Here is a 1,153,433-nt window from a genome sequence, read left to right as displayed (position 1 = left end):
GTCATAATTTATATGCTTGACATTTGGTATATGATGTGCATATGTTATCTTTCATTCACTCTTTTAAGATTATCATAGGCCCCCTTCAAACTGTGAAGTCTTTCAAAAGACACAGATCATATATTTTCCTTCCTTTCTGCCTCAACAGTTGGTATAATACAGAATTCTGACCGTGCACTCATACAATAAACGCAACAGACTGACTGACTGATTATCTTGGTTGGAAGCATATTTTAAGATGGTCACAGTTACTCTCAATATTTAAGATGATTATAATCATAATAATCACCTTCATTTGTATAATGCTTTATATTTTCCAAAACCCTTTTCATATACATTATTTAATATGAACTCATAACAAGTTCAGATCTACAATAATCAACATAAATAGTATCCATTTGGCAAAATAAATTGATTATATACTTCTCACATATAAGGTTAAAATAAACTAGCATTATGAAAAAATAAAAAGGCAAAATATGTGTTTGCTTGTGTTTTACTTATGATGAGCATTAATCCAAATCATTTGTGCTGACTTTGATCAAGCTACATCTGTTTGTGAAAGTTCTTTTATCTGCTTTATAAAGCAAGTTGTGCCTAGGGTATTAATAGACTGGGCAGAAGATGGTAAATTGTCTATTATTTTCAGATTTTGAATTAGATAGCTTTGCTTAGTCAAAATGTCTCAAGTCTGAGGATATTACCATTCTCAATTTAATTTATAAATGTGTTCATAAGTCTTTTTTCCCCCCCCTTCTTCTTAACCCATTTGTAATATTGCTTACTGCACACCAGGTCTAAAACATTTCCATGCTTAATCATGTTAGAGTGTAAAATTGTCTCTCAATTTGAAGATCACTAAGATGGAGTGTGTCTCTGAAAATAATTAATGTCTGGAGACCCAATTTAGTTCTTTTTGTTCTAATGTTCAACAAAGATCCTCATTTATCAATGTATGTTTCCCATGTGTCACATTGCTATGTGGAAAGTAGGTCATAGAAAGAACACTATTGACTTTTAAGATCGTATTCAAAAATGCTGTTGCAGTGAAATAGCATGTTCTCAGAGCAATGACATCTAAAAGGTTATTTTAGGGACAACCAAAACCACACAATAATGATGACAAAAGCTCAAGAAATGTTTCAAGTGATAGAAAAACTTTTCAACTGAATAATGTACTATTATAAAACCTAGCGAATACATTTATGTATGTGCGATACCCTTCAAACAGCCCAATTTGTGTAACAATACTATAACTGGTTACTATGATGACTGTTAAAATTTTAATTTAGAGACTATGTTTTCAGTAATACAGGTGAGGCTATTGAACAATATAGTCAAATCAGTTGATGAGGATATGTCTAAACATAAAGGTTGCAACCAGGGATAACTTTGACATAAACAATTGTAAATTACAGGTGAAAGAAATATTTAAAAAAAAAAAAAAAAAGACATGAAGGAACAAGTGGAAAATGGGAAGGAAGGGAAGGAAGAATATTAAAAGGAAAGAGTTGAAAACCTGAATTGGCATATATTTTATCAAAATACTGAGATCAAATCAAATCAAAACAGCTCTATGGAAGTCTAGTTTACATACAGTAAAATTCACCAACTTAGTATACAATTCAAAGAATCCATACATGTATATTCTTGGGTAGCCATCACCTTTACCAAGATGTAGAATGCTTCCAGAAAGTTCCCCCATGCCATCTCCAGGGGTCAACTAGTCTGCTGTGTGGTGTGACAGTTTAAATTTTAAGTTTCAGAACCCCCCTGCCCCGCCACCCCTTGGGACACCATGCCATATCAACATTTTGGGGTCTGTCTTTTTTTGCTCAACATGGTACTAGCAAGTTTTAGTAGATAGTGTGTATCTATACTCTGTTCTGTTTACTATAATTATACACTGGATTGTTTATCTTTCATGAGTTGATGAGCAGTGAGCTATTCCAGTTCCTGGTGATACATGAGTCTCTTCTGGGTACTGGTTACCCGTTCGCCTAGATGAATAACTGGGAATGGAATGACTGCTTTGTATGTTAAGAGTATAGTGAGTTTGTAACAAACTAATTATTCTAAAGAACAATTTTACATACCCCATCAATGTGTAAGAATTTCAGATCTGTATACTTGCCAGCACTTGGTAATACTCATCTTTATTTTTAATTTTTTATTAAGGTATAGTTGATTTACAATATTATATTAGTTTCAGGTATACAACATAGTGATTCAAATTTTTAAAATAGATACTATATACATATAACTAAAAGTTATATATATAATAACTACATTTATAGTTATTATAAAATATTGGCTATATTCCCTATGCTGTACAATACAACCAATAAACATAGCTTGTTCATTTTATACATAGCAGTTTGTACCTCTTAATCTACTACCCTTATCTTGCCTCTCTCTGCTTTCCTCTCCCTACTGGTAACCACTAGTGTTCTCTCCATACATGTGAGCCTGAATCTGTTTGGTTATATTCATTCATTTCATTTCTAGATTCCCCATATAAGTGATAACATCGATCCTCTCTCTTCCTTCCAGTCCAGGTATGAGACAATTCTTGACTAGTGCTTTGTATGGGAAGTTCTAGGATTTAGACTGCAGAGAAATACATGGCATTAGCAAGTTCTTTTTACTTATGACATACAATAAAGATATGTTGTCCAAACAGCTTTATCAGTATCATAGCTGACAAAGTGAATTTTATTTGCCTCCTAGAAATTGCTACTTAAGTGATTCTAAATTCAGCATGGAAAAAGAAAAGTATATTTATTTGTGTTCTAAAATCATAGCACCTTGGTCTTTTTCTATGACTTTGAGAAATACAAAGACTGGCACTTAGTGACCAAAATAACAAATGGATATCAAAGTTTGTAGTAGACATGTGAGTCACTTTATTTAGGTTTTCACCTAAATTTGCTCAGGTGACATGAGATTGATTATCCATAATGGTTTAATGCAATTTATAGGCATTTTGAGTGGGATTCATATATCTCATTACGAAGAATGCTGATGTAAAGAATATAGTACCTGGTCTTCTTTGAAGAAAGAGTTTGAGAAAGCTATTACACTAAAACATGAATAAGCAACTACATAGACCTGTTGGGCAATCTCAGTTTCTATCAGACAGACTTGCTCAGGTATTCAAATGGTAACTGGACTGGCTTTAAATATATATATATATATATATATATATATATATATATATATATATATATATATATACAACTCTCAGGACAGGAGTGGTGTGAGAACAGTAAAAACATCAGAGGAATGAAGACTAAGAAGAGATTTTCTTAAAAGTAAGGCCATAATCTTAAAGGACAAGCCTAAAATAAGTAAAAAAAACACTAAAGATGTTCTTGGGTTTAACTGCTTGTAAAGATGTGCTAAAATAGAGGGGAGCTGTTTTAGTATTACTATGAATGAAAAAAATGAATGGCAATGGGTGGGATAAAGGTACAAAACAGAAACAGAAAAGGCAAGATCTCAAAGAGGAGACTGAAATGACCAAGTACAGTTCAAGGTACCAGCCACATGGAGCCAATGAGAAATAGAAATTTAAAAAATTTTGAATATGCTGGCCAGGTAGGAAGGCATACCGAGTAAGTCCTGGTAACTGTAGTGGTTAAATTACAGATTACTCAACTTTGCAGAAAAAGTAGGAGCCTCTCAGTGGCCACACTCAGAGAGCAAATACAATATACAGGGGTAATTTTTCCCTAAGGAAACACTAAATATAGTAACTGTAATGTCATTAACAGTCTTTTTTTTTAAAGATATTTATACCTCAATGAGTTTCAGTTCATAAATCACAATCTCTGGACAACTGTGATATGCTGAACAGTGAGGCTGGTCCCTAAAAAGCTACTGTGGCTTGATCCTTCCCACAGAAATCACTAAGAGCTCCCTGTGCTTTTCTGCAGGGTGAACATGGTTTACCTGTAGAATTACATCTGGAAACGTCATTTTTGCCTAGGAAAGTTGGAAAAAAAAAACCTCTAGTGACTGTGAAGTGAGGGACTTGCATCTCTAAAATTTATGATAGGGATTTGTACTGTGCATCTAATTTACCCAGTTACAAGAGATAATACTATTAATACTCTTTAAAAATTAAAGAACATCTGTGAATTTTGGGTTAGATTAATTCAAAATTTGAAAGCACTGAAGAAACTGAACTTAGTCTGTTTAGAGAGAGCTGATGCTGGAAGAACACCAAAACACTCAGGCTTCAAGTAAATGAATCCATTTCTGGCTGATACAGAGCAGAATAAACAAGTGGGGAATATTTTCAGACTTTACTTTTTAAATCTGTAGTTAATTACTTTGGACTTTTACTCTCACTAAGGAAAGGAAATAATATTTTGGGTTCTAATTTTTTTCTCAGAAATTAATTTAAATCATGCATATCTTTATGTGGTTGACATTTTTGTTGCAAAACCTCTGATAAATTTGAATGTACATGGTAAGTGGGAATATTTTGAGATGTGAATTAGAAAAAAGAACACAATTTCAGTCTTGGAGTTAACTATACTAATGCCATTTTATGACATAATTTAGAACTTTCTGGTGATGATAAGTCAATTGAACACTACCATCGTTATCCAGTTGCTAAGTCAAGTCTGACTCTTTGCAACCCCATGACTTCCAGCACACCAGGCTTCCTTGTCCGTCACTATTTCCCCAAGTTTGTTCAAGCTCATATCCATTGACTCAGTGATGCCATCCAACCATATCATCTACTGTCACCCTCTTCTCCTCTTGCCCTCAATCTTTTCCAGCATCAAGGTCCCAACAAGTATGCTCTTCCAATTGGGTGGCCAAAGCATTGGAACTTCAGCTTCAGCATCAGTACTTCCAAAGAATATTCATGGTTGATTTCCTTTAGGATTGACTGGTTTGATCTCCTTGCTGTCCAAGGGAGTCTCAAGAGTCTTCTCCAGCATGACAGTTCAAAAGCATCAATTCTTCAGTGTTCAGCCTTCCTTATAGTTCAACTCTCACATCCATACATGACTACTAGTAAAACCATAGCTTTAACTAGATGGACCTTTGTCGGCAAAGTGATGTGTCTGCTTTTTAATACAATGTCTATGTTTTTCACAGCTTTTTTTTTAATCATATTTTTTAAATTTTTTAAATAAATATATTCATTTTAATTGGATGTGAATTACATTACAATATTATGGTGGTTTTGCCGTACATTGCCATGAATCAGCCATGGGTGTACATGTCATAGCTTTTCTTCTGAGGAACAAGCTTCTTTTAATTTAGTGGCTGCAGCCACTGTCAGTAGTGATTTTGAAGATCAAGAAAATAAAATATGTCACTGTTTCCACTTTTCCCCATCTACCTATCATGAAGTGATGGAACGGAATACATGATCTTAGTTTTTGAATGTTGAGTTTTAAGCTAGATTTTTAACTGTCCTCTTTCGCCTTCATCAAGAGGTTCTTTGGTTCTTCTTCACTTGCTCCCATTAAAGTGGTATCATTTGCCTATCTGAGGCTGTTGATTTTTCTCCCAGCAATCTTGATGCCAGCTTGTGAGTCATACAGCCTGGCATTTTGCATGATGTACTCTTCATATAAGTTAAATAAGCCCAAGGTGATAATATACAGCCTTGACATACTCCTTTCCTAATTTTGAAATGGAGAAGGCAATGGTACCCCACTCCAGTACTCTTGCCTGGAAAATCCCATGAATGGAGAAGCCTGATGGGCTGCAATCCATGGGGTCGCTAAGAGTTGGACATGACTGAGCGACTTCACTTTCATGAATTGGAGAAGGAAATGGCAACCCATTCCAGTATTCTTGCTTGGAGAATCCCAGGGACAGAGGAGCCTAGTGGGCTGCCATCTATGGGGTCGCACAGAGTCAGACACAACTGAAGCGACTTAGCGGCAGCAGCAGCATACCCAGAAAAACACTCCCCCCTAAAGGGTATCTTGGAGAAATCTGAAGAACTGCTGATTTCTTTTGCTATGAGACCAGTCATGTTCTTGATTGACTAAAAACCTAATGGTCTCTAATAAGAGACAGGAAACTATAAAGTATTGGCTAGGGATACAGAGCAGGGAGCAGGCCACTTATTAATCATTCCTCTTGCACATACACCAGATGGCAAAATTTTACTCTACTGCCTAAGCAGAAAAAATAATGGCAGAAACATTTCCAGGTGCACTATGGCCTCATTCACCACTCACTCCTCCCCCAGGGGAATGAATGGCCTATGTGAGAAATGACTGTGGCAAAAGAATCTTTTATATCCCGGTTTATTCCCATACTTGCTTTTTGAGAAGAGGTTGCATTTTGACCATTCCTTTGGGGCAGGATATGTTTGGCTAAAGTCAAAGTGTTAGTTGCTCACTCATGTCTGACCCTTTGTTACCCTATGAACTGTAGCCCATCAGGCTGTGCTGTCCATGGAATTCTCCAGGCAAGAATACTGGAGTGGCTAGGCATTCCCTTCTCCAGGGGATCTTCCCAACCCAGGGAACCTGGGATTGAACCTGCATCTCCTGCATTGCAAGCAGATTATTTACCATCTCAGCCACCAGAAGAGCCAGTTGGGTCAATAACTGGGTACATGAATCTGCTGAATTTAGGGGAGTTACCCACTTTTCTTGTTGATTCAAAATCATGCTCTTCAATCAATTTTAGTAGCAGTAAATATAAATATAAGCTTGGTCTCCAAATGCTTGATCCATATATACATTTCAATTGGCTGTGAACGCAGGAGGAGTTGTTTCTATCCAGAACAAAATCTGGCAGTTTGGGTACCGTACATCAGTGAACTGGGCTTAATGGCTTTCTTGTATTTTAAAAGTCCCATTGTTTCCATGTCAGCCCTGCGTCTGTTCTTTAATTCTGTCAAGATCATTTTTCAGTGACAGACTGTAGTCAGAGAAAAACCTGATGCCTTCTGCACAGAAATACTAAAACTATTCATGAATAGTAATGGGGGGAAAATAAAAATAAAAGTTTAGTACAGAGGAATCTTTAAGCAATATTTTAAAATGTTAGCAATAGAAGTAACTGATTTTTCAAAATATGAAATATAAAAAGTAGATTTATTTCCAAGAAGCAACATTTTTCTTTATTCATCTTACCCCAAAATAACTAGCATTAGAGGATATTTTTGGATAATTAAAGTCTCTGATTTAAATTAAAAAATAATATTTTACAAATTTCATCAAGTTTCTTTCAAAAATACAATGATCACATCTAATATTCTGTTAGAATTTTTTTTGAAACTACAAATAAAGTAAATCACAGCATTTGCAAACATTAAATGACTAAGTGGTATTTTTTTCCTGTTGAATACATGTACAATCATTTAAAACTAATGACTTTTAGTCTTATTTATAATTATCATCCTTTTGCTTCTTCACATTTTGCTTTCTCATCAAGAGACAGAGTACTTTTTAACATACTATGCTATTTGAATAATCCAGTACATCAATTAAGATGATTCTGGCTACCAGGAAAAGAATAACTCTATGAAGAGGAGCTTAAAAAAATAAGCTTGTGTAACATGAGCTTATGTAACATGAGCTCATGTAACAAAAAATATGAAGGCTATGTGATTCCCCCAATAGAGTGCTCAACAATATCAGCAAAGTTTCAGATCCCTTTCATGTCTCTGCTCAGCTTTTTGCAGTAATTAGCAGTTTATCCTCTTAAACTAACTCCCCTTTTGATCCAAAGGTAGCTTTTCACATGCACATGGAAGACTAGACCCAGATCCAGAAATGCCTTTCTTCCCAGGCATTATTTTCAAAAATAAGAAAGTATTTTCCAAAAGTTGTCAGTAAGATAATCCATGGCGTGATAAAGAATCTGCATGCCAATGTTGGAGATTCAGGAGACTTGGGTTCAGTCCCTGGGTTAAGATGATCCTCTGGAGGCAGAAATGGCTACCCACTTCAATATTCTTGCTTGGGAAATCCCATGGACAGAGGAGCCTGGCGGGCTGGAGTTCATGGGGTCGAAAAGAGGCAGACAAGACTGAGCATGCAAATGCATGCACAGAAGTAGTCAGTAGAACTCTTCTCATTGCTATTAGACAGAACTGGATCCCATGTACTTTTCTAAGCCAATAAAGAAACAGATGAATTATTGTGGGGTGATATTTGATTATTTTAAAACCACCTTGGTTAACTATCAGTTAGAACAGAAAATTATTAGTTGGAATGGACAGAGGTCATAAACCACTATGCATGAATATTTAGATTTCTACTATGTATCTGCATAGCACTAGGAATTACTATTATTGGCTTAGACTACAGGCTTTTAAACTGTATTCTCTCTTTTCTTTTTTTTTAATAGTTTTTTATTTTTTTAATTTTAAAATCTTTGATTCTTACATGGGTCCCAAACATGAACCCCCCTCCCACCTGCCTCCCCATAACATCTCTGTGGGTCATCCCCATGCACCAGCCCCAAGCATGCTGTATCCTGCGTCAGACGTAGACTGGCGATTCAATTCTTACATGATAGTATACATGATAGAATGCCATTCTCCCAAATCATCCCACCCTCTCCCTCTCCCTCTGAGTCCAAAAGTCCATTATACACAGCTGCGTCTTTTTTCCTGTCTTGCATACAGGGTCGTCATTGCCATCTTTCTAAATTCCATATATATGTGTTAGTATACTGTATTGGTGTTTTTCTTTCTGGCTTACTTCACTCTGTATAATCGGCTCCAGTTTCATCCATCTCATCAGAACTGATTCAACTGAATTCTTTTTAACGGCTGAGTAATACTCCATTGTGTATATGTACCAAAGCTTTCTTATCCATTCATCTGCTGATGGACATCTAGGTTGTTTCCATGTCCTGGCTATTATAAACAGTGCTGCGATGACCATTGGGGTACATGTGTCTCTTTCAATTCTGGTTTCCTCGGTGTGTATGCCCAGCAGTGGGATTGCTGGGTCATAAGGGAGTTCTATTTGCAATTTTTTAAGGAATCTCCACACTGTTCTCCATAGTGGCTGTACTAGTTTGCATTCCCACCAACAGTGTAGGAGGGTTCCCTTTTCTCCACACCCTCTCCAGCATTTATTGCTTGCAGATTTTTGGATCGCAGCCATTCTGACTAGTGTGAAGTGGTACCTCATTGTGGTTTTGATTCTCTTTAGTACCTTTTGAGGAACTAGTTCAAAATGGAAGCTCTCAGGCTCCACTTCTGATGAACCGAATTAGGAAACACTGAGGATGGGACCCAGCAATATATATATTAGCAAGTCCCCTTGGTAAATCCAATTCATGTTACAGTTCGAAAATAATAAATTTAGCTCAATGATCAGCCCTAGTCTGAAACATTAATTTAACATATATAACTGAATTAAATATTTATCATAGGCAAGTATTATAAAGCTAGAAGTAAATGTTCCCTGAAAAAAAGGAAGAAACAGGGACCAAATAATGGATAGGAAACCATCAGTGTCTCTGCCATATCTACACTCTCCTTTTTATCTTAAGAAAATATGCTCTTTCTCCCCTTGCTCTCCCTCTCTTTCCTCACTTAACATAATATGATCTACACTGTATCATGCATACAAAATTGTGAAATAGTTATAGAAGAGTGGTCAGATAATTTAAAATATATAATTGATTTTACATTATGGTTTATTTATATTATATTTGCTTTTTAAAGTGTTTCCTTTATGGCTCAGAAGTGAAAGAATCTGCCTGTAATGAAGGAGACCCAGGTTAGATCCTTGGATTGGGACCATCCCCTGGGGAAAGAAATGGCAAACCATTCCAGTGTTCTTGCCTGGAAAATGCTATGGACAGAGGAGCCTGGCTGGCTACAGTCCACGGAGATGCAAAGAGTCGGAAACAACTGATTGACTAACATTTTGCTTTTTAAAAAGCTTGTAGTGAAAATGAACATTATCATGGTTCTTTTTCTTGTGATTATTATAAACTGTGTGGTGTTTAGTCATTCAGTTGTGTCTGACTCTTCCCAACCCAGGGATTGAACTTGGGTCTCCTACATTATGGGTGGATTCTTTACCATGTGAGTCACAGGGAAGCCCAAGAATATTGGAGTGGGTAACCTATCCCTTCTTCAGGGTATCTTCCCAACCCACGAATCCAACTGGTGTATCCTGCATTGCTGGTGGATTCTTTACCAGCTGAACTACCAAGGAAGTCCTAGAATATGCTAAAGATAATTTCAAATAGAAGTAAATAAATTATCTAATTATACAAAGAATTATTGAGCACCTATTACTCTATATGCCTGGCTCCATGGTGTATATTAACTATTTTACATCTCTACTTAAACCAGTTTAAAATATGTTTTCAATGTGTATTAGTAGGAGGGCAGTCTTATGGTGAGGGAGTCTTTTGGGTCCAAAATTATTTGACTCTTATCATCATCGATTTCATTAAGGGATAAAATAACATTAACAGTCTTGGTATAGCATGATTCAATGATGAACATGTATACAGACAACAAATAATATTTTACTAATCTATCATCCCTCCTGTGGTTTCTGTCATCTTTTATGAACTCTGTGGAGAGAATCACCTCTGATAATGCTTTTTAGGCAGATAATATCATTTTCAGAAGTTCAGATTTGCATTTCATTGACACTTTCCTTATAGAGATAGGAGGATTGTAGTTATTATCTTTAAAAAAAGATTTAAGCTAAAAAAGAGCAAACTTTAAAGCTTTCAGGACATCAAATAGAATAACCAGCTATTTTATAAAATATATATCTTGATATGTCAGACAATATATGTTTTCAACAGAAAAAAAAAGTTGCAAAAACCCTCAAACAACAGTGCTTCTTGTGTACATAAACATACATATTAAATTAAGGCTTATTTTAATTCTATTGAAATATTTAAACTAGTTTTTTTTTTTCAAATTGCTTCTTATTTTCTAACCCTTCTGACAAACTTTGTACAAAAAGTGAGACATTTACAAGCTGATAAATCATTATCAATTCATAAGGTATGAATATGCAGTGAAATTTTCAACTAGAAGATATTAATAACTTGAAATTTTGCAAGGATATATTATGTTTATTTCACCCAGCAGATAAAAGTGCTCTGAACATTTTGGATTCATTATATGTTATATAAATTTACTAGAATAAAACCAACATTTCTGTATATTTAGTTAAAATATCATAGTTACTTACACATTTCCCCCTCATGTAGTCTTATTCCCACTTTTCAATTTCAAGAATTACTTCTGAGTCAATTTTATCTTTTTCTCTTAAATTTATTTAATATAAAAATGTAAGAGTCTTTCCAAATTTTCAGCTAGCACATGTGACTACTATATCATTATTCTGCTTGAAAAATCATTAAAAAATCAGACAGCTATTAACAGTTGACTCTGTACTCTGTAACCAAATTTTAGAGACTACACTTGAGTGAAAACCTTGCTCTTAAATGTAGAAGCTAAATACATAAATGTTGCTCACCAGATACAGCAACTCTACTAAATCTGAGAAGATGAATGTATTGTTATTTTATATAGTGCTAAAAAGGGGTGGGGAAATTGAGATTAATGTTGCAAACATATTAATTGGAAGACACGTTCTGAATTTGGAGATATTACAATGGTAACTAAGTTGGTATTACTCTGAAAAAATAAACTATCATGGATGTTTTCCTTCCTCTTGGCATTACTTCCAGAAGTGAAAGTTTACACAAATTAAGAGTTCACTGCTACTAGAAAGTGTATTATATCTTTTGAAAATATTTTATTAGAAAAAAATACCAAAAAAAAAAAAAAAAGAAGAAAGAAAAAAATACCAAACTCTACAATTCAGAGTTCTGAGTTTAATTCATTACTTTGGCTAAAACCAATACTAACTACTAAACTATTTTGTTAAAAGGAGTTATCTCAATGTTCAGATCTGAAAATATCAGAATATGTCGGGAGCACATTAGGCATTACTGACAAAATGGAGGCACGGCCTCAACCCCCTCTCCTCATCCCAGGATGAAGGAGTTAGGTTTTGTGATTCTGACTTGTTCTTTCCTCTCTTTGGTTGAGTTGGCTGTAAAGAATGTTAAGGTGCTTATTGTCTTGAGAGAAGCATGAGAAAGCACAAAGCCATCTGCAGTTGTGCACAGAAAATAATCTATAAAGTAACCATTGACATTTGTTCAAGGATCTTTACGAAAAATGTTCCGGGATGAGCACATAGGCCACAGCTTGAGGCAATGGGAAGGATTGTTATCTGAGATCTGTTTGTTAGGGGAATGTTTATGGCAAAAGAAGTTTGCTGAGCTTAGGGTTTAGGAATAATTAAGAACAGCTAGAAGCCTTTTTAGGAGATAGTAATCTTAAGAAGGAAATGGCAACCCGCTCCAGTATCCTTGCCTGGAGAATTCCATGGACAGAGGAGCCTAGTAGGGTATAGTCCACAGGGTCGCAAAGAGTCAGACATAACCACAATCTTAAGATGCTAGGGGCAAATAAGATTTAGAAAGATAAGAAATAAACTGAGGAATGTAGCATGAGTTACAATGTAATCACAAGGTAAGTATGGGACACATAAGAAGAATTAGATAATAGATAGTAAAACAGATTCTGAGAGAATCTCTGAAGCAGGAGCTCTGTAGGGCAACAATGATTTCTGGAGATAATAAATCTGGGTGGGGGAAACTAAAAATGTTAAACCTCTGACCTAATGCTTTTGTCAATGTATAAAAGAAAACCTGAAGCTTGAAGTAAACATGTAGCCCTATGCCTCAAGTCAGAGGCTACATCATTGTTTGCCAACACCGCTCACCCCTTCAGGCTGATTCCCTGGCTGCTGGAGCTGGACTCCGGCAAGAATAGTTTATCAACAATTGAAATCTGAGATTTTTACTTACTTACTTAACTTGGACATAGCTACCAATGGTTCAAGTCACTATTTTACAGAATTATAATGTGTTAGCAAGTGTGTGGCAACCAGTACTCTTGCCTGGAGAATCCCATGGACGGAAGAGCCTGGTAGGCTGCAGTCTATGGGGTCGCCAAGAGTTGGACACGACTGAGCAACTTAACTTTCACTTTTCACTTTCATGCTTTGGAGAGGGAAGCAGCAACCCACTCCAGCGTTCTTGCCTGGAGAATCCCAGGGACGGGGGAGCCTGGTGGGCTGCTGTCTATGGGGTCGCACAGAGTCAGACAAGACTGAAGTGACTTAGCAGCAGTAGCAGCGAGTGTGTGTGTACATTTCTTAAGAAGCATTTATCGTTAACTCCGTTCCTCCCAAAACAATCACAGTGCTATGCACATAACTGTCATTCAATAACACTTTGTTGAATCAATAATTACTTAGTTAAATGGAATCTACAGAACATGTATACTTTGGTCAAACAAATTAGACTAAAGTTCCTCTTTAGACCTTTTTTTTTACTTTTTTTATTTATTATGGAAATAATGAAACAAGGGCTTTTGTCACTGAGTCCAAACTCACTCTGCATACCACACAACAGGCCAATGATTCAGAGAGACGAGGTATTGAGGCAAGGAAGAGACTTTGATTGGGGAGCCACCTGACTGAGAAAATGTCAGGCTAGCGCTTCAAATAACCATTTTTTGGGGGTTTGGAATCCAGGTTCTTTTATAGATCAGAGAGAAAGAAGCAATGAGGAAGTAAAGTCAAAAGGCATAATAGAAAGGCAAATGCAGTGAGGAAGTCAAGTGAAAGAGTCTTCAGTCTTGCAAAACATCTGCAAGGCAATGTCCAGTCTTCAGAAGGGGTGTGTTAATCGCTTCTATTCACAGGTGCACAGGAACAAACTATCTCTTCAGGAGCTGAACAAAAGCACTTTAGTTTACTGTCAAGCAGAAGGGGCAAGGTACTCCAGGCAAGCCGGTGAGTATGATAATAATAATAAAAGCAAGTCAAAGAAAGCTTCCAAAATGGAGTCAAAATTGTTTTCTTCCCTGCGATGCTTTCTTTTATTTCTATATGAGAAGGGACATCTGTGATCCTTCCCTCTAGGAAGAGTGAGATCCTTGCTTAGGACCTCATTTTTGAAAGATAACTTAGAATTTCTGTTCTTGAATTTTCTAATTTTTTTTTTTTTAATTTACATGGTATATCAGTTAAGTTCAGTTAAGTTCATTTCAGTCACTCAGTTGTATCCAACTATTTGTGACCCCATGGACTGTAACACACCAGGCCTTCCTGTTCATCACCAACTCCCAGAGTTTACTCAAATACATCCATTGAATTGGTGATGCCATCCAACCATCTCATTCTCTATCCTCCCCTTCTCCTCCCACCTTCAATCTTTCGCAGCATCAGGGTCTTTTCCAGTGAGTCAGTTCTTCACATCAAGTGGCCAACATCTTGGAGTTTCAGCTTCAAATCAGTCCTTCAAATAAATATTTAGGAATGATTTCCATTAGGATGGACTGGCTGAATCTCCTTACAGTCCAAGGGACTATTAGGAGTCTTCTCCAACACCACAGTTCAAAAGCATCAATTCTTTGGTGTTCAGTTTTCTTTGTAGTCCAACTCTCACATGCATACATGACTGCTGGAAAAACCATGGCAAATAGATGGGGAAACAGTGGAAACAAGACAGATTTTATTTTCAGGCTGTGACAGTGCAGGAACAGCCGAGAGGAGCTACCCCAGGTCCAGGGACAGGGGCGGCGGCTGGGAGGAGCTACCCCATGTCCAAGGAGCGATGGCTGCATGGGTGCAGGAGGGCCTAGAGGAGCTATTCCACGTTCAAGGTCAGGAGGGGCGGTGGTGAGGAGATACCCCTCACCCAAAGTAAGGAGCAGCAGCTGCGCTTTGCTAGAGCAGCCATGAAGAGATTCCCCATTTCAAAGGTAAGAGAAAACCACATAAGATAGTAGGTGTTGCAAGAGGGCATCAGAGGGCAGACACACTGAAACCATACTCACAGAAAACTAGTCAATCTAATCACACTAGGACCACAGCCTTGTCTAACTCAATGAAACTAAGCCATGCCTGTGGGGCCACCCAAAACAGGCAGATCATGGTGGAGAGGTCTGACAGAATGTGGTCCACTGGAGAAAGGAATGGCAAGCCACTTCAGTATTCTTACCTTGAAACCCCATGAACAGTATGAAAACGCAAATTGATAGGATACTAAAAGAGGAACTCCCCAGGTCATTAGGTGCCCAATATGCTACTGGAAGTCTAATAGAGTTTTGCCAAGAAAATGCACTGGTCATAGCAAACACCCACTTTCAACAACACAAGAGAAGACTCTACACATGGACATCACCATACGGTCAACACCGAAATCAGATTGGTTATATTCTTTTCAGCCAAAGATGGAGAAGCTCTATACAGTCCACAAAAATAAGACCAGTAGCTGACTGTGGCTCAGATCATGAACTCCTTATTGCCAAATTCAGACTTAAAGTGAAGAAAGTAGGGAAAACAACTAGACCATTCAGGTATGACCTTAATCAAATCCCTTATGATTATATAGTGGGAGACAGAAATAGATTTAAGGGCCTAGATGTGATAGATAGAGTGCCTGATGAACTATGGAATGAGGTTCGTGACATTGTACAGGGGAAAGGCATCAAGACCATTCCCATGGAAAAGAAATGCAAAAAAGCAAAATGGCTGTCTGAGGAGGCCTTACAAATAGCTGTGAAATGAAGATAAGTGAAAAGCAAAGGAGAAAAGGAAAGATATAAGCATCTGAATGCAGAGTTCCAAAGAATAGCAAGAAGAGATAAGAAAGTCTTCCTCAGTGATCAATGCAAATGAATAAAGGAAAACAACAGAATGAGAAAGACTAGAGATCACTTCAAGAAAATTAGAGACACCAAGGGAACACTTCATGCAAAGATGGGCTCAATAAAGGACAGAAATGGTATGGACCTAACAGAAGCAGAAGATATTTAGAAAAGGTGGCAAGAATACACAGAGGAACTACACAAAAAAGATCTTCATGACCAAGATAATCACAATGTTGTGATCACTCACCTAGAGCCAGACATCTTGGAATGTGAAGTCAAGTGGGCCTTAGAAAGCATCACTAAGAACAAAGCTAGTGGAGGTGATGGAATTCCAATAGAGCTATTTCAAAACCTGAAAGATGATGCTGTGAAAGTCCTGCACTCAATATGCCAGCAGACTTGGAAAACTCAGCAGTGGCCACAGGACTAGAAAAGGTCAGTTTTCATTCCAATCCCAAAGAAAGGCAATGCCAAAGAATGCTCAAACTACCGCACAATTGCACTCATCTCACATGATAGTAAAGTAATGCTCAAAATTCTTCAAGCCAGGCTTCAGCAATAAATGAACTGTGAACTTCCTAATGTTCAAGCTGGTTTTATAAAAGGCAAAGGAACAAGACATCAAATTGCAAACATCTGCTAGATCATGGAAAAAGCAAGAGAGTTCCATAAAAACATCTATTTCTGCTTTATTGACTATGCCAAGGCCTTTGACTGTGTGGATCACAATAAACTGTGGAAAATTCTGAAAGAGATGGGAATACCAGACCACCTGACCTGTGTCTTGAGAAACCTATATGCAGGTCAGGAAGGAACAGTTAGAACTAGACATGGAACAACAGACTAGTTCCAAATAGGAAAAAGTGTACATCAAGGCTGTACATTGCCACTTGCTTATATAACTTATATGCAGAGTACATCATGAGAAACGCTGGGCTGGATGAAGCACAATCTGGAATCAAGATTGCTGGGAGAAATATCATTAACCTCAGATATGCCGATGACACCACCCTTATGGCAGAAAGTGAAGAGGAGCTAAAAAGCCTATTGATGAAAGTGAAAGTGGAGAGTGAAAAAGTTGGCTTAAAGCTCAAGATTCAAAAAAGAAGATCATGGCATCTGGTCCCATCACTTCATGGGAAATAGATGGGGAAACAGTGGAAACAGTGTCAGACTTTATTTTGGGGGGCTCCAAAATCACTGCAGATGGTGACTGCAGCCATGAAATTAAAAGACGCTTACTCCTTGGAAAGAAAGTTATGACCAACCTAGATAGCGTATTGAGAAGCAGAGACATTACTTTGCCAACAAAGGTCCATCTAGTCAAGGCGATGGTTTTTCCAGTGGTCATGTATGGATGTGAGAGTTGGACTGTGAAGAAAGCTAAGCACTGAAGAATTGATGCTTTTGAACTGTGGTGTTGGAGAAGACTCTTGAGAGTCCCTTGGACTGCACGGAGATCCAATCAGTCCGTTCTGAAGGAGATCAGCCCTGGGATTTCTTTGGAAGGAATGACGCTGAAGCTGAAACTCTAGTACTTTGGCCATCTCATGCGAAGAGTTGACTCATTGGAAAAGACTCTGATGCTGGGAGGGATTGGGGGCAGGAGGAGAAGGGGACGACAGAGGATGAGATGGCTGGATGGCATCACTGACTCCATGGACGTAAGTCTGAGTGAACTCTGGGAGTTGGTGATGGACACGGAGGCCTGGTGTGCTGTGATTCATGGGGTTGCAAAGAGTTGGACATGACTGAGCAACTGAACTGAACTGAATTGAACTGAACTGAAAATCAATGCAGATGGTGATTATAGCCATGAAATTAAGACTCTTGTCTCTTGGAAGAAAAGCTATGGCCAACCTAGGCGCATATTAAAAAAGCAGAGACATTCTTGTGCCAACAAAGGTCCAATTAGTCAAAGCTATGGTTTTTCCAGTAGTCATGTATGGATGTTAGAGTTGGACTGTAGAGAAAGCTGAGCACCGAAGGATTGGTGCTTTTGAACTGTGGTGTTGGAGAAGACTCTTCAGAGTCCCTTGGACTGCAAGGAGATCCAACCAGTCCATCCTAAAGGAAATCAGTCCTGAATATCCATTGGAAGGACTGATGCTGAAGCTGAAGCTCCAATCCTTTGGCCACCTGATGCAAAGAACTGACTCTTTTTAAAGACCCTGATGGTGGGAAAAATTAAAGTCGAAGGAAAAGGTGATGATAGGGAATGAGATGGCTGGATGGCATCGCTGACTCAATGGACACTGAGTTTGAGCAAGCTCCGGGAGTTCGGGATGGACAGGGAAGCCTGGCATGCCGAAGTCCATGGGGTTGCAAAGAGTTGGACACAACTGAGTGACTGAACTGAACTGGAGGGACCAAGAGCTCTAAGAAATGTCTTAACAAATATTCTTTATCAAGACCACAATTAAAATAGCTCCCTGAGGTTTCTCTAAGTGAGTTTTAATTAAATTTTTACTTTTATTTTCTCCTCCCAATTCTCCAAGCCAGGCTTCAGCAATATGTGAACCATGAACTTCTGATGTTCAAGCTGGTTTTAGAAAAGGCAGAGGAACCAGAGATCAAATTGCCAACATCCGCTGGATCATGGAAAAAGCAAGAGAGTTCCAAAAAAACATCTATTTCTGCTTTATTGACTATGCCAAAGCCTTTGACTGTGTGGATCACAGTAAACTGTGGAGAATTCTGAAAGAGATGGGAATACCAGACCACCTAACCTGACTCTTGAGACATCTGTATGCAGGTCAGGAAGCAACAGTTAGAACTGGACATGGAACAACAGACTGGTTCCAAATAGGAAAAGGTGTACATCAAGGCTGTTTATTGTCACCCTGCTTATTTAACTTATATGCAGAGTACATCATGAGAAACGCTGGACTGGAAGAAACACAAGCTGGAATCAAGATTGCTGGGAGAAATATCAATAACCTCAGATATACAGATGACACCACCCTTATGGCAGAAAGTGAAGAGGAGCTAAAAAGCTTCTTGATGAAAGTGAAAGAGGAGAGTGAAAAAGTTGGCTTAAAGTTCAACATTCAGAAAACGAAGATCATATCCGGTCCCATCACTTCATGGGAAATAGATGGGGAAACAGTGGAAACAGTGTCAGACTTTATTTTTTTGGGCACCAAAATCACTGCAGATGGTGACTGCAGCCATGAAATTAAAAGACGCTTACTCCTCGGAAGAAAAGTGATGACCAACCTAGACAGCATATTCAAAAGCAGGGACATGACTTTGACGACTAAGGTCCATCTAGTCAAGGCCATGGTTTTTCCAGTGGTCATGTATGGATGTGAGAGTTGGACTGTGAAGAAGGCTGAGTGCTGAAGAATTGATGCATTTGAACTGTGGTGTTGGAGAAGACTCTTGAGAGTCCCTTGGACTGCAAGGAGATCCAACCAGTCCATTCTGAAGGAGATCAATCCTGGGATTTCTTTGGAGGGAATGATGCTGAAGCTGAAACTCCAGTACTTTGGCCACCTCACGTGAAGAGTTGACTCATTGGAAAAGACTCTGATGCTGGGAGGGATTGGGGGCAGGAGGAGAAGGGGACAACAGAGGATGAGATGGCTGGATGGCATCACTGACTCCATGGACATGAGTCTGAGTGAGCTCTGGAAGATGGTGATGAACAGGGAGGGCTGGTGTGTTGCGATTCATGGGGTCACAAATAGTTGGACACGACTGAGCGACTGAACTGAACTGATGCAGATAACACAGGATGTCAGGTAGGACTCTCCATTCAATACAAATGTCAACCATTCACACTTGCTATAACTATTAACAGATTTGGCTTCATTGCTTTCCAAATGTGATTATATTTTTTTAACACTCCTGAAAAATTGTTTTTCTTCAGTCAGTGTATAAAAACCACCATTTATCCATACAAACCTTCTCATCTTATATATTTTTTCCCTTCCTACAGGAAAAAAAAATAAAAAGATTGATTTTTTTTACTCTTCTTCACACATCCCTACAAAGAGAGAAAACTATGGGAAGTAGTTTATTTCCTTTTCTACTCCATCCCCATTTTGCTATAATTGTTTAGTACTTTTAGTTCCTGTATAGCAGTTTGTACCTTTTATATCAAGAAACTGTAACTAGGACTTATTGTATATAATTAGTTACCATCCTTACCCACTACTCACTAATGTATAGTTTCTCTTCTTCGACTACCTTTCCACTGAGACTCCTGATCTGATTTACTTGATAAGAATTTTAGCTTGAATATTAAATATGAGAATGATATGGTTTATGAAGACTTACATATTTTTCAGTATTTCACTACCAAGTGAAAGCTGTCTTAACCTGAGATGGAGATCAATTTTATGTCGCTGATAAAACATTATTTATTTTCTATATAACTTCAGCCATCTGAGTAGCAGACAAGAGCATTTTCCTTTTACTTTGTATTTTAGGAATTTTGCCATGATATACCCAGGTCTGTGTTCCACCAATCCTGCCTGGAATGTAGTGAACAATTTTAATTTGCACTCTAATTTTCTTCACACCAGTAGAATTTCTTTTTTTATTTGTCTAATTATAGTCCTTCCTCCATCTGTTCTTTTTTTCTCCTTCTGAAATCATATTATTCATGTGTTATGTCTTCTGTATCTGTTCTTCTTCTTTTTTTCCCCCCATTTCATGATCTTCATCTCTTTATATTTTTCCTCTTTGTTTTGAGACATTCTTCTACTTGATTTCCCAGACCACTAATTCAAATCTCAACCAACAGTGCCTATCTTTCCTTTTTAGTCATGCTCTGAAATTTTGGTTTAGAGCATGTTCTTTTATTTCTAGTAAGTTATTATCTATGTTGTGGTGACTCTTCAGTAATAGACAGGTAGATAGATAATATACCTATCTAATATACAGATGGGCTTCCCTCATAGCTCAGTTGGTAAATCATCTGCCTGCGATGTAGGAGACCCGGGTTCAATTCCTGGGTCAGAAAGATCCCCTGGAGGAGGAAATGGCAACCCATTCAAGTATTCTTGCTTGGAGAATCCCATGGACAGAGGAGCCTGGCAGGCTACAGTCCATGGGATTACGAGAGTTGGACATGATGTAGTGACTAAACAACAAACCAACAACAAATACAGATATAAATGTATGACCCTGGAAGCATAATGTGAGTTTATTATCTGGATCTTGCAATGATGCTGTATATGCTTTTAAAATATCCTTTTAATAGTTGCTTTGCATTTTATCATTTGGCTACATCAAATTTAACTAGTCATTTAGGAAACATTACTGAATTTTTTTGAGTATTATAAGTGTTAATTGTTGTGGTATTCTTCCTAAGCATGAGTATTTCAAAAGTCAATATACGTATTTGTTAAGATGAATGGATTGGGAATGATTATGAGTGTTTATGTGCTTCATTGTCTACCTTATGAAATATTTCTAAATAAAATGCATATTGATATTGCTAAGTCACTTCAGTCGTGTCCGACTCTGTGCGACCCCATAGACGGCAGCCCACCAGGCTCCCTCATCCCTGGGATTCTCCAGGCAAGAACACTGGAGTGGGTTGCCATTTCCTTCTCCAATGCATGAAAGCGAAAGGTGAAAGTGAAGTTGCTCAGTCATGCCCTACTTAACGACCGCATGGACTGCAGCCTACCAGGCTCCTCCATTCATGGGATTTTCCAGGCAAGAGTACTGGAGTGGGGTGCCATTTACTTTTATAATAGAAAAAATGTATATAAAAGTTAATGAAAAACTTGAAAACAAATTTGCTTATAATGCAAATTTAGCTACTTCAGTGTTTCCATATTTCTCAATTCACTTTCTGAGTATATACTCCTTTCTCTTTGATTACTTCAATGATAACTGTATATAATTGCAGAGTATCTTTAGAATAATAAAAATTTATTCAAAGGGAAGAAGTGTTTTTTTCATTTACACTCATCACACAATGTTAAAACAAGCACTTGAAAAATGCTGATAAAATATAATAAACTGATAAAAACTATTTAAGTTCCATTGCCAACATTGTGTTCAACTTCATGAAAACTTTTGTCACTCAATATAGATGAAATGCAGTGCTTAAACACTTCTTTTAGCTGATGGACTAGGAAAGTGCACTCATATATTTATTCATTTTTTTCCCACTCCTCATTTATTCATTCCTTCATCTAGCATTTATTTAGAGTTAGTTTTGTTCCAGTTCCTCAGCTTAGGACTAAGTAGTCTTCCTTGATCTTTTATAGGTTTTCCTGGTAGCTCCGACGGTAAAGAGTCTGCCCACAATGCAGGGAGCCTGAGTTCGATCCCTGGGATTGGAAGATCCCCCTGGAGAAGGAAATGGCAACCCATTCCAATATCCTTGCCTGCAAAATTCCATGGACAGAGGAGCCTGGTTGGCTACAGTTCATAGGACGGCAAAGAGTGAGACAAGCCTGAGCGACTATGATTTTTTTTTCCCTTTTGCTCTTTTGTAATGAGAAATGGATTTATTCTTCTCTCTTCTATACCCCACTTGCCTGGTTTAAAAGGCAATAATATTAGCTTCCACAGCCCACTCTCCTCATTTAACTTATCTTTCAATTAGGACATCTCCCAACTCTTTTGTTGATATACCATTCTATCATCTATTATATATGCTGATACAACTATTTTGTTTATCAAAGAAAGAATTCTTTAACCTGATACATGTGATACTTGGCCCTTATTGTTAGAAAAAAAAATCTTACTGTTTATTCATTCCTGCCTTCACCAAGCCTCTAACAAAGATTGATGCTTTGGGAAAATATTAACTGTTAATGAAGCCAGCATGAAGTTTTGAAAAGATCTTTAGCATTAGAATTAGAGAGTCTTTTCAATGTGGATGAACTAGATGGGTTCAAAATGTAATGCATCTTATTTTTTGCCATCAGTTGAGAGCTGCAATGCTATTCCTATGTGCAGATGGGCTGTGAATAGTCTCAAGCATTACAACAGTAATGCCAACTAATGAGAAGCAATTGTTGCTATCAGACAATGAGTAAGCAAAATCATAGAGATAAATATATTTTAATAATCAAAAGAGTTTTAACATTTATAAGAATATTTCTTTGCATCCTGCTTTATACATAAATTTTTCCTGATTAAGAAATACTGAATTAAGCCTTTGGACAAAATTCTCCTTTAAGGCTAGCAGGGCATCAGTCTGAACTATTTGATTTTATTATTCTCATGGATTCTTAAAATTGAAAGCAGAAAATTTTTACGTATGTAGTATGAAGACAACAGATAAGAATAATCTCTAATAAAGGCCACTGTGTAAGAGTACATTTTGGGATATCTACTTTGTGAGAATCAACATTTTAAAGGGAAATTATGTGTTGGATCTACCCAGATAATTCTCATTTATATTAGATGCACTTGAAACGAACAAAATACAAAACAAAACATACATCACATATAAAATACTAAAATAATTATATTAGAAAGACTATATTCCTACAATAGAATTTCAACCATGAAGTTAACTTGAGTGAAATTCATGGAAATCTGCCAATTCTATGCAATGTGATTTTGTCTCACTAAGTAATAAATGAAACTCTCAGCAAAACTATAGAATCAGGGGACTTCTCTGGTGGTACAGTGATTAAAACTTCACCTTCCAGTGCAAGGGGTATAGTTCAATCCCAAATTAAGGAGCTAAGATCCCACATGCCTTGTGGCCCAATAACTAAGATATAAATCAGAAGCTGCTGCTGCTGCTGCTAAGTCGCTTCAGTCGTGTCCGACTCTGTGCGACCCCACAGACGGCAGCCCACCAGGCTCCCCCGTCTCTGGGATTCTCCAGGCAAGAACACTGGAGTGGGTTGCATTTCCTTCTCCAATGCATGAAAGTGAAAAGCGAAAGTGAAGTCGCTCAGTTGTGCCCGACTCTTAGCGACCCCATGGACTGCAGCCTACCAGGCTCCTCCATCCATGGGATTTTCCAGGCAAGAGTGCTGGAGTGGGGTGCCATTGCCTTCTCCGAAGCACTACTATAAAAAAAGTCAATAAAGACTTTTAAAATGGTCCATATTAAAAAAAAAAAAAAAAAAAAACTGTAGATTTTTTTTTTCCCTCCTAAGGATTCAGCTTAGATTATCTCCTTGATTAGTTTGACATCTCATATTCTTCTAGAACCAGTGCATTTCCTGTTGGAATGGTAGATTGCACATTATATCAGTGCTTTACACTAAATGAAAATAATTTCCATACTCTGGGTTTGCAGCTGTTCAGAATTCAAATTCTAAACATTGTTATAACTCCAGTTAGATACAATAAAGTCCCTTGCTTTCTGTTCACTCTGCAGAATGTTAACCACTTTTAAAACTTTGGAATCATCTCTTTGTGCATAGTTTTAGTCCTCAGGTGTGTCTCTGTGGGCAGCTAACAAATTACTTCCATGTTTGATACCTGATGAAGAGGAAAAGGTCTGAAGTCCTTTGCTTTTTAGATTCAGATTGTAAAGTTTTCCAAATTAAACAGAAGTTGTTATAATATTAATGTAAGTAATGTAAGTGTAGCTTTATTAATTATCTTCCTTTAATTTTAATATTTATTCTTTATTTTCCCATTTAACATCCCTGGTTGTGTGTATGGGTTAAAGTTATTTGGTTTGTGAGTATCAGAAATCTACTCGGGTTCACTTTTAAAAAATCAGGAAATGTATGATAAAACTAAAGCTGTAGCTCATGGATCTCAGAGGAAGATAGTGAGGCAGGCCTTGGAGGGGAGAGAACTAAGAAGATATTAGCAATTAAGGCAATTCCTCTACAGTCCCTCTGCTGCTAAGTCGCTTCAGTCGTGTCCTACTCTATGCAACCCCATAGACGGCAGCCCACCAGGCTCCCCCTTCCCTGGGATTCTTCAGGCAAGAACACTGGAGTGGGTTGCCATTTCCTTCTCCAATGCATGAAAGTGAAAAGTGAAAGGGAAGTCGCTCAGTCCTGTCCGACTCTTGGCAACCCGATGGACTGCAGCCTACCAGGCTCCTCCATCCATGGGATTTTCCAGGCAAGAGTACTGAAGTGGGTTGCCATTGGTTCTTCTCATTCATTTCACACACACACACACACACACACACACACACACACACACACACACACACTTCCTTTCCCTCCTTCTTCACTCTTAGGGTCACAGAGTCTTTCAAATCTAATTCATTCTGAGTACCTTAAATTCCACTTTTTCTGCCTGAAGTCTTTTCCTGTTCCTCTTTCATATGGGGAAAATGTTTCTCCAGCTGCTTTGTGGTTTGTAAGTTTCTGTTTTAAAAAGACCCCAAATTTACTAGTATTTCTGAATTCTTATTTCTAAATTCTTGCTCGATTTGGTGCAACCCTGCAGTCACCAAAAAAATTAAAAAAGAAAAAAGAAAAAACCAGTCCCAGCTGCCAGGACCCCCACTGGGAGCATGGCAGATAGTCTAAAAGCTCTCTATTACACTATCTAAAAACAAATAAACACAATGTTTTCTCAAAATATATCCAAATAAACTCTCCTGGTTCATGAAGGGGAAAAAAAGAAGAAGAAGAAAAATATACTTTTTAGGACTATTATAGTCAAAAAGTATGTCAATGCAAGTCAGTTTGCACACACTGAATTTACCAAAAAAAAGAAAAAAGAAAAAAGGATAGCTTTGTAGCTTCTTCAGAATTCATAACTAGGCAGTCTAATGTAATAGAAGGCTAACATGTAAAGATTAAGGATCTCATTGCACCCATAAAGAAACAGATGAAGAAATAAGGCAAGAAAACAGATAATAGCTTCTTCTTTTACAAAGTGCTTGCACTCTATACAGAGTGTGACACAACTGATATATCCAGAGAATTGTACCACCTGTTTAAAGTCAAGTGTCAGGCAACATGATCTGAATTATTAGAGATACTAGAAATCAGAGAATTCAGTTATTGATGCAGATTGGAAGAGTAAAAAAAGTTTCTTGTTGAAGATTAGACTTTATCTTAGCCTTTTGCTTTAAGTGAAAGATTGGTAATACAGGGCGGGAAGAGGTGGTGGGGCTAAGGGTGGGGATGAGAATCTTTTGGAAAATGACTAAGTTCAGTTTAGTTCAGTTCAGCTGCTCAGTTGTGTCTGACTCTTTCTGACCTCATGAACAGCAGCATGCCAGGCCTCCTTGTCCATCACCAACTCCTGGAGTCCACCCAAACCCATCTCCATTGAGTCAGTGATGCCATCCAACCATCTCATCCTCTGTCGTCCCCTTCTCTTCCTGCCCTCAATCTTTCCCAGCATCAGGGTCTTTCCAATGAGTCAACTCTTCACACCATGTGGCCAAAGTATTGGAATTTCAGCTTCAACATCAGTCCTTCCAATGAACACCCAGGACTAATCTCCTTTAGGATGGACTGGTTGGATCTCCTTGTAGTCCAAGGGACTCTAAAGGGTCTTCTCCAACACCACAGTTCAAAAGCATCAGTTCTTCTGCACTCAGCTTTCTTTATAGTCCAACTCTCACATCTATACATCACCACTGGAAAAACCATAGCCTTGACTAGACAGACCTTTGTTGGCAAAGTAATGCCTCTACTTTTAAATATGCTGTCCACGTTGGTCATAGCTTTCCCTCCAAGGAGTAAGCATCTTTTGATTTCATGGCTGCAATCATCATCCACAGTGATTCTGGAGCCCAGAAAAAGAAAGTCAGCCACTGTTTAAACTGTTTCCCCATCTATTTGTCATGAAGTGATGGGACCAGATGCCATGATCTTAGTTTTCTGAATGTTGAGCTTTAAGCCAGCTTTTTCACTCTCCTCTTTCACTTTCATCAAGAGGCTCTTTAGTGCTTCTTCAATTTCTGCCATAAGGGTGGTGTCATCTGTATTTCTGAGGTTATTGATATTTCACCCGCCGATCTTGATTCCAGCTTGTGCCTCCTCCAGCCAGCTTTTCTCATGATGTACTCTGCATATTAGTTAAATAAGCAGGATGACAATGTACAGCCTTGACGTACTCCTTTTCCTATTTGGAACCAGTCTGTTGTTCCATGTCCAGTTCTAACTGTTGCTTCCTGACCTGCATACAGATTTATCAGGAGGAAAATGAGTAAAGGAGATAAATTATTGTCAGAGAAAGTGTTGACAGAGCAAGCCTGTTGTAAGATATATTGATTACTCAAGCAGATGTTTAACTTGTTTCTTTCCCAAAACAATCAGAAACAAAAAGAGAATTTTTTTCTTATCAGAATAAAGTGGTAGCTAGTTTCTAACATCAAAGTGCCAAAATGTCATATATAAAATGTTGCCAATATTATTTCAGTTATTATTGACAGAAGTCTGAACATGGATAAATATTTTCACAATTTTCAGGATGGGAAAGTGATATATTAAAGTAACCAAAACAAATTGTATTCATTATTATAGTCCCCAGAAAAATTATAGATGAATTTACTATCAAACACAGTTTGTAAGCACTTAGAAAAGAATGTAGTTCTCATGGAACAAACCAAGTTGAGCCCATGTTTAATAAGATCACTGGGTAGAAAGACAAGAAAAGTGCTACAATATAATACATCCTGAACACAGCATAACATACTTCAGATGAGCCTATCAGTCTTAGCTGTAAACAGAATCAAATTCTGGCTGATTAGGAAACTAAAACAAAGAAATAGTATAAAGGTTATCCTTAAAATAGCTGATTAAAAGGAAACCAATTTTTTCCAAAAGACTAAAGCATCAGTCAGAATTTGGGAGCAATGGAGAATCAGACTTGAAGATCAGGTGCCAGGCATCTAGCCCAAAGCCAAGGCATAGGTTTAGGCTTCTGAAGAAATCTCTCTTGCCAGAAGTACCTATGTGAGATCACTGTCATGTAAAAGTTCTCAGTATTTTAATTTGTTGTTCAGTCACCCACTTGTGTCCGACTCTTTGCAGCCCCGTGGACTGCAGCACACCAGACCTCTCTGTCCCTCACCATCTCCCAAAGTTTGCCCAAGTTCATGTCCATTGCACTGGTGATGCCATCCAGCCATCTCATCCTCTGACACCCTCTTCTCCTTCTTAATTTTAGTTTAGGAATGCACTGTTGTCTAGTGGCTAAGTATATGAACACAGACATAAGAGAGTTTAGACTTTGAATCACTCTCATTTGTAGTTAAGTAATCTTGAGAATCATTGGTTTCCCTGTCTGTATCACATGAATCGAAATAACTCAGCTAACATGCTAGCTATAAAATATGTCAACCTGCTTTACATAATACTTGACATAATAACTGTCAAGGAGAATTAGCAATATAGTTGTCAATTTACCCAATTTTCACCAGCGAAGTGGCTGAAGCAATGTTTAGCATTAAAATGTATCCATGGTCCACAGAAAAGTGAATAATATTGTTACCCATTTCATTTGTTAGGTTATATAGAATACCGTGTTCAACTCTGGGTGTTATTTTTTAGAAACAATTTTGAAATCTGGAAATTTAATATTTGATATTTAAAAGAATGTCATGTAGAAATAGAATAAAACAATCTGTATAGTTCCATATGTGAAAGTGGGAACTAAAGTGTTGGTATTACACGGAGATAAACTTCATATCAATATAAGAAGAAATTCCTAATGATTATGGAAATAAGGTGTTCTTTCATATTCAAACAGGAATATAAAAGCTTTCTTTGAATAACTGATAACTACACACATCCTCCCAATGGATCAGAAAGTAAAGAATCTGCCTACAATGCAGGAGACACAAGAGATTGTGGGTAAGATCCCCTGGAGAAGGAAATGGCAGCCCACTCCAGTATTCTTGCCTGGGAAATCCCATGGATAAAGGAGCCTTGTGGGGTGGCAATGAGTCAGATGAGACTGAGCATGAACGCACACCGCATCCTGGTAGCACTATGTAGAAAAACAGCTGACTTTTATATCTTGATCTTGTATCTTGCATATGACTGAGCTGCTAAGCACACACACAGCATCTGCAACCAAGAGTTAAATAAGTATTTTTAGATATATTATGGAAGTTCCTATATTTTATTGGATTAAAATTCCCTAAAATAATCTCCCATGATGAGTGAATCGTTTTAACAATAGTCACATATATCAGTGAAACATATTATACCAGTGAACTTTGAGAAAAATGAGATCAGTGCAGCAAATTACCAATACCCCATAAAATACACTTACATTTTTAAAAGCGTTTGTAACACAGCAAATATCCCTTCTCTTAATTACAAATTTCTAGTAATGCTTCAGGAAAAATAATGATAAAATAAAACAACTCTAAAATTATTTTTTGCTCAGCTTTGGAGTTTTCTGCTAAGAGGAATGAATGACAACCTTTTATACAAAGATAAAAATCAGTGAATCTTTTAAATGTTTCATAAAAACATGAAATTATATCAGAAATTTAAAAAAATGATTGAGGATTTCAAAAATTTGGAACACTTTATGAAAGTTGATATTCATACTAAATTTTACTATTTTCAAAAGCATAACTTAAGAAAAATAAATTCCTAACATGATTTTTTTTTAATTCTTTCTTTACATTTTAGTGACTTTTTAAAAAAGAAAATTTTTTCTGTCACATGCAAAAGAATTCTGGTTTCAGAAAAGTAAAACTGTGAGTATATAAAATTAGTTCCTACTTATTTTCAAGCAAGGTCCTTTTCATGTGGAGAAAGTACACAGAAGGTTGTTTTAGTGTATAGGGAGTCCCATTTTCATCAAACTTCTTTGTAAGGAAATGTGTTTAAATCTAAGAATATTTGGGTAAATACTAGAAATAAACATGGAAGATTATTCTACCAATCTACTAATCTAGGGGAAGTTACTTCTCTACAAAACAAAACCAAAGATTTCAAAGAACAAACAAACTATGCAGAATAGAGGGAAAAAAGCTTAATAAAGTATGGTGTTTCTACCTTGATATTGCACTCAAAAATCCTGTGGCTTTGAATAATTTGCTTTTTTCTCCACTTTTTGTCTGAAAACTGTACATAAAATATATTCTGATTACACTATACCACTGTAAAGATGTTAGCATTCTGTGAGTCACTATTCAAAAGTAAGAGTATTATTATTTTGTATTATGATTATAGAAATCAAGTATCAGAGCTACACACTGGGTTATTGCAGCAATTTTCTGAAGCTGTTTTCTATGTTAGTAACTCAAGTGCTCAGCATTTCAGAGAAATGAAAAGTTTAAGGTGAAAAACAATTACCAATCTTGCCAAAGTTAAACTCCACACCTAGCATGAACATTTTTCTGATGTTATTTTAGTGCACCAAATATATATTGACAAAAATGAAAAAAATAAGCATAAACATTAAAGTAAGCATCTGACCTTCATCAGAAATGCCACACTACTGTCATTTATCTCACCTTTTCTGATCAATAACAGTCTACAGGAAATCATAAAAATAAAGAACAAATTCAATCTCACAATATAGTCTTTATGTGCATTGTTTCTAACATCTCAACAACCTTCAAGTACAATACTACTATGTTCATTTTGGGAAGGAGGAAATAGGTTCACAGTAGCTATAACTTGCCTTAGAGAATATAGACACCAAGAAAGAGAAATGTATTTTACTTCAGGACTCTGTTACTTTAAAACCTAGGTTTGTCTTACTTTGAGTTTTATTATTTTTTAAGATACCATAGTATGTCCATATCCAGCTCATGGATTCTCATCTCTGACTGTATAAAAACCAGTGTGAAAAGATAATTTGCTTCTCTAGCCCCTTATACTCCATGTCATTCTGTTCCTAAAGGCATCCTTGAAGATACTCAGCCATGGACAGAGTTGTCTGTTTTTCTTTCTTTCTTTTTTTTTCTAATTGTCCATTAGAAAATGTAATAGGATGACTAATTCTTATTCTAAAACAACATCTACAGTCCCAAATGTTGAGACATTAAATGCTTTACTTTCAAAGATATGGCGGTCATAACTAAAAATGTCTGTGGATGTGCCTATCAAATTTATTTATAAGGAAAGTAAATTTGAAAAGTAAAGAAAAGGAAAATAATCACAGAACATAATCATGAGAAATAAGACAGATATAAAGAGAATATAGACTGGCTATCTAAGAGAAAGACAGTCTTGGGATGTAGGCTAAAAAAAGGTGGAGGACAAAAATAATAAAGACGAGCATAAAGTAGGCAAGCACTATTAAAGATATGTCCTGGTGCCTAAGTGTCACCACAGACTGTCACTCTGCACTGGAGTACAATGTAAGTTATGCACAAGGATAACTGCTTTGCTGTATATCATCTTAAATAAAGACATCTTTTCTGAACTTAAAATTATTATTTCTAACGTACAACAATTCAAATAGTTTTTGTACATAGCTATATATTTATCTATTGATCAATCTATCTATACACGTAACTAAGTTCAATTTGATCATAGAATCTAAACAATTTTTTAATTATTAATAACATTTTTTGTTCAAAAGTAAAAAATAAAATTATTCATCAAAGTCAGAAGCATGAGCAGGAAAACATTTTGTTTTGTTTTGTTTAAAAATATGGACCTCTTTTCTATAATAAACAAATATCACTCAACTCAAGTTAAATAAGTTTTCTTTCAATCATCACATAAGGTACTAAGACAACCAGACATATGATTCTTTTCTATATTTGGTGTCATCAAAATGCTCCAATTGACTGAATATATTATGGAATCTTGTTGGCAAGAGCTTATCCTACAACCTCCAAATTCCTCACCCAACCGTCTGTTTTTCTTGGTCCTTAGTCATCAGGAAAAAAAATGCAATTTTTTTCAACACTCATATCCAGCTAAACTAATAACAGATTTCCACTGACTTCAGAGAATACTCAGCATTGGGATTCTTACCCATGGTGTGCAAAGAAAGATGTGAAAATGGTTCATAGAACCATAACAATGAAATAGTATCATCGCTGAGAGCAGATACAGATACCTTCACTTTTCTACACTCCATTTTCCAGTAAACTAAGGCCAAGCAGTCTCAAGTACTGAAACACACTGCAAAATAAGTTATTTTCCAGAATAGATTAGATGTACAATGATATACTCTAGTAAATATGTTTCTACATATCACCCAGTTGATTTGACAGTATATACATACTGCAAATCAAGTTCACCGTTGTAAATCTATCAGTTCAAACTATTACTGGCCTATATATCCATGATTTAATCACAATCAACACTCTGGCCTTTATTCACATCTACTAGCTGTTTTCTGCTAACTTTTTGTAACCTATTCTTTCTCTAAAAATATCATTAATTTTCATATACTCAACATTTACAAGTATGAGCCATACAACAAAAGTAATTAATTTTTATATAATTAATATAAAATTATATAATTAAATTTATAATTATAAATGTATAATTATTTTAGGTTTTTATAGGGATTTATAATTATTCTAGGTTCATTCAGTCACCAGCAAGCTAATGAAGCCCTTCTATGTCATCTAGTTGTGCTTAAACTAAGATATAATTTTGGTACTTAAGCAACTTCCACCTCTTTAAATAGGAATTATATGAGCCTGTATATTTTTCTCTTCAAATGAACGGGAAAGGCTTCTTAAACAATAGAAGTTGTTATTTATTCAGTATCCCAAAGTTTCTTTAAAAACTCAAGCACAATCCCTATCCTGATGGTGAAAAGCATAAATTGACCATGGGAATGACCACAATCACACCTTCTTTCCAGCCATGTTGTACTCTTGCTTATCAACCATGAGTTCTTCTTCATCTTTGAAATAATTTTAGGGCAGATACAATTCTATTCATCTTTATTTCCCTCCAGGATTCAGCACAGTGCTTGGCCCATAGAACAAAATATTCAAGAAATATATTTTCTTGACCATGAAGGAGAGAAATTAACTCAAGCAGGCCTCCAAATGGATGTTCTTTAATCATCTATATGTTAAATAAGTTTTGTGATTCTGTCATATTTCTATATGTCTTATTCTACATACTAATAGCATACTTTTTGTTATTTTTCCTCTTGAGTAGAGGCATTTGATCAAAAATATCTAGAATTACAAACAAGTATTTAGCACTCTGACAAAAGAACATTACTATTCCATTCAGATGGCAACATTTATAACTGAGAATTACAATAAAGTTCTGCAAAAATAGTCCACATCAGTTCCAGTCAAGGCATTTGTGGATTTATTGGAAACACTTTCAAAATGGCTCCACTGGTCTATGGGATAGTGATAATTGTTGGACTAAGTGTTTATGGTTTTCTGCAATCTCAACTACTTTAGAGAACGTACTAATCATCCAAAGTTACTCCTTATGAATGACTGCAGCTTTCTTTCAGGCATCCAATGCAAGCCTCATTGATTCTCTTCATGATTTATTAAGCCAGGGCACTTTTGTGGTTAAGAGACAGAATTCAGATTTCTCTGTAATATCTTTTGTAATGGTTTTGTAAAAAGCTTTATGGAAGAATATGAAGATGTATTTTGCCTGAATTAAATGTTTACATATTCACACAAATGTGACTTGTTTTAAAACAATTTCAAAACTACTCATAGCTGATGCTTGCATCAAAAATAGAATTATTTGACTTTAGAATATGACTAAAACATTTGTACAAATGTATTGCCTATATAGTCTATTGTTTTCACTAGGGCTTGGTTGGAAAGAAGATGCTCCGATCAATAATCAGCAAGCCCTGGCAATCAGGTGGATTAGAATACTTGAGAATGACCATGGAAAACAAGCATTTATCCTTCAAGAGTATACCTTTATACCTTTTAAGCAATTTGATAAGCCATTGGCCTTAGAGGGATCTGAGAACCAGTAGTGAAGACTCTACCATGAGGAAAAGTATCAGGAAAGGAAATATATCCCTGGAAGGACAGAGAACAGTAGAAAGAAAGATTTTTGTCTCAGTAGAACTTGAATAGTCCCTAAAGAACTAAAGAACAACCCAACTGTTTGCTGATACAGCAGAGCAGCAATCATTATAAATGTGTAAAGTAAGCTCCTGATCATAGTCAATAAACAGCTCTATTATTAGGCCTATTAAATAACATCAATGTTAGACCAAAAGCCTGGCTGAATTTATCTTAAAAATAATAGTAACACCCCATAGATTTCTTTTTAACCTATCAAGGATTTCAAATTCTGTAAAGGTCCTCCATTTACATAGGAACTTAAATGACTCCAACAGCAAAGGTCAGAGGTCTATAGAAGCTGAAAACCTGGCATAATTTGCAATCACTGCCTTTACTTCTTCCAGGAAGATTATGGACACCTAAGGCAATGGCACCCCACTCCAATACTCTTCCTGGAAAATCCCATGGACGGAGGAGCCTGGTAGGCTGCAGTACATGGGGTCGCTAGGAGTTGGACATGACTGAGCAACTTCCCTTTCACTTTTCACTTTCATGCATTGGAGAAGGAAATGGCAACCCACTCCAGTGTTCTTGCCTGGAGAATCCCAGGGACGGGGGAGCCTGGTGGGCTGCCGTCTGTGGGGTCGCACAGAGTCGGACACGACTGAAGTGACTTAGCAGCAAGGGCATCTAAATCTGAGGAGAAAGAGATAGTAAGATTGAAGTGGCTATCTAGAATTTTTGTGTGAAAGTATGCAAAAGAAATACATATTAACTTTGCCAATATGTTTTGCTTTTTTAGAAAAGAAACAAAGGAATCAGGAATTTACTGGCCTTTCCAACAAGACAGAATGTTGGATGGAGGAAAGATTTATACCTAAGGTAGAATAATGATGGAAGAGATAGGAATTCTGGTATTTTCTCTATTCTTGAGTTATCAATGGATTTAACTCACTATCTAGAGAAAGAAACTGAAGGAGAGAAAGAGGAAGAGGCAGAGAAAGACAGAGAGACATCCTGTGGGTTTTTCCCTTCCCTTTAAGTACACTTTATTATTTATCTTGATTATTTTACTTGATCTCACTGTATCCCACTCTTTCATTTACTGTGACTTTTCTTTTTTTAACTTTTAAAATGCCACTGTCTTTGGAATGGAAGAAAACCTAAAATACGTGGAAAATAATACTTTGAAAAGACCATAAATAGCTTTATTAGAGAAAATACCACCCTTTTTCTTCAACAGTTTAAATCTGAAAATCAAGCCACAAATGCACATTGGCCCTTTTACCCCCAGAAATGAAAAGTCAGTGTGTAGTATGAGCTCATAATTCAAAAATAATATTGAGATCACTGCTTCTATGAAAAAGTTAATGAAAGTTGGGCCTGCTGTGAAGACAACATTACTTTATGAACAGTAGATATAGGGAGACTTCATAATAAATTATAATTAGCCTTTTCATACATTTCACAAATAGCACTGATTTAGATAGCCATTTTCTCTGAGGAACAATATGCTTCACTCAAAATATCTAAAACATAAATAAGGCTGAGTAAATTTGAACTGACCATTAGATCTAGGCTATGCAAAAAAACTGAATGTAGAATTCAATAGGAGCAGAACCAAAGAAAGAGGACTTCTGATATTTTTGTGAGTTTATAAACATTTTATAAGCTGATTAAATTGCTTGCCATTCTTGCCAGCTGTCATGAATTTTCTTTCTTCTTGCAGTCATAACAATATAAATATGGCAGTCTCATTTTGGATGCAAAAAATGAATCCAGGTCACTAAGTAATACACAGTTAAGGCAGATTACACCCTCTGGAACTCTTTAGGAAGAAGCTCAAATCCTTGCTTAGGTTTTGACCAGTATATGACCCCTGAGCCAGTGTCTTAAATTGTCTGAGTCTATTTTATCATTTTTAAAAGCAGACACAACAAAACTATTTTCCTATTTTTATGAATGTGTCAGCAAACAATAAGAGTGTACATTATACAGCTAGAATATATTAAAATTTTATTAAAATATAAGATATCAGGATTAGTTCTGGCATTCTAAATCACTTGCTTCTCTAATACTGAGGCCACTTGAGTCTACTCCTGAAAATTATGAGAGCATTTTGAGGATAAGAACTGCTACTGCCAGCCTCTAAAAGGATTTTAATTAAACCCTAAGAATGCAATCTTCATTCATTCAGTAAATATTTACTGAACACCTACTATTATGTACCAGGTATTGTATTAGTTTATGTGTCCAGTAATAGATGAAATAGACATAATTTTTACCCTGATGGAGATGTCATCTAATGGTGAAGCAAACTATTTATAATAATTTTACTTAACAGTTCCTCTCGTGAGAAAGGTTTTCCTATGAAAAGTCATTACATTTTAAATTTAAGCCTATGAACAATTTATAAAACCCCAGAAAATTTAGAATCATTCAGTTCTCTTCTTTGGATTAGATTTTCAATTTCCTAGTATGTAAGAGACTAGGACAAAGCGTAAAGCAAACAATTTATATATGTATGTTATCTAGACTTGGACAAATTTTTCCAGCTAACTTGTTTCTCTAGTCTACCAAGACAAAGGGGAAAAAATCATGGAGGCTGATTTATAGCTTATAAAATCACGCTACTAGTAGAGATTCATCAAGATCAACTGAGCAGTCATCCAACCAAGTTAGTGAAAGTCAAAACAGTGCTGACACAGCGCATCTTAAACTCAAGAATGATAGCTTTGGGTTGGTGGCTAAGAGAAGGGATACTACATTTGCCTCAGTAATACCTCAATTAACCAGAAATTAAAAGAAAGAAGGCTACATACAATTCATTTGTCTGATTAACACAAAGCTAAACAGAAAATTGTCACAGTAGGAAATTTCCCATCTTTCCTTTTTACTAAATGATGATTGAATTTTTTTTGTGATTCAGGTTCCTGCTGTGCTTCAAACTCTTTAATTTTTCTGTGAACACCCATTGAAAAAGCAATTTTACATTAAAGATAAAAATAATATTCAGAGGTATTTCATACCTTGTGAAAAAATGGCTGATAATTTTGAAATATAAGATGTGAGAGGCAACATAATGTATTAATTAAGCAGGTATTATAAAGCCAGACTTCTTGAGTTCAATGTAACTCTCTAAATTCTTAGGTGTGTAATACTGAACAATGTTTCAGTTTCTTTATAGACAAAATTAAGATTATTGTATGAACTACCTCATGAGGTTATTATAGGAAATAAGTTAGTGAACACTTAGAAAGGACATTGCCAAGGACAATAAATGCATCATATTTATTATATTGTGTTTCTTAAAAATGATATGCACAGAGACAAAGAATTCTCTTAGGTGACTCACAAATGCATTTCTGAAGCTGAATGAAAACAAAACAAATAAAAACTTTAAATATATTTTGAGTAATAACAGTGTCTTCAGAATAAATAAATGGCCCTTTCAAAAGTGATCACTTGGAGGAAAACATTAATTTGAATGTGTAAGTAGAAACATAATTTTTAGATGCTATTTCATTTCTCTTGAATCACACCTTATATGATGCCCTAGATCTGTCTGCTAATCATATCAAAGATTTTGTTTTGTTGTTTAACTTTATCTGGAACAAAAAAGAAGCTTTGAAGTTAGATGACAGAAGTGAAACAGTACATTAGACACAATAAAAGATTCTTATTTTTCAAGCTAATAAATTGTCATTAGCTTTGTAGCTAAATAAAAAATAAAAGAAGATAAGTTCAATTATTGGGGATCAGAGTTGGAATTTCAGAGAAGGCAATGGCAACCCACTCCAGTACTCTTGCCTGGAAAATACCATGGACGGAGGAGCCTGGAAGGCTGCATTCCATGGGGTCGCTAGGAGTCGGACATGACTGAGCGGCCTCCCTTTCACTTTTCACTTTCATGCATTGGAGAAGGAAATGGCAACCCATTTAGTGTTCTTGCCTAGAGAATCCCAGGGACGGAGGAGCCTGGTGGGCTGCCATCTCTGAGGTCACACAGAGTCAGACACGACTGAAGTGACTTAGCAGCAGCAGCAGAGTTGGAATTCATGAAAAATATACAAAAATATAGGAAGAGTAGAATCACTTAAGTTGTTGAAGGTAAAAGAATAAAAATTTTGGAAGCTTAATGCTAATAACAAATTATGAGAAACTGGCCAATTTAGAAACTTTTTGTATTTTAATTTCTTGTAATCTATTTTCCCATGGCCAGAGAAGCAATGGGGAAAAAGGGAATTTATTGAAACCTGTGTTTGGGGGGGTGGGGATGGGGGACTTTGTTTTGTTTATTCACATAATGCTAAGTAAATAACTATTTGCTTAATTTTAATTTTATTTTATTTGACATGTTAGTTTGTGGTTTTATCACTATCAAAGCCAGATTTAATTGGAGAATTTTTAAATGTGCAATTAATACATGTACTTTATCATATAAAGATATCAAGGCATGAAAATTATCCTAAAGGAAGAAACAATATAGAACTCAGGAAGAGAAAAATGTTAAGTGGATTTAATGGTTGTCGATTTGCTTAATGACCCGCTCCTACCACTCAACACATAAAAGTCTTGGGACTATGAGGCAAGGCTAGCAATGCTGCCACCATATTCTATCATTCTCTTCCCTCACTCCCTTTCCCAGTCACTTTTGCTTGACTCATTGCCGTTTCTTGAATTCACCAAAAATCCTGCTATTTGAGACAGGGTTCTCTAGGAAAACAAATATTCTCCTAGTAGTGTGTGCATGTATGTATGTGTGTGTATTTTATATTATATATATATATACATATATACATGTGTATATATACACAGAAATATATATGGTGACAGAGGAGAAAGAGAGAGAGAAATTTTAATGAACTGGCTCATACAGTTGTAGAGATGCAAGTCCAGAATCTTCAGGGAAGACGGAAGACAGAACCCCAGAGAAGAGCAGCAGTTTAAGTCCAAAGGCAGTCTGCTTACAGAATCTCTTCTTGCTGAAAGCGGTCACTCTTTGTTCTTTTAAGACTTTCAACTGATTGGCTAAGGCCCGTTCACATTATAGAAGGAATCTGCCCACTGATTTAAGTGTTCATTCAGTTCAGTCTCTCAGTCGTGTCCAACTCTTTGCAGCCTCATAGACTGCAGCATGCCAGGCCTCCCTGTCTGTCACCAACTCCTGGAGCTTGCTCAGACTCATATCCATCGAGTCGTTGATGCCATCCAGCCATCTCTACCTCTATCATCCCCTTTTCCTCCTGCCTTAAATCTTTCCCAAGCATGAAGTTCTTTTCCAATGAGTTCTTGGCATCAGAGTGCCAACGTACTAGAGTTTCAGGTTCAGCATCAGTCTTTCCAATGAATATTCAGGACTGATTACCTTTAGGATTGATTGCCTTGATCTTCTTGCTGTCCAAGTGACTCTCAAGAGTCTTCTCTAATACCACAGTTCAAAAGCATCAATTCCTCAGCCTTCTTTATGGTCCAACTCTCACATCCATACATGACTACTGGAAAAAACACAGATTTGACTAGACAGATAATTGTCAATAAAGTAATTGCTCTGCTTTTTAATATGATGTCTAGGTTGTTCATGGCTTTTCTTCCAAGGAGCAGACTTCTTTTAATTTCATGGCTGCAATCACCATCTGCAGTGATCTTGGAGCCCACGAAAATAAAGTCTGTCACTGTTGGCATTTCTTCCCCATCTATTTGCCATGAAGTGATGGGACTGGATGACACGATCTTTGTTTTCTGAATGTTGAGTTCTAAGTCAGGTTTTTCACTCTCCTCTTTCACCTTCGTCAAGAAGCTCTTTAGTTCTGCTTCGCTTTCTGCCATAAGGATGGTGTCATCTGCATATCTGAAGTTACTGATATTTCTCCCAGAAATCTTGATTCCAGCTTGTGCTTCATCTAACCTGGCATTTTGCATGATGTACTTTGCATATAAGTACTCCTTTCTCAATTTGGAACCAGTCTGTTTTTACATGTCCAGTTCTAACTGTTGCTTCTTGACCTACATACAGATTTAACAGGAGGCAGGTAAGGTGGTCTGGTATTCCCATCTCTTTTAAGAATTCTCCACATTTTGTTGCAATCCACACAGTCAAAGGCTTTAGTGTAGTCAATGAACCAGAAGTTTTTCTGGAATTCTCTTGCTTTTTTGATGATCCAATGGATGTTGTCAATTAGATCTCTGGTTCTTCTGCCTTTTCTAAATTCACCTTGAACATCTAGAAGTTCTCAGTTCACACACTGTTGAAGCTTAGCTTGGAGAATTTTGAGCATTACTTTGCTAACGTGTGAGATGAGTGCAACTGTGCAGTAGTTTGAACATTCTTTGGCATTGCCTTTCTTTGGAATTGGAAAGAAAACTGACCTTTTAAACTCCTGAGGCCACTGCTGAGTTTTCCAAACTTGCAAGCATATTGAGTGCAACACTTTCACAGCATCATTCATCCAAAAAACAGATTCACAGACATATCCATCATAACTTTTTAACAAGTATCTGGGAACTATGACTTAGCTAAACTGACACAATTAACCATTACATCTATCATATCCCACTCAAGGCCTTTGCACCATCCCCTCTATCAGCAATCACATACTTTCTCCAACCAACTGTCATATAACTTGTCTCTATCCTCTTCTAGTCTCCTCTATCCCCATTATTTGCTCCATGTTACTTAGACTACTTCACTAGTACTAGAGATCCTTGTTTTCTTGTTTCTTTGTATGTTGGTTTTAGAGTAATGTTCATTTTCCTCTACTGAAATGAAACCAGAGATACTGTCTGTTCCATTCACTGCTACTCATTCCCTACAGGGCATTTCCCAAGTGGTGCTAGTGGTAAAGAACCCGCCTACCAATGCAGGAGATAGAAGAGACCTGAGTTCCATCCCTGGGAGGTGAAGATCTCCTGGAGAAGGCCATGGCAATCCACTCAGGTATTCTTGCCTGGAGAATCCCATGGACAAAGAAGTCTGATGGGCTACCAGTCTCAAAGAGTCAGAAATGACTGAAGCAACTCAGCACACATGCACATAGACTCCCCACATATAAGCAGTCAAATAGTCATTCAAAAATAATCATGATGAACTAATATGTGAACCATAATAAACTATTTCATACAAATGTTGAAGAATAAATCAAACAACTCTCTTCAATACACCACATTGTCACTGTGACAATAGGTCCATAGTTTAAGCTATGCAAGAGTCCCCCAAGGAGAGTCCTAATGAAAAATCTGTACTGTCCTGACAATTCTCTATCTCAAATACATGACATAAGAATTACAGCGATTGGTTGAAATGATCACAACTTGTACTGGCTTAAACAAAAGGATCATATTGGCTCATGTACCAAGTCACTTCACTCATGTCTGATTCTTTGTGACCCTATGGACTGTAGCCCTCCAGTCTCCTCTGTCCATGGGATTCTCCAGGCAAGAATACTGGAGTAAGATGCTGCCCTCCTCCAGGGGATCTTCCTGACCCAGGGATTGAACCTGAGTCTCCTATGTCTCCTGCATTGGCAGGTGGGTTCTTTACCACTAGCGTCACCTGGGAAGCCAGTAGTGGCTCATATATATACAGAGAGAAAAGAACAAAAGTTACAGTTATTTAAAAATTACTAGATCCAGGAGCACAAACAATGTGGTTAAGAATTAACCTTTCACTCTGCAAAACTCAATCCATGTTTTCATTCGGTCCTTTAACAGATTTTTGTTCTTATGATCACAATATGGCTCTAGGCCTACATGCACACAGCTCAAGTCTGGTAGAAAAGAGAGAAAAAAAAAACAAACTCTTTTTTAGTCCTACCACAAAACACTTCAAGATTTGTTCTGATTGAAATGATTTGGATTATATGTCCATCTGTGAAACAATCTCTGTTTTTGTGTAGGAGGTAATGCTCAACTGAGCCAAGCCTGCTTTACATTTCCACTACTGGGCCTGGGCATTGAGCCAGCTCTACCAAAGTGGTATCATCTCAGAATGAACAAGTAGATTTAAAAAAAAAAAAAAAAAAAAAACTTTTATTTTTGAACACTTTAAGATTTACAGAAAAAAAAAAAAAAGCAGAGATAGTAAAGAGCATTTCCAGGTCCCCACACCTCATGTGTGTACTCAGTCATGTCCAACTCTACGAAATTGGGTCCTGCCAGGCTCCTCTGTCCACAGGATTTTCCTGGCAAGAGTACAGGAGTTGGTTGCCATTTCAGGGCATCTTCCCAATCCAGGGATCAAACCTGGGTCTCCAGTGTTTCCTGCATTGGCATGCAGATTCCTTACCACTAGCACCACTTACTTCGTTTCCCCTATTATTACCATCTTATATTAGTCTGGCACCTTTGTTACAATTAATGAATCAATATTGATACATTATTATTAACTAGAGTCTATATTCAACCCTGAATATTCATTGGAAGGACTGGTGCTGAAGCTGAGGCTCCAATACTTTGGCCACCTGATGCGAAGAGCTGACTCATTGGAAAAGACCCTGATGCTGGGAAAGATTCAGGGCAAGAGGAGAGGAGGCGACAGATAATGAGTTGGTTGGATGGCGTCACTGACTCAGTGGACATGAGTTTGAGAAACTCATGAATATGGTGAAGGACAGAGAAGCCTGGCAGTCTTCAGTTCATGATGTCGCAAAGAGTCAGCCGTGACTGTGATTAAACAACAGTAATTCTTTCTTCAGACTTCTTCAGTTTTATTTAATGACTCATATCCATTCCAGGACCTCATCCAAGATACTTTTATCATATTTAGCCATCATGTCTCATAGGATTACTCTTGACTGAAAGGGTTTTTCAGACTTTTCTTGTTTAAAAAATCACCCTGACAGAGTACTGATAGGCTATGTTGTAGTACTTCTCTGAGTTGGAGTTTATCTAACATTTTCTCACGATTCGAATGGGGATATGAGTTATTGGGAGGAAGACCACAAAGGTAAATTGCCATTTCAGTGCATCATATCAAGAGTACATACTATCAATTAACATCACTATTGATGTTTACTTTTATCACCTAGCAGGATACTGTTTCTCAGATTTCCCCACTGTAAAGTTACTCTTTTCTCCCTCCAACTCCATACTGTGCTCTTCACAAGGATACTATACTCAATCCCGAGTCAAGGAGTAGGGAATTATGCTCCACCTCTTTGAGGACAGAATATATACATAAATTATTTGGTACTCTTCTGCATGAAATATTTGTCTAGTCTCTGCCATTTGTTTATTTATTAAACCATTTATTTATATAATATAAATTTGTGGATATTTATTTTATAATTTAGGTTATAATCCATTGGCATATTATTTATTTTGCTTACATTAATCCAGTTGTGGCCATTGGATGCTCTTTCAGCTGATTCCTGTGTCCCTTTGTCATAACTCCAACACTGTGGTACTTATTTTTCAGTATTTTTTTCCTGTGGCAAAATTATTATTGCTGTTAGTGATGGACAGGGAAGCCTGACATGTTGCAATCCATGAGGTCGCCAAGAGTCGAACACAACTGAGTGACTGGACTGAACTGCTAAAATTTTTTATTGGTTTAAGAACAGTCTTAACATCATTTATTACTTTGGAGCCAGTTGAAAGAGAAAAGACAGTGCATTTTTGGATTCTTGGCCATTGGATTATTTTCATAGAAATTTATAAGCTTGTGGAATGTTATAAAGCTCTATGTATGTGGTACTCTCACAACTGCATGTGTCTCCAAGATCGTGTTATCTCAGTGTCAATGATGTGTGGGTTTAAAATCACATTAAGAAATTCACACGATGTGCCCTCCCTCCTTTGTTTGTTTCTCCTTCTGAGTATTGTAACATAAATGCTTGGTTGATGCCTTATAGCTCTTCATTTCCTGTTTGGTATCTGTTGGCAATGTTCCCTGCATGACTGACCTTAAGTGTTCTTATCTTTGATAGCCAACAGGAAAGAACCTTCTGTTGTTATGGTCAGATCCTTCAAAGGGTTTTACCAAACCAAGGCATTTAAAAGACAGTGATCAAAGATTTTACTGTGTGTGTGTGTGTGTGTGTGTAATTGATACATTTAACAAAACATTATCAAAATATAGGGTCAGAAAAAATGTATTACTTATTCCTTCATTTTAAAGTGGATCTAATAGCAAGAATATTGGGGGTGGGATGATTACATTTTCTACACCCATGAATAAAGAATCGAAATGATCCCATGGTTTCTTTTATCACCTAAAAGTGTCCATAGGGTGATATCACAAACATAATTTCAATTAAGCAATTTAAATTATAAAAGCCTATGTAACAATCAAATCTTAAAAATTTATTCCAATGATTAACTAGCTGTTGGATGAGGATAGTGGCCAGCAAACTCTTCATCCCTATTAGAAATATTCTCCCAAATTTCAGAGGCAACATAAAATACCAAATAAGATTAGAATGTTCAAACCTGAAGGTTAGTAAACAATAGCTTTAATTTATAGAAATTTGAAGAAAGTGATAAAATTTGAAGCACCAATTAAATCTTTTATCATATCTCCCTCATCCAGCTTAAAATCCGTCAGTGACTCTTTAACGTCAAGAGAATTATAGTCAATTTGCCTATTAAATTATAGAGGCTATGGCATGATTTGGCTGTTTATGGCCATTTCACTACTTAGTAAGAAAATGCAGAGATAGGTGTTTATTATTATTAGTCCATATCTTGGCACTCCCAACCTTTCTTAGACAGTTTACTTTCAATAACTCAGACTATGGAAAATACAATGCTGAGCAGAGGCCTTTTCTATGAACTTGAATGTAGCAACAGTTTAGCCTTAACTCCAAAAACTGTTTCTCACCCATGGAAGAGGGAGATTTTTTTTTTTTTTTCCAATATGAAGGTAGGAAAAACATTTGGAAATAAAAACAAATCAATAATATACTGCTGTAATATTTCCTATCTCATTATTAGCTTAAGTTATAGAAAGGTTAAATTTTGCCCAGTGTCCCTGGTTACAGGAAGTATGAAATTTACTTCCATAAAACCACTCCTAACCAAAATGTACCGAATAAATCAAGCAGTTTGTGGAGTATCTGCCCTTTTATATCCAAGCACAACACTAGCCCCATAACTCACACCAAATAAATATTTATTGAGTTGAAAAAAATGTCTAATGATTTCATAAACTATCAAAATATGGCATCAAAACCATTAACTGCAAAGTCCAAGGAGCCTGGGCCTTTTCACAGAGCCACTAGGGGAGCCCGGGTTGGAGCACTGTGATGACTCACTGACACTGTTTCAGAAAGGAACATGGATTTTTCAGGAATCCAATTTGTTGGAGGTTAATAACATTTAGCATTTGACTGCAGAGGTCTGTTAGCATAGAATTGAGAAAATGTACTGATAATTTAGACACTGATGAAGGGACACTAAAGAATGCCAGATTCAGGTGTTGCTTCTTCAGCAAGCCGTGTTTGCTAAGGAAAGACTATAAAGAGGCAGTGAGTGTAGCTATTAGGGAAAGGCTGAGACTCTAGAACCACCACACTTTCCCAAACTGAGAAATAAGACTTGGCAAGTTATTAACATTTTCACATTCTGAAATGGGATTTTTATTTATTTATGGACATTCTTTTCAGACAAGGTTAGGTCTTCAATTGTCTCCCCTGTATTACAAGCTCTTAAATGCCAAGTAGGAATTGAAGCTGAAAAAATTCAGGATTTATATCTTTAACATGTTAAAAATTACCTAAAGACATCAACAGTACTGTACAACAGAGGAAATCTTTAAAGAACATTTGTATTATTTAAAATAACTTCAAAATAAAATGCAAAGGAACATTCAAAAATAGACACAACATTGATTTCAGTACCAAGCTTGAAATCCACAAAAGTATAATTGCAATTATGTACTGATATTGAAAAAATAATCCTAATGTTGTTCTCTTTTGTTAAAAAATTAATGCTTACCAGTTAACACAGAAAAAGATAGCGTGACATGGCAATTCACTTCAATTATTATTCAGCACATTGACCATGCACTACCAACACTTTGCTAAGTAAACCTTATTGAACATCTAGCTTAAAAATGCTTAAATCAATAAGAAAGACAAAGTTTATTTGACTTGTAGTCAGATTCTAATTCTACTTTCACTTTTTCTGCAAGCTTAATAATTACAATTAGGCACTGATTAATGTTGTAGTTAATGAGAAATTAAAGGATTCTTCAACTTTCTCTCTAAAGTGAAAACAACACTTAGTTCAAATATATTTCATTGTTGACAGGGAAAATAGAATAGTGAGCAAATCTTTGTTAAAGTTATATACTAATTTCAATCTCTTTTCTTTTAATTTCAAAATATATTTTAAATAATATTTTCTCTACAGGAGTGCTTTTTCTTAATTCTAAGAAGAAAGTGATTAGATGGTTTTGGAATCATTCAAGACACTTATTTTTTTCAAATAAAAGTCCTTTATCAAAACAAAATCTTTGGAAAAGGTAATGTAATCTTTAAAAGCATATATTTACATTCTACTCCATTTTCTTTTTGCAACTGATATAAATGCACTGTTCTCCTTAACTACAACATCATTTTAGCTGGTATAAAGTTGAAAGAGAAAATGTGGGAGATTTTGAAGATTAAGTTCATGTACCAAAGCAACAATTTTAATTATCACAGGAAAATGTTTAGTTTTATTTTAATTAATTGGAGAAAGATCATGAACTTAAGATAGTTTCTTCATTATAACCTTTATAAAATTTGACTGAGCTGTTTGCCATGAAAATTAATTATCTAATTTCAATGACAGGATTAGATGAATGGATAACTTCCAAACAGCATTTTTAGCACCAAAATTTCTTATCACTATTAATCCCACTGTACCACTTATCCTAACAAAGGTCTAATTTGATATGTGGCTGGAAGAGTAAGTAATTCAGACAGAAAAAGAGAAATATGACATCCCTTTAATAAAAAAATATAGGATTAAACTGATCATTTGTCCTTCAAGGTGAGCAGGGATGAGGATTGGTATTATCCTTTTAAAATTTCATATTCACACTAACTGAGCAGTTTCAGGAGCTTGCCAGTCCAGTGCTGGGCAGATTTTGACACAGGAACGATTAGCATTTGATGTCTTTTCACATTCTTTATTTTCTGTGATTTATTTTTACATCAAGTGCCTGCAACCTTCATTCTGCTCACTATTACCCAGAATTCTATTATAATGCCTCTTAAATAGCCTTTCTTCTTAAAATAGAGCTCTGCTTTTCCTGGTTTCCCAGGTGGCACACTGGTAAAGAATTCACCTGCCAATGCAGGAGACATGGATTCAATCCCTGGGTTGGGAAGAGCTCTTGGAGTTGGAAATGGCAAACCATTGCAATATTTTTGATTGGAAAATTCCAGGGACAGAGGAGCCTGGTGGGCTACCATTCATGAGGTTGCAAAGAGTCTGACATGACTGAGCACATGCTCACACACACACCCCAACACATGCTTTTTCTGTGCTTTTCAAAAATTGCCTGCCTTATAATTATTCTTACAAAGGATAAAATTTAAGTCTCAGAAATATTAAATATCTTACCAGAGATCACCCCAAAGATATACATTTTGTGGATTATCAGATTTCATATTCTATGAACTCTTCCTTCTCCCCTATTGCTATTCTTTCAGTAGAGAGGAATGAGTCAGAGAAATGCTCTAGGGAGATAACTCTACACAGCTCTAAAGGGTACTATTCTCATCCCAGAATATGTGAAGAGGAGTCTTAGAGTTGTGCAGTGCACAACATGAGTGACCATACACAATGGTCCTGATGTTGATTATTTACAATGGTAAATGGAGGCAAATAATACATGCTCCTTTAGTTAAAGTCTAGTGACTAACATCTGTAATTGTTAAAAAAGTATTTAGTCTTGGACCAAAAGTTTCCATCCATTCTGACTTTACCTTACTAAAATTCAAATCAAATACTATTCCAATGAATTCAAAACTTATTACCAGAGAGATAAGAATCACTCTATTTCACTTTTATGAAAATGTATTTAAAGAACATGAAATCATACATTTCTTGTTATGTGGTATAATATCATAAATTATTGACAGTCAGCTTTCCGTTTACTTGTTAAAATATGCAGCATTTGGTTCTGATATTTTAAGTGTTTTACACATTTACAAAAATAAAATTGTCAGCACTTTAAAGTTGTTATGATCCCAACCTTATCCTAATGCAAATGTATAAGTTCCCTTCTTGCAAATTAATAAGAAAAACACATAAAAAGCAAGATAATTTGAAACCTCTATCTTACTCCCTTTAGCTATTCCTAGTTCTTCTTTATACTTTTTTAAACATTTCAGAAGTGCTAGCTCTCTTCATGTGGTACTTAATCTGTTAGGCTTCTTGTTCTTCAGTTTACAGAATATTAGTTTTCTGATGTAAAACAATATTACTCTTGTGGACACTTAAAATGTCATCAGTATTTTTCTGATGTATGAATAATCAGGTCAAAGATCTATCTAAAGTCCTTATGAGATAATGGCTGTTACTTTCAGATTCACTTTTTTCTTCTTTACATAGTAGTTAATTCCACACAATATGATGGGGATATGTATAAACTGTGATTCCGGTCCTGTTATTCCTTTATTTTTGTAATCTCTCTAAGTAGTTTGCATTTATGTTTTGGTAATAGTGAAAAGTAAGGCTTTGTTTTAGTAAGGAAAGAAATCGTTTTGGCTTTTTCCATGGACTCATGCTGCTCTTCCCTTTTTGTTGGTTAACATATTCAAGTAAGTGCTAATTTGAGGCCCTTTTGCCTATTGAAAACCAACATTACATATAAAACACTGCACTGTATTTATCAACAAATTCCTACCGTCTTGTTCTCAGATTAAAGGATTTAATCAGTGGACCTCCAACCATATGTTCTCCCTTAAATTCACATTTTGTTATTTTAGGTGCTGCCTTGAACCTACCTTTTAGACACTGTACTTTTCTCTACATTTACTCTCTCCTCTTGCATTACACACATATTTTAGCATACTATAATTCCTTTCACTGGTTTCTTTAAAATATTTTATACATCTTAGTATTATATACTTTAAATCCTGCAACAATGTTATAATTGCCACCAGTGTCAATTTAAATTTATCCTTAGATTCAAACTCTTTGCCTTTTTTTTTTCTCTTGTTTTATTTCCAAGATTCCATATGGACTTTTTCCCCCACCTGAGGTTCTTACATTTTCCTTTGGATTTGTCTGTTGGAGGTGAATTCTTTATTATTTGTATGCAAATTCCTTTATGCTACTTTCATTCTTAAAAATATTGTCTGTAGCAGAAAATTAGGCTCAATAATTGTAGCTCTTACCATTTTGAAGATATTTTTTGGTTCTGTGGCCTCTAATATTCTTGAGTAGTCAACTCAGTCATTCCTTTGAGGTTAATCTTTGGCTACTTTTAATAGTTTTATGCCTTGTTTCCTTCATGAATTATGGGAAATTCTCATACATTATTTCATGAAAAAATTCCCTGTGGCCCATATTTGCCCTTCTTTTTTTCTAAAATTAGTTTAAAAGTTATTAGACCTCTCATTGTCTTCTCCTTCCCCTTCATCTTTAATTCTATATCTGTCTCTCCTTGCTTCTTTCTAGCTCAGCTGTGTCCAAGTGGCTATTAAAATCATATATTGTCTACTTGGTTTTAGTTATAGTTTTCAACTTCACAATTTTAGTTGATTTCTATTTACATATGTCATATCCCTTTTTATAGTTTCCAGTTCTTTTTTCTAAATTTTACATATACTTTGGGACTTCCCTGGTGGTCCAGTGATTGAGACTGTGCTGCAGGAGGCCCAAATTTGATCCCTGATCAGGGAACTAAGATCCCATACACCTACTACATGCTGTGTGGTGCAGCCAAAAAAAAATGTTAAAAATGCATTTTTATTCTGAACATAATGAATCATTGTGTTATAATCTACATCTAGCAAATTCCCCTAACTGGACTTGCTCACAACCAAACTTCTATTGAATATTATTGCTCTATTGATTATTGTTTGTGCATTTTTATTCTGCTATTGCTTTAACAACTTAGATTGTTTTTTGAAGTAATTAATTTCAGAAATAATTTGAGTCTTAAGATGTTTCTATACTCTTTTGGAGATGACTTTTGTTTCCTTTTGCCAAGCTAAAGTATATGCTAGCCGACCAAGACCAAAATTTAAGAACTGCTTGTGTTACCTAGATGGACTGCCAGAGTCTAGTCTATACCCTACCTCCTGAAGTTAGTTTCTTCAGGTTTCTATCTTTGATGATCACTTAAAGTTAACTTTCATCTTTTCACTTCAGTGGGTCTCCTGACTTATAGGTTTTCTCTCAGATGTGCCCTGGGGATTGGCAGAAGTTCCCAGTACTAAGGTAACAGTGCAGTCCTAGCAATCAGAGAAGGTTTCTGCTCCTGGAGATCCAGGACTCTGCTGTCTGCAGCCTGTTAGCTGTCTGGTATGATTGAAAGTACTTCTACTGAAGAAGCGGCTCATTCTCTCCCTTGTTATTACTTGAGGATCTCAGCATATAAAACAGCTCAGTGTATTAGTATGTATTAGTAGGTACAGCTTTTTAGGTGCCTTTGGCACAAAGTGCTTTGAATCACCTAGGTGACCACTTAACAAAAATGGATTTCTCTCAAATGTTAGTTTTTCACAGATTTTATTCACAGTCACACTATATTTAGGAGAAGTTAAGATTTTGTAAATCTTTGTTGGAGCTCTTAAAAATATTAATAGCTCCTGTCTTTACAATCTCACTCTGGCAGTTTAAGAAAAGAGACCAAAGGGAAACACACACACACAAAACTATAGGAACACTTATACAAAAATATAACAGTTTTTAAACTCCAATAAAATGACAACAAATGAAACATCAAATAAAATGGGACAGATGCACTATGATTCATCCATATAATGGATTGGTATTTAGCAATTAATACTTTCTATAACCATGCTGATGCTGCTGCTAAGTCACTTCAGTTGTGTCCAGCTCTGTGCGACCCCATAGACCGCAGCCCACCAGGCTCCTCCGTCCCTGGGATTCTCCAGGCAAGAACACTGGAGTGGGTTGCCATTTCCTTCTCCAATGCATGAAAGTGAAAAGACAAAGTGAAGTCGCTCAGTCGTGTCCAACTCCTAGCGACCCCATGGACTGCAGCCTACCAGGTTCCTCCATCCATGGGGTTTTCCAGGCAAGAGTACTGGAGTGGGGTGCCATCGCCTTCTCCAATAACCATGCTAGCTAAAATAAAAATATAAAATTTTATATATGTTGTGGTTAACATTATATAAACTTTATATGAAGAAAAGAAACAGGACTATAAATGAGGAACATTGGACAAATCACTAAAAACCTATAGCAGCTTATTATTATCATGAATGCTGATTTATACACTTATTTATATTTAATGTATTTCTATAATTATAAAATAAAATCATGCTACTTTTAAATGGAAAGAAAATATTATTTAAATAAATCTGAAAGGAAATACAGCAAAATATAATCAATAATTTTATTCAAGAAGTGTGAATTTAAGTTTCCACCATTCTTTCAATTTCTTTGCATTTCACAAATTTTCTAAGATTTTTTTTATGATAAAAATAAAGTAATTCTATTTCTAAGCTAAATTTTTTTTAAAAAATCAGTTTTTAAACCTGTTAGTGTTAACAAAGGGAGAAGGCAATGGCACCCCACTCCAGTACTCTTGCCTGGAAAATCCCATGGACGGAGGAGCCTGGTAGGCTGCAGTCCATGGGGTTGCTAAGAGTCAGACATGACTGAGCGACTTCGCTTTCACTTTTCTCTTTCATGCATTGGAGAAGGAAATGGCAATCCACTCCAGTGTTCTTGCCTGGAGAATCCCAGGGACGGGGGAGCCTGGTGGGCTGCCCTCTATGGGGTTGCACAGAGTCGAACACGACTAAAGTGACTTATCAGTGTTAACAATAATAGTTCACAAAGGTAATCAAAGTGAATTGACAGGATTTTTTTCTAAGTTCTTTTTTTTAAAAACAATTTGGCTGTTAAACAACACATTGTTAAATAAGGGATGAATTACAGGATAATTTCATATGGCATTAACTTTTCAGTCATTTCCTCATTGTAAAATACATCTTTATAAAGGAAAGCAGTCTTTAAAGGCTTTATATTAGAAGTAAAATACCATATGCTATTTTAAAAAAGGAAGCTTTCTAGAGTGTATCTTTTGTGTAATAAGTATTATAACATGAAAAGGTAATATAAATTAATTGCATAAAAGTACAGCCTCTGACCCATGTAATGTGCTCCTTTCTCTTTCAGCATTGAATTGCTTTCTGCAAAGGATCCTTAAGTACTTTACCTCATTTTATACAGTGAAAGAAAAAGGACTCAAATTCCTCCCATTAGTGTCTTGATGTCCCAATCTAATGTTCTCCTAATCAATCACTTCCCATGAATTCTGGTTTTGTTTCTTTAGTCACTCTTGGCAATACTCACAACTCCGTTTCTGATGCTATGATAGCTGTTATGTAATATTCATCTTACATAGTTTTATGAAGTATTATATTGTTTACAATAATCTAGTTATAGAAATAAAACAGATTAAACAAAAATGCATTATGCAAGTTGTTTCTTGACTGCTCAGCAGGTTAACTGTGACCTCAGAATAGGGAAAGGATGGCTAATTTAGTGGATAATTACATTAGGAAGGTGGCTTGACTTGTTTGGAAAATAGTATTGCTCTTTGCAAATTTATCCTGTAAAACTGTAATTTTTACTTGTTTCACAAATCAAGGACTCTCAAAGACACATTTGATAACTCCTGGTATCTGCATAAGCAAATAAGAAAATGTTTTCTTATTCCAAATTTGTCAAGATTTTTAATCTTATTCTCCTCAAAAATTTGTTAACCAGATGATCTTATGCCAAACTTCAATATAAAAGTTTTAACACAAATGCCTTTAATGATGACTTAAGATATTTCATAAAATCAGTCTTTTCTTTTTAATATCCATTCATTCATTTATACCTCACATTGTCTGAAAGGTTTTAAGATTTATAAGTGTGTATGTTTGCATGTAATGAAATGAAACACTAATAAAATTAATTACTGAAGAAAGTGAGACAAAGAGAAAATGACAAAATGAAAGGTAAGGTGAAACAAACATGGCATTAATACATGAAAAGCTCACTAAGGGTTTTGGCTCCATTGGCTTCAGAATAAATATTTGACCCTAAGTTGATTAATGAATATGAAATTCATTCTAGTTTTTAACATGAAATGAGAAATATGATGACTAATATATTTCAGTAAGAAAAAACGAGTTGTATAAGAGAAGTATCATTCTCTCTGACACTAGGCCAGAAAGAAATTACTTCTGCGAATTCTCATGAAAAATATGCTATATTATTCAAATGACTTTTTTATTGTAAACAAATTAACTTATCAATGGTTCTGTTTCCTATCTAAAAGGGTCATTCTGGGAATGGAAAAAGGCCATCATTCACACTTAGGAGAAGCAGCGAGATAAGAGTTCATGAAATGAAGCCAAGTGTATAGTTTTCTGGCCTAACTTAATTCAAAGCTCCTTCAAACATGTCTTCTATAAATAAAAGATCTCTTTACTGAAACTTTCATATTAAAACAGCAGTGATTACAAGATTCTAATTTTTGACCAGTAGCTGTGTTTCAAGTTAAGCAAAGAGACACAGCAACACAGTCAGTTGAGCTGGAATATGTGTGATATCCACCTAGCAGGGAGCTACAAAAACAAAAGGCCACTGTCCTGTCATTCCAGAAATGAAGGAACACTCATATACTGGATAAAGTCTCTCTTAGGAAGTAGTTGTGAATATTGTCACAACTTAGAGCTATGAATATCATGCTCTGCATAATGTTCTCATTGTCACTATGTCCTCTAAAGAATTACATCTATGAGGGTTTGAGAGTACCTTTTGCTAATTCACATCAGTTCAGTCACTCATGTCCAAATATTTGTGACCCATGGACTGCAGCATGCCAAGTTTCCCTGTCCGTCAGCAACTCCTGGAGCTTGCTCAGACTCATGTTCATCGAGCTGGTGATGCCATCCAAACGTCTCATTCCTGTCATCCCCTTCTCCTGCCTTCAATCTCGCCCAGCATCAGGGTCTTTTCAATGAGTCAGTTCTTTGCACCAGGTGGCCAAAGTATTGGTATTTCAGCTTCAGCATCAGTCCTTCCAATGAATATTCAGGACTTATTTCCTTTAGGATTGATTACTCAAAGTGGATTAAAGATCTAAATGTAAGACCAGAAACTATAAAACTCTGAGAGGAAAACAGGCAAAATACTCTCTGACATAAATCACAGCAGAATCCTCTATGATCCACCTCCCAGAGTAATGGAAATAAAAGAAAAAATAAACAAATGGGACCTAATTAAACTTAAAAGCTTTTGCACAACGAAGAAAACTATAAGCAAGGTTAAAAGACAGCCTTCAGAATGGGAGAAAATAATAGCAAACAAAGCAACTGATAAAGTATGATCTCAAAAATATACAAGCAACTCCTGCAGCTCAATTCCAGAAAAATAAACGACCCAATAAAAAAATGGGCCAAAGAACTAAATAGACATTTCTCCAAAGAAGACATACAGATGGCTAACAAACACATGAAAAGATGCTCAACACCACTCATTATCAGAGAAATACAAATCAGAACCACAATGAGGTACCATCTCACACCAGTCAGAATGGCTGCGAGCCAAAAGTCTACAAGCAATAAATGCTGGAGAGGGTGTGGAGAAAAGGGAACTCTCTTACACTGTTGGTGGGAATGCAAACCACTACAGCCACTATGGAGAACAGTGTGGAGATTCCTTAAAAAATTGGAAATAGAACTTCCTTATGACCCAGCAATCCCACTGCTGGGCATACACACTGAGGAAACCAGAAATGAAAGAGACACATGTACCCCAATGTTCATCACAGCACTGTTTATAATAGCCAGGACATAGAAGCAACCTAGATGTCCATCAGCAGACGAATGGATAAGAAAGCTGTGATATATATACACAATGGAATATTACTCAGCCATTAAAAAAATACATTTGAATCAGTTCTAATGAGGTGGATGAACCTGGAGCCGATTATACAGAGTGAAGTAATCCAGAAAGAAAAACACCAATACAGTATACTAATGCATATAAATGGAACTTAGAAAGATGGTAATGATAACCCTATATGCGAGACAGTGAAAGAGACACAGATGTATAGAACAGTCTTTTGGACTCTGTGGGAGAAGGCGAGGGTAGGATTATTTGAGAGAATAGCATTGAAACATGTATATTATCATATGTGAAACAGATCGCCAGTCCAGGTTTGATGCATGAGACAATGTACTCAGGGCTGGTGCACTGGGATGACCCAGAGGGATGGTATGTAAAGTAATTAGCTTCCAATTAAAAAAAAAAAAAAAGGATTGATTACCTTGATCTCCTTGCAGTGCAAGGGACTCTCAAGAGTCTTCTCCAACACCACAGTTCAAAAGCATCAATTTTTCAACATTCAGCTATCTTTATGGTCCAAATCTTATACTCATACATAATTAATGGGAAAACCATAGCTTTGATCAGACGGACCTTTGTCAGCAAAGTAATGTCTCTGATTTTTAATATGCCCTCTAGTTTGGTCATAGTTTTTATTCCAAGGAGTAAGTGTCTTTTAATTTCATGGTTGCAGTCACCATCTGCAGTGATACTGGAGCCCAAAAAAATAAAGTCTCTCACTGTTTCCAATGTTTTCCCATCCATTTGCCATGAAGTCATGGGACCTGATGCCACGATCTTAGTTTTTTGAATGTTGAGTTTCAAGTCAGCGTTTTTACTTTCCTTCTTCCCTTTCATCAAGAGGCTCTTCAGTTCCTCTTCACTTTCTGCCATAAGGATGGTGTCATCTGCGTTTCTGAGGTTATTGATATTTGCCTGCAATCTTGATTCCAGCTAGTGCTTCATCTAGCCCATCATTTGCATGATGTACTATGCATTAATTTAAATAAACAGGGTGACAATATACAGCCTTGACGTACTCCTTTCCCAATTTGGAACCAGTCCATTGCTCCATGTCCGATTCTAACTGTTGCTTCTTGACCTGCATACAGATTTTTCAGGATGCAGGTCAGGTGGCCTGGTATTCCCATCTCTTTCAGAATTTTCCACAATTTGTTGTGATCCACAGAGTCAAAAACTTTGCCATAGTCAATAAAGCAGAAATAGATGTTTTCCTGGAATTATCTTGCTTTTTTTCTATGACCCAACAGATGTTGGCAATTTGATCTCTGATTCCTCTTCCTCTACCTTTTCTAAATCCAGCTTGAACTTCTGGGAGTTCTTGGTTCATGTACTGTTGAAGCCTTGTTTGGAGAATTTGAGCATTAATTTACTAGCACGTGACATGAGTACAATTGTGCGGTTGTTTGAACATTCTTTGGCATTGCCTTTCTATGGGAATGGAATGAAAACTGAAAAAGATTGGAAAACTCAGCAGTGGCCACAGGACTGGAAAAGATCAGTTTTCATCCCAATCCAGAGAAAGGCAATGCCAAAAAATTCACATAAAGGCTCTCTGTAAACCGCCTAACATTGGCCAGGTTAAGATGTATTAATAGATCAAGTACAAGCACTCCCTGCTTTTGCATGATTCTCAATGTACAACTTTCAGTAACTGTGATTTAGTTAAGCAACCCAGTCCCCCAAGGACACAGTTTAAATGTTGTCTATCATGGTATGAGTTGTGAGTAATTACATAATGATACAAACTTCACTACCAGCATTTTGATCCAGGAATCACTAAGTAAAGGACATGCATTGTGATGTGATCTAATCATATCACTTGTTTCAAAGTCCGTTGGTAGTTGATTTTGAGGCATCTGTTAACAAGTCCTCACACAGACTGCAAGGTATGGAACTGAGCTGCCTTTTTGTTTCCTAGTGGTAAATCAATATAGTATTTTACAAAAATAGATAATTGAGAGAGAAAGAGAATTCATCAACAAAGATGAATGTGCAGAGTGAAATAAAGTAGAGAGACAAGATGAAAAAGAATAAAAGGAAGGAAAGGAGGAGGGGAGAAAATAAAAGTTGTTTGTGGAAGTGAAATGCAAATCAAACGTAAATAGAGTTAGAGTACAAACAGCTGAGTGAAAGAATGTTAATAATGTTACCATTCAAGAGACTCTAAACATGTGCTACAGTAAGTTAATAGGGGTTAACTTCTTAACATAAAAGAGTAAGTAGTTGAGATGAAAAAGAAAGAGATGCCTCAGAGGAAATGATGCCAGAAAAACTTCACCCTGAAGGAACTCTCAAAGATATTTCACAATATTGAAAGCACAAAGGGTAAAAGTTGGAATCTGCCACAACATTTGAAAGGTGTAAGGAACTTATCCAGAGCACAGAAAAATAAAATAAAATTCTCACTTGCACTTTAAATTATATGAAGAGAAGAAAAGGGAGATGATGTTCAAACTCAACTCTTGATAAGCATTTTTACAAAATAATAAAATACTTTAATTTTTAACATCTCCAATGTTTTAGTGCACTAAATAAATAGTAAGTTTTTACTAGGTTTGTGTATACATGTGTGTATATGTATATATATATACATATATATATATATATATATACATATATATATACACTCATCTATAACCAACAGTAAAAAAGTTTTTAAGGTTTTGACAACAATTTTTAATGTCATAGAACAATCATAATTTTCCCATTGATTATTAAAGTTGTGTTCATATTTTGGGGCTTCCCTGGTGGCTCAGATGGTAAAGAATCTGACTGCAATGCGGGAGACCCAGGTTCAATCCCTAGGTCAGGAAGACCCCCTGAAGAAGGGAATAGCTACCCACTCTAGTATTCTTGCCTGGAGCATTCCAGGGAGAGAGGAGCCTGGCAGGCTACAGTCCATGGGATAGCAAAAAACTTGACATGACTGAGTGACTAACACTTTCACATTCATATTCTTAGTGTGTATGGTTATGTTTACCGTCTCACACTACTGTGCAAACAGAGGATTTCTTGTACTAAATACCTCAGGTATGTAAAAATATAAATAACATAGAATACATTAGTGGTAAGACACAAATAAATGTTATGCATGGAAGAGTCTTTTGAAGTATTTTAAGAAAGGAAGAAAACATAAAAGAAATTATATTTATTTAAAAATATTGATAACTTCTTCAAAAATGAAAAGCAAAATTAAAAGATAACAAATTTGAAATATGTTTATAATGTGTATAGAATAAAAAAATAACCGAGAACAAGCATTCAAGCTGGATTTAGAAAAGACAGAGGAACCAGAGATCAAATTGCCAGCATCCGATGGATCATCAAGAAAGCAAGAGAGTTTCATAAAAACATCAATTTAGGCTTTATTGACTATGTCAAAGCCTTTGACTGTGTGGATTGCAACAAATTGTGGAAAATTCTCAAAGAGATGTGAATACAAGACTTGCCTCCTGAGAAATCTGTGTGCAAGTCAAGAAATAATAGAACTGGACATGAAACAACAGACATGGTTCCAAATCAGGAAAGGAATACATCAAGGCTGTATACTGTCACCCTGCTTATTTAACTTATATGCAGAGTACATCATGAGAAATGCCAAGCTGGATGAAGCACAAACTGGAATCAAGATTTCTGGGAGAAATATCAATAACCTCAGATACACAGATGAAACCACCTTTATGGCAGAAAATGAAGAACTACTAAAGAGTCTCTTGCTGAAATGAAAGAGGAGAGTAAAAAAGTTGGCTTACAAACTCAACATTCAGAAAACTAAGATCATGGCATCCAATCCCAACACTTGTGGCAAATAGATGGGGAAACAATGGAAACCACTTTAGAGACTTTATGTTCTTGGGCTCCAATATCACTGCAGATATTGACTGCAACCATGAAATTAAAAGATGCTTGCTCCTTGGAAGAAAAGCGATGACCAAACTAGAGGGCATATTAAAAACCAGAGATATTACTTTGCCAACAAAGGTCCATCTAGTCAAAGCCATGGTTTTTCCAGTAGTCATGTATGAATGTGAGAGTTGGAGTATAAAGAAAGCTGAGTGCTGAAGAATTGATGCTTTTGAACTGTGATGTTGAAGAAGACTCCTGAGAGGCCCTTGGACTGCAAGGATATCAAACCAATCAGTCCTGACTATTCACTGAATGGACTGACGCTGACGCTGAAGCTCAAATACTTTGACAACCTGATGTGAAGAACTGACTCATTGGAAATGACCCTGATGCTGGGCAAGACTGAAGGCAGGAGAAGAGGGGGACAACAGAGGATAAGATGGTTGGATGGCATCACCAATTCGATGCACATTAGTTTGAGCAGTTCCAGGAGTTGGTGATGGACAGGGAGGCCTGGCATGCTGCAGCCCATGGGGTCACAGAGAGTTGGACATGACTGAGTAACTGAACTGAACTGAACTGAACTGAAAGAATTCAAACCAAAAAATTAGCAAGTATCCCAAGAGATAATGGAATAACTGGGAAGAAAATAACTCTAGAAAAGATATGGTTATAAGAAAGTAAAGTACACATTTAGCTTGCATGAAATAAAAGGAAATAAATGAAAAGCAAGAATTTCATGTAGTCTTCATAGGGATTGAAGCTTAGAGATGGAAAGTCAGGAATGCAAGTTGTTTTGTTTTTCTTCTCATAAATTTTCTAACTTTCTGTTTTAAAGCCAATGAAGCTTTTTCTTTTTCTTTTTCTTTTTTTTTAATGCAGCTTCTTCACAACTGCAAAATGGCATCTAAAGTAAAATCTCGTCACTTTTTGGCTCATGGGACTACTGCAGCTGACTTTAATTTCTGATATTTGGTTCTCAATAAGATTCTGATCAATCGCCAATTGTGTGGTCTCAGGGAAGCCTTTTTATCAGAAGAGGATACAATTTGTTGGCTATTTTCAGCAACTCTGGGTAGGGCAGATGCATTTGCTAACATATATAATTTACTTAATTAACAAAAGAAGAAATTTTAAAAATATAATGGTCATTTAAGGCTTCCTTAGTAGTTTAGCGATACTAAAATCTGCCATAAATACAGGAGCCACAGGAAACGCAGGATCTATCCCTGGGTCAGGAAGAGCTCCTGGAGGAAGGCATGGCAATAACCACTCCAGCATTCTTGCCTGGAGAATTCCATGGACAGAGGAGCTTGGTAGACTACAGCACATAGGGTGGCAGAGTTGAACAAGAGTGAAATGACTTTTATGCACACAATAATTATTTGAAGATATTTTAAATACTAAATAATTGATCCATAAGATGATGAAATATGTTTCAAGCAAAAATAGACAATAAAGAAAGAAAACTGACACCTTATGAGCACTGCTTGAGAGATTACAAATCAGTACAATTATTTCCAGGAAAAATCTGTCAGTGTACAATAAAAACCTCAAAAATCTGGACTTCCAGTGATTTAATTTGACTTTGAGAAATTTATCTTCAAGAAATAATTATGAGTTTGTGAAAAGTTGACACATAGAACTCATTTTTATATTATTGAAGATAGAGAATGAAATTACTAACTTCAATATTCAAAAAGAAAGAATGGTCATATTTTCAAATAATGTAATATTATTCACTCATTATAATTTATAGAAGTTCCCAAATTTATTTTTGAAGACATCTAAGTTCCGTCTAGTCAAGGCTGTGGTTTTTCCAGTGGATGTATGGATGTGAAAGTTGAACTATAAAGAAAGCTAAGTGCTGAAGAATTGATGCTTTTGAACTGTGGTGTTGGAGAAGACTCTTGAAAGTCCCTTGGACTGCAAGGAGATCCAACCAGTCCATTCTAAAGGAGATCAGTCCTGGGATTTCTTTGGAAGGACTGATGCTAAAGTTGAAACTCCAATACTTTGGCCACCTCACGTGAAGAGTTGACTCATTGCAAAAGACTCTGATGGACATGAGTTTGGGTGAACCCTGGGAGTTGGTGATGGACAGGGATGCCTGTGTGCTACAATTGATGGGGTCGCAAAAATTCAGACACGACTGAGCAATTGAACTGAACTGATTTTCACATGCAATAACATCGAGAAATGTGTAGGTTCTGTACACTCTGAGAGAATATTTTACACTATTTGAAATAATTTGATAAAAATCAGTTTAAACAAAGAATAACTGTAGGCAAGTATTTCTCAAACTATACGTGGTAAAAGACCAGTGTTATTGTTGCTATTTTTTCCACTTCTAATTCACTGTAGACCAATACCTTAAAAAAAAAAAAAAACTATAATAAAATAAATCAGTATAAAAATAAAATAAAATGACATTATATGTATTTTTATAATATTCAATAAACAAAGTATGTCATTTTACTACATATGCTTCTAAACACTTTCAGTTTCTGTACTTATCACAGACTGGTAACAAATCTGCAGACCAAGAACCTGTGGAATACAACTTGAATAGCACTGCAACTGATCTTCATTATACTGTCTGCTAATATGGTTGGTTTTATTAACAGCAAAGCTTTTGATTCACTAAATGATATGCAAATTTATTTTTAAAATAATCATTTTAACTAATATGTATTGAAGACTTTATGTCTGTCGCTGCTTTCAATAAAAATAAAATTAAACCTAAAAATAACCACGTACAATAAGTGGAATTACTTCATTCACTTACGGACACACGGAAGAAACTTTCCCAGATACATAGCCAGTCAGTAGCAGACCATGGATCTGACCTAGAATTTGCAATGTGACTCTAAAGCCCACTTTGTAATGCACTCTTCTATCTCCTCTCCCACTGAACTGCCTTGTAGCCCAAAGCTTAACTGGTTAGAATCACGGAATAGAGGTTGAGCACTAACTTCAAACTCTGTAAGATGGGGCCCCTCTGCTGACATAAAAGGATTCACAGACACAACTGGAAATGAGAATTAAAAGAATTTAAGACCCTGATGCTGAGAGAGATTGGGGGCAGGAGGAGAAGGGGACGACAGAGGATGAGATGGCTGGATGGCATCACCAACTCAATGGACATGAATTTGAGGGCTCTCCAGGAGTTGGTGATGGACAGGGAGGCCTGGCGTGCTGTGGTTCATGGGGGTCGCAAAGAGTCAGACACGACTGAGTGACTGAACTGACCTGAACTGACCTGAACTGAATGTGAGATGAGCTCTAGGAATTCCTTTGTCTATTCCAAAACATCTTTAACAAAATTTGGGCATTCTAACCCCCTGAAAATACTGAGTATAATTGGATATTTCAGTAAAATATAAAAGAGATGAGGTATGCTTCATTGTCATAGTTGTCACTACATTCCATCAACTGCCATAGACAACACACCAAAATTTAACTGTTAAAAGTTTACTTTTTTTTAAGATTAGGAATTTATTATTTCTTTTATTTCGTTCCATTTTGTTTCTCTGAAACTCAGACACAAAATGCTGAATTAACCACATACCTCAGTAATTCACGATGACCTGGGCAAAACTGCTCTTTTGTTTTAATTTTGATTCTCTTTTGGCCAAATTCCTTAGCCTCATTTCTCTATGCATCAAAAAAAGAAAAAAAAAGAAAACATTTTAAAGTTATAGATTCAAAGGTAGGTAGGAAAGCAGATTAGATAGACCCATAGTATCACTTGTTTAGTTTTGGGTTTTTTTTTTTTTTAATATTTCTTTTATTTGTATACATTCTTATAAACCACATACCTCCTCCCCTCTCCCCAACTCAACACAATGTTTCTAAGATTTACCTATAATGCTGGGTACACACCTCCCTTAATTTCTCTAAATATGTCACAGTGTTTCTTCAGTACACAATTTAACTTCAGAGGCCCTTTTCTAGAAGCTCTGGGCAAAAATAATTACAAGCCACTCATCTAGAATAATTCAACATAACAAAACAGAAATCTTTTTATATAAAATTATGTAAACAAAGCTTTTTTTGTAGTTTTTAGCTTACTTATATGACATGCTCAAATAAGAAATGAGAGTTAAGATTTATTCAGTTCTGGTTAATTAAAACAACTTTAAAGTGGTCTTCCTTTATAGAATCAGGTTTATAAGGCACTTGCTTTCCTACATGCAAAGTTTTGAGAGAAAAGGGTCATTACAGGTATTATTTTATGGACATTCGTGTCATTTTTAGAGTGTTACTTTGAGAATTAAGCATCCTAGTTATTAACCAACTATATCCAGGTATGCTTAAAATTTTAATAAACTAGATTAAAAAATTATTTAAATTCACCGTATTTTGACCAAGCAGGCCTTGGTGGGAAAAAAAAAAAAAAAGGATGATTAAATCCCCATGTACATGTTTTTTGTTTGAATTTAGATTAGTGTTCATCATTGTTTTATAATGTATTTTAAAAATAATATCACAAATAACATATGGCTAGGAGTACATGATTGTTTCCATTATATTATAAAAGGAAACAACTCTTTGAAAACATTAAGAAATTGACTGTGGATAAGTTAAAAATTAACAGTAGTGCCAGGATTATATGTTATTGAGCCTACTAGACCATGGGTTCCTAAGGAGATATTAGATACTTATCTTCATTCACCCAGCATATAGTATCTAGAGGAGCACCACTTCACACAGTGACGTTTGATAATGGAAAACAATTTAACCTCCTTAGTAATATTGCTCATGAGACTATTCAGATTTTAGTAAAGAGCAAAAAATGTACAAAACGATGAAAAGGAAGTATGCAATCTTCAGGAATATAGTATTTAATGGTAGAGATAAACTAACATATGGTCAAAATAACTCTTAGAAAGTGAAACTGAATTTTATATACACATGTGCAGAGTGTTGTGTATGGTATTTCAAGTAGAGTATAATATTAAAACTAGTACCAATGCAAATGCATACAATTCATTATGTACAGGCTAGCCCATCATGAGTAAGACATAGCTATAATAAGCTTATAAGTGCTAATTTTGTATGTAAAGATGACACTTCAGACCTCACAATTTTTAGGTCTACTTTTAATTTTCTAGGAAGAGTGAGGTAATGTAAGCTTATTCACAAACCTGTCTCTCTTGTAAATTTATACATTATTTTATTTTGATGAGATATAGTTTGAAAGAATTTTGAAACCAACAGTCACATATAACCATGTGACCACATGGGGACTATACCTGATGAATTCATATAATTTGTGTCCTACTTTAGTGAAGTGTCTTTCCAGCTACTGATGTCTACTTAGTAATTAATTTTCTTATTCCATTTATGTGTAATCTGTGCCTATCAGTTCCAGGCATTATAATCAGGGCTAAAGAAAAAAAAACATATAATTGACTTTTATTATAGTACTTAAAATGAGAGAAAAGGAAAGTATATAATATAATAAGATGAGAAAACATTAATTAAAGAGCAAAAGTAATTTAGGAAAGTGAGTGATCACAACTGGCTACACTGATAAGAGGATTTCTTGGAAGAGGTCATATTTAAGCTTGTAATGAGAGTTTTATGTCACAGAACATGATATAATAGAATATATTATGATCTCAGTTATCTCCATAATTTCAGTTCAGTCCAGTCTCTCAGTCGTGTCCAACTCTTTGCGACCTCATGAACCACAGCACGCCAGGCCTCCCTGTCCATCACCAACTCCTGGAGTCCACCCTAACCCATGTCCTTTGAGTCGGTAATGCCATCCAGCCATCTCATCCTCTGTCATCCCCTTCTCCTCCTGCCCCCAATCCCTCCCAGCATCAGGGTCTTTTCAAAAGAGTCAGCTCTTCACCTCAGGTGGCCAAAGTATTGGAGCTTCACCTTCAACATCAGTCCTTCCAAAGAATAGTCAGGACTGATCTCCTTTAGGATGGACTGGTTGGATCTCCTTGCAGTCCAAGGGACTCTCAAGAGTCTTTTCCAACACCACAGTTCAAAAGCATCAATTCTTCGGTGCTTAGCTTTCTTTATAGTCCAACTCTCATATCCATACATGACCACTGGAAAAACCATAGCCTTGACTAGACAGACCTTTGTTGGCAAAGTAATGTCTCTGCTTTTGAATATGCTGTCTAGGTTGGTCATAACCTTCCTTCCAAGGAGTAAGCGTCTTTTAATTTCATGGCTGCAATCACCATGAAAAAAATCATCTGCAGTGATTTGGAGCCCAGAAAAATAAAGTCAGCCACTGTTTCCACTCTTTCCCCATCTATTTGCCATGAAGTGATGGGACCAGATGCCATGATCTTCATTTTCTGAATGTTGAGCTTTAAGCCAACTTTTTCACTCTCCTCTTTCACTTTCATCAAGAGAAATGGTAAAGAGGTCTGCAGACCAGGAAATTTGAAGTATGCAGGTGGCAAGTTAACTTATACAAATAAACCATCTCTCACTAGAGTTCCAGAGCTGAACCACAGAACATAGAAAATGTCTGAGTGATTATTTTACTTATCTCAATGAGTATCATTTGAATGCATAGGTGAAAAAATAATTCATAACCTCCAAAAATGCCTTACTGCAATAGAACTTAATTATCTCATGATATCCCAGTCAAGAAAGATCCAGTGCCTGAGAGTTATATTTACTGATGGATACATCCATATTTAACTATATTTTATATCCATATCTCTATATGTAAGTATTTATATAACGATTTTTGCTGTTCTTGTCTAGTCACTAAGTAACATCCGATTCTTTTGCAACATTGTGGACTATAGCCCGCCAGGCTTCTCTGTCTATGGGACTTCCCAGGCAAGAATACTGAAGTGGGTTGCCATTTCTTTCTTCAGAGGATATTTCCAACCCAGGGAAAAAACCTGCATCTCCTCATCAGCAGGCAGGTTCTTTACCACTGAGCCACCAGGGAAGCCCCTACATATCTATATTCATCTAGATATGTATATATTTGTATATACCAAAACTCATCTCTTTTTTCTTTTTTTCTCTTCCTTTCTAGAGAGAGACACAGAACTTATCTATTAATAATGAGAAACATGGCTACTGAGTTTACCAGGTACAGAGCAGCATTTTCAATCCCTGAAGGCAGACTTACATATGAAGACTGATTATTACCCAAAATATTTTTTTAAAGTAGAAAATAATAGTACCATTGAGTCATAAGGACTTGATTTATTTCTCTCCCTAAATAGAGACAATCTCCATACAAAGACTAGATGATTATCTGTGGCCCAGAGCACATTGTCTCCCCTGAGCCTTAGCCATGGTACCACTGTTTGCTTCTCTCTCTCATTTTACTCCTCTCCAGAAAATCTCTCTTCCCATTAAATCATTCTCTCTTGGATATTTCTCATACATTTTATGCTAAAAATATGTTTGACTTAAAAACTTTTAGAGTCATATGGCTTGTATGTTTTAAAGAAGGGGATGCTCTTCCCAAGAGCTTAAAATACTATAAAATTTCTAAGTGCATATCACATTTTAGATGTGATCTTGCTGATATATTTCAAGCATTTCATACAGTTCCTACTTTGATCTTTTCCTTCACAACTGAACACACAGTTGACAGGCTTAGGTTTAATGAGCATCCATTTGAGTCAGAATAGTCTCTATTTTCAACTTTCCTAATGAGTTCCAAGTTTTACCACAAGTATATCAAGGTTAGGAGATCTGTATTTCTCATCTTTAGAACCAGAACCTTCACTTTCTGTATTTTTGCTCATTTAATATTATGAACAAAGGAAAATACAATAAGATAATGGTTTTAAATTTTCATGCACAGAATGCTTCATTATTCAAAAGACCTGTAATGGAGAACGATTGCATTTGAAATGTACTGAGTACCAGGAGACCCACTTGCCTGTTCCCTCCTTTCCTCTAGCATTTGCTGCAAAAAATTTCTAAGGTATTGAAACGTTTTGATACCCATGCTATGGGGTTTAAAAACCATGGCAAAGACAGGTGACAGATACAGACACTTAGACTGACAGAAGGGATAAGAAGCCATCTGGTCTGTAATGCAGAGTACTTGTTTCCTTTTGCTGCTGCAACAAAAGAGAGTCAACTTTAGAAACTTCAACAACAAAGATGCATTCTTTTGCAGTTCTGTAGGCTAGAAGCTTCCAGATGGCTTAGTGGTAAAGAATGTGCCTGCCAATGCAGAAAACACAGATTCGATTCCTGGGTTGGGAAGATCCCCTGGAGAAGGAAATGATTACCCTCTCCATAATTCTTGCCTGGTAACCCCATGGACAAAGGAGCCTGATAGGCTACATTCCATTGGGTCATAAAAGAATAAGCCACAGCTTGGGAACTAAACAATAAAAAGGCTAGAAGCTGAATACAAAGCTCACTGAGTTAAAATCAAGGACTTCATTTCTTTCCAGAGGCTCTAGGGTTTTTAAAATATTTCTTTGATCCCTTGGATCTTGGCACAATTCAATTCCTAACAGTTGTAGGAGTGAGATCCCCATTTTCTTGCTGACTATTAGTTGAGAATCCTTTCTCGCTTCTACATGCGTTGGCTGATGGCCCGCTTCTTCCATCTTCAACACCATCAGCAGAGGTTCCATCTTTTTTATGTTTCCTTTCTCTTCTTTTTAACTCAACCATGAAAGGTTATTCACCTTTCAGGATTCATGTGATGAGGTTGGGTCAACTGGATAATATAGGATAATCTCTCAATCTCAGGATAAGCTCAAAGTCTGTATTCATGATCATAATTTAAAATAATGTCTGTCATGCAAGATAGCATTCACAGGTTCCAGGGATTAATGTGTGGACAGGTTTGTAGGGGGAGAGGTCATTATTTCACTTATCATAAGCAGTGTTTATATGGTTATTTGCATTTTCTTTTAAGAAGCTTTGACCAACAGGCAACGCTACTAAGAAATATTCTGGTAAGTCATTTTGTATTCAAAGTGCTTCTTTAATCAGTTTTTAATGAATGATTATCATTCTGAACTGCAAGGCTTTGCATATCACAGTTTGTATAGTAATACCTTGCTTTTCAGTTAATTCCTAGAGGAGAATCTTATGCCTCTATTTATAATATTTCAGTTGAACATAAGTGGTAGAACCTCACTATTGCCCCATGTACCAGTAACATAATAAAGGGGGCTGTATTTTAGAGTGTGGCCTATCTGACTGATCAATAAATTATAATCTAGCTTGCCAGCAATTTACCCATAAAACACATACGCACAAAACAAACGTAAGGAGCTACTGAAGTGAAAGAACTGACCTACATCCAGGCTGACCAGGGTTTTGAATACTTTAGTTTGAAGGACTAAATTTTGTCAATCTAAGTGTCTTATTTAAATCTAATTGGAAATTCAGATCTCTATACAGTCATTTATCCTTAAGTTCTAAGCCATTGCATTTCATCTGTTATTTATGACCTCATTTAGATTTCAGAAAAAATCCAATACTTCATGACACATCTTAATTTATACTTTACCTTAAAGATCTGGCTACTCTCTGAGCCAAGAGCATGTTTATTCAAGTGCACAGGAGTTATGAACCACCACCAAAGGTGAATAAATGCACTCATACAATGAAGATAGAGTTATTAGTCCACCTTGGTATCTGAGGTGATTTGAATAGTGATAAAAAATGACACTACTCCTTCTTATAGTTCCAAGGCAGAATCTTCCTATGGGGTCATGATTTTTGGCTAGTCATTTCCCGAATCACCAAGAGTAGCAGAGGAAGATGGGGATACTTAATAGCCATTCTGGTGTTCCTTCTGCTAGTTCTAGTCACTGGAGGCTGATGTGATTGCCAGCCAAGACAGAACTTCTATAAAACCCAGCAGCAAAACACTACACATACCTAATGTGTTAATAACGGAGAGAAAAAACTTCAAGTTTCTTTTCTCTCTCACTTGGGATTCTAAAGGGCAACAGGGCAGCTACCAGCAAAACATCCAGAGGCACAAATCTAGTAGCACAGAATTCAAAATGTACATTTCACAAATGGCAGACCCAAGATGTATTTTCTTTGCATTCTCTAGGGTCAGGCTACTTCTCAAATGCCAATTCCCATCACAATGGGAACCTCTGGCAATTATGAGTCTTATGCATTCAGGTAAGGGATTTGTGTTCAAGAAGCAGAAAGAATGCAAGTATCTGGTCAGCTAGTGTCAATCACTATTCTCCCCTCTACAGGGATTTACTCAAAGGAGAATACAGCTTTCTGTCTCCCTTTAGTGAAGTTTCTCTCTCAATGCCAGAGATTCTTGACTGTTGTCTAAAGTCCTAATAAGCAATATGGGGAAAAACAATAACATATTTCTGAAAATGGAGAATGTTTATAAATAACAACTTTAGATAAGGTTAAATCACAGAACTTACTGAATATAAAGCAAAAACACAACATGTCTTTGGAAATAACACAGTTCAAAGGCTTTCTGTGCCTGGATTTAATGAATCTCACAAGTACAATAAGTACATTAGCGAATGCATCATCATGTTCAGAGAGTTTGATCCATTTCTGAACAGCAAGAATGACAGAACAACCTCCTGGTCCCAAAAGGTCAAATTCTGGAGCATATTACAAAACCTTTGCAGATTCACCTCTTGACAACTGCATTTTAGGAATGATTAAATCAAAGTGTCACCATACAGAGAGGAAAAATAACAAGTTCCCTGTTAAACCTGTCATAGCTGAGAGAAGAATAAGCTATGGTATGATATTAGAAACTGAAGTAGTTTTAATGCGTTATGGAGTATACCATTAGCACAAGATGAGAATGAAGGAGTAATTATCAAAATCCAATCAATGAGTATTTTCCATTCACTGAGCAAAAATGTTTCTCATATTCTGATGTGAGAAAACACAAGAATTTTTTTTTTTTTTTTCTTAAGTTAGATTATGCTGCTGCTGCTAAGTCGCTTCAGTCATGTCCAACTCTGTGTGACTCCATAGAAGGCAGCCAACCAGGCTCCCCTATCCCTGGGATTCTCTAGGCAAGAATACTGGAGTGGGTTTGCCATTTCCTTCTCCAATGCATGAAAATGAAAAGTCAAAGTGAAGTCGTTCAGTCGTGTCCAACTCTTAGCGACCCCATGGACTGCAGCCTACCAGGCTCTTCCATCCATGGAATTTTCCAGGCAAGAAGAGTACTGGAGTGGGGTGTCATTGCCTTCTCCATAGATTATGCTAGAATTTTACAAACACTAGTCACTATTAGAACTTAAAGGACATTTTTTTCTTTAAGAAACAGCACTAGCTACACCACCATCAATCAGGTACCTGGAGATAAGTGTACAAATACGAACCAACTTCATGAACAGCTGGAAGGTCTGAAATTTCTCTGCCTTTTGTATTTGGTAACTGACATAATCGCTTACTTCAGTGCACAGCTGCAGGAAAGAAATCAGACTCTTTTTACTTGTGCAGACTAGTATCCCATACTGAAATATCCTATCTATCCTATACTAAAATAGTTTTGGAATACTCTCATATCTATGGAAAATCTATTTGGCTTGCAAAGTCCATATGAGCCTTGCATACAAATTCTGTATGCTTTCATTGCTTCCACAACTATTTTCTCTTCTCCCATTACATTATAGGTTGAGAGCACATAAGTATGCACTGCCAATAAATAATTTCAGTATAATATGTGTTAGCATTTCCTCACAAATTAATGTTCTGCTGAAGAAACAAACATAGTAGAAAGGACAAGCAGAATGCATTACACTTACTGAGTTTCATTGCATCATTTTATTTAGGGCTCCAAGCTGATCCCCTTAGCATAGCTATAATTTCTTTTGGTCTTACCAGTGTACATTGGGTTAATGAGGTCAACTTGATCACTGTATGGTACCCTAAGCCCATTGTATCTCTTAAAAAAGCATAATTCTCTAGTGACAAGAAGGAAATAGAGAACAGATTTACATGAATCAAATTGAGATCTGGAAACATTTTAGATTTTTCCTTTCCTGATTCTCCATGTATATTTGATAATAAAAAATTTATCTCAGGTTGGCTTCCTTTGCTAAATCTCCTGCCCCCACTTTAATTCAAGCTATTATTATTTCTACCCTGGATTATGGCAGCAATCCAGCCAATCCATCTGCCTCCAGTCTGTTTCTGTATTTACTCTATCATCTACACTACTACAATTATGTGTAAAGCACAGATTAGATTTTTTTTTCTATCCTGTTCAAATCTTATAATGGCCTGACTAGTTAACTACATGCTAATTAACAGTATTGAATGTCCCTTGGGCAAATAGCTTCTGAGCATCCAACAAGGAATCATGGAACCCACTCTGAGCTGTGTGGACTTAGAACCCTCAAGAGAAAACTTTAACATGGTGCACAGTAAGAGCCCAGATCAATACAGAGATGTCTGATGAATAGGAAGACCATACAATAACCTGATTTTAAGAAGTATCAACTGTGGCCCTGAGAAAAAAGTCCCCAGAAGAAAGAATTTACAAAGGTAGACTATGAGCAGCAGCAGAACAGGAGTTTGCTAACGACTACTCACAATATTTTGAGATGCACAGTAAAACCAAACTTGAGTCCACTAAATCCAGCTCTGTGCCTCACCCTCAAAGCATCTATGCAGTCAATGAGGATGAGTACCATATACTAAAACCCATATAATTATGTCAATATGAGTGTCAAAATACCTAAGACTGGGCATCTTCCTTTCTTACTCAAGCATTTAAAAAAAAAAAAAAGTTATTTCTATTCTGTAAACCTGAGAGAATTACACAGTTGAGATAAGCAAAAAAGATGGGAAGGAAATCTACAGATGAAAATGAAGAGAATACAGATATGCATGGTATTTATATATGGGTTTCAACAAATTCATAGATTCATCAAGAGATAGATATATAGGATCATTGGCAGATATATTAAACATCCTGGGATAGAGAGATAAAGAAAAGTGAGATCAAAATTCATAGATGTGTGACTATGGAAACATGTTTAAGTCATACAAGGCCATTTTTTAAAATGTCTAAAGAGATACAAATTGTTGTCATTGTTCAGTCACTAAATTGTGTTCAATTCCTTGTGACCCCATGGATTACAGCACACTAGGCTTCCCTGTTTTTCACTTGTCCACTGAGTCAGTGTTGCCATCCAACCAACTTATCCTCTGTTGCCCCCTTCTCTCTTACCCTCAATCTTTCCCAGCATCAGGGTCTTTTTTCAGTGAGTCAGCTCTTGCCATCAGGTAGCCAAAATATTGGAGTTTCCGCTTCAGCATCAGTCCTTCCAATGAATATTCCGTGCTTAGTCACTCAGTTGTGTCCAACTCTTTATTGGACCCAAGGGCCGTTGCCTGCCAGGCTCTTCTGTCCATGGGAATTCTTCAGGCAAGAATACTAGAGTGAGTTGCCATGCATTCCTCCAAGGGATCTTCCCAACCCAGGGATCAATCCCAGGTCTCCCATATTGCACGTGGATTCTTTAACCATCTGAGCCACCAGGGAAGCCATGCATATTCAGGGTTGATTTCCTTCAGTGCTGACTGGTTTGACCTCCCTGCTGTCCAAGAGACCTTCAAGAGTCTTCTCCAGCACCACAGTTTGAAAGAATAAATTCTTTGGCACTCAGCCTTCTTTATGGTCTAACTCTCACATCCGTGCATGACAACTGGAAAAATCATAGCTTTGACTATATGGTCCTTTGTCAGCAAAGTGATGTCTCTGCTTTCTAATACATTGCTTAGGTTTGTCATAGCTATTCTTCCAAGGAGCAAGTTTCTTTCAATTGCTTGGCTGCAATCGCCATCCACGTTGATAGTGGAGTCCATGAAAATGAAATCTGACACTGTCTCCACATTTTCTATCTATTTGCCATAAAGTGATAGAAGCAGATGCCATAATCTTTGTTTTTTGAATGCTGTGTTTTAAGCCAGCTTTTTCACTCTTCTCATTCACCTTCATAAAGAGGGATCTTTAGTTTCTCTTCAATTTTTGCCATTAAAGTGGTATCATCTGCATATCTGAAGTTATTGATATATCTCCTGGATAGCTTGATTTCAGCTTGTGATTCATCCAGGTCAGCATTTTACATGATATACTCTGCATATAAGTTGTATACAGGGTGACAATAAACAGCCTTGACATACTCCTTTCCCAATTTTAAATCAGTCTATTGTCCAATGTCCAGTTGTAAATGTTGTTTCTTGTCCTGCATACAGGTTTCTCTGAAGGCAAGTAATGTAGTCTGGTATTCCCATCTCATTGAGAATATGTCACAAAGTCAAAGGCTTTAGTGTAGTCAATGAAGCAGAAGTAGATTTTTTTTTTTTTAAATTCCCTTGCATTTTCCAAGCTCCAGTGTATGTTGGCATTTTGATCTCTGGTTCCTCTGCCATTTCTAAATCCAGCTTGACTATCTGGAAGTTCTCTGTTTACATACTGCTAAAGCCTAGCTTGAAGGATTTTGAGCATAATCTTGCTAGCATGAGTGCAATTGTATGGTTATTTGAACATTCTTTGACATTGCCTTTCTTTGGGATTGAGATGAAAACTGACCTTTTCCTGTCCTCGGTCACTGCTGTTTTCCAAATTTGTTGGCATAATGAGTGCAGCACTTTAACAGCATCATTTTTAAGATTTTAAATAGCTCAGCTATTTAAAATAGCTGAAAGAGAGGGTGGAACAAATTGAGAGTGGAACATTGAAACATGCGTTATCATAAGTAAAACAGCTAGTGAGAAGATGTGTATAATATAGGAAGCTCAACTGGTGCTCTGTGACAACCTAGAGGGTCAGATGAGGGTGGAGAGGGAGAGAGGTTCAAGAGGCAGAGGATATAGGTATATTATGGCTGATTTACATTGTTGTATGGAAGAAAACAACACAACATTGTAGAGCAATTATCCTCTAATTAAAAATAAATTTTAAAAAAAGACTAACACATTACATGGTTTCTACCAAAGTGTCCCAACATGTGGTTCACATTTGTCAACATTTCTATTACAGTGTTGTCAATGAGTCATTTGATTCCTTGCTATTAACACCAAATTTCTACTCAGATTTCAAAAACGTATTTTCAGATTTGATAGTAACAGATGAGCTTGCTATTAAATCAGCATGTAATACTAAACTGTGAATTCTTATTATTCATTTGAACAAATCATATAGAATACATTAAGACAGAGTATTTATACTATTCTTATACAAGAGGGAGTTAAAAACTTAAGTTTGTCTAAAGATATATATTCTTTCAGTAAAATCATAGCCTGAGACTAAGTAATCTAATGTAAGAAGAGGAACCTAAATAAATTTAAATTTTAAAAAAAGGGAAGGAAGGAGATAGCTCACAAGAGTGTGTTACTCAGGCAAGAATACTGGGTAGTCTCTGATATTTAATATCCATGACACATGGAAAAATCACTAACAATATGGCCAATGTATTTCTCTTTTTAAAGAGTTTTGAAAAAATTTTGAATGAGTAATTTATTAAACTACATTAAAAGAGACATTGTTACATAATTATAGTATAATCATTAAACTCTGTGTGTTTTTCATCTCAAACATGTTTCTAAAAATTTTGGTTGGTTTATTTTTATATCTGGCAGCTTTCTATTTAATTTTTTAAATGTATAAAATATAGTTAAAATACTTCTTAATGACATTTGCTGCTAATTCTAACAACTCTGTCAGTTACGAGTAAGAATTTTAAGTAAATTTTGTACCTTGAAAAAATTTAGTAATCACAAGGACTTGCTAAAATAATGCAGAGATTCCCCATGTACTTGTCCTTTAACTTTCCTCAATGATAATTTCTTACACAGCCATAGTATGCTGTCAACATAAGGAAATTTACATTGGGACAATATTATTAACTCAATGACAGACCTTTACTGAAATTTTTCAAGTTTTGCATGTACTCCTGTGTGTGTGTGTATGCACATGTGCACACACTGAGCAAGAAGTGTGGTTATATGAAAACTTGTCACATGTATAGATTTGAGTACAAACACCACAATCAGGACACAGACTGTCTCATTACACACACACACACGCACACACACACATGCACAAAGCTTCTTAATGTTACCATATTTATATTACCATATCACTCCTTAATAACTATACCCTTCTTCCACCTCTAATTTCTGGCACTCATTGATGCATTTAATATTTTCACTTTGAGGCTGAATAAACACACACAGATACACAGAGAAAAAATAGCTTCTATATCTATTATCTATACCTGTATGAAATCTAGTTTTAAAAGTCACTTAGCCGAAGAATGTCATTGCCTTTACTAATAGATTTGGAAAATATTGTTATATTACTGTCTTTGCTTTCTTATTATTATTCTAGTTGACTGTAAATGCAGGGGCTATTTATGTCTCTGTTTTGTACTAAATATTAGTTGGTGGGTTGGCTTTGAAGAAGATTGAAGTTTGACATAAATATAATTTGGTACACCAGTCTCAAGATCTTCTCTTAATTACTGTCCAAAAACAATCACTGAACTGCATTTCAATAAGAGCTATCAAATCTGAAAGAAGAGACTGTATTATATTCTGAAGTGACAGCAAAAGCCAAAATAGTTTCTATCCAACAGGAACCCTCTTGCAGTATATTGCTAATGATTGGCACAAGACTGGTAAATTCTTCCACAGATACTGTTTATTACAATAGTTCATAATTCACAGTTTAAATATTTAAAAGTTGTGATGGTATTTGTAATAGTTTATATTTGTAACAATCAAACCATTGTGAATATATTTTAGGGGATTACATAGTTAAGTTAAAAGTGTTGCATTTGAAAGAGTGATAAACTGCTAAATATTTGAGATACTTTTTACTTCTATTAACTACTAATAATTACAGGAAGAAGAACTATAGCAAGGAACAGAAGTGAATAGTGTAATTATAGGAACCTTTGCCCTACCTGGCTCTGTTCACCACAACACACTGTGTTTCTTGTGCTTCTATGGGCACCAGTATGTAAATATGCTCTGACTGTCTCTTTTCCTTTACCTTGCTGGGAAAGGTAAAATTTAACAGAATGTTTAAATTCTCCAGAAACGGTTTTCACAAATAGAGTTGTAGCTTATGTTTCTATGACTTATGGTCAGTCAAATAGTCCATATATATTTTTTAATGTAGGTTTCTGAACATTGACTTTAAAACAAAGTAAAATGTAGAGAACAAAGTAAAATGTAGAGTTGATCTTAAGATGTGAAAATATTTTTTTTGTAGTATTCCAAGTCTACTGAATCTACTGTGTTGATAAGATTTATGTGGTACAGGAATATTTTTTCAATGTTTGTAGAGAAAATGTATGTTGATACTACCATTCATTCATTTTTAATTCTACAATACTGTTTATAAGTGAAGTGATAATGTACTCAATTTTTTTCTATTATTACAGAATTATTTTCTAGCAAATTAGACATGTAATATTCAGCACTTCTGGTACTATGAATTCTAATGTGTATATCATTTTGCATTTCTAAATGTAAAATTTCCTAATGTAAATCTCTTTGGTCAACTATACTTGGCACAGGAAATAATATATTTGGTTTCCTTTCCATGATTTTTTTCTGCCACCTTGATCTTCTTCCATTAGCTCGGTGGCCTCTATTGCATTGGCAGATAGGATTTGGGAGATAGGAATACAAATAAAAGTGAAACAACTTGCCAAATTTCTTAAAGAAATTACTTTAAAAACTCATGGTTCACACTATGGTCTTAAAACAAAGCATCTTTGTATTAGAATTGCTGGATTGTTTGAAAGAAGTTTTAATGTTTTACACAATTTTCTATTTTTTCTTCAAAATTCAAATCATATAGTTTATACCATAAACAATAAGTTAAAAAAATGATAAAAGGGTAATTTCTTGTTCCAAACTAGATAAAGATATATGGTTTGAAATGAGAGACTCTGAAAGAAAACTAAGAAAATCAGATAGCTATCTAAGGCCATGAAAGACTTCAAAACCTTCCCCACCCGTCTTCAGTCCCCAAGCTGCCTACCAATGTTAGGAGTGGATAACAAGCAACCAATTGTTTAAAAGGAACCTAACTGCACAAGAATTGATGTTTCACTTTCTTATATTGGAGCTTGTAAGGAGAGTACGTCAAGGCTGTATATTGTCACCCTTATTTAACTTCTATGCAGAGTACATCATGAGAAACACTGGACTGGAAGAAACACAAGCTGGAATCAAGATTGCTGGGAGAAATATCAATAACCTCAGATATGCAGATGACACAACCCTTATGGCAGAAAGTGAAGAGGAACTAAAAAGCCTCTGGATGAAAGTGCAAGAGGAGAGTGAAAAAGTTGGCTTAAAACTCAACATTCAGAAAATGAAGATCATGGCATCTGGTCCCATCACTTCATGGGAAATAGATGGGGAAACAGTGGAAACAGTGTCAGACTTTATTTTTCTGGGCTCCAAAATCACTGCAGATGGTGACTGCAGCCATGAAATTAAAAGATGCTTACTCCTTGGAAGAAAAGTTATGACCAACCTAGAAAGTATATTCAAAAGCAGAGACATTACTTTGCCGACTAAGGTCCGTCTAGTCAAGGCTATGGTTTTTCCTGTGGTCATGTATGGATGTGAGAGTTGGACTGTGAAGAAGGCTGAGCACCAAAGAATTGATGCTTTTGAACTGTGGTGTTGGAGAAGACTCTTGAGAGTCCCTTGGACTACAAGGAGATCTAACCAGTCCATTCTGAAGATCAGCCCTGGGATTTCTTTGGAAGGAATGATGCTAAAGCTGAAACTCCAGTACCTTGGCCACCTCATGTGAAGAGGTGACTCACTGGAAAAGACTCTGATGCTGGGAGGGATTGGGGGCAGGAGGAGAAGGGGACGACAGAGGATGAGATGGCTGGATGGCATCATGGACTCGATGGACATGAGTCTGAGTGAATTCCGGGAGTTGGTGATAGACAGGGAGGCCTGGCATGCTGCGATTCATGGGGTCGCAAAGAGTCGGACATGGCTGAGTAACTGAACTGAACTGAACTGAACTGAAGGAGAGTTTCAAGAATGAATGCCATGGCACGAATTGCAGAAAGAGAGTTCTGCTTCTAAATCTTTCTTGCATTCAAAGTATAACAAGAATTGTAATTTTCCTTCACTTCCAACTCAAGAAGAGCAAACAGACAAGTAATGGCTATTTATTTGGGATGGGGAGGGAGGAGAAAGTCCATATATTCACAGTGATAAAGCCCGCAGAATCCAAAACTTGAGCTAATAGAAGTCCATGATTAAAACACAGTGGGAATTAAACACCACAGCAAATGCCAGGAAAATGCTTGGTGACACAAAGATAGCACATTTTCTCTCTATCTAAGAATAATGTCTGAGCCCTTAACTGACATTCCTTATTTATCCCAACAGAGCTATTTTTTTTTTGCCTTGTTTCAGACCCAGAGTCTTATTTACAGGACTGCCTCATTTTGGCAGATTCTGTCTCCATCTGGACCATGGTTTGTTTTCTAATCAACCCACTATCAGTTCAGTTCAGTTCAGTTGCTCAGTCATGTCCGACTCTTTGCGACCCCATGAATTGCAGCACGCCAGGCCTCCCTGTCTATCACCATCTCACGGAGTTCACTTAGACTCATGTCCATCGAGTCCATGATGCCATCCAGCCATCTCATCTTCGGTCGTCCCCTTCTCCTCCTGCCCCCAATCCATCCCAGCATCAGAGTCTTTACCAATGAGTCACCTCTTCACATGAGGTGGCCAAAGTACTGGAGCTTCAGCTTTAGCATCATTCCTTCCAAAGAAATCCCAGGGTTGATCTTCTTCAGAATGGACTGGCACTATACTAATAATTTTCTGACTTCTCAAAAGAGTCTGTATTTAGAAAGTTTTAAAGCATCTCATGTCTCTCACAGTTGGGAGGCTGTAAACAATCACATGTGGCTGGACGAACGTGCTCAGGCAGGCTAGAGAACCTTCAGAGGAGTTTGTAAGTTGAAACACTCTTGACACACCCAGGAATTTTTATTAACTGGAGTTGCAAGTTAACTCCTTCTCCGAGAGAGGTGGTGTGGGGTCAGCCCCCCGCAAAGTCAGAGGTGTAGGTGAGAGCATAGAACAGTAAAGTAAACAGACTCTGGTTTTGGGGGTAGGTGCTCGGGAACAGGGGGTTTCCTGAGGCTCGATCCTGCCTTCGAAGCCTCCTTCCTCATGACCTTTGCCAAGGGCGGAGTTCCTCACGCTGGCTCCTGGCAATGGTTTGCTTTGAACAATAAGAAACATTGAAAAGAGATAATAGAGAGAAGTAGGTCAATGTATTTACTTTTATGCTCAACCTACTCTCTCAGTACCTCACCCTACTCGATCTCTTGCCTGCCAAGGCAAATTTTGGCAGTGGCTGCTTTCCTCTTTATAGCCTATGACTATTTTCCCTGGGTTCCTTTGTTGCCTCTCCTGTTCCCTCTTCGTGTATAGGGATAGTAACTATGCCCTTTTCTTTAGAATCCCTCAGTCATTCGTCTTCTTTTATTGTTATTTCTAAGGCTTTGACTGTATGGTTCATAACAAACTGTGGAAAACTCTTAAGGAGATGGGAATACCAGACCTTTATACTTGTCGCTGAGAAACCTGTATGCAGGTCAAGAAACGACAATTAGAACCTTATATGAAACAACTGACTGGTTCACAATTGAGAAAGGAGTATGACAAGGCTGTTCATTGTCACCCTGTTTATTTAACTTATATACAGAGCACAGCACACAAAATTCCAGGCTGGATGAGTTACAAGCTGAAATCAAGATTGCCTAGAGAAATATCAACAACCTCAGATATGCAGATGATATCACTCTAATGGCACAAAGTGAAGAGGAACTAAAGAGCCTCTTGATGAGGGTGAAAGAGGAGAGTAAAAAAAAAAAAAAAAAAAGCTGTTTAAGCCAGTTTAACTCAATATTAAAAACTCAATTTAACTCAATATTTTAAAAAAAAATCACAAATCCCTAAGATCATGGCATCTGGTTCCATCACTTCATGGCAAACAGAAGGGGAAAAGGTGGAAGCAGTGACAGATTTCCTCTTCTTGGGTTCAAAAATCACTGAAGGTGGTGACTGCAGCTATGAAATTAGCAGATGATTGCTTCTGGGAAGGAAACCTATGACAAACCTAGACAATGTATTAAGAAGCAAAGATATCACTTTGCCAACAAAGGTCTGTCTGGTCAAAACTATGGTCTTTCCAGTAGTCATGTATGGATGTGAGAATTGGATCATAAATAAGGCAGAAGGCCAAAGAATTGATGCTTTCCAACTGTGGTGTTGGAGAGGACTCTTGAGAGTCCCTTGGACTGCAAAGAGAACAAACCAGTCAATCCTAAAGGAAATCAGTCCTGAGTATTCATTGGAAGGGCTGATGCTGAAGCTGAAGCTCCAATACTTTGACCATCTACTGCAAAGAGCTGATTCACCAGAAAAGACCCAGATTCTGTGAAAGATGGAAGGCACAAGGTGAAGAGGGTGACAGAGGATGAGATGGTTGGACGGTAGCTCTGTTTCAATGGACATGAACTTGGGCAAACTATGGGAGATGGTGAGGGACAGGGGTGCCTGGAGTGCTGCAGTCCATGCAGTGCAGAGTTGGACATGACTTGGAAACTGAACAACAAAAAACTTGTCTATACCTCTATAAATAATCTTATCTTCATACCCTATTTCTTTGAGTATGCTGTTTATCACCTGATAATGAGTTTTACCCTCTGGCAAAATAGAAGGAAAATGTAAGGTAAAATTTACTAAGCTTATTAAATATTTACCTCTAAAATATTAGAAGCTATGAGATTCCTTAGAACAAGTAGATGATTTTTCCATCAATAGAGAAAGCGCTATACAAAAACTAAGTAAAACGGTATTCAGTTCAGTTCAGTTCAGTCGCTCAGTCGTGTCTGACTCTTTGGGACGCCATGAATTGTAGAATACCAGGCCTCCCCGTCCATCACCAACTCGCGGAGTTCACACAAACGCATGTGCATCGAGTCGGTGATGCCATCCAGCCATCTCATCCTCTGTCATCCCCTTCTTCTCCTGCTCCCAATCCCTCTCAGCATCAGGGACTTTTCAACTGAGTTAACTCTTCGCATTAGGTGGCCTAAGTATTGGAGTTTCAGCCTCATCATCAGACCTTCCAGTGAACACCCAGGACTGGTCACCTTTAGGATGGACTGGTTGGACCTCCTTGCAGTCCAAGGGACTCACAAGAGTCTTCTCCAACACCACAGTTCAAAAGCATCAATTCTTCACTGCTAAGCTTTCTTTATGATCCAACTCTCACATCTATGCATGACCACTGGAAAAACCATAGCCTTGACTAGACGGGCCTTTGTTGGCAAAGTAATGTCTCTGCTTTTTAATATGCTATTTAGGTTGATCATAATTTTCCTTCCAAGGAGTAAGCATCTTTTAATTTCATGGCTGCAATCGCCATCTGCAGTGATTTTGGAGCCCCAAAAAATAAAGTCTGACACTGTTTCCACTGTTTCCCCATCTATTTCCCATGAAGTAATGGGACCAGATGCCACGATCTTCGTTTTCTGAATGTTGAGCATTAAGCCAACTTTTTCAGTCTCCTCTTTCACTTTCATCAAGAGGCTTTTTAGTTCCTCTTCACTTTCTGCAATAAGGATGGTGTCATCTGCATATCTGAGGTTATTGATATTTCTCCTGGCAATCTTGATTCCAGCTTGTGCTTCTTCCAGCCCAGCATTTCTCATGATGTACTCTGCATAGAACTTAAATAAGCAGGGTGACAATATACAGCCTTGACATACTCCTTTTCCTACTTGGAACCAGTCTGTTGTTCCATGTCCAGTTCGGACTGTTGCTTCCTGACCTACATACAGGTTTCTCAAGAGGCAGGTTACGTGGTCTGGTATTCCCATCTCTTGAAGAATTTCCCACAGTTTATTGTGATCCACACAGTCAAAGGCTTTGGCATAGTCCATAAAGCAGAAATATATGTTTTTCTGGAACTTTCTTGTTTTTTCCATGATCCAGTAGATATTGACAATTTGATCTCTGGTTCCTCTGCCTTTCCTAAAACCAGCTTGAACATCTGGAAATTCATGGTTCACGTATCGCTGAAGCCTGGCTTGGAGAATTTTGAGCATTACTTTACTAGCGTGTGAAATGAGTGCAATTGTGCAGTAGTTTGAGCATTCTTTGGCATTGCTTTTCTTTGGGACTGTATTAGACATATTAAAAAAAATTATCATTATATACACTTGAGTTTATGGCCTTTAGAATTAAACCAGCTACATACAAATATGTTCTTCAATTTTCTTTTGAAAGCAATTTCAAAAAATAAACTTCTATTCATCCAAAAAAATGTAATTTTAAAAGAATTCTCTAGATTATTGTTAAAGTCTTATAATTGAAAATTAATCTCAAACCAAATATTCATAGACTAATTTTCTTAACTATAGCTAATTTGTAAAACTGATATCAGAGTTTAATCATACACTGAAGGAGTCATTTTTAATCTAGAAGTATTATATATATAATTATCATTTTCAGCATGAACTAGTTTTACATTTATAAGCCATAATTTTACTAGGCTTTATTCAATTATAGGCTTCTCCAGTGACTCAGTAGTAAAAAAAAATCCACCTGCCAATGCAGGAGAGGTAGGTTTGATCCCTGGGTCAGGAAGAACCCCTGGAGAAAGAAATGGCCACCTGCTCCAGTATACTTGCCTGGAAAATCCCATGGACAGAGGATCCTGGTGGGCTATATATACTCCATGAGGTTGCAAAGAGTTGGACACACCTCAGTGACTAAGCAGCAGCAGCAACAACATTCAATTGTAGGACTCACAAAGATTGAAAATTAAACCCAAACTGTCTTTAAATTCAATATCTTCTATCTGTGTCCAGTCTTTTAAGGGAGATCTGTGAGTACACATGCATGTGTATATTTGTTTCCCTGTGTGTAGACAAGTTGGGCAAAACTCAAATAGGGTAAGTCCAAAGAAATCCATGACAAGACACATCATAATCTAACTTCTAAAATCTAAAGACAAGAAAAAATTCTTGAGAGCAGCAGAGAGAAATGATGCATTGCTTATTTGAAACACCAATTCGAATGACAGAGGATTTCTCATCTGAAACCATAAAGGCCAGGAAATACTGGCACACCATTTTTCAAGTGCTGAACAAAAATAACCACAGATTCCACATCTGATGAAAATATCCTTCAGGATAAAGATAGTCTCAGGTGAATGAAAACTGACATAATTTGTCCCTAGCAACTCTATCATTAAGAAATAACTAAAGGAAACTATAAACAGTAAGGAAATAATCAGAGAAGTGGTTTCAGAACTTGAGGGCAAAAAAGAAGGAACACTGAAATGGACGAAAACAAATGTAAATACAAAAGACTGTCTTTTTTTTTTCATGAAGCTTATGACATATTTGATGAGTGAAGAACAAATTAGAATACCACAGGATGTGGTGCTCAGTGCATGCAGAAGAAACACCAAGGGCTCTTATATTTTAAAAGTATGGAGGGTAAAGGAATCTAAATGAAGGTAAATTTTCCACATCTCACTTGATAAAACATCAAACCAGTAGGCTATAAGTTTTATAAGCATACAATAACACATTGAATAGCCACTGAGAAACTATACAAAGATTTTACACATATAAATAAGCACACTTTAAAAAATAAATCAATATGAGCCTTTTATTTTCTCTTTTAGTTGTTAAAATACAACAGTCAAGTGGAATAAGGGGGAGATATCTAAATGTTTCTTTTATAGGCAATGTATACAGGGGCTGAGATGCCCTAACTAGCTGACCTTGGGGTTAGAGTTATACTTGGCCTCCATAAGGCCACATTCAAAATTGAAGGAGGTTCCCGCAAGAGAGCACACTGGGTAACATGTAATCATAATTATATTATAAACTCAATTATAAAAATTCAATATATAAAAGATAGTCTGACAAAAACCTTTACTGGAGTTACAGAAATTAGGGAAGAAAAAGCCTGGTTCATGGTTTGCTGCTATGGGCTAACAACTGTGTAATGTATTATGCTGAAGGTTTCTGACTCATTTGAAGTACACGGGACAGGAAATACAGTGTAGGGAAGATAATAACAATTTCTTTTCTATCAATATATCTTCAAGGACCTTTTCCTATATCATCTAATATAATCATCTCACAAGCCTGTATGACAAGATATTTTACCCTCATTTTATAAGAGGTATAATATATTTTAGACTTTAATATATAACTATTATATATAATAATATATAACTATAATATTATTGAGAATTTAATATCTTGGATAAAATCATTTAGCCCAATATGACTGAATCAAATATACAACTGGTCTAACTTTCACAGATTTTGCTAATTAATAGGATTCCCAGCTGGACTGAGCAAAGGATCTGGGTTGGTTAGAAAGTAATAATCTCTCTACTACTTCCTTCCTCCTATAGTATGCAGCATGGACTTGTTTAGTCCACAATTAAGAAACCTTTATTTATTCAATTTTTAAATTATAAGAGTAGACAAATTTTTAAAATAAAATAAAAAATGACTTGGTGACTGAGATCATAAGGAGATTTTTTTTTAATGAAATAAAAGCAGAAGGTAAAAAGAAAACAGGATTATGGAATGAATTTTTGTTAAAATATTAGTCTGTTTGTTTTTATTACTTTCTAAATTATTAATCTTGTAAGAAAGTGATGTATGTCCACTATTCATATTTGTTCTGAGAAGTCATTTTTCCCAGTGTTTAAGAATATAGGCTCAAAGTCAACTGACATAGATAATGCATCATCTGCTACTTCTTAACTGTGCAACCTTGGGGAAGATATTTAAGCTACCTAGAGTTTAGTATATTAATTTATAAATTGAGTACAATCATTGGAGTGCTCAGAGATTAAATTAATGATATGTATAAAAAAGTCCAACAATTTCTTGGCAAAGTATTTGTTGGGGAAAAAAGAAAAATCAACTTTTTAAAATGAGTATCTGGCAAACAATGTCTGCTTAAACACATGGCTAGAAGATAATACGGACAAGGTCATAGTCATGACCTCCCACTGGAAACTTACTTCCAATTCTATCTACTCTTTGAAACCTAAACAAACAAACAAATAAAAATCCAGCAAATAACTCATTATAGTCATTTGGGATCTGGGTGAAAGGGCATAGGGGGATCAAAGAAAATGTATCCCTGCTTTGGAAAGAGTATTTCAAAGTCAATCCCCTACCTAATCCGAGTCAAGGCTATCTTGTGGAACTTAGAACTGCACATTGTTAATGAGTATTTTTATAACCTTTAAAGAAAACCAGTGTAGCAAAACATAAAATAGTCTGAAAATACAGTAGAAATATAATACTTACTCAATATTAGAAAGATAGGCTCTTATTTGGAAGGAAATGGTTGAAAGGGAAAAAAAAGAAAAAAAAAAAAAACAAGCTGTAGCTTTACTTACAGCTAAAGACCAAGGACTTCTATTGGAAGGACAGATGCTGAAGTTCTTAGTAACTTGACAACCTAACGCAAAGAACCAGCACATTGGAAAAGACCCTAATGCTGGGAAAGATTGAAGGCAAAAGGAGAAGGGGACGGCAAAGGATGAGATGGCTAGACAGAATCACCAACTCAATGGACATGAGTAAGAGTAAACTCTGGGAGACAGTGAAGGACAGAGGACCCTGGCATGCTGCAGTCTAAGGAATCACATGATTTAGTGACTGACGACAATGTTTTATAATCTTTAAAAAAAAAAACAATATAGCAAAACATAAAATAGTCTTAAAAATTACAGTAGAAATATAAGACTTATTCAGTATCAGGAAGATAGTCTTACTAGGAAGGAAATGATTGGGGAAAAAAAAAAAGCTGCAGTTTTTCTACAGCTAAAGATTATGGAATAAAAGATAAAAGTTAAGCCTCTTAGGTGGAATGCTATGAATTCCAACTGTGTACAGTGGAGGAGTTGACAGAAGACTAATTCCTAAAGAAAAAAAATGCTTTAAAAATTAAGCACTTTAAGTCAATATATCATTCTGGTTTAAAAGAAAACAGTGACACTTGGGAAGTGGATTTTTATTTTTTAATCAAATACAAATATAAAAACAAGACCCTTTACAACTTCAAATGGTCAATCATACCATGAGTAATTGGTGTATTTTATTTTTCTAAGTCACATATTGACTAAAAAATTATTTGTTTCTGGTAGTTACTTGTCAGTTCAGTTCAGTTCAGTCACTCAGTTGTGTCCGACTCTTTGCAACCCCATGAACTGCAACATGCCAGGCCTCCCTGTCCATCACCTACTCCAGGAGTTTACCCAAACTCATGTCCACTGAGTCTGATGCCATCCAACCATCTCATCCTCTGTCATCCCCTTCTCCTCACAATATATTATTTTTATCAAGTATTGTGCAGTGATAGAATCCTTTGTCATTATAGAAAAAATTTTATGCATTTCAAACAATTTATAAACCATCAACTCTATAACAAGGGCATAAACTTTTTTAGAACCCATTTAAAAAATTAAAACTTCAAGATTAGGATTTCCATTTTATTACACAATATACGTCAGGTTACTTAATTATTCTTGTCCATTCTCCAATATTCAACCACCACTGAAGTGTGAATTGGTGAGTCATATTCACTTATTCATGCCCTAAGGAAACTACTTTTGTTTTAATTAGGTTATGTAATAAAAATAAGAAAAATGTTTCCTCAAATTTGACTACTACTTAGTCCTTTCCAAGACTTTTAGTACAATATATTATTCTTTATTTAAAGGTATTTCAAAATTGTGAGATTCATGGGATAATTCTTAAAATTACTTGGATAGAAATTTCTCCTTAACTTTTTTCAATTTTTTCTATTGTAAATCTTCGTATGTGTTCTATTTCCTTGTATTAAATTTCATAAGTAAGAGAATAAATTTTCTATAAGAACTTCTGAGGACAAATCTGAGGTGAATTTTATTTTGAAGAACTGTCAGTTACTACTGTGTTTGCTTAGAAACATAAGGTTAGTGCTAACCAAAAGAATAAGTAAAATTTAGACAACACCATTCTCTCTGCATCTCTTTTCATAGGACAGAGATTAATCCAATGCTTTGGATTTGATTTGGGATATTATTGTTCAATTTTGTTGTTACTGTTTAGTTGTTAAGTCGTGTACAACTCTTTAGGACCTCAAGGATTGCAGCATATCAGGCTTCCCTGTCCTTCATGAAATCCCAGAGTTTTCTCAGACTCATGTTCATCGAGTTGGTGATGCTATCCCTCTCACCCTCTGTTGCCTCCTTCTTCTCCTGCTCTCAATCTTTCCTAGCATCAGAGTCTTCTCCAACTTTAAGAAACCTTCATTTAACCTATAACCAGAGAAGCCTCATTGTCTCTAGGTACTAAAATTAGTCTCTTCTTTAATGTCTAAATAAAATGACTCAAGCTGAATCCTATATGGTTGCCGAAATTCGAGTCCTGTTTTGAAAATTCTCAAAGATGATTTCAGGGAGGTAATGTGAACAGTTGTTTCTTTACACCTCTCACTGCTGAATTCGCTTATCAATAATGCTTTGGTTACCTCTCAGAATGCTGTATCAGCTTACTCCAGTTTTCAATAACCATAAAACTTGGGGAAAAATGTATATCTGATTATCCACAGCAGAGAAATGACAAGACTAAAATCAAATTTAAAAGCTAATAAAACTTTTTTTTTTTTTTTAAAGTTTTGGGAGATGGAGTGGGAAGCTGGTGAGGGCAACCACAGCATGAAATAGAAAATAACCAAAAAGTAGAGGGTACATAAAAAGTAATGAACTATAAATATATACAACCACAGAGATAAACGTCAAGTGCCTCATGTTAGGAAATAGAAGCCAGACTCAAATGGCATGATCCAATTTATATTATAGGCAAACCTCAGTAGAAGTCTACAGAGACAGTACAGACCAGTGGTTGCCAGGTGCAGAAGAAAGGAACAGCTACAAAGGGGCATGAAGAAAATTTATGGAGTGAAGGAACTGTCATATACTGGTTGTAATCATGTTGTAGTTCAGTCCAGTCGTTCAGTTGTGTCCAACTCTTTGTGACCCCATGGTTTGCAGCACGCCAGGCCTCCCTGTCCATCACCAACTCCCAGAGTTAACCCAAACTCATGTCCATTGAGTTGGTGATGCCATCCAACCATCTCATCACCTTTCATCCCCTTCTCCTCCTGCCTTCAATCTTTCCCAGTATCAGGGTCAAATGAGTCAGTTGTTCATATCAGGTGGCCAAAGTACTGGAGTTTCAGCTTCAACATCAGTCCTTCCAATGAACACTCAGGACTGATGTCCTTTAGGATGTACTCCTTGCAGTCCAAGGGACTCTCAAGAGTCTTCTCCAACACCACAGTTCAAAAGAAATCATGTTTACTTGACCATAAATAATTATCAAAATTCATAGAAATTTGTACATGTAAAAAAGAGAATTGTACTACATATAAAATTTCCTTTAGATACATACAATTGAAGGTTTCTTAAAATTGGAGAAGATCCTGATGCTGGGAAACATTGAGAGCAGGGGAAGGGGGCAACAGAGGATGAGATGGTTGGATAGCATCACGGACTCAATGGACATGAGTTTGAGAAAACTGGGATCTCATGAAGGACAGGGAAGCCTGATATGTTGCAATCCTTGAGGTCCTAAACAGTTGTACATAACTTAACGACTAAACAGTAACAACAAATTTGAAAAATAATATCCCAAATCAAATTCAAATGATCTCCTTTAGGTTGGATCTCCTTGCAGACCAAGGGGCTCTCAAGAGTCTTCTCCAACACCACAGTTCAATAGTAATCATGTCTGCTGCTGCTGCTAAGTCACTTCAGTTGTGTCTGACTCAGTGAGACCCTATAGACAGCAGCCCACCAGGCTCCTCTGTCTCTTGACAATAAATAATTATCAAACTTCATAGAAATTCATATATGTAAAAAGGAAAATTTTACTACATATAAGTTGTAATTCATAAATTTCACTTTTAGAAATGGATGTTGTGCAATATTATTCTTCACATCCCTTACATAATGTTGAAAGAATTTTCTTAGAAGTTCTCTTTCCACATAGCCCTCACTTCCAGATATATTCTAAAAGCAGAAATTCTAGCTCCTCTTTATCTTGTTTCCCACCTGAAGGATGCCTAAATGCCTGTCTTCCTCATCCCTCCAAAATATTTCACAAGTCTCTTAAAACTGAATGAATCAATTCACTAGAATAATAATTAGCAGGAAGAAACATTTTCACTTATTTATTTGAGCCAAATCATATTTTTTTTTTAAACTAACCTATAAGTGTTCCTTTCTTTCTTTTAACATAAATAGAAGAACCATTTCTCAAAGAGTGATTTGCTGTCCCTCTTTGGCATCTCAAGAACTTGTGGCTACATTTTGAGTCTTTCTTATCACCATCCCAGTTTCAGATGTACTTTTAAACAAAGGCCCTGCTCAGCAATTACCAAGAAACAGGGAAAAGATTAAGTAATGAATATTCATCTCTTAATTGAAATTTATTTTCAAACTGTAATTTTTGGTTACCTAATCTCTATTTAGTTACTAGGCATATTAATTCTTCAAAGGATAAATGAACATATTTTATCAACTAGGTTCAGGTAGAGCCAACATAATGTAACCAGAAGGATCTATCCCCTCCAACTCTTAAATCCTATTGTTGAGTAAAGCCCACTCTCTTCCCTTAGCAGAACAGATAATCTACAGAGAGTCTAAAACCACTACTAAATTAACTGGGATACTGTTATGAACTGAAGTTTGACCCCCCCCCCCCCCCCCAGCCCCTGATATTCACATATGGAAACATTAACCCTTTAGTTCAGTTCAGTTCAGTTCAGTTGCTCAGTCATGTCCGACTCTTTGCAACCCAATGAATCACAGCACGCCATGCCTCCCTGTCCATCACCAACTCCCGGAGTTCACTCAAACTCATGTCCAATGAGTCAGTGATGCCATAGAGCCATCTCATCCTCTGTCGTCCCCTTCTCCTCCTGCCCCAATTCCCTCCCAGCATCAGGGTCTTTTCCAATGAGTCAACTCTTCACATGAGGTAGCCAGTGTATTGGAGTTTCAGCTTAAGCCTCAGTCCTTCCCATGATCACCTAGGACTGATCTCCTTTAGGATGGACTGGTTGAACCTCCTTGCAGTCCAAGGGACTCTCAAGAGTCTTCTCCAACATCACAGTTCAAAAGCATCAATTCTTCAGTGCTCAGCTTTCTTCACAATCCAACTCTCATATCCATGCACGACCACTGGAAAAAACATAGCTTTGACTAGATGGACCTTTGTTGGCAAAGTAATATCTCTGCTTTTGAATATGCTATCTAGGTTGGTCATAACTTTCCTTCCAAGGAGTAAGCGTCTTTTAATTTCATGGCTGCAGTCACCATATGCAGTGATTTTGGAGCCCCAAAAATAAAGTCTGCCACTGTTTCCACTGTTTCCCCATCTATTTGCCCTGAAGCAATGGAACCAGATGCCAGGATCTTCGTTTTCTGAATGTTGAGCTTTAAGCCAACTTTTTCACTTTCCTTTTCCACTTTCATCAGGAGGCTTTTTAGTTCCTCTTCACTTTCTGCCATAAGGGTGGTGTAATCTGCATATTCGAGGTTCTTGATATTTCTCCCAGCAATCTTGATTCCAGCTGGTGCTTCTTCCAGCCCAGCATTTCTCATGATGTACTGTGCATATAAGTTAAATAAGCAGGGTGACAATACACAGCCTTGATGTACTCCTTTTCCTATTTGGAACCAGTCTGTTGTTCCATGTCCAGTTCTAACTGTTGCTTCCTGACCTGCATACAGGTTTCTCAAGAGGCAGGTCGGGTGGTCTGGTTTTCCCATCTCTCTCAGAATTTTCCACAGTTTATTGTGATCCACACAGTCAAAGGCTTTGGCTTAGTCAATAAAGCAGAAACAGATGTTTTTTTGGAACTCACTTGCTTTTTCCATGATCCAGCGGATGTTGACAATTTGATCTCTCGTTCCTCTGCCTTTTCTAAATCCAGCTTGAACATCAGGAAGTTCACAGTTCATTTATTGCTGAAGCCTGGCTTAGAGAATTTTGAGCATTACTTTACTAGCATGTGAGATGAGTGCAATTGTGCGGTAGTTTGAGCATTCTTTGGCATTGCTTTTCTTTGGGATTGGAATGAAAACTGACTTTTTCCAGTCCTGTGGCCACTGCTGAGTTTTCCAAATTTGCTGGCCTATTGAGTGCAGCACTTTCACAGCATCATCTTTCAGGATTTGAAATAGCTCCACTGGAATTCCATCACCTCCACTTGGAGATGAGGCTTTTAATGATGTAATTAAGATTATACAAAGTCATAAGTTTAGGATCTTAATTCCATAGGACATACGACCTTATAAGAAGCACCACCAGAAATCTTTCATGTATACAAAGGAAAGGCCATCTGAGGGCACTGAGAAGAAGCAGCTGTCTACAAGCCGAGAAGAGATCCCTCAAAAGAACCAATTCTGATGCTGCCTTTATCTTGGAATTCTAGCCTCCAGAGCTATAAGAAAATAAATATCTGTTTCTTAAACCATGCAGTCTGTGGTATTTCATGGCAGCTTGAGCTGACTAAACAGGAACTGCTGTGTCATGGCTTCCCATCGCCGTCTCATAGTTCGCCTACCAGGGCAAACCTTGAGTGAAAATAATTGTTTAACAAGTGACTCTGGTTTTGGGGAATGCTTGTTGTCAGAACATGGACTACTGTGGCTTCTATTTTCCCAATGTGGGGCATAGAATGTTTGTTGATTTTGATTTTATTTTGATAAAGCCTTTTATGCCTTCAATATGGAGATATTTGAGGCAGTGGGCTATAAAGCCATATCTAATATTTGATTCCAGTTAAGAAACAATGCTGCTATATTAATTTTTATAATTACAGTTCATTTTTATTGTTTTATATACTTTTGCTCTTTATTTTATACCAAAATTATATTTATACAGGCAAAACATTTTATGCATTTTATAGAACAGCACAATTTTCATCTAGTGAGCTGTAAAATCATGGCCTAAATTTCCCTAAGTAGAAATCTATGACTCAATGGGCTGTGTTACAACCAGTCACTAAGGCAACAGGCTTGATGACTGTTGCCTATACACTAGCTCTAGACAATCCACATTGACACATCAGATGTTTAAGGGTAATATTGGTGACAATTTTCCCAAGTATAAAAATTTCCTTAAATTTATTAGCTCCTCTTTAAGAGCTAATTAACATCAAACTTATTAATCTTCTTTTAGTATGTTTTCCTAGCATTTGGTCCTGATGATGAAACTTTCTTAAGCATTATATATTTGAGTGAACTGAAAATTTACCCAACATTAAGCTCTGTCTGAAGAAAAACATTTTTTATAGTAATCTATAAGAATGAAGCATAATGCATAACCCTAACCCTAATCATACAGAAAATGTATGATTTATTGTTTCTCAGTAATATATAGATATTAGACTAATGTGGACAGAAACTAAAAAATTAAGTACGTGTGTATTTAAAATGTATTTAACTACAGAATATTTCAAAAGATAAACATCATATACTCAATATCCTTATTTTATAGGTGAGAAAACTGAGTTGTAGAGAAGTTAAATAATTTTCCAAGTATACAAAAATAAGGAGTTACAAAGTTAAGGTTTAAATCTAATCTTTGAAGTTATAGCTCAAGATTTTCACTACTATAATATCCTAAAACAAATCCATATGAATAAAAATCCATACCATCCATGAAGTTATGGTAAAACAATGCATAGAAAACGCCAGTGATAAAATGTGATTTCTAAGGGAAATAAATGGATTTTAGGTACCTCAAACATGAAACATATAAGCAGTCAGTTCCAGAAACTTTTGACAGAAAAAAAAATTAGAAACTGTGTGACCTATTTAATGAATATAAGCATCCAAGTGCAATAGATACATTTAATAACCCATAATCAGAAACTGTGTTGGCTATTCCTGCTAAAAAGATAAATTTCCAGTAAAATGCCCAATGAGGTTACAATTTAAATGATAATGCTACTAATTATATTCTGGTTTCACATTTCATTGACTAGCATAATTTGTTTATTGCACATTTCCCCTGTGGCTAAAAGAAAAATGCTTTTATTTCTGCTAGAGTTCTTGATTATCATTTTTGAAACCTTCTTTAATAACCAGTTTGAATGGAATAGCCCACATCGTTTCTATGGAGGGGGTTTCTGAAGCAAAATAATATATATGTTCTATTTATTATGAAGGTATATATCCTGGCAAATAGCATCTCCTAAGAAATGTGTGCCTGCTCAGTCGTGTCCAACTCTTGGCAATTCCAAAGTCTGTAACCCATCAAACTACTCTGTCCATGGGATTCTCCAAGCTAGAATACTGGAGTGGATTGCTTTTTATACCTCTAGAGGATCTTCCCAACCCTGGGATGGAATCCACATCTCCTTCACTGCAGGCAGACTCTTTACCACTCAGTCACCTATGAAGCCCCCTAAGTAACACTATCAGGTAAAAAATCTTACAATTCTCAGGGGAAAAAAAAAAATAGCTGTCGTGTGTAACTGCAATGTATTCTTTCACTGGTGGCTAGAATTCAATATCTGTAATCCTTAATCTCTAAAGTAAATAATAACTTTTATGTAAAATTGGATTTGTTTTAGTTTAACACTCTATGAGTAGAGATTGGACTACATTTGCCTTTGGCATATGTCAAGAGATGGTACTTTTTATATTTCATAACTGAGACATGTAGATGTATTTTGTTTGTCATAACAGTGAAAAGATGAACAGACTAAACTGTGCAACTTTACTTTTACCTCTTAATATTCAAGACAAATACCTCCTAATATTCAAGACAAAAAGATTACTTTGTACATCTCTGGAAGAAATGCCTCAAAAGAAGAGGAACATCAGTTGCCTAAGTAAGCAGCAATATTGGCATGTGCTGGTTTTGAGATTTTTTTGTTTTGTTTTCAAAAAACATTTTGTCAGTAATTTAGCATCATTACAAAAAAGAGCTTGTGAACACTGATTTACAAAGTTTGATTTTTGGTAGATTTTTATTTCCTTAATAGCCTATTTTTGAAATGTATCAAGAAAGAAAGAAGGGAAAGGAAATATGATGGAAGGGAAGGAAAGAAATGATAGAGGGAGGAAGAAAAGAAGGAAGAAAGAAAGAAAGAATCATCAACTACACAATAAAAAGACATTTTTCTAAAAAAAACAGTAACAATAACAAAATGCACTCAATACTCTCTACCTTCAGCAATTCTTTCCCACCCTTCCCATTTAGTGTCACATTTTCTTAAGTGGCTGCTAATAGAGCAAAGAGCACGACTAGGAAAAGACATGGTAGAGTTCGTTAGCTGTGCATGTTTCATAGAACACCACTGCTTTCTTTCATTGTTGGAAACAATTTGGTTCAAACAAAAGGGTGGCCTGTAAAGTCTGTCAGCATTGCTGCTCACTCAGTCAAAGACACAGTACGTTTCTCTTTTACTTTGAGTGTGGCTGAGCTTACATGCACTATGAACACACCAGAATTCTGGGCTCTCCGAGCATCACCTATGAATGAGAGGGACAAGGAATGACAATCAACATACACATGTCATCTATTTGCTCTACTACTGTGCATATTCTATTCTCCTATTGGACTTCATTTACAAAATATAAGTTTAAAGATAAAATTACAAAGAATTTCAAGATGGTGATAGCAGAACCCTAAACTAAACAGTCGCTCAGTCGTGTCTGATTCTTTGCGACCCCATGGACTGTAGCCTACCAGGCTCCTCCATCCATGGGATTCGCCAGGCAAGAATATTGGAGTGGGTTGCCATTTCCTTCTCCAGGGGATCTTCTCAACCCTGGGATCGAACCCACGTCTCCCACATTGGAGGCAGACGCTTTAACCTCTGAGCCACCAGGGAAGCCCAAACTAAACGTAGGTCCTATAAAACCTAGGACTCTTTGAGAGTACAGAGGTTGCTCATACAGGAAGTCAGCCCCAACTTCATAGGTAGGTGGGTAGCAAGGTAGGTAGATAAATAGAGGTAGATCTTAGGGAAAAAAATACTTTTTTACAAGGTAAAAGAAACCACAAGTGAATAAAAGTGATGAGAAGTGATCAAAAGATGAATATATTTTTAGGAGACAAAGGAGTTTGGATGTGGGCTTTAAGAGAAAAAAGAAATAAAAAAAAATTAAAGGTTTTAAGCCTGAGAAACTAGAAAGATGGAGTTATTATTTAATTAAACAGGAACTACACCAAGAGATGGTGGTTTGAGAGATGAAAGACATCGGAAGTTCAATTTTGGATGAATTAAGTTTAAGTGCCTGTTATGCATCCCAATGTAAATATCAATTAGGCAGTTGGATATGTGAGTATGCAGAGTAGAGAAGATATCTGAATTGGAGATTTAATTTGAGAGGAGTCAGCACAGTGGTGACATGATATTTTAAGCTACGAGAAGTGAGAAAAGCTAATAAAAGAAGTACAGATGGAGAAGAGAGAGGGTTAAAGACTCAGACTTAGCACCCTTTAATATTTAGGTATCAACGAAATGACATGTGAGCTACAAGGGAAACTTGAAAGCTAATTTTGACAAATTATAATCTACTTCTTAAGATTGCTAGGTGATGAAAGATAAAAATAATATTATCTTAACAAAATTATGAACAATGTTGCCTTCTCACTCCAACTACAGTTCTCCTTGTTCCATTCTTATGCCTTTCCCATAGAATTCACCGAACAATTTAAAAAAAATGGTAAATTTATTCATATACTCATTTGTATTACCACTGTTTGCTTTCCTAATACCTTCAATTACTGTTCAGTTGTCAGGGACAGGAAACATGTCTTACTAATCTCTGTATCTCTACCATTAAATTAATTGCCTGCACAAGAAAAACACATTTTTTTCTTAAAAAATGAATATATTCTCAGCAAACAAGGTCATTCCATGGCTGTAGAGTAGACTTTTACACTAATGATGACTTATATAATTGTCTCAAAGGACTAGATACTGAATATAGGAGAACATGACATCTACCCCTGTTCAAAGCTGCTAAGATTTAGATTGTATATATCTATATCTGTATCTATCTATCCCCACTAGCCACTGAAAGTATACAGGACTTCCTGGAAAATAGTCAACAAATGATAATATTTCACTCAAATGACCTTTGATTCAAGCAGGTTTCCTTTGAGTAAGGCGAGATCAGAGGCTGATGACATCTAGGAATACTGGCTATCCTAGAGATAGTGCCAGGACACAATTGGGGCTAAAAAAGAAATCACTTTGAATATATAAACCACAGGAATTGAAATGCAAAGAACTGGCTAGAAAGTAATGAAATACTCAAACAACAACAACAGCCAGCTAACAGGAGACCAACAGGACTCCAGACAAAACAAAAGGAACCCCTTAAAATGCCTACCACTAAACTGAAGGAACAAAGTGAGGAGGTGGTTTTAGCAGGTCTGAGGATGTTATCTGTTGAGAGCAGACTTCTTCATAGTAACTGGTCAGCACTATCCTTTTAAATTAGTGTTTCTCAAATTTTGTATGCATGAAAGTTGCATGGGCAACTGCTTAAAATGAAGACTCTTTGGAATTACCACCAGATTCTGATTCAGTGGTACTAGGTCTAGGAATAAGTATATGTAACAAATATTACTTGTGGTTCCAATATAAGTGTTCCACAAGCCACATTAATAAGGATATTGTTAAGGATCATTTTCATGGAAGACCAAATTATAACAAAACTGTATGCTGAGAAAGAAATCGGTCCACTGTTAGATGAGAGAGATGGAGTTAAAGATTGTTTAGAATCAATTAATTTCATAAATCCTTTAAAATCTATCTCTTCCATTTCCTTTTCTTACACCCTGTGATAATCCCCTTCTGTTTATCTCAAACCATTTGTAGATAAAAGTATACATAAACTATATTAAATTCCAAGTAATAGACACAGACATAGATTCTAAAGGATTTAGAATCAAGTGATCCAGGAGGGTGAGGAGCAAAGAAAACTATTTTAACAGCTGCACAACTGTTCCTATAAAATTTGAAATCTAAATAACTATTTAGGACATCATGTCTAACACACACCACGGTGATCCAATTAAAGGTCTAGTGACCTAGTCTGTTTTATATTCTCAGAAGGGTCTTCATCTCTATTTCCTTAGCCATTCTTAGACTAAACTGCTCTTATTATCTCCTTCTTTCCGTGTCTGTTTTACCTTTTCTTCATGTCTGTATCTTTCTAAAATGATACAGTCACTGCCAACTCTGATCTATAGTTTCCAAGCTCTGCAAAAATGTTGCAATCAGATAAATCAGGTAACATTCTTCATGGAGACTATTAAGCAGAGATCTGAGATATGTTTAGACTCTTCGGTAAAAATCACACTCCACAACCTGCTTTTATTAAGACTGCACATCCTCATATAATATTACTGGACAGTCACTCAAGTAATTTCAGCAAATGACTATTCTGTCAATTTCATTTTTTTTTAACTTCCTCTCAGAATTATAGAAACCCCACTGTTAAACCCATGTGTTAACCAATCATTCCCTACAGACAATGAATTAGGTGCTACTCAAATGTTTCAAGTAAAGATGTCTGCCTAGTCTATCATTGCAGATCATTCATTATGCAAAGAATTTTCCTTATAAGAAGTAGCAATTGCTTCGTTAAAACTTTAATGAACATTTACAAGTTCTATATATCTGAAAGATATATAAAATACATAGAATCTAATTTTCTCCAAGAGAATAGCTACTCAAATATTTAAAAGCATCTACTGTGGCTCACCTAAACCTTTTTATCTCCAGACTAAAATCCCCCACTCCCTTTCATCTTTCTTAAAGTGTCAAGAGTTTTCAGATACCTCACTGTTCTGAATACTGCTCTGTTAATATTTATTTTATAATATTAATAGTGTATAGTGTTAGAGACATTATTTCAAGTGTGAACTGCATAGTAGTTCTTGACATGAGACTTTGAAAAACACAATGGATAATTTTCTTTATCTGGACATGAGTCTTTGATAAACATAATGTATTACCATGACATGCTAATATTTTCAGAGGTATGATCAGAATTTTGACACATGCTGAGCTTGTCATAGTCAGCAAAAACACAAAAATTTTCTATTCAAAAGTGTTATCATATAATTTTATCCCCAGTCTTTATCTAGATAATTGATTGTTTTATCTAACTAGTAAAGGTGGAAACTGACATTTGTTCCTTTTAAACTGCATAATATTGATTTAGTTCTCTTATTTTTAAAACAATGATTTGAAATGTTATAGACACTGAATCTGAGGGGGAAAAAAACAAATTGTATATTCAATTCAGTTCAGTTCAGTCGCTCAGTCATGTCTGACTCTTTGCGATCCCATGGACTGCAGCTCACCAGGCTTCCCTGTCCATCACCAATTTCCAGATCTTGTTCAAACTCATGTCCATCAAGTTGGTGATGCCATCCAATCATCTCATCCACTGTTGTCCTGTTCTCCTCCTTCCTTCAATCTTTCCCCTCATCAGGGTCTTTTCCAATGAGTCACTTCTTCAAACAAGGTGGCCAAAGTATTGGAGTTTCAGCTAGCATAATTTCTTCCAATGAATATTCAAGACTGATTTCCTTTAGGATTGACTGGTTTGATCTCCTTGCAGTCCAAGGGACTCTCAAGAGTCTTCTCCAATACCACAGTTCAAAACCATCAATTCTTCAGTGCTCAGCCTTCTTTATAGCCCAACTGACATATCCATACATGACTACTGGAAAAACCATAACTTTGACTAGACAGACTTTTATTGGCATATATACATATATGTATAAGTATATAAAGCTTCCAGGACGAGGGCATGGCAACCCACTCCAGTATTCTTGCCTCAAGAATTGCCATACACAGAGGAGCCTGACTTGTTGCAGTCCATACTTTCAAAGAATTGTACACACCTGAGTGACTAAGCACAGCACAGCACACATATATAAAACAATGCAGAATGGACAAGATAGTCTCCGCAGTCCAAGGTTAACTAACCTTCCCTATACATCAATTCTGTGATTCCCTAATCTTATATTCCAGCCATGCATGTACCATGTGAATATTTGATAATTAAAATTAGTGAGCCTAATTTGCTTCCCAGTTATCAAAAACCTGAAATAGAAATAATACTGGCTCTGATGAGCAATTAAAAATTGATGCTTTTCAACTGTGGTACTGGAGAAGACCTTTGAGAGTCTCTCGGACTGCAAGGAGATCAAACCAGTCAATCCTAAAGGAAATCAACCCTGAATATTCATTGGAAGGACCGATGTAAAGCTGAAGCCCCAATACTTTGACCATCTGACTGAACAGCCAATATATTGGAAAAGACCATGATGCTGGGAAAAACTGAAAGCAAAAGGAGAGAAGGGCAGCAGAGGATAAAATAGTTAGATATCACCACCAACTCAGTGAACATGAATTTGAGCAAACTCTGGGAGATAGTGAAGGACAGGAAAGCCTGGCAAGCTATAGTCCATGCAGTTTCAAAGTCAGACATGACTGAGTGATGAACAACAATGACAACTGAAGTTAATTTCATCTCTGATGCAGACAGCTGAGGTCACTACCCTAGTACTGAGACTCACTGATGTGAAAAGTTTGCTTAAGAAATTAGAGTTAGAATACTACACAATAGGAAACAGAACAGAACAAGGCAGACAAAATTAGACCTAGGAAGAGATGAACATGTTATAACAGGGCATGAGGAAACTTTTATGATGCTGATATATTTATTATCTTGATTGTGGTGGTAGATTCACAGGTGCATTCTTATGTCAAATTTATCCATTTAGATTATATTAATATTTAATAATTATTGTACACCAGTAATATCTCCCAAAAGCAGTTAAAACATATTACTGAAGAATCCAAAGTTCTTTGTTCATGTCAATTATATCTACAAATATTACTGAATAGGTGATTAAAATTGAGAAAATTTAAAAATATTTTTGTTATTCATTTAAAATTGTTATAATAATTTTATTATATGCTAAAACTAGTAACTAAATAATTTAATTTAAAACTTTCTAAAGTTTTAGAAAATTTAAAAATTTCTAAAACACTAAAACCTAAAAACATTATATTCTAAATATACTCTTTTCCAAGATTAAAAGTTAGTGAAAATAGGGATAATAATTTACATTTTTGCAAATCTTTTATTACATTTGACAATAGAAGGGGACTCAGTTTCATATGCTTTGACACTCAAGCTGTTGCTAAATGTTGTGTCAGTTTATATATCTCAAGAAAACACAGCTTCACACATATGCATATCTGGAAATGAGAGGAGCATTTTAATAGCATTTTCAGATAATTGTGTATATTCTTTGATGTTATACTAAAGCTCAACAAGTGACTGCTTCTTAAAGGTGCACTGAAATATGAAAAATCAAAATGTATCAATAACCTTTATATGCTCTGTTACATTAGAAACCATTGGACTTTATCGCACATTAAATAGATTCTACCCATGAAAAAATATTTTTCATGCATTGTAAATCTGAAAAAAATACTGATTCTTGAAGATTTTCATTTCTTTCCAAATTATGAACCATGTCATTTTACAATAGCAAAATGACAAATCCCAGTTTCATCTTGAAAATGGAGACTACTTTTAATTTGTGTCACTATTGCTTTCTTGGTCCTAGATGTGATGTTTTTATTCAGTAAGGTAAAATATGTAATTAAATCTTTAACTTATGGTACAGTTATCTATCTTTGATTGACAGATACTGTTTCAATACAAAATGTACACTCATAACATATTGCTATGGAAATTGAGGCCTTCAGGATCTACTTTTTTACATATATCTGCAGCCTCATCATCATCTTATTTTCTGTACAGAAAGATTCCTGACTTCAACTTGTATGTGCACATTCTTTGACATTCCACGAAGGTAAGCAACTTACTCCTTTTGACCAGAGAATTCTTCCTTTCTGAAAGGATCAGAGTCTTAGCCATTATTTTATATAAGCCTCTTTAACCATGTAGAATGAGGTAAGGGTTTATTTTATGTGATGTATATCTGCTGATCCTACCACTTTCTTAGCCTTTTAATGTATTAAGGAAAGACACTCCTTGTGCAGTGAGAAACAGGCATATCTTCCTCCCATTGGACACAACCTCCTAAAGTCACAGGGCTGAGAGGAAGAACTGGCTTGGATTTTAACCACACAATCTGCAAAATACGCAAAAATATTTCTGGATGTCCTGATCCTCTCATAGCATTTTTAATTTGCACCATATAAAGTAATGTCTCCAAAGTAAACTCTAAGCACCTTGAGTAAAGTATTTCTGCTTTATTCACACCCTGAAGATGCAGCACTGCATCTGACACACTAGAAGTGCTCACCAAATGGGTACTGAATGAGTGAGTACTTGGAGAAATATGTCAAGATGGAAATCTACACACAAGAAGAAATGAAACTCATAGGGACTTCTTTTTGAAAGAAGTCTTTTTATGTCACGGCATGTAACCTCCACTGACAAATTCATCACACCATCAGTCTTTATAGGATAGATTCATGTAAAAAGATTATCCATTAATATGAAATTATTTGGACTTCACTGGTGGTCCAGTGGTTAAGAATCCACCAACCAATGCAGGGAACCGAGTTTCAATCCTGCTCTGGGAAGATTCTACATGCCACAGGGTAACTAAGCCAGTGAGCAACAACTACTGAGCCAGCACTCTAGGGCCCTTGTGCTGCAACTACCAAAGCCCATGCACCCTACAGTCCATGCTTTGCAATAAGAAAAGCCACTGAAATAAGAAGCTGATACACTGCAACTAGAGTAGCCCCTCTCACCACAACTAGAGAAAGCCCACATGCAAATAAGACCCAGTGTGTCAAAAATAAATCAATACATTTAAAAAAATTAAATTATTCATGGGAAAAGATTTGCTTTTCTTTTCAAAATGAGAATGTAAAACATGAAAAAAAATAGATAAATGTATTTAGAATATTAATTTGGCTAGTGATGGAGGAGAAAAAGACAGCAATTTCCAAATCTGCTTTGGATTAACAAGGTTCAGAGGAAGTGAGACAGCATGAAAAGAACATAGATTGTTGTCCTCAACAAGTATGTGTAGGAATTCAGGCTCAGTCACTTTTTAACCTCATGGATTATAGTAGATTGCTTAACCACTCTGATCTTTGTTTGTCATCTGTAAAATGAAATATACATTTACCTCATTGTAGGGTTGTAGCAATAATCCAAAAAACAAACCATACATGAAAAATACCTAAAACAGTATTTGTTACATTATAGACACTAAATATTTGGTGCAATGTTCTCACTGCTTGTCATGTCTGACTATTTGTGACCCTATGGACTATAGCCCACCAGACTCCTCTGTCCATGAGATTTCCCAGGCTATATTGGAGTGTGTTGTCATTTCCTCCTCCAGGGGATATTCCTGACCCAGGGAACTAACCCACATCTCCTATATCTCCTGTATTGTCAAGTGGATTCTTTACCACTGAGCCACCTGGGAAGCTAAAATATTTGGTAGTTCTTCATAATCATTTATATTTTCATCATATTATTAAAGGTTAAGAAACTCCATGGAATGAGTAAATAAATTTTACATATGAAATTCAAAAGCTGGAATTCTTGATTATATTGATGTGTCATTTCTGTATTGAACATTTCTTTAAATTGCATTTTCATATCAGTGACATTTGCATGAAAAGGTGTACATTTTAAAAATTATGTAAATCAATATATAGTGCTCAAAATGCATATTTTCTTTATTATTCAGTAGTGCATTTGGTTGTAAATAACCAAAATCATAACAGCAACCTGAAAAACTACAGTTTGTTTCATATAACATAAAGTTTTGAAAGGAGGCAGTCTAGAGCTGGTGAAGCAGCTCACTATGGCAAGAGAAACACACGACCTTTCTCCCCATCCATCACTTGCTTTGTGGCACTCATCTCTGTGCTGGTAAATTATGCATAAGTATTGTTTGGCTGCCCCTGGCTACAAAGGTGGATGGGGAATTTAATTTTTAGCTCTCCAAAGTTATAGTAGAGGAAGATAAATGAAAAGCATATTAAGAAGGTCTTTTGACTGAGACCAACTATAATGTATACTACAACAAACAATCAAACCACATTTACCTGTTTTCATATAAATGAGATTAAGTTTAAATACATTCACAATATTAAACACAATATTCTACATTGTATACCTTGCTCAACTTGTCTTTGTCCACTGAAAAATGTCAATTGAAAAAATATACCTATTATGTCAACAAGTATGCAATTAGAATGTTGTGGATTTAACAAAGATTGAAATGGATATTAGCTTATATTGGTAGATCTAGTCATTCAAGGTTGATTTTAATTTACATGAATTATTTATTGTCATTTCAAATAGCTTACAAAAATTACAATCTATCTTGGATTTAAATACACTGAATATTTGTAAAACAAATATTGTAGATTTATATTAGCTCATTAACTTGTGAGTAATATGTAGATAATTCCTTTTGGTATAATCATCAATATCATATAACAATATGACAGCCCTTAAAATAGTTTCAGATAAGAGTAGGGAATATACACATCGTGAAAATAAATTAGATGACCGTAGATTCTAATGCCACTAGGGATAGAATAGTTTCCTGACTAAATTTCTGAAAGACTTCTCAGTAGATCACAGAGCTTTATAAGTGGGCATGTCTTGTATTAACATCAAATCTTTTTATAACAATTTATAATATTTATAATTTGCTGCATGCTGCTGCTGCTGCTGCTAAATCACTTCAGTCGTGTCCGACTCTGTGCGACCCCATAGACAGCAGCCCACCAGGCTCCGCTGTCCCTGGGATTCTCTAGGCAAGAACACTGGAGTGGGTTGTCATTTCCTTCTCCAATGCGTGAAAGTGAAGTCACTGAGTCGTGTCCAACTCTCAGCGACCCCATGGACTGCCGCACACCAGGCTCGTCTGTCCATGGGATTCATATATGCTTTCAAAAGTGATTCTGATCATATTATTTGTCAAAAATTAGTATATTTTAAGCATATTACAATAAAAGAAGACAGATTTGAAATATGATGTAAACTTTAAAAACTTTCAACAGTGTCATATCCTTTCTTTAATCAGCCAGACTTTTTTCTTACTTTTCTAATATCCATAGTATTTTCCTTAATTCATTAATTTAATCCTTATTTAAGTAGGAATCAGTATGAAAACATGACAGTTCTTTTCCCTTGAGTGCAGCAGAAAACCAAATATTTCAATTAGTTCAATTTGTCCCATAATTTCTTTAAAATATGTTACATTTACATGATTTTCCTTGCTATTTCTTTCTTTTTTCTCCTATGCTACATTTTAAGATATTTTAAATCTTCTTTCAATTGCTTTATTAACTTATAAATTTGCTATCTTGTTCCTGATAACATTTTGTATTCTGGAGAAAAAAAAGAAATATGAAATTGGATGTATAGAAAGTAGTTGTGGAGATAAGTTATCAATACATGCAGATGACATGTTACTACATATAAAAAACCCTAAAGAATTGACACAAAAACTATTAGAGCTGATAAATTAATTAATCGAGGTAGCATGATACTAGATTAACATACAGTAATCAGTTGCATTTCTTTACACTAACAATGAAATATCAGAAAAGAACTGATAAAAAGAACTCTTTTAAAATTGCATCAAGAAGCAAAATAAAACACCTAAGAATAAGCCTAACCAAGGACATGAAAGACTTATGTGCTGAGAACTATAAAACATTAATAAAGGACATTGAAGATGCTTCAACAAAATGGAAAGATAGCCCATGTTCTTGTATTAGGAAAATTACAATGCCCAAAGCAATCTACAGATTTAATGCAAACCCTATCAAATTACCGACTGAAGAGACTTAGCAGCAGAGCCTGGAGAATCCCAGGGACGGAGGAGCCTGGTGGGCTGCCTTCTATGGGGTCACACAGTGTCAGACACAACTGAAGCGACTTAGCAGCTATCAAATTACCAATGCACAGAACTAGAACATTTAATCCTAAAGTGTATATGGATTCAGAAAAGATCCAGAATTGTCAAAACAATCCTAAGGAAAAAGCAAAAGCAAATGGCATAATCCTGACACATTTCAATTCAGTTTAGTTCAGTCGCTCAGTCGTGTCTGACTCTTTGTGACACCATGAATCACGCACCGCAGGCCTCTTTGTCCATCACCAACTCCCAGAGTTCACTCAAACTCATGTCCATTGAGTCGGTGATGCCATCCAGCCATCTCATCCTCTGTCGTCCCTTTCTGCTCCTGCCCCCAATCCCTCCCAGCATCAGGGTCTTTTCCAATGAGTCAACTCTTCACATGAGGAGGCCAAAGTATTGGAGTTTCAGCTTAAGCATCAGTCCTTCCCAAGAACACCCAGGACTGAACTCCTTTAGGATGGACTGGTTGGATCTCTTTGCAGTCCAAGAGACTCTCAAGAGTCTTCTCCAACACCACAGTTCAAAAGCATCAATTCTTCAGCGCTCAGTTTTCTTCACAGTCCAACTCTCACATCCATACATGACCACTGGAAAAACCATAGCCTTGACTAGACGGACGTTTGTTGGCAAAGTAATGTCTCTGCTTTTCAGTATGCTACCTAGGTTGGTCATAAATTTCCTTCCAAGGAGTAAGTGTCGTTTAATTTCATGGCTGCAGTCACCATCTGCAGTGATTTTGGAGCCCAAAAAATAAAGTCTGACACTATTTCCACTGTTTCCCCATCTATTTCCCATGAAGTGATGGGACCAGATGCCATGATCTTAGTTTTCTGAATGTTGAGCTTTAAGCCAACTTTTTCACTTTCCTCTTTCACTTTCATCAAGAGGCTTTTTAGTTGTTCTTCACTTTCTGCCATAAGGATGGTGTCATCTGCATATCTGAGGTTCTTGATATTTCTCCCAGTAATCTTGATTCCAGCTTGTGCTTCTTCTAGCCCAGCGTTTCTCATGAGGTACTCTGTTAAATAAGCAGGGTGACAATATACAGCCTGACACACTTCAGACAATACTAAAAAGCTACAGCAATCAAAACAGCATGGTGTTGGCACAAAAAACATATATATGGATCATGAAAAACAGTAGCGAGTCTGGAAATAAACCCACACACATCAGTCAACCTACAACAAAGGAGGCAAGAATATACAATGGGGAAAAGACCATCTCCTTCAGCAAGTGGTGTGGGGAAAGTTGAATAGACACATCTAAATCAATGAAGTAAGAACACACCTGCACACCACACATAAAAAGAAACTCAACATGGTTTAAAGACCTAAATATAAGCATGACGCCATAAAACTCCTAGAAGAGAACTTAGGCAAAACATTCTCTGACATAAAGCATACCAATATTATCTTAGGTCAGTCTCCCAAGGCAATTAGAAACAAAAGCAAAAACAAACAAATGGAATCCAACTATACTTGTAAGGTTTTGCATAGCAAAGTAAACTACTAACAAAATGAAAAGATAACTTACAGATTGGGAGAAAATATTTGCAAGTGATGCACTCAACAAGGGCTTAAGTTTCAAAATATAAAATAGCTTGTACAACTTAGTAACCACAAAAGAAGAGGGAAGAAGAAAGAAAGAGAAACTCAATCAAAAAAATAGATAGAAGGCCTAAACAGATATATCTCCAAAGAAAACATACAGATGGGGTCATTAGGCATATGAAAAAAATGCTCATCACTAAGTTATTCAGTTCAATTCAATTCAGTCACTCAGTCGTGTCCGATTCTTTGCGACCATATGAATCACAGCATGCCAGGCCTCCCTGTCCATCACCAACTCCCAGTGTTCACTCAGACTCACATCCATCGAGTCAGTGATTCAATCCAGCCATCTCATTCTCGGTCGTCCCATTCTCCTCCTGCCCCCAATCCCTCCCAGAATCAGAGTCTTTTCCAATGAGTCAACTCTTCACATGAGGTGGTCAAAGTACAGGATTTACAGCTTCACCACCATTCCCTCCAAAGAAATCCCAGGGCTGATCTCCTTCAGAATGGACTGGTTGGATCTCCTTGCAGTCCAAGGAACGCTCAAGAGTCTTCTCCAGCACCACAGTTCAAAAGCATCAATTCTTTGGCACTCAGTTTTCTTCACAGTCCAATTCTCACATCCATACATGACCACTGGAAAAACCGTAGCCTTGACTAGATGGACATTTCTTGGCAAAGTAATGTCTCTGCTTTTCAATATGCTATCTAGGTTGGTCATAACTTTTCTTCCAAGGAGTAAGCATCTTTTAATTTCATGGCTGTAGTCACCATCTGCAGTGATTTTGGAGCCCCCCAAAAAATAAAGTCTGACACTGTTTCTACTGTTTCCCCATCTATTTCCCATGCAGTGATGGGACCAGATGCCATGATCTTCGTTTTCTGAATGTTGAGCTTTAAGCCAACTTTTTCACTCTCCTCTTTCACTTACATCAAGAGGCTTTTTAGTTCCTCTTCACTTTCTGCCATAACGGTGGTGTCATCTGCATATCGAGGTTATTGATATTTCTCCCGGCAATCTTCATTTCAGCTTGTGCTTCTTCCAGCCCAGCATTTCTCGTGATGTACTCTACATATGAGTTAAATAAGCAGGATGACAATATAGAGCCTTGACGTACTCCTTATCCTATTTGGAACCAGTCTGTCAGTCCATGTCCAGTTCTAACTTGCTTCCTGACCTGCATACAGATTTCTCAAGAGGCAGGTCAGGTGGTCTGCTATTCTCATCTCTTTCAGAATTTTCCACAGTTTATTGTGATCCACACAGTCAGAGGCTTTGACATAGTCAATAAAGCAGGAATAGACGTTTTTCTGGAACTCTCCTGCTTTTTCCATGATCCAGAAGATGCTGGCAATTTGATCTCTGGTTCCTGTGCCTTTTCTAAAACCAGCTTGAACATCTGGAAGTCCATGGTTCATGTATTGCTGAAGCCTGGCTTGGAGAATTTTGAGCATGACTTTACTAGCGTGTGAGATGAGTGAAATTGTGCGGTAGTTTGAGCATTCTTTGGTATTGCTTTTCTTTGGGACTGGAATGAAAACTGACCTTTTCCAGTCCTGTGGCCACTGCTGAGTATTCCAAATTTGCTGGCATATTGAGTGCAGCACTTTCACACCATCATCTTTCAGGATTTTAAATAGCTCTACTGGAATTTCATCACCTTCACTAGCTTTCTTTGTAGTGATGCTTTCTAAGGCCCACTTGACTTCACATTCCAGGATGTCTGGCTCTAGGAGAGTGATCACATCATCATGATTATCTTGGTTGTGAAGATCTTTTTTGTATAGTTCTTCTGTGTATTCTTGCCACCTCTTAATATCTTCTGCTTCTGTTAGGTCGAGACCATTTCTGTCCTTTGTCAAGCCCATCTTTGCATGAAATGTTCCCTTGGTATCTCTAATTTTCTTGAAGAGATCTCTAGTCTTTCCCATTCTGTTGTTTTCCTCTAGTTCTTTGCATTGATCGCTGAAGAAGGCTTTCTTACCTCTGCTTGCTATTCCTTGGAACTCTGCATTCAGATGCTCATATTTTCCTTTTCTCCTTTGCTTTTCAATTCTCTTCTTTTCAGAGCTATTTGTAAGGCTTCCCCAGACAGCCATTTTGCTTTTTTGTATTTCTTTTCCATGGGGATGGTCTTTATCCCTGTCTCCTGTACAATATCATGAACCTCCATCCATAGTTTATCAGGCACTCTATCCATCAGATCTAGTCCCTTAAATCTATTTCTCACTTCCACTGTATAATCATAAGGGATTTGATTGAGGTCATACCTGAATGGTCTAGCGGTTTTCCCTACTTTCTTCAATTTAAGTCTGAATTTGGTAATAAGGAGTTCATGATCTGAGCCACACTCAGCTCCTGGTCTTGTTTTTGCTGACTGTATAGAGCTTCTCCATCTTAGAGCAATGCAAATTAACCTCACATGTGTTAGAATGGTCATCATCAAAAGTCTACAAATAATAAATGCTGGAGAGTGTACAGAGAACAGGGAACCCTCTACACTGCTGGTAGAAATATAAATGGGTACAGCTACTATGCAAAACAGTATGAAAGTTCTTCAAAAACCTGAATAAAGAGTTGACATACAATCCAGCAATCCAACAATCCCATTCCTGGGCATATATCTGGACAAAACTATAGTTCAAAAATAAACATGCACCACTATATTCATAGCAGCACTATTCACAATAGCCAAGACATGGAAACAGCCTAAATGTTCAACAACAGATAATGGATAAAGAAGATGTGGTATATAATCATAATGGAATACTAGTCAGTCATAAAAAGAATGAAATAATGTAATTTGAAATAACATGGATGGAACTAGAAATTTTAAATCAAGAAGCATTATTGTAGAAGAAGGAAGATGCCATAATGAAAACAAATCAGGAAAAGATATAGGAGTTCTAAATTATTGTGTGTATAAATCACAAAGCCACAAAACAAGAAAAGAAATAACAAATCCACAAACATAGCAGAATAATTTACCAAGCTTCTATGTCATAGAATAAGACGAATATTTAAAAACTATGTTTAACATCTCGATCTAAGATATATATATATAAAAACATATATATATAAACATATATATAAACATGTATATATAAACATATATACACATAAATATATATAAAATATCCTTACATTATCTTTAGATTTAAATGAAATCTTAAAGTCCCAGCAAGTTTTTTAAAATATAAACAAGTTGATTTGAAATTCATATAGAATTAGGAAGAGCCATGAATAGCCAAAATAATCTTGAGAAAGAAAGAAAGAAATACTGGACTTAAAACATCATGAATACAAATAAAAATATAAAGTTACAATAACAAAGAGAGTATAATAGGATTGGTAAACAGACCAATGGAACAAGAAAAACACCCACACATAAATATTATCACTGCAATCCACTTGGAAAATATGCAGTTTCCAAAATATTGCTAGATTAATTTTTAAAAAAAATAAGCAAGCAAAATTCTAGCTGTATTGTTGATCTAACACATGTTACAAGTGACTATTTATTTATTTATTTATTTATTTTTAATTTTACTTTACAATACTGTATTGGTTTTGCCATATATTGACATGAATCCACCACGGGTGTACATGAGTTCCCAATCCTGAACCCCCCTCCCACCTCCCACCCCATATCATCTCTCTGGATCATCCGCATGCACCAGCCCCAAGCATCCTGCATCCTGTATCAAACATAGACTGGTGATTCATTTCTTACATGATAGTATACATGTTTCAATGCCATTCTCCCAAATCATCCCACCCTCTCCCTCTCCCTCAGAGTCCAAAAGTCCGTTCTATACATCTGTGTCTCTTTTGCTGTCTCGCATACAGGGTTATCCTTACCATCTTTCTAAATTCCATATATATGTGTTAGTATACTGTATTGGTGTTTTTATTTCTGGCTTACTTCACTCTGTATAATAGGCTCCAGTTTCATCCATCTCATTAGAACTGATTGAAATGTATTCTTTTTAATGGCTGAGTAATACTCCATTGAGTATATGTACCACAGCTTTCTTATCCATTTCTCTGCTGATGGACATCTAGGTTGTTTCCGTGTCCGGGCCATTATAAACAGTGCTGCAATGAACATTGGGGTACACAAGTGACTATTTAACTTTGAGTTAAAAATTCACTTTATCAGTAGTGACAGCTACATTTCAAGATGTGTTATCCACATGTTGTTAGTGACCACTGTATTAATACAAATTTGAAATATTTCCATCATGAAAAACTCCAGTCAACACAAAAGTATGTTCAACATCACTAATCATCAGGGAAATTATTAAAAAATAGCTCCACAGATCCCCTCCAAGCACACACATACTCCCTCTCTCTCTTTCTCACACACATACAAGTATACACTTCAGAATGACTGTAAACTAAAAGACTGGCGGTATCAATCACTGAAGAGGACCAACAGAGATTGTAATCCCATAATTGGCTGCCAGGGGGTAAATTCATAAAACCACTACAAAAAAAAATTATAATCTAGCAGTATCTAAGAAAACACAATGTATGTCTCTTCTATGACCAAGCAGTTTCATATAAATATTTTTTCAACAGTGATGTTTACATGTGTGTTATGAAGGGCATGCATTCAAATGTCCATGGCAGCATTATTTATAATAGCTCCTAACCTGAAACTATTTAAATGCATGTTAAAATAAAATAACAAAATAAATTGTACCATATTCACAAAATGAAATGTTAATCATTAATGAAAATTAATAAACCACTTTTACATGTAACTACATGGATAAATCTTACAAACATACATTGAAAGAAATACATGACAACAAAATGATACTGTACAAAGTTTTAAAACAGGAAAAACTAATCCTATGCTATTAGAAGTCAGGGAAGATAGTTTTCTTTCAACACTGTAATGACTGGGAAGTAGGACAATGTGGCCTTCTTTACTCTGGTTATATATCTTTTTGTGTGTGTGGTGGTGGCTAAATGAAGTTGGTGGCAATGCAATATTTATTTATTTAGTTGTGTACTTATTATTTGGGTGATTTTCTGTGTGTTTAGTATGCTACAATAAATTAATTGTAAAGCTACATCATATAATGGGACTTCTCAGCAGCTGCAGTGGTAAAGAATCTACCTGCCAATGCAGGACACACAAGAGATGTGGGTTCAATGCTTGGATCTGGAAGATCCCCTGGAGTAGGAAATGACAACTAACTTCAGTAATCTTGCCTGGGAAATCTAACGGACAGAGGAGCCTGGCATGCTATAGTCCATGGGGCCTCAAAGAGTCAGACAGAACTGAGCAACTGAACACACACACACACACACACACACACACACACATCATAAAACTGGGTATTAGCTCCATGCAGAGAATATTTTGCTAAAGAAACTTCACTCAAAGAAATCTTCAGAGTAACACAAAACTAATTTATAATGAACACCACATCAAACTCCTTACCTCTATAACTTGTAAGAAACTAAGAAAGCTCTGTTTGTGGAAATTTGGAAGTACTATTTTAATTATAATTGGCAATGTAAATATTCTTAAAGACCATGATGGCTAGATGGATAGATAGAAAAATACATATACTTTCATCATATTATGACATTACACTCTATATATATATATATTTAAAACATTTTAATATCAGGTGACACAGCTATATGGCATTATGTTTTATTATGTATAATTTATTATAATATTCAAAAAATAAATTTTATGTTAATGAACATTAAAGCACAAAGCTCAATTTCTAAGCAAGTAAAATGTTTACAATGACCTTCATTCTAGTTTTTCCTCCTAGATTCCCCTGAGGATATAACTGCTGTGAACTTATTCTTGTTTATTCTTTTACTCTTTCTATATATTTTTCCCAAACACAATATTCTACACTTCATCCCCCAAATAAATAAATCTAGTGCATTTTAATACATACAAGTCTGTTTCATTTATTTTAATGGCTACTTAAATTCTATCGTATTAAAATACCATAATTCACTTAACTAGTTTTTTGCTGATGATATTCAGCTTTTCCAAATTCTTTTCTATCATTGATGTACTGCAACATATATTCTTACACATTCAACATTTTCATAGTTGAATACAGCCATAAGATAAATTCTAAAAGTGAAATTACTCAGTTAAGTGATATGTGAATTTTAAGTTTTGACTGATATTGCCACAAAGCTGCCCGTTAAGGTAGAAGCAATTTACATTCTCATCAAGTATATATGATTTTAAGTGTTTCTGTTTTAGAAAAATGACTCTGTGACCTTGGAAGATGGACTACGGCAGAGAATAGTGATATGAGGATGCTAATTTGGAAGCTAAAATAATAATAGTCTATGTAATTATTCAGGCATGAACAATAAAAGGTGAGAGGAAATAACGTTTTCAAGAAGTACTACAGTAGTAGAATTGAGAGGATTGAGATAATGACAACTTTGAGTGCTCTATCCATAATGGCCTTAAGTGCATCTTTTATTAAATCTTCCAAACTGAAGTCCCCAATAATTCAAGCAACGTTTAGTCCATTACCACCTCAACCTTTGACGTGTCAGCCTATCAAGTTTCTTTTGCCAAGTTCTCACTCCATTAAAGTGCTACTAAAATGAATTCCCTTTGTCAAAAGTCTCCATTAAGCCATTAACATGGGGTCTTCTCTCTCAAGAGCTTTGGTCTTAAAGGTTAGGAAACTAGAAGTTCAAGTGTTTGGCCTTTATCATTAAAAGCTTAAGGAAAAGATATTCTTAACCTTCTTTCATGTTTAGCCTTCAAATTATATCTAGTCCAGCAATAACAACTCTATATTCCCCTGAGGAGAGTTTCCTCATAATTTACAAGTCAGAAACCATTTGAATTTCTTTTAGAGAAACTGAAATTTATCGGGAATTATTAATACAAGCAGAACTCTTGATTATTTGCATAATTCTTATCCATAGACAGCCAATTTCCAAAATCCTTTTGATATGCAAAAAATGTTTGTTTGTTTTTCTGACATGAGAAAATCATAATCCTTCTGTCACTTTCAAATGTCATGAATTTATCAATTTGGAAAAAGGCAACTAAAGCTAAATCTGTGAAGCAGCCTCTCCTATTGAAGAACAGTAGGACAAATACTAATTTTTGTGAAAAATTAAACTCAGCAGTCTTGCCTGGACCTAGATTCTACTTAAAAATCTTACTTTGGCATGAAAGTCTCTTAACAATCTTCCCACATTCTTTCCCCAGGTGATATAGCTAGCTAATTGCGACATAAGAACAGGTCAGGAGAAAGAAAAGGAGTGATACCTAAAAACTGACTTCCCAAGTGATGCTAGTGGTAAAGAATCCACCTGCAAATGCAGGAGACATAAGAGATGTGGGTTTAATCCCTGGGTTGGGAAGATCCCCTGGAGGAGGATATGGCAATCTGCTCCAGTATTCTTGCCTGGATAATCCCATGGACAGAGGAGTCTGGTGGGCTACAATCCATAGGGTGGTAAAGAGTTGGCCATGACTGAAGAAACTTAGCAAGCACACAGGGTATAAACCGATTTTTTATTTGTAGAGATCTCTGTAGAAGATGGGCTTGCCAGAAATGCGGATTCAGACCTAGATGTAAACTTCAGGCTAATAGCTTTGAAATCTAAAGCTGGCATAAGCAAAGTTGAAGGCATGGTGAAATGAATAAATACAAACTAAACTCAACAGACCTCAAATCTGCTCTTTTAAGGCAGTCAGGATATTTCACGCATTCAAATTTTTAGAGACTTGTATTCTACTTTCGTGGAGGCTGTTTTATTGTTCCAGGAAAACCATGAACTAAAAACGTGCTTTTTAATTTTGAAGACGTAAAGCAAAGATGTGACTCTAAGGGATGCAATTACTCTGTTAGATAATATAAACAGGATGGCTATGCTGCAAGTAGAGTTCCATATCTGCAGATTGTGCTCCCCTTAGAGCAGGGTTTTTTTTTGTTGTTGTTGTTCCCCCCCACCCCACGTATAGATTTAGAATGTGCTGTCGCTGAAAATTACAGCAAACCCTTGGGGGAAATTCTTATGGAAACAATGACCACAAGACTTAAGCAATTATGACCTCTAAGGACTTAAAGAAAGATGGGAAAGCCCAATTAACTTGAGCTAGAAAAGAAACTACAGTGGAAATAAATCAGGCTTCGATAATCATTGGACTATTGAATTGGACTGCTGATGCCCCACAATATTATTATTTAGGACAAAGAAATTGTCCAGGAAGGGGCTGATAAAGGATTTGAATACTGTTGTATTCAAATAAACTTGTTCTTTTGAAGACAATGCTCCAGACTGCACCTCTGTAGTTGGAGATAGAGTTTTCCTAAAGTAAGTAGAAATGCTCATGGACAACCATCTTGTGATGAGGTCAAACTAGAGATACAAAATGAATTTGGTAGGTCTCAGATTAGAAGAAAAGAAAGACATTTTCTATCCTTCTGTTGGTAGTAGAGCAGTCAAGTTCAAGAACACTTCCTTAAGTATGTGGTTAACAGATGAATTAGGAGGGAGGGAAATTGGCCACTACCACACAGATAGAGACAGGCTGCTAACCAGGACCCATCCTGTCTTAATGGTAAGTTTAGGTTTGCATGCATGCTAAGTCTCTTCAGTCATGGCCAAATCTTTGTGACCCCATGGACTGTAGTCTGCCAGGCTCCTCTGTCCATGGGATTTCCCAGGCAAGAATACTGGAATGGGTAGCCATTTCCTTCTCCAAGTTTAGTTTAGGTGGTATCTTTGAGCTGACCTGTCCAGTACCAGTTATAAGTTAATCCTTGAATACTGTTTCTTTTCTGCTATATTTTAATTTCCAATGCCTTCAGTGGGAGATTAAGGGAAAGTTGATGCCTGTGCTTGAGAGACAGAGCAAGAGAGAAAAACACATTCAAAAAAAAAAAGAAAAACACATTCAGAGACAACATACTCTTTTGTTTGTTCTGTAAATGTTCATCACATGTTCCCAACACCAGGGACTATTCTGTATGTGGAGAGCAGATTGGTGAGGAAAACAGTCTTGATGAGTAAAACACTGTCTCTCATAAAGGTAACATTTACTATTAAGAGATCAAAGAAGGAGAATTGACAATTTAAAATTCAACAAGCAAATAATGCAAATAATACCAATATTTATTAGAACAGAAAAATAAGTTCATAAATAATTTATTACTGCATGACAGGGACATCATTTAGATACGCTGGCCAAAGACAGCCTCTATTAGATATGACTTCTAAACAGAGACCTGAAATGAAGAGGAGCCAGCCTCCTGAGGCACTGGGTTAAAAAAAAAAAAAAAAAAAAAAAGGTATTCAGGGCAGAGGAACACCAAATACCATGGTCTTGAAGAAAAGCTAAGCAGTAACGTCCAATGGGTGAACAGAGCAAGAAACAACAGACTAGAACCAGATGTGGAGGTAAACTAATAAATGAAAACCAAGCGTGCTCTGTAGAATATGTAAGTGCAATCTAAAAATTTTTTGATATTCAGCAGGAAATAAATTCATTGGAAAATATATTGTTAGCAATAAAATCTGACTTACCATTACTAGAATGTAATTTTGAGGGAAAATATGAGCTAACTGAATACACATAGGCAGGCCAGCCCTAGCCATACCATTCACTTACATCTCAAAAAAATAAAATAATCAATTTATTCTGAATAAACATTAAATTTTAAAGTTGATAAGTGTGTGTGTGTATGCATATGTGTGGGTATGTATATCTACACATGGACATTACCAGATGGTCACTATTGAAATCAGATTGAGTATGTTCTTTGCAACTGAAGATGGAGAAGCTCTATGAGTCAGCAACAAAAAGACCTGGTGCTGACTGTGGCTCAAATCATGAGCTCTTTATTGCAAAATTCAGACTTAAATTGAAGAAAGTAGGGAAAACCACTAGGCCATTCAGGTATGACTTAAATCAAATCCCTTATGATTACACAGTGGAGGTGACAAATAGATACAGGGATAAGATCTGGTAGACAAGAGTGCCTGAAGAACTGTGGACAAGGGTTCGTAACATTGTACATGACACAGTGACCCAAACCATCCCAAAGAAAATGTAAGAAGGTAAAGCTGCTGTCTGAGGAGGTTTTGCAAATAGCTAAGGAAATAAGAGATGTGAGAGGCAAGGGAGAAAGGGAAAGACCCAACTGAATGGAGAGTTCCAGAGAATTGCAAGAAGAGATGAAATGGAGGCCTTCTTAAATGAACAACATAAAGAAGGAGAAGAAAACAATATAAAGGGAAAAGCTAGAGATCTCCTTTTTTTTTTTTTAAATTTTTATTTTTACTTTATTTTACTTTACAATACTGTATTGGTTTTGCCATACATTGACATGAATCCACCACGGGTGTACATGCGATCCCAAACATGAAACCCCCTCCCACCTCCCTCCCCACAACAGCCCTCTGGGTCATCCCCATGCACCAGCCCCAAGCATGCTGTATCCTGCATCGGACATAGACTGGTGATTCGATTCTTACATGATAGTAAAGAAAATTGGAGCTATCAAGGGAATGTATTACCTAAAGTGGGACAGATGTCAGGTGAGTGTAATCTCCTCGTTTCTGTCTCACCTCAACACAAATTTGAAGCAACGGATGTTAAAGCCCTCGGCGCATCATGCTCTTGGACAGTCCATGTTATAGTTCTCAGACAGATCAGTTTTATCTAGAAAATAAAGGAAAATACATCCTCAAGGCGTGAGAGCATGCTGACCCGAAAGATGCCAAGAGAAAGAGAGACAGAGAGCACGTGTGTGCAGGAGAGAGAGAGAGACCTGGCCCTTTGGCTCCTCTTTTTATATGTTTTTTCCTCCCCCAGGCCTGCCTTATGTAAATTGGGCTAGGCAGGAATGCTGTTTGTCCCACCTGAGGGCCTCACTCCCATCCTCAGACCTTCCTTTATTCTATTTTTGTGGGCTTTCCTCTTTCTTGTCTTTTAGCCACCGCTATTTTAGACTCCTGTTTCCTATTCTAACTACCTAACAATTCCATGCAAGGAGAAGTGTGATAAAGGACAGAAACAAGGACTTAAAGGGCATAGAGGAGATTAGGAAGGGATGGAAAGAAAACATAGGAGAACTATACAAGAAAGGTCTTTATGATTCCTTAATGATAGCCATGATGGAATGGTCACCCACCAAGAGCCAGACATCCTGGAACGTGTGGTCAAGTAGGCCTCAGGAAGCATTACCATGAACAAAGCTAGTAGAGGAGGTGGAATTCAAGCTGAGCTATTTAAAATCCTAAAAGATAATGTTATTAAAGTGCTGCATACATTTTTATCAGCAAATTGGAAAATCTCAGTATTGGCCACTGGACTGGAAACAGGCAGTTTTCATTTCAATCCCAAAGAAGGGTAATGCTAAAGAATGTTCAAACTACTGTACAATTGTGTACTGTATACTTGCACATGCTACCAAGGTAATGATCAAAGTCCTTCAAACTAGGCTTCAGCAGAACTTACAGATGTACAAGCTGTATTTAGAAATGGCAGAGGAACTAGAAATCAAATTACCAACATCTGTTGGATCATGGAGTAAGCAAAGAAATTTCAGAAAAACATCTGCTTCATTGACTACACTAAAGCTTTTGATTGTGTGGATCACAACAAACTGTGGAAAATTCTTAAAGAGATCAAGGTACCAAACCACCTTACCTGTCTTTTGAGAAACCTGTGGGTCAAGAAGCAACAGTTAGAATTGGACATGAAACAAATGACTGGTTTCAAATTGTGAGAGAAATACAAAACTGTATATTGTCACTCTACTTATTTAACTTATAACTAGAGCACATCATATGAAATGCCAGGTTGGATGAATCACAAGCTGGAATCATGACTGCCAGGAGAAATGTCAACAACCTCAGATACACAAATGATACCACTCTAATGGCAGAAGTAAAGAGGAGGCAAAGAGTCTCTTTATAAATGTGAAAGATAAGAGTGGAAAAGCTGGATTGAAACTCAACAATAAAAAAGAGAGAGAGTACGGTATTTGGTTCCATCACTTCATGGCAAATAGAGGGGGATAGAGTGGAAGTAGTGACAGATTTTCTTTTCGTGTGCTCCAAAATCACTGTGGACAGTGAATGCAACCATGAAATTAAAAGATGGCTGCTCCTTTAAAGGAAACATATTAGAAACTAAGCATATTACAAAGTAGAGACATCACTTTGCTGACAATGATCATCATAGTCAAAGAGATGATTTTTCCAGTAGTCATGTATATCTGAAAAAGTTGGACCATAAAGAAGGTTGAGTGCCAAAGAATTGATACTCTTGGACTGTGGTGCTGGGGAAGACTCTTGAGAGTCCCATGGACTACAAAGAGATGAAGCAGTCAAAGCGAATGGAAATCAACCCTGTATATTCATTGGAAGGACTAATGCTGAAGCTCCAATACTTTGGCGACATGGTACAAAGAGCTGACTCTTTGGAAAAGGCCCTGATACTGGGAAAGAACATTTCATGCAAGGATGGGCACAATAAAGGACAGAAATGGTATGGACCTAACAGAAGCAGAAGACATTAAGAAGAGATGGCAAGAATACACAGAAGAACTATACAAAAAGATCTTCAGAACCTAGATAATCACGATGGTGTGATCACTCACCTAGAGCAGGACATCGTGGAATGCAAAGTCAAGTGGGCCTTAGGAAGCATCACTATGAACAAAGCTAGTGGAGGTGATGGAATTCCAGTTGAGCTACTTCAAATCCTAAAAGATGATGCTGTGAAAGTGATGCACTCAATATGCCAGCAAGTTTGGAAAACTCAGCAGTGGCCACAGGACTGGAAAAGTTCGGTTTTCATTCCAATCCCAAAGAAAGACAATTCCAAAGAATGCTCAAACTACCACACAATTGCACTCATCTCACATGCTAGTAAAGTAATGCTTAAAATTCTCCAAGCCAGGCTTCAACAGTACATTAACTGTGAACTTCCATTTATTTAAGCTAGATTTAGAAAAAGCAGAGGAACCAGAGATCAAATTGCCAACATCTGCTAGATCATCAAATAAGCAAGAAAGTTCCAGAAAAAAAATCTACTTCTGCTTTATTGACTATGCCAAAGCCTTTGACTGTGTGGATCACAATAAACTGTGGAAAATTCTGAAAGAGATGGGAATATCAGACCACATGCCCTGCCTCCTGAGAAATCTGTATGCAGGTCAGGAAGCAACAGTTCAAACTGGACATGGAACAAAAGACTGGTTCCAAATAAGGAAAGGAGTACGTCAAGGCTGTATATTGTCACCCTGCTTATTTAACTTCTATGCAGAGTACATCATTAGAAACTCTGGGCTGGATGAAGTACAAGCTGGAATCAAGATTGCTGGAGAAATATCAGTAACCTCAGACATGCTGATGACATCACTGTTATGGCAGAAAATGAAGAAGAACTAAAGAGCTTCTTGATGAAAGTGAAAGAGAAGAGTGAAAAAGTTGGCTTCAAACTCAACATTCAGAAAACTAAGATCATGGCATCTGGTACAATCACTTCATGGCAAATAGATGGGAAAGAGTGAAAACAGTGACAGATTTTATTTTTTCAGGCTCCAAAATCACTGCAGATGGTAACTGCAGCCATGAAATTAAAAGACACTTGCTCTTTCAAAGAAAAGCTATGGCAAACCTAGACAGCATATTAAAAAGCAGAGACATTACTTTGCCAACAAAGGTCCATCTAGTCAAAGGAACAGTTTTTCCAGTAGTCATGTATGGATGTGAGAGCTGGACTAGAAAGAAAGCTGAGCGCCAAAGAATTGATGCTTTTGAACTGTGATGTTGGAGAAGGCTCTTAAGAGTCCCCTGGACTGCAAGGAGATCCAACTGGTCCATCCTAAAGGAAATCAGTCCTGAATTTTCATTGGAAGTTCTGATTTTGTAGCTGAAACTCCAAAACTTTGGCCACCTGATGAGAAGAACTGATTTACTATAAAAGACCCTGATGCTAGGAAAGACTGAAGGTGGGAGAAGAAGAGGATGACAGACTATGAGATGACTGTATGGTATCACCCACTCAATGGACGTGAGTTTGAGTAAACTCTGGGAGTTGGTGATGGACAGGGAATTCAGGCATGCTGCAGTCCATGGAGCTGCAAAGAGTCAGACACAACTGAGAGACTGAACTGAACTGAACTGGGTAAGGTTGAAGGCAAAAGGAGAGTGGGAAGGCAGAGGATGAGATAGTTAGAGAGCATCATGACTTCATGTACCTGAACTTGAGCAAACTCCGGAAGACAGTGGGGGAGAGAGGAGCCATGCATGCTGCAGTACGTGGAATCACATAGAGTCAGACAAGACTTAGTGACTGAAAAACAACAATAAAAATGTGTAATATGTGTGTATATATATATGTATGTGTATATTCATAAAAACAAAACATTGTGCCACAAATTTGCATATAAATTGGGAGACTAGCTTGTAGTTTACTAGAGTGCAGTGACTGGAAACATTTGTTAAATGTTGTGGAATTCTATGAGCAATAGTTGAAAATACTTAAATCAGAATTCACAGAGTTGAATATTATAGTATCTCTTTTTTTTAAATTTATTTGTTTTCGATTGAAGGACAATTGCTCCACAGAATCCTGTCATCCTCTGTCAAACTTCAACATGAATCAGCCATAGGTATACATATACCCCTTCCCTCTTGAACCTCCCTCCCACCTCCCTCCCCATTCCACCCCTCCAGGCTGACCAGAGCCCCTGTTCTCATTCCCTGAGCCATACAGGAAATTCCCATTGGCTATCCACTTTACACATGGCAGTGTAAGTTTCCATGTTACTCCTTCCATATATCTCACCCTCTCCTCCCCATGTCCATAACTCTATTTTGAATGTCTGTTTCTCCAATGCTGCCCTGCAAATAAATTCCTCAGGACCATTTTTCTCGATTCTGTATATATGTGTTAGAATACAGTATTTATCTTTCTGTTTCTGAGACACTTCACTCTGTATAATAGGTTCTAGGTTCATCCACTTCATTAGAACTGACTTAAATTTGTTCCTTTTTCTGGCTGAATAATATTCCATTGTGCATATGTACCACATTTTCTTTATCCATTCATCTGTTGATGGACATCTACATTGTTTCCATGTTCTATCTATTGTAAATAGTGCTGAAATGAACAATGGGATACATGTGTCTCTTTCAATTTTGGTTTCCTCAGGGTAAAGACTAGGAGTGAGATTGCTGGGTCACATAGTGGTTTTATTCCTAGTTTTTTTTGTTTTTTTTTTTTTAAAGGAATCTCCATACTGCCTTCCATAGTGGCTGCATCAATTTACATTCCCACCAACAGTGCAAGAGCGTTCCCTTTTCTGCATACCCTCTCCAGAATTTAATGTTTCTAGACTTTTTGTTGAGGGTCATTCTGTTTTGTTGAGGGTCTTTTTGTTGAGGGTGATATCTCATTGTAGCTTTGATTTGCATTTCTCTAAAAATGAGCGATGTTGAGCATCTTTCCATGTTTGTTAAGCCATCTGTATGTCTTCTTTGGAGAAATGTCTGATTAGGTCTTTTCCTCACTTTTTGATTGGGTTGTGTGGTTTTGTGGCATTGAGTTGTATGAGCTGCTTATATATTTTGGAAATTAATCCTTTGTCAGTTGTTTTATTTGCTGTTATTTTCTCCCATTCTGAGGGTTGTCTTTTCACCTTGATTATAGTTCCCTTTGCTGTGCAAAAGCTTTGAAGTTTAATCTGGTCCCACTTATTTACTTGTTTACTTTTGTTTTTATCTCCATTATCCTAGGAGGTAAGTCATAGAGCTCTTGCTTTGATTTATGTCATAGAATGTTCTGTCTATGCTTTACTTCTAAGAGTCTTATAGTTTCTGGTCTTACATTTAGGTCTTTAATCTGTTTTGAGTTTATCTTTGTGTATGGTATTAAGAAGTGTTCTAATTTCATTATTTTACATGTAGCTGTCCACTTTTCCAAGCACCATTTACTGAAGAGGCTGTCTTGCCCCATTGTATATTCTTGCTTCCTTTGTCAAAAATAAGGTACTCATAGGTGCATGGGTTTATTTCTGGGCTTTCTATCTTGTTCCATTGGTCTGTATTTGTGCCATACTGTCTTGGTGACTATAGCTTTGTAGTATAATCTGAAGTCAGGAAGGTTGATTCCTCCAGCTTCATTCTTCTTTCTCAAGACTGCTTTGGCTATTCGGGGTCTTTTGTGTTTCCACATTAATTTTTTTGTTCTAGTTCTGTGAAAAACGCCATTGGTAATTTGATAGGGATCACATTAAATCTGTAGATTGTATTTGGTAGTATAGTCATTTTCACATTCTTGCTACCCAGGAACATGGAATATCTTTCCATCCATTTATGCTATCTTTGATTTCTTTCGTTGATGTCTTATAGTTTTCTGTATACAGTTCTTTGTCTCCTTAGGTAAGTTTATTCCTAGATATTTAATTCTTTTTGTTGCAATGGTGAGTGGGATTTATTCCTTAATTTCTTTTTGATTTTTCATTATAGTATATGGAAATGCAAGTGATTTCTGTATATTGATTTTGTATCCTGCAACTTTGCTAAATTCACTGATTAGCTCTAGTAATTTTCCGATACTATCTTTAGGGTTTTCTATGTACAGTATCATGTCATCTGCAAACAGTGAGAGTTTTGTTTCTTCTTTTCTGATCTGGATTTCTTTTATTTCTTTTTCCCTCTTTGATTGCTGTAGCTAGGACTTCCAGAACTATGTTGAATAGTAGAAAAATTAGAACCCTTGTTTTGTTGCTGATCTAATGTTTGCTATAGGCTTATAACATATGGCCTTTACTATGTTGAAGTAGGTTCCTTCTATGCCCATTTTTTGAAGAGTTTTATGACACATACTAATCAAACTAACAAAGACTAAACACAAAAAAATTAAAAACAGCAAGGGAGAAGCAACAATTAACATACAAGGGAAACCCCATACACTTAACAGTTGATCTTTCAGCAAAAACTCTGTAGGCCAGAAGGGAATGGCAGGATATATTTAAAGAACTGAAAGGGAAAAATCTACAACCACGATTACTGTACCAAGCAAGCATCTCATTCAAAATTGATGGAGAAATAAAGCTTTTCAGACAAGCAAAAGTTAAGAGAATTCAGTACCACCAAACCAGCTTTGCAAAAAATGTTTAATGGACTTATATAGTCAAGAAATACAACAGAAGAAAAAAGATCTACAAATCAATGCTAAACCATTAGAAAATGGCAATAGGAACATATATATCAATAATTACTTTAAATGTAAATGGATTAAACATTCCAACCAAAAGACACAGACTGAATGGATACAAAAACAAACCCATATATATGCTGTCTATAAGAAACCCACTTCAGACCTAAAGACAGATATAGACTGAAAGTGAGAGGATAGAAAAATATATTCCATGGAAATGGAAAGCAAAAGAAAGCTGGAGTAGAAATCCTCATATCAGATAAAATAGACTGTAAAATAAAGAGGATTACAAGAGATAAGGAAGGACACTACATAATGATCAAGGGATAAATCAAGAGGAAGACATAACCATTGAAAATATCTATTCACCCAACCTAGAAGCACTTCAATACGTAAGACAAACTCTAACAGACATAAAAGGAAAAATTGACAGCAATGCAATAACAGTAGGAGACTTTTAACACCCCACTACACACCAGGGGACAGATCATCAAAACAGAGAATTAACAAGGACACACAAGTCTTAAATGATAAATTACATGAGATGGATCTCATCAACATCTTCAGGACATTCCATTCAAATGCAGAAGAATACACCTTCTTCTCAAGCGCACGTGGAACATTCTCTAGGATAGACCACCTCCTCGGTCACAAACCAAACCTCAGTAAATTCAAGAAATTTGGAATCATATCAAGCATCTTCACCAGCCAGAACACTATGAGACTAGATATCAATTACAAAGCAAAATCTATAAGAAACACAAACACAGGGAGATTAAACAACACATTTCTAAATAACCAACAGGTGACTGAAGAAATTAAAAGAGAAACAAAAAATTTCTAAAAACAAATGACAATGAAAACACGACAACTCAAAACCTGTGGGATGCAGCAAAACAGCCCTAAGAGAGAAGTTTATAGCAATACAGTCCTTTCTCAAGAAACAAGAAAAACATCAAATAGACAACCTAACTTTACATCTAAAGTACCTGGAAAAAGAAGAAAAAAAAATAGTAGAATGAAAGAAATCATAATGATCTGAGCAGAAATAAATGAAAAAGAAATGAAAGAAATAGTGGTAAAGATCAATAAGACTAAAAACTGGTTCTTTGAGAAGGTAAACAAAATTGACAAAACCTTTCCAGACTCTTCAAGAAAAAAAGAAGAATCAAATCAACAAAACTCAAAATGAAAAAAGAAAGGTTACAATAGACAATGCAGAAATACAAAGGATTATAAAAGACTATTATGAACAACAACTATATGGCAATGAAATAGATAACCTGAAAGAAATGGACAGATTCTTAGAAAAGTTCAATCTTCTAAGACTGAATCAGGAAGAAAGAGAAATTATGAACAACCTAATTACAAGCACTGAAATTGAAGCTGTGATTAAAAAAAAACTCCCAAAAAGTTAAAGCCCAGGACCAGATGGCTTCACAGGAGAATTCTATCATACATTTATAAGAAGAGCTAATGCCTATACTTCTAAAACTCTTTCAAAAAATTGCAGAGGAAGGAAAACTTCCAAATCCATTCTATGAGGCTACCATCACCCTGATACCAAAACCAGACAAAAACAACAAACAAAAAAAGAAAACTATAGGCCGATATCACTGATGAACATAGATGCAAAAATCCTCAACAAAATTTTTAGCAAACAGAATTCAGCAACACATCAAAAAGCTCATACACCATGATCAAGTTGAGTTTATTCCAGGGATGCAAGGATTCTTCAGTATATGGAAGCCAATCAATATGATACACCATATTAACAAATTGAAAGATTAAAAACCATATGATAATCTCAACAGATGCAAAAAAATCCTTTCAACAAGTTTGGTACCCATTTATGAATACTATAGTATCTTAACAGCATCACATCTTTGATGCCACATTTAATGTTCATCTATTCTTACCATGCCAAAATGTATAATTGTGAGGCTTTTTCCCTCCTGCAAGAAGCTGAGAATTCCTTCTAAGTGCTTCATCAACCCTCCTCATAATCTCTTTCTAAGGTAGTCATATTGTAACAATATTTCTCATATTTTACATAAGGCAAGAGCAATTTAAAATTTTTATAAACTCGGTTATCAAAAAAGATAAAACAACTTATATTAAACAGAAGTAAATATAACATGCCAATGAGATATGCAGGTTCTCAGTTGCATTAAAGTTTAATGCAAAAGCAACTAAATGATTTAGATCTTTAGATTCTGTTTTTTGTTTATTTTGGAGGAGGAAAAGCTGGTAAGGAAGACACTATCAATTTAACAAAACCTTTCTTATTGGTAATGTATTTATGTATCTAGTTGCATTGTTTTGAAACAATACTGTCATCCTCTTAAGATTTAATTAATATATCATTTCACATGCAGAAAAGTAACTAATATGATGCCATCAAATAGAAGTTTTGAGACACTATTTTAATTAATACTGATTAAGTTTATCCATCCATCCTACTTTCAGTATTTCTTTCCGTTAATAATGCATATTTTGAGAAACTAATCATCAGAATTAGAAAAACAGTATGTGGCAAGAAATTATCTGTGCTAACCTATGGTGATAATTCATTAATTGACAGACTAATAATCACTGTTTTGTTAAGAAAAAGCAGAAAATTATCATGATTTCCCACAGTAATCTGTTCATTTTAGACTTGTTTTATAATATTAAATATTGTGCATATTTGTAGTTATCGTTAGTAAACTCATTTGAGGCACATTATCATTATTGAATAAATATATCCTGCCTAGATAGACTGCCACAAAATCTGGTGCTATAAATTAAGGAGCTTAATTTTCAACCATTACATGACTGCTGTCCAGTCAACTATTCTTTAAATTTTTCTAACATAGATGAGAAATGGTGGCTCTTCCATAGACTATAAAAGGAACAAAACACATTTTCAATTTACTTTTCACAAAGTCCCATTAAAATGAAGTAATGATAGATTTATCTAAAAGTAAATTCTTACACAATGTTACTGGAAAATGAATCAAATTTAACTCATAAATGCTTTCTAGAGTAATATATGTTACTAGGAAATTCACTGTGGTGTGCATATCTATCACTTTAAACTACAATTGAAATCTCCTCAGCACAACAGGTCACCTTAGGTACTACAGGGTCATGACTCAAAAAGTTAAAAATAATTTCCAGTAAACTTTACTCTAAAATTAATAAGGTCTCAGTAATTAAGGTTTCTGTAATTCAGATAAAAATCATATTCAATTAAGAATGATTTTAATAAAAATTGATATATGTGTTTAGGCTATGGTTTTTCCAGTAGTCATGTATGGATGCGAGAGTTGGACTGTGAAGAAAGCTGAGTGCCGAAGAACTGATGTTTTTAACTGTGGAGTTGGAGAAGATTCTTGAGGGTCCCTTGGACTGCAAGGAGATCCAACCAGTCCATTCTAAAGGAGATCAGACCTGGGTGTTCCTTGGAAGGAATGATGCTAAAGCTGAAACTCCAGTACTTTGGCCACCTCATGCAAAGAGTTTACTCATTGGAAAAGACTGTGATGCTGGGAGGGATTGGGGGCTGGAGGAGAAGGGGACGACCGAGGATGAGATGGCTGGATGGCATCACCGAATCAACGGACGTGAGTTTCAGTGAACTCTGGGAGTTGGTGATGGACAGGGAGGCCTGGTGTGCTGTGATTCATGGGCTCGCAAAGAGTCGGACATGACTGAGTGACTGAACTGAACTGAACTGAACTGATATATGTGTTTAAAGAAAATTATAAGGTGCTTTTAAAATTGAAATTTTCAAATAAACACCAGTTTCCTTCTAAAATTGTCAAAAATGTTATGGCAATGATTTTTACAGTGACTTTTTTGGCAAAAGGGATACAATAAATGCTATAAAAATTTAATTTTAAAAAAAGAAGCAATGTAGAAAAATGAGAAAATATTGAAAATGATAACATTTTCCTAATTTTGTTGACAGTAAATTATCTAAAAAATAAAATGTCTCTACATTTTAACTAATATCACTAGCAGAATTCATCATCAAGACTCACTCAGTATTTTAAATATGAATTTGTCAGTTTTGACAACATTGAAGTAAACAAAGAAAGTAAATTGTTTAACATACAATTCAACTGAAACATTCCTAAAGTTCATTTCATAGAGGTAGTTTACTGTTATCTGTCTAATTCTTGACCCATATGTGATGTGGGGCTTCACTCATGACTCAGACGGTAAAGAATCTGCCTGCAGTGCATGAGACACAAAGATGTAGGTTCAGTCCTTGAGTTGGGAAGATCCCCTGGAGAAGGGAATGGCTACCCACGCCAGTATTTTTTCCTGGAGAATTCCATGGAAAAGGGAGCCCCGTGGGCTACAGTCCATGGGGTCTCCAAGAGTCAGACACAACCGAGCAACTAACACATATACATACAGACATAAACACAAACACAGCCATGTAATCTTCATGCTAGAGCTTCTCATATGTCTTTTATCATAATGTATGATATTATAATGTTGAAATGAAATTCACATTTGGGTAAGGAATTGAGTAAGTAGCTGAGTAGCAGATATAAGGTAAGACTCAGGTATACAGTGATTTTAAGATGGAGTGAGAAATGAAGCAGTTTCAATAAAATAATTACAGTAATTTGATATTTAAGAAAGTAAACTGATAAGCCAAATTGTAAGCTCCAAATAAGCTACATATTTTAAACCCAGTCATCTCACTCTTGAGAACTGATTCTTAAAAAAAATATATAAAATTCATGAGTGGGAGATCAATTATATAAATAAATATGCTCTTTGTATGGTAACATGTACATTAGCAGATGTTAGAAATAATCTAAAATTCCAATAATATGCAAATAGCTTGCTTATTTCATATACACCTACTTGATAAAATTTTACACGAATTTATTCATTTAGCAACCATTTACTGAGTGCCCTCTCCGTTCCAGGAAATTTCCTAAGTGTTGGAGATAGAGTGGTGAAAATTTATTCATGGTTCTTGTCTTTGGAATTAAATACAAATCAGTTATCATCTGTTATTGTACTCTTGAAGGCTGTACAATGCATGGAACAATGGCTATGAATTATTCAATTACTAACTAAAAAAAAATAATTACAAAGATGTTGCAAAAATAGTGCAGACCACTCTCATGCATCCTTCACCCAGCTGTCCCTAAAGATAAAATTTTACATAACCAAAGTACAACTGTTAAAATGAGGAAACTAAATAAAATACCTAGGTACAAATTTAACCAAGGAAGTAGAAGATCTGCACACTGAAATCCAAGACACTAATGAAAGAAACTGCAGAAGATAAACGTATGGCTATTATTATATGCCAAGAAATAAAGAATTCGGAAGGATATGAAGGAAAAGGAATTCTTGTGCACTGTCGGTGGGAATTGGTGCAGCCACTGTGGAAAACAGTATATCGTTGTTGTTGTTGTTGTTGTTTGTTGTTCAGTCGCTCAGTTGTGTCCAACTCTGCGACAAATGGACTGGAGCATGCCAGGCTGCCCTGCCCACCATCTCCTGGAGCTTGCTCAAATTCATGTCCATTGTATCAGTGATACTATCCAAACATCTCATCCTCTGTCTCCCCCTTCTCCTCTTGAATTCAATCTTTTCCAGAATCAGGGTCTTTTCTAATGAGTCAGCTCTTTGCATCAGATGCCCAAAGTATTGGAACTTCAACTTCAGCATCCATCCTTCCAATGAATATTCACGGTTGATCTCCTTTAGGATTGACTGGTTTGATCTCTTTTTATCCAAGGGACTCTCGAGAGTCGTCTCCAATACCACAGTTCAAAATAATCAGTTCATGGCTGGGGCTCAGCCTTCATTATGGTCCAACTCTCACATTCATACATGACTATTGGAAAAATCCTAGCTTTGACTATATGCACCTTTTTGGCAAATTAATGTCTCTGCTTTTTAACATGCTGTTTAGATTTGTAGTAGCTTTTCTTTCAAGGAGCAAGTGTCTTTTAATTTCATGGCTGTAGTCACCATTTGCAGTGATTTTGGGGCCCAGAAAATTTCTTCCATTGTTTCCCCATCTATTTGCCATGAAGTGATGGGACCGGATGCCATGATCTCCATTTTTTGATTGTGGAGTTTTACGCCAATTTTTTCACTCCCCTCTTTCACTTTCATCAAGAGGCCCTTTAGTTCCTCTTCACTTTCTGCCATAAGGGTGTTGTCATCAGGGTGGTGTCATCTGCATATCTGAGGTTACTGATATTTCTCCTGGCAATCTTGATTCCAGCTTGTGCTTCATCCAGTCTGGTATTTCTTATGATGTACTCAGCTTGTGGAAATCAGTAAGAAGTTTCTTCAAAAAAGTTAAAAATAGAACTAGTCTATGATCCAGCAATTCTACTTCTGGGTATTCATCTGAAAAAAATGAGAAGACCAACTCAAATATATATATACACATCCCCGTGATCATCACAGCATTATTTACAATAGCCAAACTGTAGAAGCAACCTAAGTCTCCACCAATGGATAAATGGATAAAGAAATTGTGGCATATAAGAAATGGAATATTATAAGTGTGTGCTCAGTCATGTCTGACTCTTTGTGACCCCCTGGATTGTAACCCACCAGTTCCTCTGTCCATGGAATTTTCCAGGCAAGAATACTGGGGTGGCTTGTCATTTCCTACTCTAGAGGATCTTCCCAATGCAAGGATAAAAGCCACATCTCCTGTGTCCCTGCACTGGAAGGTGGATTATTTACCACTGAGCTACTTGGAAAGCACCAGTGGAATGTTAAAAATAATGAGATCCCACCATCTGCAACAACAAGGGTGGATTAGAGGATATCATGCTAAGTGAAATAAGTCAGACAGAGAAAGGCAAATACCATATGATCTCTCTTACATGTGTAAGTTAAAACACAAAAGAAAACAAGCTCATAGATACAGAAAACAGATCGGTAGTTGCCAGAGTCAAGTGAGGTAGGAGGCAAAATGTGTGAAGGGGGTCCAAAGGTATAACCTTCCAGTTATAAAATAAATGTCATGGGGATATAATGTACAGCATGGTGAGGACATTGATAGTATACGACATATTTGAAAATTTCTTAAGACAATAAATTTTAACAGTTCTCATTATAAGAAAAAAAACATTTTGTATTATGTATAGTGATAGATGTTAACTAGACTTACTGTGTTGATCATTTTGCAATATATACAAACATGGAATCACTATGTCGTACATCTGGAACTAACACAGTGTTGTGTCAATTATACCACAATATATTTAAAAATAGTAAAATGACATCGGCATGATATTATAAACTAAACTACATCCCTTATTTAGACTTCTCTAGGTTTTGTAGTTATTCACTGTGTGAGTGTATAATCTATCCAACTTTATCACATGAGTAGATCCATAACCACCACAATCAGGATACAGTAATATTCCTTCACTTCTAACAAGGCTCCTCTTACAACATTTTGTCACATCTTCTGCACAATACTAACTCTTGACCCACCCCTGATTCCCTTCTTATCACTGTAATTTTATGATTTCAAAAATGAGTGGAATCATACAGTATGAAACCTAATAAGATCGAGGTTTTCACTCAGCACAGTGCCCTCAAGATCTATCCAAGTCACTGAATGTCCTAATAGATTGTTTTTTCTTATTGCTAAGTAGTATTCTCTTGTGTAAGTATCATAATTTACTTATTTACCCACAGAAAAATATTTAATAATAGATTTTTTTTATACTGTTGAAGAAGGAAATGGAAGCCCACACCAGTATTCTTGCCTGGAGAATCCCATGGACAGCGGAGCCTAGTGGGCTACAGTCCATAGGGTCAAAAAGATTCAGACATGACTGAGAGACTTCACTTGCTTTTTTATACTATTAAAGTGAACATAAATTATGTGTATCTATTGTAAGAGAGGGCATGTGTTCCCTCAAAGTATCAACTCCTAGGAAGACGAGTAGAACCATGCAAAGATTAATAAAGACTTACTGGTTGCATCAATTCCAGAAAGAAGAATGGAAAAATTACATTAGTTTTCTTGTGAAGTAATGTATAATAATGATTGTCATAATTTGTTTTCAGTTCAGTACAGTTCAGTCCCTCAGTTGTGTCTGACTCTTTGCGACCCCGTGAATTGCAGCACGCCAGGCCTCCCTGTCCATCACCAACTCCCAGAGTTCACTCAAACTCAACCATCGAGTCAGTGATGCCATTCAGCCATCTCATTCTCTGTCGTCCACTTTTCCTTCTGCCCCCAATCCCTCCCAGCATCAGAGTCTTTTCCAATGAGTCAACTCTTCGCATGAGGTGGCCAAAGTACTGGAGTTTCAGCTGTAGCATCAGTCCTTCCAAGGAACACCCAGGTCTGATCTCCTTTAGAATGGACTGGTTGGATCTCCTTGCAGTCCAAAGGACTCTCAAGAGTCTTCTCCAATACCACAGTTCAAAAGCATCAATTCTTCAGTGCTCAGCTTTCTTCACAGTCCAACTCTCACATCCATACATGACCACAGGAAAAACCATAGCCTTGACTAGATGGACTTTTGTTGGCAAAGTAATGTCTCTGCTTTTCAACATGCTATCTAGGTTGGTCATAACCTTCCTTCCAAGGAGTAAGCGTCTTTTAATTTCATGGCTGCAGTTACCATCTGCAGTGATTTTGGAGCCCAAAATAATAAAGTCTGACACTGTTTCCACTGTTTCCCCGTCTATTTCCCATGAAGTGATGGGACCAGATGCCATAATCTTTGTGAATGTTGAGCTTTAAGCCAACTTTTTTGGTCTCTTCTTTCACTTTCATTAAGAGGCTTTTTAGTTCCTCTTCAATTTCTGCCATAAGGGTGGTGTCATCTGCATATCTGAGGTTATTAATATTTCTCCCAGTAATCTTGATTCCAGCTTGTGCTTCTTCCAGTGCAGTGTTTCTCATGATGTACTCTGCATATAAGTTAAATAAGCAGAGTGACAATATACAGCCTTGATGTACTCCTTTTCCTATTTGGAACGAGTCTGTTGTTCCATGTCCAGTTCGAACTGTTGCTTCCTGACCTGCATACAGGTTTCTCAAGAGGCAGGTCAGGCGGTCTGGTATTCCCATCTCTTTCAGAATTTTTCACAGTTTATTGTGATCCACACAGTCAAAGGCTTTGGCATAGTCAATAAAGCAGAAATAGATGTTTTTCTGGAATGCTCTTGCTTTTTTGATGATCCAGCAGATGCTGGCAATTTGATCTCTGGTTCCTGTGCCTTTTCTAAAACCAGCTTGAACATCTGGAAGTTCATGGTTCATGTATTTTTGAAGCCTGGCTTGGAGAATTTTGGGCATTACTTTACTTAGAGATCTATTTCAAAACCATTATGGGGGGGGGGGGGGGGCGGTCCTAAGATGGCAGAAGAACAGGATGAGGAGACCACTTTCTCCCCCACAAATACATCAAAAGAACATTTAAACGCTGAGTAAATTCCACAAAACAACTTCTGAATGCTGGCAGAGGACATCAAGCGCCCAGAAAAGCAGCCCATTGTCTTCAAAAGGAGATAGGAAAAAATATAAAAGACAAAAAGAAAAGAGACAAAAGAGGTAGGGGCAGAGCTCCATCTCAGGAAGGAAGTCTTAAAAATAGAGAAGTTTCCAAACACCAGGAAACACTCTCACTCCTGAGTCTGTGGTGAGCTTCGGAAGCACAGAGGGCAACGTAACAGGGAGGATAAATAAATAAATAATTAAAACCCACAGATTACAAGCCCTATGGTAACTCCTCCAGCGGAGAAGCAGCACAGACACCTGCATCTGCCACTAGCAAGCGGGGCCTGGGCAGGGAGGCGCGGGCTGCATTGCTTAGAGTAAGGACCGGGCCTGAATGCCCCAAGGGCAATCAGAGTGAACTAACTTGGGCTAGCAAACCAGACTGTGGGATAGCTACCATGCAAAAAGCCCTAACCTAAGACACTGCCAGGACAGTGCACAGAACAAAGGACTGAACAGAACTAGCCAGCTGCAGACCATCTCCCGCCGGTGACAGGCAGCTAGAGCCAGAAGGGGGCAATCGCAGCCCCAGAGAGACATTATCTACCAAACAGCAAGCAGGCTGGTTGGACCTGGAAAGGGCACAAAACACAGGCCCAACAGAGTCTGCATCTCTGAGGACTACCCAAGTGTTTGAACCTTAGACCTGGGAGGTGCATGCAGCCCAGGGCTGGCCTCGGACGGTTCCTGGCGCAGTAACCTAGAACCTGAGCTGTGTGAGCAGGAAGGACACATGCAACGTGAGCGGGGGCAGGCCAAGTGTGGCTGAGATACTGCGAGCACACACCAGTGTTATTGGTTTGAAGCATCCATCCCTCCCCACAGCACGACTGAACAAGTGAGACTAAAAAAGTGTCCACCACCGCCCTCCTTGTTTCAGTGCGGAAATCAGACACTGAAGAGACCAGCAAACAGAAGTTAAAACAGAGGCAACCGCCTTGGAAGTGACAGGTGCAGTAGATTAAAACCCTGTAGTTAGTACTGACTACATAGGAAGGGGCCTATAGATCTTGAGAAATATAAGCCGGACCAAGGAACTATCTGAAAATGAACTGACCTCACACTACCCACAACAACACCAGAGAAAGTCCTAGATATGTTTTTACTATTTTTATGATCATTCTTTTATTTTTAACTTTTTAAAATTTTTAAGTCCTCTATTACTCCTTTAATTTTCGTTTTTATAGCCTACTATTACTTTAAAAAAAAAAAAAGACCTTATTTTTTAAAGCAAACTTCATGTATATATATATTTTAATAATTTTTGTGACTTTGTTTTTTTTTCTTCTTCTTCTTTTCTTTAATATTGTATTTTTGAAAATCCAACCTCTACTCTAGATTTTTAATCTTTGCTTTTTGGTATTTGTTATAAATTTTGTACCTTTAAGAACCCAATCTTCAGTACCCATTTTTACTTGGGAGTGAGATTACTGGCTTGACCGCTTTGGACTCTCTTTTTTCTCCACTAGGTTGCCTCTGTCTCCTCCCTTCCCCTTCTCTTCTCTACGCAACTCTGTGAATCTCTGTGTGTTTCAGACGGTGGAGAACACTTAGGGAACTGATTACTGGGTGGATCTGTCTCTCTCCTTTTCATTCCCCTCTTTTATCCTCCTGGCCACCTCTGTCTCCTTTCTCCCTCTTCTCTTCTCTGTATAACTCCATGAACATCTCTGAGCAGGCCAGACTGTGGAGCACACATAAGGAAGTGATTACTGGCTAGCTTGCTCTCTCCTCTTTTGATTCCACCTCATCTCATTCGGGTCACCTCTAACTCCCTCCTCCCTCTTCTCTTCTCCATGTAACTCTGTGAACCTCTCTGGGTGTCCCTCACTGTGGACAAACTTTTTATCTTTAACCTAGATGTTTTATCAATAGTGCTGTATTGAAGGAGAAGTCTTGAGACTACTGTAAAAATAAGACTGAAAATCAGAAGCAGGAGGCTTAAGTCCAAATCTTAAGAACACAGAGAACTCCTGACTCCAGGGAACATTAATCAATAGGAGCTCATCAAACGCCTCCATACCTAAACTTTTTATCTTTAACCTAGATGTTTTATCAATAGTGCTGTATTGAAGGAGAAGTCTTGAGACTACGGTAAAAATAAGACTGAAAATCAGAAGCAGGAGGCTTAAGTCCAAATCCTAAGAACACAGAGAACTCCTGACTCCAGGGAACATTAATCAATAGGAGCTCATCAAACGCCTCCATACCTACACTGAAGCCAAGCACCACCCAAGGGCCAACAAGTTCCAGAGCAAGACATACCATGAAAATTCTCCAGCAACACAGAAACACAGTCCTGAGCTTCAATATACAGGCAGCTCAAAGGTACTCCAAAACCATTGACATCTCATAACTCATTACTGGACACTTCATTGCACTCCAGAGAGAAGAAATCCAGCTCCACCCACCAGAACAAAGACACAAGCTTCCCTAACCAAGAAACCTTGACAAGCCACCAGTACAATCCTACCCACAGAGAGGAAACTCCACAATAAAGAGAAGTCCACAAACTGCCAGAATACAGAAAGGCCACCCCAAACTCAGCAATATAAACAAGATGAAGAGACAGAGGAATACCCAGCAGGTAAAGGAACAGGATAAATGCCCACCAAACCAAACCAAAGAGAAAGAGATAAGGAATCTACCTGATAAAGAATTCTGAATAAAGATAGTGAAAATGATCCAAAATCTTGAAATAAAAATGGAATTACAGATAAATAGCTGGAGACAAGGATTGAGAAGATGTAAGAAAGGTTTAACAAGGACCTAGAAGAAATTTAAAAAAGAGTCAATAAATAATGAATAAGGCAATAAATGAGATCAAAAACACTTGAAGGCAACAAAAGGTAGAACAATGGAGGCAGAAGATAGGAATAGTGGAGAATAAGATAGAATGGTAGAAATAAATGAGTCAGAGAAGAAAAAAGAAAAATTAATTAAAAAAATGAGGACAATCTCAGAGAATTCCAGGACAATATTAAATGCTCCAACATTCGAATCATAGGGGTCCCAGAAGAAGAAGACAAAAAGAAAGACCATGAGAAAATACTTGAGAAGATAATAATTGAAAACATCCCTAAAATTGGGAAAGAAATAATCACCCAAGTCCAAGAAACCCAGAGAGTCCCAAACAGGATAAACCCAAAGCAAAACACCCAAGACAGATATTAATAAAATTAACAAAGATCAAACACAAAGAACAAATATTAAAAGCAGCAAAGGAAAAACAACAAATAACACACAAAGGGATTCCCATAAGGATAACAGCTGATCTTTCAATAGAAACTCTTCGTGCCAGGAGGGAATGGCAAGACACACTTAAAGTGATGAAAGAAAGTAACCTACAGTCCAGATTACTGTACCCAGCAAGGATCTCATTCAAATACGAAGGAGAAATCAAAAGCTTTACAGACAAGCAAAAGCTGAGAGAATTCAGCACCACCAAATCAGCTCTCCAACAAACGCTAAGGGATCTTTTCTAGACAGGAAACACAAAAAGGGTGTATAAACTTGAACCCAAAACAATAAAGTAAATGGCAATGGGATCATACTTGTCAATAATTACTTTAAACATAAATGAGTTGAATGCCCCAATCAAAAGACAAAGACTGGCTGAATGGATACAAAAACAAGACCCCTATATATGTTGTCTACAAGAGACCCACCTCAAAACAAGGGACACGTACAGACTGAAAGTGAAGGGCTGGAAAAAGATATTCCATGCATATAGAGACCAAAAGAAAGCAGGAGTAGCAATACTTATATCCAATAAAATAGACTTTAAAACAAAGGCTGTGAAAAGAGACAAAGAAGGCCACTATATAATGATCAAAGGATCAATTCAAGAAGAAGATATAACAATTACAAATATATATGCACCCAACATAGGAGCACTTCAATATGTAAGACAAATGCTAACAAGTATGAAAGAGGAAATTAACAATAACACAATAATAGTTGGAGACTTTAATACCCCACTCACACCTATGGATAGATCAACTAAACAGAAAACTAACAAAGAAATGCAAACTTTAAATGATACAATAGACCAGTTGGACCTAATTGATATCTATAGGACATTTCATCCCAAAACAATGAATTTCGCATTTTTCTCAAGTGCACACGGAACCTTCTCCAGGAAAGATCACATCCTGGGCCATAAATTTAGCCTTGGTAAATTAAAAAAAAAAAAAAAGAAGAAATCATTCCAAGCATCTTTTCTGACCATAATGCAGTAAGATTAGACCTCAATTACAGGAGAAAAACTATAAAAATTCCAACATATGGAGGCTGAACAACATGCTGCTGAATAACCAATACATCACAGAAGAAATCAAAAAAGAAATCAAAATATGCATAGAAATGAATGAAAATGAAAACACAACAACCCAAAACCTGTGGGACACTGTAAAAGCAGTGCTAAGGGGGAAATTCATAGCAATACAGGCATACCTCAAGAAACAAGAAAAAAGTCAAATAAATAACCCAGCTCTACACCTAAAACAACTAGAAAAGAAAAAAATGAAGAATCCCAGGGTTAGTAGAAGGAAAGAAATGTTAATGATTAGGGCAGAAATAAATGCAAAAGAAACAAAAGAGACCATAGCAAAACTCAACAAAGACAAAAGCTGGTTCTTTCAAAGGATAAATAAAATTGACAAACCATTAGCCAGACTCATCAAGAAACAAAGGGAGAAAAATCAAATCAATAGAATTAGAAATGAAAATGGAGAGATCACAACAGACAACACAGAAATAAAAAGGATCACAACAGACTACTATCAGCAATTACATGCCAATATAATGAACAACGTGGAAGAAATGGACAAATTCTTAGAAAACTACAACTTTCCAAAACGGAACCAGGAAGAAATAGAAAATCTTAACAGACCCATCACAAGCATGGAAATTGAAACTGTGATCAGAAATCTTCCAGCAAACAAAAGCCCAGGTCCAGATAGTTTCACAGCTGAATTCTACCAAAAATTTAGAGAAGAGCTAACACCTATCCTACTCAAACACTTCCAGAAAGTTGCAGAGAAAGGTAAACTTCCAAACTGATTCTATGAGGCTACCATCACCCTAATCCCAAAACCTGACAAAGATGCCACACACAAAAAAAGAAAACTACAGGCCAATATCACTGATGAGCATAGATGCAAAAATCCTTAACAAAATTCTAGCAATCAGAATCCAACAACACATTAAAAAGATCATACACCATGACCAAGTGGGCTTTATCCCAGGGATGCAAGGATTCTTCAATATCCACAAATCAGTCAATGTATTACACCACATTAACAAACTGAAAAATAAAAGCCATATGATTATCTCAATAGATGCAGAGAAAGCCTTTGACAAAATTCAACAACCATTTATGATAAAAACTCTCCGGAAAGCAGGAATGGAAGGAACATACCTCAACATAATAAAAGCTATATATGACGAACCCACAGCAAACATTACCCTCAGTGATGAAAAATTGAAAGCATTTCCCCTAAAGTCAGGAACAAGACAAGGGTGCCCACTTTCACCACTACTATTCAACATAGTTCTGGAAGTTTTGGCCACAGCAATCAGAGCAGAAAAAGAAAGAAAAGGAATTCAAATTGGAAAAGAAGAAGTAAAACCCTCACTGTTTGCAGATGACATGATCCTCTACATAGAAAACCCTAAAGACTCCACCAGAAAATTACTAGAGCTAATCAATGAATATAGTAAAGTTGCAGGATATAAAATCAACACACTGAAATCCCTTGCATTCCTATACATTAATAATGAGAAAATAGAAAGAGAAATTAAGGAAACAATCACATTCACCATTGCAATGAAAAGAATAAACTACTTAGGAATATTATCTACCTAAAGAAACAAAAGACCTATATATAGAAAACTATAAAACACTGGTGAAAGAAATCAAAGAGGACACTAATAGATGGAGAAATATACCACCCTCATGGATCAGAAGAATCAATATAGTGAAAATGAGTAGACTACCCAAAGCAATCTATAGATTCAATGCAATCCCAATCAAGCTACCAATGGTATTTTTCACAGAGCTAGAACAAACAATTTCACAATTTGTATGGAAATACAAAAAACCTTGAATAGCCAAAACAATCTTGAGAAGGAAGAATGGAACTGGAAAAATCAACCTGCCTGACTTTAGGCTCTACTACAAAGCCACAGCCATCAAGACAGTATGGTACTGGCACTAAGACAGAAATATAGATCAATGGAACAAAATAGAAAGCCCAGAGATAAACCCATGCACCTATGGACACCTTATCTTTGACAGAGGAGCCAAGAATATACAATGGAGAAAAGACAATCTCTTTAACAAGTGCTGCTGGGAAAACTGGTCAATCACTTGTAAAAGAATGAAACTAGAACACTTTCTAACACCATACACAAAAACTAACTCAAAATGGATTAAAGATCAAACGTAAGACCAGAAACTATAAAACTCTGAGAGGATATCATAGGCAAAATACTCTCTGACATAAATCACAGCAGGATCCTCTAAGACCCACCTCCCAGAATTTTGGAAATAAAAGTAAAAATAAAAAAATAAGACCTAATTAAAATTAAAAGCTTCTGCACAACAAAGGAAACTAAGCAAGGTGAAAAGATAGCCTTCAGAATGGGAGAAAAGAACAGCAAATGAAGCAACTGACAAACAACTCATCTCAAAAATATACAAGCAACTCCTGCAGCTCAATTCCAGAAAAATAAATGACCCAATCAAAAAATGAGCCAAAGAACTAAATAGACATGTCTCCAAAGATATACAGATGGCTAACAAACACATGAAAAGATGCTCAACATCACTCGTTATCAGAGAAATGCAAATCAAAACCACAATGAGATACCATTTCACGCCAGTCAGAATGGCTGCGATCCAAAAGTCTGCAAGCAATAAATGCTGGAGAGCGTGTGGAGAAATGGGAACCCTCTTACACTGTTGGTGGGAATGCAAACTAGTAGAGCCACTATGTAGAACAGTGTGGAGATTCCTTAAAAAAACTGGAAATAGAACTGCCTTATGACCCAGCAATCCCACTGCTGGGCATACACACTGAGGAAACCAGAATTGAAAGACACATGTGTACCCCAACATTCATCGCAGCACTGTTTATAATAGCCAGGATATGGAAGCAACCCAGATGTCCATCAGCAGATGAATAGATAAGAAAGCTGTGGTACATATACACAATGGATTATTACTCAGCCATTAAAAAGAATATATTTGAATCAGTTCTAATGAGGTGGATGAAACTGGAGCCTATTATACAGAGTGAAGTAAGCCAGAAAGAAAAACACCAATACAGTATACTAACACATATTTATGGAATTTAGAAAGATGGTAACGATAACCCTGTGTGCAAGACAGCAAAAGAGACACAGATGTATAGAACAGTGTTTTGGACTCTATGGGAGAGGGCAAGGGTGGGATGATTTTGGAGAATGGCATTGAAGCATGTATAATACCACATAAGAAATGAATCTCCAGTCCAGGTTTGATGCAGGTTACAGGATGCTTGGGGCTGGTGCACTGGGATGACCCAGAGGGATGGTATGGGGAGGGAGGTGTTAGGGAGGTTCAGGATTGGGAACACATGTACACCCATGGTGGATTCATGTTGATGTGCTGTAAAACCAACACAATATTGTAAAGTAATTAGCCTCCAATTAAAATAAATAAATTTAAATTTTAAAATAAAACAGTATGGGATGAGGAACATAATAATTAAAGTTACATTTTTATCTCTTATTAGGTATAAAACTTTGATACTTTATTAATAATTATTTCCACACTCTAGGTTATATTACTTCATTTAATCATCACATTAAAAAAGTCCATGAGTTATAATTGTACCCATGTTCTGGATAAGAAAACTGAGATTCAGGAAAATAATGAAGAATACATACAAGTTAATTTTAAAAAGAGACAAATTCTCTGACAGAAAAATGAAGAAAGAACATTAAAAATAATACCTAGTAAATATTTTTAAATATTTAACTATCTTAGTTAAAAATACATACTTATTAAAAGAACAATGTTATTTTTTAACTACCAAATTACCAAAGATATTTTTAAAGGATAAATATCCAGAAGTTGTGACTAAGTAGTTATGGGTTCAAAAGTAGGCACAAAGTTATAGAAGGCAATCGATTATAAATATTTTCACTCAGATGACTTAATGAATACACTTCATGTATTTTCTTAAAGGGTTTCCCTGGTGGCTCAGATGGTAAAGCGTCTGCCTACAGTGTGAAAAAAAAAAATTACATGTATGTGCACATACATACGTATATATTCATCCACACATATATATACACACACATATATACACTCATTTATAAAGGTATCTGTGCTGATAATAAAAAAGTTAGATGCAATTTATATATGAGGAAAAAAGAATGATTATATAAAGAAATAGCAATATCTATAGAATTTACAAATGCTTCTCAAATAAGTAGTGATCTCTCTAATTTTTATGTTTCCTAGCTTTATGATATATTTTAATATTTGTATGTACTATACTTATATTTTAAAATAAAAATAATATATAAAAATATTTACTTTGTTAAGCCACTTTCTATGCTTAAAAATCATTTCTCACTCATATCTTACATGACTTTCACAATAATAATTTAAGAATGTCATTATGGTTTCTATTTTTCTGACCAAAGACTGACATAAGTTGATGAAGAAATCTGCCAATATCTCACACAGAGTGAATGCAAAATGTATTTCTAACAATCATGTTTTCCTTTTCAGAGTGCAGTATTCTTTGTACTACGTTATGCTGACAGCATTTGAAGAATAATAGTTCATTGGTAACAAATACAATTTACCATATTTATGGATTTAAAAACTTTTACTTGCATAGGTACATATTCCTAAAATGATTATAGCAATATTTTAAATAATTCAATACTTGATAAGTTTAAATTGTGACAAATACATTTTCTATCAACAGAGAGGTTTTCAAATAGCTAAACACTGAATGGAATGCTGCCATTGAGATTTCCAATATTTGGCTGCTGTGAGGGACATTGGATTTCCCTGTAATACAAGCACAGCCCAGGAGTGCTATATTTAAAACTACATTGGCATTTCTATTAAAATCTCAGCTTTTCAAGGATTTATGCCAAAGCCGTAAAAATTCCATTTGATAGAAAGGCAGAATTGAAAGTCTCTGTTTAAAACCAGCCTATTTATTTATTTTCTTCATGGAATCTAAATGTTTTAGCAGAACACGAATCTTGGATAACTAAGAAGCAGTTAACGTATATCAGTGTTCTACCAATCTCCAACAATGTGAGCTGGACTTAATGTCTGAAGGCTTGCCTATTCCCAAATTCTCTTCTTATAAACCTATAAGAAGCTTTTGGTAACACTAATGCACTGGAAATCCCAAATATTTCAAGTCATTGTGCCAACAGTTTATACTGAGCACAAAAATGAAATGTTGGGTTTTCCATGTTGTCGAAAAAAAAAAACAACCCTATGATTTCTATTTTATTTTTGGAAGGATAACACAACCTTTAAGCTATCACTCAGTGACATATGCAGAGAAGGCAATGGCAACCCACTCCAGTACTCTTGCCTGGAAAATCCCATGGACAGAGGAGCCTGATGGGCTCCAGTCCATGGGGTCGCTAGGAGTTGGACACGACTGAGTGACTTCACTTTCACTTTTCACTTTCATGCACTAGAGAAGGAAATGGCAACCCACTCCAGTGTTCTTGCCTGGAGAATCCCAGGGACGGGGGAACCTGGTGGGCTGCCATCTCTGAGGTGGCACAGAGTCAGACACGACTGAAGCAACTTAGCAGCAGCAGCAGCAGCAATGACATATGAATTTTAAAACTTCTTTATAATTATTTTTTGGTTATTCAATTAAATATAATTTATTGAGTCCTAGGATTCTCAGCTTCAAATCATGTTATTATTGGAGAAGATAAAAATAATTACTGGAAATTGTTCTGTCTCAAAGAGCTACTAAGTTCACTGAGGAGATAAGATAAACCTAAGAAGCATTAGGGTTCAAATACATAGTTGCAATCATTGTGAAACATTTGCTAAGAATATAAATGAAAAGTCTTCTTTCTGTTGAATACACCTCAACTATTTCTTCACTACTTAAGGACTTCATGACTTAAAACAATAAGATACAACTGTGTTCATAAGGAACACTAGGAAATTCATAGAGCTATTGATTGAACTGAGTTTCAGTTTCCTTAACTATATGGTGAGAATTCAGTGTTTTTTAAACTTAAAAGGGACTATTTCACCCCCTTTAGAGGGCATGAAATCAATTAAATGGGTCACAATTAGCATTCTTTTTATAAAATTAAATAGTATAGAATAGAAAAAATATCAAATTGTATCTCATAGTGAGGGCAAGTATTGTTTCATGAAACTTTTTTTAAGTTTATATATTTACTCCAATATAATACATTTCTTCTGGTGAGTCATAATATGTAAAATTTAGATTAGATGGATGGGTTTTATTTCATCTCTTAAGCTCTATAGTTTTGTAAGCTGTCTCATATTTCATCAGACTATAGCAAAATACTATATCACAAAAATATTAATCTCTATTGGCTCTAAACATTCATCAGTTTAAGTGATAAATTTATCTCATAAAATCTCTGTTCTTCCATCCTGTTTTTGTAGAGAATATGAAGGTGGGCGGTATCTTACATGTGTTATGACATTTCTAATATAATTTTTCTACTTGGCATTCTGTTTCAGGCATTGGACACATCTGTCCTGAGACAAATCGCCAATTCTTGAAATATTTGCAAGTGTGGTATGTTTTGCAGAGTATCATGATGACCTTCAAACACCAAGGATCATTCATGGGTTTTCATAGAACAGTTCACAAACTGAATTATCTCAACTTTTTTAATATACAAAATGGAATTTCTCAATTCACTCAACTATTAAATCTGCTCTTTTTAAAAAAAAAAAAAAAAACAAAGCTAAACTTTGTCCAACTGGCTAGTAGGCAATGGATGCTATCATTTTCATATTTTGTCACTTCTCCTGCCTTGAGTATTTCTCAAAATTCCCTGAGTCTTCTTCCAGTTAAAAAAGAACAGTCCTTTGTGTAGATCACCTGTCTATCTGCGTTTTGTTTTCCAAACTCCACCTTTCCTGGCTCTGCTATATAGTTTAGAAGTCTTGGAATCAGTACGTTTTCCAAATCTCTTTGGACAGCTGGATATGAGTTTTTTATCAGTAAGAGATCAAACAGGCAGTCAGAAAGTTGAAGAAAGAAAGAAACTTCCAGCTTCTGGCTCCTATAATTCAGCAGTTGTTGAAAATTGCTAGAGATGCAGCAAGGGGATATGATATTGGGCTTAAGAAACTTGGCAAAGGCAATTACCTTCTCAGCATCAGTCTTGGTTGAGCTGAATTTCTCTGGTGGATAAAAAAGCACCTACAACAATTCCCACCAGCTTCAGTTCAGTTCAGTTCAGTCGCTCAGTTGTGTCCGACTCTTTGCGACCCCATGAATCGCAGCACGCCAGGCCTCGCTGTCCATCACCATCTCCCAGAGTTCACTCAGACTCACGTCCATGGAGTCAGCGATGCCATCCAGCCATCTCATCCTAGGTCGTCCCCTTCTCCTCCTGCCCCTAATCCCTCCCAGCATCAGAGTCTTTTCCAATGAGTCAACTCTTCACATGAAGTGGCCAAAGTACTGGAGCTTCAGCTTTAGCATCATTCCTTCCAAAGAAATCCCAGGGCTGATCTCCTTCAGAATGGACTGGTTGGATCTCCTTGCAGTCCAAGGGACTCTCAAGAGTCTTCTCCAACACCACAGTTCAAAAGCATGAATACCTCAGCGCTCAGCCTTCTTCACAGTCCAACATTCACATCCATACATGACCACCATAGCCTTGACTAGATGGACCTTAGTCGGCAAAGTAATGTCTTTGCTTTTGAATATACTATCTACGTTGGTCATAAATTTTCTTCCAAGGAGTAAGCGTTTTTTAATTTCATGGCTTCAGTCACCATCTGCAGTGATTTTGGAGCCCCCCAAAATAAAGTCTGACTCTGTTTCCACTGTTTCCCCATCTATTTCCCATGAAGTGATGGGACCAGATGCCATGATCTTCGTTTTCTGAATGTTGAGCTTTAAGCCAACTTTTTCACTCTCCTCTTTCACTTTCATCAAGAGCCTTTTTAGCTCCTCTTCACTTTCTTCCATAAGGGTGGTGTCATCTTCCTATCTGAGGTTATTGATATTTCTCCCTGCAGTCTTCATTCTAGCTTGTGTTTCTTCCAGTCCAGCGTTTCTCATGATGTACTCTGCATATAAGTTAAATAAGCAGGGTGACAATATACAGCCTTGACGTACTCCTTTTCCTATTTGGAACCAGTCTGTTGTTGCATGTCCAGTTCTAACTGTTACTTCCTGACCTGCATACAGGTTTCTCAAGAGGCAGGTCAGGTGGTCTGGTATTGCCATTTCTTTCAGAATTTTCCACAGTTTATTGTGATCCACACAGTCAAAGGCTTTGGCCTAGTCAATAAAACAGAAATAGATGTTTTTCTGGAACTCTCTTGCTTTTTCCATGATCCAGCAGATGTTGGCAATTTGATCTCTGGTTCCTCTGCCTTTTCTAAAACCAGCTTGAACATCAGGGAGTTCATGGTTCAAGTATTGCTGAAGCCTGGCTTGGAGATTTCTGAGCATTACTTTACTAGCATGTGAGATGAATGCAACTGTGCAGTAGTTTGAGCATTCTTTTGCATTGCCTTTCTTTGAAATCTGAATGAAAACTGACTTTTTCCAGTCCTGTGGCCACTGCTGAGTTTTCCAAATTTGCTGGCCTATTGAGTGCAGCACTTTCACAGCATCATCTTTCAGGATTTGAAACAGCTCAACTGGAATTCCATCACCTCCACTAGCTTTGTTTGTAGCGATGCTTTCTAAGGGCCACTTGACTTCACATTCCAAGATGTCTGGCTCTAGATGAGTGATCACATCATCATGATTATCTGTGTCATGAAGATCTTTTTTGTACAGTCTTTTGTGTATTCTTGCCACCTCTTCTTAATATCTTCTGCTTCTGTTAGGTCTGGACCATTTCTGTCCTTTATTGAGTCCATCTTTGCATGAAATGTTCCCTTGGTATCTCTAATTTTCTTGAGATCTCTAGTCTTTCCCGTTCTGTTGTTTTCCTCTATTTCTTTGCATTGATCACTGAAGAAGGCTTATCTCTTCTTGCTATTCTTTGGAACTGTGCCTTCAGATGCTTATATCTTTCCTTTTCTCCTTTGCTTTTCACCTCTCTTCTTTTCACAGCTATTTGTAAGGCCTCCCCAGACAGCCATTTTGCTTTTTTGCCTTTCTTTCTCATGGGGATGGTCTTGATTCCTGTCTCCTGTACAATGTCATAAACCTCATTCCATAATTCATCAGGCAGTCTATCTATCAGATCTAGGCCCTTAAATCTATTTCTCTTTTCCACTGTATAAGCATAGGGGATTTTATTTAGGTCATACCTGAATGGTCTAGCGGTTTTCCCTACTTTTTCAATTTGAGTTTGAATTTAGCAGCAGCATAAGCTCATAGACTCCAACATAATGACTATTGCAGCTTTTGATCTTTATATATCATATCTTTTTTCCCTTTATTTCTCTATATAACAACTATCTTTTCCCTTTCGCTCTTCATAGACTCTTAACACTTGCATAACCAATTCTCCAGATTAATTTTCCTCTAACTTACTAGAGTTGATCTCTACTTCTAACTCAATCCTGACTCACACAGCCCTATATAAGTGAAATCCTTCATTGCAATTGGAAATGGAAGACATATAACTGGACAACATTTCACAAAAGAATCTAGGTTCCAGTTCTGGTTTAAACTATCAAGTAACCAAGGAGAATTTTTGCTTTGAATTTATTAGTAATTTTATTAATTCATCTTCTCTGACAAAGCCAATTGTAGTAGATTGGAATATTTGTCAACAAATAAATGATTTCCCTCTAACCTCCTCATAGGGAATATATTTCTTTGCCCCACAGAAGTTTTGAATTTTTACATGATTTTTTTTTTTTTTTTTGACCCATAGGATATGACATGAGTCACAATAAAGTGTAGTACTGAGCCTAGGCCTTTTGGAGCACCCAGATATTTCTGCCAGCCCCTGGGGGAACTCCTGACATTGCCAGAAGAAATGACACACCACTTGGATTCTACCCCTCTAGACTAGGTACTCAGCATAAACATGCATGGAACAAAATCATCACAACACACGCATGGACCTGAAGCATGAAACTGAGTCACCTGTGCCAACCCACATTATCATGAACATGAGAATAAAACTATCACTTGCCATCAAGAGTCTGCAATCAGTTGATACGTGTACAAAGCCACATATGTTACAGATTTCTACCTTATTTTTTCCTACCTTGTTGACATAATTGCTGACATAGATAATCTCTGCAATCAATATCTGTGTAACTCTGATCTGACCATTCTGACCTGTTGTTCTCATCGAGTCACTCAGTCATGTCTGACTCTTTGCAACATCATGGACTGCAGCACGCCATGCTTCCCTGTCCATCACTATCTCCCAGAGTTTGCTCAAACTGATGTCCATTGAGTTGATGATGCCATCCAACCATCTCATCCTCTGTCACCCCTTTCTCCACCTGCCCTTAATTTTTCCCAGCATCAAGGTTTTTTTTCAAAGAGTAACCAAACTATTAGAGCTTCAGCTTCAGCATCAGTACTTCCAATGAATATTCATAGTTGATTTCCTTTAGGGTTGACTGATTGGATCTCCTTGCTGTCCAAGGGACTCTCAAGAGTCTTCTCTAGCACCATAGTTTGAAAGCATTAATTCTTTGGCACTCAAGTTTCTTTATGGTCCAACTCTCACATCCATACATGACTACTGGACAAACCACAGCTTTGACTATAAGGACCTTTGTAGGCAAAATGATGTCTCTGCTTTTTAATATGCTGATTAGGTTTTATCATAACTTTTTTCCATGGAGCTAGCGTTTTTTAATTCCATGACTGCAGTCACCATCCACAGTGATTTTTGAGCCCAGAAAATAAAGTCTGTCACTGTTTCCATTTTATTCCCCCATAAATTTGCCATGAAGTGATGGGACCGGATGAATAATCACTGTTTTTCAAATGTTGAGTTTTAAGCCAGCTTTTTAAACCTCTTTTTTCACCTTCATCAAGAAGCTCTTGAGTTCCTCTTCACTTTCTGCTATTGGGAGGTGTCATCAGCATATCTGAAATTAAGGATATTTCTCTCAGCAATCTTGATTTCAGCTTGAGCTTCATCCACTCCAGCATTTCACATGATGTCCTGGGCATATAAGTTAAATAAGCAGAGTGACAATATACATCCTTGACATATTCCTTTCCCAGTTTTGATCCATTCTGTTCTTCCGTGTCCAGTTCTAACTGTTGTTTATTGAGCAGCATACAGGTTTCCCAGGAAGCAGGTAGGGTGATCTGATATTCCCATCTCTTGAAGAATTTTCCAGTTTGTTGTGACCCATGCAGTCAAAGGCTTTAGCGTGGTCCATGAAACAGAAGTAGATGTTTTTTTGGAATTCCCTTGCTTCTTCTGTGACCCATTAGATGTTGGCAATTTGGTATCTGGTTCCCCTGCCTTTTCTAAACCCAGCTTGTATATCTGCAATTTCTCACTCAATGTACTGTTGAGCCCTACACTGAAGGATTTTTAGCATTACATTGCTAGCATGGGAAATGAACTCAATTGTGCAACAGTTTGAATATTTTTGGCACTGCCCTTCTTTGGGGCTAGAAAGAAAACTGACCTTTTCATGTTGTAACCTGACCTGTTATAACTTTCTATATAACACCTAGTGATTTCACTCGGAAAAGGCAATGGCATCCCACTCCAATACTCTTGCCTGGATAATCCCATGGATGGAGAAGCCTGGTAGGCTAGAGTCCATGAGGCCACTAAGAGTCGGGCACTACTGAGCAACTTCACTTTCACTTATCACTTTCATGCATTGGAGAAGGAAATGGCAACCTACTCCAGTGTTCTTGCCTGGAGACTCCCAGGGATGGAGGAGCCTGGTGGGCTGCCATCTATGGGGTCACACAGAGTCAGACATGACTGACGTGACTTAGCAGCAGCAACAGCAGCAGCAGCAGGAGTGATTTCACTTAGAACCCTGAGAAAATGAAAATGTGATAAATATTCAGGAATTTGAAATTCTGAAAGCAACTACCAAGCATCATCAACACTTTTAAGAAATAATAATTCTCAAAAAGCATACTGTATTTTGTTAAACTAAAATGTGGTATTCTTTATTCATTGATTTATTCATCATTGTTGTAGTTAGGTGGAATAGAGCAGCAAACCAAGTGAAGTTCCTTGTTTTCATTCTAGAAGTGAAGATAGATTCCAAAATATTAAAACATAAACACATAAATCTTTAGACTGTCAATAGCTGTTTTCAGTCAGATCAGTCACTCAGTCATGTCCAACTCTTTGCGACCCCATGAACCACAGCAAGCCATGCCTCCCTGTCCATCACCAACTCCTGGAGTTTACCCGAACTCATGTCCATTGAATTGGTGATGCCATGTAACCATCTTATCCTCTGTCGTCCCCTTCTCCTCCTGCCCCCAATCCCTCCGAGCATCAGGGACTTTTCAAATGAGTCAGCTCTTCACATCAGGTGGCCAAAATATTGGAGGTTCAGCTTCAACATCAGTCCTTCCAAAGAACACCCAGGACTGATATTTTAGGATGGACTGGTTGGATCTCCTTGCAGTCCAAGGGACTCTCAAGAGTCTTCTCTAACATCACAGTTCAAAAGAATCAATTCTTCAGCACTCAGCTTTCTTTATAGTCCAACTCTCACACCCATACATGACTACTGGAAAAACCATAGCCTTGACTAGACCTTTGTTGACATAGTAATGTCTCTGCTTTTTAATATGCTGTCTAGGTTGTATAACTTTCCTTCCTAGGAGTAAGAGTCTTTTAATTTCATGGCTGCAATCAACATATGCAGTGATTTTTGGAGCCCCCCAAAAATAAAATCTGACACTGTTTACCAATCTATTTGCCATGAAGTTATGTGACCCGATGCCATGATCTTAGTTTTTTGAATGTTGAGCTGTTAGGCAGTGTAATCGGCCAAAAACCTTTTGTCTTCTGTCAGTTCAGTTTAGTTCAGTCACTCAGTCATGTCTGAGTCTTTGTGACCCCATGAATCACAGCACGCCAGGCCTCCCTGTCCATAATCAAATCCGGGAGTCCACCCAAACCCATGTACATTAAGTTGGTGATGCCATCCAACCATCTCATCCTCTGTCATCCCCTTCTCCTCCTGCCCTCAATCTTTCCCAGCATCAGGGTCTTTGTAAATGAGTCAGACCTTCTTATCAGATGGCCAAACTACTGGAGTTTCAGCTTCAACATTAATCTCTCCAATAAACACCCAGGACTGATCTCCTTTAGGATGGACTGGTTCGATCTCCTTGCAGTCCAAGGGACTCTCAAGAGTCTTCTCCAACACCACAGTTCAAAAGCCTCAATTCTTTGGCACTCAGGCTTCTCTATAGTCCAACTGTCACATCCATACATGACCACTGGAAAAACCATAGCCTTGACTAGATGGACCTTTGTTGGCAAAGTATGTCTCTGTTTTTTAATATGTTGTCTAGGTTGGTCATAACCATCCTTCCAAGGAGCAAGCGTCTTTTAATGTCATTGCTGCAATCACCATCTGCAGTGATTTGGGAGCACAGAAAAATAAAGTTTGCCACCGTGTCCACTGTTTCCCCATTTATTTGCCATGAAATGATGGGACCAAATGCCATGATCTTAGATTTCTGAATGTTGAGCTTTAAGCCCACTTTTTCACTCTCCTCTTTCATTTCATCAAGAGGCTCTTTAGTTCTTCTTCACTTTCTGCCATAAGGGTGGTGTCATCTGCATATCTGAGGTTATTGATATTTCCCCCAGCAATCTTGATTCCAGCTTGTGCTTCATCCAGCCCAGCGTTTCTCATGATGTAGTCTGCATATAAGTTAAATAAGCAGGTGACAATATACAACCTTGACGTACTCCTTATTTGGAACCAGTCTGTTGTTCCATGTCCTGTTCTAACTGTTGCTTCCTGACCTGCATATAGGTGTTTCAAGAGGCAGGATAGATGGTCTGGTATTCCCATCTCTTTCAGAATTTTCCACAGTTGATTGTGATCCACACAGTCAAAGGCTTTGGCATAGTCAATAAAACAGAAGTAGATCTTTTTCTGGAACTCTCTTGCTTTTTCCATTATCCAGAGGATGTTGGCAGTTTGATCTCTGGTTCCTCTGCCTTTTCTAAATCCAGCTTGAACATCTGGAACTTCATGGTTCACGTACTGCTGAAGCCTGGCTTAGAGAATTTTAAGCATTTGTATACTAGCATGTGAGATGAGTGCAATTGTGCGGTAGTTTGAGCATTCTTTGGCATTGCCTTTCTTTGGGATTGGAATGAAAACTGACCTTTTCCAGTCCTGTAGCCACTGCTGAGATCCCAAATTTGCTGGCATCTTGAGTGCAGTACTTTCACAGCATCATCTTTCAGAATTTGAAATAGTTCAACTGAAATTCCATCACCTCCACTAGGTTTGTCCATAATGATGCTTCTAAGGCCCACTTGACTTCACATTTCAGGATGTCTGGCTATACGTGAGTGATCACACCATGGTGATTATCTGGGTCTTAAGATCTTTTTTATACAGTTCTTCTGTGTCTTCTTGCCATCTCTTCTTAATATCTTCTGCTTCTGTTAGGTCCATACCATTTCTGTCCTTTATTGAGCCCATTTTTGCATGAAATGTTCCCTTGTATCTCTAATTTTCTAGAAGAGATCTCTAGTCTTTCCATTCTATTGTTTTCCTCTATTTCTTTGCATTGAATGCTGAGGAAGGCTTTCTTATCTCTCCTTTCTATTGTTTATAACTCTGTTTCAGATGCTTTTATCTTTCCTTTTCTCCTTTTCTTTCCTTTTCCTTTTCTCCTTTGCTTTTCACTTCCCTTTTTTTCACAGCTATTTGTAAGCCTTCCTCAGACAGTCATTTTGCTTTTTTGCATTTCTTTTTCTTGGGGATGGTTTTGATTCCTGTCTCCTGTACAATGTCACGAACCTCCATCCATAGTTTATCAGGCACTCTTGTCTATCAGATATAGTCCCGTAAATATATTTCTCACTTCCACTCTACAGTTATAAGGGATTTGATTTAGGTCATACCTGAATGATCTAGTGGTTTTCTCCACCTTCTTCAATTTCAGTCTGAATTTGGAAATAAGGAGTTCATGATCTGAGACACAGTCAGCTCCTGGTCTTGCTTTTGCTGACTGTACACAGATTCTCCATCTTTGGCTGCAAAAAAATATAATCTATCTGACTTTGGTATCAACCCTCTGGTGATGTCCATGTTTAGAGTTCTTTTGTGTTGTTGGAAGAGGGTACTTGCTATGACCAGTGTGTCCTCTTGGCAGAACTCTATTGGCCTTTTCCCTGCTTCATTCTGTACTCCAAGGCCAAATTTGCCTGTTACTTGAGGTGTTTTTTGACTTCTTAGTTTTGCCTTCCAGTCCCTTATAATGAAAAGAACATCTTTTGGGGGTGTTAGTTCTAGAAGGTCTTGTACGTCTTCATAGAACTGTTCAACTTCAGCTTTTTAGTCACTGCTTGGGGCATAAACTTGGATTGCCGTGATATTGAATGGTTTGCCTTGGAAACTAACAGAGATCATTCTGTCGTTTTTGAGATTGCATCCAAGTACTGCATTTCAGACTCTTTTGTTGACTATGATGGCTATTCCATTTCTTCTAAGGATTCCTGCCCACAGTAGTAGATGTAATGGTCATCTGAGTTAAATTCACCCATTCCAGTCCATCTTAGTTTACTGATTCTTAGAATGTCGATGTTTACTCTTGTCATCTCCTGTTTGACCACTTCCAATTTGCCTTGCTTTATGGACCAAACATTCCAGTTTCCTATGCAAAATTACTCTTTACAGCAACAAACCCTGCTTCCATTACCAGTCCCATTCACAACTAGATGTTGTTTTTGTTTTGGCTCCAGCCCTTCATTCTTTCTGGAGTTATTTCTCCACTGATTTCCAGTAGCATATTGGGCACCTACCAACCTGGGGAGTTCAACTTTCAGTGTCCTATCTTTTTGCCTTTTCATACTCTTCATGGGGTTCTCAAGGCAAGAATACTGAAGTGGTTTGCCATCCCCTTCTCCAGTGGACCACATTCTGTCAGACCTCTCCACCATGACCTGCCTGTCTTGGGTGGCCCCAAGGGCATGGCTTAGTTTCACTGAGTTAGACAAGGCTGTGGCCAGAGAACTCTGCCAGAGTTGCAAATAAAACAAACAAACAAATAAACACTAGCAGAGCTTATGTCTATGCTATTGTACATATGTAATAAATTAGTTTATGAAATTAGCCCAAAATATGAACATTCTTCTGTTTCATTCAGCAATAATTTTGTCAGATGAGTTTTGATGCCTTGAAGAATACCAGATGACCAAAAAAAAAAAAAGTTGGCATTTATGACAAATTTACAAAGGGCATACATATTTCAGAACCTAACAGTAAAAATTGCAACCAGACAATCAAGCGTTTGGAATGAAAACTTTTAAAAATTTCTGAGCTTATTTCTCAATCTCTCTCTTTTCTAAAGCTATATTGTCTTCTTGTTTCTGCTTTGTTCTTTGCTTGGTAAATATTTGATTTATTCCTTGATGGCTCAAGAAGTAATGAATTTGCCTGCAAAACAGGAGACATAGGAGACTCAGGTTTGATCTCAGGGTCAGGAATATCCTGGCCTGGCAACTCACTCCAGTATTCTTGGCTGAAAAATCCCATGAATAGAGGAGCCTGGTGGGCTATAGTCCATGGAGTTGCAAATAGTCATACAGGACTGAAGCGACGGAGCACTGCAAAATAACTTCTCTAATTGCACATGGCTCAACCTGGCCACTTCAGCCCCAAACTCACAGATACAAAACAAAGATAACTGGTAACATTCAGTTCAGTTCAGTTGCTCAGTTGTATCTGACTCTTTATGACCTCATGGACTGCAGCATGCCAGGCCTCCCTGTCCATCACCAACTCCCGGAGTTTACCCAAACTCACGTCCAATGAGTCAGTGATGCTATCTAACCATCTCATCCTCTGTCATCCCCTTCTCCTCCTGCCCTCAATCTTTCCCAGAATCGGGGTCTTTTCAAATGAGTCAGCTCTTTGTATCAGGTAGCCAAAGTATTGGAGTTTCAGCTTTAGCATCAGTCCTTCCAATGAACACCCAGGACTGATCTCCTTTAGGATGGACTGGTTGGACCTCCTTGCAGTCCAAGGGACTCTCAAGAGTCTTCTCCAACACCACAGTTCAAAAGCATCAATTCTTCAGCGCTCAGCATTCTTCACAGTTCAAATCTCACATCCATACGTGACCACTGGAAAAACCATAGCCTTGACTAGACAGACCTTTTGTTGGTAAAGTAATGTCTCTGCTTTTCAATATGCTATCTAGGTTGGTCATAACTTTTCTTCCAAGGAGTAAGCATCTTTTAATTTCATGGCTGCAATCACCATCTGCAGTGATTTTGGAGCCCCAAAAGATAAAGTCTGATGCTGTTTCCACTGTTTCCCTACCTATTTCCCATGAAGTGATGAGGCCAGATGCCATGATCTTAGTTTTCTGAATGTTGAGCTTTAAGCCAACTTTTTCACTCTCCACTTTCACTTTCATCAAGAGGCTTTTTAGTTCCTCTTCACTTTCTGCCATAAGGGTGGTGTCATCTGCATATCTGAGGTTATCAATATTTCTCCCGGCAATCTTGATTCCAGCTTGATTAGAGGTAAATAAAACAGTATCAAGATCAGTTCCATGCAGAAGGCAACAGAGGGAGAAGAATAGTCTCATGGTAGAGACAAGGAGAAAAACAAATCAAGATGTGGACAGTATCTTAATGATGACAGCAGAAAACAGTGATAATTAAAATGTATGTGAAAAACTAAAAACTGAAATGGAAAACTAATGTAAGACAGTGAGATTTTTCTTAAATACTATGCAATATTTAATGCATTAAAAAAAAAACACATACATTAAAAAGCAGCCTCTGAGCTGGAACAACTGGAACATTTCATATCTGTGTGCTCCTACTTGATTTTATCATTATATTGATTTTTTGGTCATCGTTTATCTCATTATAAAATGCATTTTATCATATATGCATGTGCCAAAATAAAAGACTGATAAATATGACAGCAAAATTTATGCTTTTATTAAAAAGTAGGAAAAATAATCTTAAAAGTTATACTGTAAGTGATATAACTTAGTACCTATGTGTATAACTGCTAAAACATAAGAATAAATGTAAAGTGAAAAATCAACAAAGAATATAAATAAGGAGTATGTAAAAAAGGAAACTCAAATGACCTATACATATATGAAAATTGACGAGTAGTAGTAATCATAAGCATTTAAATTTATGGGTGTCCTATTACTTTATCATTAATTAGATCAGAATAAAATGAAAAAAGTAGTATTAATATGCCAACAATGCCTTGACAGATTGTGAGGAAATAGTGTTTTCTTTCATGTTTGAAGGAAGAAATAAAGCAGTGAATTTGATGAAGAATTTGACAGTATACATTAACACTAAAAATACATGATTATTCAGCAATTCTAATATTAAGTATTTAAGGCAGAGAAAGCAAATTCACATATGCATATGAAGACATTCTAAGGTGTTTAATGAAGCTCTGCTTGCCGAAATTAAAAACTAAACAACGACAGCTTAATAACAAAAAAAGTTAAATCTAGTCTGACCTTTTTGTGGAACAATATATAGCATCTATAAGGTATCAACTAGACATATACAAGTTAACATGGATTGAAAACATTTTGAGTGAAAAATAAGCAAGATGCAAAGTTATATGTGCACTATGGTATTATTTTTGTAAAAATAAAAATCTAACTAAATTTTATATGTACTTTCCATCCATGTATTTGGATATATAAATCATAATTTTAGTTTCTACTGGAAAGATGCATGTCAAATTTTGACAAGGATGAGGAGAAAGGTGATCAAAAAGGACTTAAAAGCATTAATTGTAACAATCTTGCTATTCTTTTAAATGCAATAATACATTACTTGTCTAATCAATTTTTAAATAAAAAAATAATAAATAAGATTGAAGCACTTTCAGAAAAGTGGAAGTCAACACTCAATCTGGACTCTAGATGTGATATAGATTGTATCTTCATGGAAATGGATGCATCAGATAGTCATAATATGGAACATGAAAATAATTGTTCTTCATTTGAAGTTTATGTTCGTTTAGCATCCTATAGTTCTGACATCTGTCTTCAAGGAAATGATATGCTAAGCTTAACAGAATAAATTCATTTGTTAAGCAAGTACTGCATGCTTATTATGCAACTGTCACTGTTCTACATAGTGAGACTATAACAGTGAAGGAAACTGACCACGATTCTTGTCCTGTGTAACTTATATTGCAGTGTAATATATGAAAATGTTAGGTAGGAATAAATATTATGGAAAAAATGAAGTAAAAAGGAGGATGCAAAATTTGAGGAGAGAGTTGAGATTGAGAGGTGGACACAAGGATCATCAACTTGTTGTAGGTTAGTCTCAAGATTTTGACTCTTACTCTGAGTTAGATGAGAAGAAGTTGGTGAGTTTTAAGTAAAGGTGATTTTATTAGAATTTCTTTGGGAGTTGTGCTGAGAATACACTAAAAAAAGAGCAAAGAGGAAATGAAAAATTTTAATGTTACTACAGAAGGAGAAGAGGGCCACAGAGGATGAGATGGTTGGATGGCATCACTGATTCAATGGACATGAACTTAGGCAAATTCTGGAAGATGGTGAGGGACAGGGAAGCCTGGGGTGCTGCTGTTCACAGGGTCGTGAAGAGCTGGACACAACTTTGGTGATGAACATTAGTAACTTAGGCAAGAAGATGGTGGGTGGAATGAATGTAATAGCAAGGGAGATGATATGAAATGTTCTAATGCGTTTTTAACATAAAGTCCAAAGTTTTGTTGTATGTAGAATGATTGTGAGGGTTTAAAGACTCTGATGCTGGGAGGGATTGGGAGCAGGAGGAGAAGGGGACGACAGAGGATGAGATGGCTGGATGGCATCACCAACTCGATGAACGTGAGTTTGAGTAAACTCCAGGAGTTGGTGATGGACAGGGAGGCCTGGTGTACTGCGATTCATGGGGTTGCAAAGAGTCGGACACGACTGAGTAACTGAACTGAACTGAAAAGAAACAAGGACGACGAAGATGAATTCAAGGTTCTTGTTTTATAAGGATCCAGTGACAATTGACTGAAATTGGTAACATTAAAGTACAAGATTTCGGTTGATGACTGGGTGCTGAACATTTTTAAATTGTGTTTTATATTTCTAACTCTCACTGTAAATTAATAATAGAAATTCTGCTTATCATATCATTGATTCTAAGTTTGACTTAAAAAATAACAGAGTATCACTCTCAATGCACAAGTATAATTATGAATTTAAACTATAAAGAAAAGGAAATGACAGACTGTTTTAGAGTCACTTAGCAGTCAGCCAGTCTGTCATGCAACATTTTCTAGGGGCATCTATGCTTCCATCTATCTGCTTTCAAACTTTAAACTGTGGTGAATGTAACATGGAACTGAGATTTGATGAACCTAATCTACCACTCACTTAGAAAAGGAAGGAGAACAAGGGCATGGGCTTAACCTTCCAAAGGTATTATTTAGTAAGATGTACTAAGTGGGAAATCATTCTTGAATGTTCATTGGAAGGACTGATGTTGAGGCTGAAACTCCAATAGTTTGGCTGCCTGATTCGAAGAACTGACTCACTGGAAAAGACCCTGATGCTGGGAAAGATTGAAGGTAGGAGGGGAAAGGGATGACAGAGGATGAGATGGTTGGATGGCATCACCGACTCAACACACGAGTTTGAGTAAACTCTAGGAGTTGGTGATTGACAGGGAGGCCTGGAGTACTGCAGTCCATGGGATTGCAAAGAGTTGGACACGACTGAGGACTGAACTGAATGGAACTGAATGAAGCAGGAAGGAACAAACAGCAAATGAGGAACTATGCTATGAATTTGGATTTTATTGTGGTTGACTTCCTTTCACACATATCTTCCGGAGGGCTGAAACACAAGGAAGTAATCTTATCAAATTCAGTTGCCCTTCATGGAATTTCCATATATTCCTAAAGACTTTTTATCTTCTTTGCTACTTCAAAAGCTCTAACAAAAATCAACTAAACAAAGTGTCTTTTGCCAACTAAATTCATCCCAAATTAAAATGTAGTTATAATAGTTGCTACTAAGGATTTTGTTTTCTAGAACTTTCATAGATTTTTTTTTTTAAACAAAGAAATAGATTTCACAGTAGATTATTCTCCAGAGAATGCAAGGTCAATTAGGACAAATTAATAATTTTTATATTTAGGAATGAGCTTCAAGAAAGGTTTACTTGTACAGCAACAACAAATGATGCTTACTATATTATTCTGTTTCATAATCACAAGACACTGATTTTTTTTTTTTCATTTTACTTTTATATTTAATTTTTGCAATGGATGTCTATTAAAGTCAATAACATTTCCAAACAGCAGTCAGCCTGTTAGCAATCATGGTCTAATTGCCACTGCCTATCTTGAGAGTGCCTTGGACTACAAAGTGATCCAACCAGTCCACTCTGAAGGAGATCAGCCCTGGGGATTTCTTTGGAAGGAATGATGCTAAGCTGAAACTCCAGTACTTTGGCCACCTCATGTGAAGAGTTGACTCATTGGAAAAGACTCTGATGCTGGGAGGGATTGGGGGCAGGAGGAGAAGGGGACAACAGAGGGTGAGATGGCTGGATGGCATCACCAACTCGATGGACATGAGTCTGAGTGAACTCCGGGAGATGGTGATGGACAGGGAGGCCTGGTGTGCTGCAATTCATGGGGTCGCAAAGAGTCGGACACAACTGAGCAACTGAACTGAACTGAACTGATGTATGGGAAACCATCAAAATGCTAGATCAAAACTCACTGAAAGGAGATGGCAGTGACTTGTAGAAAGGCTGAGAGGTAATTCTGGTGCATACTTTTAAACTCTTAGAAATCATCAGTAAAAACACTGAGTCAGATAGTACTTATAAAAATTTCTAACATGGTATTTAAAAGTAATCTAGAGCTACATAACTGCAAAGTTGTCTCAGGGCCATTTTTAAAAGATTTTAATAATCTTATGATTTTAAGAAATGCTGTATCATCAATGTTCTTGAGGATATTAATAACTGAATTTAAAAATTTTCTAGAAAACTTGTAGTTTGATCATATAAAACTTTCAGGAAAAAGTCAATGAATTTACTTCAATTATACTTTGTTTATATGCATGTATAAGACTGATAAAAGATAAAACCCTATTTCTCATTAAGCCTAGATGAGTTCTTTCAATATAAAATTATAAAATATGAATCTAAGTGAAAATAAGCAGTGAATCAGAGTTTAATTGGAAGCATCTTCTTTAAAGATAATAAGGCATCTTAGATGCAATGGTAACTTCAAGTCAATGAAATACGTGCATGCGTGCTCAGTCGTGTCTAACTCTTTGCAACTCTATGGACTGTAGTTCACCAGGCTCCTCTGTCCATGGGATTTTTCCAGGCAAGAACGCTGGAATGAGTTGCCATTTCCTCCTCCAGGGGATCTTCCTGACTCAAGGATCAAAACCTCATACCCTGTGTCTTCTGCATTGGTAGATGGATTCTTTACCACTGCACCACCTGGGAAGCCCTCAATGAAAAACAGTATATTCTTTAAAGTGATGGATTTTTATCAGAAGTAAGGTCAAGTTATCTCTAGAAACTGCGATATCCCAGGAAAAGCACTGAGTGGTGATCAAGAGGTTGAGGTGTGACACTGACTTGTTAGAAGACTTTAAGGAGAAATGAAATTTTGCTTTATTTTATTGGTCATGCATGTTAAGTCACTTTTGTCATGTCTGACTCTGTAGACCCTATGGATTAGAGCCTACCAGGCTCCTCTGTCCATGGGAATCTCCAGGAAATAATATTGGAGTGGGTTGCCATGCCCTCCTCCAGGGGATCTTCCCAAACCAGGGATCGAACCTTATGTCTTATCTCTTATGTCTCCTGCATTGGCAGGTGGGTTCTTTACCACTAGTACCACCTGGAAAGTCCCATTTTACTGGTCACTAATGCAAAATGGAAACAATTGGTTAGGAAATAAACTATTGGCAGAAGTAACTGTTCAAATTTACTTACTATTCCAAACATTTTCATGATGCCTTACATACAAAACAATAATCCTCATGGCACTGAATTTTATAGCAATTCTTTTACTGAAGACATGACAATGCATTCCAAAATAGGAACTTTAGAATTTTCTATAAACTTTCAAAATATAGTGCTTAGTTGCTCAGTCTTGTCTGACTCTTTGCAACTCCATGGACTGCAGCCCATCAAGTTCCTCTGTCCATGAGGATTTTTCAGGCAAAAATACTGAAGTGGGTAGCCTATACCTTCTCCAGGGGATCTTCCCAAATCAGGAATCGAACCAGAGTCTCCTGCACTGCAGGTGGACTCTTTACCAGCTGAGCTACCAGTTCTATGTAATTCTCCAGGCCAGAATACTGGAGTAGGTAGCCATTACCTTTCTCCAGGGAATCTTCCAAACCCAGGGATAGAACCCACATCTTCCACATTGCAGGCAGATTCTTTACCAGCTGAGCTACCAGGGAAGCCCCAGAATACTGGAGTGGGTAGCCTATCCCTTCTCTGGTAGATCTTCCTGACCCAGGAATCGAACCGGGGTCTCCTGCATTGCAGGCAAATTCTTTACCAGCTGAGATACCAGGGAAGCTCTTAAAATACAGTATCAACTCTTAAGTCAATGAAGCTATCTCTTCAGGGACTAGAGATAATATGATCTTTTTAGAAAATCTACAAAAACAAATAACATATGTCCCCCTGTTTCTGTGATGCTAGAAAAATAGAAATTATTAAAATCAAATAGAAACTAAGTGCTGCCATTTCCTTGACTATCATATATGAAGTATATCCTAGATACTCTCTGTTATGTGCTTCTATCTCATCGTGTCATAGCATGTATTATATTAGCATTTTACATTATGTCTTTATTAACTATGGTCCTTCTCTCAATCAAGAACACAAAGAAAGCAAAGACTGGTCAGGTTTCTTTAGTACTGTATCTTTGTTTCTCCTAAGGAGTGTCTGATATATAAGGTATTTTCAGTTAAAAAAAAAAAAAAAAAAAACCTGTGTGCAATGGTCTAATAAATTCGATGTTGATGTGTGCAAAAATATTGAGCACTATATAAATACAATATATTGTGAGAATGACACAAAAGATGGCATGAACCTTACTCTATATTTTCAAAGGCACATATGTACAGGGTATATTTATTTACTTGGGAGTAATTCCACTTATCTGCAATGTCCAGAAGAAATGTTTTCAATCAAAAAGACCAAGAGTTAAGAAAATCAAACTTGATCTTTCTTCTTTATTCTTCCTTCTCTTGTTTTTCATCATCTTCTGATATAGTTTAAAAGAAATTTTAATGTCATATATTCTATGACATGGAACACTTTAGTGATGGCTTTAAGAATTTTGAGAGTAATTTTTATATCATATGTACTGAAACTTAAATTACTCTGTTTTCTTTTAAATTGCTCTGGTTATGTGTCTCTGTTATAAACTCTCAAAAAGAGAGGTTTTTTACTACCTTGTAGTTCTGTGTCTTGCTTAATTTTGGAATATGTATTTTAGCTCTCAGTGAAATTACTAATCTATTTTCAAAACAATTTAATTTGAACAGCTGTTGTTTAACTTTTTCTTTAGATTTATATCTTTGCATAATCTATATATATAAATACTTATTAATAATTTTATGTATTTATGTTTGTAGCACATGCTTGACCTTAAGGTAAAGAATTTAGAAAAAGTTGTTACTAAATAAATAATGTGTACCACACTCCAGTATTCTTGCCACGAAAATGCCATAGACAGAAGAGCCTTGCAGGAGACACAATGGAGTGACTGAACACACACACACACACACACACACACACACACACACACACACACATGCACATTTAGAGAAAATTGATCTTTGAATCGCTTCTGGATATGTGTTTAATCATAATTACAGAATTGGTCAAATTTTTAAACTGTCAGACAAACATTTTTCATGTTTTTTCTTCTGATTATGCAAGCTTATATAGCGAGGACATTAAAGAAGGTCTGCCAGTTAACCTTTATAATTTCCAAAGCTATCTCAAAGTCTCAGTCTCTTCACAGATCATAGCCTTGTCCTGGCGAATGGGCTTTGGTAACTCAATGAAGCTATAAGCCATGTCATGCAGGGCCACCCAAGACAAATGGGTCATAGTTAAGAGTTCTGACAAAACATGGAGGAGAGAATGGCAAGCTGCTCCAGTATTCTTATTGCAAGAACCCCATGAACAGTATGAAAAGTGGTGCTAGAGAAGACTCTTGAGAGTCCCATGGATTGCAAGGAGATCAAACCAGTCAATCCTAAAGAAAATCAACCTTGAATAGTCATTGAAATGACTGATGCTGAAGCTGAAGCTCCAATACTTTGGCCAGCTGATGTGAACAGCCTAATGAGTTTCTAATGAATTCATTAGAAAAGACCCTGATTCTGGGAAAGAGTGAAGGCAAAAAAGAGGGCGGCAGAGGATGAGATGGTTGGACAGCATCACAGATTCAATGGACATGAATTTGAGCAAACTCCAGGAGATACTGAAGGACAAGGAAGCCTGGTGTGCTGAGTCCATGGGTCACAAAGAGTTGGACATTACTTAGCAACTGAACAAGAGCAAACAAGGTCTCAGACTACTTCCACTGAGGTAAACATTAATATATTAAGCATATTCCTCAAGGATTTAACAAAAGTTGAATGTGCTCTTTCCTCTCATCAAAAGTCTGAATTATTCAGGCCATAAAAATAGTACTAACAACAACCAACATTTGTATGTCCTAACTACTTGTCACTAAGCACCAACACAACTATGCATAATAAAGCACTCAGTACTCTAGATGCATTCCTTCATTGACTCTGCAAACAACCTTATGAAGTAGGATAATATTTTAGAGTCTAGACACAGTGATGTGAAAAGACATATTGAAAAAAACCTACAGATTTCCTCCTTTGTTTTCTCCTTTATTTTTTTTCTTTCTGTTTTATTGAGATATAATTGACATACACTCCTTTACTTATACACAGAACACCATTACTGACACTTTAGGTCATCAAATGTGTGGGGCTTTTTCCCCCACACCAAAGCAACTCATGACGTCAACTGGGTGTCCTACAGTTTAACTCAGTTCTGGAAATGGGTCAGATACCACAGGTTAAAGATCAGTTGCACAAGAATGCTTCCACAACACGTTAGATACCAAGGGATAGTAGGTTCCCAGAGTACCCACAACTTTTGTTTGACTTGGCTACACATTGGAAATTTTCACAATCCCCTCCTTGATTAATAATAATTTGCTAGAGTGGCTCACAGAACTCAGAGAAAGACTTAATTACATTCACGAGCTATTAAAGAATAAGATAAACAATACAGATGAATAGCCAAATGAAGTAATACATAGGCTGGGAGTTTCCCAAGCAGAAGACTTTTTGTCCCTGTGAAGCTGGGATGTGTCATCCTGAACATGGATGTGTTTATCAACCTGGAAGCTTCCAGACCCCTACTCACAGAATTTTTTGGAGGTTTCTTCACATAGGAATAATCAATTACTGGCATAACTGATTGCTATCTCCATCTCTAGCCCCTCTCTCCTCTTTAGTGGATGGTTGTAAAGCTGAAAATACCAAGCTTTCAATCATGGTTTGATCTTTCTGATGACCACCCCATATCTAAGAACTATCTAGGGGCTCATCTAGAGTCACTACAGTAGAAAAACATGTGTTCCTGGTGTTATTATACAAGAAATTACAAGGGTGTTAGCAACTCTGTGTCAAGAACTAGGAGCACAAACCCATATTCTGTTACCTCACAAGAGGCAATGAGACTTACCTTAAAATGACTTGACATACAGGTACTTCCAATTATAGATCCCAGATCCTGACATGGGTGCTATAAAGAAATACCATGAAATAATTATTTTACAAAATACAACTTTGTCACTTACATAGAAATTTTCATTACAATGAAATGTAACTAGTTAAAACTACTACTATAGTTATTCCTAATAATACTGTGTCTCAAACAACTTATTTAAGAGAACTTAAACTGATGTAGACTTGAGAGAATACCAAAGTATACTAGCTATTATAAGCAGATCTTTAAGTTTAATAACAAGAAATCCAATATATTTTATTATTCTAAAAAAAAGGCAAATTGTATCTTCAATATATTGCAATATGGCTCAAAAATTTTAACATAGGTAATTCCATATGTGTTTTTCAATTATTACTTATTTATCTTAAAATTTGCCAACTACCCAAACACACTATGAAGAGAAAGTCAAAGTGTTAGTCACTCAGCTGTGTCTGACTCCTTGCAACCCCAGGACTGTAGCCTGCCAGGCTTCTCTGTCCATGGAATTTTCATGCAAGAGTACAGGAGTGGGTTGTCATTTCTTTCTCCAGAGGCTCTTCCCAACCCAGGGATCAAACCTACATCTCTTAGTTCTTCTGCATTGACAGGTGGGATTTTTACCACTAGCATAATATAGTTCAACATAAGTTCATTCAAAGTAAACTACAAAACACACTCATCTTCTTTCCTACAGATCATAACATTCACATGTAGTAAATATTAGGTGAACATTTTAATTAAAAAAGCAGTAATAACTGAAGTATCAAAAAGTAACTATTCAAAAAAATAGAGATAAGGCATATGTGCCTACAAAATATCTACTTGTTAGCTCTGCAGTTGTCTTAAAATGAACTGGAAATGTATGAAAACCAAATGACCACCCCCAAAGATGTCCTTGACTTAGTTTTTGGAAACTGTAACTATGCTACATGATAAAAGGAACACTGCCGATGTGATTAAGTTTAGGACCTTGAGATGGAACATGCTAAAGAATTTGGGTGTGCCCAAAGTAATCGCAAAAGTCTTATAAGAGGGAGGCGGGAGTATCAAAGTCAGGAAAAGGAGTTGTGAAGATGGTAACAGAGGCTAGAGATAGGCACATTTAAGAGGGATGAACGCACCAAGAGTCAAGGAATACAGGATGCCTCTAGAAAAGGAAAATGAACAGAAATGGATTCTCATCTGAAGCCTCCAGAAGGCCCTGCCAACACCTTGATTTTAGAACTCTAGAACTATAAGAAAGTAAATTCATGTTCTTTCAAGTTACTAAGTTTATAATAATTCGTTAGAGCAGCCTTTGAAAACTAATAAATTATTTCTCTGCGCAGAACAACTCATACATTTATCTCTGGCCAAGATTTACCAAAATCTGGTTTTAATCAAATGTAAGCAAATCAACATATAAAAACAAAACCCAAACTATAATAAATAGAAAAAAGTGTGAAAAGTAACTTTCAAAACAATGGATATCAAGCGATGAAGGTTAGCCATCCCTGGCAAGCAGGAAACAAAATTAGTCCCACAATTTTTCTAGTTTAATGCTTTAAGAGAATTTTCATGCCACGGCACAATGAGGAGGAAACTAGGCAAGAGAATGGAGAAGGCGCGGAGTTGAGGAGACAGAGTCCAAGGAGAACAAGGCAGCAAGATTCCACGAAACAGGGAACGTGAAGAGAAAAAGCCACTGCATAGATCTGGAGCTCTGGAGATCTAGTAAGGAAACTGTCTGAGACTGAAGGAATGACAACCATAAAAAGTATAGCGAACAGGGACTAGAACACAAATATGGCTGGAGTCATGTTTGACTCCTCCAGCCAGCCTGTGTAAACCCCTAATCCACATGAGAGAGTACTCAGAAAATGTTGACCTCAAAAGTGGGGTGAAATTAATAAACTGAGCATAGACACGCCAAAAAAAAAAAAAAAAATGCTAAAAGCATCAAACCTTTTTTGAAGTAACTTCTGAGTTCCCAAGGCTTAATAATTATATAAAAGCATATGATAATTAGATAAAAATACACACACAAGGGGCTGCGCGGTACATCCTGCAAGCAGTGGCGGGAAAGACTAGAGCAAAATGAGTAAATTTCGGTCTGCAATTCCACTCGTTGCTCGAGAAGCTTCCAAAAGCCCAAAGAGCAGGGCTTCCCCCACCAACCCAGCGCCCTGCACACTGGCCTTGTACACTGAGCTTCATGTCTGGGCCATCCGTACGTAGCCTGGGCCCCATCAAGATTTTAGATGCCTCTGATGTGGAGTTCATATGCCTGCGAGACACGGCCACCATCACTGAGAGGTATTTCAGAGCCGGTCTGGGCCACCTCCTGACCCTGCTGGACGAAAACACCCTCCATCTTTGCGAGAATGTTCACCACAATGGCTTCGCCCACCAGGAGAGAGCCCTCAGATACCAGGCCCCGAGGCACCGGGCTTTGACAGGGCCAGTGGCCTGCCCAGCGTGGGCTGTATCAGTGGTCCTTCGGGTGGCTACTGGGAACAGAGTGGCCCTGGGCACCAAGGATGGAAGTGTTGTCTTCTTCGATGATATCACCCTGACACTGCTGAGGGCTGACTCTTGGCATGAAAGAAGTTCCGCAAAGGTGAGAGGCCCTAAGATTCCCAACATCCTCTCCGCCCCACACTCACCCCTGCTGCTCACTCACCCCTGCACCAGGCCCTGCCCCTGCCATGCTGGGTAGGGGACACACACAGAAACACACACAGAAACACACACACAATAAATTTCAGAATGAATGACATCTAGTTAGATTGATTGCCAGTCATGAAAAATGTAGAAAACTAAAACATTCAATGAGGAAAGAACCAATCAATTGAAATCAGACACAATTTTTACACTGATATTAGAAATTAAAATTTTAAAACCATTGTAACTTTACTGTATATGTTGAAAATGCTAAGACCTAGAAAATATTTTTTAAGACTAAAATCAAATTTCAAGAAATACAAACAACAATGTATATGATGAAAAATATACAACATTAGCTTAATGCAGTATAAGAAATTACAAAAGAAAATACTAGTGAACTTAAAGATATAGTCATAGAAGTAGCCAAATTCTATCATCTAGTAGAATAATCTAAAGTGAAACACACAAAGAAAAAAATTAAGAAAATGAACATGAGAGCTGTGTAACAATTCAAATGATCTAATGCATGTAATTGATATTTCTTAATTAGATGAGAGTGAGGAGACAGAAAAATTTTGAAGAAAAAGTTCTAAATTTGATTAAAACTATAAACCTATAAATCCAACAAATATAATGTGCTATAAATACAAGAAACTTGAAGAAAGCTGCAACCATACAGAATATAACCAAATAGAAAACAAAGCAAGGGTGGGGGGTGGGGGGAGAAAAAACAAACAAACTTAGAAACAGCCAGAAACAAATGATTCGTTATTTACAGAGAAACAAAGATATTGTGTTAGCAGAGTTCTCATCAAACATAATGCATGGTGAGAAAATAATGCATTAATGTCTTCAAATACTGAATTAAAAATAAAATCAACTTATTCTGAGTAAAAATATATTTCAAAAACAAAGGGGAAATAAAGGTGTTTCATCAGATATTCAAAGCTGAAATAATTCTTCACCAACAGACCTGTACTATAAAAAATGGTAAAGGAAATCCTTGAGCAGAAAACAGAATCTACACAAAGGTGGCAAAAAAGAACCAGGAAATACAACTAAATGGATAAATATATGATTTGTTTTTAATATTTATGTCTTAAAAAATAATCGCAACTTCCACATCTAGAAAGATGAAACAAATGTGATTTTTTTCTACTTCTCAATTAAATAGAGCTATGCTTTCTGTATATTATATCCACAGCAAATATAAAGAGTTTCTGAATGATAGAAAAAAGACAGAATGGCTAGAGATGTCAAGATTGAAGAGATAGATGTACTCAAAAAGAGTGAAGTTATTAGTAAGTAAATCCAATAAAATATGTCCAGAGTTTGTTATTCTGAAAACTGAAAATCAGTGATGAAAACAGTGAACTAAATAAATGGAGAGACATAGTGTATTTATAGACTGGAGGATTCAACATAGTAAAGATATCAATTCTCCCCAAATTGATTAAGTTAAATGCATTTATTATAAAAATTCAAGGATTTGTAGAAATAGACAAAACTATTATAAAAATTTATACACAGAGAAACAGGAAGAAACTTAAATTGCTTAAAATGTTTTGAAAAAGAACAAAGTAGGAAAAATCAGAATAAATAACCTCAGATATACAGATGACACCACCGTTATGGCAGAAAGTGAAGAAGCACAAGAGTCTCTTGATGACAGTGAAAGAGGAGAGTGAAAAAGATGGCTTAAAGTTCAGCATTCGGAAAACGAAGATCATGGCATCCGGTCTCATCACTTCATGGCAAATAGATGGGGAAACAGTGTAAACAGTGGCTGACTTTATTTTTCTAGACTCCAAAATCAAAGCAGATGGTGATTGCAGCCATGAAATTAAAAGACGCTTACTCCTTGGAAGGAAAATTATGACCAACCTCAGTTCAGTTCAGTTCGGTCACTCAGTCATGTCCGACTCTTGGCGACCCCATGAATTGCAGCATGCCAAGCCTCCCTGTCGATCACCAACTCCCGGAGTTCACTCAGACTCACGTTCATCGAGTCAGTGATGCCATCCACCCATCTCATCCTCTGTCATCCCCTTCTCCTCCAATCCCTTCCAGCAACAGTCTTTTCCAATGAGTCACCTCTTCGCATGAGGTGGCCAAAGCACTGGAGTTTCAGCTTTAGCATCATTCCTTCCAAAGAAATCCCAGGGTTGATCTCCTTTAGGATGGACTGGTTGGATCTCCTTGCAGTCCAAGGGACTCTCAAGAGTCTTCTCCAACACCACAGTTCAAAAGCATCAATTCTTCAGCACTCAGCTTTCTTCACAGTTCAACTTTCACATCCATACGTGACTACTGGAAAAACCATAGCCTTGACTAGACACACCTTTGCTGGCAAAGTAATGACCCTGCTTTTGAATATGCTATCTAGGTTGGTCATAATTTTTCTTCCAAGGAGTAAGCATCTTTTTTAATGTCATGGCTGCAGTCACCATCTGCATTGATTTTGGAGCCCAATAAAATAAAGTCTGACACTGTTTCCACTGTTTCCCCATCTATTTCCCATAAAGTGATTGGACCGGATGCCATGATCTTCGTTTTCTGAATGTTGAGCTTTAAGCCAACTTTTTCACTCTCCTCTTTCACTTTCATCAAGACGCTTTTTAGTTCCTCTTCACTTTCTGCCATAAGTGTGGTGTCATCTGCATATCTGAGGTTATTGATATTTCTCCCAACAATCTTGAATCCCGCTTGTGTTTCGTCCAGCCCAGTTTTTCTCATCATGTTATCTGCATATAAGTTAAAGAAGCAGGATAACAACATACAGCATTGACGTACTCCTTTTCCTATTTGGAACCAGTCTGACAGCATATTAAAAAGCAGAGACATTACTTTGTCAACAAAGGTCCATTTAGTCAAGGCTATGATTTTTCCAGTGATCATGTATGGATGTGAGAGTTGGACTATAAAGAAAGCTGAGTGCCAAAAAATTGATGCTTTTGAACTGTGGTGTTGGAGAAGACTCTTGAGAGTCCCTTGGACTGCAAGGAGATCCAACCAGTCTATCCTAAAGGAGATCAGTCCTGGGTGTTATTGGAAGGACTGATGTTGAAGCTGAAACTCCAATATTTGGCCACCTGATGTGAAGAGCTGACTCATTTGAAAAGACCCTGAAGCTGGGAGGGATTGGGGGCAGGAGGAGAAGGGGACAACAGAGGATGAGATGGCTGGATGGCATCACCGACTTGATGGACATGGGTTTGGGTGAATTCTGGAAGTTGGTGATGAACAAGGAGGCCTGGAATGCTGCGGTTCATGGGATCTCAGAGTCGGACATGACTGAGCGACTGAACTGAACTGAACTGAGTGTCAGTTATTTGGTTCAGATCAGTTCAGTCACTCAGTATTGTCTGACTCTTTGCAACACAGTGGACTGCAGCACACCGGGCTTTCCTGTCCTTCACCAACCCCCAGAGCTTGCTCAAACTCATGTCTATTGAGTCACCATGTGCAGTGATTTTGGAAAGATTTTAAAAACTAAAGTCTCTCAAAGTTTCCATTGTTTCCCCATCTATTTGCCATAAAGTGATGGGACTGGATGCCATGATCTTTGTCTTTTTAATGTTGAGTTTTAAGCCAGCTTTTTCACTCTCCTCTTTCACCTTCATCAAGAGGCTCTTTAGTTCCTCTTCACTTTTTCCATAAGGATGGGGTCATCTGCATACCTGAGGTTATTGATATTTCTCCTGGAAAATTTGATTCTGGCCTGTGCTTCATCTAGCCCAGCATTTAGCATCACGTATTCTGCATATAAGTTAAATAAGCCAGGTGACAATATACAGTCTTGACATACTCCTTTCCCAATTTGAAACCAGTCCATTGTTCCATGTCAGGTTCTAACTGTTGCTTCTTGACCCTCTTACAGATTTCTCAGGAGGCAGGCAGGGGGGTCTGTTATTCCAATCTCTTCAGGATTTTCCATAGTTTGTTGTGATTACACAGTTGAAGGTTTTGGTGTAATCAACTAAGCAGAAATAGATGTTTTTCTGTAAGTCTCTTGCTTTTTCAGTGATCCAGTGGATGTTGAAAATTTGATCTCTATTTCCTCTGCCTTTTCTAAATCCAGCTTGAACATCTAGAAGACTCATCTCACCTACTGATGAAAGCCTAACTTGGATAAGTTTGAGCATTACTTTGCTAGCCTGTGAGATGAGTGATATTGTGTGGTAGTTTGAACATTCTTTGGCACTGCTTTTTTTGGGGATTGGAATGAAAACTGACCTTTTCCAGTCCTGTAGCCACTGCTGAGATTTCCAAATTTGCAGGCATATTGAGTGCAGTACTTTAACACCATATCTTTTAGGATTTGAAATAGATCAACTGGAATTCTATCACCTCCACTAGCTTTGTTCGTAGTGATGCTTCCTAAAGCCCACTTGACTTCGCATTCCAGGATATCTGGCTCTAGGTGAGTGATCACACTATCATGGTTATCTGGATCAAAATCTTTTTTTTTTTTTTTTGTATAGTTCTTTTGTGTATTATTGCCACCTCTTCTTAATATCTCCTGCTTCTGTTAGGTCCATACTGTTTCTGTCCTTTGTTGTGCCCATCTTTGCATGAAATGTTCCCTTTGTGTCTCTCATTTTCTTGAAGATATCTCTAGTCTTTCCCATTCTATTGTTTTCCTCTATTTCTTTGCATTGATCGCTGAGGAAGGCTTTCTTATCTCCCCTTGCTACTCTTTGGAACTCTGCATTCACGTGGATATATCTTGGCTTTTCTCTTTTGCCTTTCACCTCTCTTCTTTTCTCAGCTGTTTGTAAGACCTCCTCAGACAACCATTTTGGCCTTTTGCATTTCTTTTTCTTAGGGATGATTTTGATCACCACTTCCTGCACATTGTTAGGAACCTACATCCATAGTTTTTTTCAGGCACTCTGTCTATCAGATCTAATCCCTTGAATCTATTTGTCACTTCCACTGTATAATTATAAGTGGTTTGATTTAGGTCATACCTGAATGGTCTGGTGTTTTTCCGTACTTTCATCAATTTAAGCTTTAGCTACAATAATCAAGACTGGGCTTCCCAGGTTGCTAGTGGTAAAGAACCTGCCTGTCAATGCAGGAGCCATAAGACATGCAGGTTCAATCCCTGGGTTCGGAAGATCCCCTGGAGAAGGACATGGCAACCCACTCCAGTATTTCTGCCTGGTTAATCCCATGGACAGAGGAGCCTAGGAGGCTCCAATCCATAGGGTCCACAGAGACAGACATGACTGAAGTGTGTTAGCACAGCACGCACAATCAAAACTTGTGTCAGATAAACAGACATAGACCATGGAATTGAACAGAAAACCCCAAAATAGACCCACACAAATATGTCCAAATAGATTTTTATTAAGGTAATTCAGTGGAGATAGTGCTTGAAGAACTGGACATCTGTAGATTAAAAAAAGAACAGAACCAAAGTTTCATGACTTATAAAAAATTAGTTCAAAATGGATTGTGGATTTAAATGTAAAACTATAAAATACCTAAGGGGGGAGAGAAAACTAAGGGAGATTTTTGATAGCTAGGACTGGGAAAAATGTTCTTTGACTTGATACCAAAATCACATTTTATAAAATATAAATAGATAACATATTATATCAAAACTTAAAACTTTGGCTCTGCTCACTACCCTGATAAAAGAGTGAACATATATGCTACAAAGTGGGAGAAATATTTGCAAACCATTTGTATGGCAAAAGACCAATACCTAAAGAACATAAACTTTCAAAACTAAACAGTAAAAAAGCAAATAATATAGTTAGAAAATGGACAAAAAACATAGAGTCATTTCATTGAAAAGAATATACAGCTGACAAATAAGCAGTTGAAAATATGTTAAACATCTTTAGAGATTAGAGAAATGCAAATTAAAACCACAATGAGATATCATCACACTTCAATCAAAATAACTAAAGCAAAATTAGTGTCAATATATGCTGGTAAAGATACAGATGTGAAAGGGCCAGATGGGAAATCCAACCTCTTGTTCCTTCCTATTGCAAATCAGCTGAAGTTGATCTCAGCCTGGGAGAGTAGAAAGATCTTATGTTAAATAAACTCAAAATTTTGACTATTAAATAGAATTAAACTATTTTCTAAACCAAGATGGTTTCAATCCTAAGTGGCCACAAACTATATTATTCAGAAATGTAGTGGAACTGGACCAAATCTGTAACTGAAGATCTAGCCTGTATTGAATCTATATTGAGAACAGTGAAAGGTAATTTCTTTATGATTATTTACTTTTAATCATAACTTGTAAAATATTGTGACTTATGTAATAAACACAAGATTGATGAGAAATCACTCAAAAGAGTTAATTACTTTTGACAGAGAATTTCAGAAACTGAAACATGAATAAGGTCAAGTATTACACAGTTAATAGATTCACCTCCTATTATTTTTTTAAAAACAATCCCTGTAAAACAGGTATCCAAATATTCTCTGCAACACAGAGTCACTTAAATGTAGTGCTCCTGGTGATAATGGACCTGTTGATGCATTTTTGTATTTAACCAAGAGCCTTGTATTAGAATGACCTTTAATATTAAGAACATTTATAATAGAAAAAGTCATTCCCTTTTTTAAATATAATTGAAAGTACTTCAATCCTTTCAATCTGCAAATAAACATGTCTCTATTGGCAGCTTTATTAGTATTGCTTAAAAGTGATGATCAACCTAGACGGCATATTCAAAAGCAGAGACATTACTTTGCCTACTAAGGTCCGTCTAGTCAGGGCTATGGTTTTTCCTGTGGTCATGTATGGATGTGAGAGTTGGACTGTGAAGAAGGCTGAGCGCTGAAGAATTGATGCTTTTGAACTGTGGTGTTGGAGAAGACTCTTGAGAGTCCCTTGGACTGCAAGGAGATCCAACCAGTCCATTCTGAAGGAGATCAACCCTGGGATTTCTTTGGAAGGAATGATGCTAAAGCTGAAACTCCAGTACTTTGGCCACCTCATGCGAAGAGTTGACTCATTGGAAAAGACTCTGATGCTGGGAGGGATTGTGGGCAGGAGGAGAAGGGGACGACCAAGGATGAGATGGCTGGATGGCATCACAGATTCGATGGACGTGAGTCTGAGTGAACTCCGGGAGATGGTGATGAACAGGGAGGCCTGGTGTGCTGTGATTCACGGGGGCGCAAAGAGTCGGACACAACTGACCAACTGAACTGAACTGAAAGTGATGTTTTCACAACTGCCCCTCATGAGAACTCTGCATGGGAAGTCAGCAACTTCAGATTCTTTTTTCACCTTGTTTCTGCCTTAACACATTACTCTAGAAATACTACTTAACCTCCCTCTCTTCTCTTTCCACATTTTTTAAGACATGTATTACAGCTACACCAAATAGACCAGAAAATCATTTTCAAGTGCCAGACATATATTTATGGTGTGGTTTCCCAATATCTGGAGGCATGCTTTATCTTGTGCTTGAAGGAGACTGATGTGAAGATTTAAAGTTTCCTAGAAGCAAGCAATGGAAACCGAAGTCAAAAAAAAAAAAAAATCCCATTTCTTCCAACAGAGAATGAAAATAAAGAGCACATTTAATGAAAACTGCGTGATATCTGTGCAGAAAAGGGCAAGAATCAACAGAATAAATTAAAGAATACCTAGGTAAATTTAAGAGATTTGCCTTGTTCATAGAAAGCATTAGTTTCTCAGCCATGTCTGACTCTTTGTGTCCCCATGGACTGTAAGCCACCAGGCTCCTCTGTGCATGGGATTCTCCAGGCAAGAATACTGGAGTGGGTTGCCATGTACTCCTCCAGGCAATCTTCCCAACCCAGGGATTAAACCAGGTCTCCTGCACTGCAGACAGATTCTTTACTTTCTGAGTCATCAGGGAAGCCCCTCATAGATTAAAAGCTTCAATATTTTCTTTAAGCTCTCAATTTTTTCTAAATCCAAAATATAGATTCAATTTCATATCAATTGAAATCTGAGCAGACTTTTTTTTTTAATTGGCAAGTTGGAAGATGCTAGAATTACAAGCATTCATATGGGGAAAAATTTCCATTTTTTATAATACATAAAAAATAATTTAATAGGCAAATTCATAAAGACACAAAGTACAACAATAGTTATCAGGAATTTAGCAGGAGAGGAGAACAGAGAGATATTGTCTAATGGATAAAAGTTTCAGTTTGGGATGGTGAAAAAATTCTGGAGATCGATAGTTGTAATGGTAGCTCAGCAATCTGAATGTATATAATACTAATAAATTGTACACTTAAGATGGCTAAAATCATCAGTTTTATGTCTTTGTATTTCACCAAAATCTCAGTCAAAAAGAAAAAAAAAATGAAATTGAGTCTTTGGAAAGCACCATGGCCCTCATAGCAATCTCTGGTTCTAACTAATGTGTGACTTATCAAGTAGAATGAGATATCAAAACCACTGCCTTTCTTAAAGACTTGGAGTAAATTACTGAATAAAATAATGCTTAAAGACTTTAAAGTATACACCAAACTGGTGGAATAAAAAATGCAAATCACGTATATGTTAGAAATATATGCTTGGAACTAGTATTAAAAAATGAAACAGCGTAATTTCCATTAGATTGAGACATCAGACTCCCTTGAGACTTCACACTTGGCATCCTACATAATATGGGCATTTTTATGTATGCCTATTGCAATAAAACTGTTAAAAATAATTCAAGGTGAATGATATAATAAAACTGTTAAAAATAATTCAAGGTGAATGATATAAAATAATATATAATTATTTATATTCACCTTGAATAAAAAATAATTCAAGGTGAATGGTTTTACAAGGTGAATGTAAAAGATAAAAATGTGAAACTTCTAGAATTAAAGAGAAAAATATTTTTGTGATATTAAGATAGACAAAGTGTTCTAGAAAACACAGAGACCCCCAAAAAATAGTAAATAAGACTTAAACCACAACCAGATGTATATTCATTGAAAAGAACAATTAAGAAAATAAAAATATATGCCAAAGAATTGGATATTAATATTTGCAGTAACTATATGTGATATAGTATCTAGTATCTATATGTGATATCTTGTATCTAGAAAATATATATGTATATTTTATACAAATATATATTACATAAATATGTATTTATAAAACTCAATAATAAAAAAACAATAACAATATAAGTGGGCAAACAACTTGACAGACACTTCCTCAAGAACATACAACTGGCTAATAAACTTGGGCAGTTCAGTGTTCCACTACAGTACTCTTGCTTGGAAAATCCCATGGATGGAGGGGCCTGGTAGGCTACAGTCCATGGGGTAGCGAAGGGTCAGACACGACTCAGCGACTTCACTTTCACTTTTCACTTTCATGCACTGGAGAAGGAAATGGCAACCCACTCCAATATTCTTGCCTGGAGAATCCCAAGGACTGGGGAGCCTGGTAGGGTGCCGTCTATGGGGTCGCACAGAGTCAGACATGACTGACGTGACTTTGCAGTAGCAGCAGCAGTTCAGTATTATTTATCATGAAAATGCAAGTAAAAGCCACATTACTAGGATTGCTAAAATTAAAAAGAATGACAGTACTAAGGGTTAATAAACATATGGAGGCACTGGAACTCCTGTTGTTTGCTGGTGAAATAGAAACTGGTACCATCATTTGGAAAACTACTTGGCAGTTCATTATAAAGTTAAAATATACCTACCCCATGATTGAGAAAATTCACTCTAAAGTACTTTTCCCAAGAGAAATCAAAACCTGTGCTCCCTAAAATATTGGTACAAGAATATTTATTACAGGTTTATTTATAATACTGAAAACTGGAAACAAATTAAAATGTGAATGAGTAAACAAATTGTGGATATTTATACAAGGGAATACTAGCTAGAATTATAAATGAAAGTATAATGAAGGCATTCAACAATATGGACAAATTTCACAGAAATCATTTAGGGCAAATGAAACCAGATATTCACATTTTCATTTAAATATAGCTGTAGAACAGGAAAAATTGGTAATAGAAATTTAAAAAATTATTACCTTGCATGGGGGAGAAACCAAATATAAGAGACTGAATGTAAAGGTGTAAATGAGGAAATGCTCTGAGGTAACTGAAATGTTTTTGCTTATAGTGTGGTCACATAGAGATATTTATTTGTCAAAACTCTTTCCACTGAAAACTTCACATCTATGCTTTTTATCCAAATTACACTTCGTGGTGGCTAATTTTATGTGTCAGCTTGAAAGTTATTTTTGGTGAGATTAACATATAAATTGGTGGTTTGAGTAAAGTTAATTGCTCTCCATAATGTGGGTAAGTTTCATTCAGTAAGGTGAAGGCCTGAATAAAGCAAAAAGACTGGTGTCCCTAGCAAGAGGACTGCATTTCTCCAGCTGACTGCCTTTAAACTTCATTTGCACCATTGGCTTTCCTGGTTTTCCAGCATGCTGGCCTAAGCTGCCAATTGTGGACCTGCTAGCTTCCATATTGTGTGAGCTAATTCCTAACAGTAAATCTCTCTCATCCCCTCATATAAATATATACATATACACAAGCACATTTCCTATTTTTTTTCTCTGGCAAATATTAATATATACCTGAAGTTCATTATATAACATAGAGCAAATTCTCTAGAAACAATATGCTAATACAAAGGAATCCTTCCAAGACAGTAGATTTCAGTCCAAGCCAGGATTCAGGGTGTACAACTTGTGTTTGTACTCAGTTATATCCAACTCTTTGTGATGCTTTGGACTGTAGCCACCAGTCTCCTCTGTCCAAGGGACTTTTTTAAGCAAGAATTCTGTAGTTGGTTGCCATTTTCTCCTCCAGGGGATATTTCCAACCCAGGAATTCAACCCACCACATATCCTGTGTCCCCTGCATAGCAGACAGATTTTTTACCCACTGAGCCATCAGGGAAGCCAAAACTATTCCACTTTTCTTTATGAATCTTGCATAATCCAGCTACTGGGAAAATTAAGTTTGAGCTTTCATTCTGCCAACTTCCTCCTTCCTAAAGGTTCTGACTCACTATCCTCCATGGAATCTACGTCTCCTTAGCTATTTTAGTCTGTCCCTACTCTAAGACCATATTCACTCAGGCTAAGCTCCTACACAGAGAAGGCAATGGCACCCCACTCCAGTACTCTTGCCTGGAAAATCCCATGGATGGAGGAGCCTGGTAGGCTGCAGTCCATGGGGTCGCTGAGAGTTGGACATGACTGAGCGACTTCACTTTCACTTTTCACTTTCACGCATTGGAGAAGGAAATGGCAACCCACTCCAGTGTTCTTGCCTGGAGAATCCCAGGGATGGCGGAGCCTGGTGGGCTGCCATCTATGGGGTCGCACAGAGTCGGACATGACTGAGGTGACTTAGCAGCAGCAGCAGCAGCAAGCTTCTACAACAGATTCTTACTGCTCTTCATGAACTTTCTGGGTCATGGCTGGAAGCACTTGGCTCCTCCATTCTGTCAGTGTCTGAATACAATGTCTGCATTTCTAGTACTATGTACCTGAAATTCCTGATTTACCTGTTTGGCTTTTCAGTTCAGTTCTGTTCAGTCTCTCAGTCATGTCCAACTCTTTGCAACCCCATGGACTGCAGCACACCAGGCTTCCCTGTCCATCACCAACTCCTGGAACTTTTAGCCACTGTTTTTTGCCAAGTTTCTTGAAATCTTGCTCTATGTAGGCATAGTTGAAGAATCAGCCAACTATTTGAAAGAAAATTTGCATACAGATTATTGTATCCACTTTTCTGGAGTTCCTTCTCTTCAAGATGTTTCTTCTGCAAGCTCCAGTCATTTTCTCAGTTCTAGGCTCTTTCTTGTAATTGGCCATTTTTTGTTTTGGCTCTATTCCTAGGAACTGAGGGTTTCCCTCATAGCTCAGTCACTAAAAAATCTGCCTGCAATGCAGGAGACCCAGGCACGATTCCTGGGTCAGGAAGATCCCCTGGAGAAGAAAATGGCAACCCATTCCAGTATTCTTGCCTGGAGAATCCCATGAACAGAGGAGCCTGGCAGACTACATCCATGAGGTCACAGGAGTCGGTCATGACTTAGCAATTAAACCACTACCATTGGGAACTGAAAATTGCAAAACACCTTTAGATGAAGAAGCCAAAATACATGAGTAAGATCATTCACTCCCTTTTTCTTAAAGGAAAGAGCCCTACACCCAGCCTGCCTTCAGTTGCATGGCTTTTTCCATATTCAGTAATTATTTCCAGGACACAACTAGAACCAAGTTTACAAGTGCACATTCTTTAAAAACATAAATTTTACTAAGTCACTTAACTAAGCCTTAAAATTTTTCAATGACTTCCAACTACACTTTGAACAAATTGAGATACCTAGCCTTGACCTAAAAGGACTGCATTATCTGACTCTGCCTGTCTGGCCTGGTTCACCTAGAACTTCTACTGCATTCTTTTCAGTTACTTAGCCACATGTCCCTTCTTGCAACTCTTAAAAAATAACACTACTATATATGAAATAAACAAGGATATACCTTATAGCACAGGGAACTATACTCACTATCTTGTAATAACCTATAATGGAAAAGAATTTAAAAAGTATAGATATGTGCACATATATGTATAACCAAATAATCACTTTGCTGTATACTTGAAAATAACACAATATTGTAAATCAACTATTTTTGTTGTTGTTTAGTTGTTAAGTCATGTCTGATTATTTTGTGACCCCCATGGACTGTAGCCTGCCAGGTTGCTCTATCCATTGGATTTCCCAGGCAGGAATACTGGAATGGGTTGCCATTTCTTTCTCCAGAGAATCTTCCCAACCCAGGGATCGAATCTGTGTTTCCTGCATTGGCAGGTGGATTCTTTACCACTAAGCCTACTGGGAAACCCCATAAATAAAATATACTTCAATTAAAAACCAAAACCAGAAAAATCTAAGCTCCTTAGTGGCCTTTATTTTTGCTACCTTCTCACCTCTGCTTGATGGAAAGGCAATGGCACCCCACTCCAGTACTCTTGCCTGGAAAATTCCATGGACAGAGGAACCTGGTATGCTGCAGTCCATGGCATCACGAAGAGTTGGACACGACTGAGTGACTACCCTTTCACTTTTCACTTTCATGCATTGGAGAAGGAAATGGCAACCCACTCCAGTGTTCTTGCCTGGAGAATCCCAGGGACAGGGGAATCTGGTGGGCTTCTGTCTATGGGATTGCACAGAGTCGGACACGACTGAAGTGACTTAGCAGCAGCAGCAGCAGCAGCAGCAGCAGCAGCACCTTTGCTTGAAACACTCTTCTCTCTTTTATTAGACTGGTTATTTCTTCTCGTGATTGGCCGTGATTGATGTCAATGTAGCCTTTTCAGAGAGGCCCTCCTTGATCACATTAGTAATTTCATACTCCTTTGTTATTCACTATTTCTGTGAATATTCAAATTATTTTTCACTTTATTCTTTCAGTGTGTATCATAATATAATAAATTACAGAGCAAAATCAGACCTTAAGAAATGAAGAAAGTGAGGAAGAAATAAGTAGGATTTAACTAAGCAGAGAAAGAGAATACAATTACAACATTTGCAAAGCCACTGACATGCAGAGACTAGTGAAGATACTCATGTCTGAGGACTGGAAATTATAGCAAATACATGTTTTTGTTTTTACTAAATTCAAGTCACTTTGCAAAATATTACAAGTTTTGATTAACTTCTAAAATGAACAATAAATATGAAATTATTTTATTTTTATCAATACTTAAATCAAATTTGTTTTTTGTGTCATCTCTTTCTGTATAAGTGAAGAAAATTAATATTAGTGGTATCTTTTGTTCTCTAAAACCCGGGTCTCCTGCATTGTAGACACACGCTTTACCATCTGAGCCACACTGACTTGTTCAGATGATAAAGCGTCTGTCTACAATGTGGGAGACCGGTGTTCTATCCCTGGGTTGGGAAGATCCCCTGGAGAAGGAAATGGCAATCCACTCCAGTATTATTGCCTGGAAAATCCCATGGACAGAGGAGCCTCGTAGGCTACAGTCCATGGGGTCGCAAAGAGTCGGACACGACTGAGCGACTTCACTTCGTTCTCAACTTGCTCATACTCTTAAAGGGGTCGTTGTTTTCTACTATAAACTGTCTTCAAAGTATTTTACATATTCATTTTGCAGTAATATTAGTAAATCTTTATTACATATGTACATATTTTAAAAGTTTTTGGCATTTATTTTATCATAAATTTGTGGCCATATTGAAGTTTGAATTTGTGCTGTTAAATCTTCTTTATGGCTTCTCTTGATATGTCATGTTTAGAAGGTAACTCCCTATCCTAAGGTGCATTCAATTCTTTTGTCATCTTAACATGTTACTGTTAACATGTATTAAATACATGAGAATTTCTCTTGTTTTATGTTGTAAATAGAGAATCCAAATTATTATTTCTTGAATGTCAATCATCATATAATATATATTTTATAATATTAACCTTCCCATAGCTTTAAGATATCAATAATAAAATACTTTAACAAAATGAATAAATAAATATTCATGAACTCAGTACATACACACATGTATCCTTGGATCTAGACATTGTGCTCTATTTTTAAAAAGTTGATTTATTTTTACTGGAGTATAGTTGCTTTACAATGTTGTGTTAGTTTCTGCTGTATAGCAAAATGAATCAGTTATACAAATACATATATCTTCTCTTTTTTTATACTTCTTTCACCACATAGCACTGAATAGAGTTCCTTGTCCTATAACACAGGTTTGCATTATTTATTTAGGATTTTACTCTGTTTAATTGATACACAATTAACTTTTATAATAACTTTTATTAATTATTTTTCATAAAATAAAATACATATTTTATTAGTTATTAAATTGTTAATATTTATTTAGTAACCAAATTAAATAACTAGATACAGCATCTCAACTTTACATATTTATTTTAATATATTCTAAAACAAAGCACTATTTTACCCTTGTTTTCCAAAAGTTATTGAATATTTTATTTTGTTTATTCTTAAAATAACAATATTAAATTATTATCTCAGACCACATTAGAAAAACGTCACTTTTGGTGCAAAAAAGAGTCATCTGGAGATTGGTATAAATATATTGAGAGAAATGTTTTCTACAGAACTGGGATAAAACTAGATTTCAAAGATTTGCTCAATCTTATTATGACTCATCCAGTGCCTTACTGAGCACATGGAAACCTTTCAGTAAATATTTTTGATTGATTGAAAAAACATACCTGAACGCATTTCAACTGTGAGCTATTTGTCCAAACTGTACAAATAAAATTACACAGGTAAAAAGTTCCCTTTAAAAAAATTTTATAACACATGAGTTTTCAGCCAGGTGAATTAACAATATGTGTTTACTGGCTGCTTGTAGAAGTCTTGGTTCTTTCTAAGGAGCAAAAGATGTAATCAATCTCTTGTTTCAAAGAGCTTACAAAAAATGGTGACACATGCAATGTGCATGTAAACTTTGGGGAAAAAATTAAAAATTCTTAGGGGAGGGAAGTTCGTAAGGTCTGGAATCACATAGTTTTACCTATGTAAGCTAAAAGGGCTTCCCAGGTGGCGGCAGTGGTCAAGACCCTGCCTGCCAGTGCAGGAGGCCTAAGAGATGCGAGTTTGATCCCTGGGTCAGGAAGATCCCCTGGAGAAGGAAATGGCAATCCATTCCAGTATTCTTGCCTGGAGAATCCCATGGACAGTGGAACCTGGAGGGCTACAGTCCAAGGAGTCACAAAGAGTCAGACACAACTGAGCACATGCCAATTATCTTAGGTGACATTCTTTTTAAAAATATATTTGACTGGATAAAAGTAAAATAATAATGTTTTTTTACTCTTTACACATAATGTGAATTTCCTTTCTTTTTTGATATTTTACTTTCTTTTTAAAATTCCATTTCCAGGCAAGTGGCTTGAGTTCTTGACAGAGGGTATGGAAATATTCAGTTCTGTATGTCCCAGGTCTTAGCACTATCCAGATATTCAGGTTATTTATTTTCTTTTTTTTTTTTTTTCTTAACTGCATAATAACATAACTATAGCACATGCTAACAAAAGAAATAACAGAAAGAAGAATTAAATACTGTGTGTTGTGCCTGTAGACATGATGTTAGGGACCTACATGAAAGCACATAGACCAAGCCCCTGACTTGGTTTGATTTTTGGTGCACTGGCCCAAGACACAGGCAGGGAAAAAGTGAAGCAGTTAGCAGGCTAGTGAAAAAATTTTCTTATGGTTAAAGCCTACATAATTAGATGATACTTGCTAATGTTTTTCTTAGTGTGTATATATCATACATCCTTAAAATTCTGTGATACTTTATGTTTGCTTGGAGAAATAAAAACAAAGAGAAGCTTCACAACACACAAGTCAATGTATCAGTGTAAGCATCACATCTCATATTTAATTCTGAAATGTTTATGAAGTCTCTGCTCCATTAAATCTTCACCCCAATAACCTTAGAAAGCCCCTTGAGTTTATACATTTTAGTGCCTGTTGGTTGATATTTATATCTTTCAATAATAAATGCTTTTATTTTGAAATTACTTATGCACCATATGCAGAGAATAAACACATATTTTCCCTCTGATAAAATGTCAAGAAAATGAAAATAAACAGAGGGATTTATGGATGTATACTAAAACATCATTAAAGCTTAGTTGATTCTGCTTACCAAGCCACCTTAATATTCAGTCACGATCACTGCCAAATCTATGCAACTTAGCGATTGATGTCAATAAGTAAAGACAGTCAGAATCATTCCTTGAACTACACTGCATCCTACCTCAGTTGTTTAAGCTATGCAGCCATTGTCCAGATACTGAACTTTCTGTCACTCTCTCTCTCTCCTTCATTAATTCTCTTTTATCTACAAATATTTTATTAAAAAAATAGATTTATGTAGCCCACTTTGGACACTATGCTGTATATAAAAGTAAAAAGGTCCTTTCTTTCTCCTATACCCAGGTCAAGATGGGAAGGGGAATAGAAGATTCAAGTGTCCTCAGTAAATTTACCTTGCTTTTGATATGTAGTAATGACTATAAGATGGGAACCCCTCGTGACTCAGTGGTAAAGAATCCTCCTGCTAATGTATAAGATTCATGTTCAATCCCTGGGTCAGGAAGATCCCCTGGAGAAGGTAATGGCAGCCCACTCCAGTATTCTTGACTGGGAAATCCCATGGACATAGGAGTGTGACAGGCTGCAGTCCAGGGGGTCATAAAGAATCTGACAAGGTTTAGAGATTAAACATGGTAACAGAGACTGAAAATGGAGTAATCACCAAAGCACCTAGCCTATAACTCTCTCTTCTTATATTCGGGGTGAACTGATCAGCAAGGTTCATGCTCGGCAGGAAAGCTTTTGAGCAAATAGATAACAATTTTTCTCTTTCAAAACTTTTAATAAATTACAGTCTTGCTGTCAGTATTTATTCTTCTTAGCAAAGAAGCTCTCTGAAGAATGGGAGATGCAGATTGTCCAGGAAGTGAGAAAAAGTCCTTTGGGCTTCCCAACCACCTGGAAAAATATCCTAATCCTAATGGACAGTGGATAGTTCACAGTTCTTAGATTTTAATAGATTCTTTTCTCATGGTTTTTTGTTCTAGTCTAATCTTACCTATAAGGTGTTACAAAGGAGACCTCAATAAACAGGACTTCTACAGTGAGTGTGGTGGTCTTCATCAGGTAATGAGAATCAACTTAGATGTTTATCAGTTACTGTCAACATTATTATAACTCTGAACCACAGAGTGGCAGTCTCTTGTTTAATTTTTCCCCCTCTGTTCAATGTGGTTATGACTCATTTGTTAAGAATAGTACTACTTTATAGCTTAAAATTAATAAACCAAAGCCTCCATTAAATAAAGTTGCAAAGGACTCAGTAAAAAGCCATGGACTCATTATTTACAATAGAAATACAAACATCCTTTACCTCTTTATAAAAGCTTTCTCCTTCCCTTGTGTGATGGGAACTTGAATGTGGCCCACCATTGTTGCAGACCCCAAACTGTAATTCTCAGCTGATCCAAAATAAATTCACCTTTGGGGGAGACATATCAGGCAATCTGTTTATTTAAGGTCAACCACAGTATTGGGAAAATTAAGTGAATTGATACATTACAGTATTTAGAACAAAAGAAGCATTGATTCCTAATGCTTACTCGACCCCAAGTAAGCATTCAATGAACAGTAATAACTTTACCTTTTTGCTTCTTGCTGTAGCTGTTGTCATTATAATTATCAATATTGAACATCAGCCTGCATGACTGCCTCATCCTCCCCTTCTGTTTCCAGCCTCCAAATCCTTTGGACCTCTGCAGCTGTCAACCTGAAGGCAGGTAGGAGTCAGGGCATAATGGTGGGAAGGCAGAGCCCTCCACTTCAACATTTTGACATGAGGAATAAAATAGGTCATCCCCTAAAACTCCCTTGGCAGGATTGTGACTAAATTGCAACTTCTAAAAACATTTAACTGAAAGTGCATGGTTAACAAAGGGGTATAAAACCAGCAGTTACTTACAAGTGCTAACTCCTGTGGTTCATTTCCAAGCCCACTAGCCCAAGATTACCCTCATGGATTCCCTAACAGTCTAGCTCTCTAGATGACAACTTGCCGATATGAAGCAAGGTTAGTTTAGCTCCCATTATTTAAAACAACAACAACAGTGGGGCACTCTATTCTACATTTTATTATTATGAGGCCTAGGGAGAAAAATTCTCCCATTATCCCAAAAAAGGCTTGTCTCAGTTTCTCATTCCTCTTCCCAGAATCCACCTTTTCCTCTAAATCATGTTCAACAAAACTCTCATCTCTGTAATATAACAATATAGTTGAATGTAGTTTAATCCATTCTAAGCCTTCTAAAGAAAAGCATTTCTGCCATCTGTTTCTTCCTGCCTTCTCATCCAGGCAACAAAGTCAACAGGGATAGAAACTCTTCCACAGCCAAATGCACACAATTTCATATTGCAAAGCTGAATATTTACTTATTCATCTAAATCGTCTGCATTTAGGTATATGGACATTTCAGTTCTTTCCATAGAACAATAGCTGGGAACATTATGGAATATCATAAACAATTACAGATGCTGTCAATTTATTTCCAAAATTGCTTGGGAGGGGGGTCCTAAGATGGTGGAGGAATAAGACTGGGAGACCACTTTCTCCCCCCACAAATTCATCGAAAGATCATTTGAACGCTAAGCAAATTCCACAAAACAACTTCTGAACACTGGAAGAAGATACCAGACACCCAGAAAGACTGCCCATTGTCTTCAGAAGGAGGTAGGACAAAATATAAAAGATAAGAAGAGAGACAAAAGAGTTAAGGATGGAGTGCTGCCCTGGGGACTGATTCATAAAGGAGGCGAAGTTTCCAAACATCAGGAAACTGTCTCACCAGCGGGTCTGTGGGGAGTTTTGGAATCTCAGAGGGCAACATAACTGGGAGGAAAAATAAATAAATAAAACCCACAGACCACATGCCTAATGCCAACTCCTAGCAGAGAAGTAGCCCACATGCTCACATCTGCCACCAGCAAGCGGGGGCTGAACACGGAGGCGCAGGCTGCACTGCTTAGGGTACAGGCCTGAATGCCCTGAGGGCAATCTGAGGGAGCTAACGTGAGATAGCAACCCAAACAGTGGGATAGCCAGAGAAAGAAAAGAGAGAGAGAGAGAGAGAGAGAGAGAGAGAAATTTCCCAGGAATAGCTCTAACCTAAGGCACTGCCGGGCCTGCTCACAGAACAAAGGACTGAGTGAATATCAGAGGAGAGCTAGCCAGCTGCGGACTGGCCCATCCCCTACCAGAAGCAGAGAGGCAGGCATGTGACAGCCAGAGCCATAAAGGGGCAATCTCAGCCCCAGAGATGGCATCCTCTACCAAACTGCGAGCAGGCTCCCAGTGGGTAACCAAGTCTTCCTGGGACCCTGGCCAGTTGACATCCATCAAGAGGGTCACAGCCAGAGATCAGCTCTCCAGAGGAGACACACAGCACACCTGAGATGGCACTCCAGCTGCGCTCCCAGGAAAGTGAGTGGCTGGGACCAGGGAGGTCATAAGACTCCCTGCCCCACCTGGGGAGAGTGCGCTCACCAAGGACCTGGTCGCTTGAGCTTCTCGGACCTGGGAAGGGCACAAAATGCAGGCCTCTGTGGAGTACACAAGAACCTGTACCTGAGCGGCTTAGACCTGGGAAGTGCATGCAACCCAGGGCCCGCTTTAGACAGTTCCCCTGCAGAGCAACCTGGAACCTGAGCAGTGTAGAATGGGAAAGCACACACGCCATAAGTGGGGACAAATCCAATGTAGCCAAGACACTGCGAGCACTCCACACACATGCCAGTGATATTTTTTTGCAGTCTTCCTACCTCCCCACAGCATGTCTGAAAAAGTGAACCTAAATAAGTGACCACCTTCTCCCCCTCGTGTCAGGGCAGAAATTAGACACTGAAGAGACTTGTAAACAGAAGCCAAAATAAACAGAGGGATCTGCTTTGGAAGTGACAGGTGCAACAGATTAAAACCCTGCAGTTAGCACCTTGGCACATTGGAAGGGCCCTATAGAACTTGAGAAGTATAAGCTGGAACAAGGAACTATCTGAAACTGATCTGACCCACACACTGCCTGGAACAGCTCCAGAGAAATTCCTAGATATATTTTTACTATTATCATTTTCTTTTCATTTTTAATTTTTAAGCCCTTTATTACTCCTTTAATTTTTATATTTATAACCTACTGTTACCTTACAAGAAAAAAGACCCTATTTTTAAAGCAAATTTCATATTTTTTAATAATTTTTGTGATCTTGTTTTGTTTTTTTAATATTGTATTTTTGAGAGTCTAACCTCTAGATTTTTAATCTTTGCTTTTTGTTATTTGTTATCAATTTTCTACCTTGAAGAACCCAATCTTCAGTACCCATTTTTACTTAGGAGTGTGATTACTGGCTTGATTGCCCTCTCCCCCTTTTGACTCTCCTTTTTCTCCCCTAGGTCACCTCTATCCCCTCCTTCCCTGTTCTCTTCTCTACCCAGCTCTGTGAATCTCTTTGGGTATTCCAGACTGTGGAGAACACTTAGGGAACTGATTACTGGCTAGATCTGTCTCTCTCCCTTTGATCCCCCCACCTTTCTCCTCCTGGTCACTTCTATCTCCTTCTTCCCTCTTCTCTTCTCTAGTAACTCCGTGAACCTCTCTGGGTTTTCCAGGCTGTGGTGAGCATGTAGGGATTGGATTACTGGTTAGCTTGCTGTCTACCCTTTTGATTCCCCCTCTGTTCCTCCTGGTACCCTTTATTTCTCTCCTTGCTCTTCTCTTCTCCATCTAGAACCTTTCTGGTTGTCTCTCACTGTGGAGAATCTTTTTTCCATTAACCTAGATGTTTTATCATCAGTGCTGTATGGATGGAGAAGTCTTGAGGCTACTGTAAGAATAAGACTGAAAACCAGAGACAGGAGGCTTAAATCCAAAACCTGAGAACACCAGAGAACTTCTGACTCCAGGGAACATTAATTGATAAGAGCTCATCCAAAAGTCTCCATACCTACACGAAACCAAGCTCCATCTAAGAGCCAACAAGTTCCAGAGCAAGACATACCACACAAACTATCCAGCAATACAGGAACATAATCCTAAGCTTTAATATACAGGCTTCCCAAAGTCACAATAAACCCATAAACATCTCAAAACTCTACTGGACACTTCACTGAACTCCAGAGAGAAGAAATCCAGCTCCGCCCATCAGAACATCTACTCAAGCTTCCCTAACCAGGAAAACTTGACAAGCCACTCATCCAACGACACCCCACACACACACAGGGAGGAACCTCCACAATAAAGAAGAACCACAAACTGCCAGAATACAGAAAGGCAACCCCAAACACAGCAATCTAAACAAGATGAAAAGGCAGAGAAATACTCAGCAGGTAAAGGAACATTATAAATGCCCACCAAACAAAACAAAAGAGGAGGAGATAGGGAATCTACCTGAAAAAGAATTCAGAATAATGATAGTAAGAATGATGCAAAATCTTGAAAACAAAATGGAGTTACAGATAAATAGCCTGGAGACAAGGATTGCGAAGATGCAAGAAATGTTTAACAAGGACCTAGAAGAAATAAAAAACAACCAATAAATAATGAATAATGGAATAACTGAGATCAAAAACACTCTGGAAGGAATCAACAGTAGAATAACTGAGGCAGAAGATAGGATAAGTTTGGTGAGAGATAGAATAGTGGAAATAAATGAAGCAGAGAGGAAAAATGAAAAAAAGAAATAAGAGAAATGAGGACAACCTCAGAGACCTCTGGGACAATGTCAAATGCCCCAACATTCGAATCATAGGAGTCCCAGAAGAGGAAAACAAAAAGAAAAGCCATGAGAAAATACTTGAGGAGATAATAGTTGACAACTTCCCTAAAATGGGGAAGAAAATAGCCACCCAAGTCCAAGAAACCAGAGAGTCCCAAACAGGATAAACCCAAGGCAAAACATCCCAAGACACATATTAATCCAATTAACAAAGATCAAACACAAAGAGCAAATATTAAAAGTAGCAAAGGAAAAACAACAAATAACACACAAAGGGATTCCCATAAGGATGACAGCTGATCTTTCAAAAGAAACACTTCAGGTAAGAAGGGGATGGCAGGACATACTTAAAGTGATGAAAGAGAAAAACCTACAACCCAGATTACTGTATCCAGCAAGGATCTCATTCAAATATAAAGGAGAAATCAAAAGCTTTACAGACAAGCAAAAGCTGAGAGAATTCAGCACCACCAAACCAGCTCTTCAACAAATCCTAAAGAATCTTCTCTAGACAGGAAACTCAGAAAAGGTGTATAAACTCGAATCCCAAACAAAAAAAGTAAATAGGAACGGGATCATACTTATCAGTAATTACCTAAAATGTAAATGTTTTGAATGTCCCAGCCAAAAGAAAAAGACTGGCTAAATGGATACAAAAACAAGACCCCTATATATGCTGTCTACAAGAGACTCACCTCAACAAGCAAGGGACAAGTACAGACTGAAACTGAAAGGCTGGAAAAAAGATAGTTCATACAAATGGAGACCAAAAGAAAGCAGGCATAGTAATACTCATATCAGATAAAATAGACTTTGAAATAAAGGCTGTGAAAAGAGACAAAGAATGACACTACATAATGATCAAAGGATCAATCCAAGAAGAAGATAGAATAATTATAAATATATACACACCCAACATAGGAGCACCACAATATGTATGGCAAATGCTAACAAGTATGAAAAGAGAAATTAACAGTAACACAATAATAGTGGGGGACTTTAATACCCCACTCGCATCTATGGATAGATCAACTAAACAGAAAATTAGCAAGGAAACATAAACTTTAAATGATACAATGGACCAGTTAGACCTAATTGATATCTATAGGACATTTCACCCCAAAACAATGAATTTCACCTTTTTCTCAAGTGCACATGGAGCCTTATCCAGGATAGATCACAACTTGGGCCATAAATCTAGCCTTGGTAAATTTTATTTTTAAAAATGAAATCATTCCAAGCATCTTTTCTGATCACAATGCAGTAAAATTATATGGCAACTACAGGAAAAAAGCTATTAAAAATTCCAACATATGGAGGTTAAACAACACCCTTCTAAATAACCAGAAAATCACAGAAGAAATAAAAAAAAGACATCAAAATCTACATAGAAATGAATGAAAATGCAAACAAAACAACCTAAAAATCTATGGGACTCAGTAAAAGCAGTGCTAAGGACAAGGTTCATAGCAATACAAGTTTACCTCAAGAAAGAAGAAAAAAGTTAAAAAAAATAACTAACTCTACACCTTAAGCAACTAGAAAATGAAGAAATGAAGAAACCCAGGGTTAATAGAAAGAAATCATTAAAATTAGCAAAAAAAAAAAAAAAAAGACCATAGAAAAAATCAGCAAAGCCAAAAGCTGGTTCTTTGAGAAGATAAATAAAATAGACAAACTATTAGCTAGACTCATCAAGAAACAAAGGAAGAAGAATTAAATCAACAAAATTAAAAATGAAAATGGAGAAATCACAACAGACAACACAGAAATAAAAAGGATCATAAGAGGCTACTATAAGCAACTCTTTGCCAATAAAATGGACAACTTGGAAGAAATGGATAAGTTCTTAGAAAAGTATAACTTTCCAAAACTGAACCAGGAAGAAATTGAAAATCTTAACAGACCTATCACAAGCACGGAAATAGAAACTGTAATCAGAAATTGTCCAGCAAACAAAAGCCCAGGACCAGACGGCTTCACAGCTGAATTCTACCAAAAATTTAGAGAAGAGCTAACACCTATCCTACTCAAACTCTTCCAGAAAATTGCAGAGGAAGGTAAACTTCCAAACTCATTCTATGAGGCCATCATCACCCTAATACCATAACGAGACAAAGATGCCACAAAAGAAGAAAACTATAGGCCAATATCACTGATGAACATACATGCAAAAATTCTTAACAAATCCTGGCAAACAGAATCCAACAACATATTAAAAAGATCATACATCATGACCAAGTGGGCTTTATGCCAGGGATGCAAGGATTCTTCAGTATCCATAAATGAATCGATGTACTACACCACATTAACAAATTAAAAGATAAAAACAATATGATTATCTCAATAGATGCAGAGAAAGCCTTTGACAAAACTCAACATCCATTTATGATTGGGAAAAAAAAAAAACCTCCAGAAAGCAGGCATAGAAGGAAATCAGTTCAGATCAGTTCAGTTCAGTTCAGTCACTCAGTCATGTCCGACTCTTTGCGACCCCATGAATCGCAGCACGCCAGGCCTCCCTGTCCATCACCAACACCCGGAGTTCACTCAGACTCACGTCCATCGAGTCAGTGATGCCATCCAGCCATCTCATCCTCTGTCGTTCCCTTTTCCTCCTGCCCCAACTCACTCCCAGCATCAGAGTCTTTTCCAACGAGAACTGTTCTCATGAGGTGGCCAAAGTATGGGAGTTTCAGCTTTAGCCTCAGCCCTTCCAAAGAACACCCAGGACTGATCTCCTTCAGAATGGACTGGTTGGATCTCCTTGCAGTCCAAGGGACTCTCAAGAGTCTTCTCCAACACCACAGTTCGAAAGCATCAATTCTTCAGTGCTCAACCTTCTTCACAGTCCAACTTTCACATCCATACATGACCACCAGAAAAACCATAGCCTTGACTAGACGGATCTTAGTTAGCAAGGTAATGTCTCTGCTTTTGAATATGCTATCTAGGTTGGTCATAACTTTTCTTCCAAGGAGTAAGCGTCTTTTAATTTCATGGCTGCAATCACCATCTGCAGTGATTTTGGAGCACCCCCCACCAAAAAAAAAGTCTGACACTGTTTCTACTGTTTCCCCATCTATTTCCCATGAAGTGATGGGACCAGATGCCATGATCTTCGTTTTCTGAGTGTTGAGCTTTAAGCCAACTTTTTCACTCTTCTCTTTCACTTTCATCAAGAGGCTTTTTAGTTCCTCTTCACTTTCTGCCATAAGGGTGGTGTCATCTGCATATCTGAGGTTATTGATATTTCTCCCAGCAATGTTGATTCCAGCTTGTGTTTCTTCCAGTCCAGCATTTCTCATGATGTACTCTGCATATAAGTTAATACCTCAACCTAATAAAAGCTATATATGACAAGCCCACAGCAAACATTATCCTCAATCATGAAAAATTGAAACCATTTCCCCTAAAGTCAGGAACAAGACAAGGGTGCCCACTTCTACCACTACTATTCAACATAGTTTTGGAAGTTTTAGCCACAGCAATCAGAGCAGAAAAGGAAATAAAATGAATCCAGATTCGAAAAGAAGTAAAACTCTCACTGTTTGCAGATGACATGGTCCTCTACATAGAAAACCCTAGACTCCACCAGAAAAATTATTAGAGCTAATCAATGAATATAGTAAAGTTGCAGGATATAAAATCAACACACTGAAATCCCTTGCATTCTTATACATTAACAATGAGAAAACAGAAAGAAAAAATAAGGAAATAATTCCATTTGCCATTGCAAAGAAAAGAATAAAATACTTAGAAATAAATCTGCCTAAAGAAACAAAAGACCTATATATAGAAAACTATCAAACACTGGTGAAAGAAATCAAAGAGGACACTAATAGATGGAGAAATATACCACGCTCATGGATCAGAAGAATCAATATAGTGAAAATGAGTATACTATCCAAAGCAATCTATAGATTCAATGCAATCCCTATCAAGCTACCAACAGTAGTTTTCACAGAGCTAGAACAAATAATTTCACAATTTGTATGGAAATACAAAAAACCTCGAATAGCCAAAGCAATCTTGAGAAAGAAGAATGGACCTGAAGGAATCAACCTGCCTGACTTCAGGCTATACTACAAAGCTACAATCATCAAGACAGTATGGTACTGGCACAAAGACAGAAATATAGATCAATGGAGCAAGACAGAAAGCCCAGAGATAAACCCACGCACCTATGGACACCTCATCTTTGACAAAGGAGGCAAGAATATACAATGGATTAAAGACAATCTCTTTAACAAGTGATGCTGGGAAAACTGGTCAACCACTTATAAAAGAATGAAACTAGAACACTTTCTAATACCATACACACACAAAAAAAACTCAAAATGGATTAAAGATCTAAACGTAAGACTAGAAACTATAAAACTTGTAAAGGAAAACATAGGCAAAACACTCTCCAATATAAATCACAGCAGGATCCTCTATGACCCGCCTCCCAAAGTAAAGGAAATAAAAACAAAAGTAAACAAATGGGACCTAATTAAACTTAAAAGCTTTTGCGCAATGAAGGAAACTATAAGCAAGGTGAAAAGACAGCCTTCAGAATGGGAGAAAATAATAACAAAGGAAGCAACTGACAAAAAACTAATCTCAAAAATATACAAGCAACTCCTGAAGCTCAATTCCAGAAAAATCAGTTCAGTTCAGTTCAATTGCTCAGTCGTGTCTGACTCTTTGCGACCCCATGAATCGCAGCACGCCAGGCCTCCCTGTCCATCACCAACTCCCAGGGTTCACTCAGACTCACATCCATTGAGTCAGTGATGCCATCCAGCCATCTGATCCTCAGTCGTCCCCTTCTCCTCCTGCCCCCAATCCCTCCCAGCATCAGAGTCTTCTCCAATGAGTCAACTCTTCACATGAGGTGGCCAAAGTACCAGAGTTTCAGCTTTCGCATCATTTCTTCCAAAGAACACCCATGGCCGATCTCCTTCAGAATGGAATGATTGGTCTCCTTGCAGTCCAAGGGACTCTCAAGAGTCTTCTCCAACACCACAGTTCAAAAGCATCAATTCCTCAGTGCTCAGCTTTCTTCACAGTCCAACTCTCACATCCAAAAAATAAACAACCCAATTAAAAAATGGGCCAAAGAACTAAACAGACATTTCTTCAAAGAAGACATACAGATAGATGGCTAGCATGAAAATATGCTAAACATCACTCATTATCAGAGAAATACAAATCAAAACCACAATGAGGTACCATCTCAAGCCACTCAGAATGGCTACTATCCAAAGTCTACAAACAATAAAAGTAGGAGACAGGAAGAATAAAAGAAAAGAAGGCCCCAGCAAAGCCACAAAAGAAATTTATAATTATTGATAAACTGGGTGCTATAAGGCATGAACAAGTCCAGAGGGAACAGTTCATAATCTTGAAAACAAGATATGATCCTGGGGTCGAAAAACGCACCCCAGACTGTTTCTCAACTGGTGTCTCAGAGTCACATGTTTTATGTATTTGGCAGAAAATCTATAGATAAGAATATTAGTCTTAGTTACTGATTTGTTATTGATTACTGTTTCCTAATTACTCAATGGTTTAATGATCATTTTGTTCTTTGGCCCTAAAAGCCACGTGAGTTATAGTTAACTCCTCACTTATTTTTTCATTCACAGCTGAAACTATAATAAAGCTGCCTTGGATTCAGTTTTGGCACCTTCACCTTGGAGTGGTGTTGATCCCCTAATCCTCGCTTTTCTCTGAATTCTTGTGTCTCGTTTCTCATTCTCTCACTTATCATGCTTTCAGAAACCCTGCTTGTCGAGCTGGTCTCGACAAGTAAATGCTGGGGAGAGTGTGGAGAAAAGGGAACCCTCTTACACTGTTTTTGAGAATGCAAACTAGTACAGCAACTATGAAGAACAGTGTGGAGATTCCTTTAAAAGCTGGACATATTACTGCCATATGACCCAGCAATCCCACTGCTGTGCATACACACCAAGGAAACCAGAATTGAAAGAGACACATGTACCCCAATGTTCATCACAGCACTGTTTATAATAGCCAGGACATGGAAACGACTTAGATGTCCATCAGCAAACGAATGGATAAGAAAGCTGTGGTACATATACACAACAGAATATTACTCAGCCATTAAAAAATATATATTTGAATCAGTTCTCATGAGGTGGATAAAACTGGAGCTTATTATACAGAGTGAAGTAAGTCAGAAAGAAAAACACCAGTACAGTATACTAACGCATATATATGGAATTTAGACAGATGGTAATGATGACCCTATATGTGAAACAGCGAAAGAGACACAGATGTATAGAACAGTCTTTTGGACTCTGTGGGAGAAAGCGAGGGTGGTATGATGTGAGAGAATAGCATTGAAACATGTATAATATCATATGTGAAACAGATCACCAGTCCGGGTTCAATGCATGAGACAGGGTGCTCAGGGCTGGTGCACTGGGATGACCCTGAGGAATGGGTTGGGGAGGGTGATGAGAGTGGGGTTCAGGATGGGGAACACATGTACACCCATGGCAGATTCATGTTGATGTATGGCAAAAACCACTACAACATTGTAAAGTAGTTAGGCTCCAATTAAAATAAATAAATTTTTAAAATTGCTTTAATTGCTTATGATATGCCTGGAATTGGGAAATAAAAACAATTAAGGAATAAATTTCAAAGATGAATCTGTCTTCTGAAGCTAAAACTCTAGCATTAGATTAATGAGTAAGTTAAAACCAAAATATTATAGATGGCTATAAGTTTCATGAAAGAAACAGGGATCTCTGCAAAATAACACCAGATGGCATTAGTGATGATATGGCATCCTTTCAGTCACTGTGTGGTTTGCTCAGAAATAGTGTTTTCTGGGTATGATTTTGTTTTTGAAAATATTACTACATTATATCTAAAGATTACAGAAGCTGGATTAATGTTGAAAATACTAGTTTTAAAAAAAATTGTTAGACCGTAGTGAAACTAAAAGTGAAATCAATAAAAATAATTTAAAATGTAAAGAAAAGCGACAAATTTAGCATGTTGGGTGCGAATCTTTTGAATATAATATCCATTTTGAGAAGCAAATAGCAGAGCATACATCATGTGAAAAGTACTGTGGTTACACAGAAGGCCATAATCAGGAAGAGGGGTCTGCTGTTCCCTCATCCCCCATCTGCTCTGTTTTACCAGAATTTTAAACAACATCCAACAATCCTATACGTGTTTCTTATTTACCAGGTAGTTTGCTCATTTATTCCCATAAACCATAAGTTTACGAGATCAGGGTTTTCCCACCTGGTAAATTTCAAAGCACCATGAATAGTACCTTATGCATCAAAATGTTCAATAAGTATTCATTAAATCAAGAAACATTAAGTAAATGAGTGCACAGATGAATCAATAAGGAATCTAATAATTAGAAAATGAATACTGTTGGATGAATTCCAAATATAACTCACACTACAGAAGCAGAAGATATTAAGAGGTGGCAAGAATACATAGAAGAATTGTAGAAAAAAGAGCTTCATGACCCAGATGATCACAATGGTGTGATCACTCACCTAGAGCTAGACATCCTGGAATGTGAAGTCAAGTGGGCCTTAGAAAGCATCACTATGAACAAAGCTAGTGGAGGTGCTGGAATTCCAGTTGAGCTGTTTCAAACCCTGAAAGATGATGCTGTGAAAGTGCTGCACTCAATATGCCAGCAAATTTGGAAAACTCAGCAGTGGCCACAGGACTGGAAAAGGTCAGTTTTCATTCGAATTCCAAAGAAAGGCAATGCAAAAGAATGCTCAAACTACTGCACAATTGCACTCATCTCACATGCTAGTAAAGTAATGCTCAAAATTCTCCAAGCCAGGCTTTAGCAATACATGAACCGTGAACTCCCTGATGTTCAAGCTGGTTTTAGAAAAGGCAGAGGAATCAGGATCAAATTGCCAACATCTGCTGGATCATGGAAAAAGCAAGAGAGTTCCAGAAAAGCATCTACTTCTGCTTTATTGACTATGCCAAAGCCTTTGACTGTGTGGATCACAATAAACTGTGGAAAATTCTGAAAGTGACGGGAATACCAAACCACCTGACCTGTCTCTTGAGAAATCTGTATGCAGGACAGGAAGCAACAGTTAGAACTGCACATGGAACAACAGACTGGTTCCAAATAGGAAAAGAGTATGTCAAGGCTGTATATTGTCACCCTGCTTATTTAGCTTATATTCAAAGTACATCATGAGAAACGCTGGACTGGAAGAAGCACAAGCTGGAATTAAGATTACCGGGAGAAATATCAAAACCTCAGATATGCAAATGACACCACCCTTATGGCAGAAAGTGAAGAGGAACTAAAAAGCGTGTTGATGAAAGTGAAAGTGGAGAGTGAAAAAGTTGGCTTAAAGCTCAACATTCGGAAAACAAAGATCATGGCATCTGGTCCCATCACTTCATGGGCATTGGATAGGGAAACAGTGGAAACAGTGTCAGGCTTTATTTTGGGGGGCTCCAAAATCACTGCAGATGGTGACTGCAGCCATGAAATTAAAAGACGCTTACTCCTTGGAAGGAAGGTTATGGCTAACCTAGACAGCATATTCAAAAGGGGAGACATTACTTTGCCAACAAAGGTCCATCTAGTCAAGGCTATGGTCTTTCCAATGGTCATGTATGGATGTGAGAATTGGACTGTGAAGAAATCTGAGCACTGAAGAATTGATGCTGTTTAACTGTGGTGTTGGAGAAGACTCTTGAGAGTCCCTTGGACTGCAAAGAGACCCAACCAGTCTATTCTGAAAGAAATCGGTCCTGGGTGTTCTTTGGAAGGACTGATGCTGAAGCTGAAACTCCAATAATTTGGCCTCCTCATGCGAAGAGTTGACTCATTGGAAAAGACTCTGATGTTGGGAGGGATTGGGGGCAGGAGGAGAAGGGGATGACAGAGGATGAGATGGCTGGATGGCATCACCGACTCGATGGACATGAGTTTGAGTGAACCCTGGGAATTGATGATGGACAGGGAGGCCTGGAATGTTGGGATTCATGGGGTCGCAAAGAGTCAAACATGACTGAGCATCTGAACTGAACTGAACTGATTGTGCTTTTTAAAGTACTCTGAAGTAGACTCATTTAACCTTGCCCATTTTCCCTTTCTCCTATAGAAACCTGGTGTAATTTCTACATATAAGTAATTTTGATTACTTATTTTTATTGAAGTAAACTTGAATTACAATGTGTCAATTATTGCTGTAGAGGAAAGTGACTCAGTTATATACATTATTTTTCATATTATTTTCCATTATGGTTTATCAGATGATATTGAGTATAGCTCCTTGTGCTACAGTAGGACCTTGCTGTTTATTCATTCTATAAATTGGTATACCAGTTTGCATCAGCAAATCGCAAACTCACAATCCAACTCTCTTCCCCTCCACACCTTGGCAACCATCAGTCTATTTCCTATGTTCCTGATTCTGTTTCTGTTTCCTAGAGGGTTTCATTGTGTCATATTTTAGATTCCACATGAAAGTGATTTGGTGTCTTGTTGTTCAGTCGCTTAGTCATGTCTGACTCTTTGCAACCCCGTGGACTGCAGCCTTCTCTGTCCTTCACTATCTACCAGAGTTTGCTCAAACTCATGTCCATTGAGCCGATGATGCATACAACCATCTCATGCTCTGTTGCCCCCTTTTCCTCCTGCCCTCAATCTTTCCCAGCACCAGGGTCCTTTCCAATGAGTTGACTCTTCACATCACGTGGTCAAAGTATTGGAGCTTCAGTATCAGTCCTTCCAGTGAATATTCATGGCTGATTACCTTTAGAATTGACTTATTTAATCCCCTCACTGTCCAAGGGACTCAAAGTCTTTTCCACTACCACATCAATTCTTTGGTCCTCAGCCTTCTTTGTGGTTCAGCTCTCACATCCACACGTGACTACTGGAAAAACCGTGGCTTTGACTATACAGACCTTTTTCAGGAAAGTTATGTCTCTGCTTTTTAATATGCTCATATAGTATTTGTCCTTGTCTTTCTGATTTACTTCACTGAGTATGATAATCTGTAGTTGCATCCTTGTTGCTAGAGATTTTTGTTTTCTTTTTTATGGCGCAGAAGACAATGGCAACCCACTCCAGTACTCTTGCCTGGAAAATCCCATGGACAGAGGAGCCTGGTAGGCTGCAGTCCATGGGGTTGCTAAGAGCCGGACATGACAGAGCAACTTCACTTTCACTCTTCTCACATTCATGCATTGGAGAAGGAAATGGCAACCCACTCAAGTGTTCTTGCCTGGAGAATCCCAGGGACAGGGGAGCCTGGTGGGCTGCCGTCTATGGGGTTGCACAGAGTTGGACACGACTGAAGTGACTTAGCAGCAGCAGCAGCATTTCTAATTTTAATTACTTATTTCCCTTATTAAAATATATGAAGGTGATGTGAAAAACACTGGGGTAGTAATTTATATGAGCAAATATAGGGATTTTTGTAATATTCTAATATGATGGTCAACATACTCATTCATCAGTTCAATAGATGTGTTTTAAGCACCTGCTATGCGTCAGGAGTATAGTTTTGAAAAGGAAGACAATATTATTGACCTCATGGGAGCAATGTAAACAAGTAAACAAACTGAGTTATTTCAGACAGTGATAAATGTAATGAAACTTAAAATGGAGGAGGGCTGAGGATCTTGCTTTCAGTCAATGTATTTAGGGAGAGTCTACATCAGAGGTAACTTTTGGATTGAGACCAAAATGGAGAGACTGCACACTCAATAGGAAGATAGGACAACAGAGTTTCCTAGGAGAGAGGGCAAGTATGAGAGATTAGAGTGAGGCAACATGAGCACAGTTACAGAAAGGAATGAAGGCCAAGACTGCTGGAGGCCACTGAAGAAGGAAGAATACAATGTGTGTTGAAGTCAGAAAGGTCTCAGGGACCTCAATCATGCTGGGCCTTGTTGACCATAGAGTGGTGTGTTTAGCCTTAGTTCACTTGTATTTTGCTGGAAGGTCTCATCTTGCAAGTAACACAATTTGATCTATTTATGTTAAAAAATACCCCTAGCTGTGTACAGAAAATAACCTGCACTAGTGGGGAAAAATATCTCCCTCATGTGTAATTTTCTTTTCCCTATGAAATCTCTCAGTGAAAAAGATACTATGTTGAACTACTATTACAATTCTACATGTCTTGCCTTCCATGCTTTAAAAGTCACAGCTTTGTAATTTTATTCATATGTACCACAATTACAAAATTTTTACTGATCATTATTGTTTGTCAAAAAGTCCACACTTCTTTAAAACTAACCTCAGTTCTGCAGAATGTGGGGAGGGGGCTTTAATGACTGTTATTCCAGTCCACTGATATTACTTTTGATAGAAATATTCTAAATTTTGGTTTACTTCTGTCCTTTTCAGTACAATTGTACATTGGCAGAAGGCAATGGGTAAAACTCATAAATATTTCACTTGTCATTCCTCCTAAAAGAAAACAAAACCTGATGGGCTAAAATAAATTTAAAATCTAAACCGCAATGTTATATTAAATTCAGTTTTGGCAGTTAGCAGATATTTTTTATCCTACAACAACAGACGTAACTAAAAAAATTGATCTTGTTTACATCCCTACCCTTGTATGGACAGAAATCAATATTAATAATATCATTTACCATTGTATGCTGTGGCCAGGAAATTTTAACCATTCATAAAGTCAGGTTGAGCTTGTTCTCCATTTCAGTGTCACAGCCTACTTCTGATGGAAAGCATTTTAATCTGCAATTGGCTAAGTCATTTATCTTAGTGAGACATCACAGGCAGTAGATGGCATCAGCTAGTAGATATAGAGAAACTGCCATCATTAATTATACTGAGTCTAGAATTGGGGTCACTGTGCTTCCAGTGACAGACTCTTAAAGAAGGTAATACAACTTGTGATTCAAATACAATTAAGTGTAATAAATTAATGTCCATTTAGTCACCTCTTTAAGTTGTAGGATTAACTCTGAGTCGTCATGATGAAGACAAGTGTCCAACCAAATTTGGGAGTGTTTGATCTGGATTTAACCTTGTCTTTGTAGTTGAGCTTCCTGACAAGATTCATGACAATCATCCATGTGTTATGGGTAACTTAAGCTAGTATTTGCACACACAAAAATAAAGTGAAGAGTGAATACTCCAGGTAGTTTTTCTCCCACATTTTGATTATTTACTTGAAAGCTGAAACTCCAATACTTTGGCCACCTCATGTGAAGAGTTGATTCATTGGAAGACTCTGATGCTGGGAGGGATTGGGGCCAGGAGGAGAAGGGGATGACAGAGGATGAGATGGCTGGATGGCATCTCAGCGACTCAATGGACATGAATTTGGGTGAACTCCAGGAGTTGGTGATACACAGGAAGGCCTGGCATGCTGCAATTCATGGCATCGCAAAGAGTCGGACACGACTGAGTGACTGAACTGAACTGATAGCACTTTGCCATGCTGTTCCTTCTACTTATACTCATTCATCTCCTTTAATATTTTGAGTATATTTAGCATTGAAATTTAATTTTGACCTGTTTCATTTTTTTTCTTTTCTAAAATCACTCCAGTATTTCTACTAAAGCTTAGCAGAACTTTTATATACTGTTTTATCCATTTTTAACTTTCCAAAATTAGAAAGTAAACATTTGCAGTAAAATTCACAACCCATTCAGAGAATTCCCTGGTTACATAAACCAATGGTCAAACAAACACATACCTGTTACAAGTACTGTTTTTTTGTTTTCTGGCTTTTTAACTGATTAAATTAAAAATGTGTTGCAATATGTAAGGTTGCTTTTGGTAGAAATTCTGTTTACATTCAAAAAGATAAAATTTATACTTCTCTCAGAGATGAGTATGGTTCTTGTAAACACCCATTATTTACCTGTCACCTATCAGTATTCACATTTATAAGTTAGTGTGTATGTGTGTGTGTGTGTGTGTGTATTTTAAGTGGTCAGTGGATTGGGGGAATTGTTTGTTGTGCATGATCACGGGAAAGCCCTGTGTGAGTGCTTAGTCATTCAGCCCTGTCTCTTAGGGACCCCATGAACTGGACCCCACCAGGCTCCACTGTCCATGGGATTTTTCAGGCAAGAAGACTGGAGTGGGTTGCCATTTCCTTCTCGAGGAAATTTTTGCAACCAAGTGAGAAAACCCATGGCTCCTGTGTCTCCTGAATTGTAGGTGGATTCTTCAACCACTGAGCCATCAGGGAAGCCATGTTTCAATCAAACACTGAGAAAAAAATTATAAGTTGTATATGTCATTTTTGTTTCTGTCTTTCCTTCATTTTACTATTGACTTACAAATATAGACTAGAATTGGAGTGATAGAATAGCAGTTTATTATCTCTAGCTCACTTCATATTATTAAAAGCAAAACAGCACACTGCCTTTGGTTCAAAGGAAACAGTAAAAATTTACTCACAATCTATAGGTGAACTCTTTCCAGATACAACCCTTCTCCATCCAGACCGATGTTTCTTATCTTCTACATCTATTAAGGGATGGATGGAATATAGGAGGAATAATCCCTGACCATATTATTATGAGCACACTGTTCTCAGGGCATGACTCATCCAGCGAGCCTCCTGTAGGAGTATTCTTACATGAATATTATCTCATGGAATCCTCGCAGCTGTCTTGTGAGGAAGGGAGACATGATATATTACTACAGATGGGAGGAACCTGAGACTAACAGAGGCTGCCCCTCACAATACTACATACTAGAAAGCAGCAGTTTCTCACTAAGGATTCTGTTCTGACTTTAAAATCACATTCTCTCCATATCACATAGCCTCTGAAGCAGATCTCAGCACAGCTGGCAACATCTGCAATGAACTACTGGGTTCTGTTATTCGGCCTCTAAGACTCATTGGAAAAGACTCTGATGCTGGGAGGGATTGGAGGCGGTAGGAGAAAGGGACGACCGAGGATGAGATGGCTGGATGGCATCACGGACTCGATGGACATGAGTCTGAGTGAACTCCGGGAGATGGTGATGGACAGGGAGGCCTGGCGTGCTGCGATTCATGGGGTCGCAAAGAGTCGGACATGACTCAGCGACTGAACTGAACTGAAGAACTTTTTGGCCAGATTACACAGCACCAGTTTTTGCTTTAAAATAAAAAAAGAAGATAAGAAAAGAAAGGTAGAAAGCAGTAAGAGTCAGTCTTGTGCCCACTGGAATAAATATATAATTTTTCAATTAAAAAATGTTCAAAAGTTACAAGACAGCTTCAGTGGGCTTCCCCTGACAGCTTCAAAGTCCACCAATCTTAATCCATTAATACATGTGAGGTATTTCTTTCTCACGCTCCTAGTTGCAAATATATCTGCAACAAATGGGGCACTGAAATTGGTGTTACCTATTTAAGTTTCCTAGATAATTGAAAAGAGTATGGTAGCACTGGGGAAACTGAAATGGGAGAAAGAGGAGAATGAAGGAGGGTACCTACAAAGAGCCCTCTCCATTTCACTATTTGTTTACATTTGACCTTGCTCATAAATCAAATATAACTGTACAAGTTAGAAATATAAATAGCATCATTAATGTCTTTAAAAAGACACCAATGACAGTTCCACACAGGCTTTCAAGGAAACAATGGTGTTTTGGAAGCTCTTTTTTTTTTTTTAACACTTTGGGTTATCATCAGGTACAACCACATCTCCTCATACCAATTCTTTTGTGCCCTACTAAGTGACAGGATTCTGATAGGGGCAGTGCTCAACTGACTCAGACTAGCAAATATCATACTTTTGGCTCACATGCATGGCCTCTGCTTTTATGATGCCATCTGCAGAGAAATAAATCATCATAAAGTTGACTGAGTGTGTCCTGTGTACATATGCTTGACTGTGTTTGATATAATTGACTGACAACAATAAAAAGAAATTAGAGAAAAGAGACATCAGCGTTGTCAAGTGATTGGCACCTGACCCAGGACTCCCAAAGGATAGTCAGGATATGGATGGGCTAAGAGAGAAGAAGAAGCCATCTGAGAAGAGTAGGAATAGATAGTATGGAAAGATGATGACTGAATGACATCTGTGTCTTGTGTTTGCAGGGGGTTGCATGTGGTGGAAGAAAAAGGAGAAAATATTTTGCAAAGTTAACAGGTTAGTCTTATTGAAATAGTTCATGTTGCTAACAGGAGATCATTTTAAACCTGTAGAATTTGGTGAAGTAACTGTATACCATAATATGGGTTTTATTTTTATATCACATTTGACATCTCAGCACAATAGCACTTTTAGCACACAGGGAAAGAATTAAGTGAGCATTCCGTTTAGGTTGTGACTTTCACACTTGTTCAGTCTCTGTATGCATGCATGCTAAGTCATTAAGTCGTGTCCCATGGACTGTGGCTCATCAGGCCTCTCTGTCCATGGGATTTCTCAGGCAAGAAACTGGATTGCCATTACCTTCTCAGGGGATCTTCCCCACGCAGGGATTGAACCCACATTTTCTGCATCCCCTGCATTGGCAGATGGATTCTTTACCACTGAGCCACCAGGGAAGCCACCCAACTTCTTGTATACCAGAATATAATAGAAATTCAGTGTAACCTATCTAAAACTCAGTGTCCAGCCAACCCAGGACACTCTATATTTAGAGTCAAATGTTAAGGTGTTTTGGGAACAATTGCATAAAGAAAAAGAAAGAATATATGTAAAATAGGTGAACTCATATCTGTTATGAGAGTTAAGTATCAGTCAGTTCAGTTCAGTTCAGTCGCTCAGTCATGTCTGACTCTTTGCGACCCCATGAATTGCAACACACCAGGCCTCCCTGTCCATCACCAACTCCCAGAGTTCACCCAAACTCATTTCCACCGAGTTGGTGATGCCATCCAGCCATCTCATCCTCTGTCATCCCCTTATCCTCCTGCCCCCAATCCCTCCCAACATCAGAGTCTTTTCCAATGAGTCAACTCTTCGCATGAATTTCAGCTTCAGGATCATTCCTTCCAAATAAATCCCAGGGCTGATCTCCTTTAGAATGGACTGGTTGGATCTCCTTGCAGGCCAAGGGACTCTCAAGAGTCTTCTCCAACACCACAGTTCAAAAGCATCAATTCTTCAGCACTCAGCTTTCTTCACAGTCCAATTTTCACATCCATGCATGACCACTGGAAAAACCATAGCCTTGACTAGATAGACCTTTGTTGGCAAAGTAATGTCTCTGCCTTTGAATATACTATCCAGGTTGGTCCTAACTTTCCTTCCAAGGAGTAAGTGTCTTTTAATTTCATGGCTACAATCACCATCTGCAGTGATTTTGAAGCCTAAAAAAATAAAGTCTGACGCTGTTTCCACTGTTTCCCCATCTATTTCTCATGAAGTGATGGGACCGGATGCCATGATCTTCGTTTTCTGAATGTTGAACTTCAAGCCAACTTTTTCACTCTCCTCTTTCACTTTCATTAAGAAGCTTTTTATATGGTACTCTAAATATTTATATGCAAAGAACTATATCCACACCGGAGGTTTTGTTTTAATGTTTAGTTGCTCATGTTAAAGAAGTAATGGAAAAATTAGGCAGAGTTTTTCTGATGATCTGTTTGGATTTATTGCCATATTTCTCCCACTTAAGGATATTATTACTCATCAGATGAGTTGAGTTCTTCCTATTTTCTTGTTAATTCCTTCAATTATTTTTGAAGCTTTAGTCCTGCTTTTTTAACTTTAGTGCCCTGCATGTGTCATCTTGTCCTTTGGATAGCAGTGTTCTAAAATGAGAGAGAGAGGATTTTTTAAACTTCTCCTGGAGGATCTTTTGAACAGAGTTGATTAAAAAAAAAAAAAAAAAAAGCCCATACATCACTTATACATGTTGAGGCCCTAACTTTGAATTATCCCAATCTTATAAATTGATTGGGATAGAAATCTGACTACTTAGAAATCTTAGAAATCTGAATACTTTAAACTTGGTCTTATAAGTAAATGGTTAAGGCAAAGTACTTAATTGCTGTAGGGTGGCAGACTACAGACTATGCCATTCCAAAATATGCCATTTAAGTACAGGGGTTATTTTGAACTGAAGTCAACTGTGAGGAATTAGAAACAAAATAGCTCTCTGCCTTGCTCTTTTTTTTCTAGAAACAAAACATAAATTTACAAATGTATCTCTACTCTCCTATCAATAGGAAGAACAAAGTTAACCATCAAACAGTAATTTGTACCTTTTAATCCCATATCTTTAGTTTGTCCTTGTTCCCTTAACAGATAAGTAACAAGGCTACAAGGAATTAGCCATTATCTTATAATGACTTTGATAGAGTATAATCCGTTAAATTTTTGAATCAGTAAGCTCTAACCTGAAACTGATATAGTATTGTGCATCAACTATACTGTAATTTAAAAAAGAAGAAGAAGATAGAAAAGTTAATTACTGAAGAAAATTTTAAATAGCCTGGAAACAGCATCAGAGGAACCTACATGACAAGATAACGCTAACTAGGCTTTATCTACCATTAGTTTATCAATAACCTCAGATACACAGATGACACCACCCTTACTGCAGAAAGCAAAGAAGAACTAAAGAGCCTCTTGATGAAAGTGAAAGAGGAGAGGGAAAAAGTTGGTTTAAAACTCAACATTCAGAAAACTAACATCATGCCATCTGGTCCCATCACTTCCTAGCAAATAGATGGGGAAACAGTGGAAACAGTGGCTGACTTTATTTGGGGGGGCTCCTAAATCACTGCAGATGGTAATTGCAGTCATGAAATTAAAAGGCACTTGCTCCTTGGAAGAAAAGCTATGACCAACCTAGGTAGCATATTAAAAAGCAGAGACGTTACTTTGCCAACAAAGGTCTATCTAGTCAAAGCAACATTTTTTCCATTAGTCATGTATGGATGTGAGAGTTGGACTATAAAGAAGGCTGAGTGCTGAAGAATTGATGCTTTTGAACTGTGGTGTTGGAGAAGACTCTTGAGAGTCTCAAAGGACTCTTGAGCGTCCCTTGAACTGCAAGGAGATCCAACCAGTCTATCCTAAAGGAGATCAGTCCTGGGTGTTCATTGGAAGGAGTGATGCTGAAGCTGAAACTCCAATACTTTAGCCACCTGATGCGAAGAACTGCCTCAATGGAAAAGACCCTGATGCTGGGAAAGATTGAAGGAGGGAGAAGGGATGACAGGATGAGATGGTTGGATGGCATCACTGACTTAATGGACATGAGTTTGAGTAAACTCCAGGAGTTGGTGATAGACAGGGAGGCCTGGCATGCTGCAGTCCATGGGTTCACAAAGAGTCAGACAAGACTGAGACTGAACTGAACTGAAGAGATTCTCATATGTTTACCTTTCCACATTTTCCTGTCCCTAGAGACTTAGGTCCTTTCCACTTCTTTAGAAATGCATTATTTCTTTGTTAAGATGCTGTGTAAATCCAAGTTCTAACCAAATCTTTGAGTTACTCATATCTGAGTACTCCCATGTGCCACATGTGATGTACATATTAATAAACTTTGTTCCCGTTTTTTCTCTTGTGATTTTTTTTTTTTCTTTTTCCAGTCTAATTTAAAGGGCTCCAGCTAGAGAATCCAGATGGGTAGAAGAAGAGATTTTTCTTCCTCTACATCAATTAATTCCAAAATTCTGTGAGTTTCTCTGCAAATGTTTATGGCTATATAATTTTATTCCATGCTTAGATATAACATTCAATATGAGAACTTTGAGTTGCAGCCATATAAACCTGGACAAATCCTTTCTATACTCAGCCTCACCATATGGTGTAGCTCTAAAGATGGACAGAAGCAATGAACCTAGTGAACTCCTGTGCAGGGAGTGGAATAGAAATGACAGACAACATGACAAATAGAAGAAACAACCAATTAATCAGTCAATATTGATATATGGTATTCCTACTAGAGTCCATGCCTGGCATCAAACAGAGAGATAACATGGGCTTTGTCTTACGATATCTGATTTGGAAATCTCATATTTATTCCCATATTTCCAAATATCTATTCCAATGTCCCAAAATTCTGATATTTATTAAATAATTAAATTTTTAAGAGCCAACAGTGACATTAAAAATAGTTAGATATTAATGTTATATGGAACCATTAGGTCTGAAATGTTTAGGAAAAAATTTGGGGGGTAGGAGTTTGTAGCAGGATTTAAGATGAGGAAGTTTCCGAAACAAATACGCAAAGTATTGTAAAAAGTGGGAACAAATGAAGTCGAGAAAGTAAAGAAAGACTAAAGGTGGAATATTTTGGAAATAGTAAGTTTTCACTCAAGGGAAGACTCCATCAAGGCAATCCAGAAATAACAAGAAGTTCAGTTCAGTTGCTCCGTCCTGTCTGACTCTTTGCAACCCCATGAACCTCAGCGCACCCGGCCTCCTTGTCCATCACCACTCCTAGAGTCCACCCAAACCCACGTCCATTGAGTCAGTGATGCCATCCAACCAGCTCATCCTCTGTCATCCTCTTCTCCTCCTGCCCTCAATCTTTCCCAGCATCAGGGTCTTTTCAGATGAGTCAGCTCTCTGCATCATGTGGTCAAAGAAGACCAGCTTTTCTTGGAAACAGCATGAATCACTCAGCAGAGGCCAAGAGGCCACAATTCAAGGGACAGAGTGCAAAAAGAGCTGAAATAGAGTTCATCAATTAAAACAGATTTGAAATTATGTTTCTTACTGATAGTCTGTTGACATTCTGCACATAAGATGTGTCCAAATAACACTAGAAAATTATTGTCTGGGCAGAATGAAATATGTCAGTTTAAAAGTCAAGTTGAGACTTTCCTCCCTGAATATGTTCTGACTTTGGAGATTTAAAATGATCAGTTTCTATCACTGGTAGAGGTAGAATACACGGAATATTGAATTTAAGACCTATCATTTGCTTGAGCTACACTATAACAGTTTAATTTTGAAAACAGTATAGCTGAAATAGTCTTCATACAGGAGCTAAATAATAGACTGTAACACAAAATAGAAGAAAGTATAGTATATTTCTTTAGGGTACAAAGCAGGTGTCTTCAAATGTTTGTATATTTTAAATGTAAATCATTTTCTTTTAAGAGAAAATATCGCATTGAATATTGATGCAAAGGGATTATATATATATATATATGTTTTATTTTCCTAAGTTGTAAAACTCATTTCTTCCTCTAATGAGAGTTCTGTGAAATATTCCACAATGTTTGGAACAAATCTGACCTTTAAGGAAATGGATTTATATAAACTATAGCTAGAATTGTTCTGAATTTCTATGCAATTTCTTTCTTTGTAACATTTCATGTAGGCTTATTATGATGTTATCTATAGAAGCATTTAGGCGTGTTTTAAATAGTAAGGAAAAAGTCAAAATTTGAAATTGAACAAAAAATTCAAAGTGAGTTACTAGGACTAGAGTTCTTCAATAATGAATTTTAGAAGTAAGATCAAATTCTTACTATAGAGACTGTATATCTGAACAATTTCCAGTTGTTACCCAGCAATGGAGACTTCTCTATAACATGGCCTATAATTAACACATTAAGAATTTTATGGATATTATATATAAAAAAGCACTAGAGAGGCCTCCTTTGAAACTGATGACCACTATAACTCAGAGGAATTTACACAAAAAACTTTGTAAGGACAAGTCCAGTGCTGTAAGAACAAGTTGATTTCAATCACACTTTGAAGTTAAATCATTTGGGTGCCACAGTGAGTATCTATAATTACAGGAATGTTCTGTAGAATGGTGTGAGGAGTTTCTGAAGCTATTTCTGAAGAAGATAAATGAAGCATGATGGTAGTACTGTTCACTGGTTATTTTTTCAATATATATTTTGTAATGAACATAATGAAGAAAGTAGGGAAAACTGCTAGACCACTCAGGTATGACCTAAATCAAATCTCTTATAATTATACAGTGGAAGCGAGAAATAGATTTAAGGGACTAGATCTGATAAATAGAGTACTGGATGAACTGTGGATGGAGGTTCATGATATTGTACAGGAGACAGGGATAAAGACCATCCCCATGGAAAAGAAATACAAAAAAGCAAAATGGCTGTCTGGGGAAGCCTTACAAATAGCTCTGAAAAGAAGAGAAGTGAAAAGCAAAGGAGAAAAGGAGAGATAAAAGCATCTGAATACAGAGTTCAAAAGAATACCAAGGAGAGTCAGTGATCAATGCAAAGGAATAGAGGAAAACAACAGAATGGGAAAGACTAGACATCTCTTCAAAAAAATTAGAGACATCAAGGGAACATTTCAGGCAAAGATGGGTTCGATAAAGGACAGAAATGGTATAGACCTAACAGAAGCACAAGATATTAAAAACAGGTGGCAAGAATACATAGAAGAACTGTACAAAAAAGATCTTCACACCAAGATAATCACGATGGTGTGATCACTCACCTAGAGCCAGACATCCTGAATGTGAAGTCAAGTGGGCCTTAGAAAGCATAACTACGAACAAACCTAGTGGAAGTGATGGAATTCCAGTGGAGCTATTTCAAATCCTGAAGGATGATGCAGTGAAAGTGCTGCACTCAATACGCCAGCAAATTCAGAAAACTCAGCAGTGGCCACAGGACTGGAAAAGGTCAGTTTTCATTCCAATCCCAAAGAAAGGCAATGCCAAAGAATGCTCAAACTACCACACAATTGCACTCATCTCAGTTCAGTTCAGTTCAGTTTCTCAGTCGTGTCTGACTCTTTGCGACCACATGACTCGGAGCACGCCAGGCCTCCCTGTCCATCACCATCTCCCGGAGTTCACTCAGACTCACATCCATCGAGTCCGTGATGCCATCCAGCCATCTCATCCTCGGTCGTCCCCTTCTTCTCCTGCCCCCAATCCCTCCCAGCATCAGAGTCTTTTCCAATCAGTCAGCTCTTCGCAGGAGGTGGCCAAAGTACTGGAGCTTCAGCTTTAGCATCATTCCTTCCAAAGAAATCCCAGGGTTGATCTCCTTCAGAATGGACTGGTTGGATCTCCTTGCAGTCCAAGGGACTCTTAAGAGTCTTCTCCAACACCACAGTTCAAAAGCATCAATTCTTTGGCACTCAGCCTTCTTCACAGTCCAACTCTCACATCCACACATGACCACAGGAAAAACCATAGCCTTGACTAGACGGACCTTAGTTGGCAAAGCAATATCTCTGCTTTTGAATATGATATCTAGGTTGATCACAACTTTTCTTCCAAGGAGTAAGTGTCTTTTAATTTCATGGCTGCAGTCACCATCTGTAGTGATTTTGAAGGCCCGAAAAATAAAGTCTGACACTGTTTCCACTCTTTTCCTATCTATTTCCCATGAAGTGATGGGACCAGATGCCATGATCTTTGTTTTCCGAATGTTGAGCTTTAAGCCAACTTTTTCGCTCCCCTCTTTCACTTTCATTAAGAGACTTTTTAGCTCCTCTTCAACTTTCTGCCATAAGGGTGGTGTCATCTGCATATCTGAGGTTATTGATATTTCTCCCAGCAATCTTGATTCCAGCTTGTGTTTCTTCCAGTCCAATGTTTCTCATGATGTACTCTGCATAGAAGTTAAATAAGCAGGGTGACAATATACAGCCTTGACGTACTCCTTTTCCTATTTGGAACCAGTTTGTTGTTCCATGTCCAGTTATAACTGTTGCTTCCTGACCTGCATACAGATTTCTCAAGAGGCAGGTTAGGTGGTATGGTAGTCCCATCTCTTTCAGAATTTTCCACAGTTTATTGTGATCCACACAGTCAAAGGCTATGGCATAGTCAATAAAGCAGAAATAGCATTCAGATGCTTTTTTCTGGAACTCTCTTGCATTTTCTATGAATCAGCAGACGTTGGCAATTTGATCTCTGGTTCCTCTGCCTTTTCTAAAACCAGCTTGAACATCAGGGAGTTCATGGTTCACGTATTGCTGAAGCCTGGCTTAGAGAATTTTGAGCATTACTTTACTAGCGTGTGAGATGAGTGCAATTGCGCAGTAGTTTGAGTATTCTTTTGCATTGCTTTTTTCTTTGGAATTGAAATGAAAACTGACCTTTTCCAGTCCTGTGGTCACTGCTGAGTTTTCCAAATTTGCTGGCATATTGAGTGCAGCCCTTTCACAGCATCATCTTTCAGGATTTGAAACAGCTCCACTGGAATTCCATCACCTCCACTAGGTTTGTTCAGAGTGATGCTTTCTAAAGCACACACTAGTAAAGTAATGCTCAAAATTCTCCAACAGGCTTCAGCAATACATGAACCATGAACTTCCAGATGTTCAAGCTGGATTTAGAAAAGGCAAAGGAACCAAAGATCAAAAGGCATTTTGGAAAAGTGATGCCTGAATGGATGTTCTGACCATCCAGTCTTCTCAATTACAATAATATCCTCAACTATTGCTCTTATATGAGTTACTATTGAATAGATTGTTAAAGTTTTAGACTTTGTTGGGTATTGAGTTATTGAGGAAATAATGAAGAATACCACTATCTAGCAATCCCACTACTGGGCATATACCCTGAAATGAAATCAAGTGTAGTGAAAGTTGCTCAGTCATGTCTGACTCTTTGTAACCCCATGGACTAGAGGCAGCCTGCCAATCTCCTCTGTCCATGGAATTCTCCAGTCCAGAATACTGGAGTCGGTAGCTGTTTCCTTCTCCAAGGGATTGTCCCAACCCAGAGATCAAATCCAGGTCACCCTAATTTCAGGTAGATTCTTTACCATCTGAGCCACCAGGGAAACTCATATACCCTGAGGAAACCATAGTTGAAAAAGTCACATATACCCAATGTTTACTGTAGCACTATTTACAATAGCTAGAACATGGAAGCAACCTAGATGTCCATGGGCAGATGAATGGATAAGGAAGTTGTGGTTATATATATACACAATGGAATATTACTCACCTGTAAAGAGGAACACAATTGAGTCAGTTCTAATGAGGTGGATGAACCTAGCGCCTATTCTACAGGGTGAAGTAAATCAGAAAGAGAAAGACAAGTATGGTATATTAACACATATATGTGGAATCTAGAAAGATAGTACTGACACATACATAGAGAAGAGAGTTTTGGACACAGTGGGAGAAGGAGAGGGTGGCATGATTTGAGAGAATAGCATTGAAACATATGCATTATGATATGTAAAATAGATAGCCAGTAGGAGTTTGATGTATGACACAAGGAATCCAAATTTGGTGCTCTGTGACAACCTGGAGGGATGGGGTGAGGAGGGAATTGGTATGGGGGTTCAGGAGGGAGGGGACACATGTATGCCTATGACCTATTCATGTTTATGTATAGCAGAGGCCATCATGATATTGTAATTATCCTCCAATTAAAATAAATGAATAAAAGGAATACGACTATCTAAACTCCAAGTTCAGAATAGCTCTATTACTGTTCAGAGCTGGTCTGAAGTGTAGAGGCAGTGTGTTCCTATCCCTTGGCACTGCATCAAATCTATTCCCCTGTAAAAACATAGGTGTTTGCCTTTTTTGCACAAAACCCTGTCCTGGTAAGCTTAACTACATAGGTGAACTGTATAAAATGCCACTCTTGCATAGATGATCACTTGTAAAATAAAGAAAACGTAGAAGTAGTTGCAGTGAAACAGTAACACAAACTGAAGTTTTTCCCTATGAAAGCCTGAGGCCAGAAAAACAGAACTCTTGTCTTCAAGTTGAAACTCAAACTTGGATCTGGAAAGAAAGAGAAGCTATACACAAAATATTTATCTTCTTTTAGCCAGAAGGATGCCTGGAGACAGAGGGCAGACAGTCTTGTGGTGAGAATTCAGTTCTTAGGTTTTTGGAGAAAGCTCAGTTTGCAGAAATCTATAGACTGCTGGGGAGGGAAGGAAGGTGGCATTTGAACAAATGTGTAGTGCCAGGAATACTCTTGTCTTGGGAGCAATGCTGGAGCACCATACCATTGGACACACTTTAACCTAAATCTCATAGGATAGCAAAGTTTTCAGCAAAAGAGACTGTGATGGAGCCTCATCAGAGGGCAGACAGACTGTGGGTGGTACATCACCAATACCCAGCTGTAGATACTGCAGCAACTCCCACCACTTGTATTCCTCAGCATAGCTCAACAGCTAGATCTGAGTCACAAAGGCAAATAAAGCTGAGGGTAAATATATCCTCAAGGGAATTTAGCACAAAGCACAGAACACCGAAGGAAAACAATCCAAAAAGGTAGGGTCTTCTAGTGAATCTGAATCTGGAATTTGAATTTGAATATCACTTTGAAACTGAATCTGGAGGAAACAGATGAAATGGTTACATAAACCAAAAGGAATACTGAAATTAATTCAATGATCATAATAAGGCATCATTCAGTTCAGTTCAGTTCAGTTCAGTCGCTCAGTCATGTCCGACTCTGAGATCCCATGAATCACAGCATGCCAGGCCTCCCTGTCCATCACTAACTCCCTGAGTTCACTCAAACTCACGTCCATGGAGTCAGTGATGCTATCCAGCCATCTCATCCTCTGTCGTCCCCTTTTCCTCCTGCCCCCAATCCCTCCCAGCATCAGAGTCTTTTCCAATGAGTCAACTCTTCTCATGAGGTGGCCAAAGTACTGGAGTTTCAGCTTTAGCATCATTCCTTCCAAAGAACACCCAAGGCTGATCTCCTTCAGAATGGACTGGTTGGCTCTCCTTGCAGTCCAAGGGACTCTCAAGAGTCTTCTCCAACACCACAGTTCAAAAGCATCAATTCTTCAGTGCTCAGCTTTTTTCACAGTCCAACTCTCACATCCATACATGACCACAGGAAAAACCATAGCCTTGACTAAATGGACATTTGTTGGCAAAGCATCATCATGGAAGTATAATTTTTAAATTTAAAAATATCATCAATACTGAAAAAGGAGATGGTCATTGTTAAAAATGTGATTAGTATTCTGAAATCTTGAAATGACAAAAAATGCAAAGAGACAAAAAAGGAACCTATTAAGATAAAACCAGGATGTCTGACATGTGGATTATATGAGTTTAAAAAAAAGGGGGGAATGAAGAGGTTGGGGAGAGACACTTTAGTAATTGTCTCTAAATTACATGAAAGAATTTCCCATGCATACACATACACTCATGCATGCTCTTGTGTACACCCACGTAGAAACATTTTGTCAAATTTTAATTCATTCCCCTATTAGCACTCATTCTTTTATTAATCATCTGCATCTTTTTCAAACCACCATTCATGACTTATTTACATTCATGTGGGTTTAATAATATATAGTTTGTGTTTGTTTGTTTTATTCTCACAAATTATATTGTGCAATACAGCACACTGTGTAATAGCTCAGGAAAATGTCATAATTTTGGTTTTCACTGAACATTTCACTTTTGATCTCTATCTTTTTTGTTAGAGGTAAATCTTTTTCTTCTACTATTATATGTATTCCATCTTATGCATGTCACACGTTTGTCCATAATTTCCTTTCCTTGACAGCATTTCCATATCCTTGCTATGCAAAACATGCTAAGATGGATATGAAGATACCTTTCTTCATGTAAGTGTGGGAGCATTTGGATAGAAGATAGAGCTGATTTCAAGCTGAATAAGAAGAGCTATATCTTTATCTCAGGGAATGCCTGGTTGTCTGATTTTTGACTTGGCCAAAATAAGGGCAGGCAGTACAGTATATGATGTTTTGCTTAGAGTATGGTCTCCCTGACAATACTCAAAGTTAGCTTCTTTATTGATAGTTTGCAACTGGCCTAACCAGTTTGATGAGCCTGATTATCTAAGTAAAGAACCACTAGGAGGTTTAAGGAGGAAGTCTCCCAATATATAATTCCTTGTGCATATCCTGGCAGTTTAAGTCAGAGACTCAGCCCAGTCCCAGAGCATAGAGATTGGGCCCACAGGGGTTCACACTATGGATATCTCTGAGAGCTCTGAGGCTTGCCTGCATTCTCTAGAGAAAATCCTCAAGTGGATACACTTTGTGCCTGGGCTAAGTCAGTTCAAATATCCAAAATGGGGAAAAAACATAATTATAGATCTCTCTTCAGAAGTGAAGTTGCTAAATCATAGGGGGTGTTCCTGTTTCATTTTAATAAGTTGCCAGAAATGGTCTATACAATGTCTTTTCTACACCTATATCCACAGGACATTGCACTTTTCCTTATTCTCCTCAGCTCTAGATATTTGAATTTCTGTCAACATGATAGTTAAAGGTAGCTCATCATTCTGTTACTGTACACTTCTCTGATTCTTAAAATGTTTGTGTATCTCTTCAAAATGCATCAGCTATTCAGGTTTTCCCATTGTGAACTGTGTATTTTAATCCCCTGGGTTTTTTTAATTATTATTTTTATTGTATTTTGGTCATTTTTCCTAAGGAATTCTTTAGATAATCTTAATATTAATCTTTATCTAACTTGTCTTTTCATACTGTTCATGGGGTTCTCAAGGCAAGAATACTGAAGTGGTTTGCCATTCCCTTCTCCAGTGGACCACATTCTGTCAGACCTCTCCACCATGACCTGTCCGTCTTGGGTGGCCCCACATGGCATGGCTTAGTTTCATTGAGTTAGACAAGGCTGTGGTCCATGTGATCAGATTGGCCTGTTGTCTGTGATTGTGGTTTCAGTCTGTCTGCCCTCTGATGCCCTCTCTCAGTGCCTACTGTCCTACTTGGGTTTTTCTTACCTTGGATGTGGGGTATACACTGGATCATTGAACAAGCAAGAGAGTTCCAGAAAAACATCTATTTCTGCTTTATGGACTATGCCAAAGCCTTTGACTTTGTGGATCACAATAAACTGTGGAAAATTCTAAAAGAGATGGGAATACCAGACCACGTGACCTGCCTCTTGAGAAACCCATATGCAGGTCAGGAAGCAACAGTTAGAACTGGACATGGAACAACAGACTGGTTCCAAATTGGAAAAGGAGTACATCAAGGCGTTATGTTGTTAACCTGCTTATTTAACTTATATGCAGAGTACATCATGAGAAACGCTGGGCTGGATGAAGCACAAGCTGGAATCAAGATTGCCAGAAGAAATATCAATAACTGCAGATATGCAGATGACACCACCCTTATGGCAGAAAGTGAAGAGGAACTAAAAAGCCTCTTGAGGAAAGTGAAAGAGGAGAGTGAAAAAGTTGGCTTAAAGCTCAACATTCAGAAAAGTAAGATCATAGCATCCAGTCCCATCACTTCATGGCAAATAGATGGGGAAAAGTGGAAATAGTGTCAGACTTTATTTTTCTGGGCTCCAAAATCACTGCAGATGGTGACTGCAGCCATAAAATTAAAAGATACTTATTCCTTGGAAGGAAAGTTATGACCAACCTAGATAGCATATTGAAAAGCAGAGACATTACTTTGTCAACAAAGGTCTGTCTAGTCAAGGCTATAGTTTTTCCAGTGGTCATGTATGGATGTGAGAGTTGGACTATAAAGAAAGCTGAGCACCAAATAATTGATGCTTTTGAACTGTGGTGTTGGAGAAGACTCTTGAGAGTCCCTTGGACTGCAAGGAGATCCAACCAGTCCATCCTAAAGGAGATCCATCCTGGCTGTTCATTGGAAGAAATGATGCTAAAGCTGAAACTCCAATACTTTTGCCACCTGATGTGAAGAGGTGACTCATCTGAAAAGACCCTGATGCTAGGAAAGATTGAGGGCAGGAGGAGAAGGGGATGACAGAGGATGAGATGATTGGATGGCATCACCGACTCAATGGACACGGGTTTGGGTGGATTCTGGGAGTTGGTGATGGACAGGGAGGCCTGGCGTGCTGCAGTTCATGGGGTCACAAAGACTCGGACATGACTGAGCAACTGAACTGAACTAAACTAAACCTAACTTGTCACTTTTCTGTTAGCTGGATCTATAATGTTTCACTTCAGTTTCCTCCTCTGTAAAGTAGAAGCAGAAGCAGTAATAGTACCTGTAACATTTGTTTTTCCATCTAAAGATTAAGGGAGAAAATACAGATGAAATACTAGTACATTACTTCACACTCAGGATTAAATATAAACTAGTTATTTATTAAGCTTGTTTCAAATTGAACAGATACTGTGGTGGGGCCTAGATACACATATAAAATGAGATTTAAATTTAATTTTAGTCTAAATGGAAATTGAATAATTTATCTCATCCTCTGTTAACTCCCTCACCAAAGTCTAAGACTAGACACAGGAAACTGAGAATGTAGATTCTGGTGATAGATGAAGGAAGATGTGACTAAGAAACTAGGAGCCATTAATCTGCTCTTAAACCCATGTTAGCCTGGAACTCCTGCCTCTGGGGCTTCCCTGGTGGCTCAGAGAGTAAGAATCCACCTACAGTGTGGGAGACCTAGGTTTGATCCCTGGGTTGGGAAGATCCCCTGTAGGAGGGCACAGCAACCCACTCTTGTATTCTTGCCTGGAGAATCCCCATGTACAGAGGGGCCTGGTGGGATACAGTCCATGGGGTTGGAAAGAGTCGTACATGACTGAGCGACTAAGCACAGCACGCCTGCCTCTCTGAAGAGCAGATTCTGCCCTTAAAGCTGACCTGCCTTTGTGCAGCAAGCATCTGACCTGCTGATGATGGAGGAACTCATATGTTTTCACCTGTGCCAAATATATCCATTGAATCCATACATTTATAGTTTCAAAACTGCAACATTTTCATCACCATTACTCTTGCCCCTAGGGCATGATTTATCACCCAAACTTTCAAGCCATTTTGAGGAAGGTATCATGAAATAGAGAGTTGTATCTGATTTCTTTAGTGATGAAAAACCCTAAGGGGGGAGGGGGGAAACTACACTCTTAATGTCATGATAGAAATTGGAATCATTCATGAATTCATGAATCAAAATATGTTTTCTAAAGTCTATCATAGATATTGGCAGGGAGATATGAAAAACAAGGGGCAAGTGGAATGTTCTTATAAGTGCATGGAGTTTTCTCTTGGTAGAAACTTTTCTGTTTAGTTCCTAAACATATTCTCTAAACATTGAAAATATTTTAGAACTTCTCAGGAAATGATCATTAAAGTAAATGGCTAGTGTTTGATAAATTATTACTCCATTGCCCTTCTGTGGCTCCTTCAATCAATACCTCTGTTCTTGGCCAGATTCTTCACCAGCAAGGAATTCTGGGGAGCATTTTATATTCACTTATCTATATCAGGTTTGTCTATGATACTCAGCCTAGGTTGGTAAAAACATTTCATGCCTTTAAAAATTAGTTCCTGAAGTACTCTGTTAAGGAGATGAAAGACCACAATGAGGCACAGATAAAAGCAATACAGTATGAGCTCCATTAACAGGGACTGCCACCAGCAAGGAAGAAAGGAGGAGCTTCAAGTGGGTATAGATACTTCTTTTAAATAATCACTCATTTCCCCAAGCAGAATCACCATTGCTGCTGCGGCTGCTAGTCGCTTGTCGTGTCCAACTCTGTGCGACCCCATAGATGGCAGCCCACCAGGCTCCCCCATCCCTGGGATTCTCCAGGCAAAAACACTGGAGTAGGTTGCCATTTCCTTCTCCAATGCAAGAAAGTGAAAAGTCAAACGGAAGTCTCTCAGTCATGTCCAACCCTTAGCGACCCCATGGACTGCAGCCTACCAGGCTCCTCCATCCATGGGATTTTCCAAGCAAGAGTACTAGATTGGGTTGCCATTGCCTTCTCCGAGAATCACCATTACCTCTTCCCAATTCTATGGATATATATTTTCAGGATATTTTGAATAATTAAATTGCATTCAAGTTCTCTCGTGATTTAATTTGTCAAATGTAAGTATGAAATAGCTACTATTCTTAGAAGCTTTTTAGACCAGTTAATCCTTTATTATATTAATCAACAGATTAAATTAATTAATCAAGTGGATTACCACATACAAATTATGTAAGGACCATGCATATGCTATGGCTATCTAAAATTAGCTAATCCTCTTGACTGTGTGGATCACAATAAACTGGAAAATTCTGAGAGAGATGGGAATACCAGACCACTTGACCTGCCTCTTGAGAAATCTGTATGCAGGTCAGGAAGCAACAGTTAGAACTGGACATGGAACAACAGACTGGCTCCAAATAGGAAAAGGAGTACCTCAAGTCTGTATATTGTCACCCTGCTTATTTAACTTATATGCAGAGTACATCATGAGAAACGCTGGACTGGAAGAAACACAAGCTGGAATCAAGATTGCCGGGAGAAATATCAATAACCTCAGATATGCAGATGACACGACCCTTTGGCAGAAAGTGAAGAGGAGCTAAAAAGTCTCTTGGTGAAAGTGAAAGTGGAGAGTGAAAAAGTTGGCTTAAAGCTCAACATTCAAAAAATGAAGATCATGGCATCTGGTCCCATCACTTCATGAGAAATAGATGGGGAAACAGTGGAAACAGTGTCAGACTTTATTTTTTGGGGTTCCAAAATCACTGCAGATGGTGACTGCAGCCATGAAATTAAAAGACGCTTACTCCTTGGAAGAAAAGTTGTGATCAACCTAGATAGTATATTCAAAAGCAGAGATATTACTTTGCCGACTAAGGTCCGTCTAATCAAGGCTATGGTTTTTCCAGTGGTCATGTATGGATGCGAGAGTTGGACTGTGAAGAAGGCTGAGTGCCGAAGAGTTGATGCTTTTGAACTGTGACATTGGAGAAGACTCTTGAGAGTCCCTTGGACTGCAAGGAGATCCAACCAGTCCATTCTGAAGATCAGCCTTGGGTGTAATTTGGAAGGAATGATGCTAAAGCTGAAACTCCAGTACTTTGGCCACCTCATGTGAAGAGTTGACTCATTGGAAAAGACTTTGATGCTGGGAGGGATTGGGGGAAGGAGGAGAAGGGGATGACAGAGGATGAGATGGCTGGATGGCATCACTGACTCGATGGACATGAGTCTGAGTGAACTCCAGGAGATGGTGATGGACAGGGAGGCCTGGCGTGACGCGGTTCATGGGGCTGCAAATAGTCAGACACGACTGAGCGACTGAACTGAACTGAACTAATATAATTCAGTGAGCATTATATTTGTTCTCCTATCATGTTTGGATTATTACAAAGGTATTGCATGCTATTCTATAAACTCTGTATTAATGGACCCAAGTTTCACAAACAAAATAGGCAGTATTTCTTTTATTGTGTAATTATACTGTAACCAATATGTAGAGTACAAGAAGCTTAATAATAAAAACATTAGTTGTATCTCAAAAATCATGAATGGGATCCTTAATAAGCAAATACTTTGGGTCAACTCTTAGACTAACAGGCAGAACTGCAAAAAAATAAACTTTTCATAAAGTCCCTTTAGCTGAAATGTAAAAAACAATCATTCTGTGGTTATACAGGGAAATGATTAATTCTAATTCTGTTCATATGTATGCATTTCCCCAATCATCCTTATGATTGCTTATAACAGAAGCAACTTCATTTTTGAAAGAGTGGGCTGTGAGGTTTTGATAATGAAGAAAGAAGTTCCAATAAAGCATATTTTTCTTTTTAGTATTTCTACAGCTAGTTTAGTATTTAGTGGATATTTTTATTCATCTGATGGCTTCTCAAAGAATATTTGTTTTATTGGTGGATTTTCCTTTATTTTAATTAAAATTACATACCTCTATCATATTTAACTTATAATTTTTATGACAGTGATGTATACATTAAAATAGTTTTTACAAAGCATTGACACAAAATGGTAATATTTCAACATTGTTTTCTATTTGAAGACCACAAGTAGATCTTTGAATATTAGAAAATGTAAAAAATTAACATTCTAAAAATAAACATAACTTTCACCTTTATCAGTTTGTTTTGTGTCTACTTAAGACCTCATGTTCATTTCTGATAATGCTGGGTCTACATGGTAAACAGATCCCCAGACTTCTGGTTCAGAATTTTGTTTTGTTTTCAGTTTCATATTCCATTGCCATAATGCATTTTCCTTTTGCTCTTGATTACAATTAATGATATGTTAATATATTTAATTATCAATGTAACTGGTTAGTATATATCCTGTTGAATAAAAGCAGTGCAGAGACAATATTTTAATAATTTGAATTCAGAAGAAAATATTATATACTATGAAAAAGGAAGTAAAGAAAGATAAAAGTTTATGCTCAAGTAACAGTACTCTAAAAGGAAGGTAATCATGCATATAGATACATTAAGAACTCAGCCTATGCTAAGGGCTATTAACAGTAATACAGAGAGTGTTATAGGTACAAAAATGAAGGCATGCATTTTTATTAGCAGCAGAGGGAAAATAGAATGAGACTGGAAAGGAGGAAGAGGCAAAGGAGAATGAGGAAAAAGATTAAACAGATTTGCACTATAGAAGAACCAATAAGAACAAGAGCTTTCAATGTAGAGGCTGTCAGCAGAGAAGGTGGTTTGGATTTGCCAATTAGGAAATCATTAAAGTTGTTACTAGAGAAGAGACTCAGTGACACAGCAGAAGTGGAAGTAAGATTTAAAGGGAGCTCACAGTTAAGGAGGCACTTTAAACGCATTCCTACTCTATTCTCTTTGAAGCCAAGAGAAAACTGAAAACTTCTTAAAAAATAGAGAAGAAATCTCTCTTTAATAAAATGGACATTGGCTATAATTGCAAACCAAAATTATGATGAATAGCTGCTGAATACACAGTCTCAGACCTAACATGTCTGGGTGCAAAGAGTGCACTCATATTATTTGTGCCCTGAAGTTCTCCAGAGGCAGGTGGTATGGTTCTATGGTCCTATGGGTCCTGCAAAGAATATCTTAACCAGATAGTAATTCCGGAAAATGGAATAGGCTAGAGAACAATCTCTAAGCTCCATTCTACTCTGAATATAGAAAAGAGACATAAGAATGGAAGAGGAAGTACATAGATCAGCCATCATCATACAAAATTGCAGTCAGTATGGTAGTGAGAGGAAAGAGAAGGAGCAATTCACTTTACTAATGACGATAAATGCTAGTTAAGTCATTTCACAACACAAAAACCTGTGTCAGTTCAGTTCAATTCAGTTCGGTCACTCAGTCGTGTCCGACTCTTTGCGACCCCGTGAATCGGAGCACGCCAGGCCTCCCTGTCCATCACCATCTCCCGGAGTTCACTCAGACTCACGTCCATCGAGTCCGTGATGCCATCCAGCCATCTCACCCTCTGTTGTCCCCTTCTCCTCCTGATCCCAATCCCTCCCAGCATCAGAGTCTTTTCCAATCAGTCAACTCTTCGCATGAGGTGGCCAAAGTACTGGATCTTCACCTTTAGCATCATTCCTTCCAAAGAACACCCAAGGCTGATCTCCTTCAGAATGGACTGGTTGGATCTCCTTGCAGTCCAAGGGACTCTCAAGAGTCTTCTCCAACACCACAGTTCAAACGCATCAATTCTTTGGCACTCAGCCTTCTTCACAGTCCAACTCTCACATCCATACATGACCACAGGAAAAACCGTAGGCTTGACTAGACGGACCTTAGTCGACAAAGTAATGTCTCCGCTCTTGAATATACTATCTAGGTTGGTCATAACTTTTCTTCCAAGGAGTAAGTGTCTTTTAATTTCATGGCTCCAGTCACCATCTGCAGTGATTTTGGAGCCCAGAAAAATAAAGTCTGACACTGTTTCTACTGTTTCCCCATCTATTTCCCATGAAGTGATGGGACCAGATGCCATGATCTTCATTTTTTGAATATTGAACGTTAAGCCAACTTTTTCACTCTCCACTTTCACTTTCATCAAGAGCCTTTTTAGCTCCTCTTCACTTTCTGCCATAAGGGTGGTGTCATCTGCATATCTGAGGTTATTGATATTTCTCCCGGCAATCTTGATTCCAGCTTGTGTTTCTTCCAGTCCAGAATTTTCATGATGTACTCTGCATATAAGTTAAATAAGCAGGGTGACAATATACAGCCTTGATGTACTCCTTTTCTGATTTGGAGCCAGTCTGTTGTTCCATGTCCTGTTCTAACTGTTGCTTCCTGACCTGCATACAGATTTCTCAAGAGGCAGGTCAAGTGGTCTGGTATTCCCGTCTCTCTCAGAATTTTCCACAGTTTATTGTGATCCACACAGTCAAAGGCTTTGGCATAGTCCATAAAGTAGAAATAGATGTTTTTCTGGAACTCTCTTGCTTTTTCCATGATCCAGTGGATGTTGGCAATTTGATCTCTGGTTCCACTGCTTTTTCTAAAACCAGCTTGAATATCAGGGAGTTCACAGTTCACATTTTGCTGAAGTCTGGCTTGGAGAATTTTGAGCATTACTTTACTAGCATGTGAGATGAGTGCAATTGTGCAGTAGTTTGAGCATTCTTTTGCATTGCCTTTCTTTGGAATTGGAATGAAAACTGACCTTTTCCAGTCCTGTGGCCACTGCTGCATGTTCCAAATTTGCTGGCATATTGAGTGCAGCACTTTCACAGCACCATCTTTCAGGATTTGAAACAGCTCAACTCGAATTCCATCACCTCCACTAGCTTTGTTCGTAGTGATGCTTTCTGAGGCCCACTTGACTTCACATTCCAAGATATCTGGCTCTAGATTAGTGATCACATCATCATGATTATCTGGGTCGTGAAGATCTTTTTTGTACAGTTCTTCTATGTATTCTTGCCACCTCTTCTTAATATCTTCTGCTTCTGTTAGGTCCAGACCATTTCTGTCCTTTATTGAGCCCATCTTTGCATGAAATGTTCCCTTACCTGGAGCTAAATTCTAAGCCATGTTGATGTACTGCTTCAGCAACAACAAAAAAGAATTGAAACATACTGGGTAGATAAATCCCCTCACATGTCCTAAATACATTAGTCATGCTTCTGAATTACGGAGGATGTGAATTCTCTCAGAATAATCAGTCAGTTAAATAAAATAAAATAAAATAAGGAGCATTATAAAACAGACAATAAACTTTAACTGAAATATAAAGAAAATTTTACACTAGGCAAAAATATATGTTCATTTTTGGAAGAGAGCAACCAAGAGAGAAAAGAATATTTCATACAGAAGGAAGAAACTACATAGAGGAAAAGAGAAGTGGGTGGAGTTTGGAGCCATCAGATTCTCAAAGTGAGTGTCACATGGCTGGATTATAGTACCCATGGGGAAGAAGGGCCCAAAATGAGGTTACAGAAGTAGGCACAGGCCAAAGCATAAAGTGCTTCATATGTCATGTCAATAATTTCATGCCTCCTGCATGCAATTCTAAAAGGTCTTTAAGTAGCATTTAAAACATGATTTGAAAGATTAATCTGTGAATGACAGGAATTTAGATTACAAGGGAAATATTTATACAAAGAAGCAAGTTAAGACACTGTATAAAGGAAATTTTTAAAAAGTCATAAAATGATGAGATGTTAGACTCAATCAAACAGTGAGGGTAGAAAGGGATAAAAGGGATGACTAGACAACACTTGGTAAAATTGAGGACTCCATAGGTGCTTTCTGTAAAGTACCTATAGAGTAACAATTCTGTGATCTCATCAAGAGTCACAGATAAAAGGAAATTAAGAACATTTCTCCTGCACATTGTTTCCTGCTGATGATATTTTTGTTTTCTATTAGTGTCCTTTAAAAATTTAAATTTAAGATCATCCTGCTTGGCTACTAATTGCTGTTAATAAAACAGTAATCTCCAATTGCATCCATCCTGTGTTAGGGCACTGAGTCCAAAGGTCCATTCTTGTATGCACAATAAAGTTAAAGGAGTCTAATAAGAGTGGAATAGTTACAAGGAATTCTTTAGGAATAATTACACCAGATTATCTATATTCTGACAAAGAACAAAGAGAACTAAAAAGTTAGAAGTTAGAGGATTAGAGGATTTATAAACTGCCCTGTTGAAAATAGATCTGATGTAAGCTGGACAGAAGAGGTAGCTAGTTACTGACCACTTTACAGTTACCTCCTGGCTTGGATACCACAGTAAACATACAGACAGTAAAGGCTTCTTGTTTTATAAAATATCTGATCAAACAAGGAGAGCTAAGGAGATATGACCCTGCATTTTGAAGGCTTCCTCAGAGGAAGGACCATGATGGTGAATATCTTAAATAGATTCTCGAGAGCATATAATACTAAATCAACAGGTAAGGAGTAACTGAATTACTGAGTAGCAATTAGGAGCCAAAGTGAGACAAGGTAAATTAGTGTGGGAGCAATAATTGCCTTCATATTTATTTATTTATCCATTATTATTTAGCTAGGGTGACTAATTTATATTATCAATAAAAGGTTACATGTAGGCTGAAAAATAAATAAATATATTGATGCCATAGACAGATTATTGTACAGTAAATATAAAAGAAAATTAGAACTGAGTGATGTAAACGAAAAGTCTCACAGAATCCTAAATTGTTGGTTGTTCACTCATGTCTGACTCTTTTGACCCCATGGACTGTAGCCCACCAGGCTCTTCTGTCCATGGAATTCCCCAGGCAAGAATACTGGAGTGGGTTGACGTTTAGATAGAGCAAAAAATTGATTTTAACCTCCCCAGCAGCCAAACAATAGTGCAATTCTTCTTGGTTTAAAAAAAAAAAAACAAAAACTAAGATTTGAATGATATTTCTCCTATAATTTTTCAAAGAAAAATCAAAACATTGAGGTAAAAAAACATAAAGTGAATTGCATGATTCTGCTTTTGCTTCTCTCAAGTCACACTAAGGCAGTAAGTCAAATCAGAGTTCTATAAGATCCAAATTCATTAAGAGCCAAAAGAAATGACGTTCAAGTGTGAAGCCTTAAAGTCAAGTCTTGATTCTGAAAAGTCACTGAGATGTCACTGATTTCCCCAGGTACTTTTAAATGCTAATGATATCCTTGAATATTCATCCTCAGAATGCCTTCCTTTGTTCCAAGGATATGTGTAGGGGGGAAAATATACTTTTAATCACCTCTTTCCTGTATTCCTATTTCAATAAATATTTTTCTTCTAGTAGACTATTTCAGTCCATTAGAGGTTCTCTCTTTACCAAATCATAATGTGTTGAATACCAACACTATATTTTTTATTTCCACCAAGTATAACATGCACAGGCTTCCCTGTTAGCTCACCTGTAAAGAACACACCTGCAGATGCAGAAGACATGGGTTTGACCCCAGGACTGGGAAAATCTGCTGGAGAAGGAAATGGCAACCCAGTTCAATATTCTTGCCTGGGAAATTCCATGGACAGAGGAGCCAGGCAAGATACTCTGCATGGGGTGGCAAAAGAGTCAGAAATGACTTAGTAACTAAACAATAGCTATAACATGGACATAAGACTTTTGGCTGGAAATTTAGGTAGAAAAAAGGTTTATATTGTAGGACAGTAACATGAACAATCACTCAGCTTCTTTGTCTCACTCTTCTTTTATCTTCTTGCCTATTACAAACTCTTCCTGCTTGGGCCACCACCCACATTTGATTGCTTTCTATATAGTGTAGAAAGGTAACTTATAAAATTAAAAGCAATTACAACTGTTAATAATAAATACTTGAAATAATGGGGAAAGAATTATGAAATAAAATCAGTGAGATTATGCAAAAGAACAGAATACAAAAAACAAGAAGTTAAGTAAAACTAAAAAATAATAAATAATAAATGACACAGCAAATAACAACAAATCCTTGACTATGTCAAGAAAATAATTTAAAATAACAAAGATTAAAAAAAATAAAAATTGATAATTAAAAGTCATTTAGAAAATAAAATAGGGAAAGACATTTTTAAAAGTAAAATAATTAAAATTATAAAAGAATCAATATTGGAGTAATAAATAATAAGTGGACATAGAATCAGATTTGACAAAACTGAAAAGTTAAGGCAAGAAATTTGTTTGGGAAAGATTAATATTAAAAAATAAGTTGGAGGTCTCTGGTGGTCCAGTGATTAAGACTTTGCCTTCTAATACAGTGGGGTGTAGGTTCCACCCTTGGTTAGGGAGCTAAGACCCTACATGCCTTGCAGCCAAAACAAAAACAAAAACAAAAAAACAAACAAAAAGAAAACCAGAAGCAATACTATAAAAAATTCAATAAGGACTTCCAAAAAATAAGTTGAGAAGAAAGAAGTATATGGAAATTCTCTGTACTTTCTGCTCACTTTTGATGTGAATCTAAAACTGCTCCAAAAAGCACAGCCTACATAATATAAAAAGAAAATAGAAAAACAGATAAATAAGTTGAAGGAAAGAAAAATAAAAGCCATATAAAGAAGAAAAAATATATGCTAAAATGTATGTCTTCTGAGGCAGGAAACAAAAAGCAAAAGTAAGCAAGTGGGCTTGCATTGAACTAAAAAGCTCTTCGCAGAAAAGGCAACTGTCAACAAAATGAAAAAAATAACTCACTGAATGGGACATTTACAAACCATGTATCTGACAAGGGGGTAGTATCCAAAATATGTGAAAACCTCATTCAACTCAACAACACAAAAAATAACAGCCAATTAAAAAAATGGGTAGAGAACCCAAATAGACATTTTTCCAAATTACTTCCCCCAAAACAAGCAAAGAAACAAAACAACAACACCAACAACAGAAAAAAATAGAGGTGGCCAATAGATACATAGAAAGATGTTCAACATTATTTATTATTTAGGGAAATGCAAATCAAACCCACAAATATCGCCTTATGTTCATTTTAATGGCTATTACTAAAAAGGCAAGAAATAACTGTTGGAGAGACTGTAGAGAAAAGGGAAGCATTGTGCAGCCACTGTTGAAAACAGTAGCGAGATTACTAAAAAACAAACAAGAATAGAACTACCGTACAATTCAGCTAATCCACTTCCAGGTATTAATATTTAACTGAAGCAAACAAAAACACTAATTCAGAAAGATGCATACACCCTTATGTTCATTGCAGCGTTATTAACATTAGCTTAGATATGGAAACAACCTAGTGAAGTGAAAGTCACTCAATTGTGTCCGACTCTAAACAGTCAATGGAATTCTCCAGGCCAGGATACTGGAGAGGGTAGCCTTTCCCTTCTCCAGGGGATCTTCCCAATCCAGGGATCAAACAGGGGTCTCCCAGATTGCAGGCAGATTTTTTACCACCTGAGCCATGAGGGAAACCCAGAAACAACCTAATTGCCCATTTATAGATGAATGGATAAAGATGTGGTGTGTGTGTGTGTATATGTCTATATACACATACGTGTGTGTGTATATACACACCATATATACATATGGCTTTGCTGGTGGCTCTGATGGTAAAGAATATGTCTGCATTTCAGGTGACCAAGTTTAGATCCCTGGACTGGGAAGCTTCCCTGGAAAAGGGATTGGTTACCCACTCCAGTATTCTTGCCTAGAGAATCCCATGGAACTGGTGGGCTACAATTCATGGGGTCACAAAGAATCAGACATGATGGAGCAACTGTTTAAGTTTCAGTTTCATACACACATACATACATACACACATGGAAAAGAATACAGTCCATCCATAAAAAACTAACATTGTCATTTTCGACAACATAAATGGATGTAGATAGTATTAGGTTAAGCTGTTATGATAAGTCACATGGAGAAAGACAAATAACATTTTATTTCACTCACATGTGGAATATAAAAAACATACAACAAACAAACAAAGAAATCAAAATCAATGAACAAACTAAACCTAACAAAAACACACACATAAAGAGAGCAAAGTAGTGATTAACAGAGGAGTGTGGTGGGAGATCAAAATGGGTTAAATGACACCACCATTATTTTCTCCCATTCTGAAGGCTGTCTTTTCACCTAGCTTATACTTTCCTTTGTTGTGCAGAAGCTTTTAAGTCTAATTAGGTCCCATCTGTTTATTTTTGCTTTTATTTCCAGTATTCTGGGAGGTGGGTCATAGAGGATCCTGCTGTGATTTATATTGGAGAGTGTTTTGCCTATGTTCTCCTCTAGGAGTTTTATAGTTTCTGGTCTTATGTTTAGATATTTAATCCATTTTGAGTTTATTTTTGTGTATGGTGTTAAAAAGTGTTCTAGTTTCATTCTTTTATAAATGGTTGACCAGTTTTCCCAGCATCACTTGTTAAAGAGATTGTCTTTAATCCATTGTATATTCTTGCCTCCTTTGTCGAAGATAAGGTGTCCATAGGTGCGTGGGTTTTTCTCTGGGTTTTCTATTTTGCTCCATTGATCTATATTTCTGTCTTTGTGCCAGTACCATACTGTCTTGATGATTGTAGTTTTGTAGTATAGCCTGGAGTCAGGCAGGTTGATTCCTCCTGTTCCATGCTTCTTTCTCAAGATTGCTTTGGCTATTCAAGGCTTTTTGTATTTCCATACAAATTGTGAAATTGTTTGTTCTAGCTCTGTGAAAACTACCGTTGGTGGCTTGATAGGGATTGCATTGAATCTATAGACTGCTTTGGGTAGTATACTCATTTTCACGATATTGATTCTTCCAATCCATGAACATGGTATATTTCTCCATCTATTAGTGTCCTCTTTGATTTCTTTCACCAGTGTTTTATAGTTTTCTATATGTAGGTCTTTAGTTTCTTTAGGTAGGTATTTTATTCTTTTTGCTGCAATTGTGAATGGAATTGTTTCCTTAATTTCTCTTTCTATTTTCTCATTATCAGTGTAAAGGAATGCAAGGGATTTCTGTGTGTTGATTTTATATTCTGCAACTTTACTATATTCATTGATTAGCTCTAGTAATTTTCTGGTGGAGTCTTTAGGGTTTTCTATGTAGAGGATCATGTCATATGCAAACAGTGAGAGTTTTACTTCTTCTTTTCCAATTTGGATTCCTTTTCTTTCTTTTTCTGCTCTGATTGCTGTGGCCAAACTCCTATTGGTGGGAATGCAAACTAGTACAGCCACTATGGAGAACAGTGTGGAGATTCCTTAAAAAACTGGACATAGAACTGCCTTATGACCCAACAATCCCACTGCTGGGCATACACACTGAAGAGATCAGAATTGAAAGAGACATGTGTACCCCAATGTTCATCTCAGCACTGTTTATAATAGCCAGGACATGGAAGCAACCTAGATGTCCATCAGCAGATGAATGGATAAGAAAGCTGTGGTAGATATACACAATGGAGTATTACTCAGCCATTAAAAAGAATACATTTGAGTCAGTTCTAATGAGGTGGATGAAACTGGAGCCTATTATACAGAGTGAAGCAAGCCAGAAAGAAAAACACCAATACAGTATACTAATACATATATATGAAATTTAGAAAGATGGTAACAATAACCCTGTATGCGAGATAGCAAAAGAGACACAGATATATAGAACAGTCTTTTGGACTCTGTGGGAGAGGGCGAGGGTGAGATGATTTGGGAGAATGGCATTGAAACATGTATAATATCATACATGAAACAAATAGCCAGTCCAGGTTCGATGCATGATACTGGATGCTTGGGGCTGTCGCACTGAGACAACCCAGAGGGATGGTATGGGGAGGGAGGAGGGAGGGGGGTTCAGGATGGGGAATACATGTATACCTGTGGCAGATTCATGTTGATGTATGGCAAAACCAATACAATATTGTAAAGTAATTAACCTCCAATTAAAATAAATAAATTTATTTTAAAAAATGACACCACCAAATGGGTGTCATAAAAGATGGAAACTAAATTTTTGGTGGTAAGCACACTGGAGTGGATACAAAAGTTAAATTATGATGTTTTACATGTAAAATATATAATGTTATAAACCAGTGTTGAAATAATAAAGAATCAAAGAAAAAGAGAAAGAAAGGAAGAAAATAACTTTTTCATTGCCTGTTCCCATTTTGCAGTTATCATAATTTCAATACTGCTGTCATTGAATTAATGATATCAATATACTTATTACTTTGTATCTTGTTTTATATCAATGGAAACCTCAGGACATCTCTCCTAATCAAGAGAATGATGATTGCAGTGATGATATTACTTTGAGAAAATTTGTCATTAAACAAACAAATAGTAAAAGCAATAGGAAACAGCAACCTGCTTCAGTATTCTTGCCTGGAAAATTCCATGGACACAGGAGTCTGGCAGGCTATACTATATGTGCTCACAAACAGTCATACATGACTGAGCGAGTATACACAAACACACACAAGCAATAACTACTATTACAAAATGGTTTATTTGAAAGCAAATCTTTCTCTACAGTGGGAGTTTTAAAATCCTTAATGTTCATCTTCTAGTCATGTAATTTTCCTCTATTCAGATGTGATGACTCATTGAAAGCAAATTTGCCTTTTTCAAAACTATTTTGAAAGCATTTATCTTTTCCAGATTAATTTGAAAACTCTTTGTAGCTCAGCTCTGATTCTCTTATCAGCTAACTATCTGAATACAGAGGGGAAAATAGATACTTTTGATAATTCCAGTTCTTCATGTAAATAGAGATTTGGGAAAATTGATATGCAAACATATATAATAGACAATATTCAGGTTCCCCAATAGAGCACAAATATAGACTGCCTTTATGCCTCTGAATTTAACTGTAAGGGAGAAAATGTAATCTAATAAAAAGTGAGTAGGTTATAGGAATTTTAGTTTACAATTTTAATTACCAAATGGCAAAATGTCCTTTGCTTGTAATAGGCTCTTGTTTTTTTTGTTTGTTTGTTTTGTTTTTTAAGAAGAAGTACTACAGATAGAGGACAGGAAAGCCTGTGCTTATCACTGGGGAATTTTCCTAGTTAGCAAAAGTCTAATTTTTATAATAAACAAATATATGCCTCATAGGAGAGAGAGAACAGATTATCTATTTAGCCTAGTGATTTCTTATTTGCTATCCCTGTTACATGTAAGGAAGAAGGGGAAAAAGGGAAGAGAAGAGGGGTAAGGGATAGAGGAGAAGGAGATGAGGGGAAAGGACAGGAGGGAAGGAATAGGGAAGAAGAAAGAATAGGGACGGGGACAAGGGAGTGAGAAAAGACAGGAGAGGAGGATTAAGGAGAGTAGAAGAGGAGGCGAGGGCATAAGAAAAGGATAAGGCAAGGAAGGAGAGGAAAGGAGAGAGAAAAAAAGGGGGGATGGAAAAAAACAGAGGAGAGAGAAATCCAGGTACGTGTGTTCTCTTCCTTCTATTTTTTCTTACCCATGTAAACAAGATCCAGCATTCCTTGGCTCAGGATGGAAATTGCTAGACAAGAACCCCTGACCTGGATTTTGAGAGGACTTTCGTTATATTGGTTAACCTGGTCATGTATGGATGTGAGGGTTGGACTGTGAGGAAAGCTGAACACCGAAGAATTGATGTTTTTGAACTGTGGTATTGGAGAAGACCCTTGAGAGTCCCTTGGACTGCAAGGAGATCCAACCAGTTCATTCTAAAGGAGATCAGCCCTGGGAGTTCACTGGAAGGATTGATGCTAAAGCTGAAACTCCAGTACTTTGGCCACGTCATGCGAAGAGTTGACTCATTGGAAAAGACTCTGATGCTGGGAGCTATTGGGGGCAGGAGAAGGGGACGACAGAGGATGAGATGGCTGGATGGCATCACTGACTCCAGGGACGTGAGTTTGAGTGAACTCAGGAAGTTGGTGATGGACAGAGAGGCCTGGCGTGCTGCAATTCATGGGGTTGCAAAAAGTCAGACACGACTGAGCAACTGAACTGAACTGAACCCCAAGAGGAAGAGGAAAGAGTGCTTGGGAGTGCAGAGTGATGAAGCTGGGAAAGGAGAGGCAGAAAGAAAAGTAAAAAGGAGGCTACCAGGCTGTCCCCAGAGGATTTGCTGTGTGTAAAACATCTGTGATACTTCCAATACCCCCTTTGAAGAAGGAAGGAGAGTCCCAGTAATGACAGATTAAATTTCCCCCCACAGAGTAAAAAGTGATCTCCTAAAGTATTCATATTTAATTAAAACATAGATTAATGTAAAAGGTACTATATAGTATAGAAGAGGAAAAATATATTCCCTCTACCCTTTTAAGTTCTTAGCTATGACCTCTGCAATGAAAAACAGATTAACAAGAGAAAACAGGTTTTTTAATATAAATACCTTATGTATACATAGGAAATACCCAAGAGGAAAAAAAAAAAAAAAAAACCTCTCAGAAGTTGTTTAAAATTCAGGCTATTGCCCATCTTAACAGGAAAAGGTAAGGGGTTTGCATGACAATTTATGGAAAACAAATGATTTTTAGGAAATATCAATGGACCCTTAGAAAAAAAAGTGAGAAGGTTTGTTGGTGTGGTGTGAACTTCTGGTATCTTCTGTGATAAGAATCAATCTTCCCTGGTTAATCCAACTTCTGAGAAGGAAATTTATGAAAATCAAATTCCTTTCAGATCCATGTTTAAAAGGAGTTCACAGACATCTCCCTGCATTTGCTGTTTTTCAAGTGTTACAGCTGAAACAAGTCAATATACCACAGTGGCATGTTTGTGGTGACACACAGACAGCACATTAAAAAGCAGAGACAACACTTTGCTGACAATGTTTGTATACTCAAAGCTATTGTTTTCCAGTAGTCATGTACAGATATGAGATTTGGACCATAAAGAAGGGTGAGTGCCAAAGAAGTGATGCTTTCAAACTGTGGTGCTGGAGAAAACTCTTGAGTCCCTTGGACAGCAAGGAGATCAAACCAGTCAATCCTAAAGGAAATCAACCCTGCAAATTCATTGGAAGGATAGAAGCTCAAGCTGAAGCTCCAACCTTTGGCCAACTGATGCAAAGAGCTGACTCATTGGAAAAGACCCTGATGCTGGGCAAGATTGAAGGCAGGAGGAGAAGGGTACGATAGAGGATAAGACAGTTGGATGGCATCACAACTCATTGGACAGGAGTTTGGGCAAGGTCCGGGAGATGGTGAAGGACAGGGAAGCCTGGTGTGCTTCAGTCCATGGGGTCCAAAGAGTTAGACACAACTGAGCAACTGAACTACATCGTGAACTCCTACAATCATTTTTTGGGGTAGCATATTCTGCTATACTTCCACACATGAGTTTGAGACTGCAGTTTATCAGTTCATCCTACCTGGCCCCCGAGGTTCTCTCTTATTTCTACAATTCAGTTCAGTTCAGCCGCTCAGTCGTGCCCAGCTCTTTGTGACCCCATGAATCGCAGCACGCCAGGCCTCCCTGTCTACCACCAACTCCCGGAGTTCACTCAAACTCATGTCCATTGAGTCGGTGATGTCATCCAACTGTCTCATCTTCTGTCATCCCTTTCTCCACCTGCCTTCAATCTTTCCCAACATCACAGTCTTTTCTAATGAGTCAGTTCTTCACATCAGGTGGCCAAAAGATTGGAGCTTCAGCTTCAGCATCAGTCCTTCCAGTGAATATTCAGAACTGATTTTCTTTAGGATGGACTGGTTGGATCTCCTTGCAGTCCAGGGACTCTCAACAGTCTTCTCCAACACTGCAGGTCAAAAGCATTAATTCTTTGGAGCTCAGCTTTCTTTATAGTACAATTCTCACATCCACACATGACTACTGGAAAAACCATAGCTTTGACTAGACAGATTTTGTTGGCAAAGTAATTCCTCTGCTTTTTAATAGGCTGTCTATGTTGGTCATATTTTATTTCTACAGATCACTTATAATAGTTGGACCAGCATCTTTGTCTTCAGTCTCATGCTCATTTTTACTTACTGAACATTTAGCATAATAGTTTCATAGTTGGATCTATACCCTTGGATTCTTACAGGAATAATGTGCCACACTGAATTTAATTTGATTAATAATACCACGAGCTCTCACTGAAATCTACTCTGTCAGGCACTGGTCCAGTCTTAGTGATTAAGCCCTGAAGAGTAAAGATAAAGTTCACAGTTTAAGAATTAGTTTTTGAGAGAAGAGATTTAATCTCATATTCCAAAAATGAATTTTGATAGAAACAACTGAATCAACTTCTGGAAAAAAAAATTCAAGACATTTTCTTAGCTTTATTCATGGGCAATCTCAGAGGAGGATAAAATCCAACTCTTCGTTTTTCAGAAACCTATGTTGTAGGTGGGATGTCATACACAGAAATTAGTAGACAGCTCTGAATTGGTACAACAGTTTAACCTGGCAACATGTTTCTTCTTTCAGTTTCCAAGAAAGAAGAAATATAAGCTCACTCTGTTCTCTCTTTTCCCTTTACAGCTGGCTCTGCAGTGGATCTTGCATTCACCACTCCCCCACAACTTGCTTTCTCACAACCCTTTATATTTTCAGGTGCTTATGGGAATATTCCCTGGAGAAGGCAATGGTAATATACTCCAAGATTCTTCCCAAGATAATTCCATGGACAGAGGAGTCTGGAGGGCTACAGTGGTCACAAAGAGTAAGACATGATGTAATGACTAAACAACAATGTGAATATTATAAAGATTTTATCAGGAAAACCGTTATATCACCAGTTACAAAGAATATGCTTAATACTTTTTAAAAATGAGTGAAGGGAACATTTTTTTTTTAAAGACAGATTTATAAGATATAAGTTGATAGATTAGACCTCCAAATGAGTTCTTTAAAAGTGGCTATGTTAAACAATAGTTTTTAAGACAATATTTTGATGGAATGGTCTTTACCATTATTAAAAAACTTTATAAGAAGAAGTGTGAAAGCAAGACACTTTATCTCTACTTTTGTATGTATCTATATATTTCTCCTGTAGTTAAAAAGGAGTATAATTTTTCTACCAAAAATGACACAGACTTCACCCTCAGACTCACTTCCTGGATATTAGAACTTGGCAAATTATCTAACATTCTTACAGTACAAGGAATAAGTGAAGCAGAAAAAATACAAAATTTGAGATACTCTGGATTCAGTTTTCTTCTTCCAGCTTAATAAAATTAAGACATTCCTCTTACTCTATAGTATTATTTTCATGATAAGATTCATATGATAAAACATATTTTCTTTTCACTGTACAATTACTTGTACAAAAGTAATTTTGTATGTCTTTTATCCCCATTTCTTGGACACTGGAGGGTAATGCTTTGGTTCTGGATTTTTTTTTTTTTTTTAAGGATGTGTTACTTATTAACTTGTGTGTCTTGGTACATTGGCTCTCTACATGTATTGCTTTTATATATCTCAGTAATCTCAGTAAATACAAGTGATTTAATTAATTAGCCCCAGTCTCTATCTTTGGTCTTAATTCTGAAACATTTTGCTCATGGTTTTTAATACCTAAAAGGATGTACAATAAAAGACCCAAGCTTGGGAATAAACATAAAGAGATAATGAAGGTAGAATAATAGATAGCCCACAAGCTTAAAGAAATAATTTCCATTTACAGTTTCCTATGCTAGTTTCCACATGATCTTCTAACACTGACTCTTTCTTCCTTGATTGTTTTGTTAACCATCTAAATTGATGATTTAGGACTTTTTAAAATTCACCTGCTGCTGCTGCTGCTGCTAAGTCGCTTCAGTCGCGTCCGACTCTGTGCGACCCCATAGACGGCAGCCCACCAGGCTCCCCCGACCCTGGGATTCTCCAGGCAAGAACACTGGAGTGGGTTGCCATTTTTCTCCAGTGCATGAAAGTGAAAAGTGAAAGTGAAGTCGCTCAGTCGTGTCCGACTCTTAGCGACCCCATGGACTGCAGGCACCAGGCTCCTCCACCCACGGGATTTTCCAGGCAAGAGTACTGGAGTGGGGTGCCATTGCCTTCTCCACCTATTAGGCAATAAAGTATATCCTAGAATTGAAGGCCAATATTAAACTTTCAACTAAAATGTTAATTCATTAAGTGTCAAACTGTTTTCAGACTAGAAACTCACAATGCTTTTGACAGTGAGGTACTACCTCAAAATCCAAATTTTCTGGATTACCTCCAGAGTTAGGAAATAACTTTTCTCCAGTCCTTAGTGTATTTCATAGCCCAAAGCAAGGAGGAATGTGAATTTGGGAATTTAGTTCCTGGACAAACTAATTGGTTCGGCTCACACGCAAAAAAGGATAATCCATTTACTCTACAAGATTATTATAGGATATGGTTCACATTCCCAAAGATCTTAGTGAACAAGAAAGTGTTTACCTAAGTCTAAAGGGCAGAGCTTCATAGGGGCCAGTGCCCTAGGCAGAGCCCCTAGTGTTTGAAATACAGAGCAGGAGCAGTTTTGTTTAGATGTCTGTCAGTGACTGACGATTTACCGTCAGAATACACATGAGTGGGAAGAACTAAAATTAGCTCACAAATTCCCCATAGGGTGGAGTCTGAGCAGAAGTGCTTTGACTTTCTCACTCAGAAGTCTAGCCTATATTTCTAAGCTATTCTTGAGACCTTTCGTTTTGCTGAAGAGAGACACTGGGAGCTGCGGACCCCACAGGAATCCTAATTGGTAAGTTCTGAGACATTGATAGACTCTACACAAATATACACTCAGTGATTTTTCTAACGGGATATTCTCTCTGCTAGAATTCTTGTCATAATGCTTTAGCAGTTTCTTCTGCTAGATTCTTCTCTTTCTTTTTTTTTCCTCCAAATTATTTTCATAAAAATAGTGCAACACTCTAAGGGTCTTTACCATTAAAGACCCTTTAACCCTGTGGGTTAAATGAAGAGATTAATATATATATATATATATATATATATATATATATAGTATAAAAGTATCAAAGTCAATAGTACCCTGCGATTCATTTACTATAACATAGTTATAGTTGAATAAGTTAATCTTGATGTGGTGTGGATACTCGCTCAGTCGTGTCCAACTTTTTTGCGACTCTGTGGACAGTAGCCTGCCAGGCTCTAGGCAAGGAATTCTCTAGGCAACAATACTGGAGTGGACTGCCATTTCTTGAGTTTAAATGGTAAGATTAGATGAAGATTCAGATCCTGAAGTAAGCTTTTTAGATCCTGTGTGTTCTGGGGACTCTATTTGTCTTATGTTGCTATTATATTCAATTTTATTTAGAGAAGTAAAAATGTCTATTTCCTGAATAAGGTTTCTTCCTCTTTCACTTTGTGAAATGTTTGCCTAAGAATGGAAAGTTGAAATATTTTTTTCTATATAGTTAAAAGAGTTTGCTTCTTTCTTTCCTGTTTTTATTTTGAGAAGGGAGAGGTATTTTTTAGGTAATAATATTGGACCAAATGCCTTGAATTTAGTAACTTGAAACTCAGCATGTAATTCATATAAGCTTAAAGTGTGCAACTGTGTCAATGATGTCTCTTCATTCCTCGGACAACAATACATTTAAAGAACATTGTTCTGTGCACATATATTAAATAATACTCTCTTTCTCAAGTTACACACTTTCTTTATAATTTGCTTTGCCAGGTTCTAAACTTCGAACTCATGTGAATAATTTGCTTGTTTCAGGCATGAAATCTGAAACTGTGTAAAGATTAACCACTGGCTGAGGTGAAAGTCCCTCAGTCATGTTTGACTCTTTGTAACCCCATGTACTATACAGCTCATGGGATTCTCCAAGCCAGTATACTGGAGTGGGTAGCCTTTCCCTCTCCAGGGGATCTTCCAAACCCAGGGATCGACTGTCACTTATTTAACTATTTAATTTGCTAACTAGTTAATTTATTTAATTATCTAACCTGAGAACTTGTGGGTAACTAGGAGATCTTAAATTCCATGATTCCACAAAAATGTGTTTATAACTATAGAAGTTTCTTCTTTAAAATTTTAGCTGTCTAAATAAAATTGAAAACACAATTTACAAAATTTCCATTGAGGGTAAAGGGCAATTTCCACAAGGTATTAATATGAAAAAAAATTTTATGAGACTTTTATCTTTTTATAAAGAAATTTACTTATTTGATCCTACCTATGATCTTCTTGAAGTAGAATTAAAGACAGTTTTATATAAATTGCAGCATGGAAATTTTAGGTGACTTGCCTAAGACCATCTGTGTACATAATCACTTTTTAAATAAAATTAGCTCTAAATATATGAAATATAAAATTTGGAAGTTTTAAATTTGGCTTGAATTGCTTTATTTCACTATCAGAGCATGTCAATTTACCTGCAAATGGTAAACCTAAACAAGGCATAACATCTGGTTTGTGAAGTACTAACTGACTTAGTGGCAAGGTGAGTGCAGAATTTAGCAGGAATCATTTATGATGAGTTAATAAATTGCTTTCTTAGAGTGAGGGTACTATGAATTTATTTACTCCTGTTGGGGGCTGTTGGCAGGGTGGCACCCTGAGTGCTCTTCTGGAAAGAGAATTTCACCATGAAGTATCTTACTACCAGGGCAGGTGAGGTTTTGATACTCAGGCTGTGACAGGTTCAGAAGCAGGCATGGACTTCAACCTTGCCCTCACTAGGACTGAAAGGATTGATTAAAAAGAGTAGATGGATTTATAGCCTGTGGGGCTTTGCAGAGTGAATACAGGGATTTAAGCAAAGAAAGGAATGAGCAAAAGAAACACTGCAAAAAGAATTAAAAAATTAGATGGAAGAAATGAAAGGTTCAAGCCTTGTGTCAGGAATTCTTCTCTGCACATTCCACCCACATGCCCTGTCATTGACAGGGCATTGACTCAGTTCCTCAGGCAAAGTGCAGTCCCAGATTTTGAGCTCTGTTATCATTCTCTTTCATTTTTGTTTCTATTCTATTGATTCTAGAGTTTGGTCTCACAACAGGGGGAAAAATGACTCTAATCCCTCAGAACTGGTACAGGGATGAAACAAGAAGCAAATATAAAGAGGCCCATGAGTTAATATTAATATCTTTTTTGTTAAACAAAGAAAGTCAAATTTTACAGGGGATATGACAAAAACAATGAATATATGTTTGTTTCAGTTCAGTTCAGTTCAGTTGCTCAGTCGTGTCCGACTCTTTGCAACCCCATGAACTGCAGCATGCCAGGCCTCCCTATCCATCGCCAACTCCCGGAGTTCACCCAAACTCATAACCCATTGGAGTTTAGAGTCAGCCCTGATGAACTCACAAAGTGCTCACTCTCCAAAGGAAATCATGCAGAGTCCCACTGAAAAAAATCTTTTTAAAATCACTTCCCCTGTGGTTGAAATGAGAAGGGTATTCCTAAAGTAACAGTCATTAATCCTGTCAAATAATTCACCAAACTATTTTGTGCATCTTATTCAATTGCCAGTTTAAGGGATTACTCTATTTTAAAGGCACTGATCAGGAATGGGATGGCTGCAAAGATAAACTACATGAGATTCAGTCCCCCGACTAAAATATAGTTCAGTACAATAGACCAGCAATTCAATCAAGCTATCGTAAGTAGCAAGCTTATAGTAAAGACATACTCAGTAGACAGAAAAACAGCTCATGGGATTCTTGGAACAGCCAAGAAGGCAACCTCCCAGGCCTTGTAAATAGTATGTTGCACAGAAAGATTCAATTACTTCCTGATTGGCTTGTCTTGTCACCTTTTCAGGAGCCATAGCTATTTTATCTCTTGCCATCGATGTAACTAAGTGATTCTTACTTGCCTTTGAAGTCACTTCATGTTCTAACAATCAGTGGTTCAGTTTGACTCTGACAATACTCGTTCCAAACCCTACCATTTTATTGCTTCTCTCTCTTAAATTTGTGCTTGTTTCTAACTGAATGAATAGCTATATCTCACAGCTCAGATTCCTGAAAAACTGGATTATATACTCAGCTAAACATCATCAGGACTTTTGGGCTAGAGCTTTTATGAGCAAGTCACTCACAGACCATTGACAAAATAGTGCATTGTCTTTAGTGCACCAAGTGTCCAGCAAAAGTCTGATCTACTGTAACTAGGCAATTGATAATGTCAAGAAGTAGTGCTATTTAAAAGTCAGGTTCCTTCATCAGAAAAGTATAGCTAGAAATGCAGATAAAATCAAGTTGTAGGCATGGCAAGCATGTTTTTCCCATATATACATATGTATCTAAATAACTACAGTAACTAGCAGAATGTATTATTATAAGAGCTGTGCTCACAAGTGTTACAGGTATTCAGAGGGAGAAAAACTACTTTTAGCTCAGATAACATGATGGAACTCATGAAAAACAATGACATCTGAGCTAGAGCTAGAAGAGTGACCAGGATTTGAATATGTAAAAGGAAAAGTAGAATATTTTAGGCAAAGGGATGTTAAAATCATAGAGATAGAAAGTTTTATGAAGACGACAACTAATTTAATATGGTGTCCATCCATCTGTCATGTGCTCAGTCATGTCTGACTCTTTGCAATGTTATGGACTGTAACCCTCCAGACTCCTCTGTCCACGGGATTTTTCCAGGCAAGAACACTGAGTGGATTGGGATCTTCCCAGTCCATGGACTGAACCCACGACTTCTGCATCTTCTGCATTGCAGATGGATTCTTTACACCTTGAACCATCGAGGAAGCCCTAAAGTGTGTGTAGGCATGTGCTCAGTTGTGTCCAACTCCTTGCAACCCCATGGACTTTAACCCACCAGGCTCCTCTATTCTTGGAAGTTTCCAGGCTAGAATACTGGAATGGGCTGCTATGCACTCCTGTAGGTGATCTTCCTGACCCAGGGATCAAACCTGTGTCTCTTTCTTGCTTCTCCTGCATTAGCAGGCAGATTTTTTACCACTGTGCCACCTGGGAATTCCCAGTTTAGTATGGTCAGGTATTAAAAGAACCAAAAACATTAATAACAAAATCAATCAACATTCTTATAAAAGCATGGATCAGAGCAGTTGAAAACTACAACAAGCACCAAAGCCAAAAAACATACACATTTAAAGCTCAGTATTCTTACCTTTAAATATAAAGGATGGCTCATCAGGGGAGATCACTGGCAACTGAGAAAGGAAGAGTTTCAAACAAATAAGCCGGAGAATTTAAGTACAGAGTACAGGAGGTGTGTCTACTTAGCTGGCATTGTAAAACATTGAGATATGCAACCGTTAATTGCCTAACACTGTGTGTTGGGTGGGGTGGCAGGAGAGAGAGTGAGGAATAGGAGAAAGATGAGTGAATTGCAATCTCTGTTAGTTTCCATTGATTCATAAGAGTTCTAAACTTTATGTACTGTCTATGAGTTGAAAAGTATCAAACTTATATCTCATGATTCAATTCTCTCATGAGCTACAGACTCAAACATCCAATGCTTGACATTTCTACCTGGGATTCTTAGTAATTATCTCAAACTTAACATGTCCTAAACATAACTCTGATTTTCGTCCTGAATTTGTTTCTTTCCTAGGTACTTCTTATTTCATCACTTTGAATATATTCACTCAGATCCCAAAGCTAAAGGTCGCTCCCTTTCTTGTCTTCGCCAGAGATGCTTTCTTTACTTTTCTCTCCAAAATATACCATAAATCCATGCACTTCTTTTCCCCTTACCACATTTAATTTACTATTTTCCTCCTGAACTACTAAAATAATCTCTTTTTCACTCTTATAATTCGTTAAAAGCAAAAAAATCCTTTTTATTTAAAGTTATATGACTCTGCTATTCAAGACGCTCCAGCGGTTTCCCACTAAACACAGAAAAACAGCCAAACTCCTTCCTGGCCTTCAGAGTCGTCATGATAAACTATCACCTCCCCCTCTCCTACATTATAGTCTTCCCTTCTCTCTGCTTCCATGAGTTGAACAACCCAAACCTGTCTACACTTCAGGACCTTTGCACATTTCATCATCTTCCTCCAGGTCTAGGTCTTCTTCACATGTCTGACTTTCTAACAGGATTCAGAAATTCTCCTATGTCCTTACCTAGGAGAGATGCACTTGACCCACCTGCTAAGGTAGCAATTCCATGCTCCAGTGACTCTATTCCATTCTCTGCTATCTCTACTCATAGCTTTTGAAACTATCTAAAGTGATATTAATTTATTTGTTTTTCCCTTCTTGCACTAAAAATTGAACTCAACAAGTCACTATTTATATACTTTGTTAGATGCTGCTGTTCTATAGTACTTGGGGCTATAGTACAGGTGTTCAATAAATATCTGTTGAAGGAGTAAAAAAAAATTAAATACTGTATACATGGGGTCAACAATAGTATAAGTATTAAATAAAACTAGCTTGAGAAAATTTCTTGACACTCACCAGCCTCTAACTGCAGAGTGTTCTAGCAGGTTCCTAGATGTGTTTGTTAAATTAGATGCCAACTGCTCAAGCTGGAGTTTAAATATAAGCAGATGAGCCTCCTTGACTAAGTCTAAGCACAATTGGCTGCCTTTGAGCCAGGCCCTGGGACAGATTAGTTTGAGCACCCAAGCCCATTAAGAGCTTACTCAGGCTTCTACTCTTTTGTGCCTTGGGACTTCAGCCCTATTGGTTTTCACAATTTTATGTTTTGGGGGCTTATCTCTTAAATACATGTCTTAAAATTTGAAGTATCTGATGTGGGAGCAAAACCCTTTGCACCTCTGGGAGAAGATCCAGGGTTTGATTTCCTTCAGAAGGTAGGTCACCACACAGGCAAGAGGGGATGTTAAGGCCAGACTGTATCCTAGCCTCTTCTACTCACTTCAGTGTGATTTTCTCTTGGTTTTTTCTGATGTGTATTTGATGCTTAGCCAATGTTTACATTTTTTGTTCAGAGGACATTGCTGCCTATGTGGCTCTAGACTCTGTGTCTATGGGGGTGGGTGAGTTCAGTATATACCTGCACTGCCATCTTGAACTGGATGCCTGTACAATTCTTGCTCAATTAAAAAAAAAAAAAAAAACTTAAATTTTTGGAAATATAAATATTTTTGAAAAAAGAAATAGAAATCTCCATTGCCATTTATCCCTTTCAGAAATTTAAGTTTTCTTTCCAAAAGTGCAGGAAGTGTTAGATGATGATTAAATGAAGCAGGATGTGGTTTCAAGTAACACCAGAGGTTCCTGTTTTGTTCAAGGATGGCCTATATGATTGTGAAAGTGGAGAAATATTTCATTATCAGCAGTTCGTAGATCTCATTGGTCTTCATATGGGAAAAAAATCACTAACATTATTTAAAATATTTAAATATTTTTCACTGATGTTGTTTTTATTCACAATAAATAATTTGCTAGGATTCTATTGTATATATGTCACTATTTTAAAAACTATGATCCAAAAGTTATTGGGGATGGGAGAGTTGAGGAGAGCTAGAGAAAAGGAAGATGAGCTCAGTGGAACATTGGTCTTCTACAGTTTCCAAAAAAGCCTCTTTACTCTCACCTCCTAGTAAGTAAGACATCTAAAGAAATGATGCCGACATTATATATGTTTGAAAATCATTAATTGGGATCATTTCTCAGAAAATAAAAATGGAAAGAGCTAACATTTATTGAAAGCTGACCTTGTCTTGAGCATCATTACCTAATTCAGCTTTTTCAAATCCATAAGTTACTATTCTAAAGGAGACCAGCCCTGGGTGTTCTTTGGAAGGAATGATGCTGAAGCTGAAACTCCAGTACTCTGGCCACCTCATGCGAAGAGTTGACTTATTGGAAAAGACTCTGATGCTGGGAGGGGTTGCCGGCAAGAGGAAAAGGGAACAACAGAGGATGAGATGGCTGGATGGCATCACTGACTCAATGGACGTGAGTTTGAGTGTACACTGGGAGATGGTGATGGACAGGGAGGCCTGGCGTGCTGCAATTCATGGGGTCGCAAAGAGTTGGACACGACTGAGTGTCTGAACTGAACTGAAGTTACTATTATTTTCATTACATAAGAAAAACTCAGGCATGGGTTTGAATTCCAATTGTTAATTATATCATTTGTGAGGTTGGGAAGACTAGGAACTTAGTTAAAACAAAAGGTGTTTTACCTAAAAGGCGAATTTTCTACTGAAGAAAAATGACGGTGGCTTGATTATTTTTAATTTTTTTTTCAACTGTATTTTTAGAGGAGAACCTGAATGGAGCCTTCACCTCTTGAGTTACCAGCTGATACATTGCAACGCATTGCATCTGAACTTAGATGTCACCCAACAGATGAGAGAGTTGCTCTCCACCTCGATGAAGAAGACAAGCTGAGGCACTTCAGGGAGTATTTTTATATTCCCAAAATGCAGGATCTGCCTCCAAGTAAGAACACTGGAAAGGGTTTTACTTTCCTTAATCAATTTGTTATTATTTTTTCTACTGAATGTGTTTATCACAAATCTTTGAAAATCATTGTTCTGTTACATAATAGAGCCATTGCAATCATGTCTGCAAACAGCAGGTTCCTGGTGGCATTAAATCAACCTGTCAGCCTAACTTAGTCACAGATCCTATATGTTTCCTCTCCTCTGCTGAAAAGAAAAATACTTGCAGCGTTCTTATATTGTCATCTAGCTCTCTGAACAATAGAATGCCTGATTGAAAATTATAGCAGACACATTTACTTGTTCTCTTACTCACTTAGAGCTCAAAACAATTCCTTTTCAATACAGTATTAGAATATCTTTTATCTTCTGGTACCTAGTTCATGACAGCACATTAGTCTAAGAGGGGATATTATTCTGGAACTTGGATATATGAGGAGGGATATTACATAGATACCGAACTCTGTGTGCTGTGGCATGTATAAGACTTACTTAATAAATAAATAAAATCAATGCCTAAGAAATGCATGTTGCTTTTTAAAAACTTAATACTGAATCTGTTCTTGTTTTGGAAGATGTTCTGTTTAAAAAAAGAAACTGACTTATTTTGGAGGATGTTCCCTTTAAAAAAATAGGTAACAGGTTAAAAAAAATGAAACAAGAGTTTGTATTTGGCTTTGCTTCATTTTATGTCAATGAAAAAGGCTACTAGTTTGAATGGAACTGATCTACCAAAATGGATTTCACATACTTTCTAATTCAGTCTAATTTCCTTTTTTCTTCAAATTAAGTGTGGCAGGTACAATTCTGGATACTTGTAATCCAAGAGCATTACCTAATATGATTTTAAAATGAGATTAGGTCACATAACTTTCCTATTTGGCTTATATTTCATTATGCAAATTGGGATGGCACCTTGTAGAATTATGGAAGGATACAATAAGAGGAGGGCTTCCCAGCTGGCTCCATGGTAAAGAATCTGCCTGCCCTGCAGGAGACACCAGAGATGCAGCTCAATCTCTGGGTCGGGAAGATCCCCTGGAGAAAGAAATGGCAACTCACTCCAGTACCCTTGCCTGAGAAACCCCATGGACAGAGGAGTCCTGGTGGGCTATAGTCCATGAGGTTGCAAGAGTTGGACAAGACTGAGTGCACACACACATACAAACACACACACACATACACACACATAATAAGAGGAGGATTTATTTCCATTTTAAAGTTGGTTACAATCAACTGAGGAAGACATTGATGAGACCAGATAAAATGGGATTGTAAGTGGAGTGATCTGAGATCATAGGAAAAAAAAAATCTTCTATGTCTTTCTGGAATCTAGAATGCAAGTGCATTTCGTTTTGAAACTTAAGGGATAAAAAGGAATATTAATGTGTGAAAATGATGAAATTAAGTCTAGGAATATTCTATCATGATGGGAAGGCAAGGACATGGTAGCATACAGAACATAGTGTGGAAGTCCTTGATAATTCCAAGGACCCACTTAAGACACATTAGATGGGGTGGCCCTGTTGTCCCAATGCACTCTGCAGCTTCTGGGCTACCTGGGGCTTTAATGAGCCCCTAGATGAGGGATGCTTCCCTGGTGGCTCAGAGGGTAAAGCGTCTGCCTGCAATGCAGGAGACCTGGGTTCAATCCCTGGGTCAGGAAGATCCCCTGGAGAAGGAAATGGCAACCCACTCCAGTATTCTTGCCTGGAGAATCCCATGGATGGAGGAACCTGGTAGGCTACAGTCCCATGAGGTCCCAAAGAGTCGGACATAATTGAGCGACTTCACTTTCACTTTCTTTCACTTAGATGAGGGATGACAGCAGAACCCTGGAGTGCCAGAGTTTATGATTGCCCTCCACACACAACCGAACTATAAATTGGGAATCAAGGTTCTAGAACTTTATGCTATTTATTACAAGTTCTAATTTTCTCATTATTAAAAAAATATTTTGTTCCTTTTAATGAATGATAAGAAAAACAGACACAACAAAGTAAGCAAGCAACAAAGCCTTTCCAGTGAGGGTAGATAATGGTATCAGAGACAAGGAAGAATAAGAAAAGAAAATAGCCAGTGGTACATGGTAGCTGCAACCAGGGCTGAGATTTCTTGGAAAATAATGCTAAATAATGGCTACATCTAGACACAATGGCTATTTCCTCAACAATGAAGGTGATACAATAGGAGTTTTGACTTCTTTGTCATCTTTCTTTTCTTAAGATGTCTTTCTTCAGTGTAATACCATTAGGGATTTGGGTTTTCAGGCACAAAAGTCTATTGAAATGAATGCATAGACAGAAAGTTAAAATGCTATTTTGAATTCATCATTTTTTTCTGTTACTGAACTTAAGCCTTATTAACTAACATAACTCTTATCCTCATGTTGAGTCACTTACTTTCAACAAACATTTATTAGTTACCTTTACACAGTCCCCTTCATGCCTTGAAACATGCTCACAGTGTTTATCCTGGGAGGCACTGTGGTCTGATTTTAATACAGATCAAGATAGGGCTCTTTTACTAAGCTTTGAGATAATTTAATCAGAACCCAGATAAATATAGTAATGAATATGTAACCGCTTCATTATACTTAAAAGCTGACTCAAGTATCCTGATTATGGGTATCACATTTTTATAAATAGAAAATAACTTAAAAACTACAAACTTGGTTAAATTATTGTTGATTTTTAAATATATATATATATAAAGAAAGATGAATTGATTTAGTAAAAAGTCAATCAATTTGAACAATTGATTTGTTAAAAAGTATAGTTTTGAATGATACAAAGTTTCACTTCATTAACTCCAAGAGTTTTTCTAAACTAGTTATTGTCAAAGTGTGGTCTTCTGACCAGCATGTGAAGATCACCAGGGAACTAACCAGAACTTGCCAGATCTTGGTTACTACCCCAGAATTACTAAATCAGACACTCAGGGGAATCCAGCCATCTGCACTAGCTCACTTTGGGTTGTGTCGCAGAGAATTAGACTAATTAACTTCTGTTCTCATTATTCTCACTCTAGGAGTTCCTTACTGTCTGAAGTTTCATCTTTTCAACAAATATTTATTAATTACTTAATCTGTTTGAGACACTATTCTCAAAACCGTTTATCAGTGGACTAAACAGCAACATTATCACATTCCTGAATGTTTTATTCTAGTATGAGGAGACCTAATAAACAAAATTACAAACAATGTTAGGTGTACTCTGTCAGGTAGTGCTCTAAGAGTCATAAGGGCTGGCAGGGTGGGAGGAGTTTCATTTTACTCAGGGGGCTCAGGGAAGGAAACACTGCTGAGATGATATTTGAACAGAGGTTAAGAATTAAGTGAAGAAGTGAAACTCAAGAATATGGAGATGAAGATAAGCCTGATGGCTCCTTCAGTTCGGCACTGCCAACCATCTTTAGTAAGTTAAATTTAAGCTATCTAAATAAGATCTACTCTTATTCTGACTTTGTCATATTTAGCACTGGCTACATAAAACTGACATAGATAACTGTCATGCTTGAGTTTGTATCCAGGGCTTTCACATAACATAATGCAGGCTCTTCAGTTCAGTTATTGGTAGTTTCAGAACAGTGATGAGTAGGAGGTAACAGTAAACAAAATGAGGGAAAGTATGCTTTTCAACATAAACTGGACTGTTTTATTTAAGGACAGTTTACACTGTGTTAAACAAAGGCTTTATCCAGATATAAAAGACATGTAGTTAGGACTATGTGATTTTATTAAAGACTTCCCTGTATCTCAAACAGTAAAGAATTTGCCCGTGATGCAGGAGACCAGGGTTCGATCCCTGGGTTGGGAAGATCTTCTGGAGAAGGGAATGGCAATCCACTCCAGTATTCCTGCCTGGAGAATTCCATGACAAAAAAGCCTGACTGGTTACAGTTCGTGGGGTCGCAAAGAGTCGGACATGACTGAGCAACTAACACACACACACACATGATTTTAATAATGACTTAAATATCTAATATCCATAAGAAAAACAATGGAGTATCTCTTAATTAGAAGCTAAATTTTGTAGACATGTTGAACTTCTAGAGGCAGTTGTATTCTGCATTTTAGGGAGGAACAATTAAGACTTATTTGTATCCTTCTCTTTTCTTTTCTATTAGGCTATCTGCTCCCTAGAAATAGAGACTGATTTCTCTATGTATGAGTGGGGGTCATCTAGGCAGACTCCAGTGGGAAGGCAGCCAATAAGGTCTTATCCTTCAGAGGGAAGAACATTTTGCAAGCTTTATTTCAAATAATAGGAGCAGATAGGGTCAAAGAAGAAAACGGTGTGTGTGTGCTCTCCCTTGAAGAAAGCTCCCAGAAGTAGACTTATTACATACCTACCTACCTGCCATGACCCCATCTATATGCAGGGAAGACTGAGTGTAAAATATGATTTTTATGCTTGTGTTACCAAATCAGGTTCATCTGCAGCATGACAAACACTGAGATGCTGAGATTTGTAGCAAGAAAAGGGTTACTCATGAGAGAGTGAAGCAAGGAGCTGCTAAGTGCTGCTAAGTCACTTCAGTTGTGTCCGACTCTGTGCGACCCCATAGGCGGCAGCCTACCAGGCTCCCCCGTACCTGGGATTCTCCAGGCAAGAACGCTGGAGTGGGTTGCCATTTCCTTCTCCAATGCATGAAAGTGAAAAGTGAAAGTGAAGTCGCTCAGTCGTGTCCGACCCTCAGCGACCCCATGGACTGCAGCCTTCCAGGCTCCTCCGTCCATGGGATTTTCCAGGCAAGAGTACTGGAGTGGGGTGCCATTGCCTTCTCCGAAGCAAGGAGACAGGAGAGCAAATCTCAAATCCTCTTCCCTGAAGGCAAAGGGTTTTAGATACTATGAGATAAAGAAGCAGGGTAGTCTGAGGCATGGGGGAGGAGTGAAGAAAGGTAATTGGAGATAAGAAAAAGTGAGGTAATGATCCTGCAGAGGCACAGCTGAGCTTCATTCTTCTTCATGGGACACGTGTTCAGAAAATGGTGAGCTTAACATGACCTGAGAGTGGACTTTTTGGCCCTCTGACATGAAAAGTTCACCTATCAGATGCTGCCACATGTCCAGTGATCTCAAACAGTTTTAACTGGTTTGAGCTCAAACTGGCCTGAGTTAACTCCAAGTTCCTGAATGAAAACTTGGGAAAAACATATTGTTTCAGCTACATGCTCCTTAGAAGATATGCAAGTGTGTGTGAAAAAAAAAAAACAATGAAAGCCAGCTTAATTGGTAAAGGCAGATTATAGCTTATTATTCATTAAGCAAGTTAGCACTTAATGGATCTAACTGATGATTGCTCTGTTTCACTTAGAAGCCACAAGTTATTGTTTTGCTTTGTTTTTAATAAGAGGATTATGTCCAGGCCTTCTGAAATGTGACTATATGATAGACTGGCACATACATTATTAACAAATTGAAATACATAAATATCATCAGTATAGTTCAGTCACTCAGTCGTGTCCTAATCTTTGAGACCCCATGGACTGCTGCACGCCATGCCTCCCTGTCCATCACCAACTCCCAGAGTTTACTCAAACTCATGTGCATTGTCAGTGATGCCATCCAACCATCTGATCCTCTGTTGTCCCCTTTTCTTCCCACCTTCAATCTTTCCCAGCATCAGGGTCTTTTCAAATGAGTCAGTTCTTTGCATCAGGTGGCCAAAGGATTGGAATTTCAGCTTCAGCATCAGTCCTTCCAATGAATATTCAGAACTGATTTCCTTTAGGATGGACTGGTTGGATCTCCTTGTAGTCCAGGGACTCTCAAGAGTCTTCTCCAACACCACAGTTCAAAAGCATCGGTTCTTCAGTGCTCAGCTTTCTTTATGTAAAGATCATAAGGATACATATATATATATATATAATTCTTAAAAATTAACCTTTCATGAATAGATTATAATAACTGGTATAAGGAGTATTATACCCACATATTTATGATTTTAAAATGACTATCTCTTCCAAAGACATAATATCTAATACTGGTATCTACCAACATATTTACAATTAGGATGTTGTTTGTCCTACTCTAATAATATTAGTTGGATGTTCTAAACACACTAAGTGTTCTTTTTGTGAACAGCATTATAGTAGAAAATTTACATATGTTGAAGACATAAAATTCTATTCAAAGACTCTAAAATAGTTACAACTAAAAATTTAAAACAGCTTCATTAGAATGCCAATAATTAATATATTAAGGGGCATATTTCCTTTCAGGTAGCTGAACCTGGTGAAATATAGTAAAATTTAAATCACTTCAAAAGCACCTGACCTGGGAGGGCTACTTGTTGGCTTATTTTAACTACAGCAGTAACGGTCTTGAAATATACTGAAAAAGGTGGCAGGCAGTGATAGTGAATAGGATCAAAAGACATCAGCTGAAGTGTTCATTCACTACTTGAGGCAACTAAATATAGGAACTCTCCAGTAAGAGGCACTGCTACAGAAAAAAAGTAACCCATAAAGGAAAGATCTACTAATATAAAGGCACTAAAGCTAGATTAAGTTTTTCTCATCTTTATTTTCCCATTCCATTTACAAAATTAAATGTAGCAGCAGTGAGGAACAAGAACAAACTACAGTCAACATATTCCTCTGTTTCAAACCATACTTTTCTGAATTAGATCAACCCTGAGGTGGTAATGCAGAAAGCTTTGAATTGGAAGTGATGTTGAAATTTTGATTTATATTTAAGAAGGAAAAATGAAATTGGTTCTTGGATTAGGTTTGAGACATATGAATGAACTTGAAGGATACGCAATTAAGGTCCAGAGTGCTGAACATTTTTGATGCACTGAAATTACTAAGAAGCAAACGAATATCCAGAATCATGAACTCTATATCAATCATATAACAACCTTTGTCAACAGATGAGATTTCCAGACAAATGAGGTGAGGCCTGTTTGTAGAAAGCTGAAACTCTTGAGTTCTTAGACTATTTGAAGCCAAGTGAACCTTCAAGGAGGATGTTATGGGTTGAATTGTATCCCTAAAAGTTTATGTGTCCTAACCCCAAGTACCACAGAAAGCTACCTTATTGGGAGATAGAGTATATAGATGTAATCAGGCTAAAATGAGCTCAATAAGATGTACCCTAATACAATATGAAAGGGAATATCTGGAGGCCAATGGCAAGATATGCAAGAGAACTGTTGAGAAATTATGAAAATGTATGTCCAAATTGATATCTCCTACTCAAAGAAAAGTAATATGAATGCATCATTTCCAAAATACATATTTTGGCAGAATACCGAATCTTCAGTATGCAAAGAAACTGTAAACACACAGAAAATATCCTGAAGAATAAAAATGACCAGTTTATGTCAAACTTGACTTTGGAAGAAAGAATAAATGCAATGAATATTGTCAGAAAAGGAACTCTTCCCAGACCATGAACACACCTGGATCTTATCCATTCTCATGATTTTATTTCAGAAGACTCTAGACTTGGACTTAAGCTATTAGGAAACAGCAGAAAATCATCAGCAATGATCAGCAAGACAATCAAGAATAATTGACATGACAATTGATAATTTAAAGATGGAAAGCAATGAGTCATGACTGAATCTGAGGTCCACAAAATAATGAACATTCTGACCAAGGGACTTCTCTTGGCCAAATGAAGATCAGCTCCAGACATTCAGCGAACACACAATGGATCCTGTAACTGAGGAAAATTCAGAAGCTGATAACAATTTGGAAATCCTGTGTTCAACATATTTCCTTTTTCCTTCAAGTATCAGTTCAGTTCAGTTCAGTTGCTCAGTCGTGTCCGACTCTTTGCAACCTCATGAACCGCAGCACGCCAGGCCTCCCTGTCCATCACCAACTCTCGGAGTCCACCCAAACCCATGTCCATTGAGTCAATGATGCCATGCAACCACCTCATCCTCTGTTGTCCCCTTTCCCTCCTGCCCTCAATCTTTCCCAGCATCAGGGTCTTTTCAAATGAGTCAGCTCTTCTCATCAGGTGGCCAAAATATTGGAGAGTTTCAGCTTCAACATCAGTCCTTCCAATGAACACCCAGGACTGATCTCCTTTAGGATGGACTGGTTGGATCTCCTTGCAGTCCAAGGGACTCTCAAGAGTCTTCTTCAACACCACAGTTCAAAAGCATCAATTCTTTGGTGCTAGCCTTTCTTTATAGTTGAACTCTCATATCCATACATGACCTTTCGAGTATGGTATGTGGAAAAGGTTCCTGGGCTGTAACAAAGAGTTAGGAATTGAAGGGAGTGTTTTCTTTGTGCAATTCTCTATTCTGGGATCTCTATTCTGTTCCATTGATACATGTCTGTATTTGTTTAAAACCACATTGTTTTGATTACTGTAGTTTTATAAAATAGTCTGAAGTCTGAGAGGGTGACACCTCCAGCTTTGTTTATTTTCTCAAGACTTGCTGGCAATTTGGGGCCTTTCAGAATTTCATATCAAATTTAGGGTTATTTATTCTAGTTCTGTGAAAAAATTCATGGGTATTTTGATAGGTATTGGATTGAATATGAAGATTGCTTTGGGTAACATGGTCATTTTAACAACATTAATTCCTTCAGCTCAAATTCATGAGATAACTTTCCATTTATTTGCATCACCTTCAATTTCCTTCATTAATGTTTTCAGAGTATAGGTCTTTCCCTATTTTAGCTATTTATTTTTTTTTTTTTTTTTGTTTTCTGGGTGTTTTATTCTTTCTGATGTGATAAGTCATTGAGTATGAGTTTGGCTTAAATGGCCTTTATTATGTTGAAATATTGTCCCTCTATATCTGCTTTAATGAGAGTAGTTTTTTTTTTTTTTAATCATGTGTGGATATTGAATTTTATGAAAAGTTTTTGCTGCATCTATTGAGATAATCATGAGATTTTTATCCTTCCTACTGTTAATGTGGTGCATCACATTGATTTGTGAATGCTGAGCCATCCTTGTGACTATGGAATAAATCCAACTCGATTATGGAGTATGATCATTTTTATACAATATTAGATTCCATTTGCTAATATTTCATTGGGGACTTTTACATCTATAGTCATCAAAGATATCGATCTGCATTTTTTTGTTGTTGTTGCAGTTTTTGTTTTGTAGTTTTTGTAGTCTGTTTAGTTTTTATATCAGGGCAATTGTGGACTCATAGAATGAAATTGAGAGTGTTCTTTTCACTTTGGGGGATAGTTTGAGAAGGATAGGTATTAGTTACCCTTTATATTTTTGCTAGAATTCCCTTGTAAAGCTGTCCTGTCCTGGACTTTTGTTTGCTGGGAGCTTTTGATTTGGTTTTGTTTTTTTCTGTTACAAACACATTTTATCTAATAATGATTGATCTGTTCAAGTTGTCTATTTCTTCTTAATTCAGTTTTGGCAGGTTGTATGTTTCTAGAAATTAATACAGAACCCCATGACAGCCAAGAGCACCAAATTTCAATACCAAATTTTCTTATCATTCTTCTGGCACAAGAGAAGCTGAGCCCCCCACAGCTTAAAGGTCTATGGGTCTTTGATGTTGTAAAGATCTTATGGAATTGGGCTGGAGAGTGGAATGTTATCTCATCATTCTTATTATAAAAGGTACTTTCCTGATACTCTATTGTATTTCTTTACCTAATGCCAATGGAATGCTCTTATGATGTCATTAGATGTGCTTTAAGACTTGAAAAAATGTAACCAAGTAAAAGGAAAATAAAGAAAATGGGGAACCCACTTTTGGAAGACATGTGACGAAATACTTTACAATTCTGCTTTTCTTTCATAAGAACACATTTTAAAATGATTTTCTAAATAACAGTAACCCAATACTTCAGTTCAGTTCAGTTCAGTCACTCAGTGGTGTCTATCTTTTTGTGACCCCATGGACTGCAGTACCCCAGGCCTCCCTGTCCATCAAGAACTCCCAGAGTTTACTCAAACTCATGTGCTTTGATTCAGTGGTGTCATCTAACCGTCTCATCCTCTGTCGTTCCCTTTTCCTCCTGCCTTCAGTCTTTTGCATCATGAGGGTCTTTTCCAATGAGTCAGTTCTTCACATCAGGTGCCCAAAAGACTGGAGTTTCAGCTTTAGCATCGGTTTTTCCAGTGATTATTCAGGACTGATTTCCTTTAGGATAGACTGGTTGGATCTCCTTGCAGTCCAAGTGACTCTCAAGAGTCTTCTCCAACACCACAGTTCAAAAGCATCAATTCTTCAGTGCTTAGCTTTCTTTATAGTCCAATTCTCACATCCATCCATGACTACTACAAAATCTATAGCTTTGACTAAATGAACATTTGTTGGTAAAGTAATATCTCTGCTTTTTAATATGCTGTCTAGGTTGGTCACAACTTCTTTTCCAAGCAGCAAGTGTCTTTTAATTTCATGGCTGCAGTCACCATCTGTAGTGATTTAGGAGCCCTCTGTCACTGTTTCCATTGTTTCCCCATCTATTCACTATGAAGTGATGGGACCTGATGCCATGATCTTAGTTTTCTGAACACTGAATTTAAAGCCAACTTTTTCACCATCCTCTTTCACTTTTATCAAGAGGCTCTTTATTTCTTCCTTGCTTTCTGCAATAAGTGTGGTGTCATCTGCATATCTGAAGTTATTGATATTTCTCCCGGCAATCTTGATTCTGGCTTGTGCTTCATCCAGTCCAGCATTTCTCATGATGTACTCTGCATATAAGTTAAATAAGCAGGGTGACAATATACAGCCTTGACATTCTCCTTTCCCAATTTGGAACCAGTCTGTTGCTCCATGTCCAATTCTAACTGTTGTTTCTTAACTTGCGTATAGATTTCTCAGGAGGCAGGTCAAACTACTGCACATTGCATTCATCTCACACACTAGGAAAGTAATGCTCAAAATTCTCCATGCCAGGATCCAATAGTAAGTGAACTGTGAACTTCCAGATGTTCAAGCTGGATTCAGAAAAGACAGAGGAACCAGAGATCAAATTGCCAACAGCCGTTGGATCATTAAAAAAGTGAAAGAGTTCCAGAAAAACATCTACTTCTGCTTTATTGACTATGCAAACCCAATACTTAGTTGTCTATAAAAGCACCACTAAGAAAAAACAAGACCAAAAAAAAAAAAAGTGGGAGAATATATCTGGGTGGTTGCCTCCTCTTCTTGGGTTGTTGACAAGGCTGACACACACAGAACATGTTTAGTCCTTAAGCTAATTTTAGAATGCTCAGTTGAAATCTAAGCCATGGTGCACTGATTGAAACTTCTGAATTCTGAATAAAATCATTCAAAATTTGTTCTCTAGATTGACAAAGAACTGTTAGATTAATCCAATTTAAATGTATGAACAATATTTACATCTGTTTATTGGGACAGATTTCAGTTCAGTTCAGTCACTCAGTCATGTCTGACTCTTTGCAACCCCATGGACTGCAGCATGCCAGGCTTCCCTGTCCATCAGCAATTCCTGGAGCTTGTTCAAACTCATGTCCATTAAGTTGATAACACCATTCAACCAGCTCATCCTCTGTGGCCCTCTTCTCTCCTCCCCTCAACTTTTCCAGCATCAAGGTCTTTTTTCAGAGAGTCTGCTCTTTGCCTCAGGTGGCCAAAGGATTGGAGATTCAGCTTCAGCATCAGTCCTTCCAATGAATATTCAGGACAGATTTCCTTTAGGATTAACTGGTTTGATCTCCTTACAGTCCAAGGGACTCTCAAGAGTCTTCTCCAACACCACAGTTCAAAAGCATCAATTCTTCAGTGCCCAGCCATCTTTATGGTTTAGATCTCATATCCACACAACTATAGGAAAAACTATAGCTTTGACTATGTGGAACTTTGTTGGCAAAGTAAATCTCTGCTTTTTAATATTCTTCCTAGGTTTGTCAGAGCTTTTCTTCCAGGTAGCAAGCGTCTTTTAATTTCATGGCATCAGTCAACATGTGCAGTGATTTTGGAGCCCAAGAAATTAAAGTCTGTCACTGATTTCATGGTTTCCCCATCTATTTGCCATGAAGTGATGGGACCAGATGCCATGGTCTTAGTTTTCTGAATGTCTAGTTTTATGCCAGCTTTTTCACTCTCCTCTTTCACTTTCATCAAGAGACTTTTTAGTTCCTCTTCACTTTCTGCCATAAAGATAGTGTCATCTTCATAGCTGAGGTGTTTGATATTTCTCCCAGTGATCTGGATTCCAGGTTATGCTTCATTCAGTTGGACCTTTCACATGATATACTCTGTATATAAGCTAAATAAGCAAGATGACTATATACAGCCTTGACATACTCTTCCCCGATTTGGACCAATCTGTTGTTCCATGTCCAGCTCTGTTACTTCTTGACCAAGAAAATGAAATGAAAAAAGGCAAAAATGGTTATCTGAGGAGGCCTTACAAATAGCTGAGAAAAGAAGAGAAGCAAAAAGGAAAAGAGGAAAAGAAAGCTATATCCATCTGAAAGCAGAGTTTCAAAGAATATCAAGGAGCGATAAGAAAGCCTTCCTAAGTGATCAGTGCAAATAGAGGAAAATCATAGAATGGGAAAAACTAGAGATCTCGTCAAGAAAATTAGAAATACAAAGATGCAAAGATGGGCACAATAAAGGATAGAAAATGTATGGACCTAACAGAAGCAGAAGAAACTAAGAAAAGGTGACAAGAATATACAGAAGAACTATACAAAAAAAGATCTTAATGACCCAGATAACCTTAATGGTGTGATCACTCACCTAGAATCAGACATCCTGGAGTAAGAAGTCAAGTGGGCCTTAGGCAGCATCACTATGAACAAAGCTGGTGGATGTGATGAAATTCTAGTTGAGCTATTTCAATTCCTACAAGATGATACTGTGAAAGTGCTGCACTCAATATGCCAGCAAATTTGGAAACTCGGCAATGGCCACAGGACTGGAAAAGGTCAGTTTTCATTCTAATCCCAAAGAAAGGCAATGCCAAAGAATGCTCAAACTACCACACAATTGCACTCATCTCACACACTAGCAAAGTAAGGCTCAAAATTCTCCAAGCTAGGCTTCAATAGTACATGAACTTAGAACTTCCAGATGTTCAAACTGGATTTTTAAAAGGCAGAGGAAGGAGAGATCAAATTGCCAACATCTGTTGGGTCATAGAAAAAGCAAGAGAATTCCAGAAAGAAACATGTGCTTCCTTGACTATGGTAAAGCCTTTGACTGTGTGGATCACAACAAACTGTGGAATATTCTTCAACAAATGGGAATACCAAACCACCTTACCTGCCTCATGAGAAATCTGTATGCACGTCAAGAAGCAACAGTTAGAACCAGACATGGAACAATGGACTGGTTCCTATTTGAGAAAGAGTCAGACTTAAGAGATGCCAATGAAAAACAGAGACAGTCTCTATAAAGGCTGTCAGGTTGAATTAAATGGTGGCCTTTAAAAAGTCAGCAAAGGTTTAAGTAATCTAAATAAAGAGGAGAATACAACCAAATTATTCCAGTAAAATTTTAGCAGAAGTTTAATCTTTCTTTCAATAGAATTAAGATAAAACTTAGAAGAACACAATTATAAACTTGTGCATTTCTAGAAAATACTTTAACCATATGGATTGATTTGCTGCTGAAATTGTATTTATTGCAACCAAGGTAGAATTAAAAATTAGTGTAGCTCTCATTTATTTGAATAAGAAGTAAATAAAGAAAAGAGCCTTTGCCTAAACATGTATGCATAGAGAGAGAATAAAAATGTACACATTTAATATATCCACTTCAGATATATCAAAAATCATTAAATTGTTTCTATATGCTGCAACACCAGTTAATGCAGAGTATCATTACTTGTCAAATTCTGGTAACCTTCTGTTATAACTAGATAGGCTGATATAATTTCTGTAAAAATTCTTGTTTTAACTTTTTTCTATTGGCTATTTATTATTGGAAGTACTTGTTCATCTAGATTTCTTCGTGGAGCATAATATATATGACAGATCTAAACAGAAGCATTTAAATATTTAAATTATATTTTAAAATATAAATGTAAAATATTATTTTTAAGAGAACCTGATGCTATACTTGGAAGGAATTGTAAGATATTTCTCATTCTTCTTGGAGTTAAATACCTTTTTTGTTTGTAGTGGATAAACAACGCCAAATGGAATAATGTTAATTAATTGAATAGTATTTTTTTTCATTTTTCTTCTATTTCAGTTGATTTATCTTTGGTGAATAAGGATGAAGAAGCTATCTATTTCTCAGGAAATTCTCTTGGACTTCAACCAAAAATGGTTAAAACATACCTGGAAGAGGAACTAGATAAATGGGCCAAAATGTAAGTATTATTTCAAAAACTAACAATCAACATCTCATACAAGAATTGTAAAAATCACTCTAGACTGTCTAATATTTGAAAAGGTATAAAGCAGAATCTTAGAATATTAGAGCAGAGAGGAACCAGAGGGATTGTGTTCAATGAGTGATAAAATATTCTCATTTTATGGACGAAGTAACTGAGGATCAGTAAATAAGGTCATATGGCAAATTAGTGGTAGAAGCAATAGTAAAGCTTTTAAAATTTTTAAAAATTAAGCTCCTCCTCTGAATTGGCTCATCTGTGTCATAAGCAATTATTTTATTTTTTTAAATTACTAACAAGGGAGTTAATATTTAGGATTCAGTTTAGTGTTTTCATGATTAGTTCTTGGCTAAGCTCTAGCACACCAATTTTTATAAATAAGAAAATAAAAATTGTTGAGGGGGGACAAGATGTCAAGTGAAACAGAAGGTACTTCCCTCACCAAACTGAACTTGATTATTGAGAAGATGCGTATCCCTGTTGGCTCAGATGGTAAAGATTCATGCCCATGCCTGCAATGCAGGAGACCCTAGTTCAATTCCTGGGTTGGGAAGATTCCCTGGAGAAGGGCATGGCAACTTATTCCAGTATTCATGCCTGGAGAATCCCATGGCCAGAGGAGTCTCGCGGGCTACAGTCCATGGGGTTGCAAAAGAGTTGGACATGATTAAACAACTAAAACTTTCATTGAGTAGATGCTCCATTGGGGCTTATTTTAGCAGGTTCACTCTAACTGTGTAGGAATCTTAAATCAAGATTCATGTTTTTCTCCATTTTCCTGTTCTGCTTTTACTTTTCTGCTTATGAAACCCTCCATACTTTCTATTTATCTCAATTCTCACCTCTTAAATATCAACCTTCTCAACCACTCATTACCCCTTGCTGAATATCTAGTGTATTAGTAATCATTGCTCTACAATAGGCAGTTTAGAGGTATCTACTCACATTAGTTTCATGTTTTTAGCTATATTATAAATCCCTTAAGGAAAATAACTTAATCTTATGTACTTAATCTTATCCTTCCCTAATAATTACTGACAGCTAAAACTGGAATTTTTTAAAAATATCTAACTATTTAAATATTTATATTATTTGAATACTAAAAATAGTATAAGTATTTAAAAATATTTTTGCTTCTTAGAATCTGAAAAAAAGGATGGGGGGGGGGGAGCTAAACCTAAAGCACAAGGGAAAAAAAGAAATTCAGGAATATGAAACCATACCAGATAAGAATTCTAAGCAAGATATTTAGTTCTCATAGAAACCCAAAATGACTTTTCCAGCTTTCTATATTATTCAGGCCAGTGGTCTTTTCTGTTGGGAGCAAAACCTCTTCTTTAAAGTTAAGTTTAAACTGACTGTGCCAATGATTACTACCATGGCTATTAGATAACACTGCAGAGTTCTTAATTTTAGTGGTTAAGAATGTAAGTTCACAACTTAGTGCAAGAATAATAGAGTTTTACACAATTTATTAGGTCTATTAGAATTTTATTTGCATAACATTTATGCATACTTTGAAAAGTAAATATCACTACATTTGAAAGCATTTTGCACTTGCAGGCTTTGATATTTTAAAATATGAGGGTCATAGTTAATAAAAATGGTTAATATTCATTTTTGGCCTAAATGTAAAATATAGCAGATAATTAGATTGAACTTGAGATTTAGAGAGTGTCTTTGCCTCTTAGATATTTGTTCAGCAAACTGTGCATTTTTATCCTTCATGTATATTCATTCTAAAATATGCCACTCTGCTATCCTATCTGTATCCTTTCAATTATTCTACTTTATTAAAAGACTGGTTGATTATTCTCAAAACTTTTACTCCAATTATGTTCAGGCAGAAGTGTCAGGACAGCCTGCATCTCTGTCATAATATCCTCCTATTGTTGCTACCTTTCAATTTTATATTTTACATTGTGACAACAGAAACTTACATACTCTTAACCACCCCTACCAATTTTTCATCAGACAGACGATTTAGCAAGGAAGTATGTTGTAATGCTTCAAGCAATGTAAACTGAACTTTGAGAAGACTTCTTCTGAGTAAAAGATTAGATAACTAGTTGGTTTTATTTAGTCTTTTTGTTGTGAACTGTGATGTCCCAGTCAACATCATGGTGCTGCCAGCCGAGCGATATCAGTAGTATTTGAGGTTCATGAATACTGTCTTGTTTCCTTCCATCCTACCCCCAATCTTTAATCTCAAATGGGTTTTTTCATTCATTTTTTTGTTCCTAAATATTTAGCTTAAAACTCCATTCTAGCCTTTTCAGCTAATGTGTTGAAAGGAAAACTTTTCCTCTATCAACTTACCATCTAGTGGTTGGGGGCCTGAGGATTAATTGACAACAGATAGATTAGCTTTCCAGGTGGTACTAGTAGTAAAGAATCTGCCTGACAATGCAGGGGACACAAGAGACACAAGATACATGTTCAATCCCTGGGTCAGGAAGATCCTTGGAGTAGAAAATAATAACCAACTCCAGTATTCTTGCCTGGAGAATCCCATGGGGAGAAGAGCCTAGCAGGCTACAGTCCATGGGGTCACAAAGAATTGGACATCATGCAGCGGGTACACACACAGAGATTAGCAGGAGAAAACTTTGTTTTACATGGGTGCAGAAACACACTATGGTGATTCACTTATCAGCCAGAGTAAGGGATTAAAACCAATTTAACAAAAAGGGGGGAGTTTTAGGCTTCAGTAGGAAAGTACGGTCGGCTCACCTGGGCTTTTCTGTCTTGATAATAACCAGCAGAATCTTTCCTGCTTGGGAGCTCCCCAAGAGAAAGACTGAGGGAAAGTAAATGTGTAACTCCTAGTGCTAAGGGCCATTCTTCTCTGATGGTGGGTCAGTGGGGGTGGTATTTTCAGGAGGCTTTCTTTAAGTTGGGACAATGTTTCTTTCTTAGGATTTCTTTCTTAGGTCAAACATGCTTTTTTTTTTTTTTTTTTTAACATGCTTTTAAAGTAATCTTCCTGCCACTCTGGTGGCCCATTGTTTCCTTCACTTGCCTTTCTAACTATTGCCTTTGTTTTTGTACTAAATTTCCCTTGCATATGTTTGGTTTGCCTCTGGATCCGGAGCCACTCATTGTAATGAATATTATCAGGTTATCTGCTCTTCTTCATCTCCTCCAACCCTAATTCTGCCCTACTTCTCAGCAGATACCCAAACCAAGACAGTGCCCGCCCCCATTCCTGACCAGTGAGAGATTTTGAGAACTGAGTCAAAGAGCTACACAGTCACTAAATAATGTACCTTAAAATTATTTGCTTAACGGAGTAAAATAACATTAAAAATTTATAATCTTAACAGTAACTGAGAAATTTGAGTGGTCTAAGTGAAATATTGCCTTGGGATATTGATATCAAATTTCAATCCAAATCTCATCCATGACCTATAACATAGGAAATGCCATTTGGCTTATGTTTTTTATCTTCTAAGTCATCATCTTTAATGGAATATTGTAAACATGTGACCTACTTATCTATAAAATAAACCATCACTGGTCATAACGCAGCTCAATCTTATAATTCATGTGACTGCTGTATTTGATTACTTTACACTAAAGAAAAGTCAAGAATACAGGCACACTTAGAAATATTTTAGGACTCAATTGATTTCTTCGAAAACTTTAAGTGAATCAAGCAAGACTATGAAATTAAAATGCTTACAGCAAGACTATGAAATTAAAATGCTTACCTCTGCATTTTTTAAATGCCTATTAGTATTTTCCAAATTCATTTTCAACTGTATATGATTTCTAAAGTAGGTTAATAACACTTTATTTGGAGAATAAATTATTTGTTTGATGAAATGATAATATTTAGATTGTTTTAATTTTCTTAAATAGAAAACTTTTAGTGTAATTTTGCTCTTTGATATATAATAATTAGTTATCAGCAAGAAGATATTACAACAATAAGAAGCAACAATATATGCTTGTTCATTGTGGGTCTGCTAAGATGGATAGGAAATAAACTTAATTTGGGGGAATATTTAAAGTTAAATATTTACTAATGACCCAGATCAATTAAAGGAGAATGAGTTAGTAATCACAGTGGTAAAATTCAGCTATGTCAGTTCTAAAGAGCACATTGTAAGTTGAAAGATGTATGTTGTGTCCCTAGGTAGTAATCAGTATATTACTGGTCTTCTGGGTTATCCCATTTTCTAGATAAATAAATGTCTTTCTTTTTTATAGGAGCAAAATGTTGCCACAGTTATGTCTTTATAGGGATTCTTATAAAAACTGATACAATTTAGGTAGAATTACTTGAAAAGAAAAATAGCACACTGAATTACACTGTAGGAACAAACTGCCTGGTTTGCAGTGACTTAGCTTACATGGTAATATGTGTGCAGAAAGGGTTCTGGTGAAGCACATGGGATATGTATGTTTCTGCAGACCTGCAGTCTCATTTAATTTAAGGGTTTCTTTCTTTAAAAAATATAAAAGGGTATTGTAGAAGAGGAAAGACTCGCCCCCTACTCTCATAGATCCATTACTGGGCCTAGGAAATAAAGTAACAGGCAGATTAACAGAAGAAAAGGCATAAAATTTTATTATTTTTTAATATTACATGCATGAGGGCACCACAGGAAAAAAAGAAATGATATCCAAAAAAAGCAATGAGATTTGAAAGCTTATATATTGTCTTAATAGGGGCTAAAGAGGAACTATACAGGTCACTCTGAAAAAAGTAAATGATTTTTAGGAAGGATGAATAGGCTGTTAGAAGAATAGATGGGAAGTGTGGTAGTTTGTGACAAAGTCTATCTGGCTGTGGTGCTGACTTCGTCTCCTCTCTTGTGACCTGAGACAATCTTCCCTTGTTGATGAAACTTCCAAAAAGGGAATTAAGGACAAATTGAGTTCTTTTGGAGGATCTGTCTTCAGGCAGATAAGGGGAGTTCAGAGATATCCTCCTCTTGCATTTGCTCTTTTTCAAGTACCTCCAGCACACAATAATCCTTATGCCCAAGTGGCAAGTTTTAGTGTGGCATATTCTGCCTCCAGTGTGAATAAGAAAGTACATGGTATGACATGTTACAGAGCTTTTCCTGACATCTCTGTTGGCTAATCATCAACTGGGTCACAGAAAAATGTTGTGATATCATTAAGGAAGACTCTTTGAAGTCTTATTTATTTACTTTCTGGGGGGAGCTTTTAAAAGCAGGGGCACTTTTCATTCTGTAGGATGGTTAAAGCACAATCCTATTTCAAAGAGGATCCACATTTCTATTAACTTCCTAATTAGATTTTATATCCTGAAATCTAATTTCATGAGCAAATACTGCTCTGCAGACATCTCAGCCGACTCACAGCAATGATTGATGCAATGGTAGTGAGTGAACTCTTTCCTATGCTCTCTTTCCTTCACAGCATTAGTAAAAGAAGATTGCACCTACACGGCAACTACTTTAAGCAGTTTAGAATGAAAACAACATAAGCTTTCTCTTAAATTGAATATGTATGTTTATAACTGCACTGTGATCCACATCAGCTCTTCCTAACGACAGGCCACTTTGAGTTTATTTGGGTAACACTTCCTAAATACATTTCACTACCCTAGGCTAGTAGACTGGCAAAATGAAGAAGTTGATTCTGTGTGTGACATCTTAAAGAAAGGAAGATGCCAAAAGCATTGCAGGAAGAAACAGATCCTTAAAGATTATTACCATGGTGTCTACCAGGGTGAGAAGTAGGTGGCATAATATTCTGAGATATAAATTCTCTGAGGCAGAACATAGAATTTTACTGCCTAACGGCAATAAGATGTATTGTGCTATCAGCAAGGCCATGGAGCTCTATGTGATTAAAATAAAAAAGGATCCAAGTATCTGCCTTTAACTACTATTTAATGATAAAGATTTTTGTCTTTAGCATTTATATTGGAAGTCAAGAAAGAGGCAACCTTCAGGCTACCTAACGATAATATGAATAATACTCACTAACAATTCTCTTTCTCTTCCTCTTTAATTCTTATAGTCTCTTTATTCTCAAAGTCTTCTCCCTTCACCTCACTTTATACGGTAACTGAAGTATTAATTTAAAAACTGTGTTTTACACCACATGCTGATGTGTAGTACAGTGTTAGTCACTCAATCATGTCTGACTCCTTGCAACCCTATGGACTGTAGCCCGGTACCAGGCCCCTCTGTCCATGGAATTCTCCAGGCACACTGCAGTGTGTGCCATTTCCATCTCCAAGGGATCAATCTCCAACTCAGGGATTGAACTTGGGTCTCCTGGGTCTCCCACATTGCTGGCAGATACCATCTGAGCTACCAGGGAAGCCTTCACATGCTGATGAAGTGAGTTTTAACATTAGATTTGCATTAGGAAAGACAACTCAAAAAAGGGGTACCATGTACCAAGATCTTACACATGCTATCTTATTTATTTTTGATAGAAATCCTTTAACGTACATATTATAACCCATTTACTTTTATAAAAGTGGGAAATTAGGTACTGCTGGAAGAAGCACAAGCTTGAATCAAGATTGCCAGGAGAAATATAAATAACCTCAGATATGCAGATGACACCACCCTTATGGCAGAAAGTGAAGAGGAACTAAAAAGCCTCTTGATGAAAGTGAAAGAGGAGAGTGAAAAAGTTGGCTAGAAGCTCAACATTCAGAAAACGAAGATCATGGCATCTGGTCCCATCACTTCATGGGAAATAGATGGGGAAACAGTGGAAACAGTGTCAGACTTTATTTTGGGGGGCTCCAAAATCACTGCAGATGGTGACTGCAGCCATGAAATTAAAAGACACTTACTCCTTGGAAGAAAAGTTATGACCAACCTAGATAGCATATTAAAAAGCAGGGACATTACTTTGCCAGCAAAGGTCCGTGTAGTCAAGGCTATGGTTTTCCCAGTGGCCATGTATGGATGTGAGAGTTGGACTGTGAAGAAAGCTGAGCACCGAAGAATTGATGCTTTTGAACTGTGGTGTTGGAGAAGACTCTTGAGAGTCCCTTGGACTGCAAGGAGATCCAACTAGTCCATTCTGAAGGAGATCAGCCCTGGGATTTCTTTGGAGGGAATGATGCTAAGGCTGAAACTCCAGTATTTTGGCCACCTCATGCGAAGAGTTGACTCATTGGAAAAGACTCTGATGCTGGCAGGGATTGGGGTCAGGAGGAGAAGGGGACGACCGAGGATGAGATGGCTGGATGGCATCACTAACTTGATGGACGTGAGTCTGAGTGAACTCATCACCAACTCAGGAGTTGGTGATGGACAGGGAGGCCTGGCGTGCTGCGATTCATGGGGTCGCAAACAGTCGGACACGACTGAGCGACTGAACTGACTGACTGACTGACTGAAGCCTCTAATAAATGTAGCCTCATATGTACTATTGACCTGGAACTGGCCCATCCCAGGTGATGGAGTCAGTTGTTAAACATTCAGGATTTTCATTGATGGGGGGTATTCACACCACAGAAATCAGCATGGGCTCCTCCTTTCCAGTTTCCCCACTGCTCTGTAGAGGAGAAACAATTCTTTGGCCTTCTGAGGTTTTAACCTTGTAATAAAAGAGAGGTTAACAAGATAAAAAAATAATTTTGCTTATTAATGCAATTTATTAACATGAATACCTAAAGGATACATAGGAAATATTCAAGGAAAAATGAATAACTCCTGAAGGTGGCTGAGAATTCAAGCTTAAACCTCATTTGATAGCTAAAGAGGAAGAAAGATGCAGGCCTCTTAGGGGATAGTTAAGGACTTCTCTGAAAGATGGATGGATCACTGAAGAATACATAGGAGGAATAGTCTGAAGTTTATCTGGGCGGGTGGTGTTGCTTGTAGTCTCTTCTTGCTAAGAGGCTTCCCAGGTAGCTCAGATGGTAATGTGTCTGCCTGCAGTGCAAGAGACCTGGATTTGATCCCTGGGTTGGGAAGATTCCCTGGAGAAGGAAATGGCAACCCACCCGGGTATTCTTACCTGACGAATTCCAGGGACAGAGGAGCCTGGTAGGCTACAGTGGATGCAACTGAGCAACTGCCATCTTCTTTAGCTGATGAAACTCCTGGGAAGATTTATGATAACTGAGTTTCTTTCAAAGGATCTGTCTTTAGGCAGATAGCGAAGTTCAGAGAAAGCCTCTTCTTGGATTTTCTGTTTCTTCAAGTGCCTATAGCACAATATGGTGAATGTCCCACAATGATGTTTTAGGATGGCGTATTCTACTAACCTTCATCTCTAAGAGAAGGTTTTCCAGCTCACCGCTACCAGCTTTTTTAATTCCAGAATATGTATTCATCACAGTTAACTCTATACATAGAGCACATGCTTATTCCTTTCTTCCAAGTTTACATAGTCTTTGGATTCCAAAAGAATTAAGAACAGTCTATTCCAGAGCTTTCTAATATACAAGTTTGTAACAGCACACAAAGTCACTCTCTTCTTGATTTCTTCTACTATTTTTCAAATGTATTTGCCTTCCTCATTTGATAGAAATGACTTGAGAATTGACATTATCTTATGCATTTAGCATTTTTTTTCCATTATGCCTACTGAGATACTTACTAGAATAACAAAATTGAGCTAGAATGTGATAGATGAAATTGCTAGAAAATATGGGATTCCCAGGTGGCTCAGTGTGGTAAAGAATTCACCTGCCAATTCAGGGAACACAGGAGCGATCCCTGGGTTGGGAAGATCCTCTGCAGGAGGAAATGGCAATCCACTCGAGTATTCTTGCTGGGATAATCCCATGGATAGGGAAGCCTGGTTGGCTACTGTCCATAGAGTCACAAAGAATCAGACAGGACTGAGCACACAGCAGGTGAAGATATAGTATTGTCTCTGATTATCGCCAAGTTTCACTATTAACTTAAAATGTCATCATGAGTATAATCACATTTTATATACTTCTATTTAATTCATAGGTTATAATTATATTTTAAAATGTAATTAATAATCATTTTAATATCTAGTCTCAAGTAGTAGTAAAATGTTGTAGTATAGATACAATTATATGGAATGGTATACAGGTAAGATATTCAAATAGCCTTAAAATTTTCAAAAGAGAAAAAATAATATCTTAGACTCCAAAATAAGGAAAGATAATGAAGTATTATATGGTCAACACCCCCTATGCTGCTGCTGCTAAGTCACTTCAGTCGTGTCCGACTCTGTGCGACCCCATAGACGGCAGCCCACTAGGCTCTCCTGTCCCTGGGATTCTCCAGGCAAGAACACTGGAGTGGGTTGCCATTTCCTTCTCCAGTGCATGAAAGTGAAAAGTGAAAGTGAAATGGTTCAGTCGTGTCCAACTCTTAGCGACCCCATGGACTGCAGCCTACCAGGCTTCTCTGTCCATGGGATTTTCCAGGCAAGAGTACTGGAGTGGGGTGCCATTGCCTTCTCCGACCAGGCTCCTCAGTCCATGGGATTTTCCAAGCAAGAATACTGGAGTGGGTTGCCATTTCCTTCTCCAAACACCCCCTATACTCCCCAACAAAAAAGGAAACAAAAAAATACTTTAAAATTACAAGTTAAAAAGCAGAGTTCTCAAATATTACTTTTGGCTTTTTAAAAAGCATGCTTTTTATTAAAACATTACAAAGACTCACTTAGAAATGTTCAGTCACTAATGTTGATATTTGAAAACTCACACAAACACACAGAGATACACACTATACACACAGATGCACACCAAAACTAACATTGTTATATCCCTTTTCAATTTCAGGGGAGTCTATGGTCACAGTGTAGGGAAACGTCCTTGGGTTATAGGAGATGAGACTATTTCAGGACTTATGAGTGACATTGTGGGTAAGTACAAAGTGAATTTTTTCCAAAAAACTCATAAAGACATAATCATTTGGTTATATACATAGGTTATAAGATAAACATTTTATTGAAGAACATCCTGATTTTTAATCTATAATACTAAAGAGTAAATGTGCTTTTAACTGAGACTTGATTGCTAATTTTTTTTTCTTATATATTCTAAGGCTATTATTTACTCATCAATGAAAAACATCTGCACTTATAATTAAGGAAATTTCATAGAAATCAACTTCAATTAGTTTTCTAAGAGTTTATTATATGGTAAATAAACATTAATCTTCACATGCCAAAGGCCTAAAACACCAATATGTTTAGGTTCACTTCAACTTAATCTGTGGTGATCTTTTAAAATTAGGCTGAGTGCTGTTGAAAATAATATTGTTGATGCTGTATTTTCAGTCTATGGTGTATTTCCTAAAGTGAACTCTATATACTGTTGGTAAAGCTATTCAATATAGTTTTAAATGGTAAATGTGTTATCATATTGAAAAAACTATTTGTTTGATCGGGTAGATTATTCAGCATTGCTTAAAGTCTTATGTGAAATTTAAGGTATTAAACTATATATATATATATATATATATATATGTATGTGTGTATACATATATACATATACACACACATATCTATCCCATAGTATCTCCTATATAAAGCCCCTTCTTTAAGATCAGGAAATATAACAATCTTCCCTAAAATATACAAATAACCACAGAGAATTAAACAAAGTGAGGAGACAGAGGAATATTTTCCGGAGAACGGCAGGAAACTGCAAAGAACCAAGTGAAGTGTTAATTAATCTACTCAATAAAAAATGCAAAGTAATGACTATAAAGATGCTCAACTAATTCAGGAGAATGGGTGAAAATAATGAGGAGTTAAACAAAGAGTTAGAAAATATAAAGAAGAACCAAACAGAGCCAAAAGAAACAACTGAAATAAACTAGAAGGAATCAACAATAGAGTAGATGATACAGAGGAATGTATCTATCAGTGAACTGGAAAACAAGAGTAGTAAAAATTACTCCAGCTAAGCATAAAAACAGAATAAAGAATTTAAAAAGAGGGACAGTTTAAGAGATATCTGGGCCAATATCAAGTATACTAACATTCACATTGTAAGGGTCCCAGAAGGAGAAGAAAGGGGTAGAGAAGTTATTAAAAGTAATGATTCCTGAAAACCTCCCTAACCTGGGAAAGGAAACAGACATTGAGGTCCAGGAATCACAGAAGGTCCCAAATAAGATCAGCCCACAGAGGTCCACACAAAAACACATTTGTAATTAAAATGTCAACAAAAAAAGAAAAAAATCTTTAAAAAGCAAGGGAAAAGCAATTTATTATACATAAGAGAACTCCCAAAAAAACAGTAGCAGACTTTCCAGCAGAAACTCTGCAGGCCAGAAGAGAGTAGCATGATATATTTAAAGTGGTAAAAGTAAAAAAGCCTACAACCAAGAATACTCTGCTTGGCATGGCTATCATTCAAATTTGAAAGAGAGTGAAAGCATTTCACAAATAAGCAAATGCTAGAAGAATTCAGCACCACTAAATATGCTTTACAGGAAATGTTAATGAGACTTCTGTAGGTGGGAAGAAAAGGCCACAAGTAGAAATACAAAAATTATAAAAGGAAAAATGTCTCTTTTTTAAATGTCCTATACACAGTATTCATTTGTTCTGTAATGATTCACATTTTAAATAGTGCTTTCTGACAACATGCCAGTTGGCTCTTCTTTAATAGGGTAATAAGAATAGCAGTTCACATTCAAGGTGGAAGTATCACCAGACCACATGAGAAGCGTAAGCAGAGACCCTCTGGGCATGTTGCGGACATGTTGTGTAGGGCAGAGGGTTTCTAAAGGAAAGAAACAGGAGAAATTGGGAGAAAGAGCACCTTTATATTTGCAGATGTCATTACTCTTTCCAAATAGTGGTCATATTAGCTTTTCTGGTAACCCCATGTAGGGAGAAGAGGAAGAAAGCAGCGTATCTTGCTTTAGATTCTTGGTTGGGGTTTGCCTGCAAGAAGGAAGTTTATGGACACATTTGACAAGCACCCACATCTATCAGGTGACGCTTCCTCAACCCTCAGCCACCATTCACACCCTCTGTACTGACAGCAAGACAGGGAAGAAACCTTTAGCTTTCATTCTGTGTTTAGCAAGGAGAGATTCAAAATATTCATAGTCAAAACAATGTTAATATAGTTTGTAAACAGACCACAAATAATTTAGGAACACTATGTTTCTAACTTCTTCTTATGTATTTCTGGGACTCATCCCAGCGTAAGCCCCAAATAGACCCCCAAAAATAGATCCACAGGAAATGACTTTGCATTTTCAGTTCAGTTCAGTTCAGTACAGTCATTCAGTCGTGTCCAACTCTTTGGGACCCCATGGACTGCAGCACGCTAGGCTTCCCTGTCCATCACCAACTCCCGGAGTTTACTCAAACTCATGTCCATTGAGTCAGTGACGCCATCCAACCATCTCATCCTCTGTCATCCCCTTTTTCTCCCGCCTTCAATCTTTCCCAACATCAGGGTCTTTTCAAATAAGTCAGCTCTTCGTATCAGGCAGCCAAAGTATTGAGTTTCAGCTTCAGCATCAGTCCTTCCAATGAACACCCAGGACTGATTTCCTTCAGGATGGACTGGTTAGATCTCCCTGCAGTCCAAGGGACTCTCTCAAGAGTCTTCTCCAAAACCACAGTTCAAAAGCATCAATTTTTTTGTGCTCAGCTTTCTTTAAAGCTGCCTAAACTTTCTTGTCTAAAGCTCAACATTCAGAAAATGAAGATCATGGCATCTGGTCCCATCACTTCATGACAAATAGATTGGGAAACAGTGGAAACAGTGTCAGACTTTATTTTTTGGGGCTCCAAAATCACTGCAGATGGTGACTGCAGCCATGAAATTAAGACGCTTACTCCTTGGAAGAAAAGTTATGACCAACCTAGATAGTATATTCAAAAGCAGAGGCATTACTTTGCTGAGTAAGGTCCGTCTAGTCAAGGCTATGGTTTTTCCAGTGGTCATGTATGGATGTGAGAGGTGGACTGTGAAGAAGGCTGAGTGCCGAAGAATTGATGCGTTTGAACTGTGGTGTTGGAGAAGACTCTTGAGAGTCCCTTGGACTGCAAGGAGATCCAACCAGTCCATTCTGAAGGAGATCAACCCTGGGATTTCTTTGGAAGGAATGATGCTAAAGCTGAAACTCCAGTACTTTGGCCACCTCATGCAAAGAGTTGACTCACTGGAAAAAACTCTGATGCTGGGAGGGATTGGGGGCAGGAGGAGAAGGGGACGACCGAGGATGAGATGGCTGGATGGCATCACGGACTCGATGGACGTGAGTCTGAGTGAACTCCGGGAGATGGTGATGAACAGGGAGGCCTGGCATGCTGCGATTCATGGGGTCGCAAAGAGTTGGACACTACTGAGCGACTGAACTGAACTGAAACTTTCTGGCTTCCCAGAAAGCCTCAACATGATAGAGAACCAGATGGCTCTTGATGGCTCAGTCTGGGCTACAGAGCCACCATCCAAGTTTTAATATTCAGTTGACTATGAATTAGAAGTGATAATACCTGAAAACCTCCCTAACTTGGAAAAAGAAACAGACATTCAGGTCTATATATCAACTGTGTTAAGCATGAATGAGCATGGAACACACTCTTTCTTAACATAGGCCAAACTGGTAGACTTTTAAGGAAAACAAGTTCTTAGTTTAGGAACTATATGAATATGTAACCTGTTCTATTCAAAAGTTAACATAAATAAATAAATAAGCACCTAGATAGAAAGGTTGCAAGCAAAAGCAAGCTCTGTTTGCTGCTATTTATTTTTGAGTAATCACTACACTATATACATTTCTACCTCTTTTATGTGGTTATATTACAGGATCAGAATATTAGTTTCTAGTTTAAAATAAGAGGTTAAGTACAAACTGAAATTCTCCCTTCTGTTCTAAACACAGAAAAATAGAAAAAAAATTTAGATTAACAAACATATAGCAACACTTAAAAATTAAAAAGAAATCTCTATTGATCAGAAATATAGTATTTGCTGAAGAAAGAAGGTACTTGGAAGCTGGAAGCACAGTATTTGAGGAGTAGTGCATGTAGTCAGCATGAGTATGTAGGGTTTGAGTGCAGGACTCACACAGAAGCCCCAGGGTGAATCTACAGAGCTCTGGATGCTTGGGGCTCAAACCCAAAGTCAGGACATTTTAACCAGGGTGGGTAACGGTGAAAGCTTAGCATCTCCTTCCAAACCGGTCAGGATCTTGGGAGCACAGAGCACATGATCAGACTGCCAGCATAATCCAGAGGATATGTATACGTACATGTATAGTGTTATGGAGAGGATTCTCACCTTAACAATACTGGATAGCATTTATAAGTGTGTTGCCTAGTTGTCTGATAATGCTTTTAATCTGTGTTCATTTCTAAGAAGCCAATTATATTCATTCAAATGCCTAACATGTAAATCTAAAAAAAAAAAAAAAAAACCACTCTAAAAATCCTGAACTAATTTGACCTGAGCGTTTATGTTTTCCTTAGATGTGGACTGTTTTTTCTTTGATAGATTTGCTTTCAGAACATAAATTGCATTCTAATTCTATTATTTTGTGATTAATATTTATCATGCTCTAAAGAGGAGTTAGGATGTTAGGCCAGGGAAGTGGTAAGGCAATTATTTAGTGAGATTTATAAAACCCATAAAACTTGCAAAAAGATTTCCTTCCACCATTTAAAAGTTTATAGCTCCACGCAACTTATTAAATGTGCATGTGTTTTGTTGCCCAGCAAATATGTATATGTCACAATAATCAATGAAATTTCAAACCAGCCCACCTCTCATTATTGTTAATAAGATTATTTTTTAAAAAAAGAATATTCATATTATTTAGATAAGTAACAAAATTGAACTTATTAAAAATGTTTTAAACAATAATCATTTCTAGCTTTAGGGATTTTTGTGTGTCTTTGAAATACCACACGAAGGCATGTGACATATATGGGATAAACTTCATTTTATATGGAACTCAGTAAACAGTATATGTACTATTTATTTTATATATATTTTTTCTCTAAGTTTCAAGCCTTAATATGACAAATGAATTATCATATTTAACTGGAAATATTATCAGTGCATCATTAAATATAAAGTAGCTTCTTTATTTTAATGATTTTTATTTGTCTTTTTTGCTGCAAATCCCAGGTTTCCTTTTTGCCTTGGTTACTAGTAAGTTCTAAGAAAATCTGATAGAATGAAGTAGCAAAAACATTTAATAGCTTCTAATTTGTTTCCCATCAGCATATATTGTTCTTTGTTGCAATTTTTAAAAATCATTCTTTCTCACATTAAATGCAAGAAACCTAATATCCTCTTTGGAGGTAGATATTGTATAGATAAAAAAATTAAGTTATGTGGTAACTACAGAAGACAGGAGCAGAAATCAAATTGATTTTTGCTACTTGCGGGCTGTCTAAGTGAGTCAGGAGCAAACAGACAAGCTGTAAGTTTTGGACTACAATTGACTCTTCCAGGTTCTTAAAACCACAGCCTTTATTTTATCTTAATACTTCTGAAAAAGAAGGAACAGGAGGATAATAAAAATTATTATATGTACAAATTGATAGAGTGAATAGAGAGGAGAAAGAGGTAATGAGCAACCCTATTTAGTCATACATAGAGAAAATAATTTCCATTTCATATGAGATGAAAAACATTTACTAAAACATTTATATATGTTATCAAACATTATATATATTTCTTTCACTTTTCATATATATAAAAGCAAATGAAGCTTATCACATACATGTTACATGCCTTTGTATGGTATTTCAAAGACACAAAAGTCTCTAAAGGTGGAACTGCAAAACATGGAATGACTTTCCCTTATAATTAATGTCACATTATCAGGGTGCTAGAAATAGAATTGCTGAGGAATATTATTAATATTATTATTAAGCCTACTTCTCCCTGGGTACATAAACATTACAGAGGGCTAGATACATTCATTTTGGCTTATAAAACTATTGTAATATGAACATAAATTTGCTTTATGAAACTTGAGGTTGACCCGCAGAGAGGTAATATCCCTGGGAGCTCTCTCCAAATAGCCATGAATCATCAAGCACACTCGAGACAACTCTAAGGACCACAGGAATTTGCTACTTGTAAAACAGAGGGAAAGCTCTCAGATTTAGCTTAACTGCAAACCTTAGAACAAAACAACATTTGCATCTGCTTAATAGAGACATTACTTTGTGGACTAAGGTCCGTCTAGTCAAGGCTATGGTTTTTCCTGTGGTCATGTATGGATGTAAGAGGTGGACTGTGAAGAAGGTTGAACACCGAAGAATTGATGCTTTTGAACTGTGGTGTTGGAGAAGACTCTTGAGAGTCCCTTGGACTGCAAGGAGGTCCAACCAGTCCATTCTGAAGGAGATCAGCTCTGGGATTTCTTTGGAAGGAATGATGCTAAAGCTGAAACTCCAGTACTTTGGCCACCTCATGCGAAGAGTTGACTTATTGGAAAAAACTCTGATGCTGGGAGGGATTGGGGGCAGGAGGAGAAGGGGACGACAGAGGATGAGATGGCTGGATGGCATCACTGACTCGATGGACATGAGTCTGAGTGAACTCTGGGAATTGGTGATGGACAGGGAGGCCTAGCGTGCTGCAATTCATGGGGTCGCAAAGAGTTGGACATGACTGAGCAACTGAACTGAACTGAACTGAATAAAATATATAGAACATGGCATAGCAGTTATGAGAACCTTCTTATCAAATACTAAGCAGCTAGGGACCCTGTCATTCTTACTTTGCAAAACATTTGAAATTAAATGAGGATGAGAAAGATGCAGAAGGATATTAGTAATGAACATGGGCTTCCTATATTTGACATACAGAGAGCAGATAACATAGACAACACTTCTAAATGTTATCTTGAACAAAGGTTTTATTTATTTATTTTTCTGAAAGAGAAAGATTTTTATCTCCTACTTCCTATCTGTGACTAGTTAGTTCATCTGCTTGCACATTAGTTTCCTCATTGATAAAAGTGGAAAATAAAGTAGATACCTCATTGGATTACCGTGAAGATAATACAAGTCACACTAGAAGTGTTGGCACATAATAAGGGCTCAATAAACATTAGTGTGCTAGGCATGGATATAAGAAAGGTAATGCTTGTATATAAGTTTCACCTTCTGGTTAAGCAAAAAATTGTGTTCAATAAATAAACAAGCAGTTCTCACTCTTCAAATGAGAACTCTGTCTCACACACATCTTAGATGAAATAATTCAAATTTTTACACTTACTGCAGTGAGTTGTACATGATCTTCTAAAGTAAAGTGAAAGTGAAAGTTGCTCGGTTGTATCCAACTCTTTGTGACCCTGTGGACTATACAGTCCATGGAATTCTCTAGGCCAGAATACTGAAGTGGATAGCCTTTCTCTTCTCCAGGGAATCTTCCCAATCTAGGGATAGAACCCAGGTCTCTTGCATTGCAGGCAGATTCTTTACCAGCTAATCCACAAGGGAAGCCAAAGAATACTGTAGAGGGTAGCCTATCCTTTCTCTAGCAGATCTTTCAGACCCAGGGGTCTCATGCAATGCAGGCAGATTATTTACCAACTGAGCTATCAGGGAAGCTCATCTTCTAAAGTAAAGACTCTTTCAAATCCTGATAAGATTTCAGGAAGATTTTTAGAAATCCTTGGCCTCCAATAAATTTGCTTCCAATACTTGTAGTACTTTCATTTGTAATTTTTATTGAATTATAGTCAGATAGATGAATAAAGAAAAGGAAAAGTATTAGCGTTAGTTGCTCAGCCATGTCCAACTCTTTGTGACCACATGGACTGTAGCTCGCAAGGATCCTCTGTCCATGGAATTTTCCAGGCAAGAATACTGGAATGTCCATTCCCTTCTCTAGGTGATCTTCCTGACTCAGGGATCAAACCCCAGTCTCCTGCATTGCAGGTGGATATTTTACCATCTGAGCCACTAGGTAATGGAATATTACTCAGCCATAAAGAATAATGGAATAATGCCTTCTGCAGGGATGTGCATGGACCTAGGACATATTATACTTAATGAAATAAGTCATACAGATAAAAACAAATACTGAATATTATATAGTAACAGCAAATTTGGCCTTGTAGTACAGAAAGAAGCAGAGCAAAGGCAATAGGGTTTTGTGAAGCGAACACACTGGTCATAGCAAACACCTTCTTCCAACAACACAAAGGAACACTCTACACATGGACATCACCAGATGGTCGACACCGAAATCAGATTGATTACATTCTTTTCATCCAAAGATGGAGAAGCTCTATACAGTCAGCAAAAACAAGACCAGGAGCTGACTGTGGCTGAGATCATGAGCTCCTTATTGCCAAATTCAGACTTAAATTGAAGAAAGTAGGGGAAACCACTAGGACATTCAGGTATGACCTAAATCAAATCCCATACGATTATACACTGAAAGTGACAAATAGATTCAAATGATTAGATCAGATAGAGTGCCTGAAGAACTATGGACAGAGGTTCATAACATGGTATAGTAGGCAGTGATCAAGACGGTTCTCTGAGGAGGCCTTACAAATAGTTATGAAGAGAAAAGAAGTAAAAGGCAAAGGAGAAAAGGAAAGATATAAGCATCTGAATGCAGAGTTCCAAAGAATAGCAAGGAGAGATAAGAAAGCCTCCCTCAGTGATCAATGCAAAGAAATAGAGGAAAATAATAAAATGGGAAAGACTAGAGATTGCTTCAAGAAAATGAGAGATACCAAGGAAACATTTCATGAAAGATGAGATCAATAAAGGACAGAAATGGTATGGACCTGACAGAAGCAGAAGATATTAAGAAGAGGTGGCAAGAATACACAGAAGAACTATACAAAAATAGAGCTTCATGACCCAGATAATTATGATGGTGTGATCACTCACCTAGAGCCAGACATCCTGGAATGCAAAGCCAAGTGGGCCTTAGGAAGCATCACTGTGAACAAAGCTAGTGGAGGTGATAGAATTCCAGTTGAGCTATTTCAGGTCTTACAAGATGATACTGTGAAAGTGCTGCACTCAATATGCCAGCAAATTTAGAAAACTCAGCAGTGACCACAGAACTGGAAAAGGTCAGTTTTCGTTCCAATCCCAAAGAAAGGCAATGCCAAAGAATGCTCAAACTACTGTGCAATTGCAAACATCTCACACAATAGTAAAAAAAAAAAAAAAAAAAAAAAAACCCTCAAAATTCTCCAAGACAGCCTTCAACAGTATGTGAACTGTGAACTTTCAGATATTCAAGCTGGATTTAGAAAAGGCAGAGGAACCAAAGATCAAATTGCCAACATCCACTGAATCATCAAAAAAGCAAGAAAGTTCCAGAAAAACATCTACTTCTGCTTTATTGTCTATGCCAAAGCCTTTGACTGTGTGGATCACAACAAACTGTGGAAAATTCTGAAAGAGATGGGAATACCAGACTGCCTGGCCTGCCTGTTGAGAAATCTGTATGCAGGTCAGGAAGCAACAGTTAAAACTGGACATGGAACAACAGACTAGTTCCAAATCGGGAAAGGGGTACATCAAGGCTGAATGCTTTCACCCTGCTGATTTAACTTATATGCAGAGTACATAATGAGAAATGCTGGGCTGGATGAAGCACAAGCTAGAATCAAGATTGCCAGGAGAAATATCGATAAATTCAGATATGCAGATGACACCACCCTTATGGCAGAAAGTGAAGAAGAGGAGCCTGGTAGGCTGCAGTCCATGGGGTTGCAAAGAGACACAACTGAGTGACAAAGCACAATCTAAAAAATAGTACAAAAGATGGTACATGCAAAAACAGAAACAGACTCAGGGATGTAGAAACGAAATAGTGGTTTCCAAAGGGGAGAGGGAAGTGGGGGGGAGGAAATTAGGACAGTTACAAACTACTATGTATAAAATAGATAGCAATAAATATATATTGTATAGCACAGAAAATTATAGCCCATACTTACAGTTTTTGATGTTTCAACATTAGTTCAAAAAAAGCTTTCAGGAAAAACAAAAGGAACAAACAAAAGCAACTAGAGAGAATTTCAACTTGCTTTAAATGAAGATTTATTGTCATATGGAATGCTGATAATATTGAAATACTTAAAGGTACAAACACAAATTTCAGAAATGCAAATTGGACCAAAAGAAATAGGTCAATTAAGTAAATTTTCTTTTGAAAATATGTTAAAAATCCATCTGATTTGTAGCCCATGCATGTTAGGAACACTTGAATCTTTAGGTGCTTTAGGCCATATTTGGAATAAACATTTCTGTTAATGTTCTGCAGCCTCAGTACATGCACCATCCTTAGCTATACAGGGGTGTGCATGCACACATGTTAAATACACTGACCTTCCCCTTCACAAAGTTCATAAGCAGGTGAGGAGGGCATTTGCAAAAAACTTGATTGAATTTAAAGTGCTAAGGTAGGATAATTTTTGTGTATGTAGGCAGACAAATTCAAGTCAATGAAGGATTACTTACAAAGAACTGATCCAAGTTTTAGCAGGCCGTGAAGAGTGAAGGTTGCAAAGCACAGGGCCAAGTGTATGTCTAGATTAATTCAGCCCAATCACTTGTGGTTCATCACATTCCATGCATGAAAAAAATTAGGTGATCCAAAATGAACACTGAATTCTTTGAAAGACTAACATTTCTTCAGTTCAGTTCAATTCAGTCGCTCAGTCATGTCAGACTCTTTGCGACCCCATGAATCGAAGCACGCCAGGCCTCCCTGTCCATCACCAACTCCCGGAGTTCACTCAGACTCATGTCCATCGAGTCTGTGATGCCATCCAGCTATCTCAACCTCGGTCATCCCCTTCTTCTCCTGCCCCCAATCCCTGCCAGCATCAGAGTCTTTTCCAATGAGTCAACTCTTCTCATGAGGTGGCCAAAGTACTGGAGTTTCAGTTTTAGCATCAATCCTTCCAAAGAAATCCCAGGGATGATCTCCTTCAGAATGGACTGGTTGGATCTCCTTGCAGTCCAACGGACTCTCAAGAGTCTTCTCCAACAACACAGTTCAAAAGCATCAATTCTTCAGCACTGAGCCTTCTTCACAGTCCAACTCTCACATCCATACATGATCAAACGGAAAACCATAGCCTTGACTAGATGGACCTTAGTCGGCAAAGTAATGTCTGTGCTTTTGAATATGCTATCTAGGTTGGTCATAACTTTTCTTCCAAGGAGTAAGTGTCTTTTAATTTCATGGCTGCAGTCACCATCTGCAGTGATTTTGGAGCCCCCAAAAATAAAATCTGACACTGTTTCCACTGTTTCCCCATCTATTTCCCATGAAGTGATGGGACCGGATGCCATGATCTTCGTTTTCTGAATGCTGAGCTTTAAGCCAACTTTTTCGCTCTCCTCTTTCACTTTCATTAAGAAGCTTTTTAGCTCTTCTTCACTTTCGGCCATAAAGGTGGTGTTATCTGCATATCTGAGGTTATTGATATTTCTCCCGGCAATCTTAATTCCAGTTTGTGCTTCTTCCAGTCCAGCGTTTCTCATGATTGACTCTGCATATAAGTTAAATAAGCAGGGTGACAATATACAGCCTTGACGTACACCTTTTCCTATTTGGAACCAGTCTGTTGTTCCATGTCCAGTTCTAACTGTTGCTTCCTGAACTGCATACAGACTTATCAAGAGGCAGGTTAGGTGGTCTGGTATTTCCATTTCTCTCAGAATTTTCCACAGTTTATTGTGATCCACACAGTCAAAGGCTTTGGCATAGTCAATAAAGCAGAAATGGATGTTTCTCTGGAACTCTCTTGCTTTTTCCATGATCCAGTGGATGTTAGCAATTTGATCTCTGGTTCCTCTGCGTTTTCTAAAACTAGCTTGAACATCAGGGAGTTCACGGTTCAAGTATTGCTGAGGCCTGGCTTGGAGAATTTTGAGCATCACTTTACTAGCAAGTGAGATGAGTGCAATTGTGCAGTAGTTTGAGCATTCTTTGGCGTTGGGATTGGAATGAAAACTGGCCTTTTCCAGTCCTGTGGCCACTGCTGAGTTTTCCAAATTTGCTGGCATATTGAATGTGCAGCACTTTCACAGCATCATTTTTCAGGATTTGAAACAGCTCAACTCGAATTCCATCACCTCCACTAGTTTTGTTTGTAGTGATGCTTTCTAAGGCCCACTTGACTTCACATTCCAAGATGTCTGGCTCTAGATTAGTGATCACATCATCATGATTATCTGGGTCGTGAAGATCTTTTTTGTACAGTTCTTCTGTGTATTCTTGCCACCTCTTCTTAATATCTTCTGCTTCTGTTAGGTCCAGACCATTTCTGTCCTTTATCGAACCCATCTTTTCATGAAATGTTCCCTTGGTATCTCTAATTTTCTTGAAGAGATCTCTAGTCTTTCCCATTCTGTTGTTTTCCTCTATTTCTTTGCATTGATCGCTGAAGAAGGCTTTCTTATCTCTTCTTGCTATTCTTTGGAACTCTGCATTCAGATGCTTATATCTTTCCTTTTCTCCTTTGCTTTTCACCTCTCTTCTTTTCACAGCTATTTGTAAGGCCTCCCCAGACAGCCATTTTGCTTTTTTGCATTTCTTTTCCATGGGAATGGTCTTGATCCCTGTCTCCTGTACAATGTAATGTACCTCATTCCATAGTTCATCAAGCACTCTATCTATCAGACCTAGGCCCTTAAATCTATTTCTCACTTCCACTGTATAATCATAAGGGATTTGATTTAGGTCATACCTGAATGGTCTAGAGGTTTTCTCACTTTTCTTCAATTTGAGTCTGAATTTGGTCATAAGGAGTTCATGATCTGAGCCACAGTCAGCTCCTGGTCTTGTTTTTGTTGACTGTATAGAGCTTCTCCATCTTTGGCTGCATAGAATATAATCAGTCTGATTTCAGTGTTGACCATCTGGTGATGTCCATATGTAGAGTCTTCTCTTGTGTTGTTGGAAGAGGGTGTTTGCTATGACCAGTGCATTTTCTTGGCTAGACTGTATTAGTCTTTGCCCTGCTTCATTCTGCATTTCAAGACCAAATTTGCCTGTTACTCCAAGTGTTTCTTGACTTCCTACTTTTGCATTCCAGTCCCCTATAATGAAAAGAACATCTTTTTGGGGTGTTAGTTCTAAAAGGTCTTGTAGGTCTTCATAAAACCGTTCAACTTCAGTTTCTTCAGCGTTACTGGTTGGGGCGTAGACTTGGATAACTGTGATCTTGAATGGTTTGCCTTGGAGACGAACAGAGATCATTCTGTCATTTTTGAGATTGCATCCAAGTACTGCATTTCGGACTCTTTTGTTAACCATGATGGCTACTCCATTTCTTCTGAGGGATTCCTGCCTGCAGTAGTAGATATAATGGTCATCTGAGTTAAACTCATCCATTCCAGTCCATTTTAGTTTGCTGATTCTTAGAATGTCGACGTTCACCCTTGCCATCTCTTGTTTGACCACTTCCAATTTGCCTTGATTCATGGACCTGACATTCCAGGTTCCTATGCAACATTGCTCTTTACAGCATCAGATCTTGCTTCTATCGCCAGTCACATCCACAACTCGGTATTGTTTTTGCTTTGGCTCCATCCCTTCATTCTTTCTGGAGTTATTTCTTCACTGATCTCCAGTAGCATATTGGGCACCTAATGACCTGGGGAGTTCCTCTTTCAGTATCCTATCATTTTGCCTTTTCATACTGTTCATGGGGTTCTCTAGGCAAGAATACTGAAGTGGCTTGCCATTCCCTTCTCCAGTGGACCACATTCTGTCCGATCTCTCCACCATGACCCACCCGTCTTGGGTTGCCCTGCAGGCAGGGCTTGGTTTCATTGAGTTAGACAAGGCTGTGTTCCTAGTGTGATTAGATTGACTAGTTTTCTGTGAGTATGGTTTCAGTGTTGTCTGCCCTCTGATGCCCTCTTGCAACACCTACCATCTTACTTGGGTTTCTCTTACCTTGGGCGTGGGGTATCTCTTCACGGCTGCTCCAGCAAAGCACAGCCACTGCTCCTTACCTTGGACGAGGGGTATCTCCTTACTGCCGCCGTTCCTGACCTTCAACGTGGGATAGCTCCTCTAGGCCCTCCTGTGCCTGTTCAGCCACCACTCCTCAGGTTGCTCCTCATTTTAATCAGAAGGTAATCATTAAGCAAAAATGGAATGCCTGGCCTTGTATAGAAATTCTACCTCTCTTTTTTTCTGCATCTTCCATATCTTTGTTTTCATTTGGTGGTAAATTTATAAATTATTTTATCGTCTTTTGATTTCTTCTCATTACATTATTTCTGGCTTCCCCAGTGGCTCAGTGGGAAATAATCCCCCTGTGATGCAGGAGACACAGGTCTGATCCCTGGGTTGGGAAGATCCCCTGGAGCAGGAAATGGCACCCACTTAAGTATTCTTGCCTGGGAAATCCCATAGATTGAGCAGCCTGGCGGGTATAGTCCATGGGGTCACAAAAAGTGTTGTATACAATTTAGCAAGTAAACAACAACAACACAGTCTTTCAAATGCTTTTCTTTCTATCAGTTTTGCTCTTTCTTGTTATAGTCACCCCTCAGCTTCTTTGGGGATTGCTTCCAGGAGTCCACACAGGATATTCCATCCAGAATATCAAAATAGGTGTATGCTCAAGTCCCTAACATAAAATGAGTTGTGCTATGAATACATTCCTTCCTCTATAGCCATGGGTTTCACATCCATGGATAAGGATGGTGAAATGTATTATTTTTCCTTCCTTTTCTCCTTCCACATTCCCTGCCAGAATATTTTTTATTAAAATTAATAGTTTTCAGAAAAGATGTGTGTAAAGAGCTAACGGGAAGTTAAGAATAATATCAGATTGATGTCTTAGATGATGTTTTGTTTTATAAGTAATAGTGAAAATTCATACCATAATGCAAAGAAAGAAATAAAATAAATCTGGCAGCATTTATTTCATCATATTTCAAAAAGATGCTCATACCATAGGAGAAGATGTATGCCCCCATATACAACATAAGCTATCTAGCGTGTCTGAGACACCTGTTTAGAGCGAGGAATGCTGTATGAAGAACTTACTTGTGGCTCACAAGGTAAAGAATCTACCTGCAAGGTGGGAGACCTGGATTTGATCCCTGGGTTTGGAAGATCCCCTGGAGAAGGAAATGGCAACCCACTCCAGTATTCTTGCCTGGATAATTCCATGAACAGAGGAGCCTGGCAGGCTACTGTCTATGGGGTCTCAAGGAGTTGGACACAACTGAGCAACTAATATATGTATATAGATAGATAGATAGATGCAGTATGAGGTTGTTATTGTCCTTGGACTTGAGACACTATTCACCTTACAATGACCAGAGATACATATTTAACAGCCACCATTTGTTTACCAATCTTGCATATCAAGTGGGGAAATTCATCCATCAAATGCAACAAGTTTTTCTCTTCTAGATCAAAGCACAGGCCTTTCCTTAAATGGCTATGTTGAAATATAAATTCCATTTATCTCCAGTGGCCTCCCCTCAAGTGAATTTAACCTAAAAATCTATCTAGTTATTAGAATAATTATCCTATTTACAGTCTATTCTTTGAGTAAAATGGGATTTTATCAGAAGTATCTCATTGGATACAAAGTGCAAGACTTGTATGATGCACCTAGTACAGCCTTACAAATATTAAAGCTCATAGCCTCTTTTTCTCAGTAATGGTAAAGAGATACTATTTTAATTGCCTTCAAGAGCCATCATAAGAAGCAAAAGGGGGAAAGTATTATTACCTTTGTTTGTGCTCTGAGTTCTTAAGTATCCACTGTATGCTTTCTCTCTGGGTCTGTTTCTAGTGGTATGACCCTTGTTAATAGGAATTAGATCAGATTATGATTGTGTTGTGGTTATCTTAATTTTGCATGTTTTCTTCATCAAACAATACATATTTATATGAATTATCTTGTATCAGTGTGAATAAAGAAAACCCAGAGCTATTTAGCATTTACTTTACTGCTAGCTTTTTTTGTCTTAGGAACTACTGTACATTTCACTGTAATAACAGTGAATTACGTTTAGCAGCATTGCCTTCTTTTATTAAAGGTGCATTTTAATTTGATGTTAGAAACAACCAGCTTTAAAGACGTGATTGGCCTTCAGTTCTTTTTGGATTCCTCTTCGAGATGCACTTACCACAAAAATGTGTTCTGTGGGAATTTGGCAACCTAGCTGATGATAGATCATTTTTATTTTACAGGAGAAAGCAAATGCTTCACTATTATGTTTTTATTATTTATTATGTCAAAAAGGAAATGTAATTTTTAGCTAGCTATGTGCATGTTAGTCCAAATATCATTTGATAAAATTAGTCAAGTGGGAAAACTTCCACTTCTTTGTGATGGCACATCAAATATGCCTTATTACTAAGAACATTAAGGATGAAAGAGTGATACTTTGTTTTTCCAAGCACCCTTAAAACTAACAGGAAAATCTAAATTATTATATACTTATTTTTCAGGAGCCAATGAGAAAGAAGTAGCCCTAATGAATGGTTTGACTGTTAATTTACATCTTCTACTGGTAAGCCTCCTTTCCCACCAGTGTTTAGAATACACTCATTTACAGAATCTGATTTTTTCTATCTTTAATTCATGAGGATTTGGAGTTTTACTTACTTCAAAATAAATTGTGAGATTATTTTCAATTATACCAGGAAATGCTGGGCCCTACTAGAATGGCTTCTTCATAATCATGGGAGAGTTGTCTCTTTACAAACAGCTTTAGAATACTGAGCTCTTATCTTAGAACATAAGGAATAAGAGTTAAAGTTGATGAAAAGCTAAATTGCTGCAAGCACACAAAATAATGATGTAAAAATGGTAGCAAGCAGTGATCTTTTCAGAAAGACAGTTTTCCAATGTGCTGAGTATTTCTATACATTAATTTTTGGGGGTAGATTAAAAAAGACCCTGTTGCTGGGAGAGATTGAGGGCATGAGTAGAAGAGGGCAGTGGAGAATGAAATGGTTAGACAGCATCACCGACTCAATGGACATGAAATGGCTCAATCTCCAGGAGATAGTGAAGGGTAGAGAGTCTTGGTCTGCTGCAGTCCAAGGTATCGCAGATAGTCAGACATGATTTCAGTTCAGTTCAGTCGCTCAGTCATGTCCGACTCTTTGCGACCCCATGAATCGCAGTACGCCAGGCCTCCCTGTCCATCACAAACTCCCGGAGTTTACTCAGACTCACGTCCATCGAGTCAGTGATGCCATCCATCCATCTCATCCTCGGTCATCCCCTTCTCTTTCTGTCCCCAATCCCTCCCAGCATCAGAGTCTTTTCCAATGAGTCAACTCTTCTCATGAGGTGGCCAAAGTAATGGAGTTTCAGCTTTAGCATCATTCCTTCCAAAGAAATCCCAGGGCTGATCTCCTTCAGAATGGACTGGTTGGATCTCCTTGCAGTCCCAGGGACTCTCAAGAGCCTTCTCCAACACCACAGTTCAAAAGCATCAATTCTTCGGCACTCAGCCTTCTTCACAGTCCAACTCTCACATCCATACATGACCACAGGAAAAATCATAGCCTTGGCTAGACGGACCTTAGTCGGCAAAGTAATATCTCTGCTTTTGAATATACTATCTAGGTTGGCCATAACTTTCCTTTCAAGGAGTAAGTGTCTTTCAATTTTATGGCTGCAATCACCATCTGCAGTGATTTTGGAGCTCAAAGAAAATAGTGTCTGACACTGTTTCCACTGTTTCCCCATCTATTTCCCATGAAGTGATGGGACCAGATGCCATGATCTTCATTTTCTGAATGTTGAGCTTTAGGCCAACTTTTTCACTATCCACTTTCACTTTCATCAGGAGGCTTTTAGTTCCTCTTCACTTTCTGCCATAAGGGTGGTATCATCTGCATATCTGAGGTTATTGATATTTCTCCCAGCAATCTTGATTCCAGCTTGTGTTTCTTCCAGTCCAGCGTTTCTCATGATGTACTCTGCATATAAGTTAAATAAGCAGGGTGACAATATACAACCTTGACGTACTCCTTTTCCTATTTGGAACCAGTCTGTTGTTCCATGTCCAGTTCTAACTGTTGCTTCCTGACCTGCATACAGATTTCTCAAGAGGCAGGCCAGGTGGTCTGGTATTCCCATCTCTCTCAGAATTTTCCACAGTTTATTGTGATCCACACAGTCAAAGGCTTTGGCATAGTCTATAAAGCTGAAAAACAATAACAAACATTAATTGAGTCACTCTGCTTAGGTATTTCTTACATTTTAAGAATTTGGTAATATGTATACCTGAAAATATATATTCTTGGTTTGAAATATGGTGCCTAGAGTAACTGATGTCGTGAAATTTTGTATTTCATTTTTAAGTGAGATTTTGAAAGCATGTGTATAGGACAAAGATGGACTATTAAGAACTGATATTATATTTTTATAGTATACAGACATGATTATTAAACATGCCTGAAGGAAAGTGCTTATGGAGTATGTTAAGTATGATGGTAAACAGCATGACTTTCAGTTCAGACAACTCTGGTTTGGCTTCCAGCTAGATTACTTAATACCTGTTTGATTTTGGACAAGGCTATTGTCATTTCTGGGTTTCCCAGGTGGGTCAGTGATAAGGAATCACCTGTGCAGGGGACACAGGTTTGATCCCTGAGTCAAGAGCATCCCATGGACAAGGAAATGGCAACCCACTCCAATATACTTGCCTGGGAAATCCCATGGACAGAGAAAACTGGTGGGCTACAGTCCATGGGTTGCAGAAGAGTCAGACACAACTTAGCAACTAAACAACAATTGGCATTTCTAATTTTAATTTTTTCCTTTGTAAAAAATGAGGATGATAATATCTACCTCATACATATAAAACATGATAATATGTGAAAATTGTTTTAGCACCCCGGCCAATGGTCAACATCCAATTCACAATAGCAATCATCCTTATTGTTATTATTGTCAGTCAATATTCTCCAAGAACTGCACAGAGAAATGAAAAGGCTCTTCTGAACACATGAGCTACTTCTCCCTGGTGAATCTAGAAATCTCAAGTGTTTCATTAGGGCAAAGGAATTTTCAGTTGGACCTAAAATTAGCTTTCATACAATCATAAAACTTTAGAAATATTATGTACTAGAAACCAAATCTACAGCTCTAGATAAATCACTATGAATAAAACATGCATATAGAGAGGCTTCCCAGGTGGCACTAGACAGAATATGATATTTCAGTCTCAGAGCAATTGCCATTAAATGTATTGAGATTTTCAATTTTCAATTAATTTTCAGTTAGCGTTTAAGTAAAGTTTGAGGATTCATTTTTATCTGATTCACATTTTTCTCTCAAATTTGCTTTCCTATTGATAAACATAGTGAGCAAATATCTTCTTTTTAGAATTCATTGGAAACAAGGCTAATTGGAAAAATGTATCTTTGATAGGCATCTAACTGTGTAGTTAATTAATTCCTTTAAAATACTGGAGATTATAAAATTAAAGCGTGGTATAAAAGTGAACAAATGTCTAAGTTGTACATTAATGCTTTTCTCAATAAATCCATTTCATTGCAGTTATCATTTTTCAAGCCTACACCCAAACGGTATAAAATTCTCCTAGAAGCCAAAGCCTTCCCTTCAGATCATGTAAGGATTCTTCAAATGGTATTTATATTCTTTCTACTCTTCCTAAAGGAGCATATCATTTGCCTGACTTGAATGTTTATTCACTAGTCTTTTCTAAGTAACCTTATAATAAAAAGATCTGTCAAATGTTTTTGATTTATGCATTTTTATAGATTGTAGCTTTATTTCTTTTGTTCAAGTAAAACATGTGTTAAGGGAGGAAAGAATTGAATGGGAACATTGATTTATTAGTCTTTTTAAAGACACTGAGCAAACCACTGGTCTATATCAAGTACAGTTATAAACGTTTTATTAATTCTTGTTGCTGTTTTATTTTATGAAATTAAATCAATACACACCCCAGTACTTAACCCTTTAGCTACCTAAAGTAGGAATATAAACAATTATCTGTCCATTTGCTTTCATAACACACTAGCATAATCATTGGTAGTTTTTAATTTTAAAAATGTATTGAAGACTTTAAGAATTTTTTGTGGTTCAAGGAAAAACCATGCTACTTTTTCAGCAATTTCAGTTATAAGAAATTTGACTGTTACAGACACCAACACAGCTAAAAGCATATTTCAGTTTTAGTATTAGAGAAACTTGATTTCCATCTTCATATTATTACTATTTAAGTTTTCTAGCCTATATCTTATAATTTCAAGGCATTTAATCATTCAAACTAATAGCCATGATCTTACTAAAAAGGGTCAAGAATATTTATCCTGAAAAAATTCAGGGTCCCTAAAATTTCTGGTTCCCATTTTCATCTGGGGCTCTCAATGAAGGGAAATTTTTTATCCTTTTCTTATATTAGCTTACTCTTTTTAGTGAAAGCCATTTCTGTATCCTGTATTGAAGTCTAACAAGTCTTCACTGCTCACTTTGGTTATTTTGTAAACTCTGTTTTAACTCAAATTAGATTAATTAAATATCTTACTCAAAAAATTTCTTATATTTCTAAAGAATAAATGACCCTTACATTTCTATCCATATAATATTTCTGTTCAGATTGATGCATGTAAATTATGTTAAATTTTTCTCTGATACATTCTATTTAGTCACTTTTAAACTTGACCTTGAATTTAATATGATAATATGTTTTATTATTATTTTATTACCTTTTTTTGAGATATTCTAATGTACTTCTGTGCACTGGACTTGATCTAATAAATCATCTTTCTTTTCCAGTATGCTATTGAGTCACAGCTTCAACTTCATGGACTTGACATTGAGAAAAGTATGCGGATTATAAAGCCAAGAGAGGTATATAAGAAAGATAAATAAATATTCATCATGCTCCTATTTAGTATTGATTTTTTCTCCATTTTGTTCAAAAGTTTATTATCTTCATTACTTTAATGGAACTTTCAAGAAAGTATAAAAGACTTATACTCTGTTACTATTAGGTCATTTTGCTTAAAATAGAAACTTAACTCAGAAGTGTATTTATTTTAATTTTTTCAAAGGCTAGTCATATTATAAGCAAACTATTTTCCTATTAATACCACTAGAGTCTGCCACATTCTTCAGTGGGATGGGGGGAGATAGCAATTTGCATATATCATTTTCAAATTTAAATTCCATTGCCTGTGGGTGCCATTAAAATCACGTTAAAAATCAGTTATATTTGTTGAATATTTATATAAGTTGAATGATGCCTATCATTTTGCCCCTCTTAATCTAAGTACCACATGTTTGCCTCTGAGTTTATTCTGGGGTATTGAAAGGGACTTAGTGTAGCAGAAGCAAATTAGGCTTACAATTTCGTTATTACTCCCCATGGAAATCCCCGTGACTTTGTGTTACTTACTTTATCTGTGAGATTTCTTTATATTTAAACAGATAAAAAGGAAACATATGTTTCCTTATGGCTTGACCATATGTTTAAGATCTAAATACTGTGCCCTTTATATTAATAAAGCTGTAAGGCTAAGTTGTACAGGCTTTGATATCTAAATCCTGCAGCTTGTGTAACTTGGCACCAACAGATCCACACAGGATAAATTTTAGGTTTCATGTATGTACAACACTCCCAGGTCAATATTTGAACAATTATTTCTTTCAACCCAAAACCAATTTGAGAAATTAAAGATCTACTGTATTCACTTCTTTTTGCCAACATGTTATTAATGGAACAGAAAGTTCTCACAGCTTTGGAATGATATGTTTCATATATTACATATTAATTGCTTATTTCTAGCAAAAATGACTGACTATAGCCATCACAAGTTTTTTTTGTTTTTTTTTTTTTTAAGTAGTAAGTGTTGTGGAGTTGTATGACTTAATCATATATTTGGGACCACTCTTTAGCATTACTAGATTGAAGCAGGTCAACATGAAACAGAACCATATTTTATCATTGAAAAATAAATTTCTCATTTGCTTAGTACCAATTCTTTAAAGAAATAAAGCATTAGTATATAGAGCACTTTCCGTACTTTTTTTAAAAATTATAATGGACAAAATGTATTAGCTTTCTCTACAGGAAAAAAAAGAGGTTGGGGTTGTCATGTTACTAATTTTACTTTAAATTTTTTTTCTTAGAATTACTGAAATCCTTTTCTTCATGTATAAAATACACATCACTTAGAAATTCAGAGATTTCATTGTCAACTCTATTTTTTAATTTAAAATTTATTTTTAACTGGAGGATAATTGCTTTACAATACTGTGTTGGTTTCTGCTATACAGCAATTTGAATCAGCCATATGTCCCCCTCCTTCTTGAACCTCCCTTTCACCTCCCCCACATCCCTCCTCTGTAGGCTGTCACAGAGCACCAGGTTGAGCTCCCTGGGCTATACACAAACTTTCTACTAGCTATCTGTTTTGTATATGGCAATGGATATGTTTCAATGCTATTCACACAACTCCTCTCCTTCCCCTACTGTGTCCACAAGTTTGTTCTCTATGTATTTATCTCTATTCCTGCCCTTCAAGTAGATTGACCAGTACAATTTATCACTCTTATTTTTATAGATTATCATTTTTTCAAACAAGTCTCAGACTACTAGCAGAAATTAACATATTATTACATATGTGATAATATTAAATATGCCTAATGTGGGATATAGTAATTGGCAAATAGTAAGAGTTACTAAAATTAAAAACAATTTAAGAAAAATCCATTAATACCGTAATGAGTTTTCCCCAAATTATAATGTAGCTAATGATGCCTTGACTTCAAGACCATGTCAGATTTAGCAGTGTAAAAATTCATAAAGGCTTCATAATTAGATGAGAATTATTAGGCTACAAATTTATAATTTGTATCTGGCAGAGTTCTTTCACTCAAGTTGTTTATAAGACCAAATTAAATCATTCATTGTATTCACAAAGTAACTGATCACTGAATTATGGGAGAAAAGTAACCTTGATAATATTAAATTTTATTGATAGTTTCTTTGCATTTGGATCTTTACCTTCAGATTGGTATGGAATAGATGTTACTTTTAAATTAATAGAAAATATTAGGCTAAGTTTCACTCAGATAATGATGTATATGTGTCTTTTATCTGGAAAAAATTAATGATTTTAGATTGATAAATAAAATACTAATTTCCAAGAAATCAGTTTTGACATTTAATATTTTATGGACACCCTATTTTTCTGGTATTTTATTGGATGGAAATAAAAATGAAATAATTTATGAGTATCTAAATAGTAAAGATTAATTGAAAAACTGAAGAATAAAATCAGGCAATAGAGTTTTGCAAAAACTTATACTTTATAAAATACTTCTTACTATTGTATTATTATTTCTTAATAACAAAAAGCATGTTCAGATATATGTTCTTGCCAGATTTTTGAAGGTTCTTAACTTTAAAAAAATACCTTTTCTTTAAAGATCCCAAAGTGATTTTTGGATTGGGAAATATAAACAGAAAAGTCGTCATTGTGGATATTATGTAATTTATGCCTACCATGACTTTAGGGGGAAGACACATTGAGATTAGAGGATATCCTTGAAGTAATTGAGAATGAAGGTGACTCTATTGCAGTGATCCTTTTCAGTGGTCTTCATTTTTATACTGGACAGCTCTTTAATATACCTGCCATCACAAAAGCAGGACAAGCAAAGGTATGTGTACCGTTTCCTCCTCCCCACTTTGTCCAGAACATATATACACACAAACACACACACACACACACACACACACACACACACACACACACATATATATATGAAATATGATGGAGAAGGCAATGGCACCCCACTCCAGTACTCTTGCCTGGAAAATCCCATGGACGGAGGAGCCAGGTAGGCTGTAGTCCATGGAGTCGCTAAGAGTCGGACACAACTGAGCGACTTCACTTTCATGCATTGGAGAAGGAAATAGCAACCCACTCTAGTGTTCTTGCCTGGAGAATCCCAGGGATGGGGAAGCCTAGAGGGCTACCATCTGTGGGGTCGCACAGAGTCGAATACGACTGAAGTGACTTAGCAGCAGCAGCAGCAGCAGCAGCATGATATATGAAAGTGTTAGTTACTCAGTTGTGCCTGACTGTTTGCAACCCCATGGATTGTAGCCTGCCAGGTTCCTCTGTCCATGGATTTCTCCAGTCAAGAATACTGGAGTGGGTAGCCATTTCCCTCTCCAGATTTTCCCTACCCAGGGATCAAACCCAGGTCTCCCCTGTTGCAGACAGACTCTTTACTGTCTGAGCCACCAGGGAAGCCCCATATGATATATATATATGTGTATATATATATATATATATATATATATGTATAGATATATATTTGCCTAAAGTAAAATATTTATGTTTTAAAATATATTTTAAAATGTAAAGTTTATTAAATACACTTTAAAATATAAATATTTAGCTTTAGGCATCTCTATTTAAACCTCTTTTGTTACTTCTTGGTCTTGCCTCCTTACTAGCATCTGCTCTCTCAATGTCTACCTCTAATCAGCAGGATGGGTGAGCTTCCTTAAGTGTTGTCATTGGTACAGAACTGCTCAGTCAGCAGAAGTAGCCAATACTTAGGATAGCAACTATATACTAGGACAATTAGAAACTCAGCTCTGGTGCTTTGTTGCACTATAACTCATTCTAAATATAATCTATGCTCATTAACCTTATGTACCTGAAGAAGGGGAGATGAAGAATAAAAGTTTATCATAGATGGGATTTTACCCAGTTTACTTTAAGGAAGCCATTATACTGCCTATAATGAGTAATTTTCCTTAAATACTACAGAATAATACTTAGTATACTATGAAACAGTAACTCTTTATATATGTCTTGTGAAAAAGTGTTTTAGTATGTTTGCTTGAAAAAAATAAGAGGGAAAACACTTAACAGTTACAAACTGTATTTAAAATCTTTAAGTACGTGTTGTATTTGATTTAGCAATCAAGCCATATATTTTAAAAAGGTATGTTTGGGGCTGGTGCATGGGGATGACCCACAGAGATGTTATGGGGAGGGAGGTGGGAGGGGGGTTCATGTTTGGGAACACATGTAAGAATTAAAGATTTTAAAATTAAAAAAATAAAAAACTTAAAAAAAATTTGAAAGCAAAAAAAAAAATAAAATAAAATAAAAAGGTAACAGTCAAATTATATTCTTAACATTAGTAAATTATGGGATTAATACATAAGTGAGATCTAGTTAATATATTCAGTTATTGAAGCTAATGAATGGAACTAATGAAAAGAAATTTAGCACCATTACCAGCGGTCTCTAGGAATTTCCAACCACAACTTCCAAATGATTTGATAAATATGAAAGTGGTGCATTACAAAAGATATAATGATGATATCTTCTTAATTTAGATATTAAAGTTTAAGCACCAAAATAAACATAGTTTAATAAAATATCATATTTTAAAATGTTATGCAAGTAATTAGAAGTCCCTGATCACCTTACTATACATGCATGTCTCATTAACTTTCATAGAATTGAGGCAGAAAGGTAGAGAAGAAAGATGGTGGGTCTTGGAATCACTCAGTCTGAGGATCCAATCTTGGCTAGGTCAGTTAATTTTATATGAACTTGGGCAACTTACTTGACCTTTCTGAGTCTTAGTTTTCAAAAGCGTTAGTTGGAATAACAGAACCCACTTGATGAATGCAGTGATGATTATGGAGTATTAGATTGCACATATTCTGCTATTAAATAGTGGTTACCTCCCACTTTCCACTGTCCTCAACAAGCATGAAGTTAAGAACGTGGCTTAAATATACATTTTCTTTCATTTCTCATAAAAAAGCAAAATAAACCTGTTTACTAGATATTATATGTAACTCCCATTCAACTACTTTGATGCTGAAACCATTCTTTCAGTATTTTGCAGGCTTTCTTTCACTTATAAAATGTAGTAGCCACCTACTAGGTAGGACTCTCATTGAGTTTTCAGTCATAGAAAGCAAGGTAGGAATGAGTTGTTCCATATAAATGCAACTGTACAGAAGTGATGGATACTATGGAAGTGAAATGGTGATGTAGCTGACTTCAATTTATCCATTATCAAAATTATTTTAACAGATATTTATACTCTTGCTAGACAATTCCCTTCATTCTCAATGAAGATTTAGAAGAAGTATTTAAAAGGTAGATTTACATAGCTCTCTTGGGTGGTCTATGAAAATAAAGCTGAAGAGAGAGAAAGAAAATTAAAGGTGTCAATCAAGAAAGAGTTGAGAAATTTGAGGGAGAAAAACATGCCATTAAAGAGTCACTATTATGAATGTCTAAGTGAGATTACCTGCCTCTTGAGAAATCTGTATGCAGGTCAGGAAGCAACAGTTTGAATTGGACATGGAACAACAGACTGGTTCCAAATAGGAAAAGGAGTACCTCAAGGCTGTATATTGTCACCCTGCTTATTTAACTTATATGCAGAGTACATCATGAGAAACGCTGGGCTGGAAAAACACAAGCTGAAATCAAGATTGCTGGGAGAAATATCAATAACCTCAGATATGCAGATGACACCACCCTTATGGCAGAAAGTGAAGATGAAGCAAAAAGCCTCCTGATGAAAGTGAAAGTGGAGAGTGAAAAAGTTGGCTTAAAGCTCAACATTCAGAAAACTAAGATCATCTGGTCCCATCACTTCATGGGAAATAGATGGGGAACAAGGAAAACAGTGGAAACAGTGTCAGACTTTATTTTGGGGGGCTCCAAAATCACTGCAGATGGTGACTGCAGCCATGAAATTAAAAGGCACTTGCTTACTCCTTGGAAGAAAAGTTACGACCAACCTAGATAGCATATTCAAAAGCAGAGACATTACTTTGCCAACAAATGTCCATCTAGTCAAGGGTATGGTTTTTCCTGTGATCATGTATGGATGTGAGAGTTGGACTGTGAAGAAAACTGAGCACTGAAGAATTGATGTTTTTGAACTGTGGTGTTGGAGAAAACTCTTGAGAGTCCCTTGGACTGCAAGGAGATCCAACCAGTCCATTCTGAAGGAGATCAGCCCTGGGATTTCTTTGGAAGGAATGATGCTAAAGTGAAACTCCAGTACTTTGGTCACCTCATGCAAAGAGTTGACTCATTGGAAAAGACTCTGATGCTGGGAGGGATTGGGGTAGGGGGAGAAGGGGACAACAGAGGATGAGATGGCTGGATGGCATCACCGACCTGATGGACGTGAGTCTGAGTGAACTCCGGGAGTTGGTAATGAACAGAGAGGCCTAGCGTGCTGCAATTCATGGGGTCACAAAGAGTCGGACACGACTGAGCAACTGGACTGAACTGAAGTGAGATTAAGAAAAAAAGGAAAGTTTCCAGAAATATGGTTGGAACCAAAACTGATTGATTAATAAAATCCAACATTAGTAGATTTTCAAGTAGAAACTTCAAATGAAAGAGAAGTGGGAGATAGGATTTTTGAAAAATATGTTAAAGAAATACATATATACCAAAAAGATCACAAATTATAAGTGGCTAGATGAGTTATTCTGAACTCTATAACCATCACCTAGATCAAGAAATTTCTAGAACATTTATAAAACTCAGAATCCTCCATGTATATAAATATAAACACATATATATTAGTTTTGTTCATCTTTGAACTTCATACGAATGGGTTAACATACACTGTTTTATGTCTTTTTATTTGCTCACTACTATATTTACGAAGTTCATCCATTTTTGTTCAAACAGTAGTTTTGAGCGTTTTCCTTTTCATTTCAGTGTATTATTGTATTATATGAAATAGATCACCATTTAATTTTATTTTAATCATTTGAGGGCTAATACAATAAATTCTACTCTATCCTTATAAATTTATATCCTTATAAGTTTCTTTGGGTATGCATTCGTACCCATTTCCGTTAATTCAGTTCAGTTTAGTTCAGTTACTCAGTCATGTCCGACTCTACGCGACCCCATGAATTGCAGCACACCAGGCCTCCCTGTCCATCACCAACTCCCGGAGTTCACCCAAACTCATGTCCATCGAGTCGGTGATGCCATCCAGCCATCTCATCCTCTGCTGACCCCTTCTCCTCCTGCCCCCAATCCCTCCCAGCATCAGAGTCTCTTCCAATGAGTCAACTCTTCGCATGAGGTGACCAAAGTATTGGAGTTTCAGCTTTAGCATCATTCCTTCTAAAGAACACCCAGGGCTGATCTCCTTCAGAATGGATTGGTTGGATCTCCTTGCAGTCCAAGGGACTCTCAAGAGTCTTCTCCAACACCACAGTTCAAAAGCATCAATTCTTCAGCACTCAGCTTTCTTCACAGTCCAACTCTCGCATCCATATATGACCACTGGAAAAACCATAGCCTTGACTAGACAGAACTTTGTTGGCAAAGTAATGTCTCTGCTTTTGAATATGTTATGTTGGTCATAACTTTCCTTCCAAGGAGTAAGTGTCTTTTAATTTCATGGCTGCAATCACTATTTGCAGTGATTTTGGAGCCCCAAAAAATAAAGTCTGACACTGTTTCCACTGTTTCCCAATCTAATTCCCATGAAGTGATGGGACTGGATGCCATGATCTTCGTTTCCTGAGTGTTGAGCTTTAAGCCAACTTTTTCACTCTCCTCTTTCACTTTCATCAAGAGGCTTTTTAGTTCGTCTTCACTTTCTGCCTAAGGGTGGTATCATCTGCTTATCTAAGGTTATTGATTTTTCTCCTGGCAATCTTGATTCCCACTTGTGCTTCTTCCAGCCCAGCATTTCTCATGATGTACACTGCATATAAGTTAAATAAGCAGGATGACAATATACAGCCTTGACGTACTCCTTTTCCAATTTGGAACCAGTCTGTTGTCCCATGTCCAGTTCTAACTGTTGCTTCCTGACCTGCATACAGGTTTCTCAAGAGGCAGGTTAGGTGGTCTGGTATTCCCATCTCTATCAGAATTTTCCACAGTTTATTGTGATCCACACAGTCAAAGGCTTTGGCATAGTCAATAAAGCAGAAATAGATGTTTTTCTGGAACTCTCTTGCTTTTCCCATGATCCAGCGGATGTTGGCAATTTGATCTCTGGTTCCTCTGCCTTTTCTAAAACCAGCTTGAACACCTAGAAGTTCACAGTTCACGTGTTGCTGAAGCCTGGCTTGGAGAATTTTGAGCATTACTTTACTAGAGTGTGAGATGAGTGCTCTTGTGCGGTAGTTTGAGCATTCTTTGGCCTTGCCTTTCTTTGGGATTGGAATGAAAACTGACCTTTTCCAGTCCTGTGGCCACTGCTGAGTTACATGCTTAGAACTGGCATTCTTAGAACATAATGTAGGTGTATGTTAAATTGAAATCAACAATGACAACTTTCCAAAGGTTTATATCAATTGGTCATACACTCTCACCATGAATTTCTGTAACTCTACATTCCCACCAGTAGCAAATGTGATTAGTTTGTAATCATAATGCATTGCAGTTTTAATATGAACTTCTCTAACTATTGGTGAAATTGAGGATATTTCAAATGTGTACTTGCTAAGTTTGTTTGTTTTTTCTTTTATGAAGTGCTTGTTCAAGTGTCTTGTCCAATTTTTCATTTGGTTATCTCTTTGTTATAAATAGTATAGAAATTGATTCTGGTGGAAGGAGAAGGTAAATGATTTCTAATGATCATCTAAAAGGAAAACTAATAAATTAATCAAACAACAACTGGTAGTGAAGTGTGGCCTTGAGTCACATAATGAATTTAGAGAATGCTGAGGCTTTACTTAACTGAGGAGAAGACCTGGGATCATGACAATGAAAACTGAGCATAAGATCAGGTTAGAGAGCCATATTATAAGGGAAGGCCAGCATGTGAAAAGAGTCATCATGTTCATATTTTGTCTCTGAAGCTATCTACTTAATTTTGTATTATTGGCCAACCTACTATCTTGGAGCTCTGTCTTACATATATTTATATATAACTTATTTGTATTACTATTTGTAATATTCTATTACTTATTTGTACTAATAATTTCTTCTCATCTACACTCACTGGGTGTTCCCTATTTGCTTCTGAATTACTGTCCCTAGAGATTTTGACTCTTGTCACCAGTCAACTTTCACTACCAAGTAAAAGCTACAGGCTACTCCTACACTTGAAAATTATTTATGACCACCTAACTATTACACTCAGAAGTTCTATATGCACCTTGAGATCAGTATGCTCCAGAGCTGTCTCCCTCCAAAATACCACTATTGTTTCACACCACTATCCTTATAATCCTTTATAGACTCAACCCTGACATTTTCCTGTTCTTTACCTTTTCAACCAATCTCTTCTTAATTCTTTCCTCTCAGAGTTAGTCTTTCCTTTAATATTCCTTAATCAATTATGAAGGTTTTCAGCTGCAAGAAAAAAAAAGTCCCAGAGGAAAAAATAGCTGAAAATTAGAAATTTATTTTTCTCACAACAGAAGACGAGGCAGGAGTTTGCTAGGATGCACTAAGCAGTTCAGTAACATTGGTATGACATCTCCAGGGCTTTCTGATATGTCCTTCAGATTTCTCACATCATAGTTGCTAGGAGAGTTGTCCCAAATCCAGATATCACAGTTCTCTTTAAAGCATAAAGAAAGAAGAGAGGAGAAAGAGCACTACAGTTTTGTCCATCCCTTTCATCCAAAGTGTAAAGTCTTTCCAAAAAATCCTAGCACTTTCCAGTCTATGATTCAATGCTTTTTGAAGCAGTAGCTTTGAGAAAGCATGAGTAAAGGAGTTTTTAGCTTTTACGGACCTAAACCAAAGAGAGGCTAAAAACAGAGCTGGGAAGGGGTTTGGGTTAACAAACACACAGTACTTCTTGCATCTTCCAATTATACCCCCATGGAACATCATTACTTCTATTCTTCTAGCCCTCTTTAATTTTTTCCTTCTTTCCTTCTTTTTTTCATGTTTGTTTTATGCCCCATTTCACAAAGCATTTGAAACCAATTCATGGGAAATTTAATAGGTAACATAATGAAATGTAAAGAGAGAGAAATAAAAAGAAAATCTAGATCATCTGGTGGAATGAATAATAATTCTCACAAATAATAATTTCTCAACCTGGACTATGGGTAATTAGAAATTATTGTCAATGGAAACTCTTGGTAGAGAAGGTAGACTAAGTCTTGGTAACAAGTAAATAGAGCCATAAATGCCTTCACTGTGATAAATATTTATCACTTGCTCACGCAGCAATCAAGAATCAGGTTACCAGGGGTTCAGGGTTGTATCCTATAGCTTTCGTATCCTATGGCTTTCATACCTAGAACTTCTGTTATTATTCAGCCAAAGGAATGGGATTTATTTCCACATGTATTCCATTGGTTAATGTATGGTCATTGTTGGGAAATGAAGGATATCTGTGTGCTCAAGAAAAATAGCTATTAGCTTTGCCTCCTGCAATTCAGGTATTTTTGCTTGCTGATGGAGTATTATACTATGATTCTGAAAGTAGTGAAACATTTGCATTAATGAAATACTTAGATAGTAGAGACAGAGCTGACTTGGCCTTGAGCCCATGCCTTTCTATTAGTTTCTAGCATAGTTTAAGTGGCTTAATTCGTTTACCAATGTGACTTCATTTGTCCACTTAGTAAATGGGGAAAGTAACAGTGCCTACTTCATGTATTTGCTCTAAGCAGAAACAAGGTACTATTCCTAAAACAGTGCATTGCGAGTAATAAGTAAACCTTATCAGCATATATAAAACCAATACAGTATACTAACACATATATATGGAATTCAGAAAGATGGCAATGATGACCCTGTATGCAAGACAGCAAAAAAGACACAGATGTGTATAATGGACTTTTGGACTCAGAGGGAGAGGGAGAGGGTGGGATGATTTGGGAGAATGGCGTTCTAACATGTATACTATCATGTAAGAATCGAATCGCCAGTCTATGTCTGACGCAGGATACAGCATGCTTGGGGCTGGTGCATGGGGATGACCCAGAGAGATGTTATGGGGAGGGAGGTGGGAGGGGGGTTCATGTTTGGGAACGCATGTAAGAATTAAAGAGTTTAAAAATTAAAAAATAAAAAATAAAAAAAATTAAAAAATAAAGTTAAAAAAAATCACAGTGTAATATCCAACCTACAAAAAAAAAAAAAGCAAAGAAATAATGAATCCTTAGAAAGTGAAATATTCAGAACTTACTCTACTTGGACACTTCTATACTAGATTATGAAAGAAAACAAGAAGCAATGTGGTTAGGATTCATCAGACTAGACCGAATTTTTTTTTTAATTAGGTAATGAACTAACAACTGTTTTAATAATCTTATCCCTAAATAAACTCATTGCCAAACATTTGTATTCCACTTTCCCTCTCCAATGCCATACAAAATGTCCTTTAGCACTCTGGAACTCATGGTGCCTTGGCAGACAGTGGTTCCGAATAAATATGTTTTGACTGAATGAATGATTAATTATCTTATTTATCATATATTTTACACTATTTTACCATATATGGATGCTGGAATGTTAGTTTCTTTTAGCCTAAAGAAACTTGAAATGCAAATCACAGCCAAAAATAAAACTAAATTTTGCAACCCTGTGTTTGCAAAGCTTCTCCTTTGTTGTGTGGCACTCTCTAGTGGGTGTGAGTATGAACACCTCTTAGACCCAACTATAAGCTGCCTAAATTATTAATAAATAATAATTGCAATTATAACCACAAAATTTAAATACAGAATGAATTAATTCTGGATTCAGAATAATATATGACAAAAAGCAGAAATATGAATAAAGACATCATTATAATAAAGAAAGACATATTTTAGCTTTAACATCTTTTAATAAAAACTGAGATATCTAAATAACACTCATATATAAATGGCTACTTCATTGATGCATCCACTTATCTTCAGGGGAGGTTTAAATTATTGTTAAAATTTTTTGAGACTTTTTAGGAGACAAATAATTGATCAAACCTCAAAATTCAACGGAAGCTTGGCTGAGATGCTTCTAGTACTGAAGACTAGAAGTCAATTCTCACAGACTATTAGAAAAAAATAATATCAATAATACTTGTATGAGATCAAGATTTGAGCAGTGAATCAGTTAGGAAAAATCAGTACCAGATACTTTTATATACAACTATAACATAAACTGGCATGTTGTAGGAAATTTTTATATATAATGAATAAACCCTTTCCAAAAAGATTTAATATTCAAATGCTCAACATTAAGTAATCTTTACTAGAAATTGTAGTACATACAGCCATTATCTTATTAAAGTCACTGCCAGTTCACCAAACAGGATCTTGTCCTTAGTGCATAAAAAGAATCTTGTCTCTATATTCTGTATAATAGAGCAATACACATTTGAATCTTTTATCCATTCTTTCTATCAGTAAATATTTGAAGAGTAAACTATAATAATAGAATTCTAAATAGGAACTCCTTGTTTAGCCTGGAGTGTTAGACTGACCTTCTCAGACAAGATGAGACCTCAGCAAATCCTAAAATTATGAGTAGGAATTAACTAGGTAAAAACCCCTCCAGGGCACAGATAATATGGTAGAGACATTTTGGATATTTTTTTTAAAAAAAAGTTAGAATTGCAAGGAAGCAAATATTTCAGTATAATTTGATTGTAGAAAATGCTGTATGATTTGATAGAAAAGGTATGATAAAAAATGAGTCTATAAAGCAGACAGAGGCTAGGTAAATAAGGGCCAACTAGGCTATATTATATGTCCTGAACTTCTCTTAAAGACATAGGGAGCCACTGAAAGCTTTTAGACCATGAAACAAACTGCATTTTGTTTTAATTTTAAAAAGATATGCCCTACTTACAGGAATGGGTAGGGATAAGATGAATAAAGGGTCATCTGCAGTCCCTATGCAAAAAGTTTAAAACTCCCTGTCATGATACAGTTCAAAAGATGGGGGTACCAGAGGACAGATCCATTTCTTACCAAATGAAATGTTTTCTGATCTCTTCATAGATCACTCTTATTTAAACATTTTATCTTAGTGATATTAAAGACAAAATTTGTATAAGCATCAGAAATGAAGGATCTGTACTGAACTCTTCTTTCACCCAGATTTCGATCTATCCACAGAATACGAGGATTAAAAAAATAATAATAATAACACACATACACACACGTACATACAGAGTCAGAGACAGAGAGAGAGAGAAGGGAAAAGTGACCTAAATTTTAGATGCATCTCATTAACTAACCATACTTTACTTGGGGAATAGCAAAGGATTATTCTGTTTAGAAATACAAAATACACTCTCTGTAGTTTATCCAAGTAGGAGCCTGGAGTTAATGTTTGTGAGGATCAATGCCCAAGAATCTAAAAGTTTTGAGCTGTCCCTAAGAAGTTTTCATCAGATGTTTTATCTAATTTAAGCTTTTAATTAAATGGACCATGTGAGGAAGATTGATTAATTCTCAATAGAAGAGAAATTTGCACTCAAGATGTTTTAGGATTACAGATCTGAGAAAAGCAAGACTCCAAACTGTCAATCAGGATCGTTGCTTTGGCAACCACTCTCATCAAAGCCATGGTGGATAATTATTTCTTCTGATCTAGCCCCATCCAAACCTAGCATTCCCCAAACGAAAGTGTATACTTAGGGTTTCTTTTAGATGACATGCATTTTACAAAATACTTAAGTTGCCTTAGACTAAGGCTGTGCTTAGTTGCTCAGTCGTGTCCAACTCTTGTGACCCCATAGACTGTAGCCTGCCAGGCTCCTCTGTCCATGGGATTCTCCAGGCAAAAATATTGGAGTGGTTTAAGATCTATGTTGTTTAGCCACTTGATTAAACAAAGGAAGGGTGATTTAAGTCTTTGTTAAGCTGAAAAATGAAAGTGTTTCAACATGAAATGTACACATACATTTTAATTTAATCACTAACCACCATAAGAATGGAAAGAAAAATGTGTGTTTCATGGCAATCAATGTAGGTGGAATTTCAAAAGATCTTTAAGCAGGAAAAAAAAAAAATCCCCAATAAAATGTAATATTTCTCTTAATGTCCTTCTTCATGTTATCCTTATTTAATTGGGTAAATTATGCATGCAAACAAAATCAAAGACTGAGCTGAGAAGGCAATGTTCATTTTCTTAGGAAATTATCTTAAGTAAGGTGGTGAGTAAAGAGGATAACTATAACATTGTCTATAAAAACTAGATTTAAGGGAAGAAATTAAAGAATGATGTCTTTAAGAATTATTCCATAAACTTCTTTGCAATATTATCAAGTTCAGTATGTAGTAAACTTAATAATATAAGCAAATTTGGTTGAGAAAATGAGCATTCAGATTGACATAGTAATCACTAGAAAACCATATTAGGGAAAAGTACACTTTCATTTCTAATCACAATGGTGCTTTCTTCAATATAGACCACCATTTCCACATGATGGACAAATTAAATAGTTGCTTTAAAACCATTGTATAACAGGATAGGTAGATAAAACAGATATGTAAAGGTTAAAGGTTTCCACTCACCTGAAAAGTAACTACCCATTATTGGGAAGGTTGTGATTAGGTCCTGGTGTCTCCTATTTGATCCCTTGCTTCATTTTTCTCACATGATGCCCATCACTCTTCTACCATTTGTGGAATGTAGTTCAAACCATTTTAGCCTTTTTATAATTGTGTATATACTTAATTTAATATTGTATTTCCTCTGCTCTCCTTCACAAACTTATATTTAAACTAAACCAAATGTTTCACATGTTTTCTGTACAGATGTCACACTGTTGCTATGCCTTTATTCTTAGTTTCCCTTACTCTTAGAACTTCCACATATGAAGATTCTATTCCTCTATCGCAGCTCAACCACTATCTGCTTCACAGGTTATGACTGGTCCTAGAGAACTGCTGACCCTCTTTGTATATGCAAATGTGGTACATTAAAAAATTTTAATTACATGCCAATAATGACAGATCAAATGATTTCATATAAAAACTCCTAGTTTTAAATACCTTCTGAAAATGACATGTTTGGCAACATTACCCTCGGATAACAAGTGGTAAGACTGAGTCATAGCTCTGCCCACTAGATGGAACTTTAGTTCGTCCACACAACTCCCACTTCTACCTACTGACCTCAGCACTGAAGCAGAGTGACAGCTGGCGTATATATTTCTACTTACATTGCAGCATTCTTACAAAAATGAGTAAAGGGGAGTGTTTCTTATAGGCTCAACTCACAATATTTCTTGACTAACTCCAGTGGAAACATGAGGGGCGATCCTTGATCTTAGTCATAAAATTTTTCTCATTCCTCTGTGTCAGGCTAAATCTATCTCCCTGTTATATTTCCATAGCATGATAGAAAATGTATTACTGGTCCCATTTTGCACTATCTTGTAATTATTTATACGCATGTCTATAAAATTTAGGAAGCTTTGTAAGTAGAATGTTCAATGACTGATTGAGGGTAGACGTTACAAACTTCACAGGCTCATACTAGTGCTTTTCATATACATAATTACTTATCATTAAATGCATACCTATTTGGTCAGTGAATGGATAAATGTGTATATCAGTAAGAATGGATTAGGCTGTTTTATGGATCACATATTGCATAAAAAGCATAACTATGCTCCTATTTAATTAGAATCAGAAAATTCTGAAGAATTACTTATAATGGCTAATTTAAAAAAGTCAAAATACTTGTTGTAAAATTTGAGTTCTTTTTCAAATTCCATTTCTACTCTTTGACATACTTAGGGCATGCAGACAACTCCATTAAATTATTAAACATTAAATGAACTAAATTAAACTTGAAAAATTACCTTGAGCTATTTTTCCCATCTTGGGTATCCAAAATAAATCAAACAAACTATATTTTGTGTGAGAACCTTGCCAGCTGGAGAAAGACTCTAGAAGAGAACAGTATTACTCAATTTGTTTTATTTTTCTTCTTTGGTTTTGCACTTACTTCTGACAATAAATAGAGGAGACAATAGCTGTTTTTTCTGGTAAAAGAAATAGCTGAAATTTACTCTTGAAAGCACACTCTGTTAGGTAGTAAGACATTTTTACCTGCAAATTACACACTTTAGAGTCTGAAGGGTTTTTTCTCTTTCCCTCTCTCTCAAATCCTTTACTGTTCCTGCCCAAGTAGCTGTTAGCTCTTAGCTGGGTCTCAGACCTTCTTAACGGACACCACCCCTCCCCCCGCAACTTAAATTTCATTAGCAAAATGCTCCCAATACTCCTACTTTCTATTTCTCATCTCTGGATTTGCCAGTCTCATCAGTCTTCACTTTTTAAAAAGTCAGGCTAAAAGGACGAATCTAGTTTCTGCAAGAGTGCTTTGTACAAAGGTGATAGTACTAGGTGCTGCTGATGGCTTACTGTGCTTTAGGTACTTGGGATATAATATTTACGATATTCCCAGCTATGCTAACAAGGAGCTTTTCCCATGTTTCACTGAGGGAAACTGAGTCTGAGAGAAGTTAAGCACTTGTTCAAGCTGACTTAGCCATCTGGGAAACTGGAGTCTGGCTCCATACCTCTCTTTCCACTATATTTTCTCCTTTTACATCGGCAAACTTAATGTGTAATGACAAAGCAGTCTCAACATTTGGAAAATCTAAGAAAATATTTATAACCCTCTTTCTTGGTTATTTTCCCTTGGGAAACTGAGGCCCCTGTCTTCAGGGCTGCATGATCATCTCTTCAGTTTAGAGAATATTGAAAACCACAGTTTTTACTTTGCCCTAGATGTCAAGGATAAGAATCAGAATTATTGCTGAATAAGATTCTGTCAGTGCCAGCATTCAACAGTACCCCAACTCAGAACTTCAAACACACTCCTTCCAACTTCTCTCTTTAAGAGGTGCCCCGAGACACTGAGAGGTCTCCTTCTGATGGGTCTCTTAGGTAGTTCCACTGGTAATAGCTCTCACCAATGACAATATCATTGCCATTCCTGATAGCAGCTCTTTGGGGCTTTTAGCTGTGTTTGCAGGAGCCCTCTCTCTAATTAAATGAGCTCACCAACTTCTACATGATTGGGAAGCTAATCTACATGACACTGCGGAGAATTTCAATAGAAAATCCCCTGAACCCTTTAATGGTAGCTGAGTTACAGAGTACTCTCTTGAAACTTCATTCTGTCACAGGTATATTGACCCCTCACTTAATATCAGATTCCAGGATTTGAAAGAGACAGACAGACAGATGGACAGAGAGAAAGATTAAGAAAAACTCCACTGTCTCTGCCTTTAAAGAGTCATATGGGGCATAGGGGCACATAAAAAGGAAACTGCTCTAGACTGTGTTAGTACTTGTCAAAGGTAAAAACAAATCTGTGAAAATGTCTTAGAATATCAGTCTAGTCTAATACCACAAAAAGTAGAGTTGTGTATGTTCCAGTTCATCTTAAAGATTGGGTCAAAACCACACACTGCAGATTGACTCAAGAATAAGTCAGATAGCGTGGGAGATGTAGTCCCACTCAAGTTCAGAAACTATCATTTTCCTCCAGGCATCTATTCACAGAACTAGAGCGCATAGCTATTAAGACAGAGCTATTCTTCCAGACTCTAGTTCCCAGTGCTCCCCACAGGCTACCTGGTTAGCTATGTAAACTCTATAGCTAAAACAGTTCTGGAATTTAAACAGAGTAGCTTGAGATAAAAATTAATTTAAAAAAAAATAGAGGCCGTCTTTCCTGTGACATAAATAGAGCCTGGAAAGGTGTCTAAAAATGCACTAGGTTGGCCATCTTCAGGGAGTGGAGTGGCGGCCTACTCATCTTCAGGGAGTGGAGTTCTACCACCCCATTCAGGACTCCGGGGTTTCCAAGCAAAGACAAGCTCCTTAGGATGTGCCCGTGTCCATTCTCTTCTTCCCAATATTCCACCTCCTGTCACTTCACTGTTACTTGTCCAACAGAACACATTCTTCACATTTTCTTTTAGTTGACTATAGCCGTAAGCTACTATACTTGCTGAAAATATGCAAGTATGGCTTGATGTAAGAAGGTAACAAAATCCTAATACCATTTTACTCTAATTTGTACAGACTGACACATACATATTTCAGAATGGATTCCATCTTCACTTCTTAGCTAATCCATAAATCCAAACCAGAGTTTTTAAGTCACCAAGTGAAAGCATTTATTCTGATTTCAATTTCAAGTTAAAGGTACTCATTTTAATTTAATGAACTCCTTCATATCTGTGCCAGCCTTTGTTATGACTCTTTTTTGATTCAAAACTCCCCCTTGTTGAATATCTTATCTTTTTCAAAATTCAGTTCTATGGAAACTCCCAAGTATAGTCATGGCTCCCCAGATCCTTAGGAACAGCCCACATGAGAGGCACAGATGTTTGGTTTATTAGTGCTTATTGTCTCCTCTATACAGATTTTCGCATAAATACCATCAATCAATAGCTCTAGGAGAAAAAGGTACTTTTCTTACTCAAATTATCATGTAGTGTAAGGGCTATTGGGGAAATCATTCTTCTCTGTACACTTACATTTTAAAATAACATTTTGATAGAAGATACATTTCAAATGGTTACACCTTAACCTTAGAATAATTCATCATATAGTCTAGAGTAAAATCTTGTCTACTCTCCCAGTTTTTCTTGTTTCTGTTCTTGTTTGCTGCTGAACTTCAATATGAACATTTATCAAGTCACAGCCTTCTGGATGGGATATTGTGTGTAGTTTTTCTCTTGCAGTACATATGCTGATTATTTACTTCTGGAATCATATGTTATCTTTAAGAGCCTCAGAGCTATAGCTTTGAGTAGCATTCAGCTTCTGCCTTCAAATTTTAAACGTTGGTTCTAGTTGCCAAGCTACTTGATTTCTAACATATTTACCGCAGCTCCACTTGGAAGACTGTTGTGTACTTTTAACTTATGAGTTTATTCTCCTTTTGTACTGCTACTTGTTTTAATATTGAGGAACAGCTATTCCTATCAAACTCTTCCTGTAAATAAGAGAAGGCTTAACATACTAATTCAAAACAACAACAACAACAAAATAGTAGATAGGTCTGTTAGATAATTGGGGGAAGGAAAATGTTATACAGATTACATATTGACTTTAAGTAAAAAATAAACACCACGCAAGAATTAATGCATAGTTCCTGCTTATAGGCTTCCCTGATGGCTCAGGCAGTAAAGCATCTGCCTGCAATGAGGGAGACGTAGTTTCGATTCCTGGGTCAGGAAGATACCCTGGAGAAAGAAACAGGAACCCACTCCAGTACTTTTGCCTGGAAAATTTCAGGGACAGAAGAGCCTGGAAGCCTAAAGTCCATGGGGTCACATGACTGAGTGACTTCACTCCTGCTTACCACCAAAGTTGGATGAAAAGGAAAAAAAAGTTAGGAAGATACTTGAAAATCATAATAAATCTATGCTGGGTGAAAGGAAAGACTTTCAGGATAAAAATTCACTCTGAAATGATATACTATATTTACAGGACTGATAGAGGCCCCTCTTACACAGTATTTCTTCTTTTTCTTTTTTTTTTTCTAATTTAGTATCTGTGCATTATTTTGAACCATAGCAGTTGAATGAATTTCACAAATTTTAGTGCTTCAAGACAGTGGCAAGAAACCCTACCACCTTTCATCTGCCTCTTCCTCAATCTCACCCCACCCCAGTACAATTCAACATCTCCTTAATTATGAGCTTCTTTGGGAAGTGCCAGGATCAAAACTAACTAGCCAACCAATTGTTTTTAATCCCCACTTTGTCTGTCCTATCTATCTAGAGATGAACACACACAAATACACACTCCTGTCATTTTTAAAAGAAAATTTCATTCACTGTCTTCAAATTTTCCTACCAGTTTTTCTTTTTAAGGTAGCATTATTCAAATGTATAGCAATGTACTTCTGCAATTGCTTCCTGTGACTTTATATTGAAGCAGAAGTACCATTTAGAATACATAAAGATCTGCTTGGTATGGTGTGGAAACTGTAGTTCCCATAAACAGTCATGAGAGCAGTCATACTCCTAATACTAGTATCCAATTACTAGCCTTGAAGGAATCTTGCAGGCACCTGTAATTTACCCACCATGATGCTAATGCCACTTCCAAGGGTATCCTGAAGTTTGGACATGCACCCAGCTCGCACATAGGAATGGCCACGGTCTACATGACATGCATCCTTTGCAGGTACTGCCTAAGTAACCTAGGTGGTTACTCAAGTGGGCCAGAGGCTACTTACCTATCTTAAGTATTTTATTATTTTAACAATTATATGAACATACAAATGCATATGACCTGGCTTTCAGTTCTGCGTATAGGTACAAGTATCTTATATAATTACCCTTTTCACACCAAATTTGCTACTTATTGATGATCTTCATAATTTATAGGATTTTGGGGGAGTGAATAAAGAAGAAAATAATGATATCAGTCCAAAGTCAGTCTGTTATAGGATAAACCAACAAAGTTATGAGGACTTGAATGCTACGAGGTATAAAATTAAGCCGTATTCCATATTTCATTTTAATAGATAAAAAATAATAAACTAAATTTTAGAGACAGTGAGATAGCTACCTAGAAATCTCAACACAGGCCCTATGTGTATTATTATACTGGTTAGAAAAATTCTTAGTATTGTGCTATTGAAGATGGTCAAAAAGAAAACTCATGATATGCCTTGTTTTATTGAAAGGAATTTTTAAAAATATTTTAAGCTACTATTGATTGCCCAAGAAACTTCATTTTAAAAGATTCCAAGCCTGAATAAATGATTTATGCAATAAAATTGAAACAGAAATAAAGGATACCAAATAATATTCTTTTACATTTAGCTTCAGTTTACATAATATTTATTGACAATTGTCTGGCTTTATTATATGTTCTTTTGTTTACTTATTCATCCAACTATTGAATACTTGAATTTATATTATGTAAAAATAGAAAAATAGTAAGATTGGAAAATTGCTAGAAAAGATTTATGTAACCAGAAATATGAGAGAAGAGAGAGGTTTGGCAAAGTATCTTCCTATGGAAGTTATCTTATGATTTTTTCTGAGCTACTCAGGCAAATGGGAAGGGAAAGAATACTCTAGAGACAGAGAATATTTATGCAAGAAGAGGAAAGTAGGTGTAGGGCGTGTGAGATAGAAAGCTGGAAAGACTCAGGTCATAAACCATACCAAGGTAAATGAGTTACATTCTGAATTGAATGGGGGAATCACTGAAGAACACAGGAAGCCTTACAATCAAATGTATGATTTAGAAAGTTCATTGGAAGAAGGCAGGATGGAAAGAATCAGAATAGTTAGAAGATTACTTCCGTAGTTTGGGGATTGACTATAAAGCCAGGTGACATGGTGGCTGAAAACCGCTGTGCTTGTAATGTCGTTTATCATTTATATTTGTCACTGTTTTTTATCAATGAGTGAGTGAAAGTCGCTCAGTCATGTCTGACTCTGCGATACCATGGACTATACAGTCCATGGAATTGTCCAGGCCCGAACACTGGAGTGGGCAGCCGTTCCCTTCTCCAGGATTTACCAATGAGATTCTGAGCAATTGTGGGTAATTAATCCAAATCTGCTGAAAATATTTTATTTCTATTTTAGCATTGCATAAAGTATGCACTCAAGTGTGCAGTGTATGTTTTCACATATTCATATTGTTTTCCCTACTATTTCTTTTAAAATAATAAAAATATTAACTGAATGGCTATACAGTGTTTCGGAAAACTCTTAGTGTTTTAAGATGCTGCCATCTAGTGAAACTTCTGTAAAATCACTTTGTGACGATCCATTCAAGTTAGTATCTTAAGGTCATTTACTTAAAATAATCGCATTAAATAACTTGTGTTCTCTGCCATCCATGGGGAAAGAATTTCACTTGCATTAAAATATATTGTAGGAGCCACAAGTGATTTTTTTTAATATTGTGCCACATATGTGACCACAGGGCCTTTAACAACATGATATGGTAAGTGAAGTTACATAGTTTCTTCATCAGGCTATTCTTTATAAATAGCTGATAATATAAGTGCTGACTTTTTATTTCTTGAGTTTCCTAAGAAAAATTGTGCTATAAAAACTCATTTTTTGTGTTTGGGAAGTAAAATACCTGTAAGAACCTTTTTTTCTTTTAGGAGATTCTAGTTTTGGTCACATTATAATGAGTAAATTTTCTAATTAACCGACTCTCCAGTATATTGAGTTTTCTCCATGGAAACCGATGCTATAGGGTTGGGGTCAGCAAATCTTTTCTGTAATGGCCAAAATAGCAAATATCTCAGACTTTTCTTTCATGTCATCTCTGTTGCAATGATTCATTTGTGCTTGCAAAAGCAACCATAGACAATATCTAAACAAATGAGATTACCTGTCCTCAAATGTTACTTTTTTATTAAAAAGGTCATGGTTTGCATCCCTCTATTCTGGGGAAAGCGAAGTATAGTTGCTCAGTCATGTCTGACTCTGCGACTCTATGGACTGTGGCCTACTGGGCTCCTCCATCCATGGGATTTTCCAGGCAAGAGTTATAATGGAGAGTGTTGCCATTTCCCTCACCAGGGGATCTTCCTGACCTTAGGATTGAACCCAGGTCTCCCACATTGTAGGCAGACACTTTACTGTCTGAGCCACCCACCAGCGAATTCCCTATTCTGAGGAAAGTACCTGTAATAGCTGTTCGGAGTTATTTATTTTTAAGAGGTGTTAGAACAATCAGAAAGTGGGTCCTTCTGCAATTATTAACTTCAAAAAACATCAATCAATAGATGTAGTTCTTCAAAGTTGCAGGAAGTCTAATGTTTTAAGAAGGTAATTATTATATGTGCTCTTAGTAAGCTAACAATAGAACTCAGAGGTAAGACATGTTTGCAAAATAAACACCCTCATTTAATGACTTTTCAAAAAAATTCATGTTCGATATACAAAGTTGTCTTAATGTGGAATGAATCACTATATTATCTAGCTAAATGTTTTCACATTTTGATCTACAGAGGAAAGTAGTTTTGATGGTAAGCAATTAAATTAAGAAAGTACTACTTGAGTATAGTTTGGATAGTATAAATTTATTGCTCCATGCTTTCCTTCTGGGAATTTAGTGTAAAGAGTCTTACATTCTAAAACACCAAGTTTTATCAGGCAGACATACAAAATACTTGAAACCATACAAGTAAATAATTGAGACAAAATAGAGTCAGTAAGAGATTATCCAGGTCTCAAGTGAATGTACAGGAAGAACACAGCATAGATTCAAAAATAGCATTGTTTTTGTGGGCTTCCAGAGAAATCTGTATGCAGGTCAAGAAGCAACAGTTAAAACTGGACATGGAACAACAGACTGGTTCTAAAACAGGAAAGGAGTACGTCAAGGCTGTATATTGTCACCCTGATTATGTAACTTATATGCAGAATATATCATGCAAAATGCAGGGCTGGATGAAGCACAAGCTGGAATCAAGATCGCCAGGAGAAATATCAATAACCTCAGATTCGCAGATGACACCACCCTTATGGCAGAAAGTGAAGAAGAACTAAAAAGCCTCTTGATGAAAGTGAAAGAGGAGAGTGAAAAAGTTGGCTTAAAACTCAACATTCAGAAAACTAAGGTCATGGCATCTGGTACCATCACATCATGGCAAAAAGATGGAGAAACAGTGGCAGACTTTATTTTTGGGGGGCTCCAAAAATCACTGCATAATGTGACTGTAGCCATGAAATTAAAGGATGCTTGCTCCTTGGAAGAAACACTATGACCAACCTAGACAGCATATTAAAAAGCAGAGACATTACTTTGCCAACAAAGATCCATCTAGTCAAAGCTATGCTTTTTCCAGTAGTCATGTATGGATGAGAAAGTTGGACTAGAAAGAAAGCTGAGCACCAAAGAATTGATGCTTTTGAACTGTGGTGTTGGAGAAGACTCTCGAAAGTCCCCTGGACTGCAAGGAGATCAAACCAGTCAATCCTAAAGGAAACCAGTCCTGAATATTCATTGGAAGGACTGATGCTGAAGCTGAAACTCTAATACTTGGGACCACCTGATGCAAACAATTGACTCGTTGGAAAAGACCCTGATGATATGAAAGACTGAAGGCAGGAGGAGAAGGGGACGACAGTGGATGAGATGGTTGGATAGCATCACCGACTCAATGGACATGAGTTTGAGTAAACTCCAGGAGTTGGTGATGGACAGGGAAGCCTGGTGTGCTGTAGTCCATGGGGTCACAGAGTTGGACACAACTGAATGACTGAACTGAACTGAAGTTGCTTCAGCCGTGTCTGACTCTTTGCAACTCTAAGAGACTGTGTGCAACCCAGGCCCCTCTGTCCATGGGATTCTCCAAGCAAGAACACTGGAGTGGGTTGTCATTTCCTATTCCACGGGATCTTCCCGACCCAAGGATCGAACCTGAGTGTCCTACATTTCCAGCATTGGCAGTTGGGTTCTTTACCACTAGGGCCACCTGCTCAACTTTATGTTAACCAAACTAGGCAGGACTTGGTTGCACGGATGCTTCTAGTTTAAGCTGACGTCACTACCATGCCCTAGCTATTGTAAATAGTGCTGCAATGAACATTGAGGTACATTTGTCTTTTTCAATTATGGGAAACTTTTACATTCTTATATATTATTGAACTCCTCAAAGAGGTTTTAATATTGTTTATGTATACCTATATTTACTATATTTGTAATAAAAACATCTTTAAAATATATTATATATTTAGGACAAAAACACAAACCCATTACATACTGACATAAATATTACATTGTTAGGGGGTAAAAATGTAGTTTCTAAAAGAGACCAAAAAAGAATGTTTTATGTTTGGCATATATTTTACATAGAAATATAAATCTTTGCTATTTGACTTAATAGAAGGCAGCTGGTTTTATATATCTTCTGCATTAAATCTCTTGATTTTTTTTTCTTTGTGAAATATAAGAATAAAGTTGGACCTTGTACAGATATATATTTAGAAAAAGTAAAAGTGATATAATAGCTTTTTCAGTTAACTGTGAATATTCTTTGATCCTATACCAGAATTTGACAAGAACTTCCTAGGATTTGTACTATGAAATGTGAAACCAAATCAATGATCTTTCTATGCTTTGTTACATTAAAATCTATGGGCTGATTTTTCATTTTGAACAGATCTTTTATCCATGCATAATATGTAACAATATGTCTTGATCATTTGGAAAATATCAATTCATTCAGTTCAGTTCATTTCAGTTGCTCAGTTGTGTCTGACTCTTTGCGACCCCACGAATCGCAGCACCAAGGCCTCCCTGTCCATCACCAACTCCCGGAGTCTACTCAAACCCATGTCCATCGAGTTGGTGATGCCATCCAGCCATCTCATCCTCTGTCATCCCCTTCTCCTCCTACCCCCAATCCCTCCTAGGATCAGGGTCTTTTCCAATGAGTCAGCTCTTTGCACGAGGTGGCCAAAGTACTGGAGTTTCAGCTTTAGCATCATCCCTTCCAATGAACACTCAGGACTGATCTCCTTTAGGATGGACTGGTTGGACCTCCTTGCAGTCCAAGGACTCTCAAGAGTCGTCTCCAACACCACAGTTCAAAAGCATCAATTCTTCGGTGCTCAGCTTTCTTCACAGTTCAACTCTTACATCCATACTTGATTAATGGAAAAACCATAGCCTTTACTACACGGACCTTTGTTGGCAAGGTAATGTCTCTGCATTTTAACATGCTATCTAGGTTGGTCATAACTTTCCTTCCAAGAAGTAAGCGTCTTTTAATTTCATGGCTGCAGTCACCATCTGCAGTGATTTTGGAGCCCCCCAAAATAAAGTCTAACACTGTTTCCACTGTTTCCCCATCTATTTCCCATGAAGTGATGGGACCAGATGCCATGATCTTCGTTTTCTGAATGTTGAACTTTAAGGCAACTCTTTCACTCTCCTCTTTCACTTTCATCAAGAGGCTTTTTAGTTCCTCTTCACTTTCTGCCATAAGGGTCGTGTCATCTGCATATCTGAGGTTATTGATATTTCTCCTGGCAATCTTGATTCCAGCTTGTGCTTCTTCCAGTCCAGCATTTCTCATGACATACTCTGCATATAAGTTAAATAAACAGGGTAACAATATACAGCCTTGACATACTCCTTTTCCAATTTGGAACCAGTCTGTTGTTCCATGTCCAGTTCTAACTGTTACTTCCTGACCTGCACACAGGTTTCTCAAGAGGCAGGTCAGGTGCTCTGGTATTCCCATCTCTTTCAGAATTTTCCACAGTTTATTGTGATCCACACAGTCAAAGGCTTTGGCATAGTCAATAAAGCAGAAATAGATATTTTTCTGGAACTCTCTTGCTTTTTCATTAAGTTATGTATATTTTCTAAATATTTCATATTTAATTATATGTTCTTTTTAAAATTATATGTTAGTTTTAAACTCACCATAAATATCTTTAAATACTGGGAAATGATCATATTTATGGAAATGGACACAATTTTTCCAAAATTCCACTTTCTCTTTGTAACTACTTTTTTCCTTTGGCAACAAATCCTGCAAGTTATTTTCCTAAAATTGATAGACTCACTTCATTTTTCAAAATATGTCTCAAATACCTAAGTATGATTTACTATCATTTGTTTGTAAGATGCTGTTTCATGCAAAAATGGCTTTCTATGAAGTTAAAGTGGGTAACCTAGCTTGCAACTCAAATAACTGCATAAGTGCATTACTTTGAGACAGACATCCTACTTCGGGATATTGTTAAATGTTTTATGAATAATTCCCATATCAAACCTTAAAAGAATAAAATTAAGGTATTGACATTTTATATAAATGTATTATTTTTATACTTGTACCAAGGAGATATATAACTCAAATTAACCTTTTCATGCTGTAACTGAATGCACACAATGAGAATACAAGTTTTGACTACCTTGATTTGTGCAAAGATGAGAGCAATTTAACACATCATTGCTTCTGCATTATCAGTGCAAAAGTCATCACAGTAAAGAAGGCAAAGAATGTCTTCTTCCTGGTATGAAAACTGTTTTGACCTGAAAGGGTCTTGAGAATGCCCAAGATTTTATGATTAAACACTTTGTGAGTCATTGCTGCTGCTGCTGCTGCTGCTGATAAACTGCATTTATAGTACAACATTTTTTCAACAATTTTCTTAAATATACTTGTATTTGTTATTTTGAATCATTAAGCAAATTCAAAATGTTATTATGTTCTTCCCCAGGGTTGTTTTGTTGGCTTTGATCTAGCACATGCAGTTGGAAATGTTGAACTTCACTTACATGACTGGGGAGTTGATTTTGCCTGCTGGTGCTCCTACAAGGTATCAACAGACTAGTTAATATATTTATATCCTTTTAGTCCACACTAACATTAATCTAAATGTAAAAATGGATCAGTGACCAATTTTAGGTATTTGAATTACTTTCTTACATTTCCTTCATTACTGTATTTTGTGACTTTAGTTAGTTGTAGAATCACTTAATGAATAGTATAGGTTATTAAGTTTTGGTATTTCCATCCTTTATAGAGTATTTATTCCTTCAATTCTCTGACTTCTATAATAAAATCAGCAAGTTCTGGACAATACCTCCATACTTAGAACTTAATTCAAATTTAATCTAGTGTTTTGTTAATATGTTGAGAAATTTCTACATAAGTTAAAGATAATTCTTATGAAATCAACTTTATATTGACATTTGAAGACAAGTTTATTGACAGGGAGCATAGAAATAGAAGTGATCTTAAGCATTTTAAAAATATAATCTTTTATTATTATTTAAATATTTTGTGGCAAAATAATTGAAATGAATGAGCTTTGAAATCAGATAACTGTCAGTAGAACTGAACTGTTATCTACCAGTTGGGGCAAAAACTGGCCAAAATAGTAATAGCTATTTATTCCTAATTAATAATGCTACATTTCATTGTTTTTCTTTGAACAAAATAACCCCAAATTCTGTTTTATAATAAAAGTTAAAATAATCACACATTTTGATCTTACCAAAGTTGATTTCATAACAAAAAAGTCAAATTATTATTTTTATCATATTTATTTAGGCAAACCCACACAGTTTAATTTACTCTCTATCCAGTATTTAAATACAGGAGCAGGAGGTCTTGCTGGTGCCTTTGTCCATGAAAAACATGCCTATACAATTAAACCTGCGTGAGTACTATCTTCAGATTTTCTTTGGCGATGGATAAATGAATTAAATGAATTTGAATTAATTAGTGTGCTAAATTCACATGTGTTCTTTAAGATGCTATCCAATAAGAATCTGGGTTGATTATAATTATTTTACTACTCTGTGAACAATGATATGCTTTATCGGAAATAAATGATTTCCAAAGAGTTTACTTGGTTGAACAAGAAATTTAATCACAAAAGGGAAGCTTCAATGCTAAAAACGAGTCCCTGTAATCATGTAGAGCAGATGGTTTAACAGAGAGACTACTTAGCTTTTTTCAAAAATTAGACTTTAGAAAAGTCCGGGTTTCTCACATTGATGAATAAATCAAAGGCAACACAGAGCTGTGCCTAATAGAGCTTAAAAGTGGTACATGATTATTAAAATTACATCTACCTTTAAAGCTGGAAACTTATAATATGGTCTTGTAAGGAATATCTTCTGTCCTAAAAGATTTTATAATCCATGAAAACTGAAGAAGCTGAACACTGAACAACAGACTGACTACATAAAAAAGAAATACTTTTCAATTTTTATATAGCATTCTTCATTTTTTAGAGCAAGTATAAATGCAAATGTGATACACCAACAAATTTAACATTTTTATTTGACTGGGGAACTCTTAAGTGTTTCTATTATTTTTATCTGGTATGGAGAAAAAAAATAATATTCTGTAAAAAAAATCCTTTCAAAATTGTATCAGAATGTGTGTGATGAGGAGACTGTCTAGACTCCTAATAGGTAATATAATAATGTTTGATTAATTTTCCAAATCTTCTCAGTCACTGGCTGAATGGTATAATCTTTATGAGAATTGAAAGTGAATTAGTAATAAACCTTGGAGCCCCTCACATTTTTGAGATTCTCTGCATATAAATCATACAAATTTAAGAAGATTTTCTACAGCTCGTTTAATTATATCTAAATTTCTTCAAGATTTTAAAGTTTTAAACTTCCATAGAGCATTTTTTAGACAGATATTTGTTAGGTACTCATCTACCTTGAATATATTGTCAGGACATTAGATTTCTCCCCTTCTTCCAGATTCTGCAAAGAATATCTTAGCTATGGGCTTCCGTGTTGGCTTAGCAGTAAAGAGTCCGCCTGCCAGGCAAGGGATGCAGTTTCAATCCCTGGGTCGGGAAGATCCCCTGGAGAAGGAGATGGCAACTCCCTCCAGTATTCTTGCCTGGGAAATCCCACGGACAGAGGAGCTTGGAGGGATACAGTACATGAGGCAGCTCGTGAGTAGCTACCCATGGCTACTACCATTAGGTAGTACGGTTGGACACCGGACAACTAAGCAATGACAACATTAGATTTCTCCCCTTGTCCCAAATTATCTGGAAAGAATACAAAATGTATATTACAGGACTACCATGCAAGTTTTTAAAGGTCTGTTTTGTTTTTTTTTTCATTTATAAACAACACTGTTGATAACATTTTACCTAGCCTGTGTTTTCCACATAGAGGGTATGTGAGATATTGCCTGCCTTTGTGTGAAAACTCACCACCCTGAGCATATCCAACTCTCCACTTATTTAAACTGCACTAGACGAATTGGCAAAGGGAAGCAGGGGTATGGTAAGTAATGTACACAAATTCTAGAGAATGCAAGCATTAGCAGTTAAACTCTGATTTTACAGCATCTCTATTGCACTTCAGAGTTCTTTCACCATTATTTGCCCTTCATGGATGAGGAACAAGAGAGGGCAGAAGGGTTGTAGTATGCCTGTACGTGCCTCATCTTATAGAATCCCAACATCCTCTAGACCCAGTGAGTGAAGTCACTCAGTCGTGTCCAACTCTTTGTGACTCTATGGACTGTAGCCCACCAGGCTCCTCTGTCCATGGGATTTTCCAGGCAAGAATACTGGAGTGGGTTGCCATTTCCTTCTCCAGTAGGTAACTGTTAAGTCTGCTCCCAGGAGAAAGACTATATAGACAGAGCAGATTTACACTCCAACCTGATCACTCACCTGCTGGTCCTGAAGAATGTTCTTGATTTCTCAGTGTTCTGATCTCTTGATAAAGAGAACATAAGCATCTACCTCACAGAAACTTATCTTGAGGTTAAAATAGGATAATGCATGTAAAACAGCACAGCCACTGAAGCATGATAGGTGATCCATACATCTAGGGTAAGTATCTTTTTGCCTCACTGTAAAGTTGCATGTTAACCTGTAGAATTTTGCCTAGTAGAGATCATTTCTCCTCAAGCAGGAAACATACCCTTAAAGGTTATGGTTTGTGACCTTTGGGATATTAAAGAATTTTGTACCTAAGGCCAAGCTCAGACTGAGCCTGTAAGCCTCTATTCCTGGAATTCTCTCTTTTACTGGCCTCACCATCTTACTGACTCGTCTGCTAATTATGCGTTGATTGAGATCTTTATATGTGTTCATGTTATATTTGTACAAGAGCCATGCTTGTACAATCTTCTATTTGTACAGTTTGAAAGTCACATGCTATTAACTTCTGTTGCATTTTAAGTATCTAGTTTGGAGATCAGCAAGACTCAAACCAGTCTGACTCAGGTAGTCCTTCTTACAGGAAACACTGGTTGTTGTTTCTTTGTTTATCAGTTGTTAAAGTTTCTTTTGATGTGATATTAGAGGGACTAGTTCCAATGGTACCAACTTTTACCCTAAGTGCAATGTAACTTCTATTGTTAACTTTATGAAGTAAACTTTGTGCTTAAAAAAGGGTGACATCTAGTGGCTAAACATGTTATTTCAAATAAATAGTACACATAACTTTCCTGGTCCATTCATTCATTATCTATGCTTAAAGTATAATTTTTTTTCTATCATTTGAGCATATGCTTATAGTGCAATAATCGTGTAGCCAAAGCCTTTGATAAAGAGGTAGGACAGGATGGAGGTGGAAGTTAACATTAGGTGCATTTTAGGTACAACGTTAAACAAAATGCATAAATGTTTATCAAGGTTGAGAAGAAGGGTACTATGGGAGTGGATCCTGGAACTTGTAACCCTGAATTCTGAAAGTTTAATATTAAGTGAATAATTTCAAAATATATTTTATATGATGTTCCCAGTAGCAACTGGCAAATTACATCTGTACCAAGAAATTTCACCATTTTTTGCTTGTTTATTTCAATAGGCATTTTGGCCATTGTTCAAAATTGGTGACCTAAGACTTTTTCCAAGAACGTTTTGTCAATAAAAATAATAAGTAGAGGCCAGTGTCAATCTAGTGTATTAAGCATTATAATTCAAATCATTAATTTGACCTCAGCTGTAATTTGACCTCTTCCTAGTTTATCGTCACGTTTTTCCCATTCCGGTATCATATTCTAAACCTTATCTGTAGCTAAGAAGTATACTAAATAAGGACTGGTTCTGAGTAAATGTCATCTTGTGTTTTTTGTACTTCATGTCTAACAATTTTAGTGTATACAGTTAATAATTATTGCTCTACACTATGAAGGAAATACTTTTAGCTGTAAGAATTCAAACATTAGAAATATATCACCTTTTAAAGAAATCCTTCAAGTGAAAGCATTAATCGCTCAGTCATGTCCAACTCTTTGCGACCTCATGGATTGTAGCCTGCCAGACTCCTCTGTCCATGGGGTTTTCCAGGCAAAATATATTACTGGAGTGGGAGCCATTCCCTTCTCCAGGGGAATCTTCTGACCCAGGGATCGAAACCAAGTCTCCTGCATTTCAGGTCCTTGAAAATCTTGCATTTTTCTTTTAACTTTATACATATTAAAGACTTATAGACTTTCTGAAAGACTTTAGATCAATACTTAACTTTTTGTTTTAGAAGATTCAAACATATGTGAAGGCTATAAAATGATTCTTTTGTAAAAGCCCACAGACTGCAATTCAAGACACCACCCATCACTTCTTGTTTTTTTCAGAGAGACTCAAGCAAGAAACAGGAGTGAGTTATTAAGATTCTTTCTGTGGCTTGCTTTTCTTTTACTCTATCCAGTGAAATCATACATACTAGAAAATTGCTGTTCTTCACTTTCCATGCTGGCATAATCTTTCAAATGCTCTCATATATTAGCTCTCCTGAAATTCTTGCTTCCCCTATTTTTTTTTAAGTTTTCTGAGTGGTCAAGAATGGAGCCTACTGATGATTTTTTGAAAATGATAGAATTTCAAATCATGCCAATACATTTCCATAAACAGTTAGAGGTATTTGATTGAAGGCTTTAAGTAGAGATGACATTTTTAAGGCTTTATTAAGAGCTTGAGTCATCTCCTTTATTGTAATAAGTAATTTGCAGGTTAAAAAGAACCAGCAGAAGAGGCTGGCTGTATCAGTGCATGGGAAAGGCAAATTTTAAACTCAGAAGTATAGATTATTACTATTATTATTATTTGTGAACTTAAAAAATAGACCCATAAAACAACATAAAAAGTCTAAGAAAGGATAAAAAGAAGCATCAAGAAAATTTATAAAAATGGCTTAAAATTATAAGCATGTTTCATGCTTGACCCAACAGAACAATTCATGTTATAGAGAGAGATCATCTACTCGTTCTGGGGTGTGATGATGATGTATCTGATTATACTTCCTTCCCCAGGCAATGCTGGAGAATACCACAAACCCAAACTCATCTATAATTTAAACCCTGTTTTGGTTTCTGTGATTCTTTCTGACCTACTAATTATCACATCTTTTTCTAGTATCTATATAAAGTCTTGGTATTAAAGACTGGGAGAATGAGGGAGTGTCGGTGGTGGTAGCAAGGTGGGTGAATTCACCAGACTCCAGATACTTGCAAATGGGATAGGCCAATACCAATGTATTTCTCAGTGAAAGTTTTCACAGAATCCTTAGTGAAACTATGACTCAGACCTCCCAGGGCATTTATTCTACGCATTTAGCTTGTTTCTGGAGTTAAATGTTCAGCACGAATTAACGTGGATGGCATCTTAGCCACAACTTCCTGCCCTATCAGACAGCCATATTAAATGTGCTTGGCCACCCCTTTGTCCTTAATGTTACCTCCCACAGCCCTAATCTTCCAGTGTATCATTTCCCCTTGCTTCTGCTCCAACGTATGTGATTGCTTTCCTGTATTTGATAAAGTTTACTCTTTCACTTTTTCATTGATTCCCTCAATACCTCAGCCCTTGGTCCTTTTAACCAGGTGTATCTCATGCACTGTAATGATGTCAAAAACAGACATTTGCAGAAGATACCAACTGTATTTCTAGCTTTATGACTTGCTTACTTTCTATCCCTTATTTTTTATCTGATTGCAAATTGCAAGAGCTTCTGATTACATCAAAGTATTATTCTAATCCCGAAAGATACATGACTATGTAGGAAAGTAAAAACTGTGAACTACTCACTTATAAAATTAACCTTTATCGAACACCCTTTCTCAATTAGTATTAACATTTATCTCTACGCATTATTATAAAAAATATTTTGGTCTCTTGCTGATGATAGAATGTTATAACACAGTAAAAATTTTATGCAAATGAATTGTAAAGTAAAATTTTTCATGAGATTCAGCATTTCATGATGCAAGTTATACTGAAGAACTGCTTAATCACAAAATCATGAACAATGAGAATATGTTAGAATCAAAAGCATTAACAAATGAAGTAGAGGAAATTAGGCATGGTACTTCAAAATCAAATGACTTGAATATGAGGGATCAAGAGGAACTGATGAATGCTTCAAAACTTTTGTGGAAATGATCATCTTTATGCTCATGCTAAAAAGTTAAATATAACACAAAAAAGATTCTAGCTTGCTACCATGACATTTGTCAAGTACACCAGAAAAAAAAAAATCAACATTTGATTTACTATTCATTCTTTTTAATAATTTGCATATTATGATTTTAATGTAAGTTTTGTCAAATTATAAATTAAATTTGTTATACAATTTAAAGTTTTATTTTTCAAAAGCATTGCAATCAAATCTTTTATTTGTTCCTTCATATTTACTACAAAACTATGGTTACTGGTTTAAAATAGATCTATTTTAAAAGACCTTTTCCCAGTATTCCATGCATGCTCAGTTGCTCAGTCATGCCTGACTCTGCCACCCCACGGACTCTAGCCCACCAAGATCCTTTGTCCATGGAATTATCCCAGCAAGCATACTGGAGTGGGTTGCCATTTTCTCCTCTGTGGGATCTTCCCTACCCAGGGATCAAACCCAAGGCTCCTGCAGCTCCTGCATTAGCAGGCAGATTCTTTAAAATGAAAGTCACTTAGTCCTGTCTGAAACTTCATGACCTCATGGACCATATAGTCCATGGAATTCTCCAGGCCAGAATACTGGAGTAGGTAGCCTTTCCCTTCTCCAGGGGATCTTCCCAAATCAGGGAGGTCTCCCACATTACAGGCAGATTCTTTACTAGCTGAGTCGCAAAGAAAGCCTAGCAAATAATGAGGACTATATATCTTTCCAGTCTTATGAATTAAGCATGATGAAGCTTCCATTTTATTCTACTCCAACACAAATATCCTTTCTAAGGTGCTCACTGCTTTATCAAGTAAAGAGAATGTTTCTCAGTCATTTGAGGAGGCATGAGACAATATAACCAACATTTATTTTTGTACAGGAAACTTTCATAGATAGAAATAAATATAGGATGCTACATTTTTTTAAATCATACAACCCATTTGGAGAGATGTTATTTCAATAGCTGAATAAACAATTTAAATGATAGGTAATATAGGGTTAGAATATGTGCCACAAGGCAATTCCTAAATAACTGCGAGGTGAATTCTCATGTATCACAATAGGAACAGTACAGGTAGAGATAACTCAGAGCTCCTTTGGACAAGCTTGAAGAAGTTTGTGGTGAAATTTACAGATACTGTTCCTCTGCAAAATGAAATGCTATGTTAACTAAGTGTATAAATTTAATCTGTTACTTTGAAAGCTGAAATTGTTGTCTATGAGAGAGATTTAACTTGATTAGTTTCATAAATTTAAGGAAGTATAATGAATTAGTTAAATGGCTTTCCTTTAAAGGATATGTCAAGTGATCTTTTCATACACTTGATAGAATTCTCATGGAATCTGAGTTATTGACTTAACATTTAAAAGTCTGCCTAGGATCATAATCTTGCTCTTTATCTCTTTTCTACAGTATTTTAGAAATTATAAACAGTAGTAAAGGCAAGTTTGCCTCATATCCTCACTTAGTTCCAGAGCCATGCTCGTGAGTGGGTTATACCTATGAGAAATCCTAGTCTCCAAATCATCAGTGTAAAGGATCCAAAGGAAGACAATATGAGTGGAGAAAACTCACCTATGGATTCATGACACATAAATCATTCATATCTTCATTCAGAAACCATTTTAGATCAATAATTCTGAAAGGACTCCTCACCTTCAAAGCTTGACTTTTTATTATGCAAATCAGATAATTTTTGAGTGTGGTGAATTTAAGCTGTGATCATAAAAATAATGTTTATGCACTAAGGCAAGATCACAGTTAAGAATAATTTCAATAAATAATATGATTTTCTCCACTCAAGAGATAAAGGAATCCTGACTCTTAAAAGAAAACAGGAAGAGTAATTATCAGTATAAAACTACATTAAAGTTGATGTTGTTTGCAAATCACTATTCTCAGAAAATGATGACATAATCACTAATATGAGAAAATTGAAGTCCTTTGAAACCTCAAAATTTATTTTCTCCTCGAAAATTGCAGTCTAGTGTCCCTGAAGATTTATCAGGTCAGTGAATCCTTTAGACACAAAATATAAACTTGCCAAAGAGCTTCAGCTCTTGTTTTAATTACTTCAAGTTTTGTCCCTAAAATGACCTTCTTTTTTAATATAAAATATGAAGTGTTATTACTAAACTTTATTTGTTCTCGTTGAGAAAACACATGTATCCATCTGACTCTCTAAGAGGTGCAGTGATACAGTTGTGTGGGGCAGCATGGGAAACTACTCATTGCACAAGAGCCACTGGGTCCTGCTGCTTCCAAGACTGAGCTGGGCTAACTTCACAGGCCACGAAAATGCTTGTAATGCATGACTCAAAACAGAGGTCTGAATTCCTATGAATCAGTTTCTCTTTGGTCACTTGTTTTTAACTCCACTCCAGAGGAGAGAATTTGATGGAGTGGAAATTATCCTTTTCTCTAGTGTTGAGGTTTGTCTTCATCATGATAAGTTCATGTAAAGATAGATTGCCTTTACTCTCTTCTAAATCTTTGTTCTGATCATATTTGGTCACAGTCTCAGAAGACTTGGCATTAGTATGGAAACCTAGACAGAAAATGACCATTTGAATCTTTTTTTTTAAGGGTGCCTGTGATCTTTGTGAGAATTCACTTTAGTATGTCCAGTGTGATTGTTTGAAAAATTGACTATAACATAATTCTAAATGTTAAAGTACAGGGACATTGTCCTTCTGATCGTCCTTTATTATCATAATCCACAATGTCCAAGAATATATATATATATATATATCTTTATTTTGTTGTTAAATACATGGCTCTTTCTTTACTCTCAGCATAATAGACAAACTATCTTCTAGCATATGAAAGCATTTCTACTTTGCAAGTTACTCTGAAGTGAGTATGATTTGCAAAATACTGTCAAATTAAATATGCATTTCCATATGCTTCTACAAAGACTATATATATCCATGAAAACCAGCTATAGACAACTTTAAAAATCCTTCATGAGTATTTTAATCAACTTTAATCAACATTGCAAATAGTTCTTTCTAAAGTCCTAAGTTCAGAAATCTTGATGTGTTTTATGATTTTTGCATCAATATCACCATAGAGGATTATAAGCCAATATTTTAAAATAATAGTAGATTTCAAGAAATGATAAGCAGAATATTTTTGTTAATGAAGCATTCACACCAATAAAATATTGATTTAGCTCGTGTAAGGACAACATACTATTCTGAATCTTCAGGAAACAGTTTTCAATAACCAAAATTTATAATATCAGGAATTTTTGAAACTATGTTTATCATACTGTTAGCTCACTGGACATATTTTAACAAGCCTTCTTTTGAGTAAGATTTGAAGATGTAATTGAATATGTATCACAACCAAGCAAAGCACTCTCTCATAATGATATTTCCATATGATCGGGCAAATGAGTGGATGAAAAGGAATTGAATCCCCATAACTCCTCAAACTCTTTTCCAAAGCAATGTTAAATCAGTTGACTTAGAATAGAGCAGAGCAATTGTGAATACATTTTTTATTTATGTTTTTTAATAAATTAAGAATTGATAAAGACCTTCTTTACTAGGAGTGAGTTGGCAATATTTGCCTATCTAATGTTATGGCCATATTGAGCCTTGAAATAGTCATGCTTGGAAACTCATTGCTGACAAGGAATGAATGCACAATTCACAAGCTGAAACATCCCATTTTGTCAAGATTTTCATCGTCATTAGCACCTTTGAATCTGTTCTATCACTTAGCCATAAGTTTACTTTTCCTTCAAATATGCTCTTTACTAACTGCTTAGATTTAGATTCTCACTGCTCCTTCTCTTATTTTTAGTTGAGCTTCTGTTTTTGTTTTTGTCGTTTGTTATAGTTTATATCTACTGCTTTCCCTGATCCTCATTCCTATACAGTAGCTCTACGTTTCCTATTCTAATATCAACTAGAACTTTAGCAATTTTGTTCCTCTTTCCCAAGCCTTTCTTCTCCTTCTGCATGGTAGCTTAGCAATATTAATGCTTCCCTGTGAGAGATGACCTAAAAATTTACTGGGATACTTATGTACTGTGCAACCATGCTCATGTCATACCCACTGATCTTACTTCCCTGAAGGCAGAGTTGCTAAAACCCACCTTTGTTTGCATTTGGCATCCAACTGGATTGCTTCTTAGAAAAGACTGTCAGTGCAGGCAGAAGAAACACCTTGGCCGATTACAGAGGGATAGAGCTTCAGTCAGTTCAGTTCAGTTTAGTTCAGTCACTCAGTTGTGTCCGACTCTTTGCGACCCCATGAACCGCAGCACGCCAGGGCTCTCTGTCTGTCACCAACTCCCAGAGTCCATCCAAACCCATGTCCATCAACTCAGTGATGCCATCCAGCCATCTCATCCTCTGTCGTCCCTTTCTCCTCCTGCCCTCAATCTTTCCTAGCATCAGGGTCTTTTCAAATGAGTCAGCTCTTCGCATCAGGTGGCCAAAGTACTGGAGTTTCAGCTTCAACATCAGTCCTTCCAATGAACACCCAAGACTGATCTCCTTTAGGATGGACTGGTTGGATCTCCTTGCAGTCCAGGGACTCACAAGAGTCTTCTCCAACACCGCAGTTTAAAAGCATCAATTCTTTGGTGCTCAGCTTTCTTTATAGTCCAACTCTCACAGCCATACATGACCACTGGAAAAACCATAGCCTTGACTAGATGGACCTTTGTTGGCAAAGTAATATCTTTGCTTTTTAATACGCTATCTAGGTTGGTCATAACTTTCCTTCCAAGGAGTAAGCGTCTTTTGATTTCATGGCTGCAGTCACCATCTGCAGTGATTTTAGAGCCCAGAAAAATGAAGTCAAGCCCCTGTTTCCACTGTTTCCCCATCTATTTGCCATGAAGTGATAGGACCGGATGCCATGATCTTAGTTTTCTGAATGTTGAGTTTTAAGCCAACTTTTTCACTCTCCTCTTTCACTTTCATCAAGAGGCTCTTTAGTTCTTCTTCACTTTCTGCCATAAGGGTGGTGTCATTTGCATATCTGAGCTTATTGATATTTCTCCCAGCAATCTTGATTCCAGCTTGTGCTTCTTCCAGCCCAGCGTTTCTCATGATGTACTCTGCATATAAGTTAAATAAGCAGGGTGACAATATACAGCTTTGATATACTCCTTTTCCTATTTGGAACCAGTCTGTTGTTCCATGTCCAATTCTAACTGTTGCCTCCTGACCTGCATACAGGTTTCTCAAGAGGCAGGTCAGGTGGTCTGGTATTTCCATCTCTTTCAGAATTTTCCACAGTTTATTGTGATCCACAGAGTCAAAGGCTTGGCATAGTAAATAAAACAGAAATAGATGTTTTTCTGGAACTCTCTTGCTTTTTCAATGATCCAGCGGATGTTGGCAATTTGATCTCTGGCTCCTCTGCCTTTTCTAAAACCAGCTTGAACATCTGGAAGTTCACAGTTCATTTATTGCTGAAGACTGGCTTGGAGAATTTTAAGCATTACTTTACTAGCATGTGAGATAGCGTAACTCAGAATAACTAAAAAGAAAGATGGAAAAAAAAGTATATAATTGTATATGAAAAGAAGTTAATATTGTGACTGAACATTATGGAAAAATTTTGACTTATAATCCTTTCAGGCATGGCTGAATTATGTCCCTGTACCACATTTACATTCATTAAAGAAACATTTATTGAACATCTACTATAGTCCAGGCATTTAAAAAAATCTTTTGGATATATGGATAAATATAGCACAGAATCCTTCCTCTTATAGAGCTTACATTCTATTAAGGATAGACAGATTATGTACAGAGCAAATTGCATGATACATTTAAAATTGATAAGTCCTATGGATAATTGGAAAAACAGGACAGAAAAAAGGGTATAAGAATAATCTGGAAAACTTGGCCATGCACAGTATTCAAAAGGCATTCAAGAAGGCTCATCATTGGGAAATATGATATGGATGAAGAGGTGAAGGAGGTGAAGAGTGTGCCAAACAATTATTTAGTGAAGAGGGTTCCAGGCAGTGGGAGTATTTTATCAAAAGCTCAAAGACAAGAGTGTGTTGAGAAAGCCAGCATGGCTGGAGCAGATTTAGCAAATTGTATATTAGTGAGACAAAATGGTCCAGGAAATCCAGCTCCTTAAAAGGCAATGTAAAGACTTGGGATCCATTCCTATTTTGCCTGAAAAGTGGTATGATATAGAAAATTTAAAGTGATCATTCTGGTGGCTTTCTTGGGAACAGGTAGTAAGAGGGTAATGGTGGACTTTGGAAAACCCGCTGGGGAGCCATTGAGGAAAGAAGACAAGAGGTGACAACAGTTTAAAGCAGGGAAGCAGCAGAGGAGGTGATGAGATGTTGTAGGCTTCTCGGGCTTCCCTGATGTCTCAGACAGTAAAGAATCTGCCTGCAATGCAGAAGACCTGGGTTCGATCCCTGGGTTGGGAAGATACCCTGGAGAAGGGCATGGAAGCCCAGTCCAGTATTCTTGCCTGGAGAATCCCCATGGACAGAGAAGCCTGGCATGCTACAATGCATGGGGTCACAAAGAGTTAGACATGACTGAGCAAATGAACTGACTGACTGAACTGGGAGGACATAGAGAAAAGATTGGCTAGAGGGACAGGAATGAGAGGAGAATTAAAGACTGATGTCTGTTCAAATGATGCTAGGCTACTCAAATGGCATACCATTGTTTCATTTATCAACTGCAAACATATTGCTTGAGCATCTACTAGGCAAAGAAGTATGAAAACACTGGGAATTCAGTAATATCTTCTGGAATTTATCATTCAGTGTGACAGGGAAAAGAGAGAGAGGAACTGGAGAAAACTTTTGCTGAGGAGGTGATACATGAACTGACTGGAGAAATCCTAACTTTTAATCAGACTGAAAGGGAACAGGCAGTGGTGGGGTGTTCTAGGCAGGATCATTGAGGTCCTTGTGTCAAGTTAGAAGTTTTGATTTTTATCTTAAAAACAAAGAGGCTCAAGTCCCAACACCTTTCCAGGTCTTGGTTTAATTATGGGAAAAATAAATAGTTACACCTGGACATCTTTAAGATTCCCTTCCAGTTTTTAAACTCAGATTCTCCAGGAATAAATATGAAGCTTTGAAAAAGGCAATCTGCTGATAAAGATAACTCAGAAACTAAAACCAGTTTAATGGAAATCTATGCATATTGATGAGTCTGATGACTCTCTTCCCTTCCATTTTTGTTTTAATAGGTGGATACAGTAAAGCCTAGTAAGTTGAGACAAATTTGTAACAAACTTTACTATAATCTTCTCATCTTTGCCTTTTCCCATTTCTTAAAGTTCAGCTGCCAAAAAGTTTTATTATGAAAATTAAGACTATATAAAACCGATGTGAATGAATAAATTTCTCATTATGTCCTGAATGAATAAATTTCTCATTATGTCCCGAATGAATAAATTTCTCATTATGTCCTGAATAAAACAACCTTTGAGGAACTTTTGATTCTGTGAAACTTGATTATTTGATGAGGATTTTAAGTACTACACTTTCACTTATGGTTATCTTATACAGGTGAAGAAAGAAACCGCAACCCACTACAGTATTCTTGCCTGGAGAATTCCACAGATTGAGGAGCCTGGTGGGCTATAGTCCATGGGGTTACAAAGAGTCAGACATGACTGAGTGACTAAAACACACACACACTAGCTTATAGAGGACATTAGGATATGACAGGCATTCAAACTTATCTCCAATTGCTATTACAGATTTTGTTTAAAAATCAACAAATGCTGTACCCCAAATGTTCTATTTTTTGTAATGCTGTAACAGTTTTGTTGATTCAACACATTTTTTGAGGTCATGTAAGCAGTAAGACAATTGTATTTAGTTCTAACTTGTGACCTCAAGAGACAAAGAGAAAGAAAACTAAGAGAAGAGGGGTGGAAGGGTAGGAAAAAAAATGAAGAAAAGGGAAGAGAAGATGAAAAGGAAAAGGGAAAGAAGAAGAAACTTGCTCCCAATCAAGTTTATATTTCTAAGCACAGACTTAAATTATTAAATGTATGGTAATAAACTGCCAAATAAAGGACATTATGAAAGCAGTTTTTATGCAAATATACTTTCTTAGAAAAGACTGTGATCTAATTTCTTTATATGTTGGATTGTGTTCCAATGATTAATTGCATTTTTAACAGAAGTCAGGAAAACTGGGATAAGTTGTTCTGTTTAGTTTTGGTGAGTTATGGGGTGAGGAGAGGTAAGGGGCTTGCAGAATAATTTAAATTAATTCAGTGCATGAAATATTTAGGGATTCATACTGGAGATTCTGCCATTAAAGGCTTGCTAAGGAGATCAAGGAGCATTTGGATATTTCATTCTATAACTCTTAGCATCCAAAATCATATTCAGTGGATCCCTGGTGGCTTCCTCTTACTAAATCTGAATATCACGTCTCAAAGATGCCTGTATTATAAGTGCTGCTTTCCATTTGATAATACTTATTTGAAAATCCTTTTAGGAAATTTATGATGTTCAAAGAACAAAAAGCCTATTAAAATCTTTACTTTTTTATTATTTATTGGATCTCTTCCAACAACTTCTCTCAAAATTCTGCTAATATCTTCATTCCAAGTAAATTAACTCCCTGTTTGATTTTTAATTTTTGATGGCAAGAGACTAAAATTTCTATCCAAGTATGATGAGATGGCATCTTAATTGTTATTATTCATATTCAGCTCATAGATATGATTTATGAGCCTGTTGTGATAATAGCTACTTATAACCTAATTTAATGGTTTTTAATTTTACTTCATTAGCTTTAGAATATTTGCTTATTAGAATTCATGCTAAAATTTCATTTATATTACATTTCTTTTGCATTTTGATTTACCTTTCCTGTATTCCAAGTGGTGAGGGTCTTAAAATGAATTTAACTTTCCCCAAGGTTTTTTGAAATGTATTTTGAGTTTGAATAAGTATTCTTTGAAACAATCATTTCTTTATTGACTTTAAACAGTCCTCATTTCATTTGCCAAGGCTTCAAGGTGCAATATATGATTGATATGCTTATTCAGATTCACTGTATTAGATCCATAGGTTCACACATTTTGAAGAAGAGGAAATGACTACAGAGATTATCGAAGATCAGAAGGAATAATTTTTTTTTTTTTTTTTTGCAGGAGAAACATTGTGTATAAATAGAATGTGGCTGTCATCTAGCCTGGTGTTTTGCTAGGTCAGAACCCCAAGCGTAGTATTTAAGTAATCTAAGGAATATTGCTTTTTTTTTAAAGAATCTCTGATGAATTAAAAAAAAAAAACTGTCTCAGGTGATTTTGCATATGTTTATGAATATACTTGGTCATGATGGTCCATATCTACATTTTGGGCTTCAAGGGCCAATAATTGTATTATCTTTGACTGTTTATATAGAGTCTTGGAACCTCAGTTTTCTCATTTGTATAATAAGAATGATAACACTATCTACGTCATATGATTCTTTTGAAGATTAAGTGATTGTTTAGAACTATGTCTGACTCATAATGAAATCTCAATTAACAGTTGTTTTTGTTGCTCTCAAAATTAACAAAACAACTTATGAGAACCTAAATCAGGAAGAACCCACATATTCCTAAGTCACACTCTTTTTGAGTATTTTTACAAGATCTTTGCTTAAGGTTTGAGGACAGTCAATCACTTGTTTTCACATTGTTCATTTTTATTATTTGGAAAATAATATGGGGAAAATACTTTATCTCTCAAACATATTATCTTAATAAAAAATATTTTCCTTTTCTTATTTAACAATGATTTTCAAAATTTTAATCTAGTTATGATAAAAGTGGGCTCTTATATTAAAAATATATCATTGATGGTGTTTATCATGAAAATATTCAGAATATTCAGAAAGTAAAGAAGAGATTCTAAGATTTTTTACTTCACAAGGAATTAAGTGTAAAAAGAAATGTTAATAAGACAAAGTGTCATTCTCTTGTTGTAATATGCCATTTAAATTATTATTTTTTATCATGTAAAAGTATAAAGTGATTAAATTTAGAAAGCTGCAATTATTTTCATCGAAATAACATTAGAATTTCATTAAAATTATTTATACTACAAATGATTACAAGAATATGACAATTATTAATATTTTATATCAGAATAAATATTCAATGAAGAAAAACATCATATGAAAAATCAGTAACAGAGACAATTAACCACTACTGACTTCAGGAATCTGAAACACACACAACACGGAATATCTCCTCCATCCTATTTTTTCATAATTGTAAGAGTGTTTGCATTATGGTTTGTTGAATTCTTCTGATGAATATTTTCTTCAAGTTATTGCTTTGGTAACAGAATTCAATGATGTTATTGTCACATCTAGAGATTAGACTTTCCTGCCATACATTTTCTCTTCCGGCTCTGAAGCACTCTGACCTAGAGTGATAATTATTAGGGAATTATGGTATAAAAAGCCTCTATAAAGAGCCATTGTTTTCTTTCTTCTGTTGCTCTTACTCTACTTCTCTTAATTAGTTCAATAACTGGGTTGATGAAACTGAAACTCCTTACCCTTTCTGAGTCTCTAATTTCATTTTTTTCAGTTTTTAAATCCACTCAATATCTCACTCCTAACAAAATCTGTCAAAAACTCGGCCTTTTTTAGCTCTTGTTTGCTATCAAACGTCTAGGTTTTGGTCCATTTTCCCTCTCTCAGTTCTTTCCACTTTGTTATTTCACCTGAATCCATTATTATTGATGAAAAGTCACAGGTCCCACCCACAATTCTTAATGATGAGCCTCATAATGTCATGAACACCATGAGGCAAAGATGGGGACTATGCACCCACCCTTTGTTGAATTAATATTTGTTTAATTAGCTTCACACCCATACCCGAAGACTTTAAGCTGTTTGTGGGAAGGAACCATTGCTATTTTAGTTCACTCTACTATTTCTATCTTTCGCGCCTAGGAAGATGTGTCATTAACTACTTTTGAAGAATTAATGATTGAAATATAGGAAAATTCTAATAAGCCTGATTTTTTTAATGTAATTTAATTAGTACTATAAATGACAAAAATGAGTCACTTATAAAAAGCATCAACTCTAGCCTCACGGTAACTTCAATTAAACTATTTTACTCTACTCTAGTTGAGGCTACTCTATTTTACTGTTAGTTTCTGTTCTTCTGCTCAGCTTCTAGGCACCGATGATCTCAGGTTCTACTAGTTTATTGGTTCATTAAGATACTTGGTTTGAACTCCCTCCTTCAACTTCCTTCTGAGGATGTGTATTAAACACAGTTTCTAACTGTGGGTCAGTGTTCCTGCTCACTTACTGGGCACTCAAACTCTGTAAGCCTTACTTTTTTCAAACATAAAATGAGAGAAACAATACCTACCTCAGTATGTTGTTGCAGATTAAGTAAGGTGACTGAGACAATCTTGCCCACTTTTCTAGCAAACATGTCTTCATTTCTGCCCTTTTTTCCTTAGCAGTTCACTATGCAAAAGCTTTGTCCAACCATGTCTTTTGAATAGGATTTCCTGCTGGCATGAGAACAGATAATCTGATTAGCTAGACCACTGTGAAATATTATATAGGATTATATAATTTTCATCCAGAAGTGACATAGATGTAGGGGCCAAGGATGATGGATGATAAAGAATTAGAATCTCCAATGGGACTAGTCCCAGTATCGTTTGTAAAAAGCCACTGGATTATTGTTCCTTAGTTGCTAAATTGTGTCTGACTCTTTTGCAACCCATGGACTGTAGTCAGCCAGGCTCCTCTGTCCATGGGATTTCCCAGGCAAGACTACCAGAGTACGTTGCCATTTCCTTCTCCAGGGGATCTTCTCAACCCAGTCATCGAACCAATGTTTCTTTCATTGCAGGTGGATTCTTTACCACTGAGCTACCTGGGAAGAACAAGCCACTGGATAGTAAAACACAACTTATTTAGTGAATGAATTCAAAAGGGGCATATCATTATCAAACAATGAGGCAACTTGGAAACAATTAAAATATTATATTTGTACTTTTTCAGATAAAAATTTAAAGTACTTTTATGGATTCAGTAAATAAAGCATAAAAATGATGCCTTGATCTCAGTTACAGAATCAGATCCAAGTATTTTTTTCTCTAAAGAACACATTTTCCCTACTTATTCCTTTCAGATTTGGGAAATGAATATGTCATCAGTACTTTTGCTGCTGCTAAGTTGCTTCAGTCATGTCCGACTCTGTGCGACCCCATAGTCGGCAGCCCACCAGGCTCCCCCATCCCTGGGATTCTCCAGGCAAGAACACTGGAGTGGGTTGCCATTTCCTTCTCCAATGCATGAAAGTGAAAAGTGAAAGTGAAATTGTTCAGTCGTGTCCAACTCTTAGCGACCCCATGGACTGCAGCCTATCAGACTCCTCCATCCATGGGATTCTCCAGGCAAGAGTACTGGAGTGGGTTGCCATTGCCTTCTCCCATCAGTACTTTCAAGCATTGGCTACTATTTCCTCCTGTGATACCATGTTCATACACTAGGTCTTTGATATTTCTGTCAGATATACCCAGCAATCATAATTCATACTCTTGATTTTTTTAGTAGCACTACACAAACAAAAATGACAAATACCTAGCCTTTTTAATGAATACAGAAAAATGAAAGAAAAGTTGCTAAATTAAAAAAAAAAAGTATTGAAGTACTCTCCCAATGTTTATTTTGAAGCCATTGAAAAAAAGGGAAAAATTGTGATTTTTTTATGACCCTGTTTCACAGCCACTGTATTTGCCTCAGATTTTTAAAAAGTATATTGCCAGAAGGAAAATTTTGAATTCATTTCCAACAGAAAGCTTTATGTGCAAAACTGCTTATACATTGATTTTTAATTTGTAACTACAGAAATTTTCATGAACAAACTTGTTTTTGATAAAACAAACTTTTATCAAAAGATAAAAGTAATAAAACAATAATCAATGCCTCTATACTAAATAATAGTGAACAAATCTAATTGATTCAAGCTAAAACTCCTTTCTGAATTCCTTTTTTAATGCAGCCATAATCTTAGTCTCAATAGAAACGATGATACTGAGTTCCCCTCAGTACAGACCATAGTCCCCTACTGGCTGAAAGAATAAGTTTTCAATAAATTCACATCATGATAAACATAAGTACCTCAAACAAATTGCACAGTGATTTTGCTTTCAATTCACTTTATCTTATTGGTATATCTCAGTTACATGTTCAAATTAACTTAAGATATGTTCTCATTCTGAATATTTAATACAAAGCATGTGAAAGCTTTGACAGCTATATTTTTCATTTTATTGTTGATTCCAGTTGTCATCAGAAATTTGATAATTGTTTTAAAAGTTGTAAATGTCATCAAGTTATAAACAGGTACACAAGTAATTTTCTTTATTTTTGTCTATCAACTCATTCAATGCAGGAAATTCAATCTTGTAACTTGGAGGTATACTTAATGACTTTTGTTATTTTTCTCAGTAATTTCAGAGTTTAAGCTCTGTCTGTTCAGAGTTTTTGTTTGTTTGTTTGGTTGGTTGGTTGGTTTTTTGTCCTTTTCTCCTTAGGATACCATTTATGATTGCAAAGGTGAGTGATGTACACAGACAGATAAAAGAGAGATATCCAGTCCACAGACAACTCCTGAATCCATTAAATTGTGCCTGGCACACCCTTGGTCATCTGCTTCCATTACTACTGCACCGTCCAAGATGTTTATGGAACTGTCATGACAATATGCCCTTTATCTCAAGTTCCACTGGGAATACTGAATCTCTTAGTCCCTTCAATTCCCTTCTCTGGGGACACTGGAATTTCAGGATACTATCTTGGGTCTCTTGAGTTAATATAATCCTAAGTTATAAGTAAAAGTGCTATCACAGGTCCATTCTGCTAATGTTTTTATATGAAAACTACAGCACCAAACTGGCCTAGAAGAATTCTTACAAATGGTTTTATTGCCTAATAGGTCTGAGGGAATATGTTGTAAGAATTTTCTATCTATAGATCCCCCTGAATGTATCTGGAGTGCCCACTGATTCCCAACCATCCCAACTTCTATCCCCTAGAACTTATCTTGGGGCAGGGAGTGTAGCCAGTTCTGTATTAAGAGTATGAATCCAGTCTTTCTCTTCCCATTCTGAAGCTTCTCATTCCTCAGCATTCAGAACATTATTTTAATCATGGGAAACAGGAAATGGAAGAAATTCTTATTGTTTCTTCCATTCTCTTTTCTTTTTGCTGTTCACAGCATAAAATTTATGCTGGGCTACTATATGATATGTGATAATCAGAATTCAAAAATGTCTATATATTGCAAGTCAGAAGCCTTGGCTTTAAAAGACTACCGACTCTATAAGTTTCAAAATCTTGTCCTGGAACTCAAAGCTAAAAGGAGTTTGGGTACTATATATATCCTTTGGTGCTTTCCACCTAACAAATGAACCTAACACAATAAAATTTGATTCACTATGGATAAGAAAGTTTAGGAAAATATTTGTAAATGATGAGAAAAATTTTTATTAAAGCCTTCAAAGTTTTTCTCTTTTACCACCCCAAATATTTTTTCCAAACAATATTATGTCAGTCTATTATCCCTGAAGACAGATTTTTCAAACAAGGGAAACTGGCAATTAATAGCTGACTAAAAATATAATTTTACTTATAAACATCACTATTTATTTATTTATAAATAGTGTAATATAGATAGTATAAATACTATTCATTTATTTATAAATATCATATTTATAAATATCACTAAAACTCAACATTAAAAAAATGAAGATCATGACATCCGACCCATCACTTCATGGCAAATAGATGGGGAAACAATGGACACAGTGAGAGACTCCTTTTCTTGGGCTCCAAAATCACTGCAGATGGTGACTGCAGTTATGAAATTAAAAGACGCCTGCTCCTTGGAACAAAAGCTATGACCAACCTAGACAGCATGTTAGAAAGCAGAGACGTTACTTTGTCGACATGGATTTGTCTAGTCAAAGCTATGAGTTTTTCCAGTAATCATGTATGGATGTGAGAGTTGGACCATAAAGAAAGTTGAAAGCCTAAGAATTGATGCTTTTGAACTGTGGTGTTGGAGAAGACTCTTGAGAGTGCCTTGGACTGCAAGGAGATCAAATCAGTCAATACTAAAGGAAATCAGTCCTGAATATTCATTGGAAGGACTGATGCTGAAGCTCCAATCCTTTGTCCACCTGATGTGAAGAACTGACTCATTGGAAAAGACCCCGATGCTGGGAAAGATTGAAGGCAAGAAGAGAAAGGGATGACAAAGGTTGAGATGGTTGGATGGCATCACCAACTCAACTGACATGAGTTTGAGTAACCTCCAAGAGTTGGTGATGGACAGGGAAGCCTGGCACGCTGCAGTGCATGGGGTCTCAAACAGTCGGACACAACTGAGCAACTGAACTGGACTGAGAAGTATCATACAAAGAAGGAGTAGAACCTAAAACGGGCTATAAATTTTCTAGTAAGCTTTAGTGTTTATTCTGGAAAAGTCATTTGACAACAATTCCAAAGTTGAATACTAAATGCACATCTAGGAATTTAGTAAACCAAATTTAAAAATCAGAAGATTCATTTAAAATCCACCTGTATAAAAAGAAAAAATTAAGAGTGGAAAAGGAAGGTGGTGGGAAATTTCCCCTCCTAGTCTATATATGTGTACAGTCTTTGAACATGTTGTTTTGATTATCTGGAACACTCTTTCCTTTCTCTGTGCTGAAATAGACACATTCTTTTGCTCATCAGAGCCTCCCCTGACCATCACCACCCTGGTTCAGCTGTCCTAACTCATGCTTCCCCTATCAACCATTTATCACACCTCACATCATTCACATTAAAAACACTCCTCTACAAACATTAAGAGCCAGTCCCTGATCTCATGAACTTACATTCTAGTTGAGGAAGAAAAAATTAAAAATTAACTATTTAGTTCATAAAAACACTATATGTCCTATCCTAATATATCTTTATTTTTTGGTTTCTGGTCTCTTGTAATCTTTCCCTTTCAAGACACAGAATGCTTTCTTATTCACTTCTGATGTAATGACTATATGATATTTTACAATATAGGTTTACCATAATTTATAAAACTAGTCTTTTATTGAAGTGAGTTTAGGCTATTTTCAATCTTCGATTATTACTGAAAGTTATACAATGACTATGCTGCTGCTGCTGCTGCTGCTAAGTCGCTTCAGTCGTGTCCGACTCTGTGTGACCCCATAGGCGACAGCCCACCAGGCTCCGTCGTCCCTGGGATTCTCCAGGCAAGAACACTGGAGTGGGCTGCCATTTCCCTCTCTAATGCATGAAAATGAAAAGTGAAAGTGAGGTTGCTCAGTTGTGTCCGACTCTTCGCGACCCCATGGACGGCAGCCCACCAGGCTTTTCCGTCCATGGGATTTTCCAGGCAAGAGTACTGGAGTGAGATGACATCACCTTTTCCGTACAATGACTATACTTATGCATAATTCACTTCATACTTGGACGAGTTCTTCTGGAGAGCTAAACTCCCAGACGTAAATTTTCCAGTTCAAAGTGTATATGTGTTTGCAAATTCCACAACTGTTATTCATTTGTTCTCTAGAGGGGCGCATCTATAACACGTATTCCAAGAAGAATACATGACAGTAACTTATAAAATGTGTTAATATCAATAGAGTTCTTAATAAAACTTTTGAATTTTTGCCACTTTAAGAGATGGGCAATGGCTGTTTGTTGTTGTTCAGTCACTAGTTTATGTCTGACATTTTGTGACCCTGTGGGATGCAGCATGTCAGGCCTCCTTGTCCCCTATCATCTCCCAGAGTTTGCCCACTTTCAAGTCCATTGCATTTCAGTTTAACTTTAATTTGTATTTTTCTTAACAATAAATGCATGGCCCTTTTAAAAAATAATTGAGAGCCGTTTCCTTTCTGTTTATGTTGGTCGTTTTCCGTGGGCTGTTACTTTTGCACTATGATCTCTAGGCATTTTTATCCTGGAAAGTTAAGCTTCTTGGCACTTAAGTTGGAAATGATTTTTAAAAGGTAGATTGTCATATGATACAACTTTCTCTTATGATTTATAGGTCTATGGAGATGATCTTATAACTTTCTCTTTAGTTTTATTAATATGATGAATAGTATATTAATAGATTTGTTCATTGTTTTCATTTTGACATTTTATAATGTTATAATGTTTTGTAGAAATATTCAACTTCATTGCTCTTATTTTTTAGGAATGTTTTACTATTATTTATTTTCCATATGGCATTAGAATTAGCTTGCAAGTCCTAAATGAAAACAAATAAAATCTATTTGTATATTTTACTGGGATTATTTAAATGTGTACACCAATTCCAGAAGAACTGACTTTTTTCTTGATGTTGAAAATTGTACAACTTTATGTTCTTGTTCAGATTCAGGAATATTTTTAAAAATTTATGTAAGTCTGAAATATTTTCTGTTAATATATCAGTTTGTGTTCAATTTTTTAATTTCAGTTTTAGTTATCATATTAATTTATTAATAGTTCTTTAGTTCTCATATTAATTTTGTACCAGACAACCATGCTAAATTATCTTTTTGTTCATACCAGGTACACAACTGTATGATTTTAAAGTGGTGGTAATTGACTATCTATTTTTCAATTTTCAGCTGCAAAATATTAACATTAAAGAAAGCACTTTTGGTGTTTCTCCATTAAGTCCAGTTGTGACTTGGATGTGAATAAAGTAGAAGTTTAAAATTTTAACATTTTGGCCATAATTACATATAAATGCATGCAGTATATATTTATCTTAAGATTAGACTCTAAATATCAGTTCAGTTCAGTTCAGTCACTCAGTCATGTCCGACTCTTTGAGACCCCATGAATCGCAGCACGCCAGGCCTCCCTGTCCATCACCAACTCTCCGAGTTCACTCAGACTCGCGTCCATCGAGTCAGTGATGCCATCCAGCCGTCTCATCCTCTGTTGTGCCCTTCTCCTCCTGCCCCCAATCCCTCCCAGCATCAGAGTCTTTTCCAATGAGTCAACTCTTCTCATGAGGTGGCCAAAGTACTGGAGTTTCAGCTTTAGCATCATTCCTTCCAAAGAAATCCCAGGATTGATCTCCTTCAGAATGGACTGGTTGGATCTCCTTGCAGTCCAGGGACTCTCAAGAGTCTTCTCCAACACCACAGTTCAAAAGCATCAATTCTTTGGTGCTCAGCCTTCTTCACAGTCCAACTCTCACATACATACATGGCCACAGGGAAAACCATAGCCTTGACTAGATGGATCTTTGTTGGCAAAGTAATGTCTCTGCTTTTGAATACGCTATCTAGGTTGGTCATAACTTTTCTTCCAAGGAGTAAGCATCTTTTAATTTCATGGCTGCAGTCACCATCTGCAGTGATTTTGAAGCCCAAAAAAAAATGAAGTCTGACACTGTTTCCCCATCTATTTCCCATGAAGTGATGGGACCGGATGCCATGATCTTCGTTTTCTGAATGTTGAACTTTAAGCCAATTTTTTCACTCTCCTCTTTCACTTTCATCAAGAGGCTTTTTAGTTCCTCTTCACTTTCTGCCATAAGGGTGGTGTCATCTGCATATCTGAGATTATTAATATTTCTCCCGGCAATCTTGATTCCAGCTTGTGCTTCTTCCAGCCCAGCATTTCTCATGATGTACTCTGCATATAAGTTAAATAAGCAGGATGACAATATACAGCCTTGACGTACTCCTTTTCCTATTTGGAACCAGTCTGTTGTTCCATGTCCAGTTCTAACTGTTGCTTCCTGACCTGCATACAGGTTTCTCAAGAGGCAGGTCAGGTGGTCTGGTATTTCCATCTCTTTCAGAATTTTCCACTGTTTATTGTGATCCACTCTAAATATTGTTATCCCTATTTTATAATTTTAAATATATATTCTTTCAAATATGATTTTTTAAATGGCTATAATATTTCATAACATAAGCATCATATAATTTATTTTTTCTCTCTTACAACATACTGGGGTTGCTATGACACTGTAAGTAGTGCTGTGCTCATTGTCCTAGCGTACACATTTTAGTGTACTCCAAATAGTCTTTTGCATGAATATGGAAAAGTGAAAGTATGTAGACAGAAATCTGTACATAGTTTTAATTGATATTTTTAAACTGTACTCCATAAAGGTTTTATTACTTATTATACTCATTATTGAAGAGTTTATTTACTTTTTACTGAATCCTTGATGAAAAAAGACATCTAAATTTTAAATAACTTTTCCAATTTAATATGTGAGGTATGTTTCATCTTTATGAGGTTTCATATTTTTCAATTTTTACTAACATTGAGCTTTTTTCTTCCTGGAATTCATGGAACATTTGCACTTCTCTTTTTATAAATTTCCTGTCCAAACTTTGTGACTGGGCAGCTTTGGGGACACTGCCCATTCTCTGATGAAAAAACTCTTGGTGCAAACTCTTTAAAATGTGGCAAACAGCGTCCTTCTCCCCATCATTGGGTCCTTTGAATTTTGTCTGTCTTTTTAATACAGAATTTTAAATGTGTATGAATATATGTTCTTATCCTTTATATTTTATTTGGTTTTCATAGATTTTACTTTTAAAAATCAAATAAATATGTGAACATATTTTCCTCATATTTGCATTTTTCAAATGTTACATTATCACTTCTTATATAATTGTATGATCTGAGGACAATTTATATTTTCTGTCACCTTCCATTTGTCTCCCTGATGCTTCTTGTGACAGTACTATCCTCGTTTATTTAATGAATTTTGTAATATGAGCTTCCCTGATATCTTGGAAGAATCTGCCTGCAATGCAGGAGAGCCCAGTTCGATTCTTGGGTCGGGAAGGTCCCCTGGAAAACAGATAGGCTGCCCGCTCCAGTGTTCTTGGGCTTCCCTTGTGGCTGAGCTGGTAAAGAATCCACCTGCATTGCGGGAGACCTGGGTTTGATCCCTGGATTGGGAAGATCCCCTGAAAAGGAGAACGGCTACTGACTCCAGTATTCTGGCCTGGAGAATTCTATGGACAGTCCATGGAATCACAAAGAGCTGGAAATGACTAAGCGGCATTTGGTCCCATCACTCCATGGAAAATAGATGGGGAAACAGTAGAAACCATGTCAGACTTTATTTTGGGGGGCTCCAAAATCACTGCAGATGGTGACTACAGCCATGAAATTAAAAGATGCTTACTCCTTGGAAGAAAAGTTATGACCAACCTAGATAGAGTATTCAAAAGCAGAGACATTACTTTGCCAACAAAGGTCCGTCTAGTCAAGGCTATGGTTTTTCCAGTGGTCATGTATGGATGTGAGAGTTGGACTGTGAAGAAGGCTGAGCGCCAAAGAATTGATGCTTTTGAACTGTGGTGTTGGAGAAGACTCTTGAGAGTCCCTTGGACTGCAAGGAGATCCAACCAGTCCATTCTGAAGGAGATCAGCCCTGGGATTTTTTTGGAAGGAATGATGCTAAAGCTGAAACTCCAGTACTTTGGCCACCTCATGCGAAGAGTTGACTCATTGGAAAAGACTCTGATGCTGGGAGGGATTGGGGGCAGGAGGAGAAGGGGACGACAGAGGATGAGATAGCTGGATGGCATCACTGACTCAATGGACGTGAGTTTGAGTGAACTCCGAGAGTTGGTGATGGACAGGGAGGCCTGGTGTGCTGCGATTCATGGGGTCTCAAAGAGTGGGACACGACTGAGTGACTGAACTGAAGCAACTTTCACTTTCACATATAATGTATTTTGGCAGTATTAAAACTAGCATTTTATTTAGGAAGAGTTGATTATATCAAGAATATGGTATTTGTCTCTTTCTCAAATTTTGTATATTCTTCATACTATTTGTAATTTTTATCTAATAAGCACACACACATACATATGATTTTTCCTGTATATTTTATAGTTTATGTCTGGCCAATTAACATTCTTAAGAAACTCTGAAAGTAACCAATTTCTTTAGAAGATTATTAAAATTTCAACAATTTGGAGGTTATTTTTATGTCATTTCCCTTTAGGATTCCTATTACAAAAAGAATACATTATTGTATTAATCACTTTTCTTTTTTGTTTTCACCTTCTTGAAAATCTAAAAAAACAACATTTTTGTTAATTTTATTGTGTATTAAACAACAAGGTCATTAAATATAGCTCTTCAGATTATTTAACTTTGCAAGTATATAACCAGTAATATGAAAAAATTGATTTTTCTCTCTCTGAGGTTATAAATATTAATTGTCTTATGATATCACATGGCATTTATATGCTTAAGTATTTGATGACTCATATCACAAATGATTTTAATATGAAGGCCTAAGAGTCCAATGTTGATTCTGACTATATTTATAGACCAAAATATCTAATGTTACTATATATGTTTTAGGTTAGTGGGATGGTTCGGCCATGAACTAAGCACCAGATTTGAGATGGATAACAGTAAGTATATTCAATTTTACTTCACAAGTCATTTTATTTTAAGTTTATTTCAGTTTTCATCTTTCTGTGATATGTAATATGCATGCCTCATGGAGAGTGCACTTTGAAAATGCCACTAAGAATTCTTAAAATAAGGAATGACATTTCCTCAATGTAAGACTAAGTATTCATAGATTTTAGTATGATTTTGAGTCTATCCTTTTATAGGGAAATAAAGGGAAGCAAAATCTAAAACACAGAATTCAGGTCTCACTAATATGGAGTACCTAAACCATCAGGCAGCGAGGACAGAAAGAAATCATTGTCCTTACAGTCAGGCCCAGAGAAACTTAGGTATCAAGCCCATTTTGCTGTTTATTGGTTTTGTGATGCTGTACAAATCTAATCATTTTGGACTTTTAATTTTTTTCCTCATGTATCTAATGTGAATAATAATATCTATTTCAAGGTTTGGTTTGAGGGTAAAACATGTTCAAAGCTGTAAACCAAGCAGCATACTAATTAATAAATGTTCAATTTTATCCCTCTGCTTTATCAAATTGTCCTCCTTTTGTGGCTTTTGCCACAAGCATACATATGTGTGTGCTAAATCACTTTAGTCATGTCCAACTCTGTGTGACCCTGTGGATTGTAGCCTGCCAGTCTCCTCTGTCAGTGGGATTCTCCAGACCAGAATACTGGAGTGGGTTGCCATCCTTTCTTCCAGGTGATCCTACCCCCTCTTAATGGCTCTAACTTGCATCTCTTATGTCTCCTGCATTGGCAAGCGGGTTCTTTACCACTAGCACCACCTGATAAGCCCACTTTCACCACATACCAAACAGTAACCCCAGTGGGTAGAAATTAAAGTACATAATTAGTGCAGAGAGTTCTTAAACTGCCCTACTTCTCTTTCCTGAGTGACTTTATTCTTCCATCACACGGGATACAGAAAACTTCCTAAATGTTCTGAGAAATCAATTTAAACTTGATCCTTTAGACTGCTTCCAATCCTGAGATTTGATGTTACATATATACACATTTGCACTAACTAAGATGCAAAGGATAAAGACGGGCCCTTTGAGTCAAATCAGAAAGCTACATTTTATCTTAGCTGCTGAAATCATGAACTCTTTTATACAGTTATTTAAATTGTTTGTAATAGGTTTTCTTATCTGTAAATGAGGAAGTTGGATTAGATCAGAAGTGGGCAAAGTGTTTTTTTCTGTGAAGGTTCAGACTGTAGATATGTTAAGGTTTGGAGGCTAACTGTGGCAAGTGCACAACTCTGCTATTGTGGTGCTAAAGAAGCCATAGAAATATATAAATAAGTGAATAGGGCTATGTTCCAATAAACTTTCATTTACAAAAATAAGGAGTGGGCCAGATGTGACCCATAGGACATAGTCTGACTAACCCTTAGATGAATATCTAAAGACCCAGAAAATTCTCTCTCTATTTCAGTATTAGTTTTCAATTTGCTCTAACTAGTAATTTTAACTCTTGGATTTAACTTGCAACTATTCAGTATAATTAATTATATGACAATATTGTCTGTTATTAACTTACCTTTTCAATATATTCTTAGGCAGATCATTTTTGTAAACCACATTTTTTCCTCTTTTCTAAGAGAAGTCACTTGATGTAGTAATTCTAGTGTTAAAAGTCACCGTCATACATCATTTCATTCACATTTCTGCCTTTGGAGGATATTACAATTGCAAGCCATTCAAGTCTTGATATTTTGCTGTCACTGACATGGTTTCTGGTTTGGAAGACTCTGTGGACTGTGACCCATGGAGACTGCCACCACCATTAGGTCTCAGAGGTGGGGATGAGGGAACGGTTGCTGCATCAAGGCCTGGGCCCGGCTAGTGGATGGCTGCAGTGAGAGCACTGAAGCTCTGTGGAATGCAGCCCTGGGGCCCCCAGTTCACCTGCCAGTTCCAAGGCCTAAGGCACCGATCCGCCTCTCACTGTGCTCTCCTCTACGAGCACCACTGCCAGGCTGTTAACACAGCAGGACCTCTAACTGCCTGCTAAGAATCTTGCAGTAGAAGCTGCACACCCACCCTGCCCCTATTACAGGAGCAGACAAGATGGAAGTTGCAGGTGAAGGAAAAATATACCAGTATTTTAGGTCCATGAAGTTTCTTTTAATTATCTCAAAACTCTTGGGAATAAAAGCTTTTAAGTCTTACATTTTTTCCTTCTGCTTTACTGTCATTAAAATATCCATAAAGAACACTTTTTAGATACATCCTATAAAAGTGATCTTAATTTTTCAGAACTGCAGTTAATCCCTGGAGTCAATGGATTCCGAATCTCAAATCCTCCCATTCTGTTGGTCTGTTCCTTACATGCTAGTTTAGAGGTAAGTGATCTATGCATCAAACTTCCCACATTGTCACCATTTCTTTATCTGATTGTGGCATGCTGTCATATTTTATCTGTTAATCAGCTAGGTTAATATGCACTGTGCATATACAATGAACAAAGGGCAGGGTTCTCCTATAGGACAGTGACTGTGGCTCACGTCACCCTTTATTTATATCTCCAGCCCTCAGCACAGGCTTGGCACAGTGTTGGTACTTATTATTCAATAGAACTTAGCTGGGGAGATGTATATTCAATTCTACTTATAATTTGTGTGAGCTTGAATGAGTCACTGGATTTTGTATTAGTCTTTCTATATGGAAAATAAGCCTGAAATATTTAAGTCTTGATTAATTCACTCATTCAGACATTTATTTAATAATTATCATGTGTCGGACAATGTTGTGATTACTGGGGACTCTTATTTCTTCTAGTTCTGTGAGTCAGTGAGCTGACAAAGTGCCATATGACAAAATTATGGGAGGACTTACTTTAAGGGACAAGGGAGAGTATGAATAGTCAGAGTACAGTAGACACTGCGTAAGGTTGTCCCATGAGGTAGGGTGTATATTCCCCCTTATTGGGGTTTCTATGTCATTATATCCATGGGTAATCTTTACTGTTACTGGCTTAGTATTTTTCTTTAAGTTCATTCATATTTTTGCTTGAAAGTAGTCTCACTCTAAATTATAATACTCAAAGGGTCAGTTTGGTTTTCTAGACATGCATATGTCTATTATTTCTATATATCTAGGTACTTATCTGTCTTCCCTGGTGGCTGATTCCCGGGTTGGGAAGATCCCCTGGGGAAGGAAATGGCAACCCACTCCAGTACTCTTGCCTGGAAAATTCCATGGACCGAAGAGCCTGGTAGGCTATAGTCCATGGGGTCTCAGAGTCGGACACAGCTGAGGTACTTACCTATTCATTTATACACACATATAATGCATATATATGTATATACATATATATGTCTTCTAATTATTTGGATATCAGATATTCATTAGTTTCAGATTGAGACAAAAATTTATCTAAGTAAATATATATTGTTAATAGTTATATACTCTATGATAATGTGCTTCCCCAGTGGCCCAGTAGTAAAGTGTGCCTGAAATACAGGAGACACGGCAGGAACCTTGGGTTCAATCCCTGGGTTGGGAAAATTCCCTGGAGAAGGAAATGGCAACTCATTCCAGTATTCTTGCCTAGGAAATCCTATGGACCGAGAAGCCTGATGGGCTATATAGTCCACAGGGTTGCAAAAGAGTTGTCAGATACAACTTAGTGACTAAAACAACAACAAATATGATAATGGTATTAATACACATATTAAAGAAATGCATATTTTATATACATAAAGTATATTTAAGTAAATATACATATATATTTCTAATAAAATTTTGATTTTTTAAAAGTATTGAAAGCCTCCGAAAATCATCTAGTTTAGGAAATTCTGTTGTGCCGTATTCCAGCATGAGTGACCAGATAAAGAATTCCAAAATCTCTTCCAAACCTAAAATTCTAGAACTGTGTGAAAATTCACAGCAACTTCTCGTTCTGGCCACTGGACGGCAGTGTCAAGTTCCTCTGTTTTTATACAGCTTCACCACTAGATAGTAGTAGTCAACTCCTTTCATTTCATCCCAATTTTAAAAAAACACCTACTCAGTGTGACCACTAGATGGAGCTTGTGCTATTTTCAGGTTTTGGCAGATTTTTCTGTTTTGCGTTGAAATAGACCCAGTAACAAGATTTCTCAGTGATACAAATTATATTTGGGGAGAGGTGGCGGAGTGATTAAATCTGCTTGGCAAACCAAATAATGATATTTGACTTTTTAAAAAAATATTCAACCTGAGGAACAGTTTCATTAAACTTTTTTTTTTAAGAAAATGTGTTGCAAACTTTGCAAACTTATATCAGGGAGAAAATGAATTATTAATACAATAAGGAGAAAAGAAATAAGACACAAAGGCATACCTTAGAAAGAAGTAGCACTTAAAGTTATTTCCTCTGATTTTCCTCATCTTTGCAAATTATTTCCTAGCCATATCTAGAAAATGTATTTTAGACACTATCACTTCAGTATTCTTTGCAGTGGACTGACTTCAGTATTCACTTCTTCTGCCACAGAAAAAAACAGATTCCTATTTTCCCTACCAATAGTTTTGCTCCACAAATTAACAGTCACCTAGATACGGTTTTTATTCTCAGCTGGAATCTGAAAACTGATGTATCTTCTACTTTAATATCTAAACTTAAACCTAAGAAAAAGACCCTAAATCCCCAGAAAAGGGATGTACACTTCTCTTGAGTTTCTCATCACTTAAGTATTTCTCTGCAGCCTCATGGAAATACCTTATTAAATAATTCACTGTCGAGGCTATGTTTTTACCAAAATTATCTTTAAATAATCAAACTTTGAGTTAAAGAAAGTATTTTCGAAATTCTTACTCCCCATTACAAATTGCAAAATTCTGAAATTACAAAATAATATATTTCACTATTTCCCATTCTCTAGGTAACTGTTAAGGTGTAGGAAGCAGGAGGCAAATACTCCATCCCTTACTGTGACACTAAGTATGACCTTAAACAAATGGCAACTACTCTTGAATTCATTTGCCTCAACCTTTTAATGAAGATGTTTGAACCATATTACTTCAGAGGTCACCTCGATCTTCCAATTAGTAAACATGACATTAAACAACACTTATATTTCATTTTGAAGGGTCCTATTTATATATACAGGTAGGCAATATAATTAAATAAATAGCTTTAAAATATAAAATTAGAGCATTCAATTAAAATATAGGGCAAGTCAGAAGAAATGTACTCTGCATTTCTTCAGAAAGTTATTAGGGACCCAATTTTAAGAACTTAAGAGTTGAGAATATCATGTTATACTTATTTTTCCTAATTAAAATTATCTAACTTTTCTAATTTTGAATTTATTTTAGCTAGTAAGAAAAATAACCCAAGTAGTGGAAATTCTGCTGAGAATTCTGTTATAAGCTGAATATTTTCAAAATACACTTTTCATTTTTCCTAATTAAAAAAAAAGAAAAAAGATTTCCACGGTGTTGAAAGCACAAAAATAATGAGAAGGAAAAAAAAAAAAAGGCTGTGGGGTACATTTACTCTACTTCACTGTTAACTCCTATTATCCCCTCTTAATATTTTTAACTGAGGCCTCTAAAGCGACTTTTACACTCTGTGAGAAAATTTAAAGCCACCTCAGAATGCAGCTTCTCTTGTTATGCTTGTAATGTGGAAAATAGTTTTACATTTAAACATTATTTGATTATTAACAAAGAGTACTGATATGTTAAAATCAAGATATTTGTCATGAAAAACTTTTGCTTTCTTGTTATCAAATCTGCAAGAGCGAAAGTTCATTTAAAAAACCCTATAATCTTAATATCCCCCAAAGTCTTACTGACTTACGAATACAAGTGAAATATCATTAAAAGTACTAATTTACACAGTGCCCCCATCTGCATCTTATGGGACCCAAAGCAAATCCAGAAAGTTTACTAGAATTATTTAAATAATTAAAATGTCTTCAAATTACTATGAATCACCAAAGAGAAGCTTGGAAAGATTCCTGTTTTTGTTCTTGCTTTAATTCCAAGCCTGACAGTCAGACCACTGGGTGGACCACACTTTACCTGTTCCTTGCTCCTGCCATCTGTGAGGATGCTGATTCTTGAATCAGGCTCTCTGATGGCTATTTTGTTTTACATAGGAAATGAAAAGTTGCCTCCTACCAAACTCCGTGTAACAAGGGTTAACCGAGTACTAAAGCAGCATTTTTTGCACTGAATACGTCAGATATTAGCTTCTACTTTCAGCTGAACTCTTTCCAGGTTGCAGACACAGTCCATGAGGTCTGGTTGGGGAAACAGACAGATACCTTTCTACTGTCTGATACTCCTCTCTTCTTTCAATATATTAACTTAAATATAACTCCCATCTTCTCCTTCAGCCAAATACATACCCTATGCAATAGGTCAAGGAAATCTATGCCTGGACAGTTTGAGTCCTATTAGAATGCCTACCCACACATGCCATGTATATATACAGAAAGAACTATTTTCATAGACTTCATAAAGTACAGATATCACCAAATGACCCTATTTTTGCTCTGTGGCCTACCATGATACAGAAAAGGGACATTAAGTGGCCTGCCAGTGCATCATTCTCTGTTTGCAGTTCATTCAGTTCTTATATGTAGGATATATTTTTAAACTCTACTTGACCTTAAGAGATAAGCTAAAAAAGCATGTCTGTTCTGACCCCTAATGTTCCAGCACCAGTTACTGGGTGCCCTTGTCACTCATCTTAATATAAGAAACCTCAAGAAGCAAGTGGCAGTGTTTTTACACCAGTGTTAAGAGTTCAGCAGCAGAAAAAAAAACGATGAAAGAAGAAAAAAAGAAAGACTTCAATGCTTTCAATACAAATGCTTCAGTAATATATAAGCATTATCTAACATTATTTGCTTTCCTGCCTGACAAAACTTGGCCTCATTTTTAACTCCTTGTTTTCTTACTGTTAAACTGAAAGAGATTTAGGAGTTGGTAAAATGATTATGAATAATATTGGTAACATTGCCTTGCACATAATCATTGAACTCTTACTGTATTTTTTGTGGACTAAACAAACTTTATACAGGAATAGAAAAAAAAATCTTCTTGATTATAATTGTATAAAATGTTTGGAGGAAAAATTCTGACATTTATAAAATTTAAATCCATTTATTAAGGTATGTTTTACTTGTACTAATAATATGAAGCTAATTTAAAAGAGCTCTGAAGGAACATTATGTTAACTTATTTTTTTCTGCTTTTGCAAGTATTGTTTAAACAACACTTGTACAGCTATTCTATCATGGAAACTTTGTGTTCAATTTTTAATGGCAAAGTACTTAAAAGACATGTTTTTTAGGAAAGATTATCTAAAATGGGATGTTTTATTGGAAAGGTCAGAAGCAGGCCTTTCCTTTTTATACGTGATTAACAGTAAATTTTTACTTTATAAATCAACAAGAAACTGTGAACCTGATTGTTTCTCATTCTGCAGATCTTTAAACAAGCAACTATGAAAGCACTGAGGAGAAAATCTATTTTGCTAACTGGTTATCTGGAATACATGATCAAGCATTACTTCAGCCAGGACAAAGCAGAAAGCAAGAAAACAGTCGTGAACATAATTACTCCATCTTATATAGAGGAACGTGGCTGCCAGCTAACCCTAACATTTTCTATTCCAATAAAATACGTTATCCAAGAACTAGAAAAAAGAGGAGTGGTTGTAAGTGTATCTCCTGTTTTCCTACCTGGTTTTCTCTATGCGTTGCAAATGTTGAGGATAAAATTTGAATTTTTCAGTTTATGCATTTTTCTATGATACTTAATTTTGATCAGTGAGGATAAATTAAGTGCCAACTAAGTATTCAGCACTCTGTTAACTAAAGGCACAGAGATCTGTTATTTCTGATAAAAGGGAAAACACCACAAATTTTGTTGCAGGAAACAGTATTATGTAACTTATCCATTCTTTTCATTATAGATTGGGAAAAAAAAAAATTGTGAAAACCCCAATAGAAATTTGTGGAGTAAGTAGAATTAAAGAACACATCAATATAATAGAGGGAGAAAAAGTAAATTAGTCTTGTTTAGTTTGATTGAAATAAGTTATTTTCAACCTGTTCACTGCAGTCAAGAAAGATATGTAGACACATCTTAAGAGTGTTAACATTGTATGGAATAAATTTTTGTTGCTGTTTTTTACTATTGTGCCTAAAATAGTCCTCTTTGTCTCTTGAAGAGAGCTAATAATTGTTTAATGAGCAATTCCAAGATAAATAGTGATATCTATTTCCAGGGATAATATAATTTAGAAAATACTGCACTCAGTGTTCCAAACCTTTAGGAGAGATTTCCCCAGTTTTTGGAGACACAGAATATCAGCAATCCAAATAAAATTCTACCATTTGCAAGCCATGTGCTCCTGTGAAAGTTGGTAAACATCTATTGACTTGAGACTTCTCATCCATATTGGAGTCAAATATACTTACCTCAGAAGTTGTTATCGAATTAAATGTGCCAGCAAACACAAATCATTTATGATGTTGTCTAGCCTGTAGAGGTGTCTCTTAACAACAGAGTCACAGTGATCTTCAGAGAGCTGAATTATCTGATTCGTGAGATTAGGGATTATTGAATTCAATGGAAATATAATTGACTAAAACTCTCCAGATCTCAGTGAAGTTCTCATTCATTGAAATGTGTACAAGGGTTCCAGTCTCTTCAGGGTCTTCCCACAGATAAACTACCTACCCAATCTATTGGATGCTTATAAAGGATGAGTGCACTTCAGGAAAGCACTTTAGAAATTAATGTACCAACCCATTAATATTTTAATTATTATTAAGAGAATAGCTTCAAATAACACAAACATGACATTTTACTTAAAGTGAAAAAAATGCTTACATATTAAATTGTAGGGTAATCAGTATGAATGTTTTATGTAGGTTTCTCTTGAATGCAGATTTCCATTATGTGAAAAATGTTAACATTATTGTGGCTTTACTTTTTGTTTCCCCTACAGTGTGACAAACGGGAGCCAGATGGCATTCGAGTGGCTCCAGTTCCTCTCTACAATTCTTTCCATGATGTTTATAGATTCATCAATCTGCTCACTTCTGTACTTGGCTCTGTAGAAACATAAAATAGCACTATTTTCCACAGCAACTAAAGCAAATAAAATGGAAAGCCTGCAGTTACTTTATTACTATTATTTAAGTCTTAATTATTAGAAGTATTTAAAAACTGATTACAATTAACTGGAAATGAATTCCATACTTTATAGAAAACATGACAATTCTGCTAAGGATCTGTGGTCTTGAGATCTCTATGGCTGTCCAACTTCTTGGTGTTTGGTGAAGCAAAGTATTTATTGGTGCAAGTATTATGTACACAGCCTTGATTATCTGTCACATTTCATAGTTAATGAAAAGTTTTCTGTTGGTTTAATTATAATTTGAATGACAATTTCATATGTATGTAGAAATTAGAAATATTACTTTGATTTTAAATTACCAGGCAATTTATTATAGGCACTGCCATTGAACAGTCTGAATATGTATGCTTTTTACGATGTTCCACCTAACGCCAATCTAAGGAACACAAAATACATTTTCTAGGGCAGTGGCTTTCAAATACTTTGGTCATGATCTATACTACCAAATGCATTTAATATCAGGGTGTAATTTGTGTACATGCCTTACTTCATTGATTCTAATACACAACTTTTAACACCATTTTAACATCCAATAAAGAAGAAATATCTTTCAATTTTCATTCAACAGCTTCTTAAAATTGCCACTGGCCATTCTCTCATGTTACCATCCCAGACGCTGCCATGATTCTCACACTGAGTATATATCATCCTAGATCTGGTTTTAAAGTTGTATACATAGTAGAAGCAAAAGTTGCATAAATTATTTGCTTGTGCTTTAATATTCATTACTTTATGTCATCACAACAAATGTTGGTTGAAGTTCATTAAATTGATTTCTTTACTCACTCCTGGATCCTAATCCATTTTTCATGGATGTCTTTTTATTTAATGTTATCATAATCTCTTGCTTTTGCTTAATGGAAATCACTCTGGATAAAAGACTTTAGATGCTTCTCTTCTGTAAAAGAGTGAAATAAATCACGTGAAGATTCTTGCAGTTGAGGACCAGAGTTAGGAAAAAAGTGCTCATCTCTCAAGCCCTGTCCCAAATCTATGGACTTTTCTTATTCACTGTGGGGAAAAAAAAAAAAAAAAAACCTACAGTTACATTCAGCCCTGTAAGATTCCCCTAGTTTTTAGCTGTTGATGCCATAAACACTATTCATAAATTGGCAAAATATTCCACACTTCTGTACATAAGCAGCAAGAAAAAGTAAGTACGACGTAATTATTGCCCATGATGAAACAAATTAACTTAGCCAACCACTTTGAATGGCAGAGTTAAATAAAAAGTTGCAGAGCTCCTACACCAACACCAGCAACTACTGATATTTATGGAGTACTTCCTACATACCATGTATTCTGCTATTCTATTTATATGTTATCTCATTTAGCTGAGTAGTTGCATAATTACTTTAGAAGTGTTTTCCACCTCCACTTTTGGCAAAACTCATCCTCATAGATGGAAAAATTCTCAAGACCTTAAAATCTGACCATAAATGACTTCATCTAGAAGAAACAGTTTTTGAACCTCTTAAGTGAAGCTGCTCAGTCATGCCCGACTCTTTGCGATCCCATGGACTGTAGCCCACCAGGCTCCTCTGTCCATAGGATTCTCCAGGCAAGAATACTGGAGTGGGTTGCCATGTCCTTCTCCAGGAGTTCTTCCCGACCCAGGTCTCCTGCATTGGAGGCAGATGCTTTACCATCTGAGCCACCAGGCAAGTCCTAAACCTCATAGTGGTACACTAAAAAGACATAGCTTCAGCTCACAGAGGACAGGTAGCTTAGTGGGGAAATAGATTGCATACCTATAAACATCCAAGTAAATATATACTCACAAACTATAACTTCTTCTGTGAAGATAAATGGTGATATTATGAGAGAAAAATCTTAGGGGTATTCACTAAATGGTTGAGTAAAAGAAGGTGTATGAAGGCACTTATCAGTTTAAGTTTCAAAGTATTTCATGTTAATTACATCAGAATTACATCAAATCGTGTTTAAAAACCATTCAAAGCATAATCAGCACTCTGTCCTCATCAGGTAGGTGAGAAACAGTATTAGAAACTTTCTCCCACTTTCATCCCCCTCTCTCCCTAAAGAGATAATCATTGAATTAAATGCTGTGTTAATCATTTGCTTTCTCTAAAATTTTATAACTACATATTTACCCATAAAAATATATTAGCCAAACTTGCCTGTGTGAACTTTATATAAATTAAATCATACTGTAAATATTCTTCTGCTTCTTTTGTTCAGCTTCTTATTTTTGGAGATTCATTCATTTGTTGGACATAATTTTTCATTTATTCTCATTGTTGTAATTTGTTATATAATTGAAATTGTTAATTCATTTTACTACTGATGAAGACGTGAGTTATTCCAAACATTTGTAATATTGCAACAGTGCTGCTATTAACATTCTTAGTGTACACATTCAAAAGTACAACCAGGACACACAACGGTGAAAGTGCTGAGTCACAGGCCAAACACATGTTCAACTTTGCTGTGTACTGCCAAACTTTTCCAAAGTGACTGTACCAGTTTCCGTGCCAACCAGTAGGACATGAAGATTTCCACGCTCCTCACCTTTGCCAGTGGTAGCTGTTGACTGTGTTCGTCATGTGTGCATGTTAAAACAGCCAAGGTGATTATTATTATTATTATTAAAATAACAGAGAATAAATTCTTTAGTTTCCACACAAGAACAAAAGGAAAAAAAAAAAAAATGAACACACACACAACACACCAGTTAATGCTTCAGACAACATTCTTAATTTGTGGATTAAATCAAAACCAGAATTTTTTCCTGGATTTTACACTTGCCCAGCCTCTTTTGCTTTCTGTTTTCTCCTTCCCAGGTTTTTTTGTGTGTGTGTGTGTGATAAGTGATAATTGTTTCAATAAAACATATTTATCCAAATCCCTGTCTGAAGGTCTATTCCTTGGGAACTAAATCTAAGACAGCATTTCCTTTAGCTACTCTTAATAATCATCAATATTAATATTTTATGTGTGTGCATGCTCAGTTGCTTCAGTCATGTCCAGTTCATCACAACCCCTTGGACTATAGCCTGCCAGACTCCCCTGTCTATGGGATTTTCCCATCAAGAATACTGGAGTGGGTGGCCATGTCCTCCTCCAGGGTATCTTCCTGACCCAGGGATTGAATTTGTGTCACCTGTACTGCAGGTCGATTCTTTATCCATTGAGTCATCAAGGAAGCCCAAGAATTTTATATTCCACATCTAATATATGATGAATTTACAGTTGTTTCTGTTGGTTTTCACATAAAATGCTAGTTTCCTTGTATATATTGCAATTGTTCTTTATCTTGACCTTTTGAAATTCTCTGAGAACTGGGTTAAAGTGTATTATTTGAAAGACATTCATGCTTGCTTCTGCCAGTTGCCCTGGGTCACTTGTGACTTTTTTTTCAGGCTTTTCAAATCACATGAACAGCATGCAACTGGATAGGTTAATCTATGCGGGAACCAATTAATATTTACAAATCTTCAGAAGATAAATTTTTCTTGCTGATCCTTTGCATATTTTTGGTTGTCAATATTATGCCAGGCTCTACTATCAGCATACTTACCCTGACCACTCTAGGCTTATCTCATGTCCTATTTACTTATCAGCTCTGAAGCTCAGTGACTCTGGGATATGGCACATACTCAGGATGAAAACCATGCTTTGATCCTGAGCTTACTTTGATCTTTGCTTACTTCCCAGGTTTCTGTTTTAATTCATTTTGGGGTTCCAAGAATTTCTCACTTCCATGCCATCTCATTTTAGAAGCCTTTTTTGGTTGTTGTTTTTCTTTTGTTATTTTTTTATCTGGCATCGAATTCCTTACAACAGGCTAAACAATCAAGTGAAGGTTTATGACTGAAAACCAAGACACTGTATATACTTCTTGTTTTCTTAAGTATCAGTTCACTCAGTTCAGTCGCTCAGTCGTGTCCAACTCTTTGCGACCCCATGAATTGCAGCACACCAGGCCTCCCTGTACATCACCAACTCCCAGAGTTCACTCAGACTCACGTCCATTGAGTCAGTGATGCCATCCAGCCATTTCATCCTCGGTCGTCCCCTTCTCCTCTTGCCCCCAATCCCTGCCAGCATCAGAGTCTTTTCCAATGAGTCAACTCTTCACATGAGGTGGCCAAAGTACTGGAGTTTCAGCTTTAGCATCATTCCTTCCAAAAAAATCCCAGGGCTGATCTCCTTCAGAATGGACTGGTTGGATCTCCTTGCAGTCCAAGGGACTCTCAAGAGTCTTCTCCAACACCACAGTTCAAAAGCATCAATTCTTCAGTGTTCAGACTTCTTCACAGTCCGACTCTCACATCCATACATGACCACAGGAAAAACCATAGCCTTGACTAGATGGACCTTAGTCAGCAAAGTAATATCTCTGCTTTTTAATATGCTGTCTAGGTTGGTCATAACTTTTCTTCCAAGGAGTAAGCGTCTTTTGATTTCATGGCTGCAAGTCACCATCTGCAGTGATTTTGGAGCCCCCAAAAATAAAGTCTGACACTGTTTCCACTGTTTCCCCATCTATTTCCCATGAAATGATGGGACCAGATGCCATGATCTTAGTTTTCTGAATGTTGAGCTTCAAGCCAATTTTTTCACTCTCCTCATTCACACATGTGACAAATGAATCTTACTTTTTCAATAACTCATGCATATCTATATAAATATCAATTCTTTTATAATGATAAATTTGGGTGCTATAGTAATACACAGGTCTGTTTATGTAACACTAAATTGTATTTATTATACAAAACTTACTGGAAAAAAGGCTGGATGTAAAGTCAATAACTTATTTTCAAACTAAAGAAATAAGCTTTCTCTACAGCTATTTACTGCTCGATAACTTTCAACATATTCTTGCATCCAAAACTATATGGGTTTACATTCAAATTCCATTATATCTTTGTTTCATAAATTGAGATTGTTAGAGCAATTACTTTTAAGTATTCATAAATGGATTTTGGCATAATCTTAAGAGAGAAATCCGCAAGCACCACGAAGCACATCATAAAACGATACAGTAATCACTGGGTTAGGGTACTACTCTCTTACTGAGAAGGTTGATTTGTCGCTTCTGTGGACCATTAGCATCTGCATTATGTGTTTGATAAAGGTGTGAGATACGTAACTGGCCCTCTAGTAAATTCATTTTTAATCTCAGCAAGATATTCTCAAAGAACAAAATGATAAAGAGGACTACTATAAACTAAAGGATTTAAACATTTTTGCTGTGGTTTGGCTCATTGGAATTATTAATTTTATTAATGATCTAGTGTTCCAATTTTTGACTGTTTCAAGTGGCTCCTGAATCCTTTTGACATTACCTTGGCTATTTTTTGATTGCTTCACTGCTTTTTAATTGACCAGATGTAGGCTTACTTTGAATATTTCCTACTTCAAACTTGACATCACCCATTTCTTTAAAAATACTCAATTTCTTTTGGAAAAAAATGATATTTAGAAACTATAATCTTACCTGTAAGAGTTCTCATTACTTCCACAATTTTGACTTAAAGAGGATAGGAAATAAACATCTTTTAAGAGAAATTACATCTTTATTTCATATTCATATTTTCAATTTAACCTAGGATAACAAAACTTTTACTTAATCTACCTTATATTTTATTTATTGTGCTGGAAACCTTGGTTCTAATTATATATTAATTCCTAGTTTTATCATATACACTATAATCATACAGAGCACAACCACACAAAGAAAAGTTATTACAAGTGCCTATTAAAAACACAGTAATCTGACTAACTATTCCTAGTGAAACATATTCTAAGGAAAAAACAAAAAGTTTCCAAAAGCTCTTAATTTGTTTTCACCATATTGTTTATGATAGCTTTAGTATTACTAATTCTAAAACTATAATATATATATATAATACAATAGTATATATATTCATAGAATATATATAATTGTATATATATTCATAGAATATGAATACAATTCATAGAATATATATACAATAGTATATATTCATAGAATATATATATAATATATTCAATATATGCATATATATTATATATATATAGTTTTAGAATTAGTAATACTAAAGCTATCATAAAGAATATGGTGAAAACACATTACGAGCTTTTGGAAACTTTTTGTTTTTTCCTTAGAATGTTTCATTAGGAATAGTTAGTCAGATTACTGTGTTTAATAGGCACTTGTAATAACTCTTCTTTGTGTGGTTGTGCTCTGTATGATTATATGTATAGAACTATATACATAGTTAGGTTCACTACTTTGGAATCAACTTTTCAATCTTTATAAATTCCCTTTTAAATTTAAAAGTTATTTTAAAATTGTGTAATATACTCAGATAATTTTAACTTCAAATCTGCAAGCCAGCTATAGTCAGAAAAGTCTGGATTCTCTCCTTATTGCTTTTACCCTATTTCCTCCCCCTATTTATACATATCTTTTATGCTTTGGTACCCCTTCTATTATTTTACATATATATATAGATAGATATACACATAGATAGATAAATATAAACATAGGTAAATACATGTATATTTCTCTCCTTTACATGTAGTAAATATTGTAGCATATTGCAAACACTTGTTTCCACTTTGGAAAAAGATTCATTTATAAACAAAAAAACTAAAGTTAATACTTGAGGAATAATAGAATAAGGATATAACTCATTTTCAGTTATTACTAGAATAATTAGTTCAGCAAAGATCAAACATTTCAGGAAAAGTTGATAAGGGTAGAATTGGATTGTTACCACCTAAACTCACTGATCACCACTGGTAATGCTAAAAATGGAGCAACTTCTTACCAGGTGCTGAGGTGACGCAGTATTAAGCAGATAGAACCACATAAGCAATATACTGCTGTCGTTCAGTCACCCAGTTGTGTCCCACTCTTAGCGACTCCATGGACTGCAGCAAGCCAGGCTTCCCTGTCCTTCACTATCTCCCTGAGTTTGCTCAAATTCATGTCCATTGAGTTGATGATGACTTCCAATCATTTCATCCTCTGTCGTCCCCTTCTCCTCCTGCCCTCAATCTTTCCCAGCATCAGGATCTTTTCCAATGAGTCAGCTCTTTGCATCGGGTAGCCAAAGTATTGGAGGTTCAGCCTCAGTCCTTCCAATGCATATTCAGGACTGATTTCCTTTAGGATTGACTGGTTTGATCTCCTCGCTTGTCCAAGGGACTCTCAAGAGTCTTCTCCAGCTACACAGTTTGAAAACATCAATTCGTCAGCGCTCAGCTTTCTTTATCGTCCAGTTCTCACATCCATATATGACTAATGGAAGAAACCATAGTTTTGACTATACAGACATGTCAGCAAAGTGATATCTCTGCTTTTTTAATATGCTATCTACATTAGTTATAGTTTTTCTTCCAAGGAATAAGTGTCTTTTTATTCCATGGCTGCAGTCACTGTCTGCAGTGATTTTGGAGCCCAGGAATATAAAGTCTGTTACTATTTCCATTTTTTCCCCATCTATTTGCCATGAAGTGATGGAATCTGATGCCATGATTTAGTTTTTTGAATGCTGAGTTTCAAGCCAGCTTTTTCACTCTCCTCTTTCACTTCATTAAATAATCAACCTGAGTCCAATAAAACATTGAGGGCTATTTTCCAGTTTTACCACAACATGAGGAATGGAGCAACAAGCTAAATGACCCAACAGAGAAGCAAATATGGGTCATTCTACATGACCACTGGCTGGATTTCTTCAACAAATCACAGCATGAATAAAATAAGGAAAGGGTGAAGGAGAAGGAACTACTCTGGATTATAAGACTGAAGAGACAAAGCAAGAAAATGCAATATGTGGTGTGGACTTAGTTTGGATCTTCATTTAAAGACCAACGATAAAAAATATGTTGCTGAGATAACATTTGAGTGAGAAAATAATTTTATTCAATTTGTTAGCTGTGGATAGCCACTGTGGATATAAGAAGATCCTAATATATCTAAACATATATACCATGTACAAAGAAATAAAATGACATGAAGTCTGGAATTTGTTTAAAATTTCCCTGGTCCCCTTCAGTGCTCCTCCAAAAAAGGATGATGCCGAACAAGTCACAACAACCTTAGTGGCTTTAAACACCACACATTTATTATCTTAAGAGTTTTATAGGTTAGAAATCTAGCATTAGACCAAACTCAAGGTTTTCACTGGATTATATCTCTTTATGAAGACTTCAGGGGAAAATTCATTTCCTTGATTTTTCCAGCTTCCACAGACTGCCCCAGTCCTTGGCTCTGGTCTCCTTCCTGTCTTCAAAGACGGCGATGTTGCATCTCTCTGACGGCTCTTTCATAATCACGGCTCCTTCTAACTCTCCTCTTCTGAGTTGTTCTTCTGCTTTTAAGGGCCTTTGTGATTGCAATGAGCTCAGCTGGACAAGCCAGGATCATTTCCCTATTTTTAGCGACCTTAATTCCATCTGCAATCATTATTCTACTCTGCCATATAATATAAGATATACACACGTTCTGGGGATTAAGACATGAATATCTTTCAGGGTCATTATCATCCTATCCCAAAAAGATGATGAACGGACAGAAGAAAAGAAAGAAAGAAGGGGGAATTTTAAAACTAGACGATAATGTTTGGAATTCTGCACACTTTTTTAATGTTTGAAAATTAAGAAAAAAACTATCAACAGTGATGACTTAGCTGAGAATCCAGGATATTTGCCTCAAAATTCATGCTTTTAATAAGATCATTTTTTTAATATCCCCCACTACATGTTCTCATGATGGAAACAATCTCTTCTGCCCCCATGTGTCAAAAAGTTGCTTCCATAATTCCCTTATGATGGATTTTTGCAAGGAATATTATATCTTACATGGTATTTGCATATTTGTTTTTTCATCCTACTTAAATATCCTAAATCAAATGAGAATACTTTAAAGCGTGACTTCTCACGAAAAACAAAGAAGCTAACCAACACTGGGTTTCTGGGCCTCAATCACATATACTCATATTATTTTAGGTGAAAAGAACTGCACTTGAGTGCCAATATTTACTAAACAGAGGTCTTAATTTACTCTTTCCCAGTATGTGGGAGCTTCATTTCATGCAGCTCTTCTTGCACTCTATTGTGCTAAAACAGCAAGCTTGTCAAGAATGGAGACATTGCAGTGATATATGCAGAGTCTATGGGAGACATTTTCTCTATGGGTTAACGTAAGTAGCTGGATCAAAGTCAGGACATAGATGCTACAGCTGGTCTGGGGAAAAAAATGGCAATTAAGAAGAAAAAAAAAGAACAGAAAGAGAGAATTGCAGACAGTCTTTTTTTAGGTGGCAACAACAGAACCAGACTGTTTGAATTTGGGAACTGACTCCAAATGTCACATTTTTCACTGAATTCTAAATAATATTGCTATTTCATAACTGTTATTTGGTTGTATTGATGTCCATACTAACTTACTTTATAACAAACTTGTTACATGTATTTTATAATCTATATTTGTTATCTTTCTCTTTCTTATATATCTTTCTGTCAACAATACTTAGGAGGATTGAAGAAAAGCATGTTAAAGCTTAGAGAACACTTCCTTTGAATGGCTTTCAGTCCCGTCAAAACTGGCGCATTTGTTGTGATCAATTCATGCACTCTGTGCAGTTCAATACCCAGTATCCATGTGATTACCTACCCATCAGAAAACTCCCTCTTCTTTAGAGATTTCAATGTGTATTTGTGTTAGAAAAGCAGAAATAAAATAAGATTAAGAGAAAACTAAATGTTTTAAATTAATTTCTTTGGGAAACTTGGGTAACATCATTTTAGGGGAGCAAAATTACTGTATACTAATCTATGTTTCCAGGTAATAGCCATCTATATCACAAAATAATAGCAAATTAATAAATGTGCATAAACATAGAAATACCCTCAAAATGAGAAGGGTCAAGAGTATATGGAAGATGTCAGTACACTTTCAAAACTGGAAAGTCAGCTGACTTAGCATGACAAAGAAAACTGAAATATAGTTGCCAGAATGAGAAGGGAGGCTATCAAAAGATATTAATTTAATTCAGGTCAAAGCCATTAAAATGTTTAGGAATTGGAGGTGCCTGCTATTTATGAATACCAGGATATACACATGTAAATCCCACCTTCTTACACCCATGAAGAGTTCACTTTCTAGAAAGGATCAACTCTTGTAACTCTGACTTAAGGACATGAGGACAGTTGAAAAGATAGACGAACCATTTAACTAAAAGTTGAATGATTTGGTAAAATTTTGCAATAATGGTGAAAGCCCTTGTTCTCTTTTCTCTACTTGGTTCCCAAGAAATTATATATGCACCCAGGGTCCTGTTCAGTTCCCCTCCAGCCCAACCCAGGAATATGATTATAGAGCTCTCACTGAGAAAACTGCCTAGTCCAATTGATAGGAACTACAAATCTTTACATGGGTCTCATTGTGATATAGTGCCGCCCACCAATCAGGAAGTTCTGCCCCTGTACAAAATTGCTGCCCTTGATTTTTAGAGTTCTGAGTTTTAAGTGAACAGCTATGAAGTATCACCATACACTGAACAATAACATTCAAAATTCAGAATAGAACCCAAAAGAACAAACAGGAAATAAGCAATACAATGAAAAAGGAAGAAAAAGAAGAAGAAAGGGGGAAAAAAAGCTGCTGTTAAAAATCTTCCAATAGAAAGGAAAAATCTTTGAACAAGAAAACTATATAATTAAAAAGATTCAGAGAATAAGAAAAAAGTCATATATAATATCAGAAATAAATTCAAAGGAAATTCTAGACTATAAATGAAGAACTGTCCCAAAAGTAGAACAAAAAGATTAGATAGTTAGAAGTAACTAGAGGTCAACACCCGTCTAATAGTGGCTGCAAAATAAAAGGGCAGAGAAAACAAAAAGAAGAAAAATTAGCAAAAAAAGAAAACTCCTCCCAAGAACTTTTCCCAAAACAAAGATGTGCTTTCAGGAGAGGCTCAATAAGTACTAAACATAATATTTTAAAATATAAATCACATTACGGAAAAAAAGTAAGACACTGGGGATATAAAGAAGATTGTAACAAGTTTTCTAGAAAAAAAAATTGTTACATTAAAAACATCAGAAATCATGATGAAGAAATTCTTACTACCAAATCTGAAAGATAAAGAATAATGGAGGATATTTTTGATATTTAGATTAAATGTTTTTCCATTTGAGATTTTGATTGCAATTCAGACTATTAATTAAATGTGAAGACAGAATAAAGATATTTTCAGGTAAGCAAGGTTTTAGAATGTTTTCTTTCCACGTACTACTTCTCACAAGCTACTGGAAAAGCCTGAGCAGCCTGCACTCACATGCCCCTGGACTCACACACACAGAGGCAATGAGATTCCCTAAAGGAGCATGAAGAGAGGTCTCATGACCACAGTCCTAGAGCAGAACCACTCCAGACTGGAGTAAGGGCTCCAAGATGTGGATATTTACTTCTCTCTGTGTCTGTCTCTCTCTCTCTCACACACACAAACTGATGAAATACCTAATGCCTCTTTTATTTCACTATCCTGATAAGAGTTTAAAATTCTATTAGAACTAATTTGAGAATTCAAATTAGTAAACAGACAACAATACTGAACAAATGTAAAAGAAGATAATTATTAACTCTAGAAATAAGGTTATACAATAAAAGAAACATTATCAGAGTAAACCATGTGGTATAGAAGATAAACCCTCTATTTCTCAGTTTAATATTACAAAAATGCTACGTTCTCAATATATTGTAATGTATGTCATGACTCTTTCATATGCACACCACACCAGCTGTATATCTATGAAGTTATGAACATGCAAACAATGAATACTGATGTAATGTAAATTCTGATTCCACTGTTATTTGGAGGCTGGAGGAAGAAAATGTGTATGTTTGTGCATATGTATTCATGGGCCGTAGAGAAGAGGGAGATCTATAACTAAACCCTCAATTTTCATGGTAGGAAAAAATAATGCTGCAAATTTCAAGATGAAGAAATAGCTATAAATTTATATTTATGGAATAATATGGAACTCAATATAGGTAGAGATAGCTAAAGTGTTTCAGAGCTGTCACCCTTTGTTTAGGAGGACAGGAATTAAAAGTAAGTGTTGATGGGTCAGAGGACTGATGTTTTGGATATAAAAGTTGAAACATGTAAAGAAATGTGCTGTAAGATTTAAGTTCACAGACTCTGAAACCAAGATACAGGGTTCAGATATTGGGTCTACCACCTACTAGTTATGTGATCTTAATATTGCGTCTACCACCTACTAGTTATGTGATCTTGTGACATAAATGCTCAGTGCTCCCATTTCCCTTTTGTAAAATTAGACAATAATAGTATTATTTCACAGGGTTGTCAGATATTAAGCAGTTTAATACACAGAATAATTTAAATAGTGTGTGGCATACATTAATAGTGCTGGCAGTTCAGGGTTACTGTTAACTATTTACATGAGTTACTTCGACAAAATAATTCTTAAAAATACATGATACACTGTGCAATATAAAGAACTTAGTCAAGAAATAAGAATAATGATATTTAAAAACTAAAAGTTGATGAATTATCATTAGAATAAAACTATCTTAAACTACTTAAGTATGTTTCTTACTATTTAATTTCTAAACAAAAGCATTCATTAATTATGCTTAATTATGAAAGATTAACTCCTATTTTAACTATCAGTATATGAATATATGCCTAAGATATGAAATAAAACTGATTTCTAAAAAGCAGAATCTCATTCACAAAGAAATGAAGACAGTAAAACTGATTTCAAACTAATTAATTAATATTTGTCAGAAGGCTAATTAATACTTATGCTAATATTTATTCTCTTCAGATGAATATCAGTCCTATATCTGCTTTGACATGCTCATATAATAGCGTGTATGCCCTCTGTGCTTCAATTTAATATTAAGATAATCCTAAATTCTCAACATGCTTTAAGATATGTCCTTATTCTTTCATATACAATTAATTAGTCCAAAATTTCAACAAAACAGACACTATTTTTTTTTTTTTTTGGTCTTCATTAGAGGCTAAGGACACCTATTTTTGGTTTGTTTCTAAAACCAGCTATGTTTAAAGGCATGCTAATTAGAGGGAAAAATAAGAGGTAATGTTTGTTTGTGGTGGTTTTATTAATTTTAACATATACTAAGCCATGATTTTGTTTGTATTTATATTTTCAACATACAATGTAAATAAGAACACCTCCAGATATTCTTTTGGCAAGTACAAAAGCTGTTTATTCCATGGATGATATAGACAATAATGTATGGCTCATAATTAGAAAGAAAGCTGTAACTTAAGTTCTGATGGCATTCAAACAGTTTGTGTGTAACTAAACTAAGGCTGTTAGTGAATGGCAGCTTTAAAACATTTTAAACATGTGGACCAAAAATTGAATTTTTATTATTGTAAACGAAAAGGAAGATTTCTGGAGAAGGCTAGACAACATACTGTAATCCAAGCTTGAGCAAGTTTAGGAGGTATGGTGTCATATAAATAGAAACCTACTCTTCCCTTTATGTGTTTAACATGCATAATCTGAAAAAGAGGAGAGATATGGAGTGATAATGTATAACATCATACATCTAGTGCAGGAATAGAAATGCTTTTATTCTGAATATCAGAAACTCAAGGAAGAATCTCAATGAAACATATTTATCTTTGCAAATCTAGGTACATCCTGAAAATTTTGAATAAGATACATTTTATGAAAAAGATTAACTTGAGTGAGTTTGTATATGTGTATGTGATGACTGAAAGAGAAAATTGAATGAGGGACAAAATTTAATCCAGTCATTGCTGTCAAATATATGACAACATTTAAAGACATTTCTACCAAGTAAAGTTTGAGTACAGGAAAACTATATGACAAAAAAAATATTTATACTCCTTTGTTCATCCAACTCAATATGAGCTATTTATAGCTTATGGAATATTTCAAAATTATATTCATGGTTTATTACATAGGGAAAATGAAAGACAGAAAAGAATAACATAGGGAAAAGAAGTGACAATGGATTAAGAAACCTGAGAGAGTGAATATCTTTATTTTGAAACATTTGTAATAAAATTCAATTCATTTTATTTGCAATGTTTAGGAATTTGGTAGAAAATCATTTGAAAATCATCTGAATTAAGATTCAGAATCCTGCATACTGTAGGTATTTTTATACTATTTACTATATATTGAATGCCTAAGCTGTGTAACCTATGTTAATTCAAAAATAAGTACAAAATGGCTACAGTCAAAAAATAGAGGTAATATCAAATGCTGGTAAGGCTGCATAGAAACTTAATCACCAATACACTACTGGTTAGGATATAGAATAGGAAATTTACCCTGCAAAATAGTTGCTTCTGAAACTTAAAATATGCATATAATACAACCAGTGATGGTACTTTGGGAAATTTACACTAGAGAAATTAAAACTTATGTTCATGTAAAGAAATTGTTACACAAGTATTTATAACAACTTTATTCATATTGAAAACAACTCAAATATCTTTCAATGAATGAATAATCAAACAAACTATGGTACACCAATACCTTGAATATTGCTCTTTTATCTTTACCTCTTTAGTTAATATAAATTCACTTTCTCCAACCGATAGAAACTTTTATTTTGCCTGGAAGCTTCTCCTAGAACAAGTTGAGCATCTTTGACAATATATTCGTTCACTTGGGAATATCTTTAACAAAGAGCTTAGTATATTGAATGAATGAATGAGCAAATCACTGTAGCACAAATGATTAATCTCTGAGATATGGAGAATATTTGAAAAATTGAGAAGTCCTTAGTGAAAATAAACTCTTATCCAACCAAAACTTACTTTTGTTTCTTTCTTATTCATTTCTATTGAGTTCTCAGAAGTTAAAAACTTCATATTTTTCTAACTGGTTTCATTATTTTATCTAATAGCTATCTAATGAATATCATGATAAATTATAGCTCAATAAAGATTTTCGTTGTTTTCTTAATATGTGCCAGACTTGTCTAAACACGTTATATTTAATCCCTATCACAACCTTGTGAGATATAAGGTTGTTATGCTATTATTTTGTTCATATTCTAGACAAAGCAGAAGAGGATACGCTCAAACAACTGAAAAGTAGCAGAGTTGGGACCCAACTCTGGGTCTGTCTCTAGAGCTCAAATACTTAACCAACATCCATTATTTCCTCTTGAAGCGCACTGATAATTTGATGTGTTTTATTTGCTCTAGTTTCCCCACCTTTCTTAATATGCATGGTAAACTCATAAAATCCTAAGTTTGCAAGTTCTTTCCCTCATATATAAACTAAAATAAAATTACTTACTTTATTCACTTCTCAGAAAAATAAACATTTTGTAAACTTTGAAGTTCTACCATAAGGCCTTTGTCACAGGCAATGGTATACACTGGTTTCTTTTCTGTCTTAACGTCATCTTGCCATGTTCCTGCCTTATACCTTTTGATCTGCCATCTTTCTATTTCTTAATGTAGTCTTAATTATATTAGTTTTCAGACTTCATCTCTCTAAAAGGAGACGCATTTCAACTAAGCACTATATGATTCACATAGTCATCCTTTAGAAGCACAGGCATAACTTGTTTTGTTGCACTTCACTTTATTGCATATATTTTTTTACAGACTTGAGTGTTTTGGAAACTCTGCATTGAGCAAGTTACCTGGTGCCATTTCCCCAACAATTTTTGCTCACTTTCTTTCTGATTACATTCTGTAATCTTCACAGCTATTTCAGACCTTTTCATTGTTTTATATTTGTTATGGTGATCTGTGATCATTGATCCTTGATGTTACTATGACTCAATGAAGGTTCAGATGATAGTTAGCATTTTTTTAGCAATAAAATAGTTTAAAATTAAAATGTGTACTTTTTAATATACATAATGCTATTGCATATGCTACACCTTGGTGTAAACACAACTTTCATATGCACAAGAAAAAAAATTCCATGTGCCTAGCTTTATTATGATATTCACTTTATTGCATAGATCTAGAACTGAACCCATAATACTCCAAGGTGTGCCCCTGTTAACTGAGGCCTGGCTACAGACACATCGCCATGCTAAACTCAGGGATTAAAAAAGGAATAATCATCCCAGTTGCAGGGAGCTCAGAATCTGGGGAGGCAGCCATAATGTAGATAACCTCCAGGGGGTAAAAGAGTAGAGTTTTGGGAAGGGTTGTAAAGAAAAAGAACAGAGTGTGCAATGGAAGACTGACCAAGGTAAATTTCCATCCCCAGGTTGGTCAGGGAAGGTCTCCACTGAGGAACTGATTAAATGGACCAAGAGGATGAGAAACAGGGAACCTACGGTGGGGAAAGAACATTCTAAACAAAGGTCTGAAAGGGCTTCAGGTAGAAATTAGCTTGTCTTTTGAGAAACATAATAGAAAAAATTTCCTATTTAAAAGGTCAAAAACGTTTTCTAATATTTTAAAATATTTTTTCCAGTTTTCCTATTACATAGTTTGATGAAACAACAGTGAAAAAGTACATTAATTTGTGAATGCAGTTTTAAAAATGAGTTTTGAGTTTTCCTGCGGCTAATCCAGTGAATATAAAATAGCCTACAAGGCAACATCAGGCTGAGATAAGTAGTAATTATTTTGAACCAAAACATCTATTGGATCTTTGAATGTTCCTTTTATTCAATCAGTTCTCACCCCAAGGGAGAGAAGTGTTTCTCTTTTTGTCCTACATTGACAATTTAGCTACAAGGCATATACCAGGGTCAGCAAACTATGGCCTATGGGCCAAATCCCGTCCAGCATCTACTTTTGTTTAGCATGTAAGCTAAAAATGTTTTTTTTTTAAATATATTTTCAAATGGCTAAAAAGTTTTTAAAGAACAATATTTCATGACATATGATAATTATATAAAATTCAGATTCCACTGTCAACTATTTTTTTGGTGAGGGAGAACTCAGTCACACTCACTTGGCCATGTTTTATCTATGGCTTCTTTCAATCTCTAAGGTCAGAGTTGTATAGTTGTCACAAAGACCTTATCATCCACAAAATAATACCATCATCCACAAATATTTACCTTCTAGTCCTTTACAGAAAAAGTTCACTGACTTCTGCATTAAAACATTACTCTGTTGAGGTGTTATCAATAACACATTCATGACATTAATCTTCAATTCAGTTGTGCACCCATGGTTTTCATTGTACACATTAAATGTATACAAGCTACCTTTTCTACTTTTAACTTTTAGAACAGTATCTTGTTAGCACACCAGATATTCAAATAATTTTATTTTCAAAAACTATATGATTTTTTTGTTTGTTTGTTTAACCATAAGTTTCAGTAGCTTTCTAAATTTTATTTCAGGATACTGATTTTTTTTTTCTCTGACATTATAATACATAAAGTTAACATTAGGTGTCAGTATTTTACATATTATTTAGTAAATGTGTGTCAATGAAAAAGTATTATTACAGACAGCAATTTCACTGGAAAATTTTAATTTTGTTATAATGCTTACTCTACTGTGTTCTTCTTTCTCGGTTTCTGTATTATTGAAATGTTTTTTATGATATCTCATAAGAGAACAAATGAAATCATTAAAATGTGACCCATTTACAGAAGTCCAATTGCCAGCTGAATATAACTATATCCTCAGTTGAAGTCACAAAGAATAGAAGATATACCAAATTCTGGACGAAGCATTCCTGAAGTGTATTAATTTTAGCCTCTAGATTTTCAGATGATTTGTTGAACACCCAAAGATAATTAGAACAGTTGGGTCAATCCCTAGTGTGGTGGACTATAGACAGGATTCAAAAAGTCTTAAATCGGCATATAAATTATAACTTGCTGGTAAAGTTTTTAAATATTATGACTCAGTCAAGCCAAAAATATAACATTCTTACCCCCGATTCCAAAAAGTCTGTTGCTTGAAAACCCTATGAGCAACTGGGAATAAGGTTGGGAGGGAACTCAAACCTGCTAATTAAGGCTAGTAACTCATTTGAGCACAAAACAGGATCTGGTCCAAACTGATTTGATCAGTATTTACAGAAGGTTATATATATTGCTTCTATTTATTATACTTAGTGTGAATATTCATATATTTGGTTCAGTTCAGTTCAGTTCAGTTCAGTCTCTCAGTCATGTCCAACTCTCTGTGACCCCATGAACCGCAGCACACCAGGCCTCCCTGTCCATCATCAACTCCCGGAGTCCACCCAAACCCTTGTCCAGTGAGTCAGGGATCCCAGTCAACCATCTGATCCTCTGTCATCCCCTGCTCCTCCTGCCTTCAATCTTTTCCAGCATCAGGGTCTTTTCAAATGAGTCAGCTCTTCCCATCAGGTGGCCAAAGTATTGGAGTTTCAGCTTCAACATCAGTCCTTCCAATGAACACCCAGGGCTGATCTCCTGTAGAATGGACTGGTTGAATATCCTTGTAGTTCAAGGGACTCTCAAGAGTCCTCTCCAACACCACACCAAAAGCATCAGTTCTTCAGAGCTCAGCCCTCTTGATAGTCGAACTCTCACATCCATACACGACCACTGGAAAAACCATAGCCTTGGCTAGATGGACCTTTGTTGGCAAAGTAATGTCTCTGCTTTTGAATATGCTGTTTAGGCTGGTTATAACTTTCCTTCCAAGGAGTAAGCGTCTTAATTTCATGGCTGCAATCACCATCCGCAGTGATTTTGGAGCCCAGAAAATTAAAGTCAGCCACTATTTCCACTGTTTCTCCATCTATTTGCCATGAAATGATGGGACCAGATGCCATCATCTTCATTTTCTGAATGTGGAGACTTGAGCCAACGTTTTCACTCTCCTCTTTCACTTTTATTAAGAGGCTCTGTAGTTCCTCTTCACTTTCTGCCATAATGGTGGTGTCATCTGCATATCTGAATTTATTGATATTTCTCCTGGCAATCTTGATTCCAGTTTGTGCTTCTTCCAGTCCAGCTTTTCTCATAATGTACTCTGCATATAAGTTAAATAAGCAGGGTGACAATATACAGCCTTGACGTACTCCTGGAGCCAGTCTGTTGTTCCATATCCAGTTCAAACTGTTGCTTCCTGACCTGCATACAGGTTTCTCAAGAGACAGGGCAGATGGTCTGGTATTCCCATTTCTTTCAGAATTTTCCACAGTTTAATGTGATCCACACAGTCAAAGGCTTTGGCACAGTCAATAAAGCAGAAATAGATATTTTCCTGGAACTCTCTTGCTTTTTCCATGATCCAGCAGATGTTGGCAATTTGATCTCTGGTTCCTCTGCCTTTTCTAAAACCAGCTTGAACATCTGGAAGTTCACAGTTCAAGTATTGCTTAAGCCTGGCTTGAAGAATTTTGAGCATTTCTTTACTAGCATGTGAGATGAGTGCAATTGCATGGTAGTTTGAGCATTCTTTGGCACTGCCTTTCTTTGGGATTGGAATGAAGACTGACCTTTTCCAGCCCTATGGCCACTGCTGAGTTTTCCAAATTTGCTGACATACTGAGTGCAGCACTTTCACAGCAGCATCTTTCAGGATTTTAAATAGCTCAACTGGAATTCTATCACCCCCTCTAGCTTTGTTCGTACTGATGCTTCCTAACCTCCACGTGACCTCACATTCCAGGATGTCTGGCTCTAGGTGAGTGATCACACCATCGTGATTATCTGGGTCGTGAAGATCGTTTTTGTACAGTTCTTCTGTGTATTCTTGCCACCTCTTCTTAATATCAACTGCTTCTGTTAGGTCCATACCATTTCTGTCCTTTATTGAGCCCAAGTGATACTGTCCTAGACCTCACTGGAAGTGATATGCATTACGTAATATATATACCATAGGGCTTTGTAAATCCAAAAAAAATCTAAATTCTAAATAATAAGTAGACCTAAACCTTTCAGATAAAGTGTTGAGAGTCTATATTATGTGGCAGTTGAACAAGTCATTTTAGGAGATATAGTATTGTGTTAAATTTTCAACTCTGTCACTTACTAGTACAGGGTCATAGGTAAATTACTTAGTCTCTGTGTACCTTTATTTCCCCACTTGCAAAATGAGGATAACAAACAAATGCAGATATATTCACAAAGCATATCTTCAGGCAGTCTTATCCAAGTATTATTTATAAAGATAGAAAATTAGATGCAGAACTATAAGGGACTAATTTATGGCATCATTAAAAATCTTGTTTTAGAATTTTTAAATATTTTAAAATGCTATACATTCAACACTGTAAATAGATATTGAAATAGTGAAAACATGATTGCTTCTCCAGAGAAGTGAAAATCAGAAATAGACATTAATATGATTAAATCTAAGCCAGAAGGAGCTAAACAGAAGAGCATTTATTGTACCAAATTTTATGAAAGTGAAGAGGGAGAAGAGTTTTAATCCCACCTAAGGTGATAAATGACATCTTCTCTTTTATAGTAGCTTGAAATTCTCAAAAGTCCCAGCCTCATCGGTTATCATTAATGGAAGAAGCAAGAGAGCGCGGAAGGAAACAGCATCACATAACGACAGAGGTATCACTGTGTCTATCAAGATTCACTTTCAAAAACAACTAAATGGTACTCAAACAAAAAAGACTAAACATACAAAACAGTCTAATTGTTTGGGTGACTGATGCAGCCCTCTACTCTACTGAATATTCTGAGGACCCAGGTAGAATGTGACATTTGACAGCAATCCCTCCTCACCTTATAGATGCTTCTTGGTACACAAGCATGATCTGCACTGATGGGATTCTAGTGTTTAAAGACAAGGTCTATTTTTTATAAGTATTTTCAAATATTTAGTTTTCCAACGTATAAGCCATAAACTATCTAGAAGTCAACCAAAGTATCTCATTTTCCAATGATGCAGAAATGAACTATCCGTACTGGACTTATATAGAGAATGTAGGTCTCCATATAAAGAACAATCTTGTGGACAGAGTGGGGTAAGGAGAGGGTGGGATAAATCAAGAAAGTAGCATTGACATACATACAACACCCTGTGTAAAATAGATAACTAGTGGGAAGCTGCTATATAACACAGGGAACCCAGTGTTCATCTGTGATGACCTAGATGGATGGGATGAGGGTGGGGTGGGACAGAGGTTGGAGAGGGAGGGAATACATACATAATACGGCTGATTCGCTTTTTTGTGTGGCAGAAACCAACACAACCATGTAAAGCAGTTATCCTCCAATTAAAAATAAAAACAAAACAAAAAAGAAAATAAGTCTCTGAAATGTCACCTCTTTGAAGATCTGCAGTTAGACTAGGGTTAGTGGAACCCTTACATCCATTCTAATACCCACATCTTAAAGATGTACAAACTCAGGACCAGCACAATCAAGCATGAGAACCCTAAAGTTGTCACTCTATGCCTGTTATTTTTCCTCCTTCTTCTATACTATTTCTGTGAGGATTCCAAAGTCCTCAACTACTACACTACCCTCTCAGTGGAAATAACAAATGGGGCTTGTTGGTGATTCTGTTTGCTGCCTAAGTGTCCTGAGAAACTTGCTTCCATACTGTTGGAAAACAGAACAGCACCTCACAGGATTCTCTGGCTTCAATCACTACATGTTTCAAATATGGGAGAGTCAGCCAGGAAAGTAAGATCTATCTCATTGATTTGCTGGAAGTGCAGGAGAAACTCTCTCCATACACGAACCTCCATCTCAGCCAGGAAGAGGTATCCCACCTCTGGGAGTCCTTGCTTTGTCTTCCCACACCTGTTTCCACTACTCTTGCATTATCTTTGAGGAGAAGGAATGAATAATTTTAGCATTTTGCCATTCAAAATATGGGAAACTAACCTAGCCCCACCTCCTGAAGCCTATGGAAACATGGAGATACTCTCTGAGAATTAGTACCCGTCTGAACCTCAGTTCACCAGGCCCAAAGTCCCTCAGTCCTCAAGTATACACTAGTTTTTTCTTGTAGCCCACAAAGATTTTAAATGAATATAAGGCAGGAAATTAGGAGAAACAGAGTAGTCATACTCTACCACAAACTTTCATCTAATCTATAATTGATTTTTAATCTATTTAATATTAGAAATTCAAAAAATAATGTCTTCCATAACCAACTCTTTCCAGACATCTTCACAGGGGTAACTTGTCAACTTAAACTGGCATGAAAAGTGAAAGTGTTAGTAGCTCAGTCGTGTCTGACTCTGCAACCGCATGGACTTTAGCCTGCCAGGCTCCTCTGTCCATGGAATTCTCCAGGTAAGAATAGTGGAATGTCCATTTCCTTCTCCAAGGGATCTTCCCAACCCAGAGATTGAACGTGAATCTCCTGCATTGCAGTTAGATTCTTTACCGTCGGAGCAACCAGGGAAGCCCCTTACTTTTTAATAGCTACATAATTATTAGCTTTTATGATTAAAAATCTGAAAATAGTCAGATGTATGGAAAGAGTAACATGGGAACTTACATTTAAAAAAATCTGAAAATAATTTTTTAGGTGGTCACCCATGTTCTCTTTGAAGTTCAAAGTTTCAGGAAGCAGGCTCACATAGAAATTTATCTGCAAGGGGTTTATGTGAAATGCTCTTAAGATGAACATGTGTTTGTGGGTGTGGGGTGGAAGGACAATAGAGGAAGCAGGACTGTGCTGATGGAGAAAATGAACTTTAATACAGATAAAATTCCCAACAAGTTGCACAGGGAGTCTAGATTACAATGACCCATCAGAATTGCCTTCCAACTGCAGTCCCTTGTATGGAGTCCCAACATCCTTGTCATAGATACAAGAAGCTAGAGGAGAGAGGTAAATTAGGGGCAGGCCCAACCTCAGCTAGCCACAGAAACTCACTTAGAGAGGTCTGTCCCCAACAATCCACTAACCATTCTATTGAGGAATGAGAGTTTTGCAGCTAAAGAGTAAGAAATAGGCATCAAAGTCAGAGAACAAAGACAAAACACTTGAGTCAGAAAAACAAGATCAAAGATTTGGGATCAAATGCAGGTGGGATAGTTTAGTATTCCCTATACCAATCACTTCTAGTTCCTGTAGCTTGTGTGCTTAGATGTATGAGAGATGTCAGGTTCAGCCATCATGAAAAGAAGAGGGTAATGATCTCCTTCCTGCCACCACCATCTTCATTCCCCCTTTTCCCTGAATGGTTTCTGATCTTTTAACAAGCCAGGGTACATGTATGTATTTTTGACAGGCCACCGAAATGTCACATTTCATGTAGAAACATTATCAGAGCCAATATATTTGAGTATATACACACATATGTATATGTATACACACAAACACCAACACAGGTATACACACTCATGGAAACACATATTCAGAAATCTATGCACACAGCTAACCCTGAGAGATAAGTGCATATGGCTTTTTGGGGTGTGGCATATCCTTGAAGGTGGTTTTGGTGTAACTAAAAGTCTAATCTGAAGTTTCTTTTGTTTAAAAGAGAAAAAAAATTTTAACCTAGTTCTTTTTTAATTACTATAATCAACTCTCAAAATTTACTTTTTATGTGTTTCCATAAAATTTAATAAACTTAATAATTAAAAAGATTTATAAAGGGAAAATCATCCTTAACCTGGTCTGAGAAAGACTTTTAATTCACAACCTCCTTCTGGGAAGAAATTAGCATTCCTGATAAACTGCTTAAGCAATTTCCAGATAAACTATTAATGGTATTAAGACCTCTTCTGGGAAACCAGTTGTCATCCCACTCAGCCAAACAGTAGTCAAGAGTTCAATGATCTTTTACCTCTTTCACTGAACATCTTTCCCTTTCTGTGAGTGGTTTAAAAAAGACATCTTACACTCTTTCATATATGTTTATGTGTATGTCCATGTATATATATCAAGAGAAGCTTAAAGTTGTCCAATTTAGAATTTTTAATAATTTAAAAATAAAATTTGATTAGTGTACATAACTAAATTTTCTGGGGAAAAAAGTTTCAAATAAGAAGTATTTCATTAATATTGGTTCCATTTAGATTCTCTAAACATCTTAAACTACATTTATTCTATAATACTTGATTTCATTTTTAAAGACTTACATTGCCCCCCAAAAATGTAAGTAATTATATAATTCTTATAAAATTTACTAAATTAGATTTTAAAATAGAATAAGCCTATGCCAATGCACATTCCAATACTGTACATGAACTTGCTGAGATTTTAAGATCTCAAGGTGAAACTGATTTCAACTTTGTATATTTTAACTAGAGTCATAAGTATCAGTTCAGTTCAGTTCAATTCAGTTGCTTAGTCGTGTCTGACTCTTTGCAACCCCATGAACCGCAGCACACCAGGCTTCCCTGTCCATCACCAACTCCTGGATTCCACCCAAACCCATGTCCATGTCCAAACCCATGTCCACCCATGTCCATGTCCATCGGTGATGCCATCCAACCATCTCGTCTTCTGTCATCCCCTTCTCCTCCTGCCCTCAATCTTTCCCAGCATCAGGGTCTTTTCAAATGAGTCAGCTCTTCCTATCAGGTGGCTAAAGTATTGGAGTTTCAGCTTCAACATCAGTCCTTCCAAGGAACACCCAGGACTGATCTTCTTTAGGATGGACTGTTTGGGTCTCCTTGCAGTCCAAGGGACTCTCAAGAGTCTTCTCCAACACCACAGTTCAAAAGCATCCAATTCTTTGGCTAAATCTGCTAAATTATCCAAAACATTTCAGATATTTAAAGCAGCAAGTGTGCATAGTTTACTTAACAACAATGGCAAAATATCATAGATATGCTTTTCTAAAACATTTTATATACTAATTTTATATCTTCTCAGGTTTAAAAAAGTGCTACAAATAATGACACAGTTATGTCACCCATTTCAGTTTTGGTGGTTACCTTCCCTTGAAATTTTTGGAATTGCTTTTACTTTTCTGGTGTTTAGAGACCAGAATATATTGACCATAAAGGAATAGATCCTTATCTGGGATTCTAATGGGTTCCCCATGTATATAAAGAGGATTCAACAGTCTTTCTAACTTAAAAAGTATAGATATTTAGACCATGTTATTAGATTTAAGTCATATCATTACCAAATTTTCCAATGAAACAAGGTCTGTAATCCGCTGAGAATTAAATTTGATTTTGCTTTTTTTTTCCCCCTATGGAAAAGTGTCTCCAATCAAGATCTAAAGACCCATGAGCTTGAAAGCTCCTCACATTATCTTGGTATTCTATAAACTTTAGAAGATATGACAATTACTAAGCTATGCCCATGGTTATGTTGCTAATACTGGTGCAACTAGAATTTAAAGCCAGATCTGATGGACCTCAAGCGTGTTTTCTTTTTTTAAACCTCTATTATAAATATTCTAGGCAAACAAGAAACAGATGATCTCATGGACAATCCAGATCTTGTTACACAGGTATTTCTTTCACCATCCCTTTTTTTAACCTCCCAAAATGAGCTTTTATAGCTGTTTTGTTATTTTGTCTTTGCAGAATTTATATTATCTAGTATATAATAAGCTGTTGCAAGCACTGTTTGCAAGTCCCTGCTGAATGAGACATTACCCATACATGTGGAAACTCCTATGAAAATAGTTGTTGAATGAATGGAGCAAAAAATATTTTAAAAGCAACACAGATTTATGTTATTTAGTACTTAAAGCAGAAAAGATATTTTATTGGAGGGGAAGGGGAAAATGAACCCTTCAGCAATGTATAATTTTCAGTACTTCTATATGTTAGGCATTAGTTCTAAAATACACTAGGCATTTATACATACTTTATCTCATTCAAGCTTTTCAATAACTTGCCAAGAGTCATTGCAATACTTCTATCTAGTATTATTGCTGTGGAGCCACTAAAGAAGTTAAGGAAGTTGACAAAGGATAAAGATCAAGTCTTAGGACCAACCAGACTTTAGAACCCAGTGTGTCTGATTTCAGCAGTAAAAGGAAACAGTTCTTCTTCTGATCATACAGAGAGTACTGAAAGATCCTTATTGTTGAAATTATTCTTTACCAAAATGCTGAGTATTCTTAGTAGAACTTTTAAACAATTTTTTTGTATTCTTCAACTAAATTGATTTGAATGTAATACCACTCATATTGAACAGGCATTTGAGAAAATCTAAATAAATGCCACATTTATTTCCATTACCTCCAACTCCAATTTTAATGCACCCCTTACCCTCCAAACACCTAGTCTTTTTATCGTCCAGTTGGTCCTTACAACTTTCCTGTGTTCCTTTTCCTATCCTTACACAAATCTACAGTGAAACTCTACTGACATCTCATCCTCACTATGATTGGAATTAAATTTGCTGTCTTTACAACTGCTCCTAAATAAACTTTGTTTCTATTCTTCATCTTGTGTCCTCTATGTCATTTAATAACCTTATCAGCTATTCATTTGCCCAAGCCAGTCATTGATGGAATGTCCTTTAAGCCTCAAGTTTCCAGATTTAATCAATAGTGCCAATATCAGTGCTACCCCTCTTCCAACAACACAAAAGACAACTCTACACATGGATATCACCAGATGGTCACTATAGAAATCAGATTGATTATATACTTTGTAGCCGAAGACAGAGAGGCTCTATATAGTTAGCAAAATTAGGACGTGAAGCTGACTGTGGCTTGGATCATGAGTCCTCACTCCAAAATTCAGACTTAAATTGAAGAAAGTGGGGAAAACCGTTAAGCCGTTCAGGTATGATCTAAATCAAATCCCTTGTGATTATACAGTGGAAGTGGCAAACAGAATCAAAGGATTAGATTTGATAGAGTGCCTAAAGAACTGTAAACAAAGGTTCATAACACTGTACAGGAGGCAGTGACTAAAACCATCCACCACCACCACCCCAAAAAAAATGCAAGAAGGAAAAATGGTTGTCTGAGGAGGCGTTATAGATATCTGAGAAAGAACAGAAACGAAAAGCAAAGGAAAAAAGGAAAGATAAACCCATCTGCATGCAGAGTTCCAAACACCAAGGAGAGATAAGAAAGCCTTCTTAAGTGAACAATGCAAAGAAATAGAGGAAAACAATAAAATGAGACAAACTAGAGATCTCTTCAAGAAAATTAGAGATACCAAGGGAACATTTCATGCAAAAATGAGTACAATTAAAGAAAGAAATGGTATGGACTAAACAGAAGCAGAAGAGATTAAGAAGAGGTGGAACGAATACACAGAGAACTGTACAAACAAGGTCTTACTGACACACCATAATGGTGCGGTCAATCACCCAGAACCAGACATCCTGGAGCGTGAAGTCAACTGGGCCTTGGGAAGCGCTACTAAGAAACAAAGCTGGCAAAAGTGATGGAATTCCAGATGAACTATTTCAAATCCTAAAAGACGATGCTGTTAAAGTGCTGCACTCACTATGCCAGCAAATCTGGAACAGTCAGCAGTGGCCACAGAACTGGAAAAGGTCAGTTTTCATTCCAATCCCAAAAAAGAGCAATGCCAAAGAATGTTCAAACTACTGCACAAATGTGTTCATTTCACACGCTAGCGAGCTAATGCTCAAAATCCTTCAACCTAGGCTTCAACAGCATGTGCCCAAGAACTTCCAGATGTCCAGCTGGATTTAGAAAAGGCAGAGAAATCAGAGATCAAATCGCCAACATTGGTTGGTTCATAGAAAAAGCAATGGAATTCCAGAAAACATCTACTTCTGTTTCTCTGACTACACTAAAGCCTTTCTCTGTATGGATTACAACAAACTGGAAAATTCTTCAAGAGATGGAAATACAAGACCACTTTACCTGCCTCCTGTGAAACCTGAATGCAGGATAAGAAGTAACAGTTAGAACCTTACATGGAACAATGGATTGGTTCCAAATTGGGAAAGGAGTACATCAAGGCTGCATATTGTCACCCTGCTTATTTAACCTACATGCAGAGTACATCATGCAAAACGGTGGGCTGGAAGAAGCACAAGCTGAAATCAAGACTGCAGGAAGAAATATCAACAACCTCAGATATACAGATGACACCACTCTAATGGCAGAAAATGAAGAGGAACTAAAGAGCCTCTTGATGAAGGTGAAAGAGGAGAGTGAAAAAGCTGGCTTAAAACTTAACACTGAAAAAACAAAGATCATGGCATCAGATCCCATCAACTCATTGCACATAGATGGGGAAAAAATTAAGAACAGTGACAAACTTTATTTTCTTGGATTCCAAAATCACTGGGAATGGTGACTAAAGTCATGAAATCAAAAGATGCTTGCTCCTTGGAAGAAAAGCTATGGCAAGCCTGCTGCTGCTGCTTAGCCGCTTCAGTCATGCCCTACTCTGCGCAACCTTATGGGCTGCAGCCTGCCAGGCTTCTCTGTCCATGGGAATTTTCCAGGCAAGAATTCTACAGTGGGTTGCCATGCCCTCCTCCAGAGGATCTTCCTGACCCAGGCATTGAACCCGGTCTCCTTCATTGCAGGCAGATTCTTTACCCCTGAGCCATCAGGGAAGCCTAGACAGTGATTAAAAAGCACAGACATCACTTTGCTGACAAAGGTCTGTATGGTCAAAGCTATGGCTTTGCCAGTAGTTATGTATGTATGTGAGAGTTAGATTATAAAGAAGGCTGAGCACTGAAGAACTGATACTTTCAAACTGTGATGCTGGAGGAGACACTTGAGAGTCCCTTGGACAACAGGGAGACCAAACCAGTTAATCCTAAAGGAAGTCAACTCTGAACATTCAGTGCAAGGACTGATGCTTGAAGCTCCAATACTTTGGCCACCTGATGCAAAGAGCCTAGTTATTGGAAAAGATCCCGATGCTGGGAAAGACTGAGGGCAGGAGGAGAAGTGGGTGATAGGGAATTAGATGATTGGATGACATTGACTCAATGTACATGACTTTAAGCAAACTCCGGGAGACACTGAAGGACAGGGAAGCCTGGTATTTACAGTCCATGGGGTCCCAAAGAGTTGGACATGACTGAGTGACTGAACAACAAAATCTTCTACCACTCCTATAATTATTTTTATAATATTCCATTTCCATTGTCAGAGTCATAGTTTATTCAGTATCTTTTTTTTTTCTTTTTGCCTTGGATTCATGAAAATGAACCTCTTATACACTTCCCTGTCTGGAGGCATATCCTATCTTTTGCATTCTCCACATTATAGCCAAATTATAACAGGCAAATAGTTTCTAGTTGAATTCCATTTTAAAACTGTCACTATTTCCAAGGATTTGAAGACAGAGTAAATATCTGGTTCTGAAACCCTTTCAAACCTCTTTTTTCATCATTCATTTGTTCCTCCAAACTGCTCTTCCAGAATTAATTGTGCTTTCTCTTGATGTGCGCCATCTGACATTCTATACTTAGAAGACATTACTCATGCCTTATCCCCTGGTTACATTCTACTCTTCAAAATGTTGCCTGAGTCTTGCTTAACTTGCTATTGAAATTGTTGCTAAAGGGTATTATCCTTACATCCCATAGCAGGAAAATATGAGCAATCTAAATATTCTCATAGTAAAATTAAGTACTTCTTTGTGTTTCCATTGTAGTTTTGTACTTCCCTGTTTTCATTCCTGTCTATTGTATTGGTCCTGACATATTTACTAAGTACTGGACAGAGATCTGGAACATAGTAGGCATTCATGGAATGCCTTGTTCACTTGAAATATTAAATATACTTATGATATTTATTATTAATTGAATGTAATCTTCAGATAACTGAGATACAAGTTTTTAATAGACACATGCTATATTCAGAAATTATATATGTAAAGCAAAAATAAAAATAAATTATGCTAACTAAAAGTAGGACACTGTACTTATATGACTGAATAAACAGCATGAGAACTTAAGATGAACATGAAATTTTTTTTAATAAAAATGTTCTAAATTAATGGAAGAATGATTAGTAAGACATGTTTATAGTATTCTTATATGACACAGTGCTGTGTATTTTACTTTTCTTCTATTTTTAGCTCATTTTAGAACATAGCTGAGCATTCTATTAGATGACTCTTTGGATCAATTTTATTAATTTAAGCAAGTGGAATACTGAAATTTAGATTTAAAAAAGAAATATTAAAGTGAAAGATAACATAGAGTCATAAAACAATAAAGTTGGTACAAGGGAGGGAATATAAAATACTAAGTAGATTAAGAAAATAAAAAGTTCATTTGCCTGATGTCATGCCATGTCCTTCACCACATTTAGCATCTTTTCAAAGAAAACAAACGTCCCATAACTTCACTGAATTTTATTTTGACTAGGTTGGGTGTATTTGTTAAAAACACAAATAATCTATAAGACTTCTGGTGGGGAACATAGGTTCAGGTACTGTTTTGACCAGTTAAGTAATAAGTGGAGTTTTATTTTATGTTCTGTTCTGTTTTGCCTTTTGGCTTTTGTTTTCTTTGGTTTTTATCATGCACCAAAGTTTCACTCAATATTGCTGACACATTTTATTTACATGCCTTGCAACTTCCATAAATGACACAGTTATAGATCAGTAATTCATGCTTTTCTATTCTTCAATTTTATTACCCAAACTTACTCTTCTAAGAGGGGTTTTATGTTTCTAGTTAAATATAAGTGAAAATTGATTGGAGTATTTCTCAATGGAATTTTATCTTTATTTCATCATAATTGCTTCATATTTGAATAATGACAGATGAACTGCCTCATTCAATTGCAGTTTTAAGGCTTTGAAGTCACAATAACAGCATAGGATTTAAATCCTCAAGCCATTATTATAGCAGAAAAGGCACTGGGGAAAATGAAAACTTATGGTGCCATAATTTGATGGGTAAAAAAAAAAAAAAACCACCCCAATAGTTAAAGCATATTATTTCCTGGACAATTTCTAACCTAAAACATTATGACACAAGAGTGACCTGGAAAGTTACACAATGGTACCACCTTCCTAAATGATTTCTAGACCAATATTTTATAACTATTGGGCCAAAATTCACATAGCAAGTAAATGGCACTAAAATTATTCTGCTTTAGGATAAAACATTATCTTAGTGGCATTTATAGTTCTATTCAGCAACAATTGTTTTTCAGCAGTAGAGAGTTCATTAGAACTTTTTTTTTCTCTGACAGTTACATCAGGAGCTGAGTACTTGTTAATACTCTAAGGTATGCATTTCAAAGTTCTCTTTGTCTTTGTATTCACTTTTAAGTAATGAATCAAACAATTTTAGCCTATGCAAAGGCTAAAATAAATAAAAATCCTGCATTTAAAATTGTATTAAATATAGCTAATATGTTTTACAGTGGCATATTTATGCAGGCAATGCTTTTACTTTTTTATTTGTAATAAGTTTATTTTTATTTTTTCACAAATAACTTGTTTTTAAAAGTCACATTTATTTTTAATTTTTTTTATTGTAAGATAATTGCTTTATAGAATTTTGTTGTTTCCTGTTAAACCTCACCAAAAATCAGCCATAGGTACACATATATCCCCTCCCTTTTGAACTTCCCTCCCATCTCCCTCCTCACCCCACCCCTCTAGATTGATGCAGAGCCTCTGTTTGAGTTTCCTGAGCCATACAGCAAATCCCCGTTGGCTATCTATTTTGCATATGGTAATGTAAGTTTCCATGTTACTCTTTCCATACATCTCACCCTCTCCTCCCCTCTCCCCACATCCATAAGTCTATTCCCTATGTCTGTTTCTCCACTGCTGCCATGTTAGTAAATTCTTCAGCACCATTTTTCTAGATTCCATATATATGCATTAGAATATGATGTTTATCTTTCTTTTTCTGACTTACTTTAATCTGTATAACAGGTTCTAGGCTCATCCACCTCATTAGAACTGACTCTAAGGTGTTCTTTTTTATGGCTGAGTAATATTCCATTGTGTATATGTACCAGACTTCTTTATCCATTCATCTGTTGAGGGACATCTAGCTTGCTTCCATGTTCTAGCTATTGTAAATAGTACTGCAATGAACAATGGAATACATGTGTCTGTTTCCATTTTGGTTTCCTCAGGGTATATGCCTAGGAGTGGGATTACTGGGTCATATGGTGGTTTAATTCCTAGTTTTTTAAGGAATCCCCATAGCATCTTCCATAGGGGTTGTATCAGTTTACATTCTCACCAACAGTGCAGGAGTGTTCCCTTTTCTCCACACCCTCTCCAGCATTTATTGTCTGTAGACATTTTGATGATGGCCATTCTGACTGGTGTGAGCTAATATCTCATTGTAGCTTTGATTTGCATTTCCCCAATAATGAGCAATGTTGAACATCTTTTCATGTGTTTGTTAGCCATCTGTATGTCTTCTTTGGAAAAATATCTGTTTAGGCATTTTTCCCACTTTTTGCTTGGGTTGTTTGTTTTTCTGGCATTGAGTTGTATGCTGCTTGTATATTTTGGAAAATAATTCTTTGTCAGTTCTTTCATTTGCTATTATTTTCTCCCATTCCGTGGGATGTCTTTTCACCTTGCTTATAATTTCCTTTGCTGTGCAGAAGCTTTCAAGTTTTATCAGGTCCCTCTAGTTTAGTGTTTATTTTCATTATTTTAGGAGGTGGGTCACAGAGGATTTTGCTTTGATTTGTGTCATCAAGTGTTCTGCCTATATTTTCCTCTAAGAGTTTTATAGTTTCTGTTCTTACCTTTAGGTCTTTAATCCATTTTGAGTTGATCTTTGTGTATAGTGATAGGAAGTGTTCTAATTTCATTCTTTTACATGTAGCTGTCCAGTTTTCCCAGCACCATTTACTGAAGAGGCTGTCTTTGTCCCATTGTATATTCTTTCCTCCTTTGTCAAAAACAGGGTACCCATAGGTGCATGGGTTTATTTCTGGGCTTTCTGATTGTTCCATTGGTTTACATTTCTGTTTTTGTGCCAATACTATACTGTCTTGATGACTATAGCTTTGTTGTATAATCTGAAGTCAGGAAGGTTGATTCTTCCAGCTCCATTCTTCTTTCTCAAGAATGCTTTGGCTACTTGGGGTCTTTTGTTTTTCCATATGAATTGTGAAATCTTTTGTTCTAGTTCTGTGAAAAATGCCATTGGTAATTTGATAGGGATAACATTGACTTCTTTAGATTGCATTTGGTAGTATAGTCATTTTCAAAATAGTCATTCTTCTTACACAGGAACATCAAAAATCATTCCATCTGTTTATGTCATCTTTGATTTCTTCATTCACTTCAGTTCAGTTCAGTCGCTCAGTCGTGTCCGACTCTTTGCGACCCCATGAATCGCAGCACGCCAGGCCTCCTTGTCCATCACCAACTCCCGGAGTTCACTCAGACTCACGCCCATCGAGTCCGTGATGCCATCCAGCCATCTCATCCTCTGTCTTCCCCTTCTCCTCCTGCCCCCAATCCCTCCCAGCATCAGAGTCTTTTCCAATGAGTCAACTCTTTGCATGAGGTGGCCAAAGTACTGGAGCTTCAGCTTTAGCATCATTCCTTCTGAAGAAATCCCAGGGCTGATCTCCTTCAGAATGGACTGGCTGGATCTCCTTGTAGTCCAAGGGACTCTCAAGAGTCTTCTCCAACACTACAGTTCAAACACATCAATTCTTCAGAGTTCAGCCTTCTTCACAGTCCAACTCTCACATCCATACATGACTACTGGAAAAACCATAGCCTTGACAAGACGGACCTTAGTCAGCAAGGTAATATCTCTGCTTTTGAATATGCTATCTAGGTTGGTCATAGCTTTTCTTCCAAGGAGTAAGCGTCTTTTAATTTCATGGCTGCAGTCACCATCTGCAGTGATTTTGGAGCCCCAACAAATAAAGTCTGACAATGTTTCCACTGTTTCCCCATCTATTAGTGAGAAATAGATTTAAGGGCCTAGATATGATAGATAGAGTGTCTGATGAACTATGGAATGAGGTTCGTGACATTGTACAGGAGACAGGGATCAAGACCATTCCCATGGAAAAGAAATGCAAAAAAGCAAAATGGCTGTCTGGGGAGGCCTTACAAATAGCTGTGAAAAGAAGAGAAGTGAAAAGCAAAGGAGAAAGGAAACATATAAGCATCTGAATGCAGAGTCCAAAGAATAGCAAGAAGAGATAAGAAAGCCTTCTTCAGCGATCAATGCAAAGAAATAGAGGAAAAGAACAGAATGGGAAAGACTAGAGATCTCTTCAAGAAAATTAGAGATCCCAAGGGAACATTTCATGCAAAGATGGGCTTGATAAATGACAGAAATGGTATGGACCTAACAGAAGCAGAAGATATTAAGAAGAGGCAGCAACAATACACAGAAGAACTGTACAAAATAGATCTCACGACCTGGATAATCACGATGGTGTGATCACTCATCTAGAGCCAGACATCCTGGAATGTGAAGTCAAGTGGGCCTTAGAAAGCATCACTATGAACAAAGCTAGTGGAGGTGATGGAATTCCAGTGGAGCTATTTAAAATCTTGAAAGATGATGCTGTGAAAGTGCTGCACTCAATATGCTAGCAAATTTGGAAAACTCAGCAGTGGCCACAGGACTGGAAAAGGTCAGTTTTCAAACCCAAAGAAAGGCAATGCCAAAGAATGTTCAAATTATTGCACAATTGCACTCATCTCACATGCTAGTAAAGTAATGCTCAAAATTCTCCAAGCCAGGCTTCAGCAATACGTGAACTGTGAACTTCCAGATGTTCAAGCTGGTTTTAGAAAAGGCAGAGGAACCAGAGATCAAATTACCAACATCCACTGGATCATGGAAAAAGCAAGAGAGTTCCAGAAAAACATCTATTTCTGCTTTCTTGACTATGCCAAAGCCTTTGACTGTGTGGATCACAATAAACTGTGGAAAATTCTGAGAGAGATGGGAATACCAGACCACCTGGCCTGCCTCTTGAGAAATCTGTATGCAGGTCAGGAAGCAACAGTTAGGACTGGTCATGCAACAACAGACTGGTTCCAAGTAGGAAAAGGAGGACGTCAAGGCTGTATATTGTCACCCTGCTTATTTGACTTATAGGCAGAGTGCATCATGAGAAACGCTGGACTGAAAGAAACACAAGCTGGAATCAAGACTTCTTCATTAGTGTCTTATAATTTCCGTGTACAGGTCTTTTGTCTTCTTAGGTAAGTTTATTCCTAGATATTTAATTTTTTGTTGCAATAGTGAAAGGGATTGATTCCTTAATTTCTCTTTCTGATTTGTCATTGTTAGTACATAGAAATGCAAGTGATTTCTGCATATTGGTTTTGTATCCAGCAACTTTGCTAAATTCACTGATTAGCTGTAGTAACTTTCTGATACCATCTTTAGGGTTTTTTTATGTACAGTATCATGTCATCTGTAAACAGTGAGAGCTCTACTTCTTCTTTTCTTATCTGGATTCATTTCTTTTTCTTCTCTGATTGCTGTAGCTATGACTTCCAGAACTATGCTGAATAACAGTGGAGAAAGTGGACACCCTTATCTTGTTCTTAATCTTAGGGGGGATGCTTTCAGTTTTTCACCACTGAGAATAATGTTTGCTGTAGGCTTATCATATATGTCCTTTACTATGTTGAGTTAGGTTCCATCTATGCCCATTTCTTGAAGAGTTTTAATCATAAATGGGTGCTGAACTTTGTCAAAGGCTTTTTCTGCAACTATTGAGATTATTATATTATATGGTTTTATCTTTCAATTTGTTAATATGGTATATCACACTGATTGATTTCTGTACTTTGAAAAACATTTGCATCCCTGGAATAAACCCAACGTGATCATGATGTATGAGCTTTTTAATGTGTTGCTGAAATCTGTTTGCTAAAATTTTGTTGAGGATTTTTGCATCTATGTTCATCAGTGATATTGGCCTGTAGTTTTCTTTTTTTTGTTATCTTTGTCTGGTTTTGGTATCAGGGTGATGGTGACCTTGTAGAATGAGTTTGGAAGTGTTCCTTCCTCTTCAAGTTTTTGAAAGTTTTAGAAGGATAGGCATTAACTCTTCTGTAAATGTTTGATGGAATTCTGTGAAGCCATCTGGTCCTGGGCTTTTATTTTTGGGGAAATTTTTGATCACAGCTTCAATTTCAATGTTTGTAATTGGGTTGTTCATAATTTCCATTTCTTCCTGGTTCAGTCTTGGAAGGTATGATACTTCTAAGAATCTGTCCTTTTCCTCCAGGTTATCCATTTTACTACCATATAGTTGTTCATAATAGTCTCTTATAGTCCTTTGCATTTCTGTATTGTCTGTTGTAACCTTTGCTTTTTGATTTCTAATTTTGTTGATTTGATTCTTCTTTTTTTCTTGATGAGACTGGCCAAAAGTTCATCAATTTTGTTTATCTTCTCATAGAACCAGATTTTAGTTTTATTAATCTTTACTATTTTTTCTTTCATTTCTTTTTCATTTATTTCTGCTTGTATCTTTATAATTTCATTCCTTGAACTAATTTTGAGGTCTTTTTGTTCTTCTTTTTTCAGATGCTTTAGGTGTAAAGTTAGGTTGTCTATTTGACATTTTTCTTGTTTCTTGAGGAAGGATGATATTGCTATAAACTTCCCTTCTAGGGCTGTTTTGCTGCATCCCACAGGTTTTAAGTTGTCGTGTTTTCAATGCTATAATAGCAATACAATCCAAACTCAAGAAACAAGAAAAACATTGAAAAGACTACCTAACTTTACACCTAAAACACCTGGAAAAAGAACAACAACAACAACAACAAAAATAGGACACTGAAAGATGAACTCCCCAAGTTTGTACATGCCAATATGCTACCGGAGATCAGCAGAAATAACTCCAGAAAGAATGAAGAGACTTAGCCAAAGCAAAAAAACACCTAGTTGTGGAGGTGGCTGGTGATAGAAGCAAGGTTTAATGCTGTAAAGAGCAATATTACATAGGAATCTGGAATGTTAGGTCCATGAACCAGAGCAAATTGGAAGTAGTAAAAACAGGACATGGCAGCAATGAATGTGGACATTTTAAGAATCAGTGAACTGAAACAGACTGGACTGGATGAATTTACTCAGATGATCATTATATCTACTACTGTGCTCAAGAACCCCTTCAAAGAAATGGAGTAGCCATCATTGTCAACAAAAGAATCCAAAATGCAATACTTGGATGCAATCTCAAGAATGGCAGAATGTTCTCTGTTCACTTCCAAGGCAAACCATTCAATATCACAGGAATCCAAGTCTATGCCCCAACCAGTAATGCTGAAAGAGCTGAAGCTGAATGGTTCTTTGAAGACATACAAGACCTTTTAGAACTAACACCCCAAAAATATGTGCTTTACTATAGGGGTCTGAAATGCAAAAGTAGGAAGCAACACCTGGAATAAGAGACAAATTTGGCCTTGGAATACAGAATGAAGCAGGGTAAAGGCTAACAGAGTTTTGCCAAGAAAAGCACTGGTCATAGCAAAAACCCACTTCCAACAACACACAAGAAGACTCTACACATGGACATCACCAGATGGTCAACACCAAAATCAGATTGATTATATTCTTTGCAGCCAAAGATGGAGAAACTCTATACAGTCAGCAAAAACAAGACCAGGGGCTGACTGTGGCTCAGATCATGAACTCAATTGCCAAATTCAGAATTAAATTGAAGAAAGTAAGGAAAACCACTAGACCATTCAGGTATGACCTAAATAAAATCCCTTATGACTATACAGTGGAAGTGAGAAATAGATTCAAAGGACTAGATCTGATAGACAGAGTGCCTGAAGAACTACGGATGGAGGTTCATGACATTGTACAGGAGGCAGGGATATCAAGACCATCCCCAAAAGAATAAATGCAAAAAGGCAAAATGGCTGTCTGAGGAAGCCTTACAAATAGATGCAAAGAGAAGGGAAGTTAAAAAAAAAAAAAAGAAGAAGAAAAGGATAGATATACAAAGAATAGCAAGGAGAGATAAGAAAGCCCTCCTCAGTGATTAATGCAAAGAAATAGAGCAAAACAGTAGAATGGGAAAGACTAGAGATCTCTTCAAGAAAATTAGAATACCAAGGGAACATTTCATGCTAAGATGGGCTCAATAAAGGACAGGAATGGTATGAACCTAACAGAAGCAGAAGATATTAAGAAGAGGTGGAAAGAACTACTGTACAAAAGAGATCTTCAGGACCCAGATAATCACAAAGGTGTGAACACTCACACTCACCTAGAGCTGGATTTCCTGGACTGTGAACTCAGGTGGGCCTTAGGACACATCACTACGAACAAAGCTATTGGAGATGATAGAATTCCAGTGGAGCTATTTCAAATCCTAAAAGATGATGCTGTGAAAGTGCTGAACTCTATATGTCAGCAAATTTGGAAAACTCAGCAGTGGCCACAGGACTGGAAAAAGTCAGTTTTTGTTTCAGTCCCCAAGAATGGCAATGCCAAAGAATGCTCAAACTACTGCACTATTGCACTCATCTCACATGCTAGTAAAGTAACGCTCAAAATTCTCCAAGCCAGGCTTCAGCAATACATGAACCGTGAACTTCCTGATGTTCAAGCTGGTTTTAGAAAAGGCAGAGGAACCAGAGATCAAATTGCCAACATCCAGTGTATCACCAAGAAAGCAAGAGACTTCAACAAAAAAAATCTATTCTGCTTTATTGACTGTGCCAAAGCCTTTGACTGTGTGGATCACATTAAACTGTGGAAAATTTTGAAAGAGATGGGAAGACCAGACCACCTGACCTGCCTCTTGAAAAACCTGTATGCAGGTCAGGAAGCAACAGTTAGAGCTGGGCATGGAACAACAGAATGGTTCCAAATAGGAAAAGCAGTACGTCAAGGCTGTATATAGTCACCCTGCTTATTTAACTTATATACAGAGTACATTGTGAGAAACGCTGTGCTGGATGAAGCACAAGCTGGAATCAAGATTGCTGGGAGAAATATCAATAACCTCAGATATGGAGATGACACCACCCTTATGGCAGAAAGTGAAGAAGAACTAAAGCGCCTCTTGATGAAAGTGAAAGAGGAGAGTGAAAAAGTTGGCTTAAAGCTCAACATTCAGAAAACGAAGATCATGACATCTGGTCCCATAACTTCATGACAAAGAGATGGGGAATCAATGGAAACAGTGGCTGACTTTATTTTTCTGGGCTCCAAAATCACTGTAGATGGTGACTGCAGCCATGAAATTAAAAGATGCTTGCTTCTTGGAGGGATAGTTTTGACCCACCTATACAGCATGTTAAAAAGCAGAGACATTACTTTGCCACAAAGGTCTGTCTAGTCAAAGCAAGATTTTCTCCAGTAGTCATGTATGGATGTGAGAGTTGGACTATAAAGAAAGCTTAGCGCCAAAGAATTGACGCTTTTGAACTGTGGTGATGGAGAAGACTCTTGAGAGTCCCTTGGTCTGCAAGGAAATCCATCCAGTCCATCCTAAAGGAGATCAGTCCTGGGTGTCCATTGGAGGGACTGATATTGAAGCTGAAACCTCAATACTTTGGCCATCTGATGCAGAGAGCTGACTCATTTGCAAAGACCCTGATGATGCGAAAGATTGAGGGCAGGAGGAGAAGGGGACGACAGAGGATGAGATGGTTGGATGGCATCACCGACTCCATGGACATGGGTTTGGGTGGACTCCTAGAGTTGGTGATGGACAGGGAGTACCGGCGTGCTGTGGTTCATGGGGTCGCAAAGAGTCGGACATGACTGAGCAACTGATTTGAACTGAACTGATATTCATTTGAATGCAGAGTTCCAAAGAATAGCAAGGAGAGATAAGAAAGCCTTCCTCAGTGATCAATGCAAAGAAATAGAGGAAAATAACAAAATGGAAAACACTAGAGATTTCTTCAAGAAAATTAGAGATACCAAGGGAACTTCACTTGCAAAGATGGGCACAATAAAGGACAGAAATGATACGGACCCTACAGAAGAAGATTTTAAGAAGAGGTGGCAAGGATACACAGAGGCACTGTACAAAAAAGATCTTCATGACCCAGATAACCACGATGCTGTGATCACTTACCTAGAGCCAGGCATCCTGGAAAGGGCCTTAGGAAGCTTCACTAGGAGCAAAGCTGGAGGGGGTGATGGAATTCCAGTTGAGCTATTTCAAAACCTAAAAGATGATGCTGTGAAAATGCTGCACTCTATATGTCAGCAAATTTGGAAAACTCAGCAGTGGCCACAGGACTAGAAAATGTCAGTTTTCATTTCAATCCCCCAAAAAGGCAATGTCAAAGAATACTCAAAGAACCGCACAATTGCACTCATCTCACACGCTAGTAAAGTAATGCTCAAAATCCTCCAAGCCAGGCTTCAACAATACATGAACTGTGAACTTCCTGATATTCAAGTAGGTCTTATGAAAGGCAGAGGAACCAGAGATCAAATTGCCAACATCCTCTGGATCATCGAAAACACAAAAGAGTTCCAGGAAAACATCTGTTTCTGCTTTATTGACTATGCCAAAGCCTTTGACTGTGTGAATCACATTAAACTGTGGAATATTGTGAAAGAGATGGGGATACCAGACCACCTAACCTGCCTCTTGAGAAATCTGTATGCAGGTCAAGAACAATTAGAATTTAACATGGAACAAGAGACTGGTTCCAAATCAGGAAAGGAGTATGTCAAGGCTGTATATAGTCACCCTGCTTATTTAACTTATATGTAGAATAAATTGTGAGAAATGCTGGACTGGATGAAGCACGACCTGGAATCAAGATTGCCGGGAGAGAAATATCTATAATCTCAGATATGCAGATGACACCACCTTTATGGCAGAAAGTGAAGAGGAACTAAAAAGCCTCTTGATGAAAGTGAAAGAGGAGAGTGAAAAAGTTGGCTTAAAGTTCAACATTCAGAAAACTAAGATCATGGCATCTGGTCCCATCACTTCATGGCAAATAGATGGGGAAACAGTGTCAGACTTTATTTTTTGGAGCTCCAAAATCACTGCAGATGGTGAATGCAGCCATAAAATTAAAGGACACATTCCTTCGAAAGGAAAATTATAACCAACCTAGACAGCATACTAAAAAGCAGACACATTACTTTGCCAACAAAAGTGCATCTAGTCAAGGCTATGGTTTTTCCAGTAGTCATGTATAGATGTGAGAGTTGGACTATACAGAAAGCTTAGCTCCAAAAAATTGATGCTTTTGAACTTTGGTGTTGGAGAAGACTCTTGAGAGTGTCTTGGACTGCAAGGAAATCCAACCAGTCCATCCTAAAGGAAATCAGTCCTGATTATTCACTGGAAGGACTAATGTTGAAACTGAAACTCCAATAATTTGGCCACCTGATGCGAAGCAGTGACTCATTGGGAAAGACCCTGATGCTAGGAAAGCTTGAAGGTGGGAGGAGAAGGGGACGACAGAGGATGAGATGGCTGGATGGCATCACTGACTCAAAGGACATGAGTCTGGGTAAACTCCATGAGTTGGTGATGGACAGGGAGGCCTGGCATGCTGTATTCCCTGGGGTCGCAAAGAGTCAGACACGACTGAGTGACTGAACTGAACTAACTCCCTCTTAGAACTGCTTTTGCTGCATCTCATAGGTTTGAGTTGTCGTGTTTTCATTGTCATTTGTTTCTAAAAGGTTTTTTATTTCCCTTTTGATTTCTTCAGTAACCTGTTGGTTACATAGAAATGTGTTGTTTAATCTCCATGTGTTTGTGTTTCTTACAGCTTTTTTCTATGGGAAATAGATGGGGAAACAGTGTCAGACTTTATTTTTTGGGGCTCCAAAATCACTGGGGATGGTGACTGCAACCATGAAATTAAAAGATGCTTACTCCTTGGAAGAAAAGTTATGACCAACCTAGATAGTATATTCAAAAGCAGAGACATTACTTTGCCGACTAAGATCCATCTAGTCAAGTCTATGGTTTTTCCTGTGGTCAAGTATGGATGTGAGAGTTGGACTGTGAAGAAAGCTGAGTGCCGAAGAATTGATGCTTTTGAACTGTGGTATTGGAGAAGACCCTTGAGAGTCCCTTGGACTGCAAGGAGATCCAACCAGTCCATTCTGACGGAGATCAACCCTGGGATTTCTTTGGAAGGAATGATGCTAAAGCTGAAGCTCCAGTACTTTGGCCACCTCATGCAAAGAGTTGACTCATTGGAAAAGACTCTGATGCTGGGAGGGATTGGGGGCAGGAGGAGAAGGGGACAACAGAGGATGAGATGGCTGGATGGCATCACAGACTCGATGGACATGAGTCTGAGTGAACTCCGGGAGATGGTGATGGACAGGGAGGCCTGGGGTGCTGTGATTCATGGGGTCGCAAAGAGTCGGACATGACTGAGCAACTGAACTGAACTGAATCTCATAGTGTTGTGGTCGGAGATGCTTGATAAAATTTCAATTTTCTTAAATTTACTGAGGTTTGATTTGTGACACAGATGTGGTCTATCCTGGAGAATGTTCCATGTGCACTTGAGAAGAAAGTGTATTCTTCTGCGGATGGAATGTCCTGAAAATATCAGTGAGATTCCGCTCATCTAATGTGTAATTTAAGACTTCTGTTTTCTTATTAATTTTCTATTTTTATGATCTGTCCGTTGTTGTGAGTGGGGTATTAAAGTCTCCTACTATTATTGTGTGACTGTCAATTTCTCCTTTTATCTCTGTTAGTGTTTTTCTTATGTATTGAGGTGCTCCTATTTTCAGTGCATAGATATTTACAATTGTTAGGTCTTCCTCTTGGATTGATACCTTGATCATTATGTATTGTCCTTCCTTGTCTCTTGTAATCTTCTTTAAGGTCTATTTTGTCTGATATGAGGATTGCTACTCCATTTTCTTTTACTTCCCATTTGCATGGAATATATTTTTCCATCCTCTCACTTTCAGTCTATATATGTCTTTAGGTCTGAAGTGGGTTTCTTGTAAACAGCATATAGGTCTTGTTTTTGTATCAATTCAGCCAATCTGTGTCTCTTGGTTGGAGCACTTAATACATTTACATTTAAAGTAATTATTGATATATATGTTCCTATTGCCATTTTGTTAATTGTTTGGGGTTGATTTTGTTGATATTTTTCCTTCTCATGTATTTCTTCACTATACAAGTCCCTTTAACATTTGTTGTAAAGCTGGTTTGGTGGTACTGATTTCTCTTAACTTCTGCTTGTCTGAAAAGTTTTTTATTTCTCCATCAATTCTGAATGAGATCCATGCCAGGTATAGTAACCTTGGTTGTAGATTTTTCCCTTTCAGTACTTTAAATATATCCTGCCATTCCCTTCTGACCTGCAGAGTTTTTGCTGAAAGATCAGCTGTTAAACGTATAGTGTTTCCCTTGTATGTTACTTGCTTTTCCCTTGCTGCTTTTAATATCCTTTCTTTGTGTTTAGTCTTTGTTAGTTTGATTAGTGTGTATCTTGGCATATTTTTCCTTTGTTTTATCCTGTATGGGACTCTTTGTGACTCTTGGATTTGATTGACTATTTCCTTTTCCATGTTGTAGAAATTTTCAACTATAGTCTCTTTCAAAATTTTCTCATACCCTTTCTTTTTCTCTTCTTATGGGACCCTAGAATTCGAATATTGTTGTGTTTGATATTGTCCCAGAGGTCTCTGAGCCTATCCTCTATTCTTTTCATTCTTTTTACTTTACTCTGCTCTTCAGAAGTTATTTCCACCATTTTATTTTCTAGCCCACTGATTCGTTCTTCTGCTTCATACTATTGATTCTTTCCAAACTATTTTTAATTTCAGTAATTGTGTTGTTTGTCTCTGTATGTTTAGTCTTTAATTCTTCTAGACCTTTGTTAATTGATTCTTGCCTTTTCTCCATGTTGTTTTCAAGGTTTTTGATCATCTTTACTATCATTATTTTGCATTCTTTTTCAGGTAGTTTGCCTATTTCCTCTTCATTTATTTGGACTTTTGTGTTTCTAAGTTGTTCCTTCATTTGTGTAGTATTTCTCTGCCTTTTCATTTTTTTTTTTTTTTACTTATTGTGTTTGAGGTCTCCTTTTCCCAGGCTTCAAGTTTGAATTCTTTCTTTCTTTTGGTTTCTGCCTTCCTAAGATTGATCCAGTGGTTTGTGTAAGCTGCATATAGGGTGAGGTTTGTGCTGAGTTTTTGTTTGTTTTTCCTCTGAATGGTAAGGCTGAGTGAGGTGTTAATACTGTCTGCTGATGATTGGGTTTGTATTTTTGTTTTGTTTGTTGTTTAGATGAGGCGTCCTGCACAGGGTGCTACTGGTGGTTGGTTGATGCCAGGTGTTTTATTCAAGTGGTGTCATTTGTGTGCATTCTCACTATTTGATACTCACTAGGGTTCTGGCCTGGAGAATTCCATGGACTGGCAAAGTCCATGGGTTTGCAAACAGTCAGACATGAGTCAGCAACTTTCACTTGAACTTGAACTTGGAAGGGTTAGTTCTCTGGTAGCCTAGGGTCTTGGAGTCAGTGCTCCCACTCCAAAGGCTCAGGGCTTGATCTCTGTGCCACTGTGCCCTCCAGGCCTCTCCACCTGCCCGGTTCCCAGGTCTCAGTTCTGGGATCCGAGTCCAAGCTCCTGGCTCCTGGTCCAGGCTCGGTACACGGGCGCCCTGCTTTCATGTTTTGACAAAGACATTATATTTCTACCAATGTTGCATCAGACGTTTTTCAGAATCTCAAAATACAATGTAAATAGAATAAATAAAATCCATAAAAAATGTATTTAACATAACCCCTTGTATAAAATAACATATGTAAGAGGGAATATTTGTAAATGATTATAGTGACTAACATGAACATGAAAATGGCTCCCAACTGAAATTCAGAAAAGTGAAAGTAAAAATGTTAGTTGCTCAGTCGTGTCCAAATCTTAGTGACATCATGGATTGTAGCCCACCAAACTCTTCTGTTCAGAGAATTCTCCAGGCAGAAATACTAGAGTGGGTTGTCATTCCCTTCTCTAGGTGGTCTTCCTGACCCAGGGATCAAACCCCAGTTTCCTATATTACAGGCAAATTGTTTACCATCTGAGACACCAGACACCTTTTTAAAGGGGATTTTCCTAAACCATTTATCAAAGCAAGTTGATACTCCTAATAAGTCAATACCTTTCTCAAAAAATAAAATTATGTAAAATAAAAATAATTATACATTACAAAATTATATTTTCTACCAACACAAATTTTGTGAAGTTAGAAAATCCAATAAATATTAGTTTCTTCACTAATAAGAAGAACATCATTAGATACTTTTTGTATGAAAGATCATAAAATACTATGAATGAAGCACCTCAGAGTCAATCAAAACACTTTCTTTTCTCTAATTGCATAGATGTTTTGCAAGTAGAATCTGTTTAAATTCTAAAATTTTGCTTGTTTACATTTTAATACTGTTCACCTGGGGTTTACTTGTTGGATTAGTTGTAAAGAATCCATTTCCAATGCAGTGGACCTGTTTCAGGATCCCTAGGTTAAGAAGATCCCCTGGAGAAGGAAATGGCAACCCACTCCAGTATTCTTGCTGGGAAACCCCATGGACAAAGAAGTGTGGTGGGCTACAGTCTATGGTGTCTAAACAACAACTGTTTAACTATTGGGATGTTCTATATCATTTGAACTCTAGGAGAAATGTGAGATAATGTGTTCTATCTATGCATTCAGTCAACTTCTCTTTAAGTTGAAAACTATTAAATAGATCAGCATGGACTTATGGATCCTGAGGATGAGTCTACAATTTAAGGAAAAGATATTTTTACATCAGGGGTGTCCAACTCCGGGCTTCCCAGGTGATTCAGTGGTGAAGAATCCACCTGCCAATGCAGGAGACACAAGAGATGCAGGCCCAGTCCCTAGACTGGGAAGATCCCCTGGACCAGGAAATGCCAACCCGCTCCAATATTCTTGCATGGAAAATTCTGTGGACAGAGGAACCAGGAGGGCTGCAGTAGATGGGGCCACAAAGAGTCAGACACAACTGAGTGACTGAGCACACACGTGCACACACACACACTTTATCGAGAAGAGCTTATTTGGTACATTATATGCTTATTTATAAAAAGATGTCCTTTTCATCATAAGGGATTGGAACGCAAATGTAGGAAGTCAAGAGATACCTGGAATAACAGGCAAGTTTGGCCTTGGGAGTACAAAATGAAACAGGTCTAAGGCTAACAGAGCTTTGTCAAGAGAACTCACAAATCATGGCAAACACCTTTTTCCAACAACACAAGAAACGACTCTACACATGAACATCACCAAATGGTAAATATCAAAATAAGACTGATTATATTTTTTGAAACTGAAGATGGAAACATTCTATATAGTCAACAAAAACAAGACCTTTAGTTGACTGTGACTCAGATCATGAGTTCCTTCAGACTTAAATTGAAGAAAGTAGGGAAAACCACTAGGCCATTCACGTACAACCTCATTCAAATCTTCTGTGATTATACAGTGGAAGGGAAGAATAGATTTAAGAGATTAGATCTGGGAGACAGTACCTGAAGAGCTATGCACAGAGGTTTGTAAAAATGTACAAGAGTCAGTGACCAAAACCATCCCAAAGAAAAAGAAATGCAAGAAGGCAAATGGTTGTGTTAGGATGCTTTACACATAGTTGAGGAAAGAAGAAAAGCCAAAACCAAGGTGGAAAGGGAAAGATATACCCAACTGAATGCAGAGTTCCAGAGAATATCAAGGAGAGAAAAGAAGGTCTTCTTAAATGAATAGGGTAAGAAAGTAGAAGAAAGCAATAGAAAGGGAAAGACTAGAAATCTCTTCAAGAAAACTGGAACTATCAAGGGAACATTCTGTGCAAGGATGGGCATGAGGACAAAAATGGTAAGGCTCTAACAGAAGCAGAAGAGATTACAAAGAGATGGCAAGAATATGCATAAGAACTATTCTAAAATGTCCAGATAACCATGAGAGTATGGTCACTCACCTAGAGACAGATACCCTGGAGTGTGAAGTCAAGTGGGCTTTAGGAAGCATTATGACAAACAAGGCTAGTGGAGGTGATGGAATTCCAGATGAGCTATTTAAAATCCAAAAATGATGCTGTTAAAGTGTTGTACTCAATATGCCAGCAAATCTGGAATACTCAGCAGTGGCCACAGGACTGCAGTGGTCAGTTTTCATTCCAATCCCAAAGAAGGGAAGTACTAAAGAATGCACAAACTATCGTATAATTGTGCTCATTTCACATACTAGCAATGTTATGCTCAAAATTCTTCAAGTTCGGCTCCAGTAGTACATTAACTGAGAACTTCCAGAAGCTGGTTTTAGAAAAGGCAGAAGAACCAGAGATCAAATTGCCAACATTCATTGGATATTAGAGAAAGCAAGAGAATTCCAGAAAAACATCCATTTCTGTTTCATTGACTACACTAAAGCCTTTGACTGTATGGATCACAACTAACTGTGGAAAATTCTTCAAGTGACTAGAATACCAGGACACCATACTTGTCTCCTGAGAAACCTGGATGTGGGACAAGAAGCAACTATTAGGACTGAACATGGAACAATGTACTGGTTCAACTGGGAAAGGAGTATGACAAACCTGTATATTGTCACCATGCTTGGTTCATTTATATGCTGAGTACATCATGCGAAATGCCAGGATGGATGAATCACAAGCTGGAATCAAGATTGCTAGAGAAATATCAACAACCTCAGTCATGCAGATGATAGAATAGTAGAAAGTGAAGAGGAGCTCAACAGCCTCTTGATGAAAGTGAAAGAGAAGAGTGAAAAAGCTGGCTTAAAACTTGACATTAAAGAAATTATGATCATGGTTTCTGATCCCATCACTTCAAGGCAAATAGATAGGGAAGAAGTGGAAGCAGTGATAGATTTTATTTTCTTGGGCTCGAAAGTCATTGCAGATGGTGACTGCAGCCATGAAATTAAAAGAAGTTTGCTTCTTGGAAGGAAAGTTATGACAAACCTAGACAGAATATTAAAAATCAGAGTAATCAACAAAGGTCTATACATTCAAAGCTGTGGGGTTTTTCCCAGTAACTATATATTTAAGTGAGAGTTAGACCATAAAGAAGGCAGAGCTCTGAAGAATTGATGTCTTCAAACTGTGGTGCTGGAGAAGACTCTTGAGATTCCCTTGAATTGCAAGGAGATCAAACAAGTTTATCCTAAAGGATATCAAACCTGATTATTCATTGGTAAGACCAATGTTTAAGCTGAAGCTCCAATACTTTGGCCACTTGATCCAATGAGTTTACTCACTGGAAAGGACCCTGATGTGGGAAAGACTGAAGAAGAGAGAAGAGAGTGGCAGAGGATGACATGATTCAGTAGCATCACAGACTCATTGGACATGAATCTGAGAAAACTCCAGGATATTGTGAAGGACAGGGAAGCCCATCCAGATGCAGTCTATGGAGTTGCAAAGAGCTGGACATGACTTAGCAAATGAACAACAAAACTTCTTTGAACTGAGTAAGATCTAGCATCTTCAAACTGGTCAATTAATTCTAATCACCCATATTTCAATTTACTATGATTCAAATGTCCATTTGCCAACTTATTTCATTTAAGTTTCTTTCTTTAAGAAAGAAGATGAAGCACTTAGGAGTAAATGCTGGCAGCAAATGTTGGAGTCTAGAGATGGCAAGAAGGAAGAAGAAGAAAAACTGAATGGAAACATATGAAAGCTTATTTGTCTTTCTGTGAAGTGAAGTGAAGTCGCTCAGTCATGTCCAACTCTTTGCGACCCATGGACTGTAGACCACCAAGCTCCTCCGTCCATGGGATTCTCCAGGCAAGAATACTGGAGTGGGTTGCCATTTCCTTCTCCAGGGGATCTTCCTGCAAGTGTAGTGGTTTCAGATCTAGGAAAATGTTATAAAGAAAATTCTTTCCATGCCACATTTGAGAAAGTTAATTCTTAGGTAGGTTGATAAGGAGTCTGGGGACCTGGAGGAGAAGAAAGGTTCTGGGGCTCTCAAGAAGGAGAAAAGGACAAACATTTTTTAATATATTGCTTTGTCTTAGTCACAGAAGATTTTTTTTTTCTTAAACTCTGAGTTGTTATGACAACAATCTTTAAGACTAACTTTCTTCAAGCCCAGAGCTAATGATTACACAACAAAACAATTCATCTTACCCAAGGGTATGTTTTTACTAAAGCCTTGTACTACTGGGCTTTATGTTTTTAGTAAAGCCCTATATAACAAGGGCTTCCCTGGTGGCTCAGAGGTTAAAGCGTCTGCCTCCAAATGCGGGAAACGCGGGTTCGATCCCTGGGCTGGGAAGATCTCCTGGAGAAGGAAATGGCAACCCACTCCAGTATTCTTGCCTGGAGAATCCCATGGACAGAGGAGCTTGGTAGGCTACAGTCCATGGGGTCACAAAGAGTCAGACACAACTGAGTGACTTCACTTTCACTTTCACTTTCCCTCATGGCTCAGAATCTGTCGATTCCTAGATTAGGAAGATTCCCTGGAGAAGGAAACGGCAACCCACTCCAGTATTCTTGGCTGGAGAATCCCATGGAGAGAGGAGCCTGGCAGGCTATAGTCCATGGGGCTGCAAGAGTTAGACAGGACTTAACCACATTTTGCTCAAGGACATGTTTCTCCTTCTTAACAAGAACCTTCTGACTAATCTTGTTATCTTAAGACCCATGTTGTGAGAGTGGGTCTGGTAAAACCTTTCTATTGTTAGTTCCAATCTGGTTAATTTATGTGTATGTTGTAGGAGTGGACCTGGTAAAAGTATGTAAAGCCTCGATAAGAAGACTAGTGAGTGGGGCACCCTCTGTCCCCCTTCTGATGTCTGTGTCAGAAGCTTTCTCTGTCCTTTTGTACCATAATAAAACTTCTGCCACACAAGTATCTGAAGCCTGGTCCCTGGTCCCAAAGCTAAATCTTCTTTGGAGATCTCGAATCTGACATAAGCTTCCATAAGCTATCACATTCACACCTTACTTTCTGAACCCAACTCTTAGATTCTAAATCTTTATCTCTTGTCTTTCAGCTCTGATGCACAGGCCTTTATATTTCTAAAACCCTTCACTGAAAAACCTTCTTGACCACAGTGCTCCAGCACTAAAATAATACTCCTTTTCCCCACTCCCTCCTAGATCTGCTCCTAACATTTTCAGTACCAAGGGTAGGATCACAAATAGCAGCTAAATATTTCAAGGTTGCAAAACATACAGTTAATAAGCTGCAAAATAAAACTTTGTTCTGATTTACTATCTTGACTATTCCTTTATAAAATCCTGAAAAAAAGTTTCAAAATTAAAATCCACCCTGAAATGAGGGTGTAAGGGAGCCAACCCTCTGCTCTTGGTTTTAAGTTTGAGCTCTGCTGTCTCTTCCCACACTGGGATCTAGCCAGCAGCTGAAGGACTCTAGTTTAGCTCAGTTCAGTCACTCAGTCATGTCCGGCCCTTTGCGACACGATGGACTGCAGCGTGCCAGGCTTCCCTGTCCATCGGCAACTCCCAGAGTTTACTCAAACTCATGTCCATTGAGTGGATGATGCCATCAAACCATCTCATCCTCAATCGTCCCCTTCTGCCTTCAATCTTTCCTAGCATCAGGGTCTTTTCCAATGATTCAGTTCTTCACATCAGGTGGCCAAAGTATTAGAGTTTCAGCTTCAGCATCACTCCTTCCAATGAATATTCAGAACTGATTTCTTTCAGGATGAACTGGTTGGATCTCCTCACAGTCCAAGGGACTCTCAAAAGTCTTCTCCAACATCACAGTTCAAAAGCATCAATTCTTCTGCACTCAGCTTTCTTTATAGTCCAACTCTCACATCCATACAAGACTACAAGAAAAACCATAGCTTTGACTAGATGGACCTTTGTTGGCAAAGTAATGTGTCTGCTTTTTAATATGCTGTCTAGGTTGGTCATAACTTTTCTTCCAAGGAGCAAGCATCTTTTAATATTATGGCTGCAGTCACCATCTGCAGTGGTTTTGAAGCCCAAGAAAATAAAGTTTCTCACTGTTTCCCCATCTATTTGCCAGGAAGTGATGACACCAGATGCCATGACCTTAGTTTTCTGAATGTTGAGTTTTAAGCCAACCTTTTCACTCTGCTCTTTCACTTTCATCAAGAGCTCTTTAGTTCTTCTTCACTTTCTGCCATAAGGGTGGTGTCATCTGCATATCTGAGGTTATTGACATTTTCTTGGCAATCTTGATTCCAGCTTGTGCTTCCTCCATCCTGGAGTTTCTCACAATGTACTCTGCATATAAGTTAAACAAGCAGGGTGACAATATACAGCCTTGATGTACTCCTTTCCCGATTTGGAAACACTCTGTTGTTCCATGTCTAGTTCTAACTGTTGCTTCCTGACCTGCACATAGATTTCTCAAGAGGCAGGTTAAGTGGTCTGGTATTCCAATCTCTTTAAGAAGATGGTATTCACATCTTTGCAGCCAAAGATGGAGAAGCTCTATACAGTCAGCCAAAACAAGACCAGGAGCTGACTGTGCCCCAAATCATGAACTGCTTATTGCCAAATTCAGACTTGAATTGAAGAAAGTGTGGAAAACCACTGGACCATTCAGCTGTGACCTAAATCAAATCTCTTAGGATTATACAGTGGAAGTGACAAATAGATTCAAGGGATTAGATCTGATAGACAGAGTGCCTGAAGAAATTATGGATGGAGGTTCGTGACATTGTACAGGAGGCAGAGATCAAGACCTTCCCCAAGAAAAATAAATGCAAAAAGGCAAAATGGTTGTCTGAGGAGGCCTTACAAATAGCTGTGAATAGAAGAGAAGTGAAAGGCAAAGGAGAATAGGAAAGATTTACCCATCTGAATGCAGAGTTCCAAAGAATAGCAAGAAGGACTCTTACTCTCATGCATATATGACTTAGTCTAAACCTGCCCCTCAAAGACCTCTTAGTGAGTGGTACACATATCTGGCAGTGTGACCTTCTTTTTGATAAATGGAAGCAGGGAAGAGGCTTTAATAAGGTCTGGAAGCAAGGTCAGTGGGCAAGAAGCTGACTCCAGGTAACAAATTCCTCATTTTTATATTAATAGATACCTAGGGGTTCAGAGACACTGGTTCAAGTTGGACACATGCCCCTGGTCCCATGGATTCCCTCACTCATGGAAAGGAGCACTGTTGGAAGAGAACCAGAGCATGGACCTCTGAAACGCGGGTCTCATCCTAAGGTAGGGGATCCTCTACTCTCAGTCATATGCAAGGGAAGAAGCAAATTAAGGCCACTCATATTATTATGTGGATGGTCAGTGATACTCATCTTTCAGTAAGGCTGAAATGACCCCTATATCTGAAATAAATGAGGTCATCAACTTTGAATTTTAAAGATTTATTTGTAATGTGGTTGTTTAAATCTTGGATTTCTTTTGTCAGATGGGTCAGCCAAAGCTTGCTTAGATTATAATATAGTTGAAATGATACTGAAAGAATAAGTGAGAGATGACAGTAATGCTGCAAAACTGGTTAATTACATACAAAAACATAAAACAAAGGGAAATAAACCCAGAAGTCTTTCATTTCTTGTAATTCTTCATAAAATTTGAAATCTCTCAGTAATGTAAGAAAATTATGATCTTTTCTACCAAAGAGAAAGATGTAAGAAATAAAGAAATGATAAATATTCACAAATAGAAAGGGGTGTGTGTGTGTGTGTGTGTGTGTGTGTGTGTGTATACCTGGCTTGTGAATAAGGTTTCTAAAGATGGTAGTTCATTGCCGGTCCTTTGTTCCCTTCCCTTCCTGGTTCCCCTTCCCCATAAGAACAATTTGGGAGACAAATTTTGTGGACTTTATCTCACACGCTAGTAAAGTAATGCTTAAAATTCTCCAATCCAGGCTTCAGCAATACATGAACCATGAACTTCCTGATGTTCAAGCTGGTTTTAGAAAAGGCAGAGGAACCAGAGATCAAATTGCTAACATCTGCTGGATCATCAAAAAGCAAGAGAATTCCAGAAAAACATCTATTTCTGATTTATTGACTATGCCAAAACCTTTGACTGTGTGGATCACAATAAACTGTGGAAAATTCTAGAAGAAGCACAAGCTGGAATCAAGATTGCTGGGAGAAATATCAATAACCTCTGATATGCAGATGACACCACCCTTATGGCAGAAAGTGAAGAGGAACTAAAAAGTCTCTTGATGAAAGTGAAAGTGGAGAGTGAAAAAGTTGGCTTAAAGCTCAACACTCAGAAAACTGAGATCATGGCATCTGGTCCCATCTCTTCACGGGAAATAGATGGGGAAACAGTGGAAACAGTGTCAGACTTTATTTTGGGGGGCTCCAAAATCACTGCAGATGGTGATTGCAGCCATGAAATTAAAAGACACTTTCTCTTTGGAAGGAAAGTTATGACCAACCTAGATAGCATATTCAAAGCAGAGATATTACTTTGTCAACAAAATTCCGTCTAATCAAGGCTATGGTTTTTCCAGTGGTCATGTATGGATGTGAAAGTTGGACTGTGAAGAAAGCTGAGCAACAAAGAATTGATGCTTTTAAACTGTGGTGTTGGAGAAGACTCTTGAGAGTCCCTTGGACTGCAAGGAGATCCAACCAGTCCATCCTAAAGGAGATCAGTCCTGGGTGTTCATTGGAAGGACTGATGCTGAAGCTGAAACTCCAATACTTTGGCCACCTGATGCGAAGAGTTGACTCATTGGAAAAAACCCTAATGCTGGGAGGGACTGGGGGCAGCAGGAGAAGGGGACGACAGAGGATGAGATGACTGGATGTCATCACCAACTCGATGGATGTGAGTTTGAGTGAACTTTGGGAGTTGGTGTTGGACAGAGAGGCCTGGCGTGCTCCGACTCATGGGGTCGCAAAGAGTCGGGCATGACTGAGCGACTGAACTGAACTGAACTGATCCTAGACATGCCAGAGAACTAAAGTGAAAGAAAGTGAAGTCGCCCAGTCGTGTCTGGCTCTTTGCCACCCCATGGACTATAGCCTACCAGGATCGTTCATCCATGGGATTTTCTAGGCAAGAATACTGGAGTGGGTTGCCATTTCCTTCTCCAGGAGATCTTCCCAACCCAGTGATTGAACTTGGGGCTCCTGCATTGTAGGTGGACACTTTACTGTCTGAGCCATGAGGGAAGGCGAAAGAGAACGAAAGGGGTAAGGAAAACAGTTAACATAAATCCTTCACTCAGAAGCCTACAAGTATTACTCATGGCCGCATCAACCAATAAAAAGACTTTGGGAAGATTGTGACTCTGTGTCCCTCAGCCGATGAGGAACCAGGGGAGGGAACTTGCATTCTAGGGATAAAATCAACTGGATTTCCCACTTGATGTGACTGCCCACCAGACACCCAATCTTGCAAGACCATAAAGTCTGGCTTCCCACTGCACCTTGTGTCTCCATTCTTTGAATCTGGGCCGGTGAGCAAGCGTGTTTCTCACAGTAAAAACTTTTTATCATAACTATAGTAGCTAATACCCTGGGACCATTTACATCAGATTCTTCATAACTAACACTGAAATTCAAGAAGAGAACTTAAAGAGCAGGTTGGTGACCTTATATTGTTTTGTCAGGTTGAACCTGGAGCATTGCCTTTGGGCATGGCTAGCATCCAGCCAGTATGGATGCAAGGCTGTATCTGATATTTATGGGCAAATCCATCTAGTCAGCATCTATGCCTTACTACTGTCTAAATATTTTACATATTATCCTTGTTTTCTGAATCTGTTCATTGTCTTTGGGGAAAATCAAATTAAAAGTTACCTGAAATGTAATCTCAAAAAAGTTTTATGCCAGAAACTAAGAAATGTATTTTGAATACAATAAACCACAATCAGATATAAAAGGAATGTTACTGGTCCTCCACTATTCAATCTTTCATTAGAAAGTGAGCTTTGTTTTTTTTTTTTTGTCTGTGTGTGTGTGTGTGTGTGTGTGTTTACTCTATCTTTTAAGAGGGTAGGCAGAGTGCACATAGAGGCAGCCTTGATTCAGGAGACAGGAGGTGTTCTATATTCCCAGTAATTTTCTGCCCAAATCTTACCAGATTTGTTTGACTGAGTTAAAACAGTCCCCATCTAACTATGGGGCCTTCCCTGGTAGCTCACCAATAAAGAATCTACCTGTCAATGCAGGAGACACAGGTTCAGTCCATGGGTTGGGAAGACCCTTTGGAGACAGCTATGGCAACCCACTCTAGTATTCTTGCCTGGGAAGTCCCATGGACAGAGAAGCCTGATGGGTACAGTCCATGGAGTTGCAAAAGAATCAAAGATGAGTTAGAGATTGAACAACCACCACCACCACCTAACTATAGAACTACATGATTGTGTGATTTCTGAATTTACTGAATCCATACAAAAGTCCCAGGCAGCCACAAAAGTCAGAACCATCCCCAACTATAAGTAAATAAGCCTCAAACCATAGATGAAACCAACACCAATCGGCTCCTGGCTGAGAGGCTAACCCTGTTATTTCATTACCTTCACAACAACACAATGCTAGGTTTTGAGTGGTTTATTATTGTTAGGATTTTTTTTAATTATTGTTTAGTTCCTATTTAAAGGGATTTTACTCTACAGATATATAAAACAAAGAGAGAAGATGGAAACATCGATCAATCTGTAAAGACAAATAGCAAAGTTTCCCATAGTAAGAGTTGGGAAAGACAGAGGAACTTTGATTTTGGACAGCAGAATGTCTATCAATTGTGAAAGATGCCTATATGCAATTCTACAAACTGGAGAAAGACTCAGTTATGTCTTTCCACACAAGCAGCATTTTATTACTGTGTGACATTGTCCTGTATTGACTAGTATCACAAGAAATATTTCCTTGAATTAAATGGCATAATAAAAGCAGTTACAACCTATTCACTGGAATATTTGTTAGTAAAGCTTGTATAGTAGACCTTTGATGGCTTCCCTTTGATAGAATATAAGATGAGGAAACTGGACTCTGGCCTTCCTTTGATTCCCTGGTGTGTGTGTGTGTGTGTGTGTGTGTGTGTGTAGATGCACGCACATACACACACACACACACACACACACACACACACTGGACCTACAAAACTATTTTTCACTAATTATGTAGTATATACTTGTTTATAGCTGAAGATAGACTATCTTGCTAGATTTTGTGTCTTGCTAAATTTTGTGATTTAAAATTTACCTACAGTAAAAAATAAAAGCAATCATATTACTCAAAACACACTTTAGCTAAACTCTGATTTTAAAGATTAGAAACAATTGTTTACCCAATGACCATTTTCCCTTTCTTCTGAAGAAACCAAATACTAATGTTCCTTTTGGCTATCAATGTGCTCAACTGAAATATTACATTTATAACCTTTTCCTTTCTGGTTAGTTGTGGTAAACAAGCTATAAGCAAGTCTGTTTGGTGGAACATTTGGGAGAGTGCTTTTTTGCCTGTCTGTCTTGGCTGCATGGAACTCAGACATGAAGACAAGAGCTAAGACAGCCACTTTAAGACTATAAAGCCAAAGGTAAGAGTGTCACAGGTATCTAGATCTTGACTATACTGGGCCACTGAAAAGGGGCTAGCCACTGTTTACTTCTAGATTTCTCATTATGTGAGAAAAATTAACCCTGTGTCTCCAAGTCACTGTCAATGTGTTTTTAATACATAATTCAGTCTAATTCCAACTGATAGAAAGGGTAAGTAGGAATCATCTTTTACTTGTCTTGAACAAAAAGGTACTCTAAAACTCAACATGAATCAGATACTCAGTAACTGTTTACTAAAATGTATCACTACAGTTCAAAAGCATCAATTCTTCAGTGCTCAGCTTTCTTTATGGTCCAACTCTCACATCCATACATGTCTACTGGAAAAACCATAACCTTGAATCCAGTCAAGCCTAAAGGAAATCAGTTCTGACTATTCATTGGAAGGACTGATGTCGAAGCTAAAACTCCAATACTTTGGCCACCTGATGTGAAGAACTGACTCCTTGGAAAAGACCTTGATGCTGGCTGGGAAAGATTGAAGGCAGGAAGAGAAGGGGGACAACAGAGGATGAGATGGTTGGATGGCATCACTGACTCGATGTACATGAGTTTGAGCAAGCTCCAGGAGTTGGTGATGGACAGGAAGGCCTGGTGTGCTGCAGTCCATGGGGTCACAAAGAGACACAACTAAGCAACTGAACTAAACTGAAATGTATCAAACTAATATTCCATATAGCTTTTTACTATTTATAAACTGGGTTTCAGAAGCACTGCCTTATTTGAGCACTGCAAAACGTCAAGTAATTCAGTCATTATTTATTGGGTATTTACTATATGCTAGAGGCTGGAAAATCCCATGGACGGAGGAGCCTAGTGGGCTGCAGTCCATGGGGTCGCTGAGAGTTGGACACAACTCAGTGACTTCACTTTCAGTTTTCACTTTCATGCATTAGAGAAGGAAATGGCAACCCACTCCAGTGTTCCTGCCTGGAGGATCCCAGGGACGGCGGAGCCTGGTGGGCTGCCGTCTATGGGGTCACACAGAGTCGGACACAACTGAAGTGACTTAGCAGCAGCAGCAGAGGCTGAACCAGTGGAAACAGTATAAGACTTTATTTTGGAGGGGGGTTCCAAAATCACTGCAGATGGTGATTGCAGCCATGAAATTAAAAGATGCTTACTCCTTGGAAGGAAAGTTATAACCAACCTAGATAGCATATTAAAAAGCAGAGATATTACTTTGCCAACAAAGGTCTATCTAGTCAAGGCTATGGTTTTTCCAGTGGTCATGTATTGATGTGAGAGTTGGACTGTGAAGAAAGCTGACTGCTGAAGAATCGATGCTTTTGAACTGTGGTGTTGGAGAAGACCCTTGAGAGTTCCCTGGACTGCAAGGACATCCAACCAGTCTATCTTAAAGGAGACCAGTCCTGGGTGTTCATTGGAGGGACTGATGCTGAGCTGAAACTCCAACACTTTGGCCACCTCAAGAGTTGACTCATTGGAAAAGACTCTGATGCTGGGAGGGATTGGGGGCAGAAGGAGAAGGGGCCGACAGAGGATGAGATGGCTGGATGGCATCACTGACTCGATGCACATGAGTTTGGGTGAACTCCGAGAGTGTGATGGACAGGGAGGCCTGGAGTGCTGTGATTCATGGGGTCGCAAAGAGTCGGACACGACTGAGCAACTGAAGTGAACTGAACTGAAACACTGAACCAGACTCTGGAGTTACCTATTTTAAGCAACACAAAAGCTTAATTCAGCAAATGGAGCTCATATTCTTGAAGAAGGTAAACTGAATAAACAGAAAAAAAGATAAAATTCAGTTCAATAAAGAAGAAATAGGAGGCCAAGATAAAAATGTGGAACAGAATGGGGTCCTTCATTGATGGTTAAGAGAGAGATGGCATCTTAAGCTGACATCTATAGAAACTAGCTATGAGAACAATGGACAGCATGTCTGAGGAGTGGGTTCATAGCCTCTGAGGCAGAACAGGCAGCTAGAATAAAGGCCTCAAGAAAAAACTTGGCATTCTCAGAAAACTAGAGGATTAGCGGGGATAAAGCAGTGCACAAAAGAGAAGGTTTCTAATATGTCTTAAATACTCAAGAAATATTTGTTGAAAAGCTATAGTGAAATAATACTATGAATATAGTTAATCAATTATAATAAGACTGAATTAAAATATAAAAAACACACTAAAATTGCTCAGTTTTTAAACTTGACTCAGTAGCTTATGGTTTACCAACAATATTCTCCTCATTATAAACTAAAACATAATAACTAAATGACAGTAGATGAGCTCATTGATAAAACTGATATGTTTTTAACTTGCAATATTTTTTCACAGTTCAGTTCACTTTTTGAGTATTGTTAACATTAACTCACTTATGAGAGTGTTCACCAAAATTATCAGAATCAGTAAATGAGACTGAAAGGCATTAGACTGGAAGTCAGGAAGATGATTTTCAACATTTTCTTCACTTTGCTCTGTGTATGATCATGATCAATCAGATGCTAAAAGGATTTTAGTAAGGTTTGTTGAAGAGGGTGGGGGAAACTTCTTGAGAAATAAAGGCATCAACTGCCTTCATTCTGAAAGTATATACCTCTATTTGATCAAGACATATACAAAGTAAAATTTCTAAATATTTGATTTGATATTGGTGGTTAAAAATGGATAGAATCTTTCATCAAAAACAGAGTTACTTATTATATATCATTTTGGTGAACATTTTAATTTTTAGGTTTTAGTAGTATTTTTAAATTTACCCAAGATATGTATGAACTTGAAGAGAAAATATACTTTTGAGAGTAAGTTGCTGATCATTCTTCATTTTCTGTTACTGAAGTATAGTTTATTTCATATCTAAATATTATTTTTGAATGTATAAGAAAGTTTACATATTATAGCTCAAGCGTTGTAATGAGCATTACTATATTGAATGGATCTGTATATACTAAGATATCAATAAAATCACATGTCTTAGAATTTTTGGGGGGACACCCCTCACAGCATGTGGGCTCTTATTTCCCTGACCAGGGATCAAACCAGCACTTCCTGCATTGGTAGCACAGGGTCTTAACCACTGGGCCACCAGGGAAGTTCCCCTGAGGTTTTTGTTTTTTTTTTAATGAAGTTTTTCTGTGTCCCATGTTTAGAAACTGTGATTCAGTAAGTCACTGGATAAACATTGAAGTTCTTTTTAAAAATTCTAATTACTTTGGTGAAAATAAACAAGCAGCAAGCATTGCCCTCAATTTTTCAGTTATCCTGTAAAGGTTGGTAAAGAATCTGCCTGCAGTGCAGGAGACCTGGTTTGATTCCTGGGTTGGGAAGATCTGCTGGAGAAGGGATAGGCCACGGACTCCAGTATTCCTGAGCTTCCCTTGTGACTCAGATGGTAAAGAATCTGCCTGCAATGCGGGAGACCTGGGTTTGATCCTTGGGTTGGGAAGATCCCCTGGAGCAGGGAAAGGTTACCCACTCCAGTATTCTGACCTGGAGAATTCCATGGACTGTATAGTCCATGGGGTCACAAAGAGTTGGACATCACTGAGTGACTTCTCTTTCTCTTTCGCTTTCACTTTCAGCCACAGGAGAAAGACAGTATTGTTTCCTGAGAGCAACAGTATCAGTTTTTTCCATTGTGTGGAAGAATAAATAAACATATTTTAGTTTAAATAACTGAGTATATCTTGAGAATAAAAAATGTAACCTAGCCGAAGAGTAATTTCAGGATTTTTTTTTTTAACTAGAAACTTTTCCCCTCTAGCTGTCTGCAGAAATAGATTATTTCTAATTTCCTGATTTAGTTATAGTCATAGTGTACATAAAAACAGATTCGATTTTCTTGGAATCAAACATGAAATGAAAGCCTAGGCCTTATCACTGAAACAAGACAGCAGTTTTGCAGAGCTGTGTACATCCTTTGAACTCAGATGACATTGTCTCAGAGGAAAAGATGTTTGATGAGTTTTTTACACTTTAAAGCTCTTGCTAAGGAAAATGAGCTAGGGATCTCTTTTGGTAGAATTGAAGGGGGGTGGATGATTTCGTCTTCAAAAGATGAGGGGAAAAGTGTCATTTTCTATTTCCCTTAAGTATCATTCTTTCAAATACTTGTGTGACAAGAGGTTCAACAGTCTTAGATTTGGGGTTTTAGTTTTTCACATATACATGTAGGACTTAAATGGCCCTGCACATCAAAAGGAAGAGAGAGGGAGAGAGAGAGAGAAAAAAAAATCCCCTAGAAAGAAGAAAATAGTGCAGAAAACTCTTGAAAAATATAGTTCATAAAATTGTTACAATCAATCAATATACTACAATTTGAAAGGAAATTAACAATTGAAACACAAAACTGAATTAAGTAACATATTGTACATTTAATTCAAGTTGTCAATGATAAACCAAGTGAGAAATACTCTTTAGAGACAGAAACTTATAAATGCATTGGTTCATTTAACAAATATATATCATATATCAAGCTCTGTAGTAGGTGCTATTTACCTGTACAAAGGATGAGGTTTGACTGAGTAAACAAAGAACAATGAGAAATAAGGTGATACAGAGTGGAAGGAGGGACGAAAGGATGAAATGAACAGAGACTGAAAGGATGAGCAGCGCAAGGAAGAAAAGCCAAAACTGGAAGGATCGATGTGTTGAGAACAGTGAAGGCTCTGAGATTTTGTACTAGATACAAGCTGACAAATCAGTCTGCTAAGCTGACTCATTGGAAAGGACTCTGATGCTGGGAAGGATTGGGGGCAGGAGGAGAAGGGGACGACCGAGGATGAGATGGCTGGATGGCATCACTGACTCGATGGACGTGAGTCTGAGTGAACTCTGGGAGTTGGTGATGGACAGGGAGGCCTGGCGTGCTGTGATTCATGGGGTCGCAAAGAGTCGGACACGACTGAGCGACTGAACTGAACTGAAGGTTTCACATATGGCAAAATACAGGAGAGTCCTGGGTCAGACACAAAGAACTTTTACTTACTACACAGGAAACAGCCTGTGCTTCAAGTCCACATCACTTTCCCTTGCTTCACAGATCCCTGAAGGCAATATGCTGATAGGTTCAGCTGGATCAAGCATACACAATAGGTTTGCATCACAGCTACGGGAACTTAAAATATAAACCCTGAATTGTATAAAGGCAAACCTACTCCACCAATCTTTGCTCCAAAGGGAGATATGATCTTCACTATCCTGAGCAATAAACAAAATGCCCCTCTACTTCAGGGGAAGATACAATACCTTCCAAAGCTGTGTGCTATACAAAATTCTTGAAACATTACTTCAGAACAAAGTCATTAGTGCCTCTGATTTATAGATGGCCAGAAACACAAGAGAACCATGGGAAGTTTTATCCCAAGTGGATGTAGAAAGTACAACAGTTTCAACTAGCAAATGTTGCTGTGCTGTGACTATTTATATCCCAATGGGCTCTTTCATTAGACCAAAATATTATCGGCATAAATTATTCTTCCATATGATCTTTTAAAATTGTGCTCAACTAAATCATTCCTAAACAACTGTTCATTTATAACACACACAAGTATGAACAGCCCATGATAAATTTACAAAGAATAGTTTTCAGGTATTTTCGCCATTCTGGTTTTAAAAGTGGTTTTAAAGGGTCCTAATTAACTATTTTTATTTATTCTTATTGTTGTCATCATTTTAGAGAAAAATATATATCATTGGATGTTTATCAAGTCTACTAGTTTTAAGCCTCTTATTATGATTTTCTCCATGTCCTAATCTTTCTCATTTTTGGCAGTGTCAAAAACAGGGTTGGGAATGTCCCTGGTGGCCCAGTGGCTAAGATTCCATGCTCCTCATGCAGGGGGCCTGGGTTTGATTCCTGGACGAAGAACTGGATCCCACATGTCACAACTAAGATCCTCCATGCTTCATGAAAACCCAGTGCAGCCAAATTTAAACAACAACAACAACAACAGGGCACTTCAGCCTCATTATTGTGTTCTTTCACAGAGGGGTCATAACAATATACTTTAACCTAACAAGAGAGAGATGCTTTTACTGTGTTTCAGCATGGATCACAGTGGTACCTTATTGTAATCTAAAATCTTGAAATAGTAACCTACACTTTGTTTCTGATAATTTCTGTACTCTGGAGAGAGAGGTAGCCAAGATGGTGGAGTGAGAAGAAACTGAACTCACTTCTTCCTGTTGACACACCAGAATTATGACTACTCACAAAGCAACTATCTCTGAGAATGATCTGAAGATGAGCAGAAAAGATTTTCCACACCTAATGACAAAGAAAGAACCACGGCAAGATGAGTACGGAGGCAGACATAGTACAGTCAGGATGCACACCTCTGGGCTGGCAATTCACAAAAAAAGAAACACCATACTCATTCAGGTCCTTCCCAAGATTGAGGGTCTGTACCCTATATTGGGTTACCCATCCCAAGGGTCCTGCACCAGGAAGATGAGCCCCCAGAACATCTAGCTTTGAAACCCAGTGATGTTTATGTTCAGGAGAGCTGGATGACAAAATAAAACAGAGACTCCGTTCTTAAAGGGTATACAGAAATATCACAATCTCTGAGTCCCAGTACATGGACAATAATTATAAAGGAGTCTCTCCTTCCTGATCTTAAGAGAGCCTCCTGGAGAAACAGAAGGCAACTAGGACTCCTTGTCACAACAGGACACTGGTAGCAGCCTTTTTTAGGAGCTCATTCTACCATAATACCACCAGCAGTGATAAGTGCCATTTTGGAATCCTTCCTCTAACCTGTTACTGCCTGGGATAGAGCCATACCATGCAGCATGTTGGCACTAGGCCTATTCCCACTCTGGCCACACAGACGACCCTGCAGGGAGTCCCCACCCTCCAGTGGGCCAGTACCAGCCCTGCAACCTCCCTGAGCCATGTAGACAGCTGGCTGTACCAGCCTGAGCCACTCTGGGCTACCCGGTCAATTGCAAGGGAAATATATCCCACCTTCCAGCAGCCCAGAGCCACCACACAAGGCATGGCCTCACAGCCAGCTGGGCTGGGGGCCAGCCCACCTACCAATATGCCCACAGCAGTCAACCCTTCCACACCAGAAGTACATGCAGCCCACAGAGAGCATACCTCTAGAGCACACAGCTCTCGTGACCACAGGGAAATGTGCTGCTGAGCCCGATAGGTGAGGTGGAAGACAAAGTAGTGGAAATCATCTAATCTGTGCAGAGAAAGAGATTTAAAATATGAAAATAATTTAAAAGATCACTGGACAACATTTGCATTATAAGAGTCCCGTCAGAAGGAGAGGAGAGAGAAAAAAGAGCAGATGACTTGCTTGAAGAAGTAATAGATGAAAACTTCCCTAAGCTGCAGAAAGAAATAGACAGCTAAATCCAAGAAGTACAACATCCCAAACAAGATGAACCAAAAGAAATCATACAAAAACACATAATTAAAATGTTAAGAATTAAACATACAGATAGAATCTTAAAAACAGAAAGAGAAAAGCAAAGAGTTATATACAAAGGAACTTTCATACGACTATCTGCTGATGTTTAGCAGAAAGCTTGCAGGCCAGAAGGGCGTGGCACAATATATTTAAAGTGATGAGAGGAAAAAAAAATAAAAAAGAAAAACACAACCAATAATATTCTGCTAAGCAAGGCTATCATCCAGATCTGAAGGAGAGATAGAGTTTTACACACAGCAAAAATGAAAAGAATTCAGCTCCAGAAAACTGGCTTTAGAAGAATTGTTTAGATGATGTCCATGTAAGATCTGAAACCATAAAACTCCTAAAAAATATATACACAGTTTGTTCTTTGACATCAAAGCAGAAACATTTTTTTAAAATCTGTTTCCTCAGGTAGGGGAAGTAAAAACAAAAATAAACAGTGGGACTACATCAAATTAAAAACCTTCTGCACCACAAAAAAAACGATCAACAAATGAAAAGGCAGCCTACTGAATGGTAGAAAATATTTTCAAATGATATAATTGATAAAGAGTTAATATAGAAGAAAAGATGTTCAACATCACAAATCACCAGTGAAATGCAAATCATATCAATGAGATATCATTACACCTGTCAAAATGGCTATCATCAAGAAGACAACAAAGATGAGTGTTGGTGAGGACATGGAGATTGCACTTAGCGCTGTTGGTGGAATTGCAAATTGGTTTAGTCATTATGTAAAGCTGCATGGAATTTCTTCAAAAGAATATGCAAAAAAAAAAAAAAGCAATTTCACTTCAGGATATTTATCTGAAGAAAATGAAAACAGTAATTAGAAAAGATAGCTGCATCCCTATGTTCATTGCAGCATTGCTTACAACAGCCAAGATACAAGCAACATAAGTGCTCATCAATAGATGAATCGATAAAGAAGATGTAGTATATGTACCCAGTACAGTGTTAGCCACAAAGGAAAATAAAACTTTGCCATTTGTGACAACATGGATGGATCTAGAGCATATTCTGATAAGTAAAGTAAGTGAGACAGATAAAGAGAAATACTGTATGATATCACTTACATATGGAATCTAAATAAACCTAAACAAGCAAGCAAGACGATGTGAAAAGAGGTTTATAGGTACAGAGAACAAAAGGGTGGTTGCCAAAGGTGGGGATATAGGGGGATGAAATAAAGGAAGGGGATTAAGAGGTACAAACCTTCAATTATAAAATAAATAAGCTATGGTAATGCAATATAAGCATAAGGAATATGGGCAATAATCTTGTAATAACTTTATATAGGGACAGATTTTACCAGACTTATTGTGATGATCCTTTCATAATGTATGCAAAAGTCTCAAATCACTATGTCGTATAACTTAAACATAATAGTGTATATCTAGGATATTTCAATTTTAAAAAAAAAAGACAATAATTTGGAAAGACAAATGCAGCCCACGATCATTGCAGGATAGCTTCATTTTTAAATAAAAAATTACTTAATAACTGACTTTAGAAACGTTAGTCCTAAATTGTAGCAACTGCCAAATTCTGAGGTAAATACCCCCATCATGGCCAATTTCAAATTACCAACATGTCACAGAACACAGCTTGAGAAGATAGCTTTTATTTGACTCTTGTAAGGTAGCATCACTACGAACAAAGCTAGTGGAGGTGATGGAATTCCAGTTGAGCTATTTTACATCCTAAAAGATAATGCTGTGGAAGTGCTGCACTCAATATGCCAGCAACTTTGGAGAACTCAGCAGTGGCCACAGGACTGGAAAAGGTCAGTTTTCATTCCAATTCCAAAGAAAGGCAATGCCAAAGAATGCTCAAACTACCACACAATGGCACTCATCTCACATGCTAGTAAAGTAATGCTCAAAAATCTCCAAGCCAGGCTTCAGCAATACGTGAATCATGGACTTCCTGATGTTCAAGCTGGTTTTAGAAAAGGCAGAGGAACCAGAGATCCAATTGCCAACATCCGCTGGATCATCGAAAAAGCAAGAGAGTTCCAGAGAAACATCTATTTCTTCTTTATTGACTATGCCAAAGCCTTTGACTGTGTGGATCACAATAAACTGTGGGAAATTCTGAAAGAGATGGGAATACCAGACCACCTGACCTGCCTCTTGAGAAACCTGTATGTAGGTCAGGAAGCAACAGTTAGAACTGGTCATGGAACAACAGACTGGTTCCAAATAGGAAAAGGAGTACGTCAAGGCTGTATATTGTCACCCTGATTATTTAACTTCTATGCAGAGTACATCATGAGAAATGCTAGGCTGGAAGAAGCACAAGCTGGAATCAAGATCGCTGGGAGAAATATCAATAACCACAGATATGCAGATGACACCACCCTTATGGCAGAAAGTGAAGAGGAACTAAAAAGCCTCTTGATGAAAGTAAAAGAGGAGAGTGAAAAAGTTGGCTTAAAGCTCAACATTCAGAAAACGAAGATCATGGCATCTGGTCCCATCACTTCATGGGAAATAGATGGGGAAACAGTGGAAACAGTGTCAGACTTTATTTTTTGGCCTCCAAAATCACTGCAGATGGTGATTGCAGCCATGAAATTAAAAGATGCTTACTCCTTGGAAGAAAAGTTATGACCAAGCTAGACAGCATATTCAAAAGCAGAGACATTACTTTGCCAACAAAGGTCCGTCTAGTCAAGGCTATGGTTTTTCCAGTGGTCATGTATGGATGTGAGAGGTGGACTGTGAAGAAAGCTGAGCACCGAAGAATTGATGCTTTTGAACTGTGGTGCTGGAGAAGACTCTTGAGAGTCCCTTGGACTGCAAGGAGATCCAACCAGTCCATTCTGAAGGAGATCAACCCTGGGATTTCTTTGGAAGGAATGATGCTAAAGCTGAAGCTCCAGTACTTTGGCCACCTCATGAGAAGAGTTGACTCATTGGAAAAGACTCTGATGCTGGGAGGGATTGGGGGCAGGAGGAGAAGGGGACGACAGAGGATGAGATGACTGGATGGCATCACGGACTCGATGGACGTGAGTTTGAGTGAACTCCGGGAGTTGGTGATAGACAGGGAGGCCTGGCGTGCTGCGATTCATGGGGTTGCAAAGAGTCAGACACGACTGAGCGACTGAACTGAACTGAACTGAATGTAGCTTAAACCTGGTCCAGCACACTAGTGGACAGCTTCATCTATCACTCATACCTTCCATTTGTAATATAGTTCATTGGAAAATTGGAAGGCTAACATTTAATGTGTAGATGGCAAAATAAAACTTACTCCCAGGATGATAAGTGCCAAGTCATCACAGAGAAATCAGAGTCCTCTCTGACTGGTGAATACAGAATTTATTTATTTATTTATTTATTAAAATAGAGGATACAGTGTCATCAGTCAAGAGCTTTATCTACATTCAAACATGCCTATCTCGATAATTTACCAGCATGTTTCTTCAAAACTCAGCTCAGAAGAATTTTAGCTTATGTAAGTCATGCCTGAACCTAACTTTCATCATAATCAACCATTCCCTATTCTGCATTTCTGTTACATCCTGGTCTTTTTGTCAAGTCAAGGAAATTGACTTTGGCTTTATCTCTGGCTTTATCTCTTTATATTTTGTTCTCCCCTATTGTCTGTATTTCCTTCCTTTTATTTATTCTTTAACATTTTACATCTTTTTAGGACTTACTAGGATTTTCTTCAAGTCTATCTTCCAGTTTACCATTTTTTTCTGCACCTGTTATTTACTTTAATATGCCTTTTGAATTTTTAATCTTACCATGTTTTATTTTGTCTCACTACCAAATTTTACCTGAGAAACAGAAGGTGGAAAACTATAGTTTCTGGTTTAGAGTTCGAGATAATAGGTAAACTGGCATAAAGTAATAAAGTAGAAGTATCAGACATTTTACATCTGCATTAATTTTAGAAAATGAAAGGAAAAGTTTACCACCTACAATGTTATCAAAGTTTCAATATTTGTCATCTATTCATTAGAAAGAAGATATACATTTTAAGGTTATTTCAGTTTTAAAGATGTAAAATACAAGTTGCTGATATATTCCATGAAATACAATGTTTTTTCCACAAGCAGTTTTTACCTAGAAGTCATTTTTAGTTTCTAGTTCAATTCTATAGACAGGAAATAAAGAAAAACAATAAAAATTATAAACTTGCCGATTCATAGAATTGCTTATTTTTCAGTTAGATAAAACAAATTATATTCTATCTATGGTGACGTAAATGATCCTTCTATTTTAAGACTGAAAAATTTAATTGAAGCAAATTGTTTTATAGGTTATGTTGCTTCTTAACTGAAGAATATTTATTACGTGCTCAAATCTACTTTCCAAGAGTTATATCTGAAAAATAATTATGTGAATAATTCAACCCTTGATTTATAATGATATATATTTATCAAGGAAAGTCATAGAATGCTGGAATATTTCAGTTTGAAGGCATCATAATATAGGACTTCCATTCTAATTCATGATGCAGCATGGGTATAGTTACTATGGTAAAATTAAAAAAGGATCATCTTTCTACTGCTAGAAAAATTATCTGGTAATCAAGAACATGAGACTTTCCTGGTGGTTCAGCAATAAAGAATCTGTGCAATGTAATGGATGTGGGTTCAATCTTGGGTGGGGAAGATCCTTGGAGAAGGAAATGGAGACCTACTCCAGTATTCTTCCCTAGGAAATCCCTTGAACAGAGAAGCCTGGTGGGCAACAGTTGATGGGGTTGCAAAAGAGTCAGATATGACTGAGCAACTAAACAATAAGTCAAGAACATAAATCCTTAATATGCATTTTTAAAGCTTTATATTTGGTTATAAAAATGTCAATCATTTTTTTAAATGGAACTCTGGTATTTCTGTGGGAATCTATTTCATTTCTAATCTTTGTATTCAACTGAAATATACTCATTTTGTAGATTTTTCTTAGATTGAGCATAATCTTGAATTCTGAGGAATCATTTTTATGCTGACTTTTGCAGATGGTTGATGATTTTTGATATGCAGTGTCATTTTCATTGTGAAAGCACTTTATACGGATGGATCTGCATGCACTCTGGCTTGAGGAAGTATTTGCTACATAGTTGTTTTGCTACATAGTTGTTTTGCATTTGCTTCTTCCAGAGGCCACCTGGTTTCAATGGTTTAGATTTTATATGAATTTGTAGACTTGGGAGTCTCCAGTATCTGAGAAAATATCATGTATCTGGATCCTTAACATAGATCAGTTTTTAATTTTTCACAAAGACCTTATTTTTTTTTTTTTAATCAAGGACCCAGTATAGATGAGCTATCTAGTTTTTATCTACTCTAGTTTCTCTTTTGTGGTTGACATAGCCATTTGAGGGTCCTATTTTTCAGCAGGAATCAGTTCTAACTGCTGGCTTCTGAGCAAGTCTAGTGCAATCTTTTCATTTCCTTGGTGACCGTGAAAATCTCTGACCCCAGGGACTACCTGCCTCCTCTATTTGTCATAGCAGCATCCTGCAAGCTTACTCCTTAAGCTTCAGATTTCATTTTAAATCCTATCTTTCAGTTAGTTTCACTTGCTTTTTCTGGGATGCTAAGCCATGTGTTTGGAGAAGGCAATGGCACTCCACTCCAGTACTCTTACCTGCTAAATCCATGGATGGAGGAGCCTGGTAGGCTGCAGTCCATGGGGTCGCTAAGAGTTGGACACGACTGAGTGACTTCACTTTCACTTTTCACCTTCATGCATTGGAGAAGGAAATGGCAACCCACTCCAGTGTTCTTGCCTGGAGAATCCCAAGGACAGGGGAGCCTGGTGGGCTGCCGTCTATGGGGTCACACACAGTCGGACACAACTGAAGTGACTTAGCATTAGCACAAGCCATGTGTTTAATAGGAAGTCTTCCATTTTGTACATACTCCTACAGCATGAACCGCATGTTTTGTAACTAGCTTACATCTTTCCTCTTTCTCTCCCTGGAGTAATATACTCCAGGATTTTCAAATAGAGTTGGAGACTAGGACCTGGGACCTAAGGATACCTAGAATCTTAAGACGGCAAAAGTATGTTCCTGAGCCAGGAGCCTAAAGACATATCTTGCCTACTTAAGTCAATAGAAGAAAAACAGCCTTTATCTCTGTTACAATATCCAAATAAGCAAGATGGAAATAACAAGCCAAGATGTGATGACAGCGTCTTGATAGAAGTGAAGGGGACAGAGGGAGGTGAAGAATTTTATAAAAATTCTAATTTCCTAGCACAATTACTAGCACAATGTGCATAAAAATGATTGTTTCTTACCCGGCATTCAGTTAAGTTCAGTTCAGTCGCTGAGTCATGTTCGACTCTTTGAGACCCTATGAATCACAGCACCCCAGGCCTCACTGTCCATCATCAACTCCCGGAGTTCACTCAGATTCATGTCCTTCGAGTCAGTGATGCCATCCAGCCATCTCATCCTCTGTCGTCCCCTTCTCCTCCTGCCCTCAATCCCTCCCAGCATCAGAGTCTTTTCCAATGAGTCAACTCTTCGCATGAGGTGGCCAAAGTACTGGAGTTTCAGCTTTAGCATCATTCCTTCTAAAGAAATCCCAGGGTTGATCCCCTTCAGAATGGACTGGTTGGATCTCCTTGCAGTCCAAGGGACTCTCAAGAATCTTCTCCAATACGACAGTTCAAAAGCATCAATTCTTCGGCATTCAGCTTTCTTCACAGTCCAACCGTCACTTCCATACATGACCACTGGAAAAACCATAGCCTTGACTAGACGGACCTTTGTTGGCAAAGTAATGCCTCTGCTTTTGAATATGCTATCTAGCTGCTCATAACTTTTCTTCCAAGGAGTAAGCATCTTTTAATTTCATGGCTGCAATCACCATCTGCAGTGATTTTGGAGGCCAAAAAATAAAGTCTGACACTGTTTCCACTATTTCCCCATCTATTTCCCATGAAGTGATAGGACCAGATGCCATGATCTTCATTTTCTGAATTTTGAGTTTTAAGCCAACTTTTCACTCTCCTCTTTCACTTTCATCAAGAGGCTTTTTAGTTCCTCTTCACTTTCTGCCATAAGGGTGGTGTCATCTGCATATCTGTGGTTATTGATATTTCTCCCAGCAATCTTGATTCCAGCTTGTGTTTCTTCCAGTCCAGCGTTTCTTATGATGTACTCTGCATATAAGTTAAATATGCAGGGTGACAATATACAGCCTTGACATACTCCTTTTCCTATTTGGAACCAGTCTGTTGTTTCATGTCCAGTTCTAACTGTTGCCTCCTGACCTGCATACAGGTTTCTCAAGAGGCAGGTCAGATGGTCTGATATTCCCATCTTTCAGAATTTTCCAGTTTATTGTGATCCACATAGTCAAAGGCTTTGGCATAGTCAATAAAGCAGAAATAGATGTTTTTCTGGAACTCACTTGCTTTTTCCATGATCCAGCCGATGTTGACAATTTGATCTCTGGTTCCTCTGCCTTTTCTAAAACCAGCTTGAACATCAGGGAATTCATGGTTCACGTATTGCTGAAGCCTGGCTTGGAGATTTTTGAGCATTACTTTACTAGCATGTGAGATGAGTGCAATTGTGTGGTAGTTTGAGAATTCTTTGCCATTGCCTTTTGGGGGTGGGGGGTGGGGAATTGATATGAAAACTGACCTTTTCCAGTCCCATGGCCACTGCTGAGTTTTCCGTATTTGCTGACATATAGAGTGCAGCACTTTCACAGCATCATCTTTCAGGATCTGAAATAGCTCCACTGGAATTCCATCACCTCCACTAGCTTTGTTTGTAGTGATGCTTTCTAAGGCCCACTTGACTTCACATTCCAGGATGTCTGGCTCTAGATGAGTGCTCACACCATCGTGATTATCTTGGTCATGAAGATCTTTTTTGTACATTCTTCTGTGTATTCTTGCCACCTCTTCTTAATATCTTCTGCTTCTGTTAGGTCCATATCATTTCTGTCCTTTATCGAGCCCATCTTTGCATGAAATGTTCCCTTGGTATCTCTAGTTTTCTTGAAGAGATCTCTAGTCTTTCCCATTCTGTTGTTTGCCGCTATTTTTTTGCATTGATAGCTGAGGAAAGCTTTCTAATCTCTTCTTGCTATTCTTTGGAAATCTGCATTCAGATGCTTATATCTTTCCTTTTCTCCTTTGCTTTTCACTTCTCTTCTTTTCACAGCTATTTGTAAGGCCTCCTCAGACAGCCATTTTGCTTTTTTGCATTTCTTTTCCATGGGGATGGTCTTGATCCCTCTCTCCTGTACAATGTCACGAACCTCAGTCCATAGTTCATCAGGCACTCTATCTATCAGATCTAGGCCCTTAAATCTATTTCTCACTTCCACTGTATAATCATAAGGGATTTGATTTAGATCATACCTGAATGGTCTAGTGGTTTTCCCTACTTTCTTCAATTTAAGTCTGAATTTGGCAATAAGGAGTTCATGATCTGAGCCACAGTCAGCTCCTGGTCTTCTTTTGTTGACTGTATAGAGCTTCTCCATCTTTTGCTGCAGAGAATATAATCAATCTGATTTTGGTGTTGACCATCTGGTGATGTCCATGTGTAGTCTTCTCTTGTGTTGTTGGAAGAGGGCGTTTGCTATGAGCAGTGCATTTTCTTGGCAAAACTCTATTAGTCTTTGCCCTGCTTCATTCTGCATTCCAAGGCCAAATTTCTGTTACTCCAGGTGTTTCTTGACTTCCTACTTTTGCATTCTAGTCCCCTATAGTGAAAAGGATATCTTTTGGGGGTTTTAGTTCTAAAAGGTCTTGTAGGTCTTCTTAGAACCGTTTAACTTCAGCTTCTTCAGCGTTACTGGTTGGGGCGCAGACTTGGATTACTGTAATATTGAATGGTTTGCCTTGGAAACGAACAGAGATCATTCTGTCATTTTTGAGATTGCATCCAAGTACTGCATTTCAGACTCTTTTGTTCACCATGATGGCTACTCCATTTCTTCTAAGGGATTCCTGCCCACAGTAGTAGATATAATGGTCATCGGAGTTAAATTGACCCATTCCAGTCCATTTTAGTTCGCTGATTCCTAGAATGTTGACGTTCACTCTTGCCATCTCCTGTTTGACCACTTCCAATTTGCCTTGATTCATGGACCTGACATTCCAGGTTCCTATGCTAATTGCTCTTTACAGCATCAGACCTTGCTTCTATCACCAGTTACATCCACAGCTGGGTATTGTTTTTGCTTTGGCTCCATCCCTTCATTCTTTCTGGAGTTATTTCTCCACTGATCTCCAGTAGCATATTGAGTACCCACCGACCTGGGGAGTTCCTCTTTCAGTATCCTATCATTTTGCCTTTTCATACTATTCATGAGGTTCTTAGGGCAAGAATACTGAATTGGTTTGCCATTCCCTTCTCCAGTTGACCACATTCTGTCAGATCTCTCCACCATGACCTGCCCATCTTGGGTGGCCCCATGGGCATGGCTTAGTTTCATTGAGTTAGACAAGGTTGTGGTCCTAGTGTGATTAGATTGACTAGTTTTCTGTGATTATGGTTTCAGTGTGTCTGCCCTCTGATGCCCTCTTGCAACTCCTACCATCTTACTTGGGTTTCTCTTACCTTGGGTGTGGGGTATCTCTTCATGGCTGCTCCAGCAAAGCACAGCCGCTGCTCCTTACCTTGGACGAGGGTTATCTCCTCACTGCCGCCCCTCCTGACCTTGAACGTGGAATAGCTCCTCCAGGCCCTCCTGCGCCCGCACAGCCACCGCTCCTTGGATGTGGGGTTGCTCCTCCCGGCCACTGCCCCTGACATCGGACGTTGCGACAGTGCACAGAGCACTGCCAAGAGAAGCTACCCCACGTCCGAGGTCAGGGGCCGAGGCCGAGAGTGCCAGGCTGCGACAGCACAGGAGCAGCCAAGAGGAGCTACCCCACTTTGCATTCAGTACCCTACAAAATCTTGCCCTCATTGCCTGCTTTCTAGGCACGCATGTCTCTTTACTATTCTTCAAACTGACAAGCCTGCTGTAACATTGTTTACTCTGTCTTCTGCTTGGACCACGGTTCTACCTATATGCATCAGGTTTCTCCTTGACTTTTTTCATGTCTTGTGTCGAGTCACTTTGTCAGGAATATCACTACTGAAAACCCTATACCTATCCACCTTCATCTAGATGCTCTCATTTTTCTCTTGTTTATATGAATTATCTATGGATTGATGTCAAGATTGTTCCTTACCTTTCACCTACTCAGGGTCATTGTTTCTGGGAGTATCCCTTTTACATGTCAACATTAATAAATTTTCCTTCTCTACTGCATCACTGCAATCAGCATGAGCAAAGTGAAGTGAAAGTTGCTCAGTCATGTCTGACTCTTTATGACCCCATGGACCGTATGCTGCTGCTACTGCTGCTAAGTCACTTCAGTCGTGTCCGACGCTGTATGACCCATAGATGGCAGCCCACCAGGCTCCCCCGTCCCTGGGGTTCTTCAGGCAAGAACACTGGAGTGGGTTTCTATTTCCTTCTCCAGTGCATGAAAGTGAAAAGGGAAAGTGAAGTCACTCAGTCGTGTCCGACTCTTAGCAACCCCATGGACTGCAGCCCACCAGGCTTCTCCGCCCATGGGGTTTTCCAGGCAAGAGTACTGGAATGGGGTGCCATTGACTTCTCCATGGACTGTATAGTTCATGGAATTCTCCAAGCCAGAATACTAAAATCAAACTGTGGGTATTCTCTGTTTGTCACCTTTTTCCCCTCAAGGCATTGCATACTTCACTTCCTTTTAGATTATGATTTCTTGGAAGAGTTGTGTGCATTCACTATTTTCTGGTCTTGCTTTACTATCTCCATAGCTCTTACTACTCTTGTGCATTATTAATTAATGTGATTTTACTCTTGTTTATTGTCTCTATCACCTCTCAATGACATTAAAATACCTTCAAGAAATCATATCCTTAGAGCCTGGTGTTGTGTCTAAATACCAAAGTAAATATCCCAAATATGTTTGTTGAATGAGTGAGTATTGCATACATACATTTCCCCCTACAACAGTATAACACTTGGTTGCAAGAGATGTCACATTTATTTCATTTATCTTTTTATAAATAATTTAAGTTCCTGTTCTCACCAACTTTACAATTAAATTTCCATCATGATTTATACCCCGACCCCAATTCTACCATTCTACATCTAAGTTTCAAACTATATAGGACTCCCTGTTGCTTCCACAGTCTTCGGGGAAGCTCTTTGGGTCATTATGAGTGTCACTGAAATACTTCTTGTCTAAGTTCAGGGGCATAATTTAAAACAGATAGTTCTGATGCTTCTGGAAAAATATGGGATATGGAGATGTATCCACACTCTACCACAGAAGTCTCACGATGTTGAACTCTTTCACACTTTATTGTCTCTCTTAAAACCTCTCAAGTCCATTTTCTTGCATTCTAATTCTCGCTCCTACTTTATTTACAAAATGGCTGCAATCAGAAGAGAATTCCTACCGACCTCAAAATACTGCATATTTGTAACCTGTCTGTGTCCTCTGGCTTCATTTCCTTTGCAATGAAAGTACTGCTCATGTTTTCAGCCAAGGCTAAATCCATAAAACTACTTGTGCCTGAGATCCTATTCCCACTCCTCTGCTTAAGAAGTGTATCATAACACTTTCCTTTCTATCTGGCATCATCAATATTTCTTTCTACAGGATCATCTTCATTTATTTTACTTCTATTATTTTACTTCTATTATTATTTCCTATTTAGTTCTAGAGTAAAACTCCAAAAGGATATCTGTACCTGTTGTCTTCAATCTATTAAAATAAGATTTTCTCCTCCATATCTTACTAAAATTTTTATCAAGATTATAATAACCTGTATGCCACTGTATCGAAAGGTAATTTTGGTGCTTTGTTTTTACCTGAGTTTTCAGTGGCATCTGACAATTTATGAACCATTCATCCTTGAAAATATTTTCCCTTGGCTTCCAGGACATCAAAGTCATTTTTCCTCCTGCCTCCTTCCTCCGAGACTACCATGTCTAAGTCTCCTTGACTCTCTGTGAACCTATGGACTGTAGTCTGTCAGGTCCTCTGTCCATGGGATTCTCCAGGCAAGAATATTGGAGTGGGTTGCCAAGGCCTTCTCTAGGAGTTTTTCCCAACCCAGGGATCAAACCCTCATCTCACAGGTCTCCTGCATGGCAGGCAGGTTCTTTACCACTAGCGCCACCTGGAAAGTACCCCACCCCCGGCCCCTCAGACCTTCATATCTAACTGCAAAATAATCATCTTCATCGAGATGATAATAAGCACCTCAAAGTTATCATTACTACAAGTCAACATGCCCCAGTGCACCAGCTCTTCTAAAGACTTTTTTGTCTCATTTAATAGAAGCTCCATTCTTTAGCTGTTCAGGCTGTTCAAAAGGAAATGGCTGTTGGATCCGTTTTCAGAACACATCCAGAATTTGACCATTTCTCCATTATACTTGTTACCGCCAGTTTGGTCCAAATCCCAATCATTTATGCCATGGATTACTGCAATAGCTTGCTAATTGGTCTCCCAGGTTCTATTCCTATCACTTTGGTCGATCCTTCATACAACTGACAGAATGCTCTTGTAAAATCGTGAGTCAAATTATTTTAATGTTTCTTACTCAGATTTTTCAAAAAGAGAAGGGGAGACCACATGGTCTGTGCCTTATTACTTTTCTTACACTACGCCCTATACTCCTCTCTCTCACTTATCCACAGTCGCAATGACCTCTATGCAGCCTTTTAACATCCTAGACACACCCTTATCCAGAGTCTCTGCACTTGATACTCCCTCTCCCTGAAATACCCACCTCCCACCTCTAAATCCACATGGTTACAACCATCACTTTCTTTAAATCTTTACTTTCCTTGCTGAATCCTCTCTTCTCATCTGACCTTCAATCTTATACCTTCTGAACATTTTATGTTCCATTTCACTGCTTTAATTCTTCTCATCAATAAATTATTTTATGTTTTTCTAACTAACATACACATACCTAAAGCTTACTATATTCCTTGGTACACAGCAAGCCTTCAATAGGTAAACAGATGTTGCTCCCAGATTACCGTGTTCACCAATGCTGGACAGCTTCTTGCGAGTGGAAACAAGCTCTCCTCCAATGCAAGAAACCCAGTTCTGTCTCCCATTTTTGTCACAGGAAATCGAAGTCTTTCTCAGTATAAATCAAGCCTTTCTTCTCTACTGTCTCTTAGCATCTAACTCATAACATCTTTTTGGAGGGCCTGGAAACTTCTGGGTTTTCCCCCCTAATTATACACAAATGCCCAGAAACAAGTAAATACTATCTGAGTGACAAAAAACAAGACCTAAATCAGTTAACTTGTTGTGATAAAGGGGAGAAAACTTCTTTGTGAGGGATTAGTCTGAAGCTGATGCTTTTGAACTGTGGTGTTGGAGAAGAATCTTGAGAGTCCTTTGGACTGCAAGGAGATCCAACCAATCCATTCTAAAGGAGATCAGCCCTGGGATTTCTTTGGAAGGAATGATGCTAAAGCTGAAACTCCAGTACTTTGGCCACCTCACGCGAAGAGTTGACTCATTGGAAAAGACTCTGATGCTGGGAGGGATTGGAGGCAGGAGGAGAAGGAGACGACCGAGGATGAGATGGCTGGATGGCATCACTGACTCAATGGTCGTGAGTTTGAGTGAACTCCGGGAGTCGGTGATGGACAGGGAGGCCTGGCATGCTGCAACTCATGGGGTCGCAAAGAGTCAGACACGACTGGGCAACTGAACTGACTGATGTTATACCAGAACTGGGTTGCTGGAACATAGTGCATGCATATAGTTTATTTTGCTATTTTATTTTTTGCCAGATTGCTTGTCAGAATAGCTTCAGCTTACAGTTAGACCATCAGTGTAAGAGAGGTCCTTTCTATAAATTCTCATCCAGATTTTTGCCATTTCAATAGGAGCTACTTCAACTTCTTTTTACAATGACTACTGGGGTGTTGTACATCTCTTTACATATTGATGGATATTAGTGCTGTCCTTTTCATGAATCATTTATTCAAATTAATTTCTTAATTCCCATTTGGATTTCCTATTGACTTGCACAAATCTTTTGTGAATCTATGCATGTTCTACCAATCTGCTATTTTTCTGTAACTTTGTCTATATTATTTTGTAATTAACAGAATTATTATTTATTATACAGTCAAGTCTGTATATTTTTTCTCTTTTCCTTTTAGGGATACTGTTTACAAAAGTTGCATTCTGCAAAAATATATTTCTTTATTATATTGTATCAACATTATGGATTTACCTTTCAAATGTAGATTTTATTCAATCCAGGGTCCATCTTTGCATGTGGCGTGATGTAGGAAACTCAACAGTTTTCTGTGATTTAGTGAATGTGTCTTACCAGCATCATCTACTAATCAATCTATTCCTTTTTGTTTACTTTATGATGTCATCTTTGTCATATATCAAGAACTCAAATAAATATGATCTGCTCTTGGACCAGTATTGAAATGTTTTTTTAATACTATGACTTGGACTATGTTGATATCTGACCAGTAAGTCATCAGTCTTTGCTGTTCTGTTTCAAAATAAACTTAGGTATTGTTTTGACATTTGTTTTTTCTATGGAAATTTTGGGAATAGCTTGCTATGTTTCTTAAAAATTCAACTGCAATATAAATGAGATTTTATTGAGTCTATCTGCTGATTGACTTGGACAAATTGATGCATCTTCAGTGTTACCTTTCTCATTTATTCACATAGTGTATTTTTATTTATCAATTCTTTCAGTCTTTTCAATATAGATTTAAATTTAGAGAACTTTGGAGAGATCTGACTTTAGCATGAGTGCCAAGAATGATTTCCACCTGCTGAGTCTATCTTTCCTGTCCATGAAGAAGCAAAAAGAAACACACGTGGTGAAACTTGTCCACAGTATTATTTACTTGAGTTGTGTTAAATAAAATGTAGTTAGGAAATAACATAGTATTTTAAAACAAAGACTGTGGGATCAGGGCTCTTGGTTCGACTCCTGGCTCTATTGCTTACTAACCTGTGCAACTACATAACCTCAGTTTCCTCATAAAAGAGAGAGAGAGAGAGAAAAAAAAAAACAAAAACAGTACAATAATATTGGTTAATTCATAAGGTTGCTATGAGGATTAAATAAAAGGATAAATGTAAAAGGATTAGTACACTTCTTGGCTTAGAGCAAGTAGTCAAATATTAAACACTGGAAAGACTGAACATACTGAGTCACAAGTGTCAAAGTCTAAACTAGAGTAAATACATCTCCTCTAGCCACAAAACCCAGATACATCACTGCCTAAGTTACTCCCTTCCCATCTTATATAAAAAATCATGCTTTGTCTCTGTTTAACACCTACTTAAGCATGATGAAAAATAAACATTGAAAATTTATATTTTCAAGTAGATGTTTGTGTTTATTTCCCATAAAGATACATTGGTGTTTTATATTTTTTTCGTATTCCAATATCATATAGTACCTATGTAAAAGGAATGGTCTATATTCCTTGTTCTACATTTCTGAGCCTGACTTAGACTTGCTGTTTAGTCGCTAAGTGGTGTCCAACTCTTTCGCAACCCCAGGGACTACAGTTCACCAGGCTCCTCTGTCCATGTGATTTTCCAGGCAAGAAAACTGGAGAGGGTTGTCGTTTCCTTCTCCAGGGGATTTTCCTTACCAAGGGATCGAATCAACGTCTGCTGAACTGGCAGGCAGATTCTTTATCACTGAGTAACCAGGACTTGGACTTACAAAGGGTTAAATCAAGTAGGATGTACTGAATATTTGTATGCTTCTTGGGAGGCAGCAGCATTCCCAGCTCATGCTAATATCTATCTTTACTATGTCCAAAATATTTAAATCTATTTTTTTTCTTTTTCCTTTTTTATTTTAAACTTTTTATTTTGTATTCAGGTATTGCCAATTAACAATGTTGTGATGGCTTCAGGTGGACAGAAAAGGGGCTCACCCATATATATACAAGTATCCATTCTCCCCCAGATCCCCCTTCCCATCCAGGCTGCCACATAACATTAAGCAGAATTCCATGTACTATACAGTAGGTCCTTGTTGGTTATCCATTTTAAATAGAGGATTGAATTCTATTTACTTTTTGTTGGAGGATGTAGCTGGGGGAATGTAACCTCCACTTGAACCACAAACTGGACCAAGGCAGTCAGAGGCTCCTCACCTCCTCCTCTGACCTGGAATGTATGTTTCTCCCACTGTTCCCATAGTGGGAGCCATTTTTAAAGACAGAGCCTGAGAGAACAATGCATTGTTGGGACTGTATGGACTATATGCTTAACTGAACCCAGTTAAGTCCTCTAGATAAATTTTTTTAAGATTATGGTGGTGGGCAAGTACAAAGATTTATTTGTCTTACAGCCACCCAAGACGACCCTTGTATGTGAGTTCCCTTGCTTATTAAATGTGCCATCTACCTGACTGGTAGGTGGTGGTAGAGATGAAGAACCTGCCTATCAATGCAGGAGAAATAAAGGGATGCAGTTTTTATCCTTGGGTCAGGAAGATCCCCTGGAGGAGGGCATAACAATTCACTTCAATGTTCTTTTCTGGAGGATCTCATGGACAGAGGATCCTGGCAGGTGATAGCCCACTGGGTCGCAAAGTTGCCAAACTCAACTGAAGCTACTCAGCTCGCACACACCATTCTTGATGGGTCTGTCTCTTTCTTCGTTCTCTTCTTGCTCTCAATGTATCGGGCCTACTTTCAGATTTCACCTGGGAAGCTTTTGAGTATACCAACCAATAATTTTATTCTGGGAGATAGATATTTTTATTTGCATATTGTATCATAGAGACAAATAACCTGAATTTCAGAGCATTTAAGTGACTTGACCAAGGTTAAATAAACAGCAGTGTCAGAACTGAAGCCTGAAATCCGATTTCCTCACTTTCAGTATCATGTCGTTTCCATTTTCTCCACAACGTTGAGGAAAGTTGAGTATAAACTGTCAGGGCTCTAAAAACTTAAAAAGGTATATCCTGGAATGACAACTGACAGTAAGTTCTATGGTAGATCTGAAATATGATTTTAAAAATGAGAGTCCTAGAGAAATTAATTTGCAGGAACATGCCATGCTTATCTTGGGCCATAAATACCAAACATATTTTTAAAGATTTTCTTTATGTGTGCCAAACATTCCACATCACTGAGAACTATTACACAGATTTCTAGTCTAATTGGTTTTATGACAAGAGATTCTCATTTAATTTTCTCAGATATTTGGAAGAAAAGCTTTTCCTTTCGTGAAGATCCTACAAATCTCACAAAACCAGCGAAGCTTGGACATCCAGGAACTTATTCTTAAAACTCCATGGTTCAATAAAGACACACACCCTTTAGTCATTCTGAGCTTCCCACTCCCACCCCAAATGTGTCTTGGACTGGTTAAAGTTTGACATAGATGGGCACACAGCAGCATGCCAGAAATGATACCCCTTGAATCCTTTATTCTTTCTTTTTAAGTCAGGCCACACAAAAAGTCATTCAGCCAGATCAAAAGCTCCTCAGCAGATTTCAGAACTGCTTAGGAAACAGAGAAAGAACACACCAGAAAGAGAGCCACCACCAGAGCAAATGTCACGGCTGCTCTAGATGAGTGCCTCTCACCCCCCAGGTGACAGCAGGGCCCTGGGCTGCATTCTCCCAAGTTCTAATGCAGGCTGTCCGAAGCCACATGAACTTAGTAACGGAGCACCTCTGTTGGGGCCCCTCCATGAGTCACACAGAAGCACCATCTCTGTCACTGCCAGTGGCCTCCTGGCTTCCCAAGCCAATAAACAAGAGCCTTCCGAAGGCATATAGACCTGTTCCAGCCCACTGAGGAGAGCAGGCTTTAGGCTTAAAGCCCTTGCTAGAAGGCAGAGAAAGAGGAAGTGTCCCCAAGGCTTAGCAGGCTGCTCCTCCCCCTCCTAAAGTTTTAATTGCACATTTTGCCCCATTAAATCAGAACTGATGAAACCTTTACAACTGTGGGTTGTCTGAAAATTGAAAATCACCTTGGAAAACAACAATATCGTTGACTATAGAAGGCAATTTCTTCAAATCAAGTAATGATGTGATGTGTGTGGTTAACTGTATCTGCGCAGGAAGTGGTTTTATTTAAAAGTTTTTTCTGCTCACTCCACCCCGCCCCTCCACCGCCACGCCTTTTATTTTTTTCCTCCAGTACTGAAATTAAGCAGCATCCAACCTAGGCCTACTCTTACGACATGTGACTTGACTTGACTGTTTTTCGTTTTTGTTGAAAGAGTCTTTAACAGTTAGAAGTTGATAAAAGTTTCAACAAGTCAGCACTGAGAGAAAGGTAAGTGAGTTTTACTTTGTATTAAACATGCAATTTAAACTTGAAAATATTTGGCAGAGTAGTCTATGCTTCAGTAGCAACATACAAACATGTCCAACAAAATTGTAACATTTTCACTTGTGACTGAAACATCAATTTGTTTCCTTTGGTGTAGAGAAGAATATTGTTTTTTAAATTTGCAATGGTTAAATTCTAAAGTTTTTAAAAGATATTGCACTAAGATTTTATAGGAAAATATTAAAAACAGAGTAAGGTAAACTTTTAGTTTCAAAGTGCTTCAAATACTAACTATGACAGAAAATATGAGACTTTGTATCTTTGACTGCTTTATAAAAATGTGCACTCTTCATGATCTAGAGAACAAAGAGAAAAACGCATTTTGTAAAAATAAGAAATAGCATCTGAATCGCATGCAGCATGAAAGATAACCACTGTAAAGTACTGTATTAAAGTTAGCATGAGAAACCCTTGAAAAGGCGTGGTTTATTCAATCTGTAGTCTATTAAATGGCTATTAAAAAGCAGGAAGCTTTCAAAATGCAAAAGAAAGCTCTCTAACATGACATTTGATTTTTTTCCCGTAAATTTTATTTAAGATATAGGGTGAAATGAGGGCAAGTTTCTATTTCATAAGTAAAACTCTGCATTTAAAAGAGAAGTCACAGATGACTTCACAGAGGATTACTTCTGGGAAACAGGCAAATTAGAAATATACTTCTGTTATTTAGGTAATTATATAATTTTCTTTCTTTGAGATTTCCAAAACAATAACCTTAGAAATTAAAGTAGTTTGTTAATCATAAACTGAGAAGAACTTTTCTTCTATGGTGACTTCTTGCCTTTACAGAATGTCTTTGTGTGCTGTAACATATGCATGAAAATTATAGAAGTATTGCTGATCTCAGAGACAAATACCTAAAATAAATCTGACTGTAGATTTTTGAAGGAATTTTAATAAAAGCTCCAGATATGACACACTCTTCCATAATATCATTTTTATTGTACTGTTGGATAGGGGATATGATGGCCCCACAACATTATTTTTTTACATTATTAAAAAATGGTTACAGGGTTGATAAGTGGCAACAATTTTCTTTTCTTTTATTGTCTTCTATTGAAAGACTCATATAAATGATTTTTGATGTGGTCAATTTGGTAGGAAATTATTAGTTACACTAGTACACTTCATTTTAAGACCTCTTCAATTGTCAATACTGACGCTAGCTACTTGTTGACTATTAAAATGATCTTGGAAAAAACAGAGATTAGGACTTGATGTTCAACACATTTTTTTTGTTGTTGTTAGAGTATAAGAGAACCCTGCTAATATTTATTTGCTTTGATATTCAGATTAGCTTTTCAATTTGCTGCATTTCCTCACAATGGAAAGCCTTATTTAAATTTGTCTTCAATATTATGCTTCTGAACCTCTACATCTATAGAAGCTTTATAATTCAGATAGTTTTGGTTGATATGTTATTACTTTATTTCATTTTACTATAAAAGAGCATCACATGAATAAACATATGTAATACTTACACGTTAGCAATAATGAATATCTACATAAGCATTTGGTACTGAAAAATTCCACTACAGTTTTTTAAAAGCCAAATTCTTTTTTAAATGATTGTTTCTTGCAGAAACTGTTAAATTAAAATGCAAATATTTTATGGAGTATGTGTAAAATTAAGAATTAATTAAACATATTTATTATGAAATTATAAAGAGCAACAAGTAGAGATGATAGACATGTAAACTAAGATGCTCTCATTTTGTAAAAACCAGTTATGTGTTATCTCTGGAATGTACAGATCAAATCTTAAGAGAGTAAATTACAAATGAGTTATTATAAGTTATTATTATGCATTTTAAGTGAATAAGAAAAAATTCTGATGAAATAAAAACAAGGCAGAGGATCTCATCTGGAAAGTCATTTTTTAAAGAAACATATGCTCTTCCACTTGGGGCCATGATTCAGCAAAATTCTGAAAGGCTTGATATTCCTTCTTTTATTCTTTTTAAAAGCTCTATTCCAGAGTGGCCTATTCTGTCCCTAACTTAAGGTCAACCATCCTTGGTACCTAGAGAAACAGACCATACTTTTTATTTCTTTTTTCCTTCCCATCACACTCCCACTGTTGTTAAAAAATGTACACATCCTATTTTCCTGAAGTTAGGGCATCTGATGAAAAGAATCCATGCTCACAAGAGAAGACTCCAAAGCTTTGTTTCTTGTAACTTGTAATTCAGGACTCCCCTCCCTCCCAGTAGAATTTTAATAAGTTCTCTCAGCAGACAAGATCCAAGGGAACAGCTAAATGTTGAGGACTCGGTCTCAAGTAAGGAGATTGATGCCATTACAAATAGTTTTGGGGAAACACTTGGGGGATAAAGAGTGTTTTGTTAACTATTCATCCTGTCTCTGGCAATTAAACCCAGAATATCCTGAGAATATTTTACATGAAGGGTCCATCACAGAGATATCTCCATTTTGTTAAGATATACCTAAAGAAATATATGTTTCTTCCAGTGGATGAAAAATAATTGTACTATATTTTCAGGGTATTTTGCTATTCTCATACAGTTAGAAACTAACCCAACCCAATATTTTACACATGTATTTTAAATATCATTTAATATCCTGAATACTTTGGGTACCATATTTTTTGTACTGCAAGATAATGTTATATAACTAAATTATAAAATGTACTTATGTTTACTCTAAATTTCAGCTTATAGTAGATAAAACACCTTTGTTTGCCAATGATAGAAAATAAGCTAAAATTACCCTAGGCAATAGAGGTAGGCACTGATTTGTATAACTGAAAATCCAAGAAGAGAAAAATCAGGCTGGACCCAGCAGCTCACATAGGATTACCAAGATCATTTTCTTCATTCCTTAGCTCTTGTTCTCACTTTTCTATAAGCACTCTCTGGCAGAAGCTCATACTAAATTGACCAGGAGGCTTCAGGTTTACATCTCACTCTTTCAGAAAGCTTTGTACAAAAGAATGTCTTTCCTCCAACACCACAGCAAAGATACCTCAGATTAAGATCTGACTGAATAAAAGCGGGTCACGTGACCATGCTGAGCTGCTCATTGCCTTTGAGACTTAGATTCTCTGAGTGACCAGGCTTGATTGGCTCACTCTTGCACTGATGAGCCACCTTCTCCAGCAACACACGGAGTCTCAGCTGAAAAGAGGGGCCTACACACTGAGGAACTAAAATTCTTCCCTCAGAAGAAAGGGAACTTCATATCTTAGAGGCGAAAGCCATAGAAAACCATTACACAGCCACATAAGGTAACATTTAAAAGCATTACTTGGGATTTCCCTGCTGGTCCAATGGCTAAGATTCCTGGCTCCCAATGCAGCGGCCTCAGATTAGATCCCTAGTAAGGGAACTTGTGAAAGTGACTTCACTTTCACTTTCCACTTTCATGCATTGAAGGAAATGGCAACCCACTCCAGTGTTCTTGCCTGGAGAATCCCAGGGACGGGGGAGCCTGGTGGGGCCTGGTGGGCTGCCGTCTATGGGGTCGCACAGAGTCGGACACGACTGAAGTGACTTGGCAGTAAGGGAACTTGATCCTGCATGCTGCGATGAAGACCTGGCACAGCCAAATAAATAAATATTTAAATAAGAACAAAAGTGCTACTTACTTAAACTTCCTAAGCTCTGCAGTCAGACAGAAACAATATCAGTTTAAAAGTAGGTCTAAATGAAGCAAATGTTTTAATTAAACTGAATTTTAAAATATTTTTCAACAGCCATTCCTATGTGCTTCCCAGGTGGCTCAGTGGAAATGAATCACCTGCAATGCAGGAGAGGTGGGTTCTGTCCCTGGGTAGGAAAGATCCTCTGGAAGGAAGCGATGGCAACCTACTCTAGTATTAGAGCTTGAAAAATCCCATGGACAAAGGAGCCTGGCGGGCCACAGTTCATGAGGTCCCAGAGTCAGACACAACTGAGCTACTGAGTACACACGCACTCCATGTATAAACCCTTGCCCCTCAATACTTACCTTCTAAAAGCTTATAATATAGCTGTTGTTGTTTACTTGCTTAGTCATCCCACTCTTGGCAACCCCATTGAGTGTAGCCCACCAAGCTCCTTTGATCATGGAATTTCCCAGGCAAGCATATTGGAGTGGGTAGGCATTTTCTTCTTCACAAAATCTAGTAAAATCATTATATTAATAATTATAATGGCAACAAAATTTATCAAGTACCATAAAAAGATATGAGATGTTCTATTAGGATTCAGAACTTCATCGAACATTTTTGTCTTCCTGTTATATGCCAGGCAATAAACTAGAGAATTTTGCACACATATCACTTACCATAGTCAGAAAAATCAGGACAAAATTTTTGAATAAATATGTGTACAGTAGTTCCCTTTTCTCCACAGTTTTGCTTTCCGCAGTGTCCACAATCAACCACAGTCCAAAACTATTGAAGACAAACTTCCAGAAATAATCCATACATTTGAAATCGTTCACCTTTCTGAACTAGCTTGAGGAAATCTCTCCCTGTCCTGCTCCTGCGAATCAGTCCGAAGTCTAGCGTTTCCTCGGTAACTCACTCCGCAGCCATCTTGCTTATCAGATCCATGCTCTCCTGGGTTTGAAGTTTCGCGTTTGTTTTGGAGTCCCCCTTACTTCACTTAATATTGGCCCCATAGTGCGAAAGTAGTGCTGCTGACCTGGTTGTTTGGACATGCCAATGAAAAAACCTGCGTGCTTCCCCTAAGTGAAAGGGTGCGAGAGAAAAAAAATATATATGTCGAGGCTAAGATTTACAGTAGGGACGAACCTAAATCTTCTATTCATGAAATTGTGAAGAAGGAAAATAAAATCCTGTGTGCTTTGCTGTTGAACCTCAAATTGCAATAGTTATGACCACAGAGCATGGTAAGTGCTTACTTAAGATGAAAAAGACATTAAATTTGTACAGTAAAATAATTTGTGTGTGAGAGACCACTGTACACATAATTTTACAATATGTTGTTATAATTGTTCCATTTTATTAGTAGTTGTTAATTTTTTCCTGTGACTAATTAACTAGATCTATCATAGGTTTGTATACTAAGAAAAAACATTGTCTATATAGGATTTGGTACTGCCTGTAGTTTTGGGTATCCATTGTGGCTCTTGGAATGTATCCCCATGGATAACGGGGTGCTAATGTGGTAGTTTCCAGAGAAAGTTAGAACTGGGGAGATGAGAAACATTCTAAGGGACAGGAAAGAAATGTGTTAAAGGATGAAAACATGGAGTAACAGAATTTCCAAGGCAGAGTGAGTTGTCTCCTGCTGGTAGTGACAAGTATACTAGTAAGAGGTTGGGGCAGACAGTTTGAGATTCTAATAGAGTGAACTTGCTGAGCAGATCATGACTGTATAGTACAGGTAACTAGAATGTTGTTGAGCAGGGGAAATCCCTGATTGGATGGCCATAATTGCATCTGGGTGGGCTATGTATCATCAGGATTTGTTTACTCCTTCCATAGGCCTTACTATTGATGATATACTGTTTAGGTTGGTTTGGAGAAATGCTTGTCTTCTATGAAGAGAGGTTCTAATATAGGCTGTGCTTATAATGTTTTGTATTTTCTTCTATATTGTGGAACTTGACTGGTTGTTTTTAATTTTGAGAATAAGTAACACAGTGAAATAGTTTGAAAACAAAACCTAAATATAAACATTTTAGTGAAAATCTTTCTTATTTTCCTGCTTCTATATCTCTGTTTTTTCCCACCTTAACCCAACAAGTAACCACTTTCCATAGTTTTTTTTTTAAATCCTTTTATACTTTTTTTTATGCAGAAGCATATATGTATATACACACATGTATGTGTGTAAATATCTTTATTACATTAAAGGTAGTATGCTATATATATCTCTTCACTTTTTTTCTTTCAGTAATATCTTGGAGCTATTTTAATTATAAAGATAATAAACTGTCTAATTCTCTCTCTCTTTGTTTATAGCTGTACTGTATTCCACTGTGTGGATATATTGTACTTAATCTAACCAGTCTCTTTCTTAAAAGAGTCATGAGTGTTTTAAATTTTTTTGCTGCTGCAAAGAATGCTTTAATATAATTGTGTACACTTGAAAATATATCGATGGAATGAATTCCCAGAAATACTGTGTTTTTATAAGCCAAGAGATAAAATGGTACTGATAGTTATTGCCAAACTGTCCTTCATGTTAGTTGTAAGTTTTCGAACTTCCATCAGCGCTTATTGAGAGTGTTGGTGGAGGCTCCATAGCTTTTCTAGCAGATTGTGTTACCAAACATTTCAGGTTTTTCCAGTCTGCAGAAAACTGTGTCCTTATATAGTTTTATGTAATATTTCTGTTATTATGATTGAAATAAGCTTGTTTTTTAAAAGGTTAGCAGTCTTGTTTGATTTTTTTTTTTTTTTTTACTAATAACAGAGTGTATCCTTTCTCAACTGTATAATTAAGGACCAAAATCTTAGTTAAGTTCAAGGCTAGAATGATATATAAAGGAAGTAGGGAATTGAGGCTAGTGTATATAAAATATTCTTTTTATAAAGCTTGAGATAAGCAATAGCTAAAATGAGGATGAAATATGAATGTTTAAGTGAAGGGAAAGAGAAAAGAAATGAAAATAAAGAAAAAAAAAATATATATATATTCAGATATCCAACAAGGTCTCAGAGGATACAGTACAGATTGGTGTAATCACTAGCTCAAATAGATATGTTAACCTGAAACAGAAGGAAGAGCACTTTAATGAGTGTGTATGTAGATGAATTGAATGTAGAGAAGATGAAGTGAGGAGAGGAAGTTGAAGGAACACTTTCTCCGTTGATTCTAGCTTCATTGAAGTGGTAGGAGAGCACATTTGATGAGAGGGAGTATTTAGAGGATGCCAAAGAATAGGCAGACTATCTTATTTTTAAAAAATCAGTCTTGTCAAAAACATACAACTGTGAATTTTAAAATTGATTTTTCTCTTCCGATGGGCATCAGCCCAATTCAATTCCATAAATAATTTTGAGCTCCAACTAAGTACAGTGTATTATGCTAGGAATTATTGGGGATACAAAGAGTCAGTGTGCTATCTAGCCAGTGAAAACTTCTTAGGTAGGTTAGTGTATAAACATAAGGATTTAAATATAAATTCATAAATTTAAAGTCAGTGCCTTAGAAATATTACAGAACATGCTATTGTCAGAGACTCAGTGGTTGTGCTGTGCTGTTCTCAAATGCTCAGTCTTGCCCACCTCATTGTGACTCCATATACTATAGCCTACCAGGCTCCTCTATCCTTGGGATTCTTAAGAAGAAGAGTACTGAAGTGAGGTGCCATTTCCCCCTCCAGGGTAGCTTCTCAACCCAGGGATCCTACTGCTTCAGTTAAGTCTCCTATGTTAGCCAGTGGCTTCCTTACCATTAGCACCACCTGGGAAGCCCAAAGTTTCATTTTGCTAAACTGGGTGGCTTATTTATATCTTTTTTCAGTCCTAGCTATTGTCTTCTTAGTTTATTTCTATGCAATATTATATATTGCCATGATTTCAAATACTACCTATATTCTAATTAGCTCTCAAGACCAAGCCTTTTGTGTTTTAGCACTAAAGCTGTAAATGCTATTGCCTACCTATCATCTCCACTTGACTGTTTCAAGAGACAACAAAATGAGTATGTTCAAAAACTAAGCTCCTAATTACTCCCCATCTGCCCCCAACCCAACCTGCCTCTTCCCTATTTTCATTTATCTCATTTAATGGCACCACCAACATTTACTATCTGTTCAGGATAGTAAATTAAGACTTATCCCCAATTTCATTCCTACTCTCATACTCCCTATCCCAAACCAACATCCAGTTAATCAGCAATAAGCAGAACCTGCAAAATATTGATTCACTTCCCATAATCCTGTTTACTTTTCTCAGTGATGGCTGTTAAAAAGGTATATATATATATATATATATATATATACACAGACTATTGAGTCTTTTTATTTTTTGTTTGTTTGTATACTGAGTATTCCTCAAAACACCTGCTAAATGTATACACTACAAAACATGGCATTTAGATGACATCACAATTTTAAATAGAACCGCACTTACTAACTCACTTCCTAGGTTCAAGTTAGAGATAAATCATGTGAAATATATGGAGCAATGTTGATTTGAACATTTTGAATGAACTCGAAAAGGTTGAAGAAATAGCAGCTTGTAGAATGTTCCTGTCAGGTTTTCTGACCCTATAATTGTTTTGTTTGTTTGTTTTTGTTATATCATTAAGTATCATTTAAATACTTTATCATGTAATCATTAAAATATAAATGTAATTTAGCATTTTCTTGCCCATCTGAAGGCAAAAAATCTGTCTCAAAAACATTGGTGAAGAAAAAGATACAGTATAAAAGAAATATATTAAATACACTGTTAATATGTTTTATGTACAATATTTTTCAAATTGTTTTTACTAGTTACAGAAACTCATTTTTTAAATCTATTTGTACATTTTTACATTTATAAATGTTGGTTGGGTATCATGCTTTTATTTAACCGATTTTCTCTTAGGAGGAATGAATTAAACATTAAGCAAGGGGTAAATATATATCAAGATATCCCAAATTTAATCACTTCTTACCACCTCTACTGCTGTAGAGTTCTCCTGACTCATTTCCTTGATTCTACATTTCATGATAATCATTTTCTGAAGAGTAGCCAGAGTAACTTTCTTAAGACTTAAATCATACAACTCTCCAACTATACCATTCCAGATGATTTTCTATTGTACTTTAATTCAGTCTTTTTTCCATGATTTTTCAGATGCTCTGCCTAATTACTCTGCTTTTGTTTGCTTAAATGGCATTTTGAATATGAGGAATCATTATTACATGTGAAGTCATTTAGTAACTATCTTTACCCAAAACTGAATGGTCTATGAAAACATTGACTTCTTCTGCCTCTTTACTACTGAATACAGAGAACCTGGAACAGTGGTAGGCATATAATAAATACTCAATAAATATTTGATTGTTGCTGCTGCTGCTGCTGCTAAGTTGCTTCAGTCGTGTCCGACTCTGTGCGACCCCAGAGATGGCAGCCCACCAGGCTCCCCCGTCCCTGGGATTCTCCAGGCAAGAACACTGGTATTTGATTAGTGAAAAAATAAATAATATGAAAGCTGAATGTGGGCTGTAGAGCCAGGGAAGGTTTTCTGGAGATTTCTGACTTCTGTTGGGTCTCACAAATAAGATAAACTTAGGAGAAAGGAAGCTAGAAACGTATTTCAAACAATGACACTTTATGGATTCATTTTGAGTAACACAGCGGTGTTGAAGTTGGGATTGGAACGTTGGATCCATTATATATTGTGGCACTTTTCTGAAACTCCAAATCAAATAACCCTCCATCTGAGAACATATTGAATAAACTGATAAAAAAACACCAACTACCTCTAAGCATTTAAATTTTAAGCTGTTTCTCTAAAACCATGGTGTTACATTGAATAATTTTACTTATTTTAGATTCATTTTCTAAACAATTAGAGAACTTTTTGTTCTAGTCTCTGCCGATATAGTGACAAGCTTGGAGTCATAACGAGATTTCTTTTTAAAATAGCTGTAAAAGGTAGAATGCTCAGGAAGTTGAGTGCTGTGTCAAGGGAATTTTTTTTTTTAATTAATCTTTCTGCTTCAGTTAAGTTCATATTATAACTTTAAGGGATAGAAACTGAGCAGTGAGGCCCATATTAATCCTTTTCACCTTTATGCTGCATGCACTGGGAAATCAAGTAGTCTGAGCCTCTCTTCATACCTTGATGGTTCTCCTAAAGGAAGTAGAATGTAGGAGGAAAAAAATGAATGTTGATTTATCCCAGTGGTGTCTCCAACACTGTGGTAGGTACCATGATGTTAGGCTAAACAAACAATATTCCTTTCTTGTCTAAATACTTGCAGTAGCATGAGGCATCATTAATATAAATGATTATTAGAGTGAGATTATTAATAATAATCATTAGTGCTATGATTTATTCACTATGTATTATGTATCAGGTGCTTTGCATACTTAATAGCATTTGAATCCTACAAAAATCATGTAAAGGAGTTAGTATTCCCATTTTAAAGATAAGAAAGCTTAGGTTAAGTGGTTAAGTGCCCAGATTTATAGTTCTATTTGTAGGCTGAATCATGATTCATATGAAGATCCACATGATATAAAATTCTTGTTATTTTCCACTATGCCATGCTATAATTTCTAAGCCTCTTAGGTGTCAGTAGTTAAGCCATACTGAACCTCATTCAGGAGGTGCTATAGTCTGAAACAGTTTAGAAGGATCCTGCTCTGTTTCATATGTAAAAGAACTATTCCATCTGTAAAAACCTGTCACTTATTCATATATATATATGCACACATCAACTTTATGTAGAGATGTTATAAAATATGTGAGGAAGAAGACATTTTTTGCCTTAGTTTCCTGTTTCTCTTTTCTTATCTTCCCTGGACCCTATGTTTCCTTTCAGCCCTTATGTCCCACAAATTCTGTCCTAGAATCATGCTGTCCATTATGGTAGAAATTAGACCTAGATGGCTATTTAACATTCAAAATGCACTAATCTAAATTGAGTGTTAAATAAGCACCAGTTTTTGAAGACAATAGAAACAAAGAATGTAAAATATCTCCTTAATATTTTTACATTTTTATATGCTAAAATTATAAAATGTCAACATAGTGAATTAAATAAAAAATATTATTTTTATGTGGTCACTTCTTTCATTTTCCTAATACAGCGTGGCTACCAGAAAATTTTTAATCACTCGTTACTAATTATTTCTAGTGGATGGAACAGCTTTAGGCCATCTCCTCTTCTCACAAGATTACTTGACATTCTTATCCATTTTTATTATTTGAATTTAAGCAATATGGTCCTTAAATTTTTATGCTTTGGTCTCTCTCCCAGTATTGTTCCTGGTTCTGGTTGTCACTTGATACCTCTTCCCTAATGTCCAGTCAGCAGTTCAAACTGAGTATATGCCTCATGTGAAAACCATAATCTCCCTACAGAATTCCCATTCTCTTTCCAACGTCAGTTAAGATATCTCTGTTCTTCAAATCACTTACAGAAGTAAGCTTGGGATCTCCATGGACTCCTGTCCATACATCCAATCAATTACCATTGGCATTCAGTTCCTTCTGTCTGTGTTCAGTTATTGTCCTAGTTACTATTTTGGTTATCCTTTAAGTTTTGTCTAGACTATGGAAAAAGGGTCTTACTTTCGTACTCCTATTTCTCTTACATCATTTGGCCTATGTATTATTTTATGTTTTTATGGTAAGAATATGGTTTTTCCTGTGGTCATATATGGATGTGAGAGTTGGACTATAAAGAAAGCTGAGCACCGAAGAATTGATGATTTTGAACTGTGGTGTTGGAGAAGACTCTTGAGAGTCCCTTGGACTGCAAAGGAGATCCAATCAGTCCATTCTAAAGGAGATCAGCCCTGGGTGTTCTTTGGAAGAAATGATGCTAAAGCTGAAACTGCAGTACTTTGGCCACCTTATGCGAAGAGTTGACTCATTGGAAAAGACTCTGATGCTAGGAGGGATTGAGGGCAGGAGGAGAAGGGGACGACAGAGGATAAGATGGCTGGATGGCATCACTGACTTGATGGACGTGAATCTGAGTGAACTCCGGGAGTTGGTGATGGACAGGGAGGCCTGGTGTGCTGCTGCTATTCATGGGATTGCAAAGAGTCGGACACGACTGAGTGACTGAACTGAACTGAACTGACGGTGATGGTTGGGTTCAAGTTAATTAATACAAGTAAGAATGTCTATTATCTATTTATAATCTATTTAGAGTTTTAAAAGTGACTTTGCATAATTATTTTATGTAGCTATTCTAGCAAGCTAGTGGAAAAAGCAGAAGATTTAGTAGAAGACAAGGAAGCTTGGAGAAATAGAAGTGTTTGAGGACAGGCTGAGGACATATTTCTCCCAAGTTCTGGTCCAGAACATTTTCATTTCTTATGGAGATAGTAAAGATTATATATATATATATACACACATATATATGTGTATATATATATTTTACATGGGATATATTGCTTTATACTTTGTGCTAGTTTCTGCTGTACAGCAAAGTGAATCAGTTTTACATATACATATATCCACTCTTTTCTTAGGTTTCCTCCCGTTTAGGTCATCACAGATCACTGAGTACAGTTCCCAGGGCTGTACAATAGGTTCTCATTAATTCTTTTTTCTTTTTACATAGTAGTGTGTACATATGTCAATCCTGGTCTCCCAATTTGTCACACCACCACCTTCTCCCTTGGTAAATTTGTTTTTTCTCTACATCTATGACTCTCTTCTAATAGTAAATAAGTTCATCTATACCATTTTTCTAGATTCCACATCTGAGAGATATTATATGATATTTGCTTCTTTCTTTCTGGCTTGCTTCACTCTGTATGACAGTCCCTGGGTCCATCCATGTCTCTGAAAATGGCATAGTTTTGTTTCCTTTTATGACTATTATAATACTCCATTGTGTGTGTGTGTGTGTGTATGCCACGTCTTCTTTATCCATTCTTCTGTTGACGAACATTTAGGTTGCTACCACCTCTTGGCTATTGTAAATAGTGCTCCAGTGAACATCAGAGTGCATGTATCCTTTTGAATTATGTCTTTCTCCTTGTTTACCTAGGAGTCGGATTGCTGGATCATATGGTCAGATTTCTGATCATACAGCCAAATAAATAATATCTGGTCATCATGGCTTGACTGCTCCCCTCCTCATACTTTTTACCACATAGTAAATTGTAAGATAGGTGCTTCCCTGATAGCTCAGTTGGTAAAGAATCCACCTGCAATGAAGGAGACCTGAGTCCAGTCCCTGCATTGGGAAGATCCCTTAGAGGAGGGATCCGCACTCCAATATTCTGGCCTGGAGAATTCCATAGACAGTATAGTCCATGGGGTTGCAAAGAGTTGGACATGACTGAGTGACTTTCACTCAAGTCTCTCATGGTGGTTCTGTTTTTGCTTCTTTCAGGAACTTCCATATCATTCTCCATAGTGGCTATGAAGTGAAAACGGACACGACTCTTTCTGAGCACAGTCTCCTCAGTCCATGGAATTTTCCAGGGAAGAATACCAGAGTGGGTTGCCATTCCCTTCTCCAGGGTATCTTCCTGACCCAGGGATCAAAACCACGTCTCCTGCATTACAGGCAGATTCTTTACTATCTGAGCCACAGGGAAGCCCACTAGTGGCTGTACAAATTTACATTTCCACCAACAGTGTAGGAGGGTTCCCTTTCCCCCACACCCTCTCCAACATTTATTGTTTGAGGATTTTTTTGATGATGGCCATTCTAACCAATATGAGAGATAATAAAGATAAAAGAGCATTGCCTGGGAAGTCAGAAAAAATAAAGTTAAATCTTGGGCTCCATCACTTGTTCGATAGTATATATGTTATTTTATACAAGTTACTTAATCTCTCTGAGCCAGAGTTTCCTGATTTATTGTTGTTTTTAAGTTGCTAAGTCATATCTGAATCTTTTGTGACCCGATGCATTATATAGTCTGCCAGGCTCCTCTGTACATGGGACTTCCCAGGCAAAAATACTGGAGTGGGTTGAGATTTCCTTCGCCGGGGGATCTTCTTGACCCAGGGATTGAAACCACATCTTCTCCATTGACAGGTGGGGTTCTTTACTACTGAGCCATCAGGGAAGCCCTGATCTATAAAACAAGGCTGTTTCTGACAAGATTAAAAAAATAATAATGTACGTAAGGAACTTTGCCTAGTTTGTGTCATAAAATACTGTTTTAGAAAGATTAAATGTAATGTGAATAGTAGTTGTAGTATAACTGTTCTATCAGATTGTCTTGAAACACATGATGACCATTTTCCCCTTCTTTATGATATAAAAATCATGTCAGGATAATTTTGGTTTATTTCAACTCTGATTAGTCTGACAAGATTATGAAACTCGTCAAAAGCAATTTCTTGCTATTAGTTACATTTCCTCAATACAGCTGTGTCGGGGAGAAGGAAGGAGGCTCACTCTTTTCTTGTTTATTTACCAATTTTTGGTTGATATGGAAAATTTCCTTCGAGCAGTTCAAGATGTGTCCTAACCAAAAATACCCTTTAATTTTGAAAAATTAATATTCATCACACAGAGCAGTTAAAAAAGTGGAAGGAAGCTACTGAGTCTTGGAGCTAAAATTAAAATGAAGCAAAGACGAACTACAGAAACTAGGAGAGAGCAAAAAAAAAAAAAAAGTAGGTTTTTTTGACTCGCTTTTATATTATATCTGATTTTTGCCTTGGATTTTAAAGTATCAGTGTAGGTTGTTCACAAAGCATGGGGTCCTAGCAAAATACTCTAGGGAAAAATAAGAAAAGATTTTGAAATGTCCAAGGTCTAAGGTGTTGATCCAGTGAGCAAAGTCTTTTTCTGTTTTTACTCTGTTTTGTTTTCCTCTTGAGGAAATTTTATGAAGATTTCATGTATGGTGGTAGACTGAATATACCAATCTCGGTCCTAATTCTGAAAGCACTTGCTATTAGGCCATCCATTAAATGACAGAAGGTGTGGCAGTGGGAAGTCCCTGACGAAATAATTGAGAGATAAGTGGCTATGGGGTTGTCCCTGGAGAATTAGCTGCTTTTTACAGGCCAGAGAGTTTTAGGTTAGAAGTCTGGCTCTAGGAAAGGGGATTAACAAGTTTACCATAGCTGCAGGGTGGGGAATCAGTTGGAGAGGAAAACCAGAGACTAGTCAGCATGGCAGATGGGTAGAGTATGTCTTGAGTCATGAATGGAGCCAAGGTGAGATGCAGTGGATATTCTGACTTTCTCTGACCATGGTACACTGATCACTGGTCCATGTGGCAGCTTTTGATGTGGAGAGTAGGAAAGAAGAGTGAGAATCCAGTAACGCTTCAGACTGAGAATCATGACCATTCTAATATGGCGGCAAACTTGCACTTGTTGCAAATGCTCATTTTAATACTGGCAAAATTAGAGACAGAGGATTTCAGACAGGCACCAAACGTTCTTGGTCCAGTACAGAGAATCAACACTGAGAAAAATACAGCATTTGACTTTAAGGAGTCCACAGTCAATTTGGCAGGAGGGACATCTAACTCAAGTAGAGAACAGGGAACAAAAGAAGTCAGGATATGATTATCTGCCAAAATATAATAGAAACAGTAAAGGAGGTCAGAGCAGAGAGGGGGAAAAGGAACTTGCTTAGCAATAGCAAAGAGCACAGCACAATATCCTACTCTTGGTAATTTCAGATCATGTTGAAAAAATTGTACAAATAAATGAAATGATGTTAATCTCCAGTGAATTTCTTTCTAAAGTTGAGATACAAATGCAATCTCTTGGTTTTATTCTCCTTTTTCAATCCTATCAGCTTGGATTTTAAAATAATAAGATATTGAAAATGATACCAGTTCATTATGCAACAGAAACTCTGCTCAACCCAAAATCAGAGAAGCAAAACTCCTAGAGGTGATTGACTCCTGGGGTCACAGTCACAGATATCCCCAGGTCAATCAGGTTATCTATGCAAATCAAGGGTGAAGGGAGAAAAAGCCTGATTCAGAGAGAACTTGTTGTATTTGCAAGATGCTGAAGCTACACATGTCCACCTGATAGTTCTCATGCATACCTTAACCAGTTCTTCACATCTCATCATTTTTTAAGAGAAGACACGCAAATACAGACTTTTTTTTTAGAAAAAGTAAAAATTATCATGTTTCAATTGGAAGCTGATTCAAAATTCTCCAAAACATTGTTCAGGCCCAACAACATATGTCTGTGGGTTGAATTTGGTTGGCAGTCTGCCGGTTTTCCACCTCTTCTTGAATTTATAGCTGCTCCTAAGAAAGCAGGAGCAGGGTATAATGATTAGAGAGAACTAGAGTCCTCCGAGTAACTTCTGTGCACACAATGAATCCTAATAAATGGCTGGAGACTGACTAGCACATTTACTTTATGAAAAAGCCTCCATTTATAACCTTTTCATTTAGGTCCTTCTTTTGTTTGTCTGCCTTTCACAACTAGGCTCATTTCCCTTACTTGGAAGAACAAACTCTTCTGCTGCTAGCCCTCCTCAAAGCATTGTTTTAACCATTAAGATGTCTCCAAAATTTAACTTTTCTAAGTATTAGAAAATATAATAATCTTTAGTTTCCCTGATTTTCACAAAATCATAAAATATCAAATACAGATCAGAACACCTATACTTGTAAAGGATGAATTGTCATAGGGCAAAGAAAAGAGAGTTTTAGTTTTGTATACCTTAGGTGGCAATAATAATAGTAACAACAATTTAAACATGGGCACACGTGCATGCACACACATACATGTGTGAAATTCTCAGTGCATAGAATGAGGAAATGTAGCCCAAGTGTGGTTGTATAGCCCAGCATATGTGTTATCTCTTAATAGATGATTATCTCTTTTCCAGAAGTAGTCATGACAATGGATATAAATGATATGGGAGGACACAGAGAAAAATAACTACCGTTCAGTAATTTTTAAATAGGTAATCCAATAGACATTTTAAAATTCTACCATTTATGAATTCTTTTTTCACCTCAAGATGTCCAAGCCAAAATCCTATATTTTGCTTAATGAGGGGTCTAAATTAAGACAGAAATTTGGCTAAATTACTTCAAATGACAGTTACACTCAGTTAGCTGGAACCTAGTTTGATAATACATATAACTATCTCTTCTAACTCCTACTTCCTGAGGAGAGGCCTCTGAAATCTACTTTGAGAAAAGACAAGCAAAACAGGACTTATTTTAGTGGGAAAATATCCCCTAAACAAGTCCTGGGTTGAGGTTCCTAATAATGCAACTGAAGCTCTTCAAGCAATTATAGCAACATAAGAGCCTTCAGTTAAGCAGCCTAGAAAGGATACAATTTAAGATATATAATAACAGGATATTATAGAATCTACAAAGACTAGTATTGAAAAACACACTCAAAAACTTTTAATTTAAATTATGTGGACTGCTAAAAATGTTTACTATTTTGATATTCTTGACTTCATGAAAGAAAGCTTTCAGTTCAGTTCAGTTCAGTCGCTCAGTCATGTCCGACTTTTTGCGACCCCATGAATCACAGCACACCAGGCCTCCCTGTCCTCACCACCTCTTGGAGTTCACTCAAACTCACGTCCATCGAGTCGGTGATGCCATCCAGCCATCTCATCCTCTCTCGTCCCCTTTTCCTCCTGCCCCCAATCCCTCCCAGCATCAGAGTCTTTTCCAATGAAGCAACTCTTCACATGAGGTGGCCAAAGTACTGGAGTTTCAGCTTCAGCATCATTCCTTCCAAAGAACACCCAGGGCTGATCTCCTTCAGAATGGACTGGTTGGATCTCCTTGCAGTCCAAGGGACTCTTAAGAGTCTTCTCCAACACCACAGTTCAAAACAGTGCTCAGCTTTCTTCACAGTCCAACTCTCACATCCGTACATGACTACTGGAAAAACCATAGCCTTGACTAGATGGACCTTTGTTGGCCAAGTAATGTCTCTGCTTTTGAATATGCTATCTAGGTTGGTCATAACTTTCCTTCCAAGGAGAAACTTTACTGTCCCCAAATTTCAGATTAAATTTGAATGAAAACAGCAATATTTTGTGGAATCTGTTTTATTCTCACACTAAATATCTTTTGATGTTTAACAAGGAAGAGAATGGTTTTCCAAATGTTCAAATTGACGTTGTTTTACTCAAACTTACTATGTTTATGATATCAAAAACAACAACAAAAAACACTTGATGAAAGTTCTATAATAGACCTAGATTTCTTGTGGTATAAGCCAACTTGATTTTTCCTTTATATAAAATAATTAATTTTGCAGCAAAAGTTAGGACTGGATATATGTTCTAGATAGCTAAACATCATATTTTAATTAATCTCAAATAAGATATTCACAGTATTACATGTGCCTGGGTGTCAGTGTGTCAGTCTATATACTAGATGATATATAATTAATGCTAAATCTATATACTAAATAATATATATTTATTTAGCTACCTACTCATTTCTTTTCTTGCTGTTCTCAACTATGATCCACACACCACTCCCCCAAAACACCAGCATATTCCAAAGGGAAGTTTAACTCCAGAAAACTTAATTAGAGCAAAAATATTAACAAGTATGAACCTAGTACCATTGGTCTTTAAAAATAAGACACTGTAGTAATTGTAACAATTTTAGGACAATGAAGATATGAAATTTAAAAAAAAAAAAACAACAACTATATAATTCTGTCAAAGTTTCTCATCAAAGTTCAGTGTGCATATGAATCACTAAGGGTGGTGGCCAAATATGTTCTTTCTCAGGCTCATCCTCAGTCCTGCTAAATGGGAATATCTTTGGAAAGTACAGTGAAATATGCATGTCTGTGAAGCTGCTAACACTGATCCTTGAGAATCACTGCTCTATAGCTGTCAGCTATCTTCTTTCTCACTACTACTAGAGTCTTTTTTTTTTTTTTTCATTTTTAGCTGAAGTTGAGTTACTTCTGACCCTGCCTCCCAAGGGAAAGCTTAATGTAGGGGCTCTTTAACTAATTCCAGTGAAATGGAGTTCTGTGAGTTTAATAATAAACTGTAACGAGTGATTATGGCTTTTAGTCTGCACTTAAGATACAGAAATCAAGTATGTTACCTCCTTGTTTACAAGTCCCCAGTGCCTCAGGAAGTCACACCTTCTTCATTAGGCATTGTTTTGTCCCTGATTCAACCAGTCCATTCTGAAGGAGATCAACCCTGAGATTTCTTCGGAAGGAATGATGCTAAAGCTGAAGCTCCAGTACTTTGGCCACCTCATGCGAAGAGTTGACTCATTGGAAAAGACTCTGATGCTGGGAGGGATTGGGGGCAGGAGGAGAAGGGGACGACAGAGGATTAGATGGCTGGATGGCATCACGGACTCAATGGACATGAGTCTGAGTGAACTCCGGGAGATGGTGATGGGCAGGGAGGCCTGGTGTGCTGCGATTCATGGGGTCGCAAAGAGTCGGACACGACTGAGCGAATGAACTGAACTGAACTGAACAACATCCTCTATTGGAAAACTGGTCATTCATTGCTTCATTCTCTTACTAAGATTAAAACCCCACCTCTCTACTAAGTCTTCTATGTAGGTAATCAAGCTAGCTCTGAACAAATACCCAATGTTCAGAACTCTGACTGTAACAAACCTCCTAGCTGATAAAAATCTGCAAATCTGAACTTCTGAGGATTGCTCCTCTAAGAATGCGTATTTTTTCCTACTTGTTAAATAAAGCCTTTTATTCAACTTGTATCCCGTTAACAAGTATTTACCAAGATTGTAACCAGATAGTTATGTAATTATTAGACTCAATGGCACCTACTGTCAATACCTGTGGATAAGAGAGCTCTCCAGCATCTGTTCACTTCAGATGTAGAGCCAGGTCCCAGGTCCTTTTTCACCTAGATAAGTCACAAGAGATGACAGTTCCTTCTAATTAAAATTATATATATATATATATATATTTACACACACACACACACATATATGTGCTAAGTCACTTCAGTTGTGTCCGACTCTGTGTGACCCTATGGACTGTAGCCTGCCAGGCTTCTCTGTCCATGGAATTCTCCAGGCAAGATACTGGAGTGGCTTGCCATTTCCTTCTCCAATATATATATGTGTTATTTATATGGAAAGAACATTATCCTACCTCACACCAAACAGCAATTATTTCCAGAAGGATCACAGTTCTAAAAAAAGTTTAAACACCAAAGCTCTTTAGAGGAAAATACATGAATAGTCTTTGTAGCCTTGGATTAGGCAAGGATTTCTTCAGAGGACAAAAAAAGCACTAATCACAAAATTAGATAAATGATACATTGGATATATTAAAGTTAAACCTCTACTAATGAAAAGATAAGTGAGTAAAAAGCAACCTACAAAACAAAAATCACTATTGCAACAGATATACTAAAAAGAAACTTGTATTCAGGATATAAAACAGCTCCTACAAATCAGTAAGAAAAGGACAATTTTGCACAGATACTTCCAAAGAATATCAAATAGCAATCAGCTACACAAATGAAATTTTTAGTGAAATAAACCCAGCAATAAAAAGTATATATTCTAGGTTTCTGTTATATGTGAGTTCAAAAATAGACGGAGTGGGTTGCCATTTCCTTCTCCAGGGGAGACAAAACTTAAGAAGATAGAATGATGATTATCATTGATGGAGTTGAGGATGGACAGTTACTGGAAGAGAGCTTCAGAGGGCTTTTGGAGTGCTGTTGATTTTCTCAGTTTGAGTGTGGTTACATGAGTGTGCACTCAGCTTGTGGCAATTCACATTACACAAACACAGGCATACACATACACACACATAAACACACACAAAATGATTTAGAATGTATTTTATGTGTATGTTATTGAGCAAGAAAGAAACCATTTTTAAATGTATTTAAAAAGTTATTCTGAAATATTTGTATCTTAATGGTGCTATCATTGTCACAGCAATGGACCATATTACTGTCCCATTTTCAGACATGTCCCTTTGGCACTGAAATCCAATTCAATCAATTCAGAGTTTGAAGACATGAGCATTAGGGAAAGACTAATAGGATACAATAACAAATTTGCTAAATAAAACAAATGTCAGCCACATTTTACTACCGTCCATTACTGACTCTCGTTAATTACTGTTGAACACTAATTATGCAATATGCAGCTTCCCCATATTTTAACTTGGGCAGGCCAAGATGGAGATAGAGGGAGCCTAGCGTACTGCAAGCAGTGTGTGATTAGATTTCATCTGCTTGATAAAAGGGCTTTGCAACTGAGTCATGTCCTTAGGAAATAAATGCTATAGGACATGAAATTCCAGGAAACAAGCAATCACAGGTTGAAATGCGTATTTTGCTCTTGCTACACATCCAACAAAGATCAGAGAGTCAGGTCTGTCCCAGAGAATGAGACAGCTTGTTTTGCCAGTTTTTTAATTCTGTGGCTGCTGAACAACTTGTTGTACAGCTGATGTTTTCTCCTTAAGTGACATTTCATTGTCCGCTGCCCTAAGATAGTCACCCTGTTTTCCCTTAATTGATACTTGTACGCAAGAGGCGGAAAATGGCTCAGCATTTCTTGCTAGATTAGGTCAAAACTGACAGAGGAAGCGGAGAGAAGATTGCATTACTTATACCCCTTATGGTTCTCTTCTGTATCTAAGGAGATTGCCATTTCATAAAATTTCTTTTGCTGCCTGAACATCAATATAATAACACAAGCATTTAGTTCCTATTTGCTGCTTACCTGATCACCAGTGGGAAATTCATAAGCAGTTCCACTAACTTTCAACTTAATTTTTCTTCTTCATCCTTAATAAGATGTAATTGTATTCTTGGGCCTCTCTTCCTTAAATGCTTCATTTTGTCTTTTCTATGGAGCCTTTACTTTTCTCTTCATTTGATTTATAACCAGAATATGCCCCTGAAAGTTCATAGTGAGGTTTCTGAAGGTTTTTCGATTTTGTTTTTCCCGGATTGTGGGGTATTCTTATCATAAGGTTACTGTTTACAAATAGATGTGGTGGTATTTATTCTGATTCAAAGTTAGTTCAGAAGCATCCCATGAAAATGCCACTGTTCATTGTGCAGCCTCAGTGACTGGGGATCCATTCTTCTGGGTCTCTTTTCACCAAGTCTTTTGGAAAGAGATTATGTCTTTAACAAAGTCATCAACAGTTCCCAGAATCTATAAGACAAGCACACATTCTTTAATAAAGCAGTAATGTTTCTGTGCATGTGTGCTAAGTTGCTTCAGTTGTGTCCAACTCTTTACAACTATATGAACTGTAGACTGCCACGCTCCTCTGTCCATGGGGTTCTCCAGGCAAGAATATTGCCTCCAGGCTGCCATGCTTGCCTCCTGAGGATCTTCCTGACCCAGAGATCGAACCCAAGCCTCATGTATCCTGCATTGGCAGGTGGGTTCTTTACCTCTGGCATCACCTAGGAAGCCCCAAGGGTGTCCTAATCTAGCTCTAATCCACTTCTGTTTCTAGCTTTCCAAACTATCCACTCCCCTCTATTATGTGTTGTGGATGTTCACCTTGCTTTTCCTTAAATTTTTTTACCTCAGCCTGTACTGCTCTTGAAATCCCTTCTCTGCCGTTTGAATCCTGTTTATCATACAGTTTTAAGCTTATCATATGGTATCAATTTCACCATCACCAGAAATTGCGCTCAGACCCATTCTCTGTTGCACTTTAATCAGACTCCATTGTAAGTAACCATGCGTATGTCCAACTCTACTCCAGAATTTTTAATAGTTTTTGTAGAAACTGTGGGACTTAGCAAGTCTCTTTCTCAGGGTAGAGGCTCAATGATTATTTGAAATATAAAATATGTTGCATTTCTCCCAGCAGGATTGAGACTAGTGGGCTGAGGTGCCCAGGGAGTGAGCAGTAGCAGCATGATACTAAGGTTGCCTACCACAGTTTTGTTCAGTACTTATTCTACTTAAAACACAGTGTATATTTTGCTTATCATTTTCGCCATTTAGGATACCCATGTGCAAAGAGAATAACTGTATTACCATTTATCCATGAAGCTGATCTGCCTGACTTTGTCAGTAAATGCAGTATATCACCCAGATTTCTTGATATGTTAACTAAATGCAAAGCCTTATTATAACATTTCCTATATGTAATACCTGTCCAGTCAAAGACAATGTTACCCAATGGTGTGGCTATGGTCAAATTCCTTTACTGCGATCTTCCTTTCTCATTATATTTGACATTTTTGAAACTGAGTTTCATTGCACTTGCTCTGCTTATGAAAATGGTCTGGGGAAATTAGACTTAATAGAGATGTAGAAGCCACAGGGAAAAAAAAGAAAAGGAAAGCAAACTCGAAGGAAAGTGAAATTAAAATGTTATTTTGGTAAATGGCTGCTCTGGTGGAGATGACAAACAATCACAATGCAAGTTAATTACTGACCTATCAGGAAAGTGTAGCATGGAGGTTGTGCCACACATTACTGGAGCAACCACAGCCACGAGTCATTTCCACAGGGGAACAAACAGGCTGTGCTTTACCACAGATCAACAGAAGATCTTTCCAGGGGACGGAAATGAGTTTCTCGCAAATACAATATCTGTCTGTGGAGTTTCCACACACTCTTAGTAGACCTGGAGAAAGCTCTTCCTACGCATTCCAGAAAAAGGAATGGGGTCATATTGCCACAAGAAGTTCCTGTGTGTTAAGGCAGAGAGAACCTTGGCTTTTGGTGGTTATGGTGACCATACAGCTCACTGTTACACAGTGGAACCCCAAGCTAACACCCAAGGAACAGGAAAACACTGGGGCACACTCAGTACTTACCTCTGAGATAGTTCTCCTCACTAAGTCTTTAGTGGGAATCCATGTCAGGCAAGAGAGTCCTTCCATTTAGAGAAAAAATATCAAGCACCCAAAGAAAATTGAAACTTGAGGGAGACTTTCTCTATTGTTAGAACACAGAACCCTGCTAAATCCCAAGATGGTCATAAATGTGGTCATTTTTTTTTAATGAGAAACAAAATGGTTGTCTGAAATGGAAATAATGTTCATATTTTTAAAATTTTGTATGATTTTCCAAATATACTTTAATGTTGGCTTCAAAGGGTATGAAAAACATTGCTTATTTGCAGCCTCTAACTTACCATGAAATATCCTTCATTCACTGGTCCTTAGACCCACTGGCCAGACTAAGTTATACATATTCTTTTTAAAATAAGAAATAAATTTGATCAGAAGCATTTCTATTGGTAATACTTTCCTGGGCTATATACTCTGGCCTTAACTAGGTTCCATATTTATTTTCCATTTCTATATTCTACAAACATTTATTAAGTCTTTATGGTTTTGTCAGGAAGCACAGGGACATAAATAATTAAAGACATGATCTATACTTAATATGGGTGCTCTACGATCATTTTATCCACTAGATCTCCATTAGATTTCCTTTGGAATTCTTGTTACCTTAGTTTTCCAGACACAGTTTCCCCCTGATCTAGGGGTCTGTGGCCAAGGCAAGGATGTTTGGAGATGCAGCACTTGAGATCTGTCCTGGGACTACTTGGAACAGGTGGGGAACTTTGGGGAAGAGCCATCAATATCTTTCAACTTTACTTTTCTCTGCTCTGTAGCACAGAAATAACTTCATAGTGTCCATTCAGTTTCTCCTAACTCAAATAATTCTTAATATACTTTTATTTTAGTGTTTCTGATGGGAAAGAGATGTCAAAAATAAACTTTCTAACTCAAAAGGGCAGGCTACTGAAACTTAATGTAATTAACAGAGTCCAACAGATAATTGACAGAGCAGCTATGAAATTTAGAATTAGACAAAATATCACATTCATTCCTCTTTAGGCATTTGCAGTGTGAGTGGGAAAATCAGACCCAGAATATCACTGAGCCAACCAAGTCTCTTAAGCAGAGCCAAAGTTTGTGGGGCTCTTATGAAGTGCATTCTCATCACTGTTTCCTGTTTTTTAAACAGTATTGAAAGTGGAACTGGTGTAATATCACAAGCTATTCTTGCTCTTCTCTTGGTACATATAAAATCAGGAAGTCTAGAGAAATTATGAAGGCAGCCTTAAGTGATTTACATTTAAATTTCTAACTCAAGGGTGTTTCTTTGGACAGTTTTGTAAAATAAAATTGACATTTTAAACACATGCAAAATGAACTAGTTCTTCAGTATTTTCCTTAGGCATCCAGCATGGTTCTGTGTGCCTCCTGTAAGAATATAAATGCATTAGTCATCATTTTTTTCTAAGAGAATTTAATAACAGTGATGATGATGATGATAAGATGTTATAGAAGGAACACAGGAAATACTGAGTAAGCATGTCGATCACATGAAACAAACTTAATATGACATATAGTTAGCAGAAAGCTGGATGTTCTGAAACTGTATAGAATTAAGCATAGAAAAGGGCTTCCCAGGTGGTGCTAGTATAAAGAACCTGCCTACCAATGCGGGAGACAAAAGAGATGTGTGTTCAGTCCCCAGGTTGGGACGATCCCCTGGAGGAGGGCATGGCAATCCACTTCAGTATTCTTGCCTGGAGAATCCCATGGACAGAGGAGCTTGGCAGGTTATGGTCACAAAGAGTTAGACATGACTGAAGTGACTTAGCACACATGCACAAGCATAGAAAAATATTATCGATTTTACGATATACTCTATCAAATCTAAAAACTTGAGTGTCAGTGAGAAATGAAAATACAGGTGGAACAACAGAATATGATTTCAAAACCCTATGTATGTTCTTGGAATAATAACAGAAAACTCATTGATTAGAGCTCTTCATTGCCTTTCTTAACACATCCTGAAATTAATATTTCTAGGTTCCTGAAATTATATTCTTCCCCTGATGCTGGAAGCAAGTCATGATGGACCCTGGGGTCTGAGGGTTTCTTTCGACTCATAGTTGGGCAGACTTTATAATGGAGTTTGTTCCCCTAGAAACTTCTTTCATAAAGACTCAGAAATAGAGTACCATGGCAGGCCATCACATCCCACAACTCCAGGAGACACCATTTACTAGAATACTATCCTGATCTCCTATCCTTAGTCACAAACGCTCCCTGCCTCTACAAGTACTTAGGAACACACACGAAGTAGAATAACCAAAGCTCTTCTACTGTAAGATGTGTTTCCATGCAGCCAGAAGAGTTTCCAGTATGAGACTCAAGGTAAATGGTTCCTGAGGGTTAATGTGAAATCTGACTAGTCATTTATGGTATTGTGTTAACTGCTATAATCACACCTCTCCCATACATACATCTAAGTGATTCACTGAGCAAATGGATTAAGTAAAAAAAAAAAATGTAAGTAAGAATTGATGCCCTTTCAGCAATATTGACCCTGTGGATGGGATGGGGCCTAAGTAGGTGGGAGGGCTTTGGCAGCCAAAATGTTAAAAAGATTATTGTTTAAGGTAGAGGAAAAAGAATACTAGGGTGTGGGCGAGGGGAAAATGGGAAAGTTGAAGGAGTCTAAAGAGAAAGAACTGTAAGCGGGATCTGAATATGATTTGCAAAATTTGGTGTAAAACAGCCTTATCCACTTGGTGTTAGAGGTTTTTTAACAGGATGAAAGAGAATAAATCACCTCTGAACCCGCAGAGTACAACAGTTAGAAGTTTCACAGCTACCAGTGCAACTGTCATTTCTGGCAATTATGTTTCCTTCCTCCTCTGTCCTCCCCCCTTTCCCAGTTCCTGCTGAGGGTGAGGGGGTCCTGCTTCCCTCTGTCTTGCACTCAATTCTTCCTTACAAGATGTTTGTGTATTATGCCAAGAAAAGCCCTCTTCCCAAATTCTCTTCCTCAGAGTGTCTACAATACTTGCCTCTTATAGTACTGGTTGGCTTAGGAGGGTTGAGGCTCTCAGTTAATCCTTCAGCTTGATGAGAGGATAGCAAGATAATCAGACTTGCCCACATGGAGACTAAATGCCATTTCCTTCATGAAATCCAACACTTGCCTTTTCCTTCAACTTCCTTGGTACTGTAGTATTTCTTCATAACACATGTCAAATTTTACCTTATAATTTCGCAAGTATTTGCATACCTCTGCCCTTTGCCCCCAAAGCCCAACTTGTCTTAATTTAGCTCCAGCATTGGCTGGTCTTCTTTTGCAGACTTTCTCTCTCTACACCTCACCATTCCACCAGAGTCTAATGCCATTGCTTCTCTTCCCACCTGGGCACAACTATTTTCTCATTTAATTTGATTTATTTATTTATCACACTCACTAAACTACTATAAAGCACTTGATTGAAGCAAACAAAAACACAAAAAAGAACCTCTACTGTAGTGTCTGTCACTCAGGAAAGTCTCAATAAACCTTAAATAGGTAATTTATTTTCTGTGGGTAAGAGGAAGTTTGTGTCATTTTCTGTATTCTTCTTAGAGCAACATGAAACCACCGTATTACAAATATGAGAATAACTATGAATAGTATCAAGGGAATACCATTGTAAAACAAAATACAGAAGGTGTTGAATAAAGAGAAAAAAATAAGAGTGCAATGTGTTTTCAACAAAATGTGAACTGGGGTCAGTTGGGAAAGGAAATGATAGCTAGAGGAGAGAGCGAGAGAAGAGAAATAATACTAATCAGTGTAGGGGGAATGCAGCTTAAAAGAAAGATCTAAAGGAGGAATTTTGAAATTCCTTTCTGCAGATTGTCCCCTATAAAACAGGTGGGGAAGCCAGATAAGAAGTTTTTTAAAGAAAGCCAGCCTGTTGACAGAAACCCATCACCAGACAAATTATGGGTTAATTGTGAAATCAATATAAGAATGCAGATGTTGATTTGATGCTGAAATGTGTGCCATCTGAGGAAGCAACATTTCCTATAAATGGCTCATGGTGAGGCTATGTAAATTCAGTGGCTTCACGCTCTTGGTCAGAAGATAGTGGCTTTAGCTAGAGTATTTCCGTCACCAGTGTGACAAGCACACTATCTTTGGAGTATGAATCTAATGAATAATGTGGAAGATCAAGCCTTGAATGAACTCCAAGGGGAATCCAGATTCTTTTAGAAAAGATTTATATGTTTAATCCTTGACTCTCCTCAAGCATCATCCACATCCCTTGGACATTATATCATACCCATGCATTTACATTGCTGCCTATTTGCCTGAAACTGTGGAGCTCTGTAAATCTGCAGTAGTACTTCAGCTCCCAGTTTTTTAGCACAGTGGTATCAGAAGTGAAAAGGATGGTGCATATCATAGCAGTCCTCTTGGTTGACCATGCACCCTCTCTCTCACTTTTCTTCCAAACACGGAACAAGGGGCTATGGACTTGTTCAAGGTCATGAAGGTGGACATTAGAGACTGTGCTGCCACTAGAAGTCATCATGAGTTCTTTTTATGCAACTAGTCTAATTATAATGAATCCAAGGTCTGCATCACAATCACAGTGCCTATTCATAATTACTTCATTCACTGAAACTCTGAAAAGACTCATACTTTTATTAGTAGCACTTTATCAATGTAAAAAATCCATAGATTTGCTTTATTTTGAAATGACGTCTTCTTGGCATTATTTATAACAAATAATACACAAATCCAAAAAAGTATTATCCTGTACTGGGGTATATGGAAAAATAACTATTTATATCATCTGCCTGTGATTGCATTTACTTTTTAAAACACACTGATATATTTAACCTTCTATATCTTATTCTAGTTATATATACAGGTAAGTTCCCTTATTGGTGACCATTAGTGGTCAGCTTCGATCCATTTAAAAATTCTATTAAATGTAGTTGTAATCATATTTCTATGGAATAGTGGAGATAAGACTTCCTTATTTTATTACTTCAAAGTTGTATTTCCAATGTTGTCGAAAGAGCCTTTTTGTTCTCAATTAAATAAGTTTTTTAAATATGTCACTCATAGGATTATGAAAATGAATATATTTTAAATAAATGAGAATAAAATAAGTAGAAAAATAATTTGGTTCAGTCAGTTCAGTCAGCTCAGTCGCTCAGTCGTGTCCGACTTTTTGCGACCCCTTGAATCACAACACGCCAGGTCTCCCTGTCCATCACCAAGTCCCGGAGTTCACTCAAACTCACATCCATCGAGTCAGTGATGCCATCCAGCCATCTCATCCTCTGTCGTCCCCTTTTCCTCCTGCCCCCAATCCCTCCCAGCATCAGAGTCTTTTCCAATGAGTCAACTCTTCGCATGAGGTGGCCAAAGTACTGGAGTTTCAGCTTTCGCATCATTCCTTCCAAAGAACACCCAGGGCTGATCTCCTTCAGAATGGACTGGTTGGATCTCCTTGCAGTCCAAGGGACTCTCAAGAGTCTTCTCCAGCACCACAGTTCAAAAGCATCAATTCTTCGGCACTCAGCTTTCTTCACAGTCCAACTCTTGCATCCATACATGACCACTGGAAAAATCGTAGCCTTGACTAGATGGACCTTTGTTGGCCAAGTAATGTCTCTGCTTTTGAATATGCTATCTAGGTTGGTCATAACTTTTCTTCCAAGGAGTAAGTGTCTTTTAATTTCATGGCTGCAGTCACCATCTGCAGTGATTTTGGAGCCAAAAAAATAAAGTCTGACACCGTTTCCACTGTTTCCCCGTCTATTTCCCATGAAGTGATGGGATCAGTTTCACGAATTCTTAATACAACTATCCTGTAAATAACTTAGTTGAGACTTTCCTGGTAGCTCAGATGGTAAAAAATTCACCTTCAGTGCAGGAGACCCGGTTTCAATCCCTGGATCAGAAAGATCCCCTGGAGAAGTTTCGGTTCAATTCAGTTCAGTTGCTCAGTCGTGTCTGACTCTTTGCGACCCCATGAATCGCAGCACGCCAGGCTTCCCTGTCCATCACCAACTCCCAGAGTTCACTCAAACTCACGTCCATCGAGTCAGTGATGCCATCCAGCCATCTCATCCTCTGTCGTCCCCTTCTCCTCCTGCCCCCAATCCCTCCCAGAATCAAAGTCTTTTCCAATGAGTCAACTCTTCACTTGAGGTGGCCAAAGTACTGGAGTTTCAGCTTTGGCATCATTCCTTCCAAAGAACACCCAGGACTGATCTCCTTTAGAATGGACTGGTTGGATCTCCTTGCAGTCCAAGAAGTTAGATATTACTAAAGTACAATGAAGTGCAGTTGTTTAAAGTGTACAATTTGATCATTTTTAATACTTGTATATTGTTGTTAAACCATCATCACAATCAAGATAACAAATGTATCCGTCACTCCCAAAAGGTTCTTTGTTTCCAGAGTCTACCCTGCCCCTAGGCAATCTTTGTTTTTTCTGTTTACTTTGCTAGTTTGTATATTCAAAAATATTATATAAATGAAATCATAAATAAGCAATGAGAACTTTTTAAGGAGAGGGCTTGGTTTCTTTTACTCTGCCCAGTACGTTTGCAATTCATCCCTGTAGTTGCATGCATCAGTTGTCCATTTTTTATTGTTATACCGTGTAGATAAACCAGAATTTTTCTATCAGTTCATCCACTGGTGGACTTATGGTTCTTTTTTTTTTTTTTTTTTTTAGTGAGTTCAGTTCAGTTGCTCAGTCGTGTCTGACTCTCTGCGACCCCATGAATCGCAGCACACCAGGTTTCCCTGTCCATCACCAACTCCCGGAGTTCACCCAAACTCATGTGCATCGAGTCAGTGATACCATCCAGCCATCTCATCCTCTGTCGTCCCCTTCTCCTCCTGCCCCAGATCCCTCCCAGCATCAAGGTCTTTTCCAATGAGTCAACTCTTCATATGAGGTGGCCAAAATATTGAAGTGTCAGCCTCAGCATCAGTCCTTCCAATGGACACCCAGGACTGGTCTCCTTTAGGATGGACTGGTTGGATCTCCTTGCAGTCCAAGGGATGTTGCAAGAGTCATTTTAGTGAGGGAGTAAAATAAATATTCCACTTCTTTGTGTTCACTGTCCTTAAGAAAATTTTTAGTCTTTCCGATGCTTATTTTTCTCCTCTATAAAAACATCAGTATAATGTGAATATCATAGGAGCTTTATAAGGATTAAACCAGCTAATTGCCTGGCACATAGTAAATATTCAATAGATATTAACTTTTTAAAAAATATCACTCAGTTTCCTAATTGGTATCAGTTTTTCCTGATACCACTTTTCCTCCTATTAAAATGCTTTTATTTTTTCTTAATTACTTTCATGTCCACTCAACCAGAACATTACCATGATTCTAGCCCAGTTGTCTGTCCAAGCAATGTAGAAGTACCAGTACAATTGGCTCCTTAAAATATAATCCTCCTTTAGGATTATATTGACTTTTAAAACTGACTGATGACAGTTTTTTCTAATGTTGTACCCACTTGACCAGGTTAGCACTGAAGCATCTGTATAGGTGAGAGATGGAGACAACACTCAGGCAGAAGCGGGTCTGTTTCTAGAAACTTAGAAGCTATATTTGCATTGCAAATGTTCTATTTTAAATGAGTAGATGTATTCATTTGAGGAACTTGTGGCCAGGAGCAGCTGAAAAGGATTATGTGTTTGGGAAGCAACTAAAAGCCCTCTTGGTCCACCCACCCAATTTATTTTCTTTGTTTTCTTTTTCTGAAGTTTTGTTTTTTCATAGCCACTCCTTTAAAATTTGCCCACGCTGGATTTTCCTGGCTGAATCAGACTCCTTCCAATAAAATAAATGTAAATAAATAAATAAACAATGTTGATGTGTTGATTTTCTCTTTCTTGATAAATATTATATCCAATAAGTTATTAATACTAAATCTAGTTCAGTTGGCAGATGGCAGTGGACAAAGGAATTTTAATTTTTCCCTGTGGATATTGCAAGTAGAGGTGGGGGCTAGGACTCTGAACCAGGCTAATGAGGCCAAGCCAGCATATTTGATAGTCAGTGGGACCAGCTTGGTTTGCTCTAAAGCCAATTTTATACACTTAAATTTGACCTTATTCACAGTTTTTTGGGTTATTTTCCCCACTAAAAAAAAAAAGTTGCCAGTAATAGTATCTGAAAGTGGTGTGGGATGGGGTGGCTAATAGATCAAAGACATTGTGAATGAAAACAGCATATACCCTGAAAATGCTTAGTTGGCAATAGCATTTCTATATAATGGAGACCATATCATATTGTCATTAGGAGTTTCTTAATCAAATTAAGGAACTACACAGAACTGAGTGTATTATATTTGAATTGAAATCCTCTGGCATGAATACAGTAGTGTTAGAATATAGAGGTCCCAACTGATAAAAAACAAACAAACAAAAAAACACACTGCGAAGTAACTACCTTCTTCCTCACCGCTCAAAGAGGCGGAGACTTTATGCCATTTTTGTACCTTAATGATGAATAGAGATGTCTACTCCACCAAGAGTTTTTCATAGAAAACTATGTATATTGAGAATAATATAATACTTTTATATTTTATCAGGATAACACTGTAATATGCAGAAATCTCCAAATTCTGATATCCCTGTGGAAACGCTGAATCCCACCCGCCAAGGCACTGGAGCTGTACAAATGAGAATCAAAAATGCCAACAGCCACCATGACAGGCTGAGCCAAAGTAAATCTATGATCCTTACCGACGCTGGGAAGGTCACTGAACCTGTAAGTCAGATACCCCAAGTTCCCTGATATAGAATTTTATAAAAAAGTAAAAAGGAGGGGGGGCTAATTAGCCTTGTTTTATTTGTTTTCCTAATGTGCATGAGAAAACTGTTTTTGTAATGCATTTTATCTTGCCTACTTATAATCATAATAATATCCCCAGTTGCAAAAGAAGAGCTGGGCTTAATCCAGAGTGATAAAGTGGATTTGGAACTAGACTGAAGAGCACCTTTGACTCATTTTAAGGGCCTCCACTATCATGCTTCAGTGTCATAAAAATAATGAGGTTATGCTAGCATGTGGTGTTTGTACTTCCAAATACAGTACATCACTTTGAAAAGCCAGAGGCTAAAATTAGCTAAGAATAAACTGAGAAAAAATATATTTTTTAAATGTGAAAATCTCTTCCTTAAAAATCTTCCAATATATGATATTGGAAATTACAGTCTGATTTGGAATGAGTTTGAGCAGTGGAAATGGTGTGGCAATTTAAGGTTTGGAGAGGAAGCCATTTTGTCTCCATAATGTGTCATTAGGAAGATTTGAAATAAAATAGTTAGAGATGAACTCTACTGCCAATTGTGTCCCTGCCCCTGCACTCATCCTGAGCCACTAAACATACTGATTGCAATGAGTCTCCTCTGGTTAATTTTCTTCCATAATGGTGGTAACTTGCAGCTGAGGCCATAGGATGTTACAAAATTATTTATGCAGTGTTAGCCACTCTTTTGGACCCCGGATCTGTTTTGTTGCTCACAGTGAGAGCAAGAGCAAGAGATAGGTTAGCTGGGGATAGCCTGTGAGTCCCAGTCACCCTGCAGTAACATGTGAGCTATTAATTGAGTGTTCTGTTAATATCATAGGGGCCTATGAAATATTCAGCTCCCTAACTGAGTTATTAAATGAGATCAACTTGCTGAGTAGCATGTTACTGATTATATTTATTCCCTGTTTTTCACTCGAATTTCAAGTGCAGAATTAACCCACCACAATTTCAGGAGCCTGAGGAATATATGATTTTAACCATTCTTTCTTCAGGTATTATAGACAGATGTAGCATGAGGAAGCCAGTGATTGTATTTTGGAAGTGATAAATATATCCCTAGATAAGGTTCTAAGAGAAACATTTTTCTTTCTTTCTTTTCTCATTTAAAAGTATTGTCTGCTGGGAGGCACAACACAGTCAGCCTGACTTTGAAACCTGCTAAACCGTTCCTCAACCATGAACTTGAGACAGTGGTTAGAGTAAATTATTGGAATCTCTATAATGTATTATCAGTAAGAACTGTACCTTTGAAAAAGTTTAAAAGTTAAGTATATTTAATGATGCCTAACATATTTTATTGGCTGTGTTTAACAAAAGGCACTATGCCGCAGTTGTTTTTGACAAGCATGAAAACATCACAGCATGAGACTGCAAAAGGAATTATGGAGAGAAATTACAAGTGATCCATCTCTCAATGAATTATCCACCTCAATAGCCCGCAGAACTCAGCTACCAATTAACACCTACTTTATTACATGTTGGGATGTACTTAATAACTTTCATGTGTTTATGCACTATTACCTTGACTGATGCCTCTTGTACAATTAGGCATAATTGGCATATCAATATGCAAAAGTTAAAAGGATTAACCCTCTTAAAACTAATGAGCATTTCTGTATCCAGCTGCTAAATGAGACAAAATTAGCATTTTTCACTTTTGGGCAGGATTTTATCATGCAGTTTCTCATTGTTGATATTACCTTGTTACATAACTTTAGTTTGGGGGGTTGTATGCTGGACTGCTGGAGAATCAGAGTTTTCCAAAGTTAAATTAGCTATAATTATCCCAGCTTTTGTTTCCGCATTCTTAGCCTCGGCAATATGTATTCCTCGATAAGGAACAAAAATAAAAGTTACTTTTGGTTATGTGTGCTCAGTGCATAATTATATAAAAGGGGTATTTTAGTGAGGATATGTCATTTCACCAAGAAAACTTGGCTCAGAGATACTGTATTGAAAGCTTGCCATGGCACTAATTTTCTTTCTGTCTCAGTTCTTTTCATCTCTTTTTTCCATGCACAATTTTCTGACTAGATACTGACAGAATGTAAAGTATTTTGGCATATTTATTCAAACAAGCCTGTTAAAGATATCTGCTCAAGCTAAACTAAGAACTTGATTTTTCAGAAGTTGGAAGTTGGGGTAAGGTCAAGGGGGAGATTTTGAACTTAGGAAAAGTGGGCGAAGATATACACTAAAATGTGTGTGGAAGTTCACATGTAGAATGATTTCTGTAACAGACACAAATATATTTAATCTGTACAGAAAAAATTTGAGAATTTAGAAACTATATGTGTATTATGTATCTTATTTAATATATTTGGCATATATATACTATTTGTTACTGGCATGCCTATTATGCAAATTAACAAGGACTTAAGAGTATATAATAACACAGTCTGATATTACATTACTATGATTTCACCTATAATAAAAAATGATAGTAATTCTAGGGTCAGATCTATTATGTAATTTTGTCATTAATTTATAAAGTCCTTTTTTTAAATTTGATTAAAATGTGTGTAGTAAGACTCTTATATAAAACTCTCAGATATATGTCATAGGAGCCTATGTCCTTGATGTATTAAATCGAGGAGTATTTGAAATGCCAATATAAACATTTATGTGACCCTAAACTCTGCAAACACAGGTAAATTTACTTGTTGAATTAAAAGTTTTTATCGCTTAAGTGCTGTAGGGAAGCATTCCAGTAAAACAGGTATCAATAGTCCATTAGTATTTTATCGGTGGCATGCATCATTTTCTTTAAACACCAAAAAATCATTTTTATGTGGCTCATAAGATTGACGCCTTTTCAAAATTCAAAGAGGCCACTTTGCTTTCTAAGAAATGTTGGAAAGATGGGAAGTTTGGACATGGAATGACATGGTTAGTAAGAAAATTGCATATCTGTGAGAACGATCTGGAGGTTTGGTGGGGAGGGAATGCTCTTTGGTCTCAGTGATTTGTTATCTCCCTGCCCCCTGCCCCAAGCACCAGAGACCCCTTAAAGGTGGACTGATGGTTTACCCGAACATGCTAAATACAGAAGCAGAAGGCTGAGTGAGCATAAACAGGGGCAAGTAAAGTGTGGAGCGAAAAAGGCTAATGTGCAATCCAGAGAATAGCTAATACAAAAGGTTTAATGTGACTTTGATGTTATTTGTAAGAGGGATGCCCAGCCTACTAGACAGCTTGAAAATAGATATTAATGATGAGTTTAAATAGCCTAAGTCAGGAAACCGCAGACATAGAATTTGCAGGCAGGAGCAGTTCTGGCATTTAATACCGGTGTCTTAAGCAGCATCATGTATGAATATTCACCATTTCCAGCTTGTAAACCCCACAGAGTGCATCACTCCATTCATAGCCATCATAGACAGGAAAATGTTTTATTTTTATTGGTGTTCAGATAAAGGCTTAGTTCAAGCCATTTCTAAACATTAACAGACAAGACTCCTTGTGCTTCTGTTAACAGACAGTGTTCCTTCATTTTTCTTTTCAATATATTATAAGAGAAAAAAAGGAAACAATTTTCCTTTGTTTCTTACTTCTGTGATTATAGGATACTTGCCAAAGTTGTGGCTAGCTAAAAAGGCAGACATAAAAATTGCTACTAAAAATATAAGCCTTCTGTTTAGCAGAGATTTTGAGAAATATTATGAGGCTGTAGGACTTATCCCTGTTTACTTCAAATCAAGCTTATAGTTAGGTTTGAGGCTTTGTTTGTATAAATTGTCCTGAAGTGGATCCTGATATTCAATTAAAATGACACTAAATCACATTGAATTGATAAGACTTGGCATCTCAAACAAAGGTAATTGCCCGTATTGGTTTTATACAAAAATAGCACTGCTTGGAAAATGTGCAGCCAACACAGACTGTCAACTCCATTTATAGATCAATATGTGAAAACCATTGATCAGGCAGGCATGTATAACAGTAACACTTTGCATTTATTTGTTGTTTTTATACCACATTAAGGCTTACAGGATTATAGGCTTCCTAAATATTTTGACTTCCTCATAAATATATGATCTGTTGCATGTTAATTAAATGAGAGTCTGCAGCCATTTCTAAAATTGTTTTTAGTTTGATGATTTCCTTTTATTGCTGTGGATCGTATGATCTGAAAATGGATTAGTTTCCTTTTGCATAAAGATTATTAAAGCTTATTTTTAATGTGTCCTATTTAGTATAATATGTGGCTGCCTTTTTGCTTTGAAAAATATAGATACAGAAAATTATTTTCTCTTAGCTAGTGGCTGATCTTTTTTTATTAACTGGGCATTCTCAGAGCTCAGGGTAGAATTATTTCCTGACATATTTTGCACATATTGTAGATAACGGGTCTTCTTGATTTTTCCTGATAGAATGAATTTGTTTTCTTTCTTTTCTTTGTGTCTAGCTCTGTAGTACAGGCATCTAATCAAACACTGTGTAGAAAACAAACTGATCATCTCAATTAAATTCTAGACACACACAAATATAATTTGAATTCTATTTTCCTGATTGGAGAACAAGCCTTACAAACTGTTCCTATACACTGCATTCTGCAGTTAAATCTTTCTTATCTCATCAGTGTAAGGACAGTGTTTTGTTCCTAATCTTTATCGAACTATTGTGGATGACATTTGTAAGCCATTTTGGTTTATGAGGAAGAGCTGGAGGACAGTGGAGTGAGACTCTCCATAGATCCAAATCTCAGATATGACTATGAAATAATTTGTCTTCCACTGCAATTTTCTTTGCCACTGAGAGGTCAGTTTTGTTGAGAAATCTTTTTATATCCTCTATATACGTTAGGACTACTGCTTTCGCGACAACACTTGGTTTTATATACGATATTAAAACAATAATAGAGAAACAAGTTTTCAGAAATAGCCCCCCCCAAAAAATAAAGAAATCATGATATTCAAAGGTTACTTAAGGTAACCAGTCTGCTGTAAAGCAGAAGACAATATTTGTTAGCTAGATTTTTTACTTTTACATAAAATGCCCTGGGGTGGGAGGGAGGAAAGAAGAATCAAAACCACTAGAGATTTCTTTCCTGTCCTTGCCATCTTATGTCATCTCATGCTGTGAAAATCTTTAACTCTGTTTACCAAGCACAAATTGGACATGCCAAAGGTTCGGGAAGTTTTCATTGACAGTGTAGAGTCTGTACTTCAAAGAATGAGCTGGGGCTCTTGAGTTCATGTTCGAGCTTGCGTGGTTTCCATTTTAACTTGAGCATAGCTAAATTTGTTTATAATCTCCTACTGATTGAACATGGCGCTGAATGTACATGAGATACATTTTTTTTTTAAGTTAGTCCTCTGATTACTAATTTGAATCCAAAACTCTAACCTTGTTAGCATCTGGACTTATTTCCATAATAACAACCCCTTCAGAACCTACAAAGTAATGAATAATTGACAACAAATGAAATGTTTTGATAGTTGTCGGCACAAAGCATGTTTAATGTTTTGTGTTGCTTCCTAGCTAATTATGTAGATGACACATTTGTCAGACCTTGACTGCCATTAGAAACGTGTTTCCAGAGGGGAGAAAAACAGGCTATTCATAGAGTAATTAACTAGAATGCTCAATGACCTGTGAGAGATTCAAATCGCTGCCAGTTCAGACATTGTTTTGTTACAGAAGCAGAGGGGTAATTAAAATTCCAAATTACAGTCCTATGATGGAGCATTTGTTTGTTGACAGTATACTCTTACTCTAGTTTGTTAATTCTTTTTAAAATTGCTTCTAATCCATTTTATAGCTTTAGGAGTTCCATCTTTGAATTTACTGACAACTAATATTATGGTAAATTGTACTTCAGTGGGGTACTGCCCGCCTCACAGTTTCAAGGGAGCACAAGGTGGGTGGGATAAAAATAGCTCCTTCCCTAAACTGATATATCAGGTGCTGTCAGTGGGAATGCCACTAAACTGGAACATCTTGTTAAATACTGCATTTCCCATTCTGTATTAAGGGGAAACGTCCTGGCAGAAAATAGAGATATAAAAAGGAAAGCAATGATGAGCATCTAAAAAGGAGGAAAAAATACTCTCCAAACAAGAAATGATTGATTAAGGTGTTTTATTAGACAAGGAGGAAGAGAGAGGAGATAGGGCTGAGGATGATGGGGAAGGTATTGAGATCAGTGCAGAAGATGTCTGTATGAGAGCTTTCTTGGATCACTGAAAAAACGGGCGTTTATACAGCAGTAAACTCCATCTCAGGTCAGTAATAAACTGTTGGACAGGGGTATCATGCATTAATTTTTTTCACAGCGTTATTGGCATAGTTTACAAATCTGGAAGGCTAACATAGTCTAAAAAAATCAGCTCAAGAGAAATATTTATTTAGGTTGCCGAAAGTGAGAATATAGTTTTATTAAAAAGATCTGACAGAAGTCACACGGTGTTTGATGCAGGCGAGCTGACAGAGGCATCCAGTGAGCGTTGATTATCCCGAAGTCACTGTCAGCTAGGATTGATTTTCACTTTCTCCGTTTATGTAACGGTTCCTGTAATACAGCTGACCCCGAATCACGTTACCTTGTCATTTCTCTGCATGGATCAAGAAGAGATGAGCTGAAAATAGCTAGACACTGACCTTGAACTTGCCAGAAAAGTGAGAAGTGACAGTGGGGTTTTTCTGTAGTGCATGTACAAAGATGAAGGCAAACTGTGCCTTCTGTTGAGTTCACTGCAGCAGCACAAGGGGGCAGAGCAGTACTAGAGATTACAGGTAAAATTGCTTCTGCACCAGCATGTAAAGGCTCTGAAATACCAAGTTGAGTCAGAGGTCTCATTTTTACATCTTAGTGTAGACATAAAGGAGAATTACTGATGAATCAAAATCTCAGGTCCCCTGATGTTCATAATCAGTAATCTTAAAGTGTACATTCTAATTAAAAAAAAAAAGGTTACCTAGTACTCTGTGTGGCAGCAACTATGCTTTTCCACCAAATTATTTGCAGCATCTCTTATTTAATTCATATAATACTCTTCACCCTTAAAATAATTTTGGAACCACAGTTACTATTATTAAGGGGAAAAGTGAAAGTGAAGTCACTCAGTTGTGTCCAACTCTTTGCGACCCCGTGGACCGCAGCCTACAAGGCTCCTCCGTCCATGGGATTCTCCAGGCAAGAGTACTGGAGTGGGGTGTCATTTCCTTCTCCAGGGGATCTTCCCAACCCAGGGATCGAACCCCAGTCTCCTGCACTGGAAGCAGACGCTTTAACCTCTGAGCCACCAGGGAAGCCTTATTTAAGGGGGGGTTTATGGCAAATTCCTAAGATGATATGAGTCATTTCAGGTACAGTTTGATCAGAAGCTGGGAACAGTCTTTAAACTTGGTTGTCGTGGGTTAGTTGCTAAGTTGTGTCCGACTCTTGTGACCCCATAGACTGTAGCTCACCAATCTCCTTTGTCCGTGGGATTTCCCAGGCAAGAACACTGGAATAGGTTGCCATTTCCTTCTACAGGGTATCTTCCCTACCCAGGGATCAAACCTGCATCTCCTGTATTGCAGACGGTCTCCTGAATTGCAGGCAGATTCTTACCACTGAGCCACCAGGGTTTTTTACACTATTAAGTATCAAAACCCCAATTTAAAATTGGACAGTGTTTTATGATGATTATAGGCACAAAGAGGTAAAATGCAAGCCGCTAAATAATGTTTGCCACTTGATTTATGTTTTTATGTGCCTTGTATATTTTCCCATTTTAATACTTGCCTCACTTTTCAAAACTTTTCTTTTCTTAGATCATCATTATAACTTTTATTAATCTAAAGCACAGTATGTTCAGAATATTGTCCTTTGATTATTAGCACTTAGTTAAGTTAAATCATTGTTGTACTGATGCGGAATGTTTCTTATAAATGACACTCAACTTGCCAAGTGAAGCAGAGGACTGAAGCAGATTGAGAAACAGAAGAACAAACACTGACTTTATCCCCTAGGTTGTAAGTGCCTTATGTAATGGCAAAATGATATCTTTGTGTGCATGGTTGCACAATAACATTGCAAACCTCTACAGTAATAAGATCCTTTCTTGCCTATAGTGGATTCTTTCTTTGTGTTATACATATATAGTAAATATACATACATAGTAAATATACATACATACATACATCTCTCACTTCAGAGTGAGAGGGACATGTATATAAAATTTATATATTGAGCTTATTTTTATATTGTAGGAAAAAGAGCTACGTACATATATCTACAGGCTGAAATATCCAGATTACTACAGAACTCTTCTTGCAATAGATTCAACTCAGGACAAACAGACAATGTTAAGATCTGAGAAATAAGTAGAATTCCAATAAATTTCAAGAATGAAATAAACAGATCACTTGGTTGCCAGAAATGAGGTTGAAAATATTCAGAACAACTGTGTCATCAGAGATCTGTAGTACCTTGTTTTTGTCCTCACATAGAAGATGATAGCTTGTGTTGTTGGAGCATAAGTCCTCCAAAGTAGGTCTTGGGGTGTGTGTGTATGTGTGTGTGTGTGGTGTGTAGAAGGGGTGGGGATAAGGCAGATTTACAGTTACAAAGTTGATGTGTCTAAAATTGATGTCTTGAAGGCAGTCCTGAGAAAGAGTCACTTTCCTTTAGAGTCGCACAATCTACATTGCCTTTCTGTTCCTCGGAGTGTGCAGAGACCTCGTGTGTGCCCTCTCCCAGGTGGCAGGAAGCCCATCTCTAAAGAGTTGATTAGCTTCTGCTTCTGAGACCAAGGCATCTGTAAAGGTGTTGGCTGCTAAAACACTTCCCCAGAGTTGTCATTCCACCACCCTTCAGTGTGTAAGGCTTTTAATAAGGGACTCTAGGCCCTCATGTGTTCAGATCCAGTTTATTGTTACCATCTGTTTAATTACACTCTCAGGTTTGTGTTGGGAAGCATGAAAGTATGTTATCCAGCCTTTGAATCCCTGTGTTCCTAAAGAGATGTGGCTAAAGTGCATGTCAGTTTTCAAAGAGCATATTAAAAACTGATAAGCAGAACCATCTCCAAACAACACTATGTAAAACAAGACATTATTTTTTATATTAATGCATGTTGCATATAATTAGCAGATGTACCCTGATGTGGCACTTTCTCCCAGAAATGATGCCATCTTCTTTATGCACAAACTCATATGCTTCTTCTTTGTGATGATGGATTTTGATTCCCATTCACTTCCAATGCACTGGCAATAAGTTTACTGGGGAAGAGATATGGAATTTGAGTTGTAATAGGATGTAGAGCTGTCATATGCCAAGCAAGTTTAAGGATATACTCCAAAAATGAGAAAGACTCTTTGGGGAAGGTGAAGAAGCCCAGAGGAAGCTGCTTTATTCCTTCTCTTCCTCCCCTCATTATTATTATTGCATTCCTTTCTTTTTTTTTTTTTTTGGAGAAACACCAGAATTTTTTTTTTTTTAATGGTAGCTCCTGTAGTCACCATGATATGGTACATTTTTCCGCATGTAAATACCTTTGATAAAATTACACTGACTGACTCAGACCTCTCACTCATCTATGTGCAAATTATTTTATATACCAGCTTTTGGGTGAAATAAAACTTAAAATGAAACAAAGCCAAATTCTTGTCTTTAAGTATCAAAATGTTGTAGAGGTCTGGCTCTGAAAACCAAAAGGCAATAAATTAAGTGTTTATACTTTCTGAATAAAACAAACAAACAAACAAAAAGACAATGGCTGCTAGTGTTCTATTTCTTTTGTCCCTGAGATTTCAATAAGCTAGTTTCCCTGAGATTCGAAGATATTTGAGTAATAATGTGTTTGGAAATGTCCAGAAGTACTACCCTTATTTTTATTGTGAGTGCCTTCCACAGTATCATAAACACAAACAACCATGGTACAGTTTATTTTTTTTTTAATTCCTTCATGAGGAAACAAGTGCTCTTCTTGCCTCATAATCTTGTTTCTATGGAGGAGGAGGAGGAATAGTGATGACACTAACTTTCCTCCACTCCTTTTGGACACCTGACCTGCTTTCTTTCCCACAGGGCAAAAGGAAACTGCAGACTTCATATTTCCAATGAGAAGAGACATGTGTCTCCTTGCATCGAATTGTCTTAGATCATATCATGTAGCACAAAGTGACCCGATAAAGGAAGACAGGAAAGCAAAGTGACAGTTTTGTTTGCTCAAATAGAAACACCAACATCGAAACATGGGGGCAAATCCTAGAGGTCCAACCGCCAGATCACAAGAATAGCAAGAAGTACTGATAAGTAGTGGTATTCTGTGCTTAAATAAAATGTGTTCAAGGTGTAGTCAATGAAAATCATCAGGGAAAAGATAATGAATGAATAAGCTTAGTTCAGGTTAGACGAACTGATCCATGAGAAGTGAATCTAGCTTTGACAATACATCACCCACTGTGGTCTTACCTATCAAGCATAGCCTGACAGTGGGTGACCTTACATGACGATTTCCTCTGTCACCATGTATTATTGACAGTGTCAATGCCAGTAACACGTGATCAAATAGAAAGGAAAGAACTTTACATTCCTGGATATGCTGTCTTTAACCTCCATACTTTTAATATTATCCTTTAAAAAAAGGAAAAGAAATTTTCTTTCTTGTCTTTAAAGTACTAATGAATAAGGTTTTACTGTCACACAGATTATTAATTTGGCATCTTTTTGGTTCTCATCTATAACACATTTTAGATAATAAAACCCTGAATATAAGGGACCATTATAATTGATAATGTTACCCAGGAGTACTCCATCTTACATAACAAAAATCCTAGAAAATGTCATCCAGTAGTATGTTCTAAGGTCCCTTCATTAGTAATTTCCTGCTCACAAAGTTATGATCATCCCAATGCAGCCTCTGTTTGTGTCCCTTTAAGAGACCCCAGAGTGGAAAATGGGTGAGCAGGTCAACTACTTTCATCCGCTCATTCATTAGTCCATTCTTTTTCATTTGGCAGATATTTATTGGCAGCTATCAAAGACTGCTTTGAAAACTGGGGACACAGAGCATAAAGGTTCTCTGTTCTCTTAGAGTTTACATTCAAGTGAGGTAGAATCTGGGTATAATACCCCAGACTCATCCTGTTTGGTTCCTAGATGTCATCGTTGTCACCACCTGCTCTTCCTCATTCTCCATACTGATACTAGCATTGCTTACCTTTCACCTTGCCACAAATATTGTATATATACAGTGTTTAAAAGATACTTTTGAAATAGCGGAACTTCACTGTCTCTTCCTATAGATGCATTTCTGTGGATTGTAAGTCTCAAACAAGAGTTTTTTTGCTTTTTTTTTTTAAATGTGAAATTGTGGAACTCCAACCTGATTTTAGCCTGTTAATACTTTAAACTCTCTTTTGAACAGTTTGATCTATTTCCCATGTAAATACAATATTTCCTTTAGCAAATCCGTTATTAAAGTTCTTTCTTTGATAACAAGTAATAATACAAGTGTTCCCAACTGGTTCAATTTATAATGCCTTTTTATCCATCACCCATTCTTAATCCCTCTTTTCCTTAGTTTTCGTGAACTTATTATGAATGTTTAACTGGAGTAGTTGAAATAACAATTTTATGACTACAAATTAAAGTGTTAGAATGTATACTTGACATCTAGGACTGTTTATGCTTTCAATATGAAGACTGAACACAGAACTAATTTAGAAGTTTACAGAGCATTCAAAATTTTCTCCAAGTTCTTGACTCTTCAGTAATTTTTAATGTGATCTTTGCTGTTGAGATCTGACTGAATATTGTCCTCCAAGTACCCATGCTTTGTTGAATTTTGTGGGGTTAATCATGGAAGGAATGATTTAATTTACAAACCTACCTAAATGGTCCCTATCATTAGTGTTATCCTCATCTATTTAAGAGGAGCATGCCATCATAGTCTTTAAAACACATTGCTGGCTATGCCACTAATGTGCTCCTACACTGAAGCAAAAGGGATAACACTAGCTACAAAGCCAAGATCAGAGGGCATAGGCTCAGTTGGCAGTATGAGCTATTTTAAGGCTTACTCTATTCAGGAGAAAAAAAAAAAAGAAAGGGAAATGTTTTGAAGAATAATTTTTTCAAATTGCATAGACAAACTAGGGCCAAAATACAGCAATATCCAGGTTTTGTAATAAACCAGTCAGTTGACTAGTTTAAGGATTTAGCTCCATGTAGAGCAAAGTGACTCCTAGATATTGATGAATAAAGGCATATTTCCCTTACTGTGTTTCACTCTATGTCACATTCATAGACTGCCTTTTTTTGTTTTTGTTTTTTACAAACTGAAAGTTTGTGGCAACCCTGAGTCCAGCCCGGAATTGGTGAGATTTTTTCCAACAGCATTTGGCTATTTCATGTCTCTGTGTCATCTTTTGGTAATTCTTGGGATATTTCAAATTTTTTCACTATTATTATATTGGTTATAGAGATCTGTCTGCGATCAGTGATCTTTGATGCTACTTTTATAATTACTTTGAGACTTTTTAGAAATAAAGTATTTTTTATTTAAGCCATGTACATTTTTTAGGCATAATGTTATGGACACAATAAAGTATAGTGTCAACATAATTTTTATATGTACTGGGAAATCAAAAACATTTGTGTGACTAGCTTCATTGTGATATTAGTGTTTTGCAGCAATCTGGAATGGTATCTGCAGTGTCTCTAAGGTATGCCTGCACTTGGTCATGCACAAAATAGGTTATATTGAGACTTCATAGTTTCTTAATTCTCTCATGTGTGCGTAATTGGGCAGATGTCTTCCATGAGTATGGATGAGGAAACCCAAACTAGATACTGGATGCATTAAAGAGATCTGTTTGCACCCTTTGACGGTCAATCTGAGCTTTTCTCTACTCATGTTGACCTTTACAGTTCTGAGCTCCCCACCTTCTGCCTGAGTGCTTGCTGAAGCCAGTCTTGGGAGGTCTTTGCTTTCCAAGATCACTAATGTATACTTGGAACTCCAATGGTTTCCTTTTACTTATGCTTCAAGGATTTATTTAAAGACAGTATCAATTTCATATATACTTGTGACAAGAGGCTAATGGTCTAAAGTAGGGTTTGCAAACAAGTAAATGATCCAGTTTTGCCCATAGGTATTTTTTGCTTGGTATTTTGTTTTTAAAATTTTGAATTTGTTTCTGGCTTACTTCACTCTGTGTAATAGGCTCCAGTTTCACTCACCTCATTAGAACTGATTCAAATGTATTCTTTTTAGTGGCTGAGTAATACTCCATTGTGTATATGTACCACAGCTTTCTTATCCATTCATCTGCTGATGGACATCTAGGTTGCCAGGTTCGATGCATGATACAGGATGCTTGGGGCTGGTGCACTGGGATGACCCAGAGGGATGGTATGGGGAGGGAGGTGGGAGTGGGGTTCAGGATGGGGAACACATGTACACCCGTGGCAGACCCATGGCAATGTATGGCAAAACCAATACAATATTGTAAAGTAATTAGCCTATAATTAAATAAATTTATATTAAAAAATTTGAATTTGAAAGCCCTTGGCTGGAGTAGCAGTGTCGCTCATCAATTTATGCTATCTGCTTGGCCCTGAACAGATTTCAGTTTATAATCTTGGAGCCTTTTCAGTGACTCACTATTTAGAATTGAGAACATAATGTGGCAAGTCAGAAGATGACAATTGTTAGTTATCAATTTGAAAATTTAGAAGATGACAATTGTTAGTCATACATTTGGAAATGTAGTCTCTACCACATTTCACTGAGAGTGTGAAAACATTCTGTTATATAGCTAAATATGAATTTTCTTATTCAGATTTTTTTCATGTGGGATTAATTTCAATTTTAGACTTGTACATTATTATAAATTAACAAACAACTTGCTGCCTTTTAGAAAACACTAGATTATCTCTGGAAATAGTGTTCTTGTTACCAAGTTATAAATATTCTGTTTATTCTGGTTTATCTGCAGTTTAACTTCTGTGAAGTTCGTTAAATATTTCTTAAAACTTGATGATAAGCTGCTTTATATTTAAGTGAAGCAGTACACTTCTAAATATTATAAAAAAGAATCACACCAGATCCTTAGAAATGAGAAATGATACTATTTGACAGTTTATAATATTATACAAAATTTAAATCAACTTATATTTGACTAATCATCTTATTACTTATCATTTACTTTACATTTTTACTAATTAAACTTAATTTGAAAGCTATTAAACTTTGTTAGAATTTTTATTTCTTTTTCAGTTGACATGTAATATCGCATAAAAAATGAAACACAGAAAAAATGAACCTTACAAATAGTCTCAACGCAGCTCCTTATAGCCATTTTTTTTCTTTTTTTTTTTTTTTTTTTTGAGCATGGCTTTACCAGGTCAGAAGCTATGTGCCTTTATGGAGAGAAGATAGGTTCACATAAGGAAGAGAAAAAGTCCTTTGAAACGAAGATCAAAGGGCTCTCAGAGATCTTTAACTTGCATCTTGCATGCTGAAACCAACCCAAAAATGTGTTTTGCCTGTCCCAGTTTCCTTTAATTGAACTGGCATTTTAACATTGTGAACTTTCACAAAAATTTGTATATGTGATGCATCTCAAAATATCAGCCATTCTGGCATCACAGGGCTGGCTCCCCAAAGAGCAGGCAGTAACCAGCTAAAGGTAAATAGACGTTGCCCTGTCTAGATGCATCAAGTAGCCCCTAGTTCACCACATTTAAATCCAGGTTCCCTTCACTGGATCCTGTTACCTACCTGACATCTGAGTTGGCAATGTCAGCTTTAGAGCTTCCATTCCAACCTTTTTTAAATGCCCACTAAGGGCAAAGAGAAGCTGTGTTATCATTCAGGTAACCGCAAAACTAATGTTTCCATTGAACATAACTTTTCTAAGTTGCCTTTTCCAGATGAGATATAAGGTTTGGAAATAGGAAGACGTGGTTCATTTATGTACTGAAGTGGTTATTTACATAAATGAGACTTTGGAAAACATGATCCTCTGCTGATTCCCAGAGACACTAATTAATGCCCCTGTAGCACACAAATCTCCAGTGACAAATCAGAGATGCAGTCGCGGGGAGATGTGGCAAGTCTCTGTCCCTGAAGTGCCCCCTCCAGGTTCAATCAGAACCGTCAGGGCAAGTGTCGCACAGAGGTTGTGATGCTCTTGTTAGTTATGAGTTGGGTACATGTTCAGTATTTTAACCAGTAACATTTGACTCTAGCCAGGATTAGAATTATTTTTAGGTAGTGTAACCCAGGCATAAACCATCCTCTCAAGCACTTCTACATGATGGGTTACCTTCAAAGTGTTTTGCCACTTCATGGAAGCAAATTGGAATCTGGTGATTATAAACACGGGTTAGTGCTGAGCAGACATGGGAAAAAAATCCAGGCTCTGCGGCTTACTTACTATGTTACTTTGGGCAAATTTCTTGATGGTTTGGGGGCTTCCTAGCTACATTTTATTTTATTTAAAAACATTTTTAATTGAAGGATAATTGCTTTACAATAGTATGTTAGTTCCTGCCATGTATCAATATGAATCAGCCACAGATATACACATGTTCCCTCCCGCTTGAGTCACTCCCCCAGCTCCCACCCCATTCCACCCCTCTAGGTTGTCACAGGGGTGAGCTCCAACTGTGAGCTCCCTGTATCATACAGCAAATTCTAACTGGCTATCAATTTTACAAATGGTAATGCATATTTTTTCAGTGTTACTCTTTCAATTTTTCCCTCTCTTTCCTTCCCCTACTGTGTCACAAGTTTGTTCTCTATGTCTGCATCTCCATTGCTGCCCTGCAAATAGGTTCATCAGTACCATCTTTCTAGATTCCACAAATGTGTTTATATATGATACTCATTTCTTCTCTTTCTGACTTACTTCATTCTGCATAGTAGTCTCTAGATTCATCCACCTCATTAGAACTGACTCAAATGTGTTCCATTTTATGAATAATGAATAATATTCCATTGTATATATGTACCACAACTTCTTTATCCATTCATCTGTTGTTGGACATCTAGGTTTACACCTAGGTTTACATCTTAACCATTGTAAATAGTGCCACAGTGAACATCGGGGTACATGTGCCTTTTTAAATTACGATTTCTTCAGGGTATATGCCCAGTAGTTGGGTCATATTGTAATTTTATTCTTAGTTTTTAAAGGAATCTCCATGCTATGAATGTAAAAATATCAGTTACCTACAGACTGATGAAAATTAAAGGAGATAATGGATGTGAGAGTTGGACTGTGAAGAAGGCTGAGCACCAAAGAATTGATGCATTTGAACTGTGGTGTTGGAGAAGACTCTTGAGAGTCCCTTGGACTGCAAGGAGATCCAACCAGTCCATTCTGAAGGAGATCAGCCCCGGGATTTCTTTGGAGGGAATGATGCTGAAGCTGAAGCTCCAGTACTTTGGCCACCTCATGCGAAGAGTTGACTCACTGGAAAAGACTCTGATGCTAGGAGGGATTGGGGGCAGGAGGAGAAGGGGACGACAGAGGATGAGATGGCTGGATGGCATCACTGACTCGATGGATGTGAGTCTGAGTGAACTCCGGAGTTGGTGATGGACAGGGAGGCCTGGTGGCCTGCTGCGATTCATGGGATCTCAAAGAGTCGGACACGACTGAGCGACTGAACTGAACTGAATGTCTATAACAGGTGCCAGTGCAAGAGGTGTAAGTGATGTGAGTTTGATCCCTGGATCAGGAAGATCCCCTGGAGTAGGGCATGGCAACCCACTCCAGTTTCCTTGCCTGGAGAATCCCATGGACAAAGGAACCTGGCAGGCTACAGTGCATAGGGTCACAAAGAGTCAGACATGACCGAAATGACTTAGCATGCAAACAATGTATATAATCTACTAAGTATGACACCTGGGCACAAGTGTTCAGAAATTGTAGAAAATTGTCATTATAATCATGCCACTCATTTAAAAAACGTTGTACAGACCTGGCTCTGTAGCTTTGGTATTTCCTGTGTCCCCTCTGCCATTTGAGCAACATCTTCCAGCAAACTGGCTCCAGTATTCACCTGTGTTCAAAAACATTTTGATTCAACCATCTTGAGCTCTTACTCAACCTATTTTGGGTTTATTTAAGCTTTTAATTCTTAGACAAAGATCTTCTGATATCTGATACTGTTTTTAGAGTAACACCTGCTGGTATCCATCCTCAGCTATGACTCAGGGTTAGCTCCTATGTTACAGTAATACAAATGTTTGCCATTTGGCTGCATCTGCTATGTACCTGGCACTGTGCCAAGTGCTGTAATGGAGAAGAATTTATTAAACCCTCACACCAAAGTGATGGAACTGAGACATAACTCCAAAGATGCTTAATACCAAAGTCCAAGCTTTGGCCATTGTGAGCCACAGTCTGTATTATAGCTCCTAACCCTGAAGCCGTACCTTGCTGTTGACCCCATGGCGACATTCTGCTGTGTTCAGTCTGGCCCATAGTACAAGCGAGAAGCAGACATACATTTTCCTTTTATGCCAATTAAAATTTTATTCAACTTTAAAGAGTGAATTAAAACTCAGTCTCTTACCCAAGGGTTTCTCAACTGGCTTTTCCCTCATCTGAACTCCTACAGCATTTATTCATTTGATTAATTATATAACTTTTCATTATGCACAGCTTTAATGTATTTCTTTATGCTTTATTTTGAAAATGTATCACTCTTTATTATAATTTAACTTTTTATATCTTCATATTATATAACCCCTACTAATCTGAAAGTTCCTAGAAGTCGGACATTATACCTAACCTCAACTGAACCTGACTAAAAATGAGCATTTCGCATGTTTTTTAAAAAATTTAAAGTGCATTTGAAAAGTGTAAAATATTATGCGGCTAGTAACACCTAGTGATATCTCTTTTAATTTCTGAAGAAATCATCTCTGTAACAAAAACATAATTTTATCTGTATGACAAGAATGAAGAAAAAAAAATATAACCTAAGGATATCTTATAACTGTGAAACTAAAGAAGTTAAATTGAGAGCAGGAAAACCCCAGTAGCCGATCTGTGCTTCTAATCCTGAACAGTGAAGTCATTATTGCATCCATTGAGGCCGAAGTAGGTAGCTCATCTCTTTGATGCCTTCCTTGTGATTCAGAAATAATGGTTTGTTTGCTGGCCAAACACTAGGAAAGAATCTCTGTACCATGCAGGTGTTGTTTTATGAAACAACCAGAATTCTGTTCTTTATCCTTTCCCCACCTTATTATATCCACCCAGAGACTGAAACTCCCAGGAAACAATATTGTAGAGATAGTACAAGACTGGCAGTAGAATAAGGCATTTAGTTCAGTTCGGTCGCTCAGTCGTGTCTGACTCTTTGCGACCCCATGAATCGCCACACGCCAGGCCTCCCTGTCCATCACCAACTCCTGGAGTTCACTCAAACTCATGTCCATTGAGTCAGTGATGCCATCAAAGCAAAGAAATAGAGGAAAAGAACAGAATAGGAAAGACTAGACATCTCTTCAAGAAAATTAGAGATACCAAGGGAACATTTCATGCAAAGATGGGCTCGATAAAGGACAGAAATGGTATGGACCTAACAGAAGCAGAAGATATTAAGAAGAGATGGCAAGAATACACAGAAGAACTGTACCAAAAAGATCCTCATGACCCGGATAATCACAATGCTGTGATCACTCATCTAGAGCCAGACATCCTGGAATGTAAAGTCAAGTGGGCCTTAGAAAGCATCACTACGAACAAAGCTAGTGGAGATGATGGAATTCCAGTGGAGCTATTTCAAATCTTGAAAGATGCTGCTGTGAAAGTGCTGCACTCAGTATGTCAGCAAATTTGGAAAACTCAGCAGTGCCACGGGACTGGAAAATGTCAGTTTTCATTCCAATCCCAAAGAAAGGCAATGCCAAAGAATGCTCAAACTACCACACAATTGCATTCATCTCACATGCTAGTAAAGTAATGCTCAAAATTCTCCAAGCCAGGCTTCAGCAATACGTGAACCGTGAACTTCCTGATGTTCAAGCTGGTTTTAGAAAAGGCAGAGGAACCAGAAATCAAATTGCCAACATCCGCTGGATCATGGAAAAAGCAAGAGAGTTCCAGAAAAACATCTATTTCTGCTTTATTGACTACACCAAAGCCTTTGACTGTGTGGATCACAATAAACTGGAAAATTCTGAGAGAGACTGGAAAACCAGACCACCTGACCTGCCTCTTGAGAAATCTGTATGCAGGTCAGGAAGCAACAGTTAGAACTGGACATGGAACAACAGACTGGTTCCAAATAGGAAAAGGAGTACATCAAGGCTGTATATAATCACCCTGCTTATTTAACCTATATGCAGAGTATATCATGAGAAACGCTGGACTGGAAGAAACACAAGCTGGAATCAAGATTGCCAGGAGAAATATCAATAAGCTCAGATATGCAGATGACACCACCCTTATGGCAGAAAGTGAAGAGGAACTCAAAAGCCTCTTGATGAAAGTGAAAGAGGAGAGTGAAAAAATTGGCTTAAAGCTCAACCTTCAGAAAACGAAGATCATGGCATCCGGTCCCATCACTTCATGGGAAATAGAAGGGGAAACAGTGGAATCAGTGTCAGACTTTATTTTTTGGGCTCCAGAATCACTGCAGATGGTGATTGCAGCCATGAAGTTAAAAGACGCTTACTCCTTGGAAGAAAAGTTATGACCAGCTAGATAGCATATTCAAAAGCAGAGACATTACTTTGCCGACTAAGGTCGGTCTAACAAGGCTATGGTTTTTCCAGTGGTCATGTATGGATGTGAGAGTTGAACTGTGAAGAAGGCTGAGCACCGAAGAATTGATGCTTTTGAACTGTGGTGTTAGAGAAGACTCTTGAGAGTCCCTTGGACTGCAAGGAGATCCAACCAGTCTGCTCTGAAGGAGATCAACCCTGGGATTTCTTTGGACGGAATGATGCTAAAGCTGAAACTCCAGTACTTTGGCCACCAATGCGAAGAGTTGACTCCTTGGAAAAGACTCTGATGCTGGGAGGGATTGGGGACAGGAGAACCACAAGCATATTTCCAAAGGTGGAGCTAGAATTACCATGAGCACTGATAGAATGGGGGGCTTGCATTTAATATAATTATACATAATTAGCATTTAATTATATATAAATACAATTAAATAATATGTACAATTAGTCCATTACATTAGAGGAACAAAGCAGGGATAGCTGAGTATACTCCCACCTGTATATAGCAGCACTATACTAGTCAGTCCTATTGACTAAACAGTTGATGGAGAATTTTGGTTACCAAACAGTTCTCAGGCTGTATCTAATTCCAAGATGGGAATTCCACTACCCATCTGGATAATGAATTCAGTCCAGAAATAGTCACATGATCTTTGTTACAGTTAAAGATTGCATTTGGCCCCATGGAACAGAAAAGTGGACATATTCACTTAAATAACTAATGGACTTCTTTTTGTGTATAACAGCAATGCAGAGGTAGTGACTACCAGGCAGCTATAGTTCTCGGCTCTATATCAGACACAGGCTTCTTTGGCTCACCCTCCTTAGAATGCAGTTTATTTCCCATTGCTGATCTTCTCATGGCCAGCAGATGGCTGCTCTACCTTTAGTATTTCAAGTGCATTATAGGCAGGAAAAAAGACAAGCTAAGGGCAAAAGGCCTGTGCAAGCTAAACCTACTGTCTTTTAAATAGCTTCCACAGAAGGTCCATTCAGTGATTTCTACTTATATCTTGTTCAAAACTGTATTACATGTTTAGTTACTGTTTACCTTCAAGGAAGACTGGGGTGTAATTTTTTGATCAGAAGACTTCTCTGCTGCAAAGCAAATAATATCAGAAAGAGATAAGGGCTGATATTATTTTGTTTGCAGCCGGGAAGTCTTCTGATCAAAAAATTACACCCCAGTCTTCCTTGAAGCTGTCTATGGGGTTGCACAGAGTCGGATACGATTGAAGTGACTTAGCAGCAGCAGCAGAGATAAGAGCTAATGAAAGATCAGAGTTAAAGGACAGAATGAAGTAGAGTGAGGTTGGAGTGGAGCTGTTCCTTAGATCACACAAGGCTTTGTAGTATACTCTAAGAAGTTTAGATTTTATTATTTGATGCATAATTAGACGACATTGAAGGATTTTAAGCAGATGAGTTCCCCTGTTTGGTGGAAAATAGGTTGAGAGAAGAAGAAAGAAAATGGAAGTGCTATTTCAAACTATTCTTGATCCAATAAATCTTGATAACTTCTGCTGGATTGGTTGAGTGAATATAGATGGAAGAAAACAATTTAAGAAAATTTTAAACATAGAATTGAAAAGACTTTCAGATGGATTGAATGCAGGTAGAAAAGAAGTGGGGAGGTTTCCAGGTGTTTAGCTACAGAAACTGTATTAATATCTGTGCTAATCACTGAAATGCAAAGAACCAATAATAGACAATAGCTCTGACAATGTGAGATTTCAAGTGGTCAGATTTGGTTATGGAAAGTTTGAGATTTTAATGACACTTCAACGTCAAGGTGTCAAGGTGACAATGAATTACACGAATTTGTAGCTCAGAGAATGGGCATGACTTAGAGATATAATTTTTATATCAACAACCAATAGATAATATTTAATGCCACATGTATATCAAAGAGCCCATCAGGATAAAGCATAGAATGAGAAAGACTAGAGATCTCTTCAAGAAAACTAGAGATACCAAGGGAGCATTACATGCAAAGATGGGCTCGATAAAGGACAGAAATGGTATGGACCTAATAGAGGCAGAAGATATTAAGAAGAGGTGGCAAGAATACACAGAAGAACTGTACAAAAAAGATCTTCATGACCCAGATAATCATGATGGTGTAATCACTAATCTAGAGCCAGACATCCTGGAATGTGAAGTCAAGTGGGCCTTAGAAAGCATCACTACGAACAAAGCTAGTGGAGGTGATGGAATTCCAGTGGAGCTATTTCAAATCCTGAGAGATGATGCTGTGAAAGTGCTGCACTCAATATGCCAGCAAATTTGGAAAACTCAGCAGTGGCCACGGGACTGGAAAAGGTCAGTTTTCATTCCAATCCCAAAGAAAAGCAATGCCAAAGAATGCTCAAACTACCGCAGAATTGCATTCATCTCACACGCTAGTAAAGTAATGCTCAAAATTCTCCAAGCCAGGCTTCAGCAGTACGTGAACTGTGAACTTCCTGATGTTCAAGCTGGTTTTAGAAAAGGCAGAGGAACCAGAGATCAAATTGCCAACATCTGCTGGATCATGGAAAAAGCAAGAGAGTTCCAGAAAAACATCTATTTCTGCTTTATTGACTACACCAAAGCCTTTGACTGTGTGGATCACAAAAAACTGTGGAAAATTCTGAAAGAGATGGGAATACCAGACCACCTGACCTGCCTCTTGAGAAATCTGTATGCAGGTCAGGAAGCAACAGTTAGAACTGGACATGGAACAACAGATTGGTTCCAAATAGGAAAAGGAGTACATCAAGGCTGTATATTGTCATCCTGCTTATTTAACTTATATTCAGAGTACATTATGAGAAACGCTGGACTGGAAGAAACACAGGCTGGAATCAAGATTGCCAGGAGAAATATCAATAAGCTCAGATATGCAGATGACACCACCCTTATGGCAGAAAGTGAAGAAGAACTAAAAAGCCTTTTGATGAAAGTGAAAGAGGAGAGTGAAAAAGTTTACTTAAAACTCAACCTTCAGAAAACGAAGATCATGGCATCTGGTCCCATCACTTCATGGGAAATAGATGGGGAAACAGTGGAAACAGTGTCAGACTTTACTTTTTGGGCTCCAAAATCATTGCAGATGGTGATTGCAGCCATGAAATTACTCCTTGGAAGTAAGTTATGACCAGCTAGATAGTATATTCAAAAGCAGAGACATTACTTTGCCGACTAAGGTCCGTCTAGTCAAGGCTATGTTTTTCCTGTGGTCATGTATGGATGTGAGAGTTGCACTGTGAAGAAGGCTGAGCGCCGAAGAATCGATGCTTTTTCACTGTGGTGTTGGAGAAGACTCTTGAGAGTCCCTTGGACTGCAAGGAGATCCAACCAGTCTGCTCTGAAGGAGATCAGCCCTGGGATTTCTTTGGAGGAATGATGCTAAAGCTGAAACTCCATTACTTTGGCCACCTCATGCGAAGAGTTGACTCACTGGAAAAGACTCTGATGCTGGGAGGGATTGGGGGCAGGAGGAGAAGGGGACGACAGAGGATGAGATGGCTGGATGGCATCACTGACTCAATGGACGCGAGTCTGAGTGAACTCCGGGAGTTGGTGGACAGGAAGGCTTGGCGTGCTGCGGTTCATGGGGTCACAAAGAGTCGGACATGACTGAGCAACTGAACTGAACTGAAAACTTGCAGGGTAAACTTGCAAAGAAATTGATAGAGTAACTGGAAAAGTGAACATGAACCAAGAGATGTCCATGAATTTCAAGAAAAAACGGGTACCTGAGAATTTTTAAAGAAAAAAATATATATAGGTATGTATATTTTTTTCATATATTTCATTTAAATGCCTTTAGATTCAGTTTCTTTGAAGGCAAAATTAGTTCATAATAATTGGAAATGAGGCAAAACTAGTGGCTCTCAGTTTGGAAATTATGACCTAAAGACACAATAAAAACAGTGGTGTCATTTGTTTCATATGTAAGTATTTTAGACATAGTTTATAGTTATAAATGAATATGAATCCATGTAGAAGTACATTTATCTATATACATTTTTATGTGTGCTCTGATCAAATCTAAGCAAGACTACATATCTTTATATCCTTTAAACATTATTTTTCTTTTCCTGGTAGAGGAAAAATCAAAATTTATTTTTTACTTTTAACTTTCCCTTAAGAGGTATAGTTTCTGGTTCAAGTAAAGCAATCTCTCATTGCAACATCGCAAGGACTAGGAAAAAGTCAGAATGTCTGGAAAATGCTAACGGGTTTAAACATGTGAAACAAGTGTTCAAAGATAGAATCAAAGGGCAAACATCAAGGTGAAGATACAGAAATAAATGATACAGAGATAATAAAGATAATCCACAAAACTAAACACACACACACACACACACACACATACACCTCTAATTTTATCTTGAGTAAATTGAGTGGATATTTTTGAATTTTGTTTTTCATTTACAGTTTGCCCCAGGATAAAACAATAAGCTCTATTAATCAGAAAAGGTTAATGGTATATTATTTCTTTGGTAGATGGATAACAGTTTCTGGACCAAGTTGTTTGTAACTTCTGTCCAAGTGGACTATTGTACCTTCGCAGCAAATCACATGAAAATGTCAACCATGTGTTTGATTTTACCCACTTTACAGAAAAAAAAAAAAATCATACAGGGAGCATTATAGGATAATAGAATGTGTAAAATGAATCATTTTTTAAGGGGTCTTTTCCAATTCTATTCTCGTTGGTTGAATTCCCTTCCCAATTTGGCCCTCAGATATGCGTTTTATTATTGGAAGATGTGTTTGTGGCAAGGGTACTAAGAGCTTACTTTGAGTTAACTCCCATTTATCGAACAATTCCCTCTCACCCAAAAATTCCCAGAGTGGTAACTACTAGCAATTCTCCTTTATTTGTACTCTCCATTTGTACCTGGTGAATTCTATATTATATTAATTCATAAAACCAGCTCTGCCAGACTCCCTATGGTTACAATTATTAAGGCTGTAACTGAAATGATATTTCTCATATTGATCTTCAACCAGAAGTTTTTGTCCCAAAGCTTTTGTTTCACATTAAGACACTAATGATCGCCTCCACCAAATGAGCAGCTTAATAGTCACAAAAAGCTGAATGAAAATATTTTGATCATCACCTTTGAGAGCACTGTATTCCAACATCTTTCCCATCCATAATTGACAAACACTAACAGAGCTTTCAGTTCAAAAAAACAAACAAAATGCTTTAAAGGAAATTTTTTTTTTCTTTTTACAGAAATCATCTCTGTTTTCATTTGTTTTCGCCAACTATTTTTAGCTTTATATACTCTGTTTGCTTTCCAGGTCATATCAAGACTGTTTGTCTAGGGATTATTTTTAATATTCTAATTTTTACCAGTGTTTCATTTTTTTTCTATGAGAACAAGATGTTGTGAATACAGTTAAAATGACAGAAATTAAGAAGCACTTTAGAGTGCCTATTTGATGTGTGAGAGAATGGATACAGATTAGTCAGTGTAGACTCCCCCACATCTGGAGGGACAGAGGAGCTACTTGATGGTTCTTCCATATTCATATCTCCTCCTGGAAAAAAGTAGAATAATGACTCTATAATGAAGCTTTTATACAAACACAGTGTATCTTGAAAAATATTAACAATATTTTTGAAATTAATCAAATGGGGAAAAAATTTCTTTAGGTATTAATTAGACATATTAACGTTATTCACTCCACTGTTAAAATAGTAACAACACTACTTAGACTCTGTATCCAAGTTTTAAATCAGCTTCATATTGTAGACTATTAATTTTCCTAGGAACCTGCAGATGCATAATTTAAAAATGGATTGGTGGACTTACACATACATAGAAAGAAAACTAGAGAGGGTTAAAAAACATCAAGCTGAATGTTTATGGGTCATTAGATCTTTAATGCATCTCATGGGCTCCTAAACCAATGAACTGAGAGCCTTGGGAAGCCTCTAGGCTGACCCAAGTGGAAGAAATGAGGAAGAGCACTAGTATTACCAGTGCTCAATGCTATTAAATATTCACAAAAGACTAATTTGGAAATGTATTAACCACATAGTAAGTTAAGGCCCATCACGGATCAAAAGCTAAGTTTTGGGACAGAAAGCGATTGTTGGAGATAATTGGCTGATATTCAGGGAGGAAAGAGTGAAGAGAGAAGACTGATAGAAAATGACTTGATAGCCTTTTAAGGCCTGTGATTGGCAGAGTTCCCTGTGATAATGATCTGCTTCCCCTAGTGTTTCTTCTTAGGAGACACATGCCTGAAAAAAAGAAGCTTTGTTGTCTCTATGGATATGGAGCAGGCTTGTACATAGACTGAAGGAACAAAATTACCTCCACCATTTTTATTCTCAACGACAGATCCTGGGGTGAATAATGCTTTCTAAAATCATCTTCAGAAACCACTATAATTCCTTTACACTTCAGACTTCTTCCTTGAACTTGGAAATCAGTACAAAATTTTTAGCATGGCCTCTCTACCACAAACCTTCAGTATGTCGAGGGCCATGAAAAATGGTCATCGTGAAAACCCAAACTCATAGCAGATGTAGTTTCAAGAAAAAAAGAAAAAGTCAAATTTAAGTAATAAAATCAGATATCTATTTGAATAATAGTAATAATGTAATAAATATAAGTTAATAATATAATGTATGTATGTACTGTGTGCTTAGTTGCTCAGTTGTGTCCGACTCTTTGTGACCACATGGACTGTAGCTCACCAGGCTCTTCTGTACAAGGGTTTTCTCCAGGCAAGAATACTGAAGGGGGTTGGCATGCCCTCCTTCAGAGGATCTTCCCAAACGAGGGATTGAACTCAGCTTTCCTGCATTGCAAGCTGATTCTTTATGGTCTGAGCCACCAGGCAAGCCCAAGAATATTGGACTGCATAGCCTATCCCTTCTCCAGGGGAACTTCTTCCACAGGAATCAAACTGAGATCTCCTGCATTGCAGGCAGATTCTTTACAGCTGAGCTACCAACTATATACCAATATAATGTATATAATACCTTAAAGAAATTATTATTTTATAATACATTAACAATACAATGCATATTACTATCTAGAGAGAAATTTTTATCACTGGCAAATATTAAGGGAATCACTACGTGGTCAAGCTTGAAAAAAACTGAGTTCCAATATTTTGAAAGATTCTTCTATATTACCAGCTGATCATGTGAGAAAGAGAGATGACCTAATTCCTTAAGTAAAATACGTAAGGATGCTGTTGTCACACATTATAAAGATTCACCAAAGTTATTTTGTATTGATGAAAAATGTTAAGTGAGCAATGATATACTTTACTAATATTCATCTATTCAGTAATCAGCTCAGTTCAGTTCAGTCGCTCAGATATGTCCAATGCTTTGTGACCCCATGTACTGCAGCATGCCAAGCTTCCCTGTCCATCACCACTTCTGGCACTTGCTCAAACTCATGTCCATTGAGTCGGTGATTCCCTCCAACCATCTCATCCTTTTCATCCCCTTCTCCTTCATTCAATCTTCATCAGGGTCTATTCTAATGAGTCAGTTCTTTGCATCAGGTGGCCAAAGTATTGGAGCTTCAATTTCAACATCAGGGCTTCCAATGGATATTCAGGACTGATTTCCTTTACATTGACTGGTTTGATATCCTTGCAGTCCAAGGGTCTCTCAAGAGTCTTTTCCAGCACCAGAGCTCAAAAGCATTCTTCAGCACTCAGCCTTCTTTATGGTCCAACTCTCACATCCATACATGACTACTGGAAAAACCATAGCTTTGACTAGATGGACCTTTGTAGGCAAAGTAATGTCTCTGCTTATTAATATGCTGTCTAGGTTTGTCACAGCTTTTCTTTCAAGGGGCAAGCATCTTTTAATTTCATGACTGCAGTCACCATCTGCAGTAAGTTTGGAGCCCAAGAAAATAAAATCTGGCACTGTTTCCATTGTTTCCCCATTCATGTGCCATGAAGTGATGGGACCAGATGCCATGGTCTTAGTATTTTAGATGTTGAGATGTAAACCAGCTTTTTCACTCTCTTCTTTCACTTTCCTCAAGAGGCTCTTTACTTCCTCTTCGCTTTCTGCCATAAGGATGGTGTCATCTGCATATCTGAGGTTATTGATATTTCTCCCAGAAATCTTGATTCCAGCTTGTGCTTCATCCAGCTTAGTATTTTGCACAATGTACTCTGCATATAAGTTAAATAAGCAGAGTGACAATATATAGCCTTGACGTGCTCCTTTTCCTATTTGGAACCAGTCCGTTGTTCCACGTCCAGTTCTAACTGTTGCTTCTTGACATGCATACACATTTCTCAGGAGGCAGGTAAGGTTGTCTGATATTCCCATCTCTTGAAGAATTTGTCACAGTGTGTTGTGATCCACATAGTCAAAGGCTTTAGCATAGTCAGTGAACCAGAGGTAGATGTTTTTCTGGAATTCTCTTGCTTTTTCTACGATCCAATGGATGTTGACAATTTGATCTCTGGATCCTCTGCCTTTTCTAAATCCAGTTTGAACATCTGGAAGCTCTTGGTTCACGTACTATTGAAGCCTAGCTTGGAGAATTTAGAGCATTGCTTTGCTAGTATGTGAGATGTGTGCAGTTGTGTGGTAGTTTGAACATTCTTTGGCGATGCCTTTCTTTGGGATTGGGGAGAAGGAAATGGCAACCCTCTGCAGTATTCTTGTCTGAAGAATACAGACAGAATTCTTGTCTGAAGATGAGCCTGGTGGACTACAAACCATGGGGTCACAAGAGTCGTACATGACTGAGTGACTAACACTTTCGTTGGGATTGGGATGAAAACTGACCTTTTCTGGTCCTGTCGCCGCTGCCGAGTTTTCCAAATTTGCTGGCATATTGAGTGCAGCACTTTCACAGCAGCATCTTTCAAGATTTGAAATAGCTCTACTGGAATTCCATCACCTCCACTAGCTTTGTTCATAGTGATGCTTTCTAAGGCCCACTTGACTTCACATTCCAGGATTCTGACTCTAGTGAGTGATCACACCATCGTGATTATCTGGGTCATGATCTTTTTTTATATAGTTTTTCTGTGTATTCTTGCTACCTCTTAATATCTTCTGCTTCTGTTAGGTCCATACCATTTCTGTCCTTTATTGTGCCCATCTTTGCATGAAATGTTCCCTTCAGTTCAGTTCAGTTCAGTTCAGTCACTCAGTCCTGTTCGACTCTTTGCAACCCCATGGACTGCAACACGCCAGGCCTCCCTGTCTATCACCAAATCCTGGCCTTTACCCAAACTCATGTCCATTGAGTCAGTGATGCCATCCAACCATCTCATCCTCTGTCGTCCCCTTCTCCTCCCACCTGCAATCTTTTCCGCATCACGGTCTTTTCCAGTGAATCAGTTCTTCCCATTAGGTGGCCAAAATATTGGAGTTTCAGCTTCAACATCAGTCCTTCCAAAGAACACTCAGGACTGATCTTTTTTAGAATGGATTGGTTGGATCTTCCTGCACTCCAAGGGACTCTCAAGAGTATTCCCCAACACCACAGTTCAAAAGCATCAATTCTTCGGCGCTCAGCTTTCTTTTTAGTCCAACTCTCACATCCGTATGTGACTACTGGAAAAACCATAGCCTTGACTAGACAGATCTTTGTTTGCAAAGTAATGTCTCTGCTTTTTAATATGCTGTCTAGGTGGGTCATGACTTTTCTTCCAAGGAGTAAGCATCTTTTAATTTCATGACTGCAGTTACCATCTGCAGTGGTTTAGGAGCTAAAAAAAAAAAAAAAAAAAAAAATGTCTGCAACTGTTTCCACTGTTTCCCCATTTATTTGCCATGAAGTGATGGGACCAGATGCCATGATCCTGGCTTTCTGAATGTTGAGCTTTAAGCCAATTTTTTCACTCTCCTCTTTTACTTTCATCAAGAGACTCTTTTGTTCTTCACTTTCTGCCATAAGGGTGGTGTCATCTGCATATCTGAGGTTATTGATATTTCTCCTGGCAATCTTGATTCCAGCTTGTGCTTCTTCCAGTCCAGCGTTTCTCATGATGTACTCTGCATAGAAGTTAAATAAGCAGGGTGACAATATACAGCCTTGACATACTTCTTTTCCTATTTGGAACCAGTCTGTTCTTCCATGTCCAGTTCTAACTGTTGCTTCCTGACCTGCATACAGATTTCGCAAGAGGCAGGTCAGGGGGTCTGGTATTCCCATCACTTTCAGAATTTTCCACAGTTTATTGTGATCCACACAGTCAAAGGCTTTGGTGTAGTCAATAAAGCAGAAATAGATGTTTTCTGGAACTCACTTGCTTTTTCGATGATCCAGCAGATGTTGACAATTTGATCTCTGGTTCCTCTGCCTTATCTAAAATCAACGTGAACGTCTCGAAGTTCATGGTTCACATGTTGTTGAAGCCTGGCTTGGAGAATTTTGAACGTTACTTTACTAGTATGTGAGGTGAGTGCAATTTTGTGGTAGTTTGAGCATTCTTTAGCGTTGCCTTTCCTTTGGAACTGGAATGAAAACTGACCTTTTCCAGTCCTGTGGCCACTGCTGAGTTTTCCAAATGTTCCCTTGGTATCTCTAATTTTCTTGAAGAGATCTCTAGTGTTTCCCATTCTATTGTTTTCCTCTATTTCTTTGCATTGACCACCGAGGAATTCTTTCTTATCTCTCCTTGATATTCTTTGGAACTCCACATTCAGATAGATATATCTTTCCTTTTCTCCTTTGTCTTTCACTTCACTTCTTTTCTCAGTTGCCTGTAAGGCATCCTTAGGCAGCCATTTTGTCTTTTTGCTTTTTTTCCCTTGGGGATGATGTTGATCACCACCGCCTGTACAAGTCATGAACCTCCGTCCATAGTTCTTCAGGCACTATCAGGTCTAACCCTTTGAATCTATACATTAATAGATTTTCTCAAAGTTTCATTTGCAGGTTTCAAAACAATTAGGGAATTTACTCAGTAAGAAAATAAATCTATTGCTTTGTTAATTTATTTGCTTCACATTTATCAAGAATAAAGTGGAGCTGATATTTATATGCAGAAGTCAACCTATTAATAAATTAACAATTATATATCCAAAACGACCCTGGCCTTTGGGCAACTGATACCTTCCGTGATGGCTCAGTGGCTGAATAATCCACCTGCAATGCAGGAGCCACAGGCGATGCTGTTTCAATTGCTGCCTGGTGGAGTGTGTGGCAACCTTCTCCAGTATCCTCTGGTATTCTCTGGGAATTCCCATGGTCAGAGAAGCATGACTGGCTACAGTCCAAAGGGTCACAGAGAGTCAGACATATCTGAAGATACCAACATTGGGCAGCTGGCTAATATTGTTAGATAATAGCAGAGGAAATCACTTATTGTTAAATAGTGAAAAACAACTAACAAATTGGAAAATCTATATTAAAATCATCTTGTCAGTTTTTTAGATTGCAACTACAGAAACCCAATTTAAACTAGCTTAACTAGAAAAAGTGTATTAATTCTTATAGTGTGTATTAATTATCTATCATTACATCATTAATCATCCCCAAATGTTTATGTAACTTATAAATCTTCAGTTTGATGAAGATGCAGTAGGGAAAGCTCATCTCCTTGGCTGGGGCAATTCAAGTCAGGCGTGGAGGATTTACTTCCAAGATTGCTCACTCACATTACTGGAACATCAGTGCTGTTGTCTCCTGGAAGCCCAATCGGAGGTGAGGGTTGAGGGGTGAGGGAATGCTATTTCCTTCCACATGGACTCTCCTTGGCCTATTCAGCTTCTTCATGACACAGTGACTAGGTTCTAAGAGTTAGTGTCTCAAGAGGACCAGATGAAAGTTGTATGATCTTTTAGGTACTGGTTTTGGAAACCATGTAGTTCACTTTTGTTTTAGTTACAGACCCCCAATTTGAGACAAAGGAATATATAAATTCTTAATGGAGGAGTGTCAATGTGATGTTGTAAGAAGAACATGTGGAACGGCAGATCTTGTGAACACCTTGGGAAACAAAATCAGCCACTTGGTCAAAATTTAAGGCTCTATCCTCTACTCCTCCCCCTTGCTCTCTAAATACTAGCTTTTTTCCTCCCCTACTTCAGACAGTCTTTCTCAAGAACGTGGGTAAGATGAGAGCTGGTAGTCTACATGTGTGGAGAGGTCTATTGTAGAAGAAAAAAATCCTTCCCCATCACTTTGAGCCAGAAAAATCCCAGGCAGAGACTCAAATTGGCTTTGTTTTGGTCATGGAGCTATTCTTAGACCAGTGACTGGTCCAGTTGGATTGGGGACTTAAAAAAGAAAGGGCAGAAAAGGCAAGGTTATAATTTGGACAGAACCCACCAGGATGATTTCACTGGATTAGAAGAGGCCATCCTCATTCTCACCAAAGAGGAACTGCATTCAAGACAGATAACATAAAGTATATACATTATAGCATTTAATAACAGGAAGAGACTTTTGCATTTATCTACCTTTTACTTTCTATTGTATATTCATTTGCTTGTTCATTCATATAACCATGCATGAAGATCTGACAAACAGCGTTCTACATCAGTGATTGTCAAAGGGTGATCTAGAGATTCCTGCGGGTTCCTTTGCATTTCAGGGGATCCCAGAGGTCCAATTGATTTGCATAAAAATATAAACCAATATCTGTCATCTCACTATATATTTTTTGTTTTAAAAAGCAGTTATTTTCATAAACATTTATGTTAATAGGCAAAGATTTTATTATTGCTACATGTAAATTAATACACAAGTATTTTTTAATTACTCAATTTTAGTTCCTAATGTGACAAATATTGTTTGATATATCCCCCATGGAAAAGGTTTTCAAGATCTTTAAAAAACTGAAAGTTTTTTGAGTGTAAAGTCTGCATAAAAATGTTTGAGAACCTCTGACTAAGTCAAGAATCTGGCATCCATGGGACTTCCCTGCTGGTCTGGTGGTCAAGAATCTGCCTTGCAATTCAGGGGTTGCAGGTTTGATCCCTGTTTGGGGAAATAAGATCCCACATGCCACAGGGCAACTAAGCCCACATGTGCCACAACTAGAGGGAAGCCCACCAGCTGCAACTAAGAACCAACACAATCAAAAATAAGTAAATTTTTTTAAAAAAAGGGATCTGGAATCCAAGAAAGTAGACTAAGTCTCTACTCTGGAGTGCAGTAGACGAGCTGCAACTAAGAACCAACACAATCAAAAATAAGTAAATCTTTTTTAAAAAGGAATCTGGAATCCAGGAAAGTAGACTAAGTCTCTACTCTGGAGTGCAGTAGACAAGCTAACCTATTTTGAGAAGAATTCCAAAGTTTATCATGCAGCAATGTGATTATCTACCAAATTTTCAGTCACCTGCCCAAGACTCAGAGTTCTTAGAGGGTGAGGACTTTGTATTATTTTCAGAAAAAAATGTTAAATAATGATAGTTATTGATATTACAAAGTGAACTACGAAGAAGCACTCAGTTTTATGCATGTATGAACCCCACTGAGGGGTAAAGTCTCTCTTTCATGCTTACTTATTCTTAAGGTGGTAAAAAAAGAAACAGAACTTATCAATTAGTTTGAAAGTTCTCATTAAAATTTTCAGTTTGTCACAAACTGATATTGCCTACATATTGTCTAAATTGACTAAGAAGTGTTCATGACAACTGCTTTGTAAAATTCATTATATTCAGAAAAATAGCATTATGTCAAGCACATTTTGGTAATTTGAAATTGTTAGAAAAATAAAATGTTTTGGCTGATTTTTTTTTCTCTGGCATTGTGTTGATTTCTGCTGTTTTTTGACGGTATATTATATGTCCTTCATAAATCTTGAGGTTTGTTTTCTGAGATTAGGTGTGGAATGTAACATAGAAACAGTAAATTTTTTGAGCTGTTGAGGATTGTTGGCTCCAAGCTCCTAATTTCACAGGTAGGTTAAGTCATCAAGTAGCTAACTATCCCACATTGTGGCCAATGGGTCGATGGCCAAGAAATCCACCTGAAATTCCCATTGAATATTATTTGGTGGATTAACAATGTCAGCAAACTAGGGTCAGATCCTGGTTTGACAATGTACTAACTGGGGGAAATTTCACATGTTCCATAACCTTTTTGTGTCTCAGTTTCCTCACTAAAAAAAAAAAAAAAAAAAAAAAGATAACAGCCTTAAATTAGCTGAAAATGCATAGAATCTGGGCAGACCAAGTTGAACAGAAGCATCCCCTATAAGAGAATCAGTCCTTTAAACTCATGGTCTCACTTCATCTCCATATCTGAAAGATAGGTTTTAGTAGTATGGCAACTAACAAGGTTACAGAGCACAGATATGGTCCTAAATAAGGAAGCAAATTCCAGGGTGTAAATGGTGTTGTCATTCAGGAGTTCTTCCTGTCTTTTTTGCTATTTGAGGTTTATCCTCATTTACAGTCACCTAGATAGGTACAATGGATTCATCAGCTCCAATTTAATCTCACTGGTATAAGGAGTAGTCCCTTTATTTGGCTGGCATTACCACTCACCTTTCCTGACGTTTCCAGGACTGTCTTCATACCTTTTCATCTTTACCATTGTCATGGGCAAGCCAAGTCTAGACATCCATTCAGGGCTTAGAATAAGGTTACCCCCCTTTCCTCACTGTTCTTTCATTCTGGAAAATATTTCCAGTTATTCAGCACTGCTTTCATTCACAGCCCGAGATTATCAGATTATTTTCTTTAACAATGATTTTGGAGTTTCCAGACATGGACACTGAATCCTAGAAGACTGAAATCCTAGAAGTAGAGTCTTGGGCTTACCTAGAATAGGCTATCAAAGGAAATTATTTACATGCTTTTCTGCAGTGATTACAACATGTGACTGATCACAAGAAGCACTGGCAGAGCTTTGGAAAATACAGATTGCTGAACTTAACCTAGATCTTAGGAATTAGAATCCAGTTTATAGGTATTCACTAGGTCCCAAAGCTTTCAGGCTTCAAAGTTAAACAAAACCAAGAGCACTGTTTATTGGTCAGACTCTGCTTTGAAACTGAGTCTGTGAAGCCAGAAGTACTACACTGTACAAAGTCAATTTGCATTAAGAAGCTAGAAATGTTCACCTTCTACTCTGTATGTAAGGTTCCACCTTCTATGTTTTGGAAAAGTTAGACATATTTCATCCGTCTTTTTTAAATCAACAGTTTCTAACGGAGTGTGTGTGTGTGTGTGTGTGTGTGTGTGTGTGTGTGTGTGTGTGTGTGTGTGTTTGAGAAAGACAGAAAGATAGAGACAGAGAGGGGCTTAGAGAAAGACAAGAGAATATTGGGTTATTGCAGAACCAACAGAGTATCACCTATATGGGTCCTTAACCCTTTTAGGGACTTCTTTTATGCTACCATTCACATGAAAACTCAGCTTCTGCTAGGATGGGAATTAATACATTAGTATAGACTGTCTCCAGTAAGGCAAATATTTGATGCTGAAAGAAACTCAGATATATATATTTTAGGCAACCATGTTTACCAGCTGGTTCAAGTGCTTGGAAGGAACAAGGTCACACAGAATTTGAACAAGATGTTATTCTGTAATAAGGGTTCTGTCTACATGTATCAGAGCCCTCACTAAGTAGCAGGGATACTAAACATATAATCTAGTCCCAGGAAATAGAATGAGAAGGATTCCTTCAGCAACCAAGCATGAATCAGATCAGGTCCTGTCTATCACTGGGGAAGATCAGGGGAGTAAAAGCTAGCTGTCAAGGTGGGAGATCAATCTTATAGATTAAGTTGATACTAGAGGCTGGCAAGAAAGATATGAAAGGGTCACAGAAAGTCTCAGATTTGGACCTAACATGTAGGCCTGACTGGTACTAAGAATTCAGGGTGGTTCTTCATGAACTTGGAGTCTTGAGAGGCTCACTGACTATTCATCTCCTTAAGGAAGTGGGACAAAGAAGACTGACATATTTTTGCTCCTGTTAAAATTGATTCTGGAGCTCTGCTAAGCCACGTAGAACTACTCTTCAGAATCTAGGATAAGCAAAGGTAGAAGGTTTGCAGGGCTGTTGGGTGTTACCAGATGTTGTAATGTATTCATGACCAATGATTATTATCAGCTTCAAGGGGTCCATGTTATTGGAATTATAAAGGTTTAAATTCTCTCTCAGATTTAAGGCATGTTTCTTCTGTGTAATGGGAACAATCATTAATGAGGAAAATCGGAATGACTTTAGGGGACACCATCAAAGACTGCCATTTTTCTTTCTACTGTTTTAAGCATATCTTTGAAAAAATAATCAAGTATATTAAAGTATCAAAAATAGGATCAGGAAAGAAATAGGATTACACAAAGTGGAAATAAAAATATATAGTGACTGAAAAAGTCAAATCGTTCCAACATGAGTATGAGAATAAGACTTGGTAAAACACTCTGTAGATTTCTCTGTTTTGAGTCTTTTTTTTAAGCTAAAGATAAAATGCTGTCAGAGTTTTAAAATAAAACTTTGTTTATTTTAAGAAAATTGACCAAAAGAAATAAACACTGTCCTTAAATTAGAGTTTGAAGTTGGAACCACATAAAAAGGTAATCTTTAAATCATCAAGTTGACCCAGCAGAGTAAAATAAAGGCATGCACTATGAGGCAAGCCAGAAGTTTCTCCTTTGTGACTGCCTTTGCTCGTCAGAGCGCTTTCCTTCTTTGACTAGTAGCCCATGGCAGTCCACTGCAACTAAGGAGGTCAGCAATCCAGCAGCCCAAGTTTCATGAAGAATGGACAGAAACATGTAACCTGAAATGACACAGCCGCTGATGCAGCTTGTTGCTCCATTAGCTTATATTTTGAAGTATATCATGTGAGCTGAATTGCAAAGAATAGCATTCGACAGGGTGAAGGGTTGCATATACTACAGAGAAGGCAAGATTCCTGGGGAGGCAAAAGTCTGAAGGACAAGTGCCTTTAGCACCAACTGAAAGTCTATCTGTATAAATGTGACCTCAAAAAACTGGACAGCATAGCCAATCGAGGGAGAGCAAACTAGACAAACTTATTTAGTTGTATTGCTTACTTAGAAATACTCTTCAATGACTTTGATATGAATAAACCGGGACTATTTTGTTTATCCTTATTTTTATCTGGGTTCATTTGGGTTGGCATGTCCCAGTTGAAAGAGAACTGCAGGTTCTACTCTTTGTGGCCTCAGGAAACACTGTGGATCACTACAGAATCTGAAGTACTTAATATATGTGAACCTCAGCTTGTAAATCCATGATACCAATTAAAGAAACTGATTTTTATAGATCAAATGACATTTGGGATGTAAGTAAAAAACAAATATTCTTTATTATCATAATAATCATACCTAGTTTATCCTGGATTCAATACTGTATTTTGCTCATAGAATTAACCTAGGAAATACTCATTTATACTCTAGCCTAATTTCCTTATCTTCCAAAACGATATAATCATTTCCTGTATATTGTACAATACTGTTGTTTTTATAAATGAGCAAATTATATGAATTCATTTGGGGACATAAACAAATCTTTTATTGATATTTTAATATTCACCTTAACAACATTCATCCCATGCCTGTCATATGACAAGTACTATGCTGGTCTTTGGGATTAATAGGATGAACTGCATACAGTCACTACGTTAAAATCAAAATACATTTCTTCTGTTTTTAATTTACATTATCCCAATGGAAACTTTCTTTGCCCCATTACTTTTAACTATTAACACAGATTTAAGCTCATGTACTTTGAACATTTTCCATATTTTTCCTGGCTTTAAACTTTGATTCTCTCATTGATTTTTAATCTAAGATCAGGGTAGGAGCAGGTCCTTATGACATGGGAGGTATATATATGTATCAGTTCAGTTCAGTTCGGTCGCTCAGTATGTCCGACTATTTGCGACCCCATGATTGCAGCACGCCAGGCCTCCCTGTCCATCACCAACTCCCAGAGTTCACTCAGACTCGCGTCCATCGAGTCTGTGATGCCATCCGGCCATCTCATCCTCAGCCTGTCGTCCCCTTCTCCTCCTGCCCCCAATCCCTCCCAGCATCAGAGTCTTTTCCAGTGAGTCAACACTTTGCATGAGGTGGCCAAAGTACTGGAGTTTCAGCTTCAGCATCATTCCCTCCAAAGAAATCCCAGGGCTGATTTCCTTCAGAATGGACTGGTTGGATCTCCTTGCAGTCCAAGGGACTCTCAAGAGTCTTCTCCAACACCACAGTTCAAAAGCATCGATTCTTCGGCACTCAGCCTTCTTCACAGTCCAACTCTCACATCCATACATGACTACTGGAAAAACCATAGCCTTGACTAGATGGATCTTTGTTGGCAAAGTAATGTCTCTGCTTTTGAATACGCTATCTAGGTTGGTCATAACTTTTCTTCCAAGGAGTAAGCGTCTTTTAATTTCATGGCTGCAGTCACCATCTGCAATGATTTTGGAGCCCCCAAAATAAAGTCTGACACTGTTTCCATTATTTCCCCATCTATTTCCCATGAAGTGATGGGACCAGATGCCATGATCTTCGTTTTCTGAATGTTGAGCTTTAAGCCAACTGTTTCACTCTCCTCTTTTACTTTCATCCAGAGGCTTTTTAGTTCCTCTTCACTTTCTGCCATAAGGGTGGTGTCATCTGCATATATGAGCTTATTGATATTTCTCCCAGCAATCTTGATTCCAGCTTCTGTTTCTTCCAGTCCAGCGTTTCTCATGATGTACTCTGCATAGAAGTTAAATAAGCAGGGTGATTATATACAGCCTTGATGTACTCCTTTTCCTATTTGGAACCAGTCTGTTGTTCCATGTCCAGTTCTAACTGTTGCTTCCTGACCTGCATACAGATTTCTCAAGAGGCAGGTCAGGAGGTCTGGTAGTCCCATCTCTTTCAGAATTTTCCACAGTTTATTGTGATCCACACAGTCAAAGGCTTTGGCATAGTCAAGAAAGCAGAAACAGATGTTTTTCTGGAACTCTCTTGCTTTTTCCATGATCCAGCGGATATTGGCAATTTGATCTCTGGTTGCTCTGCCTTTTCTAAAACCAGCTTGAACATCAGGAAGTTCACGGTTCACATATTGTTGAAGCCTGGCTTGGAGAATTTTGAGCATTACTTTACTAGCTTGTGAGATGAATGCAATTGTGCGGTAGTTTGAGCATTCTTTAGCATTGCCTTTCTTTGGGATTGGAATGAAAACTGACCTTTTCCAGTCCTGTGACCATTGCTGAGTTTTCCAAATTTGCTGGCATATTGAGTGCAGCACTTAACCGCTAGACCATTTAGGTATGACCTAAATCAAATCCCTTATGATTATACAGTGGAAGTGAGAAATAGATTTAAGGGCCTAGATCTGATAGATAGAGTGCCTGATGAACTATGGAATGAGGTTCATGACATTGTATAGGAGAGAGGGATCAAGACCATCCGCATGGAAAAGAAATGCAAAAAAGCAAAATGGCTGTCTGGGGAGGCCTTACAAATAGCTGTGAAAAGAATAGAAGCGAAAAGCAAAGGAGAAAAGGAAACATATAAGCATCTGAATGCAGAGTTCCATAGAATAGCAAGAAGAGATAAGAAAGCCTTCTTCAGCTATCAATGCAAAGAAATAGAGGAAAAGAACAGAATGGGAAAGACTAGAGATCTCTTCAAGAAAATTAGAGATACCAAGGAAACATTTCATGCAAAGATGGGCTCGATAAAGGACAGAAATGGTCTGGACCTAACAGAAGCAGAAGATATTAAGAGGTGGCAAGAATACACAGAAGAACTGTACAAAAAGATCTTCGCAACCCGGATAATCACGATGGTGTGATCACTAATCTAGAGCCAGACATCCTGGAATGTGAAGTCATGTGGGCCTTAGAAAGCATCACTACAAACAAAGCTAGTGGAGGTGATGGAATTCCAGTGGAGCTATTTCAAATCCTGAAAGATATAGATGTGTATATATACATATATATATATATGTTTTGTTTTGTTTTTCCAAATTACAGCCCCCTCCTATTGCAGTGCTACCTAATGCCTATAATCCCTGCAACAATAAGAGTTGTTACTTACAATTGTGTTTTCTTCAAGTATGTTTGCAGTTCCAAAAATAGAAAGAGTTGTGATCCTTTCTCTAGAAATACCCTTTCTTTATGGTTAGGATGAATTTTACCTTCTTCACCACACGATGTAGACTACCCTTATTAATTGCTATTGCAAGAAGTCTTTTTATCTTTTGTCAGGATCATCAAAGGGACTCTATAAATCAAATGAAAGTGATTTCTCCTAAGCAGAAATTTTAAATTATGTTTCATAAAATGAAAGGAGAAAAGTATTATATCCTAAGTTTACAAGAAAGATATGAAATACATATTTTAAATAATTTCAATCCCAAATTCAATAGTTTTACCAAATCTTTCAACCCCTGTCTTATTCCGTTTCTTCTTTAAACTGAGACCTCAAATTAACTTCTCATAGCTGTCTGCAGTATGTCCTGTTCCCTGTGAAAAACCCCGCCAATCTCCTGTAAAGGTTATTTAATAAATATTTTTTACATCCTTTCAGAAAACTTTGCCCTTAAGTTATCATTGAGCTTGTGACCAAATTTTCAAATATAATTCTCAACTGTTTCTTTTTTATTGCTCCTGATTTGGGTGTGTCTTTCATTGTGGTTGGATGAGGAAAATCAGATCAGTAGTAAAGCCACAAATAACCAAGGAAATTTGAGCATGTAAAATAGAAAACAAAATTTGAACAAAATCATGTTTTTTTCATTTATGATTAAAAGTTAGCAATCTTTATTTAAATTATTTCAGCTTACAAAGAGCAAGAATGTGACATTTGCATCTTGAAAAAAATTATTTTGAAAACTTCATAAGTTTTCTGTTTCAAAGTTTAGTGTATATAGCTTTCATTTTAAGAGATTACATTACAAAACCAATTTATTATAAAAATTTCCTTTAGCATATGACCTGAAACATTGGTTCCTAGGTTTATTTTGCACCTGTTTTATGCCATGATTGAAAGTTCTTATTCATCATTTTGAACTGCACTAAGTTCAAATCCCTATTCTCAAACCAATATAATGACCATTCTATATCCCTTTATCTTCAAAACATTCCCACTAGGTCCTATATTTTATTACCCTTCACATTTCCCTTAAAATATCTCTAAATGAACCACAGAAGATTCTCCCCTAAATGCTCAGGATCACAGTTTGGGAACAATTACTCCATGTGACTGATTTCTCCCCAAACACTTTGATCATTTAAAAATGTGATGGCCCTTGCCGAGAGCACTAATGAGCTAACTTGGGCATTGTGGTGGGTACACAATGGAGGATAAAAAATGGGCTGGGAGTTAGACGCCCTCTTTATTCATCCAAGGGGAGCATTAGTGAGAGTGTTATTTTTTAAAAATTAATACAATTTTGGCAGCTTCTCTTGATTTGAAAATGAAAAGGCTTTAAGTAGGTGACTAGCAAAGAGGCTTTCTTTTTTCTTGGTTCAGTTTAGTTCAGTTCAGTCACTCATTCGTGTCCGACTCTTTGTGACCCCATGGATTGCAGCACAGCAGGCCTCCCTGTCCATCACCAACTCCCCAAGTTTACTCAAACTCATGTCCATTGAGTCAGTGATGCCATCCAACCATCTAATCCTCTGCCATCCCCTTCTCCTCCTGCCTGCAATCTTTACCAGCATCAGGGTCTTTTCAAATGAGTCAGTTCTTGGCATCAGGTGGTCAAAGTATTGGAGTTTCAGCTTCAGCATCAGTCTTTCCAATGAATATTCAGGACTGATTTCTTTTAGGACGGGCTGGTTGGATCTACTTGCTGTCCAAGGGACTCTCAAGAGTCTACTCTAACACCACAATTCCAAAGCATCAATTCTTCAGAGCTCAGCTTTGTTTATGGTTCAACTCTCACATCCATACATGACTACTGGAAAAACCATAGCCTTGACTAGACGGGCCTTTGTTGGTAATGTCTCTGCTTTTGAATATGCTGTCTAGGTTGGTCATAACTTTCTTCCAAGGAATAAGCGTCTTTTAATTTCATGGCTGCAGTCACCATCTGCAGTGATTTTGGAGCCCCCTTCCCCCCCCCCCCCCGCCCCCGCAAAAAAAAAAAAAGTCTGTCACTGTTTCCATTGTTTCCCCATCTATTTGCCAGGAAGTGATGGGACCAGATACCATGATCTTCGTTTTCTGAATGTTGAGCTTTAAGCCAACTTTTTCACTTTCCTCTTTCACTTTATCAAGGCTATTTAGTTCTTCTTCACTTTCTGCCATAAGAGTGGTGTCATCTGCATATCCGAAGTTATTGATATTTCTCTCCCGGCAATCTTGATTCCAGCTCGTGCTTCATCCAGTCCAACATTTCTCACAATGTACTCTACATATAAGTTAAATAAGCAGGGTGACAATATACAACTTTGACATACTCCTTTCCCGATTTGGAACCAGTCTGTTGTTCCATGTCCAGTTAGCTGTTGCTTCTTGACCTGCATACAGATTTTCATGAGGCAGGTCATGTTGGGCCGGTATTCCCATCTCTTTCAAAATTTTCCAGTTTATTGTGATCCACACAGTCAAAGGCTTTGGCATAGTCAATAAAGCAGAAGTAGATGTTTTTCTGGTACTCTTGCTTTTTTGAATATCCAACATTTGTTGACAGTTTGATGTCTGATTCCTCTACCTTTTCTAAATCCAGTTTGGATGTCTGGAAGTTCATGGTTCACATACTGTTGAAGCCTGGCTTGGAGAAGTTTGAGCATTACTTTGCTAGCATGTGAGATGGGTGCAGTTTTGTGGTAGTTTGAGCATTCTTTGGCATTGCCTTTTTTTCTTGGTAGATTTCTGTAAAAAACAGAAACATGAAAAGCTTTCCTTGAACATCATAGAATCAGAGATCTAATAGCACCTTACCCACTAATAACAACCTCCGGGTTATTTCTCAGCTTCTTCCACTTAATGTCCAGAAAGATACAAATCTGGTTAATTAATAGACTGCATGCTTTTTAGGATATGGAGCTAAATACAAATGTAACCATTTCATTCCTTAGCTATTTGTTTTGTTAAGGCCATTTGTCTGTGTAAAATGCTTTCACTGGAGAAGAGAGAATGTGTCCAGAAAGAATAAAAGAGGGGCCACCTCCATTGTTTTCTCCTCTGACCCTGACTGTCACTCAAGGTGCATTATGGTGTGAGTCTTCCATTGGAAACTCAAGAAAGATCAAAGGGCTAAGGAAGACATTACTTTAAGAAGGCTCTCTTAGGGTTCAATATTAAAAGAGTTCTTTTGATAATGACCAACATGTATTGAGTACTTATTACAGCACCTGGTATGTATACCAGGTGCTCTCATATTCACTTTCAAAGTATTAATCTATGTAAGCAACAGTTAGAACTGGACATGGAACAACAGACTGGTTCCAAATAGGAAAAGGAGTACATCAAGGCTGTATATTGTCACCCTGCTTATTTAACTTATATGCAGAGTACATCATGAGAAACGCTGGACTGGAAGAAACACAAGCTGGGATCAAGATCGCCGGAAGAAATATCAATAACCTCAGATATGCATATGACACCACCCTTATGGCAGAAAGTGAAGAGGAACTGAAAAACCTCTTGATGAAAGTGAAAGAGGAGAGTGAAAAAGTTGGCTTAAAGCTCAACATTCAGAAAACGAAGATCATGACATCTGGTCCCATCACTTCATGGGAAATAGAAGGGGAAACAGTGGAAGCAGTGTCAGACTTTATTTTTGGGGGCTCCAAAATCACTGCAGATGGTGACTGCAGCCATGAAATTAAAAGACGCTTACTCCTTGGAAGAAAAGTTATGACCAACCTAGATAGCATATTGAAAAGCAGAGACATTACTTTGCCAACAAAGGTCCATCTAGTCAAGGCTATGGTTTTTCCAGTAGTCATGTATGGATGTGAGAGTTGGACTGTGAAGAAGGCTGAGCACCGAAGAACTGATGCTTTTGAACTGTGGTGTTGGAGAAGACTCTTGAGAGTCCCTTGGACTGCAAGGAGATCCAACTAGTCCATTCTGAAGGAAATCAGCCCTGGGATTTCTTTGGAGGGAATGATGCTGAAGCTGAAACTCCAGTACTTTGTCCACCTCATGCGAAGAGTTGACTCATTGGAAAAGACTGACGGTGGGAGGGATTGGGGGCATGAGGAGAAGGGGATGACAGAGGATGAGATGGCTGGATGACATCACTGACTCGATGGATGTGAGTCTGAGTGAACTCTGGAAGTTGGTAATGGACAGGGAGGGCTGGCGTGCTGCGATTCATGGGGTCACAGAGTCAGACACGATTGAGCGACTGAACTGAACTGAACTGAATCATCCATAAGTCTATTGGTATAATCTATTATATTCCCTGTTTTGTAGATGAGGAAACTGAGACACAGAGATGTTAAATAACTTTCCCTAAATCATGCAGATTAATGGTGAATGCAGGGCTTGAACCCACAAAATTGTTATGTGGTTGTGATTTTGTGACAGTTATTCCAATTGTTCTCTGCTGATTCAGACTTACAGTTCTTTCATATTCAGCTTGTATTCAAGGCTCAGATAGGCAAGTGGAACTTTTTCATGATATAGATTGAATACCAAGACTCCTGTTTGGGTATTTATCCAATTTGGTGCGGGAATTCCTGCTTTCTCTCTCTTTCAAGTCTATTTGGGGAAACTTTTAATTTTTCCATGATAATTTATACTTGTCAGAATTTATTTTTTATCAAAGTTACACAAGAATTTACAACACTAGTGTAGAAAGCTTTTAATTAAACAGCATATCTCTGGTTTATGCATCTATGTACTCATCAATTTCACTTCCTAGAGGCTACCAATTTTAACAGCTTTAGTTTTTTTGATAAAATTTTTTACATCAACCTTCATGTTTTCAACACTATATGCGATACAGATTTTTCCTGATTTATCTATTTTAGGCATTACAGATTGACTTTGTTATGATACATTCTTGAACTCCACACCTTCCTTTCCCTCTCTCTTTTCATTATAGTTCTATCACAATTTTTGTTTCAATCACTAGTTGACCTTATTGTGATTTTCTAAATATCTTCAGCTGAGCTGATAATCACTATATAATTATCAATCGTTTTCTATTCAGCATTCTTTCATGAAGTTAATAATTTCCTTAGTTTAAATTGCTTACATTTTATCAAATCTATAGCTAATTTACCCAATAGTGCCAGCAAATCTGTCAAACTCCTACCAATCTTTTTCTCAGACACTGAAACATTAAATATTGTCTACTCCCATTTTTTTTTTTTTTTCTGTTTCTTTACAAATGTTCCTTCAGTTTGTACTGAAGACTGTTGGCCTGACATACATCTGTGAACTTCTGTTTACCATGTTCCTAGGTCTCCAGGCCTTATTTATAATGCCTTCTTATCTATGATCAAGTATTTCTTTCTTTCTTTCTTTCTTTCTTTTTTTTCAGGGTTTCCCAACAAGAATTTAGTGGAAGCAAATACTGAGCACCTTTCATTTCTGGAGATGTCTTTATGCAGTTCTGATTTTGATTGATAGTTTAACAAGCTGCATAATTCTAGATTGACAATATTTTCTCCTTTAATTGGGAAAACATTTGTCTAGCCTTCAGTCAGCCAACACCATTCTGATTCCCATACTTTTGTATGTGATGTTTGTCTATTTCCAGTGTTCTATAATTGCATGACCAACCTGTTGATTACTGCTCTGAACTCCTGATAGGTTCTTTTAATCAGAAGGCTCATAGTTATTAACTTCTATGATATTTTCTTGCAGTTTATTTTAAAATTTCTTACTATACTTTTAAAATGTTGGTTTTATCTTTTAGGGTTTTCCTATAAGGTAGATGTTGAACTTCTTAGATTATTTTTTTATTTTTTATTTTTATGATTCAGCTCTTTGTTTTTCTATTTCTTGACTTGTTATTCCTATGCTCTGAGAATTATATTGATTTAATATATTTTTCTAGATTTTTAATTTACAAATGCCTCTCCTTATTATTTTATTTCTGTTTTGATGAATTCTATGTATTTTCTTATCTTTCAATAATATTACCAGTAGTATTTTTTAAATTTTATTCCTTTTTGTATTATTTTTGCTTATTTTGGGTTCCTTTTTGTATTTGCTTTTTTAATATTCCTCTTCCATTTTGGGACTTTCCCCAAAGACTTTTTCATTAAAGCAGAAGCTATTTTTCTTCAGCACTTAGAATATATTACACATATTTATTTCTCAATAAATAAATATATAATACAGTGATTATAATTTATTACATGTGTAATTATATATGTATTACATAATATCTGATCTATAAGTATAATATATAAAGATAATATATTATGTAGTGTTATATATTATATATTAACTTCTTTTAGCTATTCCTACATGTTCATTTTTTTAAAAGAGGCACTATAATGTCTCTTTTGGAGTTGGTATGTTGGTCTTGTTGACAGTCAGGCTTCTTTGTAATGCATGCTCATGCATGTTTTTCATTGAGGATGTCTGAGTTTCAGTATCTGAAGGGATTTAGAACCATTCAGTCTTCAAGAGTAGAATCCTTAAATCTTCTGGGTGAAGGAATACATTCTTTGCTACTGGCATTTCTGGGAGAAAGGTTGAGAATGGGAGCTGAGGGTTCCATTGCTCAGTGTGTAGGCTTTAATTCCCTAGTTTGGAGTATGACACTCTTCTCTTCCCTCTATGATGCCAGGTGATCCTGAGTCGAGACTCTGGAAACTACCTGATTTAATGTCTATCTCATGTAGGTCTGGGAGTGACCTCTGGATATGAATGAATGAGTGAGCCTGGGAATCCAGCTTTTTCAGTGATGGTTCTTGTAGGCTCTTGATCTTGTCTTTATTTGGCGCTTCCAAGTGATGAGCCTTGGGGAGGGAGGACTTACTGACATTTTTGTCATTAATAACATCAGCTTCTCCTGCTGCAACACTGAAGCTGTAGAATTTTCATTTTACAAGGTAATACACTATGTTTTCATACACTTTCTATATTCTAAGCATTTTTGAGATACAGTATCCACTTTTGCTCATATTTTCATTCTCTGTGAATATATTTTTTATCTTTTTACTCTTATTTTAGTACATAGGAGGGATTAAAATGTATGGCCAGTCCACAAGTGTCAACTAGAAATCTACCCTGGCAACTTTACCTCAGCTGGTATATTATTAACATCTAGAGCAGATAGTCACTTTTCAGTTACAGGATATACCAAATACAAATTTGTAGCACTATTTTTGAGTGGATGCTGTAGTTATATATATGCACCTTTAATATATTCATCTTCCTGACTTCCAAAACATTGCTTTCATTATTTCATCTTAGTGCTCAAGATGATTATGAAGATCTTTTATTTGAAATATGATTAAAATAGAATAGACACTTAAGCATAAGTAAAATAATTGAGTAGAAGTGTAATAAACAAGGATTTCCCTTGTGGTCCAGTCTCTAAGACTCCACATTCCCAGTGCAGAGGGCCTGGGTTTGATCCCTGATCAGGGAACTAGATCTCACAGGCTGCAACTAAAAATCTCCCATACTGCAACCAAGACCTGACACAGCCAAAAAAAAAAAAAAAAAGGAATGTGATAAACATCAGTGTATATTTTGATCTACAGTGTAATATAATGATGGTCAGACAACAAGCATTTATTGAGTTTCCACTTTGAAAGGTGGTAGGTTCAGCATTTAAAAGCTTTGGAATCAGTATGCATGGTGTTTTGAACCTAGATTAATCAAAAGCCTCTGACCCTCACTTAGCTTTCAGTCTTTTCCCACTTGCCTTAGATTTATCATCTATGCAATGAGGGCAATAATCATAATCGCTTCATAGCATGGATAGTGCATAGTATTAAAGTTGTTAAACATCACTGGCTATAGAATCCAACTACTTGTGTTTGAATCCCACCTCTGCTACTTAATAGTTGATCTGAAACTCAACTTATTTCAAAACTGAATTTAGATTTTGGTCTTTGAACTGGTGACATGAGATTTAGATTTTTATGATGAGATTTTGGATTTTGAGTGGATGCTATAATAAAATAAGACTCTTTGGAATCATAGGAAGAGATAATGTATTTTGCTTGAGGAAGGGACATGATTTATTGAGGGCCAGAGGTGGGATTGTGGTAGACAGAATTCTAAGCCTTCAAGAGCCCCACCTCCTGATGTGCATGTCCAGTATAACTAGATTTCTGAATATTTAAAGCATTTTCTAATGAAATTATTTCAAAATGCCCTGGAAAAAAGTTGGAATTTTTTGAAGATATAAATTATTTTAAAAGAGTTTTTAAAAGCATCAAAGATTTTAAGAGAATGTTAGCTTAATGTTAATTATTCATGTACAAGAAGATATTTACCTATTTACTGGTATACTGGAAGAAGAATTATATAATTGGTATAGCAGAGGTTATACCAACAAGGACCTACCATGTGACAAGCTATATATGTTTTAATTTACTTATTTCTAATGCAATCCTATGAGAAATAACTTCTATATTATGCATATATTGACAAAATAGAGACACCAGAAGTTAAAACAATATGCCCAGAAGGTAAGTGATAATAGAATATGAATGTGTGTGTGTGTGTGTGTGTGTGTCTGTGTGTGTGTGAATCACTCAGTCGTGTCTGACTTTTTGCGACTCCATGGACTGTAGCCCGTCTGGCTCTTCTGTCTATGGGATTTCCCAGGCAAGAATACTGGAGTGGGTTGCCATCTCCTTCTCCAGGGGATATTCCCAACCTAAGGGTAAAACCTGCATCTCCAGCATTGTAGGCAGATTCTTCAGCATCTAGCCACCAGGGTACCCCCTAATAAAATAGAGAACTCTTCAAAACAATAATCTATATAATTGGTAATGTTATTTAAAAGCAGAAATATATCTACCTAAATCTATAGCCACAGGTTTCCATGGTGACCTAGATGGTAGAAAATCTGCCTGCAATTCAGGAGACCTGGGTTTGATTCCTGGGTCAAGAAGATCCCTTGGAGAAGAGAATGGCAACCCCCTCCAGTATTCTTGCCTGGAGAATTCCATGGACAGAGGAGCCTGGCAAGCTACAGTCCTAGGGTCACAAACAGACATGATTGAGGGACTAACAAACACACATATCCACCCTATACCTATTTATATGTTTATCTTCTCAGAGTTTTCCTCTGGAAGAGGTATATAAGCCCCAAGCATAGAGCATACAACATAGATCAGGAAATTATTATCCTACTAGTATCTGTTATTTCATTTGTAGGCTAATGAAGGTATCATTTTGAAAGTTCAACCTTATTTCAGTAAAGATAGATGGCAAATCTCCTATAAGAAATTATGGAACTTCATCTAGAAATGACTACTGACTTGGTCTATATTTTGGAAAGAATGGTAAATATGTTTATAACAAGATATCATAGGGCAAGATATTATACCATTTGAAGGTCATGCTGAATTCAATAAAAAGTAAGACACATGTATCAGATGATGCAAAATGGAGTGGGAGTGATCAATCCCATGACATGTATTTCATACTATACTAAACTCCGTTGATTTAAAGATAAATAAAACATGACCTTATCCTTAAGAGTTTCTGAACAGCGTGTTTGCTTTCTTTTTTTCATTTTCAAAGAAGTTAGTAGTATGTAATTATTACTGTAATATACTCAAGGTGTGATAAATCATGAGGAAAATTGTTTATTCTGGGAGCTCTGACAGTTATAGCGTAGAAACCAGAATAAGAGTTTTGGATGATTATATACATTCTTTATCTATTTTCACCAGAAGCTCCCAGATAATTCCAAATTGAGTTTTTCATAAATACTTTTTCAAACTATTCAAACTTACCTCTTCTTTGACTAGTTCTTTCTTAAGAATATATCTAGGCACATTGTGCTAACTTGAAGGTCAATAAGGAAAACAGAATGAGGGATCTGTCTTTTATGAAAATGTGCTGCCTTTGAGAATATTTTTGGTAGGAAAAAAATGGCAGATTTTTTCTTATAAACCGTATGTTCTTGCATTTCTGATATCTGGAGTCAGTAGCTTGCCAGAAATATTCCCAATCAAAAGCCAGACTAACCCATGAAGGTGTCCAAAGAAGTCTGTTCTGATTACTGAAGATGTTGAACTAGTCCTGACTTCAAACAGTAGATATTTCCATACTTTAGTGGTATATGACAGCTCTATTCATTCCACAATGTCAAATTCTTTGGTTTAGGCCATTGGGTATTTATGCATTTCTGGCTAGGGAAGCAGAGAAACCTAATTTGATTCTCGAGCCAAAAGTTTTTAGGCCCTGTTCCTTTGGAACTTGGACTGGAGGATTTTGGCACTGTATAAAGACCAGGACAGAGCAAGTAGTCACACATAACTAACTGACTCAACAGAGCATATTCAGGGAGAAAGATCATGCCTACACATTGGATAACCATCCTCCAAGGCAGACTGACAACACCCCGAATTCAATCACCCTTAAATAAACACACAAGGAAAGCAAGTCTTTAACATACCTTCCGGCACTGCTCTCCAATGCTGCCTGATTAGTTTGAGTGCCATAGCCCAGGCTGCAGATGCAACCATTACTGTTGTTCTTACTTATGTCTGTCTGCTATCTGCTAACAAGCATTCATATGCTTTGGATCATTAAAGTCACAACCTCCTAAGCCAATCTATTCCTCTCCACGGGTTTGTTGTCGATTGGAAAGAGAGATGCTATTTCTGTTTCATTCTCTATTAGGTCCTCCATTCAGGGTTATTTCTGAGGTCTGAATATCCTAGCTTACACCCTTGCCCCCATTGAGCATATAAATTGTGTTCCCATTAAGCTTGTTCTTTTTGCCTGATTTATTTTGTTTTCTGTTCTATGTGCCTTTTCAGTGCAAGGCAAGTGATTTGTGCTGGAGCTGCGACAGACAAAAAGTGCTGTAACTTAAGCTATTTCCTGGTGCCATTGCTATCTGTGAGAGATCTGCCGTACTTACACCCTTGCTAAATTTCTTCTGACAGACTCCAGGTGGTCGGGATTTTCACAATCCAACCCATTTCTGTGTTAGAACTTGTCATTTGGGGCTCTGTAGATTCTTCCCTTTCATCTCCCTGTTGGTAGCAGGTTGAGGGTATTTATTTATCTACCTGTAGAAGGCCACATGTGTCCACAGGATTATCAGAGGTAGAGAAACATACAGCTTCTCTTTCAGAGAAGGTGCAGAAGACAGATACTGGAGAGAGAGAGAAAGGGAAAATTGTCGCTTGTTTTATGCAGGCTGCCCATCTAAACCCATCATTGCCTGGCACCTACACACTAAGGGCAAGGATCCAGCCAACTTGTGAGCGGGCACCGTGCCATTTGAGCAGATGGGCATGGAAGTCGGCAGCCAGTAGACCATGTATGTGCATCAGCGGTGGGTGTTGAGGGCACGATTCCCAGAGGAGAATGTCCTAACAGCTGTCTGGCCTGAGCCAACATACTTACGACCAAGGAAAAGTGCCATCCTTCAATCCTGCTGAGTTGGATTAACCTTCAGAACTAAATCTGCTTTTTTCGGCAGCAGAAGGTGAGTTTAGGGGTCTATGAAAACCTCAAAGAATAACTGAAGGAAGGAAACTGGAAAGATACAGTTATTAGACATTCACTAAAGATGCCAAGGGTATTCATATGCGTGTTTTAAACATTTGACCAAAAGTCCATTAATTCTTGAAAGAACATCACAGTTATTAAAAGTTCTGCCTCCTACAATGCTTTTACAAGTGATCTTTCCGCACAGGCAGAGCATTTATAGTGAGTTAGACAGTACATTCCCATCTTTGCACTACGAAACAACGATGTACAAGGAAAGGTGTCAAAAGACTCTAGAAATCTGACTGCGGGTAAATGTCTTTGTCAAACTTTACATAGCATAGATCAAACTAGATATTACATAGATTACAGTTTTTCAAAGAAGAGAATTTCTTCTTTAGTGATTGAACATATACCTGAAAGAAAAGTAAGAAGGCAACTTCATAATTCAACTTAAGCTCTTCTGGGCAATGAAAGAGACTTATATTTGAGACTGTAAATAAAGCCTGATTCTAATTTGTTGAGAATTTCCAGATAGTTAAATATCATGAAATTAGATATAGGTCGTTTCTGCCCAGCATGGCCAAATGGTGATTTGACGATGATTTGTTTCAGTTAGCTAAAAATTGGTAGGCCACTTTAATAATTTAGACTCTCAATAATTGTTTCTTATTTTTCTTTGTTTTGAGATTTTTGTGAGATAGTTCTCTTGGTATCGTTTTATACTGTCTTGAATCTTTCTATTTAAATGATAAATTATGACTTGTAATTGTGGAGAAAAAAGCAATTTGGTCCAAATGTTCTACATACCCATCTATATTTTCTTAATCTACTGTCTAAATTCTTTCCTTTTGTTTACACCAACAGAGGAAATATCTCTGTTATGAAGAGTAAAAGAGACAAATAAGTTATTTTACCAGCTAACTTTCTATCTGGCTGTAAAGAATTATCTAATGATTTAGATCTAATACCATTAGACCTAATACCATTAGTAGTATTATGAGTGAGATAAGATGTCTTTGTGTCTATTTGGCCTTTATTTGCTCATTATATCTACTTAGAAATCCATGACTAAGTATATCTTTGTTGTTGTTCAGTTGCTAAGTAGTGCCCAACTCATTGTGTCCCCACAGACTGCAGTATGCCGGGCTCCTCTGTCCTCAGCTCTCTCCTGGAGTTTGCTCAAATTCATGTCCATTGTGTTAGCTATCTAACCATCTCACCCGCATCTCTGCATCTCCTGCATCAGCAGGCAGATTCTTTACCACTGTGCCACCAGAGAAGCCCTGGCTTAGTATAGATGAATCTATAAAGTAAAAAAAGAAAGTAAACTAAAAATGAAGATGGACCTAAGAACCATTCATTGAAGAAAATACAGAAAATTTTATTACCCAGATAACTCTGTGTTTCTTGTTTCTGATAGTTTTTGTCTTACAAGCATATTTGAAGGCTAAAATTATGGAGTGTCCAAGTTCCATATGAATGCTATTTTTAGAGAGAAATATTCTATTGATGGTGAATGCTATTACTGGAGAGAAATATTCTATTGATGGTGAATGCTACGTTGCTTCAGTCATGTCCGACTTTCTGTGACCGTATGGACTGTAGCCCTCCAGGCTCCTCTGTCCATGGGCTTCTCCAGGGAAGCATACTGGAGTGGGTTGCCATGCCCTCTCCCAGGGGATCCTCCCTACCCAGGGATTGAACCTGTGTCTCTTACATCTCCCTTATTGGCAGGCAGGTTCTTTACCACTACTATTGATAGTATGCAAAAAGAAATGAGAAAACTAAATTAATAGTATTTAACAATAAACAAGGAAATACATGTAATATATAGTTCATTTATAATTAAACAGGAAGGTAAAAGGCAGTTTGATTTTCTTCTTGGTGGTATACACATGTTTGTGACTAAATAAAGGAGAGAAAATATAAAAGAGTAAGAATCATTCCAGCAAACAATTACCTTTGGCTTTCTAAGAAGAATATGTGGCTGAAGCTGAGTTTCACTAAACCAGACTTATCCCAGGATTGACAAATTGGTGAGAGCTTCAGGTGTCCCAGATGCTGACTAAAGAATATTCAAGAAACGGAAAAAAAAATCCTGATAAACTTTAATACATCTTGCAAATGTTTCTGAATCTTTCTTTCATTTTCTTTTACAGGGGATAAAAGAGATAAGATTGTCAGACTTTTAACTGAAAATCAGTTGAGTTCAGTCGCTCAGTCATGTCTGACTCTTTGTGACCCCATGGACTGCAGCACACCAGGCCTCCCTGTTCATCACCATCTCCCAAAGTTCATTCAAACTCATTTCCAATGAGTCGGTGATGTCATCCAACCATCTCATCTTCTGTCGTCCACTTCTTCTCCCACCTTCAATCCTTCCCAGTATCAGGGTCTTTTCCAATGAGTCAGTACTTAGCATCAGGTGGCCGAAGTATTGGAGTTTCAGCTTTAGCATCAGTCTTTCCGATGAATATTCAGGACTGATTTCCTTTAGGACGGACTGGTTGGATCTTCTTGTAGTCCAAGGGACTCTCAAGAGTCTTCTCCAACATCACAGTTCAAAACCATCAATTCTTCTGTGCTCAGCTTTCTTCGTAGTCCAACTCTCACATCCATACATGACTATAGGAAAAACCACAGCCTTGACTAGATGGACCTTTGTTGGCAAAGTAAAGTCTCTGCTTTTTAATATGTTGTCTAGGTTGGTCATAACTTTTCTTCCAAGGAGTAAGTGTCTTTTTAATTTCATGGCTGCAGTCACCATCTGCAGTGATTTTGGAGCCCCAGCAAAAAATAAAGTCTGCCACTGTTTCCACTTTTCCCCATCTATTTGCCATGAAGTGATGGGACCAGATGCCATGATCTTAGTTTTCTGAATGTTGAGCTTTAAGCCAACTTTTTCACTCTCCTCTGTCACTTTCATAAAGAGTCTCTTTAGTTCTTCTTCACTTTCTGCCATAAGAGTGGTATCATCCACATATCTGAGGTTATTGATATTTCTCCTGGCAAGTTTGATTCCAGCTTGTGCTTCCTCCAGTCCAGCGTTTCTCATGATGTACTCTGCATATAAGTTAAATAAGCAAAGTGATAATATACAGCCTTGACATACTCTTTTTCCTATTTGGAACCAGTCTGTTGTTCCATGTCCAGTACTAACTGTTGCCTCCTGGCCTGCATACAGATTTCTCAAGAGGCAGGTCAGGTGATCTGGTGGTCCCATCTCTTTCAGAATTTTTCACAGTTTGTGGTGATCCACACAGTCAAAGGCTTTGGCATAGTCAATAAAGCAGAAATAAATGTTTTTTTAGAACTCTCCTGCTTTTTTGATGATCCAGCAGATGTTGGCAATTTGATCTCTGGTTTCTCTGCCTTGTCTAAAACGAGCTTGTGCATCTGGAAGTTCATGGTTCATGTATTGTTGAAGCCTGACTTGGAGAATTTTGAGCATTACTTTTACTAACATGTGAGATGAGTGCAATTGTGTGGTAGTCTGAGCATTCTTTGCCATTGCCTTTCTTTGGGATTGGAATGAAAACTGACCTTTTCCAGTCCTGTGGCCACTGCTGAGTTTTCCAAATTTGCTGACATATTGAGTGTAGCACTTTCACAGCATCTTCTTTTAAGATTTAAAATAGCTCAACTGGAATGCCATCACCTCCACTAGCTTTGTTCATAGTGATGCCTCCTAATGCCCACTTGACTTCACATTCCAGGATGTCTGGCTCTAGGTGACTGACAATGTACAACCAAAAAAGACTTATGGAAAAATAGAAAAAGAAAGGCATTTATGTATGCCTACTATGGTAATTGAATGATATTGTGGGCAGAGGAAAGAAGACAACCAAATTGTCAAACAATATACCATGGTACATTAATAATATTAAAACAGAAGATTTGGTTTTTCTACAGTATATTTTATTACCTCTCATGAGGACTATGAAAGATACATTTAGTAAGGGTAGAATAATTATGAGGCATGGACAAATTTTACATGTGCCTACAAATATTTGTAAAGTTAGATGATAAGGTAATGTTCTTATATCTTAAGTGCCCCTTTTTTTCAAAAGCAATTACCTACCACATATATATGATTGAAAACATATAGCCATCACTTGTGTTGACATTTATTATCTCTAAACAATTAAGTTGCTGTAAGTACAGGAAATACTGACTACCTTTCCACATAAACCCACACACACACACAAAGTGTCACTAACTTTCCTTAGTTTCTGATTATAGTAGCTTTAAGAAAAAGATTTTGGTGAAACATATGAAGATTTCAACATAAAACCTGGGATATACAAAAAAAATAAAAAATAAAAAGAAGAAAAACTTTTGAGAAACTGTGAAGATAAAAACTAAACTTAACCACAAATTTATTTCTGTTTTTCATCCAAGTATCCAGGGAGGTTGCTAATGGGAGGTATGCCTCAGAAAATGTACATGTCTGTGAAAACATTGGAACAAACTAATGCTTTTATTCAAGTGATTTTATTTCAATTCTAAGCCACAAGCTATAAACTTTCATCAAAAATGGTAATCTATTTAAAATCAGAGCTATGTGGAATGTTTCATGTTTATGTATAACTTTCATAGTAGACCCTCCTACACAAGGAAAATAATATGCTCAAATTCTGTTATTTTTATAGTTTGTGTAATATATCAAGTACTAGTCCCACCTATCAGCTTCATATTTTTAAAATAGATTTTAGAAAAAGGAAGGGAAGAACAAAATGAAAACACTGAAAAAGTGACTTTTTAATTCTTCTGTTTGGAGGAAAAGATATCTGAAAAACTTAATTATAATGCATATTCTAAGAAGAACAAAAAGGAATTTAAAGGAAAATATGCATTGCACATCTTGAGTACTTTATTTTTCTACTTTGCATTACAGAATTAGAAAGTGGAGTACCTGGGGAGGTTAGAGGAGTGGAAGTAGAGAGAGTGGTGGGTGGTGATAAAGAAGGAAAAACTCATAGACTTGATCTAAAAGAATTTCAGTGATATATTAACTTAATATTGAGTTCAAAAAAATCCAAGTCAAAAGATATTTGTTTTTCAAATTTTTTCAACGGTAGCCCCAAATCATTTCTATTTACTGGAAAAATAAATCAATAGGAAGATGGCATCACTGAAAAAAGATGAGGTCTGCTGTTTTTCCTCCTCAAAAGAAGGGTTGCCATCCACACAACTACTATTTATTATGAAAGCTTAGTTTATTATGATGCAGAATACCATGATAGAAAAAACAGTTTATGACATAACCATGTCACCTCGAAAGAAACTGTTAAATAACATTATTTAATAAATAGGCCAGAGAAGTATGGAAATTTTAAGGTTTCTTTCTGCTTAAAAGCTAGAAGTGAATTGAGAAGTAGCAACTCTTAAAAGTCTCAAATGGGGATTGTAAAATCATATTGAAACAAATATGTCATAATTTAAGAGTATAAGAACAAGCCAAAAAAATCAGGGTAGAACACAAATATGTGATGGGTATACATACATGTTCATTTATGTTTAAAAAGAAGATCTGTATATGATTTAAGATATTTGGAAACAAAAAAGAAAGCAGACACACATAAAAAAGAATCATATTTTCAGGCTTCCTCAGAAAAAATACTTCTGTAATTTACAGATAAAATAATGTATTAAAAATTTTGTATCAAGCTACTGCTAATATTTTGGCTGTTATTTAGGTTTAACAAATTCAGTGATTAGCAATTCTTGCAAAAATGAAAAGGACCTAAGATTAAACAATGGAGCCTAACCTTGCCAGCATTCTGAAACTTATCCAAAAGCAATTTTCAAAACAAGATATAGGGTTTTTTGTTGTTAGGTACTTTTGAAAGCTCTGATATTCTGGAAAAAAAGTTAGGATTGTCCAAAATAAAGTATGTGCTTTATTTGCAACACTAGTAAGATATTTTTTCGTAATGTCAACAAACAAGTACATTTTAAGCACTCATTATTAGAAATTACTGGCATATGACTGTACTAAACATGAAATGTTTGTTGGCTAAAATGAATGGCTCATAAAAACATCTGTGGAAAAGAATAAAAATTATGTATTTATGGCTTCCCCAGTGACTCAGCAGTAAGGAATTTGACTGCAATGCAGGAAATGCAGGTTCGATTCCTGAATTGGGAATATCCCCTGGAGATGACTTTTCCCTGGTGGCTCAGACAGTAAAGCGTCTGCCTACAATGTGGGAGACCTGGGTTCGACCCCTGGGTCAGGAAGATCCCCTGGAGAAGGAAAGGCGACCCACTCCAGTACTCTTGCCTGGAAAATCCCATGGACAGAGGAGCCTGGTAGGCTACAGTCTGTGGGGTCGCAAAGAGTCGGACACAACTGAGCAACTTCACTCTCACTTTCTTTCCTGGAGATGAGCATGGCAACCCACTCCAGTTTTCTTGCTCGGAGAATCCAATGAACAGTGGAGTCTGTCATGCTACAGTCCGTAGAGTCACAAAGAGTCGGATATGACTAAAGCAACTGAGTATGCACGGACACGTGTATGTGTGTGTATCTGAATCACTTTGCTGTAGAGCAGATAGGCAGAAAAACATAACATGGTAAATAAGCTACATTTCACTACAAAAAGGCTAATGTTTTAAGTGGTAATGTTTCTTAAGAGGTCATCCCTTAAAATTTTAAAAAATTATCAGATACTATTATATTAAGAAATTATTAATAAATAATTCTGTAAACTGTAAGATTTTCTGTTGTTTATGCTATGACTTAGGAGAATCCTGTTTGTTCCCTTCAAACTTACCTCATGAGAATGTGATTGACCTCAAATTTTCTTTACAATTATTATTTCAATTATGTATGTCACAGAAAGACAGTTCTTTTGAAACATTCTAAGTTTTTCAGATATCCATACAAGACAACTGAGCAATTTTGGATCAAGAATTTCCTAAATCATAAGTCTCCGTCAGCATAATCTGATTTGGCATAATAGCATATTTCTGTACCTAATACTTAACTGAGAAAGACATTAAACCAAAAGACAGGTGATGAAAGTTTTCTTTTCTTCCATATCTTTGTAACTTGGTTGAATATGATAGATTGGCTAGCTTATTGATTTAGGAATGATCAGCAATATTACTTCCCCCCGAGGAATATTAACATGTTTCCTAACAGATTCAAAATCTGATTTCTAGCTTCTTGCATAAACGTGTACAAATTTATAGGTTTAGGTCTCCTCAAATTTCTACCTTACGAATATCCACTTATGCACACAGGGGATCTCTATAGTTTCCCAAAAATTTAATTACTGTTTTTATACATAAACATTTATATTGCTGGAAAAAAAGTAAAGTGCAATAACTAAGGGCTGAAGTCCACATTAAAATATCACCTATGCTTTCACTAGCTGTGGATTTTCAAAGTTCCCTAAAAGGTCTGTGTTTATCTTTTTTAAAATATATGTCTCTGATCTCTTAATTCTGGGGAATAATTATTTTAGTATATTCAAAAACACTTTTAACAATGCCTAGCAAATAATAGGTACTTAATAAATGTTGGCAGGCAGTATTGTATCATATCTCAAGTTGAATTCTTGTTTATACCATGAACCAAAGGTTTCCCTCAAAGGTGGTATGTGGTCAGTAACTGGTCATTTCTGATCAAATTTCTTTCTATTAAAATTTGTTACCCAAGCTTCAGTCATTCACTAATTGTGTTTGTGGGGTTTTTTTTCCCACATTTCATTTACTTAAATAAGAAAACTCCTTCTATCCCAGAATTCTCCCACCATTGTAAGTTGAGTATAGGACATGAATACTAAATTCCCAGTATAATGAGTAATAATTAAAAGTACTAAATTATAAACATATAGTCACATAAAATAAACTCCTAGTTCTTTAAGAGGCTTAAATCTCAAGCCTCTATGTATATATATTTACATACATCCTCCCGTTGAAAAGCTGAAGCATCAAAGAATAACAGATAGGAAGTTTTGGTTCTAGGATTTCTCCCATTAACTGCTATTCTGTTCACAGTTTTCTTATGCAGAAGATCTTTCATTTCAACACTAACTAACCATCAATTATGGTTATCTTACTTAGGGTAATGCTAACAAATATAAAATTATCTAAAATATATCATGGCTCCACAAAATGGAAGTTTATTCCTCACTATTTAAAAGTTCAAAGGACATTTCCTACCTGAACTTTCTGTTCTCGCTACAAGTTTTCTCTTAATATAAAATTATTCGAAAATAAAGTTTACTGAATAAGAGAGACTGAGTTTTCCTGAACTATGCTGGGTTTTCTTGACTTGGTGATTCAGCATTCTCCCATCTTGCATTTTTATTCTCCCATAAGGCCTCGGTTGATGTTTATTCCCAGCTAGTACCCCAAGAAAGAGAGTGTGGTGGGGGGGGGAGGCACTCACTGATCAATAGCCTTGAAAGGGAAGTGGTTCTCATTGTTTCTACTCATTTGTTTTTGGTCTAAACTGCTCACATGGACACTCAGCTGTAAGGGAAGCTGAGTAATGCAGTCTGGAAATGTGCCCTGGAAGGAGAGGACAGAATCTGGTGAGAGACTTCCAGATTCTTCCTCCATCCATATATCAATTTCCACCTGTCTTCCAACACTTAGGAATAAACTCACACACCTCCTCAAAGGAGACAACCAAAAGCCTCGTTTAGTTACTGCCTTAAACTCCAATTCCAGAATCTCTGGTGGTAAACAGCTTTCTGTATCAGGTCCACATTTTCACCAGGGGATTAAGAATGTCAAACTAGAAAAATAAGCTCTCCATCCTGTTTTCTCCATCATATCTAACAGACAATGTTAGGGCAAGAAATTGATACCTGAAAATAAGCAAAAAACAAAAATCCTCTCATTTATAAAGGAAAGAATGGTAAACAACCAACACTCACCGGATGCAAGTGATGATTAGCCCTCCTGGTCAGGTCCTGTGAGACCAGTCCAGGCAGTAGCAACAGTTACTGGCTCTTCTTTCTAGAATTTCCCATACCATTGTTCTCCAGGGTTTCTGGCTGGGCTTTCTGGAGTCTCTTCCTTCTCCATCATCCTTCATGGACACCACGTCTGAAGAAGACATAGAAGAGAATGGCCTCCTTGAAGGCTGTACTGCTTTCATAATTGCTTTTGTGGAGCAAATATGGAAATCAGGGATTGAATAGAATCACATGGTCTTTATATCAGGCTCTTTGTTTCTTTGGGAATACAATTCCCTCAGAATCTTACCAGACCACCTTACTTGCCTCCTGCGAAACCTGTATGCAGGGCAAGAAACAACAGAACTGGACATGGAACAGCAGACTGGTTCCAAATTGGGAAAGGAGTACGTCAAGGATGTATATCGTCACCCTGCTTATTTAACTTATATGCAGAGGACATCATGCAAAATGCCAAGCTGAATGAAGCACAAGCTGGAATAAAGATTGCCAGGAGAAATATCAGTAACTTCAGATATGCAGATGACACCACCCTTATGGCAGAAAGCAAAGAAGAACTAAAGAACCTCTTGATGAAAGTGAAAGAGGAGAGTGAAAAAGCCGGCTTAAAACTCAACATCCAGAAAACTAAGATCATGGCATCCAGTCCCATCACTTCATGGAAAATGGATGGGGAAACAGTGGAAACAGTGACAGACTTTATTTTCTTCGGCTCCAAAATCACTGCCTATGGTGACTGCAGCCATGAAATGAAAAGATGCTTGCTCCTTGGAAGAAAGCCATCATCAACCTAAACAATATATTAAAAAGTAGAAACATTACTTTGCTGACAGAAGTCTGTATAGTCAAAGCTATGTTTTTTTCTTGTAGTCATGTAAAGATGTGAGAGTTGGGCCATAAAGGACTGATGCTTTCGAACTGTGGTATTGGAGAAGACTCTTGAGACTCCCTTGGACTGCAAAGAGATCAAACCAGTCAATCCTAAAGGAAATCAATCATGAATATTCATGGAAGGACTGATGCTGAAGCTGAAGCTCCAATACTTTAGTCACCTGTTGTGAGGAGCTGACTCGTTAGAAAAGACACTGATGCTGGGAAAGATTGAATGCAGGATGAGAAGGGGTGGTCAGAGGACGAGATGGTTGGATGGCATCACTGATTCAATGGACATGAGTTTGAGCAAGCTCCAGGGGATGGTGAAGGACAGGGAAGCCTGGCGTTCTGCAGTTCTGGGGTTACAGAGTCTGACATGACTGAGCGACTGAACAACAACTCCACCACAATCTTAGCTGGCACTGAATTGATCTTTTCAGTCTCTTTTATGTGCTGGTAAACAGAGCCAAAATCATCCAAAATTATTTTCTAGATGTAGTGCCTAATTTAAAGATTCCTTACTCTCATGTCTCTCTCTCTTTCTCTTCAATTTCTGTCTCTTTCTTTCTCTTCCTACTGATTTGCCCCACCACCTTCTCTTCTTTATGCAAAGTACTGGAAAATCCCTTTATAGTGAAATCATACTATTAATGAGAGCTTTTATTTAAAATTTAAAATATGATTTTTAATTATAAATTCCTTTTTTTTTACTATAGAATCTGTCTATGATACTTCTTCAGGAGAAAAGATAAGGCATTTAAAGAAAATTTGTTCTGAAAACACTTACCGTGTGTTTTGTATATTTATATATATATGGATAATGGTGGAAGACATGGACATTAATAGCACATTAACTCTGAAGAAGCTAAGTTTATAAACACACAGCATAAATACAAAATTTTCAATATTAAGTGTTTTGTCCCAGTTACTTCTACAGCATTGCAGATCCCTCTGAAACATAGAGGTGTAAAACAATTATTATTATTATTTTTTTGGCTGATGGAATCTGGTCAAAAATTCAGATAAAGCAGAATAGGAGTAGCTACTGCAGTGTTTGATATCTCTACTGAGAAGGCCTGAAAGCTGTGGGGATTCAATGCCTAGAAGAAGGAATCATGAAGGTATTTTTTGCTCACTTGGTCAGTGGCTGATATTGGCTGTCTGCTGGAAACTCACCTAGTCTGTCAGCTAGAAAACTGGTCTCTCTGAATGGGCCAATTTGGGATTCCTCTCAACATGGTGACTTTTTGTTTTTCTTTTTTTAACAAAAAACAGCAAATGTATTATTCAGTATCCAGTATCACACCGCGACACCACCTAGAGACCTCACCTTCCCTCCTTACCTGTCCCCAAGGGTACACCCGAAATGGAAAAAATAAAAGTAAACCCAGATTTCAGCTCCTCCTCTGGAAGAAAGGGTGTTGGCCTTGGGCGCCCCTTTCTGCAGGTCCCAGCAGGCAGGAGAGCAGATCCTTCCTGTGCCCAGAGAACTGGGCTCCAGCCTTCAACAACAGAAAGAACATACAAACAGTAGCAGAGCCGTTTCTGCAGAGGAGGATGATTTGGGAGGATTCCAAGAGAACAAGTGGGGAGTGAGTGGTAATTTTATACTCTAATATTTGGAGTCATATATGTCACTTCTGCTATGTATTCTGGTTAAAGCATGTATAAAGGTCCACCCAAGTTCAAAATGAAACAGCATACACCCCACCATTTGATAGGAAGGATATCAAGGTCAAAGGGTAAGGAGACCACATGGAATATGAGGTATCATTGCAGCCAGCCATCTTTGAGTACACCTTTTATCCAAATTAGTTAATGTCCAAAACATTTACTTCCTATTTAAATTTACTTTATTCACCTTTTGAATGAATTTGAATATGCTGATTTTCATGTCCACTGCTATAAAATTATGCTTTTATTTAAAATTTTTTAATATAAATTTTATAATTGTTATCAAATGTCACTGTTTTTTCAGATATCCCGGCACAGAAGAAATCATTCACAGCATGTCTTGAAAGATGTCATTCCTCCATTGGAACAATTGGTAAGTATTTCACTTCATTACTGTATTATTTTTCTACTGTCAACAAAATAAATTACCTCGGAACTCAGCAACTTAGGACAGCATATACCTCACGTTCCTTTCGGTCTGAAATTTGGGCATAAGCTAGCAGGGTCCTGTGGCTCAGAGTCTTTCAAAAGTTTTCCCTCAAAGTTTAAGCTAAAATTGTGGTAGCATCTGAAGGCTTGAATGGGGAAGAATCTGTTTTGAAGCTCGAGCACACGGCTGTTGGCACGATTCATTCCTTTGAGGCCTTTGGCCAGAGGCTTTTCTTCCTTCCTTGCCACTTGCGTGTTTGCTTTCTTCTTAAAAGCATGCCAGCTTAGAAGGCAAGAGAATCTGTTGCGTGCGCTCGGTCACTTCAGTCACGTCTGACTCCTTGTGACCCCCACAGGCAACAGCCCACCAGGCTCTTCTGTCCAGGAGAGTTTCCCAGCAAGAATATTAGAGTGCGTTGCCATGCTCTCCTCCAGGAGATCTTTCTGATGCAGAGATTGAACCCAAGTCTCCTGCATTGCAGGCAGATTCTTTACCACTTGAGCCTCAGGGAAGCACCAGAGAGTCTGTTAGTAAGGTGAAAAATAGAATCTTTTGTAACCTAATCATAGAAGTGATATCCCATCAGTTTTGCTACATTCTCTTGGTCACTAAATTCAGTCTATACTTAAGGAGGAGGGATTACAGAGGAGTGTGAGTAACAGGTGGTAGTGGTGATTTAGTTGCTAGGTTGTGTTCCACTCTTTGTGACCCTATGGACTATAGACTGCCAGGCTCCTCTGTCCATGGGATTTCCCAGGCAAGAATACTGGAGTGGATTGCCATTTCCTTCTCCAGTGAAGTAAAGGTTCAATTCAGTTCAGTTCAGTCGCTCAGTCGCGTCCGACTCTTTGCGACCCCAAGAATCGCAGCACGCCAGGCCTCCCTGTCTATCACCAACTCCTGGAGTACACTCAGACTCACGTCCATCGAGTCCGTGATGCCATCCAGCCATCTCATCCTCTGTCGTCCCCTTCTCCTCCTGCCCCCAATCCCTCCCAGCATCAGAGTCTTTTCCAAGGAGTCAACTCTTCGCATGAGGTGGCCAAAGGACTGGAGTTTCAGCTTTAGCATCATTCCCTCCAAAGAAATCCCAGGGCTGATCTCCTTCAGAATGGACTGGTTGGATCGCCTTGCAGTCCAAGGGACTCTCAAGAGTCTTCTGCAACACCACAGTTCAAAAGCATCAATTCTTCGGCACTCAGCCTTCTTCACAGTCCAACTCTCACATCCATACATGACTACTGGGTAAACCATAGCCTTGACTAGATGGACTTTAGTCGGCAAAGTAATGTCTCTGCTTTTGAATATGCTATCTAGGTTGGTCATAACTTTTCTTCCAAGGAGTAAGTGTCTTTTAATTTCATGGCTGCAGTCACCATCTGCAGTGATTTTGGAGCCCAAAAAGTAAAGTCTGACACTGTTTGCACTGTTTCTCCATCTATTTCCCATGAAGTGATGGGACCAGATGCCATGATCTTCGTTTTCTGAATGTTGATCTTTAAGCCAACTTTTTCACTCTCCTCTTTCACTTTCATCAAGAGGCTTTTTAGTTCCTCTTCACTTTCTTCCATAAGGGTGGTGTCATCTGCATATCTGAGGTTATTGATATTTCTCCTGGCAATCTTGATTCTAGCTGTGTTTCTTCCAGTCCAGCGTTTCTCATGATGTACTCTGCATAGAAGTTAAATAAGCAGGGTGACAATACACAGCCTTGACGTACTCCTTTTCCTGTTTGGAACCAGGCTGTTGTTCCATGTCCAGTTCGAACTGTTGCTTCCTGACCTGCATACAGATTTCTCAGAGGCAGGTCAGGTGGTCTGGTATTCCCATCTCTTTCAGAATTTTCCACAGTTTATTGTGATCCACACAGTCAAAGGCTTTGGCATAGTCAAGAAAGCAGAAATAGATGTTTTTCTGGAACTCTCTTGCTTTTTCCATGATCCAGCGGATGTTGGCAATTTGATCTCTGGTTCCTCTGCCTTTTCTAAGACCAGCTTGAACATCAGGAAGTTCACAGTTCACGTATTGCTGAAGCCTGGCTTGGAGAATTTTGAGCATTACTTTACTAGCGTGTGAGATGAGGGCAATTGTGTGGTAGTTTGAGCATTCTTTGGCATTGCCTTTCTTTGGGATTGGAATGAAAACTGACCTTTTCCAGTCCTGTGGCCACTGCTGAGTTTTCCAAATTTGCTGGCATATTGAGTGCAGCACTTTCACAGCATCATCTTTCAGGATTTAAAACAGCTCAATTGGAATTCCATCACCTCCACTAGCTTTGTTTGTAGTGATGCTTTCTAAGGCCCACTTGACTTCATATTCCAGGATGTCTGGAGCTAGATGAGTGATCACACCATTGTGATTATCCGGGTCATGAAGACTTTTTTGTACAATTCTTCTGTGTATTCTTGCCACCTCTTCTTAATATCTTCTGCTTCTGTTAGGTCCAGACCATTTCTGTCCTTTATCGAGCCCATCTTTGCATGAAATGTTCCCTTGGTATCTCTAATTTTCTTGAAGAGATCTCTAGTCTTTCCCATTCTGTTCTTTTCCTCTATTTCTTTGCATTGATTGCTGAAGAAGACTTTCTTATCTCTTCTTACTTTTCTTTGGAACTCTGCATTCAGATGCTTATATCTTTCCTTTCCTCCTTGGCTTTTCGCTTCTCTTCTCTTCAGAGCTATTTGTAAGGCTTCCCAAGACAGCCATTTTGCTTTTTTGCATTTCTTTTCCATGGGGATGGTCTTGATCCCTGTCTCCTGTACAATGTCATGAACCTCCATCCATAGTTCATTCATCAGGCACTCTATCTATCAGATCTGGTCCCTGACATCTATTGCTCACTTCCACTGTATAATCATAAAGGATTTGATTTAGGTCATACCTGAATGGTCTAGTGGTTTTCCCTGCTTTCTTCAATTTCAGTCTGAATTTGGTAATAAGGAGTTCATGATCTCAGCCACAGTCAGCTCCCGGTCTTTTTTTTTGTTGACTGTATAGAGCTTCTCCATCTTTTGGTGCAGAGAATATAATCAATCTGATTTCGGTGTTGACCATCTGGTGATGTCCATGTGTAGAGTCTTCTCTTATGTTGTTGGAAGAAAGTGTTTGCTATGACCAGTGCATTTTCTTGGCAAAACTCTATTAGTCTTTGCCCTGCTTCATTCTGCATTCCAAGGCCAAATTTGCCTGTTACTTCAGGTGTTTCTTGACTTCCTACCTTTGCATTCCAGTCCCCTGTAATGAAAAGGACATCTTTTTTGGCTGTTAGTTCTAAAAGGTCTTGTAGGTCTTCAAAGAACCGTTCAACTTCAGCTTCTTCAGCATTATTGGTTGGGGCATAGACTTGCATTACTGTGATATTGAATGGTTTGCCTTGGAAACGAACAGAGATCACTCTGTCACTTTTGAGATTGCATCCAAGTACCGCATTTCGGACTCTTTTGTTGACCATGATGGCTACTCCATTTTTTCTGAGGAATTCCTGCCTGCAGTAGTAGATAATGGTCATCTGAGTTAAATTCACCCATTCCAGTCCATTTTAGTTCACTGATTCCTAGAATGTCGACGTTCACTCTTGCCATCTCTTGTTTGACCACTTCCAATTTGCCTTGATTCATGGACCTGACATTGGTTATCAGGCACTTACTGTGAATTTTGACATTTTTAAGGAAAAATTAATCCCTTATCTGTAGATTCTAAGAATGAGAGCAAGTTTTTTTTTTGATCTTCTTGTTGTTTATCATTGTATCCTAATGACAATTAAGAGTGCCTCAAACATCCTACAAAACATAAAAAAATGAAGTAGATATAAATAACTTATAGATGTCTTAGAGATATCTTCAATTCAGTTCAGTTCAGTTGCTCAGTCGTGTCTGACTCTTTGCAACGACATGAACCACGGCACGCCAGGCCTCCCTGTCCATCACCAACTTCCAGAGTCCACTCAGACCTATGTCCATTGAGTCGGTGATGCCATCCAGCCATCTTATCCTCTGTAGTCCTCTTCTTCTCCTGCCCTCAATCTTTCTTTATAGTCCAACCCTCCATCTATATATGACCACAGGAAAAACCACAGCTTTGACTAGATGGACCTTTGTTGACAAGTAATCTCTCTGCTTTTTAATATGCTAAGTTGGTCATAACTTTTCTTCCAAGGAGCAAGCGTCTTTTAATTTCATGGCTGTAGTCACCATCTGCAGTGATTTTGGAGCCCAGCAAAATAAAGTCAGCCACTGTTTTCACTGTTACCCCATCATGGGGTCGCATTGCTTCATTCGCCATGAAGTAATGGGACCGGATGCCATGATCTTAGTTTTCCGAATGTTGAGCTTTTTTTTTCAATATAAATTTATTTATTCTAATTGGAGGTTAATTACTTTACAATATTGTATTGGTTTTGCCATACATCAACATGAATCCGCCACAGGTATACACGTGTTCCCCATCCTGAACACCCCTCTCTCCTCCCTCCCTGTACCATCCCTCTGGGTCGTCCTAGTGCACCAGCCCCAAGCATCCAAGTATCATTCATTGAACCTGGACTGGCAATTCATTTCATATATGATATTATACATGTTTCAATGCCATTCTCCCAAATCATCCCACCCTCTCCCTCTCCCACAGAGTCCAAAAGACTATTCTATACGTCTGTGTCTCTTTTGCTGTCTCACATACAGGGTTATCGTTACCATCTTTCTAAATTCCAAAAATATATGCATTAGTATACTGTATTGGTTTTTTCTTTCTGGCTTACTTGAATGTTAAGCTTTAAGCCAACTTTTTTACTCTCCTCTTTCACTTTCATCAAGATGCTCTTTAGTTTTTCACTTTCCGCCATAAGAGTGGTGTCATCTGCATATCTGAGGTTATAGATATTTCTCCCAGCAATCTTGATTCCAGCTTGTGCTTCTCCAGCCCAGCATTTCTAATGATGTACTCTACATATAAGTTAAGTAAGCAGGGTGACAATATACAGCCTTGATGTACTCCTTAAAAACACATAAACACAAACTTTTTGATATGTAACTCTCTTTTTATTTATGATCTCCTTTTTGATAAATACAATGCCCCCTTTCTCCTTGCTTATTCTTCTTGTACTTCGTATTAGTCAACATGCTTCCAGTTTAAAATGATTTTTTTTCTTGGCTTAGTTCTATGATTTCTTCACTTGGCATGTTTTAGGTCACTTATGTCCACTCTACTAATTGCTTCGTTATTCTGTTTTACTTCAGAATAAAAAATTCTTTAAATTATTTTCTACCTTAATGTCCCTAATTTCTTCCCTCCTTTTACTTCTTGCAGCAACTCCATTTAGGCATTTATCCCAACCACTCACCTCTTAACAAGGTCGTCTGTTACTTTCATGTTACTAAAGTTTGTACCAACATGGGCACATGTTGGTAAAGTTTTGGTTTTCTCCTTAGAACATCTATCTCAGAATTTAATCCAATTAATAACTTTTTGGAAACATTTTCCTCACATGACTACCAGAAAACTGCTGTCTTTTGGATATCCAAATAATTAAGTGGCCACTGACTTTCCATCTCCTTTGCTGGTTCTCATTCATCTTGCAGATCAACTCTAAACTCTTCTTCTTTCTGTCTACATTTATTCACTAAGAAATCTCATTTCAGTGTTGTTGTTTCATATACTATGTTACACTAACCACTTCTAATATTCAGTCTTCAGGATTGCGCTTGTCATTGCCCTAAACTACAATACTGTACATTGTGGCATTTTCATTTATATGTCTATATCTCAAATTTAACATCCAAAAGTAATTCTGATTTCCCTCCAGACCTGCTTCTCACAGTCTTTTTCATTTCACAGGTTGTAACTCCATTCTTCTAGGTCCTACAGTCAAAACTGTTAGTCATCGTTGACTTTTGTTTATTTCATTACATAAACTAAAACACCAAAGAACCCCATTTACTCTGTCTTTAAAATCCACCTAGAATCATTTCACTTTCTCCCACCTTTATGCCATGTCATTCATCTCCTAGTTTATTAAGTGTGTATGCTTTAGTTACTCGGTTATGTCCGACTCTTTGAGACCCCATGAACTGTAGCCCACCAAGCTTCTCTATCCATGGAATTTTCCAGGCAAGAGTACTGGAGTGGGTTGCCATTTCCTTCTCCAAGGGATTTTCCCAACCCACGGATCAAACCTCAGCCTCCTGCATTGCTGGCATATTCTTTACTGCCTGAGCTACCAGAGAAGACTTTGGGCTTCCCTGGTGGCTCATATGGTAACGTTTATTATAATGCCTTCTTAATAGGTGTATCTACTTTCACTCTTGCTTTCTATTTTTTTTTTTTAATTTTTGATACAACAGCTAGCGTGAGATTGTTAAAATGTAAGTTAGTTGATGTCACGCTTTGGCTCAAATACCTCTCTGATTTCCAGTGTCTCCAGGGTAAAACCTGAAAGAGATGAAGTTACTTTCCAGCTTCTACAGGACCCAGCCATCTCTGTGCTTCACCCTTTCCTGTCTTCTCCTGACACTCTGCTCCAGCCAAGATGACCTCTTTCCTTTTTCCTTAGGGACATTTCACCTGCTCTTTGTTCTGTCTGGTACAGAATAGTTCATTTGGCACCCAGAAATTTGTAAGCCTTGTTCCTTCCTTTTCATTGCATCTCTATTCAAATATCACCTTTTAAAATAGCTCTTCTCTAGTCTCCCCTAAATACAAATGAACGAATTAAGACAACCACCATTTCTGTCCACACTCCTTTTCTCTTACCCTAATTTAATTTTCTCCATACAACTTATCACCATGTGGCATACTCTGCATTTTCTTTTTGTTTGTCATCTCCTTAGAGTGTTCTGTGGGAGCAGGCCTGTTGTCGCCTATGTTTAGATCTTGATTCCCATGATTATAATAACTGTAAGAACATAATAAAATTTCAGTAAATGTGTGTTAACTGAATGCACAAATGAGATAGTTATGAGATAAATGAGATAGTTAATGACTTTTTTTTTTTTACTTCCAGGCTTATAATACACTGATGCATACTTGTGTATTTTCTCTTCATTATCTCATCATATATCTTGAAATGTTACTTAGTCATTTGTTCTAGTATATCCTAGGGTCACTCTAGATGTGAAATATTTCAAGTTGAACCCATCATCACCTTCTTCTCAAATTCACTTCTATTTCCATTGACCCTACCATTATTTTTTATACTTACTTAAAAGAACAAGTTACCTCTTTTTAATAGAGAAGACACTTTTAAAATGTTTGTTCACATTTAATTTTAATTTTTTTTAGTTTATATTGGAGTGTAGTTGATTAACAATGTTGTATTAGCTTCAAGTGTATAGCAAAATGATTCAGGTATATCTATATATTCTTTTTCAAATTATTTTCCCATTTAGGTTACTGCAGAATATTAATCAGCATTCCCTGTACTATATATATAGAAGGTCCTTGTTAGTTATCTAGTTTATATATAGTAGTGTGTACATGGGGCTTCCCAGGTGGTGCTAGTGGTAAAGAACCCTCCTGGCAATGCAGGAGACGTAAGAGACTGGGTTCCATCCTTGGGTCAGGAAGATCCCCTGGAGAAGTGCACGGCAACCTATTCCAGTATTCTAGCCTAGATAATCCTATGGACAGAGGCTATACAGTCCCTAGGGTTGTAAAGAATCGAACACAGCTGAGGCGATTTAGCACACACACAGTGTGTACATGTTAATCCCAAATTCCTAATCTGCCATACCCCTGTTAGTAGTAAACATTTATCTAGGCTGAGAACACATTTTCTCTGGATCCTTTATTTACTCTATGACCCTTCATGTGAGTCAAAATTTCCTGAAGTGTTTTCTCCAGAGTAGGTATGATGTTCTCACCTTTTTTCCATATGTGCAGGCACGTGTTCCCCAGGCCTTTCATTGCTCTGGCCTCACCCCACTGTATTCCACCACACCTCTCCCACTGATTCTGCAGTAATTCCACACCAGCCTTCTTTAAATAGAAGCTTCATTATTTCATTCTCCTAGTCACAACTTTCAGCAGCTTCCTATTTTCTATAGCATCAAGTCTATAGACTTTCTCACAGCCCTGATTTACCTTATTTATTATCTACTGCCAAATACATACCCTCAAGCCAGCAATAGTAACATGATTAAGACATGACTCTTACCCTGAAAGAGCTCAGATTTTCTGTAACAATTATAGTTCCTTCATCTCAACACTCTTTTGTGTCGTCCACTCTTATTTCATGGGTAATAGACTTGTTCCATGGCTAGACTATAAATGCTTTTTAGTTAGGGGTCATGACTTGTATTTTCTTTATTATATCATACTTCCCCTTACATTGTTTCTGGCACTAGTGTTTGTTTGTAAAAGACACACATGTCAAATGGTTTAATAAGATATTAAAGATTTATTAAAATAATATCATTGATTTCAGAGATTAATACATATATGACTGCTAATCATAGTGAAAGACATTTTTTAAATTTAATTAGATATAACAATATCTTGTTTTCAAAATTGACCACTTAGGTTTCAACTTAGAGAACATTTTCCCTGGAAAGTATTTCTTTGATTCCTCAACTTTGAATCAGGTAGCCCTTCTTTATTCTGCCTTTCTGAGGCAGCTTTCCCTGCCTCTATCTCTAAATTGACTCTATCTCTGATCACATTGAAATTGCCTGTTTCCTTTTATATCTCTCTTACTGCATTGTAAGGTATTTGAGGGGAGAGCTATGCTTCACTTATTGTTTTATTATTAAAACTTCATGGAAGGCCTGGCACAGTATAGCTGTACAGTGAATAGAAAAGTAATGGTGTTTCTTTTGTATACATTTGCCTTACAGAACAAATAAAGTGCATATAAATAAAATGCTTTATTTTAAGTATAGCACATGCAAATGTTTCTCTGAAGTGTTTGATGAAACATGGCAAAAGTTAAACTGAAAATGAAGCTATATGAATGTGTGTATGTAATATAAATATGTATGAAATTATATGTAATTTTATATGTGCGAATATATATGAGATTATATTTGAAAAATGCCATAAACTTTCAAATTTTTATGATATGTGTATTAATTATGAATTAAAAATTAAAATTATGATTATTACTTAAATTTAACCAATAACTAATGGTACACTTTTGCTATGCCTATATATAAAGCATGGGCTAATATTGAAAGAATTAAAATACTCCAGAAAGTTTTCTTAATGTACCTTCCTAACTTCAAGGTTATTTGTTGGTTTGTTGGCTGGTAGTTATATGCCTTGACTCTGCAGCCTCAATTCTCAATAAATTAAACTTATTTTTAAAAGATCTCAATTTATGGATAATGTAACTAAGAAAAAATATATCTATATGCTTAATACACTATTCTAGATCAGATAAACTTGGAAAAGTGGCATTGGGAACTACTGCTAGATAAAAGAAAAAAAAAGTAGTTTGTTGATCTCTTTAGCTTTCAGTGTCTGTAAATCTCTTTCCCTGCATTTCTATTCAATCTCTCTGTTTACACACACACACACACACACACACACACACACACACACACACACAAGCTCTAAAAACTCTATTGGAACTACCAACTAATCTACTTTCTATGCCTGCATTGGGGTTCCCTGGATCCTTTCTATGAGTACTTATTAAGCTCTCGTTCTCCCTTGTGAACAGAAGTTAGATTCAATTTTTATTAATCAGTCTCTACTTGAATTAAATTGCTTATTTAATGTTATTTTAAAGATAGAAATGTTTACCTTTTCCCTACAAGTCTTGACTTATGAACTACTCCATTATGATAGACAATGAGAAAATAATCACCAATTCCTTCTAACAACAAGTTTGTATTGATTTTTAATTATCCATTACTGTTTACATCAAAACTTGAATTATTTTTCCAGAACCTATAAAGCTGCTTTTATATTTGCCTAATAAAACTGTATACTTATTTTTAACCTAGATTCAAATATTTTTTCCACAGTCTGACATGTCCCTTCCTTCCGTCTCTACATCTCTCTTTCTTTCCCCCAACCCTGCCTCAGGGTTGCTTCTGTAGTAATCCGTAAGTTCTTGCAGTGGCTTTCCTCGCCAATACCTACCAGGATGAGCTACCATATATAAAATGACATGTACCAAAACACTTTAGAAAACAGTAAACTCCTTTAAGTAGATATTATTACTCATTATTTTTACCATCTGGGTCTTTGAGCTTATTTATATCCCACATTTTGTGCTAAAAATCTCATTTCCTTTATCTCTCATATTTAGAAATTTTTTGAACATTATCCAGCAATCATGAGAGCCTTTGGCTTTAAGCCTAACTGACCAAAAGTATCCCATTCTACCCACTCCTTTTGGAGGAAAATAATTCACTTTCTGAGAGTGGAGTCTGCTATGGTGGATGATCCCCTAGATGCTGTCACCCTTCAGTAACCATAATTTACCACTTAACTTCCCCTTTAAAAAAGAAGTTGCAATCAACATGTTTAAACAGCAACATGATGCATTTCTTTTGAATACTGGAAAGAATATATTCCTAGTTGGAGCCTAAAATCTCAGGGTACAAACTACCCAGTTCATTGACAGCTGACGTCACTTATGCCACTTGGTATGCAAATCCATATGCTATCAATGCAAGAGACTAAATTATTTTCTGAGAAGCTGTGTTGTTTCTTAACCAGCTCTGTAAAACAGTCAAGATTTTAAACATGAAACGTCAAATGTACTAATATGTGTTTGTTTCCTGATCTTGTATATTTCTCATTATAACTCTTTGTGAGACCTAATTATTTTCAGGGCATTTCCCCTTTTTCCTTTAATGAAATAGTCAAGAAAAATAACCCTGTTTATAGCATGTTAAATCTTTATCATCTTTATGTTTATCAAAAGTGTATAAGGCATGTCTGGGGATAACCCTGCAGGAGTCAAAAGCCTGTGGCAGGTTTTAGAGAATCATCTGCTGCCTCCTGAGCTGGAAGGATTTGCAGGCCAGAGCTCAGGAAGTTGCCATGGCTTGAGGGCAAAGCAGGCTTTTGCAGATAAACCTTGAGTCACAGATTCTACCTTTTGGAGCCAGATATCATTTTGTGGATTAATTAATACTTGTGAGGGCTTTAAGGATGAAAGACATTGTGAGCATACAACATTTCTTATGTTAAAACAAAGGACAGCCTCTTTGGGGGGAATCATTCTATTGATTAGGCTGTGCTTTCCTTAAATTGCAAAAAAAAGAAAAAAAAACTACCAAAAGCTCTTTAATCTTTCAAAATTCTACTCTGTTAAGATAAAAATTAGGTTTTTGGAAAAAGCACTCTCCCAAATCTTCAAGATGGTAGTATATTAATAATGCTATATAATTTAAGAACCCTTATACAAACCATCTCCAAGTTTTCATTGCTTTATGTGCCCTTCCTTTACTCAAACAAGAGTGTTTTTTATTTTTTTGTTTATTTTCATTTACAAAATGTTGTCAGCATATAGATTTTACAGTGTTGCGTAGGAGTGTGTTAACTCCAGTATTGGTTGAGGCCATTCCTGTGCTAGGTTTGGGTGTGATATGATACGCTAAATAGTCATGTCCTTTTCTGGAGGGCCTGTCAGTCCAGGGGTGAAGAGAAATATTAAACAAATAAAGAAAATCATAATTCTATAAATGTAAATTACACAACATACTATGACAGCAGACAAACAAGTTTCTATGAGAGAGGGAGAGCCTACTTTGGATTAAGTATTTATAAAAGCACAATTTGAAAGAGCCATTTAAATTGATATTTACAGGGTGAATAAAGTTTGTTAAGCAAATAACTGGAAGGATGCTGCAAACAGAAGGACTAGCAAGTACAGAGGTCTGGAAGTCAGAACAAAGTTGTTATCTTGGAAAAACTGCATGAATGCTGCACTGACTAGAAAAGAAAGAAAGAAAGTGAAGTCGCTCAGTTATGTCTGACTCTTTGCGACCCTATGGACTATAGCCTACCAGGCTCCTCTGTCCATGGGATTCTCCAGGCAAGAATACTGGAGTGGGTTGCCATTTCCTTCTCCAGGAGATCTTCCTGACCCAGCTGTTGAACCCGGGTCTCCTGCATTGTAGGCAGATGCTTTACCGTTTGAGCCACCAGGGAAGTGGTAGGCTGACTAGGAATATAAATCTGGAAATGTGGGTAGAGGGAGACAGTTCTCAGATAATGGTAAGGAATTCAGAAGCCATTAAAATACAAAACCAGATTACAGTAACTTTTCCCATCAAGGCCTACATTTGAAATTCACTTAACTCTACAGTAGAGAAGAACATTCACACAACAACAATGAAAAGGGTTATTAACATTGAGCAATCTTGTCTTCCCTATTGCCTTGACCAAAACTAACAAAACAATTGAATTATGCTAATAAATTTCCCAGACAGTAACCAAGAAGGCCATTCTCACTGAATCTCAAAAACAGTTAAAGAAAGAACACCATATTTGCATCAATGGCACGAAGAAATAGAATTCAGGGAAGAGAGAAAAAAGGAAGGGAAAGGAGATGCATTTGTACAGGAAAAGCTCCAAAAGACTGAATTTCTTGAGACAGAAAAAAGTGCCTTCATCAGCCTGTTTCGCAAATAGAACCTGGATTTTTTTGGTGGTGACCAAATCAAACACACTGGTCACAAGATGAAAGGCTAAGGGGGTTCTTAAACATCAAATCCTAGCTTATTCAAGATGATATTTTGATGAGTTAAGGGTAAATAAATCAGAGACATGTGGGTAAAATTTCCCTTGAAATACACAGGGGTTTAAAATGATGGGGAAATGCATTTGGCAAAACGTAACATGTACTTTGCCAACCCAACATTTGAAAACCGGTTCAAGACATTCAGCAGAACCCCAGAGCACAACATATTCTCTTATCCTGAGAGTAAATGAAGGAGAAAACCCATGAAAGCAATGTATAACATACACTACAGGGTATAAATAATTTGCATTCAGCAAACCATGCCTAACTTTAAGACCTGAAGTCAAGACCAGCTTTTCCTGATCTTTAAGAATGCTTAATTACTCCTTTATAGGCACCTCTCATGTATGACGCAGCATCATTTTTCTTTTATTCTCCTTTTCATGTAATTATTGTTTTCAACTTGAAAATTTTGGTTTACCACTTTCTAAAAGTATGCACACACTTCATTATGTATCTTTGTTACACACAGATTTTATATTTCATGTCTCCAAGAGCATCATAGTTCATTTTCCAGCTATATGTAAGATGGCCCTAAAATTGAAGTGAAATTAAGTGAAGTAGCTCAGTCGTGTCCGACTCTTTGCAACCCCATGGACTGTAGCCTACCAGGCTCCTCCCTCCAAGGGATTCTCCAGACAAGAATACTGGAGTGGGTTGCCATTTAAAATTAAGCATTTATATTTTAAATTAGTACTTCATATGATATTTAGAAAAGCTAAATTTTGACGGTGATTTTTTTCCCTTTGTTTTTGTTTCTGTTCCACTACAAGACCACACACATGGTCAGCAGATCTGATGTAGCAAAAAAGCTAGAGTCGATACAGAAATAACTGGAAACTGAGAAGAAAAAAATGTAAGCAGTGAGTCCCAAAGAGGAAAGTAGAGCAAGAGAGGGAAAGCCAGTGGAGTTCTGTAGATGACTAAGTTCTAGAGATTGACTGAACAGCAGGGTGATTATATTGGTTAATAAGGCTGTGTTGTACACTGAAAATTTGCTATGAGAGTTGAGCTCACATGCTTTCACCAGATAAAAATTTTAAAAAGGTAAGTCTGTGAGGAAATGAATATGTTAAGTAGCTTGACTATAGTAATGGTTTCACTGCTGTTGTTTGTTATTGTTTAGCCACTAAGTCATGTCCAGCTCTTTACAATGCCCTGGACTGTAACCCTCCAGGCTCCTCTATCCATGGAATTTCCCAGGCAAGAATTTTGTTTCCTTCTCCAGGGGATCTTCCTGACTCAGGGATCGAACACACCTTTTGCATTGCAGGGAGATTCTTTATCACTGAGCCACCAGGGAAGCCCAAACATTTCATTATGTATATGTAAATCAAAATGTCAGGTTGTACACATTAAATATATACATTTTTTATTTTAAAGATAGAAACATAAAAATAATTTTAAAAAGAAAGTCAATGGAAAAAATACACAAAATGTCTATTTCTGTGAGTAGTGGAAATGTTAAGAGATTTAAAAAGGAAGAGAAACATCATTAAGGGGTAATATGATGTAACCAGATATCCTCCTTCTGTGCTTTATAATAGAAATTATCAAAAACAAGATTATCAACAAAGTACTGTGATCAATCAAAAGTTCAAAAAAAATATAATGTGTCTAATTACTAAATTGGAAAAGCGTTAATGCAAAATCTATTTGAAATTATAGTAGCTCATGTGTGTAGTTACGGAGATTCGATACAAAGTTCTCCCAGGAAGTAGGTTAGTCATACAGAAATTTTCACAGGTTCCACTGCTCTGGTGGGTTCTCTCCAGTTCAGGCCTGAGGCCTGTCTCAGTTTGGTGGATATTAATAGATTATATGTATCAAAATTATCAGTGTTTACAGAGATGATGATCCCTAGGGTTTCCTTGGTAGCTCAGTGGTCAAGAATCCTCCGCTAACACAGGAGATGTGGGTTCCATCCGTGGGTCCAGAAGTTCCCCTGGAGAAGGAAATGGCAGCCCGCTCCGGTGTACCTGCCTGGGAAATCCCATAGACTGAGGAGCCTACCCTCTGTAGGCTGTAGTCCATAGGGTCACAAAAGAGTCAGACACAACTTGGCAACTGAACAACAACGGGATTACCTCACATCATGAAACTTCTAAGAGTCTGCTGTATAAACTTTAAATCTGATTTATTAATTTGTAACGGTGCATATCCTGATGTTGACTGTGGTGCATCACATTCTATGTGAGAGGACTGAGGAAGCTGAATTAGGAGTCAGAAGATTGCCAGTGAACACGGAAATCAGAACAAAGGAGAAAAGAGCGATCATTCACATGTATCAACAGAACGAAGGCTCTGTGTTTCTGGTACTAAACATCAGTCTTTTCTGGTGAAAATGCGCTGAAAGTTTGAGATTTAACATTTCATTTATAAACATGTATTTCAACAAATTCTTATAATGTACTGATGTAGATGAACCTCTATTGTTTTCAATTCTACTTATTTTATCTGAGAACTACGTGAGGACTTCACATAAAAAAAAATTGCATTGTCTGTAGTTACGGTTACAGTCTGGTCTTTCTGCCTGATTGTTAGCATTAATCACAGGCTGTCTTCTGCTCTCTTGCCTTGTGTCTGGCTTCCAACTTAGGCTGATAAACAGGTGCTATCTGGATATCCCGCCACCATTCATTCTTTTCATATATATCTCAGCGCAGTTGTGTCTGCTGAGTACTCCCTCACTGCTAGCAGACTGGCTGGCATCCAATCTGGACAAATTGCTGATCTTTCCTGCCACTTAACATTAAATAGGGCTTCTGAGTAACATTGAACAAATAGCACAAGAAGCCAGATTCAGCATCTAAAGACTGGTTGATGTTTTTAAGTATACGGTTTAGGAAATGCTACAACTTTAAAGAACTTCAAGCTGGCCTGGAACTTGACATGTGGTATCCCAAAGTGAAAGAAAATGAACGTTTCTGTTGATCAGTCGTGTCTGACTCTTTGTGACCCCATGGACTGTACCTCACCAGTCTCCTCTGTCTGTAGAATTCTCAGGCAAGATTATTGGAATGTGTAGCCATTCTTTTCTCCAGGATATCTTCCCAACCCAGGGACTGAACCCAGGTCTCCCGCATTACAGGCAGATTCTTTACCATCTGACCCACCAGGGAAACACATGCCTAAACCTAGACATAATTTTGTAAATTACCAGAGGCAAGACCATCTGGGTCCTAGATGACCAACGTAGTCCACTGCAATTTATAGATTACTGTCCATTCAAACCATGGGATTAACATAAAAGAGGAATAAGTAATTAAAATAATTAATATGGTACCATATATAAACCCACATGCAAAATACAGAGCAATCTTCTGCTTGCCCTAATAGTTCTTTTGGCTCCTATGAACCTCCTGGAATATAGTGCCTGGAACATGAAAAAGTATTTCAAAATATGATGACAAGGAATAATAAAGTAATTAAGTGTACATCATGGAAACTTTGCTTTTCAGCATGGGACTTGAATAATGCAGTGCTTTCAGTATAGGAAACCTGATTGGAGTTTTCTATTCCAGGACAAAAGCTCTTCTCATCTCAGAGGTAACTGGAGGCAAGTATGGTATCCAGTCCCTCCAAAAGAGGAATAGGAGTATCTTGAAATGTGATCTCACAATGATATAAACCTCAACAAGATTAAGGTTGTCCTATTAGTCTTTGCAGGGCTTCCCCAGTAGCTTGGCAGTAAGAATCCACTTGCAATGCAGGAGACAAGGGTCAGATAGAGCCCCTGGAGGAGGGCATAGCAACCCTCTCTAGTACTCTTGCCTAGAGAATCCCATGGACAGAGGAAACTGGCAGGCTGCAGCCCATAAGGTCACACAGAGTCAGACATGACTGATGTGACTATGCAGCAGAAACATTAGCCTTTGCAGTCCCCTTGTGAGAAGAGCAACTGGTATTTAGGGGAAGGGGATGTTATTTTAAAATGTACTGAAAAAAGATTGTATATCAAGTATGAAAGAAACAATGGAGAGAAATGAACAGACATGGGAATAGTTCATGATGGTTGCACATGTATATAATTACATATAAAATGTATATGCAAATACACAGATATGTAAAAATATGCAGTGTAGAAATAAATATAATAGGTAAAGTACACACTAGAAGGATTACTAGTGTCTCCCAATGACCAGGAAGGCAACTTGAACGTTAGAAGATAATATAAAAGAAGATTCCTTACCTGTTTTCTCTGGGACCTCTGTGTGGACATGCCTAGCAATCTTGCATTGATCAAAAGCCATGAAAACTGACTCAGCCTGTTTGATGGCAATGATGCCCATTTATAGAAGCCTAAGGTGAGAAATCCAGCCCCTGGCCTCAATCTTAGTTATCTTGAAAAGATCCAGTGCATAGAGGCACATTACTTATTCAAGGAGAGAGAATTTTAAGGTATATAACTCAAGCCAGTTTATGTTGATTTCTCCCTGAAAGAGTATTAGGTTTCTACTTTCACATTTTCCTTCTCTTTTTAGACAAGTGGTCATCAATAATACATCTCTGGGAACTAAATATCCACCCAGTAGCCTTTTAGTGATTTTTTTTTCTGGGGAGAGGCAACATTCTTAGCTAATAATGTATGCATAAAATTTTATTATGGGTTGAGAGATTTTGTAGGTTTTTGGCAGATAGATTCAGTCTTTTGGTAACTTATTTTCATCAGAAGAAATCTTAAATAAAGTGGTAAATTTTATCTATTATTCGTTCAGTTCACTTCAGTCACTCAATCATGTCTGACTCTTTGTGACCCCATGGACTACAGCACACCAGGCTTCCCTATCCATCACCAACTCCCAGAGCTTGCTCAAACTCATGTCCAGTGAGTCAGTGATGCCATCCAGCCATCAACCATCTATTATTTGTTACACAACAAAATTTCTAAATATACATTCATAAAGAAAGAGACATCTTCTGTGATGCTAATTGCTCTTAAAAACATCTCTCTTCCAAATGTTTGTAGAAACTAGTGATGCCCAAAATTAATTACTAAATGTATTATATGGATTTATGGGATAGACAAATAAGATTTTCTGGCTCTAAAAGAAGAGACCGTATACATTAGGACAAAAGGTGATTAAAGCAAATGAATAGACATATCTAACCACTGAACATCATGATTCTAAAAGTTATCTAAGAGAGCTTCCTTAGATTCTTCTAGGCTTGTGAAAAATATGCTGAAATAAAAGAAATTCTCTGGAAATGTAGCTATGTGAAAAATAGTGACCCCGTGAGCTGCAGCATGCCAGGCCTCCCAGTCCGTTACCAACTGCTCGAGTTTACTCAAACTCATGTCCATTGAGTCAGTGATGCCATCCAGCCATCTCATTCTCTGTCGTCCCCTTCTCCTCTCACCTTCAATCTTTCCCAGCATTAGGGTCTTTTCAAATGAGTCAGCTCTTCGCATGAGGTGACCAAAGTACTGGAGTTTCAGCTTCAACATCAGTCTGTCCAGTGAATATTGGACTGATTTCCTTTAGGATGGACTGGTTGGATCTCCTTGCTGTTCAAGGGACTCTCAAGAGTCTACTCCAATATGACAGTTCAAAAGCATCAATTCTTCGGTGCTCGGCTTTCTTTTTTTTTTTTTTTTCTATCGAGAATACTTTTTATTATACAGGTTTCATATACACAACAATTATTTAGGGAACATTTACAGGCAAGGAGTTCAATTCCAAAACTCCATTTTCACCCACACGCACTGTACCTCGCACTGTACCTCTTTGGGGGGTCAGCCCAACAGGAACAAGACAAAGTTATTGCTTTGTGGAGAGACAGCTTCAATTAAATAAGAGTCTTCCAGAGTCAAGAACAGAGCTGAAGATCCTCTTAACTCTTAATACCCTGTGTATATACGAATAAAACCTAAAGATACGTCTTAGATTACCCCGTCACCTTTAAAAGTTAATATTAAAATCGAATCCCGTTTCTCAAAAAGTCATAAGAAGTGCACCCGTATTTACAGACCCCATTAAATTATGCATAAATAAAATCTGTACACTCAACTCAGTTTCTCAAAATACAGAGCCTCCTCTGGGACTGGGGGATGACAGACAGCAAAAAAAAGAAAAAAAATGCTCCATGCCTACCCTTTTCAAGTTTCACTAAGATGTAAAATAAATATGCAAAATAAAGCTTCCATACCTTAAAGGAATATGTCATTTCAAAGAGTCTCCTCCTTGAAGAGTTAACTTTCAAAGTTTTTTTTTTTTAAAGAAAAAAAGTCATCAGCAGGCTTTGTTTCTACAAGTTTCGTAAACCCGAAGGGCCCCTTTGAACAAGGGGTTTTAAAGTGTTACAAATGCCACCTATTAACCAGTTGCTAGGTGGACAGAATCCTTGCCTCCTATTTATTGGTATGCAGGACGAGGCTGAAGAAACTACATAAATACTTTCACCTCAACACTAAAAGCTATCCAACTCTCACGTCCATATAGGACTACTGGAAAAACCATAGCTTTGAATAGACGGGCCTTTGTTGGTAAAGTAATGTCTCTGCTTTTTAATATGCTGTCTAGGTTGGTCATAACTTTTCTTCCAAGGAGTAAGCATCTTTTAATTTCATGGCTGCAATCACCATCTGTGACTGGGATGTCAGTGCATCACAACTTACATTCTGTATATATTTACCCTGCTGCTGCTGCTAAGTTGTTCAGTCATGTCTGACTCTGTGTGACCCCATAGACGGCAGCCCACCAGGCTCCCCTGTCCCTGGGATTCTCCAGGCAAGAATACTGGAGTGGGTTGCCATTTCCTTCTCCAATGCATAAAAGTGAAAAGTGAAAGTGAAGTCACTCAGTCGTGCCCGACTCTTAGCGACCCCACTGACTGCAGCCTACCAGGCTCCTCCATCCATGGGATTTTCCAGGCAAGAGTACTGGAGTGGGTTGCCATTGCCTTCTCTGATATATTTACCCTAGAACTCCACAAAAATCTCTGTGGAATGATAAGGAATATTTGAATCTCTCTTAAGCAATATGCAGTTACATTAACAGTGAAAGCCAATAAATACAAACAGGAAAGGAAGCAAGCCCACCCCATGGAGGAAGATAATGAGATAATGCTGCTACAGTATTTCTTGGTAGCTAGCTGAACAAAATGCATGAAATATCAGGGTTTTAAATGCTTCCAGTTTAACCAGCTACCTAGTTCTATTGAATTGTTTGCTCTCACTGGCCTCAGCAGGTATATGGAAGGGGAAGTAGAAATGAGGGGTGAAAACGAGGAACTTTTCCAAGGATGATAAGTAAAATTAAGGAAGGCATTAAATTTATCTTTGTTTTACCATTTTTAATCAATTTTGTAAGGAAGTGACTTTAATGCCCAGAAGGAAGTGTGAGTAAAGGTGTATCACTATTCAACAAATCATTCACATTACTCTTTGTAATATTTCTTTTGGATACTTAACGTCTTGTAATGACTATGATCTTGCAGGCACTTCCCATAAGCTATATATGCATTATTGATAAAGTTCTATGACTGGAAACTTCCATCACTGCAGTAACTGTTGGAAAGCATAGGTTCATTCAAACTAATAATGTGTATGAGTTTGTCACAGTTTTAATATATGCATTCTTCTTGCAGATGGTTGAAAAAGAAGGTTATCTTCAAAAAGCTAAAATTGCAGATGGAGGAAAGAAACTAAGGTAATAAACTTTTTTTAAAATTCACTTTTATCTAACTATGCGAGTTCTCCATCTCCTCAATTTGTGTTGCTGTTATTGTTTAGAAAGGTAGGCCCTATGGTGCAGGACTAGAATATTCCTCTCTGTTATCACTAAGGTCAACATTATTTTTAATGTAACTATAGGTTTCCAACAAAGCACTACATTTTATTTTATTGCACAGAATATGAAAGAAGTGCTTCATGACCCTCTAAAATTTGAAATTAAAAAAATATGCAAAGAAATAAGAAAGTGGGTCTTAATTTCTGTGATTAACAGAATACAGGATGAAGGGACTCATTTTGCAGTGCAAAAAATCTCCTATAATACATTGAGAGCATAATTTTTTGAAGGATGGAGGATTTGAGATACATTTGTTGCTCAGTAAAAATCATTTGAGAAGGAAAAATGAGAGAAAAATATCATCTGTTAGATAAAAAGTTGGAAGTTGCTGCATTTGGAGATGAGAGTGACACAGAGTAGGTGAGAGAAATTAGACAATGCAGGAAGAATTTCCTTAGGCGACAGGAAGAAAAAACTTCAAATGAGGTTGACAGGAGGGTAGTCAAAAATGCTACATATTGTTTTTAATGTATGGGCTATTTAGAAGTAAACATCTCTATTTTAGAATGTCCCCTATTTCTCATGTAAGTCTTATTATATACTTAGTTTTGTGATAAGTTAAATGCAAACTGCAAAGGTATGTAGAAAGTACTCACAGTGGGAGACAAAGCATTTATTCATGACTATATAATTAACAATTAAAATCATAAAGGATAAATGTACTAATTAGCTACACAATGGGACACTTATTAATTGTATAATATAGTTTATTACTGGGATGGAACTCTGGCCAACACTAGAAAATGGAGTATGTTATTGTTTGCCTGCTATAATGGAGTAAGTATATATTTATTTAAAATAAGTAAAATTGGAGAAAACTGTCATCCATAATTCCACTACTTAAAATAACTCTCAGTTTTAAAGAACAAATTCTATTTTCTACCCATATTGTGTTTTATTCTGGGGTAAGATTTTAAAAGCTCTTAAAGAGTTTTTAAAATATTGTGTTTTATTCTGGGGTAAACAGGGCCTTCAACCTTCTCCTAGACTATTTTTCTGCAGTATCTCTGCAGCCACCCTCCCTTGAAGGATCAAGGAGGGAGATACACAGGAGACAAGATCAAATGCAATACTGTTTTCAAAAACTCATCTAGTCCAGGCTCCAATGGAGAACCTGACAATGTGTTAAGTTCTGAAAGGGCAGTAGGGATTCTTTGACTGACCCAACCTAGTGCCAACTTTCCCCTGGGCTTCACTCCCAGGTATATTAGCCTGTGGAAGGAGTGTGGAGGTGCAGCGATAAGCCTTTGGATAAACCAAAGCCCTTTCTTACCTTACCAGCTATGTGGACATCATATCCAAAGAAGAATAGAAAAGGGCTTGTCAAAGTTATCACTTCAGCCTTTCCCTGGGGCGTTGCAGGAAGGAGAAGGTGATAGCTTTGGTAGGTCTTAGACCCCAGCCTCATGCAAGGAAGAGGAGGAGATCCTAAAAGGGATTCCAAGCAAATTTTGTACAGTGTCCTTGCCCATGGCCCTCCATAATCCATTCTTGTAAAATGTTTTCCTAGAAGGTGGTGTCAAGAAAAATGAAAGGGGCAGAACCAGGCCTTTTCCCTCACCAGCTCACATGAACAAGACATTTTTAGGTAGCTTCAATCAGTGTGTATACCATTTTGTATTTGTTTTGTTTCTTTGTTTAACCAGTTTATATACCATTTATGTGTTCTAGCTTAAATTCATACAAACATTAGTTTGTACTATGTTTCATTGTTATTTCAATCATCTTACATGGAATTATGCATTCTTTCAGCTTTTTTTCATTTAAAATTATATAAATTTTAGTTTTCCTTTCTTTTTGTTTTTAACCTCAGGTGCACAAATTGAGTTGATTATCCTCTTCAGTGTGTGGCCTTGTATTATCATCTGTCTGGGCAAGACTCCTAGCTGGGTTTACTTTATTCTCAGTCTCCATTCCTCGCTTCAGTCCTCTGTAGAATGTGTGTTCCTCAAATCCAGTCTCCATATATTTATTTGGCTATATGTGTGGCATACTAGAAAACAGCATGTAAGTGAATATGCTCTAAATTGCAGAAGTCTTTTGGGTTATAGAGGCTTCCATGATGGCTCAGCAGTAAAGAATCTGCCTGCAATGCAGGAGATGCAGGAGACACGGGAGACATGAGTTCAATCCCTGGGTCAGGAAGATCCACTGGAGGAGGAAATGACAACCCACTTACTATATTCTCGCCTGAAAACACCCCATGGACAGAGGAGCCTCACATGCTACAGTCCATGAGGTCGCAAAGAATCAGACACGACTGAGAGAATGAGCGCTTTGGGCTATAAGCCTCATTCTGTTTTGTACTACTTTCATTCAACATTAGATAACATTAGGGTTATCTATCTACAGCTGTATACTCCAGTTCAGTTCAGTTCAGTCCAGTCCCTCAGTCGTGTCCGACTCTTTGCAACCCCGTGAATCGCAGCACACCAGGCCTCCTTGTCCATCACCAACTCCCGGAGTTCACTCAGACTCGCGTCCATCAAGTCAGTGATGCCATCCAGCCATCTCATCCTCTGTTGTCCCCTTCTTCTCCTGCCCCTAATCCCTCCCAGCATCAGAGTCTTTTCCAAGGAGTCAACTGTTCGCATGAGGTGGCCAAAGTACTGGAGTTTCAGCTTTAGCATCATTCCCTCCAAAGAAATCCCAGGGCTGATCTCTTCAGAATGGACTGGTTGGATCGCCTTACAGTCCAAGGGACTCTCAAGAGTCTTCTGCAACACCACAGTTCAAAAGCATCAATTCTTCGGCACTCAGCCTTCTTCACAGTCCAACTCTCACATCCATACATGACTACTGGGAAAACCATAGCCTTGACTAGATGGACTTTAGTCGGCAAAGTAATGTCTCTGCTTTTGAATATGCTATCTAGGTTGGTCATAACTTTTCTTCCAACGAGTAAGCGTCTTTTAATTTCATGGCTGCAGTCACCATCTGCAGTGATTTTGGAGCCCAAAATATAAAGTCTGACACTGTTTGCACTGTTTCCCCATCTATTTCCCATGAAGTGATGGGACCAGATGCCATGATCTTCATTTTCTGAATGTTGAGCTTTAAGCCAACTGTTTCACTCTCCTCTTTCACTTTCATCAAGAGGCTTTTTAGTTCCTCTTCACTTTCTGCCATAAGGGTGGTGTCATCTGCATATCTGAGGTTATTGATATTTCTCCTGGCAATCTTGATTCCAGCTTGTGTTTCTTCCAGTCCAGCGTTTCTCATGATGTACTCTGCATATAAGTTAAATAAGCAGGGTGACTATATACAGCCTTGACATACTCCTTTTCCTGTTTGGAACCAGTCTGTTGTTCCATGTCCAGTTCTAACTGTTGCTTCCTGACCTGCATACAGATTTCTCAAGAGGCAGGTTAGGTGGTCTGGTATTCCCATCTCTTTCAGAATTTTCCACAGTTTATTGTGATCCACACAGTCAAAGGCTTTGGTGTAGTCAAGAAAGCAGAAATAGATGTTTTTCTGGAACTCTCTTGCTTTTTCCATGATCCAGCGGATGTTGGCAATCTGATCTCTGGTTCCTCTGCCTTTTCTAAAACCAGCTTGAACATCAGGAAGTTCACAGTTCACGTATTGCTGAAGCCTGGCTTGGGGAATTTTGAGCATTACTTTACTAGCATGTGAGATGAGTGCAATTGTGTGGTAGTTTGAGCATTCTTTGGCATTGCCTTTCTTTGGCATTGGAATGAAAACTGACCTTTTCCAATCCTGTGGCCAATGCTGAGTTTTCCAAATTTGTTGGCATATTGTCACATTAATTTCTTCCAGCTTTCTACCCATTTTGCCATTGTGTGCACACATCAAATTTTACTTACACAGTCTTCCAGGAGTGGATACATAAATTGTCCCTACTCCTTCCATCCCAAACAACATTGCAATAAATGACACATGTATGTCTCCTTACAAATATAGTAGGAATTCTCTCTGGGGCATAAACCCAGGTGGCTCAGTGGTAAAGAATCTGCCTGCCAATGCAGCAGACATGGGATCAATCCCTGGGTTGGAAAGAACCCTTGGAGAAGGAAATGGTAACCTACTCCAGTATTATTGCCTCAAAAATCCCACAGACAGAGGAGCCTGATGGGCTACAGTCCATGGGGTCACAAAAGAGTTAGACATGACTTAGTGACTAAACAACACAAAAGGACTGCTTGATGGTAAAGGCACATACAGTTATAAATCCATTGAGTGCTGCTGCCAGACTTTCTCACAATGAATGCATCAGTTCATATTCTCTTCACAATGCAGAGATCACCCCTCACCACAATCTCATCCGTGTATAGCTTTACTAAATTTCAGTTTTGTAAGTTGATATCTATAGAGCACAGCATTGCTTTTATTAATAATTTTATTCCTCTGGTTGGTGTTTCTGTTAAGTATCTCACTTTTTTTTTCTTGTGACAATTTCTAATATGCACCAGGTAGTATATACCTTGGTCAACTTTTATATTAAAATTAAAAGACTTTATAGATTGAAAATTGTAGATATAGTCAGCATATTTAATAACATATGATATCCTAAAATGTTGATGGGACTATAAGGCACCAAGCCATTTTACATTCCTCTTTTATTACATTTTTAAGTTGATTCAAGTTTATACTAAAATAGTTATAATTGCAGTAAACCTACTATTGCTTGCTTTTATATTTTCTTAGCAGAAATTCTAAGCCTAGATGTCTTGAGTAAATCACAAGACCACATTTGTTTTAATGACTGTTACGTATAGCCCTACTGCTTGCCCAAGGAGTCTGTATGTTTTTGTAACTAACAACAGAATGATCAATTTAATCATAACTGAAAAGTTGTGTAATTTTTAACCCATTGATAATTTAGTAACTATTCAGTAGTATACCATAGTTGTTATAATTTGTGTTTCTTATGTAAAATTTCTTGCCATGGTCTTGTCCCTCTTTATCAAGGAACTTTATATCTTTTTATAAATTTGAATATGTTATAACAATAATAACAGATGCTTATTCTGTGGAGTACTTGGATAATTGCTTTACCAGTAACACTGAAATAATACTCTAAAACAGGCTGTTACTGCTATCAATTTTACAAATGGAGAAACTTGGTCCCTTCTACCAACCTCTCCTTCTCCCAATCTTACTCTATGTATAGTTGGTATCAGATTTTAGCTATGTCCTCTGTATGAAGTAGGTTAGATTTTTCCATCTTGGTAGAAGATATTTGAAGCCAGGAAGCAAAAACTGTTCTTTTATCTCATACCATCAGCCATACCAAGGGTTTCAACTGTCACTTAATAAATACTATTTTATTAATCTCTATAAATTTTCCAGGCTTCCCTGGTGGCTCAGTGGTAAAGAACCCACCTGTCAATGCAGGAGATGTAGGTTCCATCCCTGAGTCAGGAAGACCCCCTGGAGAAGGAAATGGCAACCCACTTCAGTATTCTTGGTCAGGAAATCCTATGGACAGAGGAGCCTGGTAGGCTACAGTCCAGGGGGTTGCAAAGGAGTCAGACACGACTCAGTGACTAAACAACAACAATAAATTTTCTACTCATAAATCCATGACATATCATCCACATCATGTTTTGTGTTTTTCTTTTCTTCCTTCCCCTCTTCCTGTTCCTTTTTCTTTAACTTCCTTCCCTTTTTCATGTATTTTTTTCTTTCTTTCTAAGAAGTTTGACCTGTCTTTGAATACAGCAAGAGTTGGTGGAAAGTAGAACACCTTGGCTATATCTTACATCTATAAAGGGCCATGAATTTAGTTTTATTTTGAAATGAAGTTCTAGAAGTTTCCCCAGATAGACAGGATTGAAAGCCAAAGACATTCAGCATTCAACTTTAGATTTTCTTTGTGAACATTGAAAGTGTGTTTTTCTGATTAAGTTTAGAAATTCCTGCATTTTGTTACATCTGTTCCCAAAAGAGAAGTAGCTCATGTCTCTCTGAAGTTCTCGGAGACCTTAGCGAAGAGTTGCTTTCAATTCTTTAATTTGTAAAAGGCCTCTGACAGTATGTACGCTTTCTATACCCTTATCTCTCCTACTACACCTTTCATTTTGAGCCTGCCCCTTCGTCATCTCATTTGTGGCTTGTACATCTTATCTCATGTGGCTTTTCACTCTACTCTGCTCTTCAGAGGGAGTGGAAAGAAGTACTTGAGGATGAAAGGATGCACAGAGATGTATTTGGAAAAAAATAAAAGTAGTATAGTGTTATGTCTACCAGTGTTCATTTTCATCCCAGAGCCCCAGAGCTATTAAACCTTTGTTTTTGTTTTTTTCTTCTTTTTAAACAATTGTTTCTAAGAATAGACTTTCTGTGGAACATGGTACTAAAGTACCCCCCCAATGTAAACATTATTATTATTTTAGCATTTTCTGCTCAAGATTCTAATGAATTCTTCCAGGTTGCATTTGCCTTTCTCTCTTTTTATGTTCAGTACTAAGGACTAGGGGGAACGTTTGAAAAGTATGGAATAGAGAAGTGATTTTGTAAAAGATTCCTTTAGTTTCATGATTTCCAACACGTGCTATTATAATTTCCAACTTCTAGTAACCCTGTGAAAATAGAAAGCTTTTACATTTCTTGCAGTAATGACAGCGATGTATATATTTATACACCAGTGTCTCTTTTATTTTTTTTTTAAGTAGAGGCAAATTACAAAAAGCTTAGGATATGAGACAAGAAATGTGTTCCTTGCATACCAGTTTGAGAACTAGTCAGAATATTTAGCAGGGTCTGAGTGATTGTTCAGTAAATCAGTCAAAGACACTGGAGTAAATCAGTTTCACCCGCCACCAGGGGTGCAGAATCAACTCAAATCCAGTGTAACCGAGTCAGATAACAGAGGCAAGCAATAGCAAAGAGAGTCTGAAATTTACAAAGTAGCCTCACATCTATTTTCCTTTGATTTTCTGGTTTGCCATCATGTCATTACCAAAGGAGGCACTGGAGAGGTAAGTGTAATATGTAAAACTTAAGTGTTAGAGTAGATGAATCCGTTCAACATGAGCCCAAGCTAACAGATCCTAACAATGATGACAAATATTTTAAGGGCCATTTTCCATCAAGTGTTCTTCAGATGAGCAGTTACAAAGTTGCTCTTATTATGTGCTGCCATCCGGTGTCCATTTCATAGAATGCAAAGAATTTTTGGTCAAGCTGTTTGTGTTTAGTTTCTTTGGTTTAGGGTTTTTTGTTTGTTTGGTTTTGGTTTTACTTTCTATGTTGACAAGTCAGGATTCATTTTAAGAAAGTTCTCTAAAGTGTCACTTGGAGAAGATGTCCCACTAACTGCATTAACTGCTTGTCCTTATTAGAAGTTAGTTCTTCCTCCTTCTTAATTACGTTAAGGATCCTCACCGCCACCCCCTCCCCCATCTTAAATATGATATCTTGTGACAAAAATTTAAAATAAATACTTGCACTTATTGTCCCAGGATATATTTCCTGTGCTGAATCACTAGCATTAATGACAATCCTTTACCTAATTGCTATGTGGAGACTCTCTCACTTATTCCTAGGACATCTGACTTACTGAAGTTGGACATTTCCTGACTTATGTGTCTTACTTAACACACGAGTCTATCCAACATCTACATTTTTATCTCTGTGTGGAAAAATTTTAAAAAAATGAATGCCCTCAAATTTAAGATGATGAAATGTTGATGCACTAATTGGCTCCCATCTTGGGAAAGTAGGGCTGAAAAGGCTCCCAATTCGGCATTGCAGAATAGCCCAGATCAGTCTAAGAAGTAGCCTTGCTCCAAGGAGAAAGATGTTCAAGGACCTCTTTGGCAATACTAAGGAGTCTTCCTCTCTCAGGGCTATCATGAGGCTCTCCATAGACGAGTGCAGTATGACTGAGGGAGAGTTATGTGCCAAATGAGTGTGGCCTTCAAGGTTCAGAGGACTTGGCCTGAACCCCATATTTATGACTGTGATGCCCTGGGATAGGATGTAACCTCACAACACCTCAGTTCCCTTATCTGTAGTGTGCGGATTACCACCTACCTCCCAATGCTATTTGGATAATTCATTTGTTCCCGTGTTTACTACCGGTCTCCAATGAGTTAGAGGTAAATGCCTTGCGGTCTCTGCTGTTTGCCTTTATATATGCAGGCTTTGGAATTGTATCTGTCTTGTGGTAGATGCTCAGTAGATACTTGTGACTGGCATGGGAATTAAATTTCTTGACTTATACAAAGTATCAGGTGCCATACCTAGCACAGGGTGAGAACTGATATATGCCTACCAGCTTATTTTATTGACACACATATGAGAAGTCAGGAAGCCCTCTGGAGAAAGCTCAGGTCATGCCACTAGAATTATAAATTAGAAAAGATGTATTAAACCAGGAACATTAGATAGTTTTAAAATGATTCTATGAAAGACTTGTCAGAACACTTGGCAAATAAGTAATATATAAGGGAAATGCAAGAAGTAGGTGCTTTGTAGCCCTTTTGTCACTGGGGTTGTTCAGTCATTAAGTTGTGTCTGACTCTAGATGTGATGCTCCTGAAATTTGAGATCCCATATATTCTTTTATTCAAAAACATTTGAAAATTTCCCTGGTGGTCCAGCATTTAAGACTCTGAGCTTCCCCAGTGGAGGGCATGGATTCAGTTCCTGGTCAGGGAAGTTCCACATACCTTATGGTAAGGACCCCCCAAACCACCAAATTTCAAAACATGATAACAACAAGAAATAGAAAAACTTTGATAACCACTCATAAGCACTCACTATATGTCAGATATGGGTTTCTCTGGTGACTGAGAGGTAAAGAATCTGCCTGCAATGCAGGAGATCCCTGGGCCAGGAAGATCCCCTGGAGAAGAATATGGAAATCCACTTGAGTATCCTTTCAAGGAAATCCCATGGACAGAGGAGCCTGGCAGGCTACAGTCCACGGAGTCACAAAAAAAGAGTTACCAAGTGACAGCATAACAACAACAAACACCACCCACAGATACTGTGCCCAGGCGTGGAAAAGCTCTAGGCATGGTGGTCCCTTCTCTGAAGGTGCTAGGCAAGTAGAGAGACTTTTCTTTCCATTCTGAAAATCACTTCTTCCTCAAAAGGTCTATTTAAAAGTCCTGTGTAAGTAAGCCCTCTAAACTTGAAGGAGCTACTCACCTCCTGAGTTGAATCTCAATATACTGAAAAACTGTCACCTATAAGGATTTGATGGTATGTAGAAAGCGTTAGAATTTCAAGTCAAGGCAAACCCTTGCCAGCTGATCCAATTCACACCCCTTCCAGAGCTGACAGTGCCATCGAAATGCTCATTGTGTTAGAGTAACTGGTGAGAAGCTTTTCTGCTGATATCCTGAGAATTACAGGTGACACAGAGGACCAAACACATCAAATGGGGAATAGACTTGAAAGATATTGTAAAGAAAATAGCTAAGTCTTTATTCAGAACATAAAGTTCCTGACCTATGTCATAAGGTAAAAGATATTCCCAGTAGGTGAAATCTCAGTCACTCCCACATGAGAGGCTTTTGAAACACTTTCTGGTTTTAGACTCCCTACTGAGTACATGTGAGTCTGCTCATCACAAACCAGAATAACCCCCTAGCAGGAAAGAGACAGAGGTGGTGTCATAGTCAGAAGCACACCCCTGCTTCTGGCTTCTTCCGAGAAGTTGAAAGGTTTATCATTAACTCCTCTTGGTATATGCTAAGTTGCTTCCGTGTGTCAGACTCTTTGCGACCCTATGGACTGCATCCTGGGTTCCTCTGTCCATGGGATTCTCCAGGCAAGAATACTAGAGTGGGTTGCTGTGCCCTCCTCCAGGGGATCTTTGAGACCCCAGGATCAAACACATGTCTCCTGCGTCTTCGGCATTGCAGGTGGATTCTTTAAAGCTGAGCTACAAGGGGCGGGATGGGGGTGGCAGTCCATGACTCCTTTAAATCAGTTCAATTCCCAAGAGAAAAAAAGTGCTTGAGAGTAGTGGGCCTTTGACCAACCCTTCTGATTTTCATTAGGTAAAATAGTAAATAAGGCAGTCCAGATGACTTGTACCTTACCATAGGCTCTGCACTCTAGCTTCTATAACTTGAGATTTAGGACCAAAACTATGGTGAAAGCTGACATGGGCAATCTCCTTAACCAAGAACGTGGCACAGTCATACACTGGAGATATGGCTGGTTTGGATTCAGGACACCTCCATAAAGAGAATAAGGCACCAAAAAGAGTCATATAATATTTTTGGTGTCCCAGAACATATAAATTTATGTTTATATTCCACTGTAGTCTATTAATAATGTAATAGCATTATGTCTAAAAAAACAATGCATATACCTTAATTCAAAAATACTGTATTGCTAAAACATGATGATCATCATCTGAGCCTCAATATGACTCACAAAAAAGTGAGTCATAATATTTTTTGCTGGTGGAGGGTTTTTCCTCAGTGTCGATAGCTGCTGACTGATGAGGGTGGTGGTTACTAAAGGTTGGGGTTGCTGCAGCAATTTATTAAAATAATATAATGGAGTTTACCATATCAATTGACTTTTCCTTTCATAAGCAACTTCTCTGTAGCATGCAGTGCTGTGTAAAAGCATTTTACTCACAGTAGAACTTCTTTCAAATTGGATTCAGTCCTTTCAAACTCTGCTACTGGTTTATCAACTACACTTATGTAATATCCTGAATCCTTCTTTGTCGTTTAAACAATCTTCACAGAAACTTACCAGAAATAGATGCCATCTCATGAAATCACTTTCTTTCCTCATCCATAAGAAGCAATTTTTCATTCCTTAAAGTTTTTCATGAAATTGTAACAGTTCAGCCACATCTTCAGGCTCCACCTCTAATTCTAGTTCTCTGGCTAATTCCACCATATCTGCACTCACTCCTCTGCTGGAGTGAACCCTTCAAAGTCATTCATGAGGGTTGAAATCAACTTCTTCAAAGTCCTGTTAATGTTAATGTTCTGACCTCTTCCCCTGAATCAAGAATGTTCTTCATGGTATAAAGAATATTGAATACTTTCCAGAAGGTCTTCAGTTTACTTTCCCCAGATCCATCAGAGGAATCATGACTTATGGCAGCTATAGCATTATAAAAAGTATATCTTAATATAATAAGACTGCCTGGTTCATGGGCTGCAGAATGGATGTTGTGTTAGCAGGCATAAAAACATTAATTTCATAGTGTATCTTCATCAGCGCTCTGGAGTAACCAAGTACATTGTCAATGAACAATAATATTTTGAAAGGTATCTTTTTTTCTGAGCAGCAGGTCTTAACACTAGACTTAAAATATTCAATAAACCGTATTGTCAAGAGATGTGCTATCACCCATGCTTTTTCATCCTATCTGTAACATAATTCTTAAGGATCCTAAGATTTTCAGAATGGTAAATGAACAACGGCTTCAACTTAAAACTACCAGCTGCATTATCCCCTAACAAGAGAGTCAGTCTGTGCTTTAAGGTTTTTGAAGTCAGTTATCAACTTCTCTTCTCTAGCTATGGATGTCTTGGATGGCATCTTCTTCCAACAGAAGACTGTTTTGCCTACGTGGAAAATTTGTTGTTTAATGTAGCCACCCTCATTGATGTTCTTAGCTAGGTCATCTGGACCACTTACTGCAGCTTCTACATCAGCACTTGCTTCTTCACCTCGTGTGTTTATGTTTTAGAGAACGCTTCTTCCCTTAAACCCCATGAATCAACCTCTTCTGGCTTCATGATTTTCTTCTGCCGCTTCCTCATCTCTCACAGTTTTCACTGAATTGAAGAGAGTTAGGGCTTTGCTCTGGGTTAGGCGTTGGCTTAAGGGAGTGTTGTGTCTGAATTGATTTCTATCCAGGCCACTAAAACTTTCCCTGTTATCAGCAATAAGACTGTTTTGCCTGTCTATCATTCATGTGTTCACTGGATTAGCACTTTTGATTCCCTTTAAAACTTTGACTTCACTTGGCTAACTTTGGCACAAGAGGCGTAGTACTCAGCCTGTCTCAGTTTTTGACTTGCCTGCCTCAGTAAACTTAATCACGACTCAGTTCAGTTCAGTTCAGTTCAGTCGCTCAGTTGTGTCCGACTCTGTGACCCCATGAATCACAGCACACCAGGCCTCCCTGTCCATCACCAACTCCTGGAGTTCACTCAGACTCACGTCCATCGAGTTGGTTATGCCATCCAGCCATCTCATCCTCAGTCGTCCCCTTCTCCTCCTGCCCCCAATCCCTCCCAGCATCAGAGTCTTCCAATGAGTCAACTCTTCACATGAGGTGGTCAAAGTACTGGAGTTTCAGCTTTAGCATCATTCCTTCCAAAGAAATCCCAGGGCTGATCTCCTTCAGAATGGACTGGTTGGATCTCCTTGCAGTCCAAGGGACTCTCAAGAGTCTTCTCCAACACCACAGTTCAAAAGCATCAATTCTTCAGCACTCACGACTAGCTTCTGATTTAAAGTGAGAGAGATGTGACTCTTCCTTTCACTTGAACACTTTAAGGCCATTATAGAATTACTCATTGGCTTAATTTCAATATTGACATGTCTCAGGCCCTAGGGATGATGCCTGAGGAGAGGAAGAAAGTTGGGGAAAGACCAGTTAGTAGAGCATTCAGGACACACACAACCAATGGATTAAGTTAGCTGTCTTATATGGGCATAGTTCATGGCGCCCAAAAACAGTTACAATAATGACATCAAGCTCACTGATTACAGATCATCATAACAAACACAATAATGTAAAAATTTGAAATATTGTGAGAATTTCCAATATGTGACTGAGCCATGAAGTGAACAAATGCTATCGGACTTTTGTCTTGCTTGAAGCAAGGCTGCCATGAAACTTCAGTTTGTAAAAAATGCGGTATCTGCTAAGCACAATAAAATGAAGCACGCCTATACTCCTTAATCTAAAAAGCACAATATAAATTAGTAAAGAGATTATAGGCTTCAGAATCAGAGAAACTGGGTTTGTCTCTAAATGTATGGTCTTAAGTAAGTTACCTAAACACTCTGAATCTTATTTTCTATACTAGTAAGTGGATATAATATCTTCATCATCTTTTTGAGAAGCTAAATCTCCACTAGATGATCAAACTTACACTAAAAATAATTTATGCTAATTCTTATTTTAAAAGAGATCATGAAAAACTGAATTAAAATTGGGGCATCTGAAATGTTGAAAACCAGCATTCTGTTCTTCCTTTTGAAATGATACTGTCTTAAACAAATTGGAAAAATCCCTTGTATTCATAGATATTATTTATAGTTTATAAGTTCAAAAAGAAATTGCAGTGTATGTAAAGTGCCAGAGCAATTTATATTACCAAAGTTACAACACGTACAATTCCTACCCTCTTCAGCCTGTTCATCAGATTCACCTAAGAGGGGAACTCTTTACAGCAGCTCAAAGTTCTGAGAACCATGAGATAATCGAATTTCATGCAATTTCATTTCTAACCAATTCCAGTTCCAAGTTTAAAGAAGGGAAAAATGCCAACACATTCTATAAACGATCAACATCTGAAACAGATCAAATCAGAACCGTTTATCCAGGGCTTGCTATAGATAGGAAGCAAATAAGGTATAGAATATCTTCTGCCAGGAGATTAAAAATATAGTAGGAAATATAACAGGCAGGTTAAATAAAGATTCTGTTATGTCTGAGGATATTCCATTCTTGCTGGTTACATATGGTCAAAGTAAGGGGCGGAGATAACAAGGATGCCCAGTCTAGCTCACCAGTCCTGCCAATGCTTATTCTATCTTGGGTCATCTAATATTATGACCTCTGTCAGAAGAAGGCTACAGGTGCTTCAGTCATCTTGCTGCTGGTGGTAAATAAAAGGAGAAATAGGAACTAAAGCGAAAGAAGAAAAAGGTCTATGTGTTTTTATTCCTACCTCCATCTTTATTGCCATTTGATTGAAAAGTGACTATTTGAAGACAAGTGGGTCCAACAACATACAGTTCATATTTGCATGTTGAAAAATACACATTATGTATGTTTTGTTTCTGTTTTTCCTTTTTAATACAATGGTATATAAGTAGGAAAGCTTCAGGCATATAAGAGCCACCTAGTCTTGTAAATGTTAACTTGACTGAATCAAAACTGTTATTTCAATCAAACCCCTAGAGTCTATGAGGAAAGTGGAACTAAATTATACAAAGATCTTAAATGGTCATTTAAAACATATTTTTGTGTAGTTTTATATTGCCCAGAATAGTCTTTGAGTAACCTTTAAAAAAATAGCTTTTTAAAATGAATTCAGCTATTCAAAAATGAGTGTTAAACCAAAGCAAACATCAGCAAACATCAGCAACATGATGTAATAGATAGAAACTTAATGTATATTAATCTCCTTAATGTTTTGCCATCTAAACTAAGGGTATTCTTCATGACACAAACTTATACAGATCTAGTCACTTAAGTAACAATGCAATGCAAAGGGCAATCAAAGTTGGGGTTTCACTTTCTGATTTAACTATTGTTATATCCAATGTTTTTTTATACCCCCATGCCTAAGTTTAATCATTAACTCAACAAATATATAACTATTGCCTACTCTGTCCAATTCACTATTACTTGTCACTGGAGGTATCTTTGTAAATATAAAGTATTTTCTGTTGGTTTGGGATTTTTATTTAATGGGGGAAAGAGAGAAGTGAAATTTACAAAATATTATTTTTCAATATATCTTAAGTGCTATGTGAGGAAGTCACGGAAGATATATTTAAAAATATAATGTTTGAACTTCTGATGAACGGGAATTAATAATCAGAAGGGGCTGGGATGGATGAGGACAGTCATAGATAAATAGCACAGTATGGTATTTTGAACTATATCTTATATTATGATTGACATTGAAAACTTCCCTTATCAGGATTCTTCTACAGGACAGGGTTAATTAGCTCCTTATATGAATCCATAGTATACAATTTTCATAACCTGCCTCTCATTTTTTGATATTTTACATGCAGACTTAAGAAATGATGCACTTCATTCTTGTGCAGAGAGCCTTAACTTATAAGATGATTTGTAGGATCAGTTTAAATTCATAGTAATAAGCTTGTTCAATTGAAAGATATGCACATTTTAAAATATTTTTTAAAAACATATTGCCAGATTCACTCCTGAAAAAATATTTGCACTCCCACCAAAATTGTATGGGAGAATCCATTTCTCCACACTTTCAGTAAGTAGCCCTTGGTATCATTTCTTATAATTCTAGCTAGTTTGACTGGTAAAAAAGAAAAAAAAACACATTTGACTCCTTTTATTTTCATATTTGCTTTCCGTTGAGTTTCAACATTGAAAAATACTGTGAACTAGACAGTGAGATTAGCTGGTTAGTTTTCAAGACTCTGATGTGTACTAAACCAATGAAGAGATGTAACAAAGAAGGAGTATATCCTGGACATCATAGAGTGCAAAGTCAAGTGGGCCTTAGGAAGCATCTCCATGAACAAAGCTAGTGAAAGTAATGAAATTCCAGATGAGCCATTTCAAATCCTAAAAGATGATGCTGTTAAAGTGCTGCACTCAATATGCCAGCAAATTTGGAAAACTCAGCAGTGGCCATAGGACTGAAAAAGGTCAGTTTTCATTCCAATGACAAAGAATGTTCAAACTACCACACAGTTGCACTCATCTCACACACTATCAAAGTAATGGCTAATGTGTGAGTCTCACACACTAGCAAAGGCTTCAATAGTATGTGAACTGAGAACTTCCAGATGGTCAAGCTGGATTTAGAAAAGGTAGAAGAAGCAGAGAACAAATTGCCAGCATCCATTGTATCATAGAAAAAACAAGAGAATTCCAGAAAAACTTCTAGTTATGATTCATTGAGTACTCTAAAGCCTTTGACTGTGTGGATCAAAACAAACTGGAAAATATTTCAAGAGATGGGACTAGCAGACCACCTTACCTGCCTCCTGAGAAATCTGTATGCAGGTCAAGAAGCAATAGCTAGAAGCGGACATGGAACAATGGACTGTTTCCAAATTGGGAAAGGAGTATGTCAAGATATGTGTCACCCTGCTTATTTAACTTATATGCAGATTACATCATGCGAAATGTCAGACTAGATGAAGCACAAGCTGGAATCAAGATTGCTGGGAGAAATATCAATAACCTCACATATGCAGATGACACCACCTTTATGGCCAAAAGCAAAGAGGAACTAAAGAGCTTCTTGATGAAAGTGAAAGAGGAGAGTGAAAAAGCTGGTTTAAAACAACATTCAGCAAAAACCACCACAATATTATAAAGTAATTAGCCTCCGATAAAAAATTTTTTAAAAGACACGCACAAAAAAACCCCTCAACATTCAAAAAATGAAGATCATGGCATCCAGTCCCATCTCTTCATGGCAAGTAGATGGGGAAACAATGGAAGCAGTGACAGACGTTATTTTCTTTGGCTCCAAAATCACTGCAGATGGTGACTGCAGCCATGAAATTAAAACATGTTTGCTCCTTGGAAGAAAAGCTATGACAAACTAGACAGCATATTAAAAAGAAGAGATATTACTTTAGTGACAAAAGTCCATATAGTCAAAGCTATGGTTTTTCCAGCAGTCATGTGTGGATGTGAGAGTTGGACCATAAAGAAATCTGAGCACCAAAGAATTGATGCTATTGAACTGTGGTATTGGAGAAGAATCTTGAGAGTCCCTTGGACTACAAGGAGATCAAACCAGTCAATCCTAAAGGACATCAGTCCTGACTGGAAGAACTAATGCTGAAGCTGAAGGTCCAATACTTTGGCCACCAATGACAATTGACTCATTGGAAAAGACCTTGATGCTGGGAAAGATTGAAGGCAGTAGGAGAAGGGGATGACAGAGGATGAGATGTTTGAATGCCATCAGTGACTCAATGGACATGAGTTTGAGCAATCTCTGGGAGTTGGTGCTGGACAGGGAAACCTGGCGTGCTGAAGTCCATGGGGCTTCAAAGAGTCAGACATTACTGAGCGACTGAACTATACTGAACGACTGAACTGTACTGAACTGAACAATGAAGGACGATGTTCTGATTTCTATTTTTAGTTTGCTGCAGAAACAGCTTTTTATGGAGTGGGGGACATGGATACATGAAGTTGGATTTTTAATAGCTGAAATATTTGAGGAAGATCTACAAATGAAACTTTGACTGCAAATCCCATGATCTAAAAACTATAGAATCTTTTATTATTATACATTTTCCATACCACCTATAGATGTTAATAAAGAAAAAGACTTTTAGGAATTCTAGTTAAAAAAGATAGTTTCTACTTATTCTACGTGTTGCTTATGCAATACTTGTGTTAATTTCTTCAAGTATTAATGCTTTTTATTTGCTTTTTTCTCTCCTAAGGAAAAACTGGTCTACTTCCTGGATTGTTCTTTCTAGTCGGAAAATCGAATTTTACAAGGAGTCCAAGCAGCAGGCGCTGTCTAACATGGTGAGTAGTTCTCCTTGTTTACTATTATCATCTTCATAGAAATATTGTTGAATTGAAAGTTCAGTTTCAACAGAAATCGCACTAAAGCCTTCAAGCTAGCAACATCTGAAAGCAGATGGAAGAAATGACTCAATAAACTTTTAATCAGATGAAGGAAAAATAGAACTTAGTGTCTGTTTTATTAAGTGGTGCATTTGGAGAATAATCACAAAATGAGATGAATAGTGAGCAGCTATCTAGTAATGGGAAGGTAACACTTTAAATTAAGGTGCCATTTATAAATGCTTTATTCTTATTTATGAAATGATCACTAAATGCAGCTACTTGCTCAAATAATGTATTATAAAGCATGTTATAAAATGCATTAGTAATAAATGCTTAACGGATGAGACTATGGGAAGCTGTTTTAAAGAATATTATAGGACGTAAATCGTATTAAACCATATATGTGCATCTTTAATACATGAATTTAAGTTGTTATCTAGCATGCTATAAAGTGCTTCACACATTAATAAATAATAATAAGCTGTTTATAAATGGCACCTTAATATAGAGTGATACCAATGAGGAAACACTCTATGTTAACAAAGTGATTTTTTATCTTAGTCTAACTATGACTTCACTACATCCAGCTAACCTTTCTGAATAGTTCTATGACTCAATCTAATGGCACTAATACAATTTCTGTATCCTGTAGTTATTACAAAGTGAAATTTGTAGGGCTTCTTGATTTGTACCTGGAGGAAGGCCTTACAAATGCCCACTGAGATTTGACAGTGATCATAAGTAGGAGCAATTCTGAGCTAGTTACTGGGGCAATTCAAGCTCAAAACCTCACTGCCCGAACACCAGAGCTGCCACACGATGTCGGAGACAGTGGGCAAGCAGCATATCTGACAGCCTCCTGATTAAGAAGGACTCTGGGCAGGAACCAACCTGCCATACCCCATTGGCCTGATGGGCAACCGGGAAAGGGGTCTCCTGGCAGGAATTAACCACAACGAGCTAATTTGTATTTGGCAGGTAATAAAACGATGGAAAGTTCTTTGCTTTCCAGCCACTAGTGGTGTTTGCTATGTAATCCTCTTTAAATAGGAAATAGAAAATCATTTGCTAGGAGATTTTTTTTTTTTTTAAAGGAGAAGATTTTAGTAAGAACAAAAGGTAGCATTTGGCTTGCTCCTGATAATTGCAATAGCCTTTATCCCCAAGTAGCTTGCTGATTTTTGGAGTCTCAGTGCAGTCCAATCTGTAAACTAATTATGAAGAAATTAAAAATATATCTCAGTCCTTTGTATTTTTAATTTAAACTGCCTCGGATATTTGTTTTAGGGTTTTGTTTTTATTTTTTATTTATTTTTTGGCTACAGTAATGTTGAGATAATCTTTTTTGAGAAAAATAAAGTACCCCTAAGGCCCAGGCACAAAACAACTCCCATCCACCCATGGGTCCTTCCCTTTGAATGAGTTCTGAGGGGAAAGTCAGGAAGGAAGGAAAGTAGCTTGCCTTTCTGAGTTTGGCTGCTGAGAAGATGATCTTTGTCTTGCTGGGTGAGAAGAATTCCATTGGAGCAGAGTTGATGTGAATATGCTGGGGTAATGGGAGAGATTAGATTTCAAATTAAAGCTTTTGGTTTGCGTTTACTTTATTATTTTAATCTCATACCAGGAGATATAATTATCAGCTGCTTAATTTTGTACAGGTGGAAGAGAACTCCCCCTTCCATAATAGGCAAACTTTGTAAGTCACCTCATTCATTGCATGCCTCCAGATCAAGCTTCAGAATTGTTGTAAATTGAAAATAGATTTTACCTTCAGAGAAAATTTGTTAACCTTTGTTTTGTTTTTTTGTTTTTGGAGGGGTAGTCCCTATTTATTACTTACTGTCCCATTTTCAGTGCTCTTACAATTTCTCTCACTGCCTTCAAAGCAAATTCAGGGCAGTAACTATGTTTTGTGGTAATGGGGGAAAGAATCACAGATTCCTGTTTGTACTGCATGAATTGCCTTGTTAGTCAACTTCTTGGATACATTTCTAACCAAGGCTTGGTGGGATAGCCCACATTTACCAATACCAGTCTCAGAGAAATGATATGATGATTGCCAGACCTTGATTAAAGATACTGTGGTTTTATTTTGAAAGAGATTTATTCTCAAGTTTCTGAATTTCTCTTGTGCCCCCTTACACGTGTTCTAGTATTATTGTTCAGTGTACTTTTGGGGAAAAGTCTGCCCTTTTCTGCAAGGGGTGCATAGAAACTGCTTAACTGAGTGCAGAATGTGTTTAGAAGAGTAAATGGTATTTTAATCTGTATAGGAATGATCTTCAAATGCTAATGCACTGGTGAGACAAACCAACAAAATGGCTAGGAGAAGGGTTTTGTAGTTCAACCACAGAGGAATCTATTCTAGTTTTGCCACTTAGAAACTGAAAAGAGTTATTCAACTGCTTTGAGTTTCAAAATCCTCATCTGTAAAGTGGGGACAGTGATCTTTGCCAAGATAATTAGTACAGAGTCACTTCATGGGAAATAGATGGGGAAACAGTGGAAACAGTGTCAGACTTTATATTTTGGGCTCCAGAATCACTGCAGATGGTGACTGCAGCCATGAAATTAAAAGACGCTTACTCCTTGGAAGAAAAGTTATGACCAACCTAGATAGCATATTCAAAAGCAGAGATATTACTTTGCCAACTAAGGTCCGTCTAGTCAAGGCTATGGTTTTTCCTGTGGTCATGTATGGATGTGAGAGTTGAACTGTGAAGAAGGCTGAGTGCCGAAGAATTGATGTGTTTGAACTGTGGTGTTGGAGAAGACTCTTGAGAGTCCCTTGGATTACAAGGAGATTCAACCAGTCCATTCTGAAGGAGATCAGCCCTGGGATTTCTTTGGAAGGAATGATGCTAAAGCTGAAACTCCAGTACTTTGGCCACCTCATGAGAAGAGCTGACTCATTGGAAAAGACTCTGATGCTGGGAGGGACTGGGGGCAGCAGGAGAAGGGGACGACAGAGGATGAGATGGCTGGATGGCATCACAGACTCGATGGACGTAAGTGTGAGTGAACTCCAGGAGTTGGTGATGGACAGGGAGGCCTGGCGTGCTGCGATTCATGGGGTCGCAGAGTCGGACACGACTGAGCGACTGAACTGAACTGAAAATTAGTTTATAAAAATATACACAATAATCTTAATTATTATATTCCAATATACTCTATTAAAAATAAATATACTATATTCTGTAGTACATAATATGAAGTATAATGTATTAAGTTGATGCAAAAGTAATTGCAGTTTTGGATCTTGAATTTTAAATCAGTATAGCTAGGCTCAGACACATCTTTATTAATCAAAATAGGAACCATTACAATCAACACACTTTTTGCCGATGAGAAATAAGTCTGTGTATTCCTGCAGTGTAAAAATCTGTGCTTCAGGCTTCAATAAACTCTTGGAAAGCATATTCTACATCCTGCTGGTTGTGGAAGCATTTTCCCTGCAAAAAGTCGTCAAGACGTTTGAAGAAGTGGTAGTTGGTTGGTGAGAGGTCAGGTAAATATGGTGGATGAAGCAAAACTTCTTGTCCCAATTCTTTCAACTTTTGAAGCATTCATTGTGCAATGTGTGGTCATGGAAAAGAATTGGGCCGTTTCTGTTGACCAATGCTGGCTGCAGGCATGGCAGTTTTCGATGCATCTCATCAATTTGCTGAGCACATTTCTCAGATGTAATGGTTTCCCCCAGATTCAGAAAGCTGTAATGGATCAGACCAGCAGAAGACCACCAAACAGTAACCATGACATTTTTTTAGTATAAGTTTGGCTTTGGGAAGCACTTTGGAGCTTCTTCTCAGTCCAGCCACTGACTTGGTCATTGCCGGTTGTCATATACAATCCACTTTTCACCACATGTCATAATCCAATCGAGAAATGATCCACTGTTGTTGCACAGAATAAGAGAAGACAACATGTCAAAATGACAATTTTCTTGATTTTCAGTCACCTTATGAGGCACCCACTTATTAAGCTTTTTCACTTTTTCAATTTGCTTCAAATGCTGAATGACCATAGAATGGTTGATGAGTCCTTCAGCAACTTCTTTGTAGCTTTAAGAAGATCAGCTTGATGCTGCTCTCAACTGGTCATTGTCAGCTTCCAATGGCTGGCCACTTCATTCATCTTCAAGGCTTTCATATCCTTTGCAGAACTTCTCGAACCACCGCTGCATCGCACATTTATTAGCAGTTTCTGGGCCAAGTGCATTGATGTTACAAGTTTTCTCTGCTGCTTTATAGTCCATTTTGAACTCTAATAAGAAAATCACTCAAATTTGCTTTTTGTCCATCCTTTCCATAGTTTAAAATAAATATAAACAGCAGGTACTAAGTCATTAGCAAAAAGAACATCAAGTGAGAAATGTGCATTCAGATGATGTATAACATAACCACACTTATTTAAGTATGTATTCCAATATCAAATGGCAAATTTCAACAATGCAAAAACTGAAATTATGTTTACACTAACCTAATAATTATAATTTATCATCAAATTGATTCACTTGAATTGGTTCACACATGCAGAGAAGAAAAAGTACATTAATTCAAGAAATGCCAACATGTATAGTCTTCCAAAAAAAGAAATATGTATCCATAGGCAGCATAAAATATTGTTTATGAAGCCATTTCTCTATCTGGGGTTATAGATGTAACATCCTGGTGTCCATATATATGTTCCATATATATCTTCCTCCATTGCCTCTTACACTTACTGCTTTCACATTTAATACAGCATGTCACAGACTGTGGTGCCTGATCCCACATTCCATGTGTGACTATATTTTTTTCTCACTGAAATTCTTTCAGTTTATAACCATGTCCCATTTTTATCAAAAGCAGTCTCTCCCCTGAAGAGAGATACAGAATCACTTTGCTGGTGTGTGTAAATCTGAGTTTCATAGGCTCTGGGTCCTCAGTGACTTATTCAGGGAGGACTGACCTATTCTCTTTTTCTTTTTCAATAAGGTCATTAAAGAGTAGGATGGCTTTTGAATCAATAATGGATGAGTGGACTGAAGTTCATGTCTATATAAGTTTTCTTCTCAAACTGATGAACCTTTAATAAAGCTGCAATTTCATTGAAAAAAAAAGAAAAAGAAATGGGTACATTATCACCTACTACTGTGCTCACTTTCTAACATGAAGGATATCATATTACCCTAATCCCAAATCTAGGTCAGATGAAACCTCAGAAAGAAAGATAGTCTTCCCCAAGAGAGGAGACTGTCTCCTTTTTAATGTCTATACACACTGTCTTTGTTTTGTTCACTTGTTTGGTCCAGACTGGTTGACCCTCTTGTAAAAAGAAGCATTGGAAAACCAGTGGTGTCCTTAGATCTGGGTTTTCTGGATTTGTAAAGGAAAGGACAGTGGTTATATTCTATATTCTGATTTGTAACTTACTTTAAAATTTTAAAATATTGTCATTGGAAAATAATGCAGAATCAAAATATATTAAACAAATTTGTATACTTTAACAGTTATTAATCAAACTTATGCATAATCACCACCCAGGTCAAGATATAGACCCTATAAGCCCTGCCAATTGTCTGTATGTCATCATAGCTTATTCTCTTGTCACAGACTTAAATGGCATCTTAGTCATTATTTTTTCACCCTTTATTATTTTCCCACCTATACCTATAGCTCTTAAAAATATATTTTAGTTCATGTTTTTGAATTTGTAAAATGGAATCACTGCATGCATTTATTTTGTTTCTTGCTTCTTTCTCTAAATATGTCTTGCTTTATTTTTTCTTTCTTTTTGTTTTAATCACTTCATATTTTTCTCTCTTGATTTGGGAGTGATACATTTTGTGTTCTATTAATGACTTGCCTGTAATTATAACTTATTAAAGACTAAAGCTATTCAAATATTATTTTAGGATATTTTTAAAATTCACTAATCTCCTTCCCAATGTCTAACACCACTAGACATTATTTATTCTGTTTTATAGATTCAATACTGATTTATATTTGCCTAATATTTGCCACATCCCATGTTATTTATTTCTCCCTGTATCTTAGATCTTCCTTCTAGGATTACTTTTCCTTCTGGTTGAAGTATATTCTGAGAAATTCCTGTAGTAAGGGTCTTGTGGTAACAATCTGTCTGAGCGTCTGCTTGTTTCAAATCTATTTCTCCCTCATTTTGGAAATATATATTCTCTCTGGATATAGAATTTTGAGTTGGCAGTAATTTCCTTTCAATACATCTAAAATAGCTTTCCACTGTCTTCTGTCATCCATTATTGTGATCAAGAAGTTACCTGTTAATCTAACTACCATCCTTTGGTTGCTCATAATATTTCCACAGTTTCACAATGATACATTCAAATGTCAATTTCTTTTTATTTCCCTGACTGGATTGTTAGGTCCCCTGAAATTGATTATAGCTCTCATTAAGGTAGTTTATTAATAGAAAATCCCAAGCTATTATCTTTTCAAATGAAGCTTCTTTTACATTTTCTCTTGTTTTCTTCTAAGCCCCTAGTTAAACGTGTTTTTTCTCACTCTAGCCTCCACATGCTTTATATTCTTCTTTCTGTCTCTCTGAACTGCATTCCAAATAACTTCTCGATTTATTTTCTCATTCTTTAATTCAGTCTCCCTTTGTGATAATCATTGTTTTTTAAGTTACTAAAATTTTAATTTCTAGAAGTTTATGTTTTTAATTTACTATGTCATTTGTTACAGTTATTCACCCACACACATTTTAAAAACTCGCTTTTATTTTGTGAAAATTAGAAGGCATTTTTTTTTTTCAATATTCTGTGTCTTGTGATTCTAACATCTGAAGTCTGTGTCAATTTCTGCTGGTTCTCACTCATGTTGCATTGTTTCCCTGTGTGTCTGCTTACCTTTGACTTTGTGCTAATCATTGTTATTAAAATAGCATGAGAAGTTCTCCGAGGTCTGGAATAAATGTGTCCTACTCCAGAGTGTTTTGCATTTTCCTCAGATTATCTGTGGGCATGTCCAGTGATTGATTAGATCAATCTAACACTTAAAAATTTTCAAGTTATGTGTACATAAAAGGAGGGCTACAGTTGTGCTATATCTTATCAGGGACAGAAGTATTCACTCCTTCTTCTCTTATATTGCTCTTCTACAAAGGCAGTCTTCTTTATAATCCCTTGGGATTGGAGAAAAGCTACAAGTTTAATATTAGTTTGCCTTTATCTTTTTATAATGCCCTCAGACAAGGTGAAGTTATGTTGATTCGATATTATGCTTTCCCTCTGGGTTCAGATTCTCACCTCTAAAAAATACTTTCCTTGGAAGTTCCCACTATCTTTTCAGCTTTTCAATTTTAAAGGTAAGTTTAAAAAGAAGTATTTTATCCAGCACTTTTCATTGTTTTTGGTGGGAGAGTTGATCCAAATAGCATAGTTTCTCATTACAATCTACCTCACTTTCATTTAAATATGCATTTGGTTAATCAAGTTTGTGCTATTTATATAAGCCTTGGTGGGAAAAGACTTCATAAGAATATGTATTGAAATCCTACAATGAACAGCTTGCTCGTTAGGGCTACATATAAGGCATAGAGATATAATCAAGATAGTCTTTGCTTTATAGCTGTCTCTGCCAAAAAAATAGGATGAGATGAAACAAGAAACATAGGAGAGGTTTTTTTTTTTTAAACATTTAAAGGAAGGAGAGCTCACATCTGTGAAAGATTTGAATTAGGCCTTGAAGGATGGTTATAATTTCAGTATGAGGAGATTTGTGGGCAGGGAAAATTCCAGCGGAGTCAAAAATGAAATGAAATGAAAATGAACAATGGTATGAAACTGAAAATGGGCAAGGTCTGTGTGCTAAAAAGAGAAATGAGTTTTTTTTAGTTTGGTTGGAAGATAGGATAAAAGAAAATGATTGAGAAGACTGCCATGGATTGAGATTTGCTACCAGGGGCAGCTCTTTAATAAGGTGTGTCTGTATGCTCCAAACATTTTCACCCTAGAATAATCTCTCATAGCTCTTCTTTTAACAAATATATACTGAACAGCAATATCACCCAGGTGTTATTTGTTTTAAAATGACTGGTACTGTAATAAGGAAGAGACAAGAGAAGAATTAATTCTTCTAACTTCAATTCATTTAGTCCAAGAGCAAAAACTTTTGCTTCAAAAGCAGCTACAGTATTATTTAATTCATCTGGAGCCAGAGACATCCTAAAGAAACAAAATTTGTCAGTTTGATTTACCCTTTGAGGCCTTGGATCATATCCCTTTCCATTTTTCAGGTACACTTATCTACTTTTGTACCACCAAAGTATTTCAGTTGGCTCCTGAAATTCAATTGCAGCTTTCTTCCTGTGTACCTTCCATACTTTGTGATTTTAGAGCATCTGCCTGATATGGGGTAGACCTTGGACTATAGCTATGAGATCTGGCAAATATGCACTGCTGGTTAAAATATATATATATGGATTACTTCATGAGGAAGAAGCTGTGTAATTTAGAGAACTCATTCATTTATTTATTTTATGAACTATTAACAGCTCCTAACAGGTGTCATACTATGTGTTATTAAACCCTAGAGATATCTAGATTATTAATATATGATCCCTACTCTGCAGGTGCTTATGTTTCAGTAGGGGAAACAGAATCATACTTAGGTTTATTATAATAGAATATGACTAACATGATAAAGAAATATAAGAAAACATGCTGGGGAACCATAGGTCTAGCTACAGGTAGTCCTTTCCCAAGGAAACTGTGGTGCTGAGTAATGCTCAGCTTATGTATCTCTTCATGTATTAATTCTGCAAATATCACTGAAGGTGCTCAGTATTAAGCCATTATTCTAGGTATTATGAAAGATACAAAAATGAAACAAACTCAGATCTGTCATTTGAGGGCCTGGAAAGAAATAGAAAGCACACCCATAAGTCAAGTAATTATAGTGAAAAAGCGGACTTAAAATTACTCCAGAATGGCATGGACATGGGCATGAGTTAGTTTTATGGTAAACAAGTGGAGAAAGAGATTGCCTCCAGTTGAAAAGGGTTCTAAATATATCCACACAGGAAGTGAAATTTGAGGACATTTCTGAAGGCTGAAGAGGATTTCAGTGCAGGAAAAGGGGGGAGAAAGACACCTCACCTGGAAAGAAGGGAGTGAGCAATGATAAAATATGGGAAATCAATTCCTTAATTTATTTATTTTCCAAATATTATTGATTTCTTGTATTGCTCCACATACTATGCTAGTCATTGATCTTAAAAATATTTCTTGGTGGTTCCGAGGCCTAGGGTGTATATTCACCATTACAGACTGTTTTGTGCAGACTATTAAACCTTGAACCGGATTGTGAGAAGAGGTGATTTCATTCTGTAGGCCCTGTGGAGCCCTGTATCATTAATATCGTGTTGGCCAAAAAAATATGTTATCTGAGAAACCTCAACAAATCTTTTGGCTGACTCAATACTGTGTGTGTATATGTGCTAAATTGCTTCAGTTGTGTCTGGCTCTTTGCAACCCTATGGACTGTAGCTCTCCAGGCTCCGCTGTTCATGGGGATTCTGCAGGCAAATCCTGGAGTGGGTTGCTGTGCCCTCCCCTAGAGGATCTTCCCAACTCAGGGATGGAACCCACGTCTCTTATATCTCCTACACTGGCAGGTGGGTTCCTTACCACAAGTGCCATCTAGGAAGCCCCAACTACTGCATATCCTCAAATTAAGAGAGAGTTTTCAGGAACAGTTTGGGGGAATTAAGTTTTGGGTTTTTTTCCTACAGTTAAAATATGAAGACTTGTTAAACTATCTGAAAAACCTATTCTAAAGATCTATGAAATGGATGAGAGCAATAAGGCCTGTGCTGGTACTGATAAAGATTATAGCAAAACAGCTAAATCTGTCATCATTACGGCCCAATGCATTTAGTAGATCACAGGACATCTTCTCCCTCAAAATATACATTAATATTCTCCCATGACCTGATCTTTTAGCAGTCTGGTCATTTGTAAAGAAGTCCTCATACAAAGAAAGCAAATAGGGTGATTCATCTAAGAAGAGCTGAAAAATACGCTGTGGCCCAAACATGGGTATATCAGCACATCAGTGGGCACCAGTTCAAACAGGGAGGTATTTTCATGTGATGCCAGAATATGTGTTCAGTGTGGCACCTTACTAAAACAAATACATTGTGAAAACTTTATTTCTGATTAGGAAGTATCTCATTTCCACATCCACCCAAAATCAGCCCAAGTGAACCTTATTTCCTTTTATATTTATCACATGATACTCAGAAAACTTAGTACCAACTTTGACATAAATTCTGAAGTATTATAAGCATTTTAGGGACCATTTCTCCCCTCAAACCATACAGTTATAAAGCCAGTTGTTCAATATGGAAACTACATGTTGACTGTGTATGTAACTTGGATTTTTTGGCTACTTTTGTTTTTCACTTTACACTGCACTAATATTTCTAATCAGAGGCAAACACTGGCAAATTTTACTTCTAATGACAGAAAACTTTTCCAAGGCATTTAATAAACTATTAACGTTTTTAGACCAGTCATTCAGCCATAACCTTGAAAGCAAAAAAAGAGTAATATGAAAGCCTTCATTAAAATAATTTGTTTACTTTTTCTTAATATTGTTTACTTCCATTGCAGATAATGAGCATAAACATTAATTAAATAATGCAATATATTTAATGTTCATTCACTGTAGCATGACTTTAATAACAAAGTGGACTTATTTATGGGAGTAAAATGATGTGATTTAGCAAAAAGATGAAAACAGTTTTAGTCAGAAAGCTATTCATGAATTATTGAGTATTCTGTACAAAATGAATATGGAATTATTTTATCTTTGTAAAGTGAGTGTTAAGCCCTTATTCGGATCCCTGCTCAAAAAAATAATAAAAACAGAGGTGTATACAGTAGATCTACCAACCTTAGCATAACAAAGCCATTTAAAATCTGTGATTAATGTCTTAATTCTTGTAATAATAGTGCTCTGGCAAAGTCAGCGTGGTTCATCTTGGGGGCAGATTATTAGTACAGCCATTGATTGCACTATCATATGGTCTCATCATACATTTAAAAATTAAAAGAAAAAAAACAGTCCAAAATCTGGAGGATGACAGGTGGGTATCAAAGAAAGAAAAGAAAAGGAAAAATGAATTCTAGTATCTGATTAACACAAACTCTGTAAGGAAAAAATGAAATCAAGTGATCGATATTACTATAAATGAGGCCATGTTCTCTGGTTATAATTTTCCCAAGATTTGGCCATTAACCACAATAAATTCTGTATCTTACATAATTTTTAATAACCACAAAAATCTATGAAATTGATAGGATGCTTTATAAATGGATAATAGCTTACTGTCCAATAAACCTCACCTTAGGCTCTTTCAGAAAACTATTTTAATTATGAAGCTTGACTCTCTGTGGTTTATCATTTTGGTCAATGTAATACATGTGATTTAGAGCTTACATTTCCCTAAGATGAAGTGGACTTACTCTACAGTGCATTTTAAAATTTACTGAATGTATGTATTTATTCTTCCTTTAAAATTCACTCCTAAATTGAAATGCTCTGGGAAGCAGTATACCATATTAGGTAGAAATAGGAGCCTCTAAGTCAGACCACCTGGGTTAGGAATCCCAGATTCACATTTTATTTGTTGCTAAAATCTTTGATGTTTCTACTGCAGTTTGGGGTTAATAAGAGTACCTACTTCCTAGAGCTATTGTGAGATTGTGTGAGAAAATCGATGTAGCATGCCTAGCACAAAGCAAAGATAATACATATATTTATTATTATTGTCATTATTATTATTACATACAGCAATAGAGCATAGTGGTTAAGAGAACAGACTTTGGAACCAGAACTAGATTCAAACACAAAAACTGCCACTTAATAACTATACATTAAAATCCTTGTCTTAATCTTCTGAACAATAACATAAAGATATTTCAGGTAAAAAAAAAAAACCACACTACTCACTGTCCAAAAACAATTCAGAATTTCTTCAGAACTTCATTTCTTATTCATCAGTCAGTTCAATTGCTCAGTCGTGTCCTACTCTTTGTGACCCCATTTACTGCAGCACTCCAGGCCTCCCTGTCCATCACAAACTTCCAGAGTTTACTCAGACTCATGTCCATTGAGTCGGTGATGCCATCCATCCATCTCATCCTCTGTTGTCCCCTTCTCTTCCTGCCTTCAATCTTTCCCAGCATCAGGGTCTTTTTCAATGAGTCAGTTCTTCGCATCAGGTGCCCAAAGTATTGGAGTTTCAGCTTCAGCATCAGTCCTTCCCAGTGAATATTCAGGACTGGTTTCCTTTAGGATGGAGTGGTTAGATCTCCTTGCAGTCCAAGTGACTATCAAGAGCCTTCTCCAAGACCATAGTTCAAAAGCATCAATTCTTCAGTGCTCAGCTTTCTTTATAGTCCAACTCTCACATCCATATATGACTACTGGAAAAACCATAGCTTTGACTAGACAGACCTTTGTTGGCAAAGTAATGTCTGCTTTTGAATATGCTATCTAGGTTGGTCATAAATTTTCTTCAAAGGAGCAAGTGTCTTTTAATCTCATTGCTGCAGTCATCATCTGCAGTTATTTTGGTGTGAGTGATTTTGGTATGAGTGATTCTTACTCATACCATAGGCCAAAACAAATATTCCTGGTCAGTTTTCTGCTGCAGGGTGCTTGAGCCATCTCTCGGTTCTGTCATCCCCTAGTAGCTATTGAAGGAAGGTTAAGACAGCATAGGCAAGTCTGCAAGCTGTGTTAAAGCTGTGAGCTCAGAAGCTTCTCGCATCGTTCTCACTCGCATTCCAGTCATGAGAATGAGTAATGTGGCCACAGGTTGGTGTAAAGGCGGATAGATAAAATGCAGCCTCTGGATGTTTGAGCTACTTCCCAGAGGAAAGTCTAGACTCTTGAAGAGGGAGCACTGCACACATTTTAGTGGAGAGCTACCTTTCCCTTTCATAGGAAAGAAATACCCATTGTCTCAGTCCTGATTCTCTAGAAAACAAAGCCAAAAATAAGTACCCGTGCTTCTATTTGGGAGGCATGAGCCCAGGACACAGAGAGTAAAGTAAAAAGGAAGTGAGGCAGGAGATGATGGGAAAGGGTAAAGAGGATGTGTTATCATTCTGGCTACCACTCTACACAGAGCCTCAAAGAGACGCTGGAGAGGGCTACTGGGCAGGTACACCACAATTTTCAGAGAAGCTGCAAATAAACTGGAGAGAGCATGAAGCAGACTGTAGGAGGAAAGGATGGGGTAGGAGAAGGAATTATCAGCCAGGTTTCTTCCCATTTCTTGCTTCAGTTCAGGTCAGTTCAGTCACTCAGTCATGTCCAGCTCTTTGCGACCCCGTGAATTGCAGCACGCCAGGCCTCCTTGTCCATCACCAACTCCCGGAGTTCACTCATTCTCATGTCCATCGAGTCAGTGATGCCATTCAGCCATCTCCTCTGTCGTCCCCTTCTCCTCCTGCCCCCAATCCCTCCCAGCATCAGGGTCTTTTCTCTTCGCATGAGGTGGCCAAAGTACTGGAGTATCACCCAGTGTCTACTCCCTGTGTTGTGTATATCCTGGACACACCCTTATGACTACTCAGAAAGTCAGAGCCTATCCCCTGTAAAGCAGCATTTCATCCAGATCTAGAGGTGGTAGGGAGCTAAACGTCTGTCTGTACCTTAGCAACCGAGAGGGCCTTGTATTCCAAGAAGGTGTCTAGACTTCCGCAGGAAGTGGGACCATATGGGCCCAAGCAGGACTGGCCATCTACAGGGACAGCTGAGGCCAACTGAGTGAATGAGAGTCTAAGGAGGGAATCTGAGGGGCTGCTGGAGGCATCAAAAATATGCCCAAACTACTCACATTGCAGCATTAAATAGTTTTTATGTAATATAAATGTAAGGCAATATAAGCATGCAACAAACATGGAAGCTTTTATATTTATTCTTGCAAGGTTTTGATTCAGGATAAATACAATAAGTTCTTCTTGAAAGGAGAGAATACTTTCTCCTCAACAAACAAAGTAAACAAATGTATAACACTCTAGTGCTCCAGATCACTAACAAGGCTTTGCTTTTCTCAAAATCTGGTTTGATTTGGTCTTGTACTGAAGAAATTTCACTGGAGAAACAATTTCAGCTATTATTAACACCATTTATATTCATATACATAAAACTCACATCTTACAATCAAAGTATCCACTTCTATGTTGACAGCAGCCATACTTTAGACATTAATAAGATCAGGTATCCATTCAGCACTCTTTCCTAAATCATTTTGCCAAAATGAGAATTTATAAGTGAGTTTTATCCTCCTGCATGATTGATTTTCCAGAAACAAAACCAGTTATGTGATAGAACTTAATTCCTTTAAACAGATTTGGTGTTTCATGTTTCAAACTGATAAGGACAATCTGAGTCTATATTCTGGAACAGCAATTAATCCAAAATAAAAAATGGTAGCTAATAACCTGTTTCATAAAACCTGAGCCTTGTCTTTTTTTTCAACCACGTCTAGTAATAAGGGTATGAGAATGAGTGGCCCAATGATTTGTTGCCCACACACATGCCCAGTCTTCATCATGGAAAATGCCATCAAGCAAAAGAGCATCTGACCTTTGATATTTCTTTAATATACATTAAAAGCCCTCAAATATCTCATAAAGAAAAATGGGAACTTAATCCCAAGTGTTTAAGTCAGGGAAAAATATATTATGGAGAGAATATGCTGTCCACTATTATTGGTAAATGGTAAAGATGGACTAAGAAATAATAAAAATCAGAAGTGGACAAAACCTAAGGTCAATTTTTAATAACTTTGCCCTTTCCAGCAAAGAGCTTTTTTATGTTTTATTGTCTAGAAGAAGTAACTTTTAAATACTTCTATTTAAATATTTTAAAAATCATTTATATTTTAAGTTTACCCAGAATAAATCTATGTACACTTTTAGACTTAAATTTATATTTAGTCAATTTTTAAAAGTACTTTTTATAATGACGTACAATGTGATACGTTGGCATCATGTAGTTTAGCAGACTTTTTCATGTGTTTTATAGCTGTAGAATCAGAAATGCTTTCTATTAAAGGATTCTTTAATTTCAGACTTCTGGAATAAAATCTTGATTGTCTTCCAAATAAATTCTGCAACTTTTTTGAACAACTTATTCCAATATTTAACAATGCTGATAATTTCCCCCTCTAATAAAGCCTAGTCCCTAAAGTTGTTCTCCAAGCCTAGGTCTTTTCACTTTAAATTTGTAAAAATGAATGATTGATTAAGATCATTTTTATATAGCCCTTCATTTAGTTAGTTTTCTTTTCTTGAGGTGGATATTTTTATTTGCTAGACTTTTATCTAGCAAATAAATAGCGAATAAATAAAGAGACTTTTAATCTCTTTAGCTTTCTCTGGCATACTTTAAAATTTAGCCCAAATCTCTATCATTTGCTTCAATTTTGCTATAATATTAGCTCCTATTAAAGGTCAGTATAAATAAGACGATTGTATTTTTATGTCAAGTATTTCTCATTTTATAAACTAAAATTCTGAGGTGTATTTTTAATTTTATTTATTAATATATTGGAATGAATCTGGAAATTTTCTGTTGCAGGTTTCCAGTTTGTAAATTGATTGAGCAGTTAACAGATTTCTGTTTAGGGCTTATTTGGGGCCACTTTGCTAGATTTTAGGAAAACAAAGATTTATAAGACAAATCCAACTTGTTTTGGAACTGGAGGAAAGAGACAAGTCAGAAAGTGGTTGTAATATGTGGATATGTCCAAAAAAGTGTGTTTCAGAGTAGGGAGAATGGTGAGGAGTGAGTGACTGTGCCTACAGAGGTGGAGGGGAGCCTCATGTAGGTTATTTTGGAGTTATGTCATGAAATGGAGCAAGATTATGGCAGATGGCAGGCAAGGAAAGTGGTTGAAGAGAGAAATAAATGTGTTCCAGATGAAAAGGGGTGCATGTACACTCAGATCCCCATGTAGAGAGTCGTGAAAGCATGCTGCATTTCGGAAACTGCCTAGACTTCAGCAATGCTGGCATAGAGAAGGAAGACGGATGAATGGAATTGAGAAGGTGGTTGGAGGATAATGGAAAGAAGCATATATATTCTGCTACGGTCCTCATGCGGAGAGTTGACTCATTGGAAAAGACTCTGATGCTGGGAGGGATTGGGGGCTGGAGGAGAAGGGGACGACAGAGGATGAGATGGCTGGATGGCATCACTGACTCGATGGACGTGAGTCTGAGTGAACTCTGGGAGTTGGTGATGGACAAGGAGGCCTGGCGTGCTGCGATTCATGGGGTCGCAAAAAGTCGGACATGACTGAGTGACTGAACTGAACTGAACTGAAGGTATTTGTACATTATTCTGTAGATAATAAATTTTCTCGAAGAAATATTTTTGAGATTTATATCTTAGGAAAAAAAAATTCAAAACACAGAGAATGAATTGAAATGGTTTTTCCTGCGATCAGAAGAAACAGCATGGAGAGGAATTCAGATGGGAGAAAATAATAACTCAAACTAGACTGTGACCTCGTTCTGGAATTTGTGGCTGTTGATGTAAAGCAGAGAATTATGCAAGACAACAAAAAAGACACAGATGTGTAGAGCGGACTTTTGGACTCAGAGGGAGAGGGAGAGGGTGGGATGATTTGGGAGAATGGCATTGAAACATGTATACTGTCATGTAAGAATCAAATCACCAGTCTATGTCCGAAGCAGGATACAGCATGCTTAGGGCTGGTGCACGGGGATGACCCAGAGGGATGTTGTGGGGAGGTAGGTGGGAGGGGGGTTCATGTTTGGGATTGCATGTACACCCGTGGTGGATTCATGTCAATGTATGGCAAAACCAATAGAGCATTGTAAGGTAAAATAAAGTAAAAATAAAAAGTTAAAAAAAAAGAAAGAAAATAAGGATAGTAAAGGAGGTAAAGAAATGATTAGGCAAGATGAGCAATAGAGAAAGGGGGGCAACTCTGAGAAGACAGTGATTTCACAGAGTTGTCTGTGCTACATCCTAATGATAGAAAATAGAGTTCTGGGGACAAGAAACCACCAGGACGTTAGCATGTTTATAAGTGATGGATCAGATCATAGGCAAGAGCAAAACCCGAAGGATGCTTGTAAGCTGTGAGAAATAATAAAGGTCTAGAGCCATAAACCAAGGATTACTAACATTTGAGAAATGGGTTTCCCTGGTGTTTCAGTTGGTAAAGAGTCCACCTGCAATACAGGAAACCAATGGCAATGTGAAGACCCAAGTTCAGTCCCTGGGTCGGGAAGGTCCCCTGGAGAAGAACATGGCAGCCCACTCCAGTGTTCTTGCCTGGGAAACCCTATGGGCAGAGGAGCCTGGCAGGCTACATTCAATGGGGTCCCAAGAGTCAGACATGACTTAAAAACTAAACCACCAGCACCACCAAGAAACGGGATGAGGAAGTGAAGTCAGTGAAAAAAACCAAGCAAGCAAACAAACAAACAAACAAAAAACAGAGAAGGCAATGTATAAAAAGTGAAGAATTTGGAGAGAAAATGTCTTAGCTTGAGAGACAAAGAGTTTTAAGGAGAAGGGCCAACAGCATTTCATATTACAGAGTTCAGCTGGAATCTTTAGAGGTGAGAAAGCATCAGACTATTTCTGTTGACCTTAATGGTTAAGATACTGTGAAGAGGATGGAACAAGAACAAATAGAGAAAATAACTACAGGAAACTCTGAAGAATCCTGGTCATCATGGAAGGAAATGGGTGAGATTGAGAAACTGTGAAGTTGTGGCTTAGTGCTTGCTTTCTTCTGTGTGTGTTTTTTTTTTTTTTTTAAGCAAAAGTGACCTCAGTGTGATTATAGGCTAAAGGATATAGTCTACTTGAGAGAAACTAAGGGATGTGATTGGATGGAAATAAAAACTACAGAGGAAAACCCTTGGGATGAAGACTGAGCGTCTCTCCCCCTGAGGAAAAGCAGGACATGCCTTATGTTCGTGCACTGTACGGCACTGGCAGCCCAGGTGCTTTTGGTGCTCATAAGTGTCACTGTCTTGCTCAGACATGGGAGTGCATTAGACATGGGGACGAAAGTCATAGACCCGGCTCGAGAAGTCTGGAATCCAGAAGTGAAAGTGGGAAATGAGGAAACAAGGAAGAAATAGAATGCGTTAATTCTTATTTTTGGACCTAAAAAGGATGTTAGGTGGGCTAGTAGGAGAAAAGGATAGGTATGGAATGGAGGCAGTGTTCAAGGACTTGGGATTTGGAGTCAGATAAAAATGAATCCATATCTCAGCTGAGACCCTTATTAAGTGTATGAGCTAATGCAATAAAGTTAACCACTCTCTGCCTGAGTTTCTTCACATGTCAATTAAAGGCCATGTCGTTAACTTCACAAGATTGTTGTAAGGAAATAAAGAATTTGATATAAAACTTTCAGAGAGAAGACGTATAGAATATATTCTGTTTGTTCATTTTGATTACACAGACTAACTACGAAAGTGGGGAGAATGGTGAATGTTCTAGCACAAGAGCTCTATGACCTCTGTGAATTATGAGTAAGCCATTTGGTGGGATAACTTGAAAAAAGTAAACTTTAGGAGAGAGGTGCCATTCAAAAAATAGGAACTGACTAGGAACACATAAAAATTCTGCAAAGCATTCATAACATTAGTCTTGGCAATGATTTCCGGGGTATGTTAAATGTCCTTATCACAATGATAGCGATGAAAGTGTCAAAGAGTCAAAAGCCCAGCTTAAGTAGATGGCCATTATTTGCAATGTTACTATATTGAGTAGTCAAGTCATTTCTATAAATTTGAGGAATATGAAGGGGATTGTAGAAGAAAACGTGGATGAGAGACTGGAGTGAATCATCAAATGATGGAGAGAGAGGGGCAGGTTGAATTGCCTGCTGAATCAGGACACAGATATGGACATGAAAGGAAGTGAAATCCAGGGCATGACACTGGGAGAACACACAAAGGTCTGCAGATTTCAGTAACCTCAAAACCAAGCATGACAGGGTGGGAGTAAGAATGACTCAGAAAGCAGGATTTGTTAAGCAAAAGGCAGAATGAAGATTATTAACCAGGGAGAAAAGGTGAAGCAGTGAGCTCATGAAGAACATAAGATATGGGTCAAAGTCATATGAGTGAGCACTAGGAGGTGACTAAGAGTAATGGACAGAGCAAGCAAAGCAAACACTCACAAAGCAAAGACTGCTTAACCAGTAAACCAAATATAAGCCCTAACTGGTATAAAATTAGAAATTTTCAAGTGCCCAAACCTTCCTTCCAAAGCACAAACCCTAATTGCACTTTGGTATTGGAGAAGGCGATGGCTCCCCACTGCAGTGCTCTTGCCTGGAAAATCCCACGGACGGAGGAGCCTGGTGGGCTGCAGTCCATGGGGTCCACAAAGAGTCGGACACGACTTCACTTTCACTTTCACTTTTCACTTTCATGCACTGGAGAAGGAAATGGCAACCCACTCCAGTGTTCTTGCCTGGAGAATCCCAAGGATGGGGGAGCCTGGTGGGCTGCCATCTCTGGGGTCACACAGAGTCAAACACGACAGAAGCGACTTAGCAGCAGCAGCAGCAGCGTTTTCATTTATGAATTTAGTAAATATTCAATGAACAACAGTTAGTTACCAGACATGGTTCCATATATTGGAAAAATAGTGGAGGAAAAGGCAAGCAAGTTCCCAGCTCAGGGAATTAAATTCTAGTGGGAGAAAAACAGACAGCATAAAACTATGTGTATTAATTCAACTAGGAACAGATCTATGGTGAAATTAAAATAAGTAGGTAGAGAGTAATCAGTAATATTGGAATGCCACTATTTTATATAAGACAGTCAGAGAAAAGACTTCTGTCAAGGTGACATTTAGCTAGGATCTGATGGAGAAGGAGTTGGCCATGTGAAGATTGGGAGGTATTCCAGGTAAACAGGTGGTGTAAAAACCCAGTGGGAAGATCAAGTTTAATAGAGAAAGACAGAAACAAGATCAATATGTATGTACTAGTCTAGTGAGAAAAGCCTCTCTTTTCCCTAAATGTTTCATGTTTTAACATGAATATGATCACACTGTATATTCAATTTTCAAGGACAACACGATAGTTAAAAACAGACTCGAAGGGGCACTGCTAACATTCAAATACTGGCTCCTCCTTTCCTATGTGCGTTACCTTGGGAAAGCTTACCAAACCATTCTGACACATTTTCTTACCTGTAATATGATAATAATAATAGTACTTACTTCATACAGGTGCAATAAAAATTAATAGCCATAAAACACATAGAAAAATGTTTGGCCTATAAAAAGTGCTTCTTATGTAAAATCTTTTCATTTTTTTTCTTATTGCATTATGTGGGAAAGATAGTCTTTTTTCTTACATATGCTTATTGATGATTATTTCTATTGGTTCTGAGTGTCCCATAATTCAAGTAACTGTAGAAACAGGTTGCACTTAATTTCTCTGTGTCATAAATCACAAAACATCATTATCATGCTTTAAGATTTTCCACAGCAGTGATCACCTGGGTTGTGGAGTATGGGAAAATAGTAGAAGTATTTCACTATCTGAAGCATTCATTAGAGCCATGCTCATCTTGATTAGTTTCCCATGGAATTACCTCCAAATAATAAAAGAAAGATACACTGTCAACTGATGCTTTGCCAACTGAATTTATCCTGAAGGAAAGTTGTGCTTGGCCTGTACAGTGTTTCCAAAAAATTTTTATTGAGTTGCCAAAAATCAAGAAAATCTCAAATTTTACTATTAAAAACGACTTATTTCTGGCTTCTTCTGAAAAATATCTACTGTAAACTGATAGAACATAGTAGGTAAGAGGCAAAAATTGTGAATAGATTTCTTATAACGTTGTTTTACTATTTTTCCATGATTTTATGCTTTAACCTTAAAGTTCATACTGTTAAAGATTATATAAAAATATTATAAGCTTTGTATACTAAAAACTTAAAGTATTCTATTGAAAATGGCTTGAGAAAATGGAACTTAATCTCTAGGAAAACCTGGAGTTCCAGCTCAGAACGTATAAAAATAGTTGGAATCTTTGAAATGTGGCTTTAAATAACTTTCTTTAAAAACAGTAAAGAAATTTTCCAGACAGGTAAGTTTTTATTTTAATGTTCAGAGTTATGCAGATTTAAAGTTATGTACATATGATGTACTTGAACTAAATGAAAATATGAAGAGACAAATATAGAGGACATTCCCATTAATTGATTATTATAAATTACTGAAGTAAAAACAGCATTTAAGTAACACCCACATTGTACTGTATAAAAGGAAGCACATGTCATAATCTATTTGATCTAAATTGAATTGACTAAATACAAATATATAAATATATATTACATTTATGTGTATAGTCTTAAAAGCCAGAAAAGTGGATTTTAAAAGCCATACAATTAATCTCTGAAGTTTATTATCTTTTCCTTTTTCAGCTTTCTTGAGATATAATTGACAAATAATATTGTGTAAATTTAAGGTGTATTGTACAGTGGTTTGATATACATGTACATTATGAAATTATTGCCACACTAAGATTAGCTACTAAAAATATTTTTCACCTCACATAGTTAACTTTCTGTGTGTGTGTATGTGCGGTTATAAATATTAAGATCTACTCTCTTAGTAATTTATAGTCACCATGCTATATATTTGATCCCCAGAACTTATTCATCTTATAACTGAAAATTTGTACCCTTTAGCAAATTTATTCTCATTACCCCAGTGCATGGTAACCACCCTGTTTCTATGGGTTAGACTTTCAGACTCTGCATATATCTGAGATCAAGGAGAATTTGTCTTACCTTACCTGACTTACATATATATATATATATATATATATATATATATATGCATATATTTATATATTATATATGGGCTTCCTTGGTGGCTCAGTGGTAATGAATCCACCTGCCAAACATGAGTTTGATCTCTGGGTGGGGAAGGTCCCTTGGAGAAGGAAATGGCAACCCACTCCAGTATTCTTGCCTGGGAAATCACATGGACAGAGGAGCCTGGTAGACTGTAGTCCACAGGATCACAAAAGAGTCAGATATGACTTAGCCACTAAACAACAAAGCAACAATATTATATATATATATATATATATATATATATATACACACACACACACATATATAAACATTTTCTTTATGCATTTATCCATTGATAGATTGATGGACACATCGTTTCCATGTCTTGGCTATTGTAAATAATGCTGCAGTGAACATGAGTGTGGGAATATCTATTTGAAACTGGAAAGGAGAAAGAAGAAAGCCTTTATGCCATTAATATATAGCTATTAAATCAATAACTTATTTTTTCTGACATGCATCACCAGTGTTGTGTGCTTTTTCTTCTTATTGCATTTTTGTTTACAGAAAACTGGGAACAAACCAGAAAGTGTGGATTTGTATGGGGCACATATTGAGTGGGCCAAGGAAAAATCAAGCAGAAAGAATGTCTTTCAGGTAAGAAGGTTACATACATTCAAATTGTTCCTATTCTTTCTAAATCTTAGCTCTCTTGGGTAATCAAAACAAGACTACCTTGTTAAGATGTGTTCATGAGCTTGAACTAGTTGTGCGGAGGTTATTGTGAAAAACTGGCTTCTCTTCCTGTCAAATTTTGGTTGTTGTTTTTCCCTGGTGATTGGTTGCTATCTAAACACAAAATGTTTATTGTGTGGTAATTAATTATATACCCAAAAGTCATTGACTTTTACAGTGTATTTGATAGCTGTTTGGGATTCAAACCTAGAATGCTTGGCTTATATAGATTTAGTGTAGGATTTTCAGATATAAACAAACTAAGATTCACTAATTATGATAAACTATTTGCATTCACTGCCATTCCTGCCTTCCAGTCATAAATTATATTTACCAGTGTAACTTGGGGGATGGAGAGAGCTGAACAGTTATAGAAATTAGTGTTTTCATATTATATAATTAATTTTTTGAAAAAATAACTGATTGATAATTTCAATCATGCTGCTTTGAAATGGAAAGAACCAGATGAAATCCTTCAAAGAAAGGAAATGGGAAAACAATATTTCATGTATGCTTCTACTAAAATTCCTTTGGCAATTAATAACTTCAGATTATAGAAGTTGATATTTTTTCTATATTTATATGACATTTAATTTATTTTTAGATATCCAAAGTAACCCAGAACTTTATAGGTTTGTTTTAGAATTTATATTATTTAGTAGGAACTAGATCATTATAATTATTGTATTAAATGTATTCTGAGACCATTTTAGCCCTTAAAGAAATATCAACTCTATTCTTAAATGCATCACTAAAATTAATGTATAGGGTCTTATAGAAGAATAGAGAAATGACATTTCTTATCTGATCTCTCATTGGGAAGAAGAAGCTGATTTTCAGTTTGTTTTTGCATTTTTCAGATGCTTAATCAGGTCTAGCCAAATAATTTGGACTCATAGTAATTAAAAAAACAAAAAAGCACTTTCAACATATTATGGAATAACTTATTTTTCCTGATTATAGTTGAATTCTGTTTAGGTATTCATTTTTATAGGGTAGAATTTTTGCTTTTGTTTTAACCCAAAGAATAGGAAGAAGAAAAAAAGGAAGGAAAGAAGGGAAAAAAAAGGAATAAAGTATAGAAAACTAAATATATTTGCCAAGAAATCAAGGGACTAAAACCAAAAGTGATTAGAAGGTGAATTTACAGAATCAAGAAGCAAAATTAAATTGTGCTTTAAAGTGAGGAATTGTAGATCAGTGGTATATTCTGTCTCCTAATTTCTTGTTTTTTTTTAATTCTGCTATAAATAAGAAAATTGATGTTATAATAACCTCTATGACAACATGGATAATTAGTATGGCTAGTTCTGAACTGGATAAGGTGAATTAAGGGGTTTAGTTTTATTATGTGTTGTTAGTTTAGCCATCCTAATTACCAATGTTGTAAAATAAAGATGTTAAAATTTGATATTGATATAATTCCTCGATAATTGAAACAAACCCTCAGAGTTGAATTAAGGAAGACTTTTTCAGTTTCTTCTGTTAACCTTATAGTTACATTAGATCACAAATGAGGATGATACTCAAATATGAATGATGTGTACAGGCTGTAAATAAAGAAGAAAAATATTCAAGTATAATTTTACATAGCTATGAACGTAATATGTATAGATACATATTTAAAACACCTATATTGATACTATGCATCATCCTAACCTTTTCTGAGTGTCACTAGCTACCTCTGTTATAATATTTTACTCATTTTTCATATTTCTGAATGTAGATACTTCCAAAAATATTAAAACTATTCTCATTTTATTAGCTTTCCAGAGGTGAAAATCTTACCAGCTAGTTTTGTTTGTAAGGTACCTGAGTAGCTCATGGGACTTCAGTTTCCTTACATCTAGGTTACCAGTTTTTATCTTGTACCCTTTAGTTTAGAAAAACAAGAAGTAATGATAAGGATGTTGTGAATAATAAAACTAAAGAAAGATTAAGATTTCATTTCCTGCTTCATTCTTTTTAGGATGAATCATGTGGTTTTCTTGTCATGCTGAAATCTTTTCATCACCTAAACACATAAGCTTAGGTAAAATTTACTAATTCCTATCCATAGTGGCAACACATGAAAGTAAGTCTTTTGAGAGGAACAATATAAATAGCTTTTATAGTTGTTAATGAAAAAACATCAGAAAGGATTTGCCAGAGAGCTAAATCTAGATGACTTGCATCAATATTTGATTAGGTACATTAGCTGGTATAACTCTCAAATGATCAGAATAAACATGATTATAGCTCAAAAACATGGTACTAAGGTATTGTTGGGTATGTGAGTGTGTGTGTCCAAGGGTTTCATTACCTACAGAATAATGAAGCATTTCTTCCTGACTGAAAAAGACCATCACAGCTTTAGCTGATGTGCTACATCAGAAATAGCTTTAGAATTCCAAGTTTGAATAAGGCATGGTGTTCAATCTCAGTCTATGAATTATAGATTACAGATATCTAATGACTATTGAGATTTTTGGTTCAAGAAAAATCAAAGAAGAGCAAAATTAGAAATAATTTAAAATTTGAAATCTGTCATGAAAAAGTTGATGGATTAGCAATTATATGCCACATAATTACGATGTCTCTAGAGAAGATGAACTTAAAATGAAGAGGAAAGCAAACAAAAAATCACATGCCTAAGATATGCTTGAAAGACTCAAAAGCAAACATTTGTGACACAAAGAATGGAAGGGTTTCATCCGTTTCCTTCGTATATGTCATTTGGATGTTTGAGTTGTTCATTTCCTTCTTTGTATTAAAAGTCAGATTTTTTCATAGTCTTATTAAAAACTCTTGATATAGATTCATTCTTATTTGATTGGTACATGACAGTATAACTGTGACAGCATTAATTAAGTAGATTTTTTATTCAGCTACTCTTAGTAAATCAGAATGATGCTCACTGGCTGAGTTCAAGAATATTTGCCTATTTTATAATAGAACAGTTTTTCCTAATTGACCTAAATAATAAATAACATATTTTTTAAATTATTAACAACTTCTATTATAAAGCATACCTAGACAAATCATAATGTATTTTAAAAGTATAACTGCATATAGATGTATGCATATATGATGTATATGTCAATGTGTAAATCCACATCTAATAGCTTGACATTAGGAAATAGAGTGATTCTTCCCATACACTTGTTCTTTCCACACAGTAACACTGAAAGACGTATTGCATCTATTAGAAAAAAAAAAAGGTCATACATATTCTGAACTAAAGTAGTAAATGTTCATTGCTGCTAACTTTTGTTCAATTCTTCGTTTAGCATAATTGTCAAGGACTGTCGCAAGTCTGATGTAGCTTCACAAAGCATTTAGCAACTGAATGATTTGAAATGAACTGTGGTACAAGTTTTCTTAGTTAAGTTAAGAGCAACACTAGGTCTTCATCAGGGAAAGAATGAATAAAAAGATTTATGTTCAAATCACATGTTTTAAACATTCCTGCTAAGTGCTAGTTTGCTCTTTGGTATTTAGCCTGAAATTTAAAGCACTGAGGATTAAAAGGATTACAACATAATCTTAAATAATCCTAAATGTCATTTACAGAGAGGGAGTTGTAATAACTAAATAAAACCATGTGAAAGGATGGCGGCAGTGTTGTCAGGCAGCATCTGTAACATGAGCGGTGCTTCTTCACCTTCTTCTCTTTCCTCACGGGTACATCAAGCATTTACAAAGCTTTTTTCACAGGACATTCAGTTGAGAAAATGGTTGCAAAACAATTTATAACAATAAGTAATTTTTAAACTTCTGATATCTTCTTGTTTCAAAGTAGAAGGAAAATTTTCACTCAGATTTCCTTCCTTCTTTTGAACATAAAGCTCTCTGAGCTAAAGGTTTTTAAAAGTCTGGGGCAAAGGAGTTCACGATATGGCTCTCAAATAAATAGATAATACGCCTCTAAAACGTTCCCAACCTCTAAGGAGCTGCCCCCTTGTTAAATATATGGTGGTCCCAAGCACTGTAATTAATCCCATGCCTTTTGACTCAGTACTAGAATAGTCTTTAATACTGTCATGTAAATTAATTTTGCCTCCCCCCAAAAATATACAAAGATAGAGACTATATCCTATACTGCTTTTCTAAACCATAAGACTGGATATACCTTTTAACCAGTGCTATGGTTACTATTAAGGCTAAAATTGAATTTTTAATAAAAACACAAAATTCACTGTCATATTTTTTTTTAAGAAATTGTGTACACTATTATAGGCTCTGCACTCCAAGATCATTTCTGAGTGTCAAATCCAGTCACTTTTTAAAATGAGTAAAGAATAGGAAATATACTATCTGTTTTCTTGGTCCTTTTCATTACAGCAGTAGGTGATTACTCATTTGAAATAATTAAACCTTTTCTTGGAGCTAGAAGTGACTAGGTCTCAGTTTTTCTGAGTTTGCTTTCAAATAAAACTAAAAATAAATGCACCCATAAACATGCAACAGGCTCATCTACACATTACATGTTTTAAATAAGATATTTTTACTCTTAAAGAAGTATGACCAATTAAAACTTTATCAATTGCCTGCTTTTAAGGCAGAAAAAATTAAATGACTCAAGATGAAAGTCTGTTTCCACCCCCGTTCTCACTACCAGTTTATTACCTCAACAAAAATCATGACCAAATTTCTTGGATCTGAGATTCTTTTTTTAATGTATAAAAATGTCTCAAGGGAGCAGGTTCTGTCCCTAGAAGTAAATCTCGGAATAGATTTATCATTAGTTGTATTTCTTTTGTGACTTTGGATGGAGTCTTCTGGCTATAATGTATATTCAACATATTCATGTAATATTGTCCATGGATATGCTTTACATTTAAACATAATTTGATTGCTCTTCCTGATCTGAATATGTCTTCGCTTAAAATCTTTAAGTACTACTTAAGTTTATTAATGCAAAGATAATTTAATAACATCTTGGAAAATGTCATTTTAAGCCAAAAGGAAAACTACTGGTATTTTGCTTTTATCCATTTCCTTCTGTTAAAACTGGTGGTTTAAAATAAATCTGAGCTTTTACCAATTTTCTCTTTCATTTTTCAATGCTTGTAGTTAGACTAAATGCAAAAGGATGATTCTTCACATTCATATATGCATTAGATTTCGAGTAAAGCTGGTTTCACTTTAGAGAATTACTCACAGTATCTTAAAAGGCATGGCATTAAAAATAAACCAGAGTAAGAGCAGCCTTAATGTCTCATACAGTTGTTTTTTTTTCCCTTTCTTGCTCGTCCCCAATCATTTTATCTACCTATTAGATATTCATCCATCATTCAGAAGGTGCAGGGGAGAGAACACAGGAGTCTAGGGACGTGTGTTCCAGTTTTGGCGATGCAGTTGTGACTTTAAGTAGAACCCAGGGTAGGATCCCTCCTCCAGCTTACAGCTTGTCACACCAAAGAAATGAGAGATAAACTTTTAACTCACCTGCCTCCTGTCTGTGTTAAGGTTAAAATGAAGCAGTCCTGTATTTGAAAGCAACTTCAGAAGATTGATTTTAATATAAATAAGACTTGGTTGTATTCATCATCTAACCACATCATCTCATAGTGATGATAGAGAACAGTTCCAGATGTGGATTTGGGAAGAATATGGGTAGGAGAGGCAGGTCTCTATGAAATACAATTCAGGGTCTCTGCTCCACATGTATTCCTTGTACTGCCTTGTGAACTTAACCAAGAGAAGGTGAAATGTACCGCTGAAAACCTCATCATTCGTTATCTAAGAATATATGTTCTCAAACTGAAATTATTTTTAGTATCCTAGTCTATAAACAAATATAATAATTTATGTAATATTTAATCAATGCAAGTTATTTAATTAATGTCATATCCCAGTTAACACTTTAAGAAAAGCATTTTTCCTGAAAAGCCTCTACCAAGTTACTAAGAGCATCTTGCGAAAGGGAACTTAGAAACAAGTGCAACTATGCCCCCAAATAAGAGACAATAGTAAATCTTCCTTTCTCCTGATGAGATACCAGGACATATTTTTTTTTCCCTGATTGAAGGGGAAGAGAGAATTATTTTTATGATTTTGACTTCATTTTGACCAGTGGGATTGCACAGAAAAATTTTGATGAATGCAATGAGATAATTTTTCATAATTGGGGACTTGATTTAAGAATATTAGCATATAGGGGTGTATAAATTTCACTGCAAAGGAGTCTGGAGGCAGGAAATAAAGATTGCAAGACCTCAAGGTAAGACTCAAAGAGTAAGTTAACAACCTGACTGATGAAAAGAGAAATAGAAACAAGTCCATGGATGGCAAGTAAATCCCTCAAATGAAAAACACAACTATTTGTTCAGCCCATGTTACTTGGGAACCACTGTCTTTTTTTTTTTTTTCCTGATTCATCTTTTCAGAAATAATAAATATGTCTGGAAAAAAAATAGGTATAATCTGAAGTATAGAGTTAAAATACTAATAGTGTGAGTGTGTCATAAAGAAACTAATAGGAAGCTTATGTTGACTGGTTATGCCATGAGGCTTGGTAGTCTAAGATATGGACTCTTTGCACAGCTTCTTTGGTATACTGTCAGAGGGTACAATGCTATCACACTTTCTTCATTTGTTTTTAAACTATCATCAGAGTAGAATGCTACTGGTTGAGAGTAACGATCAACAATAGCCACACTAGTAACTTTTAGTCCCAAATTAACCAAGAGAACCAAGATTTTAAGGTTCCAAAATAAAATTAAATTAATCAAAATTTTAAAAAAAAAGAAAAAAAATGTCAGTGTGGCTTCTTTTACTTATAATGTTTTAGCAAAAGGATAGGTGTGTGTTACCTAAAGGGCTGGCTCCATCTGCTCAAAGATAAGAGTTGTCCATTTGGAATAAATTGTAGAGTTTAGTTTGACACCAAGCTGAATGCAACATGCTGTTCTTCATTTGTTGACATCATGATTTACATCCCCTCCTCTTATGAAACTGGCTCTGTTTCTTGATGTTTTGGTCCAACTGGTGTGTTGGTCACTGAGCCTTACATGGGCTAACAGTGCAGTTTCCCATGATCACAGAACCAGAGTGTGGCTAGGTGAGTCACGTGGAATCAAACCTAGGACTTCATGACACCCACCTGAGCAAAAGCCACCACTGCCAATGAGGGATTTCATGGTATCAAAGCAGAATCATCAAGCGTTACTGTTTTTCCACTTGTAATTTTCACCTTGTTAAGTACAAAGGATTACATTGATCCTAGCAAGACAACATGTTCAAACAAACTGATTCCCTTTTTGTATCTGTTTCAAAGTTTTTATTTTGTATTTTCAAGGAGAGAAGCCATATTTATTTCACGATGAATATGGTGTTTTGTTTTTTTTTAATAGTAAGCAGACTTCTTCCAGAAGGAAGGATTTAATCCCTAAAGTTGGTACATAATATAGATGGGGTCAGTAGATGATAGCATATTTTTTAGCTTGTCCATAAGGATGACACAGGGTGAAATAAAATTGAGTACTTTTGGATAGTGTAGGATCACTGGCAGATAAATAGTTGATGTCATTCAATTTTTAGAAACAAGATAATGAGGCTGGATCTGAAGGCAAGAGAATATATATTCACAGCATTTATATACCATAAGCCACTGAGCAGGAGAAAAATCTGGGCAGTGGTGAGCATAACTCTCAAACCTCAGAGCAGTATTCAAAGCAGTATAAGAAAATAACAAAGCAAGCGTCCATAAACAAAGGTTTGAAATATACACAAGGACAAAAAATAACCTAGGTTAAAAATGAAAAGAAAATGCCAGTGTTCATACAGAACTGGAGAAGCCACTTGTAGAATCTATGCAGTCTCTTAATATATGAGGTAAATATGCTACTAAAAATTTAGTAGAAAACAAATATTCAAAAGCAAAGCTATGAACACTCCAGGACAGTTAAAGATTCTCGGTATTTAAAGAAGAGAGGAGGCTGCTCTTTTATCTTAACAAAACAGGATGTTGAGAGATGACCTAAGTGAAAGGATGAAATCAGATGCCTGATGCCTGGGAGGAATCAGGAAGGAAGCTGTTTAAACTGTTTTCAGATAACAGATCAGTACGCTATGCGGTGATTTGACCAAGGAAGGGGCATTCACTTTTAAGGAAGGTTTAGATGAATTTCTTTTTTAATAGAAAGCTTGGCCTTCATCCTTGGCCTTCATCCCACCAGTTTGCCTAACATTTTATTTCCAGCACTAGGAGAAATTCTAAGTCTGACTTCCTTGGTGAACATGTGCAAACCAAAAAAATTTACAGTGGGAAAATTAACAAATGGTGCAAACAGCTCAAAAAGGGAAAGAAACACTGACATTGAGGATTCTTTTCCCAAGTAATATAGACCTTGATAATTTGGGGGGGATTTTTAAAAACTTGAATTTGAACAATGCTTCGTTTTTCTCACACCCATGACCATGTAGAATACAAGTTTCTGGTATTTGAGATCTGTGATAGATTTTAAATCAAATCATGCAAAGGGTGGTTTCAAGTACGCTCTTCTGATGTGTAGGTTGTCCTGATGAGGGTGGCAGGAAATTATGTGAAACCCTTCTCTTTTGACAGCTACACTAGAACATTTACAACCACAGATGTTATTTGTCCATCAGAAAAGAAAATATTTGTTTCAAGCCACAGGCATTTCTACCACGACATCAAATAAAATTCGACAGCAATTTAATGTTTAATGTGTAAGAAAATAAATATTTTGGGGGGCTGTAATTCTAGAAAGAAAATAGATCCCACAAAATATAACTAGTGACATGAAAAAAAAATGGCTGGCCTCATTATGAACAAATCTTTTACTAAAGTAAGGATTGTTCTATTATTAACATAGAAAATCTTAGATGGAGTGCACGGAATGCTGCATTATTCATAAAAGCATTGCTGCCATCTGGTGGCGAGTTGGCGTTTCAACACTAACTTCGCTGATTTGATTTGGCTGGGTGCTCTGGCGAGGCATTCAGTGGAGGGCTCTCTTTATGGAATAATTAAAATACAAACCTGAAATACCATGGCCCATACGCCATTCATCTGATGGCAGTCCTTTCTCTGTCCTGTCATGGAATGCAGGGTTCAGGGGAGTCAATGACATACTTGTGTGATTTTTATCCTGAACATGAAAGTGTATTTTCCATGACTTATGTAAGGAAGTTACTCTTGGCTGTTATTGACTGATGAATTTTATCAACACTCATTTCTGTTAGAAAATAAATATGTAGTCAAATATTAGGAAGATTTATTGAATCTAAATATATACTGTATTGCTTAAATAAGAATGTATGTGAGATACTGTAATCCCTCTTTTGGATCCAAACATGAATTTTTTTTAAGTTACCACTCACTGAGTTTGATTTTGGAAATAACATAATTTACAGCGTCAAAAGAGAGAAATGTGTAGGGCTTCATAAAATTCAACATTTCTTCCCAGTCATTCGATTGTTATATTGAATAAACCTGATTAATTGTTAATGACTCAGAGACTTATGAAGTCATCTTTCTTCATGAATTTACAAATTAAATGACAAATACTCAGCTCATGCTACACTTTTTAAATAAAAAATAATATAGTTACAATGTAATTTAAGAAATTTTGATGGTTCTTGAGCAACAGTGCATTAACACATTCTTAATCAGAAGCAATGAGATTATCTTTGCAACTTCAGGGTATGTTCTAAGTTTCTAATAACTATAGAATGCCTCATTGTATGCAATGAGACTCCTGATCAATAAAGTGGATATTTATATAGATCACAAGTCTTTGAAGAGTATAGGAAATAATGAGTTAAAATTACCCAAGGAGGAAAGTTGAAATTCAATCCTGAATTCTCAGGGATGATATTTAATAGTTAATACTCAATTTTTAGCAGATATTTGCCTACATCTTTAAACAACCTTATAATTTAGTAAAAGTCAGGTAACAAAATGCCATTGCACTAACTTGGGAGAATCATAATATCAAATGCATATTATCCTTTCCAAAAAAATAAAAACGTGTAAATGCCTATTTTTAAAGTAAGACTGTGGAATTTATTTTTAAATTCTTGGTTAAGATTTTCACTCACTCTGTGAATGCATACTTGATATTACCCTTGATAATACCTACTTTGGCCACTTAAAATGTTTTCTTCCTCAAAATATTTAATTTCACTCATGGAAGAACATTGCTTATTTTCCCTGAGAAGATTGATTACTAAACTCCCTACCCCTCCTCTGTCTCTATTTAGGAATAGGTTGTGAAAAACAATAATAAAGCTTTACAAAGAAAGTAAAAATGATAATGATTATGCCCTAGTCTCTTCCATCCATAAGTATAAAATTTTAAGTAAATTATTTTCCTAATTATCTTGGATACAACCTATATTGGTTTCTAATGGTTCCATAATAGAGAAATAGTAGTTATGGTCAGGATGCTCCAGGTTGTAGTCATAAGTTGCTAATGTTTGTTTCAAAAACATTTGCCTTTGGCAGCTTTTATAGCTACTTAACACTAAATTCCCATCCAACCAGGAGAATCACTCAATACTGTAATGAATGATGTCACCTTAAATCCTTTAGTATATAATTGCTAGATGTTACATTTTATAGCAGGGCATTTGATGGTGTATTTGTTTATGCTAAATTTTACGACAGTGACAGCTGTATCTCAGTGGAGGAATGGTCCATTCCTTTCATAGGAAACTAAGCTGGAATTCTCTTTAAGCCAATAGTTTTGCCATATATGCTCTCTGGTTAAGGCTGGGCTCCCCATCAAAGCAAAATTAGAAATTAGGAACTGAGTTGCAACTAGTTTATTTAGGAGATAATCCCAGAAAGCCAGAATTCAAAACTAGCAAGAATGAAACAGAGTAGGATGAAAAGGCACTACAAGGGACATTACTGAGTTGGTCAAAGTGGCTAGAATATATGTCAGAATTTTCTCCCAAGGATTAACAGGATGGTGCATTTGTTCATCAGCTTTTCATCCCTTTGGATTAGGACGGAATAGTATCTTTAAATTGTTTTGACTTTCAGACTGAAGGTGTATATCTGTGTACCAAGAAGACTCTTTTTAGGGTCCTACTCCATATCCTAGAGAATATCTGTGGCAGAAAGGGAAAGATACATGGTACGTGCTTGAGGTAAGATGCAGTCAGGACAAAGGGAGTTGAAGCCCTCACAGAACTGTTTACAGCAGCTGCCGCTGGTGTCACAGGTAAAGCCAAGAGGATGTGAGGCAGGACGCAAGAAGTATGTGATGCCATTCCCCTCTTAAAATACTCAAAGTGACTTGGACCTCAAGTTAACCAAGGTGGTGGCTGGCCTCAGTCTGCAAACAAGAGCTAATGAGAAGTTGTTATAGAATAAGTTACACTCCTCTACCACTACTGTGTCTGAGGCCATATTTGATGTTCATCATCTACCTCTCCTGCCACTCATTCTAGATGTTCCTCACCTTGAGACCTGACAGATTTGAGCTCTTAATTTTTTGACATTTCCAGGCTTTGTTTGCTGCAGTGGAGTTCACTGCTCTCACCAGGCACAGAAGCACCAATATACATCTCAGTGAATTCCCTGAGTTCCTGAATCATTTCTCCGACTCCCATTGTACAGAAGCAACTTCACCTTCTCATCATAATAGGGCCAATTATCCTGATGAGTACAGCAGCTATTTTGTGTGCCTGTTGGTCTCCTATTTGAGTAGCCCTACTTAAACAGCAGTGATTATAGCTTTAAGTTCAGTGATTCCATTACTATTCCTTGCCAAAAACAAACTCATCCCCCATCCCAAGAACAAGAATTTTTCATCTAGCTGAGCCAAGTTGCAAAAGTCAAAAGCATCAGTGCTGCAAACGGGTTTTTACAGGAGCTGCTCCTGCTTCTATCTCTTGATCCTTAGACTCATACATTCTAACTATTATGGACACTATATCATGTATCAGATGTTGATTCAATGTGTATGTACTGCATCTTAGAATACAACACCCTAACCAAGCAGGGTCTTATCCCCAAGCTCCCACCTTAACTAAGATTTGTTATTTTATTAGGTTGATTGCTTCCAAATAGCATGTTGTTTAGTAAGAACAGTGGATCTTAAGGATCCACTTTCAAAGGAAGGGCTCTCATCTAGTCAGTTTGCTATCAGGTGCCTGGGTAGTCTCTTTGAAGGGTTCAGTTGTGCTTTTGCTGCTAGAAGCCTGATCTGATCCTCAGTGATAGGCATCATGTCAGCTTTGGTGAGAGGGAGCCATAGGTTGGGGTCTGTGCAGGGTCTCAATCTTTGCTACCATGGGCACTCCATTCATGGGTGTATTATACAAGCTCTAAGTGGCTACAGACAGAGGTTGTGTGAAAGTGTTAGTTGCTCAGTCACATCCGACTCTGAGACCCCGTGGACTGTAGCCCTTCAGGATCCTCTGTCCCTGAGATTATCCAGGCAAGAATACTGGAGTGGGTTGCCATTCCCTTCTTCAGGGGATCTTCCCAACCCGGGGAACAAAACCAGATTCCCCGCATTGCAGGCAGATTCTTTATCCTCTGAACCACCAGGGAAATCCAAAGATGGAGTTAGAGGACTTCAACTGATTAAGTCATCTGGTACACTTACTCTGTGGTAGACGTTAAGACATTAAGTTGAAACCAGTGATCTTCACGGCCTGTGCCCACTCCCATAAGTCCACTGACTTCTTTATCTTCAATCTTCCAGACTGTTTGCTGTCAGGCCTCTGGCTGGCAAGCAAAACCATTCTTTACTTTCTATGTATCAGTCTATGTGCTTACCTCAGGCTACCCTGCTCTCTACAGAGTTAACCAAACAAGTTAACTTGTTATATTTCTCCCCATGGGAAGCTTTCTCCTCACCACTGGCCTACAGGGCCACCAAGGGCAGGGCTGCGGTGCAGCTGCAGTCTGTATTTTTGATGTCCAACAATGTACTGAAGTGCCCTATTCAGGAATCAGGCTTGAGTGTTTTCATCCTTCATCAGCTGGTGTTTAAGAACCTCCATGAGGCCGTAGGTGCAAGCTCAGGGGGAAGCACTAGCCAGCAGTGACAGATATCACGGGTTCTGAGCCATGTATTTTTCATCTAATTTACTTAGGCCCTATGGACCTGATTGGACCAGATTCTAAATGTAGCATTTCCATTCATGGATTGTTGCCCGAGATTATTAATCAATGGACTTTACAATACTCAGTTCATCTTTGGAAGCTAAAGTCAAATCGCCACTTGATGCCCTGTGATCAGGTGCTTAGTCTTTTTCCTGACCCAGTAATAGGCCAGGAATTACTTTTAGTTGGTGAGAATATCTTTACTGAAGATGACAAAGCCTTCTTCCACAACCCCTGGGTTGTTGTTATGAGGCTTTTACTATAATCTGCCACAAACTCCACAGAAGCATGATGCCGTAATTTTTTATTGAATTTTCTGAGTCATATGATTCTAGAGTCAAAGAACTTGTACCATAGCCTGAGCTTGCTGCAGGCATTGCTGAATTATGGATAGCCAAGTGGGTGTGTGCCTGGCATCCCAAAATACTCTTGCTGCCCAATGTACTGACACTCCTGAGGACTTGTGGTCATATCACTGTTCAAGGATATCTAAGAGCAGCCTAGATTCCTGATTGTAAACAAATCAATGATTATCATTTCAAGCCACTAAACTTTGGGTTAGTTTGTTACAGAGTAGTAGCTAATTGATACAAGTAATATGTCTACAAATAAAATTCAATGACCCGATTTCTATGAGAAAAAAGTAATATATTTGAAAGTAAAATCCAACCAGTATAAAAGGCCTTTGGATAGGTTGTAGAGCCCCAGTTGATGGTGTCAGCTTCTAATTAACAAGTAGTAGTTCCTTACACTGGAGAAGGCAATGGCACCCCACTCCAGTACTCTTGCCTGGAGAATCCCACGGACGGAGGAGCCTGGTGGGCTGCAGTCCATGGGGTTGCAGAGTCGGACATGACTGAGCGACTTCACTTTCACTTTTCACTTTTATGCATTGGAGAAGGAAATGGCAACCCACTCCAATGTTCTTGCCTGGTGAATCCCAGGGATGACGGAGCCTGCTGGGCTGCCATCTATGGGGTCGCACAGAGTCGGACACGACTGAAGCGACTTAGCAGCAGCAGCAGCAGTTCCTTACACTCCAGTGTTCTTACCTGGAGAATCCCAGGGATGGGGGAGCCTGGTGGGCTGCCGTCTATGGGGTCGCACAGAGTCGGACACGACTGAAGTGACGTAGAAGCAGCAGCAGCAGCAGTTCCTTACAGGGTTGTAGAGAAAATGCAGGTAGTGCATTTCATCTGGTCGTGTGTCTTTTCTATTACTCACTTTGTTTATTGAAATAGCTGCCTAACAAAGTTAACTTCCAGGAAAGATGCCAGGTTACACAGAACCATACCAGAGCCTTAGAATCACTTTGGGCTTTCACCCAATGTTTTTGCAACATTAGGTGGAGACAACACAGTTTGGCTTGAAAAATTACAAGGGAAAAAAATCATAGCATATGCTCATGGGACAGTATGTTCAGAGTCTTCAAGAGAGTATCTTTCTTGGCCTCTTAAAAATCAGAGAATATTGTATATCTATGCCATTAAAAAAAAAAAAAAAAGTCTGGACCAGCAAGACCCAGAGTTGTAACAGGTCATTGATAGGCCAGCAACTATAGAGGTTCTAACCCAGAATTTGAGCTGTAAAACATAGAGCAGATAGGACTACAGTTGGACAATCTAAATATAGCTGAAAAGTTTTGGCACTTCAAGAATTTCGGAGAGAAAGAAAAGAAATTTGATTTCTGTGCCTCTGATGGAAAAGCTTGCAGATGACCTAGGGAAATTATGTTTATCATATTTATATTGCAAATGGTATTTTTAAGTTTGTTCTTAAAAGTTGAAAATGACCTTCCATGTTAAAAGACCATTAGTTAGAATAAAGCATGAAGTCCATATGGCTTTGCATTTTGCAATGAAATATTCTAGCTACTCCTTTAATTTTGAAAAATGTACACATAAAAAATGTTATTATTTTTCCTGAGAATTTTTACAAGATATTCTGGCTCAGAAAGTATTTATTTGTGTAAGGTAAACATGTGATTCCCAGACCTGCCTTTATCAATATTAAGTTTTTGGTTTTGCTTTTTCTTCCCAAAATATGTAAATAGGAAGATTTAATTCATTTATGTCTTTTTTCCCTACCTAATTAAACCCAAAGATAAGCATGGTGTATTCAATGTTAAAGCTACATGATACTAAGAGTTCTCTGTCTTGGATTAAAATTTTATTTGAATTCCTTAATTCAATTAAATTTTAGATTTTCAATAGTTTATTATTTCTAAGTCTGTGTTAAGTTAACTTCAGGGACAAACTGATGAAAAACAGGGAATAAAGTTATTCAGTTACATCAAAGTCTAGGTTTTAAACAATTTTTTGGTAGTTATTTTAGAAATTGTGTGTTCAATTACTAACTTTTCATAGTACTGAGCGGAGCTCCAGAATCTTGGAAAAAGTCAGTTTACAAAAATGTCTAATTTATGGTTAAGAAATTGAATAATGGTCAACTATTTCCCATTTATTCCTATCATATCCTTTGTTTCACAGTTTGTTTTAAATAATTTTACCTCCCAATAAAAAAAAATCTCATTTTGATAATAGGTATTACTTTATCTTCTAAAGTCAAGCAAAATTATTTTTTCCAGTGTAACACAAATCAAGTCAAGGTGAAAATTTCAGTAATTGGAGAAAGTAGCTGAGCTATTTCTCAAACGCAGGCTCCAGGAAAGTGAACTAATATTTAGGCTATATAGAGTGCTTACTTGCTAATGGTGAGTAAGTACTACTAATTTTGCTGAAACTCCAGACAGGGTGAACTAATTGAGGTTCAGTAATTGACACTGTAAGTAGCTAAATTGCTTATGCCATGATTTGAGAATGATATTCATATTTATTGTTTTCACTTGGCATATGAATCTGCTAAATTTACTTATTAAGGGTAAATGTTTCTGAATTTTCTACTTTTAATGTTTCTAGGAACAGAGAAATGTCACAGGGATCACTTCTTAAATTAGCATTTGTGTAGCATTTCCATTGTACCAACAAAATCCTTATACTTAACTTTTTTCCCATAAACTTTGCTTAATATTTGCTCATTTCCAAATAAATAGAAAATATATCATAATTAATGAAGAAAATGTTAACAGAATAACTCAAAGGACAAAATGTCATCAGGGATTTGATTTACCATACTTCCATTTATGGCCCCTTTCTCAACCAAGATTGGCTTTTGGAACACATATCTGTTGCTCAGCTCTATACTGGGCACCAGTTTGAAGAAATAGCCTCTATTCTGGGCACCAGGTTGAAGAAATAGCCTCTGTCTGGAACAGATATGCCAGGCACGGCATGCTGGCTTTTAAGCTCCTTCTCAGAAGTAGCATACGTCAGGTTTGTCTTCATTTCATGGGACTGAAGAAGTCATGGAGCCAGGAGAACACACATGTATAATCCTCCCGTGTGCAGGAGCACTGCAGGAGATGCGCTAGTGTAAGTGGGAGCTAAAATTAGAGCCTACCACAATCCCTTCCCAACTAAATATTCAAATCCCTTGGCCTAACCTGCTCAATCTAAAGGGTTGCTGTTTAAATGGAGGTAAATTTCATCAAGCTATTTTAGACATAAAAAGCATTTAACATAATTGATTGCATACTTGTAATTGATGGTGACATAGTGACTTATTTAAAAGAATCATTGTCTCTTTGATAGAGGCTGTTGAGTATGAAACTAGAGTTCAAGTTTTTCGACAACATATGACAACCTGTGTATCAATTCATATCCATTTTAAAATTAGTTCAAAACTGTTGAGAATATAGAAAATGTGTATCAATTTCATTTAATTTCAAGTCAGATGTGTGAATTATAGAAGCTGAAGGTCACAGAATTCAGAGTGTAATAAGTAGTTTATGAGGGTGACAAAAATGAGGTAAGAATTGGAAATGCGTTTAATAATTCAACCATGTTAATGGATTTATTCTTTTTTCAATGGTAAATGAATATATGCCTAACATCATCAAATAAGTTTGTCTTCTCATCATAGATATTTATAGACCATCTTTAAATATACTGAGTGCATACATAATGTGCTTGATTTTATTGGTCTCTCAGGAAGTGCTTTACTAAAAAACTATACTGTAGAGCATTTTTGCTGTTGAAATAACAATTATATTCTGGAATACAAATATTTGACATGAGAAAATATGATTATTTTCTATCAAGTTTTATGAATTATATCCTTTTGAAATATATTCTAGGGATATAATATTAGATGGGATGGAAGACAAAATGAGGGTCCTTAATGTAAATTGTTCAATAGCAAAGCAACACATTTTGCTTGAGAAAAAAACCATCTGTATTTTCAGAATGAGGCATAAGCCTCATTTTTAATACTCTAGATTTGTTACAAGAAGTAAAAACTACTTTAATTTTAGCAAAAGTACCAACTAATGTCAGTGAAAAATGAATGCAATTCAGCTTTATGTATGTAGCTATCATGGCAAAGTCATTTTACAGAGTATAGCTATTAGTTTTTTTTTTTCTTTTTTTTTTTCTTGGAAGGCATTGGTTTTAAGTCCTGCTTTTCAAATGTAGAGCATATTGGTATAAAACGGGAAAAAAAGGCCCTCAAACAAAAGTCCCAGTAAACCAAATTGCAATTAGCTGCCACTCCTGGGAAATATTCTAGTATATGTGCTGGCACTTGAAAAATTTACACCTTCTGAGAAAAGGCAGGAAAATTCTGTCAAACAATTAAGCTGATTGGAATTCCCAAGAATGTGAAAAAACAAAATGACTCTTATGTTAAAAAAGAATGGCAAATCGTTGTGTATACTGCCATGAACTGGAATAGAAAAAAATAAGATATTTGTACCTTGTATGCATCAGTATTTTTTTTTCTTTAACACAATTGTAGTGAGTTAAAATTTTTTAGTACTGATTTATCTTTTTAAAACTACACATTCTAGACTTGAAAATGTAATTAATTAAATAACCTCTAAAACAGCAATAGAATGGAACATTTGCTATTAATATTTTTGGATAAATGAGGTGATTGTTAAATCTTTGTATAATACACATTTGGCAACCAGTTAGTAAAGATAAAATATGGGTATGTTACCATCAAATACTATAGATGATACCGAGAAGAGAACAAATAATTCAGACTAAGAGTAAAATAGAAATTGGCTCTTAAAAGATTAAACTAGAATCAACTCTGATAATATGAACTGAAAGAAAATCATCCAGCAAAATAAAATGTATGAAAAAATACCTTTCCTAAGTAAATATGCTTCAAAGACTTGTAAAACAAATAGAATATGTTAGGTTCTCAAGGAAATAAAATAAGGGTATATGTTTGGTAGACCTTTAAGAAAGAAAAAATACTATGGCTTACCTGTTTCCTATGCCGGATATTCCTGTGACTTTTAAAAAGTCAAACTATTTTTAAATACTTATCATTTTTACTAGTTTTTTATTCACACTGAAAAAAATCAAGAGGAAAAGTACTCAAAACAAAATTATTGTCGTTGACTGATACAGTAACCATGTGTTCAGAGTGTGTGCTCGCAATCCTGTAGGACTGCCTGTTACTTTGATGTGTGTACAAATCCCATTATGTTTAAGGATCAATACTTAAAAAGAAAACTTTTTATTTTGTATTAGGGTATAGCTGATTAACAAACAATGATGTGATAGTTTCCAGTGAATAGCAAAGGGACTCAGCTGTGTATATACATACATGTATCCATTCTCCCTCTGAACTCCCCTCCCATCCAGGCTGCCATATAACATTGACCAGAGTTCCATGTTAAAAAAAAACTGTTCACAATTAGGTGTGAATGTTATGTTAATAATTTACAAGCACATCTCTAGTAAAATATTAATTGATCTTCTTACATATTCTTCACCAACTACAAAATTTTATTTGACTTTCATTTTGCTCAAGATGTTTTCCCCTTAAATTGCTCAAGATGTTTTCACCTACTCAGAAGTTTTCACCTTAAATAGACATTTCTGGTTTGCTTTGGATATAATTTCTGTACATTTATGCTTTAAAATAAAATCCTTTCCCATACTGAGATCAGCAGCTTCTCATTTGTATTGCCCATTTCTGAAAGGATTTCAGTATTTTCTTTTTTAACATTTAGCTATCTGAGCCATTGGTGATATTTAATTTGTTCATAATTTACTTTGGTGTATAGTGTAATGTGACCCAAGTAGTCAGGCATTCAGTACCATTTTGTGAATAATGTATCATTCTCTATGGTCTTATGCAGCTCATATTTTTATTATATATTATCTTCTCTTTTTAAATAAGTATATTTCAGATATCAATTTCTTTGACATTGCACCCGATATTACTGTCTTCACTATAGTAACCATATAATTTATTCTAATTACTGGAAGATCAAATCTTCTGGTCAGCTTTTCTCTTTTCAAAACTGTCTTGATATTGTTGTATTATCTACAGGCTGTTAGTATAATATGAAAACAATCTCATCTTTCTTCTTTGTACATAACCTGGGTTAGATGCCTATTTATATCTTTATTCTAGAAATTTTAAAAAAATCTTATTTTTTCTGTTATCTTACTAGTCATATTCAATATTTTAATGTATATTCAAAAAATTTGAATTTGCAGAGATTGTTTTTTCACAATTGTCTGTCACTGATGATCATGTTAAGCTGTTTTTTCATCTTCTGTACATCTACCTTTCTGTAAAATGGCACCTCTCTATTTTTCATATGTATCATGTTTATCTCAAAATTTCTCCCTCTTGGTCTCTTTCCTCTGTTTTAGAAATGGCAGAATTTTTCTTCCACTGTTAATTTTTTCTTTTAATTTTTGTAGTATAAACTCAGCTATTTTGTGCCTCTAATAAATATTTTAATTCTGATATAATTCTGATATAATTCACAGAGTTCCCCTGCCTGTTTTCTTACATTTTCCACATATATACACATCTCACTCTAGGTATGCCTGAATCAAATCTTCTTTTTCTGGTCATAGAAATTCTAAGTTTTCTTTTATTGCAACACAGGTATGTTCCTACAGGTTCTGGCTTCTATAATAAAGCTCCTTTCACTCCACAGATATTTTGTCTCTGTATTTTTTAAGCATTTTACTCTTCTAGTTTGTAGATTCTTTTCCAGAAGCCAGGAGTTCATATATTTTTCTTACAGTATTTTATACCTTCAATTCTACTTGAGTGCTGACAAATTCTCAACTTAAAGTTGAGGAAACTTACATTTGTCAAATATTATTTTCTATCATATATACTGCTAATAAGGAGTTGGATATATTCATGAGAATTTAAAAACAGTCTTTAGTTCTTCTTTTTACTTGAATGTGGGCATGCATCTGTATTCTCTGAAAGAATGAACCACTTCTTGGGTTCCTTTAATCAGTAACTATTATTGATTTTGCTCACAAAATACAATTTATCCTCTACCTGTGCTGGACCCATTGCCTCCTTAGATACTGATGGAGTCACAGGGAGACAGTGGGGTGGAACAGGATGTGAATGGTCCCAGTAACCTAAGCAAATAGCTCTCTTCCAGCAGACACAAGGTTGTGGTCACCACACTGCATGGGCAGTGCAGGCCAAATCATATTAGGAAAAAAGAGGTAGCAGCAATTTTCTTAGCAGCCCTCCTCTTTTTCATTCTGTATTATTCAGCTCAAAAGGCATAACAATGCATTCACTGCCAATCTCAATTCAGATGATCTGTAAAGTATTTAAGCAATATTATTAACAATCTGTGAGATCACCGTTTTATATTCTCAATTCCCAGTACTGCTAGAACTTGATTTCATTGGTATTTTCATGAATGTTTCAGTAGAAAAGTAATAATCATATATGTATTTAACCACTTGGTCAGTCCAGATTCTTCCTTTTAATAGATACTGAACTTTTAAAATTTAAATTCAGTCATGTTAAATGGAAGTTTTTCTTTGTGTTTTGCATTGTAGTTTTGGCATCTTGTTTTTGGCAGTGTGTTGTTGATGTTGATTGTTTTTATTTCATGTGTTCAGTACTTCCTCAGCATTTTTAGCTGTGTATCATTTCATTGTTTTTGTGTGTCTTTTTAACTGGATATTTTAAAGATTCAGTTAAAGAAACAACTTACACTGATTTGTCTATATAATCACTTTATTCTATTCGTCAACCTGTGTTTTTTCCTTAAATTTCCGCTTAAAATATTGCTACACTGATATCTTTGTCTTTAAGTTACTGATATCCAGAAATGAAGGTAACTAGGTTTGGATATCTTTTTCAGTAAAACAAACGGTAAAGTAGGTAAAAATAAGACAACATATCTTAACAGAATCTGATACATATTTTTGAATAATTTTCTAGTGACATTTGGTTGTAATTACTAATAACTGCTTTATTTTACAATATAAGATGTTTATATTAATTTCTAGTTCTTAATAATATCATATTAAAAAGCCACTTATTAATTAGATGAAAGATATTACAAGTAAAAAGTCATGGCCCATATTCTGAAGTAGCATGTTGTATCACATTTTACAAAAGATTAATTATTTAAAATGTAGGTTAGTGTTTATCTGCATAATTTTTTTAAGATTTCATAAATCTCCTCTAATCTTAATTATGTTTAACTCATAATCATTTCTAAGTATTTCACTTCCATATTTCATTCTTATAAAATGTAATCATTCATAATTTCCTCTTATTTATTACTAACTTATTTTCTGGTAATTTCAAGGAGTCTAGAACAAAGTCTGGCTCATAGTAGGAGTTCAAATGTTTTTAATGAATAAATATATTTTGTACTTTTTTCTATAATTTCAGCAACTCTTTACAGTACATGTTACTGAGAAACAACCTGTAACACAAATAAGTTTTCTCGAAAAATAAAGTTCTGTCTCTTTTTTTTCATTGTCACTAGCCATTTTATTATGTCACTATTCAACCTTTAATTTCAGATTTTAGGGAAAATGTTCTGTGCATCTTCTATTACCTGTGTCAGTTGAATGAACACTCTACCTCATTAAGTACTGTGTTGTTTGAAAATAAATAAATTAATTCTGTAGCACACAACTTTGCAGCCTAGATGAAAATTTGCCAGTGTATCTCTCTAAACCTTTTTATCTGTAACTAAATTATCTAAGTCCTGTCTGGCTTTAAAGTCCTCAATTTTAGGCATATAAAGCTGTTTTTAATAACTAGTTTGTTTTCATAGAGAAGGAAAAAGTCTAAAGTACAACATTAATTTTCATTGTTGCATTAGAACTAGCTTTTCTCTGGTCTTCTCATCTGTACTTCATTAAGTCACATTATGTGGTATAATGTTGCAAGTTTGAAAATGCAGAAACAGTTCAAGAAATTGATTCTATTTGTTCTTTCTGTTCAATAGACCTTTGATCTGAAATGTTCAGTGGTGCCTGGCTGTTCCATGCAAGCCTCTTTGAAACCATTGTTCGCATTGTAATAGCCTTGTTATCAGGTTGTATGAATTAATTCCATCACATTAGCAGGAGGAAGTTATACTCACAGCACAGTCTAATAACCGTTTCATGTTACTGGCCAATTGATTGGGTAACAAGACGGCATACCACATTTATAATTCAGTTGTGTTGCAAGGTGGTCCTAATTTCAGAATTTCAAAATGACAACAATAATTTTTTATTTCCCCAGGACACCTTGGCTAAGTGGTTTTGGGAACCTAACCATGCATAACTGAAAAATGTCACAATGAAGCAGGCCACCAGTCCTAGTAAATTTCCTGAATCAAGAGAAAACACACACCCAAACACCCTACAGCACAATGAAACAACCACCCACAGACAAAAACAGAAACCACCCACATAATGAAAGGCTGAAGGTCTAGAGGCAGGGGGGTAAACGAGGAGGAATGTCATGGTGCTTCAGGTAGTGAAAGTCACTTAGTCGTGTCCAACTCTTTGCGACCCCAGTTTCCTCTGTCCATGGAATTCTCCAGGCAAGAATACTGGAGTGGGTAGCCATTCCCTTCTCCAGGGGATCTTCCCAAACCGGGGATCAAACGCAGGTCTCCTGTATTGCACACACATTCTTTACTATCTGAGCCACCAGGTACTGCCCAACCTTGCACTGACTTCAACTGGTAGAGTAAGGGGAAAAGATCGCAGGAACTCTTCCTGTCCACCTCTGACTTCACCATCACTGAACTGTGGATGATACAATCAACAAGGGAATGGAATAATATATAATGTTGATGTTTCCATCACAAACTGCTGACCTTGGCAATGGTGAAATGCAGTTATACAATTAATTTGAAAACAGTAATTTAGAAACTGTTTAAATCGACATATTAACAAAATAATTATTGGATGAGTAGATTTCATTTCTCTGCTTGATTAGGTTTGTGTATGTGAAAACAGGCTCATTTATTTATTTACTTGCTTCCTTACATCAGAAGATCCAGTGAGCACATTTTCCCTAAGCTTCTAGCTCATCACTCATTCACTCATTCTAGTTCTTCAGATCATCAGTCCCAGAGCAGTGACCGAGTTAGTTCCCCATTCATTTGTCTAAGGCACCTTCCAGATCTGCTCTTCTCTGATGCACAATTTCTTGGATATAGCTGTCTTCTAACAGGCTCCTCTGTCCACGGTATTCACCAGGCAAGAATACTGCAGTAGGTAGCCATTCCCTTCTCCAGGGGGTCTTCCCAACTCAGGGATTGAGCCCAGATCTCCTGAATTGTAGGCAGATTCTTGACCATCTGAGACTTATAGATGAGGCTTCTTTAGATAATTGATAGGTTCTTATAATATCATTGTTTATTTACTGAACTGTTTCCCTTCCTGGCATGCCATCCCTTTGCTTCTTTTCCAGTCCAACTTATGCACATCCTTTACAATAAATTCTTACATGAATCCTCCATGTCTCAGAGCTAGAGTGGACTTTTCTTACTTTTAGAGTAAGGATGTCATTACAGGAGTTGATGTGATAATTCAGTGAAATAGGCAGAATGGTTCCCACAGTTCAGTTCAGTTCAGTCACTCAGTCGTGTCCGACTCTTTGCGACCCCATGATTGCAGCACGCCAGGCCTCCCTGTTTATCACCATCTCCCGGAGTTCGCTGAGACTCACGTCTATCAAGTCCGTGATGCCATCCAGCCATCTCATCCTCAGTTGCCCCCTTCTCCTCCTGCCCCCAATCCCTCCCAGCATCAGAGTCTTTTCCAATGAGTCAACTCTTCTCATGAGGTGGCCAAAGTACTGGAGTTTCAGCTTTAGCATCATTCCTTCCAAAGAAATCCTAGGGCTGATCTCCTTCAAAATGGACTGGTTGGATCTCCTTGCAGTCCAAGAGACTCTCAAGAGTCTTCTCCAACACCACAATTCAAAAGTATCAATTCTCCAGCGCTCAGCCTTCTTCACAGTCCAACTCTCACATCCATACATGACTACTGGAAAAACCATAGCCTTGACTAGACGGACCTTAGTCGGCAAAGTAATATCTCTGCTTTTGAATATGCTATCTAGGTTGGTCATAACTTTTCTTCCAAGGAGTAAGCATCTTTTAATTTCATGGCTGCAGTCACCATCTGCAGTGATTCTGGAGCCCAAAATAGTAAAGTCTGACACTGTTTCCCCATCTATTTGCCATGAAGTGATGGTATCAGACGCCATGATCTTCGTTTTCTGAATGTTGAGCTTTAAGCCAACTGTTTCACTCTCCTCTTTCACTTTCATCAAGAGGCTTTTTAGTTCCTCTTCACTTTCTGCCATAAGAGTGGTGTCATCTGCATATCTGAGGTTATTGGTATTTCTCCCAGCAATCTTGATTCCAGCTTGTGTTTCTTCCAGTCCAGCGTTTCTCATGATGTACTCTGCATATAAGTTAAATAAGCAGGATGACAATATACAGCCTTGACGTACTCCTTTTCCTATTTGGAACCAGGCTGTTGTTCCATGTCCAGTTCTAACTGTTGCTTCCGGACCTGCATACAGATTTCTCAAGAGGCAGATTAGGTGGTCTGGTATTCCCATCACTTTCAGAATTTTCCACAGTTTATTGCGATCCACACAGTCAAAGGCTTTGGCATAGTCAAGAAAGCAGAAATAAACATCAGCTATATTTATGAATACCATTTACTCAGCACACTATTACAAATGTTATTTCTTCGCTTTACCAAGAACTCTGGTGAGGGCATAGCACTCTGTTGGATACTCCCCATGTATCTTTCTACTTCTCACAGCCTATTCACCAAGTCTATAGTTTGCTCTTTTTTCTAGTTAAAAATGAGGAAAAGGATTTACAGACATGTTAAGTAACTTGTCTTATTTTGTGGAGCTCTTATGGGAAAGCTGAAGCTTAAACCATTAGCATTTGTCTCTAAATTCTTACACTACTAACAGTTACCGAATCTTGCCTCTGAACAACAGTTTGGCTGTCTTCATGCATATTAGTATCATAATCTTTTTGCTAGACCCTTTGACATTTATACATATTTTCATATGTCTATGCATTCTCTCTAATTATGTTTTACTTCTTTGGAAAGCAGGGACCACAGCTACCCTTCCTCACTCCCTTCCTTTATCTCTTCCTTCCTATCTTCCTCCCTTCTTTCTTAAATTTCTTTCATGTCTGATGAAGTGCCTTATACAGGAATGCTCAAAGCTGTTTATTCTTTGTTATAATTTGGCATCTTACTAAAACATTGGCCTCATTAGGCACACAATTGAATCAAGCAAAAACTCACAAAGCTGTTAGAAATCCCATGGCTGGAAGCTTAACCATATCATCTTTTCATTCTTCTGCTCACTCCAATGCCTCATATTTCTTAGTGTTCTTTGTAGATTATTTTGGTTGCTTTTGTTGTTGTTTTTTTTTAATTTTACTGTAGCTTGTACTTTGATCCTGGGGTTTATTGAAATACTGCTTTAGACCCTTCTGAACTTCTAGGATGGCCAGGGAAGCTAAGGATGGAAATGAATTCATTCTTAGCTGTTCACTTTTCAAATAACAAGAAATGAAGTAGTTTATTTTTCATTTGTTGCATACTCCTCAGTAAGGAAAAATGAACAGTTTTATTACATATCATTTGTTGCTTATTTATTCAGTGTAACTGGCAGACATGGCTTGTTTACTTTTTGAAAAATGAATATGAGGGGGATAGATTCAGAAACTCATACCAGGATTTAGAATGTACCTTCCATGCCTCAGAATTATGTATGCTTTTCCCGCCTGAAGGGACTGTCTGTCTAGGTTTTTGGACAGCTAGAATTTTTAAATCTTAAGCTATTAGCCATCTTCTGGCACTTCTCAGAGAACTTTCAAGCAGTCAGACAATAAGACAAATCCATAGGCTTTGTTTATTAAATTCATAGGTGAACCTTGAAATCGGCCATATACACCTACATGGTGCTTTGTGGACACAGCATTCATTTTCATCAACTAGACAATCATTGGACTATTTTTCTGTGTGTGCTCAGTTGCTTTAGTTGTGTCCAACTCTTTGCAACCCCATGGACTGTAGCCCACCAGGTTCCTCTGTCCATGGGATTCTCTAAGCAACAATTCTGGAGTGTGTTGCCATGCCCTCCTCCAGGGGATCTTCCTGACCCAGAAATCGAACTGGTGTCTCCTGCATTGCAGAAGGATTCTTTACCCACTGAGCCATCTGGGAAACCCCAAGTGGGCTTCTGTAGATCCAGAATAAAATGAGCCATGATTCTTCAGACTCTCTGCCTTTGCATTCCAGTCTTTCTATTCGATTATCACCAGCTTCTGTGCTTCTGTAGAAGGCTGTACTTGCCCAGTTCCTTTCATGGGGTTTATTTAGAAGAAAGTCCATAGAAAATATCTTTCTAATCTGTGAAGAAATTTGTGAGAATGTGTCTCTGGGATAGGGCATCTCAGGTGGTGGTGGTGGTAAAGAACCAGCCTGCCAGTTGCAGGAGATGTAAGAGATTCAGCTTCAAACCCTGCGTGAGGAAGATCCCCTGGAGACGTGCAGGGCAACCCACTCCAGTGATCTTGCCTGCAGAATCCCATGGACAGAGGAACCTGGCAGGCTACAATCCATTGAGTCGTACAGAGTCAGATACAGCTGAAGCAAATTACACACACCACGCATCTCTGGGATCTCTCAAACCTTGTACTCATTATCTCAATATTTTTATACTGGTGGAGAGCAGCAGGTCTGAGGCTCCATCACAAGTGATGACATAGAAATAATTCTGACAACAGTGACTTCCAGGTTGTGTTAGTGACAACTCATCTGTACAGAAGACCTGATATTTCTATCCTAAATGATACCGAAATTTTAACTCATTTAGAAAGAGAGTGTCAAGATAATTTACCATAGGTGGTAAATTCACTAGCTCGATGACATTATCAAAGACACAGTCATTCCTTCTTCTTGTCCTGCCATCCTCTTGGTCTGCTTGTCTCACTCAAGGCCACATGTTTGCTATTGCTGGTTCAGATAGCCCATGAAGGCCTGACCAAGTAAAGCAGATGAGAGGACTCTTTCTCATACTTCCTGAAAATGACAGAAGCCTTTCACAGATGGTCTGCTACAATCCCCCCATGTTTCAATGGACAGAACTGGTCACATATATATATATATATATATATATATATATATATGCAAGAGAAATGGGACCACTGTGATTCACAAGGGAAGAGGGCTGACAGACCCACCCCAAAGTTAGAGTTCCATCAGCAAAGAAAAGAAGAAAATTACTTTTGAGGAGGTAATAGAGTGCCTGAGCTTCCCAGATGGTTCAGAGGTAAAGAGTCCACCTCCCAATGCAGGAGATGTAGGTTCTATCTCTTGTTCAGGAAGATTTCCTACAGAAGAAAATGGTAACCACTCCAATATTCTTACCAGGAAAATCCCATGGACAGAGGAGCCTGGCAGGCTATAGTCCATGGGGTCACAAAAGAGTCAGATAAGACTTAGCAACTAAACAACAGTGTGCCTGCTAAATTAATCCCTGCTTTTTTTTTGTAATTTTTAAAATTTGTTTAATTAAAAGATAATTGCTTTACAGTATTGTGTTGTTTTCTACCAAACATCAAATGCTGTACAGGGTATGGAGAACAGGGAACCTTCTTGCACTGTTGATGGGAATGTAAATTTATATAACCATTGTGGAGAACAGTATAGAGATTCCTTAAAAAACTAGGAATAAAACCACCATATTACCCAGCAATCCCACTACTAAGCATATACCTTGAGGAAACCAAAAGTGAAAAAGACACATGTACCCCAAAGTTCATTGCAGCTCTATTTACAATAGCTAGGACTTGGAAGCAAAACTAGATGTCCATCAATAGATGAACGGATAAAGAAACTGTGGTACATGTATACAATGGAATATTAACTCAGCCATAGAAAGGAACACATCTGAGTCAATCATAAAGAGGTAGATGAACCTAGAGCCTATTATATAGAGTGAAGTAAGTCAAAAAGAGAAAAACAAATATCATATACTAATGCATATCGGAATCTAGAAAGATAGTACTGATGAACCCATTTGCAGAGCAGCAATGGAGACACAGACATAGAGAACAGACTTATGGACATGGCTGGAGGAGTGGGGAGGAAGGAGAGGGTGGGATGTAACAGGAAGAGAGTAATGAGATGGAAATATACATCATATATTACCATATGTAAAATTGCTGCTGCTGCTGCTGCTGCTAAGTCACTTCAGTCGTGTCCAACTCTGTGCGACCCCATAGACAGCAGCCCACCAGGCAATTTGCTGTATGACTCAGGGAACTCAAACCAGGGCTCTGTAACAACCTAGAGGGATGGGATGGGATGGGAGGGAGGTGAGAAGGATGTTCAAGTGGGAGGGGACGTAGCTAAACCTATGGCTGATTCAAGCCTACTCTTTTTGACTCTCTCCTTGTCCTTAGTGTTTCTTACCCTGAGGGCTTAATTACCTGATCCAAATGCAAGAATTTCCTTTTAATCCCTAAGGTAAAGTTCCATAGCCCCTAAGATATTTCTATTCTGATATTTACCATGCACATTTAACTGTTTCAATCATGTTAAATTGACTACTACAGCAATTAAAAAGTACAAGAAATATTCTTAATAAAAATAATTTCTAGTCTCTTGGCCCAGAAGCCATTGCTAAATTTACAGTTACATTTTGAGATATTCTGTTCTTTGTACTAAGCAATGCTGAATGCTTTTTTGGCCAAACTACATGTAGGATGGATTTTTAAAAGGCAAATTTAATATACATCGTAGTGCTCTTTTTACTCAAATAGGAAGGAATTTAGAACCTACTTATTTAAGTGCAAATGCTGCCTCCTACCTAAGTCACTTAATCAGGACACTTTAATTTCTACAATGGTGAAATTCAGATAATAATACCTGCCCCAGACTACCTCTTTGGGAAGCTGGGCAGATTAATTAGATAAAGTATTTAAAGCCCCTCAGAGAGAAGCGGCATATGTAAAAGATGTTATTATTTCTAGGGAAGAATGAAGCAGTGTCTCTTTTACAAACAGTCTATGCTTCTAGAATTTTCCCCTCTTACTCATTCAGCTGAAGTGCCAATTTGGTGAGTTTTAATTCATCATATGAGACCCTTCTCATTCTCAAGTAGTTGCACTTAAAGAAAAGATTTTCAAGTATTGCCTTCGATGATGGGAACCATGTGTAATTCCCGAGTTTCTCTGAATATTTCAGAGCATGGCCTTGCAAACTGGTGTGCATGCTGGACTCTGGTTACATTTGCAAAAACAAGGAATGACTACACTGAAGACTGTGACCGGGGCCCCTTTCCAGGTCACACTCAATCCTGGTTTCTTCCATGAAGTGTTAGCCTATGACAGTAGTCCTTACTAATGTCATTCCCTGAGAGCTTATATGGCCAGAAGAGCCTTTACTGCTCAGTAGAGAACTGGTTCTCAAACGCAGGACATTGGAGTTTAAACAGAGACATGTTCTAAATACACAAAATCATTCAGAGGTTAATTGTTCAGCTTTGTATGGAAAGAAAGAAATCTGTTACACCCATTTACATAGAAATGGGTCCAGTAAGAACTGACTCATTAGAAAAGACCCTGATGCTGGGAAAGCTTGAAGGCAAGAGAAGGAGATGACAGAGGATGAGATGGTTGGGTGGCATCACTGACTCAGTGCACGAGTTTGAGCAAGCAAGCTCTGAGAATTGGTGATGGACAGAGAATCCTATCGTGCTGTATTCCATGGGGTCGCAAAGAGTCGGACCCAACTGAGCGATAGAACTGAACTGAAGATGATTTTGGACATAGAAGGAAAACTGAGAGTATAATCTTTATTTATTCCCATAGGCACTTCATGAAATATGTTACTTTTAAATATCTTTTTTAACCAGTAAGTTTTCCTATTTAGGTCACAAATCCCTGTCATTTTCTTCTAGAATTCTCAGTGTTAGTTATACATTTAAATTTCTCCACTTTTTTTTCACCTCTAACTGCATTTTCCAGAGGTTTAGCTCTTTAAGCTGTCTTATTGGACATTGAGCACCTTTGTTAACCCACACAGGAATGGTTTCTAGTTGATAAATTCAGCTAGCAAGTGCTCATGTGTTTTAATGACTGAAAATGTGGCCTGTTGTTAACCAATCTGTGTTTTGCCCAGAGGCATGGAAGCTCATTACTGATGGGGCCAGCCCTGTTTCCCCACAACACTTTTTGAAGGATGCAAGTAACTGGGTCTGCTACAGAGCTTAGAAAGTAACTTTCTGGGAACGTCAATACTGGCTTTGCCTTAACACTTTCAATCAGCTTTTGACAACCTTGAATCACTCTCTCTTCCTAGAAATAAAGTCAACCTACCATTCTTCAGAAATCAAAACAAAAAACTTCCCTCAAAGCAAAAGGGTACCCATAGAACTTTTTCTGAATCTTGAGTTCACATGTCTGAGCTCTTAAAAAAAAGCTAGCATTTCTTATTTTCTTCATGCTTCTAGCTCTAAAAGGAAAAGGAGGGAAATGAGCATTGGGTTTTATTCAGTAACGACGTAATTCCAAACTTAGCCAGCCAGCCTTTGTGACCTCACAGCTTAGTAAAAGAAGCAAGAGAGGGTATGGTGAGATTCTGCCAATCGGAGAAAAGGCCATGCTGATTTATTTTTCCAGAAGCAAAGAGCAGAAGAAGAAAATCAAGGGTTAGGTCATGTCTAGGTCCACTTATCACGTGGAGAAACAACATAGGGTACAAGAGAAAAAGAAACGAGAGAAAATAAAGAAGGGAGGGTGCCCTTAAGACTTGGTAACACCATCCACTGATCCAAGCCATGTACTGGGTGCCGACTCTTCTGATCATAAACTCCACCCCTGCCTCCCAGCACCCCTTGGTAGAAGCCAGAAATGAGAATGAGTGGAGATGGAGCTGGTACAGGAGAAGGCAGACATGTTTTGTTTTGTTTTTTTTCCCCTATAATGCTATTATGATTGTCCCTAGAAATACCAGCTTCATTCACACCCAAAAGCATTGGATGTCTATAGTGTCTTCTTTTGAAGCATTTACAGCCAGTAGGGATGCCAAGACTAACCTAAAAAGCTTAAGTTTAAGTATTTGATTAAGGATTTTCTGAGTGGTTTTGAGAAAGAAACACCATGGCTTTGAGATTCAAATATATCCTTAATAACTTTCCCCATGAAAAGATAAATATTGACCAATTTATAAGAAGGAACCCACACTTCAGTTTTGATACAAAGAAATGGCAGGTATAAAAAGAGCACCCTCATCTTTTGCTTAAAGAAAGAATATTAGTAAGATATACTTGCAATAAATATGTAGTAGAAAGGAATTCCCTGGCAGTCGCATGGTTAGAGCACTTTCACTGTCAGGGTTGGGGTTCAATCCCTGATCAGGGAACTAAGATCACACAAGCCAAAAACAAAAAACAAACGCATGTAATAGAGTTACTGTATGTTGTACTTACTATATACTAGACTCTGAGGAGTTTATTTAGTCTTACTAATTTAATCCTTACAACATCCCTGATATAATTATTATTGTTATTATCCCCATATAGTAGATCAAGAAAAGTAAAGCTCAGAGTTTAGTCACTTCCCAGAGGTCATATAATTAACAGTGAGAGCCGGGTTTAGAACTAGAGTGCTCCTGCTATAGAGGTCTTGATGTTGATTATTCTGCTACACATATAATGAAGAAAAAACTTAATGTAGAAAACAGTGCTAATTATAGATATTCAAAATATACCAAATATACACATAGGAAGAATAGTAATAACAAAACATCATTAGCCTATGTTAATATAAAGTCACTTATATGGAAAGTCTTAAGCAGAGAGTCAAGATCAAGATTATCAGACTATAACATAGTAGGAGGACAATATGTCATTGTTAGCATTTTTTGCAATTAAGTACATGTGCTTAAAAATAGAGACATGTTTTATGAGGTTCTGAGATAGTAGAAAGCAGCAGCCCAAAAGAAGTAAAACTAAAAGAAGAAAGAGCCCTGCAAATGCATGACTCTCCCATAGAAAACATGAGTCCACTGGGAATGGACCTGCAGACTCATTTCTTGAACATTGTCGTGAAGCTGCAGGTTCTCTTCATGATGACTGACTAATAATGGTGCTCCATTATGATAATAAAATGGCCAGTAGTGCCTCATGGACTAATGCATTTTATAAAATTGTACTCATGCTTCAAGCTCAATTTTCATTCACAGTTTATTGCTGGACTTCAAAATATTCTAGTTTCTAAATTCTATTATTGAGATAAAGAAAGGAGAAAAACTTACTTTTTTCCTTTTTTAATGCATTTGGTAGCTGAACCATGTTAAAGTGTTACCTAGCCAAAAATATTTTTAAAGTTGTCTATGAATCCAGTATTCATAAGCATATGTAACTCCTTTACTCTCAGACTAGATAAAATTGTGATAGATTGAATCTAATAAGGTTACCATCTACTACATAAAAGACTCATTTCTTTCAGTGCCTCTTAGCTTTAGCAACTTTTCTTAGAGTCACCTCTTAAATATTGTGTTTCCAGTTCACTTGTAGTTGTAAATAAATTTTTGAAATTGTAAATTACATTATTTATGATATATGTAAATTTTGATTTCTCATGGAAAAGTATATAGACTTTCAATATGACCTCTTATAGGCAAACCTTTATCACTTTATAAAGGTTTTCATATTGATAAACTAATAATAGAAATACCATTTCTAAGGCATGGATCAGCTTGTCATTATTCAAAGTTGTTATAAGGTAAATATTCATTCTTTCACTTTAAATGTGAGAAAACTAGGATTCAGAGAGGCTAAATAACTTCCAGGTTTTACATAACTAATAAATAGCAGAACCAAAATTTGGACCCAGGTTTGTCTGTCTTCAAAGCCTGTGCTCTTTCTATTCTGGAACGCTGCTTAGAAACTCGGTCCTTTCCTGGGTCTGGGGGCCTCCTTCGCTTTACATGGCATTCAGTGCTGCCTCCCGCTGATCAGCCCTGGTATTACACTATAGTCAGCCCTTCAATACAATCCAGTGAAAACAACCAGTTCTTGTCGGGAGCAGATCATTTAGGAGTATTGATTCTAAATTTGTCATTGTTTTCCATGAAAGCTAAGCATAGAGTATAAATTGCCACTCACCACATAAAGTTGATGACTTTCTATGCCCAAATGATTTGACAATTTGTGATTTCACCCCTAGGAGTTTTTTTGCTAACATTTTTCAAGACAAAATATTCAATCCCTGTCTAAAATGATCAAATTTTGCCCTGCAGCAAACCTGTAAATTTTTGCAAGGACTTGTGAAACTTCGCCAGGCAAGAGATCAATAATTTCACACCATTCTATTCTCACTGCTTTCCTCAATGTATGCTATTTTGTTTGAAACCCCCAAGATAAGAAAGTAAAAATTTAAGGGACAAATAAGAAACTCCCTTCCCATCTTGTATAAATAAAAGTGCTATATTTACAATAAAGGTGATCAATCTGTATTCAAAAATTTAAAGAAAGGCAAAAAAATTCATTTCAGATACAGACATACCTCATTGTATTGCCCTTTGTTTTATTACAATTCAAAAATGTGGCTTTTTTTAAAAAAATAAATAGGTTTGTGGCCATTCTGTGTCAAGCAACTCTTCTCAGCATCTTTTTTTCCAACATAATTTGCTCTCCTCTCACAATATTTCAACCTTTTCATTATTATTATATTTGTAACAGTGATCTGTGATCATTGATCTTTGACTTTCCTATTGCAAAAATATCACTACTCACTGAATGTTAGTGTCATACTTAGCATTTTTTTAGCAATAACATCTTTTTGGATTAAGGCATGTACCTTTTTTTAGACATAATCTATAAGTATAGTGTAGCCAGAACTTTTATATGCACTGGGAAACTGAAATATTTGTGTGACTCCCTTAATTGTGATATTCACTTAATTGAAGTGAATTAGAACCAAAGGTGCAATATTTCCAAGTTATGTCCATATTTAAAAATATAGCTTTACCAAAAAATGGCAATGTTACATGTCTCTACTCTTTTAATATCCTGTTGTATATATTGACATAAAATATTTTTGATTTTTTTGCCTACTGTGTCCAACACTATCAGCCTGTGTTACAAATTAGGATTTTGGCAAAGGGCCTGTGTGGGCTCTGTACTGTTTTTATAACAAGGCACCAAAACGTTCTGTTCCTACCTGGAGTAATACTAAATCTTTCATCATTCACCATTAATTTTATGCATACCTATCTCTCTTTTTCCATGTTGAAAAACACCAATAAATTCAAGCCAATAAAAAGGTATATTTTGCCACTCTCTTCAAAATTTCCATCTTTCTCTCTAGGTCCTTTTTCTCTGCCTGTATGATAATAATGAATATCCCCCTATGTTCAACTCTTACTTGTTCATTCTTCTTGCTGTCTAATTTCTCCTTCAAAAATCTCATCCATTTTCATGGATTCAGTTCTGCCTTTACTTGAATAATTCCAAAATCTCTATTGCAAATCCTTTCCTCTTGTGTCGGCACTCATCATTTATTTCCAAATATTCACTGGACATTTCTACTTTGATGATTCGTCCCTTCTTCTGAATGAATAAGCATTTCACCCCCAAACAACCTTCTCCTTGTTTCCTTATTATTTTTGAGATGAGAAACACGTTTCTAATAACCCATGCTTGAAACCTTGGACCAGGGATCACAGATGGCAAAATTCACATACCAGACATATGTACCAGAAACTGGAGTTCAGTTACAGCAGGGCGGGTGCTGCTGGATGAACTGGGAGCTTTGCCCCTTTGTTACTCATTGCCACCTAATGGTCACCATGCAGAAGAGCAGGCCCAGTTTTTCCTGATCCTATTTTTCAAAAGAAAACATAAATCTTGATTTTGTTGTGAAATCTATCCAATATGTCTAAATGCTTTCAACTGTTAAGCAAGATTAAACCCTTTGGGAGCCACAGGAAGTATTTATATGAGCATGTCTATCCCAAGGGCTATTTGTGACCATTTAACAGGCACCGAGTTAAAAAACAATTGGAATAAAATGTTAATATAAATAAGTGAAAGGCTTCCCAGGTCGCTGAGTGGTAAAGGAAAACCACCTGCTAAGCAGGAAATGTATGTTTGATCCCTGAGTCAGGAAGATCCCCTGGAAATAGCAATCCACAGCAGTATTCTTGACTGGGAAATCCCATGGACAGAGGAGCCTGGTGGGCTACAGTCCGTGGGGTCACAAAAGAGTTGAACAGGACTCAGCAACTAAACAGCAGCAGCAATAGCAACTAGGTTATGATAATGACAGTAGAGCGAACAGAGCCAACCCAACAGAGTAGAGACATTCCAGCCACCCAGGACCTTGGGCCACTTTGCATCAGTTCAGTTCAGTTCAGTCCTGCAGTTGTGTCTGATTCTTTGCAACCCATGGACTGCAACACGCCAGGCCTCCCTGTCCATCACCGACTCCCCAAGTTTACTAACTCATGTCCATTGAGCTGGTGATGCCATCCAACCATCTCATCCTCTGTCATCCCCTTCTCCTCCTGCCCTCAATCTTTCCCAGCATCAGGGTCTTTTCAAATGAGTCAGTTCTTCGCATCAGGTGGCTAATAGATTTAATGGACTGGATCTGATAGACAGAGTGCCTGGTGAACTATGGATGGAGGTTTGTGACATTGTACAGGAGACAGGGATCAAGACCACCCCCAAGAAAAAGAAATGCAAAAAAGGAAAATGGCTGTCTGAGAAGGCCTTACAAATAGCTGTGAAAAGAACGGAAGTGAAAAACAAAGGAGAAAAGGAAAGATATAAGCATCTGAATGTAGAGTTCCAAAGAATAGTAAGAAGAGATAAGAAAGCCTTCCTCAGTGCTCAATGCAAAGAAATAGAGGAAAAGAATAGAATGGGAAAGGCTAGAGATCTCTTCAAGAAAATTAGAGATACCAAGGGAATATTTCATGCAAAGATGGACTCAATAAAGGACAGAAATGGTATGAACCTAACAGAAGCCACTTTGTATACTGTTCCAGAAAAATGGTTTAATCAGGGAGATAGTGACATTGAGCTAAACCCAATAAACCTGAAATAAAGTATCTTGCATTGTAAATCAGTGGGCAAGAAATTAGAAAAAGGTGATCTTGATTCTGCAAAAATAAGCCACAGATTATGTTTCTTTCCTTCAAGTTTCTCCTAAGCATGAAAAGCCAATTTCTAGCCTAAGACTAGTAGATTTCAGTGAACATGCAGCCCACGTCTCTAATTTTTACTTTGTTCTCTTAATCTTTTAGAAGTAATGTACATTTTGTTTTAACACAGTGAAATTACTGTAAAGAAAAAAAAGCTGTTGGATATAGATATTATAGACATCTCAAATTAGACTTGTAGAGACTAACTCAAAGACATATACTATACTGATGAGACAAAGCAATCTGTGGCATTAAGCGGCTCTCTTAAGACATCAAAATGACATGTGTGGATGAAATTAAGTACATATAAATGCATCTAATGGTTCCTTACAAAACTTAACATTTTGATTTAATAACTCGACACTTCGGGCTTTTACTTGTAAACCCAATACTGATTGAGAAAATTAAAGAACTATAGAAATTTAATCAATTCAATGTTTTTTTCAGTGTAACGTAAAGGGTAATTTTAAACATAAAATAAATTAAAAGTATAAGCATACGAAACACCTGGTTAAGATTATACACTTAAACGCTCAAGCTACCAGTACTAAATTCATGTTAACTATAAATTAGCTGAGTGCCTGAATAAATAATATCAAACTTGTATTTCATTTGTATATGCTTTAGAAATAGACTTTTATCTTCTAATAACTTTTTACCTAAGTCAGATGGCAAATTGTTTTGATAAGAAATACCTTATGGATGAGAATGGAAAATACATTATATGAAATATTACAGTATAGGGGCTTTTGAATTTGTTTCTGAGTTGTTATTGATCCATATGCATTTACTTTTTAAATTAGAAAATATCTAATATTTTGTGAGAAGATGCATACTTTTTTAAATTGAGAAACTAAACTACCAAGTTAATATAGTGTCAGTTTATTGTACTTCAAATTTCCAAAGCACAAGCATTTCAGAATACTGAAAGGCTATATTTAGAGTGAGATCTACATATTCCTTGCAGATGGAATAAGTCCATGAATATGTGTTAGTATCATTCTTGCCAGTCCTAATAAAACTCTATCTATAGTATGTTTGAACAAAACTCGTTATACATAAAAACTGAAACATCAAACCATTACGTATCTTTTAAGTGTAGATAAAATAATTTTACATCCATACAATATTTTTAAATGTTGACTTTAGTAAAAACTTAAAATCCCCTAAAATTTGAAATGAAAATTCATGATGTACAAAACTATGAAAGAAAAAAAAACTGTCTTCTCCAAATATTCTATAACTTTTTTGAACAAAATCTTAGTGTTATGATTTAATCTTCCTCATTTACATTTGCCAAGTGTATCTGAGTTTACAAAGTGTTTTCATATAGGATACAACATATAACCCACACGGTGGCCTTTGTGAAAAGAAGGTTTATTATCATTTCATTGTTGGGATAAGTCTCATAGAAGAGAATGACCATCTTCATCATCATGCATCTGGAACAAATGGCCAAGCTGAAGCTTAAAGCCCTGGTTTTCTGATTCCTGACTTCAAACTCTCTTTCTAATAGACCATGATCTGTTCTGACAAGTTCTGATCAGGTTTCTATTTTCCTCCATTCATCTTACATCATGTTATATATGAAGGAAATGTAAGTGTAACCATTTAAAACTTTTGCATTTCTCTTTTTAATTGGGACCTTGTTGTATTCCCAGCTTTGTCTGAGCATAACTGGAATGTTAAATCATGTTCACACTTGTGTGTTTTCTGCACGTGAGTACACACATACATATGTATACATGTAATGAATTCCTGTAGAAGTAAATTTATGGATTCCTTTTATTTTCTGTGACAGAAAGATAGCTATAGTTCTGAGAAAAGAATAGAAGAAAAGAGGGGAATCTCAAAAGCTATGTAGGAAGCAGAGGCTTTAGTAAAATGGGAACAGGCAGCAAAACATTATTTTATTGCAGTGATGGTCAGGTGCATAGTGGCTTGCCAGGTGGCACTAGTGGTAAAAAACCTGCCTGCCAATGCAGGAGACACAAGAGATGGTGGGTTTGATCCCTCAGTCAGAAAGATCCCCTGGAGGAGGTGATGGCAACCTACTCCAGTATTCTCGCCTGGAGGATGGACAGAGGAGCCTGGAGGGCTATAATCCATAGGGTCACAAAGGACTGGACACAGCTGAGGAGCCTGAGCATGCACAGGTGCATGGAGCCCATTTTGCACTGTGAATGCATAATTCTTAGGAGTCTGAAATTCTAGAAGTGAAACTATATGGCCAGAATTTTTGAGAATGAAACACTGTACTAAACAAATGTATAATTCTGTTACCTAAACTGGCATAAACCTATTGCACATTATTATTACCTGGCCATGTATTTTATATAGCTTACTTTTGTCTACTGCAAATATAAAACTTGACCAAAAATATAAATTATATTATGGATTAGGAAGTAAGTCTGCTTTTGACTTAAATTGAAAATGTGCTCAAAAAGACATTGGTAGAGTCTTAATCTGGTTATCGGCCTTGTACTTATGACAAGTGCTTTCTTTCTTTCTCAAAATATACCTTGTCTTCTGCCTGGCTTCACAGTATACTTAAAATCACACTTTAGGACTTCAGGTTGTCACCCTGAAAAGAACTGATATACCAGAAGTATCAAGGAAAGTTTGCTTCAAGAAAAAGAGGAAAATAAGATGGGCTCTCATAGGCTTCACACTCAGTTTAAAGAATCATCTGTGACTCGCTCTATGTGTCTCTCCAGGGAAGGCTCACCCCTCAGTTCAACTCATTCCTTGGTGGTCCCTCTTATACCAATGGGAGGATGCTTAGTGTTCCATTTCTGCAACTGACTGTTTTATATTTCAAACTTCAGGAGACTGGATCAAAGTCATTATTTGAAAGACTATCTCCTCAAGCCTCTGGCATTCCCTTATGGTTCTATAACACATGCATCCTTGTACACAATGTGTGAATGCTCTCTGCATTGATGAGAAGCACAAACAACTAAGCCCAGTGTAAACCCACGTGGGAAAAAGTACCGCCTAATTCAGTAGTACATGAATCTGTCTCTGACAGGGACAGAAGGTGTCACACGAGGCCATGGGCCACAGGGAGAGTGCCAATCATGTCGGTGCACATTCAGCTAAGTCTTGTGCACATCCTGTTTCTCCTAACTGCAGACCAACCATTTCTCCTCTGGAGTCACGTACACAATATGTAGAATGGTTATACAGAAGAAATCCATGGCAACAGCACATACAGAGCTGGTTGATTTATTTGGAAAAAATAAGTTTACCTAATTTTTATAACCTTTGAAAAAGATACATTTCTTTAGATTGACTTGATTCAAACTTGAAAAAATAAAAAAGAACAGTGCTGTACAATTTTTTAGCCAAGTTTATCTTGGGCTTTATGAATAACCTAAAGGCTATTCATTCTTCCCTTTAGAAGCCTTGTAGGTATTTTTCTGTGCTGTGTACATTTTCATCCTCAAGAGTATTTTCTTCTCATTCTCCTAGATACCTTGGGACAACTATTTTTTCTCTGCAGATACCTTAGAGGACTATTTAAGACCCTATCCATTCCATCTACTCTTAGCCTCACCTGAAGGGCAAAATCCCTAAGATCTTGACACAAATCCTGATAAATACATGGAATTATTAAAGGTGCCATCTCAGCAGAAGAGAGTTTCTGCTGCCTTTGTTCTCGGGGGAATACATATTTCACCCAGTAGCAAGACACCCAACTGCAGCTACAATCAGACAGCTCTGAAATGCCTTTAAGCTAATCATCTTTGAACACAAGCCTTTGTTGTTGAATCAGGGACCTTCTAGATGCAAGGCACAGAAACCTTCTTTTTTATTATTATTAGTATTTTGTTTCTTCTTTTTTTTTTTCCTGCACCTTGCATGAAACAGCATCAAGCCTGTCACTACCACCAGTAAGGTTCAGTGATCTGTCAACATTCACCCCTGATGAAGACAGTGAGAGTTCAGGAGAGATCCAAACAGAGTGTTTGCAAAAGAGCATTTTTATATGTTTTCTTCTGACAGCCCTAGTTTAACAGAAAATAGTTGGAGTGTGCCCAAAAAGGGGGAAAAATGAAAGACAGTAGTGGTAAGTTAGGATAGCATGACATGATGGATCTGGGCTATGACAAACCGAATTGGAAAAAAGCTTCCCTGGGGACCAACTAGGCCAGGTTTGCTGAATTGTATTTCTTGATTTCTTACTGTGCAACAGTGCTTTTTACCGTTAGATTGACTAGGCTTCAGAATATTTTTAAAATTGTACAAATCAAAATCCATGTAGCTTAAAAATGAAGGATGTAAAAGGTTTAGGAGTTTGATGTATTGAAAGGCATTCTGTATTCCCTCATGTGAGTATTAAATATACACTTTGTCTGTTTGATGAATTTTAAACCTTTGTGGAAGGCAGTGCACTGGATAGCAGTTTACAGGGCTAAAAACCCTGGTTGGAAAGAAGGATAGAGGCTGCAGAGATTCAAAGCTTCTTCCTTCTTATCCCCCACGGATGTGCCTGGGAATTACAACATGCAGCCTCTGTAGATTCTCATTTGTTCTGCGTGTGTGCTCAGTAGCCTCAGTCATGCCCGACTCTTTGCAACCCCATGGGCTGTAGCCCACCAGGTTCCTCTGTCCATGGGATTTTTCCCAGTAAGATTACTGGAGTGAGTTGCCATGCCCTCAGCCAGGGAATCTTCCCGAGCCAAGGACTGAACCCGTGTCTCCCACGTCTCCGGCTTCGCAAGCAGATTCTTTGCCGCTGAGCCACTTGGGAGGCCCCACCATTTGTTCTGAGATGGTTATATAAAGGACAAGTAAAGAAACCTTAAATCTGAGACCCGCTTAACAAAAGTGTGATGCCTTGTTCGTATTACTTATCCCTTCAGTTCATACACAGTGACTTTCACACACCCTAAGATGAAGTCAAAAGAAAAATAAGAAGAGGGGAAAAGACTTATTTTACAGCTGATAAATTTGTCAAATCTTCATGTACCACATGACAACACGTAACTAGACAGTCTGATTCTTTAAATAACCACCCACAAAAAGCTTTAAATGGACACCTAAATGAATGGAATATCTTAACTACTCAGAAAACTTTAGGTACTTGAGCTACAGAGGCATAAACAATTTGGGTCCTATTTTCAAGACGTTAACAACCAATTTGAATAATTCATGAAATAGATGGCAAAATGATATGTATCAAGTGACAGCCATGCTCAAAGCAAATAGCAAAATATCTACTGGGCTCAGGCAAAACAGCTCCATAATTTTCCCCATCAGCTATTCACATCGAGGAGAGGGTGTTAAGAAAGTGACTGGTAAAAGTGAGTTTTGGTTGAAGATGAGAATATAGAAGATCTGAGTACTGAGTCATGAGAGGTAAATGGTAAGACACGGGGTCAGCCAGTATTCAAATAGGAACCACACACTGAATTGATTATGACTGGTAATGTAAAGACATAAGTGATGTGTTTTAAGTGTTGGGGAAAATGGGATAGTTTCTGTCTGGAGTAGAGAGAGGACAATTGCTTGTCCTATCTGGGAAAAACAAAAAACAAAAAAACAGCTGCTTTTCAGCTGTAGATCATTGATGCATGCAAGAATATGGAACAAAATTGCCAAATCTTTTGCATTTTTACATGAACCCTCTAGATTTTAAATATTAGCAAATACTTTTTAAAAAAAATTTTTGTACATTATGTGGATCAAATAAAATATACCTGAGATGTGTTTTAGCCCATAATACTTTGTTATAACCTCTGTAGGTATAAAGAGTCAGCTTGAATTGTGGATACACAGTGTAGCAAATCTTTGAGTTTGAAAATGTGGAGGGTGAATTAATAATAGACTCAAATAGTTTTAGAAGTAGATCTCTGGAGTGGGTAGGACTGAAGAAATAAAAGGGATTGGAAGTCAGGCAAATACAGGTTATTGAAGAGGTAATTAAACTAGCTGGGATAGTAGCAGATAACAAAGCAGAGAAGAGCAGCATTAGCCAGGCATTGCCATTAAGGAATATGAAGGAGTTATCACAGAGAGGTAAGTACACGGGGTGTAATGATGTTGCCAGTGAGATGAGGAGAACAACATTCTGTGGCCTGACACTGAGCACATCACAATGGAATGATCAAAATCTAGGGGGAACAAAAGTAGAGAATTACCAACAAGAGCAACAAAGAAAGCCTAAGTGAGTTTGAATTGGTTTGATAGTTTCTATCAAGAATATATCACATCAGTTGGTTAACTGAATTCAATTCATTTGCCAAAATACACTAAAGACTTCACTTTCTAAAGTCTTGGCTTAAATATTTTGGAGGAGATACAGGGGACAGCAGTGAATATAAAAATGTATGACCCTCTACCTGTCCTTAAGGTGTTTAAATCTGTATGGAAAGCAGTGCGCGCGCGCACACGATCACACACACACACACACACACCCACACATACATACATACATTTACACACAAACCCCTAAAATGAATCTTTTCTGATATCTATATATAGATATATAGATATCATGTGTCAGAACTCTCCAGAGAACCAGCAAGACACACACACATATATATATGGAGATTTATTATGAAGAATTAATTTCACATAATTATGGAGACTGAGAAATCCCTTTAATCTTCCATCTGTGACTTGGAGACCCAGGAAATCCAGTGGTATAATTTAATCCATGTCAAGAGGTCTGAGAATCAGAAACCAGTAAATTCGAGTCCCAGAAAGAAGATGAGATGTCCTAGCTCAATCAGTGAGGCAGTGAAAAAGGGAGAAATTCTCCTTCCTCTATCTCTTGTTCTGGTCATGCACTCAGCAGATTAGATGATATCCACTAACAGAAGCAGAAGATATTAAGAAGAGGTGGCAGAAATCCACAGAAGAGCTATACAAAAAAAATCTTAATGACCCAGATAACCACAACGATGGGATCACTTACCTAGAGCCAGACATCTTACAGTGTGAAGTCAAGTGGGCCTTAGGAAGCATCACTACGAACAAAGCTATCAGAGGTGATGGAATTCCAGCTGAGTTATTTCAAATCGTAAAAGATAGTGCTGTTAAAGTGCTGCACTCAATATGCCAACAAATTCAAAAAACTGTGCAGTGGCCACAAGACTGAAAAAGGTCAGTTTTCATTCCAATCCCAAAGAAAGGCAATGCCAAAGAATGCTCAAACTATCGCACAATTGCAGTCATCTCAATTGCTATCAAAATAATGCTCATTTTCTCCAGGTGAGGCTTCAACTGTATGTGAACTGAGAACTTCCAGGTGTTCAAATTGGATTCAGAAAAGGCAGAGGAACCAGAGATCAAATTGCCAACACCTGCAGGATTGTAGAAAAAGCAAGAGATTTCCAGAAAAACATCTGCTTCTACTTTATTGACTACGCCAAAGCCTTTGACTGTGTGGATCACAACAAACTGGAAAATTCTTAAAGAGATGGAAATACCAGACCACCTGACCTGCTTCCTGAGAAACCTGTATGCAGGTCAAGAAGCACTAGTTAGAATCGGACATGGAACAACAGACTGGTTCCAAATTGGGAAAGGAGTATGTCAAGGCTTTATATTGTCATCCTGTTTATTTAACTTATATGCAGAGTACATCATGTGAAATGCCAGGCTGGATGAAGCAGAAGCTGGAATCAAGATTGCCAGGAGAAATATCAATAACCTCAGATATGACACCACCCTTATGGCAGTAAATGAAGAGGAACTAAAGAGCCTCTTGAAAGTGAAAGAGGAGAGTGAAAAAGTTGGTTTAAAACTCAGCATTCAAAAAATGAGATAATGGCATCTGGTCCCATTACTTCGGGGCAAATAGATGGGGAAACAATAGAAACAGTGAGACTTTATTTTCTTGGGCTCCAAAATCACCACAGATGATGATTGCAGCCATGAAATTAAAAGATGGTTGCTCCTAGGAAGAGAAATTATGACAAACCTAGACAGCATATTAAAAAGCAGAGACGTTACTTTGCTAGCAAAGGTCCATATAGTCAAAGCTATGGTTTTTCCATTAGCCATGTATGGATGTGAGAGTTGGACCATAAAGAAAGCTGAGCACCAAAGAATTGATGCTTTGAGCTATGGTGTTTTAGAAGACTCTTGAGAGTCCCTTGGACTGCAAGAGATCAAGCCAGTCCATCTTAAAGGAAATTAAACCTGAATATTCATTGGAAGGATTGATGTTGAAGCTGAAACTCCAATACTTTGGCCACCCGATGTGAGGCACTGACTCATTGGAAAAGACCCTGATTCTGGGAAAGATTAAAGGCAGGAGGTGAAAGGGGCGACAAAGGATGAGATGGTTGGAAGTCATCACCAAGTCTATGGACATGAGTTTGAGTAAGCTCTGGGAGTTTGTGATGGACAGGAAAGCCTGGTGTGCTGCAGTCCATGGGGTTGCAAAGGGTGGGACATGACTGAGCAACTGAACTGAACTGAACTATTCTGAAGGACAATCAGCTTTACTGAATCCACCAATTCCAATGTAATCTCACTTGGAAACACTCTCCCAGATATACTTAAAACATTTAATCTGGGCATCTTTAAATGGTTAGGCTGACACAGGAAATTAACCATTATCCATGCAATAGTGTTTTTGCTTATTCTGAAGATCTACAATGCATTATTAACTGATGGGTTCTTTCAGAGAATCCCAATAGCAAGCCAGAGGGAGTTCTCTGGGAAAGAGAGGTCAGGCAATCAGATTGAACTCACTTTTCTTCCTTTCTTGTCTCTTTTGTTGAGACTTGACTCATGTTAGCACTCAGAATATGTACAGTGAGTTAACAGTTTTAATTAGGGTGAGTTGATTTGTATTCAAATTGATTTGCTTAGAACATTTGCTCTCTATATCTACCCATTTTCTCATTGCCTTGCTTGGCTAGGATGTCAAAGCCCTCCCTCCTCTCCATCGAGGCTGGAGATGAGACTATCACTAAAAAGCAAGTTTTATGTAAAGGTCTCCAATACCTTTAAGAGTCATACTTGGATACTGGGAAAAATCAACTAGAAATTCATCTAGGTGTTATAGGTAGACAAAGCATGTTTTAAAATTTGAGAATAAAAATATTTCAGAAACTTGAAAGTTTCAAAATATTTTTGGAAAGCTGTGATTGCTTCTCAAATAAATGTCCATTTTTCAGTGGTGCCATTTGACAATCGTAGCCACGGTTCCCCAAGTTAGTAGCCATGAGTACAAATAATGTTTGACTTTTCTATCCTATAAGCATATCATATTCTTATGAAATTCAGTTGCTTGTTCTTTGCAACGATTTACCAATTTCATCAGACATTTGGGGTAACTTTAGCTTCCTACCTATAACTTTAAATATTGTAAACGGAGAAAGTCAAATACATCTAATAGTTTCCAAATAGGTATTTTTGCTGTTTTTAAATTAATTAGTTTTCAATATATTTTTCAATTTATAATGCAGGAAGGCACCAATATTACTCAATCATTTTGATCCATTTACACCTTAAACTACGGAAATAATGGTATATCACTCCTACTCTTCTTTTACTCTTAGATTGGTATCTGTGGTTTGGTTTTATTTATGTGTAAACATGCAGAGTTCAAAACTTGTTAGTCGCAACACTAATAATGTCATTTATATACTTCACCTTGTCCATTTAAAATGGATTGTTCTATTTATAGAGTAACAGCCTGTAAAATTGAATTTAAAAATTTAATAGAAAAGACAGTCCTTTTAAAAATTATTATGATAGAAAGAAGGGTAATTTTTTTCATAAATTACTCCCAAAGCAACTTTTAAAAAAAATCTTGCTTTTAGTTCCAAAACTTTAAAATAGTCTTATTGATTTTTTAAAATAATTATTTATGTAAATAATTTATGGCAGAGTTTTCAGTGTTTGAAATGTATATTCTTCTAATAGGAATTTTACAAGACCATTAATTTTAGCAGGGCTGGGAAGGACGACTATAATTTAGGAGTTACTGTTGATTGTTTCTAGAAATAGATATTGACCCCATTAGTTTTAAGCGATAACATTACAAAGCCAAGTATTAATCCAACAATACCAGAATTACTGATTTTAATCAGCATTTTTATACAAACTCTTCCTATAGCGCTTAAATTTCACTTAGTTTATCATACATAAATATGTGTAAAATTTAAATAAATTATCTTAGAATTCTCATTTTAAAGTTATTACAAAACTAATGCCTGTGGAAGTTCCAGTGCCTGAAGTCTTTTGTTTGTTACAGTCATTTTAGTATGCATTTTGGATCTGGTGAAGATGATCCCACCCTTTTAGATATTGTTTCATTAATCGTGAGTGTACCCATAGGGTCCGGAGAAGCATTTGGCCCAATAATCAATCCCTGAGTCATTCGTTCATTACGTCATGCTCTCAAGGAGAGGAAGTCATCACCATCAACACCCAGAAAAGGAACTAGCGTTTGTTGGGTCCTCACTATGTACTGGGCGTGGTTCCTTAACATGTATCGACATACTTAGTCCTTACAAAAGTGAAATGGTTTGGAAAAAATGATTTGGGGAAGTTTGTACACTGGATTTCAACTGTTAAAAATTTTCACATACAGCATGTATAGTCTCCATTTGTTTTCTTGTTTTGAGACCCATAGATGCTAGGGCAAGGGGTGCTTAATGAACTCACTCTCAAACAAATCTGTTCTACACCAACAAGCATGTGTTTTTTGTTCATTTTGAGGGGCTTAGAGTAACACTAATTTTGGAGTTTAAAACCACCTCAGTGCATCAGTGATGTCAAGTTTTGTTAATGATTTGTAATTCCACAGGTACCTGATTAGAGACTGAAAGTATCTCATATATGGGTCTTAAATCTGGGTGTCTGAGTGGGAACTAAAAGTTTATATGTGTTACAAATATTAAATGTTAAAATAAAAATGTGATGATCAGCTGTTCACATTCAAATTTGAATTTAGTTGTGGATTGCTGCCCAGGTGGCACTAGCAGTAAAGAACTTGCCTGCCAATGCAGGAGACATAAGAAATGCAGGTTTGATCCCTGGGTTGGGAAGATCCCCTGGAGAAGGAATGGCAACCCATTCCAGTATTCTTGCCTGGAGAATCCCATGGACAGAGGAGCCTGGAGGGCTACAGTCCATAGGGTTGCAGAGTCAGACATGACTGAAGTGACTTAGCACATGGGTTGGCAACAAATACTTAAACCTACCCTCAAAAAAAAAAAAAAAAAAAGCTGATGAAAAGCCTTTTTTTTGCCTATTCAGTTTCAGTTTTTAAATTCTATACTTAAAAGTAGATACAATAGAAAAATTGATAATACTTATTTCAGTTGCTGTTTAAAACTATTTAAGTACATCTGATGAACATTCATTAAAGCTTTGGGAAATTAACTCAATGGTTAACTGGTCTTGCTCAACTATTTACATAAAACTCCTTTGATGTTTGTCTTGATGGTAGAGGGTCATCTCTCTCTAAGCCTTCTCTTCCTTTATACCTGAATCTTAACAAGCACCTTTAAAGACCCTGAGACAGTCTTTGCTATAACTACTGCATATTTTGGAACCCAGAACATTTGAATGCATGGATGAGTTGAGAAGCACTTGTGAGCTATTATGCAATTTTAACACAAATTTCTCAGAATAAAAACACAAAGTAAGCAGGAAAATATTACTGGATATATTTACTTGGTGCTTCTGAGACTTTGGTATTTTATGAGTTAATAATTAACTTTGTGCTTCCCTGATAGCTCAGTTGGTAAAAAATCCGCCTGCAGTGCAGGAGACCTGGGTTCAATCCAGGTAGATGGGTAGATTTTGGTAGATGGGTAGACTTCTTTCTAATTCACTGATGGGCAACATGGTAGGATAACATTACCTGCTCTAACAAACAGACACCACCCTGCATAAAGGCTGAAATAGAATAGAATGTTATTTTTCACTCTTTTGAAGTCCATCATGGGCATTGCTGTTTACAGGTGACTTTCCTGTGGGCAGTAAATCAGGGACCCCCAGAGGCTTCCCAGCAGATGGACCTGGCATCTTTAACATATGACTTCTAAGGTCTCTGGGTGCATCTGCATCAAATCAGTGAAAGTAGCATGAAGAGGAGGTGCATTCCTGGACTGGAAGTGACACACATCATTTCTACTTATGTTTTATTGGCTAGAATGTGATTCACCATTTAAAATCAAGGGGAGAGCGCTGGGAAGTTTAGTCTCTGAGGGACAGCATTTCTGAGCAATAAATGTGTACTATGGAAGGGAAACCACACATATTTGGCAAAAGCAATCCAGAAATATCAGTTGTTGTTGTTGTTCAGTTGCTAAGATGTGTCCAGCTCTTTGTGACCCCAAGGACTGCAGCATACCAGGCTTCCTGTCCTTCACTAACTCCCAGAGTTTGCTCAAATTCATGTCCATTGAGTTGATGATGCCATCCAACTATCTCATCCTGTGTCACCCTCTTCTCCTGCCCTCAGTCTTTCCCAGCATTAGGGCCTTTTCCAAAAAGTTGGCTCTTTGCATTATGTGGCCAGTGTATTGGAGCTTCAGATTTAGCATCAGTCCTTCCAATGAATATTCAAGGTTGCTTTCCTTTAAGATTGACTAGTTTGATCTCCTTGCTGTCCAAGGGACCCTCAAGAGTATTCTCCAGCACCAAAGTTCAAAAGCATCCATTTTCTGGCAGTCAACCTTCTTTATGGTCCAACTCTCACATCTCTACATGACTACTGGAAAAACTATAGCTTTGACTATATGGACCTTTGTCGGCCAAATGATATCTGTGCTTTTTAATACTGTCTAGGTTTGTCACAGCTTACCCTCAAAGAACCCTGGGATGGTGCACTGACCAGTGACTGAAGAGTCAACTCCCCTAACATCCACCCAAAAGCTCTCGGTACTACATCTCTGGTTTCCAGCCAGTGGGACACTACATTTAAACAAGTGGCCTCCACTTAGAAATCAGAGGGAAATTTAATTGAATACTAAGCTAATAAGAAGAAATTTAAGCATAACAAAATAATAGCCTGTATTTATTAGCAGTCACTATGTTTGGGGGATTGTTCTAAGAACTTTACATATGTTAGTTTAATTAATACTCCAGATGATGCTAAAGGCAATTATTCTTATTTGGTCCAATTTACAGTTGGGAGACTGAGGCACAGGGAAGTGAGTAAAGTCCCCAAAGCTATATGGTAAACATCAATTAGAATCTAACTCCAAATCTAGGCAATCTAATTCAATTAGACTATTTTATCTCCCAAGAAAGATAGACAGATGCCATTTGAAAAGAAAAGGGAAAATTTGGAAGAACAGTTTCTTCCTGACAGAAATTTCATCTAATTAGACTTTGCTCAGGTTACACGGTGTAATTTTGTGCAGTTCACTCCCAGCCTGTAGACTCCTGTTCTTTTCTCCACAAGACTTGTGCATATCATTGTGGATTCAGCAAAGGACTGGATTTTAAAATGATCTCTGTGTTCAGTGTGCTTAGCCACTCAGCTGTGTCTAACTCTTTGTGCCCCTATGGACTATAGCACACCAGGCTCCTCTGTCCATGAAATTTTCCAGGCAAGAATACTGGAGTGGGTTGCCATTTCCTATTCCAGGGGATCTGTCCTACCTGGGGACTGAACTCACTTCTCTTATGTTTCCTGCATTTCCAGGCAAATTCTTTATCATTGCTGCACCTGGAAAGCACAAATGGGCTCTAATCTCAAGGAATTTGGATTGTGTTGAGGAGGAAAGAGATTCTAAAATAATAGAAAAGGACAAGCAATAAAGGCAAGCAATCGGATTTTCAGGAAAGGCGGGCATTACCAAGAAAGAGTATGAAGGGTGAAGACTTTAGCTGGTCCTTAATAAATGGGCAGAATTTCACGAATAGAGAATTACAGAAGATTTCAAAGGAGAAGGATGATGGGAACAAAGATTTGGGTGGATAAAGGCAATATTTGTAGCAGCATAGCTGTAATAGAAGGCAATTTGGGGAATTAGTGAGAATTATATCTTTATTCACATTCATTTTTACTTTAGAACTTATATTTGCATATATTTTTAATTCAATGTGACCATCTGGGAAGGCCTGGCACTCGACAATTTGTTGCAGTGGTAGAGCTACGTATGTAGGCACAGGAAAATGAATACTGGGTTCTGGGAACAAAGACTAGGGGGGGATTTCCAAACAAATGCCACCTTCTACTCATTTCAACAAGTGTGAGAGTTAAGGAATGTGCTTCACTGCCATTACATTTCTGGGTTCCCAGAGCTTCTCACAAAGAACCTTACCCAGACCTCAGTATTCAGCAGGTCCAGCTTCTAAGTACTTTATCAGAGTAACTGACCATTCTTTTGTACCTGTGCCACTTCTTGGCTCTGCTTTCTCATGCAGAGAACTTCATTCCTCCTTTAAATCAAGGGATGAGCCTCTGGACGACATTGAGCGAGTTCTGAATTCTCTGAGGAGCCACCTCTGACTATTACTGTTCTTCACTGTCAATCACAGAGCACTTCCAGGGACATCACTGCTGCTTCCATATTATGTTGTTGCTGTAGGCAGCATGAAATTGACAAGAAATGGAAGCAAGAAGAGCTGAAAGGGCACTTCTGTTTTTGTTTGGTTTGGTTTTGATGCATCTGACACCTGTAGTTACAAGAAAGAAAATAGTTTTCATAAGCATATTGCTGGGTGATATAGAAGGTGAGTGATTATTTAGAAGTAGCTCTTCAATGCAATAGCACAGTAGAATCTAAATGGCTTCTCTGTACTTCCATCCTAAGAGTACCTTCCTAAGTAGAAGCAATAAGGTCTAGTAGTTTCCTAGAAGTCTTTAGATAGAAGTAGGCTCCAGTGAAAACATAGACTAACCCTCAGAATCTCTTCGTCTATGAGATAGAGATTTCACTAGCCCTGATTTTAGCAGAATATGTCTTTTATTTTTAGTTTATATGCTTGTGTTTCTTCTATTTATGTAGTTAAAGCTAGAAAAGCTGATGTCCAAAATGAAAAAGGCAGAAAAACATACTCTCAGGGAGTCTTTCCTAAGGATAAGCAGGAAAATCTGCCTAAATTCAAATTATAATTGTTACTGGAACAATAACAAGTCTGGCAGGTAAGCAACCACAAATGAGGGGACTCAAACCCATGTAAAGTCATTTTTATTGACAACTGGGTGGTTTTAACATTAAGTGGACAGGTTAAAAAATTGGGAAGTGATCAATTATACTGTGCTGGAGATTACAAGTTTACACGCCATCAATAGTGCATTGAACCAGCACAGCAGTCTACGGTGTTCAGTCATTGAACGTGGTTGGTGATTGACTCCTAAATCTTCACCTCCCTGCAGCAGCCCATGCTGTGGATTCTTTGCTTGGTGGCTTTGGTGATACCTTCTTCGTATTTTCCTCCTGTTGCCTGACCATGGTTTCTCCCTTGTTCTCCCTTACCCTCTATGTGTGGAAGAGCATTTTTTCAGTTTTTAGCAGCAACCTGAAGCATTTTCAGGCAATGCTGTTGGCTGTCTGTCTTACCAGTACATTCTTTACTACCAGGCTCATTAGGATGAGTGCAAGGAGCATGGTGAGAGAAGCTTATCATCAGGCCTACTCGCAAGCACTGGGGGAAAAACAAAGGAAAAAATCCTCCCTTTTAACTGTTTGCATGTCTCCTGAACCATGGCAACAGAGAAAAACTACAGTTACTGAAGTAAAGTTTTACATACCTGACAAGGCCAAATATTCAGTGTACAGCCTCAACATTTCATATATATGCATTTAAGTAATAATAACAAATACAATAAGAAAAAAAAGTTCACAACACACAGGACTATAATTGAGGGCTAATTAGGTGCCAGTTACTAGACCATATGTTTTGCAGTAAAGTATCTATTAGTGACAAATAAACTATGAACAATTGTAATCTCCCCTTTACAGATGAGAAAATTAAGGCATAAGAAAATTAATTGTCCAAAATTGCACAACTTATGACACAGGAATTTTAAGTCTTCCCCGCAGGAGCCCTGCATTTTGGATAGTTTCTCTTTGCATTGTCTCACATAGAGTGCATCTTATTTCTGCCTTTTGTTCTACCACTCCCATATAGAATGCTTCATAGATTCCCATTCTTGAATTATCGCCCTGTGTTCACAAGGTACCATTCTCTCCAGTAGGAGGGGAGTTTCCTATATTCCCCAGCACATATCCGCTTAAGAATTACTTAGAAGTAGATAACAAGAGTTGATTTGTTCTCTGTCCTTTCTGACTGTAGATCACACCATCTATATGTATGTTACTATACAGATATTCGGAGAAGGCAATGGCATCCCACTCCAGTACTCTTGCCTGGAAAATCCCATGGACGGAGGAGCCTGGAAAGCTGCGGTCCATGGGGTTGCTGAGGGTCGGACACAACTGAGCGACTTCACTTTCACTTTTCACTTTCATGCATTGGAGAAGGAAATGGCAACCCACTCCAGTGTTCTTGCCTGGAGAATCCCAGGGACAGGGGAGCTTGGTGGGCTGTCGTCTGTGGGGTTGCACAAAGTCGGACACGACTGAAGTGACTTAGCAGCAGCAATACAGATATTGGTACTTCAGTCTCAACTATGCATTTCCATGTGGAAGGATTGCTAAAAAGGTAATACTAGGATTTCCCCTCAAATGGATGTAATCCCCAGTTAGTATCTTAAAATACTGAAACTCCTTATTATCCTCTTAGCATACCACAGTATTGACAGAACTTTGTTTTACCTTATCATTATAACATCATCTCTGAGAATTTCTACTTGTATCATTACAAGATGATTATGACAGCTTTGCTAAGCCTCATTCATGTGAATGGAAAATTAGTGTCATGAAGAAAATTTCTAATAATTATTTTCTAGACATATTGGTACTTTTCAAAGTTAAACTCATTAAACTGATTTGAATCTCATTTCAGCAAATCCATACCAAGTGGTATTAACTCAGTCTCACACTACTTTTAGGTAAAAATTAATCAGAAAATACATTCGTGAAATCCATATGTATAACCTTAGGATTATCACATACGTGGCAATGGTGTATATGGATCTTGATACCTGTGACGTGGCAAAATAATTATACAATAAATTAAATTATCAAAAGAATCCAAAGAGTAAATAGTACACCAGATACTGTCCGAGTTGTTTTACATTCATTGTCTTATTTTGCACGCACAACCTCCCATTTTACAGGTGTGGTAATTGAATGTCAAAGATGTTCAGAGATTTGTTCAAGTAAGATATACAGTGTGTAGGAAGAACCATTTTGGAATATGCTTCTCATAGATTCTAAAATTCTCACTCTGAAAAGAATTTTTAAAGCCTTTAGAAACCCTTGCAAAGGCAGCAGCAAAGTACTTCCCATCATACACAATTTTATTTAATAGCACTTGATAAGTTAAATATCTTAGATTATAAATGGAAAATGAGTGAATTCTGTGTAGACAAATCAGAAAGCTTATTCTTAAGGGAACAGATGTTGAGCACTTTGGGGCAGAAAATTTGGGAAGTTTCTACAGGAATCTTATTAGCCCGATTCTCACATAGAAGAAGCCAGGTCTGCTTGGCCAGTGTGTCAAATGGAAGCACATCATTCAGTTTGTTAATGATGTTACTCAATTAATCTACTGATAATCTCAAGTATAATGGGATCAAATGTAGCCATAGGGAGGTAAAATCAATAGGTAATGTTTTATGTAACCAGAAGTTCTTCACATATTTGTAACACTCAGTAAATTGTATATACTTCATTTTATATGTGGTTTCAAATTATGTCTAAGTAAGCATTTTGTTTCCTGAATACTATCCCCAATGTGTGAGTTGGTGTCACCCTAGCTGAAATAACAAATGGACCCAAAGTATGCAATGTCTCATACAAAACAGACATATTGATAATGAACTAGAACATACAAACATTTTCTGGTGGGGATTCTTGAACAGGCAGCTCTCCTCCACCTCTCATTGGATAAGCAGTGATTCAGACCTTTACCCCTTGCATCTCATGGCTCTGCTTGCTCATGAGCTTTGTCATTATCAGAAGAAGAAAGCATAGTTAGGATACAACAGCTGCTTAACGTGAAAGTGAAGTCGCTCAGTCGTGTCTGACTCTTAGCGACCCCATGCACTGCAGCCTACCAGGCTCCTCCGTCCATGGGATTTTAAATGGCAACCCACTCCAGTGTTCTTGCCTGCAGAATCCCAGGGACGGGGGAGCCTGCTGGGCTGCTGTCTATGGGGTCGCACAGAGTCAGACATGACTGAAGCGACATAGCAGCAGCAGCAGCTGCTTAAAAGCCTTGTCCCACAGACTGGACATATCTTTATTGTTGTTGTTGTTTTTCAGTCGCTCAGTAGTGTCCAACTCTTTGTGACCCCATAGACTGCAGCACACCAGGCTTCCCTGTCTTTAGCCTTCTCTTGGAGCTTGCTCAAACTCATGTCCATTGAGTCATTGATGCCATCCAACCATCTCATCCTCTATCATCCTTTTCTCCTCCCACCTTCAATCTTTCCCAGCATCAAGGTCTTTTCTAATGAGTAGTTCTTCACATCAGGTGGCCAAAGTACTGGACATTGAGCTTCAGCATCAGTCCTTCCAATGAATATTCAGGTTTGATTTCCTTTAGGATTGACTGCTTTGATCTCCTTACAGTTCAAGGGAATCTCAAGAGTCGTCTCCAATGCCGCAGTTACAAAGCATCAATTGTGTGGTGCTCAGCTTTCTTTATGGTCCAAGTCTCACATCCATACATGACCACTGGAAAAACCATAGCTTTGACTGTATAAACCTTTGTAGACAAAAAATGTTTCTGCTTTTTAATACACTGTCTAGATTTGCCATGGCTTTTCTTCCAAGGAGCAAGCATCTTTTAATTTCATGTCTACAGTCATCACCCACAATTATCTTAGAGCTAAAGAAAAGAAAGCCTGTCACTGTCTCCACTTTTTCCCCTATCTATTTACCATGAGGTTATGGGACCAAATGCCATAATCTTTGTTTTCAGAATGTTGAGTTTTAAGCCATTTTTTTCACTCTCCTCTTTTACCCTCATCAAGAGGCTCTTTAGTTCCTCTTCGCTTTCTGCCGTAAGAGTGGTATCATCTGTATATCTGAGGTTATTGATATTTCTCCCGGCAATCTTGATTCCAGCCTGTGCTTCCTCCAGCCCAGTGTTTCTCATGATGTACTCTGCATATAAGTTAAATAAGCAAGGGGACAATATACAGCCTTGATGTACTCCTTTCCCAATTTTGAACCAGTCTGTTGTTCCATGTCAGGTTGTAACTGGTGCTTCTTGACCTGCATATGGGTTTCTCAGGAGACAGGTAAGGTGGTCTTTCCCATCTTTTGAAGAATTATCCATAGTTTGTTGTGGTCCACATAGTCAAAGGCTTTAGCGTAGTCAATGAAGCAGATGTATTTCTGGAATTTTCTTGCTTTTCCTACAGTCTAGTGGATGATGACAAGTTGATCTCTGGTTCCTCTGCCTTTACTAAATCCAGCTTGGACATCTGGAAGTTTTGAGCATGCTCTTACTAGCATGTGAAACGAATGCTTTTGTGTGGTAGTTTGAACATTGTTTGGCATTGCCCTGCTTTGGGATTGGAACAAAAACTGACCTTTCCAGTCCTGTGGCCACTGTAGAGTTTTCCACGTTTGCTGGCATACTGAGTGCAATACTTTCACAGCATCATCTTTTAGGATTTGAAAGAGCTCAGTTGGAATTCCATCATCTCCACTAGACTTGTTTGGTGTAATGCTTCCTAAGGCCCACTTAACTTCTCCCTCCAAAATGTCTAGGTGAGTGATCACACCATCATAGTTATCCTGGTCGTTAAGATCTTTTTTGTATAGTATTTCTGTATATTTTGTCATCTCTTAATATCTTCTACTTCTGTTAGGCCCATACCATTTCTGTCCTTTATTGTGCCCATCTTTGCATGAAATGTTCCCTTGGTATCTCTAATTTTCTTGAAGAGATTTCTAGTCTTTACCATTCTATTATTTGCCTCTATTTCTTTGGATTGATCATTGAGGAAAGCTTTCTTATCTCTCCTAGCTATTCTTTGGAACTCTGCATTCAGATGGGTGTATCTTTTGATTTCTCCTGTGCCTTTTGCTTCTCGTCTTTTCTCAGCTATTTGTAAGGCTTCCTCAGAGAACCAGTTTGCCTTTTTGCATTTCTTTTTCTTAGAGACAGTTTTGATCACTGCCTCCTGTACAATGTTAGGAACCTCCATCCAAAGTTCTTCAGGCATTCTGTTTATCAGATCTAATCTCTTGAATCTCTTTGCTACTTCCACTGTATAATCGTAAGGGATTTGATTTAGGTCATACCTGAATGATCTAGTGGTTTTCCCTACTTTCTTCAATTTAAGTCTGAATTTTACAATAAAGAGTTCATGGTCTGAGTGACAGTCAGCTCCTGGTCTTGTTTTTGCTGACTGTATAGAGCTTCTCCATCTTTGGCTGCAAAGAATATAATCAATCCGATTTCAGTATTGACCATCTGGTGATGTCCATGTGTAGAGTCTTCTCCTGTGTTTTTGGAAGAGGGTGTTTGCTATGACCAATGTGTTGTCTTGGCAAAACTCTGTTAGCCTTTGCCATGCTTCATTTTGAACTCCAAGGCCAAATTTGCCTGTTACTCCAAATATCTCTTGGCTTCCTACTTTTGCATTCCAGTCCCCGATGATGAAAAGGACATCTTTTTTGTTGTTAGTTCTAGGAGATCTTGTAGGTCTTCATATAACCGTTCAACTTCAGCTTCTTCAGCATTATTGGTTAGGGGCATAGATGTGGATTACTGTAATATTGAATGGTTTGCCTTGGAAACCAACAGAGATCATTCTGTCATTTTTGAGATTGCACACAAGTACTGCATTTTGGACTCTTTTGTTGACTATAAAGGCAACTTCATTTCTTCTAAGGGATTCTTGCCCACAGTAGTAGATATAATGGTCATCTGAATGAAATTCACCCATTCCAGTCCATTTTAGTTCACTAATTCTTAAAATATTGTTGTTCATTCTTGCCATCTTCTGTTTGACCACTTCCAATTTACCTTGATTCATGGACCTAAAATTCTAGGTTCCTGTGCATTATTTATAGGATATTACAATCTTTACAGCATCAGACTTTACTTTCACCAGCAGACACATCCACAACAGGATGCTGTTTCCATTTTGGCTCAGCCTTTTAATTACTTCTGGAGCTATTTCTCTGCTCTTCTCCAGTAACTTATTGAGCACCTGTCGACCTGGGGAGTTCATCTTTTGGTGTTATATCTTCTTGCCTTTTTTTTATTATTATCATTGTTCATGGTGTTCTTAAGGCAAGAATGCTGAAGTGGTTTGCCATTCCCTTCTCCAGTGGGCCACATTTTGTCAGAACTCTCCACCATCATCCATCTGTCTTTGGTGGGCCTACACAGTGTGGCTCACAGTTTCATTGAGTTAGACAAGACTGTAATCCATGTGATCATTTTGGTTGGTTTCCTGTGATAGTAGATTTCATTTTGTCTGCCCTTTGGTGGATAGGGATAAGAGGCTTGTGAAAGCTTCCTGATGGGAGGGATTGTCTGTTCTGGGGGGAATTGGGTCTTGCTCAGGTGGGCAAGGTCATGCTCAGTTCAGTTCAGTTCAGTCTCTCAGTCATGTCAGACTCTGTGATCCCATGGGTTGCAGCACACTAGGCTTCCCTGTCTATCACCAACTGCCAAGTTTACTCAAACTCATGCCCATTGATTCGGTGATGCCATCCAACCATCTCATCCTCTGTCATCCCCTTCTCCTCCCGCCTTCAATCTTTCCCAGCATCAGAGTCTTTTCCAGTGAGTCAGTTCTTTGCATTAGGTGGTTGAAGTACTGGAGCTTCAGCTTCAGCATCAGTCCTTCCAATGACTATTCAGGACTGATCTCCTTTAGGATAGACTGGATCTCCTTGCAGTCCAAGGGATTCTCAAGAATCTTCTCTAACACCACAGTTCAAAAGCATCAGTTCTTCAGCGCCCAGCTTTCTTTATAGTCCAACTCTCACATCCATATATAGCTACTGGAAAAACCATAGCTTTGACTAGACAGACCTTTGTTGGCAAAGTAACGTCTCTGCTTTTTAACATGCTCTCTAGGTCGGTCAAAGCTTTTCTTCCAAGGAGCAAGCGTCTTTTAATTTCATTGCTGCAGTCACCATCTGTAGTGATTTTGGAGCCCCCCAAAATAAAGCCTGTCACTGTTTCCCCATCTACTTGCCATGAAGTGATGGGACCAGATGCCATGATCTTCGTTTTCTGAATGTTGATTTTTAAGCCAACTTTTTCACTCTCCTCTTTCACTTTCATCAAGAGGCTCTTTAGTTCTTCTTCACTTTCTGCCATTAGAGTGGGGTCATCTGCTTATCTGAGATTATTGATACATCTTCTGGCAATCTTGATTCCATCTTGTGCTTCATCTAGTCCAGCATTTCTCATGATGTACTCTGCATATATAAGTAAAATAAGCAGGATGACAATATACAGCCTTGACGTACTCCTTTCCTGATGTGGAACCAGTCTGTTGTTCCATGTCCAGTTCTAACTGATGCTTCTTGACCTGCATACAGATTCTCAGGAAGCAGGTCAGGTGGTCTGGTATTCTAATCTCTTTCAGAATTTTCCACAGTTTGTTGTGATCCACACAGTCAAAGGCTTTGGTATAGTCAATAAAGCAGAAGTATATTTTTTCTGGAACTCTCTTGCTTTTTTGATGATCCAGCGGATGTTGGCAATTTGATCTTTTTTCCTCTGCCTTTTCTAAAACCAGCTTGAACATCTGGAAGTTCACAATTTACATATTGTTGAAGCCTGACTTGGAGAATTTTGAGCATTTCTTTACTAGCGTGTGAGATGAGTGCAATGGTGTGGTAGTTTGAGCATTCTTTGGCATTGTCTTTCTTTGGGATTGGAATGAAAACTGACCTTTTCCAGTCCAGTGGCCACTGCTGAGTGTTCCAAATTTGCTGGCATATTGAGTACAGCACTTTCACAGCATCTTCTTTTAGGATTTGAAATAGCTCAGCTGGAATTCCATTACCTCCACTAGCTTTGTTCATAGTGATACTGCCTAAGGCCCACTTGACTTCTCATTCCAAGATGTCTGGCTCTAGGTGAGTGATCACACCATTGTGATTATCTCGGTCGTGAACATCTTTTTTGTATAGTTCTTCTGTATATTCGTGACACCTCTTCTTAATATCTTCTGTTTCTGTTAGGTCCATTCCATTTCTGCCCTTTATTGTGCCCATCTTTGCATGAAAAGTTCCCTTGGTATCTCTAATTTTCTTGAAGAAATCTCTAGTCATTCCCATTCTATTGTTTTCCTCTATTTCTTTGCATTGATCACTGAGGAAGGCTTTCTTATCTCTCCTGGCTATTCTTTAGAATTCTACATTCAAATGGGTATACCTTTTGATTTCTCCTTTGCCTTTTGCTTCTCTTCTTTTCCTAGATGATTGCAAAGCCTCCTCAGACAATCATTTTGTCTTTTTGCATTTCTTTTTCTGGGGATGCTCTTGATTGCCCCCTCCTTTACAGTGTCACAAACCTCTGTCCATAGTTTTTCAAGTACTCTCTCTATCAGATATAATCCCTTGAATCTCTTTGTCACTTCCACTGTATAATCATAAGGGATTTGATTTAGTTCATATCTGAATGATCTAGTGATTTTCCCTACTTTTTTCAATTTAAGTCTGAATTTTGCAATAAGAAGTTCATGGTCTGAGCTACATTAGCTCCCGGTCTTTTCTTTTGCTGACTGTATAGAGCTTCTCCATCTTTGGCTGCAAAGAATATAGTCAATCTGATTTTGATATTGACCTTCTGGTGACCATGTATTTGTTGACTTCCTACTTTTGCATTCCAGTCCCCTATAATGAAAAGGACATCTTTTTTGGGAGTTAGTTCTAGAAGTTCTTGTAGGTCTTCATAGAACCGTTCAACTTCAGCTTCTTCAGCATTATTGTTTAGGGCATAGATTTGGATTACTGTGATATTGAATGGTTTGCCTTGGAAATGAACAGAGATCATTCTGTCATTTTTGAGATTGCATCCAAGTACTGTGGACTCTTTTGTTGATTATGATGGCTGCTCCATTTCTTCTAAGGGATTCTTTCCCACAGTAGGAGATATAATGGTCATCTGAGTCAAATTCACCCATTCCAGTCCATCTTAATTTGCTAATTCCTAAAATATTGATGTTCATTCTTGCCATCTTCTGTTTGACCACTTCCAATTTGTCTTGATTCATGGACCTAACATTCCAGGTTCCTATGCAATATTGCTCTTTACAGCATCAGACTTTACTTCCATCACCAGTCACATCCACAACTGGATGTTGTTTTTGCTTTGGCTCCATCTCTTCATTCTTTCTGGAGTTAGTTCTCCACTGATCTCCAGTAACATATTGGGCACCTTCCGACCTGGGGAGTTCAGTTTCCAGTGTCCTATATTTTTACCTTTTCATACTGTTCTTGGGGTTCTCAAGGCAAGAATACTGAAGTGGTTCACCATTCCCTTCTCCAGTGGACCACATTTTGTTAGAACTCTCCACCATGACCCGTCCTGCTTGGGTGGCCCTACAAGGCATGGCTCATAGTTTCATTGAGTTAGACAAGGCTGTAGTCCACGTGATCAGACTAGTTAATTTTCTGTGATTGCATTTTCAGTCTCTCTGCCCTGTGATGGGAGAAGGATAAGAGGCTTATGGAAGCTTCCTGATGGGAGAGACTGACTAAGGGGGAAACTGGGTCTTGTTCTGATGGGCGGGGCCATGCTCAGTGAATCTTTAATCCAATTTTCTGTTGATGGGTGGGGTTGTGTTCCCTCCCTGTTATTTGACCTGAGGCCAAACTATGGTGGAGGTAATGAAGATAACGGCAATCTCCTTCAAAAGGCCCCATGCAGGTACTGCTACATTCAGTGTCCCCTACCCTGCAGCAGGCCACCTCTGATCCATGCCTCCCCCAGAGTCTGCTGGACACTCACGGGCAAGTCTGGGTCAGTCTCTTGTGGGGTCACTGCTCCTTTCTCCTGGGTCCTGGTGCACACAAGTTTCTGTTTGTGTCCTCCCAGAACCTGTTTCCCCAGTCCTGTGTAAGTTCTTGCTGCTCTGTGGTTGGTTAATGGGGACCTCCTCCAAGAGGGCTTATGCCATACCCAGGTCTTCTGCACCCAGAGCCCCTGCCCCTGCGGCAGTCCACTGCTGACAATACCTCCTCAGGAGACACACAAACACACTTCTGTCTCAGTCTTTGTGAGGTCTCTGGGTCCTAGTGTGCACAAGGTATGTTTGAGCCCTCTGAGCATCTCTGGCAGGTATGGGGTTTGATTCTAAATGCGATTTTGCCCCCCTTCTACCGTCTTGCTGGAGCTTCTCCTTTGCCCTTGGACGTAGGGTATCTCCTCAAAGTTGCTCCATCACTGCACAGCCGCCACTCCAGCGCCTACTGTCTTGGTGTGGCCTCTCTGCCCTTGGATGTGGGGTATCTCCTCACAGTCACTCCAGCACCCATGGGAAATCTTTAATCCAATTTTTTTGATGGGTGGGGCTGTGTTCTCTCCCTGTAGTTTGTCCTGGGGCCAAACTATAATAAAGGTAATGGCTGCTGCTGCTAAGTCACTTCAGTCGTGTCTGACTCTGTGCGACCCCATAGACGGCAACCCACCAGGCTCCCCCGTCCCTGGGATTCTCCAGGCAAGAACACTGGAGTGGGTTGCCATTTCCTTCTCCAAAGGTAATGGCAATATCCTCCAAAAGGATTCATACCAGCATGCCATGCCCTCCCAGGTTTCTGCAGTCAGTGTCCCTGATCCTGTGGCTGGCCAATGTTGACACAAGCCTCCGCCATAAACTCCAAACACTCATAAGCAAGTCTGACTAAGTCTCTTGTGGGGTCAGTACTCCTTTCTCCTGGGCCCTGGTATGCACAAGTTTTTGTTTGTGCCCTCCAAGAGTCTTTGTTTCCCCAGTCCTGTGGAAGTTCTTTTATCAAATTCCACTGGCCTTCAAAGTCAAATTCCCTGAGGTTTTCAGTCCCTTTGCCAGATCCCCAAATTGGGAAATCTGTTGTGGGCCCTAGAACTTTCACAATAATGTGGGAACTTCTTTGGTATAATTGTTCTCCAGTTTGTGGCTCTATATTCCTAATGGTGAACTCCTCCAGAAGGACTTAAGCCACACGCCGGGCCTCCCAGGCCTGTTGCTGCCAGAGCCCCTTTCCCCGTGGCAGACCGCTGCTGACCCGTGCCTCCACAGGAAACACTCAAACACTCAAAGGCAGGTCTGGCTCAGGCTCTTCTGGTGGTTACTGCTCCTTTCCCTGGGTCCCAGTGCCCACAAGGTTTTGTTTGTACCCTCTGAGCATGTCTGGTGGGTATGAGGTTTGATTCCAAACATGATTGTGCCCCTCCTACCTTCCTGCTGAGGCTTCTTCTTTGCCTTTGGATGTGGGGTATCTTTTTGGGGTGAGATCCAACATTCTCTTGTCAATGGTTGTTCAGCAGCTAGTTGTGATTTTGATGGTCTCTCAGGAGAAGATGAGCACACGTCCTACTCTGCCATACACTGTAGTAGAAGGACATGTCTTATTCTCTTATAAACCAATGGCTAGAACCCACATGAGATCCAACTGCAAAGGAGGCTGAGACAGTACACTTGTGCACAAGCTGAAAAAGAACACAGCATTCTCAACCACGTTGTATGTTAAATTATTACAGGATCAATATCTAACAGGGGATTACCAAACCAAAAATTGCCTCATTGTATTGATAGAGTTACTATGTTAATAAACACCTTAAAATGTGCTAAAAGTCTGACAAAACTTGTGCCAATGAGTCAGGTCTTCAGTATGGACTCTAAGAACAATGCCTTTGGATTTTTACTGTCATTTTTGTTTTCCCCAATTACTGCTTTTTGCCTAGTTCTTAATGGATGAATTGATGAGGTAAATTAATGTAGTAATTTATTTTTTAAGTGTTAGATTCTCAAAGGAGAGCTATTGAATGTTTCTACAATAATAGTTTCTGAAGATAAAAATAATAAAGTCCATTTATCAGCTTTATTATTTATCAGTTTTATATTTATCAACTTTATCATTCCTAAAGATGACAAAAGCACTAATTAAAAAAAAAACAAAACAGTCAATATGTTATAAAATTTAGCTATGTATATAAAAATAGTCTCCACAGGTAACTATGATCACTTTAAAATGGATAAGAAGTACATATTGACAGTTATCTTTTTAAAATATCTTCATTCTTAAAGTTTATTACATAGGATGTTTTTAAATGCAAGATTGTTTCATAATGAAATTGCTTAATGCTAAAGCACCACCATTTGAGAGTTTGAAAGAGTTACCATATTACAATAAATTTATGGGTTCACACATATGAATATACACGCAAATGGAAAAGATAAGTAGATAAATAATTGATGGATAGAGAGAGTGCTCTTTCAAGTTTTCAAATGGTGAGTATATGGTTCTGCTTGGTTTACCTAACCAGTAGTGACTAATATGATTATATCTGAAGAGTTAAGAGGTTGACTTTCTAAAATCCAGCCATATTTGCTTTTAGATTCTGTTACTTACTATAAACATAGCCTTGAGTGTTTAATCTCACTTATCTCAGTTTCCTCACCTGATAAAGACCTAAAACCTCCCTACACAGGCAAGTTGAAATAGTCACCTGAGATAATGAATGCCAAGGGCTTATATTGTGAGCACCTTTGATGTTCAGTATCCATTAGTCTCTTCCTCATTCCTGGTTTGTGATTCTGCATTTAAAATATCACCACCACCACAATTAGTACCACCAACTTTGTCCTCACAAGACATTGCTAAAGAGGACCTTTAATGTGGTTGACAATCATATTTTATTTTTACTCTCCCAAGTTAAAATTTTGTTAAAATTTCACATTAAAAAAAAAAAAAACTATAGCAAGGTATAAATAATACTTCTTGCTCTGACTAAAAATAATTCTGACACTTTATATTCTTTTTGAAAATTTCAGTCCAATGTGGTGTGAAATTCTGGGCTGAAAATCTGCATTTCTGGTGAAAATACTTATTTAACTTAGTGGCACAGATATGGAAGATGAGAAGACATTCTATTTTATGATTTTATGACAAAAATTGCCTTGAAGAAGGAGATCAGGCATTCTTCAGTGCACAGTTGACTCTGAAATTTCACAGGTAGTGAAATACTAACTCTGTCCTAGTTGTAGCTGAACTAATGTATTATAAAAGCATATCTATTCCTATCATTTCAATTCAGGAAGAATAGTCTTGCTTTTTCACAAAAATGACTCTTTTATTAAAAAGAAAACTCTCAACTAAATAAATCATAAGCTTGACCACAAATAAACTCTTGTGGTTTTATAGTCTAACCTTTACTTCATAATTGGTGAGACTAAACAAAATGGCTTATATCCTTAAGGATAAATATAGTAAAACTGCTCCTTTGTAAATAAGTATAACATTACAAGGTAAAAATGTACATGCACAAAATGATAGAGTCACTTTCTTATTTCTAGCTTGTCCATTTAACTTTTTAAAGCATATTGAACTAAAAGTATGGTCAGTCTTACAACAGTGTTCTTTGCGTTTTATGGATACTTCAGAATCATTATTTAAGTCTTACTTGAACTGTATGAAGGTGTCATTTTTGTAGGTCAAAGATGGTCAAATCTTGGTCTTTCTACATCTCTAAAAATGGCATTTCCAAAATCAAAATTGAGTGTGTGTGTGTGTTCAGTTGCTGAGTCATGTCCAACTCTTTACAACCCCATGGACTGTGGCCTTCCAGGCTTCTCTGTCTGGCAGAGAAAGGCAAGGATAGTGGAGTGGATTGGCATTTCCTTCTCCAGGGGATCTTCACAACCTAGGGATCAAACCCACATCTCCTGCACTGGCAGATGGATTCTTTACCACTGAGCCACTTGGGAATCCCAAAATTGAGTATAATAGTGATGAAATTGTAAAATCCAAATAGTTCAGACATATCAAACTTGAAACACAACCAATATTTTTTATGCTGTTTTAATTGTCCATGAACACTTTGGAGAAAACAGATCTTTAGTGTGAAACTGGTAATGGAATATCAATGCTTTGGGGAAAAATGGTCTTCTATACAAATGGAATCTGAGCAACTGTTGTAAACAAATTAAGGGTAATTTAAAATATACAAATATCATTCAATGCCAAAAGTATGTCAATCAAATAAATCTAGTTGATACAATATTCTTATTTAGATATTTTCTAAATAAGTGTATTGTGTATCTTATAAATAATTTATTTCATTATAAAAAAGTTTGTAGAATAGACTTAGATTAAATTTTTAACCAAGTTTTTTTTTTTAACTTTGAAAAAAATATTTTTGCAAACACCTGTTCCTCATTTCTACATTAAAAACTATTGGAACAATCTCAGTAACATTATTGGGCATACTGTGAATTTCTTATGCAAGAACTTGTCACTTTTATTTAAATGAAAATGCTACATTAGGGTAAGAAAATGCCTTGACATACTGACCAAAAATGTGAGAAAGACATAGAAAATCTTTAAGATTTATGGGTAAAGATTAAAGAGAACAGTGCCTACTGCAGTGCTCAGATTAGTAGAACTGAAGAGGGGCAAGTGCCTGTATGCTGCTGCTGCTGCTAAATCGCTTCAGTCGTGTCCAACTCTGTGCGACCCCATAGACGGCAGCCCACCAGGCTCCGCCGTCCCTGGGATTCTCCAGGCAAGAACACTGGAGTGGGTTGCCATTTCCTTCTCCAATGCATGAAAGTGAAAAGTGAAAGTGAAGTCGCTCAGTCGTGCCCGAGTCTTCGTGACCCCATGGACTGCAGCCTACCAGGCTCCTTTGTCCATGGGATTTTCTAGGCAAGAATACTGGAGTGGGTTGCCATTGCCTTCTCCAGGTCCCTGTACAGAAGGAAGTAAACTCAGCAGTTTTCAGATTGTATGATTTAGATTGGTCAGGTCTGTGTTTAATTCTTAGCCCCTGCCATGTACTAGCCATTTGATATTTGGCACATTATTTAATACATATGTGTCATCAATTATATCATCTGATCAATTATTGTTGTTGCTCAGTCTCTAAGTTGTGTCCAACTCTTTGCACATACATGGACTGCAGCACACCAGGCTATTCTTCCTTGACTATCTCCTGGAGTTTGCTCAAATTCATTTCCGTTGAGTTGATGATGCCATCCAGCCATCTCATCCTCTGCCACCCCTTTCTTCTTTTGCCTTCAGTCTTTCCCAGCATGAGGATCTTTTCACATGAAGTATCCAAAATACTGCGGCTTAAACTTCAGCATCAGTCCTTCCAATGAATATTCAAGATTGATTTCCTTCAGGGTTGACTGGTTTGCTCTCTTTGCAGTGTAAAGGACTCTCAAGAGTCTTCTCTAGCACCCCAGTTTGAAGGTATCAGTTCTTTGGTGCTCAGCCTTCTTTATGGTCCAACTCTCATATCCATACATGAATACTGGAGAAACTATAGCTTTAACTATACAGCCCTTCGTTGGCAAAGTGATGTCTCTCTGCTTTTTAACATGCTGTCTAGGTTTTTCTTCCAAGGAGCAAGCATCTTTTAATTTCATGGCTACGGTCACTGTTCATAGTGATTTTGGAGCCTGAGAAAAGAAATCCTGTCACTGTGTCCATTTTTTCCCCTTCTACATGTCATGAAGTGATGGGACCAGATGTCATGATCTTAGTTTTTTGAATGTTGAGTTTTAAACAAGCTTTTTCGCTCTCCTCTTTCACCCTCATCAAGAGACTCTTTAGTTTCTCTTCACTTTCTGCTATTAGAATGGTATCATCTGAATATCTGAAGCTGTTGATATATCTCCCAGCAATCTTGATTCCAGCTTGTGATTCATCAAGCCCAGCATTTTGCATGATATACTCTGCATATAAGTTAAATAAGCAGGAGGAAAATATAGTCTTATTGTACTTCTTTCCCAATTTTTAACCAGTCCATTGTTCTATGTCTGATTCTAACTGTTGCTTCTTGTCCCGCATACAGGTTTCTCAGGAGACAGGTAAGGTGGTCTGGTATTCCCATCACTTTAACAGTTTTCCACAGTTTGTTGTGATCCACACAGGCAAAGGCTTTAGCATAGTCAGTGAAGAAGAATAGGATGTTTTTTCTGGAATTCCTTTGCTTCCTTCAAGATCCAATGATTGTTGGCAATTTGATCTCTGATTCCTCTGCCATTTTGAAACCTAGCTTGTACATCTGTTAGTTTCTTAGTTCACATACTGCTGAAGCCTGGCTTGAAGGATTTTGAGCATAATCTTGCTAGAATGTGAAATGAAACCAACTGTACAGTGGTTTCAACATTCTTTGGCATTGGAATGAAAATTGACCCTTTCCGGTCCTGTGGCCACTGCTGAGTTTTCCAAATATGCTGACATATTGAGTGCAGCACTTTAACAGCATCATCTTTTCAAATTTGAAATAGATCAGCTGGAATTCCATTACCTCCACTAGCTTTGTTCATAGTAATGCTTCCTAAGGCCCACTCGACTTTACACTCCAGGGTATTCAGCTCTAGGTGAGTGACTGCAGCATCGTGGTTACCTGGACCTTTAAGACCCTTCTTATATGGTTCTTCTGTGTATCTTGCCACTTCTTCTTAATCTCTTCTGATAGAACTGATAATAATACATAATTGCATACCTCAGAGTGGTTATGGGGATCAAAATAAATGATAAGTGTGAATTGCCTTGGATAGTGTCTAGCACCTAGGAAATACTAAAAATATTAATCCTTGTTACTATTATTAAAGAAAGGGCTTTTAAGGCAAGTGCGACTGATCTGGAGACAAGCAGAAGCATGCTTGGGTAAAACAAACTCTAGGTCCTGCCTCCAGGCCTCCTTTTAATTCATCCGCATCTCCAGAAGGAGCATTTATTTTCCTGAGTAGATGTAAGTCCTGAATAGTCTTTTTCCTCCCACTCTTTCCACCTATTTTACTAATATCCCAACAAACTGCTAATCCATGCTATAGTTGTCTATTGCTGTGTAGCAAAATAGTATATGCTTAGCAGCTTGAAAAACACACATTTATTATCCCAGAGTTTCCATGAGTCAGGTTGCTAAGAATAGTCTAGCTGGATTCTCTGCTCAGGGTCCCCCAAGGCTACTAGTGAGGTGTCTTATTGTGATATCCACAGGGGCTGTAATGTCACTTGAGGCTCATTGCCAGAATTCAGTTGCTTGTGGTTATAGACTGAGGTTCTGAGTTCTTGGGTAACTCATAACATTTCTTTCTGCATCTTCAAAGCCATATGAGAATATCTTTCCTGTTTTTAGTCTTTCTTTTCAGGTAGAGGGCTGATAATATTTTAAAGGGTAGATTTGATAGGTAGCTAGGTCAGGTCCACCCAGGATAATCAGCATTTGATTGACTCAAAGTCAGTGAATTTGTGGCCTTAAATACATCTGCAAAATCTCTTACCTTTGCCATCTAACAAATTCTAACCACAGGAGTTGTATTGTATCAAATCTCAGATTCTGTCCACACTTAAGAGTCGATTATACCGGGCATCCATACCAGGGGGCTGGAATCTTGGGAACCATATTCAAATTTTGCCTCTCCTATTTCTAAACTGTTTCAAATAAATTAAAGGCCTTTCATTTTGCAATTGAGGATAAATTTAAATGCCAAGGCTTTTAAAGGAAGGCAGCAATTTAATATGCGTATATGTGATAAGTTGCTTCAGTTGTGTCTGACTCTTTGCAACCCCCTGGACTACATAGCCCACCAGGGTCCTCTGTCTATGGCATTCTCTAGGCAAGAATACTACAGTGGATTGCCATTTCCTCCTCCAGGGGATCTTCCCAACCTAGGGGTTGGACCTGCTGCTCCTGCATTACAGACATATTTTTTATTGCTTGAGCCACTGTTATCAATATACAAACAATTGAAGTATAGTCAATCAACACATTTTGATCAGAATCTCCTGTTTGATGTTAAAAGCTGCATGAAGAGAGAAAGAATCCTGGGAGTATCTGAAGGATATTACCAGTGTGAAAGGAGAGAAAGAAAACTTTGCCTCTCCTCCAAAGACAAATTTCTAATACTTAATGCAAATGTGTTTTGAGTCTGTCCAGTTTACCTTTCAATGACAGGGCTGAGAGAGTGAGCATGGTGGGGTTCTGATCAGGTAGCTAGTGAACAGTCAGATTTACATCACATAATTATAAATATTTTCTTATTTTCCATGATATAGTAATTCTTATAGTATAATAAATGAGGCATCACTACATTTATTTATGGATTCTTACTTTTTTTGAAGCACCTTAATCAGTTTTAGTCTTTCACAAGCATGAAACCAGATGTACAGTTTATAATGTTCTTGATGGAAATAGTGTAAGTCGACACCTTTCCTCAAATAAGTACAGTTGAGTAACATTTAAGAAATAAAAGTCTATTAAAATACATTACTATATATAAAATTGATAACGGAAAGGACCTACTGTGTAGCACTGGGAGCTAAACTCAATATCTTGTAATAACCTATACTGAAAGAAAATATAAAAAAGAATATATATGTATGTATAAGTGAATCACTTTATTGTATACCTGAAACTAACACAATCAACTATGGCTCAATAAAAATTAAAAAATAAAGGAATACATGAAAAAAGCTTTCTTGAAAAAAAGAAAAGACAATCCATAAGTAAACTATGAACCACAAATAAGGCTTTTTTGTACCATTTCAAAGTCTTCAGATGATACACTATATTGTTAGGTCTGTGGTATAGCTAATTACACTATAAGAGTTATTAACTGGGAGGTAGGGTAGACTTAAGTAAGAACTAGAATGGGGATGGAGTGACTGATCACTCAATAAATTCAATAAAAATAGTCATACCAGTAATTGAATTAAATTTTACCTAAACTTCTACCTTAGAAATTTAATTTCAGATTATCAGTTTTTTTTCCTTTTTTTCCCATGCGTTAAGTGGAGTGACATACAAGTGAAAATAAGCAAGGTCTTTGCAGTCAGATCTACAATGGCATTGTAGGTCTGCCACTAGCTCACTGGATAGTATTAGGCAAGCTACTTACCCTCTCCGGCCTTCTAGTTCTTCACCTGTAAAGCAAGAATTGTATCCGGTTTGTAGGACTGAGTTAATAATAGGAAAAAACAAAAAACAAAAACGAAAAACATCAAAAAGTATACAACAGAGCACCCAGCTATAGAAGAGCGATGACAAGCGTTAGAGGGACAAGTCTTTACACTACCGTTGACAGGCCAGGTTGTTTCACTGAAGAATATGATAGAAATGGCATTACTGGAAACTGCTCATGAAATTCTAGGGAATGTCATAGATTCAAAATCATTGAGCAAATCATAGGAGAGAAAGCACATGTTAATTATTCAGTTTTAAAACCATTTATAATGTTAATATTCTATGACTCTATTAAGAAAACTTTCTAGGAAAACAGAGTGTATCTACTAATTAAATAATTTATTTGTACTTCCTCACATCTTAAAAAAGGAAAGTAAGTCAGAGTAATGGAAAAGATAAAGAAATATATAACATACAAACTATTATTTTGCTGCTGTGCTAGTCTCAGTCGTGTCTGACTCTTTGCGACCCCATGAACTATAACCGACCAGGGTTCTCCATCCATGGGGATTCCTCCAGACAAGGATACTGGAGTGGGCTGCCATGCCCACCTCCAGGGAATCTTCCCAACCAAGAGATCGAACCTAGATCTCTCGCTTTGCAGGTGGATTCTTTACTGTCTAAGCCACCAGGGAAGCCCATTTTGCTGCTAGTGAGATGCATATCTGGCTCTTACTTTCCTGGTGGCCAGGGCAAAAAAAGAAAAAAAAAAACAAAAACACTTTTTAAGAAGTAAAAACTTTTTCTGGACTTTAATCCTGAAAATACTATCTCATACTATTCTTTATATATGTTGTTGCTGCTGCTGCTGCTGCTAAGTCTCTTCAGTCGTGTCCGACTCTGTGCGATCCCGTAGACGGCAGCCCACCAGGCTCCCCCATCCCTGGGATTTTACAGGCAAGAACACTGGAGTGGGTTGCCATTTCCTTCTCCAGCGCATGAAAGTGAAAAGTGAAAGTGAGTCGCTTAGTTGTCTCTGACTGTTTTGTGACCCCATGGACTGCAGCCTACCAGGCTCCTCCATCCATGAGATTTGCCAGGCAAGAGTACTGGAGTGGGGTGCCATGAGTAGTGCCAAAAGAATTTTCATTTTGTAGTTTCTTTTAAAGATCCTTAGTAGAAAATTAATATATAATATTAAATACAACTCAAAGAAGATTTGCTTAGCTAACTAAATCTAATAAACGTATTCCTATGGAATCAACCTTATTCCTTCCTACTCTATCTATACATCTGAAAATTTAATACAAATAGCCTATTCAAAGCAGTCAGAGCAAGTTGGGATTTTAGGCAGTATATAGGAAAACACCCACATACCATTCCCAGTTGTTGACTGCTAAGAGCAAAGGTTTCAGTGCACAAAAGATTTTTCTGGAATCTCAGGGTCAAGAAAAATCAGTTCAAACCCAGCCTGGCCAAAGTGAGTATGGGCAAGTCACTTTGCTTACTAGTACAGTTATTCACCAAACCTTAAGTGCGGTAAGTGGACTAGACAGGTGCCACCTCATTCTAGAACTATGCCCACAACAAGGTCTGGCACAGAGAGAGTGTACATTCCATAAATAAAAGTTAAGAGTGGATCCTGTTCCTGTGTGATGGTGAAGTGGAAGTGAAAGTCGCTCAATTGTGTCTGACTCTTTGCCACCCCATGGACTATACAGTCCATGGACTTTTCCAGGCCAAAATGCTGGAGTGGGTAGCCTTTCCTTTCTCCAGGGGATCTTTCCAACACAGGGAGCAAACCCAGGTCTCCTGCATTGCAGGTATATTCTTTACCGTCTAAGCTACTAGGGAAGCTCTGATCGTAGTGGTCTGATTTAACCAGTCTAATGGTCAGTGAGAGTTAGTTGATGTAAGTATTAATATTTGATATTACTCTATTCAAAGAAAGCAGATGAGAGCAAAAAAAAAAAAAAAGGCTCTAGGTATATACCCAGGTTTCTCAATGTAGGCATAGTTACATTTTAGACTAGATACTTCTTTGTTGTGAGAGATGTCCTGTATCTTGTAGGTGACTCAGCGGCATCTCTGGCTTGTACCTACTAGATATCAGTAGCCCTTTTCTTCAAGTTGCAGCAGCTAAACTGTCTAGAGACAATTAGACCTCATTTGAGAAAATTTTGTATATATGAACAGGTGTGTATATATGTGTGTGTTTAAGTGTGTGCCCATGCAGATAGTGTTGTCTGTCACATACTATGTACTTTTATTGTACCTTGAATATATGAGATCAATAATTATCAATTATTAATTTTATGTACTTCCATGACATAATAGATAACACAATTATCCCAACAATGTCTTCTTATTCTGAATAGAGCATGACTGGCATCTAAAAGAATCGAGTGTTTTCCAAAATTAAAGCTAATGTACTTCATTCCATTGCTTATGGTTCTTGATGAAAATCATGCAAACACAAGCAGTCTGATGTTATTTTTTTGTTTACAGTATTACTGTGTTGTTTTGGTTAACAGAATGAAAAACAGCACTGTAATACTACAAGTAAAAATGTTTTATTCTTAGTTTGTTTCATCAATAAAGACTGACGTTTTTGCAAGAAAGATGTTATACTATTGAAATTAACTCTTAGTCAATTGTAAATAATTGTATTATATCGGTATGTTATCATGAAGATTAGAAATCATTTCCTACAGAATCATGTTTTTGCTTCCTCAGCACTGTTTCAATTGAAAGGAATTTGAATGAAGTGCATCTCATTACTAACATAAAGTAGATGGAGCTTGAATAATTTTTATATTTATTTTCCATGGATGGCTATTACATTTCCTATCCTATCTATCCAAATTTTATAAAATAAATTGTTTTAATCCATCCTTTGGAGAGGAGCAATGAATTTATTTTTGCAAAAGCTCTGCATCTGAATATACTGTAATATGCATAAAGCTCTGTTAACACAGTTATTTATATAAAAAGTGTAGCTGCCTTACCTTTTATTTAATCTACATACTTTATTTACTTTCTGACAGGTTCTTCTCCTTGCATTTTTATTTACATACCAAAAATGTCTTTTCAGATAAGTCAACTAAAACTTTAATATACTGTATAATTTAAAACTCCATAAAATGTTTTATGTATTATATAGTTTCGTATGAATTTTTAGCTTGATGGTATAGAATTTTGGAAATATTTCATCAATTCCTATACAACACCACCATATTTCTTAAACAGTATGGGAAATAGAGTATTGTCCTATGTTTTAGAACATGTTTAGAAAGAATTATAAAACTTATGCTCAGTCTGTGTGCTCTGAATAGGAAAAAATATCTCTGGATATTTTAAAGAATTGTTATTTTTTTTCTTAAAGTATTATGAACTTCATATAATATGGGCATCTCACATCATTAAAGATTTTGGTACTTGAGTTCTAAGTTATACAAAAATGTCATTATTTTTCCATTCAAATGTTGGAAACAATACATTTCCCTTATGTGTTTCATTAGCTGTTAGAGTGAAGTAATAATGCCACAGTGTGTCAGTTCCATAAACTTAGCCCTCACCCCTCCCTTTTTTGTATTTATCTTTTGTAAGCATGGTGTGTAATTGTGTAACCCACCATTCATGTTCTTATGAGTTCATGATATAAATAATTTGAAAAATTTCATTCAGTTCCCCAAATTATTCTAGTCATTATGGATGATTCATGAGAGGATTAATCTCTTGGATGTGACATAAAACTCAAGGGGAAAGACACTACCTATCATATCATTTGCAGTTAAGAACATGCTGCATATCTTTAAGCTTTACTTAAAGTGCTTATAGTAATTGGGTGTGCATGCCTTCACTCGGTTAAAACCCAAACAGCAATATGGGAGAGTGTGGTTTGTTTTTTAAATGTGCAAGGAAGGAAAATTAGTGAAATCTGTTTAAGTCACAAAACTGCCTCATTCAGGACCCAATTCAGCAGCATGGAAAAAGTAACTCAACTTAACTGTACTCTAGCATATGTCTAAGCTCACAAATTTCAATTCACTTCAAATTCCTTTCTTTTCCCATGGATCTGCTTGCAAAGAAAAGAGATCCAAAGGTGGTAAACAGGTTCAATAGTTCAGTAACTCTAGATTTTCTCAAGGTTTTCAGAATAAAACAGTGTCCAATTGAAGCCCAGCCCCTCGTGTGTTGGAATGGGGATACCCATACAAACTGTCTTTGTTTTATTATGGGTCTTTCCTCTTTTCCTGCTCACCACCCTCTGTTGCTACCACCAGCATACACAACTACACACATACTCATGGAGTTAAATGTATAATGTCTTTTGATTTTTTTTTTTCCATGCAAGGAAAACATGGGGGAAGAAATAAAACTAAGCTAATGAAGAATAGATTTAAATATTATACAGAGATTGTGGTTTAGTGACCTAAATTGCACCGTAATCTTTTAAAGGATTACAGTATTTGGGGAGAAAAAAAAAAGATGATCTCTCTTTCTATAATGGCATCTGTGTGTAAGAAGATATTATAGGATATGAGCTGTGTGGTAGCAGCAGATATTTTCTCTATATCTTTCAGCAATTCAAAGTAGTTCTCAGATACATCTGAGAAGTAGCGCTGAAGAATTAGTCTTCATTTATAATCAAACATTCTTGAATAACATTTTCTTCCAATTTTTGTTTTAAAGGTCTAACATTTGATCGTATGTTTTCTTTAGTTAACTTTCTATATTATATGGCAATCTCTGCGGTTATTTTTTCAAAGATAAAAAAGAAAAAAGCATGCTCAAAATGTAGAAGTTATTTTTGCAGTAACGTATGTCATGATTTTTAAACATTCAGGCCTTTAAACTTTTTTTATAGTGTATGTTCTTGCCAATCCCAGCACAGTTCTACAAAGTAAAATATTTGGCAGTGAATTCATATTAACAGATGGAACAAGAAATTAACACGTTTTTGCTTCGCTAATTCACAGTTCTTTTAATACGCTAATTCTAAATCACCTGTTCTGACTTTGACAGGCTACAGACACCTGTTTGGGGTAATATTCCACAGCTAATTACTACATGAGAAATTCAGTTTCCAACAAAAGGGTTTCTGTGTGAAATTGTCACAGCTAAAAATTAGTAATACCCTATATATACAAGTATATTTCTGATATCTTAAATACAGTTAGCCTACTACTTATCTTTAACTAAAGAATGGTATAGGAAAACTAGAGACTGTCCTCTTAGTGTTTGAATTCTGTCTATCACACTTTACACCATGGTTGCACTGATCAAGTCAGGATGTTCTTCCCAGTAGCAGTGATTTACTGTAATACTGTATTTTAAATGGCAGGAAAAGAGTATAGAATTTTCAAGTGGCTGGAAAAATTCCTAACTGTGTGTTAAAAATGACTCAGGAGAGTTAAAAAAAAAAATACTGACAAATGAAAGAGAAAAAAGAAAAACTTAGTCTGGGTAGCATCGTATGGAAGACAGACAATAAATAAACAGGAAGTTCACTGAATTACAGAGCTTAAAGTATGACTAGAGGACCATTGATTGTTTGTAAGAGAACAGCAAGGTAATGATGCCAGGAATTTTATAAAGTCAAGTTCCTCCCACTTCTTGTGCCTCAAACTCATAATGGACAAACTACTTCTACTTACTACTAAACCTTGGTTTTCTTTATATTGTTCTTCATTGTTCAAACAGGGTCATTTCCCTTCTCTCACCTCAGATTATATCCTTTCACAGCAACTCTTTTCATTTCAGGTTTCCTACAAAACCCTGCTAACGTGGGAATGTGGAGGCAAAGAGTGTGTATGTGTGGGAGGGTAGGTTGGTGGAACAAGAAGCATAAATCAGAAACGTAAGGTTTTTCGGTGTTTGTAACATAACGACAGATGCTAAGGTAGAATCTATCTTTAGGTTTGCCAAAGGTTCCATTTTGTGTGTCTGTTTTTTGATTCTCTCTAATTGCTGTTCAGCTTTGTATATGGCATTGCTAACGGGTCTTCCTTTGCCACGTTAGGGAAACAGAGAACTTGTCCTTTCTTTAATTAACCTTTATATCCTAATACTCAGAGTGTAGAGTTCACCAGGCAAGCCCTCTTGAAACTTTTAAGATTCATGGTGTTGTATTCTGATTTTGAATAGGTATTGTAACAAAGCATATTTTTAAAATGCATTTTTGTTTTGCAAGACTTCAGGTGGGTGAGGAGAAAGCTTGCTTTTTACATTTAGCCTTCTTGTAATTTTGTTTTTCTCCCAATTGCTACTCTAGAAAGCACATGGTCTTTCTCTAAAATCATGCTTTATGACATTGCTATTTGCAGAAATTTAACTGGCAGCCCACCCCAGGAAGATAAAATCCCATTTCATCCAAGTTTGGTTCCCCTCCTACACCCACACCTGAAACCGTATTTCTGCCAGAGCCTACATTCTGCTAAGGAGGAAACCAATCTTTTATAATACTTTAACATACGTGAATTTTATTTTATTTTTAATTAAAAAATTACATTTCTCATCCAAAAATGCTAGATGACATTTAAAGCTAGAAAAGAGTTTCCAAATAACTCACCTTTACAATTAACTCTTATCAGAACTAGACTAACTTTTCTGTACAGGGTATAAGCAAATGGCTATGATGTAGCTGTGAACTGGAAAGGCCTCCATCACCACTCAAGTTCTTGGCAGAGTTCAGAAGCACAGTATTCTGTGGGGAGTTGGTCAGAGCTCAAAGTTCAGAAGAGAGTTACTGGTACAGAATTGGAATAAAATCAGTTTTTTTTTGTTTCAGTTAATAGGATGCCTTAAGAATAATCCAAACTTCCTGGTTTTTAAGGGCAGGGGTGGGGGGAACTCTCAGAAGCTTGTTTGTAAATCTAAGTTACCCTGAATACAGTTACAGAAATACATTGCTACCTCTTAAAAGAGTTTGAATGAATTAGCTCTAGATTTTAATGCAAAATATTCAATATTTAATATTTAAAGGATAATTACCTTGAAAAGTATGTTTGGGATTTAGATTCGATGTGAAATTCTTAAGAAAATTGTTCAAGATGATGAATGACATTATAATGAAGTTCACTCATCTGTCCTTAATTAAAACACTTTGACAACTCAATTAATTAAAAAAAAACTGATATCTCTGATATGTCCTAATTTAACATACTCCTATGTGCAATGTGTAAAATAACTGTCATTTTGCTATAGACTAATACATATGTATATGCCTTTATTTGTATGCATGTATATATGCATATGGAGGAGGGCATGGCAACTACTCCAGTATTCCTGCCTGGAGAATCCCATGAACAGAGGAGCTTAGTGGGCTATAGGCCACAGGGTCGCAAAGAGTTGGACACAATTGACATGACTTAGCACAGCATGCATATATCTATATACACATAAATACATGTACATACACATACATTTTGGGGAGCCTGTTTAATCCTTCAAAGAGGAATGCATATTATAACAGATTAAAGAGTTATTGTAGCAACAGTTATATTTCACTTAGTCACTTTTCTAAGCAGGTAAATGGTCAATATGTGTTTCAGTGACTCAGTTGTGTCCGACTCTCTGTGACCCCATGGACTGTAGCCCTCCAGGCTCTTCTGTTCATGGGATTCTCCAGGCAAGAATACTGGAGTGGGTTGCCATTTCCTTCTCCAATATATCAGATATTTAAAGGGGAAATTCTTGTTTTAAGTAACTAGCAGATGCCATTAATTTATTCTCACCATTTATGTCCTTATACTATTTTAAATAATTGCATATATATAGAGCTAGGAGTTGGACACGACTGAGCAACTTCACTTTCACTTTCATGCATTGGAGAAGGAAATGGCAACCCACTCCAGTGTTCTTGCCTGGAGAATCCCAGGGACGGGGGAGCCTGGTGGGCTGCCGTCTATGGGGTCGCACAGAGTCGGACACGACTGAAGCGACTTAGCGACTTAGCAGTGCTATATTTACTCTTATTTATAGAATATATTTTAGAAAGAATTGTGACCTTCATTCAAAATTTAATTATATTAATGTGTAATTAATTCATCCTAAGTCATTCTATCATTTATGTCATCCTTCTTAGAATCATATTATTCTAGTAACAATAGTTTACCATTTACTGAACACCTAATGAGCACCAAATCCTCTCCATAAATTATTGCTGATTCTTGGCTTATTGTTTCATTTCACAAAATAAGTAGCTGGAATCCAAAGAGGTTAATAAATTTTCCTCTAGTCTTAGAGCAGTGGCCAAGATAAAATCCCAACCTGGGACTCTGTAATTGCAGACCTCATTTTTGTTTCTCATCACTTCTTATTGATAATCAACATTTGAGTAGTTAGATATGTAGAGTTCAAGTTTAGTGGTAACTATCATCAAATACCATAAAGATGCATGGATTGTGATAAAGTCAAATGGACTGTCTAAATAAGAACTCAAGACTAATCTGCATAAAATACCCAAATGAACAAATTGCTTTGCCCTAGTAACCTGCAGCAATGTCTATTTATTGCTGGAAGTATTAAAGGCTAACAGATAATAATGTCAAATAGTATATATCATAAAAATTCAGATTTCATGCTGTTTGGAAATTATTCATTGACACTGCTGCCTTCAAGGAGTTTGCAGTTTAGTAAATTACAAAGTTCAAAACTTGATTTTTTTTTAGCTTTGCAATGCTTCTTTGTATCTCTATAAACAATATATTTTTATTAGCAAGTTTTCTTTAGATTTGTTTTTTTTTAGTTGTGCCCTTTAAAGATTTTTTTTTTAATTTTTATTCTAAAATATATTTGGCAAATATATTGTAATGGTCTGTTTAATTATAACCCGTGACCAGACTGTAATACTCCTGTGTCAAAGACCACAGAAGTCTTATTTTCTAGCCTTTATCACAGCCATTGTTATATGTGCGTGCGAAGTCAATTCAGTCATGTCTGACTCTGAGACCTTATAGACTACAGCTCGCCAAGTTCCTCTGTCCATGAGAATTCTCCAGGCAAGAATACTGGAGTGGTTTGCCATACCCTCCTCCAGGGGATCTTCCCGACCCAGGGATAAAACCCACATCTCTATTTATTTATTATTTATTTTTAATTGAAAGAGAATTGCTTTATGGTGTTGTGTTGATTTTTCCAAACATCAATATGAATCAGCCATAGGTATACATATATCCTCTCCCTTTTAAACCACCCTCCCCTCCCCGCTCCTCTAGGTTGTTACAGAGCCCCGACCTGAGTTCCCTGAGTCATACAGCAAAACCCTATTGGCTATCTATTTTACATATGGTAATTCATGCTTACATGTTACAATCTCCACGCTGTCTCCTACACTGGCAGGAGTGCCAATGCACTCTGCTTTTACTAGTGCCACGTGAAAGTTTAATAACTCAGTGAAAAATGATTGGATGGATGTAACATGTATGCTTGCAAATTCTGGCAGATAACATGTGACAGTGAAGTGAGCAGAAAAAGAATATACACATACAAAGCACTGGTAATCCGGATGAGGAAAACTGAAGACTTGAATGACTTCGTTTAGCAAACCTTTTATTGAACACCAAGCAACTAAGTCAAATGTGAGGACATGATGGTGATAGACAATTACTAGTGGCTAGCCACACTGAGTTAACTTTCCAAGGGGAAAGGTACAAAAATGCATTAACAATTAAAGACTGATAATTATTTTACTTGATGATTGTTGTAAAAGTAAAATACATGATGATACAAACTCACTCAGGGGATCTCTTTAGAAGGTAGAGGCAGGGAAAATTCACAGGAAAACTTTTGAGCTGGGGTTGAGCAATGTGAAGAAGTAAGAAAAGAATATTCTTCTGAGAGTAGGTGGAAATTTCCTGATTATAAGCACTGAGGACAAATATAAAGGAGTCACGCGCCCTTTAAGGGAGCTAGTAGCTGCACATCATGACACACTCTTTGTCTTCCTTACTTAAATATACATGTGGCTCCAAAACACAGCTAAACATAGGAATTTCTGGGGTGATTTTTTTTATTATTTTGATACTAGGATGCTTACTGTATTGTCAAGGGATAAGACACATTGTCTGTATATTATAACATCTCTACAGGTGCTTCTGTACAGAATAGAGAAACAACAGCAGCAACACTACCATCCCCTTGTGGTTTCTGCTATCTAAAAACCACAATTACAGAGTGATACTAACAACCACTATAAAAATAGTAACACCAAAAATACCACTAAAATCTGTTCTCTCCAATACTTTAACCTAGAAAATGACCAGAATACTGTTATACATACCTGAATCACCTTAATTCCCTAAGGAAATATATATTACACATTTATTTGAATGTGTCAAGTAATTTTCAGTTCAAATTGATCCAAATTGGGTAAGATTTAATGAGAATTCTAACCATTAGCCTTTCTTCCGAGTGTAGTTAGTCAATCAGTCAACCAATAAATTCAGTAAGCAATCATCTAATAAATATGGTCTTCAAACAGGCAGCATTGGCATGTCCCAGAGCTTGTTAGAAATGCAAATGTCTGGGCCACCCCAGACCTAATGAATCAGAGTCCATATTCTGACAAGCTTCTCAGATTTGAATGCATAATAAAATTTGGGAACTTCTTGAACAGTAGGTATATGCCCAGTCCCCAAGCTAGGTGCTAAAGTACACAGGGGCAATACAAGTTTACCAGGATTTAGCTTTTTTCAATAGACTCTAATTAGGTTTCCCATGTGGGACAGTGGTAAAAGAATCTGACTGTCAATGGAGGAGATGAAAGAGACTTGGGTTCAACCTCTGGATTGGGAGGATCCCCTGGAGGAGGAAATGGCAACCCACTCCAGTATTCTTGCCTGGAAAATCCCATGGACAGAGGAAGCCTGGTGGGCTACAGTCTATGGGGTTGCAAAGAATCAGACACAACTTAGTGACTGAACAACAACAACAAATGAAAACTTGGGGGAAAAATAACAGTTTTTGGCAACTTTGATTTGAATATGAATTTGAGTCAAATTCCTAAGTGAATTACTGACCCTGATCCATCACATGAGATTCTCTGATCAGTTCTGTTTCCAAATACGTAAACTTGCTCTAAGTATAATACAGTCCATCAACCTTCAATATACAGTTTGAATTCCACCATAATTTTCACCCTGCTAAGTCGCTTCAGTCGTATCTGACTCTGTGTGACCCCATAGACAGCAGCCCACCAGGCTCCCCCATCCCTTGGATTCTCCAGGCAAGAACACTGGAGTGGGTTGCTATTTCCTTCTCCAATGCATGAAAGTGAAAAGTGAAAGTGAAGTCACTCACCCTAGATTTTAGTAAATCACTTCCTGATTGGCTCCCTGCTTCCTCAATTCCTATTATAGTTTATTTTCCAATAAGTTGTTAAATTCAGTTACTTTTTAAAGAGCTTGGGTTTATGGTTCACCTCCCAGTTGATACTACATAATTAGAGTGTATACACTCCCAGTGGTGTCTTCAAAGGTGACTCAGCAGTAATGTATCCACCTGCAGTGCAGGAGACCCAGCAGACATGGGTTCGATCCCTGGGTCAGGAAGATCCCCTGTAGGAAGGCGTGGCGACCCACTCCAGTATTCTCACCTGAAGAATCCCATGGGCAGAGGAGACTGGCGGGCTACACAGTCCATAGGGTCTCAAAGAGTCAAATACAACTTATTGACTGAAGGCAGATAATACATGAATTAATGCTTTGTAAGTTGAAATGTTAAGTTCAGTGGTGGAATATGGAAGAAAAAAAAGACTACTTTGATAAGTAGGTAATATGGCGATGGCATTTTCAGATTAAATGGCATGCTTTAGAATGGAGATATGTAGTGTTATTCAGGAAACTGTGAAAGAACTTTTGGAATCCACAGTTAGTTGGAAATATGACCAGTAACCAGCTTATGGTGGATTTATCTCCTGAACTAAGGAATGTGTACTATATTCTATAGACAGGTTTGTTTGTTTTTTTTTAATATAAAATAGACATGTGTTCACAATGATGGTTTAGGAGGACTCATACAAAGTCAGTGTGCAGGATGAACTCGCTTGGGAAGAGGCTGCACAGAGAAGCAGCTGGCTAGAGATTCCAAACTGTGTATGAAAAGTAGCCTAGGTTAAGAGGTGACATTGGGAATACAATGTATTAAATGAGTTAATAATAGATAAATTTTAGAAGAGCACATAGCAAGAGAAAATACTATGTGAGCAATTGCTATATTCTTCACCACTAGTATGGCATATAAAAATACCACAGAACTTTCCCACAATAGGAACAACGAGGGTGCTAATATAAACTGTGTAGGAAAAAAGTTCTTTTGGAGATAAGGATATTATCATTTTCAACTGCTTTAAAACTCGAATTATCAGACTGCATTTTAATGCAACAGTTCTTGCCATTACAAATCTAAAAAAAAGGAGTCTGTTCTCATCTCAGAAAAAAAATGTAGCCTTGCTTCTTTCAAACAGTCAACGCAAGAGACAAGTTTTTCCTGTATTTCAAAGTGCCTTTTCATTTGTTTGCTAGATGGTAAGCCCTTCATACACACATTATCTTGTATACTTCATTGTTTCCACTTTCTGAACAATAGTTTTCTTAACCAAAAATGAGATTATTAAAATGGACCTGAAAGATTGGGGTGAGGGTGGTAAATGATAAAATATAAGAGTCAGGCTTCATGCCAGAGTGGGACCTTAATAAATATTTGTTGTACGTTCTTTCCTACCATCAACTAGTGTAGTACCTTTGCATCGTAATGCTCAATAATTGCTTATCAAATCAATGAGTGTTGCTGAATTTACACGGATTACTAACACTAAGCACTGCTTTTTTTAAATCACTGACCAGTACACTTTCAAGTGTCCATGTTCAGAAAATCTCCATAGAAATATCTTCTACTGTTGAACCTTAATTGTAAACTTGACTTTGGTCTCAGCCTCTTCTAATCCACAACTTTATGTTTCTTTGAAAGTGGAAGTCGTTCAGTCGTGTCCGACTCTTTACAACCCCATGGACTATACAGTCCATGAAATTCTCCAGGTCAGAATACTGGAGTGAGTAGGCTTTCCCTTTGCCAGAGGATCTTCCCATCCCAGGAATCAAACCAGGATCTCCTGAATTGCAGGCAGATTCTTTACCAACTGAGCTATCAGGGAAGCCCCTTAACTTGCTTTATATTTGTACAGTTATCTCTTCTCCCCACAGTGTATAACCTAGTACAATATATCATCTGTTAGCCTAATATTTGTTTATTTGCAACGACATATTTTTGATGCTTTTAGACTGATTATTCTTATTTCCATTTTGTCTCTTTCACTGCCTTCTTGTGCTTCCCAATGTTTTTTATTAGGTCCCATTTTATTTTAAAATTATGTTTTGAAAATATATTTATAAACTGTAAATTCCTATCCCCCTATTCAATGAATCCTAAACCATTACTCTCTTCTATATATACTTCTTTCATCCTCCTTTTATGAAACTTTTTTTTCCAATCTCCTCTATAAAAATATTTCCATCCCTTTGCACATTTTGTCTGTTGCCCAAGGTATTATACTCCTAATTGAATTAGAAAATTCATCTTTATTGGGCCTTTTATGTGTTCTGTGCACTCATGGTTTTCTGTAAACAAAAATAATAAATAACAGGTGGATAGCTAAATATATAACTCACTGGAAATCAAGCATTTCAAAGAGGAGGAAAAGGCTATGTCAGAAACACTTTACATAGATTACATTGAGCTCAGTAGAAAAGTAAATGGTGTTCAGCTGTCACTTTTAATAGATCAAATCCTGCTATTTATTATTCAATAAAAAGTAAACATTTTTACTAATCTCTCAAATATTTTTCAGAAGCGTATTGTAATAAATGTTATTATAACTGTGTTTTTATAGTACCAAACATGAAATCTCTCTTTTGTCTCATCTTTCCCCCCTTCTTGGTAGATAAAGAGACAGACAGACTCAATGAAGGATAATTGAAACTATGTGGGCAATAACTAAAACTGAGACATTTCTAATACAAAATACAGTACCTAGTTAGGATTCTTTAACTGTAGCAATTCCCTCTTCCTATATCCTACCTCCTACCAGGAAAGTGAAAGTGAAAGTCGCACATCCGTGTCCAATTCATTGCAACCCCATGGTTATCACAGTTCATGGAATTCTCCAGACCAGAATACTGGAGTGGGTAGCCTTTCCCTCCTCCAGGGGATCTTCCTAACCCAGGGGTTGAACCCAGGTCTCCCGCATTGCAGGAGAATATTTGTTTATATAATTTCTTTACCAGCTGAGCCACCAGGGAAGCCCTACGAGAAAAAGAGGAGGTTTATGGTGGCGGACTGGAGCTGGCTGCAGAACTGACATGGGCGGCTCTTCCCAACTCTGCATTGTGAAAGTCAGTGAATGCTACAGATGAAGACTTTTCCCCAGAGCCTATGATAGATTTTTTTTTTTTCCAGCCAAGCAACGTAGCTTGTGAGATCTTAGTTCCCTGACCAGAGATTGAACCTATGTCCTCAGCAGTGAAAGCATGCAGCCCTAACTACTGGACAGCCAGGGAATTCCCTGTCATAAACATTCACTGGCACAGCACTGGGGAAGGGCCTGGAGATCTGTGGCAAAGATATACTAGAAGTTACACGGCTTTTAGTTTAGACAGTATTCCTTGAGAGGGAGCAGTAGGAAATAAGGCAGACCCTAGAGTCTAACTGGGTTGAACAGAAGCAGGAGATTTAGAGATGAATCAACAAGATGCTCTCCTGGGAGAAAAGATCAGAACATGAGCTAAAGAGGAGACTAGACAGGGGAATCTGGGGACTGTTTCTGAGTAGAAAAAAAAGGAGTTGTGCCTGCTTTGTATGGGACAGTTGCTGTCTTTTAGGGATTCCCTGGTGGCTCAGACAGTAAAGCATCTGCCCACAATGCAGGAGACCTGTGTTTGATCCCTGGGTCAGGAAGATCCCCTGGAGAAGAAAATGGCAACCCACTCCAGTACTCTTGCCTGGAAAATCCCATGGGCAGAGGAGGCTGGTAGGCTACAGTCCATGGGGTCACAAAGAGTCGGACACAACCGAGCGACTTCACTTTCACTTTCTTTGCCATCTTTTACGGGGAACAATAAGGGGGTTAGTGGAGCTGGGCTTTAAAAGTACAAAAGTGAATGGACTGAGACTTTAAACAAAAAGAGATTTCTAGGGTCATAGTACTACAGAAGAAGCAAACTTCTGACAAGTAACAGATTCACCTGGTGAGAGGAGTTTGCTGTACGTTGGTGCGGCACCCGCTTCCATGCAAGGACTTTGCACAGGGCTCAGTCACCTCCATTCCCTGTAGGAGGAGGTCACAGCCAGAGCCTTGGATGACAATGGATAGCCTGGGTGCTGGACTCTTACCTGGCTCTGGGGGCCCATTGCTGTTTTCCTGGAAAAGGGCAGCCTCAGAAGGAAGATCTTGTGTATTTAAATAAGAAGAAAATGAGCTTCAAAGCACCCAAACCATGATGCTCAGGTTTATACAAAATGTAATATAAACATGTTTAGTTTAAGTGCCTCAGTTCAACATTAATTCATGGGAAGTATAAGGCCCTTTGGGTTTCCCTGGTGGCTCAGGCAGTAAAGAATCTGCCTTCAATACAGGAGACCCGGGTTTGATCCCTGGGTCAGGGAAGATCCCCTGGAGAAGGGCATGGCAACTCACTCCAGTATTCTTGCTTGGAGAATCCCATGGACAGAGGAGACTGGTGGGCTACAGTCTGTAGGGTTGCAAAGAGTCGGATGTGACTGAGCAACTAATACTTTCACTTCACTACTTCATAGGGCCCTATAGGCAGCAAGTGACAAAAACTCAAACTTACGTAAGCAAAGAAGGAGCGGGCTGATTTGTCTCTTTCCTCTTTTGTTGTTCATTGGTTTTATTTCAAAACAAATTTTCTCTCATAGAGGATTCACACTGATGTGAACCCTAGCCCTCAGGGACTCAGCATAAGAGAGATGGTCTGTTTCCCCTAACTTCTGGCAAAAAGCCCCGAGAGGACTTTTCATTGGCCTGGGTATGTCACATGCTCTTCTCTAAACCAATAACTATAGGCAGAGAAAAGAAATTTTATGCTGACCTGGGCTCAGTGTCCATATATGGAAAAAAGCTCAGATTCTGTGGACTAAAAGGAAGAGGTATAGATTGGACATAGAGAGACCTCCACTGTAGTTATGCCCTTCCTAGAATTGCAGGGAACTTACTGACATCTTCTAAAAGTAGATACCAGCTTAATCATAATCACTTTGTATAGGACCTAGTTTCTTTTCTTGCTAAAGTTTCTATGCTCATTTTCAATTTCCCCAAACTGTATACCTTCTAGAATTTCATTCTGCTATATGTGTGCACCACTCTTTATTTCTATTATGTTATTGGCCTAATCCCAGTAGGCTGTTCAACCCTGTGTGCCGTGCCCACTTTCCTTTCAGCTTCCTGATTGTACGAGAGTTGGACCATAGGTAGTTTGTCGTTTATGCAATTTTTTGTTCTCTCAGACTGACTGAGGCAATTAGGAGAGGCTACATTGCTTCAACCATGAAAACCCATTGCTCGAGTGACAAAGAACTGCTTTATTAGCAGAGAGAAGCTAATAAATTAACTGTCCAAGTTATTATTTTTATTCATAAATTTGAAATTTTGATCAAAGACTTGATTATGCATTGTATAACTCTTCATTGCCCATTCTAGATAACTTGTAAAATGATTGGTACAGAAATGATGGAACAGTGATTATTTTATCTAAAAGATGCCATTATAAACTACCTACTAAATATAACATAATAATACAAAAATATAATAGTAATAGTATTCCTATTAAATAATAGTAAATAATCACAAGAGTAAATATTTTAATTTTATTGGAATTTTTATATATGATCTTTTAAATCTTTGGTTTTTTTTTTTGGTTGCATTGGGTCACTGGTGCTGCACAGGCTTTCTCTAGTTGCCGTGAGCAGGGGTTAGTTTGCTGCTGCGTGAGGGCCTCTCATTGCAGTGGATTCTCTTGTGTGGAGCACAGGCTCTAGGCGTGCGGGCTTCCGTAGTTGCAGCACATGGGCTCAGGAGCTGTGGACCACGGGCTTAATCGCTCTGTGGCTTGTGGCTCCTTTCCAGACCAAGGATCGAATCCAGGTCATTGGCAGGTGGATTCTTATCTACTGTGCCACCAGGAAAATCTTAATGAGAAGTTTGAGGATCAAAAAACATTTGCAGCTTTCCCATTTTAAACTGTTAAGTTACCTGATAGGAAAAAGACAGAGGTCAGTATTAGGGTGGACAGACAACTCAAGCCCTAAGCTAATTATTGCTGTCACTGAATTGTGTGTTTACTTTCTGTCTCTTCCTCCCAGTGTCTGAATGCAGCACTGGAACAGAAGAGGCGGTAGAATTCATCTGTGAAATGTTCTGATAACTGGAAAAATGGCTAAGCTCATCTTATGTGAATGTAATGAATTTAATTTTGTGAATTTAATTCCTTATATTTTAATGTGTATACATGTAGTTATTGGTCAACTTGTTATCTTAAACTAATGGAAGTTAGTCAACTTTGGAAATAATATTTGCTGCTGTAAGGGTGAAGGTGGACCCACCAGCTCTTTCCCTGACTCTTCCTCTGACTGCACTTCCTAGTTTTCCTGAGACTCTCCTGGTTGATGCTTGTCTTTCAGTATATTTTTAATTTGTGCCTCCTCACATGCTATAAAAGTGTTTTAGTTCAAAGACTGTAGATAAACTAAGTTTACATTGCATATGAGAATTATTTTTGTTTCAAAAGGATGGGTTATTCACAAAAAAACCTTGGAATTAGTTAATGAAGGTATAATAAATGCAGCTTTCTTCTGAAATCTTTAACATAAATGAAGTTAGATATATGCCTGTCCCTCTGAGGTGGCCTAGGAAGAGTCTGTAAATGTAGGAATGGACTGGCATTTGATGATGGCCGTTGCTCAGTGTGGAAAACTGCAGATGTCTTAGAAAGGAATGATATGTACTTGAGTGTGAGGAAATCTATATCAAGACTGATAATCAGTCAACTCAGAAGTGGTTAACTGTTTTCATTCTGTTTTATATTTTTCTAATTAAAAAAGTCAAGATCAGTGGATGATGGCTCATAGATGAGTAAATTCCAAATTTTAGGATTTCCTTAAAATGTTACATAATTTCCTTTGGAAAAACTATTTGAAGAGATACAAGCATGGAGGAGAGGTCTGCCATCACATGCTGCTGCTGCTGCTGCTGCTAAGTCGCTTCAGTCGTGTCCGACTCTGTGCGACCCCATAGACGGCAGCCCACCAGGCTCCACCGTCCCTGGGATTCTCCAGGCAAGAACACTGGAGTGGGTTGCCATTTCGTTCTCCAGTACATGAAAGTGAAAAGGGAAAGTGAAGTCGCTCAGTCTTGTCCAACTCTTCGCGACCCCATGGATGGCAGCCCACCAGGCTCATCCGTCCATGGGATTTTCCAGGCAAGAGTACTGGAATGGGGTGCCATGCAACCAGGGTTCAAATCTCAGCTCTACTGCTGTTAGTTCAGTCTGTGGTTCTTTGATTTTAAATTTCACTATTAATACCACATATGCATAAGGATACACCCACATATAAAATTACAGGGAGAACACAAATTAGGATTTGATCATTCCTTTTCATTTTTATAGCATCCAGTAAGGCTAATCTGTGTTGTCTTGTATTTCGTGTTCCTAGCACATTTTTTTCTTCCTTGGAATTAGAACACCCCTTATGTGGACTGGTGAAATAATCTATGGCTTTCTTTCAGTGTTAACATATTTAATTCCTGGGGTGAATTATCTGCTAAAATGATTTATGTTTGTCTTTGTTTGACCACCACAAACAGAAAGTCTGAGCTATTCTCCATGACAGTAATACTTACTATTGTATAGCCTAATACTTATTTGTTTTGCTTTTCCACGAGGAAATGGCAGAGAGAGTAAAACTGTTAGTTCAGGTTTAAACATTCACTTTTACTTTCTTTGCTGTATTGTACAAGCCTAACTGGGAAAAATTCTATACATTGGTTTTGAAACCATAATCTTACATTCAGTTTGTATGCTGGTCCATTGTTTAAAAATGAATTTTTAAGCAATTTAGCATTTCATCAAAGTAACAGGACACTTGATTTTCATTCATCCATATGAAAACAATTAGAAAAAAAATGCCACTTATCTTAAATAGTATTTGTCAGATTTTCTTCATCAAACTTGGTAAATACAGATCTCTTGACATTTTGATGAATTTTCATCACTCTGTGGTAAACCTAAGTGACTAGGCTGTGGCCCGTGAACAGCTTTTGTTTCTATGTGACATTAAAATGTATTTTTAAAAAAAACATGATTATAATGAATATTCAAAATTAGATTCATTCTCCAGCTTGTGCACAATAGGTCAGAAGTCGTGGCTAAAGAACACTTACTAGTCAATCTCAAGGTTTTATTATTTCCTCTGAATCTCATCTTTTCACATTGTTCAGAGATATAACTATCAAAGAGGAAAGCCAACTAAATATATACCAGTTTCAGTTTACCTAGACAACTTTGAAAATTCATTTCACATGTAGTAAAGTGAAAAGTTGGTGTATCTCCCTAGCTGTATATTGTCTTGACTCAAAATTTCTTGGACCGTATGTTCGAGACAGCTTGAAACAGACATTATAAATGAAGAATAATCAGTTACCATAGTTCAGAGCATTTTCTTCAAATACTCTTCAATTTCTGGTTCCAGCAGAATTTTATTTACTCAAATATAAATCTTTTTTTAATACTCTAGAGCCTCATCCTCAACAAAACACCTCATTTTAGTACAATTGTTTCTATATCCTGTCACAGGGTGATGATGATAAATGGAAAATGATTCAGGTATACTGTTCGTCAGATATTTTCTTTCACAATTCAATAAATATTCCCAGAGTCCTCCATGTCACCCTATTTACAATGATTATCAAGTGGAAGATATGTTTGAAATTCAAGATTGAAATCTAGTTTTTATTTTGGCTGTTCTTCTTTACCAAAAATATAAAATATGAATTAAAAGCCAAGTTAATCACTTAGAAACACTAAGTTCTTTATTTTGAGACCTTACATGAGAAAAAAATCACTTTTAGTTTCTAATTCAGTGGGACACATAGCTGTAACATAATCCTTTTGTGTTTGGCACATTTTTAAGATTTAAATCACTGGTTTCCAAATATAATGCACATATTCAATAAAATTTATTACATATACTACTAGTTATATGTCAAAAACAATCACTAACAAGAATGATGACAAACGAAAAAGAAAAGCAGATCCATTCCCTAAATATCACCCACACTGAACTTCATGTTTTCTGAAATGTCCGTCTTTTGTTTTTCACTTTCCTGGTATTAAATTATAGAAGTTCTCAGTCAAAAAGCTAATTTGTCTGCTTACTTCTTAACTTCCTTTTTTCAGAATGATCTTATTTACACATTTATTGTAACAAATACAATATGGCAACAAATTAGAGATATCAAACCAAAGAGAGAACATCACTGGAGAACTTATGCTATGAGTGACCTACATTTTTATGGCACTTAAGAGTTTTATAAGTTCCTTTCTCTTTTCATATTTTTGTTACTGTATTCTTTCTGTGATTCTATGAATAAACAATCCATAAATTTGATTTTGTAGTCTCTGATTAACATCTGTGAAGTGTTTTTTATTCCTCTTTTAGAAGCGGGAAATGGAAGTTGAGAGAGTTTAAATGACTTATCCAAAGTCACACAGCTCTGTGTGACAGAAGAATTCAAAATTCTTGTCTGCCTGGCTTTACACTACACTACTAAGAAAAATGTTAAACAGCTGTATAAACTGGACCTCTCTTCTGTGTTCACCCAAAACCTTTGTATCCTTTAGAACCCAGCTTGAAACTCATACTCAGAAGAGCCTTCTCCAGTAATTAGTTGTTTTTTAGTCACTCTGTCGTGTCCGACTCTTTGCAACCCCATGCACAGCAGCACACCAGGCTTCCCGTCCTTCACCATCCCCTGGAGCTTACTCAGACTCATGTCCCTTGAGTCAGTGATGCCATCTAGCCATCTCATCCTCTGTGATCCCCTTCTCCTCCTGCCTTCAATCTTTCTCAGCATCAGGGTCTTTTCTAATGAGGCAGTTCTTCACATCAGGTGGCCAAAGTATTGGAGTTTCAGCTTCAGCCTCAGTCCTTCCAATGAATATTCAGGACGGGTTTCCTTTAGGAGTGACCACTTTGATCTCCTTCCAGTCCAAGGGACTCTCAAGAGTCTTCTCCAACACCACAGTTCAAAAGCATCAATTATTCACCATTCAGCCTTCTTTGTGGTCCAACTCTCACATCCATACATGACTACTGGAAAAACCATAGCTTTGACTATATAGACCTTTGTTGGCAAAGTAATCTCTGTTTTTTAATATGCTGTCTCAGTTTGTCAACAATTTGAACTCATTTCAGATGATCAGTTTCCTGAGTTATTGTACATGCCACTCATTTTGACATTTAATCATAGATTATTTTCCAATATTATTCATAGTGTATGCATTCATGACTTCTCTGTGGTATTTAAGTGAAAGCAACTTATCAATGTGTTTTGCACATTTGTTTACTCTAGGATTGCCCATGATTTCTGAATAATATGAACCTGTCCTCACCAGTGTTTCAACAGTAGCTTTGTCATTCTCAGTAAGGTATGGGAGGACCCTGTGATCTCTGCCACTGGTATTACACCCATGGTAATAGGGCAAAGGTGATGATGTCACTGCCTCAATTTGGTTATGCTTTATGGCAATGGTGAACAGATTTTGCAGATGTGATTAAGGCCTTGAAGCAGTTAACTTTAAATTAATCAAAAGGAGATTATCCCGGGTGAAACTCATTTAATAAGGTGAGCCCTCTAAAAGAAGTTTTAGATATGAGGAATAATCTCCAGCTAGCCTTGTCAAAACACATGGCCATGCCATGTATGGAGAGGAGCAGTCTCTAGGTTCTAGGGACCTTAGCCCAACAGCCATAAGGACGTGATTTCTGCCAACTACAGCATAAGCTTGAAAGAGGACTCCGTAGCCTCAGAAGAGATGGCAATCCATCTGACACCTAGATTACAACCTGTGCAGTCCTGAAGTGGCTCAGAAGTAAAGAATCTGCCTGCAATGCAGGAGACATGGGAGACACTGGTTTGATCCCTGGGTCGCGAAGCTCCCCTGGAGGAGGAAATGGCAACCCACTGCAGTATTCTTACCTGGAAAATCCCAAGGACAGAGAGGAGCCTGGCAGGCTACAGTCCACGGCGTCACAAAGAGTCAGACACAGCTGAGCACGTATGAACCACCACCACATACTAGTCCTAAATAGAGGATTCAACTAGCTTGGGTCTGAACTCCTGACCTATGGAAACTGTGAAGTGAGAAATGGATATTGTTTTGACCTTCTGAAAAGGTGGTAATTTGTTACACTGTCATAGAAAATGAGCACATTTTTACTAAAACAAGTATTAAAGATAATACAGAAAGTAATTTCTAGTGTACTATAAATCTTGTCAATTTATATGAAACATATAAAACATACATTATATATGTATCTCCACATAGATCTTACACTGTTTATTTATTTACACGTGCACACAACACATGCCTAATTTAACAGCAGCATCACTATCTTATATTTTTAATGACAGAACTTTCACCAAAGTTTTGGAACCACTCTACAAAAGTTATGAGAGAACGTAGTTTAAAAGAAACTGCTTGGTGAATAAGAATGATTCTAGGAGGGAAAAAAAGGAAAACTGGCATTAAACTTAGAAGTTTAGTGTCTATTTGTTTTTAGTAAAAGAGAAGAGTTTAAGTAAAAATAGGCCTATAAGATCTATAAAGTAAAAATAATGCAATATAATGTTAATATTTCAATGTGCCTGCCTATGAAATTGTAGATTATCTTTAAAGGTTTTACTGAATTTCTTACAATATTGCTTCTGCTTTATTATTTATATTTTTCGCTGCGAGGCATATGGGGACTTAGTTCCCAGACTAGGGATCGAGCCCTCGCCCCTGCCTTAGAAAGCAAAGTCTTAACCACTGGACCTCCAGGGAAGTCCCAAAAGATTTTTATAGATACATTTTTCTGCTGTGCTACCATTTCCCATCAAATTTTAACACATAAATACAGGTACATAATACAGATGAGACTATCAAGTAGTACTGTATAAGGTAAATATATGACATATCCACGGTCGTATATGTGTTAAGTGTATAAGTATTTCATACGTAGTCATGTGTGCTTCCTAAGTCTCCATCACTTTAGTTGAATAAAATCTCTTTTTCAGGATCTTGGTCACATTAAATGAGGACAAAGAAACCTGGTGATTCATGCCTTCAGAGTTTTAAAGTAGCATGTGCACAATATTGCAATGCTGTTTATGCAATTTCAGCATATTACCCAAATAGAATTATGATTTTTTTCTAACTCAGTTTGTTCTCAAGGTTTCATTCCTCCATCAGTGATATATTGGAAAACTCCTCTAGGCAATTAATATACAGAGGATTAGTTGTAGTTCTCTGTTTCTAAAGTAATATATTTGGTAAGTGTCAATGTCCCCATATCAATTTGGATGTCCATAGGGAAAATATTTATTTTGCACCTGAAACATTAAGTCAGTTCAGTTAGTTCAGTCACTCAGTCGTGTCCGACTCTTTGTGACCCTGTGAACCGTAGCACACCAGGCCTCCCTGTCCATCACCAACTCCCGGAGTCTACTCAAACCCATGTCCATTGAGTTGGTGATGCCATCCAGCCATCTCATCCTCTGTCGTCCCCTTCTCCTCCTGCCCCCAACCCCTCTCAGCATCATGGTCTTTTCAAATGAATCAGCTGTTCGCATAGGTGGCCAGAGTATTGGAGTTTCAGCTTCAACATCAGTCCTCCCAATGAACACCCAGGACTGATCTCCTTTAGGATGGGCTGGTTTGATCTCCTTGCAGTCCAAGGGACTCTCAAGAGTCTTCTCCAACACTACAGTTCAAAAGCATCAATTCTTCAGTGCTCAGCTTTCTTTATAGTCCAACTCTCACATCCATACATGACTACTGGAAAAACCATATCCTTGACGAGATGGACCTTTGTTGGCAAAGTAATGTCTCTGCTTTTTTTTTTTTTTAATTTTTTTTTAAACTTTATTTTACTTTACAATACTGTGTTGGTTTTGCCATACATCAACATGAATCCACCACAGGTGCTTTTTAATATGCTGTCTAGGCTGGTCATAACTTTCCTTCCAAGGAATAAGCGTCTTTTAATTTCATGACTGCAATCACCATCTGCAGTGATTTTGGAGCCCCCTAAAATAAAATCTGACACTGTTTCCCCATCTATTTGCCATGAAGCGATGGGACCAGATGCCATGATCTTAGTTTTCTGAATGTTGAGCTTTAAGCCAACTTTTTAACTCTCCTCTTTCACTTCCATCAAGAGGCTTTTTAGTTCCTCTTCACTTTCGGCCATAAGGGTAGTGTCATCTGCATATCTGAGGTTATTGATATACATACTTGTGTTAGTTTTCCTTATGAGGATGTTCAAGTAACTATTGCTAAACTGATGTCACAGTCTCCCTAAAGAATATCATTTCTTTGATTTGAGTTGAGGTTTTTGTCCTAATTCTGCCCTTAATTAGATATGGATATTTGAGTTGATCATATATTCATTTATGGCTGTTCCACGAGGAGAGAAATTATGCCTGCAGGAGAAGCTGCTAGGAGGATTAGATGTATATTAAGGAGTCTTGCTAACTATGACTCCATTCATAAAGCAGAGTTGCTTTGCCTTTTACATGATTCTTTAGTATATAGCAAATACATTTTTCCCTGAGAATTATATTTTAGCAATATATTTTTCATTATGTCTATTTTGGTAGCTATTGTACACTGATTACCTTTAAGATCACTTGGTGAAAGCTCCTCCCCTGCCTGCATCACCCTTCCCAACCTTTCTCTTCTATAAAAGAAACCATAACCTCTTTAAACCACCAGGAGACCATGGACCTGTTTGTCTGTATTCTATAACTTAAGTATAATTATGTCTTTGTCTGTCTTGTCTGCTAGGCTATCAACTCTTCAGAGCAGGAACGTGTCTTGTGCATTGTTTTGTCAAAATCCAGCAGAGGACATAATGCATAGTAATTCCTCAATAAAATTGTTTTGATTTTTCCTTAAATAAAATAATATATGTATAAATGAGGAAATAGTGAAATTCTAAGCAAGGATTATAGAGACCTGTCTCCCTTCATTAATCAAGCTAAACTTTCTGAGAAGAATACTGTTGATATTAAAACAAAATTACCCTTAAGAAGTATGGAAAACTATTACTCAGTCATAAAAGATAATGAAATTGGGTCATTTGTAGCGACATGGATGGACCTAAAGAGTGTCATATAGAGCGAAGTCAGAAAGAGAAGACAAATATTGTATATTTGTGCGATTGAACTGAACTGAACTGAACTGAATACATATATGTGGAGTCTAGAAAAATGGTATAGGTGATCTTATTTGCAAAGCAAAAATAGAGGCACAGACATAGAGAGCAAACATTGATACCAAGGGGTAAAATAGGGGTGTGGGAATTTGGAGACTGAGATAGAGACATAGACATTACTGATACTATGTATAAAATAGGTGACTAATTACAACGTACTGTAAGCCCAGGGAACTCTGCTTAATACATTGTGGTGACTAGAATGGGAAGGACATCCAAAAGGAAGTGTATACATATAGGTATATATATGTATGCTGCCGCTGCTGCTAAATCGCTTCACTCGTGTCCAACCCTCAGCGACCCCATGGACTGCAGCCTTCCAGGCTCCTCCGTCCATGGGATCTTGTAGGCAAGAGTACTGGAGTGGGGTGCCATTGCCTTCTCCGATATATATATGTATACACACACACATGTGTATATTTGTGTATCAGTTACACACACACATATGTATATATGACTGATTCATTTTGCTGGACTGTAGAAACTAACACAACATTGTAAAGCAACTATACTCCAATTAAACTAGTCAGACAAACAAAAGCAAGTACATGAAAAAGAGTTTTAAATCTGTAGCCACTTTAGAAAGGCTAATACTGTCTTTTGGAGTAAAAAGGGAGATGACTGGGTTGTCTTGACAACCTTCTTTGTAGAGGAGGAGTTAATTCTTATATCTGACCTCAGGTTTAAATTGTGATTCTAATGTTAATCATTATGAGACATAAGCTTCACATCTCATAAATTCAGTCAACCTGTTTCCACTATCCAGAGCCATGTTAAAGAACAGTTTCTAAAGCATTTTTCAACATTTCTAGAAAATCCCTTCTGCCCTTTTCCAAATTATGTTTCTTGTCATACAAGCTACTTTTCATGAGCTGTCTGCCACGAAGCCCTAAGAATAATGCAGATGTTTGAGTCAATAAATGGTCCATCTCTCTTTCAGGCACCCTAGTATATAAATAAAATTGTACCCCAGCCTGCTCCTTTACACCATACTTAGATCACAATATCAATTCAAACAAAGAAATGGATGTGCTAGGAACTGGACATACAAATGCATTATTTCTCCTCTTTGAAATGAGTAAAGGAAAGGGAACTAATAATAATGTGATATTGTTGACTACTCACTAACGACAGCGTGGAATAAATAAAGAGTCTTCCTTTTGTTGTCCTGATGGTGGGAGATAACTGGCTTTCATAATGCTAGCGGTACAAATGTCCTCATATTTTAAAAATGTTTGATAAGATACTTATCTGTCATATATTTCAGTGGAGGTATTTTATGCTTTGTAGTGTATCTAATAGGCCTATTCACAAATGAAGAGTATATGAGGGAAAAGATGAACATCACTTCATAACAAGACATTGAGATAAACTCTCCAGAACTATGAGAGCTTCCAAATGCATATGGCCCTTTTATTCCTGGCTTTTTTCTATTCAAATACCAAAGTGCTTCAAGTGGCTTTGATAACATACTTATGAATTCATGAAGACGTTTTTCATAATGTGCTCACCTTTGGTGCTGAGAGGTTATGCAGATTGCTTTTATTTGCTCGGCTGGAAAAGATCTAAGAGTGTGTTGCAGATACATAACAATTTAGAACAATTTTTTACATTGTTCTTAGCTACGTTTCACAAACTTGCTGGAACTCTCTACCCAAACTTCAGGCAATGATAAGAATAAATGTCAAATATTATTAGTTCTGGAGTATAACTACTAATTTTGGTTTTGACTGCACAGTACATAGAAAAACCTTGGAACGTTTCCAGTTATCTTCACTATCATTTAGCCCTTAAAACCCAGAGCAGACATTTAAAATGAAAAAAAGAAAAAAGTACACCATTATATTGAGGCAGCAGATGCAAGTTAGCATTATCCGAAGATGAATACTTGCAGCCTTCACTGGCAACCTGACCAGATATATTCTGTATAATTAAATAAGGGAGCAGTTTAAAAAATAAAATTATAACATCTTGGGCAATCTTTTGTAAATAATGGAGTAAGCAGCACAGAGAACAGGAAAAAAAGTCCAAATGTGATTAGCGGTTGCTCTTCATGAGAAATTTTCTCCACCTCTAATTTGACTTTTCTGAAAAGCTTTAATGAATACTTTCCTCAGTGATACTGTTTGTTGTTTTAAATATCATCATGGAATCTTTGCAGTGTTATTACCATATGAAGATGACACACTGGCGAACTTTATAAAATACCAAGTGGCTCTTGGCAGGACGTGTCTGTGTTAACTCGTTTCAGCCCGGCATGTCGTGTCCCTGTTGCTGAGCTCTTTCGCATAAATGTTAAGGTTATCACAATTCCAGGAAGACAGTGGACTTTACGAACCCATGCTTTCTGAAGAAAAGAAGGAAGGAAGCAAAAAGTATTAATACATTGAACAAAGTGAAAGACAAGGTAGTTTAACTTGTTAGTTTGTTTGCTGAACTCAAAAGTAAATATACTGCAGCTGAAAGTGTTCCATTTTTATCCGCCTGCTGCAGTAATGGTTGTGTTACTTCAGGGCTTCTACTTTAATAATTGATCATGGTTTGTATAGCATCAGCTAAGAGCAAAAATAAGAGTGTTGCTTTGAACAAACTGCAGCAATGTTATAGCATTAGGCACAGAAACAAGATTCGGGAAATATAGATATAGAAGAAACAGGAAAAAGATGGATACATTGGGTGGTAAATACTGCTTCAGGCTAGAAAGTAATGAGAATTTTTCCGTAGAGAGTTTTGACCTGCTATTCAAAAATTGTTTCTTGTCTTAATAAATCCTAAAAGTGTAATTTACTTGCAAAAGGGAAAGAACAAAGGCACCAAAATTCTTTTGATAACAACACTTGTTAAGGTTGATAAGTTGGGTTTCAAATGTGTGAAGAAAAATGTGTGACAGTTTGTTTTAAGGTGACAACCTAAGTGTTCAGATACTTCCATCTTTTGCTGCTTATCAAGCAGTAGCTGAGTTGTAGTTCCACTTGTACATTTACAGCATAAACCATACCGAGTAGTATAGGCTGAATTCATGGAGAAAATGTACTTATATTTTCTGGTAAATTGACAACCACAGATCTCTATAATTTTTCTGAAGCTGGTAAAAATAAGATTTTTTCTTTGATTTTAATTTGTTTTGCATTACAAATAAGAAACACCACTCTTTTCAGAAAATATTTCTTTTCCCAACATAGAGTTTTCTAAAGATGATGGTTCTTATATATTTTCTTCTTTTTCTGAATTGAATCTCACATGATTCATAGGGGTCTCAATTGCTATATGCCAATTACTGCATATATATGTATCTATTCAATCAGGATTTACATGTCTTATAAACTATTTATGATTTTTTAACTTAGTTTTCCTAATTGTGTGCACATGTATACGTGTGTGTACACACACTCGTGAAAATCAACTTGAAGATTAGGAGAATGAGGTGGTAAATCTAAATTTAAATTACAATTCATGCTATTAAAATAACTGCTGTAACCTGCTGCTGTGGTGTGCAATATATAAAGCAAAATGACCAAATTTTAATGAATGTAGGAATAACATTACGATGTTAATGATAATCAATGTGACTTATTCCATTATCAAACATATTGCAAAGGAGTGATTATTTTATGCCTAATTACAATGGAGAAAAACAAAGCAATCACACATTTCATATCAAAAATAAGCAGAAAAAAAGGATCTAGAATAATTTGCTCTCAATTATATAGACCCTTATGGTAAAAATGATAAAAATGATCCCCCCAATATTTGCTTCAGATCTCTACTTTGCATGTACATGTATCCCTGTAATTAAAAGGCAAGCGTTTGGGTTGAGAATTTGATGATCAATGTTAGCTTTTTTCACGAGTCCTTGGAATGTTTGTAGACCTCCACAGTCAAATGAGTTTGGGAATGTTGAGCTAAATAAAGATAAGTCTTTTTTTTTAACCAAAGAATTTCTCAAGGCCTTAAGGATTCTAGTGTACACTACAAACCTTTATGCAAGGCCAGGAATGCGGTTCCCAAATAGATCTCATCATGAACGTTTTTGTTCAGAATCTCAAGGGACTGGTGAGTCTTGGAACATACTTTAAGAAATACTGATCTTGACCTATACCAGCACCAACCCTGATTCACTGTGCAGTGAGAAAATACTTTCCTCATTCTTCGACTTTTGAAATTAAAAAGGTTCCACAGAATTCCCTTATTATTTCACAAGCATTGAAAACCCTCTTGATAATTGTTGTCATAATAGAATGTCATTTTAAATGAAAATGACAAAATTGTTAGATGCAAGGTCAGAGCAGTTGACTAGACTCTAACCAACTGAAGGATATATGTGGGCAGTAGTCACCGTGCACGACTGAGTGACTGAACTGAACTGAACTGAATACATGATTTTGTTTGGGATTCAGCTAATTCCTCTATGATACACACTTTGGGGAATCACACAGTGAGTTGAAATCGTAAATATTAAATGTTTAAATGCCAAGGAACTGTTCAAAATGATTACAACTTTTCTTCTACTCATTCAGGGTAGATTTCTTATGTCAAGCTGTAACCTAGGAAGTAAGAACACAGAACTGAGAAACCCAGAATCTGTATTTAAGGAGATACCTAGACAGGGAAGACAGACACAAAAGTAAACAAGAGCCATGTGTGTTACCGAACAGTGTGTTAGGCCTATGTTGAGGTGGAACCATAGAGTCCTGCGGGTGCATGTGGCAAGGGTTTGGGTACATTATCCAGACTGGGAAAAGCAAATGGTGATAGTTGAGCTGGTTCATGAGGGAACTGAACAAATTTCTCTGGCAGAGAAAGTGCATTCCAAGAAGACAGAATGGCAAGTACACTGGCACAGGCATAGGAAAAAGTGTGATATGTTTCATGATTCATACATAAAGCTCAAGGGGGGAGGAGCTGGAATGGTAAGTTTAAATAGTGATAGGAGTTTTCAAATGTTATGCCACTGACTTGGAGGTTTTCCTCTGGGTCTCAGAGAAACCACTAAAGGACGTACATTTATGAGGGGAAAGATAGATGATAGAGAGACGGCCAGAAATAGACGATGATATCTGTGTTTTCTGACATGCATGAAGGTACAAGAGTATGACTACAGATTGGGAATAGAGTTTGGAGAGTTAAAAAATTATGTCACTCAACAAAGTTTACCCAGGACAGCATTCCCTTGAGATGACATTTAAAAATAAAATAGATGACTATATAATTGTATCCTATGTCACTGATTTTCAAATTATTTCCATCCTCTCAATCCTTTGCTCATAGATTATGCAATAAAAATAATGAAGTAGAAAAGTACCAAGAGAGGATGGCTTTGTTTGATTGGTAGAGACATGTGTATAAGGGACCCCTGGGAACAACCCAAGTAGACCCTGGGAATTTAGAATAAAATCCTGGAATACACTGAGGCATAAAAGCATTCTTTTAAGTACTGGCAAATCTGCATGTGTGACCAAACACACTAACCATCTTATTTTGTATTTGAAGGAGATTTTGTGCTTTCTCTCCTAAATTATTTTAAAATTGTGGTTTTCTTTCTTTATTGCACAATATGTATTGAGAACATAATACTGGCCCTGGACTAAATACCAGGCAAACAGTGGTAAACATAGAAAACATCCCAGCACCCAAGGAGCTTCCAGGTTAGAAGGGAGACTAGTAAATCATTTCCTAAGGAGGTATGAAGTGGTCACTCTGCAAAGTGTTATGGCAGAGACCACTGGAGCACCACGCAGGACAATGCTAGTGTTGATCTGGTGAGCTGGGCATCCAGAGCAGTCTCCCTGATGGGCTGAAGGTGGAGATACTGGGGTAGGTGAGACTGGAAGGGAACTTCAGGCTGAGCAAAGTGTGTGGGAAAGTGCTGTGAGACAGTGAGCAAGGCATATTCTAGGAGTTGCCTGCAGGCCAGTGTGGTTGCAGGGGTCGGGGGAGGTGTTGGGAGTAGCGGTGGGGCAGGATAGGAAGCTAGGGGTGAAGGAATCAGACTTTGGAAGATTTTGCAGGTTGAATTAAAGATTTAATATTTTTACAAAGAGCAATGGGAAAGCATTAAATGAATCAAAGCAATGTGGCAAAATGTTTCATGAGACTGCATGTGGCATTGCTTCTATAGGCTATAGGTGGCGACTACGTTGTTTTGCATTACATTAAGCATCTGGTCCCGTCACTTCATGGGAAATAGATGGGGAAACAATGGAAACAGTGTCAGACTTTATTTTGGGGGGCTCCAAAATCACTGTAGATGGTGACTGCAGCCATGAAACTAAAAGACGCTTACTCCTTGGAAGAAAAGTTATGACCAACCTAGATAGCATATTCAAAAGCAGAGACATTACTTTGCCGACTAAGGTCCATCTAGTCAAGGCTATGGTTTTTCCAGTGGTCACGTATGGATGTGAGATTTGGACTGTGAAGAAGGCTGAGCACCAAAGAATTGATGCTCTTGAACTGTGGTGTTGGAGAAGACTCTTGAGAGTCCCTTGGACTGCAAGGAGATCCAACCAGTCCATTCTGAAGGAGATCAACCCTGGAATTTCTTTGGAAGGAATGATGCTAAAGCTGAAACTCCAATACTTTGGCCACCTCATGCGACGAGTTGACTCATTGGAAAAGACTCTGATGCTGGGAGGGATTGAGGGCAGGAGGAGAAGGGGACGACAGAGGATGAGATAGCTGGATGGCATCACTGACTCGATGGACGTGAGTCTGAGTGAACTCCAGGAGTTGGTGATGGACAGGGAGGCCTGGCATGCTGCGATTCATGGGGTCGCAAAGAGTCAGACATGACTGAGCAACTGAACTGAACTGAACTGAACTGAGCTGAAGGATTTGGGTATTTGGCCTTAGTAGGTTTCTGACTGCCTTTGATTTAAGACTTTTAGGAATGTAACCTAATGTCAATAATTCCTTCTGGAGTTCTCTTTTAGGCTTCCATACCTAAGGTCACAGGATTTATTTTCAAAATAAGTCCAGGTCAACTGAATTCAACAATGATTGGCAAACTATCAAACATTTAAAAAAGAAGAAGAAGAGAAGGTGTTCTGTTTATAAGATAGCAAAATTCTGTCCAAACCCTGGAAGGTAGAATGCCACTGACCTATGATAATTAAGTTAAAGAAGAAAACACAGCATTAAATTAATTGCTCAGCTGGAAATTATTTAGTAATTCTCTGACTTTTAAGTCTCAGGGGTTTTCTTCTTGATGTAATGTTGTTAGACATCTTAAAATCATCTGAAAATGTACATTTTGGAAGCCAAATGTACTTTTCTTCACTTTTAGTTTGCAAGTGTTCATTTATGTGTCTAATAATAATAAACATTTCTTGAAGGCTTAGTATCTTGAGTGTAAGCACTAAATCTGAGCATTTTAAATGATCCATCTCATTGTACTCTCACAGATATTTACATAAAGTACCGGAATTTTTTACTCTTACTTACAGGAAACAGGCTTTAGAAGTGGATATGCTCCAATGTCATGCTGACTTATAATACCTAAATGAATAGCTGGGGCCGTTACTATTGTCCCTGTTGCTGCTGAGTGGGAGGGTAGAGTGAGGCAGTTAAAGAGATCATTGAATTAGGATTGGTGACTTCAGGTCAGGTCCAATCTTCCCAGGTGGGTGCCCTTGATCAAGTCTCTTTACTCATGAGCCCTTCATCCTTAAAGGAAAGGACTTGATGAAATACTGGACCAGATACTACTCAAGAATTTATTATTGGATTTACAGAGTTTTAATAGTTAGGTACAGGGCTTCCCAGGTGGTGCTAATGGTAAAGAATCTTGCTGCCAATGCAGGAGACACAAGAGATGTGGGCTCGATCCCCTAGGTCAGTAGATCCCCTGGAGAAGGGAATGGCAACCCACTATAGTATCCTTGCCTGTAAAATCCTATGAACAGAAGAACCTGGAAGGCTATAGTCCATGGGGTCACAAAGAGTCAGACATGACTGACTGAGCACAGGAGCTAAGCAAAGAGATGCAATGGGATAGCAAATATGAGCTCTATAAAAAGTAGGCAATATGCTTATTTGTGACACCAAGCAAAGCTACAAGATGTCAGAAGGCTATGGCTGGGAAGATAGACTAGATTGTATTCCAAAGAATCATGTAATCTGGAAAGAAATCTGGAATTATTCCATTAGGCAATAGGATCACCAAAGAAAGTAAATTCTGGAGTATTTCAGTCATGTCATGAAACTGGAAACTCAGACCTGAAAACTTCCTTTTTAAATTAGCTCAGATACCTTCTTGCTTTTCCTTGGTATTTGTGGTCTTATCTACTAAGGCTCTTTCCTAAAATTTTCAAGTTATACTTCTATGTATGATCACATAAAATACCATACTATACTTTAAAACATAACCAGCTATAGTTTTCAGCATTATCATTTTAATTTGACTTAGATTTTGGATTATTTTAGGTATCTTGTGTCTCATTGTGTGAAATTGTCTCTGTAGAGGGCATTTTGGTTGTTCTACAACATTTTCATAGGGCCCATAAATCAACAGCAATCTTCTTTCAGTTGAATCATTTTTTTTTAAATTTTTGAATTCTAAATGCTTCAGAGGCTCCTAACCCAAAGTTAGCATTCTCTCCTTCTCTTTGAAAACTGCAGTCAATATGTTTAATACTCACTACTGTCAAATACAGAAACACAAAGTATGAGCACTGTTTCTTGCATCCTAAAAGGAGTTGCATTTTGTTGGCAGTGATACCTACAGATTGGCCTTCTACACTTGCAATTTGTTGATTGGAATAAGGGAGAAGCTGCAAACCAAAGAGAACCAAGACAAATTGGAAACCAGTCAGGGTGAGAGTGACCAAAGGTCAATCAGGCAATGCAAGAGTAAAGGGGACAGAAAAGAAGGGTGTGCAATGGTGAGTTTTAAGTGAGAGTTTTGAGAAGTTTTGTTGGAGAGTTGAGTGATTTTGAGATATACCCACTGTATGAGATACAGGAATAAAGTTAGGAAGATATTTTTAAGATTTTTGTGTCTTCCTGATATAAATTCTATTTGTTAACTATTGAGAATGAAAATGCTTGTCCCCAAATTTTTACTAGTGGATATATTTATTTTTTAATTTTAAAAGAAATCAATATTTTTATGGGGGATAGGGCATGCTGGAATGGAGCAGCACTGTTCAGGTTGATGATAAGCCTCATATCTGCTAACCTCTAAGGTGGAAAACTTATGGCAACTTTAGGACCAGGGATTTCTAGGATATATTTTTCCATTTTTCTGATGAGAAATATCATGCTGATGGGGACAATTTGCTACTCAGACCATAAGAGTCTAGTTCAAGTGGCCAAGGAACAAAATGAAGAGAGTTATTAAAAAAATATTTCCCTTTTCCTGTGTTTCTGACATTTGACTTATGATGATAAAAATGGTAAAAGAAAAATCACAAATGTAAAAAAAAAACAAACATAGAAGCTAATCTAATAAGAAATCAGAATACTGAAAATTTTAAACTATGTGAATTAACAAACATAAGATAGATTACACAAATAGTTTTCACAATTTGTGGGACAGCTATTCTTTCATTGAACTTAATTGTTTTCTATAACATGTAGGGAAATGTTCTCTTTTCTATGAACACTTGCAGGTTCTTGCCATTATGATTTTGTTCTTTCTTGCATTAATTTATGTCTCTAGCGTCCCTTCGGAGAAGGCAATGGCACTCCACTCCAGTACTCTTGCCGGGAAAATCCCATGGATGGAGGAGCCTGGTAGGCTGCAAAGAGTCAGACATGACTGAGCAACTTCACTTTCACTTTTCACTTTCATGCATTGGAGAAGGAAATGGCAACCCACGCCAGTGTTCTTGCCTGGAGAATCCCAGGGATGGGGGAGCCTGGTGGGCTGCCGTCTATGGGGTCACACAGAGTCGGACACAACTGAAGCGACTTAGCAGCAGCAGCAGCAGCAGCAGCAGTTTCCCTTTTCTGGGGAGTTCATTGAGAGGAAGAGCTAAATTCTATTTTTCTCTCATCTTTATTATCTTAGAAAAACCTCTACCTAGTAGCTACTCATTAAATGTATGAAGAATCCTTTTTAAAGACACTATTACACTTGAATTGAGATCTTTAGATTATTCTCTACTGTTACAAAAATATAAGAAACTATTTCATCTACATGACAATTTTACAGATAAAACTAACAGACTCTTCAGAAGTCTCTGGCAAGGGCAGCCAGTACATGAGACTGTGTCTAGTATTAATAACTCTGTTAAGCACACTGACTAATACATTTTGGGGAAATTATTTTGAAATAATACATGATCAGTCTGTTTAGTTTCACCCCCAGATCCCTATCCTTCTTGGTTGTGGCTATGCTTGGTCTGAAGCAACAAGTGCATGTGAAAGGAATGAAACATGAAATCTCTCTACATCAGATTGTCTCATTAAAATCATTTCATTTTTCCTTCACATGTAAGCTTCTAAAATTTCTCACTCCTCTGCATCTCCTCTGTATTAAATAATGATATACAGACTGTCTCTAATTTCCAACAAAAAGCATAGTAATTATTGTTTCTCCTTCCACTTATTTAATAAATTCAGTGGATACAAATTGCCTTGACCAGTGTAGCAAGAAGTATTCTTAAAATTACACAGAATTTAGAATTTCACAAAATCATGGTAATTTTTCATTCTTGCCAATTCTACTTCTTAGGGGTCTTAAATGTAAGGCAACATGAAATATTATATCGTTGAATTTTAAAGAAGAATTTTAATCATTAAAAATAAATATGAATCCTATTTTTATTTGACCTAGCCAAAATTCTTCACAATGCTCATGTATTTTGTCAGAATTATAGAGACAGGTCTGAATTTATGTTTCCAAATGCCATAGGACTTATCATGAGCTATATGCTCATTTAAGAGCAGAATTTTACTCATTGTACATAACGATATCATAGACAATTGTGATGATTTGTAGATTTGGGAAAAGTGCCAGCTCTATCCCACATATCAATAAATGCTTTCTGGGCTTTTCATGGATATCATTGGTATTGCCAGTGTTTTATGGGGAAAAAATGTCCTCATACGGGAAGTGTCTGTCCTACATGTCTTGGACATACAAACTGCAGAACAGGACAGGCTTTGGAACAAAATAATACTCAGTTCACAGTATAACATTTCATGAGGAAAACAAGTGTTTGGAACTGGAAAGATGATTTATTTTTCATGCTATTAATAAAGCCTTAATAAAGGGATTTTTAATGTGAATATTCCATGATCTTTCTCTCCTGTATGGCAATAGAGTAATTTGCCTACTTAGAGGGTATTTTTCTAGATTCATGTTGATTTCTTCAGTATTATTGTATAAGTAATTTCATTTTAAAGGCTATAAGCCTCACAGGGTCTGTCTAGCATTAAAGCTCCAACAGGCAGAAATAAATCATAGCATTCCACCCATCGTCCTGACAACCTTTAGGTTTATATAGAATTATTTCACCTAAGTCCCAGATTCTATCTATTCTTTTACTCCTATGTGCCAGAAACTATGCTGAGTTCTAGATGAGGCAAAAAGGTTAAAAAAAAAAACAAACTCAGAATATGTTTTCAAACTATGTAGAAAAATATATTATAGATAAATGATTACTAGTTATTTTGTTCAAAATCTCTTGATGGTGAGTCCTTCCCTGGCCACAACTATCAACAGTATTAATCACCCCTTCAATGCTATACATCTTTCATTTAATCTTCTTAGAACTCAATAGTAACCAAAAAAGGTATGTAATATAATATTATATACTGCATGATATAAAAATACAGATTAATTGTCTTATTTTATTTCCTGTGATTGACTTGAATCTAAATTCTATGAGATTAGAAATTTTATTTGTTTTGTTCAGAGATATATCCTCAATGCCTAGCACATAATGGAAGCTTGATAAATTGTTGCTGAGTGAATGAAGATGGTGCTATGCTTTGTAGCATAGTATGCTTTTACCATGAATATGGAAGCACAAATGGGAAGCTTGCATACAGAGAAACAAAAATTTATACAAGGAATATGATATTTCATCTGGGTTTTGATAGATGAGTAGTAGTTCACCTTGCAGGTAAGGAATTGTGTACAGAGACTAATTCAGGAAGATTGAATAACACCTATGAAGCATAGATATGTATGTTGACAAAGAGTTGTCCATTCTGAGAGAGAATATAAAGTCAGTAAGTGTTGAAGGGTATTTAGCATGGAGTGGCATGATCAAGAAAGGTCAGAGAAGAAGATTGGTGAAAGAGGATCAGAAAACAGAGACTGGACTATTAAGAGTCTTATATATCATGGTCAGAAGTTTGAATTTCATTCTTCAGGCAATAAATAATCTTCAAAGGATTTTCTGCAGAGAAAGATCACAATTGTCCTTGAAAGATCACTCTGTTGGCAGTGTGGAAAATGGATAGGTACTCAATATTTGTTGAGTTAATGAATGATTTTTCAACAGTACTTTAGACCTTACAATTTGGTGATTCTTCAAGCTTCACTATAAATATTGACAGATTGCAAAAATAAATATCTCAGAATGATGGAGCAGTTCTACTGTAGAAGACAAGATTATACCCAATTTTTCAGAACGTAAAAAATGGGGAACTTTCCCTAAACCTCTCAGCAGTTTCATAACTATTCGTATCATTACACTAATCTTGGTTACTCCTATTAATGATTTCTTTTCTCTGAAAATCTTTAACTGCCTAACAGAAGCTTTCTACTTTAGAAACAAAAACAACTTTTTGACTTTTTGCTGTCTGCCAAAATTGATTTGCTACAAATCAAGTTTAGCTATGTACTTCTTATTCATTATGGAAAGTAGTTAATGCAAATTTAAATATCAACGCTCCCTACCACAGATAAAAACAAACTTACATGAAAAACAGATTGCCAGGCAGGCTTTGAGGAGTCTCTGATGTACACACATTCAGAACGATTACTCATTCTGAATTCCTTTCAATAGCACACCTCTCACTCTCTCACCTTCCCTAGTACGGTGGGAATTGGATCTTAAATGAAAACCCTTCTTTTTTTCTGATTGTTTGAAAGTAGTTAGCATCTTTAACCTTGCCTGGAAAAGTAGATACCTATAAAAGTAATGTAGGTAATTTGATATTCCTTCTTTCAAAACCTAATATCTTCATCAAGAACAGAGATTATAGGTATCTTTCAAGTCTGAAATTATTTCTTTGAAGAGTTAATATTAAGGAAGTGCTAATTTTTCTTAAAATCTCTCTGGCTGAAGTATATAAAACAGAGTTAACACCTTATGAAAGTACTCTATTTGTCATTAATGCAATAGTATTTTGTCTAAAATTTGACATAAAGTGTTTACCAATTTCTATCAGGCCAGTAAACTCTGACTATCCCAAGGAAAAGCTGAGAGTGTCAGGCAGACCGTGGCTTGTGAAGGACATTGAGTGATTTATTTATCACAGTTATTCATTCATCTTACACATTTGTTACTGAGTGCCTCATAGGTGTCAGGCGGATAGGAATGGAGATCCATAAGACTTTTTCTAGGAAGGAGCTCACATGACATTAAAAAAGGGGAGAAAAACCATAAACAAATAAACAAGGAAGCTTCAAGAAGTATCAAGTAGTTCTAAGGCTTTGATGAAAATAAAACTAAGGAAAAAGGCTTCAAGGCTACTACTGTACCTTCCCGTGCTATTAAGTGGTCATAAGAATCTTGTCTTTAAGTTGAACCCGGATTTTCTCAGGCCTCTCTTACTTCAGCCGTTGTGTAATTCAGCAACAACCATGAATCACTAGCAGCTGAGTGTTTCGGGTTGGTCATTTACCAAACTTTTTACCCTACACTGATGACATTTGAAAGTTATCTGGCTTGATTAGCCAATACATTTATTTCAAACTGATTTCCTGTTAATGGATTTAAATTACCTCAAAAAATAGAAATTATGCTTTCAATAGTTAAAAGTATCTTATGGGTTTGGAGTGTATAAAATCAGAAGGAAGAGCTACAATTAGCCTAAGCCAGTCTCAGTTCAAGCTTCCCCCACATGATTTTACTAATACCCTTCAAATTCTGACTTCTGCCATTCCAGCCATATGTCTCTTTAAGCAGATCCACTCTGCAGTGCCAAAGTGTGTCAAGGACATTGCTAGGTTACCAAAAACATTTTTTTATGTGCAACTTTTTATAATATTCCAAAATCTTCTTCCACCTGAACCCCACCCCAACCCCTAAAATACAATTTTAATAACACACATTAAAATGCCATGCTGATAATAAAACCAGAGATATATTACAGGGAATCTGTCTGCATTTTTTTTAACGCCTTTTGGCACTAGCATAATGGCGTAAGCACATGGACTCACACACATTGCCTAATTTCTTTTCTTTTTTTTCAGTTTTGGGTACAAAGTAGTGCAAAAATTTATAGTGATGTTATTCAGTGCATAAATGTCAATTTAAGAAAGAGCTGAGAGAGAGGGATATAAATTTGTGTTTGCAAGATGTACTAACACCGTAGAACTGTGTATGTAAGGGATGTGGCTTTTTAGTTTCTGATCGCAGTTTTATAACCATATTATCCTGTGTTGCTGTTGGGGAAAGCAACAAACAGTGGCTTCTGCCATCTCAATGAACAGAGAGATCTCTGGAAATTGCACCTGTTCATTATTATGTGAGAAAGCCTTCTGTGGGCAGAGAGGAGGAATTCAGTCTTATTCTCAAACTGTTGCCTAATTCTTATAACTTGTGCATATTTTCTGAGTGATGATTGTACAATCTGCTACACATTTTGGGATAAAAACATTATTGAAATTGAGCATGCTAACTTTAACCAAGCTGCATATTTTGTGAATTGGGTTGTAAAGTTGACTGCCACAAGACAGCCATGTCCTATAAAAATTAGCATATATACACACACTCACCAATCCACACCCACACACATATGTTGACACACACACATATACTCTGTCACAAACACACCAGGGAGGACATAATTTAACACTTGGAGGCTCATTACTCTTCTAAGATAAAGAGTTAATTTTTTTTTTCCCCTACTGCTCTTCCCATCTTTGAAACACCATGAGTCATGGTGTTTCCCATTTAACAAACACCATGGATTCTTTATTGTCTGTGAGGCTTCCATGTACTGCAGTAAATTTGGATTGAATATGTTATGTCCCAATTGACAGTAGTGATTAAGCCAAAAATAAGTGCATTCTCCTTTAAATGTTAGCTGTAGCATCAAGTAGCATCCTCTACACTATGCTGTACTCAAACAAGTCAGTCTGCACAGACCAAAATGTTGATGGATATACAGCAGATCAAAAACAGGAGAGGCATTTTGAAGTACTCGTTATCTGTCTGAGACGATAGGCTTCTGCATTTGTACCTCTTTGCAAAAGAGACTTCATATTATTTTGTCAGTTTGTTTCAATTTGAGAGGTGTTGAAATTGGTATTCATTTTTTGATATAACCCTTACATTGTACAATTTACGAAAACTGACTGAAAGAGATAAATTAAATGGGTAGAAATATTTTCAAATCAAAGACCAACTGACATATATAAAAATGATATATGTTTCCTACATGGTCCACAGGGAGAATTCTGCAGGCTTGCTATGATCTCTACAATTTGCTTCAGGGCAAACTAGATTCTGGGATATTCTATTATCCCTTTGGTCTGTTTATCATGGAAACTGATGTACAAATTGAGAGTACTTTTTGGTCTCTTTCTTTATATATGGTTGGAACTGGTAAGAATTCACTTATCTCATGTCCTCACCTTCAGTAAAGTGCTACAGAAGAGTTCAGTGACCAGTAATCAATTATTATTGAGAAGCAATCAATTGCTAATTTCCATAATTATGCACATCTAAACACTATGAACAAGAAAGAGAAACAAAGCTGCACTCCAAGCATTGCCTTGTTAGCAGTATTTTGTTAACACAGGCTCTAAAAAAAGCTGCCGCAGCTGGTACCACAAATGTGTTTCCAGTATTCAGGCCATCAACGTGATTCGTCGCTAAATGTATAGAATCAGCTTCTTGCTAAAAACTACAATTACAGGTGATATACAGATTGAAATCACAGGGCTGGTTTGTCGAAGAAAATTGTCCTAATGATGGGTTTTCGGATGGGGAATGCAGCTCTTTTCTTTCTCTGTGATGGGTTGTGAAGGCAGCTGCACCTGCCTCTATGCTGTATTCTGCCGCACTTAATGATATCTGATGATATCATTAGGCAAAGTGTTCATAAACAGATGTTGAGCCTGTGCCTAAATGCTGTCAGATGAGCGGTTGCTGGCCTGAAACAGTATTATTTATATAGAACATTTACGTTTGTTATGTTAATAACCCCACTATTAGCTCTCTGGATGTTACGTTAGGAATGTAAATGTAGTTAATATGAATAACAACCTCTTTACTCTTTGTGCTGCAGTTGAGTATAACTTTTAGGCTTTGGGAGAGAAACAAAGATACCCTCACCAAGTCCTTTCGACTTCTTTTTTTTGGGCATCATTTGAAATTTTGATCAAAAGATAAATGGTAAGAATTTGTAGGACAGATGCTAGATATTAGGATTTGATTTTCCTAACAGTTAATAATTTCAAGAGATTCTGATATCTATGTGTTTGCTTGTGTGAGCCCAACCTGTGACCCTAATACACTCAGTGTGGTCATCATGGGCACCAAATTGACACCATTTCTACTGGAATGTCCCAAACTGTTGGGATATGAACCCATTTTCCTCCAGCTCTTTTTCTGACAATACCACGTCTTTTCTATGCAACACATTGGGACGCTAGTGTCATGTGTCATAGTCATTCTTTTTCACTTTTGTGTTAGTGATTTAGGCTTTACCTTGATGTCACAGTTGCAGTGCCTAAAAATATCACATGACAGTTACTATCTCTGTGTGTGTATTTAAGCCAAAGTTGAATTTTATACCTCATAGTTGATTCATGCAGAGTAAGTTATGTAAATTCTGACAGTCATCAAATGTGCAATATTTTTGTGAAATACTGTTCTACTGTGATAGCCACATTATTTTTTGAAAGTGCCTTTGTCATTTTTATGACATTTTAACTCTTTCAAGAGTTTTCAATACTGAAAAAATGCACTTGTTTATTTTTAAGATCCGAAAAACTATTATTTGGAATGTTTATTGAAGAAAAAACAAAGGGTGCTAAGCCAGTGCTTTCTTATAACCATAATTAGAGGTTAGAGTGATTTTTGACATGTCATTCTTATCTCAAGTAATTCTTATGAAATCATTCATATTACTAAAACTGGTAAAGACATGCTTGTGTGTTTGTTCCAGAGACTCTAGGTGTGAACAGTGTACTAGAGGTATGTGTTTACATATATAACTTCTTTCATTTCATCTTATTTTTAAGGATAATCTGAATTACCTGTGATTTTAAATAATCATAATGGAATCTCAGGAAAATTTTTCCTGGGCTTCTTACTACATGTCATTTCAGTTCTGGTCTGGGAAATACTAGAAACTTAAGATTTTTTTTTGATATGGAGATTTACTAACATATCCCAAATAAAGAAACAGGAAAAAGTAAATTAAATCAGAGGATATTTTGTTCCATACAAATTGCTTCCTGGCTATGATGTTTACATGGATTTTTTTTTAAATTGTAACTTCTCCTAAAATTGGAACTCTTAAAACATAACATTTCTTAAAACTTCTCAGGTAGTAAGACTATCAAAACTTTGCTTGTGAGAGAAATCTGTGTACTGGAAGGAATGAACTAACTTTCAGCATATTCTGAACAACATAGGTTAATATAAAATGTCAGAGGACTCTGAGGACCTGTTGAATTATTTAGACTTTTCAACACATCCAGTGTGCCTTTTATAAGGGAAAATCTTAAGCGGGGAGCAGGAAACTCCAGCCACCATGGAGTGTATTTTATTTGCTTGATACAGTCTGAAGTTGTTCAGAAGAAACTTGAGATTGCCTTTTTGTTTGTCCACTCAACACTTAGGCAAGCTAGCCCATGAAAATATTCATTCCGAACTCCTCAGAAATTTAGTTCCATTTGAGTGAGAGGATAAAGGAACTATGGAAAGCATCAACTACTGTTGAAACAAGATCAATTTATTACAGTCTATTTAAAGTGCATAGAAGCCCACCACTGTTTCCAGGAAGCCTTCATTTCCTGTCTTCTCTTGAGTAGCAGCAGTTCTGATAGTATGTTAGGATGAATGCATGTCTGTGACAAATATTAACTTATCTTCATTATGAAAGATGGAACTGATGTAGTCATCTAGCTGGTAATTTTCCAGAATGTTTCATTTCTTAGGTTGAAATGGGTAATGGTCACTTTGAAATAGAAAATATCTCTGCTGAGGCCAATTGGTATATTCTACTTTTTAAAAACATTTCTATTTACCTAAAAAACTAGATTATTATATAAATCTCTTGATACATAATATTATTTTGGTTGGTCTGATGACATTATTACCCTACATACAAGGACTGTTGTTTTTCCTATGTCCTATAAAAGACTGCAGAATTCAAGAGTAAAGTAATGGTATACATCAAGAATCAAGCAATGTGTATTCTAGTGTTGGCTTAACAAATGCTTAGCAAGTGTAGGTTTGCATACAAATGTCTAGCAAATGCATTACCTTTCTGCTGCTGCTGCTGCTAAGTCGCTTTAGTCGTGTCTGACTCTGTGCGACCCCAGGACGGCAGCCCACCAGGCTCCCCCATCCCTGGGATTCTCCAGGCAAGAACACTGGCGTGGGTTGCCATTTCCTTCTCTAATGAATGAAAGTGAAAAGTGAAAGTAAAGTCGCTCAGTTGCGTCTGACTCTTAGCGACCCCATGGACTGCAGCCCACCAGGCTCCTCCGTCCATGGGATTTTCCAGGCAAGAGTACTGGAGTGGGGTGCCATTGCCTTCTCTGGTATTACCTTTCTAGGCCTCCATTTATCTGCTGATATAGTTATACCTTATTGTTTTGCTTCTTGGAAAGATATCTGTATACATGATAAAATACTAAGATTTGTAGAAATATATCATGTGAATCCAGTTTTAATTGAAACAAAAAAACTAGTGGCAGTGTTATTTTATTAAAATATAGTAGGCTTTTTGAAAAAATACATTAGAATAAATACTTATTAGAGAATACCTCCTGTGATGACAGCAATAATAATCCTGTCATTGGTTTTATTAGCTTTTTGTTATTATTTTCATAAATTTTTGTTTAGATCTCCAAAATGGAGAAGAGGTATGCAAAGATAACTTTTACCAACACAAATGATACATATTTGTTTTTTGTCAGAATATCCTTCCCTTTAGTGGAACCCACTTAAAGTGAATCTGTCTGTTCATGTTTATAATTAGCTTAGTTTTCAACATGTTTTTATAAAACATATCTTTGATTCACTGATATGGCATTTTGTGTCTCTTGTGTGTATCCTCACTGGAACAACCAGAGACTTTTATCAGTTGCCTGAGTGTCAACATCTATAATAGTTAGGACATTTCATGTAGTTTCTTTAATGAATATAAGAAAAATGTTTGCCTTTTAAAAGTAAAACTGTATCTTCAAAGATAGGTCGTAACTCGTTTTATATCAAAGACAAGTTAGAATAGCTTAGGAGATAGTAATCATTCAGTATTTTATCATTTTTTCCTAATTAATGAAATTATATTTTTGTCATTAGTTGGATCTCAAGGAGCAAATAAGAAATATAAACCATTTAGCTACCTGTCGCTGCTCTTTTTATGTATTTTACTGGACTTTCTTGAAGGCCATCAGGGTCTCTGTAGGAGATTTGGAGACAATAAACATGGAATAATTATTAAAGTTATCAGTTCAGTAAACATACCATAGTTACTAAAGTTAACAGTTTAAGAATAGATTAAGTATGCAGAGACTGCTTTTGTCAGTAAAAAATGCAAAAAGTATATGTGTTAACTCTTATATTTTACTTAACATGTGTAAAGACTATTGGCTTCTTCCTACAGTTTTGGGGCTTCCCTGATATCTCAGTTGGTAAAGAATCTGCCTACAATTCAGGAGACCTGGGTTCGATCCCTCGGTTGGGAAGATCCCCTGGAGAAGGGAAAGGCTACCCACTCCAGTATTCTGGCCTGGAATGCCATAGACTGTATAATCCATGGGGTTGCAAAGAGTTGGACACAACAGAGCGACTTTCACTTTCACTTTTTTTCAGTATACAGTGGCCATAAGCAATCAATTAATAAGAAAAATAATTTTAAGAATCATTACAAGTTTCTGATAAGGCATATCCTTCCACTGGGTTCTATAATATCATCAGGGAATTGTCCAACATAACTGGTACCTCAGAGCTGATTTTCACCTAGAAAGGGAGTGGGGGATGAAGAAAGTTCTGAAAAGCAGAGAAGGAGAAAGCAAGACTACTGAATTTTGGATATAGAACTATGAACCAAATTCTTCTTTCATTAAAGAAAATCTTTAAATTGACAAAAAAATATATGTTTGCCATGATGCACAGAATTTGCTTCCGGTGGTCAAACAGTTACTTGGGTCCATTTCTTCTACTCAGAAAAGCTTTTTTAACCTGAGAAGATATGTGATGCAGTGAATATACTGTTGGCCCAGATTTGAGCACTTGCAGTTACCTTTGATTAAGCCAGAGACTTGTAGTAGGAAGGTTAATGTCAGAAGATTTCCCACTTTTCAGTCTTGTGTCTACATCAACAAGATTGAACTAATTGTGGCTCAGCCGGTAAAGAATCCACCTGCAATGTAAGAGACATGGGAGATGGGAGTTCGAACCCTGGCTTGGGAACATCCTCTGGAGCAGGAAATGGCAACACACTCCAGTATTCTTGCCTGAAGAAATCCCATGGACAGAGAAGCCTGACGGGCTACAGTCCAAAGTGTTGCAAAGGGTCGGAACAACTAAGCATCCATGGATAGTATTAATAATATTTGCTAATAGGCATTCAGAAAATGAACTACTTTGGTATCTTTGCTGTAATATGGCATGGAATTAGGACTTTATTTTTATCTTAGATAACAGAGAATGCTTTTATCCCTAGAAGTACATAAAGTCTCATTACAGTATTTTTATAATATGAACAATGAACAATCAGAAGTTCATTATTTATAACATACATTTATTCAAAAAATATAAATTTCCTAGAATTCATTACCTTAAATAAAATTGTTATATACTGGCTTTAAGTGTGTGTACTCAGTCGCTCAGTCGTGTCCAACTCTTTATGACTCATGGACTGTAGCCTGCCAGGCCCCTCTATCCATGGAATTCTCCAGGCAAGAATTCTAGAGTGGGTTACCATTTCCTACTCATGGGTAACCTTCCGACCCAGGGATGGAAACTGCATCTTTTGCGTCTCCTGCATCCAGGTGGATTCTTTACCCCTGCATCACCTGGGAATCCCATTTTTACTTGCATTGCTGCTGCTGCTGCTGCTAAGTCGCTTCAGTCGTGTCCAACTCTGTGTGACCCCATAGACAGCAGCCCACCAGGCTCCGCCATCCCTGGGATTCTCCAGGCAAGAACACTGGAGTGGGTTGCCATTTCCTTCTCCAATACTTGCATTACTCACTGAGAATTAAGACAAAGCTTCACCCTAAATAACCCTGTTGGTCCCTACCTTCCAACCATCATTACAATAATTCTTTGTGTTTCTAATCATAATATTGTAGAATTTTATATGTTTTTCCCCATTGCCTTTGGCATAGAATACCCCAACTTATTTAGTGATTTTAAGGTTTTAATGGCATATTTTCCAAAGAAATTTATAGTCTGGGAAACATTTATACAAAGAGTTTTCTTTATGAATTACCACCAACCACTGAAGAAGTTTGGAGAAGGAAATGGCAACCCACACCAGTATTCTTGCCTGAAGAGTCCCATAGACAGAGGAGCCTGGCGGGCTACACAGTCCATAGGGTCACAAAGAGTCGGACATGACTTAGTGATTAAACCACCACTACCAGTCGAGAAATTACTTCTAGAAAATTATATTTTCAGGATTCATTTAGTATGCCTTTAATAGACTTGTCTTTTGTTACTTTCCAGAGTCATTAAAATAAAATAATGATCTGTAAATATGGTTATCTTCAAAGTACTTAAGAATTTGGAGTTAATTTCAATCATCTATGACTAGCATTTTTTTTTTTTTTTTGAGTAGTGTTTTCTAAATAGTGGCTCATGGTCTTCCTGATACTCTATAGAAAAATCTGTAGTCAAATAAGTACACAAATAAGTGTACTATTTGTGTGTACTATTACCCTCCTAGAGAATCATAATACATATTAATGTTAGAATGAAAGGAGTCCTACATAAAAATATTTATTTGCCTAACTCTGTGTTTTAAAAAATTTATATGATTATGGACTTCCCTGTTCTCTTTGAGTTATATACTGCAGAATTGCTGTCCAACACAATTCACTTCAAAAACATTGTTTTAAGCGTTGTTTCTCATGAATGGGGTAGGTAGATCACTTCCTCATAAATAATCTGACTTATAATGAAAATTCTGATGTTTCCCACATTTTTGAGCCAGTTCATTGAATATCGAAACTGTGTTACCCAATTAGTTACAAATCTTTTTAAGGAGTGGACAATACTTGAAAGCTTCATTGCCTCATTACTAACGCCAAACCCATTCGTTCAAATTTTACTTTAATTAAAACTATCGATTTTCAAATTTAGGATTTCTCATACTGTTAAAATGACACATAACTGAATCAGAAAAAACATTATGAAATAATTCCAAAAATCATTATTTTTCAAAGAAGGAATAGGTATGTTCATGCATTTTTAAAGAATCAGCAGATGAATGAGCAAGGACTGGTTGACATTAAGACAAAGCCAAGATGGCGTGCTGCAATTCTTGGGGTCTCAAAGAGTTGGATATGACCGAGCAACTGAACTGAATTGAAGATGAGCCTGGGTTCTTAAGAGAAACCTGTTGAGATACAGAGAGTTTTGTTACTTTTTCAGCAAACTGGGAAAGTGCAACTATGTATTGATACTCCATCAGGGAATAGATAAACATCCTTCTGGTCCCCACTCCCTTGATTTAGGCTAAATTTATGGTGTAAAGGTGGTTTTGCCTCTATAAACATCTTTGCATCTTTGACGGTCTCCGCAAGTGGTTACTCACTCAGTTGTATAAATGTATAACTTATGACACAGAATAGATACCTGGAAATACTCCCTTTGAGTCTTCAACTCTTCAACTTAGACCAATAATCAATGCTTCTTTCCATTCCAAGGATCTAAAATTATAAAATAGGTGCAGCCCAATTTCATTATCATTTTATTTGTTGACTGATTACAAAACTGAGGAAATAAAACTTAGAAATTGTTTAAAACAAAGCATTGAACTTATTCTGAAGTATCAGTGATTGATTCTTATTGCTAAATAAATATTTCCTTGGAATGTCAGTCATTGTTTTTCAATTCAAGAATGTCAATAACCAAGTCATCACTGAAGTCTGGTGCTCCAAAGATATAGATGGATCGAGCATGTAAGCCTCTAAAATGATGTTCTCCATAGTGTGGTTTCATCTACTTTGTTATTTTTCTTATAATAAGACCCCTTTAATTTGCATTGGCTTTCGTAAAACATTAATGGCCCTCTGAACTACTTCCTGATGAATGAACTCCTAACAGGAATGAAAATTATCCCACATTCATAGATTAAAACAAGACATCCCTATCAACTCCAAATGTCTTCACACTTCCATAAAAAAAAAAAGAAAAAGAAAAACTGGTGAGCTCTGAGATTCAGTACAGGAGGCAGAGTTTGAAAACTGCAGCTCCTCCTTCCAAAGAACTATGCTTACCTCGGTCAGAGTGAAAATGTCAAAATCTGTGACACAATGACAGTGGCAATATTTGTGTAAGCAAGTGTCTCATTGAAAGCAAAGAAGCACGTTGCTTGAAAGGCTCCCTTAGAACCTTGAAATAGAAGTATGGCTGCCTAAGAACACACTCATACACACAGTAGTATTTCAGCACTGCTGATTTAGCTAGCGAACAAAATATGGTTCAAATGGCTTAACAATCCTAGAAACGGAAAGCACCAGTTTAATGAGGTCTCTTCGGCTTGAAATTAAAGTAGAAGGAGTTTTACGGGGAACAGTATTCAATAACAAAATATTAAATGATAAACACAGATTGCTTAAAATCAGACGGGCCATTTTAAGAAAAGCATTTTAGCTCATCATGATATGTAGCACCTTATTTAAATTAGGAGGTGTTAATTCGTAGCTTGAATAATATATTAATATAATATGTAAAGTGAATGGCATTGTTAATCACAGTCGCGCCTGGAACGACTTTGCTTCTGTGCACTGAATGTTAATTTTGCAAAACATTAATTTCAAAGATTTTGCAGCAGTGCTTTTGTAATTAAATATTAATGTCACATGTTATTGCAGTAGCATGTTTATGAAAGCCGGCAACACTTCAAGTCAACTCATTTGTTTTTATATTTATTCTTGTACATCTGCAATCCCTTCCATTTCACAATTTCAAAGTGAAGGCCATTTTGAATAGTCAATATGTGAACATTTTTCATTGTAAGCGTTTTTCAACATCCAACAGGGTAAATATTTAATGTTGTGTTTTTAGCTGGTATAATTTTTCAGAAAATTGGCTATAACTTTTAACAGCTCAAAGGTACCTAAACTGTCTCCAGTTTTGGCTTAAGTGATCTGAAAATAATGTAGCAATAAATGTGATGAAGCTGTGTAAAAATATTTAAGAATTAGAAAGCTTTATATGAAAATTTGAAATTAGAACTGCAATTCTGTGCATGAGATATCTCCGCGGTTACTATCTTCATGTATTTTCATTATGGCACTCTATTATCTCAAGAAAATTTAAAAGATGGAACAGACTTTCAGTTAACTTTGTTCAAGTTCCATAAGGAGACAAAGAATAGAAAAATATCAGTTTGCAGTGACATGCTTCGCTCTTAATATGTTTCTTGAAGTTATACTTTGCTTTAAAAGAAAATACATTTTATGCTCACCAGGTTACTTCAAGTATACACAATATATATGTCATTACATTGGTTTATCCATGACTATTCTGGCTAAATTGCTACATCCAGTGATCTTGCCAATGATACTTCCAATCTGCTAATTATACTTAGTCTAAAAATTAAGTTACTTCCAGTTTTGAGCCTTGACAAGAAATAACAGTCAAGAGATTTTAATTTAAAGCTATTATTTTAGCCATCTAGTAAAGTCATCTTTTAGAATCAAATCCCTTAGATAATTTTTTTTTGAATTATGAAATGAGTTCCCCATACTACAAAAAAAAAAAAAACCAGGAAAAATCAAGATACATTATGTTTGGTTATGGGTACATTTAACAGTTAAAAATTATATCTGCACCTGATGTTGCATGTTAACAGCTAATGCCATTTGACAGTGATGAAATTAAAGGATGAAGAAGAGATACAAACTACATTTTACAAGCATGATGGGTCTCCAACAATGCCATTTAAATATTATTTGTCACTATTTAAAATGAACCTTTCCCCTTTAAGCTATGCCATTACGCTCATTTGTCCTGTCACTGCTGACAGGCTATATGACTCACACACAAAAATGGTCATTAGGTACTGCATCTTCATCTTATTTAAAAAAAAAAAAAGAAAGAAAGAAAGAAAGAAAGCATTCTGATGCCTCTAAAAGCCTGTAATTATTTTCATCCGAAGAGATAGTGTTGCTCGGAAGGTAATTTAATAACCTTTTGCATGTACCTGGGGAATGCCTCTCCAGGGAACCAAGGTGCCGACATGCCATTCAGTCGTCAAAACATGACCTTTAATGGTTGCTTGGAGAGAAGTTAGCGTGGAATGTTGTACACTGTGCAATGCTAATTCTGCTTTCTAATATATGCAAAATTTAGTTCTTGAGCAATGATCTTTGTAAGATGAATTAATATAGGTACTGCTCCAGGAAACAAAAGAAATTGCCACATGGAAGCCTCCCTCAACCCATGATCTTTTATACTTCAGTTTGAAGTAGCTAACAACTTGCACAGTCTGTATAAAAAATAGTGTGAAACACTCCAGAAGTCTTTTGCTTCTTTTACCCCTTGAAGTTTGTTGATGAATTCTATTCGGTATACTGTGGAAATGTAAAACAGGATTAAAGGGATTTCTTTGATAAGTTTATTTCTCCAAATAAGGCACTGGCCCCAACTCCGTGAAAAGGAAAAAGAAAGGCTTACCTTTAATATACCCTGTCTTTTATAACAGCATCTATGTGGCTCACTGAAATTACTAATGCAGTTACTGAGTTAATTGAAAAAAAAATCCTTCTTGGATTTTCCTGTTAAAATACGATATTTTGAACGCTTGCATATACAACAAGATGCACAGGCTGTTTTCTGTGACAACCAGGTTCAGAAACTCCTTATTTTGGTAGTCTGATATTAGATCCCTCCTTAGTTAGAAATGCTGGGATTTCAACTCCTACCCCTGACACGCCATCCGTCAATTTATTAGCACGCTGGTGCAGTAAGCCACTGAACAGGCTATATCAATTCGTTTAGTTTTTTTCTTTAAAATGTCTGTAATCCTCAGCTCTGCTCTCTCAACCGGTCAGCATTAAAGATTTATGTTGCACTTTTTTTCATTGCCACACCTGAATATGGATTACTTAAATGGGCTGTAAATAATTCATATCTGGGAATAAGTTTCCATTACTGACCAATGTTGTAATTTAATATACTGTATTATGGGTTATACAATTTTAGATTGTTTTCTGTGTGCATTCAGCAGTCAGGCAGACAACAGTTTAAGTTAAAAGGGTGAGATGTTTGTTCAGCTTATTTTCATGTTCACTCTGTGCTCAAATCAGCAACAGGGCTAAAGGAAGCAAAAAGCTACTTTCAACTGCACGTTTTTCTGCTATTTATGGAAATATTTGAAAAAGAAATAAGTAACTCTTGACCTGAAACAAAATACAAACACATATAATAGCATATTATTGATAAACTGAAGAATGAAATAAAGTGTGTTCATGTAGGTGGCTAGAAATCTCTTAATTCTTGAGAACTGTAAAATAATCTGGATTCTTGGGCTCAAAGGTTAACTTTCCTGTTCAATGCTTGATTATTCTATGCATAAAATGCCTGTGATAAAAATTATAATTTATTTGACAGTTAAGTTTGAATGAGGCTACCAGATCAAATATGCAAAATGTTAAAGTACAAGCTATCTTTAAAACATAAGCAAGTGTTTACTCTTAAAAGAGCTTTAAACAATTTAAGATTAAGTTGAGTATAGTACAAATTAATAATAGATTAATACATGAAAATCTATGAAGACACATAAGATAATGATTTAAAAAGGAATAATTTAAAAAGATGAATTAAAAAGTCGAATCAGAAAAGAAGGCCAGCATAAACTAGGGAAAAACATGCTGTGAATAAAGTCTGTTAGATCTTGAAATAGGAGAACTGCTAAATAATGCATAGTTTTATTTTTCTATAATTTGCATAAACCTTAAGAGAGTATTTATTTGTGTAAAACTTGATATATCGAGTAAGGAGAATGAAAAAATGGCATTCATTTTGTTTTCATTTTGGTATTTAGGAAAAATATTCTGTTACATATGGACTACTTAGACCTAATCATCTGACTGAATGTGATGTGTGTCTTGAGCCAGGTTGGAAGGGGCTGGCTGGAGAACAGTGCCCTGGTCTTGCTGCAGGCGATGCAGGTTGGCCCATACTCTGCTGGGGAGCAGATGGTGAGCCAATGCTTGTAGTCACACTTACCTTCCTTGCTAAATCCATAATCCCTCACTGGACACGGAGCCAAGGCAGGCTTTGGAGGCAGAAAGGAGGTTACAATCTGGACTTGGGTAGTGACTGCCAGAACTGAGAAAACAGCTCAGAAATTTCAAATGCTTAACAAGTTATCTGTCTTGTCCCTAAGCCAGTGCAGCATTTTTAAAAGTAATTAAGACATGATTGAAAATGTGTATGCCATCTAAATACAAAAATCTTCAAAAATCATCAAAACCAATAATAAAAAGCCAGATTTAATATGACATTATGCAAAAATACATTTAAAATGAATTATATTTTTGAGATTGAGAGGAAATATATATAAAGTAAAAAAGAAAACAGGAAAGAGGAAGCATTTATTTTATGGGAAAAGACTTTTTTTTATTTTTTTTTACAAACCTGGACCTTATAGAAAGAAAATATTTCCTACATGCCTATAAATATGCTGGAAATATGAAATATTTACCTTCTATAAGGAAATGCATAGCTGTACAACATCTATATCTACACTAACATATGCTCCTCCCTATAAATTATTCTTTCAGAATATTAAATAATTATAGTTAATTTTTTCTATATATAATATGATACTTATGCATGTAAATGTATGTTTTTATATGTGTGAATGGGGTTCATCATCAACACAGACATTATAACTTAGAAAGACAAAATAAAAATATTGAGTGGGTAGCCAAATTCTAATCATTTATAATAAAAGGGGTAGTAAGTGCCATCTGTTTAAATGTAAAAAAAAAAATACTGATAAAAATGCATATATGTCTAGTAAATTGAGACCACAGAATAGTTCATACAAAACAAAATATATATGAAATAACATATTTATTAGAGTGATATTGACAAACATATACTACTTGCATAATAATTATATAAGAAAAATTTCATGAGTATTTTTGGTGATATACCACAAATATTTTTAAACACATGTAGTCTACTTGGTGGGTGTAACAAAATTCCTCAGTTTTCTCTGCTGTATTTTCATGACCCTCATTCTCTTAGACAATACTTCTTGCAGATCACTCTTACTTGCACTGATGTTCTTTCACTTGAGCAAATTTCTAGTAGCTTCACTAGTCCATTGTATTACCTATATTCCCAAATATAATGGTAAAGTGCTACTGATACTATACTTGTATCCGAATAGCTTGAGCTCTTCACTTTGGGACCATCACCAACTCCTTTCACTAATTTCTTTTGCTCTTCTTTTGGAAAGTATTTAGCATTCTTATTTATACTTAGTAAATGTCTTATTTTCTTCTCTTTGTGAATCTCCTTCAGAATTCATTGCTTAACAATCCCCTCTATCCCTCAAAATGTCCCTTCCTTACAATTCTGTTTTCTTCAAAAAAAAAAAGATGGAAAATAATAAACAGCGAAATATGTAGAAGCATCTTTCTCTGCCTTACCTTAGAATTTAAGAAATGTCCCTTGATATGTAATATATGCAAATCAGTATTTATAAAAGGAGATGTAACAGCAAAAAATAATTCAAAAGTAAATTGCAAAACATAGTGATATTTATGGCAAACAAATTTTTCATGATTTGATGGAAATTTTTACTAAAAGTGGCATCATAGGATATTTCACTTCATCCCAAGACCTTAAATGAAGACATATATTATGATATTTACATTCATCTAAAATTTGAGGAAGGGATAATTTCTTAGACTTTCAAACATGCCTGAAGAGATGAATTTAGTGTGATTTCTTCTATGTGATAAGAACAGAAAGAAAACATTAACATTTACTTTAACAATACAAGTTTCTATAAAATCACATTTCTGTTAATATCAAGGATTAATCTAAAACATTGTGAGCTATAACTTTTTAAAAAACAACAAATCAACAAAAGATGTAAGATACTACACTAAGAGTTAAAGGGACTTTCTTAGTGGCTCAGACGTTTAAGAATCTGCCTGCAATGCAGGATACCTGTGTTCAATCCCTGGGTTGGAAAGATCCCCTAGAGAAGGGAATGGCTACCCAGTCTAGTATCCTTGCCTGGGAAATCCTATGGACAGAGGAGCCTGGAGGGCTATAGTCCATGGTCCCCCAGAGTCTGACATGACTGAGCAACTAACACTTTCACTTTCAAAAACAGTACAAAGAAGCAGAAGACAGAAGTAGGATTACAGAAGTAGGATTACAGAAGTAGAACACAAACTTATGATTACTAGGAGGTAAGGTCAGTTCAGTTCAGTTCAGTCGCTCAGTCGTGTCCGACCCTTTGTGACCCCATGAATTGCAGCACGCCAGGCCTCCCTGTCCATCACCAACTCCCAGAATTCACCTAAACTCATGTCCATCAAGTCAGTGATGCCATCCAACCATCTCATCCTCTGTCGTCCCCTTCTCCTCCTACCCCCAATCCCTCCCAGCATCAGGGTCTTTTCCAATGAGTCAACTCTTCGCATGAGGTGGCCAAAGTACTGGAGTTTCAGCTTTAGCATCATTCCTTCCAAAGAACACCCAGGGCTGATCTCCTTTAGAATGGACTGGTTGGATCTCCTTGCAGTCCAAGGGACTCTCAAGAGTCTTCAACACCACAGTTCAAAAGCATCAATTCTTCGGCGCTCAGCTTTCTTCACAGTCCAACTCTCGCGTCCATACATGGCCACTGGAAAAACCATAGCCTTGACTAGATGGACCTTTGTTGGCAAAGTAATATCTCTGCTTTTTAATATGATATCTAGGTTGGTCATAACTTTCCACTCTTTACTGTCTGAGCCACCAGGGAAGTCACTAAGAGGCAAGGGGGAGGGTAAATTGGGAGACTGTGATTGACATATACTCGCTACTATATATAAGATAAATAACTAATAAGGACCTGCTGTGCAGCACAGGGAACTTGACTCAATACTCTGTAATGGAATGGCATATATGGGGAAAGAATCTAAAAAAGAGTGGATATATGTATATGCATAAATGATTCACTTTGCTGTACCTGAAAGTAAGACAAAACTGTAAATTAACTATACTCCAATAACTTTTTTTTTTTAATAAAAGAAGACATAGTCTCTCCCTTCAGGAGTCTTAAACAAAGACATTGGACTTGTAAACAGGAGACCCGGGATTGCATTCTAGTTCTGCCACTTGCAGACTACAGAAGTAAAAGAAGTACCTATATTTCTGAATCTTGGTTTCCTCATCCATGCCGTTATAGCATGTGCCTAATGATTTCTAGTATACTGATCACCTACAAAACATTTTGTGGCTATGGGAAGGAGAGATAAACTGAAAAGGTGAATAAGGAAGAGTTACATACTAATAATAGCACCGTACAGATGATGTATCTGGGAAGGAAATACATGATTAATGACCAAATAAGTGGTTCAGGCTATGCTTTAAGCCAGTTAGAAGGATAAATATTTGTATGGGTTCTAATGTTTTATATTTAAAATTTTTCATTGCATAATTTGAAACACATTTTGACCAAATTAAATTGAGACATTAACAATGGAAAACGTTTCAAATATAGACCTCCAAGCAAAATTTTGTAAGATACCTCATGTCTCAGGACAATGCCATGAGAAATGCCACTACCACGTACCATTCATGAGTCCCACATTTTTGAGAACTCTTAGGTCCCAGCATTGCAGAGACACGAGGGAGGAAATGAGTAGCAAAAGTGCACTACACAAGAAAAAAAAAAATTCAGATTGAATTAGAAATCCAGTTTATCAAAATCCTAGAGGTAGTGTCTGCACTCTAGTTGAGTCTTCAGCATTTTGATGTGTCACCTATTAAGCTGCAGAGAGGCATATGCCAATTCTTTTGTGGTATTCAAAACCCCCAAGTAATTATTAGATGATCTGTCATCATTAATGGAAACGTTACTGATTGAGAGACCTCTTTTTCCTGAAAAGGGAATTATACGCCTATGTAAAATGATCCATCACAGAACTGGAAATAACTACATGGTCAGAATCTGAATCTCTTTTAATTATTGTTGTTCAGTCACTGAGTTGTATCTGACGCTTTGCATCCCTATGAACTGTAGCCCACCAAATTCCTCTCTCCATGGAATTTCCCAGGCAAGAATACTGGAGTGGGTTGCCATGTTCTTCACCACTGATTCTCTTAGATAACGCATAAAGCACACCTCTTGATGTTAATGGTCTTGGAAGATTCTGTTTTGACATCTGTATAGAATTATTTACCAGTTTTTGCTGACCAAATTCCAAATTAAGGGGCTCCATTTACTGACTTAAACTTACCTTAGTGCCCATTTTACTATTTATGATTCATTATAAGACTAAGGTCCGTCTAGTCAAGGCCATGGTTTTTCCTGTGGTCATGTATGGATGTGAGAGTTGGACTGTGAAGAAAGCTGAGTGCTGAAGAATTGATGCTTTTGAACTGTGGTGTTGGAGAAGAGTCTTGAGAGTCCCTTGGACTGCAAGGAGATCCAACCAGAGCATTCTGAAGGAGATCAGCCCTGGGATTTCTTTGGAAGGAATGATGCTAAAGCTGAAACTCCAGTCCTTTGGCCACCTCATGCGAAGAGTTGACTCATTGGAAAAGACTCTGATGCTGGGAGGGATTGGGGGCAGGAGAAGGGGACGACCCAGGATGAGATGGCTGGATGGCATCACTGACTCGATGGACGTGAATCTGAGTGAACTCCGGGAGTTGGTGATGGACAGGGAGGCCTGGTGTGCTGCAATTCATGGGGTCGCAAAGAGTCAGGCACGACTGAGCGACTGAACTGAACTGAACTGATAAGAGACATGAACAATGATGGACTTAGGTAAGATTTTTAAAAACTTCTACCACCTCTTCTTTTGTTCAGGTGCTTCTCTTTTCTTGATAGAATTTCTACCACGAGTTCCTAAACAGTATTTAGTTTGTCTTTGCCTCCCTTATTCACTTTAAGCCATACTCCTGAGATTGGCTGCCAGAGAAATCATCCTAAAATTCAAATGGTTTCTTAGTTGTTCACTTTTTATAATTCCTCCATGACTTCCCATAGCCTTTAGAAAAAAAGTTCAAAGCCTTCATTATAACTATTAAAGCCCTTCATAGTCTGGTCCCTGTTTATTTCATTAGCCTCAGGTCCTATGCTGTATCTAAGCTCTGTGGATCCTGAAAGCATACCTACAGTTATCAAACTCTGCATTTTCTCCTTTGTTAGCTTTTCACAATTACTCTGTTCAGGAATGCTGTGTATGTAGTCACATGTCCTGATTTTTTTTCCTATCAAACTCTTTCACATCTTTCCTGTAGATGACCTGTACTCCAAAAGACCACCCATATTTGCTCTCCCTTAAAATCTTGGTGGTTATGTCCTTCATATGTGCTCTCACAATACCCTGAACCATCACAATTATACATTGAATGAAATTATGTTTGTTTTTCTGTTTACCCGATTTAAGTAGAAGAATTAGGTTATTATATTCCTTTTTGTATTTTCAAAGCCTAGGCTCTTGTGTGGCAAAAATCAGTATTTTGGAAGGTTGACTTTTCGGTTCCAGAAATATTTCCTCTTAGTTTATTCAGAGTGAGTGAGTGAAAGTCACTCAGTCGTGTCCGACTCTTTGAGACCCCATGGACTGTAGCCTTCCAGGCTCCTCTGTCCATGGAATTCTCCAGGCCAGAATACTGGAGTTGTTAGCTGTTCCCTTCTCCAGTGGATCTTCCCAATCCGGGGATTATACCCAGGTCTCCCGCATTGTAGGCAGAACCGTATTCTCAAAGGAGAGTCTTTTGTCTTACTTTTCTGCCTTCTTCTCACCATCTCTTACTTGTGCAGTTATCCAGAGCTCAGTCTTTCGTCACCTTATGCCTTTAGTATCTGCAGTTGTCCAGCTGATTTTACTCAGGATCATGGTTTGAAATTATTCTCTCTATGCCACGTACATTCAAATGTTTGCATCTAGCCTTGAGCAGATCTCTCCAGACTCATATATCCAACTATGTCCTTTCATTTGGATATTTAATATCTGTCCTAAGCTAGCAAAACAAAGCAAGGATACTTGTCCTCCTCATTACTCAAAATCTGTTTGTCTCTTGGAATCTCCCATTATGATAAGCAAACTGCTTCAGCCACTTGGTTGTTCACAATGAGGCTCTAGGATTTTATTCTTTCTTCCTATTTATGAGACTTCCCTGGTGGCTCAGACAGTAAAGCGTCTGCCTACAATGTGGGAGACCCGGGTCCAAATCCTGGGTCGGGAAGATTTCCTGGGGAAGGAAATGGCAACCCACTCCAGTATTCTTGCCTGGAAAATATCATGGATGGAGGAGCCTGGTACAGTCCATGGGGTCACAAAGAGTCAGACACGACTGAGCTACTTCACTTTCTTTCTTTCCTGTTTAAACCCAACCCAATGAAATCATCATTATGACCTTTTGGCCCTACATGAAAGGAACCTGAATGCATCTCCATCTTGTATCTCCATTAAGCCATCCTGGACTAAGTCACCATCATCATTCTCTGCATACTGTAATAATCTTCTAGTTGGTTAACCCTCTTACCATCCATTCTTCAGCAATAGCCAGAGCAATCTTTTAATTATGTCAATGAAGTCATGCCATTTTTCTTTTCAAAGCTTTATAATAATTTTCATTTCATTTAGAATAAAATGTTGATATCTCATTTTGATGCACCCTGCATGGTTCAGCCCCCTCCGAACACTGTACTAGTCCTGTCTCATCTCACCTCTCTTTACTTTTGCTTCAGTCATATTGTTCTTTTACTTTTTTGGGCATGTTAACTCAAGTTGACCCACAGCTGGCACCCCCTGTTGTTTCCTCTGTCTAGAAGATTCTTACTCTTTATCTTCACATAGTTTTCTTCTGTCTGTCATTCAAATATCACCTCCTTACCAAGGCTTTTTCTAACTGCCATTTCTAAAAATAGCCACTTACACATTTGCTATCATGTTATACTGTTCTGATACTCTGCAAGACACCTATCATTAACATGCATTTCTGTTTGCTTGTCAATTTATATTTTGTGGGTGGCTCAGATGGTAAAGCGTCTGTCTACAATGCGGGAGACCCAGATTCGATCCCTGGGTTGGGAAGATCCCCTGGAGAAGGAAATGGCAATCCACTCCAGGACTATTGCCTGGAAAATCCCATGGACAGAGGAGCCTGGTAGGCTATAGCCCATGGGATCGCAGAGTCGGACACGACTGAGCGACTTCACTTCACTTCACTTCTTTAAACTTACCAAAATACTAACTTCATCAGAGTATGGGACTTGCTCATCTTGTTCATTGCAGTGTTTCCAGCACCTAGAACTGGGTTTCAAACAGTAGAAAACTAATGAATATGTGTTAAACAAATGAATAGCGATCACAAAGAAAATCCAGTTTGAATGAGTGTAATTTAGGACACCATGAATATGAGGCTTGCTACTAATAAATGAAGAATAGAATGAAACTCCAGTACTTTGGCCACCTCATGCGAAGAGTTGACTCATTGGAAAAGATTCTGATGCTGGGAGGGATTGGGGGCAGGAGGAAAAGGGGACAACAGAGGGTGAGATGGTTGGATGGCATCACCGACTCAATGCACGTGAGTGTGAGTGAACTCCGGGAGTTGGTGATGGACAGGGAGGCCTGGCGTGCTGCGATTCATGGGGTCGCAAAGAGTCGGACAAGACTGAGCGACTGAACTGAACTGAACTGAACTAATAAATGAAGAATAGACGTTACCATGTCTTTTGTCCCAAATTTAGAGAGATTGATTGTTATCACTGAGCAAGCATTAAAAAAACAGGTTGCTAGAGAAGAGCCTTAGAAAGTATCTGATACCATCCTAAGAAGTGCTGATAAAGCCAAATCTTCTCTTTCAACTACTTTGAAGTATACCCAGGAATTTATGGTGTGCATAGAGCTGCAGAAGTAATAGAGGGTAGGGGGAAAGAGGAAAGAAAGTGGGGAAGGAAGAGGGAAAGGAAGAAGAAAGAATGGAGGGAAGGAGGAGGGTGAGAAAGGAAGAATAGAGAGAAAAGGCATTTCAAGGAAAAAGAACAATTTGAACAAGGTGTAAAAAGGACTGTCACGGAGTATGTGTACTATTTTAAATTAGTAGTTTCATTCCAGTGAGGCTCTGGAGGACAAGGAGGGGAGTAGGAAGTAAGGATAAGATGGTATTCTTTGGGCCTTTTGTCAGAGAGGATGTGGCATGCAGGAGCAAAGAGAATAAATGTTCTGAAGGTCTCTGTAGTATAAGATATAACTTACCACCCAATTTTTGTTAAAATCTGTGACATCTAACCCCTACATTTTGTCCAGTCCTGTAACTACTTTCTTTTCCATCTTTGCCTTCTGTTCTACCTCAGCCTTAAGACATAATGTCAGTAAGATGCTAAGTAGAGTATCTGTTAAGATAGAGTGAACACTCAGTTATTGCTTTTTGAAAAGGATTCCCAAACATTTGGCCCAACGTTCAGTTGCTTTAGGTCTTATAGAAATACTGACAGATTAAATATATAAGTCTCTAGATTCTTGATTCAAATTTCTATTGGTTGTTTCTGGTTGATAGTTCTTGCCTGTAAAGTGTTGATACTCCTATCGGGATAACTGCCACAAATGCTGGGCACACCATTCATTTTAAGCACTCAGGAATACTATGTCATAATCTACACATTCACAGCCATCCTGATGTCTAATGCTTACTTTTTTGGTATACAGCAGGCAGAAATTGATAGAGCCTGGATTGTGAAGATAAAACTTCCTAGAATTGAATCTTGGCTCTTCAGTTAAGGCTCCAAGGATCTTGGATGATTTCTTTAAAAAAACATTGCCTTATATATAAAATGGGAATAATCAAGTTCGCCTTTAAAAGAACTTCCTCTGTGGAGCCACAATCACAACTATTTTTTGGCTTTAGTGGACAGATGATCTAGGGATCAATGACAGAAGGTGTATAAATCATGAGGCACACGCTAGCACACCTACTTGTGTGGTTTTCTGATTCCTTCTTCTAGAAAGTCCCTTATTCCACACTTCCATCAGTCTATCTTTTCACCTATCTTTCAATATTCTGAAATATTATTTGAATGACTATTTGCATGAAAGGCTGGTTGTCACAAATCTGTCTTTCTTTTAAATTCCCTAGGCATTTTATCAGAACCACTTTTATGGAGGTTTTCACTCTCTGCCTTGATTATACCAGCACAGATAGGTGTTCTCACTCATATTATGGTTTAAGTCCCAATTCCTGTTGGGTGTTCTCAAAGTATCTACTGTGGTATTTTTTTCAAGCAGTAGATTCTGTGTATATATACATGTTGAATTAGCTATTCTGAATACTATTTTTTATGGAAAACTACTGAAAAGTAATCTAAATTTTTGAGAATCTATACAATCATGTCTAAAACTTTACCTAATAAATTATATATTTTGCTAGGTCAGCTAGCTGCTAAGTCACTTCAGTTGTGTCCAACTCTGTGTGATCCCATAGACGGCAGCCCACCAGGCTCCCCCGTCCCTGGGATTCTCCAGGCAAGAACACTGGAGCGGGGTGCCATTGCCTTATCCAAGGTCAGCTAGATTGTATAGGAAAAAGATATTATTCTTAACTTCTCTGTAGCAGAATTAGATCATTCAAAAATACCTGAAATCTATTGCCTTTTATAACTATTAGAGTATATATATGAAAAATGTCATACACATATGCAATTTTGGATCTCAGAAATTTAAATTTCAGTTTAGTTTCTATTATACCCTCAGAAATAAAGATCACAAATAAACATTTGCATATTTAATAAATGTTTCATAAGGAAAATAATCATTACTTTAAGGTCCAAGTTTCAGTGTTGATAATAAACTTAACACATCAAAAATTATGCATTTCGGATCATATTTTTCCTTGTGAATTTTCTTTAGCAAATTCAATTAATGCTTACTAGAATAGTGTTATACAATGATATCTGTATATTTTAGCTTCTTATTTGAAAACTGTTCAAATAGGCTTTCAAAAAACTTAAATTTAAACTCTATTAAAATGCTAACTGAAAAAAACTTGTTATATAATTATTTTCTGAAAATTAAAATAAAATACATAAAGTATGACCAACATATTTCTTTGTCTTCAGCAACTTCTTTTTACCTCTACTCTGCAAGCCTAGTATTTACTGAATTTCCCTTAAAGCTATTTTTTAAAGTGTTGTTTATGTTCTTCATGTAAAAAGCAAGTTCATGGTACCTATAATCAACTTCAAAAATTATTATTATTATTATTGTAATCAAGATGCAGTATTTATACTGTTTAGACGTATCTTGTTTTCAGATATTAACAGAAAGGAGCATTGAAGGAAAACAAAAACAGTTCAATTGATTAGACATTCCATAACAATCTTAATTTTCTTTAGCATTTCTGCCTCATGGGAAATACATACCTGTGTTTGCCATGTTAGCCTCTCCACTATTTGTGGACACTGAGGCAGAAAAAAAATTAATTTTGTTTTATCAGCTCTTCTTCCTTTGCTGTCAATAAATTATCTCTTCTCTCTTTTCCAAGATCCGACCTCTTGCCCTTCCTACAGCTGAAAATGGCATTGTATTTATCTTTATCATTGTCACAAGTTTGCTTTTATTTGCCACCTTTCCTTTCTCATTATTTTGTACTCCCTTCACTTCATTTTATAATCTTCCGCATACTGCTCTGCATCTCGTGCAACTTGCTCTGGATATTCCTCTTCTTTATTCCTGATTATTTTTGCATTTTCTTGTTCATACTAATTGGCTCCATTTTTACTTCTAGTATATTTATTACGAAATGGCATTCATTGCCTTTGGGCATACATTAATTTATCTTTTAGGACTTTCCATTTGCTCTCTCTGTCTTTTTTTATATATTTCTTCTTGCAACCTCCATTTCACTTCACTTTTCTCGTATGTGCTGGCGTATTATTTTTGTTGTTGCTTTTTTAATATGCCTTCATATCTCTAATTCATGCTTCATGTATTATTAGGAAGGTTTATAAAATAAACCACTGTATGTCACAAACAGCATTAATTTAAATAGTCTAAAAATAAGCTTGGATTCACTGTACTGCCATTTGTCAGCCACCTTTTTATACAGCCACAATATCGGGTTTAACTAAATAAATAATTAGAAGCTCATTTTGCCAATTAAAAGGATTATAGATATTATAATTTATTGACCTGAGTTTAAATAAGGGGAGTTTATTGAAAGGTGAACAAAAAATGTGAAACTTATAATTTATTTCAAGAGAGATATGTTTAGACCTTTTGAGGTACTTAACTGACAAGAAAGTCAAATATATATATATATATATATATACACACACACATATATATATATACACACACACACAGTATAATTAATCTTCGTACCCCTCTATGCTATTATGCACACAATAACATAATATAGTAACATTGAAATCCAGATATACCTTCTCTAGGAAAACCCTTGGAAAGCAGAATATTTAATGAGGCAAGTAAAAAAAAATCAGATAAATTACAGTGCAATATAATAAATATAAAATTAAATAAAATTTTGCTTAGCTTGTAATGGAAACTGAGATATATAAAGAGTATCTTTAGAAGACTCCCTGAAATAAATGATGTCTCTGCTGAGTACCAGAGAATCAAACATGCATTGCCACCTGGAGATGAGGGTGTGGTCTTGAGGGAACATGTTCCATGCTGTAATTGAAAGGTAGGGGAAAAATGACAGGAAATGAAGTGAAAATAAGGGTGTGTCTGCACTTAGTAGTGTCCCACTCTTTTTGACCCCATGGACTGTAGCCCACCAGACTCCTCTGCCCATGGAATTTTCCAGGCAAGAAATATTGGAGTGGATTGCTGTTTCCTACTCCAGAGAATCATCCCAACCCAGGGATCTAACCTGCGTCTCCTGCATTGGGAGGTGTATTCTTTACCACTGTGCCACCTGGGAAGCCCCTGAAAATAAGGGTGTGTTTACTTTTAAAAAATGCAATTTTTCTGGGGTTCTGTGGGAATCACTGGAGATTTTAAGCAGAGAAGAGGCATGATCAAATTTGATTTTAGAGGTAGAATTCTAGCACAGATAAAGAAACTATGGCCTTGGAGGCACCAGGACCATTTTGGATGGCAAAATAATAATATTGATGAGAGAGAATGATGCCCCAAAGTTTAGATTCTCCAATTTCCATTGACTACTCTTACATAACAGTAGTTAATGAATTATGATTAACAATTGATTGAATTAAAATATGGACAACTGGAAAAACAAAAATAGCTAAATATAGGATTAATACCTTTTTATTGTATAAATGAATAGTGACACATCCAGACTTCTTAACACTGAACAAGAGAGAACCCTAAAAAAACAATAAAATATTGCACACACATTCAGGCAAAATGATACTGATGGTAGTAAATTCTAAAAATGGCAGAATTTGGTTCTAAATCAAATGCAATTTTCACATTTGCATGCTATGTTAGAAAGCATCTTATAACTGTGTTCATAGTATATTGTTCAGTTCATTTCCATAATCTAATTCAGTGATACTTATGCTCTTCAAATAGTATTCACTGATCATATTTTATCTCTTCTTTTTCCTAAATTGTGGTTCTGTGAATTGTAGACCACATCAGAGAAAGATTGTAAATATTATAAATATTATGCCAATTTCCTTAAAATGGCAAATTATGTAAAATTTATTTTCTGCTTTTTCTTAAAAGACCCAAAAGCAAGCAGACCTTTAAACTTAAATGTGGATTTTAATATATTTTAAATACATAGCATAATTTCTAAAAATCCTTTTATTTATTAAAAAATAATCATTTTGACAAAGTAATCATGTATTGTAAAGCTGTTGATTTTAAACAGACTTCAGTTTGGTCAACTTTCTTGTCCAAACTTGCAATAATTCTAATATAATTGCTAGTTGAATTTGTAGTAAGCAAGGCAGGTATTTGTTCCATAGATATAATACACTGTTCATACTATTTTAACATATTATCATTAAAATGATGATTGTGATATATTGAGACAATATTAGGGGCAAACTACTCTATTAAGCACTTGGTAAAGACTATTCTATGGAATACAAAAATCTTTCAGAGAATGTAGGTTTATTACTGTTGTTATTGGTACTATTGTTGTTGTTGTTACATTTTATTCTTTTATTTCTCAGAAATCAAATGGCAGGGAGGTTATATAACTTGCCCAGTATTTATCTGCTTGTATGTAAATCCTGAATTGGAATCTATATCAGTCTTTTTCTGAAGTCCATGCTTAATTCCTATGGATTATGCTGTCAGGATGTCACAGTAGCACTCTCGCTTGGCAAGTAGTTATAGATAAAGGGCTTTCCAGGTGGTGCTAGTGGTAAAGAACCCGCGTGCCAATGCAGGAGACCTAAGAGGCCTGGGTTTGATCCCTGGGTCAGGAAGATGCCCTGAAGGCGGACATGGCAACCCAGTCCATTATTCTTACCTGGAGAATCCCCGTGGACCGAGGGCCCTGGCAGGCTACAGTCCTTGGAGTGGCAGAGTCAGACACGACTGAGTGACTAAGCACAGCACAGGAGCAAAATAATAGTTTTTATTATTCATAATTACTTAAATCATACTTTTATACTCTTTATATGTTTATACTTGTGATTCATAATTTTTAACTTCAGCCCACTTCAAAAAGCTTGTTGTATCAAAAGCCATACTAATTAATTGTGAATACTTATAGCTTTTGTAATTATTTGATTTAGTTGTGATGTCTTATGGAATATTCTAAAGAATTTAGTGTAGCATACATGCATTTTGCATTCATAGCTCAGGTGGTAAAGAATCTGCCTGCAATGCAGGAGACCCAGGTTCAATTCCTGGGTCGGGAAGATCCCCTGGAGAAGGAAATGGCAATCCACTCCAGTATTCTTGCCTGGAAAATCCCATGGACAGAGGAGCCGGGCAGGCTACAGTCCATGTGGTCGCAAGAGTCAGACACTACTTAGCAATTAAACCACTACCACGTGCATTTACAAACAACTTATATAATTAGAAAATAACATGTCATTTCTAAATGTCATTTCTAACATATGTCATTTCTAAAATTATTTGATTAAATTTATTTAACAATAGTTCAAATTCTCTGACAAATATCTTCAAAATGGGGCTTGAGTTCATTCTACTTATGTCTACATTTCATAGGTACACACTGTAACTTCAAATTTGTTTCCCCAGTAATTATTTCATTTATTCTTTTATCTTCTATGGCATCCTGTAAATCCATGTGAAAAGTTTCATATTTAGCTTTTTCATGTTTCAAAAGGTTATGCAAAATAAGAGGCCTTGTTTCCTTAATCATTACTTTTTTCTCCTTTAAATATCTCCGCCTAAAGAGACTATCAGGATGTTTGCATGACATCCTGTATTTAGTTTAGGAGAATAGGTTGTTTTAGTAGGGGTGTATTTTTATTTATTGTTTTTTTGATGGTTGTAGAGTTCAGTTCAGTTCAGTTCAGTTGCTCAGTCGTGTCCGACCTTTTGCAACCCCATGAATCGCAGCATGCCAGGCCTCCCTGTCCATCACCAACTCCCGGAGTTCACTCAGACTCACATCCATCAAGTCAGTGATGCCATCCAGCCATCTCATCCTCGGTCGTCCCCTTCTCCTCCTGCTCCCAATCCCTCCCAGCATCAAAGTCTTTTCCAATGAATCAACTCTTCGCATGAGGTGGCCAAAGTACTGGAGTTTCAGCTTTAGCATCATTCCTTCCAAAGAAATCCCAGGGCTGATCTCCCTCAGAATGGACTGGTTGGATCTCCTTGCAGTCCAAGGGACTCTCAAGAGTCTTCTCCAACACCACACTTCAAAAGCATCAATTCTTTGGCGATCAGCCTTCTTCACAGTCCAACTCTCACATCCATACATGACTACTGGAAAAACCATAGCCTTGACTAGACGGACCTTAGTCGGCAAAGTAAAGTCTCTGCTTTTGAATATACTATCTAGGTTGGTCATAACTTTTCTTCCAAGGAGTAAGCGTCTTTTAATTTCATGGCTGCAATCACCATCTGCAGTGATTTTGCAGCCCCCCAAAATAAAGTCTGACACTGTTTCCACTGTTTCTCCATCTATTTCCCATGGAGTGATGGGACTGGATGCCATGATCTTCGTTTTCTGAATGTTGAGCTTTAAGCCAACTTTTTCACTCTCCTCTTTCACTTTCATCAAGAGGCTTTTTAGTTCTTCTTCACTTTCTGCCATAAGGGTGGTGTCATCTGTATATCTGAGGTTATTGATATTTCTCCCGGCAATCTTGATTCCAGCTTATGTTTCTTCCAGCCCAGCGTTTCTCATGATGTACTCTACATATAAGTTAAATAAGCAGGATGACAGTATACGGCCTTGACGTACTCCTTTTCATATTTGTAGAGTTAGTGGTGGTGTTTTGGCACAATAGAAACTTATTTTAGGTCTGCTTTTGACAAAAAAAAATGTTTTGAATGTAGAAAGTCATTCAAATATCTTTCTTTCAATAGGTTTCTGAAAGACATGTAAAGATAAGGATCCGTTGGTAAGAATCTCTTCTCCAACAATGAAGGGTTTGCATATTATGCAATTATTTCCAGAGTTTCTGTGTGGGATTCCAAGCTTGCACATTCTCTTTCCCTCTCTGTCTCTGTTTCTTCTCTTTCTGTTGCACACACAAATGCAATGGAAATTACTACATTCAGAATAGATGCATACAGGTTTGGTTTGGTTTGTAGAAATTCAGGCACTGAGCCAAGTATTAGGCTTTTCTTTGGTTTTTATTTTCGTTTTATCAAGGGTAGCTCAAAACTACTACAAGGATCAGTGTAGTCTCAGTCTTAATGTTGGAATCCTGATAACTAGGTCTATGAAAGGTCGGGCTTCAAATCACTGTTTTGAGAAATTTCTATACAACTGAAACACGGCATTGCAACTGATACTACTCTCTGGTAACCATTCAGTTATAATTCTGATGATCTGCTTTGAAACAGTCATTTATCTATGTTACCAGTGCTAAAAACATCAATGAAAGCTTTCAATTTGTGTATCCCATTTTTATGACTGTGTTCAGAAGTGATTTAATGGGTTAGTCCTTAATTCTTTATTTTATCCTTTGATTTTTATGAAAATGTCATTAGTCTCTCAAAAATAGAACCCAAATATTATGTTTTGCTAATGCCACTACAGTTTTTAGCTAATTCATGTATGTGTATAAATTCAAATTTCAAAAATTATTTTCTCTCTCTCATAAACATTTAACAGAATGATCAGAGTGATGTGAAATGACATGATGAAAGAGCAATCAATTTTGTTAATAGTCTAGGAAAAGTCTCAGAGAAGCACATCAAATATGAGTTAGGCATTGAAGAAGTAGAAGAGATATATAACAGTCAGTTTTTTAATTTTTTTCTCCTTAAATAAAAATATGGTTTACCATTCTTAAATTAATATTAACAAAATTCTTTGTTTCCTGATAAAGAATAAAACATAATAATAATTGAGTTACTCATGAACAAGAAATCTCAAATAGATGAAACATTCTTTGGACCTAGGAGAGCTGCAAATCCATTTTACTAAGGTTAAATGGTTGTTAGAATCATGGTTAGCTCTTAAAAATAAGTCCGTAAAAATAAATCCCAAATGTTGTATATCTATGAGGTAAAATTATTCTGTTAATCACATATAGCTAGATTTGTAATTTTGTTACTTCTCAAACAGTTGGCAAAGGGCACTGCAAATTAAGTTGTTGAAAGTCATTATAATGGGTGAAATGAAAGCCAGTGGGTAAGAAAGAACATATTTCCTTAAAGGGAACATATTGCTCATTTCTTACTTTTGAAAAAATAGGATATAAAAATCTTGTAAGTGGACTATGAGATGTTGTTACTGGAATGTGTTTCTTTTGCATAGCACCACTATTTGCCATCATTAGTAGATGCCTACACTGGCCAATCTTCCATCCCGTTTCTTCCCCGCTGTACTCTACCCTGCCTGATCCTCTGCACTGATGATTCATGTTTTTGATTAGTCTTCAGGCTGCAATGGTAACTGCAGAAGAATCTGCCCTGTGGTCGCAATAGCTACTTATTGAATGTATGTGTGTGTGTGGTTTTTCCCCTGAAGCAGACCAATGGCTTCTATTAGATGAAGCTTCCCTGGTGGCTCAGATGGTAAAGAATCTGCCTGCAATGCAGGAGACCTGAGTTTGATCCCTGGGTTGGGAAGATACCCTGGAGAAGGGCATGACAACCCACTCCAGTAGTCGTTCCTGGAGAATCCCATGGACAGAGGATCCTGGTGGGCTACAGTCTGTAGGGTTGCAAAGAGTCGAACATAACTGAGTGACTAACACTTTCACTTTCATAGAAAAAGTACAATACCTTTTCTATTTGCATAATCTCAGAATTTAACAGTTAACAATGTATGCCAAAACAGTTGATCAATAAAAGGAAGAGAAAAATGAATAAAGGCCATCACAGCTTCACTAGAAGAAATGAATCACTAGAGGAATCCAAATGTGTAAAACAAAGCAATGAACAAACAACAGGTTGGACAGAAAGGAAATTGGACTAGATGTTTTGATTAAAGAAATGACCTTAAAATGTATTCTAAGTAATTTTCTGGTAAGACAGGTAATGATGTATATGGCATAATTTGTATTTTTTAAAACCTGAATGCTTATTTAGCTTCAAGGCCACCATTCAGAATGGTTACACGAAAATGTGTGTTACTACTAACAGTTGTCTTACTAACACCATGCTAGACTCAGAACTCTACGTACTTGTCTTTGAAAATGTCATTGGCCTCTCCCGCTCTCTTCACCTCCCATCTTGCCATTTCCCCCTAGGGCCCTATTAAATATGTTTCCTAAATTCTTTTTTGTGACTTTTAATGGTCTGAAAGTAAGTAATCTGATTGGTGATGAAAATTCAGAACAACATAGTCCAAATATCCTGGGAATCAGAGTTCTGCCAAGCACTTATGACCTAAGAAAAATATACTCTCTTGCACATGTGGAATGTTGGGGGGGGACTCCACAGCTCACTAGGTGTTAGAACAACAGTGCAAGAATATCCAGTAGTGACATGCACAAAGACATGACCTCCCTGGGAGTGCCAGTGACTTAGAAATGAAACCTTAGACTGCTGTGTGAAAGTTGAAGATGCTGTGTGTGTGTGGTTTTTTTTTTTTAGGAAAGGATGGAAATTGTATAGGTTTAAGGTAAAGTCAGCAAACTCACCAATAACACTGCCATAGTTAAGTGTTCCTACTGAAAACTTCTATCAACGCTGAGGCTCTAAAGAGTTCATTCTGGAAGCCAAAAACAGTGAAATGCCGACTAAGAACCCAACTTCTCTAAACATTCATTAAATGGATTTTATTTTTCTTGTGATGATTGCTTGGAGCAAGGAGTGCTTTGGCAAAAAAGCACACCCTACTCTAAAGAAAATGTGTTGACAAATGACAACAGAACAAGTTCATGAGTTTAAATGCATTATATATAAAGAGAAAAACAAGCATATCTAGTATGGCCTGCGGTATGTATGTAGGCACTCATTATCATCACTAATATCTTTAACCTCTACATTTTCCATTGGATACAATGAGAACTAATTTTTAGAATCTTGACTGCTGAGTGCTATAAGATTCTTACCATTACAGATACATTCCATTATGCAACCTTTCAGAATGCTAAAAGTGGAGAGAGGAACTAAAACATTTTAAAGTGTTAGTCACTCAGTTGTGTCTGACTCTTTATGACCCCACAGACTGTAGCTCACCGGGCTCCTCTGTCCATAGGACTCTCCAGGCAAGAATATTGGAGTGAATTTCCATTTCTAAAGATAAATTTAAATTACAGGGACAGAAAGTAGACAGCTTTCCATTCACACTGAGCTAATCAGGAAAATCAATTAACCAAAATCCCTCATTGCCAGAACACTGTATAAATTTATAAATTTGGATTTTACTTAACTTGGATTATTTGTAGCCTGTCGATATTTCCTGAATAGTGTTCAAGTCTATCAATCATCAATGATAGAATTTACTCCTTGACACCTACTCTGTCTGGCAGGGGTGAGGTATGTGTGGGGAACAAAACTTCTAAAATCATGATCCTGATCACAAGCAGGGCTGTCTAGGCTATGGTTTAAGGGCATTTATTTTTGTTAACTTCAGATGGCTACATGGTAAGACTCAGAAAACAAAGGATAAAAATTCAGGACTTAAGGTGTAGCATGGAGGCTGATACTAAGCATTGGAAAATCTGATTTCAAATAGATTGCTTTTAAAGGGTATTCAGTAGCATGCTGCTGCTGCTGCTGCTAAGTCGCTTCAGTCGTGTCCGACTCTGTGCGACCCCATAGACGGCAGGCCATCAGGCTCTACAGTCCCTGGGATTCTCCAGGCAAGAACACTGAAGTGGGTTGCCATTTCCTTCTCCAATGCATGAAAGTGAAGAGTGAAAGTGAAGTTGCTCAGTCGTGTCCGACTCTTAGTGACCCCATGGACTGCAGCCTACCAGGCTCCTCCATCCATGGGATTTTCCAGGCAAGAGTACTGGAGTGGGGTGCCATTGCCTTCTCCATCACTAAATTGTAGTATTTTAATATAATTTAATATAAGAAAATTAGAACCTTACTCCCCATTTTCTTCTAGCTATAATTTTCTCACTAGCTTATAAAAATGATAAAACTGATCTCAGTTCCAAGAATATTTTAAAATGTTGAATACTCAATTTGACAAAATGTACTTACCCACTCATCAACATCATTTTTTCTTTGCTTTGTAGATTACACATGTATGCATGAAGGTCAGTTTTTCAGCCTCCAGTACTGTGTTTTATATGGTTGGTAGTGGTAAATATTTTCCTATAGTAATCTCTTTTAAATATTTTGTTCTGGAAGTAATCACTGAAGAATATCAATCCATTTGTCTGGCATTAAAATGAGAATCTGCTCCCTTTTTGAGGAAGTATAAGCTTTGGATCTTATTTACAAATGGCATATATGGACTACTTTCCCCAACATCTAATAAAAGTTTCAAAGACAGAATAATTTTAATAACTGTGTCTCAGAGCATTTGGGTAAAATTATAATCCTATAAAGAATAATTACTTTTTTAATGTACAGCCAATATTTACCTAATGAAGTTATATACAGAACAATAGAATTTTAATGTAGGAAGAAATGTTAGTGATCATTTATTCTAGTTTCTTGTTCCAATTAACATTTTTTTGAAAAACTTTTTTCTAGAATATTGAGAAACAGAGAATTTTTAGCACATTTTCAGGAATTTTATTCTTTTCAGGACTAAAAAACATTATTTCCTAAGGTGATTATTTTAGAAAAATTAAAGAAAAGTGAAAACAGTTATTTCCAAAGTATTCATTATTAAATATATTTCATAATAGATTTATGTATTTCCTTTCTACCTTTATTTTTATTTGCAGCCATATTTTTATTTTATATGCTGGAATGCTATAGATAATTTTGTTTTCTGATTTTCTTTCATTAAATTTAGAGTGGGAAAGTTCAAAGTCACTAAATATTTTTCAAAAGAGAATTTGAGGGCTACATATTTTTATGCTAATTAATATTAATTCTACAGTGTAAAAAGGGTTTGAGTTGGAGTTTTTCCTATTAGTGTTAAAGCAATAAATTAGCAAGATGTTAGTAGTAACAAAATATTATAGAATATATGAGTTTGCTTCAGAACTTTTCCATTCATGATTTTAATACATTTACAGTTCAAACTTCTGATTTTTTTAAAGAATACTTACTTGAGTGATGCTCAAAAATAATCTTTTTAACACAGTGTCTAAATTTCTCCCTGGTACCTTTCCCTTTACAGCAAACATTCCAAAATATAATCTTCATTTAAACATTAATAATTAATTTAATATATTTAATATGTCATAATATTTAATGAGTAGATGATTCTAGCTTTAGTAATAGTCTTTGGAGACAAATGCAGAAAGGAAAACAAGCAAACAAACATTATATTTACTGAGATTTATTAAAATGTTGAAATTTACCCTGAAAATTTATTTTGTATGTGTGACTTTGAGGTTTCAATTCAGCAAGACAGGTGATCTAATAATAGTGACTAAAATGATTAAAATTTAGTTTCATCATATGTGAAAATGAGATCATAAATCAGTTTCTAAGATCTTTTAGAAATAAATTGTGAGTGATTGAAAGTTCAGTCATTCTTGAATCTGGAGATACTAGACAGTTTATTAAGCATATTAAAGCACTTCTGAAACTTTAAGACATTGATATTTTTCTATAAATCTGGTCTGGTATCAAGGCTGATGTTATTATCCATGTTACCTCTTGGTAAATTGAAGTCAATTCCCAGTTATCTATCCGACATGGTAAAACAGTGAGTCAAATTTGTTATCCTTCCTATTCATTGGTAACAGGGATAGTTTATAAAAGAGCCATAGTTACCCTTAGTGTCTTAGAGAAAATGATAGATTCAAAATCAGTGGAAACCTCAAACACTCAAAGTAACTATCGAGCTTTGTCAACATCTTCCTATACACCATCCTCTACCAGTTCTGCTAAAACATTGATTGATGTGTTTTATGTCCTCCATTCTCCACTGCCACCCTCTAGCAGAGATTCTAGAGGGAAGAAATGCCCTGGAGTCAGGTTCCTTGAGGGACATGGCAGAAGTCAAGGACTTGAATCATATTCACAAACTGGATAATCAATCTCCAAAGTATTAAAAGTTGATAGTATTGGAGAAGTACACTAAATAAACTATAAATGTTACAGTATATAAGCTGGAGAATTTAAAATACTTAAGCAAAAAGGCACACTATTTGATACATATAGTAAACATTGGAACCATGAAGCTGTCAATTTTTTTAAAAAATAAAATGGAGATTTCACAGATTCCCAAATTAGAGTACCTTTAATGAATTGTCTTAGAAGTGTCTAAATATGTGTAGAAGGAAAGAAGATTGTCATGTGCATATAGGTCTTCTAAGTACATGCATGTGTACTCAGTCACGCCTAACTCTTTGGGACACTGTGGACCATGGCCTTCCAGGCTCCCCTGTCCCTGGGATTCCCCAGGCAAGAATATTGGAGTGGGTTGCCACCTCCTCCAGGGGATCTTCCCAATCCAGGGATGGAACCAGCATCTCCTATATCCCCTGCATTGGCAGTCAGGTTCTTTACCACTAACGCCACCTGGGAACCCTGAATACGTACATGTGTGCCTGCATGCTAAGTTGCTTCAGTAGTGTTCAACTCCATGTGACCCCATGACTGTAAGCTGCCTGGCTCCTCTGTCCAAAGGATTCTCCAGGCAGGAATACTGGAATGGGTTGCCATGCCCTCCTCCAGGGGATCTTCCTGACCCAGGGATTGAAGCCACCTTTTCTGCGGTTCCTGGACTGCAGGTGGATTCTTTACCACTGAGCCACCAGGGAAGCCCAGTAAATAGGTACATACTAAAAGATTCCCCAATGGCTCAGAGGGTAAAGAATCTGCCTGCAGTGCAGGAGACACAGAAGACGCAGGTTCAATCCCTGGGTTAGGATGGATTTCTTGGAGTAGGAAATTGTAACCACTCCAGTATTCTAGCCTGGAAAATTCTATGGATAGAGAAGCCTGTAAGCTATAGTTCATTGGATCACAAAAGAGTTGGACACGACTAAGCACATGGCACTTGAAAAGAAGAAAGGATAAATAAATAAATACAGTCTGTGCACAACCCCATAAGTAAATTATCCTCCAGGCTCACATCTGCCTTGGTGCTGATCATTGCTATAGTTGAATTTATAGTGATATGATCCACACTGACCATTTAAAAAGCCATTTCAAACATTGCACTTTCAATGTGGCATAGTTTGCAAAATTATCTTTTTAGCTTCCTGAAAACCCATCTGAATTTCCTAGTTTGATTTGCTTTTGTCTTCTGCAAAGACATTTTATCAACCTTAGAGAGGGGTGAGCAACCAAAAATTGTTATGAAATTTCAATTGAAAATCAAGAAGTTTAAATGAAAAGACTTGCCACTTTGGAATAAATACATGCACTTCAAATAGATTTAGCAGGAAAAAAGAATGGCTTTATATTTTTTTTCCCAAAGGAATGAAGGTACAATACAGATAGATTGATTTTAAAGAGAGTTCTTATTCCACATCCATTAAACAGATATTTATTGTACCAGGAACTGGATGCTTATTTGCAATCCTCAAAATATGTGGTGTAATAGAAAAGGAGAACAAAATTGACTGTTTTCATAAATACCTACTTTATGCGCGTTATACTAGGCACTTTGCAAAGAAAAGGGAAAAGGAAGGAACTAGGATAATACATCAGACCTCTGGTTATAGCCTTTAAGCAGATCTAATCTAATTGGAGACTTGAATATGTATGTGAGCATAAGCAAAACAGATTAAGTAGATTAATATGGAGTACTAATATAATGATATGTTAGTACTCTGCTTTTTATTAGTCTCCTACTTAATCTACTCTGTTTAAAGTAACAATGTAGTATAGTGGAAAGAATGTGACTTTGTGCTTTCCATTCCTGGCTCTGTTACAAACACTTGGGCTGACTATGGGCCAGTCACTTAATAACAAAAATAATACTCACCATTGATTTGATTGCTTGGGTGCTTAACAGATATTATTTCATACAGTCCTCACATCTACCCTATGATGTCCATACCACTCTGACAATACAAGTGACTGTAAGTTTAGTTTGTCAGAAATAGCTTTATCCGCATTGTCCCAACATCCTTTATGTGAGTACCACCCCCCCCAACTTTTCCCTCAAGAGTGTCCCTGTTTGGATGATCTATTAAATTGCCCCCATGTAATGAGAAATTTGATAGTCACAATCGAGTAAGTCGTGGAGCCAGATTTGATCCAAGGCTGTTGATGGCCAAAGCCCATACACATAACTCTCTGTGTTCCCTCTGGTTAAATAGTTCCACTCCTCCTTTGTGTATAAATAAAATTAAGCCATTAAAGTAAATGATCTCCAGAATTCCTTCCATCACTAAACTCTAAAATACTAACTAAAAAGAGACAAAAAATCTGGGCTCATGATACTGAGATTCTGACTTTACACCAGGGTTAGCAAACAGATTTGAGGAATAGTGAAGGAAAGAAAGGGGAGAGAGAATGGAGGATTTCACACATTATCTGATTCATGATATAAGTGTAGTTCTGAAATGCCTAAAAAGATAGCCTTTCCTGCTAATGTGCATGACAAACAAACAACACTTGACATAAATTAGGGTGAGCTATGTGTTTTCACAGGCTTCCCAAGTGGTTCAGTTGTAAAGAATCCAGTGCTGAAGACAGAGGAGATGTGGGTTCTGTCCCTTGTCCAGGTCCTCTGGAGGAGGAAATGGCAACCCAGTCTAGTATTCTTGCCTGAAAAATTCTATGGGCAGAGGAGCCTGGTGGGCTACTGTCCATGGAGTCACAGAGTCAGACATGACTGAGTGGCTAACACACACAAGTCAAATTCTACTTTATAATACACTGAGATCTTCTTAAAATTCTTTATTTTATAGAATATGATATTGCCTACAAAGAATTGTTTGGATGTCTTATGATTTTAAGATACACTTCAGATTTATATTCTCCCCAGATGATTATATTTTCCTGTGAAAATTTGACACATTCCCACCAGCTTTGACTTCTCATATTCCTTCTTTATTCCCATCTTATTGGATGCTTGCCATTGATATTAAATTGTCTTAATCCTGATTTTTCCACTATTGCTGCTTTTGCAGTTGGCACTGATTCTTATGCCCCTTGAAAGGTACTTGTGTGGCAAAAGATTGAAAAAAAATTGGCAGTTGCTCTCAGGGTTAATGTAGAAAAATAAATCTCTTATATTGCCAGTTTGGATTTACTTTTCATTTTTAATGGCCCCAACAGATGTTGGAGGAATCTTCCACTTCCTGCACACTTCCATTTTTACAGCTGGTACTGCTTGACTCGTTCTTGACTCTGGGGGAGCAGTTCCTGGGTGTTTACACAGTGATTTACAGACACCCTCTACTATAGACTCTGATCGTCCTCTTGCTTTCTTTCACTATTTTCCCAGTATATGACGTCACCATTACCTGGTTTCTCATCAGCTTTCTCCATCTCAGTGTTTCCTAGCCATTGCTTCTTTTCCCCATCGTGCCACGTTTTGAAACGTTTGGACTGTTAGGTAAAAAGCACATAACTAGGAAAATGTACAAATAAGAGGAGATTTTCAGCTTAGCAAATGAGGCAGTCCATCTTTTCTGGTACCTTCTTTGGTATCTTTTCCTCATCACTAACAAAAGTGCTCCCGACAACTTATATTTGGGTAGTTCACTCCTTTAGATACTTTCCCTTTTCTTTCCTTTTCTTGTTTTCTTCTTTTCTGAGATACTCCCTTCAGTGGCACTGCTGCTGCTGCTGCTAAGTCGCTTCAGTCGTGTCTGACTATGTGTGACCCCATAGACGGCAGCCCACCAGGCTCCCCCGTCCCTGGGATTCTCCAGGCAAGAACACTGGAGTGGGTTGCCATTTCCTTCTCCAATGCATGAAAGTGAAAAGTGGAAATGAAGTTGCTCAGTCGTGTCTGACTCTTCGCGACCCCATGGACCGCAGCCTACCAGGCTCCTCCGTCCATGGGATTTTCCAGGCAAGAGTACTGGAGTGGGGTGCCATCGCCTTCTCCTTCAGTGGCACTAGTTTTCCTAATAACTACTAAAACTAGTATTAGTTTGCTAGGGCTGACATTGAAAAGTACCACAAACTGTTGGCTTCAAACAACACCAGCTTAATATCTCACATTCTGGAGGCTAGAAGTCAAAGCATGGTGTTATCAGGACCGTGGTCACTGTGAAATCTAAAGGAACCCTCCTTTGCCTCTTAGTTTCTGGGAGATTGATAGAAATCTTTGACATTTCTTGACTTACAGTGGCATAACTCAAATCTCTGTCTTCATCGTCACCTGACATTCTTCCTGGCTTTGTTTTACATAGTCCCCCCTCTACGTGCTTGTCTCTGTGTCGAAATTTCTCCTTTTCATAAGGACACCAGTCCTATTGGATCAGAACCCAGCCTCATGACCTCATGATAATTAGATTGCCTCTGTAAAGACTCTATTTTCAAATACGGTCATATTTCAAGGTACTGGGGGTTAGAAGGTCAGCATCTTATTGAGCTGAGAGGATGAGATGGCTGGATGGCATCACTGACTCGATGGACGTGAGTCTGAGTGAACTCTGGGAGTTGGTGATGGACAGGGAGGCCTGGCGTGCTGCGATTCATGGGGTCGCAAAGAGTCGGGCACGACTGAGCAACTGAACTGAACTGAATTATACTCATAACTCCAACTAAGAACAGAATTTCCACTCTTGCTTTCAAAGGAAAGGTTGACATCTTTTAGCAAGTGGTAGGATTATTTGCACTCTTCACTTGTTCTCTTGGATTGAGGGTTTCCATAGAAAAGGCAGAATCAGAAGCAAGACACTGATGAAAAAGAATGACTTAACCTTTCAGTTCTTATAATAATCTTATAAAATTACCCTTTTATGACCTACATAAAATTTGTTTGGTAATCACCCTGACTTGAGAAAAGAAAAGCTAGGCTGCCCAACATTGTGGGAAAGACAATTATCAAGTATCAGGAACACCAGCCATGGTTTTATTTTCCTTCACACATTTTCTTACTTAGACATGTATCAAGGTTGCTGAGGATACCAAAGAAGCTTATCAACCCACAATTTTAGTGCCTTGTTCCAGGAATCAATGAAATCATTTTAAATGTTTTTGTATTATACTAGAGATAAAAAGGAGAGAATACATTTAAAATATGTAAAGCCATTTCAAACCTATTGGCGTATTTGCCTTAAAAACCTTTGACGTTTTCTTCTAATGACAAATAACTTCTGATTGTCATTGTGGCTCTATTAACTTCTTTTATTTTCTTCTGTAAAACTGAAGAAAATAAAACATTTTAGTCAAGCAAGTATCTTGGCGCATTTAAATAACAGTAATGAGGCAATGCTTTCATTTGAATGTATCTTTACCTAGTAGTACAGATGATAAAGAATCTCCTGCAGAGTACCCAATCCCAGAGTTGGGAAGATCCCCTGGAGAAGGGAATGACAACCCAGTCTTATTCTTGCCTGGAGTACTCCATGGACAGAAAAGCCTGATGGGCTACAGTCCATGAGGCTCACAAAGGGTCAGACACAACTGAATGATTAACTTCTTTTTAATTAAAATTATGGATAGCTCTCAATGAATAAGGTATTCTTGAGGTTAGTAATAAAACTAAAATGTTTAATGTCAAAAAAATTATATTTGCAAATCCTCTATTTTTAATAATAAAGCTATAATCCTACACAAGATACAAACCTTCTCTCTTGGAAGTGCTTTTTAAAAAGTAATTATTATGCTAAACATAAAAAGTATACTAAATAATTTGTCACATATTCTATATTGAATCAAATACTTGCATTTCTCAAGCAATTCTCCAGTGTGTTCATTTGATTTGAAAAACAAAAAGTCAATTCAGGAAACTGTAGAGAAAAAAATAGTTAAGCCAGTTGTTCAGACAAAACCAGTAATTATGTGTCTAAATTATTTTGCCTCCTAATTCATTTGCTTTGACATCACACAGACCTAGTCTTTTTCGCATATGGTGGCTGGTACAAGACCACTGGGGTATTATGCAGTGAGTTACTAAACAAGTTACATTGAGCAAATCTGATAAAATCAGGATTCTAGGGTCAGGACTTAACCAGGCTGTATCTGGGGGTGAATGATGAAATTTTTACAGCAGCATTAAAGAAAGGGAAAAGTATTGATTAAAGAAGAAACTAAAATTGACATCCAGTGCATGCTTTTCTGGGGCCACCCTGGAAAGTCCTTGTCATCCCCATGAGGCAGAGAAAAGTCATCATTAGGCTTCCTGGGGTAATTCAACCTTGCAGATGACTAGCTTTCACTTGGAAATAGTTTCACAGTATGTAAGTGAAAAATACTCTTCAAATTTTATTTTAGAATTTTATTTTAAAATTTTCAGAACATTTAAAACGCATGGGTTTTGATTTATTTTTTTCTGTTCGTTGATTTTTCATGGAGTTGATGGAGATAAAAAGATCAGCCTGGCAGCTTGCTGGCATGGAACTGGAGTGTTTAGGGTTTGTTTTGCCTTTTTGCAAGATTGGTCCACAAGAACTTTAAAAGGAGAAAAAGACGATGCAAATTAAATACGTTAGAAACGTATGTCCCATCTGTTTTTATTTCATTTTTAGAATAAGGTTTTCATACCTTCTTTTATTTTTATATTCTATGATACCACACTATAATGTTGGCCACCTCAGAGACAAACTAAATTAGCTATCCTGACCATATGGAAAGGAAAAGCTTTACCAGCTAAAGAAACAAATTTAACTCAGGCAAAAAGGCCTATGTGTTTTAGAGTTTAAAAAAATACTGCTAAGTGCATAGTAGGGGAATGTAACCCACCTGCATAAGTAAAATTTGAAAAAGAGTTTGGGTATTCCAAAATAACTATCTCTTTTCCTGGCGTCATTCAGGAATCACCCATTTGAAGCATACTTCTGTTTATTTGTATCTGGATTTATTTGTATGGAAATGTAATCAACGGCATGAAGGCCCCTTGGAAGGTCATCCACTCCTTCTGTCTCCAAGGAGAATTAAATCTAATCTGCCTAGGTATGCCTAGGCATGCCATTACAAAGAAAAGCTTCAAAACACTCCAGAGAACAGAACTTTTCCTCTACTGTCTATTCTTTGGAAATTGAAGAAGGTATGCCTTTATAGAAAAAGAGATTTTATTTCATTCTACAAATGCCCATAATGTAAAGCATTTGATAGAAGCCCTAGGCTGCAATTTTATTTTACCTGGAGAGAATCTTCTCATAAATATACTATGTAAAACTGATGGCTGCTTCAGAAATCTCTCAATTTTTGGTTTTTATGTAAACCACAGTGAAGGAATGGAGCTCACAGAGGTCAAGCATGTGTTTTCTAACCACACAGAATAGAGGAGTGTCGGTCTGATCCAGGAAGACTTCATACTGGCATGTGCAGTTATTTACAATGATTGAGAACATCAGGTTTTATGCACAACCCATGAAGACAAGATAAATAGGTCGGTAGAGAAGCTTCAGCTCAAACAGAGTCCAGTGAATTGTTTGCTGTCACCTGACTGGAACTCCCAGCATGGCCAAGCTAGGACCACTAGACTTTTAGAGGACTGAAGTTAAAATTCACTTTATTTCATCAAAGTAATAGCTGAACTTATAAATGAAGGCATATGTTTTGAGAGTTTTTCTGTAGACATTGGAATGACTTTTTTTCTGGACATTCCTGCTAGCAGGCATTTCACCAAATGCACACTGATTACTAAAATTACCTGAATGTATTCAAGATGTGTCTCAATACTTTTCGGTACTAAAGGGGGTGGAATTACAGTAATAGTTCCCTTTCTCCATTCATGGGACAGTCAGTAGAACCATTAGCTAGCCTGAAAGATAAGTTTCCAACGCTCAAACACTGAACTAGTAGAAGATTTCTGAAGTACCCTCTAGTTTTCTCCTAAAGCCATTAATTTGCACCAGCTGAAATGGGCTAATCAAGTAAAAGTAATTAGGGTTTAGAAAATGTGAAGTCCTTAGGTTCATATTGATCTAGCTATTTTGGATTTTCCAGTTAATACTTATATCAATGTTAAGATACCAGAGGAGACAGATAAGCAACAGAAAAAAGGCCATCTCAGGCCCAGTATTAGTCTTTGACAGTGAAATATTGTGTTAATGCTCTGAACTACATAAATAAATACTTCCTCTCTATTATTTCTTGGGACTTCTTAATGTTTATACCCAGCTCTAATCATTATTTGGTTTATGGCTAGGCATAAAAAAAATGCTTTCCTTAAAACATCCACGATGTAATTCACGTTATCTATGAAGAGAGGAAATTCAGATGAATTCCACTGAGGTGTGTTACAACCTGAAACCACTCAGCCACCAGCGCAGTGTTGATAGATAATCTAAGTATTGTCAAGTGGGATATTACTAAGGAGACAAAAAAAGCCACGAGATTTTCCAAAGATTATGTGTTCGGTATATTCACTCTGATCTAGAAAAAATGAGTTATATATCAAAAGGGTAGTTTTTGTTTTTTTTTTTAACTTAGAGCCTGTTTTAAAGTTAAGGAATGAAATTTTTGCAAAGCTCATTGAAAGGAAAAAAGACAAAGTGCAAATTTTCTGAATTAAAAGGAGGGGGAAAAAGTCAATGCTTACTGAAAACAATTGTTCAAGAAGTTTTCTTATAAATTAACAGAAAGACTTGTCTTCAAGTAACATGAAAGGAAAATGCATGGAAGGAATAGACTGGATCCTTTATATGTTTATTTACTAACGTGTGTCCAAAAAGGCTATCAGAAAAAAATTTTGGAAAGATATTCTGTGTAGGCATTTATTTTTGTTCAAAATGATCAGGTTGACTTTCAGTTTGGGATAGAGAGTATCTGTTTCAAAGCACAAGTCTGTACAAAGCAACCTCACTATTTTGTCATACAATATTTCACTGAAAATTGTTTAAAAACATTAGCCAATAGGAATAAACAAAATGAAAAGGGGTAAACAGAAGCTATACAGTGACAGTCGAATTTTGCCAATTTAAGGGAATTAAGAAATATCAATGAATGTTGAATGAATGTAATTTTTACCTAAATTTTCTTGACATATACTAACAAGTGGCAACAATTTTGAACAATTAAACAAAATGCAAGAGTTCCAACCCCAGGTTCTCTCTCATTTTTCACTAGATCTTGTTTTTGATAAGTGAATACTTACAGAGAATAATGAGTAGATGGCAATAATGTTACTAACATAATATCATTACCTTACATTATTGATAATGATACCAATTGCTGAGCACCCACTGTGAGTCAGGTCTTATTCTCTGCTCATTGTGCATTTATTACTCCACAGAATTCATAAAATAAATTGACATTTTATTATCACTGACATTTTACAGATGAAGAAGCTAACATACGGAACTAGCTTAAGTTCACATGACTGGCACACTACTAATTACCACGTGTGAACCATGCACTGTGCTGGGTCATGAGGATAAAAAGATTAAAATTCAGTATTGGGTCTTTCCAAAGTAGAGGAGACAAACAAATAGTTTTTAAAAACTCTACTAATTCTTATAAAAAGTGGGAAAAAATTGTTGCATTCTTAATCGCTACTCCATTCCCTTGCCTCTACCCATATCACGGGATGTGAGAATATATATACACATAGACACGCACAATGATAAATACATATCCACAGGATTTTTAAACAGTCTCACTTAACTGCCTCAACAATTAGTTAATATTTTCCCTTTTCTTTCTGAAATGTACTGATAGCAATTCCATGCTAAGTGCTCACAGGTAATATTCTACTTTCTCATATGTCTGTACTATTTTGTGCCTAGTATTTGAGTAGGGTACTTTTGGAGAAAACTTTTCATTTTATCCAAAAACCATTCACATCATTTTTATGTATGCTGCTGCTGCTGCTGCTAAGTCGCTTCAGTCGTGTCCGACTCTGTGCGACCCCATAGACGGCAGCCCACCAGGCTCCCCTGTCCCTGGGATTCTCCAGGCAAGAACACTGGAGTAGAATGATATAAATTAATTCAATATTATGTGAACAAATGATGTAAAAATGTTCAAAGAAAGAAATCGATTTGTATGAAAATCAAAGGGGAATGCTTTGGGAAAAACTTGATAAATGAATTGTTAAAAGAAATTTTTCCAGATCAGGTACGGGGAAGACAACTGTAAAAAGTTGGGGAAAAAATTCCAGAAAGATTCTAAACTTAGTTTATTTTGCAAGTATCGCTGGATTTGCACTCTATGTCAAAGAAATGAAAAATAGGAATTCTATGCTTGTTGTAGATAGGTTTCTAGAAGAGAGCGTGAAACCCAAACTTTGACCCTCAAAGAAAAGCTTTGACCCTAAGTAAAACACGTATTTGTTTTAAATTTAATTAATTGGTTTAGGTAGGTATTATATGTATAATTCTATGGTAATTCCTCAGCTTTTTAAATTACTCATCAAATATTGGACCTAATTGCTTCCGATAAGAATATTTCTATAGTGGTTAGATCTAAATTCTATACTTTGTTAATTGGTAATTTAATTGTATGTTCAATGTAGAATAAAACAATAAGACTTCACAAAACCCTGTGCCATTTGGAAAACTCTTTTAAAGGTTTGATTTGATATTTCTAATAAAATAAAAGCATCCCTATGGATACTTCTGAAACTCTATTTTATGACAAATAAAGGATTTATCTTTCTAAAAAAAATTTGGGTAACTAGTAGTTTAGAGGGGTTCAGGCTAGGTAGTCCTATAAAATTATCTAAGTGGAATAAGATATTTTCTCATATATCTCACTAATTTCAGTTTTTGAAAGGAGCATCTTGAAATATGTATTTTCCTGTTTTGTTTTATTTTTTAAGTAAACTAAGGCATTACTTATCTTTGGAAATTGCGTTCAGTGTATGTTTTTGAAACACAAACATGATTTTGTATCTGGTGCATTTACTAATAAGCCCAGGTCTGCACCAGATGGGCAGGTGAAAATGTGATTATGAGGTGTGTGGTGATGGTTCCATTTCTATAATACACGACTCTCCAGGTTACTTGTACGTCTGTTATGTTTATCAGTTCACTTTACGGTTATCCTTAGAGGTGCTTAAAGAGGCCATTTTACACCATGAAAGGTCTCTAGAAGAGGAAACGTCCTTCTTTTAACACAATTATAAGAAATGGTTCTTGTTTCAGAACAATCAAATAAATAGAAAGATGTCAGCATTTTTTCCTGGCAGGTTTAGAAGTTTGATGCCAAAATACTGACTGGGGTCCGTGGAACAAGACTAAAGTGAGTTTGTTCTTGAGTAGGTAGATGCAAATTGAGTCATAGGGTGTACTTTGTTACATGATGCCTTTGGGAATAACACATGGGGAGGACAAAGCCAAACTCCATCCAGGTGGTTGAATTCCCCACATATTCATTTGGACTGAAACTTTCAAATGTCAGGTGCCTGGAGAGCTCATTTAATGAAAGGGTTATCCCTGCCAACCAGTCAGTAGTTGATTTTTTTTTTTCACCAGAAGTTGTGAAGTATTATTTATGTATGTAGAAGACAGGGGCTTCCTGCCGTTGTTGTTTACTTGTGGGTTTGGGCAAGTTTCCTCCTTTCCAAAAAACAAGTTTTCCATAAAAGCAACTTTGCAACAGCCTCACTCCTTTTGTTTGATACCCCAGGCAAAGAGCTTTTCATGGCATTGAAATAATTCTCATTTGAAAAACGGGAGCTCAGATGAACCAGTTCTTTATTGAAAATACAGAAAAAAAAAAAGAGGCAGTAAGGTATCCTTGGTTAACTTTTTAGTTATTTAAAAGTAGCTTGTTGAAGATTGAATATTTCTATGTTTCACTAGAGCCTTTAAATATAAAAGAGATATGAGACTATATCTGACACCATCAGGCATATTATATTAAAATTTATGAACAACTTCATCAAAAACCACTTTCCCTCTCCTGCATAGAGACAGATTTGTTCTGACATAAACGTTACATGGCTGGTTGCAGCCTCAGATTAATGCGAAGACCCTGGCGATTCCTTTTAGACGTTATTTTATGAAATAATACCTGTCAGCTGCTGCCTGATCCTAGAAAAGGGGGCAGGTTTTCCAGGTCATCTTGCCATCTGTCAGCAAAAGCTCATCTGTCCCTCCATATTACCACCTGATCTGTGCTAACAGGCCTCACAGGGAGGCCTGCTTCATTGGCCCAGTGGGAACCTGGGAAAGGGACTGTGTGAGGACATCACCTGTGATGCTGAGATTTAATTATCGCTGAAGTGATGAAGATGTGCAGGCAGATTGCAATGCTTTTGAATAAATTCATGGAGCAGGATGTACTGTGTCCCTCTCCCCGCTTCCCCCTCCCTTCACTTCCCTTTCTCTACCCCCAGCCCTCAGCCTGGTCTGCTCACTAGTTCCAACAAAAGCTTACAGAGTCACCCTTAGATATTTGCAAGTACAACCTTAAAACACACACACTCACACTCAAGCACAGGCATAAGTGCACACGCATGCAAACACAACTCAGTATGCCCACGGAAGTATCAACCTAAATTGAAAGAACAAACCACGTATTGAGAGGAAATTTGCCCCAGCTTTTTACAGCAAACCTGATTATTTTCTGCCAAAGTTCCCTGTTATCAAATTTTAAAGCCATATTGATTGTTGCTGGCTTGAAAATCAGATTTCATTGTGGGGCCAGCTTTTTACCTAGGGTTTTACTCAGTCTGTGGTAACACCAGCACAGGGTTACCTGGGGTCTCCTCGGAGACTTAATGCGAGGGTTCACAGTGGAGGGGGCGTGTGGTGGAACACGAAAGGTAAAGAAGGCCATGGAAAGCCCCCGGACATCCTGGGACTGTGTGTTCCCTCACGCTCTCTGAATCAATACCCTGCACAAAAGTTATTACAGGTCCAGGCCTTTTGCCTTCAAAGCTGCTTAGGCCTTATGTGGCATTAATTCCCTTCTGTACAAAAATGTGGTTGATAATCACCTGGCTAAGGAAAGGATTTAGGGCCAGAACAGCAGATTTCCTCACAGATTACAGAGTAAAATCTAGCTTCTTGGGATAAATTGGGACAGTTAACTGTAGTAAAATATGGTACCCTCGTTGATTCATGCCCATGTGATACGTTTGTTACATGTCACTGAAGAGAAACATTTATGCCATTATGTGAGGTCAGATCTGATTTCTACCCTGTTCTAAGGTGTGCTGTGCTGCACAGTACATATTTTTATCTTCTTGGTTTGGGGAGCCTGATTTAACTCCAGAAGCCGGTTGTTAAGCAAGCACTTAACTCAGCTGACTCCTAATTATAAAGTTACAAAATAAAATGATCTGCTACTACTGGGCCCCTTCCTTGTCACCTTGTGAGCACAGTCAGGGCCCTGAGCTGAGGTTACCCACATGGCTGTCAGAGACTGCAGAATTTTCTTCCCACCATCACTCCCAGAACAGGATACACCTCTCCCTGAGAGAAGGAAGATTTGGAACAGCCAAAGAAGACCCAAGGGTTTTTTCAGCATGACAGCAAACCGAAATTGTATATTTTCCTTTTCTTTTTTAAGGAAAATCATGAGCAAAAACATTGCCGTAATTCACATTTCAAAAATAATTACTACAGATTCAAGACATTTATCATGTTGTCATTGGAACCTGGGAAAGGTTATTCTTGTGGTACTTCAGGTCACAAACAAGAATGTATTATTAGAAACTAACACACAGGCTATCCAAGAGATTCCTGGGGGACAAATAGAGGTCCACTGGCTTCAAAAAAAGGTAACAGGAATGAATTAGGTAACAAGGGCCCACAGAAATTTATCAGGTTCTGAATGGGTCAGTTTTCAAAGTAACTCCTATCCATTGCATTATGTACTGTGGTGAGAACATGCAGGGAAAGTACCAATAGTCACTATTAAATTTTTCCAAACGCTTACTATTTTTATCCTCTGAAATGGTATGGATTTTTATGAAGCTGCCATTTTCCAGTAACTTCAAAGAAAATCTAAACATGAATAAACAAACTTAGAAATTTTAAAACAGAGATAGTATCATCCTGTCTTTTACCAATTGGCCCACATCTTCAACCTTTTTCTATTTTCAAAAATAAGTTGAAATTATGTTATCTGGAAGAATTATTGTATATTGTATATTTTGTCTACAGATGTAGTATTTATCAATTAAAAGACTTAAACATTGCATTCACTGTTAAATCCTGCCTAATTTTATGTGAACACACATTTAGAAATGCAACTTTAGTAGTGAGTATATCCCCACAATACATCCACTTTAGCTCAGAGTAACGCTGGCACACATACTCTACTTATAAAAGACAAATGAGATTGGTTTGGGATAGCTTTGGCTGAGTGTGGTTGTTTCAGCAGCTTGAGGTAACGATATGAAATCAAATGAGATAGAAATGGATGACATTTTAAAGAAACATAAATAGAAAATAATGAACATGCTGAGAGGTGGTTGTTGTTTTGACTTTTGAGGGGATATAGGGAAAATCTATATAACATATATGGCTCCTAGATATGATTTTGAACTCTAGATAACTGATTATCTTTCAACAAAAGTCACTGTCATTTGAGAGTTGTTCAGTAATCAGTAAGAAAATGTCTTATTCTTAAGCTAGATGCATAATCCAAGATAGAAATCTTGACAAATAAATGTTCTTAAAAGCTTATCATCAAACTTAAAAATACATGGAATAAGTTAAATAGTTGTATTTATGATGAATACAAAAGTTGATTTTTCTCTACATATATCTAAGCTTTTTCATCATTCTTTTACAAAATTAATTACACTGTACACTTACTTCCAAAAAGATTATTTAAAATATCTTTCATTGTAAAGGTCTCTGTTTCTGTTTTCAGTTTTAGATTTGTTAAGTGAAAAACAGGTTATAACTAGATGGCCCCCAAAATCTAGACAGCCAAAGTTAGCCTTCATTTATGCTTTGCCCAGAGTGTAAAACTTAGAATTATACTATGAATATAATTCGGAGAAGGCAATGGCACCCCACTCCAGTACTCTTGCCTGGAAAATCCCATGGACGGAGGAGCCTGGTGGGCTGCAGTCCATGGGGTCGCTAAGAGTTGGACATGACTGAGCGACTTCACTTTCACTTTTCACTTTCATGCACTGGAGAAGGAAATGGCAACCCACTCCAATGTTCTTGCCTGGAGAATCCCAGGGACGGGGGAGCCTGGTGGGCTTCCGTCTATGGGGTCGCACAGAGTCAGACAGGACTAAAGTGACTTAACAGTAACATGAATATAACTATATATATATAAGAGCTTATAAAATATACTCTATATATAATTATACTCTGAATTAACTCTGTAAACCTTGAAATTAGAAAATGGCATTTTTGATATTGCAGTATATGCACTAAGAACTAGGACTTGGATCACCAGTAGTAATTTGTTCATTAGGCAGGCATCATTATTAATATTACTAAGAATAATATAAACTATCCATAACTTATATTTTGAAAAAGCACTTCAGATAATTTATGAGAAGTATTACATTCTTACTTAATTGGTACTTAAAAATGCAGAGTGAAATTTGGGGGGAAAGCCAAAAAAAAAAGATTTCTGTCACAGGAATACCTTTCCAGTTGGAATGTAATTGAAACAGCAAGAAATACTTCATATTGTTTCTACTGTAAAGCCAGTCTGACTCTAGGGAAAGTAATCCATAGACCCTGTTGTGGAACAAGCACTATTTCTCAGTACCCTTTGTCAGCATTGGCATTCATGTGTGCCAGAGAATAGGACCTATCCAGATCACATCCCGCTTGCTTCCATGGTTTACGACACAGCAAGAAGTAACAAGAATTTTTCTAAAAACTTTACCTTTTTTTAACATAAGGCTATTAATTGAGACCTCTCTGTAGCTCAAATAGTAAAGAATCTGCCTGTGAGATAGGAGACCAGGGTTCGATCCCAGGGTTAGGAAGTTCCTCTGGAGAAGGGAATAGCAATCCACTCCAGTATGCTTGCCTGGAGAATTTCATGGACAGAGAAGCCTGGTGGGCTACAGTCTATGGGGTCTCAAAGAGTTGGACAAGACTGAGCAACTAACATACACATTAATTGTTGATGACTATTCACAGTGATCAGTAAATAAGCATATAGAAATCCTAGGAGAAGGCAATGGCACCCCACTCCAGTACTCTTGCCTGGAAAATCCCATGGATGGAGGAGCCTGGTAGGCTGCATTCCATGGGGTCGCTAAGGATCGGACACGACTGAGCGACTTCACTTTCACTTTTCACTTTCATGTACTGGAGAAGGAAATGGCAAACCACTCCAGTGTTCTTGCCTAGAGAATCCCGGGGACGGAGGAGCCTGGTGGGCTGCCGTCTATGGAGTCACACAGAGTCGGACACGACTGAAGCGACTTAGCAGCAGCAGCAGCAGCAGGACAACTTAGAGTTTTTTAAATGGACTTCTTTGCTCATCCAGTATGATAAACACTTAACTTCGCTATAACTTTAAGCTACAATCTCATTAACATTCTGTATAAACTAATAGACTCTTAGACATCAACATACTCATAAATATGCCAGTTTCTGAATAATGTGGAAATATCCAAGGTGACTCAAGAGCTAGTGATGGCTAAGACTAGAACACAACGGATTCAAGTTGGAAAAAAAATGAGGGTAAAACACAAATCCTACACTAAAATTATGGTCACATGGAAAAGTAATGAGAACCATGGCCAGAATTCCAGCTCACAGTGCACGTGTGGTTCTCTAGCAACCCAGACTAGTCACCAACTTTAGGTGCACTTTTAATACTGATAGTGATAAAGGAAATATCTTTCAATCTTCCTTATCCCAATTGGTAACCTTTGATGATTAGTACTATCTTCTACCTAAAAAAACAGTAGAAATGAAAATATGAGAGGAAACTTTCCAATAATGGCATGTTTCAGGAGTTGGCATCTTGTCATCTCCATTAAGGACTTCTGAAGTACAAAAATCATCCAGTAAATTTCAATATGACATTTGTCTACCACTTTGAAATGATTGTTATTATACTTAGAACTAAAGAGAGAATAAAATCTCAGAACATGTGGTAAAATATATTTTCAAACAAAAAGAAAGGAGGCAGCTTAATGATCAGCAAAAGTTTTTCCTTGCTACATATTGTAGTAAGGAGAAGATAAAAGACTTCAATACTCTATTTCATATTGCATCTTCAGAAAAGCTACATGTGAAAATGGTCAGAAATTACCATTCATGGAGGATAAAGGGAAGAAGGAAGAGAGGGATTGAGAGTAAGAAGAAAAGGTTACTCTACCTTGCCTGAAAGACAGTCTATCTGGATTACCTGCCTACCACCTACCGCTGTAACATAGCAAGAAAACCACACATAAATAATTAAAGCTCAAAGCACCTGGAGTATATATTGTGAAGACTACAATAACTTTTTAAAATACCTAGTTTTTATCTTAAATAAGCTTAAAATTTATTGAGGAATAGTCATTACTGTACAACAGTATCAAAGAGAGATTAAATCAGATTACAGAAGAGAAAGGCCAATAAAGAGATGGCATTTTAGCTGGACCTTCAAGAATTTAGTTGACATTCAATAGGTAAGGAGTTGAAGGGGATTGCAAGTAAAAATGAGGGGTCACTCAGTCAATAATTTTTGAGCCCCTCCTATGCTCTGTTATTGACCTGGAACAAAGAATTCATTAGTGAACAAAACAGTCCAATCCCTCATGATACTTATAGTTAAAATGGAAAGATATAAAGTAAATATGTAAATAGTCACACACATGCAGAGTGTAGGACAGGAAAAGTACAAGGTATAATTAGTAGTTATCTCCAGAAGATATCCTTCCTATATGAAAAGCAATGGACATTATTAGTGCTAAAGACTATATTTAGCTGAATCTAGTTTAGAAGGTCAGGAAAGACTCCCCTAGGGATGAGATCTGAAACTGAGGAGCAGGAGAATGCATGAGCACACACTAGTGAAAGAGAGGCTAAGCAAAGTATGTACACAAGGAGCAGCCTGTTCAAAGACCCTGTGGTAGGAGAGAGCATGGCATGTTTGAAGAACCAAACCATTCTGAAAAGAATGGAATGACAAAGACAGAGTGTGGAAAGACATAAAGCCATGAGGTAGGCAGAAACTGTCTGATAATGTAAGTCCCTCTCAGCCATGCTAAATATATTTCACTTTTATCTAAGAACAATGAGACGTCACTTGTGGTTTTAGGAAACAGAAATGAGGTGAGCTTGTCCTGAAGTATGGGCACATAGTGGGAGCTTGGAGGAGGATGAGTGCCAATCAAAATCTGAATCAGAACACAAAAATTCCAGGAAATGCAGGAACTTCATTCCTACTGTATTCCTTGATGTTGTGACTATTTGTCTTCTCCACTTCACCAGAGATGCTGTCAGCTTCTGAGTACATTTTACTCCCCTAAAATTTCATCATAAATCAAAGATGTTTTACTAAAGGTCTCATTCCAAAAAAGGTGATGTAATGCTGTATATTTATATTCTGATATGCTCAGTCTATTTTACTCAGATATGTTTAAGGGCAAGAGAAATAACCTAAATATTTGTATTATCATTGTCACTGTGCTCCTATAAAATTCTTCCATTTTAACAGGTAAAACAATAATCAGAAATATCACCAGATTTTTATGAATCAAATTATAGGAACTTATGTATGCCACAACTGCATTTTCAATAATATTCAGGGAATATTTTCTGATGACCAGCTTTAATTGGGAACATAGCATCACCTGCTATGGGTTTTCATAAGCAGGATCACTCTTACAAATGATTCCTAGTGACCAGAGTAACATATAATATAATGCTATAACAACAAAGCATGAAAGGGTCTGATCCAATCGAACAGAACTTATTGGTTTTTAGAGTAATCTCCATGTAAGTATTCTAAAGAAAAAATGATTTAAATTATTTTCTTTTTAATCAAAGGTGACATCTTCAGCTTTCTGAATGATTTCATGAGCCTTTTCCTAAGGAAATAAAAATATTCTAGAGCACAATCCATATATTGAGAATATTTGTCCCTCAGCTAGATGAACATCAAAATGGTTATAGCATATTTGGTCGAGAAGGTGAAACATCCCAATACCCAATAGCCCAAGAACACTCTGAGCTGTGTTACCAATTGTGATTATAGTAGTTTCTGGCTTGGATGTAGCTCTTGGAAGTTTGTAATGAATATTTATATGAATTATCTCATGATTTCTCACATTTAACAATAGACACAGGGAGATGTAGTAAGACTTCATGACACACCCAAAGTTAGAGATGGAGGAGGTGGTAGAATTACTGAAATATTCTTGACATTTCCTTAGATTGAATTCTTGTCCTCCATGTTATTTTCTCACTTTCCAGTGCTGCAAAGAGGAAAAAGCCTACGAACTATTTTTTTCTAGCTCAAGTACAACCTGTAGATGGGGGAAAGTAGATACAAACTCTTGGCAAGAGAATGTGGCTGGGGGTCAGATGACAAAAAAAAACCCAAACATAGTATGAATAATTATTCCATCACAGTGAATGAAGTATATGTGAACATTACTGATTTATGTAGACAATAGTGGTAATGATAAATAAGAATGATGATAAAGATAAGTATAAACAACAATAATAAATAAGAATGGTGTATATTTTCAACTTTAGTTTTTTATGATGGAATGTGTGAATAGTATTTAGGTTTCTGGTCATTTTTCTTGGGTGGTACATTTTGAATATAATTTTAACTGCTTATTAAAATTGCTGAATTCCATGCATTCTCAACAGAAGATAGAGTTGATGAATTAGGGATATTTCTATGAAAGTAACTAGTATCATAAAGATACAGGGATCTTGTAACTTTACTGATAATTAGCTAAAAATAAAGAGAAATTTCAATACAATTCTAGAACACTTTACTCATGGACTTTTTATTTTTTGCTTATTTTTTTTCATGGATAGTGATTTGTAACAAAATTAAGAATGCTACAGGGAATTTTCTGGAGGTCTGGTGGTTGAGACTCCAGGCTTCATTGCTGAGGGGCCAGATTTGATTCCTAGTTGGGGAGCTAAAATCCTGACAGCTGTGAGGTGGGGCCAGAAAAAAAGAATGTTACAAATTCTAATACTTTTAAGTAAAACTGGGCTTTATAATGCATTATACTGAGCATGGTAATTATTTGGAATGTGTACAGATAGATTCATACCTTCAGTGAACTGGTTATAAAAATCTCAAAAAAGGAAAGTGGTAAATTATTTTTCTGCATAGCTCAATGAAAGTTAAAAGCTGGGTATGGACCATCATCATTAACTCCTTTCAATCTTGAAAAGTCTGCTTTCTGCCTTGAGTGGTAATTTCTTAAATAACCTTCCTTTTAAATGGTTCAAATTGTATGGCAAGTCCCATTTGTATGAGTCATCTCGTTACATTCTTCCACACTGGAGACTTAAGAACAATAATCAGATTTCATACTCCTCAGCCTGAGGAGTTAGACTCCATTGTGGACATAAGAGAAGCTGGTTAGGGTGATACTGTTTTGTAATTTACCCAAAGTTAATGTTCCTTTCAGTGATGGGTTAAAAGTCATTCACCAAAACACTCCAAGAGAATTGGACTTTTCTGAGATTTTACTGCCTCTACTGTTGCCTAAACTACGCAGCCTAACTGGGGTTTGGGAAGCTTTCACTTCCGAGCTTTTGTAGTTGCTAACTCAGCTTGTCATAAATGCATCCAACCTGTATTTCCATCTGCAGCATTGTTGATTTTCTCCAGAAAACACTAAGGCACACTCAATTCTCAGGCACAGATGACTGGGTTAAGGGCTTTCTCCAAGCATAATGCCATATATGATTGAATGTAAATGACCAAATCTGATCATCACTCACACAGTGAAATGGAAAATAAGAGTTGCTGAATGATCCTGAATTTTCTGGTTCATAAACAAATAGAAAATAACAAATTTAATATATTGAGCTTTATGTGCAGTTTGGCCACAAGACAAACTTTTTTCCCTTTCCAATGTTTAATGAGAAGCATCTCTCTCATTGCTCTTCCACTTTAGATTTAAGCATCCCTATCTCAGATAATCAATTGTTTATAATAAAGGGGAAAATCCTTATTATTTTTTTTTTTTGAAATGGTTTCTGGCATCTAATTACACAGGATTTTTGACCTGGCTAGACAGATAATGTTAACACAGCTTCAATACTAAACAAGTCTGAACATGTGTGTGCTTGACTTTTATTAAACTCCTACTGAAGAAACAGATTAATTGGAGGCTGATTCACTGGTGAACAGGCGTTAAAGACAGAAGGACCTTCTCACATTTTGTTCTGTTATCCAGGCTTATGCCATCTCAGGTTGGCAAGGAGATCCCAACTGTAGTGTTTTGAAATATAACTGAAAGAAATTGTAGAATAACAGGTGCAAAAAAAAATGCAAACCACTTATAAAATGTTGATCTGATTTTCTCCTTTTTCTTTTGCCAAATGGCCACCTGACACTTTATGGACTCAGGTACTGCCCAGATAGCATTTCACATAAGAATATTATGTGGGAACTGATTATGGAGGCTAGCAGCTGTCATAATTATTCCTTATACCATTGTTACTATTTTCTTTCTTTTAGAAAATTTTTTTGGAAGAACATGGGTAAAAGCTGTGAGGATACCATTTCAAATAGTCTCAGAGAACATTGAGGCAAGAGAAAATGCTCTTCTTGGCAGCTTTGATTCTGTCTATAAAAGCTGGAATTGTATCCCCTGATGTTTCCTTTACTATTTAATGGTTTATATCCTGTAAGATAGGAAAGGCAAAAATAAATAAATAAATAAATGATAAAGACACTAGGAAGTAAGTTGCTAGTGAGTTGGAGAAAGGCCCTATATTGTATCTGTGGATGTAATGTATTATGGTTTACAGGGCTTTCCCATGTATTATCTCATTCATAATATCTCTGTGAAATATGTGTCACCAGATTTTTACAGCTGGGAAAATTGCCTCTTAAAAAAGTTAAGAGATTTCCTAAAGTAACTCACAGAGTAAGTTGGGCAACAAGGACTTTAGCCCAGACCTTTTGACTCCAGGTCTGCCTGGGGCTTTTCTAGGAATGTGCCCGTTAGAAAGTCCCCCAGTCCTTCCGGGTCTAAATCTTTTTCTGTCGAAAAAGGACAGTGGTGGAAAGACGATCTTTAAGTCTCCTTCCAGTTTCAAAAATGTGATCTTGAGATTTGACTATAAACCTCTAAAATCCTAGAAATAAGCAACAAATATAAAAAAAATAGTCAACAAATATCCGGTAGAACTGGACTCTAGGAAGTTGTGACCTGTGCAGGCTCTCAAGGTCACTTGGGACACATCCTTAGGTCTAGTTCACACCACCTGGAGGCTCTGTTAACTTTCTTCTTGACAAAGCTCATTAGCATCATCAGTTTCCTCTGTATAAATATTTCTGTGAAAGTCGCTTATTCGTATCCAACATTTTGCAACTCCCATGGACTGCTGTCCATGGAGTTCTCCAAGCCAGAATACTGGAGTAGGATAGCCATTCCCTTCTCCAGGGGATCTTCCCAACCCAGGGATTCAACCCAGGTCTCCCACAATGCAGGCAGATTCTTTACCTGCTGAGCTACCAGGGAAGCCCAAGCAATTAACACAAATGTTAGGATGAGTGTAAACGTTTCAGCATTATATGTTTAAAGTCCCAACTGTTAGAAATTAAACATTACTATGGAAATTTGGATAGATTACCTGTTTCATCACATTTCAAGAAGTTCAAGGTTCAGCAAAAGGAAAGTAGTAGTCAATTGGTTGAAAGTGAAAGATGGGAAGTTAAGGTGCTGGCTCTCTAGGAAGAGTTTGCACCTGGCATTCTATTTGTAAATAGACTTTTATTTACATTTATTTCACAGAGGCAGAAAGCAAAGATTAGTTATTGATGTGTTTATCTCGACTCTTGTATCCTTCTCACCAAATTTTGAAACAGCCCATAACACTACTTTAAAATATTTAATTAAATGATTTAAAGCCACCTGATGAATACTAGCCATCACATTAAAATATTCAAGTGTCATGAACAACACTATATTAATTCACTTCAAACTAAGGTGGACATCCATGCAGTTGAAATGAACTCACAATAGACACAAGAATAATAATTTAATATAAAGTGAGGCACTTATTTTCAGTGAATATTTTTAAAATATTATGATGGACTGTATTTACTTTTAATGTATGGATGTATGGACTGATTGTTCAGCTCTTGTTTAGATTCTATCCTGGACAACAAATAGTTAACATGATATACAACAGAATTGTAGGACATCTTCTAGTCTCTGTGGCTAGTAGAGAAGTCTAGCAGAAATTTCTGTGTGTTGTGCAGAAGTTGATTGGAGACTTTCTGATTTTTAAGTGCGTTTCAATTTCAATGTCAAATGAAAGTCCAAGAACTGAGTGAACTTTTTCATATCTAAACATTCCAAGGCTGGTAAAACTGTTCCGCTTGCTAAATGATGTTATAAATATCGAGATTAGTTTCTTCTAAAATTACCAGTGCCAGGTGCATTCCATTTCTTATGCCATATAATATTTTGTTACCAGTCTTCACAGTTTAGAAGAAGGTTTAAAGAATGTGTAGACAAAAAAATTAGTAAAGACATTTACATGTGACAACTGTATCTATACAACCTGTATGATAGGTGCTGAAGAGTAGAATTATTTTTTTAGTCTTGTTTTGCTTAAGTGAGGTAAGGTAGATGGAATATGTATGTTTAGTTCTGAACTAGCTATTGTCTCCATTATAAATAGTTATAATAGTTGGAATAAATATATCCGTTGCAAAACCAGTATTACTGTATTTTGTTAGTTGTGCTTCCCATGCATAAAATCTCAGCACTCAAGATGTCCCCATAAAATCCTTCACTAAACCTTTGTTTTAGAGTATTTGAAAGGACATCATTCCATGTGGGAATATTACGTACAGCCACTGATTCAACAGTAACTGAGAACTTATGTACAAAACATTCTTTACATATTGACAAATATTTCTAAAAAATGAATTGGTATTTTTTGTTGTTGAGTGTTTCATGAATGACCTTTACCTCTGTAGACATATGCAGTTTTCAGTTTTTTGGGTGAGACTTTCAAAATATTTTTTTAGAGTGTTCAATGTTAGCACTGACATTTTTACAGTGATTTCAGAGCCTTGTAGTTTAGAATATTCTATTTGCTTTATTTCTAATTACTTATACCACCCTCGTTTTAAATACTGTGCAGATGTAATTGACAGTGATGATATACAATATGTATGAAATGAGCTTTTCTCTATCAGTGGTGTGTGTCATGCAAGATTCCATTGCAATATTTACAGTTAAACTAAACTTTTTAGAAGGAGCAAAATTGCATTTGTTTTGCAGATTTGCTCATCATTAAATGTGAAACATTTCACATTTGTCTTTTTGAGTAATTGGCTTTTTAAAATGATAAGGTGCTCTGAACACTTGTTATGTGGATAGGTCTGACGTTGTATCCCAGAAATCCATATGCCATACAGACAGAACAGAAGAAAGATATTCACAAGCATGTCACAGATTGGACTAAAGCAAGCCAAAAACCCAAGTGCCATGGCATTAACAATAGCACCAGATTTACTGTCACGATCACAATCTGTGCTGCATCACAGACAGAAGGAGGACTTTTGATAGGTAACACCTCAGTGTTTTTTTAATTTTTTTGGCAAATTATCATTTATCATTATATTTTTGCCTGCCATATAATATTATTATAATGATATTAAAGATACAAGATAAATTTAATAGTCCTCAACAAAAGCACAAAGGTAATTGCCAGGCCAGGTAGGATTAGAGAGAGGAGAGGGAGAGAGAGGGAGATAGTCTGTTGTTTTATTATGGAACAAACTGAAGTTGGAAAAATAGAAAACAGCTAAGATACTAGTGAGGATTTTAGCTTCTTCAAATTCACATAAAGAAATGGCTTATTAATGACAGGGAAAACAAAAGAATTACCCCTCTTGAGAACTTGAAAACTCTAATGTTTCCAAAATATGTGGTTTCCCCTGATAAAAACTCACAGCTAATTTTATATTCCAAATGGGAAGGGGGTGGGTGGGGATATTTTGAGATGTGAAATTGTCCAATCTTTTCTGGTCTGTGCACATTTCCCCATGATGTGGATATGAAGCAACCACAATTCACAGGATGCCCCGATAGGTACTAAAAAAAGATTTACAAAATCACAGTTTGCAGCTCCATCTCACATTGGGCTGATTGAAGGAAAACCTCTAGAAACACTGCACAGAGCTTCCTAGCATCAAATAGAGACACATCAGTCAACTGTTTTTCTTAACTGAGGACCTCTTTGGGACCTCATTGAAAAGAATGTTTCCACCTATCTTTTAGCTGTTTACCTGGGTAGGAGACATTCTGGAGAACAGCCTCAATGAGAGTTTTGTTTTCTTATAGAAGAATATATCCTAAAGTTATCCAATTTTGCTAACATAATTAAAAATATTAAAGCTGCTTTCTCAAAGATATAAGGGAACCTTAAGAAAAACTTTAAAGAATTAATTAGCAAAATACTAAGCTTTTCAAGTATTGCTATGTAGATACAAAAGGATATTAATCTACAAATTAATTTGAAATTGAGTTGGCTGAAATGAAAAAGTGTCTTTAAATTATATAGATATATGCTAGAATAAAGCCACAATTTTCACCAAAATTAGAATGAAGTTTTGTGTTCCATAGCCTTGAAACCAATGAACATTTGGTTTCTGGCCTTGTGACAGTTTGGAGACCGGGCACACTATTTTCTTTTAACATTCCACTTGCCAGTGTCAGTCTTCCTTAAAGCCTAGAGGATTATTTACTGTTGTCCACTTCCAGTTCACATGCCTCACTTTTGTGGGACTTAAATAAATCTTCTAGCTTTCAAATTCTGCCAACTCAATTTTAACTTATTAATCATTACCCCAGAAATAGAGTAAATATTTTGAGAGTTACAAAGAAGCACAAACTATTACTACTTTTACAAAATAATATGTTGTTACTATGGAGCGAACAAGAAACAAGAAGACCACCCAAGATAAAATACAACAAATTGTTTAAATTGCTTTAAAAGTTTATAATACACAATAGTGGTGAAGTTAGGCTCAGAAATCAGTCTGTCTCTCTAGATAGCTAGAGAGTCCAGAGAAGGAAAACTTTAGTTTTATGCGTTATTAGAAGAGAAAGAGAGAGGAAGAAATACAATTTTCACCGTTTTATAAAACAATTGTTTTGTAAAAGCACTCATTTACTTTTATTGTTGCATTTCTACTGTAAGTATATAAAGACAATATAAATGAGACTTAAACTTTTCACCAGAGACATAGAACAACTTTCTACACAAGATACTCCAATGAGAGCAGCACAGTAAACATCATGAGAGATACTGCGATATGAGAGTTTTAAGAAAAGCAAAAGACAGTAAGAACCTTATTATACAAAGCTTATTCAAGTGAGAGTATATTGAACATTTTCCAATTTTCCATTAATTTTTAAGGTTTTGGAGTTGGTATAATGAAAACAAGTATGATATTAAAGAAGATATTGAAAGGAAGGGGTCCAGAGTTAGCAAACCATGTCAGGTGTAAATAGAGTGTGGACTAGACTGACAATTCTGAACCCTCAAGGATGAAGAAAGCATTATAAATGATCATCTACTGGGGACAAAGGAGATGGAGAAGATAAAAACGATGCAGTTATAGAACAAGAACTGATGACATGGATGATAGTGGCACTGGTAGAATTATGAACAGCTGGAAGGTAAGACATTTTAAGGAAAACATTTTATGGAAGAAGCAAAATTTGATAAAGGCCCTAAGGTCTATGCAGAGTGAGTGAATGTGTTAACAGAAAGATATGGAAATCAAATTGTAGACTAGAAATTTTGATAAGTGTCACTTGTTAATCTCATCAAAAAATTATATGATTTTCAGGAACATGTTTATCTCCTAAAGCAACTATTTGTAATTTTCAAAGAAGTATCTGACACTGCATATTTGACTTCCATTAGATTTTCATTAGTTTTTTAGTACTCTACTTGTACTATCTTTGTTCAGCATAAGTAAGATGTAAACTATAAAGTCATGATTGATGTATTCCAAAGTCAACAAACACATATGAGTTCCTACATTTGGGCACAAGCTAGACATATTCTTAGAGAAGCTCTGACACAAAGCAGTTAGATAAGAGGAGTGCCTCATTAGGCAACAACGTTAATGAAAATTAGTGAAATGAATTGATTTTATAAAAATTTAAAAGGTAAATACGGGGACTCTTATTTATACTTTTAAGATAAATAAGTTATCATTACTTAGGTAGTGATAAGAACTTATGCCTTATGTTCTTATATCCTAGGTTTTTAGTTCTTAAGTTCTCTCAGTTTCTTAAGAGACCAGTTCTCTTGTGATATACAGGAAATTTCTCAAAGATTACTAGAGATGAAACTCATATTACAAAATGTACAACTTCTACTTGAAAAGTAGTTGTAGGTTAGATTTTTTATTTCTTTGCAGTGACTACAAAGTATGAAGATAATTTCTGGGAAGTCAAGGTAAATTTTAGAAAAAACAAATATTTCTAGTTAAATAATTTGAGATACAAATGAGCACTTTCAATGAATTTTATACCAATTTAGTGTGTGATGGGAGAGGGTATTTTAGGATGTTTATTTAGAAGTTTGATGTTATAAGGTAGACCTCCCTATACAAATGGTAAAGAATTCATCTGTAAAACCGGAGACCTGCATTTGATCCCTGGGTCGGGAAGATCCTCTGGAGAAGGGAATGGCTACCCACTCCAGCATTCTTGCCTGGAGAATTCCATGGACAGAGGAGCCTTTCAGGCTACAGACCATGGGCAGAACAAGTACATGAATGCCTGTGAGAAAGTTCCACTTGAATTTTGTTCATTTTGCATAGTGGTCTTATCTATTCTTGCAATTATCCTTAAAAATTGAAATACTTGCTTCATTAACTTAAATACAATTGACTCCCTTTATGAAAAATGAGAAATATATGTACTTACACTTCTTCCCACTTTGTCATAATCTATAGATATGTTAGTCATTAACATATCAAATCTATAGATATTTTAGATATAGTTAGATATTTTTATATTTTCGAACTTACAAACTTTTTATTTTTTGTCATTCTAATTTTCAGAGCTTAGGCTTAAATAAGAATTGTACCTCATTTTATACAATAACTTTCTCAAAAAATATTTTCTTAGCTTTTGATATTTGGTTGCTTTGGTTGTTTGAAAGCAAATATGAGACTCATATTATCCAGTGAAATCTTTTGGTGCCTTTGTATGTGAATGTAAACTTGACTAGGTATGAAGTCCTTGATTAACACTTTCATTTTACCAAGACCTTTAGGCTTTCTCCACTTTTGTCTGAATTTAAACATTGATATGGAAAAATCTGAAACCAGCCTAGTTTTGCCCTAATAAGTGACTTCATGTTTCTGAAGGTCTATAGGACTTTTTTCTTTATCCATCAGTTCGGTTCAGTTCAGTTGCTCAGTCGTGTCCGACTCTTCATGACCTCATGAATCGCGGCACACCACGCCTCCCTGTCCATCACCAACTCCCGGAGTTCACTCAGACTCACGTCCATCGAGTCAGTGATGCCATCCAGCCATCTCATCCTCTGTCGTCCCCTTCTCCTCCTGCCCCCAGTCCCTCCCAGCATCAGAGTCTTTTCCAATGAGTCAACTCTTCGCATGAGGTGGCCAAAGTACTGGAGTTTCAGCTTTAGCATCATTCCTTCCAAAGAAATCCCAGGATTGATCTCCTTCAGAATGGACTGGTTGGATCTCCTTGCAGTCCAAGGGACTCTCAAGAGTCTTCTCCAACACCACAGTTCAAAAGCATCAACTCTTTGGCGCTCAGCTTTCTTCACAGTCCAACTCTCACATCCATACATGACCACTGGAAAAACCATAGCCCCAATTCTGATAATTTAGCAAAGATATATCTTAGTATTTAAACTCTGTAGCACAATTTTCTAGAACATAGTCATCCACATAAATTCAGATTTCTATTTTACTTAAATTTTGTCTGTCACATCTTTGGATCTTTCTGTTCTATTTTATTAAAATTTTCATTTTGAGGATTCATTTATGATGAGGATATTACGTCTCCGACGTTCTTGCTTTTTTCTCACATCTAGTCTTCTACAATGGATGTATCTCAGATAATAAATTTTCTTACTATTTAGTATTCTGATCACATCCTCACAGGTTTTACAATATAACATTTATGTTTAAAATTTTTATAATTCTAGTTTTAGTGTTCTTTTTAATACAAACATTTTTAGGAGAATGTTTTCTATATGTTCATATGTTATTACTTTCAAGACATATGAAAGTCAGCCTGATCAGCTCAGCCTGATCAGAGAATTGAGTACACAGCTAGACTTGATATGGCTAATATAAATAGGACTCCTAGGTTTATGTTGATGAGGGGTTAGGGTATGGGTAGGGGAATTCACATGGTTAAGGCTAGGCTTAGGGCTAGAATGGGTGCTAGAATAAATATTGAGATTGAGGATGTGGCAGGTCGTAATGGCTCTTTAATAAAAAGTTTGATTGCATCAGCAATGGGTTGAAGTAGGCCGTATGGGCCTACAACATTTGGGCCTTTTCGGAATTGTATGTAGCCTAGGACTTTTCATTCTACTAGTGTGAGAAATGCCACGGCTAGAAGAATGGGATAATTAGTATTAGAATATTAATTATAAACATTTTGTTAAGGAGAGGATTTGAATCTCTGAATATAAAGGTTTAAGTTTTACGTGATTACCGGGCTCTGCCACCTATTTCCACTATTCTGTTTGCTTTTAATTTCTAATTGTAGGACATCATGATTTAGAGGTATGGCTCTTGAATTTTTAAAATAGAAGTACTATATGGTTCAGCAATCCCACCTCTGTGTATGTTTATAAAGATAATGAAATTGCTATTTGCAAAGATATCTGCACTTGCATGTTTATTGCAGCTTTATTCACAATAGGCAAGACATGGAAACTGTTCATCAGTGAATGACTGGGTGAAGAAAATGCAATATATCTATACAGACATAATGGAATATTATTCAGCCAAAAAAGAAGGAAAGCATGTCCTTTGTGACAATGTGTATGAACCTTTAGAGAATCACATTAAATGAAATAAGAGAAAGAGAAATATAACATGATTTTATTTATATGCAGAATCTTAAAAAATCAAACTTGTAGACTCATAGAGTAGATTGGTGGTTTTCAGGGGTCAAAGGTGGGGGAAATAGAAAGCTATCATTCAAAGGATGCAAACTTTCAGTTATAAGGCAAAGAAGCTTTAGGGATCTAATGTACAGCATGGTGACTAGAGTTAATAGTACTCTACTGAATACCTAAAAGTTGCTTCAAGAGTAAATCTTAAATATTCTCACCAGACAAAAAATAATGATAACTGTTGTGGGATGAGGGATATGTTAATTTGCCTCCTTGTGGTAATCTTTTCACAATATATACATACAGCAAAGCATGATGTTTTAACTCTTAAACTTACACAATGTTATTTGTCAATCAGATCTCAATAAAGCTGGGTGAAAAAAATTGGTTAAGGGACCAGGAGCACACATTTTTATGAAAGAAAAAAGAGAAGAATGCCACATGTGCCATATACTTTTTGGTAATATTTCATTAATATGAGTTTACATTCTTATTTCCAATCTCATTGTTCCCTTAGTTTTGTATCTTGCAAATAGTCTATTGATATACTCATTTTTAAAAAGCTCAGTCTGAAAACCTGCATTCATTAATGGGAAAATATAATCCATTCATGTTTTTTTTTTCAGTTTAATAAAATATTTGGTATTTCTGTGATTTTGTTATGATTTTTGTTGTTGGCTTTTGAGGGTTTGTTTGTTTTACCTATAGGCTATTTCACTTCATTTTATCTTTAGGAAATTAAGTTACTTTTTTTGTTTATTTTTATCCATTTGGTAGCTTAGAAACTAAAGTTCTGTATACAATTATCATTAACTCTGTAGTTTAACACTGGTATCTAACTTAACGGACCTCATTGAATGATTTAATGTTTATATCATCCACTAAGACCCTTAACATGCTTTTACTGTCCCTACTGGAAAAGAAAAGAAACCCTAGGATATTCATCATATAGATATTGTTTTTTGTTGCTTTGATGGGAATATGGCAGGAAAGTAGAATCAATGCTTGTATTCACTCTACCATTTTTATGAAATCTCTCCAATATTCCCTTCAATAACTTTGATCTCATTTTTCTTTTTTGGTTCATGTGTTTTCCTTCATGATATAATCATACCTGTTCTACTATTTGATGCTTTACTGTGGTTTAAACACGCTAATAATTTTTGTTGTAACACTCAATTCTTCGTATAAAGCCTGAAAATTCTTACTTTATATTTTTGCTAAGTCATCTGTTTTTGACCATCTATGTTTATTTTTGTGTTATTCTTTTGATAGCTCCAAGGTCCCAAAAATTTTTTCCTGAGGGTGTAGAATATTAAATATTACATTTTCTCCTATTTCCTGGAGTAGTTTTTCTTCTGATGTGGGTTTTTAATATAACTTTTGTTTATTTTTCTATCTTTTCCCCCCACTCTTTTCTGAGGAATTGAAAACAAGAATAGCAGTGTCTGTAAGCTAGTCCCATATGATATGCTCTCCACTTATTAATCTTCTTTCTTAATGTAAAAATGATTGCATTTAAACCTAAAGTATTTAATCTGTAGAAAGCTGCACATTTCTTCCTGCAATCTCTCCCTCTTTCATTTGTAATCCACATGCTGAATTTTTGCACTTTCTTCTTTCTGTGTTCCTATTTTTTCATTATGGAGAGCTCTGGACAAGACTAGTAAAGTCAATTCTAGCTTTAGGCTGCCTATATCAAAGTCTGTGGCTGTTTTTGAAAACAGGGGATGACAGAGGATGAGATGGCTGGATGGCATCACTGACTCGATGGACATGAATCTGAGTGAACTCTGGGAGTTGGTGATGGACAGGGATGCCTGGTGTGCTGCGATTCATGGGGTCGCAAAGAGTCGGACATGACTGAGCAACTGAACTGAACTGAACTATTATGTTTTAGGAATTTTTGATTCCATCTGAAAGTTGAGATTGGTTAAAGGACTGTCCAATACCTAATTTTCTAGAAAACTTTTCCCCTCAGTTATGCTAAAAGACCTCAAATCTTTTTTGCCAAAAATAATTTTGAGTATATTAAAAACTCTGCAGGCATTACATAATTTTTTTAAATACTTAAATATAATGTTTATCTCCATTGTGTAGAATGGTAGAAAGAAAAAGAAATGGTCTTTTTAAATACAAATGATATTTGCATTATTTGAATAGAACTTATATGCAACTATTAAAAATGTTAATTTTTCTAAATTTGGAAACAGAAGACTTGATTGTCATAATAATGAAATAATTTGAGCCCTTCAGAAAAAAGTTTTTCCAGGCCATTTGTGGGGGAAGACTATTGGCTTGAATCAATCATCATTCTGAGATTTTTGTTTAGTTGGAACTATGGATAAAGGAGGAATATATGTTTTTTCCTTTAAATTTTGGTTTGAAATATGTATTACATATAGTATAAAATATTTTGATAATGACACTGTTCAATTATGAGGAATTGACATAAAAGACACTGATCTCTGACACTTTCATTTTTTCAGAATAAAATATTACCTGATTATAAAACCCATTAAGGGACCACCAACTTCTAGAAATTGCTTACTGTAAACCAACTTTAGCTTCAGAGAATAGCTAACCTATGTAAAGCATATTCTTTGAAGATACAAGTCTAACACATTGACACATATATCACACACCCACACCTACCAATAGAAAAACAACAACAACAACAACAACCTCATTAAATTTAATGAGGCAAATGGTGCTATTTTTGATGGGACACTAATGAGAGAATCTTTTTTTTAACCAAATAGAATCTTATTAATTTATGTCAGAAACAGAAGTGGAGACACAGTCATATTAGAAGTGTTAATTTCACACGGGACTATCTCCAATGGTCTTTTTACTGGGCTTAAGCATTTATTTAATCAAACTTACTGAGCTTTATCTTAATCTTATATGGTTTAAGACCATTTGTATATCATAGTATGTTTCTTAAATACAAGAAATATGTTAGTTCACCTATATATCCCCTATTATGGGGAATGGTACTTCAGACACTACAAAGGCACACATTTTTCTATTTTAGATCAAGAAATTCACTTCATTTCACTTTTAGAGTTTTCATATTTATAAAATGAATGAAACTGAGATATTGATTTTAAATCGAACCAAAAATCATCCCAAAACTAGTATTAACATGCATATTTTTAGAAAGTAATGTATAGTCTGAAAAGTAGTAGAATTTTACTTGAAATGAATTATAGAAATATGCCATCTAAATTAAAAGTTATGGTGAATCCTCATAATATGGACTGTTCTTTGCTTCATGAAAACTTTCTACTTTATTATTTATTTTGTTGAGTCTGAAGACACATTTGCTGTTTCATCAGTTGTTGAGTGGACACATGCACATAGACAAAAATTCATTTTGGTGACTGCATGGTGTGCTGCGATTCATGGGGTCGCAAAGAGTAGGACACGACTGAGCAACTGAACTGAACTGAACTGATATATTAATTAATCGATAGCAGTCTACAGGACTGTCAACTACAATATGTCCTTTTCTATGTTTGTGTTTTCTAATGTTCTGAATAGAATGCTAATATTCTATCCTGGAAAGGGAAAACATATGAAATGTGTGTGAGTGTTCACTCAACAAATATTTAACTGAACATCTTCTTTGTGCCTAGTTATGGTACATATATACATACACACATACATATATATGCCAAACATTAGTATGGGTGCTGCATTATTGCAGTTAACAAACAGAAAAACATTCTATTCTCATGGGATTTGCATTCTAGTTTGATGAAGCTAGAAATAAGCAAAATACTAAGATAAAACAAAATATTTAGTATATTGATATTGCTATGGCAACTAAAGAATAAAGACAGAAAGAATAGTTTATAAATTTAAATAGGATGGCCAGAGAATGCCATAGAAAAGTGATTTGTGAGTAAGGGCTGAAGGAAGTAAGGGTTAATTAAGGTTAGGGTTAGGTTTTGTTGATGATTGATTTATATTATCATGGTAACTTTAGTCACAATGATAATGGAAATGAGAATATAGTAGGAAAGGCTAGATTAATAAAAAACCTTTTAAAATTTTGTATTAAAAGTCCATGACATAATTAATATTTAAAGAACCACAACCTTTAATTCTATATTTATTAAAATTAAATGTTTGTCTAAATACAAATATCTAGAACAATTATTAACTATATGAAGATAATAAATTAATCAACTTCTTTCCTGCGAAAAACAACAACAACAAAAAAACCAAGACCTCACATCACTGTATATGAACACTGTCTCCCTATTATCCTTATCACATGATCACAAGTTATTTATGTTTTTATCTGCTATTATTCTATGAATTTAATGAATATATTGAGCTTACTGAATTCATCTTTTCTTCCTTTGTACAATGGCAGAGCATGCATAGCGCTCATTACAACTGTTAAATACACTGATTAATCAAACATTCAACAAATATATATGAAGATACTATTTTAATAGAGATACACTGATGGATAAGACAGAAAAAAATAATTCTGGACTCATGGAATTTACATGTTAGTGTAAAATAGTCGATAATTGAGTAAGTAGAAATATATAATATGTCAATTAAAATATATAAAGAGAAAAATAAAGTGAGAAAAGAAAATACAAGGTGACAGAGAGTAGTAACAGAGTGTATTGTTTTGGAAAAGGAGACTAAGGAAGACCTCTGTGAGGTAGTGATATAGTAGGAGAGCCTAGAATGAAGTGCAGTATCTGAGTAAGGGGCATTCCTGGAAGAGGAAACCAGAAGTCCAGAGTCCTGATGGCAACAGTTAAAAGCTAATATGGCTGAATCAGAGTAAGAGGTGTGGGAGGAGCGGAGGTCAGTGCAATAGATGATGTACAGGTATACAAACCTTGGAGACCATGATAGAGAGTTTTAGTTTCAGACATTAGGGCATTTTAAGCAGACAAGTGATATGATCTCACTAGCATTTTTTTGATAATTACTCTGTCAGCTATATAATAAAATTGAGTGTAGAGGGTTAAGACTGGAAGCCAGGAGACCATTTTAGGAGGCTCTTTGTCATGTAGACAACAGATAGCTTCTGTTTTGGTCTAAAGTGACCAGAGGTGATTAGAGATAAACTGCTGCTGCTGCTGCTAAGTTGCTTCAGTCCTGTCCGACTCTGTGCGACCCCACAGACAGCAGCCCACTAGGCTCCCCCGTCCCTGGGATTCTCCAGGCAAGAACACTGGAGTGGGTTGCCATTTCCTTCTCTGAGAGATAAACTAGTAATAGGTTAAATATGATAGAACAAACGTTTTCTTTGAAAACGTCATGTTGGACTTTTCAAGCACATGATTTTAAGTAACTGCAGTGTTACAAAAAAAATGACGGTTTTTGAACTTTATCACTGACATATTAGGCAGGTTTTAGTAAAAATTTCTGGAGAAGGCAATGGCACCCCACTCCAGTACTCTTGCCTGGCAAATCCCAGGGACAGAGGACCCTAGTGGGCTGCCGTCTATGGGGTCGCCGCACAGAGTTGGACACGACTGAAGCAACTTAGCATAGCATAGCATAGCATAGTAAAAATTTCAGATGTTGAAGCAAAATATTAACTGGAATTTACTTCAAGAAATGGCTAATGTGGATGAACACTATCGTTTCATAAGTCTCCTGAGAATTCACTTTACATAGTAATATTAACTGATAATTTATTACTGCTCCTTTAAATTAAAATCACTTTTTTCCTGTGTGCTTCTAAGATTTTTATCTGTCTCTTTGAACTTCAGCTGTACAATTATGGTATAATAAGGGTTATTTTCCTTGCATTTCTCCTGACCAGGGTTTGTAGTGATTCTTGGCTCTGTAGCTTTATGTATTTAAGTAGCTTTAGAAAATTACCAGTCATTAGCTTTATTTATTTGTTTGTTAAGTATAGATGATTTATAATATTATATTAGTCTCAGGTGTACAACATAGTGATTCAATATTGGTATAGGTTACAATATTTAAAATAGGTTCCACTCCATTTAAAATTATTACAAAATATTGACTATATTCCCTATGCTGTACAATATATCTTCATATCTTGTTTATTTTGTACATCGTAGCTTGTACCACTTAGTCTCTACTCCTGTATCACCCCTCCCCCATACCTCTTCCAACTGGTATACACTTTTGTTCTCCGTATCTGTGAGTCTATCTCTGTTTTGTTATATTCATTTGTTCAGTTTTTAGATTCCACGTATGTGGTAACATACAGTATTTGTCCTTTGACTTATTTCATTAGGCATAAAACCCTCCAGGTCCATCCATGTTGAGACACATGGCAAACTTTTCTAATTCTTTACTCAGCCATTGGCTTTAAATACAACTTTTTCCTATTCAATTTTTCCTGTCTTTCTCGATTCTATGTATATATCTCTAGGGACTTTTCTTATGTTTTTTCTATGCTGTTTTTTCAATATTTTCCATTCTTTTGCTTTCTGTACTTCAGTGTGCATTTTTCATTCTGACTTAATTTCAGTTCCTTTTCTTCTATTTGATTTTCTGGAAATCTATCTTAATTTTTTATTATTTTTTTATATCAACATATCTTGATTATATTTTCACTTCTAAAATTCATATCACTCTATTGATCATCTCCAGTTAAGCGTCTGTCTACAATGCCGGAGACCTGGGTTCAATCCCTGGGTTGGGAAGATCCCCTGGAGAAGGAAATGGCAATCCACTCCAGTACTATTGCCTGGAAAATCCCATGGACAGAGGAGCCTGGTAGACTACAGTCCATGGGGTCGCAAAGAGTCGGACACGACTGAGCTACTTCACTTCACTTCACTAGTTCTCTGCTAAGACTTCCAATTTGTAAGTTTTTGAATGTGTTATATAATATCATACAGCTATATTATCTAAGTTTGTTGTAGGTCTATTTTAATCACTTTTTCTATTTGTTATCAATCATTTATTGATAGCAATTCTGATTTTTATATCAAATGCAGGACATTGTTTATTAAGAATTGTAGAGTAATTTAAAGCATTCTTTCAGAGGGAATTTAATTTTTATTCATGGCAGGAACTTTAGGAGACCACCTTAATCTAAGCAGGGATTAAATTAATTAAGTGCTTTCTGAATTTGTGAAGACTCATATATTCCAGGATCATTGTAATGCTCAAAGCATAATCCTTCATTTGAAAGCCTCATTCTTTTCCATCTTTGTAGATATTGATCTATACTTTTGTTCCTCAAGCCCTGTGAGACCACCATAAACTCTGATGAGCTCAGCCTAATACCCATAGCTTTAAATGGAGAATATCTGAGAGGAAGAGGCAAGACCAAATTCTGATCTCACTTCTCTGGGCTTCTAGTCTCTTCAAGATCTGAATTCTTAGGTTTTCTGTGCTTTTTTGGCTCTTCTCTGTCTTCAAAGAGAAATACTATTTGTGTGTGTGTGTCTGGTTCACTGGTAAATGTCAATCTGAAGTCAGTCAGCCTTTGCCTGAACTTGTTTAGTGAAAAAAAAAAAACAATGGTAGAAATCAAAACAGTTTTGGCGGGAATATTTATTATCTTAATGCATATATTTAGATAAAAATACAAGTAAATAATAAAGATTGAAAAGATTAGAGTTATAAAAATCAAAAGAAAAAACAAAATGTAATTTAGAACTTAGCTGAGATAAAAACAAAAATAATATTGGAGTAAATCACAAATAAAGCATATTTTATTAACAAAACTAAAAGCTGATCCCTTAATAAAACAATAAATTTGAACAGAAAAGACAATTATAAGCAAAAAAGAGAAAAGATATTATGTTAGAAATAAGAGAATGACTACAAACTAATGATTTACAAGGAAATTTGCATAAAAGTTGGTTAATACTCTGAAAACTTAGAAGAAAAGTATTATTTTTAGGAAAATTTAAATCTACAGACTTAAGAAATGTAAAAGCTGAATAAAAACTTATCATAGGAGAATTTTTAGAAGTAATAAAATATATGCATCTGAAAAGGCATTATGAACAAACACTTCTTACAGATGTGTTTCACCAAAACCTCAAATATAAGCAATCCCCATGTTACATAAACTTTTTACATAGAAATATGGAAAGCTTCCTAGTTTATTTCATGAGATTGGCATAACCTGAAAATAAAATCAAACGAGAAGAGCTCTAAGAAGGAAATTAACTGAAGGACAATCATAATGATAAAGATGCTAAGACTTCTAAATATAATAACAGCAAACATATCTTGGTAAACAAATGAAATACTTATCTTGAGAGTAAATATCTCCAACAGGAGGAATTCTGTTTTTGTACATCCTTACTGTAACTCGCTAAAGGAAAAAATATAATATCTCATTCAATATTAAAAGAAACCTTTAGCCAAAATTCAATACCTCTTAAAGAAATAGTGTGCCAGCAATATAAATAAATTTCTTTAAGAAAATGATTGACATATATGAATATATAAAATTTAAAACTCTATGACATTAAAGACACTATGAATAAAGTTAAAAAAAGAAGACAGGTAAGTATTTTTGCAAGATAAATATAGAGAGAACACCTCTAAATAAGAAAAGAAGGAAACCTGCCAGATAGCTAAGAAGAAAAAGAGTAAATTAATTTAAAATGTCTAATAAGCTTATGTGGAAAAAATGTTTAGTTTCTCTGAGTGTCAGAGAATTGCAGTCTTTGACATGATGCCATTTTCTCTCATCATATTGATAAATATTTAAAAGATTTGCAATGTTTAGTTTTGAAAGATTGTTGCGGCAAGTGTTTTTATTCATTGTTGGTACAATTATAATTTTAGAGAATAAATTAGAAGAATTTTTAAAAATTAAGTGTCTATTACTTTTGATCTTACTCTTCCACTTTTAATAATCTATCATACACTTACACTTACATAATAGGTATATGTACAGGGGGTTGGATGTAGACTTGGCTTTCTGTAATAAAAAATAATTTTATTAAATAGTTATAGGAAGGATTTAAATAAATTCACGTAAGTTGCTTAAAGCTCAACATTCAGAAAACTAAGATCACGGCATCTGGTCCTATCACTTCATGGCAAATAGATGGGGAAACAGTGGAAACAGAGTCAGACTGTATTTTGAGGGGCTCCAAAATCACTGCAGATGGTGATTGCAGCCATGAAATTAAAAGACACTTACTCCTTGGAAGGAAAGTTATGACCAACCTAGACAGCATATTCAAAAGCAGAGACATTACTTTGCCAACAAAGGTCCGTCTAGTCAAGGCTATGGTTTTTCCAGTGGTCATGTATGGATGTAAGAGTTGGACTATGAAGAAAGCTGAGCGCCAAAGAATTGATGCTTTTAAACTGTGGTGTTGGAGAAGACTCTTGAGAGTCCCTTGGACTGCAAGGAGATCCAACCAGTCCATCCTAAAGGAGATTAGTCGTGGATGTTCATTGGAAGGACTGATGTTGAAGCTGAAACTCCAATACTTTGGCCACCTGATGCGAAGAGCTGACTTGTTTGAAAAGACCCTGATGCTGGGAAAGATTGAGGGCAGGAAGAGAAGAGGACCTCAGAGGATGAGATGGTTGGATGGCATCACTGACTCAATGGACATGAGTTTGGGTAAACTCTGGGAGCTGGTGTTGGACAGGGAGGCCTGGCGTGCTGCGGTTCATGGGGTCGCAAAGAGTCGGACATGACTAAGTGACTGAACTGAACTGAACATTGGAAAAGCCACATGGGAAAACTTTGAAGTAATTAGAAAGAACAACATGGAAATGTGGGAATCACTCTTTATTTGTTAGTTCCAGAAAAAGAAGTGTCAGGAATGGAGAGAATGAGAGAAGAGTTTGGCCTAGGAGGAAATATTTCATTGTTGTGGAGGAGAACAGCAAAGCAGACTGAGAAGGATTTAAGGAACTGAAGAAATCAGAAAAAGATTATTCATGATAGAGGGTTAACTTGCCTATAGCTTATGAGATATCAGATATGAGGGAGATGACTGTAATGAAGTCAAAAATCACTTTCTCTAAAGCAGTTATTTTTTAAAGGAATATTACATTCAATAATTTAATTCTGAATTAATTTTGCTCCACATCCCCCATTTCCTTGGCAGGGATGGGGGTGTTAATTTAAAAACTTAGCCTTCCTGGATGTAACCTCTTCATGAGTCTGTCCTTTCAGTTCTCTTTCCCAAGATGGTATCTGGGTAAAATGAACAGCTTACCAGCCTCATAGCAAATGGAAAATAAAAGAATGGTTTGTGGATGCCTTGGTTTTGATAGTCAATAAATATATAATGAGTATCTATTATGTGCTAAAATTTATTCAAGATCCTAGGAACACTGCAGTGAATAAAGAAGCAAAAACTCCCTGCCCTCCTGGAGTTTACAGTCTAGGAAGAAACATTTCTGGTCTCCACTTTACGTGGTTGATCTGGTCTGTGCCCTGCTGTTCTCTGTGCTCTGCTATTCTGGTAAAGCTGCCTAGTTTCTGCTGTTGTTTGTTTATTTGCTTTGTTTTGTGGCTGGCATCAAGCTGTGCCGCCACCAAATTTTATGATTCCTACTATTTGGACTTTGAGATCCCTTCTTCCTTCAGCCTCTTTGTCCTGGCTTCAGGCTGGAGAATTTAGCACAGTGTGTCTGTGTCTCTGTCTGCCTTTGGGGCACAGGGTCACATGGGGTTCCCTTGAAGCTGTGTACAAGCTGTGAGGATGAGGTGTTGCTCTCAGGCCTGGTCAAAAGCTGTTGTCCCTGCCTTGCGTGCCCTGCCTGCACATACTTCTCCCCCAGCCCCCATCCACCACATACCAGAGACCTAGCTCCAGACAAGGGTGTTCCCTCCACAGCCTCACACCTAACACATCTGTAGACTGGGGTCCAAACCCGCTAGTTTCCTTCTTAGGAACCTAAAGGCATCTTCACCCTAATTGTGATTCTGCAAAATCTCTACAGTTGAAGTATTCCTTTTGTTATTTGCAAAACTGCTGTTGGGGTGACACCTCTTTTGAAAAATTTAGAGTAAATAATAGTGGAAGCATGTGGTACCTGAGTAAGCAAAAAAAAAAAAGTATAGAGAGAGCCAGTGAAAATGGAATATGATATATTCAAATGATGCAATATTACATGATTACAAAAAGATTGCTTATGAAGCACTTATAATAACTTGGGAAATCAATTTTTGGGAAAAGTTAAAGACCAGGTTCTAAAATTAGATGAATGTTTTTGCAGCTGCTGATGGGAAGGGGTTTTATCTACCTCGATCTAGAACAAGAAACTCAGACCAATAGATATGTTTCATTTTGGGTATCAATAATTCTGCTTTTTATTATCAGAAAATGAGTATGTCTTTGGATTTGATTACTCTTGTAGCACCTGTTAGCTTCAAGTAACTTATAGGGACAGTGTCCTGTGGGAAATTTGTGCACAGGCCAGATGATAAGAACAGAGGAATGCGTGTCTGAGTTTCTTGGAGTCATTTCCACAAAGATCACTGACCTGGTGTTAAACACTGCTATTGAAAAAATGCTCCCCATGTATTTTTTCTGAGCCTTTTCTTTCTTTGGAGTCATAGTAATATTTGTCCTCAAGTTTCTTTCTATTCTTCTATTAAAATTATTTTCAAATACCAAGAACTAAGTGTGTTTATATGAGTAAATTAAAAGATCTATTGAGATACGAACTCAATCTTAAAATATACACACTTTGTTTCCGAGAAGGAAGTCTTACTATTTGCAAATTTTTCATTTTGCCAATTAATATACAATCTTATCAAAATCCCAATGGGATATTCTAGGAGAAGAAAAAAATATTTAAAATTCATTTAAAAGTTTTAAAATCAAATTTTTCCAAAAAATCATAAAAGGAATAACAGAGGGGAAATACGCCATGTGAAGTATGGGGGGAAATCTAAAATAAGAATAAATACAAAAAAGATCAAAATACCATAAATCCAGAAAGAAATCAAACAACTGCATAGACAGCCCACAAAAAGACAATGCATCTGTAATATAACAGGAAAATTGTGAACTAATAGGGTAGGGAAATATCATTCAATAAATGGTGCTAGACAAACATTATATGAAATAAATTTTAATAGTAGGTTCTCTTATACCCGTAGAATAAATCTAAGAATAATTAAATATACACAAGTTTGAAAAAATCATTAAAAATATTGGAAAATATATGAGTCTAAAATCTGACATCTAAATGAGTAAGGGATTTCTGAGAACTAAAATATTAATTAGAAAAATCATGAAAGATTTTTATAAAACTTTTAAAATTTACACTTTTATTTATAAATAGTTTAACTAGAATTGCCACTCTAAATTAATTAGGGAGAATATGTGTAGTAATCATGGCCAAGGTTTAATAATCTTTAATTAAAGTTCTCTTTCAAATAAATCTTTAAAAGTCTTATAGTTGAAAAATGTAACAGAATATTAGCAACTATTTTTTTAAAAATAACTACTGATAAAAGAAATACAAACTTAAAAAAATATTTTGTACAAAATTAGCCAACAATACAATATTATATTAATTAGGATAAAAGGAATTGAAATGGTCCCACTTCTAAATTTTACTGAGATAATACAAATTAAAGTAATGTTTCTAGAAAGTACTGAGGAATCTATTCTGAATCCTTCCAAAATTATATTATTTGATATAGCAATTCTTTCTCTAAGAATCTCTCCAAAGAAAAATCAGAAATTAAAGAAGACAACATGTTTATGCAACATGGTCTCATTTGTCATGACAAAAAATGGAAACAGTTATGGAAAAAGCAGGAAAACAAATATATTATGATAAATCTCTATGGCAGAATACTATGAAGTCATTAAACTGATGTTTTCAAAGAATAACGTCATAGAAAACCCTTATAACACTAAAAAATTAAAACAGTGCTCTAATTCAACCTATTATATACACATATTATATATGCATCATTAAAAAATCTAAAAGAAATGTATTAAATATTAAGAGGGCTGTCTGCGTAATGTGATTAGAGGTGGTTTTATTTTTCATTTTACTTATTTCTCATTTTGTTTGTTTTATAAAATGTTCATATGTTGTATTTATAATCAGAAATCATTTGTTTTAATATATTTTCTCAGGAAAAGTGATATACTGACATCTGAACAAAAATTATATTGATACAAAAAGGTGTCTCTCCATTTAGCTAAGAAGCTTCATTTAAACCAATAACCTAATCATTAAAATTCCAATCCTGAGACAGTAGGTTTAGGGAATTTGTCATCCAAAGAAGCTTCTTAACACTCCTGGTATCACACGACATGGCAATCGACAATACTGCCAATATAAGTTTTAAGGTCAGGTCAGCATATGGATACTGAAGTCTCACTTATGGGAAATGCATTTCATCAATATATAAAGAGATTGCAAACTTTCTCAAATGTATTGGCAATTTTAAAATATAGTCATGACAGTGAGTTACGTAGAAGGAAGTCAGTTTACTCATTTATTGAGGCTGAGAATTTGGGGAAAGAACGTCATGAGGAAAGAATGGAACACAGAAAAAGGAAAAGTGATCTCAGAACAGCTATCTTCTAGAATCGTAGTCTTGTTGGAGACGGCACAGAAGAATCAGCATGGCTGGGGGAAAATTTACTGACTATCTGAAACACACCAGCTCTATTCTGTTATCCTTCTGCCATTGTATTGTCTGACTTGCATTATAGGAACACTCTATCCCACACAGAGAATAAGTCTCTGGTAATTTTGGTGTATAAAGTATAAGTAAGCTTCATTATATTTAGTTATCACAGTGGTGAATGTTCTCTGAAAGTCTTGATGTAGTCTGAGCCTCTGCCGAAATTTACTGAAAAGTCGTTGGAGTTTACTTTCAAATCTTGCCATTGTGGGCCCTTTGAGAACACTGACTTTCTGTGATTTTCCTCAAGATAGCATATCAGGTATCTGCCTGACATCATGGGAGCATAAGGGTATCTGTTGATGGCAAAGAGAAGACCATGGAGTCGTATTCTCAGATAATGTTTATTCCACATCTGTGATTTGTGTCCTACAAGGCTCTTGGGACTTAAACCACATGTGCTGTATTTGCATTAATGGGAACTTGAGAAGGAGAGGCCATAACACTATTAAAATGTTTAGCTTTCGCTCTCCCATCACACAGACACATGCTAATAACTACTCCCAGACCTTGTATCATGGTGCTGTAGGATGCAACGTGGCGTGCACTCATTGTTTCGATACAAGGGACTTTAAAAAAAAAATAGCTGCCATCTCTGCCTCTGATAGCTTGCCAGGCTTTTAACATCTTTGGTTTTTCCCTCTTCAGATCATGGTGAGCTATCTCAAATGTATTCCAAACAGCACATTACCCTCAAGTCTTTGTTTCCTCTTTTATAAAGAAACTAATGCTTTAAGGTATATTTAGAAAAGCCAGGGTTTAGGCCAAATTCCAAAGAACCACATCCTAATTCTATTTTCAAATGGCAGGAAATGACTTATCAGAACAGAATCCCCCATACAGGGTTATTGATCAACCAAGCCTAAGTGTCATAATATGTGACAAATATTCTGGAGTCTTTCTGTAGGCTTAAATACCGAACTGTTAAATAATATATGGAAACATTTTGAAACATCTTATAAACCAGAAGAAAGAGAGAGAAAGCTAAGAAGCGGGACTTGGGGACTGAAGTTTTCATTACTCCCTAGACCTGGTGGCCCAGTCCAGTGTTTTTCTAATAAAATTCAAGACCTTTTAGTGGGTCTTGAAATCAATTTAGTGAGTTGGGGCTATATTTTTTAATGAAATCAATTAAAGGATGAATAGAGCAGAATAAAAATATCAGGCTATGTTATGTATAGTAAGAGGAAGTAGTATTATTTCATGAAACTTTTGTTTCAATTCTGTGTCATACATACATATACACAAACATATACATATATAAGTAATATGTTTATTGGATATTTTATACAAAATAATGGATATGTGGATAAATAGATTTAAACAATTGTGAGTGTACCTCTAAGAAGGAGAAAAACAGAGAGAGTGAATAAAGGAAGATACCACTCATTTACCAGTGTAAAGTAGATGTCTTATCATGCACTGTGGCCAAAAAAGTTTTAAATCTTTGACCAGACTATACCTCCTGGGCAGTGGCTTCTTTTAACTTTAGAAATAAATTCTTCCCTTAAGGTCTCGCTCATCAGCTTTCAGATACATTCACAAGCTATGGATAAATGTATATCTCAAATGTATTTAGAAAATTTGTGGATGAAACTTAGTAAGATGTAGATCTAATACCATGAACCATTCATCAATAGTAGCAAGTTGCAAGCCAGATAGACACTAGTCGAACAGTGGGAAAATTTTCTTAATGTGCTGTCCCTCAGTATCCTAGAAAATGATAAATCTCACGATAGTTCACAGTGATCCACAACAATTAAGGGAGGAACTCACTATATTGATTCTTAGCTATAATTTATTTAGGGATGGTGACTATTTCTTAGGATTAGGAGTAATCCAGTTAATGGCAATAGAGCCATCTTGATGAAGTAGGCATCAGGTTGAGAGAGGTGTTAGGGAAAAGTTTGAGCTGATACTATTGGAAGGAAGTGTGTCTGCTGGATAGAATACAGAACGAAACAGTAAGTAAACAGAATACAGTCCAAGCTGTTAGAGTCAGAGTGTGAGTTCCAACCTGAAATAACAAGAATATATAATAGGCCAATTGGATAATCAATGAACACACAGAAATGGCTCATTTTGGGGTACTCATATGACCATCTGCCTTGAATGCAAGTACAGATTATTACTGATTACATGTCTTATAATTAAGGTAGATGAGGCAGATGGAAGGTGGAATTAAGGAGGGGAGGCAGTCAGGATCAAGGAGATGCTCAGCAGAGCTCCAGTTCCTGAAAAGGAGACTGGCAAAAAGCACTTGCACCAGCTGAGAGGATCTGGTGCACAATGTAAGCCATCAGAATAGGGAATCAGAAGCCAAGAAACAAGATAAGGGTAAAGTGACAAAACTGAGATTCAACAAAGACAGGATATTGAGCACTGGGTACATTCTAAATTGGGTTTCTGAGTGGCTCAGTGGTAAAGAATCTGCCTGCCAATGCAAGAGACTCAGGAAACACAGGTTTGATCCCTGGATTGGGAAAATCCCCTGGAGGAGGAAATGGCAGCCCACTCCAGTATTCTTGTCTGGAAAATCCCATGGACAGAGGAGCCTGGCAGGCTGCAGTCCATGGGGTCGCGAAGAGTAGGACACAACTTAGTGAATGAACGCACACATGCACATTCTAAATTGTCAGAGACTGAGATCATGTCAAGCCCCCCAGGAGTCAGCTAAAGGTCTAAATCCAATGCCAAGCATCACCAAAGCTTAGCGTCTAAAACCAAAGGCAGAGAAGCAAGCTGCTTGACCTCTGTGGAAAAGAAGGACAAAAGGCTGAAAACCAACAAGAGCCTCGGAAAGTCTAGGAGACTATAGGAGAAGGAGGCACTTTACACCTTTCTGAAGAGCTGCCTTGTTGCAAACATAGAAGGCGGTGCCATGTTGACAGTTAGGAAAGTTGCAATACAGATCCATCTTTAAGAGGATGCCCTTACTCTCTGACACTATGCTATGATTCCACTTATATATCTCCTCAGAGATCTAGTGCTGTGATTCCCACTGCCTAATGTGTCAAATCAAACTTACATTTTCTAAAATGTAAGGCCTCTTGTTATCTGCATACCACAACTCTAAAGTAGTTACCTACATCAACTGAACCATCATTCATTCCATAACCTTTTTGAGAGCCTGTAGTGCTGGCTTTGTGCTGGAGACGCATGGTCTTTGTCATCTTCACTTTGTGAAGTGCAGCAAGGGTAGAACAAGAAATTAGATAATTGTAATAGTGAGGTCAACTCCATGGTGGAGTAAGTTCAGGTTACTGGAAGGACACTTCCTTTTTTACCTCTAGAGATTGGAAGAACCTTTCCTAAATAGGTGGTATCTGAATAGCTTCCTGAATAAAGAAGCTGCTGCTGTTAAGTCGCTTCAGTCGTGTCCAACTCTGTGTAACTCCATAGACAGCAGCCCACCAGGCTCCCCCATCCCCGGGATTCTCCAGGCAAGAACACTGGAGTGGGTTGCCATTTCCAATGAATAAAGAAGAGGAGTTTGCAAAAATCCAGGAGACAGTCAATGACTCAATCAGTCAAATAATAACTATAATAAATTTAAGAGTTTAGTATGTGACAGGTACTATACTAAATTCTTTTCCTGAATTACATTTTATATACCCTACACAATGATCCTGTGAGGTACATATTAACATTTTTCTCAGTTTATAGGTGAAGATATTTAAACACAAAGAATCTAAGTAACTTGCTTAAAGTTATGCAGTTAAGATGTAGAGGATTTGAAGAGAAGATTAGAGAGGCAGAAAGGGACATCATGAACTGCTTGATAATCCATATTAAAGAATGTGGGTTTTATCTTGAGAACAATGTGGATCAAGTCAGTGACTTTTAAATGACAGTTGACAGACATGCGTTGGGTGGAGCACCTGTCTGATCTTATAGGAAGATAAGGCAGGGAATCAGAATGGTTTGAATTGAAATTATACTAAGGAAGATGTCTGAAATAAAGACAGTGAGTAAGGATTCATCAGTTTATAACTCCGATTTTTAAAAAGATAACAGAGTAGGTAACATCATTCAGGAGTATGTCCCTAAGTGAGAGTCATGGCTTATGAGACAATGCTGACAAACACCTCCATTTAAAGAATGGGTAAAGGAAGGATAGCCCAAAAAGAGAACTTAGAAACAGATTCATAATGTCCTTTAGAGATGCCATCTTCTATCCTGCCTCTAAGCCCTTATACACGCTGTTCTGGTCACCAGTGCCATTCTCTTCCTCCACTTCTTTTACTCAATCTCAGTTGTCCTTGTAAGAGCCTTCTCTGTCTTCCCTGAGGATGCAAGTTTACCCTTAGAGAAACTTTGATTTGTTCCTTTAAAATTAGTGCATATATCCCATCTTATAGCATAATTATTTTTTCTAGTTGTTTTTCCATGTTGATTTTGTCATCCTAGATTATAAGTATGTTTAAAACAAGGGTTATGCTACCTTTTTTGGAATATTTTCATCATCCCTAGACTTGAATCCCGATAGATAGTCACCAGGCATCTAATGATCAATGGTTGCTGTGTGGCACCCTAGTGTTGTATGTAATGAATAGGGTTATATATGCTCCAATATACACAAAGTATGTGGACCTATTCTCCTGGTATAATTACTAATAGTGCTTCTTTTGCCTTCAAAATTGGCACAGTTTAGGCAATTAATTATATAGTCACTCTATTGATAATAAATATATTTTTTTTAATCTAGCATTTTAAAATGGTACTATTTCTAACACAAATGTAGTTTTGTTCTGGAAATTAAAGCATGTTAAAGTTTTTCTGCACACAGGTAGCATAAGTAATAAATCTCATTCCAAATGTCAAATGTCTCCATTACTGGCCTATTGTTCAATTGACAGCTGCCATTGTCTATTATAAAGTCATGAGTGTTTATTTTTCAAAAGTAACATCAAATGATATACATACTATTGTATTATAAAGGCATCATGCCACTAAATTATAGTTTTAGAAATGTCAAATACTTTTACAATACATGTTTGTTTAAAGACAACCCTTTGGAATAGATTTTTCTCCCCAAAACAGAATTATCACTTTTGCTTTTTTCAAGGAAAGTTTCACTATTTTCAATTTATTTAACCCTAAAATTCACGGGGAAAGAGAAATTTCTCCTCATTCATGAACTTCCTACTTATATATATACTCAGTCGATTGTTCTTAATGAATAATGATGCTATTTCATACAGAATATCTGTCAAGATCTTGGTTTTGTGCAATTTGAAGATTTTCAGAAACGACAAAGTAAGGTTTTGCTATAGTGTTAACTTTATTTCTTAAATTAGGAACTTTGTGTTCCAGACAATAAAAATTCACTAGTTTGATCCCCAAATCCTCACTGAATATTTGCTATTCTGCCCAGACCATGTAGTGTGATGTTAGACAAGGAAACAGATACCATCTTTCTGGTGATCTACACATTCTCCCAGGGTAATTCTCAGTTCCCTCATTTCCCAGGTCAAAGTGGCATTAATTCTGTAAGAATAGCTCATCTGTGCCCTGGATAATCGGAGTTCTCTAGAACAGCACAGAGGCACTCTGTTTATGTCTGACAAAGTAGTTATACATCACACTTCTTCAGATCATAAATACACATTTATCTTTAGCATATATCACCAAGTGAGTCATTTTGATGTAAATATTGCACCTCTTAAATATAATGATGATAATAGAGGCTGTGAATCTACAGATTTGTGCAAGTGCTCCCTTTTCAATAACTGAAAATATTTAAATCGCAGAAGTTTTAACATCCTATGAGAAGTGGCAGACAGAGTGGGACCTACCATAGTTGCAACTGTTTTTCTGAATTATGAATAAGGCAGACTCACTGGCTTCTACGTTGGTAGGTTTTTGTTGTGCTGAGACCAGCAGCCCGGAAATGACTGACTCAGAGGAGGTCCTTATCTCCTTCCCTCCTTTTAATTATGTCATTACATAGAAAGGGCTCCATGGCAAAGGATTATAAACAAAGCAAGGTGAGCAATAGTCTGTACATTTTCTCATTCAGTCAAAAGCCCCATGGGAATTGTCCAGCTTTCTCAGACTGGTAAAGATGCTATCTTTTGGAATGTACCCAATGGCAATCCACTCCAGTATTTTTGCCTCGAGAGTCCCATAGACAGAGGAGCCTGATGGCTACAGTCCATGGGGTCACAAAGAGTCAGACACGACTGAGTGACTAAGCAGCAGCAGCAAGATGATGGGGAATCATCACTGTGATGGCATTGCCATCTCTTACTGGTTGGCATCTTTGTCTGGAAGCTATCTCAGTTGGCTGTAATTTTACTTGAAGATTAAAGCACAGATTTTTATATGTATCTTCTGTTCTCTGAATGTGAAAAGTATAAAATACACCTACATTCACTTCTAACTGGCAGTCTTGTAATTCAGCAGATTTCTGTTTTTCATTGAAACCTGGAGTTGAATTGTCTTGAGCCGGAAGGCATTCAAGCTGCTGTTTTTCGCTCAGCTATATTTCTCTATAAGCACCTAATTGTTTCAAAAAGTGATGTACAGTATGCAAAAACCTGAATCTAATGCAAATAAGTCTGTACAGCACTAACATTAACAGGTGTTCTCATTAATGTAAGTAGACACGGAACAACTCTTGAATGTTTTATAAACACTCATAATCATGGCCAAATATGTTACAATTGCATAAAGACACATACTTCAACATCTTTTATTCTTGTTGTGCAGTCTCAGCACTTATTAACAGAAGACATGTGTGCGTAATAAACTAGGGGCAACAATACCTGTTTCTGCTTAAGTCACTGTATCTTAAATTAACTAATACTTCTAAATACCAGTATTGGTAACATAACCACTGCCCCCTGACCTCCTACAGTTTGTTTGTTTATTAATATTAATAACACTTTACTGAACATAATGGCTGCAACAGTGCCGGACCAGCAACTTTACATCATTGAGGTTCTCTAAAGACTTGACCCATTGACCTTAGCATTAACTCTTGAAAATCTTAAACTGTGTCCAATTTCCCATATTGTCAACACTCAATTAGAAATATCAATCCATAGGGTGAGATCCTTGGATACTCTAGAATAGATTACCCCTGAAAAACACATGCTTTGGAATATAATCAAGAACATTCTATTCTAGCAATGTGCATTTAAATACAGAGCCACTCTTGGTGCTTCCTGACTCCCTCCATATTTAATCCTTTTGTCTGAAGTCTAGGGCTTGTTGACTGATGGGAAAGGAGTGTCAGCGTGTTGCTCCCAATCTTCAAAATGGATTGCCTACTCTACTCTGATAAAAAGGAGTCATCAGTAGATCTCAAAATAAGCATTTACACATTGCCTGAAAGTACACAATGGTATTGTAACTTTCAAAATTTGATTAAAATTGAGGATGAGTTAAATGCTGCTGCTGCTGCTGCTGCTGCTAAGTTGCTTCAGTTGTGTCTGACCCTGTGCGACCCCATAGACAGCAGCCCACCAGGCTCCCCCATCCCTGGGATTCTCCAGGCAAGAACATTGGAGTGGGTTGCCATTGCCTTCTCCAATGCATGAAAGTGAAAAGTGAAAGTGAAGTCGCTCAGTCATGTCCAACTCGTAGCGACGCCATGGACTGCAGCCCACCAGGCTCCTCCGTCCATGGGATTTTCCAGGCAAGAGTACTGGAGTGGGGTGCCATTGCCTTCTCCAGAGTTAAATGCTATGGCATATGAAACAAAAGGATATACTGCATTCACTGAAATGTATAAGGTTGATAAAGTTTACCTATATGTTATTTACTTAGTGCACCTTGGTTGTGGGTTGTATGGCTACATACTGGGTAGACAATTACTCTTGGCTTCTAAGTGATTACAGTGTAGTGGAGGGAACAGAGAAATCAACAGGGAATTGCAATGCAGACCAGTTTGGACTATGATGAAACAGGATTCATAGGAGCATGTAGCAGGAACATCTATTTCAGAGAACCCTTTCCTGAAAAGGTGACATCTAAATTGATTTGAATAATATCATAGAGGGTTCTGAAGAAAGGAAACAACCTGCTCTGGGGGAAGAAATAAGAATTAGTATGGAACAGCTAGACAAGGAATATCAGTATGGCTGGATTACAGAGATGCAGAGGAAAATGTGGAACAGGGGCTCCAGAGCAGTTCGGTGGCAAGGATTTACACTGCAGTGTAACAGCTGTGGGGAATCTCAGATTATTGGGTAGAGCAATTGGTTATTTGGGACTGTAGCCCACCAGTCTTCTCTGTCCGTGGGGTTTTCTAGACAAGAATACTGGAATAGGTTGCCGTTTTCTATTCCGAGAGAAATGGGATGATGAAATCCAAGTTTCAGAGAGATCACTATGGCTACAGTATGGAACATGGATTGGAAGGGGAAACATGAGATGGTAGAGAGACAAAAACATTTACATCCATGTGAAAGATGATGGTAGTATAGATAAATGCATTAAAATTATACTTCAGTATACATGACATTTTCATTAAAATATAAACACATATATAATGTTTATCCAAGAGTCAAAAAAAATTTTTTTTGAAAGATAGGCAACCATCCAGTATGCCTTGGGAAAGGGAAATGTTGTGTTTAAGTTATACTTTTATATTTGTTAAAAATCTTTACATTGGGCATTGGTTAAATAAATACAGAAATAGTAAAAACCATTCCAATTAGGAAATGGTGGGGGCAGCAAATGCCCAAGTGACTCATTAGTCATGTGACTAAATGAGTAATTTTGCACAGTGAACATAGATCAGGCTAGAAGCTGATGTGTGGTTGGCAGTGATTAATTGAGTGGTGGGTACCAGCAAACAGGAGCCCTGAGATGATGCGTTTATCTAGAGGCAATTATTCCCCCCAAGTTTAAAAATTAACCTTAACAGCAATAAAACTCCAAACTGATATCTTTATACACCAACTGCTTCGATTAGTCACTTTTTCAGTCGTTTTTCATATGAGCACCACAGGCAAAACTTTTGGTGTAGCTGACTGCAAAACTGTAGAAACTGCTAAACTATCTACTAATTACTTGGATATTCTTTCATGAATATTGAGAAGACTGTTTGTCAGTGTTAAAATATTTTACTACAAACAAAAGAATGAGCACAAGTTTTCTTTTTTTTTCCTTTTCTTTGTTTGGGTTTGGGCATTTCATTACTAAACAGAAAGGTAGAATGGGCTAGTGACTCAGGGTGTGAATGTTCACTGTAGAACCAGTTTTATTATGCAGAACAAATAAATCTGTATTGCAAGAATGCATGGACCAAATTATTTGGGTATCAGTGGTACAGCTCAATTTCAGTTAAAAAGCACTGTTTCTTGAGTTTGGCCTTAAACCTTAGATTTTGGAACACACTTAAGATCTGTTGTATATATTGCCCAACATTTGTTTACTTTCTATTATAAAAGAAATTGCTTACATGAGCAGCTTATTTTTATATGATGACACTACTGAGGGTTCCAGTAAATGGACATGCAAATCAATCAACCCCAAACACATTGAAAACATAACCAATAAACATCTGGAAACTAGTGAACACACATTTGTTAACACAGGGGCAGTTGTGGAAATGCAGGATCCATTGATGACCAGGCTTATTTAGTAGCATGTGGATTTTAGAACATTTCTCAGAGTCAGAAGAAACAGGGTAATTATAACATAAGGTTCAACATCTTTAGATATGTAGAACATTTTCCATTGCTTAAAACAAATATTCCCTAAGAAAGTATAAAACATTTTTCTGACTTGCAAAGTTTTTGCAGTCTATCATTTAAATTACTTAAATAAAGGGAGCTTTACTGGTCCCCAAAGCTGCAAATGTAACACCCTCCATGCATATTAGTTTGATCTTCTTGACAGACCAGAAAAGTGTTTGTGTGTGCCAATTAAAACAAAAATGGATCCCTAGTGGCTTGTCCCTCACACGACTTCTGAAGACTGCTATCATTGTTTGCTGGGGCAACCAGCAAACCAGGCTGCTATCCAAAGTAAACAAACTTTTCAAAACTTTCATGACAGATGGGGGTTACAAATGCATTTTAATAAGAGAGTTGCCAAAGCAACTTTTTTTTTTTATAATCAGCATATATTTACTTAACATCTAGCAACATTGGGAACACAAGGCAGATACTTTCTCACAAAATGTTTTAACAAGTAACATTTTTGGAAAGACAAATGGAAGACCTTTTACTTCTAAATGATATTTTACCCTTTGTTTTGTGTTAACTTTGCTCGACATGTTAAGAAAAATGTTAGGAGTTACTCAAACCAGACTGTAATTTGAGACAGACATGCAGCTTGATAATGTAATTTCTTAAGTGGTCATAAACACCTTTGAGACCAAGTAATTTAACTATAAGTATAACCATGACAACCTCCATATCAAATGTGGAGTGTAATGCAACATGAAAAAAAAATGCTAATCTAAGGGTTTTTTAAAAGTCACTGTTACTTCAATTTAGTTACTTCATTTTCACTATGATGTGACCAAGGTATATGTATTTCTTATGCTGTTAGAATTAAAGATACAATCAAAATTAACAAAAAATAATTCATTTTCACTTCAAATGAATTTACTATACTTGACATAATTAAATTCTATTCCTCTTAAATGGGTAATCTACCTATTTGTAGGTAGCCACATCATTTAACATTTTTCAAAACTCTGTATATCTGGAATACTTTAGAATGCATCTCCTATATACAGTTTCAACTTTATTAACATGGAGTAAACCCTCCTTGGAAGGTTGCTCCTTGGAAGGAAAGTTATGACCAACCTAGATAGCATATTGAAAAGCAGAGACATTACTTTGCCAACAAAGGTCCATCTAGTCAAGGCTATGGTTTTTCCAGTAGTCATGTATGGATGTGAGAGTTGGACTATGAAGAAAGCTGAGCGCTGAAGAATTGATGCGTTTGAACTGTGGTGTTGGAGAAGACTCTTGAGAGTCCCATGGACTGCAAGGAGATCCAACCAGTCCATTCTAAAGGAGATCGGTCCTGGGTGTTCTTTGGAAGGAATGATGCTAAAGCTGAAATTCCAGGGCCACCTCATGTGAAGAGTTGACTCATTGGAAAAAACTCTGATGCTGGGAGGGATAGGGGGCAGGAGAAGTAGGGGATGACAGAGGATGAGATGGCTGGATGGCGTCACGACTCTATGGACGTGAGTCTGAGTGAACTCCCGGAGTTGGTGATGGACAGGGAGGCCTGGTATGCTGCAATTCATGGGGTCGCAAAGAGTCGGACACAACTGAGTGATGAACTGAACTGAAACCCTCCTTAGGCTCATAATCAGATTTGATCCTAAGCAAAATGTGAAAGACATTTAGTTTAAACATAGGATAGTTTTAGTCCTTTCTAGGATCTCAAGGGGTTCATTGGATAACCCAGTTACGTTTTGGGCTTGCCTGGTGGCTCAGTGGTAAGAATGCACTTAACAGTGCAAGAGAAGCAGGTTCATCCCTGGGTTGGGAAGATCCCCTGGAGAAGGAAGACAACCGACTCTAGTGTTCTTGCCTGGAGAATCCCAGGGACAGAGGAGCCTGGCAGGCTGCAGTCTGTGGAGTGTCAAAAGAGTTGGGCACCGCTGAGCACATGGGCACATGCACTTCCATAGTAGGACGGGGTCGTCCTTGAGGAAAGAAAGAAAACATCTGAGTAAGACTATTGGTGGAACTTTTAAAATTGTGCTACCTTTAACATGACAGGAAAGAAACAGGCAACTTTAGTCTACGGTCTGTAGTCCGAATTTCACAACTGAAACCAAACCTTTATGGCCCTTTTCTCATTTGCACAGAGTCCTTGATGGTATACAACAGTTTGCTGAAGACTAGTGAACTAGAAATCAAGATCTTTGTAATCTCTTGATTCAGTCATTTAAAATGATGCCAATTGGATAGAATGGCATTTTCATTTTCCTCATTTGCTTCATTTTCTTCATTTGCAAAATTACTTTATGATAGTGGAAGAAAGCTGCATTTGAAAAATGTTTATTATGTGCTTTGAGATCATTAAAACTGATATCACTTTGCATACCAAGTGGTAGTATTCATACCCTTAATATACTAAAGTTCTGATACAATCAACCTTAAAGAATAACTTATCATGACTAACAGTTTATGGATAGTTCCATGATGTAAATGTGTCTGCAGTAATTATTCCCTCCTCCGAAATCTTGACATGAACGTTGTCTGTGCCACTCACATTGGGACTTAGTATAAGCCATTTTCTATTGCTATTTATCCCTATACTCTTATGTCCTATCTGTCTGAACAGATTGTGAGCTCTTGAGGGTGAAGCTTATGTATCCTTATCTTCCAGCAATGTGCCATTCACTTAATAGATGTTTAATCAGTCCTTGTTGTTGATTAAGGGGATGTTCAGTGAAAAACACATCCTCCAGTTCTCCTGAACTAAGGATTCTTTGGGGGATTTATTCTGCAGTAGGAAGGTTGCTACTTTCAAAAAGTGGAACACACACTACTTGTTTACTCTTGCACCTTTGATAGTTTCCCAACATTCATTTGAAGTCATCTGAAATGGAAGTAGCTGATGATATTTTACTGTATTTTGCTGATGAGTTATCTATCTATAAAGTTTTTCATCAATTATTATCATGTACATTTGGTTACTATTTATAAAACACTGAAAATAACTAAATTAAATTTTCTATAATGTTTATTCTGTGGAGCTATGAATAGTTTTAATTTGTTTTTTCATTATCTTTAATTTTTCTAGATTCTCCATGGTAAATTTAATGCTTTATAATCATAAAAACTGTTCATGGGGTTCTCAAGACAAGAATACTGAAGTGGTTCACCATTCCCTTCCCCAGTGGACCATGTTTTGTCAGAACTCTCCATCATGACCCGTCCATCTTAGGTGGCCCTACACTGCATGGCTCATAGTTTCATTGAATTAGACAAGGCTGTGATCCATGTGATCAGATTGTTCAATTTTCTGTGATTGTGGTTTTCAGTCTGTCTGCCCTTGGATAAGAGGTGTATGGAAGCTTCCTGATGGGAGAGACTGACTGAGGAGGAAACTGGGTCTTGTTCTGATGGGCGGGGCCATGCTCAGTAAATCTTTAATCCAATTTTCTGTTGATGGGTAGGGCTGTGTTCCCTCCCTGTTATTTACCTGGGGCCAAACTATGGCTTCCCTGGTGGCACAGAGGTTAAAGCATCTGCCTCCAATGCGGGAGACCTGGGTTCAGTCCCTGGGTTGGGAAGATCTCCTGGGGAAGGAAATGGCGACCCACTCCAGTATTCTTGCCTGGAAAACCCCACAGACAGACCATAGCCTGGTGGGCTACAGTCCAAGGGGTCGCAAAGAGTCGGACATGACTGAGCTACTTCACTAAACTATGGTAGAAGTAATGAAGATAATGGCAACCTCCTTCAAAAAGTCCCTCGCAGGTACTGCTGCACTCAGTGCCCACAACCCTGCAGCAGGCCACCACCAACCCACACCTCCACTAGAGACTCCTGGGCACTCACGGGCAAGTCTGGGTCAGTCTCTTGCCAGGTCACTGCTCCTTTCTCTTGGGTCCTGGTGCACACAATGTTCTGTTTGTGCCCTCCAAGAGTGTGTTTCCCCAGTCCTGTGTAAGTTCTGGCAGCTCTATGGTGGGGCTAATGGCGACCTCTTCCAAGGCTTATGCCATACTTTGGGTCTACTGCACCCAGAGCCCCTGCCCCTATCGCAGCACACTGCTGACAGTACCTCCTCAGGAGACATTGAAACATAGCTCTGCCTCAGTCTTTGTGGGGTCTCTGGGTCTTGGTGCACACAAGGTTTGCTTGAGCCCTCTGAGCGTCCCTGGCAGGTATGGGGTTTGATTCTAAATGTGATTTCACCCCTCCTACCATCTTGCTGGGGCTTCTCCTTTGCCCTTGGACATGAGATATCTCCTCAAAGTCACTCCAGCACTGCACAGCCACTGCTTCAGCACCTACTGTCTTGCTGGGGCTTCTCTGTCCTTGGACCTGGGGTATCTCCTCATAGTCGCTCCAGTGCCACACAGTCAATGCTCCAGTGCTGCAACCATGAAGTTAAAAGACGCTTGCTCCTTGGAAGAAAAGTTATGACCAACCTACACAGCTTTTTAAAGATTAAAAAACAGAGATGTTACTTTGCCAATGAAAGTCCATCTAGTCAAAGCTATAGTTTTTCCAGTAGTCATGTATGAATGTGAGAGTTGGACTATAAAGAAAGCTGAGTGCCAAAGAATTGATTCTTTTGAACTGTGGTGTTGGAGAAGACTCTTGAGAGTCCCTTGGACTGCAAGGAGATCCAACCAGTCCATCCTAAAGGAGATCAGTCCTGAATATTCATTGGAAGGACTGATGCTGAAGCTGAGCCTCCAATACTTTGGCCACCTGATGTGAAGAACTGACTCATTTGAAAAGACCCTGATGCTGGGAAAGACTGAAAGTGGGAGAAGGGGACGACAGAGGATGAGATGGTTGGATGGCATTACTGACTCAAAGGACATGAGTTTGAGTAAACTCCGGGAGTTGGTGATGGACAGGGAGGCCTGGAGTGCTGCAGTCCATGGGGTCACAAAGAGTCAGACATGACTGAGTGACTGGACTGAACTGAATCAGAAAAACATTAAGTTCTGAAAATATTTTGTTTTTATTCTGGTAAACCAAAGTGTGGAAATTTTTAATTATATAAATACAATCCTACATATTAATTCCTCATTTAAATTAGTATCTAACAGGGGAAAGACTAACTGCCAGAATGCATTGGAGCAATGCACAGAATGCACAGGAGCAATTTGATTGACAGAATTGAAAAGGGCAATATTTAAACATAAGCACTTCTCATTAAAAGTTCTTTAAGCAGTTTTAAGTTTGCATAACAACGTCCCATTTGTTAATTAGAGCTTAAAAAACATTCTTCTCTCATTGTCTTTAATCAGTGGAGTTTGGAACTGGGTTATACCTGCCTCCATCTTCAGAGGAACCATAACAAGGACACACATGGAGCTATGTTCCTAGCCCAAGGGGAAACTATTGTTGACTTAATACCAAAGTCTTGAGGAATGCTGTCTCTTCTGCATGGTGCCCAGTGGACCTGCTTACATGGTTGTTTAGGTATACATTCATTTACCAGCAAAAATTCAGATGGTCACTACTTAGTGAGAAAAGTTTCAGGCAAATGTCCTGACAGGTATTTAAATGCAGCTGTTCTTAACAACACCAGAAAATTTCATTGAGATGTCTTTGGTGCCAAGATATATACCTTCAAAATACAACTTGGTGGAGATAAGGGATTTCAAGAGGCACTTGTCTAAAGTAGGCTTTGAAGTGAAGTGGAGACCAGCAGTTCTTGCCTAAACCATCTTTTCTGTAAATTCTTCCTTCATCTACCTTGTCCCAGCATCTGCCACTGAGATAATACATGATATAGAAAGAATATATTAGCCTGACTTATATTGTTATCAGGTCTATGTAACTCTGTAGTGTCATCAGGAGAGATTCAATCAAAAGGTTTAGTCAAAATTAACATTTACTGATATCTTTTTTCAGGAGCATTGACAATTTGATTGTTCAAAGTGCAAATATAATTTGGCAAAGTATTTATCAGAACTACAGAGGTAATGTTAAAAAAAAAAAAAGTAGATTGAGAAACCTGAATTCAATATGTTTTACCAGCCAAAGACTTTGAAAACTCTTTGCTCTGAGTGACTGGAATGGAACAGAACAAAGTCAATTACTGACTCTAATTAAGAAGTGGATGCATTCAAACTGTAGAGAGCAGTAGCAGACTTCTCCAGACTGCCTAGTGACTTGAAAGATTAGTGGGAAGACAGAGGAGAGGATGCAACTGTATCTTTCTAATAGTATGCTTTAAATGAATTGCATTCACATAGTTCTCTGGTCCAGCTTCCCCAAATGAATTAATAAATCACTGATTATGTACAAATAATGCAGTAATAAATTTGGACAAAGAAACTTTTAAGATACATTTTGCTTTTCATTGTGTTAGTAGTAAAGATTCCCTTTGCTTTGCATATGCACCCAAAATGCAAATGCATTGCTGAAGTACTCATATTTAATCACTATTTGAATATACTAGACTGAAAATTGAACCTTGTTGGCTCTTTCCTAAACCCTCAGAATATGGTAAATCTAATTATGTTTGTTTCTAGCACTTTGAAAGTGTTCCTTTTTATAATTTTGATAATAGTTTATTTATAATGGCAGAGAAATAGGTTGTACATTGCATTTGGGCTAATTCATTTTTCTATGTGTATGTTACCAAATTGTAACATTATGTAATACATTCATAATCAAAATATTTACATTCAGATTAGGATAAAGGTAGAGGTCAAGGACATTACTAGTTTTCTTGGGTTAGTTAGAAGTGACCTTATATTTTAAGATTACTATTTCTGCAGCAACACTTTATATAAAGTAAATATTTGGAACTTTTTATAAGTAAAGAACATTGCAAGGGTGTTCAGATAATTAAGCAAACATCAGCTTAACTGTCTTTTACAAGATACATAAAACAGAGGACTATTTGGAGGCTATTTTGAACTATCCTGAATCTTACATGCAATTTTATTAAAATAAGAAAAAAAGTGATAGGCCCTGGTAATCTGTCAAATTCTAGTGTGGAATTAAGTTCCCTTTTATTTTCTAATCTTTCGCATCTCTTAATTGCATGTACTTTGGATACTTTCTCTTCTGACTGTTGTAAAAAGTTGGGATCCGGCTTACTCAAGAATGATTATATTGCAGCACTGAGTAATGCTGTATCTCTAAATATTTTTTCCTAAATATCAATGCAAATGAATATATCTGTATTGTGTAAACAAAGATTTCTTTAAGACTTCAGAATTGCTGTCATTAAATGTTGCCATAAGAATCACTGAAACTTCAGAGTGAGCTATTTTGGGTAATTGTCACTTTAATAATAGAATTATGGAGGCATTTTATACCACAATTTGTGATTTTCTGAATTTGTGCCATATTTCAGCACTTACCTCTCATTTAGAGGAAGTAAGGTGGAGAAGAGGTGACTAACTCCTGATTGAGTATTTTGAAATGTCTGTCCTCTAAACCTCTGAAGCCTTGCTTGATGCATGACAGTAGTTGGGAAATGTTCATCTTCTTGGTGAAACAAAAAAGTCAATAATACAAAGGGAAAATCTTCATGGTTCAGATTGATAGCTTAAAACAAAGAGCATGTCCACACCTTCTCTAATCAAATTCTTCTCTAAGTAGTCCTTTATGTGCGAAATCAAGTTTTCTATAGGGTCTCATCCTTCTCTAACAATTCCAGGGGGGAAAAGGTTCCCTTTAATGAAAAACTTATAGTTGTACACTAAATATTGCCAACTACTTAACAGCCCTAAGTATCTGGAATAGGAATGTTCTTCTGATACATACTATCCATGAGAGGCCCAAATATGTAAATGAACTTATATTCTAATGTACTCTCTTTGTGGGGAAATTGGTCTTTATTACTTTCCTATAGATCTTTTTGATAAGAAAGTAGAAATAGCCAAATGTTACTCATTAGAATGACCTTTTAGAAAAGTCTGCATTAGTCTCTTTGGTAAATAATCTGTTTTAGTAGCCTCCATAAAAGGAAATCAAATATAGAGATACTATTAGATTTGAAAAAGACAAACAGGAAAGAGCCAAACGTGCAGAATGAATTCTGACACACCCGGGTGCATTTTTCTGAGATTCTGACTTAAGTGGATACTGTCTGCATTATTCCGAACTTCCTGACTTGCTTTTCCATGAGTTGGAGTAATTCAGCTTTAGACCTACTCTGAGTTAATCGTTCTGTTATTGAAATGATAATGTATTTGTTATGACATGAAGAAATGGTTTGTAGAGAGGAGTTCAAAATGATCCTAGTCTCCCAGTTCCCAGAAAGACAATTACTGGAATACAAGAAAATATCTCAGTGTATTAGTGTGTGTTTTTTAAAGCATATATTTTTAAATGTAACAGATTATTTTATATGGTTTGCTCACCTGTTGATTTTTTTTTTTTTTAGATCACAACTTTATCAGGAAATGAGTTCCTTCTGCAGTCCGATATTGACTTCATCATATTGGATTGGTTCCATGCTATCAAAAATGCAATTGACAGATTGGTATGTATTTGTTTTAACTGTTACCTTTATTAATTAGAGTGTAATCTTTTAAACCTATTGCTTATGCATATTGCACACATACATTTAAGTAGATCCTATGAATTTAGAGTTATGAAGTTATTTTAATTTAAACAGTCCACTAATGCCATTTTCGGAGAAGGCAATGAAGACAGGATTTGTGAAACTAAATGACATTTGATTTCTCTCTTTAAAACTACAATACATTCATTTGTTTTCTGAAATAACATAGACATTGATTTAGTGAAGGCTTTATAAAGCAAACAAGAACTTAATAACTACTAAATTTTCACATTTTCAGTTTATGCAATCTGTAATACATATTCTTGAAAATAAATCAGTGTATTTAAGCCCATACTCACTGTTATAATACTAGTAAATAATAATCCTTTGTATTGATTTTCATTGTTCTTCTAGCTAAGCTAGATTGTTCTCGTGAAAATTACATATCTAGAACTTCATGAAATTACCCTAAATCACAAGTTTAAAGTATGTTCTTAAAAGAGTCAAATAATTTAAAACTACTCATTTTATACTGTTTCTCAACCAAACATCTTATTTAGGACACTGATGTTTGAGAAATCTTGACAAGAAAATAAGAGAGCTTCTTGAGAGCTTTTAATAAGGTATAAAAATAATAACATTTTTGTGATTTTATTGTGATTTAATCACACACTTCCATTGTATTATTTTGGTATCAAAACTTTAAAAAATAAAATAGCAAGTAAGTTTTTCCCCACTATCATTATAGTTCCCTTATCCAGGCACACATGTGTGCACACATACACACACATGCACATGCATTTTTTATCATTATGAGCAAACTCTGGAGTAAAACTGCCTGAGTTTGAAAGTTTGAATCTGATTTTTCTAGCTGTGTGGCCTTAGGGAAATTGTTTATCTCTTTTGGCTTCAGTCATCTTGTCTGGAAAATAAGGATAATAAAATACCTACCTCATGGGAAATCTGTGATGAGTAATTGAATTAATGCATGGAGTGCTTAGGCTATGCACAGCATTTAATAAGTAATATTATATATATATATATATACACATATATATCATTTACAATTTGAAAATTAAGCTTAGCATAGGGGCCCTATTTCAAAATAATTATCTTTTTATGAACTTCTTGTTAATCTAACATCAAAATAGATCACAGAACTATTTAGTGAATTTTTTTCTTCTGTGTAAAATTGTTCCATCTAATTGCTATTTCCAGCCAAAGGATCCAAGTAGTCATTCAAGAAACCTGGAATTATTTAAAATCCAGAGATCTTCCAGTACTGAACTACTAAGTCACTATGATAGTGATATAAAAGAACAGAAACCAGAGCACAGAAAATCTTTAAGTAAGTATTTTTTTTGACTAGCTCATTTTAACTTTGTTTAAACTTAGTGCTTATGAAATGTAGATATACTGAAATGAGATTTGAACCAAACTGATGCCACTCATGGATGATTCATAGCCATTTCTTTAGCCAGGAATTCACGCACTCGAGGGCAGTCTGAGTGCTTTGCTCACATCATTGTTGGTAATACCTTTTGAGAAAATAATTATTTCAAGATCATGGTCTCTGCTTACAGCAAACTTCTGAATCTAAGTAATAACCATGGCGTTCAGATTGGTGATTGATTTCGAGAGTGGGAAATGTCAAGCGTCTCCAAACCTTGGTATGCTGACTATTTGATTTTCATACATTAAAAGATATATGAGTGACCTGACATAAACCAACAGGCTATGCAACTTTCCATTTGTTTCATCCACCAGAAAGATTTAGAAATGTGTAATGTGGACTAGATATCCTCCAAGGTCACATCTAGGTCTGATTTTCTAAAAAAAAAAAAAAGGATTTGAAGTGAAAAGGACCAGTCTGCCAGTCTGTTCACTTATATAGTGACCTTGAGCATAACTGTTAATCTTTTTCACGCTTTTTGTTGTGGTTGTTCAGTCACTAAGTCGTGTCTGACTTTGTGGCCTCATGGACTGCAGCATGCCAGGCTTCCCTGTCCTTCACTATCTCCCAGAGTTTGCTCAAACTCACGTTCATTGAGTCAGTGATGCCATCCAACCATCTCATATTCTGTCATCCCCTTTTCCTCCTGCCTTCAATATTTCCCAGCATCAGGGTCTTTTGGTGGCCAAAGTGTTGGACCTTCAGCTTCCCAGCATCAGTCCTATGAGTGAGTATTCAGGACTGATTTCCTTTAGGATTGACTGGTTTGATCGCCTTGCTTTCTAAGAGATTCTCAAGAGTCTTCTATGTTTTCACCCTGTTTCTTCCTCAATAAAGAGGGTTATGGAAAGGTGTTGTGCATTTCTCACAGAGTTGATTTGAATCTCAACTCCCTGAAAGAACAAGTAGATATCTCTGGAATCAGAGAAAAACAATTTCCCAAAATCTCATAAATTATAGTACTTTTCTGGGATCATCTATCAACATACCTTCAGTCTTCTGAAAATCACCAGTTTTTCTGCCATTTCCATCTGACTAAAGATTATATTATATCCTGTAATTATACCCTAGCTTTTTGAACTTAAGGAGAACTCAGTAAGTAGAGAAAGGCTGATTACAGAATATTTGCATATCTACATTTGTATGTGTGTATTTGCATGTCTACATGTGTGCAGGAGCTTCCCTTGTAGCTCAGCTGGTAAAGAATCTGCCTGCAATGCAGGAGACACCAGTTCGATTCCTGGATCAGGACTATCTCCTGGAGAAGGGATAAGCTACCTTCTCCAGTATTCTTGGGCTTCCCTGGTGGCTCAGACAGTAAAGAATCCTCCTGCAATGCTGGAGACCTGGGTTCGACCCCTGGGTTGGGAAGATCCCTTGGAGAAGGGAATGGCTACCCACTCCAGTATTCTGGCCTGGAGAATTCCATGGACTGTATATCCATGGGGTTGCAGAAAGCCGGACATGACTGAGCGACTTTCACTCACTCACTCATGTGTACACAAGTAAATATGCTGGATGACCATATATGTATATGCATATATTTGTGTGCATCAGAGAATAATATATATATATATATATATGCACATAAATATACATGTATACTCCTCCACATGACAAAATACAGGGAGGTTAGTTATATATGATAATATATCTTCTAAGTCTAAATTGTTATGAGTCTGAATCTAAAAACAGCATGATAACTTTGAGGAAGAGCACCCTTTCAAAATTGTCATGATTCAGAGAACCATGCCATAATTTCAATATCCATTGGTACATATTTGGTTAGCCAGTTGTGTTAAGTTAGAACTTAAAATTATCAATGTTAATGTCTTAGACTTTATGGTGCATTAAAATTAAATTTTTTGTGGAAAATAAGCAGTGCCATTTAAAAAAAATCCCATATAATGGTACAGTTTGATATGATCTCATCTGAGGATTTCTCTTTATTTCTTGCTCATTGTCCTTCTTGACTTAATATGGATACAGACGTAAGATTTTAGAATTAGAATTCGATTGTGAGTACATAGCTAATGTTAACTGTATAAACATTTTGTAGTAGGTATAAAAAGAGAAGGAAATGGCAACCCACTCTAGTATTCTTGCCTAGAAAATCCTGTGGGCAGAGAAGCCTGGTTGGCTGCTGTCCGTAGGGTTGCGCAGAGTCAGACACGACTGAAGTGACTTAGTAGCAGCAGCAGCAGTGGCAGTGGGTATAAAATGAGGTATGAGGCAATGAGCATTAGCTCTGGAATCTCATATATAATTGCTGGTCTGGAGCAGACTTTGACACATTTCTAAAGTCTAAAGCTCAGGAGAAAATTAAGGTTTGTAAAAGTATGTATGAGAAACATTGAGGTAAATGGATTTTGTATTCAACAATAGTCACTTGAAATGTTTTCCAACCATATTGGGGGGAAAAAAATCCTACAAGTAGAACACTAATCACCTGTTTTGAACTGTTTTTAGTGGGAAAGACAATTATCTGTCTATTTTGGGCCTACATTTAGTCTTGTCTAAATACAAGGAAAGAGACATATGATTAATTCTATTCATTTCGAAGTGTATTTAACTGTCTAAGTACCTTATATTTGCTTTTTTCTTTGCAGTTAAAAAAATAATGATACCGAGAAAATATTGAGTACTTACTATCCAGGCATTGTTCTAAGTGCATGTGTTACACTGATTTACTTAATCCTCCAGTAACCCAATGACATAGGTACTATTATTAACCCTATTTTATAGATAGGAAACTGAGGCACAGAAAATTAAAACAACTTGTACAAAGACAAGTTATGGAGACAAGCTTCAAACTCAAGGAAACCAATATTAGACTCAGTGCTTTTAACAATAAAACTAGAATGAAGTGAACAAATAAAAGGTACACTTAGTTTATATCAACCTTGGACTTGGATGGAGATATTAAAAATGATATCCCTATAAATCAATAAACTTAAATAGAGACCCAAAAACATATTAGCAAAAGAATTAAAACCAGATGTTGACCTTGGACTTTGATTTCACTGTTAAACTAAAAGGGTCATTTAATCTTTAACACTAACCCTAATTTTAGAAAATGCTTCTTTTCTGTATTTTGGTAGATATTAATAGTTTTAAGCCTTTTTTAGGACTAATCTATTTTTTTGCACAGTAGGATACTGTTAATATCCATCTATTACTTTGAATTAAGTTCATTCAGTATTTACATATTCATTTTCATTTGAAAAGCATAATGATTGGCCCACCCATACAATATAAAATTAGCTAGGCATTTGAAATAGTGATTGGGATATTCTGTATCTGATGCTTTTTACAATATTTTCTGAAGAAATAGGCCCTATGAAACCCCTCTGATCTTAGTTCCAGATTTGAACACCCAAACTTATGTTTTTAAAACATACATTTTGTTTTACCGCACCCTCTTGAGATTAAATAATTACATGAAGTTAGAGATTCACAGTATCTCCTTCCTTATTAGCAGTCTAAGCACAAACTTTACTGTCAGTTTGCTGCCTTTGGCTTCCTGTGCCCTTGATGTTCCCACGAGTTTTGTCGCCAAGATTGTAGACAGATAAAGCCAGAATTACTTTTTTTAAAGGCATGTGAACATCATTAGCAGCTAACAGGTGGTCATTTCATTGTCCAGTTTCTCTGTATAACATGGGAAAAATATGTACTCTCAGTGAGTGAATTCAGAAAGTTAAGTGCTTAAATATACTCTCCTTTTAAAAATATGATTCTAACCTGCCAACACTATTAAGTACTAATCAGATATTTTAAGATATCAGTTGAGTCTAACAGACAAGAAGCCAGAACATTCAATGTGAGGGCCAAATCACTGTGGGAAATTCAGGACACCAGCATGGGATGAGAGTGGGAGCGCTGCTCTCCAGGGACGGCTGTTATGGAAAGTGGAGAATCAATCAAAGAAAATGCTAACATATTTTTCCAAGGAAAGAGAACTGTCTTCCACTGATGGCAAAGAGGAAAGCCTCAAATATAAACCCAAAAAGTCTTGGAGAGCTTTCTCAACTTTTCTGAGCTTTACTGTCTAGATATATAAAAATGGATCTAATACTGTCCTTGCAGCATTGACTGAGAATGTGAAATCAGATATGTAAATACTTAGTTCACAGCAGGCACTCAATAAGTAGGAGCTCTTATTATTATCCTCTGTGTCCCCAAGCCGATGGCACCAAAATAGGGCATGAGCCAAGGGTGGTATCTGATGAAAGATTGGAGCAAAGCATATATACTTCACATCCTCTCTCTGAGTGTACAGAAAATAGGGGAAAGGAGTCAGACCTGTATATTGGAGTAATGGCTGCAAAAATCTAAATATGAACAGCTGGTCTTTCCCCTGGTCACTCCCCAGGTGAAAATGGCAGCCAGGGCATTCTTGGGAGCAACACACCGGGAACTAATACAAGGGACCCAAGAGATACTCTTGATTCTTTTATGCCCAGAAGAGCAGGTCATTAAAAAGTCCCAGTTGATGGAAAGGTTTCAGCATCTATATATTTCACCATTGCTTTATCCATAGCTCTAGTTTACTCACTCATCGTACATTTATTGTTTTTCATTAATAGATATACCTAAAGGCATGCAGCTAAAATTCTTGGCTCGACTCATCTGTATTTCCAATTTTTTTAAATTATTTTTGCATTTAGGTTACGTGTAAGGAGTAGTATGTTTCAGGTTCATCAATTGCTGAGCTGTAAAATCCATATATGGGAATCTTGAATACATTTTATGAAAAATTGATACTTAGCATTATAAATAAGCACCCCCAAATGAACATAAGTTAGAAGAATAAAATCAGGCGTAATGGAATCAAAAGGAAATGGGTTTCCTTTTAGCTGTGCTTTGATGAAAGTATCAAAAAACCGAAAGTGTTCTGGGTGAAATCCTAAAAGTATTTAGATATGAATTTCCTAATTCCACAGCTTCTTACCAGTGTGTAATAAAAATGTATGTACAAGGCTACAGGAATAAAGATAAGAATGGAAGAACTGGATTCACATATTTATACAGTCTAGAAAATTTAAATGTTTGTGAAACTTTAGTGATATCTTTGTTTAAAATTTTGCCTGCAAAGTAATAATGATCACACCAAGTTAAAACAAGTGTGATAGAGAAGGCAGTTAATTTTTGTACTAATCTAAATGATTATAATACTGGCCATCCACAACTATGAACAGACTATGTTCTCAAAATCCAATTTTAAACTGATTGCTTAGACCTCAACATATTTTCAAAAGGAAATCGTATACCAGCTACAGAAGCACACTTGAATCTTAGACAATCATTTTGAATGTTGTTTTTAGTAAATAATTCATTATGAATTTGTTGTATCTCTGGCCCTAGAAGATCTGCCTTCCAAGTAGCATTGCTTTCCATCTGATTTCCTTTTTCCTCCTCCCCCACCCTTGCACCAGCTCCACCAATACAATTAGGATTCTCAGAATGGCTTTGGCCAAGAGGTTCCTGGACCCTGAAAATCCCCAGTGATGGTAGGGAGGGAAGGCAAGAAATAGTGAGAAAATGAGAGGAAGGAGGACTGGAGAGGAAATTTTTGCAGCATGGGCAGGGGAAGTGAATCCTCAGCTGTTCTATGTATGAAATATGTATAATGACAGATTAGTCTGGCATTGTCCCGAATTCTAACATTTGTGGAATCTAGGTGGTGTCTATAGAAGTGATCATGGTGCTGTTGTTTTCTGTATGTCCGAAAGTTTCACAGTTAAAAACTGGAGCATACACACACAGACAATTAAGTATTACTCATGTTCAAAATTCAATAAAAGAATATACATATTTTCAAATTGCAGTTTGAAAATTTTAAAAGAAGGATCAAATTTTCTTTATATGAGTCACGTTAAGACCTCTTTAAATATGAAACATTAAGTCACTGTTTTCCTCCTTTTTCTCCAAAAGCCAGTATATTTCTCTTATGACTATTGTGACCTTCTGATAACTATATAATTAAGAAAATTTATTAAAATGTTTATTATTATCCAAAATGGAAAAGTCATACTAGTTTCTTGGATAGATATGTAATTAGCAATTGTTTGAAACATATTGTGAGGGCTGTTATGGAGACTCATATAAATACATATTTTAAAGTTTCTTCTTATTAAGAATTTTGTATGAAACAGCCTAATCTTGCCAATGCATGAAAGTAATAAGATGAATAAGCCATCTGCCAAGAAAATGAAAACAATATTAAAATTGCACAAATAAATTATATCTGTCTTTGAAAAAAGAGAAACTCTTACCTGGATACAACAAAAAGTCATAATAGTTGTGTAGAATATTATGGGTTATTGTGTTTTAGTGAGTTTCAGATTCAAGTAAGATGGTCAATTATCTGATTCTTTTTTTCCCACTAAAATCAATATTGGTACCCTGGCACCAGTTTCATTCAATATCCAGCTGAGAAAAATAAACTACTGAACTAAAGTGTGAAAATAAAAATAATTTTGTTTTACTATAGTTATAAGACAGACAATTCTGAGAAACAGTGAGTGTCAATTCTCTTCTTGATTATTTTTTACAGGTTAAGGGAGTTCTTTACTTCAACATATTCCAATTTAGTGAAGAAAATAATAAAAAGTTTTAAAAGGGCATTTACATTGCCAAAGCTGGAACATTATGAGAAAAAAATAACCCAGTAAAGATAAGATACACACTTGATAATCAGCCATCTGAATTACTTTGTCAAAACAGTATTATTCATGAAGGTTCCAGGGCTTCACCAAGGCACTGTGTGACCACAGCAATTGTTCTGACATGTGTTCCCAAGATAGTTAACAGCAATTCAACTTTCCTGGGGCCCATAGATTACAGACTCTTCAAAACATTCAGTTCTCCATGAATCATCGGATAAACAGACTTAGTTATAAGCTGAGCAAAGAATGTTCTGATTAATCTCTTCCTTCCCATCCAAGGGGTTGATCTCGCTCTTTGACCTGTGGGTGTCCATTGTCATGTATCTTGTAGCATCAGCTACTCTGAAAGTCTATCTAACCCTATCAGCACTCAAGCACTAGATCACCCCGTCTCCTCTTGACCCTGGCAGTAACTCCCTGACCATTTTTCCCCTTAGATGAACTGCATTTAATCAATTTCTGATTTCATTAGGTCAAATGGCATCTTTCTTTCAATAATAGGCCAAATCCAGAGGGCTTCTTTGCTCTAACTCTACAGCAATATTTCCTTAGCATTAATACACTACTGTGATTGTAAACAACAGAAAAAATATCCTTTGATTTCCTCTGAACATTTCTCCCATCTTTATTCCATGAACCTAGAATGGGCATATATTAATATTTTATTGTTAAGTTAGATGTATAATATGTGGTCACCAGTGTCATATCATTTACAGTATATTAGCTAGACATGATATTTAAAGCATTCTTATAGTAAATCCCTGTGCAGAAAGAAAGCATTTTTTTTAATGTTAAGTGATCAACTCTTTTTGTATACAGAATTTATTTGGTATACTCATTGTAGTTTCTGGTGTATAGGAATAATGCTACTTTTTTTTAATCCTAAAAAAAAATTAATTAGCATTTTAATCTTTTTATTTGGGTGTCTCAAATAAGCCCAATATTAGGCTTAGGGTAAATATTTAACTGTAAACATGTATAATCAATGCTATTTTTTTTAGAAAATAAGTTTATTTCTCATTACTTATTACTATGTAAGTCCACATCCATGTAAGGAAAATCGGGTATTGCTTTCATCTCAAAGTATGAGTTGTATCCAAAAATACTAGCTTTTTTCATCCAAATTCAATAAAATGTGATCTATAACATTAGCTTCCTTCAAGAAATGCCTTGTGGATGACTTGAGAATGGTAAAAGTCTGCCAATTCATCTTTCTTTGATTATTTAAGTAGCACCTGAAGCCAAATACTCCTGCTACCCAATTTCAGTACTGTAAATAATAGACTCTTTTGTATACAAAATTAATTGACCTGAGAAAATAGAGGTAAAATAGGAGAGGCAATGGTCAAATACAAAATGTGACGGAAGAGTACCATCAGAGATGGTGTCCTCCAAACTAGAGTCAAAAGTTAAGAACAAATTCTAATCTAATTCCTGCATTGGAATGACTCAAGTAAAAGTTCCTCAACAGGAAGGACTTTATGACTTGTATCCCCTTCTCTGGTTGTTTCCCATCCCAGGTTGTTACTGGTTGTTCCAGTAAAATGATGCTGATATAATCCCTGATACATACCACTCTGTGCTGATGTTTCCATTTAACTTCTCTTTGCTAGATTAACATACTGTTTGACTCACCTCAAGCTACACTTCCTCCAAAAGCTTTCCCAAATTTCTGTGGTGAGTCAGGAGATCCTCAATATTCAGTACATATCTCTTCCATTACAATAGACAAAATGTATTACAACAAGCTAGGTGTCAGTGTCTGTTTGTCTATCCATTAGCCTGCTAGACTCTGAAGAAGACTGTCTCATTTACCTTTATCTGCAGCTAGCAAAGTGGCTTGATGATATTTGAAAGTACTCAGAAATGTGCAATGATAAATCAGTGAATGAACAGATGAGGGTATTCAAATGATCATTACTAATATACTTCTCATTCTGTACTAAAAGTTAAGATAAAATTGCTAAAATATTTTTAGGAAAGTAATAGATTATTGCTTCATCCTGGCTACTTGTACTGGTTTGGCTTTTTAAAGTCAGTATTTGTATGCCTCTCTAAATTTTCTCTTAGGACTGTGAATCTCAAAGCAATGACATTTTTTTTTTATAGGTCTCATGCACTGTACCTGGCATTATCATGTACACATATGTGTTTTATCATACAATGAAGATAAAAATGACTAAGATTTGGAGGAGAGAAAAGAGAAAATCCTAGTTCCTTTGCTTAAAGTTACTGTCCTCTCAGCATCTTTCTAGCATGCCTTCTAGCCTCCAGTTTTAATTGAGACAATCTTCCAGTTCACAGTAATTCTTGATGCTGTCCTGTGGGCTCTGACTTAGAATTTTCAAGGCTCTATTGGAGGCAAGGAAAAAGGAGAAACTCTATAATGTATAAAAAGATAGTAATAGTAGTTTTGATAATTTTTAGAAGACTGAGAATAGTTTCCTCCATGGTCAGTAAATTTGAAAAAATCTAGGAAATTTATGAAAATTCACACAAAAGTTAGAAAAGTGTACATATCTTCTTCAAAAGGTTGTTGGGATTGTGTTGAAAATTTGTGTCTAAGAATCTGAAATTGTATGTACAATTTTTACCTCCAAGATAAACTAGCCATAAGATTTGGACAAGTTTCTTAAGTTTCTGGAAACTGACTTTATAGGTAAATACAGTGGATATTTTTAATATAAATCTAACATACATATACACAATATGCATATGATCTAAGAAGATAATTTTAATATATATATTATGTCCAAGGATAATATATATACTGTATTTAAAATATATCTAAGAACTATATAGATTTTTATTATGGTATAGATATCAGACATAGTGATTTCTAAATGGGCATACTCTAAGTAAAATAATCATGACCTTTGTCTGCTATAAATTCATCAAATCTTCTCTTTAGAAATATAAAAGGAATGCACTTTACCAATGATTTGTAAGGTTGGAAAATACAGACTAAATAAATGCATAATTTATCAAAAGCTTATTTTTTAATATCTTCATTATTCCATTGATTCCCACAGCATTATATACATGTTAATCTTCCATTCCCTTAAGAGATTCTGAGTGTTATGAGGAATAAACCATTGGTTTTCCCATTCCTGAGTGTGAACCTGACGTAGCAATCTCTAAGGATTAAATATCACCCAGGGTCACTTGCCTATTCTTTTTGGCATAAAAGAACAAAATGATGCCATGGTAAAATTTTGACAAAAAGTTATAAAATTTCACCTAAAAAGCAACGAAAGATTTTGTTTGATTTTAATGTTTTATACATACATATATGTGCATAAATGTATATATAAATTCTACTATATATTATATATATATATGCACATATATACATATACTAGCCTTCTCTGGTGGCTCAGATGGTAAAAGGATCTGCCTACAATGCAGGAGACCCAGGTTTGATCCCTGAGTCGGGAAGATCCCCTGGAGAAGGAAATGGCAACCCACTCCAGTACTCTTGCCTGGAAGATCCCATGGACAGAGAAGCCTGGTAGGCTACAATTAATGGTGTCGCGAAAAGTTGGACACGACTGAGTGACTGCACTTTCACTTTCACTTTCACATATACTCACATGAACTAAGCTAAATATCATAACTCACCTGGTGATAGATACCTTTTTTTGACTAAAGTAAATTGAAGAAAGTAGGGAAAACCACTAGACCATTCAGGTATGACCTAAATCAAATCCCTTATGATTATACAGTGGAAGTGAGAAATAGATTTAAGGGCCTAGATCTGATAGATAGAGTGCCTGATGAACTAGGGACTGAGGTTCACGACATTGTACAGGAGACAGGGATCAAGACCATCCTCATGGAAAAGAAATGCAAAAAAGCAAAATGGCTGTATCAGGAGGCCTTACAAATAGCTGTGAAAAGAAGAGAAGCTAGAAGCAAAGGAGAAAAAGAAAGATATAGGCATCTGAATGCAGAGTTCCAAAGAATAGCAAGAAGAGATAAGAAAGCCTTCTTCAGCAATCAGTGCAAAGAAATAGAGGAAAACAACAGAATGGGAAAGACTACATATCTCTTCAAGAAAATTAGAGATACCAAGGGAACATTCCATGCAAAGATGGGCTCGATAAAGGACAGAAATGGTCTGGACCTAACTCTTCATGACCAAGATAATCATGATGGTGTGATCACACACCTAGAGCCAGACATCCTGGAATGTGAAGTCAAGTGGGCCTTAGAAAGCATCACTATGAACAAAGCTAGTGGAGGTGATGGAATTTCAGTGGAGTTATTTCAAATCCTGAAAGATGAGGCTGGGAAAGTGCTACACTCAATAGGCCAGCAAATTTGGAAAACTCAGCAGTGGCCACAAGACTGGAAAAGGTCAGTTTTCATTCCAATCCCAAAGAAAGGCAATGCCAAAGAATGCTCAAACTACCACACAATTGCACTCATCTCACATGCTAGTAAAGTAATGTTCAAAATTCTCCAAGCCAGGCTTCAGCAATACGTGAACTGTGAACTTCCAGATGTTCAAGGATTTTAGAAAAGGCAGAGGAACCAGAGATCAAATTGCCAACGTCTACTGGATCATGGAAAAAGCAAGAGAGTTCCAGAAAAACATCTATTTCTGCTTTATTGACTATGCCAAAGCCTTTGACTGTGTGGATCACAATAAACTGTGGAAAATTCTGAAAGAGATTGGACTACCAGACCACCTGACCTGCCTCTTGAGAAACCTATATGCAGGTCAGGAAGCAACAGCTAGAACTAGACATGGAACAACAGACTGGTTCCAGATAGGAAAAGGGGTACAGCAAGGCTGTACATTGTCACCCTGCTTAACTTATATGCAGAGTACATCATGAGAAATGCTGGGCTGGAAGAAGCACAGGCTGGAATCAAGATGGCCAGGAGAAATATCAATAACCTCATATATGCAGATGACACCATCCTTATGGCAGAAAGTGAAGAGGAAAAAAAAGAAAGTGAAGAGGAACTAAAAAGCCTCTTGATGAAAGTGAAAGAAGAGAGTGAAAAAGTTGGCTTAAAGCTCAACATTCAGAAAACGAAGATCATGGTATCTGGTCCCATCACTTCATGGGAAATAGATGGGGAAACAGTGGAAACAGTGGCAGACTTTATTTTGGGGGTCTCCAAAATCACTGCAGATGGTGACTGCTGCCATGAAATTAAAAGACGCTTACTCCTTGGAAGAAAAGTTATGACCAACCTAGATAGCATATTGGAAAGCAGAGACATTACTTTGCCAAGAAAGGTCCGTCTAGTCAAGGCTATGGTTTTTCCAGTAGTCATTTATGGATGTGAGAGTTGGACTGTGAAGAAAGCTGAGCGCTGAAGAATTGATGCGTTTGAACTGTGGTGTTGGAGAAGACTCTTGAGAGTCCCTTGGACTACAAGGAGATCCAACCAGTCCATTCTAAAGGAGATCAGCCCTGGGTGTTCTTTGGAAGGAATGATGCTAAAGCTGAAACTCCAGTACTTTGGCCACCTCATGCGAAGAGTTGATTCATTGGAAAAGACTCTGATGCTGGGAGGGATTGAGGACAGGAGGAGAAGGGGACGAAAGAGGATGAGATGGCTGGATGGCATCACCGACTTATGGACATGAGTTTGAGTGAACTCTGGGTGACGGTAATGGACAGGGAGGCCTGGCATGCTGTGATTCATGGGGTCGCAAAGAGTTGGACACGACTGAGCGACTGAACTGAACTGAACTGAAAAATATCAAAATCACATGATTACAGAGCCACTTCGATGGAGTAAACCAAAAGATTCTAAAAGTCTGGTCTGACCAAGGCACACTATATTGACAGACTGTTAGGTATCCTAGGATGCTCCTATATCTGCTCTACCTGGATGAAAGGAGTTGATAAGTATCAGGGGCAGTCCTAGCTGACCAAGGCTTCTGTCATTTACTGAAGCCAGGATCTCCCTTTTCCATTAGATTGCAAATGCCCGCGGTATAAATCATGACCTTCTGATGATTACTTCTCTTCATCCACATTACCTAAGAACAGAGTCCAAAACATAGTGGTGTCCAATATTAAAGGTCTGAGTGGGTGTGGGGCCACCCAAGATGGATGGGTCATGGTGGAGAGGTCTGACAGAATGTGGTCCGTTGGAGAGGGGAATGGCAAGCTACTTCAGTAGTCTTGCCTTGAGAACCCCATGAACAGTATGAAAAGGCAAAAAGATAGGACACTGAACGATGAACTCCCCAGGTCTGTAAGTGCCCAATATGCTACTGGAGATCAGTGGAGAAATTACTCCAGAAAGAATGAAGGGATGGAGCCAAAGCAAAAACAACACCCAGTTGTGGATGGGACTGGTGATAGAAGCAAGGTCCGATGCTGTAAAGAGCAATATTGCATAGGAACCTGAATGTCAGGTCCATGAATCAAGGCAAATTGGAAGTGGTCAAACAGGAGATGGCAAGAGTGAACATCAACATTCTAGGAATCAGCGAACTAAAATGGACTGGAATGGGTAAATTTAAATCAGATGACAATTGTATGTACTATTGTGGGCAGGAATCACTTAGAAGAAATGGAGTAGCCATCATAGGCAACAAAAGAGTCCAAAATGCAGTACTTGGATGCAGTCTCAAAAACGACAGAATGATCTCTGTTCATTTCCAAGGCAATCCATTCAATATCACAGTAATCCAAGTCTATGCCCTGACCAGTAATGCTGAAGAAGCTGAAGTTGAACAGTTCTATGAAGACTTACAAGACCTTTTAGAACTAACACCCCAAAAAGATGTCCTTTTCGTTATAGGGGACTGGAATGCAAAAGTAGGAAGTCAAGAAACACCTGGAGTAACAGGCAAATTAGGCCTGGAGTATAGAATGAAGCAGGCCAAAGGCTAATAGAGTTCTGCCAAGAGAACACACTGGTCATAGCAAACCCTCTCTTCCAACAACACAAGAGAAGACTCTACACATGGACATCACCAGATGGTCGACACCAAAATCAGATTGATTATATTCTTTGCAGCCAAAGGTGGAGAAGCTCTATACAGTCAGCAAAAACAAGACCAGGAGCTGACTATGGCTCAGATCATGAACTCCTTATTGCCAAATTCAGACTTAAATTGGGGAAAGTAGGGAAAACCACTAGACCTTTCAGGTATGACCTCAATCAAATCTCTTATGACTATAAAGTCAAAGTGAGGAAAAGATTTAAGGGACTAGATTTGATAGAATGCCTGATGAACTATGGACGGAGGATCGTGACATTGTACAGGAGACAGAAATCAAGACCATCCTCATGGAAAAGAAATGCAAAAAAGCAAAATGGCTGTATAAGGAGGCCTTACAAATAGCTGTGAAAAGAAAAGAAGCGAGAAGCAAAGGAGAAAAGGAAAGATATACCCATTTGACTGCAGAGTTCCAAAGAATAGCAAGAAGAGATAAGAAAGCCTTCTTCAGCGATCAATGCAAAGAAATAGAGGAAAACAATATAATGGGAAAGAATAGAGATCTCTTCAAGAAAATTAGAGATACCAAGGGAACATTTCATGCAAAGATGGGCTCGATAAAGGACAGAAATGGTCTGGACCTAACAGAAGCAGAAGATATTAAGAAGAGGTGGCAAGAATACAAAGAAGAACTGTACAAAAAAGATCTTCACAACCAAGATAATCACGATGGTGTGATCACTCACCTAGACCCAGACATCCTGGAATGTGAAGTCAAGTGGGCCTTAGAAAGCATCACTATGAACAAAGCTGGTGGAGGTGATGGAATTCCAGTGGAGCTATTTCAAATCCTGAAAGATGATGCTGTGAATGTGCTGCACTCAATATGTCAGCAAATTTGGAACACGCAGCAGTGGCCACAAGACTGGAAAAGGTCAGTTTTCATTCCAATCCCAAAGAAAGGCAATGCCAAAGAATGCTCAAACTACCACACAATTGCACTCATCTCACATGCTAGTAAAGTAATGCTTGAAATTCTCCAAGCCAGGCTTCAGCAGTACGTGAACCATGAACTTCCAGATGTTCAAGCTGGTTTTAGAAAAGGCAGAGGAACCAGAGATCAAATTGCCAACATCCGCTGGATCATGGAAAAAGCAAGAGAGTTCCAGAAAAACATCTATTTCTGCTTTATTGACTATGCCAAAGCCTTTGACTGTGCGGATCACAATAAACTGTGGAAAATTCTGAAAGAGATGGGAATACCAGACCACCTGACCTGCCTCTTGAGAAACCTATATGCAGGTCAGGGAGCAACAGTTAGAACTACACATGGAACAACAGACTGGTTCCAAGTAGGAAAAGGAGTACGTCAAGGTTGTATTTTGTCACCCTGCTTATTTAACTTATATGCAGAGTACATCATGAGAAATGCTGGGCTGGAGGAAGCACAGGCTGGAATCAAGACTGCCAGGAGAAATATCAATAACCTCAGATACACAGATGACACCACCCTTATGGCAGAAAGTGAAGAAGAACTAAAGACTCTCTTGATGAAGGTGAAAGAAGAGAGTGAAAAAGTTGGCTTAAAGCTCAACATTCAGAAAACGAAGATCATGGCATCTGGTCCCATCACTTCATGGCAAATAGATGGAGAAACAATGAAAACAGTGGCTGACTCATTTTTCTGGGCTCCAAAATCACTGCAGATGCTGATTGTAGCCATGAAATTTAAAGATGCTTACTCCTTGGAAGGGAAGTTATGACCAACCTAGGCAGCATGTTAAAAGGCAGAGACATTACTTTGTCAATAAAGTCCATCTAGTCAAGGTTATGGTTTTCCAGTAGTCTTGTATGGAGGTGATAGTTGGACTATAATGAAAGCTGAGCACCAAAGAACTGATGCTTTTGAACTGTGGTGTTGGAGAAGACTCTTGAGAGTTCTTTGGACTGCAAGAAGATTCAACCAGTCCATCCTAAAGGAAATTAGTCCTGAATGTTCATTGGAAGGACTGATGCTGAAGCTGAAGCTCCAATACTTTGGCCACGTGATGGGAAGAGCTGATTCATTTGAAAAGACCCTGATGCTGGGAAAGATTGAGGGCAGGAGGAGAAGGAGATGACAGAGGATGAGATGGTTGGATGGCATCACCAACTCAATGAACATGGGTTTGGGTAGACTCTGGCAATTGGTGATGGACAGGGAGGCCTGGCGTGCTCCAGTTCATGGGGTCACAAAGAGTCATATACAACTGAGTGACTGAACGGAATTGAACTGAACTGAGGATTATTTTACATATGGTTATTATCATGTTTGCCATGCCATTACACTGATTTTGGTTGTCCGTGCATGCTAAATCGCTTCAGTCGTGTCTGATTCTTTATAATCCCATCGACTGTAGCCTATGAGGCTTTTCTGTCCATGAGATTCTCCAGGCAAGAATACTGGAGAGGGTTGCCATGGCCTCCTCCGGGGGAATCTTCCTGACCCAAGGATCAAACCTGCATCTTTTATATCACCTGCATTGGCAGGCAGGTTTTTGCCACTAATGCTGTTGTTATATATTTATTTCATCTTATCAACCTCTTTCAACTCCTGATTGCAGATTAAGATAGAAGCAACTTACACTCTCCTCATAACTTTTGCCTAGGTCACACCCATGATGTGAAGTCTGAATTATCCATGTCAGAAAGTCAATAACACTAGCCAAACAATAACAATAATGAAAATTAAGCCAAGAACAAACTAAGACAAAGACAAGACAAACAGTGAAGAAACCAAAGCTCCAAACAAGGAAGAGATTCATTAATTCTCTGGATGTGCTCATGTGCAAAGTCCATCTGAAATGCTATTTACCTCTTATTTTCCATTTGACTCTTTTGGGGACTTATGATGTTATACATAACTTTCTCTTGTTATTTCTCTTTGCCAAAGGCAAAATAGTAGTATTTTATGGCTTAAATGTCCTTCATTTTGATGTTCTTAGGTACCTGAATGTGTTTCCCATCGTCCTTTCAGGTTAACTGTCGTAACTGTGAATGATCCATAGAGTAAGTTTATATGTTGTGCCTGCCAAAACAATCAAGGCCTACCAGCTTGCACCTTAGTGAAGTACTTTAGGAAAAAATGAAAAAAATAGTAGGCTCATAATTTAGTTATCAAAAAATAAAGGACATTCCATATAAAGTCTGAGTAATCCTTCTAGTAATGTGAAATTGCACTTGCCAGTGAGAGGTAATAATGGTTATCTTGGAAATAAAGCATGATTTTCTCAGATCCACCTTTGTTTATTCCAGGAAATGCAAACTAAACTGAGCAAATGATAATCTTTTTTAAGACTCTACCTCACAAATTTGCCCCTAAATGCCCAGTCTTTTAAAGCTGGGTGAATAGTAATGAAACATATTGAAAGAGTAGCCTCAAAACTTTAGTAATGCCTGGATGCATTTCACTTACTTAGTTTTATTACTCTAGGACAGGTTACATAAGAATAATTAATCTTATTTTTTTCCTCATCAGTACCTAGGTTTGTGATTGAGGTTCTATGCCTTATTTTTAAATTGGGCATAACTGATTTCACAGAAGGGGTTGACTGAGAACCCATGCAATTTTTGCTTAACTCATTTTTATTGAACAAAATCCAGAATTTTAGTCAAGAAGCATTAGATATTAATCACATGCAAGTAAAATTTCCTTTACCTTCCAGTATAGCAATAGTGGGTCATTACAGAATGATAAGAAGTGAGCTCACTTAATACTCTTTACAATTGCATAAAAGCAATCATTTTTCATAAGTCTTAGAAGAAGCTTTTAACTATTACTTGAGGAGCATATTGGAATATTAGAATGTATTAGGTTGTATTATTATAGATGTGCCTTGTGAATTGAAAAAAACGTTCTCTGATTCGAGACTCTTAGAAGTTATCCTTTTCAGCTTGAATAGTTTTCTTTAACACAGTTTGTGATTCTATAATATTTTTGCGTGGCAAGTAGAGACCATTTTGCTGAAATATAAATTCCAGTATTATTTTTTAATTATTGTATTCTTAACTTTAGAGAAAATTAGAGGACAAATGCAATATTTTCTACTGCAGTTAAGTAACAACAGTTGGTGATACTTAATTTAAGGTGAGTCAGTTTATAGAAACAATTAAAACAAATCCCCCCTCTAAATTATTATCACCTTTCTCCTTCCTTTCCTTGTAACCACTTCTCATCTTTGACTTTGAAACCCAACAGTTTAAACTTGGTTCTTATTTCAGTGGGCTAATCCCCTTTCATAAATCATGCTCAAGAGCTGAAATAATTTGCACATCATTTAAAGAGTATTTGCTTTGAAATATTCACCTCAAGCCCTTTTGTATATCCTTTCTCTCTGAAGACTTGTAGTATTTGTTTTGTTCTCTGAGGTATAAAAGACCTGGATAAACTTTATTCCTGTTGTTTCAAGATTAGTTAACGAAAATGCATATTAATTCAGCAGGGACTGGAACAAACCTCAGTAAAGATGATCATACATATACCTCTCGGGAATAGCAAAAGTACAAAATGTCAGTCTTCAAATCTCCTCGGACTTCCTCAAAGAAGCATTGAGGGATTTAAACTTCCAGAGTATGTCTACAAATGCATTTTCTTTGTTGTGGCGAACAGGAGCCATACTGATTATTTTTCCCAAGAAAATTGATTCTACTTTTTATTTCAACAAAAATTAAGCTATCTACAAAGTTGCTCTTCAAGAATACAGGGAGAAATTGCCACAAAAATGGTAAATTTAACATCAACAAATTATATTCCTGACATGCCACTAAATTTTTAACTTCTTTTGTCTCAGAAGTCAAATCCCCAAATAAATTTTAACAGAATATCCATATCTTTTTTCCCTAAAAACAACTGGAATTAAAAGGACCTCATAACATCAGAATTAAACACATTTACAGGGGCTTCCCAGGTGGTGCTAATAGTAAAGATCCTGCCTGCTTATGCAGGAGGCATAAGAGGTACAGTTTCGATCCTGGATCAGGAAGATCCCCTGGAGGAGGGCATGGCAACCCACGCCAGTGTTCATGCCTGGAGAATCTCATGGATAGAGGAGCTGTGGTCCACAGGGTTGCAAAGAGTCAGACACAACTCATGCAGGTAAAGTTCAAGGATATATATAAATGTATAAACTCAAATTTTCAATTTGCTAGTAAACCCAGAAAAAAGTGTCAATTTCTCCAAATAATATATTTATTCTGTATGGGAAAATGTGCCCTATTCTTTTCCTAAACTGAAAATGCCATAAACTTTGGCACACAAGTGCTTATCCAGAAATGACTGAGTGGATTCAAGAGTAATAAATCACTATATGGATCCAGCCATCCACATTCTTGTTCCATTTCTCTCCTTTACAAGTGTAGTAGTAGACATTTCCATAGTCCTCAGGGTGCCAAACTTTGCACCATTAGGAAAATCTGCAAGTAGCTTGATTTATCTTCCTCACTCAGTTAGCTAAGACCCAACTGAGTAAAAATCAGCAGGAATGAACTGGACTTGCTAAACTTTTCTAATAGGGAGATGCAACAATTAGAACTTTGCTCCTTTGCCACTTCAATTTGCTTTGGATGTGAAGCCTCTTGTGAAAAATATTCAGATGAGATCTCAAATTATAGGTGCATGGCTGGATGATGCTGACTCTGAGTTTTCATTATACACAGAGGATTGTCTGCTGTTTGCAATTAATCCAGACACAATCCTCTTGGTACTTAGGGAGGAATGTGGAAGAAATAGCCATTTTATAAATTGTAAACTCCTAAATTACCCTAAATTAGAGACACTATTAATCGGACACTTAGATATAGATAGGATCTGCTCATTGTGTAGGCTCATCTTCCCCTGATGGAGAAATCAATTAAATATTTAGGATGTGGAATACCTTCCAGGTTGGATAATGCATTTCATTTAAATTATGGCCCTCCAATTCGAAACATTAAAGGGGATCTTAACGGATGGAAGCACATTACTGTCTCTTGGATTGGGCGCATTAACACTTTAAAAATGAATGTGCTTCCCAGGATTTCCTATTTGTTCCACCAGCTGCCTGTCGATGTGCCAGATAAACAGTTTAAGGATAAGTATGTGAAAGATGCATGTGTAACATTCTGTGTTCTGAGGTGCACCCTTGGAGGAGAAGTCCCCCAACTGTGACCCCCCCTTTGGATGTTTTTTCTCAATGTCCTAGCAGTCTAAAATGGGAGGGCTCGTTTGATCATGGGCGAGTAAGAAGGAAAACCTAAACAGAGATGCAGTTAGTCCTCTCATAAAGGTTCTGTGTTTTTCTAATCTTGGTCTCCCAAATAGCTAGTGGCTATTACCAGAAAATATTGGGACAGTAGGGGAGAATTTGAAATAAACATAAGCTTTCCAATTATATAAATCGCTGGTAGGAAGATTATCATTAAATAATCACTCAAGGACCATTCTTATGCCAAATTTATGAGTAGTATTATAAGAATGAAGTTTCCATATCCCCTAAGCTATAGAATTATAATATAGAAACAGCTAGTGTTTGGGAGTGTTTACCATGCTGTAGGCCCATTTTAAGCAGTGTACATGTTCTCTCTCATTTAATTCAGTGAATAAACCTATGAGGTACAACGGCATTATCATCACACCCATTTTACCAGGTGGTAAGTGAGGCACTGAACGGTTAGTCAATGTGCCCAAGGTTACACAGCTGAAAAGAGGCAGAATTAGAATTCAAAACCAAGCATTCTGACTCTGCAGCCTGGGGCCATAACCATTGTTCTGTGAGGATTCTGGGTTTGGGAATGAGGCTGAAGTTCTCGCTACTTATATATTAATAGAGCTATAAACTTGAGCCAGTCATCTAACCTCACTTATGTTCTGTTTTATAATCTTGAAAATGGCCATCTACCTCACAGAGTTGTTTAGAAGCATAAATTAGATTATGCAAGTAGTGTTTCTAGTAGTGCTTCACATAACATAAGAACTCAATAAATGTTAATACTGACATTGGTACACGTATTTAATTTTGACCTTTAGTATTTTGAAGAGTCTTCCTAATTTGGTTAAGGAAAGGTTACCTTAGAAATAGATGACTGAGTTCTCTTAGATTAACATATTTTCAAAAATTCTTTTGGATTTATAGGGAAAAAATAGCATATGGAATGACTTACAGACTGAACTCTATGCAGTCAGTCTGAACTTAGTCATACATCATCTTTCTTTTGTTTCCATTTATAAAAGTCTCGATTCAAAATTAACATAGATATATTATATTAGCTTACTTAGTGAAAAAAATTTATCCAATCATAAAAGAGATGATGAAGATAGGGGTCAATTTCTTTGTTTCTAGAGACAGACTCCTCTTGCCAAATCTGATATGCTTCAGTGCATTTGTCTTACTTCAGAAGATAGCAGAAAACTCAGCTAACTGGTATAAATATATAACTTGGATAGTCATATTGAGGGGGTTCAGCTTTGGCAATATAATGAGGAATTACAAAGTTCAGTTAAGTTGCAGGAATTTAACTGAAATTACTTATCAGCATTTTGAGTGGGAATAAACAGAAAAGGAACAAATTGATCCTTTCAAAGTTGGGTGGAATGTTCCAGAAGCCTTCCTTTGTAATGACTGTCATTGAGAGGCCCTGAGGCCTCTTATTTGTTAGTAATTGATACCTAGACTTCAGGCTCAAATGCTAAAGAAACTTCTATTTTAAGGGCTTGTCAAGAAAGTCAGGAATTAAGAGTCCTTTTTTCCTACCCAGCCTTTCATGAGTCTTTCACTATTGGACCAAGATCATTGTAAGTCAAGGGTGAATCATACACAGATCATTTTCCTATTAGGAAGACTATTGGGATAAAATCAGAATCTGATATTTAAGACCATGCTTTATTTGGCTCAGAAAACAGCTTAACCAGCCACCAGTCTTCATCTATTTGCTTGCTTATATGGAGGTTTTAACAGGAGAGTAAAGCTCTTCATTGTCTCTTAAATTCTGCTTTTTTTCCACTGAATAGCTAGAAATGAAATGACTTTAGATGGCATGATAATAAATAAATGATACATCAGCCAATCAACTCTGAAAACCAGTGAAGAAACAAGAATTTTCTTTTTGTTGTATTTGTTCCTTTTTCCACTCAATGTATTCATTACATTCTGAATATAGAGGAATTAAAAATGTCCCTGTACTATAATATGTTCATAATATAAATGGACTCAGATCAGAATGATCTAAATCTGGGAACTGAGAAGAGACAAATAAGCTCTAAAAACCGATATCTGAGGTCTAAGCAAAGATGATATAAATTCTAAAAAGTTAGAATAGTGGGAGCAAGTGCTCAGTTCACACATTGGCGTCATGGGCACTTATTGAAGAATTATTTGTGGTGTTTGAAGCACTGAAGTTAAAGAGGTTCCAGATGCTCTCAATTCTACGTTGACTGTTTATGGTCACATTTTAAGTAAGCATTTCCTATTCTCTGTCAAAATTAATGATGAATTTACACATGAAAAATTGTTAAAATACACTATTTTGATTTTGTCAACAAAATGAATACAATAATGACTGGTTAAATATGCTTTTATATGGCTTCCTGGGTGGCTCAGTGGTAAAGAATCCGCCTGTCAGTGCAGGAGACACTGGAGACATGAATTCTATCCTTGGGTCACGAAGATCCCCTGCAGTAGGAAATGGCAACCCACTCCAGTATTCTTGCCTGGAAAACTTCATGGAGAGAGGGGCTTGGCAGACTGCAGTCCATGAGATCACAAAGAGTCAGATGCGACTGAGCACAGCACAGCATATATGATTTTGGCAAAGTATTTAGCTTAAGTTTACACCTTGAAGTGTAAGTGAAGTCTCACATTGAACTTACCAGAAATTTTGCATTCACATTAAGAGCAAACTCCTGTCTACGGAGGGTTAAGTAGTGCCATGGGCCACGGTCTACCAAGAGTTCATAAGGGAAGAATTTGATAAGCCAGAATGCTGCAAGCTTGAGTCCTAGTGTCATTGTTCATCCGCAGTCTTCTAGAGGCTGGAATTGTTTCCTATCTGGCCCTGGGAATGAGGATTTGTCACTTTACAGTGATAGAAATGGTGTTAATGTGAAATGGCCTAGAGCCCAGCTGTTAGGAAGCAAGTGCTACTTTAAGTGCAAGTTAGCCTAGCAGCTCATCTGATTGTCCAGTCGCAGTGCAGTGATGGAAAGTGTTGATACTAGAGACAGATGCCTTAGATGTAGGTAGGTCCTGGAACAACCTACCTGCCAGGACCATCTTTGTGACTTGAATAACATTTCCTCATAGATTCACGTGAAGAATAAATCACTTAGTCCCTGAAACTGCTTAGAACATTGCCTGGAATACAGCATGTGCTGTTAAAATATTAATTATCCTTATTAGGGACTCATATTAGACCAAATAAACCTAAGAGTCTATAAAACTTGAATAACTTTAAAAACAAATGGTAAAAATATATACCACAGAATAGCAGATTAACTGGAGGTGGTAGAAAATTTTAAAATAATCATAAATAAAATAACAATTTTGAATTTTCCATTCTCTTATATATTAAAATTAAATACATTAGATAGTGATATGAGGTAAACAAAGATCTGAAGTGATATGACTAGCATTATTTCCAAAAAGTTAAAGCATTTTCCTCTTAGAGGTAAAATAATTTTTATCAGCCTTTGTATATTAATAACAATATTAATAAAAATATAAACAGCATGCATTGTTCTAATTACAAAGCATGTATTTTCTCATTTTTCATCTTTAAAACGTCCTATATAATAAGTTTATATTCACTTATAGAAGAGGAAACACAAACATTTTAATTTCAGAATATAGATTATAACTTAAGCATACATCGTATCTTTTAGACTTTGTACAATTTTGTTTTTATTTTCTCTCACCCTTCTTTAAGTTTTACTTGCAAATACATATAAATAATTATATTATTAAATGATTTTTATACACGGGTTTTGAAGGGTAAAAAGATCTGTATAAAGATATAAATGCATGTGTGCCTATATAGTAAATAAAAATAAAATTTAAGGGCCATACTGACAGATGGGAAAAGTACAAGTGTCAAAGAAAGTTGATTTAGAAATTAATATATAATAACAATTAAACTCTTGTATTTATTGATTTAACAGATGGTGAGTTAAGAATTAAAAGCAAAATATTAAAATGCAATTTCATTTTTAAAATTAGTGAGATTATTCTATGAACTTGTTCAGAAGTTTGTTATTTTCTAATTATATTTAAATTAACTCTAACCTTTAAGTTTTCAAAGAATTATGTCTTTTATTTAACAGTTCCTGTTTAGAAATGTGCCTATGTACAAATATTTAGTTTGAAAATATGATATTTAATCCAAGATGAACATCCATAAGATTATAGTGCAGGTAAAAAACTTTTCATGTATTTATATTATTGGATTACTAAATATATATTAAACTTTGTACCCTAAGTACAGACATAATACCTTTTTTTAAAACATCCTACATAGTATTTATTATTGTCAATCATATACTAAAGCCACAAAGAATTTGTTTAAATCTTAAATTCAGAAATTATGAAGAAACAGGACATGAATAAGATATAAGAAATATAAGAAAAAGTGAAACTGATAACAAGATACTAAGCAAAATACCCCAAGTCACTTATTGGTTAAAGGAACATTTCCTTCCGTTGCTTTTTTCTAAGGAAGAGCCCAATAAATATCAAATGTAACAGTATGCAACCAAAGAATTATTCTGAGGCAAATGCATAGCATTAAATGTTTTTAGTATTAAGAGGAAAGTTAAATAATTCTCAACTTAATTCAAGAAACATTTTTTCATAACTAAATATAACCAAAGAACTCCAAAGGTAAAAATAATAAAGCTAAGAAAACCAGTAAATTATAAAGCAAAAATTAAAAAATTAGTTCCTTGAGAAAATAAATATTATTAAGAATAAAATAAAAATAACTGAAAACTGTAAAAGAACATAAAGCACAATTACAATTTAAAATCTGAAGCAGATCCAGAAGTTAAATTTCAAGACAGTAGTATATAAAGTTGTGTTCTGATACAGAGAAAAACAGTGAAATATTGTATTTTAGAAAAATTAACCAAAAGAAATGAGGAAAAAGTGGAATATTCTAAAACATCTCTTCAAAATTTTCCTTCAAACTCTTTCAGGTCTAAAAATGTACTGATGTCAATTTTATAAAGAACCCATAATTTTTCATGACATTCCAAAGTATACAAATGATTAATGAGAAAAATCTTAAGTTACCCATTTAGCCGAGGAACTGAAAAATAAAGTGATAAGAGAATATACTACTACACCTGCAGCCCCAGCTGTCATGAACAGTAGGGGCTGTCTGCCCAGAAATGAAAGCTAATTATGACCAGAGTTCCAATCTTGATTTTCCAAGAAGTTCCTTAAAAGAGTCAGCTCTGGAGACTTGCAACTAGGCTGTTCTAACACTACCAGCACTGTGTTCAGCAAATAGTATAGAGAAAGGATTTCCCTTTTGAAGGGCTAGTGATCACAGGCCATGGGAAAAAAAAAGAGTCTGAAAGTTCCTAGTGCTCTTAACTGCTGAAAATGGACTCCTCAAATTTAGAAGTTAAAACTAAGAACTTTGTCAGTTAAAATCACCAGGATAGACATCTGTTTGATGAATAGTTCAAGAGAAAAGAAAAAATTTCCCTCCTTCCTAATGATGTTCTCTCCTTTGGGAATGAACCATCACTCATTGCTTTGAAGTCAAGGCTCAATTGCTTTGATATCTCACAGCAACTAAATATGCCAACACGGAATAATTGTTTTGAAATGATGGTTGTAATGTTTGATCCGTGATCAGCTTGAGATGTAAATAATGATAAACTCATCAGGATAGTCAAGGCCACCTGACCTCTTCAGTCTAGCTGTTAGTTACACCACACTTTTGTTTTTGCTTCTTTGGAAGTAATTAGCTAGATCTTTTTTTAGCCTTAGAGAAAAGTGCTCTGAAACTTATCCTAGCAAAGTAGTTTTAATGTTTGGAGGCATCGTTTTATATTTTTATATATCAGGTTTTAAGATAGCTAGTAGCTTGGGTTAGTCAGGAGGCAGACAGCTTTTAACAGCCTGCTGCCTACCTTAAAAAGAGTGTCAGATTGAGACTTAAAGGTATTCTCTCTCTGTGTATAATGATATATGCTACTAGTTTTATTAATTTTATATAATGAGACATGCTACTAGTTTTATTAATTTCACTTTATCCTCTACATATGTGAAGGTACGAATGACGCATCTGGAAAAATACATATCCAGGGACCAAAACCATAATTTCTTATCAAAGAACTGAACTACAAAGATTTAGAAGACAAGGTACTTGAAGAGTGATAAATTAGAATCTTTATTTTATATTAACCAGACCTCAGACGTGAAGCACAAATTATCGGCTATTCCTTGATACAATGATTGCATTGGGGTTATTGATTTCTTTGGGTGCCTGTGCTCAGTCATGTCCAGTTCTGCGTGACCCCATGGACTGTAACCTGCCAGCCTCCTCTGCCCATGGAATTTTCCAGGCAAGAATCCTGGAGTGGGTTTCCATGTCCTTTTCCATGGGGTCGTCCCAACTCAGGGATCAAACACATCTCCTGCATTGTAAGGCAGATTCTTTACCACTGAACTTCCAGGAAAACCCCATTATTTTCTTTACTATCTTTTTTTTTCCCCCTCTCTCTCTCTCTGTTGGATTTAATTCAAGAAATGATACAGTTTTCTACAAAGATTTTACCTAAACCTTGATCCTTTTTAACTAACATATATGTGTGATTCCTCTTTTCTTTAACAAGAAGAAAATGAGTGTAGGAAAAGAAAGATGAAATATTGCCACTTAGAGGAAACTTGAGAAAGGAACCCGGGGCACAGATGGCCTCGGCTGAGTCTCTGAGTTTTGCCATGATTCAGGGAAGGGGCTGTATCCTGTTGAGCAGAACAGCTGGCGTCTCCCCTAGTACTTCTGCCACCCCTGTCAATCAGGTCAGAGGGGAACAGACACACAGAACATAGGTAACATACCTGACTTCAGCCCCAGGAGAGAGGCCCCTTTTGCTAGAAAAAAAAATTAATTTGAAACAAGACCTTAGCCTTTTTTCAGACTTTACAATGTTTACTGAATCTCAAAGACATGGCCCATCTTTAAATTGAAACCCTTGAACATTTTATTCGGATTTGGCTTGTACTGTGAAACCATCTTTTCACTTTTAGCACATCTGTGGGGCAGTAAATGTATGGTTTGGGAGCTTCATTCCTCTGAACTTGGAGGAAATCCCAGGGATATGTGTCATTTCATTTGGGCTACATGTTATAGGAAAAACATAAGGATTAAATGACTAGTTTTACTATAATTATAGAAAATAATTTTCCCCCATCATTAAAAGAAAACAAACTAAAGTAATGGAATATTTCTATAAATGTAACAGCATTGGTAAATTCATCAGGAAATTTTTTTTTTTAACTGTCAAGAACCCTGCTATTTTTCAATATCTGTTTTCTTCAGCATGACTTATAGTATCTTTGTCTGTAAAGAAGAATTCAATATTTGTAAAAATGAAAGTAATAGTTAATTCTGCTTCTGAAATTGTAATTATGATTCCCCTTTGGGGTGTCTTCAACATAGTACATTGAACAAATAGGCATTAATACTTGTTTACCATTAAATATAGACTATTCAGCAAGCACACATGATATGTAAAAATGATTATTGTAAAGTGTGACTCATTATCTCCATTCAGCCAGGGGTTTTTGTTTTCTTTATCTGGATTTTTAAATTAATGTGTTTTATGGTGAAGTTTGCCTTATAAAAATAACAGATTAAAGTTTAACTCTGGAGAAAAACAAAAAGGTTGAAAGGGAAAAATGATTCCAAATCATTAAATCTTCAACAGAAACATGATAGGAAAACACAAAACTCCACTGAAGGTTAGATACACTTCACATTTCCAGAGGACACAGAACAGAGTCCCATCCATCCATCCATCCACCCATCCACACATTCATTCCATATGTGAAACACTGTTCAAAGCAGTTATAATTTTCAACAAAATGGATTAGTTAATATTCTCTGAAAATGTCTCACACATAAGGGAATGCTGGTCCTAATATCAGGGCTATGTGATTGAGAATCGAAAGTAGCTCAAGAATATACCTAATCAACCTTCTATTTTTATGGAAGACAAAAGTTAGACTGAAAGCCTCTGCATATGTTAGAGTTCAACCAGAGAAGCAGAACCACTATCAATGAGAAGGATGCACTTCCTTGGTGGTGCAGCAATAAATAATCCACCTGCAGATGCAGGCTCTGTCCCTGAGTCTGGAAGATCCCTTGGAGAAGGAAATGGCAACCTGCTCCAGTATTCTTGCCTGGGAAGTCCTATGGATTGAGGAACCTGGAGGGCTATAGTCCATGGTATCACAAAAGAGTCAGAGATGACTTAGCGACTAGACAAAAACCATAGGTACAGATGGGTGGACAAACAGTTCGAGAGAGAGAGACAGAGAGAAAAAGAGAGGGGAGGGAAGAAGAGAAGGGAAGGGAGAAGAAGAGAGAGGAGAGGGATTGACAGATAACAAGGAACCAAACTGACCTGTACGCTTGTGGGGTTGGCTAAGTCTGCAGGCCACAGGGCAAGTAATTGGAAAGAGAAGACCACAACCAGGCTGGAACCTCATAGGCAGAGGCTAAAGCTAATTATCCATAGACAGTAAGAAAAGAGAGATGAAGCCAAAGCTGGAATTTCCTGAGCAGGGGTGATTTGGAGTCTCTGACCCCAGGGAAGACTTCAGCCCTCTTTTAAAGAGCTCAGCTGATTAGATTTTAAGAAATGTATTTAAATAACCTCTTTAATTTATTGAATTGATGTTAGGACAATTAAGAAACAATTAGAATGTATTTAATTGTATTTATTATAATGGTAGCCAGTAAGTTAGACACAGTTTGATACATCTAAGAAATAGACTGAAATTATAATAATTAAGAAAAAATAAAGGTCTAACCTTGAATAAAAAGAACGAATTCCATTGGTGATTGAGGACATACAAAAACATAACATGAAATGAATTTTTATTAATATGGCACACATACTATGGCAAACATAGAAAGAATAAGTAAATAAATAACTCTTTGTATATTCATGTAAATTTTGAAGGCTGTGCTTAGTCTTGCCAGACAAGTTATTTATATTTCTAAATGTATGTAGCAGAAAATTCTGTGACAATTTCTAGTCAAGACAACTTCTGTTACAGTGGAAATGATGTAATCAAGGCTAGGTCGGCATCTTGTTGATGATCAAGACATCGCAAGAAGTTTGTTTTGGAGGCTAATTACACTTCTAGAGATTTTTATTATAGACTGCACCCTCATAATGTTTCTTAGCTTTTTCCCTTTATCAAATGTAATTATGATTTCAAAATCCTATTGATTTTCTTTAGATTTCCACATCAACTTAAAGCCTTTTACTATATAAGTTTCCATTATCTTTTAAGAAAATCCTTTTCATGTGTAAAGCAGTGATGACATATTCACAGTCAAGTATTACAACAAATTTTACTTTTTTAAACTTTTTAAAACCTTTTAAAACAAAAACTAGTTGCTTAGGTTAATGAATGTTTTTTCAGCTTTAAAATGTTGCAGTGTTTGTCCCATCATTCCCTCAAAATGGCTCCACTGTCCCTCCCATTGTCATTTTCTTTCCCTCCTTCTTATTTCTCTCCCCCTTAAACTCCTCCTATTTTTGTTCTTCTGTGGCTGGCTTTCCATTAACATTTAAAAATACCCTTTAATGTGCATTAATGAAAACATCCGATAGGAACAAAGGAGGGGGCAAAGGAAGCTAGAGGGGGAGAAGAAGGAAGAAATGAACAGTGGCCATTGCTATCAGTCTTCAGCTAATTTCTGAAGCTGACTCTCATTTCCAGAGCTGGACCAAAGTTCTGTAGTATTGCTAAGGTGACCAAATCAGAGAAAATGAAGGATCTTAGTAACGAGAAGTCTGCAATCCTTGCAACATGGATTACTGCCATAATATTTACCTTTAAATGGAAATGGCAACCCACTCCTTTATTCTTGCCTGGAAAATCCCATGGACGGAGGAACCTGGTTAGGCTGCAGTCCATGGGGTCACAAAGAGTCAGACACGACTGAGTGACTTCACTCACTCACTCATGCTCTATTGAAAGTACAGGGAATCTAGTCACTGTTGGTCTGTTTTTAAATTAGTTTATCTTTTTTCAATTGAAGAATAATTGCTTTACAATATTGTCCTAATTTCTGCCATATATCATCATGAATCAACTGTAGACATACATATGTCCCTTCCTTCTTAAAACTCCCTCCCACATCCCACCATATCCCACCCCTCCAGATTGTCACAGAGTACCAGTTTGAACTCCCAGAGTCATACTGGAATATATATATGGTAATGTATATATTTCCATGTTACTTTCTCCATCATCCCACGCTCCCCTTCCCCTCACCCATCCATGTCCACAAGTCTGTTCTCTGCATCTCCATTGCTGCCCTGAAAATAGGTTCCTCAGTACCATCTTTCTAGGCTCCATATATATGTATTAATACATGATATTTGTTCTCCTCTTTCTGACTTACTTCACGCTGTATAATAGGCTCTAGTTGATCTACCTCATTAGGACTGCCTCAAATCTGTTCTTGTGTGTGTGGGTGTGTTTGTGTGTGAAGATCGCCTACCTTGGTGGTTCAGCTGGTAAAGAGACCACCTAACAATGAAGGAGATGCAAATAGGCTCCAGGTTCATCCATCTCATTAGAACTGACTCAAATATGTTCCTTTTTATGGCTGAGTAATTACTGTATAATCATTTCATGGCAAATAGATGGGGAAACTGTGGAAACAGTGGCTGACTTTATTTTGGGGGGCTCCAAAATTGCTGCAGATGGTGACTGCAGCCATGAAATTAAAAGATGCTTACTCCTTGAAAGGAAAGTTATGACCAACCTAGACAGCATATTACAAAGCAGAGACATTACTTTGTCAATGAAGGTCTGTCTAGTCAAGGCTATGGTTTTTCCAGTGGTCATGTATGGATGTGAGAGTTGGACTGTGAAGAAAGCTGAGTGCCGAAGAATTGATGCTTTTGAACTGTGGTGTTGGAGAAGACTCTTGAGAGTCCCTTGGACTGCAAGGAGATCCAACCAGCCCATCCTAAAGGAGATCAGTCCTGGGTGTTCATTGTAAGGACTCACGTTGAAACTGAAACTCGAATACTTTGGCCACCTGATGCGAAGAGCTGATTCATTTGAAAAGATCTTGATGCTGGGAAAGATTGAGAGCAGGAAGAGAAGCGGACGACAGAGGATGAGATAGTTGGATGGCATCACTGACTCAATGGACATGGGTTTGCGTGAACTCCAGGAGTTGGTGATGAACAGGGAGGCCTGGCGTGCTGTGGTTCATGGGGTCACAAAGAGTCGGACACGACTGAGCTACTGAACTGACTAATATATGTGCAGCTTCTTTATCCATTCATCTGTCAATGGATATCTAGGTTACTTTCATGTCTGTTGTAAATAGTGCTACAGTGAACATTGGGGAACGTGTTTCTTTTTTCAGTTATGGTTTTCTCAGGTTACATGCCCAGTAATGGGATTGTTGGGTCATATGGTAGCTTTACTCCTAGTTTTTTAAGGAATCTCCATACTGTTTTCCATAGTGGCTGTATCAATTTATATTCCTATCAGCATTACAAGAGGGTTCCAATTTCTCCATACCCTCTCCAGTATTTATTGTCTGTAGATTTTTTGATGGTTAGCCATTCTCAGCTTTGTGAGGTGATATCTCATGGCAGTTTTGGTTTGCATTTCTCTAATAATGAGCAATATTGATCATCTTTTGATGTGTTTATTAGCCTTCTGTATACCTTCTTTGGAGAAATGTCTGTTTCAGTCTTCTGCCCACTTTTTGATTGGGTTGCTTATTTTTCTGATATTGAGTTGTATGAGCTGATTATATATTTTGGAGATTAATCCTTTGTCAGTTGTTTCATTTGCTATTATTTTTCTCCCATTCTGAGGGTTGTCTTTTCACCTTGATTATAGTTTCCTTTGGTCTTTATTGATAGTAGTGCATTTTTACAGTACAACTTACATAGTATCCTTATTTATGCTTTTATGTAACAGAAAGCTAATACTTTATATTTTCCAGTTTAACAATCTAAATGCTGATATATTGCATATAAAAAAAGCAAAAATGTTTGAAAATATAATTACCTTTAGACATTAATCAACAGAAAAAGTATAAATATGTTTTCTTTTCATTACTTTTTGACATCTCCCCACATAAAAACTAACAAAAGACCACCTTTTGTTTTATTAGCAACAATGATATTTTCAGTTAGCTTCACTATCTCCATTTGTGCTTAGGTATGGCTTAGGCACTTTCTGCTCTCTAATTCCTGCCTTGGAAGGCAGAAAAATCCCTCAATTGCTTTTGATAATCTCTGTCACTCTTGAGAATTCTATTTAACAGAAAACCTATGTGTGTCAGCAAATCAGTTCCTTGAACAATGAGGACCTAACATAAAAACTGAATGTAGTTTGTTTTGTCCCACTGAATAGGGGACAGAGGGAGGGTTGGGGTCTCAGCAGATATCCCCAGGATGTTAAAGTTACCCCAGAATAAAATTTTTATTTTGATCAGCTACTGTGGTGACTGAGATGATAAAGAATCTGCCTTGGTGTGATCCCTGGGTTGGGAAAATCCCCTGGAGAAGGGCATGGCAACCCACTCTTTAGTTATCTTGCCATGAGGATTGCTTGGACAGAGGAGCCTTGTGGGCTACAGTCCATGGAGTCGCAAAGGGTCAGACGCGACTGAGCGACTTCCACTACTGTATTTTCAGTCTGTCATGGTTTCCTGCATCCATATAGGAGGATACAGTATTGGGGCCAAACAATACAGGGAGGTTTGGAAACAGTTGGCTTTTATGGGCACAATCTTATTCTTTCCATATCCATTTTTTTTTAAATTGTGAAAATGAAGCCAATTTTTTTTTTCAAAACAATGCAGCTTCTCAAGACTCTTGGAAAAGACAGCTTGGGTTGAATCTTTTTTTTTTTTTCAGCTTCTGAGGAAAAAAAGTCAGTTGTATAAATCGAGCGTATATATTTGTCCAAACATTCATTGTATTTGAGTATTAGTGGAAAAGAGTATTTCACGTGATAGGTTTTGTCTCCTGGTTTAGTTCTTCAAGTTCCTGATTCTTACACTCATAAATCAAGCATATTCAGGCACAAAACAGGTAATTGAAGGGAGCCATTTGCTCGGTAATACCATCCTCTCTTTTGTGCACACATTTGCAAATGTAAATGATTTGCATCTGTGCAGACACCCTTGAGGGGCTTGTCTATCCTCACATCATTTTTAGACATCCAAGAAGTTTCTTTGTAAAACTCTCATTCTGTGATGCCAGATGGTTGATACAACCCTACAACACCATATTTTGAGCAAGGAGGACCAGTTTAGCAGGTAGATGAAACAACACCCGTTAAAATTATTGTCACATCTCCCGATTCAATAATGGCAAAATGTACGTCTCATCACATGTTCATTCCAACCACAAAAATGAGTAAAATTGATATGGTTTTCCTTTTACACTAAGAATTGGGCACAGCTGCTCCCTTACAAACATTAAAAGGAAAAATAAAAGATAATAACATCTTTAATTTCTCATGTTTCTCAGCATCTCTTAGAAAAACAGCTTCATGATACATGGCTCAGTGGCCTGAAAATACCTGCTCTTGCTACACTTTTAAGCAGTGTTTTCTTTCCCTTTATAACTGGAGTGAGGGAAGATTTCTAGCAAACCTGACTTGGAGATCTGAGGAAGAGAATCTGAATACTTGAAATGATGCCTTATCATGCTGTGCAGTTATTCCAGGGCACTTCTTGCAGTGTTTTTGTTTGATCACTACCCTATACCATTCATTTACCTTGTTTGAAAAAGAAAAGGTTAAAATAATAGCTATATGCATGGCAAATATTAAGTAAAGATGAATGTTTCAAATATTTGTCATACTGTCACTTATTTGTTTTTTCATGCAAAATTGAAATGCACTGATCAGATAAGTAATTGTAATTGGTTTTAGACTATATAAAATTCACAGAATTATATATATATTAAATTAATGCATTAAATAACAAAATAAGCATTTTTTTTTACTAGATTACAAAACCTTTAAATAAATCCAGGTGTCCAAAAGTGTTGTTTCCCTTCATTAGAAGGATTGTTTAGGAGCTTAATTGAGACCACCTTCAAATCACAACACAGACCTAATATATAATTCAGTTTATTATATTTTTCCATTTAGGCTTACAGATCTTAGAAACACAAATATTTTAAAAGAAGAACAAGATTTTCATGGAAAAATATGAATTATACAGTAGTTTTATTGAGTCTTTATTGCTAATGCACATGGGGTTCAGAACCATAATGACGATATTAGGCACTTAAGTCATTAGGCTGTCATATTACAGCAAAATTATTTGTACTATATAATCATTGTTTCCTTTTTATATTACACAGATCTAAGCTTGGTTCATTTATCTTTGCCATTACAATACTACTTTGTTGTTGTAAATACCTATTTTTTTAAGGATCATTTGAGTATGTTCATTGTAGTTCAAGTTCATGTTTATTAGACCTTTGTGTCCTTAAAGCTGGGAAACATGATTGAGGGAAGTTTTCAATCTGCCTCATGGTGTCTTGTTGGATTATGTATTGCTGCACAGTGTCAATTGCTATATAGCTTGTATTTTAAGTACTTGGATACACATTAAAAATTTCGAGAGGAACGGGATCTAGTTTCCTTTTTTAACCAGCATTTCCATCATACTCATATTTAAGACACACTCTTATTCTTAAAATTAAATGAAGTTCTGTTTATATTCACCTTTTTTGAGGGGGTGGGAACTTTCAAGATGAACACATTTAAATACTTTTTAGTGATTATTTGCAATAAGAAGAAAATCATTTTGAGGGGGAGGGGGAATAAAGCTGAACCTGAAAGCTTCAGCTGAAAATCTTCTGCTAACATTAGGTGAATATGGCTTTGGTTTTGAGAACTAGATCGAGGGTTTCATAAACCTTTAAAAATAATATTGATTATTATTATTCAGCTAGTCAAACTGTTTTCTCAGGATTTGCTTTGCTTAAAATCAGTGCCATGATGGATTGTTTGTCTTATTATTAAATCCTGGGGATTATGGAACAATGTAGTTTATCTGGCCCATAGATGCTGTGTATTCCCTTGTAAGTGTGTGAGAGAGAATATATGTGTGTGTGAGTGAGAGAGAGAGTAATGTGAAAGTTTAAAGTTGTATACACTTCTGAGTTTGAATAATTTCTGGCTGAGCTTATGAGAATTGATTCAGATACAGGGAAATGACATAAAAGTAAAATCAGTAGTCTATTCAAATCATGGTACAGTCACATCAGCTAAATATTGGGAAATTAAGAGCAAAACCAAAACTTAAATTGACCAAAACCAATTTATTCTATAGTTAAGCACACACTGTCTGTGTATATGTCTCTAACTTTTCTCACCAGAACAAAACCTTGATTTGTGTAATGCACTATAAACCAGACAATGCCCATCCAGTCTTTCCTACATTAAATATATCATCTGAAACTGGCCCTTTGTGATAATTTAAAAATTTTACCTTGCCATGAATTTTCAAAAATAAATTTAGTAGGAGAGAGAATCAAATAAGCATTTGAACTGTTATAACAGTCCTGAGCAGAGGGAGTACAGCTTATTTATTTAAAGCACCCAGCACCCCTGAGAACCTGTAGCTAACCCCTTCACTCCTCCCAGGTATGTTTAAAGGTTTGGGTATAAAAATTCAGTTATGCTGGAGAGATGACTAGCACATGTGAGATTCTGACAGAGCAGCGCTTGAAAGTGTGCGTTAGTTTCTTAGTTGTGTCCAACTCTTTGCGACCCCATGGACTGTAGCCCACCAGGCTCCTCTGTCCATGGAAATCTCCAGGCGAGAATACCAGAGTGTGTAGCCATTTCTTCCTCCTGGGGATCTTCCTGACCTAGGGATCAAACCTGGGCTCCTGGATTGCAGGCAGATTCTTTACCATCTGAGCCAACAGGGAAGCCCATATGAAAATTCAAAAGCTTAATTATGACAGATAATATAATAGAATGTGTCTTGCTTGACCTCCTCTACCAACCTAAAATGCAATAAAATCACCTTACTTTTTTCCTAAGTGTTGTCCCTTTTAATGAATCACTCTGGCTCCCCCTGCAATTGTCTTACTCAGACACTTAACAGAAACCTAGATGGAAAAAGAACTGAAAAGACAAATCAATTCAGAAATAATCTCTGGTTTTGGTGACTCTGATTCTGGAAACATGACTTTGTGGCTTTCTTTTCTGACACATTGTTGCCCATTACTGTGGTAACATCTCAGAGCCAGCTCACAGTACAAACTGCCTGCAGTATTCAGCTGTGGTTCCAGGGGATTGTATTTGTATTGATGAATGCCCATCTTCCCTGGTGGCTTAGATGTAAAGCCTCTTCCTGCAATGCGAGAGACCTAGATTTGATCCCTGGGTCAGGAAGATCCTCTGAGAAGGAAATGGCAACCCACTCCAGTACTCTTGCTGAGAAATTCTGTGGGCTACGATTCATGGGATCACAAAGAGTTGGACACGAATGAGCGACTTCACTTTCACTTTCACTTATGCCCGCCTTCAGATATGACACCTAGAGGCTTGCTTTAGAACTGTATTGTTCTATATGGATGCCAGTAGCCACGAGTGTTAATTGGACATTTAAAGTGGAGCTAGTCTGAATTGGGATGTGCTGGCTATAGGTGTGACATACATACCAGATTTCAAAACCTTAGTACAAATGTCTCACAAATAATGTTTATTTTAATTATATGGAGAAATAACAATACTTTGGATGGATTAGGTTAAATAAAATATACATATTATTAAAATTATTATCTGATTTTTCTTTATTAACGTGACATTGTTCAGTCACTCGGTCATGTCTGACTCCTTGTGATCCCACTGTAGCATGTCAGGCTTCCCTGTCCTTCACCATCTCCCAGAGCTTGCTCAAACTCATGTCCATTGAGTCAGTGATGCCATCCAACCAAATACTCTTGTGCTAAAAGTTGCTATCCCTTTGGAAAATATCTCATCCTCTGTCATCCCCTTCTCCTCCTGCTTTCAATCTTTCCCAGCATCAGGGTCTTTTCCAGTAAGTCAGCTCTTTACATCATGTGGCCAAATTATTGGAGTTTCAGCTTCAGCATCAGTCCTTCCAATGAATATTCAGGACTGATTTCCTTGAAGTTTGACTGGTTTGATCTCCTTGCAGTCCAAGGTGCTCTCAAGAGTCTTCTCCAACACCACAGTTCTAAAGCATCAATTCTTCGGTGCTCAGCCTTTATGGTCCAGCTCTCACATACATACATGACTACTAGAAAAACCGTAGCTTTGACTAGACAGCCCTTTGTTGTCAAAGTAATGTTTCTGCTTTTTAATATGCTGTCTAGGTTGATCATGGCTTTTCTTCCAGAGAGCAAGCATCTTTCAATTTCATAGCTGCAATCACCATCTGCAGTGGTTTTGAAGCCCAAGAAAATAAAATCTGTCACTGTTTCCATTATTTCCCCATCTATTTGCCATGAAGTGATGGGACCGGATACCATGATCTTCGTTTTTTTGAATGTTGAGTTTTAAATCAGCTTTTTCACTCTCCTCTTAGACCTCCATCAAGAGACTCTTTATTTCCTCTTTGCTTTCTTCCATAAGGGTGGTGTCATCTGCATATCTGAGGTTATTGATATTTCTCCTGGAAATCTTGTTTCCAGCTTGTGCTTCATCCAGTTCGCCATTTTCCTGATGTACTCTACATGTAAGTTAAATAAGCAGGTGACAATATACAGCCTTGACATACTCCTTTCCCAATTTGGAACCAGTCTATTGTTCCATGTCCAATACTAATGGTTGCTTCTTGGCCTACATACAGGTTTCTCAGGAGGCATGTAAGGTAGCCTGGTTTTCCCACCTCTTTAAGAATTTTCCACAGATTGTTGGGATCCACACAGTCAAAGGCTTTGGCATAGTCAATGAAGCAGAAGTAGATGTTTTTCTGGAATTCTCTTGCTTTTTTCTATGATCCAACCCATATTGGCAATCTGATCTCTGGTTCCTCTGCCTTTTCTAAATCCAGTTTGAATGTTTGTAAATTCTCTGTTCATGTACTGTTGAAGCCTGATTTGGAGAATTTTGAGCATTGCTTTGCTAGCATGTGAAACGAGTGCAATTGTGTGGGACTGCTAACATATGTGGACAATACTGGACTAGGTGGTCTGAGGTCACAGATCAGAATCTCCTGAAGAAACAGCCTCTTTGTATGTGCATGTTTGTCTGCTTAATTGATTCAGAGAATGAAGTTGATATCATCTTCACCATCCTTGTCATCCTTATTATCATTAGCCATGCAACTTAGTTTTTTTCCTTATCTCTCATTCACCTTCCTCCCCATAAATGCCACCTAGGATAATTTTAATATATCCTCGAATGTGTCTTTAAAATATACTTAATTTTTTAATGTGAATCCTATTTTTCTTACTTAAATAAGATAATAAGGATAGCAAGATAATTTTCACTCATATTTGTGAATAGGTAAATAATAAAAGAATACCACAAACCACAACTCTTTCTCAGGGTTTGAAGAGAAAGGCCTGAGGGTCAAGATATGTTTCTTTTCTCAGACCTGTTGTGGATGTAAACTCAGACTGTTATTCAGTGATAATAACCTATCATAATTCCCTTTCCTCATGAAACATTAAGTGAAGGTTTGCTTTCTTAGAACCTAGGGATTTATTCATAAGTTGCGAGAGGTTGAATAAAAGAAATTAGAGCTTTGACTTTTCTAGAAAAAGATTCAGAGTAGTCTTCTGTTCATTCAACAATTTATACTAAGCACTTACCATTTGGGATTTCCCTGGTGGCTCAGACGGTAAAAGCATCTGCCTACAGTGAGGGAGACCGGGGTTCAATTCCTGGGTTGGCGAGATCCCCTGCAGAAGGAAATGGCAACCCACTCCAATATTCTTGCCTGGAAAATCCCATAGACAGAGCAGCCTGGCAGGCTACAGTCCATGGGGTCGCAAAGAGTCGGACACGACTGAGCAATTTCACTTCACTTCACTTCTACCATTCGCTCAGGTAGTGGAATTAGTCTCTAAAAAAAATCAATAAAATGAAATACGGGCAAAAATTTTGCTCTTGGGGAGTTAACATTCTATTGGGGGGAAATAGATATTTTAAAAAGAAAGAAAATATGTATTAGTGAGATAGTAAAGTTTACAAACTTAAACAAAGAAACCAAGGAAAGGAGGTGGCACCTAAGTGGAGAAGGCTTACAAATTTAAACAGAGGGAGAAAACCTATATAAAGGTGATATTTAAGGAAAGACCTAAAAGAGGTGGGGAAAGTAGCTATGCAAATATCCCCAGAAAACTTCTGTGTCAGAGGAAGCAGTGTGTGCAACAGTCCTGAGGTGGGATGTGCTCAGGAGAGAACAAGAAGGCCAGTGTAGCTAAAGTAAAATTAGTGACTGACAAAAAGCTCCATCTGGTCATATGGTAGCTCACCAGAGAGATACTCATTCTGAAGAGTTTTCTTTTACTGTACTGTTCAGAGCTGATCTTGCTTAAAAGTTGTGAATATGACACTATCAAGTACAACATCAGAGCAGAGAGTCTCCTGCCAACTAACCCATTCCCTCATTCCCCACCATGCAAACAATTCAGGTCCTCAGATCTTCAGATTCTCTGCTGAGCTACATTCTATCTGCTATTAATCAAGTGTCAAGGATCTTTAAAAAAATTTTAATGTGTAAATTATTAAAGTACCTATTTGTGTACCCTAAGGCTACATGGATGTATTTCTGGTACATTCTGGTAAGAAATTCCATTATATAAGACAGTGTTACTACCATGTTTATCAAAGCAGAATTTCTACCATTTCTATTTGGGTAGACAGAAGATTTCAATCTTAAATTAGGTATAAATAAAATATGCTTATTATTTTAAAAATTATAATTATTATTATTAGCAGAAGTTGTGGTAACTCACGCATTCATCTGGGGTGATTTATACCACCAGGACACCTAAGCCATCAAAGCTACAATTAATAAACATACACACAGTTGGAGAATTTAGTGTGCTTTTTAAAAGTGTGAGAATGTAGACTCTGTCTCAACAAGCAATTTCCAGGGCTCTTCCTATGGTATATTGGCATAACTCCTTGCTGACAGCTAATGTTAATATAAGCTTAATTTTTAAATAATTACTCCAAATTTCTTAAATGATCTGTATCTACTTTCTGTTTAGACACATCAGATGCACTGTGATTTTTACTTGTTAGCACCCAAAGTCCAAGGACTATCTCTACTTAATTCACTTTATAGAGAGTAGTGCAAGCTGTAGTTTATGATGGTAATGGTGAGAATGATGAAGATGAAGGAGAAAGTGAGGCAGAGGATAAAGATTGCAGTGCACATGCAAAGCCCTGTGGTCATTTACAGCATAGCATTCAGTCCTTGCAACGTTGCAACCAAGAGTTTGTGTCTCTATTAAATATAATAGTTAAGGAAATAGAGATTCAGGGAAGCCAAGTCATACATTTCCTAAGTGGTGGATCTGGGACTCAAGATCAGATCTCATAACATGAATGCCTGTGTTCTTTCCACTGTACGTCTTGCACAGACAGTATTCAATTGCTAAACATTTTTAAAACTGAGTCCTAACTGTGTGTCAGCCTTGATGAGTATATAGGGAGCACCCTTCAGTTCCAAAGTATCATATGAAGATCTGCCTCAGCCCATCCTCATCTGTGACTTCAGCATGTATTCCAACAGCAGTTTATTTCATGTGGCCACAAAACTGGGAAGGAAAAAAAAAATATTTTTGCCAAACTATTTTGTGACCCAGAGCACATAGTTCTCATTGACCAGTCCCTCACAATGGAGCAATTAAGTTCAATTTTCCTTTGCAAGGCCCCACCCTTGACTCACAACTCTGTCCACCTCTGCTTTTTTCAGCCATTACATAAGCCAACACCTGTTTGTGTTGTCAGGAGTGTTTTCAGACTGAAGTCCACAGGTGTTTTTTTCTTTTGTGCCATAGAGTGAAAAATAGCTAAACTCACTTTCCAGTGATTAACTTAAGGAAGTATTTCCTGTTGGAAATTTCTTAACTGAACTGCTTGACACAAATGGGGAGGGAGTCAGATCCTGCTAGAATATTTCTCTTTTACTCTTGGTTCTGCTTGGACAGTTTGAAGGATTCAGGGATAACAATAACAGTAGTTATTGTTATTATCAAGTCTTACTGTGTCTTTCTCACCATTCGCTGTGTCCCTGTTGGAATAGATGCTGATGACTACATCTGTTGTGTTATTAAAACTAGATCTTTAAGTCAAAATGAGGATGTGTGTGCATCACCTCATTTTAAGTTTCCTTAATGTTTCCAACCATATTTTAGAAATAAATCCCCAATGCTTTTTTGCTAAGTGCATTTTCCTTTCAATTTTAAACCTATGTGTATTTTAAAGGTCATTTAATCCACATACTTCTAGTTTCTCTGGTCTTAAATCATCACTGTGTTATTTTTTATGTAAGAGGTACTTAATGTCTCAAGAAGCTTTCAGAGACCTTTAAAACCCAAAGACATTTTTTTTCCCTAAGACCAGAAGTTCTACTTGTTGAAAGTAAACAAGCTTGTAGAAAATCAGGATCTCAGCCTGTTCCATAGTCCAAAAGTTAGACTTTCAAAGGGGCTGGAACTTGGCGAAATGCATGTTCCCATCCTTTGCTCAATCCTCTCTATTTCCTCCTAGCTTAGGCTGCAACACATGGAGACACATCCAGCAGAAGACTCTCCTCAGTGACATCTGTGTCTGGAGGAGTGTCCTGGCAATTGGCAACAGGATCTTCTCCCCCACCCCCACCCCCAGGGAAAGGAAAGGCTCAAAACCCCAAATAATAATAATCTCTTACAGATTTCAGGTTACCGAAAGTTAAAGAAAAGGATAATAGCAAAACGTAGCACTGCTGCATGTCTAAAAGAAGGCTACTGTAGTTCCCTATCCCCCTGCCTTGGCGCATGTCTTTTTATGTTATTATGCATGGTTATGCATATTAATTTAAATGCATTTCCATATTTTATTCAAAACTTTTTCTAAATATGTAGAATAAAATGAAATTAATTGATGGCAACGACTGCATTTAAATTCAAATCTAAAACTCCTGATCACTGGAAGCATAGGCCAGTAGGGGGCGCCTACAGCAACAGTCCTGGCTCCTCTAGAACATTCTTCTGGATTGAGGAAAGATTTTCCTGGGTTAGGGAGACATACAGATGTGCTGACAAAAACCCAGAGATGGTGGTTGAGATATTTGCGATAGAATTTTTACCCTGCTTCTTACTTGGTGGCCTTAGGCAAGTGACTTGAACAATCTGGGTGTCTTTTTCCTCATCTCAAAAGTAAGGAGCATTATGTTCTTTCCAGTTCATTCCAGGCTTAATATTTCATTTTTCTGTGACTCCAACATGACCTGTGCCCAAGAATGGGATTATCTGATGGTCAAAAACAAGGAAAAGCTTGGCAATTTGTTTACAATTAACTCATCCAGGAAAAGAAATAAAACATTTGGGATAATCATTGAATGGTGGCAGAAAGTAATCTCCCATCACTATTTTTAATACAGCTAATCTGAAGGTGTGACCAAAAAGCAGAAAGCAGTTTCATTTGTTGATGACCTGGGGACCATCGTCCCCAAGAAGGACCCCAGATAGACTTAAAATAGAAAACAAATAAAAGTGCCTATATCCTGACCACATCAAGCATCACAATGATACAGGTCTTTCTCGGTCTTTTCCTCATTTTTTCCTCCTTCTTTAGAAATGTATGTTATGAATTATGATTATTGCGGTGGAGCCAAGTATTCACGGGCTCCAGCAAGATCTTTGTTTAGCAAGCATAAGCTCACTGCCAGCTGCAAATTGCAGCTGTCTGTCAGCATTTGTGAGGACAAACCATTCCACTACCCCAGATCACTTAGCTGGAGACTGCATATTGTGTCCTCAGCTCTGCTCGGCCCACCCTTTGCATTCTCAATACCCTTCCCGTGGGGGAGGATCTCAGCCATTCACGAACACATTTTGGAGCAAATAACTGGAAGCTTATGTCAAAACGATGCTTCTCATAGAGAATCTCATCCCAGTAAAACTATTTTGTGAGAGACTGACTCTGGCCTGACATTTCCTAATCTCTGATGTCCTGAAAAAGGCATGGGAGGCTGCCACCCTAACAACCGACCGTTTTTTTAGGACAGAGTGACCCCTGCAGAGAGTGCCAAGAGAATGGGCCCAAGGCCAGAAGCCTGTCTCAGAGCTGGGGAATGTGGGGGTTAGAAGGCCATGGCCAAGGGGCAAAGCCAGAGGAAGGACACAGGCCAGGGGGCCGAGTGCAGCCATTCTCCTGGGCTGTAGCATGGAAGAGCAGGAGGCAAGACTCAATGGAATCCTTATCTGGGGAGAATTCCTAGTCTCGAATGTTCAAGTAAATTTGGAACTGTGTCATTTAAGTAGGGAATTTGCAGAAGGATACATTTTGCTTGCGGAGCATTTGCCAGCCTTCTAAGCAATTTTTTTTTTTCTTTAAATTTCTAGGCATGCATAGAATAGGAGAGAAGCTGGCAGCACCACACCAGATTTAATTAAAGTATCTGTAAACTTAACCAAAGTCTTCCCTGTTTTATCATCAGAGTAACGTTTGTGAGTTCTGGGGATCATTTTTTAGAACGTTGGCAATCACAGGAATATTTTGAGAATTATCCCAAGAATCCAGGGATACCCTGTCTCCCCAGGCACGTGCATACAGTACACTCCGAGCTTCTTAGAGGGTGAAAACTTGGACTGAAGGGTCTTTAGACCCTGGAATGCTGCTCATACACTGCAGGAAACATGAGGTATGAACAGTCAGTACTTGGGAAAGGTATACTTTTAGATTTTGTTTAATAATAATTTCAAATGAAAACTAAATCTGGAATTCTTCCTACTCATGGGGGTATAATGAGAACTTCTCTTGGCTATGTAAGAGTGTTGTTTCAGGAAGAAATGTACCCGCTTGGGAAAGAAAGGCACACTGCAAATTCAAATTAGTAATAAAACTGTACAGTGTGTAGCATATGACCAGAGTTGGCCCAAGTCACTCATGGGAGAAAACATTCTAAGGCTTGGGAAAAGTCACATCCCTGGTGTGTGTGTGTGTATGTGTGTATGTGTGTGTGTGTGTGTGTGTGTGTGTATAGAGCTGTGTATGTTTGTGGACAGGGGAGCAATGACTCAATATAAACAACACTTTCTTTCCCACAACTTGAACATACACACAATACTTAAAATAGTTTCATTCAGGGATAGAAGCCGTGAGAGGCACAGGATCATTAAACAATAGCAAAGCTCTGTTAGTCCGTGATCTTTCCATATTCAGGGGAACTGTTAAAAAAAAAAAAAAAAAACAAGACTCTGCAAGAGATCGATATTTTCCAAAGGGATAGCAACTTATAGCACAAGAGTATTTGGATTGCTAAGTGCCTTCACTTCTCTCTGTGTGGCAGTTTGCTGCTTTGTTTGTTGTGAAGCCTTTTTGCTGGATGTGTTACATGTGATGAGCTTTGGTGTTATAATAAACAGAGAGGAAGGCTGCAATAATGTATTTCAGTTAGGAAGAAGCACTTGAAAGAAATTGGTTTTGCTATACACATGATGTGAACCAATCAATAGTGGTTTAGTCTGACAAGCACTGTCAATATCCATTGTCACAGTTCAGAAAGTCTTTAATGGATAGTTCTCCAAAATCCAATGATTTCAGCACATGTTCACAGTTTTACAATACACTCTACCTGGCAGAAATTAATCACAGATAAACTTTTGGTGTTGTAGGAAGTATTTTTTTAACTAAGAGCCAAATAGCAGTTAATTAAAATGTATATATTAATATATATTCATCTTATATAAATTAATATATATTTAATGTATGAAGCAGCTAAAAACTTACTCTAATAATACCAGGTACATAATAAATGCCAAGTAAATGTTGAAAAAATCAGAGGCACTGGAATGGAAGGTGAAAGTGCACTTTTCATACCACCTGCTCTATTTACTTACTGATTGTTACAACTATGATTATGATACAGAGGAACTATCATAACCACAATTTACAACAATTAGTAGTTTTTATTGAATGCTCACCATGTTTTGTATATATAAGGACATTTAATTTTTGCAACAGTCCTTGGTAGGGATATTGTCAGTACCATTTAACAGATGAGAAAATAGAGGCAAAAAGAACTTATGTTGCTTAAATAAGATTCTGCCACTGTTAGGTGACAGTTGAAATTCAAAATCTGAAATTGGTAGTATTCAAAAGAAATAGAGAAAATGCATGAAAGAGACTGGAACGCAAAGTTTTTGAGAAGGAACAGCATGAATGTTGAAAGGAGGCCACATATTAGTGGTTCTGCTTTCATGCTTAAATATTGACCCTAAACTCTTACTCCTATGAAACAACTAGGAATAATAAAAGCAGACTCTGTGATTGGGATGGAGAAGAACAAGGTTCCTAATTGGGCTGAGAGAAGAGGTAAGAAGTTTATAAACGTGAATGTATATACTTATAATATAGTGGGCTATGGGTGTACCATCTGTTTTTGAAAAAAGCTAGAGTGTGATGACAGTAATCAAGAGCAAGAACTAAGAAACTGAGACAGATGATTAGGTCACTAAAGCATCTTTGCTTAAAAGGAAGCCCCAGTCTGTATTCTGTATCTCTATTCCTATATTCATTCTTGTCTTAATGCATTCAGCACCTGGAGCGCAGTGAGTGGTTCTTGTATTCACCTTCTTGCCAGTAGCTGAAGAGTTCAATTTGTGTTTATGGTGGTCATGCTCTCTGCAGCCCAGAAGCCATCTTCGGTTGTTCTGACTGGCAGTACAGAGTGGTCACATATTAGCGCTGATGCCCTCCTGCAATTCACTAAACTCACCTAAAGCAACTCATCTTCCCTTTTAGGTCTAGAGTGACACACGTGTCAAATTCCCTCAGTCATGTCCAACTCTTTGCAACCCCATGGACTGTAGACTGCCAGGTTTCTTTGTCCATGGAATTCTGCAGGCAAGAATGCTAGAGTGGATTGTCATTCCCTTTGCCGGAGGATCTTCCCGACCAAGGGATCAAACCTGGGTCTCCTGCATTGCAGTCAGATTCTTAACCATCTGAGCAACCTGGAGTAATTTTGTCAGAGTTCACCTGAAGCAGATGATTTAAGACCTTAAGCTGAAAGTAACTGATTACAGTGGGAGGCTACTGCCACTTCTCTGTGTCCTTAGAACTTTGACAATTGCCAAACAGGCAGGCAGCGCGGCAGGTTAGGCATTGCCAGGGGCCGGAAATCAGATGGCTCATATTTGATTTCCAGCTCAGCCACTATTGCTTACTTGGTATAACCTCTCTGAACCTCAGATCACTAAGCAGCAGAATAAAGAGCAGTAAGAGAACCTACCACATTGAATGATTATAAGGACTAAATGAAATAGAACATTCTTTCTTTGTCACACTGGTAGCACTCTAAAAACAGTAATCCATATGACTTTGGGATGATCAGATTGGCTTGTCAAAGTGGAAACTGAGATTGCCTTAAAAGAATCAATACTATACAGGTTACAATGTGTAATTGTATATATAATATTTAGATTGTTAACATTTCTCACAATCTAAATAAACACTTTATTCCACCACTTCCTCTTAAATATTGACTGCTTTGACTTAAGACATTTCTCAAACTACCAATGCCTGTACTATATATTTTTCTGCCCTGGTTTAAATTTTATGTTTTAAAAATTAGGGATGCAGTATTGCATATTCTTGATCACACAGAGGACCAAGAGTTTAGAGATTAAAGAGAAATCTTCAGAATTGTCTTATATTTCTCCCCTCTACACCTGCTGAGAATACAGTATCTTTACACACATTTTTTCACAAAGGTACAAGTACATACATGGACACAAAATACATAGTGATAGCAATCTCTATGTCTTAAGGAGGGAAGATTTTAATGCCACTCATTCAGTGCAAATGGGCTTTCCTGGTGACTCAGTGGTAAAGAATCCACCAATGCAGGAGATGTGGGTTTGCTGTCTGGGTCAGGAAGAGCCTTTGGAGAAGGAAAGGGCAACACGCTCCAGTATTCTTGCCTGGGAAATCCCATGGACAGAGGAACCTAGTGGGCCACAGTCCATGGCATTGCAAAAGAGCTGGATGTGATTTAGCAAATAAACACCACCACCACTACCCAATGCAAATACTGCTAAGCATGAGTCATTATGTAAAATCAGTGTGGACCTTATCCAATACTCTTAAATATGAATATTATTTCTTTTTCCAACTTTACTTTTCTTTTTCATAGACATCTAAGTGGTAATTTCCTAAAATTTTGCCATACTGCTACCTCTATGGGGAGAATTACCATGCGTACAATTATATTGCTTTGGTTTTTTTATTTTGTTCTCTTTTTGTGGCCTGATGTTCACATTCACCTGTGAGGCTCTTACCATTTGATTTGACTGCGGCCTATTTTATATCAGTAGCCCATTCCTGTATTTAATATATAGAAAACATGGAAAACATGTTTCTACTTCATGGTGCCCTTTGTCTAGATTAATGCTCCATGCTATTTTTTCCTTTCTTTCTTAGTTAATTTTGCTTTCAAAATCAGTTACTGAGCTGAGGCAGCTCTGCAATGCCAAAGTTTATTAGCAGATTTATCAAAGTTTTGAAATAGTTTTCAAGTGACAAAGTTTTACCAACACTATTTTAAGCTGTAAGAAGCCAAGATAAAATTTCTCATCAATAGAAGATATTTGATGATCTGAATCTTTACATTTTATACTGTATCTTATTCTGTTTCAGCAAAAAAAGTGGCATCATATATCTCTATACATACCATAAGTTTATGCTATTTAAGTGTATTTTCTCTTTCTTCTTTCCTTTTTTATTTGTAGTATTTCCACAACCTTTTGATGGAAAATCTTTTGCAACTCTCACTTATAGAAATAAACTAGACAGACTTACAGTTGAAAGAATATTACCTTTGTGATGAAATTGCTCAGTGTTTGCAGTACAGTTTTGAAGTTGCCATCATCATCATCTTAACCACCCTGAAAGTTATTAAGTAACTCAAAGCTATGCTAAATGCTATAAAAATAGTTTAAATATAACACCCTGACTCACACTACGGCAATGCATTATAAACTAGATACACCTAAGATCTATGATCAGCAAAATAAAAATGTTAACCCTATACATAAAAATACTATGAAGAATTTATTATAATTACTAGAAAAATAACAATGGCATTTCCATACGGCCAAATGACAGGGCTATGACAGTAAACTACCTGCTGTTTATTGACACTGAAAATGTAAAAAAGTGGTTAGATCTGTCCACTTAAACTAGATAATTTAGCGAAAAAGTAAACATTTATATTGTATGAATTCTCATGAGTGGATAGCATAAATATGAATCATCAAAGAGAGAATGTTATCATACCTTTCTGTTTCCAACTGATTATTTTGTTTTTCTATAACATCTAAATGGGAATTAAGTGGTTAAAACAGAGCACTGCTGTTAAAATGCCATGTATTCCCTCTTCCATTTATTTCCAGATTTAATCCTGATTTGTGTTTCAAGTAAGTCACTTGAAGTTTCAATAACTTAGTTTCTCAAGTGGTTGAAATTATGACTTCTGTTTACACTGAGCTTGTGAAGAAAACAATACATTAAATGACCAACAGTACATTAAGCCCAAACTTACCCTTTCTGCCCACTCTGACACAGGGAGATATGTGCAAAGTGTTTTGAGCTGTGAAACCACACTGTGGAGAGAGCAAGCAGCATTTATTACAGCCTAATGAATTAGGATGAGAGGGTATGCCCTGGAAAGGAATCAGGCAGGAGGCAGACAAGAAATTTAATGAGTTTTGTTTCCCAATTTTGGGTAAGGTGCTCTTGTTTTAGTAGGTTAGAAAGTGGTACAACAGGGAAATTCCAAATACAAGATCTTATTGGAAAATATGAAAGGAGAAAATCAGCATTTTGTTTTGTGACTCATGTGATGGTTTGAGAAGTGTTTGGAAATCTTTGGGGATGAAGAGTCTGATATAATCTGATTTTTTTCATTTCTTTCTGGATTTCCCTCTCGGAACCCTGCAGTGTGATAAGATGATTGTACTAGTGACTGCCGCCAGCTTTGCTCGGAACATCCCACTAGACTGTCCATGTGTTGGGAGCTCCTAGCAGCTAATACAGCTATCTATCTACACCTATGTTGCTCCTTATGTAAACCCCCACCAAAAAAGTAACAACAAATAGCCTAGAAAGTTGTTTGAAACAGCATTTCTGAAGGGTAGTAACTCTACTTTTCTTTAGCAATATTTCTGAAATATTAGCTCTCCCAGCATTTCTAAATTGAAAAAAAAATTATTAACAACGTAAATGTAACATGGGAATACCGCGAGAACAGGAGTTTGGCAGGAAAATGGGATATTTCAAAATAAGATCCACAACAAGACAAATTCTGGCAAATGAACAGTTCTGGATCATATTATCCAAATTGTTGGATTCTGGAAGATTTGAGAGGGTTTTTTTTTGTGTGGTTCCCATCACTTAATAGCATGGTAGTGGATGTTCATCATTCAAATTGCATTGCTTCCTCCTCCCATTACTAAAGTTGGAAAATAAATATACAAAAGGCGTCCATTATAGTACAAAAAGCATTTATTATAGTAAGCATTCCTACCTTGAGAGGTGGTTTTAACACCATAATGGCTGCGTCAGGTATAAAACTTGTGTTGGGATAATGCCATGTATTGATATCATATGTAATGATATTTATTGGAAATCATCTTGAAAAACTCAGGATCCTAACTATTCTCTAGTGTGAGCAGCTTTAACAGCAATTAAATCTCTCCACTGGTTAAGAACGGTGCTTAAAACTAATGCCTTAGGTCTATGAGTGTGGAGACTTAAATTGCATATTGTTATTCAGAGTTCTTAGGCTTTGAAAAATATTCTGTTTGTTTGGGCTTGGGAAAAAAAATCACGCATTGGTGGGGGAAAAAAAACCGAGAGAGAGAGAGGAAGCACAAAGGAAATAAAAAAATAAAAATAAATTCTAAAATACCTGGAAAGTTAATCCAATTCAACTTAACTTTTCTTAGAGGTGAAAATATGTAGAATTAAGAGTGATTCCTCCATAAATCAGATTAAATTCTTTGGAATTTAAACCTATATCTTTTTGGTTTATTTTTCATTTTAAATGAGAACGGAAAAAAACTGCTCATTGGCTTAACATAAATCTTTAAATTGCAATAAGCTTCACCCTCAAAAAGTAGTTGAATCTCTGAGGAAAAGGAAAAGGCTGAATTCTATTTTTCATAAATGATGGATTATTGTACCACACTGTGTATTTTCCAGTAAAGTGTCCTTTTATTTGTACTGTGTGATTACAAGTTTCTAAAAGTATGTGTGGGGTCACTTGGGTGCTGTGGGAAAGTGGAAGGAACTCTGTTCTGTTAAAATCAGTAGTGAAATCAGAAGCAAACTATGTCCTGATTACCATAGGCATGTGTTTAAATTTTGCTTTCCTTAATTGGTTATGTTGTATTTACTTAAAATGAACAATTTGGCAAGTTTTTCTCCCTTGACAACAGAAAAGCGTAAACTGTTTTATAAGTTTGGCTGTTAAAATCAGATTTGTAAACCACAATATTCAAAGACTTTTACTGCTGTTTACAGGGGTCCAGTGATGGGCTTTGCTTTATAACCATGTGCTTTTTTCACATTTTTGGTTTGTATTTACAGTGCTTTAAAGTTATTTGGTTAATTAAAAACTATGTCATATATTATAGTCATCTACTGACTTTAACTTTTGCATAACTCTTCTTAGAACAAAATGAGCAGAATGAATGATGGCAGGGGCCTGGCAATTTGACTTGTCATCTAAGGACAATTATTTATGGCATCAGGAAATGGAGGTTGACGCTCTAGTCTGTCTCTAGGAAAGCCATCATTAGAGGCAACTTTGGATAGTTTGGCTGTGTTAAAAACTGTGTAATCATGTCCAAGACTGCTAGTTTCTCAGAATGTATGAGAAGGAAACAAGCTAAAGCATCTTAAAGTATACTTGCATTTTTCTTGTAAAAACAGTGTACCTTACACACATTTCACACATGTGGAGCCAGATGGTAGTATTGAAAACAATATATATATATATATATGTATGTATATATGCACATATATACACATCTAATTAAGAGTACTATCACCAAAGTACCTGTTTCCAAAAATATATAACTTACTGTATAATTACTTTCATGTGTATATGTGTTTTAATTTGCAAAGTACTTTTTAATCATATCATTTTTACTAATCCCTAAATGGCAGAAAAAAATACCGTCATTGGCCCTGAATTTCCTGGCGGCCTGTCATGGAAAATGATGGGATTTTGACATGAGACTAGCAACAGAAAATAATACCTTTGGTAACCTGTGAAAATTTAGATTGTTTGTTCCATACCATTTCAAAAGCAGACTTTGAGACCCAAATTACTGAGGTAGGTTTCTCCTGAAGGATACTCGTTCGTTTAGCCCCCAGTACCAGAACCGAGGCCCTTGGGCCTTTGTTAACAGCTGTCGGTTGGAGCAGATTATATATGACCAGACCCAAATGAAAGTTGATAGGCTAGAATGTAAGCACAGCATGTTAAGATGCTCAGAATGACTCATTCAGTCATAAAATTTTGAGTCAGTTAATGCCTGATATTCACGGTCCTATAAAAGCAGTTGTGGCTAGCCTGTGTAGCATGGCACTTGGTATTTCTCCAAAATGACCTGAGATCAATTCCTCCACTAAGATCTCTTAGTCTCTTGTACTTCATACTCCTCACCATACTGTATTATTACAGTGTAGGCCATATGCATTTAAATCCAGCAGTTAAATCCAACACTACCATGTTTGCATGTGGTCAGTTTGTATAATTTTTTAATCATCTAGCAGCACCATCCAGGAACATTTGAGCCCAATTTAAAATCTTCCCATAGCCACATTTTTTAAAGAAACAAGAAATAAGTTTTAATAATATAGTGTAACAAAAATACCCCAAATATTATTTCAACCTATGGCAAAAACAGCATTTTAAGTAGTCAAGAGCCCAGAGTGACTAGTGACTACTGAATTGGACAGTGCAGCTCTGAAGCACTGCTCCTCAAACCATTTTAAGTTGAGATACACATACACACACAAAATGATAATACATGATACATCAGATATATATGTTAAGTATATGTGTATATGTGATAAACTGTTACTCGCTCTTGTGTGTGACACGAAGAGTTGGACACAACTCTTTGTGACCCCATGGACTGTGGACCACCAAGCTCCCCTGTCTATAGCATTCTTCACGCAAGAATATTAGAGTGGGTTGCCATTCCCTTCTCCAGGGAATCTTCCTGACTCAGGGATCAAACTTAGGTCTCCTGAATTAGCAGGTGGATTCTTTACTGTCTGAGCCACCAGGGAAGTCCATATATATAATATATGCTGCTTATAGAGAGATTTATTATTAAAATAATACTTTTTTCACTTTTCACAGTTCCTTTACATTTTGTCAGTCCATGAGTAGCCCTTCCACCACCAATCAATGAAAATTTTCCCTAAAGTTGGGAATGATTCTCAACAGGAAATATGTCTCCTCCCTCTCCCCACAGGAGACATTTTTGATTGTCACAATTTAGGAGAGGATGCTACTAGCATATTGTGGGTAGAGACCAAGGAGGCTTCTCAACACCCTTACTTTGCACAGAAAACCCCCTGAAAAAAGGAATTGTCTGACTTAAAATACCAATAGTGCCAAAGCTGAGAACCTTCCTTTGAGGTAATATAAGATATTATGATCTTTTAAGTGGCAAGTACTGTCTTAATTTAGTATTTAATAGTGTAAAATCCCATGTGATAATTTAAATTTTTCACTTAATTTAAAATTAAAGCTCCACTCTATACTTAGCTAGGAGGAGGGCAAGATGTCTTCCTCTCTTTTCCTTAGCCTTGTATTTCACCCTAACTCTCCATTTTACTAACAAAAGTTTCTAACTACCTTGTGGTCAAAGCTAGAGGAAGGAGGTTGCAAAAATGTCCTTATTTGACCAGTTACAAGAAAGCTTCTCACACTAGGCCTGGCAGACTCTTTAAAGCAAACACTCTCCCTTAGGCACTTTCATGGGTTCCTTGGAGACCCCACTAGGAAAATTTGACTTCAAATCCTTCAATTCAAGCAATTTATTTTCTCCCAGCTGCAGTTCCCTCCTAACTCTCTCTCTTTTTATTCTGAGTTCTTCAAGAGCTCAGAAGAACTCACTTGAGCTCTTTTTATTCTGAGCTCAAGTGTAGCTCCCCTACAGCTATCACTTAGTAAACTGTTTTGTACTCAATAGCAACATAAAATGTTTTAATTGATTAAAACCATTCTATTTTAAAAGACTGAGCTCCTGATACTTACGTTTTCCTTCACCTTCCATTTTTCACCTATTAGTTCAGTTCAGTCACTCAGTCGTGTCCAAGTCTTTGCAACCCCATGGACTGCAGCACACCAGGCTTCTCTGTCCATCACCAGCTCCTGGAGTAGACTTAAACTCATGTCCATTGAGTCAGTGATGTGTTCCAACCATCTCATCCTCTATTGTCCCCTTCTCCTCCTGCCTTCAATCTTTCCCAGCATCAGGATCTTTTCCAATGAGTCAGCTCTTCACATCAGGTGGTCAAAGTATTGGAGTTTCAATGAATATTCAGGACTGATTTCCTTTAAGATTGACTGGTTTGATCTTCTTGCAGTCCAAGGGACTTTTAAGAGTCTTCTCCAAACCACAGTTGAAAAGCATCAATTTTTCAGTGCCCAGCTTTCTTTATAGTCCAACTCTCACATCCATACATGACTACTAGAAAAACCATAGTTTTGACTAGATGGGCCTTTGTTGGCAAAGTAATGTCTGTGCTTTTTAAGATGCTGTCTAGGTTGGTCATACCTTTTCTTCCAAGGAGAAAGTGTCTTTTAATTTCATGGCTGCAGTCACCATCTGCAGTGATTTTGGAGCCCTCCCAAAATAAAATACTCCCATATATTAGAATACTAGATAAAGATCTTACTAGACTGGTCCCATATCCAAACTTGACTTTGAACAAGTTACTTAACCTCTTTAATTTAGCTTCTTCATCATCTAATATGAGTAGAATTAATTTTGTTTGTTGTTCAGTCTCTAAATTCATGTCCAACTCTGTGGCACCACAGACTGCAGCATGCCAGGCTCCTCTTTCCAATACTTCAAAAGATCGTTTTGTGATTTGATTCAGAAAATATTGATTAAACCTTTACTATGTCCTAAACAATGTTGCAGTATTAGGGACACATTAGTGAACAGTGTTTATAAAAATATCTAAAATTCCTGCTTACACTGTAGTAGAATTAGGTTAAATCACATTATATGCTTAGGAGAGTTTCAAGCATATAGTAAGGTCTCAATACATTTTAGATATAGTAATTAACCCGTTTGAATGATTCTTTATGTGCCTGCATGCTTAGTCACTCAGTTATGTCCGACTATTTGTGACACCATGGACTATAGCTCGCCAGGCTCCTCTGTCCATGGAATTCTCCAGGCAAGGATACTGAAGTGGGTTGCCATTTCCTACTCCAGGGAATTCTCCTGACCCAGGGATTAAACTTGTGTCTCTTGCATCTCCTGCATTGGCAAGTGGATTTGATACCACTGAGCCACCTGGTAAGCTCTAATATTGAACGATCAGCTTATGATTTGAAAGGAAAAGACCTCCATTTTCCTACTGAGGTGCCCCAAATCTTCCCATGAAATCAGTAATTAGGTGAGGACAATGAAGGGCCTGTTAGGATTAGTATCTCATAGGATAGAGACAATAAATTCTAGTCATTTTACCAATTATTAATGATTTTGTTGTTTTGTTGCTATTGTCAGTTGCTAAGTCGTGTCTGACTTTTTGTGGCCCCGTGAACTGCAGCATGCCCAGCTCCTCTGTCCTCCACTGTCTCCCAATGTTTGCTCAAATCCATGTCCATTGAATTGATGATGCTATCTAACCATGTCATCCTCTGCTGCCCCCTTCTCCTTTTGTCTTTGATCTTTCCCAGCATCAGAGTCTTTTCCAATGAATTGAATTCCCACCAGATGGTCAAAGTATTGGAGCTTCAACTTCAGCAACAGTCTTCCCAATGAATATTCAAGGTTGATGTCCTTTAGGATTGACTTGTTTGACCTCCTTGCAGTCCAAGGGACTCTCAAGAGTCTTCTCCAGCACAATGATTAATGATAAGAATCATTATTAATAGTGAAAGTGAAAGTTGCTCAGTCGTGTCTGACTCTTTGCCACCCCATGGACTATACAGTCCATGGAATTTTCCAGGCCAGAATGCTGGAGTGGGTAGCCTTTCCCTTCTCCAGGTGATCTTCCCAATCCAGGGATCAAACCCAGGTCTCCTACATTGCAGGCAGATTCTTTACCAGCTGAGCCACAAGGGAACCCCTGTTAATAATGTCATTAATAATAAGATAACTTGAAAGTGTTTAGACTCTGTGCTAATGAAGGTACAGACCTTAAATGTTATGTTCATAATTGAATCCATATCCTTTAGCATAGGATGTGATAATCAGTAGGCATTCAGCAACCATGTGCTTATAGTAAATGAATTATTAATAGATACACCCCTAACTTTCATGATAACAGTGAGGCTAGGAAAACTGAGATGGGGGACTGATGAAGACATGGCAAAAGTTTGAGTCAATATGAGTTACAGAATTTCACCTAGTGGTAATTTCACACAAATAAGAAGAGAAAGATGTATCTGCATTCTTTTAAAAAAATTAATGAATTAACTTAGCTGTGCCAGGTCTTAGTGGGGCACAAGGGACCTTTGATCTTCATTGTGGCATGCAAAATCTTTTAGTTGCATCATTCGAACTCTTAATTGCATCCGGTTTCCTGACCAGGGATCAAACCCTGGACCCTGGCATTGAGAGCTCAGAGTCTAAGCCACTGGATGGCCAGGGGAATCTGAAATCTTAAAAATATCTGCTTTCTGGAAAAGAAATCACTTTGGGTTAACTTGATAAAGAAGATTGAAAAAATTGTTAGGTATGCAGGACCTTTGAAAATGCCTAAATTTCCTACTGTTCAATTTAGTTCATTCAGTCACTCAGTCATGTCCAACTCTGTGACCCCATGGACTACAGCACACCAGGCTTCACTGTCCATTACCAACTCTTGGAGTAGACTTAAACTCATGTCCATTGAGTCAGTGATGCCATCCAACCATCTCATCCTCTATTTTCCCCTTCTCCTCCTGCCTTCAATCTTTCCCAGCATGAGTGTCTTTTCCAATGAATCAGCTCTTCACATCAGGTGGCCAAAGTATTGGAGTTTCAGCTTTAGCATCAGTCCTTCCAATGAATATTCAAAACTGATTTCCTTTAAGATTGATTGGTTTGATCTCCTTGCAGTCCAAAGGACTCGCAAGAGTCTTCTCCAACACCACAATTCAAAAGCATCAATTCTTCAGTGCTCAGCTTACTTTATAGTTCAACTCTCACATCCATACATGACTATTAGAAAAACCATAACTTTGACACAAATCTTTGTCTGCAAAGTAATGTCTCTGCTTTTTAATATGCTTTCTAGGTTGGTCATTGCTTTTAATTGAAATTAACAACAGCTTTTTTCTCCACAAGTTAGATGAACTTTTCTATAATTTTGTGTACAGATACAGTTAGGTAGAGGGCTTCCCCCAGTGGCTCAGCATTAAGGAATCTACCTGCATCACAGGAAACATAGGAGATGCAGGTTCAGTCCCTGGATCAGGAACATCCCCTGGAGGAGGAAATGGCAACCCACTCCAGTATTCTTGCCTGAAGAATCCTAGGGACAGAGGAGCCTGGTGGGCTACAGTCCACAAGGTTACAAAGAGTTGGACATGACTAACTAAACACACACACATACACAGGTGGAGCTATCCAGATAAGTTATCATGTTAAATATGAGGAAGTTAATGTGAAAACAAATTGTGAAAATATGGACCTAACCACATTCTCATTACATGTTCATGTAGCAACAGAGCTAATATTTTCACATAGGCAAATTTTTGCTCTTGTGCCCTGTCTAAACAGAGGGGCCTGAGCTATTAATTCAGGTAGTCATCCCATAACTAGCAGTTTTCTGTTTGTATTTGCATAAACTAATAATCATAAAGGAAAAATTTACTGTAAGCCTCTGACTTTTTTTTTTAATCTCCAGTGTTCAGACTGCATCATAGTGCTTCTGATACAAGCGACAAAAACCGAGTTAAAAGCAGATTAAAGAAGTTTATTACCCGAAGACCTTCCCTGAAAACTCTGCAAGAAAAAGGACTTATTAAAGGTATAGAATATTTTATACTTTTACTATAACAGTGATAAATGAATGTGCCTCTCTGTCAGTAGTTAGTTGGCTCTAAAGGAGTTTTAGGAGATTTTATTCTTCTTAGGTTGCTTATTAAATGTTCTGCTCTATGACAGAAGGAAAAATAGCTATCCAAAAAACTAATCCTGAGAAAAATAAAGGTTGTATCATAAGATCACTGAAAAAATACCAAGTTTTGCCCTCAGAGTATCTGGGAGTGAAGAAGAAACATCCCAGTGGCCCATTAGAATGACCCCACATGCTGGGGTGATCTTCAATATACCTATTGCTCCAGAATATTTACTAACAGCATCCCTGATCATTCTCAACTGAGTCTTGTATAATAAGTTATCTAATCACCTAGTCATAGTCTGAAGTAGGGCTAGGAAGAAAGTCTAAGATAAACTAGTGTCATGAAAACTTAACAGGTTTGAAAACTGGAGGACCCAGAACTCAATCTAAATTGAAATAAGCAGATATTTTGCAAGTATGTGTAAAGTGTATAAAAGTGTATCCTCCACTATTCCAACACCAGAATAGAAGAACACTCTGGCCTGAGACTGTAATTGAGACTCAGACTTCTAGTCTACCACTCACTAATATTGATGTTGAGCAAGTTGTCATCTCTGAGCCTCAGAGATGTTGTTACCTCAGAGCCTCTTCTGTTACTTACACCCATCACTGAGAAGACTCTTAAACAAATGAGATAATCCATTTAAAGTATTTAACAGTGCTTGAAATATCAATAACCTCAGATAAGCAGATGACACCACCCTTATGGCAGAAAGTGAAGAGGACCTAAAAAGTCTCTTGATGAAAGTGAAAGTGGAGAGTGAAAAAGTTGGCTTAAAGCTCAACATTCAGAAAACAAAGATCATGGCATCTGGTCCCATCACTTCATGGGAAATAGATGGGGAAACAGTAGAAACAGTGTCAGACTTTATTTTTGGGGGCTCCCAAATCACTGCAGATGGTGACTGCAGCCATGAAATTAAAAGACCCTTACTCCTTGGAAGAAAAGTTATGACCAACCTAGATAGCATATTCAAAAGCAGAGACATTACTTTGCCGACTAAGGTCCGTCTAGTCAAGGCTATGGTTTTTCCAGTGGTCATGTATAGATGTGAGAGTTGGACTGTAAAGAAAGCTGAGCGCCAAAGAATTGAACTGCTTTTGAACTGTGGTGTTGGAGAAGACTCTTGAGATTCCCTTGGACTGCAAGGAGATCCAACCAGTCCATTCTGAAGGAGATCAGCCCTGGGATTTCTTTGGAAGGAATGATGCTAAAGCTGGAACTCCAGTACTTGGGCCACCTCATGCAAAGAGTTGACTCATTGGAAAAGACTCTGATGCTGGGAGGGATTGGGGACGGGAGAAGAAGGGGACAACAGAGGATGAGATGGCTGGACGGCATTACTGACTCGATGGACGTGAGTCTGGGTGAACTCCGGGAGTTGGTGATGGACAGGGAGGCCTGGTGTGCTGCGATTCATGGGGTTGAAAGAGTTGGACACAACTGAGTGACAGAATTGAACTGAACTGAACTGGAACATAAGTATTCAAAAAATGTCCTCTGCTATCACTAATATTATTATCATTCATTACTGTTGTTGTTACCAGATAGATGAAAGGATGGATGTACAGATAAAACCAGTGATGTAGATTTCTATGACTGGAAATTACCTTATAGATCACTGAGGCAAATGTATTATTTTCCTAAGAAAAAAATATAGGCATCAAGTCCATTATTCTCCCTGGGTTTCAGATTTTCTAACCAATGGACGCATTTTGAAAATTAAATACAAGAAAGAATTTGAAAATAGGCTAAAATAAAGTACTAAAATAAACTGTGAATGAAGTGGAAAGATATCCTTATAGAAGTCAAAAAGTGATTTATGATACAAGTATTTCTCAGGAACAGGGCAAAGCAGATAGTATTTTCAGCACTACTTAGGATGAGAATTATTTCAATAGTTTACAATAGCCATCTGACCTATTAACTTCAGTCTCTTTTTAAAATAGGTGAACATATCACAAAAATCATCTAGCATTTTGAACCAATTGTGACAGGTTAAATTTTGCAAAGCATGAACATACCTATCAGTAATAGAGTGGAAAATTCTTTAACATAAGCATTTGGAAGTAGAACTAGCACCTGCTTGAAATCAGTCTTTAGCTCAGACTTTTACTCCTTGAAATGTCCTTTTCAGTGGACAGCATTTGGTCTTCTACAGATTCAACTTCACATCATAATATTGCAGTACCTCCAGTTCTACCTTAGAATTTATCCCATGGATTATCATTTTCTTAAAAAAAAATCAATAGCATGTTACCTGCCATCATGACAAAGTATAAAACCAGATAAGCAGCCCAAACAATTACAATCTGACAAACTCCAAATTTTTCATGACTGTAGCAAAATAAAAGAGGTTTTAATTCAGTGGCATGGTCAGGCCCCAGTCAAAATGCTAAAGAATTAAAAACCATAGTGCTCTAGAATTGGTCTCAGAAAACAGCAGAGAAACTGGATGCCTAATGCAATTTTCATACTGATGTAATGGAGCCACTGAACATACTCCAATGGTACATTTCCTATCTTAAAGCTCCATCGCATTTTCACCATAGCTGACCAATGAGTCAGAATTCATTAGTAAGGCTATGGAAAATCTATGTGAAATTCCAATTTGATAAGCTTCCATTGTTGTCTTCAGTGGAATTTTCTTCCAAATACAGATCAAGTTATGCAAATACACTCACTTCTTGGGCTTGTTTCAGTTTTAACTGTGAATTTTTTGTAAGGCTTCTGAGACTTTTTTTAAAACTGAATAGAAGGCATTAAACCAATTTTTAAAAATATCGACCCAGTCAAATTTAGTATGTTAAGTCCGTTTTCTTAGCATATTTAAGGCAAAGACTTAGGGGGAGAAAATGAAAACAGTGTTTTTGATTGGCTGTGAAAAATCACACAAAATAAATCAATGATTAACACTTAAATGGTTAATTTCTCTAAGTAAAATGACTTAACTCTTTCTAGAGAAGAATTATTTGGAAAAAAGAGATAATGCCTTTAAATTGTCCTGGAGTGTGTTTTCCCAAATTATATCAAATATATATTCAAATACATATTGGAATATATATTTAATATATTCTTTTGCATAGAATTGATGCTTTTGAACTGTGGTGTTGGAGAAGACTCTTGAGATTCCCTTGGACTGCGAGGAGATCCAGCCAGTCCATTCTGAAGATCAGCCCTGGGGTTTCTTTGGAAGGAAAGATACTAAAGCTGAAACTCCAGTACTTTGGCCACCTCATGAGAAGAGTTGACTCATTGGAAAAGACTCTGATGCTGGGAGGGATTGGGGGCAGGAGGAGAAGGGGACGACAGAGGATGAGATGGCTGGATGACATCACTGACTTGATGGATGTGAGTCTGAGTGAACTCCGGGAGTTGGTGATGGACAGGGAGGCCTGGCGTGCTGCAATTCATGGGGTCGCAAAGAGTCGGATGCTATTGAGCGACGGAACTGATCTGAACTGAATTGAACTTTACATATGTGGAGTAAAGACCTCCATTACTGAGGTTCAGGAAAGCTCTACATGGTAGTTTGGGTCTTACAAGTGTGCTTCCTGATACCTAGGAGGGTTTTGGCAAGGCCACAGCCACTTTTCAAAGTGTTTACGCTTTTATGCAACATTCCCAACAGATTGAGAGGCCTGAGCTTTGAATTCAACCAGCGTTTATTGAGCCCCCACTGTGGGGCAGGAAAGGCTGTGTTTTATTGACTTTCAATGCCCAGCAGAACAATATTCACAAAGCACTTTAGGTGAAAAGAAAACTGTCACAATATCGCACAGTATAAACTCAGGCACAAACCCTTTCTTTAAAACCTGATTTTTGGACTCATGGAGACCCGGCCAATATGTGATTTCGTTGGCTAGATTTTAGATAGGGAAGTAGCCTCTTAATGGGGCTGCATTTTCTCATTTCTTTAATATGACTAATGAAAAGGGTACCTTATGATGCCAAAACGGGGCCAGCAGAAAATTCTGAATTATCACCCAATGAAAAGCAATAGTAATAGCTCAGGTGGGTGTCACAATCATTGTGCCATTGCAGTAGTAGCTTCTGAAAAGCCTTCAATTTCTCCAAGTGCTTTCACATTTGCCAAGGGAATAGCAAGAGCTTTTTAAATGTATGAGTTTATTACATTGAGCCGCTCATGGAAAACAAAACTCCAATCAATGTAATATGTAAATTATAGGGAATAGGGTACACTTTAGGGTGGTAGGTATGTTTGTACATGTCCTCTCCTTGCTTTTGGAACTGAAGTAATTGCTCATTAGCATCAGCCAAACTACCTTATGTAATCTTTCAAATAGCAGCATTGACATCCAAGAACATAAAACACAGGCAATGCAATTTTTAGAAAAGATAATAATTGGTTGGATTTTTAGGAGCAACTAACATTTCCTTATGTCAAAATGATAGAGAATATTGTGTATTTTGAAAGTGGTTTCTTTCATCTTTGTATAGAAAGAAACCATACTGGATGACATTAGTAGAAATTGAGAGCCCTGCGGTAATACTTCTGTTTTTTAATGTTTGTTATAAGGGAAACAGCCAGTATAAGGATTAAATAGTACACCTCCAGGATTTATGATGAAAAGAAGTGTTTTCCTGCCTCGTGCTCATTTTCTTCCTTATAGGGACCGTTTGGGGTGGTTTCTCTTTGTAGTTCTCAAGGCTGCCTCTCTCTCTTAGTTATTGTTATTTGGGGTATAGATTTTTGTTAATATCTTTATCTTTAATGTTTCAATATCTTTCTTCATAAATTTCAGACATTACCTCAGGTTTATTTTACAGTGAATCTGGCAATTAAACTAGACTTCGTCTACCTGTCTTTTTCTCTCCCAAATACTCAAATACAGTTGGCTTTGCTGTTACTATTGGCTTCATCTGAAATATCCAACACACTTAGACCTCTGTTTATTGTTCTGTTGACCATAGACAATTGCGACTTAATGCCTCCACTGACAAGATGACAAGCAAGGTGTCCTTTTCCCCTTACATCTCCTCTACTTTTGCTGTTAAGTCTTTACTTCTACCTCCTGAAAAGTTATATTATTTCACTGATTTCTGTAATTATGACTTATCTATAGGTTGACTCTGGAACTTAAAAATGAAGAAACAACATTCATATTATTATGACTATACAAGATTGCTTTTTGTGGCATGAAGTATTAGACTTCCCCCTCTCTGTTCTTACGGTATCACGACCCCCTGACTTTTATTAAGGGGAAATGTCCCTTGATCTCTTTTCTTTTACATTCGAAGGTTGTATTAGTAAGTTTATGTTGTTTCACAGCCACAATCAAGAATTCTACCGTCATCCCCTATATTTCAAATCTAAATGTGAAAAAAGTGATCAGTCATGTAATCATGTAATTATTATGAAATTTTTCACCAAGTAGTGTGCCAGATTGGATTAATTTATCCACAGGTCTGATACCATGCCTTATTGGCTGTGCAAATTATAATCTTATTATTTTTAAAGCTTATGCTTCATCATTTGCTTATAATCACACTGTTATTTAGCTTGATACATCTTGGGATTGTGGATTTCTTGTACAGATGTTTATCTCCCAAAGTTTTATTTTTCATTGCTTTCTGAGTTTTACATCCTCAAAGGATTTAGTCCTCTCTATTAAACATTCTATGTACCTTAGTCTGTGACTCCCTGGTTTTTACCCCAGAATTTCTTCTAAAACCCTTCCATCATCCTACTCCATTTGCATTGGTTGCTTTCCAGGTTTCACTTTTGTTGTTGTTATTTAGTTGCTAAGTAATATCCAACTGTTTGCTACCCCCCATGAACTGCAGCATGCCAGGCTCCCCTGTCCTTCACTGTCTCCTGGAGCTTACTCAAATTTATGTCCATTGAGTCAGTGATGCTATTTAACCATCTCATCCTCTCCTGCCCTCTTCTCTTTTTGCCTTCTATCTTTCCCAGTATCCGAATCTTTTTCAAGGAGTTGGCTCTTTGTATTAGGTGGCCAAAGTGTTGGTTGGAACTTCAGCTGCAGCATTAGTCCAGCGAATATTCAGGGAATATTGATTTTCTTTAGGATTGACTGATTTGATCTTCTTGCAGTCCAAGGGACTCTCCAGAGGTTTCTCCAGCATCACAATTCCAAATCATCAGTTACTCAGCCTTCTTTTTGGTCTAATTCTCACATCCATCCATACAAGACTACTGGGAAAACCAGAACTTTGACTATATGGACCTTTGTCAGCAAAGTGATGCCTTTGCTTTTTAATATGCTGTCTAGGTTTGTCATAGCTTTCCTTCCAAGAAGCAAGTATCTTTTAATCTCATGGCTGCAGTCACCATCTGCAGTGATTTTGGAGCTCAAGAAAATAAAATCTTTCACTGCTTTCACTTTTTCCTATTATACTTGCCATGAAGTTATGGCCATGATCTTAGGTTTCTTTTTTTGTGTGTTTTACGTTGAATTTTAAGCCAGCTTTTCACTCTCATCTTCCATTAGAGTGGTATCAGCTGCATATCTCTTCTAAAATCCTTCCATAATCTTACTCCATTTGTGTTGGTTGCTTTCTATGCTTCACCTTTTTTACTCTGTGATTTCCTTTCATTGATCTTCTGAGCTGTATTCACTGTCTTCTGAATCCCATGTCTTTTCTTTCTTGCCTTAATTTCTTCTCTTATTATGTAACAGCCTTCAGTAACTCATTTAGAAAACATGAGACCCTGACTGTCTAAAAATATCTTCAGTATGTCCATATACTTAATCAATACTTTTGTTGTGCATAAAATCCCATTGCCTCTAGAATATAGAGTTGCAGCTTCCATTCTTACTCTTGTTACTTTGAATTCTTTTTTCTTTCAGAATCGTTGATTTCTTTTGTCTGTTTTTTTTTTGGGGGGGGTGGTCTTTGAGATTCTATAGTCAAGATAATGTATACAGTTGGCAGAATTTTTAAAATTTACTTTGCTTGGCACTCAATTTGAAGAATTGTGAATCTTTGCCTCTGGAATTTTTTCTCTTTCTTATTATGTTAATAATTTTCTCCCATCAGTTTTCTGTTGCCCCCTTTGTGATCTTCAGGATGTGAGTATTAGAATGTCAGAATTGGTTTTTCTCATGTTCTGAAAGAATTCTCAGTTTCATCATTATTTTTGCTTCAACTATTATATTTTCAGTTTTCTAGACATCCTTCTTATTCTCCATTCTTTTTTACATACCTCACTGTCTCGGATTATATGAGGACAGGTTTTGTTTGACCATGATGTTCCCATTCCTAATAGTGAGGATGATACTTAGCACTCAGTAAACATTAATTCATTGAATAAGAGAGAAAATAGAAAATAGAGTATATTTTTTTCTAACTTGTCAACTTGTATAAATTAAAATTCGTTGTTGTTTTGGCCTTTTAATTTTAAGATTTTCTCTTCTTTGAATCATCAATGTCATCTACGTTCCTTTTACTCATATATTTGTCCGATTCTCTTTCATCACATTAGTAACTTCACTCACATGTCTGGTTGGCCATTGTTCTTCGTTCTTATTACCAAATGAGGCTCCACAAAAATGAGCTGTAATTCTGCATACATGGGTAGAGCTAGCTTGTCAGTGGTATGTTTTTGCTCTAGGGTGATCTATAGGAACTATCAGACCTGCTTGAAATATTAAATATTTCCATAGGATAGAGTATGCCTTATATACTTTTGCTAAACTGAATAAATCTGTGTACAATTTTTTATCATGAGAGAAAATTTTCAACTCTATTTTATAATTAAGGGAATTGAGTTTATTTGAAAGCATAACAGCTTTAGAATGTGACTAAGCTAAGTTAAAGGTAGATTCTGTCATCTATCAGTAATAAATTTAATATTTGGTTATCAACTTTTGGGTTTATAAAATTTACATCATAAAATTCAAATGAAATTCTATTTAAGTTTATTTATGTTAAATTTAAATGACAGAATCTCACACAGTGCCCAACTTATCTTAAACATTCATCAGCTCCCTTGATTCCTTCCTTTCTTTCTTCTGTCTTTCCGTCCTTGTTTTCATCTTTCTTTCCTTTTTTCCCCCCTCTTCCTTCTTTTCTTACTTTTGTTTATAGAGGAAATCATGACCAAGATGACCCTAGGAAAACACTCTTTCAAGTATTCTTTCAATGTTTGAGAAACCAGTCCAGACAAGTATCAAGGAAAGGCGGCAGTAATTTATTTACTTCAAGGAAAGCATAAAAATCATTTGCAATTGGCTCATATTTGCCATTTTGGGTAATTTTTATTATGGTACTCTTTATACAAAAATGGGCATGAGCTCATTTTCTTTCCTATCTACACCCACTAACATGGTGTTATCCAATTGCCAAAATGTTTAATAATTACCCAAACAGACAATTGTTTAAGTTTCTGGCATATGAGAAAATAATATCTTTGATATCACAGTACTTTTGTAAAATATATGTTATACTGAGAAGTAAAGAAAGCTTTGCCATCCAAGTTGCCGATGGAAGTTATTAGCCCTAAAGTTTCAGCAGTCATGTTTATGAATAGCAAAATCATTGAGTTAAGAGGACAGTATTTTTAAAGTAATTTGTTAGAGCTAATGTATGACAAAGTAACCTACCTGTCACATTGTTAATTTAAGCAAAATATTTATGAGCAACACTGCAATATACCTTTGAGTAGAGATATGCTTCAACTTGCCACTTTATCAGTGTTAGTCTGAGAATAATTATATTTGAATTTATATACTGGGGCATGGGTCTATCATTGCTTGGGCCTGAAATACTCTCACAACTTCCACAATATGCATTAATGTGCTTAAAAATATCTTGTAAATCTTCTTTTCTTTAAACTTCTTTATGGTTCATAATTGAACTGTGATCCTTACATGTGAGCTGTGTCATGATTTAATATTAGCCAAAATTAATAGCCAACCTTAAGCTGCTTTATCTTGGCCTATAAGCTTCCTGGTTCCTCTGCATTTATAGTTCCCAGGCAGTTTCTGTTATTTAAAGGCTCTTGGGAGCAAATGTGTTCATAATAGAGTACCACATAGCTAGCTTTTGTTCAATAATAAAATACAGGTCACCATGAAAGATGGCAAATGTTGAGGAAAAAGTGCACCTGGCTAGCAGGTTAAGCCCATGTCTTTTAAAAGCCTGTTATCCAGAGAGGAAATGATCCTGATATTATGAGATATTAAAAGCAAAATAACTTTGGAGCAACAAGAGAGAAATGAGGTCCAGAAATGGGAGCAAATTAGTAAGGGGGAAAAGAATGAGCAAGAGTAATGAATTGGTTTCCCTGTGGTTCAAGAACTTATTTTCTTATGGAGGGAGAACTTTTCACACAGGATTCATTAGAATATATTATTTGAGATGGTGACTTACCTATACTTGATTTTTAGTATCTACAAAATGATATTATCTGTAATTTCCTGCTATAAACTGCTATATATTTTATGTTTGCAGGTAATGTTATTTTTCTACTATTCTCCATTTTTCTTCCTTTAAAATATATTACTAACATTTGAGTCGAGTTCTTAAGATCTCTGTCTTTTTTTAGGTAAAAGAAAGTTCTGGATAATATCAGCCTTTAGCTCTAAAGCTGACTGTGTTTCTAGTAACAGACATTCTAAATATGGAGAATATAAAATGAATAAGACCCAATTGGTTTCAAAATAGCATACTGGCATTTTGTTGTTAGCCAATGGCCTCTAAAACCCATATTAATTCTTGTCCTGGCAGAAGATGTTGGTTTTAGCCATTCCATGGACTATTTATTATTAAAAAGGTTGCCCAGTGTTTTGGCATAGCTTACAGAGTTAGTCTAATCTTGGTGACAGTTAGAAATATTGCTTTTAAGCCTTTCAGTTTGAGGACTGACAAGTTTTCGTAAAGTAAGAAGAAATTAGCATGAGCACCAGTAAGGAAACAGTACCAGTTAGAGACAGGTTTTGTTTTGTAATAAACCATGTTTTAAGCATATTCTGTGCTCTAACTCAAATTGTATATGTTTGTGCATGTGTGTTTGGACATGTATGCATGTGTGTGTAGATCGTGTACAGGATAAGAAGCCTCTCTTCCCATCCCTGATGTTGCACCAACCCAAGTTTATTTGCTCTCTGAAGCATATCCTCAACTAGTTGCAGATGACCAAAAGTCAGGCTGCTGTGCTGCCCTCTGGAGAGGTGGTCTATGGCCGCTCAGTCCTCTAATCACATCCTAAATCTTTCCTCCACGAAACCACCTGAAGAGAAGAAAAAGATGCAGGGCTCTCATCAGTGTCCACAGGAGTCCCTCTTTTAAAGGTTAGCATTTATTATTGATACCCTGCTGTTCTCCAGCAGGTGTTCTCATACGACACAGTTCCCTCATGACTCCTAAACCCAGCTCACAGGCAGGGGAAGATTCTTCAGTCAAATTCTTGTTAGCTTTTCAGGACCTCGGTAGACGGTACAGACTGCATCCAAAACCGATGCTGGCACTTTACCTTCTCCTTTGTAGTTTTTGTAATTCTGTTGCTGAAAATACATTGATTCCATTTTGTAGTGGGATGGATAATGGAGGGAGGGGAAACCAGAGTTTCTTCCTGACCGGGAGATGGATAATTTGAACAAATATGTGAATAAATGCTTCATATATAGTGAGATGAATTCAGTTTTTCATAGTGCTTGGAAAAGGAGGTACTCTTGGTATGATTGGGATTCGAGGGTCCATTTTATGTATGTATGTTGACTGTGCCTCTAGAGATGGTACATTTCAGAGTTCTCCCAACCAGTTTCTCCTCATGAGGGTCCACATTCAGCAGATGTGTGGATGGCTACGAGCAGAGGAAATGTTGCTACTGCTGCTGCTGCTGCTAAGTCGCTTCAGTCGTGTCTGACTCTGTGCGACCCCAGAGATGGCAGCCCACTAGGGTCCCCTGTCCCTGGGATTCTCCAGGCAAGAACACTGGAGTGGGTTGCGATTTCCTTCTCCAATGCATGAAAGTGAAAAGTGAAAAGTGAAAATGAAGTCGCTCAGTCATGTCAGACTTTGCGACCCCATGGACTGCAGCCTACCAGGCTCCTCCATTCATGGGATTTGCCAGGCAAGAGTACTGGAGTGGATATGTTACCATCAATAATTCATTTTGACATATCTTAACATGAAAATGGGCTTCCCTGGTGACTCAGTGGTACAGAATCTGCCTGCCATCGCAGGAGACGTAGGTTCGATCCCTGGGTCAGGAAGATCCCTTGGAGTAGGAAATGACACTCCACTCCAGTATTCGTGCTTGGGAAATCCCAGGGACAAAGCAGTCTGGTGGGCCACAGTCCATGGGGTCACAAAGAGTAGGACACGACTTAGTGAGTGAAAAACAACAACAACAAAGATTGCTATAGTGCTCTTTTTATTTCCTTCAGCATCACTGACAGTGTGGCCTACAAATCTTTCCTCTTAAATTCATGTCTATTATAAATCAGAAATGTTCCACAAATCCCCAACATAAAGGAAAAAAAGAAATGTATCATTTTACTGGGGGGAACAAATATAAAACTCTCTCTCTTGTCCAATATAAAAATATCTCTTTTGACTTGTTACCCTATCTGATTAGTGACATTGAAATTTGACCAGCCGCTGTAAAATTTAATCATCAGAAAAATAACTCTGTGTCACAAAAATACTATTCCAGCATATTCGACTTTTCTGTGGGAAAGAGGCAAGAGGCCATATCAGAATTTGGATAATCATAATTGGTGGTCTGTCAGTATTAGTCACACTGCAATATGAGGAGGTATTATCTCCCAACTTTCCTTTGAAATTGACTATGTTGCTCTAAGTGTGTTTTATCAAAGCATTTTCTGGGGCAACAGATCTGAAAACATAAACTTTATGTAGCATTGTTCCTCCTTAGAAATTTCTCTTTAATATGTCCTTTCTTTTTGAAGATAAAATAAAAGTACATAAAAGAGTTCTGGGAATAGGCAGCTATATGTCATAAATACCCTTCACTCCCCCTTGCCCAGGGCCCCCGGAGCCCCCAAAATTTGGAAATAATTTGATTGAAGTGATGACTGCCTTGATCTTGTTTGAATACTCCTCCTTCTTCATTGTCTTTTCTCTATGGGAGGCAACAGTCCTGTCATGGAGTCATTCCTGGGAGAAAAAGAGGTATTTCAAGCAACCATATTTTCCAAACACAAAATTGAGACACATGGCCTGACAATGACATAATATTTGAAATCGAGACTGTGCTCAAAGATCCAGAACATATGGTTGAAAGAGTTTTCTTATAAAAAGCAACTATTAAGACACTTTCTGTATTCTTATTCACAAAGGGCACATTCCTCCATCCCTTTTATTCTCATGTTAAAATTATTACCCATACATGGGAAGACTAGACCACTTTTCCCTCAAATGTGTTGCCTTGGCAGTGCAAAAAGCACCCTGTTGACTAAAAAGTTAAATGCACAGCCATCAAGGAAGCAATGCAAACCAGACTGCCAAACATATTATGAATATATTGCGCTTCTTAAAAATGCTAGTTGGTTTTTCGTACTGGAGTATTGACTAACTGTCTGCGTTTGATGTATGGTTTACCAGCCTGATGTCGACTTATGGTTAGAGCTTAACTTGTTAGTTCTGCTTTTGCAGCCAATTCAGAATAACTACAGATGCCTTGAGATATTAAAATTGACTGCTCAAATGGACTCAGTGTGGGAGTTTCATTGGTTTTAAATTGATAACAGCTGAAAGAGTGAATGATTAAAGTGTACATGGGCATAGGACACAGCTCTTTCACAGGAACTCTTGTGAACAAACTCCCTGAGTGTGGGAATATTTTCTGTCTTTTTATATCATAGTTGTGCCTAAGCAATCTTGAGTTAAATGTTAAAATTGCACAGAAAAAAATCAGAAGCCTACAGGAGAAATAATTCCTGAGAAACTGAGATAAATTTTGATGAAGTAGGCTCCTATTCTATAGGGAACATTTAAAGTTAAGTGGCATTCCATAAGGTGGTAATTGTGTCTATTTCCCAGGCATTTGAGTTAAATAAGCTGTATAGGAAGCATAAACTGTCATAATAGAAGGGCTTGGAAGTGTTGTGTACATCTCTTTTTTCAACTCTCAAAAACTGAAGCACAAAAGTGCCTTATCACAGATAAGTCAAACAAAGCCTTCTCTTTGCTTTCTTATTCTCCTGGGAATAGTTATTATTGTTTTCATTATTTAAAAAGATGATCAGAACACTTTCTTCTCACACAATAAAGAAAACATAAAAGAGAAATAACAAAACTTTTCTCTCTCATCAAATCAACATTTATGTAATTAAAAAAAGATTTTATGAAAATGCACTTTCACAATTTAACAGTAACTTAGGGTAAAAGCCCAGGAAAGAAAAGAATACAGAGTCATTTAAAGAAGTTTGTAAGAATGATGATGGTGATGGACAGGGATGATGATCGTGATATCCTGGTGATGGACAGGGAGGCCTGGCATGCTGCAGTCCATGGGGTCACAAAGAGTTGGACACAACTGAGCGACTGAACTGAACTGATAAGAAACGAATATTTGTTTACACATGTTTTCTTCAACTTACATTTTTTTCAAGAGTTCAGTTATTATTACTATTGAGATTACGTATATGTTATTACAATATGTTATTACATATTGTGACCTAACTCCATCTTGTATTTTCTATTGTCTCTAGCATTTTTTTTACCTTTGATAATATGTTTAAAAAATACTTGGAATACTTTGTATAGCTGACTGATACTGAGCATCAACCTATAATAATAAAGTTGTGTGTGTGTTAGTCTCTTTGCTGCTGCTGCTGCTGCTAAGTCACTTCAGTCGTGTCCGACTCTGTGCAACCCCATAGATGGCAGCCCACCAGGCTCCCCTGTCCCTGGGATTCTCCAGGCAAGAACACTGGAGTGGGTTGCCATTTCCTTCTCCAATGCATGAAAGTGAAAAGTGAAAGTGAAATTGCGCAATCATGTCTGACTCTTAGCGACCCCATGGACTGCAACTTACCAGGCTCCTCCATCCATGGGATTTTCCAGGCAAGAGCACTGGAGTGGGTGCCATCGCCTTCTCCAATGTTAGTCTCTCAGTCATGTCCAATTCTTTGCAGCCCCATGGACTGTATCCCTCCAGGCACCTCTGATAATGGGGATTCTCTAGGCAAGAATACTGAAGTGGGTTGCCATTCCCTTCTCCAGGGGATTTTCCAGACCCAGGGATCGAACCCAGGTCTCCTGCATTGTAGGCAAATGCTTTACCATCTGAGCCACCAGGGAGGACAGTAATGAAGTTGGGATTTATTAAAGAAATTTAATATATAAAGTATATACTGCTACTAATATTAATGAAGGTGAAGGTGAAGTCGCTCAGTCGTGTCCGACTCTTTGTGACCCCATAGACTGTAGCCTACGAGGCTCCTCCGTCCATGGGATTCTCCAGGCAAGAATATTGGAGTGGGTTGCCATCTCCTTCTCCAGGGGATCTTCCCCACCCAGGGATCGAACCCAGGTCTCCCACATTGGAGGCAGACGCTTTAACCTCTGAGCCAATCCTCCTTTAGTAGATACATACATATGTTCAGACATGTAAGATAATCATTATAAAGAATGTTATAATTTTAAAGCAAAATAAGTCATATATATTTGGCCAATATTTATAAGAAAATTTACTATATATTTATTGCTGAAATTTTGCCCCAAATTATAACCTACGTACCTAGAGTAAATCCTAAATTTGCCTAACTTGATGCTTCCTGAGATGCATACAGCCATTGAATTGTGCTTGGTGTTATGATGGATAACTTGGGCAGATAGCTGTCTAAGAGGCTATTACAAGGACTGACATCTTCATCAGATTTAATTCACTTAGAAATGTAAGAGCAAAGGAGAGAAATTTTCATTCTCCTTCAACAGTTATTGAGTTCCAATTTTTTAATGATTTTCTTATCTACCCATATTAGACAGGAGAGAGATTTTAGAGATGTAATCCAAGTTAAACACATGTGAGGGTCATTAACTTGAATATATCACTCCTAACTTATCCCTTTGAACTTGGAACTCAAACTCATAGGAGGGAAAAAATGATGGAGGCGGAAGAGGACTGGCCTCGGTTAACCTCACAATGAAGGAATCTATCATGCACTAGAGGCTGAGAAATAAGAAAACAGATGGTCTGAAAATAATGTCTTGAGGATATCTTAGCATCTTGATATTCCAAATAATCTAAATTTCAGCAAAGCTATTATTCCCCCAGACTCCTTCATCATTTGCACCTTCATACGTTCCTTCTCTGAACAGTAACATATTATGTTTACATCTTTTGTGACTGTACATTTCAAATGTACTGGGGCCTTGAGTATGGTACAATTTTTTTATCTTAAAAATGTAATTAGCATAGAATAAATTCAATATTGTGTAAAGAATTTGACAGGACCTCACTTAATGTTTTTTAGAAACAATTAACATGTCAGAAGAGGAAGTGAGAGCACTTTTTGGTCATAAATCTGTTTACATAATTACCAGTTGAAGAAGTCAAACATTTTAGGAGGAAAAAAATGCAAGGTTAGACCCTGTTTTCATCAAAAGCAGTATTCCCAATGATGTCAGATATCTCAAATTCTCTACCATGAGGTTTTTTATTCATGTATACACTTGTACGCATGCCCCTTTAATCAGAAAGATCACATATTAAAAATATGATTGAATAATCTTTGAAGAAAAGTAATATTGGTTAGAAATACACTGTCCATCACACACAAGGAAAGACAATTACTTACATCTGTGTGGGAAGTTTTATGTGCAATTCAAGATGCCACAGCAATATGGAGAAAGTATTTCAAGGGTGGCTATGTAGTGTAGGTATTAATATATAAGCTTTCCAAATATGACCATATGGGGCCACATACCAGGGCACTTTATCAGTAAGATGTCTGTCCCATAGTGCATTGTGGAGGACAGATTGGAAATCAGAAAATCTGGTGAAGGAACTGTGGCCTCAGAAGGGATGGATGGGCAGGAGGTACATGGTGGGGGAAAACAAGATCACAACCCTGCACCGAGACCACGTAGAGAATAAATAGCATATTGGAGACAGTTGGGGAGGTGGGACATCTTATCTGAGGAATTCTGGAGAAGGTAGTAAGTACTTTTGGGTAAAGTTCTAGTGGAAAACATTTCCCAGTGATAATCCAAAGCCATCTGTGCCTACAATCAGTTATTATAGTACGAACACTATGGAATGCATAGAGAAAGCTTCTGCCTCCCAGATGCAGTTCTCTAACTCAAGAGTCTGAGAAGCTGCCATGTATATGTGTGTTGAGCTTCAGTTTCACCTGCTGAGCTGGATGGTAGACATTCAACTGAGACCCACTGCGTGGAGTCTGTGCTAACCCATTTGCCTCACCATCTGGAGGTTAGGGGTGGTGGAAGCATCCTTTGCTGGAGAAGGTCCCAGCCTGTTGCCTCCATTATCACCAGCCTCGACTCCTAGACTATAAGAATATCTAACAAGTAATGCAGCAACGCTGTGCATCCTTGGGAAAAAGAGGTGCTTGAACACAAAACTGTGCTTAGTTTTGTATGATATTTCAGTATATAAAGAACACTTGAAATAATGAAATGTGTGAAATACTATTTTTCTCCTTGGGTCTGGGGGCATGTGGGTTGAACTGATGAGATGATAGTGGCCACATCTCCCTCTGCTTTTTGAAAGAGCTATATGTAACCTATTGTACTCAGGGCAACAATGTACTGCAGTCATTAAGCCACAAAGATGGTGGAATTTTGAAGCAGATTTGAAGTCTGTCTTGGCTCCGCTACTTATATGTTTGTGAATTAGGGCAAAGTAATGAAATCTGCTGTCTTAACACTTTCCAGATATTACCTCTTAGAATTGTTGATACTATGTAAAGAACAATCAGCATAGCAAGTAATAGCTATTCATTCTTATACTCCTAATTCTTCTCTTACTATCTCAGAGTATATTGTATGTGCTTCTTCTCCTGGATGGAGAGTAGACATTCTGAAAATTTAAAAACAGATAAAAGATGCTGAGATTTTCGTGAGACTGCATTAATAAAATCAACATGTGGAACATCCTATCCACCTTGTGCTGTTGTATCCAATAACAAGGCTAAAGAACTCTGCTTGCATTTCTTTGTGCTTTGATGGTTATCTACATTGCCTACTCATCAGTTCAGTTCAGTTGCTCAGTTGTGTCCAACTCTTTGAGACCCCATGAATCGCAGCACGCCAGGCCTCCCTGTCCATCAAAAATTCCTGGAGTCTACTCAAACTCATGTTCATCGAGTCAGTGATGCCACCCAGCCATCTCATCCTCTGTTGTCCCCTTCTCCTCCTGCCCCCAATTTCTCCCAGCCTCAGGATCTTTTCCAATGAGTCAACTCTTCGCATGAGGTGGCCAAAGTATTGGAGTTTAAGCTTTAGCTGAATCTCCTTTAGGATGGACTGGTTGGACCTCCTTGCAGACCAAGGGACTCTCAAGAGTCTTCTCCAGCACCACAGTTCAAAAGCATCAATTCTTCAGAGCTCAGCTTTCTTCAAGGCTAATTCTCACACATACTCGTAAGCCACTGTTTTCTAAGAGGATACAGTATTTCATAAAGCAGAATCCCCCAAGAAATGAATGAGGGAGGAAAACGTACAACAAATATGGCATAATATATTAAATGTCAATTGCTTCAAGGGGCATTTAGGTCATAGATTTCAGAAAATTACAAGTGGGAAAAGAAGTGGGAAAGATTACTATTTCTTTTACTCTATGGCCCTTAAACTGAACCTTAAAGTATTTGGATATGAGAAGAAATGAGTAAGACATGTAAGGTACACAGTTGTAGGAAAGCATGGGTAATGGTGACTTGGATGAAATATAACGGATTTAATAAGTCATGGTGGCAGGTGGCTTGCATAGGGTCAGGCTAAGGACCTTGTACTTTATTTTATGATCAATGTTATTATTCACTCAGTACCATTACATATTTCTTATTTATTTGATGAACATATATTGAAGACCTACCATGTGGTAAGTGATAGCCTGGATGTTGGGCCCACCAAGATATGTAAGGTGAGATTCCTTTCTTGAAAATTAGACACTGCCTAAAAGAAGTATTCTATATTAAAATAAAATTATGTCCATATCTCGCCAGCTTGGCTCCATTTGAAAAGTCCAGTGGAAATATATATAGTTATCCCTTACTATCATTTGAGGATGCTACAACCCTGTGTGTAAAATGCCACAGTACAGTGATTCCTCTGTATTTGCTGGTTCTATATCCCTGTATATGTGAAGGACTGATTGTGTTAGAAAGCCACATTATGAAATTAATTTTACTTAATTCCTATTTAACCTCAATGGGCCACGTCCCAGCAACCTGTTACTGTGAATGAAGTAACAATGACATGAAGGTAGCAAGTCTTCATAGGTAGCAAATATCACAAGTCTTGACTCCCACCAGTATCATCATAACAATTCAGCCTTTCTGTTTCCAATGTCTCCCTGGCTATTTCTGGGACGCCTGGAGTGTATCACGTCTGAGAAGAACTGCTCTCTTCATGTTCTTCTCTGATTCCTCTTCGTTGATATCTCATTGCCTACAAACTGGACAAGGAAGGCAATTTGCCATGGTCACAGATAGCCAGCGTCTTCTGATCAATGACTGCTTCAGGGCCTACTTACTGTCCAGAAGTTTCCAAACCTACAAAACCTTCCAGGGCCTGCAGTCCCTCTGGTTCCACTGCATTTCTGGCTTCACTCTGCCTGCAGAACAATCAGGAAGACTGCCCTGCTCCCAGACATCCATGTGGTTCAGTTGATCTTTTTAGGGCCTGAAGCAACAATGCTTAGGCTTTGAATCTCACAAAGTGAAAAAATAGCTTCTTTCCATTCTCTCTGAGGCCCTCTCCTCAACAGAACTCGGATCAGCTAGAATACATGAAGCATTCTTCCCTCTCTGAGAATTCCCACTGATTCCACAAGCTCAAAATCCTTCTCAAGCAAGCCACTTCTCAAACACACTGTTGGTGTTTTCACCAACAAATATTAACACTTGCAATTAGACATTTGGGTAGTGACCATCACTCTGCAATTCATTCGGTAGACCCAACCATTTCATCTTTAATTATGCCTGTCCCACCTTGGGAGACCCTGTTAGTTGGAAAAGTAACGTGAAGTGTATGAAATAAACCCAGAAAATGTACTGTATGCAAAGTGCATCTCCCAATGAAAGTGAAAGTGTTGGTCACACAGTTGTGTTTGACTCTTTGTGACCCCATGGACTGTTGGTCGCCAGGCTTCTCTGTCCATGGAATTCTCCAGGCATGAATACTGGAGTGGGTAGCCATTCCCTTCTCCAGGGAGTCTTTCCAACCCAGGGATCGAACCTGGGTCCCCTGCATTTCAGGCAGATTCTTTACCCTCTGAGTTACCAAGGAAGCCCATCTTCCAATGAGATATCTATTTATTCAGTTCTGTGGACAGCCCTGAGACAGGATAAGCTGTTTTAGAAATGTTAGTGCAAGGTCACTTTCTACAGTAAGAGCTGAGAAAGAAATACACACCATGTTTGACTGGAAGCCCCAAAAGAGACAATATGTTTTCGGAAATGTGTGCACCATGGCCTACTAATTTGAGCTCCTAACCCCTTCTCTCCAGTTACATTCCTGGAAATGTTTTTCAATTTCTTTGCATAAAATAATTAGTGGACAACAGAGAGCAGGCAAACCTGCACAGGGTATACGCCACACCTCCACGGAGCTAGCCAACACTTCCACAGAACCACACTGTTCCCCAGCTCTTAATATGGTTTATTATCAAATCCTTTACCTGCCTCAAAGCACTTTTCATCAAAGCTGCTTTTAAGCTGAAGCTGAGGACCAAAGAATGCCTTTAACAGAATCCTGAAATAGCTTTTAACCCAAGGCTGAGAAGAGAAAGTGCTTTTAACCTAAAGTGCTTTCCTCTTAGGTACTTCAGCATGTACCTAGCACTCAGCATTAGTAGCTGTGAGAACACCCTTAAGACCCAAATGAAAAAGACTCCATTAAAGATATTCAAACCCATTATATTAAAATATTACAAGTAATATTTGAAATCATTAAGCAGTTTTACTCCAACTAAATTTAAATCTTTTCTTATTGAACTATGCATTCATGCAAATAAATTGAAGTCTTACCACCTGGGATTCTAACAAATCTATGCTGATATTAGGAAGAGTACAGTGTTATTTCCTAGATTTTACTTAATCCAGAGTGAGTCACAATTTCCACACCTTCTCCACCCTAAAAGAAACTTTCAACTTTTATCAATCACTGAATGACATTACCAGCTTTAGTCCCTATTAGTATGGGCTAAAAGGTAATTTTATTAAATCATTTAGATTTAATTCAATCAAATATCTGAATAAATTTCATGTATAAAGTTTTCTTCTTATCCTCATCACTCAAGCAGAAATAAAAGTACTGATTCCATAGTAATAAAAGTTTTAACTTCAGAGTAATTGTAATAAGTTGTATGCTTGAGCAGTTAAGCTCCATGGACAGTTTTCTAGTTTAAAAACATAAACTGTACACAAATAGGGATAAAGTAGCAAAATTTGACATCTTTAAATTTTATTCCCTTTTCCTTTGATAGACCCCTCAGTAATGCTAATAAAATGAGGATAGGCGAAGGAAAAACAGCAAATATTGTCAACCCAAAATGTAAATAATCAGCCTTTGCTAAGCAAAATTTGGTAATGTTGATCATCCAAAGTTCATTAATGTAAACTAAACTGAAATACATTTCTTTCATACTCAAAAGTTATCATGAAACAGTCATTGCATAAAAGTCACTTTTCTATATAGATTGTCTCTTTTATTCATGTGTTCCTTCATTCACTTATTCACTTATTTTTACTTGGTATCCAGAAGGGAATGTAATATGAGGCAATAGAAATACACCTATTTCTCTAGGAAAGAGGAAAAATTTTGTTTATCTTGTTCTATTGTATAAAGCTTCCTCACCTTGAGTATTCTTTTCTAGCATCCTCTTCCTAGTAAACTTCTATTTATTTTTAATCTTCCAGCTCAAAGTTACCAACTCCATAAATCCATTTCTGTCTTCCTCATTCTGAATCAGTCCTCTTTTCTGTTTATCCCCACACAATAATTTCATTATTTGAGCATTTTAATACCTTCCAAGGAGACCATGAATTGTCTCTGGTGGACTGAAGAGCATCTTAATTTCACTCTGCTTTAAAGAGAGTGGGAAATAAGGGACGGAGGGCATGAAATCTTTCAGTGGTTTTAAAATTCCTATTTATTTACAATTCCTCATTCCTTCTTGTGGAAACTCTTATGCCACTGGGTGCTCCTTTAGTGAAGACTGCCCCTCACACCGGCCTCCAGATGTTGGGCTACTCCTGTGTTAAGTCTTTGGACTTCTCTTCTCTTTTCCTTTACCTTTTCCTTCTTAGACTACTAAGCACTATTCAGATATTCCAGGGCTGAAATACTCCAGCCCTGTGGTTTCAAATTCCTATGGTAGGTTTTCTAAGCTTAGTACTTCAAACTCCAGACCCTTGAAACTCCAGACTTGCACATTCAAACATCTACTTGACGTCTCCTGGGATGTTTGGTAAGACATCTCACAGTTTTCTAGAGCAATCCTTGCCTCCCAAGCTACCATGTATTCTCATTTCCAGGAAATGTTTCTGCTATTTGCCAGTGGGGGTCTCTCTCCATGCTATTCTGTCCCATCGATCAGTTCACTTCAGTTCAGTTCAGTTCAGTTCAGTCGCTCAGTCATGTCCGACTCTTTGCGACCCCATGAATCGCAGCACGCCAGGCCTCCCTGTCCATCACCAGCTCCCGGAGTTCACTCAGACTCATGTCCATCAAGTCCGTGATGCCATCCAGCCTTCTCATCCTTGGTCGTCCCCTTCTCCTCCTGCCCCCAATCTCTTCCAGCATCAGAGTCTTTTCAATGAATCAATCTTCACATGAGGTGGCCAAAGTACTGGAGCTTCAGCTTTAGCATCATTTCTTCCAAAGAAATCCCAGGGTTGATCTCCTTCAGAATGGACTGGTTGGATCTCCTTGAAGTCTAAGGGACCCTCAAGAGTCTTCTCCAACACCACAGTTCAAATGCGTCAATTCTTCGGCGGTCAGCCTTCTTCACAGTCCAACTCTCACATCCATACATGACCACAGGAAAAACCATAGCCTTGACTAGACAGACCTTAGTCGGCAAAGTAATGTCTCTGCTTTTGAATATACTACCTAGGTTGGTCGTAACTTTTCTTCTAAGGAGTAAGCATCTTTTAATTTCATGGCTGCAGTCACCATCTGCAGTGATTTGGGAGCCCCCCAAAATAAAGTCTGACACTGTTTCGCTGTTTCCCCATCAATTTGAAGTGATGGGACCAGATGCCATGATCTTCGTTTTCTGAATGTTGAGCTTTAAGTCAACCTTTTCACTCTCCACTTTCACTTTCATCAAGAGTTTTTAGCTCCTCTTCACTTTCTGCCATAAGGGTGGTGTCATCTGCATATCTGAGGTTATTGATATTTCTCCCGGCAATCTTGATTCCAGCTTAGCAAATCCCACCTTAAAAATATACTCTCAATTCAACCACTTCTATTTACTTCCATTGTCACCACCCTATCTAAGACCAGAATCTCTCCCTGAACTATCTCACCAGCTCTCTAGCTGACCTCTCTGATTCTTTTCCTCACCCTCTTAAATACAGTCTGCACGTAGCAACTAGAAAGATTATTTAAAAACATAAATCACTTTACATAACTTCCTTGCTCAATAATTTCCAATAACTTAGAATAAAATCATACTTAAAATCGTATGTATTTTTCTTCCTGTGACCTATAGGGTTCCACCTGCTTCATCCATGAGGCTACGTTTTCAATTTCATCTTCAACCATACTTCCCGTTTATCATTTCACTTCAGTCACACCAGCCTTCCTGCTGCTCCTCCAAGTTACCCCACTTACTCTCCCTTGCTCCTCCTCTGATTAAATGTTCTACCTACATATTGATATGGCTCATGCCTTCACTTCTTGGGTCTCTGCTCAGTACCATTACCGCTAAAAAGTCTTCTCTGATAACACTTCTCTTGCTTTCTGTCTCCCTGGCATGCTTTATTTTCTCATAGCACCTATCACCATCTGATATATTAATGTGCGTATGTGCTTGTTTCCCCCATTTACATACAGAGTGTGTAAAGACAGAGAATGTCCTGTTGATTATTCCATCCTCTTTAGGCATTGAAAAATACTCAAGGATGGATTGATTGAATGGATGAATACAAAAATGCAGTAATATCCACTTGGTCAAGTCGTTCTCTGTGTTGTGATTCTGTGCACACACATGTGGTGGAGCGTGTGTGTGTGTGTGTGTGTGTGTGTGTAATTTATATGTTGTGCTGCTTTAGGTAAGCACAGAAAAGAAATATAGGACAAAAATTGGCCTAAGGGAGACAAATATAGAAAAAAGATATACTCGTTGTTATATTTGAGTTAATAAACTCTTCATTTAAGACGAAGGTGTCTTTCTAGCTGGTGGACCCACCAATATGTGCATTGCATCACTTGGTTCAAATGGAGTTGAGATCTATTTTTAATAGTGTTTGGGAGCTTAAAAGGAAGGGCCAAAGGACGCTTTATAGAAGTCTTGTTTGAGGTTGAGAGTGTAACTGTGAAAGGTGGAGACTGCTGAAAGCCTGAAAAGAGAAGGAGGAGGAAAAATGGAAAGGACTGGGGAAAGACTCTCCATACTGTTTGAATGGCAGCCAGTCTGGCTCTGATCCTCATCTTTGGCTGACCTTGTCAAAGGGTGCTACCCTTGAAGCAACTGTCCAACGTTGACTGGAGGTTCCAGATCCCAGCCTTCCTTTGTTGGGGGAGGTCTTCTCCCTAGAGCCTCGATCAATCTCCTCCAGAGCAGTCTTTCCAGGGTAGACATTATCATTTTCTGCCAGCGACTTTAAAGTCTGTTAGATCAGATGAGATACAAAAATATGAATAAACATGTGGGAAGAACTATACACAGACGTGTATATACTTAAAATTCCTATTTATTTAGATTCCAAACTACTTGAAAGTTAAAATAATTAAGCTTTTTCCTGGACTTGCCACTTATGAGGGAAAAAAAATTACGAGTAAACAAAGCAATGAGAGAGATTTACTTCCAGTGTATATTAAGAGACTCAGCAGAGAATCAGTGCAACTTTTGATATCTGTGTAGTAAAAAGCAAAGACATAAGCCATCAGTATACTACAGTACTTAATTTAAATCACGTATTTCTTAAAAAAGTTTCAGTGAAGTTGTGGGAGAATTATATGATGGAGGTTCACATAGAGAGTATTTTAAAGGTAAGGAAAAGAGAAATGCAAGAATGGAAGTAGAGAAAATATAAGAATAGAGATAGGATTCCTTGATAAGTAATCTAAAAGTTTTGGTCTGGAAACATACTCACAAAAGGAAACTACATGTCGCTTACAGTTTAAAGTCAAAGGATGAAATCACCTAAATTGCTGAAATTACCCATCTTGAGAATATTATTTTTGTCCTCCATCAGCCACTGCCCTGTCCTTATGGCAGCCTATTGGGAAATGATCTACCTATGTCTGCAGCATTTTAGAGGGAGAAAACTTCCTAGTGAATGCTACCTACTAAGGAAGCTACAAAGGTTGTATTTTTCTCATTCCAACCCATTTTTTAGACAAAATCTCATTCACTTGGACATCATATATTAGAACTTCAAATCTTGAGTAACTGATGAACAGAAGTCATTAGGACATTAGTGGTGGGGGCGGGGGTGACAATGCAAACAGCATCCTATCCCTCTCAAAGTCACAGGACAGCAAGACAGTTGCTGTATTTCCTTTTTCTTACTTACTGGCTCTCCTGAGAACTTTGGATTAAGTCTTTCTAAGACTGGCCCCTCACCTGCAGTAATTTCTTTGAAGAATTAATAAACTGCTTTTATTTTTTAATCTAACTTCTTTTATTTTATTTTGAAATATAGTTGATTTCTATTCTAAAGAGCCTCTTGAGGGTGAAGGAATTAAAGAGCTTCTTGATGAGGGTGAAGGAGGAGAGTGAAAGAGCTGCCTTAACACTAAATATTAAAAAAAAAAACAACAAACTAAGATCATGACATCCAGCCCCATTACTTCATGGCAAACAAGAGGGGAAGAGACAGAAGTAGTGACAGATTTCCTCTTCTTGGGCTCTAAAATCACTCAAATGGTGACTGCAGCCATGAAATCAGATGATTGCTTCTCAGCAGGAAAGCTATGGCAAACCTAGACAGTGTGTTGAAGAGCAGAGACATTAATCTGCTGATAGCTATGGTCTTTCTAGTGGTCACATAATGGTTGTAAGAGCTGGACCATAAAGAAGAAGATAAAGTGCCAAAGAATTGATATCTTCTGACTGTGGTGCTGGAGAAGACTCCTGAAAATCCCTTGGACAGCAAGGAGATCAAACCAGTCAATCTTAAGGGAAATCAACCCTGAATGCTTGTTGGAAGGACTGATGCTAAAGCTGAAGTTCCAGTATTTTGGTCACTGATGCAAACAGCTGACTCCAGGAGATGGTGAGGGACAGGGAGGCCTAGTGTGTTACAGTCCATGGGGTTGTAAAGAGTCAGACATGACTGGGTGACTGAACAGCAACATTATTGATTAACAATATTGTGCTAGTTTCAGATATACAGCAAAATGATTCAGTTATAAATTACTTTTGTTGTTGTTCAGTCACCCAAGTTCATGTCCATTGCATTGGTGATGCCATCCAGCCATCTCATCCTCTGATGCCCTCTTCTCCTTCTGCCCTCAATCTTTCCCAGCATTAGTGACTCTTCCTATGAGTCAACTGTTCGCCTCAGGTGACCAAAATACTGAAGTTTCAGCTTCAACATGAGTTCTTCCAATGAGTATTTAGGGTTGATTTCCCTTAATATTGATTGGTTTTATCTCCTTGCTATCCAAAGGACTCTCAGGAGTCTTCTCCAGTTCAAAGGCATCAATTCTTTGGCACTTCACCTTCTTTATTACTTTTTACTCTTTAGTATACTGCCTTCTAAAATTACTTTTGGTTCCCAGTAAATTCTTTGAGTTTCCTCCTACTCCCATCCTTTGACATCATTTGAATAAATGTTTCTTTGCTTAAGATAACCACAGTGCTTTTTTTTTCTATTGTAGCCAAAATCTTCAATGAATATGCCTCATTACCAAAAACTGTCCAATGTGTGTGTGTGAGCGTTTGAACAGTTCAGTTTTTTATTATTGTTTTCTCTTCCTCTCTTTATTTCTTCATGTGTATAGTTCTATGGGCTTTGTTTTTCTGCTTCAGAATTTACTAGAGTAGCTGCAATGAGCCTCTCTCCTGATAGCAGAATAACATCATTTTGAAAAGCATGTGGAGACTGTCTCCCTGCATAAATGATGATAACACCGTCACATTATTTGAACATTTAACTGCCTCTATTGAGTAGTTTTCCTCGTAGTTTTGATTCATTTGGAATCTAACTGACAAAGATCCCATTACTGGCTGTTCTTTCCATAATTTGTCAAAAAATATATAGCAGAGATGAGGGAGAATGAAGCTAATTTGTAATCTGGGAGACTTAACCTGGTTATGCTGATGAACTAACTAAATCGGTCAAAAGTTTGAGTGCTGAAAGATTAAAAACCACCATTCTCTAGTTAAACTCTAATTCATTATGTAAACAACATGCTTTGTAAGTGCAGTCATGTGGAAGGTCTATTTGTTTTTCTCACCAAAAGATGCTTTCAAAGAAAAATTACAGAAAATGGACTTTCTCCAACCAATGTGTTGCCTGCCACCCCTGGTACAAGCGCTGAAGCAGGAGAACAAAGATGTAATGATCGCACCAGCCAAGGCCATGGGCATGTGCAGAACATTCCAAAAATATTGGCACCCCTAGCAAGAGGTGTTTTCTAAATACAAAAAGTTGTTAAGAGAGGAAGAAAGGATTACCAGGGAGCCCACAGATGGAACTATAGGTGGGGAGCCGGGAACTCAGGGTTCCAGGACTGCTTCCTTTTTCGGAATGCCATAAGGAGGGGGAAAGCAGAAATAATCCTTAACGTTGTGCCAGGATAGCAGACATAGATGTTTAGGGGGCAAAAGCTAGGTCATCAATGCTTGCCAGGAAAACAAAACACCTTCTTTCTCCCTCCCCCTTTCCTTACACAATTTCAAGATAGAAGATTCTGTGGTTCAAACATGTTCCTATTATTTAATGGTCTTCCTTGGTGTATCAAACTCTGAAATCTGTATCAGATTTACAGATGGATGGCAATCCTACAATAGCCCCTAAACTGTACAATGATGTCTTAGCTAAATCTCCATGATTTACTTCCTTAGGGCTTTTGATTTTACAAAGTCATTTCAAGTGCATCATCATCTCCTCCACGTTATATACTTCACCGTGTAATGTTAAAAGCTCATGTTGCAGTCATTTTTTTTTTAAAGTTGTAATTGATAGAAACTTGTTCAAACTGCAAACGTAAGAATGGAATTTATTGGACTACTTGCCTGAAAAATCAAAGAGACGAGGATAGCTTCAACCATGACTGGACCTGTGGGCACAAAATGCTATCAAATCTTTATCTTCTCCATCCTTCAGCTCTCTTTTCCATTCTGTTGGCTTAATCCTCCAGTATGTTTTCCCAGAAGCTGGCAGTATAACTTCTAGAAGCTCAGACTCATATCCTCAGAGTTTACCAAAAGCCCTCAGGATTTGGGAGACCAGATCCACTTGGATCATGTGTTCATATCCAAACACATGTTCATATCCCCGTGTCCAAGGGAAGAAGTGCATGTCTATTGCTAGAGCTGGAGCTGGTGGGGTCAGCACTACTCAAAACAAATGGCAGCAATATGAGAAAGTGTCACTCCCATAGGAAAACCCGAGCGCTCATACTGGAGGGTAGAAGGATAGTCCCAAGGCCAGCAAAGCCAGTAGACATGCAACATTACCAGCGTCACCCATAACAGTGGGTCTCACTGAGCCATTTCCACTCCTGGCACCTTCTCCTCTGATTGTAAGCCCTCTTTTGGAACGTTGTGGATGGGGCTATGTACATGTTCTTGCCAAATTTGTTTGGCTGCATTAAACTGAAAGTGTTAGTATTAGTCACTCAGTCAGGTCCGACTCTTTGTGGGTTTGTGGCCCCATGGACTATAGCCCATCAGGCCCCTCTGTCCATGGGATTTTCCAGGCAAGAATACTAGAGTAGGTAGCCATTCCCTTCTCCAACAGATCTTCTTGACCCAAGGATTGAAACTGGGTCTCCTGCATTACAGGCACATTCTTCACTGTCTGAGCCACCAGGGAAGCCCAGCACCTTCTAATTTCTAATGCTCCCCATGGCAACCATATATGGTGCATCATATATGTGGTATATATGTGACATCATATATAAGTATCAGGAAGTGAGGAGCTGAGGTGTCTCTGCTTCATTCACTTCCCTCTGCAATTTGTTTCTGTGCACACTCACTCATTGCACATAGCCATCTCGCCAAATGGCTCCCTTTGCCCCTCAGTGTCCCTGGAGCAGATAGTATCTCTGATACCACCTCAGTATGTAGCATCCCAATTCTAAAACTTTTGGAGGGAGACTTGCACTGACCCAGCTTAGGCCACATGACTACCATTAATTTAATCAGGTTTACCCAGAAGGTATGGGCTCCCCTGGTGGCTCAGATGGTAAAGAATCTGCCTGCAATGCAAGAGACCCGGGTTTGATTCCTGGGTCAGGAAGATCCCCTTGAAAAGGGAATGTCTACCCACTCCAGTATTCTTGCCCGGAGAATTCCATGGACAGAGGAACCTGGTGGGCTACCATCCATGGGTTCGCAGAGGGGGACTGGATTGAGCGACTAACACTTTCACTTCTTGTTTTAACCTGGGAGGCTAGGTCCTTCTACAGAGCCATACCTTACTGGGTGAGCGTAGCCACTTTAAAGTCAGGATATAAATGAGGTGATTTTTTTTTTGTCTTTTTTACTTTTCTGGTAACCAGTGAAAGCAAACATTTCCCTTCTATCTAATGAAGTTCAACATATATCAACTCTTTTTTTCCCCCAGAGCGCTGTTGGCAATCTGGGAAGGGTTGTTTTCTCTCCCCATGAGGGATTGCCTGCACTTACCTGGACCACCCAGTAAGTGGCAGTAATGCACCTCCCCCACCTCTGGCCTCAGAACAACTGAAAGTACCCAGCAGTGCCCCTCACCCTCTCTAGAGCATTCTGGCAATCAAAAAATCAAAAATACCTTGCAATGGAAACTTTCTGTTCTCCACCCCACTCAAAATCCTCCCCCAAATCCTGTCTTTCCTTATAATTAGTGAATCCTCATCACTAACCTGCTAAAAAGAAGTCTATTTGCTGTCTCTACTTCTCACTTTCCCTTCAAATCTTGACCACAAGCCTCTGCTTTTCCGTTTCATTCTACAAAAGCCATTTTACTTATGATCACCAATAACCTCTTAATTTCACCTTGATTTCTCACCAACATTCTGTTCTGAAATACCTATCCTAACTCCTAAATATCAATCTCTCTATTCTTCTCCAAACCCTTGGGTTTCTGCATCTTAGTCTCCTTTAACAAAGCAAAAAACTTAAATCCTCTTTGCCTAGTGAGTTAGCTCACCTCCTGCATCCTGTTTGCAAATCCACAGAATCACTGCATCTCTCTGTTGTCTGAGTTAGGTCCTTATCTTTTTTTTTTTTTTTCATCTAGAGCCTGATGTTTTGTAACTATAGGCAAATGACTCAATATCTTTGTGCCTCAGTTTCCACTCCTATAAAATCAGGATGATAATAGTGTCTACCACCAAAGTGTTACAATTACTGTGAAGATCAAGTAAGTTAGAATAAAGTACTTTGAACTTTGCCTGGCTGAATGTAATAAGTCTTTGCTGTTATTAATAAACACCCTTGCTGCTAAGTCACTTCAGTCGTGTCGGACTCTGTGTGACCCCATACACGGCAGCCCACCAGGCTCCCTGGTCCCTGGGACTCTCCAGGCAAGAACACTGGCGTGGGTTGCCATTTCCTTCTCCAATGCATGAAAGTGAAAAGTGAGGGTGAAGTTGCTCAGTCGTGTCCAACTCTTAGTGACCCCCATGGACTACAGCCTACCAGGCTCCTCCACCCATGGGATTTTCCAGGAAAGAGTACTGAAGTGGGGTGCCATTGCCTTCTCTGAATAAACATCCTTATGATAGCACCAATTGCATCATATTATAATTGTGAGAACTATTCTTCCGCCCAGACTGTAGGAGATCATGCTTCATGCATCATTGCATCTTCAGGATGGAGTGCAATGTCTAGGCTACAGTGGGCATGTAATAGATAGTTATGAATGAATGTCAATCTTCAAATTCTTTACAGTGCTCAGCATATGGTAGGTGCTCATGAAATATACACTGAATTGAATTAAATAAATTTGAACTGGTCTGTAGAGAATACATAATAATAAGTTCATAATATAACATAAAACTTAATGACTTTAAATTTTAAGGTGAGAGAAATTTCTTTTGAGTCTCTTCCTTAGGATTGACTCTAAATGGATGTGTAAGTCCACATTCTAACCAAATTTAGAATTTTTTCTCTGTTTATTTGCTCCCCAGTTTTGGTTTCCATGTCCTATCAAGTCTCTTTGTTTTCATTCTCACAGCATAGCTTAGATCACCAAAACTCCAGTCTCTTGTTATCATTCTTTATCAGTAAGCTGTTGCTGCTAACAAACAGAATCTCAGTGGCAAACAGCAAAAAGCACTTATTTTTCATGTGTCTGTGGCTTGAATGGACAGCTCTGCTTTACATTGTAGGTTTGACTGGACTTGTCTCCTCAATGAGGGTCAGCCTCAGTTCTGTGCTATATGTATTTACTCTGGAGCCCAGACTGAAAGGGGAGCTGCTACCCAGGGAAACTCTTGATTCGGCAGTAACAGAGAAGTAAGGGTAGAAATCTGTAGCATGTCTGAAGACCTCAGTGTTGAATTGAAGCATAGTCATTTCTACACAGGCTACATTGTCCAAAGTAATCATATGGGCAAGCCCTCTATCAGTGAAATGAAGGAAATAAATGTCACCCACTCTAGCGAATTTTACCACACAGTCAGATGGCAAAGGTGGTGAAAGTATAAATCTAATTCCGAAAAGAGGAGAAGAATTCTCAGTGGTGACTAAATTTACCACAAACCTATCCTGATTCTGGTCTTCATAACATCTGCATACATAACCACATTAGCTTCTCAACAGATATTTTGTGTTCAGTCTTCACCACGATCTGTGCCCCCCCCCATTTGGTTATGAATATTTTGGTTACAGGTGATAGAATATCCAGTTAAAAATTGTTTATATTATCTCATAATATAAGAAGTATAGAGAAAGTGTTTTAGGACAGGTTTAGAAGTTCAACAATATCACTGAGGTCTCAGATCTTTGTAGCTTCTTTTTTTTAATCATGTTTAGCTTTGGCTTGCAAACTTCTTGTCTCATGGTGACAAGATTGCAGCAGTAGCTCCAGGCATTGCAAAGTTGCACGTTGATGTTCATGAAGGAAAAAAGACAGAATGCTTTCATGTACTCCTCTCCTTTCATCAGGAAAAAAAATCTTTTTTAGTTTCCCAAGTCATACCCCCTTGCATTTTACCAACCAGAACTCTTTAATTTTAAACTAACTAAATTTACATGATTGAAGACAGGAAGAGAAGGGACAACAGAGGAAGAGATGGTTGGATGGCATCACCAACTCAATGGACATGCATTTGAGCAAGCTCTGGAAGTGGGTGACGGACAGGGAAGCCTGGTGTGCTGCAGTCCATGAGGTCACATAGAGTTGGACATGACTGAGCTTCTGCACTGAACTGAACTGAAAGCTACAAAAGAAGAAGAAGTCATTGGAGACTATTTGAACATCAGAATCTGTCTTATAAGTGGACTCTAAAATAAGAAAGAAGTTGGGAGGGAAATGGCATATGTATAACAAATCAGCCACATTTTCACGCTCTCAGATAAATGCCCACTTGACTTAATAGTTAAGACTCCTCATAACACAAACTTTATTTCCTCTTAAAGCTTCATACATGAAGATTTCCCTAAATAAGAAAAAGTGTATGTTTCCCTTTGTACAATCACACCAAGATGATTCTTCTCATCACTCTCTCGTCGCTGATTGTTTACCTCTCCTTCATCCTCCCCAAATGCCCTCTTTGTTCTCTTCCTTACATCTCCAAGCTAAGTCTTACTTAACCTTGAGGACTCAGTTCTTTTCTGGGAAGCCGTCCATGAGTGCTCAAGGCTGTTCAGATGCTCCTTCTAACATGTTCCCATTGGATCTGTGCTTCCCTGGGAATAGTATACTTCAGGATGACATGATCTTATTTACTTATATGATGTCACCACTAGACAAGAAACTTTAGAGCATTGGAAAGTAGCCTTTGTTATGGTGCTATCAGTGCCTTTCCTAGCTCCTGACACAGAGCAGGCATTTAGGATTTCTTTTAAATAACAGAATGAGTGAAGGAGTAAATACAGTAGAATATTTTCATCTTTTTCGTTTTCCTGTATCTACCTATCAGAAAAAAAAGAAAGAAAGAAACCTTTCTCCAGACTTTAGCACCATCTTCATTCAAGAATCTATCTTTCTTGAATGATCTCCATCCCATAAATCCCTCCCCCCAACCTCTGCCTTCCCACATACCACCTTTGCACTAAAGGACAGAAAAAAACTTTATACTTTAGAACTTCTTTCTTTGCGCTATGTACTTTTTGTGATACCTGCTATATATTCTATTTATTATTAATTAACTGAATATTTCTGTTAGCCCTACAATATTATAAGCTTCTTGATATCTTTATCACACCCTAATATGCCTACTCATTGCTTCAGCTATAGAGGATACTCAGTACATATTTCTGAAATTTATTTGAATCATGACTATCATTAAAAGATTTTATTTTGTATAACAATTCTTCCTTTCTATAATCTCTGACCAGTTTAAATGATCAAATCTGAAGTTCTGGATTATTTTTCTTAAATAATATTTTATGTTATTCTTTCTTAAGTTGGTGACTTACTGTGTCTGAATGAATCTTTGTTACTAGACCAGATATTCAAAGCAAATATTCATGATTATTTCCCACTTCTCTACATTACGTTGATGTGTGTTTTGAGCTTGTCTTCTTTCTATCTCTTGGACAAAAATGCACATTTCCACATTAAACTGCGTTATTATTAGTGCTCTAGCCTTAACTTTTTCCCTCCCTGCTGAGTTGTTCTCAACTCAAGCCATCACCTTTCCTTAGAAATTGATGACAATCGTGATTTCCTTGAAGTCTCACCACAATCTGTGTTGACTGTCCCTTTGAATAACATATCATTTACCATTCTATTATGCTGCATCTTATATTTTCCCCCACTTATGCTAAAAATATAAAGAGATAGAAATACCAGACCACCTTGCCTGTCTCCTGAGAAACCTGTATGCAGCTCAAGAAGCAACAGTTAGAACCATACATGGAACAACAAACTGGTTCAAAATTGGTAGAGGAGTACATCAAGGCTGTATATTGTCACCCTGCTTATTTAACTTAAATGCTGATTACATCATGAGAAATGCTGGGCTGGATGCAGCAGAAGCTGCAATCAAGATTGCCAGGAGAAATATCAATAACCTCAGATATGCAGATGACACCACTCTTATGGCAGAAAGCAAAGAGAAACTAAAGAGCCTCTTGATGAAGGCGAAAGAGGAGAGTGAAAAGGCTGGCTTAAAACTCAGCATTCAAAAAATGAAGATCATTTCATCTGGTCCCATCACTTCGTGGCAAATAGATGGGGAAACAATGGAAACAGTGACAGACTTTATTTTCTTGGGCTCCAAAATCAGTGCAGATGGTGAGTGTAGCCATGAAATTAAAAGAGGCTTACTCCTTGGAAGAAAAGCTATGGCAAACCTAGAGAGCATGTTAAAAAGCAGAGACATTACTTTGCTGACAAATGTCCGTATAGTCAAAGCGATGGTTTTTCCAGTAGTCATGTATGGGTGTGAGAGTTGGACCATAAACAAGGCTGAGCACCAAAGAATTGATGTTTTTGAACTGTAGTGTTGGAGAAGACTCTTGAGAATCCTTTGGACTGCAAGGAGATCAAACCAGTCAATCCTAAAGGAAATCAATCCTGAATATTAATTGTAAGGACTGATGCTGAAGCTGAAGCTCCAATACTTTGGTGACCTGATGCAGAGAACTGACTCATTAGAAAAGACCCTGATGCTGGGAAAGATTGAAGGCAGGAGGAGAAGGGATGACAGAGGATGAGATGATTTGATGGCATCACTGACTCAGTGGACATGAGTTTGAGTAAATTCCAGGAAACAGTGAAGGACAGGGAAGCTGGCGTGCTGTAGTCCACAGGGTCGCAAAGAGTCAGACACGACCGAAGGACTGAACAACAGCAACTGTGCCAAAAATATGTTTTACATTTTTGAAAACTTCTACTGATGAAAAAGATGATGTCTTACAGTCAATAATTCAATAAATATTTATTGAACTTCTAGTATTTGCCAAAGAGTGTTGAGTTACTGGGAATTCAGTAAGAAAGAAAATAGGAATAGTCCTTACTCTCTTGGGTTTTGCATTCTAAGCAAGGAGAGCAACTAACCAGTAAACATATCAATCTAATATGTCAGATGGAGTAAAGTGCTCTAAGAAAAGTAAGCTGTGGGCAGCATGAAGATTTGTTATCAGCAGAGGTTGCCAGTTTTTTTAAAGGTGGATAGGAAAGGCTACAATAAGAGGGTGACATTTGATCACCTGGGTAATTGATTTCCACACAGAGGAAATAATAAGTTCAAAGTCCCTGAGGCAGAAGTGTGCTTGGCATGGACAAGCATCAGTGATGTAGACAGAATGGCAGCAGCAATTGATGAGCAGAGAGAGGAGAGAGGAAGCAAATGAAGTCAGTTAATTGGTGGAAAGTCAGGTTGTTTACTGCCTTGGTAGTGATGTCAAGGAATTAAATTTCATTGCATGTGAGATGGAAAGTCCTTGAACCTACTAAATATTTGTTTCATTGTCAATAATCAACATCTCTGCTGTTTAAAAAGGCTCCGGAAATGGATGGTGGTGATGGTTGCACAACGGTGCACATGTACTTAATGCCACTAAACTGGACACACAAAAGTGGTTAAAATGGTAAATTTTATGTTATGTATATTTTATCGCAATTTTTTAAAAATCCTTGAGTGAACACCATGGACCCAAAACTGTGCTTGACCGAAAGAACAGTATAAGCAATGCAGCATGCAAGACTTTGCTTTGAGAAAATACATTCCATATATTATAAGCGAAAATACACAATGCAACGTAGCATAAATCATGTTCCAAATGAGAGAGCTAGGCTAGAATTTCACACAGTGTTCTCGGAAACATTAGTCTGGAGAGATGCCCTTTGAAATAAAGGATCTTACTCAAATAAGTTTGGGAACTAGCGCATCCTTCAGTCCTGCCTGGAGATTCCCAGTGCACATTGGCATAACACAGGCTCTGAAAATAAGTACACATGAAAGAAACCTGTTTAACTTTGTTTAACCCAGTGTTGCTAAATCATTTTGATTACAGGCTTTCCCCCTCAAATTGCCTGTTAACCTCCTGAGAAACTGGTATTCCAAAGAACCTACGTTACAGGAGACATAAAGCTGATAGGAATTCCGGATAGAGTTTGTGGAGAAAGAACCATCTGAGCTGAGCCCTAAAAAAAAGGGATACTTAGATTAGAGGAAGGGCAAATTCAAGGCAGGAGAAACGTGAAAACATTCACTTCAAAGTAAATCTTCTGGAACTTGCTTTTTTCAAATATCATTGTGCCATTGAATGAATCTAAATACACTAGCAACATCATAATTTTGATGATTGTTGATAAACTTCTTCTCAAACACTGAGACACCGATTCACTAAGATTCATTAATTTGTCGAAGTTTTCTTAATTCCTAGTCATTATTTTATAGACAGCGAAATTAAGCCCAGAGAGACTATAACTTACTCAGTCATCCCTGCCTAATCGATGGCAGAGTGTTCATTTTCTTTCTCTAGGGCCAGAGTCCTGTTCCATAAAGGAGGGAGCTATGGTCCTTGCATGTCTGCAACAGACACTTTGGAATTAAAGCCAAAAATCGATTCCAATGCAAGATGCAGATTTCATCATTCAGTGGATATGGAAACAGAATCAAATTAAAGAACAACGCAAGCTTGGATTTTAATGAAGCTCATCTTTGTTTCTTTTGCAGATCAAATTTTTGGCTCTCATCTGCACACACTGTGTGAACGTGAAAATTCCACAGTTCCACGGTTTGTAAAGCAGTGCATTGAAGCTGTCGAAAAAAGAGGTGGGTAACTGAATGTACAGCCATTCCCCCAATACTGCACCCTCTACACAACCAATGCTCACATTAACAGCACCACTTGATTTGTCTGGAAAGCCATGCAATTAAAACCTGACTGTTGCTAATCAGTTAAGAGGATCAAGTTTCTTATTAACTTCAGTTTGTTTTCACAGTAGGGACATCAATAATTCCTACTAATGTTCTTTTTTTTAATATTTTGCTGTCTGACATGTTGTTGATTCAATTGCAAACTTCTTGTTTTCCCGCTAGTGATAAAACATTCATAAACTATCAGTACTCACAGTGTTAGAACCCTCCTAACATTCATGCTGGTAGACGTTGTGCCAGAACAAATTTTGGTAAGCCCCCATTACCCAGTGAAACAAATAGTGCTCCTACTTGCAAACAGTGATGTTCCATCTTCCACGTGTATCTGTTCAGCACAGAATATGCCTAACTAGTTTTGCTGCAACAATTAACAGACACACCTCCAGTGTTAAGGTGACCTTTGATTCCTATATTTCAACATTCTAATTTTCATCTGAAATTATTTCATCTTACTGAGGGGAACAAAGCAAAACCCAATTGACTCGTTATTTCTATGGTAGTCTATCTGTAGGGTGTTTTTCCTTCAGACTCTGACTTCATTCATTCAAGGTCATTTTCCCTGGAAGTTACATACAGTAGATGCAGAATCTGAAAAACTATATATATTGTATAAAAATATGAAGCTTCATCACCATCTGTTACAAGTTTACAACATATTCCCAGGATCTAGGGGGATATATATCATGTAAAAGATAGAGGTGTTTTCAGAAAAAGAATTGGTGAATCTATTCCCCTTTTCAGCTCCCAGTCTCTTAAAACAATAGAACCAAGGGAAGAAATCTTTACCAAGTTATCTGCTAGGGAAAAGCCATTTTAATTCTCTCAATGTTACCTGGCTTTATTATAGAAACATAATAAAAATGGTCTGCAATTTCCAACTCCTGGAAATTCATACTTTAATTATACTGTAAGGACAGCCTTGGGATCCTATTATTCCCATATCAGTAGGGAATGAGAGAATAACAAGAAGGGGACAAGTGGGTAGAGAGAGTGGATAAAGTGAGCAGCTTTGGGGAAAAGCATATCAACACATCAGAGAGCTGAGCTGAGAGTTCAGAGAGAGAAAAGAAAAGAGTAAAAGCAGAATACACAAGGAGAGGTTATCTGTGAGGAGTGGAATCAATTAGAGTTTAGAGAGAAAAGTCCTCTTATTGCATGTTACAATCTCATTTAATTGTGTAAGTACGTATTTTAGGAATAAATATTATTTAATAAATAGAGCCAAATGGATCACTGAAAGTGTTATAATGTTATTATTGCCAATAGTTAAATTATCATCATTTTCTGGAAACCTTGACTCACTTATAAATACTCAGTACTGACAGTGTAAGCACCGTCATATTAGAACAAAAATCCAAATAGGACTTTGGGGGAAGCTGTGCATAATAAGATGTGTGCACATTTAAAAAAGGATTTTATACCTCTCTATTTCTGTATATACCCCAGGCAAAATGAAAACCCTGCTAGACACAGTCTTGTGGCATGCAGATACCATGGTATTGCAGAATTGAAAATGCCTGTAAATAGAAACTGTATGTTTTGTTCATGGCATTTTATTGGTGATTTTTAATAAAATAAGACCATGTTTTTGCTGACGGGACAATCATATTTGGCCTTATATTTTATCGTCCCAATGTTTTCTCTTAAAATGAATTTGTATATTCAGCACTAGATAGGCACTAATCACATATAATGATTATTAATATAATTCTTAAATGTTTTAATGAAACTCAAAGACTACAGTTCCATAAAGCGGCAGATAATTCAAAGCATTTTGGCAATATCAGCTTAAAGGAACTCTATGGAAATGTTCAACAAAACTCAGAGGCACAAAAACCTCTCACATCGCTACAAGATTTACAAGTGTGTGCTGTTGATTATATTTTTCTATGATCATTTTGTTGGATTAATATTCTTACATTTATACGCCAATTCTGTTTACTCAAAGTGTTGTTTTGCTAAATTCTGGCATAAAGCATCTCAGTACAGAAATAATTTATGTGAATATAAGTCCAATGTTTCTGTAGGTTTCTGATGACATTTTGTGCTGGGGTTCATATTAGGAAGTAACATATAAAAGTGCCAAGTCTCTCAGCACGGCTGGACTCAGCATATCTAGAGCCCTCCTGCTAATGGCCAGATCCTCTTCCAGCCAAGATACCCAACTGCAGAGTCATGGGAAATGCTTATGGACCTCTTATGGGAAAGGCATGTTTAATGAAAACTGTGTGTTTATTCTCACAGACTTAGGAAAATGATCTCAGTCCTCACTACAGCAGCACATCAGCTGTTACATAAAAACTAATTGTTTCCTTTCTTTTTTCTCCAGATTATTTTCCCCACCTTGAAAAATCATTTACAAACTGCAGTAATATTTTTTAAATGTTTCTGTGCTGTGCTTAGTTGCTCAGTCATGCCCAACTCTTTGTGACCCCATGGACTATAGCCCACCAGGGTCCTCTGCCATGGGGATTCTCCAGGCAAGAATACTGGAGTTGGTTGCCATGCCCTCCTCAGGGGATCTTCCCATCCCAGAGATCGAACTCAGGTCTCCCACACTGCAGGCAGAATCTTTACCATTGGAGCCACCAGGGAAGCCCAAGAATAATGGAGTGGGTGACCTATCCCTTTTCCAGGGGATCTTCCCAACCCAGGAATCGAACCAGGGTCTCCTGCATTGCAGGCAGATTCTTTACCAGTTGATCTACCAGGGAAGCCCTAAATGCTTCTAACATTCTTGATTACAAATGAAGCAACATCAGGAGGGCATCTCTCGCCATTTACTCACTCATTCCTCTATTCATCCATTCATTCAGTAGCTCACTTACACTTGGCAGAAGCAATTTGCCCATGCTTCTCTAGTCTCCCCCAGGGATATCCTACCCAGTCCTTGGCACAAAATGTATTCTTTACCCGTTCTTGGCAAAGTGGTATTCAGTTCCATTCAGTCACTCAGTTGTGTCCGACTCTCTGCGACCCCATGAACCACACCACGCCAGGCCTCCCTGTCCATCACCAACTCCCGGAGTCCACCCAAACCCATGTCCATTGAGTCGGTGATGCCATCCAACCATCTCATCCTCTGTTGTCCCCTTCTCCTGCCCTCAATCTTTCCCGCATCAGGGTCTGTTCAAATGAGTCAGCTCTTCACATCAGGTGGCCAAAGTATTGGAGTTTCAGCTACAACATCAGTCCTTCCAATGAACACCCAGGACTGATCTCCTTTAGGATGGACTGGTTGGGATCTCTTTGCAGTCCAAGGGACTCTCAAGAGTCTTCTCCAACACCACAGTTCAAAAGCATCAATTCTTCGGCGCTCAGCTTTCTTTATAGTCTTTATTGACAAAGTAATGTCTCTGCTTTTAACAGGCTGTCTAGGTTGGTCATAACTTTCCTTCCAAGGAGTAAGCATCTTTTAATTTCATGGCTGCAATCACCATCAACAGTGATTTTGGAGCCCCCAAAAATAAAGTCAGCCACTGTTTCCCCATCTATTTGCCATGAAACGATGGGACCAGGTGCCACGATCTTAGTTTTCTGAATGTTGAGCTTTAAGCCAACTTTTTCACTCTTCTCTTTCACTTTCATTAAGAGGCTCTTTAGTGCTGCTTCACTTTCTGCCATAAGGGTATTAGTTGCATTTTAAATTTTGAATCTCTTGGACATGCCTAGAAGAAAATCTCTTAGTGAGCCGAATGTAAACCAATTTAGCGAATCACTTGTTTAGTATGTTTCCTTATCTTGATTTGGATTTCCTTTATTCCTCTAAACCACCAGAGCATTCTCCTCCTTACCAACTATTGTAACTAGATTAAAGTTATTTCTGTGGTTTCTGACATTGTCTGCTTAGCCCAGAAAATATACACAGAACTTGGAGGGCCAACTGTGAAGGAGTGTGTTTGTCTTTAAAACTTTTCCAAGTGGTTCATTCTCCTTTGTCTTGCCTTTACAGTTTTGGACTATGTGTGTGTGTGTGTGTGTGTGTGTGTGTGTGTGTGTGTGTGTGAAATTGTAAATGCAGTGAGAAATTGAATTTTTGTTTCTTCTTCTAGAGAAAATTATACAAAAATATTGAATGGTTATTCAGCTAATGCTCAATAGACATGGTAAACTGACCAAAAGCAGGAGATCATCTGACAATTTTTTTAAAGCCTGGAGGAACAAGCATGTAGGGGGTGTACATTGTGACATACTGGTGGTATGTAGATCTAAACAGAGAGAAGTTCAGTTTTCAGTGCTTTATGGAATGCTTTCTGTAGTTTACGATGATCTAAGAGGTATATAGAAATTGCTTTCTTAAAAGTAGAGTCACTTGTATCACTTAGAGACAAGGACCTAGAGATATGATCTGAAGAAAGTACTTCATCTAAACTGGTATAATTAGTACTAAAACCTTAATCCATAGGTTTTTTATATATATATATGAAAAGTCTGTAACTGACTAGTCTTTGTGAAGGCCAGTCATTTGGAAAGAGCCCCACATAGTATGTCACACCTTGTAAACACTCAGTAGTATTGGCTGAATGAAGTAATAGAACTAGTGTTACTGCATTTCAGCAACAGGTAATTAACTGCTCAGATACCTACTCTGTATCATTCCCCATACTACCATCTGAGAATATAGAGGAGATACACATTAAACAAACTGTGGTAAGTCCTATGAAAGAAAAGAATAGATATTGTGCTGGAAGAAAGAACAACCAGTACAATAATAATTTTAAAAATAGAAGTTTGCTTAAAATTAGCATGATGGGGGTAGGGGAAGTGGAAAGATCTTGATCAAAGGCATCAAGTTGAAGTTATGCAGGATGAAAAAGTCTAGAGACCTATTACATAAGCATGATAACCAGAGTTTACAATATTGTGTTGAATACTGAAAATAAGCTAAGAGTAGATTTTGAATGCTCTCAACACAGAGAAAAATTGGTAGTTATGTGAGGAGATATGTTAATTAGTTTGTCATTTTGCTATGTCTATGTATATCATGTCATATACCTTAACTATATATATATATATATATATATGGTTTTCATTGAGAATATATTTTAAATGACATAATAAGCCCTGAATAATAAACACATACTCTTCTGGTTTTAGCCTCCTGATAAGACCAGAAGTTTAATGACACCCTATTTCCTAGGTTATTTTCTTGACATACTGTAACAGTGTAACACGAGGAGTAACTTGGTGTGAGATACCCAAAAAAACATGCCATGAATGATGAACCAGTCCTTTTTCCATGCAACAATGCCATACATTGCCCAAGACTTTTTAAAATATAATAATGGAGCTAACTAAACAAATGAACATGTTTCTACACTAAATATACTTTTATGCATCCAATATATTTTTGCTTGTAAGGGCATAGGGCTGGTTTTAAAACAATTTTTAAGTTGCATTTGGATTGGCAGTCATCCTTTGGAATATGGTTTAACAACTCATTCTTCCTCCTTGATTCCCAGTTCAGGTTACTATGCCCCCAAACGATATAGCAAATTTTAAATAATATCTAGAGATCTGTTGCAAACAACGTGAACACAGCATTACTTAACTGTACACTCAAAATGGTAAATTTTATATGATTTTCTTTGCCACAATTAAAAATAAATGATACCAGGTCTTCCACATTTGATGATTCCAGCTATAAGCTACTTTGCAGAATGCCTCAGCAGATGCTAACCAACAATTTTGTCCTCTCTCTCTTTCTTCTGGAACACAAAATACTATGACAGGAATGATACACAAAATTACATATTTGACTTGGTGCCTAAAAGCCACCCTGGGATCCATAACCTTGCTTAAAGATTTAAAAAGACCTTTAGTCTACTTCTGAGAAGGTCCTTAGCCCCGAAAACTTTATCTCTCTCTTTGACTTCTTAGCAGCTGTTATATTTTTTTGCTGTCGTTTGTTTGACAGGATCCAGTTATAGGTTCCGATGTCTGTTTAAAGAAACAAGGAGGCTGTTGGCTTTAAAATTCCCTCATTGCTTGTGTGATCAGCATTTTCCCAGGCTTTTCTACATAGTTTGCCAAGCAAAGGGACTGACCTTTTGTAGCAAACACTTTTTCATTTCAAAATGCTCACTTTGATTTTTGTCCCATTTTATGCTCATTCCAAACTGTTTACAACCCACTAAAAATGACTGTGAATTATATGTTTGTGTAATGGATTCCTTTTGTGGTCAGAGTGGAATGTTTACTTTGAACAATTAGTTATCTTTGGGTAGATTATAGCAACTTGGAAAAAGAATGACTAAAATTATTATTATACCTTAACTGTTTCTTTTTGGTAGTTCCCCTGCTGTTACGTGAAGTCTGAGAAAACGGCAGATTAAGAATTCCATGACATTACAGACCAAACCTATTTCTCTTATTGTATCAATATTTATTTGGGCATACTTATTAATATTACAAGAAGGTATGGTTATACCCTTATAACTTACTGGATATACTTACTGAATCATAAAAATTCAGGACAAGGACTATACAAAATACAAGGATATTTCCTATTATATATAGTGCATGCTTCCTTAATAGGTATTTGCAAATTAAGTAAGGCATGCACATGTATGTACTTATTATAAAAAAAAAAGACCTGATTATAGTATAGCTATGATGCACCAGATCCAGTGCACCAGTCTGACATGGTCTTGAGATCCTACCAAGTGTTCACTGGCAACAATAAAACTACATAGTCTTTTCCTGATGCCCGGTGAGCTAGGCCACTGAAGGGCCCATCATAATGCCTTCCCTAGGCAAACGCTGCTCCCAGTTCTGCTAATTTTGCACTGTTCATTCTTTCCCACTTTGGGATAATCTATTATAGTTGGATCCAGGCACGCACCAAAGCCTGATACTTCCATGAAGAATGTGCAATTTGTACTGTTTAGTTGGTGACGAGATTCTTGAAAACTTTTATGATTATATCTTGTTCCAGAGAGACTTCTGCTTGCTAGTTTTATAAGCAGCGACTGAAAAAATAAAAAGTAATGAAAACAAAACAAACTGATAAAAATTACATGCTCAAAAAATAAAATCAAGAGTTCAAGATAAGCACTATTCCCTTTTCCCTAGAGAATATTTGTGGGACTGAACAAAAATGTTTCTCAGGGCACTGACCTATGTCTTCCTTTTTTTTTTTCTTTTTTAAGTGCTTGCTTTTTATGCCTAAAGTTAGGCATCCCCGTGCATTTACAACGGCACTGATCCTCAAAGAAGCTCCGTGAAAGTTTACAGCAAATTTTCTTTAGTTTTTACTTCTGAGCTAAGACTAAGTCCAGTTTAGTGGGTTTTTTGTTTGTTTGTTTGTTTTGGTATTTTGTGTTTTATTTTGTTTTGTTTTAATGCAACCCAGTGACTGCCACCTTCCTGACAGCAATCGTGTTGTGCTGGGTCCAAGTTGGAATTGGCTCTTTGGGGTAGTCATGCTGGGGCCTCTGTGTCTGTAAGAAAGCCACATTCAGGGCTAGAGGGGAAGACAAAATCAAAAAAAGAGTAAACAGGAAACAGCCCGCGAGAGTATAAAAGAGAAACTGGGAAAAGACAACCAAAAGAAATCAGAGATGACAAGGTGGAGAGAGAGAAAAAAGCTGTGTTTTGCAATTACAAAAACAAATGTGGATAAAAGGGCATGCTTGTGAGGTCTGTAATGAAGAGAAGACAGACTATTGAACCAGTTACCATCTCTGCCATAGTTACTGATACCTACTCCCTGTTCCAGAGAAATGTACTTTTGCTGCAGAAAATGCTTGTAAGTTGAATCTTGCCATGAATGTTCACAAATTCTGAATATTCACAATTTCTGTACATAGATGTGGTTACTAATTAATTCACTGTACTTATTAGTGCTTTTTAATGGCATTTATCTATGCTGAGCAATACACAGCAGCCTTATTATCAAAAAAAAAAAAAGAAAAGAGAGAGAGTTAACTATAACAGAAGTTAACAGAGAAATGAGTGTGCAGTTCAATAACCGGAAAGGCTATCTAACAGATCCAGCAATGTAGCTCTGGTCAAGTCAGTCAGCGGATATTCCCACACTTTTGAGTCCAGAATGCATACGAATAAATAATGTCTCTTCCTAGATAAAGCCTAAGTCCAATTTCCAACCTCCGCCCCCACTCCCATCCCCTTTCTAAAGTTTAGGTTCTTAATATGCATTTCCCTTGGAGTTAGTTGTAAGGAAACAGAGCCAAAATTAATACCCTAGGAAATTAGCCTCTTGTTGTGGATGGAGGATTTAAATAAGGTAACACCTCAACATGTCAAGATGTAATACTCTAAATTATCCTTTAGTGGTGTCATTTATATGATGGGAGTTCTGGGTCTGGAAATTTTTCCCATTATAAACCCCCATATTCAGAAGTTAATAGTTCAACCATAAAAATAATCTTGGCTGAAAATTGGCAGGATGTTTAAGCCTGAAAGCAAATGTTTACAAAATTTGAAGAAAAAAATATCACATGCATTTGGAAAGCTTTCATGTTTTTAGAAATTGAGTGTAGTAGTAATAATAATAATGATAATAATAGGGCAGTTAGAGATTTTCAAATATTTGTTGCCTTTAGATCCAAAAATGGATTTGTAGTTTTTAAATATTTTTATTCTTGTTGCATAATGTGAACCCATTGATTAAAAAATGACTCATCAACACTTTCACAAGTGTCACTTTGTTTTTTGAATTAATCTGTCCTTTATTACAGAGAGGGCAATGGCACCCCACTCCAGTACTCTTGCCTGGAGAATCCCATGGATGGAGGAGCCTGGTGGGCTGCAGTCCATGGGGTCACTAATTTATACATCATATTTTTACAAGCATTTCCCTAGAGCTTAAAAATGTATAATCACTGAGAAGCCTTAAGTTAATTTAGGAAATTAATGAATAAGACCAAAATATTATACTCTTTTGTGGGTTTCCTAATGAATAGCATTCCCCTCTAAATGTCTAGAAAAAATTGCCCTTTCCAAGGAATTTTCACACTTTCAGATGAAGTGTGTTCAATTTGAACATTAATCATTAATCTGCACATACAGTAAAAGAGACATACAGATTCCAGGAGAAATGGTTGTATCAGTCTACATAATTGAACATGACATATTTTCCTCCATAGGATATTTTAAAGTAATTTACCCATCTCCTTAGTAGATTCATGTCTTGGAGTTTCTGCTAAATTCTATGAGAAGTTATCTTATAGTCTAACAAGCTGTTGACTTAGAAATGTTTTTCCTGGGTTCAAATAATCTTTTCTTTGCTAGTTTTATTACTTTTTGCCAAATTTTATACCCTTCAAGCTGCTTTCTATCTTCAGTTCAGAAAAAAATGACAACAAAAGAAATCAAGGGCAGGACACTTTGAAAAGGAAAACTAACCATGCAAAACCAAAATAGCTCTGAAATGATACTCCTGGAAGAATTCTTGAGGTTTAGTATACTGTAGACCCAAAGTGTAAAGTCATATTCTTTTTAAAGAAATAAAAATGCCCTGAGATGTAGGGTGAAAGCACCATGTATCAAAGAAAAAATATTTAAAATATTTCCTTTAGTACATTTGTGCTCCTCCCTGTAGAGAGAGTGGATTCATTTTTAATTCTTCACCTCAATGCCTAGCATGTGATGCATTCTCAATAAATGATAAAAGTGGGTAAATTATAGTCAACATTGTTTAAATCTTCATTGGAAAGTTGCACACCATTGCTACACCTGCACATGCTTGAAACTAAAAAGGTGAATAACCAGCAGTTGTTGGTCAGAAGCAGCTACAGGATGTGCAGAGAATAGTGTGGTTTGCTTTTTAAAAAAAAAAAACATTCAAACCATTATTGAAGATATTATATTATTCTAAATGACATCATTCTTCCCCATTGACACTCAGCTATGCTAAACATTCACAGTTATGTTTACTTAAAGATTTTATGCCCATCAATTTTCGGAAACTACATTTAAATTCAGCAGCTAATAGAACATCCATTCTCTTCTCATTTCATCAGAGGAAGTCATATCCCATTAGGCATTATTTCAACACCAATAGCCTGCTGTTCTTAATTAAGTGATTGAATGGCAACTATGACTTGTAAGTGACATGTATGTGAGTGGCCAGGCAAAGGCTCTGGTCCCATAACCCCGCAGCAAGTTAAGCCCCACATCTTCTCCTCTAATTCAGACTTGGGATACCATCTCAGTTCTCCTCTGTGTCACGCTCCTGTAAACATCTCATCGTCCTGATTTAGTGTTTCTTTTCTATGTAGATCTCAATTTCTTGAATTTCTTAGTTTCATGATAATTTTCTTTTTTTTCAGTTTAAAGAATCTGTCAAAGAATTTGAAATAAGAAAGATGCGGTCAACTACACAGACCTATCAGTTTGAAACTAATGAACAAAGAATAGAAGTATTCTAAATTCTGACATAGTTTTGCTATTGGACATTGATTTCATTTTCTCAAAATTACTTCACAGCACAAAAATGTTAAATTCTGCTGTTGCTTTCAAAAGCTACAGAAAGACTTTGACTACACCAGTGTCGTTAAAAATAGGACTATTGTCTTTCTTTTTAAAAAAATATGTTCTTCTTGTTATGTTTTGCATTTTTGATAGCTCGGGCTAACTTAACCCTTAAGTCTCGCTACAGAGTGGTGGGACACCTAACAGAAATTTTTGTAATCATAGTATTGAAAGCTTTCTTTACTTTTGTCTTGAAAGTGGGCAGTTGGCTCATAAGTAAAACTGCATAGCATAAGTAAAACTGCATAGCATAATATTGGATATATTCTGTGTTTTGCCTAGAGTTTGACAGCATAAAAAGAAAGTATGCATTTCCTTTGGATTTAATTCTTGACTGACATTTCATCCTACTATTTCTCTCAGTGTGATCTCAGTTCAGTTCAGTCAGTCATGTCCGACTCTTTGCAACCACATGGACTGTAGCACGCCAGGCCTCTCTGTCCATCACCAACTCCCGGATTTACTCAAACTCACGTCCACTGAGTCGGTGATGCCATCCAACCATCTCATCCTCTGTCATCCCCTTCTCCTCCTGCCTTCAATCTTTCCCAGCAGCAGGGTCTTTTCAAATGAGTCAGTTCTTCAGTGTGATCTCAGGGACCCTAAAACTTCAGTGATTCTTTCAATGACTTTAAAGTTCTGATATAAGCATGACTCCTCCAGCTAGTTTTTTATACTCAGATCTGAGATCTAGGAATAATCGTTTTTGAATTGTTTTTCCCTGCCATCACAAATTCAACATTTTAAAACTTAGTTTATACCTTTCCTCAAAAAACCTGCTCTTCCTCCTTTTGTCTTTACCTCAGCCAATGGATTCATGACGTATTTTGCCCATTGCCTTAAAAAGAAATTCACTGGACATCTCAGACTTTTCTCTCTCATTATGTACAACACTTTTCATCAAGTCTCATGACCTCTGTTTTTTATTTTTTCAGTCTTTACTGAGTTTATTACAGTATTACTTCTGTCTTGTTTTTGGTCTTTTGGCCACGAGGCATGTGAGATCTTCACTCCCTGACCAGGGTTCAAACCTCCACCTTCTGCACTGCAAAGCTAAGTCTTAACCACTGGACTGCCAGGAAAGTCCCAATCTCTACCTTTTTACTGTCTCTTAAATCTGATTATTCCTCTCACATCCGATGGCCTTAACTGTGCTCCCATAATTTCTTTTGATATAAACCCTCTAATTCACATCATTGACTTTGTTCTTATTTCTGCCCAGGTCATTCTTCTCAATGCTGCCCAAATTATCCCTCATAAATATAAATAGGATCATATTAACCGTTCTGAGAACCTTCCATCAGGATAAACAAAATTCTTCACCAGTTATTATCATAAAAAAGACAAGCATATGACCTCTGTCTTTTCATACTATTCATGGGGTTCTCAAGGCAAGAATACTGAACAACAGACTGGTTCCAAATAGGAAAAGGAGTACGTCAAGGCTGTATATTGTCACCCTGCTTATTTAACTTCTATGCAGAGTACATCATGAGAAACGCTGGACTGGAAGAAGCACAAGCTGGAATCAAGATTGCCGGGAGAAATATCAATAACCTCAGATATGCAGATGACACCACCCTTATGGCAGAAAGTGAAGAGGAGCTAAAAAGCCTCTTGATGAAAGTGAAAGAGGGGAATGAAAAAGTTGGCTTAAAGCTCAACATTCAGAAAACGAAGATCATGGCATCTGGTCCCATCACTTCATGGGAAATAGATGGGTAAACAGTGAAAACAGTGTCAGACTTTATTTTTGGGCTCCAAAATCACTGCAGATGGTGACTGCAGCCATGAAATTAAAAGACGCTTACTCCTTGGAAGAAAAGTTATGACCAACCTAGATAGCATACTTAAAAGCAGAGACGTTACTTTGCCGACTAAGGTCCGTCTAGTCAAGGCTATGGTTTTTCCAGTGGTCGTGTATGCATGTGAGAGTTGGACTGTGAAGAAGGCTGAGTGCCGAAGAATTGATGCTTTTGAACTGTGGTGTTGGAGAAGACTCTTGAGAGTCCCTTGGACTGCAAGGAGATCCAACCAGTCCATTCTGATGGAGATCAACCCTGGGATTTTCTTGGAAGGAATGATGCTAAAGCTGAAGCTCCAGTACTTTGGCCACCTCATGCGCAGAGTTGACTCATTGGAAAAGACTCTGATGCTGGGAGGGATTGGGGGCAGGAGAAGAAGGGGACGACCGAGGATGACATGGCTGGATGGCATCACAGACTCAATGGACATGAGTCTGAGTGAACTCCGGGAGATGGTGATGGACAGGGAGGCCTGGCGTGCTGCGATTTATGGGGTTGCAAAGAGTCGAACACAGCTGAGCGACTGAACTGAACTGATGACCTCTGTCTGTTGTCTAGCTTTATAACCTCATAAACAGCTTCCTATGCACCACCTACATGAAGTTTCCCAAAGGCTGATATTCCACCCATGAACGGTTTTCTCTCCTTAAAGACCCTTTCCATATCCATTTATCTGTCGAATTTGCATTCATCCTCTTGGGCATAGTACAAGCTTCCCCCTTACAGATGAACATTCTCTGACTCATGTCTTCAGTCACCTCTCTGTCGTCTCTTGAACATTATTAGCACCCTTCCCTCCACAGTATTCCAAGAAGAGTATTGCTTTCCCCAATATCACCCTATTGCATGGGATCATAGTGGCTACTTTCATATCTGTTTCCTCATCTAGAATGTGAGTCCTGGAGTCTACGGTTTGTCTGGCTCCTCTCTGCCTCCTCACTGCTCAGCACACCAGAGCTGGCGTATAGTAGGGACTCAAGTAATCAGGGATGATTGGATGGATAAATAGATACTATCCAAGATTTCTTTCATCCATCCGTGTATACATCCTTAGAGAATCGAATTGTATACTGGATTCATTGACCTGCTAGAAGAAAGAGTCATTAAATGTCTCTTGGAACACAGAGTAAAGTTATATGATCTGGAAAGGTGAAACTGTCTTAAAAAAGTTGTTTTGTTTTACATTTGTATCATGGTATGATATGTATGTATATCCGTATCAATATCTATATTGATATCATACATATATATGATGACATATATCTATGTGACATACCATATTAGCAATAGTTTATAATAGGATAAAACAAGACCAAAACAGAGCAGTGACTCGGGTGTTCAGGACAGGTTTCAGAGAAAAGTAACTTTCTCATCCTTAAGAGGGAAAAATCGCTGTCTCAACAAACAGTGTTAAATGTTTCATAAACCTGAGAGATTCAATTAACTAAAAACAAACTTGATGCTTTTGAGACCTGTCACTGTCATAAGTGTCAAACTATCATGTTTCTGATTCAAAAACTGCTTTTTATATATAAACTTTCAGGCACTGTGCCCACTTCCCTGTAAGTTTGTGTATAATTTTTCCTATTATCACCCCCAGGTCTCTTTCACCATCACCACTTTCCAGGCATCTACCATCCACTGAATAGCCATGTTTCTGATTATCTTTTCCCAAATGTATTAGCTTGCATTATTTAAGGCTGAATCTCCTTTTATTATTTCCTGCTCGTATTTCTAAACTCCTTAAGTCCATTTGTACGATTCTTTTGTCTTCACAGATGTCCACAGTTCCTCCCAATTTAGTATCATCAGCAAATTTAATTAATGCTCTGTTTACCTCTCCTTCTAATGAAACCAGTCCCTTGTTTCATTTCATCATACAAAGTAAAAATGTATTGGCAATAAAACAGTCCAAAGAAATGTTCCTTCACTGTAGGAGGGGAAGTTAAGGATACAGCAAGGAATCATGTGGTGAGGAGTGGACAGGGCCGCAGGGCAGTGAGCTAGTTTGCTATTGCCCTAAAGCAAAACCTTTTTCACAGCAACCACACTTTGGCAGATTGCCTGGGTTGGTGCTGGGTGGGTGTGTGTGTGTGTGTGTGTTTGTGTGTTCTGGAAGGCAGCTATATTACCCCAACTGAGGACTTTTTCCTCAAAATATTTATTGATATACAAAAAGCACATTGAAAAGTATAAATACAAATACAAGTGTAAACTAGTAACATTTAATCTGTCGTGTAGCCACTAACCTAGATATACATACAGGCTCACAATTATTTTCAGGAGACTTTTCCTAACCCTCACTACTGTTTAAGTTTTTATCTCACTCCCTCATTTGATAAATGCTTTAAACTCAAATTACCTATTGAGTTTAAATCAAATTCTTTATAACTAGTAGATTTATAAAATAAAGTCAGAGAATTTTTCAGTTGTATTCAACAGGCAAATGTCAGTAAAAGCAATCATGTAGAATGAATAGGCTGAAAAACTGAACTTGACAGAGAGATGTTACTTGTTAACATTAAGGTAGGCAAGTTTACTTGCAAAGAATTACACCATTAGTCTTTGAAGTTGTGGTCATACAGACAAAGTATGATTTATGTAAGGAAAACAAAGATGACATTTATTAAGCACCTACTATGTGCCACAAGTAATGCTAATGCTTTCCAACATGAGTCAGTACAATACACTTAAAGCCTATATCATTCACTACCTGGTACTCCAAACAGAATTTTTAACTTCAGTAAATCTCTTAAACATTTGGCAGGCTGTATATGATAAGTCACTCTTCAGAATATGGGCGAATTCGTATAAATTCATTGACTCCACAGGAAAAAAAATCTAGTGATTAGGACAAACAGATGGTAGGCCAGCATCTCTATTGTTATGTACAGAAGACGATGCATGTTTGCCATGTTGAAGTTAAAGCTGATATACACTTTACATATAACACAAGATCACCAAAGGTGTCATCACTGAAGGATGGTGTTAGCAAATAGTGACTGGGAATATGGTGCAGCACTTACATCCTTGCATTGTTTTGGCAGTGAGAAAAATCTGATGCATGATGCATTCTTATGAGAGAATTTTCTCAGATGCCAAGACTTTACAGGCATAACTTCCATAAGCTTTAATGGGAGTTTCCTGCCAGCACCTGTTACAGTGCAGAGTTCTTACTTTTCACACATAATCCAAAATGGGCTTGGAATACTAACTTGGAAAAACTAATATAGTGAAACCTTCTTGAAATGTTTCCTCACGTATAATGTTCATCTTTTAATGCTTGGTCTGATATATGTATGACCATGTTTTCCATTCAAATTCTTTTCCCACCAGAAAAGAAGAACCAGACTTCTTTTCACAAGCTGTCTATGAGTAGGAGCAGATTAAATAATTTGTAGCGGGCAAGCTAAAAGAAAAGTTATTAATCAAGAAATTAGATTAATGGTAGAAAGCAACTTTTCTTAACTGAAAATAGTTCTAGAGTTAGAATGTAGATTCCTGAGGAGCCAACAAAAACAATTAGAGTTCCATGTGCAAAAAGCAATACCAGTAGCTCTAAAAGATGATCACAGGTTAAAATAATATAGTTTGGCCATATTTCCCCATATCTTTATAGACCAAAGTATAGGGACTTTTAATATATGAAGGATATTGCATTTAATCCCATGGACTAATTAGCAGGGTAATGTTTTGTGTAGAGAAAAGTTTAATGAATTCTTAAAATTCCATTTTTTTAAATTGCCATAAATTGTTATTACCAAAACTAAAACAAAAATAAACAAAGGTTGCAGCACTTCTGTTTAACGAAAATTGTTGAAAATTGTACAGAAATACTATTCTATGAACAACAGCGCATTTGAAATCTCTTATCCAATGTTTCTAATGCACATGGCATGTAAGAGTGAGGACAGACCTTCATACTTCAAGTCCTAAATCATTTGTTGTCATTTTCCTGTTTAACAGTATGGTGAATAGGCGAAATGCTTTTTGCTCGTTAAACATTGTGTAATATTAAACTTTTAACTCATGTTTATAACAGGATTTTATAGCTAATATTGTTAGGATACAGAGTTAAAGTTGTAATAAGTCTGAAACCCTGAAACCATAAGACAATTATAAACCAAATAATGAAATTTCTCATGGGGCAAAATGTGGATTCTGAGCAAGAATAACTCCAGGATGGTGCCTATATATTTTGGGTACTCATTTACCCTCTTCTTTCTCTTTCTTTGCTGTATGGCTGCATTACTCCATGCTGTCCCCTTCAGCACTCTGTCTGACCTCTAGTACCTTTTCTTGGCAAATCTGCCAAGTTTTCAGTTTCAGCCTGAAGTACAGACACCCTTGTGACTGAGTATTACCTTCAGTACAGTTGTTCTGAAAGGTAGCAATAAATTGGCATCAAATGGCTCTGTCTCCTCTTCAGGTACCATGGAAGGAATTTTGTTTTGTTTTGTTGGATAAAGCAAAGAAGGGAAAGAGAGTCACATTGGCATCTCTGGGAGCAGCCTGTGTTTCCAGGGTTAGTACCTTCCTCCTCTCTAGGGCTTTTGCTTGTAGTACACTTTGCTCTAAACTTGGGCAAAATAAGGTCATCATTTTCTTTTTATATTCCAGCCAGTGGGTTGGTAGAAATGCATGTGTTGCTGTGTATAGTAGTTTTTGTTCAGGTTTGTTTGAAAACTTGAAATTAGGTTGGGAATCGAGGACCTCATGAATCTAGACACATTGTTCAATGTCATGTGATCTCCAGATGACACTGAAGAGTTTTAGGCTAAGTTACAGAGGAGACTGAAGGGCATGAGAAAGGAGAGGTGTCTGACGGAGCCAGATGTTTGTATCCAGAAAGCAGTGTGCATGCAGAGGTTGTGCACAGAGATGCAGTTTTGGTGCAGAAAAATGATGCAGTGGGAGAAGTCTCCAAGAATGTATTCTGCAGGCCCTACCCAGAAAGGAGAGAGGACTGTAATTCATTATTATTATTAATTCATTATTCCAAGGAGATACAGGGGTCTCATAATTCCAAGGAACAACGTTGTCTCTTCATAGTATTTCAATATGTAGAGAAAAGCCCTGTATGGATTTATATGTGCTTAGCTTTTGAGTCTCAGTTTAGAGTGTAACACTCACCCAAAAGGAAAAGGGTCATAGAAGTTGTCCCAGAAGAAAGACAGATCATTTATTATGCTTCCCATATAATGGAAAATTATTATGATAATAAAAATAAATCATATTTAAGAATAAATTATATTAGTCAAGTGGAAAAAAGTGCCTCTCCTCCCCCAAATCTTTAAATACAGTAAGAACATGCCATTTTCATATAACTGTTGTATCTGAAAATAGAAGGGTGAGCATTTGGATAATAGAAACCACCCCTTTGGATTAGCCTACATGGTACACCCACTTCCTCTTCTGTCTTCTCCCATTATTTATTACACTAGTCTTATCCTTCATCTCTTCCTGTCCCACATCCTCCACAAGTGAAGTCTTGCTGTATTTGCCTTCTTTTAGCTAAATTTTTCTCTCAGGACAAGATCTAATAGATTGATCAGTGAAGTTTGATGTGAAATCCCTCCATGGGATTTAAAAGCAAAGGAATAAAGTTCTAGTTACAGAATTTTAGACATAAGCAATGATATGTAAAAGAAATATTTTAAGATGAAATTATCTTCCCCAAACTTAAAAAAAATATTGTAAATACAGCCTCTATAATTAATGTTAAGACTAACCTTGGGGACCAACAAAAAAATCTAGGTCTTTAAATTGATAGTCTTTTATTTCTATCTTCTGTAGTACTAATAGTCAGATATAGTAACTGATTGTGGGTTTTCTAATATTGTTTTCAAAATTCAAAATCAAACACGCCTTGATAGAATTAAGAAAAGTAAGATACTCTTTACTTAAATTTAAGACAGTGAAAAACATGAAATGCATTTGTAACTTGGTTTCTTACCACTTAGAAAAATCACATAGGGAAGAGACACTCAGTAAACAGTGTATTAATGAACAGCAGCGTATGTAACACATCTTTGTTTAATATACCTTCTTTTCATGACAACAGATCGCAGAGAAGTAATAGATACTAAATATGTATGTGTATGGCTTCCTTGGTGGCTCGGCAATAAAGAATCGGCCTGCAGTGCAGGAGACATAAGAGATGCAAGTTCAGTCCCTGGGTTAGGAAGATCTCCTGGAGGAGGAAATGGCAACCCACTCCATATTCTTGCCTGGAAAATTCCATGGGCAGAGGAGCCTGGTGGGCTACAGCGGGTGGGGTCGCAAAGAGTCGGACACGACTGAGCAACTAAGTACACACATACACATACACATATAGACACAAATATTTTAGTAGACTTTTGATGTAGACCCAAGTGACAAAATCATTCAGAAACAAGAAATCTGTTTGCATCACACTAGTGTTAATAAGTTTAAAAAGAGAACTCTCAGAATTGGAATGCTTTTTTTCTTCAAGATAACAAGTAAAGTTTTGAATAACTAGAGTGTGTGCAATTGGTAAACAGTCCTAAAGTAGTCAACATGAAACAGAATATTGCCCTCTCTTACACCACTAAAGGAAGTCTTCCTCTAATCTTTCTGCTTATAGTATGATAACAGAAATTAAGAAAGCCAAACTCAACGCTAGTTCTAAGCACTTACCTATATATTTCTCTTTGTGGAAATCTTAAAATCATGAATTCCATTGGTTTAAATTGTCCAGGTACAGTTAGAGCTTCTAACTAGGGGAAATGATTGTCTTTTTATCTCTATTCCACTGATTATATCTCCAAAACTGGGTGTGATTTGTCCAGTAACTTGTGAAATATTTAAATTTTGAAGTTTTCACTGTGTCGCCTAGAGATTTGGAATCTGATATCATGCATCTTAAAGCATCTTTCAGCTAAGCTAGAGATACAAGATAGAACATTCAAGGACATAGAAGATTTATGATAATCTCCCAGTCTTTTTCAAATGAACGCTTGGGAACACGCAACCATATTATAAAAAAGAAATGTAATCTTTGACAATACTTTGGTAGTAAAGTAAATATCATTATAGTTCACAAAAGTCAAATACACACACACACACACACACACACACATACACACAAATACACATATGGTCCACTGGAGTAGTGAGTGGCAAACCACTTCAGTATTCTTGCCTTGAGAACCCCATGAACAGTATGAAAAGGTAAAATGATAGGATACTGAAAGGGGAACTCCCCGGGTCGGTAGGTGCCCAATATGCTGTTGGAGATCAGTGGAGAAATAACTCCAGAAAGAATGAAGGGATGGAGCCAAAGCAAAAACAATACCCAGTTGTGGATGTGACTGGTAATAGAAGCAGGGTCCAATGCTGTAAAGAGCAATATTGCATAGGAACCTGGAATGTCAGGTCCGTGAATCAGGCAAATTGGTGGTCAAATAGGAGATGGCAAGAGTGAATGTTGACATTCTAGGAGTGTGCAAACTAAAATGGACTGGAATGGGTGAATTTAACGCATATGACCATTATATCTACTACTGTGGGCAGGAATCCCTTACAAGAAATGGAGTAGCCATCATGGTCAACAAAAGAATCTGAAATGCAGTACTTGGATGCAATCAAAAATGACAGAATAATCTCTGTTCATTTCCAAATTAAACCATTCAAAATTACGGTAATCCAAGCCTATACCCCAACTAGTAACGCTGAAGAAGCTGAAGTTGGATGGTTCTATGAAGACCTACAAGACCTTTTAGAACTAAGCTAAGCTAAGCTAAGTCACTTCAGTTACGTCCGACTCTGTGCGACTCCATAGACAGCAGCCCACCAGGCTCCCCCATCCCTGGGATTCTCCAGGCAAGAATACTGGAGTGGATTGCCATTTCCTTCTCCGTGAAAATATTCCATAAATGAATTTCAGTAACTCTTAAACATTCCACAAAATTTCCTAAGAGCCTGTGAAAGTATAATACCTGGAAATCCTCTCTAAAACAGAAATTCAGCTATCTGCTACATTACTGCTGACGATCTGAAATGTACATGATCTCTAAAAAATAACAGTACTGAATAAAACTGAAAGGGTCGTCCAAGTTCCTACATAATACCAAAGTATTTATCCAGGATTACTGAATAAATCATAGCAATTTGGTATCCTTTTCAGAAAAAAAAATCTCAGAACTTACAAGCATGTGGCATTTCATACTGTACCAACTGAGTAACAGTAAATGAAGGTATAACCACTACAACTTCTTCACCAACTTTTGTGTCCTGAAATATGATGTCTGTCCCTGGCAGCTACACCCCAAAAAAGATGTCCTTTTCATTATAAGGGACTGGGATGCAAAAGTAGGAAGTCAAGAAACACCTGGAGTAACAGGCAAATTTGGCCTCGGAGTATAGAATGAAGCAGGGCAAAAGCTAATAGAGTTTTGCCAATGAACACATTGGTCATAACAAACATTCTCTTCCAACAACACAAGAGAAGACTCTACACATGGACATCAGCAGATGGTCAACACTGAAATCAAATTGATTATATTCTTTGCAGCCAAAGATGGAGAAGCTCTATACAGTCAGCAAAAACAAGACCAGGAGCTGACTATAGCTCAGATCATGAACTCCTTATTGCCAAATTCAGACTTAAATTGAAGAAAGTGGGAAAAACCACTAGACCATTCAAGTATGACCTAAATCAAATCCCTTATGATTATACAGTGGAAGTGAGAAATAGATTTAAGGGACTAGATCTGATAAGCAGAGTGCCTGATGAACTATGGACGGAGGTTCGTGACACTATACAGGAGGCAGGGATCAAGACCATCCCCATGGAAAAGAAATGCAAAAAAGCAAAATGGCTGCCTGAGGAGGCCTTACAAATAGCTGTGAAAAGAAGAGAAGCAAAAGCAAAGGAGAAAATGAAAGATATAAGCATCTGAATACAGAGTTCCAAAGAATAACAAGGAGAGATAAGAAAGCCTTCCTCAGCGATCAATGCAAAGAAATAGAGGAAAACAACAGAATAGGAAAGACTAGATATCTCTTCAGAAAATTAGAGATACCAAGGGAACATTTCATGCAAAGATGGGCTCGATAAAGGACAGAAATGGTATGGATCTAACAGAAGCAAAAGATATTAAGAAGAGGTGGCAAGAATACACAGAAGAACTGTACAAAAAAAGCTTCACAACCCAGATAATCATGATGGTGTGATCACTCACCTAGAGCCAGACTTCCTGGAATGTGAAGTCAAGTGGGCCTTAGAAAGCTTCACTACGAACAAAGCTAGTGGAGGTGATGGAATTCCAGTTGAGCTATTTCAAATCCTGAAAGATGATGCTGTGAATGTGCTGCACTCAATATATCAGCAAATTTGGGACACGCAGCAGTGGCCACAGGACTGGAAAAGGTCAGTTTTCATTCCAATCCCAAAGAAAGGCAATGCCAAAGAATGCTCAAACTACTGCACAATTGCACTCATCTCACATGCTAGTAAAGTAATGCTTGAAATTCTCCAAGCCAGGCTTCATCAATACGTGAACCATGAACTTTCAGATGTTCAAGCTGGTGTTAGAAAAGGCAGAAGAACCAGAGATCAAATTGCCAACATCTGCTGGATCATGGAAAAAGCAAGAGTTCCAGGAAAACATCTATTTCTGCTTTATTGACTATGCTAAAGCCTTTGACTGTGTGGATCACAATAAACTGTGGAAAATTCTTCAAGAGATGGGAATACCAGATCACCTGACCTGCCTCTTGAGAAACCTATATGCAGGTCAGGAAGCAACAGTTAGAACTGGACATGGAACAACAGACTGGTTCCAAGTAGGAAAAGGAGTATGTCAAGGCTGTATATTGTCACCCTGCTTATTTAACTTATATGCAGGGTACATCATGAGAAACACTGGGCTGGAAGAAGCACAAGCTGGAATCAAGATTGCCGGGAGAAATATTAATAACCTCAGATATGCAGATGACACCCCCCTTATTGCAGAAAGTAAGGAGGAGCTAAAAAGCCTCTTGATGAAGGTAAAAGAGAGTGAAAAAGTTGGCTTAAAGCTCAACATTCTGAAAACGAAGATCATGGCATCTGGTCCCATCACTTCATGGGAAATAGATGGAGAAACAGTGGAAACAGTGTCAGACTTTATTTTTGAGGGCTCCAAAATCACTGCAGATGGTGACTGCAGCCATGAAATTAAAAGACTCTTACTTCTTGGAAGGAAAGTTATGACCAACCTAGACAGCATATTCTAAAGCAGAGACATTACTTTGCCAACAAAGGTCCATCTAGTCAAGGCTATGGTTTTTCCAGTGGTCATGTATGGATGTGAGAGTTGGACTGTGAAGAAAGCTGAGCCCTGAAGAATTGATGCTTTTGAACTATGGTGTTGGAGAAGACTCTTGAGAGTCCCTTGGACTGCAAGGAGATCCAACCAGTCCATCCTAAAGGAGATCAGTCCTGGGTGTTCATTGGAAGGACTGATGCTGAAGCTGAAATTCCAGTACTTCGGCCACCTCTTGCGAAGAGTTGACTCATTGGAAAAGACTCTGATGCTGGGAGAGATTGGGGACAGGAGGAGAAGGGGATGACCGAGGATGAGATGACTGGATGGCATCACTGACTCGATGGACATGAGTTTGAGTGAACTCCGGGAGTTGGCGATAGACAGGGAGGCCTAGCGTGCTGTGATTCATAGGGTCACAAAGAGTCGGTCACGACTGAGTGACTGAACTGAACTGATGAAACTTAACTGTTTCAGGGTATAACATGAAATCGGATATATATTGTGGTGGTGTTTTCTTCTAAAGTTGACTACAGAGCTTATAAACTACCTTGTATATATTACTTCGGTGTGTCATATGTGTAAAAATATCAGGTGTCATTGTCAGGCGTGATTGTCACTAATGCATGACCAATGCCTGTCATTAATGCATTGTTGCTTCAGAAGATGATGCTATGGCTCAATGGCATCTGAGATGTGTACTCTTTGTTCTTTGCTTTATCCCTAGTGCCTTGGACACTTTTGCTAATTGATACTTGTTAAATTGCATAGAGAGTTAGCGTTTACTAACTCTAACTTTCTATCTAGAATATATTGGAATTTCTCTGCCCTTCCATTTAACCACAATTTAGCATGTGTCCTTTGCCAAACAGGAGTATTATGCAGTAGCCCCATGTTTCTGTTTAGCAGAAGTATTAACAATATACCAGTCTCACTAGTTTATCTTGTATTCTCAAGAAGAGAACATGTTTCTTGAGAGAAGGAAATTCCATCTTTTAGCCTAAGCCATTGTCATGGTCAGAAGCATTTTCTTTGACCAGGAAAGAGTCAAATGACACAGAATTTCTCTGAAGTTTGGGAGAGCATCAAGAAGTTGCAAAGAACCATCTTGTATGTGATCTAAACAGGACTTGGGGTCCTGATATGCTTAAACAGTCTTGTAAGTATCGTTTCTTTGTGTCTGGAATTTGGCTTCCCTAATCCGCTGTAGAAGCAGCAGCCAGAATGGGCTCTGTCTCTCACCTGAATGCTAAGCAGAGCCAAACCATCAAAACCCTCCAGGAAGTAGCTAGCCAAAGGGTCTGAATTAGAGGCACCTCCCCAAAGAAGATCAAAAGTTATGCTGCACCAACACAGAGACACTGAGAAATGGTTGAATGTGTTCTAAATTAAACTGCCCTGGTGGTGAGCAGAGATCTGCCAAAATCTTTCAATTAATCACTTTTACCTTCAGGGCAGAGTTAGGCCTAAGAGTATTTCAATAGGTTTTTATTGGAACAGGGTTGTTTCAGATATTAAACTATGTTGCACAAAGTAAAAATAATGTTATTTTTAAGTTGCTACTCTTGTTAAATAAAAGTTGGCAAGCATTCTTGGGGCCTGTATTGTGTCTGTGTATTTGTGTATGTGTGTGGCTTTTTCCTGTGCCATAAGCATCATTGATTTAGAAAAGTGAACAGCCGTGAATTAAGTGGTAAATATATTCATATAATCATTTTCATTAATAAGATGTTATAAATAATAGAAGAAAAGTTTCAAGTGTCTAATTCTTTACAATACAATTGAGATATTTTTTCCTACATCTTCAGCAGTAAGTTAATTAGAATCACCTGCATTTCCTTGGGTGGACACCAAATGGATTGCAAACAAAAACAGATTAAAATAGCTGCTGGAACTCATGTCATACAGATGACAAGATTCACAAAAAGGACAACAAGGCACTGAAAATGTTCGCTTTTCAACCCGTTTTAGAGGAAATTGAGCTCTTGCAACTTCTCTGTAAAAGCTGCTTGTAAGTGTTTTGCTGAAAGGCTAGAATGGCTTTGTTTCTGATCCCTTGATGAGTGAGAGAAATGTTTAAGAAAGATCACTTTACAGAGAGATTCAGGCTGAAATGTGATGACTGTGATTCAAGCCAAGCCAAAAATTACAGTTCAGAATGAAAGGGGAGGGACGTGGTTTGGGAATCCATTTTCCCACATTCCTGAATCTCAATCATCCCAGCCAATGTTTTAAAAAAAAAGTCCAATGGAAAACAATGAGGTCACTTTGTTTAGATGTTTAAAAAAATAGAGGTGGAGGGATTGAAAAAAATGAGGGCAAGTATATAAATTTTAGATCAATATACGTTTCAACTATGATGGGATGAAAGGCTAGACTTTATATAACTATAATGACTTCATCAGAGAAGGAGCCGTTTTTCAGTGTTTTCTTCTTGTTTGTGTTGGTAAGCCTTTCATTGCATATCTTTAACTTATAAGAAAGTTTGTTGCTAGAATTTTAAAAAGAATAAAAGAGCGCATGGGCACAGTTTACAGGTCACTCTTCTGTAGCCCCCAAGCTTTCCTTAGAAAATGGCATTTTCAGGCAACTTGTTTTCTATTCATAAGCCTGCTATGGTCATGTACTCCTGTCTGGACCTCAGGTTATGCTGGCATAGTGAAGCGAAGTGAAGTTCGCTCAGTCGTGTCCAGCTCTTTGCAATCCCATGGACTATACAGTCCATGGAATTCTCCAGGCCAGAGTACTGGAGTGGTTAGCCATTCCCTGCTCCATGGGATCGTCCCGAACCCCAGTCTCCCACATTGCAGGCGGATTCTTTACCATCTGAGCCACCAGAGATGCAAACTACCAGATGATGGCTGACCAGGTTAGACTTATTTATTTTGAAGAAACACTCTGTCACAATACCAAAGGAATGATTTATTTACATCAGCATGATCACAGCATAACGTAACAATAGAACTCAGACTTACAAGAAACTCAGAGGATGATGAGAGGAGCCAAATACCAATTTCAATCTCTATATCTTCCAGACACAAGACATTTTCCTTGAAGAAAAATGCTGTCAGTTAACAATATCGATATTCAGAATCATTGGCCAATATTTCTCTTCAAAACTAAGATTTTTTTAAAAAAAAATAAGCATCTAAGAGAGCTTATTAAAGACTATTTCTAGGTACTTTGTTTTCTATATTCTAAAAATCATTTCAGGTGGTTATCTTTAGTCTTATCAAATCAGAGATTAGGATTCCTAGTGAAATTTCACAAGCATACTCAAGCTTTCTTGAGGTTCTTCTTGCTGCTGCTGCTGCTAAGTTGCTTCAGTCTTGTCCAACTCTGTGCGACCCCATAGACGGCAGCCCACCAGACTCCTCAGTCCCTGGGATTCTCCAGGCAAGAACACTGGAGTGGGTTGCCATTTCCTTCTCCGATGCATGAAAGTGAAAAGTGAAAGTGAAGTCACTCAGTCGTGTCCGACTCTTCGCGACCCCATATACTGCAGCCTACCAGGCTCCTCCATCCATGGGATTTTCCAGGCAAGAGTACTGGAGTAGGGTGCCATCGTCTTCTCCATGAGGTTCTTCTTACTTTGAGTTTATTTCCAATATTATTCAGGTCGTAAGTTAGTTATTTATACCACCCTTCAGACTCAGAACTCAAATTCTCTGCTAACTTTAAAAAGATACATGAGACTCAATGAGTAAAAACAAGGGACCACATTTGGGATAGCATTCTTGGACTGGCATTTCATTTTACCCAGATATTAAACAGGGCATACAAATGGCTTTCATCTATGTCACACTAACCATACTAGAAGTTTTTCCCCTTGTCTTTTCCATTATTTACTTATATTTAATAGTTCATAAGTTAAAAGGTGGACTTCCCTGATGGCTCAGATGGCAAAGAATCCCCCTGCAATATGGGAGACCTGGATTCAACCTCTGGGTAGGGAAGATCCCCTGGAGGAGGGCATGGCAACCCACTCCAGTATTCTTGCCTGGAGAATCCCCATGAACAGAGGAGCCTGGCAGGCTACCATCCACAGGGTCACAAAGAGTCAGACATAACTGAGCAACTAAGCACACACACAAGTTAAAAGGTATGATTTTAAAGGCAACTGGTCCAGTGGTAACTCTGAATGGTCTATGAGTTGCATTAAATGTATGGAGGTGATATGCAAAAATAAGCCTAATGCATAAAAATAATCAGAGCAAATGGAAACCGGGACCTAGCCCTCAGTACTCACATGAGTTTTCACAGGACTTTTCATATACTATTATCTGTGTTTCTAGTTGATAATGGTATGCATGTTCACTGTGTGTGTATTCAGTCGTTCAGTTGTGTCCAACTGTTTGCGATCCCATGGACTGTAGCCTGCCAGGCTCCTTTGTCCATTGAGTTTTCCAGGCAAGGATACTGAAGTGGGTTGCCACTTCCTACAGGAAGTGGGGATCTTCCTGACCTAGGGATTGAACCCATCTCTTTCATCTCCTGCATTGGCAGGGAGATTCTGTACCACTACTGCCAACTGGGAAGCCCATACTTGTGCATTTGCAATTATGAGACAAGTAGTGAAATAATATTGCAAGAAGTATAAATACAAGGGAGAAATTCCAGTAGTGAGGAATGACAGTGCACAGTGATGCGGATGTTTCTGTGTTTCTGGTAACATTTAAAGAATTCAGTGTGATTCTTCTCTACATGGTGGAGTATTCAGTATCCTACCTTAAAAGAATTGACTATATGGGAAATAAATGGTTTTCCCAATTTTTTCAGCAATGTAACTCTTTACAAGAATACTTAATAATAAGTAGGACAGCTAGCTCTTCCTTCCATACACAATCCCTAAGTATTAACACTGCAGATCTTTTCAAGGCATAAGTGGTACAATATGGAATGAGTTAAGAAATGTGATCAGTAACACTCTTAATACTTGGGATATTTTATCCTTTGCCTCTTCCAATTTTAAGTTCATCTTCCCAGGCTCCCAGGCTACCTAAGACATTAAGATTGCACAGAATAGCAAATATGGCATGATAAAAAATATAGATATATAGATGACTGATAGAAAAATGATAGGTAAATGATTGATAGAAAAATAATTTTGCTGGTAAAGAACCATCCTGGCAAATAAGGAGATGCAAGTTTGGTCCCTGGTAGGGAAAGATCTCCTAGAGAAGGAAATGGCAACCCACTCCAGTATTCTTGCCTGGGAAATTCCATGGACAGAGGAGACTGGCAGGCTACAGTCTATGTCATCACAAAAGAGTCACATATGACTTAGTGACTGAACAACAATAGCAACATAGGCTACAAAAACAATATAAAATAATGTTTTATTTATTATCATCACAGTATCTAAACAGTCTTCTCAAGGGAAAAAAACACCCTTCTCTTGGTGACCTCTCTTCAATCTAACATGCTTTTTTAATTTATCAACAAATACTGTCTCTGTCATATCTTTGGAAGACAAAATTCTTCTTTTCCATATGAATCCATAAAATATCTGATAGACGAAAAACTTATTTCATTCATAAATAAGTAACCTAAAATGGACTGCTACCAAAATCAAACAAAAAAGTAAAGGAAAATTGATAATAAGTATTTTGTCATGATATTAAGAAGGAAAACAAACATTCATTGCAACAATTGTCTTTATGAAATAAGAATTCATTACAGAGATACAAGGAAGGTAGGAAAAAATCAAAATAAGATAAAAGGTTAAAGGAACAATGGTTCAAGCATAAAAAAGAATGAAATAATGTCATTTGCAGCAACATGAGTGGACCTAGAGATTGTCATACTGAGTGAAGTAAGTCTCACTTATATGTGGAATCTTCACTTCAGTTCAGTCACTCAGTCTAGTCTGACTATTTGTAACCTCATGGACTGCAGCACGCCAGGTCTCCCTGTCCATCACCAGCTCCTGGCATTTACTCAGACTCATGTCCATTGAGTCAGTGATGCCATCCAACCATCTTATCCTCTGTCGTCCCCATGTCCTCCCGCCTTCAATCTTTCCCAGCATCAGGGTCTTTTCAAATGAGTCAGTTATTCACATGAGGTGGCCAAAGTATTGGAGTTTCAGTTTCAGTGTCAGTCCTTCCAATGAACATTCAGAATTGATTTCCTTTAGGATGGACTGGTTGGATCTCCTCGCAGTCCAAGGGACACTCAAGAGTCTTCTCCAACACCACAGTTGAAAAGCATCAATTCTTCAGCACTCTGCTTTCTTTATACTCCAACTCTCACATCCATTTATGACTACTAGAAAAACCATAGCTTTTACTAATTGGACCTTTGTTGGCAAAGTAATGTCTTTCTTTTTCATATGCTGTCTAGGTTGGTCATACCTTTTCTTCCAAGGAGCAAGCATCTTTTAATTTCATGGCGGCAGTCACCATCTGCAGTGACTTTGGAGCCCCCCAAATAAAGTCTCTCACTATTTCCATTGTTTTCCCATCTATTTAGCATGAAGTGATAGAACCAGATGCCATGATCTTAGTTTTCTGAATGTTGAGTTTTAATGTGGAATCTTAAAAAATGGTTATTTACCAAAACAAAAAAAAAAAGGGTTCATGAAACAAATAAAAGAGAAAAATACACCAAATAAAGCAATCTCAGTAATAAAAGGAACATTGTCAAAACCGTAAATGACAGTAGAAACTTCTGATGACAAAGAAAAATACAGGAGTGAGAAAAAGATGAGGGGTAATCTGATCCTGGACCCTATATTAACATATTCTGCCAGCATTAGATTTAGAGACACATAATAAGTGTTTTAAATATACTTAATTTTTCACACATCCGTCATTTAGATTATTATTGAAAAGAAAACTGTATACAGTGGTATCTTTGCAATCTAGTGAAACTTTTGTTTTCAGCATTAGAAAATCTCTCTATGAAAAATAACTAAGGCCCCCATTCAAATTTCCAGACCAAGAAATCATGTTTGAATTCTCCTTCCTCAAAGATCATCCCAGTGAAATAAGAGAAAATATATGTTGGGAAAGAAAAACAAAGAACAAGTGGTGCTGAAAAGAGAAAAAGTGCCATCAGCAAACAAGAAATAAAAATTCCAGGAAGACAGAAAGCAGATGGGCTCAAACAAGTGAACATATTAGAGCAAAAGAAGCATCATTCCCAGACACCATTATTAGGTTCAGTTCTTGCTTGGGATGTCCTAGAAAATATCCAACCTTAGAGTTGACCAAAAAAAAAAAAAAAAGCAACAACGGGCAACAGGGCAGTAAGTAAAGTAATGCACAAAATATTGTATCTAACATGTCAAAAGCTGAGTCCCTCTCCATTTGCCTTGAATCAAGGAAGAGAATAGGTTCAACTGAGAATAGGTTCTACAAGGACAAATGAGAGGATGCTGGCATCTGAGAAGGAAGGCAGTGGAAAATGAAATGTCTCAGGTCTTCTACAAAAGACACAGAATTGGAGAACTTTGTTCAGAAACAAAATAGTACAAGTGCTCCATAGCCTGTATAAGTCCTCCTTGCTTGGTAGCTGAAGATCTCTAGCCTGCTATCTGTGTTGTGCTGTGGTTAGTCACTCGGTTGTGCCTGACCCTTTGTGACACCAAGGACTGTAGTCCGCCAGGCTCCTCTGTCCATGGGGATTCTCCAGGTAAGAATACTGGAGATGCCCTCCTCCAGAGGATCTTCACAACCCAGGGATCAAACCCAGGTCTCCAGCATTGCAGGCGGATTCTTTACCATCTTAGCCACCAGGGAAGCCCAAGAATACAGGAATGGGTGGTCTATCCCATCTCCAGGGGATCGTCACAACCCAGGGATAGAACTGGGGTCTCCTGCATTGCAGGCAGATTCTTTACCAGCTGAGCTACCATGGAAGCCCAGTCTACTATCTACTCAACACTGGTTCATCCTCACTCAACCTGACAATTTAAGATTGGAGCCTGTTGTGGGACATAATAATAATAATAGTGTACAAATACAGAAGTACCCATGACAGTCATTTATTCTAGTTAATTTGGTCTCTTGTCAGAGGAGTATTCTGATATTTGAACATTAATCTTAAAGAAGTTCTAGATGGAGTGAAAAGAAAGAGTAGGAGGAAGGATATATAATGCAAAAAATATAAGAAAATGTTTTCTGATTGAAGGTCTAGATGTAGACACATCTGAGTGAAATTTTACTTCTACAAGTTAAAGAGAAAATCTTTTTTAAAACCTGATGGTAAAAGAAATTGACCTGCAAAGCATCAAGAATCAACTTGATATCAAACATAACAGCAGAGATGCTAGAAGATATGGAACACTGCCTTTCAAAGTTAGAAAAATTTAAAAATGATAAAACTCAAATAAATACTTGAATTAACAATTAAATATGAAGCAAACAGTCTTTTTAAAAAATGGTTCATTTGTAATGCTGTGTTACCTTCTTCTGTATAGCAAAGTGTCTCCGTGGCACTACTGGTAAAGAAGCTTGTGACACTAGTGGTAAAGAATCTACATGCTAATGCAAGAGACATAGAGATGTGGGTTCCACTCCTGGGTCAGAAAGATCCCATGGAGGAGGACAGGGCAACCCACTCCAGTATTCTTGCCTGGAAAATCTGTTGGACAGAGAAGCCTGGTGGACTACAGTCCATAGGGTCGCAAAGAGTCAGACACAACTGAGTGACTCAGTATGCATGCACACATACATTTATATATACATATATATAATGCATATATACATATTCTTTTTCATATTTTTCCATTATTATTTGTCACTGTGTACTAAATATAATTACCTGCGCTATACGGTACGACATTGTTTTTATCAAAAACAGCCACTGAGATAGAAGAAATAAGAAAATTTACCAACCACACCCGTCTGCAAAAAAAAAAAAAAAACATAACTCTTAAAAAAGAAATCCAAGAAGAAATAATAGTAGAATACAAGAGAAGAGTAGTAGTTGACTCTGACATTGAGCTGCACCATCCAATATGGTGGTCATAGACCACATGTGGTTGTTATTTAAAATAAGGTAAATAGAAATTCAGTTATTCAGTTGCATTAACCACATTTCAAGTATTCAGCAGTCAGCCTTATGTGGCCAGTGACTGCTGGTCTAAATAGTTAATATAGAGAATATTTCCATAATCATAAAAAGTTCTATTGGACAGTGCTTAACTGAAGAAATAAAGAGGGCTACAATGGAAGAAAACACATGAGACTCTGACTTTGATGAGATCTCCTTTGTGAAAAAAAGGTTAATGTGGGACCCAATCACAGTCACTTTCTTATAATTAGTGACTAATATTAACCCATAGATAAGCCACAAAATATTTATAGAGAATAAAACAAAATGTAAACTTCAAGAGCATAAGCAATAATAACAAAGAATAAAGTTGGAAGTTATGAGAGAGAAGAGAAGGGTAAGGAAAAGTAAAATGCAATAAGTTCCTTATTTTCTTATACACAGAGCTAATTTGGTATATTAAGATATAGAAATAGACAAGTGTAATTAATAACAAAGAGAGAGTACATAGATAAGTGGTAGAAACTATAGACTCTTTATCTTTTCTGATAAGGAGTGAATAAATACCATTCAAAGTCAATAAATTAATAAACAGAAATGTGATACATTAACATAAAATAAGTAACAACAAAAGAACTGAAACAGAACTGTTAACAGTGACTGTCTTTGGACAGCAGGATGAGGTATTTACTTAGGTTTCATTGTATTAATCTTGTGTGGGTTAGTTTTCATTTTTACCAAGGAAGTATATTGCCTGTATAGTAAAAAAAAAATTTTAATGATTATTATAAAGTCAAAGATTTTCATATAAAATAAAATCATTCTTGTTTGACAATCAGAATTGTGTCAACTGCTTTTAAGGTAGTCATTCTTGAAGGATGTGTATCTCACAATAAATTAGTAATAAATAAAGCCAGCAAAAGGTACAGGATAAATACAAGCCATTGAGACAGAGTAGAAATTAAATTTAGAAAGAGTTTCCAATTATATCCTGTACTCTCAGTCACTGAATTTAAAGTGTGTGATCAGATCAGTTAGCAATATAAAGTTGGAAACACTTCAGTTTAGAAGAGGAAATATGTGCCATTCAAAATGGTACAAAACCTCTCCTCAAATACATCTCCGAAACGAAGCAGGACCTTTAGAAGAATAGAAAAAGAAATGGGCAGCACTCTTTGGGGGCAGTCCGGGTGTTCCTCTGCTCAGTTGTTCTTGCCAGAGGGAGAAGCCAGAAGACCAAAGTATTACGAGAATGACTCTTTTTGCAGTAGCTCTGGCCTCCTAGGAATTAGGAAGTGCCATAAATCTCAGGAGAGAGACTGTGCAGAATTCCCAGCCCATATTTCAGACTTCAGAGGTTCAGATGCATTTTGTTATATTCCAGAAAAACAAGCAGGCTTTTTGAGCCTACCTCTCAACCAGTCTCAAACTCTACATCTTCGTGGTTTGTCCATCGTTTGAGCTACCAAGAATGCTACCTAATCCACAGTTTGCAGCTATTTTTAACAGACTCATCTGCATTGTTGAAAACTACCCGTATTTTGGCAGAGAAGTCCGTCAACTCTGGAAACAGTGTTGGTCTCTTAGCTTTCCTTTTGGAAAGTGTCTAAGATTTATGGTGGGAATTACTCATGACAGCTGCATTCTTTCCACTGGGCTTAGACCACCATTTGGTCTAATAACTCCTAATTGTGTGTCTATCCTAGTCTAAGCTTCTTCAAAAAAAAAAAAAAAAAGAAGGAGGGGAAGGACTTTTGAAACCCCCCTGCAGCAATACCCAGAGATTTCTGTCAATGGTATACACTATTTTGGAACTTAAGAGTGTCAGCTGATGAGGAACAAATAAAAGACATTTCAGTGAATGTGCATTTTTTAAGAGAATTTTTCATCAACATTATATTAATGCTGGTCTGATAAAAATAAGCCCACAGTGTTTTAGTTTCATTGTGTTCCCAAAGTATTTTTAGCATAACAGGCAAAATTCCTGTCAGCATTTTCAGTCAGAGTATTTTCTTGAAAGAAGTACCTCGTAAAGTGATTTTTCTCCAGACTTCACCAAGGCACAACATGTGTACCTTGAAGATATTGCTCATTTAAAAATCAGAAGAGGTCTAATTATATTTCCAAAATAAGTAGCTTCCAATCCAGCAAGGATAATGTGGTCATGAAAAGGATGTCCAAATCCACCAATTTACATTGGTTTGGTTTGGCATGACTTTCAAAGTTCTTGGAGCAAAAAGAGGATGGCACATGAAACTTTGTAATTTGGGTTCAATTCACAGAACTTGGGGTTTGCCATTCCATGAGCTGTTCAGGGAAGAGCTAATCAATTACAAGACTGTACCTATGTAATTTATAACTGCTAAAACTCACTGATGTGTTCCAGCTTATTTTGCAAAATGTAATAACCCTCCTTTTTAATATCTGCTTTGTCATTTTCACTCTATTTATGTAATTTAAAAAGTATGATAGCAGAGGAGCATGAGCCATTCAAAGCAGGAGCCACAAATGTCAGAGATTGTTATCCTTCATAAGATATATGGTGTTGATATATCTGAATCTAGAGGGCTTGGAAGTTCTGTCAAGTTAGATTCAAATTGCATCTAATGTATTTTGCTTTACTCCTTTATGCTTTCTGGTTTCTATCGTGAGCCACAGAGCAGTTTCTCTGCTGTGACTTAGGTCTGCAACCACAGTGGTCGCACTAGTCTGAATTATCCTCCCTGTCTCCATTTCCAGCACTCCGTTCTTTTATTCCAGAAGAAAAGTGGCTTATTAATTTAGGATGAGGCTGCTTTGTTTGAACAGTAGAGTGCCTTCCAATTGCTCATATGTAATATATTCAACCCATACTGCTCTTTCAAATGTTTTTGATTACTGAAGTTAAAAAAAAAATAACTTCTACTGAAATTTATGAAAGATCAAAGGGATACTTCCTATGTAGTAACATCAAATTTCTATAAGAGAAAAAGTTTTTAGGTAGTAGGGAATTTCATTAATTGAAATTCAGTTTAAAGCTCTAGACAACAGATGCATTTCAATAACATTTAAAATAATATTAGAAAAGAAAAATTTCTAGCTTCAAAAAAAGTGTACTTGATTTTATACCTATAGAGACATATTTATTAAAATGAGGCTTAATTAAGGTCTTTATTTGCAAAAAAAATTGTTAGAATTCAAATGATTGTATTTACTATTGACCCTGGATAAAGGTCCAACTAATTAAAATGTTTTTTCAGTTTATTGTAATTGTTGTTAATTGACATTCCATTTTTAATCATTATTTTAAATAGAGCTAATTTGATTTCTTTAAAAAATACATATTAAGATTTCTCATTTTGGAAATGTAGATCTGCATATTCCCTCAATATTTCTATTTTTCAAACTAATTTTTTCTCAACTTCCTTCAGAACAACTGGTAACTCACAGGGAAAAAAATCAAGATAATTTTCATTTAGGGAAATTTTGTGATGACAAGCAGATGACCTCATTCACCATTCATGGTTCTGAATGACCTTTGACTATTTCCAAACCAAAAAACTATCATCAAAGACCCCAAAGTTGCCATTAATAAACATTTATCTGTAGACAATATGGAGCCACTGAAGATCATTTTGGAGAATAGCTTCAAAATATTTTTTGTAATGGCTACTTGTTCAGAAATATTACAGATACCCCCAATAGGAAAAAAATTGAAAGGGAGACACTTACTTGAATGCATAAGTTCTAATATTCTAAAAAGCTATAACATTTTTTAAAAACACAGAAGTTAAAGTTAAGTCAGAAAGATTATCTACATGACAAAGCAAAGAAGAAAATGGTATAAAATTACAAAGTTCTGAGCACACGTATATAAACTGAAGACCAACATAGTCCAGTGCAAAAACTGAAAATCAAACGTTGGAAAAGTTTTAATTGACTATCACATTTAAGTTTTCAAGTGCATATTGTGCTTAAAAACAAACTGGAGTGCACTTTGATTAATGCAGCTATTTTATACATCAGGAAAACAAGGACACATTTGATTTTTATAAACGTATGTGTCTTAGACATTTTCACCACATACTAATAGGTGTTCCACCTCATGTAAATTCCTCATAAATCCGTAGTTCTCAGGAAGGGACAGAGGCTTGCTAATTTATTGTTAGACTATTCTAGAACCACAAAACTCACACCAATTAATGCATTTGTTAATAGCCATTCAGTTTTATTGAAATTGTATACAAATTATTACAGGAAGAATAAAACCACAGTGTGGACTAGTACGTGGGGCACAGAGGATTTTTCAGGCAGTGAAAATACTCTGTATGATGCTTTAATGATGCATACATGTCATTATCCATTGTCATTATGGGAGCTTCTTAGGTGGCGCTTACGATAAAGAACCAACTTGCCAATGCAAGAGACATAAAAGACTCGGGTTTGATCCCTGGGTTCAAAGATCCCCTGGAAAAGGGCATGGCAACTCACTCCAGTGTTGCTCTCTGGAGAATCCGATGAACAGAGGAGCCTGGCAGTTACAGTCCAAAGGGTTGCACATAGAAACAGCTAAAGTGACTTAGCACGCATACACATGTCATTATACGTTTGTCCAAACCGATAGACTGTACAACACCAGGGCTGAACCATAATGTAAACTATGGACTTTGGATGTACTGGTGGTGTTTCCTCAGTTTTAACAAATGTATCACTCTGGTAGGAGATCTTGACAATGGAAGAGGCTATACATGTGTAGAGGCCAGGGTTAGGTAGGAAATCGCTGTACATTTCCTTCAATTTTGATGCAAAATGAAAGTTGCTCTAAAAATAATGTCTTAAAACTGAGTGAATAATGGCTTTGATTTATGCCATTAGTACTAGTATTACACATTATGTCAGTCTGTACTAAGTTACTGATGATATATTTTGCACAACAGCAGAAATGTTCTTACTATAAAGTACATAAAAATAGAGATTGTAAAACAATGAAGGAATTCATTTCACATCAGTAAAGACTTTAAAAAGACTTTATTCTGTTATACCATGACAGTAATTTTTATGTTTATATAATACTAACTATTGTGAATAACAATGTTTAACAATGGTCCTATATCACCTCCTTAGAGAAGCTGCTGAGGTGCTGACCTCTGTGTTAACTGGTAACCTCATCTAAGTGTCTTTGAGGGCCTGGGCACGTCAAGGAATATGCAATCCTGATATTAAAATTATGTTATCAACATTACTTATCGACAATAATAGTTTCTGAATAAGTGTTTCTCTTTTCATTTTCCTGTTTCTCCATTTTCTTCTTTTTCATTAACTGGGTCATGGAAATAACCAGATGATATAGATATAAATAAATATGTGAAACACAAGCAGTTGATTACCCAACCTACTGCCAGGATAAGTTATTTTTAATTATAGATGACTAGTTTTAAAATAATCTGAAACTGTTGTCACTATCTTGTCAAGGATTTCTTTTTATTTTTCCCCTCTGTAATGGAGTATCCCATTACCTACAATACACAAGAGACTCTCAAAGTAGTTATACATTGAGAGTAGAATTTTTGTTCTGTAGTTTCAAATAATCAGACCAATACATGTTATGCCGTAGGGACTGCATGAAAAAGAAATGAAACCAAATGGAAATGGATGGAATCCCTCGGAATAGAATAAAATGAATAGAATAGAACAGAATAAGAAGAGAATATGAATAGGAGAAAAGGAAGAAAAGGAGAGCGAAAGAAGAGAAGAGAAAGCAGTAAAGGAGAGAAGGAAGGAAGGAAGAATTTTGAAGGAAGGGAAACGTCTCAAACACCTTGGGTTACTTTATCTCTCCAACAAGGGTCAATAATACACATATACATGAAGGTTCTTCTGCGTACTCCACTCTCAGCTTGATTTCAGTCTTTGGGAATGAACCATAACCATACTGTGAAATTCCATGCTACCTACTGCTCTGTTATGTTTCAACCACAATCAAATTTGTCGATGGTTAGCTGTTACTGAGCTTAACGAGTAGTTTATTTGGATTGAAATATTGAAAACTACTTGCTTTAGGAAAAAGAAATTTGTTAATTATTATTTTTCTTTTATCATCTCAGTCTTAAATGAGTGCATATAAAACATGCCCTTTTGTTTTCAGGTCTAGATGTTGATGGAATATATCGAGTTAGTGGCAATCTGGCAACAATACAGAAGTTAAGATTTATTGTCAACCAAGGTAAGCGATTTCTTTACTTCAGACCTTTTTTCAAGTAGTTTCATCTCTAACAATACTTCACACTCTCTGCTGTGTGTATTATGAATATAGTTTATTCGAAGATGAGTATAATAAAAAGGACTAGCTATTACATTATGTGAAATAAATAACAAGTGAAATACGAACTAAAAATGAAGAAGAGAATAATGAGTAAAAAAATAAACCAGCTTTGAAAAATGTTGCTGACAATATAGTACTCATTTAATATATGTTGATAATTGAATAAATAAAAGAACAGTGGAAAATGTAAGAGTCAAAATCACAAATGTTAGAAAATATATAATTGGTAAGTAAAATAATAAAAATTATGAAATACATATATCATCAAAGGATTACAAACTAGAACATCAATGAAATACTACTACAAGTGAAATACATAACAAGTGAAATATGAACTAAAAATGAAGAAGAAAATGATGAGTAAAAAAATAAACTAGCTTTGAAAAATGTTGCTGACATATAGTACTCATTTAATATATGTTGATAATTGAATAAAGAAATGAATAGTGGAAAATGTAAGAGTCAAAATCACAAATGTTAGAAAATATGTAATAGGTAAGTAAAATAATAAAAATTATGAAATACATATATCATCAAAGGATTACAAAGCAGAACAACAATGAAATGCTACTATAAGCCTGTTAGAATAGCTAAAATTTAAAACACTGACAGCACCAAATGCTGACAGGGATGTGGAGCAACAGGAACTCTCATTCATACTAGTAGAAATGAAAAATAGTACAACTAACTCAGAAAATACCTTAGCAGTTTATTATGAAAATAAACTTTTTCTTACCTTATTACCCAACGGGTGTACTCCTTGGTATTTACCCAAATGAGTTCAAGTCTTACGTCCACACACACACAAAAAAACTGCACAAAATATTTTCATTAATTTTATTCATATTGATAAAATTTTAAGGCAACCAAGATTTCCTTTAATAGGTAACTAGATAAACAAACCATAAAACATCCCTATAATGGAATATTATTCACTGATAAAAAGAAATGAGCTATCAAGTCATGAAAAGGCTTGGAGAAAACTTCACTGCATATTGCTAGGTGAAGGAAGCCAGTCTGAAAATGCTATATACTATATCATCTCAGCTATATGACATTTTGGAAAAGGCAAAACTATGGAGATTGTAAAAGATCAGTGATAGCAAAGGATTTGAGGGGAGAGAGAGAAGAATGAGTGAGCATGGGGGATTTTTAGGGCTATGAAACTATTCTGTTTGATATTGTATAGGTGGATACATGTCATTATACATTTATCAAAATCTAAATAATATATAACCCTGAGTGAGCCTTAATGAAAACTATGGACTTTAGTTCATAATAACTTACAAATATTGGCTCATCAGTTGTAACAAATGTACTACATTAATGCAAGATCTTACTAATAAGGGAAATGGTGGGGGAGTGGACAAGTATAAGGGGGGTATATTGGAAACTATATTTTCTATTAAGCTTTCCTGTAAACCTAAACTTCCTCTAAAAGAGACGGGAATTTAAAAAAATAATAATTAGGAAATGTTTAAGAAAATAAAAGATTGAAACATCTTGAGATGTGAGTTATACATGTGGGATGAAAACGAGGCACTCTCTCCTTGTGTCCTTGGCATCTGTTTAATTCTCCTATGTTCTGTTTTTCATCAGTAAAAACAGGAAGGAGGTGCTTTGGAAATACTTGTGAGAATGAAATGAGATAAGACGTGGTATTCCCTTAGTAACATAACAGACTCATGGTAGTTGTTCAGTACATCTAAGTTTCCCTTTCACTTAAAAAGTCAATAGTGTCTCATTGCCTTCAGGAGAATTTACACAGTCTTCATAATCTGGCTTCCCACCTACTTCTAGCCAGATGCAGGCCCTCAGAATTTCTTTCACAATACATTCATAACTGTACTTCCTTATTTACATGCTGTTGTATTTCTTAATGCTTTTGCATACGCTCTTTCATCTACTTTCAATATCCTCCTATCGTTTCCTTCCTATCCCACATACAAAAACTTCCTGTCTCATTAGATTTATCCTTATTCTTCAAGGCTCAGATTATAAATCATTTTCTCCAGGGAGCTTGCAACATTCCTTCAGTCAGATTCCTTCTCTGGGTGCCCATTATGCTGGGTAGTTAAATTTGCATTCGTACAAGCATATCTAACTTCTAAAATTCCATCTAAGACCCAGATATTTAATGCCATTATTTTAAAGAGAACTTTATCAAATGTATTCAGTGATTATATTTCAGAAGCATTACAATTTGAAAGTCTTGGAATAAGAAAAAAGAGCATACTGTTTGAAATATCTGTCTACTCCCTGAATCTCTATACACCTAAAAAGGTAGGATTTAAATCAGTCTTGTATCTACTCTCATTAACCAGTAGCTCTTGGAGTGTCCATGCAGGGAGCTGTTAATATCTGTTGTATATTGTCTGTGTGTGTGTGTTGCAAATAGGAGAAGTATTAATACTAAGAAGCATTAACCTCTCCAGCAGTTCAGCTTGGGTTGAACCATGTTTTTAAGTGTTAACTGCAATGCTTTTGGCCAGTGGCCACGTGCTTCTTATTTCTGAGCATCTCTGTAGCTTTCCCTGTGAATCAGCTGGTAAAGATTCTGCCTGCAGTGTGGGAGGCCTGGGTTCTATCCCTGGGTTGGAAAGACCTCCTGAAGTAGGGAAAGGCTACCCACTCCAGTATTCCGGCCTCGATAATTCCATGTACTGCATAGTCTATGGGGTCGCAAAGAGTTGTACACAACTGAGCGACTTTCACTTACACTGTAACTAAGAATCTGTTTGCTCACTAATATGTACTTTTGTTTTTCAGAATTACTGTCCTTCATGGGCAGAAGGCAGAACTGAACATTACCTTATGTATTCATATTGGTCCCATTGGCCTGAACCAGAGTACACCCTCTGTGGATAAAAATTGGAGAAAATAGCCCCAGCTTTTTATAACCGTTCCTGTTTATAACCAGCTAAAATCATTCTTGTAATATATTTCATACAGAAACCATATCCTGATTGGGATTCTAGACAGCTGGGCAACACATTTCTTCTACAAAGAAGAAATCTCAAAACAGAAGCCATGCTAGAAACAAACACTAGTTGCATTTCCTGCCTTTAAAAAAATTATGCTCAGCAGTTTGAAAAGGAAAAAAAAAAAAAACTGCAATGAAAATATGAAATCTGTCCATCTCGTATTTTGCAAAACTTCAGCATGCTCTGGGGCTGTGTAACTGCTCATGTTTCCATGAGAGCTGACAATGTAAAGCTGGACAGAGGCCTGAGTTGGTATCTGGTAGCACAGAATTGTCAGTAAACTGTCTCCCTGGTTTATAGCACTGTCAGAATGCAATACACTCAGCACAAATTATGCTGTATTAGAACCTTTGATACTAGTGATTTTGTCCAAGCTATGTTGTGTTCTTTTTTTTTGGATTAGATGATAAACGATATGCCAGTATCCCTCAAATTTTACTAATCAGATTATCTTGTGAATGAAATTACAGGAGTGGAGCTGTAACATTTGTTCTAACACCATACCTTCCCCTTCTCATGCTGGTTGCTGACAACAGAGCTGACATAGGAGAGAATCCGTGCTGGATACAAAGGGACTGAATGTGTACATCACTGTGATTTCCTCTATGTGTGTGTATGTATGTGAGTGAATACGTGTGTGTGTGTTTGCAAGCATGTGCAAGGCAATAAAGTGGCAGCCCAGTGATAATTCCTTGAAAAGCAAAACAGGATATGTGAATGCAATGCATTCCTTTTTGTATTCTAAGATAGAACATAGTTCTGTCTGGTTTTGGCATACCCTCTCTGTATTAACCCCTTTTATCTCCTCCGTGTTCACATTCCACAATGTTTCCTTTTCAGAAGGTTCTAAATGTATATTTTTTAAATGAATAAGCCCTACCCACCATTAGACTAAACAAATGAAAACTGATTTTGGTGATTTTCAAGAACAGTTTAATTGCAATTTATGTATTTCACGAACTTTCTTGAATGCTATAATCATCAGCAATTCTAAATACACCAGTTGAATGATTCAATTTGTTTTGGTTTTCTGTTTGACTCACTAAATCAGTAGGAATTGGAAACCCTTATTATACTTCCAGATCAGATGGCATACAAGTTAAATTCAAAGTGATCACTTTTGAAAAGCATTTCCTAATTGTAACTGGTAATGATGAGGATAATAATAATTACTATTATAAAAGTAGCTAACATATTTTCATAATTAATTATCTGCCAGGCACTTCACCAAGTGTTTTACTTATTTAATTTAGTCCTACCATTCCACAGAATGTGGGTTATCACTGTTTCCATTCTAAAGGTGAGGAAACTGAGACCCAGAAATGTTAAATAATGTCCTAAGGTCATAAAGCAAGTGAGTGAGAGGACTCGGACTAGATCCCACATCTCTGTGTCTCAGAGCCAGTGCCGAAAACCACTGCTGGGTTTGACTTTGCCCATTTATTGATGGTTTATTGCCTCCTTACAAAAGTGAAGATCAGTCTCTTCATGATTTACCCACTTCTTAGTGGCTTTCTATTTTCTGGTATTTGTAAGTGACAAGTACTGTCGTAGGAGTTTGACTGAAACTTTTCAAGAAAGAGAAATGCCTGGGAAAATGCCGAATGCTGCAGTCAGGAAGAAGTCTGACGCCTGACGCTACCATTCTCAGCAGAGCTTCATGTATCTATGTTTGGAAGAAACTACCACAGTATTCTGTTGCGACCCTCACAAAGAGTCATGAAAGACTCTAGATTCACTGGCTATTGATGCATTAGTGAGCCGCGCTCTTCCCTGTTTGTTATATTTGGTGACAGCTTTCAGTGACATTTTGCTGATGCTTCTCCTCCGTTCTACGAGGGCAGCCCCCAAAGAAACTAGTCTATGATCTTAGATGTCTACTTGTCATCAGCCAGTGACACTGCGTTGATTCTTTAGCATGATCTGTGATGCGACTTGTGTGGGGGTCCTTTTACAAAGGACAGACGTTAGCACTGAGGATGCCGCATCCCTGTCTTGAGAACTTCTGAAAGCGGGTCTTAGAAATCCCACCAGTCTGAACTCCCCCTCCTTTGACACCAGAATTCTGGTTTGAGCTGCCCATCGGGCTTATTGGTCAAACTCTAAATTCAGTTCAGACTCCCTTTCATATTACTTAGAAGCTCCCTTTTACCCTTTGAAAAAAAAGAACAAGGAAGACTGGCATTCTTTTTGGAAATATTAACTGCAAAACTTCCTGAGCCCGTGAGACAATAGAGGACTGTGAGGCGCTGAGAGAAGAACTGATTGAGCGTTTTCCAAACTGGTGTTTCTTGGTGCACAATAACAAATCTTCCCTCTAAGCATTTCTCTGAACTGGAAGAAGTTACTTCTTACCAGAATTTTAGACATGCTTTCCATATATAGAAAAATAATTTAAAGGAACATTCTCAAGGACACCCTCCTTCACTTTTTCACACCCAGAGGAACAAAATATATAAATGCCATAAATCTCCATGGCCAAGAATCTTAATTGGGTATGTGGGTGTGTGTACGTGTGTGTGTGCATACGATTGTATGTGTGTTATTTTAAAATGGAAGAAGATTTTTTCCCATTAATTTACAGCCTTATACTTTGCATATCTTTATTCACCCAGATCTTACTGGCATAATAATCTAAATTAAATATTGGCTTAAAGAGATGAACTTGCTTATTTTGATCATGCTAAGAATAAGCTCCATTGAAAATAAACTATTAGAGGAACAATTTTGTGTTGCCAGCTATATCTAAACTACTTTTATATAGATTTGTACCACAAACCAAAAGAAAGCAAAGCATAAACTTTAGTAGCTATCCTGGTGCTTTTCATATTATTTGCAGCATCAAAAATTGAATAAAAGAAGAGGAAAGTGAGAAAGAATGTGAACAATTGGCAGTTTCACCATGAAATAAGCAATTGGATGAAACAGAAAAAGATCTGGAAAAGGATTTCAAAACTTCTAGTTCTGTTCTCATAAAATGGCCCTTGTATCAAGTCCATTCATTTTTCTATTAAGAGAGTTTATATTGCCCTCTTATTATTTTTAAAACGAGGTATTTCCTTAAGCCTACTCCCCTCTCACCACCAACCACAGCTACAACAAAACAAACTGTGTTATTTGCTTTATTCATTTCACAGGGCGGTTTTTTGGTAAGTTGAATCATTGATATTGCACCTTTCTGGCTTCCATGTGACAAGATTATCTTTTAACAATGATTTATTTTTCCCATTAAAGCTGAAAAGATCACTTGATCATAAAAGGGCCAGACTCTAACATCATTCAGGGCTTTGGAAACTTTCTCAGACCTCATTTTTCAGCTACATTGAGTCAGAGGGCTCAAAAACTATTGATGCCAAAGCTTGTGTTGCTTCGTAGCTGCTTAAGAAAATGTCTTTGTTATTAGTAAGTAACGCTAAACAAAGAGGTCGAAACAATAAGATCTTCACGTGCGCCTATATTTATTTATATAGTTTTTAGTTTCATGTAATATTCGAATAATAACTTTCAAATACGTTTAGTCTTTAAAGTAAAAAAATTCTACCTACTTATTTTTAAACAAGTGACACCATTCATCTATTGTGAACTATATTTCATGATTCATTATATACCAAGCAAGAAGAAACTGACTTAACTCTGGTGAAACAATCAAAGACAGGGATCAGCTAGTCAGGAAAGAGCGCTGGATCGGCATCGATGAAACTGCCTCGCTCTCTTCATTCCGAGCTATTTGTTAGTCCAGTAGAAGCTACTGTTAACCCCTTCGAATCACAGACTCTTCATTTCCAAAATGGGAATAATAATGAACGTGTAAGGACTTTAAAAACTCTGAATCAAGCAATGATAATCAGTAATAGATTTAATTAAGATGATACGTAGTTACTTGAAATCAAATCAATATTACTTAATTGTCTTAATAATAACATGATACTAAATATTAATAATCAAATATGGCTTTTGGCTTCCACATGATTGCGTTTTCTCTGATGATAATAATATTATTTTTCTTTAGAGACTATCCAGTGATTTGTGTCATACCTAGCCAAATTCATAGGAAGTCTGGGTTAGCTTTATCTTATCCAAAGGCTTTTGGGAAATTCCAGATTCCAAAAGAATAGCCTCATGTTCACTGGAGAGGAGGAGTAAATTCTACTGAAATTTTCAGGCCTACTTTAGTTGTGCTTTTTCCATTGGGTGAGAAAATTGAGTCCAGAAATTAGACCGATCAGAGATGTGTGACTACCAACCTTCAAACAAACCTCTATGGATATTTATAAAAATCCATCATCATTTATCATTATTATTAGAATTAATGCATAGTCATTAAAAATTAGTAGAAAAACACATTGAACTTGCTTCTATTCTAAACAAAGTCTAAAGCATTGGTTCCCAGCCCTGACTTTATTTCAAAATTGTATTGGTTATCTACTGCTAGGTAACAATGTTACCAGCAACTTAGCTGCTTAAGCAACACACATTTATAATTTCCCATTTTTGTGGGTCAGAGGTAGATTAGCTGAATTCTGCATAAGACTGCAGTCAAGGTGTCAGCCAGGCATGGGCCCTGATCTGGATGCTCAAGTGGGGACAGGCCTGCTTTTAAGCTCCCATGGTTGTTGGCAGGATTTAGTTCCTTATAGGTTGTTGAGCTTAAGGCCTCAACAATACTGGCTGTTGGTCAAAGGCCTTGTGGACCTCCCCATATACCATCCCACAACATGGCAGCTTTCTTCATCAGAGCAGTTAGGGAGAGAGACCAGTGGCTGAAGCAAAGTTATAATCTTTTGTAAGATATCAAGAAGGTTATAACTCAACACCTTTGGTGCATACTGTTGGTTAGAAGCAAGTTGTGGTTCCTGTCCATACCTTAGAGGAGGGGATTACAGAAGGCATGAATACAAGGAGCAAGAGATAATCAGGGATCATTGTAAAGTCTGTCTGCCATAAGAATCAAGTAGGGGGGCTTTTTAAGTTTTTTTATTTTATTTATTTTTTACAGATCATGGCCACTGTTTATTTATTTTTTAAAATAGTGTATAGTTGCTTTACAATGTTGTGTTTCTGCTGTCCAACAAAGTGAATCAGCTATATGTGTATATATATATATATATATATATATATATATCCCCTCCTTCTTGAGCCTCCCTCTCTCCCACCCACTATCCCACTCAGCTAGGTCATCACAGAGCTCGAGGCTGAACTCCCTGTCTTATACGGCAACTTCCCACCAGCTATCCATTTTACACATGGTAATGAATATATTTCAATGCTGCTCTCTAAATTTGTCCCCCATTCTCCTTCCTCCGCTGTGTCCACAAGCCCATTTTCTATGTCTGCATCTCTATTCCTGCCCTGCATATTTGATTTTTGAAGTTCAGTCATAAAAACTCTGATGCAAAAGGCTGAGGTTAGAGCTATAAATATTCATTTTCAAAGAAAAACTTTCCAGCCGAGTCAAGTGCATAGGCAGGTCTGGGAACCCCTGTGCAATGTCCAACTAGTTTTATTCTGGCTATTTAGAGAAAACATGACCTACAAACCGTAAGACATGTGAAATGTATTTTCAAGAAAAGAAGAAATAGACTGTGAACCCTTTTTTGTTAAGCAATTTCTAATGATAAACGGTTTCTCTTTGACTATTGATTGATATAATAATGTTAACTAACTTTATGAAGTCTGAGTCATGATTTAGAATGTAACTAAGAAATTAATGTCATGAATGTAACATGTATATTATTCATATGATTAAAATTGCTGGCACTTTTCATAACTGCAATCCTTTTCCAATATTGTAGATTCTGGAATAAATGAAAAGGGAAATTGTTGTGCCTAAGGATTTGCTAACAAAACTAAAGGGTAAATAATATTTAAAAATGTAACAGAATAATACTAACGCTGATGATAGCTAGTGCTTATTGAGAATCTACTACGTGGCAAGTATGCAAAGTTAGAATGATTTCTAATCCATATAGAATTTTGCTAGGTAGATAAACTTTATTATCCACATTATGCATACATGAAAATCATGGTTCAGAAAGATTAAGGAACTTTTCTAAGGCCACAAGGGTAATATGTTTTAAAGCCAGACAATGAACCCACTTTAAACTTACTCCAAAGAATATGTCACTGGTTGCTGGATTCAATTTACTGTAGAGGAGGGAAGAGAGAGACATTTTCTTCTTTTTAACATCAAAGAACCAAAACCCACTTCTTATTATGCTACTATACTTTCTTGATGTCCAGTCTGTGGGACTCTTATAAAAGGAAACCTCATTTTAAAGTGTTCTTTCAATAAATAACCCCTAACTGCCTGTGACTTCATGGAGGGTAGTAAGTTTGATTCATTTCTGTATCCCCAGTACAACAAAGTGCACAGTACTCTTTATGGGTTAAATAACGATTTGGTGCAACAAAATAAGAGAATGATGAACTTCTGATAAACTCCTATCAAATGATATCATAGATACATTGTGTTAGGTTCTACTTCTTAGGTGTCTCAGTAAAGAACACTCAAGCGATATTTTGCATTTATTTTCTCCCAGACTCCTATAAATTAACACTTAATTTAGACTGGATAAAAAAATCATGGGACACAAATAAAGAGTGGAAAAATCCCAAGTTCCCATTCTCTGCCTCGGTGAGAAAAAGCTTGAGGAGAGATGGTTTACTGCATGTCATTGGCTATTGGGCAAGCCAGGCATGCTATAGGAGATAGTGGGGCTGCTTTGCTTGCCATCTTGGCTTTCCAGAATGCTGGAAATGACAAAATAGAGAGAAAATCAGAATTGACTAAATAGGGATGAAATTAATTGTTTTACTCTTGTTAAGTCCATGCACTGAATTTTGAATTCTGAAAGTATGCTGTGGTTTTTGTTTTCACACAGGAAGGTCCCTTTTGCCGATAATTTTGGCTTCAGTGACTCACATATGGCACCTCTTTTTCAAGGCACTCCATGTAGTTGAAAAGCATTTCCTAACAAAAGTGTGCTATAGGGGGAAAAAAAAAAGAGAGTATTCTCATTACTTCAAAGTTTCTTCTAGAAAGAAAAAGCCGCAAGTGTAGAGGCAGGGAGGAACTTTTTCAGGTCCCCATAAACTCCCCAAAGAGAAGCATCCAAAGTTTGCAAAGTTAGGGGTGAAGCAATGATCAGATGAAAATCTGAGTGAGTTAGAGTCATGCGAACTTCACAATCATCCTCCTGATATGCCCTCACGTTCATGGCCTACTGGAGATGTAATGGTAGGTATGCCTGTCCACTTTCCTCTTCTCTGAGGGTCCTGAGACATCAGAATTGATATGAAAGTGAGAAGTGAGCTTCATAAAGTAAGATTTTGGCTTTTACACCATTTGTTCATTGACAGACACTCAAAACCTTCTTACTGTGTGCCAGGCAACATGGAGGATGCTGGAAATATAGCAGTGAATACAGCAAATGACATTCTCATTGACATGGAGCCTATACTTCCATGGATATTCTAATCTAATAGCCAAGAAACCTGTTGGTCTATTCGATGTAAATTAATACGGAACTCCTAGGATTTGCAGGCCCCACAGATTCTTTTTCCTTCCTATCTCTCTGACCTTACTGTGTCCCTGTCTCTCATCTTACTATTCTCCAACCACCCTGGCTTCCTTCCTTCCTTCCTTCCTTCCTCAGACACATGAAGCTCATTTCCTTCCCAAGGCAAGGATTTTGCCTGGTTTGGTCTCCTAAGTAACCCCTCAGTTCTCACTATACTTAGAACATAATAGCCTTCAAGTAGGTTTTTGCTGAATGTGAATTAATTCCTTAAGTGAATTAATGAATAATGTTGGACCACCAGTGATGGTAGGCCTGAATAGACTACCAGGCTTCTTAGGGCCAAAATATTATATAACCCCAAGAAAAAAAAATATTCAGAGTTAATGTCCAGTCAACCTGATAAACCACCAACTTCTCTCTACCTATTACCTCCACACGAGGTCATAATCTGATTGTCCAACATGTCCAATAAAGACTTGGCAAAATAAAGAGGCAGCTGATAAGATGGAAGACCAGAGCCAGCGCTAACATCCTGGCCCAACAGGCCAAGAAAAACTGCCTAAACAACGGGCAACTCTCAACCTAGGTGGTAAGACCACAATTAGGACTGTCGTCTACTTATGTGAATGTCCACAGTGTGATTCCTCTCAGTGATACTGATGATTGCCAAGCCTCTGCCAGCCCCCTGCCAGTCTGCCAAAAGCCACCTTTCAAATTTCAAGGCTGAAACTGCAAGGAACTTTCCCGGTCTTGTGATGCCCCACCCCCCAAAGTATTATAAATTTAAAAGTATATAAGAATCAAGAAATGAGGAAAATTAGTTTAAAGAATAAAAGAAGACTTTAATTTGCCTAAGGGTGACTTGAAATGGAGATTTATTTATTGAAAAATATTTACTGAAAAACCTTCTATGAGTCAGGGTCTCTTCTAAGTACTGAGAAGAGCCCAAGGGAGTCAAGATCGGATGAAGTATTCATTTTGATGTCAAGTGATAGATAATAATCAAATATACAAGGTGCTTACTAGATAAGCCAAGAGTCAAGATGGTGACATGATAGAGAATAACTGAAGGGATGAGGAAGATGGTCCTCATTTTCGATGGTCTGTGAAGATCTCTTTGAGGAGGTGCCATCTGAGTAGAGACTTGCCCCGAAAGGAAGGACACAAAGATGTGGAGGGAGAAGTGACCAGGCAGAGGAAAACTGGTCCCAGAGAATCAGGGTTTGTATGACCTCAGGACACGGAAGTCAGAGAGATGGGCAAAGCCACCCAGGGAGACACTTGCAAATCAAGATAGGAAGTTTTGCCCTTCATTCTAAGTTCAATAGAAAGTCAAGGGGTGGAGGGGGGTGGCAGATAATCACAAAATGATCTGATATTATTTATTTATTTTTAAATCCTTCTGACTGCTATGAGAAGAATAGACTGTAGAGTGACAAGGGTAGAAACCGGGGAACAGTTAGGAGGTAATTGCAGTAGGTCAGTCAAGATATAATGGTCATCTAGGTTGCTTCCATGTCCTGGCTATTATAAACAGTGCTGCGATGAACATTGGGGTACATGTGTCTCTTTCAATTCTGGTTTCCTCGGTGTGTATGCCCAGCAGTGGGATTGCTGGGTCATAAGGGAGTTCTATTTGCAATTTTTTAAGGAATCTCCACACTGTTCTCCAAATGAATGGATAAGAAAGCTGTGGTACATATACACAATGGAGTATTACTCAGCCGTTAAAAAGAATTCATTTGAATCAGTTCTGATGAGATGGATGAAACTGGAGCCGATTATACAGAGTGAAGTAAGCCAGAAAGAAAAACACCAATACAGTATACTAACACATATATATGGAATTTAGAAAGATGGCAATGATGACCCTGTACGCAAGACAGGAAAAAAGACACAGCTGTGTATAACAGACTTTTGGACTCAGAGGGAGAGGGAGAGGGTGGGATGATTTGGGAGAATGGCATTCTATCATGTATACTATCATGTAAGAATTGAATCGCCAGTCTATGTCTGACGCAGGATACAGCATGCTTGGGGATGGTGCATGGGGATGACCCACAGAGATGTTATGGGGAGGGAGGTGGGAGGGGGGTTCATGTTTGGGAACGCATGTAAGAATTAAAGATTTTAAAATTTAAAAAAAAAAAAGATATAATGGTCACTGGTTTACATGAGGTAATCTCCGTATTCTAATCTGTCTTATTTTCCTTGTGTCTTTTGAACCATTTCTTTTAAGCCTGTGCAATGAGAACAGTGAGATCTAGAAGTTAGATCGCTTTGATGGGTTTCTGTATCACCTCTTCCTAGCTATGTTTTCTTGCTCAATTCACTTAGTCTTCCTAGGCCAGTTCTCTTGACTTTAAGGCAAGACCATCTGTTCTCTAGAGATGAGTTAATCACATGAAATAATGAATCAGTTATAGTGGAAAATATTACATTATGCTTCATTTTATTGGGCTTCACTTTAGTATTCATAGACACTGCTTTTTATACAAATTAAAGGTTTGTGGCAACCCTGTACCAAGTTTATCCATGCCATTTTTCCAACAGCAGTTGCTCACTTTGTGTCTCTGAGTTACATTTTGGTAATCTTCACAATATTTCAAACTTATTATTATAATGATTGGTATGGTGATCTGTGATCAGTTCTCTCTGAAGTCACTATTGTAATTGTTTTACTAGCTGTGTTTACTAGCACTGTGAATGGCACCCATGTAAAACAATGAACTTAATCCACAAATGTTGTGTTCTGACTGCTCCACCAACCCACCATTCCCTTGTCTCTCTCCTTCTCTGAGGGTCTCCTAGTTCCTAACACACAACAATATGGAAAGCAGGCCAATTAAGAACCCTACAGTGGCCTTTAAGTGTTCAAATAAAGAGAAGAGTCACATGTCTCTCACTTTAAATCAAGAACTGGAAATTATTAAGCTTAGTGAGAAAGGCATGTCAAAACCTGTGACAGAGAGAGCTAGGCCTCTTGCATCAGTTAGCCAAGTTGTGAATGCAAACAGAAGTTAAAAAAAAAATTTTTTTAATGCAACCCTGAAAGGCTGAAAGTGAAAATCACTCAGTCATGTCCGACTCTTAGAATTCTGGAGTGGGTAGCCCATCCCTTCTCCAGCGGAGCTTCCCAACCCAGGCATTGAACCCGGGTCTCCTGCTTTGCAGGAGGATTCTTTACCAGCTAAGCCACCAGGGAAACTAGTAATTCACAAATGATAAGAAAGTGAGTCTTTTTGCTTATATGGAGAAAGTTTTAGTGGTCTGGATAGAAGATCAAACCAGCCATAATAGTCCCTTAAGCCAAAGCCTAAACCAGAGCAGTGTCCTAACTCTCTTCCAGTTTATAAAGACTGACAAATAAGAAAGCTGCAGAAGAAAAATCTTAAATCAGCAGAGGTTGGCTTAGGAGATTTAATGAAAGAAGCTGTCTCCATAACATCAAAGCACAAGATGAAGCAGCAAATGCTGGTATAGAAGTTGCAGCAAGTTTTCCAGAAGATCTAGCTAAGATAATTAATGAAGGTGCTACACTAAACAATGGATTTTCAATGCAGATGAAACAGCCTTCCCCATCTAGGACTTTCATGGAGAAGACAAGTCAATGCCTGGCTTCAAAACTTCAAAGGACAGTCTGACTCTCTTATAAGAAGCTAATGATCTGGTGACTTTAAATGGAAGCCAAAGTTCATTTACCATTCTGAAAATCCTGGGGCCCTTAAGAATTATGCTGTATCCATTCTGCCTGTGCTCTGTAAATGGAACAACAAAGCCTGGCTGACAGCACATCTGTTGACAACATGGTTTACTGATTTCTTAAGCCCACTGTTGAGACCTACTGCTCAGCAAAAAGAAAAGATTTCATTCAAAATATTGCTGCTCATTCACAATGCACCTGGTCACCCAGAAGCTCTGATGGAGATGGACAATGAGCTTAATGTTTTCATGCCTGCTGACAAGCACACATTCTGCAGCCCTTGGAGCAAGGAGTAATTTTTACTTTCGAGCCTTATAATTTAAGAAATATATTTCATAAAGTTATATAGCTGCCACAGATAGTGATTCATCTGATGGAATTTCACCAAGTAAATTGAAAACCTTCTGGAAAGGATTCACTATTCTAGATGCCACTAAAAACATTAATGATTCATGGGAAGAACTGGAAATATCAACATCAGTAGAAGTTTGGGAGAAGTTGGTTCCAACCCTCATGAATGACTTTGAGGGGCTCAAGACTTCAGTGGAGGAAGTGACTGAAGATGCAGTGGAAAGAGAAAGAGAACCAGAAGTGGAACCTGAAGTGTGACTGAATTGCTACAATCTCATGATAAAACTTGAATGAATGAAGAGTTGCTTTTTATTGTTGAGCATAGAATTTGGTTTCTTTTTTTTTTTTAACTTTTTATTTTTACTTTATTTTACTTTATAATACTGTATTGGTTTTGCCATACATTGACATGAATCCACCACGGGTGTACATGCGATCCCAAATATGAATTTGGTTTCTTGAGGTGGAATTTACTCCTGGTGAGCAGGCTGTGAGGATTGTTGCAACAGCAGAAAAGATTCAGATTATTACATAAATTTAAATGATAAAGCAGAGACAGGGTTTGAGAAGACTGACTCTAGTTTTGAAAGATGTTCTACTGTGGGTAAAATGCTATCTAATAGCACTGCACTGCAAGCTACAGACAACTTGTTTGTAAAGGAAGAGTCTATCAACATGGCAAACTTCATTGTCATATTTTAAGAGATCTTCCCCTGCCAACCCAGGCTTCAACAACCACCACCCTGATCAGTCTGCATCCACCAACATTACGGCAAAACCCTCCACCAACAGAAAAATTATGATTCACTGAAACCTCAGCTGATGGTTAGAATTTTTAGCAATGAAGTATTTATAATTAAAGTATGCACATTATTTTTGTAGCCATAATGCTACTGTATGCTTAATAGACTACAGTAGAGTGTAAATATGACTTTCATATTCACTGGAAGGCCAAAAATTTGTATGTCTCACTTTATAGTGGAATTTGCTTTACTGTTGCGGTCTGGAATCAAACCCATGATATCTTCAGGGTATCCTTGTAGAATCAGAAATTATATAGAAATGTGTCCCTGACAACCATCCTAATGCTGATAGCTATTTTAATACAACGAAGTGTGTGTTTTTTAAAAGGAAAGAACATTTGATAAAAAGCTAATCTCATATCTTTCTTGGATTATTTAAATGTAACTCAGTTTTTTCCCTGAATCACCCCAACCCTTAGGAATTGCTGCTCCTTTTAAACTATATGTTTGCAGTTTCAGCTAGTTGATTCACAGAAATCTCATGTTGTGTGTGTTGTCATATATTATTCAGTTCAGTTCAGTTCAGTTCAGTCGCTCAGTCCTGTCCAACTCTGCGACCCCAGGAATCGCAGCACGCCAGGCCTCCCTGTCCATCACCATCTCCCGGAGTTCACTCAGACTCACGTCCATCGAGTCCGTGATGCCATCCAGCCATCTCATCCTTGGTTGTCCCCTTCTCCTCCTGCCCCCAATCCCTCCCAGCATCAGACTCTTTTCCAATGAGTCAACTCTTCTCGTGAGGTGGCCAAAATACTGGAGTTTCAGCTTTAGCATCATTCCTTCCAAAGAAATCCCAGGGCTGATCTCCTTCAGAATGGACTGGTTGGATCTCCTTTCAGTCCAAGGGACTCTCAAGAGTCTTCTCCAACATCACTGTTCAAAAGCATCAATTCTTCGGCGCTCAGCCTTCTTCACAGTCCAACTCTCACATCCATACATGACCACAGGAAAAACCATAGCCTTGACTAGACGGACCTTTCTTGGCAAAGTAATGTCTCTGCTTTTGAATATACTGTCTAGGTTGGTCATAACTTTTCTTCCAAGGAGTAAGTGTCTTTTAATTTCATGGCTGCAGTCACCATCTGCAGTGATTTTGGAGCCCCAAAAAATAAAGTCTGACACTGTTTCTACTGTTTCCCCATCTATTCCCCATGAAGTGATGGGACCAGATGCCATGATCTTCGTTTTCTGAATGTTGAGCTTTAAGCCAACTTTTTCACTCTCCTCTTTCACTTTCATCAAGAGGCTTTTTAGTTCCTCTTCACTTTCTGCCATAAGGGTGCTGTCATCTGCATATCTGAGGTTGTTGATATTTCTCCCGGCAATCTTGATTCCAGCTTGTGTTTCTTCCAGTCCAGCGTTTCTCATGATGTACTCTGCATATAAGTTAAATAAGCAGGGTGACAATATACAGCCTTGACGTACTCCTTTTCCTATTTGGAACCAGTCTGTTGTTCCATGTCCAGTTCTAACTGTTGCTTCCTGACCTGCATACAGATTTCTCAAGAGGCAGGTCAGGTGGTCTGGTATTCCCATCTCTTGAAGAATTTTCCACAGTTTCTTGTGATCCACACAGTCAAAGGCTTTGGCATAGTCAATGAAGCAGAAATAGATGTTTTTCTGGAACTCTCTTGCTTTTTCCATGATCCAGCGGATGTTGGCAATTTGATCTCTGGTTCCTCTGCCTTTTCTAAAACCAGCTTGAACATCAGGGAGTTCACGGTTCACGTATTGCTGAAGCCTGGCTTGGAGAATTTTGAGCATTACTTTACTAGCATGTGAGATGAGTGCAATTGTGTGGTGGTTTGAGCATTCTTTGACATTGCCTTCCTTTGGGATTGGAATGAAAACTGACCTTTTCCAGTCCTGTGGCCACTGCTGAGTTTTCCAAATTTGCTGGCCTATTGAGTGCAGCACTTTCACAGCATCATCTTTCAGGATTTGAAACAGCAAATAATATTAGCAAGCATTATATGCATATCTTATCTTCTCAACACACTGAACACTCCTTAAGAGCAGAGAGTATAAGTCTGTCTGTCCTACTTCACTTTGAAAGCTCTCTTGCAGTGGATAGAATCTCTATGCATTTTAATTAATATATTGATCAGATCCAGAGTTGGGATATTTCCTTCAAGATGAAAAAGAAGTATTTTACACATGCTAGAGAACACTCTCAAAATGGACTATTTCATTGCATATTGCCAAGCTCTGTTCCAGAAACAATGGCAAGAAATGCATAAAATACCTGACTAGGTACTGGTGACTTTTATTGTCTTCTTTTTTTCTAAAACATGTTCTAACTTCCCACAGTTAACACATATTTCTTTTGAAATAACAAAAGAAATACATGCTTTGTTTTAAAAGAATTGTGTAAATTCGCTTTAAGAGAATGGTGCTCACCCTTAGAACTTGCCAAGGGAATGTCGGTACTTGATTCTCTAAACCATTTTCAATGCTGTCTCACTAGAGCTGTATAAAAAAGCTGTTTACTTTATAGATGAATGAAAGTCCCTGTGAGTTTAAATGACCTGCTAAAACTTGCATTTGTTTCATTCAAGTGATATTTTGAGAAGGCAGTGTGTGTCTCATGGTAATCTAGAGATGAAATGGATTTAAAGCTCAGCTAAAGTCTTCAAAATCCTGGTCTCCATCTTGGATGCTTTCAGGGTGAGCAGGGTGTCTTATAGTTTACTTAACGTAATGTCCATGAGAGCCTAAAAAACTCACTAGAATAATGTTGTTTAAATAGCAGTTTGTCTTGCTATTTCACCATCTCATCTTTTACATTTTTTCAGATTGTTTGTTTTTTTGTGGTCTCCCCACTCCCTGCTACATTTTTCTCTTGTGAATGGCCTGTTCTCCCTTCTGGTTAAATCATTCCTTTAATGCTCTGACAACCATACGGGTTGTCTCCTTTCTATGCTCAAGATGTTTCAATTCAATGTCCCATCAGACACAGGGACAGAAATATGTGTGTATATTATTATTTGATTGGTCCCAACAGAAGGAACAGCAGATCTGTCTTTCTGAGCAAGACACACACCATCATTGGTTTTGCTGACTGGTAACTTCATCTGTTTAAGACAACTCTCATGATTCCTGGGATCAATCTCAACAGAAATTAGCTTCTTCCACTGTGTTCCTCGATCATTGTGTACCTGTGGTTCAGCAGTAGTTTTAGTCTATTTTGCATCGTATCTTTCTCCCTTTCCTGACCGTTAGATTCTGGGAAGTGAAATGTGCTTCACACGTACTTATGGATTTCCCATTATGCCCATCATGTGCCAAGTACATTATAGGCCCTCAGTAAAGTTGTCCCTGCCAGAGCCTATGATTTCTGCTTGCCAAATACTCAGCCAGGAGAATATATGCCTTGGCATCAGCGTTGCACTTCTACCCCCGGAGAGCTATCTGACTTGAAACTGAGGTCAATCATCTCAAAGTGCAGAAGGACCAAAGAGTGCCTGTAGAGCCTTCAAGCCACTCTGCCCTAACCTCTGATGCCTCCAAAGCCTGCTTTCTCCACTTTCATACTCACAGCGCCCAACCATCTGCTCCATTCCTTTCCCTCTCCCATTTCTGATACTCTCTGCTGACCTTTATCATCCTCATTCCCAAGAGTCTGCTTAGACATCTAAGGTGACAATCTGTTAACCTCAGTAAACTAGTTCAGGCCAAAAGTGAGGGTAGCAGGTTTCTACATAAGGCATTTTCAAAAAGTAATGTTGACTCATCTCAAAATCATACCACTTTGACAACTTTAGAGCCAACTGTGCCTGGAATTTTCTTTTTATGGCTCAAATGTGTAGCTCTCATATGTTAATTCTGAATTCATAGAGCCCTCTTGAATCCTAAATCCAGGTGTAATTTCTGCGATCACTATTCTCAATATTAATCCAGTTATCTGAAAATTTGTTCTAATCAAAAACTTTAAAATATAAAATATACAATTGAAACAAAAAAAGACCATATTAAGAACCGTCTAAAACACTTTAAAAGTGAAGTATATCAGCTGGATAAATTCAGATCTCCAATTACAAAATTGGAAACTCAAAAATGGAAAAAAACTTAGATATTTTTATATGTTTCTTCATTTATACCACCTTGTGTGTTTATAGAAGAAATAACATTTAGGTACTTTTCAATTCACTGGGACAAGAGAAGAAAATGCAAACCACAATGCAGCCTCATGACTCAAAAGTCTGTAACTGGTATTAATGAACTTTTAAAATGCTAATTTTAATGCTTACCCCAACAGAAAGACGCCTTAGAGCAAAACCTCTCATTTCTTATCTGCTGAAAGCAATGTGTTTGCATCCCTTACAAAAGAAAAAAAGAAAAAAAAGGGTTGAAATAGGACTTTTGAATGGTTTAAAGTTTCAAGGACTTCTCTTGTTCACAGTTATTCTTCTAGAGAAAAGAAATGTATAAAATCACATCCCTTAATGGTCCCTCTGCTTGAAAATGGAAATATTCCCAAATATGTTCCACTGTAGGAAAATCAAAAATAACATGTAAACTACAAATATGTTAGCCAATTGAGAATATTTATTAACTAAATAATTTAATAATAAAGAAAATGCCTACTTGATTAATTGTTACAGAGTAAAAATTACAATAAAACTGTCTTGATCAGTGCTTTGCAGAAGCGCCATTACTGTCTGTGCAGTTGTTTAACAAGGATTTAATTGGAAAGATAAGTGAATGCACATTTAAAAGTATTGTTAATTTGCTTTATAATCACCTCATCCTTCACAGTATTGACAGCACAAGGCACAAACCCCTTTCTGTTTTACAAGTATTATTTTCCATATGTGCACAATAAATTCTGAAGCAGTAATTGGAAATTTTATGGGTTCCAACATACCTAGTATAGTATGTTTAGAGGTGCACTCTTCCTTTGTAAGAGGTAACCCAGTTCTAGTTGTTGGAAACAAGTGACAAATCTGACTTACATATTTCCCCCATTCACTGCAGATCATAATCATATTTTTTCCATTTATAGAAAATTTGCAGCTTTTATATTTTATTTAATAAAATCAGGATTGAGAGGAGGAAAAGTTGTCTGAGTTATTTTTATTCTGTGACTATTTATACTATTTTCTTGAAAATATGTGTGAACAGTAGAGGATGGTTTCTAGACTGTGAACAGTAGAAGATGGTTTCTAGACTGCATTTTCCTGAAAATAGTTGCTCCTGAATCTGTTATAGGAAACAAGAAAAGGGGCAAAGAACTTTTTCTATGCACAATGTCTATTCCTATGCCACTGTGCTAGCATAAACACACTCCCTTTTCCTCACAAACCCTTTAGAGTTTGGAATCATTGAGTAAAAAATCTAATCAGTATGACTTTCAAAATTGTGTGACTGTAATACCTCAGATTTCTAGGAGTGGGAATGTTGCTGACCAAGTCTCCATTGCCCACAGCCCAGAAACCTTTTTTATTTATTTTTAATTGGAGGATAATTGCTTTACCATGCTGTGTTGGTTTCTGCCATACAACAACATGAATCAGCAATAGTTATATATATGTCCTTTTCTCTTGAACCTTCCTTCCACACCCCACCCTACCCCACCCCTCTAGGTTGTCACAGAGCACAAGGTTGAGTCTAACGCTGTTTTAAATCAGGTCCTTTGCTTAGCCTAAAGGGGAGAGAGTGTATTGTTTAATTGCTAATTCTGAAGGGAGTGACAAGACCCAGGTTTTATGTCAAAAAAGAATGAACATATAAGCCTTGTCTTAAAAATGGTGAACTATTAATATAATCAAACCTATTCCAAAGGCAGGAATTGTTCCAGTTGTCTGTTGTTTCTCAAAGATAAAGAATACCCACCCCCCCTCCGCCCCGATCTTGATGAGAAGGGCATGTCCCCAAAGTTTCTCAAGTCACTAAACTGTGAAAATATTTGGGAAACATGCTTAATGTTCCCCTCAGCAATGCCCCCATCTTGCCAGAATCGGTAGAAATATTCTTAACTTTGGTGAAGTGTAGATGTTTTTCCTGTGGACAGCAAATGTTGCAACAATAAAAGCTTAGAAATTCTTTGGAGGAAAATTTTCGTTAGAATCCTTTTTAGTATAAATCCCTTTGCCCTCTTGATAAAACATGTGACCTCATATAATGTCATGGGAAAAATTATTTTTATATTTATTTTGGCCATGCCTCTAAACCTCTAAACCTCTCACATTTACAGTAGCTTTTTATACTTACAGGGTAAAATAGATATGAGTTTCACATGTCTAGAGATTTGCCAATAAAATGCTAATAACCAACCATTAGTAATACCTCACCAATCGCACAACTCCTTTTTTATTCCTTTCTTCATATATGTATGAAAAAGAAATAGAAGTAATCTTTAAAGTATGCACATAAGTGTGCCTGTGTGTCTCTCTCTTCTTATACAGATAGATAGATATATATTCTCTAGGAAAATTCTTCCATGCTAAATTTCACCCTTCCCGTATGTATATGTACTTGTGTGTTGTGAAAACCATACACAGGTATATATATGTACACACTTCAAAGATTATTTTTATTTCTTTTGTAAATTTCTCCCCTAGAGGCATGAATTTTAAAATCTTTTGTCTCGGGTGAAAGTGTCTTTGGGACCAAGACCTTCCCATGCCCCATTTCGACTAGTCATAGCTGAGGCTGGTGCAATAATGAAATGTCCAGCTGTCCTTTAATTAACTGAAATGAGGAAAATGGAATGTTTTGATGAGAGAACCAAGATTGTATGCGGGATAATGGGAAGACTATATGTTTCTGTGCCTTCCTGCATATGACGGAGCCATGGGGAGCAGGAAAGCGATGAGGCTTGTTTATGCTCCAGTAGGGGGAGCTTTCTTTTCCCTCCTGTACAAACAGCATGGTGCATGTGTTTAAATACGCCATCCTAAAATGCAGACTTTTCATTTTCATTTTGCAAGTGGGAAATTTCGCCATGTGATGGGCACATTACTCTTCTTAGCGACACATTTTGTGCAAACTCATTTGGGAAAGAATAGGAAATTTAGAATACTGCCTTCATATTTCTTCTGGAAATGTTAGCCTGAATCCATTATTTCCAAACCTGATGAGGATTACAGTTCATTTGTATTTCACAGCAACCCATATTGTATTCTGTTTTGTGAAGTAAATAAGAGATGATACCATTCTAATAGTGCCTCTGTTTTGTTTTCCATATGAATAGTCTTATTCTGGGGGCAAGAGGGAAGGAAAAGGAGGCAGGGACTGGAGTACTTGATTTAGCCTTCTCTAGATGGAATATGTTATTTTGACAAAGAAGTGCCCTGAATTATTTTATAAATAATCTAAACTGGAGGAGGTGGAATATAAACTCACTTAGGTCACTGAGTACATCCATATTCAAACGACAATATAAAAAGCACTGTTCGGTAACACCCAAATCTATATCTCTTATTTAACAAGTTTAAAATACTCATGGACTAACCTGATTTGACAGCAGTGTAGGTGGATGCTTTTGCCAATGAAGAAAATTCTTTACATACAAAATAATTTCCCACCACCATTTCACTGTGCCTGAAGTGCCACAATTAGAAAATCAATTAATCTGGCTAAGGCAAGAAAGGCAAATTATCTTACCTCTTATACTAAATACAGTTGATTTTTAGTGATTAGATGGTTGTGTTAAGGAGGATACTGAAGCAATGTCTTAAAGAGAATGACTTCTGTGAGACAAAAGGGATGTATGTCATAGGCATTATTTTTTACATACTTTTATTTTGTATTGAGGTATAGCCATTAACATACAATGTTGTGATAGTTTCAGGTGGGAAAGCAAAGGACTTAGCCATACATATACACGTATCCATTCTTCCCCAAGCCCCCTCATATCCAGGCTGCCACATAAAACTGAGCAGAGTTCCCTGTGCTATACAGTAGGATCTTGCTGGTTTTCCATTTTAAATATAGGAGTGTGTATATGTTGATCCCAAACTCCCTAACTGTCCCTTCTTCCCATTCTTCCCCCTGACAACATAAGTCCATTCTGTAAGTCTATGCATCTGTTTTCTGCTTTGTAGATAAGTTCATTTGTATCATTTCTTTTTAGATTCTGCATATAAGAGATGTCATATAATGGCATTATTTTTTAAAAAGAACCCAAGTAGGCCTGCCGCAAGTTTTCTGTTTCTGGAATATGGTATTGGATTAACAAAAGTTAATTATTAGAATGCAAATATCATGTAAGGTTTATGCATTAAGGAAATATAATGAACAAAAATCTGTTTATCAGACAGGATAGCACACATCTTAGAGAACACAGCAAAGGAAGAAAATTTTGGAAGAGTCAGGAGAGAGGAAGAGTACATGATAAAGAATTAAGAACTCAAGAGAAGTACTAGAAGCATAAGAGAAAAAAAAAAGCCTTGACTCTTACAATGAATTAGATGAGAAAGCCACATTTTACTGAACAATTTATTACTAAGACTAGTTCTGTTTTACCCGCTAAGTCCTGTCCCCCCCATCCGCTTTGATATAAGGTATGACTAAACTAGTTTGGTTGACTCTTGTTCATTATGTAAACCATATATTGAGTTGACTCTCACTGAAATAACAGGAAATCCAAAATAATCTTTCCTACAAAAAATGTCCCATCCCATCTCATGACTTCAGCTGATGACTGTAGACACTGTCTTTCTGTCTATAACTATCATTTAATTGTGGATAGAACAAACTCCCTAATTAAGAAATAAAAACAAGTCACCTGAAATACAGAAAAATTAAAATGATATATCTAATCAGCCTTCCCACTTTGCTTTCACTTTGGGCTCAGGTTGATGAGACTTGGGGCTTCCCTGGTGGCTCAGAGGGTAAAGCGTCTGCCTGCAATGCAGGAGACCTGGGTTCAATCCCACCCACTCCAGTACTCTTGCCTGGAAAATGCCATGGACGAAGGAACCTGCTAGGCTACAGTCCATGGGATCGTGAAGAGTCACACAGGACTGAGCAACTTCTAATTTTTTGAACAACCCTGAAAAAGCTTGATGAAACTGCCATCTATACAAGACCTCAAGTTCAATTTAAGTTGTAAGTTGACTTTAAATAAACATACTATCTGCCCATTTCTTATACCACTAAAATAAGATCCCCTTCATTGAGGTTTATGGTGAAATGTTGATTTTTAAATTTATTGACATATTTGGTCTCTCACCATGCAGTAGCTCAAAAATCTAGCATCTTTAAAGAAACAAAAGAGTAAACAGAAAGTACATCAGTTAGAATTCTTTGATTTCAAGGAATAGCAAACCAATTCTAGTCAATTTAAATACATTTGCCATATAATTAGAAAATTCAGAAAATAGTCCAGACTCAATCATAACTAAAATTGGCTGCTTAAACAGCCTCATCAGGACCTAGACTCTGGACCCCTCAGCTCTGCTCAGGCTTCACATGGTGGCGATAATGGTTGCAAAAGCTCTTGGTCAACATGGCCCCCTGGAATCTTTTTACTCAACAGGCTTGAGTACTAATGATCAAAATTGGCTCATTAACCAATATTCCTGAATCAGCCACTATGGCTAAGAAAATCACATGGGGAGATTGGCTTAGACCAATGTCACAGGATCCATACTTGGAGGTAGGAATAGAGACCCACTCAGAGCATTTGAACTGACATAGAGAAGTCAGATGTTCCCCTGAGGAAATTTGGTGTACAAGGTCCAGAAGTAAGATGCTCTCTACAATGAGTAGATGAACTTTTGCTATTAAGACAGTGGATGTTATACCATGGAGACTGGTACGTGGAAGATACACTCATGGAATGCACATAGCTTCAAGCAGGTCCTCAAACACACTTAAAAACTCTTTGGGTAAATCCATTTCACAGGGTTTGGGAGCTTTTTAAAATATGCAGTAATTGCTTTGGGATGAGGTACACAAACATTGCTGTAATTGATAGGTTCAGGAAAGAGGTAATTGCATCCTAGTTAAAATGGTTAGCTTGCTCCAGCACAAGCATGGGCCCTAACATGTTCCCAGCTTTTAATTAATCTATAATCTTTGGACTGTTCAAGGATCAAAACTTATATGTTCTCAATGTATTTTAGGTTACCAACTTTGAAAAGAAAAATAATAAGCACATGACCATATACAAGCATGGACCAAGATGTATAGAATTACAACACAGAGTATTAAAAAGGAGAGACTTGACCTTGAACAGGCATAGGTAAATGTCGAGAGAATCAGAATAATGATGTAGAACTATGTACCCCAGAACTAGGTTAAGGTGTGATAACATACAGTTCAGCAAAGGGTCTGAAACCATAGTATGAAGATCTTTGATGACTCCAGGATGTTTGGAAATCCTTAATGACTCTCTAGACATGGTGCAAGATGATTTTTTGGTTGATATTTTTTGTCACTGTTAGTGGCATCTGTGCAGAAGAAGATGCCTTCATACAAGAAGAGAACACTGTTTTTTTTTGTTGTGTCACAGACACATGACAAAGCATTCAAATATAATGCAAATAATTACAAACTGATGTATCCGGCAGTCTAAAAATTGAATAAATTAGCTTTTACACATGGGCAACCCTTGCTGGAAAAACTACAAATCAGAATCCTTCTATTTGAATCTATTTTATTTTGTTAATAGATGAACTAATATAATAGGAATTTAATTGTATAATGTAGTATTAGCCATTTTCTTTGACATATCATTAACTTTAAATAGTATTAATATTTTACATTTCATCATATACAATATAAAGTTCTTATGTTTTCCAGCCAAACAGAAAATGTGCATTGATAGTAAATCTCTTGAAAGTGGGTTTTAAGATGCTCAGTATGCAAAACCTGTTCCATTTATATTGTTTGATCAAAAATACTCAAAATACTGCAACATAATAAGGCAAATGCTATAAGATGACAACGATGACAAAACTGTATTATTTTGTAATCAAATACAATGTATTGCATAATTAGGCATAATTGTGTAATTTGAATATTTAAGAGCACATTTAAACTGTGATAGGAGGCATATAAGTACATGATCTTCTCAGGGATGGTTGAATCAGAGGGTGGGAAGTTGCCATTCATATTGCCTATTGAATAGGCAACTAATTCAAACATAAGTTTGCTAGAAGAGGATTTGTAGCTGATTCACCTCATGGACACTAACTATCTTGGCAAAAATGAATCTATTTGAATTTGACCTATCATGGTTTTCTCTCCTTGAGGAAAAAAAGTATTTAGTTGAGTTAGGGCACAGTACTTCTAGTCTCTGTGTGCGTCAGTTTGATCCTTTATATTCTATAGATATAGACTGTCCTTAATTCAGATCCACGTTCTCAGAAATGTGTGCCTATGATTATGAGGGGAACTAAACCAGAAATAATAAGTAGAGCAACCCAGATCCATCCAATTTCCAGAAAAACTGCCCAAAAGATATGCCTCAGATGGAGGAAATTAGCTAAATATTTTGTCAAGAGAGGACAGTGTTCAAAGGAAACTTTTAAAATTGAGAATGAAGCTAATTTTTTGTTGTTGTTAATAAATATTTTGGAGAGACACACCTTTAAGAGACCAACCGTTCCAGGCTTTATCCAGCTCTTCCCACACAAACCTCTCCATTACCAGCAATGGAATAGCATTTGTTTGTTATATTAAGGAAGAACACTAGGAGAAGAGAAAAGGCTTTTTATTTCTAATCTTGCCTTAGTTTTTCAGTGATATGGATATAGAGCCAATTGAAGACTAGGTTGATGGCATATTCCAAAGTTAGAGGAGAAACTCGAGCAATATTTTCTGTTTTATATTTAATTAGTAGTGACTCAATTAGGGGGCCAAAGATAGGTGAAAGTAACTTATCTCATCTCAGAGTATTCAGAGATTTGTGCTATTGCAATTAAATAGAAAATGAAAAGACAAAATTTAAGTGTAGATTTACTGTATCTATTAGTGTAAAATCCAGATGAATTTCTTCAGAGTTCACCACATTCTCCAGAAGCTGACCACATCCTGCTATTTTCAACCCATACCCGATCTTATGTTCTTGCAAGTAAATATAATCATTATAGGAAGAAAATGGTATATTTGCTTCCCCCTCTATGACTTGCTTTTCTGGATCTTTTTTTTTCTCCTGAAATTCCCTGGCTTAGACCATGTTTCAAAATTCATCTCAATTTCCAAATTCCTATGATGAATTAATCTTATTTCCTTACTTTTCCTCTTTTTACATGTTTTTGTATTGCAATATTATTTTATAATAATGCTTAAATTGCTCTATTTTCTAGGGTTTTATTACATTAGTACATAATACTAATTCATATATGTATATTTCTCTTTACACTAATTCTGCAGTGACTTGTATCCCCAACCAAAAACATCTTGATCCTCAGGAGTAGCATCATATCTTATTCTATATCTTTACTCTTAAAGTGCCCAGAAGAATACTTGTGACATAATAGGGGCTTAATAGTGATGATGAGACTGAGAACTCATGTTCATCAAGCCCTTACTATGTGCTAGGTACTCTGTGTGCTAAGTGTTTGATTAGCGTTTTCTTACTGATCATCACAATAACCCTATGTAGCAAGTACTAGTATCACATCCATCTTCATAATGAGGTATAGTGAGAAAAGGTATAGTGACAAAGCACATGAGTCGTACACATATATTCTTAACAGAGTCCTTGTTTTCAAGCATAGGTGTTTGACTAATTAGCTCCACAAAAAGCCGGAAGATGCAGGAGCCAAGCAACATCTATCCTGATATACTATAACATGTGTTAGACAAGCTGAAACTTTTTATAGCATCACTTTATGCAGAGCTGGGTTAATGGTGTCAAAGCAGCAATTTTCTATGCCTGCTTGTGCATCACTGTGAACCAATGCACACACTTTAGTCCTTCCCAGAATAGGCTTCCACTCCAGAGCCCCACAAATACTTGCAAATTCCTGTTCATCCTTCAAGATCCAGCTAAAATCACATCTCTGAAACTGTCCTCAGGTCCCTCAGGCACAGACGACCTCACCCTTCCTCCTCTTCTATTTTTTCATTATATCCATGCTTTTTTCATAACACTCAGTATTTTCCCTGGGAGAGCCTGAATTTCATTAGGGCAAGTATTGCATCTCACCTTTGCCTCTACTACTTGGCATAAGGACTAGTGCAGAAGTGATAGAAATAAATGAGTCTTAACTGAGTTATTACACAAAAGAAAAAACAGCACAGTTCATTTGTGCATGAAATTAGCTGCTCCAATTCTAGAAATGGCATATTCTGAGCTCCCCTGGCAGCTCCCCTAACTTCAGATTTTTAGAATCTATGGAAGAGCAAAATCTTACCTTCAAAGACAGTTTCTTAAAACCTTCCAAAGATGGGGGCTTTTCTCACAATCACCTTATTGGTGGGGAGGGGATTGGAAAAGATGGGAATGGGGCCGTTTCTTTCTCTGAAAGACATGAAATGAGATGAGATAAGATTACTCATTTAAAGACTCTGGAAAGTGATAACTGCCATTTAGCATTCCTTCATTTCCAGTGTTTATGACGCAGTTGTGTTCTTGCTTCTGCAGGATGAGCAGTCTTATTTGAGTCTAATATGGGACATGATATAAAGATGTGCACATCTTTTACGTTAGTAAGGCTTTATATTTCAAGCCCTCATATCTTGCGTCTATGTGTTTGACAGCTGGTGTCCTGCAAGGCAATGGCCAGTAAGAGGCATGATTGCGCTAAATTGGAAGCATGAGGCAAAGGGGTGTGTTTTTACTAGGGGGGCCAGGGAAGGAAATATGAGGGTAGTGGGTTAGAAGAAATCATCCACAGATGCTGATCTCTGTCCGTTAGTGGATGGGATTTTTGAATTGTGTTAATTCCTGTTTCTGTGACAATTCTTCAAAAATTGAGGGCAACCCATTTGAAAATTACCCATGGTTTCACTTCTCAACTAGATGCAGACTCTATGCCTTTGATTATTAGAATTATTCAACTCACTCAGTAGAGCAGAGAGGAGGGGCATAGGTAAATACTATGCCAACTGTTATTCTGTAAGAGATTCATTACAGAAGCACAAGTCAGCAAAGCAAACTCCATCACTTTTTAACAAGTCTTATCTAAACACACAGCAGCAACTGAGGAGTGAGCCAAAGTGACAATCTGGAAATTCATTTCTCTCCTTCAGAAATGTCTGTGTGAGTGAGGGTGCAGTCCACTGAGAGATGTGGAGACAAACTTTTCTCTGCTTTTATTAAGCATTTTTAGATGAATTGTGGAAGGCAACTCGTCAGATGTCTACAGGGTTCTCTCTACTCCACAAAACTTCACAAATATCATATCTTACTCTATATTGAATCTGAAAAAAGTGATACAAATGAACTTATATAAAGCAGAAACATACCCACCACAGACATAGAAAACAAATTTAAGGTTACCAAATAAGAAAAGGGAGGAGGAAGGATAAGTTAGGAGTTTGGGATTAACATATACACTTTAGTATATACAAAATAGATAACCAACAAGAACCTACTATATAGTGAAGGGAACTATACTCACTATTTTGTAATAACATGAAAAGAGGAAAAAAGAAAAAGAATCTGAAAAATACAGATATAAGGGAAAAGAATGTGAAAAAATAGATCTTATGTATGTATAACTGAATCACTTTTCTGTACACCTGAAACAAACACAACATTGTAAATCAACTATACTTCAATTAAAAAAACATAAAGATGAAAAAAAGTAATATAAAATACATCTCTAACCTGCTTTCCAGTGAGTGAGAAGGAGACCGTACTTCTGAAACTTTTTACAGGTAACACCTAGTTGATGTTCATTTAGCAAAAGCAAAACTTCAAAAGCTACTTTCCTTTCATTCTGTCAAACACCGACTGAGGTCATGTCCCAACTTTCTCTTCAGGAAGAGGAGAGAACTCATATGGAAGCTGGGTGGAAGGGAAGAGGAGATGGATGTGTGTTAGCCATATCCACTGTAAGAAATTTTTCATCAGTCTCACGTAGAGACCAGAGTGCATTCCTGATGCTCTGAGTGCACAAGACCGCCATTGTAAAGAGACAGGACTTAAATGTAAGAGGGATTTCAAGAGAAGCAGGCTGCTGATGCACATACAAGCATGTCAAAGATTATTTAAGTGGCCAGTAATATAAACATCATGCTACTAACACTGAACAGTTTATCACATAAATATAATTGTCTTCTTCTAGAAGAATAATAAAAGCTAAATCCATATGTTACATATTATCCAAAATTGTTTCTGCAAGATGTATTAGTCCCATAGAAGAAGCAGTTCTTCCACCAGAGGAGGACAACAGCAGTTTTATTATTTTACATTGTCATTTGTTTAATTTGTTTGTTCCCAGTAGTAGTTTCACAGATTTTTATGAACTGTTACTTTTATAGAAAGTCAAGTTATTCATGATTGATGTTACTTGCATTCATTTAAAAAAAAATGAGTCAAAAAGGTAGATGGCATGGATTTACTTCATAGATTCTATTTAAAACAATGTTTCTGAATTCTTAGACAAATCGAAAATTAATGTAGGGAGTTAGGTTCTGTCAGGGATATTTCTAAGATTTTGTCTGAGTTTATTTAAACATGGAGATCAAGTTAAAGCTCAGACTGGAAGACCTCTTGTGAGCAAGGATAAACTAGCAATTCTTATATTTAGAAATAGTTCTGAATAAGATTTCTCCAAGAATTTTTTTTGTCCTGGTTAGTGCAAAATATTAGTTTTATTTACTTATAGTTAAATAGCTACTACTAATTTTTAAGCATTTTATTGGTTGAGAAAACTAGTTTCTTCCATCATTTCTCAGAGTTTCAACTAAATCTTATCTTTTGCCTACATTGAGATGCTTCTAGGTAAATTTGAAATTTTAAAATTGAAGCATTATAGTTTGTATTCTCCATTAACTAATAGATTAAGTAAATGCAATATGAGAAACTATCACCCAAGATTTACCATTCTTATTTTTTCAAACTGCTAAAGATGCCTTCTATTGAAGTCAGATATTTGGAAAGAAATGTCATGAAAGTAAATGTCCAAAAGAATTTGAGTAAAATTATTCCAACAGTGTAGACACAAGGCAGGACAGAAAATCAGTAAATTCCAAGTCTTCCGGGTATCAAAGTATGTGAACGTTCACAATCTATTTATTTGTACTATTCTGATAAATTAAAAACTCTAGAAGAGAACAGCAAGATTATTACAACATAATCTGGATAATTGGAGCATTAAAAATCCGACAGTATAGACATATATTATATTTTCTGAAGCCAATTGAAGTCAAGCTGTAATTCCGCAAAGCAATTTTTATGACATCTTTTATTCTCAGTTGCAAAATTTAAAATCTAAATACCTGAAAAATTCTGAAAATGAAATATGACCATATCAGAACAACTGACAGTGAAATCTGTAATTCTAAATGTAGGTGCGTGCTCAATCATGTCTGATTCTTTGCAACCCCGTTGACTGTAGCCCACCAGGCTCTTCTGTCCATGGGATTTCCCAGGCAAGAATACTGGAGTGAGTTGCCATTTTCTTCTCCAGGAGATCTTACCAACCCAGGGATTGTACCCATGTCTCTTGTGTCTCCTGCGCTGCAGGCAGATTCTTCACTTCTTGAACCATTGGGGAAGACAATTCTAAATAGCCGCAAATAATTTGTATTTGGCTTTGGAATCCCTCGCAAATATCTTTGTGTTTTACTTTTTGCTATGAAACTAATTTTTCATTTCCTAAGCATATTGATAAAAGCATAGAGAGATGGATTAGAAACATTCTGGGTGTTAAGAAATCATCTTGAGACTTAAAATATCCTTTCTAAATTTAGAGAAATGCAAGATAAATCCTATAAGAGGTTCATAGTTCCCTAGACTAAAACTAAAAGAATGTAGAGATTTGCTTAAGCCTGTAACTGTTCTTTATAATTTTATGTTGACTGTTGAGTGATAAAAGCTCTGACCTTAAGCAGTTATAGTGCTGTTTATTGAAAGAATATTTTAAAACTTTTTGTATTAAAATATTAACTGTCACAGAAATTCAAACAGACAAAAACACACAAAGAAAAAGAAAAAAAGTCACGTAGTCATTTCATAAATAAACACACAATAAAATATACACATGTATAATTATGTTAATAGTGAATAGCATTCAGGATGACTCTTGATACAGTGATGTAGACAGATATAGATAACAAGATAGATAAAAATGGGACTCTGCTACAGTTGTTATTTTTTAGTAAAATGTTTTATGTTTGGTTTTACTTGAATTTTAAGAAGAAAAAGAAATTTAAATGAGTTTGAAAGAATGGCTAAACTTCAAATAAATGTTTATTTGACCCAAGAGCGATCAGCTCCTTAAAGATAACTTAACCTTGAGGAAAATGTTAAGATTTTGAAGTGAAAAGAATTATTTCCATTTAGAGTAAAATTTTTGTTATTCAAAAGATTTGGAAGGTGTTCTTCCTTTCAGATTATCTTCAATTTATTTAGGATTTTATTATTGACAAGGGTAACAGTCACATTTGTAATCATTATTCCCAGTGTTGTTTAGACTTAGTTTTATGCTACAAAAGGAAAAAATACTCACATCTCATCATTTTATCAAGTTTTCTTTATTCTCAAGAACTTCATTTAAACTTTATTTATTACTTTTTGTTATTCAGTTGCATTTCCAATAAAGGAGCATGAGTAGGTTACTCTCAAGTTACTGAATGAATTTTTCTGAATTTTGCAAACCTTTTCATTAGGCACTGAGCATTGCTATGAAGGATTCTAACACCAATCTCTTTTCCCCCCTCTCTCTCTTAACATGAATTACCTGTGCTGTGTGGAAAAACATATGTCTTCTTATTTATCCTTAGACCTACTAGGATATGTACCAATTTTTCCTGAAACTAAGTGTATTTTTTCAGTAAGCAAGTTTAAGTGTTTCTGCAGTTCCAAAAATTTTCTTCTATTTCATCTTTAACTGTTTATTTCTGTTCCATTTGTTCTTTGATCTTAAAGAGCACTAGTTTTGTCTTAGTATTATAATCACCTTTATTCATATACATAAAATTATTCAGGCATATTTTATGCATTTAACCTTTCCATTTTGTTTAATTTCTAGTCTATATCTCATCCTGTATTTTCAATTATATATGTATGCAAGTTTTCTTCTACTTTTACAGTTTTACATTTTTTAAATTTCACTTATTTCCTTGATCAACTTGTTTTTCACCCTTTGAATATGTATAGCTCTTTTTAAAATTTAAAAATTTTTTTTTAATTTCTGATAAATTTTATTGATATTTTTTCAACTGTAGATAACTATTTGCCTGAACTCTCCTGGTTTCTTGAATAATTTCTCTTATGATTTATATTCCCCTGTCTTTTTATTCTTATCTAAACAATGATACCTTGGTACTTTTGTAATCCTTACTTATTTTTTCTGATTACTACTAATCCTTGAACTGGGCAATTTAATCTTTCTCTCTCTCTCAGCAACACAGGTCTGTTTGTTGGAACCTGCAAATTTCTGTCTTATCTCCCTCCGTGCAGTTTCCTCTTTGGAACTTTTCCCCAGCTAAGTAACTGGGGAATAAACAATAAAATGATTTTGCTTCCATGCTACCTTCCTTGACTTTCTGTGGCATAAATTTCTAGGATATTTGCCTACTCACAGGCTGCACCCATTCCATTCCCAGACCTGGTATTCTGTTGGATCATCAGATATTACACTCAAAACTATGACACTTGTAAGGAAACCCTCTCTTCCATGTCTGAAGTTTGTGTTGGCAGTTAGTAGTTTCTCTCCTCTTATTGGTACAGATTCCATAGTAGTTCACAGTACACATGACTGTGTATAATTCGAAGCTCTGGCTACTTTTTTTGTTTTATTGAAGATTCGAGGGATTTTGCTATTAGTATTGTTGTGGTTCTTTATTTTTTTTCAGTCTTTATTGCTTTTGGTATGTTTTCAAAACACTCAGTCTAGATGCTTTTTAAATGAAGTAATCTAAGACCTAAGTTCCTCTGGACTTTTGAAGTTTGTGTCATTGTGTTTTGATCTTTATTCAAATATTCCTGGAAAAAATATCTTCCTTTCTAATGAATTACTTTAAACAAATCAAATATACTACTTCCCAAATGCCTCTTGCTTTAGTTGATTTTATCCTTCCCAAAGTAAAGAGTAAAGGCCTCCCTTTCTTTCATCTTTCCTCTTTCATAACAATTTCTGTAGTGCCAGTCCTCCATTTGAACTGTTTGGAGACATGTGGACACCACTGGTGGGATAATAATTTTGTGCTATGGTCAAACTTATCATTTGACCTCCAAAGAACACCAATCACTTGTCACTTCTTTAAACTGATATAAATATTTATTAAACATTTCTTAAAGGCAAACTCCAATACTGGGGTTGGAGTCTATTAGAAAAGAAAGTCTAATAGAAAGTCTATTAGACTAAGTATAATAGAAAAGAAGTCTATTGTTGCCAGTACCTCATCATGTAGACCCCATTCAGTACATCAAAAACCTTTCTCTTAACTAGGCTTAACTTCCTTAGAAAACAGTTTAACAGTATTTTGGTTTTTACTCAAGCATAACCACCTAGAATTTTAGCTCCTCTCCTCCTTGTCAAACAGCTTATCAAAGAATTATAAACAGTTTTCCTCCTAAGAGAAGTTCTAATACTATAACTTCTCCCTGCTCATTACATTTGAAGTGGTCTTTTAGAGTCCTTTTAGATAAGTGATCTGGGGCACCAATGGTACCCTCTAGGTAGGCCCTCCATCTGGCTTTCTACCCTTTATCACATTCTAGAACAGTGATCTCAACTGCTTTAAGTACTCATGTTTTCAAACTATTTATCTTCTAAATATATTGGAGAAAAATCAAGGTTTCCATTTTAAAAAAATCACACTCTCATTGCATTCCAGTTTGCTTTTATGAACAGAAGAGAAAAAGTACGGATATCTAATTAGTTAAATTAGACTGTGTCCCTCCTGGGCATACACATCAGAAATTCTCCCAATAGAAATACCACCTGTACTATGTTGAAAATTAAATGATTCTGGAATCTTTTATTTTCTACTCAGTTTAATACATTTTCTCCCTGGCTTGGACATGTTTCCAATGCTCTATAGTAAATTTACATTCATGTTTGACTTCCCCAACCAAGTGCCTTCTTCCATGGCCTTTTTTACCTACTTCCTGAGTTAAGGGTTTAAAAAGGCTTTAGGGGCCCTTTTGCTGGTTCCTCATCTATATCAATATTTCACCTGTTGAACTAGGCTGGAGAAAGTTCAACTTTAGACCCTCTTCTCTACTCCTTCTTCAGAGAACTTGCATAGTTCAGCTATCACTTGCAATCAAATTATTCTCAAACCTTTATTTCTATACCTTAATTCCTGCCTTTCAGCATATCATTAAAAGTGTGGTTTTTATTGCCTAAAAATATGTCTCCACTTAAGTGGTCACTAATCATTAAAATGATAGAGAAATTTAATCTCTGTTCTAAGAAATCTACTTTCTCTGTGTATACTCTACTGCCTACAAAATTTGACTGCTCTTACTAACCTAAAATGACAGGTTTGAGTCATTTCCAGTATTTGCTTTTTTACTTTCTCAAAGCTACCATATCTTTAATAGTATTTCTTGAACACTTATTATATACCACCATTGCATGATGTGATTTACAAATATTATCTCATTTAATAAACTTAGAGCCCAAAGAAGTAGTAAACATTACTGTCTCAATTGAGCTGATAAGGAAACAGAGTTAGTAAGGTTAATTTGCCTAAGGGCACAGAGCTAGTAGGTGACAGAGTCAAGATTCAAACCTAGGATTGATATGAATCTAATGTCAATGTACTTTTACACACTGTGTCAAGATCCATAGTGTTTTCTTAAATTCTACCTCACTCTAGGTATAGGGTAAGCTTCTTGAGTCTGCAGTCACTCTTCTTTAACAAACATGAATTCATTGGCCTATATGTCCCAGGTGCAAAACAACAGAGTGTCAAAATGAGTAAGATGTAGCCCTAGCTCAGCAGACTTTTGGGGCTAGTGAAGCACAGTGAGATTGAAACTTGGTGGGGGTGGGCATTTTTTATGAGTTGATGAGTAGTATTGTTGCAGTTTCAAATATTTAGCTCTTAGCAGTTAATCTGTGTATATTTTCTCTCCCTCGATTCAGTACTTGTTGCAGATGATTGTCTCATTTGGGGAACTTCACTGGAAATGGAAAGCAAAGCCAAGTGGATTGGAAAAGAGGATCCTCTGGACAGACAGAAGTTTGAAGGGCATGATTAGTAGCAAAAAATAATAAAGTAATTGTGAACAGTGAAGTGGACAAGTTCTCATTTTGAAGTGGACAAGTTACTCAGGAGATATTTGTTCACAAAAATTAGGCATCCAATTCAGGACTTCTCCTGATGATGACCTGTGTGAATTTAGGATATCATGCACTCAGGAGCCTGAAAAAGATTCTTCTTGTAAATTTCCAAAAGTATCCATTTGGTGTACCACGTCTACCTTACTGTTCACAAATTAACTATTTGTTAACTTATTTTTGTTGCTTATCCTTTCCTCCCAACTCTTCCGTCCAGAGAATCTTCCTCCCCAATCCACTTGGCTTTGCTTTCCATTTTTCAGTAAAGTTTCCAAAACACATTCATTAAATCATGAAATTAGATTGTGACAATCATCAGCACGTGTCATTTCTAAGCACAAAATAATTTGTACATTAAAATGTGAGCTCTGGAGTCACATTGGCCTAGGATAAATTCAAGCCTTGCTCTGTAAAACTGGTACAGCCTTGAAAAGTTAGAACATCTTAGGACTTTGCTTCTTCAACTATAACACAAAATTCATAATCCTACCTTGTGAAGTTCCAACTTCAAATGCAAGTGAGATAAAGGTTATTATTATTTTCTTACTATTCTGCAAATATTGCTGGGATAAAATTTCTTATAACTCTCTTTTTAGAAGGATTCATGTTTGAAGAAACTTTCTTTTACTGCTTTACTTCGCCCCATAAAGCAGCATAGCACATGTCTCTGTTTCAGCTATTTATTTATTATATTCAATATTTCCTGGATGAAATGCTCTTTCTGAATGCTTAATAGTCAAACACCATTTAACAGCTCCTTTTAATTTTTTGAATGTCAATCCTTTTGTATCCTAGTGGAGTATATGAAAAGATTTGCCTATAAAAAATTAATTTTGAAATTATACTCAGATAATTAGATGAACTATGTTTTTCTAGATATTTATTACTTTGTGTGTGTTTAACTTCACAACTCAGTAAGAAATTATAGTATCATTTTGGAAAATCTCCAGTCACACTCTGATCTTTGCCTATGATGTATCTGGTTTTATTTAACCAAAATGGGGGAATTGAATACTTGTAGATTTTCCTGCTATTCTTCGTTGACTATTTGACTTTTGTTGTGTCATTCTGTAAGAAATCTTGACAAGTTAAATTTATCCACCCAGAAACCTGTAGTTAGGAGACCTGTGAGACAACTATAATTTCCTTCCCATTAGTTTCAATGAATTCCATGCACGTGAAATAAAACATGGAGAGTGGAGTCTGGAGCCCCCCATTTCCCGTTGTGCAGGTATATTGAGGAGAGAGATATAGTCCAGGTCCCCTTAGGTTGTTCCTCTGCTGCACATTACCCTTAATCCTCCTTTGAGCAAATACAGACTAAAGCAGCAATGCCAAGAATTGGAGATTTAACTCTTTAAACACAATAGGCCTATGGACATGTAGCTTACTCTTTGCACAAAATCTGTGAAATGGTTAATATATAAATGTGTCTATTGTAGCCTATGTGAACCAGAAGAATTGAGCTTTAGCCAGCATTTATTTAAGCATCATTTTTGCCATCTGGATTCTTTTGTAACGCAAGAAACATTTGAAGGGAATTGCCTTTGGTCACAAAGGTGTTTTGACATTCCTCCCTATTTGTATGTTAATCATACCTAAGGTGCCATTGTTCAAAGTTCCATAATGAGGAATTTTTTTTCCTACTGTTTTGAGACTTTAGGTAGTTTAGAGATCTTGACTAGGATGTGGGAAGGTATATCAAAAATTTTGTGGACAAAGCACATTGGCCTAAGTATGTAAAAATCAACTAAACAAATTAATCCAGATGAGAAACCATGTAACCAGTCACTGAGGGAAAGCCACTTAGCCTTACTCATTGGTTCTTTTCTAAATCACATGCCATATGATATGGCAAATCCTTTGGAGATCAGAATCAAATTCAAAATCTTATTGGCCATGTGTTATCAACAGTCCTGGTATGGACAGTTCATTCTTGGTATGGAAACAGAAGACGAAAGTATTACTGTAGTCCAAAAATGATAATTTCTAATCCCCTTTGACCTATGGAAAAGGATAATTCAAATACAATAGTGAGCAACCATCTGAAAATGTTTTGAAGATTAAAACTTGAGAAGGCTAGTATTCATATCTAGGAATTATACATTTTATACTTATGCTAGAGAAAAGGCTTTTAAATTAGTATGATTTAATTTATTTTATGACTGTGTTTATAAGTTTCAGAACTAGTGGTTATTTTATGATTACTATAAGATCAGGTAATTTTATCTCATATGAGAGCTCTTTGATAATAAATTAACTCTCTCATCTGAATAAAGGGTTTTTGTGGTGCCATGGGCAATGAGGCAAAGTTTGTAGGATCCCCTAGTCATAGAATACATTATTTTAAAGTATATTAAAAAAAGCTATTTACAACTTGTAAAAGAAAGTACTTTTAGTCTTGTAAAAGAAAATACAAGAGTACTAACTTGTAAAAAAAAATACCCACACGTAAAGCTTTTGGGTAGTTTCCCTGATGGCTCAGTGGTAAAGAATCTGCCTGCAATGTAGGAAGCATGGGTTTGATCCCTGGGTGGAGAAGATCTCCTGGAAAAGGAAATGACAACCCACTCCAGTTTTCTTGCCTGGGAAATCCCATGGACAGAGGAGCTTGGCAGGCTACAGTCCACAGGATCGCAGAGTTGGGCATAACTTACACACACACCTTTTTTAGATCAACAATAAAGTAATATATCAACAAATGCCAAATAATATAATGTGTACAAAATATTTTTGTGCTATTCACATACACACTAAAAGAATGATTGGAATGGAAATGAAAATTATCAGTATATAATTCTAAATATTCACCCCTAATAGTCTTAATTGGAAATTGATAACTTATTTTACTCTTGAGCAGGAGTGCATGATGTTAAAAAATTAAGAGAAAATTATAAAGTCAAAAGGTAAATGTTCAAGTACATATATGTGTGTGCATGTGTGTGCGTGTGTGGATGTATTAATCTCATCATTAAAAGGAGGAAAAAAAGCCTTTAAAGTTTCCATTATCCATTATGTCAGGTAGCAAATATCTTCTCAACGTAACTCCAGACATTAAATCTGTCGAGAGGAATGCTGTAAAATAAATGTCTGGGATACCTTCATAAACAAAAATCTTATTTCCATAATTCATACAGCTGGCTGGCATTTATTGGCACGTCAGGTGCAATGGGGACATTTCAGGAACATTAACATGTACAGCATCATTTGTCAACAAAGCAACAATGTAAGCAAATCGTTCAGAACTCATACAGATTTACAGCTTTCTCTGCCAGCTGCTAATTACGGTGTGCTCGGCCTATTTGGTATGGTCTTTTTATTGGAAAATGACAAAGGGGTTATAGTATCCAAGTTTGGAATATAGATGTGGCTTTTAGTAATAATATGAGTGTAATATGACCATGTAGCTTGGAGTTGTGATCCAGTTTTGCTGGTCTTATAATTGATCAGCTTTGATTGATGAAGGACAAAGCCTATTTCATTTCTGTTACAAGTAACCTCTAAAACAAAGGGAAAATAGGAGGAAAAATTATCAAAGACCATGTCATAGCAGTCTTACTGTTTTCCCCTATGGAACATGACACGTAATATTTACCTCTCAAAGAAAAGCTGATGTGTTGATTGCTGACGGAGCAAATGTTACAGGAGCCTGTACATTTCAGAATGCTAGACTGTGGTTTGAACAATCAGGAAGCTCTTTCACAAATATGTTTAAATAATGTTAATGTTATGGCGTAAGGTGACAAATGTCAGCAGTGTCAAAGTTAACGTCTATAATCACCCCCTGCTTAAGTTGTTCAGTTTTAGGAAAAGACACAACTGTGCAAGCGAATGATGGAGTGTCAACTCTACCTTCAAATTCCCTGGATTGTGTCAAGATATATTATAATCCATAAAATGAATAGTGGTGCTGCCGTCAAGCCCAGGATGTAAATCCATGTTTAGAAATATAAACACCTCCTATTCAACCAAAATATAAAAAGTTAAATTGGTAAATACTTATTCAAACGTTATTTAGATTTATCCCATCCCCAACCTTATTAAAACCCATTAAATTCCAGTGTGAACAGATTTGACATTCAGCAAATCAATTGCTGTCAGAGCAGCTGACTTGACCAGATATTAAAATATTTTAAGCTTTGCTAGCACTGTATCTTCAGAGAAGAAATGTGGTGAGACATTCCTAGGGCTGGGTTTTATAAGGCCAGCAATGGTTGACTGAATTTAGTGTACATTAAACTAAATAAGCATCATCTCATATTCCTGTAAATAAATATTTAAACTTCAGAAAGAGTTTATAGATCAATAGTCCATCTATTTTGCGTAATCCTCCAGTGGAGTCTCTTACAGTCTTCCCTTACACATTTGTTACTATATGTTCTGATTGTTGGTGACGTCCTCCTCCGCTAGAGTAGAATTCCTAAACACAGAAAATATGCTGTGTTCAATTTGTACCCCCAATCCTTAGCACAGTCTAGAACACAGGACATACCAAAAAAACTAATCAAAGGGATGAAAGAACGTATTCATGCATGAATATTGGAGAAGCCCTTGATAAGATTCTGAGGAACAGAAATTTATGAACATTTATCCACTAGTCCTTTTCTTCAGGATACCTTCTAAGTCCTCTTAAGAGACATATTTCCTCTGTATTTTCTTCTCTTTTTCTTTTCTAAAACCTACTCTCGGAAAAGTATCTGAAACCCGCAAATATTAGGTATTAAGTATAAATAATCCTAAGAGTATTGTCTTTTTCAGGGGAATTTATATTCTAACCAAGATCCAGCTCTTAAACTAAGATTGATTGTTAACTTGAGGCTTTAAGGCATTCCTTTTATGTAAAGAAAAAATTTTAAGGTGAGGGTGAATTTAGGTTTCCCTTAATAAATAGACAGTCTCAAATTTTTCCCCAAACCATCTTGTTTTGTGCCAAGAGAAGAGGTGGTATTGACTCTACTCTTCGGGATTATGTTCAGTTTATACCAGGAATTAAAACACAGTCCCTGGAATGGAAATGTGGCTTTGCTAAGGAAAAATGCCATGGTCTAATTCTCATTAAAATGAAAATTTTAGGTTGAGTCAATATGAAGAGAAACATCTAGATTGCTACATCTGAGTAGAGCCTTTTCAACCCATGTTGTCATTTCCTGTGTGAAGCAAGTTTCTGCTGAAATTAGAAGCAAACAAGAGCTTTTATTTTTTGCTGTTCAAAGAATGCTAAAACTTTCAATTCATGTCATAACAACCCCAGAGAAATGGGGTTGACAAAATCAGATCATTTGAAAGAGAAGAACAATGATAAATTGAATAAAAGTCACCATTTGTGAATCTACCCAACTTGCCCAAAATTAAAATAATTACTCTTAAAACTAAATTACATATAAACTAGCATTTGTCTTAACCCTTACTCCGATTGTTATCCTTATTTTTATTTAGAATCGTTAAGCCAGATCTTTAGAATAGTCTGTATCATCCTTCCAAATAATTTAGATTTCACTAATTAATGATTCATATATACTTGAGATGGAATAGATTGATGTTTACCTGTTTTATGCAAAAAAATCTTCAAAAAATGCTTCCAAAATTCTAGGGACATTTTTAAGCATTATAAATTACTTGTAAAAGTTTTTCTTCACCAAAGTGGTGTTCTAACTATAAAACTTCATCACTAATCTCTAATTCAGATCCTCTAAGGAATTCCACCAGGAATCATTTATTATCCTCAATAACATATAATAATCTACTTTAAATGAAACAAAATTGACCATAATTTTATTTCTCACTAATTTAAGCTTTCCTTTCCTTTTCTTTTCCTCTTCCTATCCCTCCCATCAACCACCACCTTCACCTAACAGTAATACATGTTTATAGCCATTTTGAAATTACAGTGATATAAAAAAGTTTTGAGAATTTACAATTTAGGAAACATGGCAGAATTCAGGACTTCTCTTATTATCACTTGGTAGTTGATTGGCTTAAATACAAAATATGATAATAAAGAGATAAACATATAAAATTGATATTCCCTGTAAGAGCTATGGAAAAATTATTATTGTTTATATTATATATAATACATATTGGCTTATGTATCTTAATTCAGATGCTAATGCAGATAGAAAATCTACCTTTAATCCAGTTGATGTGGAAATTCCCTCATATGACCTTTCTAAAAGAAAGCAGGAGGCCAAGCTTGGGAGCTTGGACTGCCCTGTCCAGCTCTCCCTTAAAATGTTGGTCAGTCACTTAATGCTGCTGCTGCTGCTAAGTCACTTCAGTTGTGTCCGACTCTGTGCGACCCCATAGATGGCAGCCCACCAAGCTCCCCCATCCCTGGGATTCTCCGGGCAAGAACACTGGAGTGGGTTGCTATTTCCTTCTCCAATGCATGAAAGTGAAAAGTGAAAGTGAAGTCGCTCAGTCGTGTCCGACCCTCAGCGACCCCATGGACTGCAGCCTACCAGGCTCCTCCGTCCATGGGATTTTCCAGGCAAGAGTACTGGAGTGGGGTGCCATTGCCTTCTCTGCAGTCACTTAATAGGAGGGAACAATTAATCAGCTTAATAATTCCCTCTTATTGTTCCCTTCGAAAATCTAATTTAAGGGAGAAAGAGAGACTTTAATCACACACAAAAGGTAAATATTTAACTTAAAAATGGTACAGAAAGATAGAAAAGGTAGTTTGATAAGTGGCATTTTTCTTACATGAAAAAAAATAACATTCAACTAATAACATGTGTCTATATATATCCTGTAGCAAAATAGAAACAACCTCAAGCAAGCAAATCTGAGAGTTTAACATCAACAGACTCTCTCAAAACAGTATTATAAGAATGTGTTTCAGGAAGGAATTAAATTATGCCAGAAGAAATGTCTGAACTGTTAGAAGAAAAGATTAGTGAAGAAACTAAACTTATGGGTAAATCTAAAGAAACTGTAAAACAATGATACATTTGTGGAGTGTAAATCTAGAGCCAGATGAAATCTTGTCAAAAGTAGTGTATAAACTGGGTAGGGGCGTAAACAAAGTTAGAAACTTCCAAAGTCTACAGTAACTATGGAAAGATGTAAAGACTTTAGATGATATTACATGAAATACACATGGTAAAATTTCTCAGCCACTGTGTTGTCATATGGCCACCATTGGCTTCCCTGGTAGCTCAGCTGGTAAGAATCTGTCTGCAATGCAGGAGACCCTGGTTTGATTCCTGGGTGGGGAAGTCCCCAGAGAAGGGATAGGCTACCCACTCCAATATTCTTGGGCTCCCTTGGTGGTTCACATGGTAAAGAATCCTCCTGCAATGCAGGAGACCTGGGTTTGATCCCTAGGTTGGGAAGATCCCCTGGAGGAGGGCATGGCAACCCAATCCAGTATTCTTGCCTGGAGAATCCCCATGGACAGAGGAGCCTGATGGGCTACAGTCCATGTGGTTGCAGAGTCAGATACAACTGAGCAACTAAGCATGGCCCAGCACACAGCTGGAAGGTGGCCACAGGGAAGGAACTTAGAAGTGGAGTTGGATCAGCCCCCCAACAAGATCAGCCAAACCTTGTATGTCTCTATCACACCCTGCTTGTCCTCCACAGCCTGGAGCAGTCTGTTCTTTAAATAGAAGTTTGTTTTATTTCTGTTGAGGATAGAGAGTGTGCAGACAGAAGATAGAAATCCTAAGAAATATTCTGGATAGAAAAAGAGCAGAGGTATGTTTCTCAGGGTTGAAAACTTAAGAGTCTTAAAGAGGTCTATGCATTTGCTTAAAAACCAAACATCAATAGCAAACAGGAATAGAAGTGATGTATTCTGGAAGGAATGTTAGCTATTGCGAAAATTATTTGTCTATTCACAGAATGCTAACCTTCTAAATACTTCCACTTGGAAAAACAGCAGTAAGTCATTTCAATAAACATGGACATTTGAATAGTGTTTTTGGTATCCATAGATGAGAGCCTAAGTAATTTTCCTACCAGCAAAGAACAATGTACTTTGAGAAACATGTGTGCACCTGTAAGTTCCTATTAATACGCAATTCTTTCAAAAGTAAACTTGAGCATGAGCCATTTGAATATTTCATAGCTAGGAGGGTAAAAAATGATTTTATGTTAACAAAAATACATTGAAAAAATTGTCAATTACTAACAAATAATAAACAAATGAAAATATCACTGAAAAAAAAAACAGAAAAATAAGCCTCAAAGAACAGAAAGCACTTTTCACCCAAAAATCAAATGTCTAATATTCTCATATAGTTTGTATTCATCATGAATTTCCAGTTTAACTTATTTAAGTTCCTTTCTGTTGCTACTTATGGACATGGATCACTTTTCTCACTCTCTTTCTCTCTCTCTCTCTTCTGCCAGTTCTGCTATTTCTTATCATGTGTATCTGCCTCAATGAGTTTTAAATGGCTAAACTGTTTGCTTAGAATTCAGGTGTTTTTCTTAGCAGATTTTTTTTCAAGCTGAAGCTGGTCCCTTCAATGTAGTGTTGAATTCCAAATGTCCCCCTAAAACATAACCATGAAAGTAATTTCTTTCCTCATCAACACTTCAGATAGTTAATAGCTGCAGGCACATGTTATAAAAGAAGTTGCTGAAGAAGGGAACTTGAAGTGAATTTGGCATAGAGTTGTGGATGGTACTAAACACATGGATGAAGTTATTTACTTAAGATTTTTCTTGTCGGCCTGATTTGGCTATATTTTCAAAATTGACACATACTAGGCTGTAGACTTCTATTTTCACTAGCTGAGAAACAGAATGATTGCAGACTTTTGCATGTTATGCATTTTTAAATATCACCAAGTTAAACTTAGATTTTGATTCTGTGCCCAGGACCAAGTGGAAAAATCTCCATCTTCAATAGTTCCTATTATCTTTTAGTCACAGGGCCACATACTGTATTTCTTCCATGAGTAAAACTCCCACTTGGAATTCCAAGCATTGCATAACCAGCAGAGTGTTCATATTATATGTAACTCAGTTGAGACTTTCAGATCTGAAACAGACATTTTATCTGCATGATATTCTTCTCAGCAGTTAAAACTCTTAAAATCATGGTTCAAGATGGAGCCAACATTTAATTCATCCAACAAATATTTATTAAACACCTACTTCTACCACTAGTATGACAACCATGACTACCACTTTACATAGTTCTTTACTGCTTTAAATTGCTTTTACAAACCTCATTTCATTTAATTACCATGTGAAATTGTCCACTATATTGAAGGAGCATAGAGTCCCATAAAGCAGATTAAGTCAATTGCCAGAAAAACTAACCTTTAAAGTCCTTGTCTATAGTGAGCTAAAAGGTACTGGCTAATGTAGTATTTTTGATGCTTTTGGGAAACCAGTATTTTTTATTTTATTCTTTTTAGTCCCAATATAATACTTTTTTGAGAACTAAGAAACTTCATATAAGCATACCATTTAAAATATACCACCTATATGAATGACATTTCTTGAAGCATGGCATATTTAAAATATGAACTATTTTTAAAATGTTACCCATCTATGTTTGAGCTAACTTTGGTTTATGGGCCTTAGTTTGCCAAACTGTACTAAAGCAGTAGTTCTAAAAGTTTAGCTGGAAAACATCAATTGCTGTAGAAGTCCCAAACTGGTTTTCACAGCTTGTATTTATAATTCAACTGCTGGATTTGAATTGAAGAAACCTCAATTAAGTTATCTGACTTACTCTCCAAATATGATTCAATTTCTCTTGATATCTTTAACATGTATTTTACAATGTGGTGGTCTGTAGATTTGCTTGGATTTCATGAGTTTATAATATTTTGCTGAAAACCTGTGTCTTCAAAGATGTTTGCTTTCATTAATGGTAGAAGGTTTCTTGCCCAGGGAAATTCATAATAAGAAGTAAAAGACAATAAAATAAGTTTTTGAAATTAATTCTCTTTTCTCTAATACAGCAAGCATTCATAAATCTTAAAAATTAGCAGTAGCCAGTGCTCAAGCAAATGTTGCTAGTTTCAAACACAAGAGAGAGGAGGTTGCCTAACCATAGGGCTTTACCATTTAAAACCTGAGCTGTATGATTTCTCTGGTTAAAGTGAGTTGGAGATTCTTAATTTTCCCTTGCTAACTATTTGGCTTTCATATCTCAATCATGAGAACATAATTGAGCATTTTTAGTTCATCTGGTGTTGAAAATCTTGTATGATGCAGGATTTAAAGTTTTCCATCCTAATTGTTAAAAGTCTTATTTCAAACCACATTGTATTGTGTGTTTGTTTCATTTAAAATAAGAAAACTATTATATAGCTTAGCCTGGATTTTTTTCCCCTTAAATCCACCCAGTTGTTTGTGACTTCCTTTGGGAATGACTAGTTAATCTTACCCCAGTCCCATTTGTGAGCCTTCACTCTACAATGAACATAGACTACTGGACACTTACCCTTTCAAAGATATATTTTTCAGGTTTTTTTTTTTTTTTTCCCTGTATAACATAAAACAATAACGCATTCATTAATTCTTTCTCTCTTTATTGAATTCAAAAGGCAAATAAGCTAGTCTTTTTTTTCTTTTTGGCATGTGTCAGCAAAAGTATATTATGAGGTATTCTAAAATAATATATCTTCATAAAACAATATAGGTGGAGGTTTAAAGAGAAATAGGGAAAGAAATTGGAACCATCTGGATATCCAAAGTAGAGAAAAGTTTTTGCTAATGGTTGTCATGTACACATTACAAAAATAACATTGTATGGCTTTCTGAGTGGATGGGAAAACACAGAGCTATCAAAAAGTTTTGAAAGAAGACAGTTCTGGAATGTAGCAATTGAAGAAGTAAAATTATTCATGAGACCTGTACTTAGAAGGCAAGTGGAGATTCACACTTCTTGGGTCAGTAGGGAATTAAACATATCTCAAAGATGATTTGCTTGGTCATGATAATAGAAATACAACAGTGTTCCAGGGAAGATGGAGGGGGTCAGATTTTTCTTTCTTGGCAGAGGTGAATGGGGAGATCACCTTTTACTGATTTGCTTTTAAATCAGCCTGATGAATAATAGAAATTTCATGAAAGAAAAAAAAATAAAATTCATGCTTTAGAGATAAGAGGAGAGATGTGAATAAAAAAGAAGAAAGGAATAGAGGGCAGAGGAAGGAAAAAGGGAAGGTAAAAGAAACAGGCTGAACTCCCTCATGTGTAAATGTTACATACAAGAAGCAATGTAATTGAAATCTCATTTCAAAAGATATTATTTAAGTATTAAGACAAATTATAAATCAATTTTAAGAGAGTTATCTGTCCAATATAAACTTTTTTCCGGGTTTTCTTTTCTTTTCTTTCTTTTTTTTTGTCATTTCATCACTAAGTCACCACGTAGGCAGGGAGTATGTCTTTAAAGCAGATTAGTAAAGGTGGTCTGATCGATTATTTTAAAGCCAAACCCAATAGGTGCACTCTAATTTTGCATGTTTCAGCATAATGTTGACCAGCATGATAGAATACTTATTTAAACAGGTATATCAATCTCAGAGATCTTTATGTATAGTCTACCTTGAAGTCCATTGAAAACAGAATATTCCGTATTGATTTGGCCTGCTCTGCTGCTGTATGTAGTCAATGGGACTCATAGGGATGTAAATAGAATGAATCAACTCCTTGCTGGCCCTGGGCCTCCTCGAGTCATGTGAAGTAGGTTTCTGATTCCTTTCTGTTCAGGCACAGCCAGGGAGACAAGAGTGCTACTGTCTTCCGCTGGTGCACAGACTTACCTCAGGCTATGCAGGAAAAATGCTTTTTTCTTATTTTTAGACCTGAATCAGTCTCTGCCACTAACTGTATTCTTGTGAATACAGATAGCACTTTGTTGTTGTGCTCATGGGAAGGCGATGGAGTAACCTGTTTGGACGCAGCTGCAGGCCACCTGTAGAGAAAGTCAAATTAGGGAGAGACCCCACTGTTCTTTGCATTAATGCTTTTTGTATTGTTGTTTGACTTTTCCCCTCTCTGTCTATGTATCTTTTTCAACTTGGGAGATCGGGAGCACATTTTAAGGCTTTCTGTCCCTTTAAGGCATCTAGTGATTGAAAGGACTCTAAGATTTGAAAGGCTGTAAAAATTCCCCAGTTACCAATGAATGATGGCAATACAAAGAATTGTAAAGCTGTTGAAGTAGTCTTCTTACAGATTTAGTTTGTTTGGTGAACTTGCAGCAGCAGCTCTTGCAAGGTACTGTTCAAATATTCCCACCTATCTGTGCTGCTTCTCCTTGTAAGGATTTCTCACATTCTCAGTGGAAAAGTAGTTGTCTGCATTAGCAGTTCACTTTACTGGAGATAAGGAGAAGAAAAGAAAGAAATTCTCGAAGAAATAAATTCTCCTCATCTTCCTTTCCTCATCCACCAATTTGAAGCTTGAAAAAAGAAGCCCAGAAATGAAATATCTACATTAGCCATAAATATTAAAGGAGGGAAATGCACAAATAAAAGTTGTTTCTGGAAAGCTTGATTTTGGCTGAATATCAAAAACCATTTCCTGGCAATGAGATCCATTAGACTACAAAATAATTTCTCAAAGTAGTGGTTGCATTGCTTATAAGATTTCAAATTTAAGGATAGACTGAAGGCAGCCCAAGATATCAGGCTCAAATGCAGAGTTTTGTTCTGGCAGTTAGAAAAATCAATTCTTTTGAGCCTGGCTGTTTCTCTTGTTTTTGTTTATGATTGAAAATTCCGATCTAATGTTGGGTCAGAATTTTCCAAGACCCTCCATTATGGATCCTTGCAAGCTATTTGGGGAAACTGGACTCTCATGGACAGACCTGGTTTTGTCTGTGAATCTGCATTGCTCTTCAAGCATCTGTCAGAAGCAAGAATCTATCATTACAGTTATCACTTAGAGAATTCTCTCTGCTCCACTTTCCAATGTTTATCAAGCTCCTATATTATTGCACTTAAATACCATTTAATTACAAAAACTTTCAATCATCAACATTTTGCCCATTTGGGGCATTTTGCCCATTTGTATATACAAAACGCCCTTTTGGACAAAGTATTGTACATAGGTAGATACTGAGATATTTCTTAATAAATTCCTCTAGATAAGGCTTTAGTATTTTAGCCCTAATGACCATGATTTGGTACACACAGGTTATACTCCTACTAAAATCAGATGATAATTAATAGAATAGAATTTGCTGCAACTAAATAGTGACATTCAGACAACTTTAAATCTCGCATACACGTTCTGTGCTTTCTCCTAAATGTTGTATTCTCTCGAGCTGGTATTCTTTCTGTTCTGGTGAAGAAAAGGTTGGAGTAGTAATGCCTTATATAGCATATTTTACACTTTCATAGATTGTTCCTGCATATACTTCCTTAAATAGATCCTCGCAACACAGCCCACCAACTGAAGCTAAGAGAGACAGAGCAGGGACTTGACGTAAGGAGTTCAGCCTCTCAGCTCCTTCCTGCTCCGTCAACGTTTGCTGCATGCACTCTCACGTGAAAAGCATTTGCATTTTCCATTTGGTATTCTCTTTCGCTGCTGCTAGCACCATAATTAGCACTTTGAACTATATATCCAGGTAAAGAGGTAGTCCTGAGGGAAGAAGGTAAAAAGTACCTAACTGCATAGAAACAAGGCACCGGAAAAATGTAAAACATAGCAACTCGTGTCAAGGTGCTTGAAATCCACGACTGAAGATAGGACAGGTCCCAGGAAAAAACTCATAGACAACCCCAAACTAACAGTTATACCAACATCTACTACTATGAAGCAGATTCAGGACATTTGAGGTAAAGCCACTTTTGTCTTCCAGCATAAAGAGGTGGAATTAATTGACCACAGGGAGCTAGTTGAGACCTTGCTTTAAACCATTCATCTATAACTTTCAAACAACCTGTGCTTCGAATTTGAAATGGTTTTACCATTTTTTATCCTTGTATGCTGTCTTCAACCTAGGTATGCTTTAAAAGGGCCTCACTGGTAGCTCAGCTGGTAAGAATCTGTCTGCAATGCAGGAGACCCCAGTTCGATTCCTGGGTGGGGAAGATCCCCTGGAGAAGGGATAGGCTACCCACTTCAGTATTCTTGGACTTCCCTGGTGGCTCAGACAGAGAAGAATCTGCCTGCAGTATGGGAGACCTGGGTTCAGTCCCTGGATTGGGAAGATTCCCTGGAGGAGGGCGTGGCAACCCACTCCAGTGTTCTTGCCTGGAGAATTCCCATGGACAGAGGAGCCTGGCAGGCTACAGTCCAGAAGCCTGGCAGGGTACAGTCCATGGCGTCACAAAGAGCTGGAATATTTGACTCAAAGACTTGATTGAAATCCTGACTCTCCTATTTACAATATTTGTATAGTTATTTCATTGAACCCCTATTTTTTGTCTTCTAAAATGCAGAGAATGCTAGTAATAACTTTTCCCCAGATTGTTGTGTTAAATGAGATATTAAATGTGAGTGTGTTTTGAATGTGATGAATGGTATTGCATTAATCTGTTATATTTTGCTCCAATTAATTTAGTAGCTTAGTAATTTCTTAAATTATTCAGATAACTACCATTTTAGCACCCAATTTGATCTCTCTGTGTGCTCAGCTCATATCAGGTAATTAACAGTGGAATAGAAAAGACATTTGGAATTTATAACAGTCCTTGGACTCCTGTGCATGGACAGCCTGTATTTCTTCTTGTCACCTTGTTTATGAGACATTCATATCCAAACTTAAAGCCTGCACTGTAAAGAAGTTTTCAGTGCCAGAAATCCCATATGGTTTTGATGTAAGTAAAAGGTGTACATTTCCCTCAGGGTCAAGTCTAAAATTTGGACCACTGCAGGCTTTGACCACATGTATAAGAATCCACAAAACCTGTGATCTTACCTACTGCAATCATATGCCTTTATTTACTCCATTTGTGTCCTTTGAATAGGTATCATCCTAGCCAAACACAGTAGAGGAGAAGGTTAAATGATATTAGGATAGTCGTCACAGATGAAAATACCACATTAAATGTCTTGACATAGTGCAACAGAATTACAAATATATACATAATTCAAATCCATATAAGTCATCAATGTGGAGTGTTCTTTTAAATTACTTTCTTCTCCCAAATGAAATGTCAGTCATTTTTAGTTTTGATTTTTGAAAATTTTGAAAAGTTTTTTTTACACATCATAATTACTGCAGATACTTTTCAATCACACTGCTCTGACTTGGGAGAAGTAACAGTAAAATTCTACTATGTTTCAAAACTTCATTGTGTCTTCAGAATTCTACCATGTGAATCAGAGTCTGCTGCTGCTAAGTCGCTTCAGTTGTGTCCAACTCTGTGCGACCCCAGAGATGGCAGCCTACCAGGCTCTTCTGTCCCTGGGATTCTCCAGGCAAGAACACTGGAGTGGGTTGCCATTTCCTTCTCCAATGCATGAGAGTGAAAAGTGAAAGTGAAGTTGCTCAGTCGTGTCCGACTTCGCGATCCCATGAACTGCAGCCCACCAGGTTCCTCCTTTCATGGGATTTTCCAAGCAAGAGTACTGGAGTGGGGTGCCATTGCCTAAGGTGACTCAAAAAGAAACTAGAGAGTCTCAGTAGAGACCTTCAGATCTCATCTTTTTCATTGGAACTTTTTATAACACTTGTGTCTGAACTTTGAATATTTGCCAGAGAAACTTTACTTCCTAGAGCAAATACCCTGATATTTTAGAACCAGAGATGTCTTATAATTTTGTACACATCTATGCATTATCAAAAGCCCTGTGAATTACCAGTCATTTAAATACCAGTTATCTACTTTTTTCTGATTGTTTTTTCATTGTAATTGCCCCCATTTCCCGTCTTGACCTTAATGTTTCAGATAAAGGAAGGAATCCCACAATGGAGAGAGTGATCTTTCATTTGTGAGCTGCAAAGCTTCATAGAGCCTAATTTGGCAGTATGTGTGCTGCAAAGCCTTGGAATGCTGTTTTGCAGTTTCAGAAGTGATCATACTCAGCTTCCCAGAATTTTTTATGCCTGGAGGATGCCACAAGAACAAGGGTAGCCTTGTTAACAGTTGCAATCTCTCGAAAACAAGATAGGATTTGGATATCAATCATCACTTCAGCTCACAAAGCTATGTTCTCCACCCCACTAAAGGATTGCATTTACATCTAAAATGGTTAATACTGATCTCCACTAGAACTCCTACATGGAGGAATGTAGCTGTCATGTGTTCAGTGACTCTGGGGTTAGGAAAGAATGACATCACCAAATTTAAGCATATTATCGCGCTGACATAGAGGCACCTTGTTTTCTCTTCTGTGGATAGAGCAAGGATTGTGTTCTGAGTCTTGATTTTTCCTCCCAAAGAATATCTTTCTACCCCACTTCTTAGCAGCTGCAATATGAAGGGTTGAAAATGTCACTTCAGCTAATGATGAATGATGCTTGACCTCCGTATGGGTTACTCTGAATTTTACGCAATGCTGAATTAATATGAGAGATTCCGACTCAAAGACTTTGGCTGTTACGAATTGCTCTGAGGATGGATTTGTGTAAAGCAGTCAGTAGCTTCAGGGTTTTTTGTTGTTGTGTCCTTGGTGGTGGTAGAGGGGTGGGGGTGCTCTGGAAGCAAGGTAAAGACACAATGTGTTTTCTCCTGTGACGTTAATATCTTTTCATACTGGAAATATTGTCAGTAGCAGAACCAGTTTGTGAAAAAAAATTATCCAAAGGGCAACTGGCCCACATGTCTTTGTTGTTTTTATTTGAATATAATTAATTATGTAAAGCAATAGTTAGTGGAAGATTAACAATTAGTAGATTCTGTCAAGTAGTCACACGGAAATTACTAACTAATTGAACGACTGGTCCTCTATTGTGTCAGAAAGCAATGCTGAGTGTCATTCTTTTTATCTTTTTACTTTGTTGTTTTCACAGATCCCCTTGTTCTAAGATGTATGTTTCACAGCAGACTAATAAATAAATAACCCTGGTTGTAATTTCATAGCATGCAAAAGGGTTTGAAATAAAAACACCTGTTTTAATTAGCATTATGGTTTGTTCACTTTAAAAAAAAAGTGATAATCCTGATGCAGTTAGCTGACATTTTTAAAGCTTTGAATTTCCATCTGTATCTTATATTATGATGTTTCAGGATTGTCATGAGTTAATTATGTTAACTTGGGAAGCATTGCTTGCATTTAGAATGAAAAACTTCAGCTTGAATAGACAGAAAAGCAGATGCTATCTTTCTTGTCAATTGCTTTGTTGTGGGCTGCCTTGCAACTTTTCATGTATTTCTGGATCTAAAGGGAAGTGTAAATCTCTATTTATTTTAAGTTTATCATAAACTGCACAATTTCAGTATTCTTCTGTTTTGGCTGTACGTGTTTTGTGTATCTTTACATACATCGCTTTCCTGCCCCCAAATCCAAAATCCACGGTCAAATTATCTCTTCTCTAATTCTTAATTTGTTCTGTTGTGCCTAGCCATTGTGGAGATTAGAGCACAATAAAATGGAAGAATAGGACAAGGCTACATGGCTTGAGCCTTTTTTCAGTTAATTTTTCTACCACCTTTTTTGCTTTTGAACATCAACCTTTTAAATAGTGCAAAAATACATGCAGCATCTGGGCACAACAAGGCATGTTACGGATGGAGTAGACACTCTAAGTAGGAATTTCCATGCTTTTGTGAGCTTAATGTTCCTTTAACGTAGAGAGCAGCTGTGTTTATGTCAATAATTACACTTTGAAATAAGTGCATGTACATGTGTTTCTTTGTGGGATTAAGGATGTTAGGGATGGCCTTCCACAAAAGATATTTGTCCCTCCCATCTCCACCCAGAAAGTTCCTACAGTATTCAAAGCCAAGTTATACTGTTTGAGATTCTGAACTATTACTCTGGACAACTGGATTCAAGTTTCCAACATACAGATTATTGGATTGTGCTTAGTGCTCAGTCACTTCAGTCATGTCCGTCTCTTTGTGACCTCACCGACGGTAGGCCACCAGGCTCCCCTGTCCAAGAGATTCCCCAGCCAAGAATACTGGAGTGGGTTGCCATTTCCTCCTCCAGGGAATCTTCCCAACACAGGGAGACTGAACCCATGTCTCCTGTGTTGGCAGGCAGATTCTTTAGCACTGAGCCACCTAGGAAGCCCAGTATTAGATTGATATGCTTGTAATTTTCTGTGTCCTCCCTTCTCCACACTGCTGCTGCTGCTAAGTGGCTTCAGTCGTGTCCAACTCTGTGCGACCCCATAGATGGCAGCCCACCAGGCTGCCCTGTCCCTGGGATTTTCCAGGCAAGAATAGTGGAGTGGGTTGCCATCTCCTTCTCCAATGCGTGAAAGTGAAAAGTAAAGTGAAGTCACTCAGTCGTGTCCGACTCTTTGCGACTGCATGGACTGCAGCCCACCAGGCTCCTCCATCCATGGGATTTTCCAGGCTGGTTCTCCCTCTGTCTGTGTACCCAGGATCTAACTTATATGTACCACTTCACCAAGGTCCTGTTACCAAAAGGCTTCCAACCAGGTTGAACCAGAAGGAGGCTTCTGCAGAACAGAGGGTAGGAGGAGACAATGCAAGAATGCACTGATTCTTAATGCTTAATCCCCCAATCGGGCTTTGTAGGTGGCACTAGTGATAAAGAACCTGCCTGCTAACATAGAAGACACAAGAGACGTGGGTTCGATCCCTGGATCAGGAAGATCCTCTAGAGAAGGGCATGGCAACCTAACTTGTATTCTTGCCTGGAGAACCCCATGGACAGAGAAGCCAGGAGGGCTACAGTCTATAGGGTTGCAAAGAGTCCGACACGACTGAAGCATCTTAGCACGCATGCATGCACAATCCCCAAATTAGTGTCATAGAAAATAAATCCTCAGCTTTCAAAGGCAAGTGAGATCAAGCAGAAATGGATCACTCTAGGGAGGATTTTTGGAGAAGGCAATCGCAACCCAGTCCAGTACTCTTGCCTAGAAAATCCCATGGATGGAGAAGCCTAGTAGGCTACAGTCCATGGGGTTGTGAAGAGTCAAACACGACTGAGCGACTTCACTTTCACTTTTCACTTTCATGCATTGGAGAAGGAACTGACAACCCACTCTAGTACTCTTGCCTAGAGAATCCCAGGGACGGGGGAGCCTGGTGGGCTGCCGTCTATGGGGTCACACAGAGTCGGACACGACTGAAGCGACTTAGCAGCAGCAGCAGCAGCAGCAGCGAGGATTTTGGGAGATGTGAAGGCTTCCCTTTGGGCTTTAAAGAATTGGTAGGATGGAGTAGAAGGAGGGAGGGGATGTGATAGCTTAGGTCCAAAATGAGAAGGAACCAAAGTATGGAGGGTATGGAGTATAGCTTAACTTTTCTGGGGAATGGAGAGAATACCAGTTTAACAGGAACAGATGTCAGGGGTCTGAGTGAAGAGGAAAGTTAAGATTAAATGGCAGGTTGGGTCATATATTAATGGTAGAGGCCTTAAATGGATGGAATGAGAAATTGTGTTCTTTAAAATACATGACAAAGGTGTGCTCAATCTATAGACAATCTGTAAATGATATGTATTGTGGAGGTTTATTCAAGTGCCTTATCACACATTCAAATTAACTTTCGGCTGTTCTATCACTTAAAAATAGCTCTGTTCATTAAAGGAAATGTAACCTAGATTTTCAGAAAACTAAAACATAATGTTCCTAAAATCATGTCATGCCTTAACCAAGAGTCATCATTTAGTTCTGTCTTCCTAAACCTTTTGGACTAAGGTGGCGTGTTATAAATCTGACAGGTTATTTGTTTGGTTTGATTGCAAACTATCAGCTTCAGACTATCAAACAACAAATTGATAGTTTGCATAGACATGACCATTGAGCCTGGGAAACACCTATCACTCCATTATGTTTCATTCCTCCCAACTTTAGATGTATTTTACCCATAAAATTTACAACATAGTGATCGTTATTCAGTACCAGATCAGAGAGCACTGGGTTTGCAGTGATTGGTGTTCTCTAGGACAGATGACCTGAATCACAAAGTGTGACTTATTCCGTGTACGTAAGACTGCTGCTCCTCCGCTAGAGACAAAACTGCTGTGGAGTTTACCTTGTCAAGCCAGCTGATAAACTCATATAAAAAGAATTATATTCTGACTTCCAGGACATAAATTTGAGTGGTACCCTTCTCTTCTTGCTCTGTTTCTACATGACCATTTGTCTCCCTTATTGTCTTAGGCAGTCTTGCAAAATAGTTTACAAATGAGGAAACAATGTTAAAAACCTACTGTGACACTAACTTCCTGAGTGAACTTGAGCTCCTTAAGTTCTCTGGTCTTTAGATCTTCACATGTTAAGTTAGGATAGTACTACCTTGCTTGGTTGCTATGGAAGTTAATTAATCAGGTGGGTGTAAAGTACATCTCACAGTGACTGGCACATGATAGAAACTAATTTAAAAGCTTCTGTTGTCATTACTGTAGTTATCATTATTATTTAACTCTTACTTCTATGTTGATAATTCTCAAATTGACCTATTTAATCTTTATCCCCTTTACTAAGCTTCATGTTCAAATATACAAATGTCTACTGGACATTGCCACCTGGAAATGCCAGTAGCATTCCCAAATCAAACTCATGCTCCCTGGCATCTTCTTGTTGAGAACGAACTGAATGAATAAAACTCTTCCTCAGTGTCTAATACATGACAGCTGTATCAACACACCAACATCCTTCTAGCTAGAAACAATAGTTTTACCTGATTCTCTTTTCCTTTTACCACCACTGTTTTCATTAAATTTTAAGTCCTTTTATCCTCAACCGTTTCTTTGCATTTCTACAAACACTACTTAATTCTGGCCTTCATGGTGCCTTGGACAATTGCAATGACTTCCTAAATAATTTGCATATTCTTACCTTTTCATCTCTCAAATACTATGTCCATAAAATACATTCTGAGTGACATATATACCCACTCAAACTTTTAATGGATCTCTCTTGTCTAAAGAACATTTAATCTCTTAACATGACAGTGAAGCCATCCATTGATTTCCAAGCTAAGCTCTCATCACCTTACATAACCCACTTTAGCATGCATGCATCAGAATCACCTGGAGTACTTGTTAAATAACAGATGGCCAGCCACACCGCAGAGATTCTGATTCAGTAAGTCTGAGGTATGGTTCATTAATTTTCATTTCTAGCATTGTTCTATGTGATGTCAATATGGCTGGTCCTGAGACCATATTTGTATGACCAGGGCCTAGAACATTTTTCTTTCCCCATCTCAGGCCATCAAAATCTAATGAATCCCTTACTTTCTTTGCCTTAGAGAAATTTTATCAGTCACCGAACTCAGAATGAACCAGTTCATACTCTGTGCTAGCACAGTGCCTAAGGGTTCTGAGGGCTTAGAACCAGATTACTGGACTCTAGCTAAATATCTGAGTGAACCTGGAAAAGTTACTTAATACTGGACCCATTTCCCTATCAGTAAAACTGAAAAAATAATAGTGCTTATAGCGTGTGTTGATGTGAAGATAAATTAACGTATGTGAAGCACTTAGAATAGTGCCTGAGAAGGGCTCAATTATATTATGTTACCTAGTAGTTCATATCTTTAATCTAACACTCCACTTAGCATATTATGACATTTAGAGTTTGCAGAACAAAGTCCTTTACTAGATGTTAAGCACCCTGAAAACAGAGACCACATCTCCATGAATTCCCAGAAACATAACCCCAGGCCTAGCACTTTATAGAAATAAAATATAAAAACCTTTCAATTCAATTGAAATTCAGAAAAGATTGCAAAGAAATCTCAAGTAAAACTCTTCTAATCAGTAAACAAAACCATCCATTTGTTTTTCCCTCGTCATAAAGACGAATAAAAATGTGGTCAATTAATAATACATTGAAACTAGGTTTGCCTTTTCCTTTGAATTTTCTAAACTCTATAATTAAAACAGCTTCAAATTGAAAGATTGTAAAGAAGAAATTAACCTTATTGGTAAGTAAAAAAGCAAATCCCATGGTTGATGATAGATATGACCTGTTAGCAATAGTTACACTTTTATGCTTCCTTCTCTTACAATCCGCGTGTGGAGACCAGCATAATCCAATTAACTGTAATTCCCTTTTGTAGAGTCAGTAAAGTAGTGCATGATACTGAAACACCATTGAAGTCTCATCTCTGGTCAGATAATCCACACGGATTTTCGTTTTCCAACTACCAGCAGGTTTTTATAAACTTCGGGAAAATAGAATATTTTGACTTCCTTGAACTTGTGATAAATGTGATACACAATAATTGTCTCTGAGCTTTAATCCTTTGTATATGCCTAGCCATCAGTTTTCTAGACTTCTTTCTCTGCTGCGCAATGAATGGTTTCATGAATACACTTGAGTTTTTCTCTATCTCCTGACTGCATTTAAAATATTGTTTTTCCACAGTGAATATGCAGTATTTTAACAAAACAGAGCATCTCAACTGAGCTGTTTGCTGCTGGTACCTCTTGGATACATAATCTCTCATCCATATACTCACTCTGCTCTATCTTGCTCACTCCTGCCAAAACACAGGAACAATTTTTTTTTATAACAATATGCTGAAATAAAAGTTATGTGACTGTGCTCTTTCACACACAGAATATCCTACTGTACACGTTTAATGTCTTTTCCATCTTAACTAAAGTTCAGCACTTTGAGGTACAATAGTAAAACTAGCATGAATTTATTTTTCCTTTTTCACAATTTCATGGACAGACGGTCTGTTCTCAAACATCTATCTTAGTAACTTCAGCATACAACTTTTTTTCCTTTCCTTATTAAATGGAGAACGTTTACCCTTTCACTTAGAGGAAACACATTATACCATCTCTTTGGCATATCCAAATTGCTAGCACCACCACTCTTGTGTCTTGGGGCCAATATTAAGGAAGGGTGTCTTGCACACAGGCCTCTGATATGACAGCCAGTGTGGTCATCGAGATGGCTACTAGGTGACTGATGGAGGCTACCCTAGACAAAAGGAGATTCAGGGCCCCGGGAGTGGAGAGGGAAGGGGACAGATCAGGACTGCATGAGATTTCATCACACTACTCAGAATGACTTAAAATTTATTTCTAAAATTTATCATTTAATATTTTCAGACTGTGGTTGACGGCAGATACCCATGGAAAGCAAAACTAAGGGTGAAAGAGGACTGCTGTAGCTAAGTTATTTAGGGTGTGCCCCAGAGTAATGGGCTTCCCAGGTAGCACAGGGATAGAGAATCCACATGCCAATGCAAGAGATGCAAGAGACACAGGTTTGATGCTTGGGTTGGGAAGATATCCGGAGGAGCAAATGGCAACACACTCCAGTATTCTTGCCTGGAAAATCCCACAGATAAGAGGAGCCTGGCGAGTTACAGTCCATGGGATTGCAAAGAGTCAGACACAACTGAGGATGCATGCATGGCCCGAATTAATACGATTACCAGGCTAGGATGAGTAACATATTAAACGGATCTGAAATGAAGCTGAATGTAGGCCAGAGTGAAGATCAGCAGCATAGACACGGGTGACCTCAGGAACCATAGGCAAAAACTCAGGAGTGAGGGCCACAGATGTGTTTTGTGTTAGATTAGAAGAGAAGAAAAGCAAAAGAGTACCTAGTTGGAGAAAGCTCTATCTTTCCACTGACATCACTCCAATTTCCTCCAGTAACTTTCTTGTGTGAGAACGTGTGGTGAAGCTAGCCTGAGTCCATCTCTACTCTGCAGAGAAAAGGGAGAGGCTCATACAGGCCAAAACTGCCTAGGCTGCTTGGGAAAGTGTCTTAGTACTAACAGTTCACCTGAGACTATAGCAAATGATGTCTTCCTGTCTTTCTACAAAAGGAACTGTAGATATCTCTCAGACTTGGACATTTGTATAGTTATCATCATCACCTTTATTAAAAAGATACTTAGTACTCAGGAGAAGGCAATGGCAACCCACTCTAGTGTTCTTGCCTGGAGAATCCCAGGGACGGCACAGCCTGGTGGGCTGCTGTCTATGGGGTCGAACAGAGTCGGACACGACTGCAGTGACTTAGCAGCAGCAGCAGTAAGCATCTAATTGAGCATGTTTTTGTACTAATGAAGTGAATATAAAATTAAAAGGGTAGCTCCTTTCCTAGAGACAGCATAATTCTAGTACTGTTAGAAAACTTAAGAATTGTCATATTTGAAGAGATTATATACCATTTCTTAAATATCTTACAAGCCTCGTTCTGTCATTATAACTGCCTTCTCCACCCATACCTCTTGCACTTAGCACATTTGACACGTATTGGGTGTTTTATTTTTAATGAGTGAATATATTAACTTGATTGATAGTTTTGTTTCACTTTGCACTATAAATGTAATGCTGAAATTGATGTCTAATGATGGAATTTCATTCATTCATTTCATTTTCAGCATGCTCATTCCTTTTTCTTTTGACTTTGTTTCTATTTAGATTTTTCTCTCATCAGAAAACAGTCACTGCTGTTGGGTTTATTTTTTTAATTCGTACTTACCGTTGACCCCTGAGCACTGAGGGGATTAGGTGTGGCAAAACTTCCATGAAGTTAAAAATCGGAATATAATTTATAATCCGCCCTCCGTATGCGCAGTTCCTCGGTAGCCGTGGCTCTGCAGCTGCTGATCTGACCAAGTGAGGGTCGTTTAGCACTGCAGTATTTCAAAAAAATTTGTATATTAAGTAAACCCTTGCAGTTCAAACCCAGGTCGTTCAAGGGTCAGCTGTATTATAATTATATATTTGTTAAGCATCAATTGTTTATCAGTTCTTACTTAAAGAGTCAAACTTTTCATCAGAAGTTACATCTCTCACGACAGTATATTAAAAGGAGTAATTTAAGCCAGATATTCTGTAAGATTCTGAAAATATTTGCCAAAGTCTGACCGACAAAGATAATACTCGAATAAATTTCCTAATAATGTATAACAAGCCTACACTAGATCTTCTATATCGCCTCACTGAATTCTCACACAAAATTAGGAGGGAGAGATGGCAGTTCTCATTGGACAAGTAAGGAAGCCAGTATGTTAAGCAACATCTATATATGTGCACGTACCTACAGTAGACATGTTATCTGTATATGGGTATTTATAGACCTTAGTTATATTTATTTCCTAGATATCATTATGAGATATGTTTTGACCTGACCTTCTGCTTGGTATTTACAAATGTAATATAACTCGGAGAGAACAAAAAGCGACAGTGTTGAAACTCAGAGCCGATCACGAAGAAAACTTTCAAAAATGACTTGAAATTTAATCCTACGGATTCTCTACCCTTTGGCGTATGTAATGTATGAAATCATCCATGGAATTTGAGTGAATTCAGAATCTGTTTGGAGAAGATGGTCAAATAAAATGAACCATTGTATATAGTGTCTGCAGAGCACAAAAAGCCTTTGACTGCATGGAAATAAGAGCAGTATTGGAAGCTCTGAGTAAGAAAGGAATTAAAGAAGTATATATTGGTATCATGAAATGTATCCTTTTTTAAAATGTATCATCCTAACAAAGTCAATTCATTTTTACCATTGTTACTGTTGTTAGAGTCTGAACAGGGCTACCTCACCTCAGATGCCTAGACAAAAAAACCTAGAAACCAGGAGAGAAAAGTAATATCCATAACAGCATTTTATAAGGTGGCATTATACATGGAGTTATGATGGGAAGACGTTTTATGTTATGCCATTATAAATTAAAAATGCAAAAGCAATGACACATTTGTTATACTTTCCATCTGTGGTGCCTGCTTCACAAATTTCAGTTGTACCTATTTATTATGTTATTATTTACATTCAAATGAAATCTGAGGAAAAATAAAAATAAGGCATAGTCATTCTTGACTCAGTTCCTGTACTGCTTAGCTGGGGAAGGATAGATAGATTAGAAGGCTGTTCCACCACCATCAAAGAGTCTCTAAAGACATTTCATTAGCCTGTGACATTATTTGCATGCCTTGGGCTTCTTAAGTGATTTCCAAAGAAATATACACAGCATGAAGTCCATGGAAAGCAAGCTAATATGGCATACCAAAATACCCCAATTTATTTTCACTTAATCCAGTGGAGTTAAGAAATAGAAGATATCATGAAAGAGACTTTAGCATGTTAGAGAATTTCTGCTTATTTTCTTGGTTCCTCCCTTTTTCTTACTACAAGGAGGCCACACAAAACTGAATTTGGTAGACCAGGTGGCAAAAGTGTCCATTCTCTATATGGATCAAACCATCTCTTTTTATAGTAGAGTAACCATTTTCAAATGTATGTCTTCTAATAGCTTTCTGCAGGTTACTGTGGTAAATAGTAAGGAATAAATTTCTTTAGTTTTGGAATATAAAGTTACATATATAAAACAACTTTATGCCTTCTTTGATAGATAACCATGGCCATAGGGAGTTGATTTGGCTTGCATTGAGATCTTCTGTGTGTGTGTGTGTGTGTATGTGTGTGTGTGTGCGCGCATGTGCGTGCGCATGTGCACATGCCCGTGCACACATCCTCAGTTGCACAGTGCTTGCGCAACTGCTTGCCACCCCATGGACTGTAGCCCACAAGGCTCCTCAGTCCATGGGATTCCCCTGGCAAGAATACTGGAATGGGTTGCCATTTCCCACTCCAAGGGATCTTCCCGACCCAGGGATCGAACCTGCTTCCCTTATGTCTCCTGCATTGGCAGGCAGATTCTTTACCACTAACACCACCTGGGAAGCCCAAGATTTCCAGAGAACAAATTTTTTTTTTTTAATAGTTTTTTATTTTTTTTATTTTAAAATCTTTAATTCTTACATGCGTTCCCAAACATGAACCCCCCTCCCACCTCCCTCCCCATAACATCTCTGTGGGTCATCCCCATGCACCAGCCCCAAGCATGCTGTATCCTGTGTCAGACATAGACTAGCGATTCAATTCTTACATGATAGTATACATGATAGAATGCCATTCTCCCATATCATCCCACCCTCTCCCTCTCCCTCTGAGTCCAAAAGTCCGTTATACACAGCTGTGTCTTTTTTCCTGTCTTGCATACAGGGTCGTCATTGCCATCTTTCTAAATTCCATATATATGTGTTAGTATACTGTATTGTTGTTTTTCTTTCTGGCTTACTTCACTCTGTATAATCGGTTCCAGTTTCATCCATCTCATCAGAACTGATTCAAATGATTTCTTTTTAACGGCTGAGTAATACTCCATTGTGTATATGTACCACAGCTTTCTTATCCATTCATCTGCTGATGGACATCTAGGTTGTTTCCATGTCCTGGCCATTATAAACAGTGCTGCGATGAACATTGGGGTACATGTGTCTCTTTCAATTCTGGTTTCCTCGGTGTGTATGCCCAGCAGTGGGATTGCTGGGTCATAAGGGAGTTCTATTTGCAATTTTTTAAGGAATCTCCACACTGTTCTCCATAGTGGCTGTACTAGTTTGCATTCCCACCAACAGTGTAGGAGGGTTCCCTTTTCTCCACACCCTCTCCAGCATTTATTGCTTGCAGATTTTTGGATCGCAGCCATTCTGACTGGTGTGAAGTGGTACCTCATTGTGGTTTTGATTTGCATTTCTCTGATAATGAGTGATGTTGAGCATCTTTTCATGTGTTTGTTAGCCATCCGTATGTCTTCTTTGGAGAAATGTCTATTTAGTTCTTTGGCCCATTTTTTGATTGGGTCATTTATTTTTCTGGAATTGAGCTGCATAAGTTGCTTGTATATTTTTGAGATTAGTTGTTTGTCAGTTGCTTCATTTGCTATTATTTTCTCCCATTCAGAAGGCTGTCTTTTCACCTTGCTGAGTATTTCATATCTTGGGCTATAACAGCAATGAAGTATTTCTACTTTAAAAGTAGTAGCTGGAAAAAAGAATGTGTAAGAAAATAGCAATCATGATTTTATTGTCTGGTAGTCATGCTAGAGAGTATCCTGCATGTGTATAGAGCAAACCATTTGAAATAGTTAGGTTAAGCCTGAATAGGCAAGAAATTGTCCAACTAATTCAACTTTCAAATGCTTTCTCTGAATCTAGATAATTATTTTTATTTAGTTTGAATTACTTAAACAGCTATTTCTGTTGTCTACCATATTTCATATGTGTGGCATGGCCCATGATTTGAGAAAATGTCTAGATATGATCTAGGGACATGATGTCTTTCTCTGCACAGAAACTTTGGGTGGGCACTGTATTCATTCTCTAGGGCTGCCAGAACAAAGTACCATAGACCAGGAGGGCTGGGGGGCTGGGGGATTAAACAATGGAAATGTATTTCCTCTCTGACCAGAATCAAGGTGTTGGCAAGGTTGCTTTCTTCTAAAGCTTCTCTCCTTAGTTTGTGGATGCCTGTCTTTTTCCTATGTCTTCACATGGTCTTCCTTTGTGATGTCTAATTGCCCCTTCTTATAAAGAAACCAGTCATATAGGAATAGAGCCATCCATGTCACCTCATTTTACCTTAATTGCCTCTTTAAAGGCCCTATCTCCAAATATGGTGGGGTTCAAGGGGTTGAGACTTCAAGTTATTCATTGGAGCAGTGTGGTGGCGGGGGGGCCACAATTCAAACCATAACAAACATAAAGTACATTTGGGGGATGAATTTGTCTCTGCTTTAAGGTCAAAAAGAGTATTATTCTAGGGGACGGGAATCAGATGTAAAATGCCTAGAACCTACTTTATTTTCACTTGAATAATATTTCTGAGCACCCGGCGAAGCCTTCTTCTTTGAGGTATATAAAGCAGCCTCAACAGTTGTAGCTCTAAAAAGGCACCAAATATAGCTTCTAGTATGTAGTCGCCATTCAAGCTACAATTGTTGAGTAAAAATTAAATGAACTAGCAAATTAACTGGTCCACCAGCTTAATTTTCTAAGATAATGTCCCCACCAAAGTCTGATGTTGTTCCCAAGGAATTACAGAGGTCCTTTAGTGGGTGCAGGATGCAAAGAAGATGGTTTGGCACAAAGTTTACATATCGCTGTTCTTGAGAATTTGGAACCTCTCTAATCCACCAGAAATCAGATTGAACTGTCACTTTAAAGAGCTAACACGACAGGAAACGTTGAGCTAGTTGGATGATCCACCCAACTTTCTTTTGATCCACCCCTTTAAATGCTAAACTAAAAATCAGCTGTAGCCTTATAAACGGTATGTTTCATCCACACTTATATCTAATCTTCCAGTTTGATTTTATGGCCAAACATATTATTATTTTTTGGATCGAGTGTCCCTATGGCATCTCTTTCATTCATGATATGACTTTCATGTACCCAGCAGGGCTTTCCGATAAGGTTTCCAAATGGTCATCTGTGCTGGAAACAGATACCATATCCTTTATGAGAGTTTCACGATGTAATAGGTTCTTGTCACTGTATTAATGATATCAGAACTATTCTCTCTGTATCCTGGTAAAATTGGGCTGTCTTTTCCTCTTTTTTATTTTTTATTATACCAGTAAAATAAAAGTTGAAAAGGGAGTTTAAAACTGCCATGGAAAAATTACAAGGTAAAAGTGTACTTGTCTTTCAATACACAAAAATGCTCATCTTTATTCTTACGTAACTCTTCTACTTTGGAGAGCCCGAGTTTGTCTGCAGCTTCAGGTCAACCAATCCTAGGTTAACACAGTGCCTTTAGTTAAAGTCGGACAGTGTTGCAACTTTGGGTTACAGCAAGTCTGTAGAGCAATATATAAAACAAGAAGAGAGTGGTGATTAAGCTATTAGTGATATTTATTTATTTATTTTTTGACTGCACTGTGTCTTCATTGCTGTGTATGGACTTTCTCTAGTTGAGGCAAGCGAGGGCCACTCTTCACTGCGGTGTGTGGGCTTCTCTTTGTGATGGCTCCTCGTTGCGGAGCATGGGCTACAGGTGTACAGGCTTCAGTAGTTGAAGCTCGTGGGCTCTGTAGTTGTGGCTCATGGGTTCTAGAGCATGCCTCAGTAGTCATGGTACACAGGCTTAGCTGCTCCAAGGCATGTGGAATCTTCCTGAACCATGGATTGAACTTTTGTCTCCTGCATTGGCAAGAGGATTCTTAACCATGGAACCACCAAGGAAATCCTATTAGTGATATTTAAATATGCCTTTTCCCACGGAGATTACCATGACATACTGTGGCTATCAAAGATCCACCTTTCAGTTCTCCTTTTTAAAAATGGGTAATTTCTAAAAGCTATTGTCAAAAATGTTTAATTTCAAATAGAGTAGATTTTTAGCTGGATATAGGTAAGTTTTTATTTTTAAAAAAACAAAATCTACAAAAAAACCCTTTAAGGAAGGACATTTCAAGATAGACTTGAATGCTTGGATACAATATTAAAATATATTTGTTGTGGTATCTTAAAAGTCACAGAGTAACTTTGGATTTTGGAGCTTAAGCTGTCTTCAATTCTGTTTAAATCGTTTAAGCCAAAAGCCATGACCAACATGAATTTTCAATAACCTGATTAGAGGGCCAGGAGAAACCAGCGCAGATTATTGGTGTGATTGTGAGGTGTCTTGATTCAAACAGACTTCTTCCCAGTACTGGACTCCAGCATGTAAAGTTTTTGTTGAGCTCCTATGACAAATTGCATCATGCTGAGGTAAATCCTCTAAGACAATCAAGATGGTTTATGATGCTTGCTCAGTATTTCCATTGCTTTAATCCCTAATATATTTTGCCCTTTGGGCCTTTATTCACCTTCCCCATCACAATGGCATCTTGGATATGTTTGAGGTTTTTTTGCTTTCCAAATGTTTTTCAGATACATTTTCTCATTTGATACAAATGACTATAATATTTCACAAATAAATAAATAGATACACAATAAATTAGTGGTAAATCCAGGCCTGGTGTTTTATGTAATCTCTTTCTCACTCTATCATATTTCCTCTCCACTCTAGCACCACATAGTAATTTGCTCCATCTTCTGTCCCATTCCTAATGCATTCTTTTTATTGCCAGTTCACTTTATATCTGTTTATATAAGAATCTGTTTCTTCTCTAAATGAGTAATTAGGAAAGATCAGAGTCAGTTTGCAGGTAAAAGCATAGCCTCAAGTAAGATATTTAGGGATAAAATATAAAAGTTACTATCTTGAAGTAATAGTCAATCCACTACCACTGGCAATTACTATTTACTTGCCTTTACCCTTTCGGCTTCTGCCAGCCAGGCTTAGCCTGACCGTAGTGGTTTGGAGAGAAACTGACTGGCTCCTTGGGCTTCACGGGTGGCTCAGAATCTGCCTGAACTGCAGGAGATGCAGTTTCGATCCCTGGGTTGGGAAGATCCCCTATAGAAGGAAATGAGAACCCACTCGCAGTATTCTTGCCTGGAAAATCCCAGGGACAGAGAAGCCTAGTGGGCTACAGTCCATGGGGTTGCAAAAGAGTCAGACATGGCTTAGAGACTAAGCAACAACAACAGCAACAAATTGACTCCTTATCCTGGGTTTATAGCTTGTCAGCCATGGAAATTTTGCTTAATCTATACATGCCTCAGTTTCCCTGTCTATAAAATAAGCTGATGATAGCAATAGCATAGACCTCATTATTGAAAAAAATTATACAAAAAATATGTAGTGCATAGCATAGTCTCTAGCATGGTGTAAGCATCAAATAACTATTGGTTATTGTTTCTGTTGCAAAGATTCCCTAAAATATAGTCATCTGAATTTTGTTCTGTAACGGATTTTTATTTTGTCAATAACAATTACCAGATCTTAGTGTTGAGTGTGTTAGTTACTCATTCATATCTTTGTGACCCCATGGACTGTAGCCCACCAGGCTCCTCTCTCCATGTAATTCTCCAGGCAAGAATACTGGAGTTGCCATTACCTTCTGCAGAGGATCTTCCCGACCAAGGGATCAAACCCAGGTCTCCTGCATTGCAGGCATATTCTTTACCAACTGAGCCACCAGGGAAGCCCCACCGGCACTTAAGCTCATGTTAAAGAAACCTCAGTATGCACATATCTAGTTTTCTATTTTCCTACACACCAAAGGTAAACTTCACAAATCAACGTTTATTCAGTACCTTTTATAAACTCTTATAGACTCCATTGTTTTGGTTCCCTACTGGGGGTTACTTTGTATCCCCAGGAGATATTTGGCAATATCTGGAGGCATTTTTCATCAGCACCATTGGGAAGTGGCAACCAGTTGGCTGAGGCCAGGGATGCTACTGAATACCATAGCATGCACAGGACAGCCCCCGTTACAAAAAATTATTCAGTCCCAAATGTCAACAGTGCTTCACTACAGAGAAATCCTGCTCGTTTGAAAAAGGGGGGACAAGACATCATCACTGCTAACAGATTTGTTAGAAAATGCCTCTCAGATAATACAACTGTGTTCATAATGATACCTGTTAACACAGAGATGAGTGTCACTTCATCTTCACTACAGATTGCATTCATGAGAAGGCATATAAATATGGACCCAACTGCGTGTTTAGATAAGTAGCAGTGGTCTTGAAAAATATGCCTCAAAGTCCTCTGTTTTACAAAGAAATCTTAACCTTGGCTGTTTATGGAAAAACTTAATATAAAAATCAGGTATTATATACCAAAAGACTTTCCAACTACTTATCATCTTATTTATTGAAGCTACTTGTTGGGGAGCTATATCTGATCTTTTTAAAATGAAGACCACATAATAGGAATGTTAGTTTAAGTAACACAAGTTGATATTATTATATGGCATTTCGAGTGGATATAATCAAATGGTGTTGAGTGGTAGATTTTCTTTTTTATGTATATTGAAATATTTCATTTTCAAAATCAATTGAATTAAGTGATGTTTATCTGAAGGTGACAAACATGACTGGCATCTATCTTTGGTTATGCAATTTTTTGCTCTTATTGTTTGCTGGCTCAAAATAAAATCATCCTGTTTTTTAACCTGCTATACTTAAACTCATGCAGCAAAATAGCATTTTGTGTTGACTTTTGTGCCCTTAAACCTATGCATCAAAATGAATTTTTGTGTGGACTTTTGTGATAAATTTTTGGTAGAGATAGTTGTGCATGTGAGCATGTGTGTATATGTGTGTGTTTGTGTGTATTTAGTTTTCCACTTAAAGTTCAGTGCCAAAGCTACCGTACTTATACGTTTTCTAAATGTGCTTTAAGCAATAAGTTGTACAACATTTTTAGAACATGTGTTAAGCTATTTCTCTAAGAATGAAGCTCTTAACAAAACATAAGCACTCTGCATGAGATCTTAGCAGCAAAGTGCTTAAAAGATAAAGTAAGAATTGGTACCATGGGAAGAACACCAGCTGTAGAGCGCACAGGTCCATTATGAGAAGTATGGTAGTGGGTAGGGAGAAAATGATTTAATCAGGAGTAAAACCAATTTTATTATAAGGGCACGCAGGGGGTGTGGCACCATAGTGAGAGGGACATTTCAAAATATCTGACAGATTTCAACAATGTGAAAACCCCGTTCTTTAAAGTGACAGTAAACCCCATCAGGTCTCCCTTTTTGATGCTATTGTTAACAGTTGACTGTTTAAAGCTGGCCTGCTAGGATGCTGTCGTCCTATTTCAATAGTGTGTAACCAAATAAAAGACTAATTGTTGAAATACAATCAATCAAAAATGATTGCAGGGCAGTAAGAAGGTCTCCTCTGCTGATTTTGTTGTGGGTCAAATTATTGTGTTATGATTGAGGTAGGGATGGAGACTGAAAGGGAAGAAGAAAATAGCCCAGCTGAAATAAACAGATTCACCTTCATTCCTTCTCTTTGCAAACAGCCAGTTGAGCAGGAACATCACTTACCAGCCCTGGGAATAACAATCCATTTAGAAAAAAAGATCTGATAAAGATTTCAGCTAATATTTTTAAAAGGACACGAACACTATTAGCAAAACAGCCCATGCAGAGATTCCCTACAGTGACAATTCTCAGCCTTTCTTTCATTTTTGGTGCAAATTCTCCTCTGCATTCATAAAACTGACACAAGCAGGCATCTAAACGTGAGCCCAAGACATCGGTAAAGACACACAATTCCAGTTGACCTATTAAGTTCTTGCCAGGATCCTCAGCTTTCCTGTTAACCCCCAGGTTGTCCAAAATGATTAGCTTCAGTTTTCATTAAGGCCAAAATACAAAATCTTTTCTGTGTTGTAACGTTCAGAAAGACAAATACTGTGTTTCAGCAGCAATGCTTGTATGCCTGCTTCCTTTTAGTTGTATGTAAAGGTGTCACTTTTAGACATTATTGCATCCACTTTTTGAGTGAGAATGGTTCCAGTCTTTCATACTGAAGATGAAAGGGAAGGAAATAATTGCCCAGACTCTTTTTATTTCTTCTGAGAACTTTATTGGGGCCTTTATTTTCTTTAATATTTAAATGTCTCAACTCACTCAAGCTTCCCAAGCAAACATTTCCATTGTTTCTAAGAGGAGCTGGTGAGCACTTGTGGTTTGGCTTTAGTGTGTTATCATTTTTGACAGCTTTGCATAGCCTACGTAGGCCAACAGGGGTCTGTCTAATATTGTTGCTGGGCACATTTTCCTCGCTGAGATGAAAACTTAAAAAAAAAAAAAAAGATATTTTTGAAGCAGTAAGAAGGAATTAATATCTTTTCTCACTCGGTATTCTATTCCTTGCTGACTTTATATTCAGCAAAAAAAGGAAAAAAGTGTTACCCATTATTCCCTTGTACATAGCAAGGCTAACACATGTAAAGCAATAACTCATTTTCTATTGCCATGTTTAGCATATGTCTCCTGTTGGCTCAGCAAGGCCTTTAGGCCGGTCCCTTGAGCCAGCCATCATTGGCAACTCTTAGCCCCTCGGCCTCTAAACCAAATAGCTTTGAATCATGTTGAGCTGTGATGCTAATTTTCATACTGATGCATTATGGGAATAAATGTATCTGACATACTGTGTCAATGGCACTGTCTCTTTGTGTCTCTTGTTTTTTTGTTAGCTGCATTCCTACAGATGGTATTCCATTGAAAATGTTCCCTTCCTATGGAAAAAAGGAAAAAAAAAAAAACATGCACAGCACCAAACCTCTAGGTGCAGAAGGCTGTTAACGGTTGCTGATGATAGTAGGCAAACATTAACATAATAATTAGTGTCTTGTAATTGTTTCATTAAAACCAGTTGTTCCATTTCTCCTCGTGTTTTCCCAGAAGAGAAGCTGAATTTGGACGACAGCCAGTGGGAGGACATCCACGTTGTCACCGGAGCACTGAAGATGTTTTTCCGGGACTTGCCTGAGCCGCTCTTCCCTTACAGTTTCTTTGAGCAGTTTGTGGAGGCGATCAGTAAGTACCTCATACACAGGAATAGCTGGTGCAAAAACCTGGTGGTGTGGAATTATTATTAAGCAAACAATAAGAATGGTGAGAGTAGCAATCCTGGCGATGATAATACCCCCAGTGCTCCACAGCTTTCGTTCTAGTTTTGGGGTTTCTAACGGCTTATTCTTATTTCTGCAATATTATCTGAGTATTTTTAAAAATTAAGAAAAAAAAAAAGAAGACATCCTGTTTAGTGTGGCTGATTTTCAACTAAGCCTCCTTAAATCAAAATAGCTTCTCATACAATCTGCTTAATTTTTCTCTTGTTGTTGTTTATTTTTTAAACTTTTTATTTTATACTGGAATATAGCTGGTTAACAACATCGTGATAGCTTCAGGTAGACAGCAAAGGAACCCAGCCATGCATATACAAGTATCCATTCTCCCTCAAACTCCTCTGCCATCCAGGCTGCCACATAGTGTTGAGCAGAGTTCCTTGTGCTCTACACTAGGTCCTTGTTCACAATGTGCTTTAAAGGGGTCACCTTCCACATCCCCAGCCCCTACCTTTGTACTTTTGGAGTCACGGAAAGTTTAACTGATTACAAGGGGATTTTGAAAAAGAACGAAAGTGAATTAGACATTACGTTTCATCAAAGAGGTATTAAATCATCAACTGAGACATTACCTTCTTAAGGGATCGCTCACCCTACACCCACCAACACTAGAAAAGAGTTGGCTACAGTTTGCTTATGGACATTGTGAGTATCAATTAAGTAATGGAAGGTTTCTTTTATTAAACTGGTGGCTTTGGGGGAGGTTGAGTTGTATCACAATCCAGTAGTCATTGTACACTCCGTGAAACTTCCTTTTTGTTATCTTGTTATTCATCACGCACACACACACACACTTAAGGAAAAACAAATGAATTAATGAATAAATGAATTAATAAACAAATGAATGAAAATCTTTCCAAATGTGAGGAAACTTCTGCTATTGATTCTTGAAGAAACAGCGACTAGTACATTTCTAAATTTAATATTAATATCTTAGGGTATACTTACTATGATTGTGACAGCTTGGAAAAAGTTTCCTGGCAAGCAGGCTGATTCAAGGAGGAAAAAGAAAGAAGAAAGAAAGGTAAAATTAAAAAGCTTGCAAGCCTGGCAGGAGCTTAATTAAAGTCCAAATGAGAAAAATCTCCAAGAAAAAAAAATGCTCTACTTAGGAGGTCTGATCTTGGATGGCTGTGTGTACCGCATTCCCATTAGGAGGAGTGGGATACGGGGAGCCTGTTGGAAACAGCCCCTCAATATGCTCTTTTATTCTGTTTTTCATTGCACAAAAGTCTTCACGCTTGTTTAAAGCTCTGGCAAAATGATATCAAGAGGAATAAAGCAGAGTTTATTCTCCCAAGGTCTTTTTCTTGCTGCCTGCTCACAATTTCAGATGATGCTGTTGTTGTTGAATAGAGGAACAGCGCTTTAAATATGGGTTTTGAAGTGAGGCTGAAACTCTTATCCCCTGTCAGACTTTTTATTTCATGAGTCCTCTGTTTCTCAAGAAGAACAGTATTTTATAGTTCCCAGGCTCTCTTAAATTGTTTTTAAAAGGAAGAATAAAGACAAAAATAAACAAGCCTGAATTTTCATAACAATTTATTCTGATATAGAAGGTCAGTCATAATGCTAGGACAGCCTTCCAGTAAGACTTTGGGGGCTTCTGTATTTGGGTGGCGCTAGTAATAAAGAACACACCTGCCAATGGGGGAGATATAAGAGAGGCAGGTTCAATCCCTGTGTCAGGAAGATAGCCCTGGAGGAGGGCATGGCTATCCACTCCAGTATTCTTGCCTGGGGAATCCCGTGGACCTAGGAGCATGGCAGGCTGAGTCGCACAGAGTCAGATATGACTGAAGCAACTTAGCATGCACCTATGTACTCTGATTATATATATCTAAAGAAGTCATACAAATTTCACATCGTGGTCTCCGTACTTTTAAGTGAGAATTGTCTCATTTGAAAGCATACTCGTGCTTGTGCTGATCTGAGGGCTATGGTGTAATATACCCATCATTTGAAAGTGAAAGTCTCTCAGTCATGTCCGACTCTTTGCGGCCCCCTGGACTATACAGTTCATGGAAAAATCTAAGCCAGAATACTGGAGTGGATAGCCTTTCCCTCCTCCAGGGGATCCTCCCAACCCAGGGATCGAACTCAGGTCTCCTGCATTGCAGGCGGATTCTCTACCAGCTGAGCCACAACCATCATTTAAGCTTCCTTATTTAACCTGATTCTGAAGATGTTAGGCAAGCCATTCCCTTAGTCTGAGGATGCGGAAAGCAAGCCCTCAAACCCATGTGAGGTTGTGTCCTTTGAATTTCCATAAAAAGTAAGACCATCTCTGGACTATCCTAGACTCAGCTCCAAACTGGACAGAATTTCAGAAACACTGGCATGGTCAGAACTTAACAAAGCAGAATTGAGATAGGCAGCATGCTACTGTGCTATATGACTATTGCAATGATTTTTTCCAACTCCTATCAAATAGGCTATGTTGAGAATGAATGAGAAAGTATTTTAGAACGTCCCTTTAAAGATGTAAGATGCTGAACAAATGCTAACATTGTTTCTTCAGATCAGCTTTGTTTAAGAAAGTGATCTAGAAGAAAAGAGAGGAGAGTTTTTCATTTTTCAAGGCAAGGAGAATCATCTTAACAATCTTGCCTTACCTAACTCATGCAATACTTAGTATTTTTTTCATATATAAAATGGAGGGACTAACCAAGAGGTTAATGTGGTTGAGAAATATGTTGGAAAGGGACATATGTTTGCTAACCCATGCATTTTTGACATAACCTTGACATTAGTTCTTGAGTTCTTAACTCAGCTCCAAGTTGTAGTTCGTATTTAAATATCCTTAAGCAAAAGGAAAGTGGCCACATAGTTGCTTGGAAATGGCAAAACCACACCAGAGGAGGCACTGTTACCCAATGTGCACTAACTGAGTAAAAAAAAAAATCGAAACTGTAAATACATTCTTATCCATTGCAGAGAGGTGCTGGGCTTTATCATAGTGCTCACTGCTTCTTGTGAAATCTATGTTGTGAGCTCAACAGACCCACTCATGAGTTCTTAACTTTTCATGAAAAGGAACCAGCCAGGTAAAGTAATTCCCCAAGGGAGATGTCCATATATGCTGACTGTGGGCTTCTTTCCCATCTTCTTTTGTCACTTCGTTGCTTTGTACCTGTGGAAGGTTGACCCTAGCCAGCTGTATTACAGAGATGCTACTGCAGTCAAAGGAAGTGGCCAGTGGTAGTTGGCAGAGGGAGGGGGAAGGAAAAGATAACCCAGTTATTTAGTTTATCCTCCACCCCCTCTCCCTTGCTCACCCACCTTCCTCAGGTAGCTTCCCCTACTCGAGGATCCATCTCCTCCATGTCTTCAGTCGATTCTGGCTCCAGCTTCCATCTGGTGATGGGGACACTCCTCTTGCCCCTCCAGCTGGATAGTGGCTCTCTACAGTTTCGAGTCACCTGGTTACTACACTCTTCCTTACTTGGCTTTCAGCTTCTTTGCCACATGGGTAATCAGTTCCCTCTATTGGTGTCAATGCTTGAAGTGATGTCTGGTCACTGATTAGCCACTAGCTACACGTCATGCCAGTCAATGTCATGGTTCAGGTAGTTGTAAAAGTATTTCTCTTTACTGCCTCACTACCTCCAAGCCCAGTTTGTGAAGGCTTAACGTTTCTCTTTGGTCACAAATTGAGAGATCTTCTGTTACGCTTTCATGACAGAGTTAAAAGGTGAATAGACCAAAAAGAATTTTGCATCCAGCTGTAATGCTCTGCTTCTGAAGAAGAAATGTTATTTCATGTAAAAGCAATTAATGACCATTTGTGCTATTTGAAATACTGTTAATTTTTATTATATGTTTGAAAGTCATCATTACAATATTCCAAGAAGAGGGAACAGAAGGCATTTACTTTTTTAAGTAGTTTCTTCTTGGACCAAAAACAAACATTAATATGATAAGAACCTGCAATTGCCATAGTGATCCCCTGTCCGATAACACCCTTTGGGGTAACAAAAACACCTGCAATTATTTTATATTTCAGAATCCAAGTACTGCAGCTATTGAGCTGAAATTCTATACTTGAGGTCAATACAACTGGGTCACCTGCACGTTATTTTGTAGGGATTTAACCCACTGACTGCTAGGGAATTAATTCCCTGGACATGACTTGTGCTGAAAGCATTATTAATATCTTAAATGTGAACTCAGTACAAAAACACAGCTTTAGAGTTTTATGGTAGGTGATGCAATCTTGTAGCTAAAAGCCTGCCGGGGTTGTGGACATTTCCAGTACATCTAAATCCTAGGAAATGTACTAAGTTTACCTCTATTCCCATCTCTTTTGTTCTGGTACTTCTACAGATCCAAAGAAAAGAGGCAACAAACAGTGTCTTTTCTATTTTACTACTTGCATCTTTTCAAAATTCCTGGGAAAGGAAAACTTGTTGGCATTTTTTATAATTATATAGTTCATTTCCGATAATAGCACAGGATACAGAAGAAATGGAAAAATCATGTGGAAAATAATTTCTAGTTCATTAAGTTTCTATGAGAATTATACAGCATAACATTTTCCTTACTCTGTATTAGGTGCTCAATAAATGATTTGAAAGAAATTCATTTTTCAGAGGAATAAAGCAAGTCGCAAAATATTTCCCCAGTTCATGTGGCTCAGAAGATTAGGTTTAGCATTAAGCTGCAGACTCTAAAACATAAATACCTTCCATCATCCTACATTGCCTTTCTGTGACTGTTTATCTAAAAGAAATCTTGCTGGAAGAATAAATAACTAGCTGCTGCCAAATATATGTCTGTTACATCATCCTATATAAGACATATATATCCTATATCATTCTACAGAAGATCATATCATTTTGGTGTTTTTTTAAATCAAGGCTAGAATTAAATCATCAGAAATTTTAGTACTGGAGTTTTAGGTTAGAAATAAAGCTAGTACTTTCCAAGAGTGGGCAATGTTTCAATACTTACTAATAGATTCTAAAAGCACCAATGCTTTAAATGTTGCCCTCTTTGAGTACATTTTAACCCTCCACTGTATTATTTTTATAACCAATTGTTCACACAACCCCTTATGAAATTCATTTAGATATATGCAATATTATTTTCTTAAATCATGTGAGTAGTATTTCAAGTTTAAGTGTTACTAATATTCCTTTTTTTACAGCTTCTCACTTGTATCAAACTATAACATTTACCAAACCAAATTCCACAGAGGAATTTATAATGGAAAGTGATAGATTGAGTCCCATCACTTCATATCCCTAGGCCTGTTCATAAGAGGAAACCTCCTTCAGCTATTTCAGTTTTTATCTCTTCTAGTAGTTACTTACATAACTCTGGATAACATCTCTACTTCTTGACTTGTCATCTATAGATAATTCCTAATAAGAAATATCAGTTTATTGTATTCCACTTCCTCCAATATTTGATAATCATGCTATTATATTTTGGTACTTAATATGAATAAGCCTCTGTTTCTTGTTTCATCAACATTCTATAATAACTCATAACTTGCCTTTGTAAGATAAGTATATTTTCCTTTCTGTACTTTCCTATATCGTACTTCCTTTTTTTCACAATCACTGGTCATTAACCCCTTGAAGTTTTAATGGTTTGACCAAATTGGAAACTAATAAACAGGATTTATATTTGTATTACTATGAGTTTGTAAGTCTTGTTCATTGCCTGTCCAAGAGATCTCACAAAGACTTTTTCTTTAGAATTCACTATTACAATCCTTACACTTCTCAAAGAATATTCTTCACCACATCCAAAAGAATCTATTTTATTACTCTCCAAAAACTGCTTAAACTATTGGCCATAAATGGTTCCCATTATAGTTGGATCATGCTTTTCTTGTGTATTTATTTTTTTTCCTGGAGTTTGTAATTGCTTATCTTTCTCTATGTTTTTTTTTTTTTTTATAATGAACTTACTCTTTTTTTGACTCTATTGTACAGTGTCCCAATTTTCCAGAATGCTTTCTATCTAGAGCCTTCTGCCATTTACAATGGTGCTTCTAGGACCCTGAAACCCCTGTTTCAGAGTGTCCAAACTGGGATTTCCTTCTGTTTTCTGAATTACAGCCTCTGTTTCCTATAGGATATTGTGTATTAGTTTCCTACTGCTGCCATAACAAATTATCTGAACTCAGTGGCCTAAAATAATAGTGATTTATTACCGTATAGTTCAGTAGGACAGACGTGTGACACTTGGTCTCATAGAGTGAAAATCAGAGTCAGAAGGACCATATTCTGGAGGTTCTTTGGGAGAATCCACTTCTCACATCTTTCAGCTTCTAAAGTTGCCTGCGTGCCTTAGCCAGTGGTTCCCTTCCTCCACCTTCACAGGCAACAATCAAATGATATCATATCCCTCCAACCTCTTCCATTGTAATATCTCCTTCAGACTTGCTTCTGATTACAGTTTTCTCTTTTGAGGATCCTTGTTATTACATTGGGCCCACTTGAATCATCCAGGACACTTCCGCATCTCAAGGTCCTTAACTTAATCCCATCTTCAAAATCTCTTCTGTCATGTAAAGGAAGAATGTCACAGGCTCTGGGAATTAAAGTATGGACATTTATATGGAGCCATTTTTTGCTCACTACAGGTTTTTTTAATTTTTACAGATGGTGCTTTCTTTATCTCCATATCATAGAAGCTCTTAATCCATCAGTTTTCATCTAACTGCCTCAAATCTAAACAATCATCAGCTCTGAGATAATAGTAAAACTATAGGCTGATTAGTAGATGAGAGGGAAATAAAGAGAGATGACCTCATGGATTTCCTTACAAAATGTTCCATCTATTATTTATGAGGGATAGGATTAGAGATTTCTTTCAAGCCTAGGCCAAAGTTCAGTTATTCAAGGACTATCTTATAATTTCATTTTGGTCACCTTCTTCACCGCAGCTCTTTGCTGCTCATATTAGAGCATGATTTGAGGTTTGTTGATGTGCTACAGTCTCAATTTCCAAAGCTGCCTTTTGTGTGTAAAAATAATTACTTTTCCTCCCATCCCTGACCATGGCCCTGTGTATTTTCCATCATAGGGATGCAAACATTGCTAACTCCACAATGAAAAAACCTGTGCTTCCAATACAATCCCCTTGTCATTGCTTTCAGGTCTTCCCAACCCAGGAATCAAACCCAGGTCTCTTGCATTGCAGTCAGATTCTTTATCATCTGAGCCACTAGGGAAGCCAAATATATATGCATAATGTTTATTACATATCATGCTTATTAGGTATCATGTTTGTTTTATATATAGCATGTTTATATAATATATGTGTATATACATATGGAATTGAAAGTGAAAGTTGCTCAGTCATGTCCAACTCTTTGTGACCCCATGGACTATACAGCCCATGAAATTCTCCAGGCCAGAATACTGGAGTGGGTAGCCTTTCCCTTCTCCAGGGAATCTTCCCAGCCTAGGAATCAAACCCAGGTTTCCCACATTGAACCCAGGTCTCCCAGTTGGTACAGACTCTGTACCAACTGAGCCACAAGGGAAGCCCCAAGAATACTGGAGTGGGTAGCCTGTCCCTTCTCCAGCGGATCTTTCCAAGCCAGGAATCGAACTGGTGTCTCCTGCATTGCTGCTGCTGCTGCTAAGTCACTTCAGTCATGTCAGGCGGATTCTTTACCAACTGAGCTATGAGGAAAGCCCATATGTGTATGTGTATTTATGTATATAGGCCTTGGAGATTAGGCAAGCCAGCAATAAACTGAGACAGTAAAGATGTTCCATACAAGTCTTCAGTTTATTCATGTCAATGTATGGCAAAAACCACTACAATATTGTAAAGTAATTAGCCTCCAATTAAAATAAATAAATATATAAATTTTTCAAGTCTTCAGTTTAAAGGTTGCAATCACACACACATTTGAAGATAATATTTATGACCTGTTTTGGTATACACTGATTAATTAAGCAGTAAAACAAATTCTGAGAAATGGTATCCATAAGGTTGAATGAGCATCTTTGAAATCTAGGCCCCAAAGATATAACATGCCCTATGTATCCTTAAATACAACTCATCCTGCTATATATCTGTCAGTCACACCACCCTCCTATAAAAAGGTGTTGCCTTATGGCAGAAAGTATCCATTGCATGTCTTAATGGTTTTTTTTTTCCCCTCTATGGCCATCATGCCACTTTACCTTTAAAGTGAAGTCACTCAGTCATGTCTGACTCTTTGCGACCCCATGGACACCAGGCTCCTGCGTCCATGGGATTTTCGAGGCAAGAGTACTTGAGTGGGTTGCCATTTCCTTCTCCAGGGAACTTCCCGACCCAGGATCGAACCCAGGTCTCCCACATTGTAGACAGATGCTTTACCATCTGAGCCACCAGGGAAGTCTTTAAATAAGTATACTTTAAATAAGTAATTTGGGGGAAAAAAAAAAAACTAGTCAAGTATATTTGCAAATATTTTCTTTACTCTTGACTTTATCTTGCCCTTTGGTCAAACTATTTTTGATGCATCATCAACTCCATGATGATATTCTTTGGGAGAAAAGAAACAGAGCTTGCAAGGCACTTGACTACACACAGTTGCTAAACATGAAAGCATGATAGTGACAAATTACCTTAAGACCAGAGAAAGGAAAACGCAGGGTTTAAAGGGTAACCACAAAGACAACAGAAATGTAAAAATAATATAGTATAAAAATATTCTCTACAGAACCATTTTAAGGAAATTTGAATTTAAAATAAAGGTAGATTTTATAAAGACTCCCCTTTTACTATAGTTTCCACTGCAAGCTAACATTCTCACAGACTTGGCAGGGTTTTTGTTGTGGTTGCTTTTTAATCTGTGTGTATGTGTGTGTGTGTCTGTGTGTGTGTCTGTGTGTGTGTGTTAGCAAACTAGAAATTTTATGGTGGATGCCTCGCTTGTCTCTTAACTCATTCTAATTATATTCATAATTAAATTGTAAAAAAAAATAGTTGACTGGAGCCAAATGGCTTGCACAGGTGTCTTTTTGTAGAAATGGTTTAGTGCTAGATAATAAACAACTGGACCTCCATCTACTTAATTTGGCTTAATGAAAAGTCCTTTATAAGTAAAACTAGAAGGTGATTCAGAATTAAAATTGGGCCTTGATGCTGAAATTAATTGAGTGGTAAGACATCACCTCCATGAGAAAATGCAGTGCTTATCTTTTTGTTTTTCCTTATAACTTTGTTTTACTTGCACTTCTTTCTTCATGAGGTCACTTTTCTAAGCAATAAACTTCTCAAGCTGAGTTATCAGCCAGTCAACCTTCATGAGACAGCTTCCTGAGCATCCCCGCTCCCACTGAAGAGAAATGCTGTTAAAATATATATAGCAGGATGTAGAATTTATCCTCAGTATCTCAATGGACAACAGCTATCTTACCCTCTCCTCTAATGTAGATTTAGGCGACAGTTTTCATCAACTGTTATCAAGTTCACAGCACTAACAAAGCCTAATGAAACTGAAGGTCTGTGGTCCTTGAGATGCTCATCTCATCTCATATTCATGGGATGATACCCACACCGTTTTGTGAACCCCACAGAGAGGGCTTCCAAAAATTTTTCTACTGACCCACTCCCAACTCTGAGTCTGACCACATTTCTGGGAGAAAGACCTCTTCTACTTCCTTAACAGGTTTTGTTTTTTTTTTTTTCTCACCCAATCCAGCGTAAATCTAGTTATAAGGATAGGCTTCTTATGCAACTGGCTTGCAGTTTTCTTTTGAAGAAAAGACAAATTCTTTGTGAGGTCTTCAAAGCCTTCATGTCTGGTCACCCACAGCTGTCTTGGCTGGACAGTCTCATTCAAGCCCATTGGCTTCCTGGCCCTTCCTTGAATGCCCCAGGTATATGGAGGGTGTGACTGCTCAACCTCTCTACCAGGGGCATGTCCCAATGTTTTACTCACATTTAACTCCTCAGTGAGGCCTACATCATCAGGGAAGCTAACATTTCTACATGCAGGACACAGCACCACTTCCATTCAAATCCTGACTCCTACGACCTTTAACAAGAACACATGTCAGTGTCTACATCTAGAAATAAACGTAAAAGTAATATCTTTCCCAATTGGACTGTAGGGGATTTAATGAAATGCTAATCATGACAGAGGGCTTCCCTGGTAGCTCAGATGGTAAAGAATCCACTTGCAATGCGGGAGACCTGGGTTTGATCTCTGGGTTGGGAAGATACCCTGGAGGAGGGCATGGCAACCTACTCCAGTGTTCTTGCCTGGAGAATCCCCATGGATCGAGGAGCCTGGCGGGCTACAGTCCATGGAGTCACAAAGAGTCAGACATGACAGCCACTGCGAACACCATAGCAATCATGACAAGGGCTTCCCAGTTGGCTCAGTTGTAAGGAATCTGCCTGCCAGTGCAGGAGACACAGGGCACATGAGTTTAATCCCTGGTTCAGGAAGATCCCCTGGAGGAGGAAATGGCAACCCGCTCCAGTATTCTTGCCTGGGAAATCCCATGGACAGAGGAGCCTGGAAGGCTACAGTCCATGGGGTGCCAAAGAGTCAGACACAACTGAGTATGAGTTTCATGACAAGGCACTTATTTATAGGTTTCTGGCATGTGGCCTTCAGTGAACATTAGCTAGTAAAATCAAACCTGTATACAGTCAGACTATCCTTCAGTCCGCACTCTCACATGACTTTCCCTATCCATTCCCACCATCTTTCTACTCATTTAATAACATTGTCTTGAGTGACACATATGACTATCTGTATTCCGCTCTAATATTGGTTTCCAGAATTCCAGACAGCACCAAATGTGTTTCAGATAACATTCCAGGATATTCTCTTGCTTCAAGATCCAGCAACTCCCGCTTTCTTTATCTCACAACATCTCTCCTTTGTTCTGCCAGCAGTTCCCAAGCCCAACTCCACCTCATGACTCCAGAGCTTGTCCCTTCCTTGTAAAACATACATCTTTATCATAACCCAGAGGCTCACCCTCCCCAACCTGATGCTGTCTTCCTTCTACTAAATATTAGAAATTGTAACATCGAGAGTAGCACCAGAAAAAAAAAAAAACTTCAAAGTATTGCTTTTTCCAAGTTGGGAAATTAGCTTCCTCACTGATAGTGTTCCTGTGTTTTCTCTTGTAAAGGTCACAGACTCACAAGTTGGGATGTATGGAGTTTAGGGTGTGGCACAAGGAGGCTACTTACGAGCTTGTACAAGTATTTGTAACACTGTTGACCTTTCTCACAGGGCAAAACACTCAGAGAATTGTCAACTAAACCATATTCCATAAGAAGTCATCCCTCCTCATACACACACATAGGCACAGGGGCTCACACACACACACACACACACACACACACTCACACACATTCTCTAAACTGGAAATGTTTCACTCTTCAACTCTCACAGCTTATGACATTCTAGCTTTAAAAGGTAGATTTATTTTTAATCCTTTTATAATTATCTCAAGAAAACGTTCACATTAAGCTCCCTGAGCTATGTTCGAACCTTGATGTGAGATGAGAACTGATGCCTTACCCTCTGTCCCCTTACTTGCTCACACTCAGTGACACGCATTCAGTGCTCAGGCACCTGTCCTTGCTCTAATTCTTTACCTCTAAGTTTATAACAGAATTTTCCCTTAATAGCTTGTAGGACTATCATGGGCTTCTTAAAATGCAATGTGTCTTCATCAACTCACTCATTGTTGTTTGGAGAGTTAAACTTTAGAAGTGATGTCTCCTGTAGTACTATACAAGTCCTGCGGGAATTCTGCTCATGTTGAAACAGCAGAATATACTCGTTGAGAATTGCCATGTGGTTTGGAGAATGGAATATTCCCCTAAGGATTGACTCACACATTTTCTACCTACACTTTGGGAAACAGAAACACGGAAAATGGATAGCCTTTTATAGTAAGCAAGTAGCAGTGCTAGTTTTACAAGTGAAAGTAATATGCTTGAAAGAACAAAAGCAAATGGGTATCTTAAAAAAAATCCATACACAGTTTAAAAAAAAAAGTGTTGTATGGTATAATTATGTGTTTCCTCCTTTCATTGACTTATTTACAGTTTTCCATTTAAATATGCAGCTCACCCCCCACCCCCATTTTGAACTTCCCAGGTGGCACTAGTGGCAAAGAATCCACCTGCCAGTGCAGGAGATGCAAGAGATGTGGGTTCAGTCCTTGGGTCAGGAAGATCCCCTAGAGGAGAAAGTGGTAACCTGCTCCAGTGTTCTTGCCTGGAAAACTCCATGGACAGAGAAGTCTGGCGTGTTACAGCCTTTAGGGTCTCAAAGAGTCAGACACAACTGAGCACACACGCACATCACTTTTTATTTCACGCAGTACCTTCACTTTCCAGAAAATTACCCTGAATGTGTACATTTCTGAGGCCCTGAGTCCGTGAAAACCAATTGACTCTTGGCGCCTTTGTCTTTCACTTTTCACTTGGAGTGTCCAGCAGGTGAAAGATTGTCTCTTTTAGATCTCAAGTCCATTCCTCTGCCAAGTAATGGATGGGCAGACCTAATTAATGCCATCTGTCGTGCTAGCTGCAGGTTCATACTGTCCTTCCGATACATGAAATCAATGATCTTTTGAGCTCCCCCTCCAGGTCCTTGACTCTGTCTTCCATGATAAGATTGTTCTTTGACACTTTTTTGTATTTTTTCTCTGAATAAAGCTCCCACCTTCACGTACTGTTACAGTGGAAGTTAGGATTTCAATGAACGAATTTGGGGGGTGGAGTGAACAAAAACATTCAATAGCAGAAATCATTCTTGAGTGGAATATTTTAGATGTACTGCTAATCAGTGCTAGATAAAGTTTCTTGCCTTATTCTGACAGTATCGTTTTTTTACTGCAAAACAAGGTTTAACTAGCTCTTTATTAACAGTATTTTATTCTTATTTGATTGTATTATTGGGGTCTAAAACTGAATTTAAAGGTTCGGGTGTCACTTTTACCCATTTCTCTTTCACATTAATTTGTGCACTTTTTAACCTACAAGAAGATTTACGAAAGCATCCCTCTACCATTGTGCTTTTCCCCTCATGATCCCAGTCTGTCAAAACAATAACATTGGCAGAGGAGTTTCGCTTTAAGTTTTGCTTATTCACAAGACTTATCTCACCTGAGTCACATAACAACTAGACCAAAATTCAAGTTTTTACCTGTAAATCCTTTAGTCTTACCATTTGATTTTCCTCTCAGCATTGTGGCATTTGCAAATCCGAACACTGTGTATTCCTTGGTTCTTGAATACATTTCAGGACCATGCAGCATAGACTGGAAAGCCGTTTGAAACAATGGGGCAATGAGAGAGAACAATGTATAACATTTTGTTAAGAATTTCAAATACTGTGCCAATAAGAAGAACTGTAGAAAAGGGCATCACAAATTTATAATATAGACATTCTTTAGACATTTGGACAGTTTCAAGAAGTCATTTGGATTATAAATGTTATAATCTAATAGAATAATGTTAATGGATAAATAAATCCAGAAACAGCTCTTGTAATTACAGTTTCAATTTATGGGTTACTTACCATATTTTCACTTGCATAAAGCCAAGTACAATATGTCCATTTTTCCATTTAAAGTAGTATTTAGAACCCTCCTTTGTGATAGGTGTTGTTACTCCCATTGTTTCAGCTTAGAAAACTGAGGCTCATGAAAATGAAATAGCGTGCCTAAGACTACCAGCTGGAAAGTTGCTAGCTGAGATTTGAACCCCAAACTGGAAGACTCCAAAGCTGTTGTTCTTAACCAGGAAACTATCACTTCTGCCTAATTTGGATGAAGTGATAACAAGTCTACTTAGAATTTAGGTAATTAGTAGATTTAGATGTGGCTCAGATAAAGACTCTGTTGTCAAGAATTATAATGAGAGGAAACTAAATAGAACATGAATAAATTGTTATGTTCATACACATGGTCTCAAAACCTCATTATTTATTTAAGAAAAGCTTCTGTCCTAGCTATTCAATTTATAACAAATTTAATGAAATTTTTTTATTGCTTTCTGTATCCAAGGCAACATTGCAGGTACTCATTCTCATTCCTGGTCACTGGAAAAACTTTTAAAAATAAAACTAAGCACCAGTGAAATTCAAACATTCCTACCAGATGGAGAAGAAAATCCTTAAAGTGTAGAAACAAGACTCTATGTTCTTATTACATTTTCTAGGAAGTGAATTAAGAAATAACATAAAATTTCTTACAACTTTCATCATATGTGTTATTGAATTGAAAGGTGGAACTGTAGCAAAGCTTTGCTTTGCCTCTCATGTCATGTGCTAGAATATATTTTCATAGAGTCTATAAAATAGATTCATTATTTCAACCATCTTAATCACAATAGAAAAAGCCCAACTATAGTTAAAATATTGATACTATGTTCACTCACATGTAGTGATATTCTTTAAAAAAAAAAAGAGGTTTAACATCTTTATTGAAACAGAGTAAACACAGAAAAGTACACAGATCTTGAGAGCGTTATTAATTTGGAATTATTTTTTATAAAATTGATTTTCCAGGCTTGTATGTTTGTGACTGTTTTCTCTGATGATTAATCATAAATTATCTCTGTTGAATGTTTATATATTAAACTGAGTGTAAGCTGTCTCATTTCTGGGTATAGAATTTAGGATGTTGTTTTTCATCTCTTAACCTAACCTAAAGGCCTCTAGGGTACGAACCGTGTCTTAATTATCTTCGTAGCTGCAGCACTAGGTGAATGTAAAGACATAACATGCTTTGTGTTGGTGGTTTCGTATAATTCCTCTTTTAACAACTCATTGTAATTAGCAGCAATGGACTGCTGAAGTGCGGGAATGAAAAGGACTGGTCATGAGGTAAATAAAAGAGGAGGAAGCTGCTTAATATTACCCATTTTACTGAGAACGGATTTAAGAATTAACTGCTTACATTTCTCCGAATGTCCTTCATCCTCTTTAAAACTCTGTGAAATTGTCACCATCAGAAGAACATACCAACTCTTGTGTTCATACTTTCTGTATGACAAAATGGCACTACTATGTAATTTACAAAGACTTCATCTTTGTGGCTTGAAAGTTTATGAGAGAATAAAGAGGAAATTAAATGAACAAAGAAAGGATTTTGATCAGCTAGTGAACTTTTGCAGTATTCAAAGGGTTACCTGAACTCCTCCTAAGACAACTTGCCAGACTTAAATGCAGGGCAGTGGTGGAGAGAACAGTGAAACTGTACTATAAAAATAAATTACTGTCATGAATATTAAGCAACAAGAATATAATAAACATGACTGTTTGCATGATTCTGATTTATTGGTATTGAAATGCGTATAAATTATGACACTAAGTGTTTATTCTAGTTGTTTCAGAATATTGGCCAAACAAAGCTGGGTGGACACTTCCTGCAGACCTTTCCATCTGCCACCAAATTCCTATTCCTCTGCTCCTGTGGCTGTGTTTCTTATTTCTGAGGCATCAGGACCATGTGTGAGCAGCCATTCCTTTTAGTTTACTTGCAGACTGATGTAGATGGCCTTTCCAGGATCTGGTGTTACAGCTACTACCATTATGAAGTTTCTGCTCTCTTGCAGTCCAAAACCTCCAGCTTCAAAGCATCACAGAGGCCATTCCTACTTGCTTTATTAAACAGTGCTCACTCTTGACGTGGGAGGGTTCATTACTATATTTATGGACTTCCGGGCACCAGATTTGGGATTTCCCAATGCTAAGCAGAATTGTATTTTACAACGTTGCTTAGCAGTGGGTGTTCTGGATAACTAGTTCTGATAGGTTAAAGATAAAGTGAGAGAGCATTGTGTATCCATGTAAAATCTGGTGGTACCTCAACTGCCATAAGATAACTACATGAACAGCACAAGCTTGCACTTGCTGATATTCACAAGTTGAAGTTATTAAGATTTGCCATCAGTTTTAATTGACACTCTTTGGAACCAGATATTTGTTAAACAGATGGCCAGAATAAGGTATCACACAAGAAAATAGCATTCTCCTTCCTCAGGTTTTTTAGTTTTAATGTTACATCTCATCAAAGTTTACTTCAGGAGATTAATTATTTTGGAGTTCTCTTTTCTCTAACATTGGTGGAAGCCTGCAAGGAAGATAGCCAAAAATTTAATAACCTTAACAAAAGATGCAGTTTCTGCATAGTAAAGTATACTGCACGGCTATAAGCTGATGATACCTGTAAAGAAATGCTGATCATAGAAACACTTGGCTACAGATGAAATGCCAGCTGAAGTTCATGATGAGGCAAGAATTGTTAGCTACTTAGAACTGGAAGTCTTACAACACTCTTGAGGGCATTTTAGCTATATATACATCAAAAGGTTTAAAAATTTATATATCTTTGTATTGGCCACTACATATCTAGAAATTTACCAGAGGAAATTTTTATAGATATGCACAAGAATGTGTACAAAACTTGTTTATAGAGTTCTTGTTTATAATAGTGAACAATGTAAAAGTAATATATTTGTCCAAAAGTTAAATTACAGCACATTCATATAATGAAATATTATACATTGTTAAATTACGTTATAAAAAACATTGCTTCACAAGGTAAAATGCGTGTAAATATTAAAAGAGAGCATAAGTATATACAATATTAATCTATTTTAAAATATGTATATAATTATCTATAAGTAAAGACCAAGTATTTATTTCAAAATCTTAACAGAGGTTTTCGCTGATGAGGCTTCTCTTGTGGCTCAGATGGTAAAGAATTCGCCTGCAATGCAAGGAACCCAGGTTCTATCCCTGGGTCAGGAAGATCCCCTGGAGGAGGGCATGGCAATCTACTCCAGTATTCTTATCTGGAGAATTCCTTGGACAGAGGAGCCTGGCAGGCTACAGTCCATAGGGTCACAAAGAGTTGGACATGAATGAGTGACTAACACTTTCACTTTTTCACTTTCTCTGAATAACTATATAGCCTTTGTCTGATACTCTTTTCTTGCTTTTCTGTGTTCTGTAAGTTTCTTCAGTAAGTACATTTGTAATAATAAAACACTAAGAATAAAAAATATAAAAAGAGGGTGAGTTGACATTGTTGTAAGAGATCCCAAGAGCGGTTACCCTAAAGGATCTGGAAAATGATTTTGACCTAAAACACCTTCATAGAAACAGATTCCTGGTCAATTTTGATTCTGATAGATTTTGAGTGAGTGTGCCTGAGAGAAAGTAGAGAAATTTTTACCAAAAAGAAAGGAGCAAATCCTCAGGTGATACAGATGTGTAGTCAGATTCAGGAACCATTGATTTTGATCCCTTCTCCCCAATAAAGCTGAAAAGGAGGAAGAAGCTCTTTCTCTGTACAGACTACTGGCATCATAGCAGCTCACCCCAAGCCATGTGTGTGTTCCTTAAGGGAGAGATTAAAGAAGTAAGAGGTAAATTCCCCAAAATAGAGAAGAAATTAAAAGACATTTGCTCCTTGGAAGAAAAGCTATGACAAATCTAGACAGCATATTAAAAAGCAGAGACATCATTTGATGACAAAAGTCCATCTAGTCAAATCTATGGTTTTTCCAGTAGTCATGTAGATGTGAGAGTTGGATCATTAAGAAGGCTGAACACCAAAGACTGATGTTTTTGAACTATGGTGTCAGAAAAGACTCTTGAGAGTGGCTTGGAGAGCAAGGAGGTCAAACCAGTCAATCCTAAAGGAAATCAACCCCGAATATTCATTGGAAGGACAGATGCTGAAGCTGAAACTATACTTCAATACTTTGGACACTTGATGCAAGAGCCAGCTCATTGGAAAAGACCCTGATGCTGGGAAAGATTAAAGGCAGGAGGAGAAAGGGACAACACTGGACGAGATGGTTGGATGGCATCATCGACTCAATAGACATGAGTCTGAGACAGCTCCGGGAGATAGTGATGGACAGGGAAGCATGGCGCACTGAGGTCCAAGGGGTTGCAAAGAGCTGGACATGGCAAAGCAACTGAACAACAACAGAGAAGAATGTGCAACCCTATGGGTTCTAGCTGCACCATAAGTGATCGAACGCTGTATAGAGGAGAGAGAGAAAAGGGCAGTGGTTGGGATGACTTCATGGAGGAGTCATTCAGCATGTTTGGAGTTTGGAAAAGCCAGCCCAGGAAAGAACACAAGCACTGGCTCTAGCCCTGGGATGAGTGTGTTGTTCCGGTGAAAGTGAAGAATCTGAGCAAAAAGCACGAAAGATTTTGGAGATAACGAATGAAGATGAGGAGCAGAGATACAGTTAAGCCAGTGTTACAAATCCCATGAAGGTTGTGGGCAACAATTCTAGTATTTGATCTTGTATCCTCCTGCCTAACACAGTACCTTTCACAGAAATGTGACTCAGCAAATATGTGGTCAATAAATTAACTAATTAATTGCAGAGAATTCAGTACTACAGAAGGGTTTTCATTTTAATCCACAGTAGAAGAAATCCCATTAAACATGTTTGAGAAAAGTAGTAAAAACCTGAAAAATATGTTTTAGAGAAATTATTTCATGGTAAATGACAAGATATGTTTAAGAGGAGAGATAGGAGACATGAATCCCTGTTGTGTTATCTACCTACTAGCATTGTACCTGGCCACCAGTTGAATATGACCTTGGACAAGTAACCTAACTACTCAGGGACTCAGTTTTTTTTTTTTTTTTTCTCTAAAGTAATGAAATGATACCATGTCAGAATTCTGAAACTGAGATACATAGATGTACAAGCATTTCATGATCCACTGCCCAAGGTGTTGTCCAAATTTCTATTTATGTGCACCTGTGTATTTTCTGGAACAGAATTCTCAGAAGATATGTGACCTTGCAAAAATTTGTAGAATAAGCACTACTCAGAGTGTTGTCTGCAGACTCGTAGCATCAGAATCACCTGGGATCTTGTTAGACGTGAAAATCCTGGGGCCTGATTCCAGACTTTCTGAATGACAATGTCTGGGAACAAAGCCCAGGAATCCGTTTTTATAAGCTCCTAAGGTTATTCATCTGCATGCAGAAGTTTTAGAAACATCTAGTAGCTGGATGAGTTCTAAGCTTCTCACCAACTTGAAAATCTTTGCTGGCTTTGTAAAAGAAAGAAAGGAAAAGAAAAAGGTATTGGTAAAGATTACCAGAAAAAAGAAAAGCTGCCAAGAGGTAATGGGAACTTAGACTATCATGGTCAGATTTTAAACCTAGATAATCAAGAGAACAGAACTGTATTTGATAGAAATAGAGAAGCTTTGTTGGCCGTTTGGCATGCAGTAGGAGACTGGACCAAACACAACTCATCGATGAACTGATTTTTCTTCCTGGCTTTGTTCTTATAGACTTTGGAGCAAGACAGTTCAATGTACCTTTGAATGAAAATTTTGGCAAAATCAAAGATAACATGATATATTGATGTGTGTGTGTGTGTAGCAATAATGATAATCAGTTCAGTTCAGTCGCTCAGTTGTGTCTGACTCTGCAACCCCATGGACTGCAGCACACCAGGCTTCCCATCCACCACCAACTCCAGAAGCTCGCTCAAACTCATGTCCATCGAGTTGGTGATGCCGTCCAACCATCTCATCCTCTGTCATCCCCGTCTCCTCCTGCCTTCAATTTTTCCCAGCATCAGTGTCTTTTCCAATGAGTCAGTTCTTTGTATCAGGTGGCCAAAGTATTGGAGTTTCAGCTTCAACATCAGTCCTTCCAGTGAATATTCAGGAATGATTTCCTTTAAGGATATTATTTATAGTAATAATAAAGCTTAAAACAGGGATTTCCACAGGTGAAAAGCAGAATTATTTGATGAATAAGTGTAATGTAAAATTCCTATTTCAGAGATGACATTGTTTTACATTTTTAAACAGAGCATTGAGAAATGAGCAAAAACGGTTAACAGAACATGCAAATGTGAACCTTGACTAATTTTGACAAAAGCTTTCTAGTTCTACAAACCAAAAGTTACCCTTAAAGTAAATGAAACCAACTCCTTTGATTCAAGAAAGGGAAAAGATATGCAGATTGAAAAGAACTTTTAACTCTGTCTACACTATCATTAAGTGTACTTAGATTTGCACCATATAATTATTATGATTGTAGCAATTAATCAATCAACTGATTAACATGTAGGGTCAGCAGGATCCAGTGATCCTATCTTGAAGCTTGAATTAATTAATTACACTTTCTTCAGCAGTATTATTTTCTATTTGTGTACCCAGTTTGTACAAGTTGCCCTTATTGACAAAATGTGGTTTAGTCTCTCTACTTATCACAGCAGGTATGAGCACTCACTAAGGTACTTTTGCTGATATAGTCAGAATTATAAAGAAACAGAAACATTTTCAACACTTTATGAAGTAATTGCTGTTATTTTTCATCATTTAATGTGTTATACAAATAAAACAAATTAACAACATTCTTGTGAATGATTTTTAGCATAAGATCACAGAACAAGAACATCTCTATCCGTCAGAATAAGACCAATTCAGTTATAGTATTATAAATCATATAACAATGACATTATTCAGATAATTTAGCTTATATTGCAAGAAATGTCCAAACCTACACCTTGCAAGCACACACTTTTTATTAAAATATTTTTAAATTTTTTCAAATATATTACCTCTTTTGCTAACTTTTTGTGAAATGTTTAAAGCTGAATGAGGAAATTGAAGCTAAAACCCATGAAATGCTTTGTCCAGAACTTACCAGATAGATCACTAAGAGCAGTACTGGATTAGATCAATTTATTCACCAAATATGTATTGAATGACTTCTTATGGACATGATATACTGAAAGTTAAAAATGATAAGATGAACAGGACAGGGTACCACTATTATGAAGTTCACAGTCCAGTAGCGAAACAGACATGTGACAAGATCTTTACAGTACAAGGGCAACCCCACAATGAAGACATGAAAGGACCTGAGCTAACAAAGGGTCTCTCTTCCACTGCTCGCGGTGTTTCAAGATGACATCCTTGATGACGATGCTCCAAATGAAAGAAGATAGAACACAAAAGCAATAAATACATTGTGATTTGAGACCTGTTGCATATGTTAAAGCTGGCTTTTTTCCCCCTTTTTACTAGAAGCCACTTATTAGCAGGGCCTGTCTCAGTTGGAGGTTCTGCCTTTTTGCTTACAGACTGTCTGACGCCTTTATAAAGTGGGCCACTATATTGTTGATTACTGCACACCAGGGTGGTCTGTGAGCTGCTTTTTCTGCCATGCCACAGTTAGACAGAATCTTCTGAAGTTCTGGTCTCATATGTCCTTGGAGAATGGTTAGTGTTTCCTAAGAAGCTTAAGTCTGGATGATTTACATGTAACATTTTAAACTCCTGTTGTGTAATGCTTGGACTCAGATTTATATATACTGAATACAGTTTTTCAGGTCTGTGCATGACATTAAGTTATGTATTGTATCATCTACCCCCATTTATACATTTGGCTGGAGAAGATGTTCATGGGATGCCCAGTAACGAGGGTCTGAAAATTCTGTATTCTACCCCCAAATATTAATACCATCATGTGCGTAGATGTTCTGGCTCCTTAGGATAATCTCATAATCAAGTGATTAAGTGTTTTGTCAACCCAAATTAGATGTGCTTAATTCTGACTTGAAAAGACAAAAGAGAGAGGCAACTGGGAGAAGTTAAGATTTGAAAAGGTCAGAATTCCTGACCGGGGTTCGTTTTCTCCCATTAACTTTTTTGCTTTCTTCCAAGTAAACAGCCTATTTCCTGGATATGAGAGTTCGTCAAATGATCTAAAAAAATTCTGAAAACAACTTCAATCTATGAATGAAAAATAAAGACTTATACTCATTCTCATGAGCATTAAAAGATAGTAATACATGAAGATCCATAGAAATGTGGTTATCAAGCTACACTGACTCAAACCAGAAGACCCAGAATGTAGTATGTCTACTAGACTACGCGTGGTAGCAGTGTGTGTGTTGTTTTGAGTGTGAGATGTATCATTGCCATAGTGTAAAAGAGTTGAATTAGCTTCCACTTGACTAGATGAGAGCTCTTAGTTCTTATTTTGAAAGCAATCAATTGAGCATGGTTAATTAGGATATCACCAAGTAGTTAAGAAAAAAAAAATCAAGCCACTTATTAGAAAGTATATTTTAAATCTGCTCACATTACAGTGCTGATCGAAGGATTATGAAAAGAATTCACCAAAACTGTGGTTGTTAGGTGCCTTCTGCACAAACACATTTTTCCTCAATTAGAGCAAATTATTAGAGTTATTTTATGTGGTAATACAGGGCTACCTTTATGAGAATCATTGAGTCATAAACAAAGGACACATTCCAATCTTCCAAGTAATAATTGTAAAGGGACAAGCCAAAAAGATCTCATTTGGGGAAAGATTATCTTTAATACTGTTTTTATTCTATCAGCACTCGATTAACTCAATTTACAAATATTCATAACTTTTTGAAATGTTAAATTACAGTAAAAAATTCAAAATGACTAGCAAGATTGACTAGCTATCTGAGATTTATACTGTACTGTATCATTTTTTCAAGGTATGCCTTTCATTTGAAAGTATTTCAGTGTCCTGAAGAAAACTGTCTCTCACTAACATGGAAAATGAGAATGGACTCCATATTTTCATACACATGCCTTCTTCATTATGTTCTATGTCTGTGTACCACTCTTTTCAAAATAGTTCCAGAAATCTAACAGCTGGAGAGGACTGAGTATTAACACTCAAAATATCAATCCACTCTGACTATTGTTACTCTACCACCACCCAGACTGTCCCCCAGAAATACTAATAAGATCAACGCAAGTCTTCTTAGCCTTGGGCAAGGTTGAACATGTACATGATTTGAGATCTGAAAGCAAAAGCCCAAAAGCAAAGTCCACGTTTTCTTACAATGCTTGAATGCCTTCTCATTCCCAAGTTTCTAGATTTGAGCCATAACCCTCTTGCATGCATTAACTTGAGAGTTAGTGTGAGCACAGTATCCTATTAGTTGTGTGCTTGAATGAGAAAAAATACAAATGTTAAAATTTTACATGCATGCCTTAATTTTTTGAATACAGTATTGGGCAAGTGTTAAATATTAGTAGCCTATAGTGAACTCAGATTTTAACATAGTTTTTCTTCCTTCGAAGACTCAACATTTTCAAGAGAAATTTGCTATGTGTTTTTATGCTAAGGATAAGTTATTTGTCCTTCTTCTAATGTCTGAACCTAAGCAAGTGGGACTGGATTATGCTCAGACCCACATGTTGAAAGTGGGCATGGGGAGTCCTTGCTTATTCATGTCAACCTGATTCTTCGGGAGATTTGGGTTTTTTTCCTTCCCCTCTCCCCTTTTATTATAAAAATGCTTCATTTACCCTGCAAATAAGTGAGAATGTAGGCAATAATCTAGATTATAAAACATAATAGCTTTAAATTTTCAAATGAAAATAGTTGCCTGATATCCAAAAGTTAGAGCAGAGATTCCCACCATTGGCTCTAATCAAATATAAAATTTCCTATGATTTCTACCCAACCAAATTTTTCCAAAAAAAATCCTAGCTGATAAATATGCATTGTTAGCACATGTCTACATCTTTATTACATTTTTCTATTTTTAAATTTGTTCACCATCCTGGGAGTGAACAGAAGAGTGGATTTACAATTCAACTATATAATAGGATCATATATGTATTTACATAATGAGACATAGGAAGAACATCTGATTCAGCCCACTGGCCTCACTGTAATACCAGCCTCATAGTAAAAACCACACATGAGGTCCCACACCAAGTGACTTATAAGCAAATTGAGGGATTTCTCTGACTTTACTTAATAACCTCTAATCATCGAATCAGCCCATCCTAAAGGAAATCAGTCCTGAATATTCACTGGAAGGATTGATGCTGAAGCTGAAACTCCAATACGTTGGCCACCTGATGCAAAGAGCTGACTGACTCATTGGAAAAGACCCTGATGCTGGGAAAGATTGAAGGAGGAAGGAGAAGGGGACGACAGAGGATGAGATGGTTGGATGTCATCACCGACTCAATGGACATGAGTTTAAGTAAGCTTCAGGAGTTAGTTGGTGATGGACAGGGAAGCCTGGTGTGGGGTCCATGGGGTCACAGAATCAGACACAACTGAGTGACTGAACTGAACTGAATGTACTTACTATGTTTTGGCATACTCAAGGTCAGAGAATGCAAAGTATCTCCTGATAATTGCTGCTATTTCTTTTTCAAATAGTGTATAAAAAGCAAAACCTCGCATGAGCAACAAGCATAATTGTCTTCTGTTTCATTCATCATTATCAACATCACAATCAACATCATTATCATCTATGTAATCAGTTAAGTAACCAGCATGTGGTTCTATCCTCTAATCTCTATTTGTTGAAGAAGCAAGAGGCTGAAATTCAGCTCTCTTGCTCATTTCAAAACAGTTGTCAGATTCTTCCTTGGACTGGAAAAGAAAACTTTGGAGAAATTGACATCTCATTCACTGGTTAGGAAGTAAATATGGAAGCGCAAAATGGCATTTTTAAACAAAACTGCTTTCCTGACCATAACTGAATTTTCACATTGTCAGCACTTCCATAATAAACATTTTTTTTTTAAGTTGGGAGTTTATAACGCAAATGTAAAGATTTGCTATGGGCTAAATCTCAACCCAAGAGCAAATGTTTATACCAATTTTGAAAACAATCAGCTTGCCCATTTGTAGTTATGCATGTGTTCATCATCTGTTATTGCTTGTCCAATGCTCTCCAACTTCTGGGAGGAAAAGCAGACATCTGGAGAGAAGAAACAGTGTTTGCTCTCTGGCAGATGTAGTCTGTTTTCCACAATCATTGAATAAGGAAGGTATTGAATAAATCTGTGCCCTTTAATATAGGGGAATGAAAATTACAACATTCTGCATGCATACCAATACTGTTGAAATACATAACAGTCTAAGAATTGTTCACTTTGGGACATTAGAATTCATAGTTATACCCATTTTACAGACGGAAGGAACTGGGATACTACCGTGAATCACAGCAGTGAAAGCACCTCTCTTATAAAGTACCTCATACTACAGGAATTGCAAGAGTTAAATGAAAAATAATCATTTTGGTACAAAGTATCCTTTACTAAGAAAAATTAATATTTTCCAAAAGATTGTAAATAAACTTTCATTTTCTTATTGTTGGAGCTTTTTTTCCTCTTTTAAATTCCTTCATTAACCTAAATTTTCAATTGCATGCATCCTTAATCACTCAGTTGTGTCCAGCTATTTGCAGCCTTTTGGACGGTAGCCTGCCGGGCTTCTCTGTCCATGGGATATTTCAGGCAATACTTGAGTGGGTTTCCTTCTCCAGGGAATCTTCTCGACCCCTCTCTTCTTGAACTCATGTCTTCTGTGTGTCTCCTGGATTGCAGGCAGATCCTTTACCTGCTGAGCCATTGAGGAAGTCCAAATGTTCAATTAGCACTTTGCAAAAAAAAAATAAGTAAATAAATTATTAGAAACTCATTTATATCAGGAACAACACTGAAAAGTTTCCCTAGACGTGGGTCCTAATGAGCTGAAATATCAAGGCTGGCTACAGAATATTTTTTTCAAAGTAATATGGTAAAATTTCTGTGGGTCTTTTTGTCACCTACATTGTATGGCATCATGAGTAATAAAGGGCAAATACGGTTTACCAAGAAGAGAGTGGGTTCACAAGTGAGTTTGGCTCAAATTAGCTCCTCATATCAAGCAAGTAATTTATCCTCTCAAATTTGATGTTCGAGGTTATCAAATGAAGTGATTTCTAACCACCTCAACCTACTCTAAACTTCATGGTTCTGTAGTGCTAAACTTTACAGATTACCTTCTTCACAAGTCTGCTGTTTCTTAGTGAATCAAGCCAAGACTCTGGCCTGATTCTCCTGTGGTCTTTTACACTCTACCCAGTAAGTATTCTCTTTGCCAAAGACCCAGGCAAATGAAAGAGGCAGGAAAGCACCTTTGTCTTGTTTTGAGGAAGGTAGAATCAAAGATCCTTATACATAGCAAATCCTTATTGCCAATACAATTTATTTGGTATTGGTGAGGAATTTTACAGTACTGTTGACAAAATAAAATTCTTGGCTTAATCTGTCATATATTTGGTGACACGTAATATACCTTGGACTTCCCAGGTGGCACTAGTAGTAAAGTACATGCCTGCCAATGCAGGAGACATAAGAGACACGGGTTCGATCCCTGAGTCTGGAAGATCCCCTGGAGGAGGGCATAGCAACCTACTCAAGTATTCTTGCCTGGAGAATCCCATGGACAGAGGAGCCTGGTGTGCTGTCGTCTATAGGTTCTCCAAGAGTCAGACACGACTGAAGCAATTTAGCATGCATGCATGCATGATTACATAGCTCCCATCACATGACTCATTTTCCCCCAAATCAGCACATCCTCATATGCTGTCCATTTTTACTGTGCTAGAAATATATTTTAGTGGTGACCTGGAGGAATCTTGGAGGAAAATCCTATATATCAGTGTACTAGTAGATTTTTTATTACATAAAGTCATCAATTATTTTTGCCTTCTCATCAACAACAACAAAAAAGTCAAATATAATGGGTTTACTGCAATGCAGATGCCCTCGCCTTGCCCAGTAAAGACCAAGGCTACATGGTAAGTCTGGTCGCTGTTGTTGTATGTTTGTTTTTGATAAAAGCTATAGTAGTAAAAAGTAAAAATGCACAGTATTAGAGCATGCCATGTGAATTTTTCTCCAGCTGTGTTAAGGTATTATTTGGGGCACAAATTTAGTACACAATTTGATAAGTTTCACACAGTGAGATATGTGTACACCATGAAATCATCAGCACAGTCAAAATACTGAGCTCATCCTTAACCCCCAAAATGCTCCCCATGTCCTTTAGTAATTCCCTCCCTCTGCCTCTGGTGCCCTCCTCCATAACAAATGGTTTTCATTCCATCACTATACGTTAGTTTTATTTTCTCAAGTACTGTATAACTAGAATTATATAATGTATATGCTTTTTTGTCAGTTCATTCCATGTGGAGCAATTATTTCAAAATTCATCAATGTTGTAGATATTGGGATTTACTCTTTTAGTGCTAAGTAATATTCTACTGTTTGGCTATATCACAGTTTGCTCATTGATGTACCTGTTGTAGACATTTGGATTGTCAAGTTTTGGGTTATTACAAGTAAAGTTAGGAGCGTTTGTGTGTAAGCCTTTGTATGGAAATATAGTTTCATTTCCCTTGTGTATATACCTAGAACTAGAATGGCTAGGTCATGTGGAGCAATTATTTCAAAATTCATCAATGTTGTAGATATTGGGATTTACTCTTTTAGTGCTAAGTAATATTCTACTGTTTGGCTGTATCACAGTTTGCTCATTGATGTACCTGTTGGTAGACATTTGGATTGTCAAGTTTTGGGTTATTACAAGTAAAGTTACGAGCGTTTGTGTGTAAGCCTTTGTATGGAAATATAGTTTCATTTCCCTTGTGTATATACCTAGAACTAGAATGGCTAGGTCATATGATTATGAATATTTAACTTTAAAAATTGTCAAACTATATTTCAGAGTAGCTATACCATTTTTTATTCTCACCAGCAGTATGTGGAAGTTGCAATTCTCCTCATCTTCATCAACATAAGAATAGTCCGTCTTCTTAATTTTTGCAATTCTAACAGGTTTTTTAGAGGTGTTGCATTGTGGTTGTTATTTGCCTTTCTCTAATGGCCAACAGGAGCAGCGACTCCACAAGAGACTGACCCAGACTTGCCCGTGAGTGTCCAGGAGTCTCTGGTGGAGGTGTGGGTTGGTGGTGGCCTGCTGCAAGGCTGGGGGCACTGAGTGTAGCGGTGCGTGCATGGGACCTTTTGAAGGAGGTCTCCATTATCTTCAGGCTTCCCTGGTGGCTTAGCTGGTAAAGAATACACGTGCAATGTGGGAGACCTGGGTTCGATCCCTGGGTTAGGAAGATCCCCTGGAGAAGGAAAAGGCTACCCACTCCAGTATTGTGGCCTGGAGAATTCCCTGGACTGTGTAGTCCATGGGGACCCAAAGAGTCAGACGCAACTGAACAGCTTTCACTTCACTTCACTTCCATTATCTTCATTACCCTCACCATAGTTTAACCTCAGGTCAAAAGCAGGGAGAGAACACAGCCCTGCCCATCAACAGAAAATTGGATTAAAGATTTATTGAGCATGGCCCTGCCCTTCTGAACAAGACCCAGTTTCCCCCTCAGTCAGTCTCTCTCATCAGGAAGCTTTCATAAGCCTCTTATTCTTCTCCATCAGAGGGCAGACAGACTGAAAACCACAATCACAGAAAACTAACCAATCTGATCACATGGATCACAGCCTTGTTTAACTCAATGAAACTGTGAGCCATGACCTGTAGGGCCACCCAAGACAGACGGGTCATGGTGGAAAGTTCTGACAAAACGTGGAGAAGGGAATGGCAGATCACTTCAGTATTCTTGCCTTGAGAACCCCATGAACAGTATGAAAAAGTAGAAAGATGGGACACTGAAAGGTGAACTCCCCAGGTCGGTAGGTGCCTAATATGCTACTAGAGATCAGTAGAGAAATAACTCCAGAAAGAATGAAGGGATGGAGCCAAAGCAACAACAACACCTAGTTGTGGATGTGACTGGTGATAGAAGCAAGGTTCAATGCTGTAAGAGCAATATTGCTTAGGAATCTGGAATGTTAGGTCCATGAATCAAGGCAAATTGGAAGTGGTCAAATAGGAGATGGCAAGAGTGAACATCAACATTTTCAGAATCACTGAACTCAAATGGACTGGAATGGGTGAATTTAACTCAGATGACCATTGTGTCTACTACTATGGGCAAGAATCCCTTAGAAGAAATGGAGTAGCCATCATAGTCAAAAAAAGAGTCTGAAATGCATACTTCGATTCAATCTCAAAAATAACAGAAAGATCTCTATTCATTTCCAAGGCAAACCATTCAATATCACAGTAATCCAAGTCTATGCCCTGACCAGTAATGCTGAATAAGCTGAAGTTGAACGGTTCTATGAAGACCTTCAAGACCTTCTAGAACTAACACCCCAAAAAGATGTCCTTTTCATTATGGGGGAAAGGAATGCAAAAAGAGGAAGTCAAGAAATACCTGGAGAAAAGAAGAAATATGGCCTTAGAGTACAAATGAAGCAGGGCAAATGCTGATAGAGTTTTGCCAAGAGAGCGCACTGGTCATAGCACACACCCTCTTCCAACAACACAAGAGAAGAATCTACACATGGGCATCACCAGATGGTCAATACTGAAATCAGATTGATTATATTCTTTGCAGCCAAACATGGAGAAGCTCTATACAGTCAGCAAAAACAAGACCGGAAGTTGACTGTGCTTCAGATCATGAACTCCTTATTGCTAAATTCATACTTAAATAGATGTAGGGAAAACCACTAGACCATTCAGTTCAGTCACTCAGTCATGTCCGACTCTTTGTGACCCCATGAATCACAGCACGCCAGGCCTCTCTGTCCATCACCATCTCCCTGAGTTCACTCAAACTCACGTCCATCGAGTCGGTGATACCATTCAGCCATCTCATCCTCTGCCATCCCATTTTCCTCCTGCCCCCAATCCCTCCCAGCATCAGAGTCTTTTCCAATGAGTCAACTCGTCACATGAGGTGGCCAAAGTACTGGAGTTTCAAATCCCTTATGACTATACAGTGGAAGTGACAAACAGATTCAAGGGATTAGATCTGATAGACAGTGCCTGAAGAACTATGGAGAGAGGTTCATGACATTGTACAGGAGGCAGGGATCAAGACCATCCCTAAGAAAAAGAAATGCAAACAGCCAAAATGGTTGTCTGAGAAGACCTTACAAATAGCTGTGAAAAGAAGAGAAGCAAAGGCACAGGAGAAAAGGAAAGATATACCTGTTTGAATGCAGAGTTTCAAAGAACAGCAAAAAGAGATAAGAAAGCCTTCCTCAGTGATCAGTGCAAAGAAATAGAGGAAAGCAATCGAATGGAAGCACTAGAGATCTCTTCAAGAGAATGAGAGATACCAAGGGAACATTTCATGCAAAGATGGGCACAAAAAAGAACAGAAATGGTATGGACCTAACAGAAGCAGAAGATATTAAGAAGATGTGACAAGAAAACACAGAACTATACAAAAAAGATCTTCACGACCCAGATAATCACAGTGGTGTGATCACTCACCTAGAACCAGACATCCCCAAATGCAAAGTCAAGTGGGCCTTAGGAAGCATCACTACAAACAAAGTTAGTGGAGCTGATGGAATTTCAGTTGAGCTATTTCCAATCCTAAAAGATGGTGCTGTGAAAGTGCTGCACTCAATATGTCAGCAAATTTGGAACACTCAGCAGTGGCCACAGGACTGGAAAAGGTCAGTTTTCATTCCAGTCCCAGAGAAATGCCAAAGAATGCTCAGACTACCACACGATTGCACTCATCTCACATGCTAGCAAAGTAATGCTCAAAATTCTACGAGCCAGGCTTCAACAGTATGTGAACTGTGAAATTCCAGATGTGCAAGCTGGATTTAGAAAAGGCAGAGGAACCAGAGATAATTGCCAACATCCACTGGATCATCGAAAAAGCGAGAGAGTTCCAGAAAAACATCTACTTCTGCTTTATTGTCTACGCCAAAGCCTTTGACTGTGTGGATCACAATAAACTGTGGAAAATTCTGAAAGAGATGGGAATACCAGACCACCTGACCTGCCTCCTGAAAAATCTATATGCAGGTCAGGAAGCAACAGTTAGAACTGGACATGGAACAAGGAGTACGTCAAGGCTGTATATTGTCACCCTGCTTATTGAACTTATATGAAAAGTACATCATAAGAAATGCTGGACTCATGAAGCACAAGCTGGAATCAAGATTACCAGGAGAAATATCAATAACCTCAGATATGCAGATGACACCACCCTTATGGCAGAAAGCAGAGAAGGACTAAAGAGCCTCTTGATGAAAATGAAAGAGGAGAGTGAAAGAATTGGCTTAAAACTCAGCATTCAGAAAACTAAGATCATGGCATCTGGTCCCATCACTTCATGCAAATAGATGGGGAAACAATGAAAACAGTGACAGACTTTATTTTTGGAAGCTCCAAAATCACTGCAGATGGTGACTGCAACCGTGAAAGTAAAAGATGCTTGCTCCTTGGAAGGAAAAGTTATGACCAACCTAGACAGAGGTTATTAAAAAGCAGAGACATTACTTTGTCAACAAAGGTCCATCTAGTCAAAGCTATGGTTTTTCCATTAGTCATGTATGGATGTGAGCATTGGACTATAAAGAAAGCTGAGTGCTGAAGAAATGATGCTTTTGAACTGTGCTGTTGGAGAAGACTCTTGAGAGTCCCTTGGACTGCAAGGTGAGCCAACCAGTCCATCCTCAAGGAAATCAGTCCTGAATATTCATTGGAAGGACTGATGCTGAAGCTGAAACTCCAATACTTTGGCTACCTGGTGCGAAGAACTCACTCACTGGAAGAACCCTGATGCTGGGAAAGATTGAAGGCAGGAGGAGAAGGGGACGACAGAGAATGAGATTTTTGGATGGCATCACCGACTCAATGGACATGAGCTTGAGTAAACTCTGGGAATTGGTGATGGACAGGGAGGCCTGGCGTACTGCAGTCCGTGGGGTCACAAAGAGTCAGACATGACTGAGTGACTGAACTCAACTGAATGGCCAATAATATTGAGCATCTTTTCATGTGATTATTTGCAGTTTTTATGTCTTCTTTGAAGTGTCTGCTCAAATTTTGGTCATTTTTTTATCCGCTTGATGGGTTTTCAGATTTCTGATGTATTTGTAGAGCTGCTTACTCTTGATATAGATCTATTCTTGCATACATGTTTTGCTGGTATTTTCTTCTTTTCGGTTATTCAGTCGTTCCAACTGTGTTCAGCCCATGGACTGTAGCTCCCCCCCCAGGCTCCTCTGTCCATGGAATTTTCTAGGCAGGAATGCTGCAGTGGGTTGCCATTTCCTGCTTCAGGGGATCATCCTGACCCAGGGCTGGAACCCATGTCTCTTGTGCCTTCTGCATTAGCAGGCAGATTCTTTCCCACTGGTGCCACTTGGGAAGCCCATTTTCTCCTAGTTTTTGTCTTTTCTTTTCATTTTCCCAGCAGTGTATATTAGAAACTGAAGCTCTTAAATTTAATGAAGTTTAATTTATCAATTTAGTACTTTTATGAATCATGCTTTCCGTGTCATCTAAGAAATATTTGCCTTACCCCATGTCACAAAGATTTTCTCCTAAGTTATCTTCCTAACGTTTTGTAGCTTTAGATTACATTAGATCTATGGTCCAGTTTGAGTTCTTTTTTAAAACTTTTATTTTGTATTTATGTATAGCCATTTAACAATGTTGAGATAGTTTTAGGTGAGCTGTGAAGGGACTCAGCCATACCTCTCAATTGCGTAAGATTGAGAGGTAAAGATTGAAGTCCACTCTTTTTTGCCTGTAGGTATCCAATTTTTTCAGGACTCTGTTAAAAATACTATCCTTTTTCCATTCTGTTGCCTTTGCACCTTTGTTGAATGTCTGTTGTTCAGGTAACTAGTATTATTTTGGTACTATCCATTTGATTCATCCATCTATTTATATAACTCATTGGCAGTGCCACACTTCATCATCATAAATTTAGAATTAATCTTAAGATCAGGTATTGTTTTTCCTCTGGCTTCATCCTTTATCAAACTTGTTTTCACTATTCTAGGTCAGGAATTGGCAAACTTTTTTGCCTGAAGGGACAGATAGCTGATAGCTTTAAGCTTACAGCTGTATAGTCTCATATGGTACTTACCTCTGCCGCTGTAATGCAAAAACAGCCATAGACAATATTTAAACTAATAGAGATGGCGATCTTCCAAAAAGACCGTATTTACAAAAGCGTGCAGCAGGCTGGAAATACACTGCAGGTCATAGTTTGCTAAACCTTGTTGCATGTCCTTTGCATTTTCACTTGAATTTTAGAATTATCTTGTCTTTTTATAAAACTTAAAAAAAAATTGTTGAGATTTTGATTTGCTTTTAATTGAACCTACTGATGAATTCAAGAAGAATTGACATTTTAGCAATATAGTGAATACCAACCAATGAATAAATTATACCTTATCATTTATTTATATCTTCTTTAATTTTCCCTATCAGTGTTTTACAATTTTCATTATACATATCTTGCACATATTTTGTCAGACTGATCCATAAATATTTAATATTTTTCATTGCTATTATTATTGTATCTTTAATTTCAATTTCTAATTGTTCTTCACTCCTATAGAGAAATACTGCTGATACTATGTTTTGTTCTTACATCTGCAACATTGTGATACTAATTCATTGGTTCTGGCAGTTTTTTGGTACATCATCAAGTTTTCTACATAGATGAATATGTCATCTTTGAATTAAAAAATATTACTTTTCATTTCATATCTGGTGACATTTTCTTTCTTTTTCTTGTCTCATTACACTAGCTAAAACCTCCAGCACAATGTTAGGTAGAAATGATGAGTGTAGACATCTTTGTCCTATTGTTTTCCTTAGGTGGAAAGTATTCACTCTTTTACCACTAAGCATGTTGCTGACTGTAGGTTTTTCCTTCTCATCTATCACTAGTTTCCTGCCAGTTTTTATGAGAATAGATATTGAATTTTGTCAAAAATTTTTCTGAATCTACTGAAAGGTCATATGATTTTTTTAAATCTTGTTAATACAGTTAATTACACTGATAGACTATCAAATGCTAGAATGAATCTGCATTCCTCGAACAAGTCCCACTGGTTCCTGATCTGTTATCTTTTCTATACATCATTGGTTTCCATTTCTTAAAACTTAGTTTAGTATTTTGCATTTATGTTGATAAAAGGTATTGATCTTTAAAGGATCTTTCCCCCTTAGCAATATATTTGTATGGTTTTCTTCTTTGCTGTCAATAATGCTTGTCCTGACAGAATGAAGAACTTTCTTCCTCTTCAATGTTGTGAGAAAGGTTTAACTAAAAATTCAGCTTCTCTCCTAGATATAGGAATTTCCAGGTCATTCATTTATTCTTGGGTGAATGTTGGTCGATTTTGTCTTTCAGGAAATTTATTTCATTTCACTTGATGAATATATTGGCATAAATTTTCCTATAATATTTTCTTACTGTTCTTTTATTATTAATAGAATCTACTGAGATGTCACCTCCCTCATTCTGAATTTAATAACTAGCATCTTCTTTGCTTCTTCCAAGATCTTTCTAAAGAATACGGTAAACATGCCTCAAAAAAAGAGAATACAAAGTTTTAGGAAATTGATTAAAACTTAACACTCCTTAAATATCTCTTAAGTATCATATTTAAGGACATGCTCCTTAAATATCTCTTAGTTGTGTGTAATTCTTTGTGACCCCATGGACTGTAACCCACCAAATTCCTCTGTCTGTGGTAGTCTCTAGGCAAGAATACTGGAGTAGGTAGCCATTCCCTCCTCCAGGGATCTTCCCGACCCAGGGATAGAACCCAGGTCTCTTACACTGCAGGCAGATTCTTTACTGTCTGAGCCACCAACACTCAAGAAACACAAAATAAAAGAGATGAGAAAGAAGAGGTCCTCAATGAGCACTACCCCCAGTTTGGATTAGCATCCTCCATCCCCAGTACTTTCCCTCTGTCAGAGCATTCTCATTAATTTCGTTTATATCGTTTGAGATGCTTAGTTGTTCGTCTGTTGCCTTTACTTCCATAGCACCAGAGCAGGCCGTGGTGTGTGGCATGTGGTAGTTGCTTAAAAATTATTATTTTAATCACTTATAAATGAAGTAGCATAATCATTTATCAGATTCTGAACACTCTTCTGTGACTTACTATGGAGGGACATTTATCCTGAGGGCAAACAAATTCCCCTGAAGATTTAAATAAGTGTGAGACATACTAACATTAGCAGTGCAACATGTATACTTAGGGGATGGAAGACTGGGGGTGGGGAGCTGATTAAGGAGACATTGCTTATATAAGGAGTATTTGGAGATAAAAAGTAACAGAATTTGTCTGACCACTTAGAGTAGAGAATGAGGGAAGATTAATATATTACAGTTCCCTACTAAAGTTTCATTATCAGTGAAGCACTGATTCAGCCTAGTAGGTGCAATGGATTCACATGATTGAATTTCCCAAAAAGTTAAATGCACCTCGAAAGATGAAATCTTTTGATTTTAACTGTTACATATTTGCTTAAAGCATTTTCAAGTTTTTCATTTTGTTGTCACTGACCCTGGGACAAGATATTATAAGTAAATTCATTTTTCTGATAAATAAATTGAGATGAAGAGGAGTTGAATGACATTTCTCGTTTCAAAGCTACATTAAAATTGTCAGCCTCCAGATTTGAACCCAGGTATTTTTATTCTAAATCTGGCTTCTCCCCTGCCCTTGCTAATCACTTCCATGTATACTATGATACTCTTATTAATGCAGTAATTAACTGTGAGGACAAACACACAATCAAAATTTACTAAAAATTCTGAAAAACTCTTGGTGAAGGAAGTAACCTATTTCCCTAGGGCAGCATTTTTTAATGTAACAAGAAAACATAGTGTTATAAAAAGAAGATGGGCCCTGGCATTGTGAGATGTTAATTTCCCTTTCTTCCCTATAATAAAAGGTTGATTTTAGAGCAAAAGGTTTAGCTTTTTTGTATCACTTCCCTATCATGCTAGGTAACTGCTTGGTGGTATGCAAGAATTTCCAAACCTTTTAAAAAATCATAAATTACCTTCCAGTCTGGAAGAATTAAACACAAAGACTGAAAACATGAATCAGTTTCTTCCTACTTATATAAATCATCAGTTTCATTCTTTTTCACTGTAGTTTTCTTACTGAGGTTGCCCTAGCTTGACAAATGAGGCAGAAAAAGAGTTTGAGAAGGAAGGAAAGCAACTCAGCATTCAGTTAGGCTATTTTCTGGATTTATTTCTACTAGAGAATACCCTTTGGTTTTCTTCTAGGACCAAAGACCATTAAGTTCTAAGCAATATGTGGTTTTCACTCACAGCATGTCTCATTTGAGCAAATTCTAATTCTACACTGATTAAGTGCAGCTTGATTTCTGCATGGCATTTGTTTATAAGTTATAATAGTTTCCTTAGTTATTAGGCAGAATCCACACTGATGCTTACCTTGCATACAAGATATTTTTGTCAGCAGAAGTCATCTCTGACCACAGTACCCACAGATCTAGAGTAAAAAGACACCACAAATGGCTGAAAATGTCAACATAAATAACTATCAATAAATATTATGTAATGTAGCGAAGCACTTGGCTTGCATCTTGCTAACCTATCAGAGCTAACTGTTTGGCTATTACTGCCACAAAGGATGTTCCCAGTTTAGCTACATACAGTATTTATCAAGTACCCATCGCCATGGTATCTAAACACTTGGGCAATCTAATTAGGCTAGTCCAATTACTTGTGTACAAGTAGGGGAGGTACATTCCTTATATCCCACTCCACCGGAACCAACTTGATTGTGTTTTTAAAAGCAAGAAAAGCCTTCTGTGAGAATAGCTTTCTAGGCCTCTTGTTCCAAGATTAAAAGACTGTCTGAGTAAAGAAACGGCTGTTTCCTATTCCTGAAGGTGATAATGTTCGGAAGCAAGCAACTCTCCAGTGATAGAAAACACCACAGACCAGAGATCTTGATTGAGAACATTCTACTCCCTTTTCTTTGGAACTTCACTCTGGGGGCAGGTAACTGAAAAGTGCTTTCTAAAAGCAGTTCACCTGAAGGTGAATTATTTCTGAGGACCTCCTTGGTGAAAAAGCTGTGTTCTCTCCTGGCCTCGCAAGGCAGAGTCCTTCTCCTCTCTAGGAGAATTAACTAGGTCAGATATGAACTTAACCTTGATAAAAAAGGCCTCCCCTCTGATTTTATTGCTGACAGATACAGAGAAATTAGGATATAATTTCTGGTGTGTGTGTGTGTGTGTGTGTGTGTGTTGGCATGTGTTTAGTAAGGCACATATACAGTGGCATCTGTCTGAATTCTGAACCCAATTCCCAGTCTTTCCCTCTGTGTGTGGGGTTGGGGACATATTATCTATTAGTATAATCACTAAAAATATTTTTATAATTTAAAGCTAATCAAAGATTTTAGAAGCTATGTCTGTTCACTGAGGCAAGGTGGGAATATCATGTTCATACAGAAAAGTCATGGTTTGCCAGTACAGACCTCAGGATAAAGAACAGTTATCCTTTTGTACTGTCAAGGCATCTCTCTGAAATTTATCACTAACTCAGAATGATATAAATCTAATTTATCTGATATTTTATTTTATTATATTTTCATAACTAAGTAACAAATAAGTCAATATGGCTTGTAATGTTTCAAAGTATAACTGAAAATTTCCTAGTAGTAACATTTACCTTGAAAATAGGTAGAATATTACTGTTTGGTGATTCCATCTATATTATGCATATTATTCTTGCATATTGCTCAGCTCAGTTTTTGAACATACTTATGTTCACTTGTCACTTCTTAACATTATAGTCTCTACGTGTGTCTTATTGATTTGTTCTTACTATCATGGCTTTGGATATAATTATGAGTGGGTTTTTTTTAAGTTGATATTCTTTCTGTGCCTCAACCCCCCCACCCCCATCCTGTTCTTAGAGTTTGCACTTCTCTTTTATATCCATTATGGGTGGTAAAATGTTTCTTCTCTTCCAATATACATTTTAAAAATTGTGTCAGTTCATGGAATTTATTCTGTGCAGCTACTGAAGTTCCTTTAGCTAACTATTCATTTTCTTTCTTATCAGAATCATTTGCAGTTGTATTTTCAGAATTTCGCTTTTTAGTGTTCTATTCCTCTTGAGCCATCTTCCTATAAAATTCTCACCAAGGGTTCTTACCCAATTTTTTCTCTGGCCCTTAAAATGATGGTTGCAATGATTGAACATCTACTTCATGATAGAAATTTTATATGCATTATCTCATTTTCTCTCTACCAGTACCATATAAGATAGATTCATTATCTTCATTGTACCAGTATGAAGATTGGAGTTCAGAGAAGACAAGCATAGGCTGCAATAGTCAGAGCAGGATCAAATTTCAGGTCTGTTTGGCTTGAAAACCTATACATATATCCATTACATTTTGGCGTACACATCTGAGGAGCCAGAATTAAACCTTTGTATATTATTTATTCCTGTAAATGAATGAGTAACGTAACCATCCCTATATCAGTGTCAAATTCCAAATATCAAATATGTCAGTTGGATTACGTTTGACTACAGTTGACAGAAAATCAGCTCAAAAGGATTTAAGCAATGAGAAGATGTGTTGGTTCATGTAATGAGAAAGGGTTACAGGAGATTGGGGGGATTATAGGATTTATTGATACAGTGATTCAAAGATGGGTGTGGAGGACCCAGGCCCATTCTATCATTGCTCCACCATCCACAGGGCTGGCTTCATTCTCATGCTCATTGCCCTCACTGTATAAGATGACCCCGAATAGCAACACAACCTAGTCCTTCCTCTGTTATATGGTGAGAGGTAGAAGAGCCCATTTCCCAGAAATCTGAAGCAAACATCTTTTTTCACCTAATTACTTTGAACTGCATCACATGCTTATTTCTTAAAATAGCAAGGAAAAGCAGGTTAACTTGGATTAAGCAAGGCTGAATCCCGGATCAGGGCTTGGGGTCTGCTAAGAGCAGCATGGAAGTTCCATTTAGAAGAAGAGGAGAAAGTAATTGTAGTATAGGCCGTCTTTGGCATCTCCTCTCCAACTCATTGACTGTAGAACGCTCACATGCTCCTTTCTGCTCCAACCTCTACCTCTGAAATCTTCACAGCTATTTGAAGCCAGTCACTTCCCCCTAAAGTCTCATCCAGCTACTGTAGCTAGTTCCAAGAGCCAAGGTTTGCGCTCAGTTTTCTTTACCAGGTATAATGAGACTTCTCTAACTAAATGACAGCTATCTACCACCAAAGCACTTACTATTCAAAAGCAGAGGAAAAAGGCGTAACTAAAACTAAGATTTCTGTTTGTAAAAGTGAACAATGGAGAGCATAAGGTAGTGCTTTGTCCATAAAACAGATGGCATTCTGCTGAGCAGGGATTCTGTGAGCTCCGCGCCCTGGCTGTGGAGTGATTTCCTAGATCAGCTAGTCTGACGGCTCCTCATTCTACTTTCTGGGGAATTCTCATGTATTCACTGTCTCCCATGGTCAGAGTGGAGAAAGAGAGTGAAGGATAGTCCTTAGTAGCATCCATGTGCTCAAGGGCCCAGGGAAATGTTAAGGAGTTGTCTGTCCTTTCAGGGACAATCTGTTTTACAAATTGAGAATACTTTGGGTTTATTGGGTTTTCATTTCTAGTCAGTTATATCAGCTTTCAATCATTTTAGAAACCTTTTGTGGAAACGTCAGCCTGTTAGCAATAAGCTTCTGTGTTCTGCCATTTTCTCTCCCACTCTGTTTATTGATGCTTCTTGGGGCTTCCCAGGTGGCTCAGTGGTAAAAAAAAATCCATCTACCAATGCAGGAGACACAAGTTCAATCCCTGCATTGGGAAGATCCCTTGGAAAAGGAAATGGCAACTCCAGTGTTCTTGCCTGGGAATCCCATGGACAGAAGAACATGGTGGGCTACAGTGCATGGTGTCACAAAGAGTTGGACAAGACTTAGCAGCTGAACAGCAGCAGCAGCAGCAGCAGGATCTTCATCTTAGAACTTTCTTCAAGATAAATTGAAGCAATAGGTGGATATTCTTCTCATGGAGGGATGCTAGGGAAAGCTAACATAGACCAACATCCTCAGTTTTTAACTCAGGATTTAATTTTTTCTAACTGTATATTGCAGATAGACACATGGTCTGTGTTCAAAAATAAGGCAGATCTGAGTCTAATGAGATGTTCTACTGCTATGTGACAAGAATTATTACAAACTTCATAGCCTGGAATGATGCGGTCCTTGAAGCCATCAGTAACTCCTGCTTTCAAACTTTCTTCTGTGTAAAATCTATTAAATTATACTTGTTTCTATCTGTTTTCAAATATGACTTCTGAGTATATTTCTCCCTCTTCCTCCACATTTAGTATAATTCTTCAATTCCTGAATGTCTTTTCCACTCTGTAATCCCAGATGTTCTAGGAGAGCCAATGGGAACATCGGTTGCATTTATATGTTGTAATTCAAGTCTATGCCCTGACCAGTAACGTTGAAGAAGCTGAAGTTGAACAGTTCTAGGAAGACCTACAAGACCTTCTAGAACTAACACCCAAAAAAGATGTCTTTCTCATTATAGAGGACTGGAATGCAAAAGTAGGAAGTCAGGAAACACCTGGAGCAACAGGCAAATTTGGCCTTGGAGTACAGAATGAAACAGGGCAAAGGCTAATAGAGTTCTCCCAAGAACACACTGGTCATAGCAAATACCCTCTTCCAACAACACAAGAGAAGACTCTACACATGGACATCACCAGATGGTCGACACCGAAATCAGATTGATTATATTTTCTGCAACCAAAGATGGAGAAGCTCTGTACAGTCAGCAAAAACAAGACTAGGAGCGGACTGTGGCTCAGATCATGAACTCCTTATTGCCAAATTCAGACTGAAATTGAAGAAAGTGGAGAAAAACTACCAGACTATTCAGATATAACCTAAATCAAATCCTTTATGACTATACAGTGGAAGTGAGAAATAGATTTAAGGGACTAAATCTGATAGGCAGAGTGCCTGATGAACTATGGACAGAGGTTCGTGACATTGTACAGGAGACAGGAATCAAGACCATCGCTAAGAAAAATAAATGCAAAAAAGCAAAATGGCTCTCTGAGGAGGGAGGCCTTACAAATAGCTGTGAAAAGAAGGGAAGCGAAAAGCAAAGGAGAAAAGGAAAAATACACCCATTTGAATGCAGAGTTCCAAAGAATAACAAGGAGAGATAAGAAAGCCTTCCTCATCAATCAATGCAAAGAAATAGAGGAAAACAATAGAATAGGAAAGACTAGAGATCTCTTCAAGAAAATTAGAGATACCAAGGGAATATTTCATGCAAAGATGGGCTCGATAAAGGACAGAAATGGTATGGACCTAACAGAAGCAAAAGATATCAAGAAGAGGTGGCAAAGATAAACAGAAGAACTATACAAAGAAGATCTTCACGACTCAGATAATCACGATGGTACAATCACTCACCTAGGGCCAGACATCCCCAAATGCAAAGTCAAGTGGGCCTTAGGAAGCATCACTACGAACAAAGCTAGTGGAGGTGATGGAATTCCAGTTTGGCTATTACAAATCCTGGAAAGTGATGCTGTGAAAGTGCTGCACTCAATATGCCAGCAAATTTGGAAAACTCAGCAGTGGCTACAGGACTGGAAAAGGTCAGTTTTCATTCCAATCCCAAAGAAAGGCAATGCCAAAGAATGCTCAAACTACTGCACAATTGCACTCATCTCACATGCTAGTAAAGTAATGCTCAAAATTCTCCAAGCCAGGCTTCAGCAATACGTGAACCATGAACTTCCAGATGTTCAAGCTGGTTTTAGAAAAGGCAGAGGAACCAGAGATCAGATTGCCAACATCTGCTGGATCATGGAAAAAGCATGAGTTCCAGAAAAACATCTATTTCGGCTTTCTTGACTATAGCAAAGCCTTTGACTGTGTGGATCACAATAAACTGTGGACAGTTCTGAAAGAGATGGGAATACCAGACCACCTGACCCACCTCCTGAGAAATCTGTATGCAGGTCAGGAAGCAACAGTTAGAAGTGGACATGGAACAACAGACTGGTTCCAAGTAGGAAAAGGAGTATGTCAGGGCTGTATATTGTCCCCCTGCTTATTTAACTTCTATGCAGAGTACATCATGAGAAACGCTGGACTGGAGGAAGCACAAGCTGGAATCACGATTGCTGGGAGAAATATCAATAACCTCAGATATGCAGATGACACCACCCTTATGGCAGAAAGTGAAGAGGAGCTAAAAAGGCTCTTGATGAAAGTGAAAGAGGAGAGCGATAAAGTTGGCTTAAAGCTCAACATTCAGAAAACAAAGGTCATGGCATCCGGTCCCATCACTTCATGGGAAATAGATGGGGAAACAGTGGAAACAGTGGCTGACTTTATTTTTCTGGGCTCCAAAATCACTGCAGATGATGATTTCACCCATGGAATTAAAAGATGCTTACTCTTTAGAATGAAAGTTATGACCAACCTACACAGCATATTTAAAACCAGAGACGTTACTTTGTCAACAAAGGTCCATCTAGTCAAGGCTATGGTTTTTCCTGTGGTCATGTATGGATGTGAGAGTTGGACTATAAAGAAAGCTGAGTGCAGAAGAATTGATGCTTTTGAACTGTGGTGTTGGAGAAGACTCTTGAGAGTCTCTTGGACTGCAAGGAGATCCATCCAGTCCATCCTAAAGGAGATCAGTCCTGGGTGTTCCTTGGAAGGAATGATGTTGAAGCTGAAGCTTCAATACTTTGGCCACGTGATGCGAAGAACTGATTCATTTGAAAAGACCCCAATGCTGGGAGAGATTGAGGGCAGAAGGAAAAGGGGACGACAGAGGATGAGATGGTTGGATGGCATCACCAACTCGATGGACATGGGTTTGAGTGGACTCCAGGAGTTGGTGATGGACAGGGAGGCCTGGCATGCTGTGGTTCATGGGGTTGCAAAGAGTTGGACCTGACTGAGCAACTGAACTGAACTGAATACTAGTTTCAGCCAGATTTTAAAGTTCTATATTTCTGAGCAGCATTTCTGGAACCAGAAAAGAGATCTGTGCCCTGAGAGGTTAAAGCAGGAATGGTGGTTTACCATAGCCAAGGACTGAAGAGTGAAAAAAGAAAGAACTTAATTTTTTAAAAACAACACATAAGAACAAGAATCAATCCTAAGATACACAGTTTATACATTTTTAATGGAAGATATCAAGAAGTTAATTACAGATAGCCCTGCATAAATATCAGTGAACTTTACATGTGATACATCTCCATGAGGGTTATTTTCATTTAAGTATGTTAAATTACAAAAGTAGTTGCTAAATTGTCACAGAAATAAACAGATTGGACCTACTGTATGTTTCCTTGTGAGAAATCTCCTAGCCCCTGACTTTTAACCTAGGAGTACTAGCAACAAAGTGAGTTTGTGATGGCCAGCAAATAACACACAGATATGTCGTCATTTTATGTCATCACTATTGTATTCATTTTCTCTTGATGACTCATTATACTACAGTTCTGTAGCTTAGAAGTCTGGCATGGGTCTTAACTGGGTTAAAATCAAGGTGTTGGCAGGACTGTGTTTTTTTCTGAAGATTCTAGGGAAGAATTCATTTTCTTGCCTTTTCCAGCTTCTAAAAACCACCCACATTCCCCAGCTCATGGACCCCTTCTTCCATCTTCAGAACCAAAAACAAACGGAAACACTATCCTGTATCTCTCAGAACTTTCCTCCATACTCATATCTCCCTCTGGCCACGACCAACAAAGCTCTCTTTATGGAACCATATGACTAGATTGGGGTCCACCAGATAATCCAGGATAATATCCACACCTTAAGGTCCTTCATTTAATTATATCTGCAGAGTCCCTCGGAGAAGGCAATGGCACCCTACTTCAGTACTCTTGCCTGGAAAATCCCATGGATGGAGGAGCCTGGCAGGCTGCAGTCCATGGGGTCGCTAAGAGTCAGACACGACTGAGCAACTTCAGTTTCACTCTTCACTTTCATGCATTGGAGAAGGAAATGGCAACCCACTCTAGTGTTCTTGCCTTGAGAATCCCAGGGACAGGGGAGCCTGGTGGGCTGCTGTCTATGGGGTCGCACAGAGTTGGACACGACTGAAGCGACTTAGCATCAGCAGCAGCAGCAGCAGCAGGAAAGTCCCTTCTACTATGAAGATAACATGCTCCAGGTTCCAGAGACTAGGACCTGGGCATCTTTGGGGGTCTGTTATTCTGCCTACCACACAAGTTGAGTAGGATATAACATTGCTTAAAGGATAAATAGTTAAAATCTGACATCACCCTCACCAAAGTAATGAAACAACAAATGTTTAATGAATGTCAGCTATGAACAGAGAAGTAGGAAGAGATAAGCAGGAACACAAGGCTGAAAAAAGAAAAGACCCCATAAGTATATTTTTAAAAACTCCATACCTTTAAGAAGTATATCTGCTTATTATGTAAATAAAATTATCAATGATAACTACCTTGCAAATAAGTGCTAAACAGAAGTGACTTGATTTAATCTTCAAGAAAATTCCACCTATAATTTAGTATAAATCATGATGTGTATGTTCTCTGTCATGTCCAACTCTGCGACATTATGGGCTATAGCCCATTGGGCGCCCCTATCCATAAAGTTCTCCCGACAAGATCTTCCCAACCCAGGGATTGAACCCTGTGTTTTCTTGCATTGGCAGGCAGCTTCTCTTACTACTGAGCCACCTGGAAAGCCCAGTAAATTGTGATAAAGATTCAGAAAAGAAAAATATATTAAAGAGAAAGAGGTAAAAAGGTTTTGAGGTGTATTTTGTAGGTTTAGTATTAATAGTAGACTGGAGAATAGTTAACACTGTTGTTAAACCTGTATTCAGTCTAAGTTTCAAGTCCCACAGGATGGAAAATACTGTGAAGATATTCATCTGAATCTTAACAGTATACTGATGTAACACTCCCATTGCCTCCTAAAAGCCTTCTTCACTGTCTTGATTCTATTTTCTTTTTATTTTCAATCATGGTATTGTTTTTAGCATACAGAGCAAAATTTGGCAACAGCTTTGAGTTCTGAATGACTAATGAATTGTTCGTCTGTGTGAAGGATCTCCCTGGTGCAAGCTCTGTGTGAGTCTCTATTCCTCCCTATTCAGAGATGACATGGTTGATTGTGGCGATATCACCCATGTATGCAGACCCAGCTGAAAAGACAAATGAGAGACCAGCATTCCTTTCTAAAACCCCATGCCCTTAAACTATGTCCTTTGTTTGCAGGCGCAATTTGCTGTTTGACAAGCCTGTACTCTGACTCTTCCTTTTTTGTGCAGCCTACATGACCATCTCCTTCTGAATAAGTTACCCTGTTCCTTTTGCTGCAGTTGATCTGTCAGTTATTTTTTCTTAGAGAAGCCCAGAGTTCTGATATACTTGTAGTTCAGGTAACCTTTATTCCAATCCTTTGATGAGAAATTCCAACTTTCTATTTGAAGTTGAATACATAGACAGTCCTATAAAGTCAAATATACAGGCCACAGAGAGCTATAGAATCATTCAAGTTCACAACATATAACTTGATACAATAGCACTTCCCAAAAAGAATAAATATGAGAATGATTTAATTCACATTGGTATAATTTGTTTGCAAATATATTCTTATCTCCACTATGAAAGAATCAGAATTGTAATTGTTTTCATATATTGGAATGGCTAGCTATGTGGAAAGCTTACATTCTGTTGGGCCTCAGATCCCTGAGTTTAGACCTAAAAATTTTAGTATAACTAACATCGAATATTTATTATGAGCCAAGTACTAATCTAAGCACATTAAATGTGTCAGTTTCAGCTTTTATAGCAATCCTAGGAGATATGTATTATTATTATCTCTATTTTGCAGAAAACAAAAATTGAGGTGTAGAAAAATTATCTTAGTTTATTCAGCTGTTAAGCAGAGAGACTGGCGTTCAAACCTAGGTAGTACAATGCCAAAGCCATGTTTTAGCTCCCACCAAAGTATATGTCCTCTCTTATGTCTCATCTTGGAGAATGAAAAAGTGAAAGTGTTAGCTGCTCAGTTGTGTTTGCCTCTTTGCAACCCCAGGGACTTTAGCCCACCAGGCTCCTCTGTGCAGGGATTCTCCAGGCAAGAATACTGGAATGAGTAGCCCTTCCCTTCTCCAGGGTATCTTCCTGACCCAGGGATCGATCCTGAGTGTCCTGCATTGCAGGCATATTATTTACTGTATTTACATATTTACTGTATGGCCCATCAGGGAAGCCCCCAACCTACCACAAGATTGAGCCCAATGAGAAAAGCCAAGATTTAGAATAAATGCTTAGAACAGGCCTAGAACACTGCAGGTTGAATGAACAAACAAATTTGCCACATCATGGATCAAACATTTGAAGGATAAACACAAATGAAGGTACCATATAGAAACCAAAAAAGGTAATGACAACAACAGTTGTGATTTGTTGAGCACTAGCTATATACCCAAACTGTGCTAAAGGTTTTCTCTAAGCTACATAACGTAAATACCATGATCAGGCAGCTATCACTCTCTCCATTTTTTAAATAAGGAAACTAAAACCCAGAAGTTTATGTGGCTTGTCCAAGATCAGACCACTAGTAACTTATAGACCAAGATTTAAATCTAGGTGTCTGGTTTCAGTATCCAAAGACTTAATCTCTTGTATACTAACATACTTTAGTCAGGTAGGACTTAGTCTCTATCAGCAGACATATATCATATGAATCTATAAAGGTGAATCTAAGGTTATATTTTATAATCCAGACAAAAAACTATCTTAGCAAACTCTGAAGGTCTGAGAATACAGGACAACTTCCAGACTTGAAAGCTGAAAATGGAGATTTGCTTCTAGGTATGCAAGCATGGTGCTCTGAGTGTCTATACTTGAATAGAAGTCTTTCTATATAAGAAAGATAGGGAGAAGATCATAAGACTCCCACTACAAGACTCCCATTACTAGAGGGACCCAAGATATACCTGATCTCATCACCACCAAAAAGATTCAAGCAAAAGGGGACCAGTGTTTCACACTGAAGTTAATTTTAGGCTGAGACAAGCTGCAGAGGTGACATGGTTTTCAGGTCCCTCACAGAGAGCATGTAAACTAGTTTCTTAAGTGCCCATCACTGCTAAAGGTCAGACAGACCTTGGATGCCGGGGAGGAACTGAGCTCACAGGTTGCAGTTAAGTGTTCCAAGGATGGACAAGAGACTTGATACTGCAGGAGTCAGCCTCCACCAAAAAGGCTCTTGTATGTATTATGTGTTAGTTGCTCAGTTGTGTCCGACTCTTTGTGACTCCATGAACTGTAGCCCAGAAGGCTCTTCTGTCTAGCCCAGAAGGCTCTTCTGTCTGTGGAATTCTCCAGGCAAGAATACTGGAGTGGGTTGCCATTCTTTTCTTCAGGGGATCTTTCTGACCCAGGGATCAAACCCACATCTCCTGCATTGCAGGCAGATTCTTTACCATCTAAGCCTTGCTGCTGCTCAGAGTTCTTAGAATACACCCCTTCTCTGCCCTTAACCACATTCCAGTTTGTTGGTTTTTTTTTTTTTAATTTATAACATCTACTTTTTTCTGTCTCCTATGCAAAAACCTCAACTTTTTCTGTATTTCTGGAGAAGGCAATGGCACCCCACTCCAGTACTCTTGCCTGGAAAATACCACGGATGGAAGAGCCTGGTAGACTGCAGTCCATGGGGTCATGAAGAGTCGGACACGACTGAGCGACTTCACTTTCACTTTTCACTTTCATGCATTGGAGAGGGAAATGGCAACCCACTCCAGTGTTCTTGCCTGGAGAATCCCAGGGACGGGGGAGCCTGGTGGGCTGCCGTCTATGGGGTCGCACAGAGTCAGACGCAACTGGGGCGACTTAGCAGCACCCGCAGTGCTATTGTATTACTTCTTGGTGTCAGCGCATTTTCTGTGTCATACGTATCATCCTTCTTACTGGAGTATGATAGGAAGGATTTGAAGATCATGAGACTGATGCCTCAGACTCAGTTTGCTTTCTCTTTGTCATATCACCTCCCAGACCAGTAAAACGCTGTGCAAAAGACACATAAAATCAAGGATACCCATGTGGTCACTTCTGCCTGCCTCTGCCAATTCCATGCATTGGCAAATCCCAAATTTCATGTTTTCAACAGCCTGCACACATTGAGGGAGCCAATGGGTCACTGGAGATCAGGACCCTCTTTAACTGTTTTATGTATTTTAAGTTGCTTTGCACATTGCAGGTTTCTAAAAATGAGTACTTTCTCTCTATCAGCTGGTAAACCAACCTGACTGCCTAAACAGAATGAGTTAACTGGGTTAAAACATCCCAGGCCAAAGGAAATGATTGACAAATTACTGGAAAATAATTCTTGAGAATACTCATTAGTTGTTCTAGCTTTAACCACACTACCTCCATTCTACAATTATATTTTCTTCAAGAACAATGGGCTTATGGCATGCCTACTGAGAAAACGATGTGTCAGAAAGCTAAAAAACATAGTGTATGTTATTGGTTGAACAATAATTGAAAATTACTATGAACAATATTCATGCAATATAATATGTTAAGAACCAGCTTTAGGTTTTGTTTTGAATCATTTTGGCTCAGTGTAAACTGATACTCTCAGATAAAAAATCAAAGTAGAGCACAAAAATGCATATACATGATGGACAAAACTCAAAAATTGGCTCCTTGTTCAAACATGAGGAACTATCGCTATTAATGCCTATAAAGAGCCCAAAGATGAGACAAATTGACTATATGCACATGTTAGAAGGCTCAAATGATTTTTAATTAATGGACCTCACTACAGACATTACATGATAGATATACTATTTGTTGTTCAGTTGCTAAGTCGTGTCTGATTCTTTGTGACCCCATGGACTGCAGCACACTGGGCTTTCCTATCCGTCACTATCTCCCAGAGTTTGCTAAAACTCATGTCCATTGAGTCAGTGATACCATCCAACCATCTCATTCTCTGTCGTCCCCTTCTCCTCCTGCCCTCAATCTTTCCTGGCATCAGGGTTTTTCCAGTGAGCCGGCTCTTTGTATCAGATGGCCAAAGAATTGGAGCTTCACCTTCAGCATCAGTCCTTCCATCAAATATTCAGAGTTGATTTGCTTTAGGATTGACTAGTTTTATCTCCTTGCTGTCCAAGGAACTCTCAAGAATCTTTTCCAGTACCAAACTTGGAAAGCATCAAATTCTTCGGTGCTCAACCTTCCTTAGGATCCAGCTCTCATATCCATACATGACTACTGGAAAAACCATAGCTCTCATTATTCAGACCTTTGTCAGCAAAGTGATGTCTCTGCTTTTTAATACACTGTCTAGATTTAGTATTGATTGATTTCAAAATTTGCAATTTGTGCAATTCCATTAAATTGGTTCAATTTAATAAAAAAAGTAAAGAACCTCAACTCAGCCCTGCTGATTCATGTACAAACCATGAAGAAATTGCTGGGCCAAGAATACAGAATAATATTTTATAACTTTGAATCTTTACTCTCTGTAGTAGCCTTTAATGGTGCAGTGTGAGAATTAATTAAGCTAAATGAATATCTACATTATTTGCTTTGCAACTGAACTGAACTGAAAGTAGAAATATCCAAAGGCAATGATAAAACATATATTTAGGCTTAGTTTAAACTCTTAATTTGAATAAATAAGCAGATTAAAAAGTTAAGGAGATGACACTTTTGCATTCTTATTCTTTTGACAGTTATTGAAAAGTTGAATTTTAAAAATACATATATCAGAGAGGCAATTTGCATTTCTCCATATTGGAATAACTGCTAATAGACTTTCTTTCCAATTTGAAATAACTGTACAATTCCACAAAATAGAAGATGCGTTAAGATATTGAAAAAATAAAATGAAAGGAATAACATGAAATGGGCCTGGTGATTGCTAAGTGGTTGCAAACTGTTATTGGGATACACTTTGATGTTGGAACATAGGAAAATTAAAAACTTTTCATTTGAGTATGGTAGCGTTGTTGAGTTAAAGAGGTAGAGGCTGGAGTTCCGGACTGTTAAATTGGCTAGAATTCATGGAGGATGACATAACAAAAGAAAGAGCTTTGCAAACAGGACTTCCAGAAATCTGCATGGCAGTCTCTATACTGTGTACCTGAGAACTGTGTTATACATGCAAAAGGCTTCCATGAGGCCAAGAAGAGATATTCTGTTTCAGGATTGAGAGTGGAAGCAAGATGTCTTACAGTACTGATATCTTACAGTACTGAGGTCTCACAGAACTGAGAGACATTGGAGGTTCAGTTTAGTCAAAGTAGAAAAATCTCTCTGAGCAATTTTTTTACGTGAGGCCTAAGGAAGGCTGTAGCTATCTAATAAGACATATAATTGAGTTCAAAAGTGAAATAGACCAACCTTAACAGAAAAATAGCCAAGTTTTACAAGACCAAAAGTATCTGACCGAAGCTTAACTATCCTTCATTAAAAACTTCTCTTCCTTAAGGAAAAGCAACCTAATGCAGATTCCATACAGTGTATCATAGCCAAAGATACAATTAAGGTTGCTGGAGATGTGACAAAGTAGAAGATATGGCCCACAATCAAGAAAAAAAGCAGACAACAGAAACAGACTTGAAGATGATCAGGATAATGAAGTCAGCAAAAGAAAAAAAAAAAAATTTGAAGCAGGTGTTGTATATGTCTAAAGACTTAAAAGATAGTCAAATTGAGCAAACAGAAGGGGAAGTTCAGCATAGAAGTGTAGAAAAAGAGAAGGGGAGGAAGGAAAGAACAGGAAGAATTATTTAACCTAATAAGTATTTTAGAACTGAAAAGTAAAATATTGAAAGTAAACAAATTTACTTTATAATAAATGGGCCTAACAATGGATAGGTATTTATATTATAAAGGGTTGACGAACTTGAAGACAGATGAATAGATATAATCCAGCAAGAAGAACAGCGAAAGAAAAAAAAAGTTTTTTAAAAACAGAATAGAACTTCACTGACTTGCAGAACAAAATCAATGTAACATACTATAATTTGACATAGAGTGGGAGACTAGAAAAAGAGTAACCACAAAAGAATGAGAACTATATAGATATATGAAAAAATAGTCAAAATTTCCCAAATTTTGTGAAAAACTTCAACTTATAAATTTAACAAGCTCAGGAAACCTTAAGCAAAAAGCAAAAGAAATAAAAGAATTACAATACGAAGCAAAAATAAAAACACTAAACTATATATTTTAACTTAAAACCAAAGATGGAAATAAAAATCTTAGAAGTTTGTGGAGAATAAAACACAATTCATGCAAATATATAGAAACTATAAATTATGACTGAATTTTCATTAAAAACAAAGAAAAAGCATTGTTAAAGTGCTGGTAAAAAGTCAACCCAGTGTCTTGGCACTTTTATTCAAAATTGTACTAGATTTTCTATCCAGTGCATCGTAAGGTAATCTATAAAATCAGTACTGGAAATAATAAGCAAATTTATAAGCACCATAGGATCAAAATCAATTAAAAAAACAATTGTATGTCTGTATATTATTGGGCTTCCCAGGTGGTGCAGTGGTAAATCCACTGCAGTGCAGGAGAGGCAAGAGATGTGGGTTTAATTCCTGGGTCAGGAAGATCCCACTCCATTATTCTTGCCTGGAGAATCCCGATGAACAGAGGAGCCTGGTGGGCTACAGTCCATGGGGTCACAAAGAGTCGGACAAGACTGAGTAGATACACACACATACACACACACATTAGCAGCAAACAACTAGAAATGGAAATTTCAAAAGTTTATATTAAAACTTCCATTAAAAATGGCTTTGAATACTTAGCAATAAATTTATCAAGTCGTATAATACTAATACATCAAAAGCTACAAAACATTGCTGAAAATTTACAAGCCCTAAATGAACAGAAAATATACCACGTTCATGGTTTAGAAGATTCCATTTCAGTAAGATGTCAGCTCTACTTAGATTCATCCATAGAGTCAACACAACCAAATTTTCAACAAGCATTTCTGTAGACATGACATGCTGATTCTAAAATGAATAACAGAATGAAAGCAGCTTGGAACAGTTGAAACAATCATGAAAAGAAGCAAAATATTAATGGGCAAAGAAACGTCTTTTCAACAAATAGCACTGGAGCAATTAAATAAGAAAATGGAAAAAAGAAAAGAAAAACATTGGTCCCCATCTCACAATATACAGAAGATATATATTGTGAGATGTATATTGCATACAATATACAAAAGATAATTTGAGTTAGACCATAGACTTAGAAGTAACATTTAAGTCTACATACCTTCTAGAAGAAAATATTATAGGACACATTTAAGACCTGGGAAGTAGGCAAAGATTTTTTTGACAAGTCATAGAAAGCAATAACCTTAAAAGGAAATTTACTATTACTGGATTTTTCAAAAATCATCATTTTAGAAAACAAAATGGCAAGCTGTAGATTGGGAAAAAATGTTTATAATACAGGCATACATGCATGCTAAGTTGCTTCAATCTTGTCTGACTCTTTGCGACTCTGTGGGCTATAGCCCGCCAGGCTCCTCTGTCCATGAGATTCTCCAGGCAAGAATACTGGAGTGGGTTGCTATTTCCTTCTCTAGGGGATCTTCCCGACTCAGGGATTGAACCTGAGTCTCCTATGTCTCCTGCATTGGCAGGCTGGCCCTTTACCACTAGCACATGCATCTGACAAAAATACCTGTATATATGTCTGTGTATATATATATATATATATATATATATATATATATATATATATGTATATATATAAAACAAAATCAGTAAGAAGACAACAGGCAATCCTATTTTTAAAAAGAATGAACAGAAGACTTGAACAAACCTTCAGACAAACAGTGGTCAAAGAAGACATGAAAAGTTTCTTGGCATTAATAATCATCAGGGAAGTGCAGATTAAAACCATAGATTACAACTTTACACCCATGAGAAGGGCTAAAATTAAAAAGACTAATAACAAATGTTGGTGAAAATAGTGAGCAACTAGAATTCTTATATATTGCTGGTGAGAGTGTAAAATGGTACAACCATTTTGGAAAAATCAAACATAAAAATCAAACATACTCCTACCTATGATCCAAAAATTATACTCCTAGTTATATAACAAAGAACAGTAAAAACATTTGTCAACCAAAAGTCTTGTACAAGAATTCACAAACTCTGTTCATCATAGCCAAAACCATAAAAGTGACTCATTTGTTTATCTAAAGGAGAATTTATCAACAAATCACATAATAGAATACTATTAAGCATTAAGGGCTTACCTGATAGCTCAGATGGTAAAGAATCTGCCTGCAATGCAGGAGACCTGGGTTCAATTCCTGGGTCGAGAAGATACCCCAGAGAAGCGAAAGGAAACCCACTCCTGTATTCTTGTCTGGAGAATCCCGTGGATAGAGGAGCCTGGGGGACTACAGTCCATGGGGCCACAAGGAGTCCAGCACTACTGAGCGATGAACACATACAATAATCAAGCATTAAAAAAGAAGAATGAACTATCAATGCACAAAATAGCATGATGAATCTTAAAATTTGTTTTGAGGAAAAGAATTCAAACGCACAACACTATGTATCTGCATGATCCATTTATATGAAGTTCACAAACGAGCAAAATTAATCTATTATGATGAGCTCAGAAGAATGGTTGCATATGAGAAGGATGGGGATTGACTGGAAAGATGTCTAAAGGCATTTTTAGAAGTGAGAATGATGTACTAACTTAATTGGGGTGATTGTTACTTGAGTTTATCAAAACTAATCAAGCTATACACTTAAGGTGTATGCATGCCACTATTTGAATTTTATCTCAGTTTTACTTGATCTAAAAATTAAATGGAAAGTAATTGAAAAATCACTTTGGTTTTTTCATCATTTTATTCTGTTTTGATTCTCCTGGTTCCAGGAGACATCTCATTCATTGTTTCATTAGTCTTCCATGGTTCCAATGATTCTAATATTGACTCAGAAGGAAAGAAAGTGAAGTTGCTAAGTCATGCCCAACTCTGAGACCCCATGGACTGTAGCCTACTAGGCTCCTCCGTCCATGGGATTTTCCAGGCAAGAGTACTGGAGTGGGTTGCCATTTCCTTCTCCAGGGCATCTTCCTGACCCAGGGAAGGAACCCAGGTCTCCCGCATTGTAGGCAGACACTTTTACCGTCTGAGCCTCCAGGGAAGTCGCAATAATGACTCGAGACCCAGAGTACCAGTTATTAAGGTTTAAAGAAGAAATAGAAAATTTAGACCTGATTGGACTAGGGGATTTCTGTTTTGTGAACACAAAATTTTGGATGCCATGTTTGGTGTACTTGGTAATGTAATCATGAGTTTGGATATCAGAATCAATGGGTAAACCTGTGAATGTATATTGCTCTATTTATCTTTGGACATTAGAGTAAAAAATGAACTAAGTAGGTTATTGGAACTAACTTTCATTCAGCCCTTCTGATTTATCCCAGAAAAATAGATATATTTTTCATTTTCGAATCCTCATAGAAATTCATACCTCTTTAGTATGCCTTGTATTTTAATTCTGACCATGTCATATCACTCTCTTAGCTGGTGTGCTCTTTAAGCTAAAAACAGTTTGTTACCTCACAGCACCTGGAACATTAATTTAAATTAAGTGCTAGGTAAGGATTGAAATATTTCATAGATTGAATTTTAATTGAACTGGATGAAATAACATTTATAGATAATAGAGTTACAGATCAGCCAATATTAATAGGGATTTGAGGGACTGAATTCATTTGTGCCTTCCTATAACAAAGTTGTTGAATACTTACTACAAATAAGACACTGAGATAAGAAATTAAAACATCAAAGATAAATAAGGCATAGTGCTTGTATGCAAAGTTCTACCAGTTTGTCAGGAGAAAAAAAAAGTTTCTAACTGATACACAATAAGAAGTGAAAAGTCATGTGGAGAAAGAGGGGCAGAGATGGATTCTTATGAAAATGCAAAGAGGAATAATACGTTTGCCTATACCCACCCCACCCCCCTGCCATTGAAGAGAATTGCTTTCTTTTAGACCAATTTAACTCATATTGAATGTATGCATATAGAGAAAGCCTAGATAAAATACTAGTCAGAAATTTTAGGAATTTTGTTTCAACAGTCAAGATGATAACTTTTATATGGAGAATAGTCAGTATTTCTTCCAGAAATCAAGTGGGAATGAATGGGAAGTGATGCCAAAATTTATTTATTCTTTTTTCCTAACAATCAGAGGATAGCCTGTGAGGAGCTCTGGTTTCTAATCATGTTTATGCCCATGACTGGATGGATGACCTGTTCATTGACTTACTCTCCTTGTATCATAGCCTCTACATCCAGAAAATTAGATATTAGGACAGAAGATTTCCAAAGTCTACTCCAACTCTAAAAATGTCATGATTATATTAATATCTTCTGTGGCTCTATGATTCTTACTATTTTTGATAAGATTTTTTATGTGATTTTGATGATTGGAATGAGATTGCCAGGTTTCCCAGACTTCATCGATCCACACCCTAATTTCATGGATAGTATTTTAAGTAAACCAATGCCAAATATTTTTCTTAAATTAACTTTAAGACATTTTTATTTAAATAATGGAAAAGGAAATGACAAATCACTCCAGTGTTCTTGCCTGGAAAATTCCATGGACCGATAGATTTAGCTTTATTCCCAAGTAATAATATCCATGTTGCCTACATTCTAGATATTCCTTACACTTTAATATACATGAAAATAAATACATAATCATTAAATTTGTCTTTTACACACCAATAATATACAATTTTACTTTAAGAAGCACCGCTGTACTATATTTAAAAAGACTTAACCAATGTCTTCGCCAGTTGACAATCAGTCATAAATGCTATCAGAATAGGTCAACCTCTTACATACTATCTATAAAGACTAAAAAAATATATGTTGCACTCAACCAGAATCTGCTAAATCCTGAGATTCAATCTTAAGTGGGTTTGTGCATTACCTGGAAAACAATTTGCAAAATAGATCTTTAAAGTTCAGAGTAAATTGGAGAAAAGGCTACATTACATTTGAACCTTAATAAATACTTAATAACCCATAAGACAAATAGCCGTGAATTACTAGAATGATTTTAAGCATAGTGCTTCTGCATAGAGTCAACCTGCTCTCTTATTTTTCTCATTATAAAACAGGAGTTATAATATTGCAAAGTTTATTAGCTCTGTTGATTTGTGTATTTTCTAAAATAAGACATTTGAATAACAAGGAACCAGAACCATTAGGAAAATCTATTTCCTTTCTCTTTTTTCTCTTTATCTAGTCTCCTCTGCCCAAGACAGCTTAAATGTCTTTCTCATAGAGAAGGAAAAACAAGAAGACTCCTCTAACTCTGTCCTTTTTGATGGAGGTTATTTCTTGAATGAGTGTGTGTGTGTGTTTGTGTGTGTGTACAAGCTTAGGTCCTCAGGTGGAACCGTGGTTCCTGTGCTTTCGTCCTCGAAGCTGTTTTTCTGGAAGGGAATGGAGGCAGCTGTGTTTACAGCTCAAGTCTTGGCATACATTTACCAGAATCTATTATTCATATCATTCAGTATCAGGGAGAGATCTCAGGCCACCTGTCTATCTGACAAATTCACCCTTTTGTGAGCTTTCTGTTCATAGCAAATTATGTTCACATTGATGAATTGAGTTTTTATGAGCATTGCTAACTAACATTCTCACAGAAGGCCAGGGGCAAGAGGCTGCAAGTGTTTCTGGTCCACAAGTAAATGATAAAAAAAAAAAAAAGAAGAACGAAAGAAAAAAAATGGTAGTGTTTAAAGACAATTTGCCATGGAGGGATAGTTAAATCATTTGGCAATACTGTAATATTTATAATTCTAAGACTTTCCATAAATTATTGCAAATATTCTGCTTATAACAAACAAAAAGATGGGAAAAATCCACACATTATTTTTCCTGGTGGCCCAGAATATTCTTTAAAAATTGTTTTACATTTTGACAGGTAACTATTGACCAGGGCAAAACACGGAGTACTTGAAGTATGCCCAGCATTAATAAATCCAGCAATTTTATACCATAATGTGGAAAACTTGGAGCAATTATAGCTTAAATTCCAGCTTCATATTTCCATAGATACAAAATGGATTTTTTTTAATCTCTAGAAACCCTATACTGGTTATGAAGCTAAGCCATGTGGCATGAGTTAAATAAATGAGAGCAATCTTTCACAAAAGACTAACAGAAATCCTTCTAAACAGTGGGTGGGGAAATACCCACTGTTCATGATAGAAATGAAGATTTCCCTCAGTTTGCATATAGAATTGATTCTCTCAGTCTTCTGAGAGAAGTTCCTTGCATTTATTCTGACTCTCATTCTGCATTTCATTTAGAGCAGCTGAAAAAGGAGAGGATTTCACAAGATGCATTCTAGTTTTACTATATCTACATTTCATAGCTCTAATTCACAATCTTCTTAAAATGATAAACCTACCTAGGTGGCAGGTCCATTAGTCTGTCTGTATTGTTTTTAAAAAGAAAAAAAAAAAAAACAAAAAAACAGGAATTTTACAGGGTGGTGAGGAATATCATCAATAAAAATCCATATTCTCGTGTTCTCGGGTCTTTCCAGAGCTACGACCCTATCATTCTGAAAGTCAGATCATTATCCTCGATAAAGTACGACTTTATTCTCTTAAGTCTTAGTGCAAGTCAGTGGAAAATTCTAAAGCTCTTCACGGTAGCCTGCCAAAATGTGTCAGACACATCACCTTTCAAGGCAAAGATACCGTAGCACAAAGAACACTTGGCATTATCCCTGGAAAATGCACACCTTTCGGAGGAGCAAATGGGAAGGGTGGTCTGTTCAGCACCATATGTGAGGGAGCTGCACCAGTCTCATTTCTTCTTCCAAATGTTACAAGCTGCTATCTCATTGTGGCATGTGTGACTCTGCAATGAAATTGGTGACAGTCAAGTGTCTACCTGGTCCCAATGTCAGTTGCCCTGTTGACCACTCAGGCATACTGCTCAATATCGTACTATGGTTTAGTGGCCTCTGAGACATGGAGTGCCTAGGCTTTTATGTTAATTTAGTAGCATATGTGAAACTTTCACAAACTTCCAAGTAGTTACCATTGCCCTCAGATTTTTGAGTAAAATGAGACAGGGTTTTCCACACTTAAAGTACAGAGGGAGGCAGAGGTCAGCAATTTCTAAAGATTTTTTTGACCTTCTCTTCTAGTCTAAATATACTACTGATAGATGCTTATGCATATTAAAAATAAACTGTGGAGAGTCATAGCAATAAAATGGTGCGATCACAGGTGTGGTTGAAATTTTCTGTGGTAAGCATGGTGACTATTCATCCCAGATTCTGTACAGTAGTTCAGTTTTCAAATAGCCCATCCTTTTCCGCAAACATATGTTCCTATTTTACTTCAGAAAATATGGTAAATGCAGCTTTAAGGCAACAGGACAATTTTACCTGCAAGAATTTTTCACATAAGACTGTGGAAATGAACATGGGTGAGAGAGACTGCAGGTCTTCATTGCTAAGTAACTGATTTGAGATAAAATGTGCGTTCTTTGGTGGTGAAGGCGAAGCTGGCAGCATTCTGCAGTTCAGTGCCATATTCATAGTGTCAGGCAGCTGAAGTACCACCATTTTGCTCCCTGGAACAGCGACTGCATTTCAAGCATTGCTAGAAGGCTGAAAGTTGGCTGCAGCTGGCAGAGCATTGTTCTTTTTTTAACCCATGTGATAGGTATCTTCAACAGTGTCAAACAAATTTGTAGAGCTGGTGATTAGTTGCCCAAAGAGCATAATGTATGCATTATTAATTAAAGAAGGTAAGTTTGGCTAATTGTCATTTCTATACAGTAGCAGTGCACTAAGATACATTTTAACAATCTATAAATAATTGATAATTTTTTTTCTTTCATCTTCCTTCCTAGTTTGCATAAAACTAATGACTTGGTAAATGTTACTCACTTCAAAATATTCCACCACTTCTATGAAAATTAAACTAACACTGTAACCTTAGCAAATAAGGAGATTTTTTCCCCCTTTTATTGCAGGTTAAAGAAAAGATAGGAAACATAACACTTGTAACAAAAATGTGACTCTGTGAAATCCAAATGAGAATCATAAATAATATAAAATCAACATTGTGTGTGAATTTAATAAATAGAATTGACTTTTAAAATACGATTCATATACACACACACATATCTATATATATATGATCATATGTATATTCCTTCAGACCCAAAGTCTTGCTTTTTCAGCTTTCAAGAGCCTATGACCCAAAGACTTGCTCCAGGATATCTTCTACATCTGGTGTGAGCCTGTGTTTCAATACTTAACTAATAACTACATGAATATAATCCTTTAAACCTGGTTGGCAGAGGAAGCAAAATTTTTTCTCAAATGAAGTGTTTGAATCTAGTTTCTGTATGCTTTGTTAATTTGATTATAACACCTAGCTGGATCCTTGTAACAAGAGATTTACTGCAGTAAAAGTACCTGCTCTCTCTTTTTTTTTTGAAGAGTTCTCTGTTATTTTTACAAATCCACAATCTGTCAGTCTCATATGATAGCACAAGATCTTATACTCTAATTTTCAACACAATTAAATACATTCCCCAAGTTGTTGATGGTGCCATAATTTTATGTTTATTTTGTTTGAAATACATTGAGGTTTAAAGAGGATTTCTTAAGAAGACCCACAAACTAAAGTATTGCCTAAGTGACATATTGTTATTTAAGCCTTCGCTGAATCTTACATATGCTTCATTATGATAAAAAACAGGTTGTAAGGACTGATTCTGTGACCTTTTTTTCTCATTTTAACCCTACTGATATGTCACCCATGGCAACCTTAAACTGATTTTAATAGAGTCGATCCTATTATTCATTTAAATTGAGGTGCAAGAGCACTTAGACCAGGGAAATTTGCATTCAGCAAATGGGGATTTGATGAGCAAAAATGATAAGATATATGTTGTATAACATGGCCTATTTTGCTGGCAAATAAACAGCTCTTGAAATTGATAAACTTCAGAATATTTTATCTTCAAATGTTTATACATAAATGATTAAAATGCATTAGCAATTCTGCTTTTGAAAAAAAACATATTGGGAAAACAACACAGTTGTGTTGCTTAAATTTGTAATTAACAAATTTATTACTAATTCTGTGCAGTTCTTTAATATGCTGCATTCCTGAAGAAGAACATTAATACACAATGGCAGAAAGAAGCTAATTTTAAGACTTTGGAGAAATGAATGTCTTTTAATGCTGTGTGTTTCTCTTATCTACATGCCACATTATTGTAATAAGTACATTCAGGAATAATTTCTTTTCAAATATTTTTACAAATCTTGCTCTTATTTGCATGCAAGTAAGTTGTCAGCTTAAATCTTTGAAATGCAAAATATATCTCATTTCTATATTTCATCAAGGAGCCTTTCATGTTTAATAAATTACAACTTAGATCCTCCAAGACTTTGTTTTTCATTAACTAAAAGCAAAAGGATACATTTAAAATCTTAATCACAACCTGCAAGAGTATTTGCATGTTGCTGATATTTGTCTTGATGGGACTTTTAATATTTGCAAACTAATCAGGATAGCAAGGTTATACCAATAATTTCTGAAGACAAAAACTTTCTGCATTATTTTCTTTATTATATTCAAGTAGAAAACTTTAAAAAAAAACTCTCAGTGACTTAGCCTCAACAGTCTGTATATATTTTTGTACCTACTCCTCTCTTAAAGATTTTAATGGAGAAATGGCCATATCACAAGAGCACTATGGGAAAATGTGTAGAAGAATGTCACATCTGGGTTCAGTCTAGTCTTTTATTAGTGCTCGATCAGCATGTATTAGACAGAATCGTTAACAACACAAAACAAGCAAGGTAAATCATCCACTACTGCCACCCTGTAAACCACCTCATGATACTACATGGGGATGTGGATCCAGGAGAAATCAAAGGAGAGCTTCACTTTTTTTCATTTGACCCCAATTTAGGTAGGAGATAAGGGTGTTTCTGCTTGGTTGGCTTGAGTTGTTGTTTTTTGTTTGTTTGTTTTTTGTTTTTTATCCAAATACCCTAGCTGATCTTGCAGAAAGTCTTCTGGACTCTGAAAGAGAATGGATCATGTCCTCTCAGCAGAGGCAGGAAAAAAAGAATTCTTGACAGCACAGTTATCCTTACTGGGGGGTCCCATGGGCCACAGTAATATCGTGTCACAGAAGAGGCAAACTTCTGCTGAACTTGCTGCCCTGAGACCTTCAGTTAATCTTTTGCTTGAGAATGGAAGATCAAAAACTCGGAGCAGTTTAAAAAATATGCAGCTAATGTCATGCAGTTAAACTGATGTAGCATGCATGTTGTTTTGCAAGCTAACAGGTTAAATATGGCTTTGCTTTAAGATTCCCATCAAATTTCGTTTTTATAGAGAAATCTCTGAAAGCAGAAGGGGTTGAGGGAGGGTGAGGTAAAAAGAAATAAATCATTGTAGTCTCAGGAACAGTAATCCTTGTTGAGGATTTTGGCTGATTGATATAAATAACATCGTCCCCGCCATCTGTCCGAAGAGGGACCTTTCCAGTCAGTGTTAAGCTGCAACGGCAGAATAATTAATGAATGGTGTCCTTTGTGCTGGTAATAAAGACAAGACAAATTATGTTATAATCCAACTGCTGCTCATTTGTCACAGCCAAATAAAATGTCAAATAAAAGTGAGGGGGGCACTGTGTTTGTTTAATGGACTGCAAGCTACCTGTTTCTATTGTTGACAGACAACTAGCGTGTAAGTTCTGAATGTTGCAGGAGAGAAAAACCTCCAAACAGAATTCACGTTTCCTCGGGAGTGGGGGCGGGAATGGAGGGAGACTATGGGGGAGGACTGGCAGATAAACATTGAAGTAAGTTTTAATTAGAGAGCCATAATACCACCCGCTCCTCTGAGTAAGTTGGTTGCAATTCCAGTGCAAAAGCGCTGCCTGGAAAAGTCCAAGTTCAAAACAGACGAGCTATGTGCAAATCTGTAAGAATTTGGTAGGGCTCTCATCTTGCGTTTTCAGGATAGACACATTCATCCAGTTGCTAGGAAAGCCAAATAATGAAAACATAGCTGGGATTTAGCAAGTTCCACTGGGAATTACCTATGATAGAGGGCAGGGCTGCACTTCCTCAGAACATGCTCCTGCTGTAAAAATTCACAAACCTGGCATTCATACAGGCATCTGTCGCTTGCTCTAATGCCAGTTCATAGTATACATACAAACATCTGCTTCCGTGCACAAAGGGATACAGAGCACTTGACAGGTCTGTGTTAGCAGGGTTCGCAATGCCAGTTCTTTATGCAAAAACCCTAATGCTTCCCGTCAAGCCATTAGAAGTGATACAATCAGCCCAGACCCCATTAAGCCATCAGTGTCCACCTGTGATAAAGATGGCCATTTGTTTTCTTAAAGCCCACTTAATGTCTGCTTAACTCAATTTGTCAGGAAATGTAGAACAATTTCCTCACAGCCTGAAATTTGGTAGTGGTTCAAAGTCAAAAGGCCAGGTCTAGTCCTATTCAAATGATATAATAAACAGTCTTCAAATCGAAATCTCCCTTGAGGAGCTGATGTTTACTTAAAAAAAAATTATGTTAGCTAGAAAAGAATAACATTTGCATCCTTTATTGTTTTTTTTTTTTTAATTCCTAAAGTCCTGGAAGATGTCTACCAGTGGAAAAGGCCATTGCTTGATTATATGAGAAAATAACTTTATTCTCTTTTAAAATTCAGCCTGAAATTGGTTTTAGAAAGACCAGAAGAACCTTTGCAAAGCAGGAATCCCTAACGATAGCAATCACTTCCAGACTCTTTAAGAAATCACACTGTAATATGCCCGTTTACTTTTTAGTCTAATTCTGTTTAAAACATTCTCTGTAATGCTTATATTTCTAGTTTGTTGGAGGTTGATACTGTCTTTTTGTATACCTTGAAACAGATAATAGGTTTTTTTGGAAAATATTTTTTAAATGATTATTAATCAAACATAGGGGCTTGCTTTGCCACCATCCCAATTCACTTTTAAACACATGGGCAATTTGATAGACATATATAACTGGCCATCTGGAGGACAGAAAGGAATCAGAAACATTTCTAAGATTAACCAACAGGGGGCTCTCTTAAATATCCCAGATATACTGACTTCCTACCATTCCAAATTCCATTCAAATCTAACTTCAATTCTGAAAAGAGTTTCAGTTGAAAATTTAATTTTTGATTGCCTAATAACTTCTACCCTCAAAATGTTTAACTCTTAGTTCCTTGTGATTCTCCTTGGTAAAACCTGGAGCTAACTACTGATACCAAAACTCTGAAGAATAAATTCTCAGCTGAGAATGTGTGGAAGGTGAACTAGAGAACTGAGTTTGGATAATTTAGTCAGCACGTATTAATTGTGTATCTAATATGTACAAAAAAATTGAGACAAAAGTAAAGTTTAAGGGTTTAAATTTGCTGAATATGACCTCATTTCTAAACTATGCTACCGGTATGAAAGGCTTTAATGAATTTAGTTTCCAAAAGAGAAGAGAAATTGATATGACTTAAAGGGACAGGCATAAGAATAAAATGTGTGCTTCAATGTAAGCTCTATAGCAGTCTTTTTTTCTCTGCTTAGAAATATCACCGTTAAGTCTCATCCATGAACTAGTGTTGTGTTGATAGGTTGTATTTCCCATGCTTCAGTCCAACAGGCAGTGTAACTCCCTAAGGAATGATTTGATTGAGGAAGAATCAGAAATTAGAATGTGGAACGAAACATGTTTACATATGTGGCATTGAGGATCCTAGATCTTTCTTCAAGTTGCAAAGATATAGTCCTGTGGCATTTTATATTTTCTGTCCTCTCCCTGAAAACACCCTATATCTAGTATTTTCACCCATGAGAAGTATCAAACTCCAACCTTTCTTTCTTGATTCTGGAATATAGGCACTAAATAAAAAATTAACTGCAACAGAAATACCTAGAGGAAAGTCTAGTATATTATTTTCCTAGAAATGGTTTGATTTGTGAAAATAGTATATTTTTCTGTGGCTTAGAATACCTAAATGTTCTGTACCAAACACAGAGAGATTTAATTTTGTTACAAGATAGCATATACTCAATATTAAAGAAAATTGTAAAGCACATTTAAAATGGAAGACAGCGATCTATATTCCTGTTATTCAAAGATAACTTATCATGGCTAATATTTTGGTATATTTTTCCTACAGTCTTTTTAATTAGCTGTTTGGGGAAAGCTATAATTATTTGGTATCTAAGCAATTGTACAAACTTAAAGTTGTCTCTTTTAACAGATTACAAAAATAATAAATATTTGTTGATGCTAACTTGAACAGAAAAGTAAAAAGAGAAAAATGAAAATTACTCTGAATTTCACCATCATATTCTGTAGACCTGTTTGTTCTGCATTTTTCCCCAGCCTATTTAATTTTTAAATACATACAAAATAGGAAAATTTGGATACAATATTCATCATTGCTTGACTGTTCAGTCTTTATCACTTTGATTGTCCCCCTGATTTAGTCGTTTCTATACAATTATTATAGATAAAAAGGATGTTCACTAAAGATTCTCAGCAATAGGACTAAACATTCTGCTGTTCTGTGAAACTCTGCTTTTTGAGAAGGGAAAACTTAAGTAATTCTCCACTGCAATGTTCTAATAATTGTGTTTGCTAACAAACGCCAGAACTGAATAGCATCAGTCACTGTTTTAAATGGGCATTAGAGATTTCACCTGAACTGTGAAGGGTGGACCACAATAAAATCATTTCCTGATACTGAGAATAAAATGAAAGCCAGAGGGAAATAATTCAATGGGGCGTTTTGAGTTTGGGGTCCAAGTAAGTTTAAAAAGATATGTAGTTTCATTTATAGTATCTCTATTTTTGAGTTCCAAATTTTGACTCATCACTCAATAGGCTTACATAAGCTTTCAAATAAACTTTTCAAAAAAGTAGTGCTATTGTAAATCTTTGCATCGATGTCTTTCTATTATCCCAATGTGAAAAAGATGACTGAAGAGTGCACACAGTTTGAGGACCACAGCTTTTCCCTCTGAAAAACAGGTACTACTTTGTTTTGCTTCAGAATTTAGTCAGATAAGTCTTAGGAAAGCCTGTATGGCTACTAACTTAGTTTTATTTGGACTCTAATAATTGTAGGATAGTGCTTGATCTTCATCATTACAAAGTTTTGCCAGAATATATTAAAATAATATATTTACTCAGTGATGTATTCGTAGAACCTAGCTGTCATTTTTAAAACTGAGATTGTTTCTTTCACTCACATTTTCCTTAACTTTATCTTTGACTATTGTGTATTTTTCAAATACACTCTTCCTCAAGTACATTTATATGTTGTAGTTGTTCAGTTGTTCGGTTGTGTCCAACTCTTTTCAACCCCATGGACTGCAGCCCACCAGGCTTCCCTGTCCTTCACCATCTCCCAGAGTTTGCTGAAACTCATGTCCATTGAGTTGATGATGCCATCCAATCATCTCATCCTCTGTCACCCCCTTCGTCTCCTGCCTTCAGTCTTTCCCAGCCTCAGGGTCTTTTCCAATGAGTCAGTTTTCACATCAGGTGGCCTAAGTACTGGAACTTCAGCTTCAGCATCAGTCCTTTCAGTGAATACTCAGGGTTGATTTCCTTTAGGATTGACTGATTTAATCTCCTTGCGGTTCAAGGGACTCTCAAGAGTCTTTGCCACAGTTCAAAATCACCAATTTTACAACAATAAATTGTAGATAATCTCTCAGTGTTCTGACTTCCAACATGCCTTCTCCTTCCTATCCTTTTTTGTTTCCATGTTCTGGACACTTCTCTTGTCATCCATATCACTGACCTAATTTTTCTGCAATGACGATTTCGCCTTTAATGCACACTTTCATTTTGTTTGCATTTTTAGTTCTCTCACTGTCTTTCCCCACCGTCTATCTCCTTATCATCTCATCTGAGCATCCTTTCATCTTAACCAGTTGTCTCCTATTGGCTTGCTGATCCTTTTCATTAGACTCCTTGATGTTCAACATTCTACTAAAGATGCTAAATAGTTTCCTAATTGTCTCACGGTCATTGTGAAAGTTCTGCATTTCTGAGCACTGGTTGTATCTAAAAAGAGCTTTCCATAGATCACGCATTGTTCAAATTTTTGTTGTGTTTGCATGCCTGGGTGCTAAGTCACTTCAGTTGTGTCCAACTCTTTGCCACCCTATGGACCACAGCCCACCAGGATCCTCTATCCATGGGGATTCTCCAGGCAAGAATAATGGAATGGGTTGCTATCCCCTCCTCCAGGGGATCTTCTGGACCCAAGGATCAAACCCTCATCTCCTGCATCTCCTGTATCCGCAGGCAGTTTCTTTTCCAATAGTGCCACCTGGGAAGCCCTTTGTTATATTTATTCATTTCAAAAGGTGGAAGCAGATCCAGCATTCTGTGTATATTGCAGGTTGCTTTTTATGCTCTATTTTAGCTCTACTCTAATCTTTGCCCTGGAACATCATCCAGATGACAAATTGATAAACACAGCTCTTATATTAATTCTTTTCTAGCATATTTATTGTCTTATGACTCTACTATCCTGATGATTTTTCTCCCCTCACATTGCTTAGCTCATTGGTATTCTAAAAGATTAAAGACATACAATATTAGAATTCTAAGAATGTGTTCCAAATAGAACTTTGCCAGTCTCCACTGATCCTATGTTTTACATATGGGACTACAATTCCTTTGGTGATATGTGCCATTATCAGCTTTCCACTCTCAGTTGTTATTATCACCATCATCATCATCATTCTGCCTTCTGCTCCCAATCTCCCCTGTTATTTTGTGGAAATTGCTGTCTCTACATTATTGCAGACAAAAGAGAAGTCTCCATACATAGTTAGAAGGGGAGAAGACAGGTGAGGAAGGAAATCCTTCACAGTACTCAGCTGTATGCGTGGAAAGGGGTGCTGCCTAGTCCTTTGGGCTGAGTCTTTGATTCTGAAATCAGTTGGCTGAAGAAAGGAAGAGAAGGCTATTTCTATCTGCTTTAATACAGGCAAAGTCTCTGGTTCAGTAGTTCAGTAGTGCAAGTGGTCTCACCACTGACATTTTGCAATTAAATTCCATCTGTCTTAAAGGAAATTACTCTTTAACTTTTTGTCACCATGTTGCCGGTCAGTCCCTGTTATTTTAAGCATTTTAGTCTTTTTTTCCTGTGTCTTCAAGCATATTTAGTGACAGGTTCCAAGAGGTGGTTAGGTGTTGCCACCCAGATGCCATTTTTAAAGTAAAAGTCAAGATTTGCATCAAGAACCTCACATCGAAAGTTTGCATTCAAATTCTCCCTTGGAGCGTGACCTCTGTCTATGACTTCTTCACATTTGCATCTTTACCTGGAAATGGTAACAGACCTGAAAGGAGGAAATCTATTTTTAGTCATGCCATTTGCAAGGCCCTTTAAGCTTCTAAGAAGATGTTTAGAGTCACAAAATGTAAATCAATCATTTATCATAAAGATAGATTTCAAAATATTATTTTTCCATTTGGGGGATTTTTTTCATTGTGTAAACCACACCTTGGTTCTTTATAAAAGGAATTTTGGACTTTACACCATAGGGAAAAAAGTTTCTATTGGCCTGAATTGAGGGTAAGGAGGTGTGTAAATGGCCTCAAGTTATACATTTTTTGCAGAGGAAATATCCTCCAGATGCTCAAGTCAGCCTTTTCTTGGCAGACAACTAAGAACCATACCGAAACTGAGTCTAAAATCTTTCACAAAAGATTTCCACAATCACTTACCTTTGGAACGGACATTAATTAAAAGAAACAATCATATCCCCTGTGATCAGAGTTTAACTACTATGAATCAGAGTTCACCACACAATTAACACTTCGAACTGATTAGCAAATGGAAATCATAGCAAGAAATTTTGAGGTTAAAATAGTGAATGGACATATTCTCTCATCCAGCTCACTGTCCCTTATCTTTTAGAGGAAAAAAGAAAAGCACTTCAGTCATAACGAACTGGGCAGATTTTGTTTTCCGTGAGGTGTTTGCCATTACATATTGCACATAATGTATGGCACTGTTAGGAGGAAAAAATTGGAGTCAAAGTGGCTGGAAAGTTAGGTCTGCTCTGTAGCACTGTGAGATTGTTGACATCTGCCGAGGTTGGAGCGCTCAGTAAGCAGGAAATGGGGTGTCACTCTGAGTGGTAGTTTACCATTATCCTGGCATCCTAATGAAGTGTCTGCAGTGCACAGAGCTTCTGGATGGCATCTTAACGCACGGCTAAGCAAAAGCACTTCTCTCCCTGTCACTGTCATCCATCTGCCTGCACCCTACTGTAGCCAATGGGATGGAACCATGCTACAATGTGCTAGAAGCCATTTAGAGTTGCACATTGCATAATCAGTCCCATCAAATATGTAAAAAATGGCTAGTATTGGTTATTTTCTTCAAACTCTGGCACCTGGAGTTTGATACATTAAGGTTAAACTTTTCCAAGTGCTGTTTATGATATTAATTCTACATTCCCCCCACTATCTAAATGGGAATGAGTTGCATCTTCATTGTCTTAAGTCCTGTTAATGGACTGAAAGAGTTGTATGAATATTCATTAAAAACTTCACTGTACATCACACTTGGTGAATCCATCAATTTACCATAGAATGGAATGGTCATTTTCTTTTAGATAACCATTTTTAAGAAAAGAACAAAAAATAAGATCAACTCTAATCACAAATTGGTTGTTTTCATTTCTGAGCACATCATTTAGTTTGCTGTGATAGTTTGAGGTCTTTGGATAAATTTCTTTAAAGACACAGTGCATTTTACCAAATACATTTGCAGTTTAAGCTAGTATTGTCAATGCCAGATGATTAAATTTGGTGCTTTAACATCAGCTCTGACAAAACTGGCATGCGGTGGAGAAAAGGATATCTGTTATTAGGTGGATGAGTAGAGTAAGGCATGTGTGTTGTCCTCCCAAAACTTCTCGATGGATCATGTGTGATCCTCTGGACATGGTTGCAAAGCAGCTGGGGTGTGTGGCAAGGACTCATGTGGTAAGATGGCTGCAAAGTTGAGAAGGTGCTTTCTGCAAGAGGGGCAACAAGAATATGCTAAATTGGAGGTGGGGTGGTGGGTTGGGGTTAGATAAACAAGAGGGCATAACATAATTCGGTTGCATCAGGACTTTTTTCACAGACATTAAAAACTATGGTAAACATAACAGCAGGGAGGCTTGTACTGCAGCACAGTGGGAAGCTTAGCGCGTCTGCCTGCACTCTGCCTGGCTCAACCACTGCTAGGAGTCTCCGAATTTCATTAGCACTCAACAATTCACCCAGTTCCCCAGAAAAGGAGAAAACCCAGGCAGCAAAGCCCCTCACTAATTATGGTAAATGCTCCCAGGTTACAGTTTTGGGGGGACAAGGATGGCAGAATGATGTTAAGCTAGAACAAAAGAGTCATTCTGAAATTAAAAAAAAATAAAAGGGATTGTTTGCTTTAAATCAGTGCAGTCTTTCAACGGGTAAGACAGTGTTTTAGAATATTAGACCACCTCTTTACTATGAAATTTTAGATGACCTAACCAAAGTGTGTGCAGATCTTCTTGAGCAGTGAAAGCACAGGTTGGTTTCACAAATGATATCCTCCACTCTACCCCCTGCTCCCAAATTTATGGAAGTTCATCTCACGAATCTCTGAAATAGAAATTGTATCCCTTGGAAGAAATTTGTAATAATACAGAAATTAGTGTGGAATCAAATGTAACAAGATAGGCAAACTACTGTAGATTACTATAAAATACTGCATGTCAAATTCAAGTTGTTATCTCCCTCTCAAAGAATGGAGTTATTTGAAGAAAATATTAAGTTTTTTCAAAGGGAGAGTGGTCTGCTATTGATGCCCATAAACATTTTAAATGGTACAGTTTTTTTAATGGAATGATAGGTGTTTATTTTTGCTAAATCCAGACTTGGCTGGTTTCTTCATTTGTATCCCCCCAGCTGCTGTCAGCATTACAGCACATCAGCTTTCCTTCATGTACGGATATTTCTCCAGAACTCATTTGCAAGAGTCAAAGCAATATTAAACACCACATCCAAACCTCTTTTAAACACACAAAGAGATGGGAAAACACTTCAGAACTAGACCATTGAGAAAATCCTCCTTTCAAATTTACTGTTTGCTTCGCATGCTAGTGTAAAATATCCCACAAAGTCCCGTTTGTGATCCGTTTGAAACAATCTTGATTTGCTTAAATTGTCACATTCTTCTTGCACATTTCTTCCTAAATGCAAAAATGGCAAAGAATTCTCCTCCCTCTTCATTATAAAAGTGCAGAATTTCTGGTTTGTTTATTCCTAATGGAACACTTGAGAAAGAAGGAAATATATAAATATCTCCTTCAGAAGATTAGTTGTCTCAATCTTTTTAAAAGAGAGTATTTGTTCATTTCTTCCCCATTGTAAACAATTGGACTTTTCATTGTAATTTTCCATTGTCAAATTAATGCATTTCACTTTACTGCCTTGGTCCCATGGTTCCAAAACATCGTCCTTTCTAATATCCTTATTTCTTCTATATTTATATATTGATGTATGTCATTTAGGACATAGATAGTTAGGGAAAGAACCTAAGCTCCTTTTTAAACAAATTTGTTGGAGGAACCTGCTGCTTCATTGTAACTTACTAGACCAGAACTTGAAAAAACTCACAGTCTAACAAAGTAAACTATATTTTACTTTTTATGAGAACACATTCCCAAGCAAAGTATTTCAGGCAAAAAATGGTGTACGTGTTTTGAGTATTTCAGACTAGGCATCGGAAATTTTGTCTAATCTACTGGTAAATATTCTATTGATAAAGTCAAGAACAGAGAAAACTCTGGCCCCCAAGACAGAAAAGAGAATAAGCAAAAAAAGAAATGTGGACAGTTTATCAGCTTCAATTTCTAAAGTACTTTGCAGTCCCTTTATAGAATGCGGATGAAAATCCCCTAACTATTCAGAAAGTATGTCCATGTTTGCCTACCACATATGTGATTCTTCAAAAATTATATCAAGGATGTTAATGAAAAATATGGCTAATAATTTCAGGAAACTATAAAGAGAAAGAAGAGAGAGAGGGAGAGGAAAGCAAGCTGTGGCAAAAAAACCTGGGCTCAGCAGCTTTCTGAGGGGAATGGTGAAATGTGACTATGTGATTTATAATGAGAAAAGGTATCTACAACATACAATTTTCTACCTAGCTGCAAATAATAATTCATAGTGATGTCCCTTCCAGATAAAAGACCTTTGCTATGTAGGACCCATGTGGTAAAATGATCATGATAAATGTCAGACCAGTGCAGGTAACGGCTTTACAAACCATTAAGATTAGCTGGCTCTTTTTGCCGATGATAACAGTAACCATGCTGTGACTCTATGTGGTAATAATATCTCAGTCCTGATAAATACCAGAGCCAGGCAGAGGTGTTTATCATTCCCAGTTCAGAAATGCTGACTAAAGTTACCACATGTTGCCTGTTTTTCTTCTTTTACAATAGCCTTACAATTAACAAAAAGAAAGTTGAATCGCAAAATTATTTTATTCCCCATTTCTTAAAGGATTCTAATGTTTGTGAACTCTCCTCTGTTCTCAATGTCACTGTGTGGCCAACACGAATGAACTGGGTGGAGAAACAGTTTGCCATACTAACCATTATCTTCTCTTGAGAGGTCTTTTGTTCCCAATGAATAGTTATGGATAAAGTTGAATATGCTTCTTCAAAACAGTGGAGAGAAACTATCTCTTCCTTCACATTTTTCTTGTGTAACAGATCCTAGTTGTTTTCAGGTGGGACTTTTTAAATCCCCAGTAAATTTAATTTGTCTACCAACAAAAGGAGGTAGACACATATGAAAAACTTTAAATCTAGAAAAGTATTTGTAGAATTGCCACCCTCATGAAAATGTACAAAGATAATGCTAATATAAATAGCAACTTGAGTATTTGAAAAGAATTACTGGTTTATGATTAGAAAGATGTCAAATGACTCAAAACGATAAGACTGTGTTGTTTTTTTTTTTTAAGAAAAAAGCTTGTAAAACCAGATATGTAAGGATAAATATAGTTTACAGAAAATTCTCACAGGAGAACTAAATAAACTACTGAGCTTTATTTTCTCAGCACACACTATTGCCTGAGGATGAATTAGTATCATTTGTAAGTTACAGAAATGTACTTGGCCACCATGACACTTCCAAAATTACTTTGAAAACAAGAAATTTTAGGGAGGGTAATACGATCATGCTTTTCCTGTGAAGACTGCCGCCATTACCTTACTCTTTGATTCAGACAAAGAAGGGCATTGCTGCAAAACTGAAGAAATTTGTTTTCAGAGACAGTTTCAGTTTGGTGAATTTTAGAAAATGTTATCATCCTAAGATTGACTGCACCAAAGCAACCCACTCCAATATTCTTGCCTGGAGAATTCCACGGACAGAGGAGCCTAGTGGGTTACAATCCACGGGGTCACCAAGAGTCAGACATGACTGAAGTGACTTAGCACATACGCACGCACATTGACTTGTGAATTAGAACCAAGCTCTCTTTCATAATGGACTGCTTTCAAAGTATTCACAAAGCCAATACATAATATGGGCTGTTCCTGTTTAGGAAATAGCACTAAAGAGTAAAATTTATGGCTTCATATGATTTGGAAAATAACCTTGAACTATGAGCAATCAGGGCAGATAGAGATGATGATTTAAAAGAAAGATTTTAATGGGAAGGGTACTTAGATTCAGTAGTACTTACAATATATGCGTTCATGTACATTGAAACAAAACTCTACATACAATTGTATGATATATGTATATGGATTTTGTGTGTGTGTCTGTGTTTAAGTAGGAACTGGAAGCATTAAGAGTTCAAGCAACTTGCCCCAACTATACTATAGAGCATGATTTCTAACCTAATTTTTTCAGACTCCTTCATGATATACCACTTCTCTTAATTTATAGCAGGAGTTTAAAGCATCTGTCTATTTTTATCCATTTGTAAGTCTTGAATGTTCTCCCTTTCCACCTAGTGTTTCTCCCTGAAGTAAATGTTAGTTGTTTAAAGAAATTTATGAAGTGATTGTTTGCATGATATGGATGATCCTTTAACACCCAACTCAAATTTTATAATTAAAAAGCATGTCCTCAAAGATTTGCATCCAGTTGTAGGGTACACTAAATAAATAAATAAAATGTTCTCTGAAGATAAGCATCCCTCCTACAAGTTAGGACAGTCTGTAACTAAATTCTGAAATGGTGATGATACAAAGAATAGAAAGTGAATAGAAATTAACTGCTCTCTTCCAAATATAGCCTTGACATATAAGCAACAGCCATTTTTTTCATATAGGATGCCCTATACACTCCAGCATAACTTTCAGAAGCAGAACAGCTGTGACGTATATTGACCTCCTCAAAACAAAGGGGTACAGTTATCCTTTTAGAATTACAGATAAATAGAATGAATAGTACTACTACTATGTTGTTTACTGGGAGAATCTGGTCTTTTATTCCCCTGGGTGAACCTACATATCAAAGCAGAGTCAATTTTGATATATGATTTAACTTGTGACTATAAATAAGTTAGGAATAATAAATGCATAGATGATAAGGCCAGCAAAGTGTCTGGGGGTCATCGGGTCTGGGGTTTTGCACTGCACAGAACTCTTTCCATCATTGTATAACTTTATCTTATCTCTGCAAAAAAGGCATTTGGCTGTAAATGTCCTTGTTTTAGTAGCAACATTTCATGCAGATAAATGCAAATATAACCATCATAAACCATATTTTTTAAAATGTGCCCTCAAAACCATGAATCAAGGGAAAACTATAAAGCCACATCCTTATCATAACATTAAAGGCTATCACATCATGTAGGAGCTGTTACTTCTTTAAGTAGCCTGGAGTTGTTTTTGAAGAAGCTCATTTACAACGGAGTTTGGTATAATTTGAGAATATGGGGCCAGGTGGGTGAGGAATAGGCCTTAGTGAAAAAAACGGTTTACTATTTTAGTATATATGTGTATCCCATGTATATTTTCCATAGGCATTTTTTGCAATTGGGTGACAAAAATGAAGTCCTCCAGAAAAGTTTTGTATGCAGTATGGGTTCACAGCTCAGACTGGAGAGGCTAGTGGAATCTGAGTGGGAACTAAAACGTAGGTATTAAAGCAGATGGGCTTCCCTGGTGGCTCAGCCGATAAAGAATCTGCCTGCAACGTGGGAGACCTGGGTTTGATCCCTGGATTGAAACGTTCCCCTGGAGAAGGGTATAGCTGCCCACTGCAGTATTGTGGCCTGGAGAATCCATGAACTGTATAGTCCATGGGATCACAAAGAGTCGAAAACGACTGAGCAAGTTTCACTCAAAGTAGATACAAAAGTAAATCAGAAGGGTATGAAGGTAAGAGCAAATGTGAGTGGAAAAGGCCCAAATCATGGAGTGTTTTCTTACCAGCAAGAGTTTGTATAAGTCTCTTAGTATACCATTTACCTAAGAGGTTCTCTAATTCTCTGTGTAGAAAAGGTTCATTTCCTCCCTTTTAGTCATAATGTAAAAGAGTCAGAGATATCTGAACGTCTTCTCAAAACTCTCAATACTTCACAATAATGAGAAACCATATGCTGAAGGAGAAATATTAATAGAAAATGCTGTCTTTCAGATGCTCACTGAATCAATTGAAGACAGTTGACGCATCTTTAGTAAGCTGTGTCTGAATCTTAGCTCATTAACCACTCCTGTATTATGTATGCTGATTCCAGCTCCTAATATGACACATCAATAAACCAGATCTGAAAAGGTGTCATTTCGATTTTAATGTATCCACTTGTATTTTTAGAAGTTCCTCCACTTAGAAGTGTTTGTGTTATTTCCTGATTGTACAAGCTATGGAAGAGTGGGTACAGTATTGATTTGAAGGGGAAGCTACTGCTTTCCTATAACCTTTTCAAACCTTCTTTCTGATTATGTTGTAAGAACAATAAATGGCTCCTCCTTGATAATATTTCAGCCCTCTCTAATCTATTGTCCAGTACCCTCTCCATGACTTAAGTGTAACTTAACCACAGATACGTATGTACCACCATTCATTTCAGTTCCTCAATTACAAGTGAAAGCAGAGAAAGAGAAAAATATTTCTATTAAGTAGTCTTCATGTAGGATGTTTCTTACCAGCATATATGGAACAATCATATACTTTTATAAAAATTCTTACATGGAACTAAGCTGCTCATCAAGCAGATCACCAGCCTCTCAAATTATTTAGTGTGCTGTGAAATGTCAGGCAACCATAGCAAGTGTCTTGTCCCCAGTTGGCACCAACTCAGTTCAAGTATTAGGAACTACATTTCAAATGCTCGCTATAACCAGGTAGTATGCCCGTGAGCCATATCTAGCATAGACCTAAAAAAAAAAAAAAGAAGAGGGGAGGGGAGTGATGAATATTTATACAGTACCTACATTTTGCTGGTCACTGTTAGGTACATTACATACGGTCTTGTTTAATCCATAAATCTGGCCTCTTTGACATTTTTCAAAGAAAATAAAAAACCTATCCAAGACCACACAAACCACACATACCACTTGTCCAAGACTGCTAAAACACTGTTGTGGAATTCAAACCAAGGTCTGTCTGTCCCAATCTGTGTTCAGGTCTTTCCTTTGTTTACTAATGGTTTTTTTTTTTTTTAATTCAATTACCCCACTGTTTCTGCTGCTAAGTTGTTTCAGTCGTGTCCGACTCTGCTACCCCATGGACTGTAGCCCACCAGGGTCCTCTGTCCATGGGACCTTCAGGCGAGAATACTGCCCTCCTCTAGAGGATCTTCCCCACACAGGGATCAAATCCACATCTATTATGTCTCCTGCATTCGCAGGCGGGTTCTTTACCACCTAGAAAGCTCATTTTTCTAGTGCCATCTAGAAACTCCATTTAACCCACTATATGCCAGTATAAGAGTTGCCTCAGTTTGTGGGAAAATTCTCAGTTTAATGGGACAAATCTACAGGTATTCATGCCACGAACATACCATAAGAAGTATCAATAAATAGAATGTCCTAAGCACAATGGAACACAGAAGAGGGACTCTGCCTAGGGAGATTCATAATTCTTTTATCTGGTAGTTAAACAGACAAAGTAAAGCTTTAATTCCTGCCCAGATACCATGACAGTGACCTTGCAATTATTTCCAATTAAGCAACCCCAACCTTTCTTAAACCTACTCTGCCTGGGTCACATATTCCCTAAAACAGGTTTGCTGGATATGGCCATTTAGACCACTCTCTGCTTAACTGTCTATCAAGCTTAGATCATGGCTGCTGCTTCTATAGACCTCAATGTTAACGGATCCTTTTTTCTGAGACTCTGACATTAAAGTAATCATTGCCATGGCCAGAGTCTTCAATAAAATTAGAAAGGTCACCTCTCTTCCTTTCCCCTCCTCTCCTTCCCTCACCTTTCCCAATTTCATCTTTATTACTTGAATCAGAAGATCCTTGGGTAAATTAAACCACTAGCATCATGCCATTTTATGCAGAATGTACTCATCTCATAAATATGTAAATGTATGTGTGTTGTGTTGTTTAATCACTAAGTCATGTCTGATTCTTTTGCAACCCCATGGACTGTAGCCTGACAGGCTCCTCTGTCCATGGGATTTCCCAGACAAGAATACTGGAGTGGGTTGCCATTTCTTTCTCCAGGGGATTTTCCTACCCAGGGATTGAACCCATATCTCTTGCATTGGCAGAGGGGTTCTTTATCACTGAGCCACCAGGTAAGCGATGTATGTTTATGTATAGGATCATTGGTGTGTATGGAATTAGCTTCAGATGGCTAGATACAACGTCTCCAAGTGTCCCTAAGTGCTCTGTCCTGAATATACTGTACCAATTTGCTCTCATCTTTACTGACTTGTTTTACTTCTGAGTTTCTCATATCCCATAGGCTCCAACTGGTCCTCTGAAGCATCACATTGTCCTGCCATCATTAAGCTACAAGGGGGCTTTCTAGCCTTTTGGCAGAAAGATTAGGTCTGCTGTTGCTGTGATGTTGCAACTACCTTTTCTCTTTTGCTCTCCCCTTTGTCCCTTTCATTTGCAGTTGTCCAATCCACAGTATGTTGGAACTCTTCTAAGAATAACTGCAATTTTGAAAGCTCTGAGTGTGGGAGGCATTATTTATAGGCCTTTGTGGTTTTTAGAGGAAGAAGAACCACTTCTAAGCAGAGTTCTACTAAGACTACCCCCACCGTATTTCCATGTTCAGTTCAGTTCAGTTCAGTCCAGTTGCTCAGTCGTGTCCGACTCTTTGTGACCCCATGAACCACAGCACGCCAGGCCTCTCTGTCCATCACCAACACCTGGAGTCCACCCAAACCCATGTCCATTGAATCAGTGATGCCATCCAACCATCTCATCCTCTGTCGTCCCCTTCTCCTCCTGCCCTCAATCTTTCCCAGCATCTGGGTCTTTTCAAATGAGTCAGCTCTTCGCATGAGGTGGCCAAAGTACTGGGATTTTCAGCTTCAACATCACTCCTTCCAATGAACACCCAGGACTGATCTTTAGGATGGACTGGTTGGATCTCCTTGCAGTCCAAGAGACTCTCAAGAGTCTTCTCCAAAACCACAGTTCAAAAGCATCAATTCTTCGGTGCTCAGCTTTCTCCAAGTCCAACTCTCACATCCATACATGACCACGGGAAAAACTATAACCTTGACTAGACGGACCTTTGTTGACAAAGTAATGTCTCTGCTTTTTAATATGCTGTCTAGGTTGGTCATAACTTTCCTTCCAAGGAGTAAGCGTCTTTTAATTTCATGGCTGCAGTCACCATCTGCAGTGATTTTGGAGCCCAGAAAAATAAAGTCTGACAGTTTCCACTGTTTCCCCATCTATTTCCCATAAAGTGATGAGACCGGATGCCATGATCTTCGTTTTCCGAATGTTGAGCTTTAGGCCAACTTTTTCATTCTCCACTTTCACTTTCATCAAGAGGCTCTTTAGTTCTTCACTTTCTGCTATAAGGGTGGTATCATCTGCATATCTGAGGTTATTGATATTTCTCCCAGCAATCTTGATTCCAGCTTGTGCTTCCTCCAGCCCAGTGTTTCTCATGATGTACTCTGCATGTAAGTTAAATAAGCAGGGGGACAATATACAGCCTTGACGTACTCCTTTTCCTACTTGGAACCAGTCTGTTGTTCCATGTCCAGTACTAACTGTTGCTTTGACCTGCATGTAGGTTTCTCAAGAGGCGGGTCAGGTGGTCTGGTATTCCCATCTCTTTCAGAATTTTCCACAGTTTATTGTGATCCAGACAGTCAAAGGCTTTGGCATAGTCAATAAAGCAGAAATAGATGTTTTTCTGGAACTCTCTTGCTTCTTCCATGATCCAGCAGATGTTGGCAATTTGATCTCTGGTTCCTCTGCCTTTTCTAAAACCAGCTTGAACATCTGGAAGTTCATGCTTCATGTATTGCTGAAGCCTGGCTTGGAGAATTTTGAGCATTACTTTACTAGCGTGTGAGATGAGTGCAACTGTGTGGTAGTCTGAGCATTCTTTGGCATTGCCTTTCTTTGGGATTGGAATGAAAACTGACCTTTTCCAGTCCTGTGGCCACTTCTGAGTTTTCCAAATTTGCTGGCATATTGAGTGCGGCACTTTCACAGCATCATCTTTCAGGATTTGAAATAGCTCTATTTTAGCCAAATACCCTCTTCTGCAGGATATTTTCCTGTCATTCCTTAGAAAAAAGTTTCCTTTGCAATAGTGTACTAAGAAAAAAAAAAAAAATGTCAGTTTCTACACTCTTTCTTCAGGACTGTCCTGATAGCTCCACAGATTGAAGGAAGCTCCTTATACTGTGTGTTCCACTCTCCATGGCCTCAGTTCTCATGATCATCTCATAGTACAACTATAAGCCATCTACTTTCTAAACAGAAAGGCCAAAAGGCTATGAAGATAAGTTATCCCCCTGTACACAGCCTCCCCAAAAGTCCCACATAACACTCTGACTACAGTCTCATTGGCCAGACAGTGTCAGCTGGTCACTCCAGCTGCCAAGGAAGTGAGGAAATAATCTCTTTTAGCTGCATGTGGCCATCTTCTCAACAATGGGATGGTCTAGCTAAGGAGGAAGAGAATGGAAACTGGGTGGTGTGTGCCTCACGTATTATTCTCTTATCTCTTATCTTTTCTAGCAGTGGCCTCTTTAGAATCATCAGGAGCTCTGTGCTAGAAGTTAGAAGTAAAGTACAGAAAAGAAAGTTATCTGAGTCATTTATATAAAGAGCTTAAATTCAAGAAGTTATTATAATTCTGAGCCCTTATTAAAACTATGGTAAGATAAATTCTCTAGTGTACTAAGTAACTCAGTTCTTACTGTGCCATCCATGCCCAGAAAGGCAAAAAGAAACAAAATGAAAGAAAACAACCTATGTGCATGTAGTTTGGAACAACTTCCCATTTTTTTAAATGCATGTGACTAAACATTATGCTTTCAAATTTATTTGCTTTTTTTTGTTTGTTTGTTTTATTGCAAAAATGAAATGTATTAGGGAGAAAAGATAGCGTAGAACTAATAAAAAAAATCTTTAGTCCTCCACAAAATTAAGCAAAAAAATAGAATATTGGTAATTGAATCAGAATATATGTCCTTGTGTGTTTGTTTTCTAATGCTACTATGACAGATTATCACAAACTCTGGCTCCAAACCATGAGAATTTATTATCTTATGTTCCTTAAGACAAGAAGTCTGAAGTCTATTTTGTAGGGCAAAAATCAAGGTGCTGGCAGGCCTGTGTTCCTTCTAGAGGCTCTTTCCTCACCTTTTCTGGGATTTAGAGGCTATCTTTACCCATGGAGTATCACATAGCCATAGCTCCTTTTGCTTTCATTGACATATCCCTTTCTCTCTCTGACCCTGATCCTCCTGCTTCCCTCCTGGCCACCACTGTGATAACATTGGGCCATCCAGATAATCCAGAATAATCCCTCCATCTCAGAACCCCTAATTTAATTGGGATTAAATCCCTAATATGTGGAAGGTAATGTATTCACAAGTTCCAGAGATTAGGCCATGGACATCTTTGGGAGGCCATTATTTACTCTGCCACAACTGACAAAATAGTAAATCACTTATGAAAACTGATTCAATACTTGATCTTAATAAGAAGATTGTGTGAGAGCCACACTGTTGCTGCTTTCATTTTCCGTTGATCTTATTCACTGTCAAAATAAAGAAACTTCATGGTGCTGATTTTCAGTATATTTATTCCCTTTTGCTGCTAATCAGAGCTTTACGTTTTACATTTGCTAAGACTTAGTCCAAAATTCTTCTTAGAAAATTCCCTCTTGCACCTGAGGGATCGTATTCTTTTCTAACTGTTTTTTTTGTTTTTGTTTTTGTTTTTTTTTTCAGAAAAGCAAGATGACAACACAAGAATCGAAGCTATAAAGTCTCTTGTACAAAAACTCCCTCCACCAAATCGTGACACCATGAAGGTCCTCTTTGGACACCTAACTAAGTAAGTTGTAAAAGTTTCTGGTTGTGTTGTCATATTCTCATTTCCTAAATGACCAATATTTAGTTTCAAGTCTCTAGTACAGGAGTTTCTGAATGCATCGATCTCAGATTTCCCCCTCTAGCTGATCTAAGAACTCCTTCAGAAGCTGGGAAATGTACTTGAGGTAGGAAGGGAGACCTACAAAAGGAACTTTCAAAATAATCTCTTTTTCCTGACTTTTCAACAAGTACATGTTTGCTGACTGATTGCCACAACTGTAGCCAGAGCCCTGGAATGGGCTGGGTTTACTTTGTTATTTTAGTATGATGGCAGAAGCCTGAAATGATTTAGACATGAGTTCAAAACCTAGAGCCATCGTGTACCAAGAGTGATGACCACATATAAATGTCTTAAACTCTCTGATATCCAATTCCTTCATCTATAAGACATTGATGCCAATAGACAATGTGACATCTATGTAAACTGCTAAGAGAAAAAAGACAGTGAAAAGACCTAGAGGCCACACAGAGCTCAGTGTGTTTGACAAGCATAAAGCAGACCTGACTGGCTAAAGCCTCATGGATGAGGGGCATGAGGGTGGAGCTGAGGTCATAGATGTTAGACCAGTGTAAAACCACATAGGTTCTTGTGGGCCACAGTGAGAAAGTGGAATTCCATTATAAATACAGTGATGAACCATAAAGTGTGTTCAATTGAGGGATTCTATACAAGATCACCCTGGCTGACAGATGGAGAATGATTTCCAAAAGTGACAGCAGGGAGACCTATACGGAGAAGACCATGGTAGTTCAGGCAAAAAGTAATGGTAGTTTCACTGTAAGCCTTAAAGAAGTGTTTTGATAATGGGTCAAGTCAGATTTGCTGATAGTTAGGATGCAGTGGAGAAAGGAAAGAAGAAATCAAATGTTCCTCTTAGGGTTTGGTTTGGAGCAAATGGAGAAATGGTGGTGTTACCTAGATGAGTAAAACTGGGAGAAGGAAAAGGTTGAATAGGAAGAACTGACTGGAGAGCTGTGTTTTGGACACTTTAAGTTTGAAATGACCGTTCCTCATTTGTCTTGTGTTAACACCTTCTTCAGATAATGCAGAGTGCTACATAAGTGATGAGGTTTAGCTTTCATCACATACATATAGTAATGTTGAAGCCTGATAGATTGGGCAGTTTTGCTTTTGTGAGATTAAATCTCTTTAATCACCCATTCCTTGGGTTGAGTCATTTCTATGGATTATTCAGTTAACCCACTACATAATTTTTAATTGTAAATATAATGCACGGAATTGCATACATGAAAAATTTAGGCAACTGTTGTGCTTATAAATCAAATTTGCCTTCCAGTCACTCTTAGCCTGCTGAGCAGAAAAAACTACACTTTTTGCATCTACCCTTCCAGGCCTGTTCCTAATCCTAAGGACACGCAAATACACCTGTGTGTGCTTGTTTATTGCATTAGAGTATACATTCTGTACGTATTGTTCTGCAACTATTTTGCAACTCAAGGACAGCTTCCCATTTCATTAAGCAGGTATCTGATTCTTTCTAACAATGGCATAGTATTCCATGGGATGGATAATCTATAACTTGCTTCACTGTTCACTACATTAGGGAACATATTTCAATCTAATTCATCATATTTCCTTCTTACTTATTTCACTCCCACCAGTGGAAGCTGTATCAAAGTTCAGAAGATCCCTTATTGTTAGAATGCCCCTGCTTGTCACGTCCGTATACTGGCTTTGGTGGGAAACCCAGTGTGGTTTCTTGGTGAAAAGATGGGCTTTGAAGAAATAGAGATCTACAGTCAAATTCTTGTTCTATACTTTATACTCCCTTTATGATCTCAAACACGTAAAATCATATTAAATAATATCAACCATATCTTGTGGCTATGAGAATTAAATGAGATAATGCATATTAAAAGTCTGGCACAAGGTAAGCATTCCTCAAATGCTAATTCTTTTCCCTTAGGTTCCAGGCACACCATAAAAGGAGTTTCAAGTTGCATGTAAATACTGGAGTGCTTATCTCAGTAATTCTAACTGGACAAACTCATAAAGCAAATGGAAAAGTATACTCTTTAATGCTATGTAATACCTAGTCTCAGAGATCTTGAGAAATATCCATTACTCAGTCTCAAGTATGCCTTTGTTTTTCCAACTGAAAGAACAACTATAAAATGAAGAAACTGAGAATCAGCTAAATCCTACTTTGAAAACACACACACACACACACACACATACACACACTGAAGAGAGTCTATCCAATTAAAAACTTTGAAAGGATGAGAGTCATGACACACAATCTCAGTATTAGCAATTAGTGCCTGATCGTGTCTCATATCTAAATTAATTCCCTAATTTTGTTAGAACTTTTGTTCAGTAGAGATGGAAATAGACGTTTTAAATAGAGATTTAAGATCGGGTTATTATATCACCTTCACAGCATCCACGTGATATAGTTTTCCATTTTAGATGGAGAGAAAGTGTTGTTTGCTTGCCACCCACCTTTCTTGAGTTGTGTGACCATATTCCACCCTGCAATGATTTATAAACAGGGTTTAATTATGCACAAGTGTGTGCACATGATTATATCTTGTTAAGCATTTCTTGCTAAGTTTTTGATAAACAGCCAATCGTGGCATGTCATCAAAGCTTGAGAAGACTAAATAAGAAGATTGTTTAACGAGAATTTAAATGTATTCATGTTTGAAAGAATCATTAGAATGTTTTCCTTAGTCTTGATGTATTTGGTAGTTCTTCAGAAAATCTACCATCAACACTTGTATGTAGTGTTTATTCCAAATTGTTGCAAATATATATATATTTTGAAGTTTGTTTAGCAAAGGTCAGAGAATGCAATGAAGTGCCAAAAATTCCACTTGACCTACGTCGTACTCTATAGCCAACAAAATAGAAGTCCATTTTTGCAAAGCTCTGAGTTAAACATTCCCTTGAAAGCAGAGCAACTCCCAACTGAGAAAGTTTAATGCACCACAGTTGAAGTAGAAGCTGGATGTAGGTGCTATTCACAAAAGCCAGAATTTTTAAAGGGTTGTGATTATATTAAGCATGTGCGTGCATGCTCAGTTGCTCAGTCGTGTCCCACTCTTTGTGACCCCATGAATTGTAGCCCACCAGGCTCCTTGTCCATGGAGCTTTCCAGGCAAGAATCCTGGAGTGGGTTGCCAGTTCCTTCTCCAGGGGATCTCCCTGACCCAGGGATGAAACCTGCATCTCTTGCATCTCCTGCATCCCCTGCCTTGGCAAGTGGATTCTTTACCACTGCCTCACCTGGGAAGCCCATGGTAAGCGTAAGATTACATAATGACCTCACAGGCTGAACAGTCTCATAGTCCAGAGTCTTCATTCTCGATCACACTCATGGTGAAGTATGTGCTTCTGCTGTGATAGACTGAGACCAGGAATTCAGAATACACTGTCGTCTCAAAGTGTCATCAGCCAGAAATCTTTATTAATAGGCACTTTCACCAATTGACATTACAGTGATAAGTACTAGAAGGTCCTGTGATACCCTCTGAATCATATAAATGGCATGTTCTATCTCTGAAAAATACGTGGCCAATGCATGTTCCTTCAGCCTGCTTATTTGAAAAGGCAGGCAGGCAAAGTGGAGATGAAGTTAATGGGAAGGCAGACCTAGAAAGATAAGCGTTGTTTGTTGATGGGTAGTAGCTTGAGGTTGAGAGCTAGGCAGAGAGGTTGTATAAGAAACAGAGAACCACTGAGACTTTATCTGTTGGACGTTTGCATGATGTGCTCCGTTTTTATGGAAGAGTCCTCTAACAGTAGAGTGTAGGGTGAATGAGACAGAAGAAGAAAAGAACCCAAGAAGCCACTTGGAGAGGCAGTTAGATTGGAATGATGGATCTTAGATGGAAAGCAATGGTCCAAGCCCTGCGACTTCTCAAAGGAAAATTCCACCCAGTTTTTGTTTCTCTCGCGTCTTCAACCCCCTTATTTAGTCAGCCATAGGGATAAGTCTGGGGTTTCAATGCTGAGTAATTGTAAAAATAGTTCCTTTAAAAGAAGACACTGTTTAGAAGGGTGTCTTTTTTTCTCTGTTTTGAAATAAGACAGGGAAAAGGCAAGATGAGGTTAGAGAAGAATAAGGAGATAGAGTGAACTCTGTTTTGTTGGTGTGAGTTAAAACAAGCCCTCCAGATCTGCTGGTGGGGATGTTCTAACCAGCGCAGTGGGAAGCCATAAAGAGAATACAGCTCAAGAATGAAAGCCTTTCAGATCTTCTTGCCTTCTGAGCCAATATCTTAATGCCATTACCTATCCTAAGAAATGCTGGGGGAGGCAGGTAGTTTATGCAAATGAAATTTTACTATTTACACGAGTAGAAACTTGAAAACAACCTAAGCATTCAGGGACAGGGGATAGTTATACAGAACATGGCATGTCATGTCAGCTTAATAAAATGTAGTTCATAGCTAGTTGTCTTTTTAATTAGGGAAATCCTTGCATTAAGTTAAAGTCAGGGATACAATATTTTATATACTCAAAGAGAGTATAAGTGTAAATATGTGGGGAAGTTGTGCATTTAGAAAAGACTGTAAAGCTGCTTGCTGAGATGTTAATATTTCTTTCTTAGAGTTGTTGAATCATGAAATAATTTTTTCTTTGTGTGTTTCTTCTTCTCTCCTAGCAGTGGGATAGAAAGAGACATGGAGTTTAAGAGAGCCAGTAAAGAGAATAGGCTTTGAAGTTAGGCAGAGTGAATGTGAGCCTTGGCGCTGCCACTTACTGGATATGTAACTGTGAACTGGCTTAACTCTAAGCTTCCTTTTTCTGATCTGCAATTCAGGATTCATAATAACACCTATTTCTGTGGTGAGGAGTAAAAGAAGAACCCTTTGAAAGAATCTTGCATAGTACCTAGCACATAGTAGGTTCTGGATAAGCATTATACATCAACATTTATTATTTTTATTATGTGAGAAACATGAAATAATTCCTAATGAAATAAATACAGGAAGAACCGCTGAGGCTGGGTTGCCAAATTTCCTGACTTCCAGAAAGATTCTTTAGCTCACCACAAAATCTTTTGCCAGAACCTGAGTTCCGACACTGGCCTGACTCAGCCAGGCTCCCCTGGTCGCAGTGAGCTGCCTCTTTTGGAGGGCTGTTAAGCCACCTGACACCTCCTGTGTGAATTCCCCTGCACAACTCTGTGCTGTCACCAACTCTCCGTCCACCTGATCTGAATCTTATCCCATGTTCTCAAACCCAGCTGTTTTCACCTTCAAAGTGGTATCTTGCTGATAAGAAAGCCCGGTCCACTTGACTTCTAGGCAGCCATTGGGACACTGGGGACAGACACAGGTCCTCCTTCACTTCCCGTTCAGAGCCTTCCATTATAGCAGTTTCCTAGGGACAGACAGTCCTCTTGGCTTGTTGTCTAACTTATCAGAATGGTTCTCACAGTGAGGGTTTCCTACCAGGCAGAACAGCACACTAGCCATGTGGAAGCCTGGTAAGTGAGATAATCTGAAGCCAGTAGGGCCTTACCCTTGGCCTCAAATCCCCAGTGTAAACACTCCTAGAATTTTACCAGCTATATATCCACCTGCCATTGATGCTGACCTTTTCAAGTTCTAGAATTCCTCCTGCTGTTACTATAAATAAACTGTCCTAGCTATTGCTGGAGTCTTTTTTCACATTTTTATTTCCAGGATAAAAATAATACATGAGAATTACAGAAAACTTAGAAGATAAATACAACAGTATTTTTCACTGTTAAATCAAACTCGTTAGCCAGATTTACTTTGTGGCATGCATTTTGGAGGCCAAAACAATCTCAAATGTTTGAGGATGGGTGGGGGAAAGATATAAAAGAACATGCAATCCCCAACGAGGTATACATCGTCCAGAGAAAGTTAAAATATCTCAGAAATGTGTAGCATTTAGAAGTGCTTAAAATAATGTCATTCACTGATTTTCAAAAACAGCTTTGGAAGAATATATTTGCTGCAGATTTTAGGTGCAAATAAACATTGTTGTAGGAGACTTGCACTTTGTAAAGTAGGCTAAGAAAAGCGTCCAGCTGTTCTTTGAATTCCAAGGTGAAAAAATGATATGGCTGAATACACAGATCTCATGGAAGCATGCCAGTTGAATGCTTCATTGAAAGGTGAAACTGTTGAGCTGTGGCCATTTTGTGAGAGTAAACCGATATTTGAAACTTCTCTGTGATCTTCATGGATGTTAAATAAAATATTCTACAAAGGCATGTCAGAAGAACTCCAATGACGATGACCTAGAAGTATAGGGATTGTATGAGGAAATGATGCTGAGGAAGTAATTCATCTACCCAGCCTGTAAAATGGTCCTGTGGGTGTTTCTGAGATTTTGGGAGGGTGAGGGGATGAGGCATAGCCTGAGATGGACTGGAAAGCCTGTGAGTCCTCGCCCTTCTCCCTGGTTTAGAGTGATGGCTGGTGAAGCTCTGCCTCCCATCAAGGCCTCTGAAAGCTCTGCTCTGGTGTGCCTTGGAGCAAGCTTGTGTTTTCCTGTGCTGCCTTCTGGCACTCCACCCTTTTTCTGTACACTTTGGTCTCTCACCCAACCACAATACCTGATATCCAAAGACTTGCAGGCCGTGGGTATTTTTACTGGAAAATAAAGAACCTGAGCAAATTGTTATTTTCCTTTTTTCTCTTTCTTTTTTTTCCCCCCTGAGAAGCAAGGGCTGCAAGTTGTTTGAAATAAGCCAGAAGCCTAATAACTCCTTTGCTTGTGTGTTTGAAATGGCACCCTAATCACTTTGAAGAGCTAATGTACTTCCTATGGGTCTGAAATTTCTCAACTGGACTCCCGTGGCAGAATTTGGCCTGGTAGTTAAGAAAATTAATTACTCTGATCCTGAGGATGAAGCAATAGTTCCCAGCTCCCTGTAGTAATCATTAAAATGTCATCTACTTAGGAGACATCTTGGCACGGGATTTATAAGGTTTGTGAGCATGGGACTAAGGTTCAATGATCCTTCCACTGGTGGATCCTTGTTCTGGAGGAAGGCTTTGAGAGATAAGGTTTTTAAGACGGGAGTAAAATGACTTTAGATCTTTTGATTTAACATTTGAATGTTAACATTAACCACTGAATAATAGAAAACAAAGCAAAACCTAACATGGCTACTGCCCATTTATCACTGTCTTCTCGACTGTTAGTGATGGCCCATCTCATGGGGTATTCCCCTCCGAAAAGGTAAGTTTTTTTAAGCTGTCCCAGCTTTCTCCACTATGAATCGTGGCCTTTTACCTAGAGGAAAGAACCAGGGATTTAGAATCAAAAGACATAGGCTCGAATCCCAACCTCAGCCCTTAGAAACCATAAGCCACTCAGTCATGTCTGACTCTTTGTAGCCTGCTGTTCCCTCTTTCCATGGAATTTTTCAGACAAGAGTACTGGAATGGTTGCCGTTTCCTACTCTAGGGGATCCTCTTGATCCAGGGATCGAACCCAAGTCTCTTGTGTCTTCTGCATTGCAGGCAGATTCTTTACCCCTGAACCATAAGGGAAGTACAATATTAGGAAAGCCTTTAATGCCTCTAACTCTCCCTTTTGCTTATCTGTGAAATAGGTCAAGTAAATTCACACTTTGAAAATGTTAACTGTGCAGTCCTATCCACTCTTCAGGAAGTCTTAAATGAGTGCCTACTGTATTCCAGGCGCTGGACTAGATCAGAGATTGGCAAGCTATGGCCGTGGATGATACCCAGCCTGCTGCCTATTTTTATCCACAAAGTCTTATTGGGAAACACAACATACTTATGTGTATTGCCAGTGACTGCTTCCATGCTACAGAGACAAAAGTTAAATCATTGTAACAAGTTGCACAAGGCCAAAAATAGTTACTATCCAACCCTTTATAGGAAATATTTACCTACCTTTCAACTGAATACCAGGGGCACAAGGGAGACGCCTACCCTCACTTATCCTATAGTTTCCCAGGGTTGAAAAATGAGTAAACAGTTATAATAAATACAGTGTGATATCACAAGACACTGTAAGAGCACCAAGCAGGAGCTGAAGTTTAGCCAAGAGAAACCAAAGATTGCCTCCCAGAAGAGAAGACATGGGCTATTTTTAAGGATGTCATTTTGGCAGACAAAGGCCTCTATAGGCAGAAGGAAGACTGTGTACAAAGCGGCAGGAAGAAGGAGAATTACAGTATGATAAAGACTTGGTGACTCCTCTGGAATGATAAATTAGGAAACATAAAAGAGGGGATAGGACAGAAGCCCAGAATGCAGTAAATTAGAGCTAAATTGTGATGAACCTCATATGCTTTGCTAAGGAGTTCAAAATTCATTCATAGACATTAGATAAATCACTGAATGATCTGAAGCAGGCAGAGATGTGATTTGACTTGTATTTATAAAGATCACAATCTTTTTAAATGTGAAGAATAACTAGTAGGAGGGCAGCACTAGATGTAGTAGGACTAGTTAAGAGGCTGATACGGTGTCTAAGTCTGGGATACCATACTAAGGGAGTGATGGGGAGATGAGGGGCAGGGATGGCTACCAGAGGCATGGAGGAGGTAGATTCGATAGAACATGCTCAGTGAGTACATGCAAGAGGTTAAGAGGAAAGAAGATTCCAGGATGGCACTCAGGAACTAGCTAAATGGTGAAACCCTTAACTCAGAGCAAAAGGAGAAAATTAGAGACATGAAAGAAGTTGAAGTCTTTTGGACATGATGTCATTTGGTCATTGTTTACATTCTATTAAAGAATAAGAAATCTATGTTGGAATGCAGGAAAGCTGATTGGGATCTAGGTATGAATCTGGTAGTCCGGTTTAAAGACAGCATTGGGTGAGGTCATGAATAAGCCCAAGGGAAAGTGTGAACCTAGAAGAGAGTTGAGGAAAGACTCCTGGGGGTGTCCCTATTGAAGAAGCGGCCAGAGGAAGAGATACTGGGAAAGGAATCTGAGAATAGTATGCCTGGTTCTAGAAAGAAAACTTGATGGAGCAGAGGTATTTTATTTTGTGGTTAAAACTATTGCTTCCAGAAAAGGGACCTAGAAATTTCTCATGGTAATGGGACATTGGGCAGATATTCTAGTAATGCTGCTGCTGCTGCTGCTGCTAAGTCACTTCAGTCATGTCCGACTCTGCGCGACCCCATAGACGGCAGCCCACCAGGCTCCCCCATCCCTGGTATTCTCCAGGCAAGAACACTGGAGTGGGTTGCCATTTCTTTCTCCAATGCATGAAAGTGAAAAGTGAAAGAGAAGTCGTTCAGTCATGCCCAACTCTTAGTGACCCCATGGACTGACCCTACCAGGCTCCTCTGTCCATGGGATGTTCCAGGCCAGAGGACTGGAGTGGGGGGCCATTGCCTTCTCCATCTAGTAATGATGCTCTCCTATTCTAACATTCATCCTTTGGCTCTTGAAAAATCACAGGAATGAATATGTTATAATCCAGAAGAAAAAAAAAAACCTGTTCTATAGTATAGTGAGTTCTTGGAAACACTGGTAAAAATGGAAATTATGACCTGGTTCCTTCTACCATTAGCATGTGGGCTTCGGGAGGGCAGGAATTTTTATCATTTTGATTCTTGCCACATCCCAAGAGCCTACTACAGTGTCCCACACATTGTGGATACTGTGATTTTTGTTAAACAATCACATGACCTGATTAAGAGAAGAGGATCATTGAAAAGTCATTGATAGTTCCAATAAGATCAACTTCTTAAGCCTGGAATCTTAGAAACCTGATATAGACTAGGACTAGGGAATATTCCATTTCAAGGATATTGTTAAGTGAATTGTTTCTCTCAAGTTTCTGTCTCCTCACCTCATGTTTATCTTTTCATCATGATGAAGAGAACAGCTCTAATTAGAAAAGAGGCAATATGAACATGCATCAGGTTAGGAGGTCCAGAGTGTAATGATCAATGGGTGCTCAACAAAGCTGACTTTGCTGAGTAAGTCTTGATCAGGGACTCTGTGACCACCCACCAGTGTTGGATCCTTTTAAATCAATCACTACAGCTCAGAGTGGGATTGCCAGTTCTTCTAATTGCTTGATTATCTCAGATTTGTAACAGATCTTAGAATTTCAAAACTTAGATTTTTTTTTCTCCTGTCAGTACTCTCACTACTCAATTAAAAAATCTCTCTCTCTCTTGTCTCGTCATATCATCCAACCTTCCTGTCCATCTTTTGTTCCAGATCCAATATTGACTTCCTATTACCTTGAATTATTTAGCATCAGGTGAGGAGAAAAAAATATGATTACCAAGGCTTGACCTCTGCTTATAAGTGTATAAAGAAATTCAGTTCCCCTGTTTTATGGAGCGGAGACACATAACTTCAAAGTAGAAGGGGGAAAAAAATCAACCAGACCTCAAGTCACCTGATTTCCAGTCCACTAGACCACACTCTGCTTCCTTGCCAACACCAATACGTGATTGTTTCCAGGGAAGAAAGAGGGAGAAAGACCAGCCAGCTGTGATAAAGGCACAGGCCCATCACTCAAATAACCTGTTTTTGCACATCAGCTATAACCCCAACCTTTTAAATAAAATTACCAAATTATTTAGTGGAGTGACATATTTAAATAGGGGTTTCCTTGGTGTCTGTCCTTCAGTCTCTGTCTCTCCCTCTAACACATTGCTTTCTACCTAAGAAACACTGGCAAGTTTTATCTCCATGGGTCCTTTTTAAAAACAAGCAGAAAGAAGTAGAAAGAACATATTTTTTTTTAAAGGTGGTGATGGAGCTGTCTTTTACCACCTTCTTTCTCCTCCTTAAATGGAAAGCACTGAACCCAGATGCCCAACCACGGAAGATAGTCTTCCAGAAGCAGCATCTGGCTTCCTGGCAAGCCCTTCAGGCGAGTCGTTTGGGGAGCTTTGCAGTTGTCTTTTGGTCTGTCACGTGTATCAGATACCATGGCCTCTCTGGCTGGCATGTCCAGGCAGCTGCCAATTCCTTTTGGTTCACCTTTAGTTCTGAGAACTAGCTCCTTCATTTTCATTTCTTTCTGGACTTATTTTTCTCCCCACTGCCCATAAGAATTCCAGGACAAGACTAATTTCTCTCTGCTGTCGGCCTGTCAACTTCCTCTCCAGGCTTCTGTCGTTTGAACCCGAGTGAAATCTTCAGCCATTTAGTCCTACACTAAAATAGGTTACTTTAAATAATATTTCTTAGCCACTTCTTGTCAGCATAGTTCCTTGTAAACTGGGGGTGGGGGGTGGGGAGAGGTTGTTCCCTGAAAAGAAAAACAAAACATTCCATCGGAGTAATTTATTCTGGTCTGTACACAAGATATGAAAGTATTCCTGGCATTTGTGTATTATTTAGTTAAATCGTATCGGCTCCCCCACATCCTTGTCACACTACGAACAAAAGAGCATCTCAGGACTGCAGAAGAGGAGACAGCGCAGCAGCATTTTACAAATAGCTGCCGCTTCAGGACACTACAGTTCTCTTTTTTTCTCTCTCTCTTTTACCTGTTAATGTAAATACATTTTTTCACTGGTGAAGGATTCTGTGGGCTTTTTTTATGGATAATTGTTAAGAACACAGAGTCCAATGGTAGCCCACGCACCAGGAAGCTGTGACAAGGTGCTGACAAGTCGGGCAGCGGCACCCAGAATGCAGAGGAGAAAGCAGAAATTAGAGCTGCAGGGTGACATCCAGGAATAGTTAGCACAGGGTAGCTGGACATTTCCACGTTGCTGGGGGTTTTGCCTCATGCAGGAAAAAGTGCAGCTTGTATACGAGATTTCAGATTTCAAGACTGTGTTGTCTGGGTTGAGAAAAGACTGAGCTTTAATAACGGACAGAAGGAAATCACAGACATAAGTAATGATTAGTCTGTGGCCAGTGGCAGATTAAACCCATACTTGACTTTGAAGGGGTATGCAGCTAAAACCCAGGCTCACCTGAAATGACAGCCTCTGGAGGACAAAGAAATGAATTTAAGAGCTGTTCAGATTGGGACATTGGGAAGATCTTTGAAATCATCGATAAACCAGTAGAGCTCAAATTTAATATTAGGATTTTTAAGGCTTTTTAAATCTGTCTCAATAATATTTTGTGGTCTTTAATTTTTCCTCAGGTTAATTTGTTTTCATGTGTACAAAGGAAGTTGGACATACCTTCAGAACTTAGAAGCTTTATATGAAATACTGCCTTCTAAACTTTTTCTCACTTCTAGTAATTTCTTCTCCTCTAGCATATATTCTTTTAAACCAGGCTCTTTACACTGACATTTTCCGCTTTCTTTTGTTCTGCCTTTTCTCCCAATATCCTCCTCCTCCTCAAATTCTTCTTCCTACACTTTTCTCTGAGAACTGTCTTCACTTTCAAAGCTTTACAGATACATCGTCCATCTCCCCATTTATTCTTGGTACAAATACAGATCAAGTGCCTATCGTGTGATAGATGCTGAGCTGGAAATAAGGATAATTTTACCATGAAAACAATCAGTTCCTGGGATCTGGGAACTTGATTCAGTTATGTTATCCGTCTCTCTGCCCTTATCTGGGAATGTTCATGTCCCTCAGTCTTGACTTTAACTCCCAACTTTCTGCCTCTCACCCTGCCCCTCCTCTCCTCACAGAGATATGCAAACCAGCCTATCTGTTGTAGGCATTTAGTCAATCCATCCGTGTCATTAGGAAGTCCCTGCTCTTCTTTGCTTTCCCACTTTCAAAGAGAGAAATACAGACACTTCCCTGGTGGTCCAGTGGTTTAGACTTTACCTTCCAGTGCAGGGGCAGAGGGTTCCATCCCTGGTAAGGGAATTACAATGCCTCGTGACCAAAAAACCAAAACATAAAAATGAAGCAATATTATAACAAATTCAATGAAGACTTTAAAAACGGTCCAAGTCAAAAATATCTTTTAAAAAAAAGAGAGAAGTAGAACATTTAGGGGCAGGGCCACAGCAAGGAATAGGCAAGACACAGTTGCTGGTGGTCGGGCAATAAAAACACTTTTTTCCTACCCTCCATTAACTGTCAGTCAAGATGCACCTCTTAATAAATCTTTTCCCTTTATCAGTGAGTTCACTTGCTCATTCATTCATTCATGAATTCATTTAGCCCATAGTATTTGGGATAGGAAAGATAAAAGAAATTACCCCTGCTCTAAAGGAATTTTTATCTAATCAATTCATGTCTCTTAGACATCAAAACTGAATGAGTGTTCTCAAACAGGGAAAAGACATGCAAAGTGTGATACTTCACTTAAATCTTATTATTTTCCTTTTGAACACTTTTTGAACAATCATTTTACATTCCAGAAAAATCCCACCCTCAAAAGCATCTCTTCTCTGATGAGAGCACAACTCTGTCCTCTTGTTTCCAGGTTCACCCACCTTTTCCCACTTCTCTTTCATTTCCAGCTGCCATTCCAGAGCTGCAAGTGCTCCTTTGGTACTGACCTTTGAGTCATCAGAAAGGGATTCCATTCACTCTCCCAATGCCACATTTCCTGTTTAAGGTCAGACATCCCCCACAGAGACAGTGAGGTATTTTGTGGGTGGTTTACACATCCAGCTATATTTTTTTTAATGGGAAAGGAAAAATAAAATGCATGCTACATTCTCTTTGCCCTCACTCTGAAAATAACCACTAAAAATATTTTCATATCACACTGAAATATAAAATATTTTCATATTACATTGAAAATACCAATTCCTAGGGAACCAAGCTCTTAAAGTAATTCATACTTCCCTGGCAGTCACAGGCATTTACCCTTCTTCTCCACAGAGGCAGGCCTGTTTTATTCACCCCTCATCACATTCTTGCTATTCTGTGCTTGAGTTTCCCCTCCAACACTCTATACTAGGCTAGGTAGGTTAAGAAGCAGGTGACTACATAAAGAAAGTAAAGATTCACTGCCACATTCTAGTCATTTCTGATCCCAAAGCACATTTATACAAGAAATGTTGATATAGAAGAAAACAGACATGAGGTTGTGGTATAAAGGAAAATGGACTGTGGCCGCGGATATAGTGGGGGCAGGGAGAGAGATAGCCAGAGAGAGACGTTTTGTTCATCAGGAACGCAGCCACCTGAAAAATACCAGCTAATTAGCTGTCTGTAGCCACAAAACATAGCAGTTTAGTGCAAGAAGTGAACAATACTTTACCTAATTGAAACTACAGAGCAGACTTAGGTAGGCTGCGTGCAATTACAGAGATTGGAAGTCAGCCAGGACACTGAGGTTAACAGCCCCTTCTCACAAAAAGCACCGCGGGAACATCAATGACCACAAGTGGTAAAGGCCGGCATCCTGCGGCCCATCCAAAAGGCCTCACCTCTCACAACCTAGGCTCCATCACAAGGGCGTAATGGTGTCAACTACCTGACTGGAAGAAAGAGTGTCCTCTATCGGTGTGCCTGGGCTCGGGGTGTGTGTGTGTGTGTGTGTGTGTGTGTGTGTGTGTGTGTGTGTGTGTGTGTGTTTCGGTGCGCGTGCATGCACACGCACGTGCTCAGTCATTTCTGATTCTTCACAATCCATGGACTGGGCCCTGTGCTGTGTGACTACTTCAGCCTTCTTAGGAAGCAAGCTTTGAAGAGGTAGAATAGAGGGAGATTTAAATAATGGAGGACATCCCGAGTGTCAAGTGGTAGACAACGGGAACTGTGAGGGATCCACCACCTGCTCATCTCGCAGCCAACAAAAAGGCTGCCTACCATCTCAGAAAGTTCTAGTTCAGAATGTCTCAAACCTGAAGGTGCTTATTGATCAAATCATGTAGAGATCTTGTCAAAAATGTAGATTCTGATTAAAGAGATCTGGAACAGAGCCTGAGATTTTGCACTGAGGACAAGCTTCCGGGTGCTGCTGTGTGGGAACCAAACTTTTAGAAGTCAGTTCTTGCAGAAAAGAGGGCAGAGACTGGACAAAGAGATTGAGGACTTTAAAATGAGATTTAACACTCACAGTAATCAGGCTCACTTTCATTGGTCCTAGGAACCAAAGGAAGCAGAAACAGAGAGAGTTCAAAATAATAAAGACTCCAATCTACTCCTAAAATAACTTTTACTATTAGCGGATGTGAGAGGCACAGAATTTGTTCCCTGAACATGTTTCATGAATGAGATGGCTACTTTAAACAATATAGCATTTTCCACTCACTGGCTGATACTGTAGCTGAGACACACCAGCCAACAGTGGTCTGGGATGACCTCCTAAGAACTAAAACTGTCTTTTAAGGTGAGTCAAGAGAATACAAGATGGCTGAATACAGGCCCTCAAAACTTGATCAATGGGCAGTGAAGGGGGTAATAATGTTCCTCCAAAGCCTATAAAATACAATCAGTGTTGGTGACAAACATCAAAGAATGGGCCATTTTAAGCTTATATTATGCAAACTCAGTTTATTGCTATGTGCTGTGAAGCCTTTCATGCTAAAGGCTGCAAGTACTATTAAAGACTTAATTGATGGGTGAATTAATGATTACATTCTTTAGTTATTTCCTAGGTGCTTTTTAGACTAATATCTACATATTTTGTGACTGCTTAATGATAGAATTCACTTTAGATGTATGAAAACATACGCACACAAACATACAAACACATGCTTATAGGCAAGACCCAGTTAGCCCCTGGTGAAATTAGTATGGGTTCCTACATTTAGACATTGCTGTGAACAAATTTTAAACTAGATAAGGCTAATGTTTGAATATGCATTTATCCTAATATATAGCTTGTCAGTATGCTACTTGCCAAAGATGTATAAATTTAGGATAAGATATATATAAATGCAGAAGAATGTAAGCATCAAGCAATGAATCAACAGTAGCTCTGGAGTGCCTGCTCCGTGTTCCGCACCACACTAGGGAGGGTTGCCATTGCAGAGCTACTAATTTGAAAGTGGACAGAGCACTTGAAAAAGAGCAGAGAATAGTTCATGGTTAAACAGTACATGAAGGAAGAAGTAGAGTAAAATAGTTAAGTCTGCAATGAAAGGTAGGGAACCATGAGTGAGGCCTTGCAGGAAAGTTGGAATCTGAAGTCTCAGACCATAGGGCCCCAAGGCAGGTTATTGAGCAGTTGAAGAATAGAAGTTTTGCTTTTGTTTTGCTTTCAATATCTCAATTTATTGAAAGGTCAAATTTGAAATTGTTTTGGAAATGGAGAGGCTGAAGGAGGAGGCTTGCAGGAAGGCTGGAGAACAGTTAGTTTTGTGTTGGTTGAGGAGCTCAGCAGGAAGAAGGGAATTGCCAGGGAAACTTAAAAGTGAGTCAGGAGTATTTGCTGATAGGTTTGATATGATGGATAAATGACCAGTAGAGTCTGAGACAATGCCAGAATGTCCAATTTGTAGACAAAGAGAGTGGTGATATCACTGATAGAAACTGGCTTATCATGAACTTTGAGCACCAATTCTGTGACAGGCACTGTTTTAGAAACTCAGGTGTGCTGTGCTGTGCTAAGTCACTTCAGTTGTGTCCGACTCTGCAATCCTGTGGTCTGTTGCCTCCTGGGCTCCTTGTCCATGGGATTCTCCTGGCAAGAATACTGGAGTGGGTTGCCATGCCTTACTCCAGGGGATCTTCCAAACCCGGGGACTGAACCCACATCTCCTGCGGCTCCTGCATTGCAGGAGGATTCTTTACCACTGAGCCACGAGGGAAGCCCCAGTAAACTTCATACATATAATATAAATGGATACATCAAACAAATGCACATAATAAACAAGGAAATGCTACAGTATAGTAGAAGATGATAGCTGCTGAGGAACTAGAAAAAATGGAGCAGAGTAAGGAGGGTCCAGGCTGCTGCAGGGGTGATCGAGTCCAGTGGTTTGCAGTCAGTGGGAAAGAACTGACTACAGAGGGGAGATCTGAGAAAAGACTCAAGGGAGGGGAAGGAATTTGTGAGATCCATTTGCCTGGAATCAACGCATTCCAGGCGTAGAGAACATCTAGAGTCTTAGTGTCTTTGAGCTACAGCAAAGCAAGGAGGCCAGTGTGACCTGAGTAGAGGGAGGGTGGGGAGAAGAAGAGGAGAAGAGTCACCTAGCTGACAAGGCCACGTCACGTACAGCCCTCTGAGGCCACTGTGAGCACTTGGTCTTCTACTGAGTTCAAATAAAGGGGGAGCCAGTTGTAGAGTTTGGAGCAGGAATGACAAGAATTAATTTCAGTTTTAAAAGAATCACTGTGTTGAGAGTATGTTCTAGGAGAACAGGATAACCAAATAGAAAACTATTTAACTTATCCAGTTACCAATCTAATTAGAAAGAGTTATTTGTGGGTGGAAAGTTCTTTTCACGCATTTGCCTCTGATCGGTTAAAAGAATCTAAAGAACTGGATTCCAGCCCCCTTCTTGGATATGCTGCTGCTGCTGCTGCTGCTAAGTCGCTTCAGTCGTGTCCGGCTCTGTGCGACCCCATAGACGGCAGCCCACCAGGCTCCCCTGTCCCTGGGATTCTCCGGGCAAGAACAGTGGAGTGGGTTGCCATTTCTTTCTCCAATGCTTGAAAGTGAAAAGTGAAAGTGAAGTTGCTCAGTCGTGTCTGACCCTCGGCAACCCCATGGACTGCAGCCTTCCAGGCTCATCCGCCCATGGGATTTTCCAGGCAAGAATACTAGAGTGGGGTGCCATCGCCTTCTCCCTTTGGATATAAGTATCCCAAATAACTTAAGGCCTATTAAGCTGCTGCTTTATCATCTTTAACATGGGAATAATGGTTAACTTTATCTACCTTGAAGTATGTGTGTGTGTGTGTGTGTGTTTGCACATGCCACATCTAAGGAGATGAAGAAAATGAAAGTCAAGATTATATACTGTTAGTAGAGTTTGACATGATTGGAAATTCAAGCAGAGTCCAGACTAGACACTCGATCTTGCACTGAACCCAAATGAAAATAGAGACAGCACTAGACTCAGAACCACAAAACCTGAGTTTTCATCCTGAGTCCCTGACTCCTTAAACCTGCCGCCTTGGATAATACAGCTTCCTCAGTTTCCTCTTCTCTGTTAGAGGAGTTTATAATACTGATACCTCAAAGGACTTAATCCAGAGTCACATGTGAGTACAAGTCCAGTTATGAACTGAGAAGCACCAAACAAATGAAGCTCCCCAAAGCTCCTATTGCAACTGTACACAGGTCTACTCAGCCTGTTAAAAAATCATAATTAATCCTTCCATACAGATAGCTAACTTTAATTCTTCACGTTAACTGAAGATGAAGAATGATTAAGAAATAATTTCTTCCTTCAGTGTCCCATGTAACCAGTACCACCCACGTAACCAGGGTGGAGCAGCAGGAGTATTTAGCGGATCATTTTAGCAAGGGGTTAAGTACAGGTGTGATACTAAAGAAGGAAGTGTCGATTTGGGAATCAGATTTTTTTAGAGTAAATATTCCAAACAGTTAGAGTGGATGCATTCACTGAAAGAATTCAGAGCCTGAAGAGACAGGATGGAATTAAACAACACAGTGGGGACCAACACAGTAAGCATCACTGACCAGAAAAGAGAAACAAGACAGAAAATAAACAGATACAATAAGAAAGAATCATCAGCATGATAAAAATCTGAAGAGTATCATCAACTGGTATAAGTTAACAAATAACTTCTGCTCAAAAAGGATCCAAACAAATTTCAATTAGTTGACATTTCATCAGAAAGCCCCCCCATAATCACCCAGTTATCTAGTAACCACACTCTAGCACAGAGATAACTGAAGTTCCTAAAGAAAGCATCACAATTCAAAAATTCCTTGTGAATTATCAAAGGACAATAATGTCATATCCATTGTAATTTTAATATTTTTGTGTTGTTTCATTACTGCTAGTCCACACATAATAATATAATGTGTTTTTCACCAGAGCAGTTGCTTAATCAGAACCTTATACTGCCCAGGCCTTCTAAGTAAGGGAAGTATATGGGGAATAAGGAAAATGGCACATAAAACCATGTTTCCAGTCTGTTAAGTACATATTTACCAAGCCATCTTGCAACATACCTAGCCAATAATTTCCATTTCCTCTCTAGAGGCCTTTTTTGTGTGTCTTTTTAACTGACATTTTGGAATTCACCTGAAAACACCAACAATTTGCCAAGACAAAACTTGGCCTGTGGAGAAGACACCATATTCAATACCAATCTGGAGAAAACAACGTACTCAGTTCTTTTATTCATTATGATCGTAATATTTATTTTAACCATTATCACAATTTGAAAATTATAACTCAGTCCTAAGAAAATTGGCCTCCAAGCAGTAAAGAGTTAAGACCAGAAAGTTCACCTCCTGGACCCTTTGGTCCATCTCCTTATTTCAGTCCCTGCTTCCCTGTGATACCACAAAATGAATAATGCCTTAGACATAGGTTTTGCAATGCTAATATTTGAACAGTAAAAGATACCTTAAGACCTTCATCAAGATTTTTTAAGGCGCCATTTAATGTCAGTGTCAAGGTTCTGTGAGGAATAATTAATATAACAAAACAAGGCCTATGTGCCCATCGATTGCTAGGGGATTTATGCAGGTAACTCATTAATGCTTCAGGGGGTTCTGCATGTAAATCCCGAAGCCTTGATAGGGAAATGGGACCCAATGATTTTTCCCCCCTATAAAAAACACAAACAATGACAAGTATAAAAGCAGATAACCTGAATATCTATACAAACAGCAATATGGCTTGTAAAAGTTTTCCATTTACATCCTGTCACCTCTTCTTTTCACATGTATAAAAGATGGGACAATTATTTCAACAAACCTACCCATATAAATCAATGCAGTTTTGCTGTGGAAAGACTGGGTGTTTAAGGAATTTAATATTTCAGCATCACCAGATTATCACCAGGATCCATTTCGCTTTGCGGTCAAGGGCATGATTAGCGCTGTGACAGGATATTGGCCATTTTCGTAGGAAGATCTGCAAATCCTAGTAAACAAATACCAGTTGGAAAAATTAAGAACAAGTCTGTGGACTGGAATGCACCCTACTTGTAATGGGAACAAAAAGCTGGCAATCAAATCTAAAGAAAAAAGCTAAATCACAGCAGAATGACCTACTTTAAGGCATTTGCCAAAGAGGCAGTGTTTTTTAGACAGCTCTTCTGAAGTAGCGTCTTTCTGTCTATGCCATCTGCAGATTTATTACTGCCTGAGAAAAACAACCAAAAAAAAAAAAAAAAAGGCTGTATTTGAATGATACTAGGAGCCTGGTCTGGGCTATAGGAAAGATTCCAGTATTGTGGGCACCACACCCACACCTACTGATGTGGTCCAAGGTTTTGCTTTAGAGGCACCTAATTAAGAAACCCTGACTCATTTACATGGAGACGTTTGATCTAAATTACACTCCAAACCGCACCAAATTGGGAGCATCTGTGAATGTGAAATGTTTGTTCCCTGTGACGGCTAGAACAGGGCCAGCTCTGGACGGCACATGTTCAAGTGACGAAAAATATTTCACATGTAACGTACTTCTGAGACCCACTTTTCCACTAATAATTCATAGTGATCCTAACCAGTATCTGTACTTCCACAATTATTTCAGGCTGTGAAAAATTATGTCACTTTTTTTTCTACAGCTAGAAAGAGGTAGAAGGCCACCTACTTTGTCTGTTGTCATCAATAAAAGAACTTAAGTGCAGCCAATAGCAAAAATGCAAAGCTGTACGGTGTAGAGGCTGCTCATTACATATATCTCTTAACCGGGGGTCCAGAAATGCAGAGCAGCAATCTAAAGGAATAAATCTCAAGGCTGACCTCCCTCTCATCACTGGCTTAATAACTTCTCTAGTTTTCCACTTGGCTTGTTGGTTCTCAGGAAAGTTTTGCTTCTCAAATCCTCTGAAGCTATCTTTGTGTTAGATGACACAGCCCATAAAAGCAAGAATATTGATAGATTAAAAGTCACATTGTCTGCAATTAAAGGGCATTCAGATACAGTCCATGTCACTTCCATCAGGTAAAATGTCTTAAGAAAATTAAAAGAAATTTTTCTGCCATTGGATGCTAAGAACAGTACTCAGCACATAATTCTCATGAAAGTATTGTATTTCAAGTACAAGCAATGGTGTTTTATAGATGCAGTCAACTCTGTATTCTGACACTTGTGGCCAGTTTACCTTTTTAGACCATTTATCACTTATGTTTCAACTGGAGTCCAAGGAATAAGAAAGAAACTTCTATAAACATTACAAATTCTTTTGTCTAAGAAGATACTATGCTGCATGGGTCTGATGTACTGTTTTTTGCAGTAGCTAGAGTGAGATTTGAATATATTAATAGTTCTAGCAGCAGAGCCCAGGGAGTCTAGTTAATAACTTATGCATGGATATATAGATATATTTCAGACAGAGGTAAGGTTTTCAGCTCTCATGTTGGTAATACTTAGAGGGATCGAATGAAAGGGGCTGTTCCCCCAGAGTCTTTGTTGTGGGCATGCATTGTGACAGTATGGAGCCAGAGTTCTTCTGGTTGTCTACACAGCCTGGATTCAATAAACTGCTATATATGCATATTATGACAATGTGGTCAAGGAAACCAGATTTTTTTACTCTACCTTCCAGTGCCTATATAGCTTAAATCTGGTGTTTATTTTTCTTGTCCCCATTCAATATGTAAACATATTCATAATGTAATACAGGTTATGTGCATTTTATAATCAACATTATGGACTTAGTTGGGAAAGCACTCAGACCATACTGTATGAAAAATATGTATCTTTTTCTATATTAGACTATATGGTTCAGGGTGAATCCTAAAGGTGGATAATCCCAGATTATCTTACTTTGCTGGGACTGCTTTAACAAAATGCCACCGACTAGGCTGCTTAAACAACAGAAATGTACTGTCTCTCAATTATGAATGCTGTGAGAATCATCCCATCCATTATGCAAGCATGAGATCAAGTGTCAGCAGGTTTACCTGCTTCTGAGGTCTCTCTTGGATGGCAGAAGGCTGCCTTCTTACTGTGTCCTTACATGGGCTTTTGTCTGTGTGTGCACAGCCCTGGTGTCTCTTAGTCCCAATTTCTTCTTGTAAAGACATCAATCATATTGGATGAAGGCCCATCCCAACAGTCTCATTTTAACTTAATTACTCAAAGCCCTATCTCCAAATATAGTCACATTATGAGGTACTGGGAGTTAACATTTCAACAGATGAATTGGGGTGTGTGTGGTGAGGGTGGGTAGGAGACGTAATTCAGTCCATAACACAGTCCAAGAGAATATCCATATCTGGGCTACTGCAAGTATGATTCTCAGCCACTTCTCCCATCAGGAAGAAACAAGGCTGACTTTCTAAAGTTTAGGGGAAAGAGCAGCAGCAAGACTCTTCTCCTGCCTTCTGGCTAGACTGGAAGGAAGCAGCTTCAGAGTACAGTAAGTGTTACCACAGTGCCCGCCCAAGCTCCACCCCGCCTTCAGGGACCCTTGGTCTGGAGGCATAAGTGCCTCCCCTCCATTACTGCCGCCCTCCATTAGGAACAGATAATGCGAGAGATATCACTTTCACAATAAAATGTTGCACTTACACCACACCTTTCAACTCAGCATTTCCAAATGCTTTAAAAATCATTATTATTTTTATTATTTATCTGTAGAATCCCAGCAGTCTACTCAGCACTGGGAAGTGCAGTCAAAGCCACAGGGCTATGGTCTCAGTTACACAACCTTAAACCAACGCTCAAGTTTCCTCTCTTGATGTGCCAGTAAAAAAATCTGAAGGTGGTTGGTTGTGTGTGTGTGTGTGTGTGTGTGTGTGTGTGTGTGTGCATATTAGGGGGCAGAAAAAGGAGACAGGAAACTTATCTGAGTTACCCTGCTAGCTGAAGAAATTTAGAAAAGAGCCATTCAATAGTGTTGCTCTAATAAACTAAGAACCACACCAAGAAAAAAAAAAAAGCAACAGAACCAACAGTTTTGAACCTAAAATTCAGAAAATGGAAATGAATTTCCCTAATCAAGGGCAACTACAGTAACACTTTTAAAGGGTTATTAAGCAATGCAGGAAGTAGAAATCAATCATGTTCTGCATATTGTTCACTGGTCATTATTTCCTAGGTCAGATCTGCTTGACATTCAATTGAATACAGTCTTTCATCAAATTGAAAAGCCCTGGAGAAACTTTCATTGGCCACCCACATTTTTCCAACAGGGCTGCTGCCTAATCCACCTCATTTTTGTTTCTGACCTTTTATCGTCATTGCATAGTCTGCCTTCTCCTGCTGAAACAACACTTCTGCTTTATATGACTTCCACAGTAGTGCATGTATGCTGGCCATTCTGGAGAATTCCATGTATAGAAGAGTCTGAAGGGCTGCAGTCCATGAGGTCGCAAAGAATGACTGAGTGACTAGCACAAGTACACATTCTTATAATGCTAGAACCTGGTCCAGTGTCCGGCACTTGTGAAGTGAAGTGAAAGCGTTAGTTGCTGTCGTGTCTGACTCTTTGTGACCCCATGGACTGTAGCCCACCAGACTTCTCTGTCCATGGAATTCTCCAGATAAGAATACTGGCGTGGTAACCATTCCTTTCTCCAGGGGGATCTTTCCAACCCAGGATCAAACCCAGGTCTCCTGCATTGCAGGTAGATTATTGCTTAATAATTGTTTGTGAAATAAATGAAACAGAAATTCTCATAGTACTCTGAAAAGCTGTCTAAAAGTGTATTTGACATATTCTGCTTCTTCAATAAAGTTATAAGCTAAGACAGATCACAACAAAGAAGAGATAGTCCAGATACAGATTAAAAATATAATGAAATAACGATCTAGATTGCTTTAAATCAAAACAACCAAATGCATTTGTAGAAAGTATATGTTGAAAGTTATCTTGCCTAGCCTTGAATTTAGTTAGCAAAGGTTTTCTGAAAGAGTATGAGTTCAGGATTTTTTGTTATGATGGGAAGGAGAAATCATAAACTGGTAAATGTTCTAGAACTGGGGGTGGGGCCTCTGGGGAACACTAAAAGTAAAAATAGACATCAGTAATTGGACTTACAATGTCAGAAGAGGCAAAGTCAGGAAGGCAGAGGAAAGTTAGATTACTAGGAGTGTTCTAATGAAGGGCTTTCAAAGAAGATAAACACCCCCAGGTACAGAGAACTACTTTGAGGAGATTGTTCGTAACATAGGAATGTCATTAGTAACAGGACTGGGGATATGCTGAAGTAGGAATTCAGACAGTAAGAGCTGCCACAATGCATCCAGAGTGAGGAGGATGTTTCTTGGGTCCTCTGCACTTGGTGCCAGCCACCACCCCCGGCAGTTCTGCATTATTCCCAGGCAGAAAGCTTAGAAAGGACCTAAATACACACTATAATCACATGTCTTTGTCAGTCTACATGGGAAGTGAATCACAAAAGGGCATTTCCTGTGCTTAGGAAAAAGTACACAATATTTGTCATTCACCGTCTCAAACTGGTAATGCAAAAAAGACTACATACCCTTCTATATTGGTCTATTTTGAAACTTAAATATCCCCAGCCCCTCGGAGCAAAGATGCTGCAAAGGATACGGGGCATCTTCCAAGAGAGTGGACTAAGTCACTGAGAAGTGGCTGGCCTCATCTCAAAACCTACCAAAGAATAGTAGCACAGCTAGAAATGAGTTCAGAAGTGTGTGGCTTGGCTCAAGCTGCTTTATTGCGTTTTGTATTTAGATGTCACATATTTATATTCCAAAGTACAATGTCTCTTTTAAAATGTAACTGTTAAGACTAAAATCAGGAAGGGGTAAAGTGACTTCACAGAGAGACACACATGGAAGGCTTTTTCTTGGGAGCTGGGGAAAGGAATTGATTTTGTTTCCAGTTCTGTGGAATTTCAATCTAATCAACACCTGGACCACTCCTTTTTAAAAAGAAAAAAAGGAAATGAATTACTTAAAAAAATTAATGTTTGAGCATGCAGAGGAGTCCTAACAGACATCTGGGAGTTTTAACAGAGACATCCAAAAGGCAAGTTAAGGTACAGCAGCAGTAGCAAGCATCTGACCTTTATTCTCATTTTCAAGAAAAAAATGGTTTATAGGTTTTTGAGGTGTCATTGCTGGAAGGGAAGCTTGCCAAGCCTCTCATTTCGAAAATGAGCAAACCTGGGACTTTCCCAGGTTATCTAGCCAGTTTGCAGGTCCAGTAACCGAGGTTGACCTTAGTGGTAAAAGGAAATTGGAAATATACTATGTCAAAGGCACTTAAGCTCCAACTGGCTAATTATTCTAACTGGTTAAATACAGTTAAGGTTCCTAGATGTTCAGTTTCCAATGAAGGTAATTTCATCACAGCAGTCTCTTTTCTACAAAATTGTCAGGACGTTCTCACTATCTTAGCTCCACCTGGAACTCTAACCCTTACTTCCATGAATGAATGTATCACTTCATCAGATGAATGAATTTTCTCATCATCAGCTCCAACTGTACCTCCTGTGTCCCCCTTTTCAAGGCATGGCCCACACTCTTCTCTTCCTACTCAGGCTCCTCTCTATGTTCTCTACTCATTCCAGATTCTACCACTTCCTTGAAGAGTCTGTCTCAGTGTCCAGATCTATTCAGATTTGCTTGATCACAGATCTGGCCTCATCTGAGGAGACCTTTCCCTACTCTCAACTCAGAACCCTTTTTTTTTTTTTAATAATTCAGTATATAAATTTTTAATTGAAGGATAATTGCTTTACAGCATTGTGTTGGTTTCTGCCAAACATCAACATGAATCAGCCATAGGTATGCCTATGTCTCCTCCGTTTTGAACCTCCCTCCCACCTCCCTCCCCATTCCACCTGTCTAGGTTGTTACAACATGGAAACATACATTACTATATGTAAAATAAATACCCAGTGGGAATTTGCTGTATAACTCAGGGAGCTCAAACTGAGGCTCTGTAACAGCCCTTTTTAAGAACAGTTGTGGGGGGTGATTTGACACATACAACACAGTGACTAAAGGAAAGGAAATGTACAGCTCTTCTTATGCTTTTCTGATTCTTGCAAAGTGTCTAGCATGAAGAGACATAATTTATTGAGCACTAACCACATGTCCCTCAATTTGCTGAATATTTAAAGTATATCCTCTCCATTCAGCAACCATGTAAAGGAGCTATTGTTCTCCATTGATGTAGCCAATATCTAGCTCTAGAAGAACAATGATGTTTTCCTAAATCACCCAACTAAAAAGTAGTAGAGCCAGCATTTGAATACAAGTTTTTCTTAATCCAAAACCTTTATATCTAACCTCTATGCAAAACTGCCTCCCTTCTCAGAGTAAACTGCACAGAAGTCACTAAATATTTGTGAATCTAATGAATGGGTAAATTAATAGATAATATGGAAACTGTCCCCTGCTCCAATCTGACTCGAAATCAAATATTGGTTCCTCTGAACAGACATGGTCACACAGATAGCACAAGGAAAGCAGAAATGCTCTCAGAAGTTAACAATTAAGTTGATCAGTGGCAGCCTACCTGGAAGTGATATGACTCACAGGGAATAGCAAGCCTCAAGTCAAACCTGGCAAGTGTTTGTAACTTTAGAGCCTGCCACCTAAATATTCTACTCACCTCACCCCGTATTTTCCCTTTACCCTTATTTTCTTACTCATTTTAAATGTATTTGAAACTTTTATATTGAATTCATTTTATACAGTAAAATACATTTATTTTATAAGGTGGAAGTGTAAATAAGTTCAGTACATAATAAAATTAATTCATGAAATAAAATTGGTGCTCAAATTTAAAGAACAAGTTCAGAAATGTTCACTGGCTAGAAGTGGGTGACTCATGGCCTCATGTATTATTTCATTCAAGCATAGGGCTATAATTCTGATGTTGTGTTTTAGGAAAGATTTGAAATGTGTGGTTCTAGAATGTATTTAAAGATACAGTCTATCAGTATTAAAATCAGAAGAGTTTAAAGGCCAATGGAAGAGATATGGGATTTTCATAAAATTCTTTTCAAAGCTCACTAAACAGTACAAAGATCTCTGAATTTGAAAATTATTTTATACTCAAATACTGTAACATTTGCAAACTGATATTTTAAAACACAGAGGGGAGGGTTGACTAAGACTGAAAGATATGGTTTTCTTGAAGTTTTTTTGCTAAATGAATATCAAGACAGTAAAGAGAAGCTAATTTGATTGCAAATTCTGAGGCTACCAGATGGTATTTCTCTCTATTGCCATCACCAACCCTTAATTGTTATTTTCTAATGATAAGGGAGGCTGGGAACCACTGATCTACTTCAGTCATATCACATGAATATCTCAAGTCTCATAAAGACATCCCTTGTCCAGATTTTTCCAGTTGTGGTAAAGAGCTGTGATGTTGAGGTGACTCTCGTGGGAACCAACTTACTTCTGCAACTGAACCGTACAAAGGAACTGAGTTAGGGAGAGGGAGAAAGTATTTCTTAATTGTCGTTGCCCTCTGCTCTGTCTGTGGATGTCTTTGTCTACTACAAATTCTCAAGGACCTCCAAAGAATGAGTCAAGCCTTTCCTGAGAGTGTTGAAAGGATGGGTATCTGGTTGGTTTAAACTGCAGGCATGTGTGTGACCAAATAAAGCAGATCCCTGAAGAGTCTTTTTCCAGATGTATATATGACATTCGTGCTTTATTTCGGCTCCATTTAGAGAGTGAAGGACCTTTCAAAAGTAATATAATCTGTGTAGAGTGAGGGTTTACTCTCAAGAAGCCAGCTATCAATTCCCAGTTTTATCAGTGAACTATCCTTCAGTTACTGATTTTAACTATAAGATGAAAAAGTTTAAATGGACCCAACTTCATTTTTCAAAAAATATTGTGCAAATTTAACAAGCCCATTTCCCAATTCATGTGTTATGACATGCTACTATACATTTTCAATCAGAAAGTGTCTCAAGATTTACTCAGAGACTAGAATTCGTTTCCTTTTTTATTTGCTCAGTCAATGGAATTATGAATCAAGAATGTTCCTTCCTCTCTGTTAGAGAATGTTGACACCTATCTATTAAGACAGAGGGTCAGTGTCTGAAGAGGAATTGGGGGAATATGTATGATTTCTGAATTTGAATTTTCAAAAGTCTTTAACAGGCATCATACAAACCCAAACTATTAAAACAGAAACCCAGTCTAAATTAATTTTTACAAAGATTGAACATAAACGAACAAAACCAGTAACTTCAAATAACACTTCACTCAAATTCAATTTGCTTTTTATACAGGCCTACTACTCTCACTCATGTTAACATTCAATGCATGAGCTTTATTTTTTTGTGAAGTGTCCAACCTAACTAATTTTGGATATGAAGGCAGTGCTTACCTTGGTTTAGATGTGCGTTAACACTGACTCCCCTTCAGACCCAGTCCTTTTTCTCATCAGAGATGGCCAGGAGCAGTAGCATAGGATGAAGGAGATCCATCATGAAATGTGCAGTGTCAGTGTGTTCTCCCAGTTTGCTCCCTGACCTTCAGCATGCAGCCACACTCCTGGCCCTCATGAGATGGAGCCTTAAGGGGGAAATGGCACTGAGTACCAATTCTACGTCCTGTTGTTCTGTGATCTCAATTAAGTGCTAATTAATTACCACTGGCATCTTTGGCATTGCTTGTCAAATTGCATTTAGGAGTAGCTTTCCAGTGTTTAAATATCAGTAATCCAAAATCCACAGCGAAAAATCCCATGTATTACTATGCCCCCCCCCCGAATTTTTTTCCTTTTTAAAACTGTTTTAAAATTCAACAGTTATGTCTATAACTGAAGGTAGCTTTCAAATACAACAAAGAGGAATTGGTATTGTCAATTTTGATTAATAGTACTTCATTAATAAACATCCTGTTATTCAGTCTCCACCTGCACTTGCTGATGTTGCCTGGAATCAATTAACTCATATAATTTGATTTATTTTACAAAGACATTTTGGGATGTGCTGGGCTGATGATAAAGGTCCTATTTTAGCAGTTCTTGATTGCAAGTTAGATTGTACCTGAATGGATTTCTGTTTCTGCATGGATATGTATACACAAGTGTGTGTTTTGCAAGTGAGTTGGAAGAAAATGCTGAAGAAGTTTTGAATTAAAGAATTCAGTTTAAAACATCTTGGGGGTGTGGGGGGGTGGGTATCCCTCCTGAATATTCTGACTTGATCTAAAGACTTCCAAGAAATGCAGATCTTGAAATGTTAATCTTGTCTCTTAATGAAGCCATTTTACTTAGCAGATTAGTGAGTCCTCTTTAAAATCAAAGAACAAAACAGTGTCACAAAGCACCAAAATTAAAGCACCAGCTAGGGCTAAGATATTAGAGCCAGATATTAGATTCAGCTTCATGTATAATTTTGTTTCACTTTGCTTTGTTAGAGGTTTAATTTCTTTTTCTCCTCTAAATATTTACAAGTCATGATTGCCAGATCAATCCATTTGATCCCAATTATATACTCTATGAAAACATTACTTAGCCTTCTATAGGTTCTTGAATGCTAAAGTTTGGTAGAAGTGACAAAGGCCAACTCAAACTGTTTAGGTAGGAAAGAGAATTTATTGGACTCACATGCATGTATGCTCAGTCGCTTCTGGCTCTTTGTGGCCCCATGGACTGTAGCTCGCCAGGCTCCTCTCTTTGTCCCATGGGATTATCCAGCAAGAATATCCAAAAAATGCTCTTACTGAAAGAAAGAAAAGAGATGCATAGAAGGAAACAAATCCACTTGTCCACAACTGTAAAGTGTGACCTCTTATTTCCCCAATACAGCTGTCCTACCTCTGAGTATAATAGTATTTCAATCAATCAGAGAGGAAAATGGAGGCTAAGTCACAGTAAGGAACAATGTTGTCTATGAGCAAGAAAGGTTGCCTAGCTTTCTTTCCTGCTCTCTGGCAAAGAGACCTCAAGGCCTATGATGCAAAGAGTGGCTTGTCATTTCCTCCTCCAGGGGATCTTCCCAACACAGGGAACAAAGCCACGTCTCTTACATCTCCTGTACTGGCAGGCGGATTCTTTACCACTGAGTCACCTGGGAAGCATTTACTGGGTTACATAACTGAAAGTTCTAGGATGAGATATGACGTTGGGCATTACTAGATCCAAGTGCCAGTGTCTTGCAGAGAATTTGCCTCTTTCTATCTCTGCTCATCTTTAGGTTAGCTTCATTTTCACTTAAAATCTTTCCTCCTGGCAGCAAGATGGCAGCAACAGTATTGTATTGTATCAGCTTAGCATTCTCCTAGTCAAGTAAGCCTCACTTTTGCTGTGGGAATAGAAAATCCCCAGAACAATTCTCCTTGGCCTGGCTTGGATCCCGCATTTATTCCATATTTGTTTTTCATCCATTCACTGTGGCAGAAGAAAAGGCATGGCTCTCATTAGCTGGACTTGGGACATAAGTCCACAGTCAAGTCCATTCAAACTGGGAGTGGAGTTGAGACTGGGAGTAGAGGACAGGCAGTTTTCCCCCAAAAATGCTCTTACTGAAAGAAAGAAAAAAGATGCATAAAAGGAAAAAAACCCACTTGTCCACAACTGTAAACTGTAAGTGCAACCTCTTATTTCCCCAACACAGCTATCCTACCTCTGAGTATAATAGTATTTCAGTCAATCAGAGAGGAAAATGGAGGCTAAGTCACAGTAAGGAGCACTGTTGTCTATGAGTAAGAACGGTTGCCTAGCTTTCTTTCCTGCTCTCTGGCAGACACCTCAAGGCCTATGATGCAAAACTGAAGGAATGTCCACCCATCCATCCATGCATTCCTTCATCCATGTAACACTGATGGGTCCCCACAGTGAGACAGGCCCTGAACTAGGCACTGAGGCTACAAAAAATAAATAAGATGGCTCCTTAAAGAGCCCCTATGTGGCAAAAGTAGTAATAATGTAGTCACAAGAGATAAGATTTTGGAGTTACGTGAAGCTGGGTTTCAATCCCAGCTCTTTTACTAATTAGGTATGTGAGTGTAGACAAAGTTTTCATTCCTTCTGTGTTTTAGTTTTTGTATCTAAAAATAGGTGTATTGTAAGAATTAAATGGGTAATATTTATAATTTGCTCAACATAAGGCCAGGCACATAAGGTCATTGTTCAATAATTAATAGTCATTACTGTGTTGATCAAATGAGATAATGCAAACAAACCATTGTATGCAGTGCCTGGCACATAGTAAGTGCTCAGGAAATGGTAATTGGCAGCTATTAGCATATGAAATAGAATTAGGGACTAAATCCAAAAGGAAACAAAATTTAAAAATCAAGAAATATCTATTATGATAGATTTGGAAAAAGCATTGAGAATTCATCCAGATCTATCCCATCTTCAGAGAAAACACTTTAGTCATTTTAGATTGAGTAGAATTTATCTTCTCTTCAGAAAAAGTGCTCCCCAAAGCAATTGTCTTCCTTTTTGCTCTCATATTTCATCAGTTTACATAATATTTAATTAAATTACATAATTACAATAATAAGTACAACTGGCATAAACTTGTTTGGGGCTCTCTCCTGGGACTTCCCTCTAGTGGGAACAGATGTGCACAGTTGAGAGTCATTAACTAGCCGCAGACATTCAGTGTGTTCTGGGCATTGGTCAGTATATTTTACAGAGAAAATAGAGAGCTGGTTAAGTAGAAGTCAGCCACAAGAACCTTTGCAGTACTGCCGTGGCCTTCTGCATACTCTTCATCTTACTGAATGCCACTATTACTTAAAAGTGTACCCCATGTTTGCTTGTATTTTTAAAACTTCTATAAGCAATATAATCAGAACTTTATAGCCAGAATTTTAAGCCTGCCTTCTGGAATCAGTTTTCCTATAATCACAACTATGTATTGGGCAAAAAAGCAGTGCTAGTAGAAAATGGTAGAACATGAAGGATTAATACTTGGTACTGTTCTAAATCCATTTCTAACTCTAATCTTAAATAGTAATCTTAATAAATCTAAATAATCTTAAATTCATTTCTAAGAAGGAAAAAAATAGAAACTTTCTCACACATTGAAATGACAATAACAATAAGGTAGAATCTAAAAGAAGATTCAAATATGCTTTCATTTCTGCCTGTCCAAATGTGTGAAACAGAGATTATTCATTTCATTTTTCATGGTGATCTCATGAAGATTTTTGAAACTTATTTGTTTTTTGACTTGCAAACCTCAAAATCAGAGTGCAACAAAAGTGAGAAGCCTTGGAACATCTGTATTTTAAAACTGGCAGTTTGGGGGAGATTAATGACTCTGTTTAAAAGTAGTAGTCATTCAAAGCTAAAATCTAATGAAATTCTTATTTGTAATCAGGTACTCCTGCTGAGTATTAGAAGTAGTTCAATCTGTGCCTCAGGAAGTTAAAATTTTATGATCAGAGTAGAAGCTATCGTCACTGCTGACTCTTGATCAATGGGAGAGTGACAAGCCAAGTAAGCAGGGCCAGGGGTGAGGGTGGGATGTAGGTCTTGGGGTAAGAGCTGGACTGGCTTAGCCCCAAGCAAATAATTACAATATTAATAAATATCAATAGTGGACATTTTAAAGAAAGAAAGGAAAGGAAAGAAAAGAAGTTGTCATATAGGATAGGTCACATCCAGAAGACACATGCCTTTCACTGGTCGTCTGTGAGGTAAGTAAGAGTCCTGAGCGTATGTGCGCGTGCCTGCACACACACACAAACATACACACACACAAAATTAAAGGCATCTTTCAATCTTCAACTGTTTTAGATGACTTGGATCTTTCGCAGGTAATCACTGGCCACCTGGCAGACACTGACCTCATGCAGAATGGCTCACTAGTGAGAGATGACTTGAACCAGATCAATTCCTTACATTTGGCAACCTCCATGTCTCTAAATATTATGGAGATCAACAGATTTTATTACTTATTTATGTGAACTAAGTCATCTGTAGTCATTATAATTTCAGACATTAGGTGTAAATAACAATTTAAAATTTTATTGCTACTTTTGGTGAAAGAAAGGGTCTGAGCCAAGGTACTTTTTTTTCTGTTTTTTTTAAAACTCTATTTCTTGAAATAGTTACACAATCCAAATTGCATGGTCTGCTCTGTGAAAACTTTATATTAACAATCATTGCTGCTGCTGCTGCTAAGTCACTTCAGTTGTGTCCAACTCTGTGTGACCCCATAGATGGCAGCCCACCAGGCTCCCCCATCCCTGAGATTCTCCGGGCAAGAACACTGGAGTGGGTTGCCATTTCCTTCTCCAACGCATGAAAGTGAAAAGTGAAAGTGAAGTCGCTCAGTCGTGTCCAACCCTCAGCGACCCCATAGACTGCAGCCTTCCAGGCTCCTCCATCCATGGGATTTTCCAGGCAAGAGTACTGGAGTAGGGTGCCATTGCCTTCTCTGAACAGCCATTGCACAAACTGGAATGTTGTTCTTCAAACCAAATTTAAGGGCTGAGAAAGGTACTCTAGTTGGTCCCACTCCTTGATTCAAGCCTCCACCTTTGGCCCAAACAATGGTAACAAAACATGGCCAGGTCTACTTTCTGGAAGAAAAAGGAATATTCTGGTGAGTTTTGAGAACACTAAGTGAGGCAAATTGGAAAAAGACACAACAGATTTTTACCTAACAGATAACAGAAAACCACTGCTGGTTTTCAAGTCAAGAATATTGATCCATATGGTGAGACTAAAGGAGTCCAGGTACATGCAGACTTGGAAAGGCTCTATAACCTTCCAAGATGGGAAGGAAGCAATGCTGGTGGCTCTGATATACTTGGGAGAGCAGAAAGAGACAATAACCTTAGCAGAGGAGCTGGCAAGCAATAGGTGAGAGAGTCAAGTGTCTGAGCAGTCCCTCTACGGTTCTCGGGGGAAAATTGAAAAACAGAACCAAGTATCAAAACCACAAGTGAGACTCAGTCCTGCTGCATCAATGAACTAGCAGGATGCATAGGCCCTTTAGAAGAAACTTGGGTACAGTTGAGGTCGACAAGAAACAGTACCAAGAATCTCAGGAAAGTATCTTTTGTCATTCTACATCATCATTTCTACTAAAATTAAAGTAACATGTGTTCAAACTTCCAATCCTTATGAAATTAGAAGCCCAGTGTCTCTCAGGTTATCAAAAAGGATTTATGTTTCCTCTAGTTATTTTTGGCTTGATTTCCTACTTCAGCTGAACCCACAACTCATGCATGCCTGATCACTTGCCAGTGTCCTCTTATCTTAACTTCGCCTTGTTTCTTAAAGCTCACTCTAGGACATAGGACTTAGTAGACATTTACTGAAGATTCATGGAAGATAGAAGGATTACATCACACCCAGCCCAGCAGATAATTTAAAATTTAAACTTCAGTAATAGCCATTCCTATTACTCCCCTCCTTATTTTCCCTATGCCCTCCACTGGGAATTTTTGTGGGGTGTCTCTTTCATTTGGCCCCCAACTTCCCACCATGTAATTCTGCCTCAACTCCCTTCTTTCACATTCTTCCTTTTTATACATGATCTTCATAAGTCTATTTCATGTTTTATAGAGAGAATTTGGTTAGCTCTTTTTCTGCTGTGTTCTAAGGATTATCTTTCCACAACCAAAATGCTTTGCTAAGAAAGAAAAATTATTTTTTTGCCCTTAAGAGGAATTCTGCTTCTAGCTATTAAGTCAGACTTTTCCCCTAATATACTTGAATCTATAAGTTGAGCGTAGTGGTATGTCTTTTTTACTTAAGTATGGATTAGTATATCTAAACTGACCTGCAGATTTGTATACTGGGATACCCTGTACTGTGCTGGCCTTTCTGGCTATTACTGTCTGACAGCATATTAGGAACACCACTCATGTCAGACCCTACCCCTTGCCTTTCCTCTTGACGATTTATAGATCCAATGCTATTTAGACAGGTGGAGAGGAAATCTCACCAGCGAGGCAATTCCCGTGGGTCATTATACATGCAAGATATTTCCTCAATTCAAAAATGCTATTGGAGGATTTCACTGAACACTCCAGTAAAGAAATTCCTGAAATTGCAGTGTTGAAACTAGCAAAAGGGCTCTGCTACAAGAAGTAATATCCTCACCAAGCTGTTGATACCATTTGAGAAATTTACATCTTGAGACAGTATCGGATGGCAGTGATAACAAGCTCCTGTGTCAACGATTCTCCATGTCTGTCAATTGATCTCATCCCAAGTTAAGTAGGGGCAGTGACTATCTTGCACTAGCAAGATAAGTGCAGGTCCCCAAACTATCAGAAGCACCCATGAACACTTTAGTGCCTAAAAGAGAGTGAAATCCTATCAGAAAACAATGAACATAGGTTCTGTTCAGTTTCCATTCCAAGGACCATGTTTGTATGCTTGGGAGTTGATTTAAACTGCTTCTTGTTTTTCAAATACTCGAACTGTCCTACCCACTTGGGAAGGAAATATTGAAGTTATCGATCACTGAGAGAATAAAATACAACAGGCAAGCATCTAGCAGCTATATTCAATGTACTTATTGTTGTGGAAGTGCTTCAATGTCCTGTCCCTCAACCTCTCCCCAGTGTTTGAAAGTGAAGTGAAAATGTTATTAGCTCAGTTGTGTCCAATTCTTTGCAAGCCTATGGGATCGTACCCCACCAGGCTTCTCTGTCCATGGGATTCTCCAGGCAAGAATACTGGAGTGGGTTGCCATTTCCTCCTCCGGGGGATCTTCCCAATGCAGAAATTGAACTCAGGTCTCCTGGATTGCAGACAGATTCTTTACCATCTGATCTATCAGAGAAGCCCCCAAATCCCTGAACCCAGCAATGACAAAACTGTGAAAGACCAACGCAACTCACCCTCACTGAGTAGTGGAGGTCTCTTGGCAACCAGGGTGAAAACATCACCTTGGCAGGTGACAGACACTTGAGCCTTGGCTAGGGCATTAATGAACAATATTAATAAAGACTAATTAGATAGTGTTTGTTGAAATGTTTCCAAAGTGATGAGCAAAATAAAGCCAACCTAAAGAAAATATTGAAAAACCTCCCACTGAGCATGCTCAGAAAGAACATTTGAACTTCTTTTATTTTTAAAATGCTCAACCATTTTCTTCAAAAACTTGGCTTGATCTTCCTGATTCAGTGATAACTGAAGTCATGCCAACTTTGATGTTTTTAGCTTCAGCTGTTTTAGAGCTATATGTGATCCCCCCAAAGGTTGGAGTGATTTTTATTTCTGAGTGAAGAAGGAAGCATATGTTTTAACCCTCATGTGCCTTTTTTGAGAAAGGATGAATTAACATCCTATAACGTTTTACCTTTGGGCTTAAAATAAAGAGTGTGGTTTGAAAGTCAAGGATACATTTTTCAGAAATTAAAATGGAGGCTCCAGCCTTCAGGATTAAGTCCATGAATTTTCTCTGTTTTACCAAATACATTTGGTGAATTGCTTGTCTGCTGCTATTGTTTTAAAATGGCAGCAGAGACAAGGCAGTCTGGAGACTTGAGCAAGATGGACCACACACAAACCTAACTTCAGGACATCAAAAAAAACATGAAACTAATATGCAGAAACACTGGAGCATCTTGAATGCATTTTTTTTTCTAACCAGATAAATGACAGAATGGGAAATAAAAATGAATTTCAAAAGCTTTAATCCACCTGACAGTCTAATTTCCCCTTCTAACTATAGAAATAGGAAGGAAGGAATAAATAATGAGAATTTAGAGGCTGAGTGACACCAAATATAACTAATCCCATTGAAGGAGAAGGAACGTAGAAGAAAGGGTTGTCAGGGTGGCTTCTAAGAGCCATGTCTACATTCTTTTCTATTTTCAATCATGCCGAGGCTTCCCTCACATTTCCCTGGGGATCAGTGGTTCATTGTGTCTCCTTAGGACACACCAGAGATGGTGAGGTAAAGAAATCAGGGTAATTACAGCTGATACCATTATTAGCTAGAAAGTTAGACAACAGCCCTAATGATGAAGCACGGATGTGTTAAATGGCTCCAGCAAACCCTAGTTGGTGTAAAACTTACATGAGAAGTTTAGGATGGAGCATTCCCTGGGTTTCTATAGGTGGAAACATTGGATGATACTGGTGCTTCAGATCAGACCTAGGTCATTTTTGCCGATGATCACACAATGTCGTCTAGTAGTATCAAATTAAATTTCCCTAAATCACGATTCCCCCTATATCCTGGTATGTACCCGAAACTCTGGAAGAACAACAAAAGGGAAGAATTGGTAAAGAAATGACAAATGTCTCACTCTCTCACGATGTCAGAAAAACTATGGGCAGAAAAATTGAAACCAGAATGAAAGAAAGGAAATTGAGTCTTTGTTTACAAAAGGATTCCAATTCTGGGTGAACTGTCCAACTCAACCAGTGGCTTTGGAGAAACATGATTAAAGTGATGACTGAGGTGTTTTGTGTCCTAGCCTCAGTTTCCTTTAGTCCCCTCTGAGTCCCGTAACAGCCAATCAGAAAGGAACCTGGCCCGGAGGCTTGTCAGTGATAATAATTGAAAACATCTGTCCATGTAGCAAGTGTGGGAAGCCAGAGCAGTTCTCTGACAGAGGGAGTTCTCAGACAGCAAAGCCATAACCACGACTGCGCTCATATTCTCCTTCACAGGATTTTCTCACTGCCAGCTGTCTTTATTCTCCTGCCAGGAAAGCCAGGGGCCTGGGGCTCTTACCCGGGCTGGGGTTAAGTGAGCTGGGACCAGGGGAAGGAGGGGTACAGGCTGGCTCAGAGCTTTGGGTACGGAGATGAGGGCTATCTGATCAGGAACTAAAGAGACCCAGGGCTGGGGGGAAAAGAACAGCAAACAGAGAAACCAGTGAAGGATGAGGAGGACAGAGGGATAATAATAGAAGAGGAGTTCCCAGTCTGCACTCAGAGGACCTGTCTTTGAATCTGACACCACCATTTCTGTGTGACATCGGGCACCTCCCTGAGCCCCAAGTTTCTCATCTTTGTGTGCTCAGTCATTTGTCCAGCTCTTTGCCACTCCGTCGACTGTAGCCTGCCCAGCTCCACTGTCCATGGGGATTCTCCAGGCAAGAATACTGGAGTAATAGTGCTCATAAAGCTCTCATAAAGCTATTGTCAGGAAACAATAAAATGATGCACTTGAGTGGCACAAAGCAAGGACTGAACAAACATTAGCTGCTTTATCAGAAAGAAGATGGCTTACCATATAGCACTTGAGGTTTAAAAAAACAGAAGCAGAAATTTCTACTGGAGGGCCTGATACCAGGGTCATGAGCCGAGATGTTCCTGCTGATTGTGTCACATCGTCTTAGATAGTAGCCATGTTGTTCCTGCAAATGTGGCTCATCCCCTGGCTGTAGCCTTTGCCAACCTGTGTTGTTTGGCGTTTTGTGCTAACTCTTTGTTGTAGCTTCTCTGTGCCCCTAGAGCCATGTTCTGGGCTGCATCAACTTCCCTCTGATCTGGCTGGCTTCACCTCATTCCCAGTGTACCAATGCCTCATTCTGTACCAATGCCTCGATCCCAGCAGTTTGCCAGGTCTTTCAGCTTGGTGCTGAATGTATCAAGGGAATATCTGGCCAGAGGAATGCCAGTAAAACATTACTTCAGCCAATTGAAGAGAAAATTCCAAATTGTAGGTTAGAGAACATTTAAAGCAAGGAAAGTTGGAGCAAGGAAAAGAAAGAAAATAAAGTTCTTAATAGGAAGATTTAGATGTTTCCCCTGCCTACAGGAAAAAAAAAAAGTTTTCATTGAAAATATAATAAACCAATAGATTTAGAAGGAAAAAAGAAACAAAGGATCTTAAAGGGAAACATTCAAAAACACCAAATTATCCACATCATTTCATTGCTTAAGATATTCTGTACCTAAATGAACCACCTCTGAAAACTGCATGAATAGTCACATCAGCACAATTGTGTGTATAACTAACTCAGTTATATGATGTATGATATTCACTTGGAAGCTAGAAGGAATAAATCCAGCTTGCAAAGAAGCAGAACTTACTTTTGGTGAGGGGCTGCTTAGGTCCTGAGAAAATCTTGCTTAAAACATGGGTGGCAAGAAATAATACAAAAGGAGAAACTTGGGGAGGCCAACTTTGTATCATTAGTCAAGAACAGTTATGTATTGTATATGTATCCAACATAAACACTTGGCTAAGGATGTTATTCTACTGACAGTGTTTGCCTTTCCTTATGGTCATCAGCTGGTGACTACTGCTACTTGGCTGCAAAGCACTTCATCCATAAAGAAAAGCACCATAAGTAATAATGAGTGTGAGTTTGTGTTCATTGCAAAGCAAGAATTCAGCTTCAACAAGAGTTTTTTTATCCAATTGAAATGAATCAAACTGTTTAACCTAATTGGGCTTCTATAAATCAGGAGTGTTGTCATATTAGTAATCCTCCCAGATAAGGCATTGCAATGAGGCGCCATGCAAAGAGTACAAATGTATAAACACAAAATGAATAGAATCCATTGACCCTCTGCTATTTAGAAGCCTTGTACGTCTTCCTTCTATTATCACTACTTAATAAAATTACTACTTAACAACTGACATTAGTAGATCCTTTTAACCGTTGAGAGACTGGATTTTTCCTTTTCTGTGACTTTTTCTTCAGTCTGCACATACAACCACATAAAACCTCATCTTTTGATGATTATAAGGTAATAAAATATGCTAGTAAGGTAGGTAATGTACATCCATTGGAAACTGGGTTTTTTAAAATACAGATTATATATGTTGTGTAATTTCTTCTAAAAAATGAAGCAGGTATTATGTTCTAATTTGAAAGGCCTACCGATTTATATCTCATTGTAGATATATTTCTTTAAATGTCTTTCAAATAGTTATCTTTGAAAATTAAATCTAATATATATCTAAAGTCACTATTTGTCTACTTTAACACTTTTATGCAGCTACAATTTTCCCTTTTTTTTTTTTTCTATACTCACTTAAGGGTAACTTGGTTCAAATGCTCCCAGCAGCTTGCCTCTCAAGTTTCCAGATTCCTTCTCATCTAGGAAGGCTTTGTAATACTTCTATAGATGTATCTGATTTCCTTTTGAAATTACTTTTACCCTGAATGGCACATTCCTGGCACATACACCACCATTTCTCATCCAAATCCCATGTAGACATTATTGATTGGTCACATTGCTCTTTCAGCTTCAGGGTCGTTCCCCACAGAGCAGACAGCCACCATCAGCCAGGTAAAGCAAACCTGTGTGTCATCTCAGCCAGAGTGGGTCTCCTGGTCCATTGCCACCATTCTTTTATAGGTGTTATGAAAACAAAAATGCAGACTACAGACACACCCTTATGCTTCCAAGAGAACAGGAGGCTTCTGTCTGTTTCCTCAAAAATTCCCTAAGTCTGCCTTTTTCTTTCAATCTTTATTTTAATAAATAAATATATGTCTTATAGTAAAGATATCCATGCTGTCCTGTGCTTAGTCACTCAGTCGTGTCTGACTCTTTGCTTCCCCATGGACTGTAGTCTACCAGGCTCCTCTGTCCATGGGGATTCTCCAGGCAAGAATACTGGAGTGGGTTGCCATGTCCTCCTCCAGGGGATCTTCCCAACCCAGGAGTCGAACTGGAGTCTCCTGCATTTCAGATTCTTTACCAGCTGAGCTACCAGGGAAGCCCAAGCCCAAAGATATGCATACATACCCTGTATGTGTCAATTATATGTAAGGCATATACGTACATAAGTAAGATATTATTACAACCCCTTAAATTTTAGGGTTTCCTTATTTTGCAGTTGAGAACTATGCTTACCATGTGTTTCTGAACTTGTCAACTTTTCTTACCAATCATTTCAAATTTGAGGAAGGAAAAAAAAGAGTTTAAACTTTGCATGCATGTGTTAAATTGTTCAACAACAAGATTTAGTGCACAAAGAAATTAGAACCCCTCTAGCCTGTCTGATTTTCCAAAAGAGGGAGCTGGGGATGAGGAAGGTTAAGTGAATCCCCAAAGTCCTACATGCAATAAAAAGTGGAGGCAGGGAAGAAACCAGGCTTTCTGTGTCTTTGAACACATTGATCTTTCACCCAGTCATTAAACTGTGTGTTCTTATGAGACTAAAACTTCCTTACTGAATCACCTTTTTCTCCAGGTTCTTATGGTGTGCTGGGTCAGTAGGCCTCAGGGACATCTACACAATACTCTAAGTCAGTTCTTTCTCCTTTGGATGATGTAGACATTTCTGTAAAAAAGCAAAACTTATCAACACAATCCTCATAACTCCTACATTCTATTTCTGACACCTTAACCTAAAGTAATTTCACACTACCTCATAAAAACCTTTGAAAACAGAGCATCCAAGGATGATATTTTGCACCTACTGAATTCTCTTTTCCAAAAAAAACCTTTAAATGTTACATTAAATTGCTATATTTCCAAATCCTATTCTCCAGTCATCCTCTGTGATTTTTTTCAAAAGAAGCAAAAAGAGAAGACAGGGGAAAGGAGAAAGGGAAAAAGGACTGACACGGAAAAGGACTCAAGGTCATCACTGATCATCGTGACTTGCCCTTCTGGACTTAAGAGAAAGCAGCTAACAAGAGTATCTGTGGATAGCTTGGCTCTGACTGTAGCTAGACAAGTATTAGAGAGTATCTCATTTTTGTTCAGTTCAGTTCACTTTCTGTTGGAGCAAAAATGCATCTGGGTGAGGAAAAACTTAACCTGCCAGTGACCTGTAAAGCAAAATCTATTTGTAATAACAGGAAGGTATAGAATACCCAAATTTCCTACTGCAAGGAAAATAGGAGTAAAGTAGAAGGTAACACACCACCTAAACTCGAAGATTTTGCAGTCTAATTGAGGGAGATAAAACATATGTGCATGAAATAACTTAGAGATAAAAATAAAACATGTCAACAACAATGTAATACAATCTGAATGTTTAAATGCCAGGAAAGCAAATAACGAAGTGATCAGAATACAGTTCTTAAAGACTTCCTCATAGAGAGAGGCTTAAATATGCTTTTGGATATGGTGACTGACACACAGTACAAAACAATTCAAATGTGTGTGGCCATAAAAATAGGCAAGCGGGGAATCAACCTCGGTCCCCTGAATTAATGCAGTCTGCTTGTGTTATCGGAGAAGGCAATGACACCCCACTCCAGTACTCTTGCCTGGAAAATGCCATGGATGGAGGAGCCTGGTAGGCTGCAGTCCATGGGGTCACTAAGAGTCGGACATGACTTTCACTTTTCACTTTCATGCATTGGAGAAGGAAATGGCTACCCACTCCAGTGTTCTTGCCTGGAGAATCCCAGGGATGGAGGAGCCTGGTGGGCTGCCGTCTATGGGGTCGCACAGAGTCGGAGACGACTGAAGCGGCTTAGCAGCAGCAGCAGCTTGTGTTATCCTTTTTTTTCTTTTTCTACTTTTTTATAATTTGACTGGTGGACTATAGTCCATAGGGTCAGACACAACTGAAGCAACTTAGCATTCATGCACACACTTTTTCAGAACAGATTTAGGTTTACAAAAAACTGAATAGAATGTACAGAGAATTTTCATATACTCTCCACTCCCCTTCCCCCTGCTCCCCAAAACACACACACAACCACAGAATCTCCCCTGTTATTAAAATCTTGCATTACTGTGGTACATTTGTTTTAATTGATAAGCCAACATCAATACATCATTGTTAGCTAAAGTCCATAGTTTACATTAGGTTCACTCTTAATGTTGTATATTACATGGATTTTGATAAATATGTAATGACATGTATGCACCATTATATCATACAGAATAATTCTGCTACCTAAGACTCCTCTGTGCTCTGCCCAGTCATCCCTCCCTCTTCCCAAACTCCTGGCAACCACTGATCTTTCACTATCTCTAGATTTTGCCTTTTGCAGAATGTCAGATGCTTGAAATCATATAGCCTTTTCAGATGGGCCTCTTTCCCTTGGCAGCATACATTTTAAATGGATCTCTTCATGGTTTGATAGTGCACTCCTTTTCATGGCCAAATAATATTCTATCATCTCACAATGTGAATGTCCCACAGTTTGTTATCTATTTACCCACTGAAGGACATTCATAAGCATTTTAGATTTAAAAACAAATTTTTTTTTAACCAATTCATTACTCAGGTAGGAAATTGATTCTCAGAACCCATATTCTTTTTACCTTGAGACTTCTTTGTCTAGGGAAGTATGTTGTCATTTTTCTTTAACATGAGAGTAGGTCATCATTTGTCTCCTTAAACTTGTGGCTCTTGAGCCCCCTCACCCTTTTGCTTTCACTCTTTGATAACATGAAAGCAAAGCTTTTTATGACATATAACCAAAAGTTATAAAATTATGAGAATTATGAAATTAAGTTCTGAGTTTTTAGATTGAACATGGTTACTATCAAGCATCTATTGGGGGTCATGTTTTTCCTGTCCGTTAGAACTGCAATTATGGTTTGTCTTCACAATGAATCAGAATATAAGTCTAAATTTGAAATTATGCCTTTTTCTTTTTTAGCCACAGTGTTAACACTGTGGATATAATTAATTATATCCAAAGAAACAATTCTATGACTTTTACAAAGTGACATCCTGGGCTGTTGTTGACTCTAAATGGAGCCAAATATCACCTGGCACACCTGTGTCTTACTTTTTGACACCAAATAAAATTGATAACCAAATTACTCTAGTAATGATAATTTTCAAGGGCTCCTCCCACTGTGGCACTTGAAGGAAATTGTCAATGAAAGCATTTCCTTGGCTCCATAAATATGTATACATGTTGATTTTAAGACAGCACACAGGAGACTTTGCCAGAAAAATTTAAAAGTTCAAGCAGAAAAAATAAAGTATCTCTCTGTCATTTGCTGCTTCGTATTTGTTTCCTTAAAATGCACAGCTAAATGCTCTCTACATACAGATATCACTTGGTAGGCAGGGTGTATCTTATTACTGTGTTATTTTCCAGTACATTTGGCGTAGTTAAGGTAAAGTGTATTAACTTTCTCTCAAAATAAAGATGAAAACAGAGCTGTAGCAGTCGTGAATGCTTCAGCCATTGTCAGGAAGTTAAGAACTGACAGGAGGTCCAAATAACCAACTCTGCCTGGTGCGTATACCGTCGTTTTCCCCTGGGATAGTCAGTCTAATCCTACAATGTATCTGACTGGCATGAATGTAGAATTACTTTCAATAAAGATTTTATTTCAAGCTTGGATGATTTCCCCCAAAACATCTTGTCACTGAGGCAAAGTATATCATAGAATATCTGATTTTTTTTTCCCTCCAAGTCAAAAAATACACATTTCAACTCAAGTACTCAACTCAGGTCAATTCTCTGTAAAAATCACATTTTAACATATCTAGGCTGATTAGAGATTTGCTACTTTAAAGAAATCAGGGAGCTGTCAAAGAGAGCTTACTCTAAAGTCTGCAAATGTTAAGAATAAGTAACACATTTGCTCATCTACAGCTTGCACCCCCCACCCCTGCAGTAACCTCCACTTGAAGAGCAGGCAGGACAGATGACTCCAAGAGCTAATACCCAACTTCTAGAATATTTGTCTTTTTGCAAGTAAGGAACATTTAAAGGTCACATCTTCCAATAAGTATGAGATTGTTTCCAGGCTATATGAGAAATATGAATGGCCTGGTCATGATCACTCTAAAACCATCTTCATTTCTCCATTTCTCCTTGTCTCTGTCTTTATCTTTTTCTCTTCTTTCATGATGCCAAATTAAGTCAGCATGTCAAGATAGGGGAACAGTCGGTAGCAGTGCACTACTCTGAGTTCACTGAAATGTTTCATTTTGGGCTTGCTTACATTATTTCAGCCTGGCTGTCACTTTGTTTAATTTATGCTTGGTTCATATACACTTAAAAATATCTTAGGTTACCTATAGCCTCACCCCTTAGTCACTAAAAGCACACAAATCACATGGCTTAGTTCTAATGGGATAGGAGTAATTACTTTAATATTTAATAATCATAGCACATTATATTTATACAATGTTTTAAATTCAAAATCCCTCTTATCTCTATTATTACATTTTATTACTAACATGTAATATTATAATAAAATGTATGCGTAAGAATGAAAACTCAGCATGGATAACAGCAGATGAAACTTAGAGGAATGAAAAGGTCCAGATTTGAGTCATCACAGGTAATTATAGACAATAGATGCCTGAGTTAGCCTGACATCCATGTGCACAAGGATGTATGCAGGAACTCACACAATTTATTTCTCCACCACACTAGAGATTACAAATGCATGTGTATAAAGGCAAAACAAATAGTTTCTATATTTAAGCCAAATATTATATATATTTCAAGGGGTTTACTTTTCTGCTGCTGCTGCTGCTATGGCTTCAGTCGTGTCCAACTCTGTGCGACCCCATAGACAGCAGCCTACCAGGCTCCCCCGTCCCTGGGATTCTCCAGGCAAGAACATTGGAGTGGGTTGCCATTTCCTTCTCCAATGCATGAAAGTGAAAAGTGAACGTGAAGATGCTCAGTCGTGTCCGACTCTTAGTGACCCCATGGACTGCAGCCTACCAGGCTCCTCCATCCATGGGATTTTCCAGGCAAGAGTACTGGAGTGGGGTGCCATCGCCTTCTCCGTACCTTTCTGCAGATATAAGCATTTTACCTAAAATACAATGTGATGGTCAGATTTCTGATGGTCAGGAAAAATGGTGTCATTATCTTTAGCTTCAACCATCCATAGTATAAATCAGATAAAAATTATGTTTTATTCTAAACTTTTCTCATCAGTTTTGTTCAAACCAGGTACATGTTAAAAACTCATTGTCAGATAATATGTGGGAAAGAAAGGTACCCTGCATAGTTACAAGCCCTGAACTAGGTCTCAAGGAATAGTATCTCTGTTTAACAATCTCTGCATTCATGTTCTGACCATTTCTGGTGTATAAGAAATGTAAGTATTGTACCAAAATCAAAACTAATCCCTTTTGAGGCCCTTTTTGCTTGTTTCTTTTCCCCGGAATTCAGATGTTTATGCAGTCCACAAATATTTATTGAGTACCTAGTATGTATCGATCTAGATGGGAGTCGGAAAGACACAGCTGTGACAGAGAAGAGCTCCCATGGGCATCATTTCTGAGTAGGATGACAGGAAGGCAGGACTGTCTCAAACCAGGCATTATTTGAGGCCCATTCTTCTAAATGTTCTAAATTTAGTCAATTCAGAGTGTCTTCTAGACACTTCTAAACATTTCCCTGGGTCATTTCTAGTTCCGGAGGGCTAAGACTGGCCCAAGCATTTGGTGAGGGGCAGGGAGAGCATCCATTTATACAGTATTTCAGTAAGTATTTGTTGAGTACCTATGAGCCAAAGGCTAATCCTGGCCTAGGAATATGGCACTAAACAGAAACAAAGTCCTGGTCCTTAAGATGTTTACATTCTGTTGGAGAAAGGTAATAAAGCAGATAAGCAGGGTAGAAAGTGTCTGGCTTTTGTCACCTGTCCTGGATGGTCTTCATTTCCTTCTGGTTGTTTGTCTTCATCTCTAACTTCCAATCCCAGGTCTGGTATTGGTCACCAACAGACACTGTGAAGGTTATCTTGCCATCTTTGTGTAGATATACCATGCAGTAATTTGTATTTAACCATTCTTGATATATTAAACATACTTTGCATTGGAATATAGCCAATTAACAAATAATTATGTGATAGTTTCAGGCGAACAGTAAAGGGACTCAGCCATAAACACGTATGTATCCGTTCTCCCCCAAACTCCCCTCCCATCCAGGCTGTCACATAACACTGAGCAGAGAACTCTGAGATTTTGTTCTAACGCTAGGTCTGCTCCAAGGGGAGAATAGAGGTCTGTCTGATCTCAGAATCCTCAGACTTGCCCACAGCCTGTCCTCAGGAAGAGGGATAGGAAGGGTTCCTGACCGAGCCACCTTCACAGGACCTTACCAAGTCTCTGCTCTTCTTAACTCTCCTCCCAATCCAGAGAAATCTTTCTCTTGTCTGGCAGCATGGTAACCTGGCTCTTCACCTACCTTCCAATCTACTGGTTAGGCCATCATTCCAATTCTAAGTCCAGGGCACTTAAGCCTTTGAAACCCCAAAGCCCAGTCCTTTGCAACCCCAAAGCCCAGTCCTTTGCAATTCAAATACCCTAGTTTACAAAGAAACCAAAACACTTTCTCTGCTCTTCTGTTGAACCATCCTCTACTGAGGACAAAATGTTGTTGATGGAATCTTGGAGAAAAGAAAAAGGTATAAGCAAGGGTGGAGAAGAAACCTCAGTTATGATATATTATCCCACATCATCTTTGACTTTCCCAGAATGTTCATTCTTTCATCATTAATCTAGAAGCCCAAACCAAACCACATTTTAAATATCACTGGATTTGCCATCCAGTATGGGAATCTGGAACATCTCTGAATGCCTCCTGATGGAGAACTTGTGTTCTTTTTATGTGTAGAATATTTAATAACCTTCATAGTCCCCTTATTCTTATAGTATACATTTAGAAAAATCTATACTTAATAATAATAATAACTAAATGACAGAATTATGAGGGGTTTGTATTTTCTATTGTAACTTTTCTACATTTTCTAAATTTTCTGTAATGTGAATCTTTTGAAGCAGATAGTCTATTTTCACAACTCTAATTCTTCACACAGAAATGAAATGAGTCTGCGGGTCAATTTCAGGAACTGGATTTACTAGAGAAAAATAGACTTTTTCTTCCATATCATGGTGGTTTTTTTGTTGTTTGTTTGTTTTTTTGCATTCAGTCCTCATAGCTGCCCTAACTGTTCTTTTTCCTGAAGCAAAATACCATCAGTCCCTGTCCTCTCTCACTGAGCAGCCTGTCACTCAGATGCACACATTCACCTTGGAGCCTCAACTTGTGCAGCCAGAGTCAAGTCACTGTGAAAAATATATAACATTTATTTTCCCTCAGAAAGTAAAATTAAGTGTGGACAACTGAATGCTGACGCACAGACTACAACTGGCTTTCTTTCAGCTCTTCTGGAACCTCTTAAACTAGGAGACAATTTTCTAGAAAACTGCTGAAGGTTTAATGTTGATCCCTTAGTGGAATAGCTGTTCTCTCCACCTCTGTGAAGAGGAAAAACAAAGAGGTTGATGAATTCTGACTTTGCATATTGATAGTATATATTCCTTTTAGATTTATCTAAAATCATAAGGCAAATATTTAAGTTCCATATTTCCCACTAATGTCTTATAATTAGGTGCCTTACACTGCTTGGCCTAATTAATGCTGATCCATGCACAACCCCCAGTGTTCTGTATAAAATGTTACTAGCCCATACTAGTGTTTGAACTGCCTTACTGGACAAATTCCAAGTAAAGAATAATAAACAGTGTTATATTTTTTTCATTCCTAAAAATACTCCCAACATGTCATATATTTCCTAGCCTTTCTCTCTTAAACCCAGGGCAGTGTCTTCCCAGGATGATGGTATTATCCATGGTTATTGCTAGATCAACAGAGCTCAGGGAATAGGCAAATTAAGACTTCTTTTACTGCTGACATGGTCAAATGTGAATGGCTAAAACCATTTGAAAACTTAACAGAAAACACCTAAGGGGAACCGTAGCTGAAATTCTCAGTCTGTCTCACCAATAGTGCATTTCCTCCCACAATGGTAAGTGAATACTCTCAGAAGTTGAACACATTGTGTGAATCTGGAGAAAAGGACAATATGTATTAATTTGGTTTTTCTTCCACCTGAAACCCTTTTCATCTCTATAAATGCATCCTTGAATGTGAACTAGGTGATGAAAAAATCAAATATGTCACCCAAGACTTTCTGACTCACTTCCCTTCCACATCTACCCCAGGTCTCAGGCCTCATCATTAAGAAACCCCTTGATTTCAAACCCCTTGATTTCTTGACTCTTAGTTATTTGTGGAAAGAAGATCTATCTCCCAGAGTAATGAAGACCTGCATCTTCATCTAGGTGTTGCTGCCATTTAATTATGTGATCTCGATCAAATTATTCAGTGTTTCTCAGGCTCATTTTATCCATCTGAAAATTTTCTTTTATATCTGAAAAAGAAAAAAAATGGTAATATTCCTAGTGTATATTAAAGTCACAGTTATTTGAACAGTAAAGTGGTAGTGCAAAATACAAGTGCAAATCATCCAGAATAAAACATACCAGGTGTTTTTGTCTGTGAGTTGTAGGATATATTATTGGGGCAATCAGCTAGCTATTGAAAAAAAAATAGAGATTACCTTCACACTTTATATAGTAAAATACACTGAGATTAATTAGAGGATACGAAAATGACACCATTTTAAAAAACTAGAAAAAATATTGATGACAATTACCTGATTTATTTAAATGGATGAATTTTATAATTAAAAAATAATGATAGAAATTCCAAAAGAAATAATGCTAGATATGAACACATAAAAATATAAATAAACAAAATTAAGGAAAAATATAATTGAGAGAATATAAATACAATAAAAGTAATGAAATATTATGCCATTAACACAAAAATAAACCTCAGAAATCTAATATGTACAAGTATGTTCATTGTAGCATTGTCTGTAACAGCAAAAAATTAGAAGCAACATAAAAGTCCATCAGCAAGGGAATGGTTAAATAAATTATTTTCATACTATGAAATGTAACAGCATTTTTCAAAGGGTGAGGTATTTTTAAATGTACTGACTTGGAAAGATTCCCATGATATATAGTTAAGGGGGGAAAAGCAAGTTGTACTATAACATATTATGTATTTTTATCTTATTCTAAAGAAAATAGATACTAAAGGGATTGTTGTTGTTCAGTCGCTAAGTCGTGTCTGATTCTGTGTGACCCCATGGACTAGCCCACCAGGTTCCTCTGTCCATGAGATTTCCTAGGCAAAAGTACTGGAGTGAGTTGCCATTTCCATCTCCAGGGTATCTTCCCAACTGGGGGCTCAAACTTGTCCTGCATTGGTAGGCAGATTCTTTACTGCTGAGCCACCAGGGAAGCCCAGGTAGATGGATAGATAAATAGAAAAACATCCAGAAGGAGCACGCATCTGTTAATTATAGTTGTCCTGAAGGAGTTTGACTAGAAAAACAGAAAGCTTGACCTTTTCATTCTATATTCTCCTGATTAACACACTTTTTAAATACTATGTGTTAGTTTTGTTATACAAAATAATTAAATGGATGAAACAAACAAAATTATATGCTCTCAATAAGAAAAAGGCAGGTGATATGAAGGGTTATTCACAGAAGAGATAATCCATATTGCTGTGCTTTTTTAACTTCTTCCCCATTTCCTAAATTCAAAGAATCCTAACTTTAAACAATGATAGATCATTTTTCACCTATCAAGTTAGCAATTATTTTAAGAAGAATAAAATCAAGCGATAATAATGCTATCAGGACTATGAATTGTCATGTTACATATCCCACATTATCAGGGTTTAAGAAAAGAAAACCCTGAACTTAATGATCTAGTGCGAATTCTCAAAGTGTGGTCCCCAGAGCAACTGTATCCTCTCAAGGAACTTGTGACTAGTGTAATATTCTCAAGTCCCTCCCCAGAGCTGCTGAACCAGAAGTCTAAAGATGAAGTTCAATGATCTGTGATACAACCCAGTTTCCAGATTATCCTCATGAATGGTAAAGTTTCAGAACCATTGACCTAATTGCTACATTTCTACTACTGCAGAGTTTCTCAGCAGCAGCAACACTGACGTTTGGGGCCGGATAAATTGTTTGGGGAGACTGTCCTGTGCATCATAGAATGTTTAGCACCATCCTTTGCCTCTGATTCATTAGATGCCATAGCAACTCACCTTCTCCACTCCACCCAGTCATGACAATCTTTGATATCTCCAGACATTGCAAATGCCTCATGGGAGATGTGGGGATAGGGAAGCTGCCCCTATTTGGAAACAATTGCCTAAAGAAATACTCCAAAAATGTGGAGAATGAGTATACAAAAAAAGGTTTTTTAATATATTAATTACATTTTACTAAGAAATCATAGAGTACAAACCATTCTATCCCATGTAAGATAGTTAGTAAAAGCGATGGTAAAGAATCTGCCTGCCAGTGCAGGTAGACGTAAGAGACACAGGTTCGATCCCTGGGTCGGGAAGATCTCCTGGAGAAGGGCCCAGCCACCCACTCCAGTATTCTTGCCTGGAGAATCTCATGGACAGAGGAGCCTGGCAGGCTGCAGTCCATAGGGTAACACAAAGTCGAACATGACTTAAGCGACTTAGCATGCACACACATATATAAGACGTAGGGCTTCCCAGGTGGCACTAGCAGTAAAGAACCCGCCTGCCAATGCAGGAGATGCTGGAGACACAGGATTGATCCCTGGGTTAGGAAGATACCTTGGAGAAGGGAATGGCTACCTACTCCAGTATTCTTGTCTGGAGAATCCGATGAACAGAGGAGCCTGGCGGGCTACAGTTCATGGGGTCACAAAGAGTCGGACACGACTGAGGAACTTAACTCACAATACACATATAAGACATGAGAACTGCTCATGACAGAAGTGAAAAATGTTGGCCACAAAATTATATAGAAAGTATTTTCTTGAGTGTGTATATAAATAAATTATTTATACATGTATATTGAATGCTGTCAGTGTCATTCTCCTGCTCAAAACCCAAGGACGAACACCTGTTCACTGTTAGAATTATGACCTACGTCCTCCCCACAGGATCTCCTACCTTATCTGTCTCACTCCCCAGCCTGCAGCTCTACTACCCTCTCCTCTATTCCTAGAACCACGCAGCACAACCTCACCACTGGGGCTTTCTACCAACTTTTTCCTGCTGGAGTTTTCCTTCCTGTGGTGTGTGCGCATAAGCTGCTCTCTGCCCAAGTGTCCTTTCCTTAGAAAGAACTTCTGAGAACCTTGTCTGCTGTGTGTAGCACTTTCCACCTCTCTCTGCCCAACAAAATAATCTGGGGACTCTGTTATCTTCGGCCAGCCATTCTTCGCAAAGAGATCTCTGGGGATGGATTCTAGGCCATTAGGAACTTTTAAGAGTCTCCGAGGGTCAGTAGAAGAACCACCACTTGTCTCAGTCTTTCTTGAAGTACCTCTGTGCCGAAATCACTTTGTATATTAATTAGTGGATTGTTTCTTGTCTGGTCCCCCACTAGATGGTAAATTGCATATGGGCAGGAACTTTGTCTCTTTTACTCACTGCATCATCTCCAACATCCAGAACAGCATCAGGCACCGAGCAGGTATTGAGTAATAGCAGGTCTGTTGAATAATAGATTTTAATGAATGTAAAATGATTACCTTGAGTTCCTGTTACAGTTATTGGTGTGTTTTTTTTCTTTATCATACTTTTCTTAACTTCTCAAATTCTAATAGAATGTATTACTAATCAGAGCAAGAGAAATTACAGCTGAGTTTTAATTCTGCCTTTGAAAAGCATGGTATATTTGAAGCACAGTGATTAGCATGTAATGGATATTTGGCAAATAATAACCACTGTTTGTGTTCCTTTTTGATATTATCTGCTATGTAAGGGCTTTGGCTATGATATCCCATTTTATATATGTTGTTGTCACCTTATAGAATACATAGTACAACCAGAAATGAGCCATTTTTAAGTCTATGGGCTAGTCATTTTTTTTAGTCACTCCTCGTCTCTTATAGTTCTGAGTATTGCTTTAAAGATACATTAGACTCTCCTCGTAATGGCCAATCAATATAAATATGAAACAAGTGAATAATTGAAAATGTTTCAATCCAAGTGGGTACTCAATAAATGTAAAGAATAAGGCCATGTTAGCTGTTAATGTGTAACTACCATATAAAGTACCTTTTCCACAATTTACTTTAAAGAATTATATACACATGGCTTCAAAGATAATTTAAAAGCAAAAATATCATAACATAGCAGTAATTCTCTTTTAGGAGGATACTTCTTTGCTTACTTTAGAAAACAATAATAATGGGATATTTAAGTATAAAATTGAAGATTTTACAATTAGTTTAAGCCAGTTGATGTGTAAATTTGCATATAAAAGTGACAGTCACCAGTGAATGACCACCTTGAAATATATTAATTTTAAATGCAAATAATATTTGTAAATGCTCATCTTCTTTTATAATATTTGGAAATTTTTCTAATGTACAGCCCTGACTTTAAGGGGAAAAGTAGACTTCCTACTAAGTCCCCAGTCTTTAAAAAAAAAAAAAAAAGGCCAATGTAGGCATGGCAGTATATTTTGTGCAGATTGAGAGTAGGCAAGCATATGGTTAGCATGGATCCCCCCCAAAGTAGTTACAGCACATAGGAAGCATAAATTGAGCACAGTGAAAATTTATTCTATTTTTAGCAGCTTCTCCTCACTGAAGTGGTCAAAGTCACAATTAATGTTTCACATACAGTGGATGAGCTGTATTATACAAGCCAGGTGTGACCTGATGGCAAAAGTACACTTACCACCGCACTTTCTCCATTAGAGTTAAACCATCCTAAAGTTATGTGTGTCGGAAAATCACAGTAATCCAGAGATAGAGAAGGGAATACTTGGAATACACCTCCAATAACTTGAGGCTTGTCCTGCAGGCAATTTTGTGGCTTTTGACTTCCTTTGCAAGTCACTATGATAACAGCAAAGCACAAACTTAAAAAGAAGTTTGCATCCTTATATCTGTTTGTAGCTGGACTACTATTAAATGCTTTGGCCTTCTTAATTCAGCATTAATTTTGAGTTTTATGGTAAATCTCTCTTTCAGTTTGAATCATTTGGCTATGATTTTCAGCAAATAAGAAATTTCTTTGAGTTAGTGATTCAGCTCACTTTTGGAAAAAACTTACCTAGCGTAAGTCTGTGAGGATTTTTTTTGTCTGGGGCCCAACATCTGTAGCTGTGGATTATAGATTGTTTCTAAAATAATCTAAAATTGATGAATCGTTGCTCCTTCCATTGGGACCCGACAAAAAGTAGCTCTGGCATTTCTTCTCCTTTTTGTGCTGTAAACTGTACATCACCTTTTTAATCTCTTGCCAGAAAAATGAATTCTTACCTACTTTAAGATTTTATAAACTTAAATTTTACTTAGTGGTTAAAGAGTTTCTTTGGCAAAGAATATATATCAAGTGCTATTTTGTGAACAAATTCATAAAATCATAATTATTCTTGTCAAGCTATTTTAAACTTAGCAGTGTTCATAAATAGCCTTTTTCAAAAGAGTTGCAGTTTAAGATGTTTTTCCTGTTAGTGAAGCATTCACAGGCATTAACATTTGAGCTCCTCACATTGCTTCGAATCAGGTATCTTCACTATTTCTTGGGAGTAGACTAATGGTGAGTGAACAAACATGTAGAAGAATTTCCAAATATTGATCTACATATTTTTACACCTTTTCACCATGCAGCCATTTGCTGTATAGTAATCTCTCAACCATGTGACTGCTCTTACCTTTCTCATTCAGATGTGGTCTTTTTGCCTTTGACCTTCGTTTTGTCCTCAAAGAGCTGCCCAGCTGGTGCAAGTGCAGGTAGACGTTAGAGACGTGGATTCAGTCCCTGGGTTGAGAGTGGGGTTGCTGTGCCCCACTCCAGTATTCTTGGCCTAAAAAGGGAGTTCCTTTCATTTCTTTGTGAAAACAGGTTAAATGGTAGCTCACAATTTACAACACTGTCATGGAGTTTAAGGCCAGACGAAATCTAAGCCCTACCAGAGGGGTGGAACTTGCCAAAAGTGACCATAGTCTGATCTCTTTGAGTTAGCTACTACAGAGTTCTGAAACCTGAGTGACAGAGGAGATTCAAATCCATGATGTTTCAGATTTAGTAGATCCCTGGGATTTCTCTGGAAGGAATAATGCTAAAGCTGAAACTCCAGTACTTTGGCCACCTCATGTGAAGAGTTGACTCATTGGAAAAGACTCTGATGCTGGGAGGGATTGGGGGCAGGAGGAGAAGGGGACAACAGAGGATGAGATGGCTGGATGGCATCACGGACTCAATGGATGTGAGTCTAAGTGAACTCCGGGAGTTGGTGATGGACAGGGAGGCCTGGAGTATTGCGATTCATGGGGTCGCAAAGAGTCAGACACGACTGAGCGACTGAACTGAACTGAACTGAACTAGCAAAGCACACTAGAGTAACATGTCTCAATATACGCTCCTCCTTATCACTCAAGAAAGAGGATCCACAATGTTCAAGTAAGTTAGGGAACATGTTGAGTTACACAAAGATGAACAGGGTTACTTTTCTGCAGGACTTGTCAGAGCCTGTATTATGCTATGGTGCATTGTAAATTTCCAAGAAGGAAAAATGGCATATAATTTTCTGCAAACTTATCTTACTCCAGACTGCTATTTTTGTGAAGTGTGTCACAGAGATGGTGTTTGCAGAACTCACTTTAGTGAAAGCTGTCCTAGAAGTACTGCCAAACCCATAGTAAAAATGTATTTGGTTTCTGAATCAGATCCTCCCCTCCAATAGTACAGCTTAACTGCATTTTAAGCTACTGGAAGTATAACTTACTGTTTTTGAGAGTTTTCCATCTTAGATACTAGATTGCATTTTTTTTTCCATTCCGGGCTTTTATTTCTTTCAGTAGCCTATATTTTTCCTCTACATATGTTTAACTAGTTGAAGCCTTCAGAAATAATGGCACTTACAATGCACAGCTAGTCCCTACAGCGAGAGAGGAAAGTATTAGATCCATTGATTTGAGGTTAAAAACAAAAGAGAGATTTGAAGAATTTTGTAGGATAGTATTCTAGCTGTAATTTTGAAATTGTGGTTGACTACTTATGTTCTCCCAGATCAACCACTTAACTGCTTAAGGATCTATTGAGGTAGAGAGTAGATAGGTTCGCATTTGAATAGTGAAGTCTGTAGCAGCATGAATACATTTTCCAAACATCCCCAGTTTGGGAGGCTTCTTTGCTAGATATGTTTATCACCACCTCTACTATAAAAGGGTTTAATCTAATGTGAATGTTGATATGAGAATATTTTTTCCTATCTACGTGAATCATATAGCTCAGCAGTTGGTAATTTCCACCCGCAAATAGTCTTCACCCTCAGCATCTTTTCTAACCTAAAGATGGATTAATTTCTCAATATACCAACTACTGATTGGTTGATATTCAGAACATAAACTGCCAATGACATACACACATACACACACAAGCATGCATTTTGTAACAGAAAGTAGGCAAGATAGTATGAATTCTATATAATATACATCCACATTTTCTTAACCTTCCTTAACTACATTTGATTTCTCTAAGTGTTATTGCAAGTTACTTAATTTTCCCAAACTTAGGAAAAAAATTCCAAACTGCTAGGAAAATTTAACCTGCAGTAATGCGAGTATAACAAGAATACAGAACTATATATTCTTTGGTAAAATCTACCTGTAACAGGATTACTTGAGAGCACCCATGAGTTGAAAATGTTTTTATTAAAATCACATGAAAGTGTGCAGAGAAATGGATACAGATGACACAGATTGAGATGGAATGAATGCTCTGCATTTACGCACAGAGAAGAGCACAAAATAAACACTTGACAAAGGGCAAGTTTAGGAAACTGATGAACTGGCAGAAATCCGTTTTAGGACCCCCTCCACGAACCACCAGCCAAAAGAGAGAAACCTTTGCCTGAAGGGGGCCTCAGACAGTCACTCTGCCTTCCCCCACTCCACTGAAGCTCAGCCTTGGTTTCTTCTCTGGATTGGTTCTTGCTCTGAGTTCTCAGACCAGGACTCTGGCTGAGTGGGAAAAATATAAAGAACACTGGGAAACTTTATAAATAATCTAGTCCCATTTCTGCATCCTTTTATTCTCCCCACAGATCAAGTCCCAACAGCTGTGTCTTTCAGGTAGGGCTGAGTTACCCCTCCAGTCACCCCAGTTCCTCCAGACACCATAGGCCTCTTCCAGTTTCTACCTCCATTACCTCCTGACAGCCATGATTGTCCACTCCAGTAATCTACTCTTGGACCTTCCTTATTTCTAACCTCACCTTGAGGGTGTGTGTTCACTCGCTCAATCATGTCCAATTCTTTGCAACCCTTTGGACTGTCACCCACCAGGCTCCTCTGTAGTTAGAGACAATTTTAGCTCCCAGCTACCCCAAATCTCACTGTTCCTGTTTTGACTGAAATTATAGCCATTATAACTTGGAGAAGGAAATGGCAATCCATTCCAGTACTATTGCCTGGAAAATCAACTATATCTCTGTCTATCTGTCTTTATATTCTTCTTTTCCCTTTTCAGCCTCCCTGGATTCCTGGACCTCTTCTACTCTGTGGACCCTATATCAATCATTCACCTTCATACTCGAATAGTCTCTTACTTTTAATTCTACCATCTTCATGCTCTATGACCTCTGAGCCCTGTTCTCTGCTAGATAACTCTCATCAGCTTAGAACTTCGGTACCAATGGGTAATGATGTGAAAGCAGCTTTTACCTAATAGTTACACAGTTAATTGATCAGTTATGTTATCTCTTTCCATATTTGTTTAACAAATTTATTTTACTGTGGCAGAGTCAATGAAGGAGTTAGTATCCCCAAAAAGATACTACTTTTATTTTTTTTTATTGGAATACAGTTGCTTTACAATGTTGTGTTAGTTTCTGCTGTACAAGAAAGTGAACCAGCTATATGTATGCATATATCCCCTCCCCTTGGGCCTTCTTCCCACCTCCACACCCATCCCACCCATCTAGATCATTAGAGAGCACTGAACAAGAAGGTATTACTTTAAATCCAGGAGAGAAAAATCTGTTTTCCTTCTCAATGAATCTTACTAGTGATTTTTGTAATGAAGAGGTCTGGGAGAAGCTCAAGAGAGACTTTAAGCCAAGATAAATAGGTGTGTTAAAGGGAAGAATAGCCCCACTCCATCTTTCCCTCCTCCAGGTCAGGAGAATATTTGAAAATCATTCTACAGACTTTTGGTAAATGTAGTAGCAAGTGGTACAGTTTCTATATTCCAAAGGAAACTTTAAACTTGATGTCTCCGATAACACACCAATACTTTAAAATATGAGAATCCCTTCCAGAAATGTAGTCACGCCAATGTTACTCACAGATATGAAGACTTTTCATATAAAGAGGAAAGTGAAAATGGGAGGCAGAATATCCTGAATATTTAGTCCAAGTTTAAGAGTCATTTTGCCCACAATGAATCCATTGTAACCAGACTGTCAATCACAATGCTACAGTGTGGAATAAAAATCCAGACCCTCTTATGGAAGGATCTATAACCATGTGGAGAATGGCAGAGAGACAAGTCAGCCAATTACTAAGCATAGGGGCCATAACACACACCAGGGCAGTGATGTTTCTATGAGCGCTGCAGCCTGCCTGCCTGGGTCTGAGCCTCAGTTCTGTGTGACATCAGGCATTTCACCACTCTTGGCTTCAGTTTTCTTATTTGTAAAAAGGGCTTAATAATAGAATTGGACGTGAGTTTGAGCAAACTCCAAAATAGTGAAATAGTGAAGGACCAGGGAAGCCTGGCGTACTGCAGTCCATGGGATCACAAAGATTCGGACACATCTGAGCAACTAAACAACAACAACCTCATGGGATTATTACGAGGATCAAGTGAGACAATAAAACTGCTTAGAATAAAATCAATGATACTTCCATTTTTAAACCTAAGTAATAAGTTAAAAAAAATTGCTTAGAATAATTATTATCGATATTGATCAAATCAAGGACATCTTGCTGATCAAGATTTGTGCTATGGGTAGTCCCAAATTGAAGGTGTTGGCCCTCCTCAGTGTCTTTCAGGAGAGTGAAGGCAGGGCATTTTTCACAGAAATGGCCCTGAGATGAAGGTTTGTGGAGGGATGGAAAGGGAACAAGTCTTCTTCCTCTTGCCTCCATGCATGGAGAATAGGTCAGCCCACATAGACCAGACACAGAGTCCTCTAGAGGTCAACTAGTGCTCCAGTGGGCTCTGAGAACAGAGACCCCACTGCTATGTGGTAGTGTTCCTTTGCCTCACTTTATGCTCTGTGCTCAGATTTCCCTTGGGTTGGGGTGTCTGGAAGAATGCAGAGTTTTATGTTTGTTAGCACCCTGTCCTTCCATATACTTTCCCCTTTTTCCTTACATCACTAAATCCCCACTCTCCCTGATTTTAATATAAAACCAAGGATGCTTCAATTGTGAAAATAAGCATTGTTTTGTTTTATTTTAAAGCCTCCAGGTAGAAGATGGGGCTTTAATTTCTTTTTAAGAGTCCCATGTTGATTCAGGCAAGGCACTACCATTAGTAAAACCACATCCTAATGTTTCATTGGTATTGCACCTCTCCACAGTCCTCACGCAAGCAAACATTTCTTTAATTCCAGTGGGACTTTTTCCCTGTGCAAATGCTACAAGCTTCTGTATTTTATTGAGTAAAAGGGGTGGGGATACTTGTTATACACCTAAATGTTAATCACTTTGCCGACAAAGGTCTGTATAGTCAAAGCTATGGTTTTTCCGGTAGTCATACAGATGTGAGAGCTGGATCATAAAGAAGGCTGAGTGCTGAAGAATTGATGCTTCCGAACTGCAGTGCTGGAAAAGACTCTTGAGAGTCCCTAACCCAGTCAGTCCTAAAGGAAATGATATGGTTGGATGGCAACACCGACTCAATGAACATGAGTTTGAGCAAACTCTGGAAGAAGGACAGGGAAGTCTGGCATGCTGCAATTCATGGGGTTGCAAAGAGTCGGACATGACAGCACTTTCTACAAAACAGAGTACAAATAGCATTTTTCAGGAATACTTTACTCACACTAATCACTAAGAATTTAATTATTTTTTCAGCTCATTTTTCAACTCATCAGTTCAGTTCAGTTCAGTTGCTCAGTTGTGTCCGACTCTTTGTGACCCCATGAATCGCAACACGCCAGGCCTCCCTGTCCATCACCAGCTCCCAGAGTTCACTCAGACTCACGTCCATCGAGTCTGTGATGCCATCCAGCCATCTCATGCTCTGTCGTCCCCTTCTCCCCCTGCCCCCAATCCCTCCCAGCATCAAAGTCTTCTCCCATGAGTCAACTCTTCACATGAGGTGGCCAAAGTACTGGACTTGAGCTTTAGCATCATTCCTTCCAAAGAAATCCCGGGATTGATCTCCTTCAGAATGGATTGGTTGGATCTCCTTGCAGTCCAAGGGACTCTCAAGAGTCTTCTCCAACACCACAGTTCAGAAGCATCGATTCTTCAGCACTCAGCCTTCTTCACAGTCCAACTCTCACATCCATACATGACCACAGGGAAAACCATAGCCTTGACTAGACGGACCTTTGTTGGCAAAGTAATGTCTCTGCTTTTGAATATGCTATCTAGGTTGGTCATAACTTTTCTTCCAAGGAGTAGGCATCTTTTAATGTCATGGCTGCAGTCACCATCTGCAGTATGCCTGTATTCTATTTTTTGCATCTTTGGCTTCTTACATGGGCTATGCATGTCTCACCTGTTTCCTCCATTGACTCTAGCCACTTCAAAGATTGAATCTTGTTAACTGTCACAGTAATTGTTGCAATTTATTCATTCCACATTTATTGAGCACCCACAATGGCTAGGTACTATGAGGATAGAATCCTTCCCTGAAAGTCATAAGTTCTATTTCCACACAATAAAGCATAAGGAGTCGATTAAACAATGTTATGGCAGGTGTTTTTCTGAAATCTAAAATTGTTTCTGCTTGTGTCACATTCTCTGTTTTGCCAAAGCAATCCCTGCCCTTACTTTCCTTCTTCAAGTTGAAATTTAAGAAAGAAAAAGAATTCAAGAACGCAGAACTTTACAATTCAAAAACAGTCACAATTTTATTTAAACTCCAATGAGTCTTTTTGCTTTCTCTCTCTCCATAGGATAGTGGCCAGAGCGTCCAAGAACCTCATGTCCACACACAGCTTAGGGATTGTGTTTGGACCCACCCTTCTGCGCGCGGAAAACGAGACGGGAAACATGGCGGTACACATGGTGTACCAGAACCAGATCGCCGAGCTCATGCTGAGCGCGTACGACCAGATCTTCAGCTGACTGACAGCCGAGACGAGCTACTGAGTGTGTTCACATCTGTCTCGATGCCTAATATTTTTACATTTATGTAAACATATTTCTGAAATATTTTTTTCCTTTCAAGCGACAGATGCCTCATTTTGTGAAAACTTAATGATGATTTTGTGTTTAAGTTCCAAACATTTGAATAAAATAGTTGACAATATTTGCCTATATGTCTTCTGCATTAACCCCTTCACTGCTATGCCTTCCAGCGCTTCTAGGCATACATTATGGATGCTCTACGCTGTAAAATAGTGTGCAGAGGACACAGCATATCCAAAAATAGCCTTAATGAGACTCTTGGCCATTGCACATGTGCTTGTGTACGTGCAGATATGTGAGTGAGTGTGAATGCGACTGAGAGTACCGGTATGTGTCCACACAGGTGAACCTCTTCATTACCCTGGCTGCCTCAGGCCTGTGTTCAAACACCCCTGGGTACACAAGCAGAACTAAAAGAGGGGGCAAGACACAAATGAGTAATTTTTAAATAGAACAAAAGAAATCAGGATTTCAACCAAAATACACATACCTCATCTTTCGAGAACACGTTTACAAGTGTAAATCTAGTCCAGCCATCCTCGGTGCTAGATGCTGAAATTTACAAATACATGTAGAATGGCAATTTTTCTGAAGACAAATGAACATTTGCCATTTGATATGTTTTTTACATATACTATTTGCAGTCCCATAAACATACTGTCTTATAAACTAGAAGCAAAATTAGTGCCTTGCAATTTTAATCTTTATATTATACAGGAACTGCATGCCTGCTCATTTTTAATGTTAACATCCATTTTGAATCTTCATCAAACTGTATATCTTCCTTTTTTTCCCTGGCTATGTCATTTTATGTAGAAGTTTTATTATGCTTCTGAGGATGCTTTATTGGTGAATTATATTAAATCCATCTAGAAAGAACTTTTTTTTTTTTTAAGTTGTTGTTTTTTTAAAATATGCCCCAAAGATTACTTGACTATACTTAGATGGCTTTATCCATTTGATGGTTAGCTTCAGTTGTCATGGATAAACAAAAAGGTAACTGTCTAGAATATATCAAACATTGTTTTATTTTGAAAACTATGTTCTTGCTGAAGACATCTCATACTGGTTTTGTGAAAGTATTCTGCTGATAAAAATGTAGACTTATGTTTGACAGCTTTTTAATTAAATTCAAATGGAATAAATAAAACTAATCCAGTGTGATAAAGAGTAAGTCTAGTTATTGATTTGTTCATAAAATGAAAAATAAAGCATGTAAATAAAATGCATGAAGCACGGACCCAAAAACACTTAGAGCAATAAGGAGCTCAGAGGCTTGGGCTGTCTGCATGGATGGAGTGTACAGTGGAGGAGAGAAACTGCTCAATAGAAAGCCAGATGTTCACACAGCTCCCACATCCACGGCACTGCCTGAGGAAGGAGAGGCTTCTCTCGCCCCTGTTGAATGTCTTCCTTTTGGCAATGGCGCCAGTAAGTCGGTGTATGCCCAAAAACACAAGTGACCACAATAAATGCTGAAGTGTGGTTTCATTGAGTGGGATGTATACAAATACCACAAAGCCAAAGAAAGTCACACAAGACAACCCCATGATCTAAAGTCGCTGGTAACAGTGAGCTGACAGACTTGCCAGCTTCAAGCTCTTCTTTTATTCCACGTTGTGCTTATGTCTTTTGGGAAAACATGGAGACATGAAACGAGTCTCTGGCATTCAAATGCTCATTTCCATGGCATTCCATATTCTCAGTGAGGTCTCCTCCAAGACTTTCATTACTTCTTTAATTACTTTTGAAGCGGGAAGGACTAGCTTTAGTAGTCATAATGTTAAAATCTTATTCCTTCCTGTGTCCATATTTAAAGTAATTCTGGGAGCAAGAGCCAAAGAGAAGAGGCATTACCTGCTTGGAACAGGGACCCACAGCGCCTCGCCTCTGCCGCCTTCCAGATTTACAGTCTTCAAAAGCAGCAGCTTCTTGATTTCCAATCTGATGGGATTTAGCCTGATTTAAACCCCAGCTGTGGCCTATGCCTACTAAGGGCACTTAATCAAAGACTAAGTTTGCTCTCTGGGAGAAGACCATTCCAAGGTGCTGAGCCAAAGTGCCCTTCTGACTTATACACACTAAAGGTATAAAAAGAGTTACACTGAAAGGTCATTAGATCCCATAACATCTCAGAGACAGCACCGGTGTTCCTATCAACTGTTCCAAGTTTAAAAGCCAAGATTGTAGGTATACTGGGTGGCCTCAATAAGGGGTTCAATTTTATAAAAACTGACCAACATTTTCCATCATGAAGACCTTAAAAGATGGTGAGCATTTCTCAAGCACTTTATCTGAGCCAGGTGCAAATTTAGACTCTACTGATCAAATACAAAGTACGGCAATATTAATACACTCAGCAGTTTCACAGCCCAGTAAGGGAGACAGTTCAACACCAGATTAGGAACTCAGCCATCTTGGTATCCACGTTGCCCCAGGCTTCAGCACCTCTACAGAGAGATGTTCAAAAAGTATATTTTCCAGTTGATTTGATCAAAAAGTATTTTTGAATGACTGAACAGAAGTTAGTACAGAGATATTAGGAAGTTCAGTAGTTGACAGAGAACCAAAATGCAAATTGTGCCTAGGGTAGTCAGGTGAAGCTTCACTAAGAAGATAACCCTTTCAGTTTAATCTTCATCAACTGAATAAAATTAATCCCTCCCCCAATGTAGATGACATACTAGCAAGCAGGGGTGGCATGAGGAGAGTGCTGAAAGACCTAACATCTCCAAGGAAAAGTGAGAAGCTCACGGTGATGCACATGCCTAAAAATTTTGGAGAACAGAACTGGAGTCAGACATAGGATATAATGGGTATCCCCCATGGCTCAGTGGTAAAGAATCCATCTGAAGTGCTGGAGCCTCAGGAGATGCAGGTTTGATCCCTGTCAGGAAGATCCCCTGTAGGAGAAAATGGCAACCCATTCCAGTATTCTTGCCTGGAGAATCCCATGGACAGAGGAGCCCTGTGGACTACGAGAGTCAGACACGACTGAGCACACAGGCATAGGACATAATAAAATATTTAGATTTTATCCTGTAGGCAGCAGAGATCCAATGGAAGCTGTAAAATGAGAAACTTTGTTTCTTAGAAAGAGAGTCTCTAAATTCATCAGTGGGCAGAAAAGAAACAAAGGACACTGGCGTTTCTCATGTTTGTGTTTATACGTTTATGTGTGTACACCTTCTAACATTTTCCAGGAATGCAAGAGATAATCTTGTATTCTCAGAAGCATTTATATATTATGATGAGCAAATATTTTAAAGAAATTATAACCTTAACATAACAGAACTCTAAAACAGGGTTCCTAGAAAATCAAGCTATTTAGTGTGTCCCACTGCAGCACCTTACCCACCCAGGATGCAAGAGCTTACCTCTCTCTCTTACACAAAAAGCTTCTTGGAGATGGTATTTTTTTTCCATCCTATATGTTATGAGTCTGACTTTACTTAGTATATGACATATGACAGGATCACCATGCCACAGCTAGTAATTGAAAACCATATGATAGTTCTCTCTATCCAATTAGAAAACAAAGGATCCAATTAAGAAAAATTAGAAAAGCTGTTAAAAGGGAACAATCACTTGCCAATGGTGCTGTCCTTACAGTTTAACACAGCTAGAAATTGACCTGTACTTCTCTTTTCCACATTTATTTTTTGTGAATTATAAGTTAATCACCCTGTCAATTCCTAATTAAAAGGCCCTGCAAAGATTTTCATCCAAAAGGACTGTCACTAACAGTTCTGGGTCAAATTGCTCTGTTGTCAAAGAGAGAAATGAAACCAAAACAATATCAACTCTCTCCTGGGAAATTCAAATCACAATACGAAAAAGCAATAACAACAAAAAAAGAAAACTTTCTTCAAATATAATAATCACATATTATTTCCTCAATTAAAATGTATCATCTTAAATTTAGATGAGTCTTTTTCTTAAACCAAGGCTGCCTACTAGGGCCAGCCAATAATGTAAGTAATTTGCAAAGAGCAGACTTAAGTTATTAGGAAGTAGTTAACACCAGAGGAGGGCTTCCCTGGTGACTCAGAGGGTAAAGAACCTGCCTGCAATGTAAGAGACTAGAGTTAAATCCCCGAATCGGGAAGATCCCCTAAAGAAGGAAATGCAACCAATTCCAGCATTCGTACCTGGGAAATCCCATGGACAGAGGAGCCTGGTGGGCTACAATCCAAAGGGTCACAAAGATTCCGACACAGCTTAGTGACTAAAGAGTGACAACACCTGAGGAAAACTCAAGATGGACCCCTGGACAGAAGGGCTGACTTCTCAGCTCAAGCTGATGTTGCTTACGTGGGCACATGGACACCAGGCTACCAGACCTTCAGATCTTTCATGAAAAGCCAGAAACTTATGTGAAAATTGATTTTTAAGGGCACCTAACAAAACATACCTAGGCTGACTCAGCCCAGGGACTTCCACTTTTTTTCAACACAGTGTTGTTAAACCTTGTGATGTTGTAAAGCCAGCTCCCCAGAAAAAATGGTAGCATAAGAAGCAAACAGTGGGGATATATAAATAAGCCAGAGCAATGGATTAGAGCAGAAAATGAGCAGGCTAAGAAATAAGCACTTAGGAAAACTTAGGAGAACTTTAGGTCCTGGGCAAATTATTTACTTCATTTGTGTCCAGATGTTTCAATTTTTTTAAAAAAAATATTTCTTTATTTTATTCTTGGATATGCCGGGTCTTCCTTGCCTCATAGCTTTTTCTCTAGTTGCAGTGAGCAGGGGCTACTCTATTGTGGGGCATAGGCTTCTTATCGCAGTGGATTCTGTTGAGAAGCACAGCCTCTGGGGCATTGCTGAGCTCTGTAGCACAGGCTCGGTCATTGTGGTGCACAGGCTTAGCTGCTCCTCTGCATGTGGGGTCTTCCCAGATCAGGGGTCAAACCCGTGTCTCCTGCCTTGGCAGGTGGATTCTTTGCCACTGAGCCACCAGGAAAGACCTCAGTTTCTGAACTTACAAATTAGAATTGTACTTGCCTTATCTCGCTTCTTAAGACTGTCTAATGGAATTATGTGAAGAATATTAAAACAGGTAATACACCATGGAATTAGAAGGTGTCACTCCTGGAGACAGATGATGTATTTCCAGCTTATTGAGTAACAATTAACAATATGATCTTCTGAAAAAGATGAAAAGAAAAGTTGGGACCAGACTCCAAAAAGCCTTGGATGGCATACACAAGAGGTTTTCTATTAAGTCCATAGTCAATTTTGAGACCCTGAAAGTTTGTTTAGCAGCAAAGTGACTTTAGCAGAGCTATAAAGATTTTCCTGGCAACTTTATGAAGTAGACGTTGGAGCTGGAAGAAGTTATAGGCACCACTGACAGAAGATAATTGCCATAGTACTATTAACACAGATCTGAATTCAGACAGTGGCAAAAGCTATGGAAATCAACATTAAGGAGTATCATCCAATTGCGTTTCTGAGTTTCACCTACCACCTCTGAATTATGACTGCTCCGTGCAAAGAGTCCTGGGACATAGGACTCTCATAGCAGGCCCCTTTCCACTGGAATTTTTCTGGGCCTGGGGTAGGGATGATACTAATATCCTGACAATGATCTGACATTTGAGAGTAATGTCTTAAGATATTTGGACCAACCTATACCCAAGTCAGAGGAACGTGCCCGTGCCCATCTTCTGCTTCCAGTATGATCTCCAGATAATCATCAGGTCATTTCTATCTCATCTGCTCTGATTTCTCCCTCCCTTATCTCCAGGTGATACCGCCTCCCTGGTCACTCAGAGGACCACCAAGAGAAACTCATCCTGGAATGACTGATTTTTGATTAGCTAACATGTCTTGAGTGCTTGTTAAGGAAATGTACTGTATAAATATAGCTGTATTTTATCTTCATAACTCTACGGAAGGACGTACAATTATTATTTCTGATTATACTTGAGAGACTGAGGGGAAACATAATGAAGTTACCCAAATTCATGA

The 1,153,433-nt window shown here is 37.3% G+C and overlaps 2 protein-coding genes across 2 annotated transcripts; both read left to right on the top strand.

The window, feature by feature from the left end:
* Positions 1–245,497: 245,497 nt before the first annotated feature.
* On the top strand, positions 245,498–355,161 carry KYNU (kynureninase). The gene is made up of 13 exons (XM_052635653.1): positions 245,498–245,666; positions 259,804–259,924; positions 269,673–269,755; positions 286,305–286,366; positions 289,375–289,446; positions 290,620–290,694; positions 293,365–293,511; positions 317,992–318,090; positions 318,863–318,936; positions 346,022–346,074; positions 348,342–348,427; positions 353,512–353,742; positions 355,042–355,161. The coding sequence occupies exons 1-13, from the start codon at positions 245,498–245,500 to the stop codon at positions 355,159–355,161; spliced, it is 1,392 nt and encodes a 463-aa protein (XP_052491613.1).
* A 114,034-nt stretch (positions 355,162–469,195) lies between these two features.
* ARHGAP15 (Rho GTPase activating protein 15) lies at positions 469,196–1,147,395 on the top strand. Its single transcript, XM_052635885.1, has 13 exons — positions 469,196–469,360; positions 532,395–532,463; positions 552,802–552,863; positions 570,327–570,414; positions 592,893–592,982; positions 800,722–800,820; positions 802,060–802,189; positions 859,447–859,569; positions 895,988–896,086; positions 933,889–933,966; positions 1,005,906–1,006,040; positions 1,086,415–1,086,520; positions 1,147,224–1,147,395. The coding sequence occupies exons 1-13, from the start codon at positions 469,196–469,198 to the stop codon at positions 1,147,393–1,147,395; spliced, it is 1,416 nt and encodes a 471-aa protein (XP_052491845.1).
* Positions 1,147,396–1,153,433: the final 6,038 nt, after the last annotated feature.

The sequence above is a fragment of the Budorcas taxicolor genome, chromosome 2, assembly GCF_023091745.1.
Source record: "Budorcas taxicolor isolate Tak-1 chromosome 2, Takin1.1, whole genome shotgun sequence".
NCBI classification, from domain to species: domain Eukaryota; kingdom Metazoa; phylum Chordata; class Mammalia; order Artiodactyla; family Bovidae; genus Budorcas; species Budorcas taxicolor.
The sequence above is the reverse complement of the archived record's forward strand: the minus strand, read 5'-3'. Positions and strand labels throughout refer to the sequence as shown.

What these genes read in the sequence shown, in the direction of transcription:
- ARHGAP15 (XM_052635885.1), top strand. Translation starts at nt 469,196, where the DNA reads ATGCAGAAATCTCCAAATTCTGATATCCCTGTGGAAACGCTGAATCCC. An exon ending in AGAGCACAGAAAATCTTTAA is followed by an intron (nt 802,190 to 859,446) that starts GTAAGTATTTTT and finishes TTTAATCTCCAG; the next exon opens with TGTTCAGACTGCATCATAGT. An exon ending in AGAAAAAGGACTTATTAAAG is followed by an intron (nt 859,570 to 895,987) that starts GTATAGAATATT and finishes TTTCTTTTGCAG; the next exon opens with ATCAAATTTTTGGCTCTCAT.
- KYNU (XM_052635653.1), top strand. Translation starts at nt 245,498, where the DNA reads ATGGAGCCTTCACCTCTTGAGTTACCAGCTGATACATTGCAACGCATT. An exon ending in CAAAAGCAGGACAAGCAAAG is followed by an intron (nt 293,512 to 317,991) that starts GTATGTGTACCG and finishes GTTCTTCCCCAG; the next exon opens with GGTTGTTTTGTTGGCTTTGA. An exon ending in CCTGCTGGTGCTCCTACAAG is followed by an intron (nt 318,091 to 318,862) that starts GTATCAACAGAC and finishes CTCTCTATCCAG; the next exon opens with TATTTAAATACAGGAGCAGG.